General features: G+C 36.3%; 2 protein-coding genes, 3 long non-coding RNA genes, 2 other non-coding genes and 4 pseudogenes across 21 annotated transcripts; 3 read left to right on the forward strand and 8 right to left on the reverse strand.

Moving 5' to 3' along the window:
• Positions 1-1,466: 1,466 nt before the first annotated feature.
• Positions 1,467-161,743, reverse strand: Tdrd3 (tudor domain containing 3). 7 transcript variants are annotated; one of them, XR_015445917.1, is made up of 15 exons: positions 160,966-161,273; positions 107,751-107,835; positions 102,961-103,029; positions 91,204-91,364; positions 84,075-84,216; positions 65,872-65,943; positions 63,471-63,620; positions 53,699-53,839; positions 53,076-53,232; positions 52,126-52,251; positions 37,499-38,346; positions 24,567-31,998; positions 22,379-22,465; positions 7,350-7,475; positions 1,467-1,649 (listed from the first exon to the last, which is right to left on the reverse strand). XR_015445917.1 is itself a non-coding variant. In XM_004844279.4 (14 exons), the coding sequence occupies exons 1-13, from the start codon at positions 161,004-161,006 to the stop codon at positions 7,359-7,361; spliced, it is 2,235 nt and encodes a 744-aa protein (XP_004844336.2). In that variant the 5' UTR covers positions 161,007-161,743; the 3' UTR covers positions 1,467-1,649; positions 7,350-7,358. The 7 variants fall into 7 exon arrangements, 5 of the variants coding, with proteins under 5 accessions (XP_004844336.2, XP_004844337.2, XP_021113591.2 ...); XR_015445916.1 differs by having other exon boundaries at positions 22,379-31,998; XM_004844279.4 differs by lacking the exon at positions 22,379-22,465 and having other exon boundaries at positions 31,873-31,998; positions 160,966-161,743.
• A 41,755-nt stretch (positions 161,744-203,498) lies between these two features.
• LOC101713314 (nascent polypeptide-associated complex subunit alpha pseudogene) lies at positions 203,499-204,052 on the reverse strand (annotated as a pseudogene).
• A 1,108-nt stretch (positions 204,053-205,160) lies between these two features.
• On the reverse strand, positions 205,161-205,318 carry LOC147822240 (U2 spliceosomal RNA; annotated as a pseudogene).
• A 102,818-nt stretch (positions 205,319-308,136) lies between these two features.
• Positions 308,137-312,160, reverse strand: LOC101712946 (protein ECT2-like; annotated as a pseudogene).
• Positions 312,161-379,439: 67,279 nt separating this feature from the next.
• Positions 379,440-881,077, forward strand: Diaph3 (diaphanous related formin 3). Of its 6 annotated transcripts, none has more exons than XM_087197467.1 (28): positions 379,440-379,826; positions 405,173-405,205; positions 435,691-435,867; positions 463,475-463,579; positions 502,068-502,198; positions 526,777-526,851; positions 526,937-527,006; positions 532,642-532,778; positions 535,181-535,286; positions 551,148-551,258; positions 551,544-551,662; positions 552,463-552,579; positions 556,495-556,613; positions 559,532-559,596; positions 575,832-575,936; positions 579,663-579,971; positions 580,723-580,837; positions 617,743-617,838; positions 625,639-625,733; positions 630,469-630,570; positions 656,333-656,572; positions 676,398-676,527; positions 694,947-695,070; positions 702,703-702,868; positions 722,740-722,875; positions 771,057-771,161; positions 771,628-771,687; positions 879,525-881,077. In XM_087197467.1, exons 1-28 carry the CDS (start codon positions 379,647-379,649, stop codon positions 879,785-879,787), a joined length of 3,591 nt encoding a protein of 1,196 aa, XP_087053593.1. In that variant the 5' UTR covers positions 379,440-379,646; the 3' UTR covers positions 879,788-881,077. The 6 variants fall into 6 exon arrangements, with proteins under 6 accessions (XP_087053593.1, XP_087053594.1, XP_087053596.1 ...); XM_087197468.1 differs by having other exon boundaries at positions 771,057-771,152; XM_087197470.1 differs by lacking the exon at positions 771,628-771,687.
• On the reverse strand, positions 401,986-402,089 carry LOC147822241 (U6 spliceosomal RNA). Its single transcript, XR_015445932.1, has one exon. It is a non-coding gene; the product is annotated as a U6 spliceosomal RNA (small nuclear RNA).
• On the forward strand, positions 427,477-428,911 carry LOC101712578 (DNA-directed RNA polymerase III subunit RPC7 pseudogene; annotated as a pseudogene).
• Positions 474,901-475,007, reverse strand: LOC147822242 (U6 spliceosomal RNA). The gene has a single exon (XR_015445931.1). It is a non-coding gene; the product is annotated as a U6 spliceosomal RNA (small nuclear RNA).
• Positions 875,604-895,107, reverse strand: LOC147822243 (uncharacterized). The gene is made up of 3 exons (XR_015445918.1): positions 895,021-895,107; positions 875,854-875,943; positions 875,604-875,728 (listed from the first exon to the last, which is right to left on the reverse strand). It is a non-coding gene; the product is annotated as an uncharacterized LOC147822243 (long non-coding RNA).
• Positions 895,108-944,687: 49,580 nt separating this feature from the next.
• LOC147822244 (uncharacterized) lies at positions 944,688-1,003,966 on the forward strand. Of its 2 annotated transcripts, none has more exons than XR_015445919.1 (3): positions 944,688-944,893; positions 962,626-962,793; positions 1,002,201-1,003,966. It is a non-coding gene; the product is annotated as an uncharacterized LOC147822244 (long non-coding RNA). The 2 variants fall into 2 exon arrangements; XR_015445920.1 differs by lacking the exon at positions 1,002,201-1,003,966 and adding an exon at positions 989,072-989,543.
• A 27,811-nt stretch (positions 1,003,967-1,031,777) lies between these two features.
• On the reverse strand, positions 1,031,778-1,050,781 carry LOC101712344 (uncharacterized). 3 transcript variants are annotated; one of them, XR_015445921.1, is made up of 3 exons: positions 1,050,699-1,050,781; positions 1,043,452-1,046,200; positions 1,031,778-1,034,709 (listed from the first exon to the last, which is right to left on the reverse strand). It is a non-coding gene; the product is annotated as an uncharacterized LOC101712344 (long non-coding RNA). The 3 variants fall into 3 exon arrangements; XR_015445922.1 differs by lacking the exon at positions 1,031,778-1,034,709 and having other exon boundaries at positions 1,034,717-1,043,668; positions 1,045,242-1,046,200; XR_002394714.2 differs by lacking the exon at positions 1,031,778-1,034,709 and having other exon boundaries at positions 1,044,247-1,045,376; positions 1,045,955-1,046,200.
• Positions 1,050,782-1,153,433: the final 102,652 nt, after the last annotated feature.

Consider the following 1,153,433-nt stretch of genomic DNA (forward strand, 5'->3'; position numbering starts at 1 on the left):
CTTGTTGTTCTTGTTATCTTTGATTCAAGTCATATAGCACATGTAACCATGTCAAATTATTCTCAGGGGCTGCTGAATAATAATAAATACAAGTCAACACTAGTGTCATCTACTGACAATCTACTGTAGGCTTACCATTGTATTACATATTATTGTCCCCATTTGACAAGCGTAGAGGACCTGTACTTTAAACTACCCTCTAAACTCAATTTAAGTTCTTCTACCTCTTTTCTTACTGACTTTGCTGTCAAACTTATCAAAACTACCATAGGCAACCTAGGATATATATTAGAATCACTGGTAAATCTTTAAAAAAAAACTAACACCTAGACCTACACCATTCCTATTTGATTATGATACATAGTAAAAATAAAAACAAAAATATCGCTACCCTCATCTACTAGCAACTGTGGGCTAAAAAAGAAAAAAACAAACCCTTAAGAATTAGAAGGCCTTGAGAGAATGCCTAAGGCTTTCTCCTTTAAAGCAAAGCACTACATCTGAAAATTATTTTAGCCAGAGATTTTTCTCTTCTTCTCTGTGCCTCCTTTCTTCTCATTCTAATTGTTCATTTCTGCCTTCATAAAACTGAGACAATAGGAAGACTATCTTTGTCTATTAAATGAAGAGTTTGTAGCTCAGACAACTGGTCCACTACAGTGGACATTCTCATTGCTTCAGGAACACTTCTCTCTCCTCTTAGCAAGATGAATACCCTGTGGCTCCACTGATCATCTCACTTCTAAGACTGGAGTACTTGGATCACAACTGAAATAATCTGTAGATCCTGCTGGTGTTACTAGTTCGTAAGAAGGCACAGAAGCCCAATATAAGTACATGTGACCTGAAAAAGCTTTTCTTTAAATGGGCCTCACTCTATCCTTAGAATGACTAGCTCTGAGAGTAGCAGGCCACCTGATGGCAACAGGGGACAGCCTGACACAGAATGAAGCTGATGCCAGAGAGCAACAGTGAGAGATGTAAAGAATCAGTCTTTCATGATAAAGATGAGTCACTGCCGATCCTAAAAGGTACTGAATTTCTGGCAATGAAATGAGCCAGTAAATTCCCTTTAATGTTTAAGAGGTGAAGGTGAGTTTTCTGTTACTTGTAACCAAATCCATCCAAAAGAGCTAATGTACATTTAAAAGGAAGAGAATATCTATTCTGAAGTTGAATTTCACCCGAAAAAAACTATTAAGAGTGCCATAAATAACATATTCAATTTTCAATACTTCTTTCTGTCATATTTAGCAGCTATTAATATCCTAAAAATTGCTATTTGACTTTAGGTTCTTTTTGGAAGAAATGCGGCAAACCGTGTAAGTCAGTTTATTCTGTAATTGTTGGGAAAGGTTTTCTTGTAGGCTGTAACTGCTATTCTGTTGATGGCAATTGGTATGGTGGTAATACAAGATGAATAATAAAGATAACATTAGGCAAATAAAACATACAGTAAATTAATATATATAGCACAATAGTTTTATTGATGGCAGAAGAAAAAATCCTTTTCCTCCCTAAAAATTTGCTTTTTGTTTCTTCAAATAACAATATCCACCATGGCTGCATTTTACTCTGAAGGGAAAGTTGAAGGTCTATCAAGAAGTTTTGACCATGAGGTTTTGACAGCTCCTTTCTTCACAAAGACCCTATTTAAAAGAGAGAAAAAAAAATGAAATTGGACTCCTAAAATTCCATACTTTGTCAAAACATACTTCTGCTGAAACTTATTTGTAAATGTTAAGTGTTTACATAAATATGAACAGATGTCACCCAGGGCCTTGCGCATGCTAAGCAAGAATTTTGCCTTTGAAACACATCTTTGGTCTCCCAGAAGATCTCCAGTGGAATAAACTGACACTGCTATCTATCTGTAAACTTAATCTCTATAAAACAATGTATAAAGAAAAAGTGAAACTTTTAAAAATACACTTTTCTTTTAGAAACTGTTGAAGTACATCTCTGGTATTATTAGATTCTTTATTGCTAGCATGTTAAATTTATGAATTTGGATGAACTGAATAGTTTTCAATAACAGTGGGCGCAAAAAAAGATGTAGTCTGCCAATGAATGTGTGCCCTATCCTATCTACCACCACTTTCTCTTTTAACATTTCTGAACTGGGATAGTCCCCACAGGTAATTTGTGTTGGTCTGCTACCTTCCTCTGCCAGATACCATCTTCATTAAGTACCACTAACAAAAGGTATCCAACAGAAGTATTTGAAACCACAAAAACTGGGGTGACTAGACGAGCTGAGATGAATAGTGAGAGACTTACTCCAGTCCTGTTTGCTCAGCTTCAAGCAAGAAAGTCTGCTTGGGCAGGGCTGACAGTCCTCCTGGCTGCAAACAAACAGCTCCTAAGTTTTCTGAAGTAAACAAGTCTCTCGATTAAAAAAAGACAGCTCTGGGTACTATTATCTTCACATGAGGCAAGTCCTGCTGGCATCATAGGGTTCCCTAACAGCTATCCTTATTGTGATCGTTTCTAGAACACTGATTTGAAAAATCCTGGAAAGGAATGCTGGACCAGATTGTGAAGAAAAACAAAACAAAACAACAACAAAATCAACATTTAAAAACACATCTTTTACTAGCTAAAAAATGGTGTTAAAAACTGAACCTTTGAAATAAAGTCATAATACTTTTATCTATGCTTAGCCATTGTTTTCAAAGTTTCTGGCTAATACGTAACTATGATCATTCTCCCATTAGAAAAACTAGAAATGAAATACAAAATTACTTAAGTTATAAAACTTCTTTATATACTGAGACTTAACCTCTAGCACTAAACAGCGTTTTGCCGATTTACCTTACAAACTCCTACATGGCTGCCATCTCTTTTTTTTTTCCATTAAGTTTATTGGTACATTTTCGGTATAAAATACAGTTACATTCATTATCGGGATCTTGTTACCATTGTGAGTATCTTGGTTCTTATTTTTTTCCCCTTCCCCTGCCCTCCCTTCACCCCCTCCACCCTTCCCTATTTGCAAAGACCTTGTTTCCATTTTTTTCCTTTTCTCATATTTTTTCTTTTCCCTTCTTTCCTTTCCCCTACCCCTCTCACTTCCCCTGCAGCTTTAGACCTTTTCTTCCTATTACACAATATCAGTTATACATTTTTTAAATTACAATATCAAGATCTAGGAGACATTACCACAGATTTTAAAGAATTTAAAAGGATATAGAAAGCATATTTCAAAAATCTGTTTTGAAATAAATTTGACAACTTCTAGGAAGTACCTTGGAAGACAAATTAATGAAACTAACTCTGGAGGAAATATAAAATTTGAATAGCACCTATTAAAGAAAGTATATTCCTAGCTTGAAAAACCTACCTATATGACAACAGCAGGCTTGTGTACATTTTAACTGATAAATTATATCAAACAATTAAAGCAGAAAAAAAAAGGAACACTTCTCCCCTCATTTATCAATTTTTTTCTTTTATACATCATGTCTTTTGTATACTAGGTAGTTCTTGCCTACCCTGAATTCATAATCATTTTCCCTTATAATTTCTTCTTAAAGAAATTCTTTATACTTTTAGGCTTTCATATTTAGGTTCATAGATCCCTTCAAGTTATTTTCATGTATGGAAATAAAGGGTTGAGGTTAATTTTTTATATACAGATACCAGGTGTTCTAGTGCCATTTGCTGAAAACACTATCTCTTCCTTGGCTCTTGAATTGAGTTTATATTCTATAAAATGCTAATGCCATCTCTTTTTTAAAGCCCAACAAGAAACTGACCACTGAGTAGATCAGTGCAAAAGCTTCTTAGATTCTTTTCCTCGTGATTCTGTAACACATCTAACAACCAACAGCAATATTTCTTAAGCTCAATTTTGATCATATCACTCTAATATTCAGATCATCATTCTACCAAACATAATGAATTCAAACTCCAATTTGTATTAGGAGCCATACTGTTCTGTCAGCATCAATAAATATTTTTAGCACCCAGTCTTGGTTCACAGACACTACTGCAACCACTGAGAACCATTGCTTTGGACTCTGTTTCTTCCCTATCTTTAAGCTTTCTCTACCTTCACATGTCTTTAGAAGGCTTTGCCATGAACATGGGGTTTAAAATTCACTTCTAAGGGCTAGCCCTACTAGTTGGCATCTAGTTCCTAGGACTACTCATGTCAGACGCCTTTCCAAATACAGTAAGTTTTACTGACTAGAGAGCTGTGTATAATTTCTCTATTCAGTATCTGTTCATATTTCCAAGTTGTCCGTAAAACTTTTCACAGAAAGTACGGGTTTTGAGCTCTCTCTCTCAGATTCGACTTGTCATCCCATTTTTCTCAGACTTGGGCGTATTGTGCTACTTTGCCAATCCTTCTCTCACCCAGCCTTGACTCCCTAGCATCTCCTGCATTGTTAGCCACTGACGTTGGCCTTAGGACTAGACTCAAGTGAAATCCAGTTCTCTCTCCACATTAGGGAAGTAGAGAGGGCAGCCAGGAAGTGGAGAAACCTTGAAAAAAAAACTTTTTTAGGACAAAGAATGTGCAAATTATCTACCTAAAATTTTATTGGAACATCCTTGTTTGCTCAACACTTAATGAACAACTACTATGTGTCATTTATCACTTAGCTACCTAAAACATGAAAAGAAAGAGTATGACTATAAAATTATAAAGTACGTTGAAGTGTTTCTCATTGGCCAGAATATTTTTAGATAACAGAAGCTTAGGAAAATTTCAGCATATATTACAATTCATGTTTATATTTACTGAAAGTCAAATGGCTATCATGTGTATGTAAGTTCTTTTTATTTAACTTAAGGAAAACCATGAAAAAGGAAATAAAAAGAAAATACCTTTTCTTGGAAAATAATATATTCAGTTTTTTAACAAGAGCAAAAATTGTATTTTCTTATTGTTGAAGTCTTCAAAGATAGTTTTTCATAGTTATTTCAGTCTACTTTGTAATATATTTTTGATTTAAAATACACAAATAAATAATTTTTTTCAGCCAAGATCATGTCTTATTTTTAGGGTGAATTTTGTAGTGAGTTATTTTAATGACACCATCATGAGAATCCTCCCCAAATTAATTTTTAAATTAATGATAGAAATCCAAACTTGCCTCATCATCTGTTTTCATGTGAACAACACAATCCAAAATAAGCAATAGGTCAAGATGAAAGTTTTGTTTATGTTTGTTTTTGTAGTCGTTGGGATTTTGGTCCTGGAGACAGAACCCAGGGCCTTGCATGGGCTAAGCATGAGCTCTACCACTAAGCTATATCTCCAGCCTCCAAGATCGAAGTTTTAACTCAGGGAACACAGATTGACATAATTAAGTTGATGTGAACTGTGTGCATTGTAATATTTGAAATCAATAAGCTACGGTTACCTCAGGGCTATGGTTTACAACTTATTTTTAAGCAGGACAGCCTTTGTCACAGGAAAAAATTTTCTGTGGAACTCTAGTATATAAAATACAGTATATGAAAGAAACTCCAGCAAGACTGAGAGTTCCAGTCATCAGTCTATACTCTTTCAGAAATTTTCCTGCCTTCTCTACTTCACTGTCCTCCAACAGCCCTAAAGGCAGTGGCGAGAAACAAAGAGAGAGGCCTGTTGTTTACTACACAACAACCACAGCCCTTGAGTGATCAGGAAGGTGACAACTGTGGGCTCATTTAAAAACTTTCAGATTTAAAAGACCTTAGAAAGCTAAAAAGGAGCTCTGTTTTCACTCACTTTTGAAAGGCTTTCAATTTTAAGCATACTAAGCTTATTTAGAAGTATATATTCAATTTTGTATAATGCAAAGTTCCTGAGGGGCTTATATATACTTTGATTTAAAAATAGTCGTGGGCACTAACTTAACCAGTTCTTGCATGCTACAGGAAAATGCTCAAAGTCACTTGTGTGATATATGACTGTTTAGTTGTTTGTACTAAGCACAAAGAAAAGCCAATGATAAAAATGATGCTACACTGGCTTCCTTGGGAGGATTCAGATGTCTGATTAGAATTAGGCTTCTGTGCTACTGGGACTACCACCTAAGAAGCCAAGTGCTAGAAAAAGAAAAAAATCTTTACTTAGGATAGCAGAACAAATTTCTAATCCTAGAAGGAGATTTGGGGAAGATGCAGGAGATAAAAAATTCGAGTTCAGTGTTGTTTAACAAAAATATCATATGAAACATATATGTAATTTTTAATTCTCTAGTAGCCACATTAAAATAAGTAAAAATAAATAGGTTGATTTTAATAGTATCTTATTAAACCAATACACTTAAAATATCATTTCACCATGAAATCAATATTAAATTATTAATGAGATAAATCTTTTACTAAAACTTTAAAATTTGGTGTGTATTTTTCCCTTATACCACAACTCTACTCAGACTAACTGCATATTAAGGGCTCAATGACCACTGTTGGCTTGAAAAACTGAGTCACTTTGCAGGAGAAAATACAACATGGATAACAGCCTTAGTAAAACGAAATAGCTGAAAGTAACTAAAAACAATTTTTTGAAATTCTGAGTGGTCTTGTACTACTGAGACTGAAACACACACACACACACACACACACAGAAAGTTCAAAATAGTCTTTAGTGATATATGCAGAAACCTGTAATGGGAAAACTGATTATTTTTTTGAAATGTTCAAAAGTACTAGCACAATGAAAAAATAGGAATTTACCAAAGATAGCAAAAATCTTTTCTTCAAAAAATATATTAAGAAGTAAGGTGTTTGTTTATGGGGATGATTGAGATGATATTGAGATGATTTAGATTGGTACCATAATTTCCTGATCTTTTTGGCTCTCTTTTCTCTCCCTTCTATTGAAGATGATTTTCAGAGAGGGACATTCTTTTTGAAACTCTAGCATGAAACCTTATGGACCAACAACATTTCAACAGCCTCAAAATTACATTTCAATAAGTAATCATGTTTTCTTTATCCAGTTCCTTAAGACATACTACGAAACATTTCCTCTTTTTAAAAAGTTTGAAATAAATTAATCAATAAAAAATAAAAATAAACTCAATTATGTTGGTCAGTGATCATCTTCATTTGCCTTCTTTCATGTCCTTTGTGTTTTTAAAATTATGGTTGTTAAATTTCATAGATTGTCATTACTTCCAAGAGAAAAAGAGAATAGGAATAGAGAAAAAAGGAGATTAGAAATAACATTTGTGGGAAATAAAAGTTTGGTGAAAAAGTAGTATGCAACTATGGTATAATCTCATATACTATATAATTTAAAGTTATTTTATATGTATTATTATGAAATATCAGTCAGTGGATTTTACATATTCAACATGGCATACATATTTCTTTACACAGAAACCACTTTACATCAACTTTACCTTTTCATATTAGTTTCGAGCCCGGGGAGGTTGGTAAAACTGCTGGGTTGGCCGAGTAGATCGTCTTGGCTGGCCATCACCTCCTCTACGGAACTCAAGAGTTTGGTCATAGGTGCCTTCTTCTTCCTGTTTGCAAAAAGCAATGATTCAACATGTTCAAAATTGCTCCAAGTTTCCTAAATATACTTTATGGCTCCTATTTTAACATGCCCTCTTAAGCTGCCCTGGCATTCACATGTGTCAACTTTTGAAAACTCAGGCTGGCAAGGGAAAGGAAAAAAAGGCAGGGATAGTGTCAAAATACTTTTGGTCCTTGGTAATGGAATATAATTCATAATGGTAACATTAGAATCACATTTAATTCTAGAAAGGAAACAAATTCCAAATAATAGCATGACTGTCTCATCAAATGACTTGATATAATATGGTAAAAACAAAATAAACAAAATACTATTACAACTATTTTCTTGCATATTTGGGCATCTAAATATTTTTAATATATTTATCATGGAAAGGACTCTTGATAAGACATGGAAAAACGGATTGAAGAGCCAGCCACAGAATGTTCACCAAATGTCTGTCCTCAACTGGTGGAATCAGTTGAGGAATCTTATATCTAGAATATATCTAGATATATCTTATATCTAGAGACAGAGAAAAATAATGCATTGGAATGGGGAGAGATTCACATATACAGAAAGCTTCATGCATGACAGATTATTACAGTAAAACTAAAACTATTTGAGTCTCATTTTCTTTCATATTGAGGGTATAGATCTACCAGCTTAAGGAATAGCATGGGGAAATTAGGATAAGCAGATTAAAGAGCAGAGAGTATAGTTAATTATATTTGAAAAGGACTTAAAAGCAACAAAATGCAGCCAAAAGACAAACTGGTTTCTTACTGAGTGCTGCCACTACTATTTTAGTGCTTTTTGAAATAATTCAGCTATGAAATATGTGCTCTATGAGAGATGGGAAAAGTTGGCTGAGTTTCACTTATGAAAGAGAACATCTATTTCTCTAAGCAGAGAGCTTAACATTCAACTAAATTAGAGCACAATAACTTGCATGATTTTGGAAATTTGTTCTCTTTCTCCCTCTCCCTTTATTTTTGAGCCCTCTTTCCTAAAAATTATTTTCCTCTGACCCTATTAATACAGGAAATTATATGAGAAACTAAGTTTATTTTTACAGATCCAACTACTGTAATTTTATCTAATGAAAACAGAAAGATGCTAAGATGATTTGAACAAATCATTATTTAGCAATGATATTTAATGATATTTGGGAAAAACATAACTCTCTTTATTAGAGATCCTCTACACTATTGTTAAGAAATAAGTATTTCCACTCCTCTACACTATTAAGAAAGAAGTATTTCTACTTTATATAAAGGATTCTGGAAAGGAAAGAAGGGAATGGAATTAATATGAGAAAATGAAAAAATGGAAACAAAATCTTTGTAAATAGGGAGGGGTTGAAGGGAGGGCAGGGGAAGGGGGAAAAATAAGAACCAAGAGAGATTATGTAAAGGTGCAAATTTCCAATGATGAATGTCATTATATTGTATACCTAAAATGTACCAATAAAATAATATTAAAAAAAAAAGATTCTGGAGTCCAGGAAAGCTTTGAGACTGCCCTAATACTTCTAAGACAAATTGGGGTTTTGAAACACAGCTGTTTAAATCTTTAAGTCTCAGTCTAAATGTAAAAGCAATAGGCTAACTTTCAAAAAATAATGATCATCTTTCTAGGACTATCATTCCTGAAATAAGAGACTGGAGAAATCTGACAATATATCTGATAAATTCAATAGCCATCTTTTAGAAGCAAACTTCCAGATAGGCTCTTTCTCAAGACCCCTTTCATTAACAATCAATCTTAAAATGGTGAGAAGCATCAAGTATTATATTTGTAACTTAGCAAAGCAATGTATGAAGAAAAATAAAAAGCATTCATAAAAGGTGAAAGTTTATTATGGTCACAATTCTAAATGATGATTGTCAAACACTGTAGCTAAATTTGAAAATGAGGTATTTAATTTTGTGTCAAATACCATTTAAAGCTTTGTATATTAACTGAAAAGGATGAAAATATACAGTGTTTGGCACTGTAGGTGGGGATGTAATTATTTCATGAATTAGAAATTTTTTCTCACACCCAAAACTGGCTGAAAAACATCTAAAAATCTGTACTTTATAGCTAAAATACAGTTAGAGATAGGATACTGAATTTGCTGAGCGAGCTGGATTTATACAATAAAAATAACACTGTTATTTGAAAAGCTGTCTCTTCTTTGTTAAAAGATCCAGACTGTACTAACCAGAGCCAATTAGTTTTATAGAAATGACCAACCAAGAGATTTCTTTCCATAACTTGACGTCTGCCCCATTTTTTTATACAAAGTGGGAGCAACAAAATAAATAAAAACGATTGACAGTTTGTTTTTCAATTATTGTCAAAGCCAAAATTTTTACTTTAAATTTTTAAGTCCCTTCTGCAGAGCTGGGGTCAAATCTGGTTACCCACAATTTCTTCCTTTAGGTTTCAGTATTCTGTAACAGACTGAAAACTCAACAAAAAAAAAGTTTTCTAGCTCATGTGCATGTTTTCAAAAATCTGACACTACACTGGAGCTCACACAATCCTGAAAGGCCATCTAATTCATTCTATAGATTTGATGGACCAATCTATAAATCTGAAGAGATGAGGTGATTTTCCAAGACACAGAGCTCAGGAGAGGAAGAACTGAGACTCAGGCCATTTTATTTCTGACTTCTGGGCAAGGTTCTTCATACAGCTTATAATAACTTCCATAAAAGGGAACTGTATAATGCCATCTTCATCTAACCTTTTGGGACTTTCATCTGAACTCAGATTTTTGCTCACTTTAGCCATATCATCAGATAAAACCTGTTTATAAAAACTAAACAGATGAGGCCTCTGTTCACAGAATATTTCTTTCTGTGCTTTGGCCCCAGGGTTTAAATGCCTTTTTCTGAAGGTAAGGGTTGTCTATATGTTGACAATACTTACAATGATTTCCTCTACTTTAGTTGTATGTTTTTATTTACTTAAACTAATGAATCTACTTATTTTAAATTACCATTCCTTCAGCATTATCCCACAATCATGACTATGAGGAGACAATGGTACGCACGAGTGGGAAGGGGAGATGCTAATTCCCTTCATTGAAAATTTTTTTTAAAGTAATACCTGTCCTTTAATAGCTATTTTTGTGATCACATATTTTTTCTAGTTTGTTCTTTTTAACAAGTTGTAAAGCAGTCACAAAACATAAACCAGCATATGAAATTCAGTGTACTCTCAATAATCATCCTTGAAATTTAGAATATTCTGAACAATAAAATGTTAATGAGTACATATCTCCTCCAGTGACTCATATATGAACCAGTTATTCTATGTGCTTCCAAGCCACAGTTTGGCTGCCTGGTTAACTTATGTTTATGGAAACAGAACAAATTTTAATATAAAACCTAAGCAAACTATCACTGAAGGATAAGGAATATAGACATCATCAATTTCAGAACTAGAAATGGAAGGTAATCTAATGGAGCAGATTTATATTTTATTATTTTACTATTCTGGAAGTAAATGTGGCATGCTTCACTGAAATAAATTTTTGAAGTTTATTATATAATAATATCAATATAAGATAGATGGGACACAGGTTAAAGTGGGTGTTTTCATATGTGCGTGAGCAGTATCCTTTGGCTTTCTCTTCCTCAGTGCCACCAAGCTTTGAAACATCCAACATACAAAAACTAAAAGCCTAATTCAACCTCTGCTATATACTGGGAGACAACTGGGTAAGGCACTTGTTAAGAAGGTGAGCTAGTAAAAAAACAGGAGCTGGAATGTAAGCCTTCCAATTCTGAGTTAAGAGGCCTTTCTTCTTTGCCTTCCATTACAGAGCAATCTACATCCTACTCTTGACATCTATAAATTAATGTTTCATTTGATAACTCACCTTATAAACCTAAATGGGAAAAAAAATTTCAAGCTTAAGTGTATAAGAAATATATAGCCAAACAGCAAATTTTATGCTAAGACAGTTTTTGAAATTGAGTAAAATAAATTCCATTTTAGAAGAAAATACAATGGAGAATTAGTCTCCCTTCCTCCTAGAGCACATCTAAGATAATCTCTTTTTATTCACCATGACTGCAACATTTTATTTAGACTACTTTATAGCAGAAAATTTTAAAAATCACTAGGGAAGACAAAGAAAAATCAGATTCAAAAATTACCGAAGAACTGTTCCAAAATGCATAGCTGATATAATGTAATGTTTTCATACTGCATATTAAAGAATTTCAAGAGAATGATGGGATATTTTACCAAAGTTCTGATCTTTTGAAGACTATTATTTTCTAAATCACATTAAAATTAAAATGTTGATTTTAAAGGGTATTAGGAAATGATCTGAATTCTAGCTCAGGGGTTTAATTCTATGCTCTGTCAGCCAAAACACAATCTAAATAAGACAACTAAACTTTAACATAGAAGGAAAAACTGAATTTTAAAATGACAGTAAAAGTAAGTAATATCATTGTTCTTACTCTAACATCAGTAAGATCCTTTAATTCTTGAAACAGAAAATAAAGGAATGAATGTTTATTCTATTATATGCCTGGCTTTACATGTTCTCTCATTCAATCTTTGCAGTAATGCCTTGAATTATTTAGTATTATTGTTTGCAGTCCTGGGGATCAAATGCAAAGGTCTTGCCCATGTTAGGCAAGTGCTCTATCACTGAGTTATAACCCTAACCCTAATCTAACCATTTTACAGATGTAGAAAGTAAGGCTCAGAATAATTCACTGAAAATTCTATAAGCGACCATTCTTTACCCCTACAATCTAAAAGTTTTTCAATCATATGCCACATACATTTAAATTTCTTGTTTCAGATAGTTATTTTTTCCGTAATAGCTTAACTTTTCCACAGTCAATTTTATTTTTTATACTTTAAATTTTTTTGGCTTTACTGAAGTAGAATTGACCAATAGGAGTTGTACATATTGAAGGTATACAATTTGATGTTTTGATATGTGTATATTTTGTTTAATCATAATCAAGTTATTAAACATATCCATCAACAAACAGTTACCATTTTCTTTCTTTTGTCTTTTTGTCAAAATACTAAAGATCTTAGCAAATTTCAGATATACAATACGTACAAGCTATAATTAAAAATCCAGAATTCATTTATCTTATATAACTGAAACTTTATACCCTTTGAAAACTATCTTTCCATTTTCCCCATCCCTTGCCCCTAGCAACCATCATCCTACTCTCTAGTACTTTTATGAATTGACTATTTCATATTTCACATAAAAGTATTCATCTTATTTTACTTAGCACTATGTCCTTAAGGTTCTATGGTCAATTCTGAATAAATGGATGCTGTCAGGCTGAAGGGAGTATAACCATCATTTAATGATCATCTTTGTCAAGATAGTATAGTGAAGTCTGAGGAATGAACATGTCACTTATGAAAATGTGCACCTCTCTAAAATGCACTGCCGGTTTTAGCTAAAGGTTAAATCGATTACAATTTTTCCAGAAGTCAGAGTAGGAAAGGCATTCCTGCTTCAAAGGATGTCAATCTGCTCAGAGATTTCCTTGACAGATATTCCATCAGAGCATTGACATGTAAGAGCTATGTTTTAAACCAGGTCTGAGTCAGGATTTAGAGTCTACCACATCCTAGGCACATTATTCAACCTTTCTATGTCTTTTTTTTTTCTTATATGAGAAACTGGCTTACTAGAATTTCAAGAGATAATAAAGAGTTTAGAAAATAAGTAGTCTATGATATTAGTCTAAATTGAATAACTGTGAATAAAATACTTGCTTCCTTCAATTAAGCTATCTAGACTCAAATGTTTGCTGAAAATCAAGAACTTAGTTCCTTGTTAAGAGTACTGCTCAAACTGCATTGTGTAGATAAAAAAAAAACGTAAAAGTCTTTGGAGGAAATGAAAAAGCCAATGAAAGGAGAAATGCTCTTACAACCTGCCTTCTATTTCTTCACAAGTTCAAAAACTAAAAATTACTATTCATTCTATTGTTTCCACTGTTATTGTTTCTTTGAGGATGCAATCTTCTTCTTTTCTTTTTTTTTAATTATGAAGGAAAAAGGGCAAATAGAGCAAAAGGATGCAATTAGCAAGAGGGAAAGACTGAAAATAATCAAAACATAGACATCTATTTGCATAGATCTGAATATTTCAATATAGTTAAAAATAAATTAACATGCTTAACCTTCTTGAACACTGCCTTTAGCCCATACTCTTAGAAATTATAGCAAATGTCATAAAAAGAAACAGCATAAAAATATTTTTAAAATGGGGAAAAATATGTCTACTTATGTCTGTTGTTATATTTTCAGGTCAATATCCAAAAGCAATTGTATGATCAAATGTGCTAGCTGAGCAAGTATGTATTAGGATATTTATGGTTAAAACTGATGAACACTAATTATGTGGTTAACTATTTCACTGTATCATCATTTATATCATTTTTATACCTTAAATTGATAGGCTAATATAATTTAAAGACAGGTTGATGAATTCTTCCTCTGAAAGTAATAGCTACTACATCATAATATCAGACTGTTTTTACTCTAAAACAGAAAATGCATTTTTTTTTGGTACCAGGGATTGAACTCGGGACCTTGCACTTGCAAGGCAGGTGGCGGAACCACTGAGCTAAATCCCTGGCCAGAAAAATGCATTTTATGTGATGACCAACTGAGACAGACAGATGTGGTATGCTATAGTAATGTATAATATAGACACTGTATAAAAAACTGAATTAGAAAAAAAACTTCATGTCACATTGATAAAACACAGGCCATATCTTTGCCTTTAAAAAGTGCTGAGGGTTGAAGTAAGGAGAAGAGTTGATGAGAAATGCTTGATATCATTAAAAGAAAAAAATTACCATACCTAAATGATACAGAAATAAAATAATTTGCTGGTGCTTTCAATCTGTTATTGAGAATTAAGGAACACGTAAGGCTGGTAAGAAAAGAAATGAAAAATTTAGACATTAAAGGAGAGAGAGCCCCAATGTAATAAACACCATCAGCATATTCAACTCTCAATTCATGCCCAACCACCCATACTAACAATATGTGTATATGAAACTATAATTATTTCTCATCAGTGAAACAAAGAAAACATGTCTAAAAACCTTATCAAGTATTAGGCCAGTTAATAAAGTTACAGTTTTAGAAATATGAGGTATCCCTAGGAGTCACTAATCTGATTTTCTCTGTAGAACAAAATTCCTCCACAGTATGATATGCAAATGGTGGTTTTGCCTCCTTTAAGTAACTCTGGTAAAGGGAGCTCATGGTTCCTTGGACAGCCAACTCACTGCTCAGTAACCCTCACTACAAAGTATTTCTGGAACTTCCACCTACATTTTCTAGTTGTTTATTTCCTCACCACATAAAAGATTTTAAATTATTTAAAAGGAAGTATTATATCTCTATTTTGTTAACAATTTCTCAAATACCATTATTTCCAGAATCCCATCATCTTGATCATTTTTTATATAGTTTAGTGCAGAGGACTGTAATATTGATTATGCCCAAAGCAGGTTGTGAAGAGTTAACCTCACAATTCGTTTGTTTATAGAAGTGAGTCTGGCTGAAGCCTACATGCTGAGGTCAGGGTAACTCATACCCAAATTCCATTCCCATAGCTAAAAGCTTCTGACTAGAAGGACAATGTTCCAATTACACTAATATATTTTGTCTATTCTGTTCCTAATTTGAGAATGCTTTGTCTTGTCCTTTGAGTCTTGTTTACATTAATTTCCATATAAACCACATTGCCTTTACCCCAACTGATTGTCAATAAAAGTCAGTGCCTGGGACTGTCTAGTGCCTTTGTCAGTTGCACCGACATTGGTCATCCTGGCACACTGCTTTCTCTCTTAGTTCTGTCTCTTAGTGTATTTTTTTCTCAGGCCTGCATCGTATATTGGGCAATTGGGTACTAGAGACTTACTGCAGGAGTCTCCAGCAGTTTAGTATTTGCTATTCTACATAATCTAGTACTCAAAATAGCATTCCAAGTATGGCTTTGGCTGGAACACAAAACTATTACATATTTCTCATGAGGAAGGTCCTCTCCTAGACAATATATAAATCTATTAGCAACTACTTTAATGTTTTTATCAGTTGTTCAATCACTTCATTCATACTGAGCTTGCCATCAGGTGAAATTCCTACAACCTCCTCCTGGTCTTTTTCATTATATGTTTGTAGAGAACTATTTTCTCAACCTAAATATAAAGTTTCAAATTTAAATACAGTTGAAATGTGTGCACAAATGAAAGATATTTGACACGCAATTATTATTATTATACTCTAAATAATGTAATACGTAATATTATATCAGCTATTTCTCACAGGGTGTTTTGATAATTTGTTAGCTTCTATTTTTACAGTGTGTGGAAGTTAAGAGGACTACATATATTCTATGTAAAAAGTAACATCTAGATGGGTAGTTAAAATGTAGCTTAATGTTAAAGCTAGAGCCTAGTGAAATTTAAAAGTTACAAATAGAGTCTTGGTATTTAAACTAATGTAGTAATGCGACAGTAGATTAAAAGGAATAGGTATATACAGTAACAGGTAGGTTTATTTTCTACCCTACATAAAATGCCTTCTAGCCCCTTTAGAAATTATCAGCTGATACCTTGACCTACATACATCTTCAGTTCTTAAAATCTGTGCACACTAAGGTTGACTAAATGATTGAAAGCCACTTTATTGGAACAATTTGTCACATAAGTACAAATTTATTCCTATGATGAACATTTTTATTTACATCATTTCATTAAGCTACAAAAAAATTCTCAGTAGGTTGGTATGATTACTTCCATTTATACCTAAAATACAGGATCATGTTCTATGGCACCACCAAGTGCTAAACATTAATATGGCTCTGCAACTTACTAGCTCAAAGATTTTAGGCAAGTTAGTGGGCTTTGAAATTATATTTTTAGTTCTCCTTGTATATATAATGGAAATACTTTTATTTCATAGGTATCCTGTAGATACTAACTTGGTTAAAATACATCAAGTGTTATACCTGGTGCCTGCCACAGAAGTGTTCCAATGGTAACCACGCTGAACAGAAGGAATTCCAGTCTTCACATTCTCAACCATCTTTACTACTTTTTCAGTAAGTTAACAAAAAAAGTAATATATCATCCTGCTGTTACCTAAATATATATGCTTAAATTTATGCATTTTCCCTCAATTTGAAAGTGTTCATGTGAGGTGTTAACTTTCTTTTTTTAAACAAAAAATATTTTCTTTCCAAGCTTAGGAAACCTTCTCAATCATTTTTGATGGTTACATGAATAAGAGAAGAAAAAGGTATCATGATAAATGTAATCATCATGTAGTGTAAACATATACTAATAAAAATGTAAAAAGATATCAAAGATTTTCTCTAAGAATAAGGGAGCCAAACTTACTTCCATCAACTGAGGTGAAGAGCAATCATATAGTATGTATTGCCCGATAAAATTTAGACAATTAAATATCTGTAATGCTGTAAATTACTGTAATGATTGGAGTTCCTTGGAATCTAGGAAGACTATGCTTTAGTTACCTATAAATCCACAACTGGAAATATGTGAGATGTTCAACTGAGGTTGGGAAAACTAATTATGTACTTCTTGGAGAGTAGTTGGCTGATCATTTTACATAAAAGAACATAATAAATTTGTAATCATATTAAATATGCTATCTTCTTGTCCAATAATGAAGTTATTCCCCTTTTGCCATTCAGCCACAGCTGGACCAATGACAGTAAGAACAAGTTAGAAAAGTACAAAGACTGTATTACAGCAGCAAAGATTGTCCTGGGCTTCTAAAATATTTAATATGTATCTAACTGAAAGGTCTTTAGATAAAATATTCAACTTATTTCATTCTAAATTTATCCATAAGATAAAGGTCCTCAACCTTTGTGCAATATAATACTTCCTTCTCCACCAAAATGTGAGTTGTGTACTAAAAAGGACAGCAAGTAGGTCCTCTGGACTAGAAGGGAAGGACAGTGAGCCATCAGTGATGATATCAATACTGGGTGCAATTTGTAAGACTGAGGGTTACTAAGGCTCAATGAAAAATCAAAAGGTCTGAGACAATTCATGGTATTCCAATAGTTTATAAACGTCTTTCTTCAGAGTGTAAAATATGATACAGTAGTCAAATTTAACTTGCATTTTCTCTGAATAAGTGGATGACAGTCTTAAAAGCTGCACTGAAGTAAGGAGGCAAAGCTTGTCCAGGGTTGAACACGGATTTATTCAAAATTGATTTTGACCAGAATCCTGCTGATGTCAAGCAGCAGGTGCACTGGCTGCAGGACTAACTGAAAAGCTTTATGTCAGAGCTTAAACAGAAGTTAGCAATTTATGAAGGCTGTTACAAACCAAAGGATTTCATAAGCATGGTGGAAATGCTTTGCATTAAGAAAAAAAACTGGAACTCTTTATAACTTTCTAGCCAATGGTATTAGCTTAACAGAGAATAGTTCTGTCATTGTACTTTAAAAAATTTGTGGATCCTAAAAAAAAAAAAATTTGTGGATCTTGTATTAGAGCTATTTTAAAGGGTCCTAATATAGAGGTTCATTATATTAATAACATTCTAATAGAAAAGAACATTTTAACAGAAAAAAAAGGAAAAGGAAATTAGCTTGAAAAAACGGATGGTACAATGAAGCCAGTTGGGTTTCCTTCCAAAAGGAGCAATTTAAAAGGACATCCCACTCCTAATTTCAATCAGTTGCTGCTATTACAATTCAGGGTAAACAAACATGACTTTCAGGAGGTGAACAATAAGAAAGGCTGCTGCTTCCAAAGCCTAAATGGAAAGCTAAAGAAATGGAACCAACATTGATGAAGAACCCATGTGCCAGGCATTTCAATCATCCAGTGACATATCAAAATGTTTACTGAGCAGTTTCTATGTTCCTCACAACAATCCTGTGATGCTACATGTTTTTATTGCCACTTTTCAGAAGAGAAAACATGTGAGGTTAAACTTCATGCTCTTTCCATATCAGAGGATGCAGAAGCTAAAAAAGAAAATTTAGATTGATCATGTTAAACTTCCATAAGGTTTATATAAACAAAAACTGATTGTTTTTCATGTCACATCTTAAATGCATAATGAAAATAGGAACTAGTGGATATGGTATTATTTAGATGCTATAGTCCTTAATATAAACACAAATTATTGACAATACTGTCTATTCTGTACCTTATCCATAAGCAGCTACTATACTTGAATTAATATTAAATAGCTTAGAGCTGATCTTCTGTATAAAAATGTACGTGTTCAGCAAAGTGAGGTATTATTATTAGTTCCCAAATGTAAATTATAATCCTTTATAATGACGGATACAACACAAAGTTTTTCTTTTCTTGGTCTGAGTCAAGCTATTTGATTATTTTCTCCTAATGAATTACAGAGGTGAAGAACCTAACACACAATGTCAAACTAGCTGCTACTTTACAAAATGACTTTATAATTTATTGGTATTAATAACCTATGTGACACCAAAGAAAGATTAAGATTCTGGGTCAAGTAGCTCCTTTTTCTTCAATGAAAAAAGAACCTAAAGGTAATCTTTATTGTAGAGACAAATCGTACCACCTTAACAAATATAGTAATCATCTTTATAAAATTCACCCAAGTTAAAGCTTTTCCCTCCCTTGGTATGCATAGGCATGGAGCATTAAATACTCTAAGAACATGACTACTGAGAAAGAAACTATAATAAAAGCAATAAAATATACCAATACAAATATTTTCATAATAAATTCCTCATATAAACTACTGCAATCTCAGACATTTAACCTCAGAACCTCAAATGAATACAAATAATTCTTTCTTGCATATTTAATTAGCAAGTTCCTAAATTTACTTAAGAATTTGTCATTATACTACATTTTAAATAAAAGATATTCATAAATTTCATACTTTGGCAAACCTCATAGTAATGTATTTTTCTGTTTAATGAGTACTGTAACATTCAACAGCATTACTTTTGAGACAAGTTATTTTCCTACACTCTCTCTGGCCTAACTTAGAGATTATAAATTACTTTAGATTCTTCTTAGAAATTACCAATATTTGGCATAGTAACAACTAAAAGAGATCACATGCTCATAATGAGCTACACCCTCCAATGACACAAGATTTTTCCATGGTAGTTTACAAATTAACTGTATGTTTCTAAGAATATCTGTTGTTAACAGCATTACCTAGTTTCCTATTTAGATTCCATTTTATAAATTCCACAGCTGCCATACAAAATTACAATGAGACTTCTAAAAAGTCCTCATTTAAAATTGTTCTGTGTTAGGGAAATCTCTTTCCATTCATTATGGTTTAGATCTAAAATGTCCCCCAGTTCTGATGGGTTTCGAGGTGGGGCTTGGGGGCGTGACCTGGAAGGGGGTATTTTCGTTCCCAGTTCCTCCTTCTCTCTCTGCCTTCTGGCGGCCCCAGCTGAGCATCTTCCCTCTGCCATGTCCTTTTGCCATGCTGTTTCTGCCTTGGAGCCAACCAGCTGTGGACCGAACCCACTAAAGCTGAGAGTCAAAATAAACATCTCTTCCTTTAAGTTGCAGGTATTGAGTATTTTGTCCCAGTGAGAAAAAAGTGACTAATATGCCATGAAAATCCCTAATGGACAGGTCAATAAATTAAACCTTATGAAATTAAACAGTTTTAAAAAGTAATTTTCTAAGCTAATTTTTTTACTGTAATTCCTCCAATGGAACAATTTAGCAAGTATCACAAATTTTTAAACACTGATACTCTCACATGCTCATGCATGAGTGTGTACACATACATACACACACAGTCACACACCAATATGTCTGATTGCTCAGGTATCTAACTTTTTATATATTAAGTGTATTAATATCTGGCATAAATATGAGCTCAAGAAGTCTTGAAACTTTGTGAATATTCCTAGAGTTATATTTATATTACTAGCAAGAACTTAAAACTTGCTTCACGAGGCATTTTCCAATATTAAATATTCTTGATGTCCTAGGGCCACAATATAGTCATTATTACTAGACAGACTTTCAAATATCAAGTTCCTGATGAGAATCTCTACTGAAAAGTGGTTGACTTGATATTAGCTTGTGCTTAAAAAAGTTTTCTCATTTGTGTATGAAATGCTTTTCTTTCTGAAAAACTAGAAACTGATCACAGAATAATTATTTTTTATTTTGCTTTTGCTTTTTTCCACTTAAAAGTGATTATAAAAACATAAAATGTTTATAAAACTGAATTTATCCACATAGGGGCTGCACATAACTTTACTATTTTAAAGCAACCACTATACATATTTTAGTTTAGGCCTATGAATGTGTTTTATTCATTTATTATATTTCCCATATATTATAGTCTTCATAATGATCTACCATAGCTATATTCTATTTAAATTAGATAATATTTGACCATTCTATTATTAAACATTTAGGTAGCTTTTAGTTGTTCAATATTATAATGCTGCAATGATAGTATCTCAGTGATTAGCTTTGTCCTTTACTATTTCCCGAAGAGATATTAACAATTGTAGAATTACTGGTTCCAAATTTATGAACATTTTTTAGTCTTGGGAAAAAAATCAAAAGGCTCATACCAATTTACACTGCTATTAGCAATGTATAAGAATGCCCATATAACTTCATCCTTGGCAGCATGAGTGTTACTGTTTAATTTTTTTCCATTAGTTGATAACTTTAAATGTACTTAATTGTTTCAATTTACATTTGATTACTACCAGAGTTCAATTATTTCTCTCTAATTTTTAGTTATAAAGATGACATTGCTACTTCAGCAAGAAACCATATTGAATATAAGTCAATGGTTCAAGGCTAATAAAATAAAATAAAATCTTCAAAAAATAATCTAATCATGACATGAATAGCTGTTATAGTACTGCATGGAAATTAGGCATTAATGGCAAGCAGTTCACATTAAGTGCCTATTACTACTATTATTTACCCAGAGCCAGACTAAGCAGGAGGGGAGGAGAGGGCTGAACAATTAGAGCCACAAGCCCTCCTGTGAGGTCAGGTGTGATTCAGAAGGCAATTCCTTCTCAGCTCCTTGCACCCTCTATAAACTGAGCATCCAGGATTAGGCATTGTAAAAGTTGAGCTTAGGACAGGCCAGTACTTATTTCACTGAGCAGATGACACCATGTCAGATCTGACTCAAAGAACTGAACAAAGAAATAGCCAGGAAATCCCTTCTCTCTTCTTTATGATTAAATACTCTTCAGGTTAATGCTCTAGGTTTCTACAGAGACATCTGAAGAACTTTTCACTCTGAACTATTTCCTCCTCTTTTCTGACAGAGAAAATGAAAGGACTAGAGGCCCATTTATACTCCAGTTTTCCCAGTCAGCCTTACTAATAAATAAAGCTGGGAAACAGGACTAAAGGTATTCCTTTTGTCAAAATCTTTTTCCCCCATACTGTCTGAATTTTTACGCTTTAGAGATTCATTCTTTGATGCTTCTAAGCACATAATTCTGGGAAGATTAAAGAATGATGACAGAGTCGGAAGGGCATGAAGGGGTAATATTTAATCCACACTCTTTCATGAAGATTAATTTAATCAACCTGGTTTTACATTCTTGTAACACTTAACTCTGAAGCACACAGTAAATAAGAATAATAGTTATAGTATAGAGAGGACACAGGAAGAAGTAAAAGAAGTTAAGTCATTCTGGATTGCTTTTAAAATGAATGCATAGTTGAAAATACCAGACTACAGAAGAACAGGGGAGGATTCCAAGCATATAATAATAAAAAAAATCTGTTTCTATAGATGTTGGGAGCTTACAAAACATATTTACATAGATTATATTATTTAATCCTCACAACATCCTGTACTGAAACTGAGACCCAGAGATGTTAAGTAACTTACCCAAAGTCACATAGGTAGTTAGTGGCAGAGCCGGGACTCGAACCCAGGTCTTCTGATTCTTCCTGTGCATTTCCAGCTCCCCTGGAGCTGAAGCAGGGGCAAAAAGGGAGGTGGAAGTAATTTGCCCAAGACCAGCCTTACCCTCTCCCTTCTTTCAAAGGCCAAGAAGAGCAGACATTCAATTCTCTTAGTGACTCTTTTCACCAAATCCTTTCAGCATGAGATACACAGAATCTGAAAATGTTTCTCAGCCTTGGTTCCAAGAATGGTAATAAGTGCTAAAAATGTCTTAAGTTATTTTTGTTTTATACCTTGCTATTTATGTGAAACTCACTGGAACTTCAAAGCACAGTAATTTTCATTTTAGAAAGTAAAATTTTTATAATTAAAATATTTTAAATCAGATTCCTTAAATTTTTTTTCAGTTTCAGTTAAATTTTTTAAATTACACCATTATAAAAATTATTTTTCAAACTGTCAAAGAATCAAGACACTAACATACCTGTAAACCCACTGTGGCTACTTTTAACTAATTTTAACCATCTTTCCTTGGTAATTAATGTCATCAAAGAATGGAAAGAAATTTATATATTCAGGCTATATTCAGGCTTTTCAAAGCCAACTTCAAGTATTTTCAACAAATAGGCATATATCATCTTCTTGAGATATTTTATATTCTTTTCTAAATAACACCTAAAATGCTTTTAATGTAGCCTTTTATAATTAAATTTTTATAACAATTTAGATACTCCAGTCTGTAGTGTATATAACAATGCCTTAATTTTTCTTAAAAGAGTTAAAATGTATATTAATTTCTTGTCCTATTTATTTAAACATACCCAATGAGAAGTTTAATTTTCTGTGCTAATTTCCTAAGGGCACAAGGACATGATTCACATGGACCTACCCATGATAACCTTCTTGTCATTTCTAGATCTTGCTGTGATGAACCTCCACACATTTCAGTTTGTAGACATCTTTTTATAAGAACAACCATCAGCAGGCAAAGTAAGAATTTACAGAAATCAGGGCAAACAAAAGACCACCCAGATACCACAGCAGCTGTACTATGCTTTCTGAGCTTCAAAGGATATGCTACCTAACCATTCTTCATTTGAGCACCTGTCCTGTCTAAATAGTTAAAAGTCACATGACACTTTTAAAATGAACACGGTAGCAAACATAAAAGAGGAAGAAGATGATGAGGAAGAGCTTGGATAAGGAGGAAAAGGAGAGTAAGAGAAGAGGAACAAAAAGCAAGAAGGAAAAAAAGTTCATCTAGAGAACAACAAATTTAAAGTTCTGATACTTTAAAGCTCTTGATAAAGCTCCCATTTCCCACTGCTTTAAGACTTCAGTTTTGTATTTTAAAAATCTGATAAAGTCTAATATTCTTTTGGGTATTGATGACCAATTTCAGAATTCCCTGATAACAGTAATATTTACATTATATGATCATCTTATGAGAAAAAAGTACACTGGTGTACTTTCTTCACATTATTGTAAGCCTTTTAAATCTGTTCAAGACAAAATGCCCATTAAATTGTCCTAAGTCATTTATTTACTAAATGGTATAAAAATAACCAGAGCACTTTAAAAAATTACATGTCTGTAAATTTCAGAATTTGAACCATACAGAACCAGAATTAAACTGCCTTCTAATATCTTGCTTTCTTTAATAAGCTCTTTGTTGATTATGACGAAGGGGTTGACCGTAACTTCCTTATCACACAATCTGGCCAAAGCAATCATATTTACACATGATTAAAATGCCAATAAAGGGTTTTTAAAGTTAATAGGAGTTTTGGAAAGTCAATGTTGGTTTCCCACATTACTTCTTTCATATTATCCTATTTAGTTCACATGCATAACAAAATTGTAATTAGAATCAGTACTAGTTCCCAGACTGATACCATTTCAGTCTAATGGTGGCCTTATCAATATGTTTTAGGTGGCTTCTAGCGGGAAGGAAATATATCTTCTACTTCTCTTGTATCCTTTTAATATTTTGTGCATATAGGACAATTCACTTTCCAATGAAGTTTTCATACAAAAAGAACTGGAATTACATTTGGTGAAAAATTCTCTTTTTAATCTATAAGGTTCAGGTTTGATGTCTAAAAAGGATTCTTCAGTAATAAAGATGATAATGAAGACTACATCAATTATTCAGCAAATAATTACTGACCTTCTATTGTTTCAGCTACAAACCCAGTTCACGTCCTAAAATTCTGATGCCATTAACTTGTAAAAGAAATGGTACAGATTTACAGTACACACCTACTGGTTATTTATATAATTCCTTTACTCTATTTGCTAATATTCAATAGTAAATTCTGTCATATAAGTCCTGAAGGAGCAATTTCTTGAAGTAATATTTTCCCCTCCATATCCATCAAGTGAGATCTAGAATTAGATCTGATTATGAGGTCATCTGATTTAACAAACAGTATCAGGAAAATAAGAACAGAGAGCAATTAAGTATAAGAATCTTTTCTAGGAGATATTGAGTAACAAGATTTTACCTAATTGAAACCATAACATATAATAAAAAATAATATATAATAATAAAAAAGCTTGGACTGGGGATTTAGCTCAGTGGTGCTGGTGCCTTCCTGGCAAGCACAAGGTCCTGAGTTCAATCTTGGTACCAGGAAAAAAAAAAAGAAAAAAAACAACTTGAGAAAAATAATTAACCTATTACTAAAAGAACAATACCCAGCCAGGCATGGTAGTACTGGCCTCTAATCCCAGCACTTAGAGAGGGGCTGAGGCAGAAGGTTAAAGGCCAGCCTGGGCTACACAGCAAGACTCTGTCAAAAAAATACTAACAATAAAATTAAAAACTAACACAAATGTTGACATAATTTTTGACCTTTAGGAATCCTCTTCTCCATTTAAGAATTACCACATACCCAAAGAAATGATGAAAATATCTTACTATTAGAAAATACAAATATCATGTGGGTATTAGGTGAGAATTACAGAAAGACTGCAGCAGTATTATGAAGCTGTAATGGGAGTCTTTACAAATGGCAATTTCTGAAAGCTAATATGTAAAAAATTTCCAAAATTAAATAAAATTAAGATCAATGAGTTGGTATAATTACATGTAAAACAAAAATTTGTTTTTTGGTTCACTAAAATATCATAGCATAAAGACTTAAAAGGAACATAAAACTTCACAAAAATTCTTGGAATGTTGTTTGAGAAAAAATTGATTTTTATATATTAGTCGCCATTTATAACAAAAATACCACACTACTGGATGTTAAGAAAACCTATAACAATATATTTTAAAGATAAATCTTTCCTCATTTTACAGATGGGAAATTTGGGAACTAACAAGCTAAGAAGGATGTTTTCTGAGTACCTCCTATAGGCTGTTTAACACAGTCTATTAGGAATGAGGTTTCAAATAAGTTTGTAGAGCTCTGTACACAGTACCAACTTTGTCCCATGGAGATTTACATTGCCTATTAACTTGTTACTTATTTGAAGGAGTCTTGAAATCAAAAGTGTACTTAATTCTTTCATCCAGCATTTTCCAAATTTGTTTACCCATGGAGGAGAATTTATGCTCTCAGAATACACTCTTAAACTAGGTGGATAAGCATGAAGAAATGGATACAAAAATAAGCTGCTTAACTAGAACCTCTTCATTATGTTTACTCTGTAAATTATACCAGTTTTTGTTTAAGGCAAATAAAAGGTACTCACTGTTGTGGTACTTCCTTTCCCTTCTGAATGGAGTTCTCAGCAAATGACAGGCCACTCAGGCAGTTATTTCAAACCAAGGTGGAAAATTCTTGTTCATAGTTCCCAAGTTTAATGGAACTGAAAATTGTATAACATCAAAGTGTTTCTCACAAGGAGAAAAATCCCTCCCCTCTGCTTTTTTTCCTAGAAGTATGATGGTTAAAACCTATCAAATTATTCTAGAAGAAACACCACACTGCTATTCTAAATACAGATGAAAAGGATGTGGGTAATAGATGAAAAAAAGACACCTAATGCAATCAAATATTATCAAAAATAAGTTTAAAAATAACATTATGGTGGAGGACTTAGCTCAGTGGTAGAGTACACTAGCATGCACGAGGCATTGGGTATGATCCGTAGCACACACAAAACTATATACTATTCTCAAGTTCCATGGCCTATACTTTGAAAATTATGTCTTTAATGGGGCTAAATGAGCTGCAGAATTTGTTTCTATTTAGCTCTGTTTATACTACAAAAGTAAATGAGTATTGCCCAAATGGTAACTTTGAAAGTTTCCTCAAGTATTATGGTAGAAGAAAATGTATTTCAATATTTCAGTGCCCTTAACCAAATTGTATTTTAGTACAGAAATTTAATATAGTTCATATAATTATAAATTATATGCAGTAATTTAACAACTTATCTGCAAGAATGAAAAGCCTTCTGGACTATGATCAAAAAGGTAATTATAATTTTTACTAAATACTTATTGGCAGAGGCTCATTGTTACATAATTCTGATCTTCCTTTGAAGTTAATGGTTTCTACAACAACTGTCCTTTTTTATCTACTATGATCTTTGATTTCAAATGCAAACTACATATGATCTAATTTTATCACTCTCATTAAAATTGCTAACATGACTTTGTTCCAACACATTTAAGATTCATTTTTAATGCATTAACTTGTATAACCCAACTCTCCATTTCCCATCAAATTAAATAGGTTCAGTGTTTTTATCCTGTTTTATGTTTCTTTTCAATATTTTTATTAGTGGAAGAATCATTTATGGCTTTTTATTATTGTTATTTGACTTTGGAAAGATAAATTTCAAATGTGCTTCCCAAGATGCCATTATTAAAAATAAAAAACCCAAACAAAACTTTGTGTTGTTACTTCAAAACTAAAATTTGAAGTAGCCAGGGATTTAGCTTAGTGGTGCTGCCAACTGCCTCGCAAGCGCAAGCCCCTGAGTTTGATCCTGGGTACCAAAAAAAAATAAACAACAACAAAAAAAACTAAAACTAAAACTTGAGATTGAACAGTAATTTTTTCAAAGTATGCTAAAACAAGGAAAATATATTCATCATAATTATTATAAAAAACAACTCGAATCCTTCTAAAACAAATTTTACTTTTAAATAGACAAAGCTAGGCATAGTGCTGTGCACCTTCAATCTGACTATTCAGGAGACTGAGGCAGGAAGATCATTTGAGCCCAGGAGTTCAAGGCCAGCCTGGGCAACATAGTAACACCCTATCTCAAACAAACAAAATAGATAACTAGATAAGAGTTTTTAAATACATAAAATTCATTATATACTTTTTTCCACAATAACTTTATCTTCAAACTGAGATAGAATAAAGATCTATACATTGACATTATCCAGGAAAAGTTCAAGACGTAAGAATAAAAATCGTATAGAAATATCTAAGCATGTTTCATATAATAGAATTCACAACTTTCTTACCTTTGTGCAGAGATAGATGTTTGTATGTTTTGGGGATTTATATATACAACTCATCAAACAATGCCTGACACCTAGCAGATGTGCAAGGAATATCTGTTGAATAAATATTCTACAGAAAAACACTTACGATAGTATGAACATCTAAAAGACAATAATAATCCACCTGACACTTTGCAGAATTACTTCCCAAGATCATATGTATGGTAAGGTCTTAGAACTAACCATTATATAAACAATCATAATTTTTCTAGTTGGAACAATTGTTGAACAGTGGTCATATCCTACCAACAAGAAGATACTATAAACTTTAAGAAAGTTTACACACCAGCAAGTTCTAAAACATTTTCTGGGATATAAGCCTCAACAGCATCCTGGTTCTGGATATATATGGAAAGTCAGGACTTGACAGTATCTGCCCAGATTTAGAAGAGTAATTCAGAAGCAATAACAGCCAAAAACCACAAAAAGGTTTGCATACGCAGCTGCACCAAGGTTTACACAGTGCATTAAATTACCACTGGCATCTTTTTACTAGTTTCCTGGTGTTAGCTTTAGAGTTAAAAGGAACCAATTTGGAAAAGGCCCAAAAGGAACACAAACAGTAGGCTTTCACTTTCCCTAATGTTTTCTCACACAATGAGAAATATAAAATAATGTTTCCCACATTTACACTTTTATAAGTAATGTGAAACTCCACAATGCTTCATTTGCTTTGCTTAAATAAGGAAAATCCTACAACATTCAAAGAACCATCATTTAAAAAAAGAAAACCAGAAAGCTAGAGCACATATCCACTTCACAATGAGCTATGAATCTCACATTAAGTGTGACAACTAGAAAGTTCACTACAATAAGGACATTAATACAGAATACTACAGTCAAAGGAACCAGTGAAATATTGGTAGGGTAATAACAAAAATAATGAAGAATAACATCAAAAATTTTAGTATAACGTTTTGGAGGAAACAAAGTATTTAATCATAATCAAAATATACTTTAGCCAACTAAAAATATCATCCCTTAGTATGTTCTGGAAGAAAAAGGTATATCTAGATGGAAAAGAGAAATAAATATTTGGCCTACAGACAGATGGAAAGCAAATAATTCCTAAATATGATGAGAAAAACATTAACACTTTGATTTAAAATATTAACTTGATTTTTATTTTAATTTTCATACAACAAACCATTAGTCATTGAGTCTCTTGATATTTCATGCTTTTCATTTAATGATTTACCCTTTTATGTTTTGAAAACAATACAAGCAACTGATTTCAATAAAGGCTTTTGATTTTGATGCAGGTATATTTTAATTGGTTCTTTTTTTTTCCCCTGCCAACTACTTTTAAAAAATCTTTACTAAATAATACTGATACATTTGTGAAAACTGGAGAGGTTTTCCAAATTCTTGTGCCAATAGTAAACATAAACATTAATAAAATATACAGCATCATGTCACAATAAAAAATACTAATGTACATATGTAGTGCAAGAATTAAAAAATTAAAAATTTCACAATTGATACTGTAAATGAATAATTGTGCAAATATCTCTAACAACTTCCTCTGCACCTTTGAAGCCCTTTAATTTTTCTAGTATGACCATTTGTTAGAGTTATGTTCTTATTAGTATGGTGAGTATTTTGATTTTGATAATTATGAACATCTTTGATTAACTTAAACCTTGTTACATACAGTCCCTGGTTACAAAAGAGAAAGTGCTTATAGACAACAATAGTCTCAGAGACTAAGATAATTCCACACTAATACATTACACGTACTGCCATTGGCATAGATTATATCACTGGACAGGCCTTTTACGTTTATATACACATACACAGATATTTTTAAAATGGAGATAGATAAAAACTCTAGTGGTCTCTATATTTCAAGAAGGGGATGTTTCTTTCAACTAAGTTAATCATTCATGGAGATAAACAAGAGGAACCTTTTCCTCAATAATAATGTATATGATCCAAAAAGTCTGTTATATTATTTTATGCAGAAACATAAAAAGCAAGAATCACTCGATTATCTGTAAAGAGAAAAGAAACACTAAAGTCTCCAAAAGATTGTGATTCTTTCCTATTTCCTTCTGCAAAGTACTTTAAGCATCTTATAAAGACTTGTAAGTTGACTGCAGAAAAAATGAGTTTAAAAGCCACTAAAATCAAGGTGAGTATTCACAAAACAGGTAGAAAGAATATGAAGTGTTGTTGTCATTCAGAACAGAATCATTAAATGAGCCAGGACATCCGATAAAATGTATTATCCAGCTAAATTTACGCAGACCCACAAAATCGAGGACAAAGCAATGAGGACTATTAGGGGCAGAGAAAGGGTGGGGGAATCAGTAAATGTAGAAAGAAAATTGTCACTTCAAGACCAAACACTTCTGAATGGAAGAGTAACAGTGAGGAATAACAAATGTGCTCATCAGTTCTGGCCACTCTGGATAGCAAAAGGAAGGAGAGAAGAATTGAAGTAAGAAAACTATATATTTCTATAAGGAGAGTGAAATAAAATTAATCTCTTACAAAGTCTTCTAAAAAATAAAAAAAACCTAAATAATGTAAAATTTCTACTTTGACTCTTTGATTGTTATAGCCAAAAACATCTGGGAGCATATAATATATAGTAAACCAGTACTCAACTTCTGAAATATAGATTCAATAAATAATTACTTTAACCATCAAAACCAGATTAAAATGTATTAATGGAAAAAGGGAATGAAAACTGTCATGATATGAAAACCAGAAAAGTAAAACTATAGTTAAATCAAGTTCCTCCAGGAAAGAATGACATAAATTAGATATTAATAGTTCAGTCTTTTAGGAAAAAAGTAGTTACATTTTAGAGAATGAGTGAAAGGACCTAATTAAACATATAAGCTAATGATGATATTTTATTGTAAAATATAAATTGATGAATTATCTAGAAAATGGTAGTTGTCTAGTATAAAAAGGCAGAAAATAAAGACGGATGACCTCAAACATAATTACTTCCATTAGGTTTTATGTTATTATTTTATTTATATGTGAGGGTAACACCACCAGTGAACACATGATAAAATAAATTATAAGGCCAACTAAAAGTACTTCATGAAAAGACAATGTACATTGCAATGATGAAGGCTACTGTCTGGATGGTATAATTTTCCAGTATATTTTTGACATTTTAGGGAAATTGCAACAAGTTAGGGTTATATACTAACAGCTACTTTGCAGCCCTTGAATTCTTCCAGCATAATTTATCAGTTAGAGTTACCTTCTTACTGATACATAAATTGAAGAAAGGAAAAAAAACAAAAAAAATTTATGAAATTAATTCTAATATATTTTGTCCCCTTGTTTCCATCATTACGTGGCTGGGAATTTATCTATATAGTCATATAAGCCCTATATAAAATGGATCCTATGAGGAAGCAAGTTCTAAATTACATGATCAATATTAGCACATAGCTTTGGCAAACATTTGGCAATATAACCAAATAATTATTAACCAGAGATATTTATAGTAATTTGTATATATGTATGTATGCATACATACATATATATATATAAATGTGTGTAGTAAATGAAATGTAAATTCATATATAATTTAAAGTGTTAATTTTACATGTAACTAAAATAAAAAACATACACACATATCCAATAAAAAACAATATACACATATCCAACAGATTTAAATTTGATAACTGCTGGACACAATTTAATCAAATTTAAAGTAACAATTGGGGAAAAAACAAAATATGCATAAAGACCCATTTCACATATACAAATTTTTGGCAAACATGTAATAAGGATGCTAATTTCCATAGCATAATACAATACATTATACAAGAAAAGTAATTAAATTCATTCGTTTTTATTTTAGTTCAGTTTAAGCATTAAAGTAAAATTTTATGTTGGGGTATCCAGTTTTAAGCAAATTCAATATATTTTTTCACTTGCAAATTTTGTATGACTATGATTAATCTTTCAGAGCTATATATCTTCTTCAAAACAGCTTATGCCTTTGTACAGAATTTGGATCACATACCCATGCCTCTGTCTGAATGGGCTTGATACTGCTTAATAGCACCTCTTCATAGTTTCCATAATCAATAAATTTAACAACTGCAGTCATACCGGAAGAATGGAGAGCTTCAACTTCTGCTCGGTAAAACTGAAGAGGCAAAAAAGAATTTTAAATATCACAGTCAGTATCTACAAAGGCAATGTTTGATGGAAATATAAAATTCTTGAAATAAATTGCAACAATGTGTAACATTCTGAAGAAAGTAAACTCACTTTTAGGTAACTCTGACTAACATTGGTAATTCTTACACAAACATATGAATATATAAAAAGAACGGCCATTGTTTTAGTCATCACAGATGGCTGGAGGTAAGGACACTAGACAAGGAGTAAGCACATATCTTTGATCTAGGATTTCCAGGATTTGAGACCCCTCACGATCAGAAACTTTTCATTTTACCCAATGTTATTTGGTTTGAGGACTGATACACATTAACAAACTCATAAGAAACTGATTCTATAATAACTACAATTTGAAACTTTTATCTATAAACAAAGAGTAGATCATTGAGTTGGAGTACTTGCCCAATATAGATCAACTTATTCAGGACACAGATTATAGGCCTGAATGTGGTTTAGTGAATGTGAAATGAAAAGAAGAAATCATTTGCTTTGAAAGTGTATTTTCTTCAAACTGTCTACTCAACAGTATTTCTTAATAAGCTCACCGAATCAGAAAATGCTAAAGGTAAAAAGAAAAAAAATTCAATCATATTCCCCATGTTCTTCTAAAAATAAGTTACCCCAATATACAACAAATAAGGTTGGTTTTTATCTAGTATATTTATTAGTAACTAGTATAATTCATACTACAAAAGTTTAAGTGACTCCATGTGCTTCTTTCCCAGACCTGGATGCTATCAAGTTTAGACATATCATGATGGGATTTTCTTTCTCTTAAGGTTTTTTTTGTTTTTTATTTTTAAAGAAGAGCAGGCAGACATGTGTGCTGAACAATATTTAATTTTTGTTTTAGTTGCTGTTGTTTTGTGGTGCTGGGGAATCAAATTCAGGGCCTCAGGCATGCTAGGCTAATACTCTACCACGGACCCACTCCCCAGCCCTTAGGGTTTTTGAGTAGTATTTCTCTTTCTCTACTTCTTCATTTTTCAGTCTCTCACTATGTGAATTGTTCTGATTATGTGCTTCAACCATAAGCTTTCCAAATTATGTCAGTTCAGGTAAGTTAAACAAGCACTGAATCATGCTATGTCCTAGAAAACTAAGTAAGTTGATGTTTTCTTGGGAATTTACAGTTGAGTCTTTATCCCTTAGGATGCTGTGGGGTTACTGAAGAAATGAGTATCCCATGCACCTGGTTTGTACCTTCAACTCCTCAGAAAAAGCTCTAACACCAAGGTGAGTTTTTAAAAGTCTCATTTAAGAAACCCTGCCCCAACTAAAGCCAAGTTTTTTAATTCCATAAAAAAAATCCACCTTTCAGTTTAATAAAGATAATCCATATAAAAAAATTTTATAATGCATAAAGCACTCTAATAAAAATGTTGTCATATGGCACTTAATAAAGCTGAAGAGCTCATGAAGAACTTCCTGAAACAGATGGAATGGATTCAAAGATGAAAACTGTTTAGCCAAGTACAAGGACTGACCAAAAAATATTGTGTTTAAATAAAAAATATTATAGTAAAAGACATACTGCCATTAATCCCTCTCAAAATATTTCTTCTCATTTCACATACACTTATTTCATCATTCTTGCCACTTTCTGAAACAGTTCTAGAAGTTCTCTTTAGTGTCTTTAGGAGATGTGATCAAAAATCAGGGTGCATGCTGCAGCCAACTGCCATCCAACAAAAAAGTGGGCTCATAAAAGCATTATGGTGTGTCCTTATTCACTTTATTCAACATATTTGGTACTATGTTATTTTTGGATCTTTCCTAAAGTCAAAATGACCATGAAAAGTAAACATTTTTAATAAACTCAGGGCATGATAGCAGCCACAACAGTGCAACTAAAGATACTTATGAAAGAAGACTTCCAGACTTGTTTCAGAGTGGCAAGAATACAGTGATCAGCATGTTCAAAGTGAGGGAATGTATTCTGATGGAGATTAATGGCAATGTGCCTTTTATTATAATACAGTGTTTTTTCAAAAATTAAACATTCATCCTATTTTTTTAATCACACCACATAAACTGCAGAGAAGGATGTTCAAGGGAAAGTTACAGAAACACAGAACATGAAGATGACTGTTGGAATCTGACAGTCTTTAATTAATTATGCTATGATGTGAGAAAATGGTTCAACCAACAAAAAATTAGTGGAAGGAAGGAAGGGTCAGATGATGGAGTATACAGACTTGCTAGAATCTGAGTTCAATCTACAGGTGCAAGAGTTTAGAGGAAGAATGACATACCTTAAAACCAGGATCACAGCAGTGGCAGTATCAATGACAAATTTAGGGGGGATGAGGTTTAATGCAAGGAAGCTGATTTGGGGGTTTTTATAATAGTCCAGTTAAGAGGAGAGAAAGACCTGAACAGGTTTGGCAGTCTAGCGGAAGAATGAGAACTGCCTCAGACTTTCAAAACCTTGTAAGGAAACAATACTTTTTTTAAAAGGCATGGTATTGTGGTGAATTTTTTTAAGCAAAGTATACTATCTCTAAAACATTAAACTGCAATTAAGATTACAGTTTCTTAATGTAGTAACAGTCAATTCCTTTTCTTAAATTTCCCTGTCTCTGGCTAGAAAACTGGAAAGTTACCTATTCTTGACTGTACAGTCAAGTTACCCCTTAGAGGTTTCAGAAGGTGAATAATTTCCTCTTTCACAGGATACTTGTTTGCCTTACTGCTGATACTTAATAGGGTAATCTACTTAGAGTCTACAGACCTCATCCTACACTGAAAAGTATACATATCCATTTAAATCAAACTATTCACCTTAAGAGATCATCCAAGTACTCTAACTCTGCAATAGCTGGAAACCTGGGTAAGGTACTGTGTTCTAGATACTTTTTTTTTTTGTACCGGGGATTGAACTCGGGTCCTTGCACTTGCACGGCAAGTGGCGAAACCACTGAGCTAAATCCCCAGCCCTGTTCTAGATACTTTTGGTATTATTTTAAACATATTTAATAGATACAGTAGATGAATTCAGTATTATTGATTTTTTATATACAATTAAGACATAAAGCTTTATTAATAATCTTACCAGGTATTTCAAAAAAGAAATGGGTAATGCAGCCAGAGTTATCTTACATATTCCAAGTATCTAGCACTTACCTACTCAATTCAATACTCAATACTTGTCAAAGGAACTTGTCTAATTCCAATTATCTGAGTGCACAGACATGTTATTCTTTTTTTTTTTTTTTTTTTTTTTTTGGTACCAGGGATCAAACTCGGGACCTTGCACTTGGCAAGGCCGGCGGCAGAACCACTGAGCTAAATCCCCCACCCCAGGCCCGTTATTCTTCTGTTGATTCATTTGTTTGCTGTCAATCATCCAAATCATTCTTTCTCCTTTTGGTAAGCAGATAAAAAAGGGATATCCTTGATTCTGTTGAAGGCTGGTTTTAGGCTCTGTAAGGGTTGATTGTTTTATGTTTGCCTTTACTACTTAAGGCACAATCCTTATGGGATTTCAATAGAAAGCCTAAATAATTTACCAAGCTTTTTAAACAATGGTTGAACTTGAACTCCAGTCACTTGTCAAGGCCACAAACAGCCTCACATTATCCAAGACAGAAAATATTTTTTTATCTTCATCTTAACCTTTCACAAAAGCATCTGACACAGCAACCATTCTTCTACAGCAGACAGTACTGGCTTGATAAAGACTGACTTCCAGCTACTCCACTTTATCTTGCAGTAAAGGAAAAGACAGCTGTAAGGAATATCCCACAACCCAAATCAAACAATTCTTTAATTTTGGAAAGTGGTCTGGATAAACCACTTGGGAATGGAAGAATCTAGGTAGTAAAATGAAGTCTGCATTTGTTTTCCAAGCCTCCCTAATAGCCACAGAGTGGCCATGTGAAAGTTCCAACCAACAAGATTTAAATATAGTGTCCTACTATTCCTGGGAAGGCTTTTGCTATTCTAGGGAAAAAAAAAAAAAGGCACATAATTTTGTCTCATTTCTTCCTTTTATCCTTGAACAAAGGCTTGACAGCCAGAGATGCTACTTCTAAACAAATACTATTGCACATTCATACAAAAACTTTAAAAGCCAACGCCATCTAACATTGCTACTCTGTCCTCTTTGTTATTAGCATCAGGTACTGATTAACACCCTGCCTATACCTCATCATTCTCTGAACACAACAGAGCCTAATTCCAGATCACTAAGTCCTATACAGCATCTCTGTAAAGGATCAACCTATATTCTTTAGTTAGAATTTCAGTTCCTTGAAATCTAGTTACCTTTACTTCCACCCTCCCTTCAGCCACACACTCCCATTAACACATCTTTACCTTATCGATTGAAGCTATGCTATGAAATATTTATTTCAAATATTTTTTATTTTCACATGAACCGATATCCACCCAGATCCCACATTTTGCAACTCCCTTATATGTTTCTGCTAATATCTTTAGTTTCCTCATCACTATATTTCTTTCCTAGATAAGTATCCTCTCCTAAATTAACTAATTAATAGAGTAAACAAACAATTATGAAATCCCTTTATTGTAGGAAAAACAGGGCTACAGAAGACACCAAACATAGTCCTACCTTCAAGGAACTTAGCAGCATCAAGGTATGGAGAAGAGGTACCAGTCCAAGAATCAAAACCAAAAAGATTTACAAATGGTGCTGTTTTTAAAAAGTGAGTAAAGAAGGCACTGGTTGAGAAGGAGATTCATGTATGAAAGAGGAGGCAAAAGATAAAAAATGCTTGTTCTAAGAGGTGATGTTTGAGCTAAACCTTCAAGGATGAGAAGAGTAGTGTGTAGAAGAACATATTGAGCAAAGGGAAAAACGTGGAAAAATTGTGTTCTGACAGGCCTTCTTTCCTCTTCCCCTTCCTGTTTTCACTGTGCTGATCTCCTAGCTCTGGCCAAGCTCTTACTTGATTCACTGGAATTTCTCAGCCTCATCTTTTTTCCTTCCTTTTCTCCCATGACATCTTTCTTTCCCTTTGGTATACCTCATCGGATTGAACTAAAGATGTCTAAATTATCAGTCTAATAACTCTTAAATTACTTGTTACAAGGTGAAAAACATATACTTTTAGTTTTTTTTAAAAGGCTGCAGTATATTGTTTAAATGAAATACTGATTTTCTTGTCAATCAGTAAGAATCTAACTAGAAAGAAAAACAAACATAATTCAGCAAATGGTAGTTGAAATAAAGTTGCATTAATCATTTTTGCAATACTTTTCTGATACATAAGTTAAAACCAAACTTATTTTAAACAAATTTTGTGGGGAAGATTCTAAGTATCCAGAAAAAATATTAAACCTTCTTTTCCTCACTTTTATAAATTATGTATCTATAAATCTATTTAAAGGCTTTAAATAAGCACAATTGTAGAATAAAACTCAGTCCCCACAGTGACGGTTTTGAAATCCCACCAGAGTATGACATTTAGTAATATTAGTACATGCTTACTTCATACCTTGTTGTCTTCCCAATAAAGTGCAAAACATTCATCTCCAGGTTTCCACATTTTTGCATACTCCATAGGAATAGATGATTCCAGCACTTTTTCTGGCTTAATTGGCCCAGATCTTCTTTTGGGCCCACTATTGTAAAATATTTTATCTTCATAGGGCATAGCTGCGACAGATCCTGCTGGCTTAATCGGTCCTACTCTTCTCCCTTTCAGGGGCATTTCTGTCTCTCCATTTGGAATGCCAATGAAACTATTACTTCGGACAGGATTCTGGTAATCAGTATTTACGTGAAAATGTTTTTCAATTTTTACACCACTGAAAGCTTCATTATTTATTGTTCGTGATTTCCTGTCATAAAAATGATCAGGATTACCTGTTTGGCTTTCTCTTTTCCCACGTTTTTGATTATTATAATCTGTGAATTCTTGAGGAAGTGGATTTTCTTTTGCTTCTGCATAGGCTGGACCTTTTCCTGATCTGCTTTGCATAGCATTATCTCTTTTGTTAAAAGCACCATCACTGTGCTGAGAACTTAGAGGATATGAAGTATCTTTAGTTCTGTCATATCTAGAATATGGTCTATCACATTTGATTCTCTCCTCAGCCCATACTTCAGATCCTGAAGAAATACTCGGTCTTTCAGAAACTCTATTTCTAGGCAATCCACTGCCATCCAAAACTGACTTTGAATTTTGGATGTCTCTTTGAAAACGAGGAGGTTTTTCATTTCTTGGCTGCCTGGTATCATTACGAGGAAGATGTCTTGGTTGATTATCTTTTACTCCATTTTGTTCATTATTTGACATTCTGTGGTGTCCCTGATGAAACTGCTGTGGCTGTGACTTAGGTTCTGAAAGGTAAAAGTATATCATATGCACATTATATGAAACTACACTCTATTTTTAAATGCTTAGAATTATTACATTAATACAAAATTATCAAACTACCACTTTAAGATCTTACTCCATCTTTCTACCTCATCATCTTAACTCCTCTCTGGTTTCTTAGTGTCTCATATTTTTTACATACAGTTTTCCTGCTTAGGCACAATAGAGAAGTAAAGTAATGATATAAACCAAGAAAAAATGTTGAATGATCAAAAGTCACTCATCACTGTCACTGAATGTTTGTACTCTGACAGCTATCTGTATGTGATTCTGACAATTCATTTTCCAAAGAATTAATAAAATACAAATAACCGTGAAACTGCACAAATACAGTGCTTGCTTACCCACTTTCTGTATCACAGATATTTTACTAAGGAAAAGAATTAACAATTTTGTGATCTATCAAAGTAAGAAAAAGTACTTAAACAAATAATTCCAACTTGAAGCCAAAAGCTGTAACATAGTAAAAATACACCAATAGTTAGTAATTTAATGGCTCTATTTCACATAGTAATTTTTATTCTATTTCTATTCGTACCATGTCATTTACACTTTCTTCCTTCATTGTTTCACAGAGCATGTCTACAACATTATCAAACATATTGATTTGTCTTTGGTGAACAATGTTTCTTTTGTCATAGACCAGAATCAACATACAGGTCATTATTATTCTTATATTCCCCCCAGGATCATAACATTTCCAAAGATGGACACTACTAACATTTGACTAAATATGCTTCCTGCATTGTAAGAAAATTAACTTCACTGCCCTCCAAACACTAAATGCCAAAAGCACCCTTCCCTATATCCCTAGTCACTGAAATCACTAAAACAGTCCACATGTATTTCTGAATGCCCACCGGAAGCAAAAAGTTATCTGATAAATTATTTAGAACAGGAACATGAGAGAGCTCTTTAAAGGTTTTAAGGGACAAAACTGGTCGTAGACTAAATATCAAGATTTAAAATGGCAGCAAAAATAACAAAACAACAAAGTTTCCTGACACAACCACTAAAGGCAGAAGCCATTTTAGTATGATTTAAATTCTTTTGAAAGTAAAGGAAAATTATTTTCTAAGTAAAATTCTATATCGAGTCAAACCACCCATTCATTAATTGTGACAAAGAATAAAGATTTTGCAAATATGCAAGATTTCAAACCTTAGCCAGGAATATGTAAAGAGAAACTATGCCCAAGAACATATTCTTTAAAAATAACACAAAGATCTTATTTTAACTCTGATAAAATCAGTTTTTCTTTAGTAAAAAAAAAAAAAAAAAAAGTCCCCTTTTGTTTGTGCTAACATTATTTATTTTGTCCAGAAAGAAAGATTCAGGGAAGTGAGAATAGTCAGACTCATTAAGTAGGGCACAATGAGTACTTTCAACACAAATCATGTATTGGCATTTTTTTCCATTATTAGAGAATAAAAGAAATAATCCCCATTATACTGAGATAATATAGCTATAGTAAGCTGAGTGTAGTGGTATATGCGTATACTCCCAGCATTTGGGAAGTCAAGGCAGGAGGTTTGCAAGTTTGAGCCTAGTATGGACAACTTAGTGACTTAGCAAGATCCTGTCTCAAAATAAAAAAGGGCTGGGAATGTAGCTCAGTGTAAAGGCCCTGGGTTCAATGTGAACTACCAAAAAAAAAGTAAAATCTATAAAGGAAGTTGTTCTAAAAAAATTAGAATATAAACTAAGCTCATAGGTAAAACAAAAACATGCTTTTAAAAGGTAATTTTCATATACTATACTCATTTCATTCCCAAATGAAATGAAGAATGGGAGGTTCTTTTATTTTTATTTTTTCCAGGTACCAGCAATCAAACTCAGGGCCTTGCACTTGCCAGGCAGGCGAAGCATTGCTGAGCTACACTCCCAGCCCAAGAAAAGGAGGTTCTTAAATATTGCTTCTCTCTCAGGTTTCCTTAAATTCAATATATTTTATTTTAGGTAATTAAGTAATAAAGTTATATATAAAGTAAATATTTTGAAACTGAGCTAATCTATTGAATAAATAGCAAAATATATACACTCATTTACTAAACTGAGAAAGGGCATTTTAAGTAAATTTTAAAATATCTCACAAATCAAATGGAAAGAGAGCTCCTCAATTCTACAATCAGAAACTCCTCAATTCTACAGTCAGAAACTAGCTGTTTTCTGCCACTCTTAGAAAAATCATCAAAACTATAAACTATGCACATGACCAATCAGTATGGCCAGGTCTACAATCACTGTGATAATAAATATATGCTTACAAGATAATTCAACACAATGTTTTACATCACTATGATTAAAAATGCAAGAATCACTCAAAATGAATTAATAATAAATTAATAAGTCAGTCATTTAAATCTGTATATAAGGATGCTGAATTGAGCAGGCATCTTAAAATATTAATAGTTTTTGAGGAATATTCACTCTCCAGCAGTAGTTACATCTCCATTTTATAGTAGAAAAAGTTACATTTTGTTTCCCAAGACTAATCTTCATTTTATTCTGAGACATCTACCTGAAATACTTTAATATTTATTAAGATCTTATTATGTGCCTGTCCACTAAAGACCTTATATTATTTCATGTACTCCTCATAGCCATCCTGAAAGGAAAATATTATTATCCTTACTTTACAAATGAACAAACAATAACAATGCGCCTCAACTACAGACATGTGTTAGAAAATATTCAATCCATGTGTTATAAAAGTTCAAATGAGATGAAATCTAACTGAAGCTAAAGCCCATGGGGTTTTTTTTTTTCCACTATATCAAAATGCCTACCTAGAAAAACAACAGAATGTAACCAGCAATCTATTAGCTACAATTTTAGCATCTGCATCTCTTCATTCTGGTGAGAGGCAGAAATCATAAATGCTCTTTAACAATCCCTAATAGACTGAAAAATAAACTTGGAGAATAGGACTGCCAAAATCCTGGCCTAAAATTAATAATCTCTTTTCATTAATGAGAAAAGCTAAAACAACTAGGTCGGTATTCCGAAGCTCACAAACTGGCACTTGGAGATAGCACAGTGTGCCATAGTGTGCCATTTACTAGTTTTGTCATTTACTAGTTCTGTAATCTTGGGCAAGACATTTAACTTTTCTGAGCCTCATATATAAGTAAAATATTAAAGTGTAATATTAAATTATACATTTTTAGGTATATTATATACTATAATAGTATAATATTATACACTCTTAGGTATAATATTAAAGTGTACACTTCAGGGGATAAAGTTAACGTATGTAAAGTTCTTAAAATAGTATCTGGCTTTAATAAGTCCTCAGTCCATGTTAGCTGTCATTATCATTTTTGTTATTAGCATTACAATTATGCAAATGAACTTAATGGCAACTAAGAAAAAACAATAATGGATGTTAAGGGTACTTCCCTATTTACATATTCTCACTACCACTAACCTCCACCTTTAGGTAGAATACTAACCTTAGTTTTTCTGTTTCTTGTTGAAAGCAGGGTACAAAGAATTTTCTAATAAAAACTCTATTGCCATGCTATAAAACTCATATTGAGAAAACATAGATACATGAGATAACCAGTCATTTTCTAATAGTTTTTCACTTAAAAAACATTATAAACATTCTCCAAATAAAATCTATACATTCTTCAATTTTTTCATTATGTACTATAAACATATACTAGTAAAAATTAAAAATGCTAAATACTTAAGATATTTAAAACTAATTCATAATCCTATCACTATAAAACTGCCTGAAGACTCTCTCCATAGTCCCTGTTAACAGTTTCAGAGGTTATTCTTTTTTATTTCACACAGACTTAGTCATATATATTTTACTTTTTTTAATAACAGAAAAGCAGACTCATGTTACATCTCATGGGCTCCAATCTACTTTTTAAATTAAAAGTATCTCATGGGCATCTTTCTGAGTCAGCGAGTAGAGGTATCTCATTCATTTCAGTACTGCATTTTCTAATGGTCTACTATATTTTATAGGACATATGTTAAAAAAAAAACAAAAACCTTGAAATACCTAGGAAATAAATTATACATGTTCAGCAGTTACAGTTCGTCCCACCAGTGCCTCTGAAACTGAAGGAGTTTCAGTCTAATCTCTAGTGTTTCATTCTTTTTTTTTCACTAGTGCATGTCTGTTGCACCTAATGATTCTATTCCTTGTGGGGAGTTGGTACACGTATGTAACACATCTTATTTTTTTTCACCCCCTTCCCCTCCCCTGCCATACTCTTTCCTCCATCTCTTGCTGTCCTTCCCATTTGAGAAGGGTCTATCTCCCTACGTCTTGTTATCTTTTGTTTTGCTCTTGGTTGATATTTTGGTCTTCTCATGTGGGAGAAACCATGCCATATTTAGCTTATGTATTTCATATTTCACTTAACATTATGCCATTGTTTTTTAAAAAAACTACTTTAAACATTGTTAGTAACCAAACTGAACAGGAGGTCTGAATCTTACTCCATATTTTTTTTCATTTGTTAGGTTACCATAAATTCAGGCAAACAGGTGGTACTCAGTAAATATTTGCTAAGAGACAGAATACTGAAAACACTAAGAGTCCAAGCTCAAAATTCTGTCCAACACTATCACCTGTGCTGGGCTAAGGGTATAATGTTAAAGACAAAAATGTAGTCTTCTATTTTCATTCTCTAGGAGAGGTGTGCACTAAAGCATGTGGGAGTAGATTTAGACTGAGTTCAAATGATTACAGGAAAAGACTGGCACAACACTCAAGAACAGCAAAAGATCAGCACAACACATAAAAAATATTAGCTTAGAAAAGCCATCTTCAATTTTCTTAGAGAATACTGGGCTTGAAACCAAATAAATTACTTTTCTTCCATCTTATGATGGGTCTATAAAGTCACAAAGAACCCCAATTTGCTCATTTATAAAGTACTGATGATACTTACTACAGAATTATTATGAAGATTCAATTTGGAAATATATGTACAATTGCTTTCTCTTGGGTCCCTAGTGTCTTTGGAATTAGAATGGCCATTCAAACTAAGTAAGAGTCATACAACTAGCATGGGGTAAAGTTGGGATTAACCAAGTAGTCAGGTTCCCACTAAGCCCCACTATTAACCTCCCTCCTATACTCCCCAAATGTGCTACTAGCATTAAGTCGTTAACAACCATAAGTAATTTTTACCATATTCTCATGAATCTCATGTTATGACTACTATAAAAATATTTTTTGCCAGGAATAAAAAGCAATATTTGGATAAATCTCCATTAAATGAGAATATATCCGTTTGGGAAATTTAGCCAATTCTTCTAATTTTTCCTCTTTCTAAACATATTGTGAGAATATAGTTACATCACAAATTTCATACCTAAAATATGCTATTTCAATTATATAAATTCTAATTTTTCTTCTACCTCTAAAAATCATGTAATTTCCTGTACAAAGGACATTTCTAGCCAGTTTTGCCTTTTCTCTATCAGTTACTAACAATTACCCTAAAACAGATCATTGTTTTCTGGTGAAAATGATAAGATTCTGAACATTTTCAATTTATTATGTTCACGTATACATCCACGCCTGAACAGTGCCTGAACATGTCCCAGGTGTCTTTCCCTCTGGCTTCTCCTCAGACTCAGCTCAGATTTCACTTTTTCTGAGAGGACCATCTTCCCCAACCCCCAGAGACAGATCCAGACATTCTTACACACCATGGTAACCAAGATGGCAGCAGCACAGAGCAAAACTGCTCCAAGCTGTCCTGCCAGATCTGAAAATCCCTGAACTACTTTGTTTACCACTGTATCTCTTCTAACTCAGTGCCTGGCACATGGTAAGCCTCAAATTAATACTGATCACTCTCCAGTACTTTCTAGAGTATGAAAACATTGCTTTATGAAGATAAAACTTTTTTTTTTGGTACCAGGGATCGAACTTGGGACCTTGCGCTTGCGAGGCAGGCACCAGAACCACTGAGCTAAATCCCCGGCCCCAATAAAACTATTTTTAAAAACAAAGTTTATTTGTAACTCCTGTCACTCATAGCACAGTGGTAACAAAATCTCTTATGAAACTTATTTTGTTTTCCTAACAATGTTAAGAGAAAAATTCGTGTCTCCCCTCTATGAATATAAGGATTTTTTTCTCTTACAGAAGAAATTTAAAACAAGAAATGAAGAGGTGGAGCCCACCATATTCCTTGTCACTCTAAAATCCTAAAATATGAAGGAATAGTCCTTATTTCCTCCTGCCAACCAAATGCATTACATAACTCAGGATGCCAGTCAGATTTCTGTTTCTCACAACAAAACTCTTCTCAAATTGGATTATTTTTAACACTGTAGCCTATCTCGGGCATAATGGCTTAATTTTTTAATCAAATATAACACTCCAGTTTTACTATCATTTGCATAATATTATGGTCAATGCCTTTCATTCAACTGTACAGTGCTGGGTTGGGGCAAGTCAGGCAAGGGCCCTTTGTTGCTAAGTGGAGTATTTACACATGAAGCACTAGACTCATGAGTCAAAAACCATTTAGATGTAATAACTTTGGTTAATTTCTTTTAATTCAAACATGTTTGTTGAAGAAAATATACTAGAAAAATCATAACTAAACATAAAGTCATTTATTACAAACGATGTAAAATCAGAAAGGATGCAGTACCAGATTTACTGAAACTACCATAGAGGAAGCATTACTGAAGGGCAAAGACTCAAAATTAACTTAATGTATTATTCAAATTGATTAGTATTTTCCAGGGTCACAAACTATGCTAACTGTAGATGTAATATTATCTTGGCAACACATGTCCCTGTAAATTTCACACTAAGCTACAATAAGACAAAAATTAAAACTCTTTAATTTAGATTGGGTATAGTGGTGCAAACCTGTAATGCCAGCACTTAGGAGGCTGAGGCAGGAGGATCACCTTGAGTTTCAGGCCAGCCTGGACTACATAATGAGTTCAAGGCTAGCCTGGAATACATGGCAAGTTCCTGTCTCAAAAACCAAAACACAAACAAAAAAAAAAAAAAAGGAAAAAAATTTAGAAGTAAAAATATGCTAGTGAAATTTCAAAGAAATTTATTTTTTTAGTGGGGGATTAAAAATTATTGAGGACTGCTCAAAAGAAATACCAAAGGAAAGTCAGGTATTATGGTGCACACCTATAATCCCAGCTCTCAGGACACTGAGACAGGAGGATCACAAGTTCAAGTCCAGCCTGATCAACTTAGCAAAACAGCAAGATAGTGTTTCAAAAAAAATAAATAAAATTAGAAAGCTGGGAAATGTAGCTGAGTTTGAAGGCTGAGGACTGAATCCCTTGTACTGCAAAAATTAAAATATCAAAGGAATGTCCACTTATGGACTAGAACAGCATTCTTAAAAAGTCACGGTACCTCAGTGCAATAGGTTACCTTCTAATATAAAAGCTGATTCAAGAACAGCTGAAATTGGGCCAGGGATTTAGCTCAGTGGCAATGTGCCTGCCTCACAAGTGCAGGGTCCTGAGTTCAATCTCCGGTATCAGAAAGAACAGCTAAAATCTTTTAACAATTAAAGCAAAAGAAAAAAATATTATTAAAGATATTTGTTATAAAAAGATAATGCTGATTAGTATATGAATTTACATAATTGCAGAAGCAGAACACTTTATAATTTTCCTCTGTCAATATTTAAACCGATGTAATTTAAAAGAATTTTTTTTGAGACAGGGTCTCAATATGTAGTTCAGGCTGGCCTTGAACTCACAGAGATCCTCCTGGCTCAGTCTCCCAAGTGCTGGGATTACAGGCGTGCACTACCATCCCTGGCCCAATTTATACATTTTTATACATCAAAATTCTCAACTAATTTTTCTGAATTATATAAATAAGGCTTTTGTATAGAATATCTTTGCATATTGAGTTTATTCTCTATAATGACCACAGAATGCTTTGGCTCTAAAATTTTGACTAAAATTTATATACTTCATTTCCTCTATAAATATAATCTTTACGATTAAGAAACATACAAAGCATACAACTAGGGACTAATTCTCATTTCTTGAAGGTGTGTATAAACATAAGTAGCTAACAAGTGATTATATTTCCCATATATTATAAAAATAAAATTTTAAAAAATATTTTGGGGTAAGCACGAAGAGATATAACCCATCACCTCAAACTCATACAGTAAAACTTCCATGCTACACTAAATATGTTCTTTACTACACTTGAAATCAATCATTTCAAAGTTTACAAAGGATTTCATCTACATATTAGTATTCTCCAGCTTGTCATTGAACCCTAATCCCAGAATTCTGGAAAGCTGAGGCAAAAGGATCTAAAGTTTGAGTCTACCTGGGGCAGTTTAGGGAGATTCTGTATCAAGAGAAGTGGGAGAGAAGGATTTCTGAAGACGTAGCTTAATGCAAAAGCCTTGGCTTCAAGCTCCTGCACTGCCAAAAAGCCCCCCAAAATTAAAAAAGCAAACAAACAAATTAAAAACCCCAAAATAACATATGCAAAGCACCTAGCACAGTTCAATAAATGACATTTCTCATTTTATTTTATAGTTAAATAAATATTTAAATAAATGGAAAATAGAGGAGGAAAAAATAGAAGAATGAAATGATAAAGAGGCTCATGTATTCTAGTATTCTGAAAAAAGCAAAATCCATTTTGACCAAACCTAAGTACCAAAGAAAATTAATTATATATCATGAAATAAAACAAATTAAAATGTAGGTTTAATATGCAATCCCTACAACATGTAAAAAACTTCTTCAAGTCCCTAATGTCCAATTTTATCAAATATAATATATAGACAGAACATTTCAAAAATTCAGGGCCAGGGATTTAGCTCAGTGGTTCTGCCACCTGCCTCACAAGCGCAAGGTCCCGAGTTCGATCCCTGGTACCAAAAAAAAAAGAAAAGAAAAAAAAATTCAGAGCAGAGTTATTTTGGACTTCTGAATTTAAAGTGCCTCTAATAATATTCTAATGAAACCATGGGCTAAAAAGAATTCACAGAACCTAAACAATTTCTTTTCCCAACTCAGGACATTGGTAGAGAGCAAATTAAGGTTGTCCTAGCCTTATTTAAATATAGAAAGTTAAAACTGTAAAGTTACTGTCTCAATCTGTAGCCAACTCATACATCTTTCATGACAATGGAAGGAACCAAACTACTACTTCTGTTCTAAGTTGAAACTTAAAATACATACTGCTATTTGGCACTGTTTCAAATGACAGTTGTATATATCAGCTTTTTCACAGCTGGGAAAAAAATACTTGACAAGTGTAACTTAAAAAAGAGACACTTATTTGGTTCATAGTTTTAGAGGGTTTAAATTAATGGTCAGTCAATTCCAAGGAAGAAATGGCATGGTATAAAGGCATGGAGGAGGAAAGCTCCACAACCCATGGCAGCCAAGATGCAGAGAGCAGAAAGGGCCAGATAGAGATACCTTCCAAAGGCATGCCTCCATAGACTCACCTCCTGCAACTACACCTAAATTTCTTTCTTTTTTTTTTTTTGGTATTGGGGATTGAACTCTGGACCTTGCGCCTGCAAGGCAGGCGGCAGAACCACTGAGCTAAATCCTCGGCCACTATACCCAAATTTCTAACAGTACATTCAACTATGAACTCATCAACAGATGAATCCACTGATGAATATAATCCACATCTGAAGCACCTCTGAACACATGAGATTTTTTAAATCTAAACCACAACAGTAGTTCTTTATCATTTAAGTGACAACTACTAATAAAGGATGACATAAAAAGAGTCTTTTGGAGAGTTGGCCTAACAATCTAGCTATCAATAGTCTATAATAGCTGGTCTATAATAGCAAATTTTTAAAATATAAACATAAAAAAACCTTTTGGAACACAACCTTAACACAAATTGATCAAACAAATCGTCCCATAAAACCTATGGAACATTTTAGTGATCACTCTCAGAAAACAATGCAATGTTTTTCAGAATATTAATAAATGTCAACTAGAATTGTTTGATTTCAATATAAAGATACAACAACAAAAAGTTAATTCTAAGAGAAAACTTCTAAGAGAAAAGCAGATGTGATGGTCAGTTATTTCTAATAGAATTTTTTAAAGTCAGAAGAAATGACAGCGCTCTTGGCTGTTTTAGAGAAAATTTATATGAAAGTAAATATGATACTAATCTGCATTAAATTTATCAGAAAAGAACTTCATCTTTAAGGAATGTATTTTTTTTCTTTCAACAAGCCTGACACACTATATCGAATCTGATATTGGTTGACTATTCCTCATCTAAAATATGTGGGACCATTAGAATTTCAAATATTGGACTTTTTCAGATTTTTACATATGCAATGAGATATTCTGGAAGATGGGCTACAAGTCTAAATGTAAAATTCATTTATGTTTCATATACATAGCCCTAAGGTAATTTTCTACAATACTTTTAACATGCCTACATTTTGACTGTGACCAATCACATTAAGTCAGATATGGAATTTTCCACTTGTGGCATTATGTTGACACTCAAACAGATTGAGATTTTGCAGGATTTCAGATTTTTGAATTAAAGATACTCAATCTATATGAGTCCATCCAGGTCAAGGCTTACTCAGCTAAATCTTGACTTCCAGTGGTCCTAAAACTAAACATGATCTTTAGATAGCTCATGTTGATACAAAATATAGAAGATTGGTTATTCACTTGTATTAAAACCAAAAATTATTAAGGTCCCAAATATATACATCAGTGATCCACAGTTACTTCTTCGTCAATTTCTATAACAAACCTAAATAATGATACTGATATGAAAATTAATCAAATTATAAGATCATAACTCTGATCATTCACTGTCTATAAAGCATTTAACTCTTTTTTTTTTTTTTGGTACCAGGGATCAAAGTCAGATCATTGCGCTTGCAAGGCAGATGGCAGAACCATTGAGCTAAATCCCCGGCTAGGCATTTAACTCTTAACCATCATGAAGACTATTTTAAGAAGCTTTCTAGATATTCCTTAGAAAAATTTACATTTTCTACCATCAATGAAGACTTTATTTAAAACATAAGATTTTACGGGCCGGGGATTTGGCTCAGTGGTTCCACCACCTGCCTCACAAGCATAAGGACCCGAATTCGATCTCCAGAACCAAAAAAAGAAACACATAAGATTTTGGAACACTGACCAATATCTAAGACCAAAGTGAAGATTCAATTTTTCAAAAGTGTATTTCAGAATTTAATTCCAATTAAAAAGAAACATGAAATCTTAAAAATGAGCTGAAAACTCGATCCCCAGTACAAAAGAAAAAAAAAAATGAGCTGAAAACAATTTAGTAGTTTGTCTCAATTGTTTTTTGTTTTTTACAATGCACCCCAGCTAACAAAAGAATATGATCATTTACTGAGTGGATTAACAAGAGAAAGAGTAAGAATAATACCTGCAAAAGATACTCAAGGGTAATCACATACCAAGCTTTCTCATCAACCCTGTTACCTTCATTTTTTCCCATGATCAAAAGAATATAAAAAACCATCTACAATCATAATAATCATCAATCCATATATGTATAAATTTATTATATAGCTGTTTTTACTTAAATGTGTTATCATGAAACTCTTCTGTATGATATCAACATCATTAAAGAGAGTTTAGGAGAGCCGGGGATTTAGCTCAGTGGTTTTGCCCCCTGCTACGCAAGCGCAAGGACCCGAATTCAATCCCCAGTACCAAAAAAACAAAAAAAACAAGCAAAGAGAGTTTAGGAGAGAAAAGCTGCTACTGATGGAAACAGCTCTTGGGCAAACATATAAGAACAACGAAATAACAAATTAAGCAGTGTTTTCAAGCCTGCTTGATCAAAGCATCTCTTAACCATTCAAAACCACTAGTCTCTTATTTTGGCAATATAATTTTGAAATAAAGAACTAAATATGATTACAGGTCACAAATATGCCAAGAAGCTTACTGTTTAGTTTGTGAGACAAAAAAAATTAAAATAAAAAATAAAAGGATATAGGAACTTATTAAAAATTTTTATCATACACGTATAAGCTGAAAAATACAGAACAAAATATGAGCTTAAAAGAAGTTATTTCAAATACAATAATTAGATGTGATCTAGCATATTTGTAAACTATAATATTTAGATGCCTAGTCACACAAAACAACTGTATCTAGTCATAAATAAGTTACTATAGGGCTGGGGATATAGCTCAGTGGTTTCGCCGCCTGCTGCACAAGCTCAAGGACCTAAGTTCAATCCCCAGTACAAAAAAAAAAAAAGTTACTATCCATCTTGACTTCATTATGATTTAGGAGACACCATAAGAGTCAAAAGGAAATATAAGGGGACAGGAGGATGAAAGAATATCAAAGGAGATCTGAGTGGGATAGCAGCAAAAAAGGTTGAGACAAGAATACCAAGAAGTCAAGAGTCAGGAAGGAATCAGACAGATGTGAAGAAGCAGCAGAGATTCTCCTCTTGAACTTGCAAAAGCAAACATCATGTCACACTGCCTAAGTGTGGTCTTTGTTGTAACAAGCTGAGGGCAGCTGTAGGAGCTTAAAGCAATCCCCAGGCAATACTAAGCAAGAAAATGGAACTTCAGTCCCACATCCACAAGGAATTGAATTCTGCTAATAACCAGTGTGCCTTTAAGAGGACTTTGAACCTTACACTAATCATAGCCCCAAATGAATGTAATCATAACACAGAGAAACTATGAGATAATAAATTTGCATTTTTTAAGCCACTGACTTTGTGGTAATTGGTAACAAAAGAAAACTAATATATCATACTTTACAACCAAGAAAATGTTGCTTATACATGCTATTGCCTATAAATCTCATCTGTAGCAAACATTTATCTTCTCAAACAATACACCGACTTTTCTATATAATCTAACAAATGTTCATGAAACCTGAACATATTAAATTTGTAATGAAAGCATTTTACAACCAAATTTATTTGACAAGATTTAAAATATATCTGAAAGAGAAAACTAAATTTCAAAGTGTATTTCTCTAATCTTTTAGATTCCTCCCGTTTCCTATAGTGGATAATGAACCCAAGACATTTGCCCTGAACTACAAACAACCACAGCCCCCTCCCCCTTTTGAGACAGGGTCTCACTAAGTGGCTAGATTACCCAAGCTGGGCAGGAACTGACAACTGTCCTGATTCAGTGTCCAGAATGCTGAAATTATAGGAATACACCACTACACCTGGCCAGAATTGTGTTTTTAAAACTTACTACTTTGAAAAATATTTACCATGTCCTATGCTTAGAGAAAATGATACATACTCAACATACTTATTTCTCTTTTCAATATTTATGCTACTCACTAAAGTATATCATATTAAGAAATATATTGTACTGCAAAAGCATATTCTTTGTGAACATTTTCATACAATATATAATATGTGGAGAAAGACCAATCTTACATTCAAAATAAGTTATATAAAATTATATAAGTTTTCTAATAAAACAATGTGTTTATACAGCTAAACCTATCATCTATTAACAGTAAAGTTGGGAGAAGCATGTTGGTGATATTACTTATCACACAATTAGGGGCAAAATTAGCAGCCATTTGTTTTTAGAATGTAACAAACTTTTCTATTGTGTTTTGTCAAATAGGAAATTCACTAAATAAATTTCTAAACACTGGGAGTATTGGTTCATATATCAGTTTATTTATTAAACATTTTTATAAAGTTCCAAATAGTGTGATCTTTTAAAAAAGAAATCTGTTTTTAAAAGTTAGCCTACCTTCCACACTTAAATTTCCCATTTTAGACTCCAAGAAATCAAATAATGTGCTTGGTGCTGAAGGCCTTGCATTTGCTAGGTCCTCTTCATCTTCTGATCTTACTCGACCCCTGCCTTTTCCTCTACCTAAAAATTTATACACACATACATCAATATATATGGATCTATTTGTATGTATATACATATATCATATGGAAAAACAAAAAGAGAAAATACATTAAAATAAATCAGCAATAATTTTAAACAGGATTTTGCATGTATTTCTTTCATATTTTTCTGTATAGTTAACTTCTTTCTCAATAAGAAAGCTCTTAAATCATATTAAATAGTACTTTTCATTTTCTAAATGATCTATCCAGAAATATGAACTTGCTTATATAAATTACCATTTAAGTAAAAAATATTTTTACAAAATTCCTCTTTAATCACATTTTTTAAAAAGCCTATAGAATTGGGAGTCATAAAATACCTTTGCCCATGCAATAATTAAAGAATAACTCCAAATAAAAGTTATTTTCTTTTTTTTTTTTTTGGTACCGGGGATCAAACTTGGGTCCTTGCGCTTGCGAGGCAGGCGATGGAACAACTGGGCTAAATCCCCGGCCCTAAAAGTTATTTTCTTGTTAATTTAAAGTTTACAGACTGTTAAGTCATTTGTAATGACTAACAGAACTAAGAGAACTAGTCACTTTATGCATATTTTCTCTTACTTATTATAATAACCCTGTTAAGTAAGGCACTGTTAACAATTTACATTAAGATGAAGATAGAATCACAGTAACCTATAAGTATCTCTATAGTTCAAAACCTCATGTTTCTTCCACTTACCGCAAAGTTATATAAAGTTACAGGCCTCACAGTAACAAAACTCACCTTCTATCAATAACATACATTGCCCTGAAAAGCAAACAATACTGTTTGGCAATTTATTATTGGTCAGTAAATTATACCTCTTGGAGGTGGACCTGTAACAGGTTTCTGTTTATTGTTGTTAAGCAGTACATTCAATGCTGCTTCTAAGTTGTTGCCATTATCCATAAGAGCTTGCCTCGATGCATCCTTACTGAAACCCATTTCTGTTATGTGCTTCAGTGCTTTCTCATCAACCTGTGATGAAGAGAAAAATGTCAATAGTTTGTAAGAAAGCTAAGTGTAACATTTTAGATATTTGTTGTCTATTAACTCAAAATTACATTACATATTTATAGAAAAATGTCATACTAACACAACATTCACTTGCTGTTTGTGAATACTACTAATCAAGGAGGAATCTGAATGATGTGCAGGGTTGTGCTATGAGTACTCTCTAACTTAGCAAATTCCACAGCAAGTGCAAAACAAACACACACAAAAAATTTTATAATATATTAGAATAAACCCTTTGAAAATAAAGAGGAAAAACTAGTGAAAATTTTTTCAGGATTTAAAAAAAAAGGAAAACCTTTGATATTTTTCCATTAAAGAAAGAAAATAATTTATGTAGCACTTCTCTAAAAATGTAAAGAAAATATATGCAATGAAAGATTGAAACTATTAAAAAGAGAACATATTAATTCTGATTCTTTAACCTTACCAATTCTCTATAGACACCTTCATGTTTCCCTTCCAATCTGGTTGATTTTTCTTTCTGTAAAACTTCTCTACCTCGGTTACCAACAGCATTCATGTTGAGATTACTTCTGGCACCACCCCCTGCTCCTCCAAAGGTCTTGGTCTTAAAGATATAACAGACGCAAGTAAACATCATTTTAAAATAGCCTTTAAAACTAAGCTACTATGAAAAAAATTTAAAAATTTTCTTCATTATGTTTTACTTGAAAACATGACAATACAGACTACAGATATCTACTACTCATAATTTCTTCTTTTCACAGGTCCAGGTCAGGCTATAGAAAAATTACATGATTTATATTCTAATACAATTCTCTACAAGGCAGGTGACCAAAATAAACTTAAGTGCATGTACAATAATATAAAACAAAATAAGCTATTATTATAATGATCAGTTCTTTAAATGATTCTATGGTAAAATATCTTATGTGTGTACTGGACCTGGTTCTAAATCCAGCTACATGGTAAGATAACCTTACCAAGGCATTAAACCTGAGAATCAGTTAAATTATGTCCATAGTCCAGTAAGATGATTCTATAATCTTAGTGCATATAAATTTGAATTAAAACTCTATCAATTTATTATTTACATTAACTGTGCAATGTCATTTCTTCAAATGACATACAAATTTTTAAATTTATATTTATTTTTCCTGACTTATTTAAAAAACAGTACACATAACTAAATTTGGAAACTTGATTTCCTTTTTATCTTCTCAAAACTATTATAAAAGACTAGACCAAAGAATTTCAGAAAGATACAAATTCATGACTAAAAAGCATCCTAAAATTACTTGAATATCAAATATCTGATTATATATTTTATAGCTGATAGTTTTTTAAAAATAGAAGTTAAAATGCTATTTTATTAAAGATAATGACCAATATTTTTAAATGTTTTCTCCCCCAGTACTGGGACTCAAACTCAGGACCTTGTGCTTGTGAGGCAGGCGGGGTGCTACTAAACTAAATCCCCAGCCCCTTTTTAAATGTTTATAGGAAAAAAACATCGTAAGACACAAATTTATACAATATTGGGAAATTATTTTGAAGCCGGAAAAAAATAAAGTAGTACCTGAAAAAAGATGTTAGATGAACATTAATGGATAACACATTAATATCTCCATTAAGTAACTGATACACAATATTAAATTTAATTGATATCAAAATTAAAACTACATCTTTGAACACCAAAGGTTCATTACTGAATTTATTGAATTGTTCATTTATGAAATTCCAGTAAAAAACACTTGAAATATCTCGGTAGTCATTACTTTTCCACTGGAAGGAAAATTGCGGACTTATACTAATACAACACAAAGTTTTTTTGATGGAGCACAGTTATGTACATAAGCTTCACACTAGCTAGTTTTACTAATCGTTGCTGAGCCACTTACTAGCTCCCATTCTTCTCAGGGAGCTAGGAACTTAACTTTCACTTTCCACTGAGGTTCAGGTTTTCATCATTAAAAGAGGTATAACAAAGAAAAAACAACCTTGAGAGGAACAAATGATATCATCATCAACAGGAAATGATTAACTCAGTAAGTGGCACAAGGCCCTTAATACTAGATAGCAACTACTATTTTGGATAATATACTAGAACTTACCTGAAAAGTCTGGAAGCCTGACCTGTTCCAAATTAAATACATTTCTAGAGTTTATATTTCCTAATTCCCAAAGAGCTTTACCTTTTGGAACCAATGAAATAGTCTCAGGCTTATTATTTTCTTTCCATTTTATAAATTAAGAAATAGGTTTAATGGAGTTTTCAGAATTGCTTTTTACTGTTTTAAAACAGTGGTTACAGAGTCGCATGGAAAACACCAAATCAGCCCGCTACAGACAGGCAGGTCTGGGGACCCGGTCCCGAGGTCGCCAGTCAAGCTGAAAACACCGAATCAGCCCGCACCCCGGCAGCAATCCACTGGACCCCCACCCCCAGGCCTTTGGGCTCTTCTCTGTATAGCCACCTGGTTCCACACTACAAAGACACAGAGGACACCGGACCACCAGACCACCGTACTGGAGCTAATCAAGTTCTCAGCATTTAAAGAATTCCTGCCCAGAGTAGGGGCGGCTGAGCCGCCGTCCCACAGCTCCTGGTCCAGAGGAAGGGGCTTTCGGGCCACCATCCCCACCACCGCTCCTGGTCCCTGGCCCACCTCTCCCAGCTCAGAGGAGATGAGCTCCGTGGACGCCAACAGCACCCCCCCTGCCCACCCAGTCGAAATGAGAAAACATGTAAATAAGTCTCAAAACCAGACTTCCAGATCACCTACAGAAACCCCAAAGGGAAATGAGATGGAACATTCTGATACTGAACCACCTGGACCCAATGAACTGGCAACAAAAGGGGATCTGGAAAAAATGAAATCAGAAATAATTTCTCAGATAACAGGAGAAATTGTGCTCCTAGGGCAAGACATGATTAGTAAATCTAGAGAGGAGCTCAGGAACATGATGGAATCCCAACATAGGAAACAAATGGAATCCATAAAACAGATGCAAATAGATTTCCAGGACATGAAAAACTCCACTGAAAGTCTACACAGCAGAATGAGCCAATGTGAGGACAGAATTTCAGATATAGAAGATAAGATTGCAATTAATGACCAGGAAAAGAAAAATTGTTTCAGAATTATAAGGGAACACGAGAAATCAATCCAGCAGCTGCTAGAAGATGCAAAGAAGAATAACATAAGAGTGACTGGAGTCAATGAAGTAACAGGAGAGAGTGCAAATGACATAAAAAACCTGTTCACAGAAGTGATGACAGAAAACTCCCCAAGGAGGGGAAAAAAACTTGACATACAGTTACGTGAGGCATATAGGACTCCAAATAGTCTTGATCAAAAAAAATCTACACAAAGACATATAATTGTTAAGATTCCAGAAACTCAAAAGAAGAACAAAGTTCTACAAGCAGTTAGAGAAAAGAAATAAATCACATACAAAGGAAAGCCCATTAGACACACAGCAGACTTCTCAACACAAACCATCAAGACAATAAGAGCTTGGAGAGATGTATTCCAAGATCTAAATGAAAACACCCTCCAACCCAGACTGATGTACCCTGCAAAACTATCTTTCAAAATGGATGGAGAAATAAGATACTTTCATGACAAAGAGCAACTTAGGAACTTCATGAATACCAAACCAGCACTACAAAGAATTTTACACAATAGCCTAGGAACAGACAATGAAGATAACAACCCCAGGAAGCAAAGCAGAATGAACCCATGTGGCATGACAAGAAATGAAATGGAAAGGGGGAGAACCCAACAAAAAGAAAAAGTCATGGCAATGACAAGTCAATACGTTTCAGTTATAACCATCAATGTTAATGGTCTCAATTCACCAATCAAAAGAAATAGACTGGCAGAATGGGTCAAGAAGCAAAATCTAACAATATGTTGCATACAAGAAACACACTTAATTCAAAAGGAAACTCATAGACTGAAAGTTAAAGGGTGGAAAACAATACTCCATGTGACAGGAACCCGAAAAAAAGCAGGAGTAGCTATCCTCTTTGCAGATCAAGAAGATTTCAAACCAACACTGATTGAGAGAGACGAAGAAGGACACTACAGCCTTGTAAAGGGAACAATCCAAGAGGAGGAGATGACAATCATAAATATCTATACACCAAACACTAGTGTGCCCAACTATATAAAACAAATACTAACAGACATGAAAAGTCATATATGCACTAATACAATTGTAGTGGGGGACCTCAACACCCCACTGTCACAAATAGATGGATAAACTAGACAAAAAATAAGTAATGAAATACTAGAACTCAATCGAACTGCTGAACAAATGAACTTAACAGATGTTTACAGAGTCTTCCACCCCACAAAATCAGAATACACATTCTTCTCAGATGCACATGGGTAATTCTCCAAAACAGACCACATACTCACACAAAGAGCATGTTTCAATAAGTGCAAAGGAGTTCAAGCTATCCCCTGTATATTATCAGACCATAGTGCGATGAAATTGGAGATTCACAGAAAAAGAAACTTGAAAAATTTCATAAACATGTGGAAATTGAACAATACACTTCTGAATAACCAATGAGTCACAGAGGAAATTAAAGAAGAAATCAGACAGTTCCTTCAATTAAATGACAATGACAATACAACATATGGGAATCTATGGGACACAATGAAAGCAGTCTTACGAGGGAAATTCATAGCAGTGAATATGCATATTAGGAAAACAGAACGAGCCCAATTAAACAACCTGATGCTGAACCTCAAGCTTCTAGAAAAAGAAGAGCGGGACAAACCCAAAGCTCATACAAGGGAGGAAATTACAAAGATCACAGGAGCAATCAATGCAATGGAGACTAAGAGAACAATACAAAAAAAATCAATGAAGCCAAGAGTTGGTTCTTCAAAAGAATCAACAAAATTGACAAACCCTTAGCCAACCTTATCAGAAAAAGGAAAGAAAAGGCCCAAATCCATGCAATTAGGAATGAAAAGGGTGAAATGACAACAGACCCAGCAGAAATCCAGAGGATCATCAATACCTACTTCCAGAACCTATACGCCAATAAGATGGAAAACACAGAAGAAATGGACAGATTCCTAGATACATATGAATTACCAAAGTTGAATGAAGAAGACCTAAAAATTCTAAACAACCCAATATCAACCAATGAAATTGAAAACATAATTAAAAACTTATCAACTAAGAAAAGCCCGGGCCCTGATGGCTTCACTGCTGAATTCTACAAGACATTTAGAGAGGAACTGCTGCCACAACTCTTTAAGGTCTTCAATGAAATTGAAAGGGAAGCAATACTCCCCAATTATTCCTGGAAGCAAGCATCACCTTGATCCCCAAAGCAGAGAAAGACCCAACTGAAAAGGAGAACTATGGGCCAATCTCACTAATGAACATAGATGCAAAAATCCTTAATAAGATAATGGCAAATAGAATGCAGAAGATCATCAAGAAGATCATACACCCTGATCAAATGGGATTCATCCCAGGGATGCAGAGATGGTTCAACATACACAAATCAATCAATGTAATACACTATATCAATAGAGCCAAGGACAAAAACCATACGATTATCTCCAAAGACACAGAAAAAGCATTTGACAAAATCCAACATGCATTTATGATAAAAACCCTACAAAAAACTGGAATAGATGGTCTCAGTAGGGCATGGGTAGACCTACCTGCCTGCAGTGGGGTGATTCGGTGTCTTCCGCACGACTCAGGACCTCGGTAGGGTGTGCACAGACCTGCCTGTCTGCAGCAGGGTGATTCTGGAATAGATGGTTTCTACCTCAAACTGATAAAAGCCATCTATGGAAAACCAACAGCCAATAGCATACTAAATGGTCAATAACTGAAATCCTTCACACTAAAATCAGGAACAAGACAAGGATGTCCACTATCACCACTCTTGTTCAATAGAGTTCTGGGAATATTAGCCACAGCAATTAGACAAGAGAAAGAAATAAAAGGAATAAAGATAGGAAATGCAGATGACATGATACTCTATATAGAAGACCCCAAGAACTCCACCAAAAGTCTTCTAGACTTAATAACCAAATTCAGTCAAGTAGCTGGTTACAAGGTCAACACACAAAAATCAACAGCTTTCCTCTACACCAATGACAGACTCACTGAGAGAGAAATAGGGCAAACAATTCCTTTCACAATAGCATCCAAAAAACTGAAATACCTAGGAATCAACCTCACGAAAGAAATCAAAGACCTCTACTCGGAAAACTATAGCACTCTGAAAAGAGAGATTGAAGATGATATCAGAAAATGGACAGACATCCCCTGCTCCTGGGTAGGAAGGATTAATATAGTGAAAATGGCCATACTTCCAAAACTGCTAGATTCAATGCCATCCTAATTGAGATCCCAGCAGCATACTTCACAGACCTTGAGAAAACAATCCAAAAATTCATTTGGAACAAGAAGAGACCCAGAATAGCAAAAGCAATTCTAGGTAACAGAGACATGGCAGGGAGTATCACAATCCCCAACCTGCAACTCTACTACAAAACTACTGTGATAAAAACAGCATGGTACTGGCAAAGAAACAGACTTGAGGACCAGTGGAACACATTAGAAGATGCAGAAACAACGCCAGACACACTCAGCCATCTTATCTTCAAACACCCTCACTGGAAGAAAGATAGCCTCTTTAATAAATGTTGCTGGAAATATCGAATTTCAACTTACCAAAGATTAAAACTAGACCTATATCTCTCGCCATGCACTAAAATAAAATCAAAATGGATTAAAGATCTAAATATTAAAATAGAAACTCTGAACCAGTTGGAACAGAGGTTAGATAGAACTCTTGAAGACATCGGTGTAGGAAACGATTTTATGAACAAAACCTCAGTTGCCCGTGAACTAGCACAAACAATCAACAAGTGGGATCTCTTATTAAAAAGCTTCTGTACAGCAAGAGAAATCACCAGCAGTGTGAAGAGACAACCCACAATGTGAGAAAAAAATCTTCACCTGCTTTTCCTCACAGGTCCACTATCTTGAATCTATAAAGAACTTAAAAAATTCAGACCTCCCAAATTTAAAGACCCAATCTGAAAATGGACATCTGAAATGAACAGACATTTCTCAGACAAGGAAGCAGAAATAGCAAATAAATACATGAAAAAATGTTCAACATCACTGGTCATTCGAGAGATGCAAATGAAAACAACGCTGAGACTCCACTCCACAAAGAATGGCTGCTATCATGAAATCAACCAATAACAAATGCTGGCGGGGCTGTGGGGAAGAGGAACCCTGCTCCACTGCTGGTGGAAGTGTAGACTGGTGCAACCACTGTGGAAATCAGTATGCAGATACCTCAAAGAACTAGGACTGGAAGTCCCATTTGACCCTGCTATTCCACTGCTGGAGATCTTCCCCAAAGAATTAAAAGAATCATATCACAGTGATAGATGTATGCCCATGTTCATAGCAGCACAGTGTGTGATAGCTAAAACTTGGAAACAGCCCAAATGCCCATCAACTGGAGACTGGATAAAGAAAATGTGGGTTTTTTTTTATAAAATGGAGTACTATTCAGCCATAAAAAATGAGAAATTAGAGACATTTATGGACATTGAGGCGATACTCTTAAGTGAAATAAATAGGACACACATGTGTAAATACCGAATAGCTTCTCTGGTGTGAGAAACTGAAAGTGTAAATAAGGACTAAATGTATAATAGGTAATGTGAAATAGGAAGAAAAGGGGCAAAGGGAAAGGAAGTGGGAGGGCTAGGGGAAAGGAAAGAAGAATATGGAATTAATATGAGAAAATGGAAAAATAGGAACAAAATCTTTGTAAATAGGGAGGACTCGAGGGGTTGAAGGGAGGGCTGGGCAAGGGTGAAAAATAAGAACTAAGAGAGATTATGTAAAGGTGCAAATTTCCAATGATGAATGTCATTATATTGTATACCTAAAATGCACCAATGATTAGAATGAATAATTGATAATGCAAAATAGGAAGAAAATGTCCAAAGGGGGGTAGTGGGAGGAGAAGGGGAAAAGAAAGAAGGGAAAGGAAAAATGATGAGAAATGGAAATAAAGTCTTTGTAAATAGGGAAGGGAGGGCTAGGAATGGGGAAAAAATAAGAACCAAGATGCATCACGTAAAGGTACAAGTTCCCAATGAGAAATGTAATTGTGTTGTATACCTAAAATATACCAATAAAAGAACTTTTAAAAAATAAAAATAAAAAATAAAACAGTTGTTGCAAAACATATAAATATTAAGAACCATTACAATTTAAACATAAGGTAACCACATCATTTTTTTTCATGATATGTGAATTAGGCATACTAAGATTTATTTTACTGTACCTCATAAAAGCACTAATGAAAGAGGACATCCAGAAGTGCTTCAGAAAATGTCATGAAAAATGGGACAAGTTAAGGGGCATATTCTGAAGGGGATTAATGGCAATGTGTCTTTTACTGTAATCATTTTTTAAAATTTAAATATTCACCATATATTTTGATCACCCCTGTATTTAACCCATTCATCCTCCCACTCCTCTTGACCACTATTTTACATATTCTTACTTCTTAATCCTCCAACACCTTCTCCCCTATTGTCACTTTTAACCTTACTTCCTTAAAAGAAACAAATGGAAGTAATCATTAAAGAACTTGTATAGCCTTTCATCATACCAAGAATGCTGAAGGAATGAATAACCTCCCTGATTTGACATTGTCGTTCCTCATCTCATCACAGGATTTTTCAACTACTCTTTATGAGTTTTTCACTCCCTCCTCCATGATATAATTTCTCCATTATCTTGTTTCTAACCTATTACTATTGATACCTTAGGTGGTTCAATTTCTTTCATCCAACTCTAAGGTTCCAGTGCTATAGGGTTCATTCCTTACCCCTTTCTCTATCAACACTCATTCTTTGGTAATCTGATGACTTTAAATACCATCCACATGCATATAACTCTCAACTGTATGCATCTCTTCTGAAGCTGTTTCCAACTACACTTTCGTTTTCAACGCCTATTTAAACATTACAAAATACATGTCTACGAGGCCCATACTTCAATATTCACATGTGCAAAATGAAACATCAGATCTCCCTTTATATCTGTGCTACTCCAATTTTTCCCATTTCAATGTAAGCAAGTCTAACCTGACAATTTTTCAAAATAAAACCGCCAAGTCATTCCTGACATCTTATCTTCTCTCATGCTCCATACATCCAACCTTTCAGAAACCCTGATGGCTCTATTTTCACAATTTCAGAGACTGACAACTTTGTGAATCACCTACACAGCTGCTTTCTTTGCCCAAACTATCATCATTTTTGTCCTGGATTATTTCAATAATCTTCTAATTTATCTAATTCCATCTTCCTTCTCTGTAATTCAGTCTGAAGGCAGTAGGATTCAGTCTTTTAAAGTATAAGTCAGCTGATGTTATTACTGTACTCAAAGATGGCAAAAACTCTCCATTCTTTTCTCAGTAGAGGCCAATATGCTTACAGGGTCCCGTGTAAGTTGACTTCCACTATTTCTCTTGACTTTTTCTCCCTTGACTTTCTTCTTGTCCCTTGCTCTCTCTGCTTCCATGAGCCACTTCACTGTTACTTGAGCATTATGTTCCGTATTAGTCTTTGCTAAGGCTTTTCCTTCTCCCTGGACCATTGTTCCTCAAATAATCACATAGCTAATTCTCTTACCATAGCTAATTCCTTCAAATCTTGACTTAATTTTCATTATCTTGAGGCCTATTCAGATTACTATACTTAAAATTGCAACATACAGTTTACTTATTTGTATGTTTTTAGTATTTATGATATAGATCTTTTATTATATTAAACATAGATTTAGTCTAATATTGTCACTGGGTAAGCATGGGCAAGTCTCAAGTTTGTTTGCTAGTTTTGAGACTCTACCAACTCTCTCATATATAAATTAAGAAGTTTTAAATGTTTCAGTTCTCCAAAAATGTGATTCTTTAATTATAAAATATTTGTAAAGAAAATATCAAGTATTACTTTAAAAACGAAGCACATTATAATATGTTAACTATAAAAAAGAAACAGCTTTAACTACATCAAACAAAATCCTTGGGAAGAAAGTGTGAGGTACATGCAAATAAAAAGAACAAGCTTCCCACAGTCATTAAGGAATATGTGCACATGTGCATGTTCAGAAACTCAACAATTTCAATATCCAATTTAATTTCTTACTTCTTTGCTCTTTGCAACTTCTGCAATAGCAGCAGTCCTTTGCTTTTCAAATTCATCATTATCATTTGTAGGTTTGACAGGCATTGTAACTTGTAACGTCTTTCTTCTATCAAGTTCTCTGCTATCTACTTGAACATGAGATGCACACCTCTGGTAAAATAAATGAAAATAATTCAGTAATTCCAAAAGTGATTAGTTTTCATTAGAAAGTAACACTTCTTCAGAAGAAGTGTTTGTAGCACTTACAATAGCTAGGAGTCCAGAAAAATGGAATTCTATCCTACAGATTTAGAAGAGAGATAGAAAACTGATTGAAGTAATTTTTAAGCAGATGTAACAAATACTGTAACTGAAGTTAAAAGCTATACAAAAATGCTGTCATCTGAACTAGAGTTAATATGTAAGACATATACTGGACCAAGAAATCTACATTTCATTCTATGGTAATAATTTGACACAATTTTAGATTTCAAACAGTCTAAACTATGCACACAAAAAGGAAGTATGATTTCAAACTGTCGAATGCACAAGAAGAAATAGATTTGTAATGAAAAGCTCAATTTCCACATTATGTCACAATATCCATACGTGAGTTAGGCAGTACAGTTACTTTAACATATAAAAAGGTATTTCTTGATTTATAAACCAAAAGCTAAAACCATATCTTCTAAGTTTTATTTGTGTGTGCATTCTAAGTTTTACATTTTTAAAATAAATTAAGACAGGCATCAATACCTAAAACTAAGCCCCAAATTCTGGTCTGCATTCAATTCTACCAATAAAATCCTATAAAATGAACTTCTGTCCCGCTCACTAATAAGCAGAAGAGAGGAAAAATATTGCCAAACAAATGTGTTATATACATACTGTGCATGTTTAACAATACAAATATTCTGCTAATATCAACAAAGAGGCAACATTTACCTACCTTTAACCCAGGTATAACACTGAAATATGCTGCATAAGAATTTTTCCAAATGAACTTTATAAATAATACTATTGAAATTATAACTTTTGTTATACTTCCTATTAGAAAGTTATAAAACAGATTTCAAATTCTTGAAAATAATTAGGTAATAAGTCTTTCTGGAAAAAGATCACTTTCATATCTTAAGTAATTTATGAAGGAATACATCAAAAAACACTTGAGGATAAATTCTCACATACATCATTTATTATTTTCAAATAAAATAGATATTAGAATATCTACACTTTGTTTTCATTCTGGAGGTTTTTATTGGAGTAAGACAATATCATCAACATGGAAAACACCAAGTTCACAGTTCCTTTTATCTTGAATGTCTCTTGTTCCAAAAGACAGGGAAAAAAAATATGTTTAAAATACTTCCAAATAGTCATGATGCAAGAATTACTCTAATCTTGACTAGATCTTTTTCTTTTTTTGCAGTTCCGGAGATCAAACTCCAAATCTCACACTTGCAAAGCAGGTGCGGTGCCACTGAGCTAAATCCAAGGCCCATGACTAGATCTTGAAAAGAGGTTTCTGAAAAGGATTCCAGTCAACTGATCTAACCCATTTATCTTCTGATAAAGTAGGTCTTTTTATATACCAAAATTTTTAAAAATATAAAATAAAACTTGTTATCAAAATTTAGGTCTCTGCTACCTATCTTTATGTTCCTAACTTACCATCACTCTCAGCCAGAACCTTCAAAGAAAATTAAGAAGAAAATACAAAGCAGACTATCAATAGTTTCAGTTTTGTGGCTACTATTTTTTTCAGAGATTATTTCACAGGGGTTATTTCAGAGATAAATTTTGGTGGTATCATGACAGAACCAGTAAGCAGCCATAGGGATTATTCTCAGACTTATCAGGGATAAGTCACAGAAGGGCCAGAGGACACTGCTGCAAATGCAATCTGATGCTGCACATGAGGAAAACACAAGATCTGGCCAGCTGAGGAACTATTTTAAAACAGCACTCTGCAGCAAGGAGAGGTTGAAAAATGAGTAGGTGAAATATTTGTAGTTTATGTATAAGAGGCAGGGCTGCTACTGTTGAAAAGGAAAATATTAACTAGAAATCAAATTAAGTCCTTGACTAAGATGGGTATTCAGACTGAGGCAGAAGAACAGAATCTTGGGAAGAAATTATGGGCTGTGTTTATCTTCTTATTTTAAATTTCCCATTAGAAAGAAAAAAAACCCACATCCTTTCCTTTATCTTAATGAATTGTGATTTGCTCTTCATATATGGCTTTTAATTGTTTCAATCTTTGGATGAATAGTAAAATTATTTAATTCCTTGAACTTCATTATTTCCATATAATTCCATGACTTCTGAATAAACAGGGCAGCACAAAACTAAGCACAGCTTAAATATAAATAAGAAACACTTCTCTTGATTTAAATTAATCTGCTAATATGAACATCATTACCTGTCCAAAAGGCACAAAAGGAGGTGGTCCACCTTCAGTTCCAATGTTGCTTCTACTGTGTTTTGATAAGCTCTGTGAGAAAAAACATCTATCATAAAACAGAAACCATAAATAAAAAGTATATTTACAACATTTATAATGTACTAAGAATCCATTACTTTGAGTAGATTATTATAACAAACATAAAAAAGGCATTCTCAAAATTATTTCAAACTATAGAATACAAAATATTTTATTCCTCATTTCAGGAACTAGGCAAAGCTTTTGCCTTAGCTCCCCTGACAAAAACACATGTTTACAAACAATTTTGAGAAATGTTTATCAACATTTTCTCCTAAGGAGAAAGTCCTTCTCAACAAGTAGCAAATTCTAAGATGATAAATTTTGGCAACAAGAATTTCACTTTAAAATATATAACAGGAAAATATTATCTTGAAATCATCTTCAAAGTGAAGCTTTGAGACATAAAATCATTAGCAAACAATGTACTCATAAAGGTGATTTCTAATTATTTCAAGAAATCAGACTTATAATTTCTAAGATAAATTTTTCAATTAAATTTTTTTGTTAATATCCTACATCATACTCTGAAATACTGAATTGTTATTTAATGACAGTAAGTTTCCAAACTCTACTAATTTCAGTTTCTTTTTTCCCAAACTGTCATAACTAGAATTAGAAAAACAAAAATGTATTCTAAAAACAGAAAGAAAATATTCTCCTAGCAAAAGCAATTTTTTCTCAGAATTTAAAGTTGTTTCAAAATGGCATAAATAACCTTCAACAGAACTCCCTTCTATTATCTACTGTGCCTATTCCTTATGGTTTTGAGGTATTAACATGCATCTATTATGCACTACTTATTTTTAACTTTCTGTGCATTTTTAATAATTATCATTATAGACTTCCAGGAAGATGGTGGAATGGTAAGCAGCAGATAAACAGCCTCTCTGATATTTAGAATCCAGATGCTAGAAAATAGCAACACGAGGAAAAGAAGGAGTGAAGCAGTTCCTTGGGACCCAGCAAGGATCTGAAGTGAGAATTAGAGCCTACAGGGAGAATGAAGAGAGAGACCACAACACAGAAGAGGAAGAGGAAGGTGGCAGATGGCACTTTCTCCCGGAGCCCAGGTTCACAGTGTGGGGCAGACAGAACCTGCAGAGGCATGGTGATTACTGGGGACCCCTGAGGCATGGTGACTACTAGCAATCCCAGAGGCCTCCACTGAAAACCATACCAGTGGAATGGAGCAATGGATGCAGCGACTGCAGTGGCTGGTGAGTTATTCAGGTTGAGACACCCCCTCACCCCCAGGAGAGGGTGAATGTCCTTTTAGAAAGCAGCAACTGAAGTCAGAACTCAGAGCAGCTGTAGGTTGGCTCCATCTAGTGGCTTCAAATGTCAGAGTGAGGCATAACTGAGTTCAGGCCAGCAGGAGGCACTCAGAGTGCTGAGGGACCTGAAAAACTCAGGTCCCAGCCTCACAGCCAGAAAGTGGAAGCAGCCTGAACTTCAGTGGAACTAAAGGCCTAGGTTTGGTGTTATTATCCAACACCACCATAATTCTACTGCTGGCTTGCTGGATCAATCAACATGGATCTGGGCTCTGTCTGCCTCTGCTGTCAATGAATGACATGCTGTAAGAGACATGCCCTGAAGTAGACATTTTTTTTTCTGCTTTTCTTCCTTTCTTTGCGTTTTCATTTGTATTAATTTATTTATTTCTATTTTTTTCTCTTTCTTGATTGATTATTCTTTTTATACAAGTGAGAATATGTTTCTAGTTTTTGTTGTTGTTGTTGTTCATGTTTCTGGTTCTTCCTTCTTTCTTTTCTTCCTGTCTCCTTTACCAGTTCCCAAAACTTACATAATCTTCCTTTGTCCTCTTGCCTTGCTTCTAATTCCTTCTCTATTTCCTTTTAATTCCTTTCTCTACTTCTATTTCTCTATTTTTCCTCCTAATCCCTTTTAAATTTTTTCCTCTGAGGGTAAATCACCACATTGAGGGGATATTTACTGTACGCAATTTTCTGGTTTTAGATTTTGTATATAACTACATATCTTGCTCACAGAGTTAAAGGTGGCAAATTAATAGTTACCACAGTTTGTTACTTTTTAGGGTATTCTTGATGGTGCATACAAGAAACACATTTAACTCAAAAAGAAATTCATAGACTGAAAGTCAAAGGATGGAAAACAATACTCCATGCAACAGGAACCCTGAAAACAACAAGGGAAGGTATTTTATTTGCAGACAAAATGAATTTCAAGCCAAGATTGATCAAGGAAGACAAACAAGGTCATTGCATTCTCATTAAGGAAACAATCCAAGAGGAAGAGAAAACAATCATAATTTTATACACACCAAACATCAGCACACCTAACTGTAGCACACCTAACTGTATGAAGCAAATAATAGTGGACATGAAAAATCAAGTAAGTACTAATACAATTGTAATGGGGGACGTCAATACCCCGCTGTCACGCATAGATTAACCAGATAAAAAAATCAACAATGAAATAGCAGAACTGAACCAAACTTTTGAGCAAATGAATGTCTAGAGTGTTCCACCCCACAACATCAGAATACGCATTCTTCTCAGATATACACAGGACATTCTCCAAAATAGACCATTTGGAAATCAATGGCAAAAGAAACCAGAAGAACTTCATAAACTCATGGAAATTAAATAATACCTTCTTGAACAACCAATGGTTCACAGATGAAATTAAAGAAGAAATTTGTTTCTATGATTAAATGGTAATACTAATATAACATACTGGAACTTATGGGACACAATTAAAGCAGTCCTACAAGGGGAATTTATAGCAGTAAATTCTCACATCAGAAAAACAGAACAAGCTAAAATAACCTATTATAAAGATTAGAGAAGAAATTAATGCACTTGAGACTAAGAAAACAATACAAAGAATCAATGAATTGAAGGCTGATTCTTTGAAAAATTGAATAAAATTGACAAACTAATAGCCAACCTTATCAAAAAAGGAAAGAAAAGACTCAAATCCATGCAACTAGGAATGAAAAGGGTAAAATCACAACAAATTCTGCAGAAACTGAGATCATTAATACCTACTTTGAGAACCTGTATTCTAATAAGATGGACAATACAGAAGAAATGGAAAGATTCCTACATGTATGTGAATTACCAAAGCTGAATCAAAAAGACATAAAGATTCTAAATAAACCAGTATCAGTCAATGAAATTAAAGATGTAATTAAAAACCTTCCAACAAAGACAAGCCCAGGTCCTGATGGATTCACTGCTGAAATCTACAAGAAATAAAGAGAGATCTAAAGCCTTGAATTCTTTAATGACACTGAAAGGGAAGCAACACCCCCAAATTCATTCTTGGAAGCAAGCATTACCCTGATATCAAAACCAGAGAAGGATCCAACCAAAAAAAGATTAGGCCAATCTCCCTAATGAACATAGATGTTAAAATCTTCAGTAAGATACTGGCAAACAGAATGCAGCAAATCATCAAGATTATATATCATGACCAAGTAGGATTCAACCCAAGGATGCAAGGATGGTTCAACATATGCAAATCAATAAATGTAATACATCATATTAACTGATCCCAGGACAAAAACCACATGATCATATCAACAGATGCAGAAAAAGCATTTGACAAATTCCAACACCCATTCATGATTAAAAAAAAAAACCCTACAGAAAACTGGAATAGTCTTTATCTTAACCTGATAAAAGCCACCTATGACAAACCCACAGCCCACATAGTAGAAAACGGTCAAAAACTGAAAGCTTTCACTCTAAAATCAGGAGACAAGGATGTCCACTATAACCACTCTTATTCAAAATAGTTCTGGAAACATCCAGAACAATTAGACAAGAGAATGATGCTGGGGATTTAGCTCAGTGGTTCCACTGCCTGCCTTGCAAGTGCAAGGTCCCGAGTTCAATTCCCAGTACCAAAAAAAAAAGAAAGAGAGAGAGAGAGAGAATGTAATAAAAGGAATAAGGATAGGAAAGGAAAAAGTTAAATTATCATTATTTGTGGATGACATGATACTCTACACAGGAGACTCTAAAAACTCGACCAAAAGACTTTTAGATTTCATAACCAAATTCAGTAGCATAGCTGGATACAAAGTCAACCCTAGGGCTGGGGATTTAGCTCAGTGGTTCCATCACCTGCCTCACAAATGCAAGGTCCCGAGTTCGATCCCCGGTACCAAAAACAAAACAAAACAAAGTCAACCCTAAAAGACCAATATCATTCCTGTACACAAACAACAAATTCAGTGTGAGAGAAATTAGGGAAATCACACCTTTCATAATAGCAATCAAAAGAATGAAAGACTTAGGAATCAATCTAACAAAGGAAGTAAAAGACCTTTACATTGAAAACTACAGAACTCTGAAAAAGGAGAGCAAAAAGATGTCAGAAAATGGAAACATATTCCTTTTTCTTGGGTAGAAAGAACCAATGCAGTAAAAATGGCTATCCTCCCAAAATTGTTATACAGATTTAATGCAGTCTCAATCAAAATACCAATAGCATACCTCACAGAATTAGAAAACACAATCCTAAAATTCATTTGAACACAAAAGAGACACCGAATAACAAAAAGCATTGGGCAACAGAGGCAAGGCAGGGGGCATCACAATCCTTGATTTGAAATTATACTACAAAGTTACAGTTTTGTTAATGGCAAAAAACAGACCCAAGGATCAATAGAACAGACTAGAAGATGCAGAAACAATTCCAACCACACTCAGCCACGTTATCTTTGACAAAGAGGCCAAACACCCTCACTGGAAGAAAGATAGCCTCTTTAATAAATGGCGCTGGAAAAACTGGCTTTCCACATGCCAAAGACTAAAACTAGACCCATGTCTCTCACCATGCACTAAACTAAAATCAAAACGGATCAAAGATCTAAATATTAAAATAGAAATACTAAATCTGCTGGAAGATAGAATAGGTAGAACTCTTGAGGACACAGGTATTGGCAAAGACTTCATGAACAAAACCTCAATTGCATAGGAAATACCACAAAGAATCAACAACTGAGATCTCATCTTATTTTTTTTTTGTATTAAATTCTTTTATTGGTACATTGTAGGTATACAACACAATTACATTTCTCATTGGGAATTGTACCTTTACATAATGCATCTTGGTTCTTATTTTTTCTCCATTCCTAGCCCTCCCTTCACGCTCTCCACCCTTCCCTATTTACAAAGACTTTATTTCCATTTTTTGCATTTCTCATCATTTTTCCTTATCCTTCTTTCCTTTCTCCTGCCACTCCCACTACCCCTACCCCTTTGGACCTTTTCTTCCTATTTTACATTATCAATTACTCATTCTAATCATTGGTACATTTTAAGTATACAATATAATGACATTCATCATTGGAAATTTGCACCTTTACATAGTCTCTCTTGGTTCTTATTTTTCACCCTTGCCCAGCCCTCCCTTCAACCCTTCAGTCCTCCCTATTTACAAAGATTTTGTTCCTACTTTTCTGTTTTCTCATATTAATCCCATTCCTTTCTATCCTTTCCCCTAGCCCTCCCACTTTCTTCCCCTTTGCCCCTTTTCTTCCTATTTCACATTACCTATTATACATTTAGTCCTTATTTACACTTTCAGTTTCTCACACCAGAGAAACTATTTGGTATTCACACATGTGTGTCCTATTTATTTCACTTAAAAGTATCGCCTCAATGTGAGATCTCATCTTATTAAAAAGCTTTTCCACAGCAAAAGAAACCACCAAGAAAGTGAAGAGACAACCCAGAGGAAAAAATTTTTCCCAGCTGTTTCTTAGACAAAGAACTAATATCTAGAATATGTAAAAAACTCAAAACATTTAAAGACCCAGTCCATTTCATCTGAAATGAACAGGCTTTTCTCAGAAGAAGAAGCAGAAAAGGCAAATAAATATATGAAAAAATGTTCGACATCACTGGTCATTCAAGAGATGCAAATTAAAACAACGAGAATCTATTACACTCCAGAAAGAATGGCTATTATCAAGAAATCAAATGATAACAAATGCTGGTGAGGGTGTGGGGAAAAAGGAACCCTTCTCTACTGTTGGTGGAAGTATAGACTGGTACAACCACTGTGGAAATCAGCGTGGAGATTCCTCAAAAACTACAAGTAGAGGTTCCACTTGACCCAGCAATTCCTCTTCTTGGTATCTTCTCGAGAGAATTAAAAGCATCATACCACCATGATATATGCACATCCATATTTATAGCAGCACAGTTTGTAATAGCAAAATCTTGGAAACATCCAAATGGTCCTCAACTGAGAGATGGATAAAGAAGATGTGGGGTTTTTTTAAAAAATACAATGGAGTACTATTTTGTCATAAAGAAGGATAAACTTGATACATTTTTAGGTAAATGGATGCACCCTGAGATAATACTTTTAAGTGAAATACGTCAAACATACATGTTCAAATATTGCACAGTTTCTCTGATGTATGAAACCAAAAATGTAAACAGGAGTAAAATGTATAATAGATATTGTGAAATAGAAAGAAAATATTCAAATGAGAAGGGGAACTAGGGAAGAGGGAGGAAGAAAGGAAGTAAGGGAAAAGGAAAAAAGAATAGAAGAATAAAATGGGAAACCAAGCTTTTGTAAATAAGGAAGGGAAGAGTGGCTGATGGGAGAGGAGGGAAAAGGGAAAAAATAAGAATCAAGATATATCATGTACAGGTACAAATTCCTTATGATAAATCTGATTGTTATGTACACCTAAAATATACCAATAAAGTTAATTAAAATGAGTAAAAATATATATAATAGAATAATTATCATTATAGAAAATGTTATAATTAAAATATGATGCAAAGAATGAGTTTTTTTTAAAACATCCTATGCACTTTCAAACATATTTCAAAGTTCCTAAATTATATAAGCAAAACTAGATGTTTCATGTAAATTATATAAAGAGTAGTAGGACTAATGACAAACACAACATTCAGTTTACTAGCAAAGAAAATTTAAATTGTACATGAATGCCACTTTTCTTTATAACCAACATTTAGATATTAATCTTATTTTTTTTAAAAAGCACAGCAAATGTAGAAAATTATCTATGGATCCTTTCCTCAGTTTTAATTTAGATATAAGAAAAAGATTACACAAACAGCTATAAGTCACTTAAATTTATAATATAAGCTTACAAAAGTTACCAATAATACAGTATCTCAATAACATTATGAATTATGAATATCCTTTAGAATTTAATTTCATGTCCTTATAAAGGCAGAAGAACCAGACTTAATCTCCTCTCTAAACAGTAGCAATCTGCACAATGTAAACAAACAAATGCTTTAAAACATAAGATGGCATGTATCAAAGGAGTATCATCCCTGAGAGAGAGAAAATAACCAGAGGAGCTCTGGCTTTATGTTTAGAGGCATGATAAGAGACAAAGAGCATAGAAAATTGCATAGAGAACATCAATCTCATGAAAAGATGTTTCACCTGACTAAGCAACAGGAAAATGCAAATGAAAACCATAATGAGATTCTATTCCACATACATTAGGATGGCTACTATAAAAAAAAAATAACAAATACTGGTGAGGATGGGAAAAGGGAACTTGCATGCTTTAGATGGTAAGAATGTAAAATGATATTTCTACTGTGGAAAATAGAATGGCATTCCACTCCCCACATAAAAATAAAAACTGATTTATCATATGATCCAGCAATTTCATTTCTGAGCATATAATGCAAAGGAACTGAAAACGAGGATTCAGACAGACATTTATACACCCGTGTTCATGCAGCACTATTCACAATTCAAAAGGTGGAAACAGAAATGTCCACTAATGGATGAAAGAACAATAATATATAAATAAATTATTTAATATAATATACATGTATATATAATATACTGATCATACTATTCAGCCTTAAAAAGGAAGGAAATTCTGAACCACGATTCCACTTATATGAGATGCCTAGAATAGTTAAGTCATAAGGACACGAAGTTGAATGGTGATTGCCAGGGACTAGAAGAGTAAGGAATGGGGAGTTATTTTTTAGTGGACAGAGGTTCAGTTTGGGGAAATGAAAATGATGGGGAAACAGATGGTTCCATGTAGGTAATGCCACTAGGCTTTACAGTTAGAAATGGCTAAAATGTTCATTGCTATGTCATGCACACTTTACTATAATTTTTTAAAAAGAAGAAAAAGATCTAACATTTGGGAGCACTAAAATACTACAGAACTACATTACTCTGCAATATGTCTAGTAGAGAACTCACACAATCATACAAACCCAAAGCACTACACTTTGAGTTTTTTCTTCATTCTCCTGTAACCAACTTGATCCAGTTACACCTGCATCTATTTTCCCTTTTTCTGTTTTATAAGAATGCTCCCTCAGGGCTGGGGATTTAGCTCAGTGGCTCTGCACCTGCCTGGCAAGGCCAAGGTCCTGAGTTCAATCCCCAGTACCAAAAAAACAAAAAAATGAAACAAAACAAAAGAATGCTCCTTCTCCCTATTTTACATGAATATTTAGGACTTGCTTACTTCTAAAAGTAATTCTATGATTTATGGTTTTTATGCATATATTTGATTTCCATGTGTACCACCTGCTAACTACACAAGCAACTGTATTCTTCATGTTTCTTACAGTTCTGTAGTTACCAAATCAAGAACTATAAAACCTAGGCTGCAGACAGGCAGGTCTGTGCACGCCCTACCGAGGTCCTGGCGGAAGATGGCGAGTCACCCTGCTGCAGACAGGCAGCCACCTGATTCCACACTACAAAAAAGCAGAGGACACCAGACCACCAGACCAAGGTACAGAGTCCCACTGTTCCCAGCCCAGAGGTAGGGGCTTCTGAGCCGTCGTCCCACTGCTCCTGGTCCAGAGGATGGGGCTTCCCGGTCACCATCCCTCCCCCTACTCCCAGCCCAGAGGAAAGGGCTTTTGGGCCACCTTCTGTCCCACTGCTCCTGGCCCAGAGGAAGGGTCTTCCAGGCCACCATACCTCCCACCACTCACGGCCTAGAGAGAGGGGCTTCTGAGCCGCCATCCCACTGCTCCTGGTCCAGGGGAAGGGGTTTCTCGGCCACCATCCCGCCCGCTGCTCCCAGCACACAGGAAAGGGCTTTTGGGTCACCATTCCTACCACTGCTCCCGGCCCGTCCCACCTCACCCAGCTCAGAGGAGGTAATCCAATCAGGTGCTAACAGCCCCCCGCCCCAGCCAAAATGAGAAAACACGTAAATAAGTCTCAAAACCAGACTTCCAGATCACCTACAGCAAGCCCAAAGGAAAATAAGATGGAACACTCAGATACTCAACCACGTGGGCCCACTGAACTGGCAACAAAAGGGGATCTGGAAAAATTGAAATCAGAAATAATTTCTCAGATAACAGGAGAAATTGTGCCCCTAGTGCAAGACATGATTAATAAATCTAGAGAGGAGCTCAGGAACATGATGGAAACCCAACATAAGAAACAAATGGAATCCATAAAACAGATGCAAATAGATTTCCAGGACATGAAAAACTCCATTGAAAGTCTACACAGCAGAATGAACCAATGTGAGGACAGAATTTCAGATATAGAAGATAAGATTGCAATTAGTGACCAGGAAAAGAAAAATTGCTTCAAAATTATAAGGGAACATAAGAAATCAATCCAGCAGCTGCTAGATGATGCAAAGAAGAATAACATAAGACTGACTGGGCTCAGTGAAGAAACAGGAGAGAGTGGAGATGACATAAAAAAATCTCTTCACAGAAATAATGGCAGAAAACTTCCCAAGCAGGGGAAAAGAGCTTGACCTACAGATAAGTGAGCCATATAGGACTCCAAATAGCCTTGATCAAAAAAAAATCTACACATAGGCATATAATTGTTAAGATTCCAGAAACACAACAGAAGAACAAAGTTCTCCAAGCAGTCAGAGAAAAGAAACAAATCACATACAAAGGAAAGCCCATCAGAATCACAGCAGACTTCTCAACACAAACCATCAAGGCAAGAAGAGCTTGGAGTGACATATTCCAAGCCCTAAAAGAAAACACCCTCCAACCCAGATTGATGTACCCTGAAAAACTATCTTTCAAAATGGATGGAGAAATAAGATACTTGCATGACAAAGAGCACCTTAGGAACTTCGTAAATACCAAACCAGCACTACAAAGAATTTTACACAATATCCTAGGAACAGACATTGAGGATCACAACCCTAGGACGCAAAGCAGAATGAACCCATCTGGCATGATAAGATATTAAATGTAAAAGAGGAGAACCCAACAAAAAGAAAAAGTCATGGCAATGACAAGTCAATACGTTTCAGTTATAACCATCAACATTAATGGTCTCAATTCACCAATCAAAAGAAATAGACTGGCAGAATGGGTCAAGAAGCAAAATCCAACAATATGCTGCATACAAGAAACACACTTAAATCAAAAGGAAACTCATAGACTGAAAGTTAAAGGGTGGAAAACAATACTCCATGTGACAGGAACCCGAAAAAAAGCAGGAGTAGCTATCCTCTTGGCAGATCAAGTAGATTTCAAACCAACACTGATTAAGAGAGACAAAGAAGGACACTACATCCTTGTAAAGGGAAGAATCCAAGAAGAAGAGATGACAATCATAAATATCTATGTACCAAACACTAGTGCACCCAACTATATAAAACAAATACTAATGGACATGAAAAGTCATATATGCACTAATACAACTGTAGTGGGGGACCGCAACACACCACTGTCACAAATACATAGATCAACTAGACTAAAAATAAGCAATGAAATACTAGAACTCAATCAAACTCTTGAACAAATGAACTTAACAGATGTTTACAGAGTCTTCCACCCCACAAAATCAGAATACACATTCTTCTCAGCTGCACATGGGTCATTCTCCAAAATAGACCACATACTCACACATAGAACATGTTTAAGTAAGTGCAAAGGAACTAAAGTTAACCCCTGTACTTTATCAGACCATACTGCGATGAAATTGGAGGTCCATAGCAAAAGAAACTCAAAAAATTTCATAAACATGTGGAAATTGAACAACACACTTCTGAATAACCAATGGGTCACAGAGGAAATTAAAGAAGAAATCAGACAGTTCCTTCAATTAAATGACAATGACAATACAACATATGGGAATCTATGGGACACAATGAAAGCAGTCTTATGAGGGAAATTCATAGTAGTGAATATGCATATTAGGAAAACAGAACGAGCCCAATTAAACAACCTGATGCTGAACCTCAAGCTTCTAGAAAAAGAAGAGCGGGACAAACCCAAAGCTCATACAAGGGAGGAAATTACAAAGATCACAGGAGAAATCAATGCAATGGAGACTAAGAGAACAATACAAAAAAAATCAATGAAGCCAAGAGTTGGTTCTTGGAATCAACAAAATTGACAAACCTTCAGCCACCCTGTCAGAAAAAGGAAAGAAAAGGCCCAAATCCATGCAATTAGGAATGAAAAGGGTGAAATGACAACAGACCCAGCAGAAATCCAGAGGATCATCAATACCTACTTCCAGACCCTATACGCCAATAAGATGGACAACACAGAAGAAATGGACAGATTCCTAGACACATATGAATTACCAAAGTTGAACGAAGAAGACCTAAAAATTCTGAACAACTCAATATCAACCAATGAAACTGAAAATGTAATTAAAAGCTTATCAACTAAGAAAAGCCCAGGCCCTGATGGCTTCACTGCCGAATTCTACAAGACATTTAGAGAGGATCTACTGCCACAACTCTTTAAGGTCTTCAATGAAATTGAAAGGGAAGCAATACTCCCAAATTCATTCCTGGAAGCAAGCATCACCTTGATCCCCAAAGCAGAGAAAGATCCAATGGAAAAAGAGAACTATAAGCCAATCTCACTAATGAACATAGATGCAAATATCCTTAATAAGATAATGGCAAAAAGAATGCAGAAGATCATCAAGAAGATCATACACCCTGATCAAGTGGGATTCATCCCAGGAATGCAGGGATGGTTCAATATACGCAAATCAATTAATGTAATACACTATATCAATAGAGCCAAGGACAAAAACCATATGATTATCTCCATAGATGCAGAAAAAGCATTTGACAAAATCCAACATGCATTTATGATAAAAACCCTACAAAAAATTGGAATAGATGGTCTCTACCTCAAACTGATAGAAGCCATCTATGAAAAACCAACAGCCAATAGCATACTAAATGCTCAAAAACTGAAATCCTTCACACTCCAATCAGGAACAAGACAAGGATGTCCACTATCACCACTCTTATTCAATATAGTTCTGGAAACATTAGCCACAGCAATTAGACAAGAGAAAGAAATAAAAGGAATAAAGATAGGAAATGAAGAAGTCAAATTGTCATTATTTGCAGATGACATTGTACTCTATATAGAAGACCCCAAGAACTCCACCAAAAGTCTTCTAGACTTAATAACCAAATTCAGTCAAGTAGCTGGTTACAAGGTCAACACACAAAAATCAATAGCTTTCCTCTACACCAATGACAGACTCACTGAGAGAGAAATAGGGCAAATAATTCCTTTCACAATAGAATCCAAAAAACTGAAATACCTAGGAATCAACCTCACGAAAGAAATCAAAGACCTCTTCTCTGAAAACTACAGCATTCTGAAAAGAGAGATTGAAGATGATATCAGAAAATGGACAGACATCCCCTGCTCCTGGGTAGGAAGGATTAATGTAGTGAAAATGGCCATACTTCCAAAATTGCTATATAGATTCAATGCAATCCCAATTGAGATCCCAGCAGCATACTTCATAGACCTCGAGAAAACAATCCAAAAATTCATTTGGAACAAGAAGAGACCCAGAATAGCAAAAGCAATTCTAGGTAACAGAGACATGGCAGGGGATATCACAATCCCCAACCTGCAACTCTACTACAAAACTACTGTGATAAAAACAGCATGGTACTGGCAAAGAAACAGACTTGAGGACCAGTGGAACACATTAGAAGATGCAGAAACAATGCCAGACACACTCAGCCATCTCATCTTCAACAAAGGAGCCAAACACCCTCACTGAAGGAAAGATAGTCTCTTTAATAAATGGTGCTGGAAAAATTGGGTTTCAACTTGCCACAGATTAAAACTAGGCCTGTATCTCTCACCATGCACTAAAATAAAATCAAAATGGATTAAAGATCTAAATATTAAAATAGAAACTCTGAACCAGTTGGGACAGAGGTTAGGTAGAACTCTTGAAGACATCAGTGTAGGAAAAGATTTTATGAACAAAACCTCAGTTGCCCGTGAACTAGCACAAACAATCAACAAATGGGATCTCTTCTTATTAAAAGGCTTCTGCACAGCAAGAGAAACCACCAGCAGTGTGAAGAGACAACCCACAATGTGGGAAAAAATCTTCACCTGCTCTTCCTCAAAGGTCTACTATCTCGTATCTATAAAGTACTTAAAAATATCAGACCTCCCAAATTTAAAGACCCAATCCGAATATGGGCATCTGAAATGAACAGACATTTCTCAGATAAAGAAGTAGAAATAGCAAATAAATACATGAAAAACTGTTCAACATCACTGGTCATTCGAGAGATGCAAATGAAAACAACGCTGAGATTCCACTTCACTCCACAAAGAATGGCTGCTATCATGAAATCAACCAATGACCAATGCTGGCGGGGCTGTGGGGAAAGAGGAACCCTGCTCCACTGCTGGTGGGAGTGTAGACTGGTGCAACCACTGTGGAAATCAGTATGGAGATACCTCAAAGTACTAGGACTGGAAATCCCATTTGACTCCGCTATCCCACTGCTGGGAATCTTCCCCAAAGAATTAAAAGAATCATACCACAGTGATATATGTGCACCCATGTTCATAGCAGCACAGTTTGTAATAGCTAAAAACTTGGAAAGAGCCCTAATGCCCATCAACTGGAGACTGGATAAAGAAAATGTGGTTTTTTTATAAAATGGAGTACTACTCAGCCATAAAAAATGAGAAATTAGAGACATTTATAGCTAAGTGGGTGCACATTGAGGTGATACTCTTAAGTGAAATAAATAGGACACACATGTGTAAATACCGAATAGTTTCTCTGGTGTGAGAAACTGAAAGTGTAAATAAGGACTAAATGTATAATAGGTAATGTGAAATAGGAAGAAAAGGGGCAAAGGGGAAGGAAGTAGGAGGGCTCGGGGAAAGGATAGAAGGGAATGGGATTAATATGAGAAAATGGAAAAATAGGAACAAAATCTTTGTAAATAAGGAGGAATGGAGGGGTTGAAGGTAGGGCTGGGCAAGGGTGAAAAATAAGAACCAAGAGAGACTATGTAAAGGTGCAAATTTCCAATGATGAATGTCATTATATTGTATAGCTAAAATGTACCAATTATTAGAATGAATAATCGACAATGTAAAATAGGAAGAGAAGGTCCAAAGTGGTAGGGGTAGTGGGAGGGGCAGGGGAAAGGAAAGAAGGGAAAGGAAAAATGATGAGAAATGGAAAAAATGGAAATAAAGTCTTCGTAAATAGGGAAGGGTGGAGGGCATGAAGGGAGGGCTAGGAATGGGGAAAAAAGAAGAACCAAGATGCATTATGTAAAGGTACAATTCCCCATGAGAAATGTAATTGTGTTGTATACCTACAATGTACCAATAAAAGAATTTAATACAAATTAAAAAAAACCTATAAAACCTAAAAGACCTATAAAACTATAAAACCTATAAAACCTTAAATATTAAGATGTTTTAAAACTAACTGAAACATAAATCTTTATCATCCCCTAACCAGAAATACTAATATGGCTTTCAAGAAGCAAAGTACAGAGACATACAATAAAATATTTCAAGGGCTGGGGATTTAGCTCAGTAGTGTTGCTGCCTGCCTCACAAGTGCAAGGTCCCAAATTCAATCCTCGGTACCAAAAAAAAAAAAAAATTTCGATCCCTGGTACAAAACAAAAACAAAATTTCAAGGACAGCTATTAAAAATTACTAAACTCCTGTGTGTGTGTGCATGTGTGTGTTTTGAGTAGGGGTGTGAATGTTCCTACAAATGTTTAACTGACTTAATAGTTGTTAATGAAGTGGTTCTGGCTGGGATATGGGAAAAATGTCTCAGTGGCTGATCTGACTTGAGAACATTTTACTACATTTTAAAATATCTCTAATGATAACAAAAATACATCAACTTATAACATGAAATGGCTGGGAATTTTCTAGGAAATTCAAAGTTTATAAACTCAGCTGTTTATGTAAAAACTATTAAGCCACTTCTGAATCACTCTCTTTTGTAGTATTTTCAATTAAACAATGCAGTTATGGAATATTATCTTATATTGCATAGTACAGTAGCCCAAAATGTAGCATATTAGTAAAATAAGGAATGAGTATTGAGAAATAAAAATGTGCCTACATACAACTTCTTACCATTTACCTCCCAAATACAAATACTGTGCAATTAAGCAACTAGGACAGACTAACATATCATAAAACACCAAAAAGCTTGAAATATGGCTAGGCCCTTGGCTGGCTCCAGAGAATACACAAGATCTGAAGATGGCATGAAAAATTCAATTCAAAAAGTAATTAGCTTTAGGGCCAGGGATTTAGCTCAGTGGTGCTGCTGCCTGCCTTGCAAGCGCAAGGTCCTGAGTTCGATCCCTGACACCAAAAAGTAATTAGCTTTAGATGCTTTGTAATTCATTCCACAACTATTTTCATGATATCTATTATATGTAAGACTCAGGGCTACCACTTTGGAGAGAGCAAAGGCTGCTCTGACATAATTTAAAAACTTTAAGTATCGTGATGCCTCTGATTTTCCAACCTCCCCAAGTACTGGAAATACACCTGCTGAAAAGGACTGCAGTCCTTAGTGATAAAAGTGGAGGTTCACTAGGCTGATGGGGAGGTCTTCAACAAATGAGACCTCAGTGGAAGTCAAGGATACTGAGGGGACCATAGTGAAGGACAAAATTGGTGGGTGAGGAAATAAAACACAATGCCATCAGTGAGCTCAATGAAAAACGTGACAAAGGGTCAGGACATTAGAGAGTGTGTGTGTGTGTGTGTGTGTGTGTGTGTGTGTGTATGTGTGTGTGAATATGATTATAACATCATAAGGCACTGGAGCACCACCACTTTACATATTTTGGATCTTAACTTTTGACTCTTCAAACTTGGATTTTACATTTTGTATAGTGATGGGGTGTTTCCAGTTACTAGTTTAAAAAGCTTGAACTCACTTCATCTGTCAGAGCTGAAAGACACATCTTTGGATTCTGATTTGGGGGCCTGGCCACAGCCCTCTTTTTCTCAGAAAGGGATTGTGAGCAATTCACTATGAAGATCAAATGGATATGGGCCTATGATGATGGGATGCTAGGGTTTTCTGACACTCCAATCCCAAACGCTTTAGAACTTCATGTTTCTACTTATTAAAACTTATTTATGATAACAAAAAATGACTGTGGATTTTGCTCAGATCCACAACTCACCCATTAGCTGTCTAATCACAAAGTAAGTTATTAGACAGTTTTTTAAAGTACATTTTTTGATTATATGGAAATGACGCCCCCTTACAAGACTATTAAAAGAATCACGGGAGAGCCCAGCACATCTACATACTACATACATCTACATACTGTGTGAAAGTTAATCTTGATTGACAATTTGATTAGAATAAGAGACAGCTAGAGGATTAGTAAAGTACACTTCTGGGTGTGTATGTCTAGGACAATTGTATCACACTATTCAACAAATATTTGTAAAATTGAACAAAGATGATAAAAACAAATCCCAACTGCGAGAAAATTATAATCTCTTAACATATTCACGATGGGGAGGTAATTCACAAATCTTGTTGCCTGGCAGCTTGAACCACCAGTGGTACATGCATGATTGTCCCATCACGTGCCTTTATATTAATTTTAATAGTAAAAAGACTGATAAAATTGATTAGATCTGTTTGTACCATCAATGGTACAAACCACCCAATGGGACAGTCATACTTGTGCTATTGGTGACTCAAGCCAGCACCAGATGAAAAGGAGATGAAAAATAAAATAATTTGAGTGCCAAATAAAAAGTAATACAGTGATTATATGGGTAACATGTTTCAAGAATTCAATAAAGGAACAACTACCTGCCAAGCATTTGATCTGGGTCTAAAAGCATGCAAATAATTTGGCCAGGTAGGGATTGAGGGAAAAAAAACCCAGATGAATGACTTAAAAGTAGGAAAATCATCTTTGTCCAAAAGTATAACTGAAGAAAGCATAGAGAATCAAAGGAAAAGTAGTTTCATTTGGCTAGCAGGAAATCTATGTAAAAGAATTCAGAAAACTGAAAAGGCAAACAAAAACTAGGGCTAGATTATAGATAGACTTGAAACTCAAATCAAGGTTTTTGAAATAAAAGAAGGGTATGACATTTTCTGCACTATGCCAAAGAAAGATAATCTAAAGAACCACATAAGATAAATTAGAAGATGAAGAAAGGATATGTAGAAAGACCATTAAACAGCTACTTCATTAGTTCAGGTAAGAGATACTCAACATCTAAACCACAGTAACAGCAATGGAAATGGAGAGTAAGAGTTTGATAAGGGATTTGACTATTAAAGAGCAAAAGAATTAGTTGCTAGAAGCAAAGTAGAGGAACGGTTACACGTCAAACATACATGACTAGCAAAATAAAGGTACTGTACACATAAATGAGGAAAAACATCAACTAACGCAACTAGGAAAAAAAGTGTAGCAAGAATGTCTTCAAAATTAGAGTGAAATTCTAATTGGCTTTTATTTGCACGCGTATATGCAGGAAAAACAAACATACACTGGTATATGCACAGACATGTTTTTTGCAGAAAAAAATTAATATACAGACATACAGATGTCATAACTGGTATCTTGGCAGTTTTGAAACTTGTCTCTAAAGAAAGACTTTTTTATATGTAATAAAATGTAACAAATACTAAAAAATTACATCGGCTTCAAAGGAAGGATATGTTTAGCAATATAATTTCTCTTAAAAATCTTATTTCATTCAATTCAACTCTGACACAAAGAACTAAATTTACTACTAAGTATGGGAAGAATTCCTTAAACTAAGAACTCAATAAAAGTAACAGTGTTTTAAAAGTTCAAGTCATTCTTCTTAGTTTATACTTACTCTCTGTAACTCCCATTTCTCAATGAGGTGTTCCACTTCACCACCAAGAACTGTGGTGTTAGAGTCATTCAAGAGCAGGAATCCATTTTTTATATCAACAATGCCTGACAGCTTGACTTTAGTTCCAGGTGGTGTGTTCAGGCTAAAGCAAAGGAAAAAAGAGTTTAAAAAACAAATTACAACTTCTCCACAGTAGAATTCAGCCTCATATTACTAAGGGTTAATCAAGTTCTTCAAAAAGTATTACCAAAATGATCTGTCAGGAGACTAATACGTATAAATAGATTGCCAGGGAGGAAGTTAAAAGGCCAAGTGAAAGACTTCTGTTTTCTAGCTCAATAACAAAGAAATGACCTTTGGTTTCCACATGGTAAAAAAAGAAAAAAAATGTGGAGGCTAGTCTGAATATGTCCCCTCCTCCGGCTATTCAATCTAGAATCCTTTCCTATTTTTCTTACCCTTCTTTGTTAATGAACAATAAAACGAAAGTCTCTTAGCATTTTCTCTTACTTTCTAAGTGAAGTTTTTTCCTATAAATTGGTGCTTTAATTTTAATTTCCAGTATTACTAAAAGCAAGATGCCACGCTTGTTAGCAACAAATTTTGGGATGCAACATGGAGCTGTTCCAGCCTGTTACAGGATTCACCCAGACCCCATAATTAACTGAGAAGTCACAATACTGGACACCATGGATGAGTGAATCTGCATCAGGAACATTAGTCATATAGTTGGTCTTCCAATCCTTCTCCCTTCCCCTTGACTTCACTGTTGTTTTAGCTCCCAGGACACCAAGGAATGGTTTGATTGGGATTTCTACTGATCGGGATTGCAGGGTCCATTATGCTGCCCTGGTTAGTTGCTGATTCATCTGTTGCTGGTTTTTTGGTTTGGAGAGGCGATGGTTCTTTTCTTAAAATTCCCTGGCTTAGAGACAGATTGGGTAGGGGGTCCAAATTCCTCAGATTTTCTCATGTTTCTCTCTAGCCACAGTTTGTTCTATGCTACCTCTACACTCCCACTTCTTGGGCAGGGCACCCGTTCCTCCCCTTTTAGTGATTTGTATCTTTTGTCCATGGGAAAAAGTCTTGAGGCTTATGTAAAAATCTCTTCTTTTTTACCTGGGGTCTATGGAAATCAAGTCCCAATCTTTTGCTTATATTAGAAATCTGGTTTCTCCAGCCATGTGATCTGGCTGATTTGAGCTGGCAGGCTCTGTTTATGTGTGCCTGAGCCATCAGGAATTTATATATCTGACACCTTCTTCACTCCATCCCAAACCCTAACCTTTGTCTTTGTCAACCCCAGAGCTTCTGTAAACTCCTCAAAGACAGATCTTGAACCTCTGTGGTTCCAGCTTGACCATGCTGATTAAATTTCCTTTCCTGCCCTTCATCACAGCGCATCTCCTTGATTGGCTATGAGATAGGTGGGCAAGTGTAGTCTGTAGGGACTTTTAGAGTTAACACTTTTGCCTGAAAACACTGGCAACAGATTTGGCAGGCCCCAACTGGGGAAGAGCATGCCCTTGAGCATTAGCCATTTAGTGAGCCAACCCTGGGTGAAGAAGAAAGATTGAAAGGTCCCCTGAAGCTGCCAAAATTACTTTCAGAGACATTTTCTTATTTTCAACTTTAGCCAACTGATGTTGGCTAAAGTTAGTAAAGACATGAGTCTGGAATTTAAAAGACCCTCAGATTTAGATCTTTGGTATGTCCCTTTCCAACAATGGTGCTTGTTCTCTCTTATTTCTTTGTCATTTGAGCTCTTGAGACACTGGGCTAATGCCACTTGGATTTGACAAAGAAACTGGCCCTGTCTTTTGAGTTTTTTTGGGGGGGTTCCAGACTTAGGCCATGTCTCAGTTTGGCACAGGTGCTTTGTCAAAAAACCAAAAGACTTACACTGTGAAAACACGGTGTGTGAAATATCTTATTAAAATTTGTGCCCCCTAGGGAAAATACTAGGTGACTGGTTTAAGTCATAGCTATAAAGCATCGATAAAAAGATGATTATTATTGTAATAACACATGGCCAATGCATCCAAAAATGCTCTCTAATTTAATGTAATTATTTTATATGTTCTATATGTTTTCTTGTCTGTTTGCCAATTAATCTGTGATGACTGTTGATTTAATGTAATTGCCTTATGTGTTCTTTTGTCTGATTTATGCTGACTGATAAGGGCTAAAAATCTGATGGCTGCAGGAACAGTCCCATTAAAACTTATCTACAGGAAAGACTCCCCCGCCTCTGAAAAAAAGAGACAAATACTCCCTCTGGTCATTTTGCTTAGCCCTAAGTGTCAGGGTGACTAAACCTGGAACACACAGCAGTCACAGAATACATTCCATTCCTGGGTTAGATGGATCTCTTAGCAGCTCATCCAGAAAATGCAAATAAGGGAGTAGTCACCCTGCTTTTTGAGCTAACCCAAACCCCTTGGTGTTCAGGGCTTTCTAAGACACATAAAAAGGGATATCCAGCCTACTGGTAACATTCTAGGATGGACTCACTATAAACAGCACATTCTGACCCAAAGCACTTCCCTAATATGGATCCTTGCAACGGCCAACAGACAAGCCTCTAACAAACTCAGCTCTAAGAACAATTCTGGGCAAAACAATTCAAAACTCAACAAGGTAAACTCCCCTAAAATTCCAAAAGTAACTATTCCAACTGCTTCATTTTTACATTTTTTCAGCTCATCTTTCTATTCCCTTTTTTTTTTCTTTCACTTGTGTACACAGGCTTTTTAATCTGACTTAATTTCTAAGCTCAAGGCTTGCACAAAACCTGCAAATTAAAACCTTAAAATCTGGTTATCATAAGAGTTTTATCTATTATCTTGATTGATGCACACACATTTGTGTCTTCCCAAGAATGTACACATTATATAATGTATCTACATGATACAATCCCCCCAAAGGTGTTAAATTGCCTTACAGGTAATGGGTAATTATGTAATTAATTCAAATGCCTTTTGCTCACATGATTTAGGTAATCCTTTAACAAAATGAGTTAATTTAAATTTAAAATACAGTAAAGATGTCTTTAAAATATTTCTGCCTAACCAATCAGGATAGTATTTATCTTTGTTAAAATTTAAGATACAATGTTGCTTTCTATATTCCAAGTATAGCCACTTTTAGGGTTTTCATTGGCAAGAAAATAACTTAAATGTTAATTAAGTCTGTCTAATATATTGGTTTTATAGATTAAATATAAATGGCATAAATGTTCATAACTGAACATCTGAGTCACCAGTTTTAAAGTTTGTAAAAGGACAATATATTTGGGTCTATTAATTATGTCATCATACCTTGCTGGTGTATTTTTTTAAAAAGGCTTAGGATTGGTTTTTCTTGGTTCTTCAATAAACATAAGGTTATTAAGAGTTTAAATAAATTTAAAATACAGACAATAAAAATCATACCTTATACAGGTAAAGACAAGTAAAACAAAAGGTATGATAACCTTTTCTAAACTCTGACCATGCTATATAAATATAGCATGTATCTGTCTTTTTTTTCCCCATCATACCTTGGCTATGTGATGCAAACATAGACTGCAATCTGTTACAAAATTAAATTTCAATACAGAAAAAGATGTCTGGCCAGAAACAATTCTACAAATTTACCATCTATATGAACTATAGTAATCCATAAAAAATGGTTTTTTAAAAACATCTAAAGATCAAACAAGTATATGAAATAACTTTAAAATGACTTTTATTACACTAACTTTAAAGTATTACCCACTAATTTTCAACTACACATCAATATTTAACTATTTACAAACTAACTTTAAAAATACTTTTCTCTAATATGCTAGTACTGGATTTAGGGTAAACATTACACCATCACTCTTTTTTTTAAAAAAACCAGAGATAAAGATACTTACATTTCTATCAACCTTTTGATAAAGGAAACAAGTGAAGAAATCCATTTCATCATATAAGTTTATTCTAAAGTAAAAGATAGATAGATATATATATATATATATATATCCATCCCATCTCTTCCCATATACACAAAGAGACAAAGCGCTCAAAAATAGTATAATACCCCTAAAGTATTAGGCCCTAAAACACTTAGGATGAATTACAAAATTACTCTGAAATGGCTTCATGTTATTCTTATTTTAAAAGCACCCAAAATTTACCATGTATCAATATAAGCAATATCAAATCAGTAAGTATTAATATCACTGGTCTTTTTTGAAGAAAAATGGTTAATAAAATAATTATTAACAAGAAGAAACAGAATATGCCAGTTTTTAAAGTTTCAAAGAGCTCATACAGGGTAAGACAGACTATATTCTAAAAAATTATTCTGTACATCTTATGTGCATGCAATTTTATATACCAACAACATTTCAATAAAGCCATTAAAATTACCCAAAGCATCCCAAGCTTAAATGTTCTTAGTCAGAACTCACAGCTTACCAAACAAATGATTAAAAAAAAGCACCATGTCTAACCTAACCCTTAAGTACAGAATTCTGTTACTCTAATAAATTTAGAACAATGTATCTCAGACTTCAAGAGCAGTAACAACTGAATAGTTACACCAAGAATTTTTCCTCAATTTCAAGCAATTAGCAAATTTAAATTTTCAAAACTCTATAGTCATCATTTAGCAAAAAATAAAACCATAAGCACCAAGAAACCCAGGTTGCTGTATTCTTCACCTCTAAGGACATTACAAACTGCATCATTTAACCTATGATCTATGTTTTCTTCAATACCACTTTTAGCCAATAATTTCTTACAGGTTAGTAAAATTGAAAAATGCAGTGTGAATGTATGAACATACAAAATTAGCAATACAGAAAACTGGGCAAGAGTTTTAAAAATAGGGTGCAAATCACAGGGGCACTTAAAATGTGGTAACATAACTTTAAAACCAATCTGTAATCTTTAAATTAATCTATAAGCAGATAACTAATTTCTATGTAAAATGAGTATACCATGCCCTAATTCTCCCGAATAGTCAAATTATTTGACAATGGCCCTATAATTTTATTAGGACAACTAACAGAGTCCTGTCATGTTAAATTATAGTTCTATTCCAACAAGGAAAGAAGGAGGTAAAATTTTAATAGGGTTTTACTAAATTGCTTTCAGGACCATAATTAACTCTTAGACAGCATATTGTGGTTTAATTGCTATATTTATTGGCATCCCAAGGCAACTTTATTTTTTCTCATTGAAATTAAAAATAAAAACAAAAACCAATGATAGTGGGGCAGCAGGTAGGAGAAAAAACACAAAGAAGTGTTCCAGAGAAATACAATGCCTGTTTGAAGCAACACATTCCATACCAACATCTGATTTATCCCATGTAGGGGGTTCACCACTAAACAAATTCATCTTCAAAAGTTTTTTAAATTGTTCACATGTACAAACAATTCTGTAAGCTACCATTTTTATGGCACCAAAAAAAAGATATGCTGCTTCAGTGATGAGTGAGTGAATGAGCATATGAAAATTTGTTTTCAATTGTCAAACCACAATAAATTCAGCAAAAGACGACAGTAGACACTACTGGGCAGAACTTCCATTGCAGACTAAAATTTGTGTTTTCATTTACTTCAGAGAAATATATAGCTAATATATCAGAAAATAAGCTACTATGTGGCAAGTCTTAGTTCCAAACCATCTGTGAACTCCCTTGTAGGGGGCCTGACTGAATTTGTCAAAGGAAGAAAGGCTATTTTTACACAAAGGTATCAATCCTTCAACTCTTCAAAAGAAGACAACATAATACACTGTCACTAAGACCTTATCTATACATAGTAATAAACATTGAGACAAACTCCTTCCAAGGAGGAAGCCTCCCTTATCAGAGAAAGACACTGGTTGAAAGAAAACAAAAGGGAAACTGAGGATGGAATGTAAAGCCTCAACCTACCACTTTTCTTCCCATATACCACTGTTCCAAATTACTTGTGCTTCACTAAATGGAACTTTTCACTCCCTTATGGGCAGGACACTATGTCTCTGTACATTTTATTCCCCTTCTCAACTCTCTCAAAACACCTGCTCATATTTTACATCCAACTCCTGACTCTCCCAGGTAAAACTAATTTTCTGTGCTCCAGAAAAATAACTGTACACCTATGCATCTACCTTGCTAGCTTAAGAGTTACTAGGAAACAAAATCTAACTTTATCTACCTTTGAATCTCCAGTACTGCATAAGGGAGTTGGATTATAGTGAATGCTAAATATTTGATAAATGCTTACTCAAGAGAAAAACAGGGTCCAAGAAGGAGTTTACATAAAGTGAAAAAACTCAAAGGACCCAGAGTAACAAACATGACAAGAAGAAATGACTCAGAAGAGAAAAAATGTGGAGGATAGGGTTTGCAAATGTCCAATTAGGAGTTTTCACCTCACAAAACAGAGCTCAGATTGGCCTAAAGGGGATACTGAGGATAAAAGAGACAGTTTCCCTTTCTCCTCTTTCCTTTGTTCCCTTCTAACAGGCATGACTCTAAATGCTTTTCATAAAAATAGTCAAAAGTAGGGTGAAGATGTAACTTACTTGTGAGCACTTGCCTAGCATGCACAAGGGCCTGGGTTCAAGCCCCAGTACTAAAAAAGAAATAGAGCAACACAACAAAAAAATAGCTACAAGGACTTGGAAAGTTGTTCCTCAGGCAGTTCTTCCTCATCTTATGAAGTGAGGAAAACACAAACCTCCTTGGCTTCAATCATTTCCTAAGAAAACTGGTTAGACTACAAGACACTGCTAGAACACAAAATAAATCATGTCACAGACATACTTATACACACAAGATTAGCTACAGTGCTATCTGAAAGAAGCCATAATGTATTTAAAGAAATTGTGAACAATGAATAAACTAAATTTTCTTTTTAAAAAAGCCAAAAGATTTAATTTTCATACAAGATATTAAATTGGTTTGGCAATTAACATAACTAATTTCATTCTTATCTATTTTCTATATAGGTGAAGCTGAAATGCAAAGATCTGTAATTTCTTTTGAAAAATTGTAACATTCATTTGAGCTCATTCCTTCTTTCCAAAGCTCTTAAAATAAAATCTATTTTGAATAGCACCTTCAAATAATCTTGTAAAAATATGTAAAATTATGTCCCAATCACCTTATTTTTGACATATAACTAAATTCTACTGCTGTACAACTTATATGACCATCCGTCATCTGCAAGCGCAGCATCCTTGGTGCAGCCTGAGATTCTTCGTTATCCTTTGGTGCAGCAACATTTCGAATTTTTTGAATTTGCAAAACACATGGACCTTCAAGCTGTCAAAACACAAAAAAGTAAAAATCACTTCCTAGTCATGGCTGTGTTTTCATTTAGAGTATTTCTCTTTTTCTTAATGACTATGCATTATATTTATAAAAATAATTTCAATTAAGGTTAAAACAGAAATATTATATAATTAGAGATATATAAATACATAGATCTATCAAGTGGCTTTTGTTTATTTTGGGTATTTACAGATAAATTTCAAAGGGGTTCTCTGAAGAACAATTTAAAATAAATTCTGAATTCATTTTTAGATAGTAATAAGAAAACTCTTGGAAAACAAAGTTATATTCTGGAATGAAAGGTGTATTAATGCATGCTTTTAGTCCAATATGCTCTAAATGGTTCATATCCATCCTGCTCCCACCCTCATGTACATTAAGGGACATTATGGAGATAAAGAACTTGGCAATTTCTTAAAGGGCATCAACTTTATGCCAACTATTCCAAAAAATGATTTCTGTTCAGACAACAAATTGAAAGTGCACCCTCTTCTGGTGTAAAAGAAAAATACAATACCCCAAAATTAAACTATATAAAGTTCAAGAAATGTTACATTTGACTTATTTCCATCTTTCCTTTTTAAACTGACATTAAATCTAACGCTTATTAGATGTGTTGTCAGCAGGGAGAAGAAATGTTTTCACTGGCCAAATTTCAATCAAAGACAAAAATAAATCATTGAAATACCTAGCTCTAAAGTTAAAAGTTTTATATAATAAAATGCTTATGGCAAAGTTGGGAAATTACAGTAAAATCTGCTTACATGTCTGAGAAATAAATTTAACAAAAAAAAGTCCACATAAAAAATATACTTACATAGTATACTTTAAAGGGAAAGGCTACTTTTTAAATAAACTCTTAAAATATTTCTGTGCGTATTAAATTAATTTATATTTTCAGCAAAGAGAATATAAAAAGCTTGGCAAACATTAACAATTTCCTGAGCAAGCATATCCTCAAACTGAAAAATCTCTATATTTACCAGTATTTCATCTGCAAAAATAATTCTGTTATAAATTTAGATCTAGAGAGAATATATTTTTTAAAAAAGAACCTAAAATTTTATCTTCCAATTAAGAAAAAAATTCCAAGCTAAAATGAGTCCAAAACCTTTAACAGGAACAGATAAACTTCTAATTCAGGATGAACTTTTTCTTTGACTTTTGTTATTGTCATTAAAATAAAGACATTTAAACTAAACTATAGGCAGGGTGTGGTAACGATATTGTAATGTTCATCACTCTAGTATTCCCAATATTTTTAGCATAGGTACTGAAAAATGTTTTGCCTATACTATCTAACAGTCCCATCAGGGGCATGTAGCTACTTAAATTTGCATTTAAATTAATTAAAATTAAATGAAATTAAAAATTCAATTGTTCACCTGTATTAATTATATTTCAAGTTTTCTGCATCCGGAGAACACAGATAGGGACAATTTATATCACTGTGAAATGTCCACTACTTGTGATCTAATCTTACATGTTCCAAAGTTGAGAGTAATGTTTCTATGTACTAAATTTTCACTGTAAAGTGGGAGAGAACCGTTTGCTTCTACTTAATTCTTAGAAAGAAATTAAACTTTTCTAACTTATTTATTTGCTGCCTTAGAGGGCAACAAGGCCACTCTTACTCCATACACAAAACATACAGATCACAAGGCACTGTCATACAATGGATGCTGACATGGCACCTTCACTGGTTAAACAAACCACTTTGCTTTTAAAAAGTGTTTTAACAAACTATCTCTTATTTGTGAACAGTTAAATGTGTTATATGGGTTACATTACCTAATTTTAGCCACTAATGTTCACAAAGTAGAAAAGTTTCAGTACTTTAAAAGATTCTACTAAAAAAATATTGAAGATACGCTAACAATGCAATAAACAAGGTAGGAATAGGATCATTTGCTAATCTACAACTGGCAGACCATGAGCATAAAAAGTTGAAGAATAAGGATCAAAAAGTCCTGATATTTCCCAGCAAGCAGTTAGTTTCTTTGTTTAATCCAATTCCTGGCCTCTCCATTCCTTTTACTAAATTCAGTAGTGGCACCTCCAAAAGATAGGTCTACCTGGAACCTGAAAATGTGACCTCATTTCAGAAAAGGGTCTTTCAGATATAATTAAAGATCTAGAGATCCCAGAATATCCTGGATTAGGGTGGGTCCTAAATTTAATGATAAATACTCTTAGAAGAGAAGGGGGACACAAACAAAGGGATAAATACCACATGAAATGGTGACAAAAATTGAAGTTACATATCTACAAGCTAAAAATGGACACTGAGTGCACTATAGCGACCAAACTCTAGGGGAGAAGCACAGAGCAGATTCTTCTCAGGGTCTCCTGAAGGAACTAACTCTGCTGACACCTGGATTTTAGACATCAAGCCCATAAAAATGTGAGAAAATAGATTTCCCTTGTTTGAAGCTACTCTATTTGTAATAATTTATTATAACTAAGATATCCAGTACGGGATGACTTGTCTAGAAAAAATAAACTATATATACTGGTCTCAACCTCTTCCTTCTTCCAACTGGAATCTAGCCAGGAACCCTGGGGAAGGAGGCACTAACTCAACCACCTCCTTTGATTAGCAAATGCCACAAACGAGTGGACAAGTCTGTCTGTTTTCCAGTTCAGTGAATGGGTCCCACTTAGCCATGTCTTCCAAATAAATTTCTATCAGTAATAAAGTTGGTACTCTGGCCCACTACTGCCACTCTTAAACTTCCTAACTGGTTCAAGCAGAGGAGAAAAGGAGGTAGTATTTATTAGATAGTCCCAGTCCCAAGAAACTCCCAAACTGTACATAATCTGATAGTCACTTCTCAATCTGAATTATCAAGTCTTAATGTTAGTGGTTCCACAATTCAGAAATATTCTATAAGTAAACTCATCAGATACAATAACATTTTCATTATTCTATTTCTAATATACAGTTTATTATGCACAGTAGGCAAAAAACATAAGGAGTATTAGATCTAAATATAATATAAATAGGGCCAGGGATTTAGCTCAGTGGTGCCAACGCCTGCCTTGCAAGCACAAGGTCCTGAGTTCGATCCCCAGTACCAAAAAAAAAAAATATATATATATATATATATATATATATATGAATAAAACATGATGACTCTAAAATTCTAAGTCCTGAACTAAAATCATCTAAAAGCAGTCATAAAAATAGATGGTAAAATACTATTTGGCTATAAAGAAGGATAAATCTGAGACATTTGTAGGAAAATGGAAGTGCCTACAAAATATAATGTTGAGTGAAATATATCAGACACACATGCTTGAATATCATATGGCATCTCTCATCTGAGTAAGTAAGGCAAAGTATAAACTAAGAAAAAAATAAAAGAAGGATAGAGTGAGACAAGGGGATGTATCTTTTCCAGATAGGAAGGGGTCCAGGGGAAAACGGATGAGAGGTCAGGGGAGGGGATAGGGAAATAGGTAGAGTGAAGATATGCCAGGTACAAAGTCCTAATAACCTCAATGAATGTGGACATTACATGTCATAAACCTGAACTAAGATCAACAATATCAATATGAATGGAGAGGGGGAAGGAACTAGCGAGGAGGAAGGGTGGCAGAGGAAAGAGGATTAAAAAAAGAAACAAGCTGTATTATGTTTATGTACCAACTCCAAGATGATTGTAAAATGCATGTACTACAAACATGTACTAATAAAATAAAATTTTAAAAAACAGATGGAAACTTAAAAATCCTTGTTGAATCACTGTTAAAGGTAACTCCAAAGCACAAAAATACCAATTTTAAGTGAAAATAACAAAAATTAAGCTTGCCAAGATTAATCTTGACAAAATTTCTTTAATGTCTGATTTTCTTTTCATATGAAGGAATAGGAAAAACTAAATGAAAATACTGTAAACAATTTAATACATAAGAATAATTAATCACTGTATCTCTAGGTAAATATCTCTAATAAGCAATATCATGTATCTTCTAGAAATTTCTAGGAGAAATTCTTGTTTTATTTTGCTTTTTTTAGAGAACGGTCTCCCTATGCAATTTAGGCTGGCCTTAAACTCACTATGTAGCCCATGCTGACCTCAAACTCACAACAATCCTCCCGCCTCGGCCTCTGGAGTGCTAGGATGATAGGCATGTGCCCCCACATCCAGGTTCTGAAACCATTTTATCCCCTTACACAAATGAATGCCTCTGTCATATGAACTACATACCAGCCATACAAACTGATAAATATATTTAGTTTTACTAGTTTATTAATCTATTGATCACATTAAATAACATTACTGCATATCAATCAGACTCCCCAAAGTTTGGATGACACAGAACTAACTAGTTCTCCACAATCTGATCACACCTAAACAGTTAAGACAGAATTTTTTACAGACTGTAGAAACCATTTAGGTTTATACATTCTATGACACTTAAGACTGATAATATCTGCCAAACATTTGTTTACAATCTTATCAATCCACTTGAGAAATAAATTTCTCTATACCTAACAACATAAGCATCACATTCTCCATTAACCCTAAAAATAAGCTATATACCTAAAAGAAATATATGAATATGATTCAGTTCCAATCAATGCTCCATTGTTATTGCAAAGTGGATTAAAATTAAGAGAAAATAAAAGTTTCATCCTCCACAGTTTTTTGAACTTTTACTTAAAATCATTATTCATTTATTCTTTATCTTAGCAGCATTTCCAAAAGTTATTTCCAATGGCTTCACTGGGGACTTCATAGGGCTCACTGTTCATTCACGTCAAGAGAGATTTTTGATGACTGTTCACTTCTTTACAGCCCAGGCAACTAGGCAATGTTTCAAGACAGCTGCCTCGGATGAAGAAATACTAATTCAGGTTATTGGTGCTTTGAAAACTAATCTTTAATAGCATTTATGATACTCACTTTCTTACCTATTCTTTTGCTTTCAAAATAACTCGGTATCATATGAACACAATCTGACGTTGATAAACACAGGAATGGGGCTGACAGAGAGAAGGAAAATAAAAGTATGATTTGTCACAGCCTGCACCATCCTAAGTATAGTATCAGATGAAAGAAAACTAAAATGATAAGGAACTCTATGATGTTAAAAATTTTAGAAATATTTTCTCTGTCATCCAGGCAGGTATGCAGGATAAATTCCCCAATATGGAAGAAATTTTCCTCCAGAGAAAATCAATTCTTGCTTCTGGAAGCAACTGAGAGTCTCAACTGTGAGCTAATGACAAAGTTAACCCTAACCAGGACCTTAACTCATCACAAGTCAGTAGCACCCCAAACTAGCCCAAGGCAGGAGCAAGCACAACTCCCTTCTAGAAAAAAGCACTTCTGATTCTGATGTCCAGGATTCCTACACAGAAAGATCAAGAAACATTAAATTACAAGAAAATAGCATGGGACTTATGAGAAAACAAGTCACAAAGATTTAAAGACACAAACACACACACACACAGATTAGTAAATAAAATTTTAGGTCCTTAAGGTCTTGAGAATTTGGAATTATTGAACATAAACTGTAAGCCTAATCTGGAGAACTTACACAGAACTCTGAATCTAGTAACTAAGGAACAAATATTCCCCTTAAGCAAACGTGACGTTTAAAAATATATACCAAATCATAAAGTAAGCCTTTAAATATTTCAAAATACATCTGTCATTCAGTCAAAAATCTCTGACCACAATATAACTGAATTAGAAACCTATTAACAAAAAGAAAAAAGTTCCAATATTCTGTAATTAAAATAGCAAAGGAATCGTAAAATGAACTGAAATTTAGAACTGATAATGAATATATGTATAAGACTTTTAAAGTATACAGTTAAAATAGTGCTATGAGGAAAATTATTAGCCTTAAGATATTTATATTAAGGAGGAAAACTAATAAACTGAACTAAAAGGCTGAAAAAAAAATGTGTTCAAATTAGGTTTAACAAATAAACTAAATTGACTATGATTTCAAGGAAGTTACTGTTCCCACATTTCTGCAGTAAAAAGAAGGGTGGCAACCATTTTTACTTTCATTGTTCTTCTGAAGACTGTACAGATAATAATGCAAATGATTTAACATGTCATCTACCACTGAACAGGTTCTCAACAAATGAGAGAAGTTTGTGATGATAATGATGATGATGATGATTTTATTGGATCCAAGATTCTCCTAGATAAGTTAGAAACTTGTACCAAACATGATCAAAAAAAAAGAAAGTCAGAAGGGATCCTTCCCAAAGGATAGATTTAGGTAGTCCCTAATCCTGATATCAAATTTTCCACATGATATTCACATACAGCAAGAGAGTTTAAATGGAAAAATATAATAATAAGAGAAAAATTGTCTGAATCATAAATATGGTGCTATATTTACTAGATTTAAAAGTTTGTATCCTTTAGGAATTTCAAAACACTTAATAAATGCCTGATAATTCAAGTGGACAACATAATCTTGAACAGGTTTTCCCAAACAAGATTCCTAGAAAGTTAAAAGTATCCACTTATACAGCAAAATAACAGTAGAGATGTTTGCTCTTATACAATAACATGGAGTAATTTACAGCAAATTAAATACAAAGGAAACACTGACTCCCTGTCAAAAGGAACACTTCTTCCACTGTGTCATTTGTCAGTTTCCCATCTCTATCCTTTACCTTTCTGCTCTCTGACAGGAAAAGACAAACCTAAAAATAATGCAAATATTTTCTTTTTCAATTATCAGAAGAATATCTGTATAATATATAATGCTTTATGTAGTTTTTTATATTCTACAGCAGTCATACTAATTAGTACAAATAAGTACTTGTACATATAGTATAAAACCATTTTCAGCAATTCATTTTCAATTTCTAGGAGAGACATTGATAAACTATAATATTTAAAGGCTAAATTGACATATAAGAAACAAAACAATTTAAGCAGTTGAAACTTTATTCAATTATTTTCTTTTTAAAAAGATCCGTTTTCTAGACTGCAAGGGTGAGAAGGCATGCATTCCCTTTTAATTTTAAGGCAGCACAGCCATCTTGTGGTTAATATTGGAATTGCTGAGGCTCTGAGTCACTTGTAAAATTTGGTCTTCATCAATTTCACATTTAAAAAGGTATATACAACCTATCAGTCCTAAAGTTGTTTTTTTTTAATTTTTATTTTTACTGGTATGTGTCTGCAGTACATAATAATTATACTCATCATGGGGAGTTGCTACACATACATAACACATCTTAATTCTTTTTATGCCCTCTTCCACAATCTTTTAGAAAACAATAAACACAAAATGAAAGCCGTTCCTGTTCAGACTCCACAGCAATGCACAAGGGTCCTCAAGTAGTTGGACTGATAACAAAACATTTTTATGTTAACCTGCAATTCATAATTAATGTTTACATGCTGGCTTAAAATGCTATAAAATAAAATAAAACAACAGAGATGAGTGTGAAAAATATTACTCATACTTCCTTCACATCATGAATGGAAAGAAAAAGAACCTGAGGAAAACAACTATATTAATTATTGTTAATTATTTGCACTTTTGCTATTCTACCTTCTACCAAAATAATCAGTGATAATAAAAATTATTAAGACTTCAGTTTCAGAACCCAAATGACAATGTCTTTCAGAAGGCTTCACATCTGTCTTAGAACAAGAGTGGTAAATTCAATGTATTCAGGATTGCCAATCTTCTAACTATAGTCCTACAAGCTTTCTTACTTGATCACAAATCCATCAGCTCTCCATTCTCTTTCTAATCTCAAATTCCCAAACGCTGAAAACTATGTTATCTAAGTCTTATTAATTACAACAGTAACACAGAATATGTGAGCATTTACTTTTGGCCTTGCAGGAGAGGATGTTTGAAGACTTCTCCCTACACTCTTTAACACTGACCTGCCCGACATGTAGAAGCTTCCACTCTGTTCTGTGCCTCAGGCCTAAAGAACAAGTTTCCCAGGGGGTCAGAAGACACATGGGGAGGCCCTTTTCTCTTCCTCCTCTTTTGGTGGGGGAAGCACTTTCAAAAGGACTATACAAGGCTGGTAGAGGCTGCGCCTACTAAGATGACAGCCTCTTCTCCCCTCCTGCTTCAGAAGTATTTGCTCCTTAAGTCCTGGGGCAAATACTAAGTCTCATTCTTTCTTTTGGGTTTTTCTCCTCTCACTAGAAATGGTAGTATCAGACAGGCTTGGAATTTAATAGGATCGGTCAGAGCAGAGGTTTGAGCTGACACTGACTCTGTTACAGAGATCAGTCTAGCACAAATAGTAGAGTTCTGTGTTAGAATCTGAGGTCAACAACCAGACAATAATGACACATCCATTTATCCACAATAATGATGCATCTATTTGCCTTACTTCATTCACTGAATTTCTTTGGATCTCTCTCAATAACCAGAAACTCAACTGAGTTAATGAAGATTCATGCATTTTTAGATTTCTGGAACAAAAATATCCTAAATTGTTCAGAATCTTCAAGACTTTCTATATGAACTGCACTAGATTTCGTGCATGTATATCATCTCATTTAATGTCATAAGGAATCATGTTTGAATAAGAAAATTAAAATCTAGAAAGACTTAGTAACTTGCCAAAAGTCACATAAATTAATAAACAGGAGAATTTCAATACTGACCAATGACTGTATCTGTATCTTTCCAGTTTGTTACTGATCCCTAAAACTTTCTCTCCATACTCAATCTCATTCATGCCTTCTCTGATTCTTAGAACACCTAGTCTATCAAATATTTTAAGGTTTCTGTCTAAATTAGTTTTTAGAAAGTTAGTATGCTATATTGGAAAACAACTAGGTAATTCATTCTCTCTCCCTTTCCACCTTCTCTCCCCTCCCCCTCTAAACACACACACACACACACACATCCGCATGTTTCATCCTTTCTTTTCTTTTTTTTTTTTTTTGTGGTACCGGGATCGAACTCAGGACCTTGTGCTTATGAGGCTGGCACAGCTCCCCTGAGCTAAATCCCTGGCCCTCATCCTTTCTTAATGGAAAAAGAAAACTAGAAAATATTACTTCATACTAAAATCTGGCATGGCCAAGAAATAAGCAGATTACTATTCAAATATTCCACTAAATGCGCTATGGTTTATGCACAAATTAAAATAAAGTTATTTTACACTAGAACTATAACATGTAATTTAGTGACTTGCTGATTCTGGAATCATGTCTATATAACAGTTCATTTAAACACAACTGTTTAAATGCTGACTAATAAAACATCCCAATAAAGGAACAAATAAAGTAGATTTTACTGAAATTATTCTTATTTTACAAAGAAGGCAAAATAATTAAATGCACATAGAAAATCTATTTCTTTAACATGTACTTCAGCATGAAAATAGTTTTGTTTGGGGGTTTTTTTTGTGTGTGTGTTTTTTTGGGGGGGGGCAGTACTAGAGCTATGTCCCTAGCCCCTCAGGGTCACACAAAGTTGCCCAGGAACTTGCTATCCTCTTGCCTCAGCCACCCAACTGCTGGATTACAGGCATGCACCTATTTTTTTATATATTAAGTTTTAACCAACAGCAAGCAAAATGAGTAATAGTATCTATGTCAGCTTTTTAAACTTTTACTAAAATATTTTTCAAAATACCTACATTAACACTGTGAGAGAGAATTACATTTGGTGTCAGAGCAGGTAATAAAAGGAAAAATATAACTAAAGAAGAGCAGACAGAGATAACAATTCCTGTTTCATGTGAAAAGGGCTTATTTTTATATCTATGTATATCTATTTTATATCTATTTATTTATAAAGTCACATTAGCATTAAAAATGTTTTAAAGGACAAAATTTGGTACAGAACAATCAGAAAACTTGTTGTTGTATTTTTAATTATAGCTAGTTACACTTGAAGGAAATCTTTAAAAAATTACAGCACAAAACATTTAGAAGCAAAAATGCTTTGAGAAAGTGAAGGATACAGAGAAGTATTACCACCACTATGAGCTCATGGCAGAGATGGATTCTTACATTCTCTAAGGACACAGAGAAAACACAAAACTAATCCAGAAAGCTCCAAAATTTTCTCAGGTAAACTAGGGTAAGGATGTACAGCTACTATTTTGATGTTACTTGCTTTTCCTGCACTCATCAGGCCTATCCAAGAGAGCTGGCCAATCCAAAGGTCTATAATCCATTGCTTTTTCTAGGTATGCTTCCTAGACCAGTAAAACTCACTCAGAATGCAAATTCCTAGGCTTCATCAAGGGAAGGGATGATTTGGGGCCTGGTGGTCTCTCACCCAGGTGTCTAAGCAATTCCAGCGTACAATGAGGTCTAAGCACTACTATAACAAAAAACAGAAATTAGAGAGGACTCTCAAAAGTGTAACAAAGATGACAGAATCAAGATAGATGACTTCTGTAAAAAGAAAAGTGAGGCAAAGAATTATTCAAAGGACTATCACCAGATGTTCTCTGTTTCCCCAGAGGAAATGTGAAAAAGACATTATAAACTTTAAATTGCAGTATAAGAAATTTAGGTTAAAATATAAAGTTTACTCACAAAGAATGTTGTTAAAACATTAAAATGAATTTCTGAAGGAAGCAGTAGAACCCTATTCCCTGAGTATCTGCCTCAAAATAACAGAACAGATGATCAATGCCCTTTTGGTGCTTACTACTGCCATCTATTAAAACATGGATTAATATTTAGAAAATATGAAAAAGTGATTACATTTAGAGGCCTTTTTAACTATACAAAACTTAAAATATCTAAGGTAGGCCGGGGATTTAGCTCAGTGGTTCCGCTGCCTGCCTAGCAAACGCGAGGTCCCGAGTTCAATTCCCAGTACCTAAAAATAAATAAATAAATAAAAATAAAATATCTAAGGTAAAACAATTATTTTAAATGAGTGTGAAAATAGAATATTCAAACAACATACAAATTAAAATTATCTGTGTAAGTTACAGATAATAATGTTCCTTAATAATTCAAAAAAAGTGACCAACAGCATATATTAAAAAACCTTAAAAGCATATATTAAAAGCATATATTAAAATCTTAGCTTACACAATTTACATGTACTTTCAAATGCAAAAGAAAAATTCAACATAAAAGAATAAGAAAAGAATGGCTGGTTGATATATTAAACATGTATCCTTGTACTTATTTTAAAAAGAAATCACTAAAAAAATTCCTAACATGAATACATATATGGATAGCACATGATGGCACAGTTTTGCCATATTGCTCCTAATACTATCTTCTAACATTATACTTTTATATTAATAAGTCCATTAAATAAAATGGACAAGTTTATTAAGGTAACTAAAATAAAAAAGAAAAGGTCCTTGTCTTGACCTCTGATAACATGTTAAGTCTCACGTGTAAATAAGTATGCTATGTTTATAATTCCTGATACAAGTTTTTTTATGTCTAAAAGTCACCAAAATTTAACTTTTAATAACATTTTATGTGGAAAGAAAATCACCATAATGATGATTTAGTGACAGGTTCACCTCCAAAATATTTTTCTATTCAGTTTATTAAAATAAGAAATTCTAGTAATTTAGTAAATATTCATATTTATTGTAGTTAGCAAAATTTTAAAAGTTAACAATTTTCTTTACCTTTTCTACCTTTCCACCACTGCTGATGTCACTGGGAAGGAATTTCTTGCCAATTGTTCTCAAATCTGTCTAAAATAAAAATATTATTATTAAAAAAGAATTACAGAAAAAAGTAAATTTAAATTTAATCTCATAAACAAAAAGTGAAATTCCTTAAAGTCTGTGATTTTTGAGATGCATACATGTAACTGATCTTTTCAAAATACCATAAGCTCCTTTGTAAGTTGTTTAAGACATGTCAGTAAAATGAACAGTGACATACTGAGCCTCATATTTCTTTAGGTAATTTTTTAACTTACTGTTCTCTATTAAAATCTTGAACTTGATTTTATGTAAACTGTGGTGTTACTAAAAAATTAATGCTATAACCCAAAATCAAATGACAGCTTTTGAATACACAAACATAGTGCATTTTTAACTGAATCTCATATGACCTAGATATGCACAGACATGAAAACACATTGCTCTATAGGATATGAGATCTATACCATAACAAAGCAACATATAAATATACCAGAGAACAGTACCACTGGAATAGCAAAGAAGCAAGACTTTGTATAGTAAAATTATTCCACTTGCTTACAAAAAACAGAAACAAAGGCTGGTGAACAAATGACTAACTACATGAAAATGCAGAAGTATGAACAACTCAGCAAACCAAAGAAAAACATAAGGACTAACATTTAAAAAGTTGTAACATTTTTGACATAAAAGGAAAGCATTACACAGTCTACATTTAAAAAAACAAACAGAATTTTTCAAAATTAAGTCCTTTTGAAAAAGTGAAAACCTAAAGGAATGGCAAGAAATTCATTCAAAGCAAAACTATCAGTACGCATGAGAAAGGTCCAATTATTTAAACTAAGAAATTATCTTGGCTAGGCATGTTGACACATGCCTATAATCCCAGTACTTGGGAAGCTGAGCTAGAAGGACTGCCGAGTTCAAGGCCAGTAGGCTGCATAGTGAGTTCAAGGCCAGTGTGAACTACATAGCATGACCCTGTCTCAAAACATCAAAAAAAAAAAAAAAATTATCTTCATGCTTGAGATGATAGTGAGATTAGAAAAAGTTACGGTTTTGTTATTCCTTAAAATAGGGTAAATAGCAGCTCTTCATTCCCTTAAAGACAAAATAAAAGGGGGTATTTACTCACATAAAATATGTTTTTGCTGTACTTATGGAAAAAACACTAAATGATTAAAAATACTATGATATGAAATGAATATAGGATAGTTTTCTTTGAACACCCACAACCATATACTCCTATTTGAAATATCCACCTGTAGTCAACTTAAGAAACAGGCAGTTAAGTTCTATTAACTCCCACATAACTTATCTTTTACTATTATACTTCATAATTTCTCAATGTAATGCAAGGATCATTCCTAAACTAAAACTTATCAAATGGAACTGCCAAGCAAGCTAAACCCCAAATACAAACACTTATGGAACAATGCTTAGGTTTATGGTTTTTTTACAGATTCAATCCAATAACATGGTGAAAAGAATTATTAACATTGTATGTCTTCCCATTTTAAAAATACCAAGTAATACAGAGATAAAACATATTTTTACATTAGCCTCCCCTCTAGCAAGGTTCTTTTGAAGAGCAAGTGTTAATAAATGTTAGCATTTGACACAATAACTTGCACAAAATAAGCAGTCAATGAATGTCAGTCACCTAGCTTATTTTAGTGAAAAAGTGGACATTTTGTTATCATCTAAACATTCATAATGTCAATGAAACAATTCATAAAAATAGGCACTAGTTTAAAGTGATTCAAAATCTGAAATATTTAAATATGAGTAAGAAACAATATATATTTTTTGTGATACACCATAGTTCCTCACTTCTGGTTTTTATCAATAATTATAAAATTTTATTTAAGCTAAAATGAAGAATCAAGGTAAAGTTAATGAGCACTAAACAAAAAGCCTTAGTCAAACTTTGATTCATCAACTATAATTAATCATATGGCCATGGACGTTTTCACAAATTTTCTAAACCCAATTAATTTACTCCTCTCTAAAATGGAATACCACCAACCCTACTTTACAAAGTTGTTGTCAGGCTAAAATGACAAAACATTTCAAGTTTACATAATTTTTAACATGCTATACCTACATACCATGTAATGTTATCTCATTGTACTTTTTTTTTTTGGTTTTTTTTGAGACAGGGTCTCACTATGTAGTTTAGGCCAAACTACACTATGTAGCTTACTATGAACTCACTATATAGCCCAGGCTGGCCTGAAACTCACAGCAATCCTCCCAAATGCTGGGATTACAGTTGCGCTCCCCTACACCAGGCTCTCAGTGTGCTTTTTAAAGCAAGATAAAAATGGCACTCCAAATCCAACATCCTAAATTCAAAGTCACTTTATAAGTACCACAAAAGCAATTTTATTGTCAGGCTTGCTAGGACAATCGTTATGTTCCAATACTTTTATAATGAACACAGAAAAAAATGCAGACATACTAATCTATGAAAAAGTGTTTTTAAACATAGAAACAGAAAATAAAAGAGCCAGGGATTTGGCTCAGTGGTTCCACTGCCTGCCTCGCAAGCACAGGGTCCTAAGTTCAATCCCCAGTAACAAAAAAAAAAAAATTCTTTTGGTAATTTTCAAACCATCTACCTACAGAAGCATAATACATACATACACACATTGCTGACTATTCAAGTAAGTAAGTTTAGGATAATGCCTATTTGGCAAATCATCTTATATAGAATTTCTACAGAATTACTCTGCTTTCACATTTTTACTAATAATGTTTAGTAATTTAAGACTGTGCTATTACTTAATTTTTTCTAAATAATTCATATTTGAACCAAAACCAAATATAAAACTTCAACATCAGTTAATATTCTTATTCCCTAAATTACAAGTAAAAAATTAAGAAACTCCTTTTCAACATAAAAATCGGAGCATAAAAGAGTCATACAGCAGGTTTAAGGTAGCTTTGTTTACAAAGGCCCACTGACAAGGCCTGGAAACTTTGTACTTGAACCATTCCCTAACTGAAAATGTGATTCACTGCCAGGACTACTCTTGATATAAACACTTGTTTATGGTGAGCACTTGTTTTGGGGGAAAGGTAGAAAGTGTGTGTTTTAAAGGGGTTGAGGGGTTATGATCTGGAATTCTGGTACATGCTAAACAGGGTTTCTTTGTGAGCAGCACAAAAAAGCTTTGGGCACTAGTCACGGTACAAGTGTTATTCAACTGTTCATTTCTCCATAAAGGAACAAGTTCAGTGCATCCCAAAGAAGAGGAAGAAAAGATAAGAAAACTTGTGCATAGATTATCCTCCCAGTATAAAATAAGATAAATAAATGTGTGCGTGTATACAATAAGAATCAATAACAATCTTTTTCAACTAGTGGTTAGTATCTCTATCTTTCAAAAGTTGAAAAATCAATTCAACAGGATACTATAAAGGCTTGAATTTTATTAAAAGGCTATAAACTTGAAAAGCAAATTTGTCTGGTATAGGATTCATCCTGATTAAAAAAGTTTGTTCTCTTTATATTATACAGCATGATACTTTTGGATTAGAGTACAGAACCATATATTTCAGAGGAAATGATAAAGATAAATTAATGCATTCAGATAATTATCATCACACAAATATTTAATTTTATTTTAAGTTCACACCAACTATAGACAGTTCACTGCTTTTTCCAAGTAAATAAGAAAAACAGCAGCAGTTGTCATAAAATCTCTTATCATCTTTAGAAAGCTCTCCTGAAGTAAAGAAATAAATTTATTTACATTTTTAAAAGCAGAATTCACTAATTTGAGGGTACAAATCTAAGTTAAAGTATCTCAGGACTACTGAAATATCATTACAGTAATAACATACATAATTACTGTTTACTATAAAAAATTTGTCTTTTATTAAAAATTTCAGTTCAGAAACAAAAAAAATTTTATCTTAATCTTAGTGAATAAAATTCAAAGCTGTAAAGTGACCTAGAGTTCAGAACATAAATTTTATGTTTAAATATAAGTGTAATTCTATAAATATAAATTTAATAATTTATACATTTAAATTATAAAAGAAAGTGTTACACAGTTATATATCTGATATTTTAATATTCTTAGTATCCACTATTTCTGCTTTCTTTTATATCAATGCTATTGGGATATGATTTGTCAGACAACAGTTCTTTTATGAATTTCATTGATCATGTATCACAATGTATAAATTTGATTCTTAATAAATGTTTTTACTAAAAAAACTACCAGAAGGGAAATGCAGAATTGAAAGAATGTTTACTTATATTTTTATTTCAACATCTGAAAGCTATATCCTAAGTTTCCATGCAAATTAAATAATAGTTTGTTTTAATAAATGGTTTTAATATTAATGTTACTATAAATGTTATAAAATTCTGTAAGTAAATATTGGGTGAAAAAAGAGTACTGACTATTTTTTCTTTTTCACTGGATTCTTTACAATAGATGTTAATAACCGGCTAATATGAAATTACCAAGTTCAACAAACATCACTATAACTTAAAATGGATCAAAAGTTGGGCTTGGTAGTGCACGCCTGTATTCCCAGCACTTGGGAGGCTGGGCAGAAGGATCGTCATGCATTGGAGGTCAGCCTGAACTACATAGCAAGACCGTCTCAAAAAAACTGAAAAAAAAAAAATCAAAAAAAGGTTTTATCTATCTGTAATATTTATCCTAAAATCCAGTTTATCTTATAAAATGTTTTTCATTAATGATTTTCAGATTTAAAATGTTTGTAAGTTAACAAATATAACCTACATTGAGAGCAATAAGGATGATGTCATTTATATTGACTTTGTCAGGAGAACTTGTGCAAGCTTCAATGCCTTCGTCCGAAAGATACCTGTTAAAATAAAATAAACACCTTAATATTTCAATCAAATTTAACCAAGACTATGACTATATGCATTTTTTTCTCTTATAAAATGTTTCTACTACATATACTATGGAAAGACTGCTGGATAAAGACTCCCAGTTTGTTTACTATTTCTAACAGAACACAAAGGACAACTTATATTTTTCTTTGTACCCTTAAAAGAATATTCTGTCAATAAAATTATCTATAACCTTCCTGAGAAAAGCTATTTAAATATCAACATCATACTTATGGAACATATGAACTAGTCTTTGCTCTTATAAATATATAATAATCTGATCTAGTAAATATTTGGTAATATGATGAACTCTTAAGAGAGACTGAGATGTGTGGCAAAAATAGAACTAAAATCAACAAAGCTTTAAGCTTAGGCCTGTAGATACTCCCTCTGGCTACTTTCACACATTTTCTTCTCAAGTCCTTTTTTTCACCAACATGTTTTCAAGAATTATTCAATAAATATTACTGATTTCAAGTGACACAAATATAGGTAATGTTTCACCATACATCTTTACTTGTCCTCTTTTCTGTTAAAATGTCTTATTTTCCCTTCGTTCTTTTAGCTAGTCCAAACCAATCCTGCACCTGTCAGAGACAATTATTAATTCAAAGTATATAGAGATTACTGAATCTAAAGGGAGAAAAATCATCTTTACCCATTCACCAAAAACATCAACATTCTGAAAATTTTTTATTAATTTTATAATTCAAGTTAAATATACCAAGTCCACCTACAAAAATATCCATTAACATCTGATTTTTTTTTAACAGCACCAAACGGTTTAACCAAAGGGCTATAGCCACCATCACCATTATAGATCTTCTCCCACTGCTAAAACATCTACGACTGTTAGTCTAAAAAAGCTATCTCAAGCTCATTCTTGATAGTCAGCATTTCCACTACCAAAAATGAATTAATTCTAAGACACATGACAAGGTAAACCTTACATAGACAAGCAACCAAAAAACAGGTGCCATTAAGCAGCAAACAATGAAAGATTTCTCAACAGAAAAAAAAAAAAGCAAGTTAAAGGAAATGTGAATAGTTAGGACCAAACAAACAAACAGAAGATTAAAGTCAATAAGCTCATGAGCAAAAACCAAGAAGATAAAAGTCAGGAAAGTATATACTATATAAATCAAAGCAAGAATGTTAACAATATTAGTTACTTTAAAAGCTTAAGACTACAGCAGTGCTAAACTATAGTGATGAATAAATCCAAGTAGTTAAATGTATAACAGAAAGAAAACAGAAGTACTAAGTATACAGATGAGTCAGTAATGGTACATAAGTGACCATGAAATTAAAGCACTGCTTTAATTCAAAATAGCTCTAGTAATTTCATTATCAGATTATTTTTCTCTATTCACTACCAGTAACTGTATCTGAAATTCTAATTGGTATCCTCCAAGTTAAGTTTTACAAATATTAATTAAGCTTCTATTACACAAAAAGTATTATGAGAATCAACAATAAGATTAGAAAAATAATGAAAATTATACATATGCCTTCCAGGATTTTACTGTCTTCAGTACCATATAACATAACACATAAGTAGCTATTATACAAGGCCCAAATAATTATAAATGAAATGTAAGACTCAGAGTGAGTATAGGAAAAAGTGTATAAAAGGGAAAAGCAAAAACATGAGGAAGAGGGAACACATCCTACAGGTAATACCTTGGGGCATTCTGGCTAGAAAACGAAGAAAGATTAAGTATAAATTGAGTCCAATTTTAAAAGGCAACAGTGCAGAAAAGGATATGGGTGTCATCGTAAATGTAGATTGAGTGATTATAAAACCACTTCCCAAACTTCTACACAGAGGAAGATATTATGAAATGCCTAATACAATACTATTTTCTAGAAAGGCAACTCTTTAAAACTAAGGGATTATAGGATGTCAAAAGAACAGAAGTAGATCTTTAAAAATAAAGTTCACATCTTCAATTTTACAGATAGAGGAAAGGAATCCTGGAAATGTTAATTAATAAACTTGCTCCCAAATACAAACTCAGGTGATTCAAAGTTGAAAACAACAATGTCTCCTAAATCCTAGTTCAACAGATTTTCCATTACCACACACCACTTTTATTTATCAAAAAAATAATACTAGCACTAGGAATATAGTCTTCTCATAAGCAAAAACCAATATCCATATAAATCAGTTTCCTTATCAACTTGACGCTTCAGCTACACATACCTGGAAAATTTAGTCAATGAGCTCTAAAGTATATTAAACAAGAATAAGTCTAGTGTCATAATAAAAGTTCAGGACACTAGTAGTAACTAATGATTAGATTCAAAAGTTGTTAGGACAATAAAAAATACTCATTCCTACAACATATAAGAAGGGAAAGTCTAACAAAAATTTTAAAGTCAGAAGCAGTAGGGACATAGTATGTGAGTTTATATACATATGAGTCAAATATGATGTGACTTCTTTCATATAATGCCTGTGTAAGACTTTCTGAATATAAAAAATTATAAAATGATTCAATCTCAATTTTCAAGTTTTACAAGCTCTCCCTTGCTCACTCTTCATATTTTCAAAAGTCAAAGGACTTAAGCTATATAGCTTAACTCCAAAATTATCAAGAAACATGACATCCATTCACTTTCTTTGCGGGGGGGGGGGTCCGTGGATCGAACTCAGGACCTGGCACTTCTGAGGCAGGCGTGGCACCACTGAGCTAAATCCCTGGTCTCCTCCATTCACATTTTAAAGCCTCTCCGTGACCTGGAATTGAGACACCTAGAAAACAACAACTTGAGGAAAAAAAAAAAAAAGTAATCTCCAGGAATTGGGAGGGAGCTGACAGAAAAACTAGTCTTCACAGAGAAGCTGAAGAACATGGAGTGCAATGCAGAGGGAAGAATGAAGCAGTCTGGAATACAAAAAGCCTGGGAAAGAGAACTTGTCTCAGCTAAAAGAAGGTAAGGGTTAGCAGCTCAGGAAGAAACAACAGCCCCAAGAGAAGCCCCTATCTATTGTAAACTGCAAAATAGTGTGAGGTTTTACTCTGAAAGTAATTCCTTCTCTGTGGTAGGGTGGAGCTAAAGTAGAAACCCAGTGCAGTGCCCACCATATTGGAGAGGGTTTAATCCAGAGCAATTTTACGTAGGGTTAAGACTGAGCTATAGAACATCTTTAGAAGAACTATACTTCAGGATTGTCACTGTCACCCTACCACAGGGACTGGGTGGGAGACAGGCAAAAGAGAGTTGTGGAGAGAGCATAGGCTAGATACAGATCCTTTGAAAAGTTTAAGCTCAAGCAGGAAAGAACATGGGAATCTTACTCTCCATGGTGAGAAGCCTGGTGCATTATATATGGTTTTCAGAGGGAGCTAGGTCTGAAAGTGCTGGCATTAAGCCCAGCGGTCTGCTTGAACCTCCGCCCCACTGCCTACATCCTGTAAAGAGATCAGTGGTCTGACTGCTTTCCCCATCTACCAATACGAATGAGAACATGCTTGGCTTAGATGGCGGCCACAGCATGGAGTTTAGGGACAGAGGGCCCACTGGAGTGGGGCGGGGGGTCACAAACCTAAAGGCCATAAAGCTAGTCAGAGAAGGTTGTGACTTGGGGCACACAGGGGTCACAGAAAGTAAAAGCTTCCAATGACTACAATCTTAGGGTGATACCATTGGCCACCCATGCCCAGAATGAAAGTGGGTACAGGATACAGCATTCACACAAAAAAACATGAGTATGGAAACAAAATGAGTCATAGCACTGAGTCATTATCCTTGCTCCAAATCTGCTGGATTCCGATACTGCACACCCTGCAAAGAAACTACTCATACAAAAATGAATGGGGGGAGGGCTTATTATTTCTCTTTATTTTTCATTCTTCATTGGTTTTATGGAGTTTTTTCTTATAACTTTTTCTTTTTTCTTTATTTTGCTGTTTTATCTTTTTTCTTTTTATTCTCTTGTTACTTTTATCTAATATTATTATTTTTACTCCTTATAGGATCATTTATCTCGCACTTTTCTCCATCTTTCTCAACTTCCTTTTCAGTATTTGTGAAATTTTATTTCTTTCATTCTCCTATTCATCATCTCTTTACTAGTATAAACATTAAGCTTTATTAATCTTTAAATATTTAGTTAAGCCTATGCAATGACTGTAGAATTACCTTCTACTGTTAATGGTGATATACAGTAAGTCCAGGAATTAAAAACGAGTTCTGTTCCAGAACATTCGGAAGTCACATTCATTCCAAAGTCCAACAAAGTGAGACTTATACATCTTTCACACAAATATACAATGTGTATTGCTTTGTGCTTCCTAGCAGTCCCCTCCACATCACCACTGCTTTCTCTCCTGCTAAAAGACATCCTGGGCTCTGACTGAGCATTGTACTGCTATGCCCTATCAACCTGTACAGTAGGTACACAGCACCACAATAGCGACTAAGTCCGGCAAATACGTGAGTTACTTCAGTATGAATGTTCATAATATGAGGTCCATTCATATCTGTGAATGTTCGAAACTTGAATGTTTGTAAGCTGGGGACTTAACTATAGTTGCTACATTCAATAAATACTGTATGTCAATATTTGATTCATCTGTGCTATCATTATAGAACTTTTTTCTATGGCCAAAGATTGTATAGTGGCAGCTTTTATTGGTTTCTGTGGTATGTCAATATTCAGTTTCACTTCCATTCTATCACTGTTGCTGATTTTGTTGTTATTGCCAGGGTAGCATAGTTGTTGCTACTGCTTTTTCTATATGCCAATTTCTGGTTTGTCTTTGTGTCATCAACAATAACTGCAGTTCATTTCCAGAGAACTGGTACTGAATCAATTATACTGCACCTTCCTGTAGCAAATTAACCAAGGTGATTGGCTCTTAGGACAAAGGCAAAGGCCTATAGTTAGTCATCCCCATAGTGCATCACTGAAAACAGACCCTAACTAAAAAGATCTCCATACTAGCAACAAAGTTTTTCCACTATAATTGACCCACAAACCTCAGATAAAAAAATAAGGTGACATGGCAGCAAAATGCCTCCAAAAACTACCAACCCCTCCAAAGCTGGTGCAGGGGGCATCAAGGGGAGGGGGGGCGAATTAAAAGCCACACAGATAAATTACTCAAAATGATAAAAGAGGTTAAAAAAAAATCAATAAAGTGCTCAGCAAGCTTAAAGAAAACATAACAACAGATAATGGACTTAATAACCCAAACAATGAGTTTAGAGAAAACACAAAAAAGTAGCTGAGTTGAACAAAATGATACAGAACATGAATGACTAGTTGAATCCATGACAATGTAGCAAACAGAAACCCAAGAGATTAAAAATTTTACTGATAGTACGGGTAACAGAAGTGACTAATGTGAGGAGAGAGGATCCGAATTAGAAGACAGCTGATATCTGTGACCAATTATTGAAATATCTTAAAACAATGAAAAATAGATCCAACAGCTGCCAGATGACACAAACAAGATTAATCTAAGAATAGCTGGAATTACTGAAAAATCAGAAGACAGAACAAATAGCATTAAAAAAACCTGTTTATAGAAATAGTACCTGAAACTTTCCAACTACGCCTAAAGAATTTAACATACAGATAGGTGAGGCATACAGAAGCCAAAAATAGCCACAATCAGAAAATAATTTCTCCATGACACATTATAGTCAAAATCCCAGAAGCTCAACACAAGAAATCTTAAAAACTATTAGAGAAAAGCAACAAACTGTTAAACCTATTAGAATTACAGCAGACACTAACCTTAATGGCCAGAAGAGCTTGGAGTGAAGTATTTCAAGCATTAAAAGAAAATAACTTCCAATCCAGACTGATGTATTCTTTGCAAAACCCTCTTTCAATACTGATACAGAAATAAGATCTTTCCATGATAAAGAGCACATTAAGAAATTCATGACCAGCGCACCCGGAAGGAAGCTCCCCGCCTCCATCCCAGGCTCCTAGGGCAGAGAAGCTCAGCCGGTTCCCCAGCACCCAGAAGGAAGCTCCCCCGCTGCCATCCCAAGATCATAGGGCAGAGAAGGTGAGCTGCATGGAAGCTAGAAGCACCCCCTCCTGTGGAAATGAGAAAACACATAAACAAGTCTCAAAAACAGACTTCTGGATCACCTACAGCAACCCCAAAGGGAAATGAGATAAAACAATCTCATACTCAACCACCTGGACTCTCTGAACTGGCAACAAAAGAGGATCTGGGAAAAATGAAATCAAAAATAATTACTCAGATAACAGCAAAGATTTTGCTCATAGTGCAAGACATGATTAATAAATCTAGAGAGGACACAGATAAAAAAATAGAGGATCTGAGGAACATGATGGAAGCTCAACATAGGAAACAAATCGAATCCATAAAACAAATACAAACAGATTTCCAGGAGATTAAAAACTCCATCGAAAGTCTGCGCAGCAGAATGAACCAATGTGAGGATAGAATTTCACATATAGAAGATAAGATTGCAATTAGTGAGGAGGAAAAGAAAAATTGCTTTAAAATCGTAAGGGAACTTGAGAAATCAATCCAGCAGCTGCTGGACGATGCAAAGAAGAATAACATAAGACTGACTGGAGTCAATGGAGAAACAGGAGAGAGTGCAGATGACATAAAAAAAACTGTTCACAGAAGTGATGGCAGAAAACTTCCCAAGGAGAGGAAAAGAACTTGACATTCAGATAAGTGAGGCATATAGGACTCCAGCTAGCCTTAATCAAAAAAATCTACACATAGGTATATAATAGTTAGGATTCCAGAAATCCAACAGAAGAACAAAATTCTACAAGCAGTGAGAGAAAAGAAACAAATCACATACAAAGGAAAGCCCATCAGAATCACAGCAGACTTCTCAATGCAAACCCTCAAGGCAAGAAGAGCTTGGAGTGATGTATTTCAAGCCCTAAAGGAAAACAGCCTCCAACCCAGATTGATGTACCCTGGAAAACTATCTTTCAAAATTGATGGAAAAATAAGATACTTTCATGATAAAGAGCACCTCAGGAACTTCATGAATATCAAACCAGCACTCCAAAAAATTTTAGACAATACCCTAGGAAAAGACAATGAGGATCACAACCCCAGGAAAACCAGCAGAATGAATCCACTGGGCGTGACAAATTAAACACAAAGGGGGAGAACTCAACAAAAAGAAAAAGTCATGACAAGGCTTTTAAACCTTTTAACTTCATCTCCCTAATGAGTGTATAATTCAATCTTGTTAGTGTACTGATTGGTATTTTTCTGATTCTAGAGTTGCACACCATTCCTTGTGCTATACTGGCTATTTATCATCTTCTTATGTCTACATTTTAATTGGGTTATTAATAAGCTCTAAGAATTCTTTATATATTCTGGTCATAGATTATATGTATTGTAAATATGGTCTGTTTAAGGACTACTTTTCATTTTAATGATGTCATTTAAACTTCTAAATTTTGATGGAATCTCATTTATCAATTTTTTTCTTTTATACATCATGTTTTTTGTATCCTAGGTAGTTCATGCCTACCCTGAATTCATAAATATTTTTCCTTATAATTTCTTCTTAAAGTTTTATACTTTTAGGCTTTCTTATTTAGGTTCATAGATTCCTTCAAGTTATTTGTATGTATGGAAAAAAAGGGGTGAGGTTAATTTTTTATATACGGATACCAGGTATTCTAGTGCCATTTGCTGAAAACACTATCTCTTCCTCAGCTCTTGAATTGAGTTTATAGTCTACAAAATCCTAATGTTAAATAATCTTTCAGAACTCACTGGACCATATACGTATGGTTCTATTTCTAGATTCTCTGTTTTATTCCAATGATCTATATGCCTTTCCTTATACCAACACTGCCTTGATTACTGCAGCTTTAGAAGAAGTCTTAAAATTAGGTACTAAATGTCTTCCAACATTGTTTTTGTTTTTGTTTTTAACTTTTCTAGGTCCTTTGTACTCCTTCATAACTTTTAAATTTCAATATCCAATTCTTCATTTATAGCAAGTATACATAGACTTGAATTTTTATATATACCTTGTGTTTTCTAATCCTGCTAAATTCAAATACAAGTTCTAGGGGCTCCCAGAGATTTCTTAGTATTTTCTCTGTAGATGATCATTTCATCTACATATAAAGATTTTGCTTCTACCTTGCCAATCCTATCCTAATTGTGTCATTTTATTGCCAGACTATTTTGGTGGGGACTAGGTTTCAAAGTTTAATGGACAGATAAAGAGTAAGCATATCTGCCCTTGTTCCCCACCTTAGGGAGAAAGCATTCTATCTTCTTCTTTTATATAAGGCATTCTCACTGGAAGTATGGAGTACATGTCTTTAATCTGTTGAAAAGTTCCTGTTCTACTTCTAGGCTCCTGATTGCTTTTACCATGAACAGCTGTAGAATTTAGTCCAATACTTTTTCTCCAACTAGTGACAGGATCATATGGCTTTTTCCTTTCCTCTGTCAAAATGATGACTTTTGGGGGTGGATCTTCCCATGCTAAACCAACACTGCCATCCCTATAACAAAACCACTTTCTACATCCTGCCAGCTCTGACTATGTTCATACTTTTCTCTTATATTATCTTTATCCAGTTTTAGGATTAGCACAATGTTGAGTTCCTAAAATGAGGGGAGAAGTGTTCCTTTTTTCTGCTTTAATTGTTTGATATAATTTATCAGTTAAAATGTTTATGAGCCTGCTGTTGTCATATAGGTAGGTTTTCAAGTTAGGAATATACTTTCTTTAATAGGTGCTATTCAAATTTTATATTTCCTCCAGAGTTAGTTTCATTAATTTGTCTTCCAAGGTACTTCTTAGAAGTTGTCAAATTTATTTCAAAAAAGATTTTTGTAATATGCATTCTATATCCTTTTAAATTCTGTAAAATCTGTGGCAATGTCTCCTAGATCTTAATATTGTAATTTAAAAAATGTATAACTGATATTGTGTAACAGGAAGAAAAGGTCTAAAGGAGCAGGGGAATTGTGAGGGGTAGGGGAAGGGAAAAAAGGGAAAGGAAAAAATATAAGAAGAGGAAAAAAAATGGAAACAAGGTCTTTGCAAATAGGGAGGGGTGGAGGGGGTGAAAGGAGGGCAAGGGAAGGGGAAAAAAATAAGAACCAAGATACTCATGTAAAGGTACAAGATCCCAATGATGAATGTAACTGTATTTTATACCGAAAATGTACCAATAAACTTAAAGGGAAAAAAAAAAAATATATATATATATATATATATATATATATAAAACCAAAGCGGGGGGGAATAAATAAAATAGACATCAGGAAAAAAAGAGAGAGAAAAATGTTATTTAATCCATCATAAACAATGTACCTAAAAGTGTACCTATGTATTTTTATGCTTTTTAGCTTCCTAGTCTTACTGTTAATCTGTATTTATAATTAACTTGATAAAGACTTATAAAATAAATAAGTGAATCTGATACTGGCAAAAAAAAAAAATGGGGTGGAGGGGAAAAATAATTAAAATTTGTTATGTCCCCGTACCAGTTCCCTACAAAAAAAAAGAAATTCATGACCATCAAACCAGCATGTCAAAAAATTCTCAAGGATATCCTAGAGATAATGAAGCTAATAATGTCAAAACATCTAATGGAATGAATACACCAGGCAAGTTGAGCAGTTAAGGGAAAAATTTAAAAAGCAATCAACAACAGGAAAATAGTACAATGACAGGAATAAGTCAATACCTTTTAATAATAACTCAATGTAAATGGCCTCAATTCCCCAAAGACAAAAATTGGCTAACTGGATCAAATAACAAAACCCAGTGATATACCGTATGTAAAATACACATTTAATCCAAAAGGAAATTCATTCTGCTCGCTTCAGCAGCACATATACAAAAGGAAATTAATAGACAAAAAAAATAAAAGGATGGAAACAATATTCCATACAACAGGAGCCAGAAAACAAGCAGGAGTAGCTACATATCCTATTTTCGGACAAAGTGGACTTTAAACCAAAACTGATTAGAAGAGACAAAGAAGGTCATTACATATTGGTTAAGGGAACAATTCAATAGGAAGAGATAACAATTATAAACATGTATGCACCAAGCATTGGCACACTCAACTTCATAAAACGACAGTGTACTACTGAACATAAAAGATCAGATTAGCGTTATAGTGGGGGACCTCTCAATTCCCCACTGTAACAAATAAACAGATCAACTAGACAAAAAAAAACCAAAAACCAACAAAGAAGTATCAGTTGAACCACACCTTCAAACAAATGGGCATAATAGGTATCTATAGTGTTCTACCCAATATTTGAATACACATTCTTCTCAGCAGCACATGGAACTTTCTCCAAAATAGAACATATACTAGCTTATAAAGTATGCATTAGTAAATACAAAACAAAACTGTGCCACATACACTATCAGATCACAGTGCAATGAAACCAGAAATCAAAGCCAAAGAAACCTCAGAAATTATGCAAATGTATGGATATTTTAAAATACACTCTTAAATAATCAATGAGTAACAGAGGAAATCAAAGTCAAACAGTAATTCCAGTAAAACATGCCAGAACTGATGGGACACAATGAAAGCAGACCTGAGATGGACGTGTATAGCTGTGAATGTGTACATCATAAAAACAGAGCAAGTCTAAATAAACTAATGATACACCTCAAGATATTAGAAATACAAAAACAATCCAAATCCAAAGCCAGTGCAAGGAAAAACATTATAAAGATCAAAGTAGAAATTAATGAAACTGAGACTAAAAAAATATACAAAGAATCAATAAATCCAAGTGCTGGTTCTTTGAAAGAATAAACAAAATAGACAAACCCTTAGCCAATCTTACTAAACAAGAGAAAGAAAAGACCCAAATTAATGTACTCAGAAATGAAAAAGGCAAAATGGCAACAGACACCACCAAAAGCCAGAATTATTAGTAACTACTTTGAAAATCTGTACTCCAAACACTTAAGAATCCAGAAGAAATGGATATTCCTAGATAAATATGAATTACCAAAACTGAACCAAGAGGATATAAAAACTCTGAATAATCCATTAACAGGCAATAAAGTTGAAGAAGTATTTTTTAAAAAAATCTATCAACTAAAAAAAGTGCAGAACTCAATGGTTTCATTGCTGAGTTCTACAAGAACTTCAGGGAAGAAAGATTTAATACCCACATTCCACAAATGCTTTAATGTACTTAAAAGGGAAGAAATACTCCCAAATTCACTCCTGGAAGTAAGCATTACCCTGATTCCAAAACTAGGTAAGTACCAACTAAAAATAAATAAATAAATAAAATAAAACAAACAAACAAAAAAAGACTATAGGCCTATCTCTTTAATGAACACAGACACAAAAATCCTCAACAAGATCCTAGCAAATAGAATGCAAAAATCATCGAAAAGATCATATACCATGACCAAGTAGGTTTCATCCCAGGGATACAATGTTCAACAGATGCTTATCAATAAATTTAATCCATCACATAAACAGAAACAAGGACCAAAACTCACACAGTCATCTCAATAGAGAAAAAGACTATAACAAAATTCAACATCCTTTCATTATGAAATACTGAAAAAAATAGGTATCTCAATCTGATGAAAGCCACTTATAATAAACCTTCTGCCAACATATTAAATGGGGAAAAAAATGAAAGTTTTTTTCTAAAATCATCAACAAGACAAAGATGTCCACTATCACCAATACTATTCAAAATAGTACTTGAAACATTAGCCAGAGCAATCGGGCAAGAGAAAGAAATAAAGGGGATACATATAGGTAAGCACAAAGTCAAATTATCATTATTTACAGATAACATGATCCTCTACACAGATCACCCAAAACATTCCACCAAAAGACTCTTATAATTAATAACCAAATCCAGCAAAGTTACAGGACACAATATCAATACACAAAGACTGACAGCATTCCTATACACCAACAATGAACTCACAGAGAACAAATTAAGAAAACAATACCATTTATGATACCATCAATAAAAATGAAATACAGGAAGGTCCCGAACCACGCAACACGCCGATCCAGACCACGCCCCGGCAGCAATCCACTGGACACACCCCACCCCCACCCCGCTCCTCTGGCCTCTTGGCTGTACTGCCACCTGGGTCCACACTACAAAGAAGCAGAAGACACTGGACCACCAGACCACTGTACTGGGTAAGCTGGAGTCATCATCACCTTCCACCAGAACTGGAACTATCCTCAGGGGAAGGGCAGCTGGAACCTGCAGTACAACCCTGCAGAGGTCAACCCTACAGGAGGACAGGGTACTCAACTTGGGACTTGCAGCCAGAAATCTCCCTGAATCTCACAGGTCTGTGACTGGCTTGCTGAGACTCACTGACTTATATATGCACACTGCTACCCACGTTGTCTATTGTGACAAGAGAGACATACCCTGAAAGATGCCTTTCATTTTCTATTTCCAAAATTAGTATTATTGGTTTAGTTTTTTTCTTTTCTTTTTCTCCTGTTATCTTCAATTTTTTTTCCTACTCTTTGCAAATATTTATCTCTCCTTTTTTTCTTTTCTTTTCTTCTTTCTTTTCTCTTTCCTTTCTCTCTCTCTTACACTTACTCTCTTGTTTTCCCACATTGTTCCACTCCCTTTTTGTCCCTGTTCTGGCCCTCATTCAGAGTTCTTCTTTATTTTCCTATTATTCTCCTTTTCCTTCTCGCCTGTGTCCTCTGGCCTCACTGTTAACCTTCCCCTATCCTTCTACCTGACTATCCCTCCCTTCCCAACTCCTTCTAACTCCCCATCCCAAATGGCAAAGTTGTTATATTGAAGAGTTTATTCACTATATGTCGGGTTGGTCCTCGATCTTGATTTAATTCACACAGCTAAAGGTGACAGATTAATAACTACCACAAAATGTCATTTTCTAAGATATACTTGATGCAGTGGTGTTGCTGATTGCATCACTTGGGCTAAGGTGTTGTTATTGATCTAGTCAGTGATCCTTCCTAGTATAAGGAAAATGAGATAGCCTTAGAGTCATTAGAGATTCAAAACTTAGACCAGCTATATCTGGAAGACACCTCTGAGAAGCAATCATTCCATAAGGGTTCTAAATACAAGCAACAAAGATACTGACAATAAGCTATTTCAAAGTATCAACTCAGGAGTTAAACCAAGGACAGTACCAAAAACAAAAATGAGAAGACATTTAAGCAAGGCACAAACGGAGACTTCCACCCCACCAAGGTTAAACCCTGGGGGAAATGATGTGGAAAAGTCCGATAACCAAACACCTGGACAACCTGAACTGACAGCACAGGAAGCAACAAAACAGATGAATGAGGCTCTAGAAAAATTCAAAGCAGAAATAATCTCCCAGATATCTACAGAGATGGTGAGCAGAGTGAAAGACATGATTAGAGGATCTACAACAGAAACAGATAAAAAGATAGATAAGCTCTGAAACATGATGGAAGCCATGAATACCCAGCATAAGAAAGAAATGGAAACCATGATAGCCCAACATAAGAAAGAAATGGAATCCATGAAACAGATTCAAACAGATATTCAGGACATTAAAAACTCCACTGAAAGTATCCACAGCAGATTAAGGGAATGTGAAGATAGAATATCAGATATAGAAGACAGGATCATGGTTAAAGACCATGAAAACAGAGATTTCTTAAAAATAGTAAGGGACCAAGAGAAATAAATCCAACAGCTGCTAGACAGTGCAAAGAAGAATAACATAAAACTGATAGGAGTCCATGAAAAAACAGGAGAAAGCACAATTGACATTAAAAAACTGTTCACAGAAGTAATAGTGGAAAACTTCCCAGACAGAGGTAGAGAACTGGACATACAGATAAGTGAGGCATATAGAACTCCAACTAGCCATGATCAAAAAAAACTACATCTAGACATATAATAGTCAAGATCCCATAAACCCAACAGAAAAACAAAATCCTACAAGCAGTTAGAGAAAAGAAACAAATCACCTACAAAAGAAAGCCCATCAGAATCACAGCAGACTTCTCAACACAAACCCTCAAGTCAAGGAGAGCCTGGAGTGAAGTATTTCAAGCCCTAAAAGAAAATAACTTCCAACCTAGACTTGTAACCTGCAAAACTGTCTTTCAAAATCGATGGGGAAATTAGATGCTTCCATGACAAAGAACACCTGAGAAATTTCATGAACACCAAACCAGCACTACAAGCAATTCTAAACAATATCCTAGAAAAAAACAATGAAGGTCACAACTCCATGAGGCCCAAGAGGGAAGCCACTAGGCAAGGTAAGACACTAAAGGGAAAGGGGAAAAAAAATGAGAAAAAAAAGAGCCAACAAAAGTCAAACATCATGACAAGGATGAGTCAGTATCTATCAATTATAACTATCAATGTTAATGGCCTCAATATACCAATCAAAAGAAACAGACTGACAGAATGGATTAAGAAGCAAAATCCAACAATATGCTGTATACAAGAAACACACCTAACTCAAAAAGAAACTCACAGACTGAAAGTAAAAGGATGGAAAACAGTTCTCCATGCCACAGGAACCCAGAAGAAAGCAGGGGTTGCAATCTTATTTGCAGACAAAGTAGATTTCAAACCAAAACTAACTAAGAGAGACAAAGATGGTCACTACATCCTTGTGAAGGGAATAATCCAAGAGGAAGAGATGACAATCCTAAATATATATGCACCAAATACGAATGCCCCCAACTATACAAAACAAATATTAATGGACATGAAAAACCAAATAAACACTAACACAACTGTAGTGGGGGACCTCAATACCCCACTATCACAAATAGACAGATCATCTAGACAAAAAGTTAACAAAGAAATTCTAGAACTGAACCAAGCTATTGAACAAATGGACTTAATAGATGTTTACAGAGTGTTCCACCCCACAAAATCGGAATACACATTCTTTTCGGCTGCACACAGGTCATTCTCCAGAAGAGACCACATGCCAGTTCATAGGAAGGACGTGTCTAAGTAAATGTAAAAGAATTGAAGTTACCCCCTGTATATTATCAGACCATAATGCAATAAAATTGGAAATCAATAACATAAGAAACCGCAAAATCCCCACAAACACATGGAAACTGAATAACACCCTCTTGAACAACCAATGGGTCACATAAGAAATTAAAGAAGAAATTAATAGTTTCTACAAGTAAATAAAAATGCCAGTACAACATACAGGAATCTATGGGACACAATGAAAGCAGTTCTATGTGGGAAATTCATAGCAGTGAATGCCCACATTAGGAAAACAGAGAAAACTCAGATAAATAACCTAATGCAGAAGCTCAAGCTGCTAGAAAAAGAAAAGCATAACAAATCCAAAGCTCGTACAAGAAAGGAAATTATAAAGATCACAGTAGAAATCAATGCCATGGAGACTAAGAGAATGATACAAAAAAAAAAATCAATGAATCAAAGAGTTGGTTTTTTTGAAAGAATAAATAAAATCGATAAAGCTTTAGCTAACCTTATGAAAAAAAGGAGAAAGGGCACAAATACATGCAATTAAGAATGAAAAAAGGTGAAGTCACAACAGATCCAGCAGAAATCCAGAGGATCATCAATACCTACTTCGAGAACCTCTACTCCAATAAAATGGAAAACACAGAAGAAATGGACAGATTCCTAGAAACATATGAATTGCCAAAGTTAAATGAAGAAGATACAGAAATTCTAAACATCCCAATTACAATGAGTGAAATTGAAAATGTAATAAAAAATTTACCAACAAAGGAAACCCCAGGTCCTGATTGCTTCAGTGCTGAATTCTACAAGACATTTAAAGAAGAACTATTGCCATTACTCTTTAAACTCATCAAGGAAATTGAAAGGGAAGGAATACTTCCAAATTCATTCCTGGAAGCAAGTGTCACTTTGATTCCAAAACCAGGGAAAGACCCAACCCAAAAAGAGAACTACAGGCCAATCCCTAATGAACACAGATGCAAAAATCCTCAACAAGATACTGGCAAACAGAATACAGAGTGTCATCAAGAAGATCATACACCCTGAACAAGTCGGATTTAGCCCAGGGATGCAAGGATGGTTCAACATTCATAAATCAATAAATGTAATACACTATATTAACAGAGTCAAGGACAAAAACCATATGATCACCTCAATAGATGCAGAAAAGGCATTTGACAAAATCCAACACCCATTCATGATAAAAACCCTACAGAAAATTGGACTAAAAGGTCTTTATCTCAACCTGATTAAGGCTATCTATGAAAAACCAACAGCCAACATCATACTAAATGGTCAAAAACTGAAAATTTTCATGCTAAAATCAGGAACAAGACAAGGATGCCCACTATCACCACTCCTGTTCAATAGAGTTCTGGAAACATTAGCCACAGCAATTAGAAAAGAGAAAGAAATAAAAGGAATAAAGATAGGAAAGGGAGAAGTTAAACTGTCATTATTTGCTGACGATATGACACTTTACATTGAAGATCCCAAAATCTCCGCCAAAAGACTTCTCGGCTTAATTGACAGATTCAGTAGAGTAGCTGGATACAAGGTCAACACTCAAAAAACAATAGCCTTCTTGTACACAAATAACAGACTCACTGAGAGAGAAATTAGGGAAACAATCCCTTTTACAATAGCATCCAAAAAAATGAAATATCTAGGAATCAATCTAACAAAGAAAGCAAAAGACCTCTACACTGAAAACTACAGCACTCTGAAAAAAAGAGATCAAAGAGGATACAAGAAAATGGAAAGACATCCCTTGCTCCTGGGTAGGAAGAACCAACATAGTGAAAATGGCCATACTTCCAAAACTACTATATAGATTCACTGCAATGCCAATTGAAATTCCAACAATATATTTCACAGAACTAGAGAAAAACAATCCAAAACTTCATTTAGAGCCATAAGAGACCTAGAATAGCTAAAGCAATTCTAAGCAACTGAGACATGGCTGGGGGTATCACAATTCCTAATGTGAAACTATACTACAAAGCTACTGTAATAAAATCAGCATGGTACTGGCAAAGGAACAGACCCGAGCATCAGTGGACTAGATTAGAAGATGCAGAAACAACACCAGGCATACTCAGCCACCTCATCTTTGACAAAGGAGCCAACCACCATCACTGGAGGAAAGATAGCCTATTTAATAAATGGTGCTGGAAAAACTGGATTTCAACCTGCCAAAGATTAAAACTAGACCCATACCTATCACCATGCACTAAACTGAGATCAAAGTGGATTAAAGATCTAAATATTAAGACAGAAACACTAAACTTGCTGGAAGATAAGTTAGGTAGAACTCTTGAAGATATTTGCATAGGAAAAGACTTCATGAACAAAACCTCAGTAGCACGGGAACTAGCAGGAAGAATCAACAACTGGGATCTCATCTTATTCAAAAGCTTCTGCACTGCAAAAGAAACCACCAACAGAGCTAACAGACAACCTACAATATGGGAAAAAATTTTTAGCAGCTGTACTTCAGACAAAGGACTACTATCTAGAATATATAAAGAATTGAAAAAAAATCAGACCCCTCCCCCAATTCAAAGACCCAATTCAAAAATGGGCATCTGAAATGAACAGACATTTCTCAATCAAAGAAGTAAAAGCGGCAAACAAATATATGAAAAGATGTTCAACATCACTGGTCATTTGAGAGATGCAGATGAAAACAACACTGAGATTCCACCTCACTCCAGAAAGAATGGCTGCTATCAAGAAATCAACCAATAACAAATGCTGGCGGGGGTGTGGGGAGAAAGGAACCCTTCTCCATTGCTGGTGGGAGTGCAGGCTGGTGCAACTGCTGTGGAAATCAGTATGGAGATACTCAAAGAACTAGGACTAGAGGTCCCATTTGACTCATGTATTCCCCTGCTGGGAATCTTCCCCAAAGAATTAAAAGAATCATACCACAGCGATATATGTGCACCCATGTTTATAGCGGCCCAGTTTGTAATAGCTAAAGCTTGGAAGCAGCCCAAGTGCCCATCAACTGGAAACTGAATAAAGAAAATGTGTTTTTTTAATAAAATGTTGTACTACTCAGCCATAAAGAATGAAAAACTAGAGTCATTTAAAAGAGCTAAATGGATGCATGTCGAGGCCATACTCTTAAGTGAAATAAATAGGACACACATGTGTAAATAACAAATAGTTTCTCTAGTGTGAGAAACTGATAGTGTAAACAAGCGTTAAAATAATTAAAATGAATAACTGATAATTTGAAAAGGAAAAAAAGTCCAAAGACGAAGGGGTGAAGGGAGGGGAACAGGAAAGGAACAGAGGGAAAGGAAAAACTATGAGAAAAGAAAAAAAAATGGAAATGATGTCTGTGTAAATAGGGAAGGGTGGAGGGGGTGAAGGGCACACAGGTAATGGGGAAAAAATAAGAACGAAGATATATCATGTACAGGTACAAGCACCTAATGAGAAATGTAAACGAATTGTACACCTAAAATCTACCAATGAAAGAACTTAAAATAACGAAATACAGTACTTAGGAATTAACCTAACCAAGGAAGTAAAAGACCTCTACAACAAAAACTACAATCCTCTGAAAAAGGAGACAGAAAAGGACATCAGAAATGGAAAGATATCCCTTTTTCCTGGACAGGCAAAACCAATATTGGCAAAATGGCCATAATTCCAGAAGTGATATACAGATTTAGTGTAATCCCAATCAAAATACCAGCAGCATTCCTCACTAAAGGAAACAATCCTAAAATTTATATGGAACCCAAAGAGACCCACAAAAGCAAAAGCAATCTTGGGTAATAAGAGCAACACAGGAGGTATCACAATCTTGGACTTCAAGTTATATCACAAAGCTGTACTAATTAAGAAAGAAGGAGAAGAAAAGAAAAAGAAACCAGCATGGTAGTGGCACAAAAAGAGATATGTGGATCAATGGAACAGAACAAAGGATGTAGAAACAACCACAAGCACATTCAGTGATCTGATCTTTAATAGAGGGACGAAAAAAATACCCTGCAGGAAAGATAGCCTCTTTAGCAAATGGTGCTGGGAAAACTGGTTATCCACATGCAGACAATTGAATGTAGACTCATCTCTCTCACTAAACTAAAATAAAAATAGATAAAAGATCTAAATATTAAAATACAATCTAATGGAAAATAAAACAGGTAAAACTCTTGAAAACATAGTCTTAGGCAAAGACTTTCTGAACAAAACCCTAATTGTACAAGAAATAGCACCAAGAATCAACAAACAGAATATCAAATTAAAAAGCTTCTGCACAGCTAAAAAAACAACCAACAGATGAAGAGAGAACCTATAAAATGGGAAAAACAAAACAAATTCCAATCAAAAAATGGGCAACTGAAATGAAAATATTCTTAGAAAAAATACAAATGTCCAATAAATACAAGAAAAAATGTTCAGCATCTCTAACCATTAGAGAAATGCAAATAAAACAACACTAAGATTCACAGTGCAATGAAACTAGAAATCAGAGTCAAAAGAACCTCAGAAATTATGCAAACGTATGGATATTAAAAAATACTCTTAAATAATCAATGAGTTACATAGGAAATCAAACAGAAAAAATGGCTGTCATCAAGAAATTAAATAATGATAAATGCTGGCGAGGCTATAGGGAAAAGAAACCCTTCTACACTATTAGGTGAGAATGTAAACTAGTACAACCAATATTGAAATCAATATGGAGATTCCTCAAAAAACTTACTTAAAATAGAAATCTCATTCATTCTCCTCCTAAATATCTTCCTGAAAGAGTTAAAGACATCATATTCCAGTAATACATGCATTCCCATGTTTATAGCAGCACAATTCATAATATAGCTAAATCTCAGAAGTGGTCTATATGTCCATCAACAGAAGAATAAAGAAAATGTGGAATGGAGTAGTACTACTTCATTGTGTATAAAGAAGGATAAACAGGTCTTTTGTGGGAAAATGAATATACCTCGAGACCATAATGTTAAGTGAAATAAATGAGACACACAATCTTAAATAGCGCATGGATTCTCTTATATAAGAAATCCAAAATATAAATAACTAAAGAGCAAAATACAAGACAGATTATAGGAAACAGGAAGACAGATCTTCTGCAAAAAGGAAGAGGAGGGGGAAGGGGAGGGAGAAGGGGAAAAGGCACAGGAATGAAAAGCAATTAAGATGTGTTATGCACATATACCCACTCCCCACAATGAATGTAGTCATTATAGATTGCAAACATACTAATTAAAATTTAATTTCTCAGAAAAAAAAAAAAAAAAACAAGATCCACCAGGCTTACTTGTAGTCACTGGGAAAGAAACTGAAAATTAGAGAAGACGTATCATATATGGTCCCTGTATACACCTGCCCAATGGACCTCAAGGGGAGAGAATTATAATCAGTTCCCATGTGCCATCTTTGAGTAGTTAAAACTCAAGGGTTTGGACACTAAAAAAGAATCAGACCCCAGGGAACTAATGTTTACTAAAACGTCCAGAAAAAAAATTACTTTTTCCCCTCTCTAGCACAGATATTTCAATCAGTATTATAAAACCTTTCAATACTATTTTGAACTATAAAAATCCATCCAAACACATTTTTCTTACAAGCAGGATATTAAGCAGGGCTAAATTTCTGCATAATATACAATAGACTAATATTTCTAATTTTATCTTTAAATAATGCAATTTGAAATCACCAGAGTTTAAATGACCCAACGTTCTTAAAGATAATTTTAGAAAGTGCTTCCTCTTTTCATAAACAGAAAATCTTAAAATTCTTAAGAGTCACTTCATAATCCCAAACAACTTTAACCTCAGAAATAAGAGCTTTAAAATTAATCTATGGGAGGGTATTTTTTTCTATTGTAGATAATGAATTCAACAAGATGTGTTAAATAATCGAAGTGCTACCAGCAAAACTGTCTGCAACTCATGTTCAGAAGTCACTTGACATATAAAACAGATCAAAAATCACAGTTCATGAATCTCAATCAACAAAAAACTGTGATAACTGCTACCATTTTAATTTCATTTATTAGTTCTAAAGAGTACATCTTTATTATTACCCTTTACCACTAGTAAAGAAAAAAAACAGTTTACATTTGATCCCTTCCTCTGAAAGCAAGTGAAACCTTGGGGTCTTATTTATTCATTGCCTATGACAATATGCCATGGCAAACTACAATATATGCTCCATAATTTATCCATAACTAAGTTTTAGTTGGCTGTCTGCATGAGGACAGGTAGGAACAGCAGTTATCAGATTTGATTTCCAACTTTCAGAATTCTATAATCTAAGTTACAAGCCAAATAAAACAGGTTTCAGTCTACATGTGGCACATATACTTTGTACTTTCTAAATATGTTGGTTTATTTAGGTTATGTGGTTATTTACTCCTGTTCACTTCCAAGTTGTTTGTGACCTTCAGGATTGTATCATAAGTGCCTCTTAAACAATGTAACATTTATACCTAATGTCTCTTTCAGGCAAAAGAAGAATAAGGTATCTTTTAGGTCACTTTGCTTATACCTATATCAAATGTCCATATAGGAGCTGTCTACATCAGACTAAAAAGTGTTAAATTATTTGGGTCAGGTTTTTGACCAAAAGATTTTACAAAGTGAACATATACTGAAAATGCACTCTTCAGACTTCCAAAACAGCCATAAAATCAAACATTAAAGTGTGCACATTTAAACCTGAACTGGGATTGGAATTTCTAAAATAATCAAAGACAGAATAGAAGTAATCTATTTTACACACTGATGTAAACTAGCTGATGACACATGAAAATTCTTAAAATGTCAATGGAAAAAAACCATTAAAACATTCTTCCCAAATGGATTGAGGTTTATCAAGTAAGATAAGGGGAATTAGCTAAACAATAACATGGTGATCTTGTCTCTAAATAAAACATACATCAAGTGGCTTCATTTGGCTATTTACTACCAAATTGACGTTACTAGCCCCTATGTGATATCCAAACACTAAAACAAGAATTTACTATATGAATTTTTGCTTAGCAGCAAGGAAAATAACTAATTCCCAATTACCCCAGCTAATATGAGGACAAGAGAGAATAAAACAGATTACAGACGTATTAAAGGGGATCACAAATAATATAAATGGACACACCAGCAGCTAAGTTTAATGAATTCATGGGATTCCATGGCTAAAGTCTCTAGTAAGCCCAACAAATAGAAGGAGCATAATTCTACAAAAAGTAATGCAGAGGAGTAGTACTGTGACCAATAGTGAAAAATAGAAAAGACCAAAGTCTTTTCCCTTACCAACCATGTACATCTTCTATCACTACCATTTTCCTATTTCTGAACAGTATAACTACCCAGTATCCCAAAACGAATGTCACCATCTTTAATCCAACAATTACAATAAGAATCTCAAACAATGCTAGCTTAAAATTTCTCTATGGCATATATACAAATGAATCAAAATTATTTATTATTTAAAATACTTCTGAGAACTTGGTGTTGATCTTAGTCCAGTAAGCTATATTCAAGAATAAGATTTTATCTATAGTAAACTATCTTTAAAAATATTTTTCAATGTTTAGCTTTTATGATTTCATTCTATGTACAAATGTATATTATTTTTTACCATTTAGCTAATCTAGGATATGGATTTTTCTCCGTATACATATCATAGTTGTTAAACTTAATTATGTCAACTTTGATTGGCTTGAGAGCTGCCTAAGAGATTAGTAAAGTACCTGTTTGGGTGGCCCATGCAGTTGTGACCTTAGGTACTTATGGGGTCCCCAATCCTTTACTCTCTAGCACTGTTCCCTTGTTCAGCTTCCTGGACTCTATGATAAGCTTCTTTGCCACACCATACCCTTTTGCTATGATGCTTTTACCTTGGTGCCAGGTAATTCTGGACTGAATCCCTTGAAATCATCAGCCAAATTAGGTTGCTGTCTTCTCTTTAAAGATGTGATTGTAGTCAGCTACAAGAAAGCTGACTAATACACATACACACATGCATCAGAAAATCTATTTTAATTTCCTCTACCCTAGTTCTTCAGATTGTCATATTACAAAAGCAGAAACACCAAAATCAAAGACAAGACAAAATCATCATGAAAACATTAATAACTCTACAGAAGTTTTTACCCTTAATAAACAATTTCCCAAGATGTGATACAATATGAAATTTCTTGCTATACACAAAATGATTAATATCCACACCAATTCATTTTCCATATTTCGGTTTCCAGACCAAAAAAAAATTTTTTTTTTTGAAGACTGAAAGACAGAAATTAGAAAAAATTCTGGGGAAATTATTTGTAAAACTATTATCTAACTTAACAACATTCAAAGTATTTAAATTCTAAAAAAATAAAAAACTTACATTTTTTTTTCAACACTTTCTTTAAAAAGGTAGAGTATTAAATAGCTAACTCTAAAAGAAGCAATACTTGAAAAGGCCACTAGATGACAACCTTGTTTCACAAGTAAAATATACTGTTGGAAGCCAAGTCCTTAAAGATGTACTAAAATAATTCTAAAGGTCTCTAACATTTGTTCCTTGTTGTTGTTAAATGGTAAGAATAATAAAATAGACTATAATTTTTGTATTGCATTTGATATAAAAATCACTCAGGGCATTATAAAAAAACCTCTTATTTAGTAGGCATTCAAAAAGATACTGACCCTTAAAGGAAAAAAATAATTGAAGTATATTAAAAGTCAATTTTCTCTCCTTTCCTACATTCATCCTTTGAAAATATAGAAATATAAAAATCTATACAAATTATTTATACACTAATTCCTTTTTGCTGGCAAATAGTTAAAAAAAATATTCTCAATATTATTTCAACAGCAGATTTCCTCTAGGAGCAAAATAATAAGCGTGACAATTTTAAGATAATAGCTGCACAAGGATAACAAATCACAAAATTCTATTTTTTCTGACCCATATATAAAATATTAAAATACCTTTCCCATACATAAACCACCTCATGAAAGTATCAACCCTGTAATGCTTTGTTATAAAAAAAAAAAACAGGTGAGCAAATTAATAATTTGCAAATCATTTCTTTGAAATTCCATTTGATACATTACAAAGTGTAGTGACAATGGTAACCTATGTTATTTATTTTTGCAAACCAAGCTTTAATATAAATTTAAAAGTATAAAATACAGGCCTCCTGCATATTTTTATCTTCACTGAAAGATTTAAACAAATTAAATAATACAGTTCTTTTCATGTAGGTCAGACCCTTCCTCTAATTCAATATTTTCATATTTTAATTTGGAAGCAGAGCTGAGGTTACATTATAAAAAATCAGATTGTAAGATGCAGGATTATTTAATATTTCTGTCCTCTTTTTCTCAGCACAAGAGACTGCTATAAAACCATGTACTGGGTCAAAAGGCTCATTGGAAGCCTACTCCCTACCCACTGTACATTGACTACTGCCATTACAGAGAATGCAGAGTCCACATCAAGGCCCTCCAAAATAAGGATTAACCCCAAGGAGACAGCATACTCAACTTTACATAAGAAATCTTATTTGGAAATATAAGATGCCATAAAAATTGGAAAGCATTTTTATGAGTAACTTGGAAAGACTGTGTTGATCTGTACCTTTTACTGAGACAAAACTAAATGACAATCAGCCTCACCATTTAATACAAGTAGGACCTTAGTCAATTTATTTCATTTTTCTAAGCCTCAGTTCCCCCACAAAAAAATGGGGAAGACATCGATGTAGAGTTATTCTAAAAGTAAACAGAACAGCATGAAATACCTAGCATATAATTGGTATAGAAGAAATGCTAATAGAAGTTTTCTTCCTTGTTAAATACTATAACCTTGATTATTCTGGAAAATAGTTTCAAAATATAGTAATATACCAAAATCTTCAGGTCCAATGAGAAAGGAGTGAAATCTGCCTAACAGTGGAGGAATTTTTTCAAAGGCTGCAACTAAATAGCCAAAAGTGTACGTGCTTTCTTATTAATAAGCCTGAACTATGTATTTCTAACAGGCTACTCACATGGAGATTACTGACAACTGAAGAAAAGTGTCACCTACATGGAAAGAGCTATATTACTTAATTTGTTTCAATCTTTCAACTTAACATATCTGGATACATTCACACATTTAATGAGAAAATAAGTTACTCCATTAGACTGTGCAACTATTGCTGCTCCAAACATTTCCAACCCAAAATACGCTGCGATCAATTTTGCCCAATCTGCCACTTATGTCAAGGTTTAATATAGTGATGCCAAGAAATACACACAGAAATATATTTAAAATTCTATAGTACAGGGAGAAATAAGACACTGCACAGCCTATACTTACAGTTCATTTAAACTAGTTATTTACTGAAAACTCTAAAAATGGAAAATACTACATTTATCATAGCCAATTATGACAAGTACCTATTTTTTGTATAAGTAATCATATACCCATCTAATAGCATAACAGTGCTTTATAAGTTAAAATGAAATAAAAATGCAAGAGGTTTGTAAAATACCGATATTAAGATCAAAAAGATGTCACTTAAATACAATGTTAAATAGGTAAATATTTTTTTGTTTGTTTGTTTTTGGTACCAGAGATTGAACTCAGGACCTTGCACTTTTGAGGCAGGCGCTGGAACCACTAAGCTAAATCCCCGGCCCTAAGTAGGTAAATATTAAACTGATAAATTTTTGTCAAAAGAGTAAAATAGCCCTATATACAGATCTTAGCTGGTAAGCATAAATAATTTTAATTTCTATTTCTTTAAAATACATCTTAAATATGAAATGCTCAGTGTTAAATTTTTGGAATTGAAATGGTACAAGAGGTACTTTTTTAGCTTAGAACACATAATTTGGCTATCCTACTGTACATCTTTGTAGAAGCCAGAATAGTAGCCCACATAAAAAAAAAGGTCCATGTCCGAAACTCTGGAATCTTCCAATATTAGTTTATTTGAAGAAAAAAAAAAAAAGACTTTTCAGATCTAATTAAGCATCCTGAGATAAGGAAGCGTTCTAGGTTTTCCAAGTGGCCCCTAAATCCAATGACAGGTGTTATTATAGGTGAGAGACAAGAGGAGTTTTGTGACAGACACAGAAAAAAAGACACACAGGAGAGGAAAAGGCCATGTTATGATGGGAGCAGAAATGGGAGTAACGAACTCTGAAGCCAAGGAATGCCAACAACCACCAGAAGCAAAAAGTAGAAGTTACTGAATTCTCCCCTAGAATCTGTGAAGGGAGGATTGCTCTGCAGATACCTTAATTTCATACCTCTGATTTCCAGAACTGTAAGAATAAATGTGTGTTGCTTTAAGCCACCCAGTTCATGGTATGCATTACAGCAGCCTGAGAAAATTAAATGCCATTATGAATTTAATTATTTGAAAAGTATTGATTTAATTAAATAAAAATATTTTTATGAAGGCCACCCTTTGCTTAAAATCTGTGGAAGACTGACTCTCCTGTTCAATGAAAAGTGCCTTGACATCACCTATGTGAAGGCTTTCAGTGAACTTGATTGGTTGGTTAAGTCTATAAATGATAAAACAAATTATATAAAGATATAATAAAAGTGACAGTGTTATTATACAGAAAAGGGAAGTGGGTAAACCAGAGGCACTGGAGAGTCTGAAGGAATCATGGTAAAAGATCCAGCCAGGGCATCATCCAGCTGTCTAGCCACATCTTTGACCTTTATATGACACATGTGCAGAAAAGATTAAAAACATCACAGCTGAAGACAAAAGATGTGAACAAAGAACAGAGCTGTTGTACAAGATAGGAATCTACAGCTCCAAGTCAGGGGAAAAAAAGGTTCCTTCAATAACTTAGGAAACAATCATCAATGAAAATAACAGAGCCAAAATTTCTGCAACATAACTCTCATAATACCCAGGATACAATTCAAATCCCACAATACATAGGACCGAAAAATGGGACACATTCTCTATAAAAAAAGAAAGTAAGTGGGGCTAGGGATTTAGCTCAGTGGTTCCACCACCTCCCTCGCAAGCGCAAGGTCCAGAGTTCAATCCCCAGTACCAAAAAAAAAAGAAAAGAAAAACTGATCCTATGGTAAACCAGATGCTGGAACTAGAAAAACATTTTAAAGTGAACATTTTAACTATTTGCAATTTAAAAAAAGCTTTCAATACATAAGATCTGAGCAGAAAAACAAGTCTCAGAAGAATCAACTTTATAAAATTAAGTAGAAATGCTAGAGTAGAGATTATGACAGAAGTAACAGCATGATCACAGTGAAGAGGCTAAGTGAACCTTAAGACAGATGTTTCAACATTTTACATTAGGTAGCACATTATTAACAATAAATAGAATATAACTGAAAAAAGATCAAGATAATAAAGATCCACAATGGTAAATTAGTAAAAAATAAACTTAATAATGATCTACATGGGTAACCTAGAAAAGATCTTGGCGGCTTACAACAGAAAACCAAGTAGAAGAAGAACAATATTGGATGCTGAAGTATCAATTAAGAAGCTAGTGAATCAATCCATATTAAAGATAATGACTGCTCAGATGAGAGCAATAACAAGGAGAGTAAAGATCAGCTGCAAGGGGAAAAGAGGCATTAAGGAGATAAAAATCCACAGTATGAGGTGTCAGAGGTGAGGAGGATGGATGGTGAGTTTGTAATGAGGAACATTTTGGCATGTTTGATTTGGTATGTCTGCCAAAGAACCAAGTGGAAATGTCCTGTAGGCAGTTGATGTTCAGGAGAGTTGCTTGAAACAGAGATAAACAATTAAATGTCATCAACATGGGGACAGTAGTTGAAGCAGTAAGATTATGTGAACCAGAGGAAGCAAATAAAGAGCCTCTAGAACACAAACTTCGAACATGCTCTGAAGTATTCAATATATATATTCAAAGAGAATGAAGAAAGACAAGCAAAGTAAGAGAATCCAGTAAAGATGCCTTCAAGGTACATAGGAAGGAATCTACACAGAACTTAGCTCGTTACCCATTCCACCCTCATTCCCAGAAATGTCATGACCATGCCCTCTGAAACAAGTTATGTTAGATTACAAGACAGCAACTATTCTAAATCACGTCATACACCACTGCATTTTCTTTTAACTTTTCTTCTTTACTCTAGCTGAAATGTTCTGATCCTCAAGACCCAGCTCAAAAATCTGTTGTCTTTCTTCAATCAAGATCAGGGTACAAATGATCTTTTTCTCAGTTACTGCTCTACCATAATATTTTGCAGCGGTTTGTTACTTGTGTAGTCTGGTCCTTTCCACATAAAAGTTTCTAAAAGCAAGGCATCCTGAGCATCATGATGGTCTCATTAAAGGTAGTCAACTAGTACCTTTTATGGAAGGGTATGAAAAAAGAAATCAGAAAAAACTGATTTCTCTGAACCTCTGGGGGGTTTTAAATCTTAAAATAAATATAATAGTACCTTTCTCAATGGCTTACGGTTGAGGAATAAATGTCCTATCATATGAGAAATGGTTATAGTAGTACCTAGCCAGCCGATAAAAGAACTTAAAAATTAGTCTTTAAATATAAGTAAGTAAAAGTAGGCCTGCCAAAAAGATCTGGGGCCAAATTACAAAGGATACATAGCTCTTCTCTTGCCACATTCTAAAGTGTGAACTAATAACCAAATGCCATAGATAACTGAGAGAAACTTGTAGGATGAAACAGAGATCAAGAATAATATATAAGGAGAAAATGTCACTAGAGGAAAAGAGGTAACTGTGAAAAGCAGAACTCTACTTTCCCCACAGAACCACAAAGATAAAATAAAAACACAGTATCACCAAAGATATTAAAGAAAGAGCGTTTCTAGAAATTAAAAAAAAAAAACTTGAAAAGATCAAGGAACGCTTAGGAGGTTAAAGAAGAGAATGATAAACAAGTGAGACAGCCACTAAACATCATTTTAAAATGTTTCATCTTATCTTACATAAAATTTACCTCAGTAAATGTTTTTCAAGTGGGAATAATCAGCTAATATAACTTAAAAATCAAAGGCTAGCTCTTTCAAAGATTACGCATGAATGGATCTGGGGCCATAGATTATTATTTTGAAAGTTAAGAAAGAAAGAATAAAATTATTGCTTCCAAGATGTAGAACATTCTAAGGAAGAAAAAAATTATGGAAACCATAATTTATAACCAGAAAATTTCAAGGACCAATTTGGTCATATCTAGATAAATTTTAAGGTTTATTTCTTATAACCCAGCAATTTCAACTCCAGGTAAGCACTTAATAAAATTTCAAACACAGAAGACATGTATAAAAATGTTCCACAACATTTTTTTAAATAAGAAGCATGAAATAAGAAATAACCTTAACTGCCAATCTGTAGGAGAATGAATAAATAAAATGTGATGGTGGCATAATCATATATGTGATATGTCACCTAATAACAGTGATACATCCTTAGAAACACATATTTAGGTGATTCTGACACTCTGCAAACATCATAAAGTATACTTATGGAGACCTAGATATAATACTATACAACTAGGCTGTATGGAGTGGATGCACATTATATACATATGTGTGTGTACACATAATATATACCCATATACACACAGTGGTATACACTGACATATGTATATATATTCTTAAACACACACACACACAGAGTATAACCTATTGCTAATAGGCTGCTCTCCATAATGTTAAGGCCTGTCTTGGCACAGATCCCTGTGAGATATTCCAATATTAAAATATCCCAGGATATGATGAACAAAACAAGATTAAATCAAAGACAAGAAAAAAATGACACTATCAACAGACACAGAAAACACAAAATGTATGAGCTGCAGCCTTAGTAAAACACTGTACTGTTTTACACTAAACTTTTTAAAAATAATATACACTAAAATAATGAAAAATGTAGAGTACAGTAAATACACAAACCAGTAACATGGTAATTTATTATCAAATTTTATGTTCTCTACATAACTGCATGTTATACTTTTAGAGACAAGGGGCATAGCAAGTTTGTTAGCACCAGCATCATCACAAACATGTGAGTTATGCATTGTACTATGAATGTTTACAATGGCTATGATGTCACTAATAGATAAGAATTTTTCAACTCCATTATACTTTTAAGGAACCATCATCACATATGTAGTCTATCAATGACCAAAATGTTATGTGGCACATAAATGTACTGAATAGTACAAAGCAATTAACAATAAACTATATTAATTTGTTTAAGAAATATATATTGAGTGGCTAATATGGTATAACATACTGTCTGGATGCTGGGGATTTCACAATGAGCAATTTAAAATTCCTGCACCCACGAAAATTAACAATAGATCTACATATATAAACATGAAGAGAGGGCAATCACAACATTATTGAGGAGAAAAAGTATGCAATGAAATATTAAACACAAAATTTCTTAAGTTATCTTTGAAATAGTCCTGCATATTATTTATGTATGCATATAGGTAAAGATTTTAAAAGATGCAAAAAACATAATGGGAATACGTCTAGGAAGAGAAAGAAGAGAAAAAGACTAAAGATGTGAATTAGTGAGTCAGGCATGACGGCATACACCTGTAATCCCAGCACTCAGAGGCTAAGGCAAGAGGTTAGCTAATTTGAGCCTAATCCAGACAATTCAGTGACAATTCAGTGACTGTGTCAGAATAAAAAATTAAAAGGAACATGGATATAGCTCAGTGCAAGGGCCCTTATTTTAATCCCTAGTACTGAAAAAAAAGTAGGTCAAAAGATAATTAAGTTTCACTTGTAACTTTGAATTTCTATTTGTAAGTTGTTTATCAGAAAAAAGATAAGATGTCAATTACCATAATATTAGTAACTGTCAATCCTGGGTATCTGAAAAACTGTGTTTTATTATATAAATTTCTGTGCTTTATTTTTTACCAAAAATAAATGAGAATTTAAGGAATGATTATTGAGATTATTCATCCAAGAAAGAGAAAAGCATATAGAGGAAATTAGCAAAGAAAAAAATATAAAAGAATTTTCCAAAGCTAAAACAGGAAATTAGTAACATTATTTAAAGCACTCAGCAGAAAAGCTCCCAATAAAATAAATGGGAAGGGGGAAAAGAATACTCAGGTGTCTGATAATTTTCATAATACCAACGATGTACAGTGAAGATTCTACAGAGAAAAAAAAATTGGTAAATAAGAAGGCTGGCACCAGACTTTTTATGGTTAAACCTGTCAAAATTGTGAAAGAAAATTATTTTCTCTTATAATTCTACAGCCATCCAAACTATCACTCAGATGTGAAGGAAAAATAACCAGTTTCAGATATGGAATGTCTAATACATTTACTTGTATCCACTCATTCATAGAAAATTAAATTACCTGAGGATGTGATCTAACAAGGAAATGAAATAAACTAAGAAAGAGAATGGAACTAGAAAATGGATCCAACCCAAGAGAGTAATAAACTGAACTTCCAAAAGGGATCTGCACAAAACTAAAGAATAATCACTTCAGAATGGAAAAAAGAACAGAGCACTTAAAGGGAGGTGTTCAGGAGGGAAAAAACCAAGGAAAGGGAAGACAATTTTCTTTTTTTCAACACTGTTATATTCACATTTTGGGCTGGATAATTCTTTGTTGTACGTTATGCTTTAAATCAAGACTCTCCCCCCAACACCTCTCATACTCAGGTGAGTGGATCTCGGGGCACTGTGCTCATCAGTAGATAAGTAGACGAGCTCAAAGCTAAATGTGTTGTAGAGGGATGTGGTTGAAAGACCTGGGAAGGGTATACAATCCTCCTCAGCTGCTCCCTTCTTCTCTCGGCTTCCAGGTCTCCATGATGTGTGAAGCTTCCTCCATCAGATCCTTCCACCAAACCAAGCTGTTTTACCCTTGGAATCATGGGATTGTGGATTGTAACCATGAGCCAAAATAAACTTCTCTCCTCCTTTAAGGTGTGAGTGTTGGGTAATGTGTTCCAGCAATGAAGAAAGTGACTAAGATATTACAGAAGGTTGTTTTGTGCATATTTAGCAACACTTCTGGTCTCTAAAACCTAGAAGCCAGTAGCACTTTCCAAATATGAGGACCAAAAATTGTCTCCAGACATTACTGCCAGGGGACATTTGCCACCAATTCAGAATGTCTGCCTTTCAAGAACTGAAGGATATGAAAAAGATGGCAATACAAGAAAAACAAAAGTGGCAATTAGAAACTCAACACAATAAAAGCTGTATAAGAAAATGAAGAAAAGAGCTTATTTACATTATTTCCTATAAAGAAATATTCTGTTTTAACAGAAACCCCAGAAGTTTCATATAGTCATAAGCAGACTATAGTGTCAACCACTGAAAACATATAAAATATTTAATTACAGCTGCATGACAGAATGTATACATCATTCACCTTGGCACTGGAAAAATACAAATAGGGAAAGCAAATAATGAGCTGCTAAAAATAATGTAATTTATTAGGAAGTACAGAGAATAGAAAACTAAATTGAAACTTATAAAATCAAGCCAGCCTGATAAAAAGACATTTTTTTGAAAGAGGAAAATAACCATCAGAAATATTTCAAAATTAAAAGTAGGAAGGGTAAAGAAGAGACAAGCACAGCAGGGACTGTAGTTTTTCATTAAGTCCTTAAGTATCAGCTGAATTTTTTAAGCTATAAACACAGATTAGTTTGATAGAAATTTTAAGTCATTTTTTAAAATATCCATGACTGTCTTTTACAAAAAGAAATCATTAGATATGTAAGTGAAAATGGAACAATATCACCAACCCTGAATACACTAAAATTTCACTGTAATCTAATTTTATAAAAACTATGAAGAGACACTGATTCAACAAATTCAAAACTATTTAGAAAGAGCCAGGCATGTTTCCAAAAAAAAAAAAAAAACCCAGAAAAATTAAGGAAAAAAAACTATTACAAATTTTGAATGAGAAGGGGATCTTGAGAAAAGGGGAAAGGAGAGGGCAGGAGGAAAAACTACGTAAAAATGATTAAAATGTGATATGTATGTATACTAATCACCAAGATGATTACAATTATTATGTAGTACAAACATATCCCAAAAATTTTAAAAATATTTCAGTTCACTCTCTTTAAAAAAATGTGTTTTCAGTGGGCAAGATGATTTCTTTAAATTTCAAAGCATGGTCTGACCATGTGTTCAATGGAGAAATATTCTTAAACTGGTCCCGATTAAAAATTCTACTTCAGGTAAATTAGTCTGGAAAGTGTGAATTAAACAGAAACTGGAGGTATAAGCATCAGTTAGGAGGCTATAAGTTTCAAGTGCAAAGTAATAAACAGTGTGTAGACAGAATATGGTGACTGTAATGGGCAGAAGACATCTGGGGATTTAGCTCAGTGGTGCCACCACCTGCCTCGCAAGGGCAAGGTCCTGAGTTCAATCCCGGATACCAAAAAAAAAAAAAGAATGGAAAGAAGAGGATTCCAGGAGGGGGATGATGGTGATGATGATTGTAATGACAAGGATAAGAGCAAATATTTACTGCAACTTTAAATGCAAGATGACACTCTTAAGTTTTGATTAAGTATCATTTCATTTATTCTGCACAGTAACCCTACAAAGAATTATTTTACCTTCATTTTATAATAAAAAGAATTCATGTAATAACGTGTCCAACGTTACAGAGTTAGTAAACAGTGCAATAATATCTGACAGAAATGGCAAATTTTGGCAAACGGGTGGCTACAGAAAATGTTTAACACTGTTATATTACCAAGCCTTGGGAGCAATATAGAGCCCCAAGCACTGACCAAGTCTCACACCTCTTCATACTATAAAGGAATCAAGGCAGAAGGAATAAAGCAGAGGGAGCTGAAGGCAAAAGGAAACACAGGAAATTTTAAATCCCATAACTATATCTATGCCAGATATAAGAAAAAAAAATCATGCCATACTGCAAACTACCTTGTAAAAGGAACAAGAAGCCATAATTATCTGTGGCCACTTATAATCAGATCACCATTTCTTAGAGAACAGTTAAAGTAGACTGTATTTTCCTCAGACTATCTTCGACAAGATTTAATAAAATTTAGCTTGTAACTGCAAAACTGTGCTAATGGAATATCCTTTTAAGATTTAAACCCCTGAATTTAGCATTGGACCAAGTAGAAAGGCTTGGTATCTCCCAACAACTTAAAATTTTTCTGTGCTTTTCGACCTTCTAATTATTTACTAAAATGTTAAACAAACACATGCTGTCACCTATTCATGGGAAAACGCACTTTATACTTCCATGTTTCTCCAACTAAACTAATGGCCATTAATTTCTAAGTACTTGTTACATATCTAAAATGAAGATTAGCTTCTTATTTTTATAATTAAAAGAAACAAAGTTATTTGCCTTAGAACTCCATACTTCAAAAATATTGAGCAAAGTTTATGAAAAAGTACATTCTATTGCAAAAAGTAACACAGAAACACTATTCAAAACTAATCTACTTTAAATAAACCATTACATTCACAATATTATCAACAACTTTAGTTAATGCCAGTGTAACACATTAAATTCATTTATACCTATAATTCAATCTGTTATAGAACAAATACAAATAATTAGCACCCCAGAGAAATAATCGTATTTCCAAACATTTTAAAATTCAAATCAAAACCTTAAAAAATAAGATAACCACTACAGGCTAAAAATTACAAAGTGGAAATCTAAAGCATAAAAATATCGCGCTAAAAGACAAATGAAAATGCAATTATTGCAGATAACTAAGAAGCATACTGAACCTCGTTATGGCCAACTAGAACACACTGATATTTCCCATAAGTAAAAGGACTGGATTGCATGAGTACATTTCCACATCACAATGCTCAAGAGGTACATTCAAAAGAACCTTTGCTCAGTGATACTGCAATTTACTGTAAGGTAAATTTTATTAATTCAAATTAAGAGTAGACATAATCATTTGCCATCTGCCTATAAAAAATTATAGTTAAGACTTTCAGAACAAGATTAAAAAAAGATTTATTAGTTATCAATTCCATTTCTTTACTATTAAGAGAAAAAAGTCTATAAAATTAGAAACATTAAAAGAAACAGTGTTCTACAAACCAGAGCATCACTCCCAAACAACCAAACTACATAGCTACAAAAATCAGATTTTTAAACACATCAAAGAGCTGAAAACACCAAAACTCCTATGAACTAAAGTCTATAAAGTGATAGGTCCTTCACTGGAGAGAAAAGACTCACAGTTCCTCATCCCTGAAAAAGGAAGAAGCTACCACAGTGTGAGTAAGGGAAAAATCAACCAAACTGAAGACACCTTCTATCACCACAGGCAGTCTGGTTTGACAGATTACAATCCCAAGGATTTCCAGCCAGTCCACACATACCTGCCAACTCACACAGGTCTTCACCAACTACTGTGGTGATGTATGCCAAAAGGTGACATCTGACACACACACACACACACACACACACACAAAGGAATGAAAGAGTGTGTGAAAGAGACAGAGCGAGAACAAGAGAAAATGGGATGAGAATACATGAGAGAATGAATAAATGAGAATTCTCATTAGAGGTACTCAGGGCTTTTAGTTAGAGAGATGGTCCAGGGCAAGGTATCACAGAGGTACCCTTTGACACTTCAGGCTTTCAACTATAACATAACTATAAAAGAACTCATCTCTCTCTCTGTTCACCATATTCCTGCATTTCTAAGTACACCAAGCTTTCAATGACCAAAAACAGGAGAACTGAGACAGACCCTTCTAAGCCCTTCAAAATTTCAACAAGCAAGGTTCTTAGGAAAACTCAGAGAACCCATACCAAGGTACTTCAGGCTTTAATAGAGGAAATAGGCAAACAGGGCTGAAAGAGATCTCTTGAGGAACAGAAAGCAAAAATAGAACCATGAACCTAGGAGTTGAGTAATAAAACAGAGAAATAGATCTCTCAGTTTCAAAGTTGGCAGCTTAGCTGTGAAACAAGACCACATCTCTGGAATCTACTAGTGCTTATATTCCAGGTTCTGTTGAAAGAAAAGTTGTGAGTTGGCCCTCAAAGCCTCTGAAACCAGTGTTAACCTAAATCAAGCTAATAAAAAAAAAGGGAAAAAATAAAGAAAAATAACCACAAATCTAATTGGTTCAGTTCTTCTCCTCTCAGACCTAGCAATGGGGCATGGAAATGAATTTTAGTTATTTCAGTCTATACAGCTCTTTTGTATAAATGTCTAGCATGCAATAAAAAATTAAATAATACTCCATAAAGATACACATACAAAATGATCAAGAAAAGAAATAGCTGACTGAAGCAGTCGCAGAATGAATCAAATGTTGAAACTGATAGGCACCTGAAACTAAATCATAGTATAAATAAAAAGATTTCATGGAAGAACTAGAGGGTAAACAGGAACAGATGAAGAACCTCAAAAGATAAAAACTATAAAAAATAGAAAAACTAAAAATGGAAAATACAAAATCAGAAATGAATTTTATATCTAGGATTTATACCAGATAAGATATAAAAAGGAAAGGTTTAGTAAATTTGAAGATAAAAAGTGGAAAGTTAACAAAATAGAATTTCCAAGATAACAGAAGTTAACAATAAAGTGTCAGTAGATTCAAAGAAAGAAGAAATCAGTTAAGACTGAAAAAGTAGGCAAAAGGTTGTCAGCACCATCATAGAAAGAAAAGGCAAGAAAGGGTGGGAAAAGAATATCAGAACAGCAAATTAATGATCAGAAAGGGATGAAGAGAACAAGAATTTTACAGTATTAAAGGAGACAGACAAGGAATAGAGAATTTCAAGAATAATAAACTTAGGCCAAGCATGGCATGCATGTGGTAATCCCAGCATTCTGGGAAGCTGGGACAAGATTGCCAGTTCTAGCTCAGCCTGAGCAGCTTAAAATTTCAGAATCCCCATCTCAAAAAAAAATATTTTAAAGGCTCTGAGTTCTATTAAGTACTGCCCCCCCAACAAAAGTAAATGAATTTAAAAGTTGAAAAACACTGTCCAGTGTAGGAAAGAGGTCAATAAAGAAAGACCTAAAGGCTATTTCACAATTGGGAGGTCTTCGGGTACTTTTAGCAAAAGCATTTCAGTAGTGTGGAAGAAGCACAGACCAAGAATACAACAGACAGCAAAGAGAAATAGCAGGTATAAGGAAAAAAAATGATGTAAATATTAATACAATGAAATACACAAAGGGTGATCAAAATGTATGGTGAATGTTTAAATTTTAAAAGCTTATTGCAGTGAAAGATACACTGTCATTAATCCCGCTCAAAATCCTCCCCTTCACCTCAAGCGCACTTATCCCATTGTTCTTGCCAATTTCTGCAGCAGTTCTGGAAGTCCTCTTTTGTGTGTCCTTTACCAGGCATGCTCAAAAATATGGTGAATGTAGCTGTCAAATGTCATCCAACAGAAGCCCAGGCTCATAAAAATGTCAGTGTGTCCTCATCCACGTTATTCATCAGCTCTGGTGCCATGCAACTTCCAAAGTCAAAATGACCATGAGAGGTAAACATTCTGAATTGATTCAGGATATCAAGGCAGCCACAATAATGCAACTAAAGACACAAAAGAAAACTTCAAGAATTGCTTAAAAAGTGTCAAGAGTGATGGGATATGAATGTTTTAAGTGAGGAGAGTATTTAAGGGGATTAATCGCAATGCGTCTTTTACTGCATATTTTTAAAATGTAAACATTTACAGTATTTTTTATCATACCTCATATGAACACAATGATACTGGTTCTCAACACTGAAACAGCAACTTTCAAATCAAAGAAAAAATCTTTACCAGGAAGAGTCACAAAATGTTTCACAGACGCGCTGTGGCGCATACCTGTAATCCCAGCACTCCGGAGGCTGAGGCAGGAGGACTGCTGTGAGTTTGAGGCCAGCCTGGGCTGCATAGTGAGTTCAAGACCAGGCTGAACTACATAGTGAGATCCTGTCTCACCAAAAAAAGAAAAAAAAAATTCCTAAAAAAAAGACTTTGAAGGCAAAAATCTCTTCAAATATCGAACTGTTAACCAATGTTTTAAATATAGCTTCATACATATACTTGTTTGAAAATAACACTAAATTTAAAATGCAATTAGTAATTAATCATATCAGCTCACTCATGGGAAAGGTGAGGACAAGTGTTCTCATCTGTCAGTAATCACTGCTTTTTTCTAAGCATGTTCTTAAAATGTTAGTTGAAAAAACAAATCCCTGCAAGAATTTAGAAATCTATAACTAAGAACTGTATTAGAAAATATATTCCCCATTTTCCTTTAAAAGTCTTCACAATTAAAAGATATTGAGATAGCTTACTGAAGTCAGTAAATCAACTTATAAAGCACATTTTTGTTTGGTTGAGGGTTTTTTTGGAGAGGGTCTCACCACACAGTTCAGGGTGGCCTTGAACTCACTATGTAGCCCAGGCTAGCCTCAAACTCAAAATGATCCTCCTGTCTCAGTCTCCCAAGTGCTAGGATTATGGGCATGCACCACCATACCCAGCTTATAAAGCACAATTTTTGAGATATTCACTAGAGTTGATTCTTAAGCAAAGAACACTGAGAAATGGCCAGCACTAATACTGAAAGAGTAAACATTACCAATTTGTTTTATTTCTAAATAAAGATTAGAGGAGCCAACTCATTAATGCTGAATATCAGAGTTCTTTATTGTTTTCCTTTCCAAAACTGAAGTTTATCTCTAAAGACTTTTTTTAAACTGCCTCTGCTTGAGTCTTGATCTAATAGTTCATCCCTGAAGAGCCAGAGTGATCTCTGTGAAATCAACAACTTTTTTTTTTTAATGTCACTTGTTTAAACTTTCAATGATTATTAGATCAGGGAGCGTCCCAAGGACTTCACTGAGTCCTCAGTGCAAAGTTGGCTATTTGAGAAAAAACCCACAATTTTATTTGTATGTATCTCACAATTTGATAAGTAAAATAAAAAATTTTGTAGAAAAACTAATTCTTCACATTTCTCTTACTCACTGCATTGATTTAGGTTAGCAAAAATTCAGGGCCTAGTTTTTCCCACAACAGAATTTGCCTGTTATTGGTTACACTTATAAAACAAAAATGTTTGCTTGTTATCTCTATTTTAACAATAGTCTCACTACACTGAAGTGGTTAGGTGAAGTGTAAAAATTCTGATGAAATAATTCAATTTTTGCAATCAGAACAATTCTGAAAATTGAAATTTTACACTGGATTCCAGTGAATATGAATCTCTACGTGGTGAAACTGGTACTTCTACAAACTTGAGCACACACATCCAAAAAGGAAAAAGTATGAATAAGAGTTCAACAACAAATATTGAAAACAGAATTTTATTAGACCCTTTCTGCTAATACCATGAACACTTAGAAAATTTCATCAACCTTTGTCAAATTCAGACACGTCAAATTAAGACTTTTTTCAGTAAGTGCAATTTCTAATGAAAATAATCAGCCAATCTCTATCAACTCAGGTTAATATAAACATAATTGGCTACTAAATATATTTTATTTAAAAACAAACTCCTAAATTTTATTCAGGATTATAATGGTTTCACAGGCTTTTCAGCCTCACATCTACTTTTACCTTAAGAAGTACTGATTTGATTTTTAAAAACAAAACTGTCATCTACGTTTTTTATAGAATCTCAAAGCTGTCCAGGTGTGACCGAAATGCTCAGCCAAAGCCAATAAAGGATTTCTATCTGACCCAGAGCATAATGGAAAAGTTCTATTAAAATCAGCAGACCATTTCAAAAACACTTGACAAGTCTGTATTCGATAGAAAGCCCTCACTGCAAGCACTGGCACATTCCTATCAAATGGTGAGGATTTACTAATCTGTGAGGCACTCCTATTCAGAACAGTCACTGCAAATAAGGATAAGAACAAAGACCATTGTTCTGGAAAGTTATCTTTGACAAATACTGGAATAAACAGCATGTCCAATCTCTCTTGTTCATGTATTAATACATCTGTGTCATTAATGAGGGGAAGATCAACCAACTTTTTCAGTACAGGGCCATGGAGTAAAACTTGTAGGCTCTGCAGACAATATGATCTCTGTCACATCTACTCACTTTTATTTCTTTAGCACAAAAGCAGCCATAGACAGTAAATGTATGAATAGTTCTGGTTCTATCCGAAGAAAACTTCATTTACAAAAACACAAACAGTAGGCCAAATTTCACCCACTGGCCTTACTTTGCCAACTCCTTAGGGTAAACCTATATAATCTATCTTTCCTAAAAAACCAGACTCAAAAAATATGACCTTTCCTCTCAAAAAAGGGAGGGCCTAGTTTTCCCTTAATAAAACTAATAATATTATTAGTCTTAATAAAACCAGTATTGTCCCATAAATTTATATATTGTGTAAGTGGTTACATACATTTAATTTTTGAGGGCATTCCATTACTCAACCAAAATCTTTATTTACAAAAATAAAAGTCAAATATTAATAACAATGCAACATTTCAATGAGAATATGAAATTACCCACCTTTAGCTTCTGAGATTTACTAATTCATGCCCATAATAAAAGACTAAATATTAAGTTTCCCTTCTGAAATTTTCTTCCTGTACAAATGAAATAATGTAATATTATGTGAAATATTCTATCTTCCTGTATTACTTTCATCTTTGAGAGATCACCAAATCCCAATGATAAAATACACTTCATTAGGAGATAACGTGAGATAATAAAGTGTATCAACTTTTTTCCAAAAGTGACACCTGACTGGAAATCCATTATGGTACAAATCATATTTAACTGGCAACAGTAAAGTAAGAGAGTCCAGGCTGGATCTAAAAATAGCAAAAACAGTAAGAATTTCCTGGGTGCTCAGGAAATGTCAAACAGGGCTCTAAATTCTATGCATATTAACCAACTAATCCTCATAACTATACCATGAGATACAGTTGACACCACTTCATGGATGAGCAAGCTGAGAAGGGGCCAGTTAAGAAACATGCCCACAGTTATAGCTAATCAGTGGCAGAACCAGACTGCCTCAGCTCCACAGAGGCAGACTTCAGAAACCATACTCAGAACCCCAATCATACTGCTTCTCAAAAAACAGATGTAGGCTGGGTATGGTGGCAGCACAACCGTAATCCCAGCTACTTGGGAGGGTGAAGCAGGAGAATATAAGTTTGAGGCCAGCCTGGGCAACTTAATGAGATCCTATCTTACAGAAATAAAAAGAACTGGGAGAGTAGCTCAGTGGTAGGACACCCTTAGATTCCAGTATCTTTTTTAAAAAGTAATACAAATCTAACTAAAGATCAGTGCACAGTGCTGTTTTTCTAAATAATTCCTTTCTTTTCTTAGTAATTTTTCATGATAATCCAGTTTTGTGATGGAATTATAATTAATTATAATTAGCTAATTAATGCTAATATAAATTTCTAACTATCCAAAATAATTTAATACTTAATCTCAATTTAAAACACAAATTGATTCAAGCCTTCAAGCTCATTCCTCTGTGGGACTTTCACAATGCCAATTTCTTCTTGGTCCGTTAGTTCATAGGTATTGGGTACTTGGTGGAAAAAGAAAAAAGAAAATAGTGGAGAAGGATGCTACAGGGGAATACTAGGCAGGGTATAACAGTAACAAGCAAGATGAATATAAGAAAAACAGTCAAACACTAGCCTATTTTTCACTTTGAAAGTACATGTCTTAAGATACATACAGACCTATAATCACATATTTTTACATATACTTCTGCTTAAAGCATTACAAACTATAAACAATTCAATTTCCACATGAAAAACATTGTAATAAGGCAAAACATTTTAAGGAACACAATAGTCCAATTTTCTTTTCCATGAAAACATGCTGAAGCAGAAATAATTCAAGTCAAGCGGTAAGCCAATATAGTGACACAGATAAGTTTCATAATTCCAGGATTAAATGAATATTAAGTCATGACTAAAAGTATAAGGTAGTTAGAAATAATGTACATAAGAAGGCACTACCTTGTAAAAAATGTGACTATTCTTTGATGTGTCATACTAGGTATAAGCAATATAACTAAACCAAGCAGGCTTGCAATTCTCTCTTATAAGCAAATATAATACACACTACTTACTATTATGTAGTGCTATAGGGTAAAGGGCTCTGCAAGCTGAGAAGCCCTTATAAATATAAGATTATCATTAAAAGTATTTTTAAAGTAGATTAAGTAAATTAAATGAAAAAGTATAAAAGACCAATTAAATACAGCTTCATTTATTCATACCAGTTTACTCAAATTTACTACAATTCCAACAGGGTCAATGAGTGAAGAAAACAAAATATGTTCAGGAAAAACAGAATTACTTCAAGCATTTCTGAATACAGATCAATATCAATCCACAAACTTTGTTACTGCTGCACAATGGAATGAGTATAGAAACTGAGTTAAGTATTTAGAAACTTTTAGAATATGATACTCCCATAGGTTTTACAGTTTACAAAATATTGATCTGTGACAAAATAGAAAATTTTTTAAATGGCAAATAGGTTGAAAATCACTGAGATAGACCACAGTTCTCAGAGTCTCTTTCAGGAAAATTTGAGACCAAAATTTTTAGAAACAGACATGATGAAAAACATCCTCCCCATCAGTGAACTGACATGATCTTTCTCTGATGTTCTTCTCTCTCTTGCTAGCTGAAACCCAGATGGGGCATGAACATGCATGCTATAAACATGAAAATAATGACATGATATGAACATGAAGACAATGACTATACCCTAGAGCAGTGCTTTTCAAACGTTAATGTGCAAGAATTACTGAGGGAAATTTGTTAAAGTGCAAAAGCCATTTTATTAGATCTCTGATGAAGACTGATTCTTTACATTTCTAACAAGTTATCAGGTGATGACAATGTTGTGGCTATCTAGCTCATACTTGGAAGGGAAGGGACAACAAAACAGTAAAAAGGAACAAGGATCCCTAAATGACAACATAAAGCCATCCCAACACTCTGAGGTGTTTTGTGACACAGGAGGAAAAAAGGCTATCTTAATCAGGGCTTGTAGAATGTGAGGTCTCACCTAGCCTCCAACCTAATAAATATAGGGCATTTTAAAAAATATCAAATAAATGTAAATAAATTTTTATTTAATCTAGTTCTGCATTTTGATTAAAATAATAGCAGTGAAAATGCTTGTTCACATAAATATAAACTGGTAGAAGCCTCAAGGAGCTGTTGCCCAATCAAGACAATCAGACTCTACAATTGTCACATATAATTTAAATATTAGCTCCATTCTCACTATCCTGTACTTGTTAAATAAACATGACATTGTACTCTTTTCCATGATATCAAATCAAAATTTCAACTTAAACTCTCAACCTGATTAAGAAACCACAAGAAATTACATGTAAGTATCATTCAATTATGAATTATCACTGCTAAAGAAGTCTTTTATAACTGCTAGAAAGTTTATTGAGTACAATAGTAGGTGTTTTTTGGACACAAAGAACAGCTGAAGATATGTTTAACAACAAAGATAAATGTTATTTTGGGTGGCCACTGTATACCAATAAGGATGTAAACAGACACAAAAATGGGCACTGACATTTCATGGTATAGGGATATCCACCATGTTTTAATATATGTATATGAAAACTTTCATATCAATTTTTAATTAGAAACAATACATGCTTACAAGACTTCTGATGAATGTGTAATTACGTGAACAAGGAAAAAATAGTAAAAGCAGAATAATAAAGTACAACCAGAAAAAATCAGTGAAAAAAAGTTTATAAGCAGCAACCAAAATTAGGGAATAGGGACATCTTGATTTTGCTCAATTTCAAACTGTACCAATCAAAGAAGTCTAAGATGGGGCCTATTATCATCTATCCCCAAAAAGCAAGACTGAGCAAAGAAGTCAAATCAACACAACCCTAGAGAAATCTTATTTGCTACGACTGGAATACAGTTTGTCTTCTCTAAAACTCATATGGGAGTTTAGTCCCCATTGTGAGGTACTAAAGAGGGTAAACACTCCTAAATGTAGTTTTTAGTTATGGGGCCTTTCGGAAAAAACTGGGATTAGATAAGGTCATCAGGGTGGAGCCCCCATGATTAATATTGGTGGCCTTATAGGAAGACAAAGAAAAATCAGAAGACCCACATCAATGGTTATGCACATTCTCTGTCTTTCTGCCTTGTACTGTAGCTCATATCTAGACGTCCCCCTAAAGCCTCATGTGCTCATACGTGGGGCTTTTGGGAGGTGACTGGATCACGGGTGATACTGGATCAGTCCACTGATGGGTTTATACTTGGGTGTGATGCTGGGAAGTGAAGCCTGCTGGGAAGAGGTGGATCACTATGTGCACAGCCTCGAAGGGTGTATACAGTATACACATCCCTCCTCCTTCCTTGATGGTTCCCTGCTTCCTTCCTGCTGTGCCATGAGCTCCTTCTCCTCTGCCACGACCCTCTGCAATGCCACTGTGTCTTGAAATCAGCCAACTATGAACTGAAACCTTTACAAATTATGAACTAAAATACACCTTTTTTCCTTTAGTTTGTGGGTATCAGGTATTTTGTCCCAACCATGATAAAGTAACTGTGTTAGTTACTTTTCTCTCACTGCTGGGACAAAATACTCAACACCCAAAGTTAAACACCCGAAGTGGTTTATTTGGCTTTCAGTTCGTTGAGCTTTCAATCCACAATTGGCTGGCTCTGAGGCTGGGATGACAAATAAGCATCGCAGAGGAGAAACAACACGGCGCACACAAGGTAGCAAAGGCAAAAAGAGAATTTAACAGCATCTTTCTGCCCCTTTTATCTTATTGAGACCACCAGGATTAGGGCAGTGCCAAACTAATCACTCATGTGTAGTGGTTTAGTAATCTTCTGCCCTTAACACCAGCATCACACATTCCAGATTCAGCTACCTCTGAAAAAGAAAGTCCCACTTCATCTGCATGAGGCTTTGGGGGGAACATCTAAACATAAACCATAACAGCAACCAAGACAGATTTTAGTACCAGAGTCGGGTCACTGCTGAGACTATACCTCCTAACTCCTTTCTTATCAGAAACCCACAGTTATAAGCAGGTCTGAAATATAAAAATTAAATTAATATTTTGTATTATATCTCATAAAACATCAAAATGTAAGGAAATAAATTTGAACTGAACTACAAATCCATTATAAATGTTAACTGAGCAAATTTTCCATCAATATCTGTCTTAATTTTTTGTTGCTAGGACAAAATGCCCAACACCCACAATTTAAAGAAGGAAAGGTTTATTTTAGCTCACAATTTGTCAAGATTTGAATCCACAGTCAGCTGGCTCCAACACAAGACAGCAGAGCAGAGGGGCATGGCAAGAGGACAATCAGTCCATGGCGGTGCAGGCACACAGAAAAAGCAGCAGCAGCAGCAGCAGGTCTCCCTTTTCATAGTCGATCTAGGCTGCAAGCCTATTGGTTAACACCACTCACAAGTAGAGTGAGGCTTCAGCCTTTACTAAATATTTAGTCACACCCAGAACTATGGTAATCCAATCAGTGTGCTGATCCAGTTATCCCACATCCTAGTTCAGCATGACACATCCATAATCTAGTTACCTCCCAAAAGCCCCACATATGAGCAGATGAGGCTTTTAGGGGACAACTAGTGCCATAACATAATCCATATTTAATATTTCACATTAAATATTTTACAAAATCCACCTTTATTAACTTTCAAACTCTGGTCCTACTTAAGAACTTAGCTAAATAAAAATATTTTTTCTTAATGTCTTCATTTAATATCCATGACAGTATACAATTTACAGACTACAGTATAAAAAGCTGCAGTTGATTTTTTGTTTCAATTTATATTTAGAGGAACAGGGAGATGTAAACCTTTAAATATCTAAATTTATAATGAATGTTTTCAAAATTTCTCATTGTGGTATCACCAAATCAATAAACTAATACTGACCTAATCAGTCTTGAAGAACTCTTAAAGATACTCCCATTTTCTCTTAGAAAAATCAGTGACTTTATAATGCATTCTAAGCTTCTCCCCTTACCTGCTGCTTCTTTAAGAATAATTCTCTGCAAATGCTGAAATCGCTCATTACTTGAACCTAGTCTCTTACTCAAATCTTGATCCTTAGATCAAGATTGTCCATCAGAAATACAATAAGACATATACGTGAATTTTAATTTTCAAGTAGCCACATTTTAAAAAAGTAAAGCAGATGAAATTTAATAAATCTATTTTAAATATTTAATAGTTAATATAATATATAATAATAGTTAATATAAATATAATAATAGTTAAATATTTTAACACAATATACTGAAAATATTATTTCAATGTTTAATCAATATAAAAATTGAGATGGTTACTTTTTTTTTCTTGGTACCAAGTCTTCCAAACTCAGTGTGTATTTTACATATAAGCAAATCTGAACTTGGACTAGACATATCTTAGGTGTTCTGTAACCAAATGCAGCTATTACTTACCATATTGGACAGTACAGCCTTAGATGACTGCACCCATGCATTGTTTCGATCACCAGCTACACTCAAGTGACTCCAAATTTATTCTCCTCCAAATTTATTCTTCCTGGTCTCTTCTGAGGGCAAGATTAGTCTATGCTAATGCCTAGGTGGCAACTTATTTTGGATGACTCAAAGGCACCCCACACTTAAATAATATCCAATTTCAACTCATGACCTAAAATATCATTTTCTAACAGTTCCATTCAACTGAGTTGTAACTGATTCAGGTATACAAACTTAAGACCTAGAAATCAACTCCCTGGCACCTCCTTTGTCACTCCCATTCCAATCCATGAAAAAGTTTTATTTACCTCTTTCAAAACAATCTACTGGTCTCTATCTCAACCATCACCATCTACGTTTGCCCAGTTAAATTTTCTTCGGTGCAGATAACACAAAGCTAACTATGTCATCCCTACCTTAACCATCCTATCTCCTGACTAAAATTCAATTAACTTTTTAGAATAAAACTGATTTTCTACAGAATAAGAACAAAACAGTATTCAAGGTCCAACCTACATGACCCAGCCTCTAAGCATCTCCCAGCCCCATCTCACTATTCTGGTCCTTTCTTTTCCTAGAGCCACCCTAGTCCCTCATACCTCTGTACTCACCATGTCCCATATGGCTACGTAACCTTTGCAGATGTTGTTCTCCCATTACTTAGTCTAATTTCCCCTCAGTTTCCAGATATTAGGGGTACATCTCTGACCACTATGAAGACACCGAATTTCCCTCTCAAGCATATCTGAAACAATGTCTCTTCTCTTTACTAGTATGTTGCACAGATGCAGTGTTTGGACATGTAAAGTAATGACTTTCCCTCCACAAGACAACATCAGATTACACTAAAGAAAGTGCCTGCCACAACACAATGTTCAATAATTACTTAATAGGCACATTGATGTATCTGTCATGTTTTTCCCTAAAGACCAGATGAAATATTAAGAGAAGACACATACAACAAACCTTGCATATACTTCATTAGTACAGGAAGGCTTTCCAGCTTTCCCAGACCTGGGTTAACTGCTCTCAGATGTGTTTCAAAACTGTCTCACCAGTAAAATATCAGTTTATTATTATGTTTAAATTCTCCCTGTCATTGATCACCACATCCCAGCAATAAAGTGCACTATGTACAGGAGGCATATTTACCAAATGTACTTCAGTACATACAATTGTATAGGGTTACATATTTCTCTGCCTTGATTACTATAAAGATACACCTTGAATAGCAGTATACTGAAATAAGAATAGCTATTTGTCTTTACCTTAAAGGCCATAAAACTAGAATACATGTGAGAAGAATGCATAAACATATGCACACACTTACACACAGAAACGTGTTCATCCAGTATAGAAATGAAACCTAAAAACATTACAGGTACTAAAGTATAAGGCTCTCTGTCCAGCCCTGTAGCACAGTGCAGTTCCTTCCTCTCCATCAAAAGTGTGGTTGTTTTTTATTATCCGTAGCTGATTTTATACCCTCTTTAATACCTTACATTATTACTACACATTTTCTGCCCCTTTGTTTGTTGTTCAATGGATTCACAAGTGTTTTTCAAATTTTTACATTAAAATATCATTAGAAGCATAGTTTATTTCTTCCAGAAATTATCTAAAAGTGTTATTCAGCTACTTCCAGATCCTAGACCTTTCAAAAAGCAAGAAATTTTAGATTGCTGGAACTTAACAGTGACACGATACATCACAATGTCAATATTCTTCTTTTGTCAAAAGGAGAAAACATAGGCTAAAATAAGTTGATGTAGTCATATTTTTATGGTTCTTGAAATGTTACTATGCAATTTTTAGTTGATTTAGCAAATGCTGCTGTGTGAAAGAAAAAATTATTTTCAACATGCTGAGGTAGCAAGTTTCCTTTTATACCTTCTTTATGCTTGAGGCCATCGAGTCTAGAGGCAGTTGAAACTAGATTTATAGGTTAGTCACCAAAACATCACTGCAGACAGAACCTCCAAACCTGAACAGTTCAACAAAATACAGTACCAAATCATTTTTAGTTTACAATAGCAACAGAAACAGCGAGGCAATGTGTAACATATTTTGAGGCAGAAGGTCAACAAAGCATACTACCTTTGAACATTTTAATTGTGCAAACAATATAAATGAAAGAGATAACTACAAATGTTCATTAAAGGAGCATGAAATACTTCAAGATAGAAGGATGTTTCTAATATGCTTCCCTGAAAGCCAAAAAAAGCAAACGGGTTCTTCTCGTTTTCTTCAACTAAAAAGTTGTTACAATGGTTTACAATCCTTTCCCCCCAAAAAAGATAAATTAAGAATATTGATATTGGGCCAGGGATTTAATTTAGCTCAGTGATTCCAGCGCCTGTCTCGAAAGCGCAAGGTCCTGAGTTTGATCCCTGGTACCAAAAAAAGAAGAAGAAGAAAGAAAAAGAATATTTATATCAAAATGGTAGTGAAAAGATACTTTACAGTGTTAGATAACAAAATATCTTACATTATTCAACCATATAAAGAACTACCAATATTCTTTACAAATATAGCTATTCCTAACGGGTATGCTGTAATAATATAAGGGAGGAAAAGTTCTGATGTTTTTTACAGAAACTGTTATTATCTAACGATTACCACTAGCATTTTATAAGAAGGTACAGTCATATTGATGTTACTGCAAAGGTTGTATCATTGCTGCTACAAATATGTTGGTTTTTATCTGAAGATTAAGATCCAAAGAAGAAAAACACAGAGGATGGATGGGCTGCAAAACAGGAATCTAACTTTTTTGGTTCAATTATGAGTTTTTCTAGGAAGACACTTCTGTGTAATGGGATGTGAAAGTAACACCTCCATCTGTGGACTAGTCAAAAGCTAGGAATTAGAACCTCCAGCAAAATGCCCTAAATTTGTTACACTTCTTTGGAGTGGCTACCTCAAGGCAACATGTGGATTAGGACACACCTCTTCAAACAAGAAAGTAATTGTCCCTTGATAATTCATACAGTCATTGTGTTTCTTACTTTCTCAACTTTTCCCAGTTACTCTTCTCCAGTACCATTTTTGATAACAACTGATATGGTACAGCTTTTCTAAGTTGTTCAAAGGTGAAATAAAGGGAGGGAGTTAGGCATGCATTTGGTACAGAAGCTGTCAGTACAGTGGGAGCACCACTAATAACCTCAAGAGGTAACCCATAAGAAAGGTAACTTCAAGGGGAATGAAGGTAAGATCTTTGTGTTCAACCACTCTATCCCCCTTTCCTCCATCCTCTTTACAAAAACAAAACACAAAAGCCTGGAGCATTCTGGATAAACATTAGATGTTAGAATACTGGGGTTTCTCAGAAAATATTTTTTCAGAATAAAATGAACACTATATCTAACGTTACTTACAATGTCTTTAACTCAAACTGCTAAATAAAAGCAAAAACATACAATAGAGTGCCTTACTTTTTCAGATACTTTTAGCTTCAAAAAATAATCCTAATCAACAATTAGGTGTCCAAGGCAAAGGTTTCTTTGATCCGAATACTATCACCTCAGAATAAGCTATCTATTCCAAACAAAAAATAAATTTACATACAAGATGCTTTAATCTAATTTCCCATTTTATAATGTGCTCTTTTTGATCAACAATTCCAATTAAAAGTAGTCACCAAAGCTCAGTGGAAATGAGGACTGAAGCTTTACTACAGATAAATATTTGGCTCTAGTCTTAGTTCTACCTCTTCTAACTAAGCAGACTCCTGATACTGCATGCTTTAGTCTCCCTATCTGCACACAGAAGAAATGAAGCTATTAGGCTATGGACAACACCTTTTCAAAAGCATAACCACAATTGATTTGGTTCTCTTGAATCTGTAGAAGAGAAAAAAGAAAAATAGAAGAAAGGAGATAAACAGTCCTAAGCACTGATACTAGAAATAAATCCCTCTAAAAAGGAATGAAGAAAACAAAAAGGCACAGTAATACTGCCATCCTGACAAATATAAAGTCAAATCTCTATAAAGTTATTCTATGGATATGTTAAGCATCATAAAATGCCATTCGGTAAATGTTTTAAATATAACCACTCTACTGTAGACATCCCCGAAATATTTAGGTTCAAGTCAGCAAAACTTAATCCTTTGTGAGCTACTGGCCATTAAGGGTAAAGTCTGCTGGGGTGGCTATTGTTGAGATTATATCTTAAAATATTAATTTTTGTGGGGTTCTATATTAAACACTAACAGGAGAAAAATAGGTACTTAAAAACAACAACCAAAAAAACAAAACTTATATAAGAGATCGGTCTTTTGCGTCCTCTTAAAGTCACATTTTCAGAAGCACAAGCTTTTCAGCACTGATTATTTCCTTAATCATATGTGAAGCCAAAAGAATAGATATGCTAATAGTGCAGGTGTTTTAGCAATTATTTTTAGGTCCTACAACTACAGTAACTAAGTACACAGAAGACGAGTACAAAATTTTTAACAAATTTTGAGGGAAATGGGTTTTGTTAGTGACAATAACAGAGAACCCCAATAGTAGGAGAAAACTCAGGATACCAGAACTGAAACAATCAAAAGCCTACTGCCTTTCTGAGTCAATGACACAGAGGCAACACACAGACTGTTGGAAGAAAGAAACATGTAAACAGCCTGCAATCTAAAGTGGCAAATGCTATGATATAACATTGCTATAGATTTATAACAATCTAACTAAGTAAGGGGAGACTAAGATTCTGTAGAGGCCCTATCTAGGGAATTCTGACTGGCAGGGGAATCCCAAGGTCAAATGTATCAGACTTTAGAGAGAGTCTACACTGTATTACACTCCTTGGCATTACAGATATAAAGAAAATAAGATAAGGTTCCCTGCCCTTAAGGAGCTTTAGAGTGCAAAGAACTCAAATGCAGCATGTCTGGGATCCAAACAATGATACTGACTTTTCTAGAGCTGGAGTTAATGGTGGAAAAGCAGTAAAAAACTAACTTTACAAATGAAATCATATTACTAGTTTGAAGACCTAAGGCTCAGTCTAAAGAATGAGAGAAATTCAAAATAGATGACCCAAGATTACTTAAAACAGCCTCGTGAAAAAACTGAAGTCCAGTTAAAAGAATAAAAATAAATCTGAATAAGGTGCATTTTAAGCTGAAAAACTGGGGACTGAACCCACAGCCTTCACACTGAGCTACACCTCCTTCCCTACATTTTTGTATTTAAAACATGCTCTAAATAAATCGCTGCTCAGACTTGCAATCCTCCTGACTCAGCCTCCCAGAATGATGTGAATACAGGCCAGAGCCACCAAATCAGGCTAAAGCTTTAGTTCACACTTTGTTGTGCCAATGGAGTTGAGGGCGGTGCATAAGAGTTGTTAAAAGCACAAAGTCTGGAACCAAACTCCCTATACTCAGCTCTGAATTCCACCCCTTTCTGAGTTTAGGGGAAGTTACAACTCTCCCTATGTCTCTGCACCTGTGAAAGGGTGTGAACAGTAAGTGTCAATAAAGCCAAGAGCCTTCTCCAAAACACAGATGTGATTTTACCACTATATTGATCAAAAACTTTATTCTCAAAATCAAATTCACATCGTTTAGGCAGTGGCAGTGTGTAGAGCCTACCTTCCCTTCTGGCGTTAATCCCAATTCAACATCCTCCTACTTTCATGAACCATGAATATGGTATCAGTTCCGCAAAAACAATAAGCACTTTACTGTCTAGAAGCCTTTCTTCACCAGCTTTCAAGCCCACTGCCCTAGGGAAAAAACTCTTCAATTCCATAGCACACTTCACCTGTTTACAGTTTACCACCACTATTTATATTTGATCTTTCAAGGCCTCCCTCTCACTTCTCACTAAGGCAGTAATTTCAGGGAGTACGGTCAATCATCTTTATCCTCCTTCCTGCCCGGAGACCGTGAGTATGGAAGGTCGGGGTAAGCTTTTACTAAATTGAATGTTTATAACTGTAATTTCAGAAACTGCTTAATATCGCATCATGTTAAGTGCTTTCGGATCCCAAAGTCTTGACACAAAACGTCTGTAAAAATCAAGACAACACCATCCTTTCAAGAAAAGTTCTATGGAGTACCTCCTCCCACACACACACCGCTCCCCGAGTTGACAATGCGGTTCTCTTAGCTCCAAGAAGTTGTGTGCGCCTCGGAGAGCAGCTGCACACTGGCCAGTGCTCAACTTCGAAATAGAGGAGGCAGCTCCACTCAACTTCCTGCGGCCCGGACCCGGCCGCGTTCGCCTCTCTCCTCTCCTCGTCCCGCCGCAGCGCCCACGGGACGCGGATCTTCCCCGCGGCGAGGCTCGGGCCTGCGCCGCCACCGGACTGCCCCGCTTGCCTGGCTCTCTTCCCACGGCCCCAGGCCTCCCCGGGACCGCTGCTGGCTGCTCGCTGCTCGCTGCTCGCCACCACGGCCCGGCCCAGCCCGCGTCCGCCACCGCCACCCCCGCCGCCTCCCCGGGCGGAGTAGGGGACTTGCTGGGCCCCGCCAGGCGCCGGAGGCGGAGCCCGCCCGAGGGCCCCAGGAGAGTGGGGGGGGGGGGGGGGCAGCCTCCGCCCACCCCGACGCGCACCCACTGCCACCCAGACACGACCCGACCCCGACCCCTGCGGCCCGGCCCGCGGCCCGGCGGGACGCACCACTTACCAACCCGCCTGGGACAACAACGCGCCGGGGACCTCTGCCATGGCAGCTGCCTGGGGCGGGGGCGATAGGGGGATGGGGTGGGGGCGGGAGGGACACCTCCTACTTGAGACCCAAAAAAGAAGAAAAAGGAAAAAAAGAAAGAAAAAAAGAAAAGAAAACTCCTCCGGTCGGCCCCACGACTGGGCATGCTCAGTGCAGCGGGCACTTCCGCGTGCTGGTTCCGCTCGCCGCGTTTTCCGAGAGGCCGCGTGGGCCGGGCCGGGGCGGCGGCTGCGGCGGGGGCTGGAGTCCGAGGGCCGTGCCTCGTCACCCACTGCTCTAGTGTTTTGGTTGGGTTTTCGCGCGTGTGCCACTATTCGCACCTGCACACCTCGGAAACTGGTGGGAGGCGCTCTGAGGGGCAGAAAGCCAGGCCGCGCTTCCGGCAGCCACCCTGGGGCGGGCGGGACGGCGCCGGCCTGAAACCCGAGCGCTCTGAAGACGTCCCGGGCCTAGCCCATTCTCACAGGAGAAAAGTTTGCTTCCTGCTCAAGACACGCGCCATTCACCTCGCCTCATGGTCCGCGGTGACTTAGAGTTAAGAATGCAGCCGGGGCTTTGAGTCCCCACTGAGGGACACCACAATGAAAGTGAACGAGTCACCCGAAAAACACTTGCACTTAGAAAACATGTAAAAATCAGGCAGTTGAGTCAGTGCGTTTTTCTTGTCGCTGTCCCTTGGGGAGTACCCACATAACTACGCAAACCTCAACCTGAGCCTGGGCCCTACCAGGCCAGGCCAAGAGCTAAAGCGCTGCGTACGTCCTTAGTGGGCATGCGCGGGGACGCCAGCGCGCGCGTGCGGAGGACGCTCCAACGCGATTGGGAGGCCAGGACTCACACTGGCCAATTAAAAAGAAGCAGTGGACGAGTAAGTAAGCTGTGGCCCAGGGAGAAGATCCTTGGAAGATTTAGCTCTTCTGTTTGTCCTTCCCGGGCTGAAGGAAAAAGACCCCAGTAAGTTGCACTGTCCCCAGCTGATAAGTTTGCTAACACACTGCTTAGAACTTGAAGTCCGTCACTACAGTTAGCCGTGGCTGAGATGCTGCAGAGTAGGCAGGGCCGCTCTTACAAATAGGAAGTTGGCTGTTACAGAAGAAAGGGAGATTATTAACTGGAGTAGAGTTAAAATTCCACAAGTTAAAGTTTTCACATTTTAACTGAGGCTCTTGAGTCTTAGGCATAGTCTAAAATCGCGATGCTTTCTTTAGATTATCTTACTGAAATTTGTTTCCAACCATTTTCAAAATCAGACAACTCCATCTCCCCCCCCCCCGCATTTTACAGTTTAGTCATTTTATTGAGGAATACTGTTTTAGAAATAGATGACTAAAAATTAATTTGCTAATATAGGTGATTAAATAGAATGTTCTTTCACAATTATTTGTATTTTGAAATTAGTGTAATTTGTTAAGTGTGAAAATGATATGTTGTCCCAATCACCAGAATTCCTCAGGATAAATGAGAAGCCTTTGCATATTTGTTCTCACAAGCAATTTAATCCAATAAAAACTTGACGTTGTGTGGTCTTATAACTTCCATCAAGTGCTCCACAAAACACTGAATTCTCCTACTTTGAGGAAGGACATTCTACTGGAGAAATTTGGGTCAGTGCAAACATCAAAAAAAAAAAAAAAGACAATAATTGATGCCACACATTGAATTTTTAGTGTTTGAGTTCAGAGTGACAAACAAAACCAAGAAGCCAAGAGAGGGAGACTAAACACCCACCCACACACACCACATTATAAATATTGAACAAATAATAGAAAAATCAGTTTTCCAATCACAGTTGATTTAGGCAAGGTTCACCAGAGGATACCAAAAACCACTGGGTGAAAAATTGAAGGAGTACAGGATACTTACATAGCCTCAAAGAATCAAGCCATAAAGTATTACAAAAGGAAAAATGTGCCTTTACCTTTAAAAAAAAATCCTGCGTTAGTCATCAAAGCTAGACTCACAATAGGACAAGCATGTCATGTTTTTACTCATGTAGCACAATGAGACATAAATATCATTTAAGAAATATTTTGCCAAAATTACTTAATATGAATTTAATCAAACTTCCATACAGTAAATCCCAACCACAGGCTTGATCCTCAGCTCGCTGGCACATTTAGCAGTGTCTGGAGACATTTTTGTCACAACCTGAAGGGGGTAGATATTAATTGTATTTATGGGTAGAGGCCAGGGAAGCTGCTGTACAACGTATAATGCTTGGAACAGTCCTGCAACCCCCCAAAAGACTTATCTAGTACAAAATCTCAATAGTGGCAGGGTCAAGAAACTTAGGTCTAGATGGAAACACAAATTTAAAGGACATATAGGTCATATCAGAACAAGTTAGAAATGAAAACACAGACAGATAAGTCCAAAATGTGGCCTGTTCTATAACATGACATGGAGTATTGAAATGAGCCAATGTAAATACAAAGAAGAGGGAGGGGGAAAAAAATTTCTTCCAAATTAAAAAAAAATGTAAATTGGCACACGATAGGTGCTCAGTAAAATATTTGTGGAATAAATAAATGGAATAACTATAGTTTTATTTTAAAAGATGCAAGAAACATGAAAACAAAATTCCTAGATCTAAAAAACAAAAAGACAATTATTTGTGACCAGTTGCAGGAATTTGAATATGGATTAGACACTGGATAGTGTAATGAAATTGTGATGTTATGATGCTATTACCATTAGAAATAATGGAAATTTCTTGGAAATTTTACACCAAAGCATTATGGATGAAGAGGTGTGTGTACAACTTACTTGCAAATGATCCAAAGTGGGGAATATATATATATATATAAAATATGCAAGTATATACATACATGTGTATATATATATGAATAAAAAAAGGACAAAATATTAAAAATAAATCAAGGGCAGATTCTGGTACTCATTTTTTAAAAGCTTCTCTAGGTTTGAAGTGGCTCAAGAAGCTAAAGAAAAATATGGATTATACTAGTTCACATCAAAAATTTTAAATTGACATATTGGCCTATATAGATAAGTTAGTGCTGTGGAAAATAGTAACAGCCAAGTAGATGAAAATGTGTACTTCCATCTTTAATTAGATAAATCATTGATTTATAGAAAATATAAAGTCTACAAAGAGCTGAAATTGAAAGAAATCCTAAGGATAGCAAAAGAGCTTTGTTAGGTACAAGAAAACGAAGGGAGGAATTGAATGCATTTGGACTGAATGGTTTAAGTTAAAGAGTCAGAGAGACTGAGCATCTTTTCACATCTGTTTTGCCTCTGCCATGTCAGTGATGGAAAAGTTTCTCAGAATGAAAAGAACAGAATAATGTAGGTAAGTAGGAATCAAAACTACAATTAAAAACGTGACCCTCAAAAAAAAAATGTGACCCTCTGAGGCAAATTAAATCTTTGAACCTTAATCCATTTATTTATCCAGAGAATATTACAACAACCTGTGAATGACACACACATTTTTTTTTTCCCAACGAACTCTCCGCAGTGATGGAAATGCTCTACATTTCTACTGTTCAATATGATACCCACTAGCCATCTGTGGAGACTATATCAGCAGTAGCTAAATACTGGACATACAGCACAAATATATTTCCTCACATGTCTGGATGTGTAGATACATATGTAGGTAGAAGTAAAAATATATATTGAGGGACCCACAACAAAAGCATGATTTTGTGGAAGTGGAGACAAAGGGAAATAAATCTGAACATATTTACCAAAGAGGATGTTTTGCTTTGTCCTTAAAGTTTATGTCTTTAAATAAAACATGAAAGTGTTATGACAGTATATTAGTTATTGTTGCTTGGCTAGTACAAATACGGATTTTTATATCATTATTTTACATTAGCGTATTTCAAATATTTCAGAAAAGCAAGTTGCAACACTTGTATTATATACTTTTATAACTATACAATATTTTCTATAATATATTCTGTTACATTGCTAATATAATCAATATAACAAACAAAAAGAAAAAATAAAGTGAAAGGGAGGGGAAAAAAAGTACTCTAATAGAACTTTCATAAATTTGAGACTCATCTGGAAGGAAATTTAAACTTGTGCTTGTCAGTCCCAGAGTGCAGTCCTAGGAATAAGGGAGAGACAATTTCCATCTGTGTGGTAATAAATCTCAATCTTGGGGCAGTCCAACAAGGAAACAGGCAATCTTAAAACAGAGTGAGTTCCCCAGGGTTGAATGTATTCAGGCATCATTTAAAGGTTCAGTTTCTGTGAACATTATAAAAAGGAATCTAAGTGGTTAAACTTTGAATGGCTTTCAAAGGATTTTCTAAGAACTCTACGGCTGCAGTACAAGGAGCCTCCAGAAGAACAGCAGGGGCAAGGGAAAAAGGTCAGTAAGCTGAGTTCTGGCCTCCTAAGTGCCACTCAGAGCAGTCCAGCACTTCTCCTTTTTTATTCACTGCGTTTTTAATGAAAGATTTCACTTTAACATATAATTCAGCAAATAAGTTTTAAGGCTAGGGAGCTGGAGGAATAAACCAGTCCTTCTCAGGATTTATTGAGTCTACACTGTGAGCCAGTCCTGGGCCTTGGCACTACAAAGAGGTGAGACCAGCAATCATGAGCTCTAACCTTTGGAGTTTATAGTCAATCTGAGGACAAAAATACTAAAATTCTTCTGCATGGTTAGTTAATTACAATTGTAATAAATGCTGTGAAGATATCCAACAACATATGATCCTGAGATCATATGATACTGTGAATTCATATATTCATTGCTAAAATGATAAATTTTTAACTTGATTATGCTATATATTTTATGCATACCTTTGAGACTATTGTCTGTTTACTGTATTTACTGTCTATTTCTTATATCAGTTTAACAAAAATGTATTTACTGGGCCATAGATGTAGCTCAGTGACACCACATCTGCCTGGCAAGCACAAGGTCCTAAGTTAGAGTCCCAGTACTGAGAAAAAAAGGCGGGGATGGGGGGGGGATGGGGGGGCGGGGATGGAGCTCAGCAGCACAGCACCTGCATGAGGCCCTGAGTTTGATTCCCAGTACTCCCCCAAAAATGTATTTACTTAGGCTCTAATAATGGGGGAATAGCCAGAGGTTTAGCTCAGTGGCACCAGCGCCTGCCTGGCAAGTACAAGTCCTGAGTTTGATCCCTGGTTCTGAAAAAATAAATAAATAAACAATAATAATAATAATAATGGGGAAATAACAGTGAATAAAATAATCTGAACCCTTAAACTGACAGCAATTTTATCCTAATCATTAAGGAAGAAACTGTTTTAGTAAATTAAATACAGTTTTTATCAGTTACTAAACAATATAATAATATATGAGTATAATTGGCCATAAGTACAGCAAAACAAGTTTTAGGTGAAAAAAAGACTGGAAGGGTATGTACATTAATAAAACTAGTACAGATCTCCGAGTGGTGGTAGGAATGATTTTATTTCCCTCCTTAAGTGTGTGCTGGTTAATTTTGTGTGTCAGCTCAACTAGCTTAAAGAATGCCCAAATATCTGGAAAAACATTATTTCTGGTTGTGTCTCTGAAGGTATTTCTAGAAGATACAGTGTTTGAATCAACAGATTGACTAAAGAATATGGGTGGGAATTACTCAAGTTTGTTGAGAAGTGAACAAAGAGGTGGAGAACATGTGAATTCTTTCTTTCCTTAAAGTGGGACATCATGTGCTTGTGCCCATGGACATCAGACTTTCCAGTTCTCTAGCCTTTAGGCTTAGACTGAATTGCATCACTGCCCTTTCTGAATCTCCACCTTGCAGACAGCAGATCATGGGATTTCTTAGCCTCTAAAATCAAGTAAGCCAATTCCGGTAGTATATCTCCTCTTACATACATCTATATATCCTGTTGGTTCTATTTCTCTGGAGAACCCTAATACTAAATATATCTTTATTTTTCAAAATTAGCATTTATTACTTATAAAAATGTAAAACCATTAAGAATATGGCAGAGTGCATTTATGTGTCACATTTTATTTTATGAAACCTTAGTTTCACAAATGTAATTAATATGATTGGCAGTTGTATCAATTTGAAGATCCCTCTATTCTTGTTAAGAATGGTTTATCTAATATAATACAACATTTTTCATGATATATATTTTGTATTTCTCATTGCTATTTGCTATGGATGTCATGAGTTATATATTCAAAAAACAATTTCCTTAGTTTGATACTCAACCTAGTTAACCCACATATCCTTTTCACTAATTATTCTTACTACTTCAAATACCTTATATAGTTAACACAGCATTTCTAAATTGGTACTAATATTGTTTTGTTATATCAAATTGAAGTTCAGTGGACTTTAGACATACAAACTTTGATTTCAATAACATCTAACTTAAGCAAAAATAAATAGAAAATCTAAGAATACGGGGGATTCCATAGAACCCAAGAGTGCAAAACCTAAGATGAACTAGACTCAGGAGCTGAAAATCACTAGACTGACCCAGGCAAAATTCTGTCTCTACATCTCTACCATTCCCTTGCACATCCTGTTCATTCTTTCTTCTTTTCATACTTTCCATGGCAGTATGTCTATAGCTCCTGAGTTTATATATTACAGTCCCAGCCCCCAGAGAAACTGATACTCTCCTTGACAATATGGCATGGATAAGGAGCCTAACCTGTGTTCAGGCAACATGATCAGAGGATAAGATCAAATCTTATGTAAAACCTGCCATTTCGTTCCATGTGAAAGAAGCAGGCAATCAAGCACCTTAGCAGAGACTCCAAAACATCTACCTTGGATGGATTCCTTTAAAGGTATTTAAATCAAAAAACTTTAATAGCATATTTTAAATTACCTGAAGGACCTAGTCACACACTCTTACAAAATGAATCATCACAATTTAATGTATCTTCTGGATTCATTTCAGTGTCTCCTATTCACCTTTATTTAAATAAAAGTCACTTTACTAAGTGACATACTTTAAAAAGTATGTGTACATCGTAAGACTATATACATTTTAGTTATTCATTTCAAGCACTGAACTTTGTTTTATTCCTTAAAAGCCACTGAACTTTCAACTACTTAGGGCAGAGATCAAATCTATTTTGTGCTCACAGCATGATCTAATAACTGAACAGGAAGATCAGTTTCTAAAGAGAAGTGGAAGATGGCCCCAAAAAACTTGGCAGACTTTTGCTAGAATATTTGTAGTTAATGAAATTTGCAAAATTAGTTCTGCAGTTTTGTCTTTCTTCAGAATTACCATAGCCTAGTTGTTTTACAAATCATTTTTTCTCTTCATAGCTTGCCATTAACATCTGACCTAACATGCAGCCTCCTCTTCAGATCGTACCAAGAACACAACCACTGCCATTTGTCCTGGATGTTTGGTACTTAGACACTTTTCACTACACTGTTCAATTCTTATCAAACTAATTTGAATTAATTTTAGAATTAATTTTTTTACAGGAAACTACACAAAAGAAAATATAAATATCCTTTATTGTGTGCTTTCTTTTTTTAACTCTTTCCCCTTTAGAGTGGTCAATTAAGAAATGAAATTCAGAATATAATAGCTACATTTTGTTATAGTTTGTTTCATCTACTCTTCAATTTTCTTGAATTATTAGAAAGTTTGAGCTATATATAAATGATCTTGTCGATGAGTCATTTTTCATTAAGTTGAGAAACGATAAAGTCAGGATTCCGGAGTATTCTGACTGCAAAACATATGCACTTAGTTCCTATATTCATAATAAACTGGAAGAATGGTGAGATCATTAACAAGAAGAAGATGAATGTGTTGGTTTTAAATTTAAATCTGAATCTAAAATGACAAGACATGCCAATTATCAAGTAGAGATTTTCTCTGTAAACAGATGAAGGGCAGATTTGAAGATACTTTTTTTTTAATCATCTCACAAAATATAGCTAAAGCCTTAAAAATGAATAGGCTTCTGAAAAATAGTTTAACAACTGAAGAAAGCCTCAAAGATTGAGCCTAAAGAACATTCACAGTAAATAATAAGGAACAAGTTCCAAAGAATGTGAGAGACCATAGACAGCTCATTAGAAGAACTGCAATGCTAGAAGAAAAAATAATATGGATCAATTGCTAAAATGAATAAAACTAAGTTAAATATATTTGCTTCACTACCTTTAGACTAGCCTTAATAAAATACATGTGTCTGTATCATGCAGCCCCTTTCCTTATTCCATCTTATATATCAGTATTCATATTACCATCTTTTTATCATCATATCAACAATATTTATTAAATGTGTTAAATATTTCCTAAATAAAAAAAAACAGGATCACAAAGGTAAAATTACCTTTTCAAAGTAGCAGTCCCATTAAATAATGAAGTCAGGATTTAAATATATGTCTGTCCAACACTCAGTCTATCCTCTTAACTAGTACATCAGTCCTAAAACAGGAAGCAGATGCAGATGGATAGTTTGTAGGTGTTGGCGGACATGACCTTAAGTAACACTGACTCAATAAATATTTATTAAATCAGTCACACAGTGAGAGAGTTATTTTTCTTTCCAATTATTAAGTTTACTTAATGGCCTCAACAAGGAGGTTTCAGTTTGAAGAAAGTATTGCTAACATCCCTCTAACACTTGCCAAGCTACATTTTAAACAAACAGATAATAGGCCTGAGATCAGAATCTTCCACAGAACTATAATTTAATAACATTATTTTATTTTGTCCTATTTATTTTATTTTGTTCTATTTATTATTTATTTCTGTTCTAGTTACCTTCTACTTGTAACAAATTATTTTGGTTTTCCACTTACAGTGGTCAAAAGAATTTCATATATATATATATAAAGACTTTTTTTAAAGATACTTTGTTTAGAAATATACTAAGTAAAAATAACACAGGAAGTATGTGAATGTTGCAGAATTTTGAGACTGGCTATAGACAATTAAGTTTAGGAAAAATTTCATTGTTAAAAATCTTTTCTGTGACATGCTCAATTATACCATTGGTGCTGGGATCAGTTATTTATTTTCCTCTCTCCATTCCTATAGCTATAGCACTGACCTAAGCAATACCTTCTAGGTGATTATCTGCTCACCCACCTTCCTTCCTTTCTCCTTCTTTCTTTCCTTCCTTCCTTCCTTCCTTCCTTTTCTGCCTTCCTCCTTTCTCATTTTTTTTTTCTTCTTGCTCACTGTGTCAGAGACTTAGGTGTCATACACTGCTTCTGTGAGATATTTGTAGACAAAAAAATACTGAGCTTGACCTGAAACCAACTCACACAATTCAACTTCCTCCAGTGGCTTTCCAGGGCTAAAATATGAGACCTTTGACACCAGCCAAGAGTCATCTCTTCTAATTTTTCTATTAACTACTTAGAAGTGAAATTTCCTACACTTCAAGGAAGTAAAGCAGATTTCTTGCCTAAAATATCTGAGTAATAAATAAAAGGTGATTATTACTTTTCAAAGGTTTTTTGTTTTTGTTTTAAACTTCTCTGCTCATTCAAAACTACACAGTAATATGCATGTTGCACTTCTTGAGAAAGACCTATAGACACAAATCAGCTCATGCAGAAGAGTATTGTGTGACCAGGGATTAAAAGAGGTGTCTATTTAGTTAGTACTGTTTAAAGAAAAAAACTTGGCTCATAACTCTCCCATGACCCAAATAGTAGTAATTTTTACAATATCTTGCACTTTTCAATGTATTACCTCATGAAATCTTAACTACAGTTATTAGTGTGTGTGCAGGTTGTGGGGGGAATTGTAGTTGTCTACCTGAAATCTTCATTTTTTAGATGAAGAAACTAAGGCTCTAATTTGCATAATTGTTCAATGGCAGAGCAGAAATTTGTGCTTAAACTGCTGATAACACTATGCACCCTCCCCCACCTGTTAGGGCCCACTCCACTTGCATGAACTTTCCCACTGTACTTCTGTGATATTTGTAAACTTTCAAAGCCACCCTAGATTTTAGATGATATGAGGAAACTTGGGAGTTGTGAGATGTTAAGAGTCTGGGAATAGCAAAAGATGAATACTAAGCGGGACATCCAGATAAAAAAGCTAATGGATCTTTGAATTCTAACAGTAACAAAACACCTTTTTCAAATAGATGCAAGGATAAACTTTTTTTTTTAAAGGGGAAAGGGTTTATTTAGCTCAGAGTTTGTAGAAGTATCAGTGTATAATTGGTTGGCTCCAAGGCAAAGTGTCATGGAAACACTTCACAGTGCCAGAAGGTAGCAAAGCAACAAGGGACCTTAATTTAGTCTTTCTGCCTCTTTTATCCCATTCAGACTACTTGGATTTGAGCAGTGCCAAAGCAATCAACTGTAGTGGTTTAGTAATCACATGCCTTTAATCCCAGCATCACCTATTCCAGATTAAGCCACCTCTGAAAAAGCCCCACTTCATCTTCATGAAGGTTTGAGGGGACATCTAAACGCAATCTATAACATTCTCCTTCTGATCTCCCAAAGACTCATGCACATCCCTCTATGCAAAAAGCATTGTCTGACACCAGGAGTTGCCAAAGTCCTAACAGTTTCAGTATTGCTGAAAAGTCCAAGTCCAAAGTCTTCTCTGAGATTTAAGGGAAATTCTTAGCTTCAAGTCCCCTTTACAAATGAAAAGCAAGTTAAACACTTCCAACATTCAATAGCCCAATATAGACATTTCCATTCCAAAAGTTACAAACAGGAGGATACAAAGGAATGGGACCAAAGCAAGTCCAAAATCCAGCAGGGCAAACATTAAATCCCACAATTCCACTTCCAGCATCCCCAGAAATCTGTGGCAAGTTGTAAACTCCAAAGAGCTTGGGTGGCTCCACCCCTAGGGTTCTGCAGATGGTTGTAACTCCCATGACTTCTATCTTGGGCCAGCTCTGCTCTCTCCTTACAGTTTTCCTTAGACGATCCACATTCCTAGCTTCTCCAAACTTCTGGGGTCTCCACTGCTCCTTTGGCTTCAAACTCACAACTTCACGCTGCCCTCTCAGGAGCACATTGCCTGGCCTCCCAGGCCTTCTTCTGAGACCTAGATGGAAGCCTTCCTGACCCCACAACTCTTCCATTCTGCATGCACCTAAAACCAGCACCACATGGATGATACCAAGGTCTGCTGCCAGCTGGAGCAGTAGCCAGGCTTCCCTTGCTCTTGTCTATAGGGGTCGAGTGTCTATGAACCAAATTCTAAGGAACAACTTTCCTAAGTTGACACCATTCTGGAACGTGGTGCTTTGGGAATCTCTTCTCAAAGCAAAGTGTTTCACTTTTTTCATGGGTAATTTTTTTTCCATTACCAGGAATCGAACTCAGGAAATAAATTTTTTTGTAAAGGGTGAAAATTGAAGAAATTTTACGGTGTTTCTGGTTGACTCAGTGAAAGGAAGTGAAGATAACAATTCAGTTTTTTCAGACAAAAGTTATCCCAACAATTCCTCCAAATACCCTTCAAAATTCTTAAAAGTCAAATAAAATCATTGCTAATTAAATGTTAATTATAAATAATTTATTAGTATGATCAAAATTTTGCCTGCAGGTTCAAATGAGGCTACATTTATACTCAAATTTTATTGTCACTCTTCACAACATAACCACAGGATTTAAGCATCACCTTTCTAACGCTCACCCCCTCCCAGGCAATAATTAACTGTAGTTCAGCAAGGATTCCTCAGGAGCTGTGTAATACATGGGCAGCAATATTCTCCACTGTTTTCTAGCTTTGTTCCTGTCCACTGTTCACAACCCACTAGAGGAAAGAACCTGGGTATTATAATTGATGAAGTGACTTCTTTGGAAATGTTTCCCTGCTTAGGGGATTGTCTATTATTACCTCCCAAACCTGCACAACTTCAATATGTCAAACTGCATTGTTTCCTCCACTGTGTCTGTGCATTAAGTGGGGCTCCTTTCCAAATTCCGGTTGTGCTTGAGTCACCTGGGACCCGAAGCAGCTCTAATGACACTGTGGTCTCAGGAATTCCTTTTGAAACAGCTTTTGCTTTAGCCCACTGGTTTCCTGCAGCTCAACTAAGAAACTGCAGGATTGAAGAAGAGGCACCACACCTTCTTGCTGGAGCTGCCCTATACATGCAACTCATACAGGCAGATGTCAGTGAGATTGTTACACCCAGTGAGAGAACCAACCAGAGACCGATATTAAATCCACACAGGAGTTTATTACCAGCCGGCCAGGACCCAAGCCGAGCATCAGACTCGAGTCTCCACTCGGGGGAGATTAATATATTTTATACACCTTTGAGGCCAGCAGTTTCTAGGCCCCCCTATGGGATGGAACTAGTAAAGCAAGCAAAAGATACAGAAGCGGAACGTCCTGCTGTTAGAAAATTTGTAAAACAATAGTTAATTGTTGTTTCTGAGAGACTCTAAGGGGAGGTTTCTAAGCTTCCTCCTTTTGAGTTCATCTAAAGGGCAGGCAGGTGGGTCATTCCAGCAGCAATATGGAGTATGTCTTGCTAACTAGGGTCCTTCAAGATCAAAGACCAGTCTGGTTTTCAGACACACCACACCCACATTTTTAACATTTTTAACATCCTATTCCAATATTGGTTTTAACAATTCAAATTTTTTATATATAAGAATTTTTTTGTTAAATGCAGATGGACAGTTTTAGGTACATAAGCCTCTGTGTTTTTTTCCTTTTTAGATAGTATCTTGCTATATTGCCCAAACTGGCCTTAAATTCGTTATCCTCTGGCCTCATCCTCACAAATAGTTGGGGTTATAAGCATGCACCACTGTGCCTGACTTAAGCCTTTTCTTAAATCAATGATCAAAAGACACATTTTATAAGATACTTATAAGATAAATTGATATGGAATGGAGATTCAGCAAACTTGTTTTCAGCTGTTGACATTGGAATAACCAATTGAATGGCCCAACTCAGATAATTTATTTCTCTGGCACTGTATTCTATTCGAAGGATTGCATTTCTTGAATACATAAAAAGTCTCTAGAATCTCCTACTTTCATAATTTCCAATGAAATTATGAAATTATTATTTGAAATCATTAGTAGGTTGGCTAACTACATTTTCCTATGATAGCAGCACCAACATATATCTCATCCCATGCTCTTCTTTCAGTGTGCCATCCCAGAACAGGTGAAGTTTATATTTCCTCCCTTTGGGTCTGTAATTTTTTTAAGTATTAGAAAGTGACAGGAGTATGAATTCAGATTGCTTAATTTCTGAAGCTACATCGTAAAAGGAATAACAGCTGTGTAGTCTCTTGCTCTCCCCTCCCCCCCTTCTCCTTCTCCCTCTCCTCCCTCTCTCCTCCCTACCTCTCTGTGTCTATCCATCTGTCATCTACCGAGCTTTCTCACTGTTTCCCCTTAGGACCCATCCTGTGTATTGTGAAGAAGCCCAAGTGACACACAGGACACCTGTAGGTATTAACAGCCCATGGCCCTAGTTTGGCCCATAGTTAGGCTAGACATATGAGTGAATGAATCTTCAGATGATTCAGCCTTCAGCCTTTTAATTTTCCAGCTGAGGCTTCAGATACTATGGAGTAGAGAAAAACTGAGCCTACCATTTTCTCCCCGGTTTCCTGAAGCATAGGAGCCATGTGACAGAATAAGTGATTATTACTGTTTTAAAACACTGAGTTTTGGGCAATTTGTTAGGCAGACAAAGTAACTTGATACTATATACACTGCCTACTCTCTCCCAGACACTTTTGCTAGACCCAAATTTGTATCATTTTCTCTAGTCTGCATTATACCTCAATATTTGCTTATATGCTGTATTATTGGATGTATACGTGACTCAACTCGTGCCAAGTATTTTAGTCAGTAATGCAACTCCCAGATATATCATTGTCCCTTGAGAAAAATAAGTGTTATTTTAAGATCTTCCATTTCCTACTCCTGTTCCCCAAAATGCTCAGCAATATCTGACTAATACAAAGCAAAAATGAACATGAGGTACTGAAAACCTATTTTAGTGTTGAATGGTCAGAGAGAAATGTTTTGATAATAATTTTTAAACCAGTTTTTTAAATGCTTATATTAAACTTTAAGATCCCTCCTATCTATAAGGTTTAATTTTATAAAATTACCAATATAGATTTTTTTTAAGGTTCTGTTTAAAGAGAAATTTTGATCACTATTTAAAAATATTTCTTCTACCTCTTGTCTCATCATAACTAATAGCCAATTTTCTTAAACATTGTTTAAAGTAACAAGTATAAGGAAAAAGTGTTTAAATTAAATGGAATAAGTCAGTCTTTTAATTTTTTAAAAAATATATTTTATACCAGATTCTAATTTGTTACAGAAATGTACCTGGAGCTTATAGGTAATGCTTGAGTAAGAAACCAATTTCTCCTAACCAATTTCTGTTGTGCAAAAATTAAAATAGCAATATAGAAACATAGTAAAGTTTTTTATATTAACATAGATATTGCTTTATATCTTTAATTTTATGCATTAATTATGATTGGAGCCAATTAATATAAGACATAAATATTACTATTTATAATAAATATTATAAAAAGGTATTGCAAATATTATTATTATTATTGAAATACTTGGGGTAGAAATTCTACCCATATTGAGTTCAAGGAAGCAATTCAAACTGCTTTGTTTTATCGGTCATCAACAAATGGAACAGATGCAGTATTTTGTTGACAGATAATATTCTGTAGTGTATTGGATCTTGAGCTAGAAACACTGGTGAATATTAAAGTCATAAATAATTCAATCCTTTGTAGCATCAGTGTATGACCTGAAAATGACCCTATTCAATCTGAATCCACTGTAATGGCCGAAAGTTCGGTGAGGCCAAATCACACCCTGCTATATATAGTAACACACTATAATACAGAGTTTCAACAAAGAAAAACAGTTAGCATAATAATGAGGCATTAACTGGAATGCACGCAGAGTTGTTGACCTGAAACAAAAAATCTACAGAAAGGATGTATTCTGAAGGATGCTGACAAAGTAATTAAAATAACTAGAGAAATAGAGCTAGCTTAAAACTTAGCAAGTCGTAAGTCCTGTCTTAGTCACTTAACCTCTAACTTATGTTCCCTGATCCTTACAGGCCATTTTAATATTCTGTTATTCAACAGGGTAAATTCAGAGCATTGCTGTATTTAATTCCAGTGCCCCTGTCACAAGCACCTCTACCCCAATACCAAATTTTGCATGATTTCCATAATGTGCTAATGTCTTCTCTTTGATGGCTCTTTCCTTACTGTGCTGCTAGCCTTGAATGTCTCTCTCTTTTTAATTTTTTTTCTGTCTCAGATATCACTTCTGTGCACTCTTGTCTGATTCACACAGCACAACTGCTCCTCCTGTGTCTGCGTTCACATGCCCATTTGGTACATACTTTCTATGGTTCTTATTATACACATTGACATAATTTATGTTTGTATGTTCATTTCTGAAGAGCTTGGTGTGGCCTTGGAAATTAAACACCCAGGTTTGAATACCAACTCTATCTTTCATTACCAGTGTGGAAGAGCTACTTAGCTTCTCTAACCCTTATTATCTTCTCATGCACCCTCTAGATAGGATTGCTCTGGGGATTAAATAGATTAAATACAGGTACAGTGCCTGAATAAAAGTATACTCTATAAATATTAATTACTAAATTTAATAAATGTCCTAACCTGATTGAGATTGTAAGATTAGATCAGCCTAAAACTACTGTAGTGATAGCATTCATCCTTTGTAGATTAAAAGAACTTCAGGGACTTATGTATATCCTACAAATATTTAGAGCCTCATGGAAAACAATACAAATAAATCCCTAATGATTTTGAGTCTCCTGATGTTCTAAAAATCCTTAAAATGACAAAATTGATCACCATCATCATAATAGTTATGAATTATACCAAATTCATTCCCTTAAGATTTTTCTCTATCTATATGGGAGTATATTTAAGTTAATAAAATGCATCTAAATTAATATGCTAAAATCTAAATATGAAAATGGATACATTATTACCACTATAGTATTATTATATTTTATTATATATGAAAGATCCAAAATTAACAGTTAATTTATTCAGTCATGGTTAATAATGATAAAGAAATAGAAACCATGGCAGAATAGTTTTAATTATATTTTCTTATAAAATAGCATTGCCATTATGCTAAGCCCTATTTTTTTTCTTTTGGTACTGAGGATCGAACTCAGGACTTTATGCTTGTGAGGCAGGTGCAGTACCACTAAGCTAAATCCCTGGCCCTAGCCCTGTATTAAATAACATGAAATCAATATTCCAAAGTATACATCTATATTCTCACATTAATTGTAAATTACACAGCAAAGGGCACAATCCATGGTGTGAACTGTCCTGTGCCCAGCAGGCCAATTCAACTTGATGTGGAATCTATCTGGACCCCTGGTACAGGTCCAAGAGCTTGAAACATTTTGTATTTTTCAGCATGAAACTTGTACTGAGAAAGAATTTAGTTTGGATAATTGACTGGTAATAATTTTACCTTATTCATAGCCCTGAACAGTAATAATAATGAGCTTCCAACTGCCTGAAGACCTAGTCCTGAATACAGGATAGTGGCTGAATTAAGGGGAATTGTCTGTGTAGGGTCAGAAGGCCTTCCTGGGGAAACTGGAGAGTGTTTCAGAAATAGAACAAAAATGAATATTGTCTCTCTCATCCATGCCAACGTCTTCGTCTAATAGGGACTAGAGATACCTCCCTCCTCCCCATGTGAAAAGACAGAAACCCTAAGGACAGCGTGCAGGAGGTAGAAGGTGAGAACTGAGGTGACTAATACTGGTCAGCATTTCCCTCCATTATCTCTGCTCTTCATTTCTTCTTATACTAAGCTCCTTTTAGAAATGTCAAGCAAATACCCAGGATGGTATTACCTCAAAATGCACATTCTATCTACAAATAGTGTGTGTGGGGGTGTTGATCCTTATTATATATAAACTATAAAGCTTTTAAAATTCAAGGCTTTTTGGAAAGCCTAAGTAAATTCATTCATTCTGAAATTTAGACCTTCAGGCAGATGATAGCCTAAAAAGTGATTATTCTGACTTTAACAAAGTAAAATGAGATTTCCAAGTAAGTATTAATAAGTGGAATTAAATGTAATGGATTAAAATGTAAACAAGTGCACAGAGATCCCAGTGAGAAGCTGGTGTGGACCAGATCCAGGCAGCCCCCCACACACCCCAGCCATTTGGACCCACAGGCCCCAGCCAAAGACACACCTGGAAAAGAGTTGCACAGGTGCATAAGCAATAGCCAGAGACCTGCCCAATATCATTGGTAAGTGCACACAGAACCTATCCAGAAGCCTGCCAAAACATCAGTCACTGGGGTGCACAGCCCTCAGCCAAAGGCCCTCCCAGAGAACAGCTGTGTAGGAGGGCAGGCCCTAGCCAGAGGCACGCCTAGATACAATCCCAAGTGTGCATGGGCCCCAGCCAGAACCCCACCTGGACAACAGGACAGAGCAGGGATCCAGAAGGTCACACTCAGAACCCAGGAATTGGTGCGATGGTGAGCGGCAGAGAAAAGGCCACTCAGTGGCTTGCTGAGAATTGAAGACCACTGGGCAAGCAAAAAGTTGCCTCAACGAAGGTGCAGCATGCTGCATCTGTTGAAATGAGAAGACATGTAAACAAGCCTCGAAACCAGGCTTCCAGATCACTTAAGGCAACCCCAAAGGTCAACAAGATGGAACAATCTGATACTCAACCACCTGGACTCCCTGAACTGGCAATGACAGAGGATCTAGAAAAAATAAAATCGGAAATAATTTCTCAAGTAACAACAGAACTTGTGTCCCTAGTGCAAGATATGATTAAAAAAATATAGAACAGACACAGATTTTTAAAAATAGAAGAGCTGAGAAACATGATAGAATCCCAACATAGGAAACAAATGGAATGCATAAAACAGATGCAAACAAATTTCCAGGAGATTAAAAACTCAATTGAAACTTTACGCAGCAGAATGAGCCAATATGAGGACAGAATTTCAGATATAGAAAACATGATTGCAAATAGTGACCAAGAAAAGAAAAAGTTCTTAAAAATAGTAAGGGGCCATGAGAAATCAGTCCAGCATCTGCGAGATGATGCCAAGAAGAATAACATAAGACTGATCAGAATCAATGAAGAAACACGAGAGAGTGCAGATGACTTAAAAAAACTGTTCACAGACGTGATGGCAGAAAACTTCCCAAGGACAGGTAAAGAACTTCACATACAGATAAGTGAGGCACATAGGACTCCAACTAGCCTTGATCAAAAAAATCTACACATAGGCATGTCATAGTTAAAATTCCAGAAACCCAACAGAAGAACAAAATTCTGCAAGCAGTTAGAGAAAAGAAACAAATCATATACAAAGAAAAGCCCATCAAAATCACAACAGAATTCTCAACACAAACCCTGAAGGCAAGAAGAGCTTGGAGTGATGTATTTTGAGCCCTAAAGGAAAACATCCTCCAACCCAGATGGATGTACCCTGCAAGACTATCTTTCAAAATTGACGGAGAAATAAGATACTTTCATGACAAAGAGGACCTTAGGAACTTCATGAATACCAAACCAGCACTCCAAAAAATTTTAGACAATATCCTAGGAAAAGACAGTGAGGATCACAACCCCAGGAAGCCCAGCAGAATGAATACATTGGGCATGACAAAAAATTAAATGCAAAGGGGGAGAATCCAACAAATAGAAAAAGTCATGACAATGATAAGTCAATGCATATCAGTTATAACCATCAATGTTAATGGTCTCAATTCACCAATCAAAAGAAGTAGACTGGCAGAATGGGTCAAGAAGCAAGATCCAATAATATGCTGCATACAAGAAACACACTTAATTCAAAAAGAAACTCATAGACTGAAAGTTGAAGGGTGGAAAACAATATGACATGTGACAGGAACCCGAAAAAAAAAAAACGTGAGTAGCTATCCTCTTGGCAGATCAAGCGGATTTCAAACCAACACTGATTGAGGGAGACAAAGGAAATTACATCCTTGTAAAGGGAACAATCCAAGAGGAAGAGATGACAGTCATAACATATATCCACCAAACACTAGTGTGCCCAACTATATAAAACACAAACATGAAAAATCAAATAAGCACTAATACAATAGTAGTGGGGGACCTCAATACCCCACTGACACAAATAGATAGATCAACTAGACAAAAAATAAGCAATAAAATACTAGAACTCAATCAAACTCTTGAACAAATGAACTTAACAGATGTTTACAGAGTCTCCCACCCCACAGAATCAGAATACACATTCTTTTCAGTTGCACACAGGTCTTTCTCCAAAATAGACCACATACTTGCTCATAGAACATGTTTAAGTAACTGCAAAGGGATTGAAGGTATATCTCCTGTATATTATCAGACCATGGTGCGATGAAATTGGAGATCCATAGCAAAAGAAACACAAGAATTTCATAAACACATGGAAATTGAACAACACACTTCTGAATAACCAATGGGTCACAGAGAAAATTAAAGAAGAAATCAGACAGTTCCCACAATTAAATGACAATGACAGTTCAACATATCAGAACCTATGGTACACAATGAAAGCAGTTTTATGAGGGAACTTCATAGTAGTGAATACTCATATTAGGAAAACAGAGCGAGCCCAATTAAACAACATGATGCTGAACCTCAAGCTTCCAGAGAAAGAAGAGCAGGACAAACCCAAAGCTCATACAAGGGAGGAAATTATAAAGGTCAGAGCAAAAATCAGTGCAATGGAGACTAAGAGAATGATACCAAAAAATCAATGAAGCCCAGAGTTGGTTCTTCTAAAGAATTAACAAAATGGAAAAACCCTTAGCCAACCTTATCAGTAAAAGGAAAGGAAAGGCCCAAATCCATGCAATTAGGAATGAAAAGGATGAAATTGCAACAGACCTGGCAGAAATCCAGAGGATCATCAATACATACTTCGAGAACCTATATGCCAATAAGATGGAAAACACAGAAGAAATGGACAGATTCCTAGGTAAGTATGAATTACCAAAGTTGAACAAAGGTGATCTAAAAATTCTAAACAACCCAATATCAATTAAAGAAATTGAAAACATAATTAAAAACTTACCAACTAAGAAAACCAGGTCCTGAAAGTTTCACTGCTGAATTTTATAAGAAATTTAGAGAGGAACTACTGTCAGTACTGTTTAAACTCTTCCGTGAAATTGAAAGGGAAGCACTACTCCCGAATACATTCCTGGAAGCATGCATCACCTTCATCCCCAAAGCAGAGAAAGACCCAACTGAAAAAGAGAACAATAGGCCAATCTCACTAACGAACATAGATGTAAAAATCCTTAATAAGATAATGGCAAATAGAATGCAGAAGATCATCAAGAAGATCATATACCCTGACCAAGTGGAATTCATCCCAGGGATGTAGGTATGGTTCAACATACACAAATCAATAAATGTAATACACTGTATCAATAGACCCAAGGAAAAAAAATCATATGATCATCTCAATAGATGCAGAAAAAGCATTCCACAAAAACCAACAGGCATTTATTATAAAAACCCTACAAAAAATTGGAATAGATGGTCTCTACCTCAATCTGATAAAAGCCATCTATGAAAAACCAATAGCTAATAGCATACTAAATGGTCAAAAACTGAAATCCTTCACACTAAAATCAGGAACAGTACAACGATGTCCACTATCACCACTCCTGTTCAATATAGTCTTGGAAATATTAGCCTCAGCAATTAGACAAGAGAAAGAAATAAAAAGAATAAAGGTAGGAAAAGAAGAAGTTAAATTATTATTTGCAAACAACATGACACTCTATATAGAAGACCCCAAGAACTCCACCAAAAATCTTCTAGACTTAATAACCGAATTCAATAAAGTAGCTGGATACAAGGTCAACAAACAAAAATCTATAGCTTTCCTCTACACGAACAACAGACTCACTGAGAGAGAAATGGGGCAAACAATTCCTTTCACAATATCATCCAAAAAATTGAAATACCTAGGAATGAACCTAACAAAAGAAATCAAAGACCTCTTCTCTGAAAAAAATAGCACTCTGAAAAAGAGATTGAAGATGATATCAGAAAATGTAAAAACATCCCTTGCTCCTGGGTAGGAAGAACCCAGTGAAAATGTAAAAATGACAATACTTCCAAAATTGCTATATAGATTCAATGCAATTCCAATTGAAATTCCAGCAGCATACTTCATGGACCTTGAGAAAACAATCCAAAAATTTATTTGGAACAAGAAGAGACCTGGAATAGCAAAAGCAATTCTAGGAAATAAAGACAAGGTAGGGGGTATCACAATCCCCAATTTGAAACTGTACTACCAAGCTACTGTGATTAAAAAACAGCATGGTACAAGTACAGAAACAGACCTCAGGACCAGTGGAACAGATTAGAAGATGCAGAAACAACTCCAGACACACTCAGCCACCTCATCTTTGACAAAGGAGCCAAATACTCTCACTGGAGGAAAGATAGCCTCTTTAATAAATCGTGCTGGAAAAATTGGGTTTCAACTTGCCAAAGATTAAAACTAGACCTATATCTCTCACCATGCACTAAACTAAAATAAAAATGGATTAAAGATCTAAATATTAAAACAGAAATACTGAACTGCCTGGAAGAGAACTCTTGAAGACATTCATAGTGTAGGAAAAGATTTTATGAACAAAACCTCAGTTGCCTGTGAACTAGCACAAACAACCAACAAGTAGGATCTCTACTTATTAAAAAGCTTCTGCACAGCAAGAGAAACCACCAACAGTGTGAAGAGCCAACCCACAATGTGGGAAAAAATTTTCACCAGCAGTTCCCCAAACAGAGGTCTACTATCTAGAATATATAAAGAACTTTAAAAAATCAGACCTCCAAATTTAAAGACCCAATCCAAAAATGGGCATCTGAAATAAACAGACATTTCTCAGACAAAGAAGTAGAAATAGCAAATAAATACATGAAAAAATGTTCAACATCACTGGTCATTCGAGAGATGCAAATGAAAACAATGCTGAGATTCCACCTCACTCCAGAAAGAATGGCTGCTATCATGAAATCAACCAGTAACAAATGCTGGCGGGGCTGTGGGGAAAGAGGAACCCTACTCCTCTGCTGGTGTGAGTGTAGACTGGTGCAAGCACTATGGAAATCAGTATGGAGATACCCCAAAGAACTAGGATTAGAGGTCCCATTTGACCCAGCTATTCCCTTGCTGGATATCTTCCCAAAAGAATTAAAAGAATCATACCTCAGCGATATATGTGCACCCATGTTCAAAGTAGCACAGTTTGTAATAGCTAAAACTTAGAAACAGCCCAGTTGCCCATCAACTGGAGACCGGATAAAGAAAATGTGTTTGCTTTTTTTTTTTAAATAAAATGGAGTAGTACTCAGCCATAAAGAATGAGAAATTAGAGACATTTATAGCTAAATGGATGCACATTGAGGCCATATTCTTTCTTTTTTCTTTTTTGTTTTTTTGGTAGGAGGATTGAACTCAGAACCTTGCACTTGCAAAGCAGGTGGTGAAACCACTGACCTCTAAATCCCTGGCCTGAGGCCATACTCTTAAGTGAAATAAATAGGACAGACGTGTAAATACTGAATAGTTTCTCTAGTGTGAGAAACTGAAAGTGTAAATAAGGATCAAAATGTTTAATAGATAATGCGAAATAGGAAGGAAAATTGCAAATGGGAAGGGGAAGTGGGAGGGGTAGGGGAAAGGAAAGAAGGGAATAGAATTAACATGAGAAAATGAAAAAAATGGAAACAAAGTCTTTGTAAATAGAGAGGAGTGGAGGGGTTGAAGGGAGGGTAAGGGAAAGGGGGAAACATAAGAACCAAGAGAGATTATGTAAAGGTACAAATTTCCAATGATGAATGTCATTATATTGTACACCTAAAATGTACCAGTAAGATTAATTTTTTAAAATGTAAACAGATTAATAAGGCCTTGATTTTATATCAGTTTTGCTCATCAGATCTCAAACTACTTAGTATGGTTTTTCCTTATAGTAGCACCATTGTATAGGTATTTTTTAAATCTTCATTTTATTAACAAAAAAATACATACATGTGTATAGGGAAGGGGAGTAAAATAACTGTCTCTTGGAAATTTTAAATAAGTTAGAAGATAACTCAGGGACCCTGAGCAATTCAAGTCACTAAATATATTAGCTGTCATAAATTCTCAACCTAGCTGTGTCCCAGCTGTGACACTTGCTATACTGTTGACTACAAAGAGTTATTTCTCGTTTTTTTATTTGTTTATTTTATCTTATCATGATGACAGTTATAGGTACTCTCAGGTGATACTAAGTTAGGGCTTACTAGAATATAGTACTGTAGTTACAGGAAGGTGACAGGTGGAAGTCATTTTTCTCAATGGGGAAATATATTCATGGACATGAAATCAAAAGCTTATCAGGAGTTGAAATAATACTGGAAACTCTTTCACAGCAAAACTTTATTGAACACTTGGTCAGTTCCCCTCCTCCCATACTCACTTTTCCCACTCCCATTTTGTCCAATTACTTCATTAAAACTGTTGTTATCAAAGTTACCACAAACCACATATTGCCAAATCTAGAGCTCAGCCTTTCCTTACTGTTTTTGCTATGTCAGCTAACAGTGAGCACAGTTACATGCCTTTTCTTCCCTGATATACGTTCTTCAGTTGACTTGTAGGACACCATGATGTTATGATTTTCTCATACAAAAAAAGATACTTCACAGAAATCGATCTGTTGAAAAGATTTGTATATATGTATATATATATATTCTCAGGAAGTCATTCTTTTCTAATGCCCTAAATTCCAAGATACCTAAGAATCAGTGATCTGAAGGTTTCCAAAAGTATAAAAATAAAATTCTCTGCATCAAGCTAAAGAAGCACAAAGTGGAGGTAGAAAACCTACCATAAGATGAAATTGCCACTTGGAAGAAATCTGATGATGGTCAGGCTCCTACTTAGAATTTCTTGTTATGAATTCTCTTCCTGCAAAATGAAATAATTAACTTAATTGCAAATATTCACTGGGCATACAGAGCGGGGACCAAAAGCTGATGTGCTATTGCCTCTTCACCTGCAGACCATATGTTCACTAGGCTATGAAACAAAGGCCCAAACAAAGGCCTTGAAACTCAGGTCTGGCAAACAAAAAAAGTAACTGTAAGTAATTGCTAAGAAGTACAAATTCCCACATTCTAAGTTAAAAGACTTTAACTTAACAAGATCAACAGACTTGTTGATTAATCCATGGAATTACAGTGTCAGAACCAACTAAAGTCTTAAGAAAATTTCATAGCCAAAGATGTCTTAAGCTTAGTAAGCAAAAATTGGCACTTATTCAACCTCAAAAGTCTTAAGAAATCCCTAGACCTCCTTTTAGTGATGTCCTAGTAAATTATAAATTTACTTGTGGGGAGGGGGAAACTTGTTTCATAGCATTTGCTGAATTCTGTGGTATAAATACCCCCACTGTGGCCATTTCAAGTTATAATATATCTCACTGAATTCAGAATAGGGAAGAAACACACAATTGGCTCTAACACACTGGCCTCTTTTACACCAACAGGAAGTAAGCTTCTGAAGATATATATCCACCAAAAGGGTCTTTTCCCTAGTGCTTATTACCTATGGAAGAACTAGACATTGGAGGTCTTTCCAAGGAGAGGACCAGAAGCAGCCACATTGGCTGTTCAGGGATTTTCCTTCACTGCACAAGTAAAAAAGTCCTTATCTGCAGAATACAATATGTATTATTGAATCAGTGACCACTTTGAGTTGTTTCCCATTTTATACTCTTCTGTATCCTAAGAGTCTTAAATTTATATTTGCCTATTTCAATCTGTAATTGCATTTTGAGTATATTGAGAATCATTAAATTTATTTATCCATAAGTTTTCAAAATTTGAGAATTACGTCCACACATTTTTGAAAACGTGCATAATCTGGATATCCTAGATTTAGACTTAGATGCAGTAACTGGATCAAACACTAAGTTGTCTCTGTTGTGAGAGGCATGAGTACCCATGGAAGTGTGTCATTATGTGCCAAACTACAGCATGCTTGGAATTTTATATAGGTGAAGAAAGATGTGTATTGGTGTTCAGTTAATTAAAAGGGAGATTTCAACTGATTTTGTCTAACAGTCATTGCCTCTCTTATGCTAAAAGTATTATATTAATATAGACAGCTACATTAGGTAGAAATATTGTTGGCAGTCAGATACAGATGGGTCCTCAAGAGAGTCAGTGCAAAGATGAAAATGCATTACAGCTACGGCCAACATCTGCTGGAGATCAGGCCTCAAAATAAAGATGAAATGACCAGGCCAATATAATTCTGTAATGCCTGGTCTAATGAATTCTACATAGACATGAATCACCTCTGTAAGTGACCACTACCCTCGAACCTATCACCATTCTGAAAAGTCCTTTATTCTTTTCATGCACACTTGCTACATGACTTCCTCCCTCATTGGATCAATATTACCTAAGCAACTCTACTTGTAACCTTATTGGTTGATTATAGTTTTAATCCATGTTGCAACCACATGATTGTGCTTTATAAAATTTCCCCTGTGAAGTGGGGTCCTTGGCCACCCATTCAGGACCCCTCCTGCCTCTCAGGAGCTAAAAATCTCAATAAATATTTCCTACTCTTAACCTCCCTTATTCCTTAGAATTCATTCTTCGATTTTGGGGAACACAAACTCTGGGTATCTGACATCTAGCAGGTTTGGAGTTACAATATTTCCCCTATCATTTGGAGGTCTGATATCATTCTTATATCATCTTGGAGATCCAATGTCATTCCTATAACAGTATTTTGATTTCTTTTGGGATGCTGTTATAGTTTGCATCTAGATATCTTCCCTCTATGCAGTCATAGGTAACTTTTTCAGAGGTGGGTGAATCTAGAGTGTGTGATGCTGGGATTAAGGGCATGTGATTACTAAATCTCTATGCTGATTTGTTTGGAACTACATTAATCCCAGTAGTCTTGGTAAGATAAAAGGAACAGAAAGACATTTTTAAGTTTCTCTTGTTACTTTTGTTTTCTTCTGCCACCATGAACCCCTCTGCCATGTGCCACACTGCTTTGGAGCCAGCTGATTATGGACTGAAACTTTTACAAACTGTGAGCTAAATAAACCTCTCCCCCTTTAACTTTGAGTGTTGGGTATTTTGTCTCAGCAATGAGAGAATAGTAACTAACACAGAGTTTGGTACCAGAGAAGTAAGGCCATTGTCTGTGACATTACCTGGCCGTGTGGCTCAAGAGCCTTTGGAGCTGGCTTGTGGGAAGGGGAAGAGTTAGGAAAGATTCAGCAATGCCGACCGAAAATGTAGAGCTGGAATGCCTTAGACTGTACTGTATGGAAGATTCAGTTTAGAGTTCAGAAGACCAGAAAGCCAATAAAGACCAGGCTCAGGAGGTTTCTTCTGGGAAGAAGGAGTACGTTGGCTGTTGGACTCTGGACGATGTGTGTTATGCCTTGGCAGAAAGTTTGTCTGCATTTTGCTCATGCCCAGTGACTTTGTTTGAGACTGAGATTAAGGGCAGGGAACTAATCAATCTGGCAGAAGAAATTTCAAGGCAATCTAATGTTGAGGCATTGGCATGGCTACTGTTGGGGGCTTTGAGCCAGATTTATGTTGAGAATCAAGTGCATAGAGCCCAACAGAATGATTTAAAACATTTTGAGTTTGGCCAGAAAGAAAGCTCCAGTAAAGTTGTGGCCTGCAAAGATAGAACAGAGGAGATCTTGATTGCTGAGAAGGAAGAGGAGAATACAAAGTTGGCCTAAGGACATCACAAGAAGCAGCAGGACTCCATTCTTTTCAGCCTCAAAATTGCAAAAGTGAAAGACTTTGCTTTGAGAACAGATTCCCAAAGCACCATGTTATAGAATGGTGGCAGCCTAAGGAAGTTGTTCCTTGGGAATTGGTTCATAGGCACTGTGTACAGCCAAGAGAGAAGGAAGCCTGGCTACTGCTCCAGCTAGTAGCAGACCTTGGTATCATCCAAGTGGTACTGGTTTTAGGCACATGCAGAATGGAAGAGTTGTGGGGTCAGGAAGGTGTTCATCTAGATTTCAGAAGAAGGCCTGGGAGGCCAAGCAGTGTGCCCCTGAGAGGGCAGTGTGTGAAGCTGTGAGTGTGAAGCCAAAGGAGCAGTGGAGACCCCAGAAGTTTGGAGAAGCCAGTAGTGTAGATTGTTTGAGGAAAATTGCAAGGAGGGACCAGAGCTGCCCCAAGAGAGAAGTTATGGGAGTTACAACCATCTGCAGAATCTTAGGGGTGGGGACCCCTAAGCTCTTTGGAGTTCACAACTTGCCACAGATAGTCAGGAATGCTGGAAGTGGCAGTGTTTGCCCTGTTGGATTTTAGATTTGCTTTGGTCCCATTCCTTTGTATTCCTCAGTTTGTAACTTTTGGAATGGAAATGTCTATCTTGTGCCATTGAATGGAAGTGTATAACTTTTTTTTTATTTGTAAAGGGACTTGCAGCTAAGAGTTTGCCTTAAATCTCAGAAGAGACTTTGGACTTGGAATTTTCAACAGTGCTGAATGCTTAAGGTTCCCTTTGTTGCTTTTGCTACCTTCTGGCCACCATGAACTCTTTCTCCTCTGCAAGTCCTGTCTGCCACACCACCTTGCCTTGCAGCCAAGTGATTATGGACTGAAACCTCTGCAAACTGTGAGCTAAATAAACCTTTCTCCCTTTAATTTTGGGTGTTGGGAATTTTGTCTCAGTCACGAGAGAAAAGTTACTAACACAGATGCCATGTCTCTCCCATTCTCATCTATAAGGTTCAGATACAATTTCATCCCGAGGTATATGACTCAGTCCTGGCCAATCAGGCCATTGATTTAGTCTAGAGAGTGAGTTGATCTGGAGGGATGTAGGATACTAGTTGGTATAGTTAGTGAGATCTGGGATTCCCAAAGTGATCAGTAAGAAACATTTTCTCTTTTTTTCTTAGACTTGAATCTCAAAAGATATAAACCCAGGGATGATAGAAGCCACGAATTGAAATCGTAAAGTGATGCCTCACAATAGCATGATTGAAAAAGATAAATTGATTTATTTCAGCCCCTAGATCAAGCCAAACCTGAAGAAATCAGATTGTATAGGCCAGTAAGTCCTGAATATTTAGACTGGACTGTCTACCTCTTACAACCACTTCAAGTGCTTTGCTTAGCATATTTCAAATTGAAGTAAAAAAAATTCACTTTATTATAGAAGCTGTATATTTTAATATATATATACTTCATCAGATTCCCTCAGCCACAATCTACTTCTTTAATTAAATGGAATGCTACCATTCCATAGAAAATCAAATCACATTTCAGAAAGACAGAATGCTGATTGCTTTATTCCCTATTTGATACCTTTTCAAAAGCTGGATAAAATTAATGCATGAAACAAACATTGGCATATTTTATGTTTATAAAATTTAACTGAAAAGTTGAGATTTCCACAGTAGCTGATTTCTCTGACATTGTCCCATCCATGTCATCTTATGATCAAAAATTCTACTCCCATCAAAAGCTTGTCTCTGCTGTGTTCCATCCAATTTTACTGACTCTCAGACTTGTCAGATTTTTTGTCACTACAGAAATCAAGATGATAAATACCTCATATAATTAAATTATGTATGTTATCATAATAGGAGGACATGCTATACTAAAATATTCCTTTTTGCTATGGCATAGAGAAACATTTTGGGTCAGGCTGACCTGTTCGTGTCCTTCAAATAAAAGCTCCACTGGAAACTACTACTTTGTTAAATTATTCCAACAATACTAATGACTTCTTTTTAATTAATAAATTTAAAAATATGTTTTAAAAGAGCATGGGATTTTGATTATGACAAATTTTTACTTGTATTAAAGATGATTGTCATCTGATATAGGTACATTGCAATGCATATATAAATTAGTATACCTGTTCTTTACATTTAATGATCTGTAACATAAAATAATATGTTTGATCTTTCATTGTACAAGGATGCTGCTTTTTCTATTTTTATTTTTTTAAAAATGTTAAATAAACATTTTATTTTTCATTCTTAAATTCACAAAGACTGCTTTGTTACCCCTGCTACCTGAGGATCAGGTACATTTCAAGGCTGGATCTTGAAGCACCATACCAGAACTCAGTTGGTAATTTCAGAAAGACAATAATGGCACAGAAGAAAGCAGAGAACTTGGCAAGCAAGCAAGAAAGAAATTAGACAACAAACGTATCTTAAGAAAAATATTGAGCTGAGGATGTAGCTCAGTGGTAGAGTGCTTGCCTAACATGTGCAAGGCCTTAGGTCTAATCCCCAACACCACAAAAACAAAACAAAAATATAGAAAGGAAAATATTTAGGCATTTAATGGGATATAGAACTACAAGGAATTTTATTCCTTTTTGCTATTTTTTTATTAGAATATGTTTGTAGTATATAATAAATACATTTTTTCATGAGGAAGTGGTATGTAAACATATTGCAACTTGATCCTTTTTACTTCCCCTTTCTCTACTTCCCCTCCCATTTCCCTGCATCCCCAGATCCCTTTCCCACCTCACTAAGCCTATCTCCCTGTTTCCTATCATCTATCTTTTGTTTTGCTCTTTAAATTATTTATACTTCTCGTTTCTCATATAAGAGAAGCCATGTGATTTTTAACCTTCTGTGTCCAATTTATTTCACATAGCATTATGTTCTCAAAGTGCATCCATTTTCCATACAAATAACTCAAATTTATTCTTCTTTATGGCTAAGTAATACTCTATTGTGCATTTATAGAGGAGATCCTTATTTTTAATCTACTGTGCTATGGCAAGACAAGCATTCACTCAGAGCTCAGAGGATACTACCCAGTGAATAGATAAAATATCTCATTTCTTTTCCTTGATATAGAAGTGGATTTAGTTACTTGTTTTATAAAATTTGCAAAAGAAATATTTTAATCACTATCAGCTAAAACCACTGGCTATTTCCACTCTGAATTGGAATTGTTGCAGGTATTTTGGAGATTTGCCTAAGGGGAATTGTGTTAGGATATTTTTAGTTAGGGTTTGGTGACATACACAATATTTATGTGGCCGATAGATACTTCCGTAGATAGTTGTCATAGTTCCCTGTCCTAGTAGAGGAGTAACTGCCAGGAATCTTCTACTCTTCACTGTGCAGATCCACAACACAAGGACATCAGTGACAACTTGGTTAATGAATGCTACTTGCAAAAGAGATCTGGAAATGTTTTGAAATCCTATAGCTCGTATACAGAAGAAAATGGATAGAGATTTCCTAAATTTACCAACAATGTTAAAATTGCACGTAGACCTTATCAACAAGAAATTGTGAATCCGTAACTGCTAAACTTTCAATAAAAATAAACAAGTTTAGGGTCAGGGATTTAGCTCAGTGGTTTCACTGCCTTCTGCGCAAGTGCAAGGACCCAAGTTCAATCCCCGGTACCAAAAAAGAAAAAAAAAAAATGAATAAACAAGTTTAAATCAATTATATTAGAAGAAAGACCGGATTATCTTTCTATTCTCAGAATAAAAAAGCATAGTCTAAAATTAGTGTCACAGAAAAAGATAACCCATAACTATGCAACTAAAAAGGAAAAGGAAAAATTATTTCAGAGATTTATTAGGAAATTCCTCAATTTAAAGCATTTTATTCATTTTCTAGATTTTGTGATCTTTGTGGTATTTTTCAGTACTGTATTTTGAGATTATAATAAGTTATGGTTTCCTTATCTTTCTAAGTGTATACTGTCTTACCAAATATTACATGCATAATTTTGTATTTTTTAAAAGAGAAGTTTTCCTCTTTTTCCTTTTTACCTTTTTTCATTAGCATATGTTTGCAGTACACAATGCTCAGATTCCTTCTGTGGAATTGGTACATATACATAACACACCCTAATTCCTTTTTTTGTCCCCTTTTTTTACCCTTTTCTCTCCATCCATCTTTTAATCTCCTTACCATTTAAGAAAGATCTCCTACTTCCTATTATCTACCTGTTACTTTACTCTTTCTTTGTAATTTGGGTTTCTCATATAACAGAAACCATGTGACATTTAAGCTTCTGTGTCTGATTTATTTCACTTAACATTATGGTCTCAAGGTGCATTCATTTTCCTACAAATGATTCAAGTTTATCTTTCTTTATGGGAGAGTAGTACTCTACTGTGTATAAATAACACATTTTCTGGATCCATTCATCTATTGATGGATATATAGGCTGCTTCCAAGACTTAGCTATTAAGAATCATGCTGCTATAAGCATGGTTATGCATGTATCAGTGTAATATGATGTCTTTAGCTCTTTAGGGAAAGTACCTAGAAGGAGAATAGCTAGGTCACATGAAATTTGTAGTTTTAGTTTTTTTAGGAATCTTCATACTGATTTCCATAGTGGTTGTACGTTTACACTCCTACCAACAATAGAGAAGTGTTACTTTTTCCTGCAGCTTTGCCCCGATTCATTATTATTTGATTTCTTGATGATCACCATTCTTTCTGGGGTAAGATGGAATCTCAGTGTTTTGTTTTGTTGTGTTGTGTTTGAGATAGGATTTCACTGTGTAGTTCACACTGGCCTTGAACTCTTTGTGTAGCCTTGAACTTGCAATGATCCTCCTGCCTCAGCCTCCCAAGTGTTGGAATTACAGGTATGTGTCACCATGTCAGGCTTTCAGTGTTATTTTAATTTGTATTTCTCTAATGGCCAACAATGTTGAAAATTTCTTCATGTATTTAATGGCCATTTGTACTTTCATGAAATATCTATTCATTTCACTTGCCTATTTTTTGGATTGGGTCTTTTATTTTGGGAGGGGGTCTAATTTTTTTAGTTCTTTATACATCCTAGATATTAGTCCTTTGTCTGAGGAATAGCTGGCAAAATATTTTTCCTATTCTGTAGGTTTTCTTTTCACTCTGTTGGTTGTTCCTTTTGCTGTGCAAAAGCTTTTACGTTTGATCTGATCTCATTTGTGGATATTTTTCCATTTGTAGATTCTTGGTACTATTTTCTGTGCAACTGGGGTTCTGTGCAGAGAGTCCTTACCATGCCTATGTCTTTGAAAGTTTTACCTATTTTGTCTTCCAGCGAGTTAAGTGTTCCTGTTGTAATATTTAGTTCTTTGATCCATTTTGATTTTAGTTTACAAAACGGTGAGAGATATGAGTCTACATTCAGTCTGTGGAATTTTACACTTTTTTATGGTAGAATGAATGTTTAATACACTCAAAACAATCTTCACATATTGTAAAAATTTTTATTATCAAATCTTTACCATATTTCCAAAGCAATTGTTGGCCCAAAAAATAAATCAATCTTCTTTGGTGACATTACCACTGACCACAGAAATGTGGTATTCTTATGAAGTAGATGAAGATGAAGTTCCAGGTAATTCTAGCATGTTTCCTAATGTCCTGGTACTGGAGTCTGGATCATCAGTTCATAGAGGTTTCGGTCCATCGTTAGCTGGCTCCAAGACAGGGATGGCAAACAGACATCACAGAGGACAAACAACATGGTGCACACAAGGTAGCAAAGGCAACAAGAGAAAGTTTTTCTCTTTTTAATTCCTAAATTGTATATACTTTGGCACATATAAAATGTGGATCTATATATGCCTTCAAAATAAATATCAATACAATTTATCTGAATGCAAAGTAAAAAATTGTATCTATTAAGAGTTTCCAAATATGAATATGATTTGCTGAATTTTAAAAAATGTCTCATCAAAATGTTTAGCATCAGATACCACAATCAGTGACTGAGATTCTAAGAACAAACACAAGAATCTGATTTACAGCCCCTGCCAATTTCCCAGGGTGTGAAACCTCATTTGTTTGAAGTTCAGTCTCACTAAAAATTAAAGACAAATTTTGAATTACTCTGGTTATCATGGAAAATAATTTTTGGTTCCTTGCTTCCTTGTCACATGGTTCCTCTCATCTACACACAGCAAGTTCTTCCCTTACATTTTTATTCAATATCTTTTAGCTAAGCATAAAACAGTCACTATCAATTTCTCACCAGTTCCTGAACATTCCTAAGTTGAAATTATTTTAGAGTAGTTATTCATGGGGCTTGCAAGTTGAAATGAAAAAGCACTGAAAATCAATTTCATTATAAGCTTTGAAGTAGAAGGATGTTGCATCAAAAAACTTGACTGGTTGGTAGGTGGTATTTATTTATTTTATTCTGGAATGCTACAGCACAGCAGCTTTTAAACCACTGAAAACCCCATCTGGTGATTTTCTGAATGCATTCCCTGTACATAATCAGGGAAGTCTCAGCTTGACTGGGTATTTGCACAGAATTCACTAAAAAAGAATACATCTGTATTATTTCATGGCAGTGACTTCATTTATAACATTATGCACTTCTGTTCTCATAGTGACCACTTCAGTTAATGATCCTGTTCCATAGCAGGTTGGATATTTTCCCTGGTGGGTATCAAAATAGTGAGACTGACAAACGGTTCTCAAAACCCTGAGGACAGTTCAAAAATCAAAGTTTACAGTATTTAATGGACCAAAACCCTGAGGTTTTAAAGCCATGCATACACAAGCAATGCAATGTTCAGAATACCAATTGACACTCAGAAATGTAGACACTAAAGTGTTAGTGGTATATTAACTTTGAGAGAAACCAGAGCTCTCCTCCGGCTCTATTCACTCCAATTAGTAAAAAGAATCAGAATAAAATGGAGTCCCAACTACTCCCAACTCAAATTTTGGTTCTAGAAGGATATTTTAGGGCAAACTGTAAATACAGTCAATAGAATTCTAATAAGATCATCATCCTTACTTCCTACAACTTGAGCTGGTTTTCCTTGTTACCCTCAGTGTGACTAGTGTATCATAGCAGAGCCCTGGGGAACTTCCTGTATAGGAACAGCACCTCACCTGTATGGTTTGAATTAAAAATGTCTCCCCAAAACGCTCGTGTGTTTAGAGGTGAAGCTTTTGAACGGTGATTGGATCATTAGGGTACTAATTGGATATATTAATCATCGCTTCTCGGCCTTTTGGCTAAGATCAAATGTGGATATATTAATCAGTCCATAGCTGAATGGGAGTTCATAACTGTTAGGAGGTAGGGACTAGTTGGAGGAATTTTAGGTCACTGGTGGCCTTTCTTTGAAGAATATATCTTTTTTTTTTTTAAGTACTGGGGATTGGACCAGAGCCTTCACACCTGGGCTATAGTCCCAGCTTTTTTTTAATTTATATTTTTTATTTTGAGATAGGCTTTCACTAAGTTATTAAGTTGCCCTGTGTCTTAGTCACTTTTCTTGTTGCTGAGACCAAATACCCTACACCCACAAGTTAAGGGAGGAAAGGTTTATTGAGCTCACAGTTTGTAGAGGTTCAGTCCATAACCAGCTGGCTCCAAGGAAGGGTGGCTTGGCAGAGGGTCATTGCAGAGAAGAACCAGTTCATGGCAAGCAGAAGATAGCAAAAGCAAGCAAGCAAGCAAGGGACCTTAACAGTGTCTTTGTATCTCTTATATCTTACAGAGGCTACTTAGGGTGGGTAGCGCTCACACCCTTAGTCCTAGTGCCCTTGATCCTACCATTGCACCTTGAATTAATCCCAGCACCACACACTCTAGACCCAGCCACCTCTGAAAAAGGGCCACCTATGACCACAAGAGACTTTGGGGACATCTAAACACAAACTGTAACAACCTGACTAGGCTCAAACTGGCAGTCTTCCTGTGTCAGCCTCCCAGGATGCCAGAATTATAGGCAGGCTCCACCATGCTTGGCTTCTACAATTATCTTAAAATAAAATGTTTAATTTTTTTAAAGTAATAATAAAAATTAATAAGATATAAAATATCAGTAAGTTTTAAAATGCTGAAAGGTAGGAATCTTGCTAGTTAGGCACTTAACCACAGTATCAAGTATGGACAGAGAAAAGAGAGAGCAAGCAATGAATTGTTTGCTTCAGCCAGAGGAAGACATGAGGTAATTTCTCATGTTCATATGGTTTCTTTTTTTTTTTGGTACCGCGGATTGAACTTGGGTCCTTGCGCTTGTGCAGCAGGCGGTGAAACCACTGAGCTAAATCCCCGGCCGTCCATATTGTTTCTTGAAAGAGAAAGACAACTAGTTCCATATCAAACACTGGAAACAATATGATCTAACCTCAAGTTGATAGTAGTTAGTTCAATGATGCCATTATTCAGAATCTACATCTTACTGCTGCTAGCCAGTGTCTGCCTTATTATCTTTGTGTTACTTATTGCCTATGAAACTATCTGGGACATCATAGGCATTCAGGAGATATTTACTTTTTTATTTGAAAAATGTAAGAATGAGAGAGTGGAAGCCTAAACATTAAGGAAATATCAGACTAAAGACTATCCTCAAGAGATAGTATGACTTGGTAATCAAATGTGTGGACACTGGTCTTAGACTGTGTGGGTTCAAATCTTGACTCTGTCCTTAACTAGCTAGGCAAGTTATTCAACTCCTCTACTCTGTAGCTTCCTTCCTTGCAGTGAGGATGATGACAACACCATCACCTGCTTCAAAGGTTTTTGTGAATGTCAAAAAACATAACACAACAAGACCTCATTAACGCAGAGCTTGATAAACAGTAATGCTACTATCCATACAAGAATCCTAGTGGTGTTATCCTTAAAAATCTCAATGGTACCATGGTTCTGAGAATTATAGGCTAGTAATCTTTATACCACTGGGTAAATGTTGTTAAATGTAGAATAGTAATCACTATCAACTAAGATTAAGAAAGCAAACACAAGAGGATAATTCTAACAAATGTACTGGAATGCTTCATAAATAGAATTGTTTGTTAAATACTCAGTAAATTCCAGATTCTTTATGGAGCACTTAATTTGCATGCACATTTTCTATACGCCAAAGCAAAAAAATAAAAGAAAAGAAAAAAGTTCAACTAATTTGTTTAAAGTCAGACAACTTAAAGCTGGAAAAGTCAAATTTGGACTTGAGGTGCTACCTCAAGAGCCCATGCTTTGACATGCATATAATAGTTGCTCCTTTTGGGGAAATACATAAAGATAAAAGTATGAGTGAGGACCTAAATACCAAAAGCTGTATGTAGATTATCAAGCAGTACATGCTATATTAGGCAAAGGAGTCTCAAGTGTTAATAGAAATTATTTCTAATATCTACCTTACTGATATAAAGACAGTTTTATAAATAAAAAGTACGTATAGATTAACCTTGTAATGTCCTAATGACTCAGGAGAGAAGCTTTCAAATGACCAAACTAATTTCAGGAACAATAAACAAAAGCCACTGAAGGGAGAATTAATGACTTTTTGCCTGTGGAAGATTATAAGTAACTAGAAGACAGAGGCTAAAGACTTAGTTGTCACCAGATACCTTTTTTGGCTCGCTCTCTCTCTTTTTTTTTTTTTTTTTACCATGTATCTATTTACAAAAAACAAGTAATTTTAAAAGTTAAATGACCAGGACTTGAAGAATGTATTTGAATATCTAGCTTTATGCTATTAGAAGTTAAAGTCTCAAACAAACTACCTCACGATAGTTACTGTATTAGATAGACCTTGGCGTCAAACAATCGTTTTTATGTTTTCTCTTAAATTGAATGGAGTTAGTTTATTAACTCTCAAGTGTACATAATCTCACTACCAACTATCTTAACTTTTCTGTCTGTGCACTTTAAGTCCTTTGATATTAAGGCTTCATAAACATTCTAAAGTCTAGTGTCGGTTGTATGCATTTTTTTACTTACTTGATATAATAGTAATGAATGCTGTGGGAAGCTGAACAATGTTCCTCCTGAAGATGTTCGTGTCCCACTTCTCAGAACCTGTGAATATATTACCATGTAAACAAGAGAGAATTTACTGATGTGATTAAATGAAGGATTTTTAGATGAAAGATTCTCTTGTATTATTCAGATGGACAAAGTGTAGTCATAGGTGTTCTTCTTCTTTTTTTTTTTTTTTTTGGTACCTAGGATCAAACTCGGGTCCTTCTGTTTGCGAGGCAGGTGGTGGAACCACTGAGCTAAATCCCCAGCCCCAGTCATGGATGTTCTTCTGAGAGGAAAGCATAATAGAGAAAAAGATGTGAAGGCTGAAACAAAGAGTGACACAACCACAAGCCAAGGAATATGAGGAGCCTATGGAAGCTGAAAAATGTAAGAAACAGATTTTCCCCTAGAGCCTCCAGAGGGAATGTAGTCTGGCCATACCTGGGTTTTAGCCCACTGAAACTCATTTCAGATTTAAGGCCAGAAGAGCAATAAGATAAATTTGTATTGTTTTAAACTTCAAAGTTTATGGTGATTTGTTACAGCAGTTACAGGAAACCAATAAAACTGCTATGCTTCCAGTTCTTCAAATATTGTAGATAAAAACAGATTCACTGATAATAGTAAAATATAAAGGTAATGCAATACTATAAATAAAGATTTAGTATAAGAAGAGATGTTTCCACAATTTCCAAAAAAAGCTACCCTTAGCTTTTTTGTTTTATGATGTTTTGTTTTGCTTTGCTTTGTTTTGTTTTTTCTTAAGACAGGGTCTTGCTGTGTAGTCCCGATTGGCCTTTAACTCACTATGTAGCCCAGGCTGGCCTTGAACTTGTGGCAATCCTCTTGCCTCGGCCTCCCAAGTGCTGGGATTATAGGTGTGCGCCACCACGCCCAACTTCCCATATTATTATAACAAAAGGAAATAACCAACAAAACTAGTTATATCAATAAGAAAATAGGTAAACATTAAATAATCTTGGAAGTGGAAACTCATTATTAAAATTAAATTGTATTAAACAAATACTGACTTTGCCTAGGGTGTCATTCAAGGTCTGAATTACAGGCACTAAGGCCACAATGCTAAGCAGAGAGCAAGAGAAGGATGGAACTAATGGGTCTGCCAGGAGCCCATAATGGAGGCCATGATGGATGAGAGTGTTTTAGGAGGCAGAGCATGGAGAGCAGCCCAGACACAAGGAAAGTGCAATGGAGGGATTCTGTGAGTGAGATGGTAGTCTACGTCTGTTCCTCCACCTGATCCATACCTGTAGGGAAGGACAGAGTTACTAGGACTTTCTTAAACAACTATGATGGCCACAGTGATGTGCCTGACTAGTAATTTCATCCTGTAGTTGAAATTTAATCATCACCAGACCAGTTTACTTTTCCCATTCAGGTCCACAGTATAAGACTAACTGTTCCTCATAGTGGCCATAATGTCAGTACAGCAATCAATACAGTACCTATATGTGAAATGAGAACTCCCGTTCCATCACATGGTTTTATAAAATGGTACAATAATCTTGACAGTTTATTTAGCTTTCTATGTCCCTTCCTCCCTCCTTTCACCTACTGTCATTAAGATCATAAGCCCAATAGAGGGATTGTGAAACAATTACAAGAAACTGTCCAACATATCTTAGCTGTAACCTTCTTTACTGTGAGATTTTGTGAATATAAACAATAAAAATTCCAGGGGCCCGGGATTTAGCTCAGTGGTTACACCGCCTGCCTCGCAAGCACAAGGTCCTGAATTTGATCCCCAGTTCCAAAAAACAAAACAAAAAAACCCCCGAAAAAACAATAAAAATTCCAAAAGTTGTGTTTTCTTTAACTCAGTTTATTAGTGGTTATTTAAATATAACTACTCTTAAAAGCTAAAAATGGAGAGAGGGGAATGTTACTCAGTAGAATAGCAATTCATTGGTAAAACACAACATTTTAAAGTGTACATATGAAGAGTTAAATTTTATACATACTGACTAATAGAATCACTTCTATTTCCCTTTCTTGACTTCTAAAACAAATTTACCCAACTTATAACACAAATTGGAAAAGTTAGTGGTCTTAACTCATTTAACCTAGGTTAAATACACTATGATTAAATGGGATACGTCTAACTCTACTGTAAGAGATAATTCACAGAAATACTTATATATACTAGGGAATTGTTAAACTTAACTTGTACTTATTGTGTTCAAATTAATCACCCTATTATCTACATCTTATAATTCTCTACACTTAGTTAAACACATGGTTTGTAATATATTAAAGGATGATACTCCAAAATAAGAATTAGATAAGCTTATGATATGATCAGTAAATCAAATTAACTTGACTGTAGATTAAAGATAATAGAAAAACTATTTTCAAAAGGGATGATGAAACAAGAATGTTAAGAATTTAATACTTTCTGTGTTGTCGTTTATAGAGTATTTGGACCTTATAAGTAAGACTGACATTGAGCCTTGACCTTGGATCTAGATAGTTATTACCCAAACTTTTGCTCCCCCTGATGTGCTTTTGAAATAGAGAAAGGATTGTATACCTTTATGAGTTGGGCATTGGGGAAACACCTTGGTTACGGGTTTCTCACCATAAATTGACTTTCCTATGAAAAATAATGGATTCAGGTGTGAGCACTTAGCCTAAACTGGGCAACTTGTGCTAGGTGGTCAAGCTCACAGTGACTTGTCTTTACCCTTCAGTAGCATTCAAAGGAGCTGACCACATATCCTTTCAATTGACAACTCTGTTCTCTTTGAAACACTTCTCTTGGCTTCTTAATACAACATCCCCTTGCCTTTCTTACATCGTTGGCCATTTCTTCTTAAGCTTCTTAGCTGACTCTTGTCTCAGCTGCTCTAAATAAATGTTGGTGTACTTTAAGGTTTTAATTTCCCAGGCACCTTTCTCTTTTCTATCTGTACTTTTGCCATGGAAGGTATCTATCTAGATCCAAAGCTTTTAAAGGCCAGCCATACTATAATGACACCCAAATATCAACTCCAAATACAACCTCTCATTTCTACCTATTTGACCTAACTCTTTGGAGGTTTTGAGAATCTCAAATCTACTTTGGTGAATAATTCATGATTCTCAAATTCTACCCTCCTGCCTTCCATCCTAAATTTTCTATTTCCCACCCAGCGTTTTCCATCTGAATAAACAGCACCACTACCAACCTCCTAGACCCACTTGGTAGCTTTAAAACTATTGGCATTCTTCCTGATTTCTCTCATTCCCTTAGCATCCAACTCAATAAATCTTGTAAGTCTGTGTCCAAAATGTACTCCAAGTTCACTTCTCTCTGCCTCCATAAGTGCCATCCTAGTGCAAGACACTGCCATCTCTTGCCTGGACTACCACAGTCCCTTCCCAGTCAGCCACCCAGCTTCACTGTCATGCACAGTCCTTTCCTGCCACAGCATGTCTGGATTCTTGTTATTCAGATTGCTTACATTTTACCTACTCAGAAGAGTCTTCTATGACCAATTATTGTCAAGGAGTCACCCTATTCAGTTCTCATTTAGCTTCATATCTTTTTACCATTCCCCTAGAATCTAGTACAGACCAGATAAACATTTATTCAATGACTGATTGCGAAAGTAAATTTGCTTTCTGGAGTTTCTCTGAATAATTTTAAATTTCCTGTCAACTCATAAATCACCATGTATCTCACAGTGGTTCTCTATACTTTCACATCAAGACATCAACATTGCCTCCATCATAATCTTACTAAATTGTCCTAAAAAAAAATCACTAACATTTATAAAACTCAGGACTTTATCTTTTACCTTTGTTTCCCTTTCAGAACATAACGTGCCTCTCATTTTTTCAAGTATTTTTAGTCTATATTAGCTCTTCTTTCTTTCTTTTCTCCATTCCTATTAAACTTACTACACTTAATTCATATATTTGTTACCATTTTGAATGGGATCTCTTTTCTAAATGGTTAATTGTTCTTAGAATTCTACCATAATTTAAAGATTTTTCTCTGAATGTGTGGTCAGTCTTTCCCAATGATTTATCTTTTTTTCATTGGTTAGACTTGTCTGATGTTTGTCTATCTTAGTGGCCCTTTTAAGCTTTTTAAGTATCTATTTTAATTTCTTTTGTCTTTTGTTCCTATTTTAAAGTTTTATTTTATGTGTATGTTCATCAATTCTTCCTGCTTTGTTTATGATTTTGGGGTTTTTTTTTCGAGCTTTTCAGCTGTCCACATTATTCATTTAAAATATAGCTTTGGCTATATCCCATGGAGTTATTTTTTTCCCCTAAAGTCTGCTCATTCCTCTTAATCTTTATTAACTCTGGGCTAGAAAGTTCAGTACTCCCGCTGAAAAAACAAATTAACAACTTGTATAAAATATTATTAATTAAATAACTGATGTCCCACATATATTCATTTGTATCCTACCTACTTGATGGCTTCAGTTTTTATATTTCATTCTCTCACCTTTTTCAAATTCAGGTTAGGGGTATATTTGCTTCCTCTTGCTGTGTAAGAAGTTGTCACAACCTGATGATTTAATACAACATACATTTATTATTGTACAGTCTTCATGGACCAAGAGGCCATGCATGACTTAGATGGATCCTCTGTTCAGGGTCTCACAGGCTAAAATAGAGTGCTGACCAAGCTATGATACCTTTTATAGTTCTGGATTCTCCTCTAAGCTTATATGGTTGTTAATAGAATTAACTTGTTTGTGATTTCAGGATCCTCTTTCTTGCAGGTTACAGCCAAAGATCATTCTCAATTCTGAGAGGTCCCCCATAATCCCTTGCCATGTTATCCCTTAGAACATGGATCTTTCCTTCTTCAAGGGCAGCAGAAAATCTCATACATTTAGACTCTCCATTAGAGGACTCACCTAATTAAGTTAGGCTCACCAAGATAACTTCCTTTTGATTAAAATACATGCAAAATAATCTCTTCACTTATTCCATATGATATAATCTAATTATAGCAGTGACATAATCCTTGCACACTTACAAAAAAAATTTGGACACTTAGATTTTCCCATGCTTGGAACTGTTCCAAGTATATTGCAGTTGACTTTTTTGAAATGCATTACAGAAATTCCTGTAAACATGTTCTGGGGCTGGTAATTTTTTTGAAGAAGAAGATCACTCTTTGGCAGCTCTTATTTCTTCTTAGAGATTGGCTTGTTTACATTTTCTGTCTTTTTATGGTAATTTATTCATTTCATCCAGTTTTTTTTTTTTCATTTATTTGCGTAGAGTTGAGCAGAGTAATCTCAGAATTCTTTGAATGTCCTCTTTCTAGGGTTACTTTCTTGTATTGATTTATGTAGTTACACTTGTTCTATGTTTTTTTCTGTATTAAGCTAGCTAGCTTTATGTACTCTTTTTTTAATCTGGAAAGACTCGAGTTTCAGAATTATTTATCAGTTCTGTTTTTCAATAGAACTTATAATTATTTTTCATCAAATAAGTCATAACTTTATTAGTGAAAGAAACAGTACAGATTTCAAACCAAGCTGCAGTGACTTTTTCTTTTTTTTTCCCCATACCAGGAATCAAACTCAGGACCTTGTGCTTGCCAGGCAGGCGCAGTGCTGCTGAGATACATTTCTAGCCCTTCAGTGACCTTTTTGATACACCAAAAAAGTCCACCTTTCAGATGGTTACAGTGTTAGTTCCATAATAGCATTTACAATACCATAACTGTAGTTCTTCAGGGCTCAGACTGCCTTTGCACTCGACACATTTGCTTGTGACATAACCAATTCTGTGTCTTTAACTTCCATGGCGGTTTCATCAACCTCTTCCTCTTCACCCTTCTCTTGTATAGTTGGACTCTGTGTATTTTCTTGAATGTTTGAGACAGCTTCGTCCTGAACTTTCAATTTCTCAGCAGCTGCTAACTGCTTGCTGAGATAAATCCTCAATCTTGGCTTCCCCAAAAACTATGCAGGTATCTGAAGCTGGGGTCTCATGGACATCTGGTTTTGTAATGACAAAGAGGATATTTTAGATTTCTGGACAGTGACTCTAGTAATCCCTGTAACTTGCCAAGGACCCAGTTTGGACATAGCCTTCTGTGCCTTCTCTTCACTCCGACTCTGCTTTGCTTTACTGACTGGTTCTTCATGGACTTGAGCTGCTTGTGTGGAATCTTGCTCCTGGAGCTCTAGTATTCATCATTGTCAGATTCTGTTCCAAACCCCATATCAGCCTGGGGCTGTGGCAACTCCTGCTCTGTAGCAGAGACAGTTTCTGAAGCTTCATTGGGCATTTTATGCAGAGAATGCGGATTCAAGATGGTGGCAGAAAGAGCAGAACTTATAATTTTTAATTCTGTTTTTTATTAGCACTGCTTTTTGCTTCTCCTTTTCAAATCTTTTGAGTAGGTAGCTTAACTAATTTATTTTTATTTCTTCTTTTTAAGTAATAGATTTAGGGCCATGATCTCTTCTTTAGCAGAATTTTTAGTTATCATTATCATTGTTTAATACTGAATTATCATTTATTCAGAAATTCTATAATTTCTATTCATAGCTCTTTTCAGGCCTATATCTGGAGTTAAGAACTTTCAAAGTATCATATGAAATTTTAAAAGAAATTTTCTGATTTATTCCTAGTTTTATTTGATTGTGACCACAAAATTATTTGGTGGTGATATATTGATGGAGGATTATACAGTGATCTAAAGTATGATCAATTTTCATGACTTTCTCTATGAACATTTGAAAACAAGGTGTATATTTTTATTTTCAGGAACAAAGTTCAACGTGTATCAAATCTGATTTCTCACAGTAATGTTATTTGGAGGGAATAGTGATGACCAAAGGTCAGAATAGTTGAGGGGAGGTTGGTTAAATGCCATAATAATTATAGTTAGACAGAAGAAATAAACTTCAAAAGGTGTCTTATATAGCAAGCTGAATAATGATGGTTTTATTCTTGAAAACTGTAAACAGAGTGGATGTTATGTGCTCACCACAAATATAACTATGTGAAGTAATACATTTGTTAATCAGCTAGATTTAAGCATTCCACAACATGTATGTACTTTAAAACATCATGTTGTACACAATAAAAATATACAATATTATTCAGTTTTTTAAAAAGAGAAAGGAAGAAAGAAAAAGAGCAAAAGTTAGTTGTTTAGGTCTTAGAACAATAATCCTACACTAGTGTCTTTTTTTTTCTGTTTCTCCTTATAATTTCTATCATTTCTGCTTTGTGGATGTTACTGCTGTTTTGATTAGTGCATAGATTTTCATGATTTTTATTTCTTTTTTTTTTAATGACTTTTATTTCTACACTGTCAGTTGTCCCCTTTGGCATTATAAAGGACATTTTTTATAAACTGCTTTTTATCCTGAATTCCAATTTATCTGATATCGACATCTCAAGAATGACTTTAATTTCAACTCTTCCGAAAGTTTTAAAAGTATCTTCTGCATACAGAACAAAGTTAAGTTTTCCTTGGTCTCCAATCTGAAATCTTCTTTTTCTTGTACTACACTTGATCTTAGCCAAAAGGCCGAGAAGCGATGACTTTTTTTTCTTGTAGTTGAATCAAAGTCATCTACATTTATTGATAGTATAGATATGCCTGGCCTTAGGTCTATCCCGTTTCATGTAACATTACCCGATAACAGTTGTTTTTAAAATTTTTCCAAGTAATTTTTGTTTGTTTGGTTTTGTGTGTATGTATTATTTTTTAATTTTTAGGCAGATGTGTTTTTCTATTTATCTTTATTTCTTTAGTTATTAATAGTTTCATATGAGGACCAATGATAATAGAGGAATATTTTATCCACTTCCTGGTTTTTATTTGTCCCCTTTTCCTTCATTATTAGTCAATAATATTATATTTCTCAGAGCTTTTTAAAATTTTCTTTTACTTCCAGTTTGTGTCTATCAATTTGAAATAATATGTTTGACTTCCAGATATTATAAATGTGACAGTCCTCCTCATTCTCCCCTATACTTTCCCAATTTGTTAGTTAATTAATTTCTAAATTGTCAGCACATGCAAGATTTATTTTCTCCCTTTTAAAAACTTTATTATCTTCTATTTCCTAATCTCTTTACTTATTTTAGCCTTTTTGTATTGTGAAATATATATTTAATTCTTACTGCAAGTTTTTTTGCTATTGTTTTCCCAGTCATTCTTACTTAATGAAGTTTATCCTTCAATAATTTCCTCAACAAGGGTCATGTTATCTTATTCTTTGAGTTTTTATGTGCTTAAAATGCTTTCAAAATGTTCCTGAAGGTCTTTCTCTCTTAAATCTTTTAAACTCCTCAATATTTGTCAATTTCCCAATTTCTATTTTCCTTTTTTTTTTGGTACTGGGGGTCGAACTTGGGACCTTGTGCTTGAGAGGCAGGTGGCGGAACCACTGAGCTAAATCCCTGGCCCCCAAGTTCTATTTTTCTCTATCCCTTACATCCCTATGAATTTCCACAATAGCTATTTTCCTTTATTCTCTTACCAGTTCATCTTTTTCTGTAATGTTGTTTTCTATAATGTCTTTTATTTTCTATTGCTGGGGTTCAAGCTCATGTTCTCTACCAGTGAGCTACACTTTCAGCTGCCTTCTAATTTCTTTTCTTTTTCTTTCTTTTTTTTCTCACTTTCTTTTTTTTAACTGAGTTCTGCCACCTCTGTTTTCAGCTCTTTTTGTTATTTTGCAATGCTTTTATATATAAGCCTACTCAGAAATAATTGTTTCATGTACCATTTTTAAAATATGCACTGTGATAGACTCAATATTTGTGTGCTCTCTGTCAAAATTCATGCTGAATCTCTAATCTTAATGTGATATTCGGACATGGGGCCTTTTGAAGTAATAAGATCATGAAGGTAGAAACTTCATAAATGAGATTAATACCCTAATGTAAGAATAGGCCAAAGAGCTAGCTAGTTCTCTTTCCATCAAGTGAGAACATGGCAAGAAGATGGCTGTCCATGAACTAGGAAAAGGCCCACATCGGGAACTGTACCCCACTGCCACTCTGATCTCAGACTTCCAACTTTCAGATCCATGAGAAGTACATGTTTGTTGTTTAAGCCAGTAGTTTATGGTTGTTTTTATAGCAGTCTGAGCTGACTAAGATGTTCATCATGAGGTGCTTAGTACAAATTACTACAAATATTAACTACTCTATGGTATCATTTATTGGAGTGTTCAGTTCTTGATTGATATTCATCCTCACTTTTTTCTGGTATAATATCTTTTTTTTTTATCAGTGGTATGCCAGTTTCCTTTTCTGATCAATGGTTTTCAGTGAAATTTTCCTGTACTGGCTATATGCACTTCTTTGCTATAGGAATGTATAGAGCATTGAAACTAAAACCATTGCAACTACACAGCTAAGGACACTACCTCTCACTCTGTTATTAACAAAGTACTTGGTATACATGCTTTTGTTTTTATTCTTATCCTATCAGTATCTTATGAACTACATAGGGCAATTATTATATGTATTTTTTCAGATCAGGAGATTTAGAATCAAACAGGTTCTAAAACTTTTCCAAAGAGTATGTAATTAGAACCCAGTCTCTGAATCTAGGCTTCATTAAGTGAATAGAAACTAATTCTTCTCTTTGTAGTTAGCAGTTATCTTTCCTTTGGATTGCTTTCAGCCCATCTTAAAATTGGAGGTGAGATATAAGTTTTGTTGTTCTGGTGGTGGCTATGAAATGACTAGATAAAGAATAAAATTATTTTTCATTTCCTTCCTAAGTTAAATTTTAAATTAGATAAAATTTGGAGTGCTCATAAGGAAATATTCTGCCTGTTTTCTGTTCTATAGAAGGGTGATCAACTGATTTGCTGGTCATTTAACCTGCTAGATCTTAGTTTCTTTACCTTTCAAGGGCCTAGGTCAGTGATGGCAAACCTTTTAGAGACAAGTGACCAAACTTCAACCCAAAACCCAATTATTTCTCGCAAAGTGCCAACACTGCAATTACACCTGAGGTTTTAGTTTAGAAAAAAACAACTCATACATTAGTATCTTTTTTAAAAAAAGAAAAACACACATGCCATAGTTTCACCACCACCGGCCTAGTTTGAACTTAGATATCTAAAACTAATATTCAAAGAGACCAATTTTCAGTACCTGATGAACAGAGACAAGACCATAACGCCTTGCACCAAACACCAAATTCAATCACAAAATGAGACTCTCATACCCTACCTTTCTGCAGGAAAGATGAAAATGGTTTCCTTACAGAAGGAGGCAGCATGGGAAAGACAGCAGGGCCTTCTACAGACCCTCCTATATGTCACTGTCAGCCTTTGCTCTCCTCCAGTTCAGTTTTATCCAGCAGTTCAAGGCAAGACAAATGGATACTAGTGTCTAAGATAATTCCATGGAAAGAGAGCTGGAAAGGCTCTTCCTTCTTTTATGTTTTGTTTCCATTTCTCTCCTGATTGTTTCTCTTTGATATAACACTGACGACAATTGTACTTCTTTGACTCAGTAAACACATAGATTGTGTTGAGAACATGCCAACATGGCATTAAGTACTGGAGTTAGTGCTTGAGAAATAATTATTGCAAGTTATAAAATCCTGATCTATTCTGAGGGGGAAAAAATACAGAAATTCAATCAGTATAGTAGGGAGGCTGTCGTGCTATAGCTTATTGTTATCACCATTCTGGAAATGTAGCAACAAACATACTTTGTGGTTTGCACACTTTTTGTTTATTATACATCACTTCCTCCTTCATCCAGATTTGTGGCTTTTAAAAATAACCAAATATTTGCTTACAAATTGTTATAATGAAAATCTGTAGCCTGCTGCAGTAAGATTCATGGTCATGATAACTTTGAAAGCATTTGTTTGCATTTGAAGTGTGGAGGAATAATTTAAATTTTAAATTTTTGCATAAATTATTTATATGTTGAGTCCAAGATGCAGTTCAATTACTATAACATTTTTTAGAAGCAAAGCAGAAGTTTAAAATTTATAAATACCTCCTTACATTTTGGCACACTAGATATAGTTTTCTAGAAAGCTGTATTTTTTGTTGTTTGAAATAGCAGTTAGCTGTTTTCACTCTCTCTAACAGATGGAACCAAAGCATTGTGAACATTTTTATTAAAACAGCAAATGAAGCTATGAAAGAAGTGTCACATTGCCAAGTATTCATCTTGCAAATTAAATTCTACAACTTAGCAGGTGGTTTAAGTTCCCTTTAGAAATTTAAAATCAGCTTATTTCATTTCTCTGTGGTTTAACAGAGACACAGGTTCACTGCTGCATTCACTTACACAGAATCTGTTTGCATGTTTCTTAGAATTGACAGTTGGGAAAATATTTGCTAACTCTCATTCAAAACAGCTCATGATTGCTGCATTCAGATGGTTGAGTCTTCGATTCCCTTCACTATTAATTTCCACCATTTGTCTCCAGAGTCTATTTGTGGGGCTCTAATGAATCCAAAATCTTAAGCACACATTCAGTATGGTTTTTGACCACTTTGACACACCATTTCATCCAATGTACTGGCACTCCAGTACCCAAAGTAGTAAACAGCAATATTAAGCTAATCTGCTTCTAGCTTAGAGAATGACAGTGAAATATATTCATCCTTTGATATTTACAGGGGATTGATTCTAGGTTCTCCTGTAGATCCTAAAGTCTATGGATGCTCAAGTTCGTTTTATAAAATGGAATAGTATTTGCCTATAACCTAGGGACATTCTCTTGTACATTTTAAATAATCTTTCTTTTCTTTTTTTTTTTTTGGTACCAGGGATTGAACTTGTGACCTTGCGCTTGCGAGGCAGGAGGTGGAACCACTGAGCTAAATCCCGGCCCCTTTCATTCTTTGTAATAGCTATGCTATGTAAAATGCTATGTAAATAGTTGTTACATTGTATTGTTTAAGGAATAATAAAGAAAAAAGTCTATACATGTTCAGTATAGACAATTTTTAAAAATATTTTTGACCTGAGGTTGGTTGAATCTGCAGATTTGGAACCTGTGGATACAGAGGGCCAACTGTAATGAGCGTGTCTAGGTCCCTACAGACTACACTGATGAGTTAAGGCAATCAAACACATTAAAGAGCTGCCTTTAATGGCCATTTGAGAGATGAGGGAGTAAAATTACCTTCATTGTTTCTGATGTCACTAACATAAGATTAATTTCACAAAACGTCATTTTCCCCACACAAAAATTTTCAATATTTCTCCACTACATACAAAATAACACTTAGACTCATCATTCACAGACTTCTTCAATTTAGCCCCTAAATTGTTTAAATTACTTTTCAGCAGATCCTCTTGTTCCAGGTAAACTGGTCTATTTATTCATTGTCTCCCAAGCAAGATGGAATTTCTTTGCCTACCTCACTGTTTACATGTACCAATGCATCTTTCTTTTCCTCTTTAATTATCTAAGTCCTTCAGACATAACTTAAGTCACAGTACAGTGAAACCCTTCTTAGCTATCCTAGCTTGCTGTAGTTTCTTCTCCTTTAAACCTTTCCAGCACCACTTATTATATGGTAGCTTGTACAGTTTTTGTTTTCCATGTATACATTCTGTTTCTCCAACTAAAGCATAAGATCCTACCAGGTGTTCTAGTACCATTTGCTGAAAACACTATCTTTTCCTCTGCTCTTGAATTGAGTTTATATTCTATAAAATGCTAATGTTAAATAATCTTTCAAAACTCAGTGGACCATATATGTGTGGTTATATTTCTAGATTCTCAGTTTTATTCCATTGATCTATATGTCTTTCCTTACGCCAACACTGCTTTGATTACTATAGCTTTAGAGAGAGAAAGTCTTAAAATTAGGCAATAAATGTCTTCCAACACTGTTTTTTTTTCTTTTTACTTTTCTAGGTCCTTTGTACTCCTACATAACTTTTAAATTTCAATATCCAATTCTTCATTTATAGCAAGTATACATACACCTGAATTTTTATATATACCTTGTGTTTTCTAATCTTGCTAAATGCAAATACAGGTTCTAGGGGCTCCTAGAGATTTCTTAGTATTTTCTCTGTAGATGATCATTTCATCTACATATAAAGATTTTACTTCTACCTTGCCAATCATATACTAATTGTGTCTTTTTATTGCCAGACTATTTTGGTTTGGGCCTATGTTCCAAAGTTTAATGGACAGATGAAGAGTGGGCATATCTGCCCTTGTTCCCCACCTTAGGGAGAAAGCATTGTATCTTTTCCATTCATATAAGGCATCTTTTCTGGAAGTATGGAGTACATGACTTATCTGTTGAGAAGGTTCTGTTCTACTTCTAGTCTCCTGATAGCCTTTACCATGAACAGCTGTAGAATTTAATCCAATACTTTTTCTGCAACTACTGACAGGATCATATGGCTTTTTCCTTTCTTCTGTTAAAATGATAACTTATGGGGATAGATCTTCCAGTGCTGAACCAACACTACCATCCCTATAATAAAACCACTTTCTACAACTGCCAGATCTGACTTCTAATAGTTTGTTTTGTTAAACAAATTGTTATCTATGTTCTTATTTTTTTCTTCTATTATCTTTATCCAGTTTTAGTATTAGCACAATGTTGATTTCCTAAAATGAGAGAAGTGTTCCCTCTTTCTTCTGCTTTAAATGTTTGATATAATTTATCAGTTAAAATGTGTACGAATAGCCACACAGTTTGTAATAGCTAAAGCTTGGAAGCAGCCCAAGTGCCCATCAACTGGAAACTGGATAAAGAAAATGTGGTTTTTTTTAAAAATGGAGTACTATTCAGCCATAAAGAATGAAAAACTAGAGTCATTTATAGCTAAATGGATGCATATCGAGGCCATACTCTTAAGTGAAATAAATAGGACACACATGTGTAAATACCGAATAGTTTCACTAGTGTGAGAAACTGATAGTGTAAACAAGGGCTAAAATGATTAAAATGAATAATTGATAATTTGAAATAGGAAAAAAGGTCCAAAGATGAAGGAGTGAAGGGAGGGGAAGGGGAAAGAAAGAGAGGGAAAGGAAAAACTATGAGAAAAGAAAAAAAAAAGGAAATGAAATCTATATAAATAGGGAAGGGCGGAGGGGGTGAAGGGTGCACTGGTAATGGGGGAAAAAAAATAACCAAGATATATCATGTATAGGTACAAACACCCAATGATAAATGTAAATGAATTATATACCTAAAAGGTACCAATAAAAGAACTAAAAAAAAATGTATGTGAGCCTGCTGTTGTCAAATAGATAGGTTTTCAAACTAGGAATATACTTTCTTTAATAGGTGCTATTCAAGTTTTATATTTCCTCCAGAGTCAGTTTCATTAATTTGTCTTCCAAGGTACTTCTTAGAAGTTGTCAAATTTATTTCAGAACAGATTTTTGTAATATGCTTTATATATCCTTTTAAATTCTGTAAAATCCGTGGTAATGTCCTCTAAATTTTGATATTGTAATTTAAAAAATGTATAATTGATATTGTGTAATAGGAAGAAAAGGTCTAAAGGAGTAGGGGAAGTGGGAGGGGTAGGGGAAAGGAAAGAAGGGAAAAGAAAAAATATGAGAAAAGGAAAAAAATGGAAACAAAGTCTTCACAAATAGGGAAGGGTGGAGGGGGTGAAGGGAGGGCAGGGGAAGGGGAAAAAGTAAGAACCAAGATACTCATGTAATGGTACAAGATCCCAATGATGAATGTAACTGTATTTTATACCTAAAATGTACCAATAAAAAATGGGGAAAAAAAAGACACACATGTAGTGGCAGAAAGCTAGACATATAGATCAATGAAGTAGAATTGAGATCTCAGAAGTAAACCCTTACATAAACGATCAATTGATTTTTGAAAAGGGTACCAAGATAGTAGAGAAAGAAAAGTCTCCTCAACGATTGGAGCTGAGACAACTAGATATGCACATAAAGTAGGAGAAAGTTGAATTACCACTGCATATCCTATGCAAAAATTAACTCAAAATGGATCATAAACCTGTGAAAACTAATGTAAAATGTAAATGTAAGCTAAATGTAATCTAAAATTATAAAACTCAATATAGGAATGAATAAATATCAATAACCTCAGCTTTCTTATATATAATGAAGAACAGATTTGTTAGATATGGTACAAACAAAAGAAAAAAATAGGTAAATTGTACTTCATCAAAATTTTAAAAATTCACTCTTCCAAAGATACTATTAAAAAGGTAAGGGCCAGGGACTTAGCTCAGTGGTTCTGTCACCTGCCTTGCAAGCTCAAGATCCCGAGTTCAATCCCCAGTACTGCAAATAAATAAATCTGACAAAAGACTCAAATCCAGAACATATTAAGGATCTTATAACAATTAAAAGGCAACCTAATTAAAAAGTAAGGAAAGGATTTGAATAGATATTTCTCAAAAGATTTACAAATGGAAAATAAGGACGTGAAAAGCTGCTCAACATTTTTAGTCATTAGGGAAATGAAAACCAAAATCACAATGAGATACCACAAAAGAGAGTTAAACCTAAAAGACAGAAAATAAGTAATGTTGGTGGAGAAATTGGAAACTTAAACATTGCTAGTGGGAATGTAAAATGATGTAAGTGCTTTGAAAAATACTTCATTGTTTCATTGGCAGCTCTCCTAAAAGAGCCAAGAAATGTAGTGGTTTCTTAAGAAAAAGCATAGACCCAGTAATCACATTTCTGCATATATAACCATGAGAACTGAAAAACATCTCCACCTAAAAACTTCTTTACAAATGATCGTGACAGCATTAGTCATAATAGCACAAAAGCAGAAATGATTTAAATGTCAATGAATTGATAAATAGATACACACAATGTGGTATACTATACAACAGAATATTTTAATCATAAAAAGGAATTAAAAAAAACAGTAAAAAGGAATGAAGTACTGATGTGTGATACAAAATGGATGAATCTTGAAACATTATGGGAAAGAAGCAAGTAAAAAAGATTAAATATCATATGAATTGTCCAGAATAAGAAAATCCATGGACACAGATAATACACTAGCTATAGACGGGAGAACAGGAAGGCGAAATAGGCAGTGACTGCTAATGTATATGGATTTTTGCGGGGGGGAGGAATGTTCTGGAATTAGTGATGACAGCTGCACAAGTCTGTGAATATACAAAACATACCCTACTGAATTGTGTAATTTAAAAGGATGAATTTTATAGCATATAAATTATAGATGAATAAAGTTGTTTTTTAAAAAATGACACCCATTCTGTTCACTTTTATTGGTCAAAGAAAGTCTCTGTAAGTTACTTCAGTGGGACAGGGAAGTACAATCTTTCCATGTGCCTGTTGGAAAATATTAATAGTTCTACCTAGTAAAATGAGGCTCTCAGTCTTAGTCATATTGTATCACATTAGTCATATGGCATCCTGATAAAATTATTGGTCTAGTAGCTGGCATGTAACATAAGCAAGCCAACTAGGCCTTTTGTAGAATTGACATGTGTTACAGGCAGAAATGTTGTCATTACTCAATAGGAGAATGAGAATCTGGAACCATCAGAAACTTATGGAGAGAGCCTGCATCCTAGCTGTGACTGTTCAACACCAAGATGCAGAAGAATTCTGATTTATAAGTCATTAGCAGCAAAGCAAAATTCTAATATAATTCCTTGCCCAGCAAATATTGCAGATACTTCCAGAGAAATCCTAGCAGTATTTCTTCTTTGCTGTCTTCTAGAATCTGTTCTCTTCCCTACACTGTTGTCAGTGCCTAAGTGGAAGGATTCCCCTTCTCAGCCTCTCACATTCCCTCTTTTTTGATAATCTCAGGCTCCATTTTTAATGTTGCCCTCAAAGTGAAAGAAAATTTTAATAGGCCTCATTCTCTCTGTATTTTATGGCTAGTGGCTCATGTTTACTACCTTCTAAGATGGTTCTTAAAGATTCTACCTGTTCACATGAATGTATAATCTTCTCCCCTTGAGAATGTCTGAAATAGTGACTGGCTGCTAGCAAATAGAATGTAGCAAAATCATGGGGCCACACTTCCAAGTTTAGGTTACAAAAAGGCTCTGTTTTGTGATTTGCTTGCCCTCTTATGGCCACCACTTACCATATTGTGAGTCACCTATAGAGACACCCACCTCGTAAGGAGCTAAAGTTGGCCTCAGGCCAACAATCCATAAGAAAGCTAAACCCTGCCAACAACCACATGAGTGAATGTGGAAGTGGATGCTACCCCAGAGGAGCCTCGGGATTTCTACAGCCCAGCTGACACCTTAGTTGCAGCCTGTGAGAGACCCTGAGCCAGAAGATCCAGCTAAGGCATACCCAGATTCCTGATACTAAATGAACTGTGAGATAAATACTGTTGCTTTAAATCACTAAATATTGGAGTAATTTGTTATGCAGAAATAGATAACCATTGTAGTGCCATTCCCTCAAAATCTCAACACAATCTCTGTAAGTCTAGGTTGAGAGTACATGTAAGTTACATGTAACTTTGTTCTAAATTGCTCTCTTTTTTTGGTACCGGAGATCGAACTCGGGACCTTGAGCTTGCGAGGCAGGTAGCGGAACCACTGAGCTAAATCCCCAGCTCTAAACTCCTCTTAAAAATGATTGATCCTTGCTCATTCCCTTTCCAGGCCCTGAACAAAGCAGATTCATCTCAATTCTCTTCCTCTCACTAAACTGATTCCTTACCCCAGTATTCAGCCTGGCAAAGTTAAAATGCAACTCATGCCTTCTCTTGTCTTAACCCTAGAGTTTCAGTCCAGTGTGTCCAGTATTTTCCTCTCCAGGCTACAATATTGCTCTCATACTACTAAAACCTCATTCCTCCTGGACACTCTCCAGCATATTCCCATTTGCACTATGTAGTTAATCACTCACTAATCTCATTTAGTTATACAACTGGGTGAGAATGAATGAACTGCACAATGGCCATAAATGGCCTTTTTACATAAGAAAGTGGTGGTTCTGCAATAAGCATCTGATCCTGTCACTTCTACTTTCAATTGTCTGATAACCCATGAATCTCTACAGAATGATGCCAAGCTATTTAGCATTTCTCTTCTCATGCTTTCCTTCACAGTCCTTCCTCACATCCTGGGGTCTGTCCATACTACATCGCTTCAAATTGCTAAGATCTCTGATGCCCTCTATCTTTGGTACATGGTTCCTTCTCTTCAAAACACTCACTCTGGTTGCCTTCATGCATCACAATTTCACTCATCCAGCATTCTTAGCTTCTTTGAAAAGTCAGAGCTCCTGTGCACCCTGTCCTTTCTTCACAGTTTCTCCCTTCAACCCTAGAAATATTGTGAAATATCTTCATTTTAAAGGCATTTTCTTGATTACTGTGGGAGGACAGGAGCTTTTTCAAAGTCAAAATGTGAGTATGTGTGCACAGTTCTGGTGGTTCCCTCATTTGCTGCTGGCAGAGATGGGCTCAGAGATGCCCCTGCAGCCTGGACCTGGCAGAGCTTGAGAGAAATTTTCTGTTCTTGGGTGGGAGTCAGGGTGAACCACAGGGAAGAGGAAGCAAAGGAGGACTTTGGAGCTACTTTTTTCTAAGCAGCTTCACTTGCATAATCCCAATGGTCTGTTCTAACTCATTCACTTCAACTGAAATAGGGCCACGCTGACCATTCATTCCATACATACATCTATCTGAGGGACTTTGAAAACCAGGACTCCTGGTTTAGAAAAGATTTGGTTATCCAGGACTCCCTGAACCAGTGTATGGATGCATATTGACATTCCACTTTAGATGACTTATACTGAGAGGCTGTCCTTAGCTCCCAGTCTGAGTTGGGCATCCTCTTGGGGATCCCATAAGACTTGGTTCAATTTAAGCTTCAATTTTTCTTTAATTTGTGTATTTCTCCACCATTGAGGGCCCTTCCATACAACAGTAATAATGACATTCCTCTTTGGGTCCTTGATTTCCAGATGGTTCTTTTCCTATAGTACTTTACATTTATTTACTATATGAATCAACACTCTACAATGCCCTGATTTTTATTCAGTAATTGTCACATAATGATAATTGACTATATGTTGTCGTGACTGATTCTGTAATGAGTAATCATTCTTAACTCTCATCTCCCTCTTCAGAAATCAAACAGTGTCCATACTGATATCAATTCCTGTCCCTGACTTATCCCCTTTCCAGATTGTATCAATGGCCCATCACCTGCAGGTTACTCTGCTTTTCTTCAAAATTGAGTGAAAAGATAATGAATTTACATATCAACTTTCTTATCCAAGAAACCAACAGAATATGAAATATTCAAACTTGAGATAAAGTCACTAAGTGAACCATGAATCCACATAGAAGAAACCCACAAATAACTCCAATGGGGCTTTGTGGCTTCTATCTGGGTATTCAGGATTCCTCTCCTCTAGCCAACCCCCCCCCCACCACCACACACACACACACTGGGTCAGGCCCTGGCTCCCTGTTGGACCTCAGCCAATGTCTCCTGTCAGCAGCTGGGGTGTGCCATCACCTTATTCCTACCAGCACCATTCTCAGGGATTAGGCCCAACCCCTGCCCTCTGTTGATGTGGTAGCACTGATGATATAAAAGACATAGGTAGTGCTTAAAGTATAATAGGCACTTAGTTCATTTCTCTTTTGTAACCTAGTGATCACCTCGGGTCAGATAGAAGTTCCTGATCCATTCTGTGCCCATTTGGAGCCCTCTCTGTGATTTCCCACAGCTCTCTGGGAAGACATTCTCTTTTGCCTCATTAAGTCCTAAATATCCATCTCTACCTTTGTACCAGTTCTTGTAAGAATTCTAGCCAAATTTGCTATTTTGTAACTTTTTTGTGTTTCTATTCAAGTTGAGATGCCTGAGGAACAAGGAGGTAATGGATGTTTCCAAAATTGCCTTCTAGGATCTTATTTCTATTAACCACTCCCACTTCGTCGGATTCTCCCAGGTGATTGATTCTGCGAAGCACAGCCCCCAGACACATGAGTCTAGCCTTCAGAAGCTTTGGTTAAAGGGTTTTCCTTTCTTATTATCTTTTTTCAGCTGCAATTTCTAACATGATCTGGAAATATGTCTGATAACGGTTTCCTTCCCTGTGATTTCTCTACTTGTACCTATTTGACTACCCTCTTCCCAACACAAAGCACTCATTTTCTTTTCTATGCTTGCTCTAGAATGGGGATGCATGCTAAGCCTTAGGTGTGTTGGCCTGCACCTCAAAGTTTGGTTTTCCTCCCCAACCTAATCCTGCATTATTTAACATTAGGTTTCTTCTTTGGGAAAACCCTAACAGTCTCCTGAAACAGCAAAGCTTTTTTCTTTTCATGGATGTGAGTGCTGAGCTTGAGGCAATGTTTTCTCCTGAATCTGCACTTGGGAAGCAGATTAATCAAAAAGATCTTAAGCAGGCACTGTTTGTTTTGCATGAACAAACAGCAATTGCTCTTTGTTTAAATTTAATAGTTAAAAATGAACAGTTCTGGTGATAATTACCACATATTTATATTGGCATTTTACCTTTTAAGTTCTAGAAGAACAGCAGTTTAACTCAATTGAATCATATTTATCAAGTCAAAGGTTAAGTACTACTGCCTGTAAAAATAACAGAAGACATGAGTTTATAAAGAAAATGACCTGAACTAATAGTCATGTAAATTTATACATCTTTTGTTGGGGAGAGATGGTGAGGGTGGTGAAGAGAGAAATAAGAGGAATATTAAATGATCAAAGGAAATAAGTGTAACATTCATCAATTAATATCAGGGAAGGTACATAGAACATAGTGCATTATTGTTACTCACCTTTGTGCATGCTGACTTTGGGCACTGTACCAACATCACGCTTGCCATAGAAGATATAGCATCACAGACCAAATTCTATAGACTTCATGCCACAAAACTAATCCTTTTGATGAAGCACATACCACAGTCTAAGTGAAAATGTCAACAATAGCATTTTTAATAACAATGTTGTTAATGATATTCTCATTGTTTATGAGATACATTACTGGTTTAAGAGTCATGCTTAATTGTAATCCTGTTTCTAATCACCACAAAGAAGAATTTTTCTTTCTCATTGTGACAATCTATTTGCACCTATCTTTAAAACATGGCTGCTAGTGCATGGTATGCAGGTATTTTAATTAAACTCATTTATATGGAAGCTTCCCACCTGCTCCTGGTAAATAATTCTAAGAGAAATGTTTTAAAAGAGACCAAGTTGGGCCGGAAATTTAGCTCAGTGGTTCCAGCGCCTGCCTTGCAAGGGCAAGGTCCCGAGTTCCATCCCCGGTACCAAAAAAAAAGAGAGAGAGAGAGATCAAGTTATGAATTGGAAGCAATTACCAATTTGGAATTGGAAATAGAGTAGGTTACATATAATATAAAATGTGCCTATAGTTATTTTTACCTTAGAAACTTAAGACATAATTCAAATTATAGAATTGTAAAACTGGAAGAATTTTATAGGTTACTCATTTCTCCTTATTTTGCTAGATAAAGTAAGAAAAGTTTAATTATGTACCTGAGAACACACAACTGGTGACAAGGATGAAACTAATAACCACAGCTCCTGATTTTTAGATTAGCATTCTTTCCACAATCTCAGTGTTCCAGTATTAAATAAAATTAATTTGAAGTATTAAGTTTCATTGTACTTTAACAGATCAATTTTCTAAATAAAATTAAGATATCAGTATTTTAACTAGTCAAATCACTGACTTTGTGTGGACATTTTTTTTGTTTGTATTATTTTGCATATTTAGTATTCAAGATGTTCTTTCCATGGATCTAATTTTCAATCCTTGCAATTACTCAAGGTTGAGGGAAGGATAAGACATAGACTTTCAATAGTTGCATCTTTTATGCCAAATGAGAATTCAAAAAATTAGTTTCGGTGAGGTTTTAATATTAAAATATGACTTGCATTGCAGGAGATATATTAATGGGAAATATATATTCATCCTCAGATAAGTAAAATGCTTAATTTTTTATTCCTAAAATGATTTTTTGTTGTTGTCTTGCTAGATTAGGTTGCTGATTCCATTTCATTAGAAAAGTGCTTTCCAACACTAGTTGAACAATATGTCATACAAATAATATTTCTTGAGAACTTGCAATAAATTGATGACTCTGACAATTAAAAAATAGAAGTGGCCTACATATATCACTGTATCAGATAAAGCTGTTTCCAGCTAAAAGTAACAGAAATCCTAAATTAAACCAACTAAACAAAAAGAAAATGTATTAACTCACATAATAGAAAATTTAGTTTGATTTGGCATCTCAACCATGTCATCAAGGAGTTTGGTTCCTTTAATCTTTTTGGCATTGATGTTCAAAGTGTCAGTTCCATACTTTCTAAGATAGATACTGGCATTATCTCTATTTTACAAATGAGGAAACTTTAATCTTTGTTTTTCTTTTCCTTTGTTTTTCTCTCCCTCTAAACAGTGGAGTTACTTATACTTTAATTCTAGGTTCTCTTTCCTTTTCTTTATCCTTCTCCCTAAGTTACTTTACTCATTCCTGTGGCTTTAAATGATGCACTATTTGATCATTTCTCACCCAGATTTTCTCCTGAGCTCCACATTTATAGATCCAGCTTTGCTCCACAGAGACATTCAGGCACTCGTGTTTCTGTCGTTTTGTACCTCTTCCTCCTTCTAGTGCAGTGGTTCTCAAACTTGAGTGTGCACTAGCATCATTTGGAGGGCCTGTTTAAAATACAGGCCCTATTTCAAGGCCCCGTCCTCAGAGCTTCCCATTCAGCAGGTCTGGGTGGGGCTCAAGAGTCCACATTTCTAGCACATTTCAGTGATCAGTTTGTTGCTGCTGATCTGGAACAACATTAAGAACAAGTGTCCTAGAGTGTTTCCATAAAGAGAGCATAAGAAAGGTATATCAGTAGTCTAAGGCATTGACTCCAAAATACTACATGTTACTCTCACTGACATTCTCTTGGACCCTTCTTAAGGAAGGGAGCCTGGGAATATCATGTAGTTGGGCATACATTTACCTGGATACGTTCTAGTGCCATAGAATAAGAGAGGAATGGGTTTTTGTGGACAACAGGAAGTCTTCACCTCTCTTCAATCTTGTCCTACCAATAGCAGCCATACTTGCTTTCTTTTATTTTCTCCCGCATTCACTCTGTTTCTTTATACTTGTTTTTACATTGTCCTCTCTGTTGTTCACATGGCTGATTCATTCTCAATCCTTGGTCTCTGTTTAAATGTCACCTCCATAGAGAAGTCACACCCTGCCTTAGGCAGATATCAGTCTACTTCACAGTTTCTGTTTCTTTCCTGTTGCATCACTCATCAAAATGTATAAACTTTTAAAAAAATGTAATAGCTGTCTCCCTTGCTAGGAGTCAGCTTCCTCAGGGCAGGAACCATGCCCCCTTTTTTCATTCATTTACTCAACTGGGAGATCTTTTAAATTGGTGACTCAAAACCCATTTCTCTTTCTTTCTTACTAGCAGAATCTCAGTTTAGTTCACTTATCAGGAAATTCTGTGTCTGACAGAGAATGAGGCTAGTAGTCTTGGGGCGAGCATGTAATCTAATTCTGACCATTGAGATGGAACTAGAAATCTGGAAAATCTTCTGGGAGAGCTTTTTCTTCCTGATAATAAAGAGATGATGAGAAGAAACTCTGCCCTGCATTTTCCTTTTTTCCTGCCTCTGAATGTTTGTGTGGAGTTACAGTAACCACACTTCAACAAGGAAACAATAAAGAGAACTGCAGAGACTCAATCCTGAGATCCCAGTCATTAAGCTGCTCCATCCACCTAGCAGTGACCAGTGGGACTATTATGGGAGAAAACAGAAAGCAGTATGTGTTTAAGTCACGTTCTGTTGAAGTAGTTTGATAGAGCCAAAAGTACACTGTCACATACAAGCAATTAATCCAGGTATTTGTTGTTGTTGAACAAACAAAATAATACATAGATCAGTGTATAGTCCTCTTTATTAGGTTTGGGGATTTAGCTCAGTGGCACCCCACCTGCCTCACAAGCAAAAGGTTCTGAGTTTGATCCCCGGTACCCCCCAAAAACCAAAAAAGAATACATAGATAAGGTAAAATGGAAAAGTTTGAAGCAGATATTCAGGTAACTTAATCAACATAGAAAACACAATTTTGCTTATTGGGGTCAAATTTAAAAAGTAAGGGGAAGAGATATATGAGAAAAGAAGTGGTATAGGGCATATATTATGCAGACTGGCTATCTTTTTTTCCCAAATTTTGCAACTAGACTTTATTTTTTAAATAAAAATGTAGTAAGGACTTTACAAGGTATTATATTCAAAAAACCCATACTACTTAAAAATACAGCATTTGGGTTTTAATTTAAGACAAATCATTAATCCTTCCTTTATTTACTTTTTTTTAGAAGAGGAAATATTCATATCTTTTTGGGGGGAGAGGGGGGGACTGGGGATCAAACTCGGGACCTTCTGTTTGCCAGGCAGGCAGCGGCACCACTGAGCTAAATCCCCAGCCCATTCATATCTTTATATTTAGTGTGATGAAAACACGAGATAATACATGTAAGATGTTCAATGAAAATATACCTAGGAATGGTAAACTCTCAATAAATAGTCTTATAATTTTATTATTATTATTAAGCATTTTGAGTAAAGTGAGACATAAAGGTGAAAGTTACTTTCTGTACGTAAAATACCATAGAATATGTAAGTAATGCGAACAACAGGAATGTGAAGGAATGGAAGGTCTTTCTACCACAGAGAATCAGATTATGTTAAGGAGAAAAGAGATATTTGGTGTGTACCCTTAAGGAAATTTCATAAGTAGAGGTGAGCAAGGCAGCATCTGTGAGTGGTGGCTGGAAGAGGGAAAAATGAGAATTGGATTTTAGGCAATAAAACATGAGGAAGGGGGAAGGCTTTAGTCTGGTCCTGCTGCTGTGAGAAAATATCACAGATTGGTTGATATACAAATAGAAGTGTATTTCTCATAGGTTTTGAGGTTGGAAGTCCAAGATCAAGGTGCTGACTGTTTCACTGTCTGTGAGTGTTCAGTACTCTGTTTCCAGCATGGCACCCCAAATGCTGATTTCCCCAGAGTGGAAGAACACTGTTTCCTTCCATGACAGAGGGATGGAAGGGCAAAAAGGGCCTCGAGTGCTGCCTTCAACCTCCTCTATAAATTCACTGACTCATTTATGTAGGCTCTGATTATGAGAAAAGGTTAGATAAGAATTATAGGTAGAATATATGTAAAGAAAAAAGATGAAAGATGATTCTCTCTTATCAAAGCTAAGTTAAAATACAAGAGTATGATTTTTTAAAGGAAGCCTAGAAAATGAGTATTTTAAATTTATATTTCAAACGCATTTCAAAGTCATTGTCAGCTTATCCAATGAGATAGAATGAACTCCAAAAGCCAGTATTATGGTTATTGCTTGTTTATATGGCAATTTGTATGTACATCTAAAAATGTGGTCCAGGAGGCAAAGACCTCTTCTACTTAATCCTTTTGCAATTTAAGCTCCGTGAGGTGATTCTCTAGACAAAGCTCCCTAATAACCCCATCACCACCCAAAAGGGGGATGGGATTGTCTTCTCTTCCCAACCAGGCCTCTCCCATTGTCAGATGTAGTTTTTCTCAGTGTAGGAGACAAATAATTTTCTTTAAGAACTTGATAGATTGTACTGCTCTGGGAGGAGTCTCATGATGTATACAGTGGGTCTCCATAGGCTGATTCTTACACTTCATCTTGGGTACACTGGATCCAATCCTTAATCCTTAATCCTTAATCACTTTGTTCTCTCTGCTTTTGGTACCTTAACTTCTATCCCTTGGCCAATGCAGATGATTTCTCTTATATCTGTAATCACTTTAGAAGTTAAGCTCTAAATCAAGATATTGGTGTCAGACTGATATTACTTTTTTCATCTCTACCTGGAGCTCAATTGGTGGCCTCCATGAATTCATACTATTTCATTCAATAAAATTTCATTTAACATTGATTAGGGCCAGGCACCATGCTAAAGGGTGAAGGCCTATAAAAGTGACATTTCTCAAACTGTAAGGTGCCTAGAAATCACCTGGTCTTCTTATTAAAAATGCAGATATGAATATGGGAGGCCTCAGATGGCATTTGAGACTGCATTTCCAGCAGATTCCCTGGTGAGGCCCAAGCTGCTAGTCCTAGGATCACATTTTGAACAGCAATAGAAGAAGGTGGAAATATAAGCAGTTAAGTTCAATAAAGAATTACAGATGCTATGGTAAAAATATGAGAAACTGAGAATGGAAGAAGGGAGTATCTTCGAAATCTCAGGTCATGCTTCTTCCTCAATACCCACTCACCCCACCCCCAACTCCCAGTCTGCTTCTAATTTATTTCAGTATTTCTGAGCCTAGTCTAAGCCTCTGCCATCAACTTCTACTCTAAAAATTTACTAACCTCTTTCTAATGACTAATAATTTTCTCTCCACACCACAAAAGCATCTCTCTGCTCTATTATTTCCCTCCTCTGATTTGCTTCTTCTTTGTTTGACTTAAACCTTTGTATAAGGACCTCATTCTGGCTTCTACTGTCGCATCCTTGGTCATAATCAGCTTTTGAAAAGTTCCATTTTCCTGGTATATAATACTGAGTTTTATGCTGTCATCTTTATGAACACTAGTAAATATATATGTATACATACATATTTATATATCAAGTCTTTGTATACAATAATAATACCTAACACTTATGGGAAGCTTTAAATATATTGAGCACTGCTATCTCATAAAAGTCTATCATATAGACACTGATACTACTGCATTTTGTGGATTGAATATACAGTAATTGAGATACAAAGGTTATACCATGCAGTCATATGCATGGTACAGTTCATGATTTGAATATAGACACATAGATCATCAGAGAATGGTGCCTTTTAAGATAAAAAAAATTGAGAATACAATCAACTCATCTTTGTGATAAGGTTGGAATATGTGTGTTAACCATTCCTACGCCATGGGAAACTTCCTCAGGATGTGGAAAGAATTGGACATTTTCTCCTCTGCTTATGAATGGAAAGCTATTAAGGGAGATTTGATATCTAAGAATCATGCTCTCAAACTTGTTTAAATGCCTATGCCATTGTAACTTATTTACCCAAAAGAGTTTCTTGAACCCTTAATTCAACTTGGCCTTGTTTAGATGAGAGATTCTCTTTTATTTGATGCTTTAGGTTCTGATCAAGCTTCTCAGTCAAGTGACTCGAAATGCAAATACAAATTTTGGTTTTATAAAATCATCTGGGTTTAGCGCAAATCTGATCTCAATGGAGAATTGTATCATATTTGGTTCCTTTTATGCTGTCACTATAATTGAATTGCCTTTTCACCAAAAGGATTATTTTGAACTCATGGAAAATTTCTTAAAAAAATAAATGACAATGAAAGCTCAAAGGACATTCAATATGAAACCAAATTATTATGGCATTAAAGGATCTAAGTTAAATCCATGAAGGCAAGAAAATTCAAAGCAAGGTTTTAGGAGTAAAATTCCTTCAGTCTCATGCCTCACTACATGTGCATGACCGCTTCTTTAAACATACAGGAAGGAGTAGAGGCAATTAAATTATGGAGCTGACACAACTCCTAGGTGCCTTTCTATCAACCAAGAAACTCAAAATACTGTTAATAAGAGTGAGTCATAAGGGAATGATTCAGTTTTTGTTTCGTTTTGTTTCCAAATGAAGCCTTTCATTATTACTCTTCTCCCTTCTTTTCTTTGTGCTTGGTGTTTTCTTCACTATACCTCCTGGAAGCTATCTTTTGGCCATCAAAATAATACCACAAAAAGGAAGGTTCTGTTTCATGTGCTATAACCATTCCTCCACCTGACCTAATCACCTCACCCCCACACAATCACTGCTTCTCAGATTCTGTCTCCCATTGGTATTTTCTTTCTATTAAGTCATTCTAAAAAAAAAAAAACTTTCTTTACTGTCTGACGGTGATTCACAGCTCTTATCAACATCCATGTATGTGGGGTGTTCTGATATGATCAGCAGGATTGGTTGGCAAGTAACACCTTTTTCTTTATTTCATCACATGATTCAAAGGACTTTGAATTCAGCTGTAAAATGCTTCACATTATGGCTGAAAACCAGTGTTTCCTATATCTTCATAAAGAAAAGTACAAATTTAAGAATCAAATAATTTTCATTAATAAGGGATAACTATTTTCTATAACTTACAATAACCTCTGTCAGTTCCCGCCAAATTCTCTTGACAACTAGAAGGTATTCCTGCCTCAAGTAGGCTCTGAGGTATTTAACCAGTGTTGGGCAAAATACCCTCTTCTCATTCACATTTAGCAACATCTTTGGTTCAGTCATATACACAACCTTGCAATTCTGAGCGTCACTTCTAATTTTTTCCTCCTCTCCTTCCCTTGGGAATCAAAATATTCTAAAATTTGATCAATTTCAACTCAATGTATTAAACTTTCCTTTCTGGTACGGCTATTATTCATAACATAGAAATATCTTGGAGGGCATAAAAACCATCTGAATTTTATCTTTCTACATTAAACCTAACTAGTCCAACAGAAATATGATTAATCTTCATTATCCAGAAGTTTTAACTCTGTATCCTTTCTTTCAACGTATCCGAATGAGTTAACATAATGCAGTTCTGCATCTTTTTCACAAGATGGCACTGCAAGTTTCTTTTTTTTTCTGTCAAGCAGGAAAGTGCAAAAGAATTCTGAAATTTATAGTTTAAATTACATAAATTGTAGTTGAATATTAAAAGGAATATAATAGCACAAAACTATATGATGATCTAATTTTCTTTACGATATTTTAACTCCCTTTTAAAAAGTAATAACTGAAAATCAGAATGAACTCAGGGAAAATTGTGTTTTTATTTCTTCCTTGTTTTTAATATGTATGGAACCCTTTTCTCCTTAGAACACTATGACATGATATTTCTACTGGTACAGAGATGCCAGTCCTCTATTTAGCTTCTTTCTTGATTTTATTTTTCTAATAGTGTAATAAATACTCACCTGGAAAAAATAATCCCATTGTTACTAATATATAAAAATGTCACAATCTTTATTTTAATTTAATCTGAGATAAACCATAGAATTATGAATTCAAATTGAGTTCTTAGTACTATCTATGAGCATGACTCTATAAAGAACAAACATTTCTCAAAAGAAAATATAAATAACAGATATGATAGGGGAAATAAAAGAAAATGTAACAAGAATATATAATTATTTAAATTATTCTACGTCCAGACATTGAGATTTGTACTTTAACTAACTCTGTATATTAGTAATAGTTAATATTTACTGAGTTCTTATTCTATGCTAGATACCGTGCTGGATTTTGGGTGTGGGGGAATGAAATCATTTAATTCTCACAGTCCTGTCAAGTGGTTACTTTGATTACATTTTGGTTACATTTTGCATGGGAGGAGCTATACTTAACAAGATCACTCATTTATTCATTCATTCTTTCAACAACTAATTACTGGACTAAATCTGTGAGCAAACTGAACCTCTCTTCCTTTAAGGTATAAGTGTCTCAGTGACAAGAAATCCCACTAATACAGAAAATTGGTACCAAACAAGTGGGGTTATTGCTGTAACTGTACCTGACCATCCAGTTTAGAAGCCTTTGGAAGGAGCCTTTGGGAGGAGTTTGAAAAAGTTTGCAAATATGGACAAGAGTAGCTGTCAAACTCTGTAACAGAGGTCGATGATTAGTTCTGGTCAGAGCTCAAAAGACTGTGACGGTGGTAACCATATGCACAGTAAAGGCCAGGCTCAGAAGGTTTCAGTTGCAAATAAGTACTCCATTGGCAGTTGGACTGTAGGCCATGGGTGTAAAACTCTGGCAGAAAATTTGTCTACATTTTCCCATGTACTGAGACCATAGAAGAGACTGAGTTTAATGGAGGTAGACTAATCAATCTGGCAGAAGAAAGAAATTTCAAGACAGCTCAACATTTAAACTGTGACATGGGTACTACTGACTGCTTTTAGCTAGATTTATGTAAGAATTGGGAGCAAAAGGCAGAGCAGAAAAATTTGAAGAACAAATTTGGTCTAGAAGGACTTATGTATAAATTTGGGGCCCAGGGAAGGTATTGCTGCTAAAGAGATTAATGCCAATAAAAAAGAACAAAGTACTATCTACAGGGACAAGAAGAGAGATGCCTTGGGAGAATCTCAGGAATCATCAAGACTCTATCTATTGCAGACTCAAGAGTGTAAAAGGGTCAATCTTTCATTTGAGAAGAGAGCCCCTGCACCCTGTGCTTGAGAATCAATTTCCTAGGATTCATTTCACCATGTTCAGCCATCATGCTTTCAGAGACCACTGCAGCCATGGTCCGAATGGGCATGGCTTCTGCTTCTACTTAAAGCAGACCTGGTTATCATCCACATGATGATGGTTTTACTGACATGCAGAATGCATGAGTTGTAGTAACCTTGCTTCCACTGAGATTTCAAAGGAAAGCCCAATAGGCCCAGCAAGGAACCACTGACAAGATAGTGCATTTTGTTGGGTGGCTTGTTTGCCACTAAATATTCTAATATAATTCCTGCTTATGCATTCATCTTCTGCAAGAATTACCTTGCTAGCATTATCAACTAAGGCCTGGAGTCTTCTTTTAGAGGCGATTTCCTAGTTTTCACTGAGGTTCTGAACTATTGTGTTTTGTTTTGTTTTGTTTTCTTTTGTTTCAGATCTCTGCATCATGTGGGTCATGTAAATTTAGGTACTTTCATCTGCTTGTAGATTTGAGTCCTCTATGTATTGCAGACTATTTCTTTTACACCTTCAGACAGATGGCTGGCTCTGTGCTCTGTTTAAGTTTCTTGGCATCATGGCAGAAAAACTCTTGGTTTCTCACTTTAGGCAGGCAATCGAGTTTTTGCTATGTACAGGCCCTGCCCCTAGAGTTGTATCTCTACAAAGTATTAAAGCCCCAATTATGGTATCCTGGTACTTTGTGACTACTGAGCTTTAATTCCTTCTTACTCTGAGATTTCTTCACTTTTATAACCTGGAGAGTTTTCGTAGTGTTGAACTTAGCTATGTGCTATTAAAATAATTTAAAATGTTCCACTGGGATATTTTATATATATATATATATATACACACACACACATATATATATACACATATGTATATATATTATATATTTTTTTAAATATACATTGTAAATTGAACTTTATTCTGAAGTGAAGAATTCTTTATTTCCAGAAAAAGATACTTCCAGATTTGTATATAACATCTAAAAGAAGTGTAAGCTAGCCAACATTTCCCTACAGCACAGCAGACTTCACTTTCGAATAGAAAAGTTACCCAAAGTGGAGGTGAAAACTGATAAGTATAGCCAACCCCACCTATACTTGGGGGAATCTGTGACAAATCAGATAGTGAGAAGTACCTTCTCCTTACTATCTTCCCTACTAAGAAGACTGTTTCCTTCCTAAGAAAACTCCACTTACGTAAAAGAGAAAAATAGGTTTAAGCAATAACTTTTGTTTCAGTGAAAAAGAGGATGAGGGAGGGGGCTGTATAATTTCAGTCATCAAAATGATGATAAGTTTTCCTTTAATAATTTTATATACCAAATAGCTATTAAATCCCAAACCACTGATGGCCAACCTTAGAGACCGAGTACCCAAACTGCAACCCAAAACCCACTTATTAATCACCAAGTGCCAACACTGCAATTAAACCTGAATGCTCCACTGCTGGGGCCATACTGGGGCAACATGCCTCACGAGCTGACAGAGGACCCTGAGCGCCTGCTGTGGCAAGCGTGCCATAGGTTCACCACTACTGCCCTGAACGTTGCTTTTCCTTCAGCTGTCTTGTCTGTCCTTGGGGTCGCAAGATTAGGGCAGTGAAACTTGTGACCTTTCATCTTTGGGACAAGCCAGTTCCTCCTTGTGTAGGTCTGACCTGTGGATTACAGGGACTCCAGCACTTTTGGTCTCCACCCATGCATTGCCAGTGAATCACCCACACTGATTATTTCTGACAACTAAAAATTCCCCCTTATTTTAGAAGGAGCAATCCTACTCCACTGCAGGCTAATTGCTTTTCTAGTCACCAGCAGAACTACCCTAAGTATGGTGCTCATCTGAAGACAGTTCTTATCACCTTTATCACCTATCTTATCGTTTAGACGTTTAAACAAAGCTGGCTGAATCAGAACAGCAATTCTGTTCTGATTGATGCTAATTCCCAATCCCTATCCAATTATAGCCAATGCAATCTGCAAAATATAAATAATGTTCCCTAATTAATCAATTATATTAAAGTCGGTTCAAGTTATGAGAACTCATGTTGTAGCACAGAGGCCTGTGCTCCTGAGATGCCCACACGGTTTCTGTGCCCCTACCCATTAACAAATCCTTCAACCATTCTTAATTCTGAGCCTCAGTCAAGTTATATAGAAGAACACTGGATGCTGTGAAAATTTAGATGAAAACAGAACTTTTTCCTGGGGTTATAGAGGAGGCTGGAAAACAACAGACTGTGTGTGAGTAGAAAAGCTAAGACATATTTAGGGCAGAAAGCTGAGGTATAGCAACTGAGATTGGTGTGTGGTTAGTACCTTGCTTGATTATTGGAGAGGGAAATGACGTGAGTCTACAGAACTCATTGGAAGGGGCCTAGGTCTGTACCATATAAGCAATCTTGATTTTATATTGTAGAAAATTCAGGGAAAGTAAATAACTAATACTTGTGAGGATACACAGAAAGGAAAACCCTAATACACTGCTGGTAGGAGTGTTCAGCTATTAAGAAAAGTGTGGTGTTCCCTCAAAATACAAGAAATAGAACTACCATATGATTCAACAATCCCTATCCTGGGAACATATCCTCAGAATTGAAATTAGTATGTTAAAGAGACATCTCCACTCACATGCTTATTGCAGCACTACTCACAATAGCCAAGAAATGGAATCAACCTAAGTATCCAACACCTGATGACCAGATAAAGAGAATGTGATACACACACACACACACACACACACACACACACACACACAATGGAATATTCTTCAGCTGGCAAAAGAATGAAATCTTGTCATTTATGACAAAATGGATGGCACTGTGAATCATTATGTTAAGTGAAATAAGTTAGGCACAGAAAGACAAATACCACCTGTTTATCACTTATATGAGGAAACTAAAAATTGATCTCATAGAGGTTTGAGGGGTGGGTCTCAAAGCCTGAGAAGGGTGTAGTAGATAAGGGAATGGAGAGAACTTTGTTAACAGGTACAGGGGTGCAACTGAATAGAAGAAATAACTTCTCAAGTTGCATAGCATAGTAGTTTATCTATGGTTGACTATAACTAATTGACCATTTTGAGAGAGCCAGTAGAAATGATTTTGAATGTTCCCAACAAGGAGAAATGAATGTTAGAAGTAAGAAATATGTCAACTACCCTGACCTGATCATTACACATTGTATACCTATATTGAAGTGTTACACTTATCCTATAAATATATATAATTACTATATGTCAGTGAAAAATAAAAGTATATTTTGAAAAAATTAGAGAAAGTCAAGGATTTTAAACATGGAAAATGCTATAATCTCCATGTTTATGTTCCCTTAAAATTCATTTGTTGAAACCTAATTCCCAGTGTAATAAGATTAAGAGATGGGGTCTTCAGGAGGAAAGTAGACCATGAGGGCTCAATGTTCACAAATGCGATCAGTATCTGTATAAAAGAGGTCCTAAGAGCATGTTCATCCCTCCTATCCAAGTATTTTATATTATAATAGCCTAAACAGACTTAAGATACAAAATATAGGTAATACCTGTTAATGAAATACTCAACACCCATAAAACAAAATATTCAACACACATTCCCAACTTTCATTTTTTTGCATATCATCATCTCTAGAAGCTGAATACACACACACACACACACACACACATAGATTTAACGTGTAGACTTAGCAGAACAGGAGACTGACATGTGAAAGAAGCTCCTTCAGTACTATAGCCTCACCTTTGCTTCTTGCCTTTAAATTCTGAGGCCTAAGAATATGATAACTGGCGCCACAGGCAAGGCCAAGAGAAGCGCAAAGCCATCTACCAAGTGCCCTAAAATTTGAAGCTGCTGAGCTAATCTCCAAACCATATGCTTCCCAGTTTCTGTTACAGAAACAATAAATATTCCTTTGACCTAAGTTACTGTAGTTTTCTGTTACATCCCCAAACATTCCTGTTACATCCCCAAACATTCCTGTTACAGAGAGTGTGTTATTAAAAATTACTAAAATGTGGTATTCATAAACTAAACCTATTCTTGAATTTATTGGGCATTCTAAATCAGTATTCTATGGTCTGTTGAAAAACCTTGAAAAGTATTTACTATTTATGCATTGCAGATATTTTAAATTTCTCCTGTTTTCTGAAAGTATCCTTTATTAGTAGTATATCAACAATGTTATATTACATTGGTCATAATTTGATTTACTAATAGTCTTACTATTTAGTTATAGAAGACACTTGCTGTATCGTTATCAATTGTTTGTTTTGCCCCCTCTGACTAAGCATACATGTTGTTTTATTTTCATTTGGCCTATAATTTTTTTCAACTACTAGGTTTTGATTCATGCACACACTGGGATCTAAGTAGAACCCATGTTACTCCTGATAAAGCAGCAACTCTCACCAAAAAACTGGTTTGTGTGTGGCTATAGACTATCAGTGGATTTTTTCAAACTTACAACACGAAATCAGGATATCATAATGCTTCTAGGTATTTTAATATTAAATAGGAATAATGTTCATATTATTTCCATCAAGCATGAACACTTCATGTGTGGTCTAGGATGCAAGTGTTTCCTAGTTGTCCGTTTTCCCCTTTCAGAGAACATTCACCATTCTGTAAGGGTTACTAGGTTTGAGCTTTCGGGGGGGGGAGCTTTTTTCATTCGAATGCTCCTCTAAGATTCTCCTTTGAGACTACCCAACAACACTGCTAATTGCCACATGGATCTGTCCCATGGCCTACTCAATAAGCTGATGCCATCTTCTCCAAGCCCACCATATGTTTTTGGTCTCTTCAAAGAAGCACATCACAGTGTGCAGGTATATGGAAATTTCTCTCCTAGAGCTCTATCAGACTGAAAGAGAAGTTTCTAGCTAACGTAAAATTTTTATTTTGGCATCAAAAGGAAAGGAAGAGACTTCTACATTTACAAGGAGGTCAGTCTCCCTCACAGCTACCTTTCCTGCTTAGAGAGTGAGTCCTGCCCCCATCTTCAGTTCTCTCCGTCTGGAACTCTGCTCTCTTCTGTGCATACCCCACATCTTTGCACAGTAAAAGACCCCATTTCTTGGTTCTTATCCTCTTCCTATCATACGGCACCCCAAATATAAACTGGCATTGAGTGATTAGGGTTAAGTTCTATTTCTATGTGCAAAAGTAGATATAGATTTTCTATTCTGAGTTCCTGTTCTTTTTTCCCAGTTGTTTCTTCACCTATAACATGCAGATAATAATAGCTTACAACAGAGACAGGCACACAGAAATTGCTACAAAGGATTTTAAAACTATGTGGCATTACTTTGACTAAGTAACTAAGGTAGTTGTATCACTCTATGACAACTATTAATTTTTTCCTGATATACAGTGGTCAAGCCCTGGGGCTATTAGAGGGATTAAATAGATAAACAAAGAGGTTCAATTGGCCCTATTCAAAAAGAGCAAAAAAATAGAAATACAAGGAAAAAACCGACTAGAAAACGGCATTATATTATTAAAACAACATAAAAAGAAATCAATAAAATAAAATGTGAAATAAATAGAATGGGAAATATAATAAAATATTTTGGGTAGAACAAATAGAAAAGAGGAGGAAAATCAAGTTGTTTGTTCCATTAAACAAGTCTCAGAGTTAATGAATTTAGTTTCCTGTGGATTATGGCCAGAAGAAAATTAACAGTTTAGGTAACAGCCAATCCTCACTGGATGCAGAGGTCCAGAAAATTGCCAAGGCAGTAGCATCCATTTATGACATTGTGAGAAGGAGGGATAGTGGGGATTTATTTTCATTAAGCAGCTGAGACAATGGCAGAATACCATGAAATGGTAGAGGTGAGGAATGAAGCATGTCCAAAACTCAGCAGAAAGAGTTAGTAACAATATAAATAGAAGGGATGCACTGACTGCTGATTTCAATTTATACAAGAGATGTAAGAACAGTGGAAAAATAGGGAAACTAAAAGAGATACAAAAGGAGATGCTCCGGGGTTTATAACCTCTATAAAGAGGGGACATGGCTTTTAGTGCCAATAGAAAACTTGGCTTTGACTTCTAACCATATGTCACTGGGCAAGTTGTTTAAATACTCTGAACTTCAGCTTCCTCACCTGCAGAAAGGAGGTGATTTTAGAGAATTGTTATAAGCCTAAGTGAAATAATATGTTATTCCTCCTGTTTCACAGTAAGTGTACCTTATAAATTTTAGACCTGTCTCCCTTTCTTTAGTGAAATAAAAAGCTCTTTTTGTAGTGGAGAATTAGAACAGTCAAAATTTTAAAATAATCCACATGAAATTGCAAAAAATTCAATCAGATTTTTTGTTTGGACTTCAATTAAAAGCAAAAAAATAACTGAAAGGGCTCTGGAATTAGTTTTGGTTCTCTAAAAACCAAGGAATTAAATTACATATTCTGCTATAATATATGTTTGGTATATTTAGGCTAACTATAATATGCACATGTATATGTATAAACTATATGTAATATGTATAAGTTTAAATGAAGCTTAAACTCACAGTTTAATTTCCTAAAGTACATCTTTACCTGATTATCTCATAGGCATCTCAGTCTTTGTATGTTTAAATCCAGTCCCTTGAGTCTGGCACCACTCAGATCTTTGCAGGAATTTCTCAGTACAATACAGGACACCATTCACCCACTGAACCCCAGGCTCAAGAGGTGTACTTGATTCATTCATCACTTCCTTCAGCCTCCATGTCCAATCCCCCTTCAAGTCCTTCTCATACTAAAATCTATTACTCTTCATGTTTTTTACCACTCTCTGCTCTAAGCCATTGTCATCTCTCATCTTGTAATATTGCGATTTTGCTTTCTACTCAGCTTCTGAAGTCCACTCTTGCTATCTATTCTTTACATAGCCAGAAGAGTAGTAGTTTGAAACATAAATCAGAAAATGCCACTTGAGCCCTAAGGAGCGTCTGTGGATTCTCTTTAAATTTAAAGTAAAAGCACACTCCTTTTACTAGACAAGGCCTTAAATGATCGAGTTGTCACTACCACGTCTCACTTCACACCACTCTCCACCAGGCTCAAAGACCTTTGACAGTTCTAGAACATTCCATATTCTTTCTCTTTTTTTTCGGTACCGGGTATTGAACTCGGGTCCTTGCGCTTGCAAGGAAGGAGGTGAAGCCACTGAGCTAAATCCCCAGCTCCATATTCTTTCTTATTTTGGGATTTTTGTGTTTGCTATTCTCTTTTCCTGAAAAGATCTCTCCCAGGTTGTGACACAGCTGACCCCACTCTTCCTTTAGTTCTCAGACAAGTGTTTTTTGAGACTCTAATGTAAACAATTCTTCCTTTTTATTTTTAATCTCTATCACAATCTATTTATTGCTTTGGCTTTTGGGTATCTATCTCTTCTACTAAAATGTAAGCTATACCAGGATAGAGATTGTATTTATCTTATTTTGTGGCATATTCTTCACATTTAAAAGTTACCTGGCACATATTAGATGCTTAATCACAATGTGCAAAATTAATAAATGTATTATTTTTTAGTATATTTCCTTTGTTTCTCATTCTGTTAATGCATATTACATGTAGGCATATGCACATTTACAGATATACTCAGTATCTTAAAAAATGTAAGTCCTCCTAAGGGTGCAAAAGTTTTTCTTCCTTTAATTTTTCCATAATTTAAAAAATATTTGCATTTTGTTGTTTCTGTGGTTATTCAAGCCAAACATGAAGATTACTTTCTCCCACAGTAATTAGCTCCTTCTGGGATGAACTTTTTAGAAAAATCCTTTGTGATCTTGCCCAATCTGAGCTCTGGTCTTATGTTAATTTTTTAAAAATTTGATCCCTTATATTACATCTCAACTGGTAAAAATACTGATTGACAGCCTAAAGTCTATGTCCCTCTCTTGGAGCAGAATTAATACAGGGATTACAAAACCCCAGCACAGGGTAAGAAATCCAATTGGCAGCTACAAATTTAAGGTCCTAAAGAACACCCAGACCAGATGGTTTAAACATGCCTCTTTACTAATAGCTTAGTATAAAGAAGAAAATATCTCCCTTGCTAGGTACCATGTTTCAAATGGTTTTAGAGATGGGAATTGAGGTAATGAAAACCAGGTGAATAATACCAATTTTTCTTGTTCAAAATGCAGGTGGTACTTTCAAGTGCAGCTGTTATGTTTAGGGGGAAGATAATAGAAATAGTTTCTTCTAATTTTACTATTTTAAAATTTGACTTTTCTTTGGAGAGTTTTAAAATGTTACATAAATGCAAGATGTTATGATAGTTAATATTATTAATACTGACATTATCACTTGCGTTAGGTTTTGCTGTGTAAGAACTTACCCCTAAAACATGGTAGCTCGAAACAACCATTTTTGGAAGCATGAACTAACTAGGTCAGAGTCTGGCAGGCTAAAATCAAGATGTCACCTGGTCAGCAGCAATCTCAGTACTCAAGAGGGAAGGGTCCACTTCCGTTCCTACTCACGTGGTTCTTGACATGATTCAGGTCTACATATGATATTGGCAGGAGCTGCCCTCCACTCCTTTCAGTGTAGGCTCTCCATAGGCCACTCAGGTGCTGACTTGCTTCATCAGGGCAAGTGAACAAGAAGGCAAAAGAGAGTGCCAGCTAGTGAAAGTTCCGTTAATCTAATCTCAAAGTGACATCCCATTGTTTTTGCTGCATTCTGCCTGTCAGAAGCAAGTCACTAGCTCCCTCCTATACCAAGCAGAGGGGATTATGTAAGGGAGTGCATAATGGCCTGTAGGAATCTCTAGGGATCATTTGACAAAGCCGTCTACCATATCATTATTACTGTAGATGTGTTGACGGAATGTCATATTGTGCTGCAGAGGACAAGTGTTGAAGGCAGAAGAAATTTAGTCCCAGGCTTATTTATTGTCCATGTGGCTGGATAAGTCACTTAACCTCTCTAAATTCTATTTCTTCATCTCTAAAATTTGTACTCAATGAGTTAAAGGAAAAATTGAATGAGATCCCAAAGTCTAGCACTTAGCATACAGCTTGACACATTATGAGTGCTCAATCAATATTATCAGTACAATAGGAGATTATGCAAATGACAGCATTAGCAATATCTAGAAAGGAGTCTTATATGAAAAACCTAAGACCTGGGATGATGATGAAGACCTCAATATGAGCTACAATGACAGGGAGATGAATATACATCATTAGGTCCTATAGATTCTACTCCAAAATATATCTTCAATATATAAGTATCTTCTCTGTCCTTGAACACCTTCTTTTGCCTATACAAAGGCAACTCTCTCCTAATTAAATCTAATTCCTCCCTTTAAACCCTCCACTGAAACTTCTATACAACAAACAAAATAATCTTTACAATATTTTAAAAGACCAAAGCACTCTCCTGACTTAGTATCTTTTTTTAATTAAATTCGTTTATTGGTACATTGTAGGTATACAACACAATTACATTTCTCATTGGGAATTGTACCTTTACATAATGTATCTTGGTTCTTATTTTTTCTCCATTCCTAGCCCTCCCTTCACCCCCTCCACCCTTCCCTATTTACAAAGACTTTATTTCCATTGTTTCCATTTCTCATCATTTTTCCTTTCCCTTCTTTCCTTTCCCCTGACCCTCCCACTACCCCTACCCCTTTGGACCTTTTCTTCCCATTTTGCATTATCGATTATTCATTCTAATCATTGGTACATTTTAGGTATACAATATAATGACATTCATCATTGGAAATTTGCACCTTTACATAGTCTCTCTTGGTTCTTATTTTTCACCCTTGCCCAGCCCTCCCTTCAACCCCTCCATTCCTCCCTATTTACAAAGATTTTGTTCCTATTTTTCCATTTTCTCATATTAGTCCCATTCCCTTCTATCCTTTCCCCTAGCCCTCCCACTTCCTTCCCCTTTGCCCCTTTTCTTCCTATTTCACATGACCTATTATACATTTTAGTCCTTATTTACACTTTCAGTTTCTCACACCAGAGAAACTATTTTGTATTTATACATGTGTGTCCTATTTATTTCACTTGAGTATCGCCTCAATGTGCATCCACTTAGCTATAAATGTCTCTAATTTCTCATTTTTTATGGCTGAGTAGCACTTCATTTTATAAAAAAACCACATTTTCTTTATCCAGTCTCCAGTTGATGGGCATTTGGGCTGTTTCCAAGTTTTAGCTATCACACACTGTGCTGCTATGAACATGGGTGCACATATATCACTGTGGTATGATTCTTTTAATTCTTTGGGGAAGATCTCCAGCAGTGGAATAGCGGGGTCAAATGGGACTTCCAGTCCTAGTTCTTTGAGATATCTCCATACTGATTTCCACAGTGGTTGCACCAGTCTACACTCTCACCAGCAGTGGAGCAGGGTTCCTCTTTCCCCACAGCCCCGCCAGCATTTGTTATTGGTTGATTTCATGATAGCAGCCATTCTTTCTGGAGTGAAGTGGAATCTCAGCATTGTTTTCATTTGCATCTCTCGAATGACCAGTGATGTTGAACATTTTTTCATGTATTTATTTGCTATTTCTACTTCTTTATCTGAGAAATGTCTGTTCATTTCAGATGCCCATTTTCGGATTGGGTCTTTAAATTTGGGAGGTCTGATCTTTTTCAATTCTTTATAGATTCGAGATAGTAGACCTTTGACTTAATATCTTTATTTAATGTTTAACCCAGGGCCTTTGCACTGAGTTACATCCTCAGCCATTTTTATTGTTTTCATATCTTGAGACAGAGTCTTTCCAAGTTGCTGAGTGGCCCAGGCTGGGCTCCAACTTGCAGTTCTCCTGCTCAAACTCCCATACTGCAGGAATTATAGGCATGTCCCACCATGCCTGGTTGACTTAATACTTTTCAATGGCTTATCTTTTGCGTGAAATTCAAGTATTTTAACATGGTCTATAAGGCCCTGCCTGTCTCCAACCTCATCTTGTCCCACTTCACTTTGCCCTTTTGTTATGGTTTATATCTAGATGTCCCCCTAAAACTTCATGTGACCATAGGCATGACCTTTGGAAGGTGATTGGATTACAGGGCATTAGGAGGTGGGCCTGGTCAGAAGAGCCCAGAAGTTTGTATCTCCCTTCCTGGCTCCTCCCTTGTCTCTCTGCTTCCTGTCTGCCGTGCCAGAAGTAGCTCTCCTCCACCATGCCCCTCTGCTATGTAGTCCTGCCTTGGAGCCAGTGGTCTATGGACTGAAACCTGTAAAACTGTGAGCCATAATAAATCTTTCCTCCTTTAATCTTCAGGTGCCAGCTAATGTGTCTCAACAAGTAGAAAAGTAATTAAGACACCTTTACACTCAACCATGTCTGCTTTTCCTTTGGACCTTGAGCTCTTCAGATTCTTTCATGCCTTGGGCACTTCTGTTTTCTCTGTCTGAACCTGTCTTACTCAAACACTTCATCTAGCTGGCTCCAGTCATCTTTCAGGTCACATTACATAACACTTGGTATGAGCTTCCATTCCCTCCCAATTCAGTCTAAATGAGGCTTTCTTATTATTCCTTATAGTATCTTGCTCTTTTCTTTCACAGTTTCTGATTTTATATTTTGGGTGGATTACATGTTTGGCTGAGACTGCGAAATGGCTGGGATTGCATCTGTATTATTTACTACTTTATATGTAATCCTAACACAATGTCTGACACATACTAGATAAGAAACAAATGAGAAAGGAGGAAAATCTCCAAGCTTGAACTGCACATATACCCTAACATTAAACTTCTTTCTTGTAACACCTCACCTTATTTTCAGTAGTCTATCTCCTATTAGAAGAGGCAACTAGATGTCTACATTTCAGGAATTTCTACATCCTGAAGCTATTTGAGAATAACTTTCTCTCCATTTCATTTTAACTTAAAGGAAAGTTTTTGATATTTTAAGCTAATGTTTAAAGACTGAGATTAATCTGTTTTTAATTTTATATTTTTTCAGCTGAAATAATAATATTAAAGTCTTGATAAAACTACTTCCTTTTAGAAATGTATACAATATTTACAGATGAAATGATATATTGTCTAAGACTTGCTAAAATAATTTGGGGCATTGTGGGGGCTACAATTTTAGTTGAAACAAGATAAGTTTTGAAACTGGTAATGGATATAAGGATATTCAATATACCATTCTCTTTATTTTTAAGTTTGAAAATTTTAATAATAAAAATTTGGGGAACTGCTATATGATATTAAGGTAAAGTAGATTTTTATGCCCGCTTTCCTTATCCTAATCCCACTGGTAATGATTACCATACTGAATTTAGAACCCTACTGTGTGTGATCCAGTTCAGACTGCCTGAGTTTGAATCCTAGACCTACCATTTACTACCATGCAGGATTGGTACATGCTGGGAGAAGCAGCATAACCTATATGTGACTCAGTTTCCTCTTCTGTAGAGTGAGGATAAAATTCCCAATTTGAAACTGTTATGATAATATAATGAAATTATTAAATAATGTAGTCTAGCATGTAAGAAGTGCTAATAATGATGACCATTTTTAAGTGAATTGAGCCAGTTATTTATTGAGTACCTACTCTCTATGGGAAACTGTTCTAAAGGTATCTATTATTATTCCCAGATTTCACTATCAGTATAAAATGGACAGAAAAACCAAACAAAAGGAGAATTCTGCAGAAGCTAAAAAGTTGGGATTGAAAGAGAAAGGATATTAAAGACTCAAAATAAGGAAAAAGGAAATAAACCTAGGGTGCTGGCTTGTCTATGTTTTCTCCTTTGTCTCTGCCCTCTGTGCAGGGAAGGAGAGATAAGAGAATGCCTTTGGTTTCTGAAGGACATAAGACCCTGTGGGCAGAAGATGTACTCTGAGGGTCTTCCTTACAATGTATGAGAACACAATTGGCTGGTTAATTAAAAAAAACAAATCTATGTGCTGGGAACATTTACTCATTTAGTAAGGAAAATCCCAGGAGAATTTTTATCTCAAATTCAAAACCTCAGGGGAAAAGATTCATGAGGATTTGATGGGCATTCTTTTTTCAGGCTACTTCTAAAAGGGAAAAAGCCCCTCATCTCAGTCATAAAAGTCTTATGTTGCTTGTTTAGCTCAGAGCCACTTAGAAAGACCAAGAAGTGGAGGCAGGCAGGAAGTTTTTTTCCAAAGATAAAGCTTCGTTGACATTGAGTGCCCATCTTCTCCTTCTGCAGCTGCCTGGTCCTGTCTCTGCCTGAGAATCTGCCACAGCCTCTCCCTCTGGTCAGGCCCCTCGGGCTCCCTGGTGTCTGAGCCCTGGTGAGATCCCTTTCATCTCCTATCCTCTGCTCCCGCCTGTCCACTGGTCCACGTGCCCAGGCTGTGCTGCCCTCCTGGCCAGGTGCTGTCCACCTCTGTTCTCTGGGTCAGTGGTTTTGTGAACCTGCTGCTACCCTGTGTCTTGGTGCTGTCAGGAGAAAGAAAGAGCAAGAATCATGACCTTGGTGCTTAAGACTCTTAACAATAGCAGAATTATTGAAAGTTGTATTACAGACAAAGAAGAAAACAAGTAGGAAAGAAATTTTTCTTCTTCTTTCCTTTTTTACAAAGCATATCCGTTTCCTAAAATGTGGAAGTTTTACTTAGGAAAAGAATTTTAAGGAATTATTTTAGAGTATATTCAAAAGACTTAGAAGCATAAAAGCTCTTACGTAAGTCTCAATTATGTGATTTAATTCAGGGTGAATGCAAAATGACTGCTGTTCTTAAGGAGGTTTTTGTTTTTTTTTTTTCTTCCTGGTGCTGGGGATCGAACTCAGGACCTTGTGCTTTCGAGGCAAGCACAGGGCCCCTGAGCTACATTCCCAGCCTGAGGAGCTGGGTGTCTTCCCTAAGCTTATGGGATATGACAAAATAAGTTGGGTACCATATTCTTTTAAAAGTCACTTCCTAGTTGAGCATCCAGCACTTTGGAGGCTGAGGCAAGAGGATACTTATGAGTTCAAGGCTAGCCAGGGCTACAGAGCAAGAGAGAGACACTTTCTCAAAACAAACAAACAAACCAAAAAAAAAAGGAAAGGAAATGAAAGAAAGGAAAGGAAAGGAAAGGAAAGGAAAGGAAAGGAAAGGAAAGGAAAGGAAAGGAAAGGAAAGGAGAAAAAGAAAAGAAACAAACCATCCTCCAAAAGTCAATTTATTCTCTTTCATTTCTTAAGTATCAGATAGAGAGAAAAGAATAATCCCACAGTATCTACCAATGATAATTGTGGCAATCACAAAGAAGAATTTCAAACTCAGTCTGGCTGATACAATCTTTAAAAATTGCTAGAAATTTTGAGATGGATATGGTGGTGCACTCAGGAGACTGAGGCAGGAGAATCACCACATGTTTGAGGACAGCCTCAGCTACATCATGAGTTCAAGGCCAGCCTGAACTACATAAGGAGACCTTGTTTCAAAAAACAATACAAAAAATATTGGTTTGAATTTTATCGAATAAGTGATGCTTTCCAAGTTCTCCCCCCGCACCCCTCTCCTGCTATCTGTGTACTGGTGGCCTCAGACTTGGTAGAATGCTAACTTTTAGAATTCTAGGGGAGAAATGAACAGAGTTCAGTTATCTGTGTGCCCAGTGTAGCTCAGTAACTCTCCTTTCCATGTCAGTTTCCTGTTGATGTCACCACAGCAGCCATGTAGACATTTTCCATTCTCCTTAAAGCTTCCAAGTCCTCCCTACTGCATTCACTCTGTTGCTAATATCATTTCCTCCTCTTTCTGAGACAATCAGGGCTGTTGCCTGTGAGCTTTCTCAGCTTTCCTTCTCGTCATTGTGATTCCCAACATCTGTATAGTCTCAATGAAGATTAAAGGCAAAAAAGAAATCTTTTATTTTGCAAGTGACCAAAGAAATTGTTTGTTTCTGTTCCCTTCTGTATGTATCTCTTCTCTTTATCTCTCCTGACAGCCCCCTCATTCCCTAAAAGAACATGAAAATCAATTTCAAAGTGTTGGGGAAAAAAACACAACAAACTTATTGTGGGGACTTCAAAAGGAACAACTTTCCCTTCAGTGCAGTTTTCAGAGGGCCAGTTTTTGTCTCTACTAACAAGACTACCTCCCTTCCATATTTATCCCTCACCCTGGTCTTTTTCCTGTCCCCTTTTCAGACTTGCTCTCTATATAGCAACTCATCTAACCCAATTCATTTCCTGTCATCTCTTAGACCTTCCTGGGTCATATAGAATTCTAGATCCATGATCAGCAAATGCCTGTGACTGCTGTTTCCCAAATGTACCTTAAATCTAGCCATCGTTGGAGGATGCAGATCCCTGGCAATGCAGACACATTCCATTTATGTCAGAGCTAGAAGTGTTAAATGTTCATTCCCATACCCAAGCCACTTCCTTCAAAGTTCCAGACCCTTTGAGCCTCCCGACTTCTTGTTTGCTTAATCTTCTTTCTTTCTTTGGCTGTTACCTACTGACTCTCTCCCTAGACTCTTTTCCTTAGAGGTTTTTCTGTCTTCCTCTCCATCCAGTCAGTTGTCACATTCTCGGTGACTTTCAACTTCCCAAAATACACATCCTGCCCTCTCTGTTCCTGACATCCCCAACTCCCATCTGCTTTTCCTCTTACCACCTTAGCCACCTTCCTATGTTCATTTCCAGTAATGCCATCTCCTGAAATGGCATATTTAATAAGCTACCTTTTCAATATCACCTCTTCACTTTCCAGCTCACTTGTTCTACTGCACAAAATGTAATAATTCTTTGGTCCCCTTGATATATAAAAATGACCACCTTCTACTATTTATCATTCCTTTTCTGTTTTCACATCCCCGCTTCCCAGTTTAGATTTTATGGTCCATCACTCCCATGACCACCCACAACAAATTTCCCCTCTTTTATATTGTACTCACCTGTCAAAAATCTACCCTGCTTGAACACACATCTACATCAAACTTGCTAACCTTTGCTAAGAAAATGACACACAAGACCTGTGCAATGACTGGCTGCACTCAAAATCATGATTAAAACCCCAAAATGAGCATTCAGCAGTGCCCAACGATCCCATTCCATTTCCTCGTGAGTTCTTTCCCAGAACATGAAATCATTCTTTCACATCTTATTCCTGTTTCCCATGCTTACTTATTGTCTCCAGCTGATAACCTTTCTTTACTGTGCATCCAAAAAATTAGGAACTTTCTCTTCTTCCCACAACCAAGTAGGAAACCCTATCTACTTCTCAGTTTCTCTGCCTTCTTGTGTTACTTCTTCCTCTCCTTATAGTCCTCTCCTTGTGTCTTGGATCCCATCTCCTCTCTCCTTCTCAAGGACTTCATTCTTACGTTTATTTTCTCTCCTTTTCTATTGGATTATCCAATCAGCACAACAAACATACTATTGTGTTCTATTGAAACAACCACCACTTTCTTTATTCTCTATTTCCTTCCTGTGTTCTCCATACTTCTCTTTTGCGTTTTACTGAAAGATACCATCAAATTGATTATGTATTTGCTGGTTCCACTTCTTCACCCCCATTTTCTCTTCAAATAACATCAGTTTGGCTTCTATATCTACCATTCCACTGAAATATTCATCTCAGGTCACTGAATAAAATTAGTATCTCTGTGTCCTCATTGTAACGCTTCTGTAGTTTTTAACACAATAGATAATTTTTTTTCTGGAAGTAACTCCACTCTGCAGAGCTTCTTTTCTACCCTTTAGAACTCTTGTCCTCAGCCTCCTTTGTTGGTTCTTCCCTCTTTTACTTCCAGTCTGAGTAAATATTGGAGGGCTTCAGTGCTCTCTCCATCCTGTCTTTTTCACTTGTTAGCCTTTCCCCATGCACTCGCATCCCCTCCTTGGCTTTGAACACACCCTCACCTCCAGACTCATCTATCCAGTGTCTATGTCCTCACCATATCAAGGGCACATCTAAAAACTGACTTGTCAAAAGCCTTCCCTAACTCTCAAAATGATCTGCTTTCCAGTCTTCAATTTGGATGCGGGAACTGCCATTCGCACAGATGATCGAGCTGTAATTCTAAGGGACATTTTGCTTCATCTTGTTTCCTCCTCCTTACCCACAATCAATTAGCAAATCCTGGCTCAAAAGACTCATTTCTTCCTCAAAATATGTCTAGAATCTTCCCATTTCTCTTCCTATCTCTTTTCCAAGACACTGCAATAGGTTCTTTAGTAGGTTTATACTTCTGCTCCTGCCCCTCTTTGATACATTTTGCAGAAAGCAGCCAAGAAGAATAATCTGTCTAAATGCAGATTTAGCATACCCTTAAGTGGTGGCACCACCCCTGCCCCCCCCCCACACACAATTCACTCCAGATCATCTGAGTCTTACCTCTTCTCCCTCAGGCCCCAGCCCACAAGTTGCTTTCTCCAGTTGCCCTGTTCTTTCACTCCATCTCCAAGTATGAATGCATTACCAATCCTGATCTACAGAGCAGTGTATTCTTGTCCCCTTATCAAAGCCCTACAACTCCTCTATAGCACTTCTATTCCTTTATTTTTCTTCGTTGTCCGACTCTTTTATTATGCTGCAAATCAGAGCATAAAGGTAAGAGGCTTTAGAGCAGGGAATATGCCTACTCTGCCCATGACTATATCTAAGGAACCTAGCAGAGTGTCTAGCACTTAACTAAGTATAATGTAAATAGATGAATGACTCACTCTACCAGGTATATCTCTTCCCTGTAGCCAGCATACTTCACAGTTAACATTGCTCTGGTAGAGCCTTATTCTCACTTGAAATTGATGAAGAATTTTGTTACTGATTTAAACTGAATTTTCAGTCAATACAGATTTATTGACCCTTATTTGATGAACACAAGGCAAATAAGATAAGCAAACAATTTTTTTTTTGGTACTAGGGATCGAACTCAGGACCTTGGGCTTGCAAGGCAGGTGCGGTGCCACTGAGCTAAATCCCTAGCCCTAGCAAGCAATTTTTTCAGTCTGTAGAAGATTCAGAGACATGAAAGGATTCTGTGAGTTTATTTTATCCTATAGTGCCAGTCACCATGATTGCCTGTAGAATGGTGACAAATATTCAGAACCTTCAACCTTCTATGACTAATCACACAAAGATAAATCTCAAGGACTTGACTCCAGGTAAGGTAATCAGTGAGAAAAATAAAATTATAGCCACAGCTAGGAGAAGAAACTTTCAGCTTAACAGTTTTCTGCTACACATAGTTAAAATGAATACAAAGCTATATGTATATTTCATTTGAAGCCTTTTGAACATTTTTCAAAATACCCATAATAAATATTAAATAAGAAAGTTCATTGTTTTTATTAATGTATTCAATAAATAGTTCTTGAGACTTTCTATCTATGAGGCCTTTGGCTAGGTACCAGTAGATCAGAGTAAAAGACCTCAAGGGTAGTTGATAGGAAGATGCATGTTAAACAACCAATTATACAACCCAATTTTAGTTAAAATTGTGTCAAGTGCTGTAACTAGGAAATGATCAAAGAAGGTGAGATGGCTACTCTCACTTCAACCTCCATGTGTGTCCTCCCCTTTATTTGCTCTGTGCCCTGGGAGGCTGACCCTCCTAGGCTGCATCCCTTGGAGTTCCCTCGAGCTCTGGCTTCCTTTTGGGATCAGCATGAGGTAAGAGGGCTGGTCAGCATAATTACTATCAATCTAAATAAGACACTATCAGAGAAAGGGTCTCCAAAGAATTCTGATATGCATTTGGGAATAGCAGAGCTTTGCAATAGAAAACTATGGACATATATGGGTGAGACAATAGTTGCATTCCTCTCTTGAATTTCTGAGAACCACTTTCTCCTTTGCAGCTCAGGACTAGGAGTAGTCACAGCTCCTGCATGTCAGCCTCACAGTCCTCATTATCCTTTTGGTTTTCCCAAACCTTACATACACTTTACTTACATACACTTTATCTCCTTGTCGTCAATGTCCCAGTTTGAGTGTGCCACCCAATTCCTACTGGGATCCTAACTCAGATCAAATAGCTGCATAGTCTGACATAATTTAACAGAGAGGCTGAAGTTAAAGATTTCCTTGGCAAAGACATATTGAGGCTGTAGGATGAAGGATGTTGCTCCCCTGATCAGCCCCCATTATGCCTCTTCCCTTCCACCTCACCCTACAAGCATCTCCTTCAAGAGTAGGGCGATACTTTTTCATTGTTCTCTTTTTATTCTTTTCTTCCACTACTCTTCCAAGCCTAGCAGCAAACACTTCATCTTCCTGGCCTCATAGAATAGTCCCTTTCTGCTCTCTGAGAACTTTCCTCCTGCTTTACTCTTCCTTCTGATCTTTCATGTCCTGTCAGTATCCCTCAAATATCGCAATCCCTCCTGACTACTTACTACCCATAGACCAGCATGTTCCTCACCTCTCCCTGCCCCTGTATATCCAGCCACGCTAGGCTACTGGCTGTTTCCACGCCTTTGTTCACGTTGTGTTTTTCTCCTGGATCCTCCTAACCTTATACGTCCCTATTGTTGAAATCCTATACAGTTTAAATGCCACCACTCTAAAGATTTCCTAAAGGTCTCAGCAGGCAGTCTTCACTTCCATTATTTTGTTGTTCCCATAAATACTTTTCTTTAACCTTTGTTGCACTTCTTGCACACTTTATAGTTTTTGATATTTGTGAAAATGTCTTATTTCCCCCCATTATTAACAGCTCTGAGAAAGCAGGGGAGAGTTTGCCTTTGGAATATCTATAACACTTAATAAATACCCTACACATAGTAGGAACACCCTGCCTTTTTATGTCCATTTACATAAAATTTATCTTCCAAGTTGTAAAATATCATTCCTAAGTTATTCCCTTATACAGTAAAATAAATGAAAACATTATTGGGTTCTCACCCTATGTGCTGTTTGGCATGGTTATTTTCACAATGTGCTTTTTTATTGTAATTAAATTGTACAGTTAAATCCAATGTAAGTAGAGAAATAAAGCTAAGAATCTTTCCTCCAGTTTAACCTTGGAAGGTCTGATTTTATTCCTCCATTTCCAGTCTTTTCACATTTGAGAATCAGTGATGCCAAAATATTTGTTATCTCAAGAAAAATAAAATAAAAATCTTTGAAGGGCCTCCCAGTACCAACCATATAGCTGCAGAAAGCTGGAGAAGGAGGAATGAGACACGGACAGATTAATTGAGGGAGAAGTGGAAATATGCTTCCTCTTAGCTTCATGCTCTAAACTTCAAATGGGGTTGTCTAAAATTTCTCCTCCAGGAGGCTTTTGTGGGATCTACTATTTGGTTTGATAATATTGGAATATGATGAATTTGAGAATTTTAACTCCCCAAAAAACTTTTCAAATTAATGTGTTCTGTGAAATTGAATTTTATTTTAATGGCAGTATTTTAAGATATGTTGTAATTATTACCATTTATTAGTCACCTAATAATTCTTTGAATCTTTGTACCAGCTTAACATAGATAATATTGCCTTCATTTCATAGATAAAGAAATAGAGACTCAAGGTATTAATTTCTTTATTCTAAGATACAGTTTTTTGTGACTGCCCTTCCATGGCCCAGTGCTCATCTGCTTAAAGACTGTGAGTGCACACATCTTTGCTCTCTACCGTGTATGCAGCAAATGTTCTACAACCCTGTAAAACCTGTGCTGCCTCAGAATACTCTTCCTCAGGAGACAAGCCAAAGCATATTTCATTTTCTGTTTCAAAAATCACTCCTGCTTTTTTTTTTTTTGGTACCAGAGATCGAACTCAGGACCTTGCGCGCTTGAGAGGCAGGCACCGGAACCACTGAGCTAAATCCCTGGCCCAATCACTCCTGTTTTAAGGTGATTAGGGGGTAGGTGTTTTACATTGTTTTCTATGCATATTTAAATACATTTTTTGTCAATTGTTACATAAATTGTTTAAACATCAAAAACTCAAAGACAGAAACATGGGAAAAATTTTTGTATTGAATCAAAGCTATATTTTTTTAATCAAGAAAGCAGTCATCTAAGTGGTTTTTCCTATTTTCTGTCTCACATATAACAAAACACCTCAACAGTAACATGAGAGACAGTATTCAGAAAGCAATTCCAAACACATTAAAAGAGCTGCTTTGGAAAAATGAGTCAAGTGAGTTTTTTCCCTTTAAAGGCTACAGAAAAGAAACACCCTTTTCATAGGGCAATAGGTTGAAAAGGGGATAAGAAGGCGAACACAATATCTCATCTAAAATCTTGCAGGCAAAAACGTTTATTATTGCAGGAAGCAGAAGGTGAGCCTGGCTTATAAATGAGATCCCACAGATGAGGGAGATGTATCTTGCTGAAGTATTACTGTACAGAATGCATCTTTAAAGCTTGGACACTGAAGGCATAAACCATTGTCAAATAAATCTAAACTGATGTATTCATTTTTAATAAAAGAAAACATGACATAGCTTGGCCTCGATAATATGTAACTTCATCCTTGCATTTCACTTTTCAAGGGCTATTTAATTTTCCTTAAAACATTATAAAAAACTGCAAGAGGTTAGATGAAAATAAATATTCTTACCTAGAATGGTATTAATTTTATCAACATTTTGCCTGACACCGAAAAACAATAGTACAGTACTCAAATATGAAGAGCTATCTCTGGTTTATCTATGTAATAATTTTAAATACACAGGTTGACATACAAACAGGAAGAGGTGGCTATTTTTTTCTTTAAAATTAGTCTTTTATTTTGACACTTAAATTTTCTACAAAAAAGGTCACTTCTACAAGAAAAACATAAATATTAACTGTGAAAAATGAAAATGACTGAAAAAACATTATTTTATTGAAAATGGCCTTCAATATAAATAATTAATAGAATTAATTGCAGCCCTACGTCCAAATGACTACAAATACTGATTGTAAGAGATGTTTTCCTTAATGTTACATTAGACTTTTTACTTCAGCTTTTTTTCCTCTTTTTCTTCTGTTTTACTTCCTTGCATTCCATTTGTGTTAATATAACTGAGCTAACTCCTACTTAGAAAATATTACAAGGAAATAAATGAAATAAAAATGGAAGTTACTTGAAACTAATGACTTTACTACACTTCTTTATGAGAGTTCCTTACAGAGGATTTCATGTGTCTCTGATGACGCAGCTGAGTGAGTTTTAGGCTGACCCTGGCAGATGTTAGGTCTTTCTCAATGACTTGAGTCATCAGTTACTTCCCTTCTGTCAATACCTAACATAGCAGAGAAACTTCATATTTTTATTAAGTAATTGTATTGTACATATTTTTTTCTTGAAGCTCATCTCATTCAAAGAAACATGTAATTTATCAAATTACTAATGATTTTGATTTTAAAAATCTGAGTGTATGTCTTAGTTACTTTCTCATTGCTAACACTCAATATGTAACACAACTTAAAAGAGGAGAAATGTATTTTGGCTCAGGGTTACAGCCTCTGGTCAGATGGCTCCAGGCAAAATGGCATGGTGAAAGGGCCTGAGCGGAAGAAAGCTGCTCACATTATGGTGGCCAGGAAGCAGAGAGAGGAAGGAGGAGCCAGGAAGGGAAATAACACTCTCCACGTTATGAACTCAGGGCTGGCTGTAACCAGGCCCCATACCCTGACACCAAGTCAGTTGTGAACTTATCGGTGAGTTAATCCACTAATCCACTGATGAATATATTGCTTTCATGATCCAGTCACCTTCCAAACATGTGAGGGTTTTGAGGGACACCTTGAATCTAAGCCATAACATTGTAACTCAAGGAATGTTGACCTTTAGAGATATATTATCTAAAATTTTAGCTTTTACTATCCTTTAAAAGTTAAGGAGAAAAACAAGTTGCCAGTTCCTTAAAAAGTTAAGCACAATTACTATGTCAAGCAGCCATAACATTTCTAGACACATACTCAAGAGAATTGAAAGTAGGTACTCAAAAAAAGAAAAGCACGTGCATATTAGTAGCACCACTATCCATAATGATCAAAAAGTGGAAAACTCAAATGTCTGTCAATGGGTGAATTGACAAATTTTGGTATATAAATACGATGGAATATTATTCAGGCATAAAATGTCATGAAGTACAGACACATGTCACAACAATGGATAAGCCTTGAAGACATTATGCCAAATGAAAAAACTCAGATACAAAAAGTCATATATTGTATAATTCCATTTAATAAGGAAATCCTTGGAGACTAATGCAGGCTCATTGTTGCCACATGCTGGAAATGGGAGGGAACTGCTGAATGAGTACAAGGTGATGAAAATATTCTGGAACTAGATAGAAGTGGTGGGTTTCACAGCATTGTGAATGTACTAGATGCCACTCAATTACTCATATTAAAGTGAGTGATGTTGTGTTTTGTGAATTTCACCTAAATGCAATAACAACAAATATCTTCCAGGGGGGAAAAAAGGTTGAAATATGAAGACATAAAATATGCCTCTGAGGGCCAGGAATTTAGCTCAGTGGTTCCACTGCCTGCCTCACAAGTGCAAGGTCCCAAGTTTGATCCCCAGTACCAAAAAAAAAGTAAAATATGCCTCTGAAAAAATATGGACAGACGGCATTGGGCAATCAGAATTTGATAAAAACGAACATGTGATAAGAGCAGATGCAGAAAAGTGAGCCCCTAAGACAAATATGACAGCTACATACTTCCATAGAAACATGAGCCCAACAAAACGATCTTAGGAAAAGCTCTTTTTAAGTGAAAGAAATATAATCAGTAGAAATATTTCTAAATTTTTTTTATTGAGCCAATTACCTAGTAAAGGTCCTAACTCTATGTTTTGTTGAAAATAGATAACTCATTTATGGTCTGTGAAATTATAGAATTATACTATATAGTGTGATTCACATTTAATTATGTTTCTTTGTTTAGGGTAGAGCTTTGCTTCACAGACCCCATTTTCAGAAAGTGATGGAAAGGAAATTTTCAGGCTATCTTTGGTCTATTGCCAAAAAATTCCATGTAAGTTAGATTTGCGTATATTTAGTGCACAAAACGAAGAACTGTACCAGCATAAGGGATGTAAAGCAACTCTTACAAAAGGAGAACTATAAAAGTCCATCTGTTGGGTCTGAGTTATAGAGATGGTATGATATAGTTGCTTCAAATAATTTTAATGATTAGGGTAAGTTAATCTGAAAAAAAGAAGAAAAGCAATTTGAAAAAAATGGAGACCATGTTGAGTACAATACAGAGGGATGAGAGAGCAAATAGGGAAAGAAATGGAAAGTGTTCAGGAAGCAATTACTTGCTCTCCCAGGGTTCTGTGAATGATCTAACAGTAGGTGCCCTGGAGAGTGGAAAGGGGCCACTGCAGTGAATAGGACTTGAGGGAAGTAATCAGAGATAAGAATAACTAGTATCAGAGGCATAAGATATAGAATAGAGAGAGAGGATGACAAAGTTTACAGCCTGAACTTCAAAGACATTACACAATGAGAAAGCAAGCTAAAGCTGAGAATTAAATGAAGGGTCTGCTCAGAAATATTACAAAACTGCAAGATGATGGAATACAAGCTCACTGAAGGAGGCAGTAAGAGCATCAGAGAAAACTCAGGAATGATGTGCAAAAGAGCAGTACCATTGTCAAAAGCATAAATGAATTTTAGCCTTCATGTTCAAATGTGTTGATAGGAAAGTTGAATAGGTACTGCAGGTCTGAATATACTTCCTCAAAGAAAGCATCTTAGAAAATCACAGTCTCACCTAAACTAAAAAACAGAAAATTAGTCACTGGCAATCAGAGAAGCACTGGAGCCAGAGTTTCTCTTCTAGAAGTTTCAAAAAGATGCAATTAACAGACACTAAAGCAGATAAACTTAGAGCCTTTCCCAAAGGCCGATGGTGTATTTAGGGAAATACTAAAAATAATAGCACAAAGTAAACAATGGGAAGAAAATAACTAATGAAAATAATACAAGAAAAAAATTCTTATCCTCTTCCTACATTTATAAACAAATGTGAAAATTGAGGAGCATTTTTAATTACTTGAGTTATGCCAGAAATAGTTGTATCACTTCAGTACTCCCCCAAAATGTTTACTTATGTTTATGTACAAATACAGCATCAAGCCAAATACTTTGTCCTTTACTATTGTCTTAAATGTCAGATGACATAGCTTTATAATCAACATTGTCTCTTTCCAGTTGCATCACTTAATATTCCTATATCCTGATTTTCTTATCTGTTGAAGGAAGCTGATGACAGCATATGACATGCCTTGTTGTAACCAAAAGAACGAGACGATGCTGTGATGTACTCTGTAATTTGTAACGCACTATATTGATATGAATTTTATTGTCACTAGTATTTTTACTAATATTTGTCACTACCATATTGCCAGTACATTTCAGTCAAGTAACACTGAAAAGGCAAAAACATTCTTTGGCAAAAAACAATAGAACATTTATTTGGTATGGGCTTACCTTGATGCAAAAAGAAATAGTGAATTCATTTTTCCACAGAATTTTAAAATTTAAATGCTATATTTTATTAAACATCTTTTGTCAAGGAAGAGGAAATATGCACACTAAGAAAGGCTTCAAACAGAAATTAGTGCAGTATAATTAGTGTGAGTTATCAAAATACCAGTTTATATGGGTCCTATTATTTTAAAAAGCAGGTGTTTAAATAAGATAAAACTGCCTTCTGAATTACCCAGGGATTGAGTTGAGTTATGCTATTTAAATATAGAGAAGGTTGTTTCTAATTGCTTTTCCATAGGTACCAAGTTTGTACATTTTATTAAATTGTTTCAAAAAGAAGTTATCGATGTGTTGAGGACGTTTGTACGCATTCTATCCCCTTAATGTATCTTTGGCCCTGCCGATGAAAGAGAATTTAAATATAAATCTAGTATAAACTACTGACTGAGAAAAGGCACCAAAATGGAAGGAAAACAATTTCTTCCAGAGTCTTGAGTTTAACATGGAAATTTCTGCATAGATTTTGAATCCTGGGAAGGGCACATACAGATAGAACAAAGTTCTGGAAAAGGCAGAAGGTGCCTGGCTTTAGACAGGCAGGCAGATTGGCTCTAGCCAGCAGAAGTGAACACCTGAGCCCCTGAGATGGGGGAGAGAGACTGAGTACAGGTATGAGTGCATATAGTCTAGGTAAAGAGTCAGAATTCAAGAAAGGTCATGCTCAATGGCTTCAATTTGATTAACTGAGAGGCAAGATTGTCTGCTGCATGTGGGGTGGGCAAGTGCATGTGGGGGAGCCAAAATTAAAAGCAAAACCCAAAGAACCATTAATTATTGTTGCTGACTCCAGGACTGGGATTAACCCTAAGAAAATGTTAAACATTTTTTTCTTTGTGTATCTTCTCTCAAAGATACAAAAGATCACAATCCAGAGTCCTAAGTTTTTTATGAGTTCATCAGGTTATCCTTTAATTTTCCATGTAGTTTTCACACTTTTTCCTATAAATATTCTTCACTAAACTGTAGAAGATACACATATTTTTGCTCTGAGTGACAAACAAATGTTTCAATCTCCAATTCTCCCAAGATATCCAGGCTTGCAAAAACTGGTTTTCTGCAGACTGATAAGAGAAGTCATTTTCAGGACCCCATATATGCACAAGGCTGTCTCTTAGCAATAACAGCATTAGGAAACCTTGGTTTCTATCGAATATCTTAGTCTCTCAAGATAATATCATGGGGAAAATAATTTCAACTAATTATTACAGTGGTTCATAGGAAGCTCTGTTTAAAGGCAAAGTCAATTTACCTTGATCCTTCAGTTTGCCAGGAAACAATTTCTAATTTACCTCAAAAAAAGTCAGATAAAGAAAAGTTTTGAGCATCTTGCCAAAAAAAACTCACCTGTCTGATTAGCGCTGTCTTTTCACTCCTCAAATGTCAATAGTGAGATGTGGACTTAGAAAGGCAATTTGAGCCTCTGCCCATGTAACATCAATTTGTCAAAGCACAATAAAGTGGGGCCCATAATATTGTGGAACCTGGTAAAATAATTGTCTTACATTTGGTGTATCTAAGATGACTGTGTCAGTTTGTGTTTAAGACCCAGGAAAGCGAGATGTGATTTCCACAGAAGTCAAATGTCATTTCTATTTGGGAACCCTCTGTATCTTTTATTAATTTTCACAAAGTCCAGGAAGCTTTTGTCAAAATGGTGGTGTTGGAGGGATTTTTGACTTCTAGGGCTGGAATGCACATGAAATTATTAAACTCAAATACTATACACAGGGGAAGAAGATGAAAAAATTATGTACCACCAGAGCCTGACCCATTCTGAAAGCACAGTTTCATCACCCACCTCCATCTACAGCCAATTCACATGGAAAATCAATTTCTACATTGCATAGACTGCCATAATAGAGCCCTAGATGGATGGCTCAGATAAAGGAAATGATAAAGCTGCATGGTGTTCTAAAAATAGCTGGGACTGATGCAAAGAGATGGAAGCTCGATTAGTTAGAGCACAGCCTGTCCTCTTACTAACAATCAGCAGATGAAAAGCTGTTGCTGTGGCTGGTCCTCCACCTGTCTGAGCACTGGGAATCTGCATGGTGCTAACATGTGTTGACTTGGAAGTCACACATCTCAGAGATCAGTGAAGACCCAGTATCCAATCAAACATGAACATTCAAAGAGAGGCAAAACTGGAGGATATGACTGCATTTAAGCACACTTGCTCACTCACTATACAAGCATCCAGTTCTTGATAATCCTAGTACATCTATCAGATGGAAATGTAAAAGGAAGGCTACTGATATGAGTGGCTGTGTTGCCCTAGGCAAAAGCCAATGTAATTGAAGATACAAAGTCCTTCTTTGCCATTATAAAATAAGATACTTCAGTTTGTTAATAGGAATTTATCACTGTTGATTTCCTGATTTTAATATGTTCTGATTATGGAACAGGGTATTATTTGGTGGGGGATACATAGGAACTCTTTTGTAATTTGTAGATCTTATAGTAAAAGTTTTTCAACGTCAACAAGAGAAATATATAAATACCCTTCTGCATACAAATTTGTCTCAATGTTTCCCAGTGATCTATTTGTCAGAAAAAAAATAATCCCTATTTTCTCCAGGAAGAGCAGTCCTTTTCCCATCCTTGTCATACATTCCCACCTTGTTCATTGCTTTAAGGTCAAGGAGATATGAAGAGAAGGCCCAGTCTATGTAAGTGCCATATTGGGGTAGATGTGTTGCATCAGAGTTTGTGTATACCTTTCTCTGTTTTCTATTACATAACAGAATATCTTCAACAGAATAATTTATAAAGGAAAGATTTATTTTGGCTCACAATTGAGGAGCTGCAAAGTCCAAGATCTAGCAGCTTTGCCTGGTACCAACCTCATGCTGCTTTAACTCAGGATGGGAAGTAGAAGGGTAAGTGGGCACATGTGAGAAAGGGAGAACATAGGAGTGGCTTTATTCTATCACAGCCTTTCTCATGGTAATGAATCTACTTGGTCTGGGAGAAATGCATTAATTTACTCATGAGGGCTCTGCCCCATGACTCAAACACCTTCCACCAGGCCCTACTTTGCAGCACTGTCACATGGAGGAATAAGCCTCAACATGAGCTTTGTGTAGATGAACTATATTTGAATAATAGCAATGTATTTGTCTTCTGTGGGGAAACAAAGTCCAGAAAATCCAGAGTTTGCGAGGAGTTGCTGTACCTAGGCCCAGGCTGAGAAAACCTGGGCACACCATTTATGTTCCATTCCTGAAGTGAGCTCCTGGCTGGCCCCAGGGGCCCAAATCTCTCTCCAGGATCAAGGATAGAGGGTGGGCCACCTTGTAGCCCTTCTTTCTGTCTTTGTGTCCCTGCTGATCCTTCTCCGCCCTTGCCAGCTAGAACAACCAGCCCACGCAGCACTTTTTTGCCCCTCCACCCAGAGACTGACTAGAAAGTGTCTTTCTTTCAACTGGGAACTGCAAACCTATGCTCCCAGGTGATACCCATTGCTCAGTTCTCCAGTCTCATTCCTACCCCATGGCCAAGTCCTTCTCAGAAGCTTATTCTCTAATTTCTGACCAGGCCAAAGCAAAGGCCTGTTATTAGACAGTGTCTAACTATACCTTTAATTTTTTATTTTGTCTATTCTGTTTGTGATCATTGCATTTTAAGTGATCATGTCACAGCTTGGCTCACCTGTTATACACAAACAATCAAGCAAGTATGTGTACAATAAAGCATTAGCACAGTATTTGTTAACTGGCTACATCCTTTGACCAATTTTGACCCTGGTTCTGATTCTCCAGATTAATGGGAGAGATAAGTATCCTTGTGCATCTGACTCCCACAGTGTTTCTACTGTTTAGAGACAGGTATGGAGGGTGTGGGGCAGATCTCAGATGGGCTGTGACAAATCCTTGGAAGATAGGATCATGAAATGAACTGTCCATGACAGGTCTTCACTTTGGCAGTGGTTTGAGAAATGTTGGGGCAAATGAGGAATGTAAACCAGAACGGATCTGAGGTGTGAGAAGACAGAGGAGGCAAAAGGTAAGAAACAGAAGGAAAATGCACATATATTAAGAGGTTAAACCATGTGAAATGATCATTTGTGTAGATAAAAATGGAATATCAGCAATTTCATAGTTTAATAAAACAAGACTTGATGTGATCTCATGATGTACTTTCAGAAATAAATAAGCTAAGTTATTGATTATCATTAGTTATTGATTCATTTAGTCACTTATTTATTTATCTAATACCCTGCTTCCCTCAATGACTTATTTAGCACCTATTATGTGTCAAGTTACTGTTCGAGGCACTGGTATTCAGTAGTAAGCAAGACATCCAAAAATCTCTGCCCTCATACAACTGACAGTCTAGTTGAAAAGTATAGACAACAAAGTGGTGAATATATTTACATGTATATTTATATACACTATGTAATATGTAAATACATACAATATTATACATTAATATAGTATATACATGAACATACAGTATTATTATCATAGTGTTACATATTTATTTCATACATATATATACACAGTTAGATAATAATATGCATTATGAAGAAAAATAAGCAGGAGCCAGGAATAGGTGCATGCCTGTTTTCCCACCACTCGAGAGGTTGAGGTAGGAGGATCAATGAGCTAAAGGCCAACCAGAGCTACATAGTGAGTTCAAGGCCAGTCTGAAGCACATAGTGAAACACTGTCTAAGAAAGAAAGGAAGGAAGAAAGGAGAGAAGAAAGAGAGAGAGAGAGGAAGGAAGGAAGGAAGGAAGGAAGGAAGGAAGGAAGGAAGGAAAAATAGTGCAGGAAGTATAGTGTACAGTTTTAGATAAGGTGATTAAGAAAGTCTTTGTTGGTAAGTTAGCCTTTGAGCCAAGACATAAAGGAGACAATGGACCAATCCAGGAGGATATTGTAAGAAGTAAGAATGGGGGAAGAGAAAAACATCAAGGTGACAGAAATGGAATGACCAAAGGGGAGAGTAATAAGTGAAGTACAAAATGGAATAGGATTCTTGTCCTTTAGGGTGTTGTAAGCTTTTGGCTTTTATACTAAGGGATAAGGAAGGCACTGCAGGGCTTTGGGAAGACAATTGTGCTTTGAATCACATCTTTAAAGAATCACTTTGGCTATTCTGTTAAGAAGAGATTGCATTGGAGCAACTATGAAAGCAGGGGGTCCAGTTACACAACTGTTACCATAACAGGAGAGAGGCGAGAGGGCTGTAGTGATGGCTGCGGTGAGAAGTGGTCAGATTTGAGGCATATTTTGAGAATAGATTGAACAAGGGTTGCTGGAGGATTGAATGAGGCATGTGAGAAACACAGAAAGGACATGGAAGACTCTGATATTTTTAGACAAAACAACAAGAAGAATAAAACTGAAAGTGTTGAATAGGGGAAACTAGCTGGGGATGGTGATGCATGCCTGTCATCTCAGCATGCTGGGAGGCTGAGGCAGGTGGATCACAAGTTCAAGTCCAGGCAACTTAGTAATTTAGCAAGACTCTCTCTCAAAATTAAAAAAAAAATACAAAAGGGCGGGGGGATGTACCTTAGTGCAAAGGCCTGTGTTCAATACCAGTTCTGCAATATGTTGTTAGTCCAAATGTTAACATATTTATTTCTCAAATGAACAGGAATTATAACAACTGACTGCCAAGTGTTGTATAAGAATAAGCAAAGGTAGAATTTGATCCAACTCACTTTGCATATTAATGACACAATTTGGAAACCATTGCATTTAAAAAGCTATAAATGTATTATTCATTTTATCCTAATGTATATGAGAAATCAAATTTGACTTATTTCTAATTTTTTAAAATTCATAAGCTGATATGTGGAGTTCAGTCATGCAGGACTGTAATTTGCTACTCTTATTTTCTCTTCACTTTTTAAAAATTTTAGCTTCTCCCACGGTGAATGTAATCTCTATGTGCTGCAAACATGTACTACTAATAATAAAATTTAAAAAAATAAATAAAGTTCAAGGTCTTTGACTCTCTGGTGGCAGAAAAAATATGTTCAGTGTTCCAGAAGCATATACATCATCCTGTTTCATTTCACAGAGTCTCAGAGAAGTCAAGATCTATGCCTGGGACACCCAGAACATAAGTTGTGTATAAGTGGTGTTAAACATAAATTATGGGAGATTGTTGTTTTGGACTGAGCTCTTGCACTAGGCCTCAACAGACCAGACCAAACCAAAATGGAGTCACTCCTGCTAAATACTACAGAATCAAATCAGTACTTTAAAGAAGCAGATAGCTCCCAAAACAGACCAGATTTTTTCTGAAAACAGGCACCAGTCTACCTAAGTCAGTGTTATAAGGAAGTCCTCTCTGTTTTAACCCTCACAAAATAGTAATACAAAGTAAACTGATGTTAATCAATTAGTTATTTCCCCCCATTGTTCTGTTCCCTTGTTCCCAACTTACAAAACCCACCATTATGCTACTGCCCAGCAGGAGCTCCCATTCTCTTTTGTAGAGTGGAGGCCATTCTGATTCATGAATCACAAACAAAAGTCAATGTGAACCATAATTAAATTTGTTGTAATTTTATCTTCTGACACAGTAATCATTATTACTATGGCTCAGGGACAGTGAATATGTGAAGCAAAAATATAGTTAGAACGGTGTGTCATTATTTCTGTGACTGAACTGGACAACCTGGGCATTTTATCACATCTATCACTTGTTTCAGCAGCCTTTAGGTAAGCAATAAAAAGACTTGAGATTTCAATTAGCAGGAGAAATTCTGTTGTGGCCAAAAGAACAAAAACAGGAATGAGGGAAAGGGTACAGTTCAGAATAAGGATGAATTTTTTTAAAGGAGGATAAGAAAGGACAAACAAGGCATACCACCTGTTATGGCTTGTATTTCGATGTCCCCCTAAAACCTCATGCAGAAGTAGGGCTTTCTTTTTCAGAGGTGGCTGAATCTAGAATGTGTGATGCTGGGATTAAGGGCATATGATTACTAAACCACTACACGTGAGTGATTGGTTTAGCACCACCCTAGTCCTCAGTAGTCTGAATGGGATAAAAGGGGGAGAAGACATCATTAAAATCTCTGTTGCTTTGCTACTGTCTGTCGGCCATGAACTGTTGCTCCTCTGCCACCCTGGCTTGGAACCAGCTGATTATGGACTAAAACCTCTATGAACTATAAGCCAAATAAACCTTTTCCTCTTTAATTTTGGATGTCAGGTATTTTGTCTCAGCAAGAGAAAAGTGACTAAGACAAAATTTGGTACCAAAGAAGTGGGGTCATTGCTGTGACATTAACAGGCCATGTGGCTCAAGAACTTTTGGAACTGGCTTGTGGAAAGAGGAAGAGTTAAGAAAGGTTTGGAGATGCTGGCTAAAGAAGTAGAGCTAGAATACCTTAGGCTTTATTGCATGGGAGATTCTGGCCAGAACTCAGAAGACCAGAAACCCTGTAAAGACCAGGCTCAGGGGGTTTCTGCTGGGAAGAAGGACTGCATTGGCCAGTGGACTCCAGACGATGTGTGTTATGCCTTGGCAGAAAGTTTCTATTTTGCTCATATCCAGAGACTTTGATGAGACCAAGATTAAGGGTGGGGAACTAATAAATTTGGCAGATGGAATTTCAAAGCAGTCTATTGTTGAGGCCACAGCAAGGCTGCTGTTGGGGGCTGTTAGCCAGATCTTTGTTGAGAATCAAGAGCAAAGAGCCCAGCAGAATGATTTAAAACATTTCGAGTTTGACCAGAAAGGAAGGTCCCCTAAAGTTGTGGCCTGCAAAGACAGAACAGAGGAGATCTTGACTGCAGAGAAGGAACAGAATAGACAATATGGCCTGAGGGCATCACAACAAGCAGCAGGACTCTATCCTTTGCAGCCTCAAAATTTCACAAGTGAAAGATTTTACTCTGAGAAGAGAGACCCAGAGCACCATGTTCCAGAATGGCAGCAACCTAGGAAAGTTGTTCCTGGGGATTTGGTTCATAGGCACTGGACCCCTACCACCAAGAGCAAGGGAAGGATGGCTACTCCTCCAGCTGGCAGCAGACCTTGGCATCATCCACGTGGTGCTGGTTTAAGGTGCATGCAGATTGGAAGAGTTCTTGGGTCAGGAAGGCTTCCACCTAGATTTCAGACGAAGGCCTGGGAGGCCAGGCAGTGTGCCCCTGAGAGGGCAGTGTGTGAAGCTGTGAGTGTGAAGCTGACAGTGCAGTGGAGACCCCAGAAGTTTGGAGAATCCAGGAGTGTGGATTGTTGAGGAAAACTGTAAGGAGGGAGCAGAGCCTGCCCAAGAGAGAAGCCATGAGAGCTAAAACCACTGGCAGTCCCATAGGGGTGGAGCCACCCAAGCCCTTTGAAGTTTACAACTTGCCACAGATTGCAGGGCATGCTGGAAGTGGAACTGTGGGATTTTATGTTTGCCCTGCTGGATTTTGGACTTGCTTTGGTCCCATTCTTTTGTAGCCCACTATTTATTTCCCCCTATTTGTTATCCTCCCATTCCCCTATTTGGAATGGTACTGTCTATCATTTGTCATTGAATGTTGGAAGTGTTTAACTTTCTTTCATTTGTAAAGGGACTTGTAGCTAGGAATCTGCCTTAAACCTAAGAGGAGACTTTGGACTTGGACTTTTCAGCAATGCTGAAACTGTTAGGACTTTGGCAACTTTAAGAGATGGACTAAGTGCCTTTTGCATAAGGGGATGTCCATGAGTCTGTAGGGGCCAGGGGTGGAATATTATGGCTTGTGTTTAGATGTCCCCCCAAAGACTCATGCGGATGAAATGGGGCTTTCTTTTAAAGAAGTGGCTGAATCTTTTAAGTGTGATGCTGATTAAGGGTGTGTGATTACTAAACCACTACACATGAGTGATTGGTTGGCACCACCCTAATCCTCAGTAGTCTGGATGAGATAAAAGGGGGAGAAGACACTGTTAAGGTCTCTGTTGCTTTGCTACTGTCAGCCCACCATGAACTGTTGCCCCTCTTTCAACCTGCTTTTGCCAGCCAATTATCAACTGAAACCTCTACAAACTGTAAGCCAAATAAACCTTTTCTCCTTTAACTTTGGATGTTGAGTATTTTATATCAGCAATAAGAAGGACACCCCCCACCCCGTTTGGGTTTTTGTTTACTATATATTCCCCGACTTCTTGTTTTGTAGCCACTCTTATGCTGGATAGTTTTCAGAGTTGGATTAGACTGACTTTGTGACTTCTGTCCCTTCATTCCCCTCCCATCCAATTAATCTAAACATGATTTTGTTCTAAGTAAAAAATGAGAAGAAGTAACTGGTGGGACTGTTAATAGTTAGCTCCATTATGACCTCAAGGTTACTAGGGATTCATTCCCTCCGACTCCTTAGAACGACACAAAGTCCCTACTCAGCCAGAAAAGAAGAAAAAACCCGCAGTCTTGGGCCTGACTCTCTATGAAAGAATTGAATGTTTGAATAGGGAAAGCTGGTATTTTTAAATTAAATTATCCAGATAATTATGCAATTCTTTATATCATTCCACTAATATGGACATAGAATGAGCTACACAGACTGTCTACAATCCTAACTTTATTCCACTTAGGTACAACTGCTGAGTTTTCCTATGTCCTTTTTTAGTGGCTAGTTTTGAAAGAAAGACAAGGAGGCTGGAGAGAAAGAGGAAGGATGAGTAATTTGATCATCACAAACCCTAGACTCCTGTTAAAAAGTATTTGTACTTTAAAAAAATCTTTTTTTGCCGAAAGCTTTTTCAGGAGAAATAAATTATACTGACTCTATATAAATAAAAGCAGAAGGAGCAAAGACGAACATGAACATATATTACCAATGTCATTCATCAAATATAGTTGACACTTCAATCTAATCCAGCAAATGAAAATACAGAAGTTTATAGAGTTATAGGAAGTAAGCAATTTAAACATACCAGGGCACAAGGTCATCTAACAACACAACTAGGAAGATGTTCCTTTTTCTTTTCTCTTTTTCTCTCTTTAATGCTTTTGAAGCTCTCAAATACTGATGATAATCCATCTTTCTCACAGGGTGAAGTGATCTTTATATCAGATAATGAATAGCAGCAGTCTAAATGTTCCTTAACAAGTCCACCTTCCTCTAATGTCATAAAATAAAAGGACACATCATGCATTTCATACTATCATTATGGTGCAAGGTTTCTCTTTCCATAATAAAGTAATACATTTCTTAACTAATTAGTTCATTAATTTTAAATGTGATTCCCAGGTAAAAACTCTTTGAGATAGTTAATCTTCTTAAAAGTCTATGAGAATGTTAAAAACACTTCTCAGAGCATTGTCACCACCAATCATTAATGGACTGAATGGGTAAGGAAATACAGAGCTGAAAAACACATCTCATTTGTTTTTTAAATTAATTTTATTGGTATATTTTAGGTATACAATATAATGACATTCATCATTGGAAATTTGCACCTTTACATAATCTCTCTTGGTTCTTATTTTTCACCCTTTCCCTACCTTCCCTTTAACCCCTCCATCCCTCCCTATTTACAAAGACTTTGTTTCCATTTTTCCATTGTCTCATATTAATTCCATTCCCTTCTTTCCTTTCCCCTCCCCCTCCCATTTCCCTTCCCCCTTGCCCCTTTTCTTCCTATTTCACATTATCTATTATACCTTTTAGTCCTTATTTACACTTTCAGTTTTTCACACTAGAGAAACTATTCAGTATTTACACATGTGGGTCCTATTTATTTCACTTAAATTATGGGCTCAATGTGCATCCATTTTCTCATTTTTTATGGCTGAGTAGTACTCCATTTTATAAAAAACCTACATTTTCTTTATCCAGTCTCCAGCTGATGGGCATTTGGACTGCTTCCAAATTTTAGCTACCATAAATTGTGCTACTATGAACATGGGTGCACATATATCACTGTGGTATGATTCTTTTAATTCTTTGAGGAAGATACCCAGCAGTGGAATAATGGGGTCAAATGGGACTTCCAGTCCTAGTTCTTTGAGATATCTCCATACTGATTTCCACAGTGGTTACACCAGCCTACACTCAAACCAGCAATGCAACAGTGTTCCTCTTTCCCCACAGCCCTGCCAGCATTTGTTATTGGTTGATTTCATGATAGCAGCCATTCTTACTGGGATGAGGTGGAATCACAGTGTTGTTTTCATTTGCATTTCTTGAATGACCAATGATGTTGGACATTTTTTCATATGTTTATTTGCTATTTCTACTTCTTTGTCTGAGAAATGTCTGTTCATTTCAGAGGCCCATTTTTGGATTAGGTCGTTTTTTGTTGGGTGTTTTTGGTATAGGGGATCGAACTCGGGTCCTGGTGCTTGCAAGGCAGGTGGCAGAACAACTGAGATAAATCCCTGGCCCTGGATTAGGACTTTAAATTTGGGAGGTCTGATTTTTTTAAGTTTTGTACAAATTCTGGATAGTAGACCTTTGTCTGAGGAACAGCAGGTAAAAATTTTTTCCCACATTGTGTGTTGTCTCTTCACACTGTGGTTTCTCTTGCTGTGCAGAAGCTTTTTAATAAGAAGAGATCCCACTTGTTGATTGTTTGTGCTAGTTCACAGACAATTGAGGTTTTGTTCATGAAATATTTTCCTACACCAATGTCTTCAAGAGTTCTACCTAACCTCTCTTCCCACAGATTCAGTGTTTCTGTTTAAATATTTAGATCTTTCATCCATTTTGATTTTAGTTTAGTGCATGGTGAGAGATATAGGTCTAGTTTTAATCTTTGGCAAGTTGAAACCCAATTTCTCCAGCACCACTTATTAAAGAGGCTATCTTTCTTCCAGTGAGGGTGTTTGGATCCTTTGTCAAAGATGAGGTGGCTGAGTGTGTCTGGAGTTGTTTCTGCATCTTCGAATCTGTTCCACTGGTCTTCAGGTCTGTTTCTTTGCCAGTACCATGCTGTTTTTAATCACAGTAGCTTTGTAGTATACTTTCAAGTTGGGGGTTGTGATACCCCCTGCCATGTCTCTGTTGCCAAGAATTGTTTTTGCTATTCTGGGTCTCTTCTTGTTTCAAATGAATTTTTGGATTGTTTTCTCAAGGTCTATGAAGTATGCTGCTGGGATTTCAATTGGGATTGCATTGAATCTATATAGCAGTTTTGGAAGTATGGCCATTTTCACTATGTGGATTCTTCTTACCCAGGAGCAAGGGATATCTTTCCATTTTCTGATATCATCTTCAATCTCTCTTTTCAGAGTGCTATCATTTTCAGAGAAGAGGTCTTTGATTTCTTTCATTAGGATGATTCCTAGGTATTTCAGTTTTTTGGATGCTATTGTGAAAGGAATTGTTTGCCCTATTTCTCTCTCAGTGAGTCTGTTGTTGGTGTAGAGGAAAGCTATTGATTATTTTGTGTTGACCTGTATCCAGCTACTTTACTGAATTTGGTCAAGTCTAGAAGACTTTTGGTGGAGTTCTTGGAGTCTTCTATATAGAGTATCATGTCATCTGCAAATAATGACAATTTGACTTCTTCATTTCTATCTTTATTCCTTTTATTTCTTTCTCTTGTCTAATTGCCATGGCTAATGTTTCCAAAACTATATTGAACAAGAGTAGTGATAGTGGACATCTTTGTCTTGTTCCTGATTTTAGTGTGAAGGATTTCAGTTTTTGACCATTTAGTATGCTATTGGCTGTTGCTTTTTCATAGATGGCTTCTATCAGTTTGAGGTAGAGACCATCTATTCCAATTTTTTGTAGGGTTTTTACCATAAATGGGTGTTGGATTTTGTCAAATGCTTTTTCTGAATCTATGGAGATAATCATATGGTTTTTGTCCTTGGCTCTATTGATATAATGCATTACATTAATTGATTTCCATATGTTGAACCATCCCTATATCCCTGGGATGAATCCCACTTGATCAGAGTGTATGATCTTCTTGATGATCTTCTGCATTCTGTTTGCCAGTATCTTATTAAGGATTTTTGCATCTATGTTCATTAGTGAGATTAGCCTATAGTTCTCTTTTTCAGTTGGGTCTTTCTCTGCTTTGGGGATCAAGGTGATGGTTGCTTCCAGGAATGAATTTGGGAGTATGGCTTCTCTTTCAATTTCATTGAAGAATTTAAACAGTAGTGGCAGCAGTTCCTCTCTAAATGTCTCGTAGAATTCAGCAGTGAAGCCATCAGGGCCTGGGCTTTTCTTAGTTGATAAGTTTTTAATTACATTTTCAATTTCATTGGTTGATATTGTGTTGTTCAGAATTTTTAGGTCTTCTTCATTCAACTTTGGTAATTCATATGTATCTAGGAATCTGTCCATTTCTTCTGTGTTTTCCATCTTATTGGTGTATAGGTTCTGGAAGTAGGTACTGATGATCCTCTGGATTTCTTCTGGGTCTGTTGTCATTTCACCCTTTTCATTCCTAATTGCATGGATTTGGGCCTTTTCTTTCCTTTTTCTGATAAGGTTGGCTAAGGGTTTGTCAATTTTGTTGATTCTTTTGAAGAACCAACTCTGGGCTTCATTGATTTTTTGTATCATTCTCTTAGTCTCCATTGCATTGATTTCTCCTCTGATCTTTATAATTTCCTCCCTTGTATGAGCTTTGGGTTTGTCCTGCTCTTCTTTTTCTAGAAGCTTGAGGTTCAGCATCAGGTTGTTTAATTGGGCTCATTCTGTTTTCCTAATATGCATATTCACTGCTCTGAATTTTCCTTGTAAGACTGCTTTCATTGTGTCCCATAGATTCTGATACGTTTTATTGTCATTGTCATTTATTTGAAGGAATTGTCTGATTTGTTCATTAATTTCCTCTGTGACCCATTGGTTATTCAGAAGTGTGTTGTTCAATTTCCATGTGTTTATGAAGTTTTTGCAACTTCTTTTGCTATTGATCTCCAATTTCATCGCCCTATGGTCTGATAATATACAGGGGATAACTTCAATTCCTTTGCACTTACTTAAACATGTTCTGTGTGTATGTGGTCTATTTTGGAGAATGACCCATGTGCAGCTGAGAAGAATGTGTATTCTGATTCTGTGGGGTGGAAGACTCTGTAAACATCTGTTAAGTTCATTCGTTCAAGAGTTTTATTGAGTTCTCATATTTCATTGCTTGTCTTTTGTCTAGTTGATCTATCTATTTGTGACAATGGGGTATTGAGGTCCCCCACTACTATTGTATTAGTGCTTATATGATTTTTCATGTCTGTTAGTATTTGTTTTATATAGTTGGGTGCACTAATGTTTGGTGCATAGATATTTATGATTGTCATCTCTTCCTGTTGGATTCTTCCCTTTACAAGGATGTAGTGTCCTTCTTTGTCTCTCTTAATCAGTGTGGGTTTGAAATCCACTTGATCTGCCAAGAGCATAGCTACTCCTGCTTTTTTTCAGGTTACTTTCACATGGAGTATTGTTTTCCACACTTTAACTTTCCGTCTATGAGTTTCTTTTTGAATTAAGTGTGTTTCTTCTATGCAGCATATTGTTGGATCTTGCTTTTTGACCCATTCTGCCGGTCTATTTCATGCCAAACCAGATGCCTCCTCTGGCCCAGGAGCTATGGCATGTCGACCTGGAAGCCTCCTCTGTGCTGGGAGCTGTGGCATGCCTACCCAGCAGACTCCTCCGCACTGGGAGCCTTGAGTCTATTTCTTTTGATTGGTGAATTGACACTGTTCACATTGATGGTTATAACTGAAACGTATTGACTTATCATTGTCATGACTTTTTCTGTTTGTTTGATCCTCCCCCTTTGCTTTTATTTCTTGTCATGCTCCATGGATTCATTCTACTGGGCTTCCTGGGGTCGTGATCCTCATTGTCTTTTCCTAGGATATTGTCTAAAATTTTTTGTAGTGCTGGTTTGGTATTCATGAAGTTCCTAAGGTGTTCTTTGTCATGAAAGTATCTTATTTCTCCATCAATTTTGAAAGATAGCCTTGCAGGGTACATTCATCTAGGTTGAAGGATGTTTTCCTTTAAGGCTCAAAATACATCACTCCAAGCTCTTCTTGCCTTGAGGGTTTGATTTGAGAAGTTTGCTGTGATTCTGATGGGTTTCCTTTGTATGTGATTTGTTTCTTTTCTCTAACTGCTTGTAGAATTTTTTCTTCCGTTGAGTTTCTGGAATCTTAACTATTATTTGCCTATGAGTAGATTTTGTTTTTTATCAAGGCTACTTGGAGTCCTATGTGCCTCACTTATCTGTATGTCAAGTTCTTTTCCTGTCCTTGGGAAGTTTTGTGCCATCACTTCTGTGAACAGCTTTTTTTATGTCATTTGCACTCTCTTCTGTTTCTTCATTGACTCCGATCAGTCTTATGTTATTCTCCTCTGCATCATCTAGCAGCTGCTGGATTGATTTCTTGTGGTCCCTTAAAATTTTAAAGAAATTCTTCTTTTCCTGGTCACTAATTGCAATCATGTTTTCAGTATCTGAAATTCTGTCCTCATATTGGCTAATTCTGCTGCGTAAACTTTCAATGGAGTTTTTAATCTCCTGGAAATCTGTTTGCATCTGTTTGGTAGATTCCATTTGTTTCCTGTTGGGATTCCATCATGTTCTTCAGCTCCCCTATGTTTTTATATGTGTCCTTTCTAGATTTATTAATCATGTCTTTGCACTATGGGCACAATCTCTGCTGTTATGTGAAAAATTATTTCTGATTTCATTTTTTCCAGATCCTCTTTTGTTGCCAGTTCAGGGAGTTCAGGTGATAGAATATCAGATTGTTCTATCTCATTGCCCTTTGGGGTTGCCTTAGGTGATCTGGAAGTCTGGTTTTGATGCTTGTTTACATGTCTTCTCATTTCAGCAAGGGGGGTGGGAATGCTGCTGGTGCCCTGGCTCACCTCCTTGGCGCTGAGGGCAGTGGTACGGCAACTTAGAAGGTTCACCTCCTCTGCACCTGGGGCAGCTGTCTCTCATTTGTTCTTGAAAGCAAACCTCCAAGGCCACTTTATAGCCAGAAATCATATCCATGTTATGCAGGTGCTGTGGTAAACTTTACAGTTCCAATTAGGAATGGACAGTATTCATTGCACTGCTCAAACATTGTGCTAGTCTATATGTAAATACTTTACTAAAACCACTGAACAGTGATGGAGTTCAATATTAATATCACAAATTAAAGATGACATCTAAAACCCTACTCTCTAGAAGAGTGATCAGAGCTCATGGGAATGGAATAATCAGTGGCTTAAGCAACTTTCAAGCACCATGGGGGGAAACAACAAACATGATGGAGCTTGGAAGTTTCACTGGTGGATGAAGAACATACCATATTAAAGAGCAACTCCTGATTGACCTGGTGATGAAGTGGAGGATATGACCATATGCTTCCATAAAGGACATTTGGAAATGGCTTCAAGATTATTCCCTGAGAGTTCATGACTATTAACTGGTGTATTCCCATTAATTGCCATGTAAACTTAACCTGCAATGGTTAAATAAGCTGTTAAAATAACTGCCTGCCCTCCTGGGAGGAAAAAATTACCTGAATAATTATCACACCAAACATGTTTTCCAGACAGAAATATCAAAGGGTTTCACTGGCAGGATTTCCCTTATGTATTGTAGTCACTGCCTTTGGAAAAAGGAATGGTTTCAACTTCTTTGCTCGGATCATTTGTATGGAGAAAATAGATATGTTAAAGTAGGAATAAGACTATAAAGTTATGACAGAGGTTAGAGATGAATTAATGAAGGCTTTATAATATCAGCACAGAGCACTTTACCATAGGCCAAGAAATTATTCTGGGCCAACTTGCTTTGGTAAATCATGCTTTTACAAACTTATACAAACCAATCATAAAGGGCACGTAAGGAAGGCAACCCCAGGCATGATGCTCAAATCCAAGAATCTTTTTAAAGGAAACTATGCAGTTCCCAAAATACTACACCACTGTTTCTTCCTTTCTGTCAGGAAAATGACAAGAAGTCAAGATGGGCATAAATGTCAATAACTTATTTCCCCATGGCAGTAGGTCTAATGATAACAAGAGCATGTCCTGGAATCTGGTTGCTAGAGTTCATGTCCCAGCTCTTCTACCCAACAGCTGTGTGGCCAAGGGCAGATTACTTAATCTATCCATGCTTTAGCTTTCCATCATAAAACATAGGTATATCCCAAATTAGAGCCTGGGATTATGAATGCTTTATGCCTGCTGCCTCTTAGTGTTGTCTTCCTGGCCCTGAAATAGTCTAGGTATGTGTTTAGGTAGCAGATTAAGAGTCCATTGGTTGTTCTGGTCCCAGTTCATCGTTTTCTCTCTCTGGCTTAAAAAGTAAAAACGGGAATTTGAGATTTTCCTATAACTCCTGTTGGCTACATCTTTTCTCACTCCATGGAATGATCCACATCCTGGGCTTCTGCTCCTGAGGAAGTTGGGTACAGGCAGGGATGTCACTCATTGGCACCTTCTATACCTGGACAAGAGCCCCAGATAGCAGGCCAGAGCCATCATACCTTGTGTCCCTCCTGCCTTTCTCTTTGTACTGTATCTTCCCCAAATTGTTCTGCTTATATACATGGGAGACAGACCCAGAAACATACAGAAAAGGGAGTCAGCCCACCATGGATACCTGTCCCCCATGCACCCCATAACTATGAAAAGCCCCAGACCTCTGATAGCAGAGGGAACCATCTTCCCTGACCTTCTGGGATTAATTCCTTGGTAAACAATTTTCCCTAAGATCTTGTGTTTGGGTCTGCTTCTGAAGAAACCAAAACTAAGACACTGTGCTGCCATTTTTTCTGAGGTATTACTAGGGTCTCATATAGGTAAGGGGACCTCAGCAGTTATAGCCCAGTGTTAGCAGCAGCAGCAAGGTGAACACCTGTCAGCAGATGAATAAAATGAGAAATGACCATCAACATTTCCACCTTATGATAAGCTCCATGACTTTTTTGTGGCCATCTCTTTTTCTGAATATTCTTTTGTTCCAAGAGGCGTTAAACTAGGGATATTAGAAAAGGAAGCTGCTCCAAAGAGAATGCTGCTTTATGTTATAATTTCTGTGAGTGGAGAGATGCTTGCGAAGAGCAGGTGCCACATCAGGCTGAGATTTTTCTCACCTGCACTTTTTCCAGGAGGCTGACACAAACGGAGGGATATGACATGACAGCAATCTCCTTGTAACAATCATCCTCACAACTGCACAATCCATAATAGCTGTAATAGAGGCAGCAAACAGTTATAAAAATCCTTAACTCTATGAGATCAGACAATGCTCGGTTGATGAAGGGCACACTTTAATGTCTCCTGAAAGTCCATATTTCTGGTTATCACTGAACTACCAAGTCTTTTTGTAAGGTAAGGTTAAAAAAATAATTGTGGTCTGGCCATTTATTTCAAAAGAAGAACAAATTGTTATTTAAGTTCTGTGAGAGAACAACAGAGACACTGAATATAGACAGTGTGTCTGACCCACTGTACAACAGAAGAAAACTAAAGCTGGGGCTGTCCATTAATACCTTGCCCTGAATTCAGGAGTAGTTGGAGTGGGTAGAACAGGCAGGAGGCATTATTATTTTTTAATGGCTGCTTCAACAGAGATGTTCACGCTAGCATTGTTCTTGGGGCAAAAGCTTCCATTCTGTAAGACACTTGCCACGTTCCAATTAGAAACACAATTCATTGTTAAGGGGTAGTAGAATATCGGTTTCCTTCCACCTCTATTTTGTCTATTGTTAAAAAGCTTACATAAAGAAAAGTTAGAGGCTGAGAGGAGCTTTCTATAAGCTCAGAGTGGGGATTATTGCCACTTAAAAAAATACCATTTCTGAAAGAAAACAGAGGTGTCAGAGACAAAGAAAAAAAGAGGAAGATGTGTCAGTCAGTCAATAGTATTTATCGAACACTCACTGTGTGGGGAGAATACGAAGGGCATAATACACTTGGTTCTTGTTCTCTGGAAGCCTGTAAGCTAATGAGAAGCCTGCATTAACACAAGTAAACACTTTTAAAGCAGACACGCATAGGAAACCACATGACTAATTGTAACTTGAAAGAATTATGTGTGAGTGGGTGTGAGCATGAGCATGTGTGTGTGTTTAAAAGGAAGTTAAAACTTAACAGCCATGATATTGAAATTTGAGAATAAATGTCGCTGAACAGAAATGATACAAGAATACAAATTATTCTGTAGTACTTTTGTCTTTCAGTTGACTCTTCTCTGAGTGTAAATCAGAAGTAGAAATATAACACAGGATACCTTTGCTGTCATTGGAATGTCAGGAAACTGGCATCTCACCATGTCTGATAGCCAGCGCTACAAAGATATGTATCACATGTATTACTGTTCCACCTCATGGAAGTGATTTGACTTCAAAATGCAATGACAAGGAGCCATATTGGGCAACAGAAATTGTTTACATAATTGCTTGGTCTGTTGGTGAATCTAGGCCTTCATTTAGAATTCATTATTTTATAAAATGCACAAAGGGATTTCCAAGTTGTCAAGCTTGGTTTGTAAAAACTAAAATAAAAAAATATGATAAAATATCTGGCACAAGCTTTTCTGACTTTAATTTTTTTCCTCCATCCTATTCATCTTCCCAGTCATAGCGGGTACTCCATCAGCTGTGATAGCTGCTATTTTCTCTGGATTTAGATCAAACAACCTCAGAACATCCATCAGGGCCATTTTTACATCCTTTCTCCTTTGATGCCAAACCCCAAAGATTCCCCATCATGTACAGTCTGCAAGTTGTTGGACTGACAAGTATTAGTAACCTTGGAATGTCACCCAGACACCAGCTTTCATCCTGGAGGAGGCTAATGAATTTTGCTACAACCAACTTGGTCTTGAAATGATTTTTCTTCAGGTCACCTTTCATAGTTAAAATAGTTTTCTTTCATATAGTTTACTTTTTGTCTGCTGAGTTAAAGTAGCAGAGAGAATAGAGCCCAAGGACAAGAGTCTAGAGTATAAAAAATTTTAATTCTGTACACTTTTTAATTATCTGGGCAAAACTTTAATTTCTCAATATCCTCATCTGTTAAATGTGAGTATAAAAGTATAGTCCACAACTTAGGGTTTTCAACTTTTTACCATATGAGCCCCTTTAAAAATACAATGGACATATTTTTAACATGTTATACATATACTGTATTATGCACAGATTCCTATGTGGAATTAATTACATATTTGGTATATGTTAAAAGGTGAATATTCAGGATGACATAAAGCTAACAATAAAATTTCAAGCAAATTTGCATTTGATTAAGCACAATAGCGACTCTACATGCTCTTTAACAGTATAAACAAGTGAGAAACATGAAGTCTACTTTTGGTGTGCATAATAACATGTCTGTTCTTTGACATACCTTATTTCTGCATAGGTGCTACAGACTTGGGAATCGTTGGTCTAGGTGGGTTATAGAGCACATCAACTTTCCTAGGTCTATGATTTATTCGTGTAGAGAGGCATGATAATGTGGTCCAAGACAAATGGTTCAAACCCAGGATTTGTGCACTTAGGTAATTAAATTTATTAAAGACTAACCACATGCCTGTTACCCTTGTTTACAAAGCCATTGTTTGGAGCATAGTAAACCTTCAAATTTTCAAATAACAATAAATAAGTGAATATATGTCACCTAGATTTGTTCCCTCTTTCCAATCCATACTTACTAATACAATTACATGATTCACACACACTTTCATTGACTCCCACACACACCAGCCTACTTCAGGCCTTTGGTCCCTGAGACCCCAGGTGTGTCAGCTTGTTCTGCTTGTGTCTTTTGACACACTTCTCCTGGGCTGTGTCCACAGATGCACCAGTGCCCTGCAAGAGAAAATGCCATCTCCCAGGGGTTTCAACACAGCCATCTGCTGGTTCAGAGGATTGGCGTACTCCCTGATGGCTTCTCATGCATGCTTCACCATGTTGGTTACAGGATCGGAGGGAGTGTTCCCTTTTCCACTTTATGCCACAGGTATCTGTGGTTTGCTTTAAGGTGTCCTAGCCAATCCCTGCCTCCTGCATACCCCACCTCCCACCCCCAGTATCACTTCTCTAGCCAATGGCAGCAGTGCTTCTTGAACTTTATTATACATCTCAATCACCTGGGGATCAAGCAAACATGCAAACTGTGATTATGGATTTATCAAGGCAGGATTAGAGACAAAATTTAAGGGGGTGACAAAAATGGAATATTTAAGATACATAATATATTTTGAAAAATTCAAATTTATACCAAAATATCCATGAAGAACAAAATGTCCAAATTTTAAATACAGAATTAAAGATCTCAACTGATGTTAATCAGAGAACACATTTTGATTAGTAAGTTTTCATAGTTAAAAAATTTTAATTTATTCCAAGTAGTCATGCCTTCCTCCCCATTTACCAATTTCCTATATGTACAAATCTGTTAAATTGGGTGTATGTCAGGATGTGTGTGTGTGTATACACAATATCTTATCTCATCCTTACAACAATAATATAAAATTAATAATTCTAAAATTAGCCAGAGATTTAGCTCAGTGGTGCTGCCACCTGCTTTGCAAGTTCAAGGTCCTGAGTTTGATCCCAGGTCCAAAAAAAAAAAAAAATCTAAAATTAGCCAAGAAAATTTACACTCTAGAGTAGTTGATCCCAACTGGATGCGAGATAGGTAATTTTGTACACGTGGGAAAATTTAGCAATGCCTAAAGACAGTCTTGGTTGTCACAAAATCTGAGGATCTATTGGATGGGTGTCAATGGCTATTAAACATCGTACAGTGCTCCAGACAACCCCTCAGAATGAAGAATTATTTGGCCTAAAATCTCAAAAATGTCAAACGTGAAAAACCCTACATAGAATAATATACTATATATAATTATACCACACACAATAGATGTCATAACAGAGTTTGAACAGAAGTTTTTCTAATTCTTAATTTTTTTCCCCATTCATTATCTTCCCTCACCAGAAAGAAAGGTGTTTCACTTCTAACTTTGGGCATTGACTTAGTTATAGTAAATAAATAATACTTCTTTATGTATAAAGGCACAATATAAGAAAATTAATATTCTGGGAAGTTTAGGGGAAAAGCCATTGGGTGACTAATTGAAAATATTAGGAAGAGTTGATACATGTTACTAATTTAGAGCCACTGTGATTTTGTAAAAACTTGACTTCCACAAAGTTTAATGAAAATAGATCTGGAACCATATTCTCTGCTATTGGAAAGTTTATCCTGAAATTTTGTAACTCCTTAGACTTAAAACAAGTAGAAACTCATCTAGCTATCCCCAAATTTTTATCTCAGTTGAATCATATTATCAACTCCCCACCAAAAAAAAAAAAAAAAAGAAAAATCTTCGGAAGATCTTTTGGATAAATTATGAGAATATTAACTAATAAAACAACAATACACACCCTACCGAGGTCCCCAGTACCACGGAACACACGCCGAATCAGCCCGCTGCAGACAGACAGGCCTGTGCACGCCCTACCTAGGTTCTGAGTCGCACGGAAGATGCCTGATCACCCCGCTGCAGACAGGCAGGTCTGCCCATGCCCTACCGAGGTCCTGAGTCACACAGAAGACACCGAATCACCCTGCTGTAGACAGGCGGCCACCTGATTCCACAGTACAAAGACGCAGAGCACACCAGACCACCAGACCAAGGTACTGAGTCCCACTGCTCCTGGTCCAGAGGAAGGGGCTCCCAGTCACCATCCCTCCCGCTGCTCCCAGCCCAGAGGAAAGGGCTTTTGGGCCACCTTCTGTCCCGCTGCTCCTGGCCCAGAGGAAGGGGCTTCCAGGCCACCATCGCACTGCTCCTGGTCCAGAGGAAGAGATTTCCCAGCCACCATCCCTCCGGCTGCTCCCAGCCCACAGGAAAGGGCTTTTGGGTCACCATCCCTACCGCGGCTTGCGGCCCCTGTCCCACCTCATCCAGCTCAGAGGAGGTAATCCATGCAGGCGCTAACAGCCCCCCTGCCCCAGTCGAAATGAGAAAACATGTAAATAAGTCTCAAAACCAGACTTCCAGATCACCTACACCAACCCCAAAGGGAAATGAGATGGAACACTCTGATACTCAACTGCCTGGACCCACTGAACTGGCAACAAAAGGGGATCTGGAAAAAATGAAATCAGAAATAATTTCTCAGATAACAGGAGAAATTGTGCCCCTAGTGCAAGACATGATTAATAAATCTAGAGAGGAGCTGAGGAACATGATGAAATCCCAACATAAGAAACAAATGGAATCCATAAAACAGATGCAAATAGATTTCCAGGACATGAAAAACTCCATTGAAAGTCTACACAGCAGAATGAGCCAATGTGAGGACAGAATTTCAGATATAGAAGATAAGATTGCAATTAGTGACCAGGAAAAGAAAAATTGCTTCAAAATTATAAGGGAACATAAGAAATCAATCCAGCAGCTGCTAGATGATGCAAAAAAGAATAACATAAGACTGATTGGGCTCATTGAAGAAACAGGAGAGAGTGGAGATGACATAAAAAACCCCTTCACAGAAATAATGGCAGAAAACTTCCCAAGCAGGGAAAAAGAGCTTGACATACAGATAAGTGAGCCATATAGGACTCCAAATAGCCTTGATCAAAAAAAATTTACACATAGGCATATACTTGTTAAGATTCCAGAAACACAACAGAAGAACAAAGTTCTTCAAGCAGTCAGAGAAAAGAAACAAATCACATACAAAGGAAAGCCCATCAGAATCACAGCAGACTTCTCAACACAAACTATCAAGGCAAGAAGAGCTTGGAGTGACATATTCCAAGCCCTAAAAGAAAACAGCCTCCAACCCAGATTGATGTACCCTGCAAAACTATCTTTCAAAATTGATGGAGAAATAAGATACTTTCATGACAAAGAGCACCTTAGGAACTTCTTAAATACCAAACCAGCACTCCAAAGAATTTTACACAATATCCTAGGAAGAGACATTGAGGATCACAACCCCAGGAAGCAAAGCAGAATGAACCTATCTGGCATGACAAGAAATTAAATGGAAAGGGGGAGAACCCAACAAAATGAAAAAGTCATGGCAATGACAAGTCAATACGTTTCAGTTATAACCATCAATGTTAATGGTCTTGATTCACCAATCAAAAGAAATAGACTGGCAGAATGGGTCAAGAAGGAAAATCCAACAATATGCTGCATACAAGAAGCACACTTAATTCAAAAGGAAATTCATAGACTGAAAGTTAAAGGGTGGAAAACAATACTCCATGTGACGGGAACCTGAAAAAAAGCAGCAATAGCTATCCTCTTTGCAGATCAAGTAGATTTCAAACCAACACTGATTAAGAGAGATGAAGAAGGACATTACATCCTTGTAAAGGGAAGAATCCAGGAGGAAGAGATGACAATCATAAATATCTATGCACCAAACACTAGTGCGCCCAACTATATAAAACAAATACTAATGGACATGAAAAGTCATATATGCACTAATACAATTGTAGTGGGGGACCTCAACACCCCACTGTCACAAATAGATAGATCAACTAGACTAAAAATAAGTAATGAAATACTAGAATTCAATCGAACTCTTGAACAAATGAACTTAACAGATGTTTACAGAGTCTTCCACGCCACAGAATCAGAATACACATTCTTCTCAGCTGCACATGGGTCATTCTCCAAAATAGACCACATACTCACACATAGAACATGTTTAAGTAAGTGCAAAGGAATTGAAGTTATCCCCTGTACATTATCAGACCATAGTGTGATGTTATTGGAGATCCATAGCAAAAGAAACTCAAAAAATTTCATAAACATGTGGAAATTGAACAACACACTTCTGAATAACCAGTGGGTCACAGAGGAAATTAAAGAAGAAATCAGGCAGTTCCTTCAATTAAATGACAATGACAATACAACATATCAGAATCTACAGGACACAATGAAAGCTGTCTTAAGAGGGAAATTCATAGCAGTGAATATGCATACTAGGAAAACAGAATGAGCCCAATTAAACAACCTGATCCTGAATCTCAAGCTTCTAGAAAAAGAAGAGCAGGACAAACCCAAAGCTCATACAAGGGAGGAAATTATAAAGATCAGAGGAGAAATCAATGCAATGGAGACTAAGAGAATGATACAAAAAAATCAATGAAGCCAAGAGTTGGTTCTTCAAAAGAATCAACAAAATTGACAAACCCTTAGCCAACCTTATCAGAAAAAGGAAAGAAAAGGCCCAAATCCATGCAATTAGGAATGAAAAGGGTGAAATGACAACAGACCCAGAAGAAATCCAGAGGATCATCAATACCTACTTCCAGAACCTATACACCAATAAGATGGAAAACACAGAAGAAATGGACAGATTCCTAGATACATATGAATTACCAAAGTTGAATGAAGAAGACCTAAAAATTCTGAACAACACAATATCAACCAATGAAATTGAAAATGTAATTAAAAACTTATCAACTAAGAAAAGCCCAGGCTCTGATGGCTTCACTGCTGAATTCTACAAGACATTTAGAGAGGAACTGCTGCCACTACAGTTTAAACTCTTCAATGAAATTGAAAGGGAAGCAATACTCCCAAATTCATTCCTGGAAGCAACCATCACCTTGATCCCCAAAGCAGAGAAAGACCCAACTGAAAAAGAGAACTATAGGCTAATCTCACTAATGAACATAGATGCAAAAATCCTTAATAAGATACTGGCAAACAGAATGCAGAAGATCATCAAGAAGATCATACACTCTGATCAAGTGGGATTCATCCCAGGGATGCAGGGATGGTTCAATATATGATAATCAATTAATGTAATACACTATATCAATAGAGCCAAGGACAAAAACGATATGATTATCTCCATAGATTCAGAAAAAGCATTTGACAAAATCCAACATGCATTTATGATAAAAACCCTACAAAAAATTGGAATAGATGGTCTCTACCTCAAACTGATAGAAGCCATCTATGAAAAAGCAACAGCCAATATCATACTAAATGGTCAAAAACTGAAATCCTTCACACTAAAATCAAGAACAAGACAAGGATGTCCACTATCACCACTCTTGTTCAATATAGTTCTGGAAACATTAGCCACAGCAATTAGACAAGAGAAAGAAATAAAAGGAATAAAGAGAGGAAATAAAGAAGTCAAATTGTCATTATTTGCAGATGACATGATACTCTATATAGAAGACCCCAAGAACTCCACCAAAAGTCTCCTAGACTTAATAACCAAATTCAGTCAAGTAGCTGGTTATAAGGTTAACACACAAAAAATCAATAGCATTCCTCTACACCAATGACAGACTCACTGAGAGAGAAATAGGGCAAATAATTTCTTTCACAATAGCATCCAAAAAACTGAAATACCTAGGAATCATCCTAATGAAAGAAATCAAAGACCTCTTCTCTGAAAACTATGGCACTCTGAAAAGAGAGATTGAATATGATATCAGAAAATGGACAGACATGCCCTGCTCCTGGCTAGGAAGGATTAATATAGTGAAAATGGCCATCCTTCCAAAACTGCTATATAGATTTAATGCAATTCCAATTGAGATCCTAGCAGCATACTTCATAGACCTTGAGAAAACAATCCAAAAATTCATTTGGAGCAAGAAGAGACCCAGAAGAGCAAAAGCAATACTAGGTAAGAGAGACATGGCAGGAGGTATCACAATCCCCAACCTGCAACTATACTACAAAGCTACTGTGATAAAAACAGCATGGTACTGGCAAAGAAACAGACTTGAGGACCAGTGGAACAGATTAGAAGATGCAGAAACAACTCCAGACACACTCAGCCATCTCATCTTTGACAAAGGATCCAAACACCCTCACTGGAAGAAAGATAGCCTCTTTAATAAATGGTGCTGGAAAAATTGGGCTTCAACTTGCCAAAGATTAAAACTAGACCTATATCTCTCACCATGCACTAAACTAAAATAAAAATGGATTAAAGATCTAAATATTAAAATAGAAACTCTGAACCAGGTGGAACAGAGGTTAGGTAGAACCCTTGAAGACATTGGTGTAGGAAAAGATTTTATGAACAAAACCTCAGTTTCCCGTGAACTAGCACAAACAATCAACAAATGGGATCTCTTCTTATTAAAAAGCTTCTGCACAGCAAGAGAAACCACCAGCAGTGTGAAGAGACAACCCACAATGTGGGAAAAAATCTTCACCTGCTCTTCCTCAGACAAAGGTCTACTATCTCGAATCTATAAAGAACTTGAAAAGATCAGACCTCCCAAATTTAAAGACCCAATCCAAAAATGGGCAGCTGAAATGAAGAGACATTTCTCACACAAAGAAGTAGAAATAGCAAATAAATACATGAAAAAATGCTCAACATCACTGGTCATTCAAGAGATGCAAATGAAAACAACGCTGAGATTCCACTTCACTCCACAAAGAATGGCTGCTATCATGAAATCAACCAATAACAAATGCTGGCGGGGCTGTGGAGAAAGAGGAACCCTGCTCCACTGCTGGTGGGAGTGTAGACTGGTGCAAGCACTGTGGAAATCAGTATGGAGATACCTCAAAGAACTAGGACTGGAAGTCCCATTTGACCCCGCTATTCCACTGCTGGAGATCTTCCCCAAAGAATTAAAAGAATCATACCACAGTGATATATGTGCACCCATGTTCATAGCAGCGCAGTTTGTAATAGCTAAAACTTGGAAACAGCCCAAATGCCCATCAGCTGGAGACTGGATAAAGAAAATGTGTTGTTTTTTTTTTTATAAAATGGAGTACTACCCAGCCATAAAAAAATGAGAAATTAGAGACATTTATAGCTAAGTGGACGCACATTGAGGCGATACTCTTAAGTGAAATAAATAGGACACACATGTGTAAATACCGAATAGTTTCTCTGGTGTGAGAAACTGAAAGTGTAAATAAGGACTAAATGTATAATAGGTCATGTGAAATAGGAAGAAAAGGGGCAAAGGGGAAGGAAGTGGGAGGGCTAGGGGAAAGGATAGAAGGGAATGGGATTAATATGAGAAAATGGAAAACTGGGAACAAAATCTTCGTAAATAGGGAGGACTGGAGGGGTTGAAGGGAGGGCTGGGCAAGGGTGAAAAAATAAGAACCAAGAGAGACTATGTAAAGGTGCAAATTTCCAATGATGAATGTCATTATATTGTATACCTAAAATGTACCAATGATTAGAATGAATAATCGATAATGTAAAATACGAAGAAAAGGTCCAAAGTGGTAGGGGTAGTGGGAGGGTCAGGGGAAAGGAAAGAAGGGAAAGGAAAAATGATGAGAAATGGAAAAAATGGAAATAAAGTCTTTGTAAATAGGGAAGGGTGGTGGGCCTGAAGGGAGGGCTAGGAATGGGGAAAAAATAAGAACCAAGATGCATTATGTAAAGGTACAATTCCCCATGAGAAATGTAATTGTGTTGTACACCTACAATGTACAAATAAAAGAATTTAATACAAAAAAACCAATATTTTCATTTCATATTTTAGAGGTATTATTGATAATGAGATCCAACCTTACTTTACATATCTTATTGTCACTAAGTTCCAAGGTAAAAAACTATGAATGATTTTAGAGTCTGTTAAGGCTTGTGTCTAGATTTCCCCCTAAAGCCTCATGAAGTCATAGGTGGGGCTTTTCAAGGGTGGGTGGATCTAGAGTGTATGATGCTGGGATTAAGAGTGTGTGATTACTAAATTGGTTCACTGCTTGGTTTGGCTGGGTTCTAGAAGTGGGTAATGGGAGGGCCCACCCTGGATGTGAATGCTACCTGTCTTAAGGTCATGTAGCCTGTATAGAATATAAGCGACAGAAAGAGGGCTGCTGTCATCACTTGCTGCTTTGCTACTTTGCTGCTCACTGCCTTTTTACCTCCTGCCTGCTATGAACTGCTTCTCCTCTGCCATGCCACCTTCTACCTTGGAGCCAGCCAACTATGAACTGAAACCTCTACAAACTGTGAGGTACAATAAATCTTTCCTCCTTTAACTTTTTTCTCAACAAGGAGAAAAGTAAGACAGTCTTAAAGAAAATGATAAAATTTGCCCACTCTGTACAAAATTTAAACATAAATCTACTATATTAGCTAATAATTATTCAACAGGTATGGGTTGATGATTCATCTATTGTCTTTCAGTTCTACCTTTCTGTGATCACTACATGATGCTAGGCCTGGGATTCTGTAAACTATATTCACTTCTGCCTTCTCTTAGGCTCTATAATGGAAGGTGCCAACCAGAGAGCGAACGTAGAAAAAAGGGGGAAGGTTTTTCTGTCACATTCTCCAGTTCCTAGACAGCCACTGCTCCAGCCCCAGATTCTTTTGGTACTGCCAACATGAGGACATGTTCTCCCGATTCAGGGGGCCAGCATCAGCCTGGATGAGGCAGGGCCCCCTGTGAGCTCCTAGGTTTGAATGACCTCATTTCTTTTGTTCCCCAGGCCCAGGGGTTGTAGCTGCTGTGAGCATTTGCTTGTTTGATTTTGATTAATTGTATGTGTCACCTTGATTCAGCTAGGGAATGCCAAGATAGCTGGTAAAGCATTATTTTCAGGTGTGTCTGTGCAGGTGTTTCTGCAAGACATGAGTATTTGAATCAGTAGAATGAATGAAGATCCATCCTCACCAAGGTAGATGCACATCATCTGATTTACTGAGGGTCTGAACAGAACAAAACAGGCTCAGAAGGGCAAATCCTCTTTCTTTTCTTAAGCTGAGATGCCCATCTCCACCTGTACTCACACACAGGTGCTGCTGGTTCTCAGGCCTTCAGCTTTGGACAAGAACTATACCATCAGTTTTCCTGGACTTTATTTAGCCTTGCAAATAGCAGATCATGGGAATTCTTATCCTCTGTGATTGTGTGAGACAGTCTCTCAGAACAAATCTCTTTCTGTAATCTATCTAGACAGAGAGATATTCTATTGGTTCTATTTTTCAGGAAAACCTTAATACAAGACTACTTCAGCATTCTTTTTCTGCTCTTTTAGCCTTTAAATTCCAGTTCAATTAATTCCCCATATGAAATTCCCTCTCCTCCAAATACCTCTTCTGGCTTCTATTTTCCTGCCTAGAGCCTAAATTATGTAGAATACTGTAACAACAGAAGTATAAGATATAGCAATAAAAAGCATGCAAACATGCAGAGTCTACCTTTTTGTATGTAGCTTATGGTTGTACAATTCTCCATGACTATACATAGGAATAACATATATGAAATATTACACTGCAAGCCTGTAACAGAAAAGAGACTCACCAAGAGGGTATGTTTGTCATTCATGCTTTCCACAACCAGAGAAAGTTGAAGATGAGGCATATTAAAATTATTTTTTAAAAAAAGGTTACAGCTGTTTGACCAAAAGAAGAAATGTCTGGAGTATATTTCAATAATATATTGCAACCAGATGCTGACTAGAGTTTTTTCCTTTTTAAAGAGCAATGAAGCCTGTCCAAGAAAAACACTTTAATCATCCCATTCTCTCACTGGGACTGGAAAATTGCCCCTTGCAAATGCTTCAGGCTTAACTGATCATGTGTGAATAGGTATGTGTATAACGTCTGACTTACTTGTTCATTTTGAACAAATACTTCTCTTTTTCTATGCATCCTGTATACTCTTTAGTCTTAAAGAAACTCTAATATTTTGGCAACCTGGGTTCAACCCTTTAAATTACACTATGTCATAACTGTAAATGTTTTTCTTAAAACACAAAATCCTAGGGATGACAAAATTTTCTGAATATTCTGACAATCATTTTATTTTATACAAACACAGCAGCTAGTTATTTTATATCAATTTCATTGACACTTAGTAGGTTGGTAGAAGATAAATAAATATGTATATCTTTATAAAGCCAGTTAGACATCTTATAAAATATGAGTTGTGATCAAAACATACAGTGAATGTTTAAATTTTTTTAAAAATTAGAGTAAAAGACATATTGAAGATGTAAATAAGGACCAAAATATATAACAGATAGTGTGAAATAGGAAGAAAATGTTCAAATGGGGAGGGGCACAAGGGAGGGGGAGAAGGAAAGGAAAAGAAAAAAACCCAAGAAACAAAAGATAAAATGAAAACAAAACTCTTGTAAATAAGAAGGGGACGAGAGATAGAAGGGAGGGGAATGGGAAAACAAAAAGAATCAATATATACCATGTATGGATGCAAATTCCATACAATGAATGTAATCATTCTGTACATCTAAACTACAAATAAACTCAATTATAAAAAAGATATATTGTCATTAATCACCCTCAAATCACTCCCTCTCACTTCAAACACAATTATCCATCACTCTTGCCACATTTTGAAGCTGTTCTGGAAGTCCTCCTTCATAAATGTCTTTAGTTGTGCTATTATGGCTGCCTTGATATCTTGAACCAATTCAAAATATATACCTTTCATGGTCATTTTGACTTTGGAAAAGAGCCAGAATTTTCATGGTGCCAGATCTGCTGAATAAGGTGGATGAGAACACACTATAATGATTTTATTTGACAGAAATTGCCATAAACATTTGAATCAATTCAGGACATAGAGGTAGGCACAACACAATTAAAGATGCTCATGACATTTTTTTCAATTCTTTATATATTCTAGATAGTAGACCTCTGTCTGAGGTACAGCTGCTAAAAATTTTTTTTCCACATTGTAGGTTGTCTCTTAGCTCTGTTGGTGGCTTCTCTTGCAGTGCAGAAGCTTTTTAATAAGATGAGATTCCAGTTGTTGATTCTTCACACTAGCTCCCATGCTACTGAGGTTTTGCTCATAAAGTCTTTTCCTATGCCAATGTCTTCAAGAGTTCTACCTAACTTATCTTCCAGCAAGTTTAGTGTTTTTGTCTTAATATGTAGATCTTTAATCCACTTTGATCTTAGTTTAAAGAGGACTTCCAGAACTATTTCAGAAAGTGGGAAAAATGGTAGCATTAATGTGTTTAAAGAGAGAGGGAGTATTTTGAGGGGGATTAATGGCAATGTGTCATTTACTGTAATACATTTTAAAACTTTAAATACACACCATATTTTTATAAGCCCCTGTGTAGTACTTTATTGTTCATAATATTAGAGGAAAATATTGTATTCATTCACATGAATTTGTTGAGTGAAGTCTGTAATTAAATAGGACCATTTAAATGGACACTTTCTGAGCTTACAAGTGGCCTGACACCAGAGACTTTCCAGTGAATTTGAAATAACATTCTGGATGCTAGTAGAAGGTACTGAAGGACAGAAGATATGGATCCTGCTTTATTAATCAATATTCTATCTGGAAGTGATGGGATAATCACATGTGTCATTACATCAGTGTAATCAGCTTCACACATGCATCACATATGAAAAACTCTTTGAGATACACTGAGACATGTTTAAGTAATAGGTCATTTGTGGTGGAAGGTAAGGGGATGATTACAGAGACCTGTGGTATGAGTCTGTTGTCTTCCTCCAGATAAAACAAAGCCTGAGACTTGAGGTTTTATGTAAGCATTATATTTTGTAATGCATCCCAGGGAACAGGAATAAAAGACCAGAAAGAAGGAAATTAGAAAGAGAAGGAAAACCAAGGATGTATTATTGAGTTGGTCACCACTGTGGGCCACTGAAGCTTTACCCCGCTGCTACCCTGAATGTCAGAATAGAATAGTCCATGAAAAGAATTAAAAGGAAAAGTATCCATCTGCTAGATATCCTTTGGGAGAGTCAAAGTTGCTTATTGGAAAATAAGTCCCTCCCAAACCCTCAGTCCTAAGTGTCCTATAGAATAGCATGAGGAGGCCAGGGCGGATGCTAAAAGTGATGCTCTTAGCATCAAATGGGTCAAAACATACATGAAACTGTCTACAGTAGTCATGACTATAACAAGAAACTGGGAAGAGAAGACAGGAGGCAGCACCCAATAAGTCAGGAGGGTCTGAAACTGAGTTTGATTCTATAAGAGAATGCCATAGACGAGATGAGGCCCTTTCTGTTACTAGAAATGTTTTTCCAAGGAATACATCAATATGTCCCCAAATCAGCTTATTACCACCATTCTGATGACCCATGTCATACAATTCAGCGAAAGAGACACCGAGCCTGTATCTAGAATGGTTTGCTCACCAGGCCCTAGCAGCTGTCCACGGAACCCTAGGAACTCCCCACAAATATGATTCCTGGAGTTCTTCAGAGCATCTGGCTGACCCTACACTTGGGGGTGGGAGATAAAAAGGATAGCAGTTGGGCTATGACCCACACAGGGCCTTGTCTGGCTCAGGGCTCTCTGCCTAAATGGCACTGCTGCTGTGACTGGTTCCTATTATCAGAGAAGGACTTAGGACATCTTCAAGAAATTGCTCCAGAATATGAGTGAGGAGAGAAGAGTGTGAATTCCCCCTCACTCCAGTCAAGTCCAGGGCCCAGTGATGGGATCTTTAGGCCTGAATCTAAAAGCATTATCAGTTCTAGACACCTCCTTTTTCAAAAGCATCTTTCCTAGAATTAAACACTTGAAGGAATGGTCTTTTCCTTTGTGTGATACTAAGTGTTTACAAATTGAGCTTTATGCAGTGTAGAAAAGCGTGGATACACTGGAAACTTGTTTATATTTGCAATATGACCAAGGGGCAACTCATTAGTAGCATTTTAAAGAAGCATCTTCATGCTTCATCTATTACTCCCCAGACATTCATATTCTGCCTCAAATGTACTCCTGGTTTGAACAGAATGGAACTTACCTCATTTTCATTTGATCTGTAATCCCATCTGTAGGTAACATTAAATAGTTTCTACTTTCCTTACTTTTTAAGGTGCCTGTTTATTGGTTTAGCATTTGATTAATATTTTGGGACATATATTTATATCACAGAGTCTAGAGAAAATAGCATTATCAAGGTCATATAGTGCAGACATTGTCACTTATACCCATTCTGAAGAAGACAGCATTAATGCTGTTGTTACTGTTGAACTATTCCTGTTTGCATGAGGTTAACATATAAAAATGTATTATTCATGATAGAAAATGCATTTCATATATTTCACCAATTGTTATTATTGTTCTAGAGGGGGAAATAAATGAAAATGGTGGCAGTTGTAGAGATGCATCCTTATTCAGGACTTAATATACAATACCAATTTAGACTACTTACCTTCTTCAGCTTTAAACCTTCCATTAAACTGCAGCGCTTGATGTCAGCTAAACTCTATAAATGTTAATTTAAGGTCAAGGTGCTCCTGAGAAGCATTTGAATGCTTAGAGCGGAGCCCAAGAAAACTTCTTTTCAGAGATTTATGGGATGATATGGCTTCTTTCTGAAAAATAGGAACTCTATTTCTACTTTTTCCAATCATTTTCTATTTCAAGCTCTAGGACACACTTTCCTTTATGGATCTTTCTGAGATATTTAATAGCATTCTGGAGATGTTAAAATGCAAATTTTTTCCATGTGCAATGTATAGTGTCTCTCCAATTTAAACTTCATTTAGTAATGCCAAATGCTTTGTATAGTGAGGAATGAATCATCCATAACTCAAGAGCACCTTTGTCCATAAAGATGGCCAAAACACAGATGCATCATTTTCAATATCCAAGTTATCATGAGGTCATATTTTTAGCCAATCATCACTTTTTCTGAAAATAAATCACATGCCAAAATACATTTAAAGTTTAGTTCAAAGAGGCCCAAATTCCAGTTTTCTCTGTTGCTTAAATTGCTATATGGAATACAAGTAGGAAGCAGAAATCTAGAAACAGTCCATATTTTTAGGCTACCAATATTTCTTTCTTCAGGAATCTGAAATTTTTTTTATGGTGGCAGAGAGAACAGCACAGTTTGTCATTTGCTTAGAAGCTATGAGTTTGCTGCATTCAATACAATAACGTGAGGACCCAAGAGTCTTTCTTATTCCTGAGATATGGATTAGATTAGCCAAAGTTTCCTGGCTCTCCTTAGAAGCCCCCATCCCCAGCCACAGTCAAAGAAGGCAGATCTGGATGGTTCTTTAATTATCTTATATAACATTTTCTAAAACACACCATAGACTAGACCAAGTGGTGAAAAGCTAGTTACTAGATAGGCTATCCAGAGGTTTATTAGATGGTATGACACGACAGTGAAAGAGATGATGTTGATTAGGGAAGACAATGAGATTTTTATCAGGAATCTGAAAGTAAAATAAAAATTCAAAGTTGAACAATTAGCAGAGGGATTGAAGGTGAAGACTCAGAGAGAAGGCCATTTGCACAGGCCATGAAGTGGTAAAGGTTATAAATCAGCAGGCACCTTCATAAGAGTCATAAAGTAGATAAAGGGTATGTGGAGAGAAATTTCTCAGAAACAACAGAGGAGAAAAGTTAAGTCATTTTGATCACCAAATACTAGAATATAGACCTTCTCCATGAGGCCTAGATATAAGCCTTCTCTTCATTCTTTTCCTCCTTCTGAGATGATTTTTTCAGAATGATTTTCTTGTTAATTTGAAGCAGGAAACAGTGAGGACCCTGGACAGACAACTCTTTAACATGAAGATAGGAGCAACAAGTGGCTTTTAATGACACCAGTGGCTCAGCTAGTGACTCCTGTCAGTCTCGAGAGCTCCAAATAGAAGTTTGTGCTTCCTTATATACCTCTTTTTACATATATGAAGCTTAATTCCATTGGAGTATCCCTGGAAATATAACAAGCAGGATTTATACAAAGCAGAGCAGTGGAAAGAGGGTGAGCAAAATGTTCTGGCAGGACTTTCTGAGTCCATTATGCTCCTTTGGTGACAGAGTACAGAAGTTGCATGGCTACTCAGGTGCATTCTACAAAGAGCATAGCTAACCATAGTTAACCCATACTTAGCACCTAGTTGCCTAATAACACAGCTAACTCATAGTTGCCCAATTCCATATGGAGCAGTGGTCTCCTCAATCGATGTGAGGTAACCTGAGATTTTACAACAGAAAAAGGTCATGGTGATAGCTTTTGGAGTTACCAAGTAAGGCTTTGAAAGTAACCAATGAACATCTATCCTCTAATGGAGGACTCCTGGGGTCACATAACTGTGAAGACTTAATAATAATCATTGCACTTTTGAAGAAAGCACTAACTAAACAGAACCTCCTTTTGGTGGAGGAGGCCAACTAGAAGTTGCTGTGGATGTGCCTTGCAACAGCAGCAAAAGAGGGAATCCAGATAGATCTGGAACACCCACTACCCGAGGTCCTAAGAAAAGAAAGTCAGTCTAAGACATCCTATTAATAATTCCCCCCCGATGACACTGTGGGGCCTGTTTTTTAATCAAAATTACACCTTGAGGCCTCTCTCTTGGTTAGCTGAGCATTAAAAAAAATGACTCCAAAATGAATCAGTCTCATGGAATCCTTCATAGAACAGATTTTTTTGTGACCAGTGTTAGCCTCCCATTAGGAACATGTTCTCACAGGGAAAATTGGCTCTAAGGGACAAATTATTATCTAAAGTACAAGTAATTAGAAATAAGAAGGGAAGAGAGAAATTTCAATAAACATCCTGCCTTATATTCGAGGTGGTGGTATCTGGTAGAAAGAGCAGTGGAGTATGAATTCAGAGCCTACCTGTGACTGAGAGCATCTCACTGGGCCTCAGTTTGTTCATGGCCAAAGTTGGGTGGTGTGATTAGTAAACCTTAAGGCTCCAATTCTAAATGCTGAGGATCTCTGATTAACTCTGGTACTTTCTTAGGTTAGAACTTTTGCCTCCCTAAGACAAACTCTAGGATGGAAAAGAACATCTTCGAGTAAGAGCTGTGCAATTGTTGTCTTTAATTACCATATGGAATTACCATTCCAAGGCCATGGATAGGTACATATATATTGACCCATGGTCTGCTCAACTTCTATAATATTTTGGCCTAGTCAAATTTTAAGATGCCTGAGTATGAGAAAAGGCATGATTCTTTTTTAATAAGTAATACAAACATGTGTCTGTAAAACCACCCCTTAAACCTGGCCCTCTGAGGCAGTGTCCAGTCTCAGTTTCCTGCCTGCCAGTCTAAACTATTAAGATGAGCCCTCATGTTAATTTCCACCTATCTCTGGCTTCACTGACATATGTGTGCCCTAAATTGAAAGGACATTTGCTAATCAGCAGTTGTCTTAGTTTGAGGTTCCCCTAGAGGCAAATATTGAGGCAAGGATTTACGTTTATGTGAATGATGATGATAGGAAATTATGAAGGAGAATTTCCTGGCAGGGAACAAGTAAAGGGAGGGAATCCAGGTGAGGTGAGGAAGCTCTAGGAGCCAGGAAACAACACATGCCTTCATGTTATCCCACCTGAGGGGCAGTTACATACAAATCCTTATTGGTCTTTACTTGAGGGTTCAAGAGAAAGTCGATTACTTGGTACTTCCAGCCTGTCCCATAAGCTACAGAGTGGGCTCTGACAGCAAGGGTAAGTTCAAAAAATGCAGATGCTACTAGTTGGAAGTTACTGGAACAGCAAGGCAGAGGTAGGATTGGGGGAGAACAGGTCCTTTTTTTGCACCTTCACAAGATTTGGAAGGTATAAAGCCTGATTTTCCTTTAACTTAGCCAAGTAGCCTTGGGTTCTAACAGTCTGTTCATCCAGCTTTTTGAAGCTGGCTGGACTCAGGTGTTCTTGTTATGAAAGATTGTTTTTACACTGTGATTTCACCCTCAATGTTGTACCTGGAAATTATAATATTGTCCCATTCAGGCACAGTGTAAAAACCTCTCAAAGTTCAAAATTTTTGTAACAGTCACTCCACTAAAATGTGTAACATATAGTTATATAATAATGGGGACAGGGATCTTGCCTCCTCACATTTTTGCATAGCCTTGTTCAATAGATCAATTTACTCATCTATATTTATGTGTTATATATACACCCACAATGTACTTGAAAATATGGTAGCTTCTGGGTATACACTGATAAATAAGATAAGCTCCCACTCTCAAGGATCTTTCCTTCCAATGAAAAAGATGGAAAAGTAAACAGCCCAGTATACCACAGTGTGATGGACTCATTGTTTAGGTGCATAGGGAGGGTACTGCACAGGAGTGTACCTACAGAAGGGATAACACCAAGATGGGGTGCTGAACACTAGAGGGAGAAAAGAATGAAGTAAGCCAGATGTGGTGGTGGCACACACCTGTAATCCCAGCTACTTAGGAGGCTGAGGCAGGAGGATGGAAAGTCCAAGAACAGCTTAAGCAACTTAGAGAGAGCTTTTCTCAAAATGAAATTGAAAAAGGGCTGGAGATGTAGCTCAATAGTAGAGTGCTTATCTAGCTTGCATGAGACCCACAATCTCCAGCACTGCAAAACAGAACAAACCCCCCCCCCCAAAAAAAAAAGAATGGATTAATAAGGCTAAGGGCAGAATAGGAAGTGTGCAGGGTGAATGTATGTGGATGTGTCTGTGAACCTATGTGCGCACAGGCTTTTAAGCTCACCCATATGTCTCTCTTTTTCTGTGTATGCATGAACTTTTGAGGACCAGACAGGTGGTTTCAGGCAGGGAGAGCTACGTTTGCAGAGGCCCAGAAGTCAGAAAGAAATGATGACTTAGGGAAATGGCATGCAATTCATTTTTACTGAAGTCTTAAGGTGAAGAGCAATGAAAGAAAAGCTAAAAGTTTAAGTAGGGGCCACATTAAGGTTTAAGATTTTATTTATATCATAATGGAAAGTTACTGAAGGTTTTTAGTGGGGGAATAGCATTTCCTTCTTGGAAATATTACTCGCCTGCAATATAGATGAAAGAGTGGAAGCAGCAAAACTAGAGAGAACAGCCTGAGATGCTGGAAAAATTTAGATGAAAGATAGTGGAGCTTTGGATGAGGTGGAGGCAGAGAGGACAAAGGACAGTTGGCTGTTACTTAAGCTCTTATTGATTCTCCAACCTGGTCTAGGGTGCTTTCCTCCATTCTTCCATAGAATACACTGCACACCTCTATGGATGTGTCCTTTATGACCTGTTTAAGTTGTTTGCGTATGGGTTTATTTCCTCATTGGATAGTAACTTCCTTGAAGTGAATGAATGCTTATTTTCATCTTAAATCTAATCTGCCAGAGCTCTGCCTGACAGTTGGTGGTTTCCTAAATGTTTGTTAAGTGAGAAACATACATTCAATATTCCTAGCTCTACCACTAGACAAGTACAAGGAACATACTTAAATCTGTTGTCTCTTTAACATCTCTTTGGCTCCAATCTTGACTCCTAGGATCAACAACCAGCCATATCTTTTCAACGTTTCTTTGACTTTGTTTTGTATCCTTCAGCATCCTACTTCTAGTTCTCCTAATTACACTGGACTCTAGGACTACACACTGTATTTCTAGAGCCTTGAAAGAGAAATGTCAAGCTCCAGAAGGTCTGTGAAACTGAAGAATCTGGCCAGTACTATACTATTGACCAACATCCACCTGCAGCCTCCATGATCCTTTTTCCAAAGACCAAGGTAGAGACTCAAATAATGAGAAAGCCCTACAAGACAGTGAACAGTTTCATTTTCCCCATATATTCTACAATAATGTCTTGTATGGAAAGCTGGGGGGAAGAGTACTGGTGAGGAATTTTCCAGGTGGGCACAGTTGGATCCATCCCCATTAGCAGAGGCAACACAACTGAAATGAGAACCTAAGAGGGTTTGCATTTCAGTCTATCCCTTCTGTTCCCAGAGCCCAGAGTATGAACCTCAATCCCATGAACAAGTTACCCAAGCTTCTCTTTCTCACAAAGCTAAAATATTTAACATTCCCTCTTATTTTCCTTTAGATATACATATATAAGCACAGACTTTCTAGCAGGAGAAGGAGAAAGACAGCAATATTGAAGGATACAAGTTCCATTGTTCTGTTGCTTCTAAAGTAAATGATGGAAATTATAAGCTAATTTACATATGGGAGATTAGCAGAGTATCCCTTTATTCCTATTAATATATTTTCCCTTCCTAATTATAAAGATTTGAATCTTTTTAAAACAACTTTATACAAAACATTTGTGTGGTTATAAGAACTGCATGTTAAATGCTAATTCTGGATGAGTTATTTGCATAACCTTACAAAGGAGCTAAATTGCTTGTATTTAATAATAAATAGAGAGTTTAAAAAGGATTGCGGATATCTTGAGAGAATGTGAAACAGAGAAAAAATTTGCTTCTATTTTAAGATATGGCACTTCTCCCCCACCACTTTGAATTTAAAACTACTCTCTGTCCTCTAGGGAAAATTTGTCCTAACTTTCCGATAAGCTTAATATTCTAAGGCTTCTATAACACAATTCAAATACATTGAAGATGAAAAGCTAATATGTTTTTAAATGAATGTGGATGATTTTCAAGAGATAATAAACTGCATCTAAAATAGTTTGCATTTTAAAGGTGAAGACTTTTGAAGATTTTAGATTCTGCATATGATGGCAAAATAGAAAGAATTGTGGAAATAATCCAGAGAATTCCAGAATAATCTGAATTTATGCAGAAAAAGATTAAAGGTTGTGCTTTAAAGAAGGGGATTTGATAGTATTCATAACTCACACAGTAGTTGTCATTTCTGCAGATGAACAGGAGAAATATGTTAATAGGTGGGACACACATTAAATAACTAAGTTGATAATACATTTAATTTTGAGTTGATACTATGCTTCTTGAAGTCAGCAACCAGCATCCTACCAGCATTCCATACAGTAGACACTTCATCCTCTCTCCCCGCTTCCCCTCAGATCTGTGCTTAACTGACAAGACAATCTCTTATATTTCCTGCTGTCTCCTTCCAAATCCTGCTCCAACTCCTTTGTGGACCCTTCTTTATCTCTTTGACTTCTATTTGTTGCTGTTTCCCAGGATTCAGTCCTGAGGAATCTTCTCCCTTTTCACCTCTTTAGATGACTTCTTCAGATACCCTGATTTAAAATTCCATCTAGCCATCTCGTCTTAGAGATCTGGTAGCATCTCAAATCCAGTGAATCAGTCCAAAGAATATATTGAGAGTTGCTGAATCATGCACTCTCAGAATTAAACCTGTTTTGTCTCAGTCCACGCTAATGAGTAACTACTCAGCAGTGACCTTGCCATGATGTTTCTCTAGCCCATGCCAGGAAACCTGGAGATCTGCAATGATAGCCCATTTCAGTCTTCATTTGCTGACATTCCTGTTTTCATTTGTAGAGCTTGACTCTTCCTTGGGGCCATGTAACAATCTTATGAGTAAAAGTGAGAATTCAATTTACTTTAGATCACTTTGAAACACTAAACATCAAACAATAGACACTTGACATTTTTTTAAAAACTACATTCCAAAACAATTAATATCTTCAGACATTAAAATATTGCTATAGAGCATAATTTCTTCCCTAAAGGGTATCAAGTGCTCAAGTCGCAAGCCATAGCCACCCACCTCTGAGTTTCCAGGTGCTCAGCCGTTGACTAGTTTCACTTACTCCCAAGAATTTTATAGAACTCTGTACTTCTCTAATTGCCTCAGCTCATTTATTTGTTCATTTCTTCACTCAGTCTAGGAACATTTTTGAAGGTCTGGAATATGACAGTGGTCCAGAGTTCTGAATGTTTTAGAGAATAAAATAGATTCGATCCTTGGCCTAACATCAGTTGATTAATAGCCAACCAAACAATATTACAGGAAAATGATGGCAAGAGTATTGTAGGAAACAAACAGGTGATACATGGTACATTGTAGAGGAAGACCTCTTTGAAAAAGTGACATGTATGCCACCAATTGAAATAGTCACATTAAAAAGGGAAAAAGAATATTCCCAGTAGAGAGAAATGTTACACATTCCCACAATGTGTAAAGTCCTGAGACTACTAAAATCATGAGGCATTTGAGGGGCTAATTTTGTCAAATAAACAAGGGCAAGATTGCATGGGGTCCATATACATCTTTATGAAGAGTTTGGTTTCATTCTTATATAATAAGGCGCCATTAGAAAAGTTTTAGTAGCAGAGTGATGTTCACAGATCAGGTTAAGTTTGTGGCCATCCAGAGTAGCCATTTTGTAGGAGGATATACACATAGCATCTGCTTGTTAATTCCAAAGAAAAGCAGCCTGTACTAATTCATGACATATGAAGATGACTGTGATTACTGTGGAGAACACTGATTGGAGGAGTTGTGAGTGTCAGTACCCAGTGGGGAATCTCACAGCCTCATCCATGTGAGAGGTGGCTCAAGGAGGTGGTAGTGAAGTGAAGAGGTGGGAAGGACTGAACATTTTCCTTGTTCCAATATAATTTTCCTTGAGCCCTAAATATTGCTTCTGGACTTATCCAGAACAGTTACTGATGCAAGAAAGATGTCAAAAACCTTGACAATTCAAAAATAATATTGATACCTGCCAGAGAGTAGCCTCTGCTCTGCTGATTCCCTCTGAGTGACATTTCAAAGCTGATTACTTAGCCCTATTCAGGCAGGTATCCCACTGCAATCAACATCCGTCTTCTGTGAGCCTAATAGGGATTTTGCCTTCATAAGAAATATAGAATTGGGTTCTTAGTGATAATTATGATAATTTTCAAAGGATGTCTTTCCCTTAATAAATAATCCTTCTCTGAGAGCAAGCATCCTTGAATCTTATCTCTGCTGTTTTTCAAATTAACATTTTCAAAACTCAATTTTATTACTTGAGACTAGGCAAGAATAAGTGGAATGCAGAAGTGACAGGTTTTGTTTTTATGTGGATATGGATTTGTACCTAATGCCAACAGGAGAGAGAAAATAAGTAAATTTACTTATTAAGGTCCTGTTTAGTCTTCAGATGCCAAAGATAACTTCTGATTTATGTTAAATAAAATATCCCACTTCCTCCTAAATTGATTAATTAAAACCAACAGCAGCTATCATACCAGCATATTGTCATCATTGTAGCATTATATGAAGCAGGTGATATCTCACTGTGGTCTTGATTTGCATTTTATTGATGATTGGTAATGTTCAACATTTTTTCATATGCTGTGTAGACAAGTTGGAGAAATACCTTTCAAGTCCTTACCCAATTTTTATTCAAGTTATTAGGGTTTTTATATTTTCTATTGAGTTCTAAGAGTTCCTTATATTTTGGAAACTAACTCCTTATCAGATACAGTGGCTTTTCAAATATTTATTCTATTCTACAGGGTGCCATTTCACTTTGTTGATTTCTCTGCTGTCCAGAAGCTTTTTAGTCTGATGTATCTCCATTGTTTATTTTTGTTTTTATTGCCTGTGCTTTTGGTGTCATATCTATTGTCTTGGTCTGTTCAGACTGATATAACAAAATATCACAGTCTGGTTTATAAACAACATAAATTTATTTCTCATAGTTCTAAATATTAGGAAGTCCCAGATCAAGGCACTACTAGGTCGAGTGTGTGGTGAGAGGCCACTTTGTCAAAGATGGCCATCTTCTATTGTAACATCCTTGTTCCATGTAAAACCTCACATGGCCAAAAGGGATGGGAGACTCCTCAGGGTCTCTTTTATAAAGGCGCTAATCCCAGACTCTCATGACTTAATGACCTCTCAAAGGCCTCACGCCAACTACCCTCACATTGGTATTGCTGTTTCAACATAAGGATTTGGAGGCCACAAATAGCCAATAGCATCCATGATATCACTGACAAAACCAACATCAAGAAACTTTTCCTCTACATATTCTTCTAGGAGTTTTATAGTTCCAGGTATTACTTCTAACATTTTAATCCATTTTGAATTGATTTGTGTATATGGTTTAAGACAAAGGTCCAATTTTATTGTTTTGATGTGGATATCCTGTTTACCCACACCATTTGTTGATAGGACTATCCTTTTATTATTTTCTTTTTTAGGCACTCTTATTAAAGAACAGTTGATCATATATGTGTGCATTTACTTCTATTCTGTTCTTCTGTCTACATACTATACCATGTTGATTACTGTAGCTCTATAACATATTTGACAGCAGGAAGTGTAACGTTTCCAGCTTTGTTGTTTTTCAAGAATAATTTGGCTACTCAAGTTCTATGTAAGTTGTAGAATTGTAAAGTATTGGCAAGGATGTAGAGAAATTGAAACCTTGAATACTTTTAGTGGGATAGTAAACTGGTGTATCTTCAATGGAAACAGTATGGCTATCCCTCAATAAATTAAAAATAAAACTATCATAGAATCCAACAATATCACTTCTGACATTTATCAGAAAAAATTGAAATCAGAATCTTGAAAAGATATTAGCACTCCTGAGTTCATTTTGGCACAACTCACAATAGATAGTAGGCGGAAATAAATCAACATTAACAAATGAATGGTGAAAATGAAAAGAGAAATGTGGCATAGATTTATGATGGAGATGTTATTCAACCTTTAAAAACAAAGAAATCTTGTAATTTTGATGACATGGATGAACATGGACAACATTATGCTAAATGAAATAATTCAGGTGCAGAGAGACAAATATTGTCTGGTTCTTCTTCTATGATGTATCTAAAATTAATAGAATTAAAGAGTGAAATGGAGTTGGCTGGGACTGAAGGGAGGGGAAATATGGAGTTACTGCTTAACAGGCAGGCACAAAGTTTCAGTTAAAAATATAAATAAATTCTAGAGATCTTCTGTACAGCATTTTATCTATAACAGTACTATACTGTACACCTGAAAATTTATTAAGAGGGTTTTCATATTAAATCTTCTTACTATAATAAAATAAAACACAAGGCAGGTGGAGGGAATGTCATCTATCAAAAATTTTAAGAGCTGAGTTTGAAAGCTGTATCTCTAATGAGTAAGATGCTGAGAAGTGGGATGGGCAACTGATGAATATTATTATACTTTATGGTTAAACCATAATGCATGTTAACTTTTTGAAAAATAATTCTTAAAATAATTTTTTAAAGTTAATAAAATAAAAGAGCAGCCAGCAGAGTATTTAGAATAGGTTACCAATCTGGGTTTATGATTTTCTGTATATCTTTCTTTCTTTTCCTTCCCCCCTTTTTGTTTTTAATTCTACACCAGGATTTGGGCCTACTTAAAATGTAGATAAAGAAATAAACAGGAAAATAATGCCTGAGGTCAACTAATATTTTATTTAGAATACATATAAACAACTTTTTACTAGATTCCTCTAAAATAATGAAAAGAGTAATAGATATTAGGTTGTGTGACACTATTAAAATTAATGCATCGAGGTTGGTTTACTTTCTTATAAAATTAGTCTATAAACTACTATCTAAAACAACCATTTCTGAATGCTTAATTGATATCTAATAATATTCTCCAGAATTTAGGGAATTAATCTAATTAATTTTCCTAAGCTGACAACAGAAAGCATAGAAAACAACTCAAGAAATGCAGACTATGTAACAGATGATTGTTCTTATTACCTCCGGAAATAATAATTCCCAGGGAAGATAAAACATTCATCATACTGTTGTAAAATGAGTGAAAGCTGCAATTTAAAATTCTAAATCCTGATAGCATAACTGTACAAGAGGGGAAGTGAAATTTACAAGGAACAATTAGAAAAATTATAAATAGTTGGATTTTCTAAAATTATTTTATAATGTATTTGATTGCTGAGCTATTAAGATTTTTCTCTCATAAAATTATGATAAATCCTAGGCAGTCTGAAAATCCTATCAGCAGGAACCATGTGTCTTTTTTAATGCAATGTGGCTTTAAAATGAGCAATTCCCAATTATTAACCTTAAAACATCTCCACAGACAGAAATAGAGATAAATGCATTGTTTTTCTGAAGTCCCACTTCAGGCATTTTCATCATCTTCTCCTTCCTTCAGAGGAAGCAATTAAATCTTTGCATATAAAATTCATAAGTCTTCGGAAAAGCAAAATCATTAGAATAAAACAATGTGGATATTTGAAAAGAGTATCAGGGTAGGTAATAACAATTGGACTTTGAGTTATTAAAGAAATGAATTTTTTAATCAATTTGAGAAGTATGATGAGTATCTGAAATCTTTACTTGTTTATTAAATGATTTTTCTCTTTGAAGGCAAGCATTCTCAGAATGACCCTCTTAAGATTTTTTTCAACACCAAAATCAGTTAACTCAATTATTTTTTTCAGATGTCCTAAAGAAATGAAAAATACTTTTAAAAGTCAGCTTTTTGAATAAGTCTGTGAAAGTTGGTTGTCACATAAAATCTTAGGATTTTGTAAATCTACCCACGTCTTCTCTTTAACCTAATGTGATGTCTGCAATTGCCAGAAGGAATAACACTGTCATTTATGGATCTAGAGGTAAGGTTAATACATGATGATGTTTGGCAGGCCATAGTTTATGATAGCACATTTGACAGTCTCAACAACAAAGGAATGAAGCAAAATGGCTGATAGACCCAGTTTTCTTTTGTTTTGGTTTTGGTTTCGGTACCAGGGATCGAACTCAGGACCTTGCGCTTTCAAGGCAGGCGGTAGACCCAGTTTTTGAATAAGCATACCTGAAGTTGCAAACAGGATCTACGAAACCAAGATTTTTTTTTTTATTTTTCTTTCAAATCTTCTTGGAAACTCTTTCAGCTTAGGAGAGTGCAAACACCATAAAATAATCTTTCAGTTGTTGAATTGCTGAATGCTGATGAATGTGCACCCAAATTGCTCATGACAGCAGATTTGTTGGATATGGTACTGTTTCGGGAAGTCAGCACAATATTGTATACTCATGATCAGCCAAAGACCACGGACAAGCTGCAGCCCAAAAATATGGACAGTGAAAGACATAGATCAAAAACATGTAAGCTGAGGGCTAAGATCAATTCAAAACTGCACCCAAAAAGATGGAAATACTCATTGGTGGTTACTTTTATCAAAATAAAATCCATCCTTACCAGGTGTGGTGGCTCATGCCTGAAATCCTAGCACTTGGGAGGCTGAGGCAGGAAAATCATTGCAAGTTCAAAACCGCCTGAGCTACATAGTGAGTCCAAGGCCAGCTTGAACTACATAGTGAGATTCTGTCTCAGAAAAAAAAAAAAAAAATCTACCTTTACTATGGTCCTAGTACGTCTCACTAGGATGACTGGTACAGTTCCCTATGTCCTTAACTTCAGTCTTTTCCTTGACTTCTCGAATGTGAGTGTGGGCTATTGCTGAACTGTACTTCCTATAGAATTATTTTATTTTATTTTCACATCCTCTGTACTTTAGTAAGTTGGCCCATGTGGAAGATTGCAAAAATAGCCCCTCCCTTTACCCTTTGCAAAGTGACTTTGTAGCTCCTCCCATTAAGAGATACAGTCTCATTCTTCACCACCCTCTTGAATCTAGGCTGACCTTGTGATATGCCTTGACTAATAGCATGTGGAAAAGATGACAATGTACCAGGCTGGAATCTAGATCTCAGGAGAAGTTGGCATGTTTATCGTCTTTCTTTCTTGTATCCTTGCCATATGCAGAGAACAAACACAGACTAGCCAGCTGGAAGATAAGAGACTCTGTGGAGGTGAGCTGAGGCATTTCACCCAACAATCAGCTTACAGCCAGCTAACAAGCAGCCAGTGAGGCTAATGTGTGAGTTATTCTAGACCAGACAAGTGCAGTTGACCTTCCCGCTGACTACAGCCAGCTAATAGCAAAGGTTGATTGCAAGCCAGGGAGCCTGCCCGGCTCAGCAGAAGCACTCAGCCAGGCCTGGAATGATGGATAATAGCCACTAGCTTTTATTTCAGTCACTGAGTTGGGGGTGATTTGTTACATAACAATAACTAATGAATGTAGCACATCTCTTTCTTATTCCCACCTCTCTTTGCATAAACACATTGTTCTTCCTAGAATGCTACTTATCTCTTTTCTCCAATCCAACTATCCAAACTTTTAAGACCCAAATTGGGTCCCATCTCACAGTGTTCCTTGAGTCTTTTAATCCAAATAAATATTTCCCATCAATTTAGTTTGTAAAAGTTCATTGTTCTCTAATATTTCATGCTTTATTAGATTATACCAGCCCTGGGTTACCCAATCCCTAACACAAAGCTAGCTCATTCTGAATACTTCATGAAAAATAAACTGGCTGAAAACAAATGTGTTTGATATTCTCCTCAACTATCCAACCTCTGCCCTGATGTAGGTATCAGTATTAACTCTCTCAATCTACCGTGTCTTGGAACTGATTAACGGGTGCAAAAATTTCCCAGTGGAAGAACTTTTTTATATAGAGAACTGATGACTGTATAAATACAGTTTACTTAAACCATCAATTTCCTTTAAATAAAAGAACTGTATTGATAGATTTTTCATATATATATATATATCTTGAGAGAATCCCCCCTTTATAAAGGCTATCAGTTTTTGCTTATTAAGGATCCACTTCATATTCATTTTACTTAACACTACAGGAAATTGTGCATGTCTTAGCCTACATAATTCTGAGCCTATTTCTGAGATGCTTTGTCTATTATTTCAAAATGTCACAAGGTTGGTTGACTCTTATGCATCAAGTGAGATAAGAAATATATATATATATATATACACTTAATAACAAACATCATGATGAATTTCTATGTTTAGTATCATCCATGACCACCACATGTTCTAATGTCACTTTTTGAGAATATATGATACTTACATGACAGTGAGAGGGCCAGAGATGTAGCTCAGTGGCACAGCACCTACCTGACAAGCACAAGGTCCTGAGTTGAATCCCCTATACCAAAAAAAAATCCATATGACAATGCAAATGTTATAGCATTGGAACTTTAGTACAATAAATAATTATAGCATATTGTTATATGTAATTATATCATTACATATACTATATGTATATATTTTATACATATATAATGTATTTTTATATATTTAATATTTAATACTATATATATTATGGACCCATTCATCACCTCAGTAAAATTCTAACAACTAGTCTGAGTAATTTAAGAATTTAAAATTAATGTCTTTCAACAAAATAAAAGATAGATAATAGGAAGTAGCAAGATAGATCTTTTTCAAATGGGAAGGGGGCTGAGAGATGGAGGGAAGGGGAGGAAGAGGAGGCAAAGAGGATGAAGGAAGAATTGAGATGTGTTATGTACGTGTACCAACTTCCCACAATGAATGGAATCATTATTTACTACAAACATGTACTAATAAAAGATAAAAGCTAAAAAAATAAAATTAATGTCTCTTCAAGTATAGCTTTCTTTTACTGGATTTTCATTAGAAATCAAGAAATGCATACCAATTACAAAAATAATTTGTCTCAGCTCAGAACTTTCATTGTAAAATTAAGATTAAATAATATTACTGAATATTATATACAGACCATTCAAGAAGCAGATGTCAGCCAATGTGCCACTTGGCTCATGCAGAAACGGTCATCTGAGTGAACATAGGTAGCTATTCCTCATTTAAAGGCAACTATTTACTAAGTATTTGCTGTGTCAGGTACATGTGAAGAACTTTACCTTTATTAACTATTGAATTCTCACAATGCTATGAAATAGGTATTAGTATCAGACTAATTTTTCTGAATATGGAAACTGAGGCTTTGGAAATTAGGTAACTTGCCTACAGTCATGCAGACAGTGGGCTGTATTTTTTAAGATCACTTACCTCCCAGGTTATTCTTGTTTTCAGAGTCCAGATCTATCACTAAGGTTCCTGTCTAGACCATTCTAATTGCCAAGCTTCTTTCTGTTTCCACCGATTTCACCTTTGTCTAGGTAGCTGCTATCTCCTGTGTAAAAAACGTACAGGAGAGTGAGGATGCTGCATGTATAGTTTCTGCAAATGATGATATCATTCTTTGTGTCTTCATTTAATGTCTGCTATGCTCATTACTGCTAACTTATTAGAAAATTGGTATGCTAAATCAAAGATCTTTTAAAAACCAACCAAGAAGGATTCCAAAGGAAATGGTTACTACTGGTAGAATCTTAGGCCCCTGTGAGGATGTGTAACTAGTTAAGTAGTTCTCATCTTAGCAGCACATTAGAATCATCTGTAGAGCCTTTGTAACAGTCCTTGCTCAGACCCAAGAAGTTATGATTCAAGTGCTTTTTGCGGTGGATACTGGGTACCAGCGTGCTCTATAAAATCTCTCAAGGTAATAATAATAGTTAACCAGAGTAAGAAAGCCACTAGTTTGGATAAGGATGTCCTATAACTGTTCACAAAATACTTAAATATCCAAAAAATTGGATCTGGCCTTGAATTTTCCTTACAGAGTGTGTCAGTCCATGGCCCAAACTTTTTCTCCAAATAAAATATAAATTTCTCACCACCATGTAGGTATGTGCACTGCAAGATCTTGCTAGCCAAATCTGGGATAATTTGTGTATCAAAATAAATATACTAATTTATAATCCTTTGAGTAAAATTGTGACCAAATTGATATGAATCAAACTGATATAAATACAACAAACATTAGCAGAGGATCAGAATATTTACATAGCTTAAAGTCTCTCTCCACAAAATATTTAATATTTTAAAAACTGGAAATGTAACTATAGAGAAGACAAGCGGACACAACTTGAATCAATTGACCTAAATTAATGTGTTAGCTACTTGTCTCTTGCTGAGATGAAATACCTGACACCACAGTTAAAGGGAAAGGGTGTATTTAGCTCACAGTTTGTAGAGGTTTCAGTCCATAATTGGCTGGCTCCAAGGCAGAGTGAGACATGGCAGAGAGGAATCACAGAGGTGAAACAGTTCATGGCACCCACATGATAGCAAAAGCAACAAGGGAACCTTAACAGCATCTTCCTGCCTCTTTTTATCTTATCCAGACTACCAGGATTAGGGTGGTCCAAGCCAATCAGCAGACTGACATAGTAATCCCAGCATCATACACTCTAGATTCAGCCACCTCTAAAAAAGCCCTATGACTGCATGAAGCTTTGGGGGAACATTTAGACACAAATCATAACAGTTACCATTAAACCTTAAACAAATCACCTTACATCTGAGAGGATGCAATGAGAAGAAGTATCTCTGTAGTAGTGTCTCTCAAGGACTCATAATTTGAATCTAATCAGGAGAAAACAAATTGAGGTGCACTCTATTTTTAAAAAAACAAAACAACTGACCTGTTATCTTTAGAAGTGTCAAGGTCACAAAAGTCAAGGGAAATCTGAGGAAATAGTTTCTTCTAAACTGAAGAAAACTAAAGATACATAACAATTAAGCTTAACGTTTGATTCTGAAGATCTTTTTTCTGTAAAAGATATCATTAAAGCAGTTGGCAAACCTTGGAGCCTGAGGATTAGGTAGCAGTAAAATATTGACTTTGATCACCTTTTTTTTTGGTACTTGTAGAAATGTGCCTTTGAGCTGAAGTATTTGGGGACTATGTGATATTAAGTCAACAACTTACTTTCAAATCGTTGAGGGAAAAAAATTTTCTTGTACTACATTTGCAATTTTTCAATACATGAAATTGTTTCAAAAATTAATCCATAATGTAGTAATGTGAATCTACATATTTCTCCCCAAGAACAATAACACTCCTCTAGACACTATAAATGACTAAACCATATAAGAACTGTTGAAGTGTATGCTATGATTTGAATATGTTTTGTCTTCATAAACTCATGCAGGCATGAATTTAATCCCCATTCTTAGTTCATGCTATTTGGACTTCCTGCCTCCTGCACTGAGCTAAATAAACTTCTTTTTTTTATAAAGTATGCTTCCTCGGGTATTTCATTATAGAAATGAAAACCTGACTAATAGAGCAAGTATCAAAAATCTACCTAGAGATTCTAATGATTGGTTTTTCTCTACCTTCTTTTTTAAATTTTTGTTTTTTATTAGTATATGTTTACAACACATAATGATTACATTCATTGTGGGGAGTTGGTACATGTACATAACGCATTTTAATTCTTCATTCATTCCCTTCTCCTGCCCTCCCTTCCCCCTCAATTTATCATCTAGACATTTTCTCTTTTGCAAAAGATCCATCTCCTTATTTCCTGTTATCTTTTATTCTGCTCTTTAATTTATTTATATTTTGGGTTTCTCATATGAGAGAAACCATGTGCTATTTAAGCTTGAGTGCCTACCTTCTGATATTTAGGATGAGTGCTATAAACCATAGCAGACTTCTGGGAGTGCAACAGATGAGAAGCACCTAACTCTCATTTTACTGTGCAAGCTGGAGAGAGGATGTTGCCTGGCTGGTGGCTATCACATCCCTCTCCCTTGCCTCTCTTTGCTGCCCCTCACCTGCCCCAATGGACTGGGACAGTGTACTTTAGTGTCCTCCCTGACTACCTAGCAATGTCTCCCTGACTATCAATTTGCCACTCTCCATTCCAACATGAATGCAGCCAGACTGTCAGCATGGCACCTCCCCCTGCTCTCACCACTTCAGCTGCTCTTGTTTCCTTGATGAGGAAGGGAGAGGGCACCCTGGCTTCACTAAGATCAGGAAGGGAGAGATCTAGGTCCCTTATTTGCATACTCAATACTCATAGCAAGCTTTCAGCCTTGCCCTCACTGACACAGGCTTGCAGCTGCTGAATAAGCAGTACTCTCCAGCCACTTTTTGGGGTTTAGTCTAGGAGGGCTCCTTCCTGTGTATCAATCCCCCAGCAGCACAGGCCTATTAAAGACTCATTTTTGTGTTCCTATAAGCCCGTGAACTCCAAAAGTCCTATAAATCTACTTGAGATTTTTATCCTGTGTAGAGTGGATAGAGCCATAGTTTCAAAAGAAACAGTAATAAACAGAGATTTGAGCCCAAAAACAGCAGCCTATGAATATCAGCAGCAGAGACCAGCACCCAGTAGAGTAGCCTACAATGACCAGTACTGCCTTGCTGCCTACAGTGACCTGAAGCTGGTATCAGACAGTGATGGCCAGCAGTGGCAGTAACCAGAAGCTGGTTGTGTCAAATGTTGGCACCAACATTATCTGGTGACATCAGGACTGCTAGCAGAGTTCCAAATGGCTGATTCACAATTTCCATCTGAATTGAGCAAAAGAACCCTACACTGATTTGCAGTAGGAGTACAGGGACTTCTTAGAAAATAAGTGATTTATAGTTCTTTCTCAAAATTCATTTGAGGAAAGAAAGAATTTGTAAAGAAAAAGACTATGGAAATAAAATCCAAAACTTCTTCAGCAGCTCTCTGGCAAACTGGAACATTTAACTACAGTTGAAATTTTGTTTTATTAGAGAAGAAAGTTTTTATTTAGCAGTCACGCATGAATCAGAATCTCAACACATGAAGAAGCATACGTGCAAACTGACAATGAGAAAGTTTAAAGTTAAAATTAACCACCTGCTATATTTTTCGAGTGAACACTCAATACTTTTCTAACTTCATGCTGTAAATCATGTCATTCCTCATCTCTGCAAACTCTCATCCTTCTGGGAGAAACTCATGCCTCCACAATGAAATGATAAAGGTTATGTGTTTTCTGACAGAAAAAAAATGTACGTAAACGCATAAATGCTCAAAATATTAATGGAGGAAGGAATAAACAAGTGAGCAAGCTAAATTTAGAGTACAGGCTGCTGAGGTATTCATCTTTGTCAATGAACATTTGTTTGAAGGAACTGTGACACATAAAATACACTTGGCTTTAAAGTTGTTTATTTACAAAGTTCTTAGTAATATAACTACTTTTAAAATATAGCAATTATTAATCTGTGAACTGGTACATATATGGCACAGAAAAAAATCTACAGAGTCAAGCTATTAAAGCTGATCATTAAAACTTGTAAGTAACAGTGAAACTTTTGCAGTACTCCCTAAACAGTAGGAAATAAAAATGCATTTATTCATAGGAACTTATTATTTTTGTATTACTGATTATAAAGAAAACTGTGAAAAATAACATCAGACTCTGAAGAATACTTTATAAAAGAAAATGTTCAATTTTACATTTAATTATAAACCACAAATAAAGTTTACCATACATATATTTTATCAAAGCTGATGGCAACTTTGTAAAGAGAATACACAATCTTTACCACAATTCTTCCACGGTTCTATACTTTGAAGTAAAATTCAATACAATATCCAAGTGAATCAAAATTTATTAGTGGCTAAATAGGGAAGGGTGGAGGGGGTGAAGGAGGCACTGGTAATGGGGAAAAAAACAAGAACCAAGATACATCATGTACAGGTACAAGCACCCAGTAATAAATGTAAATGTATTGTTCACCTAAAATGTACCAATAAAAGAATTTAAGGGGGAAAAAAATTTACTAGTGGCTAAAATCGCCAGAACCATATTATCTGTTTATACCTATACCTTGCTTTTGCAATATATACAATATTTTTTAAACTTTCTTTGCTTTTCTCAATTTGCAAAAATATTTTGAAGCAATCTTCTTTATAATTATTAATAAAAGCAGATCTTTTTAAATCCACATACAAGATCTTGAAAATATTTGAGAAGAAAATAAAGAGCAAAGAGAGCAGTTAAGTACACCAAAGGGTACATGTGAAGCAGTGCCATACTATTTAATCAGAAATATATGCAGATTTTTTCTGGTAATTATTGTAATATCTTTTAATCTCTGCACAAATTGAGATACACAAATATGTGCTTTTATAAATTCATTCACAAATACTATACAGATGAACAGTAGTATTTGGCACCCACCAATAAAATTTATTTACTGTATTATGGGCTACAAAGCTACTGAAACAAGAATAACTTAAATTCTGGTCTTCAGAGAGGTATGAGCAAAGAGATAAACTGCATCAAAATCAACATAATTTTTACATGAACTAACTTGAATAGTGGAAGAGGTAAACCTTAGTCTTTTAAGAAGAAAATTAAATGGCATAGTTTAGTGTTACCTATCTTTTTTCCAGCTTTCACCAAGTGCTAATTACAAGTACCATTTAAATCAGTTTCTTATTTGAGTACAAGTTTCTATAATTTAAATGTCATATCAAATGAGCTGTTGATCTACTTAAAGTATGACTTCCCCTTTCAAAGAAAGAAGGAAGGCTGACAAGGGAAGAGATGGGATACCTGCTAATGATGATGTGCTAGAAAGGCGACTCCCTGCATGTTTATCATTGCTGGGAGGAGTTCTTCCCTCCATTGAGTTTTGGGATGGCATGAGAGCCATCCATAGAGCTCATTTCGGAGTTTTGGGAAAAGAGAGTGCTCTTGTAACCTTTTTTGAAGTCTTTTTTATTGCTCTAGATGCTCTGCTCAGTGTACTATCCATCTTTTATATTTACTTCAAAGGATTCTGGATCATCAGTGTACATGAGATTCTCAGCATCTGCTTTACAAATGGTGTTGGCTACATGTCGACACAGCATCTTTAGCCAGTTGTCTTTTGGAAGTTCATCTGATGTCATCTGGAAACTGAGCAGCACATTTGCCTGCTCTGCTGGTGGCCTCACAAGCAAGGCAAAAGCATTATGGCAATCTTCTGTCTCTCTTATATCCAGCACCTCCTTAATCTAAGAAAGGGGCATTAGTATGCTTAAGAGAAACTGGGGGTTGGGTATAGCCAGGAGGACTCCTAAAAGTGCCAATAGCTTTGTGCCATTTTCTTGCTATCTCCAGGCAGTCACTGAAGAGAAAAAGTTACTTGTTCTCCATCACAGGGATGCTCACCTAGAGAAACAGTTTCAACTCGCTGCACCAAACTTCAGTGAGAAGATAAAAGATTAGCTGGACATCCATCTACTTCATAAACAACATCAAATATTTGCTTTTGTGCTTCTTTTTTTCTCTTATCTTCATTGATATGAGCCATTACTTCGTTTAGTGACCCAATAGCTTTTTCTAAAGTGCTTTTGTCAGGATTTTCATCAGCTGTATGTTTCTTAAGATCATTTAAAAGTAATGCAACACTGGGGAGCCCCTGTACTGGTAGGATGAGAAGTTCAACAAGGCTTTGTCGTCCACATTCTGGCTTAGCTTGGTTTATCGTAAGAAAAGCATGAAATCTGGGTTTCTGTTTTTCACATTTAATAATTGTTTCCTTGCTCATTTCAAAGAAGTTTACAAAGTGAGGGTATGGTTTTACCAAATCTTTTGAATATTTAAGAAAGATATCGCCAATGTTTTGCTCCTATCCCAATTAACAATAAGGTCTTCAAGATCTTCCTTTATCTTAGTGTGCACATCAAAGATATCTGGAATGCTATGAAAAATAGTCTTAATCTCTTCTGGTGCAAGGGTAGGGCCTCCACGTTGTCCTTCCTCTTCCAATGCCACCTGAAATAATTGAATAATTGTTGCCAGTACGTTTACAAAATTACTTACAGTCTGATGAAGCTCTTTTGCAAGTTGCCACCTGGCCGATTGCTTTGAAGGAACTGGGATAGAATTTTTATTTTTTTATTTTTTTATTTTATTTTTTTGGTACCGGGGATCGAACTCGGGTCCTTGCACCTGCGCAGCAGGTGGCGAAACCACTGAGCTAAATCCCCGGCCCTGGAGTAGAATTTTTTTTTTTATTAAATTCTTTTATTGATACATTGTAGGTATACAACACAATTACATTTCTCATTGGGAATTGTACCTTTACATAATGCATCTTGGTTCTTATTTTTTCTCCATTCCTAGCCCTCCCTTCACCCCCTCCACCCTTCCCTATTTACAAAGACTTTATTTCCATTTTTTCCATTTCTCATCATTTTTCCTTTCCCTTCTTTCCTTTCCCCTGACCCTCCCACTACCCCTACCCCTTTGGACCTTTTCTTCCCATTTTGCATTATCGATTATTCATTCTAATCATTGGTACATTTTAGGTATACAATATAATGACATTCATCTTGGAGATTTGCACCTTTACATAGTCTCTCTTGGTTCTTATTTTTCACCCTTGCCCAGCCCTCCCTTCAGCCCTTCCATTCCTCCCTATTTACAAAGATTTTGTTCCTATTTTTCCATTTTCTCATATTAATCCCATTCCCTTTCATCCTTTCCCCTAGCCCTCCCATCCTTTCCCCTAGCCCTCCCACTTCCTTCCCCTTTGCCCCTTTTCTTCCTATTTCACAAGACCTATTATACATTTAGTCCTTAATTACACTTTCAGTTTCTCACACCAGAGAAACTATTCAGTATTTATTCATGTGTGTCCTATTTATTTCATTTAAGAGTATTGCCTCAATGTGCATCCACTTAGCTATAAATGTCTCTAATTTCTCATTTTTTATGGCTGAGTAGTACTCCATTTTATTAAAAAAAAAACACATTTTCTTTATCCAGCCTCCAGCTGATGGGCATTTGGGCTGTTTCCAAGTTTTAGCTATTACAAACTGTGCTGCTATGAATATGGGCGCACATATATCACTGTGGTATGATTCTTTAAATTCTTTGGGGAAGATCCCCAGCAGTGGGATAGCAGGGTCAAACGGGACTTCCAGTCCTAGTTTTTTGAGATATCTCCATACTGATTTCCACAGTGGTTGCAGCAGTCTACACTCCCACCAGCAGTGGAGCAGAGTTCCTCTTTCCCTGGGGTAGAATTTTTAAAAGACTTACTACAAGACTTTAGAGTTCCTCCATAGTAGATGCGAGACTCTGGTGTATTGGAGATATCAAGGAGTGATCCAATAGAAAGAGAATATTCAGCTGATGGACGCTTATGGGGAGGAAAAGGTGACATGTCTCTCTCTTTTGGAAGCTGAGCAAGTGACTCTTAAATGACGTCTTTCGTGATTGCTGTTTGGGGTACGTAGAGAAAGCAGTGACACTGATTTCTTTTTTTTTTTTTTTTTGGTACTGGGGATTGAATTCGGGACCTTGGGCTTGCAAGGCAGGCACCAGAACCACTGAACTAAATCCCTGGCCCTGACACTGATTTCTTGAGCTCAGGAGTATTAGCCTTTTCATACAAATACATAGTTTCTCCAGCACGGGCATCCGTTCGAATGCTTCTCCATAACCACTCTTGCTTGACAACATAAAGTTTCTTTGTAGGTTCAAATGGAAGTTCTTTTATTGTATTCTCTTTAACTATAAGGTGAGTGCATCTTTGATCTCCAACTGGTAGTTACCTCCTTGCATTTCAATAATTTCTTCCATATTGTTTTTCTCTTCATCTGAAAATTCCAGGAAACTTAAAATGCAATCTCAAAATGGAGGAACTTTAAATTCATTTCTAGAATCATCAACTGTTGCACAGAAATCCTGTTCATTCCATCTTTTCCCATGCTTTATAAATCCAATCTGGCTTCATAATTGGAGTACCCAGACTCACAGCAACCCTGAATTTTTCTCCTTTTGTGCAATTTGCCACCAAATGTGTAACTTTTGAATTAAAATCTTTTTGAATAACTCCACCCATGTGATGAACCAGTGTCACCAATCTGACTAGTTCTTTCTTCCTGAATCCAGCAAAGCATAAGACTAAATTCATCATACTTGTAGAATACAATGGACAACATGAAAATGGCAAAGGCTCTCCTTTTTGTGTACAGTCTAATGCAGTTAGTCATCCAGTAATTCTACAATCACCCTTGTGTAAGTCATTAAAGACACAGTTCTGGAAGTCTGCGACTATGAATACATTCTCAAATTCCAGAGAATCCAAACTTTCAAATTCTTACATTGAGTCCATCTTTACACAGGATACTTTAATTTCCATATCAATAACACTTTTTATTAATTTTTCATCTGATTTTCCAGGACAACTTTATCTTATCTTTATAACAGGGACTTCCGTTATTTTAATAGTCTTTAAGGTTTTATAAGTTTTTCTTGTTTTCCAGCTTCTTAAACCATCACCACTCTTGTTTCAATCTGAGGCATTTCTTCGGTTAAAATTTAAAACATTTAGGGCCAGGGATTTAGCTCAGTGGTTCTGGCACCTTCAGCATATGAAGTAGAACCAATAAATAGGGTTTCCTTTGAAGTTTCAGTAACTTTAGAATCAAAAATGGAAGAGTCGGCCATGCTAGTCCACCTCATAGTGGATGTTAGTACACTACTGTCAGCCATTTCTTGTAGTGTTCTACATTGGCGCTCCCAAAAAGTTCTGAGATCTACTTCAGGCGCTGACTCCTCTCAAGGATACCATCATTCCTCGCCAATGGCACACCTCCAATTCAAAAAGCGAAGCTCTGTCTGTAAGAGTCATGCCGATTCCAGTTGAAATTTTTTTTTAAAGTACAAACATTTATGAAGTTTCAACAATTTTTCAAAAATGCACTGATTTTTTTAGAATGCTCCCTCTTCTCAGAGATAAGAAAAGCACACTGTTCATTGAATGAGAGTTTAGAGAGACTTCTGGACCTCTTTTAAGCCAAACATCTCCCACTGGATTATAACCCCAAACCTTTTGTTCTGCCCCATGGGTGTGGAAACCAGATGGAAGTTATCCTCTGATCTTGGTGAGCTCCAGGGCCTGCAGATAGACAGCCTGTCCCCTGCACAGGCTGCAGCTGTGCTGCGCCTGATTCCTGCCGAACTCCTACAGCTGATGTCAGTATTCATGTTTTGTGGTTCATGAGCTCTGTGGGCAATAGGCTCTTCAAAACAACAATGCTTATCTCCTGGTTGGTCTCTTGCTTCTCCTCCTGAACTATGTTGCTTGAGGACCCAGCTGAATCAGAAAGTATGGAAATTGTCTTGCTTTATGCTGTGAGTATATCAGTTTTCAAATAAGATTGCATCTTAAAGTCCACTGTGTATCTTCTCTTCCCAGATTTCAAATTACCCAGCATAAAAAATAATCATATTCAGTCCCACGTCTCTCCTTCTTAGCCCTTTCATCCTATCAGATGTACTAATCATCCATCCAATGGATTGACTGAGCGAGCCCTTTACTTTTTTTGTTATTACTGCATATGAGATGAGTGGGCCCAAAGTGGAGAGCCCCACAGTAAAGGGAAAACAAAGACAGAGATGATGCTAAAAATAGGGAAAGCTGTTTCTGAGAAATCTGAATTCACATGTTTTATGCCTGAAATAAACCACAGGAAATCAATGCATCTTCATAAAACTACAGAGTGTGAACAGACTTTATAGTCACTTGTTCCGGCTGAATCCTGTTCACCACGAATACTCACAGAGTTTCTTGAGTTATAAGGCACACTTCTCATTTACAAAAGCCTTTTTCATTCTTCCTTAGATTCATAGGAAGCAAGTTTTTGTAGTATGGCCCGATCCCTGCCATTTATAATGTCCTTGCCCTCTGCCTAGTTAAGAACATAGAGTCTGTGTTTCATAAGCCTTTCAACTTCCCTATGCGATAGAAGGTATTATTTTTCCCAGTTTTGTTTTTTTTTTTTGCACTTTATTAAATTCTTTTATTGGTACATGTTGTGTATACAACACAATTACATTTCTCATTGGGAATTGTACCTTTACATAATGCATCTTGGTTCTTCTTTTTTCCCCATTCCTAGCCCTCCCTTCATGCCCTCCACCCTTCCCTATTTACAAAGACTTTATTTCCATTTTTTCCATTTCTCATCATTTTTCCTTTCCCTTCTTTCCTTTCCCCTGCCCCTCCCACTACCCCTACCCCTTTGGACCTTTTCTTCCTATTTTGCATTATCGATTATTCATTCTAATCATTAGTACATTTTAGGTATACAATATAATGACCCAGTTTTGAGAAGAGATAAGAAAACGACTTTCAGATAAACTAAGTGATTTGTCCAGGAGTGGCAGAGCCAGCATTTGAAGGCAGAGCTATTTGATTTTAACATATTTTAGTAAGTTAATTTTTGCAAAATAATTGTAATATTTGCACCCAAAAGAATATTTTTCCTTATACATTATCCCAGGCCAGATATTTTATTATAGCAAAGAAAACAGACTAATGTAACCAGCAAGACAAAAGGGTTTGAAGTCCCTGAAATGCCTGCTCCTGCCGCTTGCCTCGTCCCTACCCTATCTACTTCTAATTTGTATATACAGGTCTGTATTATTATTATCATTATCATTATTATTATTTTACTGTCAGCCTCTCTCTACTAAAGAAAAAACAATTGAAAGTCAAAGAAACACATTGTTTTTGTATAGTACCTACATGCTTAAGAAAAATTATCAAATTCATTGATTTTTTTTCCCCAAGTTCACAAATATAGTTAATGGTGGATCTGGGATGAGAACCTAGAGTTCTTTCTTTCTAGTCCAGCGATCTTTCTATATACCGTGCAGTTAGTTTTAATGACTAAACATCACATTATTGTGTTTCTAATATCTGGACTAAAAAGGAAAAGGCTGACCTTCATTCCCTCTTCTCAGGAAAAAAAATGTGCAAATTCATTCCTGAAGGATTATACTGAAAAGAATGTAGAAATATATGTAAATCCTCAAACTTCAATTTCTTTCCAAAAGGACTAAATTATGGTTCTCCAAAGCACAGGAAAATTTGGTTCTATTCAATTTTGTAAATATCCTAATTTTGAAAATCCACCATTGTTTTTCTGGGTTGCCTTTAGGAAAATCATAGAGATTTATTTTATCACTCACCTTCTTCCCATTTGTTATAACCTCATTTACTTTCATTTAACTTATAAGCCTTTGTTGTATTATTTATAGTCACCTTCATTATTTTAATAAATCCAAGCAGAATATGTGCAATCTATATAAATCTCTCTATATTGCAGACTTGTTTCAGAGAAGTATTCTTTGAAGATCCTCCCATATTGGTGCTTCATGGTGCAAATATGAATGGAATTGTTCTCATGTTGTTGGCTGGATTTCTGGCACTGGAATTCTCCCCAAATGCTCTCTAATTAGGCACCTAGACTTTTCTGTAATTTAGTATTTTCATGCTTCTGAATGTCTGCCATTTGTAGAAAAGCCATGTTGCATGCAACTTCAAAGAAAATGTAAATAACAAAAAGATTTATCTAAAAAATCAATTACGGTGGTTATTGAGTAAATGAGGTTAATTCCATGGTGAAATAAGCAAGCTATTCCCCTTTAGTGAAAGATCCTATTCTACTGATACGAATTCTTGCCCTGACAGTAAGCCACAGCAGACAAGTTGAGACAAGAATAATTAATTAAAAGATGCATTTCATGAAGCAGATGACATTGACAGAGTAAGAAATAAAGCAGCAGGGAGGCAGAGAAGAAATTACAATCTAAAGATGAGACACTAAAAAACTCAGCTCTTCCAAGTAATATAGGTATTTTCTTCTGATGAACAAAAATGCAGAAGGCAATTCAACCCCTTTAGAGGTATGTTTTTCATCAGCTTTGATCTGAAAATTGAGACGAGTGTTTGGAGTACTGTCACTGACAAGGAGGAAGGCGAGGGCTGGAAGCATCCTTGAACAGAATGTGGTTACTCACACCCCAAGCGATTACATACACTGCATTTTTTTAAGGCAAATTCCACAAGTCACACCCTTTCAGAAATCATTACAGAGAAAAAGAGCACCACACACAGTACTTCCATAAGAGCACAAGCTGTCATGACCACAGAATACCAAAGCATAAGCTGTGTGCATATTCCTGGTTTCATCTTGAGTTTTTCTTATTTGTATCTAGATACTATTTTCTCTGCCTCTGACAGTGTTTATAGTCTCTGACTGTCACATAATGAAACAGAAGCAGAAAGCCTTTATTATGGTGTTAGTACTTTCAAAAGATACTAGCATAGCTGGGTGTTGGACTTCATTTGGTTTATTTCATTTTTGTTCTCCTTCCCAGGAGATACTATTTCCTTGCCCTGAGAACCCTAAGAAATTTGAAGTCAATAGGTTGTTGGTAATTGAAAGGTCAAATTAATGAGCTATGCAATTAATGGTTGATATACAATCCAGTGAAACCTAAATTATTATAGACATTTGATCCCAGAAGAGAAAGAGCTATTCAATAAGGCAACACTTCCATGCAACTCCAAGATCTTTGGGTCTGAACAAGAGGTAGACTGATAGCAGCAGAACTTCTCCAATTGGCCTGGGAAGGGATTGTGGGAAATCTGACCATTTTATTCACTGCCCCTCTCAGTTTTAAAGGGGGTTAAGCAAGCTTCATTACCTGAAAACCAACCTCACCCAACCATTGTGCTTTTTCTCCCTTTCATTAGAGGAGTACATGAAATGACTTTCGAGTTGTACTTTTTCTACATCTCTCCAAAGTGTCTGTGCATGTATGACAAGTAGAGTTAATGAAAACATTGTTCAGCATCCACTATGTGGCCGATATTGAAGGCACTGAAGACACAAAGATATAATTATCCTAGGCCTCAAGTAGTTCTGGTCCAGTTGGGGGAGCCAGATCTGTCAAAACTAATGACAATATAATGACATAGTGGGGTAAATGCTGCAATAGAGAGCACACAAGGAACTATAAAAGCATAAAGGAGGCTGTACTCATACAGCTGGGTTTCCAGGAAAAGGTAGCCTGGGACCATGTAACAAAGGAAGTAATATATTTATCAGGCAAGCCAGAGTTCTGCAGGTTCAGAGACACAGAAAGCCACCCTACAGGGTGGCAAAGGCCAAGGCTGATTGAGTATTTGAAAAGTATAGCAAACTAATTTGGAAAGGAACGCTATTATGTGACATCATTTAACAAGGAAAACTTTGAAGAAAAGAATGAGCCCTCCTTCAAACACTTAGATACAGAGGAAGGAAGACAATAAATGTTACAGTTGCTTTGAAGGAGAAAAGAGGTAGAGAAGGCTCAGAGGCAGCAGAACAGGTAGTGTGGGAGAGGGTAAAATAAGTCAAAGCCAGGCCCATGCCATTGCCCATCTTTTTACAGCCTGTTTCTAGGTCCATACCTTCATCTAGTGGACTCTTTTTCATTTTTACTCACGTTGCTCTCTAGCCATCTGGACTCTGGCACAGCACCGAACCTCATAAGGACTGGACTCAAGGAGATATGCAAGCTTGGCCATGTCTTAGGGATGGTGTTGTCTAAATCCCAGGAGAGAGACATGGGCAAGAGGTCCCCTGAAGAGCAAAAACAGAAGGAAGACAAACACTGCCTCAATGGAATCAAACTCTTTAGAGAATTGAGCTCCTACAAGCTATAAAATTGGGACCAAAGCAGAGGCTTGAAGAAACAACGACACTTAGCCCGAACTACTACTGAGAAGAGAGATGTTCAACTCACCTTGGGCCTCTCCAAAGAGATTGGGGGCAGAATGAAATTGGAATGGAGGAAAGCTTTCTCAGAAAGCTTTCACTTACTCCCATTGTAGGTCAAATGTTTTTGTCACATTTTCTCCAAGAATCACTTTTCTCATGCTATAGTATCCAGTTCCTTGTAGAAGAGTCACTTTTACTTTTATGGTTATTTCCTCAATATCTTTCCTATTCCCACTACATGAGAGAAAATGTTGTCTTTTTTTCCTCACCATCTTGCCCCTAATGTCTAGCACAATGCTTGACACCAACTACATGCTCAATAAATATTGTGAGGGAAAGCAAAGTTATCTCCCATTTTGGAAGGAGATTGATGCATACTTATATTTGTGATTACACTGTAAATAGCTGCTAGGTTTGAACTATGAAATGTTTGACCTACAAGAATGTTGTAGATGACTTTGGTTAGAAGATAGAGGAAGGCTAATTTGCAATGAGCAAAAGTAGAAAAGGAATTGTTAAACTCTTCTGGTATGTTACCAACTTTTCTCCCCTCTACCCCCTGAATGTTGAATTTCTTTCTGTTCCTTGAACATGATGTAGTTTCGCTTGTCTCCAGATCACACATGCCCAACACTTATCACTGGATTTTATAAAGTTTTATTGAAACAAATCAATGTGCTGAAAACTTAATCCCTGATAAGACTATATTTGGATCCATCGCCTGCCTTGCAAGCACAAGGTCCCGAGTTCAATCCCTAGCACCAAAAAAAAAAAAAAAAGACTATATTTGGAATAAGAAAGTCATTAAGGTGAAATGAGTTCATAAAGATGAGGCTCTGAAAAGATCAGAACAGACATCAAAGAGCAACCTTACTCCTTCCCACTCATGTAAAGACACATTTATGGTCTACAAGCGAGGAAGAGAACCCTCACCAAAACCAAGATGCTGGCACCTAGATCTTGGACTTCTAGCTTCCAGAACTGTAAGAAAATGAATTCCTGTTGTTTAAACCACTCAGCTTGTGGTATTTTGTTATGGTAATCCCAGCAGACTCAGTAAGACACACACCCATGCTCCCTTATTTACATATTATCTAGGGCTGCTTTTCTGCTAAGGTGACAAATTTGGATAGTTGTGCCAAGAACATATTTAGCATGAAACCTAAAATATCCACTATCTGTCATTTTCAGAAAAAGTTTGCCAACACACATTCTAGAGATTTCTTACAATTTTCAAGAATGTAATGGGCATAAGATCAAGTTAAATGTTACAACAGTAATACAGTCAAATTCAGAATGCGCTATAGTCTCCCTCAGTTTGTTTAACAAACTGAGGGCATTAAAAATGGGTAACTGGATGGGCTTGGGGTGTTATAGTATTCAAGATACAAACATGAATGCTTACATGGGGCCAAGAAAATAAATAAATGGGCAAAATTTGCCATATTATAAATAGGAAATGAATGCTAAAACCCAAATGAATTAAAAAGTATGTTTTAGGGGCGGGGATTTAGCTCAGTGGTTCCAGTGCCTGCCTCACAAGCGCAAGGACCCGAGTTCAATCCCTGGTACAAAAAAAAAGTGTATTTTAAAAAAATATTTTGAGCTTAAAAAAATGTTGATTGGCTGAATTTGATCAGACAGAGCAAACTTATGATCTCTCATGTGGGTGATGAATGCTCCTAGATATTTATTCTTCATTTGTTTTTCATTTCTTCCAATTGAATGTATGTTGTTTTATATTATTAATTCTCCTACTAATAATAGGTCCATTTAGTCTTAGTGGTAGCAGCAACAGTCTATTCTCACTCCTAAGCCCATTGGAGTTTATATTCTTGGGTCACTTTGGACTTGTAATACTAATGTTTTCCCCAAATGAACATTAGTGGGTGTTTTTCCAAGATAAATCACATTTCACTATTGCTTCCCCATGTATTTCTAATCTTTTTATGTACTATGTACTAATCTCCGTATGTACTGTTTCTGTTCTTTCTTGTGTTGAAAACACCTTCTGTAGTACCACCTGCAAAATTTAATAAATTATTTATTCTCTTTTGGAAATAAGAATATTAAAAGAAAACTAAATTATAACCAGAAGGCCAGTCTAGACTACACAGTGGGACCCTGTCTTTTGAAGAAAAAAAAGGGAAAAGAAATGGAAAAATTAAGGTTCAAAGACCAAGAGCTTAATAACAGCAAAATGGGAAAAAGACACAATAGAAATTCATCAAAAGATATAAAAATTGTCCATAGTATATGAAAATATGTCCAAACACACTCATAATTGGAGATTAAAAATAAAATAAAATGAGATACAAGTTCTTACCTGATTAGTGATATTAATAATATGATAACATATTCTGATAGCCAGGTGTGAGAAAATAGACACTGTTAAGCATTACTAGGATAACCATTTTAGGGGGAATTGACAACAGCTAGCAAAATTATGTATGCCTTTACCTTCTAGTAATTTACTCTGGTGATACATCTCCAACAACATGGAGCTATACAGGAACACAAGTAGTTGCTTTAGAATTATTTGCAACTGCCAAGATATTTGAAACAACCTAACACACATGCATTAAAGAGTGGCTAAATCAATGCATAACTGTTATGAATAGTATGAGAAAGATATTTAATGCTTTAATGACTCTTATGGATTAATATCCAAGATGTAGTTTTAAGTAAAAAGAGCCAAGTATAAAAGAGTGTCAGAGCCAGGCACAGTGACACATGCCTGTAATCCCAGCACTTGGGAGGCTGAGGCAGGAGGATCACCTTGAGTTCCAGGTCAGCTTGGACTATATAATGAGTTCAAGGCCAGCCTAAATTGCATAGTGAGACTCTGTCTCCAAAAACAAAACAAAATAAAACAAACAAAAATAATGTCAGAGTATGTATAATATAGTCCAAAAAGTATACACCTATCTTGTCACTTGTGTAAATAGAAACATGGGGAGAATAAACCATTACTAATGAGATCTGTTACCTAAAGGAGGTGCCCAGGAACTGAATGGAGAGAATGGGAAAATGAGAACAAAGGAGAAAGAGTGAGAAGAAAGTGACGCTTCTCTTAGTGTACCATTCCTTCAAATATATTCTCATTTTTGTAACAATGACAATGTAAGTCATACTCAAAAATAGGTCAAATGAATAAGTTCTTGGGTCTTCTATATAGAGTATCATGTCATCTGCAAATAATGACAATTATTATCTGCAAATAATGACAATTTGACTTCTTCATTTCCTATCTTTATTCCTTTTATTTTTTTCTCTTGTCTATTGCTGTGGCTAATGTTTCCAAAACTATATTGAACAAGAGTGGTGATAGTGGACATCCTTGTCTTGTTCCTGATTTTAGTGTGAAGGATTTCAGGTTTTGACCATTTAGTATGCTATTGGGTATTGTTTTTTCATAGATGACTTTTATCAGATTGAAGTAGAGACCGTCTATTCCAATTTTGTGTAAGGTTTTTATCATAAATGTGTGTTGGATTTTGTTGAACACGTTTTCTGCATCTATTGAGGTGATCATATGATTTTTTTCCTTGGCTCTATTGATAGAGTGTATTACATTTATTGATTTGCATATGTTGAACCATCCCTATACCCCCGGGAAGAATCCCACTTGGTCAGTGTGTATGATCTTCTTGATGATCTTCTGCATTCTATTTGCCAATATCTTCCTATTAAGGATTTTTGCATCTATGTTCATTAGTGAGATTGGCCTATAGTTTTCTTTTTCGTTTGGGTCTTTCTCTGCTTTGGGGATCAAGGTGATGCTTGCTTCCAGGAATGAACTTGGGAATATTGCTTCTCTTTCAATTTCATTGAAGAGTTTAAACAGTCGTGGCAGTAGTTCCTCTCTAAATGTCTTGTAGAATTCATCAGTTAAGCCATCAGGACCTGGGTTTTCTTAGTTGGTAAGTTTTTAATTACGTTTTCAATTTCACTGATTGTAATTGGGATATTTAGAATTTTTAGGTCTTCTTCATTCAACTTTGGTAATTTATACATATCTAGAAATCTGTCCATTTCTTTTGTGTTTTCCATCTTATTGGCGTATAGGTTCTTGAAGTAGGTATTGATGATCCTCTGGATTTCTGCTGGGTCCATTGTATTTTCATCCTTTTCCTTCCTAATTGCATGGATTTGGGCCTTTTCTTTCCTTTTTCTGATAAGGTTGGCTAAAGGTTTGTCAATTTTGTTGATTCTTTCGAAGAACCAACTCTTGGTTTCATTTATTTTTTTGTATCATTCTCTTAGTCGCCATTGCATTGATTTCTCCTCTGATCTTTATAATTTCCTCTCTTGTATAGCCAGGATTTCTTGACTTATTCAACAGCTGAGAAAGAAAAAAGTACAAGAGGAGTCTGAAAGATGTAATGGTGCCAGAATGTAAGGAAATGGTCAAAAATTGGCAGAGCATTAAAAAGGACAAGAGAATCCACTTGAGGGAGCTCCCTTTGGCCAAGGCTGGGAAAAGCAGCAAAACATATGAAAGCAATTATAACTTCTAGAATTAAATATCCAAGTCCATACTGATATAAATAATTTTATGCAGATCTTTCTTTTGTCTAATATCTTCACCTATAAAAATGGGACTATTGATATTTATCTTACAAATTGTTCTGAGAATTATTTCAGGGACAGGGTTTTAGAGAACAATTCAAAATACATGGAATCTTGTTACATATTAACCTATACATTAACCTGTACATATTCATTTATTTTCTTGCCTCATTCTTTTTGCGCACATAGATTCCCCAGAAACCAGAATATCATAATTTTGAAGTTGCAGACTTGATTTAGTTTTAGAAACATGGTGTTGTTTTTTAGCAGCCTCTTTCAAAGTGGAATTCCTACCCATTAACTTTTCAGTGACATTTAACCTAGAGTAGTTATTAGGAGCTCCTCTTTGTTTCCCTGGCCAATCTGCCTTCAGTCTCCCCGCAGGGTTCTTTGTAGAAGTGATGCCCAGCCTTTATCAGAATGCTGTTTTCTGCTGCGTGCCCTGGACAACTGGCCGGTAGGGGGCGCTACAGGCTTGGAAGAGGTGACTTGTGTCCCTCCGTGCACAGTTCTGTAGGTACAGCAGCTATCAACTGGATTAGGATGTTGATCTCCCATGGAAGTTCTGGTTTGGCCACGGGGACCCTTTCTGCACTTCTCCTTTTTCTGTCTAGACATTTGGTTGATCTATTTTTAGGGTTGTTAAAGAGTTCAGTGAATCTATCTTTCTACCCATTTTCTATAGGTATTGTCCTCTCCTTCACTTAGTATGATCCTTGAAAGCAGAAAATATTTCTATTTTTCTTTGCTAATCCCTCAGCATCCAATTTAATAATCCACACACTGGACTTGATGCTATCAATCCAGGTTTAGTGCAAGCTAATATTAGGAAGCAGATATAACTCAAATCCTCCTTCTGTGAGAGAGAGATAGTAATACCTGCTTTTTACCTGTTGTACAAAGATATGTGGTCACATCATTTTTATAAGTTAGAAAATACACTGTGATCTGTGTGCAAATGTTTTAAACGTGGCATAAACATAGATAATTCTGTGATACATGGTTAATTCACTTATCCAACAAACATTATCAAACATTCACAGTAGCCCTGACATTGTGTTAAATAGTGAGGATAAATTAAACTTGGGGCAAATAAATGACAGCATCTGCCCTCAGTGGGTTTACAGTCAAATAGAATATGGCAGGTGTGTGAATATATGCAGGTGGCATGATCTATATGTGCCATGATAACCATCATACTCTGAAGAACAATGAAAGTACATTGAGGCACAAAGTTTAAATAATTCTACTGAAATTACTCAGACAGGCTTCACAAAGAAGCTATCACTTTGAGCTAAGTTGGAAGGACAATGTAACCACATTGTATAGAACAAATAAAGAGAAGAACTGATTTAAGTAAGAAAACCAGTCAGGACAATTGCAAGAGTCCAGACATCTAGAGCAGTGAGAAGAGTTAGCATTCAGCATTACACAGGCCTCATAGGAGAAGCCAGGTAAAGATTTACTCACTCTGTGAAATAGGAAACTAATAGAGACATCAAATGCTAAAGAACTAAATATAAGATTAATCATATATAGGGGGGGGAGGGAGAGAGAGAGAGAGACTGTCTTCTAAATGTCAAACATGCTTCTAGGTGATGAGAATTTCCAATTAATAAAACAAAACAAACTCTACACTTAAGGAAAGAAAATAAACAGACAAATACAAAGCAAATATGTTTAGGTGCTCTGAGAAGAATGAAGCAAGATAGGATAACAGAATAGCAGGACAGTGGATCCATATTTTTTATGTCAGTAGTCAAGGAAGACCTCTCTGATAGAAAGCTTCACTAGCAGAGAGGCTGGGGAAGGAAAGTGGAGATCCATGTGAATATCTGGGTGAAGAAAAGTCCAGGCAGCATGTATTAGTCAGATCTCTTGTCTATGGGACAATATACTCAACATCCATAACTTGAAGTAAGTTTACTTTGGCTCGCAGTTTCAAAAGTTTCAATCCATGGTCAGCTGGCTCTAAGACAGAAAAATCATGCCAGAAAGGTATGATAGAGCAAAGCTGCTCAGTCCATGGCATCAGGGAAACAGAGTGGATTGGAAAGAGCATCAGAGAAGGAAGGGGTCAGAGACAATAGGTAGGCCCCCAAAACCACACATCCATGACCTACTCAGACATGCCCAGAAATGTGCTTTATTAGTTCCCTGGTGGCTCCCAAGCCAATCAAGTTGACAAGCTTAACTACCACATGGAAATAGGAAGGCTAGTGTTTCTGGTTCAGAGGAAGTGAAGGCAAAGAAGACAAGAGGGCAGAGAGGAAGTATTTGGTGGGATAATCTTGGGTTGATTGTGGTTGTTGTCTCTGCAGAGTAGGGGTTTTTCTGTAGGTCCTGTGTACAGTCTGAAGAGTCTAAGGGCCTCAATTGGCAGCTCCACTGATGGGAGATGATGTCTTCAGAATACACAGGCACCAGCCCACTGAGTAGAGGAAGACTCAAGAGTCACTCCAAGCCTCTCTGTTGAATTCCTTGTGCCATTCAACTAGACTTATGCTATAGGTAAAGCAGGCTGGAGTGGGATGGAAATTCAGTTGGGATATGCTGAGTCTGAGGTATCAATGTGGTGGCCAAATGAAGATGTTCAGTAGGTGCTTTATGGGAGTCTATTGCTCAAGAGAAACTTCAGAGTACTAGAAATAAGAGCCATGCATGTGTTTGTTGATAGTTATGGGTGGTAAGATGGTCACCCGGGGAGACTGAGGGGTCAAGTGGACTATTGTCAGCACTTAAAAATTACCAACATTTTAAGAAAGGGTAGAAACAAATGAGACTTCAAACAAGACTAAGAAGGAATCTTTGGAGGTAGCAAGAGAAATAATGTAAATGAGGTATATAGAAATCAAAAGAGAGGAGAGTTCTCAAGAAGACAAAAACAATCAACATTTCCCAATGAAGAAATGCCAAATGGGAAGTGAGATTACAAAGACATTCAGCATAGATTATTTTTTCAAGGAACTTTGGTGTCAAAGGAAGACCTGAGGAAGGTGTCTGTCGGAAGGAAACCAAGGCAATTGAAATGAGACTATTTTTGCTTTTGTTTTTGCTTTAAAGGGGTTGAGATAAACATCTTTGTAGGGTTTGTGGGGAGAATAGCAATACAGAGGAGGAAGCTGAAAATTTAAGAGAGAAAAGAAATTGCTGAGCAAACTCAGATAAGACAAAAAAGCAAAGGCTTTCCACTTAGAAGTCTGGTTGGTGAAAATATCACTCTTTTTACAAAAGTATGATCCTATCCTCATTTCAGAGTTTGATATTCTGCAATACATCTTTGAGAATTCATTTTGATGTTTTAAAGATATTGCATTAAAATATTATTTATCTTTATTACATCGTTTTTAGTTCCCCAAAACTTTGCACCCCAACCCTTGTTAACATCCCCGCCACACACACACACCCCTTACACCAAAATGAAAATGTTAGGATTAATCATTCAGGAAAGTGGTTAATCTTCGTACAAATATCGAGGACTGAGGATGTAAGACAAGGTTGACATGAATACTCTGGAACTCTGGGACTGAACTCCAGAAAAGCAATTAAACAGAAAGGTACCACACTAGAGACTCAACCTCTGCAGATGGGCCGGATTTGATTAGATGTCCACTAAATCGTTCTTCTATGACTAATCCCTAAATATTCTGTAAAATTTTCTTTCTATCAGGCACAAACTACTTCCCAGCAAAAATATACCAGACCCATGCTAATAAGCTTGAATTTTTACCAAATTGTGAATCCATGCAGTACATTTCTTTATGTTAGCACATTTCTCATAGAGCAATTTGTGTCCTTTCCCTGGTGATAGCCTTTTCCCCTATCTCTGTCTGATATATTCATGCAATAGATTTATGAGTTTCATATCTTTACTGTTTTTCTAACTACAAAAGTGCTACCCACCTACCTGATTGGCATAGCTTTAATTTCTTGTTGAAACCCAATTTAACTCCTTATTGCTGCTGATTTACAATTCTCATGATGATAAAGAGAATTTACTTGTGAGTTTCAAAGCTCACAACATTATAAAAATAGCTAGTTGATGGCAAATAGCCCACTAGCTGGTCATGTAAACATAAGTAATTGTTTTGTCAGGTTTTGGCAAAGAAATTGACTGTTATTCATGCTGTCATCATCAGTGGGGTGATGGGAAACACTTAATATTTAACTGTCCCACATTTTGGGGGTTTGCTGATTTCTATGGCAGAAATGATCATGATTCATTTCAACCTACCAACCTGATATTACTGAATGTGGAATGAGAAAGAGTTGCACAGTAGCTAACTATCATGTGATATTTCTAGCATAGATATGAACTAAGCATAAATAATGAATACACATAGATGTGACATAACTAGATGTGATGAGTTTTGGGTATTTGTTACCTTTTAAAACAAACTCCTAAATTTATACAATTTTATTTTTAATAATGGCTTGCAAAATTCCTGAAAACTGGAGTCAGCTCTACTGAGCCTGTATGGTCCAGATCCAGCATTCCACTGCTCCTTAATAAGCTTAATGAAAGGAGCTGGTTATGAGGAGACAAATACAAAACACAAAACTCTTTGTTTACAGGAATAGCAGCAGTTCTGGGCAATAGTGACTGCCTACTTTGAAGGCACAACAGAGAAAGTAGGAGACTCAGGAAAAGAAGCTTTTTGATGCAACAGTACAAAATTAGAATATATTGTCATGACTGTCATTTCCGCTGAACAATTCATACTTCTTTGACATGTCTAGCTTTGTGCTATGCAAGTAGGGCCATGCTATTGAGTCTGCCCTACTTCACAACCCTGCTAGGTAACTTTATTTAAGAGATTGAAATGCTGTTTTTCCTTTGCAGGTTTATAAAAACATGAGGACCCACTCTGGAATTGAAAAATGAGGGCTCATGATAAAGATGGTTAGTCTTCCTAAATATAATACAGAGAGAATTATTATCTGCAGAGCAATGAATGCCTTTGGAATCAAAGCTCCTGTTAGCAAAATTAAATTTGGCATGCTGTGTTGGAGAAAAGCTCCATTCTCTCCAGTCTTATGTCAAAGTCAGAGTAACTTAGGAAAATATCTTTGTATGATCTCTGCTATAGGATTCTTCCAGATGGACCATATTTTGGACTCACAATCCCAGTGTTGGGATCAGTCACCAAGATTTGAAAGTGCTGGAATTAGGGCATGTGTAAATTCTAATCATTGGGAGGATACCCATTCAGCAGATGGAAAAGAAATCCAATTGCTAGTGTGTTGCTACAAGGGCCCAGCCTATAACACCTGGAAGAAGATGAGGAATATGGACTAGGAAATGGAGTTTTCAAAAACTACAGTATAAGACACATTGTCTTTAATCCTCTTCAAAATACTTTCTCTTTGCTCCAAACACACTTGTCTCATCATCTTTCTGAAGTGGTTCTAAAAGTCCTCTTTCATGACTGTCTTTAAGAAGTGTGATGAAAAGTATAGTGAATACTGCTATGGAGTGTCGTCTAATGGAGAGGCATATTATATTGTGTCCTCATCTACCTTATTCACCTAATCTTGCACCGTATGACTTCTGGCTCTTTCCCAAAGTCAAAATGACCATGAAATATTTTGAAGTGATTCCAGGCAACCTCAATAGCACAATGAAAGACTCTCATGAAAGAAGACGTCCAGAACTGCATCAGAAAGTGGCAAGAATGATAAGTATGTTGGAAGGGATGGAGGTGTGTTTTGGGGGGATTAATGATTATGTGTCTTACTGCAATACACATTTTTATTTATACATACACCATATTTATCAATTATACCTTGTATAGACATTTCAATTTCTAGTGACAAAGCATAATACTGTAATGTAATTTTTCATGAATATAGTTACTATATATTATTATTTTCTATTTATACATTGCTTAACAAATTTGCACTCTTTGAGCAAATTGCACTTTCAAAGTTTCTCTATTCTCGAATGAAATCTGCCAATGAAACAAAATATTTTGGTATAGGGCAGTGGTTTTCCAGGGATCTACCTGGCAGGAGATGCTTCCTGAGAAGTTCTATTGCACTATTGAGTTATGAGTAAGATTTTTATCAAACAAAATTCAAGTTTGAAAACCCTGTTAATAAAAGAAGAGGTTGTACCTTTGCTACATGACAAAGGCAAGAAAGAATTAATCTAACAGAACTGGAAAGTCACTGTTGGAATTGACTATGATGCAGGCCAGTTGGTTTAGAGCTAACAGAGACGTGGGGAGGGGCTCAATATTAAATTTAAGATTGTTGTCCTGATATCGTCCTTACTCAAGGACTATTGATTTTTTTAAAAAAATTAAGCTGTTTAAAAATGTTGTACTAAGGGTGAAACCATATTCAATGACAAATGGAGTATATAAGCTGTCTTCAGATGAGCCTTATCAAAGCCTCTCACATGGTGCTGGGATGGTTTGTTTTGATGGGCAGAATCTGAGTCAAGTGCCCTTACCTAGCTTCATTAATATGGATATGAACATGGTTCCCTAGACTCTGGCTAGTTCCACAAAAGCAGATTTTCTAAAATGCAGCCTGATAAATTACCCATTCAACGAGAGCTGGAGAATGTTTTATTTTACCGTAGTGTAGCTTAAAGACATTCGACCTGAGTTTCTGCAGAAAGTTGTCTCTAAAAGGAGAATATCAGTGTTACAATCCTTAAATATTATTCCCCCTCCCTTCTCTATCATTTTCTCCAAATAAGGATTAAGTGGATTATTTTTCTTTTGGGTTTTGTTTTGTTTTGTTTAATGTTCCACATTTAGTATCCAGGAGAACCTAGAATGAAAGACAAGGATTGGGAGAGAGAAAAGTAATTGAGAGTTTTGCTAATTATCTGTAAAAGAATTTTGAGGAAACAGCAAACTCACTTCATCACCATATTAATTCAGATCACTCCAACTTTTAGGAGGGAAAAAGGCTAATATTAGATGTGGAGCCCCCCAAAATGCTTTTTTTTTTAAGACAGGGTCTCACTCTGTAGTTCAGGCTTTGCTTGAACCCACTCTGTTGCCCAGGCTGGCAACTCACAGTGATACTTCTGCTTCAGCCTCCCATACTCTGGGATTATAGGCTTGCACCACTACCCAGCTTGCATTTTCTATTGTAGATGTTCCCCAGTTTGTCCAATTGTTCTATTTGTTTTCTCATAATTTAGAAGTTGAACAGGATTTAACCAGTAGACCAGGAAAGAAAGAAAACTGTCACTGGGGGCAACAGTATCAGCCTGTCAATTTACTAGCAAAGGTATTTACTATAGACTGAACATTATACTAAAATTATCTGATTTATGTCTCATCAAAATTTTGAGGAAGAAAACCTTATCCCTACTTTGTAGATTAGTAAAATGAGGCTTAGCAGGGCTAAGTGATTTACCCATAGTCATTCAACTAGAAAATGGTTGGAAAAGGATACAAATCCTGGCAGCTGGATTCCAGGGGCTGAGTACTTAATCTGTGTACTATAGTAAAAGGAAATGATGAAGGAAATAGGGGAGGTGTAATTGCAATAGCATATAATGCAAAGAAAGCATCAAGAGATGACAAGCCAGGAGCAGCTGCTTTTTTTGGTGGTAGAGGCTATTTTGAGCTGGCTCCTCAACTTTTATGTTTGCACTAGACAAGTTTTCATTTCCCTACATAATTTAAAATTTTCTATATCTGCAAAATTTTACTATATGCCTTATATAATAATTTATGGAAGGTCAAATTTACATAATTCAAGTGATAAATATCTTGGTGGGTATCTGTACATCATAATACCATAACTAAAGAGAAAGGAAAATGAGAATGATGGATAGAGTAGGGTTTTCATTCAGAGGCAGAGAGAGAAAGGATTATAGGGAGTAAAGAAGTAGAGATGGGGAGGAAGGCAGAAATTATGAGAAAAGGAGAGCAATTGACATGCCTTCTTTTATATGCTCTTTCTCGCTCTCTCTCCCTCCTTCCCTTCCTTTTGCTTTCCTTCTTCTTTCTTTCCTTTTTTCTTTCATTTCTTCCATCCTTCCTTCCTTGGTCGTTTAAAGTTTTTAACTTTTTCACATTCTCAGAATCATAAATATGTTTACATCATCTCAGGTAATGGGGGTGATTTGTAAGGAGACTTAAAAAATAAGGAAGTAAGGAAAAACATGAAAAAGCCTAGCAGCTAAACAACAAGGTCTTGAGGATAGCAGTGCTTTTTTTCCCCCACAAAGTCAGACCTCAAGGAGAACTGACCTAGCATTCAGCTGCCAACTGATAGTATCTCACTATGCACTGTCTTAGTTACTTTTCTCATTGCTGAGACAAAATACCCAACACCCAAAGTTGAAGGAGGAATGGTTTATTCTGGCTCACAGTTTGTAGAGGTTTCAATCCATAGTTGGCTGGCTCCAAGGCAGGGTGTCATGGTGGAGGAGCATCACAGAGGAGAAACAGTCCATGAAAGGGTAGGCAGGAAGGAGCAAGCAGTGAGCCTTCCTTTCCCTTTTTATCTCATCCAGGCTACAAACCTTTTGAGTAGTGCCACCCTCAGCCAGGGTGGGGCTTCCATTAGCCACACCCAGATCTATGCTAAACCAATTTAGTTATCACACTCCCTTAATCCATATTCACACATCCTAGATACAGCCACCTCTGAAAACTCCCAGCTATGAGTGCATGAGGCTTTGGGGGGACATCTAGATACAAGCTATATTATGTACCCTTTTTATTAGCAGACTTCTGGTGTTTCTGTCTTGGCTTTGACTTCTCTTGCCTTTAATGATTCTTCTTACTCTCTTTTCTACTTTATGTCTTATTCTTACTCTGGACGCTTACTACCTCATGGCTTTGTCTTCCTTCTGTGTATATCACAAATTTTGCTATACCATCCAAGAATATTCAGTTTATTCAAAGACTATTTAGGCACATTGGACACCTCTCCTATATGTTCCAAAAACATCCATTTCTTCTACATACTAAACACCTTTTAAAAGATTTGACCAGCTAACAATAAATTCCCTTAACTGCCCCTCACCTCAACTCAACATAAAGTTTCTTTTTTTAAGATTCCACTTCTTTGTCAATCATACCTGTCTTAAATCAGCCAATTAGAATTTCTTCCTTGACAATATGAGATTTTTGTTTTGTTTAACCATTTCATTTGAAAAGGCAGCCAGGCAACAACATTGAAGGAATTTTTAAATAACTTCAGTATTATTCCTAAGAGTAAAATTTTAAAGTAATGGAATATAATGTAGCATTTAATTTTGCTAAATTCTAGTGTAGTGTTTCATGTTGAATAGAATTAGCTTTGGATCTACTGCTATTAAATGTCAAAACACAAAGGTGCTAATGATAGAATAATGTGTCCACTATTGTATGTTGATTAATAAAACTGCATCTTCATTCTGCAAGTGCCAGTATGAAATTTAACCAAGCGAATGACTCAGCCCCTCCGGGTGGTAACTTTGTTGTCCTTGTCCCTTGTCCACCATCTCATTTTGCTCAGACTCAGGACTCACCTCTTTCATTAGTTTCCATTTAAAATATCTATTCATATATTGTAAATAATGTGGATAGTATCTACTATAAATGAAATGGAGGTGAAAGTGTCTATTCCTTTCTCTCCTCTGCTTCCTGACTGTCTCCCTCCTGGGCCATACTAATTCTCCTGGAGACTCAGTAGTTCTCCAATTTCTGGTCCCTTTTCTACCTAAAGCTAAAACCAAACTGCAAGGCTGCATTCTTCCTCTTGTGTTCTGTGAAACACCAAACTACCCAATAACTACCTTTTTAACTTGCTTTAGCTAGGCTGTCAATTTATCTCCCTAAAACAAGATTAATATATTCACTATCAAAAATATTGTTTTTTATTATCATTGCCAGTTATCTTCTCTATTTTCTTCACTCGATTGAAAGCTTCTTTGGGCAAAGATTGTATTTGTCTTGCACACTATTTTATTCTCACCATTAAACATGTTTCCTGAACCCTTAATAAGTATATTTTAAAGGACTGTAAATTTATTGACTGCCAATTGTATACTAAGCACTATTTTATGTATGATGATTATACAGATGAAAGACATTATCCTTTATCTCACATTGCTTAGAATGGGATTACTCCCAAATCAATCTAGTTCTACTTTAATTGTCCCTTTCATTAGTTGGGATCCTTTCAAGGAAGAATGTTGGCACCAGTAACAAAATCTCATGAGGGACAGGGATAAAGCTGGATCTTGGAGACAGCTGAAATCAAGGCCAAATGTGGTCAGCACTATCCAAAATTTAGTTTCTCCAAATCAGATTCATTTGCCCCTGAGTACGAAACAGTAGTCACCTGCAGTTTTCTAGCCTATAATATTCCAGATGTATCATTCAATACTCATCACCTTCCATAGTTCCAATGCGAAAAATCCTTAGAAACCCTCCAATTGGCTATGCTTGTGCTAAGTATACTTCTCTGAGCCAGTTGGAGGGAAGTCACTGGGATTATTTTAGTTTAGGTTTCTGTCCCAGCAGGATCTGGAGGAAGATGACACCTTATACCCTTAGCCATATGGATGAGGTACAGCCAAAATGGGAGTGGGTGCTCTTCTGGGCAGACAAAATTTACTATTTCTTTCTCCACTAACATTTCTCATCCTCACATCTATCAACTCCTTTACCTGACTTTATTTAATGAATACTTATTAAATGTTCATGTAGTGTAAACATTGTTCTGGGATCTTAGACTAAACTTTTCTCTCTTATTTTGAGTCAAGATCTTTCTGTGTATTCCAGGATGGCCTTGAACTTTCTATGTAGCTAAGGCTGGTCTTGAACTTACTATGTAAGCCAAGGCTGGCCTTGAATTCATGGTGGTCCTCTTGCCTCAGCCTCCAAGTGCTGGGATTACAGGCATGTGCCACACCCAGCATCTTAGACTAAACTTTTAGATTTTGTGTATTGTAATTTTATAAGGAAAATAAATACCTTTTTAAAATGTTTATAACTCCTGATCTCTTCTGCCTTTATTTTAGAGGTACAGCATTGTGTAATTTGCAAGTGCTAATTTATTTGGACAATCTTTCTGCACATGAATCTAGTGATTTTTATCTTTTGTTCTTATCCTTGCCATCCCTAATCTGTCTGGAAGTCCTGAATCTAAATCTATACCATCAGGCTTATTTGTGCTACTGCTCTATCCTTTTATCATGGTTCCATTAACTCACACCCAGGAATGTCAAGAGAATAAATAGCCCAATAAAACAAAAGAATATACTTCCAGATTTAAAAAGAAAGAAACATACAAGAAATACATAAATCATGCTGTATGACAATAGCCCAGAAGATTACATGGGAGGATGTTTGCGTTTCCTGTAGAAGAAAAGAAAAATGGAATTTCCATCCCTTGAATCAGCATTTGACAGCCAGAGATATTGTATTTTGGGGAACAAAAAGGAGAGATGGACATCAGAAATAATTGTGGTGCAATAAGTATAATTCCATGAAGGATGATGTCACATTTCTCAGGTAATGGCTTTATAATCTGAGACAATTAAAACACAAGTCTGATCTAAATTTCATAAAGAAATTTTTAATCATGAACATTTCCTTATAATAAGACACAGACCCTTACAGCATGAGCTTGATATATCAATTTCCTATAACTTAATGTCACACCTGTTTAATGGAGACTCGTGTCTCAATGAACACTTCCCAGATAAACAGAGGCACTTATGCAAGAGAAATAAACACCTGGCATAAGGTTTCTAAGAGCTCAAATAAAGATAAATTTGGTAACCTGACCCAAATGTTCTTGGATTTCAAATTAATCTAATGTTACCTGACATTTGGCACTTTTCTATCTCAATCAGAAAGACCACTCTGTGGCCAGGCTCTCATCACTCTTTTTCCAGAAGTGATTGTTGTTTTGCATCCTGTTGCTCACATGCTGTTTGGGTAGAGTACATTGCAATCTCCTAAATGGAGCAGAACATCATCCTCAGTCATTTCTAATCCAATATTTATTCCTGGAATTAATGCTAATGGAAGGCTAAGCTGAACATCAAAAGGGAACTATTTTCTTTAGGTTCTCTACATGACTTGATTTAGAAATAAATTATATTAGCATTTAAAAATGCATATTAGCGATTTCTCAATTTAAGCTCATAGTTTCACAGTTGAGGAAACTCAGACTCCAAGAAGTCTTACCCCAAGGTCAGGCAGAGCTTAGTGTCAGAGTGCTAACTTACACTGGAAACTAATTCTGTTTTACCTTAATTATAGGAAAAGTAAAACGATTTTACTGCTCAAATATGTTCTATACCTTTTTTTTTTTTTTTTTTTTTTTTGGTACCAAGGATCCAACTTGGGACCTTGCGCTTTCAAGGCAGGCGGAGGAATCACTGAGCTTAATCCCCGGCCCTGTTCTATACATTTTAATGTTTAGTTCTGACAATATTTCTATTAGCAGAAAGCTGGATTGGTGAGCAGACAGTAAGCTTCTAGTAAAGAACATGCCAGCTTCCGTAGATTCAAAAATTTAAAATGTCCTTACCTTTCTAGGAAATACTCAGTACCACAAGCTGAGAGAGAGAGAAACAAATGCAGACTGCAGAGAAACCACTGAAATGACCAGATTGGATGAAGAAAACTCTTGCCTCCATCTCCCTCATTCCATTAGAACAGTTTTACCAATAATATCATTATTACTATCACTAATTGTTATGGTTTATGTTTAGATGTCCCCCCAAAGCCTCATGTTGATGAGGTGGGGCTATCTTTTTCAGAGGTAGTTGAATTTGGAACGTGTGAGACTGGGGTTAAGGGCCTGTGATTACTAAACCACTATGTGTGAGTGATTAGTTTGACACTGCCCTAATCCCAGTAGTCTGAATAAGATAAAAGGGGCAAAAAGATGCAACTCTTTTATTACCTTTGCTACCTTGTGTGTGCTCTGTTGTTTCTCCTCTGCAATGCCTGTTTGCCATCCCTGCCTTGGAGCCAGCTGATTATGGACTGAAACCTCTACAAACTGTAAGCCAAATAAACTCCTTCCTCTCCAATTTTGGATGTTGGGTATTTTGTCTCAGCAATGACAGAAAAGTAACTGAAACACTAGTATTAAGTAACCTAACCTAACCTTAATGCCCTCCCAAAGCAAGCTCCAAAATGGAGTTTACAGCCCTCTTGAATCTGTTCTGCTTTTCTGACCAAAGCCTGTCTGCTGCAGTACAGAGACCTGGGGTTTGCACACTGAGGCTTTTTAATGGATAAGACTCTAATGAAAGCCACATCTCATCTCTCCCTCAGGAACCTGAGCTGATCTGCCTGAGACAGGGAAGTTGGCCTTTTGGTACAACAGAAGAGTCCACTGGAGCACCACAGCATGTACCTCTAGCCCTAATGGCCAGATAGTGTTTTGAGAGCACGTGTTGCCTACAAACTCTCCTGGCCTTGCCAATTTTCTTTGTTTCCTATTTTGGCCAGCTTCTCTGTCCTCTCCTGTCCAGCTCTGTCTACACTCTCTGCTTCTATCTGCCATACAACCCCCTAATCTTTCCTGACACTGACTCATTTTATTATGCAGAAATGACAGCTCTCTGGTTGACTATCACTGACTTTCTGTTGGAGTCAAATCTTAAGTGAATTTTTTTTATTTCAAACTTTCTCATCTTGAGATAGTTCATTCTTTTTAGTTAGTTTTAAAATTTTTAATTGATACATAAAAATTGTCCTTGCTAATGGGGTATAATGTAATGTTCCAAAACATATATATATATATATATATATATATATATATATATATATATAGTGTAATATTTAAATCAGGTCATACATACCTATTTCCTCAAACATTTCCTGTTTCTTTTTTGGTACTGGGAATCGAACTCGGGACCTTGAGCTTGCAAGGCAGGGGCTAGAACCACTGAGCTAAATCCCTGGCCCTGCTGTTTCTTTATGATGAAAACTTTCAGAATCTTTTCTTCTAGTTTTCTGAGATGTGCAGTCCATTATTATTATCTATAGTTGCCCTACTGTGCAATAGCACAACAGAACTTCTGCTCCTATCTAATTGGAGGACTCAGTGTTCAGCCTTACTCCATCCCTCCCTGTCTGCTACTTTCTCCAGCCTCTGGTAACCACTCTTCCATTCTCAACTTCTGTGAGATCAAAGAGTGCATTTAAACATTTGTTTATTTAGTGAAATTTGAATAAAAGGAAATTCACTGTTTTATGTTCTCTAGGAAGCAGTTTACATCGTCCAGTGACAATGAAAAAGAATTCTAATCTTTGCACACACAGTATAGCTGACTCTCCCAGACATAACGCTGAACAAGAGAAGGGGAACACACACGTACTGAGTAACTCCACATTTATTGAATTCAAAGGCAATAAACCTAATTTATGGTAATACAGGTCAGCCGGGGGTATCCATGGGATATGGTTGGCAGGAGTATTAACTGTGAGTGGGCATGAGAGGCTGTTGGTGCTGCCAAAAAAATACTATTTGTGTCTAAGTAGTAGCAAAATGAGTTCATGTCTATATAAATATTCACCCAGTTGTAGACTAATAGTTTGTGTACTTTACTACATATAAAAGTATATTGTAAAATAATATTATACTTCTACTAAAAATAATTTTTAAGGGATGCAATGATGTATTCCAGTCCTTATTTTATATAAGGAACATTCCTCAGGGTTCCCTTTCCTGGCTGTAATTGCAAATTTCTTTTTCGGCATATCCACACTCTGTAATCCCACATTTTGTTGGTAGAGAAGGTTCACATATCCCCACCAGCTTGATTATCCACCAGGGAGCAATTCTGGACAGCCTGCTATGCAGAACAGGTAAGCTCCCCACAATGACAAATCAATAAACAAAATATGTTGTATCCATACAGTGGAATACTGTCACAAGAAATTATGAAGTACTAGTTCATGCTACAACATGGATGAACCTAAAAAAATATATCAGGCTCAGAGAAAGAAACCAGATCTAAAATGTCACATACTTTGTGATTCTGTTTATATTAATGTGCAGAATGGACACTGAGGTCAGCAAGCTATTCCAGGTGTTGCAATGGTTATCTGGTGTTTTCTTCTTGTTACAATCGCCTGTCAGACATAACAAAAAGAACACTCAGAAATCATCCTTCAAATGTTTTGAGAACATCTTAAATATAACAGCATCATAGGAGCCAGGAATACTGTGGTAGATTCATAATCATCACAAAAATAACACAAGAAACAGAGGGGAGAAATGTCAAGGACTGTAGCACGCTAACAAACCATTTGTTTTCCATTGTCCATATATATAAATAATTTAAAAGACATAATCATATATTGAACATTTTGGCCTAATTCATCATAGGCTAGGAGCGTACTCAGTGGTAGAGCACTTGCTTCACATGCACAGTCCCTGAGTTCAGTCCCCAGCACCACACACAAAACTAACATCAGAAATTTAAAAATTTGTTCCTTATACTTATAAAGTGTTATTTAAGAATCCATTCCTGGCCCAGGGATTTAGCTCAGTGGTTCTGCTGTCTGCCTCGCAAGTGCAAGGTCCTGAGTTCAATCCCCAGTACCAAAAAAAAAGAATCCATTCTTGTTTTGTGCAACACATGATCTTTTCAGTTATTTTATGTTATGAAGTGTGAATATCCATAAGCAAGTAGCTTTTTCCAAACTTTTGTCACTAAGCATAGTTTAAATGCCCAGGGGCAAAGGGCGGGGGATTTAGCTCAATAGTTCCGCTGCCTGCCTTGCAGGTGCAAGGACCCAAGTGCAATCCCCGGTACCAAAAAAAAAAAAAAAATGCCCAGGGGCAGATGGGATCACTTATATGGTGAACATATAGTCAAATTTGCTTTAGAAAAGAATCATATTGGTTTCTAATCTGCTAGCAATGTGCATCTGTACCGGTTGCTTGTCAATATCTGTCCCAAATAGCTGGAATTTGAAAGATTTTGAGTTAAATCTGCAGATTAATTTAGAATGTATTGTCATCTTAACAATATGAAAATTTTCAATTCATGAACATTGGGTGACTTTTCATTTATTTAGGTCTCTAATTTTTTAAATGATGTTTTCTAGTTGTTAATAGGGAAGTGTTGCATGTCATTTGTTAAATTTGTTCCTAAGCATTCTTTTTTTTTCAACTTTCTTTTTTTTGGTACTGGGGATCAAACTTGGGACCTTGCGCTTGCGAGGCAGGCGATGATGGCACCACTGAGCTAAATCCCTGCCCCCCTAAGCATTCTTTAGGATAAATGAAATTACTTTGTTGATTTCATTACAAATTTTTCATTGATAGTCTATAAAAAATGCAATGGATGTTTATATATTGGTCTTATATCTATAATTTTGTGAATTCTCTTTATTGGTTCTTCCTGTGTATTCTTGGTATTTTTCCTTCTACTATCTCTAACTGATATTCCAATCTCAAATGGAAATGACAGCAGATATTTATGTATTTTTTTTATCTTAGGGAGAGGCACCAAGTCTTTCCCCATTTAGTTTTGTGTTAGCTATCAATTTTTGTTGATGGCTTTTATTAAGTTCAGAAAATTTCCTTCTATTTTTGGCTCATGGAGTGTTTTTTTTTTTCATGACAGTATTGTATTTTGTCAATATTTTTTCTATGGCTATTGAGATAACAGTGTGGGTTTTTTTCCCCTCATAGTAATAATGTCTGTATTACACAAATTGATTTTTTTTCATGTTAGACTACTCATGTAATCCTAGTATATAATCTACTTGGTCATGGTGTATAATCATTTTTTATATGTCCCTGGATTTGATTTGTTAGTATTTTATGAAGAGTTTTGTATCTCATAAGAGATATTTTGTATGTTCATAAGAAATATTGATTTATAGTTTTATTTTCTTGTAATATTTTGTGTGGTTTTGGTAGTAAGATAATACTAGCTTAATAAAATGAATTGAGAAACATTCTGCCCTCTTCTGTTTTTTAGGAGTTTGCACAAGGTTGATGCTAATTATTCTTAAATATTTGGTAGAACTTACCAGAATTTATCATTTATCTTACATATTTAAATGGTGTAAGATATTAACACGATTATTTTAGCTTGTTTTCCTTTGAAATTAACAAGGTTAAACATTTCCCCATATGTTCCTTGCTAATTATCTTTGCCAATATGTACTGTTGTTCATGTCCTCTGCTCATTTTCATATTAGGGTCTCAGTGTTTTTCTTATCAATTTTAATGAGCTCCTTCTTACGGTAACCCTCTGACCATTGTGTTTAACCTAATAGTTTTTCATTGCCCAGTGGTCTTTGTATATTTTGTGCATAAAGAAGATAAACTGGGTTCTGTTTATAATAATTTCTTACAACTTTTATCTTGTTGGCATACAAAATAATTTCATATTTAGGAGATGAAGTAGCAGATCATAAACCTAATTAAAATAAATTCATATTCCTTGATTCCCAGACTAATTTTTTAGAATTTCTTTTCTTGACTATTTGGTTGTTTTTAATGTGCTATGTTAGGTAGAAAATTGGTGCTGGAGAAGTGGAGACCTTGCTGCAACTGTGACTGACCTTGTGGTTTAGAAGCCTTTGGAAATACTTTACTGAAGGCATTTGGAAAGGTTTGAAGATGCAAGCTAGAGAAGCCCTTGGTTGCAATAAGCAGAGCCTGATGGGTGATTCTGGTCAGAGCTCAGAGGACCAGAATGCTTATAGAAAAGCAGACAGTAAAGGCTAGACCCAGGTTTCAGGACTTATTTGCTTATTCATCTACATGTTATGCTCTGCTGTTATGGCTTATATCTAGAAGTTCCCCCAAAGCCTCACATGCTCATAGGTGAGACTTTTGTGAGATGGCTGGATTATGGTGTGTGATGCTAGATTAGAGTGTGTGATAACTAAATGGGTTTAGCATAGTTCTGGGTTTGGGAAGCCCCATCCTAGGTATGGGAGGCACCAATCAATAGGCTTATAGTTTGGAGGGAATATAATAGGAGAGATGGAAAGCAGGCCTGCTGTTGCTGCTTCACTTCTTTGCTGCTTCTTACCAGCCTTACTGTAGACTATTTCTCCTCACCATGTCCCTATACCATACTGCTCTGTATTGGAGCCAGCTGATTATGGACTAAAACCTCTACAGACTATGAGCCAAAATAAACCTTTCCACCTTTAACTTTGGGTGTTGGATATTTTGTCCCAGCAATGAGAAAAATAACAAATATATCTGGTATAAAGTTTGTCTATGTTTTGTCCTTGTCCTGAGCCGCAAAAGAAAACTAAGATTAAGGATGGTGGACTAATTAATCTGACAGAAGAAGTTTCAAGACAACCCAGCATTGAGGCTGTGATGTGGATACTGCTGGCTAGTTTTAACCAGATTTATAGTGAGAATGGGGAGGGGATTTTGCAAAGCAAAGACAATTTGAAAAACTTAAAATCTGATCTAAAAGAAACCAAATGTAAAACTGGGGCCAAAAGAGTTGTGGCTGTTGAAGAAATTAACTCCATTTAAAAAAAAAAAAAGTTCTTTGCACAGGAAGGAGAAGAAAAATGACTTGAGGGAATAACAGAAATCATCAAGACCCTACCCACCAGTGCCTAAAGTGTGAAAGAACATCAACCTTTCATCTGAAAAGAGATCCCTTGAGTCCTCTGCTGGAGATGGACCCTCTAGCAAATTGATTTTGTGGTATTAATTTCGTTCTGTGCAAATATTCAGGCATTCAAAAGCCATTGCAGCTGTGGTCCAAGGGGCCTGGCTACTGTTCTCACTGACAGCAGACCTTGGAATTATCGACATGATACTGATTTTACCAGTATACAGAGTCCAACAGTTGTAAGGGTAGGGAGGCTTCCATGCAGATTTCAAACGAAAGCCTGGGAGGTCAAAGAGACTCTGAGAGGGTAGTCTGTGAAATTGGAAAAATGAAATTGGAAGTTCAGCTGAGACCCCAAGAAGTCAGAGATGCCAGGAATGTGGAATGTCTGACAAGAAAAGCTGCATGACATAGCTGGAGCCAGCCCAAAAGAAAGGCCTTGTGGCCTAAAACCAGCTAGTCCTTGGGCATGGGACTACCCAAACCCTCTGGAACATACATTTTACTACCATGTGCCTTGGATGCTGGATATGGAGCTACAGGATTTAAGGTTTGCCCTGCTGGGTTTCAGTCATGCATTTGTCAAATTCTTTTCTGTTCCCCTATTCCTGATTTTTGGAAGGAGAATGTTTACCCTGTACCATTGTATCTTAGGCTTATGTATCTTGTTTTTTGTTCTACAGGGGTTCAAGACAAGAGTTTTCCTTGAATAACAGGAGAGATTTGGACTTGGGCTTTTAAAAATGCTGGAACTACTGAAACTTTGGGGAAGGGATTATTGTGTTTTGATTGTACACAGGATAGCTGTATTGTGTTATCTGGAATTATAACTTGCTGTTGTCTTTACTAGGAGATTAAGTATAGTTTAAAGAGATGTGTTTTTGTATGAAGTTGACAAGGGGTGGGATGTGGCAGTTAGGGTGAACTTTCAATTTGATTGGCTTTGGGATTTGCCCAGGGATTGGTGGAACACACTTCTGTGTGGCTCATAGAAGTGTGGTCTTGGGGTCTATGTCTGCTCCCTTACCCCCTCCTCTCTGGCACTGTTCCACTGCTTTGCTTCCTGGATGTCATGATCTGAGCAGATTTATTCTGTCATACCTTTCCACTTTGATGTTTGTGCCTTGGATCCAGCTGACCAAGGAGATTGAATCTTATTAAAACATAAGCTACTACATATCTACATATTGTGTAATCCCTCTTCTTATTTCTTACAGATGAGTCCAGTGAAATTTATTCAGTAATATGCTTACACACTCAGTTCAACATCTAATTGAACTTACCCTGACTTTTTCATCCCAGGAAAAAATTTAACACACCTGAACATTCAAAAATTAAAATTTGTACACCATGCTAAAAAGAGCCAGTGTTGTAAGAAAATATCTGATAACCCTTCCATAGGGTCAAGCATTTGGTTAAGACCATTTGGCATATATTCCGAGTAAAGGATTTTAAACTAAAAATTATTCCCCACAGGTTTATAAGAGTGCTGGGACTTACCCAATTAGAAATGTATTATTTATAATTAAATTTGAAAAGTTCTATTCCAGATATATTTCCTATGGGTTTCTGTGTGCATGTGGGGGTGTGGATATAGATTATAAGTTTAAATGCAGAAAATGTAAATACATGCAGAGGCAAAGTGATTTATTTTTACTAGAACAAATTAGAAACCAAATTACTCTTAAAGTCTGTCTCAAGAGAGTAGTTTAAAATGGCTGGTATATAAGACTTTTCTTTGCTCTTTGAACTGTCACCGGAAACAAAGCTGCCACTCACTTAAGGAGATCTTTATCTCTTACTCTCTTGTCACATTGGAGAGGTACTGCACACAGTTACACAACTTCTTCATGTTCCAGACCTACAGAAACAATGTCCTTGCTGACTATATGGATGGGTGAAAAAAAAAAAGGTTTTCATTATTCTTGAGTTTTTCCTTGTTCTATTTTACTCCCTTTCTCCTGATCATAAAATGTCACTGTTCCTGTGCTTTACAGAGTATGTCCACAGAATACATACATAAATGTACAATTTAATAAAGTGTAGCTATGTCTTAAGCTTGCTAGAAAGTACATCAAATAAATTCTTCCCCAAGTTATCATTTTTATTCCTTTTTTTTTTTTCTAGACCAGGTTGCAGGCTCTATCGTTTTTGTCTAAATGATCTTTGTACAAACTACCTAACCTCCCTAGTATCATTTCTCCATTCTTAGGAAGAAGTCCATTTTTTCTTTTCAAGGTTGTTGAAAAGGCCTTCCAAACTTTTGCTCTCCTTAGCCTACAGCTGTGAGATTCCTTCCTCATAGCCCAGTAAATGCAACACATCTATTTTCTTCATTCATAGCTGGGTCAATGTTAACAGAATAGCTGGCAGATTGAAAAGTGGGGAAGAATTAAAAACTATTTCTACATCCTTTCTTATTATATCTCCACAGACATCATATCTATTATAACATTCTAAGTGCTGATGCCATTGCTTAGATACCTACTTCCTTTTGAAGTAGAAAGTTTTCTCAGTCACTGCTTCGAAATTTTTCTACAACTTTATCATTATTTATATTTGAACTATTACTAATGGATATATTTTATCTAAAGTTTAGGAAAAATGTACCCTTTATTCACCTTACTCACATAATTACCCAAATGATAAAAGTATCTACAATCTTGGCTAAGTATATCAACAGTGGTAATAATTCCAACCAGGTCACGGAACTTGAAATAGATATTAAGCCATACCATTAGCAGGAGCCCAGAGAGCAGAGGTCAAGAGTTATATTTTTGGGCAAACTAAAGGCTTCTAAAAGCCTTGGCATGGGAAACAAGTTTATCAACTCTTTATATCCAGTGACATAGATATGTTTTGTTCATGTTGGGACCAAACATTGATGCTGTGAAGGAAGAAATTTCCTCCCTGTAGACAACTTTCTTATCACCATCAGTGAGACTGATAAGAGTCAACACTGTGATTTCATATCATATCTTTGTACAACTCTCAGCCCTTTTTTTCTCATTTAGTTGATTGGTACATTTTAGGTATACAATACAGTTACATTTATCATTGGGATCATGTACCTTTACATGATGTATCTTGGCTCCTATTTTTTCCCCATTCCCCTGCCCTCCCTTCACCCCCTCCACCCTTCCCTATTTACAAAGACTTCATTTCCATGTTTTTCCTTTTCTCATATTTTTTCTTTCCCCTTTTTTCTTTTCCCCTTCCCCTCCCACTTCCCTTATTCCTTTAGACATTTTCTGCCTATTTCACAATATCAATTATACATTTTGATTCTTATATACACTTTTAGTTTTTCATTTGGTATTTACACAGTGTGTCCTATTTATTTCACTTAACAGTATGGCCTCAATGTGCATCCACTTAGCTATAAATGTCTCTAGTTTCTCATTTTTTAGATAGCCTTTATCAAGTTGAGATAAAGACCATCTATTCCAATTTTCTGCAGGGTTTTTATCATGAATAGGTGTTGAATTTTATCAAATCCTTTTTCTGCATCTATTGAGATGATCACATGGTTTTTGTCCTTGATTCTGTTAATATAGTGTATTACATTTATCGATTTACATATGTTGAACCATCCTTGCATCTCTGGGATAAATCCAACTTGGTCAGGGTGTATGATCTTCTTGATGACCCTCTGTATTTTTTTTGCCAGTATCTTATTAAGAATTTTTGCATCTATCTTCCTTAGGGAGATTGGCCTGTAGTTCTCTTTTTTGGTTGGGTCTTTCCTGGTTTTGGAATCAAAGTAACACTTGCTTCCAGGAATGAGTTTAGAAGTATTGCTTCCATTTCGATTTCATTGAAAAGTTTAAAGAGTAGTGACAAAATTTCTCTAAATGTTTTGTAGAATTCAGAGTGAAGCTATCAGGACCTGGGCTTTTCTTTGTTGGTAAATTTTTAATTATGTTTTCAATTTCACTGATTGTAATTGGGGTGTTTAGAATTTTTATATCTTCTTCGTTCAATTTTGGTAATTTGTATGTATCTAGAAATCTGTCCATTTCTTCTGTGTTTTCCATTTTATTAGAGTACAGGTTCTTGAAGTAGGTATTGATGATCCTCTGGATTTCTGCTGGATCTGTTGTGACTTTACCTTTTTCGTTCCTAATTGCATGTATTTGAGCCTTTTCTTTCCCTTTTTTGATAAGATTGGCAAAGAGTTTATCGATTGTATTTATTCTTTTGAAATACCAACTCTTTGACTAGTTGATTTTTTTATATCATTCTCTTAGTCTCCATTGCGTTGATTTCTGCTGTGATCTTTATAATTTCCTCCCTTTCATGAGCTTTGGGTTTGTCTTGCTCTTCTTTTTCTAGGAGTTTAAGATTCAGCGTTAGGTTGTTTATTTGTTTATTCATTCTGTTTTCCTAGTTTGGGAATTCACTGCTATGAATTTCTCTTGTAGAACATCTTTCATTGTGTCCCATATATTTCTGTATGTTGTATTGGCATTATCATTTATTTGTAAAAACTGCCTAATTTCTTCTTTAATTTCCTCTGTGACCCATTGGTTATTCAGGAGAGTGTTATTCAATTTCCATGTGTTTGTGAAGTTCTTGCAGTTTCTTGTGCTATTGATCTCCAGTTTAATTGCACTATGGTCTGATAATATACATGGAATAACTTCAATTCCTTCTCATGTACTTAAACATGTTCTATGAGCTAGTATGTGGTCTATTTTGGAGAATGACCCATGTGCAGCTGAAAAAAACGCAAATTCTGATTTTGTGGGATGGAACGCTATGTAGACGTCTATTAAGTCCATTTGTTCAAAAGCTTGGTTCATTCTAGTATTTTGTTGTTGATTTTTTGTCTAGATGATCTGTCTATTTGTGACAGTGGCATATTGAGGTCCCCAACTACAACTGTATTAGTGCTTATTTGGTTTTTCATGTCCCCTAATATTTGTTTTATATAGTGGGGGGCATTAGTGTTTGGTGCATATATATTTATGATTGTCATCTCTTCCTCTTGGATTGTTCCCTTTATAAGGATGTAGTGACCTTCTTTGCCTCTCTTAATTAGTTTTGGTTTGAAATTTACTTTGTCTGCAAATAAGACAGCCACTTCTGCTTTTTTCCAGTTTCCTGTCACATGGAGAACTGTTTTCCATCCTTTTACTTTAGTCTATGAGTTTCTTTTTGAGCTGTGTGCATTTCTTGTATACAGCATATTGTTGAATTTTGCTTCTTAATCCATTTTGCCAGTCTATTTCTTTTGATTGGTGAATTGAGCCCCTTAACATTGATGGTTATAACTGATATATATTGACTTATCATTGTCATGTTGTTTTCCTGTTGTTGGGTCAGTTTTATTTTTTCCCTCTCCCTTTAATTTCTTGCCTTGCCTGATGAATTTGCTCTGTTGGCCCTCTTGGAGCTGTGACCTTCATTGTCTTTTTCTAGGATATTATTTAGAATTGTTTGGAGTGCTGGTTTGGTATTCATGAAGTTTCTCAGGTGTTCTTTGTCATGAAAGGATCTTATTTCCCCATCGATTTTGAAAGATAGTTTTGCAGGATACATCAGTCTAGGTTGGAGGTTGTTTTCATTTAGGGCTTGAAGTATCTCACTGGAGGCTCTCTTTGACTTGAGGCTTTGTGTTGAAAAGTCTGCTGTGATTCTGATGGGCTTTCCTTTGCATGTGAATTGTTTCTTTTTCTCTAACTGCTTGTAGTATTTTGTTCTTCTGTTGGGTTTCCAGGATCTTGAGTATTATATGTCTAGGTGTAGATTTTTTTTTTATCATGGCCAGTTGGAGTCTTATATGCCTTACTTATCTGTATGTCAAGTTCTTTTGCTCTGTTTGGGAAGTTTTCTGTCATTAATTCTGTGAACAGTTTTTTTATGTCATTTGTACTTTCTCCTGCTTTTTCATGGACTCCTATCAGCCTTATATTATTCTTCTTTGCATCATCTAGGAGCTGTTGGATTGATTTCTCATGGTCCCATACTATTTTTAAGAGATCTCTCTTTTCATGCTCACTGACAGCCATCCTGTCTTCTATATCTGATATTCTATCTTCAGATTGGCTCAGTCTGCTGTGTATGCTTTCAATAAAGTTTTTAATCTCCTGGATATCTGTTCAAATCTGTTTCATGGATTCCATTTCTTTCCTATGTTAAGCATTCGTGGTTTCCATCATGGTCCTGAACTCATCTATCTTTTTATCTGTTTCTGTTCTAGAGTCTCTGATCATGTCTTTCACACTGCTCACCATTTCTGTAGTTATCTGGGAAATTATTTCTGTTTTGAATTTTTCTAGATCCTCATTCATCTGTTTTGTTACTCCCTGTGCTATCAGTTCAGGGCATCCAGGTGGTTGATTATCAGACTTTTCCACCTCATTTCCCCCAGAATTTGCCTTTGGTGGGCTGGAAGTCTGGGTTTGTGCCTTGCTTAAATGTCTTCTCACGTCTATTTTTGTTATTGGTACTGTCTTTGGTTTAATTCCTGGGTTGATACTTCGATATTGCTTATTGTAAGTATCTTTGTTGCTTGTTTTTAGAACCCTTATGGAATGATTGCTTCTCAGAGGTGTCTTCCAGATACAGCTGGTCTTTGGGTTTTGAGTCTCTAATAACTCTGAAGCTATCTCATTTTCATTTTACCAGGAAGGACAACTGATTAGATTAATCACAACACCTTACTCCAAGTGATACAATCAGCAACACAATAGCATCAACCACAGCTTAGAAAATAACAATTTGTGGTAGTTACTAATCTATCACCTTTAACTATGTGAATTAAATCAAAATCTAGGACCACCCCAAAATATGTTTATAGTGAATAAACTCTTCAATATAGCAATTTTACCCTTCAGGATGGGGACTTAGATGGAGTTGAGGAAGGAGGGATAGATAGGTAGAAAGATAAGGAAAGGTTAGCAGTGAGGCCAGAGGACAGAGGAAGAACACACAAACTCTAGGAAACTGTTGAAGACAAAAGGAAAAGACAGAATGAAAGAACAAAGACGAGAACAGAACAACCTAACAGGAGTATGGAGGCTAGAAACTGTATTTATTTTCCTTTAAAACTAATGACAATTGAGAGAAGGAAAAAGAGAAGAAAAGAAAAAGAAAGAAGAAATCTGAATTAGGGCCAGAACAGGAACAAAAAGGGAGATGAAGAACAATGTGGGAGAGTGACAGAATGAGAGAGATAGAGAGAGAGAGAGAGAGAGAGAGAGAGAGAGAGAGAGAGAGAGAGAGAGAGAGAGAATTTGAAGAGTAGAAAAAAAATAAAAATTAAAAATAAGAGAAAAAAGAATAATAATTTTCAGAATGACAAATAAAAAATAAAAATGAAGGGCTTCCTTCAGGGTATGTCTCTGCTGTCACAATAGACTATGTGGATAGCAGTGTACAGATATAAGTCAATTAGTCTCAGAAAGCCAGTCACAGACCTGTGAGATTCTGGCTGATTTCTGGCTGCAAGTCTCAAGTTGAGCTCCCTGCCCTCCTGCAGGGTTGAACTCTGCAAGGTTCTACTGCAGGTTCCAGGTGCCCTTCCCCTTAAGATAGTCCAGGTTCCGATGGGAGGTGATGATCCCTCCAACTTACGAACTACAGTGATCTGGTGTGAGATTCTCTTCACTTTTACTTTATTTATTTTATTGCAGAGATTCTCTTCACTTTTCCAGTGGGCTTCAATTTTCATTAAGGAGCCTGACAGAGGCTCTCTTTATGTTGTTCACTTCTGCTCTATCTTCTGGAGCTCAGGACAATGGCATTTATGACATCCTGTGCCTCTGCAGTGTGGAACCAGGTACTGATGCAGCCAGGAGGCTGGGGGGGCGGGGGGCGGGATCTGCTCCTCACTCAGAGGCGGGATGGGAGCAGTGTGGCAGCCCCAACCCCACCTGGCTGAAGTCCTCATCCTTGGGTCACTGGTTGGTTGCTGTGAGGCGGGGACGGGGCTCCACATGTCTCAGCCCTTTTTAACACATTAGCAAGAGCAGCACAATGAGGAGCAAATGAAAACCTGAAAACAACTCAAAGAAAACGGAAGCACCTCATTTCCAATTATGGAGTTTAACTGAACTGAAAAGTTTTCCCTAAGTTTAATGCAAACTCATTTGGCAGCAAAATCTGAACTGATATAGTGCTGCTTAAAGACTTTCTTTATCCTACTTACGATGAATATTCATTCATTCCTTTGCAAAAATAACAATGTGCTTGATTACAGGGCACAGACCTGTTGGGCATATTACATAATATATATCCGTACATTACATAACGTGTATGCATTAAGCACCTCCCTGAAAAACAACAATTTCTGATTTCTAAAATACTTCTAGCCTCAAAGGTTCTTGATAAGCAGGCATAAATTGTTACTAGTTCCCCCACTTAGGTTATATGGAAGTATTCTAGACACTTTGATTTCAAATAACATTATACTTGGCCCATATTCCTAGTCCTAGTTTCTTCACCTGGGTCTATAAATTATATCTCAAAGTATCAGATAATTAATAATCACTCAGCACTTTAAATGATAATATGTTTGTATATATTTATATTTATCACATATTTATGTATATACACACAGAGTTGTTATGGAAAATACCTCGTATTTAGTAAATACAAGTTTAAAATATTTTCATTCAATGGTCTATTTCTCAGACAAAGTTTTAATCATGAGACCGGGGTGGCAGCAGGTAAGAAGGTATCCCACTGAAATTTCTGTTTTTAAATAATAGACTGTCTTAAGGCAAAGAACATACAGATCTCTCTTTAAATTAATGAGATTCTCAGAGGAATATGATATGCATATTGAAAACAAATTTATCAATATATTGTTTTACAAGCTTGTAAGTGGCATCTATAACTGCTAAGCACAGCAAGCATTTCTTCTTGATTATGTTACAGAAATTTCTTAGGTCTCCATTATGGCTTTTCAATGAGCTGGAATATGTATTCTCTATATTTGATTTTACATGATGGTATAATAATAGTCACATGAAGAGTTGTTTTGAGGATTAAATAACACATTAAATGTCAAGCCAATACATTTTACTTAGTACCAAGTACATCACTAGTCCCAGTTTGCAGATGAGTCCCAGAAATTGTAGGTAGGTTGCCCAAGGTTATATGATTAGTAAACTGAAAATCTAACACTTAATCAAATTTTTCTGGAAAGAGTTGTTGCTCAGTGATCTTTCTACACTGTCTCGCTATCTGTTATAAATGATGACATCTTTTTCCATAGCTTTCTTCAAAATGGGAATGACTTTTCTGTTTTTATTGATTATTTAAATAATGCATGCTCATACAAACAATTGTACACATCTAAAGTTGAATAGATATAAAGAAAAAAAGTACAAAAACATCACTCATTATCTAGTCACCCAGGAAGAAACATACAAAATAGGGCTATAAGCTTTGAATATATTTTATATTTATAAATACATGTAAATACAAGATAACAATTAAAATGGGATATTAAATATATCATTTTTTTAGGGTTTTTTTTGGCAGGGGGGGTTGGTATTAGGGATCAAACTCAGGACCTTGTGTTCATGAGTCACGCAGCGGCACCACTGAGCTAAATCCCCAGCCCTAAATAAATCATGTTTTGTAGTATGGTTCTTTCATGTAATAATATATTATAGTTACCTTTCCATATCAATAAATATATATTTTATTTATGAATTTAAGATGTAAAAGACCGTACCTTTCTAAAATGCCATTTAATTTATTCCACAACTAGTAGGAAAGTCAATCTGGCCATTCATGATGGTCTCAGTCTCATGTTTTCTTGATTCTTCCTGGTTTTACATGGTCACATTACTTTGGCATTTTTTTCTCTCTTTCCTCTCTTTCCTTTCATCTGGGATGAATTTTCAGTAAATAGACAGGGCTAGGAATCAATTGTACAGTCGACAGATTCAAGTTGGATCTGTCATTTCACTTCTCTTATTGCTACATCTTAAAGGACTGGAATCATCCCCTAACATCTGGCTTTCACATTCCTCAACCTCCTTATTCCAAACACAAGGCATTTAAAATCTGCCCATTGTTCCAGCTGTGGCCTCTCAGCTGCCTTCGCAGCTTCAAACATGGGACCACCTGCATGCAGCATTCATTGCTCTTCTGCTGTTAGTGGTTCCACAGTGTAGAGGACTGACCAGCCGCCCCCAGAGATGTTCAGATTCTCATTCCCAGCACCTATATATGTGTTACCATACGTGGTAAAAGGGACTTCTTATGAACTTCTCATGGGCCTGGTGTAATAACGAGAGAATTTCTAAAAGGGAAGCACGTATGTGACAATTTGCTACACCAGCAATGGGAAACTAACACACACAGTGAATGTAGAGTTTCTTTAAAAGTCCTGCAGTGTCCCTGGACTATATCAAGGGAAGGAAAACGTCTGTTTCTGTCTCTGTCTCTGTCTCCGTCTCTCTCTCTCTCTCTCTCTCTCTCTCTCTCTCTCTCTCGATTCCAGGCACACAAACTCAGTTGAATTTCTATGCTTCTTCTTACCTACCCCATCTTCAAAGCATGGCCAACAGGAAGCAGGACTAACACAGCAGACAACTCTATTGCTCTATACTTTTTCTGTAAAAAATAAAGCTATGTCTGTGTCCAGTAAGGGGTAAAAATTGAGCAAACATCACTGCCAAATCTGTTGTATGTTCTTACACATGAGGATTTTACCTATTAATATGCAAAACCAAACTTTTTAAACTAAGCATCTTTTCCTCAAAAGTCCAGCTCTTGCAAACAATAAGCTTCCTGACATAAGTTTAGAATTGTATTCATGCAAATATTTGTTCTCAGTTACATTTGTCCTTTCCCTGGGCCAATAAATGCATTGGTTCAATGACAAGTGAGGCAAGAACCTGGGTTAGTATTTGAACAATGTTCATATTGACCTCCATCAACTTTTTAAATGGTTCATAATATTAGATTAAATGTCTACTCCAGGATATATTGAGCCAATTGCCTTTCGATATTTTGATTAAGGGCAAAATTTTACTAGTTTAGAACAATTAGAAGGAAATATTCTTGTACATTCATTTTTGATCATTTATGTTTTCTTTTCTTTAAAGGAAATCTCTGAGAACATAATTTCTTGGTTAAGGTGTATGCATATTTTGTATATGACTTGTTGCCAAATTGCTGTTCTTTTATGTTGAAGAGAGGAATCATTCCACTGTTTGTACAAATTTTTGCATTCACAATTACCCAAATGTGTGAACATTTCAGTTTACTCACATTGTTCACTTATAGACATTATTCTAATAAACTACACAAATATCAAATTGTATTCTACTTTTTATAACTTTTATTATTAGTCCAATAAAATCATCTTCTTCTATATTAATTGACTATTTCTATTTCTTCTATATTAATTTCTATTTCTTTTCTAGAGTCTTCAGTCATGTTCTCAGCCCATTTTTTCTATTTGTTTTCTTTGCATTACTCCTTTATGTGGCATCACAATTCTCTCCTGCCCCCCATACTTGTCCTGTCCATTTATTTTTCAGCTAGTTTTACTTTTTTTTTTACTTTTATGGTTACTCTGCCCCATGAGGTTGTCAAGTATGTCACTCATCTTTTTAAGTATTTAGTATTATTCCAGCTTCTAATTATGATGTTGTGTGTGATTTGCAAAATGTTATATTTGAATGTTTGGATTAGGTAGAAAAGTTTTTCTTGTTTGTTAGTTTAAATCATTCTCAGGGACACAACCCAACAGCCTTTTTTTCATAATAAATAAATCAACCAATAAGTAAATGTACAGTCCTTTGATTTAACTGAAGATTCAGGGTCTTTAAAGGCTGTCAGGCATAACTGAATGACTTTCCATACTTATATAATAATGTTTACAGCACTATGTGCCCCTGAAAGCATGCTCATTTAATGTTTGTGGTTCAACTAATGAATTATACTTCACATTCGGCATCTTTTTATTCTACAAACTAATAGACTTTCCAAAACCCATTCACCTGAGACCTCTTTTTGCCACGTCTGTCCTTTGCAGAGTTGTTTGAATTTTCAAGAGAATTCACAACACTTACTTTCCAGGCGGCTTCTTTCACTGTAGCCTCTTGCTATTCAGACATATGTGACAGGAGTCAAATCACTGTTGCACACGTCACAATCACCTCTGCATCTGTCCAGAGGGTAAAGAGCTTTGCCAGGGAGGTGCATGCCTGGTCTCCAGGGAAAATGTATCCTCTGAAATAACAGGGGGAACACTGGGTGGGATGGTATTTGCACTAAACAGCCAGATCAAACCTTCTGACTGAAGAAAACAGTTAATTCAATTAGGTAATTAAATCGGCTGTTACATGAACCGTTGTTTGTATGAAACAAACAACTAATGAAATCAACCAGTGATTTTGTATTTTGTAAATACAAACACTATTTTGGATTCTTTAAATACAAAATAATTGCCATAGTCTTGATGCTTTATCTTTTCCAAAAACATTTTTAGGCGTGGAGTGGTGGTGCATACCTGTAATCCCAATACTCAGGAGGCTGAGGCAGGAGGATTGCTACAAGTCTGAGGCCACCCTGGACTACACAGTGTGTTCAAGGTCAGCCTAAAGGACATAGTGAGACCCTGTCTCAATAAAAAAAAGTTTAATACTTAATTGACAAATAAAATCATATATATTCAAGGTATACAATGTGATGATTTGATATATTTTTGCAGTGATTACCACAATTTAATATATTCATCCCAACTAATAGTTAACATTTGTGTGTATGTATGTGTGCTTGCATGTGTGGTAAGGACACTTAAAATCTGCTCTCTTCAAGTTTGAGTAAATAATACAGTATTATTTACTAGAATAATCATGCTATGTACATTTGATTCACAGAACTGATATTTATTTCAACACATTGTTGCCTTTGGTATGGGGGATGGTAGTTGGAGAGAGACAGATTGTAAAGAGAAAAATCCATGCCATGTAATTGTTTTATAGGTAAAAGTACTTTAACATGGTATTTTTTTCAAAACTTCAGTAACTCTTTCAAATATATTCTGGATGAAGTGATATTAAGACAGTTTTCTAAATAAATGCTACTGCAAGTATGCTGCAGATAACCTAAATGTCCCCACTTGAAATAGCTAAGGGAAAGATACTATAGAATATTACACAGGTATTAAAAGGTCTGAACATACATTTTAAAATCATATTTGTTGGATATTTTCCTCTGATATACTTTAATCAAGTGAAACTTAATTTTCCTAACAGATGCACATATTCAAGAATTTTTAAATAATGAATGTAAGCAAAATCAATGTATTTATTTTTTTAAATAACTTATGGCCCAAAAATATTTTATTGGCTATTTCAAAATGTCAGACAGCTGGAATGCTAGGAATCTTTAATTTGGTTTTGAGAAAAGAGCTTGGTTAAAAGTTGAAACTCTAGGTACTATGTTTTTCTCCTGATAAAGTCAAGTAGCTTGTATGAAAAATATCTGATATATTTTCATCTTATAATCTTTACTACAGACATTCATTCAGAAAGTTTGATTACCCTTAACCACAGTCTATCTATATTGAATTCATTTTTGTCCAACAGAAAGTTCAAGAAGACTACACAGAAGTGTTATTAATGTTGAAATACCAAACTTTTTCTAGATAATTCCATTAAAAAGATAATTCTGAATGGGATTTTTTATCTTGATAATGTGTTGCTATTCATTTTTCTTGGAACCATTTTTTCTTCTGATATATAGTTTCCACCTGTGCTACTATTTTGTTAATAGTTAACAATGTATTTCCCAGATGGTCAGTGCCTCTGCTTTGGTTCCTTGACTTTTACTTTCAGCAGTACAAAATTCTTTTCAACGAATGCTTTCTAAAGATTTCCAGCTTTTAACAATTAAATTGGCAAAGCACCCAGTAAGCCTTCTGTCTAATTTCTTTTCATCTCTGACCATCTTATTTGTGATGCTGATTTACGTATGTCTAAAATACCTAACTTCGTTATCATGCTAGTTATCAATTGATACTTTGACAAGATCTTTCTAATTTCTATGTTGCACCAATTTCTTTTCATTTTTCTTTTTTAAAGAAAGTTTTTTAAAAAACTACTTCAATGGCATAGGCTTTAAGGGATGTAATTAATTTCTTTCTTGTCCTCATTTATTAGCAAACTTCTTTCCTTTTTGTATATCTCTTTCCCCTGATACATTTGTTAGCACCCCGCTGATTAGTGTTAATCCTTTATGTTATTAGAATATTATGGTTACTTGCAAACACATCTCTTTTCAACTATCGTCTTGTCTGCTTATCTGATGTGTTTGCTTTGCTTCCCTGTCATGTTCTTATTTCACACAGATTTTTATTTGTTTTAAAAAAAAAAAAAACCTTCAGCAGGGTTATACTGAAGCCACTGTTCTATAGAGCTCTTATTCCTAAAGAAGTTAAAAGATACCCTGGGTTTTAATTAAATCTCCTGAAAGAATCCTTCTGTATCTCTTGATTTTGATGCATATTTTTCTTGTAGCATTTTGGATTATTTGGAGTTTTTTCATGAGTTTTATATAGCCAAGTCTCTGCTGAAGTGTATAATTTTCTGTGCCCATAACTGCTTTTATGACCATAATATTCTACAAAACATTTACTTGCATTTTCAACAAAACATGTTTTAAAAATTCCTAAAAAGACTTAAGACATTGTCCTTTACCTGTTTTGTAACAGTATCTATCATTTAGTATCTATCAAAGTATCTATCATTTAATATTAAGAATTAATCTAAGAATAAAGTGATTCATTTGGAAGATTATTTTAATTTGGGGATTTTTTTCTCTACTTAGTAGCAAATAACTTGAGGAACTTGCTGAAATGGACAAAGCACAAAATATATCTTTAAAAAGTATGCCGAGGATTTAGCTCAGTGGTTTCGCTGCCTGATGCGCAAGCACAGGACCTGAGTTGATCCCCGGTACCAAAAAAAAAAAAAAAAAAAGTAGTGCTATTTCTGGGCATGGTGACACATAGGTATAAGCCCAGCATTCTAGGAGGCTGAGGCAAGAGGATCATAGTTCAAGCTCAGCCTCTGAAACTTAACAATGTAGCAAGACCCTCTCTCACTATAAAAAAATTTAAAAGGACAGGAGATGTAGCTCAGTGCAAAAGCCATATGTTTAGCCCCAGGTACCACACGCAATAAAAAATATGCTATCACTACTGTTTACTAGCTATGATCTTGGATGGATCATGTAGGCACACTGTGTCTAGCATTCTCCTCTATAAAATAGCAATACAAGAAATAATTTGGGAATAAAATAAGAGCACAGTTTGAAAGAATTATATAAATTTTAACACTCCACAAAAAAAATTTTATTAAAATTTCTTCCTTATGTTAGGAATCAGAAAATATACTGTTAATTGAACTATAGGTAAAGACTTGGTCTGGGGAAAAGAATAAGTTAAAACAAGATTAGGTGCAAAGATGGGGGGTGAAAGGGAGGCCTTCTTGTTCTTCTCTTGGAAGTGTTAACTCTTGTCTTCTGAGCAGTTCAAGTGACTAAGAGAGCCCTTCAAGCTCCCCGGTATCTCTCTTTTTCATCTATTTACCCCATTGTCTCAGGACCTCATCTCCAGTTGGAGGATTAGCAAGCTGATAGTGATTCTGTGGGACAGTTATGTCATTAGCAGTGTCCCACAGAGCCATTATAGACATTCTACACCTAATCACTTCTTCATGAAAATTTAATACTGCAGACTTAGTATTAATGTGTGTTTCTGTACTGGGGCTTTTAGAGAACCACAAATCATTGTAATAACTAAGATCTCTTTTTTTAAAAACAAATATTTCCCAATCCCCTCCCTTCCATTCAACTTATCACCCCCTCCTTATTTATAAGAGCTTTCTTTTCATTTTTCTTCTATTCTATTTTTCTTTTCCCTTCCTTCCTTTCTCCCTTCCCCCTCCTTTGTTTCCCTTTCCATTTGAAAATTTTCTTCCTATTCCCCAATATCGATTATACATTTTGGTTCTTATTTACCCTTTTTTTTCTCACACCAGAGAAACAATGCAATATTTAAACACGTGTGCCCAATTTATTTTACTTAAGAGTACGGTCTCAAGGTGCATCTATTTTCCTGGAAATGTCTCAAGTTTGTCCTTCTTTATTGCTGAGTAGTACTCCATTGTATAAAAAAACCCCACATCTTCTTATCCATTTATTAGTTGATGGGCCCTTGGGCTATTTCCAAGATTTGGCTATTACAAACTGTGATGCTATAAACATGGGTGTGCATATATCGCTGTGGTATGATGCTTTAGAAATATATCAAGAAAGGAATAGCTGGGTCAAACGGAACCTCTACTTTTAGTTTTTTGAGGAATCTCCACACTAATTTTCACAGTGGTTGCACTCGGGTCTCTCTCTCTCTCTCTCTCTCTCTCTCTCTCTCTCTCTCTCTCTCACTCTCGCTCTCTCCCTTAAGTACTAATTTTCACCATCTTGGATATTGCCCCTATCAAGAATTTGTGCTATAGGGAAAAGATTGAAGAATTAATACTTCAGCCTCCTTCTCCTATCTAAACTCATAATAAAGCAGGAGGCAAGGAAGTTCACAGAAAGTCTACATAGGACATAGAGCTGGATGAAGAAAGATGGCCAGTGCATCCAGAGAGGTGAGCAGAAGATCTTAGACAATAAGCCAACAGGCATTTTCCATGTGTCGCAGTTTTGAGAATAGGCAAAGCCACACAAACAAGAAATAAGAGCAATGAGGAGCTGAACACAACACATGAACAAACAGCAGTGACAAGGCCAATTCAAGACCTACTCCTCCTCCCAAATCTTAAATTCAGGAGTCCTCAAACCTTGTGCCAGGATCAAAACTCTCCTACTGATGCTTTCATGGGGTTTTGGTTAAAGTTTTTTCTAAAGAGTTGAGGATAACATGTAATTTGGTTGAAGAGTAAATGAGGCCCAGGAGAGAAAGTAATACAGAAGAATTAGAATTTATGTTTAAATCTGAGACACCCCTGGGCTTTGCTGGTATGCCACATTGTATCACCATATTTCTCTTGCTGAACCAGATTTTCCAGTCTTCCCTAAAGTTGTCTATTTAATTCTTTTCCATATGAAGAGGGAGTCCTCATTCTACTTTGCTTCCTGAAGGTTTTCTAAGTGGTATTAATAAATCATATGCAATAAATTGTTCTTAAGCATTCACATATTCCACCTTTCTACCTTAGATTACTTAGATAATCCCAAATTGTAATTTTTAATTTTGCTAGAGGTTTTAATTCTAGTTCCTTGTACTTCAGTCCCTTAGTGAATAAGGCTGGCCACCCATACTGCTTGCGCATTCAAATCAGCCATGTAGTTAATAATTTTTGTGGCCATGCACAAAGCAACTCACAAAGTAAAAGATTTGTGTTTAATGACTCATGTGGTCATTTCATAGCAAAACTTATGCATACAGTGGTATTTAGGAAAAGAGGGCTTTGTAAATACATGGTAAGGGCCTGTTACTGTTGAAAAACTTAGGGCTATAAAACTTAAAAGGATGAGATTTCTCACAATTTAGTTTTGTCATCTTCTAGATGGCACATGAAAGATATCTCTAAGAAATGCAAAATTAGATAGAAAAAAAAAGGGCAAGTGACTGAGTCATTATTCTCTTCCTGATAAAAGCCTAGAACAAACTGAAAGTTTTCTTAATTTATCCAACACTGTATAAGAGGGATGAAATAAAACAAATGACCATTTTAAAAGCAGAAATACTGACTTTGTTCTCCTTAAAATAAAATTATATATCCCCCTGACAAAAGATGTCAGAGTTAGCATAGAAGGAACTCATGTTATTAAAAATTCACAATTAAAATATTAAAATTCTGACATTATAAAAATGCTCATAAACCCACAACCATCATTTGATGTCAAGATGATATTGTAGTCATTAAAAATAATAGTACCTAGAAATTAGGTAGAAGAATTTTATGAAATAAAATTAGCATTTCTAAAGATATTTGAAATGTATTTTGAGTAACTTTTGTGCTTGTGAGTAGTAAATATGAATATTAAGCACATATTTAAACCTCACATAGAGTTCTTCAATTCATAGGAAATACTAAGCAAATTTATCTCCACAACAGCTTTCAATGTTTATGTGCACATTTAGACATGTTAAAGGTACCTTTTTAAGCAATATGGTATCTCAATAGGCAACATAGCACTATGGATTGATTATATTACCTATATGTTCATCAAAAAAATATAAACATGTTTATTTATTTTTGTCTACATAGTAAAGCAACGACAGTCAATCAATAAAATTAAACCTATTGCTTATCTTTATCAAGTATTAATTAGTGATACAGTTTATATAGAGTTGGAAATATGAAAGATAACTGCAAATTTATTTACTAATACTAACATATTTTACTATACAAATGTCTGTATAACAACAATAAAGGGAAATTTTTAAAATATGTTCTTCCTATGCCATGAAAAGCAGGAAAATATTTTTCTTTATGATGGAGAAAAAGATATTTTTATACGAGAGCAACATTTGGCTTTTTCACACTGCTAATGTGGAAACAAAGATTTTTATGAATGGTTTTGTTTCCATATTAAAGGGCATAAATACAAAAAGAATTATAATGTTCATATACTCTAGTTATCTTCACTATTTTCACTATGTATGTTGACCTCCTAAGAAAACATATTTTGAAATCTCAGTGTTCATTGGAGCTCCCCTACAAGAATTGTCAATTTAACCTGAAAAATCTTTGCAACTGTTTCCTGAGACAAGGCATATGAGTGTAGTCTGTAGGCGAAGACAAGCCCTTAGCCAACAGCCAGCAAGGAAATGGGAAGCTCTATTTACAAAGACGAGAACTGTGCCAACACCTTCCAGGAGCACAGAAATGAGTTCTGCCCCAGAGCCTCCAGAAATAAACACAGCCCTAATGATAACATTGATTTCAGCTCAGTGAGACTCATTTCAAACTTCTGACCTACAGAACCATACGATAAAGAATTTCTGCTGTTTTAAGGCTAGCTTTTGGTAATTTATTTTGACAGCAATAGAATTTAATACAGTAACACTCACCATTTGTCTGTGAATTTATTCCTTTTTTAAGCACTCCTTGACTACTTTGTAGATAGATAGGGTTGACTCTGTTCCATGACAGCACACTGAGGCAAAAAATTTTACCTGCCATTCTCCCCAGAATTTCATTCAAATATTAGTAAGGAATAAAATAGAATATATTAGTGAAAGAATAAAAAAATAAGAGAGAACATCAACAATCAAAAAATAAGAGGGAACGTCAACAGATAAGATATTTTAATGAATTTCAAGATGACAGAAAGTTCTTGGGATCATATTAATTTGTCCTACTCAAACATATTGAGTAGGAAAATTTAGGGACCAAAACCTACACAGGAAACCTCCTAGTAGGTATGAGCCCATTTGCTGTCAAGTCCTAGAAGACTTCAGATTCTCTATTGTTAGGTTTAGAAATACGAGAAGTAAGACAGATATCATGGTGAGAAGTAAGACAGATATCATGGTGATTATATGTTTTAGTACCTATAGACCAGCTGTGCAGGTTTCATTCTTGGGTTAAAAAATAAGCAGAATAATCTGCCAGTGAAGGGGGAAGATTTCTAGAGTACAGGCTGTCTGCTGGCCTAAACTCTCCTCAGATTGAAAGGTAGGGAGAAGTCTCTTGACTATTCCTGGGTCTTGTACTTAATGGTAAGAGAATCAATAGATTTCATTATATCTATCAGGTAAACAATATAAAATTTGACAATATTGTATTGTCAGCTTTCCCATCACAGGGACACAATACCCAAAACAACTTAAAGGAGGAGAGGTTTAATTTGGTTCAAAAGTGCTTAGCTCATGGTGGTCAGAAAGTAGAGTAAAGGAACAGCACTAGAGAGGAAGGAGCCAGGAGTAGATGTCAAGTTCACTTCCTGATCATCTGCCCAGACACTCCCAGAAGTGTGCTTTTCTAGTCCCCTAGGTGGCTCCCAAACCAATCAAACTGACAATTAAGTATAACTATCTTAAGTGTAAGGGTAACAGACTAGTTGATAGAAATGACAGGTGGGAACTCCTAACAGAGAGGTGGACGGAAGTAATTTCCCCATCTTACAGGAATGTAGAGATATTATCCAAAGATGTTGAAATATGACATTATTGAAAATTATAAGCGTCATTTATTGTGGTAGGCACCTTCTCAGATCACCCCCAGTGATAACATCTTGGTGTAAATCCCTCATATTGAGCATTTATTGACTAACTTCTTAAAAACAGAATGCAGCAGAAGTAATAAAATGTCGCTTGAGACTAGATTATAAAAAAGGCTGTGATTCCACCATGGGTGATTCTCCTGTTCTTTCTTGGATTACTAGTGACCAGGTTGTAAGATGATTCTGTGGAAAGGCTTGTGCCTTCAGCCTCTGGAGAAATCTTGAGCCAGACGTACCCAAGTGAGACACACCCAAATTCCCAACCCAAGAAAATTGTTGGATAATCAACTTGCTTGTTATATTTCTTTTTGGTATTATTTATTAATGTATTCTGAAAACAATTTATTATGCAATGATAAATGATGAATACACATCTGTATACCATTTTTACACCCATACACGTAAGTAATTTGTCTATTGACTTTGTAAATAGTTTGTCATGTAATAGAACTCTAATTACAAAGTTTCAATTTTTAGCCAGGCATGGTGGTACAGTCCTGTAATCCCAACACTCTGGGAGACTGAGGTAGAAGGATCCTGTGAGTTTGCAAAAAGCATGGGTAATTTAGTGACTTAGGGAGACCCTGTCTCAAAATAAAAAAGATCTGGGCATGCAACTCAGTGCAAAAGTCCTGGGTTAATCCTCAGTACTGCAGAAATAATATTGATGATGGTAATAAAAATTAAAAATAATAATTTCTGTGTGGTCAAATATCTCATTTCTTTCAGAAATTTTAATTTTCCTGTCCACAGATTCTGTATATAGTATACTATATTTTGTGAAAAAATGTTTTTTTTCATTTTTAGCTTCCTATGAAATTTATTTTTTGTCTAAAATAGGATCACTTACTTTTCTCATATGATCATTCAGTTTGCCAGCAAAATTTATTAAGCAAATTTTCCCACTTAAGTAAATGTATCATTTCTTCCCTTACATGAAAAAAAAAAAAGAAATTTAATGAATTATCATATATACTTGCATTTGTTTCTGGACATTATTCTGCCATACATATCCATTTACCTGCTCCTATACAGATACTTTATTGATTTGATGAATGCATGTTCTGCCACATAATAAAGCAAGCCCGAACCCATTCAAATTGCTTTTCTTTTCCACACGTATTAGCTATTTAATTTGTAATATACAAAGAGCTCAAGGTGGATAAGAAAAAGACCTTAAATTTAAAAGCAACAAAGGACACAAAGTTAAGGACAAAAAAAGCAAATTTGAATTATCAAAAAACATAATTATTTAAGTTTTTTGGTAGTAACAGCCAATTAAATTATCAATGAAATATCACCTTATCCTGTTAGACTGGCAACAATGTAAGAACTCTAAAATCTATTTCTGGTGAGGAAATTTTTCAGCTTCCCTTACTTACTTTAAATTACTGATAAGAAACTGAATGTGTATTGATACAGCCTTTTGTGCAATCCATCTAGTGATATCTAAGAGAATTTTTTAAAACCACATAACTTTTGACCTAGCAATCCCACTCCTGGGAATCTACTTTATGTATAGATATGTGTGTTGTGTGTGTGTGTATGTGTGTGTGTATTCAAGAATATTTGTACAGTATGTCTATTGAAGCAATACACACCTAAAAAGAATGTTCATTTGTGGTATACACACCTAAAAAGAATGTTCATTAGTAAGGGAATGTCTCAATAAATTAGAGTAAATATATGATGAAATTTGCAACCACTTAGAAATAATTTGTTAAAGCTATGACATTTCATTTAGAATTATTTCCACAAGGTAATAAAAAATAGTAAAGAAAAAAATGCAGAAAAGTGCTGATAACCTGATCTCAATTTTAAATAAAACAATTACCCAACAAAAGTCTATACACACAGTTATCCCTTTGCATGTAGGGTAGTACCACAAAAATCCATATGGAAGCTGATGCCATGCAAAGTAACCTTAACAATCAATGGAAAAAAGTATGATTGTTCTGAGACTTTTAAGACATTTAATCAAAACATCAGAATATTTCTCACTATCTGTTGTAAATATGTAGAGAAATAAAAAATTGTAAAACTAATATTTATTTAGAACCCAGTAAATTAAAACATAAGAAACATTGATAATTAAAACATTTTACTTATCTGCAAAAACATTATTAAAACAAACTTACAAAAGTATTTGGAGCACACTGCATTTTTCTCGATATGCAACTTACAATACAGAATATGCCTTAGCAAATTGTCATACTCCTAAATTTGCATCAGCACTGATATTTTACACTTTGCACTTTCAATATTGTGAAATATCTTTAGAGATTCCTTAAATGTAAACTTTTCTGTTGCTATCACTTCCTCTGGGAAGTTCTCTTTATCTCAATCACTTTTCGCATTTATGTCACTTCATTCACTTACTAAGCACCCCTGGCTGGATAGCTACCATTGTTGCACATGGGCGTGTCAACATTCTCACAGTCAGCCATTTTCTTTTACTACCCCCTTTATGAACAATTCTAACATCACATCCAGCATTATCATTTTCATCTTTGTGTACCATTTGTCTCTTATATTCATCAAGGAAGTAACACAACTGCATGTTTTGCCGTCTGTGCAAGAAGGAAATAAGAAATGTACAATGCCTGATCACCAACAGATTTTGAAAGAAGTGACATGATTGGTCACTGATCATGTTCTTGATTTGCTATTACACAGCAATTTGTAGACTGACAAGCTAGTAGTCAAATTTTATGCAATCATTCACAGTTAATATACAAATCATGGCAACCAAGATTAACCTATGTTGTTTGGAAAGTTGCATTATTTGACCAAATAGTGATAATGGAAATTCATGTATATAGGAATTGTGCCAAGTGAGTATTTACTGTATATTACATATGCATGTAAATATATAATCATGAATTTTTACTTATGTGGCAAAAAGCACATAACAAAATTACATCATCAACCATTTTTAAATATAAAAATCTTCAGCAGTGTTAATTATTATAGAGCTGTTTTTAATCTTTTTTTTAGTTTTTTGAATCAGAGCCTTCCTGTAATTTTTTTTTTTTTTTTGGTACCAGGGATTGAACTCAGAACCTTGCACTTGCCAGGCAGGCATGGTGCCACTGAGCTAAATCTGCAGCCCGCTTTCCTATAATTTTTATCTTGTAAAACTGAAATTCTATACCTGTTAAACAAAGTGTATATATTATATTATAATCTTGAAGAATGTTGAAGGAATTTTTTTTTCTTTTTTTGGTTTGTTGAGACAGAGACTCACTACGTAGCCCAGGCTGGCCTTGAACTTGCAGCAGTCCTCCTGCCTCAGCCTCTCAGAGTGTTGGTATTACAGACATGTGCCATCACACCTGGCTCAAAAGAATCTTAAAAAGTGATAAATATATCTTTTTTGGTACCAGGAATTGAACTAAGGTCCTTGCGTATGTTATAAATATATTTTGATGGGGAGGGAGTGTTTCTGAATTGAGGGAGGGAGAATTTGGCCAAAAAAGATAAAAGAAAAAGACTATTAAGACACAAATATATATATGATATTATTATATTTATCTACTAATAATAATTATATTAGAAGTATTAATATACTAATAATAAATATATTAGTAGTGTCAAAATATTAGGTAGTGCAGGACGTGATGGTGCACACTTATAATCTCAGCACTCAAGAGGCTGAGGCAGGAGGATCACTAAAATTTGGAAGCCAGCCTGAGCTACACAGGGAGACCTTGTCTCAAAAAAAAAAAAAGACATTAGGTAGTGAGTTGAAAAATAATAAAAGTCATATTAGCAAACATTAAGAGGAGGAGAAAAGATGGTAAAAAGAGTAGAAATAAACTCATTACCTCATCTTTTGCTGAGCAGCAAAAAATTGAGAAAAGGCACCATACACATAATACTTTTTTAGAAATACTGACCAGAAGAACTTGAAATAGAAATAGTTAAATGTGATTATCTCTTCTGAATAGAACTAAGAGTAGAGAATGGAGAATTTTACATGGTACTTTATAATTTTTATAAGGTTTGATTTTTATTGCCACATTTATCTTATTTTTACAGCTTTTTAAATGGTAAATTTAGTTCATTTCTCTAGGTACTTACAATCAAATTATATAACACATAAATAATTAAGGTAACATACAGGGCAATAGCATTGCAATACAAAATATATATATAATATGATAATTTTTCCTTAAGAAGTGAAGTTTAGTAGTGGCATTAATGAGCAGGAAGAGGCATTACATTTAAAACTTCTGTGCTCATTATGCAGACAGTGATATCTAACACCATAAAATACCAAGATGAATTAAGGTAAGTAGCAGGATAGCAGTAAGAACATTAACCTAAAATTTGAAACCAATTTAAATTGTCTATGGTCAGCTATTCTACATAATGGAAAAGCATGTCAGCTTCCTCTTTTGAGTGGACTGAGGCACTTTAGCACTACGAGTATAAGGTAGACATAATAGAAAAATGGATCCTGATTTAAAAGGTTTTCTAGAACATGCCTGGTATTTAGTAATTATAGCAGAAGTCATTCATTTCTTTCAAAAGTAGCTACGTTGAAATCATGACTCTAAATATAATTGTGGGAAAATTTCCAGATTCCTAGGGAGTGCGTGAATGTACATCAATATGGGTAGGAGAAATGATTGAATTTGTCAGAATGCATGAGTAAAGATCAAATAACCTTTTAGGGGTGTTTAAAACCCTTTAGAGAGCGTGATGATGTGGCAACAGCTGTGTTTGTTTGTTTCCCTGCTTCCGTTCTTAGAAAAATACATTTCAGTGTTTTGGCATGGAGCTGGGAATGGTGTGGGTTTTTTATTTGTGCATGATGTAAGGTTGTACTTGGCAATAGGCATTCTTTCCCCTACATTTTGATATTGAAAGATAACATATTAATGATGATTAGGTTTTGTTTGTGAAGAGGAGCAAATGATTTGATTATACTTTCTCAATACTAATTTTCAGACTAGTTCATGTGAATGGGCAAAAAGAATGAAATAAATTAGCAAACCACATGTAGGAGAACATCTGTTGTCCAATCTTACACATGGTGATTAAGGCAAATAGCTATTTGTTTGGTTGTAGCTATCACTGGATACATGGGGAACTCTATTTTGCATCTATGAGGATGGCTTTCCTAGGACTGCCATAAAGGCTTTACTATTTACAGTGGAAGAAAGGAAGAAAGAAGAAGGTCATGTATTTAGCACTTAGCATGCTTTCTTCAGGCCAAAAATATTCAATTATGAAGTATATTTTTCAACCGCACACACACACCTATTAGCCATTTAACATGATTAAAACGTTTTTTCACTTCTCAGTTTAGTTCTGAAGTTATAACCACATTAGCATAAGTGATGTACAGAAAAGAATCAAGATAGTTAAATAGATAATTTTTTAAATGTTGAGCTTTATGAAAACTGGTTATTCATACTGATGATTGGTCAATTCCCCATGTTATTCTGCTTGTGTAATGAAAGCAAAATGTTGGTTCTCTGGCTTTATTTTTTTTTTATCAATTCTCTTGTCTGTTATAAATTCCCTATTCAGCTCTTCATAGAAATTAAACTTTCTTTCATTCTTTATGATGGTGTAGAGAGCCTTTTTCTATTCTTCAATAAACTTTCAATAATGCATTGGCTAAAGTGTAACCAGTATACTCACATGTACAAGAAAGGAAACTCAAGAGTCTAGAATGCAGTTCAGAAAGTTGAATTTGAAAAGCACAGAAATAAAACAGGCTGGATACCTGAAACAGGTGATGGCCAGTAGGGAATCTCTCAAAAAGAGCTTGCCATGGGATTCTTAGGAAAGCTAGATTTGGTAACTTTTTAAAATTTCCTGTTGTTATCTCTGAATCTTCATCAGAGCTTTGGTTATCATTATGGGCTGTGCCTCTGTATTAAAGGAAATTAAGGGACAGATCAAAACCTTACAAATAACACACACTGTTTCTACTTAGGAAAACCTGCTCTGGAAAAAAGTAATGGTCATTATAGTAAACAGAAATTTCTTGTCACCTGTCCATCCATTTGTCCTTCAGCTTTCTTTCAACCATTTTATTTATGGGTTTGGAAAAAATGTTCACAGACAGCCAGAATCACTGTGCCATTCATCTTCACATGTAAATTTAACAATTACACCTTTTATCTCAAATTCTTTTATACACTGAGGCCCACACTAACATTAGATAATGTCAGAGAAACTAGTATTTTTTGGATGGGCATCACGTAATGTTAACCACAACAATGTGGATTAAAAAGTATAACTAGTAGGGCCGGAGATTTAGCTCAGTGGTTCTGCAGCCTGCCTTGCAAGCGCAAGGACCCAAGTTCCATCCCCAGTACCAAAAAAAAAAAGTATAACTAGTAGAATGCCACGTCAAACTCTATGTGAACTTTATGTGGTAATTTCAGTTTTGCCAGTTCAGAATACTATTCTACCTTAGTTTTACCAGTCACAGCAGAACCAGGTGGCTCTCGTACTATGGTGTGGATATGATTTGTATGTATATATCCCCAAATATTCATGTATTGAAACTCTGTCACAGTTGTGAGGTAGTAAGAAAGTGAAAGCTTAATCTGCCTATGGAGTTTAGAGATGGGAACTCTGAGAGGTGATTAGGTTTAGATAAAGTCATTAGGATGGAGCTCCTTGCCCCTCTAAATCAAGTAATTTTATTTTTAAAAAGGGAGAGAAACCTGAAAATATAACATGTGTGGACTCTCTTTCTCTTGGCATGTGATGCCCTCTACCACCTTGAGACCCCACCAGCAAGCAAGATATTACCAGATGTAGCCCCTCAATATTGGACCTCCAGAACCATCAGCTAAAATAAACCTCTTTTCTTTATAACTCACCCACTCTGTGCTATTGTGTTATTGGACAGAGAACACAATATAGAGTAATGTAAGCATCACAACTTCCTTGGAGAAACCCTTCCCCTGTTCCTTATGGTATGGATATAGGGAACCACCGCACTGTTACATGTGTTGTTCCATTTCTCCCTTGGGGTCTCCTCAACATACCTGAGCATTTCACTCAGGCCTGACCAGTCAGAGCTCTGTCTGAAACTTTATTTGCTTGAATTAGCAGAAACAGCTGGCTAAAACTGTCTTCAGTAGATTAGAATAAGAAAAACACAGAGAAGGAAAACGAAAAATGGATTTGACACATCCTAGGGGGAAAAGCAGAATCTAGCTTGACTCACTAGCAGGAGCAGATTTATGGGCATGCACCCTAGGTAGCCACACATAATTCTGAACCCAGAAGGGCCTCACGCTTGGTTTAATGCTCTGCCATCTGGAAATTCTAATAATTTTTAAACAGAGAACCTGGTATTTTGTTTATTTTTTGTTTTAGTTTTGTAGTGTTAGGGATTAAAGCCAAGGCCTCATGCATGCTAGACAAACCTTCTAACACTGAGCTCAAGGCCCAAGGCACACTGTTTTTTAATTTTGTGAATTATGCAGCCAGTCCTGATCACCAGCTCCATATCTAATTCCTTCTATTATGTGAACTTCCCAAATGCTATTCTCAATGTTTTGAGAAAATAAAATGTCTTTTGGTGCTTAAGCAAACTAGTTTGAGTTGAGAGTTTGTAAATTGCGATAGAAGTTGTTGTGACAAACATTTGTATATCTCCAAACATACACTTTCTATCAGTCCTCAAGTTGTGATATTATCAACTCCTGATATGGTGAAGGATAAATTATTCACTTATGAATAAATTATTCACATTTTTAACACTAAATATTATTTTCCTGCCATCTATCATGCTTTCTACTAACTTCACAATACCAATTAGATAGATAGTCCATGGAATGAAAACTAATGTTAACAATGTTCTAAAATTACTAAATTTGTTCCTTATATAAATACATATAATATCAATATTTACAATAGAATGGATATTTAAATTACAATATACTTATATACACACTTTTATGTCTTGTATCTAGATAGCCCCTAAAAGCCTTATGCAATCATAGCTGGGGCTTTTCAGGGATGGCTGGATCCAGGGTGTGTGACGCTGAGATCAAGGGTGTGTGATTACTAAATTAGTCTACTGATTGGTTTGGCATAGTTATTGGTGTGGATAATGGGAAGGTCCACCCTGGGTATGAGTGACACCACCCAAAGGGCAGGTATCATGGAAGTGATAAAAGGGAGAAGCAGCTGTTGCCACTGCCTGCTGCTTCATTACTTCACTGCTTGCTTGTTCTTGCTGCCTTCTGCCTGCCATGAACTGTTTCTCCCTTGCGATGCTCCTTTGCCATGACAACTTGTATTGGAGCCAGGCAACTATGAAAACTCTATTAAACTGTCAGCTACAATAAACTTTTCCTTCTTTAGCTTTGGGTGTTGAGTATTTTGTCTCAGCAACAAGAAAAGTAACTAAGGCATATATGTGTAAGAGATACCTAGATAGCATGTAATAAACACATACAAGGAAAATACAGTTTATTTGGAATGATGACCCAGTTTATAAAAAAATACTTTCACATACAATGTATAAGAAGTTCTTTGTTTTGGGGAAAAAAAGAGAGGGCATTGATAAGTAAACTTTTTCTGGAAATTGATATATTTTCCCATTTGAATATTTTGAAAGTTACTGAAAATTGTATTCTATTATGATATAAAAGCATGGCTCATCTACATCTAAAATTTAGTTTGTGGTATTGGTTATCATATGCTGGTAACAATATAGAGAAGTAGAGAAAAATCGCCTATGATCACCAGAAACACCTGCAAGTGTTGGGTGCTGCTGTATCACAACAGAACTCAAAGATCAGAAAGCTTCCAACAGGAGTGAAGTCTAGGGGTGATGTGATCAAGAGGTCTGAAATCATATGTAAGAGACATGATCAAAAATATGGTAAATAGCTGGGGATTTAGCTCAGTGGTTTCGCTGCCTGCTGTGCAAGCGCAAGGACCCGAGTTTGATCCCCAGTACCAAAAGAAAAAAAAAAGGTAAATGTTTAACTTTATAAACAGATTACAGTAAAAGATCCATTGCCATTAATCCTCCTCAAAGTACTCCCCCTTGCTTCACTCACATTCATCCCATTGTTCTTGCTACTTTCTAAAGCAGTTATAGAAGTCCTGTTTCGTGAGTGTCTTTAGTTGCACTGTCATGGCAGCTTTGATGTTCTGAATAACTTCACATCATTTACCCTTCATAGTCATTTGACTTTGGGGAAGAGCTTTTAGGGAGGGTGATTAAGACATATGACTCTTCCCTCTGTGGACTGGTGAATGGGATTAGTTACCCTTATAAAATGGGCCCTGGACAGTAGTTGTGACCCTTCCATCATGCAAATGTGAATTCATTTTAATGTTTTGCATTCTCTAACTCTGTTTCTCATCTCTCTTAGTTAAGGAAGTTAAGTCCTGGACCAAACACTGAATCTACTGATGCTGTGATGTTGGAAATTCAGCCTCTACAACTGTGAGAAATAAATTTCTGTTGTTTATAAGCCACCCACTTAAGTGCACTTTGTTAGTGCAGCTCAGAAAGATTAAGACAAGTCTTCTGGGCTGTCCATCTCCCCAGAGGACTCCAACAAGGTCTCTGTCTGCCAGAATCATTTTTGCCACACACCTTCAGTAGCTTGCCTCATTTCCTCCTATGCTAGTGTAGTTTGTCCTTGCTCAAGACCACTTTTCAGGGAAAAGGTAAAGTGCAACTCTTACTTGTCATTGTGTAAATGAAGAGAGGATGTTTTATTTTGTTTACAATAGTTCACTCCCTCCTGTTAGTATGAAATGGAAATTAGGTTTATGGAATCATATAACTGAGAGAGGTGAGAAATTGAGTTATAGAAAAGGCAAGACCTTAAAATGAATTCAGGATTTAGTAACCATCTGAAGGACAACGACAGATGGTAGGTTTAGAGGTATACAAATATAATGGGAAGAGGTCAGATGAATTTCGATAACAATTGCAGAAGGACTGCGTGATAGTTTTGAGGAATAAAGAAGAGAAGAGAAACCATATGGTGGAAGGATAATTAGGCTCCAGTATTTGCCTTTAAGAAAAAAAAATTTTGGAAACTTATTTACAGAGAAACAACCTAAGGTAAAGAAAAGATTTGGTGGAAAAGAGAAGAAAAATGCTGATACAGGTCTAAACTGCAGAAATTTGGACAGGTTTTACAATAAAATTAAAATAGAAAAATGAAGAAGGGAAATAGTCTTCTAAACAATGCAGAACTCTGAATCAGGCTTCATAATTACAGAAAGGATAGATTAGTACTGATGAACTGAACAGAGGTCCCAAAGAAATTATTTGTAAAAATAAATCAAGGGCCGGGGATTTAGCTCTCAGTGGCACCACGGCTGTCTCACAAGAGTAAGATCCTGAGTTCGATCTCTGGTACCAAAACAAACAAACAAACAAACAAACAAAAACCCAAAATAAATCAAAACCCATTTTGACACTGAAAACAAACTGAATGAATTGTGGACTTAATAAAATACAAATCTCTTTATTTCAAGAAGAAAATGTAAATATTTTCCTAATGTACAGAGAAAAGACTCTGCCTAGAGTGGATGACTAAGTATTTTAAAAGCTTGCTAAACTCAGGGATCACTCCCTTCCCAAAGCAAGGCCTAAACTTGCTTCTTGTAAGAACTCAAAATGATAGGTGTTAGATATAAACATGCAACAGAACAGGTTTCTCCTCAGGTAACGGGTGAGACTGAGCTGCCATTCAGCACTGTGGGTTTCTTGAGTAAGGCAGGTGTTAAGGAAAAGAAGTTCAGTTTACTTTTGTATATGTTGGATTTTAGGTGTCTATAAGATAGTCTCATTTTTCTCTCCTTTCCAATCCTGACCACGAAACTTCTGATACATCTGTTGAATATTTTTCATAGATTAATTTGCTTTTTTGTGGTACTGGAGATTGAATCCAGGAACTTCACCAACCCTATTTGTTTATTTGTTTGTTTTGAGATAGTGGGTTAGTTAGAGGAAGGGAAGTGATATTACCTTTGGTACCTGATACCAGTGTTATGAAAATTGTTTTTCAGGGGGCATAGAAGTTGTCTCTTTTTATATATAAAGAATTAATCTGCATACATTACATAGCTAGACATATAGAATATCTAAAATCTTAAAATTTCATGGGGATGGGCAATAGGGAAAATGTATACAAGACTTTAAGGTGATGATAAAAACACAGTTGTGAAATAGTGATCTATCACATTTCATTCAATGAATGTTTTATTTTCTTCTTTTTTCAGAAATCTTATTTGTTTCATATGAAATTTCATGTTAGGCAACAACTCATTCGACAGGTAAAAGCAATGTTGGCTTAAGTGTTGCTGGGGAGAAGGCTCAGAATCACGGATGCCTCACCTTCTGTTGTGGCCCTGGAAGCACCAGTGTGAAAGCATAGACCTCCAAGCGTCTTAGTTTGAATGTCAGAGGAACACAATTCAACTTCCTTACTTTGCAGATGAGAAAATTGAGGCAAGTTTGTAATGTGTCAGCATAACTCCTCTAGTCAGTTTATTGTCTGGAAGTCATCAACAGAGTAGAACCAAAATAGGCATTCTACCTTGATAAAACTATGTAGCAAGACACACTGTGACACCAGAAGACTGACACACAGAAGAAATGGCCCAGTAGAGGTCACGGAAAGACTAGAGAGATGATGAGAACAATAAGTGAGAAGAGATTCTCAGGAAGGATACTGTAATCAATATCAGCAAATAGAGGAACATTAAGGACAGGGAATGAGGGTTTGACAATATAAAATTATCTGGTGACTTGTGACCGCAGTTTTTGGAGAGCTTGTGGGCATAGCTTGATTTCAAAGAAAACTGCAAGTATTTCAGACATCTTAGCAAACAGGTAAGGATGCTAACTATTACAGCTAATTACACGTTACCTTTCTCCAATCCAAAAATAATCACTCATGTGTTAATCATAGCAAATCGAAGAAATAGCATGAAGTGGATTATAGTAAGACAAGTTCAGTTAAAGACAGAAAGCAAATAATGTACACAAATAGACGCTTTAATGGGAGACCTCAATAAAGACAGGTTTCATATACATTTGACCTTACAAAATATCCAGAACACAGCAATTCACCTGAAGATTGAAAAAGGAAAAACATATGTAGTGATGATATAGAAATATAGATGAAAGAAAAAGACAGTTCGAAAATTTCTATGGGGCACCATAGAATTCATGCAGCTTATTTTTACTTATTTGTAGCTTTGAGTGACATAGTTACTATTTGCTATTGTCAGACAAATTATTTTCCAAGTGATTCAAAAATTATACTTAGGCTGTAGCAATTGTCCTTTAATATGGAAGAATTAAACCATAATCTTATGGCAGTCTTAATAATTAACTAATTCCTTTTTTCTATTTATTTCATATATTGGGAGTGTGATCTGGTAGTGACATGTAACAGTTTCAACTGAACTTTAGTTAAGTGTCTCTTACTAATAGGAACATTCTGTTCTCTTTTAAATGGCTCTATCATCTACAAACATGGGCAGATTAATTTTCTAATCAGAACATTCTGGGAAACTATTAAGCATGACATTAAACTGTGTTATACTAATTACATTTCCTATGAAGAATTTCTATCTGAACTTCCAGCCTAAGACCCTGGAGAAAACTTATCAGAGCACAAATTGCTTGACTGTATTTTAAGATGATTCACATATCCATATAATAATTTTGATTTTCATACATACTTTAAATCAAGTCTGTTCTCCACTGTGAATCATTATAGTGGCAAGATCTTTCTGACCTTGTTAAATAGATTTTTTAAAAAGTGTTAAATCCTGTGTGGGTGGGTAACATGCCAAAAGCAAGAATCTAACCCCATCCTGAAATTATTTTTTCCTAGAATGTTAGTCACACTGAAGAGCAAGAAACAACTAAACAAAAGTGATTGTAGTACACCAAAAGAAAAAAAATCATTTAGCAGGAATCAGAAAACACTTTCTGTAAAGGGCTAGATGGCCAATATTTAGACTTTGCAGGTCGTAAGATCTCTGTTGTAACTACTTTATAATTGTAGATCAAAATCAGACATATGGACAATATGTAAAAATGAGTGTGGCTATATTCCAGTGACATTTTCTTCACAAAAATTAGTGGCAGATCAAAACCACTTCATAGCCACTAAGAAAGTGCCACATAAAAAATTGTTGACAGGATGTGATAAAATTGTATATACATTGCTACTGTGAATGCAAAATAGGACAGCCAATTTGGAAAAGTCTGGCAGTTTTCTAACATAGGGTTACTTGCAGTGTGATTCAGGAATCTCTCTTTTTTGTATTGACAAAGATTCTTTCCTTTGTTCAAATCTGAGCCAGACTTCATTTGGTACTTTCTGACTGGGCCTGAACTTGGGCTTCCCTCTTTGTTTTTGTAGAATCCAGTTTGGGCAAGAATTCTGCTAACATAATTTTTCCTAACCCTTGGTATCTGAGTCCACTTAGTATCTTATAACCTTGGCCTGCCTTTGGCAAGAATTCTGTTGAGTTGGTTCCTCAAGAACACCCTTCACCCTGATGTTTCCTCTTGGTGATTTTCCATCCACAGACTCTCACTCTACCCCTTCGCTGTCAATCTCCACTTATCCTTACTGCATTGAGTGTTGAGGCTAATCTCTCTCCCCTATGGAAAGACATCAAGACAGTGGTCCCTATACCTACCTTGATGGTCCTTCCTTGAGTAAAATCTGCCTATCCTTCATAAATGTCATAGGTAATTTTTCTTTAACAGTATATGCTCAAGAGAAATGAATACACTTGTCCTGCAGTATCCTTGGTGGATTGGTTCCAAAACACCTGCCCTAACCAAAACTTGAAGATGCCCAAGTTGCATATAAAATGGTATAATTTTTGCAACAACCTATGCAATTATCCTGTATACTTAAATCATCTCTAGTTATTTATAAAACCTAAAGTAATGCAAATTCTATGTAAATAGTTGTTATACTGTATTGTTTGGGGGATAAGAAGAAAAGGTCTCCGCATGTTCAGTACAGATGCAACTTTTTTCTTCAAATATTTTCCATCCTTGGTTGGTTGAATCCATGGGTGTGGGACTCACCAATATGGGTTTCTCCAGGGTGATATGTAGGTATAGAATTTCTGGGTTATAGGTGCATTGACCATTTACTAGCATTACCAAGTGATTGCCCAAATTTTTGCACCTCCACCATCAATGTGGCAATTCATGTGTTGTTACACATTGGCCAAATTTGATGACATGGAACTTTGTAATTCTGGTAAATTTGAGGGCAGAATGGTAGTTTTTTTTCCCCCAGTTAATAGGGATGATCAATTCCTTTCTTCAACTTTCTCCAATTTTTTCTATTGTCATTCAAAGTGAACCTTTAAGAGGATGACATTAGTAATTATCTGAAGGTTGAAGTATAAAAAAATGATAAAGAATATTGTGACAGTTAATGATGATAATGTCTACTTGAATGGAATTCGAAATGCCTAGTAGATTAATAAAGCACATTTCAGAGTGTGTTTGTGGAGTGTTCCTAGAGATAGATGATTGGCATATAAGTCGCCAAAATGGGGGAAGACTCATCCATATTGTAGGTGGCACCATTCAATTGGGTTGCAGCTTGAATGGAATGAAAGGAAAAGAAGGAGGAAGTTGGCCTAGGTTTGATAAGCTCCTTTTTTGCTTGAACTGGTGCATCTTTTGCTACTGCTATCACCTATGGATATTAGACTCCAATTTCTTTCCAGTCTTTCAATGCAGAATGACACCAGGGCATCTCCAGGGAGCTTCCAGGCCTTCAGTCTCAGACTGATGTGCTGTCTTCTTGATCCCACATGCTCTGCAGTTTAAAACTTCTTTGAGTAACTACTGTGTCCTCTGACTCTCTAAAACACAGTCAGCCATGGTGGACTTTTGTGCCTCTGATCCTGTAAGCTTACCTAATAAATCCCCTGCATAATTATTTATATACGTTTTGTTTTGTTTTTTCCTTGCTTCAACTCTGTTTCACCCCTGCACACTAAGCCTGGCACAAAGTAGTGTTTCCATAATTACTGACTCATTGGAGTGTATTGTCTTCTTGTTGAGTCATCAGAACAAGAGGCAGTATATGCTACTGTGAGCTTTAAGTAATAAACACACATAAATGTAAAGTTATACAAAGTTAGTACAGTAATACTATTTTCAGGGATGCATTATGGTCATAAAGCATTTCTATGAGAAAAAATTCAGAATGTTCAACGTAAACTTGAAAATCAATGATTAGCTCCTGTTTATTATTTTTTATGTGCTGAGGATATGAGAAAGAAAACAACAGTCTTTGACATCAGGGAACTAGTTTGACACTTTACAGCTATGCTCAGTGTTTTTCACAAACTGACCTGCCACTCAAAGCTAGGTTATGTTGTTCTCCTGATGGATAGCCTCTTACAGAACGCCAAAATCATACAAGGTCATTCTGTGACCATGATGAAATGAGACAAAACAATACCACTTCCTAATTTTGTCTAAACACAGACAAAAAAAGGTCAGTGTGCAAAGAACAAAATATCAACATTAAATAGATTCATGGGAAGGCATCTTTGACTCAGCTGTTTTGGGACAAGCTGCTGAGCTAAGTAGGCTCCAGCAGAAAGACCAAACTAGAGTGGAGTCACCCTTGTTTATAGCTGTGCATTCAACTTAAACTCCGAAACAGACTGGTTAAAACAAAACAAACAAAAACCCTAGGAGACCTACTGTAATCAATTAGAAGAGGCCTGGTTTATACAAGCTGCTATGCTAAGAAAGTTCCCTCTATTTTGACCCTATAAGGAAAGTAAATGAAAAAACAAATCTGCTTTTCATTCTTTATTTCTGCTTTCTTCAGCCCTTTTCTTCCTATAAAGCCATACTCCTTTGCTCTGCTCAGTAGAACACTTAATTTATAGAATGAGATATTGTTCTATTTTAGAATTACAAATACCAGCCAATTAGATCTTTAAACTAGATTTGTCGTAATTTTATCTTTTGACCACCCCTTCCACACACTCATAGGAATGACTGCTGTATTGTCAGCTATAGCTTTAGCCTGCCATGCTCCTGAATAAGGTTTACAAAGACACCCAATCATCGAACTGTCTCCCCTTCCTGACAGGACAAAATACAGAGCAGTTCTTTTCGCTCTATTCTGTGGAATTTTCTCCAAATCACCTAACCAAAGCCCAATCTGTTAAGTGCTTTCTTAACACCCTCATCCTGAGATGACCTGACTCGCCATAGTGCATACTCTCATTCTCTGTAACAAACCCAACAGGATTGTTCCAAGTACAGGTAATTCCTCTTGGTGGTCTTTGGCTGGAGGAAATGACAGTTTTAAGAGCTTTAGATATGTTATCTCATTTAAGCCTGAAAAATACTACTATTTGGTAAATATTACTATTATTACCTCCCTTTTAAAATGGAGAAGCAAAAAACATTAAAGATCATCTCCAACATTATATAGCTAGTAAACATCAGGAATAAAATTTGCATCTGTCTGCTTAAACAGGATCATGCTATTGGTCATCTGAGCTATTTAGTTATTTTACAAAACCGCAGCACTGTATCAGATAAGATTGTTTTTTTTTTTTTTTGGTACCAGGGATCGAACTTGGGACCTTGAGCTTGTGAGGCAGGTGGCGAACCACTGAGCTAAATCCCCTGCCTTAAGATAAGATTTTGATAAAAGTTTTGTGCACATTTCCAGGGGTGGGAGGGTTGAAATTTCCCTGAAATTTCTTGATCAGAATGAGTAAATACTGGTGTTTGATACCTGTCTTAATGAACATGCTCATAAATTGACTGATAAGTTGTAAATACACCTGAGAAACAAAGGGGTGGTTTTGATATTCTGGTGTCAGTGTGGAAGATCTTACACATTATTTTAATACTCAAATGTGTGAAGATGTTTGTTTGTAGCATAACAGCACAGTAGCCTTGACTTAGTTTCCTTTGGTCAGTACTGTACCTTTTTGCCATGGCCCAGTGCTCCTCATCCTTACAAAGACATTTTATTTATTTCACTATGTAACCTGAAGCGAATAGGAACAAGAGCATTAAACCCTGTTACATTAACTTATTTCTGACATTATAAATTAGACTAGGATATTACAGGAACATGATTGCTATATAATTTATATCAGAACCTTTCTATAAATATGTGCTTATTATATTTTGAATGCTTCCAATGTACTTTATTTGCTGTTTGTAATTCCAAAAAGGATATGCAAACCAGTCTGTCTACTTCATGGATATTTAATAGTGAGATCTTCCATGTTGAAGGTAATGTATTTTTTTTTAAAGATTTTAAAATTGCTATTCTGTTACAAAATAGAGAACTATTAACAGTTCCAGAGTTCCTTAAGTGTCCTCGGGGAAAGAACCCTCTGTGCAACAGAACTACACAAAACATCTTCAGCATGTTCTGAGGGTGAATATATACTATACAAATTGATCTTGTGTACTTAACCTTATCTTTTTAATTTTAAAATTGAAATGTTGAAACTTGGTTGTGCTCTGCTGGACCGGGTTGGGATAAACTGCTTAGGTATTTGCCTACTTGTCCAGTAAATTACATTTGCATCAGTGTACGTAAATACCTGCCAACCTTATCGCTATGTCTCTGAATATTTACATTAAAATAATGCTTGTCTCGCAGGTGATCCCATAAAATAGTAACTCGCTATTAATAAAAATTTGCATCTGTCATGAAGACATAAGGAATTACTTCTAGTTCTCCTGATCTTGCTGATTCCTTGGAAGTTTCCCTAAGATTAGATTTTCTTTGAGGACAGAGACTGGTACTGAATTTGGCATCACTAAAACAAAAGTCCCTAAACCAAAATTGTTGTAGAGTGAAGACTTAGCTGGAACTAAGATCCATTTTTTTTCTGAGCCTCTTTTCTTGTACCACAATCAATACTGCATGTTTACTAGAGGCTTGACCCACATCACTTCCATATAATGAGAAGATCGATAGTTTAAGGAAATAGTTCAAAGGAAAAGATGGCTTTAAAAGGAGAAAAAGCACACTGGTGTATGAGAAAACTTTTAGCCTCACAGCTGATCTTGGGTATACACAACAAATTCTTCAGCATGGTTTCATAAGGTCCTTCATTATGTATGCCTATTTCTTCGACTTCGTGCTCTTGACCCTGTTTGTCCTTACTCTGGCCTGGAATGCCTTTTATAGGAATACTCTTTTCTGCCTACTGAAAATCCACGCATCGTTCGTTTTGTTCCCCCAGATCTGAGCCTTCCAATTTACTGTGTTCCCAACGATCTTGTAGAACAAGTGCGGCAACGTCACTTTATCATTTGTGTAAAGGTTTGCGAACCACCTTGCACTGCGAGCTCACTAAGGACATGGCCTAGCCAGGCACATTCTGATTTTTGGTGGAACCCTCTGCTACCCCAAAGCGAGCACTCACCAGTTAGACGCTCTGCAGGTGCCCACTAAATATGTCTAGTACGCGTCTTTCCGTGGGGTCGAGGGGGCTCTCGTCTACCACCCTTTCCAGCACCTACCCTACAACTACTTTTCCCAGCGGCAACGCACCGAGGTCTCCCGAGACGTGCAAAAGGGTTAGCAAGGGATTTTACATTCCTGCGCCGCTCAAAGATCATAGAGCCAGTCTTTCTACATTCCAGGTTCTTCAATTCCAACTAAATCCAGGCTAGTGACTTTCTGATGAGTTCTCAGTGAATCTCCAAACCCGCCTTCAGCCTGAGTTTAAACTCACAAGGTGAGGATCACAGACCGCCGGAAGGGTTGAGTAGCGGAATGGACGGGCAGCATAGCCAATCGGATTTTGGAATTCTTCCGGAAGGGGCGGCACCCCGCCATGTAATTGACCCGACTGTACGGGATTGGCGAGTCCGTAGCGGGCCAGTGGTGGCGGGAGATTTCGGAAGTCTTGGCACCGGCCCTGGCTGCAGCGGTTGGGCTGGGCTGGGCTGAGCTGAGTTGAAGGCGCGAGTGGCTGAATCGGGAAGGAGGACCCCCGAGGATCCCCGAGCTTTCTGATCGTGGCGTGCTGAGCTGTTGCCTTCTGTCCGATCCCCGACCCGCAGACAGAGATGGAGAGGCACAGGCCGCGGCTGCACCACCCGGCCCAGGGCTTCGCCGCCGGGGCCCCCTATCCCTCCTCCGCCTCGCTCCGCAGCTGCCGGGAAAGCAAGATGTCTCGCAGGAAGGGCCCTCAGCACCCTCCGCTGCTCGGCAGCCTCGAGGAGCCCGGGGAGAAACGCTCCAAGTTTGTAAGTGTCGCGTGGAGCGGTTCCGTCCATCAGAGGGGCTGCGACTAGGGTCCGGGTATCCTTCAAGCCCATTGGACTCTGACTTGGTTGACAGCTAAGGGTGAACAAACTGGGAGGGGGTACTACATTTTATTCTAGGTATCTAGAGCTGCCGGTCTTCAGAGGTCGACAACGACAGGGTCCGATTCAGATCTTGTGACAAATGCCCCATCTTCGTGCTGCCCCACCTTTCTTAAAGCTGAAGTGAAAAGCAGTTCAAATGTATATGTATTGACGTCATCTAGGTGGACATTGCATTTTGCTTTTTTAGTCATCCTTCTCCCCTATCCCTTAGTGTAAGAGGCTATAGGCATAAAGTGAAACTTTAGGCAATAGTATTTCTTTTTTTTGATTAATATTCTAATCCAATGAGAACTTTTTAAGGTAGGTACATTTTTTCAAGTTGAGACAGCTTGTTTTAAAACTTGGCGGGCCATGTGGTCATAGCTAAAGAATGTTTGTTTAGTTTGGAAAGAAGTCAAAGTATTTGAAACTCGTTATTTAGAGCTGCCGATGGCCACAAGAATGGTGGCATTTTGTACTGGTAGGGTCAGTTCTGTACTATATTTGATTGTTATTTTACAGATTTGAAGGATGATTAGGAGAGAGTTAATTTGACAGTGAAAGATTCTGCCCAGTATGAGAAGAATTCACTGGGACGACTTTTCTTCCCTTTAGGATCTATTTTGGGCTAACAAACTCATTTTATTTTGTCTTGACTCTTAGAGTCTAGAATACAGGAGATATAATTTTCCAATCAATGTTTATGTTTAGTTTTATTGAAGGCATAGCAGAAGATTCGTGTTCTAGTCTTTTTCATTTCTTAGGTATTTTCTCTCGACCTTTTCAGCATGTCACTTGTTTTGTAAAGATGACTTCTAAAAGACAATACTTTTAGGCTCGAAAACTAATAGGCACATCTAAAATACTATTTGTGGAGTTTGACTTGAATAATGACTTAATAATTCATTTAGAAGTAATTTGGACTCTCTGTTATCTTTGGAATTAATATGGTAATTTCTTTAGGTATATCTTCCAGTTCATTAATTCTGTCATCATCTGTGTCTAATTTGCTGTTTAACTTGTTCTGAATATTTGATTTTAGCATTTATTTTTTGTTTTGACAAGTACCACTTTCAAGTCTTCCTGGGCATTCCAGATAGTTCCTTATTTCTTTTTTATTTCTTTAGACATTTTCTGCTTGGCTGTTATTTATATAACAGTTCTGGTATGTTTTGTTTTTGAATGGTCTGCCTTGATTTGGCTTGCTCTCTCTTTTTCCGTGTTGATCCTTGTAACCTCATTGCTTTGTCATAATCTGTAGGATTTCTAGGAGGCTGGCCTCCTTCCTTCCTTCCCTCTCACTTCCTTCTTCCCTTCCTCCCTCCCTCCTTCTTTGCCCTCTTCTCCCCTCCATCCTTCTCTCCCTCCTTCTTCCTATGCTGGACCTCAAGACCAGGGCCTTACACATGCTAAGCAAGCTCTCTGTCATTGAGCTATACCCTTGCCCCTGGGAATGCTTTTCTGTGGAGATATTTTGAATCTGTTTCCACCAGGAGCTTGAGCATGCTACCAGATTTGGGACTGTCTACTCCGATGAGCTGGAATTCTTTTTTTTTTTTTTTTTTGGTACCAGGATGGAACTCGCGTCCTTGCGCTTGCACAGCAGGTGGCGAAACCACTGAGCTAAATCCCAGCCCTGAGCTGGAATTCTTAAGACAGGGTGGAGGTCCCAGTTCAGCTCCACCTGTTTCTGGCCTAAGGCTCAGTATCCCACTCTTAAGGCTGCCTTCCAAGTAGCTCCTCTTAGTCCACTTACTCTCACTGCCCTTGGTTTCCCACAACAGTGACTCTTGTTTTTAGGATGAAGAGTGATCTTTGAACCCGACAAGAATCTCAGCAGTGCCTGAAAGAGTGGTTGATTGGTAGTTAAGCTTTATTACCAAATGTCAAGTCTTTGGCTTTTTCTTGATTAGGATGAAATAATGTTAGCCTAAATTTCTTCAGGTCCTCAAGTCATCTGATCTTGGGGCAGGACAGAGAGGGAGGGGAAGAGGAGGGGGAATGAGAGATAAGTGGTTGGTGACGTGATAGGAGTGTGAATAGTTTAATATTTTGCACATTTCTACAAAGCTATAAGCTCGTAGAACTGAGTGGTCACTTTGCTCCTGTCTCAATTTAAGAAAGCAAGAGCTTTGATGCCCACTGAAATTCTGTTTTACTTTGAGCCCTGATAAATCTTGTTTTTTTTTCTTTTAAATCTTGTTTTCTACTGAATGTATGATTGTGGGCTTTAAGTCACTTGTGAAATTTTGTACAAAAAATTTGCAGCTTAGAACCTCTCCCCATTGTTCAGTGTAAATAGCATAGTCTATTGTAATTATTGTAATTAGATGCTAGTTTGCACCATGAATCAAACATTTGAGGCTATTTGTGAACTAACAAACTTGGCTTCAATAAAAAAAATATGTTAGTCAGTGAGTGTTGAGATCCTGGGTATAGCTAAAGGAAACAATACAGTTGGAGGAGGCTGAGAGGACAGGCAGATAGCTGGGTATAGACTTTGTGAAGAAGATAGAATTTAGGTGAACCAGTAAATTTGGAACCCGCTGTAGGTCACACTCTCAATACTTGAATCTGATTATCCTTTCCCCTTTGAGAACAGAGCAGTTGTCTATTCATTGTGAAAAGCCTTTCAGTGGTACCTCTTCATTACTACTAAAAACATGCAGTACACTAAGTTGTGGCCACCAGATGTAATCTGAGAGCAAGACGGGTGGGTAGCTTCTGAGAGAAGCCTCCATCTGTAGGATGTGGGTCAGTCCTTTGAAAAGAGGCCTTTAAGTTGGTGAAGTTTTTAGGAGTGTCCTCGAAAAATTCTCATAGACTTTATGTCAATCTTACATGTAATAGTCATTGAATAGATTGTTTAATTGTATCATTTAATTATGACCCTCAATTTTTGGTTGTGAGAAATTTCTCAGCCTGTCCATCAATATCTATGTGCCCCATATTTGGGCATTGCTAGGAATCAGTTACCCTTTATGAATAGGCAAGCATTAAGTGTTTTATAAATATCAACTCCCTTAGAGTATAAGGTGGGTAGTATTAAAAGAATTCCTTAGGGCAATTACACTTAGAAATTATTTGAGCAAAGCAAAACAAAAATGACCAGCAGATTGGATAGCTCACAGAAGTAGAGACAATTCTGAGAGCTTCAACCAACATCGTGATCACACAGCATTTATAGGAAAACAAAAGTGAGGCATGGAAAACAACTTAATTGGCTACAGCTCAAACACCAGTCATTCAATTACAGTTACCTGTCTATAATCTAATTAGTTTACTAGTTATTGGGCCTTCTGGAACCAGCCAAACTCAATTACTGTGATTAAACTACATTGTTTTGGCCTAGTGGGCTCAGTGCAGGTGCTTGGTCCAAGTCAATGATTTCCCATACTTTTATATTATTAGCCCTGTTTGCCATACGAAGAGACCAAGTTATGCAGAGATTCAGCTGCCTAAGGTCACACAGCTTTGATCCTGAATCACCATTCTGTATTACTCTCTCTTGGCTCTTGAGAGTTTTAATCCTTACCACTTCTTTTCCCATGCAAGAACCATTAACGATAATTTGTAATGGCTTTAATGAATGTGGGATTAGTGATTCCCTGGTTTTGGGCAGATTGTGAGGTGAGAAGAGGTATAAGGTTAAAGAACTTTTGTTTATTGTGTTGAAAATTTAGAGTTGAAATCAGAGTCGGCTTGAGATTAGTGCAGCCTTGCCTAATTGCTTTGAGTTTATTTTGAGGCAGATGTGGTAGGCTGAGACATTCCAAAAGATAGACACTCCTTAATTCTTTTTTTTTTTTTTTGGTACCGGGGATGGAACTCAGGTCCTTGTGCTTGCGCATGAAACCACTAAACTAAATCCCCGGCCCACTCTTTAATTCTTGGACCATCTGAATGTTACCTTGTATGGCAAAAATGGACTTTGCAGATACTATTAAATGAAGGATATAAAAATGTGCAGATTATTCTGGACGATTAGGGTGGGTCCTAAATGCAACGACATGTATCCTTATGACTACAAAAGAGAAGGTGTTTGGGCTACAGAGGCTGAAATGGGCAATACAACGTGGAAAGCTGCAAGAATGAAGCAGTGGTTTACCCTGGCCTAGAGGCATGAGAGGGTAAGAGAGTTAGTCTACCAACACCTTGATTTTGGCCCAGTGAAACTGATTTGGGATTTATGGCCTCCAGAGCTCAGAGAATGAAATTTCTGGCATTTTAAGTGTGAAATTTGTGATAATTTGTAACAGCTGCCATAGAAAACCAACCCTATGAGGTTGGCCATATTGAAAGGTTTTAGGAGGACCATCAGATCCATTTAAATCTTTACCTTGTGTTATCACTTGAATAATTTGGGAAGTAAGGGCCGGGAATTTAGCTCAATGGCACCACCACACCTGCCTCTGTGGTGCAAGGTCATGAGTTTGATCCCTGATACCAAAAAAAAAAAAATTGGGAGGCTTGTAATTTGGGAATACTATATGAAAGACAACCAAATTATAATTATTAATTATTAAAATAATAAACAGCGGTTGGAATGATAATGCAAATCTTCATTTGGCTTTTGTTTACTGTACCTTTTTTAGTATGCTTTTTTTTTAAACTTACTTCTTCGCTGAATCCTCAGCTGATGCTTTCAGTTGTCCTAGAATTAAATTGTCAAGAATCAAGATAGTGTTCTTAGTTGAAGGCTTTAGGCACCTAAGTTTTATTCATATCAGAATTCTCCCTAACATATCAGATATAGGAACCTTCAGATGGATAGTAAAATCATTTTATTCAAGCCACTCTTCTAAGAGATTGTTCTGAATTTTTCCACTTTTTCATTTCTATTCCTAACACAACAGGAAAAAAAAACCACCCCGGGTTTGTTTGTTTTAATATATGATTTATCTAAAGGACGTATGTCAAGTGGCTTTTGGGGGGTTACATTTAGCTGCTGAAATTAGATGATAAATGCTATTTAATACTTCTGGACTACTCTGGATCTTTGAGCATAAAAAGGGGGTAGGGGTAGGAATGATTATCTCAGATTTAGAGCAAGGCTTAATTGCTTTTTTTCAGAGACTCATGTCTTTAATTATGAAGCAAGCAAACTGACACACATTTATTACACTGTGAAACCTTGCATCTCATCTAGTCTACCTTGTAGCAATTGCTTCTGAACAGATGTTACCTGAAACACCTTTGTGCAGTTGGTGGAATGCTAAAATTTGTCATGCTTTTATTATTGTTGACTTGAATTAACTCTACTTTATGGCATAACTTTATTGCTGTGTCCTAGAGTCTTTATATATTTATTGCCTTATAAATTGGATTTAAAATTGGCTTTTTATATAGAATGTAAATTAACATGTATATAACTTGTTTATGCTTGCAGAATAATTCAAGAAAAAACTGCCACGTATTACACTAATGTAATTGTCTTTAACTCAGCACATAGTATCCTCTAAACTAGGAATCAAGTGAACACTAAAGAATATGCTTGCCACCACACTCTTGCTTGTTGATTCCAGACACTAATTTGACTTTTAGATCTATAAAATATAGATTAAACATAACCTTTTACTTCATGAGATATTAAGGATCAAAGTATGGGCTTTCTTTGAACAGGATCTACAAAGGTAACCGTTCCCCTCAGTAGCAGCAGGGTGTCGTCGAAATACCTTACCATTGGGAGTGATTTTTCTTAAATAGCAAATCAAGTGGTCATTATTAGCTTTAGGGCGAATTAAGGAGCTTAAATAAGTTGAGTTTTGGTGCTGAAACATTCAAATTACTGACTTCTTATTGAAAACTACTTGGAAATGCTTACCGTAGGTTTTATTTCTCATGGACCCACTGCCATCCTTACAGGTTCTCTGGAAGACACATGTATGCAAATAAAAAATTAATAAATCCATATATTATGAGCCCACAATAGTACCTGGGTTATTGTAACCTCTATAAATATTTGGCATTTATAGGATTGCTGTTTTTGTTGCCATTATCATTAGTAGTATTAGTAATAGGACAATTATTTTTGTCTGTATTTTAAGCATTGGGAACATACACTGGTTATTTGAGTAATTTTCTTATATTAATTGAGCGAGGCTTTTCCTTTGTGGTATAGTGGCGGTAGAACTTTTTGCTTCTCATCCTCGCGTGCTAGGCGATGTTTGTATCAATGCAGAGTTCTGAACTGATGGCTGAATGGTCAGATTGAGTTTCTAGAGCTTTTTTTTTTTAAAAAAAAAAACAAATTACGTTTGCTGTACATAATGATTACATTTATCATGGTGAGTTAGCCTGTACATAACATGCCTGAATTCTTTTTACTTTCCCATCTTCTCCCCTCTCCCCCCGCCTCAATCTCTGAGGGGTATACTCTTTATTTGTAAAATGAAGCTCATATAACTATGAAACTTGTTTATAAGTGAAACTTACAAAAAAGAAACCTACATAGGAAACAATCTCAAACTTAGAGAAACAATTCGTTATGATACTCCAATGTGGACTTGAATGATAATGAAAATGATGTTCTAATATATGTATAGATATAAAACTAAGTATAACTCTTTATGCTTATAGCTCTTTTACAACTATGAAACTGAAATAGATTTACATATCCAAAACAAAACTATAAAATCTATAAAATCCAAATTAACAACACTATTTAATGTGATTGATGATGATGCTTTGCTGAAATTAAGTCATCATTATTGGATTTAAGAGTGGAAAATATGTGTATGTTTAGCTGTTTTTCTTTTTGCCACCTTGCTTCTCAGATAGAAATGAAATCCCAGAGGCTAAGGAAAATAAATAAAGGTTGATGAATCTAAAGACTGAGTCTCACACTTTTGATGGAGGACTGCCTGTAAACATGACTTTTTTTAACAGGGTCTTCAGAGAGTGTGTGAAGTAGTGAGCTGTTTTAAACCTGTTTATAAGAAGCAAACAGCCATATATCAACATTTTTTCGTAAATGGTATGAAACTTGAGAAAACATAAAGAATCAGAACCATTATTAACAGTTTCTATATTAATTTCTTCTCTCGAAATTTAACTTTCCATAGTGTGGGAGCATTGCTACCTGAATAGTATCATTTTGGAATTATAAATAGCATTTTGACTGTTTTTATTTATCATAAAAGAGGTGTAGAACACTGTATTCTGTCCACTGAATTTAAGAAGTGACACTTCATAAAATCTGTTAAAATGCTCATTTTCTCCCTTCCTGTTTCTCCTTATAATCTTTCCTTTTCATTTCTTTGAGGTAAGGTCTTACCTGGCTTTTTTTTAACCCTTTAATTTCAATTTTGTTTTTTTTTAAAGGCTTCCAATTTATATATATTTCTTTTCCCTAAAAGTAAACCTGTGAATGGAATTAATACCCAATAACATTCTAATCTGTCCATCTTTGAGTATCATGGCACATCTTAAACACTGGAAGGGAAGGTTTGACTAGGATTGTCAAATAAGGACCTTCAGTGTGTGAGGGATTTGGGGTGGACCCAAATAGTTGTGGTTTAAGTTACACCTTGGTGAGTTAAAGATGGCTAAATAGCTGACTCAGAGTAACACTGTTTACTTTCTTGAAGCCCCTTGTAAGATATAAGGCTAATTGTGAAAGCCATAATACTGAATTTATTTGGCTAATTTTATTCTGAATTATTTTCCTAGGATATTTGGGGAGTTTATTCTTTAATTGCTGCATTTTCCCAGTGGTCTGTTTATTTGGGTGTCATAAACTCAAGTTTTGTAACAGTTTCAATTTTTTAAATTCCTATTTTCTCACTTTCTGCCCGTCCTCCTGCCCTCCCTCCTTTCTCTCTCTCTCTTTCTCTCTCTCTCCCTTTCTTCCTTTCTTTCTTTCTCTCTCTTTCTTTCCTTCCTTCCTTCTTTCCTTCCTCCTTCCCTCTCCCTCTCTCTTTCTCTCTCTCTTTCTCTCTCTTTCTCTCTCTCTTTCTTTCTCTCTCTCCTTCTTCCCCCCCCCCTTTCTTTCTTTCTTTCTTTCCTACGAACTCAGGATTGAATCCAGAGCCTTCACCTTCACATTCAGCTATAGCTCTGGCCGTTTATAATTTTAACACAAGGTCTTGCTCAGTCCCCTAGACTGGGCTCAAACACTCAATCCTCCTGCCTTAGCCTCAAAGGCGCTTCCAAGCCTGACTTCATTCATTTTGTAAATAAAAGACTTGCACACTGGTAATGCTAATTATGAACTTTAGAATTAAACTGTTTTTGTTTATTGAAATCTCAGATAGAATTCAATTATAATGACAATTAAAGTTCATTTCTAATGAAAAATTTGACAGCCTGAGAAGTGAACATGAAAAATGGAGTGTATATAATCTATATTCAGAAATTCAATGTGACAATCTCATTTCTTTATAAAAGGTGATGGTCTTCAATTAAATCCATGTTCTAACTTCACTCAGCCTTTCTTCTGAGGGTATTTTGCTTTTATTGATGTGCGATCTTGAGTTGCCTGTAGTTACTTTATGAATGTTGTATTTATTTTCTTGTTGCTGGGACAAAATACCTGACCCCTACAATTTAAAGGAGGAAAGCTTTATTTTGCTCATTATTTCAGCCAGGCTTGGCTGGTTCCAAGGCAGAAATATTACGTTGGAAGAGAGTGGTAGAGCAAAGCTGCTCAGTTCATGGTGGCTGGGAAGCAGAGCAGGTGAACAGTTCAGGAGAGGAAGAGGCCAGGGGCCAGATAAAGTATCCAAAGTTACACCTCCATGACTCACACAGTTACATCCAGAAATATGCTTTACTAATCCTGTAGCCAATCAAGTTGACAGTTATGCTTAATGGGGTCACATGTATGTTTGTAAACTTTTGGAAGTCACTTTCTCTGTGGTGTCTGGTTTAGACTTATACTTAAGAGTAGGAATCTGAATGGTTGGCTAATTGGAAATCTATGCAGAATAACTCTTGTAATCTTATACCACCTAGTTCAGTAATTCATTCATGATTAACTTAAGTTTAAACATTATTAGTACGCCCTTAATGTCCACTTCATTTCGTATCAGACTGAAATGGTGACGGACAAGGCATATAAAGGCTACCAGATACCTATCTGGATCATCTGAGAACTGGTCCTGGCAATGTAGCATTATAGCGCCAAACCTAAACACTGCAGTAAAAAGGGCTTAGGCTGGGTTCATTGTAGCTGTGGGTTCTTGGCCCAATTAATCCATCTCTGTCCCTCAGAATTTCTATCTGTATATTGGAAGTAATCATAATCGACATTTATAGGTTGTTGAATTAGTTGAGTTAATGTGTATTATAGTAGTCTAGTTATAGTGCTTCACACTAATATGTGACAACTTTTATGAGTTGTATTTTTGTGGTTCTTTCACAGAATCCAAAGTAGGGGAGTTGTTATCCGCTAGTGCCAGTCATCTTGAAGGGAATGTGACAGAGTCTTAGTTAATGACAGCGTTTTGATCTTCCCTCGTCCTGTTTCTCTTTCTCCTTCTCACTTCCTGTGTGACATAGGGATTGTGTTCAGGGACCGTGTCCTTCATTGGACTGGGACATACAGCAGGAGGATCAGTCCCTGATCATATTTCTTTCCTTACTCTTCCATCTCAGCCTGCAGCACCTGGATTGGGTCTGTCTTTCTCTGTAAGCCTTGTGCTGCCAAGATCTGCTGGACCCTAATCCCACACTCCACCACAGTAACTCTGAATTCATGTTTTGAACTAGGAGGTCTTCAAACTGGCCACCTCCCCAAACCTCCCATAAGATAGAATATGAATAAATAGGATGACCTTTGAGCTCTTTGTCCAGTTGCCTCAGTTCTCCAAGCTGGGAGTGGCCTGGCAGGCTTCTGACTGAACTAGGCTGCTGCATCCTTGCGGAAACCCCGTCAGCTATGTGATTGGGAGCCCTTAGCCTCTGGGTCCTGAACACTGTGTGAAAATCATGGTCATAATGGCTATGATGTTGCTTTAAGTATATAATCCTTACAAACTCCTTTCAAGTAGATATTCTCATTACTCTTATTTTGCACAGGATGGAATTGAGTGAGGTGGGGAACTTTCTCCAGAGGGCACACAGCAGGGAATAGGGCTTGATGGATTTGAGCATAGGTAGGCTGGATTCCAGGATCTTGACTTTTAACCAGCTCTTTGGTTGCTTCCTTTCCGTTTTTCTCAGCATTTATGCTAAGCCTTTATCACTCTCTTCACCTCATTTGTGGATCTGATTTCTTCTTGTTGTATATGATGTATTTTTTAATTGAAATAGTAATATTTACATCTCTTAAAAAGTCCAACAGTGTAAAGGTACAAAGTGAAATTTACATCCCAGACCATAACCCCTGCTCCCCACAATGACACCTCTAATTCTTTTCTTTTGTAGCATTGTTGTGATGCTCTGTGTTTATGTGTAAAGCACCCTCTAATACCCACAGGAGTGAATGTACCACAGCTTTCAGGGAAAGGATCTTATATATGATTACCCTGGACTTTTAGGACTCACCTGCACATCTTTTTCAGAGACAAAATAGAGGTCATGTTGCTATTATTTTCTATATCTGCAGCCGTTCCTCATCCTTTCTCTTATAGTATCCACAAAGAAATGCCTGTTCTCCTGTTCAAGGTTAATCTCTTTACCACTGTTCTTAACCCAGCCCCATTCCATTGGGAATATTTCACTCCTTTCAGGCTCCTTCCTGTAAAACCACTCCAGTGTTTTCTATTGTAAAAGAAAAAGGCAGAAGGACAACTAAACAGCCCTTCTCCCCAGCTTTTCCTTGACACTTTGCCTCTCAGAATATCATGTTCTGTCTGCTTCCTCCCTTTTAACCACTTTCTACGAATTAATTGTATTCATTTATTCAGTAATGTCTGAGTGCCCTTTATACTGAGCATAGCACATGTGGATACAATGAGGTCCTTGACTTCATGAGGCTTGTATGGAGAGGGCAGGTGTGTGAAGTATTATTGGGGAATCCATGTTGTATAACCTTTAAGAACTAAGCCTTTGGCATTGACCCTGGCTTAAATCTTGGCATTTTTTTTTTTTTTTTTTTTTAGATACAGAGTCTCACTATGTTGCTTAGGTTGGCCTTGAACTCACAGTCCTCCTGACTCAGCTTCCCAAGAGCAGTTGTGCCCCGCTCCTAACTCGTTTTTGATAGCTGTGTGACTTCGGAGGAGTTATGTTCTATAGTTCCTGTAGCTATGAAATGAGAAAGACAATACTTATAGGTTAGATATGATGGTTTGATGTGTTATAATTAGTTAACAGATAACCTCTAATCAACTCTTAGCTTCTTGCTTCTTTTTGACAGCCTGGATAAAGTGTAGGGTGCACTTGTAAAGAGGGATTGAGCCACCTTCCATTGGTTCCTCAATTTGGTTTCATAGTTACCATTCCTCTGAAATTCCTTTGGCAGATCCATGGCTTACAAACCCAGTGGATGATTTTTCAAACCTTTGTCTTACTTGATTTCTACAACATAAAAGAAATGTAAAATGTATCCTACATTTTATGCATAATACTGGAATTCATATAAGAGCTGGAGTTGTGCTTTTTCTCCCTTTTCACATGTTAACTTTGTGAAGTGTACAATCTTCTTTTTGACTAATTTGCAAGAAAACATGGTGGTAATTTTGTTATTTTATTAAAGTTCAACTTTATCAATATTTTCAACTTTATCAATACTTTAATAGTTAAATTTTCTCTAATGAGCTAATGTCCTATAATTAATTTCTTAATTGACTTTTAAACGCTATTCTGGAATATGGATATTTTTGTGATGCATGTTTTAGCCTGAATCAGGAGGTCATGGTTATAAGGCTTGTGTACTGACACAGTCATGACATAGTTAGGGGATACAATAGGGATGGAAAATGTGCAGAAATCGAAACTTCACCTGCTACTCATTAAAATCATGATTTGTGTGTTCTTCTGGGATTTAAGAGCTATTTTTTGCTATGAATCATGACTCTTCATTTGGGTTTACAGATGCCCACTAGATAACTAAAAGCATGACCAAAGCTTGACCTTCATTTTGTGTCCTTTGTTCCTGTAAATCTTGGGTCAAATCTCTTCTCAGCTCTGCATTTGGGTATGGGTATGTTAATCATCTGGGGAATGTCTGTCTAGGAGCTGGCAGGACAGGGTTGATTAGCCTGAATTTGCATGATTTCACTCCCCAGATACCAAGATAAGAGGTTTACAGGGACATCCAGCTGCATCCAGAAGTCTCCAGCCATTGTCCTGAACCTGTAGTCACCTGGATTCCAGGAAAGGCAGAGTTCTACATGATTGAGATCACCACAGAGACAATCCTTTCCTAGGAATACCATCCCTCAGCCTTAAAGATTACAGAACTATGACGCCAGGACTGAGATAATGATCAGTGGGACCCCAGGTTTCAGTTAATCCTTGAAAAACTGGCCTCCTGCCTTTGCAAGGCAGTGGGTGTGAACCCCAGGATCAGACTACACCCCTTCTAGCTACTTAAGCTGGAATCCTTTCCTCTCGTCTCTCTCAACTTTTCCATTAAAGCTTTTTTCCCTCTAAATCTGTGCTTTAGTTTTAATTTCCTTTTCTTCTAAAGTAAGCACCCATGCCAGCCAGCTACAATATATATCAAAGTTTCTGAATAAATGAGAAATTAAAAAGCAACTGTGCATTATATTTCTATTATGCACTTGAGAAAGCAACTTTTAAAAACATAGGGGGGAACTTCTAGTAGAATGTGTGTTTTAATCAGTGTTAGGCAATTTACAGAAATTACAAGTGCCCTAGCTATCTTCTTGGTTCTTCTGCTCATTCATCTAAAGTTTAAAAATTTTAAGGTATGCATTTATAATCAGTGGTAATTGTACCAGTTAATAACAACCTACTTAGAATTATGCTGATTTTATTAAGATTTCGTCTTCAAGTTTCTTTGCTCCATTAATAACCCAAACTGCCTCCAGGTTTGGTAACAATGGTTGTCTGGTTATAGAAGCAGAGACTGAGGGGAGGGAAGGTGGTAGAGCCTGACTTTTAGAGTCGGGTGACTGAGGTTTCTGCTCTGGCCTGGCCACTCACTCATCACCTCTGGCAGTCACTTCTGTACCACTCAGTCTCCTGATCTTTAAAGCAGAGATAAGCTAATTTATAGGGTTGTTGGGTGGATTTAGTAGTTATGGTAAGTACACTCCTCAGAAAGCACTGGTAGTGATGACAGTAGGCTGGGAAATATCATATGGGTACATAGGGACCCATGTAGCAATCTCTGGTTCTGTCTCAGTCAAGGACCATTTGGCTTAAAGGATTCAGTCCCTATGTATTATCTCATTTAAGCTTGACAAGGGGCATTGAAAAGTTACACAGGATAGCCCCCAAAATCAAACACAGTAAGTACAGCTGGCCCTCCTGAGGGACTAGAACTGAGAACTGAAAGCTGGCATCTTCTCTTGTTCGCTGTCCCTCAGAAGCCATATTTTGTAGTCTCATTTTGCATCTCACTAGGCATTTGAGCCACATTTGCATCTCTGTATAATGTGGCTTTCACTGCATATAACTTCATACAACCAAATGTGAAGCTCATAATTCCAGATACACACCTAGGCCCTTTGTCTGTGCAAAAGCAGAGTCTGATTTTTCATCTCTGACTCAGTGTCAGTTTTCCCGGAGAGGATTTCACTGGCTCTGCTTGGTTTTGTAGTCTGCCTCCTGTTCACCAGTGTCCAGGTCTGTCTCACAAAGAACAGTGAAGACTGCTGGGCCATGCCTGTGATGAGGCACTTGCAGGAGGGAACGGTGTGCATGAGGCAGATTAACCAACAGGAGTCTACCACAGCTGTGTTTGTGGGTCTGTGGAGATTCCTTGATACTAGAAGTCTCAGCTTAAAATAGTCAGTCTCTAACCCTGGTTGTATATTTGAGTCACCTGAGAATGGTATGAAACTATTCTCAGTAGGCCCCACCTTTGGGTATTCTGATTCGGTTGGTGGGCAGATTAGTTAGACATCTGTCCTGTATAAGCACTGGGAAAAGAAACAAATTTTCAGGTGATTCTCATGTGAAGTCAGATTGAAAACCACTGGCTAATGTGTTCCCTAGGCTGTAGTAGCTTTAAAGTTTCAAAGATGAGGGAAACATTGTCCCCAACACATTAAAAAAATAGAAAAACAAGCCCCACAGATGATGCATAAACATTAAACTACAAAAAATAGTAATCAGTGACCCAAGGGAACTGTAGACAAAGGGCTCTGGGGCGACAGAGGTGGGGCTTCATTTCTTGATGATAACGAAGGTTGACTCACCTTGCCGTGAATTTATATGGGTAATGCCTGCTGGTCCTGTTTACTTCACATCTCATTCATCTGTCTGGCTGTGAGCTTCCTGAGGCCCAGGCAGCATGTGAACTCTGCGATGGCATTGGGAAATCATCACTTCTTAGTTATTAGCCCCCAGTTCTGCGCTCCAAAGAAATTTGACAAAGCACGGGAGGCGCCCGTAGCTGAAAAGAGGACAGCCTACATAACTGACACTCAGCAAAATAGAGCCGATGGCAAAGTGACCATGACAAAAATCACCGTCCTCAACATGCACAAGGCCACTGGGGGAGATCGGCACACACTTACCAGTTACAAATGGATTTAACCAGATTAGAGAATGATCACAGGCCTGGAATGGAGAGGAGACTGGGAGGGGAAGCCTTGAGGAGAATGATTGCTTGAACTAAGTTGAAGCCTGTTGGAAACTTAGTGGGAAGAAAAGGGAGAAAACTGATGAAAGTCTTCTCACTCCAGGTAAAACACTATGTACTTTACGTAACTTTCTCTGTTAAGTATCCTTCCAAGCCCGTAGGACAGTGGCTTGCTAGGCTCAAAGAGGAAGTGTCTAAGGTCACAGAGCTGATGGGTGTCTGATGTAGATTCCAATCCAGGTGAATTTGATCTCAGAACCTCACTGTTTGCTTCCAAAAAGTATTGCTTTGGCCACAACTCAGCACATGACTCAGAGGAGAGCCACATTTGATTTGGGGAAGGGAAGTAAAAGAACATTCTTGAAACAGGTAGCATTTGAAAGGTGAGTAAGAGGGCATGTAGGGTGCTGCAAGCAGCCTGAGCACTGGGAAGTGAAGGGGACAGTGCCTTAAGGCCCAGACAAAAAATAGGAACCAAGGTAGGAGGATTTAATATGGGGTCACTTATGGAAGTATTCAAAGGGGTCGGCAAGTTGGAGATGCCTCTGTAAGCTAGGGATTAGTAACTGCAGAGAGGAGGGGAGTTCTCCTGACACAGGAGCTAGAGGAGAGGCAGCCTTGTGTCCCTGTGGCCCGGGCTCAGATATGTGTGAAACAGTGTAGACCTCTGAGGGAAGACTTCTTAGGAATGAAACTCAGAATTCTGAGGAGTATTTGGGATTATGTTTAAATGGTTGTGTGTCTCTCTCTGTGTCCGTCTGTCTGTCTGTATCTATCTATCTATCTATCTTTATATTTTTCTGTATCCTCTTCTGTAAGCAAGCTTGGCCATTCCCTCCACTCTTCTGGACTAATTCTATATTAAAAATAGTTTTATTAAGAGAATTAACTGAGTTTTTCCAAAAGTTGCTTTCATTGACTTTCCTGTTTACTCCTGTGCTTTGGGAGTGTTTCTAACACCTAGGGGATGATTCCTGGCAGCGTAACCAAACAAGCTACTTGTAGGTCCCTGAAGTAAGTAATTATTTGAGTATAGACCTTTCTCTCCCTAGCCTCTCCCTCCCATGTAACTTGCATGATATGCTGATTTGACTAGTAGGCACTATTTAAGTCGATTATTTCTAAAATATGTTTTGTACTTAGTATTTGTGACAGTTCAGTTAGAAGAGTAAATTTCTATGTCCTTAAAATGGCCTGGGACTGTTGCAGATAAGAAGGGGTCCAAGAGTTGGAAGAAGGGTCTGGGGAGCAGGGAGGAGACATAAAAAGAATTCAGGGGTGTTACGTACCTGTACCAACTCCCCACAATGAATGTAATCATTATGTACTGCAAACATACTGACAACAATAAAAATTAAAAAAATTGTCTGGGCCCAGTCTGCTTTCTTCTCCCTCCTATGACTTCATTTGTACTGCAGGAGCTACACTGGCTTCTTGTTCTTGAATACAAGGTATGTCTTCCTATTAGCCTTGTTCTGGGATTCTTTCTATCTGGAACACTTGTTCCCCTATCCACACAGCTAACTCCAGACCTATCCCTACCCAGTTCTGCATATTTAAAATTGTAACCTACAAACTTTTTACCCTAAACTGAAAGCTCCCCTTTGTTTAACCTTTCATTTTTATGTATCACCTTTTGACATCCTTTGTAATTTCACTTGTTCATTGTTTGTTTCTAAAGTGTTCTAGGACAAAAATCTCGGTTTTATTTACTGATGTATGCCTTGTGAAGAATATAGTAATGTTTGATGTTTGCATGAAAATACTTTAAGAATCTTGTTCTTTGAGAAGAATGGATTCTATATTGCAAGTTTTAGCTTAATCATGGCTAAAAATAAGGCTTTGGTCTTAGATCTTTATCATAATGTTTGCATGTTAATTAGCATGCATGTAAGTGTGTCTAATTAACAGGTATAGTCTTTACTTTTTCCTTCAATCACCAGTGAATTGTGTTTGTTCCACTGTCTTCCATTTTGGTTATGTGCATAATGATCTTGCAGCTCTTCAGTTGTAAGCTCCTAGGGGTAGAGATTGGGTGCTTTTCATATTTAACATAATGTCTTGCATATGTTGGCAGCCTAATTATATGTGTAGAAGAAGAAAGTTAGGATTATGAGACAAGGCCTGGCTTAAAGAAATTTTGTTCTGTTTCTTATATTTCGCCATCATGTCCTTATTTACATGAAGAGCTGATCAAGTGGTAATGAAAGTGGTGCGTGGTATTTACCTTCACTTTCTGAAGATGGCACGATATTGTTTGCATTTACAATAAGAAACAATGATGGATTTCTTTTATCTCCACTATTAATAAGTGTCATAAAATAGAAAAATAAAGCAAAGTCAATATATTATTGTTGCAACAGAAATTGAGTTTGTGTCAAAAGGATTTGTGCTTGTGATACAGTGATTCGTATATTTTTCTTGGGATTAAGTCTCTAACAGGTGACAACATCAATAATTCACAGAACCAAGGAGCTTTTTGAGATTGGTTAATTTATATATGTGAATTAGGTAACAAATGAATAATGTGTTTAATATATTCTGACGTACTTGGAAATATGCATTAAAACTCAGCCTATTAAAAGTCTAGCTCACAGTATTAGATTTTCTTTTTTTACTAATACATACATTTTTATATGAAAAGGAACTAATCTATATTTTCTGTTCAGTGAGGAAAGTATTATCCATAGTAACTTAGAAAGCCTTTTCTTATAAAAATAAATATATGCATTGTATATGACCAGGAAAATACACGAAATCATGAAAAAATACTGTAAATCCCGCAACCTAGATATATAAAATTAGCAACAGTTTCTCTTATTTATTCTGTAAATATGTTTATTTATAAAGTTAGAATTATATTGCAAATACAATTTTAAATGCAACAATTTTTTTCATGTAACATCACATTGTGAGCATTTTCATGTAATTATAGTCCATAATGTCAGCATCATGATTTATTTCATCTTCACCAAGTTTTGGCAAATTTGGGGTTGATTACAATTCTAGCTACTCAAAGTAATTCTGCAGTGATACATATTTATATATAAACATGATTCTATTATTTTGTAAGTATAAATACTAGAAATAGAAGGTTTAAATGTGTGCATGGGATTTCTATAACCAAATTATTCATTAGAAAAGTCTAATCAGATTTCCTTATTATGATGGTGGAATGTAAATGAAATCCTTCTCAATTACAGTATATATGAAATAATACATGGTGTCATATTATCTTCTGGAACTTCCTGTTTAAATTTCTTTGTTGGACAAGAGGTTTTTTTTTTTTAGTTTTTTGAGACAGGGTCTCACTATGTAGTTCAGGCTGGCCTTGAACTCACTATGAAGCCAAGCTGGTCTCAAACTGCTGGGAATCCTGTTGCCTCAGCCTCTCAAGTGCTGGGATTACAGGCCTGTGCTACCATGTGGGTTGAGGCACTCTCAGATGTAACCTAGTAGGTAGTTTAATAAGCTTCGTGGTTATTCTGGGAGCCTTGGAACCAATATAATAATCTTCTCCAGATGAGAAGATTATTTGGATTTGCTTAACCTAGAACTGAACCCACTTGTAAAATGGTTCAAAGATTTGGATTGCTTTTCCCTGGATATGCTGTAGAAGAATTTTTGGTGTGGTGGTATAGATTTAAAGAGCTGGAAAATCTGAAGAAAAAAATCTTAAAATAGGTTTTAAAACTGTTACTGGAATTAGCCATTGTATTTTTAGTTTAATTTTGCCTCAGCTTTGAATGAGTTCATTGAAGGAAAAGGAGCACTAGAATTGTTAGAATTAAAAATGACTTGTTAGCTGGCCAACCACTATGATGCATAATCTAGGGGAGATTTGCAGGCAAAATTTATTGGTTTTTCTAGAGAGGTGCCCCTTTCCCTCCACCCCTGCAGGTACATGTTGCAGCCTTTTGGTCATTTTGAAACCTTGTAGTGTTCTCATAAAAATGCATTTTTTACTCTCTTCTGTGGACACTTGATTGATGCTGTTTTTTGAGAGCTGGTCTTTCTTGGTGAGTCTCATTTCACATAATAGGGATCATGGGAAAGGGAGGTATGGATTCCCCCTGTGAGTGTGTCCCTAGAGAAGCCCTAAGGAATGAGGTGATTGTCTTTCAGAGGTAGGCAGGGTTACAACTTTGCCTGAGTGATTAAAAGATTTTGGAGAGTTTTTCCAAATTTTTCACCTGTTCCTAACATCTCCTCTCCCACTTTTCTCTACATAGACTAAAAACATAGCTACATAAAAAACCAGCTACCTTAAAAGTTTTTCTTTATGGTATCAAAGAGCCAGCTCTACACTTGTCCTAAGGGGTATGGTAGGAAAACTTCAGTGTTATTTTTGTTCCTTTCTGAGATGTTAAATCCAGAGCTCTTGAAGGACAATATTTTCACATCTGTGTATTTTGTAATTACCTGGAAGATGGACTCTGTAGATGTGTTTAGTGTCATGGTTAGAAGTATTATACTGGGGAGGAGAGGAAGGGGAGGGGATTAAAAAAAGAATTAAGATGTGTTATCTACGTGTACCAACTCCCCATGAGGTATGCGATCATTTTGTACTACAAACATATACTAATAAAAATTAAAAAATAATATAAATGTCCATTTAAAAAAGAAGTAATTATTTTACACTTTCATAGTCCTTCTAATTGGTGTTGACATTAAGGTAAGCACCAGTGTATGAGCCAGAAATGTTATTAGGTTACAGTACATATTCCTAAGTAATTGATAAAAAAGAATAGTCTGACCTTTTTTTTTTTTTTTCGTGAGATGGGGTCTTGTATGTTGCCCAAGCTGGCCCTGAGCTCTTAGGCTCCAGTGATCCTTGTGCCTCAGTCTCTGAGTATCTGGAACTGTAGGCTTGCACCACTGTGCCCGGCTTAGTCTGGATTTTAAAACAAAAATGTGAACAACACTTTAACTTATCATTTTCAGCCACAGATTATGAGTAAATGAAGGCTGATGTTTGCTTTTTTTTTTCCCTGCAGGTATAACTTTGCTGGGTCAGTAATTTGTCATTTACTCATTTTGTCTAGCAAATAGTGTCATATCATGGTTTGATGTGACTGATCTTCAATATTTAGGTACCAAATATATACTTATGAATGGATGCATCATAGACTAAACAATTGGGTAAATGATACAGATGGCAATTATCCTGCATACTAGACTGCTGAATTCTCTTATGACAGTATTAACCTGTCATTTCTTGGCAATCAGGCCTGACCCAGTGACACCAGCTCCTTGTCTCTTTGTTTGAAATCCTCTTGTACTTCTTATCTATACCCTTCATGTGACTGGTTTCAGGACACCTATCTTTTAAAGTAAGCCATGTGAGAAATTCATATATGAGCAGGTTAAGGGGATGCTTAATGGCTGATTGTGGAGCAGAATTGGAACGTGGAGCAGAATTTCTCATGTGGTCCTTGGTGTGCTAAGTCATTGCCAGAGTGCCTGTTAGGCATGTGGGTTCCCAAGTCCCACTATAGAACTGCTGAATCAGTCTTGGGGATCTGAGAGACCTTGTGATCTACTTTTTCAAAGAAGTCTTAGTGTGATTTTTGTGCATACTAAAAAGTTGAAAACCCAGTGGTCTAGAGGGCCTACTTGATGAAAACTGTTAACTGAGTCAGGTATGTTTGGAAGCTTTCCTCTTACAAGTTTCCTTTCTGTTGTAATCCTTCATAGCAACCCAGTTAGATGACGTAAACTGAATGGGTTGAATTGTATGACCCCAAATTATGTTATATTAGTATATTTGAGTATGATGACAATGACAAGTTGATCAAAGCTGCAAGGTTGACAATTGTTGGTGGCTGTCATGTTTCTAGTGACATCAAAAGATAGATCTTTCACTCCACTGGCCTGCTAGTTCACATGTGCTAACCAATGAAACAAAACATAACATGTGCTAAAAGTTTGGGATCTACCTTGACATCTTTTTTCTTTGTATGGTTTATATATTGCTTTGTGTGTCATGCAGTTGTCCATTTTTGTTACTTGCTTATAAACTAAGTTGGTGGTGATAGTCACATCATTTAGCACAGTGCTCTGAAAAGCTCTAAATCTATTTTTTGACCGTAGGCACTGTCTTCAATAAAAGTTTTGATGCATTGCTTAAATGGGAATATAGAGACCTATGTTCTGTGTTTCTACTTTTTTTCCCCTTGGATCCTATATTCTTTTGAGGAAAAAAATCTATAAAGGCTCCTTTTTCTCTTTCAGTTCCACAGTGACCCTTTTGACCATTCGTCCTAGGAACTGTCATTAGCAGAAAACATTGTTACCCATCTATATGTGGTGCTCCTTACTTTTTAGGGAGAAAAATAGAATTAGCAAGTTGAGGAACATAGGACTACAAAAAAAAGGGTGAATGTTTGGCCTAGGAAAAGAGGCCTGATATCCTTTAATCCTGCACCTTAACCAATTACCTGTGATCCTGTGGACAGAATTGTGTGTTTTTAATATGTCCAGTTTTATTCTATACCAATGCCATAAAACATTAATAACACCTATGGAATCATAGGTCAGGTAATATAACTAAAATTCATAAAGTCACATTAATATGTCTAAGACTGTATGTTCTTTTTCTTTTTTGTGGGTAAATACAGCCCTTAAAAGTTGCTGCTATGTTACTGTTTTTAAAGGTGTTCCTAGTTGCTTTTATTTAATATTCCTTGAATTTTCATTTAAGGAAGTGAATGTCAGCAAATGCTACTCAGGAACTGAATTGATGTGCACCGTTCCTATTTTCCCCAACTGGAAGATAGTAAAGTGCATTGCTGGTGGCTATAAAACAGAAGTACTTCATTTTTAAAAGTGTCTTGGTTAACCAGACATTTAAACAGTACCTCAAGTACCAGTATAAAAGCAATATTTTTGGTGCTATATAGTTATTTCTTTAATTAAGGCTGTTACCCTCATGGTTTTGTGTCTACAAAAGTAAGGCCCCAAACCCCACAGAATTGTGTGAGAATTTTATGGTAGTCATTCTCTTTCTCCTTCTCAGCTATTTCAACTTAATGGATAGTCTTCATTTTACAAGTGTATGAGTCAAGGAAGCAGAACCTTGAGATAATGTAAACTTACCATTATCAAATTGAATTTAAAATTAACATTCATACATCCTACAAATGGTTGTCACTTGATATAGTCTCTACCTCTTTTTTAAAACCAGATATTCAGTGATTATTTCTTTTTCCTTCTTGTTTAAAATTAACAAAAATTTTTAAAGTAGGATATGTTTGTGATACATAATAAATTCATTCATCATGGGGAATTAATATACATATATATGATATATTTGACGTCTTGGTCCTTTTTTATTTCTCCTTCCCCTCCCTGCCTTTCTGTCTTCCCCCATCCCCAAATCTTCCCCCCCCCCGCCCAAATGTGGAATATTTTATGAATTCATGTGTTATCCTTGAGCAGGGACTATGGTAATCTCTATGTAGTTCCAATTTTAATATATGTGCTGCTAAAGTGAGTCCATTCCTTCATGTTTTTGAAGTAGACTGTTACCAGTTACAGCAGTTTTTAGGGGAAATTACTAGTGCTTAGGTCTATTCAGACTTTTAATTTTAGCTTGTCTTCATTAGTTTCTTTCAGAGAGTGTGTGTGTAAAGAAATAGCCATGTAGTCTTCTTTAGAAAGCTAAATCTTCAAATGAAACCTACAGTGACTTTATTGTTTTGGTATAGAAACAAATTTCTCAGATCACTGCTACTCTGTGTCAGTCAGTTCAGTCCTATCATGGACTCTTGAATATGCTGTAATTTCCTGCCCTATTGGCTGCTTTTGCTACTGGTGAGAATCGATAGGTAAGTGTTTTCCAGAAGACAAGGAATAATGAACTTGACCTTAGCTTCTTGAATTTTTTCTCAAACTCTGTTGTATTTTTCATACCTACATTCCTTTGGGTTTCTTTTTTTTTTTTTCTGTTTGCTACTCCTGCCTTATAATTCTGTTGTGATTTATCACATATTCTTTTTTTGTGAAATATTGGGTATAGGTTCCAAATGGGCTTATATGTGCTAATATTGTTTTGAAAAACAGATCAAGTCTTCAGTAAGTTAATTGAATCCCATTAGAAGACCGCAAGTCAGGCAGCTTCAAAACTTAAAAAAGGAAAAATTTTAAAAAACCAACAACTGTAACAAAAAAGGTATCCTTCTCTTGTTTTTATTTTATTTATTTATTTATTTTTGGTACTGGGGATCGAACTCTGGACCTTGGGCTTGTGAGGCAGGTGCCGGAACCATTGAGCTAAATCCCCGGCCCTCTTGGTTTTAAATAAGAGTAACTACTCTTTTTCCTGAAGGATGTGACCATAACTAATTTAAAAGGCCGTCAAAGTTTAGACCTTTGAAGATAAAATAATAAAAGTGTTTCTCTTGGATGTTTACATTGTCTACGTTTTGTCATGTAACTTTCATTTTCTACGTTCATACCTATTGTTTTCTGTACCTTCTATTTAGTTTTTAGACAAATAAATTATTATTTGTCTAGTCTCATTTCTTTTAAAATAATTCTCTCTCTCTCCCTCTCTCTCTCTCTCTCTATATATATATATCCCTTCCTCTCTCTGTCCCTCCTTTCCTCCCTCCCTCTCCATCACTTTCATGACATTTCCCTGAAGCAACTCACACTGGTCTTGGAATATTTCATTTGTGCAAGTAGGTGTTTTCAGTTTATTGTGACATACTATTCTAAACATTATTTTAGCTTTATACTTGACTTCCTTGGCTTTACTTTGGAAGCATTAGACCACATGGTATTGTTAGAACTTGACTATTTTCCTTTTTTTCCTGTGACAGGACCTTGAAAGTGACCCCTTTTAGGAGCAATATGAGCTGTATTTGGGATGATAATAACCTCCCTTCATAAAAAGATGTAGTTAACCAAATGCAGTGGGCTAGAAACCTCTGTTAACAAGAGAACCTCAGAGGGTCTTCTCTTGCTTTTTTTTTCCCTTCAAATTTCGGAGATGTGTAGTTTTGGGTTTAATTGTAATTAAATGTGCCTGAGTTGACACTGGCTGTAAATGCCTTAAAAATTTAACAGTGTTGCTCAGGATCATATGCATTCTTAAGGACAACTGTGCATACTTATTAACTTCAAAAGCTGAAAGTAGTATTGCTGAAAAGCAAATTGTGTAGCTTAAGAATAGACATTGACTCAGTTTATCCAGTATTGTTACTTTCTTATTCCCAGGTCAAAGTAAGCAGTTCTAATTATATGGGGGTTTAATTTGGAACCTAGTAGTGTGACTAGTAATGACTATTAATTTGAATACATTCTTTGGTGTATACAAGGTTCTTTTTTTCCTATGTATTAGAAGGAACATTTGGTGAAGGAAGAAAATCTAGAATAATGACTTAGTCTGTAGATGTTTAAGTGGGATCATCACTAAGGTAGAGTGATGAGCATAAAGAGGTACTTGGACTGGGGATGCAGTTTAGGGGTAGAGTGCTCGCCAGGTATGCATGAGGCCCAGGGTTCAATCTTCTGCACTGCCCCTTCTCCAGAAGGGATAATGATACACTTCATTACACAAACATGAACGCCAAATTTCATTCTGTTTAATAAATGCTGAATTTAACTTTGTGTCACTCTACTAGATAAGGATTGTTTCCATATTTCCTTCTATAATTTTGAAGGAATAGGCCTGATTTCCTACTTAGAAAATGTTTGACTCTGGTCTTTGAAAGATATAATTCTCCAACGAACAAGAGGAAGGGAGAATTGGTAATTGATTACAATCATGCGAATAGAAAATCTTTCCCTGTTCTAGGATTTGTAAAACAGATTTCTAGGGCCAGGTATTTGGCTCAGTGGTTTTGCCGCCTGCTGCGCAAGCGCAAGGACCCCAGTTCGATCCCCAGTACCAAAAAAACAAAAAACAGATTTCTGTTTTTTTTTTCCTAATTATTTTTCTTTTGAACTGTGCTTTGCAGGAAATTAACATATTCACTTTTTAAAGTGCCTTATGTTTGTCTAGCAAGGAAATCAGCAAAAGGGTTCTCAGAAAAGTTGGCAATGACATTGAAGTATGTAGTATCACCATTGGTGATAAATTAGACTGGTGTTAAAGATGCAGATAGTCATTCCAGTACATTTTTCATTATTAGAATTAAGTTAATTAAGTTGGCAAAGTGCTTTATTATCTATTATGTTGCATAGTAAAGGTAATTTTAAAGTTTCACTGCCTTATATGAAAAAATTTCTGAAAATTATATTTAAATGTATCAGTTGTATTCCAAGTCTGTATATTTAATGGCAATTAATATTATTAATTGGGAGAATATATTTATTGTACCACACTTACATGTCTACTTTGTAAGACTCACAAAGCAAAAGAAATTTTAGTAAATATCTGAAACTGTGGTATATATGGTAACTTTTGTCCATCTTTTTGAGAAAGATATTAAAACAATATATAATGCTTTTTTATTAGACTGTCAAGAATTTAATTATCTTCAAATTAGCATTGTAGAATTTTGCATATATTCCATTAACTAAAGTTTAAAAAAGCTGTTATAAATTACTGACTGATTTTTTTTTTCATTTGCAGCATTTAAATATTAGGATACTGACGGATGATATGGTAAGGTTATCCTCCTCATTTTCTTTGTTATGAATTTTAACTAACCATAAAATATTGGTGCCATGCTGTGCTAACACCTTTACAATGACTAAAAATTGCATGTATTGGAAATATACTGTTTTTATAGCACTAAAATAAGACGCAGAACTGGTAAAATACATTAAATGGTTGCTTTTACGTTGTAAAAGGGAATAGTCAATATGTTAATTTAAAAAATTTGTTTAATTACAAATTGTTACTCAACTTTGAATCATTCAAATCAGCTCTCATTCTTTGGGGATGAATTGCACATTTCAAAAAGAGGTAGAAAAAAAAGCTAAAGATATGTTGGGTTTTCAGAAATATGTAGTTGCTAATTAAAGTAAACTAGACTAAAATATTATGCATATATTTTAGAAATTTTAGACAGAACTAGGCATGCCTTACTACCTTATAACATCATTAAAGATACTTGGCAAATATGGATACTTGCATATTCAAATAAAATTTGAGAAATATAGTTTCTGATTTAATTCATGGTAATGGTAAAACATAACAATAGCAACAAAAACAAAGCCCAAATAAAGAGTAATAGCAAAAATATGTAAGCATGATACACAGGAAAAAACATGACACTCCTTTGACCAGGTTTTGAATTCACCATCACCAAGTATTAAGAATGAAGCAGAGTCCCTAGAACATAGTAAACATTCAAAATGTTTTGCATACTTGATATTCAAAGTGCTGCCTTTGGTTCCTGGGTAAGGTGGATAGGTAAACATGAATGAGACAGATCTTGACATGAATGACTTGAAACTTGAATTAGAATGTTGACATGTTTTTCTATGACTAATATGTAAGAAAAGGATATTTGCATGAAAATTTCTGGATACATTTGTTGGTATATTGTCATGCATTGCTTAACAGGGATATGTTTTGAGAAGTAAACTGTTGGGTGATTTAATTGTGTGAACCACATAGAGTGTACTTACACACACTCAGGTGGTATAGCCTACTGCAAACCTAGACTGTATAGTGTTGTATATGGAGTCTGTTGTTCACTAAAGCATTCTGTGGTTCATGAACTGTACTGGTATTTAGAAAACATTAGAAATATAGAACACTTACATAGATCACATAATTGTTCTTCACCTTGCAAGGTAGATTTTGTCTTTATTTTATACCTGAGGATGCAGAGGCTGAGCTAGGCAAGAAGCTTGAACAAATATGCCTAACCAGTGAGTGATGTGGCTGTAGCTTCAGTCTTGTTCTACATAGCTCTTATGTTCCATATGGACACTATACTGATTTAACTTAGCCTTCAAATGGCTTCTTTTTTTTTTTTTGTATTAAATTCTTTTATTGGTACATTGTAGGTATACAACACAATTACATTTCTCATTGGGAATTGTACCTTTATATAATGCATCTTGGTTCTTATTTTTTCCCCATTCCTAGCCCTCCCTTCATGTCCTCCACCCTTCCCTATTTACAAAGACTTTATTTCCATTTTTTCCATTTCTCATCATCATTTTTTCCTTTCCCTTCTTTCCTTTCCCCTGCCACTCCCACTACCCCTACCCCTTTGGACCTTTTCTTCGTATTTTACATTATCGATTATTCATTCTAATGATTGGTACATTTTAGGTATACAATATAATGACATTCATCATTGGAAATTTGCACCTTTACATAGTCTCTCTTGGTTCTTATTTTTCACCCTTGCCCAGCTCTTCCTTCAACCCCTCCAGTCCTCCCTATTTACGAAGATTTTGTTCCCATTTTTCCATTTTCTCATATTAATCCCATTCCCTTCTATCCTTTCCCCTAGCCCTCCCACTTCCTTCCCCTTTGCCCCTTTTCTTCCTATTTCACATGACCTATTATACATTTAGTCCTTATTTACACTTTCAGTTTCTCACACCAGAGAAACTATTCGGTATTTACACATGTGTGTCCTATTTATTTCACTTAAGAGTATCGCCTCAATGTGCGTCCACTTAGCTATAAATGTCTCTAATTTCTCATTTTTTTATGGCTGGGTAGTACTCCATTTTATTAAAAAAAAACAACACATTTTCTTTATCCAGTCTCCAGCTGATGGGCATTTGGGCTGTTTCCAAGTTTTAGCTATTACAAACTGCGCTGCTATGAACATGGGTGCACATATATCACTGTGGTATGATTCTTTTAATTCTTTGGGGAAGATCTCCAGCAGTGGAATAGCGGGGTCAAATGGGACTTCCAGTCCTAGTTCTTTGAGGTATCTCCATACTGATTTCCACAGTGCTTGCACCAGTCTACACTCCCACCAGCAGTGGAGCAGGGTTCCTCTTTCTCCACAGCCCCGCCAGCATTTGTTATTGGTTGATTTCATGATAGCAGCCATTCTTTGTGGAGTGAAGTGGAATCTCAGCGTTGTTTTCATTTGCATCTCTTGAATGACCAGTGATGTTGAGCATTTTTTCATGTATTTATTTGCTATTTCTACTTCTTTGTGTGAGAAATGTCTGTTCCTTTCAGCTGCCCATTTTTGGATTGGGTCTTTAAATTTGGGAGGTCTGATCTTTTTAAGTTCTTCATAGATTCGAGATAGTAGACCTTTGTCTGAGGAAGAGCAGGTGAAGATTTTTTCCGACATTGTGGGTTGTCTCTTCACACTGCTGGTGGTTTCACTTGCTGTGCAGAAGCCTTTTAATAAGAAGAGATCCCATTTGTTGATTGTTTGTGCTAGTTCACGGGCAACTGAGGTTTTGTTCATAAAATCTTTTCCTACACCAATGTCTTCAAGGGTTCTACCTAACCTCTGTTCCAACTGGTTCAGAGTTTCTATTTTAATATTTAGATCTTTAATCCATCAAATGGCTTCTTAAAGCCAACAATAAAACCATGTACAATTTTTATGTTTGAAAATTTTTATGAGAATATAGGATAGTGTATTTATAACAGCTTTATTGAAGTATTATTCATGTAGCATGGACACCCATTAAAAGTGTATAAAGTAGTAGCTTTTAGTGTATTCACAAACGCTGTCCAAGCATCACTGCAGTCAATTTTAGAATATTTTCATCACCATCCACAGAAAACTCATACCTGTAAATAGTTATCCCCAATTTTTCTCAGCTCACTCAGCTCTGGCAACTACCTGTCTACTTCCTATAGATTTGAGTGTTTCTGGCTTTTTCATATAGTTGGAGCTGAATAGTACATAGTCTTTTGTGACTGACTTCTTTCATTTAGCATAATGTTTTCAAGGTTCATCTGCAATGCTGGATGTACTTCATTCCTTTCTATTGCTGGGTACTAGTCTATATGATATTTTTGAGGTTGATTTGTATTTTATGGACACTACACTTTTCTTTTTCAGATACCCCTTAATTTCATTACAAGACTGTCCCTGCACACTGTCAACCCACAATCTTTACCTAAGTTTCAGAAACAGTCATGGAGTGGCTTTAACAGGCCATTCCACAAACCATCTTACTCTATCTTCTGTTAGGTGGGTTCCTCCTCAATTAAGACATTATTCTTTTCCATTCTTTACTTCTATCTTTATCCTTGCCTTGGTAGCATCAAAACTTTGAGTGCCTAGTGTATATTTTTAGCACTATATTATTTGTCTTTCTTTAAACCTTTGAAAGGCAGAGATAGTGGTGTTATTAAATCTTTGAGTGACTGGCATCTTGTCTGAGATGTAATGAGCCTTCTAATTCTTTGTTGTTGTTGTTGACTTTACCAGTCTTTCTGACCATCTATGTGGTTGGTGACTATTGCCTGCCCCTGTTTTCCTCTTGGGTGTACACATGACCAACCATCTTCTGAGTTTTTTGCTGAGCTCTCCATATGGTCTTGCTGACCAACCTATTTTTCTCATTTTCCCTGCTCTTATCTGACCTGTGCTTTAGCTCATCTCCTGAGGAGGCCAGGAGTTTAGTAAGAGAAAGATCAAGTGGATCGTGTAGTTTAGGTAGCTGGATCTGGGTCTGAGCATAAGCATAGCTGTCTTGGATAGGAGATACCAAAATAGAATCTTACTCATTGTTGACTGACGCAGTGTGTAAAAAGCATTGGATTTGGAATCAGAAGAATCTTGTTAAACACAGAATTTCACTATGACTTAACTCTGTGACCTTCACATTTCAGGCATTTGATTGCCCTCTTATAAAGCAGGACTAATGATACCTTTGCTCCTTTCCTCACATGGTTTTGGTGAGTGTCATTTAAACTGAAGTATGTCGAACTGTTGCTTTAGTTCTATCCCTTTTACCCCTTTTACAAATGTTTCTTGATGTGTGGAGAGAGAGATGGTGTGACACACTTGCAGCTGAGCCTTGCAGGGGATGTGTGTTACAGATCAATGCTGAGCTGTGAGAAGGGAAAGGGTAGCTGGATATTTTGAGGGTTCTTTAAACTATTTCTGGAATGTTAGAGCTCAGAGAAGCATTTGCCACTGATGCTGTGATATGTTCTGGCAATATGTTTTCTAATTAAAGTTTGCTACCCCCACAGCATATACCTTCCATGTATGCTTTAAATTTAGAATTTCTTAAAGTGAATAGCCATGTTTGGGCAAGACTTGAGCGAAGGCATATAAGAATATAGTTCTGCTGTAGTCATTCATTTGAATAATAGTATTTAGAAACATCAAATAGAAACATTGTAGGAAGTATTAATGTTAAAAGCCCGTTTCTTTAAGTTATTTTGTTAAAGGCCTGCAGAAATGCTTCATGTTTCAACATTAAGTTATTATTGAATGGAGTTTCATAGGACACATTCTTAGGAATGAAGGATTACTACAGTCTTATAGGAATGATGGGATCCCCAGGCAGGGTTAAGATTTTAAGCAGTGTATCTTCTATAAATATCTGAGAATTCTCTGTTATAAGATAGTTTGGAGTGCCATTGTTTAGTTTATGACCATCCATTGTTTATGCCTGGGTTGAGAAGATTTTCCTTAAGGCAAAGAGATTGGCAGGAGGGAGAGTGAGAGGAAAGGAAACAAGTTTGACAAGGTAAGTTGGAAGAAATGGAACATGGACTTAATGCTGAATTATCCATCCAAGTGTTCACTGATTGTTTTTAGAATGTAACAGTTGTTTTCAACATGCTCTTTTCTCCCTTATCCCTTATAATTATTTGTCCACAGTACCATACTCCTACCAATCTCCATTTCTTCTTTTGTCCTTTTGCAGCCAACATTACTGTGGTCCCTTTTTGGCCTGCAGCAATGGTTTATGCAAGCATGCACATGTGTTTGTGTTTCTATGACTGACAGTACACTTGATCTTAGCCAAAAGGCTGAGAAGCGATTTATGACTGACAGTAAGGAATAACAGTTTATTGTGTTGCCTGGCCCCCATAACTCTTCAAACTGTTTCTCAGTTGAAACTAAAGTTTTTATAACCAGTATTTAATGTTTCCAAGCATAATGAACTCTGATCTTTTCCTTTCCATTTTCTTCCACTTTTCTTCACTTCTCTCCATTACTTTTTAAAAAAGAATGGTGATCTAATCCACTAAATGGATTTCATGACCCACAAATAACAACTGTAGCTAGAAAAACAAACATTGGCCTGCACAGAAACTAGAGAAGTCATGAGGTCTTTCCATTAGCGTCTATTCTTTTTTACATGTGGTTGCATGTAGGACAGCTTGGTTATATTGACAGCTTTGCCACCTACTAGTTATATGACTTCGTATAAGTTATTTAGCTTTTGAGCTTTGGTATCCCTATTTTGAGGGCTTGATTAATGGACAATTAAGTAAAAGTGTTAAGTGAAATAAATCAGACATACTGACAAACATTGCATGGTTTCTCTTATACGAGAAACCCAAAGTATAAATAAAGAGTAAAATAAAAGATAAATAATAAGAATTGGAGAGATAGAGCTTTCTTAAAAGGGAAGGGGATCAGGGGATGGAAGGGGTAGGAGGGGTAGGAAAGGGGATGAAAAAAAGAAGTAAGATGTGTTATGTACATGCACCAACTCCACACAAGGAATATAAACATGAATGGCAAACATGTACAACAACAACAAAAAATGGGTGGGGGGTCAAGAGCATATACTCGTTCCTTGGTATCCACAGGGTATTGGTTCTTAGGACCCCTTCAAATACTAAAATCTGTGGATGTTCAAGTCATATATATAAAATGATGTATTACCGTACAACTTGCATATATCCTCCCTTATAATTCATAACCATCCCTACATTACTTATAATACCTTATACAATGTAAACTCTATGGAAATAACTGTTACATGCATTGTTTAGGGAATAATGACAAGAAAACTATCAGTACATACACAGTATTACAGACTCCACTGGTGTAGACCTAATTACATTTCTCATCCACAGTTGTTTGTGGATGTGGAGAGCTGATTATACACATTTAGGATTATTGTGAATTATTTACCGTTATGAAATGACCTTTTTTATCTTTAGTGGTGGTCATTAGTTTTTAGTCCTTGGAAATTTACTGAACTTAACTATACTGCTAGGTAAAATTGCCTGCTTCCTCTTTGAAGAAAGACTTTTTGGTTTCTACGATACCACCTTTTCTTGGTTTCATATCCCTCTGAACTTTCCTTTCCCATCTCTATTGTGTGTATGTGTGTTTTCTTTTGGATATATTAAACTATTGTTATTTCTTTGTTTTCTTCTCTCAAACCGCTCTTTGCCTCTCTCCATATAGTGCTTTAGTAGGATGATCATTTCTGAAGATTGTACCTACCATTTATACTTCTTTCTAACATTTTTTCCTCTGATAGACACATATTAATGCATTGACCTACTGGATTCCTCCATACGGATATCCTGTTTATACTAGAAATATTTCAATTTCCTTCAAAACTTGTTTTTTATTCATATATTCTCTTAGAAGGTAGTTTTACCCTTTCCAAGTTTCTTTCCAATTATTTCTTGACTATCTCCTCCAAATTCCTTCTGTCAGTGTTAGTTCCCCCATTTTCTCTTGTTTGGACTCCTGAACAGCATTCTGTTGCTCCCCAAGAAGCCAGCTTTCTGCACAGCAACCATAGTGACCTATTTATGTTGCATATCTAGTCATGTTTTACTGTATTTGGGACTTATTTTACCTTATTTGTTTTCTGTAGGTAGGGGCTAAATTCTTTAGCATGGCAGATCAGGTCTCCATGATAAGACCTTGCCTCTCTTAACTTGATAGACATCCCTCAGTGAATATGCAAGAACATTCCAGAGACTAGAAAGGTTACTTAGGGAGTGTTAAAGCATAACTGGGGTGATCCCAGAAGAGGCTGGGCATCCATGGGCTTAGGTTAGGCTGATCCAAGGCTATTCCTTGGAACACATGTGACCAGTGAGCTGGTAGTGAGCTGGTAGCTGGAGTTAGGCTTGACTTTCCTATACTCCAAACACTTGTAAAGTAAGAAATCAAAAGAAAAAAACCACTAACTAGGGAATTATAGTTGGTGATTAAAATGTACACTAAATGCTGTATAATTGTTTGCTACATGCTAAGTAGTATTCTAAATATTAGCTATATAAATACATTTAATCTTCACTTAAGCCTCTAAGTGTGGTTATTTGCATTTTTAAGATGGAGAAACTGATGCAAGTGAGTTTGAATGTCTTGTACAAGTCATGTGAGTAGTCAGGAAGACCCTGGCAGGCAGGCTCCAGAGAACATCTTTACCTAAAGCATTGTACTGCCACTTAGGCACTATCCCTTTTTCTACTGAGAGTGCCAAGTTTGAGATCTAGAAGTCTATATTACTATTTTCTGCTTTTCTCTGGAAGCCATCTATATGAGATTTTTCACTTGTTAAAATGAAATGGAAAAACAGAGCCATTAACCTTGGTCCTGAGAAAATTATAATTATGACGATGTACGGTAAGAAGTTTTCTGTGATGAGAAATGAACTGTTGTGAATATTTTAAGTACACAGAACTAAAAAAGATCTATTGTAAAGGAATAGGGATATTTGAGAGACATCAGCAGGTAAAGGATATGTGATTTCTTCTAATTGTGAAGAATACAGAACATCTTCTCTGCATGGAAATCACAAATCCAGCCACAGCTATGGCCTTCTCCCAGATACAGGGACAGGCTTTCCTGGTACTCTTTGAAACTCCTCATGGAAAAAGAGTCTTTGAGCCACTGTAGATAGTATCACTTGGTTTGGGGTGAGTCCTACCAACTGCTTTTAGAATCTCTCACTGCCCTGTTCTCTGGCCTCCTGACTGTTCCCCATGGGCCCTTTCACTCAGTGTAATTACCTGTTACCCTGTGACTCATGCACATTCTGAATGTCCTCTGTGGCACTGGTTCACTCAAAGATAGTTCACCAGATGAATGTGGCTGAATAGGGTGGGATATTTTCTAACTGTTGACTCCTCTGTCTACTGAGATATAATAGGTCCTGCAGATGTATGTGGAAATGAACATTACACTTAAGAAGAAAAAATGATGTTGATTACCTGACTTTGTGCCTAACTTTGGAGCCATGCAATAGAATACAAATTTTTAGCTTTAAAAACAATGAGAGCTCAATTTACCATAATTATTTAAAATTATTATAATGGTCTCGTAGCATAGAAGACTTTCTGTGCTACAAGTTCTTTTTCACATTTCCTTAACTTTTTCATTGGTAAATTAAAAACAAGTGATACAGCAGAAAGTGTGATAATATTTTTCTCTCAGATTTATATAGTATTAAAACACACATTTCTGTATAAAGTAGATAGATACTAGCAGCATTGACTAGGGCAATTCAGCTTGTGTAAGAGAATGCATCATGAATTCTATAAGATTTAAAGTATTTGCTAAGTCAGGTGGGCCTATCAAAGCCCATTAATATGAGTTAATTAGGACTTCCTGTACTTAGGTTTTCAGTAGTAGCACTTAAGTACTATCTCAGAATCTTTAAATATTTATGGGATAGTTTAGAGACTGCCTCCTTAAATCAGTAGAAACATGGAAATAAAATCAAGAGCTCTCAGAGTAGAATATGCTAAGATGTACCGGAGTGTGCATACTTGTTTATTCATTCTTTTGTCCACTCTTTCATTAACTATTTATTGAGTGGGTGGGACTGTTAGAGAAAGATGAAGATTTATAAGAATGACTGTCTTCTGGGCACAGTTCAGAAACAGATGTGTGTATAATCCATAGTTGGAGTGTGGTTGATCGAGGCTGCGACAGCATATAGGGTTCAGTGGAAATAGTAAATAGAATCCACTTGATCTTGCAGATGACCATGAAGAGTGGATTACTTTTTTACTAAATTTTGAAGGACAAGTTGGAATCCAGGTTGGAAGGAGTTGAAATTTTTTGCCCTGTGGTACTTCTAGGCTATCATTGGAATGGATTGCTAGTGGAAGCATGTCAGGTTGGCAGTTAGAAAGCAGTTGTTGATGCTTTCAGATGATTTTTGTGTATTATTATATTACGCCGTGCCTTTTAAAAATAAAGTATAATTTTTGGAGAGCTAACATTTTCTTTTAAGTATATACTATTACTATTTGAACATGTATAATTAAAATTATACTTTGAGTAGGTATGGGCAGATATAACTTTGGATTATTAAATTCTTTTTTAGAGATGCTCCTTCCATTTGAAGGGTTATTTTTCCTATTGCCTCATTAGTCAGCTTTCCATTCCTGTGAGAAAATAACTGAGATAATCAACTCAAAAGGAGGAAAGGCATATTTTGGTTCACAGTTTCAGTCTATGGTCACTTGGTTCTGTTGCTTTTGGCTCTAATGGCATACAGTCTTGTGGCAAGAACATGTGGTGGAGAAGGCCTGATCACTTCATGGTGGCCAGGAAGCAAAAAGAGAAGGAGCTTGGAGTCCCAGGATGTCCTTCAATGGCACACTCCCAGTGACGTCACTTTGTTCTACTTGGCCCCACCTGCTAAAGGTTCTGCCATCTCCTAATAGTGACACAGACTGGGGACCAGGCTTTCAACACATGGGCTTTTGGGGAACATTCAGTATCCAAACTGTTATAGCTTGTGTTTAGATGCCACCTCCCACCCCAGCCCCAACTTCATGTGGTCTTTGGGGCTTCTCAGAGGTGGCTGGATCTAAAGTGTGTGATTGATTCATGGTGCAATGCTCGGATTAAGGGTGCGAGTGCTATCCACTCTTTAAGTACTATAGTCTGAATAAGATAAAAGGGGCAGGAAGACTCTGTTAAGGTCCCTTGTTGCTTTCGCTGTCTTCCGCTGCCATGAACTCTTGCCCCTCTGCCACGTGCCACCCTGCTTTGGAGTCAGCCAACTATTGACTGAAACCTCTACAAACTGTGAGCTAAATAAACCTTTCCTCCTTTAATTTTGGTTGTTGAATATTCTGTCTCAGCAAGGAGAAAAGTAACTAATACACAAACTATAACACTACTTACATCATGGTATTACATTCCAAAAATTCATATTTGTTTTTAGTGTAGGGGGACTGTTCTATGAATTATAGCATTGGGAAGAGTCTGGCTTTTCTTGTTGCATATATAAAAGGCACAAACACCTGGCGTGTTTCCTGATCTACTGTTATTTAAAAACATTTTTAAGAATAACTTAGCATAGCAAGAAGCAGTGGCTAGTGTCCCAGGTCTGGAAGCCAGGAAGTTAATTATTAATTTACTCAACACATATTAGCAAAACATTCACTCTGTGCTTTAAGTTATGCTAGGTTCCAGGGCTAGTCTAGAGAATAAAATAAAAATCTTTATTCCTAAGGACTTCAAGCCTGTCTACTAAATGTATACATTAGCAGGCAGGTTTGGAATAGTATGCCTACTGTGTAATGGCAAGCATGAAGTCTGGTTATCTAACTTGTTATGGAGTCCTCAGGAAGGGGTTCTCCATGAACTGTACCTCAAACTAAAAGCTGATGCTTGACTTGATGATAACCAGGTAAGGAGGATGGGTTAATATTGTCACGAGACAGGGTCCAAGGTAGTCCCACAAAAAGGAGATGGGGACCCCAACTCAGCCCACCCATGGGGGAGGTTGTAGATTTGCTGACTCCCATCATGGAAGAAGAATTTTCAGGGTGCATCAGTGAAAAGCATAAAGAGGTTTATTAGGTAGAAAGAAGTACACACTTGGTGCAGGCCCTCAAGGGAGAGGTTGTTATGGTCAAGTGTTGAAGGTTTTTATGTGGTCTTGGGGATGTCCCTGAGATAGGCGATCTAGGATTTATATTTCTACTGTGTGTTGGATTACTGATCAGGTGAGCTATGTTAGAATGCAAGCCATTTACCTGTATTTGAAACTGCTATATGCTGGCCCGTTAACATTGCTGTTTCCTTGAGCATGGAGGTCTATGAGAGGATAGGCAATTTTCAACAGTTCTTTTTTACTTCTTAGTTTGAATGAGGGTCTTACTAATTTACTGGCAAGGCTGGGCCTGGAATTGTGATCCTTCTGCCTCAGCTTCCCAGAGAGCTGGAACTGTAGGCATGAGCCAACAAGGTCAACTTAGAACTTTAGGAAGTTTTTTGGAGTGAGTTTCCTAGATAGAAAAAAGGCCGGAGTAAGTTTTGGGTCCTGAAGCTACAGTTTTTCTTAAAAGTGCAATTTAAAATTTATAATTTTTCTTGTCTCTTTTTTACTTGTACTACTTTAATAGATTCTAGATACAGGGAACAGCATGACCATGCCTAGGAGACTGACTTTATGTTATTACATCTAGATCTTACAGTAAAAGGTGGTAGAATGCTAAAGAGATTTTCTGGTGAGGAAGTAAAGTTTAAATAAGGGTGAACCTTGGAATCATAGTAAGGTATTTGAATGTTATCTTATGAATAATGGAGAGCCATTGAGAGGTTTTAAACAAGAGTGAGTGATGTGATTGGCTTTACATTTTCAGTAAGATCACAATATTGGCATTGAGGGTTGCTTGGAGCAGTAGGGTAGAGGACCAGTGAAAACTAGGTGTGATGGGTTGTATCTAGATGTCCCCCCAAAGCCTCATGCGGTCATGGGTGGGAATTTTGAAGGTGTCTGGATTAGGGTGTGTGAATATGGATTAAAGTGTGATACTGAGATGAAGAGTGTGAATAATGGAAGCTCCACCCTGGGAATGGGTGGCATCAATCAGTAGACTTGTAGCTTGGATGGGACCAAAGCAAGTAGGTTTGTTGTTGCTGCTGCTGCCACTGCTGCCACTGCTGTTTGCTCCTTTCTGCCTTCTGCCTGCCATGCCATGAACTGTTTCTCCTTTGTGATGCCTCTCTGCTATGCTGCAGCTGGAGCCAGCTGACTATGGACTGAAATTTCTACAAATTGTGAACTGAAATAAACCTTTCCTCCTTTAACTTTGGGTGTTAGGTGCTTTGTCTCAGCAACAACAAAAGTAACTAAGACACTTGGAAGCAGGTTATGAGGCTGTAGCAGTTATCTAAGTGCCTTAAACTAGGGTGATGGAGAGAGGAGGTAAATTAATAAGGTAGAATCCACATGATTTATTTTTTGTTTCTTTATTAAGTTTTACTAGTTATCGTAATTCATATCACCTTTCAGGTAATATAAATCGATGTCTGAAGTCAATCATAATCAATCCATATAATCTGGTGTTTTTTTTCCCCCATTAAGTTTATTGGTACATTTTAGGTATAAAATACAGTTACATTCATAATTGGGATCTTGTACCATTACATGAGTCTCTTGGTTCTTATTTTTTTTTCCCCTTCCCTTGCCCTCCCTTCACCCCCTCCACCCTTCCCTATTTGCAAAGACCTTGTTTCCATTTTTTTCCTCTTCTCATATTTTTTCCTTTCTCTTTTTTCCCTTCCCCTACCCCTCCCAATTCCCCTGCTCTTTTAGACCTTTTCTTCCTGTTACACAATAACAGTTATACATTTTTTAAATTACAATATTAAGATCTAGGAGACATTACCACAGATTTTACAGAATTTAAAAGGATATAGAAAGCATATTACAAAAATCTTTTTTGAAATAAATTTGACAACTTCTAAGAAGTACCTTGGAAGACAAATTAATGAAACTAACTCTGGAGGAAATATAAAATTTGAATAGCACCTATTAAAGAAAGTATATTCCTAACTTGAAAACCTACCTATATGACAACAGCAGGCTCATAAACATTTTAACTGATAAATTATATCAAACAATTATAGCAGAAAAAAGAAGGAACACTTCTCCCCTCATTTTAGGAACTCAACATTATGCTAATCCTAAAGCTGGATAAAGATAATAGAAGAAAACAGTATGAACATAGATAGAAATTTGTTTAACAAAACAAACTATTAGAAGTCAGATCTGGCAGTATGTAGAAAGTGGTTTTGTTATAGGGATGGCAGTGTTGATTCAGCATGGGAAGATCCACCCCCAAAAGTCATCATTTAAACACAGGAAAGGACAAAGCCATATGATCCTGTCACTAGTTGGAGAAAAAGTATTGGACTAAATTCTATAGCTGTTCATGGTAAAAGCTATCAGGAGACTAGAAGTAGAACAGAACCTTCTTAACAGATTAAAGACATGTACTCCATACTTCCAGTGAGAATGCCTTATATAATGGAGAAGATACAATGCTTTCTCCTTAAGGTGGGGAACAAGGGCAGATATGCTTACTCTTTATCTGTCCATTAAACTTTGAAACCTAGTCCCCACTAAAATAGTCTGGCAATAAAATGACACAAGTAGGATAGGATTGGCACGGCAGAAGCATAATCTTTATATGTAGATGAAATGATCATCTACAGAGAAAATACTAAGAAATCTCTAGGAGCCCCTAGAACTTGTACTTGAATTTAGCAGAATTAGAAAACACAAGGTATACATAAAAATTCAGATCTGTGTATACTTGCTATAAATGAAGAATTGGATATTGAAATTTAAAAGTTATGTAGGAGTACAAAGGACCTAGAAAAGTTAAAAACAAAACCAAAACCAAAAACAGTGTTGGAAGACATTTAGTACCTAATTTTAAGACTTCTTCTAAAGCTGCAGTAATCAAGGCAGTGTTGGTGTAAGGACAGACATGTAGATCATTGGAATAAAACAGAGAATCTAGAAATAGAACCACACATATATGGTCCATTGAGTTTTGAAAGATTATTTAACATTAGCATTTTATAGAATATAAACTCAATTCAAGAGCCAAGGAAGAGATAGTGTTTTCAGCAAATGGCACTAGAACACTTGGTATCCGTATATAAAAAATTAACCTCAACCTTTTTTTTCCATACATGAAAATAACTTGAAGGGATCTATGAACCTAAATAAGAAAGCCTAAAAGTATGAAACTTTAAGAAGAAATTATAAGGGAAAATATTTATGAATTCAGGGTAGGCAAGAACTACCTAGGATACAAAAGACATGATGTATAAAAGAAAAAAAATTGATAAATGGATTCCATCAAAATTTAGAACTTTAAATGACATCATTAAAATGAAAAGTAGTCCTTAAACAGACCATATTTCCAATGCATATAACCTATGACCAGAATATATAAAGAATTCTTAGAGCTCATTAATAGACAACCCAGTTAAAATGTAGACATAAGAAGATGATAAATAGCCAGTATAGCACAAGGAATGGTGTGCAACTCTAGAATCAGAAAAATACTAATCAGTACAATAATAAGATTGAATTATACACTCATTAGGGAGATGAAGTTAAAAGGTTTAAAAGCCTTGTCATGACTCTTTCTTTTTGTTGGATTCTCTGCCTTTGTGTTTAATTTGTCACACCCAGTGGATTCATTCTGCTGGTTTTCCTGGGGTTGTGATCCTCATTGTCTTTTCCTAGGGTATTGTCTAAAATTTTTTGGAGTGCTGGTTTGGTATTCATGAAGTTCCTGAGGTGCTCTTTATCATGAAAATGTCATATTTCTCCATCCATTTTGAAAGATAGTTTAGCAGGGTACATCAATCTGGGTTGGAGGCTGTTTTCCTTTAGAGCTTGAAATACATCACTCCAAGCTCTTCTTGCCTTGAGGGTTTGCATTGAGAAGTCTCCTGTAATTCTGATGGTCTTTCCTTTGTATGTGATTTGTTTCTTTTCTCTCACTGCTTGTAGAATTTTGTTCTTCTGTTGGATTTCTGGAATCCTAACTATTATATGCCTATGTGTGGATTTTTTTTGATCATGGTTAACTGGAGTCCTATATGCCTCACTTATCTGTATGTCAAGTTCTTTTTCCCTCCTTGAGAAGTTTTCTGCCATCACTTCTGTGAACAGTATTTTTGTCATCTGCACTCTCTCCTATTTCTTCATTGACTCCAGTTAGTCTTATGTTATTCTTCTTTGCATCATCTAGCAGCTGCTGGATTGATTTCTCGTGTTCCCTTATAATTTAAAGCAGTTTTTCTTTTCCTGGTCACTAATTGCAATCTTATCTTCTGTATGTGAAATTCTGTCCTCACATTGGTTCATTCTGCTGCGCAGACTTTCCATGGAGTTTTTAATCTCCTGGAAATCTATTTGCATCTGTTTTATGGATTTCATTTGTTTCCTATGTTGGGATTCCATCATGTTCCTCAGATACTCTATTTTTTTAATCTGTGTCCTCTCTAGATTTATTAATCATGTTTTGCACTATGAGCAAAATCTTTGCTGTTATCTGAGTAATTATTTCTGATTTCATTTTTCCCAGATCCTCTTTTGTTGCCAGTTCAGAGAGTCCAGGTGGTTGAATATCAGATTGTTCCATCTCGTTTCCCTGTGGGGTTGCTGTAGGTGATCTGGATCTCTGTTTTTGAGGCTTGTTTATGTGTTTTCTCATTTCCACGGGGGGGAGGGTGCTTCTGGTGCCCACGTGGCTCACCTTCTCTGCCCTAGGAGCTTGGGATGGCAGCAGGGGAGCTTCCTTTTGGGTGCTGGGACCGGCTCAGCTTCTCTGCCCTAGGAGCTTGGGATGGCGGCAAGGGAGCTTCCTTCTGGGTGCTGGGATCGGCTCACCTTCTCTGCCCTAGGAGCCTGGGATGGCAGCGGGGGAGCTTCCTTCCGGGTGCTGGGACCAGCTGAGCTTCTCTGCCCTAGGAGCCTGGGATGGAGGCGGGGAGCTTCCTTCTGGGTTCTGGGACCGGCTGAGCTTCTCTCTGCCAATCCATATAATCTGTAAACATGGGTGGGGGATTTAGCTCAGTGGTTTGTCTGCCTGCTGCGCAGCGCAAGGACCTGAGTTCCATCCCTGGTCCCGGAAAAAAAAAGAAAAAAAATCTGTAAACACTCCTTTGCTTTTCTTCTCATTTGGATCCTTTTATTCCCCTAATCTGTTATCTCAACTCCTCTAGGCTTCCCAGACCCTCCTACTTTGCCCTTTGGAACTCAGAGTGTGCTATCTACTAATGTTTCCTTTCCTTCTTGCTCTAATTGAAACCAGGATATTCTTTGATGGCTTTATTTTCCTGGTAGCTTCTTCCTTCAAAAGCTTCCAGCTCTTTTTGAAGCCCAGACCATCAGAGTATGTAGCCTGGTGCACTCCTCCTGTTGGTCACAAGTGTAGGTCTTCTGTTCCCTCCTACTGATTCACTGAAGGCATTAGAACTTGAGTTACTTTCTTGTTTCTGACCGTTAAATCTGTTACTGTCCCATATCCACTTACCAGGAGCTCTTAACCTGGAGTCCATTGACCACCAAAGGATCTGTTGTTAGAACTCATGGTGTCTTAGAAAAAATATTCAGTCTTTTCTTTTATTAACCTCTAAGGGGAAGTTAGTATTTTTCCTCAATTATGAATGTAGGAAAAATGAAAACCTATCAGTGTGCCAAAATACAAAAGAAAATGACAGTAGCATTTGATTGTTTTAGGTACCCCATAGAACAGTAGACATGGAATCTTAGGCCTCTTAGCCACTCTTGTCCCAAGGTCCAGGTGTCCTATATCAGCATGGAGACACCAGAATGTCTCCAAGGGTGAAAATGGCCCTGATCCATATCTTATACCAGGAGGAAATCTGAAACACAAGCACATCTGAAGTCCAAGGTGACTCCAGCATGTGGCTGCTAGCAAGGGGCCTTTTTATCTTTTGATAGAGGGTCTCAGTTCTTTGTTTTGTGGGCCTCCCTGTAGGTGTTATGTGTTCTCATTATCTGGCAGCTGGCGTAAACCAGAGAGGGTGATCTAAGAGGGAACAAGACAAAAACCATCTTCTAAAATCTAGTCTTGTAACACTCATTAATTTCCATAATATCCTATTAGCTACATAAGTCAGAGAACCAGTGGCTTCCATCTTAGAGACTGACTACTCAGTGACTAAGATAGCTGATAATTTGTCCAGAGTGACACTTATATTTGAGTGGGAAAGAGAAAGAATCAATAATTGCGAAGCAAATGAAATTCTAGATTTTTATAAGTTACTTGATAGGCCATGAAAAGAGAATACTGTGTGCTGTGATAGAGAATGGTTTGGGTGCGTGGGCTACTTTGGATTGAGAGGTCGGGGAAGACATTGCAGGCTTTTAGACCTTCACTTTTATTTCCTGTTAACACTTCTCTATGATAGGTACTGTCACACATGGTTTAGTTGCTTAGTTATGGTAACACAGCAAGTCAGTTCTGGGCAGAATTTAGAATTCAGTCTAGAGCCATGTTTTTAATCAACAAGTTGCCAGGTTATTAATAAAGCTATCAAAAAGCTAAGCTATTTTAGTTGTTAGGCTTTTACCTTCTTTTAAATGTAATCAAATTGCATGAAAGTTGGTAGATAATTTTAACAATATATTTTACATTTCAGATGTTCATTTAGATAGAATTGATTCTATAATTAGAAGGAGCTTTTGTTTACTTAAAAATTTCTGGATTGGATGAGAATTTCATCTCCTTTCTGGCTTCTAAAGAAGTATGTTTATGATTATACAACTTTTTTAGACTAGTGGAATTTTAAGATGACTAATTACAATTGTTTTCCTTTGAAATAATGATAACAATAATAACCAACCCCATACTACTCTGCTGGTATTTATAATGTGATAGTGGAAACCCTAAACACTGATTTTCACTATTTTAGTGTTTTACTATAGCTAAAAATCCAGATAGGTTTTTTTTAGAGCCCGGTTTTGTTTAATTAATTTTATTTAAGCTGTCATTACTGATTATAAGTGTGATTACTCAGTATGAGATAATACTCAGTAGGATGCTCATTTAACTTCCCCTGAAGATAAGTGATATTAATTTATAAAACTTAGTACACTCCAGACACAAAGCCATCCTAATTAAGTGTGGTGTACCACCTACAAGTAACATTATAACACAATTCCCTCAGGCTTATGTGTGTGTGTTTAACCAATTCCTCAACCAGTGTGGATTACTTGTGTACTTTACCTGTCTGCATTGAGTTTCTAGCCTGACTTTAAAAGGGAAATTGCATATAAGACTGAAATTTTTATATGAAAATTGAAAGTTCACAGATTATAAAATAGCACACTTCAACTACCCCCAACCAAATTGCCAAAAATCAAGGGAATAGCTAACATGCAGTCAGTATCATGGGATTTCTAAATGCTCTTATGAACCAAAGTATTTGTAAAGTTTTCTTGTGTGTTCTGCTGTGCCTTGCTTTGAGGAAATTGTATGTGCAATTCCCTGAGAGATGAATTAGGAGTGATTGTTTCATTTGGAGTGAAATCATAGTAGCATTGCTTTAAGAGAAGAAAATTCTTTAGCACATTTAAAATGATGCAATAGTAAAGCTCACTTTATTCTAGCTTTTTAACTTTGCCCAGGTTTTGTGGAATTGCCCTGGAGTGCTCAATAAAAAATCACATACCTGGTTATGCTTTTCCTTTAGGTCTGAGGTATTCAACAGATTCAGTTTACTGTTCTAGTACAGGAAGTGCCATTGTATCTAAACTAAGAAATTGAAATGCACCATCAAGTTAGATACGTTTGCTCCTTACAATGAGAATCTATGCGTTTAAGTAAAGGACAAAGTCCAAAATGCTTTTCTAAAATAAAATTTCTTAGCATGATACCTGACAGAGAGAGGGAGCTCAATAAATATTAGTCAGTGTTAGCTGGATGTGATGGCACATGCATGTAATCCCAGCACTCTAGGAGGCTGAGGCAGGAGGATCCAAAGCTCAAGCTCTGCCTTTGCAATTTGGCAGATTAGTGAGTCCTGCCCCAAAATAAAAAAGACTGGGGACGTAGCTCTGTGAAAAGTCTCTGGGTTCAGTCTGTGGCACCACAAAGGAAAACAATTAAAGTCATTGTTACTTTTATGATTTGTAAAGGTTTTTTTTTTTATTAGAAAAGTACTGGTTTTTGTTGAAAAGTAAAATTTTATGAGATGTCACCAAGAAAGCCATTAGGGTATGCATTTACATATTAGCTTGTTAAGTGCTTGAGCTTGCTATTCCCACTTATTGACATGTTTACCTTTGTAATATTGATGTTGCATTAATAATGTTTTGCTTAATTTCACTTCATTATAAGTTTGGCATATTAATCAAGTTACACTTTGGGTGTGTGTGAAGAGGAGTCGGTACACTTTCTGCCCTTAGGAAGTGGTGTTACCTGTACAGAGGTGATGGTCTTGGAGTAGTGACTCAGGAGATAGGCAGAGTATCTAGTCTCATTTCTTAAAACAACTTTTTTTTGATGTGTTATACTTTTAAAAAAGAAATAAAGAATTGGGATGCAAAGGTATATAAATGATGGCAACTTCTGAACATACATTCATGGAGAGACTCTTGTTTGAGAGTTATCCCAAAGTAGAAAATGTTTATGTTGGTGAGTGGTATGCCACTCTTGTTTTTTATTATGTATTATAATACATTCTTCTTTTTTTTTTGGCTTAAATTCTTTTATTGGTACATTTTAGGTATACAGTACATTTACATTTATCATTGGGTGCTTGTACCTGTACATGATGTATCTTGGTTCTTATTTTTTCCCCATTACCTGTGCACCCTTCACCCCCTCCACCCTTCCCTATTTACATAGACTTTGTTTCCATTTTTTTTTTCTTTTCTCATGATTATTCCTTTCCATTCTTTTCTTTCCCCTTCTCCTGACACCACCCCTACCCCTTTGGACCTTTTCCTATTTCAAAGAATCAATTATTTGTTATTAATCCTTTTAATCATTATTTACACTTTCAGTTTCTCACACTAGAGAAACTATTTGGTATTTATACATGTGTGTCCTGTTTCACTTAAGAGTATGGCCTTGATATGCATCCATTTAGCTATAAATGACTCTAGTTTCTCACTCTTTATGGTTGAGTAGTACTCCATTTTATAAAAAAACCACATCTTCTTTATCCAGTATCCAGGTGATGGGCACTTGCGCTGTTACCAAGCTTTAGCTATTACAAACTGTGCCGTTATAAACATGGATGCACATGTATCGCTGTGGTATGATTCTTTTAATTCTTTTGGGAAGATAACCAGCAGGGGAATAGCTAGGTCAAATGGGACCTCCAGCCCCAGTTCTTTGAGGTATCTCCATACTGATTTCCACAGTGGTTGCACCAGTCTGAACTCCCACCAACAATGGAGCAGGGTTCCTTTGTCTTCACACCCCCGCCAGCATTTGTTATTGGTTGATTTCTTGATAGCAGCCACTCTTTCTGGGGTGAGGTAGAATCTCAGTGTTGTTTTCCTCTGTATCTCTCAAATGATGAGTGATGTTGAACATTTTTTCATATGCTTATTTGCTGCTTTTACTTCTTTGTCTGAGAAATGTCTGCTTTTTTCAGATGACCATTTTTGAATTGGGTTTTTGAATTTGGGGGGGCCTCTGATTTTTTTCAGTTCTTTATATATTCTAGGTAGTAGTCCTTTGTCTGAGGTACAGCTGCTAAAAATTTTTTCCCACATTGTAGGTTGTCTGTTAGCTCTGTTGGTGGTTTCTCTTGCTGTGCAGAAGCTTTTTAATAAGATGAGATCCCAGTTTTTGATTCTTTGTGCTAGTTCCTGTGCTACTGAGGTTTTGTTTCTTAAAGTCTTTTCCTATGCCAATGTCTTCAAGAGTTCTATGTAACTTATCTTCCAGCCAGTTTAGTGTTTCTGTCTTAATATTTAGATCTTTAATCCACTTTGATCTTAGTTTAGTGCATGGTGATAAGTATGGGTCTAGTTTTAATCTTTGGCAGGTTGAAATCCTGTTTTTCCAACACCATTTATTAAATAGGCTACCTTTCCTCCAATGAGGGTGGTTGGATCCTTTGTCAAAGATGAGGTGGCTGAGTATGTCTGGAGTTGTTTCTGCATCTTCTAATCTATTCCACTGATCCTTGGGTCTGTTCCTTTGCTAGTACCATGCTGATTTTATTACAGTAGCTTTGTAGTATAGTTTCACATTAGGAATTGTGATACTCCCAGCCATGTCTCTGTTGCTTAGAATTGCTTTAGCTATTGTAGGTCTCTTCTGGTTCCAAATGAATTTTTGGATTGTTTTCTCTAGTTCTGTGAAGTATATTGTTGGAATTTCAATCAGCATTGCATTGAATCTATATAGTAGTTTTGGAAGTATGGCCATTTTCACTATAATGGTTCTTCCTACCCAGCAATAAGGAATGTCTTTCCATTTTCTTATATCCTCCTTGATCTCCTTTTTCAGGGTGCTGTCGTTTTCAGTGTAGAAGTCTTTTGCTTCCTTTGTTAGATTAATTCCTAGCTATTTCATTTTTTTGGATACTATTGTAAAAGGAATTGTTTCCCTAATTTCTCTCTCAGTGAGTCTGCTCTTTGTGTATGAGAAGGCTATTGTTTTTTGAGTGTTGACCCTATATCCAGCTACTCTACTGAATCTGTCAATTAAATTTAGAAGTCTTTTGGTAGAGTTTTTTGGGTCTTCTATGTAAAGTATCATATCATCAGCAAATCATGACAGTTTAACTTCTTCCTTTCCTATTTTTATTCCTTTCATTTCTTTCTCTTTTCTAATTTCTGTGGCTAATGTTTCCAGAACTATATTGAACAGGAGTGGCGATAGTGGGCATACTTGTCTTGTTCCTGATTTTAGTGTGAAAGTTTTCAGTTTTTGTCCATTTAGTATGATGTTGACTGTTGGTTTTTCATAGATAGCCTTAATCAGGTTGAGATAAAGACCTTCTAATCCAATTTTCTGTAGAGTTTTTATCATGAATGGGTGTTGGATTTTGTCAAATGCCTTTTCTGCATCTATTGAGATGATCATATGGTTTTTGTCCTTGACTCTGTTAATATAGTGCATTACATTTATTGATTTACAAATGTTGATCCTTGCATCCCTGGGCTAAATCCGACTTGGTCAGGGTGTATGATCTTCTTGATGACTCTCTGTATTCTGTTTGCCAGTATCTTGTTGAGGATTTTTGCATCTATGTTTATGAGGGAGATTGGCCTGTAGTTCTCTTTTTGGGTTGGGTCTTTCCCTGGTTTTGGAATCAAAGCAACGCTTTCTTCCAGGAATGAATTTGGAAGCCTTGCTTCCCTTTCAATTTCCTTGATGACTTTAACGAGTAATGGCTGGGGCGGGTTGGCAGGGCGTGGAGTGTGCTCCTTGGGCACGTGCAGGGTGGTGCACTTGTGTCTCCCAGGTTCAACCTGTGGCCCCAAGGCTCGCTCCTCACACCCCTGTTTGCCTGGCTGGCACTTGGACTGCACAGCTCTTGGCCAAGGCTCGAGACTTAGTGAGCAGTGTTTGCCCTCTCTTCTGGTACAACTAGTTTTGATGGCTGGGAATAAGGGAAGAGGACGTGCTGCCTATACCTTTCATATTGAGGCTGTTGGCTTTGGCAAAGGTGAAAAGTTGCTTGATGTTGTGTTGAAGTCACCACCACTGTTTCCTTAGGATACAGATTATAAGCCAGTGCCACTGAAAACAGGAGAAAGTGAAGATTACATGCTGGTCTTGAAGCAGGAATTGAGAGAAACAATGAAAAGAAAGCCTTATTTTATTGAAAAACCTGAAGAGAAGCCAGATATTGAAAGGTATAGTAAAAAATACATGCAGACATACAAAGAAGAATGGATACCAGATTGGAGAAGACTCCCAAGAGAGATGATGCCGTGGAAAAAAATGCAGAAAAGACCTAAAATCCCAAAACACAAAAGGTATAGACAAAGTCTCTTCACTCATTAATACTGCAGATGTGCTGAAAAAAATTGAGGAATTGGAAAAGAGAGGTGATGGTGAAAAATCTGATGAGGAAAACGAAGAGAAAGAAGGAAGCAAAGAGAAAAGTAAAGAAGGTGATGACAACGACGATGACAATAATGATGCAGAACAGGAAGACTACAATGATGAAGAGGTAGAAGAGGAAAATGAGTACATTAATTCATACTTTGAAGACAGGGATGATTTTGGTGCTGACAGTGATGACAACATGGATGAAGCAACCTATTAGCCATGAAATTTCTTTTAAAAATGTTTATAATTCACTTTCAGAGTATTTGGACAAACTTGATTTGTTTTGTTTCTGATAAGGAATGAGTACCTAGTTTATTTTTTTTTCCTATTTTGCTGAATAAATACTTGTTACCAAAATATGTAAACTGCTCTGAGTTTACACACTAGTTACCTTGTAAAGTAATCTCTGAAACTCTGACATTCCTCTTAAATACTTCTGCCATCCCTCTTATGTCTGCTAGTAGATTTTTGAAAACATTGGATTTGAATGTGCCTAAAGAGCTTTTGCATCTCTTAATCTATATATCCATACTTGAACAAATCATTTTTCTTTTTCTTTTTTTGGTGCCAGGAATTGAACTCGGGTCCTTGCACTTGTGCAGCAGGCGGCGAAACCACTGAGCTAAATCCCCGGCCCTACAAATCATTTTTCTTTAACTGCTGATCTTTTCTAAAGATTATTATGAGTCATAATGGCTTCATATAATGTAAAAGTTGACAATACAGCACATGGAGCACTTTAAAAACAAACTTGAAAATTATTTTTTACTCTTACGTGGAATGTACTTGTTTGTACTACTACATTATGACCACAGAAACTTACCTGAGCTGTCACAAATGCAAACTTCAAAGTTCTGTGATTAAAAACATACACATAGGCAAAGATGTCCATATGATCTGTAAGTTCACAGTTCACTCCTCAGTATGAAGAGGTTTTCATGCTGGATGAATAGAATACTTGGATTTTGGGCTACTTCAGACCATACCACTATATGTGATCTCACTATAATAAGTTTGGCATCTTCAAATAGTTGAGTTTATTAAAAGTTAGACTGAGACATTCTGTTTAATTTTGTACTTGATGTAAGTGTGGAGTAGGTTTCACTTATATCAGCTTCACAGCAGCACCTAAGTGTGAGCTGGGGGGAGGCCTCTGTACTGCTGCTTATATAATAATGCAGAATGAACTCAGGTCATTTTGGAATTAACATTATCCTATTTTAATTTAAAAGCTAGCTCCCCTTTGATTTTATATTTTGAGGAGAAAATAACTAGAAACCTCAGCCTTCACAGAACTAAAAATGCCAAAGATTTTCAAAAAAATTCATATTATATATTTCAAAACCAACTTATTAATATCACACACCAAAATAAATATATTTTTCTCTTTGGGAAGCTATCACCCATTTGCCTGAGCACCAGAGCTCTAAATTCTATTTCTACCTAGAATATTAAATTCAGCCTTCAACCTGAACATGGTTAAGTTTCTGTGCCTTAGTTTCTCCACTTGTAAAGCGTTTCCTATAAAAGTTTTTTAAACACTAACCAGAATTTTAACTTACGTGTACATTCTCTATGCCTATAAAAATGATCATGGTTCTTACCTTCTAATCAGTCATAGCTGTAACTGAAAACACAGTTTTAAGAAACATGTTTTCCTCATAAAATATATTATTGTAATCAGTTATTCCTATCTGTTATTTGTAGGGAAAACTGGAGAAATTTTGTGTTGTCTTGTGTGACTTTGCACAATGACTGTCTCAGGAAAAAGATCTTTCAATGGCAACACTTCCACGAATAATTCAAGATGGGTTAGAAGCCCATCTTATTAGTTCAGTGCTATATTCATTATATGTAACTTAATGTTTAAAGGAACTTATCACACTTTAAGATTCTAATTTGAAAGTCTTCAAGCTGCAATCTCCTAAGAATGGAAACCTCACATGAAGTTTTCCATAATAATGGCAGAGCTGTCATTTGGGAATGATAATCAACATAGTTGTTTTACTCTTCTTTGACTCCTTTGGTATTACAGCCAAATACTACTGTTTAGTATCTTACTGTTTAGAATCTTATCTCTACATTGTTTTCTTGCTTTCTTTCTTACAAATCTGCTGATAACCTCTTGACTCAAACAGATGCACTGAAGGTAGGTCACTTTTCCTAGATTTCAGCCCATCCTCACTGGGCTAGTCCTGCAGGTGGTAGGGCAGTCCCTCTGGGCATGGGTTTGCCCTAGGAGGCCCTGTTAGGTATATTCTTTCCCCTTTTGGAAGATCTTTTTATAATTTTAAAGGATATTGTGAAGGCAGAATCTGCAAGTTGTTTTACCAACATAAACCTTATTTTTCTGGCTTAAGATCTGAGACTGTGAAGTTACTCCATAGGAAGGTAAACAATATTTTGCAGCAATAGCTTCTTTATATATGTAGAAAACTACTTATTGGTGAAGCATCTTTAAAATTGTTATAACAAAACTGGTCACTATAATGCTTTTTCTTTTGTATTTGTTTACACATTAAATTCTTTCAAAGTAAAAAAAAAAAGTAATGGCGATAGTTCTTTAAATGTCTTGTAGAATTCAGCAGTGAAGCCATCAGGACCTGGGCTTTTCTTTGTTAGTAAATTTTTTATTACATTTTCAGTTTCACTCATTGTAATTGGGGTGTTTAGAATTTCTATATCTTCTTCATTTAACTTTGGCAATTCATATATATGTAGGAATCTGTCCATTTCTTCTGTTTTCCATTTTATTAGAGTACAGGTTCTCAAAGTAGGTACTGATGATCCTTTGGATTTCTTCTGGGTCTGTTGTGACTTCCCCTTTTTCATTCTTAATTCCATGGATTTGAGCCTCTCTTTTCCTTTTTTTGATAAGGTTGGCTAAAGGTTTATTGATTTTATTTATTCTTTCAAAAAACCAACTCTTTGATTCATTAATTTTTTTTATCATTCTCTTAATCTCCGTTGCATTGATTTCTGCTCTGATCTTTATAATTTCCTCTCTTGTGCGAGCTTTGGGTTTGTTATTCTCCTCTTTTTCTAGGAGTTCGAGGTTCTGCATTAGGTTATTTATCTGAGTTCTCTCTGTTTTCCTAATATGGGCATTCACTGCTATGAATTTCCCACGTAGAACTGCTTTCATTGTGTCCCATAGATTCCTGTATGTTGTACTGGCATTATCATTTACTTGTAGAAACTGCCTAATTTCTTTTTTGATTTCCTCTGTGACCCATTGATTGTGCAGGAGGGTGTTATCCAATTTCCAGGTGTTTGTGGAACTTTTGCAGTTTCTCATGTTATTAATCTCCAATTTTATTGCACTATGGTCTGATAATATACAGGGGTAATCTCAGTTATTTTACATTGACTTAGACGTGTCCTATGGGCTAGCATGTGGTCTGTTTTGGAGAATGACCCGTGTACAGCTGAAAAGAATGTGTATTCTGATTTTGGGGGGGGGACACTGTAAATATCTCTTAAGTCTATTTGTTCAGTAGCTTGGTTCAGTTCTAAAATTTTGTTGTTAATTTTTTGTCTAGATGATCTGTCTATTTGTGATAGTGGGGTATTGAGGTCCCCCACTACAATTGTATTAGTGCTTATTTGGTTTTTCATGTCCATTAATATTTGTTTTGTATAGTTGGGGGCATTCGTATTTCATGCATATATATTTATGATTGTCATCTCTTCCTCTTGGATTGTTCCCTTCACAAGGATGTAGTGACCATCTTTGTCTCTCTTAATTAGTTTTGGTTTGAAATCTACTTTGTCTGCAAATAAGATTACAACCCCTGCCTTTTTCAGGGTTCCTCTCACGTGGAGAACTGTTTTCCATCCTTTTACTTTCAGTCTATGAATTTCTTTTTGAGTTAGGTTTGTTTGCTGTATACAACATATTGCTGGATTTTGCTTCTTAATCCATTCTGTCAGTCTGTTTCTTTTGATTAGTGAATTGAGGCCATTAACATTGATAGTTATAATTGATAGATATTGACTCACCCTTGTCATGATGTTTTACTGTTGTTGGCTCTTTTATTTCTTCTTTTTTCCCCCTTTCCCTTTAGTTTCTTACCTTGCCTGGTGGCTTCTCTCTGTTGGGCCTCTTGGAGTTGTGACCTTCATTGTCTTTTTCTAGGATATTGGTTAGCACTGTTTGGAGTGCTGGTTTGTTGTTCATGAAATTTCTCAGGTGTTCTTTGTTGTGGAAGCATCTAATTTCCCCATCAGTTTTGAAAGATAATTTTGCAAGATACAACAGTCTAGTTTGGAAGTTATTTTCTTTTAGGGCTTGAAATACTTCACTCCAGGCTCTCCTTGATTTGAGGGTTTGTGTTGAGAAGTCTGCCATCATTCTGATTGGGTTTCCTTTATTCGTGATTTGTTTCATTTCTCTCACCACCTGTAGGACTTTGTTCTTCTGTTGGGTTTCTGGGATCTTGACTATTATACGTCTAGATGTAGATTTTTTTTGATCACTACTAGTTGGAGTTCTATATGCCTCACTTATCTGTATGTCCAATTCTCCACCTCTGTCTGGGAAGTTTTCTACAATTACTTCTGTGAATAGTTTTTTTTATGTCAATTGTACTTTCTCCTGTTTTTTCGTGGACTCCTATCAGTCTTATGTTATTCTTCTTTGCATCATCTAGCAGCTGCTGGATTGATTTCTTATGGTCCCTTACTATTTTTAAGAAATCTCTGTTTCCATGGTCCTTCACCACAATCCTGTCTTCTATATCTGATATTCTATCTTCAGATCTCTTAATCTGCTCTGCATGCTTTCAGTGGAGTTTTTAATCTCCTGAGTATCTGTTTGAATCTGTTTCATGGATTCCATTTCTTTCTTATGTTGGGCGATCATGGTTTCCATTTCTTTCTTATGCTGGGCATTCATGGCTTCCAGAATATTTCTGAACTCATCTATTTTTTTTATCAGTTTCTGTTCTAGAGCCTCTAATCATGTCCTTCACTCTGCTCACCATCTCTGTAGTTATCTGGGAGATTATTTCTGCTTTGAATTTTTCTAGAGCCTCATTCATCTGTTTTGTTACTTCCTGTGCTATCAGTTCAGGGTGTCCAGGTGGTTGATTATCAGACTTCTCCACCTCATTTCCCCCAGAGTTTGCCTTTTGTGGGGTGGAAGTCTGAGTTTGTGCCTTGCTTAAATGTCTTCTCACTTTTGTTTTTGGTACTGTCCTTGGTTTAGTTCCTGGGTTGATATTTTGTTTGTTTATTTATTTATTTATTTAGTTAAGTTCTTTTATTGGTACATTTTAGGTATACAACACAATTACATTTCTCATTGGGAATTGTACCTTTACATAATGCATCTTGGTTCTTCTCTTTTCCCCATTCCTAGCCCTCCCTTCACGCCCTCCACCCTTCCCTATTTACAAAGACTTTATTTCCATTTTTTCCATTTCTCATCATTTTTTCCTTTCCCTTGTTTCCTTTCCCCTGCCCCTCCCACTACCCCTATCCCTTTGGACCTTTTCTTCCTATTTTACATTATCGATTATTCATTCTAATAATTGGTACATTTTAGGTATACAATATAATGACATTCATCATTGGAAATTTGCACCTTTACATAATCTCTCTTGGTTCTTATTTTTCACCCTTGCCCAGCCCTCCCTTCCACCCCTCCATTCCTCCCTATTTACAAAGATTTTGTTCCTATTTTTCCCCAATGGATCTTTTTTAAAAAGTAGTTTCTATGAATTTGCTGCTGAAATAAATTCTCTATCTGTCGTGTGGTGTCCGATCCACTCTTCATTATTTCCTTCATCATTTTTCTTAATTGTATTGTAAAGTGCTTCTCTGGTAAGTTCTAACATCTGCACCATCTCTAGGTCTGTGGTCTTTTAAATTGTGGGTCACATTTTCATGCCCCTTTGTGTGTCTAGCAATCTTTAATTATATAGTGGACATTTAAGTACTGTGTAGTAAAACTTCCCCCTCAAAAGTTATATAAAGTAATAACTTCCCCCTCAAAAGGGCATGCCATTCCATTCTTCTTTTATGCTGCTAAATTTGGGGGCTGAGTCAGTTTGATCTCCACTTGACCTGAGGCTGGGCTTTGTTGCTTCTTTACTTTTGATTTAGCTCATCCATGGCTTCATGTGTTTTGGGGACTTAGGATCTGGGCACTAATGGGAATCTGCCCATCTTTTCTTGACTTTGCAGCTCGGCTGCCGGTGTTCGAAACTGTGGGATATTTCTTTCTGCTTTAAAGTCCTGATGCCTATTTTTAGGATGAATGTAGAAATTTCTTTTGATTCTCCATTCTACTTCTTATGAATTAAATAATCAACATGTGCTTAAATTGAGATTTTTGGTTGTCAGATTTCTTTACTAGCTGTCCTACAGAACATTCTCTGATAATAGGAATGTTTTACATACACTTTGACCAATATGGTAGCCACAAGTTACATAAGGCTCTGGAGAACTTGAAATTTGTCTGGTGCAAATAAGGAAATGAATTTTTAATATTATTCAATAGCTTTATATATAGCTTGTGGCTACCATAATGAACAAAGTAAGAAATATATATCCTACATTTATTGTGGTAAAGATAATAACCTAAAGTATACAGCAACAATGAGCAATTCACAGGATGGTTGATTATGCTTTTAAAATATACATGCTTTTCTTGACACCTGCCTTGAGACTTTTTGCCCTTTTGTTGAAATGTGAATCTTAAAATACAAGTCTGGGTTCTTTGTGAGGAATAGAACTTATGAAATTCAAACAATTTCAAATACACTGCTTTATAAACTAATACCTATACATTTTTCAATATCAACGAAGTGTTTGACCTCGTTGTAGAAGAAATCTCATTACAACAGAAATATAACTTTATTTCCTAAGGCTTTACATATCCTGTTTGGTAGACGCTCAGGAACTGCAAATACAGACCAATCTGAGCAAAGATAAATGTGTTATCCTGCTAAAAAGCTATGCAGACATAAGTAGAACTCAATTCCTAAAATTCTTAAATCACATCCCAGCCTGCCCCCTGATGAGATATACTTGAATACTTGATAGTGGGGCTAAGGGGTGGCCTGGGAACAAGTACTAATTTGGTGCCACCATTAAATTAGTTAAGTTACCTTTGTAAAACTACTTAGTTTACTAATCTATAGAGAAAAGTTACCTGTCACTAAGATCTCAAAATCTATAATTATATGACTTTAAGATTAGAAGGAATCTTTTTTTGTGTGATTTCTCTTTGGCCTTTAGACAGGATCGGTACTGAAAACTTTACAGCACTTTTTATACTTTTTAATTTTAACTATTCCAGTTCTGAATGCTTCGTAACAGAATAATAGTGATAATGTGACTGGCTCTGTTTTCCATTTATGGAATTAGATAAATGTTGTTGGGAAAGGAAATACTTACATATGCTATTTTTTCCTTCGTTGTAGCTGGACAAATTTGCCAGCATAAGAATTCCAGGGAGCAAGAAAGAGCGACCTCCTCTTCACAACCTGAAGACTGCATTTGCAAGCAGCGACTGCTCATTGGCATCTCCAGAGATGATGGAAAACATTCCAATGCCGCTGTTAGAGAATGAAGTCTTACAGCTTTTTGAAAAGATGATGGTAAGAGTTTTCTTCTTTATTAAATATTTCAGGAAAAGTTTTAGTTTTTGCTTATGTCAATGAAATTTTTAGACATACTTGGAACTCATGTTCCATAGGGTGATTCTAGATGTCATTTAAGGTAGCAATTTAGTCATAGATTATTTTTGAATAACAAAAGTAAGAGTAAAGAAAAACATCATACCAGTTTTTGTTTTTATATAGTATTTTGTATAGTATATTGTAGTGATACACTCCAATGTATCAACTGGTGTATTTTTGTTTTAAATAGATAATCTGAGTGGTTTGAGTTTAGTAGAATTTAGAAGATGGTCACAGTGCTGTACATCAAGTGTACTTATTTTCTTTTACCTTGTTTTGTTCCTTTTTTTGTCCTTAATATATCCATGCTCTTTTTGTTCTGCAGCACTTATGTCTGTAGAGTTGAACTCAATCCTTCTGGAGTGTAACTTTTATGGTAGAGATACACAGCATCCTTTGGGGCCGTCTTCATTGGGTTTTTAACTGTGATTCACTGACTTACTCAGCCTCTGGTTTTTAAGTCATCTGAAATAATTTGACCAGTAACCCAACTAATTTGAAGTATATTCAAACCATTTACTATAAATGAATGCAAATTTCATCTAAATATATTTACTTATATACGTGGTTCCTACTTTCAAGTTGCTTATCTCCTGGGATTCAAAACAAACATTTGAAAAATTAACTGAGTAAGAAATGCCAGAAGGCAGTATTTAATAATTAAGTTCTTTTTTTTTGGGTACCAGGGATCGAATTCAGGTCTTTGCGCTTGCGCAGCACGCGGTGAAACCACTGAGCTAAATCCCTGGCAATAATTAAGTTCTTTATAAGTTTAGTTTAGGAAGAAACTATTTTAGGTTTTGAGATACCTAGTTAGCTTTAGGAGAAACCACAAAAGACAGGATGTTATAATACATTAGGGGAATTTAGTACAGGCGGTGAACTAGGGCCAAGTCTTAACTCAGGATTTGGATAATAAGCAGAGGGAAAGCAATTTCTTGAGATGGAGGAAATAGAAGTGAGCAAAGATATAGAGCTAGGGTACAGAGAGGTCAGGAAAATTAGATTGGAGCGGAAACTTGGAACAGATAATGAAGGGATTTTGAATGTCAGTTCTGAGGAGTTGGTTTTTTTTTTTTTTTTTTGAATCATGGTTTATTTGGTATATGTTTATTCTTGGAGGTGGGCGCTGGGGCTTGAACCCTGCCCTTCACTGAGCTCCATCCCCAGCCCTTTTTGAGACAGGTCTCACTAAGTCACTGAGTTGGCCAGGCTGGGCTCGAACTTTCGGGCAGGCTTCACCCCCTGCCCTGTACTGGGAATCGAACTGAGGACCTTGCACTTGCCAGGTAGGCATAACGCCACTGAGCTAAATCCTGGCCCCAGTGTTTACTCTTTTGCCTATTAGTTTTGACAACCTTATCACATTTTAGAGACATCATTGCATTGAGCCACTTTTTTACATATGAGATGAGCATGAAATTTGAGAAATATTAACAGCTGATCTGTCCATTGTTCATTTGAAATCAGTGTATTCACAACTACACTGGGTTGTATTTATTTGTGCCCAGTGTTACTCATGGAGCTTCAGAAATGCCAGAAAGGATGAGTGCCTAGTTTGTGTCTTTATAGGGTTTTTAATAAATGCCAGAGATTCCTAAATTTCCCTCACTGAATGTATATCTTTAGTATTTATTTTGCTTATATTTTATAAACTTTAGGCCTGGGAAGCCGATTTATTGTATGCCAACTCTTGGTGAAGTGCTAATTTTGGCTTGTTGACCATGCGTGTATAATAACTTCCCTCTTTTGGCATCATGAGTTGATATAATTTCAGCCAAGAACAAAGAAAATGTAACATTTTCTTGTTAGCCTTTGACACTGTTAATGAGACTTGCATGAAGATCACTTTCTTCTGTACTCTCTTTGAGACTTCAGGATGGTAAAATGCCCTTTCCTCCCTCTCATCCATGCATTATAAGTGGAACCACTTACCTTAATTATCCACGAAATTCTAGAATGGTACTTTTGTGGATCATTTGTGATTCTCTTCAAATTGTTTTAAAGAATTATAACAGTAGGTGTCAGCCAAGAAAGCAGAGCAACCCCCCCAGCCCCGCCCCCAGGGTCTTTGCACTGAGCTACATTTCTAGCAACCTGTCCCACATTTTTTTACACTTTGAGACAGGGGCTTGTTTAAGTTGCCCAAGCTGGGCTAACTAAGACTTATGATCCTGTTGCCTTCGCTTCCCAGTGTGCTGGGATTATAGAAATGTGCTGTTGTGCCTGGCTGTAAGTAGCTTATTGATGTGAAACATTTATGGAGTGATTTTTTTGCGGGGATGTAGTACTGGGGCTTGAACCCAGAGCTTTGCACATGATAGCAAGCTCTCTACCACTGAGCTACATTTCCAGCCCATTTTATGGACCTTTTATTATTAAATATTATTATTTATTACTATTGAATATTATTACTAAATATTTTATGACCACAAGCAGTTAAAAAGACAAGTACCTAGAAAGTACTAAACAGAGTTTATACTATTTTTTTGATACTCTTCAGAGAGGAAGACAATCAATTATAACAGTATGTACGGGGCAGATGGATATAGGCATTGTTGAAGTGATTACAGGAAACCTTATTAATTACTGGGCCAGATGACAATCTTAAGTCTGCTTGGCAGAAGATCTTTGCAATCAAACCCTCCCTTTACTCAGCAGAAGTAAAATGAAATTTTTGCTTTCTTAAAGCTGTTCAATATACTAAGGAACAAGGTAGTCACAACTAAGATCTTTTTCAAAAATAAGGAACAGACTTTCCTTCCCTGTTTGATTCTCTGAGTATATTGCAATATTCTGAAGAGAAAGACTGCTTTTGATTCTGAAGCTGAATGCTAAAGAGGCTGAGGAAGAGTATTTACCTTCTTTAAATGTGGATTTGTGGTATGTCTGAGGATTTTTAGGTACCATTTTTTTTTACTAAATTAAAGCGGTTTGTATAGAGAATGTTAGATTTAAACTGGATTTGAATTTTGGCCTGCAGATATCTGTAATGTGTTTATTAGTAAGAAGTTTCCCAAGAAAGCAATATTCAATAATCAGCCATGTTAACTTTTTAGCATTTGTGTTTAGAAGTTTCATACGATTTAAAATCTCTTTATCCGGGTTCTTTATTTTGGCAATGCACAATTTAAAAAATCATTATTCTTATTTATCAATTATCAAAAGTATTTAATTTTTACATGGAGTAAAAACTGTTTTGAAGAACACCTCTTGTCTCTCCTCTAGACAGTCCTTTGAAAGACTGTTACTTGATTACTTAATCAATGCGAAGTACAGTTTCATACTTCAACATTTGTACTCATTTTACCTACATTTAGGAAATCAATTTACTTGATCTCTGTAATAGTCTGGTTTTATGTCTTTTGCTGAAATAGTGATGAAGTTTTAGTTAAGCTTTGTAAGGGCCTTTTCCTTGTTTTTCTTTTTATATAAGATGAATTTTTAGCTGAAAGCCCACCCTGGTTTCTCTGTAGATCTTAGATATATGAAATAGTTGTGTTCCTCACTGTATATACAGTTTTGATTTCTGAAGTCAGGTTCAGTGGTTACCTTTTGCATTCCTTGTAGACATGTGTTTTTTGAATGAGGTGGACATGATAAATGCAAGTTCAAAGTGACTTGTTTATTCCAGCTGCTGGCTCTTTGAACCAGCCCTCTCAGCTTGTTTTTTTTCTGACCCTGGATAAAATGCTAGGCAGATCCTAGAGCTTTCTTATTGTCTGCCAGTAATAATGACACTGGATTAATATAAATGACAGAATCATTATCTAAAGATAGCTGATCCTTTTCTCCCTTCAAGCTAGCTACACTCTACAGTAGGGGTCGTTATTAGGGTGGAGTTGGCCTGTTGGCTGTCCTTACTTCTCTTCCCTGCTTTCTTTGCCAAGTCTGTCTCCTTTTGGAATAGGGTTTTAATAACCTGCCATTGGTTTCCTAGCAGGTTATATTAGTTTCCTATGCTGAATAACAAGTTACCATGATTTTAGGGGTTTAAAACAACACAAATGTGTCATAATTCTGTAGATTAGAATTCTAGGTTGGCGTCACTGGTTTGGTAGGTTTCACATGGTTGAAGTCAGTGTAAACTGTTTGGCTCTTAGGCTCTGTGAAGGATTTTCACAGTTTGTTCATCTAATTCTTTGAAGGTGTAGAACTGAAATCCTTGTTTCCTTGCTGACTGAAAGCTGGGGTTTACTCTTAGTTACAAGAGGCTTTTGCCCTGTCCTTTACATGAGGTCCTACATTTCAAATGCTTCAAATCCATCTCATGCTTGGGATTTTTCAGGCTTCTTGTTTTAGTGTACCAGGCTTGTGTCTATCCAGAGAAAGTTCTCTGCTTTAAAGGGCTCAAATTAGATTAGGCTCACCTGGATAATTCAAGATAATCTCCCTATTTAAAGTTTATTATTTTAATTACATTTGCACAGTTCCTTTTGCCATGCATTATAACACTCACCAGGTTCAGGCATTAGGGAGGGCAGTGGGCCTCTTTACAGGGGCCAGTCTGCCTACCACAGGTATGGAAGATGACAAATGCTGATTCTTTGCTCCTTAGGTATCATGGCTCTGCTTCCTCCTAATCTCACCTGCAATTCCCATGTTACTGGTGACTTCTCTTTTGTCTATCTGTCCTATCTTTCATGAGTCTATTACTCTGCTTGAGTTACCTTTTGGATGCAGCACTTCTAAGATGACTCAGGCCTGAATTTTCCCTGGGATCCACATTCTGCTAATATATCCTTTGTTTTGTTCCTCCAGACCCTTTTTTCTACAGAGTAGTTCACTCTGGCTGTTTCTACCAATCATTTATAATTTTTGCAGGGTTTTGTTTCAGATGTTTACCCCTCTAACTATAAATAGCTTTTTTTTTTTTTTTTTTTGGTACCGGGGATCAAACTTGGGTCCTTGCGCTTGCACAGCAGGCAGCGAAACCACTGAGCGAAATCCCCGGCCCTATAAATAGCTTTTTAATAATCAGGCTTTCTTTGCCACGTGCGACTCGCTGATCATTTCTGCTTGTTGGGATTTCTCTTTTCGTTTTGGGTAGCATGATAACCTCTTTCCCTTTCTTGGTTTTCATCCTCTTTGTTTAGTACTTTTTCTGTCTCCTCTTATATCTGTCCTTTTATTTTCTGTGTGTTGTCTTTGGGCCCTCTTTGCTTTTATATATGTTGGTTTTGTCTGCACTCCCACTGGAGGATAGGAGCCCTTTCCTGTTGTAGAACATCCCCTACATTCTGATACCTTGCTATGTCTTGTACAGAAGAGCAGGTACAGTCCGGCTCTCTAGAAGATGCTAAATCTCAACAGATCAGAAACTGAATACATTGTATTTCTTAAAAAAACAGCAAAAACTTCCCTATGTAAGAAGCATACACTGAAGTATGAGTTATACTTGATCCCATTGAGAAAATGTTCCTGTACTTTACTTTTCTGTCCTTATTAGATCTGATTGTATTTCTCCCCTGCTTTAGTTCAAGGTGTGTTCTCCCTTACTGAGCTATTGCGGTAAGGAGCTTCCCCCATTCATCTCACTGTGCCTCTATCTGAGATCTTTTTCACTCTCTATCTTAGCCCAAATATTCTTCCTTTAAGTATCTTCCCATGCTGTCCAGACTAAGCACTGCTTACCCTGCCTCTCAGAGCTGCTGTTCATGAATCACTTATTTGACTTAGTTTTTATATTTTGAATATCTGTCTCCCTACTCAATTAACTCCATATATTAGAACCCCAAACAAATGTCTGTTGAATGAAGTATAATTTCCTAACTTCAAAGATCTGTAAGATATATTTTTCTTCACTGTAGATGGTAAGATTAAATAGAGATTAGCTTTAATTACTAGTAGGCCTTGTAACAAAAACATTAAAATGAGTGGAGGAGAGACTCATGCACCTCGTATCATACCTTTCCTCATTTTCTCACTTTTGCTGTCCAGAAGGAAAAGCTGTGCAAGAAGGGTCATCTGTCAAGATGTATCATTAACAGACATTAGATGAGTGCCAATAATATCAGAATCATCCTGAAAAAAATTAAATTCCGAACATTCTGTCCAGAATTGTGATGTGTGGAAAAAAATACTCTAATAAAATTACTCAAAGTATTTAAGTATGAATAGTGATGTTCTAATCTTTTCCTGGGAGGATATTTATCAAGTTTTGTCCTAATGTAGGAGAAAAGGCATTTATAAAATGGCATCATCATCATCTCTTAAGTGTGTTTGAATTATCTCCTGGCATTAAGAGCGTAGATGACCTATCTACACATTGGCTTTTTTTGTGAGGGGAAACAATGTCAATAACATTAAAGACATTCACGTTTGATTTTGAAACAATTTTCAGTGTATAATATAAAATTTAATCTACTTTTGTTCAGTGCCATTTTCCTAATTATAGCATATTTCAGGCCACAAAAAAAGTATAGAACGTATTGTAATGAACACTGCCATAGATATAATTGAAATTCCATGTGTACTGCATCCAATCCCATTCTTTTCTCTTCCTTCTTTTCTTCCTTTTTTTTTTGGTACCAGGGATTGAACTCAGGCAAGGCAGCGCAGTGCCACTGAGCTAAATTTCCAGCCCTCCTCTTCCTTACTTCCTAGAGGTGAACAAAACCCTGAATTTCATTCTCATTCATTAAAAAAGCTTTTTTTTTTTCCTATGTAGAAATCACAAGCATAGAAAATCCCCCTTTATTTTCTGAGGTATATGATGGTAAAGGGCTGAGTCAGTGCCCTCAAATCTTCTAATGCTATACTTGAGTCCTTCAAATAAGGACATTATTGGGCCAGGGATTTAGCTCAGTGGTTTGGCCGCCTGCCTCACAAGGGCAAGGTTCGGAGTTTGATTCCTAGTACCAAAAAAAAAGCCCAAACAAACAAATAAGGACATTATCTTCCATAACCACAAAACAACTGCCCATATTAGAAAGTTAACACTGGTTAATTTCTTCTAATGAATCCTCACTCACTGTTCAAGTTTTACCAATAATGCCTTTCAGAATTGTATGTTACATTTGGTTGTCATGTTTTGAAAATCCTCAGTCTGGAATAGTACCTGTCTTTTCTCTCTCTCTCTGTCTCTGTCTGCCAGTCTGTCTGTCTGTCAGTCTGTCTCTCTCTAACCATTTTAAAGATTCTCGGCTGGTTAATTTGTAGAATGTTCTTGAGTTTGTACTGGCTTTATAAGACTTTAAGTTTTACAAATCTGTTCAATGCAAATAGGATACTTCATAAACAGTTCATTTTTTTATGTCCACAAGTACAACTGAACATCTTTTCATATGCTTATTAGCCGTTCAGGTCTATTTTTTTGAATATCATGTTTATATAATTTTCCCGTTTTGCTGTTAGATTTTTGGTGTTTTTTATTGATTTGTAGAATTTATTATACATCATGAATGATACTCTTATCTCCATTTTATTTCTATTGTAGATATCTTGTCTGAGTCTTGTCTTTCATGTTTGGTGGGAAGTTGATTGAGTTTTTTTATGATTTAGGCATTTTGTTTATTATAGAAGAAATCTTTTATCCTGACATCATAATCTATTCTATTTTCCATCTAAAATCTTAGATTTATTATATATCTCTTTGTCCAATGTGAGTTTAGGTTCATTTTTCTCTTCATAGATAGATTCACTAGCAACATTCATGAGTATTGTATTCTTTTCTATCATTTGTAATGCCTTCAGTGTTATGGGTTTGTTTCTAAGGTTTGATTTGGTCCATTAGTTGATTTGTCTAGTTATGCATTTAAATCTATTATCTTAATTACTATTATTATATAATAAATAAATAAATAAATAAATAAATTTTTTTTTGTACCGGGGATTGAACTCAGGACCTTGTGCTTTTGAGGCAGGCGGCAGCACCACTGAGCTAAATATAATAAATAGCCCAATATAATAAATATTAATTGGCTTGTTTAGCCCTGCATTTATATCTATTGTCTTAATTACCTTTATATCTAAGATTCCTTTTCCTTTTTCAAAATCATCTTGGCTATTCTTGACCTTTATCTTTTCCATATTAAATTTAAAGTCAGTTAGTTAAATATCATTACAAACCGTATGGGATCTTTATTAGAATCTCATGAATTTACTATTTTAGGCAAAACAGATACCTTTGTCATACTGTACTAATTTTCTTATCTATAAGTGTTACCCCCCCACACACTGGTACCGGGGATTGAACTCAGGACCTGGTGCTTGTGAGGCAGGCATGGTGCCACTTAGCTAGATCCCCAGCCCTTATAAGTGCTATATCTATATCTCTGTTTATATCCATATCTATATTTATATATCTCAAGGTACTTGTTTACATTTTCTCTTTCTAAATAGTAAAAACATAACTTTAAACCTAAAAGTCTTGCACATCTTTTATTAGAGTTATTCCTATGTTTATTATTAATACATATACAATATTTTGTTGTTGTTGTTGTTGTTTTTTGGTATCGGGGCTCGACCTCGGGTCCTTGTGCTTGAGCAGCAGGCGGTGAAACCACTGAGCTAAATCCCTGGCCCTATATGTAATTTTTTTTGTTTTGGTACTGGGGATCGAACTCAGGTCCTTGCGCTTGCGAGGCAGGCGGCAGAACCACTGAGCTAAATCCCCAGCCCCCTAATACATGTACAATATTTTAAGAATATTAATAATCTTCTTAATAAAATAACTCTTGTTTATTGTGTTTGGTATCCAGTAACCTTACTGAACTCCCATAGCTCTTACTGTTTCATATTTCTTGTATTTCTTCTCATATTTCATATTCTTTCATATTTTTTATGTTTACAATCAGAATGTCTGGGTAAACTGTTTTGTCTTTTTCTATTCTTTTTCCTTTTTTGGTACCAGGGATTGAACTCCGGACCTTGTGCTTGCCAGGCAGGTGCTGTGCCGCTTGGCTAAAACCCTGGCCCTTTCTTTTTTCATTTACTACTTTTTTTCTTTGTAGTGAGTAGATTTGTACAATTAAAGAGTATAAAAGTTGTATTGACTATTTAGAAATATTTTTTAAATCTGAGATTTTATTCCAAGCATAATTAAGGACAACCTGAATTAGACCTTGAAGCTATTCTTTGTTGAATATTTCTGTGTGTACCTACACAGCACTTGTCCTACCTTCCTAAGCATTCGTTTGCTCTCAAATGAAGATCTGACCAGCCACGTTCCAAGACACCTTTTCTGATATCCAGAAAATAGCATTAACTAATATCTTTTTCTCTAGTTCTAAAGTATTTAGTTTTCTGATTTTGCATTTTACTTACATGAAACTGACTCATCTCTCACTAAACTTTGCCTTCATGTAGGGAACATGCTTGATTCTGCTAATTTTTTTAATCCCTTAAAAAGCTGAACATGTTCTCTGTTGCTGATGAAATGATTGACTATGTGTGACACAATATTTCTTGATTTATTTCAGACCAATTTTCCAGTGTTTTTATCAGAATCATGCTTCACTGGACTAAGATCATTTAATACCCCCCACCCCCTCTCTCTTTTGGTGGTACTGGCGATTGAACCCAAGGCCTTCACACTGAGTTGCATTCCAGGCTTTGCTTTACTTTTTATTTTGAGATACGGTGTTGCTCAGTTGCCCAAACTTAGCTTGAATTTATGACCCTCCTGCTTCAATTTCCTGTAGTGCTAGGATTACCGGTGTAAGCCACCATGCCCAGTGCCTGGTGCTGAACATTGCACATATTCAGCAGTAAATTGTTGAAAAATTTGACTTTTTTTTTTGCTTTGGTGAGTATCATGTTAAAACAATCAGATATGTCAGTACTTATAGAGTTAAATATCATTAAATATCAAGATGTCTGCTGCTCTTCTCTGTTTTGTAGTCAATTTAGAAGAATATGTTTGACAGAGATAAACTTAAGATCCAAAGGAAGAAAGAGCGAGCTCAAGTGAGCTGGTAAAATTGTTGCTATCTATATTTGATGTTTTGGTACTTTATGGGAAGGAGGATTCATGTAGCTAAACTTACTCCATGTTGCCACTCCCTGGTTACCCACGAGTGATAATTTTTCTTTATTTCTGCCTTTTTTCCTCTTTAATCCGTGGTGCTAAGGATTTATGCATAGCTATTTCTTTACTGGGATAAATGAATGCCTATTGTGCTGGGCATATGAGTTATGCCTTAAGGATCACCAGGAGTCAGAATGAGAAGAAAAACCAACAAAGACCTCTTTGTGTCAATTCTCTAATGTTTATTGACTGCTATATATTCCTACCAGCAGTTATTTTATTTCAAGTATTAGTATTCTTTACAAATCTACTTTTCTGTATCATGAGCATTTTGTATTTCTTACAATCTAAAAAGTATGTTTAGGGTTGATGAGACAAAAATGAGAGAGGTCCCATGGGGATGCTTTGTCTGATCTATTAGTTGTCACCTTTTCCCCTTTCCATTGGACAGAAATTGAAAAGTTCAGGAAAAGATGGTCTAAGAGCAATCCAAATAATAATCCAAATATGAGGAGGAAGAGGAGGAAGAGAAAGTGGTGTGAGGCAATTGTCAAGTTGATTCATGGCTTGTGTTTGTCAGGGGAATAATGTCGATGCTTAGTTGTTTCTTCCAGATCCAGATAAATGAGAAAATAAATGATTCAGGAGCATTGGATTTTGCCTGGTGGCACTTTGTAGCACCAATAAAATGGTTAGAGAGAGGAATTTAAAAGGATAAATATTACGGTAATGTTTAAGTCTGCTGTTTCACCAATTAGGAGATTTGCAGGCACATCTTTTTACAACTCCTAAGGCCTTTTCTTACTCTCATTTTCTTCCATAGGAAAGTTAGCCTTTGTATCTTAAGTGAAATAACCACTTTCTCTTTATGTAATTTATGAGGAGTCATTTGTTTAGAAAAGTCGAAAAGCAAATAAATAAATGCAACTTTTTAAATCAGCAGCAGTGTTCTTATCTGTAGGATATCATAACTTCTGTCTGTGATTGCAGGTGCTTAGGCATGTGATTGAATAGTTATGGCATTATATTAAAAAATAAATTAGACTTGTGCAGCACCCTGCATATTCATCTAACATTTATAGTTTATAAAACTGATACTTAAATTTTTTTCTTTTCTTTTTTTTTGTTTCTTGATACTGGCATTAGAATAAATTGAGGTTCGGTTGTCAGTTAAGATAGTTTATACTCTTCCCATAATCACCAGGTAGAATATTTGGTCAAATAGTAAAGTGTATGACTCGTCAGTCTCTAGGTGAATGTCATTTTTCTGACTGATCTTCTGTTAATGGACTAGTCATCTCCCTTCCTATTAATTTTAATGGGGATTAAAAAGATAGTGTAGATAGAACACTGAAAATTTAAACGAACTACCTATAAAGCAAAACTCCTGCCTCTTTATAGTCATATTTGTAAAAAAAATATTGCTGTAAAGATTTATATAGAAGTAAAAAATATCCAGGCAAGTTGGTACATGTCTGTAATTCCAGCACTCTTGGAGCCTGAAGGAGGAGGATAGCAAGTTTGAGCCCAGCCTGGGCAACACGGTTATTTAGTGAGATGCTTTCAAAAATAAAAAGGGAGCTGAGGCTGTAGCTCAGTGTGAAGGTGTAGGTTTAGTTCTTCATATGGGGGAAAAATCATGGCCCAAAGAAAAAAGTATTTAGTAATGTTAGTGTTATTTATTGACATCTTGAACATAGGAAGTAGCAATAAAGTTAATCCCAAAGTCCAGGTTCTTAGCAGCTTTTGCATTTCGGCTTTCTAATTATGTCTCAACTGAATCTTTTTTTTTTATTAAATTCTTTTATTGGTACATTGTAGGTATACAACACAATTACATTTCTCATTGGGAATTGTACCTTTACATAATGCATCTTGGTTCTTCTTTTTTCTCCATTCCTAGCCCTCCCTTCATGCCCTCCACCCTTCCCTATTTACGAAGACTTTATTTCCTTTTTTTCCATTTCTCATCATTTTTCCTTTCCCTTCTTTCCTTTCCCCTGACCCTCCCACTACCCCTACCCCTTTGGACCTTTTCTTCCCATTTTGCATTATTGATTATTCATTCTAATCATTGGTACATTTTAGGTATACAATATAATGACATTCATCATTGGAAATTTGCACCTTTACATAGTCTCTCTTGGTTCTTATTTTTCACCCTTGCCCAGCCTTCCCTTCAACCCCTCCATTCCTCCCTATTTACAAAGATTTTGTTCCTATTTTTCCATTTTCTCATATTAATCCCATTCCCTTCTATCCTTTCCCCTAGCCCTCCCACTTCCTTCCCCTTTGCCCCTTTTCTTCCTATTTCACATGACCTATTATACATTTTAGTCCTTATTTACACTTTCAGTTTCTCACACCAGAGAAACTATTCGGTATTTACACATGTGTGTCCTATTTATTTCACTTAAGAGTATCGCCTCAATGTGCATCCATTTAGCTATGAATGTCTCTAATTTCTCATTTTTTATGGCTGAGTAGTACTCCATCTTATAAAAAAACCACATTTTCTTTATCCAGTCTCCAGTTGATGGGCATTTGGGCTGTTTCCAAGTTTTAGCTATCACAAACTGTGCTGCTATGAACATGGGTGCACATATATCACTGTGGTATGATTCTTTTAATTCTTTGGGGAAGATCCCCAGCAGTGGAATAGCAGGGTCAAATGGGACTTCCAGTCCTAGTTCTTTGAGGTATCTCCATACTGATTTCCACAGTGGTTGCACCAGTCTACACTCCCACCAGCAGTGGAGCAGGGTTCCTCTTTCCCCACAGCCCCACCAGCATTTGTTATTGGTTGATTTCATGATAGCAGCCATTCTTTCTGGAGTGAAGTGGAATCTCAGCATTGTTTTCATTTGCATCTCTTGAATGACCAGTGATGTTGAACATTTTTTCATGTATTTATTTGCTATTTCTACTTCTTTATCTGAGAAATGTCTGTTCCTTTCAGCTGCCCATTTTTGGATTGGGTCTTTAAATTTGGGAGGTCTGATCTTTTTAAGTTCTTTATAGATTCGAGATAGTAGACCTTTGTCTGAGGAAGAGCAGGTGAAGATGTTTTCCGACATTGTGGGTTGTCTCTTCACACTGCTGGTGGTTTCTCTTGCTGTGCAGAAGCCTTTTAATAAGAAGAGATTCCATTTGTTGATTGTTTGTGCTAGTTCACGGGCAACTGAGGTTTTGTTCATAAAATCTTTTCCTACACCGATGTCTTCAAGGGTTCTACCTAATCTCTGTTCCAACTGGTTCAGAGTTTCTATTTTAATATTTAGATCTTTAATCCATTTTTATTTTACTTTAGTGCATGGTGAGAGATATAGATCTAGTTTTAATCTTTGGCAAGGTGAGGCCCAATTTTTCCAGCACCATTTATTAAAGAGGCTATCTTTCCTCCAGTGAGGATGTTTGGCTCCTTTATCAAAGATGAGATGGCTGAGTGTGTCTGGCATTGTTTCTTCATCTTCTAGTCTGTTCCACTGGTCCTCAAGTCTGTTTCTTTGCCAGTACCATGCTGCTTTTATCACAGTAGCTTTGTAGTATAGTTGCAGGTTGGGGATTGTGGTACCTCCTGCCATGTCTCTGTTACCTAGAATTGCTTTTGCTATTCTGAGTCTCTTCTTGTTCCAAATGAATTTTTGGATTGTTTTCTCAAGGTCCATGAAATATGCTGCTGGGATCTAAATTGGAATTGCATTGAATCTATATAGCAGTTTTGGAAGTATGGCCATTTTCACTATATTAATCCTTCCTACCCAGGAGCAGGGGATGTCTGTCCATTTTCTGTTATCATCTTCAATCTCTCTTTTCAGAGTGCCATAGTTTTCAGAGAAGAGGTCTTTGATTTCTTTCATTAGGATGATTCCTAGGTATTTCAGTTTTTTGGATGCTATTGTGAAAGGAATTATTTGCCCTATTTCTCTCTCAGTGAGTCTGTCAATTGTGTAGAGGAAAGGTATTGATTTTTGTGTGTTGACCTTGTAACCAGCTACTTGACTGAATTTGGTTATTAAGTCTAGAAGGCTTTTGGTGGAGTTCTTGGGGTCTTCTATGTAGAGTATCATGTCATCTGCAAATAATGACCATTTGACTTCTTCATTTCCTCTCTTTATTCCTTTTATTTCTTTCTCTTGTCTAATTGCTGTGGCTAATGTTTCCAGAACTATATTGAACAAGAGTGGTGATAGTGGACATCCTTGTCTTGTTCCTGATTTTAGTGTGAAGGATTTCAGTTTTTGACCATTTAGTATGATATTGGCTGTTGGCTTTTCATAGATGGCTTCTATCAGTTTGAGGTAGAGACCATCTATTCCAATTTTTTGTAGGGTTTTTATCATAAATTCATGTTGGATTTTGTCAAATGCTTTTTCTGCATCTGTGGAGATAATCATATGGTTTTTGTCCTTGGCTCTATTGATATAGTGTATTACATTGATTAATTTGCATATATTGAACCATCCCTGCATCCCTGGGGTGAATCCCACTTGATCAGGGTGTATGATCTTCTTGATGATCTTCTGCATTCTGTTTGCCATTATCTTATTAAGGATCTTTACATCTATGTTCATTAGTGAGATTGGCCTATAGTTCTCTTTTTTCAGTTGGGTCGTTCTCTGCTTTGGGGATCAAGGTGATGGTTGCTTCCAGGAATGAATTTGGGAGTATTGTTTCCCTTTCAATTTCATTGAAGAGTTTAAACAGTAGTGGCAGCAGTTCCTCTCTAAATGTCTTGTAGAATTCAGCAGTGAAGCCATCAGGGCCTGGGCCTTTCTTAGTTGATAAGTTTTTAATTACGTTTTCAATTTCGTTGGTTGATATTGTGTTGTTCAGAATTTTTAGGTCTTCTTCGTTCAACTTTGGTAATTCATATGTATCTAGGAATCTGTCCATTTCTTCTGTGTTTTCCATCTTATTGGTGTATAGGTTCTGGAAGTAGGTATTGATGATCCTCTGGATGTCTGCTGGGTCTGTTGTCATTTCACCCATTTCATTCCTAATTGCATGGATTTGGGCCTTTTCTTTCCTTTTTCTGACAAGGTTGGCTAAGGATTTGTCAATTTTGTTGATTCTTTCGAAGAACGAACTCTTGGCTTCATTGATTTTTTTGTATCTTTCTCTTAGTCTCCATTGCATTGATTTCTCCTCTGATCTTTATAATTTCCTCCCTTGTATGAGCTTTGGGTTTGTCCTGCTCTTCTTTTTCTAGAAGCTTGAGGTGCAGCATCAGGTTGTTTAATTGGGCTCATTCTGTTTTCCTAATATGCGTATTTAGTGCTATGAATTTCCCTTGTAAGACTGCTTTCATTGTGTCCCATAGATTCCGATATGTTGTACTGTCATTGTCATTTAATTGAAGGAAGTGTCTGGTTTCTTCTTTAATTTCCTCTGTGATCCATTGGTTATTCAGAAGTGTGTTGTTCAATTTCCACGTGCTTATGAAATTTTTTTAGTTTCTTTTGTTATGGATCTCCAATTTCATTGCACTATGGTCTGATAATATACAGGGGATAACTTCAATTCCTTTGTACTTACTTAAACATGTTCTACGTGTGAATATGTGGTCTGTTTTTGAGAATGACCCATGTGCAGCTGAGAAGAATGTGTATTCTGATTTTGTGGGGTGGAAGACTCTGTAAACATCTGTTAAGTTCATTTGTTCAAGAGTTCGATTGAGTTCTAGTGTTTCATTACCTTCTTTTAGTCTAGTTGATCTATCTGTTTGTGACAGTGGGGTGTTGAGGTCCCCCACTACAATTGTATTAGTGCATATATGACTTTTCATGTCCGTTAGTATTTGTTTTATATAGTTGGGTTCACTAGTGTTTGGTGCATAGATATTTATGATTGTCATCTCTTCCTCTTGGATTCTTCCCTTTACAAGCATGTAGTGTCCGTCTTTGTCTCTCTTAATCATTTTTGGTTTGAAATCTACTTGATCTGCCAAGAGGATAGCTACTCCTGCTTTTTTTCGGGTTCCTGTCGCATCGAGTACTGTTTTCCACCCTTTAACTTTCAGTCTGTGAGTTTCCTTTTGAATTAAGTGTGCTTCTTGTATGCAGCATATTGTTGGATTTTGCTTCTTGACCCATTCTGCCTATTTCTTTTGATTGGTGAATTGAGACCGTTAACATTGATGGTTATAACTGAAATGTATTGACTTGTCATTGCCATGACTTTTTCTTTTTGTTGGGTTCTCCCCCTTTACATTTAATTTCTTGCCATGCCAGATGGGTTCATTCTGCTTTGCTTCCTGGGGTTGTGATCCTCAATGTCTGTTCCTAAGATATTGTGTAAAATTCTTTGGAGTGCTAGTTTGGTATTCACGAAGTTTCTGAGGTGGTCTTTGTCATGAAAGTATCTTATTTCTCCACCAATTTTGAAAGCTAGTTTTGCAGGGTACATCAGTCTGGGTTGGAGGGTGTTTTCTTTTAGGGCTTGGAATATGTCACTCCAAGCTCTTCTTGCCTTGATGGTTTGTGTTGAGAAGTCTGCTGTGATTCTGATGGGCTTTCCTTTGTATGTGATTTGTTTCTTTTCTCTGACTGCTTGGAGAACTTTATTCTTCTGTTGAGTTTCTGGAATCTTAACAATTATATGCCTATGTGTAGATTTTTTTTGATCAAGGCTATTTGGAGTCCTATATGCCTCACTTATCTGTATGTCAAGCTCTTTTCCTTTGTTTGGGAAGTTTTCTGCCATTATTTCTGTGAAGAGATTTTTTATGTCATCTCCACTCTCTCCTTTTTCTTCATTGAGTCCAGTCAGTCTTATGTTATTCTTCTTTGCATCGTCTAGAAGCTGCTGGATTGATTTCTCGTTCTCCCTCATAATTTTGAGGCAATTTTTCTTTTCCAGGTCATTAATTGCAATCTTATCTTCTAAATCTGAAATTCTGTCCTCACATTGGCTCATTCTGCTGTGTAGACTTTCAATGGATTGTTTCATGTCCTGGAAATCTATTTTGCATCTGTCTTGTGGATTCCATTTGTTTCCTATGTTGGGATTCCATCATGTTCCTGAGGTCCTCCCTAGATTTATTAATCATGATTTGCACTAGGGGCACAATTTCTCCTGTTATCTGAGAAATTATTTGTGATTTCATTTTTTCCAGATTCCCTTTTGTTGCCAGTTCAGTGGGTCCAGGTGGCTGAGTATCAGAGTGTTCCATCTCATTTCCCTTTGGGGTTGGTGTAGGTGATCTAGAAGTCTGGTTTTGAGACTTATTTAAGTGTTTTCTCATTTTGATGGGGGCGGGGGTCTGTTAGCGCCTGCACGGATTACCTCCTCTGGGCTGGGAGAGGTGGGGCAGGGGCCGGGAGCAGCGGTAGGGATGGTGACCCAAAAGCCCTTTCCTGTGGGCTGGGAGCAGCATGAGGGATGGTGGCCAGGAAGTCCCTTCCTCTAGACCAGGAGCAGTGGGATGGCGGCTTAGAAGCCCCCGCCTCTCGGCTAGGAGCGGTGGGAGGGATGGTGGCCTGGAAGCCCCTTCCTCTGGGCCAGGGGCAGAGGGACAGAAGGTGGCCCAAAAGCCCTTTCCTCTGGGCTGGGAGCAGAGGGAGGGGCAGTGGCTGGGAAGCCCCTACCTCTGGGCCGGGAGCAGCAGGGCTCAGTACTGTGGTCTGGTGGTCCGGTGTCCTCTGGGTCTTTGTAGCGTGGAACCAGGTGGCTGCCTGTCTGCAGCCGGGTGATTCATAGTCTTCTGCATGACTCTGGATCTCGGTAGGGCGTGCACAGACCTGCCTGTCTGCAGAGGGCTGATTAGGCGTGTTCCATGCGACTCTGGACCTGGGGACCTCGGTAGGGCGTGTGCAGACCTGCCTATCCGCAGCAGGGTGATTTGGCGTCTTCCATGCGACTCGGGACCTCGGTAGGGCCGGAATCTTAAAAAAAATTAATCGTAGAACTAAATGAGAGTCATTTAGTCTGCCCTACTTGCTTTTTTTTTTTTTTTTGGCACTAAACCATTAATGGTAGTAAAAATCTACCTTAATGTGGGGATAAACATCAGCAAGACCTTTTGAAATTGTGTGCTGTGGAAGAGGATCTAAAATGTGGATGAGAACAGAATGACACTTATACAAGAACTATGGAAAACTCGTTTGTAGAGGAGATTGAGCTCTAAATTCCCGTGAGAGAGGAAACAGGTAATTGTTGTAGACCTCTGCTTAACATGCTCAGCACATTTGTGGCTCTAGTAATACAGTGTTACCAAGAATAATTGTGCTGTCTTTAATTTATGAAAGAAAACATAATACACTGTTGAAACTAGATGATTGGTGTTGATTTAAAAATTGTTTGGTTTTGCTATTACTGTGCTTTCAATTTTTAACTTCCAATATTATGCTTATTGATTCATATGAATGTTTTGATCATTATAATACTGTTTATCCAGTATCTATTTTGTAACTCTTATCATCCCTCTGTCTGTAGGCAGTGTTTTTTCTTTCTGGATGAATTCCCCCAGGCCTGACCATCTTCAACAATTTGCTGCTTGTATATATTCAGCTAATTCTCCAAATAGTCAATTATTTTAAATGTAATCTGACTCTCCATGACATTAACTATCCCATTCAACTTGATGTATGTAAATTTAATGAGCATGCTGTCTTGTAAAGTCCACATCCATGAATGAAAATATTGAGCCTAATGTTTGTAATTCAGTTGAAAAACAGTTCATTCTCTGGTTGCCATTCTCTGCTTGATTGCTCCTTAGTGTTCTAACTACTTGCATGTATGTGTTCATGCATTAAGATTATGTCTTTTTTTCCTTTCTCAGTTTTGCCAAAGAAAATGTAGAAAATACTTATTTTGTACCAATATTTTACAAGTCTAGGATGGAGTCAAGGTGCCTAAAATTTGCAGTAGCAAACTGGTAATGCTTTCATTCATGGGGACTTCTGGCCTATCTAACCCATAGAAAGCTTCCAAGTTTCTGGCCTGACCTATTTCCAGGTCGGGGTGCCACAGACCCATTCGTGCCCTTGTACAAGTCAGAAGCAGGTGTCTCTCTAGTCCTCTTGGTGGGCACAGCCACACACAGAGTTACTCAGCCTGGTAGGTGATGTTTGGGAAGCATCTCAGTTCCATCCACCCCTACACCAGGTTCCATGGGGCAGTGCTCAGTCAGTCACAGACTTGTTCTGTTGCTGTCATCGAGTTTTGTGTTGTTCTGCTAGTGCTCTGTGACACAGATGAAGTTGAGGTTGGCCTTACTAGTGTCAATTCCATTCCTGAAGACTCTGCTTCTGGAGCTGGAACTGGGTCCTGTAACTGGTGTAGAAGACTCTTGAGACTTCCAGGTACAGCAAGTGCTCAGTGTTCCAGGATAGGGCTGTGAGAGTTCTTTCTGGCTCTAGTTTCATTTTCCAGAAAATGACCCATACCTCATGTCTGTCCCCAAATAGGATTAGTAAATTCTATTTGGGAACTTTTATTATGTCTTATGCAACAAATATTTAAAAAGTTAACAATAGACTGTTCACTCTGAAAGAGGCAGCCGGTGTAGAAAAATTTCTTTAAAAAATTACCTGTGAGGAGAATAAAGATATTCACATATAAAGCAGAGCTGTATTTGAAGGGAAGCTTTTTTTCTTTTAGTCCATCAAAGATTAACATGTTTATATATTGATACTCAGTTGAAAGAAAACTTAGTGCAATAGGATAGAACAGAAAAATTGATGTGTAGTACCCTTTTAGGAGATAGAAGAAACAGGATGCCAAGAATAGATGGATTGGGTTATCTATGGGTAGTGCAGAGATGGTAGGGAGAGATTAGTGTGGAAATGATTGGTAATATAGTAAATAGGAAACTGAATGATAGCTTTATTTTCATAGAGGCAGTTGACATTTCCTTACTGAGATAGGTAGAAGTGGTAGTTTTATAGCTCTTGGACAGTAGCAGGAATTTGAAGTAAGTATCTCTATCTGAGTTGATTTGCATTGAGAGAAAATGTAAGAGGAAGCTGCAGGTTTTATTAGGGTCAAGTAGAAGGTAGTCTGGGAATGGGAGAAGTGAAAAGGGAGGAGATTGAGGTCAGAGGCAAGGATCGTTGTTATGGTTTGTGTCTAGATGTCCTCTCAAAGCCTCATGTGGTCATAGGCTATTTTGGAGGTGGCTGAATCTAGAGTGTGTGATTGATTCATGATGGGACTAAGCCTGAAGGTGCTAGGATTAAGAGTGAGAGTAATACATGCTCTTAAGTAGTCTGAATAAGATAAAAGGAGCAGGTAGATGCTGTTAAGGTCTCTTGTTGCTTTTGCTGCTTCTGCCGCCATAAACTGTTGCCCCTCTGCCACCCTGCCTTGGAGCCAGCCGATTATGGATTGAAACCTCTTCAAACTGTGAGCTAAATAAACCCTTTACCCTTTAACTTTGGGTGTCGGATATTTTGTCTCAGCAACGAGAGAAAAATAACTAGAAAAGTAACTAACACAATCGTGTAAATGATGATGATGACCCTATGGACTGAAACAGTTTTTAGTTAATGAAAAGGTCCATTGTATCTTTTAATTAAGAAATGGGCTGAGAAAAGTAGAAGTGAAGTTTGCTGGTTGTAAAGAAGTTGAGGACATGTGGAGCTGGCCTGAGTAATGAGTAGACAAGGAGTGTGAGAGGAGGGCAAGGGAGTTGGCAGCATGTGTTTAGTCAGACAGTATTTACCCCCCAGGAAATGGGAGTTACTTAAACATGACTACAGAAAGGGCCAGGGATTTAGCTTAGTGGCACCATGCCTGCCTGGCAAAGGCAAGGTCTTGAGTTCCATTCCCAGTAAACAACAACAGCAACAGCAACAACAACAATAATATGGAAGTAGGGATGGGGAGACTATATAAATCAGAGTTCAAACCTAAGCCGTAGGACTATGGTCAACTTAAAAAATTCTCCTCAACTTCAGTATAGAGAGGGGACACCTCAAATGGTCATCAGTGGAGATTAAATGATGCTTATAAATGTTTAGCACTGTGCCTGGCTCAACCATTTAACCATCATTTAAGATGATAGGGATACTAGAAGTCTTTGTGAAAAGACTGCTGGGAGAGTGGGTGAGGATCCTTCATAGGGTAGGATTGGAGTGAAAATGGGAGGAGGCGGAAGTAACTCAAGAGCTTTGTGTTTGGGAAACTCTTAAGGTCGCCGGTTTCTATGTTTTAAGTAGAATTCTGTTTGTAGTGTTTGAAATTTTTGAAGCTTTGGATTTGTCCTGACAGTGGTTTCTTCTTTTCTCTTATCTCCGTCCAACCAGTTGGTGTGTTATTTACTGTAGCCATACTCTAAATATTTTTTAAAAAATAAGCTTCTAGGTTTCATTTAGGGGATTTGAAAAAAGTTCTTTTTATTTTTTAATGAGTGAAGGATATTTTACTTCTTTTTCCCATATTCTTAAAAGTTGTTAATCAAAATTATTTCAATTTTGTCTTTTAAAAGATTTTTTTCACTTTAAAATTATTTCAAACTTAAGCAAGAGTTGCAAATAGTAGAAAATTTCTCTAAAATCTTTACTTAGCTCCTCAGTGTCAACATCTTATATTAGGATGATTATTAAAACTAAGAAGTGAACATTGATGCAATATTACTGCCTAAACTACAGGACTTTATTTCCACTTATGCCTTTTTTTTAATGCCTTTTTTATATTCTAGGACCCAAACCACATCACATGTTGCATTTGGTCATCATGTCTTCTTTATGTCCTACTGTCAGTGACAGTTCCTTATCTTTTATGACTTTGGACACTCTTGAAGAATCCTGGTTGTTTTGTAAAGTGCCCTCAGTTTGAATTTGTCTGACTTGTTTATTTCTCCATCCTTATGATTAGATGGAAGTATATTTTTGGAAGAATATTGTGGAGGCCACATACCCTTCCTAGTAATTGTTATCTAGGGATGTGTAACAGCATTATGTCTCATTTTGTGTTTTAGCCTGGGCTCCCTTTTAAGGTAGAATCTGCTTCATTGTAAAGTTACTATTTTTCTCTTTGTAGTTAAGGAGAAACAAGATATTTGGACAGTCTCAAAATATCTCCTCAATGTATTTTATTCTTTGGGTTATAATTTAATACTATCATTTCCTCAGATTGTTCTGACTTTAGTTAGAGCTCATTAAGGTTGGCTCTTGGGTTTTTCTTTTTCGTTTTTTTTCTTTCTTTCTTTTTTTTTTGGACAGAGGATTGCAGTGTGTTTAGCCTGGCCTTGAACTCACTATGTAGCCCAGGCTGGCCTGGTGATCCTCCTGCCTCAGCTTCCCAACTGCTAGGATTACAGGTGTGCGCCACCACGTCTGGGAGCTTTTGTATTCCTTTGGTGTTCTTTTTTGGGAGTCACTTTTTCTACCTTCTGGTACCACATCGATTTGATCTTTTTAACTCTGGTTTTTGTTGTTCTTGTGTATTAAATTTACAAAAAAATTATTTTTTATAGTATTTATAAATTTTTTTCTAGTGCCAATCAGGCTAGCTAGCATGGTGAAATAGGACAGTGATTAAATTTACCTATAGATTTTAATTGGAAAATAATCAACTAAAGGAAAATAATTTTTAATGTTGCAACTCTCAGTTTCTCTTGGCAAACTTACTAATCACATATGAAGGTAGTGTTGTGAATGAGGCAATTCATAATGTTTGCTGCTATTATAATAATAGAATTTTAACATAAAATATAATATTCTCTTAAGACACACCAAATTTTTGTTTTGGTGATTGCCCAAATATTTTGAATTAAGTGTGTTCATCTAAATAGTGAATCAATAAGATTTTTCAATTTACAGAGTAGACACTTGTATTTACTGAAATTTTTGCTTTATTCAAATTACTCATCAAGCCTTACATGTTTTTCGTGTATTTTCTGCTTAGTAATTTATCTATAACAGATATTTCATGAAATATAAATAATGTATTGGAACAGGGCCAGGGATTTAGCTCAGTAGTGCCGCCACCTGCCTCGAAAGCACAAGGTCCTGAGTTTGATCCCTGATACCAAAAAATATAATGTATTGGAATAAACCACCATCAGGGCTCCATAAATCTATGCTTCATTATGATGTATTTTATACTTATGTAATGTAGTAGGTATCCTGATCTAAATTTGAATGTAAGAATCAGTTCATGTACAATGATTTTTATTGCTTGCTTAAATCATTTATGTAGGCATCTGTATTTATTCAGTTCGAGAAAGGAGGCTTGTATTAGTATCAAGTAAATTATTTTCAGGTGTTGTAATGGACACTGGTTGGTGCCCCTCCTCACTTCCCCTCATTAGGCTGCTCTAGACCCCCCAGGTGATGAGTGTGGGCCCTCAAAAGGCTCCTAGCTGCTGACTTCTCCCATGATTAGCTGTCAGAAGCGAGGCCTAGTTCTAAGTGTTAGCTGATCTGAGGGTGTAGAGGCTGGTCCCTTCAGGTGGTCATGAGGTTGGGTTCAGGTTGAGGAAAGAACCTACCCCAGGCCACATTTTGATATATCTCTTCCCTCTGCCTCTCTCTCTTCACTTCCCTTCTACTGAGAGCATCCCCCTATAGATCCATCTGTATTTGACTTTGTCTCAGTTGCTGCTTCTAGGGTACCTGACCTAAGACAATGGAGATACATACAGTATGATAGTTTTGAGCAAATATACACTAAAAAACAAAAATTAATGACTTGCTTACTGTATCTCTTCTACTCCCTTCCTCTTCACCCTTCCTACCTCCAGCTCAGTTTCTTAGAATAGCCTTTGGGATGCTTAATCCTTTTGAGATTGTAACATAAAGTATAGATATGTGCTTTTAAGGAAAAAACTCCAATGAGTTTTCCAAAGATTTCGTGTTTCCCAGAAGTTAAATGCTGTGGCCTCGTGAGGTTTTCTTCTTTTACCCATGTTCTCTACAGCTAGAAATTAAAAATCTATTTAAAAAATCTTTTATACTTTAATACATATTTTTCTCTCCATAATACTCTTATTTCTCTTTTTCCTTTGTAAAGGGCAAAGCTTACTCTTTGCAATGTCATTTCCCCCTGGAAATACAAAGGGGCATACCTGTTAGATGCAGTTTTATTCCTAGTGAGTGCTCCATAAGGATATATGGTGCTGTGTAGTTGACTTTCCTTTTTTTGGGGTGGTATTATTATTTCTTCTTTGTTTCCTTTTTGCTTTTTGCATTGAGACTGTTATCACACTTTTGTCAGGAAAGTAAGTGCCACATTTAAATAAGAAAGATGGTATAAGCCAAAGGAAAGCATTGGTAAAACTCTGGGTTTTTTTCCATAATTCCAGACATAACATTGTACTATTGAGTGTTGTCCAGAGAGATATACAAGGATGTAGATAGTTTGATATATGAGAGGAATTTGTTAAGAGAATTGGCCCACTAAATTATGAAGGAAATATCATCAACCAGGAAGGGCTTGATGAGGGAAGTCAGTAGAGGGCTCATTCCAAGGCCAAAGGCCTGAGAACCTGGGGCAAGGATTGCAGTGGGGTAGATACTGGTACAAGTTCTAGAGTCTCAGTTGGAGAGTCTCAGTCAGGAGAGGAAGGGTGTCCAAACTCTAGAAAGAGAGATAATGAAATCATCTTTCCTCTCCTTTTTTGGTTTATTTGGACTCTCTCTTGATTGGTTAGTGCCTGTCTACACTGAGGGTGAATCTTATTTGTTTTTGGTTGTTTTTTGGTACCTGGGATCGAACTCAGGACCTTGTGCTTGTGAGGCAGGTGGTGGCACCACTGAGCTAAATCCCCAGCTGGAGGGTGAATCTTCTTAATGAGTCCATTGATTCAAATGCTGATGTCTTTTGGAAACACTCACAGGCATACCCATAAATACTGCTTTACAAGGTATCTGTGAATCCTTTAATACAGAAGACTAACCTAACATTAACCATCGCCTAAACTTAATCATCGCAACCTCCTATGTGTATTAACTAATGTCATCTGGAAAAGCCTTTCTAAAAAAAAAGCAGTGGCCTAGTTTTTTTCCCTTTCTTTCAACTACCCTTCTTGAAATTTAATTTCAACCACAACTAATGGGCTTTCATTGTTTAGTGTTCTGTATCTATTAAGTATTTTAATTAGCTCATTAAAGAAACTGAATTATGTTTGACAGAGAATACAAATATTGAGAAGAATTTAAAACAGAGATGCTCAATCTTCTCAGGTCCCCCCACTTTTTAAAACAATTATCTCCTAACTTTCCTATTATTTCCTGTTTTTTCCAGTGAATTTCTTCTTTTTTTTTACTTGTCACATAATTGTACATATTGATGGGGTACAGTGATATTTTGACATGTGTATACAGTACACAATGATCAAATCAGGGTAATTAGCATATCTGTTACCTCAAATATTTATCCTTTCTTTGTGTTGGGAACACTCAAAATCCTTTTAGTTGTTTTGAAATATAAAATAAGTCATTAACTATAATCACCCTACTGTGCTATAGAACATAAGAATTTAATCTTCCTGGGCTGGCGATTTAGCTCAGTGGTTCCGCCACCTGCCTCGCAAGTGCAAGGACCCGAGTTCGATCCCCGGTACCAAAAAAAAAAAGAATTTAATCTTCCTGTCTACCTGCATCTTTATACACTAACCAGCCTTCTCTTTACCCCCTATCCGCTATGCTTCACAATCCCTGATAACCAGTATTCCATTATTCCTTGGAGATTAACATTTTAAGCCTCTCCATATGAGTAAGAACATGTAGTATTTGTTTATGTCTAGCTCATTTCCAGTGAAATTATTTATAGTCTAAGCAACCTACATTCATAATTTAAAAAAATCACTATGTCTTATTGTACTAGATAATACTCTGTATTTCAATATAAACAGTTGGCCCTGAATACCCAAGCAAGTACAATAAAGGAACATTCTTGAATCTTCACTTCACACCAGTATGAATGTAACAGATTGATATAGGCGTGCTCTTTTAAGGATTTGAAACAGTATTGCCTCGGGATTCTCAAATTTCAAAAATAGAGCAAAATTATTGGTAAAGCTTTTTTTTTAAAAAAGAATTTAACTATAACTCTCAGAGCATTTGGCATCTTGGAAAATTTAATATGTCTTAAAACCTTGCAAAACAAAGTATTTAATATGTTATAATGTACATGTTTTATTCTATAGTTTATATCTAATTCCATTGACTTAGAGTGGGAGCTCTGAACATTATTTCTTTTTAAAAGGTGTGTGACTATAGGCTACATGACAGTTTTTGTGTAGTGCAGGACTGATGGAGAGTGTCTTGCATACCTTGTCCCATAAATGCTGGTAGCATCACTCCAGGCACTGTGGCAACCAAAAGGTCCCCAGAATTTTGTAAAATTGCTTCTTAAGTGGTGGGAAGGCCTCCTGAGAATCACTAGCATACAGGAAAAAAAAATGAAGAAAACAATCCAATATTCACACAATTTCAAGGAAATTTCTAACTAGAGCAGCAAGAGTGGCATTACTAATTACTGCCTTTTTTTGGAGTGTCACATGGAACAACTTCTAAGTTCTTAAATATTTCTACCGAGATGAAATGAAGAGAATTTTGATATTTAAGTGTTTGAAAAAATTGAGTCAGAAGTAGTGTCTGATGAATGTAACACTTTCATAAAACTTCAAAGAAATTTAACTTTCTGAGTTCCATAGGTGATCCAAAGTCCTGATTTTTATAGACCCATTCTGAGTGGATGTGGAGTTTGCATACATTCTAGTACTTTACATTTTGTATCATGTATTGCCCAAGATTAAGGTCAGAAGGAAATCCAGAGCTGCCCTTCTTCAGCCAGGTATGTTTTAACCTCAAGCTTCCTTTCTGATGCCAGAACAACCTCTTAAGCAACTTAATTGATAGCAATGCATACATTTTTGTAGAAAACCTAACTTGTACTTTTAGTCAGAATTAGTCCTATAGGAAGATACAGGATACATAAACCTTTATTTTGGTTGATGCTATGAGAAATGTTAAATTTTTAGGTGGTAACTTTTATATAAGTGCAACTTTTATGTGATTAGATCATTAGGTAAAATAACTAGTTAATATTTTCAGTTGGGAAGGGGAAAGACAAATAAAACCATAGAATGGTTTTCCAGTTGCTGAGATCCAGTTCCATCAAATATTGTAGTATTTGATGGTGATACATTCTTGTAGCTATCAGAATATGGAAGGTGGTGGTTTATTTACTTTTTAAATTTTCACAGTACACAGCAGCTCTTTCAAAAACATTACAAGATAGCTTCAGGTGCAGCTGTTGTAAAATAAATAAATATATTGAAATTGTGAATCCTAATGACCTTATGAAAGGCAGAAATCTGCAACTATCTAATTATTGATAGTGATATGAATATAATTTTAATAGCCTGGTATGAATTTAAGATTTTTGTTTGGTAAGCATTTTACTAGTTAAAATGATCTACATTACTTTCTTTTCTATTTTTCCTCTCTCTCTCTTTCCTCCTGGCAGAATTATGCGTAAATCATTCCAAAACAATTAATGCTGCTTTAGTCACAAATTATTGATTTTTTTCCATTCGTAGTGTATGTAGAATTGCTGCTTTACTTTGATTTTAAAGTCAGCCATTTTAATTGTGTTTTCCAGGAAGATATGAATTTAAATGAAGATAAAAAGGCACCATTGCGGGAAAAGGACTTCGGTATCAAAAAAGAAATGGTGATGCAGTACATTAATACTGCTTCTAAGACAGTAAGTAAAACTGTCAAGTTGAAAAATACTACTGAAACATATTGTAGTGTGGAAAACAATGAATTTGTCTAATGAAGTGCTTAAGCTTGTACGCAGCAGCTATAATCAGAAGGCTTTTGCATGTATAATTAAAGGCTCAAGTATTACAATAAATTTGTTTAAAAATACTTCACATCTTACAAGTTTTAATTTTTTTTTTTTTTTGCCAAGTGATGTTTAATACTTCACATCTTATAAGTTTTAAAATGTTTTTGTTTTTTGGCCAGTCAAATTGCTAAGAAACACTGTGGTCTACTCTGAAAGACCTTTTTCTTGTTAGTGAATAAAGATGGTTATTGATTTTTGATATCACTTATAAATTGGGATAATATTTGTGTTATAGGAGAGGAAGACTGATTTTTCTCTACCTATACCAGAATACATAACAGCATATTTTTAATGAGTTTCCTGATGGATAAAATTATCTTGTAACAAATTATAAATGTGGGCATTGAAAGGAGCATTAAGCCCCCACGCGGCTGCCAGTTTTCCAGGGAAACATGAAATATGTGGGCGGAAGTAATGACTAAATGGCTAAGAAACCATGACCAGCACACAGAATCAATGGCATTTATTCATGGAACCACAAATGAGCTTGACTAGTCGTATACAAATTGTGAATAAATGGATTGGATGAAAAATATAAAATGGAAGCCAAAGAAAAAACTAGAAAATAATTTTGGCTGAATTTATGATAGAATTGAGGTAGAAAAAAAGTAGCTTAGCATACAGTACTAGTTTTCATTGGATACTTTAACCTAAGGCCAGGTTACAAGCATATAAGTTATTTATACTTAACTCCATCTTTCTACAAGACCAGTCAGTGACTCTAAGGTATTTCTTTTGGATGAAATTCTCAAGTGATGTTTAATTTTTAAATCTGTCTCATGTTTTGGCAGCCTAATCTTCAGGTGTAGAAAGTGCTGTGCTTTTTCCAGTTCTTTCCATTGATGGGCTCTATACCCAGCTGTCGTGATACTGGTACTAAAGGCTTTTGTCCCTTATTGATACATAGATACCACACATCAGCTTTAGGGGTATAGGCGTTAGAGCTTGCATCTTTTGGATCTGCTTTATTTATCACATTTGACCATGGGCAATTATTTTACCTCTCTGATTTTTAATTTCTAATTCATGAAATGGGAATACCTACATTATAGGCTCATTATCAGCATTCAGTTAAATTGTTTATTCCACTATTAGAACATAACATTTTAAACTGGTGGTGGCCTCCTGTGTAGAAGTGGTAGTAGTAGAAGTTGTTCATTTTTCTTTGTGATTTGTTTATTCTTACTATTGAGATCATTATATCATAGTTAAAAATATAGGGAAAACTATAGGCGAAAGTACATATTTGCTATTTGTGAGTCTGTAATTTTGAGACATTCATTTGCTTATTTAACTTGTATTTACTTAGTGTTTATATGTCAGACAGTAGAGATGAGAACTAGGGTGGTCTATCACTCTGTCCTCTGGCACAGCACGGGACACACATACACAAATGATGTGCAAAAAACAAAGCAGCGTGAGTGGAAGTGGTGAATTATTTCATATGGAGAAGTCAGGGAAGACCATTTTGCTAGGGAATTGTAAATGTAGCAAGCAGCTTTATTAAGTTACATCCATTGGAACTGGTTATATGACTTAGAATGGGTTTAGGAAATCTTGGGGTATTAGTACATTTAAATTCTTGATTTAGGATAATAAATTGACACCTGAAAGAAGAACAGACCTTATGAAGTTTCTGAACTTTGTAAGAATGGCTCTACTTTAGTTCTTATTCACTGGTTTTAAACTTTAATCCTTTAATCATTGTGGACTAAGGTTGGAATTTATTTACCAGAATTGGGTAATTAAATTATCAGGATTGAAATAGATTAGTTATCTAAAGTGTGATTACAGCATTGACTTATTTAATTAGTGTGTTGAGGATCATGGCTTTTCCTAGGAGTGTTCTGAATAATTTGGCAGATGGTTAACATTGTAGAAAGTTCAAACTGACCAGTCACTTCTTTCTGTTCTGCAAGTAGAAACACAATTTATTAACTCTAGGGTACAGATTTTGTCATGTCACTTTATTTACATTATTAAATATTGAAAAAGCTACTCTGAGAAAAACAGTCAAAATTCATGGGTTCTACAGTGGATATGCGGAGTTTGTATCACATATACTTTTATTATGATTTTAAGCCTTAGATTTTTCTTTGAGATTCTTTTTGTGGTAGTAAGTCACTTTTTAGAAAACAGTCCTCATGCCTGCAGTCAGTGATTTAAAATGCTTGAAAATATTAACCTACGAGTAGGTCTAAAGTAGATGAATTTGGTTTTTAGAACAGAAAAAAAAAAATCTAGTTTTTTTTTGGTACTGGGGATCGAACTTTGGTCCTTGCTCTTGCACAGCAGGCGACGAAACCACTGAGCTAAATCCCCGGCCCCTAAAAACATCTAGTTTATTGCTAAGATCTTGGGAACTTTGAGTTCAGGATGTCAAATAGTAACACTGAAATTCTGCAGTTAGGAAAGGTTATAAACTTTTATTAAGCAGTTGTCATGCTAGAGGCTGACACCACTAGATCTGTGCTTTTCTTACTTCCTCAGCATGGCTGTGTGATCCAGGTTTGCTCCGTGCAGTCAGGTGGCCAGCTCTGCTGGGGGCTTCGAAGACGGATCTTCCCTTTTCCTCTGAGATCCCTGATCAGGAGAGCCAGTTCTTTTCTGCCAGTGGACTTAGTGTCAAGAGGCAGACGGACTTTTAAAGCATGGCGTCATGTACTGCTACTCTGCTCCAATAGAGTCCTGTTTTCAGGCTCTTCTTTTGCGTCAAGTGGTGCCTTTTGCGTCAAGCGGTGCATGTTCTTATTTAAGCTGCTTGGAGTTCTTTCTTTGCACTATGTGACCTGATATACCATCTATAGACCCTTTTACCTCTGTGGGATCCCATTCTAATTCGCTCTGGAAATTGCTATTTCCATTCAAAGGAGAATGGTAAAAATCCTCCCCTCACCTCTTATGCTCTCTGTGAGCATGGATGTCAGAGCTGCTCCAGGGCTCTGTGGCTCTACCTTGTCATGCAACTCACTCCAGATGTTTAACAGTGAGTTTATTGGAGAAAAGGTCTTTAGTTTTGTTTGATTAGACAGCTGGAAAGTGAGACTATTGCACAGTCATTGATAAGGACCTTGAAAGTGGATGTGACATGGTAGGCAAAATGGAAGAGGATTATAGTCTGGAACAGAACAGGCAATGATCTTTTAAGCCATTAAAAATTCTTGAGAATTTTCACTATTTTCTAAGTAGTGAACTAGAAATAGTGAACTAGAATAGGGAACTAGACATTAAAACACAAATCTGCTATATAAATGTATGTAATACTTAACCATAAGTTGTCATCATCATTTTCTTCTTCCTCTTCCTCTTCCTCCTCCTCCTCCACCCATTCCCCCCCCCTTCTTCTTCTCCCTGGCTTATCTATTTTTCTTTTTTCTTCCCTTAAAATAGTTAAAGCACTTCTTCAGATATTATTAAAAGATAATTTCTGTAGTGGAGATTCTTGTGCTTTAAGTGGGGAAACCAAGTTTAGGAGAGTTGCTGTCCTTACCTACTTTTCTTTTCTTTTTAGGGTGGGTGCATCATCCCCTATAGCTGAGATACTAGTGCTTATTTTCTTGTGTGCACTTGGATTGAATTTTGGGTGAGCTGACTCTAGGTGTATCATGCTTGCATAATGTGATCAAAAGCTCCCCTGATGGGTCACAGATGATCATGGAGTAATTTATACACAATTAAAATGTATGTTAAAAAGGATTCTTGATCAGAATAGGATTTAGATCAAGATCTTTTTTCCTCTATCATAGAAGATTAGTAAACATAAACTGTACAGTACCATTTCCATCTGTTGTAATGAAAGTTTTCCATTTGCTGTTCTGATCATAGGTTTTTCACGGTAATCTGTGGCAATATGAAGGTGGAGAAGGCCCAAGAAGCCAAAATCTTTATCTCAGAAAAGTGAAAGTAAACCCTTGAAAGGAGTGGAAGATCCTGAAAGGAGAGAGGTTCACAGGGACTTATAGAGAGTCAGGAGCAGAATCAGAATGGTCAAATTTGAGAGCTAAGGAAGGAGAGCCAGAGAGATGTCTGGTCCTTTATGCAGTGATAATGTTTCTGGGCAAGAGGGAGGGGGAGGGGGAGGGAGAGGGAGGAAGGGGGAGAGAGAGAGAGAGAGAGAGAGAGAGAGACATGCAGAGAGAGAGACAGACACATGGGGGGAGAGAGACAGAGAGAGAGAGCGAGCGACAAATTAAGGTATGTACTGTAATGTGTTTGGTATATCTTTAAGAACCCTTTGGCAGAACTGAGCATTTGTTCGTTAGTACTTTAGGATTGACTCTTTCCTCCAATTTATTTTTGTATATCATGATGATAAAACTGTCCAGACAGTTTACTTACTATGCAGGTTGCTGCTACGTGTTAGCATGTTGTCTTTTTGGCTACACCATTAGGTATGGAAAAATGCTTTAAAAATTTCAAAATGTAAACTTGTACCTATAGTTAAAAGCCTTTCTGAATATACTAGCATTGAGCCAGGAGTTGTTATATGCTCCCAACTCCTCTCCCCTGTTTGTCATTGGCCTCTGTATCTAAGTTGCAGGGACCTGATCCTTACAGGTGAGCTGCTACCACGTGTTTCAGCTTTAGTGGGACATGGTGTTATCAAGTATGGAAAACATGCTTTCTGCAGTGTGAGCCTTCTTGGTACTTCTTATGAGAAAAGAAGTATGTTTTGAGAAAATATTAATCTTCTATTCAGATTTGTGTGGACTTTTTCTAGAAGAAAAATCTAGAACGAATTTGTTTGGCCATTGATTTGTTAATACTGTAGTAGTAGTAGTGAGGGCATACCCATATCTTAAATGTCACTTTTCTTGTTTAGAGTTCAGTTTCAAATGTTAATGTTAGAAAACACTGTCAGATACATGTAAATCAAGTTGTTTTTGTTTTCTCTCACTTTTTGTTGTGGGAGAGGTTTATACTTTAACCACTAGAAACTTAGATGGACCAAAGTTTTACATATTATCAATAAAGTTAACATCAATTGCTTTTAGACTTATACTTCAGGTTAGATATGATAAGGACACCCTGTAAAACAAAAGCTTACTAAAAATTTGTGGTTAGTATTAGAAGTGTATAACAACAGTGTCCTTGCTCCTATTATTTTGCCTATTTGTCTCTAGGTCTTGCCTGCTGAGTAGGAGAAAATTTCAGCCTCAGGGCAGTGAACCAATTTCTTGTTAGGAGTGTTTCCTTATAGTCTATCTGACACTTTAATTTTCATTTCTGTTTATATAGGGCAGGTTTTATTTCTGACAATTAAACTTATCTTCCGAGAATTCAAATTGATTAGCTTCCTTATGAGTTATTTCTGGGGAGCACCAGTGGCATTTAACATTCTTTGCTATTGCTGGACTGTGTTATTCTTTAGGTAAGAGATGATACTGAAGAAACCAATCATCTTTTCATTTTTATAGGAAGAAATGACATTAAGTTCAAATTAGAATTATATATTTTTAGTCTTTTAAAAATATTACAGGTTAAGATCCTGCAGCTAGAGGGATGTCAGGTTGATTAGGTTTGGGATCCATTTGGAAGATTGGTTTCGGATGTGCTTTTGGATCATGGATGTGTGGCCTTGGAGTCTGTGTCTGGTCCCTGGCCCCTTCCTCTCTGGCATTGTCCCCTTGCTCCAGTTCCTGGCTGTCATGAACTAAGCAGCTCTGCTGTGCTACACTTTCCACCATGGTTCCTGACTTGGAGCCAGCTGACTATGGCCTGAATACACTTAAAACATGAGCAAAATTAAACTTCTCCTTTAAGTTGTGGGCATTAGATCTAGCAATAGGAAAGCTAATACAGATCCCTTTTATTTTATTATGGTTTTGTTTTTTTAAGGACTCACTAGATATAGAAAAAGTGTTACTTTCCAGCTGATTTTTTTTTTTATGGAATTGGTCTAGGATGCTTACACCAATTGTTGGCATTGCAGGTCATCTGAGGTTGTTTTCATGGTGGTCATTTAGTTGTTTCTTGATCTGAGACATTTAGCTATGATCAGACTTTTCAGATTCTTTTGAATATAATTAAAGTTATATCTGATAACCACATAAGTAGTAATGAGTTTGGAAGTGCCAGTAAAAAGAGATAAGCAGCTATAGTAGAGGTGAAAGTAATGAGCAAAAGTTCATAAGGAGTGAATTTTGTGAAAGCAGGAATATTTCTGAAGGAAAAAATGAAAAAAGTAAGAAAGTTCTGTGTATGTACAATTGTGTTTGCAATGAACAAAGGGGAAAGGTAATTGGTGAAGTAAGGAAAGAGAAAAGTGGCAAAGAACATTCAACCTTGGTATCTATTAGAATTATCTGAGAAATTTTACATTTCAATGACTAGGCTATACCACTTAAGAATTAAATTAGAATTCTGTGGACAGGACTCAGGTATTAGTACTGGGGAAATTTCCCCTGTGAACTTTCTGTCTGTAAGAGTTGAGCCTCATCATAGATCCCACTTAGTGTCACATTAATTTGACGAAAGACTGGGAGTTGCTTGGATTTAAAGGGTAGGCTTGGGGAACATGTACTAGTAAAACATTGGTTTCTACTAACTGTGGCTTCACAACTGGTTTGCATGTGCATAATATCAGCATATAGATTTAAGTAGCATGAACACTGTATTTACTAGGAATTTCTCTGTGGCACTTGGCAATTTAAATCATCGTAGAGGATGATTTTTGTGAGAGAAGAACCTGCCAGAAGTACAGATATCAGCTAGGAAGGGACAGGTTTGCTTATTTTTAAATCTTTACCTTCCTACTTGGTGCATTAAGCTTACATGATTTAATTTAGTTTAGACTTACTTGAGACATTCTTTCAGGTTTTAGTTATGTTTAAGTGGAATAATTCTATACATACTTAAGTCCTTAATGAGTTAATGGTCTTGATGTACAAAAAGCATTTGTTCCCAAATTCATGGTTCCCTGATTTGTTAACATTTTCTAACAGGTGCAGTATAGTAGGCCTCCCCTCAAGAACGTAAATATGGTCAGCATAGCTTTTTATCAATGTGATGCAAAATTATTTTTTAGTTTCTTCATTTTCATTCCAGGGTAGATAAAGCAAATCAGGGATTTGTTGTGGGATCATTGAGGTACAGAAAGCAACATAGTCCAAAAGTAAATTCAGAAAATCTTAAGTGTAGATTATTCCTGGTATATTACTGTTATATTAGATTTTGTTTATAGGCTTTTTTGTTGGAAAGCTGTACTGTATTGTTTTGGTAAGTTAAAAAAAATTTTTTTGGCATTAGTTTTGTTAAGGATGGCTCTGTTGTCCTCTTATTTAGTAGACATATTTAGTAGTTATTAGATGATTTTAATTTACTTTAGCTCTGATATAATTCAGTTATCTGCATGTTGGGAAGTTTCAGGGAGTATGTGGTAGCCTCAGTTATCCCAAGTTAGTGCTGCAGGTACAACTCAATGTGCTCTTAGCAATTTTTATGTTTGTTTATTTTATTTCAGTTTTTGTGGTTCTGGGGATTGAACTCAGGGCCTCATGCATGTTAGGCAAGTGCTCTACCACTGAGCTGCCATATACTCCTACTTCCCACTCAGCACTTTTGTGAAATAAAATAAAGATACAAAGAATAACATAAAACAAATACGTAGCATGATCAGTTATCCTAAGAACACCTCTGATTAATAAACAGAACCCTGTTAGCCATCCCAGAAAGCCAACCCTGTCATAGTGTAAAACCTCTCTTCAGATTTGTGTGTATTTTCCTCTAAAAGAAATCCTTGGGTTCCCTTATAGATTTATCACCCAGAACATACCATAGCTTATGTTTACACATATTTAAAAATTGGAACTATTAGATTCCCAACCCATTCTTTATCTAGTGCAGTGTAGGTTTTGCTGATTTGCATACACATGGAAAGCTAACATGTTTCTCCATTCTCTTTGTTTCCTGTAATGTGGCAGCTAGATTTAGAGGTTGGATCAGATTCAGAAACTCAGGTTTTGATCCCTTTGATAAGACAGTGGGAATATTATATTATTTTATCAGGAGTTATTTATGTGTGGTTTGTAATGAAAATGCTATAATTTCATTTTCATTTATCCCTTGGAAACTTTTACTTATTTATTTATTTATTTTTAGTTCTTTTATTGATACTTTTTAGGTATACAATTCGTTTACGTTTATCATTGGGTGTTTGTACCTGTACATGATATATCTTGGTTCTTCTTCTTTTTTTTTCCCCATTACCTGTGCACCCTTCACCCCCTCTGCCCTTTCCCTATTTACATAGATTTCATTTCCATTTATTTTCTTTTCTCATAGTTTTTCCTTTCCCTCTTTTCCTTTCCCCTTCCCCTCCCTTCACTCCTTTGTCTTTGGACCTTTTTTCCTATTTCAAATTATCAATTATTCATTTTAATCATTTTAACCCTTGTTTACACTATCAGTTTCTCACATTAGTGAAACTATTTGGTATTTATACATGTGTGTCCTATTTATTTCACTTAAGAGTATGGCCTCGATATGCATCCATTTAGCTATAAATTACTCTAGTTTTTCATTCTTTATGGCTGAGTAGTACTCCATTTTATAAAAAAAGCACATTTTCTTTATCCAGTTTCCAGTTGATGGGCACTTGGGCTGCTTCCAAGCTTTAGCTATTACAAACTGTGCCGCTATGAAATGGGTGCACATATATCACTGTGGTATGATTCTTTTAATTCTTTTGGGAAGATACCCAGCAGGGGAATAGCTGGGTCAAATGGGACCTCTAGTCCTAGTTCTTTGAGGTATCTCCATACTGACTTCCACAGTGGTTGCGCCAGTCTGCACTCCCACCAGCAATGGAGAAGGGTTCCTTTCTCCCCACAACCCCACCAGCATTTGTTATTTGTTGATTTCTTGATAGCAGCCATTCTTTCTGGGGTGAGGTGGAATCTCAGTGTTGTTTTCATCTGCATCTCTCAAATGACCAGTGATTTTGAACATTTTTTCGTATATTTTGTTTGCTGCTTTTACTTCCTTGTCTGAGAAATGTCTGTCCATTTCAGATGACCATTTTTGAATTGGGTCTTTGAATTTGGGGGGGTCTGATTTTTTTTCAATTCTTTATATATTTTAGATAGTAGTCCTTTGTCTGAGGTACAGCTGCTAAAAATTTTTTCCCATATTGTAGGTTGTCTGTTAGCTCTGTTGGTGGTTTCTTTTGCAGTGCAGAAGCTTTTTAATAAGATGAGATTCCAGTTGTTGATTCTTTCTGTTAGTTCCTGTGCTGCTGAGGTTTTGTTCCTGAAGTCTTTTCCTGTGCCAGTGTCTTCAAGAGTTGTACCTAACTTATCTTCCAGCAAGTTTAGTGTTTCTGTCTTAATGTTTAGATCTTTAATCTACTTCGATCTTAGTTTGGTTCATGGTGATAGGTATGGGTCTAGTTTTAATCTTTGGCAGGTTGAAATCCAGTTTTTCCAACACCGTTTATTAAATAGGCTATCTTTCCTCCAATGATGGTGGTTGGCTCCTTTGTCAAAGATGAAGTGGCTGAGCATGTCTGGAGTTTCTGCATTTTCTTATCTATTCCACTGATCCTCGGGTCTGTTCCTTTGCCAGTACCATGCTGATTTTATCACAGTAGCTTTGTAGTATAGTTTCAAGTTGGGGATTGTGATACTCCCAGCCATGTCTCTGTTGCTTAGAATTGCTTTAGCTATTGTAGGTCTCTTCTGGTTCCAAATGAATTTTTGGATTGTTTTCTCTAGTTCTGTGAAGTATATTGTTGGAATTTCAATTGGCATTGCATTGAATCTATATAGTAGTTTTGAAGTATGGCCATTTTCACTATATTGGTTCTCCCTACCCAGGAGCAAGGGATGTCTTTCCATTTTCTTGTATCCTCTTCGATCTCCTTTTTCAGAGTGCTGTAGTTTTCAGTGTAGAGGTCTTTTGTTTCCTTTTTTAGATTGATTCCTAGCTATTTCATTTTTTTGAATGCTATTGTAAAAGGAATTGTTTCCCTAATTTCTCTGTCAGTGAGTCTGTTATTTGTGTACAAGGAGGCTGTTGTTTTTTGAGAGTTGACCTTGTATCCAGCTATGCTACTGAATCTGTCAATTAGCTCTAGAAGTCTTTTGGTAGAGTTTTTTGGGTCTTCTCTGTAAAGTATCATATCGTCAGCAAATAATGTCAGTTTAACTTCTTTTTTTCCTATCTTTATTCCTTTTATTTCTTTCTCTTTTCTAATTTCTGTGGCTAATGTTTCCAGAACTATATTGAACAGCAGTCATGATAGTGGGCATCCTTGACTTGTTCCTGATTTTAGCGTGAAAGTTTTCAGTTTTTGACCATTTAGTATGATGTTGGCTGTTGGTTTTTCATAGATAGCCTTAATCAGGTTAAGATAAAGACCTTTTAGTCCAATTTTCTGTAGGGTTTTTATCATGAATGGGGGCTCTATTTTGTCAAATGCTTTTTCTGCATCTATTGAGATGATCATATGGTTTTTGTCTTTGACTCTGTTAATATGGTGTATTACATTTATTGATTTACGAAAGTTGAACCATCCTTGCATCCCTGGGCTAAATCCGACTTGGTCAGGGTGTATGATCTGCTTGATGACACTCTGTATTCTGTTTGCCAGTATCTTGTTGAGGATTTTTGCGTCTAATCATTAGGGAGTTTGGCCTGTAGTTCTCTTTTTGGGTTGGGTCTTTCCCTGGTTTTGGAATCAAAGTAACACTTGCTTCCAGGAATGAATTTGGGAGTATTGCTTCCCTTTCAATTTCCTTGATGAGTTTAAAGAGTAATGGTGTTAGTTCTTCTTTAAATGTCTTGTAAAATTCAGCAGTGAAGCCATCTGGACCTGGGCTTTTCTTTGTTGGTAAATATTTTATTACATTTTCAATTTCACTCATTGTTATTGGGGTGTTTAGAATTTCTATATCTTCTTCCTTTAACTTTGGCAATACATATGTATCTAGGAATCTGTCCATTCTTCTGTGTTTTCCATTTTATTGAAGTAGAGGTTCTTGAAGTAGGTATTGATGATCCTGTGGATTTCTGTTGGATTTGTTGTGACTTCACCTTTTCCATTCTTTTTTTAAATTTATATATTAATTGGTACATTTTAGGTGTACAATACATTTACATTTATCATTGGGCATTTGTACCTGAACATGATGTATCTTAGTTCTTATTTTTTTCCCCATTACCTATGCATCCTTAAAAATATGGAATGCTTCACGAATTTGCGTGTTGTCCTTGTGCAGGGGCCATGCTAATCTTCTCTGTTTTGTTCCAATTTTAGTATATTTGCTGCCGAAGTGAGCACACCTTTTTCATTCTTAATTGTATGTATTTGTGCCTTTTCTTTCCTTTTTTTGATAAGGTTGGCTAAAGGCTTATTGATTTTATTTATTCTTTCAAAAAACCAACTTTTTGATTCATTGATTTTTTTGTATTGTTCTCTTAGTCTCCATTGCGTTGATTTCTGCCCTAGTCTTTATAATTTCCTCTCTTGCATGAGCTTTGGATTCGTTATGCTCTTCTTTTTCTAGGAGCTTGAGGTTCTGCATTAGGTTATTTATCTGAGTTTTCTCTGTCTTCCTAATATGGGCATTCACTACTATGAATTTCCCACATAGAACTGCTTTCATTGTGTCCCATAGATTCCTGTATGTTGTACTGGCATTTTCATTTACTTGTAGAAACCATTTAATTTTTTCCTTAATTACTTCTGTGACCCATTGGTTGTTCAAGAGGGTGTTATTCAGTTCCTTGGAAACTTCTATAATGGGACATTTCCTCTTATAGTATTTGATTACCTAGTGATATAGGAAATTTAGGATAAATGCTTGATTTTTCTATTTGTTAGTTTTCAAAATAGTGAATGTGTTCCCTACCATCCTCTAAGTAGAGATTAAGAAATTATTCATCACAGTTATTCTTAGTGAAGCTCAAATTATCCTATATTTGGTGGTGGGACTTTGTCTGGTTGGCTCTTAGTCATTTGACGTGATTCTAGTACCTTTGGACTGTTTCATTCCTACCTTGAAAGATGATCTGGCTCTGCTTGTATATTTTTCACACTAGACCCAGAAGCAGTCATTTCCTTTAGTGTCAATGATATTTCAAGATGACAGAAATGCTTATTGATAATGGGTCAGTTGCTTTTTCTAGGTCTTTTTAGCAGAGAAGATAGCCAAAGAGAAAGTGTGTGTATGCGTATTTAAGAAGTTTTGCATATGCCATCTCCCTCTCCAAATGCTTTTGTTCCTTTCCTGTATGCACACTGACTGAATATATAACTACTACACTTTTACTCTCTTCTTCCAAGTCCTCATTTACTCTTTGTTTCTGTGAGTGACTGTACTTTAATGCTCACACCTACTCCTTTTGTTGATATTTCTCTAGCCATTTTCTTTGCCTGAAGTTTAATTTTTAGTAGATTCCTTAGAAGGACTTATGGGAAAAATATTTTCTGAGCTTTGCATGTTGATAGCAGTCTCTCCCCTTTATTGTTGAGAGTCAGTTTTATTGGATATAAATCTTTGCCTTACTTGTTGCCCCTTCCTTTGGGATCTTAAATAAATTAAAGTATTACTTTCTAGCATAAAGCATGACAACATTACTGTCAAAAGGCTGCCAGTAACTGGATTTTACTCTTTATAGGTTAATGTCTTTTATCTGGATGCCTGAGTTCGGATTATCAAGTATGTAGTATGCTCTTCCATTGTTTCCTTTTAAATCTTTCCTTTTTCCCCCCAGTGTCATGAAAGTGTTATTTTCTTTTTTAAGGATCTATCCTCTATATGTTGGATTTTTATCTATCTTTAATATGCCACTTTCTCCTAAATGCTACTTATTTTATTTTTAATTTAAAAACTTTCATTTATTTTGCTGGAGACATAGTTTAGTGAGAGTGCTTGCTGAGGACATGTGGGGCCCTGGCAAAAACAAAAGATTAAAAAATAATTTATTTCATGTTGGAATTGCTTCTGTTTATTCTTGTGTTCTGTTGTTTAGTTTCTATTTCTTTTTTTTTTTTTTTTTGGTACCGGGCATCAAACTCGGGACCTTGCGCTTGCCAGGCAGGCGGCGGAACCACTGAGCTAAATCCCCGGCTAGTTTCTATTTCTTAAATTATTATCTATTTTTTTCTCCTAGTTCCCTCACCTCATTTTTTTTGTTTAATACCTTGAGAGTTTGTTTCATATTTTATTTATTCTCTTAATTTTTCTCAACTCATTGTGAAATTGTAAGTTACAGTTTGTCTCTGGAGGGATATTCTTCTGAGTTTGATTTCAGCCTCAGCACTTTGTCCCAACTGTGGAGTCCCATCCTGGACTGGAGCAGTGGTGGCTGAGTGTTGGGATCTCCTAGGGCGCTGACTGCCCAGCCTCTTCAGATCTTCTATGGGCCTTTTGCATTCATTCACAGTTGCAGTTTACCCAGCTTTTGCTCTATTTCTCTGATTGCCCTACCAAGATTTTAGTGAGCACTTATAGGCCATTTTGGAGTTCTCCTGTTGTTACATTTATTGAGCACCTTGTTGGTTCCTGTGCTGTCTCCCACACAAATATTGACCATGAAGATATCATTAATGTGGGTGGTTTGTCTATAACTGCTTGTATTTTGAGAATTGTGGAGAAGATAACTCTGTTGTTCAATATTGTAGGTTTTAGAGTTGTGCTAGTTATTTTGTGTCTTTCTGTGAGGATCCAAGGAGTCTCTAGAACTATAGTGCTGCTGTTATGTACCCAGCTTCTCCAGTCTTCTGACTTTGAATCTCATAGTTTTCTTTATTTTATGCCAATTTAATTCAGAATTATTATTATTTTCTCCTGTTCCCTTCACCCCCTTGTTTGGGAGAGAAAAATGATGATATATAGTATTAAGGAATGAGATTTTTCTGTATAGCGTTAACTGATAGCTCTAGGTTTTGCTATTTAGTTCATCTGTAAATTTCATCAAATCTCTTAATGGACCATGTCCTAGATTTAAATAAAATGCTAGTTTTAGCCTTAATTTGTGTGCTATGTTTGTACAATGCTATCATCTCCTCACGTGGTTTCAGAACGTTATGTGTGACGCATCTTTTCTGTATCCCATTGATAGTTGGGAAATTCAGACTGCCCTTCAGTGTTATATTCCATCCCTGGAAAATAGGTCTCATCTGCTTGTGTATATCTATAAGTTAGTGAGTGTGTTAAATCTATCACAGCATGAAATCACTTCAAGTGCTGTGAAAGACTATCTTAAAGAATTTAAATTGATTGCAGATGTTAGTGCAATTAAGTAGGCCTGATGAGCTAAGAATCATGTTTCTCAGATTTGAATATGAATATGTTTAAAAAAATTATAGTGATGTACTCCATGTAAATGGAGTTCATAGGCATCTGAGAGTTTTTATCACCTTCTATTTTAAAATGGTTCAGAAACATGAAAAGTGATACATGACCCCTTATGTAGATATTTGAATTATTAGTTTTAGAGTAAATATGTATTAGCCTGTTTTAAGTGGGTAGTTCTGTGCTATCCTTACCAAACTGAAATTGACACTGAGTGATTATTATTAAGTATTTCATTTGTGTACCAGTTTTGTAACTATTTCATTTGTGTACAAATTAACTTATCTACCTTTAATGCCTATACTTCATTTAAAAGTTATTCCACAGGTAGAGAGAAAAGTGTAATTATTTCATCCTCATTTTTAATAAAAATATTGAGTATGGCAAATAAGCCAAATGAGAGTATAGTTGATAGATGCATAGGATCTTTTGACCCTTGATGTCAGACCTGTGAGTGGTAGAACTCTTATCTACTTTAAGTTGCTTTTGCTTTAACTACTGAATTATAAGACAAAATTTTGTATTTATTATTTGAAAATGTAGCATACTAGGTTGCAAATTAGGAAGCAAGTTCTGAAATAAGACTGTAACAAGATTAAGTAGAGTGTACAGTGTGTTCATTTTCAATTTATTTCAAATTGATCTGTGCCTATTAAATAATTAAACTCATCAATTTCTGTAACATTGTGTTACAGACACATTGTGTTATAGACATTAGGATTTTATAATATATATAGTAATATAAAGTACAAGAATGGTAATTCCATTTATATACTCTAAATACTAAGGAAATTACTGACCTTATTTGAATTATACTAACATTAATGATTTTAAATAGGAACAAAGAATACATTATTTTGTTCTTGCTACATGGTGAAAATTAAAGTTGCACTCTATAATATTTTATAAAAACTTACTTTGTTTTATTATATTAACCATTATATGGCAGACTGCTTTGTTTCCAGGGGTTAAACATGTTCTCTTTTGCTTCTAGCTCTGTAATTTCAGAAAATTCATTGTTCCTCTCTAGTACTCATCTGCTAAATTATACAACTTAACTGGTTTTTTGGAGGGGTGGGGTGAGGTATGGAAAAGCTCTGAGCCAATTCCTAAAGTCTCTTAACAGTTCTCTTATCACACAGCTCAAAGTGAAGTGTAAAATGGGACTGGGGGAATGAATGTTACAGCTGAGGTCTTACATCTGATTCATATGCGGAAAAAAAAGTTAAGTCTCAGAATCATAGAAATACATGCTGTACTTCACTGTAAAAAATGCATATATATGCTAATCTTTGGATCCAGGAACAAAATCTTTGATAAGGAGTAGCTCCTGCTTTGGTTTTTCCCACCTAAGAGACCTACTCATGAAACATCATCTGTAATTACCATTTGTTTGCATGCCTTAAGTAAACCATGAATTTATACTTATAAAGCAATAAATGTTAGGCTTGTAAGAGATTTGTATGGTGTATATAGTATGATTTTTCTTCAGTTATCTTACCCATTCCTAATTTGAAACAAGTTTTTAAAGCAAATTACTATAATCTTGTCTTTCTTGAAGCCTGAATGTAATGTATCAAAGGAAAATTTCCTCTGAATTCCCACATATGATTCCATTAGCAAGCAGAGATACTATAGCACATCACAAACAGTTTGAGGGCACAAAAAATCAACTTTTGGTATTCACAGAATTCAATTCACAAAACTAGACATATGTGGTTTACAACATGCTTTAGGGATCTATCACTGTGTCTTATAGAATAATGGAATGCCTAATACTGAATGTCTGTTTCTAGAACCTTAAAGAGCTCACTTTTTTTTTGTTTATTTGTTTGTTTCTCTCCCTCTTCATTTCTTTCCCTTGTAGGGTCATAAAAATAAATCTTTCTGTGACTTGTTTTATTGCCTTCCCCAATAATTTTTCAATAACTGATTCACTTCAAACTGACTCAAAACATAGCATGTTTGTTTGTGTACCTGACAAGCTTAGGGGTTGGTTGGCTTTAGGCAGTTTTTCCTCTAAAAATTTTACTCTTGCCTCTCCTCCCAATTATGAGTTTCCATTACCCATTTTATTCTGTCTTTTATAACTGAACCTATTGTACTCATTCTGAAATGGTCTGGGAGCAGCATGCTCAAGTGTGTGGGAACCATTGCACTTTTCCAATGTTCATTTTAACCTCTGTTTTTTCTACTTTCTTTCTTTTTTCTTAGGTGCTAGGGATCAAACACAGAGCCTTGTGCATGCTAAGCATGTGCTGTACCACTGAACTGTACCTCAGTCCTAACTTTCTTATTCTTCCTTATACTGGTTCCTCTATTCTTATGCAACTAACCAGATTCTGTGTTCCATTTAGCCAAATTTAATTAGAGTCTTAGTTTGAATGTACTATTCTGACTTTAGTATTGCTATTCTCTTTGTTATTGGATTAGTGGTCAAGGTTCCTCCTGTGCCCTAGCTCTCTCCCTTATGGGCTACACTTGGACATAAAAGTCATAAAAACATGAATCAAGGTGGAATCTTCCAGGTAAGATGGATCCCTATAAGTTAGTCATTGTCAATATATGATGGAGACTTTGGAGGTTCACAAACTTGATTGACCAACATGCTAAGATTCAGTATGCATTTAGTGAGTTGACGTGCAATTTAAACTGATATACATACTGATGTTTAAAAACTCAAATGCTACTTTAGTAATTTACAGTTTCTAATATTATTATGAAGAATTTTGGATTCTCTTCTCTCATTATAGTCCACATTCTATAGGAAGTCAAGTAATAAGAGTTGTGTGGTTTGTTGGATGATCTATGGAGATAATGGGCCATAGATTGGGACTCAATGGATCCTGAAATTGTATGTGCCTGTGGCAGCCCGTGTTTCTTCTGCTTTAACTGGTCTCATAGTTCATGTAGTAACCCGTTTAATTAATGGGGTAGAGTAGAACTTCCATAAAGGTTGGAAATATTTGTCACAGTACAGACTAGATATTGGCATTAATGTTTTGGGGCACCTCCTTTCCTGCAGAGCACCAGTAGGACTCTGCAGAACTTTGGGTCTCTGGACATGTTTGCAGGTATCATGTAGGGACTTTCTCCTATGACATGTGCTCATTGCTCTCAGTGTGGCTTTACATTGAAAAGATCACATTTTTAATGGTAATAAATGAACTTTACTTTGAGATCACATTTTATCTTGTTACATATGTGTATACCCTTGGATCTTTTTAATGACAGAGTTTATATTTGATACATATTTTTTTCCTAATTTAACTCCTAATTTCTATGTTAATTATATTTTAAGATTTGAGGGTACGTTACAGTTGACAAATTTATGTGCCCTAAGTACACTTCTTGCCTGGAGGACAACCAGACAGGAGCTTGTTGTCTCATTTCATTATTTGATTATTTTGCTTTTATGGCTCAGGATCTTTATGCATCTCCTGTCAGCTTTGAGAATTTTCTTAGGACATAAAAGTTATTTAAATAATCAAACCATTAGGAATTCTAAGAATAACTTGTTTAGTAATCAAGTGACATTCCAGGTATCATTCATTTATTCAGATGCTCAAATGTAAGATTATTTAAATCAAAGATACAACTTAAAAAGATAAAGTAGTTCCCAATGTAGAATAATTTCTTAGTATCTTATTATTTTGTCTGGTCTACTTAAATTAAGAAAGATCTATTGATTTCTAAAATCTTTTCACATTAAGTTCTTTGGAAGAATGCTTTTCTCACGGTACATGATCAGAAAAGCATTTAAGTGTCCTTTATGCACAGTAGGTAAGGAACAAAAATAAGGAAACAATAGCTTTAAATAATTACTTTTAGATAATGTTTATTTAAGATTAATAACAAAATCCAAAGTAAGAATGTGAGAAATTGGGACTGTGGTAAGGGTATTTAAAGCATAGTAGTTTTAACAATATTTTTTTTCTCTTAAAAGTGATGCATTGTTGCAAGAAGTTTAGAAAATATAAGATGTCATTAATGAGACAAAATAACCATACTAATCAAACATGAGGAACTCAGCTAAAATAGTAAGATTGTTTTGATTTTGGAAAGGCAAAAGAAAGAATATTATATGACTCAGGTAATACAAAAAATTCTATATGTGACTTTTCCTCTTATGCTAGTTAGAGTTGTGGCAGAAGACCAAAGGCCAAGCATGGCAGGTAGTAAAACAGTGCAGCCATAGAAGAAACAGTGAAACTGATTGTGCTGCCCTTAGCTTGGCATCTGTTTTTAGACTGTATAAGGATAGGACCACATGGAGGTCTAGATTCAGTCTTCTGCATGTGATCACCAGTTCTCCCACCATCATTTATTGCAGAGGCTATTTTTCCTCCATGTATGTTTTTGGCCCTTTTTTCAAAGATCAGATAATAAGAAATAGATCTTTTGCAAATGGTGGGGACCAAGAGATGAAGGGATGGGAGAGAGAAGGTGAGAAGGAAATGAAAAGAGAATTGAGATATGTTAAGTCTATGTACCAACTCCTTGTGATGAATGTAATCACTGTGTACTGCAGAACATGCACTAATAAAAATAAAAATTAAAAAAAATAGGTTCACAATTATTCAAGAAAAGGAAGATGGATACAGGGAGTTCTTTTTGGAGAGAGGTGTTAGATTGCTGTGTATAAATGTCTTGAGCCAAGTGAGTGGGCATTTAAGAGAATTGCTCAGATGTGAATGTGTATCCCTTAGAGTTATGAACACAGATATTGGAACTATACTCTATATATGATAGGCAGTGGCTATGTGAAATGCTTTGGTGACAAACCAAGAAAAAGGATTAAACCTATTGTTGAAATAGACTGGACTTGCATTGAAAGTTTTGGTTTTGAAAATTTTTAAAATTTTTATTAGTGTATGTTTGCAGTACATAACAATTACATTCATAATGAGGAGTTAGTACATGTTCAGAACACATCTTAATTCTTTTTATGGCTCCCTCCCCTCTTCTCCCTACCTGCTCCATCTGTCTCTTCTCATTTGCATAAGATCTATCTCCCTGTTTCCCATTAAACCTGGGTCTTATGTGGACCTTTTAGATGTGGTTTTTGAATTCTTGCGGATCACCTGCATGTGCAGTGACCCCACCCTGGAGAGTCTGTGTAAAGTAGACTACTAATTCTTCAGCCAGTGGCACTCCTCTGCAGAGATAGTTATCAACACTTGGATATCGGCCACATCCCAAAGACAGTGGCACCAGAGGCTAGCAGTAATACCTCAGGATGTCAGATTTCTACATCTTCCTGTTCTTCTTTCCCCTTTCCTTTCACCCGAAGGTGCTGGAGGAAGCCTTATGAGTCAGGATGGTGGAGTTGAAGGACAAGGTGGGAAAATGGTGAAGTTCCACCACACTGTTCATCATGATAGATTTCCTTGTCTGAGTGAGGCCTATGCTGAGGGAGAGGAGAAACTTTAAATTACTTAAGGAAAAATTCACTTTTCCTTACCAGGCTTAATCATGTGAAAGTTAGAATATCATTCTGAGGTGAAATTACTAGGAATAATATTAGAATGACAATGTTCTTAAATTTAAATCCAAAAATTATAAAGGGAAAGAAGAGTATATTTGCTAATAATCAATTAAAATTTTTTTTGTGTGTAGCAAAGGTGAGACAGAGTGAAAAAAAATTGGGAGAAATTTAAAAAAGGAATCCCAGATGAAAATATTTGCTGTATATAAAAGTGTAAAGAACACCTACAAATCATTAAGAAAAAGATGAACAACCCAATAAGAAAGAATTTGCTTAATATAATTAAGCAATTCACCCAACAAGAATTGCAGATGACAAACAGCCTTTTGAAAAGAAACTCAATCTCAATATATAAAGTAAAGTAGATACGGAGAGCATTTTTCATCTGTCAACACGAAAAGCTAAAAAGATTGCTGACTATAATTGTTTGGTGAGGACATAGAAATACATTATCAGTGTAAGCTTTTTGGAGTATAATTTGACAGTATCTATCTAATTTGTATATTCCAAATTCCCAGTATTTTGAATCTATTTTATACAAATAGCTTGAAAGTACAAAGATCTATGAATGAGGATGTTTCTTACAAGGTGAAATGCCAAGGTATTTAAAGCCACCAATATATTGTTCAATAGAAATGTGATTGAGAAATTTACAGTACATGGTGGAAATATAGCTTTAAAATAAGTGAGTTAGATCTGATTTAGAAAGTTACCCAATATGAAGAACAATAAAGAAGCATGAGTATGATATGAACCCTTTTTTACCTAAAGAGTGGGCATGTGAGTCTCAACATATGCCTGTGAATGAGCAGACACTTCTCTTTGGATGTGTTCTGTTATCCATGTTTCCAGCATTGGTACCAGAAAATATCCTTTCAGAATAATATTTTCTTAACAGAAACAAAATCTGATGTTACTAATAGAGAACAACGCTTTAGAGTCTTGTTTACCGAGTCATTTTGTTATGGTGCAGATGGCCTGATAACATGTACCACATTTCAATTAGAAAAAATAAAAACAAATCAGCAGAGCTAATAGTATGCTGTTTACGAAGCTTTTAAATGTGACTTGGAATAGCACACAGATTTATTTTATATTCCTGTAGTAAATTGGCACTCATTTAATACTTTCATTTACAGAACTTAAACTTTTGGAAACATCTGGATAAATCTATGAATAATTTAAGTGTTTAGTTTGTGATCATTGCCAAATCGTGTTTATTAAGAATTTACCAATGTGTGACAATGCTGGGTGCTGTAAATATCATCATAAATGAAAAACAGAGGAAAGCTGAGTCTTGATTCAGGGAAGTGGTATATTAGTACATTAAAATATGAAAAATATCATTTTATATTAGATTTTACTGTCTGCCTGTGAAATTTAAGGTTATGTAAACTGATATTTTTAGTCTGAAAATTTAGAGGAGTAGATCTGGTAGCATGAAACTTACTTTCCATTTCTGAAAATTGTTTGATTCCTTCCTTTGCCAGGAAATAGTCAATTATAGTCTGATTCCAAAGCTGTTTAGTTGAAAACTTGATGGATATCATTTTCTTAAGACATCTTTTCAATAGTAATGTATAGATATTGTAGAAAATACAGATAAACAGAAAAGAAAATGAAAACCATCCACAATTTTTCTGCCAGAGGTAACTGTTAACATTTTTGGTTACTTTTTTTCAGTCTTAGAAAATGAAGTTGAGAATACCATCCTCCACAGGTTGTTATGGAGAGTAAATGAAGTATTACTGTGTTTATGGTGTCTGCCATATGACATAAAGCATCTAGCAATGCGTATGATAGATGCATTTTTCAGTTACTCAAGTGCTAGCCTTATTTTTGATTTTTCTTATATTTTACTAGTTTCCTTCTTTTAGTTCACTATGGTCCTGATTGTGTTCCAGCTTCTTTTATTCTGAGGTTTGTTACAGACACTTAGTAAATTATAGGAACTAGCATAAGGTGTACTTTGATACATTTGCCACCTAAAGTTTCTGGAATTCTATTTCAAGGAAAATTTCAATGTTCATATATATGTTTGTATGTTTCGTAGAGAATACTAGTGAATACTATCCATAGAGAACAGAAGGGAATGAAAAATTTGCCCTTAAATTCATGAAATTAGGTCTGCTAGAGATAAATTTTCAACCATATCTTTATTCAAATGAACGGGACTAATCAATGAAATTTCATTAGAAAGGAGAGAAAAGATAGAGTGATAGTGAAAGCTTCTAATGAGTGGATTAAGAAGGAGAGGCCTGATAAAGGACAAAGACCTGCTGCTGTAGGTATATTTACATGTGTAGATACAAGGTAGAGTAGAATTAGTTGGAATAGTATATAGAGAGGAGTATTCAGTGAGAAAATTCAATACTCTTTTCCTTAGGAGATGGTGGATTCGCATTGCGAAGAGACCTACAGATTAGGAGGTTCCTGATTGTCATTTATATCAGCAACTCAGGGAGTGGACCTAGGGCAGGATAACAAAATCTGTGAAGGCTTATGAGGTGAATGTGTAGTGAATGAGAGGGGTATGAATATATATAGCACATTAGTCAGTTGTTTGGTGGTGTCACAAAGGGGTGAATTAGTGGCCTGAAGGAAAGCAGAGTTAAGGGAGGTTTGGGTGAAAAGTTGGGTCTAGTTGAGATGGATGGAAAGGAGTCAATGAAGAGAAAAAGATTTAAGATAAAGCAGGGAAATAGATGCTAGGATTAGGTTGAAGGTTTGAGGCTAAAAGTTTTAAGAACAAGAAAGCACTCATATTTCTCTGGACAGGGGGTTGAGCACAAAAGAAAACTGGCCTCCTTGATAAAGAAGAGAGCTATCAGTCACAGTGCCTGGCTTTACTCTTCTCAGGGAAGGAAGGGGCAAAGTTGTGGGCAGAGAGTGGTGAGGGTGAGGATGGTTTTGAAAGAGCTCATGGGTTTTGACCACACGTGGAAGGAAATGGGATATGAGGAAAACTACTGGGAGGCTACCTTGAAGGCCCATTTGAAATTGGAAAATATAAACAAATAGTAACGCAGAATAATCGTTCTTAAAGTCTGTGTTTGATTGAAGAACATTTTTCGTAAAAGATATCTTACCCAGTCTTCACTCTTCCCTCATAGCTGAAAGATAAATATGGAGCTATTCCACTTGAAAAAGGGTGGTGGCCTTAGAAGCTGTGGATAACCCTCTGGTCAGTTCTGAGGCACATGTACAGGAGCCCACAGTGCGAAACCACTTGGAGTGTGCCTGTGGGACAGTAGAGTACACAAAAAGGAAGATAAAGAGTTGAGAACCTTAGTATCAGCTATTCCTTGTCTATAGATAGGTCAAGACAGTCCCAGTCTAGCAGTGATTTCAAACAAAAGTGACCCCCCATTAAGGCCAGAGAGCTAAGATGCAAACTGATAAATATTTTATAAAATTTTGTATTGGCTGTCACATCTTTAATTTGGTAGCCCAGTGTCTGGAAATGAGACTTATCTCATTTAGAATGTAAAAAGAAATAAACTACAAAGAAAAAAATTTCACGAACATGTGTTAGGAAAAAGACATTTTTCAAATAGAAACTCTTACATGTGTTATCACTGTGGTTCTCAGGAGTAATTTAAGCAATTCTGTCAATTACATAAAATTCAGATGCTTTAGGTATTGTGCATTAAGAAATAATTAGATTCCATTTTTCTTAAATGGTAGTGATATTTTCTTGGTGTAAACATGTGGAGACCTAGGAAAACTGATGTGAGTAGTTAGAATGGAAAATACATAGTGCTAATTTTTCTATTGATATAAAAACCACAGTGTCTTCAACAGAACCAATTCAGTTGGGCCAATACATGATAGCATTTGTCAAATCTCTTTTGGTTGTCAGTGATAGAAGTCTGGCTTGAAATAATTTGAGTAAACAGAGGAATTTTTTTGGCTTTTATATCTGAAAGAGATGTAGATAATTCCAGCCATAACTAGAATCAGTCCAATGCCCCAGACATACCCCTTCCTGTTCCTTTGGTGTTGTCCAATAATTGGAAACCTTGAAACTATAGAAGAAAGCATAGGCATAATCAACTATTTTATCAATGCTAAATCTTTTTTGAATGACAGGAACAGGGAAAAGACAAATAATAGATCTGGTTAAAAAAACAACTTTCTAATGATTTTGACAAGATATTAATACTCAGATCTACAATGAGTTTCCATGAATTGATTACCAAAAAAAAGAGCCGAGGAAAAAAGCAAACAAGCAAGCAAGCAAGATAGGGATCTGAAAAGACAATTCAAGAAGAACAATTCCAAGTTGATAAATTCACATGTAAAGGTATTTAGTTTTAGATATTCAAATTAAAGTAATTTTATAACCATCACAGTTGAGAAGGATTACAGATCCTAAACTTCAGGCATAAATTGAAGATGGCAATAAATTTATTGTGAAGGAAATCACTTGATGCAATGGCTCATATTTCTTACTTTTTATAGTTTTTCATACTAGCTATGTATTTATATCTCATTTGCATCATTAAATTTGGGGATTGTAGTGCTTCAAGTGCTTGCAAATACAATTTGCATTTCTGTTTAGTAAATGGTTTATTATGATAAGTTTCAGTGAGTGGAAATAGCATTAAAATTATATTTCTATTAAATTTATACTGTCTCTTTGAATTTTCTTAGCCTATTTAAAAATATTTCATTAAAATGTTCAATTTTGATACTTAAATAATTTATAGTGACTGTTTTTGAAGATCATCATAAGACTTTCTCTGCATTTAAATATATTGCTTTAAGCAATGATTAAATAGTGCCTTTTGAAGATCACTCTTTTCTCTTTGAATTTCTATATATGTTAAAAAGATACCTTAGTTATTTCTCCTCTCCTAAATATACCTGAATTTGTGCAATTCTTTATGGAATACCACTTTTTGTTGCTAAAAGTAGTAATTGGTAGACTTTTCCCTCTTCTTGTTTTAGTAACTATTTTAGTACTTAACAATTGGGCCTCAGACTACTCTAGTAATTCATGAAAATTCTTTTAAGAGTGAATCCAGAGGTGAAAAATATGTTGATGGATAGATACAGAGCAGGTATCCAAGTCAAGATCTTCTTCTTCTTCTTTTTTTTTTTCAAGACAGGGTTTCAGTTTGTATTTCAGGCTGGCCTTGAACCCAGTATGTAGCCCAGGCTGACCTTGAACTCCTCCTGCCTCAGCCTCCTGAGTGCTAGGATTACAGGTGTGTGCCACCACATCTGGTAAAGATCTTCATTTTAATAGCAGTTCATGTTAGGGATGTAGGGATGTCTCATTACATTAATTTTTTTCTTTCAACAAACACTGCTGTATATCAGACACTGTTCTAGGTTGTAAAGAGGTTATGATCAACAAAGTTGATTATATTCTTGCCCTTATGTTCCTTATATTCTAGAGGCAGAAATAATCAGTAAATATGTTATAGGCCAGATAGAACAAAAGGAATTGTATTAATTATTTTTTACTCTTAATACTTTCAGTTTCCTCCCTACTACCATAGAACTTGGAATATGACATTTTCATCTTTTCTACCAAGACAAACATGCCTTTTTATCAATGTGGTTCTTGTGTTATACTTAATCATGAGATTTTAGAGAATTGCCACCACTCTGAGCCAAATGTGAGTCCTTTATTGTCAGCTGGCATTCAAGAGTGGCTAGCGCCTGGAAAACTCTTGAGGAGGAAAAGTGGCTTGTGGGTTCTTTTAAGCAGCTCTTCTAATTAAGGAGGGCTCAGGGAGAGGGGGAGCACAAGAGGAATTTCACAGGAGCAAAACTTTGCTAAGTAAGTGGGGGTCAGGGGAAGTTTCACACAGTTTAGTTGAAACAAAATATCACACAGGTGCAGAATATCCTGTTTACAAGATTGTAAAGATAACATATAGTTGCAGATTGCTTTACCAAATGGGAGATGTAAAGGTAACATACTGTTGCAGACTGCAGGATGTGGTCTGTCATGCATTAATTGAGGAGACTCCCAAGGGGGGGAATGGGGAGGTGACCCCTGGAATCACCTGACTTTACACAAATGGAGTCAGGTAGGCTATCACACTTGGGGGAGTATGCTTGGTAGATGTCCAAATATTAAGGTTTACAGGTACTTGAAATATACAGACTCTCTGGCCTGAGTAGCAGTGAAATTAAAATAACTTTGGAAAGAATTATCTCCCAAATTAGTACAATTGCCAAGAATTCTTTTGGAGAATTTAACAAGTATTTTGTTTGTTTTGTTCATTTCATTGTTTTTAACAAGCAGAACACTCCCTGAATATAGCAGATGCTCAGCAAATGTCATGGATTGAAGATCTGAGGGTAAATGTTTGGTTTTAACCAATGACCAGAACATGGTTTTGATCAAGGTTGAAGTCAAAAAAACATTTTTAAACATGGTATTCAAATTCCTGTTTTTTTGTGATGCATATAAAGAAAAACCTAGCATTTATCTTACAAAGAGTTTTTAGTCTGATAGTAATCATAAAGTATATTAATATGTCAGTGAAACAAGTTAGAAGTAAAGTACAATAGGAGAAGCAAATCTAGAGTGGGACTTTGAAGATTTGGATCATCTCCTGTTGAGGGGATCAGAAAAGAATTCCTTAGGAAAGTGACACTGGAAAAGAGTGAAGGGCTGGTGGGATTTGGAAACTTGGAGATGGGGTGTGGATAGACACAAAACTGTAGGAATCACACTAATAGAGATGTGTGCACATGGGAAAATCCATCAGGATTGTATTTATCTTGTCTGGAGTGAAGCTTCTATGAGAGAACAGCAGGATGAGGTTAGAAAAGTGGGTTTTGGAAAATTTTCATTTTTATAAAAACAAGTACAAATTGTGTGTTTGAGAAGGGTGGGATGGCTTGAGAGGCCTCTTTGTGTCTTCCTATTAACGGGAGAAACAACTTTCTCTATATTTTGTCTAAGTGTCATGTAGATGGGACATGTTCAATTTCCTTGCATGGAGTGAGTATATAACCAGCATAGTTACCTTTTCAGCTCTCTCTTCCCCTCCCCTCCCCTCTGCACTCAATCTTCCCTTCCCTTCCCCCCTCCCCTCCCCTCCCTTCTCCTCTCCTCTCCTGTTCTGTTCTTCTTTCTTTTTTCCCTCCCTCTTTCCTTCCCTTTCTTAAGTTCTAATAGGACTAAGAGGATAAGTTCTTTCTTTACAAGTCCATGTGAGCTTGGTATCTTGTCTTTGTAATCTTAAAAGCCTTCTCATAGGGTTATATTCATTCCTAAAGTACAGTGTTTTATACTCTATTTCCATTCCTGCAGTGAATCCCTGATAGCCGTGAGTGCTGTAGAGTGCATCTTTGAATATACCTCCAAAGCTCAAGTGTTGAAGGCTCGGTTCTCAGTTCATGGTGCTGTTTGGAGGTGGGACCTAGTGGGAGATTGTTGGTTCATTTAGGGCATGCTTTGGGGATATTGGGATGCCTGCTCTTTTCTGTTTCCCTCTCTTTTGCTTCCTAGCCATCATGAGGTGAGGAGCTTCCTCCTCCATGGCTTACATCATGATGTACTGCCTCACCACAGGCCCAGAGGTAATAGAGCCAACTATCCATGGACTGAAGCCTCTAAAACTGTGAGCCAGAAAACCTTCCTTGTTGTTTGTTTAAGTTGATTTAGGTATTTGTAACAAATACCTAAGTTAGTTGGAAAGCCATTTAACTCAGTGGTTTAAAGTCTGCTTTCCTAGTGGAGGATAAATTTCCTTTGTGTTCTAATTTCTGTATATTTTGTGTCTTGATTCTTTCCATTTCTTACAACACTTGTAGTTCCCACAAGTTCCACATAGTTCCTAAAATGCACCAGCAATTTCATTCACCTATCTTTCCCTTTGCCCGTCCGTGTTGCTTGTGTTATTCTGCTTTCCAGTCCCCATCTCTTAAGACCTGGTTCTTGGACTTTCTCCACTGGGAAGCCTTTACTACTTTTCTAAAGTATATCATGCCATTCCATCTCAAGTCTCTTATGTAAAATGGCAACAACTGGGACATCCTCCCTTCTGCTCACAGATACTTGATTCATTCCCAGCCTCCTCAATCTTGTACCTCTTTTTTTTTTTTTGGCACTGGGGATCAAACTCGGGACCTTCAGCTTGTGAGGCAGGCGGCGGAATCTTTACCTCTTTAGATGCTGCTTCCCACCCGATGATAAGCATTTCATTGATCCAATTTTCTTTTACTTTGTGTTACCACTTGTTTTACCATACTGGTAAATAATAGACACTTAGGTACATGTTTATTGAATGCATCTTTTAGGTAGATAACTGGGTTTTACGAAACATCCTAGAAACTATATGAATTTTTATGAGTATCACAATGTTTAGCTTTTATGTTTCTGAATGTTCTTCCCAGGAGTACAGTAGTTTAGTAAACTTCTGTTAGTTGCCCTCATTTATTTAAGAATTATTTATATAGTAGCTATTTAAAACATCAAAGACCCAGCAATTCTGGGAAATAGACATTTGTAACAGTTTTGGCCTTTTTTATATCTCTCAACTCAGTTATAAGAAGCATGAAGTGTGGACAAATGACCAACAGTCTGTTTTCTGTTGGACTTCAGTTGCTTCTCATTTTGATCATATTGCTCTCTTCCCCATGCCTGTAGACTATGGGTTTGTCCTTCCTTCTTTTGATCCATAAACTGCACAGCTTTAAAAGGTGCTAATTAGAAAAGAGCATACCCTTATTGTGATCATGTCAGTATATTCCAAATGGCTTTTCCTTGCAGTTTCTTCTATTCCACTGCTGAACATCTATATCGAGGAGACCACATCTCAAAGTCCCATAGCTGGTGTTAATGGAATAGAATCCAAAGATTTTGTTTCTTTCTCCTATTTATTTTTTTTCCTATATTTAGATATTATTTATATGAAAAGTAATATAGAAAATGTATTAGATTTGCCTTGTTTGTATTTTTTTATCTGTTTACAAACAGATTAGATTTATAGGCTAAGATAGCATGAATATATAGGGTGGCAAGGTGAGTGTCTTCCTAAATCAAGGAAAATAAATAAGCAAAAGAGAATGAATTGTAAATGTTAGCTGTTACACTTGAAAGTACAACCCAGAATTGTGGTGGCAAATAATTGCACGATTACCTAGAGGGATTGAAAAACAAATTGCCTAATTTTAAGGACTGAAACAGCTGGTGTTTTCTCATTTCCCCACCCCCTTTTGGTAAATGCCCAATGAAGTTTTGCTGTGCTTTTTTTGTTTTAACATAAACATAATCAACACAATAAAGAAGATAATGAACCAATGACTAAGAGCTTCAGTGCATTTTCCTATCTGTTCAGACGTGCCAAACAGATCTTTATCCTTCATTGAACCATCAAATAGAGGCAGGCAAATTAGAACATCCATGTTTATTTCATCAGCTTTTCCACCCCAAGCTTTGGGCTGTTTTTAAATGTTTAAATCACAATTTGTTCTACAGATGAAACCAAAGATGCTCAATGAAAACAAGTGGCCTGACCTGACACTATATAACTTTTTCATGCAATTTTTTTATTGTTTAGCACGGAAATACATAATGGTTTTCTTTGCATGTTTGTTTGTTTTGTTTTTTTAAGACAGAGTTTTGCTATGTAGTTCACACTGGGCTTGAACTCACTATGTAGCCCAGGCTGGCCTTAAACTCACAGTAATCCTCCTGCCTCAGCCTCCTGAGTGCTGGGATTATATGTGTGCTATAATGCTATTCTATGTAAAGTATTTTAAGTGGCATGTTTTAAAACTGGATTAAAGATTTAGGAGACGTGATTTGAATGCACTTAACTTTAGAAATAACATAAAATATAAAATAGTTATGAATTTCAAAATGTTTTTTAGTACTTTTAGATTATGTTCACATAGTAAAATCCACAAATTTTAAGTATACCATTTGATAAACTATCATGGAATAAACACACCTGGGTAATCAGTACTCAGCTGGGGAAATAGGTCAGTGCCTGAGTATTCAAATGTCACAATCCTTTCTCCTCCCCAAGCTAATTTCTCTCCTGACTTCAAACACTGTGAGCTCCTTTTTTCCCCTCCTATTTTATAAATATTTTTCAAAATCTTTGGCATTATGTTACAAATTACATTAAATTCATCATTTTAAAGTGCATTATTTCAGTGACATTATCTTTACAATATTATACAGATATCTGGTTTCAGAACATTTTTATCAACTCAAAAAGAAACTCTGGACCCTTTAAACAGTCACTTCCTATCTCTGTCCTCAATAGACTTGTCTAGTGGAAATCCACTCTAATTCCTTTCTTTCTTTTTTTAACTGTTATCCTGAGTGCTTCTTTACTATGCACATGATCTTCCATGGTCTTCCTTTTCTGTCCTAATCCCAGCCCTTGAATCAGACATTTCTCAAGGAGCCCAGGTTCTTTTTAATGGAGAATGGTATTTAAAAATGAAGCCATGAGGCTAGATCTTCTAACAGTATGTCTTTATTTCTAGTTCCTTTCACACAGAACTAGAAAATATGTGTGTTTTCTTGCATGTATTCATGTATATACATATGTATATGAGATATATGTACAGTTATTCATTGGTATGTATGGAGAGATTGATTTCAGGACCCCTGACCCTACCAAAATCTGAGCATGCTCAAGTCCCTCATGTCAAATGATGTAGTATTTGCATGTACATTCGCCCATGTTTTATTTTTATTTTTTGTCTTTTTGTATTTGTTATTGAGCAGCAGGAATAGCCATTAGAAATTAACATTCATTTCAAATCATTTCTAGATTACCTGTTATACCCAATACAGTGTCAGTAATTACGTAGTATCATATAGGGAATAATGATAAAAAAGGTCTGTATATGTGTAGTACAGATTGGATTAAAAAATATTTTCAATAAGCTGTTGGTTGAATCTGCAGATGCAGAACCCCAGGTTACGGAATGCTGACTACACATCTATATATGGAAAACACATGATATATGTATACACATACCATATGTCTATATCTATTTCTCTATGTATCTCTACCTCCTTCCTTTTCCCTCCCTCCTGTAAATACACACACACACACACACACACACACACACACACACAATTTTAAAACTACAAATTCATATTGATAACTTTCAGTTAGTCTAACACTACAGGGCTCATTCTAGCCTTTCATATTTTTTATCTAGCTCATTACTTTGTCATCATTATTCATTGAAGATGTAGTTTCCTTTGGTTTTGATTCATTTCATTTTAGGATTTCCTCTCATCTTTCTTGATTTTTTTTCCAGCATGTATATATGAAACATCAATACGGTTCCAAAAGTCAGATCCATACAAATAGGTATACACAGAATTGTCATGTAACTTCCCCTCCCCAATCTGTATTAGTCAGCTTTCCTGTCTCTGGGACACAATACCCAACACCCACTTACAGGAGGAGAGTTTCATGTGACTCACAGTTTCAGGGCTTTTAGTCCATAACTGGTTAGCTCTAAAGCAGGAACATCATGGTAGAGCAAAGATCCTTAGTTCATGGTTGCCAGGAAGCAGAGCAGGTGAATAGTGCTAGGCAGGAAATGGGCCAGGGATCACATATAATACCCAGTGTCACTCCTCCAAGACCTACCCAAAGACAGCAAGAAGCATGCTCAACCAATCCCCTGGGTGGATCCCAAAGCCAGTCAAGTTGATACTCTACCCTAACTGCCACAGCATTGTCTCTTATGTAAATAGTGAGGAAGTTCTTTCCCTGTCTTTTTTACCATATTCCCAACTAACCCTTGAAGTTTCTTGTTCCTTCCTGTGTCTTTTTACACAAATAAATAGATATGTGTATTTTCTTACCTAAATAATCTATACTTTTTTTCCCCTTTAAAGGGGAAATTACTTTACTTTAAAGGGGAATTACTTTAGCAATTGAGGAGCTCTTCCTAAAAATGTAAAATAAAATAAGGCAATCGGCCAGTGCAGGAAAGCTTTCCCAGTAAATAGAAGGGAGGTTGATACTAATTAAATATGGATAAATAATACTAGAATATAAGGCATTGAATTTCTTTTATTATTTCAAGTTAATTTATAATTGTCTAAAATTAGCATTAGATTGTTAGGTTTTAAGTTTTTCTTTGTGTATATGTTTTAGAAACTAAAAGAACAGCAGATTTTTTTTTGGGTATTTTTATCATACTTCTTTGTAAAATGCACTTAGTAATTTTAAACTTTTAACAAATGCTATTTTCCATGTACACTAAAAGCAGTTACCAAAATTATAGACAGGTATTTTAGCACATTGTGTTCATTAAATGTGTATCAAAAAAAATAACTCTTTAAGGGAATTCCCCTATAAATTTTTTTGGTGGGTGTACCTTTCCATAGTACTTTTCAGCTTTCTTGTTTCTGCTAGGCGTTTGTTTAAAATCATTGGTGAGTAACAGATTTTATTGGCACTAGAGATCTGTTTGGGTTGTAAATGTTCTGAAATGAGTAATTCATGCTGCAGTGACAGCCTGGTGTTTCTGTTGATCAGTGACATTAGAGATGCTTGAAATCTTTTGAAAAATGCAGGGAAATTGTCGCAATGCATTTCAATAGTAATATACACGATGGTAATTTAGATTATAATTATCCTCTTGGCAGTCACAGTGTTTACCCTTGTTTTGTACTGTGCTGAGTTGGCTGTTTTCTTCAAATATTATCAGTGCCAACTATTTCTTTAAATATTCTTGGCGTTTTGTATCATCTAACTCCTTACAAAATATCCTCACCTGAATGGGTACCCAGAATTCAGATTTTGCTATCCAAATGAGAAACTGAGGCAGTTAACTTATGGTAACTGTCTTAAGAGCCAAGGAGGTAAACACATGCACTTATGCAAGGCAAGCCTGAGTGTATTCACTAGTTATTAGGAAAATTTGACCTTTATGTTGATTGCATTTTTCTGGTGTGTCTCCCCTTCTCTTAAAATTACAAAGTAGACACGGTGGAGAATGATCTTTAGAATCTAATAACTAAGCCAAACTTAATGTTTCAACCAATCTTACTGGTTCCCCAACTTTTATTTTTTTTTAATCTCTAGAGGCTATATGTTTTGGGTCTTTATATTAAAGTAGGTTTGTGATTGAAAACTGAATGCTTAGTTGCAGTTTAGGATACCACATTATGAATTTTGGTATGGGTTACCTGCTGGGAGAAGTAAAGTGTAATTTGGCTTGTTGGATAACAGTCTACAGTGACTGGAGTAGTGATTAAGAATGAATCTTATGATGTCTAGATAATGTAGGCAAACTTGTTTGTGTATAGATGCACACAATATAGTGTTTCAGTGTGCTTTGTCATCTTCCTGCAGTGTGTAGACATTCTAGACATAGTTTTTAGTTTTACTGTTTTTAAAATCAGTTCATTATTAAGTGGTAGATTCCTCAAGATTATATGAAAATCACTCAATTATTTGAAAAATGAAGGAGGTCAGTTCTTCAGTATTTTATCATAGTAACTGGAAATACAGTGCATTTTTATGTTGTCACAGAAATGGTACCTCAAATTACTCTGCAAACACATGAGAGAGAATGGTGAGGAAACATATACTGAATAACCTCCACATAAACTGAGATGAAAGGCAGGCAGGCAGGAACAAAAGAATCTGGACAAGACAGGTCAAAGGAAATGGTAACCATTACCTCTAATAGTTACATAGAGAAAAAAAGATTGCTTGGCTTTAGAGAAATAGAAATGGTCAGGGAAAAAAGCTTGTTTAAAGGTATATTACTTTTTATACCTTAGAATACATTTAATAAGGAATATGACAAGTATAATCTATATACTTTTTTTCCCCCTCACTATCCTGCATTTGGTCTTTTAGAGTAAAATTTACTAAGGGATTAAAAAAGATTTAAAAATTATGTTGGATAAATAGCCTTCTAATTTTCTCATGTCAGGCAGACATCCTTATCTCACTAATGTGTTTGATCCCACAGGGGATAAAGCTTTCCAAGTATTTTCATCTTCATGGCTAATGGACTTGGAGACACGCAGCTCAGAGTACCCTTCCCTGTGCTCCCTCTGCTTGCCACTTCCTTTGAAGTTAGGTGAAATGAAAGAAACACAGGAAGACCTGTGCTGAAAAGGAATATTTTGGATTCTTATATTTTCTTCCCTCTATTTTCTTTCGTGTTTATACTTTCATAGTACTATAATAAATGTAAGGAAAGGGTGAATTAATGTTGAAAACTAATCTTTCAAATAGTTGGACTATTTCCTACATTTTTAGTTCTTTAATTTGGAATATTCCTAAGTAAGCATTTGTTTCAGAATGTGTGTGTGTATTTGTATTTGTGTGTGGGTGTGACTTCTTTCGTTCTCTTATTTTAATCCTTAGTCTGTGTAATCCATTTTATTGTAACTTCATTCATTGGTTGAATGCCAGAGGTTTTACAAAGGGCTGGTGATAGGGAAATGAATTAGCAGAAAGAGACATGCACAAAGAAATTAGCATATACTAATGGGCCTTTTCTTGTTCTTGAAAGATTTGGTTACCTAGCTTACTGCTTTTCTTCCTGCTACTACTGCTGCCATCATCTTTAAGCCATCCAGACAAACATTTTACTTCCTAGCTGGGCCTCGTGGAGCAGGCCTGGAATCCCAGAACTCCAAAATGCTGAGTCATGAGGATCACAAGTTCATGCCCAGCCTGGGCAACTTTGCAAGGTCCTGTCTCAAAATAAGAATGAAAAAGTGCCGAGAATATAGCTCAGTGTAAACGCCCTGGGTTCAATCTCCAGAAAAATATTACTTTCTTCTTTCTTTCTTTCTTTCTTTTTTTTGGTACTAGGGATCGAACTCGGGACCTTGTGCTTGCAAGGCAGGCGGCAGAACCACTGAGCTAAATCTCCAGCCCTCTTATTTCTTGACTTCATCATTCCCAGTTATACTTGATTCTCTACTAAATCTTAGCTACCTGTAACCTGGGGTAGTAGTAGAATACAATCTGTAAATATGATGTACAGACTTCCTTTACTGGGCACTATCTCTCCTATGTAGTATCCCCATATTAAGAATTGTATAATTCTATTGGATGTACTGATCCACTGACTTAGCATTTTTCTCATGTCCATAACCTCTGCCTTTCCATGTTCTTTCTTACTTCCCTCCTTTTCTACCTAAGACCCACAGTTATATTCTCTCTTTTCTTTTCTGCCAACCACCAGTTCATTTGTCTTTTTGTCCATATAAACCCTACCCTTGGTTGAACTAAATTGCCCACTTCTTCTGCATCTATACCTGAGCACACCTTACATCTCGGAGGAAGCTATAGTGACTAGTCTTTTCTCAATGACTACAGTTCATGAGCAAGTCCTGACCAGCATGTAGCTATCCTGCCACACATTCTTTTTTATACCTTTAGTTCTGTGTCCTCACTTTTAGCTGATTGTATTGCTAATTGTTATCACTGAGAACAGTGATGTAGCCAGGATAGAACTGTCATTTTAGTTGGAAATCACCAAATCTATCAGATTTTAAACTCAGCTTTGCTCTACTTACAGTGATAAATTTCCCCTTTAACTGCATAATATCATTTCCTCCTCTTGTGTAGTAGGGCGTATCTCTCACCTATGCACAGGGATTTTGCTTTTGTTTGTTTTTTTGCATCTGTTCCTACACCACTACCACCACCACCACCACCACCATTTTTTCTTCTGCTTGGTCATTGTTATCAGCATGCAAACATAATGTTTTGTTTTTTTTTCTGTACTTCAATTCCCACTCAAGGTTCCCCTCTGGATACTGCCCTATATCCTTTAATAAGTAGTAATTCAGGTTATTTTAATTCAGGTACTGAGTGTTATGAAGATTAAAAACATAGATGGGGACTTGGTGTATGGCAGCAGGGTTTTGGGGAGTCACTCTCAGTTCTCGCCTAACTGATGTATAGGAGTGGGCCTGGGCCAAGGGCACAGTAGTGGTAATAAGGTTTGGTAAGTGGAGAGAGTATTATAAGTAAGATTCTTGGGAGCAAATGAGAGGCCTTGAGGCAATAACTTGCTCAAATTGGAAAAAAAAATTAAAGAATTATTTGAGCCAATGGCGTTAGCCTGTCCTTCCCAGTACTTATTGGGGAAAAAAATGTACTTTTGGTTCGATTTAAACATTGAAATGTTTCCCTTCATCACCGTCTTCTAACAAACACACCAAAGATTATGAGCTCTGTTTCTATGCCTGAACTATCATGGCCCCAAAGAAGAGACTGACAGATTGGGTTTGGTCTTACATAGAAATGGAACCGTATGCTTTATACTCTTTTGATTTGGCTTTACCTTAGGAAAATTTTCTTTATTCATTTATCTTTTTGCACTTGTCAAAAATGAATTCTTTTTATTATGGAATAGTATTATATTATTTGAATATACCACAATCTGTTGACAAATACTTGAATTTTTCCCAGTTTTTGGCTATTAAGAATAAAGCTGTTCTGAACATGTATGAGTTGGTTTTTATTATTTTTTTTCTATTGCTTAACCCCTAGTTGTGCAGTTGCTGAGTCATATGGTCAATCTGTATTTACCTTTAAAAGCAACTGCTCAAGTCTTTTTCAAAGTGGTGGTACCGTTTTACATCTCAAATACTTCAAATATCCACTGTACTTGAGGATGGATAGTGCTTCCTCACTGTTTATGATTTATACCTGCATCTCTGTGGTGGTTATGCCAAGAGTGCAAGGTGTGGAAACTTGAACTATTCATGTTACCAAGAAATTGTAAATCAGCTACAGCCTGAGAGTGAGAGGCTAATTAGGAAGTAATGCTGGGCAGAAACAAGTCGTATTCTGAAGGACTTACTTATTGATATGGGTACATGCTTTTCAAATTTTTTTTTGTTGAATAATACTTTGGTAGTTTTAAGCAAAAAAGATATTAATAGATAAATGATATGTTAGTGAGAATTGAACATATTTTTTATGATATCAATAATGATAGCAAAAATTGGATGTTCATTTTCAGTGCTCTCATCATCTCTTCTTTCAACTTTATTTTATTTGTCATTAGTAATTCTCTTGAGATTTTGCCGTAGAATTTTTCTTTAATAAAATACCACTTTGATACTGATGTGAATAAAAACAGTTTGTCTTTCTAGCACTAATTTGTTTTGCACTTTGGTTATGTTTTCTCAAATAAAATTACAGCAAATTAATAAAACAAGTGAAATGGGAAAGAATTCCTGCCATTTCGGGTAATCTGCTTTTGAACATGTACAGTTCCTTTCTTTGCCCTTAGAGATTTAATCTGTAATTTAAAGAGATATAATGTAGAGTTTTCTTTATTATGACTTCAACATCCTCCACCTGCACATGTGCTCACAGATGTGTGTGCCTACCTTTTTGGGAACAGGTCTCTATTTTTCATTTCAGTGTAAAATTCCAAGTTGTCTTCATAGCTGGTGGCTGTAAAGTTTTCAGCCTCCTCTATCACAGTTTTTCTTTTTTCTTCCAGGTATCTGCATGGTTAGCTCTCAGATTCATCAGCTTTTTGTGCACACACTCAAGTTTAAGGTTTTTGAAGCCTTCTCTGTGAAGCTTTCCTTTACCGCCCTATTTAAAATTGTATGCCTCATAGTGAGCTCCTCCTTCCTTTTGCTTGCTTTTGTTTTCTCTATAGCACTGTTTATAATACACTTGAATTATTTTATTGCCCGCCTCTCCCAACTAGAATAAAGCTAGGTGGAGGAAGAATTTTTATCTCATTTTTTGCACCATTCTTAGCACTTAGAATAGTGTTCAGAATTTAGTAGGCTCTCAGTGTTTGTCAAAGGAGAGAACTTCACTTCCAACCTGTATTTCATATTGATCTAGAGCCTTCCAAAATTCCCTTGGGGAAGCTAATTGAATAGTGATGTTCGGACACTCCATGCTGTGACCTTTATCTTGAATGGTTTTTGTTTTTGTTGTTTTCTTTGTGTGTGCATGTGCTTTATGTTTTGGTCTGAATTCTTTTCTAATTTTTCGAGTACATAGTTTTTTATTTACCTTTCCCCTGTTACTCAGGCTTCTCCAAGCTGCCCTGCCAAATGTAGGTACTGTCTTTATTCTTTAGGTCTCTTAGTTCTGTCTCATAGGAATTACACTGCACTGAAAATTATTACATTCTTCTTGTGTTTTTCCTCCCAGATTTAGAGTTTGATAATCCCTAGGTCTAAATTGCCTAGAGTAAGACATTCAGTGGTAATTGAATGAATCAGTGATTTAAGAGCTTTTCCTGTATTGCTCAGAGCACTAATTTTAATAAGGTATTTCTTATATTGAGTTTTCATATTTCTTTTGAATGTAACTAGAATATACTACTATATTTCAAGATACTTCCTATGATATACACTTAGTAATTTTGTAGGACAGCTTACATTCGCAAAAACACTTACTTTAGTTTGCAGTCCATTTGATATTATGTTATTATTTTTTGTGGATACCAAGGATTATGAATTTATAGATTTATGGGTAGATGAAGTAAGGATATCACTCCCACACACCCTGAAATAATAGTAATCATAGTAGTTGTCTGGAGCTTATGACTTAATTTTTAAAAACTTATTTTATAGGGAAGTCTTAAAAGCAGCCGACAGATCTCACCTCAGGAATTCATCCATGAATTGAAAATGGGGTCTGTGGATGAGAGACTTGCCACCTCCCTGGAATCCCTCCGAGTGTCTTTGACCAGTAATCCTGTGAGGTAATTTATCTAAATGAATAGCATCAGGGCATGTTACCAAGTTAAACAGATGTCACTAATATGTCATTTTCATTTAAATTTCATAGTGCTGTCAAATAAATAGCCATTATACCTCAACAATTTCTGAATGTAGAATTTAAATACATAGTATTTATATGCATGAAGAAATAGACTCAGTAGTACCTTTTGTATTAATTGCTGAGTAGTACATAGCTAATGTACTTAAAGAAAACATTTGTTCCTTAGAATTTTGAAAAACTTGAGGTGCTTTTAAAAAAAAAACCAATCAGTATCAGAAACTAACAGTTTAAATGTGACTGAACTTAAGTCTGAGTTTTGGTGATTCCTGTTTGACATAGCAAGAAATACCATCAATTATTTCCTTTAATGGAAATGGTGTCTTTGTAGGTGCCCATCGGTTGGTGTTGTTATTTTTAGCAAATACTAATGTAGGACACCCAATGAAATTTGAATTTCAGACATACTAAAAAAAGCTTTTTTACCTGAAGTCCAAATTTAAATGTTTTTAAAAATTTTTATCTGGTAACACTACCATAGTTGTTTCTATAAATCAATTTTTTAGACTTTTGGAGTGAGATTAATATTTGATGACTTTAAGAAGTAAAGGTATGTAAAAGTTAAAAAGGAATGTAATTTTGATAAGCTGAGTATATTTAAAATTGTCAGATTGTTAGATAGTAGGAGACAGACTTGTTAAAAATAAAACAAAAACACAAGGTGTACCAGGAGTATATCATATGTGATACTTTGTATGTTTGAAAGGAGAAATTTCAATATATAGAGACTGTATGCTAACTCTGAATTAGGTTGGTAGCTAAATCCAGAGTATTCTCAAAAAAATGTATGCAGAAGTTGTTATGAAATGTCTGAGTAGTCAGAATCAGAAAGTTTCTGAACTGTAAAGGTCTGAGGAAGATCAGTTTTAACTTTCTGATGTCTAAGAAATAAATATTTTTACATAATAATAATGTGTGTATATACATATTGGGAAGACTAGAATGGCATACTATAATTGGAGTGATATGGAAGATAATTTCTTTGCTATTCTAAGATCTTTTTTGGACATTTCTGAAGTCAGGCTATAACGTGAAATAGTTCTTGAGCACACGATTATTTAAAACAAAAGACCCTACTTATTGAGACATGAGAGTAAGGTTTAAATAAGAGTAGGAAGAGTAAGTGAAGAATCGTTAGTATATTTCAGTTTTATGTTTATTTTTCTATTTTGCCACTTTGTCTGTTCTTTAGACTGTAAGCTAGTGGTAGCATGAGAATATATGTTATTTACCTCTGCTTACCGAGCGTCTTGTTTATTACACAGGAAATGCTAGAGATTTATTGATTGAAATAATATGGTTTTGGGCCGGGGATTTAGCTCGGTGGTTTCGTTGCCTGCTGCGCAAGCACAAGGACCTGAGTTTGATCCCCGGTATCAAAAAAAAAAAAAAAAAAAAAGAAAAGAAATAATATGGTTTTAATTTTAACTTTCTTTCATCTTACTTTGGCTGTTGTTCGAAACAGATCGAATTTGAGAATTCAGTAGATATATTAATATATGAAGAGCTTTTGTTTCCAGCTTAATCTGTACCTGTAAAATGTACTTTTTAAAAAAATACTTATTGAGCCCCTATTATTTGCAAGATTATATTGTGGGGATTGAATAAACAAAGCAAATGTAAGCCATCTTTCTGTGGAGTTTAAATGTAAGGAAAAGGTATTGTCAGCATTGGACACTGAAGGTATTAATTGTTTTTCAGTGTAATTAGAAGTATACCCTTCACTGCTGCATGTTTACTTTTCTTCCCTTTTCTTCTCTTTCTCCTTCCCTCCTTTTCAAACAAAAAAACCAACATGGAAGGATTTTATGTAGGAATGTATACATATTACAGTAGATAGGATTATTTATTTTGATTTTACCTAAAAACACTGGAAATTATGCTGTATGTCTTTATTTTAAAAAGCGTATTAAGACAAATGCCAATACTTGTGTTATTTTTCTCTAAGAATGGATAGTTCTAAAATATATTAATAGGAATCCATATATTTTCCATGAAGTAGTCCTTTTAAGTGAAAAGAATAGAAAAACCTTATCACTGAAAGAATTTTTCTGAAATTGTACCCCTTAATATGAAAAGACAAAATTGACAAGATATTTGAGAATACTTCTTTTTCTATTATAGAGGAATGACTTAGGAAAACTTGGAAGCTATGCCTTTGAGCAAATCTTTGGACTTTCCTGTTAGTCATGATGTGCCTGGTAATAAAGTCAGTTTTTCGTGTTTTCTTATTTATATATGTATGCCACCAAATTCCTAGATGGAATTTTTATTTTTGTAAGCTTCTGAAATCATTGTTAAAGTTGTGATATCTCTGAGTAAATAAAGTTAGAAATTATTTAATGCTATGAATAGATTAAAAAAAAGAACAAGTGGACTGATTAATGATGGTTCTCCAAAGTTAGTTTAGGATCAGAATTTATTTAAATCAAAAGTAAGGGAAAAAATAGACTCCCTCCTTAAATTAGCGAATTAGTGAATATATAATGTCTTTAGAGCTGTTCATCAACTTCTGAAACTCTGACTAGTAATTATGAGCCTTGTCAGCCTTACACTATCAAGATAGAGAATTATGTGAAAACCAGTTTGTTTTATGAAAATATGACGTGAAGATCACAAAAGTTCTGTTTGATGAGATTTATTGATCATTCAGTATTCTTGATGACAGTTTGTGTTAATTTTGACAGTTAGGGAAAAGACCAACTTCCTCAACTTATCGAATATAACTTTTAGTGAATCTTGACATAATCAATAATTACATTTAGATGATTGAATACATTTGGGTAAAAACATAAACAGGTGACATATAATGATTGAAGTTAAGCATTTATGGTTCATACCCATTTATGTATATGCCAAGTTAATTATAGGATATATCTTCATATTCTCAATGCTATGCTTCTGTCTGGGCAAGATTTCTGTCTCAGAAAATTAGTTCTGTGAAATCTTTGTGTTTTGTGAGTTTAGGCATTATTTTCCCTTAATTACCATTAAAATTTGTATTTTGAAGTGTAAAAGAAGTATTTTCTTACTGAAGTTGTCTTTTTGTTTGAAGACTGGAGAATATTCTGGACATAGGTTTAAGCTGATAACTATAAGTTTGATAAAATAATTGTGGAGAATTGTGCAGGAAAATGTGTTTACACTAAAATAGATGAGTGCCTCTTGTCAGTCCATTTAATCAGTGCCAGCTTTGGAATGTAGCTCCTCTGCATTTCTGGGATTGAAAAACATGAAGTAGATGGAAGAGTGTGGCCTTGCAGAGGTAGGATGGCATACTCATTCGTATCATGATAGGAAGAAAAAGTCTTCAAGAACTAATATCTTTGAAATGACTAATTCTTTGTCTTATTTTAAAAGTTATCTTAGTAAAATATTAAACATATTTAGAAGACTGTCATCACAGTAAAATAAGTGCCCCTTACCCAACCATGAGGCTCCATTCTGTTGTCTATTACCTTGAAACTACCATACACATCTCTTTAAGTTCTGTGTCCTTACCCAGGGCCAACTCACTGTCCTATCCTGAGTTTTGAATTTAACATTCATTTTTTTCTCATTATAATTTCATGGTATGTGTATTCCAAATTACTGTACTGTATCATTTGTTTTTATCTTTTTGAACTTCATATAAATAGACTTCATGTATTCTTCTAAGACTTATGTTTCCCTCTTAATATTATGTTGCATGAATTTGTCCATGTTGCTCTGTGTAGCTGTTCATACCCATTGCAGTTTATCATTTTTCAGACCTTATATTTTAAGAATATTTATTGCAAACAGTTTATATATGTTTTTTTTAAATCTGTCTGATAATCTTTGTTTTTTGTAATTTTATGTTTTTGTATTGATTATGAAAACATACTTTAATTCATATGTAATATTTCATTTTGAATTTTCATTTATGCTTTTTCCAAGTTTGCTTTTCCCATTTCTTCTACCTCTCACCCTCCTTCTCTTCTTTTTACTCCTTTCTTTTCTATATTCTTCCCTCTTATTCTTCTCCTTCCTTTTTAACTTTTGTGTAGATTTTTAATTTCTTCTTTCATTTTTTCTTATCTACCAATTTAGAAGACAAATTTAAAAAATTTTTTATAACAGGAAAGGAATTCAACATTCATGTACTTAAAAAGAACCGAAGTAAGCAATAATGTATTGTCTCCTCTGGAACCAAAGAATACTGTAATAATCAATCACCTTTCCTTGATTTCTATGCTAGTTTGAGTGATATTTTGCTTTTCTTTTTAATCGTATAATTAAATATTGCTATTCATTTACACCAGAAACATATGTCTTTGTATATATGTTTACACACATTTTCTTTTTTGGTTTATGTATTTTTCTCTGATCATTTTATTTTTGCTTCAAGCTTATTATTAAGATCCTTTCTTTTTTTGGTACCGGGGATTGAACTCGGGTCCTTCTGCTTTCGAGGAAGGTGGCGGAACCACTGAGCTAAATCCCTGGTCCTATTAAGATCCTTTCGAGTCTGTTGATGCTAACATTCTCTTTTATGTGTCTGAAAATATCTTTATTTATCTTTGAGTTTGAAAGATACCATTCCTAGGACACGGCATTGAGGGTTTCTAGTTATGATTTATATTTTCTTAGCACATTAACCCACGCCACCCACCCCGACTTGCATTGTTATTGAGAGGTTGGCTCTATCCAAAACTTATTCTTTTACAGGCAATCTAATCTGTCCTTTCTCTCTGGTTGTTTTAAGATGTATTCTTTGTCTTTTCTATTTTTATAATTTGGCTCTACTTTTAAAATCCTTGCAATAATTTATACCTTTATTCTTCAATATTTTAATCCTTTTTACTTTAAAAAATATTCTTTAGGTATTTTATATTCTATGTCTATAATTTTTTTACTTTTGGTACTGGGGATTGAACTTGGGACCTTACGCTTGCGAGGCAGGTGCCGGAACCACTGAGCTAAATCCCCGGCCCTGGGTCTATAATTTTAATAAATGAAGGATTCTTTGATCTGCCCTTGGGATTGATTGTTTCTTTAAAGATTTACTCAAACAGTTTCTTAGTGTATTTGGTAATATTTTAGACCATGGTCTCATATTTCTTTGAAACTGTTTTCTTGAGATTTATTTTGGGGATACATGCTGCTAGGATGAGTTAGTGTTTTTCTGTTGGGAATGTAGAGACACTGTTGACTCAGGACCATTGTAAATAAAACTTATAGCTTTGAGGTTTGTCTATTTTTCTTCCCACCTAGGCATAGTCTGGCTTCTACAGTGAGTTCTTAGAACAAATTTTTCTTGTAGTCTGCTTTTATGGGGAAGTTTATTTTCAGTGTACTTTTTTACTGAAGGTGTGGGCCTTGAGTCCCCTGCTTTTGCCATTGTGTACTAGCTTGGTGCTGGCCTTAGACTCTGACTTTTTTCTCATGGGCTGTGTAACCATACAGAGGAACGCTGGGTTCCTAGGGCTTTGCACATGTCTCTTGAAGCACAAGAGGCTTGTGTGCCTTGTTGACTTCTCTATGTCTTTCAATTGGTAATGATGGTTTCTGAAATGAGCAGGTCAAGCAAAAGTTTTCTATGTGATCTACATCCCTGTAATTCTTTTCTCTTTTTGGTTTTGAAATAATATCAAGAAGGTATATTATGGAGCCAACTTTCAAGTTTCCTTTTTCTTTTGTTCAGTAGAGTAGCCAGTAGACACTTATGACTATTTAAATGTAATTAATTAAAAATAAATAAAAGCTGGGTGTGGTGATACATGCTTGTAATACCAGCACTTGAGAGGCTGAGGCAGGAGGATCACTGTGAATTCGAGGGCTTGCAAGACCTTGTCTCGAAAAGAAAAAAAAACCATGGAAAAAATTCTCCCATTTTAATTGCTCAAGAGCTCCATGTGATTAGTGGCTGTCCTTTTGGAAGCACACACAGGCCCTTTCTGCCATAACAGTTTTATTAGACACTATCATAAGATTCTTAGTTCTCCTGTATGTTTGCCTAGTACTTGGATATATTTAATGCATAGTTGTTATATTCTCAATGTTGTATCCAGGACTATAACACTATATACATTTTAGAAGATTGGACCATATCTTTTAAACCCCCAACAATGATTGGGCATTCATTTCAAGAGAGTCCTGAGAGAAGAGATGGATCTAGGGGAGGTTGCCTTCAGCAGGGAGGGCTGGCAGGCAGGATCAGGCTAAGGGAGTGAGTGAGTTTTCCATGGGGTATGAAGGAGAAGCCAGGTGAGGGAGGTGAGGTGAGGTGAGGTGTGTCTGACAGCCTGTGCTGTAGATGTGGTGCTGACAGTAGAACTGAAGTGAGGGAATCAGTGAAATGGTGCATCATAGAAGCTATAGAAGCCTTTCCTTTGGTAGGTTAAAAATATTAGTAGCGTGCATTTTTTTAAAATGGTGTTTTTTTTTTTTTCAGAGAGCTGTACCTACTTTTGTCTCTTAAAAACATTGTTTTTCAAGGTTGTTTTCCACTAAGTCAGAAAGTATAATGTAGGCTGTTAATATTCTTTCTTTCTTCTCCATTTAGACACTGCCATATATCTCTGGATGTGCTTTGTATTATTTATGTCTTAATTATCACTCAGCCTCCATAATCTTTGTAATACATAATATTGCTTATTAAAGGCATACTTGCTGAAAATGTCCTCTAATTTTAGACTATTTTACTGTCCTTTTAAAAAGCTCTTTAAAAAGCTTTGAAAGGAATATTAATGAAAAGTACCCTGGAAGAAACTAGGTATTAATATATGCTTCAAATATATGCTACCTTGATGTTTTTAAAGGAAAAGCCATTATTTTACAGTGCTTTCACAGTCCTTCCAAACCTAGTATCATTTTTTCAGAAACTTATAGAGGACTGAACGTTCTTTCCGGTAGGAGGCTTCATCTTTTGTATATTGGCATTCATACATGTGGTAAAATGTGTTATAAATATTTGCTTTCTAAGTTAAACTTTACCTGTATTTTAAAAGCTTTGACTTTAAATGCAAGGTTAACAATAAAAGTAGAGCACACTGAAAATTTAGTAATTGCTTTTAACAGACCAATGTGTATTTTCTGTAGATGGGGAATAAGAAATGTTCAGTTCAATTCATAGTTGACCTGAAAGGTCCCAGAGTTGTAGTCTCCTAGTCTATTTTTAAAAATTACATATGGACACACACACACACGTTTGTATCTATTCCTATCTATTTAAAATAAAAGGTAGATTTCTGTTTGAATAGCCAAGATAGGTTTATTTTAAAAAATATATCCTATTAACATGTAAAGTCAGTCAGAATGTAACATAGGGCTCCAAACTTTTCTTTTTTTAAATACAGGAATTATTTATGTATCTTTCTACAGTGATAGAGGTGGTATGTCTGTGCTGTTGGAAACACTGCTGGCTTACTGCTTGTGGCTGGTGAGCACTTGAAATGGTGCTGGTATAACTGAATTAGATGAAATGACTATAAAAGGAAAATTTTGGACCTTTTTTGCTTATATTCAAAGATAACAGGCAGAAAATATGACAGAACTAATTTTTTGAGATCAGTTCACTGTTTAAAAAGCAACAACAAAAGATAGAGTGTTATGCTATAACAATTAAGGAAATGTGCATTAAGCTTATGTAATTTTTCCTGGATAGAAAGGTGAAGTATAAGATAATTCCTTTTCAAGTGTATTTGTCTGTTTTCTGAGAATGTAAACCTTATGTGTTCAAGGCTACAACAGCTATCAGTATGAAATTATTTACTGAGTATTTTGGTCTTTGGTTTCTATTCTGATAAATATTTCAATGAGAGAAATTATTGAACTTCAGTAATAAAATTTCTAGTATTTTATATGCAAAGAAGCAACATTATTTCTTATACTCATTTTTGGGGCTTGGTACTATGTTTTAGAGTATTGCTAGTTGAGTTACATTTCAAAATGATGATGTTTTTCTTCATATTCCCTTATATTTGTACATATACATATCTGTGCATGAAGAAAGGCCTTAATACAAAGAAAGGTATACACTGACAACAGAAGGAGGTTTTAAGATTTATGATTTAGAAAAACTTGTAAGACTAAAATTCAATTTTGCAATATATGTCTAAAATAAACAGGCATAATTTATTATAGTTTCTTTTGTATGTTAATATTTTTTAAAGGATAGCAGAAAAGAAGCATGCACATAGGTTTAGAACCATTGAGGTCATTTGGAGTACCTCTGCAAGGTTGAATAGAAATTACTCATTTGAGCTGAGATCCAATAGAACTTTCTACAAAAACAACAATCGTTTTTGTCTCTGCTGTTCAGTATGGTAGCCACTTACCACATGTAGTTACTAGGCAATTTAAATGTGTCTGGTGTGACTGAGTAATGGCATTTGAACTTGAAATTGTCACATGTGGCTAATGGGTATTGTATGGGATGACATTTTTAGAGATCAGAAATTTATTTTTCTTGTTGCACTGGTTTTGAGCCCTTGTGCACTTGGGTCTTTGTGGCTATTTTCCTTATGCCATGACTTTCTGGGAAGGAAGATGAAGTGTATTAAATGGATTTGAATAAGACAATAGAGAAAATTAATGCATGGAATAAAGTGAAATATGTAACTCATTTTGCAAGATAAGAGCTCAAGTAATGGAGTATCTTTATGCCTTGTCTTGTTGGAGAAGTAGATCCTGTGCAAAGGTTTCTCCTTGTCCTCAGACTGCTGAGATTCCATTTGGTGAGAAATGTTTAAGATTCATTCAAGAATAAATGGTATCACAAGCTCTTACCTAATTAAATCCTTAAGTATGTGCTAGGATAACCTGACACTGGACTAGAGGGCATAATTTAATCTATGCAAGTATTTTAAATTCTGTACTACATACTTAGTAAGAGATGAGGGGGTTGGGGAGAGAGAGAGAGAGAGAGAGGGAGAGAGAGAGAGATAAATGTAGAAACTAAGTAAATAAATTATGCAAAAGGTAAGGAACTGAGAGCGATAAATAGCTTTCTGATGTAGGCTAATCACTGAAAATTTTTCTGAGATTGTGAAGTTTCAAAGCCAAAAGAGACAAGGAACTGGTTGAGAGAGGGTGGTTAGTGGTACTGGGCCCATAGTAAGTCTTGAGCAGTAGAGACCCTGTGGTGGGAAGACAGTGTGGCAGAAGTGGGGAGAAGTTGATGGAATCCGAGAGGTCAACAGAGGTGGGTGATGGACAAATAACGAGGGATCTTAAAGGTCCTGACACAGAGATTGGCTTTTTATTTTAAGTAACTGGAAGGCTACAGAAGAATTTCAACCAGGAGATGAAATACTCTGATTTGACTTTTTCAAAGAATCCTTCCTGGTGATGCAAGAGGTATGGGTTGGAGGGAGGAGAGTGTGGACAGGCAGATGAGATAGATGGCTCTGGCAGTAGTCACAGTGATGGTGAGTGGTATGGATAAGGATTGTATTGCTGATAGGGTAAGAAGTGGGTAGATTTTGCAGGTAAATTGGTGGTGGAAACTTAAGGACCTACTAATGGGTTGGTTTGGGGTGTGGGTGAAAGGAGAGAATCCAAAATAATATGTAGCTTTTTGACTTTTGTAAATTGGTAGGTAGTTAGTAGTGCTGTTAACTAGGATGGAGGAAAATGGTGGTTGTTACTGGTTTGATGCATTTTGGAGAAAAAAATGAAACTATCCTGTATAAACACATTAATTTTGATATGTCTAAGAGCTTTATAGTTTGAAACATCAAGGAAGCAGATTTGTGAGTCTGGAGCTTAGTGGAGAGATCTACAGTGGAGATACCAATTTTTTATATCCAGGTTTTTGCATAAATCCCTGAGAACTGCTGAGATCTCTGGAAGGTTGCTGGTGTACAGATATAGGGTGCAAAGATATAGAATGGTGCTCAGAACAAGCTGTGAGGGACTCTAGGCCTAGAAAGAGTCAAGAAATACATTATCCATAAAAGGAGGAAAAGTCAGAACAGATTGGAAATAGCCCATTGGGAGAGGAGGAGAACTCAGAAAGCTGGTTACCTGAATCAAAGAAAGGAATAATGTTTCAGAAGAAGGGAATGGCAAATTACATTAGCATACTGCTAAGAGGTTAGTCAAGATAATATTGTAGAGTTGTCAAGAGGAGGGTTTTTGATAACCTTTGAGTAAGGCAATTGTTGGTAGTCTGAAGTGAGATTGAGTGGATGAATGCCTAAGAATAGGTGCTAACAATGTATGTGATAAAATTGTATGGGACCTTTTGCTACAAAAGGAGAGTAATGGGCACTAATGGGGTGGTATCTGGGGTCAAATGAATGGAACTTGGTGAGGAATGGAGAAACTCATTAAATTTCGAAGAAGGACATTTGGCTTGGTCCCTGAAACATGAAATTATTTTAATTGTTAGCATAAGACACAGATCTGGGGGATGGGGTCACCATGAGTTGAGGCACAGAAGTAGTAATGAAGTTTATAGAATCAAGGACAGCTTATAGAGTTAAGGCTGATCTTACTAGTGTGGGATAGTATTAAGTATTTTAGATGGGAAAAGATTATGTAAGACTGAAATGTGACCATAATTTCTTTTCCCATATATTAGTTGTCAAATTAGTATATAAGATGAATAACTTAGTTAATGCTGCCATGAATTAATGATATTGGATTTGATATTAAGAAAGATATTTACTAATACTTGTTTTAAACTGAGTATTTATTTTTCTACAATATTTTTTATTAAGGAAGTTAAATTTTGATTATACCATATGGTAGCAGATGTCATTTTAAATTGTAATCTTACTGTATTTTCATCTGTAGGTCAAAAACTCATTTCTTATGCATTGTTTCTCACTATTGCTATTAATCTTGTTTTCATTTGATTTTGAATATTCTTTGTAGATATTTCATGCTTTCATATGATAGCTAAAATTGGTGAGAATAGATTATTAAATTTGTCATTCTCCCATCTCATCTAATAGTGCATGTGGAATAAAAGTAGCTACTTTTAAATATATAATTTCTTTAAAAAGTCAATTTCCAGAAAAAATATATATTAGCAATTATACTTTGAAGCTTGGTAATTTTTACTACTAAGCATTCTTCAGTTTCTGATTTCTAAGTCTGCCTCTATAATTTAGTGTAATTTTTGTGGCTAGACCATTGAATGGCATGTGGGTATATGTTTCCTTTGCCCTACAGGACCCGTAATAATTGCTTTGTTCTCCCCCCTAGAAGTGTTCATTTTAAGTATTTAGTCACCTTGCTAAGGGTAGGTGAAAAAGAAAGCTTAAAATAAGCTATAATTATATTCAGCATTGGTGATATATTACTCTGACAGAGGAATGTAAATTGGATCTGGATATTATTCAGTATTAAAGCTGACCTTCTGAGTTTAAGGTATGAAATTTGTTAGTTTGTCACATGTATTCAATGATGTCTCCCCCCCCCCCCCCCGCTTAATAAGCATCTTATGTTGATTTGTAGCAAAATCTGTTTGTGTTTCCCTAGGCATTCATGTAAGTTTTTTTGCATGATTAAAAATAAATATTTTTCTTGTTTTGAAGATATGAGTTCATTATAAGAAAGTAACTCTAATAATATACAAAAACAAAATGAAGGAAAATGAATAATGCCTAGTTAGACACTGTAAATTTGTGTGAGGCAGGAAAGTGAGAGTACCTATGTCCACGGAGAAGTCTTTGTGTCCAATGCTTTTGGTTGGTTATTTGAGAAAACTGGTTAAAGGATGAAATCATAAAAGAAAAACATTTAAAAAATTCAAAGAATGGTCATTCTTTTCCAGACATTTTATGGAACCCCAGACCTTTTCTTGGACTAGAGAAAGACTGATTGCCTAAGCCCCACCCATTATGCAGTGTCTCCTGGTGTGTGTATATATATATATATATATATATATATATATATATTTTTTTTTTTTTTGGTACCAGGGATCGAACTCGGGTCCTTGCGCTTGCGCAGCGGGCAATGAAACCACTGAGCTAAATATCTGGCTCTGGTGTTTATATTTTAAATTGGAACAGAATCTTGGGGCTCTCACAAAGTAGGAGAATTATTCTCTCTCTCTTTTTTAAAAAAGAGATTTGATGCTGTCTCTCATTAATTTACAGTTGTCCCCACATCTATTTCTACAGCAATTAAAAAATAATCTTTTTTGAGCTTTTCCAAAGCCTTAGGCTTAGTGTAGAAATAGCAGTTGTTTTCTCAGTAATATTACCTGTCTATGTGACTTAATATTATATAATTATAATAGTACAGTTGTGCAAGAACAGATTTGGAAATAGAGCACACTGATAGGTGGTAGGAGCAGAAGCATGTGGGTATATTAGTGAGTAGAACATTAGCCTTGAGAGTTCATGGCCCCAGAACATCAGGGTATGCTTCACACATGGAATGGTATAAACAGCAGGTAACTGACTGACCTGATAGTTAGAGGATGATTAAGAATGTTTGTCTGTAGCTATACAGACTTGAACATATTTCCTGTATGTTTTAGTCACTTTCCTCATTGCTGGGATACAATATCTGACATCTACAATTTGAAAGGTTTATTTTGGCTCACAGTTTGTAGAGGTTTCAGATCAAGGATGTTTAGCTCCAAGGCAGGGTAGCGTGGCAGAGGGGCATGGCAGAGGAGAGCTGTTCATGGCAAGGCAGACAGGACTTGAGAGGTCCAGGCAGGAGCCAGGGAGGAAGGCAAACTCTGTTCCAGGCCATGGCCCCAGTGACAGACCTCTTCTGACAAAACTCTACTTCCTAATTTTTTCTGTCTCCCACTTTATTTTCTTTGTTTTACCACCAGTTCTCCTTTAATTCTTTTACAATCAGGGCTTTATTCCCATAGAACTATTAATACATTTTACTTGAATTCATTTCTTTATAGTTCCTTTTGGTCCTTACTTTACATGACCTAATTTTAGCAGTTGATTCTTGATTCTCCTATTGAAACTTTCTTTTTCATTATGACTTTTTTTAAAAGATCAGATTTATAGTACTTGGTTCTCAACTTTGTACTGTCACTGCCTTTTTCCCCAATGCTTTGCCTGTTCTCTCGTTTAACAGTGGACAGTTGAGACTTGCACTTTTGGAAAGACGGAGCATCCTGTTCCTTCTGCCAAACGTAACTAAAAACTCGGACATTATTTATGAAACAAATATCAAAAGGTGGGAAGCCTAGGAAACTTAGAATCCAAGGAACAACATTGTGTTGAATTTGTGCTCTGTGTGTGTGTGTGTGTGTGTGTGTGTGTGTTCATGTGTGTGTGTGTGAATGTGTGTTTTCCAGATTTGGAGTGAAGTCTAAAGCTCAAAAATATCAGTGGGCACAAACCACAAAGTCCCAAAAAATCCTTCTTTTAAACCAAAAGCCTTCAAACAGGCAGCCAGCAGGACAGAAAACTTTGACAGTAGTCTGTCTGCCAAACACCACAGAAGCAGCCCTGCCCCAACCCGTATTATCAAAATTCAAAATAGGAAGCCAGATCTGCTATACCCAGAGAATAATAACGGTGCCAGAAGAGGTCTCTAGAGGCAGCACCTTCACCACCACCCAGAGATAACAGTGTCCCCATTCTCTAGCCCCTACATTGTGCCAGTCGAGGTCACATGATGAACGTAGTGCAGCCTTTCCACTTCTCCCTGCCAGGGGCAGATCAGCAGAAGCCTAGCAGGAAGCTCAAACCCAGCTGTATCAAGGAACCTATCAGGGAGTTCCTGATTGTTACTTGCAAAAACAGGTCTGGGAAAGAGCCAGTGGGGGAAGGTAATCAAATCTGGAAGACTTACAAAGTGAATTAGTGTCGGTGAAGAAGGGCAGTGGTGAATGTATAACACATTAGTCAGTTGGTGGTGTTGACAGAAAGGAAAAGATGAATTAGTAGCCTTGAGGGGAAGCAGAATTGAGGGAGGTTTAGGCAAGAAGGTGGGTATATTGGAAAGATTTGTAGGAGAAGAATCAATGGAGAGAAAGAAATTGTAGATTAAAGAGAAGTAAGGGCTGGGAGTAGCCTGAAGATTTGTGGCTAAAAGTGTTAAGAAGAAAGCACACATCTCTCTGGACAGGGAGGTCCAATCTGGATAGAACAAAATGGGTCTTGATGAAGACAGCGGAGTCTTTCTGAGTGCCTGGCTTCACTCTGCTTACTGAAGGCAGGAGCACAGTCATGTGTGACGAGTGCCAGAGGTGAGGCTGGGTTTACAAAGCTGATGGTTTTGATCAGGCATGGAAAGAAATAGAATATGAGTGAAATGACTGGAAAGTTACCTTGAAGACCCATTTGAAATTGGAAAATATGAGGAAACAATAATGCAGAACAATAGTTCTTAAATTCTGCTTAGTGCAAGCACCCTTCTTGTAAAAAATAGTTTATCCAGCCTTCCATGTTCCTTCATATCTGAAAGATAAAGCGGAGGTATTCTGCTTTCAGATAAAAGCATGGTGGGCTTAGAAGCTGTGGATAACCCTCTTTGGTCAACTTTGAAGTGTGTTTACAGACGCTGAGAGCTGAGAGGGGCACAGGGTAGATTTGGGTGGAATGTGCTGATGGGACAGGTGAGTGCACAGAAAAAGGAGACAGAACGTTGGTGTCAGCTGCTCCTTGGCTACAGATTGGTCAGAGGAATTCGGATCCAGCACATAACACAAAAATGACCCCAAGGTCAAGGTCAAACTGTGGAGCAAGTGAATATCCAAAATTTAAGTAACCAGATTTCACACTTGTAAAGTCATACAAAGAAAGAAGCAGCACATAAGTCTGAGGGGATTCATCTAAATCTGTTCCTCCTAGCAAAAGAGAGATGAGCAAGAACAGTTGAGGACATGAGATAGCTAGGGCTCTGGTCCTATTTTACTGTTCCTATTGAGTATGTCTAACTTTGGTTGTTGTGTATGGCTTGGCTTTTCTTTTCTTTTCTTTCTTTCTTTCTTTCTTTCTTTCTTTCTTTCTTTCTTTTCTTTCTTTCTGTGATGTGAGGAGGAATAGGAGTTGAATTAGAGGAGCTAAATCTTAGATTTGGAGAATGAGTAACTCTTCTGTGAAAAATTAGTAGTACAAGACTGAAAATCAGTAAAGATATAGGAGAGCTCAAGACCTTCATGCAGAATGATGTAATAGATATTTATAGTGCCCTTAACCCAACAACAACAGAATATTGAGTCTTTTCATAGTCTCCTATATCAAGATTAACCACATCTGATGCCACAAAGCAAAATTTATCAGGTTCATCAGTTCAACATACTGAGTATGTTCCCTCACCACAAAGGACTCAAACTAGGAAATTAGTAAGAGAAAGATTTCAGGAACATATCCAAATACTTGGAAGCTGAGCAGAATTCTGAGTAAATTTTTGGCAAGAATGTTTAAAGAGAATAAAATATATACTGATGAATATGCAACATTTAAAATTTTGTGGGATACATCTGAAGCATCATTTAAGGGAAATTTATAGTGTTAAACACATTAGAAAGAAGAAAAATGTTCAAATCAGTAATCTTTGCTACCACCTCAGGAATCTTGTTGAGTGGATGAGAGAAGCAAGGTAAACACAAAGCAAGCAGAAAAAAGGAAATAATGAAGAAAGGAATAGAAAATAATTAAATTTGAGAAGAAATGATGAAAGGATGAGCTGGTTGTTTGAAATGATTAAGAAAATTTGCAAACCTATAATAACATTGATTAAAACAACAGAAAAGCAGCCAATATCACGGATTAAATGGAATATTGCTACAGACTCTGAAAAAAATCAACAAGGTAATAAGGGAACACTGGTGCTATGGTTTGGCCAGGGTATAAGTGGTCCCCCAAGGTTTCACATGGTGGGAGCTTGGTCCTTAGTGTGGTAATGTTGGCAGAGGGTGTGGAACCTTTAATATGCGGGGCCCAATGCAAGGTTAGTTGGTCCTTGGGGCATTGTCCTTGGAGCAGGGGATGAGGTACTTGTGAGATTCCAGTTGCTTACTGGAGAGTAAGTTGATAAAGAAGAATAAACCTGATTCTTCCCCTCTTTCTGGCTTCCTGTTTTGCCATATGATCTCACCTTGTTGTATGCCACAGCATGAGTTTCTGTTATTTTGATGCCATTTGCCAATGATCCCTGTACATGTGCCGCCAGTAACTGAACATGTCAGGCTGTTCAGTATTGGCTGAAAATTGTGAGGCAAATGAACTTTTCTTTGTAATGTACCCAGCCTCAGGTATTTTGTTAAAGTAACAAAAAATGAACTAGTACAACTGTAAACAGGTTTATACATGCAAGTTGGACAATTTAGTTGAAACAGATCAAGTTTTTAAAAAAGCATGAGCTACCACAGGAACTAGAAAGTTTAGATGACCTTATGAGTATTGAGGAAATTAAATTCCTAATTTGAAAATCCCCTCAAATATCTTCATGTATAGATGTTATCACTAGAGAAGTCTTCTGCACATTTAAAATAAGATTAATCCCTATTTTATAATGTCTTTCCCAGGAAGGAGGAAGAACACAGGGACTAAGCACAGTTTGTCTTATGAATTTATTACCTGATAGTTCAATCAGACAAAGATAGTGCCAAAATAAAATAAAGAAGGAAACTGAAAATTTACAGACCAATGTCCATCCTGAAGAGAGGCACAAAAGCACTATTACTGACAAACCAGAGAAGAAAAGTCCTATCACATTTGTGGAGAACGACTTTCAGCAAAATTCAATACCTGTTCATGATAAAAACTCAGAAAACAGGAGTGGGGAATGTTCTGAGTTAAAAATGCCCACAAAACATGTTTAAGATCTAATCTCCTACCTGTGCCTTTCTTAAATAGAGTCATTATGGTGAAAGTAGTTAAGATGTCATAAAGAAAATACTGTAGGCTCTTGGTCAACTCTTCTAAGAAGAGAAAGTGACACCGAGTCCCATGTGGTGACTGGAGCACAGGAACACCAAGAATAGACCCCTTCACCAGAAGCCATGAAGGAGCCTCGAGGAACACAAACTTAATGACTTCTTGATCTTGGACGTGAAACCTCTGGAAATAGAAGAGACTCTATATGTTGTTTTAAATCACTCACCTTGTGGTACTTTGGTGTGGCTACCCTAGGAAAGTGATACATACAGAGAGGAACATTGTCAGCTTTCGAGATTGGCACAAGTCCTACAGGTAGTACTTATATACCCTCCTGTTTAGAAATCTCTCTTCCTTTGTATGGCTTCACCTTCGAGACTCAGATGAGAAGTCATCTGCTTTGAAGTTCATCAAGAGATACATATTGTACTTGCTGTTCCCACACCACTATGATTATAGCCATTGTTAAATTATGGAAATAATTTGGTTCAACATTTGTTTCAAGCATTAGTCTGTTATCCTTTCAAGGGCAGAGAACATATTTTGTTCATTTTTTCTCATACTTAATGGAGGATCAAGCACACTGAGAGCCCTTAAAAAGACTGAATAACTTTGCTAATGAACACTTGAGTTTTAGTAGTAATGAAGCATCACCTTTTGAGCAGCATTCAAGTCCTATAGTGTGATGTAGGACAGAGACTCCAGATTCCTCATCCTTTGTTCTGTATGGATAGATAACAGTTCTACAATCAGGACTGATATTTTTAGCATGAGGGTTGACACAGGCTTAGTTATGCTGCAATGATGATACCATCTTGTGTCTTTTTCCATATTTATGAAGGGCCCGAGCCTAGGGATCAGTACACTTAACTGCTATTGCAAAGGGACCTTAACTTTTTTCTGCACATTCCTTTCATTATATGTAACAATTGAAGGGAATTCAGTTTCCTTCTTAATTGTTTATCGAGTGCTTAATCTATCCCTGTGCTAGTCAATAAGAAATGATTCTTATTCTCAAGGAATTTGTACTGGGTGAGATTGAAAATGATCTGGTAGGTTTCTTCTAATTCTGATAAATCTATGATGTAATAACTTTAAGCAAAACAAAATAGGGGTGGGAGGGCCACTGTCTGGAAAATAGACTTAACTTTTCTGTGCGTTCCTTTTAGGCAGGAGGTAAATCTGAGATATGACTGTTGTCTCCATTGCTTTTAGGCAGGAGGTAAATCTGAGATATGACTGTTGTCTCCATTGCTCACTGAAGTGACTGGCTGTATTTGCTTTTAAAAACCAACAAGGTGTCAGAAACGACCTACACACTTTTGATTTCATCCTCTTTCTCTGGAAGCAATAAGTGAATTTCAAAGCCTATGCTGCTTTTGAACATTTAAAGGTGATTTGAACAGTGTAATTCTAGAGACCTGTTCTTCTTTCCTTCTTGCTCTCTCCGTTTCTTTCTCTATAAAATTTCTGTTACCTGTTTACCTCTTCTTTTTTCCTACATTGAGACTCCAACTTGGAAGTGCTACATGGTCATATACTTAGATGTTAATAAAAGGCAATTAAAAGCAAAGTGTTTGATATCTTCCATTATAGAATTTTAAAAGGCAGATGCTTGTTTAAGTTCACATTTAGCATATTTTTTGCTCTTTGAAACCAATTTTTTCTAATACAAATGTCATACTGATTTTGTCATTTCTATTCATGGGGAAGAAACATTTGCATAGTGCTTATTCATTCATGGATGCAGTTTGTAGTTAAGCCACATAATGCCTGATGGCACTATGCTGACAGGCACTGAACAAATAGTGTAGATTTTGTTTCCTGAAGATAGATCATTTATAGATCACTTGATAATGTTTTTCCAGGTTGTTTCTTACAGTGATGATGAGAAATTTTTCACTTTGTAGAAAGCTATGGATTTCAATAAACCTCTGTCAAGACTGCAGACCTGCTGACTCAATATCACTTTTTATCTTGAACACCCTTAGGCAGAAGATGGGGAATGATGTTTGTACCCCATCCTTGAAGACAACATTTCCGAAAGTTGTAGGGGTGGAGATTAGACACCTGAGAGGATCGGGTTGCGAATGACAAACTGTCAATGCAACAATATTTTGGCCTTGGAATTTTTTTTAAAGAAAACTGGGGTAATTTTTATGCATATTTAATTTGTTTGCTTTTTCAATTAGTAATCAGTTTTATTTTTATGCTTAAATATATTGTTCCTTTAGTTATCAGCAGTTTTAGTTTTCCAGTACCTTGTCCCACTTTTATTTTTGATGTTAAGTGCACTTCACAGTGTTGCTCACTTCTGTGATTTTATGATGTTGTTGAGAAATAAATTCCCATAATGAATTAAAAGATTGTAATGCAGAGTGATTTGGTATAATGCATCCTTGCATGCAGCCTTAATACGTCTTGTTTTATACAGAATTAGTTTTTATGTAATGTACATGAGTGGGTGTATATTGTATTTTAATGATTCGTATTCTGTAGTTTAGAAGGGAGGTATCTAGTGGGTCTAGAAATAGTTGATTTGAGACCTTCTGTGGGTCCCATTATTGTAGTAATAATTGTTAGGGGTGATAAATTTTAAATAGCTATATTGTATTATTAATTACTCAGCTCAGAAAACGTACAGATTTACATGGATTGATATTCCTCCTAAATTTTATCATGTATCAGAAAATAAGCATATTAAGTGCAATAAGGATTTTTGGTTATATTAACATGATTTGAAATTACTTTGTGTATTTTGGTGTAAGGCAGTTTTGTGAATATAACTTTATTCTGTACAGTGATTGAAGGTGATAGAAGTATAAAAAGCCCTAAATCATTCATATTAGCTTTAGAATATCTGTATGGATATACTTTTGAATACAGAGATGGTTGAAAATTCACTTCAAACAAAATATTGAAGGCCCACTGGGAAGTACTAACATAAGAGGGTCTGATGAACATAGACTCTCCATGCATCTCAATACCAGCCAAGTAAAGCTCTCCAATTACTCCTTACATGTTTGATTTCAAGCTTCCATGCTGCATGTGAAATAAGAATAAATACAGCATAGGATGTCAACAAGGCCAACAGTTAAGCAGATGCTGTAGGTATTTTCGTGAAACATGAAAGCAGGATTTGAAATGCCTACAGGTGATCTGTCTGTTGCTGATAGAGAACAGTAAACTCTTCATGTTTGAAGTAGCTTCTTAGTTTGAAAACAGCAACTTCTCCTTTGTGTTTTACCTCATTGTTAATAGCTAAGTCTTTTGTAGAGAATATCTTTCCTGTCTATGTACATTCTTGATTTAATCATTCCAAGGCTTTTCCTGGGCAGAGAAGGGCTAAGTAAAGTAGTCTTACAGTAGCCTGCCAATCTCAATGGTAAGAAATTTACTCCTTAGAAAGACATTTGCTTTTTCCTTTTTCTACCATCATCAGTTTTGAAAATTTATGGGTAGCCAAGCCGTGCTTACAGAGTGCTCAAATGAGGAAGATTCATTTTTATTTTATTGTATTTATTTTTAAATTTTATTAGTACATGTTTGTGGTACACAATGATTATTACATTCATTGTAGGGAATTGGTACATGTACATGACACATCTCAATTCTTAATTTTTCCCTTCCCTCTACCCCTCTTTTATTTTGCCAGCATTACATTCATTTTAAACAATGTGTTTTTTTAAACTTAATTTTTTTCACTGATGAGAACTTAAATAGAATGGGATGCTGTGTGATATTGATACATATACATTATATTAATGTTTAAATATGGTTAGCATGTCTGTCTTTTCAAATATTTATCATTTCTTTTTCTTTTTTTTTTTTTCTGGTACCAGGGATCAAACTCACGACCTTGCGTTTGTGAGGCAGGCCCAGTGCCACTGAGCTAAATCTCCTGCCCATTTATCGTTTCTTTATGGTAAAAGTATTTAAAATGCTTTCCTCTGGCTTTTGGAGATATACAGTACATAATTGTTATCTGTAATTACCCAGTAAGCATGCTAAAATTTCTGCTGTTACCTAACTCTGATTTAGTACCCTTTTCCATTCTTCCCTCCCTCCACCTACTCCCTGCCAATCACTAGTAACCAACCCCCCTTCTATTTGCAACTTTTATGAGGTCATGTTTTCTAAATTGCACACATGAGATCACTTGATAATTGTCTTTCTGTGCCTGGCTTATTTCACTTAACATAGTGATCTTTAGGTTTGTCCATGGTGTCTCTAATGCCAGGACACTTAGGTTTCCATTTCTTAGCTAGTTTGAATAGGCTGTACATGGGAGTTCAGCTGTCTCTTCAACATAATGCTTGTATTGTCTTTGGATATATACCCAGTATGTGTTTGTGGGATTGCCGGATCATGTAGTGGTTCTGTTTTTCCATTTATGAGGAACCTCCATACTGTTTTCCATAATGGTTGTACTACTTAACATTCCAATCAGTAGTGTGCAAATGTTCTTTTCCCTCTACATCCTTGCCAGCACTTGTTGTCTTTTATCTTTTAAATTTTATTTTTCACAGTACTATGGCTTGAACCAGGGCCTTCACACTGAGCTACATTCCCAGTGTTTTTATTTTGAGACAGGATCTCACTAAGTTGCTAAGTTGCCCAGGCTGGGGCTTGAACTTGTGATCCTTCTTCCTTGGCCTCCCAGAGTGCTGGTATTACAGCTGTATGCCACCATGCCCTATTTCTTTTATCTGTTTGATAATAGCCATTCTTACTGGGGGGAGGTGATATCTTTCTGTGGTTTTGACTTGCATTTATCTGATGATTAATGATGTTGAACATTTTTTCATATACCCATTGGCTATTTGTATGTCTTCTTTTTATCACAGTCTTTAAACCTGTTGCCCACTTTTTAGTTGGTTGTGGTTTTGCTATTGAGTTTGTAGAATTCCTTATGTATCTTGAATATTACCCCTTGCCAGATATATAGTTTGGAAATACTTTCTTCCATTCATTAGATTATCTCTTCACTGTGATGATTTGTTCTTTGCTGTAGAGATACTTTTTAGTTTGAGTTTCATTTATCTCGTTTTTTTTTTGTTTGCTTCTATGGTTTTGCTATCTTGTTGAAAAAAATTTTTTGCCCATTTCAATATCCTCCAGTATTTTCTCTATGCTTTTTTTTTTTTTTAAAAAGAAACTGGATAGTTTTATTACTATTTTTCAGTCTTTAATCCATTTAGAGTTGGTTGTTGTGACTGGTGAGAGATGGGAGGCCAGTTTCATTCTTCTGCATATGGATACCTCATTTTCCCAACAGTCTATTGAAAAGACTGTTTCTTCTCCACTGTATGTTATTAGCAAACTTGCTGAAAATTGGTTGTGGACCAGTTTGGTTATGTGGATTTATTTCTGGATTATCCATTCTTTTCCATTGGTGTGTTTGTCTGTCTTTATAACCACTATCATGCTATTTTGATCACTACAGCTTTTCTTCTCATTTTTTAAAAATTGGAAGTGTTGTATGTTAAGAGAATAGTATTTTCTGGCATGTGACTTTTTTATTCTTTATGATTTCCTATTTTGATTATTTGTTGAAATTTTGTGTCTACAATCTCACTGGTTAAACACTACACACACATATAAACACATGTTTATAAACAAAGATACACATACAAGTCCTATTATTTCTTTTTCTTTCCATGTTTTAGAGGCAGATTATAACCAATATTTTTTAATTTGCCAAGGTTTCAGATTACCACAGAAATAATATGTTTATTTCTACCAAGGTTGTTTTTCTATAATCAAGGTCAGCTGCTGTCTAGTAGTAATGATGTCCTTGTTACTTATACACCATAAATGTATCTTCGATTTTGTGAAACAGGTGTAGTCAGAATGGGAATACTGATGGAAATGGATGGTTTTTAATCAAAATGGATCAGAGATCTAAACATTAGAAACATTTAACCTGGTGGAAGACAAAATAGGTAAAACTCTTGAGCACATAGGTGTAGACAAAGATTTCCTGAACAAAACCCCAGTTGCACAAGAAATAATACAGGAATCAACAAATGACATCACATCAAATTAAAAAAGCTTCTGCACAGCAAAGGAAACCACTAACATAACAAAGAGACAACCTACATAACAGGAAATATATTTTTTTGCCAGCTACTTCTCAGACTAATATCTAGACCGTATAAAGAACTCAAAAAAATTAGACTCCCTCAGATTTAAAGACCTAATTAAAAGTGGGCATTTGAAATGACTAGATACTTCTCAGATGAAGAAATACAAATGGCTAATAAATACATGAAAAAATGTTCAACATCATTGAACATTTGAGAAATGCAATGTAATTCAACACTGAGATTCTGTCTTACTTCAGAAAGAATTGTTACCATCAAGGAATCAACCAGTAGCAAATGCTGGTGAGGCTGTGGGGAGAAAGAAACCCTTTTCTATTGTTGAGAGGAATGTAAACTAGTACAACCACTATAGAAATCAGCATGGAGATTCCTTAAAAAACTAAAAGTAAAAATTCTGTTTGACCCAGGTATTCCCCCTGTAGGTACAGCATCTTCCCAAAAGACTTAAAGGCATCATACCACAGTGATTATGCATACCTATGTTTATAGCAGCGTGATTCATAATAGCTAAATCTTGGAAACAGCTTATATGTCCATCAACAGACAAGTGGATAAAGAAAGTGTTCTATTTATACACAGTGGAGTATTACTCTGCAATAGGATAAACTTGAGTCATTTGTAGGTAAATGGGTGCAGCTTGAGATCATAATGTTAAGTGAATCAACTCAGACTCAATATCACATGGTTTCTCTTATATGAAGAAAGATATGTATATACACATATATGTACGGATGTATGTATTTCTAAATAGAAGATAGATAATAGGAAAAAAAGAGGGAAAAAGGTTTTGTCATGCAGTATGGATAATGTATTTAAAATTGTACCTTGACTTAGTACAATTGTTTTGTATGTTCTTTGGCCTATTTGCCTGGATTTCAATCTGTAAAATGAATCTGGTATTAGAAAAATAAAAGGAAGTAGAGGGAGGGGGACAAGAAGGGAATTGAAATGTGTTATGTACATGTACTAATCTGTACAATGAATGTGTTCGTTATGTGCTGCAAACATAATGGGAGAAAAATAAATTGAAGATGTTATTTTAAAAACGCAACTGAACCTAGAAACAGGAAACTCTTAACAGTGATAGACATGCATTTTAATCATAAGTAAAATTCTCTTAAAACATCCCTTTTCCCGTTGTTTACTTTTTCTCATTTATATTTTTATGTCAGTCTCCATTATTTCTTCATACATCTTCACTGAATGTGTTTAATTTCTACTCTTCAGAATAGTTCAAAGTCAGGCTTATCCAGTGATGTGCTGTGCTGGTCCATGTTTTTTTAGCAGATGGATGGTGGATAAAGCTCTGCTTGGTAGCTTTTGCTAGTTTCTGTAGTGTGAGCACTTGTGTTATACTGGATAAATCATGTCACTGAACATAGAGCCCCGAGGAGAAGGGCACGGTTAGCTTGCACAAGTCAGTGCAAGCTGAATTTAGCACACCACTGGCTTACCCTGTCTTTGCTCCTTTACTTTACTACTATGATCATGTGTCATGAAGGATTTTATATTTGGTGCTATTCTTAGATTGTCAGTCTGTAGCATTATCATGGTATTCCAAACTAGAACACTGACTTAATGTATAACTACTTTTATTCCTTTCCTTTTTTCAGTTGGGTGGAAAGTTTTGGACATGAAGGGCTTGGATTATTATTAGACATTTTGGAAAAACTGCTTAGTGGGAAAACGTAAGTATTATAAATAATTTTCAGTCAATCTACATTTGTATGTTCAATTATAATTCTAATATTGGTATCTTTTATGTTAATACAGCCAAAACAAAGTTGTAATGAAGAATCAACACAAAGTCATTCAGTGTCTAAAGGCCTTGATGAATACACAGGTATGCACATAGGTAATAATTAGTATTTGTCATTACCAGTTCTCAAGTGAATTAGTTTTGTACTGTTGAATTTTATATACATTAAAGATGCCCTTTTCAGTGCAGAATGGAAAAAGTATAGAATCAGATTCTAGTTTCGAATGAAACCAACTCTTGCAACAGGAGAGACTTAGGATTGAATGGACCTTCTTGTATAGTGCTTAACTGTCCATATACTGGCAGATTTTTTTTCTTCCACCCTTTTCCCCTCCTCTTCCCTTTTTTGACCCCTCCTTTTGTTTCATCTTCCCTCTTGTAATTTTCAAAAGTCCCCACGAATCAACTTTAATATATAAGCTGTATGTGGTGGAGAACACCTCTATTCCTAACTAGTCAGGGGACTGAGTTAGATGGATGTTGAGTACGAGACCAGCCTTGTCAACATACGTGTCTCAAAACAAAAACAAAAAATGTAGTTATTAGATATAGTTTACAATTACCAAAGAATCAATTTGAAAAGATTTGTTATTATAATTTATTTAAGAACTTAAAATCTATAATAAAATTAAAGTAAAGTGACATGAGCAGGGTTCCAGAAATGGAACAGTGATTCCTCATACAAGTAATATTGAGACCAAAAAAAATATATAATATCTGTAGGTTTTTCATATTTAAAGAGAATACGTCAGAAGGAAGAAATCCTGTAGCTCTTACTGAAGTTTATTTATCTAAGTTTTTTTCTTTTTTCTCATGTACTGTTAATTGCTGAAATTAGCAATTTCGACTCCTATTTCTTTAGTTTCTACAATTAAGCATATATACCTCTTGATGTAAGAAGTAATGATAGCTATTTAATTGCTTTTGAACATCGGAGGGAATTTTATCTATGAAGATGTGATGAGTTTTGTTGTATAGCAAAACTATCTGTGTACTATTGATTAATTTTAATGTTTACTATTTCTCCTTATTGTATTAAACTTCAGGAGGACAGTATACTTAAAGTGGTAGTATATGTCAATATTTATTTTTTCTTTTTATTAACTATAGTAAATATATTTTCTAAATATTTGTATGTTTTGAATTATTTATGTACTGTATTTGAAAAATTTTCTGGAGCTAAGTATTCTATTTTTAACCAATGTAATATTTTTCTTTCCTTATCCCTTCAAATCAGATTCAGTCATTTTCAAGTAAAATAAAAATCACAAGTTCTTTTTATACTGATTTCACTATTCTTTAATAATTAGATTTTAGACATATTAGCCAGTGTTTTTTGTATAATTCAAGAGTAAATGGATAACAAAAAGATAAACTCCTGATACGGAAGCAATCTCTTCCCCTGCATACATAGAATTCTTCAGGAAAATCCTTCTAAACTGAAAATACAGAAATTGGAAATTTCATTGGTAATGGAAAGGACAAGAGCAGAGAAAACCACAGGGGCATGTGGATCATAATTTGAATTTAAGAAGAATATCATGGTTAAAGTGATGTGGAATGTTGTATAAGTTACTTTCCCTTTGCTAGAACAAAATACTCAAAACCTGCAACTTAAAGGCCATGTTTATTTTGGCTCACAGTTTTAGTGGGTTCAGTCCATGGTTGGCTTGTTCCAAGACAGAAACAGCATGGTGGAATGGCCTGGTGGACGATAATTGCTTAATTCATGATGATCAGAAAGCAGAGAAAGGAGGCAGGAAAGGAGAGAGTGAGGAGAAAGGAAAGTAGAGGGAGGGAAAGCATGAGGAGAGAGAGAATATATTAAATGCTTGAGAGAGAGAGAGATATCACATCCAATGGCATGACCTCACTGATTGCCTTCTTTACCTAGGCACTACCTCTCAATGGCACAGTCAACTATGAACTCATGAATGTATTAATCCATCAACGAATATAATATCCCCATGATCCAATTACTTTCCAAAAGTCCACTTCTGAACGTATGTAACTTTGGTGAAACATTTTAGATCTTAACTATAACGTTTCATCCTGTCCATCTCATTATGCAAAATGCTTTTTGTCCATATCTAAGGATCACCAAAGTCTTTGTTTTTTTTGTTTTTTTTTTTGGTACCAGGGATTGAACTTGAGTCCTTGAGCTTGCAAGGCAGGTGGCAGAACCACTAAGCTAAATCCCTGGCCCAAAGATCACCAAAGTCTTAACAAGTTCCACTATTGCTCAAAAGTACAAGTCCAAAGTTTCTTCTGAGACTCAAAGCAAATTCTTATCTGTGAGCCTCTGTAAAAGTAAAAAAGAAAGTTAAATACTTCCAGCGTATAGTGGCAAAGGATAAACATTCCCATTCTTAAGAGGAGGAATAGAGGCATAGAAAGGAAGTCTTGACCAAAACAAGACTAAAACCAGCTAGTCAAATATTAAGCCCTGTAACTCCATCTCCAACACGTGATAGTGAAATATGAACTCCAGAGGGCTTGGACAGCCTCACTCTTGTGGCTAGCTGGTTGCAACCCAGATGACCTCTCTCTGCTGCTGACATCTCTCACTGCATGTGCCTTTCCCTGGCAGAAACTCCATATTCCTGGCATCTCCAAATTCCTGGGGTCTGCACTGCACGGTTTGGCTTAACTCTAATAGTCCCTTGCAGAGATTCTGACCCTGTCACACATTTTTGCCTGGCCTCTTAGATTTTTCTTCTAAAATTTGGATGGAAGCCTTGGTGACTGCAAAACTCTTGCACTTTGTATGTCTGGAAAGCCAGCCCTACAGGGATTATGCCAAGGTTGGCCACCAGCTCAAGCAGTAACCAGGCTCCTTTGGACCATTGTTGTAGTAGCCTCTAAGTGCCTGGATGGTTAAAACTAGAAGCTCTAAGTGAGCAGGGTGCCATGGGGCTTTATTCTCAAAGCAGAGTCTCTTAAAAGAGCTTACTCTTTTACACTCTTGAGCTTATGATGAATAGAATCTAGCCAATTCTTGAGATCCTTTCAAGGAATCTTTCTTGTTGTTCAGGTGTAAAGTACTTGGCTTTTATTGGCTCTAAAATTTTCAGCAACCATACCTTATGCAGTCCCAACTTTACACTGAACAACTTTACACAAAACAGTTGTTCACATGTTTTGGCTCTGCCTTTTGCTCCTGATTCTCATTGTAAATCTGGCTGAAATCAGCCAGCAGTATCCATACCACAGGTTTAACATTAGGCTGCCTTGAAATTTCCTCTGTTAGATTAACTAATCTTCCACCTTTAAATGCAGGGTCCCACGATGTCTTAGAATATTGGCAAAATGTACATAATTTGTTGTCAAAATGTAACACACAAGGCTTCTCCTCCAGTTCCTAATAGTACTCTCAATTCCTAGCCAAAACCTTATGAGTCTGACCTTTAAAACTGCCCACATTTCTATCTCCCAACAGAATCTCATTTCAATCCTTGCCTCAGCATTCTAAAACTTTTCTAGACGGCACCTCTGAACTTTTCTAAAATCCTCCCAGAAACTAGTGCAAACGGCTTCCGAATCACATGGTCAGGTACAGTCAAGCAACAACCCCCCTCTAGGTACCAATTTTCTGTATTACTTTCTTGTCACTGGGATGGAATACCCAACACCTGCAACTTAAAAGGAAAGGTTTATTTTTGCTCATGGTTTCAGTTCATGGTCAGGTGGGTCCAAAGGCAGAAATGGCATGGTGGAAGAGTATGGCAGAGAAAAGCTGCTCTATTCATGGTGTGCAGAAAACAGAAAGGTAGGAGGGTAGAGAGAGTTGGGGAGAGAGGGGAATGGGAGATAAGGGAAAAAGAGAAGAGGAGAGAGCAAGGAGAGGGGAAAGACAGAAGAGGTGAGAGAGAGAGGAGGGGGAGAAAACGAGGAGAGGTAAGAGAGAAAGGGAGGAGAGTGAAGAGAGGAAAGAAAGAGAGAGGAGAGAAAAAGCACCTTCAAAGGCATGCTCCCAGTAATCTGCCTCCTCTGCCTGGGCTCCATTCCTAAAAGCACATTCAACTATGAACTCATCAGTGGATCATTCCTCTGGTGATCATAGCACCCCCATAATTAAGTCACCTTCTAAAATTCCCACCTCTGAATACTGTTCTGAATGGTGCCTGATAAGCTGCTAACAATTCACTGTAATGATTACTGAGACATATTCCAGTTTCTTACTCTATGCCTGTTTATTCATTCTCTAGTTCCAGTTGTATAACAGCCCAGGGCATCACAAAAGTGAGCAGTCCTTGACTAAATTCATTGTCTCTGTAAACCTTCTCCCATCACCAATGAAACAGTGAAGTCAGTCCTGAATGAGGCCCTTGCCTGTTCTGCTTGTACTTCCTCCATTGAATCTGTGTTCATTAGATAGTGGCTTAAAACAAATGCAGTATTTCAGTACAGTGAGAAGTGTTCTTTACTAAAAGTGTCACGTACAAGATAAGGAAGTTATATTAATTGGACTTCTTCATAATGGAAGCACTTGGGTCTAAGTTTGTTATAGATTTGACTTTGGTGCTTATAATATACTGCTAATTTTGAGCTTCATCTGATATGTTTATAACTAGAATTGAGGCCCCTTTTTAGTGCTGGGTGATAACTCTGATCAACCAATTTTTCACTCTTTAGAAGAATCCCCTGATAGGCATGAGAGGCAAACAGTATTGTTTATTGCCACTTGGATATACACTTGGATGTAGCTTTATGGCAGAAGCAAAGAAACTTTATCCTTATCCTAAATCATCCGCTGTGTGTGTGTGTGTGTGTGTGTGTGTGTGTGTGTGAGAGAGAGAGAGAGAGAGAGAGAGAGAGAGAGAGAGAGAGAGAGAGAGAGAGATTACAGCTGCATTGTCTTCCTGACCATAAATGCCACATAAATACCATTCTTATACATTCTTAAACATATTCTTATACATATACCCTTTATGGCATTTTTCTACCTGGTATCTTTCCAAATCTTCCTTTACCTTTGCCCACTCATATACAAAGTGCTAACATGTGGGATTGTACTGTGTAATATGGTGGCCAAATATGGCTTTGGAATGTGTTTAGTCTGAATTGAGATGTGCTACATAAGCACAATTGGATTTCAGTTCTTAGGAAGAAAAAAGTGAACTATCTCACCAATAAAATGTTTTACATTGTTTTCCTACTGTTTGGTTATATTGGATTAATTTTCTTGAAAATAAGTTTTATTTATTTCTTGAAAAAATAACATAATTACATGTAATGTGGTTTTTACACTATATTTCTCTTGGACAGTGGTGATCTGTTTACTTGTGGTTACTTACCAACTTTCATTCCCAGGCAAAAGATCCTCATGGCTTCTCTTTTAATATCTGGTTGTTTTATGTGTTCCTGATGGAAAAATCTCATGAGTTCTCTATATGGGACTTCAGTAGGGTCCCATAGTTTTTTTTGGTTGTTGTTTGTTTTTTTCTTGGTACCGGGGATTGAACTCAGGACCTTGTGCTTGCCAGGCAGGCAAGGCACCACTGAGCTAAAATCCGCGGCACCCATAGTTTTTGACATAAAGTAAATACTTATATGATTTTTTTCAGGGTGTTACAAAGTCTTTTAAAAATATTTTTAGGCTTTACTAGGTGTAAAAATGTATTATCCTCTAAAATTTTTTGAATAACTGAATTTTCTTTAGAACATTAATTTTCCAACTAACTCCTAATATTCAACCTCTATTACCAAAACATGATAGTATGGCTTGGAAAGAATTATGAGTGAAGAGAGGAGTCTTTCTTTATTGGCCAAAGCCATGGATCCCATGCATCCCAGTGTGATGACAGATGTGGTTAAACTCCTTTCTGCAGTCTGCATTGTAGGAGAGGAAAGCATGTAAGTATTCTCTACTTTTTTCTCTAGGTATAGAATAATTCCCTCTCACTCCCAACAGGAATAGAACTCAGGACCTTGCGTTTACCAGGCAAACGTGGTGCTACTGAGCTACATCCCCATCCCTAGGCATAGAGTAATTTTTAAAAGTTTATTTTTTAGGGCCGGGGATTTAGCTCAGTGGTTCCGCCACCTGCCTCGCAAGTGCAAGGTCCTAAGTTCAAATCCTGGTACCAAAAAAAAAGTTTGTTTTTAATGTCATCTGTTCTACTTTAGAATTTAAATAAATTTTGAAATATACTTAAACAGCTGATTTAGGTTCTTATTTGCTGAATATAAATGTTTAATAATTATTTCTCTTAATAGATATATAAGTTATGGGATAAAATGTTTCTGTGAAAAAATGATTTCTTCATCATATTTATTTTAAACAGCTATTTTGAATGCAAATCTAAAATAAAAGTTTTAAATGAAGATTGAAAAAATACATGAATGTGTTCTTTTTCGTATCTAATTTTTTCAGATAGGATTAATTTAAACTATGGGTCTTGTATATCTCCTTATAAAAAGCAACAATACTATTTAAAAAAATTTATAGGGCAGATTTAGAAATTTACATATGTAATAGTACTGTACTGGTTGAGTATATAAAGTTTTTAGTCAAAAAGTACATACTGAAGCTTTAAAAACCTTAACTACTTTGTTAACACTGTAACTCAAAGACTATTATAAATATTAAAGACAATAATATGCTTTTTTATTTTTTAAAAAAGATTGTGATTCTGCTTATAAGCAAGCACTTAAAATGTCTTTTAGGAAGGATAAGACTGAAAACTGAATAACCAACAGAACAGATATTTCTCTCATACAGCGTAGGCAGATACCTTATGTGGGGCCTCTTGGATTCATTTAAAGATCAGCCTTGGGGAAATCCTCCTGAAGCAGGTGGAACTGAGCTGACTTAGTCTGATCCTTAGTCTAGTTAGAGAGTCAGACGCACCACTTGAGGCCTGGCTCTTTGCCTCAATATGTACCTGTAGTGTGTATCTGTCAAAGGCGTTTAGCTGAACCCAACTGGAGTCCCAGGTATAGAAGTCAGGCATCTGGCTTTAGTGTTTTTCTTTTCCCAATTACAAAGGCCATATAAATGTTGGTGTGCATGTCAAAGAGTCAGTGTGGGTCAGATATATATGTATGTTGATATATATATTTCTTTCTTTTTTTTTTGGTACCGGGGATTGAACTCGGGTCCTTGAGCTTGCAAGGCAGGCAGCGGAACCACTGAGCTAAATCCCCAGCCCTGATACATACATTTCTGACCTCCCTTCCCCTTTCTTTTCTTCCTCTCTCCTCCAGCGTCCTTTTTCTCTCAATACCTCTCTTCCCTCTTCTTCCCTCTTCTTCCCTCTCTCTCTCCCCTTGGACTCATCTTTCTTTTTCCTATTCTGTTCTCCTTCCCTTTTCTTTCCTTTTGCCCTTTCCTATCCTCATCTTTTCCCTTCTCTTTCTTTAACTGTTTTCCCTCTTTTCTTTTTTTCCTCCTCCTTCTTACTCTTCCATATTTTTTATTTTTGGCTTCAGAATGTATATCAAAATGATGTAACATTCACAACTACACACCTTCACCCACAAACTAAGTCTTTGTAATAGTTAGTTCCGCAACTATTCTTTGAAACAGAAGGAAAAATATAGCTTTTGTGTAATTATTATAGTTTACATTTGTTTATTAATAACTCGCTGCTCTATATTTTTGCTGTCACAGCACTACCAATTTGAGAGGCATTAAGAGTGTATTGCTTAAGAGCATTTTAGTCCTTGCTGCACAGTCTGTCAAATCCTTGCTCCACCATTTAGTAGATGTGAGACTTTGAACAAGGTGCTTAACCTTTTTCGGTCTTAGTTTCCAAATCTATAGTATGGGTAAATAATAGCACCTACCTCATACAATTATTATATATATTAAAATTCCCATAGGCTGTCTCTAGATACAATATATTGTATATTTTTTAAAATTAAGGATTTCACATGTTTTCACCATAAAGAAATTATGAATGGTAAGGAGATACGCTTACCTTGATTTTAGTGTTATATAATGTATACATGTATTGGAATGTCACATGGCATCCTATAAATATGTACAATTTTTATTTCAATTAAAAATAAAAAAATTATCAAATGGTTCAAATAGTGATGGATAAGTGTGATTTAATTGCTTGCTCACCATCTTCATAGGGTATTGTCGGGAATAAATGAATTAAAACATATTTAGAACAGTGCTTGATATCTGTTCGGTACTCTGTAAGCTTCTTCTAAAATGTTATTGACATATCGACTCCTTTAGCAGGGTGAAAAAATTGTATTATGGCTACTTGCAATTTAACTAATAGACTCAAAATTTCTAATAGCCTTGAAGAAGTTTTAGAAGCTTTAACTTCAGTTGGAGAAGAAAGAAAAATTGATAGATTTTCGTCTATTGTAGAAGGACTTCGGCACAATTCAATTCAACTGCAAGTAAGTTTTATGTCTATAACCTCTATTCTTTTTTTTTTTTTTTGGCACCAGGGATCGAACTCAGGACCTTGCGCTTGTGAGGCATGCGCTGGAACCACTGAGCTAAATCCCCGGCCCTATAACATCTATTCTTAATTGATATACATATTGTTTTGTTACTGATTAATGATTGGCTTATATGTAAGCATCGTGTTATGAAACTGCATGTCATTTTATTATTTTATAGCATTTTTAATGAATATGTAGAATTCCAATTTGTATTACATCATAATCTTTCTTACAAATGCATCCTGGTGAACATCTAGGATTACTTCTTTTCTAGCAGTAAAATAACTGGATTTCGCTACAAAACCTATATTAATATGAATTATTTATTCAATAAGTCTGATAATTATAACCTTAAAGCAATTTTGCCCATTATGTAAATTATGACTTCATTATTTTATTTTTCAGAAATGAAACATTGTTTCCTTTAGTAACAATGAAACTCAAAGGTTATAGATGTTCTAAAATACGTTTTCCCCCTTAAAGTCACATTTAGACTTAGCCAATTTACTTTCCAAGCTGCATAATTAATATTCATTTAGTTTCTGCTTTAAAAAAGTAGACATGTGGTTTTTATTGGTGTGATTATTGTTATGATCAAAACTGAGCATCTTTAAAAAAAGTATTGATCCTAATTCTCACTTTCAGTCTTTTAAAGTTCATTTGGCCTGGTTGTGACCTGGCCTTTGAGAGTTTTAAAAAAGGATCCTCTGGTGTTTCTAATGAGCAAAAGTGTGGAAACCAGTGTATTAATAGATATGAAGTAAATCTGTTTTATATGTAAAAGTTTTCATGCGTAAAAAGTTGCAGTTTTAAATTTGAACAACTCTATATACCTCGTCAGTTTATTGTTACTAGCTGTGATGAGAAAAGAAAAGCTGAATATTAAAATTTATAAATATTAAGTGAAAATGAAAAATTAACATGGGTGACAGGTAAAGAAAACTCAGATGGGCGAGGAACTGTGAAACTGATGAACATATGACACATCAGATGATAGCGTGAGTGGCTGATGAGGGGCCCTGTGGTTGGGTGTGTGTTTTTTTTTTTGGCAATAGGCATGATGGAAGATTTGAACATTAGTTTGCATTGGATGGGTCCTGTATCTAGAGGCTGTGGGAAGAGCCCCATTCACTCATTCTGAGCTTGTCAAAGGGCTACGGAGTTGGGGGCTCCTCTGTGTTTTCCATGTCTGACACCTGAGTTTCTTTCTGTGCCGGGATCTTTGAATTCATATACTATTACCATACCTTGCCTTTATTCCTACTACTTTCTTCCATCTCTTTTCTTTCTTTTTTTTGGTACTGGGGATCAAACTCAGGACCTTGCACTTGCGAGTCAGGTACGGTACCACTGAGCTAAATCCCCAGCCCTCTGTCTCTTTTCTTGTATCTCATTTTCTGACTCCTTTCTTTCTCTCCTTTATTTTCTGTCTCTTTTCTTCTCCCCTTTGTCTAGTGTGTCATTTGTCATCTGATGCTTTTATCATTTCTGTTTTCATTTGGTCCTAGGCTTCTCACCCAGCACAAGATTAAGGCATTAAGACTTGAAGAAATTTTAAAAATTCTATTTAAAAATTTGAAAGTTTTGAAGTTGTTTCATGTTTTTAAGTGTTATTTCGGTAGAATTTATATATCATATAACTTCCTAAAGTATTTTTATTGTTTTTTATTCAGATGTGTAAGCTTAATCACAGCTAAGTTTAGAATATTTTTATTGTTCTCAGTAGAAAACCCTCACCCTTAGCTGTAGCCCCACAATTCCTCTATTCTCTGTAAACCTAGCTCCCTACTCACCTACTTTCTGTTTTTGAACATTGGCACATTACAGACATTTCATATAAATACTATCTTCTAATATAACATATGGTTCTTTGTGACTGGCTTCTTTGATTTAGCATATATAAGCCAATTGAGGTACAGGGCTGGCTAGCAGTAACATTGTTCGTTGATAGATGTGGAAATCATGTGTTTGGTTCAATTCTTGAGAAACTTGTCAAGATTAGGGAATGATTATATTTGAAACTAATTGTCATAGGTGCAAGTAATTATATTGTCTGTTGTAATTAGTGGTATTGGTAAATTTTGATGTTTTATAAATATTATAATAAATTTTTGATACAGCTTTTAAAGCTCAGTTTTCATCAAGAAGTGCAGGGCCATGTTAGTATCGTTTAAATTCATTTTTTCTGAATTTCGTAGTAGTTTGATTATGATTATGGTAGAATCGACCATATTTTCCCTTTTATGATGTAGTAAGAAAATGAAAAATGCATACCTGAAATAATTTAAAGTTATACTCAGGCCTTAGAGAATCTTATTTTCAGGAAAGAAAGTATAAATACAAATATCAGACTTAAAATAAGTGTACATTATTTTCTTTCCTCAAATATATCAGATGAGGTTTTTCAGATATAAGCAACCCATCCATTCTAGGCTGTTTGAGCAGAAAGTGGTATTGAGTATCTTACAGAATTTTTGGTAGGCCTGGGCAATCTGTATGGACAACATACACTCCGGGGTGATGATGAAGAAGAAATGCTACCAGTCCCAGCAGCATTCTGATGAAAACACTGTTCCAAACATACCCGGGCCAGCACATGAGACACTAGGGACAGAGAGACCTTCTGCCACAGCTGTCCTAAGAGAAACTCTGTCAAAGTCCTGTCTTTATTATGTGTGACTGTCCCCTCTTGTTGACCAGATCTTCCCTAGAAGAGGGTTGGAGTACGTGTTGATGAACCAATCTGCAGTTTCTGCCACTGCACTTTTCTCTCTGTGTTTGGATTTCTTTTCTCTTTTTCTTTTCTTTTTTCTCTTGTCAGAGCCGTACTTTGCTAGGCTATAAAAAGCACTATTTAGTTTCCAAAGAGTTTGTTGAAACCCTTGCTGTTGGTCATAGAGCTGATTGAATTGTAGTGTATTTATTCAAGAAAGGTCAAAATGTGAGAATTCTAGAGATTTTTGGTGGATATTTGGCTTTTCTTTTCTACATTTGTCCTTTACCCTGCAGTGACCACACACTACATCTTTTTCCTCATCCAGTCCCCTTGGAATTATGCTTGGAAGTGTAAAGAACATGAAGGGCCTGGGGTTTTCCACTACTTTTAAGCTGACATGTCAGTCTACTACAGTTTTGTTGTTGCTGCCAACAGACATAAAATCCTATGGGCAAAACCAAAATGCCAGTGTGATGGTGTACTCCTGGAATCCCAGAACTCTGGGTGGTTTAGTCAAGATTATTGCAAGTTTGAGCCCAGCCTGAGTAACTTAGCAACTTAGCAAAGACCTTGCCTGGAAATAAAAAATAACGGGTTCGGAATGTAGCTCACTGTGGAGGCCTTGGGTTCAACCCCCAGTACCGCAAACAAAACAAAACAAGCCCTGCCCCTGACTTGTTCTTAGTTATAGCAGTAGCAGCCCAATTATTAGCTTTATATTAGCTCACATTCCCATAGCATGAAGCTGTGATGTGAAGTATGATGTGAAGAGGGCCAGTTGCGGTAGAGTGTTTTCAGGGTGTTAAATCTGACCCTGAGGATATAGACTTTATTTCATGGGCAGCAGTTACAGTGAATCCTTGACTTATGAACTCAATTCATTTATGAGGGCTGGTTGTAACTCAAATTGGTTGTAAGTCAAGACTATTTTTCTCTTAAAAAATATTGGGAATACCCGTAATATGTTCCAAACCTCCCAAAGCACCCCCTAACTAACCTTTTCATAATAAAAAAGGGTTGTTTAATGTGCATAATTTACCAGAAACATTAATAAATTTCCTAGTGTATTCACCAAAAAGTTATAAAATGTGCTTTGTTTACCAGAAACAACAATTTCCTACTGCACTCACTATTCAAGTTGACATCTTTGGCTTACACGAAGGGAGGATGAAATGGAAAGTGGTTATTGTTTAGAAGGAGAGTGCTCTTCCATAAGAACGTCAGGAATCTGGCTCCTTAGGAGAGTCTGTAGCCCACTAGGACCTGCTTCTGGTTCACTAGGTCTTAACTTTTTCAGAACTAAAAACTGCTCCAAGGTTGTCTGTTTCTGTCTTTTCTTTAACTATGTTCTGTAGCATGACATGACATTGTCATTAAGCAAGTGAATGCAACAATTGACTTTTTCTGTCTAGGTGGGTCTTCTGTGCAAATGTTTGTAGCTCTGTCCATTTTTTCAAGATTTCCTTTATTTCAGAAGGAGTTTGCTGCACTGGTTGTTGATAACTCCCCCTTCTCTTCAGAAGGCTCCTTACCTGCTATTCTTTGTTGCTTAACCAGAAGTTGCTGCGGTTCCTCTGTAGATAATTCCTCTGAGTGTTCCTCCACAGTTCGTCAACATCACCACTATCTTCCTGCAAGCCTGTGGACTCCTCTGTAGTGACACTGTCATCAACCACAGGGTCAATTGAAGGCTCAGGCTCCTCTACACAGCCTTCAAAGTCTCCCGTATAATTTTAGGCCACACTTTCTTCCAGGCAAATCTCCGTGTCCTTAGAGAGACCTTAGCCCAGGATTTCTCAATTAACCCTGCATAGGAAATGATGTTATAATGTTCCTTCCAGAACTCTTTAAGGGTTAGTTCTGTATCTGAGACCATCTGAAATCACTTTAGGAACAGTGCCTTGGCATATAGCTTCTTAAAGTTAGGTATAACCTGCTGGTCTATAGGCTGCAGTAGAGGAATTTTATTAGATGGGAGGAACTTGACTGAAAGGCATGGAAATTCTTTGGTCAGTTCTTCCAAATCTCACGGTTGAACAGGAGCATTGTCCATGATGAGGAGAGCCTTGAGTGGTAAACCTGTGTCCTCTAGATATTTAACAGTAGGACGAAAGCCTCCCTGATCCCCTCAAGAAAAAATACTCCTGTTACCCAGGCTTTTGCATTAGACATACTCTAGACCTCCAGCCTATTCTTCATGACTATGTTTTCTGGATATTCTAGGGGTCTCAGAGTGATAAACCAAGAGAAGCTTTATCTTGAGGTCACCACTTGCACTGTCACATAGCAATATGGTTAGCCTATCCTTCATCGGCTCGTGGCCTGACATTTTCTTCTCTTTCTGGGTACTGTGTGTTCTCCTGGACATTTTCTTCTAGAAAAGCCCAGTTTCATCACAGTTAAAAACTTGATGAGAGCAAAAGACATTCCTCTGAGTCATCATTTCAAAGTGGTATATATAATTTTCAGCAGCCCTTTTATCAGCACTGGCTGCTTCACCATGCCTAATTATGCTATGAACCCCAGTTCTCACTTTAAAATTGTGAAACCACCTCTTATTGGCAAAAAATGTTTCACCATTATCACTCATAGATGAATTATCTGAGATCTGCATTTGTAGCCCTAGGTTTTTCACGAATCATAGACTCAGGCTATAACCTGCCATCTGCCTTTCATTTATCCACACTAATTATAGCCTTTAAACCTCATCTAACACTGTTGATCATGACTTACTAATTTGAGTAACACCTTTAGCAACACTAGCTTCCATACGCAAATCTTTTCTCTGTAAGATTGTTGAGATGTTGGATTTCGATAAGCTGCACATTATTAGCTAGATCACTCACAAAGACACCACTCTCACATTTCTCCACAATTTCCTTCTTTTTGATTGTGATTGCTTTCTTTACCTTCCCTTCCTTTCTTCCCTTCTTTTTTTTTGGTACCGCGTATCGAACTCAGGACCTTGCGCTTGCGAGGCAGGCAGCAGAACCACTGAGCTAAATCCCTGGCCCTCTTACCTTCTTTTTTTAGCTTTTTTGGGGCCATTTTGATAGCTGTAATCGGAGTGATTATATAAAGCACTGACCGAAATCACATCCACAAACAGGCATCTGGATTCAGACTGATGCTTACCTATTCTTACATACGCTTTTCTGGCATTGTGAGTCTTTGTTTACACCCGCACAAGCGGCCAGCATTCAGGTCATAACTCAAGACTCTGGTCATAAGTTAAAACTAAAATTTGGATTGTAACCCAAATATGTGAGGCTGGTTGTAACTCGAGAGTCTACTGTACTCTGATTGATCTGATTGATATAGGACAGAGACAGACCTTCTAGAAACTGAGTGTCCAGTCTGCAACCCAAAACACTTACTTACTGCAAAGTGCCAACACTGCTATTAAACCTGAATGCTTGGCTGCTGGGGCAATGGTAGGGTGACTTGGCTCTCATGCTGACAGAGAGGGCTTTGGGTGCCTGCCATGGCACATGTGCCATAGGTTTGCCACCCATATAGGATATGATGACATGCATTTAAATTGCCTCGTCGAGTATTTAATGAAGGCTCCTGGTGTACTGGTCTTAAAACAGTAGAATGAGGCCAACCTGAAATACTGACCTCAGCATCTCTTCAGGTCTCAAATCCCATCAGCAAAACAGATCCCATAAACCAATAAACCATCAACATCAACCTTAGAATACTAGGTGACTTTCTCCTTAAATTTTCAATAGATTTTCCTGCTTGAGTGGATGTATTAATTCATATGCAGAATGGTATATTAGTAATTGTAGAGACTTCCTTTTGTTCAGCATGGAAGAGGTCTAGGGTAATTCTTTCATCCATAACAACTCTGGCCAATGAGTTGAAGCTGACCTGAATGCTGTCCAGGGCTGATGGAGGATTATTGATCATGTCGGATAAAATCAGGGCATATTTCCTAACCACCTTTTCTAATTGTGTGACTCCCAGTGTAGGGACAAGTGTCTGCATGATGCCCATAGTGTATCAGTGCTCCTTGCAGGAAGCTCCCTAGAATAACCAAGGGTAGACTGTGTTTGGAGTGATTGCCAAAGTTGTCAGAGCTGCCCGATATGCTGGTACTGTTTCCCTAAACACTTGAACATCTCTTCTGACCATCTGTTAAGGTACAAGTCAGAATATTTTTGGAGAGGAAAGATAATACCTGTTTTTTGCATGAGATGTACAAGGCTTGAAGGTGCTTGTGGTACTCTTGAAAATATTGTTTATTCTTGTTGGGACCCTTAAGTTGGTGCCTTTATTACTTAGAGGGCTATACTGGAAAGTAGGACTTTCAGCATGACCTTCCTACTGGCTGATAAACTTTATGGCTCTTAGCTCAGGAAAGAATTGATTCTAATCTTTCATTTTGGAAGGGCAGTCTGAAGACAGTACAATCCGTTCTTTTTGTTTGTGTCATTCAGCCACTCCACAGAAAGACTAACGTACAGTTATAGGAGTTGGAATGAGACAGATATCCGTGAATGGGGAAAGTTGTTCTGCAGGGGTGGTGCAGGAACTGGGGCTGTCTTCTGTTCTGACAAACTTCTTAGTAAAGTTCAGGTGATGGCAACCAAATGGCCAGAGCTCTCTGGTGGGAGATGGCCGATTGTGCTGTAGGAGAGGAACTTAGAGCTTATGGAACCTGAGTCTCTTAGAATGAAGCATGAATGTGCCCACCCTTTGCCAAAGGACGGCATTATCGGCATTATCTTTATTATCGTGGGGTGGGAGCTTGCCCACCCTTTGCTCAGTGGGTAGATACTGTCTCTGTCTTCCAACATTATTTACTATAAAAACATCTAGAATAAAACCCATTAGTGCCTCTACTTCAATGCAGTCATAAACCTAAGAGATCCAGGGACAATTGTCTTACAACAGAAAATAATCCATTAAGTCCTCCTAGTATCCTCTTAGTCTCCTCCTAGTGTCACCTTCTTGGTTGCTTATTCTTCTCTGATGATTTTAGAGTTGTTTCTGAAGTTCAGTGCATTTGGATGTAGACTGAATAGAGTAAAACCTTCACTAATTTTGGTTTATCTGGTGCAAGAATATCTTCCCTGCATTAGTTTGTAAAGAGAAAGCATGTTTTCTATAGTTTCTGAATCCAGAGAGGAGGAGGAGTTCTGTTACAGAGCAAATCTGAATAAGGGAAAATATAGGGAAGCTTGTTTCCCAGAGGGATGAAATTACCGTCTTTGATACTTTGATATGAATCTGTAGCATCTTTAGTTTCTGAACTTGCTCATTTAAAATATATTTAAATCCTTTTATTTTACTGCCTTCAGGTTTCTAAAACTTTGATTTAGTATACTTTGTAGATACAAATAATTTTCTGGCTGTATGTTGTGCTTCTGTGACCCTCTTACTATTTTGTAATGAGCATTCAGATCTTGGAATTTCTTTACACTAGTTGAAACATGTAGTCACTGTTCTCTTTAGTATTTTTGCAGTAAAGTGTACATGACATAAAATTTAGCATATAACTATTTTCAGTATATAATTAATTGACATTAAGTACATGCAAAGTTTTCTGCAACCATCATGTCTTATAAGACTTCTTAAGCTGTAATGATAGCATTAATGCAATCATGGGCAAGGGGTGGTAGATGATCAATATGTTTTTCTAAGATTTCTACAGTAGATATTTTTGTATTTTGGAATACATTTTCCAAAGAAGTAAAACCACCAACATAATTCAAGCCTTTGGAATCTCTGGCACTTTTTTACTAAAGGAAAACTGGTCTAAACCTTCTTAGCTATCTGGTGGGCACATGATTTTAACATACCTCATTATAGAGTATAAAAGTGCAGAGGTGCTCATGTATAAAGAACAACAAAGAAAAGTAAAAGTCTTCTATTAAATACTTAAAACATTTTTGAAATTTGATTAAGTTTCAATTGTAATATTTATGAACAAGAAATTGGAAAATGATGCTGTTGTTGAAACTTGCTTTATGGACTGAAGCTGTTAGTCTGGGTCCTCTGAGAAGCAAGAGGTTTGATTTGCAAGGGCCTACGGGAAATGCAGGTAAGGGACTCTGGAGAGAGAAAGCTGGAGAACTGTTCAATTCAATGGAGATCTGATCTGAAGTGAAAAGAGAGGGAAGGAAAGAAGGCAAGGGGAGGTGTCTCTGGCTGCCCTGCAGTTCTAGGAAAGTGTGGCAAGACCACTGGGAAATCCTTGATCCAAAGTCCTATATTTTTTGTCTCAGACTTGTACTGAACAAGTCTGTTTCAGTACACTTGCTGCATTCAGAAGGTAGCAGTTGGAGCTATGGTCAAAGATTGAGAGTTATATTCTTATGGCTGCTACAAAAGCAATTAAATCTTTTCTGAACTTGAAAGAAAAACTAAACAAAACCCTCCAAAACTCGTCAGTCTCTGGATTTCATTCATTTCAATTATAGAATAGATCTTAGAAAGTTTGTGTGGATCTTATTTTTCTATGTCTCAAAGTTGGAAAAGTAACCAGGGTTTTTATTTTGAGAACTTCCTCCATTATATAATTAGTTTAGGTTTATCAAAATATTAAAAACAGAAAAATCATTTTTTGACTTGTAATTGTTATGCATTGAAATCTACTATTGGGCAGTAACTAAGAAATAAAACATTGGGATTCATACTGAAACAAAATAGAGGTTAAATGCCTTTCTAGAGATCATTAAGTTTATTTTCTTTAGCTTTATTATGTTCCCCCCCACCACTTCGGTGTTCAAAACTTCCTTGTTATATTTTGTCCAAGATCACTTAAAGATTTTCATATAATGAGTAGCTATATCTTGATTTATTGTTTCTTTATGTGTATCTCCTTCAAATCACTGTTAACTAGTTATTTTCAATTTCAAATAAATTATTTTCACATGTAATGAAGGACAAAATGAAGGATACAGAGTATTAGTAGAGGATTTATTTTTAACAGTATTGTTGAGATATCCCAGAAGGATGTGGAGATGAATTTATTTTAATTCCCATCCGCTTTGATTAGTGTTCTTACTGTGGTTTGCATCAGTAGGATTAACTATGAATCAACTAAACTATCAAATATTAAAATAGATCAGTAAATAATATGCCGTTATGCTAACATTCATTAAAAACAAAATAATATTCCAATTTGAACTCATACTGTCATATGGAGTGCGTCTAAGGATAAAGTAGTGGTTTAAATTATATAGAATGTACTGCCAGTTTTGTCAGTCTACATAATACGTATCTTTGTTAATGTTATGATAGACCACTAGATAGTTAAACTTAACTAATATCTCAAAGACAATTGCTAAGTTTTTATAATTAACCAATTACTTATTCAGTGACTATTGTGCCCTGGGTTATACTAGCTGTTGGAATTACAAAGATGAATGAAATACACTCCTGCCCTGAAGAAGCTTATACTCAGGAATTTCAAGTTACTGAATATTTGATATGAAGATTGCAACACTAGCAGCTTCAACAAAATGCATAGGAAGGTATAAAAGAAATTAATGATGTCTCAGAGGAAGTGTCTGAATAAATATTTTAGAAAGATCCAAGTTTGTTCTTTGGTGTTCCTGTTCATGTGACTTATAGCTGCCTGAGTCTTGCAGTTTATTTTTCTGAGTCTGTAAGAGGGGCATATGCAGTTTTCAAGCTCTGACTTGATCTCTTACCATATCTATCATTTAAAGAACATTGAATTGGGAATGTACATAAAATTATAGAACTTTACATCTGTTGATATACTTTAGTGTTTCTGTGTTTGTCTACATTATGTAGTCAGTTTAGTTTTTACTATGAATTATGAATTAATGCATTTATATAGAATTTTTAAATCTTTAGAGTTCCTTTATTTATACTGGAGGCGAAATACTTCTCTGTAAGCGTCATTGACTCATCTTAACTTGATAATGTGAAATTTGATTGTGCAGAGAGACAGATGATTTCTGCTATGAGGCAGGGAAGATGAATAGCAGTCTAAACTGTATCTTCCAGGCCCAGATAATAATTATTCAAAGAGTCTGACAGAATTTTTATTTAAGTATTTTACTGGTACTTCTATTCAATCTGGATTTAGCCTCTGCAGCTAATATGTTTTTCCAGTGTAGTACAGGCATCATTTTACTTGTGAACACATTTACCTACATCCAGGATCAACATGATGACCCAAAAATGAACTTTTGCTCTTTGTTAGACTACCTTCTAAATTCCTTCAGCACAAACAAATAGAAGGCATCTACTCTGGCAGCATTTGCAAATATTGGGACAGGCCTTAAGGAGAGTTTTGGGCATCACCATGTTTAGAGTACCTTGAATTTTGTGTTTATTTATTTGTCTAAAATGGTCAGAAAACAAAGGTTAAACATAGCTGCAACACCCCCTCCCCCCAATACCTTTGTTGAGCCATGTAATGGACAGCAGTAAACTGTGTACTAGAGAGAATTTAGGTGATATAAATTCATATATGAGGACATTTTCTCACTTATCTTCAAGGTAGGAAGCTGCTTTGCTGGGGTTAAATGATAGAGATAGTGGCATGTTCTTCTGACTTGTTAACCTCCCTCTACTAATGATTTTTCTTTGATCATTTGCCTTGCTCTTAAGATTGCTGTTGACTGGGCCTATCCCATATATTGAGTATCGTTAAGCTTTTTGTTGATAGTTTATCTACTCTGTTGTCTCTTGTTAATCTTTACCTTCTAGTTTATGACATTGCTGACATTTATCCCACTATTTGTAATTACCTTTTTGGCTGTTCACTTTCCTGGTCTTAGGCTCTCTGGGACTTGCTGGTCTCAGTTCTTGTACTGCATCTGCAGTCTGCTGCTGCCCTTGAGGAAATCCTCAACTGTGCTAAATCCTAGACTGAACTCAAACTCACATACCCCTCCAGGTAGAAGTTATAGTGCTAAAGCTACCTTTTTTCAGGTGACAACCCTTTCTGGTAAATGGGATGAGAATAACCATGTGAATTTTTAATAAGTATTTGCTTTCCAAAACATGAGAATTTAGTCTTTACTCACTAACACCTAGAGATAAGTGGTTTTACATAGATTTGTTTAAACAAAGGGTCAGGGAGCAATATTTCTATTGTATGTAAAGATGTATTTGGATCAAAAAGGAGACTTCTTTTTGTGTGTTTGTTTTGGTACCGGGGATCAAACTCGGGTCCTTGTGCTTGCACAGCAGGTGGCGAAACCACTGAGCTAAATCCCTGGCCCAGGAGACTTCTTTTTGAAGAGGAGCCAAATTGAATTGCTTTCTTTTATTTACCAGTTGCATATATGAGAAGGCAAGTGTTTGGCTGCTTGAACAGTCTATTCTTTTGTAGAAACTGTTCTTGTTAAGTTACCAGAGTGTCTGTGTTGGCAAATGCAGTGGTAACTAATGGGTCTTTAACTTACTTGATGCTTTTGACACAGTTGATCAGTCTGTGTTGAGACTTTCTCTCTGCTTCTAGGACACTGCAATCTCTTTGATTTTTTTCCTAATGTATCTCTCAAATTGCTTTTTACTTTTAATTTGTTTCTCTAATAAATATATAAATTGAAACCTACAATTGAAACACTACAATCAATGTTCTCTTTTTTTTTTATACTTTCCCCTAATTGATTCCAGTAGAGAGCTTGGTTTTCACATACTAATGTTTTGGAGATCTCTAATTTGGACCAGGCTCACCTTAACGTTTTTTTTTTTTTTTTTTAATTTGGATCACTGTAGGTATTTCCAATGTCAGATCTCCAAACTGAAGTACTTGTCTTTCTTCTCCAGCCTCTTGTGATCTTTTCCATCTGAATATATGGCAGTTGGGTCTTTTGAACTGTCCAACCTCTAAACCTTGGAGCCAGTCTGTGTCCTCTCCTTTTTCTCACAGGAATTTCTGTCTTCATAACTGTATTTCTAGCACCAAGAGTAAAGTCTGATAGAGAGTAGATACCAATAAATAAAACGGAAAGAATGATTTGTGTAAGTTAATAAGTAGGTGAACTGGGTCCAATTCACAAAGATTAGAACCTTTAGTTAACTTAGGATTCTCCAAGGAGAGCAGAATTCCTTACTTTCTTACCCTTATCTACTCCAGAAGGGATGTAGCTTTTGTCTTGTTATTGTAACCACATATTCTACATTTTGAACGTCAAGAAGAATATGATAATTATTTTTTATGAAGGTCTTATTCTCATTTCCATTTTCTTGAGTTTCTATTAAAATACCCAGTTGACAACAGGTAGATGCTGAATAGCAATTTTTTAAAAAGAGAATGATTCATAATTTATCAGTCTCGATATTTTAAAAGCAGGATTTTTCTCGTTCTCCTCTAAAACGTGTTGTTCTTCTTGCATTTTGTACCTCATTAATCATATCATTTCCAGCTTTGAGTAACAAACATGAGGGACCTCTAGTTACCTCCTTTACCTTAACCCTTTGTTTCCACTTTATCGGTTTTCTTGTATTTTAAATGTTGGCCAAGCCCTCCTCACATGGTTCAACATATTTACTTTTACAATGGCTTCTGTTTTAAAATTAATTTTTATTAGCACGTGTTTGCAGTAGCTTCTTAACATGAACTTACTGTCTCTAGTATTGTCCTTCCTTTGCATAAAATCTTTTGTGATTTTCACTTTTCCCATTTGAATCTGAGTTTTATAGTTTGGCACACAAGGATGTACCCCATCTGGCCTCATTTCTTCTGACTCCTTTACCTGCTTGCTCTACCCTCTCGCAAGCTATTCATGAAATTTGAATTAATTGTAATCATGTGAAATGGCCCGTGTCTTTGAACATATTAATTCCTCTGTTGAAACATTTTTGTCTACTCCTTCATCAGACATTTTCCTGTTAATCCTTCAGTTAGTGCTTTTATTAAGCAGTCTTTGTCCTTATTTAGTATCTCTGATTCCCATTTTATGTCAGGCATATCTCTTGTAATACATAATATTTTTTTCACTTTACTTGTTTATCTTCATTTGGAAAGATACCCTATCCTGTTTATCTTTGCAGTTCTTGAGCCTTTTTTAGTGACTCTAAAGTTAATTGATATGTCATGAATTCTGGGTTGGCCCCTCTTTCTGCTATGCTACCTTAGTATGAAGCTGTGTGATGCCACAGCTCTATATATCTCTATATATGATATCAAAGGTCCATATATTAGAAGGAACTCTTATCTTCACTATATGATTTTTTTATTTCTAAGGAAAATCAATATGTTTTGGTACATATGTATATTCACAGATATATATTTGCATGATATAAGTCAATCAAAGAGTGGTTGTAGACCATGATAATGGCAAATTACCATTAGAATTGGGAAAGGATTTTATAAATTTAACCCAAAATTTATTATTTTAATTTACCTTCCTACTTTTCCTTTTATGGAGAATTGACCTTCTTATTTTTCCTGGAAATAATTTGGATTATCTCTTCTTTGTTCTTATACTTTTATGATATAATTAACTACAGTATTTGCATTCCAGTTAGGTGACATTTTATATTAAATTTTGTTGTTGTTGTTGTTGTTGTTTGTTTGTGTTTTTGATACAGAGTCTTGCTGTGTAGCCCAGGCTGGCTTCAAACTCATGGTGATCCTCTTGCCTCAGCCTCTCAAGTGCTGGGATTATAGGCATGTGCCACCACGCCTGGCTTATATTAATTTTTATGTTGTTTAATTTTGCTTCTTTCTTTGAGTTGTCTAATTTTCATTTTTCTAGAACCTGGTTGACGTATAACTGATTTACTTTCTTTGAATGTAGAGAAACACACAAACATATATATGTATGTGTGAATGTATTCACACACTTCAAGATCTTTTAAAATTATATGGTATTGCTGAAAAATATGTTGTTGATACTGAGTAATATCTGGAGAGGAAGTTAAACTTGACTTTTTGACACCAACTGGTTACAGCTGAGTGAATATGTACTGGAAAGGTAGATGGTTGAAGGTTTTGCTTTGTTTTAAAATTGTATTTCCCTTTCACCTCTCTGTCTCCTGGCACATTTCTCCCTCCTACTTTAAGCAATCTGAAGTTTTGACAGTTAGGGAAAGGTGCTCAGGTTTTAGTGCTTAGATATCAAATATAACAATTATTGTATATTTCAACCAGCAGGAACTGAGACCCCTGTTGTTGTCTTAATCCAAAACCAGCATTTTAAATTCATATAAACCTTGCCTTAAGGGATGAAGAAAAGACAATTTAGGGAACAGCATGAGGTTAAACATATTGATCAATAGTGTAGTAGTTCTTGCTAGACTTTGAGTAAGATGTAGACATAGAAAAATAGCATTATCAATAACAGCTGAGACTATTTTGCTTTTATAGACTCTCTTTTGCTTCTATTAGATGTTTTCTGATGGAGAAAGATACAGTTCAGCCAGAGAATAAAAAAAAATTGAAAAGTTGAAAGTTGGAGTGCCAAACCTGGACTGAAAAATTTCTTTTTAAAAAAAGTTCATGTGTTATGTATTATTTAGTGAGCTAAATTATATATTTTATATTAATAAAATAGCATATAACGATTTTGAAGTTTGACCAAACTGTAAGAAACTTTGTCTGGAAAATTAACTTCTTCCAGTTAATTATGTAATGCTTATTATATAGTTTTTGGTTATAACCAGATTAATCATTAACCAGATTTAGTATCTTGTTACCTTGAGGTCTTTGGGAATTTTGTTTTCTTTTGATGAGTGGAAGATTATTTTATTATTCTATATTAGATGTTATTCATCCAATAATATTTTTAGTTTTCAGCTAGGATATGTTTAGTTTCTATTGTATGTGTATAAATGGTATTATAGGACAAGACCTTAATTTTTGATTTTGAGTGAATTTCTTTGTAGAAAGATACAACTGGCTAATCTTGCTCCATCTGCCCTTCATCTCATTAACACTAAAATAATGAGAAATAAAAAATTCCACTGAAACTATATTTCTTCCACAATACATAATTGACTACAATATTTTACTTACAACTTAACGTATTAATAGGCTCTCCTGTAAGAGAAGATATTTGATTATACTTGGAACAAAACCTGCATTTAAAAAAATTGGTTACTTTTTCTTTAATGTTGGAAACCAAGTCTGTGTTTCACTGTGTAATCTTTTGTAGGTAGCTTGTATGCAGCTCATAAATGCCCTCGTTACATCTCCTGATGACTTGGACTTCAGGCTTCACATCAGAAATGAATTTATGCGAGGTGGATTGAAAGAGATATTGCCCGTAAGTGCCCTGTAGCCTCCTTATTAATTTTTAAATTAGAAGAGTACTTGAGTGGGGGAAATTTAGATAAATTTCCCTCAAGAATAATTTATCTGTGGGAAAAGGCTTGAGAATAAAAATCTAGTTTTGAAATATAGTTAAGATTTTAGTATTATTTAACACTTTAAATATTTGAATGCTATAAATCATGTTGAATGGCTGGTTTATTGTTTATATGTTATTCATTAATTTTTTTGATAATTAAAAACAAAATCATTCATCACAATTTCTATTTAATATCTCTAGTATTTAAAGCATATTAAGAATGATAGCCTGGATATCCAACTTAAAGTGTTTGATGAGCATAAGGAAGAAGATGTGATTGAGTTCTCGCATCGCTTTGAAGATATTAGAGCTGAAGTTGAATATCCTTTTGTTCTTTGGTTTAGTCAAAAAGTGTTTTTTGACTAAAAAATTAACTGTAAAATTTGACTACAAAATTATTGCTAAATCCAAAACAGTCAACCATTTCCTATAAATATTTACCAATTTCTCTTAAATAATGTGAAATTAAACCTTCATGTATCAGAAAAATGGGATTATTTTGGTAATGTATGGTTTTGTGAACATGCACATGTGTAAATAGATTTTGCAATTAACAAATGGCTGCTGTTCTACCAGCTTCTTATGTGTGTATATAATCTATTCTTTTTATATTTGGCACCTCCCCTGCCATCCAGTGCTTTTCAGTGTTAGGAATCTGGTAGCCTCGGCCCAGTGACTGCTCTTTGCTTGCTCATGTGGTCAGGGTCCTGTAGGCCACATGTTAATTCTGTGGGGCTGCAGATGTCTGTGGTCTTCACTAGGGCCCATCTCTAAGTGAGTGCTTCTCCCTGAGAGGTGATTCCATTGGTCAGAGCACACTTGGAGCTCAACACAATGTTCACCATTAGCTGGCCGTGGCCCTTGGACCCCCCCTCCCCCGGCAGCATTTTCAGTTTGGAGAGACAGATTGAATGGAGTTGATTATAATGGAGAAGCCAGAAAGAGTCAGGTCAGGTTGTCATTTTCAGAGCTTTCCCTGCCCTCAACCTTAATACCTGTATTAGGGTAAGATACACAGGTTTTCACAGCCTTACAGAGCAGATTCTGTGTTGTACCATATTACTATAGTTTTGGGGGGCTTGGAGTATTCAAAAATTTGTGTGTTCTTTAATCAACTTACGGAAGCATCTGATGTTTATAATATGGTGTGGAACACAGTAAAAGAAACAAGAGCAGAAGGATATTTTGTTTCTATACTTCAGCATCTTTTGCTTATTCGAAATGATTATTTTATAAGGTAAGAAGAACTTATATCTGATGTTTTCTTTCACTAGTAAAATATCTATTAATTGTAAAATTCGTTTGCTGTTTTATTTAGATAAACAAGTAATTTTTGTTTCTATCATACTATTGATTTATAAAATGTGTGGTTTCCTCTGGGCATACATTTAGTGATATACGATGGTTAAAATAATAATGCTGTTAACTTTTTAGGCTTCAGTGGATTCTTGGTTACAACCTTTCATCTGAATAAAAATGCAAATTAGCAACAAATTACTAGTTTGTCTTATGATGTATAATACTTTTTGGTTATTCCTAAGGCAGTAGGAATGATGTTAAGTTTTCTTTTACATGAAGCCCACCAGATAGTACTTTTATTGCTGTTTAAGTAGCTAGAAAGTACCCTAATAATATAGGCATATTTAAAGCTTGTAACGAGTTAGAAAAACTATATAGCTTTTTAAGTTTGATGGTATCCTAGCCATCTGAGCTTATCCAATTCTTTATGCTTTCTGTACTTCACCTACATCATAACACACTTAAATGTATATTATGAGCACTGAACTTAATGTGTTGCTCTGAAGATTAAATGTGGTAACATGAGTAAAACTAAGAGCCAAGTGCCTGGCACATGGTGTATGCTCAGTAAAAGTTCTCTATGTCTTCTTTCCACTTTTATTACTGTCTTACGAGGGAAACTAAGATCTTTGAATACAAAGTCATTTTTGGAGAGGCACAAATTGAACTTTGATGAAATTTCATTGTCAAATTGTGGGTAGCTGTCTTTCCCTAACTAATCCATGTGGAAGAGTTAGAACAGCCTCATTCGGGCTGGGCCCTCTGAGTGAAGTCAGAGGGTGGAGCACGAGTGTTTTCATGGACCTGTAACAGGAGAATGAGCCAGAATGTTGACACTTCAGATTCTTCAGAATGAGTAGAGCTCATGGGTAAAACTTATCTTGTAGCTAAAATCTCATCAGTATCTTAAATTATGAGTTAAGTAACTTGTTTTGAAGTTTAATTTGCTGTTTTCTGAGAGTTTATGATGAGATAACTTAAATATTGAAACACTTTGTAAATGTTGGATACAAAATACTTATTAAATAAGATTTTTAAATTACTGGTGCCCTGCTAATTGTAATGCTACATTCCTACTCCACTTAAAAATAAAATTGAAACTTCTGTCTATTCATTCTAAAGTAACCTCATCCAGTTTTGATGCATGTACATATTGTGCTGTCAAACTCTGGTAATTTGATGCTGTTTGAGTTCCCATAAATTCAAGGCTGTTGTTTGTGTTCAGGGGTTTGAATGTGATAGAGTTACAGGGCCTGTGTCTCCCTTACGATTTCTAATCCCTGTGTCTGAGCTCCAAGAGGGCTTGATGCTTTGTCTGCCTTTAGAACAGATAAAAATGTGTAGGGGATTCTGTGGTGATCCTTCCTTTTAGCTGAAGACATAAGAATTCAAGCCCAAGAAAATCATTTTTCCTCCTATTTTGTTATTTATTTATTCTTTTAAAAAGATTATGTGTTTATTATAAGATTGTGTCACCATTGTGGTCATTTACATATTTTTGTCATATATTCATCTTTAAAATATTTTACTTATTTAGCTTTTTATTTATATACAGTATACCTTAAATTTTATTGGTATACAGTTCTAGGGAGGTTGTTCTTTTGGTTTTAACTTCATTTTTTGGTTTCATCTACTGAATTTTCAGATCTTATTAGATCTAAATAATTTTTAAAATAACATTTTAAATGATTTTTTTGATATGAACAAATATAACTTTTCTTTTTTTCTAATAGATTAAAATGACAGAATGCAAAATGTTCTGGTTTTTAAAAATTAAGAGATGTAAAAATTAGAATCTTATAAAATTTCTCACCTTAGGGATAGAAAGAAATTTTACTAAAACGTAACTCCATTGGAGAAGGTACATAAATGTAGTCCGTGTTTCTGAGCGGAAAAATCAAAGTGCAATAAGTTAATTGGAAGATGAAATCAGATTCAGTTCAGTACCAAAGAACTAATGACTTACTAGGTGTAAAATACCATGCTAGTTGAATGTACATGGAAGATAATTCTGATATTTGTTAAAAATACCACAGATAACATGAATATGATTTCATAGTATTCTCCAACAAAAATGGAATTTTATCAGTGAAATAATGTGGCTATTTATGTTCATTCCTTAATTAAGTTTCTCATGTAGTCCTCTGATGAATTCATTGAAATAGCTCCTAGAGGTTATGTTATAGATACGCATTCCTGGAATCTGGAAACACATTATTCTTTGTTATTTTTGCCTGCTGAAGGACATTTGCATAAACTTTAGCTCTATTATAAAGGAAGTCATCACTGGGCATTATAGTACTGAGAAAAATTTTACTAATATGATTTTTTTTTGTTAAATTCTTTTATTGGTACGTTTTAGGTATACAACACAATTACATTTCTCATTGGGAATTATACCTTTACATGATGCATCTTGGTTCTTATTTTTTCCCCATTCCTAGCCCTCCCTTCATGTCCTCCACCCTTCCCTATTTACAAAGACTTTATTTCCATTTTTTCCATTTCTCATCATTTTTCCTTTCCCTTCTTTCCTTTCGCCTGCCCCTCCCACTACCCCTACCCCTTTGGACCTTTTCTTCCTATTTTACATTATCGATTATTCATTCTAATCATTGGTACATTTTAGGTATACAATATAATGACATTCATCATTGGAAATTTGCACCTTTACATAATCTCTCTTGTTTCTTATTTTTCACCCTAACCCAGCCCTCCTTTCAACCCCTCCATTCCTCCCTATTTACAAAGATTTTGTTCCTATTTTTCCATTTTCTCATATTAATCTCATTCCCTTCTGTCCTTTCCCCTAGCCCTCCCACTTCCTTCCCCTTTGCCCCTTTTCTTCCTATTTCACATTACCTATTATACATTTTAGTCCTTATTTACACTTTCAGTTTCTCACACCAGAGAAACTCTTCCGTATTTATACATGTGTGTCCTATTTATTTCACTTAAGAGTATCGCCTCAATGTGCATCCATTTAGCTATGAATGTCTCTAATTTCTCATTTTTTATGGCTGAGTAGTACTCCATTTTAAAAAAAAAACCACATTTTCTTTATCCAGTCTCCAGTTGATGGGCATTTGGGCTGTTTCCAAGTTTTAGCTATCACAAACTGCTGCTGTGAACATGGGTGCACATATATCACTGTGGTATGATTCTTTTAATTCTTTGGGGAAGATTGCCAAGAGTAGAATAGCAGGGTCAAATGGGACTTCCAGTCCTAGTTCTTTGAGGTATCTCCATACTGATTTCCACAGTGATTGCACCAGTCTACACTCCCACCAGCAGTGGAGTAGGGTTCCTCTTTCCCCACAGCCCCGCCAGCATTTGTTATTGGTTGATTTCACAATAGCAGCCATTCTTTCTGGAGTGAAGTGGAATCTCAGCGTTGTTTTCATTTGCATCTCTCGAATGACCAGTGATATTGAACAGTTTTTCATGTATTTACTAATATGATTTTTTAAAGTAACAAACTGAAGTTTTTTTGTATTAATAAAATGAATTTATGGTAGCTATTTCAGTGTGGTACAGTGCAAAGTTGACAACAGTTTCTAAGGAACACTCTGGAGGATCTATCACTTTATCTTAATGTTTTTTTACTGTGGACAAATTATAAGAAAATCATAGTTTATTTCCTAAAAGATTTTTAAAAATATGTTTGAAATTGTTCAAAGGAAAGTGATAACAATTTTATTTACTCTCCCATGTTAAGTGTGTTATGTTATTTGTTAAAACTATAAAATAGTAAATTATGGAACTTGAAATCAAGTGTACCAAAAAAATTACATTTTTTGATATAGTTACATTAATGAATTTAGTGCATGCTGACTCTTTCCTTTGATCTTAGACAACAGTACTTCAAATTAATTGACGAGTGTGTATCCCAGATTGTGTTGCATAGAGATGGAATGGATCCCGACTTTACATATCGAAAAAGACTAGATTTAGATTTAAGTAAATTTGTAGGTGAGTATTTTTCTATTATTTAAATAGAAATATCTTATTTCATGACCTAGTTCTCGGGTATTGCTTCTCAAAGTGTAGCCTATGCAATTTTTGAGAGTCCTTAGGACTCTCAGGTGATACTAATAGTCAAAACTATTTTCATATACTACTAAGGCATTATATGCCTTTTTATTTGTGTTAATATCTTGCACTGGTGTTATAAAACAATGGTGGGTAAACTGTTGGCACCTTGCTATGAATCAGGTTAGAGGCACTAACTCTAATAATAGACTTTATGTTCTTTGCACTCAGTAGAAGAAAACAATAATAAAAGAGGTGGGGATATACCTCAGTGGCCTAGTGTTTGCTTAGCAGCCCTAGGTTCAATGTTCAATTCCTAGTACTGCAAAAGCAAACAAACCATCCCCCTCCCCAAACAAGCAAATAGAACACCTGTTGATTTTTTTTTTTTTTTTACCTAAAAATTTCCTGGAAGTTCTAAGAATAATTTTATTGCATATTGATTCTTGAGTACATCTTTTTAATATTCTGTTAACAAATGGGATATACATATAAAGATATCTGTCTACTAAAGTATGATTTTAAAAAGTTCTATAATTTAATTATGAGCAGAATCCTTCCAACCCCATTTTCAATGACTCTCATTCAGGCCAGGGATTTAGCTCAGTGGTTCCGCCACCTGCCTCACAAGCGCAGGGACCTGAGTTCGATCCCTGGTACCAAAATAAACAAACAAACAAACAAACCAACCAACCAACCAGAAAGACTGTCATTCAACATAAGTGTTTGATACCCACTTTAAAAAATGAAATGAATTAAACTTACATTTCAAAGAAAATGACTGACAGAATTTGTTGCCAATTAGAAAATTTGAGATTAAAAGCTTAAATTAAAACTTAGAAGTGAAAAATTTGAATTTTGAAAACTTCTGTTTACTGTGCCAGTCTGACAGCTTCTCAGTACTAAGAAATTTACTGATAAGGTCAGTGGGGAATATTGCACTATATGGTTATTCTGATGCTGTTTAAAGAGATGTGTCTGGAAGAGGAACAGGACTCAGCAAAGAGTTTTTTCAAAGAATCAGTGGTGATACAGATTCAGCATAGGCAAAAGATAAATAAGTGCAACAGTGATCAGTGATTTTAAAGCAACAGACTTCACCACTGATATATGTGATTCCCTATGTAACTATTTAAGAAGTTCCATTTGTCAAATTTGGTGTAACATCTAAGAAGAAAACCCACAATGCTCTGACAAGGCTATTAAAACACATCTCCTCCTTTCAACAGTGTATCTGTACAAGGTTGTTCTTGTAAGCCCAGAAAGAAGAATGAAATGAACAGAAGGAAAAAAAAACTGGGTAGTATTAGTTATAGTGATAATGAAAATGCTGTTTTCTGTATAAAGAGAAAATTTAAAGCTTCTAAGAAGCAGGAGGGGAACACAAATTAAGAAAAAAACATGCTCTAAATATGTGGCAAACTAAAATGTGGAATGACTTCAGATATTGTTTGAAAAATTTTACCTGAACATTAGGAACTTTTCAAAAATAGCTATGGTGTTTTTTAATTAAACCTTTGTGAAGAAAATATAATCTTTGAATAATGCTTGACTATGTAAGTGAAACATTTTAACATAGCTTTAATAAATTAATTGTACTTATTAATTTTAAATGCTTAGAATAAACACATAGACTTAAATACAGGAGAAAATGTATTTGTATGAATAGATAAAGAAAAGATGATGTTAGGCAGTAGATGAGAAAAGTATTGGAAAGCATAGAGAATAGATAACTTGATATAGGGGGAATCAAGAGATACTGTCTGTATAACAAGATCAGAGGATTAAATACTTAATTCTATGGAGCCAGCCAGATTTACTAAGTAAATGTAAAAAGCAAAATTGGGTTTACAAAGGGAAAACTATCTTCATCTTTTATAATGAGTTACCTATAATGTTTTAAATAAATCAAGAAATAACAATATGTATATATTTTAATTAAGAAGCTATCCAGAAATATAATCTAATATAGACAGATATAAGAGGATGCATTTAGGAAGTGGAGCAGATATTTGGGTGCAGTGATTTGTTGACTATTAGTTTCATTAAAAAGAGGGATAAAATATATCATGATAAGTTTATATGAATCATTTTTTGGACATAGTATTCCATGATATGGAGATATATATATATATATATATATATATATATATATATATATATATCATAACTTACTTGATGAGCTTTTAGGTTATTTCCAGTGCTCTCTCTTTATTTTTATTTTTTTGCTAAAATAAACAATATTTTAATGAGTATTCTTGCCCAAGGGCAAAGTACTAGAAAATAGAATTGAATGAAGGAAAATGTGTGTTTAAATTTTTAGTGAGTGTTGCCTAGTTCTTTATAGGCAATTTTCCCAACTTTTATTAGTGTATAGGTGAGTTGATTTCTCTGTATCAACTCTGGTACTTGACATTATGGATCATTTAATCTTTGCTAAGATTTCTCATTTAAAATTTTGTTTTTTCATATTATTGGGGAGCAACAAATATTTTAGCAGTCATTACTGTCTTTTACCCTAATTTTATGTTTATTAGTGTGGCTTGTATTGGCTATCATCTTTTCTTCTTCCTTCAGAATATTCATGGAATGCTAATAGAAACCTTTGAAGTGTTGTGTTACAGTTGAACTCTGCTGTTGCTTGGCAAAAGTTTAAAATTGTAGTTGGGTTAATCTTTATGTTTTCTGCTTTTTTTGGGTACTGTGCTTTAAAAAATCCTTCTTTGTTCTAATATTGTAATATTTTTCTCTTTTGTTTACATTATCAGTGGCAATGTATTTCTAATTCTTTGTATACTTTTTAAAATTGTAAACTGTTAAAGTCATAATGAATAAAATTTCTGTCATTGCAATTTTAGATGTTTGCATAGATCAAGCAAAACTAGAAGAGTCTGAAGAAAAAGCATCAGAACTTCATAAGAAAGTAAGTAACTTGGACTAACTTAGCAAGACTGTGTGGGAAACCACCACAGACATGATTGGGCTCAGAGACGGACTTGTTGCTTACTTTAGTCATGTGCGCAAATGCCCTTCTCCAAGGGAACTTGTAGACCATTGTATGATTTAAAAGTCTTAATTCTCCCTCTCACTTTTCTCATATTTTTCTCCTATTTATTATCATCTGATATGTTACATAATTTGTGTAATTTGTATATGTATATATGAGGATATTAGGTATCTCTCGCTCTAGAGTAAACTTATTTTTTTGTTTTATATCTATGCACCAGGAACAATTCCTCACTTTGTGTAAGAACCATAAAACATTGTTTTTCAATGTGTGAGTGATTAATTGAACAAAATATATATAATCAAAATTAAGACTAGAGTAATTCTCAAGAAATCGTAATTTACAACCATAAAATTGAAATTGTATGTAAAATTTTGAGAAAGATTAATTTGCCTTTTATTTTGATTATAGTTACTTCATTATTTTTTTATCAAACTATATAAAGTTGCCTTCATAGGTCAAACATTATCAGATATTACTAGCTTCTTTGTTTCAACCTAGTAATATTTCTGACTATACAACCATTCCTTACTTTTCTTTAAAGTAATGTTTTGATCATTTATCTGTAGTTTAGCATGCACATATTAGATGTTTTTGTTGGTGGAAGTTTTCACATTTCAGTGAAATGTCATTCTGATTGGAATTTTTAAGCCTGGCTTCTCATATTGGTGGAATAATAATAATCACCACCACTGTTACTATTGCCAACACAACCAACTGACAATGAATATTCACGAAGTGAATTTTTACTCTGTGTTAGGCACCATCCCAAGGACTGTACATTGTGCATGTTGTAGCTCCTAAATGTATCTTGAGAGAACTGTCCTTTTATTAAAATTTTATTTTATTGATACATTTTGGGTATACAATATAATGACATTCATCATTGGAAATTTGGATCTTTACATAATCTGTCTTGGTTCTTATTTTTCCGCCTTCCGCTGCCCTCCCTTCAATCCTTCCATCCCTCCCTATTTACAAAGACTTTGTTTCCATTTTTTCATTTTTTCATATTAATTCCATTTCCTTCTTTCCTTTCCTGTACCCCTACCACGTCCCCTTCCCCTTAGCTCCTTTTCTTCCTGTTTCACATTATCTATTATACCTTTTAGTCCTTATTTACACTTTCAGTTTCTCACACCAGAGAAACTACTCAGTATTTACATGTGTGTGGTGTTTATTTCACTTAAGAGTATGGCCTCAATGTGCATGCATTTAGCTACAAATGTCTCTAAATTTTCATTTTGTGTGGCTGAGTATTATTAAAAAACCACATTTTCTTTATTTAGTCTCCAGTTGATGGGCAATTGGGCTGCTTCCAAGTATTAGCTATTATAAATTGTGCTGCTATGAACTTGGGTACACATACATCACTGTGGTATGATTCTTTTAATTCTTTGGGGAAGATGCCCAGCAGGGGAATAGCTGGATCAAAGGGGACTTCCAATCCTAGTTCTTTGAGGTATCTCATACAGATTTCCACAGTGGTTGCACCAGTTTACACTTCCACCATCAGTGGACCAGGGTTCCTTTTTCTCCACAGGCCCACTAGCATTTATTACTGCTTGATTTCATGATAGCAGCCATTCTTTCTGGGGTGAGGTGGAATCTCAGCATTGTTTTCATTTGCATCTCTCGAATGACCAGTGATGGTGAACATTTTCTCATATGTTTATTTGCGATATCTACTTCTTTGTGTGAGAAATGTCTGTTTATTTCAAATGGCCATTTTTGGATTGGGTCTTTAAATTTGAGAGGTCTGATCTTTTTAAGTTCTTTATAGATTCGAGGTAGTAGACCTTTGTCTGAGGAAAAGCAGGTGAAGATTTTTTTCTCACATTGTGTGTTGTCTCTTCTCACTTCTGGTGGTTTCTCTTGCTGTGCAGAAGCTTTTTAATAAGAAGAGATCCCGCTTGTTGATTGTGTTAGTTCATGGGCAACTGAGGTTTTGTTCATAAAATCTTTTCCTACACCAATGTCTTCAAGAAGTCTACCTAGCTTCTGTTCCAGGTGATTCAGTGTTTCTATTTCAATATTTAGATCCTTAATCCATTTTGATTTTTGTTTAGTGCATGGTGTGAGATATAGGTCTAGTTTTAGTCTTTGGCAAGTTGAAACCCAATTTTTACAGCCCCATTTATTAAAGAGGCTATCTTTTCTCCTGTGAGAGTGTTTGGCTCCTTTATTGAAGATGAGATGACTGAGGAGTGTGTCTAGAGTTGTTTCGGCATCTTCTAATCTGTTCCACTGGTCTTCAGGTCTGTTTCTTTGCCAATACCATGCTGTTTTTATCATATTAGCTTTGTAGTATAGTTTGAAGTTGGGGGTTGTGATACCCCCTGCCATGTCTCTGTTACCGAGAATTGTTTTTGCTATTCTGGGTCTCTTCTTGTTCCAAATGAATTTTTGGATTGTTTCCTCAAGGTCCGTTAAGTATGCTGCTGGGATTTCAATTGGAATTGCATTGAATCTATATAGCAATTTTGGAAGTATGGCCATTTTCACTATATTAATCCTTCCTACCCAGGAGCAGGGGATGTCTTCCCATTTTCTAATATCATCTTCAGTCTCTCTTTTCAGAGTGCTATAGTTATCAGAGAAGAGGTCTTTGATTTCTTTTGTTTGGTTGATTACTAGGTATGTCAGTTTTTTGGATGCTATTGTGAAAGGAATTGTTTGCCCTATTTCTCTCTCAGTGAGTCTGTTGTTTGTGTAGAGGAAAACTATGGATTTTTGTGTGTTGGACTTATTTTTTTTTTCCCCCATTAAGTTTATTGGTACATTTTTGGTATAAAATATAGTTACATTCATCATTGAGATCTTGTACCTTTACATGATGTATCTTGGTTCTTTTTTTTTTGCTCTTCCCTTGCCCTCCCTTCACCCCCTCCACCCTTCCCTATTTGCAAAGACTTTGTTTCCATTTTTTTCCTTTTCTCATATTTTTTCCTTTCTCCTTTTTCCTTTCCCCTACCGCTTCCCCTTCCCCTGAAATTTTAGAACTTTTGTTCCTGTTGCACAATATCAATTATACATTTTTAAAATTACAATATCAAGATCTAGGAGACATTACCACAGATTCTACAGAATTTAAAAGGATATAGAGAGCATATTTCAAAAATCTGTTTTGAAATAAATTTGACAACTCAAGAAGGACCTTGGAAGACAAATTAATGAAATTAACTCTGGAGGAAATATAAAATTTGAATAGCATCTATTAAAGAAAGTATATTCCTAGCTTGAAAACCTACCTATATGACAACAGCAGGCTCAGATACATTTTAACTGATAAATTATATCAAACAATTAAAGCAGAAAAAAGAAGGAACACTTCTCCCCTCATTTTAGGAACTCAACATTGTGCTAATCCTATAACTGGATAAAGATAATAGAAGAAAAAAGTATGAACATAGATAGAAATTTGTTTAACAAAACAAACTCTTAGAAGTCAGATCTGGCAGTATGTAGAAAGTGGTTTTGTTATAGGGATGGCAGTGTTGGTTCAGCATTGGAAGATCCACCGCCAAAAGTCATCATTTGAACAGAGGAAAGCAAAAAGCCATGTGATCCTGTCACTGGTTGGAGAAAAAGTATTGGACTAAATTCCACAGCTGTTCATGGTAAAAGCTGTCAGGAGCCTAGAAGTGGAACAGAACCTTCTCAACAGATTAAAGACATATACTCCATACTTCCAGTGAGAACGCCTTGTATGAATGGAGAAGATACAATGCTTTCTCCTTAAGGTGGGGAACAAGGCCTATATGTTTACTCTTTATCTGTCCATTAAACTTTGAAACCTAGGCCCCACCAAAATAGTCGGGCAATAAAGTGACACAATTAGGATAGGATTGGCAAGGTAGAAGCAAAATCTTTATATGTAGATGAGATGATCATCTACAGAGAAAATACTAAGAAATCTCTAGGAGCCCCAAGAAATTGTATTTGAATTTAGCAGGATTAGAAAACACCAGGTATGTATAAAAATTCAGGTTTGTGTATACTTGCTATAAATGAAGAATTGGATATTGAAATTTAAAAGTTATGTAGGAGTACAAAGGACCTAGGAAAGTTAAAAAAAAACAAAACAAAAACAGTGTTGGGAGACATTTAGTACCTAATTTTAAGACTTCTTCTAAAGCTACAGTAATCAAGGCAATGTTGGTGTAAGGAAAAACATATAGATCATTGGAATAAAACAGAGAATCTAGAAATAGAACCACACATATATGGTCCACTCAGTTTTGAAAGATTATTTAACATTAGCATTTTATAGAATATAAACTCAATTCAAGAGCCAAGGAAGAGATAGTGTCTTCAGCAAACGGCACTAGAACACCTGGTATCTGTATATAAAAAATTAACCTCAACCTTTTTTTTCCATACATGAAAATAACTTGAAGGGATCTATGAACCTAAATATGAAAGCCTAAAAGTATAAAACTTTAAGAAGAAATTATAAGGGAAGATGTTTATGGATTCAGGGTAGGCAAGAACTACCTAGGATACAAAAAACATGATGTATAAAAGAAAAAAATTGATAAATGAGATTCCATCAAAATTTAGAACTTTAAATGACATCATTAAAATGAAAAGCAGTCCTTAAACAGACCATATTTACAATGCATAAAACCTATGACCAGAATATATAAAGAATTCTTAGAGCTCATTAATAGAGAACCCAATTAAAAGGTAGACATAAGAAGATGGTAAATAGCCAGTACAGCACAAGGAAAGGGGTGCAACTCTAGAACCAGAAAAATGCTAATCAACGCAATAACAAGATTGAATTATACACTCATTAGGGAGATGAAGTTAAAAGTAAAGCCTTTTCATGACTTTTTCTTTTTGTTGAGTTCTCCCCCTTTGCATTTAATTTGTCACTCCCAATAGATTCATTCTGCTGGGTTTCCTGGGGATGTAATCCTCATTGTCTTTTCCTAGGGTATTGTCTAAAATTTTTTGGAGTGTCGGTTTGGTATTCATGAAGTTCCTGAGGTGCTCTTTATCATGAAAGTATCTTATTTCTCTATCCATTTTGAAAGATAGTTTTGCAGGATGCATCAATCTGGGTTGGAGGCTGTTTTCCTTTAGAGCTTGAAATACATCACTCCAAGTTCTTCTTGCCTTGAGGGTTTGCATTGAGAAGTCTGCTGTGATTCTGATGGACTTTCCTTTGTATGTGATTTGTTTCTTTTCTCTCACTGCTTGTAGAATTTTGTTCTTCTGTTGGATTTCTGGAATCCTATTATATGCTTATGTGTAGATTTTTTTTGATCAAGGCTATTTGGAGTACTATATGCCTCACTTATCTGTATGTCAAGTTCTTTTCAACCTCCTTGGGAAGTTTTCCGCCATCACTTCTGTGAACAGTTTCCTTATGTCATCTGCACCCTCTCTTGTTTCTTCATTGAGTCCAATCAGTCTTATGTTATTCTTCTTTGCATCGTCTAGCAGCTGCTGGAATAATTTCTTGTGTACCTTTACAATTTTAAAGCAGTTTTTCTTTTCCAGGTCATTAATTGCAGTCATTTCTTCTATATCTGAAATTCTATCCTCACATTGGTTCATTCTGCTGTGCAGACTTTTGATGGAGTTTTTAATCTCCTGGAAATCTGTTTGCATCTGTTTTATGGATTCCATGTGTTTCCTATGTTGGGATTCCATCATGTTCCTCAGATCCTCTATTTTTTTATCTGTGTCCTCTCTAGATTCATTACTCATGTCTTACACCATGAGCACAATCTTTGCTGTTATCTGAGTAATTATTTCTGATTTCATTTTTCCCATATCTTCTTTTGTTGCCAGTTCAGAGAGTCCAGGTGTTTGAGTATCAGATTTTTCCCTTTGGAACAATCTCGTTTCCCTTTGGGGTTGCTGTAGGTGATCCAGAAGTCTGTTTTTGAGACTTGTTTACGTCATTTCCATGGGGGGTGGGGGGTGGGGGTAGTGCTTCTGCTGCCTGCGCGGCTCACCTTCTCTGCCCTAGGAGCTTGGGATGGCACCGGGGGAGCTTCCTTCTGGTTGCTGGGACCGGCTCACCTTCTCTGCCCTAGGAGCTTGCGATGATGGTGGGGGAGCTTCCTTCCTGGTGGTGAGATTGGCTCACCTTCTCTGTCCTAGGAGTGTGGGATGGCACCGGGGGAGCTTCCTTCTGGGTGCTGGGACCGGCTCACCTTCTCTGCCCTAGGAGCTTGCGATGGTGATGGGGGAGCTTCCTTCCCGGTGCTGAGACCAGCTCAGCTTCTCTGTCCTAAGAGCTTGGGATGGCGGCGGGGGTGTGTGTTGACCTTTTATCCAGCTACTCTACTGAATTTGGTTATTAAGTCTAGAATACTTTTGTTGGAGTTCTTGGGTCTTCTATATAGAGTATCATGTCATTTGCAAATAATTACAGTTTGAGTTCTTCATTTCCTTTCTTTATTCCTTTTATTTCTTTCTCTTGTCTAATTGCCGTGGCTAATGTTTCCAAAAGTGTATTGAACAGGATTGATGATAGTGGACATTTTTGTCTTGTTCCTGATTTTAGTGTGAAGGGTTTCAGTTTTTGACCATTTAGTATGATATTGGGTGTTGGTTTTTCATAGATGGGTTTTATCAGATTGAGGTAGAGACCATCTATTCTAAGTTTTTATAGGGTTTTTATCATAAATGCATGTTGGATTTTGTGAAATGCTTTTTCTGCATCTGTGGAGATAATCATATGGTTTTTGTCCTTGGCTCTATTGATGTAGTGTATTTCATTGATTGATTTGCATATGTTAAACCATCACTGTATCCCTGGGATGAATCCCACTTGGTCAGCATGTATGATCTTCTTCTTCTTCTTCTTTTTTTTTTTTTATTTGTTAAATTCTTTCATTGGTACGTTGTAGGTATAGAACAGAATTACATTTCTCATTGGGAACTTGTACCTTTACATGATGCATCTTGGTTCTTATTTTTTCCCCATTCCTAGCCCTCTCATCACACCCTCTACCCTTCCCTATTTACAAAGACTTTATTTCCATTGTTTCCATTTCTCATCATTTTTCCTTTCCCTTCTTTCCTTTCCACTGCCACTCCCACTACCCCTACCACTTTGGACCTTTTCTTCCTATTTTGCATTATCGATTATTCATTCTAATCATTGGTACATTTTAGGTATACAGTATAATGACATTCATTATTGGAAATTTGCACCTTTACATTATCTCTCTTGATTCTTATTTTTCACCCTTGCCCACCCCTCCCTTCAACTCCTCCATTCCTCCCTATTTACAAAGATTTTGTTCCTATTTTTCCATTTTCTCCTATTAATTCCATTTTCTTCTATCCTTTCCCCTAGCCCTCCCACTTCCTTCCCCTTTGCCCCTTTTCTTCCTATTTCACATTACCTATTATACATTTTAGGGTATGATTCTTTTAATTCGTTGGGGAAGATCCCCAGTAGTGTAATTTTTCTTTGTCTGGTCATTAATTGCAATCTTATCTTCTGTATCTGAAATTCTGTCCTCACTTTGTCCCATTCTGGTGTGTAGACTTTCAGTGGAGTTTCTAATCTCTTGAAAATCTGTTTGCATATGTTTTATGGATTCCCAGCAGTGGAATAGCGGCGTCATATGGGACTTCCAGTCCTAGTTCTTTGAAGTATCTCCATACTGATTTCCACAGTGGTTGAACCAGTCTACACTCCCACCAGCAGTGGAGCAGTGTTCCCCTTTCCCCACAGCCCCGCCAGCATTTGTTATTGGTTGATTTCATGGTAGCAGCCATTCTTTCTGGGATGAGGTGGAATCTCAGCGTTGTTTTCATTTGCATCTCTTGAATCAGCAGTGACGTTGAACATTTTTTCATGTATTTATTTGTATTTAATTTCCTCTGTGACCCCTTGGTTATTCAGCAGTGTGTGGTTCAATTTCCATGTGTTTATGAAATTCTTGTGGTTTCTTTTGCTGTGAATCTCCAATTTCATAGCAGTATAGTCTGATAATATACAGGGGGTAACTTCAGTTCCTTTGCACTTACTCAAACACATTCTGTGAGTGAGTATGTGGTCTATTTTGGAGAATGACCCATGTGCAGCTGAAAAGAATATGTATTCTGCTTTTGTGGGGTGGAAGACTCTGTAAGCATCTGTTAAGTTCATTTATTCAAGAGTTTGATTGAATTCTAGTATTTCATTGCTTATTTTTTGTCTAGTTGATCTATCTATTTGTGACAATGGGGTATTGAGGTCCCCCACTACTATTGTATTAGTGCATATATGACTTTTCATGTCCATTGATATCTGTTTTATATAGTTGGGCACACTAGTGTTTGGTGCATAGATATTTATGATTGTCATCTCTTCCTCTTGGATTGTTCCCTTTACAAAGATGTAGTGCCCTTGTTTGTCTCTCTTAGTCATTGTTAGTTTGAAATCCATTTGATCTACAAAGAGGATAGCTACTCTTGCCTTTTTTCATGTTCCCATCTCATGGATTATTGTTTTCCACCCTTTAACTTTCAATCTGTGAGTTCCTTTTTGAATTAAATGCATTTCTTGTATGCAGCATATTATTGGATTTTGCTTCTTGACCCATTCTGCCAGTGTATTTGTTTTGATTCCTGAACTGAGACCATTTACATTGATAGTTATAACTGATACGTATTGAGGTATCATTGTCATGACATTTTCTTTTTGTTGGATTCTCCCCCTTTACATTTAATTTCTTGTCTCGCCTGATGGATTCATTCTGCTGGGCTTCCTGGGGTTTTGATCCTCATTGTCTGTTCCTAGGATATTATCTAAAAGTTTTTGGAGTGCTGGTTTGGTAATGAAGTTCCTAAGGTGCTCTTTGTCATGAATTTCTCCATCAATTTTGAAAGATAGTTTTGCAGGGTACATCAGTCTGGGTTGGGGTCTCTTTTCCTTTAGGGCTTGGAATTCAACACTCCAAGCTCTTTTGCCTTGAAGGTTTGGGTTGAGAAATCTGCTGTGATTCTAATGACCTTTCCTTTGTATGTGATTTGTTCTTTTCTTTAACTGCTTGGAGTACTTTGTTCTTCTGTTGAGTTTCTAGAATCTTAGCAATTATATGCCTATGTGTAGATTTTTTTGATAAAGGCTATTTGTAGTCCTATATGCCTCACTTATCTGTGTGTCAGGTTTTTTTCCCATGCTTGTTTAGTTTTCTGCCATTACTTTTGTGAACAGTTTTTTTTAATGTCCTCTGTACTCTCCTGTTTCTTCTTTGGCTCCAGTCAGTCTTATGGTATTTTTCTTTGCATCATCTAGCAGCCACGGGATTGATTTCTCATGGGCCCTTACAATTTTGAAGCAGTTTTTCTTTGTCTGGTCATTAATTGCAATCTTATCTTCTGTATCTGAAATTCTGTCCTCACTTTGGCCCATTCTGCTGTGTAGACTTTCAGTGGAGTTTTTAATCTCTTGGAAATCTGTTTGTATCTGTTTTATGAATTCTATTTGTTTCCTATGTTGGGATTCCATCATGTTCCTCAGCTCCTCTATTTTTTTTATCTGTGTCCTCTCTAGCTTTATTAATCATGTCTTGCACTATGAGCACAATCTGTGCTGTTATCTTAGAGATTATTTTTGATTTCATTTTTTCAGATCCTCTTTTATTGCCAGTCCAGTTGAGTACCAGATTGTTCCATCTCGTTTCCCTTTGGGGTTGCTGTAGGTAATCTTGAAGTCTGGTTTTGAGACTCGTTTGTATGTCTTCTCATTTTGAAGGGGGTGGGGTATGGTGCTGTTGGCACCTGCCCGGCTCACCTCCTGTGCACTGTGAATGGTGGAAATGCTGCCTGCATGCCCCTTCGTCTGGGCTGGGAGTCATGGATAGGTGACCCAGAAGGCCCTTCCTCTGGGCTGGGATTGGTGGAACGGTGGTCTGGAAGCCCCTACCTCTGTTTTGGGAACAGTGGAAAGGTGACCCAGAATCCCCTTCCTCCTGGCTGGGAGCAGTGGAATGGCGGTCCGGAAGCCCCTACCTCTGTTTTGGGAGCAGAGGAAAGGTGGCCTGGAAGCCCCTTCCTCTGAGCTGGGAGGGGTGAAAAGGTGGCCCGGAAGCCCTTTCCTTGGGCTGGGAGCCGTGGAACCCTTTTTTATAAACTTTTAAGATTAAACATAATTTGAAAATGAAAGGCACCCTTTTGTAAATTAGGACTAATTTAGAAAAATCATTTAAATTTCTTGTCTGGGAAGTTCTAGAGTGTTCAGTTGACCAAACACCCAGTGAAGTGTAACAGAGTTGAGGCTAGAGTAACAGCTACGAATATGCTATTGTTGCCCAGAGTGTTTAATGGGGGAAACAAATTAATGGATTGTTTTAAGTTGTCAAAAATGTTACAGTTGGTAGATGTTCATGTTGTTGAGCGACCTTTCCCCTAGCCAACTTTATATTGTAAGCTCAGTAAGCACTTTCAGTTTTCTTGGAAAAGTAGTAGTAAACTTTCAAGTACTATATTTTGATATATCTTGAATAGTATAAATTTGCTTTTGTTATCATCTTTAGGTCGGTAGAGTCTATGATTTGAGTTAAATATGACTTTCCCAGTAGATATCTTTTAAAGTGTAAGCTTCAAATGCAAATAAAAGTAGGACCTTGTTCAAGGTTAGTTGTCTTTTTTTTTTTCTTTAGTCAGAAATTGTACGTCTTAGGTGTACTTAGAAAATATTGCCTGCTCCATAAAAGATTTCTGTTGCCATCCCATTTTGTATATATCAGCAAAAACTTTGCTCTGATAGCTTTATAAGGACACATGTAAGTACTTGGTTTTAGGCAGGAAGCTATCATAGTTGCTAGACACATTCTTTATTTTGGTGCATAAATTTGAAAAATGAAGAACAGAAATGTCAGAAAGTATATAGAAGATATTGAATTATCAACCTTCTTGTCCAGAGACACTAATACATTTACCCTAGGGAATGAAATTAAGTATAACCTCAACTTTAACTGTGTTGCTTGACATTTTTGTGTGTAATTTTGTAAGTGTAATATTGCTGTAGCAACTCTTTTTTTGGAGAAGCAGGCAATTTTATCAGTTTTTATAAGGTATGCTTTCAATGGAGACTCGTTTTATCCCCGAGGCTATAGTGATTTTAGTGTAGATGTTATGAAAATGCTAAAGCAAAATTATGTTTTATCTGATCCTTTCATAGGCAACAGTGTACAAATTTATCTCTTTGGTAAGAAATGCAGATGCTTTCAGTATAGCCGAGTTGATCTAATAAATTTTCCTAGCATGTACTAATTATAAATAATTGTTATGTTAGCCTTTTCTCTTGTCCCCTAAATAATGTGTTTTGTTTCTGAATTTTAGTCTAGATGTAGGATAGTGTATGTTAATATTGTTAAACGGCTTCTTCATTCTTACTCTCATAAGAAGAAATTAATTCCTTTTCTTTCACTGTAGCCATGAACTTTGTCTTAGTTGTAAAAAAAAAAGGGAAAAAAGAAAGTGACCTCAAAGATTTTTGATGCTGGGAGAGTGGCAATATTTAATATATGATATTGACATAGGCATTCGACATATAAAGGAAGATTTGACAGGAGTTGGTTCAGCACTTCATTCAACAAATATTTATTGAGTTTAATTATAAGTGTAAGGCACTTGAATCATGATGAGTAAAATAGAAGAGGTCTCACATTTATGAGCTTCCAGGTTGGTGAATGTTATTGAGGCATGTGATACATTTTAATATTTTCATATTACAGCATGATAATTACTGTGGTGGAAGCACCCTATGTGGTGTATAATCAATCCTACCAGAAGGGTTTCTCATCTAGTTTGAGGGCTCAGAGAATATTTACCCAAAGATGATAACTAGTGTGAAAGCTGAAGGATCAGTATGAGATAAGAAGTTGAGATAACCACGGAAGAGTTGAATGCAGATTTATGTTGAAATTCTTGTAGACATTTCAAACATAACATAGCTGTCATAGTTTGGACATGGTGTAATGTGTCCTTCCAAAGGCCTTTGTATGAAAGCTTGGTCCCCACGGTGGCACAGTTGGGAAGTGGTTTGACCTTAAGGTGTGGGGTTGGGGTGATGGGGGCATGAAGTGGTTCTCTGTTCAACGCCTTCATTCCTTGGCAGAGGGAAAGGAGTGATATAGAGGAGTGAGCCTGGCACTTCCCATCCTCTCTGCTCCTGGTTCATGGTGTACTCAGTGCTTGTTTCCACACACAATCCTGCCATTGTTGTCTGTACCATGAGGTGCTGTAGCCAAGGAGCAGCTCTGCCACAAAGCCGGGGCCAAGCCATTTGGCTAGCCTGTGTCATCTGTTCTGTTATAGTGATGCGAAGCTAACACAATACCTACAAACAAATTCATCTCTCTTCTCCCTAAAAATGCTTTCCTTCCCTGCATTTTATGACTTTTTAACTCCATACTACAATACTTTATTTCCAGCATAAAAAACCACACAACACTCTAGTCATCTTAGATATACTGTTCTCATTTATTCTTTTTTTCAGTCAGATAGAAACTTCTTTGGAGTGTCTGGTCCCATTTTCTTTCTGTTACCCTCTCTTCTACCTCAGTTCAGGCAGACCCTCAGTTCTTGCATGAACAACTGTAAGCACCTCTCAGCTAATTTCCATGCCTCTAGTGTTTCCCTTTCAATTCATCTTCCACACTGCTGCCGGATGGTGTTTTTCAAAGTGCAAATTTGATCACATTATCTTCTTAGAATACATACTCTCCTAGCCCTCCATGATCTTTAGGAAAAATGAATAACTCTGTGGTTTATTACAAAATTTCTGTTAACAGTTTCATTCCTGTATATATCTCTGGTTTCATCCCTGCAGTTTGTTTTCATACCTCCTTTGTGTCCCCCTCACAAAGGATTGCTTTTCATTCGACTGGGCACTGTGCTATTCCCTCTGTGTGAAATGATAGCTGCACTTCTCACCGACTGCTCTGCTTCTTCAGACTTCATGGTCAGCACTGCTGCTGCAGGAATCATTTACTGGCTCTCAGTCTCATTCGACCTTTATTGCTGACAGTTTTCATGGATTTAGGGATGACTATTTACTTTTACTTCACCATCAGACATTATGCTTACTAAAGCTCTGACTGTGTTCTTTTCAACTCTCTTTTCTCCAACACCTACCACTGAGGGACATATCCAAGGCGTGCTGTTAGATATTTATTGTATAATGGAAATAATGTAGTTTTGGTCTAGATCCCAGAGGGTCCTTAGACGTTAATGATTGTAGTTGTGCCTCTAAAGGTTTGACTAAAGGAATCATATTATTTGAACTGTCTTTTACAAAGAATAATCATATTTAAAACAAGGTTTCTAGAAGGGAAGATCGTTTTCTTTTCACTTGTCATAAAAATTTTCATTAATAAATTGGAAATATAGTTATAGATATATATGGAGATATATATATATATTTATGTATTGATATATGGATTTATTTATAATGGTGATAGGGATTTGGAAGCTGTTAGTCTATGGATAGTGATTGAAAAAGATACAATTTTATGAGCAATGTAGAGTGAGGAAATAGTCTTGTAGCGTGCCAGTATTAGAGGGTTGGATTTTAAGCAGTATGACATCCAAATTAAAAATTGGTAGAAGCAGTCAACAAGTAGCAGGAGAACCAGAAGACTGTTGTCATGGGAGGGACCTGGAGAAGAGAGGTTGAGTATGGAGGCATATTTATAAGTGATTATGTGTAGAACAGGCCTGGCTACCGTGGGAGACGAAAATGTTTCACAATCTGTGCTGTTCATCATGGAAACCATTGGCACCATTTGTGTCTGTTGTGTACTTTAAAATGGGCAGCATGATTGAGTACTTGAACTTTTTAACTTTATTTACATTTAAATAACTACTTGTGTCCAGTGGTTGTGATATTGAATAGCACACCTAAGGAGAGTTCACCCAATAAGAGGCTATGAGGAATCCAGGGGATTTGGAATTTGGTAAATAATGTTTTTTTGCAATGTTAGAATGATTGCCAAGTTGTATTGGATAAAAAAATGCATGAAGTTCAACCTTGGAGAAAAGTGAATTTGGGCTAAGAACGGCCTAAAAAAGTGACTGTGAAGCAGAGTCGGATTACATTAGAGGGCTCTTAAGGGGTCAGATGAAGAACAGATGTACAGAGGGGTGAAAATGCAGCCAAGGTGGTGCAGTTGATTTAGCAGGTCCCTGGGGAAGCACTGGGTAGCAGAAGCAGCTGGGTTTATCCTTGGTGCCTGAACATAGTTGCTTTGTAGATAGTCATTTTATTCAGTTTAAGATTTGTGTCTATTTAGTTATTTCATGGTAGGAAGATTTTGATTGGAGGAGCCATAGTACTAATGTTGTAGACTGAGTGAAATGAAGGCTGTTCAGATGGTTTTCATCTGTTAGTATTAGTTATCTTCATAAAGGAGCTAAAGGATAGGAACCAGGATCCATAGCTTTCAGTTTACCTTGCCCACTTATAAAGCGAGAATTAAAATATTTCTTTTTTCACAGAGTATTGGTTATGACATTTAAAAATGCAAGAATTTAAGATAGCATAGTATAGTGATACCTACATGCCCATGCTTGTTGTAGCATGATAAAGAATAGCTAAGCTATGGAAATAGCCTAGGTGCCTGTCAACAGATGAACTGAAAAGAAAATATGGTGTATATACACAATGGAATATTAGTCAGCCATAAAAATGAAATGTTATTTGCAGGAAAATTGATGGAATTTGAGAAGATCATGTTAAGCAAAATAAGCCAGATGCAGGAAGTTGAATATTACATATTTTTCTCATACGAAGAACCTAAAAAAATTAGAGGGAGATTAAAAGGAGAGATGATAGGAATATGGCTGTAGGAGATGAGGAAGGGGATGAGGAGGGAGAAGGGAGGAAGCAAGAAGGGATAGTAAGGGGCTGGAAATAATCAAAGCATGTTATATTCATGTACTGGTGTACCACGGTGAAACTCGTTCTGCATAACAAATATGTATTAATACAAATTTTAAAAATAATAAGGTATGGGGAGACCATATGCATGTGTGGGGCCATGGAGGAAATGTAGTATATATAGTTTGCTCCATTTTACTATGAACCTAAAACTGCTCCAAACATAGCCTATCAAAACAGAAAAGTGTTATCTAAACAGTTGTGCAAAGTAGTGTGGGTTTATTTGAATAACTCAGGCTTTGAAGGCAGAAAAATCTGGCTGTGAAATCTCACAGCTTTTACTAGCTGTAGAGTAGTAGCTATCGCTGTGTTAAAAGCAATATAAGGTTTCCCTTTGTAAACTAAACAAAAACAAAGGCCCTTAGTAAACTGTTCAGTTCATATTGCTATTTTTTTTGGTTGAGTTTTAACTGTATTTAATATCTAGAAGCCTACATTTGTGAAACAGTTACATCTTTTTGCAGTCATTTGATTCTTTTCTTTTTAAAAAGGAGCCAAATACTTATTTTTAATTATGAGATAATACCTTACTTAAATTCTCTCAGGAGAGGTTTTCAGTCCTTGTGATGGGAAAGTGAAACTATCTGAATGCAAGATGAGAACTTGTGATGAGTGGTTAAATAAATTAGAAAACTCAGTGGATTCGCCAAATTTTATTGTTTACCTTTCTCCCAGAAGATAGTATACTAGGGACTTTGAACAATTAATTTACTGTTTATCTCTCAGAGATAGAAGGAGCTGTGTTGTGATAAGAAAAAGTCTATAATTGATGCATTTATAAAGTGGAGGTGTTTGTTAACAAAAGTTTAAATGGAATACTTTTAAATCATGTTGATAAACTTCAGATATGTTTCAAGTATAAATTTTTGCAAGTGGGAGGCAAGGAACTCAATACAGTGCTTTGCTCTGTATTATTTTACACAAAATTACAGTGATATTTAGGGACTTTTAAGTAAAATGCCAAGGTCATTGATAACTGTGGACCCGTTTGCTCTGTGGCAAGAAGAAGGTCACAGACTCCATCTCTGGTTCTTTCTGTTCCCTTGAGAATGAATGATTTTGGTGGGACCTGCAGAGACCTAGACAAAGGCTGTGTGTCACTTATCAGAAATCTACTGTTTCTTTTATAAGTTGATTCAAAAATGTATATCCTATTGGCACATCATTAGTCATATTTTTATATGAAGAATATTGCTTTGCATTTTCATTTTCCCTTCCCTCCTCTCTCTCTCTTTTTCCTTTTCAGTTTGAAAAGGAGTTTACTGACCACCAAGAAACTCAGTCTCAATTGCAGAAAAAGGAGGCAAAGATTAATGAGCTTCAAGCAGAGTTACAAGCTTTTAAAGCACAGGTAAAATACCATTTGGAGTGAATTTGGTATTGAAACCACACCAGGAGAGTAAAGGTCATGTTAGATCTTCATAGCATCAAAGTGTTTAAACTTTAATTTTCCTTTTTTGGTGTAATTTGTATGTGCTTCTACTTTGCTATGTGTACATTTTTAAAAATTACTTTGCCATCTCTTTTTCAACTTATAATTTTAGGAATATCTAAGCTTTACACTTTAAACTGCTTTTTTCTGTTTCATTTAGGTTGTGTTTCTGATGTCTCATGTTCCTAAGTAATTAAGCATAAAGGTTAAGAAAATCTTTTACTCTTAGATTTGTCATTCATCACTGATCTTTATCCGACTACAGGAAATTATTGCTCAAGCTATTTATTTTTCAAAACCTTCAGCCTATGGGTACCTCGCAGTGAAAGATAACCTCCAGCTGAATGAGAACATTTTCTGATAATTTTTCAATTTCCAAAAGTAAACAGATTTAAAACATGACAAAAAAGAGCAAATCTGGATTATGAAGCAGATAGCTCACATCCATGCTCTACACATAAAACATTATATAGCAAGAAATACTTCACTTGCATGTTTATGTGGATGGAAGGAAGGAGGTAGAATTCATAGCTGAATTTCTTCACGTAGATTTATATACAGTAAGCAGTAAGTATAGTTTTGCTGTGATAAAGTCCAAGTAGTCTCAGGTATACTGTTTCCTATATTATTGGCAATTTTGTTTTCTGTTATGTTTTGTTACAGAAGTGATTTGAAGATACCTTAAGAGATAGCTATATCTTAGTGTTCAATTTAATTATACAATCAAAACCTGTCTACAAGATAAATACTTCTTTAGTGCTGTGAGAAGAAAGTACTATATTTCATTGTGATTTTTCACCTTTCCCATATGGCTCCTTATTTCATATTAAAAGAAACATTTGATTGTGTTCTGTATTTCAAATCAAATTGATTTATAGACTTTGGCTACAATATTTTTGACAATTTTTTTCATGCCCTGGGCTAATATAAATATAAGAACCTTTTTTTTTTTCTTTTAAATTTTTGCCAGTAGAAGGATTACTTTCCAATCTACTCTACAGAAATCCAAATTTTAAAAAATATGCCCATTATCTTTGGATGTTATTGCTGCAAAGTGCTTTTATATAAAATGGGAATAAATTTATGTTTCAAAACTGAAATTAAGGAATCTTATAAATTCTTTTAAATTGTGCACAATAATGACCTGTGATTGTAGCTAACAGGGAAAAGCCTGGAATTAGAAACTTAATATTGTTCACACATTCAGCTTTGAAGAATAATTGGCAAACTTTTTCTTTGGGTTTTTCTTTGTATTTCTCATGAAATGTCTGCATTTATCTTAACACTCTTCTCTTTAATCAAAGCTAGTTGAGTATGAAGATGATGAATAAAATATGCCCTGTTATCTGTGATTTCCTTCCTTTAGTCACTTATAGTTGTAAGCAAGATAGTTACAATGTACAGTGTGCCTGCTCCTGAAACATATTTAAATCATTCATACTTTATCAAATGAATGATTCTGGAACACATTTTCAGCCATACTTTTCAGACAGTACTTGTTAACTACAAAATGTACAGGAATTAGTATAGGTTATATTCATCTCTGATGTTCCCAGGACAGTCCCACCCTTGATCACAGCAACCCTGGGTGGCAACCCTGGGCTCTTTATCACACTTAATGGTTTCAATAAGGCATGCATTTTCATTCCCAGTCTCCATTTCTTTCACAACAGTTTTTCTTTGTGCTCATAGCATAGCATTGATTTCAGGCTTTCACATGTGATCTATTTTTCATAATTGTGTTACAAACATTTTAAAATAATAGTTTATAAATGTCTTCCATTTGCAGGGTAGTTCTCACGCATATTACACACACACATACATGTTTATATGGGTTAGAATTGAAATTAATAATTTCAAGAAGTTATTTACCTAGAAAATTTTCTGTAGGATCCAGTTTCATCAACTAAATTCTTACCATACCATGGAATCATAGACAGAGGTGAACAGTGAGCACAGTTGGCTCTTTTCACTCCTCATTTTACTTTGTTTCTCTTTAGCATTGAACTTTGTAGAAGTTTTCTGTAGCTGTGGGACAATCTTTTCACTTGTGGTTTAAGATGCTGTGCTTGCCTTTTTCTTTTCCTGTCTTTATCTGAAACATTTTTTCAGTGGCTGTCGTCTGCCATCACTGCCTTAGGTGATGGGGAAAAAAAGTGAATAATGCAACATAGTCACCACCCTCATTCAGCTTAAAATGTATCAAAGAGGTAATTGCTAATGATCCCTTGGATAATGATTTTATATTATTGAGAAGAGCTGTTGAGAAATATAGGGTGCTATGAGTGTAAAATGAGTGGGAAGATCAAAATTTGCTGCAGAAGGGACACGGTGGCTCAGCCTGGAGAAGTTGGTAAGCAATGTCCAGGTGAAGGGAATGTTTCAGGCAAAGGGGAATTACCAGGCATATGCTCTGATGGCAGTATGAGTTTGGCACATACATGGAATTAGAAGAATATTACTTGAAAGACTAGTTTGTATGAATCAAACCATGACAAACCCCTGAAGGCCCTACTAAGAATTTTAGATTTTTTACTTGGAAGTGATCAATATAGCTATCAATAGATAAATGGATAAAGAAAATGTGGTATTTATACACAATGGAGTACTACTCTGCCATAGGAAGGATGAACTTGAGTCATTTGTAGGAAAGTGGATGCACTTTTTTCTTTCTTTCTTTTATTTTTTGACTCATAAGGTCTTGCTATATAGTTCAGGCTTGCCTTGAACTCACTATGTAGCCCATGCTGGCCTTGAACTTGCTCCAATCTTCCTACCTCAGCCTCCTGAGTGCTAATACTATAGGTGTGCACCACATGTCTGGCTTGGATGGATCTTGAAACTACAATGTTAAGTGAAAGAAATCAGAAACACAAGGTTAAATATCAAATGGTTTCTTTTACATGAGAAACCCAAAATTTAAATAAAAAGTAAAATATAAGATAATGGGAAGTAGAAAAATAGATCTTTTACAAAAGGAAGAGGATAAAGAGATGGAGGGAAGGGGAAGTGAGGAGATGAGGATAAAAAACAATTAAGAGGTATTATGTACACATACCAACTTCCTATGAAGAATAATATTGTGCTCTTCAAACATGCCCTAATTTAAAACATTTGAAAATATAAATTTAAAAAATTTTAGATATTTTCTTCAAAATGCATTAATATACCATTGAGAAAATTTGAGCAAAGGCATGATGTGGAAATATCATTTAAATCTTTTTTTTTCAAATCTTACTTTTTTACTAATCACTTAGTGATTAGTGCAAGTGTTCCACAGAATTCTGTGCACAGATATTCTCTCACTGAGTGAATTTATTGCTTTCAATGTCTTTGCTGTCTCCCAGAGACAGCTGCTTTTCCAGTCCTATACATCTATACCCATTTCTCTCCTGGGCATGTCCACCTACATAGCCTTCACTATATGAAGTGGTGAGTTATATTTTTGACAACTACATTTTCTTGAGAACAAAAGCTAAAATTATTTATTACATTGGAATTACTTTTTAAAAAATTTGTGTTTTGGTTAAATCGTGAAATTACTGATAGTTATTTTTGGTTCAAAATAATACCTTTTTTTCCTGTAAAGCATACTTTTATATCTATAAAATTGTTCTTGGTTATGTTCCTTATTTTCTCCTCTAGTTTGGTGCCTTGCCAAGTGACGTGAAAATTCCTTTGCTCCAGTTGAAAGAAGATGGGACTGGCCAGGCGGCACTTCCTCCTCCCCCTCCCTCGCCCTCTTGTGGAGGGGTACCACCTCCACCACCCCCTCCCCCACCTCCACCACTCCCAGGAATGCTTGTGCCTTTTGGTGGTCCTGTGCCTCCACCACCTCCCCTGGGGTTTCTTGGTGGACGAAACTCTCCTCCCCCACCAACTCTACCATTTGGGTTGAAACCCAAGAAAGAATTTAAACCCGAAATCAGCATGAGAAGATTGAATTGGTTAAAGGTAAAACACGTAAAAAAAGGAAAACATACTTCTACCTTGATGAAAATTTAATTGCCTATTGTATAATTTTCAATGGGAACCTTAGTCAAAGTGATAATAAACAATTTTTTTTTCTAAAAATAGAAGTGTTGATATCCCTTTGCAGTTGATTAAACCTTTCTGGCTTATGAATTTGGCAACAGTTGATCTTTTAGTGGGATTTGATTTGTAATTAAATTGATAATTCATCATTATTGGAATGGAACCCTATATTTATGACATGTTTTTGAAAAAGTACAAAAATGTTAGTGTTTTTAGGAACTGTTCCCTGCTGGTAGCCATTGGAGAAAATATAAGTAGTTGTCAGAAGCTGATATCTACCTAAGTCACAAGAACTCTGAGTCCTATAGAAAGATAGGTTCATGGCCACATAAACATGGGATATGCTGTGTAATGTATTCTGGCCTTCAAGAGGCAGAGTGCAGTTGGGTGTCAGTAATCACTCTGAGAAACAGAATTGAGAAGAAATAAATTCAGCTTTATTTCATTCAGCTTCAGATCACCAGCTGTTGATCGTGGAAACTTTTCCTCTTAAGATCTTAACATTCCTCAGAATTTGTATTTCATCGGACAGACTTAGGGGAAAAATCTACAGAGATTACTTCATAAACATCTGTTGGCAGCTATGGGACGCTGGGTCTGTCCGTAGTGATTGGGCTGGGACAGGTGAAACACCCAGCTGTTTATGCATCAGTCTTCCCTCTGATTGCAGATCCGACCTCATGAAATGACTGAAAACTGTTTCTGGATAAAAGTAAATGAAAATAAGTATGAAAATACGAATTTGCTTTGTAAACTTGAGAATACATTTTGTTGCCAACAAAAAGGTAAGTTTAATGTCTTTGTTATTACTTTATTGGAATTTTAACTTTGCCTCTGTTATATACCAACCCCTAAAACTCCTTATTTTAAACATCCTATACCTCAAATTTTTTCATTACTATAGGTAAATAAGCTAATGAAATGAGATATGTAAGTGAATTTTGTTGGACAGTATATCAAATGAGCAACTTAAAAAATACAAATGAATAATACAAACTTTGATTCTTTAATTTTTCTCTACAATAGTTTTTTTTAAAAGTGCCATTGGAGATTAGAGTTTTCTTAAAGAAGGACATTTTCAGAGACTAATTTGGCATCAAAATTTCTTTAGTTTAAAAAAAAATTGTGAGCCTTCCTCTAATCAGAATTTTGTGACCTTTTATTATTACAATGACTGTCACTGTGTGAATCACATGGTACAGAAATATCATATTTACAGTGTCTTTAAAGTTAGCTTGAAAGAAAATTATTTGAGTATATTATATCATCTTTTTGTTAAAAGCAGTCGTATTCATTTTCCAAATTGTTTTGTGATAGCTTTAACTTGTATGGTATGATTTTTAAAAAAATTAGATTATATTCAACTCTGAAAATTGAATTTATTTAATCCAGTCTCATAGACCTGCCCTTTACATTTTAAGTCTAGTATCTACACATATTGTTCATTTTTAAGTATTATGTAAAGCTTATAGTTTTGGTTTGTAGCACAGGGAAATTAAGATCAATCATTGCCTTTTTTTTTTTTTTTTTTTGGTACCGGGGATTGAACCCAGGACCTTGTGCTTGCGAGGCAGGCGGCGGAACCACTGAGTTAAATCCCTGGACCCCAATCATTGCCTTTTAATGTTCAGAAAAAAATGAAACTTTTTCATTATAGACTTACACGTCTTTATCCCTGGGCTCACTGAAGACAGAGAGATCTGACAGGGAGAGATTATACTGAATGAATGGAGGTGCTGGGGTTTAGTTTTGAGAGAGAGAGAGGAATTGACTTCTTAAAAGGCCTACTGTTTAGTAGGCATTATTCTAGAGATGACTCAGATACCTGATTAAATTTGATCTCTACAACCAACCAAAGAACATTGGCAGATACCTTAAAAAATTCATTTGTATTCCTTTTGTAAATTGGAAACTCTTTCTGAAAAAACAGTTGTAATTTAGCAACACTTTCTAAAAGGTAATTGTAGAATAAAGTAGCTTTCTAGAATTTGTAGTAATTCAAAATTCTTTACCAGGCACCAGGTATTTCCGAGCAGCGTTTGTCTTGACTAAAATATTAAAATGAAATTTTGTGGTCTTTGAAAGCAGGGAGAATTCTCAGCAGCCTCACCATAGCAAAACTTGTGAAGTAAGCAGATCTTAATTTTACCTTTTGATTATGGAAAATCAAAATTTTCTTTGAATAAGATTAGTTGCACTCTTTAAGCAATCAAGGAGACTGTGGCAGTTAAAATATGTATTTACATGTAAAACACTTCAGAATTTCAGATTTCCTAATCTGGAATTGATTAGTTTTCCCTTTGCTTTGCTAGTAGGTATAAATGGTGGTATCTAAAAGCTATTTAAGTAATGCTGCCATCCAGCTAGTCTTTCTTTTTTCCCCTCTTTACTCTGATTACTTTCTTAATTAATGAGGCTCAAAAGGGAAACTTGTTAGCATGTCTTTAATTTAGCTGTAGTGTTAGCCCTAAATGAAATAATTGAACCTTTAAAAAATTCTTAAGTCATCTAACTTTAGCCTTGAGATTCAAGGTTAAAAAATGATGTATTTGCTCAGTCTAATAGTAGTTAAATAGATTAAGGTGAAAATTGAACATTTTCAAAATATTCTTCCATCCCTCCTGGGGCCCTCTTTCCTTTGTATGATATGCTGCTCCTTGGTCTAGTATCTCTCTGGCTTGCCTCAGAACCTTTCAAAGGATCGCAGCATCTTTTGTCTCCCCTCAAATACAGCTGTAACATTTATGTGACTGTGGATGATATTTTTAGGGTGAATAGAAAAGATTGGGAAGCCCAAGGTTGTGGCCCTGAGCATTGCCATCATTTTATAATGCCAATCAAGATGGGTTATAACTGTGACAATTTTTTTCTGCATTTTTTGGAATACTTCCTAGAAAGCATTCTATGATTGGTCATAAGTATACTTTTTGGCATTACTGGTAGTTAAATGTTTAATTGGAAAAGGCCAGTCACTGCTGCTTTTAGAGAAACAGAATTTGATACTATAGATATTTAATGGGAATGATTACAAGAGAAGGAAAGAGATAGATGTTCAGGAAGCCTGTATAAGAATGTGGACTGTTGGAGTGAACAAGTTACTCCCTCTTGTCTCTTTTCTTTATGGCCTGGTTGCTGAGGCATTGGGTCTAAATGTTAGCATTTGTTCATGTCCCATGGACCCAAAGGTTTTGATATACTTTAAAATTTCTAAAGATTCAGAATTAAATGTAGCTACTTACACATTATTTGGTCCGAGGTGAAAATCCAGTTGCCTATCCACTCCTTAACATGCAGTAGGAGACAGAGGCTTTGACTGCTGGATAATTTTAATCATTGGTTTGCATCATGATTAGTCCAGGAAAGACAAAGAATTCAGATTGCTGAAGAATGTGGTGGCTTAAAAAAATGGTCTGTCTCTGTTTTCTATTGCAGTAACTCTTTGGACTAGGAATTGGGGCTGGGTTTTTTTGTTGTTGTTGTTTGTTGTTTTTTAATTTCAACATGGATGTTCCAGCCCAGATACTTACAATAAGTGCTTCCTAAGCATTCGATATGCTATAATAGTATGAATAAGGACACTGAATATAATCATTTAAATAGAACCTTGCAGTTTTCTCACATATCTTGTATTCTTTTTTGTCAATATTAGTAGGTCTTTTTTCTTTTTTTTTTTTTTTTATCCGTGTAGCAGGTTACCAGAACTTTTATTACTGGGGTTTCTAGGTCTAGGTCTAATATTTCTAGGTCTATTTCTAGACCTATTTCTGGGTCTAATGTTCTTAGAGTTGGAGAAGGAAGAGAAATTAATAATTATCTATTGAGCACTATATTATACCAGTCCCTGGAGCTGGATCTTCTTTATATCACCTTGTTTAATCTTTACCGTACCTGTTAACTTCCTTATCCTTTATTTTAAACTAATTTCCCCACGACCATTTATAACATTTTCCTTCACAGGGAAAGTGCTGTGTACCATATCTTAAGAAGTATAGGAAGCTTCTCTAAGTCTTGTCCTGTGTAAAATCAACATTTCCCCCAATTTTCTTGTGTTGTTGTTCTTTTAAGGTTTATATTTCTGTTAAGTATCTCACTTTGGCTTTCTTGCTTCTTTCTTTTCTAAGTTTTTGAGATACCTCTTAGCTTTCCATATTTTAAATTCTCCCAGAAATGTGACATTTTTCCAGGTCACTTTTCTCAGTCCTTCTCTTTCACTTCTCCCACCTTCTCTTTCTCTTTGTTCTTGGCTACCAATGTTCAAGTCAGCGTTCAAGTGTATATTGCGTACTTGGCTTTGTGTTGGCACTGAGGACTCTGAAATGAGCAAGGCAGATGTGGTCCTCATTGTTCATGTTGCTTGTATGCTAGTAATGGAACTGAGTAAAGTTCCTAGTTGAAACATAAGAATGAAGAGTGAAACAACAAATAAATTATTTTGATTTTGGAAAAGATACCATATTTTACTATCTTTGGCTTCTGTTAAGCTTTAACAAGGTTATAAAAAGGACACTGTTTATATTTATATATATATCTGGAACTTAATCATAATACTCATATATTGAACATTTGGTATCATCAAAATAGTGTTAATGACCTATGTATTTTTTACCAGATTGGAAGCATCTGTTGGTTAATTTTTACAGGCTGTTGGAATGTGGATTAAAGTATACTAACAGGTTATTGGTGTTGGATTTGTCAACTAAAATGAATATTAATTACTTTCATTATTCACAAACTGTTAACTTAATAGGATTAAAGGGCTTTCTGGAAGTATATGGATATTCTAATTCACTTAGACTGATTTATTATGGAAATCTAGGTCCACAATTGTTAGCTTTTTGAAATGATCCCATTTATAACAGGTGTGTCGTATTTGCCAGACAGAGCCAACAAACCAGTTTATAAATAATCTCCCAATTGAATTGTTATGGCATATGGAAACGGTTAATGGATTATGCACTTAAAAACAAATCAAGCTTAAATTTCTTCCATCATAGTTCAGTGGGCAAAGTATTGGGGTAGGAAGCGTTAAAGAATGGATTTTCCCAGTGACTTGCCTGTGTTCAAGATACCATTTTGTATTTGAAACACAGTTTATTTCTGCAGAGGTTTATGAAAAGTCCTAGTTTACCTCATAAGTCTACATTAAGATATATAATAGAAATATGGTCCATGCAAATGCATGTAAGCAGATTATGCCAAAATGAACACCACGTATCTTACATACCTTAAAAGTTTCTGAAAATAACATTTGAGAAACACTAATTTGGAAAGATTGGGGAAGCAGTAAATGGGGAATTAAATATTTCTCTAGGGATAATCTCTTGTTTTTTCTCTCTGACTGAATCTCAGAAGAACTGAAGCCAAGTGAGTGGAGAACGTCTTGTTTCACCATTAGAAAACATCACATTGTTACTAATTATGGTGTATTCTCTGTTGAGTTGCTGGAGAAATGAAAATTTATTCTTAAATCCTCATAGAAATAGAATCTAAGGGGAAGAGGCTTAAGAAAGTGGGTTTATTTAGCCTGGAGCCATAGAAAACTTTCAAGTTTACATAATGCTTCAGTTACATGCTTAGTTGTATAGGAGATCTTTGATACAGAGTGATAAAAATTTTATAAGCCTTTCTTGTATAGTGTACAGGAAAGGAGGAGGCTTGATGTGCGGATATTGTTTTATGTGCATAAATTTTTGTTTCTTCCATTGCAGAAAGGAATGGTATTAATGCAGTGGGCTTGACTGGAGTCACTTGTCTGGTGGTAGATTGGAAAATACTATCTCTCTTCAATATTCCAAGTTCATCCTGGTGTGTAAATTCTAGTGGCAGGTTTCAGTATTTTAGTGATAACTATCATCTCTTAACAAATTGTGAAATAGTTAACATAGCTTTGTTGTTGTCTTGTACTTTTTCCTCTTAGGGTTTCTCTTCTGTTTCCTTTATCTTCTACCTTATTTCCTATTTAATCAGGACATTTCTTGTTGCCTTATGACTGCTTGAAGCACCTTTCTCTCTTCTAGTCAGTTATTCTTTGCCTTGTGTGTGTATTAAGATTCACACTAATTAGTACACATTATTCACCTGAAAATATAAATAATGGTAATCCTTTTGAATGTACTGTGGCCCCCACCCCCAAACTCTGCCTGACTTGGAACAGGCAGAATTGTTTGAAGTGAGCATTGTTACCTGATCCTGTACTTGCAGCATAGTAAGAGAGTAGGATCAAGGTATCACAAGTAGATGCAACGGACTTCTAGCTGATCATCTGCTGTATAGGAATTTGATATTAAACAACAGAATCATTTTATAACAGAAAATCAAAGTAACTTTATTATGTATTTTATAATTTTGTATTTCACAAGTTAGATTTTGCAGTTATTACATGTTTATGTGTCTAGTTAAGCTGCATATTTTTTGTCTGTCGAGGTTAAATTACTTGGGCTAATTGATGCCTTATGACCTATTGGTGTGTTTAACACAAGCTTTCACTTATTTCATAGCATCCGAGTAGGAAAGCAAGATTGGAGACTTTTGGTCACCACAGAGCCAACTTGTCTCAGTATATCTCTGATTCTTAAGAAAAATATACATTTCAAATTAGACACACCTTAGTCCAGTTACAGACTTAATATTAGTTAAAACATGAGGTCTGTGGGTAAAATCAGGTGTCCTTGAATGTGGATAAGAAAAAAAAAAATCACATTTTCACTAACCTCCAATTGAAATTTAGCTTTTCCTTCAATTACAGACAACAAACAGCAGGACATTTCTACCAGCCAAGTTCACATACCTTCCTAACAGATGGCAGTTATTTTAAATATATTATCATTTAAACTCATCACTATTTCAGAATCAGTGTAGTTATTTGATCAAACACTAGATCTTGCTATTTAAAACATTAATGAACATGCTGAGTACAGTGGCACATGCCTCTAATCCCAGCACTGAAGAGGACCTACCTAGGCAGGAAGATTGCAAGTTCAAGTCTTGCCTGGGCAATTTAGGGAGACCTTGTCTAAAATAAATCAATAAAATTTCTTAAAAAGAGCCCGAGATAGAGCACCTGATTTCAATTCATAGCACAGGGAGAACAGGGCATTTTGTCAGTTGGTTCCTTTTGGAAGCAGACACTGAAAGAAGTTGGAGTGCAAGGATTTTTTTTTTTTTTTTTGCTTTTAAAAGAAGTGAAGGAGTTGGTAATTCATGTGAAAGATAAAAGGAAGTAAAACTATATTGCAAGGAAGAACCTTAGATCATAGTTCAAACCTGACAAATTCTCGGCCAACTCAGCGATGAGGGTGCTTAGAAGGAAAGAGGAAGGAAAGAGTTGAGGAGACCACATGAGGTCCTGCAGTGTTCGGGTCTCTGCTACACATGATGTGCTGCCCGGGATTGCCTTGGAGGAAAGCTCCTTCAAAAGCTGAGAAGGATTCTGAAAATACAGAGAGCTTGGGGCCTGCCAATAAAGGTGCTCCTTGCCTCTGAATGGAAAGTGTTTTTGTAACCCGAGCTCTAAGCAGTACATCTCCATGGCTGTCTCACAAATGTAGTATTAGTATTTTATAAACTAGTGTTTAATGCTGTTTCCTCTTTTTTTTTGCATTTCAATAGCTTTATTGAAAATTATATCTCTTGGTACCAATACATAATCATATCTGGTTAAGTTACGCTGCCAACTAAAAATTAACATAGATCTACTCAAACTACTGAAATCCATCAGCCTTTTGAGGAAACTTGAAAGTTGTCCAGAAACAGGGTTTATGGGAGTTAAGGGTAAGATATACTGTAGTTGTGTGAATTTTCAGGGCTAATTGATCCATAACATGATGGCAAAATTTGTTCCAGCCATTTTGGATGGACTCAGGCTCCCCATTGCCCAGGGGAATCGCTGGAGATCTCCTTATGCTCATTGACCGATTTGCAGAACCCTGAGCACTGTTTTAATAGCTGCATTGCAGTACAATTTGATTTCTTTGAATCCCTGTGTATTTTTTTGTGTGTGTGCCTTTTAAATGTTGCACTGTAAGATGGTTCCACTTCTCTGACTGATAACGGAGTCTTTGGCAGAATAGGTTATGGAGCCTTTGTGATTTGTGCACTGGTGGAAATGAGGTGGATGTTAGGGGCCTGGGCTTGATTGCTGCTTATTCAAATATTTGTGGTTATTTTGTTTTGTAATTCAAGGGACTAACACATTATTTAGAATAAAATGTTTTATCCAACTTGGAATACATTTTTAAGGCCCTTTCAACATCAGCTTTCATTTATTTTATTTTATTTTGTGTTTTTGAGGCAGGGTCTTGCTATGTTGCTCCCGATAGCCTTGAATTTCTGACTGCAAGCAATTCTCCTGCTTCAGCTTCCCATGTAGCTGGGACTAAAGGTGTGCGTCACCTTGCCTGACTCCCACTTATTCACTAAAAAATCTTGTTTTAGGAGATTACTGTAGTGCATTTGATAATAAAAGTATATGTAACATTAAAAGAAAGCATGATATTCACTTCTTAATTGGGTTTTATACAACAATATTAGTAGCACGTGTTTTAGCCCTTAAATGTTTACTTATATTGTGTCATTTGTTCCCCTAAATAATTCTGTGAAAGAACCAAGGAAAATATTCTGTATACTTTATATTTAAGAAAAAGTTACATTCTTCAGTGAAATTCAGCTGAAGGGAGCAGCCTTTCTGAACGGAATACAGATCTGAGTCGAAAGCCACTGCTCTTTCTGCTGTGCCATGCTGCTCCTCTGATTAAAAGAAATCCTATTATGTTTTATTTAAAGTGCTCTTCTTTGATTTAAAATAATTTTCCTCTCATCTCCTGCCACCTTACCACTGCCCCACAGCAGTTCACCCTCATGCCGCAATTTATATTAAAGGCTTTAAAAACTTGCCTTTTTTTATTAAGACCATCTTTCATCATTTGGTGCCTCTATTCACTTCTGCAAGTATTTGAGCTGTAAATACCAACACCATGCTGTGGAGTATACTCGAGAAGTGAGGGTCTCTGTAGCATGCACCCCAAAGAGTGCAGCCCTGGCTTTTATGGCTGGAGTTTTCCTCTATAAAATGGGGGACATAATACCCATCACATGGGGTTTTTGTGAGGATTATATAATGAATATTGTAAAGCATCTTTTTCAGTGTGCAGCTTATTGTGTTGCTCAGGAAATGTTAACTTAGTGAGAATACTGGCATTATTTTCACTTGTAAAGTTTTGTGTATCATCTCTGAACTTTTCACAGTATAACATTTTTTTTGGTTGTTGTGATGAAGTAGTAAAAATTAATGCTTTTAAATCTTTACCTTTGAGTGTTTATATCTCTCTTTTTTAATTTATTTTTTCTGATACATGCAAATATAAAATGTGTACACATTTAGTACACATGTACTGTGTGATATTTTGATATGTTTCTATTGTATAGTACTTAAATCAGGGTAAACATCTGTCTTCTCACATATTTATCATTTCTTTATGGTGAAAACATTACAGTTGATTTCTTCTAGTTTTCTGAAATACGCAGCACATTATCACCACTGCTTATCCCTTATCACCCTGCTGTGCACCAGCACACCAGAGCGCCTTGCTCCTGCCTGACTAAACCTTATTACCCTGTAGGTAGCCTGCCTCTTCCCATCCCGCCCTCCCCAGTGTTCTTCGTTTTCCATGTCAGGTTTGTTTCATTGAACGTAATTATCTCCAGTTTCATACATGTTGTCGTAAATGCCCGGATTTCATTCTTTCTTATGTTTGAATAATATTCCATAATATATATTTCCATTATATATGTATATATATGTATCTATATGTATTCACTTAGATTATTTGTGTTTCTTAGCTATTGCGAATGGTGCTTTTTTCAACATGGTAGAACAGATGTTTCTTTGACATAATTATTTCATTTCCTTTGGATATATATTAAGTAGTGGGCTTGCTGGATATCTGTCTATCTATCTATCTATCTATCTATCTATCTATCTAACTATAGCTTCCATACTTTTTCCATAATGAATACAACAATTGCAATGGTTTACTTTTCTCCCCATTTTTTGTCATTTTAGTCATAGCCATTCTTGTTGGATTGAGGTGATATTACATTATGTTTTGACTGACATTTCCTGATTAATGGTAATGTTGAGCATTTTTTCAAATACCTGTTGGCCTTCTCTATATCTCTTTGCCCTTTGTGTATATAATAAAGTCAGTGTGAGGAATTGGTACATATACATATTGCATCTTGATCCTTTTTACTTCCCTTTCTCCCCATCCTCCTGGCCTCCCACCACTAGACCCCCTTCCTATTTCCAAAAATTCTATCTTATTGTTTATTATATTTCTTCTGTTTTATTCTTTGAAGTATTTATGTTTTGGATTTCTCATATTAGAGAAACCATGAGATATTAAACCTACTTTGTCTGATTTATTTCACCTAGTATTGTAGTCTCGTGGTATATCCATTTTTCTACTAAGTCAAATTTATCCTTCTTTATTGCTGAGTAGTGATCCATTGAATATATACATCACATTTTGTTTATTTGCTCATCTGTTGATGGATATATAGGCTGCTTCCATGATTTAGATATTATGAGTTGTGGTGCTATAAACATGAGTATACATGTATCATTATAATATGATGTCTTTAACTCTTTCAGGAGGGTATCCAGAAGAGGCATACCTGGTCAAATGGAATCTCTCTGTTTATTTTTTGGAAATATCTCTAAACTGATTTCTGTAGTGGTTGTACTGTTTATAGTTTACATTTTCACTAACACTTTTTTTCTATAACCTTGCCAGCCTGTTTTTGTGGTTATTGTTTTTGATGATAGCCATTCTTTCTGGAGTAAGATAAAATCTCAGTATTGTTTTCATTTTCATTTTTCTAATGCCCTTTGTTTTTCTTTGGAGAAATGTCTATGTCGTGGTTTTTTTTTTTTTTTTTTTGCTATTGAGTCTTTGGAGTTCCCTGTAGTATATTCTGGATATAAATTCTTTATCAGCCATTTAGTTTAGAAATATTTTCTTCCATTCTTGGGTTTTCTCTTTTTTATGTTGTTTGCTTTGCTGTAGAGAAGCTTTTTAGTTTGATATAGTCTAATTTGTCTATATTTGCTTTTTTTTTTTTTTTTTTTTTTTGGTACTTTTGGGATCTTGTAAAAACAAAATCTTTGCTGGTTCCAATACCTTGAAGTGTTTTTTGTGGGTTTTTTCTAGTAATTTCATGGTTTCAGGTCTTACATTTATATCTTTTAGACTTGACCTTTGTAGCTGGTGAGATACAGGCTTCTAGTTCCATTCTTCTACAGCATGGACACCCAGTTTTACCAGCCCCATTTATTGAAAAGACTGTTCTGCCTCCTTGTGTGTCCCTAGAACCTTTGCAGTATTGCTACCGCCTGGGATCCAAATGATGCTTCCTAAAACACAAAAGTACTACATTAAATGACCTATCTTATTGGCCACTTATGAAGCTTAATGTAACACTGGTTTGTACCATTACTTTAGAGAAAGGTTTATAATAATAGGTTATTCTGTGCATCTTGCTCCTTTCATATTTGAGAGTATGTTATATCAAGTGATTTATTAGTTTTTTTTGAAGCCGGGGTTTGTTGAATTAAGAATGAATATAAAAATATATTGAGTATATTTTTCTGATTATTTTTCACCGTCTTTTTCCTTTCATTTTAAGTTGTTCATGGAGTTGAGGTCCTACCAATTTTTGTAGTTTTATGAGCTTGAAAAGCTAAAATTTTAAACTTTGCTTTTCTTGGTGTGATTTAGTTGTAGAACATTGAGTTGATGTTTTAGAGTGATTTTTAAAAGCTCATTTAGTCGTTTAAAAAACCTTACTTTTAAAAAAATAATTGATTATTATTTTTGACAGTTATTTACCGTTTCAGAGATTAGTGAGGCTGGTATGGATGGCTTCATGTAATTATGGAGCTCAGATGCATCAAGGGACAGGGAACCTTTGGTTGGTAGGCAGATGTGCATGCCAAGTAAAGCTTATGGGCTGAATTCTCTCCAGGGTTTGCAGAAAGGGTGATAACTGTTAATTTTCTTAGTTTTATAGCAGAAGGTTCAGAGCAGCGATAATTTTTCAGGAATAGAGTACTCTTTCTCCTTGCTCCCTCCTTTAGCTATGCTATAAGCTAATAGAAATTAGTTGGGTGAACTATATAAAATTATTGAAATCCTGCTGTTTTCAACATATCAAATATTTCATATGCTTCTACTTAACAGTTGTTTCCTAAACTGGTGACAGCCACATAAAGAAATGTCTTTAGGTTGTGGTTTAGTTGAGAATGAGTGGATTAATTTTTCTACTTCTCCACCAGCTAATCAAGTAATTGATAAAATAGAGATAATATCTTCAAAAGTATTCATATCAGAATATGACCTACAGCTTCCAAGTCTATGATTGGAAGAAGAGCTTGGAACTTTCTGTGTTGCACTGGTGTACATTAATCTTTTCTGGTGAATTCATGAGGACGTTTGCTGGCAGGGAAACCAGAAGTCTGGTGGTTGGGGGTCCTAGAATTGTGTAACTTGACATCCCAATGCTCGTAGGTCTCTAGGTTGACTTCTTGGCCATTTTCTTAGCTTTTCATCACACTTTAACACAGTGTTGCTGGCAGAGGCAGGAGGAATTATTGTGCCCACATGAGGCTTTGTATTAGTTTTCTATTTTTTCTCTAACAAGTTTCCAAAGGTAGAGTAGCTTGAAAAGCACGAACTTATTTTCTACTTTGTAATGGTACTATTTTCATTTTTTGGGAAATAAATTCTTATATATGGTGTTACTTCACATTCTTTTTCCTTTAAATGTAGAAGTACTGTGTTAAAACCCAGGGTGAAGAGCCATTGGCATTTAAAAACAATTTTCATGACTGCCACTTATTATAATTTAGTTTAAGGATGACAGACTAGTTCTAATTTAGAAAAAGAAATATTTTATACATTATTAAATTTTGGCCAATATTTATTTCTCCATCACATGTTAATAAACTAACTTTCCCTAAAGTTAATTCTATTTTGAAATATAGATTGTTAGTCTTATCTTTTTATATTTTATAACATTTTTAATAACATTTTATCTAAATAGTATTGATGTTCTTCTGATAGGGACTTTGAGAAGAAAGAGACCGTATCTTGATCCAAATTTTACCAAAGCTAATAAGGATCCACAAATGGCTATGAATATATAATTTTATTATAACTTACAAAATATGTTATTATAACTGTATATTTTCAATGGATAACTTAGAATACAATATATAAAATTTTATTTTAATTGGAAAAAATCATCACTGAGGGAAATCACATTTATCAAAAGATCTGTTATAACTACATTTTACACAAAATAAGCAATTTATTTTAATTTAATTGTTGACTCTTTGTCATTCGCCAGTCTAGTTTTCTATTATCATATTGTCTTAGACTTGTTCTTCTTGAATCAGGGCTCTTCTCCCTTCTTTAATCTTCTTTTCTTTTTCAATTAGAGAACCAATTATTTTTCAGGGTTTCACAGGTCACAGTGGGCCAGTTTGGCTCTCTGCTTCTGTAGTGTGAGATTCAACCCACAAGAGTTGAAATAGCCATTGGGATAATTGTGTTTGTTTTTAAACGAGGGCTATAAGTCTTTAGAGCTTTTATGTTTTTCATTTTAAAATTGTGCTTTTTCTGAATAATAGTCTTTTTATTTTCCCTAGTTTTATTTCACTTCATTTTGAATCTAATGTATCTGCATAAAAGTAAATATGAGCTTTTAAAATTGGCCAATTATTTGTATTTTCATTATGTGCTTTAGCAGATTTGGCAGTGTTTTCAGCACCAGTAATAAAGAAAATTGCAGTTTGTGTCATTTCTTCATGGCAACAATACTTTTATAATAGATTTTACCATATGTGTATGGATGTGTACATATGTACACAAATATATAAACATAAAAGTCTATGAAAGACTGTGGTTTGGTAAGCCAGAAATCCAATGTTGAACAATCACTGGATTGCTTTTTATGTTACTCTTTTTTTATTTAGCAAGATAACTGAGTGTAGAAAAAGCAGCTAAGCACCTGACGTCACCATCCCCTGCCCACTTTTGGATCTCTGCGCTTTCCTTATCAGGGAAGTGTTTTCTGTGAATGTGTTCTTGATGAAGAAGTTTCACCCACATCCCCAATACACCAAGATTTCTCATTATTCCTGGTTATGTTGGGTTTTAAGAAGGCCAGACCAGCTGTTGGAAGCAAAAGGGTAACAGATTGTACCAACTCTTACACAGAAAAGGGGGAAATGAGTGATAGGAGGGAATATCATATGGTTTGGGCCTTTGCCCATTTTAATGTAAAGAGACTGAGATTCTAATAAGTTAAAAAATCTGATTCTCAAAGTCATATCATTTAAAAGGAGCTGAGAGTCAAGTACTTACTACTTTGTCAGGACACTGGAGAAAGGAGAGGAGGACAGGTCTGAGAGTCTAGTGAGGGATCATGTTAGAGGCGATTACACTTTGGTAGGGAAACGGCCTTGGTGTGAGGGATCCTGACTACCTGTGCAGATCAGTTGCATCTCCCATTTCCACACATGTTGCTGACATAGTCATTTTTTTATTATATACTTTTTAAAAAATGAAATAGTTTTCAGTTTCTTCTCTATTCTCATAACTTTCTAAGTTGACAATCTAAGCTGCATTCCATTGTACCTTCTGTGTGCACGTCTGCTTAAGGATTAAAGAGACTTAGAGTAGCATTTTGTAGCTCTTTGTAGCCAAGGCCAACTTGCATTTCTAGCTGTGTCCTTCTGTTGTGTTCTACACATCCTGCACATCACTAACACTGATCTGCTGTGAGCATGCATTTCATCACCCCTCCCTTTTATCTCCATTGTTTTAGTCTTGAATGTTTTGATTTGCAGTCTATCCATTCTTCATTTTCTAGGAGAATTCCCACATGGAGCTGCTGCAGCTTCAGAAATCTAGCTTTCACTCTGGTAGGCATTTATGTGGTAGAGTCTTTCTGAGCTTAAGCCTTTTCTTTTCAGTACCTGGGAATGCTGAAGCCTTAGCGGTCTTTCCTCCCTTCTGCTCCTGGAGTCCCTGAGTTCATTTCATTCAGCCTTTCTTCCAGGGCTTCCGCTTCAGACACGTGGCAAAGCCTCTATTCCTTGGCTTGTATGTGCCAGATACACTCCTACCTTGAGCTTGGTCCTGCCTGAAACCTTTATCTTCCAGATATTTGCCCCTTAGTGTCAACAGGTCTTGCTTTGAATGGTGCCTTCTCAATGATGCTCCCATGCTTAACTCCCAACTTAGTACTTACAGTTTTTCATGCCCTTCCTCCTCACCCTAGCTCCCTCTACCTTGTTTTTTTTTTTTTTTATATCACTTACCACCTTCTAACATAATGTTCATTCCTTATTTACATGGTGTATGTTTACCTTTTTCTCTCTACCCTATTAGAATTTAAACTTTTTTAGGAAAAAAACTATCTTTTTCACTTTCCAGTGTATCCTAAGGACTGAGAGAATCTTGGGACACAGTGGCACCAGAGGCATGTTTGCTGAATAAATGACTGTTTTTTCATTCCTTTAGAAAGGAAATGTAATGATTTCGACTTTATCAAGAAAATTGTGCTTTTTCACTTTAAGCCAATAGGAATTTTGGATGGAGAGGAGAAATATTTAAATGATCTACATTCCAATTACCTCTCTCACTGATGATTATAACTGTGATTGAATAAAAGGCTCCTTTGTACATTTGGTTTAAAAAAATTCAGAGACTACTGCAGGTGGCTAAGAGTGGAATAGAGTCAGGACCTGTGTTAGTGGCTGGCATCTATGTAAGTAGGAGAATAAATTTTAGGTATACTGTGTGTTATCATTGAATAAAGTTTTATTTGGTGTCCACAAAACAAGAGCAACCATTAACAAACATATTGTAAAATATTTTAATAGGTTTTTCCTGAAAATTCCTCCTTTGTTGGATCTTGATTCTTAAAAGTAATTTATGTCATATAAAGTAACTATTCTAATTCAAATAATTCATTAGCATTTAGCACTTTCCTAATATTTGCAATCACGACTTCTGTCTAGTTCTGAAACATTCCCATCAGTCCAAAATATAATTCTGTATTCTTTAAGCAATTTCTCCATGTTATCCCTACTCCTATCCCCTGGTAGCCACTGATTTAGTTTCTATCTGTGAATTTGTCCATTATGAATGTTCCATATAAATAGAGATAGATAATATGTGCCACTTGTCTGGCTTCTTTTACTTAGCCTAATATTTTGGAGGATATATTGTAACATATCAGTACTGTGTTTCTTCGAATGTCAGAATGATATTCCACAGTTTGTATATATATGATTTGTTTATTGGTTTATCCATTGCTAGATATTTGGGACATCTCCACCTTTTGACTAGTCTGAGTAGTACTGGTGTGAACATTTGTGTGCATGCATTTGAGTACCTGTTTTCAGTTCTTTTTGATGTATGCTTGATAGTAGGATTGTTGTGTCATGGTAATTCCATGTCTTCCTTTTTGAAAAACTGCCAAATTCTTTTCCATAATGGTGGAATCATTTCACATTCTCATCAGCAGTATGTAAGAGTTATAGTTTCTGAACAATGTCACTAGTAGTTACTTTATTTTTTTTGGATAAGTATTTATTTTATACTTTAGAAAAACTCAAAAGTTTTACTGAAAATTATCCTTGGATTAAGGTTTGTTTATACAGGACTAGGAAAATAAAGTATATTAACTCCTATTTTTATAGAAGATAGTAAAGGCTTTAGTCATAGTAAAGTTAAGAAAATGGTAGCAAAGTTTAGAAAATGGAAGAAAAAATACTGCCCAATCTCTAACATGCTACTTGAATTCATTGTAGAATTTAGATGTATTTATCATTTATCTTTCAAAATTCATATTTTATCAATGTTTATAACAATGTATATACAGATTTATTTCCATGCAACATATTTTCTATACTTTTAAGTATCTTTTGTAGCGTTTTTACTGATCATATAGTATTTCATTATTACATTGCAACTATTAGGCATACTTAAAAGTTGGCTGATTTAAGTTGGATAATTAAGAAAGGCTTCTTGAAGGTAGCTTTCCTTGCTGACCCCATATATATTTCCTTTCTTGGCATAAGTGTTGTCATTTTCTTTGAGAAATAAATTTTGTAACTTCTCTGATTAACATAGATCTCTTTGTAATTCTATACCATAGTTCCCTTTATTTTTCATTTATAACATTGACTTGTGATTGCAATAAAGTTCTGATGTGTGTTTACTAATGTATTCCTTTTCTATTAGGATGTATTATTTCCATGGGCAGGGACCATATTTGTCTTCTCTTTACTGTATTCTCTTCACTCAGAGGAGTGTGATGTTTAATGATGCTTAATGAGCAGGTTGTATGATCAGCGAATGACAAACTGGGAGCAATTTGACTGTGAACAGAGGGACTAACACTTGGGTGCTGTTGGGGTGCTTGGGAAAGTGTGTAGGCTTGGGAACTAGAGAATAGCAGTGGAACATACTTTAGTGTCTATGGGATTGCAGAGGAAAGTGGGGCAGTGTCCATGGAATTTGAACCTGGAAAGACCTGTGTTCATACCACGAAGGACTTTATATCAGTATCAGACAGCTTTGTGTTGTGGAAGGTGAAGTCTAGAGGCTGGACTACTAGTTAAAAGACTAATTTAATTACCCAGGAGATTGGCGATAAGGTCCTAGATCTAGGGTACTGGCGTGGGAGTGTATTAGATATAAGAGATATTTATAGAAGTGTAATCAACCAGGTCTAGTCAGTCAGCTGGTCGATTTTAGAAAGGAAATAGAATATGATGATGTAACTTTATAGAGTTAAGAAGACTTTTGTCTGTAGATTTTGGGCTAGAGATAAGTGGATTTTATTTTTATCTAGTTGACTTGATGTACTATAATGGATCTCCACTCTAGACTATAACAGAGGTTATCAATGTTTTGCTATATAAACCCAAATAGTAAATATTTAGTTTTTGAGGCCCATATGGTCTCTATTACTCAACTTTACCTTTGTTGGGTGGAAGCAGTCCCAGGCAATGTGTAAACCAGTGATCTTGGCTGCATTCCTGTAATACTGTATTTATAAAAATGGGTAGCATACCTGACTTGGCTTATGGGCTGTGGTTTTCTTGCCCCTAGGTTATATTACTGAGGTTTTATTTAAAATTATATTAATCATCTCTAATGCATCCCACTGTGCATTATGTCACCTCCTTCAAAAATGATCACTAGTTAAAAGTAGCACTATAGAAATAGACTGTTTTATTTGGGGATCCAATTTGTAGATGTTTGCAAGTAAATATTGTTAGGCACAATTTCTGGATGACCATTGTTCTGCAGCAAGCTTCTGCATTAGGTCTCAACAGACCAGATCAGAATGGAGTAATTCCTGCTACGTGTTACATCAACAAATTAAACTTTAAAGTGGGCCAGTTTTCCAAAAGCTAGGAGATTGGTAATAGCCAGTGAGAAGGGGCCCAATTTACCTTAACTGACGTAAGAAACTCCTGTTTCGTTCCTTATTTCTGCCCTTTTAAAAAAATTTCCTTTTCTACCTATAAAGTCAACTCCTATGGTCAGCTCTTTGGAGCACCTTTTCTAAATTTGTAGATAAGATTACCATGATTCATGGATTGCTAATAAAAGCCAATTAGATACTTAAATTGGTTAACTCTTCTCTCTCTCTCTCTCTCTCTCTCTCCTCCCTTCCATTCCATTCCCTTCCCCTTCCCCTTCCCCTTCCCCTTCCCCTTCCCCTTTCCCCTTTCCCTTTCCCTCCCTCCCCTCCCCTCCCTCCCTCCCTTCCTTCCTTCCTTCTTAGCAAGCCAAAGGGTATAGGAAGAGTTCTACTAAGAATTCTCATCAGAAAATCTGAGTGGAGGAAAGATGCAAAAACAGAGGGCTGTCAAAGGGAAGCTAGGTAGAAGTGCAGGGACTAGAGATTTTATTAGCATTAAGAGCATATTTCTTGGACCTGAGAAAAGTGGGAAAATGTGGAATTGTAAGTGCTGAATCTTAGGAAGACTTTGCAGGAATAAGTCTTATTCTACAGAGTCAAAGAATTGTACTCAAAGACTTTTGGAATGAAATAAAAGGACTATTAATAGCAATTTAATGTAGAATACTAGAGGTGGAAGCCCACAGCTTTGGAATTGGACTACTTAGTTGAAAAAATTGTCTCCATGATTTTTTTGATTTGAGGATGAATTTTTAATCTCTCTGAGTGTGGCTTCAATTTTCCCATCTGAAAAAGAGGGTTCATAGCTTGTTAAAAAAGGATTATTAAGAGTATCTAGCATGATACATTATTCACATTACTTCATAAATAGAAAGTAGTATTATCATTATCATTTCAATTTCATTATATTTGTATTGCATTTTGGCAGTGAAGTAGAATCGTGTCACAGCTGCTATGCATAGGACATTGAACTGAATATTCAAAGTTCCCTTATGTATAAGATTTTTTAATGTATACCATTTTTGATTTTTCCTGTGATATTAATTTATTTTTCTGAATTGATGTTTTAAAGCATATTCTTTTAAAAATAATTTTAAGAAACAGTACAAAACAATTTTCATTAAAAAGATCTGAAACTCAGCTCTCTCTTGGTAATCCAAAATTACCTTGCAAGTTGAATTATATCTGTAGTGCATCAAGTATACTATTCATGAAACAGTATAGTAAACAGGGCTCATGGTAATTATTGGTTTTTTTCAGAATAGTAATGTGTTAAGAAAATCAGGCACTGTGTTAAAAAAATCAGGAAATGGGCCACACAGAGTTAAAGTTAGAGAAGGTTGCTATTTGTGCTAATGATATTTCCTTAACTTCTTTTGAAAACTATTAAACACGAGCATATGATTCTTTATACTAATTGTAATGCATTACTGTACCCCATAATCTATGAGAGTGTTCACCTCTGCACCCTGCCTGTCCAGCTGTTGTCTTCAACAATTATCAGTGAGTTATTATTCCGGTATGAGCTGTGTCATGCTTGAAAGTGGGATGAAAAAAATGTTAATGAGCATGCATGAATGTTGGTTGATGAAGGTTAAGTGGTTGCAGATAGACTCTTTGCATTCTTTCCTGGGACTGTTCAGACTGAAGCAATGGGTTTTGATGAGGGATTACAAACAAATGGTGTTGATTGACAGATCTTGGTTGAACATTAAAATGGTATCGAAAGGCAAATTCTGGGTTTTAGCTGAATAATAGACACACTGTTGTTGACCCCTTGGTACAACTCAACATTTCAGCATGGGTTTTATTTTACAATTTGAATTTTTTTTCTTGCAGTAGATTTTCAGATTCTCTCATTTTTCTGTCACATATTATTTTAAAGTTGTGCCTGGTTGTGTGTATAGTTGAAAACACACAAGGAAAGATACCATTAAGACATCTGTTATGTACTTATCTTTTAAGAATAACTGCTATATTAACTACATACACTGAAATAAAAATAATGTACACTGTAGTTATTCAAATAGATAAGCACAGACCAGTAGTCAGTAACAGTATGTTTTTCTCTTTGTGTGTTTGCATGCATTTTAAATGATAACCCAAGTGCTTTTTCAGTATTTGTTGTTGATTTTTTTAGTTAATTGTTGAAAACATAATATTTCTTATGTGCTCTATTGAGAATGAACTTTGAATACTTTTTTTTAAGAAGTGGCAATCCAGGAAACTATTCAATGTTTTTGATGAAGCTTCTTTCTCATTTTCTCCATTTCTAATAATTGTGAATATGGTATATGAAATGGGATTTGTGCTTTGCAAATTTTAAAGTACTGTACAAATATTTGTTTTGAAGTACCTTATTTTAACCAAATGGATAGCACATAAAGATCACAGTGCTTTACATTTTTGTAGCAGAAGTATAAAAAGTAGAAATGTTTATTAAGTAGTCATAGGATTGTGAAGTTGGTAGGATCTGATGCTACCATTTTATCATTTAGTGGATATAAAATTTGAGAGCTATACATACATAAAGAGACTTAAAATAGAAATATTATCTGACATATTAGGGTTATTTGTTGATTATTGAAAAATATTTTCTTATTTATTTTATGTGCTGTATGGAGACAGCTCCCTATAACTCACTGCCTACTTAATGTAGGAGCCAATGTTATTTATTTTTAACATAAATGTATTTTTCATGTGAAGCTTGCCTTTAAAGCTTAAATTTATAGATTGTTAATATTGCCTGATCAAATTCATAATTATTGCAGTAAATGCTAATCACTTATCCTTGAGTTCTGAAGGAAACATGATGGGAAATATTCAAGTGTAGTTTTTCTTTTCTTTGTCATGCTGTGGATCAAACCCCATGGCTGTATATACTAGGCAAGCGCTTTACCTGGAGCTAGGTTCCCAGCCTTACCTGCACCTCTCAACACTGGTTCTCACATCCATATTCCTCTGTAGAAAAAGGCTTTCTTATCTCGTAGCCCAGCAGCTTTGTTCTTAAGCACTATTTTTCCTCAGAGCTCTGTAATCCCTATTGTATTAAGAAGTGAAATCTTAGTGCTAGTGTAGCTTTTTTCTGTCAGCAACTGAAATTGGATGTACAAATCATATTCTTTCAAGGCAAGCTACTTCTTAGCACTATCCCTAGGATTGCAGTTATCTGCCATCAGCAAGCAGGGCTCTGGTTTTGAATAATGAGCCAATTCAGCCTGCCCACCAATCAACTGACCAGCTCTTCAGCTAAACCAGAGTAGTATTGCATCTGTCTCATATGAAAGGGACTGTTCTGTCTACTGGGACACAGTGCCAAGTCAGACAAATGTATCTTGGCTTCATGTGTTGTATAATCTAATGGAGAAGAGACTTAAATAGGTAGACAAGGAAAAATACCATAGTTTTTTGGATATGCTATGAAAGTAATGAACAAGATCTGGTGACACATACTAGTTTGGAGATGGTGGTCATGGAAGGCCTGTGACACTATGTTTAAGTTAAGACCCAAAGAAATAGGAATTTTCCAGCCAAGGATTTAAGAGACAAAAGCTCCAGGTGTAGGAAAAACTGTCTTTTACAGATCCTCAGGTTAGAGAGGATTTAGGATCCATTAGAAGTTCTGTATGGTTGGAGCATATTAGATCAGGGAGACAATGTCAGGAGATGAGATTTGAGGCTTGAATTGTTTGGAAGTATTTCAGAGAAACCTTTGAGAAGTTCTGAGGTATGGATAAGTACGTTTTCAGAAGGGCAATCCAGCAGTGGGGCTGGTAGAGGCAGAAGATCTGTTGTACTACCAAGCTCAGGGCATAGGAATGTACATGATGAGGACATCGTGGCTGGGGAACAAGGTGCAGTGGTGAAGTTAGTGAGTTACTTGCCTGTTCTGAGCCTGAACAAGTTGTCTTCAAAGTCTCTGTCTCCTTCCTCTTCAAAAGAAAGTCTCGAGGACTAGAAACAGGTTCTCCTTAACACATTTGAAACAAGTTAGTATTAAATACAGGTTTTTTTATTCAATTATGCATTAATAAATACATATATTTAAACAAACTGTCAAAACTCCCACTGCACACCCACACGGGTGGCCGTAAATCTGTCAGTTTTTGTCTTTAAATTGCATCATTATGGCTCTGCTTCCCAGTGAGGATTGGTTTGTCTTTTATCCTAGAGAAGCAGTAGGGGTTCATGTGTGATGTAATTTTTGAAGTAAGCCTTTCTGTTCTTCAGTTGCTTTGCATCAAATATACTGGAAATGCCAGAGTATCTTGCCTTTTAGATTCATTTATTTTTTACTAAATCTTTTTTTTTCTACTCTATATAAGACTTTTCCAGAAATGTATCTTTTTTGTATTTATAAATGTATGCAAATATATATGTATTATCTTTAGAAAGTGACTTTTCATGGAGGAGAAAGAAAGGAATGTAATTATAATAGTTTAGGATTTGATCCTGTTTTGTATTAATCTTTCTAGGCCCAAATGTAACTCTACTTACTCCATGAAGACTTTTCTGATTCATCTAGTGAGACGTTATTTTTTGCCTCTTTGAACTAGAGTGCTTCATTGATCTTTTACCTTGATTGGCCTCAAAGAATTGAGTCAAAATAAGGCCTTTGAAAAATTTACTAACCTTTTCATACACTCTTTCACTAGACTTCTGATAGGATAAATATCAAAAGATGCTTGACCTCTATGATACTTTTCCCTTTATATAAATGATAGTATTATTGTAAAATTTAACCTCACATTCCTTATTATTCCATTTTCAATTGAAGTTTTTAAAAGAACAAATGATGTGTTTTACTTTCTTATATCCATATATGGAGAGCTTAACTCATTCATGACAGAGTGAATGAATGAATTTAGGAATAAATGAATGAGTCAGCTTGAGATGATCTTTATAGTGACAAGGGAGCCCTCAGGGGAGCTTTATATTGAGGAGTCTGGTCATTCCAGTTGCTGTCCTTGTTCTAACTAGAAAGGGTTTCTTGGCCCGGTGTTCTCATCTGGGAAACTGAATGTGAGAGTGGAGAGATGGCCTAGAATGAAGAGTGGTCAAAAATCAAGAAAGTGATTGTGATGTCAGAGATGTGGTATTCAGCTCTCAGTTAGCATATCTATAAAATATGAGCTCTTTCTAGTTGACTTTCCAGAATTCTTTAGAACTGCTGATCTTCATTAAGATTAAGATGTAAACTAACAAATAAAACTTAACACACAACAAAAGCCCGTAAGATTCAGGCTTAGCAGAACTGTGCAATAGTGATGAACTGATCATATTTCTTTTCTCATTAGAGAATCATTAGAGATTATTACATTCAATGAAAAGTAAACTCAGCAAATGCCTATAGTGTGGGAAAATCTAAGAATGTTCACTGTAAGCATCGTTTTAATAGCAAAGCTTTAGAAATAATTATTCACTAGTAAGGAAAATTATGGTGTTACAGGCAAATTATGTTACCGGATGACATACTACGAGGTATTTAAAAAGAATGTGGTCAATCTTGCTTTGTAAAACAGAATAAAAAAAATAATACATATGGTATGAGTTCTTTTGATTATTAGAAAAAACTATTTTTGTACATGTTTATACATCCTTTTGTTGTTCTATACACTTTCATGCACACATATGTGAGCCTTTTACAATGCCACCATGGTAGCTTTTGTTAATAATAATGATTGTTACTAACAGTTTCCTTTGGGGAGTATTTGTAGTAATGTCAGGAAGACTTTTATTTTTTTAATGCCCTTCTATGCAATTTGAATTATTTTATAATGAATTTTTAAAATTCAGTTTTCCTAGAAAAACATCCAGGATAATCAAGCAATTAGCTAGAGTGATAATCTTTATTTTATGTGTAAGCAAAAAGTTATAAGGTAACTTTGCCTCAGTCAGTATAAATAAATCTGAAAAATTGTAACAAGACATGTGAGACATTTGTTTTATTTTTAAACAGTTGCAGCATAGAAATGACCTTAGCTCTCCAAAATGAAAGAAATTTTTATCAAGTAGTATGTTATATACACAGGATTCCATTAATTCAGTACACCCCATTCCAAGAGCAATATATTTGATAGTTAATTATTCCAAATGGTGCCTGTGATCAAAACGGACACCCATTTGTAATGAAGGATATCTGTGTAATAGTTATCCAGAAGAATGTTTGCTCAAGTGTGAGGATGGAAGTAATTGATGAAGTGAAAAAGTTGCATATATCTTCCTCAGGCTTAGAAATAGCAGCTTGTGAAAAGCTGAGAAAGCATTATGAGTACTCCAATAACTAGTAAGGAAGGCTCAGTATGCGACAGAGATTTTCAACTTGATAATTTGGGCTAAAGCATTACATAGGTCAGTGGAAATCTATGTCTTGTGTGTTACATTCCCCTTGAGCATTTGCATGTACATATTTGGAAGAAATAAGTTTTTCTTTGTAGTCCATTTCACTGCCTTATTCCTTCAGATTTGAAATATATATTTGCTGCTAGTTCAGACTTTTTTCCCCTAGTGGAGTTGCAGGAGAATTTATCTCCCCTGGGAATTTCTCAACAATTTGAAAAATCTAATGTGATGTAGTACATGTTTCTGAAATCATGTCCACTTATCTTTTGAGCACTTGTATACACTCCCTCCCATTACTACTTAGCAAGATACTCTCCCAGGTGCACTAGCTGTGTCTGTGCTTTGCATCTCTCTTCTTCAGAGGTTGCAGGATGTTGCTAATGAGACAGATGCCTCTGCCTGAGCTCATGTCTATCTTGTGGGCAGAGAAAGGAAGCACAAATTGTGGAGTTGCATCCAAATTCTGGTCTCCTCTCTTAGATCCTCTATAAGCTTTCTCTTGGCTCAGGAAGGGCTTTTGTGTCTTGTCTGTGTCTGAAACTGTCCTTTCTTCATATTCAGCAACGATCCACTCTTTATAGTAGAACCTTGTTCTCAGTTTTGTATAGTTAAAGGAAAATTTTGTGAGTGCATTGAAGTTTTTTTTTCTCTGTAAGTATACAGCTCTTACAGTTGAACCACATAGCTTTTAATACTGCTGGTTCACTGTAGATCATAAGATAAACTTACTTTTCCACATAGTGCTGAGGAGTGATCTCTTATTCTAAGATATGTTTCTCCTCCCCAGAAGAAATAAATGCCCTTCATCCCCAAATGACAAAGCTATGGGGAAAATTTCAGAAAAGAAAAAAAAAATCTCTCCAGTTATAATCTCCAATTATTATCAGATTCCACTTTAAGGGTAGAATGAATTTTAATCATTCTGCCTTTAACTCCTTTCCTTTGTGTCACCACATTTGCAGTGTGTACTGATGGCCTAGACAGGTGCAGAATTTTTCAGATGGAGTAAGCACAAGAATGAGAGTCCAAAGCCTCATGTTTATTTGCTGGACTTCTTGCACCTCTGTGCTTGAATTTTCTTATTGTAGAATGAGGTATTCTTTTTATTAGATGATTTTTCCACTGTTCATTTTAATTGGGGAGAAAAGATCTGATACTTTTAGAAATGCAGTCATATGTAATAATAGATTTGGTATCTCCAACATGAAGTAAAATAATTTTAGTCTTATCAGTGTGATTTGTTAAAAGATTTTAAAGATTAGAAATTCTTAACATGTGCCAGTGAGTCACAATTAATAGATATTCCTAGATGTCAACAGTATTGGTCTCCTTAACATTACTTTTTTTTTGCTCTGCATTAGGCTTATTGGTGTATATGTTGTGAACATTAACTTTTACCCTCTGCCATTTTCATCAAACATTTAAACCTGAGATAATTTTTAATTAGTTGGATTGGGGAGTTTACAGTTAGGGATATTTTAGTTCCTGCAAATATTCTTCTCCACAAAGATGTTTTAATGCTCCTCTGCCCAAGTGTCAGGTGGACCAAAATAATTACATAGTAATTGAATTTAAAGTGAGAATTTCTAATAAGATTAAACCACCTCATTCCCATTAATGAAAGGTTCCCTCCCTTCCCCTTTCACAGAATGGTTCTATTAAGTACTGTACTTTTATCTTTAAAGAGCAGATTTGGTCAGTATGCTAAAGTTAGATAGTTTTGCAGAGGCAGGCTAGAAGACTATGGGAAATTGTGACTTTATATAAGGCCTTTATCTATAAATATAAACACTAGGAAGGAGATGCAGTGTTGTTTATTTTGGGAGTTTTTAGAGGGCTTTGCAATTATAGATCATCCAGGGATTTCTGAACTCTCTCTTGGTTTAGCTCTCTATTTTCCCTGTGGGAAAATATGAATCCATAAAGAAAGGAATTTCAAGGACCATTTTACTATTAAATTGGTTTTTGTCTGAATATGCCAGATTGATCACTCAAGCCTTTATTCTCTTAGGTAAATGGTTTGAGGTTGAAGCCAAAGGCTAACTTAGATTCTTTCCAGAATTTAATTTTACTTTTATGTGCCAGCTGTCCATATGGAGCTGAAGAGGATCAGTTTTGGTGTAGGACAGTATCAGGTTTTCTTTAGAATGAAGGAACCCACAGACTCTTTAGAAAAGTAGGAGATAAAAGATGAGAGATCTCATTCTTGTGTTTGATCTTTTAAAGTAGGGGAGGGGAGAGTAAGGGAAGTGGAATGAGAACATAAGATTTGTCTTTCACTGGAAGAAAAGACATGGCGGAATAATTGATGGGCTGCCATTTTCTCAGAAATCTGAGAGCTGGCATTCAAGAAAATGGAAATGTGTTCATGTACTTGAAATACTGAATTGTCCAAGAGTTAAATTCTTTGTACAATTTGGAAGACTAATGCAAGGTGAGGGGTAGGAGAGGAAGCTTCTGTAGTGGCATTCTCTGTGCCATAATAATCTGGCAAAGCAGTGTGTGTGTGAGAGGTGTATTATGTATTGAATGACCAGTGTCTCTGTCTTTAACAGCTCTTGGGAAAGACCATTTTGTTATGGTTTGTGAATTTTTATGGTCATTTAGATTTTTGTGTCTTTGTAAAAAGCAAAATGTTGACTCATGCCTATGTACATTTTCAGATGAAGTGTTTTGAAACCAATCCTCTTTACAAAGATAATTTTTAAAAATTATGGTTATATATACATAACATGAAAATGTTACCATTTTAACTGTTTTTAATTGTACTGGTGTTCTGTGGCATTAAGTACATTCACTTTGTTTTGCAACTATCACCACCATCCCTCTCTAGAACTTTTTTGTTTTTCCAGCTTACACTCTGTGAACCTATTAAGCACTACACTCCATTTTCTCTTTGCCATCTAAATATCATTACGGTACTTAACGCATCATTTTTTCCTCACACTGTGACACAAACTCTGTTAGTCTTCCTATATAGCCTCTTTCTTCTAGTGGGGAGACATGTTGGGACACTTGGATTGAAGCTAGAAAGTGCAGTGGAAGCAAGGTCTGTGGGCGAGCCAGCTGTTTTATATAGCTTTGTAAGATCTGCATAGTACAAGATCTACCTAGAAAAAAGGTAACACAGATATACAAATATCAAAAGTCCCTAGTCTTTTTTAAGGTTTCAAGTTCAGGTGACTGTGGGGACAGAAATTAGTACAGAATAGGTAAATCTAGAAAGCAGATCCGACAAATAGTAGAGTTCCAAATGGCAATCTAGCTAATAACCAGAGTGACCCAAAACACTACCTGGAACCATCACAGAATGCACAGCAATAAAAGTTAAATAATTGAGAAATTGGAGAAATGACTTGAATTCCCAACTGAGCTATCAGAGAAATGAACATAAAATAAGAGGCACAGGATAGCTATTTACCAGAAAGTCTGGGTAACAAAGTTGCATGAAATAGAACAAATCAAAGTTCCCACCTTCCACGCACACATATATTTCAGAGACTACAGATGGAGACCAGTCTGTGGTTCTTAAGTCTCAGCAAGGTTTCAGAACTTCATTTTCTCTAATATGAAATTAAATGTTAATGTGACATTCATGTTGCATTATACACTATGATTGGGTTTTTGCACAAATAAAAGACCCTCCTTTATCCCCCCAAAATACAAGCATGCTGTCATCGAAGAGTAAGTTTATTATAAAATGTCTTAAGCCCATTTTATCATCTGGAATTCTGTGGGTATTTTGAAGTAGTAATTTTTTATATGTGATCACATTTCTTCTATCAATTTTGAGATAATACTTGGCCACTTTAATGATGCTACATGTTATGTTTCCCCACACTATAATATACTAAGGGCTGCCTGTTCACTATTTAATATTGTTACTTTTCTAGTCTCAAATTGTTTAGTACTGTGAATACACATAGTGATAATTTGACTAAGTCTTTTGGTTCTGTAGCACGCTAAATATCTTGAATTACCTGTATCTCTATTTGTATGTAATCCTTCTTTAAATTAGGAATGTACATTGAGTTCTTATTTTTTTATAATAGATTTTTTCTCCTTCATCAGTACATTCTCTTGTGTAGGTATTAGCATGTAATGCATTAACTGCCAGTCTCCTTTGTCATTTTTGTTAGCTGAGATATATTTCTACTTTCTAATATCAAAGTATGCATGGGAAAAGGTCAAACTGGTAAAAACAACATTTAGTGAAAAAATTACTTTTGATGTATTCATGCATTGTCCCATGATAGGGAAGTGGCCAACATTTATAGGGAACAAGTTCTAGAAAAATTCCATATGGTCTGGAAATGTGTAATCTATATAATACAAAGTATAGGGGTTTTTTGTTTGTTTGTTTTATAGTTGTGATAAGCTAAGAAAGATTATGTGAGAACTGGATTCAGTTTTCTTCTGGTCAAGTTTTCAACTATTGTGAATACCTTTTAGTTTTTTCCCCTTAGACTTTAGATTCATTTGATCAAATTTTATCTCATTTGTTACTAATGCACTTAACAAAAGGTTTATATGATTAATAGGATTAAGTTTCTCAGAGTTTTTTTTCCCCTAGTGCACAGTTCTTAAGTTTAAATTTATTTAATGTGTAAATTTGAAAGGTGATAATATTTTATTTGACATGGATTGTTTTTTTCTACATCTTAGATTGGGGTGTATATATATATACATATATATATGTATATATATATAAAAGAGGATGCCAAGAAATTGATTCTTTTTAGTTTGTGGTGTTAATGCTTTTGAAATGAACAACATTGCTAATTTTTGTGAGTGAGAACATCTTTGGGGATCAAGCAATTTTTATATAATATTTTGATTGCCTTGTGATTTTTTATAGGAATAGTGATAGGGAAATATTATGTGGATCACGTTTCTTGAAATCATTGTCATTTTAGGCCTCTATTTAAAGTTATATTTCTAATACCTTAATAATTGTTCTGTACGTGTAATAATGTAAACAATTCTAGATATAACCTTAATTAAGGGCTGTTCAATAGTGAAATCCTTCTCCCTATTCATACAGAAGTTGAGTTATAAAAACCTTCAAGACTATTTTGTGACATTGGCTACCAAAATAGAATGTCACACAAAAAGAAATATGCATTTATCTCCTGCACGTTTGATGATTACTATAGTTGAAATAATCTGTTCCACAAAATTTTATTTAGTGCTTCAGCCACTCTTCTTAAATATCGTATAATTCTTAGCCTTGGATTGTCAAACAGACTTCATTTTGCTAGTAAAATACCCTGATTAGTAATGGCAGTCATATATTAATATTTGAATAGAGAAACAGTCTTATCTGTTTCTCCCCTTATTATTTTCTATGTAGTTGGATACATAGCCATTTATTTCTGTGCCTGGAAATATTAAAACTGGGTTTGGCAGATCAGATATGACTAAAACAATTTATACAATTAGAGTTTTTAGTACCAAAGCATTTACTTTGATATTTTGCCAAGGGTTTATTGCCAACTTAAAAATAAATTATTCCAGTTTTTTTACATTTTTTCCCTTGTGCCTCCAAGCCACCTAAATCTTTGAAACCATATTATACCATCAAAACTACCAATAGTGTTAACTCTCCAAAATCTACTTTTCTTTCCCATGTCTTTGCCTGTTCTCAGATTCTGGCCCTGAAAACTATCATTCTTTTCACACTGTACAGCTGAATTAAGTGAACCTCACCCAGCGTTAGCCACCATTTGAAAGGTAGTGATGGATACATTCTTGACTTTCCCTTTGGAACTATGTTTTTTCCAAAGCTTTGAATCTACTCTTTGTGTTAAGTAGGCCAAACTTCTTTTCTTTCCCTCCTGACCACTCACATAAACAGTCCCTCTCCCATTGTGTATTTACCTCAAGAGAATGTTGGATCCAGTGTATACATACAGCGTGAGTTTTCTTTCCCTGTATGTAGATTGATGACTCCTTTCTTCATGCAGATTCCCTGTCTCAGAGGCTACTTGAGGCCAAGTGAGGTGGCCAGTGGCCTAATCTAAGATCTGGTCACAGCCAAGATCTTTCTCTGACCTTTGACAAGTAACTTATTTTCTCTGTCCTTAGATTCAGTCATCTGTAGTGGAGGTTGAATTGTATATTCAAGGGGTATTCTACTTCTAAAATGTATACATTTTTGATCCTCTTTATTAGTCTCATCAAATCTCAGTTGCTAAAAAGCAAGCAAGAAAAACAATAGTAAGAATGCGGATAATTCATTTCTCCATCCTGATCTTTTATTGCATCTGAAGACTTGGGACCTCACAATTTTCATGTCCTAAACAAATTATTTTTTCTTTTTCTGCAGTTGAGATGAATTTATTGGGTTCTCTTATTGCTTGCTTATTTAATCACATCTACTTCTTTTTATCCTCTCAAAGCTAATGTAATAATCTTATTAACAAAAGGTTATTATTATAAACATTAGCACATAAATTTTATAGCACTTGCATTAAATGAGTTTCAGAAGAATTTAAAATGCTTTATATTTTCAAAATATTTTGATATAAGATGCATTTAACTAAGGGGACACAAACAAAAGTTATTCAATAATCATTGGTAGCATTTACTGATTTAAAATGGTTGATTATGGAAAGAGAAAACTGTTTTTTATTACTCCTTGTTCCTCCGTGAGCTACTTACACATTTAAAATTGAATACTTGAGGTTTTCTTTAATGATGGAATAATATATGATAAAGGTTATATGGAATCTTAGTCCTTAAAAAAATCACATTTTAAATCAATCTGATTAAAACAATAGAAGATGAACTGGAATAAGAAGTTCTATGAAACTATAATTTTTAATGGAAAATTTAGTATGAAAGAAGATTTTGAAAGGAGATTCTTTATGTAATTTTGCTGCTATTTTTGAAACTTTGAAAACAGTAAAAAGAATAAAGTGAAAATGTAATTAAAAAAGACTTTTTCAGTTCATGGCTCTTGGCAACATAGAGAGTTTTGTCATCTTTGACTTGATTCTGACATAAAACCCTTATAAAATGCAGCGTGTACTGTGTTAGTGATCGGAACCAGTTTTGAACAGTATTTATCTTCCCTTGGAAAAATGGAGCCTTACACAGCATCACTAGGAAGTAAGATTAAACACAAACCTATAATGGCAAAATAGCTACATCACAAGTATAGATGGCACTAATAATTTGACTTTATAATTCAGAGTTTCATGTTACACGTGAGAAAATTTAGTCCTGAAGTGAAAGTGTATTTTGTACTGGCTTTACAAGAGGAACTCCACCAGTGAATGAATGGGATTGAGTCTGAAGTTTGCTTTACTGTTGATTGCAGAGTTGTGCTTATGCACTCCTAATTCTCTTTCTGATTTCTCCATCACTGTGCAGGGAGGATATTGTGAAGTTAATTATCGTCTCATTTTACACTCATAACTTCTCTTAGAGTGTAGTGTTCTTGTCTCATAGATGAAAAATCTAAGCTATAAGTTCTGTGCCTCACATGTGTTGGGCCAGGGATGCAGAACCTGGTGTCAAAATTTCAATCCCACAATCCCTGCAGGGTCTCAGAATGTTAGTATTTCCCACAGATATCACCAGCATGGAAAACTGAATTATATTTTCTATAAAAACTTTTGTTCCACTAAATGTCCTTTATTCTTATCCCTTTTAATAATCCTTTTTATTGTTGCTGTATTAATATGCTTGCCACTGCTATAGAAAAATAATGGAATCTTCATAATTTATAAAGAGGTCTTTTTAGCTCAAAGTTTTGCAGATTCAAGAGCATATTTGCAGCATCTGCCCAACTCTAATAAAGGCCATATAGTGCATAGCGTCATGAAGAGATTGAGTGTGAGGATATCACGTGGCAAAACAAGAAGCCAAAGAGAGATCAGTTTTGGGAGGGGCCAGTTTTAATCTTTTACAATAATCCTCTCATAAGAACTGCCCAGTGCTTCGTAAGTACTACCCTAATTTCTTCTAGGGGAATACCCCCAATCATTTTACTATGCCTCCCAGGCCCACCTCCTAATGGTCCCACCACCTCTCAACATCACCAGACTTCCAACGTGGGAACCATACACAAACCCCAGGAGTTGGCATTTTTAGATGCTGCTTTATCAGTAGCTTACATAAGCATTTTTCCTGATTTGCAGCAGCTCATTATATGGCTTCCTTTTTTTAAACTTTTCATTTCTCGATGTAAAAGATTTTTTAAGATAAACCTGTTTAGATAAATAGGCTTATTGTTTGGTATCATATCAATGTAAGCATATTTCAACCTTTTTTAAAATTTCTGTGGTTTTGCTTTTACAAAACTGTTTCTATCTACCACCTTGTCCACATTCTCACTGTTTAGATTACATCTTTGTACAGTAGTAGAGAAGGTGGGAGAAATTTATTGCATTGGGAATATGCTAACATAGTAAATTTAGAAAGAATCTAACTTGTCATTTTGAGAAATAACAGAATTTTTAAAAACTGCTCCAGTCTCTGTTTCGAAGTTGAAATGGTCAAGGTTGCTTGTAGACTATTTTTTATTGTGACACCTAAAGATTTTTTAACTAGAGAAAAAGAATATTGGACTCAAAATTTGTTGATTGCCATTCTTCTATCAGATCTGTGGTTTAAAATTACTTACTCTAAGCATTGTTTTTCTTGTGGAGGTGGTGGTGTGGGGATAGTGATGATGTTGACGGCGGTATTAGGATCACGATCATGAGATTTATTTAAGAAACTGAAACTAAGTGTTCAGTTTAGGGCCTATTAGGTATTCAGGAAAACACAACAAGACAAAAGGTTTAAGTACTGAGAAGATGGAAATAAATATGTTATCACTTGGTTCCTAGAAAACCTATGACAAGTCAGTGGAACAACTATTAGAACTAACACCTATATTTTCATTTCAAATTCCTTTTCTCTACATCTGTCTGCTTTCTCTTGTACATTACTATGTGGATATAGAGAAGCCCCTTAAACTAAATGTACTTAAAATGGACTAGTTCAAACCTATTCCTCATTAAGTTAAATGAAGAGCACTAGCATCATCTACCTGATTACATGAGCCTGAGTTTCCTCCTCTGTAGATACGAATGTATATGTGAAAATGTGACAATATGTTCATCTATGCAGATTGTATTCAGTGAGCACCTGGTACATTCTAGACCTTCTTCTTGGTACAAAGGGGATAGTGGTAAAATGCTTCTGCCTCTTAAGTCTCTTCCTTCCTTCCTTCCTCCCTCCCTCCCTCCCTCCCTTCATTCCTTTCTTTTCTTTTCTTTTCTTTTCTTTCTCTCTCTCTCTCTCTTTCTCTCTCTCTCCTTCCTTCCTTCCTTCCTTCCTTCCTTCCTTCCTTCCTTCCTTCCTTCCTTCCTTCCTTCCTTCCTTCCTTCCTTCCTTGTTCTTGCCAGGCAGGGGTGGTGCCACTGAGCTAAATCCCTGTCTCTCTCAGTGTCTTATTTTCTAGTGTGAGAGTAGAGATGAGATCATATTTATGATACATGAGGGCCGGGGATTTAGCTCAGTGGTGCCACCACCTGCCTCGCAAGTGCAAGGTCCTGAGTTCAATCCCCGGTACCAAGGAAACCTCAACAACTTATTTATGATACATAAAGAGTAAATGCTTTAGATGAAGACAGAAGCAGAGCAGTGGTAATAGGGAGCACTGGATGAGGGCTCTGCTTTCTATATAAGGCAGTAAGAGAAGACATTGCCAGGAAGTTTTAACAAGATTCTTCTGCTGCATTGTGGTAAAGAGAAGAAGTTAGCAATGCCCAGAAGTGGGGAGACTAGCTGGGAAGCAGTTGGGATCTGGCAGAAAAGATCCCAACATGAGGAGTAATAGTAACCACAAAGATGGTGAGATTTCATTATTTTAGTGAATACCCAGGTGGAGAGGATGTGTGACTGAAGGAAACAGAAAATTTCAAGCTTTTTGACTTGAGCAATTGCATTAAAGAATATTCTTATTTTTCTGAGATGGGGAAAACTGTTAGAAGAGCAGATGTGGAGGTGTGTATGTGTATGTTGAATGCTCGGTTTCAGTCAGTCTAATGGAGGCATCTGTTAGATAGCCAAGTAGATTTATCAAATGTAAGCAGTTGGATATTCAGGTCTGGAACACATAAGACAGATATGGTTTGGACCAATAATTAGTCCAGTTTCCATGATAGAGTCTGCTTTTGGAGCTCATCTGTTCTCTCTGTTCCTGTTGCTCTTGGAGAGGGTACCATTTACTCCCATTTGGATTATATAGTTTCTTCTGTCTTGCCTTTGTCTTTATTTTTGCCACCCTTTCCAGTCACCTTCAGTAGCCTGAATTTTTTCTAAAATGTAATTTTCTTATCAGCTCTCATAAAGTGTTAAAATCTTCGGTGTCTCCTCAGTACTGTGACAATGAAATTCAGACTTCCTTCTTTTTTTTCCCCCTTCTTCTGATTTAAAGGGTCCTGGATTGTGAGGTGCCTGATTTATTTCTGGTGCTATTTATTTCTATTCCGTATTCTTTGTTCTTACTATCCCACATGGCTCTGTGTCCTCCAAATTCTCACACCTATACACCTTCAAACATTGTCCTTCCATTATCACTATATTCTCCTGCTGCTCTTGATTCTCACCTGGGTAATTTCTTTTCACTTTCAAGCTTTTGTTTAGATGATGATTTACTCCATAAGGACTGTCTCTGAGAAGTACAGATTAGAGTGCTTTTCTTCTCTTGTGGTTCTTACCAAGACATGGCCAATATATAAAGGGTGAACAAAATTTATGATGAATGTTTGATTTTTTAAAAAAATTACAGTAGAAGACCTATTGCCATCAATTCCTTTGAAAATACTTCCTCTCACTTTGAATATGCTTATCTCATCATTCTTGCCACTTTCTGAAGCAGTTCTGGCAATCCTCTTTTGCAAGTCTTTATAAGGTTTGGTAAAAAATATGGTGAACGCAGCTATCCAGTGCCATTTAATGGAAAGGCAGGCTCAAAAAAACATTGCAGTGTGTCCTCATCTACCTTATTCACCAGATCTGGCTCTTTGGAATCTTCTCCAGAGTCAAACCATGAAAAGTAAATGTTTCAAATCAAGTCAAGACATCAAAGAAGCCATGATGGTGCCACTAAAGAGAACTTCCAGTGGAAAGAATGATAGAATGAAAGTTTGAAGTGAGGACAAGCATTTTGAGGGAGATAAATGGCAAAACTTTTCTTATTTTTAAATTTAAATATTCACTGTATTTTTGATCATAGCTCATTACCTATGTGTTATAATTGCCATTTGTTTTGTAGTAATCTCTATTGGACCTTAAATTCTGTGAGCCTAGGGATATCTGCATTTTTTTCTGTACATTGTTTAATACAGTAACTTTTACTTTTCTTAAATATCCTATGAAAATGAAAGAATAAAAAAGTAAAGTAACTGATTATATAAATTACAATTTATATAAATTATATATAAATTTACTGGAAATTTTACACAATAACTAGGAGTGTAATTTAGACATCCCTATGTTACCTGACTCTATATAGGTTGCATGTGAAGAATGCTTTATTAAGTTGAATGATTATACATATATGCCACATGATTAGGACGTTTGAAAATGGTCAAGATGTTCAGTCTCCCAGGATTTACTTATGAATTCCTTGCAATTTGAATAGTATTCAAATGGAATTTATTTTGGAACTTTTTAATTACTCGATAACTGATGTGAGAAAATAAGTGAGAAAAGCAATAGAAACTTGAAAAGGATGAAAAATAATTTGAATAGCCTATCAAAAACATGTAAGTCTATAGTACTTAAGCCAGAGTGGTAAGTAGCATAAGAGTAGCACACAATAGAATTAGAAGCTCAGAAAACAGAGAGCTAATATAAGTTATTTAAAACCTGCGAGAATGATGATTGATTATACATGAAATGACACAAAATTAGCTAATAAATATTTTTAGAAATTGAAAATTTGACCCTTAACTCAAATTATGCACCAAAACCTATAATTGTAATATGCTTCTTTTTGATATAAAATAATGCAATTATATCACCTTATGCATATAAAGATCTTGCAGTGAGTTTTCCATTCTGTATGCTTTCCTGATTATTTTTCCTCAACATTAGTGATTCATTTGTGTATATCTACCTAGACATTTCCCCCCTCCCAGCTTGATGTCATAAAAAATCCTAATTTTATAGATGACTGATGTTGAAAAGGGTTGTTCAAGAACACAAGACAGAGGAAAGATGACAGGACCGCCTTACTGGTTGTGGCTGTAAGCTTGATTGTCATCTACTCTACTGCAAACACAGTTTGTATGTTGTTGTTTAAGTAAATTTGTTGTTTTTTTAGCCTGCTGAGTTAAATTGAGCTGAGTATCAATACTTGACTATTTTTCAACAATTTGAAAAAATTGTAATTCTTCAAATTTTGTAGGAGATATATTTTTAAATAAATATGGTATATTAAACATAAAAGAGCTTTGTTTGTGTAGTGCTCTCAGGGCTAACTTACTAACCCATTCTAAGTGTAAGTATATTGTTATAATTGTGTCCTGTACATTCCTCAAGTGAACTAACTATTCATATACTATACTTGATAACATTCATTTCTATAGTGTACACTAGTTTTATTTTTGTGGTTTCTGTTAAACGTTCACATTTTTACTATTTTTTTTTTATAATTTAGGAGCTACAAATATCTGATACAGTTTGAGTCTTGGAATCCATTTTACTGTTTTTATAACTGTGTGGTTTAGAAGACTTAGATTTTTTTTTCATCGTTGGTGATAGAAAGTTCGCTTTTTGTCCTTTTGCACATAAATGCCTTATTGTCCATAGCATCAATCTATCTTTGGTTTTCCAGAGAGAAGAGATGAGGAAGATTTTGAAGAGAAGAAAGTTATTAAGAAAAAAATTAAAGAACTTAAGTTTCTGGATTCTAAGATTGCCCAGAACCTTTGTAAGTATCATATTTCAGTGGTATTAAATTATCAAAACACATGTAGATGGTTTAAATTATTTCATTTTATAACTTGTTTTTCATTTTATGGTTATTTTAATTTTATTGTTATTTGCATAATAAATTCAAATAAAATTCATCTTTATGCAAATTGTAAGATTAAGTTCTTCAAAAGATTAATGCATATTATAAAATAAGAACAGGATTTATTTTGAATTTCTACCTTCCATCACTGAAATGAGAATTATATCTTAAAGTATCAGTTTTAACCATAAAAATAAAGACAAGGAACTTAGGTAATGACATCATATTTTGAAAAAAAAAAGTATTACTCCTTTTATGCCTCTGAATCTCTATTATTTGTGATATTTTATCTCACAAAAAGGAAGTTAGAATATTAATGGAAATAGAGATGATGAGTAAAATAAATGCCATTATCCCATCTTAGCATTTCAAAGCTGTTCCTCAAAAGTACTAACTGGAAATATTTTAGATTTAATTACTGTTTCAGGAGCTGAATAGTGTTGAATTGTCTTCCTGACTGAATTACTGTGAGAGAAGTAGGCAAATAATTTTGCTCCTCTGTCATTTCTAACTGCATCTTAAATGCATCAAAGATAGTTCTGCATGGAGCTGAGATAATATGACATATACACACATTCCTTTCTGATAGTGCAAGAGGGATATAATGTGGAGAATGTAGAGGTAGGAAGAGAGTTAACATAGCTTTTAGTCTGCCTCTCAATTATTAACATGCCTCAAGTGAGCTTTTAGCAAGGATTGGAACAAAATTGTTCTCCAGTGAAAGAATAAAAATTCATGCTACTGATCAAAAAGTTTTATTAAAGACAATATGTGCAAAAGATAGAGTTGACATTCTTTTTTGTAAAAGTTTTGGAAATGACTGTGCTTTATCTTTACTATGACAGAGGATCTTCACTTTCTACAATGTGGGCCTGCTAAGGCCCTCAGGGGCAGTGTGGAGGTGTTAATATTATTGGCCAATATTTAGTTCTTCTTTTCTGAGCTCAGAATGATCATTCACACATGGGTGCTTCTTTTGAGTTAGGTATCACCATGCCACGTGCTTGGGCCAAGGAAACTGTATGCAAAGATGACATCACTTTTGCCTGGGAGAACTTAATGGGGCAGGGGTAAAAACATCAGAAATCTCTGTTGGCATCCAGGATCACAGTCAGAATGGTGTCTGTCATCTTGATACGATGATCATAATCAACACAGCTCTGTCCTTCTGGTGGGTGATGGACATGTACTCTGAATTAGATACAATTTTTTCTGTGTGTGATAATTTAATCCACTGAAATGTAGTTGTTACATTATTTAGTTCAGAGAGTTCTCTCCTACTCTCCTGCAAAAGACATTGTCTCAGTTCAGAGCACTGCATTATTAACTTAGACAAGGTAAGAAATTTCTATACTTGGTGATCTAAAAGAGGTGATTTTGTTTAGAAAAATATCTATGACTGCACACAAGTTACTAGTCTTGAATCTAACCAACCTTTTATGGTTGCTGAAGAAATATCTTTTTGAATACATTACTTTCTGAATTGGTCAATCATGATAATTTTGCTTAAATAGCCACCTCAAAAAGAATAATAACTGGTGGATGGGGTTATTCATATGTTGTAGAGCATATGCTAAATAAGATGTGTTACATAATTGATAGCATGTGCTAATAATTTCTGATTAACTTTATGTGCTAGTTCTATGTTGATTTATGTTTTACGATAAACCTATCAGATAAGTATTAGCATTGACCTTCTAGGTTGAGAATATGGTGGCTTTCGTATTAAAGGGATTTGAATAAGGTAGAAATATTAAGTGTAGTGGATATCTTTTCCTATTTATATATTACAAAATCACATTATTATCATAGAAAAGAATCCTGTTTATGTTGTTTGCTTTAGCTAGAGGATCCATATCCCATTTATTTAGTTGAGAAGCATGTTTTAATGTATAAGATAAAAAGATCCAGAATTTATAATCTGTCATATGATGTTGTCCATTTCAGAATTAGTCTTACCCTCTCAGGTTGTAGCAAGTGTTGTGATTGAAGCTTTCTGAAGCTGCAGAAGCCTGTAATATTTACTGTAGTTATAGTTGGATTCACAGCTGGTTTTTGTCTGTAAAATTTAGAGTCTTGAGATACTATATTCTGAGGAGAGTCATGTTTAGTGACAACTGTTTTTCAATGAGATAATTTCGAGTAAAGCTCGAAATACACTAGAATGGAGAGATTCGCTTGTAAAGCTTATTGAAGAGAAAAATAAGTCTGTACTATATAATCTCTTTGAATTCTCAACTTAAATATTCTGTAGCATTTTGAGAATTTCTGTAGATTTTAAAATCTAAAACTCTCGTTTGTTTCCCTATTTGAAGACTATGCAGGGGGTTCTATATTTTGAGTTCATAAAGGTTTTGGCAAAGATAATCCCTGGATCAAGAGCAGTCCCAGAACCTTTTCGGATTCCTATGGATTTCCACATTTCTTTTTGCATGGGTATTAGAGCTCTAAAGGAAGAAGCCCTGGGCTCTACAAATTAATGTAAATGTTTTACTTTAAACATTTATAAATTACCACACACAATACAATCATGACTGATTTCAAGATCTGGATGCTCTATATTCTTATCAAATCCAAAGCTTCATACTGGAATCTGTATAATCATATTTTGAAGGATAAGATGTGTGTTGGTAAAAATATTTATTTTTATAGGCTTTTTGGAGGCTTTAACTGAGTATCTCTTATATTAAGTATTTTAAAAAGTCTGTACTTAACTTTCAAATTATCTCCTAGGCAATAGGTCATTTTCAACTCTTCTGTAATTTTCTCCCCCTATGATTAGTACAGTAAATGCTTTCCAAAAGACAATTTATTCATAAACTATTAAAACCACAGTTTGACGTAAGTGCGTGTTTTTATAGAGTATGCTAATTTAAATATAGGTGACTGTTTGAAAGTAGAAACAAATGACAAATATAGAAGAAAATATTAGATGTAATAAAAAATATGCAGAATGTTTAAATAAAAATTTATAAAAGTATTACAGTAAAAAAACACATTGCCTATTAAGTTCCCACAAAATATTCCCTCACACTTTGCCCTGGTTTTTCACCAAATCTGCCACCTTGCAACTTCTGGGTCTCCACCAAAGTTGAAGTAACCATGAAAGGTTAAAGTTTGAAGTTAATTGAAGACATTCAGGTAGTCACAGCAGAGCAATGTAAGACACACAGAAAGAGACTTTGAGACATGCTTCAGAAGGTGGCAAGAACAACAATAAAAATGTGTTCAAAGTAAGGGGAACTATTTTGAGGGGAATTAATGGCATTGTATCTTTTACTTCAATATTTTTAAAAATCTTCCTAAATACCGTATTGTTTCTCTGGTGTGAGAAACCAAAAATGGAAATAAGGATTGAAATGTATAATGGATGTTGGGAAATGAGAAGAAAGTGTTCAAATAGGAAGGGGAACAAGGGAGGAGGGAGAAAGAAAGGAGGGAAGGGACAAGAAAAAAAGTGAAAATACAAGGAAAAAATGGAAAAAACTTTTGTACGTAGGGAGGGGAGAGGGCTTAAGGGAGGAAAGGAATGAAATAAGATTTATTAAAAAAATAAAAGAACATCTAATAAAAAAAAAATCTGCCTAATATGTGTGCGAGGCCGGGGGCACCCAGTACTGGGGATGGAACTCAGGGGCTTGCTCTTGCCAAGCAGGCGTGGTGCCACTGAGCTACATCCCTGGCCCATTACCTAATGTGTTGATCACACCTTGTAAAAGAATGTTATTTCTATCTACAAACTAAATAGTTCTATTAACATTTTTTCTGTTTTCAGGTGTTACTATTATATGTTATTTATGTAGATTTATCTTCTTTATTTAGATACATAATTGTGTAGTTTTTTAAATGAGAAGTTGATGAGTCTCCGATGAATGACACTCTGGCTTCTAGTACCAGTTGCAAGGCTAGGGGTTCCAAGACCACACTCAGGCTTGATGGTTAATTCAGAGGACTTGCAGTGCTAAGTGAAGCTGTTTCACTTATGGTTATGATTTGTTTCTGCATTATGGTAGATTCAAATCAGTTGGGAATGGTGCATAGGCTGAATCCAGGAGGACTCTAAGCATGACATTTCCAGTTTCCTTCTAGTTGACTTGTGAGCAGATCTAACTTTTCCCTACACAGATGTATGATGATGCTGATGGCCTATGGCCCACCAAGGAGGCTTGGCATTCACAGTGACCACTGGGCCTTGGTTCTGGTTGAACCTCCATACAGCTGGCTTTAGTTTCCAGCCCATGGGAGTTAGAGCTGATATTGTGACCTCACAGCTGTGTGTCAGCCCTCACTATCTAGGATGGCCTAGTATCTCCAGATAACAAAGATGGTCTTATCAGGCAAGCTGTTTAAGGATTTAGAGCAGCTCTGGGGGCAAAGGCCAGACCTCACTGGGGCAAGTCATTCTGTCACAGTGTCACATTTTTAAAATGCATTTTCTTCCCATATTATTTATGTAAAATTATCTCATTTACATTATATTATCACACATGAGAGATTTATAAAATGCATGATGCAATTTAATAATAAATCAAATGCCTATAGCTACAGAAAATTTTACCTTTACTTTAGGGGGTTATAACCCTCTTTAATTTTATCCTTCTCTGTATAAGAAGTAACCTTATCCCGAATCTTTGATTAAACATTAGCTTTTTAAAAAAATAAAATAATGTTACCAATAGTGTACATGTTTGCAAGCAATAAGTTTGATATTGACTGGTTTTAAATTTTACATGAATAAAATCAGATTATGTCAATACATTTAGCTATAGTCTATTCATTTTCATTGTGGTAGAAGATTACATTTTTTTTGAAAGTCACATTTCATTAAGTGCTTGGTTGATATTTGGACAATCTTCTTGCTGAATCTGATCCACTGCCTGTTTTATAAACAAAATTTTGTAGGAGTATTGTCAGGACATTTGCTTATGTATTATCCATGTCTGCTTTTGTTCTAGAGTAGCTATGACAGAGGTTATATAGATAGCTATGTGTCAAACCCTACTTTGAGTGTGGATTGTACGTTTGTACTAATTATTACTCTTTCTCCAACAATGCTTGAGTGTTTCCATTTTACAAACCCATCAATCCTTGGTATTTTACAAAGTTCTATTTTATTTTTGCAATTTATCATGTTTGGCATTTGCTGAACCTCCTTAAATTTTCAACATTTCCTTTTCAAACATGCTTCATTCTTTGTGATTTAGTCTTTGGTCTATTGGGCTTAAGATATCCTTACTCATCATGTTAGCCCAGTGTTTTTCCATCTTTCTTTCTCTGATATATATTGGATAAATTTGCCTTGCATGTCTCCAGTCTTTAATGCCTAATACATATGTTAATTTTTTACTTTCAGTATTCTTAAAATTTGTAAAAGTTCTACTTGTTTCTTCAAATCATCTTACTTCTTTTAATAAGTCTTGGGTTTTCTCAGTCCTGACATTTCAAGCTTTCTTTCATTTCTCTAAATAATTATTTTATTTTCTCATATGATCATTGCTTTTTCTCTTTCAAAAAAAGCTCAGAAATATCCTTTTTGGATATTTGGGTAGTTCTGGAATGTCTCTATACTGCCTGAAGTATACAAGTATATCTTCCTTCATGTAATTCCTATATGATGTTTCAGAGTAATTCTATTTTGATTTTTTCTTTAATATTCTGAACTTTTTGTATTTTATTTTATTCATAGACTTTGTTTCTCAAATAGAATTTATTTTTGCTCAAAAATACTAATAATTCAGGGATTGATATTAATCTCAGTACATTTATAGTTTAGATATGTCTTAATATTTCACCTTCTAAATCTTCTTTTCCATAAGGCTTACCATATATTTTTTGCCATTTTCATTTCTCATTCTTTTGATTGATTTTACATGTATTTTGCTTATTTTCCTATTAGACCTCCTGGTATTCTAATTATTTGAGATGCTTTTTATATTTGAAAGAAAAGTAATACTACAAATTTTAAGGCAGATCTTTTCTCTTCATCTTGCTTGCTTGTTTTGAGTGCGTTTGTATTTCTTTTGTAATGTCAGATATAAATTTTTTCATGGTTTGCATTGGTTTTTATGTTTGAATTCTCTAACCTGAGATGAGCCTATGTACACTGTTAAATTTTTCTTATTTTTGTCATTAACGTTTATATTTATTCATCATCTGCAACTTCCTTTGTACATGATGTGAAGTTACATTTTATTCATTCACTGTCAGTTACTCATTTATTATCCCTTTAACATTATACAGTTATTATTTTTTTTTGCTTGCTAGAGAATTCTATTGCTGAACTATCTTTTTTATTTCCATAAGTATCTGTTACTAGATCTTCTAGATCCTTTATTCCGTCTTTGGCTATGAAGGACTATAGGCATCCGCATTTCTAGCATAGGTAGCACATATTCATGACTCCTTGTGCTCAGTAATGTGTGAGGGAAGCTGGTGATAAGAACATAGAACTTAATAGGAAGAAAAGGAGCAAAGGGGAAGGGGAAGTGGGAGAGGTAGGGGAAAGGAAAGAAGGGAATGGAATTAATATGAGAAAATGAAAAAAATGGAAGTATTTGTAAGTAGGGAGGGATGGAGGGGTTGAAGGGAGGGGAGGGGAAGGGAGAAAAATAAGAACCAAGAGAGATTTTGTAAAGGTGCAAATTTCCAAAGATGAATGTCATTATATTGTATACCTAAAATATAGCGATAAAATAATATTTTTTAAAAAAGTGCTGAAAATGGTAAAAAAAAAACAACCCATAGAACTTGCCCTTTGTTCTTCATCTGTAGGTGATAATGTCCTCAAGTCTAAGAAATACAGTACAAGAATGAAGTAGATCATGTTTTCTGAGTTTTATGAAAAAATGATGTCTTTACCTACAGATAAGATGATGTAATTACCTACAGACCAGATGATATAGAAGTTCAGTAAATTAAAAAAAATTAATGTGTTATTGGTAGCAAGTTCTGAGTATGGTCAAGAAATGATGTAGTTTAAGCATGAAAATGTAATACTAGAATAAACACTAAACTGGCAAAAGAATTATATATAATACTGTGAAAATACCCCAAAAGCTCTTGAGAGTATCATTATAATACCACATATCTAAATATGAAGAAAATTATAAATAATGCTGGCAATTCTTAGTAATATTAGTATTTCCCTTTGGAAATTTTATCATGAAAATTTGTTTCCTAAAATGGGATTTTTAAGATTTTAGTTACATGCAAATGCTATTTCTGTTGCATGTTGTCTACGGTATTTCAGAATAATAAAGTACTGTTGTTACTTGTAACAGTGTTAATGTACTATTTAGCACTTCTCTGAAATGTTTTTTCTAACCTATTTAGTAGTGCTGGAAGATATTGTGCAAGCCTGTAACACGTATGTTTAGAAATATTACATGCACATACTGGAGTTTTATTTTTCATTACAATGTGATGTTTTTTAACATTTCTTTAAAAATCACATGAAAATTGGCATCATTCCTGTGATAGACAAATAATTATGCATTTAGAAATCGACTTTGGTACCTGCCTAATAATAGAGGATTGTGGTATTAGAAGTGGAAAAAAATATAAAATGTGTGAAGGAACGTTTCCCCTTAATAATTACATTAAATCTATAAATTTTCTTGTATGAATTCATTTTTGATTTTATAAATAAAGCTACATCTAAAATTCCTTTGTTACTTTATTCTTTATGAACCATTTCTCCCCCTCCCTTTCTCTTAGCAATCTTCCTGAGTTCTTTTCGGGTGCCATATGAGGAAATCAAAATGATGATATTGGAAGTGGATGAAACACAGTTGGCAGAGTCTATGATTCAGGTAAACAAACAAGCAGAGCTTAAATTCCAATATTTCATTGCAAACTCATTAAATAGAAATCTGTAAGTGAAGCAAAATTCTTAACCCAAATCATTCAACTGAAAAATCACTGCTGCATAATTAGCTTTAGCATAACTTCTGCATTGCCAGGAGATAAAACTCTGTATCTTCTCTTAACTGCAAACTCAATATAATGCTATCAGAATGATTACATTTCAATTATTTTAAAGCCTGTGAAAGGCACAGTGCTTCATTTTACATGTATATTTTTGGTTTTGTTACAGTTAAAGAATAGTGGTATTGTAATATAAATTTGTATAACTTTCATAGAATATGTTTTTCTTAGGCTTATAAAGTTGCGTTATTACTGATATAGGAAAGTAAGGAAGTTTTCATTAGTTATCTTTGCTAATGAGCCTTTCCTTAAGTCATCTGTGTTCCTCTGCATAATAGAGATTGTTTGCCTAGTACTCTATTTGTTCAGAAGACCAGAAGGGTTTTTGTTTTGTTTTGGTTTTATTTATTTATTTATTTATTTTTTTTGGAGACAGGCTCTTGCTGTGTAGTTCAGGCTGGCCTTGAACTCACTCTGTAGTTCAGGCTGGCCTGGAACTTGTGGTGATCCACCTTCTTCAGCCTCTTGAGGGTGGGGATTATGGGTGTGTGCCACCACGCCTAGCTGAAGACTAGAGGATTTTTAAAATGGTTTTTACCCTCAGATTTTTTTATTGAATGCTAGTGTGGTATCACAGTTATTTTCTAAAATCCATGTAGGAGATTATTTATATTTCCATAGAATTTAGAGTTGGAGAATCCTAACACAAATGACATAAGGAGAAAAATCTCTTCAGTTTACTCCCTTTTGCTCTTATACGAATATGCTTACAAGAAAAATTTTCTAGCAATTAAAAAGAAACCAAAATAATTTGTTAGTGTCAAGGGATTAGAATTATTTTAGATGCTTTAACTCATCAATAAATGATGTCTTTAGAAGTTTTTTTAAAAGTTTACCCTGTTAATATGCCTTCTAAAAAGTAATAGTGATATATTATCATTTATAACTTATATGTCTCTAAAATTCATAAACTGCCTTATTCAATAACTCTTCTTTAAGCATTTTTCTCCCTCTAGCAGTTGTTTTTTATAAGCTGAATTTTTGAATTTATTATTGTTGATTGTGTATGTGGCTTCTTGCTGGGAGCAGATGCTACATTCGTTAAAGAAAAGTTTTTCTCCTTAATACATGTTTGTATTTCTTATAATGAATTTGTTAAATATTTACAGAATAGCTTTTAAGTTGATTACATGAATGTTTTGGATGATCATTTGGCTTTTGTTGTCTACAAATAGAAAAAAGGTCATTTGCATTTAAAGCTCATGTTGCAAACACGTTTAGCTTCTTATAATTTCTTCATGTATTTTCTATTGCTGCTACAATTTACCACAAACTTCATAGCTTAAAATAATGTATATTTATTAGGTGACATTTCTGTAGGAAAGTCTGGCATTGGTGTCACTGGGTTGAAATCATGGTGTTGGCAAGTTCATTTTTGTAGGCTGTAGTGAAGAACTGTGTCTCTTTTTCAACTTCTCATGCAATCAGTATCTTTCTGTTTCTTTCTTTTATGGTCACAGCTCTGTTGTTCCTTCTTTGGTTTAAAAGTATTTTTGTGACTACATTGGGCACACTCAGATAATCTGGGACAATTGCCCTAATTTGAGCTCAGCTGATAGCAACCTCAATCCCATCTATAAATTTAATCCCCTTTATCACATAACCTATATATTTATAGGTGCTGAGAAGTAGACCTCAGAGTGGGTGTTGTTGTTATTATGCATACCATACTCAATAAATGTAAGACCAATTTTATGACTTTAAAGCCTAAAATATTTTTGAATATAAATTTTCCATACATTCATTAAAAATAAGAATTTCATGCTATTTGAACTCTAATTTTAAACAGATTTCCCCAGTTTTACATGTAGAACTACCTAATTGAACAGGGCTTAGACACAGAGCATTACCTTGTAATAATCACTATTTTAGTTGGCTTTGTTCACACTTATATTTTTATTTTCCTATATTTAGTTATTTCTGTGTAATAGATCAGCACTATAATATTTTTCATGGCATTTTTACACATCATTTTTTATCCGTTTAAAATAAATGTACATAATTAAAAGACCTTGTCCCACTAGACTTTTATTAATTTCTGTTACAAATTTTTTTTGTATCCACTGTATGCAGATTAGCTATTAGGCTCTATCTGAGGTAGATTTCACCTTCTTGGAATTTATATTTTGCCAAAGGAAGTAATATTTCATACAGGATAGACAGACAGTACCTTATGAAGTTTGGGTAGAACTACAGAATGTGTTGGGAGAATGCATTCTATGTATATGTGGATCCAAGGTTACTCAAAGGTGAATAAGGTATGAATGTAGGAAAGGCTGGGAGATTCTAAGAAAAGTACAGTGACAGGCAGTTATTCTGGTAGTATTAGGACTAAGCTGTGAGGGAAAAACTAGGTGTGCTTTGACAACTTGGAGAATTTAGTTTGACAGCAGCTTTAAGATTTCTACAGGGTGAGGGAAATTTGATAGGGAGAAAATAAAGGCAGGTTGGCCCACGCATTTACAAATCATGATCATTTTTCACCTTAGAGTCCAAAATAATAAAATGAAAATTAATAAACTCCTGTTAAAAGATTGAAATTAATATTAACTAAATTATTCATGGAGATTTGATAGTCATCTAAAGAATGCTAAAGAAATTCGGAGCCCGAGTGTAACGAGTAACCCAGACTATGGAGCGCTCAACAAAAATAGTTAAAAGAAAATAAAAATAACCAAATCTTTTCATCTCTATTTGAAAAATTATATGCCTTTATTATTTTTATTTACCTTGCTAGTATTACTATTAATTACCTTTCCTTGGCATGATCTTAAATTGTCACTTTTTTTGTCGTTATTGTCCATCAACAAAGTTTTTGTACAAAAGTTTACGGTGAGTCAGTGTATTAGTTACTTTTCCACCACTTGGACAAAATACATGACATTTCAACTGAAGGGGAAGGTTTATTTGGCTTATAGTCCCATGGGGTTTAGTCCATGGTTAGTTGGTTCCAAGACAGAAAAAGCATGGCAGAATGGCATGGTAGAGGACAACTGCTTACCCCATCACAGCCAGGAAGCAGAGAGAGAGAGAGGAGGAAGGAAGGAAAAACTGGGGAGAAGAATGTATCCTTCCACATGTGTGCATTTTTCAGTGACCTGCCTCCTACCAGGCCGCGCTTCTAAGCACACAAGACTCTTGGGAGAAATTTTAGATCTAAACCATAACAGTTCATAACTTCTTTGATCTAACTACCTTTGATGCATATCATGCTCTAACATGTAGCCAAAAAATCTTTGGAGATTCTTTTCTACCAGTGTATATGTAAATAAAACAAAGATGCGAAGAGGGGTTGAAGGGAAGGGAATGGATTGGGGAGAAAAGATGAAGCAAGCTATATCAGGTATAGGTACAAATTATCTATGATGAATGTTATCATTTTATATATCTAAAATGTACCAATAAAAATTCAAAAGGAAAAATCACATTCTGTAGGCTTAATTATAATTTGTACTTGAGGGAATAGGGAAAAAAGAACCAAGATACATCATGTACAGGTACAAATACCCAAGGATAAATGTAAACATATTGTATACGTAAAATGTACCAGTAAAAGAACTTAAGCAAAAAAAAAAAAAAATTGTACTTGACTTAAGGTTTACACAGAGATTACTGGCATTATAATTTGGAATTGTGAGCACCAACCACTCTTTTCCCCCCTTAATTTCATTATCAATATACTACCTACTTATACCATTTTGGAAGATCATGTTTTGAAAGAGAATTTATATAGACTTTGTGGGAATTTTTTAATCCTTTCTGTTCTACAGAGAGGGCACATTTATGTGTATTCTCTAAGTCTTCTTCACGTGGTTCTCTTCTTTAAGTGTGTGGGTTGGTAGGGCTGGAAGTGGACAAAGGAACTAGAGCACCCAAGTGAACCTGATTTCCAGATTACAAATGGTATAAACAAAGGTCCTTTTTAATCATGGGCAGTTAAGTTCCTAAAAGAGCTCTTTGTTTTTGTTTACAGGATATATCTTGTGTTTTCAATGTCCTTTCCATTTTTCTTCCACATCCAAAAAATTTCTTTGTCTTTATTTTGAAGATATCTTCAGTTTTTGTTATTAAAATATAATCTACTGATTAATCTTGCAAACACTGCCATCACAGTTCCCCTGATTTCTTTCTTCTCTATTCTTTTCTTTGCCCTATACTAGCAATATGATTTCTTTTATCCCCTCAAGTAAAGTATTAAGGTATGTTTGGCTTTGCCTTAAATTTCTGACATTTAATTTCCCTAATGTAATGGATCACATTTATCCAAGTGAGAAAGCTTTTCCTTTGCTATTGGTCAAGTTCTTTCTCAATTGTAAGCTAACCAAATAAACATTCAGTAGTGCTTGCTTTGAGTGTGTAGTAACTGGAATAGAGAAAAGGAGAATAGACTTCAAGATGTAGAGAGTATTACTTAAGGCTTGATATTAGAGAAGTTATCTAGGGAAAAGAGGCTAGCAATAACTTCTTCACTCGTTTCTTTTCCATAGTCAATTAATTAATTTTTCTAAAATTCAAGAAGTACATTTAGTAAAGATGTTTTCTTTTCATTTTCATTTTTAGAACTTAATAAAGCATCTTCCTGATCAAGAGCAATTAAGTTCATTGTCTCAGTTCAAAAGTGACTATAACAACTTATGTGAACCCGAGCAATTTACTGTTGTGGTAAGTACTGCATATCAGGGTGAACCCTTGAGGGGAGTTTGGTGCTGTGCAGAATAGGAAAGAGAAAATGTAAAGCTTTTTTCCATGTCATTGTCCCATACATTTAATGTTTATCTTGGTAAGAACATTCATAAGAAATGATTTAAAATATATATTGAAACTCTGGCCATAAGTCAAGTTTAAGAAGCTTTTGAAAAGTGTGTATGTGTATATATATACATATATATACATATATACATATATATACATATATATGTATATATATGTATATATATGTATATGTATAATTTTATACTCTCTTTAATGTCAGAATGTAAAGTGAAAACTGCACGTTTTATGAGTAGAATATATTTGTGATTTATTCTAGAGCTGTGCTTTCTAATGTTCCAAGAGTAACTTCAAGTTCATGTTTTAATCTCTCACTTGAGTTCATCTTACAGTTTCACTCTGAAATTAGAAATACAGTATAGTCTCTTTCTCAACACTGAGAGTGAGAAATGAATTCATTTAAGATGTGTTCTAAGGGGGCTGGGGATTTAGCTCAATAGTGCCACTGCTTGCCTTGCAAGCTCAAAGTCCCGAGTTTGATCCCCGGCACCAAAATAAATAAATAAATAAATAAATAAATAAATAAATAAATAAATAAATAAGTGTTCTAATTTCCTTGATAGTCATCTTGTTCCTCCCTGTTTTATAGGAGCTGGGTGTCTAAAGAGGTAAAAAGTTTTGCCAATGGTATATATTAGCTGTATTGCAACTTAAAATTAAGATTTTTATCAAGTTTTCTTTCCTTTGCTCTTTTCTCCTGCCATTACTTGATCATTTCTACATTTATTACACTCTGTCATTATAATGATAAAGTACTGATTTTTATAGGATTATTTATTTTTCATGTTTAGTTTTATTAACAACCTCCAGGGTTGTTATGATCCCATGATGGGATCATATTTGATATAATTTTTTAAATTCAGGTTGGTTAACTTATCAGGTGTATCTGTACTTCATTCTCAGTATGCTGTAGCCATTTGCAATTAAACCCCTTCCTATATTCTCTTAAACCAACCTTATTCAGCTCCTCTACCCATGAAGTTCCCAGAAGTGCAAATAGAAAACAAAAGAGCAAGAAGCAGAGCTTGTCCTTATTCTGAAAATCTTAGAATTTTTATTATAAAACCTTTTAATTAAAAAAACACTTTTCACTTTTTATCCAAATGGTACAGATTATTCCCCTCTTCCAATTCTTTTTTTTCTATATTTTTCTGTTGGCTTCATTTTATATTACCTGCTCAGTTTCTTTCTCTTGAGTCCCTGTTTGATATTCCACTAGACAAATCTCCCATATGAGAACAGGTTAATATGGGAGAATTTGTATTCAAGTCTTAATGAAAGAATATAGTGTTAATTTTTGCCCATCTCCTTTGAGTCTTGACTTAGAAGAATTTGTGAAATTATAATTTTATAATGTACTACATATATATATGTATGTGTATGTGTGTGTGTATATATATATATATATATATATATGCAAGGTCATATGAAGATGTCTCTTTAAAATAACTTTTCATGTTGCATATCATAAAAAGATTTAAACCTGTTCCAGTGTCCTAGTTGTTGACATAAGAGTGAATTCAAATTTGTTGATAATTTAAATTCATTCAAAATGGCCAAGTTATTCCCTCTTTTAAAAGTCTAGAGTTTACAACCAAAGAGATACAATTTATAAGCAGTGTAGTGTTAGGAGTCAGAAAGTTAAAACAATTATCTTCTTAGATATCAGCATGCAATGTTATAATCTTGATTTTAAGATAGAGACGGAACATTTCCCTTTCAGGACATGTCAACTCAGGTTTGACTTGGAGTTCACCCACTCTGTACCAGGCCAAACCTGGGTGCAAATGGAGGAATGTTGTTGGAAAATATTTCTTATGGACAATATGAACAATGCTTTAGTCCTCTGTTAATTATGAGCATTTATGAACATTGTTTTATGTTTTGATTTGTGTGGTACTGACTCTTAAAACGTAATTATTTTGGCATTTAAAGAAGGATGAAAATTCAGCAAGAAATCAGATTTTTTAAAAGTTTTTTTCTTTCTCTTTTCACCATTTCCAGTCCAACTCCCTTACTTCTCCAACCCCTTTCCATCCTCCCCTCCTTCAAAAGGCGAAGCTTACTAAAAAGCAGTGATCAGCCCTTAATAATTAATTCAAATATATTGAGGAGAGTATGCTAAACAATGTGGAGCAACTAACATTTTCTCTTCTTCCTGCTATATTAAAAACTCATTGTTTAATTTTGCTATTTCATTAAGGTGTGGTCTGTTTTCAGTTTATCAACTCTCCATAATATGACAGTTTGGTGATTTTAGGAAACTTTATAATTACCATGTAGATATCTATAAGATTCCCATAATATGTTTCAATTTTAAAGTAACACATATTGTGAAATTATGTTTGTATCAAAAATGGGGAATTAATGGGCCGGGGATTTAGCTCAGTGGTTTCGCCGCCTGCTGAGCAAGCTCAAGAACCCAAGTTGGATCCCCAGTACCAAAAAGGGGAATTAATGTGAGGTTAGCTAAACTGCACATTTCTACAAGACTTTTATCTTGCCTGAAAAAATTTACTTTTTTGATTCAGCCTAGATTTAAAATAGTAATATTTTTACCTGAAAAATCATCACAGAACCACAGTTAAATGATTTGGACTTGACTTTACAACCCCTCCAACACTGGTACTTTAATTTGTTTTGTACCACAGATGAACTTAACTCTGTTTCATCTGTGGGTTCTGTAGACTGATACTGGAATTTCTAGCATTTTCATATTAACCAAAATTAGTAGAATTCTATTACTTGCCAGCTAAACTTTTTCTTTTATACAGTTATGTAAATTCATAAATTTGATTCATATGAATAACAGATTTCTCAGGAAATGTGTTTTCTTCATACTCCCAGGGTTGAGAGAATGGTTGAATTTACTGAAGTTGTTTGCATTATATAATCAGCTTTAAAACTCCATAAGAATTGTTTTTAAAAAAAGTTGCAATACTACCAGTACATTGGTGTTCATCTGCATTATTTTCTCTTTGATAGAAAGACAGTGTGCAACATCCAGAATGTTAGCAAACAGTGTCAGTTAAAGATCAATTAATTGAATGTTCACAGAATTGACATGCAAATTAGAAACATGTTTTACAGTTATCATGTATTACTTACAACTTTCCAGGGTTCTATGTCCTATGAAATACGAGATATAAATTTATTATCAGAAATACTATATGTAATTGCTCCTAGAGCTTTAGCTAAGATCAATGTGTATTTGTTCTTTTTTGAAATAATGTTAATTTCCATTAAATTGCTTGTCCTTGAACCTTTTTTCCATCCAACCAGACCATTGTCCCCAAGTTCCCTGTAATACAGTGTTTCAATCCATATGCCTTGCCTTTAATGCTTATACTACCTCTTTTTTAAATTAAGAGTCTTAAATACGAAATAGTAGACATGAATACTTATATTTTTTTCTGGTGGTAGTTTCAGGGATTGAACTCAAGATCTTCAAATTTAGCTAAATTCCCCCTGTTCCCCAGTGGTGTGTGTGTTTGTATGTATGTGTGAGTAGGGGACTGAGGACTCAACTCAGGACCTTTGCACCAAGCCATATCCCTAATTCTTTTAGTTTTTATTGTGAGACAGTGTCTCCCTAAGGTTGCTACGTTTCTGAGGCTGCAGTTAAAATTGCAGTCCTCTTCTTTCTGTCTCTCGATTACAGGCATGCACTACCACACTTGGCAACATGAATTCTTTTATGGTGCTGAGAATTTAGTTGTTTATCTGGTGTTTCTAGTAATTCAGAATCTTAAGGTACCTTCCTGAACCAATTCTCTTCACAGGTCTTATGACAAGGCATAGGACCTTTCTCAATATAGTTCTCAAGGTGTTTTAGAGGTGACCATCCATGTGTGTGGTATAGTAGTGACATGGTGATAGGTAGTCCAGTAGCATTTTTCTTTTTCTTTCTTCCCTTCCTCCTTTTGCCTTTCTTTTTCTTTCTCTTCTCCTTTCCCTTCCTTTCTTTCTCCTAGTTTTAAAAATTTAAGTTTCATTATTAACCATCACATAATTGTCCATATTTATTGAGCACAATGTGATATTTTGATACACATACGCATTGTATAATGACCAAATCAGGATAGTAAGTCTATCTTTATCATTTCTGTGTAATAATAGCAATTAAAACCTTGTCTTCTAGCTGTTTTTAAAATACAGAATTAAAATCCAGTGGTATGAATTCAGGGCTTTAGATCTTGATGATATTATTAACTTGTTTCTGTAGCTGATCATTTATGTATATCTTCTAGTCGATTTTCTTGTATGAAAAAATAATATCAAACAACCTGAAGAAACTTTTATTTAATTATAAGAGACTAAAGGACCCCCGCTCTTCCAATTGTATTTTAGGGGAGTGCTCTGGGAAGTGGTTGATCTCTATCTTTTCGTAATGAATAAGACAGTTTACACAATGTTTTTATTTGTTGTTTAGACTGTCAGAGTCTATCAGAGGACACAGATTTTGACTGATAATGCTTAATTTGAAATATTTTCCCTGGACAGTCTAGGAGAAAAATTTAATAAATTGGTCTATATTTGAGATGTAATAGCCTTTTCTTTTATTCAACTTACATTTCTGTAACACATAAAGAAATGAAAAAAACGTATTTCCTAGAAACAGTAATTGAATCAGTTGTCTATATTTCTTCTAAGGTTCCTTCCTTCTTACTTCAGCTGTCCCTTCAAAATATTGCGTACTTACCAATGGTTGATTTTAATGGATTAGAATCATACCTTAGTTGTATGACTGCAGTTTTTATATTTGCATGTTTTCTTTGATCAGTAAGCCATTAGGTAAAATCACTGTGTTCACAGTGGCATGGTTTTAACTGTGTGAGAAATGAGTTATGTAAATATTCAATGGGATCAGAAGATTTGCTGGAAGTTTGGAAAGAGGCCTAAAAATTTGCATTTGAAGCTTGGTGTATGAGACTTTCTTTGATTAAAAATTCTAGGTTTTTTGAGTATTTGTCTCCATATCATTTAATTCTCTTAAACTGCCTGTTCTTCAAAAGAATCACATGTTTATAGGAAGATTAAATCAAACTAATGTCCTATTTGTGTACTGTATTTTGATTTGCTACCATTTGGTGTCACTGTAGGGCAGGACTTTTAAACTCTGCACAGTAGAGGCCTTTTTTTTTTTTTAATGAAAAAATGTAGGAACTTCATGCATATCTTTCTGCATTAAAAATGCCCAGTTTTAAAATACACCATGATATTCTTGTTGTAAAATATTCAAATAACATAAAAAGTATTAAATACAATGTGTATGTCCCTTTTCCTACTACCCCACTTCATTTCACACACATTGTTATTCTTAACAGTTGGAGACTTCTAATTCTGTTTTCTTGTGTTTATCAATGTATGCATGTTCATAAGAACATTTTGAAAATGCATTGTTGTGAAACCTTTTTGTACTGAATATTTTGAAGATGTTTTTTCATGTTGTACTGTTTTAAAACTCTTGTGTAGTATGCCTTAGCCTATAGTATGATTTCCTTTTATTTATTCTCTTAATGAAGGGTGGTTTCTTGCTTCCTCCACCCTTAGGGTTCTATAAAAGAAAATTCCTGTATACATCTTTGCATGTATATATATATATATATATATATATATATAGGTACTATATCATGATTATTATGACCATGGCCCAACTTTAAATTCTGGCTGTATTTCTCACAGGCTCTTTGATCTTACATAGCTATATGATCTTACATAGTTATTCATTCTTCTGTACTTCAGTTTCCTTATTTATGAAATAGGACTCTCAGTTTCTTATCACTGGTATAATGAATTACTGGAATCCTAGCAGCTTAAGACAGCAAAAGTTTATTATGTTTCAAGTCTGGATGGAGATCAGAATTTCATAATAACTTAGGAGAGCTACATTCCTATTGAGGGCTCTAAGGGGAGAATTTATTTCCTGGCTCTTTCCAGCTTTGAGAGGCTGTCCGCCTTCCTTTGACCATTGTGCAGCTTCACTGTTCTGCTATTTTGGCTCCAATTCCTTCTCTGATCTTCCTGCTTCCTTCCTATAAAGACTTTCTGATTATGTTGGGCCTACTTGAATAATCCAGGTAAACTACCCATGTCAAGGGTCTTCATTATATCTGCAACATCCTTTTGCCACGTAAGGTAACATATACATATAAGGTAACAAATAGTGTTGGGGGTTGAGTTAATAGATATCTATTTAGAGGACTATTATTCAGCTTGTCATAGGGACAGTAAGAATGCCCACTTCCCATACATTTTTAATCAAATAATTTGATATAATGTGCATAAATCATTTTCCAACCATAAAGTCTTTCTGAAGTTTAGCTTCTGTTATTAATATGAATTACATTATTGTTTCTTTGGAAAACAGTAGAATTTAAAATAAATCTAAAAGCATTTTTAATCTTGATAGTTACTGCCATAGTGCTCTTCTAGAATGCTTGTAAATTTAGTATGTATGTGGGATTTTTTCTTGCACTGTGTGTGTTTGTATATGTGAGATTTTCATGAACTGTATGAGTTTCTTGTAACAAACCTAATACTTAATACTATTCCTTTTGTTTTTTTCTTTATATTTTTTGATGAGATTACAATTATTATTTATGCTATACTGTATTTCTTCTTATAATTCTCTATTAATATTACTTATTTTTCTATTCCATTCCTGTCTTTATAGTTTATAGGAGCTTCTCACATACCCATATACTGTTACTTTGTAAACTTTTGTATCTTTTCTGTCTGCCTCTCAGTAATTGTTTATCTTTTGGGCTGGGGATTTAGCTCAGCGGTTTTTGACGCCTGCTCTGCAAGCGCAAGGACCCGAGTTCAATCCCCCGTACCAAAACAAAAATTGTTTATCTTTTATTTATGATATCTTCTGGACCTTGTGGTTTTGAGTTTGGTTTTAAAAATGAAATAAAACAGACTTGTATTAGACGCTTACTTTTAGAGATATTTCTATGGGGACACAAATGGTCCTTTGTACATAATAGGAACATAGAAAATAGCAAACTAATTAATCAATTCTTTAGTTTGGTAATAAGGAAAATCTTTTTTTTTTGTACCAGGGATTGAACTTGGGACCTTGCGCTTGTGAGGCAGGCAGCGGAACCACTGAGCTAAATTCCCGGCCCTGGAAAATCTTGAAAAGATATAAAACAAGGAACAAAATCCCAGTGATTATCTTTCGCAGATTCCTTGAATTTCTTTAGTTATTCCCCAGAACCTTTACATAGATGTCTAAAATTCTTAAAAGAGCTTTAGGCCTTTTGTTCCTGGTTGCTTTATTGATGTATAACTGATTTGGTATGAGTGGTATAGACAGTATTTAGAATATAGATTGGTATTAATTTTACCTATGAATATTCCCATGAGGCATCACCATAGTTAAGATAATGAACAAGTCCATCACCACTGAATGTTTCCTCAGGGCCCTGTGTGCTTCCCTTCTCCCCAGCAGGTATCTCATGTTTAAGTGAAGACTTCCTGCCATGCCTTTCCACCTCATGTCTTTTTCCTGTGTGTTTCCTCTTTGCTAAACAATTTGCTGCTCTCTGAAGGCCCCATGCTCAGGCCTATCAGTGAACTTTGTTTTGTTTCTCTTCCCTTTAAGGAGGTCTCCCTGGAAAGCTTCCCCTCAAACTTCTATTTTTTTTTTATGCAAACGTCAATATTCATCTTCTTTGTTACTGTAGTCCCTGTGCATATCTTTAAATGTCACTTACCGTGCTGGAAGAAAAATGGTATTTTTAAGCACATTTTAGGACAGGCATATCATCTTCATCTTCACATATCATGTCGTGACCATGTAATATTGATTAAATGAATCTAGGAAATAGGAAAGAGATGAACAGAAAAGATGGGAAAAACATGGCAAGAATAACAGAATACTAACAAACATTTTATTTATTTAAAAAAAAGGTTATTTTTGAAATAATTACTTTAATTTTTGTTAAAAATGAAATTCTAGAAAATGATGTCTCTGTGAGTAAGAATGGATTAGTTCAAAAGTAGATCAAGAAATAATACCTTGGTCATAAAAGTCTGAATTTGCACTTAAAAAAAATAGAATCTGCCATCCTAATGATAGAAGCCAGTTAACTTCTACACTGTACAGCATTCTACTGTCCTCTTGTACCTCACCCTACAATAGAGTTTTTCTTGATCCTTCTCTAACTCAGAAGGCCATACTGTCTGTGTGAAAACTCATGCAACTCTCTAAAATACTGCTGGTACTGAGTGGTTCTATTCTCTGAAGATTCTGAGGAAATTATGATTTAGGATAAGAATGATGGATTATTGAAACACCTTCAGAAAAGACTGTTAAAAACAGGTGAAAACATAAAAGAATATCTCCACTGAACCATTGCACTTTTTGAGCCTCTTTTACATCCCTTATGGGTTGACTATTTAAGAGCCTTGTTTCTCAGTTAGTACTTCAATACTCTTAAGAGAAAACATGGAGTTAGTTGGACATAATTTCTTCAAGAACACATTTTGGCCTCTTCTATTTGCTACTTCTTTTTCTCTTTAAATTCGTCTTGCATTTCATCTGCCAATTACATAAGTTGTGCAGTCTGGAATTGGTAGAATCTACTGTCTTTTGAGAAATAGAAGTTCCACTTACCTGCTGCTCCTGCTGCTTTTTGGTACCTGTCCACATGTCCAAGTTCACTCAGATTCCATAATACTGTTAGATAGCAGTTTGGCAATTGCATCTGTAAATCTTTCATGACTCAGAACGTTGTTTGGAATGATAATTTTTAAATAACTATTCATAGCTATTTAAATCCTAGATGTATGCTTCTTTTAAGATTGTAAGCATTTAGCCATCGTTTTGAATTATTCTTGTTACTTTAGTTTGCAACCTTTTTGACATGCTTCTACCAGGGGCCAGCACTCCTAGAAGCACAGTAGCACAGATTGATTTTCTCTCACCTACTTCTGGACTTATTAATATGGCTTTGCTTTTGAGTTGTCATAGATTTTTACCCTAAAAATCTTCAGACAGTTAATGGCTCTATAAATTTTTCTTTTGATCTGATTTCTGCCTTATATCTCATCTCATTCAGCTGCCTAAATGAAACAGTCACGATGCTATTTGGACTTTTAATTAAACTAAAATTTTGTTGTTTAATGTAAAATCAGCTGTCAGCTGAAAGATAATTTTTATCTTGCTCAGTCTAATATATTATCTTCTCTGAAGATATTTTTCCTCTAGGATTTCTTCTTAATTCTTGCTGCGTACAACAAAATGGAGTTGCGTGTTGACAAAACACAGAAAAGACTATACATACCTTTTCTTTATATGTTTAATAGAAAGTCCAAACTAATGCATGAGATTTATTTATTTAACTAAATATACTGACCTTCACAGAAAATTAGAGGATTTTTCAATAATTGAACTTAACGTTGCTTTCCCTGCCCATAGCATGAATATATTTGGGAACTTTCCTAATAGTAATTTGAGCTCTTATTAGATAATTCTGAAGAAATGACTCTAGGTAGCAACTTTTCCATTAGTGTAGGTCCCAGCCTCTTGATTTTATAGGGTCTTGGTTTCATGGGTGAATTTAGGCCTTTAGTTTATGCTGGAAACTATACTAAACTACTATCTGATATGTTTCATTTGAATACTTTGTCTCCATGATATGGCAATGATTAATTCATCATTGACTTATTTGACAAATATGTATTGAACTCTGAATGTATGTTAAGCATTGCTGTAGGGTCGGAGTTTATTGCAGTGAACATGTCTCTTAATTCCTTCTTACATTTTAGATTGGGGCAGTAACAATTTACAGATAAACGTGTGATATTGTAATGTCAGGTAGGAATCCATGCTCCATAGGAGGTGGTAGGACGGGAGAGAGAGACCATGTGTCAGTAAGATGGTTACGGAGGCCTCTAGGAAGAGGTACTGGCTGGGCAGAAGCCTGAGTGACCTTACTCAGACGTGTGCATAACTTGAGGAAGCGTGTGTAGATAGAAGAAACCACCACCTCAAGACTTTAAGGCATCACTGAGTTTGGTGATGGGAAGACGGTGATGGGAAGACAGTGTCTGCGGCAAAGTGACCAAGGCGAGTGGTAGGTGACAGAGGCCACAGAGGCCTTGCATGCATGGTTTAAGGCCTGGGGATTTTATCCTAAGAAAGCTGCTGGAGATTCAAAAACAAAGGGTTGAAATGATTACATTGGTACTTTAGGAGTGTTATTCTGCCAGCTGAATGTGGAAACAGATCGCAGGGTGGGGAGGATAAATGAAGCCAATGTTCGGTTATAGTGCTATTCCATGATTTCATTATTAAGGTGTGAATCTCAGTGGTGGTTTTACAGACTCCATGGTATTGTCTGGATACTTTCGAAACTAAGGAGGATAGGATTTCTACAGATTGGATTTGCAGTATAAGAAGAAGCAAGGACAGCTTCCAGCTTATTAGCCTAAGGTCAGAGTTCCCACTTGTAGAAATGAGGTAAAGCCTTGCATGAGGAATGGATTGTGGGAGTGAAAATCCCTTTAAAATGTCTGTAGACAAACAGGTGGGTACATGATCTATTCATTGGAGGTGTAACCTGGGAGTTCAGGACTGGAGGTTTAAATTTTGGAGCCAGTGACATACAGGTGGCATTTAAAGCAGTGAGACCAAATGAGATCACCAAAGGAGTGAATCAGAAGTGTAACACAGGAGGCAGTGAAGAGCCTGACAAAATATGCAGACTTTCCTGTTCTCATTCTTCTCCCTGGAGAGGGACTCATCAGCGGCAAACTTCTGTTTGTGTTTGCTGCTGGTTATCACCTCTCTGAGGAAAATTACAATCCCTGATCTAGGGAATTGTACAAGGTGATTTTATAATATGACACTGTTGCAATTTATTTCACAAACTAAGCATCAGTTGGGACGAGAGGGCTATTTGGTATGTGTGGAGTGTGTAAAACATCTTTGGAAAGAAGCTAATGGTCATGAGAATATGTGTCTGTGAAATGAAAGAAAAAATGACTTTAGCCTCCAGACCTTGTTCTAATATTGAGAGAAAATGGAACAGTCTCTAATATTTCACAATAATAAATGTATAGTGTCTATATTATACTATTAAGATAAAGTTAAAATGCTATAGTATGTGAGCATATTCCTCGATAAAGCAACTTTCATTAAATCAAGGGATTGAATTCATTTAGTTCAAATCTACATCAAAATAAAAATATCAAATCCTGCTATTAAATGGAAAAATCACTCACATACTTCCCATTGTGTTCTCTGTAGAGTGGGAGGATAAGTGGAATTGAGCTCTGAATGAATTCTCTTATGAGCTTTTGTTACCCTTGTTCCCTTGAAACAAGGAATGTCATCTGTATTAAATAACTGCAATTCTTTAATTTATTAGAACTAATAAAAACACAGCATGATCAGAATAAATGCTATTTCATTGAGTTGCTAACAGTAGTACGTTTCTTCAAAAAGTTTAAAATTTTAACTGAGATTTATATTTCTCTCCCCACTTTTTCTTTCATGATAAAAGTTACAAAAGTTTGCTTGTGCTTATACAGCATGCATATAACCTTGTGAAAGATTTTGATGATATTGAGAAATAATGTCTAAATTTATCTTTAACGCTGTCTATTCTTAACACAGTATCCAGTGATTTAGATCAGATAATGTTCCATCTCTTCCTGTATCTCTGTAATGGCTTCCCACTGCAGAGGGAAATCCTAAGTCCTCACAGTGGTCTATAAGCTCTGATCGCTCCCCATCTTGTCTCTTGCCTTATGTTTGACTTTTTTCCCCAACTAACTCATTTTAACAACGTGGGTTCTATACTGTTGCTCACATGTGTGAAATGCATTCTTAAGGTATGATATTCAAATGTGTTGATCACACACTAGTTTATTCTCTTTAGATCTGGCTTCCTCTGGTCATCTTCCTCACTCCCTTCTGGTCTTTATTCATAAATCAGCCTAGGAAGGTATTCTCTGAGTGACCTACTTGAAAATGCTTATCTAATGCTCCAAGTACTGTAATTCTTTTCCTCCTCCCTGTTATATTTTTCTCCCTAGTATTCGTCATTTTCAGATTTACTGTTATGTTCTATTGGCTGATCTATTAGCCTGCTGCAAGAATGATCATGATGGCAATAGTCATTCTCCAAGATGTTCATTGGTGAATTCTTATTGTTTTGAAGAATACCTAGAGTATAGTTAGCACACTATAAGTATTTGATGAATAAGTATATAAAATTCCCCATGATTCTTTATGGATTTGTTTTAAATCTTGGAAACTAAAATCATTTATCTCTTGCCTTACTGAGGCTTACCAGGCAACATATTCCTAGTATTGAATCTTGTGTAAAATAACTTTGTCTTGGTAGTCTGAATGCTTTCAGCTATCTTTCTTTTCTCTATTCTGACTGTACACACCTGAGTTTAAATTCTCCAAGTACCGTATACTAGCTATGAGACAGAGCAAGTTTCTTAGCCCCTCAGTTTCATTCTTCATAACGTGTACATGTAGAACCTGGGGTTGCGGTGACATTTATGAAAGGACGTGTGTAATGTGTGGTGCTCAGTTTTGTTAGCTGTTGGCTTCGTCCTCATATTTATATTTTGAACATTTTACTTCTAATCTATTGTGATCCAGTTCAGGGCCGTTTTCTTCAAGAGCCACATCTTACTTTGTAGTTAGAATTTTCTCTTTCTCTATTCCGTGATATTTACCATGTTTAATGTATGCATGTTTGCTCCTATCACCGTCTCAGTTACTCTCTTAGTGTCATGGACAGCCTCTAATTCCAGATCCAATACTCCTTCACCTCTCACCTTATTTGCTCTTGTACTGTGGTCATTATTTCACCCTTTGTGTTATGTCTACTTTCTGATATTCTCTCTCTCAGCTCCACTTTGCTTCATGTCTGGCTCTTCCCTGTCTCCTTCCCATTTCTACTAACATGTGAATAATTGTCTGACTCAGATTTTTGTCCCTTTCATTCCATCCCTTTCCTCTTTCTTGATGATTTTATCTATCCTATAATTATTTTACACTTTTGACCAATTATTAGATCTTCCAGATTTTCTGTATTTTGAATTTTAAATATATACACTTGCACACAGAGCGACAAAGGGGTTAGTTAAGTCAGGGCTTTACATAATGGTAAGTACTGACTGATGAACATTTTAGTTATCAATTAGTATGACTCTCAGGGCTCATATGGAGGCATATTATTGGAATTTTATTTTTCTTTTCATGAGAATGGCCTTCAAGAATATGATTCAAATCACTAAAAATCTGATTAGGGTAATCTCTTCTGATACCAGTTGCACATATTGGAGCTAGAAATATTTGCTAAAATCCTTCTTCTTCCTGCTCTCTTACTAGTGTATTCTAACATCACCTAGTTGCAAACAATAACAACTTGATGTTTTATTTATGGAAAGTGTACTTAATGACAAATTTAAAAAGAAACCTACAAATTTATTTAAATATTGTAAAACAGCTTTCTCTTTGTTAAATCATCTTGGCCACAGGATAGCTACAGGAAATCAAGCTCTTATTCTACATTAGTTTGGTCTGATTTTAAAAAGTATGGTATCTATTACTTGTTACACTTAAAAGATAAGGTTTTGATAATAGGAGCAGAGAGAGAGATTAATTTTGCAGTTTCAAGGTAGTAGCATTAAGTATTGCATCAAACAAGCCACCACAGAGCTGGGAAGTATCGTAATTACATGGCAATTATATGATCTGACTTTTTTTCAGTGATGTACAGGTCCAAAGGTATGTTCACATGCATTTAATCTGATGTATTTCTTAAGATAGCCCCTTAGGGTTACAAGAAGTGAAACCCATATAAATAGGTGACTGAATTAAAGCACCTTATTTTCTCCATCGCCAGAAGAGAAGGATTCAAACTGAGGATTTCTGACTCCAGATTTCCAGATTTCCTTTTGTTTCTACCGTATCATATTATTTCTAGATATGGAGCTCTTATTACATTGGCAAGGAAGTAGATACATACAAGTAAGAGAAAGGGAAAGGGAAAGGATTTCACAAGATAAACTTTAGTCTACATTGCAGTTTTTAGGCCTGATCCTGTCTCTGCATTTCTCTCTAGAAACCAATTACTAAACATTTTCTTTCTTCAGAAACATGGGATCCAAGTGGGAGGGGCATCCTTTGCCCTTCCTTAAAGAGCCTTGCATGACAGAACTCTGTTTGGCTGATTGCTCTTGTGACTTCCTTTAAGGCCCTTCTGTTCCCAATTTCTGTTCCCTTTCTCTTCCCAATTTAACAGAGAAACTGGCACTCTGATGCTAAGCACTTGAAAATTTCTCTGGTATACCTGGAATTAAATGATAAAAAGTTTTATTTAACTTTGTTTACCTGTGGCTTCTGAAACAAAGTGTGGTGGTGTTTGGCGCCATAGTTATTTGGTTAATTATAATACTTATCTAAGTTTTTTCTCCCATTATTTGCTTTGATTATGTTTTTATTTTGTATTGAATTGTGTTTCATTAAACACCCTTATCTTCCATACCAGACTTGGCTCTTTTGCAAGGATGAATGTGTTTGTTTTCTTCCTGTAACACTGGGTCAAGTTTCCTATCCTGCAACTCAGCTATTATCCATTATTACTGCTGGTTGTTTTTTTTTTTCTTTTCCAGGAATGCTGATTTTCTATCCAAGTCCAGATATTGTATTTATTTAGGGGAGGGGATATGGAATAATAAAAGTAATTTTTGTTTTCATTTAGTGAAAAGCTAACGTGAACTTTTAATTTGAGAGTTCTCATAGTTTATGACTGTGCTGAAACTGTGTAAGGGCTATGTTCATCGATGTCACATCTATCTCTTTCTATATTAAACTATATGACCTTTCTGAATATTATACCATGAAAGGATTTAAACTTCTAACAGCTTTAAACTTTCTAACAGCTTTTTAGTTACATTTTTGTGTTTGTTTTTGTGAGTTCTGGCATGGCATTTTAAATGCCGTGTACTGTTCTGGCATGTACTTCGAATGTAATGAAAGGAAAATTAGTTGCCTGGTCTTCTTGACCATCTTTCCCCTTATTATTCAATTGTCTGTGTTAGTCTCTTCACAAGCTAGAATCTCATGTACTTTTTGCAGCCTTCTTTGTCTTAAAAAAATTTTTTTTTCTTCCTCCCTAGGAAGGACTATGTGTGCTTTGGCCTTAGCTCTTTACTTCTTGCCGAATTTTTATAACCTCCGTTGGAATTACCCATGACTTTTACTGCTGGTTGTAGTAATTACCTGCATTCAGAAACTTCTTTTTCCTAAATTTAACATGGACTTTTGTACTTAGGTGTTTCATGATCATGAGTCTCAGGTGTACTCTCATCCTTTATTTTGTCCTTTGCCTGACTCCCACCTTTTGTATTAGCTTCAGCAGACTCTGGTTAGTCTTCGCCACACCGTAGTTATTTTCCACATATTTCTCCTCCTTTCCTTAAAATTTAAACCCCAGATCTAGGGTGTCTGGTATATTTAGACACAGCAATGAGCATATATTTTACTGAAAGGCAAAAGACTTGCCTGAAAAATATATCACAGTGATTTAATTAGAATGTTCCAAAAATGCACCTGCCAAATCAATGACCTAAATGGAAGCATGAATCCAAACACTGAGTGAATATCTGAAAGGCTATTGGTTTATTTTTAGAAGTCCCCGAGTGAATTTTATTTTTCCTAGTAGAGAAACAGACTAAAAAGTGCAGTAAAGACTAAGAAACACAGCAAGTTGTCATTGTTAATTAATAGTATTATGTGTGGAATAAACAAGGAAACACTTTTGACATTGACATTGTGGCATTAGAAAAAGAGCAAGCTTTTGTAAAATGTTATGAATAAAAGGAAAGGCAAAGAATCATTTAAAAGTATTTTGGGTGGTTATTGTTTGAAATTATGAGCGGGTTACCAAATACTGTACAATATGCACTCTTACTCTTTACCTTTGAATGAGCTAATCTGGAACATAGGGAACTTTTCCTGTGTCATTCTTTGTAGCTCCAATACCCTGACCCTGCCTCCTCAGAGGACCACCAAAACCCGAATATTTACTAGCAATATTATGAGATCAAGATAAAAGGGGTGGCTGTCTGGAATTACATTACAGGACCTGACTACATTGTTAAATTTTTTTGTTTGGATCCTACCTCCAGTATTAGCTTTGCATTTTACTCTGTGATTAACGTTTACCTCATCCCCTCATCAATCCTGAACATGTAATTAATTAACAACTTGCAAGTTCTGATGATTTAGCCAAAGTGACTCTTGAATGGAAGTATCATGTTTTATGGTAGTTTAATGATTTCTCAAAAATGTCTCTCTTGTTAGTTGAAACTCTGAAAACCATTCAGGGATTGCCATCCTTTGAGTGTATTTGTTTCATCAATGTTAATGAAATGGCAATGGAAAAACTCAAGTTAAAATTGAATATAATAGAGCTATTAATATATGATATTGCTGAGAAAAAACATAATCTCAAAGATAGCAAAGCCATGCCAGCTCATCATAACAGTACATATTTTTGTATTTGTAATTTTTCTGAATATTGACTATTTTAGGACCTATGCTTCATGCTTTGAATGCACTGTCCATTCAACTAATGAACTTTAATTATAAAATTAAATGAGTTTGTCACTTCCATGCTTAAAATACTTTAGTGATATTTATTTCATGTTTATTAATGAAGCCATTCAGCTTTGTTTTTATTAGTAATAACATAGACTATTGTTTTGTGTCCCTTTTCTTTTATTCTACTATTCTTGTAGGCAGTGTGTTAGTTTAGTCTTGTTTTTTCCAGTCTAACATTTCTGCTGTTTTGTTCGTGGGTTTTAAACCATGTTAAAATTGTTTAGGCCATTTTTATTTAATACAGTTATTAATATGCTAGAGCTTGAATCTATCATCTTGGTATTTTCTGCTTATATCTATTCTATAATACTCTTTTATTGTACTCTTTTGGATTATTTTAATGCTTATTTTTATTTTAACTCATTTTGTAAGGCAGGTGTGGTGCCACTGAGCTAAATCCCCAGCTCTGTAGTATATAGTTTTAATAGATTCTGAGTCTCAAGAGAAGCATTCCATATCTACTCACTGATGTAACATACCACTTCTGGTGTTCACTTCTTTGTGTAAATCAGTTTTTCACTTGGAATAATTTTTCTTCTTGAAAGATTGCCTTTAACATTTCTTCTAGGGCTAATTGATCTTTCTAGTGATTTCTGATTACATAACAGTTTATCAGATAATCTCATTTCTAATTCTTCAACCTCATCTTTTACCGCTTGGCTCTTTGTCATTAGATTCAGCTGTGTCTTAATCACTTTCCCAGTGCTGGACCCAAGACTTAAATTAGGCAAGGATTATTGTGGATCTCAGTTTCAGTCCATGGTCAGCAGGCTTTAAGGCAGAAATAGGACAGCAGAGGGCCATGACAGAGGAAAAGGTACTCAACTGATGGCATCCAGGCAACAAAGAGGAGAGAGGAGGTGGGACAGAAATGCACCCTTCCAAGTCATGTCCCAAATGGCCCACCACTTGCAGCCACACTCCACCTTCTAACTGCACTTTTAGTACAGAATTCATCAGCAGATGAACAGTGATCCACTCACCCTCCAAAAACCCACCTCTGAACATGTGGAGTCTTTGTTAAACCTTAACACGCTGTCTTCAGTTTCTTCTTGCCATAGCGGGTTTGCGTTTGTTCTGTTCCTGCTACATAGACCCAAATGCCACTTCCTCATAGAGATACTCATTATAATGATGCACCCACTTTCATTCTTTGTCTACATTACCGTTCATTGATAAATGGCACTTAACCCTATTGAAAATGATATGTCCTTTTGCTTTTGTATCATTTTCTCTCCTTTTGTTTAGTTATTTATCATAGTATACTCCATGGAACAGATCCTCATTTTCTTATTTACAATATAAACACCCAAGGCACGAAGCAACATCAGACACATAATACGTATTCAATAAATACTTAGCGAATGTGTACTCATATTCTTTTCTGACATAAGTCTGGAAACAGGTGCTACCATTGCGTAGATAAGACAACTCAAACTGTTTACTCAACCAGTAACTATTACAGCTCAACTGTGAACTATGGCTTTTTTAATACCATGGGCCATGCTTTTATTTTTTAATGTTGGCAAACACTTTTCTGTTTCTGTTTGCTTTACAATGATGGCTAACCTTTTAGAGCTTTCAGTGATAACATCCAGCTGCAGCACATGTTTCATGAGTTCACCATCACGGCAGGTGCATTCTGTACTCAAAGTTGCTTAGAGCAGTGATTTCTGTATGCTTCATTACTGGTGCAGTTTACTTTTAATATTGAAGATTAACTTGGATTTAACAATAGATACAAATTATTTTAGAATATCTAGGAATTTGAAGTTTCTGCTAGTTAAAAATAATTTTGGAACTTTTGTTTCTAGTTTCTTGACTTTGGGATCTTAAATCTTCTATATAGAGAACTAAAAAGTGTATGCTTAAGTCTATAATGTAATTGTGAGATTTGCTTTTTGATGGTGATCTTTGTTTTCTTTTTTGGTATAAAAAAATGATGCTTTGTAGTCAGACTATCTATGTAGTATTGAAATTTTATGGTGCAATTTGCTTAATTTGTTTCATTTGGAGAAACAAAACAAAACATCATTATAGTCACATACTAATTACTAGCCATGCATCATTCATTTGAAATAAAGCCTAAAGCATTTTGTAGTTATAAGCAAAAAGGTCTCTTACGATTCTTCACTTTGCAAACAACATTGTTTTAAGGTTGCTTTTTAGAACTATCATATAGGGCCTGGAAGCATTGTTTTTCCTGTAATCTGCAAATCTAATTTCATAGGTCATATATATTCTTCCAAGACTACTTGAGAAACATAAAGGAAAAGGTGAGGCTGGACTTAGGAACTATATTACTAAAGAGTGAGGCAATTTGTTGAAGTATTGGCTTAAGGTATAATTATTACAGATACATCTTTTCCTTTTCTCTTTTTCTGTTTGTGAAGGTACCATTGTTCCTAGAAAGCTCCGTGAAGTTATGTTTGAGTAAAATTGAGTAGATACTATATTGCCACTTCTACCATTGGGTGTGCTGTCTCCATTGACAAAATGTGAAAATTTGATGAACATATACTATATGCATGCTATTCATACATGTATACAAGTTCTTCGTGGTAGTCTCAGCATCTTCCCGATTACTTATTCATTGTACAGGAAGGAAAATTGGAAAAACTTGTAGATACTACATTGTGGACACACATGCACACACAGAAAGGAAGAGATAGACCTGATTAACCAGTTATTTATACTTTGTCTCAGTGAAGAATTTGTTATTCTGTATTTTTAAAATGTTATGGATTCCATTCATGGAGGCATCCAAAACAGAAAAAACTTGAGAATAAATTTGACAAAGGTTAAGAAAATTATTGGCAAGTTATAAAACTGGACAAATATGCAAATCAGCTGTGTTCAGATAATGGACACCAGTAGAAAAAAGCTCACATCCTTGAGAGAACAGAAACTCATGAATCTCACAAACACCTAGCCTTTGGTCTGGTGAAAATGTTCCAAATACAGCACAAAAGGCAAGTTGGAGCAGGGGATGTGGTTCTCTCTGTGATGAGGCAGCAGAGATAAGAATTTATAGCAGCAAGACAGCTGGGGTCTACAGGGCAGGGCACTAAAGAGGAAGGAATTCCTGTACTCTTGGTGGGATCTTCCTTGAACCTGTGTCCCAGGACGGGAGTGTTGAGACTCTAAGCAAAATGTGCTAGAGAACAGCCTCTCCAATGAGAGTGGAATAGAGCTAACTAGAGATCCCCTGTTGCCTAGAGGCACTGGATTTCTGATCACTTCATTAACAGACTTAGTGTTCCCTTGACATGGGAAAAACTTGTGCCTTAAGAGTGAGGACCACACCATAAAGATGTACTCTACTACCCTCCCCCCACAAAAAAGAAAAATTCCACATCAAGTCTTGTTGTTTTCCTCAGGAACAACAGTTTGGAAATTAAATACCATTTAGTTTGAGGGGCTTAGGGAATACCTTTTAACTTCCACAGAGCTCCACTGCAGAGGTATAAATCGAAGTCTTTACAACTTAAGGTGATCATCCATTGATTGATTTACCTGCTGGAGTAAAAGTGATATTTCTGAACTCAGCGTAGTCGCAACATTTTCCATGCATAATGTTCAATACTAGATTAAAAATAAAATAATAATAAAAGGAGATATTTTGTCAGGAAAGCAATTTCATATCCAAAATGGCCCAGAGTTTGTTTTTCTTTTATACAAAACACAATGTAGATATGGTGGATATGTTTAGAGAATTGGAGAAAATAATCTTCAAAGAATTAAAAGAAAACATGATCTTAATTAATTAAGGAATATTTGCAGGAGAATAAAAACCTTAAGAATTTACCACATGGAAACTCTTGAACTGAAAAGTTGAATGACTAAATTGAAAAATTTGATATATGGGTTTAGTAGTATATTGGAAAGAACAGAAGAATCTGAATTCAAAGGCAGATTTATACAGAGGATTTTGTCTTAGAAATGTGCAAGTCTTGGCTTTCCTTTGCTCCTATGAAACATGTAAATTGTACCATATGTACTTTGCTGTTGTATAGTTTTCTTAAATAATTTTAGCATAGGAGCTTTAATATCATAAGAGCACATTTATTTAAAAAAAAACCACATTTTTGATATTCTGAGTACTACCCAGACATAAGGCACTTGAAGCCTTTCTCCAAATGCAATAAACTTTTTTTCTTTTTGAGAATTCTGGAGATCATGAACATATTGGCCTGCTAACAGTGGAAGATAGACATATTTTTCACATAATTAGAAAAATTGGGTTCAGAATTTCTAAATGTCTTCAGTCTGTTACTAGATAACACTACTTTCTCTTATCTTTCACAAAATGCATTTGTTTTTTCCTTGTTCTTGCTTCTTCTCCCTCAGAGAACTGAAGAATTTGCTAATAGAGACGTATGAGTAGAGTGCAGCGTGGAGCCACTATAAAAGTAGATCTGGAAGAGTATTAAAAAAAATCAACATAGGAGGAGGGAATTGGGCATATGGAGAAGTGAATGAAACACCAAGATTAAGTAGCAAGTGAAACTCATAGGGTCATTTTCTATCTTACCAGTAACTGCTATGAGGAAATTTAATTCATACTTATAAAAAAACATAGTACACTGGGTTTGAATGCCAGATGATGTTTAGTTGGGGCTTTTAATTTCCACACAGTGATGATAAGTCATGGGACCACTTGATTAGCACCAAGCTACCTAGATGCCCAGGTCATATTCCTTGTGACTTGAAGGAGTCATTTAACATTCCTGAAACCTCTTCCTTTTTTTCTTATAGCTAGGTATTTACAAAGTATATGAATGAAAGCTTTAGAGTATTAAGTCTATTTAGATTGAAGCTAGGAACTTCAATCGGTAGGTTATACTGTAGTATTAGAAAGTTAAATGAGTGGTTAATTTTAAGGAAAAATAATACCCATATGTACTAAAGTTTTGTGTAAGTACCTCTAAATCTATGCAATAGGATAGGAAGGGCCTCAAGTTTTAAATATGTTGGTGCCTGACAATCTTTTATTTATATTAAAAAATGTAGTGAGAAATAGACACAATGTAAGTTAACCATAATTGGTATAAAGGTGTCAAATATATTCCCCGCAACAGACTAATGATAAAATTAAAATTATTTGTGATAAATAACCATGAGATTAGGGAGAATTATGGCTTTTGGGGACATTTTCTTTTACTCGCCCTTTAAGATAGAATTAGAGCACGTGGGCTATAAGAGTGTGCCTTTCAGAGCATGGAGCCCAGTCTGTACTTGTGGATTCACTGATTTTTCTAAGCCTTTTCATTTATGTTGTGCTTGTTCTTTCCCATGTGTTGCCAACAAACAACATTTTGACATTAAAAACTCCCCATAGGGTTCTGGAGATTGCTCCTTGTTTGATTTTCTTTTGTCACTGCTTTTGTGGCTTTTTCACTTTGGCCTGTGATTTCTGTAGATGATGGGGTGTGGGAGATTTCAGGAGTATCTCTGTGCCTTCAAAAATAGGGTGGAAATCAAAGTAGCCTTTATCTTTGAGACTGAGCTTCAGATTACACTTCACTGTTGTCATAGATTTTGGGGTTGTTTATATTTGCGAGGATTCCATAACAATAACTTAAAGGGTACCTCTGTGGAAAATGAAATTCTAATTTCTTACAACACTCTAATTGTTAATTAGCTTACAGCTTGCTGTCAATATTTTGTTTCCTGAAACCTTTTTCTTTCTTCCTTTTTTTCCTTTTGTTCTTTCTTCCTTCCTTTTCTTTTCTCTCTCTCTCTTTCAGCTTTCTGTTGCCATTCACAGTATTATTTGAGAGGTATAGTTCTCCGTTTCTGCATCCCACTTGGTCTTTGGCAGCCAAGTCAGAGTTCCAGCTTTCTTAGCACAAAAATAAAATGTGTAGCCCCAGTTTTCATTGAATATGGCAAGTTGTGAGCATGAGGAAGCTTTGTTCAAGCTTTATCCTTGCTCGCCACCTTTTTACCTTTTTTATTTGATTCCATTTGAAGAAACAAACTTTGAATTAAATAATGAGATAAAGAATCCTATTTTTATCATAGACCCCCTAATGATGGAACATTAGTTTTAATTGGGTTGTCCCCCCCTTTAATAAAAGGATCATTGTATCATTAAACAATGAACCAAAGACTGGAATGAGTTCCAGGTGACTTCTCAAGTTCTATTCCAGGTCAGCAGTTTAGCTTATTAAAATCCATTTATTTGATAACAAAGTGTTAATTTACCCAAATTTAGAAGAAAGAACCATATACAAAGGAAAACTAATTAAAAAATAGCATTGTTGAAAACTTGGTTTTTAGGTTATCCTTCCTGACTTTGCTTTGTCAGGGTTTTCGTGCTTGTGTAGCAGTTTGTTCTACATTACATCATTGACTTTATCTTTGCAAAGTACCTGTCCCTAGTGCCAGATAGACTCATTACTCATGCAAATCTGGGTTATATTTTTCTAGGAAAATTAATTACTTTATGCTGGCTACATATGGTTAGTTTGTCAGCAGGAAAGCGTTAACGTATTTTGAGGTGCTTTAATGTAGGCATTTAAGCAGTCTTTTTTCTTACTTCTTTTTCTGCATGAAATAGTACATTAACATATGTTAGAATGAAAATGTACTTGGTTAATACTAATGTTTTGCATGAGGTTCTAGAGAATTCCTTCTCCAGTTTATTACAAAGTGCCACATAGCTGATTTCATAGTTAGGGATGAGGGCACTGACAAAAAGCACAAAGGCCATGGGTCCATGCACTTTAGCAGGCACGAGAGGGCACTGGGCATTGAACCTAGAGCTTCTTGCATGCTAGACAAGTGCTTTACTGCTGAGTACATCCCCAGGCCTTTTTCTCTTATTTTGAGCCAAAGTCTTGCTAACTTGCTCATTTTGGCCTTGAGCTTGTGATCCTCCTACCTCAGCCTGCCGAGTAGCTTGGGTTACAGGTGTGTGCCAACAGCCCAGCCACTATGCACCCTTTTAATGTCTATCATTACATACACTATGTGTGAGTGCTCTTTTTTATGTCTCACTATTTAAAGTCTATATTAAGTGTAATAGAGTATTATTCATGTTGCCAATGTACTATGGCTATCTGCCATTTGCAGTGTTAAAGAGTTAAAAAAATTCCATGGAAATGAATCCATTTGGTGACATCCAGTGGATTTTATGACAAATCAAATGACTTTATGAGAAGTAATGGCTGTTTACCTCTACTTTTTTTTACTGGAGATATGATATTTTGAAAACTTGATTCATACCCAATAATAATTGATACTCTTATCAAGCCACCCTTTATCTTTCTTCAATTTTACGGCCGGGGGTTTAGCTCAGTGATTCCTGCACCTGCCTCGCAAGCGCAAGATCCCAAGTTCAATCCTCAATACCAAAAAAAAAAAAATTTTTTATATATATATATATATATATAGATATAGATAGATAGATAGATGTATCTATCTATCTATCTATCTTCAATTTTATATTGCTTAAAGATTAGAAAACATTTAATTTTTTCAAAATGTATCTCTTGTATTTACAGTCTTTTTTACTGTCTAGGAAAAAATATTTTTAACAGAAAAAAATATTTTTCCTAGACAGGGAAATGTGAAGACATTTTTTGAGGTCAGAGAATTTGAGGGCATTAAAGTACATTGTTGAGTGGACTTATTAACTACTTTAGTGGAGTTATAGATTTTTTTTCTTGTATGCATGTAAACACTTAACGTGATGTGGCTGGGTTATGTGCTAAGTATATGTTGTATATTTATACTATTTGCTAATGAAATGTTTTAGTCACTGTAAGGATTGGGTCCATCTGAATATATTCTCAGGTGTCTACTAAGTTAATTCTTTATTGCTCAGTTTTTGTAAGATAAGTTGGCTGTGTTTTGTTGTCATTAAGGCTATGTCTGCATTATATTGCTGTCTGATAAGCTTTTGTATAACATATACTAAATAGTCATTATATTAGGGACACATAACTTTCTGTCTTTTGAACAATAGTGATTTTATTATATTTGACATCCTACAAGCTTCATATAGCATTAGCTTTTTGTTTAGAGTTTGTAGCAAGGAGGACTAGTCTCTATTTTAACCCTGTTGTATTCTGTCATTAATTTTTGTCTGGTTTTTCCTCTCACTGCTTTTGATTTTACAGTAGTTGAACTTCAAGAATTTTACTATCACTGCCCCGTCAGTATGATTTAAGACTCAAATTCCGAATGCTTTTGGTCAAGGAATTCCTGTCTAGTATAAAGACAGTATCTCTCCAGCCTGTAGGAACTGATTATCCTCCTTGAGTGTACTGATAGAAGAGACAGAGTAAACGTAAAGATAGGCAGAATATGGCCCTTTGTTCTTTTCGACACAGTCCCAAACAGGGTTAACTTGGCACATGAAAAACCTGTGGCTTTGTCCCACTTCTATCTCCCTGACTCCCACGTTTCCCAACTCTGATTCTGCTAATTTAGTAGGTGTCAGGAGTCATTCTGCTTTCTGTGTTTCTGAAGAAAGTCAATTTAGTACAAATTGGGACCTATTTACTCTCCCTCTAACACAAACTGTTAGTCAGCAGGGCTTCTGAGGACAGCAATTGCTATTTGAAGAAAACAAACCCTCTTTAGACCTTTCTGCACATGTTTTAAACATGACCTGGTGTATTTTGGTGTTGAACAAGGATGATTTAGAGTAATGATATGAATGCTTTATACTTTGTTGCCTATATAATATATTTCCTCTTTATAATTTAGGTGGTTTTTTTAAAAAAAGGGTTACTTTGTTACTTAAACTTTGTTTCACTAAAGCTTCCTTTTCATTACACATCTAAATTGTTAATTTTGTTTTTGAGGGATGACTCTGGATTTCTTACAGAAACAAGCAGGGATTTTCTTCTCTCTTGCTGCCATCAGTTTCAGGGGACATATTGCTTCTTTGGTACTGTCATACCAATAAATCATCCCAGATTACTTGCATCCATACAGTACTAAAGTATACCATGCATTTTAAAGGAAATCTGCTATTTTCTTTTCAATCAGATGAGCAATGTGAAGAGACTACGGCCACGGCTCAGTGCTATTCTCTTTAAGCTTCAGTTTGAAGAGCAGGTGAACAACATCAAACCTGACATCATGGCTGTCAGTACTGCCTGCGAAGAGATAAAGAAGAGCAAAAGCTTTAGCAAGTTGCTGGAACTTGTATTGCTAATGGGAAACTACATGAATGCTGGCTCCCGGAATGCTCAAACCTTCGGATTTAACCTTAGCTCTCTCTGTAAAGTGAGTTTGTTTGGTTTTTTTTTTTTTTTTAAGACACATATTTGCCTGAACACTTAGTCTTAAATGTCAGCCCTGATTACATTATTTGAATATTTTTATTTTGATATGCTCATTATCAAGAACTTGAACTGAACCGTGAACTCAAACCCAGACTGAACTGAGCTAATTTACTCAACCTCTGAACTAAATCCAAATATTAATTTTCTGAGATCTGCAAATCCAACAGACGGATTTTGTTTAATAACAAAATTATATCGTAAACCTATGCTTTCTCAGAGCAACAAAATGGAACATCAGAATATTATTTAAACATAATATTTATTCAGTTCAGGCACCTGCATATGATGGTATATATTGAGTATTGCTTAAGGATTGCCTAACTTTTTACCTTTAACTATATATATATTTCTGTGCATTGTTTTTTGTAAGCAGATGAAAAGAGAAAAATAAGACTGCTTTCTGTAAAGGGAAAATAATTATATTAGGAACAAACATACCTGAGATGTCATTGATGATTTTGAAGTATTTTCATAGAACTATAATTTTGATGATAAAAATTTAATTTAATAAGTTTAGAGAATGTGTTTCTTCATGAGTTCTTCCATAGGTTGAATTTTCTTACAACAAATATATTCAGTGTTTCATATAACAGAGCTCTTTCCTAAGGAGTGGGCCATAGTAATTGTGCTTTATTGATCTGCTTACAACAAATTCTTCTTAGTTACACATCACAAGAAAAGCTTTCTCTTGTTCTTGACCTTGTAACATCTATTCTCACTGATTAAGGAATTTGATTATTGCTATTGCCAGTTCCTTAGGGAAGGTGAGAATAAAGTTCAGTGTCAGCTGTGGGTTTACTCAATAGTTATTCCTTTGGTGCTTACATGAATTTTCTCACTCAGTTTCCCTGACCTGTGCCTTCCCTTGGTATCAATACTTTGTGCGTTTTCCCCTCTCCCATCTCGTTTTTATTTTCTTTTCTTTGTTTTCATAGACTTCTGTATTTGATTAGGATCTTTGTTATGGTCAGTGCAACTCTTAAAACATCTTGAAGATTCTGCACATCTGTTGAGTGCTTACTCAGGGAGAAATTCTGTGCCAGATGCTTTATCAGATCATCTCTTTAATGTAGGTGATTAATTTTTCCCTAGCATACATGGAACTCATTTTTTGACACATAAACCATTGTACAAAATGTTATGGCAGTGCTGGAGGTTAGCCTAGCTGCCAGAGGGCAGCTAAATATTCAGAGAAGAGTAGAAACTTGAGCTGAAATTTAAAGGATGGGTACATGTTCTATGGAGGAAAAGGCATTCTAAGCAGGAGAAAGAAGTTCCATAAAGGCTGTGTGGCGTGGGGTGGTACCCTGAGTTGTCTAATATCATTGGAGCCTACACCGGACAGGAGTTAGGGAAAATAGTACTGAGTTGGTAAATTGGTTTAGATATTGAAAAGTCTTGAATGTCATGCTAGTAGTGTAAGTTTTGTGCAGACATGTTAGTTCTGTAAGGCAAATTATGTGAGCAGATATTTTGTAGGAAGATAGTCCTATCAGCAATATGAAAGGTTAAGCTGCTCTGTCCAGTACTGTTGCCAATAATGATTGTTTAAATTGATACTCATTAAAATTTAAAGAAGATTGAAATATTTAGGTCAAAAGTCCTACTTGCCATGTGCCAAGTTCTCAGTGTCTGTACATGTTGGCAGCATAGATAGAGCCCAGTTCAATCATTACTGTAAGTTCCATTCACAGTGCTAAGTTAGAGGATTACAGGGGGAGATTTTCAGTAGCTGACTAACATGTGGTACATGACATAGGGGAATGACAGGGTAAATCAACTAAGAAGATAAGGAAGGAGAAGAGATCAAAGATAATTCCTTCATTTCCAGTTTAGCCAACTGGTATGGGCACCACTGCTGATATGTGTAATGTGGTTGTTCAGAAGAGAATGAGTTCTGGGTTTCTTTGTTATTTTTCCCCTCTTGCTTACCTTAGTATCTTAAAGGACATGAGGTTGAAGGTGGCTTATTTAATTACTTAGCAAGTGCTTGAATATTTATTATTATATAACTGTCACTATACTTTGAGATGAAGGCCTTCCTTCCAAAATGAAGTAGTGTCAAAGGTGTTTGTGGTAAAATAATAGAGGGGAATCAGTAGAGTGTAACAACTCAAGAATGTCAGGGACATTGTCAGGGTGTGGTGATTATGAGAGGCTGAAGAAGGTGTGGAGGTATGTAAGACTGCCAAATACAGGTTTCCCTGAGAAGGAAAGCAATGAAACCAAAGCAGAAGAGGAGTTGCAAGGTTAAGGAGATGCTCAGTCCACACCTACAATCTTCTGGGCCAGATTGTTTCCTGGTGCAAAATGTCGGTTCCATTTTAGATTTTGTATCTCAGCGATATAGCTGACTCACAAAACTTGGCTGCATGCCCTCTTCTGTGCTTTCTCTACAGAGCTGTTGACAGGAGAGTAGGTCTGAGTAATGAGGTGGGATCCCCTAATGCAGTGCTCAATACATAGTCAATACTCAATAACTAGCTATCAAATGAATGAAACTTGTTTCAGGAGGCACAGTGTAGTGTCTCATATTTATTTTGTAGTTGAAAATAGATATCTTTTCAATGAGATACAATCACTGATGCGCAATAATTTTTAAATCTTACAAGTACAATACATGCGGTTATTATTTTACTATAGTTAGTCTGCAAACCAGTTTATCTGTCTCCAGATAATGAGTTGACTGTATTTTCATGCTATAATATTGGGTATTTTGATTATTCCTCTTAGGAGCCTTCTGTTGTGCAAGAAATAAAATAAATATTACAACTTCATATTTTTATTAGCCTACATATCAAGTTGAAAGCATACATTGAATAAGATGATATCTCATCATGTATCTTATCAGGAGTAGCAGCTTGATCTTTGACAATTGTGATTGAATTTTTCACACTGAATATAAAGCATTTAGGTTGTTGATAAGCCCCCATACAAAGAATTCCATATTTATTTGACAGTAGAAAGTTAGGAAAATATTTTAATCTGTTAAAACATGAGCAATTATATGACATTGAACATTTATATCTTCAATCCTTATTTTAAGTAATCCTTATAACATAAGCCCAAATATGAAAAACATACATTAATATATATATATATTGAATTAACATTAAGTTGCTTAGAAATAAGTACATTAAATTTTGAGTCCCACACACATAGTTTAATTTGAGGAGCAACATTACATCTTTGTATGCATTTGTAATCAAGATGTTTAACTATTGTATCTCTGACTTTAGTGAGAAAAATGCTTATTTACTTTTTTATATCCCAAAGATGTGATGTGGAATGTGATAAATATAGAAATAAAATATGATATAAGGCAAATGTAAAGTATAATTTTTAATAAGATGTTAATAAAAATTAAAATAGATGCATAGATGTGGGACTTTCTTGTGGTAAAAGTGTAGTACAAACATTTGTAAGAAGCTTGTGTTTTCTATGATTTCCTAAGGCTGAACTTTCTAAGAAATTTTCTACACGTGTCTTTCTAAAAGGAAAATGTGGTGTTAGACAGTTTTCTTTTTTTTAAAATTGTATTGGTACATTTTAGGTATACAATATAATGACATTCATCATTGGAAATTTGCACCTTTACATAATCTCTCTTGGTTCTTATTTTTTCCCCATTCCTCTGCCCTCCCTTCAACACCTCCATCCCTCCCTATTTACAAAGACTTTGTTTCCATTTTTTCATTTTCTCATATTCCATTCCCTTCTTTTCTTTCCCCTACCCCTCCCACTTCTCCTCCCGTTTGCCCCTTTTCTTCCTATTTGACATTATCTATTATACCATTTAGTCCTTATTTACACTTTCAGTTTCTCACACTAGAGAAACTATTCAGTATTTACATATGTGTGTCCTATTGATTTCACTTAAGAGTATGGCCTCAATGTGCATCCATTTAGCTATAAATGTCTCTAGTTTCTCATTTTTTATAGCTGAGTAGTACTCCATTTTATTTTTAAAAAACACATTTTCTTGATCCAGTCTCCAGTTGATGGGCATTTGGGCTGCTTCCAAGCTTTAGCTATTATAAACTGTGTCCCTATGAACATGGGTGCACATATATCACTGTGGTACGATTCTTTTAATGCTTTGGGGAAGATCCCCAGCAGGGGAATAACTAGGTCAAATGGGACTTCCAGTCCTAGTTCTTTGAGGTATCTCCATACTGATTTCCACAGTGATTGCACCAGTCTACGCTCCCACCAGCAGTGGAGCAGGGTTCCTCTTTCCCCACAGCCCTACCAGCATTTGTTATTGGTTGATTTCATGGTAGCAGCCATTATTTCTGAGATGAGGTAGAATCTCAGCTGAACAGTTTTCTTAAAGGCAACAAAGGAAAAATCCGTTTCATGTGTATTTTTCTTCTAGAACCATACCATTCTTTCCTTTCCCCTGTTCCAAATATGTATTAAAAAAAAAAAAAAAAGGTGTGCCAGCCCATGAGAAGCCCTCATAGTAAGATACAGCCATAGTTATTCTACTCTTAGTTTATATAAAAGGCTGTAAGTACCTTGTCTTTTTGTTTTGGTACCGGGGATTGAACTTGGGTCCTTGTACTTGCAGGGCAGGCGGTGGAACCACTGAGCTAAATCCCTGGCCCAGTACCTTGTCTTCTAATGGCTTGACTTTTTAAAATGATGAACCTTAGAATATAAATAGAGGAAAAAGAGAATATAAATGGAGGACTACTTATCATTCATAAAATCCTCCAAAGATATTAGTGGGCCTTAGCTAAAAATTGGACAAAAGCCTTCTTGAGATACCTGTATACAAAATCTCAAAATATTTCATAAATATATGTCTGATTTACTACTGATAAAATATTAACCTATATCCATGAAATTTCAGTAGCAGGTGATAGGATACTTTTCTGACCAAAATATCTACTAGAGAAAATTTGTGTCTGTTTAGTGTTGGAGTATTTCTTCAAGAGAACGAATAGGTAGGTTTAAGATTTTTTTTCCTCAGGTAGATCAGCGTTGTAGCCAAAGAATGACTTGACCCATTCATCAAAGTTCAACATCGTGTTAGAATATATGAGATAATTTTGATTTGTATATTTAGGGAGCAGATGTTAGAAATGTGCAGAAAGTGGCTATAACATGCATTTAATAATGTTTACTTACATCTAATGAGGTGATTTATTTCTGAATATCAAGTCATCATGATCAATACAATAGCATGATGTAGCTCTTTGTTCTAAATAATTACAAAATCTCACTTCTTATAACTGGATAATAGATACAAATTTTGGAGCAAGTTACCAACTGCTTTAACTAATTTTAAACAGTATTTATGCCACCTTACTCTTTGGGGAAATTGCAGAAACAGATAACTATTGATTCCACTTTAGATTTATCCACATTATATTTTTGTGGGAGGCTTTCCATTCTCTATGGCAGTAGAACACTGATGAGTTCATTTCAAAGTTGAAGTCATCAAAAGACACATAGTATGGGACTCTGAGGGGTTGAGAGTTAGGTGTGAAGAGGGTGACGATTGGCAGGAAAAATTTATGTCTAAGTTCCTTTTTGTATATCGAATTTTCTAGGCATTTCTTTTATAAGCTAGGCTATCCAAAAGTATAGTAATCTCACCAAAGCTCTAATGGAAATGATTTAAAATGAGAACATTGAATTTCTGTTTTCTTTAATGTACCTACCAACCTTAGTGTGTGGCTGTTCCAAATTTAGCAGCTTGCTCTTAGATCACTTAATTTGCACACTGTTATCTTTTAAAAAGTACCAATACCTTATCTCCTTCATCAGTTCATTTGATTCAGAATGTATGCATATGGATCCTAGTTAGTAGCATTTTACAAAGTGCTCCCCAGGTGATTTTAATATTCAACCTAAACTGAGATACATTTTATGTATTCTACCCTACTTACGTGCCCCCAAATGGAAAATCTCTGATTGATGGTTTGGAACCAACTAACAAACAAACATAAAGAAATGAACACTAAGCAACACCAAAACAGAAACAAAAAAAGAAACAACTTAAGGATGAGTTGTGAAAATATTTCCCAAAATGGTTGCTTTTCTTACATGCCAAGCTGAACACTATTCTGAAAATGAAGATTTTGAAAAGTAGTATGAATTTCAGATCTAGTGGAACTGAAGTAATTGGTGTGTCAATTCATTTTACAAGTTCCTACCTTGTGCAGGTAGTATTTCAGTGACTGTAGTGCATGACAAAATGCCTCTTCCAATCACAGGCAGTTTGTATTTTTGAGTATCTCTCAGTCCTCAGGTTATTATAGTTACTGTACAAAGTCTTAATGCCTTGTGTATGACTTTTTCTTGTACTCCATTAAGTCATTTTTAAGAAAGATCTTTGCCAAACAAATTCATTGTTCCATCTGCATTCAGTATATGTTTTAGAAAGACTTTTATTTTTTGTCAGATTGGCAAAATTATACTATTACATTTTGGCATCATTTAACATTAAGGCAGTTATGGGCCAAAGACTTGCAAATAACAAATGCCATTCTTATTTTACATACACCCAATTAAAACACAGGAATTCTGATTTCCAAAGCAATGTGAAACTTTTTAAGATGCTTAACCTCCTTTGGCTCTTTCATTAGCACATTTAATCTGTAGCATTTGTCAAGAAATATTTAATTGGATTTACTAAGTAGTGTTTTTGATAAATTCTTTTCTCCTTACCTTTGTTTCTCAGTTGCTATAAGCATTGTAAATTGGAATTACTCCATTAGTAGAATATACAAGTGTGACTTCAGTCAGGCAGACGCAGCAGGGTGCTTGTGTGCTGTCATGTAGCTCCTTTCTTAACAAGCACTGTTGCTCCTTTAAACTCTTTGCCCCAGACCTCCAGCCTTGCTGTTATAGAGGGCTGCTACTCATTAGAGGAGCACCCAAGATTCATCTCACCTATTTGTGGTTTAGTCTCTTTTAATATTGTGCAAATAAAAAAATCAAAAACGAGATACTTCATTCCTGATAACTGTAGAAGCATATTATTTACCTCTTCTTTATCAAAACTCTTCATTATTCTTTCATATTTGGATCAGTCATAAAACATGCAACATTTTTATGTGCACAGTAAAATAGTACTATTTATGAAGACTTGTTCTTGGGGAACAGGAAGAGGATATGATGATGAAATGTGTGTGTAGGTGACTTTAGACTTGGTTCCAGGGTTGGGAGCTACATAATAAATCCTTCCCAACCACAAATTCAGAAAAATAACACTTGAAACATATCATGTATAGGTTTTGTTAAGTCCTTTAAATGTAAAATTCAGAAGTTCTTGTGTCTATTTCTATTTAAGCAAATATTTAATCTAAAATTAATGAACGATACACAAATATTAATCATCATAATGAAAATACAACATCAAAATTTCTTATGTATGCAAACAGTACTTAAGGAAAATGTATAATATTAAATGTATGTTTTGGCTAAAAAGAAAGATCTAAAATCAGTAATTTAATCTTCCACTTTAGGAAATTAGAAAAAGAAGAACACATGAAATCTGAAATAAATACAGCAAAAAATAGTATATATTAGAGAAGATATCAATGAAGTTGAAAACAAAAAATTAATAAAATGAACAAAGCATACTCTTATTTATTAAAAAGATTGATAACATTGATAAGTCTCTAATCAAGCTAACCAAGAAAAAGAATGAGAGACAGAAAGAAAAGATAGTTTATATCAGAAAAGAAAGAGGATATTACCAGTGGATACCACACACATTAAAAAGGGCTATAAAGTAATAGTGTGAACAACACAATGCCCGCAAATTTGATAACATGGACAAAATGGACCAATTTATTAGAAGTGTCATAAAACTTACATAGAGGAAATGGGTTAATCCAAATAGTTCTGTATCACAGTACAGTAATACCTCAGTTCATGAATACTTCTGTTAGCAAACAATTCAGTTCACAAACAGAAGAGTTTGGCACAATTTTGCTTCAGTTAACAAACTTTGCATCAGGTGAAAGAACATGACCATGGCCATCTTCTCCTCATGAACACAAACATGGCCATCACCCCCAGAATCGTGGAAAAAAATTGTTTGTGAACCTAGGTACCACTGTAATTTTATCAATAATTGCTCTTCTAAAGCATGAACAAGATCTAGATGCTTTTATCAGCTAACTCTAGCAATCATTTTAGGAAAAGTAATAGTAATTCTCTACATTCCACTCCAGCAAATAGAAGCAATAGAAACACTAATTTTATAAAGGCAGATTGGTTCAACATTTGTATCCCATCAACAGGTTAAAGAATAAAAATCATATTGATAAATGCAAAAAAGGCATTTGATAAAATCAAGCAGTCATAATAAAAATTCTCAACAAACTGTGAACAGAGGGAGATCATCTTCAATTTGCTAAAGTACATCTATAGGAGTTCTACAGGTAGCATCATACTTAATGGTAAGTATCTGAAAGTGTTTACCATAAGATCAGGGGCAAGGCAAGGATGTGTCCTCTTCCCTCTCCTATTCAACAGCATATTAAAAGTCTTAGCTAACACAACAAGACAAGAAAAGGAAAGACAAAGTGTTCAGATGGGAAGGAAGACATAACACTGTTCAGAGATAACAATGTAACCAGCTCCCTCCTGTGCTGTGATCTGGGTCCTTGTTTTGGTGCAATGAAGATTGAAGCAGACAAAATAGCATCCGGCAAGCAGTGGAGAATGACCAAGTGTATGTTTAATAGATAGAATAAAAAAAGAGGGCCAGGGATTTAGCTCTGGTTCCACCTCCTGCCTTGCAAGCAGAAGGACCAGAGTTTGATCCCCAGTACCTCCCCCAAAAAAGAGCTCCCTGCTTGTCAGGGAGGTGTTCCATAAGGTGGACACAGTAGATGTTTATATCCATTGGCTTTTTTTTAATATAGCTTTTGGTGTAGGTGAACATGACAGAAAGCAGTGATGCTCCTGGTCTCAGGGTAGGCCTTTAATATCCGGAAAGCAAGCTGCTTCATTTACATTTCATGTCTTCAAGGTCTTCTCTCATTTGTTTAGGGGCCTGTTTTTTTGTCCCTTGTATTCCATTAGGCACTGAGAGTCACTTTGCTTAGTTAATTTATTTGGGCCCTCTGGTATGTTAACTCACTTTTAGTTTACTTCTGGTTAATATTCAGGACCTGTACCCTGTCTCCAAACTTTCAAAGTCTTCCAGACTCGATATGACTATTTGTAGAACTCCTCCAAAATTGGCCAGAAAACAAATATCCTGGAACTAATCAGCAGTTATAGTAGTTTCAGGATATGGCTTTAAAGAGCCAATTGGTTTTCTGTATAATAACAATAAACAATTGGAATTTGGAATTAAAAATTGTTTAACATGCATCATTTCTTGAACATCAAAAATGTAGTTTGGGGCTGGGGATTTAGCTCAGTGGTTCTGCCGCCTGCCTCCCAAGCGCAAGGTCCCATGTTTGACCACCAGTACCAAAAAAAAATGTAGTTTGTAGTCTAATAGAAAATATAAGATCTATATGAGGAAAACTAAAACTTTGGTGAAAGAAGCCAAAAAGCTAATGAAAAATAGATATTCAGTGTTCATAGGAAGGCAGTGTGAATATTTTGAACATATCACTTCTCAACTTGACCTATAGATTCAAAACGTGTCCCAAAGTCCTAGTAAGTTGTCATGTATGCATTCACAAAGTGATTTTGAAGTTTATGTGGAGCAAATGATATAGAAGAGCCCCAGTAGTGAAGAAGAAAAACCGATGTCTGACAATAACTAACTTCAAGACTGCAATAAACAAAACATAGTAATGGAAAAGAAAAGCATATTCATTAGTGGAGCAGAAAGAGAGCCATGAAATAGACTCACATAAATACAGTCAACTGACCCTTGACATAAAAATAAGGGTAATTCAATATAGAAAACAGTCTGTTAAAGAAAAGGTGCTGGAATACCAGAGCATTTACATGGGTAAAATTTGAGTAGAATAGAAATGTTGATAAAGACCTCATGTCTTTGACAAAAACTAACTGAAAATGTACCATAGAACGGTGATGGGAAACCTTTTAGAGCTTTCAGTGATAATCTGCTGTGACCCATGTGCTGTAGGTTTGCCACCAATTCCATAGGCCACAATGTAAAACTATATATCATATCTGACCCTGGGTTTTGCAATAACTTTTAAAATATTACATTAAAAGAATAATGCATGAAGGAGAGAATTGACAAGCTGGACTTTATTAAAATTTGTGGCAAACACTTAAGAGAATGAAAACAGTAGTCTTGGAGAAAATCTTTCCACATCTATCTGATAAATGACTTTTTAATCTGAAATATTTATATGTATATTAAACTTAAAATTCAGCAATATGAAAACACATTTAAAAAGGATCAAAAGACATAAATAGACATCCTACCAAAAAGATTTACAGATGGCAAATAAGCATATGAAAAGATGGTGGAGGGGTTAAAATGTGTTATTTTGGTATATAGACTACTTAAGTTAAAGGCATTTGCAAAGCAGCAGGTGCAAAAAGATCACTTTGACCTCTTGATGCTTATTAAAATCAGAAGATGAAATTCCCATGTGAAAAATGCCTTATCTGTTCTAGAAAAATGCAAAATCTTCATCTTCAAGGATAAGAAATAGAAACTTGGAAAATTCTGTACAGACTTTGTTTAGAAAAATACCTTATATTTTAAGTCTCCCCTTGCAATTTTGTTGCTTTTTCATAACTATTCTTTGTCCAAACCACTGTATAAGTAACTGACTTTAGCTCATTTTTGAAGGCTTTACTTCTTTGGGGACTCGTGAAACATGAACGTGAAACATGAACTTTTCTTCTATTAGTCTGTCTTACTTCAGTTTAATTCTAGAACACATCTATGATCCATAAAGACTGGAGGCGGAATTTTTCCACCTCTATAATACTTGGCATCAGAAGCTATTACTAAATAAAAGAAGATATGACTGCAAGAGATGTGATCGCAATGCACTGTGAATGTTTAAAGTTTTTAAAAAGTATTATAGTAAAAAACACAATAATCCCCCTCTTGTCCTATCACTCGTGCCATTTTCTGAAGCAGTTTTGGAAGTCCTTTTTCATGAGTGTCTTTGATTGTTTTGTTGTGGCTCCCTCAGTGTCCTGAATTGATTAAAAATGTTTACCTTTTATGGTCATTTTAATTTGGGGGAAGAGTCAGAAGTCACATGGTACAGATCCAATGAATAAGACATATAGAACACAACCATAATATGTTTTTCTGACAGAAATTGTTGTGAATTTTTTGAGTTGATTCAGCATGTTGAGGCAAATACCAAAAGATAACTCATGAAAAGGGACTTCCAGAACTACTTCAAGAAGTGAAAAGAACAATGGGATAAGTTTGTTTGAAGTGATAGAGGGGGTATTTTGAGGAGGTCTAATGGCAATTTTACTAGTAATTTTAATTTTTACTTAAGTATTTGCCACATTTTTTTCACAGCTCGTATACTTGTTATAATGCCAAAACACCAAAATACCGACAAGATCAAGTGCTAGTGTGGAATTAGTGCACTGGGATCCCTATTCATTGCTGATGGGGGTTCAAAACATGCATCCACTCTTGTTAACCAGCTGTTTGAAATCTACTTGTAAATTTCACAAAGAAGCAAGTAATCAGACTCTTCTGTATTTACCCAAACGAGTTGAAAACTCGTCTATACAAAAACTCGTAAGCAAATGCTTACAATAATTTTGTTCATAATTGCCAAAACATGGCAGCAACTAAGTTTAATAGCAGAAAAATAAACTATGATATGTTCATTGAGTAGAATGTTATTCAATATTCAAAATAAACGATGTTAAGCTACAAGACACGACAGAACCTCAAATTCATACTGCTAAGTGAAACAAACAGTCTGAGAAGCCCACATACTGTATGATTCCAAGTATATTCCATTTTGTAAAAGATGTAATTAGAGAGATTGTGGAAAGATCAGTGATTGCCCACTGTTTCTGAGGAGAGGGAAGAAAGAAGTGATGGTAAGTGTGACACAGTTTATAGAGTGGAGAAATTACTATACTGTAATGATAGTCATATAACATCAGAGGTTTGTCAAAACATAGAATTGAGGATACAGTCGACCCTAATGTAAACTATGGATCTTAGTTAACAATAGAGTGTTAATATTGGTACATCATTTATAGGAAGTGTACCACACTAATGGAAAATATTAATAGAGTAATTTGTATATGTAGAGGGAAGAGTATATGCCAACTCTTCTGCTTTTTTTAAAGTTAAAACTGCTTTAAAAATAGTTAACTTAATAAAGACTAAATATTAACCTTAAAAATTAATGTACTTGATCCATTTTTACTAAATTTATTGTTCACTTTCTAAGCATCGAGTCCAATTTTTATTATTTTTATTTTATTTTTAGATTTTAGGGTTTTTTTGTTTTTCAAAGATTATTTAATAATTATAGGTGTTAAATGATTAGAAACAGTATAAAAAATGAGTTCTTTCTTAGACCAAAAAATGCTTATCGTGAGGTATTCTGGATTACAGTATTTCTGATATATCATTTCATCTCCACTCCTGGTCTCACCAGGGACTGTGAAAGGGCTATTTGGCAGAGGAATCAGACTTCTTGGGACAGCTTCATCCTCGAGGGACCTTTTGATGACTTTCTGTCCCCTTTTTTCTCTTCTCCTTCACCATGGTAGTCTTCCTTATTGGAATGAGTGGCAACACCCTCACCATTCTCATCTCTGCTGATCCCCGGCTTCATACACTTCTCCTCAGCCGGCTCTCCCTCATGGATCTAATCTCCACAGCCATCTCCAGGATGGCTACCAACTACCTATCTGGCAAGAAGTCCATCTCCTTTGTGGGCTGTGCTATTCAGCACTTCCTGTACTTGTCTCTGGGTTGTGCTGCGTGTCTTCTCCTCGCTCTCATGTCCTGTCACCGCTATGTTGCTGTCTGTCATCCACTGTGTTATACTGTGCTCTTGAGCAGAAAAAGGCGAGGCTGATGATGGCTATTGTGTTATGGTTGGAGGCATCATTAACCCCCTAATTCACACAGTTACCTTGATGTACTTCCCTTACTGTAGGTCTCGGAAAATTCAACACTTGTGCTGTGAGTCTCTAGTAGTTGTAAAGTTGGCATGCGGTGACATCACTGTTTATAAGACCACATCTGTACTCCTCCTCATCATCCTGGTTTCCACATCCTATGGCTTCATCCTCAAAAAATTCTCATTGTTAGATTGAAATAGGTGCACTAAAATTTCACTTTAGTTATTACTTTTGGTTGGAGAGTTTTGGACTCTGGTGAGTTTTGTGAAACTACCCCAAACAAGAATCTTTTTTAAAACTTTGGACATATATTAGTACATTGTTTTCCTAGAGGGTTTTCTGAATTTGCATTTCCTGCAGTAGCATTTTGAAAATACTGCCATGATTAGGTGTTGGTTAGAGTCTTTTTGTTTGTTGGAGCAGACGATGTACATGGTGAAAATATCTTGTATCTTTTGATATCTTTGATCACCAAAGAGCTTAGCAATTTGTCTTTTATTTGTATTCTAATTGCATTTCTTTCTTTATGAATTGTTTATTCCAATTCTTTCCCCATTTGTTCATTGTGAATGTGATCTTTTGTAATTCCTAAATAGTAAAAGAAATGAATAGCCCTTTTTATAAGGAATATTGAGTTGTTTTAAGCCTTTTGTAGTATAAGATGTATTAATAAGTAAAATATTAAATGTATAATAGATGATATAAGAAACTTTTACTGAAATGTAAAAGTGCTTTCCATGTAAGAATTTCTATATTCTCCAAAATTCAAGAGAAATATGTTAAAAATATGATTTACAGGAAGTGTTTGGTGGTAGAAATCACATTATTGTAATTATAGATGCTTATATTATTTGAAGCATCTTGATAATTTAATATTTTGATTCTCATTTAAAAATAAAATTCAACAGGTAATTAATTTTTACATATGAGTGCCATAACTAATTTATCTAACATTTCTATTATATATTACTTATTCTATCTCATTATATCTTTAATATCATTATGAAAGTTTTATGATTGTTATTAATGGCTATGGAAGTGGCATGAGTATCTTGTTTTACTTATTTCATGATTTTCATTGCCATTTGTATTGGAGAGAGACCCTGTTTTTTTGAAAAACTTCAGCGCAGTGATTTTTACTACACACATGCACATATGCTCATGTGCCCATATAAACACAAAAGAAAATGATAGCCATTTGTTAATAGTGGTTGGTTTCACCAGGGAACTTATACCAGCCTGTTGACTCTTTGAGCTTCCTATCAGGACAAAGATGATATGGTCTTTGTCAGTATATTTTCACACATCCATTTTCATATGGTTACATTTATTTTTAAAGATGTTGTTTCATACACACACAAACCAATTCATTCATTCATTCAAAAAAGATTTGAGATAGAATATGACATGATAATAAACTCGTGCAAGTGCATTGAACATTAAATTGTAAAGATCTCTTCAATCATATTGGTGTAATATTTTATCAGCAATAGTGTATTAGAAATATGTAATGAGTTGTTTGATATGATTTGGGTGTCATTTTAATCATTGATAAAACTGAGAATGCATGTCATGATCTTGGAGATAAAAATGACCTCGGGGAAAAACTCTGCTTTACAGGCTTTCTGGGGTAGAATGAACGGGTGATAGGACATCAGTACTTTAAATTTCATTAATGCTCTTTTGTTGTTTCACTGTCATTTTTGTTCACTATGTTTCTAAGAATTTTATTTCTTTGAATATTAAAAGGTTAGGCTAAATAAAGGTTTTGTAGAGGAACTATAATTTATGGTGATTAAGAGCTTTGTCTTCACATAGACTTGGATTCAAACCATGTTCTACCCGATAGTAGGTATGTGATCCTGGGTAAGCTGCATGACCTCTCTAAATGTGTCTTCTCCTTTATGCAATGGGTATCTCCTAGTTCCTTCCTCATAGGGATCTTGTGAGTTTTAAGTACTTAACACATGCTATATTATTTGGCTAGTCTTTGTCCCATAGAAATCAGTAAATAAGATATTATCCTCAGCATCAGTATTACAGGTTTGGATATTCTGTACTATTTATAGGGCCATTAGAAAGTTCCTAGGATTTTGTCATGTTTTTGGTATTCTGCAACTTCTATAAAATCTAAAAGAGACAGTTCTCTCTATACATACTTAGATTGTAGGAACATAATGGGGAGGAGAGTTACTAATTTGACAATATTGTTAAGATATAGGCCTCATTATTCAAAGACTAAAGAGTTACAGTTCTTTGAATTTTGAGGATCACCAAGAGGTTACTTAGTTTTTACTTGAAGAATTCTCTTCCTTGTGATTAAAACAATAGAGTATTCTTTAAGTGTAATCTGAATTTATGCTGAATGTCTTAAAAATATTCCCAAACCTTGTATTGTAGCTACAAGGGAGTTTTACTCCAGACTGACAAGTAGGCCATGATTTATTACAGGATCTGCTTTTAACATTATTTTGTCTGGAATGAACAGAGTGGTTGGAGAAACTCCATCCATCTTATTGTTTATTTGACACTTAAGCCACATTAAAAGTCCTTAAAGAAACAATACATGAATGAGAAATTGTGTTTAACAGTGATAATTACTCATCAGTCAGATAAATCTCGTGACAATAATACAAAAGGAATCCTGTCAAGCAATGTCTGTTAAAATTTAAATAAAGCATATTTTTTAACCTGAACAAATTTTTAGAGTAAATAATTTATAGTCTTATTTTCTTTCCAAGGGCTAGCCTTACAAAGTGTGCTTAAGTTCTTCACTTTAACAAAATTAACTGTTTTATCCAAGCTTTACTTTTTCTAGCTTAGTCACTGATTTTGGTGTGAGTGATTAATAAAAATAGAATGTGCTTCTTTTAGTTGTTACTGCCTATCAATGAAGTGAAAAAGTCTTGGGCAAATATATTTTGATGTGCTTTTATACTTTTGAAATGCTTTCTTTTTTTACCTTTTTGTTTAATGCCTTAAAGGGAGGAAGGAAGAGAGTAGAGTAACTGAGGCCAGAAGAATACTTTGGGAGCATTGTGAAGTTTTTCGTGAGAATGTTAGAACATAAATGAAGAATCTGTGCCCTGAGATTTAGAGCTGCAGATTAACTTGTAAATGAGACACAGTGCATTATCAGCAAAGTGCTTCTTATTTGAACATTTCATTTTTGTTAAGCTTAGTTTCTAATTTATTTGGAGTTTGAGCGATTATAAATATAGTTAGGAATGACGAGGGAATTGTGCTTCCATTTTGTATTCAGTGAGTGTACTTTTTAATGTTAGACCATTAGCAATATGTGGCTTGCTCCTAAGTTGATGGTTTCAATTCAGTAGCCCATGACAGCATTCCCTCCTTAAATTAGTCTTGGCTTTATATTGTCTCTGAATAACTTGGATCTGTGTTTGACCTAAGAGCCTAACATTTATTAAACTGGTAGTTGCTGCAAACTATACTGTGTTCCAGAGTCCTAATTTTGAATTCTTATTGCTATGAATAAAGATTGCAGTTGATCCAATTGATTTTTGTTTTATCATAGAGATTCCTAGATATATAGGTCCCAGTAGTTGCTGCCTATTTAGCTATATCACAGATATTTCTGGACAGCTTTTTTCCATTCTACAATTATACCGGTAGATGTGCTTGTCTTAATACTGCACACAAGACTTTCATCTACTTTCTCATGAAAGGAATATCATGAGGAAGGGTGTAGACTGGTGACAGTGGGTTCTGAGATCCCCAGGTTGTCACTGACTTAAAGGGTGAAAACAGAAAGGAACTTTGCTCTTACAGTGCTCTTTAACAAAAAAAAGACAGCTTTTATGCTCTGTCTGGTATATTTATGAACGTTTCTTAGCTGGCCTCATCTAAAATGGTAGTAAAAATGAAATCATACACTTGTAAGAAAATTTACAAATCAGATTAAGCTTCCAGGTTAACATGTAAGCATCAAAACCCATAAAAAAATTTTAAGTGACCTAACAATGCAAAATATAACTTCTGAAGTTAGAGTATAACTGTTTCTTCATTTTTATTCTAGTTGTTATTAGATTTTTTTATGTCTCCATACACTTAGATCTACTCTAATGTATAAGTAATATTTTTTGGATTTGAAAGTGAATTGAGAGTTGCCATCTAAATTCTGTTCTCTTACCCTACCTGTGTCAAAACTAAGATCAATAACTTGCCTAGGGATATAAGCTTCTTAAGGGGATGTTTAACATTACTGTTTCTACACATGTTAGTGTCAATTTGTCTAGCTATAATGGAGCCATTATTTTTGAAGGACTCTTTGAAACACTCAGGTGGATTTTATAAGATCTATGCTCCTTCTAAACAGGGTATCGAGTAATAGACTAAGTCTTCATATTAAGCATGTTTATAAAATTCCAGTAGACATTCTTTTTTTGTGTTGGTGGAGATCAGCCCCAGAACTTCTCACATGCACAAGAACTCTACCCCTGATCTGCATCCCCAGCCCAGGAACTATTCTTGGAGTTATGTGTTGAGTAGGCACATGTCACATTTGAATGTATCACGTGTGTAATCATGTGAAAGTCAACCTGTGAGATGGGTAGCTCAATGTTTGGAGCACTATGGTAGCTTTTCAATCAGTATGTTAATAATGTGTGAGATGACACAGAATCTTATTCTTCCACTATCTAATGTTAACTATTTTTTAATATTTTTCTGAGTGATATATTTAAAGTGATGTAGCATGTACATTTATACATACCCATTTTAAAGTGGGAAATTGTTGGAGAGGAAGCAAGTAAATAAAGTGGAACAGGTTAGCCATGGCAAAAATTTCCATCTTTGAATTTAATTCTGTTAGGAAGGGCGAGATTGGTTTATTTTAATGTGTGCTTGTCCTGAATGATTATTCAGTGTTAGGGACACTGCTGGGTCATCCATTAGTCTACTATCCCTGTCCATCAGTCCCTACCATTAGTCACCACACAAAAACCAAGATAACTTCTATTCAGTGTTTACCTCTCCCTTCTGATTGCATTTCTTGGCCATTTTAGATTAGGACTGGTCAACTATGATCTTCTCAAGTGTGTACCCATTTTTAAAAATTCTATATAACTCTCTAGGTTCATTTGCTCAAATAACTGACTTTTGCAACAGAGACTTCTTGGTGCTCCAAGATCATTTTATTTCTCTAAGGTCTAGCCATGTATTGTCAGCAGGACTACTATGCTCAAAGATTAGAAAGTTGGTATTGTGGGAGTAAAATATCTAATGTCACTGGTTTTATTCACAAAGCATAGATTTACATATAGTACATTAATTTTAAAAGTAGTACCCTTGTGGTTTAAAATTTCCCAGGTATATATAGATAATTAGGAAAAACTGCTAAAAGGCTCTTTAGGGGGCATTAATGAAAAATTGCTCAGAAACACCTATGTAAATCTATGTACTTTCAAGACAGTTTCACTTGAATACTACTCAAAAGCTTTACATTCATTTTTTTTTTCAAAACTGAAGCAAGTATGTTGTTGCCTATTCCACCAAACTTTGTTTCTCATCTTTTCTGATCTGTTTCAATTAATGGAGTCACCTGGGTTTCCAGGCCCACTTGGTTCCCTTCTCTCCACTCCCAAGGCACAACTTCAGTTCAGGCTGCCTTGTATCCTTGCCTGAATTATTGCCATGGTTTTGTAAATTACTCTTCATGCTTCTGTCATTACTTTTACTCTAATCTTTTATCCACAGTGCACCAGAGGGAGCTTTCTAAAATGTATATCTAATCATCTCTCATCCAGTGTTAGAAACTTGCAGTGCTTCAGATTCAAAGCCTAATTTCCATTGCATGACATACCTTTCCTCTTATTTTCTTGGTCTTTTCAGATTTGTATCTTTCTTTTCACTCTGCCTTCCTTTTCCTACACATGCACACTTTTATTTAGGAATCATTTAGCCTGCTCCAATATACTCTGTATTCTTCTTCATCTATAGTTGTGTTTTAGTCAATTTTTTGTTAACTATGACAAAATACTTGAGATGGCTAATTCATAAGAAAAGAGGTTTTTAGCTCACATTTTTAGAAGTTCAAAGCTATGGTATTTGCCTAGGCTTGCTCTGATGAGGGTAGTCTTGGCTGCATACCAGCATGGCAAATGGCAACCCCAGAAATATGTGCTGGAGCTAGTGATCACATCCATCCTGGACTAGGAACCGGAGAGATTGGGTGGGCTTAGGCTTTCGTAACAAACTTTTGTGAGAATTGCGAAGGAGTTGCAGGAGAAGTCCTTTCATCCCTAAAGAGCTCTCACTATGCTCCATCTCTTAGAGATTTCACATGCCAACATTGCCACACATAAATCCTTACAGGACAAACTAAGTCCAAATCACAGCACGCTCTTTCAAATGCTGCTCTGTCTGCCTGTGATACTGTACTTGTAGATTTTCTCCCTCCTTTCCCTGACTGTACAATTTCGTTCACAGGTTCATTCGGTTTAGATGGCCAATACTCAATGTCCTACCATATATGCATTTTGATTGTTTTACTAGACTATTTGTCATATCAACACAAACATTTTACTTTAAAAAAATCATGTCAATGATTTTACTGAATGAGTAGAAATTAGCTTTTTTTTGTTTATTTGTTTTGTATAAATGGAACTAATTAATTGTGCAACTTGTTTCTTATCTACAAAATACAGTGTTAACATTATTTGACTAGGTAGAATATAAAAATACTCCTGTTTTTTCTCTCATTTGTTTAGCTAAAGGACATAAAATCAGCAGACCAGAAAACAACACTACTTCATTTCCTGGTAGAAATATGTGAAGAAAAGTATCCTGATATCCTGAATTTTGTGGATGATTTGGGACATTTAGACAAAGCTAGTAAAGGTTTGTTCTTTTAAAAAAAAATTTTCATTGTTCTGCTCTTCAGTTCTAAAAGACAGAAAATAATGCTTTTTTTGTATATACGCCCCACTTTGTTCTAAATTTTTCATATTGAATATCACATTTTAAAAATACAAAATTAAAGAATATTGATTTTATGCATTATGTTTAGAGCTGAGTTTAATCTATTTCATTAATGAGGCTTTATGTTTATAAACACATTGTTTTGTAGCTTTAATTTATGGATGCCTGCTAAGCCTCCTCCTCTACTGTTAAATGTCTCTCATTGTGGCCATGGTGATGTTCCCTTGATTCTTCAGCATCCACAAGCACTGAGTGACTATTCTGTACCCAAGTCCAGAACCAGCAATCTGTGTTCCCCCGTTGCCTATGTTCTAAGTATGTCTAATGGTGTTGGGTTCCCTTTCTTTGTCTATGTAGACCCAGACTGCCAGAGATTCGGTTCACCACTTCCTAGTTTTCAAATTTATAATCCAGGTTCTAGTCCTTACTACAGCCTTAGACCAGGTTATAAAGATCATAAAAGATAAGATTTATTATTAACACTTTGCTATAAGATTGTTTAAATAAATATCTTTGACCACCTTAAAATCCAGTTTTCTATTATATTTTAATTTGATTTTATAGAAACAATTTTAATTAGCTCCAAAAAACAATTTTATGAATACCCTTTTTAAATGTAGAATTCATTTTTTAGCATTTTCACTGTAAATGAACTTTTAGAAATATTTTTCTATCTTAGCTCATTTGATTCTACTTAAAATTCTGTGCAAATATTGTGGTATTTTGCTTTTTAAAAGGATTTACCTCTTGTAAGGTCCTGCAGATTTGTAGCTTGGAGATTTGTTTCTTCTGTGTCTTTTTCTTGGTGTTTCAGCTGGCCAGGCTGGGGATGTGGGAGGTTTAGTTTCCATCTGTTCCAGGGGAACCACAAGTATGTGATGGGTCAGCAGAACCACTAATATGTTTCTCTGGGAGCAGCCAGCTTCATATTTGAAATAGAACAGCCATCACTGAGATTACTTTTTCAAGTGTAGGTGATTGTTGAGCATATTTTTTTTTTATGATTGCATGACCCAATTAATGAATGAGATTTTAGGAGGAGTAAATGTAATGTTTTAGATAAAATTAGTGTGTGTTTAGTTTGGAGAATTCAACACTCTTGTATATCATCACTTAAAGTTTCCAGATTTGAAATCTCCTCAGTAAGATATCACATGAATTAAAAAGTACCTTTATTTTTGAGATATAACAAATCCTAGTCATTAGGTACTTCTAGATCAGCAGGGGGATCTTTTATTACAACTAATGAGCTTACCCATATGACAATTTTCAAAAATCTACTTTATTAGGACCACTTCTTTTCCAAGAGATAATGGCTTACAGCCTTTCTGTGGTGTTTCAGTGAAAACATTTTGGTTCATTATAGAATTTCTGCATATCATTGTAGTATTTCTCTTTTTTATGGACTTCGAGGAGTTGAATATATTTTTCCTCATATAAACAGTTATAATTAATTGACCATGAAAGTTTTATGTATTATTTTTAAATAAGCTATTTCAGTATTAAATTTAAATAACATTTTATGAATAAGCAGCAAGTGAAAAAAATGTCTTTTTGTTTGTTTGATTTTGGGGGAGGAATATATTAAAATAAAACAAAGGTGGACCAGGGATTTAGCTCAGTGGTTTCGCCGCCTGCTGTGCGAGCTCAAGGACCCGAGTTCGATCCCTGGTACCAAAAAAAGAAAAACAAAAACAAAGGTACGTGTACAGCACCACTGTAATCAGCCTTATTTTAGGATTGTCACCACTGTATCATGTATTTCTCCTCTGTAGTTAACTCTGAATTCTAGAAATGCCATGCTAATCCAGTCAGCGATTCACTCATTCCTTTAATAAGTATTTGGTGATTACTATGCCAGAAATTTTCTCTTTTCTTTGTCCAGGGTATAATGTCTGTGCGTTAGCATGGCTGAGTCCACTGCATTCACATCTGTCTTTTGTCCCTCACGCCCCCCCGCCCCCCCGCACTTACTTTCGGTACCATTTATGGTTTTTCTTCTTCTGTGCACCCTCAACAAACAGTATTGCCGCTGTTGTTAAACTAGCACCAGCCCTTCGCTTGTTTTCTTCCCTTTCTACAACTTCCCCTCGAGTGAGTTCTTCAATTCCCAAGAACTTAGGAACTATCATTTGTTTTGTTAGTGAGTTAACAATTTATATCACGGACTTTACTTTGAAGGTTCACACTTATTCAATAACTCTTACCAATTCCGTCTGCATCTCAAATGTGCAGTATGCCACAAAGTAGAACTCTTTTAACCCGTCCTTCCAAATTTTATTTACTTGAGAATGCCCTTCCTGGTCTCTTCTCTTCTGATTTCCTTTCTCACATTTACCATACTGGCCTCGGCCCTCAACTCCCAGCTGGTCGGTAGATTCTGCTCACGCTAATCTATGGCAGGGTGCACTGTGGTGTGAAATGCTGTCTGATTTTTCTCCTTCATCAAGTGCTTTATCTTGGTGCTTCCTGGGACCCTCACCCGAATTTCTGTGTATTCCATTCTGTGATCGTGTATGAACTCACAGGTCTCCCAGAAATCCTTACACTGTTCCCTAAGAACTAGCTGGGTGTGTTGGTGCATACCTGTCATCCCAGCACTATGCTGGCTCAGGCAGGAGGATCACTATTTTGAACCCAGCCTGGGCAACTCAGTGACTTGGGAGACCCTGTCTGAAAATAAAAAGTAAAAGGGCTAATTATGTAGCTCAGTGTGAAGGCTGTAGGTTCAATCCCAAGTACTGGGGGCAGAAGTGGGACCCCTGCTGCTATAGAACAAGGACCTCTCCTAGGACTGCTGAGAAAGGAATCTAGAGAAAAAGCACTGTTCTATAGTGGATGGCCTGGATTTACTGATTGCTCATTTCCAGTTTTTTTCTATTTCCACATTTTTTAGTTTCAGGAGTATTCTTTGACATCTTATTATTTAATTTTTTAAGTCTTTATTTTGTACACCTCTTTCTGCTTCTAAGTCTTTATTTGTATGCTGTTAGCTGGCAATTCCTTGATCAGACTCAGATATTTATTTGCTGAAATATATCTCCTGGTTTCCAGTTCCTCATACATTTTTAGCAGTTATGATAAATGGCTTACTAAATACCAAATGTTTATCTTTTATTCACCGACTGTGAGCACTTAGAACACTTAATTTCCAGGTGGCTGCCACCTGGAAACTGTATAATGTTTGAAAATTTCAAATTCATGTACTATAACTGGTAGGCAGTGTTTTCAAAGACTTCCTTTAACTTTTTGCTATGGCTTTCCAAAAGTGCCAATTAAAATTTATCAGCAATATTGTTAAATATTTTGAGTATTTAGTATTAGTGATTAATTCAGTTTTATATTCCTCTGAAGCAGAGTTAACATCATAGCTAACATCATGTTTGTTGGAAGTGTTATGTAGAGTTTGTAGGTTTGGGGTCTCATAATTTGTGTGAGATAAGTAATTCATTTGTTTCAAATTAATTGTAAGATTTTAAAATTTGATTAAAATGTACTTTACTAATTACTGCCTTTATAATGAAAATGAAGTTGACAGGATACTATGTTGATGGTGGGGTATTTAAAATAAGTCAGTTATAGTAGGAAATCATGAGATACTGCTTTTACTAAATAGTCAATGTAGAGCAATCAGATGTATTCTAATTATCATGTATTGTAACCCATGTATGATGTATTGTATCTTCCTTCATAAATTCATATATTGGAGCCTTATTTCCCAAGACCCCAGAATTTGACTCTGTTGGAAGATAGGACCTCATTAGTTACAGAGAACCACTGCAGTAGGCCTTAATCCAGTGTGACTTGTTCTCATAGAAGAGGAAGGAGATTTGGGCTCTCATCCACTGGGAGTATGCTTACACTGAGGACAGACCAGGCTAGGGTACAGTGAGAAGGTGGCCATCTGCAATTCAAGGAGAGAGGCCTCTTAACCTAAATTTTCACATCATTTTATTTACAACTTTTATCTGTCCCTCTTATTCACACTGTACAGTTATCTCAGTCAGTTTTGGTAAGCCCACAAGCTAACCCTCGTCAAAATGAATAACAGACAAATGTCACTGGAGAGCTTTTTTGAAAAAGAGGAAAGACTCAATGATGAGATAACAGAAGATTCTAATCCTGCCAACAAAATAAAGCTGCAATTAGAAGAAAATACCAAGAGTCCTATTTAAAGTATAAGTTTATTGCAATAGGTAAATTCACTTTCTCCAAGCCCACTTTTTGTAATATGTAGCAACTGGCTCTGCAACTGGCTAGGCCATGAAACCTTCAAAATTACAGTACTTGGCCACACTGAGACCAAACACCATGCATTAAAAGACAAGGCTTTGGGGCCGAGGATTTAGCTCAGTGGTTTCAATGCCTGCTGTGCAAACACAAGGACCCAAGTTTGATCCCCGGTACCCCCCCCCCCCCCCAAATACAAGGCTTTGCTGTTTCCAGAAGGAAAAGAAAAAAGTGAACATGAAAAACAGAAGCAATAATTGTAGGCCCCCGCTTCATCAAATGTGTCTACATTAAGAGTATCATTCTTAAAGTGGCTAAATGTGTTGCTAAAGCTAAGAAGCACTTTGTTGTTAGTAAAGAGATGATCCTGCCTGCTGCTATGGACATTTGTCATGAACTTTTAGGCTGCCATTCAAAAGGAGACACATGTTCTTCTTTCAAACTGCACCATAACTGGAATTGATGAAATAACAGGGGATATTGAGGAACATTATTAGAGAGGATCAGTGAGTCGCTCAGTCCAGGTTGACAAGTCTACCAGTGTTGACAAGAAGGCCACACTGCTTGTTTTTGTGTGGTATATTATTCAGGAGGACATATCAGATGCATTTCTGTTGCCAATCAACATCTTATCTATAGAACAACACAAGTCTGAACAGTTGCTTATCAGGAAAACTGAATTGGTCATTCCCTGTCAGTATGTACGCAGATCAAGCAGTGCCACAACAGGTTTGTTTTCTGGTTTCACTATTCAGATCAAAGAGGTCACTTCTGAATTGAGTCTAGGCATTGTGTCATCCATAGAGAATTGCTGGTTAGCTGAAAAATGCTAACTGAACTTAACATTTTGCAAAATGTGGTTACAATTATCAACCACATTAAAGTACATGTCCCTAACTCATGTTTGTTTATTCAACTCTGTGAGGAGATGGCCACAGATCACACACATCTTCTCTTATACACAGAAGTGAGTGACTTTCTAAAGATAGAACACTGGTCAGAGTTTTTGAATTTTGAGAGCCACTCAAGTTTTCTTTTAGAAAAAGAGTCACCACTAGCAGAACATTTCAGTAACATAGACTGGGTCAAAAAATTAGCTTACTTGTTTGACACATTCAACAAACAAGTTAATCTCAACAAAGTTAATCTGTTACTTCAGGGGAGAATGACAACTATATTCAAGTCAGCAGATAAAATGATTTTCTTTTTTTTTTTTTTATTCTTTTACTGGTACGTTGTAGGTATACAACACAATTACATTTCTCATTGGGAATTGTACCTTTACATAATGTATCTTGGTTCTTATTTTTTCCCCATTCCTAGCCCTCCCTTCACCCCCTCCACCCTTCCCTATTTACAAAGACTTTATTTCCATTTTTTCCATTTCTCATCATTTTTCCTTTCCCTTCTTTCCCTTCCCCTGCCCCTCCCACTACCCCTACCCCTTTGGACCTTTTCTTCCTATTTTGCATTATTGATTATTCATTCTAATCATTGGTACATTTTAGGTATACAATATAATGACATTCATCATTGGAAATTTGCACCTTTACATAGTCTCTCTTCGTTCTTATTTTTAGAAGAGAGTGGGATTAATATGAGAAAATGGAAAAATAGGAACAAAATCTTTGTAAATAGGGAGGAATGGAGGGGTTGAAGGGAGGGCTGGGCAAGGGTAAAATGATTTTCATTCAAAGCCCAACTAGAATTATGAGAGCTACAAGTGAACATTGAGATTTTTGATATTATTCAAACATTAAGAGAGATTTTGAAAGAGATTTTTTCCCTCCAACTGATGCATGATCACCTATCTCAGCTTTCAAAAAAGAGTTTGAATGTTACTTCTCAACCACAAAAGACCCCTGAACTGGGAAGGAATTGTTTGTGTCCTGTGCGCCAATGAAGCCAGGTGAATCGACTTTGTCCGTGCTGGAAAAGGATGAACTATCAAATGTTTGAGACTGCAAATGACAGTGGCTCTAAAACTGTTTGAGAAAAGTTCATATCTCTGTACATTCTGGATTAACATCAAGGTGGAATATCCTGAGATTGCCTGTTTCCATTTCCAGCATCCTGACTTTGTGAAGCAGGGTGGGGTTTTTTGGGGTTTTTTTTTTGCAGAGACAGCAACCAGAGTGAGATTTGGAGTAGACTGTACATAAGCAACACACTTTGGGGGTCAGTGTTTCCCAGTACCCCCAGAAGGGATTGTTTAGTTGCTCAGGGTGGGCTCCCACTGATTCTGCATTATGGTGAGTTTTATAATCATTTCATTATGAGTTATGATATAATAATAATAGAAATAAAGTCCAAAATAAATCCAAGGCACTTGAATCATCCCCAAACCATTCCCTGCACCCCTGTCTGTGGAAAAATTTTCTTCTACAAAATCAGTCCCTAGTACCAAAAAAGTTAGAGACACTGTTTTCAGCTACCCAGCTGTGCTATTTTGTGATGGCAGGCCTAGGAAATTAATATACTAAGCTAAGACATTTTTCCTGTCTGCTTGGAGTTCTTTGCCATAGAGTAGTTTTACTGAATGATTTTTTTACTTCATCAGATGAGTAGAAGAAGCAGTTATGGACTTGCATTGTTGGACGTGCACTTAGTGATCAGGTTAGGAATCAAAAGTTCTTCTACAAACTGTCGATTATCAGGTGACTTTAAATAATTACATGTATGCCTGAATTGTTTTTTTTTAATTGATATGACATCTGAATTAGTAGATGTATAAGGAAACATTAAGGCACTCTAAATGTACTTATGAGCTTTAACATTTAATTTCAAGATTAAGCCTATGGCATTGCCTAAATTTCACTTTAGAATTCATTCATTTACATTGGAGTATACTCTTTTTTTTGTCTTTTTCTTTTATTTATTATATCTGTGCATACATGTCTTTTCAGCTTTTCCCTTTTTTTACAATTTACTAGGTGTAATTTTAATATAAGCAACTAATTGATAAAAGGGTAGTAACACTTTCAATGATCTCTTGACAGTTTTTCACTGTCCCATGGAAATAATGTAGTTATTTGATATCTCTGTGTCATGCAGCACTAGTGCCACAGGTTGATTGTAGTGTAAAAGTTGTGTCCAGTAAACTAACCTAGAATGCTTGTTTTATGTCTCAGTGATCTATTTTTTACTTTCTGTGATCATTCAATCAAGTACTTAGGAAATGCAAAATAATTTAAATATTAATGCCAGTCAAATATAATAAAAGGTAAATTTATAAAAATGTATAATTTACATATACTTGTCAAAATCATAAAATATGCAAAATTTTAGTTTCAACAAATTAACGTGTTTTTGTTTCATTTTTTATTAGTATGGTTGTTATACACAATACATTAATCTTGAGTAATTGGTACATATATATTGCATCTTAATCCTTAACATTTTTAACACCAAAGTATGGGAAGATACATCTGGGCCCTTTCCAGAGGAATCATAGGACTTATGAAGAATATTTATAGTGCATTGCAGATGCAGTGTACAGGTGACTCCATGTATAAATCTTGTCAATTTATTTCCAAGAATTGTCTGTATAGAGTTAGTATCAAATGTTTAAACTGGAGAATTGGATATAAGATTGTGAGTGCAAATGCGAACAATTTGGGAGACAGCAGAGTGTAATAGAAAGAGCATGACCAAAGTCACTGGAAGTATTGAAGATTCTGTAGAGTGATACTGAAAAACACCGGCCGTGGAGGAAGCACTTGCAGCTAAAGATTGCTTTTTGAGATACCAAGCGAGGAAAATTTCCTGAGTCTGCAGCTGCTTGGGCTGATGGATGATGATGAAGAAGAAAACTGCATCAGGAAGACCTCTATATCTTTTTGGAGGTTAACAGACTGAAAGTAGCATCAATACTGCCTTAATGTTTCAAGAAACTAACAGTTTACAGTGTTTGTAGATTTTTGGCTAACTACAGAGTTGAAGTAGCTGCTCCAGCAGTTTTGTCAGAGTCACCTGTGAGCCATAGCTAACATCAAGTAACAGGACAGTACCACCAGTGACAAACAAGGTCTGAGAGCTCTCAAGCTGCTGGCTGTGAAGCAGTATTTACTGCACCTCAGTTTCCAACATGAAGTGGGAAATTACAAACAAAGTAGATGAATGAAAATTTCAGAACAGCACATTCTGAAGGATGGCTTAACTTGCTACTCTGTATTTTACAATGAAAGTCAAGCAGGAGATAGAGCAAACATGTTTTGGGAATCTTGAATTTCTCTGTTGACTAGGTTGACATGTAACCTGGTGGGGAAGAAGCATGGGGCTAATTCGTTGCTGCAGGCAGAATTGTCACCTGTTCCCAGAAACCAGACTGTATTAAAGGCTCCTGTAAATCTTGAATTAGCTTCCTAGGCTGTCATAACTAATTACCACAAACTGGGTGCCTTTAAATAAATTCATTCCGTCTTGTTTCGGGAGACCAGAATTCTGAAATCAAAGTATGATTTCAGAAGCTAACCAGAACTGTGAAGTCAGGATAGAGTTAGTTCCTCTGGAGGCCTTAAAGGAGAAACCATCCATGGTTTCCTTTTAACTTCTAGTGGCTGCCAGCTGTCCTTAGTATTCTTTGACTTATAGAAGTACTATTCTAGTCTCTGCTTTTATCTTCTCATTGCCACTTTCTCTGTCTCTGGGTGTCTTCACCACAGCTAATGAACATTAGTCATTAGATAATTTGTTACAAGATGACTTCATCTTTAGATGCTTAACTAATTCCATCTGTAAAAATCTTATTTCCAAATACTTGACATTCTATTTTTTTCCTCCTCCTCTTCCTCCCCCTCCCTTCCTCCTGTTCCTTCTCCTCCTCCTCTTTTCCTTCTTTTTTTCAGGTGCTGGGGCTTAAACCCAGGATCTTCACGCTGAGCTATATTCCCAGCCAGCACCCCTTCCATCATTTTTTTTTCCTCTTTATTTTGAGACAGGTTCACTGCTATGGCTTGTATCTAGAATGTCCCCTCAACGCTTCAGGCACTCATAGGTGGGGCTTTTGGGAGGTGGCTGGATCTAGGGTGTGTGAATGTGGATTAATGGTGTGATACTGGGATTAAGGGTGTGTGGATTAGTATACTAATTGGTTTAGCATAGCTCTCCATGGGGATAATGGGAGCTCCACCCTGGGTATAGATGGCTCCAATCAAGAGGCTTACAGCCTTCATGAATATAAAGGGAGAAGGCAGGCTGGCTGCTTGGTGCTTTCTGCTTGCTGCTGTTGTCTACTGCCTGCTGTGCCATGAACTGTTTCTTCTCTGTGATGCCCTTCTGCTATTCCACATCCCTTGGAGCCAGCCAACTATGGACTGATACCTCTACAAACTGTAAACTGAAATAAACTTTTCTTCCTTTAAACTTGTGAGTGTCAGGTATTTTGTCCTGGCAATGAGAAAAGTAACCAAGACATTCACTACACTGCCCAGGCTAGGCTTAAATTTGCAGTCCTTCTGCCTCAGCCTCCCAGAGTGCTAGGATTACAGGCAGGTGCCACCACCCCTCGCATAAGTCACATTTTGAGGTTCTGGGAATATGTACATGTTAGGGGGACACTAGTCATCCTTGTCATTATTCCCACAACTTCATGCAGGTGGCCCCATCTTTGAGTGTTATGAATCAGTTAAAGGTCATTACTCTAATAGAGATATCCTGAAAACATTTATCGTTAAATTGTGGAAAGGTTTGGTTTTTCAGGGCTGTCATTGATAAGCTTGTGAAATACCATTTTCTTTTGTCATCATGTGAAAATACTAAACCATTTAAAACTGAAAAATCATTTATGCCTCTGAATTTAAGGAATTTTGTATTAATAGGCAGTGATAACTCGAATAGCCCCAATAAGTAATTTTAGTTGGCAGATACAAAAATATGGTCATAATTTAGATTATAGAGATACTGTATGATAGGAGAGGCTGTTGTTCAGGGAGGGATCTCTGAAGCTAGAAAGCTGGGGTTTAAACCTCCCACTAGAGGTATAACCTTAAATAAGTCTCTCATTCTGTCAGGTCTCAGTTTGCTAACCTACAAAATGGAGACAATGGTAGTAGTTAAGTCAGAGGTTTGTTATGAAAATTAAATAAGTTAATATGTATAAATATTTATGAAGCTTGAACAATACCTAATAAGCCCTGTGTAAATACTCTCTACATTTAGTTGTTGCTGGTCTTATTTTTCAGTTGTTATTTCTTGTTGACACACACATCTACCTATGCAGTCATGAATAATGCGAAGATGACTCTGTGGGACTAGTATATCATTATAAATTTCAGTATGTATTATCAGAAATTATTTGAACAGATTCTAAAACTTATGCAAACTTTAGATTGCGTAACCAGGAATTTTGTAGATTTATGTCATTACAAATGGTTGCATTTTTTCTAAAAGTTAAAAGTAGTATACATAGAGAAAATTACACAGATTATAAGTTATAGGTCAATGCATTTTTATCCATTGCACCAACGAGCATGAAGAATGAAATTTGGAAAGTGGATTCTGTTTTTCCTCAGCTTTAGCCTGAAACATTCTATTTTTATTTCATTCTCTGAACTTTGACATTAAATTTGAAAAACAAAGTTCTAATGGCCAGGCGTGGTTGTGCATACCTGTAATCCCAGCACTTGGGAGGCTAAGGCAGGAAGATTGCCTGGAGTTTGAGGCTAACCTGGGCTATATAGTGAGTTCAAGGCCAGCTTGAACTACACAGTGGAACCCTGTCTTAACACTGACCCCCCTGGCCAAAAACAAAACAAAAAAAGGTTTCCCTCTGAACAGCCTTTAAAAACAAGTAGGCTGTAACAATTCTTTGACCACTCTGAATTTTTTTCTGGAGTTTTTGCTACTTAAAATACATATTTTTCAGCCTGGAGTTATTCAAGAATACTGTAGAAATTTGAATTAACTTATAATACATGATATACATGATAGAAACATCCAAAACAATATTTATTCACATTCATAGGAAAACCTAAAGAAATGTGATGTAGAGTTATCTTTAACTTTCCCCTCAAAAGAGGTCATCTAGTATAAATTTAAAATTGATTGGTAGAGAAACCTTTCTGTCCTGTAGTTATGTCTGTTAATGTAGTGCATTTTTTACTGTCTTTCAAATTATAGTACATTCCTTATAGAGGAAAGAAGTAGTACTCATTAATCAGTTTTTATATGTTTTGATTTACAAGGAATGGACTTTTTCAAAAAAGTTCATGAATTACTCTCACTGCCTGGCAGACACTGTGTTAGGTCCTTGTGTTATGAAGGATCAGACTTGACTGTGAGTGACTCAAAAAATTCGTCCACTCATTGTTTCACCCTCAGTTTCCTGAATACCTCTTCTGTCCCAGCACATTTTTGGTATTGGATAGAACAGTGAACACAGAAGAAAAGCCTGTGCTTTCTTCAAGTTTACATTTTAGTTGGTGGGTTTAGAACATAAAGCATAGAAAGAAATCAGTGTCATTTCAGATGGCTAGCTCTGAATGCTGGGGCAAGATATGTTTCAGTTTTAGATTGTTATTGGAGAAAAGCACATTCTGGGCAGAGGGAAGATCAAGGTGAGGCCTCAAGTTTTGAAAGTGAAATTGGAGCTCGCAGAGGAAAAAGAAAACAATAGCTAAAGTCCTGAAGGTAATGGATGCTATAGGACACTGCGGGTCATTGTAAGAATTTTGTCATTACCCTAGGACAAGGGGCTGTGGGAAGGTTGTGCTCAGAAAAGCTCCATCCACCTTAAATATTCAGAGATTTCCTTGAGCTGCTGTCTTGAGGAAGAAAATGAGAGAACCAATGGCAGAATCATTGAAATCACTGGGCTGCTATTAAAATGGTCCAGTGGACTATTGTGTTGTTGACTTGGACCAGGGGGAGGCAGCTAGGTTGGTAAAAGGTACTTAGAAAATGAACGTAGTTTGAAGTTAGAATAAACAAAATTTTCTCTGTGCTCAGGTGTGCGGGATATGAGAGAAAGAGAAGTGTAGTAACCATCAATCATTTCCTGAGATGCAGGAGCTAATTCAAGTAGACAGACAAATTCTAAGTTCCAAATGTCAGTTTAGGATGACTATTAAAGTTAAAGGAAAGATCGAGTCAGGAGAAACAAAATGCAACTTTTCAAATCCAGATATATATTCCAGGACTTGTGAGGCTGACATGATGTTCAATGTTATCCATGGATACTAATCTCATTTGAAAGGTAGTTTAGTGTACGCTTAATATTTACCATAGAATGCATTACAAATTAGTAGCATCAGTCTAATTTTGCACACAAAATTATTTTGAACCTTTAGAGTGAACAGTTTGACTATTGTCACAAAAATCTCTGTTATGTATTTTTTATTTACCATATTCTTGAATGTCTTCTTTGTGTAAAGAAATTCTCAAATTTGTACAGATAAACATGGTTTCCTTTTAGATTGATTTCTCGCATAATAGAGTTCTTTTCTAAAAGTTGTCTTCCCCCTCTACCCTCTTCATAGCTGTAGAGGATAAGACTGCTTCTTTCTCCCTATGGTGGGTGAAATGTTGCAAAAGATCAGCCTGGAGGTCTTTAGTTGGATTGTACTCCTCATTTCTTCCATTTGTCTTTCCCTTGCCTTTTTGCAGGTCCCATAGCAAATATGGGCAGTTCTTTTGCAATATGATATGAAAACATCACAAATAAAACCCTCATTGTATATAACACAGCAAATTAATTAGGGACTGCACATTTTGGTATGTAATCAATAGTGGAAGAAAGAAAATCTGAATAGGAGAAGGTATACCTGGTGGGAATGACTGGGATTCATTCACTTAGCAGTGCTTCTTTCACTTGACTTTTGCCTGTTGTGAACCAAGTCGCAATTTATTCTCAGTTCATGGCTTTGTTTTTCTTGTTTTAGTTTTGCATGTTTTTATCCTAGTGCTTTTATAATAATATTCTAGAATTTAAGTTTTTTTTGTAGTCCTACTTGATATTCAGCATTTTAAAAAATCCTGCTGAGATTTGTTTTTCTTCATCTTGTGCACCTGATTTTATTATTTTAACATAAATTTTTAAAATATTGTACCTTTATTATTACAGTTGTCTAGGAAAAGTTATTTTGTCAGCAGTCCAAAATTAAATAGTATCCCACATAAAACAATTATTTCTGTTAGTGTAAGAAGGTTAATTTAACTTGAGTGTTTAAATTGTCTGGTGGTAATAAATTGTTGTTTAAACTTTCTTTAAAGAAATCAATTTAACTGTATTATATCATGATATGTAAGAATGAATGTGGCATTTCTTAGTAAGCTCATTATGAAATGATGATCAACACTTCCAGGAGGTATTCACAAAGGATTATTTTTTAATTATAGAGATTACTTAAATGTATGTGATTTCTACTTTTCTTTTTTTTTTAATTGAAATCATAGCATACTAAATATTAGAGGCCGTGGTATTTAGAAAACCTGTATTCATGATTGCTTTATACTTAAATATTTATAGTTGTGGTTTTAACTTTTATTCTAAAGCTTCTTTAACACCACTAGCATATAATTATCATAATAACAAAACACTTAAAGAAAAGTCTGTCTTAGATTTTGTTGCCCTAGATAGTTAATCTGTTATTTTCATATTTTATTCTTAATGCTTTCATCATGAGCGAATAAAATATATCCCAAATTCATTATTACAACAAACATTTGAGTATCTGTAGTTTGTGATATAATCGAAGGTAAAAAATAAAATATGATATCATTCCTTAAGTAAGTGCAACCCTTTGGAAACAAAAGACACGTAAAAAGATAAATGTGAATGTAGTACTGGTAGAGATAGAGCTAATTACCAGTTATGATGGGTAGGAAGGGCATTCCACCAGAGGACTTACTGGGATTTTCACTCTTGTTATATATAAAGTATGAATAGGAGTAATCCAAGGCAGTATGGCCAACACATATAGAAATAGTTATTTCCAGGCACAGGTTCAAGAGGAAGTGAGATATGTGTAGAAGAACTATAAACTGTGTGTTGTTTGGATGGGAACTTGTAGCAGAACATGAGGTAGAGCCAGCAAGGTTGTGGATGGGGCCTTGTTCAGGATCTCAGGTGCTCTGTGGCCAACTCATTGGCATGTTTTAGACAGGGAAGTGACATCTTAATTTACTGTTTCTCTGGACAGCCCAGCTTACAGTATGGAGAAGGCACTGGGGAAAAAGCATAGGTGATTAGAGAAGAAATAGATGTTCCCACTGACTTGAGCAGTGTCCAAGTGAGGGAAGAACAAAGTTTTGTTTGCGAAGTCAAATGAGTGGGGTATTGTTTTTTGAATCTGAGGGTTATAAAAGAGAGAACCATTGCAACTAGCAAGTTACTGATACAGGAAATAATGTGTGGTTCTTCTGCCCACTGAGATGTGGAAATTATGCAGTCTGGTTGAGGGCAAGAGACATATGTCTGTGATGATTGAGGTGTCCCATGTGGCTGAATATTATCTGAGTAAAATGGAAAAGTTAGAATTGCCTAAATTATTTCAGTCAACTCTGTTTGGTGACAGTTGTTTTGTTATTTTTCTACTTTTCCTCTAAACAATGAACAGGGCTAAGGTTAATTTCTTGAACAAAAGTAATGTGACCAAGATGAACAAAAAAATTCACACACAGGTCACAGACAAGTGCACTTGTAAATTAATACTTCTTTGAGAATGCAATTTAAAACTCCTTGATCTATTAAAACCCCTAGTAAAAAAATAATAGTCACTTGCCCTCAAGAACTTGACACATGAAGTGTGGCTAAAATTATATTTGAAGATACATGAAGGAATTGTTTATGGAAATAATAATTGCTGAAAAAGAAAACACCAAGGGGAATCTTAAAATACTCTTTAGTTTTACCCTTCAGATGGCTTTGAACATTATATTTTATTAGCCTACAATTCACATATTCCTTTCTTTCCTCCAAATGTGCTTGGGGGCGTATTTAAAAACCAACAATGAGAGGTTGGTCAATTACATTTAAATCCACTTAAGTATAATGTAATCAGAGACTGCTCATGAAGTATAAGAAATGCCTTAGTGGGATTTCTATCTGTAGAGTAGCCACAAGAACCATTCTAGTGATAACTTTCTTGCTCTTGATGATGTTGACCTTAAATGTTTGAATATGTCCCAAACATTCCTAACATTTTGCTCTTGAAAACAGAAACTTCTTAGACTGATTTCCACAATGTACCATCCCTGTTTTGGTGGTGGCAATGGTGGTGGTGACAACTTCATTTTCCCTATGATTCAAGTATAACTTATTTTTATATTTTAGCTTTATCACTTCTTAGTCCTAAGAATAAGAAAAACAAAATATATTTTTCTCAACATTTTTTCATCCTATATTAATAGGATTTTATGTCTTATGATCTATGAGGTAAATGTATGAAGTAGGATTCTTTTGATTTCATAGATGTAGAAATTGAGCCCAGGAGAAGCTGCTGCAGATCACAAAGAAAGTAGCACCTGACCCACTGATGCCTAAAGAGTTGGGAAAGATGCAGGCCTTTCATCCAATGGGAAGTGGTCTCCAGAGGTACTAACATAAGATGAGAGAGTTAGAACCATCAGCCTATCCTCTGACTTCCAAGGAGGGAAAGAGCTGGAGATTGAGTTAAATTGTGAATCAGAATGATTTAATTACTAATATCTAGTAATGAAACTTCCATAAAGTCTCTGAAACAACAAGTTTAAGGGAGCTTTTATATTGCTGAGCACAAGAATGTGCTGGGAGGGTGGTGTGCCTGGAGACAGCATAGAAGCTCTGTGCCATCCCTTCCACCCCACTCTTTGTACTATGCATCTCTTCCCTTTGGCTATTTCCAAGTTGTAGCCTTTATATTAAATCTTTAACCACAAGTGTAGCACTTTCCTGAGTGCTGTGAGTCACATGTAGTGAATTATGGAACTTAAGGGTAGAGGGATGTGAGAATCCTCAAATTTATAACCAGTCATTCAGAAATATTGATGGTATCCTGGGCTTGTATCTGGCATTAGAAATGAGGGCAGTTTGGTGGGACTGATCCTTTATACCTATAGTTTGTGACTCCAACTCTGAGTAATTCATGTCCAAATTAAATTGAATTGTAGGAAACCCAAGTGGTGTTGGAGAATTATTTGGTGTGAAGCAGTGTATTTGGGGTCACACACATGAAAACAGTCTGTGTTCCTGACTGACACTTGCCTTGTGTTTTTTGTCATGAGAATCCCTTAGACTGGTGTTTGACTATACCCTAGATGTTCCTAATTTGATAGCAGACTAAGGCAATATTAATATGTGGTTTTGTTCAGTGATGGGATACTACTTTAAATGTGCATTTTCTTTTGAAAATGTAGCATTTCTGTATCTAACTGTCCATGCATTCATCCATCCAGAATGCTCAGAGCATCTTTCCACTAGGTTTAGTCATCTGTGGATTACTTGTGGTTGCACTAGGCTAGAGTGTAGGGCAAACCAGTTTAGTGAAACCACTTTATTTTTCTCATTTAAATGGTGATACTGATAGGGAGTTATAGCTGTGAAAATAGTGATAATTTCTGTAATTTACTTATAGATAGCAGACTGGTTAAAAATAAGGAGTAGAATGAAACTACCCAACTACAATTCTAGCTTTGCCACTTGTTAGCTGGTTGACCTTTTTACTGCCCAGTTTCAGTTTCTTCACCGTAAACTGGGGGCAACAGCAGTACCTACTTCATAGTGTTCTTGTGAGGATTAAATGAGTTAATTAATGGAAAACTTAAGACAATACTTGACATACATAAACACTAAGTAAAGTTTAGCTGCTGTTATTTTAATTATCACTTCTATAGCAATAATTACTACTACTATTTTTTTTTTTTTTTGGTACCGGGGATCGAACTCGGGTCCTTAGCTTTCGAGGCAGGCAGTGGAACCACTGAGCTAAATCCCTGGCCCCTTACTACTACTATTTTACTACTTGTATACTACTAACTCTTCAACCTAATCCATAGCCCAAAGTAGATGTATGGCTTATAAATGTTTCTGAGCACATTTTTACCTACTACAAAATTTTTATATGCTTTTGAATCACTATTTAATCAAAAGTTTCAGAGTTTTTAGGAAATATAAAACCAACTCACCCACCTGTAAGATTTCTTGAGAAATGATAAAGGAAATCCTAATGAGACATTGGAGCAGAGATCAAATAGACTAGAAGACCAAAAAGGATCTTGTCTGTAATGCAGAAAGAGAGAGAACTTTGAAATAAGCAAAATAATCATCTGGAAATGAGAAGAATAAATGAAATCCATAGGTCTAATCAAATAGAAGTCTTAGTTGTGGATAACTGACCAGCAGACATAAAAATGGAAGAGTGTAACAGAGGAAATTAATGTTGCCACTCTGAGCAGTGTACAGCAGGATATAATTAATACAGCAAGTGCTAACCTAATGGAAAGTCTTCATACAATCCATTATTTAAGTTATTATGTCTGTGTCTTTGTTAAATTGGTGCTTGGTGTTAACTCAGGGCTTCATGCATCTAAACATGTGCTCTACTACTCAACTACACTCCTAACCCTCGTCTCAATTTTAAAAAGCACAGAAAAGGTATACTTGAGAAGTAATAATACTAATAGACAATATAGATAACTTCGGGCTGGCTTCCTTTTAGAAGCCAAAAAGTTGAAGTGTCATCACTTTTCAGGTACAAATAACTATTATCTATGTATCTCTGAAGAGTTCAATCATTGGATTCATTAAACATTGTATCTGAGAATGCATTCACTAATTTATTAAATAACTGGATATGTTCAGGATTTTTTTTGGCACTCTAAATAGACTGATTATTTCATGGCATTTGTAGTGGTCAAGAACTCTAATTTTAAATAAAAGTTATTTCTTTAATGTGGTTTGTTTATATGGGCATTTCTTAAATTCTGTCATATTCTAAAGCATTTATTATTGAATTTCCTTTATAACTGGATTTCAAAGCAAAAGGTTAAAAGCAAACAGTAAAATTCAACTTTTTTAATAACAAATTTTCTTATATTATGAGGTTTTTCACAAATGCTTTGTTTCTAGATTGTTTTACCTTTTATATATTATAATTTTGTCCTTTCAAGGCATTTAATATACTCTCTTTTAGTCTCTGTAGAAACGCTGGAAAAGAATTTGAAACAGATGGGAAGGCAGCTTCAACAGCTTGAGAAAGATTTGGAAACCTTTCCCCCTCCTGAGGACTTGCATGACAAGTTTGTGACAAAGATGTCCATATCCTTCTGATATCTGAATAGCTTAAGTCACTAGTCAACTGGATTTACAATTTATTTATTATTTTAAGTGTATTTGCATAACCAGAGATCATTCTGTAGTGGCACAGTGTAGAAATTTTAACCTTTGCCTTCTAGCTGGGAAATTAAAGTGTTATTTATTTCTATTGATTTCTCTGCACTTGGATAATAGTATGTTCTCCCATCTTTCGCCTTCCATATACTTATTTTCTTCTGATGTTCATGACAAAGGATATTAAAACTCAGTTTGAGGAAATTTGAGCATAAACTTATGATGGGAATTAGATACTTTTGGCATATTTCGTGAAACCGATACAGATTTCATAAATTCACAATGTGACTAGCCAGCTTTAAGGATTGGTGTATATTAGAAATTAACTCATGCTCCACAAAATTTAGTATTTCCTGCAGAAATATTGCATAGTTTTAAAATCAAAATTGAGACTAATGTAATCAGTACTCCTGTTTGTATTCTCTGAACCCCAAATAAAATTGACAAATACATATATAAATTAATAGCTCGGGGCTTGTGTTCTGATTTAAAAGTTTATTTATTTAAAGATTTCTTTGTTATCCAGTTATCTTTATCATTAACTTTGCAGCTTAATCTCTAACGAGTTACTGAAGTAATAAACTTTTTTATTTCCTGAAATTAATGTTGAGCCACTTTGCAAACCATTGTATGACAGAAGAGACTGGTAACTTTTGTTTTGCAATGAAGTATTATTATAATGCATTATTAAAATCCCATATGGGTATCTGAATTCTATATGAAAGCATAATTCATTTCTAAAACAAGCTTTTATAGTTTGATCCCCAGTGCCCCCCCAAAAAACTCCAAATAAAATAAGCTTTTATAAATAGCGACTCCTAATTTTCTAAACTGAAGTATTTGAAATAAAATGACTACTTTTCCTCTTTCTATATCTTCTCCCTTGAAATTTAATATATGTACTGCTGAAGCGAGCATACTCCCTTGAAATTTAGTGAATCACAAAATTATTATTTGGTTTGCCATAGATATGCTTTTATCTTAATTATGAATTAGTTCAGTTTTAGCTTCCTTCACTGTCTCTGTCAGGAAATATCGTAAAAATGCACTCTACCAACAATCAATTCAGGCTAATGTGTTTGTTTTCTTTTATGTCTTTTCTACACACCCAATTCCTTATTAGGGAGAATGCCTTTTATCACTACACTGAGTTAAGGTTTCTTTTCTTTTTTCCCTCTTAAACTAAAAAAGTCTACATTTATCCATCAAAACTATATTTTGCCCTACTTTCTCATTTAACAAAGTATGCTTTTTAAAAAAATAATTATATCATTGCAGGGTTATATCAGTTTCATTATTCTTAGCCTCTTCCCTCACTTTATCATGTTAAAATGTCCATTTGTGATAGTTTATCATTAAGTATCATTAATGTAAGTACTTGTTATTGTTTACTATAGTTAGAAGGCATTTTAGGAAAGCCTTTTGCCTACATATAGCTTTTGATATTACACTCTGAGTGCACTAATTATGAAGCTCAGGCTTGTCTAACATGAATTCTGAGGCTGGAGCAGGGGTTGCAGAATCCGGCTCAGCAGACAATCTCAGAACATATCTGTACTTGTATTCATAGGACAGGAGAAGCTGAATGTCGGCTTCTTGAAAGGTATGCAGCTCATAAAAAGCAGCCAGCAGGAAATCAGCAACAGGAAGGATGATGCTTTGTTGGAAACAATTTTTCATTCTGAGTACAATTACACTCCATGGACAAGAAAGCTACTATATCCTGTCGCTAAATATCACAACCTAGAAGCCTCTAATGAACTGATTAGCATTCATGTATCTCTTGGAAGTCAGATATATGAACAGTTGGTGCACTTTGCTATTGACAAAGCTTATAATCATAAATATTCTTTGCTGAGATTACATTGCACTCGTTTGCTTTTCATCTTAGTTAGACATACTAGTTTCGAAGTAATTAAATTCATTCATTGCAAGACTTTGTTTACTTTAATTAGGACTGACAAGTCAGATTTTGAATATTAAATGCATTTTTGCAGATCTTATTAAAATGGCAAATTGTGAGCCTCTGAGATCTTAGAAAATGGAAGCTAAAATGCAGTGAATAAAAGTATATTAACTAAAGATTGTTATTAATACTCAAATGTTGCTTGTATTTTATATTTAACTGCTTATTGGTTGAAGCACATATCAAATGCTTAGTTCATGAGCCACTTCTGAAAGAATATCTGTATTATTTAGTTAAAGATACATCTTTGCAAGTACATATTTACATTAAACCACCAAGATTTAGTGAACTATCAAATAATCTGTTAATTGAATTGTTTTAAATTATGAAGATACAATTTTGTTATAATGAAATTTCACTAATAGCATTCAATTATAGTATATTATGTTTTTATTCTTCCATTGCATGCTCACTCTTTACATCTACTTCTTAATGTAAAAATATGAATTTAGTACAACATTTAAAAGGCACACACAGCTATTTCATATATCATTGACTTTTTCATAATAATTATTATTTTCCAGTTGCTAAGCCTGGTTAGAACTGTAATTAGCGTTGAATATTTTCACAGTAAATACTTACTTGAAAGATGTGTAGCACACATTCGAAGTTGGACAACAAGTATTGTCTTATGTAAACAATTATATGTGAGGCAATATACTTATTAAATTCTTATCAGTATGAAACTTAAGAAAAAGGCAGCAGTTATGTCATGCATTGCCTGTTCCTTTCTTTTGACCTTTAAATTCTGTAGTTTTTCTTACTTTAAGGAAGATAAAAACTTGATCTTGGAACGTGTCCTTGAAATTCTCCTTGCACAAGCACTTGCCTTTCTATTCTTTGCCCTTGAATCTTTCAGGAAAAAGAATCATTTTGCTAGACATTATGTATTTTCATATTTTTCACAACTTATATGACTCTTTCCCATGTTATATTTTGTAAATTTCTTCATTGAAATCCCACTTTATTTTCACACTTTCTTTTTGTTACTCCACTCTAAGCAGTATTCTGGGCACTTATGAGGTTACTGTTTAGATACTAAAATTATCCCAGTAAATTCATTGAAAAACTTATATCTGTATTCTGTGCTATGCAAACTGTAGCATTTTGCAGGTAAAGATTTTAAAATATTTTTCTTTAATGGAACTGTGGCTTCGAAGTAAAATAGAAAATTGGAATAGGTGAGATATAAACCTGTCTAATACATGGTTCATTTGGAAGAGTGAGAAATTGGGTAACTGAATGTTTTATTGTAGTAGATTTTTCTTCTCTGGAGCTAATCTTAGTGTTTCTTGTCCCTTTCTTTTTTTGTTCTTTTCTTGCTTCTCTTCTCCTAAACCCATTCTTAACAGAATTTTAAGATTTGAATTAAATACCCTCCTCATCCTTTCTGAAGCCTCAAGTATACAATAATCTTTCACTTTCTGAAGTTTTATTCTAACAAGAAAATGCTATACAACTGAGTGCTCTCTACTCTTTTATCATCATGCCTCACTTGTATTAGTCTTACCTTTTTAGTGGTTTCCCTGACTACCCAATCCATGATAGCTTTTATCACTCTATATAATATCAGTAACTCAAAGTCACATTTATTTACTTATTTACTAGAATGGGAATGTCTTCCAATTCTAGAATATGGGTTTCATAGTCCCAGGGACTTTATCTTTTTAACTAGTTTTTTCTAGTGCCTAGAAGTATATTTGAAATACAGTGAATGCTTACTGAATGGATGGCTGGATCTGAACCATTAAGAAGGTGTATCAAAGTTATAAAACATACGAGACTGATTCAAGCTGGTCTTCATAAGGTATATTAATGGAAATAATGAACATCTTTGATAGCAGAAGTACAATAATGAAGATATGAGTTAAGAATACAGTATATGTGGAACCTGTTTGTGGGAGGTAGTTTTGGCATTAGTGCTATTCTATTGGCAAACCAGGAGAAGAGTATCAAATCTAAATCATGCTCCTCAGCTGGTAAACACTAACTACTTGTGCTTCAATGCATGTGAACACAGATCTGGTTGTCATACATCTATCTTCCCAATGGGAAGAGTACAGTGAAGTGGATGTCACTGAGAATTTCTCCTTACTTTTTTCTTTTGTGTGTGTGTGGTACTGGGGATCGAACTCAGGACCTTGTGCTTGCGAGGCAGGCGGTGGAACCACTGAGCTAAACCCCTGGCCCTCTCCTTACTTTTGATAAAGCTAAAGAAAAAGAAAATAAATTCCTCAAAATTGTATGGAATTGGAATATATATCAATATTTTTGCAGTGAGTTTTATCAAATACTTTGTTGAGTATCTTATATTTTTTCTGAAGCTCTTTACAAAAATAGAACTTAATGCTGTGAAAACAATAATTAAAGAGTAGATCCTACTGACTTTAGCACTTGGCACAAGGACAGCTATGCTTGTTTTCCATTTTGGTGATGATGATTCTTTGTCTGGATATTTCATCATCCTTTGGTGAAAGATTAGCCCGTTAATACCAGTGTAGTGTGCCTCCTTCATGTAACCAGTAATTCCATCCTATCAGGAAGCCATTTTAGACTTCCAAGGATTAATTTGGCTATTTCCAAAATTGTTTTGGTTTAATCACAATTTTACCATTCTTCTGGGTAATTCCACTTATTCAAAGCTCCACTTCATTTCCTTTGGAAGCAAATTGTTTTATTCATAATAATGATAACAAAATTAATTTAAAAGCTCACCAGAAGTTAGAACAAAGTCATGTCATTTCCATGGTTCTGGCTCTTGGTCATCTTTTCCTTCACATCTTTTAATAGAATTGTACTGTTTTTATAAGAAAGCACAGACCTATTTCTAGTGTTTCATTACTTACAATTCTTACCTGAAAAAATTTTCAAGTCATTGCTTTATTTTAATCTGTTTACCAATTGGCTTTTTGAGAATGTGTGTGTTCCCAGGTGTGAGGATAAAATTATATTTGTGAAGTGCCTATTATTAAATCCCCAAAGCCTTAAAAGCATTGATGGGGCAGAGTAGTGATACTTACCAAATAGTGATTGTAACCTGTTGTCCAGGATAAACACTTTTCAGTGACTCTGTTAACTATTTACATGATATTAGATGTATTTGGTTCCATATAGATACATATTTGCAATTTTGTGACTAAAAGTTCCATGGCTTTTCATCAGACCATTTTTGAGGATATTTGTTACCTGTCCCACCAGAGTTTAAGAGCAATAGTACTAGGGTGAAATAAGTAATTGGCACTAATGTCATTGCAGATGACTAGATTTGATACAATTCATGGGACAGAGAATGAACAGACAGCAAGAGGTGGCATTTGCCAGAAATTACAGCAAGAGCAAAGCCCCACGAAAGAGTTAGAATAGAAGGGCCAACTCATAACTTCATTAGAGGTCCAGGAGTCAGAATGTGCCTGAAGATTTTCCAGATAAGTACATGGGTCTGCAGATGGTGTGATTCCAAAGGAATTGATAGTCCCAGTGTCGAGGTGAGAGGAAGACATCGTGGAAGAGGAAGAATTGAAGAAGCCCTTGATAGACTGATTTAGACCACTAATGGCAAAAATATATTACTTTTTTTAGGTAGGTGTGAAGAATATACAATAAAGCATGTAGATATATGTTCTATTGGGACATAAATAATTTTAGGTGAGGGCTTATTGATTAGGTAAACCAATTTATAAATCTTTGGTGATTTGGGGAATGATTACTTCTATATGATTGTTTTACATTGCAAATAAATAACCAAATATTCTATTAAATGACAGTTTCTGAATGTGTTTCAGATGTGATGTTTATTTATATAAATTTTCTCTACATATAATAGTTCATGCATATTGATATCATGTATGGAAACCTGTCTGGTTTGCTCCTATTCTTAATGATTTCTTGTGATTTTCTGATTTGACTCATTATATGAAACGTTTTGTTGCTCATCCAAAAATTACAAAATGATATCATATTTAAATGCATCAGATACTGGCAATATTAAGATCTATAGTCTAGAAAGTATAGAGAGGCATTTTGGTATTTAGATGAATATAAACTGATGTAGATGAATATACACACAGATCTATACATTTTCTTAAGAATAATTAAACAATGGCTTTAGAGTCAATTCCTTGCCTTCTATTACATTTTTTCCACCAAAATGCTACTTACACTACTGAGCAGATCACATTTGAAAAGGAACAGAAATACAGGGGACAAGACACCCTGTGGACCAGCAGTGGACACGAGAGCGGGTGAGCTGTTGCCTGGGATGTCTCAGTGCCTGTGGGAGATTCACCTCTAATTATGAGACTTTTATATGTGTGCTGGATTCACTCGGTAGCTGACACTTGCTATCTCATTTTTCATTGAGTCTCGTTTTCTTTTTCAAAATAAGGGGTCTGCCTCAGTTTCTTTACTTCATCGTCAATTGGGAAAGGCTGTAGCCAAAGGAACACATCTTTCTTGAAACTGTAGAAAATTCTTCTTTTTAGATATAAACATTCCAGTTTTTGTTTCCTTCTCATAGCCTGAACCCCATTTGTTTGTTTTAATTTTATTCATTTTAAATGTCTGTTCACATGTTTGCCTTCATCAAAGATAATAAGATGGCTTTTGTAAATTTAACTCTCTATGGTCCATCTCCTTATATGTACTAATCTAAAGGAGCATAAATAATTCCAGGATACAGTTTGGAACTTTACATCTGACTGCATCCACAATGTGTTAACCATGAAAGAAATTCTGTGGTGTTTTCAGATAATGTTTTCTACTGCCAGTGACTACCACATTCACATTAAATTACTCAATTTCAGTGTGCTTTGAACTTTATTGTTATAAATAAGACAACATTTCTTATGTGTTTGCTTGTGTGTGCAATCGTAACTTTTAATAATGCTGTGCATCAGAGGAATTATGTACAAGTTTTCCAAGACTTTAAAATATTATTTTGCTTACATAGCATAAGAAGTTTTAAATTTGTTCATAAATAATACTCTTTTTAGAACTCTGAATGAAGCTTAGAGTAAATGGGCAATTATAATACCAAGTATTTATATTTACATCTACATGCAAAGTCACTTTTCTAAGAAACTTGCTAGTATTGTAATTCTCACAGCAGCACTGGTATTATTATTCCCACTTTACAGATGAGAAAGTCAAGGCAAAGAGGTGAAATTCTTGTCCTCAGTTACACTGCAACCAAGTATAGGAGCTATAAATTAACCTTATGTTGTCCAGTTTCACCACTGTACTCAATGCATGTATTGTTGCTATCAATATTACTCCAATTACTCAGTGTCTGCATGTTATAGATTATTTTATGATAATAGAAGCGACTTTTCTTGAACTCAGTTATGACAGAGAAATATTAAATAAGGAAATAGTTAAATTTTCTGATAACTTGGCCGAAGTTAGAAATTGAATAGAAGTGGATTTTTTTTTTGCTTATGGTATAGATTTTCTTGAAAGAATGGTTGACAGAACTTATTTTGAAATTTTAGAGATCTAGTAATGGTAAATAAAAATTAGACTAAAATATTAGAATTACAGATTTTTTTCTTAAAGCATCACTTTGTAAATTTCAGAATACCTTAACTATAATATACAGCTTTGTTAACAGTGCAAAAGAACAATATGAAAAGCTTTCAAAATTACTTGGAAACACAGAGAAATTGTACCAGAGTGTAATGGAATATTATGCCCTTGATGTGAAGAAGGTATCTGTGGAAGACTTTTTTACTGACTTGAATAACTTCAGAACTACATTCATGGTATGGTAAAAATTTTTATTTTATTTTTTTGAAAAGTGTTTTTTATCTATACTCTCATGTATTTCTTATTTAAAAATAACTTTATTATCAAACGCACACATACAGAAATTAAAACCATTCAAAGAGGAACAGTGAAAGGGAAAAAAAAACTATAATAATATTCAAATACAGTAGAACTCAACCAAAACAAAACTGGAAAGCACTTAAGCATTTTTCATATAACTTAAAAAATCATCTCAAGCACCAGCAAGACACCAAAGGATGTCATTTGTTTCAGAAAGATCCCCCAAACCAACATTGAACAAGTAGTGGTCTGGAAAAAAAACTCCAGTTAGCAGACTCCACATAAGCCAAGGTTCTCCCTAATTTAAATTTCGATACCGTCATACGACACGCGATGGAAATACAATCCGAGAAATATGTTATTAGGCCATTTCATCGGTGTGTAACCTTAATTACACTTTCAGTTTCTCACACTAGAGAAACTATTCGGTATTTACACATGTGTCCTATTTATTTCACTTAAGAGGATGGCCTCAATATGCATCCATTTAGCAATAAATGTCTCTAGTTTCTGGTTCTTTATGGCTGAGTAGTACTTCATTTTATTGAAAAAACCCACATTGTCTTTATCCAATCTTCAGTTGATGGGCACTTGGGTTGTTTCCAAGCTTTAGCTATTACAAACTGTGCCCCTATAAGCATGGGTGCACATTTATCACTGTGTTATGATTCTTTTAATTCTTTTGGGAAGATATCCAGCAGGGGAATAGCTGGGTCAAATGAGACCTCTAAGACTAGTTCTTTGAGATATCTCCATACTGATTTACCCAGTGGTTGCACCAGTCTGCACTCCCACCAACAATGGAGAAGGGTTCCTTTCTCTCCACACCCCTGCCAGCATTTGTTATTGGATGATTTCTTTATAACAGCCATGCTTTCTTGGGTGAGGTGGAATCTCAGTGTTGTTTTCATCTGCATCTCTCAAATAACCAGTGATGTTGAACATTTTTTCATATATTTGTTTGCTGCTTTTACTTCTTTGTCTGAGAAATGTCTGTTCATTTCAAATGCCCATTTTTAAAATGTGTCTTTGAATTTGGGGGGTCTGATTTTTTTCACTTCTTTATATATTTTAGATAGTAGTCCTTTGTCTAAGGTACAGTTGCTGAAATTTTTTTTCTACATTGTAGATTGTCTCTTAGCTCTGTTGGTGGTTTCTCTTGCAGTCCAGAAGCTTTTTAATAAGATGAGATCCCAGTTGTTGATTCTTTGTGTAAGTTCCCATGACACTGAGGTTTTGTTCATAAAGTCTTTTACTATACCAATGTCTTCAAGAGTTCTGCCTAACTTATCTTCCACCAAATTTAGTGTTTCTGTCTTGATATTTAAATCTTTAATCCATTTCAATCTTAGTTTAGTGCATGGTGATAGGTATGGGTCTAGTTTTAATCTTTGGCAGGTTGAAATCCTGTTTTTCCAACACCATTTATTAAATAGACTATCTTTCCTCCAATGAGGGTGGTTGGCTCCTTTGTCAAAGATGAGGTGGCTGAGCATATCTGTAGTTGTTTCTGCATTGTCTAATCTCTTTCACTGATCCTCGGGTCTGTTTCTTTGCTAATACCATGCTGTTTTAATACCATCACAGTAGCTTTGTAGTATAGTGTCAAGTTGGGGATTGTAATACCTCCAGCCATATCTCTGTTGCCTAAAATTTCTTTTGCTATTCCAGGTCTCTTGTGGTTCCAAATCAATTTTGGATTGTTTTTTCTAGTTCTGTGAAATATATTGTTGGAATTTCAATCAGCATTGTATTAAACCTATGTAATAGTTTTGGAAGTATGCCCATTTTCATTATATTAGTTCTTCCTATCCAGGAATAAGGGATGTCTTTCCATTTTCATATATCCTGCTCAATCTCTTTTTTCAGAGTGCTATAGTTTTCAGTGTAGAGGTCTTTTGCTTCCTTTGTTGGATTGACTCTTAGATATTTCATTTTTTTAGATGCTATTGTAAAAGGAATTGTTTCCCTAATTTCTCTCTCAGTGATTCTATTATTTGTATATAAAAAGGCTATTGTTTTTTGAGTGTTGACCTTATATCCAGCTACTCTACTGAATCTGTCAGTTAAGCCTAGAAGTCTTTTGGCAGAGTATTTTGGGTCTTCTACGTAAAGTATCATATCATCAGCAAATAATGACAGTTTAATTTCTTCCTTTCCTATTTTTATTCCTTGTATTTCTCTTTTCTAATTGCTGTGGCTGTTTCGAGAACAATATTAAACAGGGGTGGTGATAGTTCTCATATATTTTTTACTTCATTACTTCATATCACTCTTGTCTCTGTATCTACCTTTTATGATGTTGAAAGTTAACTTTAAAAAATTCAGATTTTAAATCTATTGAAAAATGTGTGGTTTGTTCTCCTTTTGGCCTTTCCAACATTAAGATGTAATCAAAATTTTTGATTGAAAAACTGACAAATTCTGAAGTTTTTCATAAAGACTCCCTCCCGGCTGATTACAGAGCACTTTTGTATTAAGTTTTTGGTTATGAAATTTGTTTCTTTATACTTAGATCAATTTGTATTTTTGTGGTATAATTTTACCAAATTTCATGCGGCTCTTATGAAGCTTTTTTCCTTTTCTTTTCTTAATGCATTGTACAATAAGCTACCTGTGATTTTCTTTTAAATAGATTTTACATTCCTATGGTTTCCTTTAGATACTTTAATAGGGAGGTCAGGCCTTTGATGTGGAATCCTTTCATTTAGGCATTAAAAAGATCTTTTGAGAAGTATTAGCTGATTAGATGAGGGGGAAAAACACACACACACATATTAAATTGAGAAGGCATTTTTGCCTCCCCAGGGAAACTGGTGCTACATTTCCACAAGGAAAAAATTGTTATTTTTAGTGAGTGGGTAAGTCGTTTCTGTATTGTAGCAAATGTTCATGAGGATTAAAAAGTTTTGAGGTATAAAGTAAAAGAAGATTAAATTTAAAGAGCAGGTTCTTCTTAATCTCAGGAAAACCTGACTTTGTTGGACTTGGTTATAATCACTTAGGAATGAATATCCTTTTAATAAAAACCTACCATTTTAAGGCAGTCTCCTATAATAAATACATTTTTTCTATTTCATTTTCTTCACAAAGTCAGTGTTTCTTTAAATTGTTTTTTCATTATCAGATAGGAATTTGTATATTTATGGTATAGCTATACATGTCATGTTCTATACAGTATATTATTTTAAATTTGATAATGTTTTGAAGCACTAAAATTTTCTTGAAGTAGTTCAAAAGTTGGAGGTCTAAGAGCTAGATTTGGACTCCATACTAGTCACTTGGCTATAAACACTTTTTTGGCCTTTCTGAGCCTCCATATATCGGTATCCATATTTTTAAAATGGAAAGGTATTTTCTTCCCTGTAAAAGTGTGTAAATATTGTGAGTTACTGTATTAAAATGTTTATCATGATTTCTGACAAATCAAAAAATTATTATACAGTAAAGCATTAGTTCAGCAGGGGTAGAGTGCTTAATAACTTAGTATTCCAAAAAATGGCCCTACCCAGCTCCTTCAGGACAGTTCTGAACCCTAGGAGGACACTGCCTGATGAGGGTGTCTCTATATACCTAGGATCTTGGGTCAATCTAGATTGATTATGCTCACAGTAAGTTTTATGGTGACCACCTATTTTTCAACACATGGTGCCCTGGTCCGCTCTATGTCAGTTGAGCCTTTTGGGGGACTGGAGACTGAGTAGCTCAGGATCAGCCATGTAGCCAGGCCATTAAAAATCCTTGGCAACAAGGTTTAAATGAGCTTCCTGTGTGCAATACCATACTTCCCTCGTGTGTGATGTCCCCTGTTATTCCTGTGGTAATGAAACACTGTCGGGGCCTGTTGGAAGAGGACAGCTGCCGTTTCGCACCTGGTTTCTCCTGGCCTTTGCCCTGTGCAATTTTTTACTTTATTGATTTTATTCTCTATTGTGTCACTGTAGTAAATCATAACTGTGAGTATAATGGCTTTTCTGAGTTCTGTGCGTCCTTCCGGCCAGTCATCAAACCCAAAGATGGGCTTGGGGACCCCTAACACAATTACAAAGTATAAAATGGATATATGCAGTAATAATACCCTTCACATACTCAGTATTTTTTATTAACCAGGAATTCTTCTAAGTGCCTTACCTTTATCGTTTCAATTATCACAGTATTTCCTTCCTCATGAGAGTTTATAAATAATATGAGTTACTCTGCTAGTGTTTCACTGTTACCATGAAGACGTAGAGACTGAGGTGCCGAGACAGATCATACCCAGTTCAGTGTCATACCACTGTAAAATGATTTAACTAGAATTTGAACCTACATAGTTTTCTACCACGCTATGTCATGCTGCCTCCAGTAATTTGTGTTCCAGTTTACAGATAAGAACACTGGCAATTGGAGAGTTAACCACTGAGACCGAATCAATATTGTTTGCAAGTGATCCACTTGGAATTTGAATCCAGGTGTGATTCCATATTTTCCCCAAATGGAAAAGGATCACATAGGCTTGGGGAATTCTGTGGGTAACTTGGCATTTCTGTTACCAGGCAGTAGGTAGAGGGAGGAAGGATTTGATAGAGAGGAAGGTACAGGTGAGAGGTGGAGTGAGTGCTCTGTTGTGCCCATTCCATGTTTCTTATGTGTTCTAGAAATGGCAGACAACACACGTTCAAGGGAACACTATGCTGTATTAAACTTGCTGGTGCCCAATTTTTAAAAACCCTTCAAATTAAATAATGTGGAAATTAAAAATTTTCTTTAGAATAAAAATAAGCAAAGCCAGCCTTGGTGGTGCACACCTGGGATCCCAGCTACTCAGGAGGCTAAGGTGGAGGGCTGCAAGATCAAAAGCTGACCAGGCACCTGAACAGGATCCTATCAAAATGAAAACTAAATAAGAAGAGTTGGGCATATTGCTCAGTGGTAGTGTGTCCTGTGTTTGACCCCAAATACTATTAAAAAAGAAAGATAGAAAAAGTGTAAAGAAGACCAGAGAAGTGTTTTTTTTGACATGGGCATTTTATTCTTTTTTGAGGGTGGGGAGGAGGGAGGCAAATATGATTCTACTGCTTGAATTTTAGACAAAATATTATTCTTTAAAAATCAGGAATGTTAATGTTGGCAAATGCTATTGATAGATAAATCTCTTGTTTTGTCAGTCTTGTAATTTCTGAGGAGGTTGCTCTTCTGTATGATTCAACCTTGTAAGCCAGGTTAACTTGAATGATTCAGTATGGAAATAGTAGATTCTACAGATGTAGAATTTTAAAGTATTAAAATTCATGTTCTGGAAATTCATGTTAATAGAATAGGCAATTATGTATTTGATCTTTAAAAAATATTGTTAAAATACTGTTGTTACTTTATCCCCTACTGTTTAATTAGTGGTCTGGTCACAAATAAGCAAGTTTTACTATAAGGTGAACTTCCATTTTGAATTACATAAAGAGGGTTGGACCACATCCTCCACATTTACCACCCTATAATGTCAGTTTTCCACAGAATATATTTTTCTCAGGTTTGGGCCACTGTCCATACTATTTCTTAGACCTGACGTGATCCTTCTGTACTTGCCTGGCTAAATTGTTATACTCACCCTTCTGACCTCTACTCAGACTTGGCTTCCTCTGGTAGGATCTGTTTCTACCTAATGTATAGCCAGCACATATAGTTCCAACCATGTGTCTGGTGTTATATTCACTCATTCAATCCTCAGTGCAACTAGATTTGGTATGTATACTGCTATTCCCATTTTACAGATGACAAAACTGAGGTACAGAGAGATCCTGACTTCCCTCATTACACAAGTAGCAAGGAACCAAGATGACAGCCCAGGCTGTCTGGCTCCAGAGTCATATATGGCTGAACTGTGTTAAAGCCTATTAGATGTATAAATTCCTAGAACTGTGTTAAAGCCTATTAAATGTATAAATTCCTAGAGCTGTGGCAAACAGGACTACCTTGAAACCTAACCCCTGACCTGAAAATAAAAAAGTGTGGCAATTTTTATTTGTAATAGTAATTTAGTTTGTAAATAATTTATCCAAAAATATGTATAATTTAGGGTTCTCTCAGGATTTGAACTTGCTGAAGTAAAAGCTGACTATTCAAAACCCTTTAGTATACCTTTGAGTAACTCAGTCTCTCATAAATGTTATGAGGATCTCACAACTAATTTGTATAGATACAGCTCTTCAGGTTTTTCCTCTCTATGAGAGCCTTGTTACAATAGCTAAAGAGGGAACATCTGTTCGAGCCTGCTGCCTCAAGCCATGTAGACCAAAGGGGAAAATTTTCAAAACCCTGTAGCTTTTCTGAAGAACATCTGTTCATTTTGACAACAGTTTAACTCACTCCTCTTTTTCTTGAGAATTCTCAAAGAGAATTAACTTTTGTTGTTGTTGTTGTTTTTAACAATCCTCTATAGGTATGCTTTTTGAGAATGATTTTGTTTTTAGAACACATCCAATTTCCCCAGAAAGGGGGAGTAAATTTGCATTGTAATTTCATTTTGCTTTATTTTTGTTAGTATTATCAAGACAAAACCAAAACTAAATGCCTCTAATTGAGTTCCTGCTTCTTTCTAGACCCTGTGCTAAGTGGTTTGTTAGTAGTGCCTCCTCCCTTTCTCTTCACAATGTTTTTATGAGCTTCAGCACATTCCAGGAGACACAACTGCAAGGTAGAGAAAGCAGCCCCATGGCTCTGCAGAGGTGCTTTACAGTACATGGGACCTGCAGTTGAACCGTCTGAGCTGATGAAGTCCTGACTCCAAAGCCTGTGCTTTTAATAGCTTCAAGTGTGCTGCTGCTTAGAGTTTGCATGAAAATTCAAAGATGTAATGTTTCAGAGGTTTTTGATAACTTACTGAGCACAAGACCTATTTTATTTTCTTATTCTTTGGTATACATTACTGGGTTTATGATAGAAGAATGCTTTCAGGGCTTACTATATTTCCAAGCATAAAGTGTTCTCTTTTAAAATTAGGGCACTATTCATGTAAAGGCTGGTTGCCAGTGTGGAGGAAAAGGTGCAAGTCAGCACCTTTCTGTAATGGATTTTTTTTTCCTATAGGACTTTTGTGACGCATGAAGTTCAGATTAGGGTTACTAGGTAGACATATCAGACCTTATAGGAGCTGGGTAAATTGGTGGCTTACCAGGCAGTAAGCTTTATACCAAGTGAAGTTCATGCCTTCAGTCACGTAGTATTGTGTAGTGATAGTCATTATTCTACATTTGTGACTGATTTTAGACTCATTACATGCCATTACCGATCTACCCATTATTAATAGATGATATACTGCTTCTACAGGATGAATTGAACTCATTATGAAATTTTTGTTGGATCCTGCTAGCAACCTCCTGTCCTCTATTTTACTCAAGAGCTGTAGCATGTTTGTGTTTTTTCTTTGAGTTTAAACCCATTTTTTTTTTTATTACCATGGCCTTAAAAAAATAATGTACATCCCAGTCCCACTTCCCTTTCCTAGTAGAGGATTTTGCTCTGCTTTTACGCACATGACCTGAATTATATGGCTTATTCTTTAACATTCATTATCCTGATGCTGCTGCTTTCTTTTTAATCATTGGAAGTTCTTTTGCTATTCTCTTTCATTTAGCACAATTATTAGCACAGGAGAACTCTTAACTCATTAAGCAAATTTCATCTGAATCCTTATTTGTTTTAGTTAACATTTCATGTTAGAGAAATACTTTCTAATGCTTTCACCTCTCTGGACTCCTTTGTCATTTGTTGTCTTAGGGGAAATCTGTTTCAAAAGAAATCTTCTACCAATTTATACTTATTAAAAATGTGTCATTTTTCTGTTTTAATTTAACCATGCAACTGCTATGTGGACTCTTTGAGTTTACAATATCAGATATTCCCATGTGGAATATGTATTGATGTGTGTAGTTTTTTTTCCTGCACACATAAGCATTTTCTGTTGGGATGCCACAATACATCCTTCTATATTGATAGTTTCTATATTGATAGTTTCTAAGTACCTGAATTTCTGGAAACCCAAGGGTAAGACAAATCAGTTAAAAAACAATCTTTGTCTCCAAAGAGGTTGTTATTACATACCCTGAAATTGGAGGACTGTTATGTTTTTTCTTCTTCCTTGTATATGGATATATGCATGTGTACACACACACACACACACACACACACACACACACATACATGCATATATAAGTCAAACTTTGTAGTTATTACTGTCTAGCCCAGTTTGTTCTTCCTAAGCTTTATTTCCCACACATGTAACTCTTGTCTGCATTATGTGTGATGACAATCAAGGAGGAAAATGATTTCTTCAGACCATAAGTGCCTGATTAATTCTGCCTATAATCTGTTTTAATAGCGATGTTTTACTGTTTGTCCCACTAGTGGGAAGATAGTGTTGAGACTGCAGACTCCAGCATCAGAGCACATTGGGTTAAGTCCCATCTCTGCAGATTATTAGCTACATGATTATAGCTAGTTCCTTAACCTTACTGAGTCTCAGTTTCCCAGTACAACAGCATTTCTTAGGGATGAGTTTCTCAAGGATAATACATTTTGAAAATCAAGTGACTTAATGTATACATGCCCTCACAGCAAGTTAGCTCTGGGCAAGTAATAGAAGTATAGTAAGTTTGTCTCACCTAATTATAATAGGATCAATATTTAAGTGGCTTCCTTTATTTTATTTTTATAATTCCATATAGAATATTGTGATCTGAATAAATGCCAAACTGTGTCTCATGTTTAGCTCTGTCTTCATCATTTCTAGAATTTTGTTAGTTATGTTTCATCCAGTTAAAGATTTGTCATTCATGCTGTCTATAGACTTCTTGAGTTGACTTTTGCTTTATATAATTGAAATATTTGTAGTGAACAAATATAAGATCAATTAAACTCATTTAATTTGCTGTTTGTTAATTAGTTATTCTCCTGAATATTCAGATTAAAGTTGTGAATTGCCAAACAAAAATGAAATCATCCAATGGGAGGATATTTTTAATGTAAAATCTTTTTGATAAGAAAAACAGATAGAAACCTTGTTTTGCCAAATCATTTAAATTACATATATTTGATGTTTGTTAATTTTAGCCATTTTAGCCATTTATGCTAAAATGTGGACCATCTAGATGATAGCAGTAATGGAAGAGCTCTAAACAGTTCCTTTGTGCTCCTTAAATCCTGTAGATTGATGCATTTTATCTTGTCAGAGGAAAGAAAATCATGTACAAGTCCTATGGTGGGGTGTGGAGCCAGCTTGCGCAGTTATAGTAAAAAGAATCTTTTATCTATGCTTACTTTGGTGGTATTAAAACTTGCAAATTGTATTTAGAGCCTTTCACAAAGGACTTACGTCTTCATTAGCTAGCACCTTTGTTATTCTGAGATCATAACCTGGATTCAACCCTAGAAGAAAATAGTCTAACTATAGGATTTCTTTTTTTACCCTTTAGAATCTGTTTAATAAATTCAATCAATTACAGGTGCTGAATATTTTGAGCTTGCAACTATGAAAATAATTCTGATAGGTTCTCCTAATCATTTCTCTTTAGGCTTTGCACAGAAAATTTACCTAGACTTAGTGACTTTATTTTTCTCTTTACTCACAAGATTTATTCTTATGCATTTCTCAGTTATATAATAAAATATGTTTGTCCAGTTCTGTATGATTAAATAAGTAGTTTATATCTCCCTTTTACATTTTAAATATTTTGTTTACTGAATACTACAGCAAAAAAGTAAAGGCTGGATTATTCTACTAGAATAATGAGAACATATGTATTAAGAAGATGTATTAATCCATATAATGGAAAAGGTGACACTGAATTTAGGAGATCACAAACAAAAAGAAATAAAATGACATGTTCTTTGTACTTTGTACATCAGATACAGTAATCTGGTCTACATTATACACACACACACACACACACACACAGTTGTGGGGGTTTGAAAAGAGGGTGCACCCTGTAGGGCTGACTTTGGTGCACTAGTTTTCTGAGTCATAAAAATACACAGACTGCTGTAATATCCTGAAAAATATTGAAAAGGATAAATGAAGCTATTAAAATAGGCTAAGACTTAGACATAGATGAAGTCCAATCAGAAAGTCAGGATCTGTGGCAGACTACTTATGTTCAATACTATAATTTTTATATTTTATTTTATTACAGTTTTATAAGACTAATATATCTATAAAGTGAGAGCAAGTTTGCCATATAGACTATTTCTTAAACTTTTTGAAAGGGGGATAAAATATACATTTATATTTTAAATTATACTTTGGGAGAAAAATAAATCAATTCTTAATTGAATCACTAGGTGGTGTTTTCCCCTTTTTTTGGTACTGGGGATTGAACTCAGGATCTTGAGCTTGCAGGCAGCTGTACCACTGAGCTAAATCCCTGGCCCACTAGGCAGTGTTTTAAGTTGAATATCAAGAATGCAAGAATGTCTGATTCCAAGTGAGAGCAATAATTTGGGGAAAAAAACACAGGAAACTAAATCTCTTTTCCAGAATAAACTCTCACAGCACATTCTAAATTTGAGTTTTGAAAACAAAGTACGTACTGATACAAATTAAATCCTTAGAAGTATAGTAGCTAGACTTGAGGTTGCGAACTAAATCATTCCTTTCATATTTAATTCACTTCTGTATCTTTCCTGCCAAGTAATCCAGCCACATTGGATGCATCCACTTAATTCCCAATCAACTTAGTAAACCATTGTATTCCAACATCTGTGAATAGAAAGCATTTATATTCTCACAGGAACTATGACAATTGGCTCCCCTCTTATGCTTAATACAAGCATATATAATTGAGATAAACTAGAAAGTTGGTCTTTCTTAAATTATTGCTGGATAAATGTGTTTGAGACACTAGATTAATAATATTATAATGAAAATAAAATTTTAAATTAGTGATATAGAAATAAAATAATATTCGCTAACAGTACCATTTGTTATGTGCTAGGCAATGATATAAGTCATACTTATGAATTAACTTATTTATTTCTTAAAGTATCCCCATACCTTAGGTAGGTACAGTTTTAGACATATTACAGAAGAGGCAATTGAAACAGTCACACAACTCTTTGGTGCCACATAGTTATTTAAGCCAAAAGAATATTATTTAAAATTTCCACTTCCTTATTCTTGTCTATTATCTAGCTATAAGTGAAAAATTTTAAAAATAATTTTTTAAAGTAATGAAATGTCATTTTATTTTTGAAGATACTATTGCAGATAGGTAAGTTAATTAGATATATTGTAGGGAGTTAGACAGGGCCAGCCCACAAGGAGTCAATCTGGAGGACAGTGAAGACACATTCACTGAAGACCAGCATTGTAAAAGGAGAGAAAACTACCACACCCATGTAGGATGAATAGCAATGATTGATATTCTAAACAGGTATCAATCACCTGGGGTGGGGAGGGGGCAAGGTCTTAACACAGCCCCTCCAGGAAATATCCCTGACCCACCCTTACTGAAAATCCTTCTATGCTTGCTTTGTGACTTTCTCCCCGATTTCACCCTCATTTAATCAATATTACCTGGGTGACTATACTTGTAATCTTATTGGTTGGTCGTGGTTTTGTCCCACCTCATGCCCACCTTGTGTCCATTGGGTCTTATAGTTTTGTCCCACTTTGTACCCACCTCACCACATGGCTTTGCTGTATAAAAAACATTTTTGAAAAGTGGGGTGAGTGGGAAACCCACTTTCCATTCCCCCTTCTGTCTCTTTTAGGCAGAAGCTTTCTTTTTCTCAATAAGTCTTTCCTACTCTTAGTCTCCATTGTTCCTAGAATTCTTTCTTCGATTTTAGAGGAGGCGAACTTACGTTTCTGATATCTAGTAGGTTTGGGAGTTATATCTCTTCCCTCTATATCAATACTCTTGACTTCCCATTTGACATATTTTTTCTATGTGTGAGTGCTTTCCTCAGGAATAATTTTTTTATGACCTCCGATTACATTTTTTTACCTTTGGAACCTAAAACACACGTATATGTGTAAGGCAACAAGAAGTACAAGTGTATATAAGAACTGCCATATTATACAGAAGTATTTAAAAAATCAGATTTTTTTGTTATTAGTCTTATGAAAGAAAACACATTCAAGGACTTTGATTATCATAATATGGTTTAGTAGGGACTCTAGAGATTCAACTCACCATAATATAACAAAGTATTTTTTAAAGTGGCTAAATGGCTGCTTTATGAGACCAGGGGAAAATATTCCAAGGCAAAAATGGTTAAGGAGAGAAGGGCAAAGTTCAAACTTGCCCCTTAACACAGTTAAGGGGAAATCCAGACTTGCCCTGGAATGTGAAGCCTAAGACTAACACTTGATTCAGGGTAAGAATGCTGAATAGAACTTTTTACAACAACCCTGGGACAAGAGGAAATTAAACTTACTCAGGTCAGAAATGATCCCTGTTTATCTGTAGAAACAAATTCAAAGCTCTGTGATGAAGGACGTTTATAATTTAGGTCCTCCAGGTTCTCACAAATTACAGTGAAATACAACTACTCAGTCGCAAACACCAATTGAAGAAGGGATTATGCGCTGAAATGATGAGGAAAAACAAATAAGATGGTAGATATAGACTCCTCAGACTCCAAGTCTGGAATAACAACTTGTGAAATATTTAAGAAAATAAAAGATGAGATTTTTTAATAGCAAGAGAGTAATAAGAGTCTAGCAAAAATGACCAAGCAGATTTGAAATAGAACCAAATAGGACTTATGAAAATGAAAGAATGATCATTGAAATTAAACTATCAGTGGATTAAAGAGAAGACTATATTCAGCTATCAAAGAAATGCTTATTGGAGAATAGAGCTAAGTAAATTTGTCCACAGTGGGATCAAGGCAAACGTTATTATCATTAGAGGTATGAAATACTTGTTAAGAAACATGTAGAACAAGGTGAGACAGCCTATCCCATAATCAAAGTCCTAAAGGATAGACTCAAGAGGATTAATGAAAGGCAACATCACTTGATGACTAAAAATTGTCCAGGTGAAGAATCCATATAATAGAAAGGATAACCTGTAAATCAGGTGAATAAAGTGAAACTCACTCAAAAAAATTATAAAGTGGAGTGTGAGGAGAAACACCTCTAATCCCAGCACTGTAGGAGGTTGAAAGCAGGAACATCACAAATTGAACCTAGCCTGGGCTATGTAGCAAGGCTGTCTCAAAATAAATATATTAAAAGCACCACATGCTCAGTGGTAGAACTTCCTGGGTTTGATTACATGTATTGAGAAATTGAAGAACACCAAAGATGGAAATCCTCCAAAGCAACCAGAGAGAAACAGTATAATCCCCAACATAACAATTAGATACAGATTATTAACAAAGGTAGAAGCCAGATGAAAATGAAGTATCTTCACTTAATGAAAAATAATTGTTCTTCCAATTTGGGATACTCTTCATAGCAAAACTCTTCATAGAACAGAGGCAGAACTGGGCTGTTTTAGGTAAGCAGGAAATAAAGATGTTGTTAAAGGGTCGTGGCCAGAAAGTATTTCAGGTTTGCAGGCCATATTGTTCTCTATTGCTGCTGCTCAACTGAAGCCCTGGGCAAACACAGCACAGGCAGTAAGTTCATGGGCGTGGGTATGGTAATTGACCCGAAGATTATCATTTGCTGAATCTGCTGAAAAGGGTGTACTTAAAGAAGTCAAAATGACCCACCAATCCTGAAAACAAAACATAAAGTAAGAAAATATAAAAGTGTCAGGTAAAAGGGCCGAAGACCAAGGGCAGACCAGGCCACAACAAGCCTTTATTAGGGGAATAGATCTGCCGGGCTGTCTCTGAACAAAGGAGAGACAAAAGCAATATGGCTGGGGCAGGGAGAGTCTTTTATAGAGACTGGGGTGGGGTTTGTAGGGGCTGAGGCGGGGTTGACTGAGGTAATGACTAGGGAATGGAGGAGCCGGTGATGTCACTAGGTGGTAGGAGGTGAGCGAGTATTAGGTTACTCTCTAGGTGGGAACAGGGGCATGCTGGGAAGAAGGGTTTGTTCTTTGGTGGGAGCAACCATCTTGGCATGACGTCACACAGGAGAAGGGGCAAGGCACCATAGGAAGAGGGCAGCAACTATACATAATAGCTGCTGAGGTGCTGGGAGACCTATCAAAAAGAAAACATTGTCTGGCTTGTTTTGTATAAAAATCAAGACCTAATTTCTCCGCTGGTCCACAAAGTTACATAAATTCAGAGAGACAGCTGAAGTTCAGAGGTTTTATGTTCTCCCTGTTGTTCTCAGGGGGAAAGGGAAGTAAAGATGAATTAACTTTAAGCCTACAGTTTGTGAAATTATATGATATAGATAACCAGTAGAAGGATAAAAGTATCAGGTATAAATCCCAAAATCTAGTCCGGAGACAAGGACCAAAAAACATTTTTTTAAAAGTAAATAAGTGGAAAGCATAACTTTAGACAAAAGAAATAACAAGATGGGGGAAATAAGTCACAATAAAATTTCTTTAAATACTCAGATTACATTTTTAAAAATCTAGCCTTATTTTTAAAATTTATTTTATTTTATTTTGGTTCTTTGAGACAGGGTCTCGCTGTGTATTTCAGGCTGGACTTGAACTCACTATGTACCCCAGGCAGGCTTCCAACTCACAGTGATCCTCTGGCCTCAGCCTCCTAACTGCTGGGATGCCTTATGATGCTTAAAAGAAACTTGCCTATAGCATAAGATGTTGGAAGGTTTGAAATAATAGGATAACTAATGCAATATAAGGCAAATATTAATTAAAAGAAAGAGGGAAATATGTTAAGAGTAATGTAGACTTATGGCCAGAGATTACTTCCTGATGGTAAAAGCTTAATTCCCCTGAAAGAGTCAAAACTTCAAAAATTCCTATGTGTATACTAACATAGCCCCAAAATGACAATGTAAAAGTGACTGAACTATAATAGGGATAAATTTACAGATTTAGCATTACATTTGGAATGTTCTCTAATTCATTTATAAGAATAGCAGAAACTATTAAAGATGTAGAAGCTTAAATTTGAGTAACACACTTATTTTGAAACTAAACTCTAATTAAAGAATGCACATTTTTGTCTAGCACAAGTGGAACTGTTATCAAATTGATTATGTGCATGAGGCCATGAAAGATATTTCAATAAATTTCTAAATGTCACATTCATTCGTTGACCACAATAATGTGAAAATAGAAATAAAACTAAAGAGAATGATTTTTTTTTTTTTTTGTGGTACCGGGCATCGAACTTGGGTCCTTGTGCTTACGCAGCAGGCGTCGAAACCACTGAGCTAAATCCCCGGCCCGAGAATGAAATATTTAAAGATGTATTTTGAAAAATTTAAAGATACACATAATAACTCATGTCAAGAATGAAATTACAATAGGACTGGACAATATTGAAAATATTCTCCTTCAGAATCTGTGGCATGTGGTAAAAGTGATCTAAAGCCATTTATGCCCAAAGTGCTTTTATTAAAAAGAAAAAAAAAAGACTAAAATTAACAAGCAGTTGGCTTCAGAAGTTTTTTTTAAAGATATTGTTTGATTTGAGTGAAATAGGTAGAAAATTTAAAAATGAATGAAAGAAAAAGTAATATAGAATTGTAAAACCCAAAATGGTACTTTGAAGAGACAAATGAATTAGATAAATTTCTGAAACGATTAATCAAGAAAAAGATGTAATGAGAATGTAAAAAGAACCACAACTAAAGATGCAGCAGATAGAGCATACTATAAAAGTTTGTACCCCAGAATTAAGAAATTTTGATAAATTGGATAACTTCGTAGAAGAAAATAACTTTCTAAAATTATTTTAAAAGAAATAAAAAGCTTGCGTAGTTCTATAACTAATTTTTAATTTAATGACTTCTTTTGAATCGTCTCAAAATTAAATACTTGGCCCACAAAGTTTCACAGATGAGTTTTACTAAATTTTAATGAAATGGTTCCATAGGAATGAAATGCAAAAAAAAAAAAAAAAGCTATGGTAAAATGTTCAAAAAGATACATTTCTCCTGTCCAATTTGTTTATCCTAAAAATATGAAAGTGGGGTTTAATATTAGAATATTCATTGGTATCTAGAATATTTCGAGAACTACAAAACATTAAAATAGAAGCAACCTAATGGAAAAGCAGCTAAAAATATATGAATTGATAATTCACAGAATAGCAAATGCAAATGTTTTATAAATATGAGGAAAATGTTTGAACTGATGAATAGCTTAGAAATACAAGTTATGAGATACAATACATACAGACAGAATGGAAATTAATTAATTATGTACACTAGGGGACATTTACAGAAATGTTCATATCTGCATTGCTCATCATAGCCAAAAATTATAAACAACCTAAATCCTACCAATGGAGTCACTAGCAACACAGTTTATATAGGCAGCGAAAATGAAGTGCAATTTATACATAAAAAGATGAATCAATCTTAAAAGTAAATATTGAGTGAAAAGAGCAAGTCACAGGAGTTAAAGGATGATATTTGCATGAAATCAAAGATATTTAAGATAACAGTAGCCACAACTTACAGAACATTACTCTCAGCCAAACACTTCTAAATTTTACAGACATATATACATATACATTTATTTAAACTTACTAGCTTTGGGCCATTTTGGTTTCTCTGAAAAGAAAATGTTACAGAATGCTATTATATATTTCAGTTGGTTGTAGCAAAGTTCTTATTATATCACTTATGCAAAAAACATAGATTATAGAGGGAAATAATTGTCCAATTTACTTTCTTCCAGAACATACACACTTATGTATTTGTTAGCATATCTATATATTTATGTATAAACATATTTGTTTACCTATACATTGTTATATATGTCTTACAACCTGCTGTTACCATAAAAAGCATTTGAGCCTTCAGAACCCAGGTTATTGATTATGTCTATTTAATGAGCAGTCAAAATGTGGCTACAGTTCTGAAACCCTCCATGGTCACATATGTACACTGATAGATGTGTCAGAGGAGGGTGCGCACTAGACTGTATCTGGGAAAGCGTGCCTAGAAAATGACTTTTGACAATACAGAACTGAAAGTAGTAAGCGGTAGCAAAATTTATTTGCCAAGTGACTAAATAAAGAAACCTAGTCAAGGATAAGATGAATGCTCAGTGTCTTATCGCCAACTATCCTTATATCTAGCTCACCTTTGACATCCTTCCTGGCTTTGAATTTAGGGCTGAAATAAGCAAATATATTTAAAATAATCTTGTTCTCTATTCAGCTTCTCTGTTTAGAATATTATTAACATTTGGCATAAAAGAAAATCTCAAATTACTGTTTGAACTGGGCTGTTACTTGCAAAATAAATGCCTATTTCTGTGCTATCGGCATTTTTCCAGGTAAATTTCTCTCCTAATAGTTACACTGTCAGAATAGTTATAATGTTAAATGAGGTAGACTTTTAAATGAAAATCAATAGTACATTTTCCCAAAAACAAAATAGCTTTAAGAACTACTTCAGACTTTTTTTTTAAACATAAACACTATTTTTATAGATCTTGGAAAGTAATTTTGACTTTTCATTACCCAGTGGATTCTAAAAGGGTGTGGCAGTTATATCCGGTAATAGATGGTCTATTAAATGTTCACACTGAAATGTATCCAGTCATTAATGTGAAAAATTTACCCCAGAAAATTAATAAGGCTCATAAATAAGCTATGTGATATATTATTTATCTATCGGAGGTTCTTTTTATTCATTTGCCTCGAGCAAGACATAAATTTTGATTCCTGAATATTTACCTACTTTTTTGTCCATCACATTCCCCTCTTTCTAACTTACCTTCCTTAAACATACATTGATACGCATACCGACACACTTACGTATTTGTGTTTGAACTCATGTTTATTTTCTACTTTTATGATGCCTTCTTTGGTATACACTGATTTTTATAGCAACCGTTATCTCATGGCTGGCTGTTAACATATATGATCATAATATGAAACAACATGGTGGAAGAACACTGACTACAGATAGCTTTCAAATCTTGCAACTTAGCACCTATTACTGTGTTCATTATAATGAACACACACTTAACCCTTTGGAGCCAAAATGGGCAATGCAGTATCTAGTTTGAGTTTCAAAAAGACTGTGTTTGAAAGCATCAAGCATTGCAGCTGATGTTTCATATCTTAATGATAATAGTGTCAAGAACTGTGAAGATTTTGAGAGTTTACCTACTGGCAGGCTAACAGGTTAGGATGAGACACACAAGTTTCATGGATTTTGGCTGAAGATACAAGTCTGTGGGGTCAGAGACAAACAATAGTGTATTATTTATAGCAATACTACTCACCAGAGTATCTTTGTAGGTTCCAGAGTGCACATTTCCACAGGCCAGGTAACATTTGAAAAGATAGTTTGCAGCTGAGGTTCTTGATTAGTGCTTGTATGCTGAGAGTATTTAATCATACACTTTCCTGATTGAAAATCTCCAAATGCTGTCCAGTACCTTTAAAACAAAATCCATTTTCCCTGTCTTGTCCTAAAAGATGCCAAATCATCAGGCCTGAGCTTACCTCCCTGACCTCATTAGCATTACACTGTCCTTTCTATTTCTTCACGTTACCATTTCCCTTTGTCTGGTTTGTTCTTCCCCCATCAGCCCCTAGCTGTCACCTTGGCATTTAAAATTAAAATGGGATCAAATCAGACAGTGAAGCCTTATTGACCACCTAATGTAAAGAAATCCCCTAGGCAGTCTATCAGATCCATTTTTAAAGATGGTATATCAAATTTTTGTTTATTGCCTGTCTACCTCCTGATCTGTTTGTATATGTCTGTCTCTCTTAAAACCTATTGTATTTTCTCTCAGTAACTATGTATTGAATGAATAGATATATAGGTTAATATTCTATTTCCTCTATGCTTTATGTTCCTTCTTTTCTCCTTATACTGTTTTAGCCAATAATATTACATTTTATTATGTGATTCCCAGTGAAGAATGTGGACTGTCTCTGGGCTTAAAAAGAGAATACTACAGTAAAGAAGAAATTAATGTCTCCCCCTGAAATAACAAGCCTCCTGCTTAGTTGCATGTTAATTACACATTTTTAATACCATTCGTGATAAACTAATGTGATAACTTGTTTGGTTTTATTTGCACTGAAATAAAATACAGCCCTTCTATTGTAATATGATAGATACACTTACAGAAATCTGTTCACCTGCTAATTCTCACTAGTTACACATGAGAGGCATTTCTTGATTTGCATAAAACTTAAAATTAGTAAATTAATCACATAACTATTGAGCTCTTTTATTAACGGTTTCTTATTGGATTTGATCAACAGTCATAGGCCCTGGCTTTAAAATACCAAATATGCATTATCTTCCCTCTATATGAAAAAAATTGATGATATAAAGTAGACATTATAAGATTTCAGCTTTTGTCTATAATTTCTTTAGCTATTTTATTTATACTTGATAACTGACATAACAGGGGAGGTATGGGAGATGAATTCAGTTACAAAATGCTTTACTTAAAATATATGTTGATAAGCAGATTTGATTTGTGAATTAAATGCTTTTTTTAGTTTCTGTCTCCCTTCACCGTTTTAGTTAATTACACTTAGATGCAGGTGTTTTAAATATAACTGTGTATTTATAGACACATGATATATTTAACAGATTTTATATCAGTCTCTTATAAAAGACTGTTAATAATATAAGAACTAACTGTTTTCTGAAAAATATCTGATTGATAATTTTCCATGTTCTTGTGAAATAACTGATTAATATTGATCATTTTTCAAAATTCATTTGTAATAGCAAGCAATAAAGGAGAACCTCAGAAAAAGAGAAGAAGAGGAAAAAGAAAGACGTGCCAGAATAGCTAAAGAATTAGCAGAGAAAGAAAGATGTGAACGCCAGCAAAAGAAAAAGCGATTACTAGAAATGAAGACTGGTGAGTACTATCAAATTTGCTATTTGTGTTATACATGCTTAAGATGTATACTGGTTACTTTATTATCATTTTAGTGCATTTGGTAAAAGAAGAAACTATGATTACTTGTTTCTGTATTTCAATCATAGAGCAGTTGTTTTATGGGCTTTTTTCCATTTAGTTTTCTAAAGAGTCCTGTCTTGCTTCAGATGTTAGCAATGGAGAGATTGGTCCTGTGGTGTACTCTTTTGTTTGTAGTATATTCCCATTTCTTTCAGTACTACTTTGATAACCAATCTTTAATAATTATGTAAATTAATAAATTAACAACCATAGGAAACTGACTCTGGAGAATTCTATAGAACATGTAACCTAGTTTCTTTGACAGGCTATTCCATGGGAATAAGATACTTCATGGGAGGGAAAAGAAATGACTATAAAGTGGTTTAAAACACATAACAACCAATTACAACACATGGAATTTATATGTGCTCCAATCCCAGCAAATAACTAGGAAAATATAATCTCAAAAATTTAAAATCTTAGGTTTTTTTCCTTGTAGACATGGCAATGTTATCAGTATGTTTCACAGTATCATTTAGGGTTCATACTGAAATTTCGCACACAAAAAGATGTGATTCTGGAATTTAAGTCAAAATAGTGTGGAGTGACTGGCATACCTGTGATATTATGGCGGAAAGATTACCTGTAAATAGTCATTGCTAAAGTTGGGTAGTGGGTACTTGTGAGAAAGAATGTGACTCACTATTCTCCTCTTTACTTTTGTGTATTTTCAATTTTAAAAAATAAAAAGACTTGGAGTGCTAAAAAATGTAAAATTAATGGTTTTTTAGACACCTCAATATTTTCAAAAGGTAAAAGATATCACTAATTTAGAAGCAAAAGAAAGAAGTAAATTATTATATTTTCAACTCCTGTAAGTTCTGGCTTTTCTACCTCTAAGCCATTAAAGATTGCAGAAGGCTTTAATTAAAATACTTCAGTTTCCCTGCTAAGACACCATAGTTTACCATTCAGCACTGCAAATTGGCCTAAGGTTTCCTCTGGGAATAGAGATGCCTAATCTGCCTTCTTTATTTTCATGTTCATGGGCATCTTTAGTATCTAATAAAGCAAACCAAATACCTTAATGTATTACACTTGTTTGTTCTATGGGAGAAAAATTATTTTAGCACCATGTCTTGTTTATGTTAGAAATTTGGCAAATGTTCTCAGAAATATGCTAACCTGTTAATAAAAAAGGAGATCGGGAAGATTTAGTATTGATTTTTAAAATATGTTTCTGGAATAATTTTAAATTCATATATTGCTGTCTAATTTATGGAACATGCTGTTATTACAACATTTGCTCATTTAGTATCAGTTAAGAGTCATCTAGAGGAGTTACCAGATGGCAGAATGGTTCTGTTTACTTTTTTGGCTAGGAGCCTATCACACAAAGCCTCTCTAGTTTTCTTTGTTTTATCTGTTTTAAAAATTGAAACTTGATAGGACTTAAAAATTTTAATCAACCTTCCAATTGTATCTTTTTTTTTTTGAAGTGTGTGGCAAGATGTATTACTTTTTTTTATTCATTAAGTTTATTGGTACATTTTAGGTATACAGTATGATGGCTTTCATCATTGGGAATTTGTACTTTTACATGATATATCTTGATTCTTATATTTTCTCCATTCTCTTGCCCTCCCTTCAACCCCTTCACCTCTCTCTATTTACAAAGACTTTGTTTCCATTATTTCCTTTTCGCATATTTATTCCTTTCCCTTTCCTTTCCCCTACCCCTTCAACTTCTCCTTCCCCTTTGGACCTTTTCTTCCTATTTCATATTATCTATTATGCATTTTGATCCTTATTTACACTTTCAGTTTCTCACACCAGAGAGACTATTCACTATTTACACATGTGTGTTCTATTTATTTTGCTTAAGAGTATGGCCTCAATGTACATCCATTTAGCTAGGTCCTGAGTTCTATCCCCGGTACCAAAAAAAAAAAGCACATCTTCTTATGCAGTCTCCAGTTGGAAACAGCCCAATTGCCAATTGAATCTTAATATTTCAGTTCACTAATTTGTGTTTCTCTTGTGAAAATTACTAATTAGGAATAACTAACTATCTTATTTTTCTAATTTTTTATTAGGTCATGTTTATGATGCATAATGAATACATTTGTTGTAGGGATTTGGCATGTGTACATATTGCATCATTATCCTTTAAACTTCCCCTTCGTCCTTAAATTTGCTTCTCATCTACAAAAGGTGTACTGCCCTGTTTCCCATCATCTATCTTTTATTTTACTCTTCAAATTATACTTTGAATTTTTCGTATTAGAAAAACTATGTGATATTTAACCCTCTGTGTCTGATGAATTTCACAAAGTGTTATAGTCTCAAGGTGCATCCATTTTCCTACAAATAACTCAAACATATCTTTCTTTATGGCTGAGTAGTACTGCATGTCATATAGGTATATATGACATTTTCCTTATGCATTCATCTATGAATGGACATATAAGCCACTCCCAAGATTTAGCTATTATGAGATATGCTGCAATAAACATGGGTATGAGTGTTCTACTGTATTAAGATGTCTTTAACCCTATTGTGAAGATAACCAGAAGAAGAATAACTAAGTCAAATGAAATTTCTGTTTTTAGTTTTTTGAGGAGTCTCTATACTGACTTGTATAGTGGTTGTACTAGTTTACATTCTCACCGACAATGTAGAAGGGTTCTCCCCACCACCAGCATTTGTGCTTTTTTCAGTTCTGAATAATAGCCATTCTTTCTGGAGTAAGATGGAATCACAGTGTTGTGATTTGTATTTTTTTCTTTCTTTCTTTTTTTTTTTTTTTTGGCACTGGGGATCGAACTCAGGACCTTGCACTTGTGAGACAGGCAGGAGAACCACTGAGCTAAATCCCCAGCCCAATTTGCATTTTTTTCTAATGGGCATATATGCTACATTTTTTCATGAACTTATTTAAATTTCTTTTTCAGAGAAGTCTATTCATTTCAGTTGGCTTTTTTTGACTGAGTCTTTTATTTTGGGCTTGCAATATCTTTGGATATTACACCTCTTTCCAAGAAGTAGCTCGTCAGTTTTTTTCCCCCCCTTCTGTAGGTTACCTCTTCACTCTGTTGGTTGTTTCCTTTGCTGTGCAAAAGATTTTAAATTTTATATAATCCCAGTTTTTGATCCTTGGTGTTATTTCTTGTGCAATTGGGGAACTGTTTAGAAAGTCTTTTCTTATGGTGATGCTTTCAAGGATTTTTATCTTCTAGCAGATTGTTTCTGTTTTAATATCTAGCTATTTGATCCACTTTGATTTTATTTTAGAAGGGTGAGTGATATGGGTATAGATATAATCTTCCTGTGGGGCAACCAGATTCCCCAAACCATTTGTTAAAGAGCCTATTTTTTTCTCCAGTATTCCTTTTTTTTTTTTTTTCGGTAACAGGGATTGAACTCAGGACCTTGTGCTTGTGAGGCAGGCAGCAGAACCATGAGCTAAATCCCCGGCCCTCCAGCATGCATTTTTTGGCATCTTTGTCAAATATCAGATGGCTGAATGTGTCTGGTTGTTTCCCTGTCACTGTCTAGGATTCTTCTGAGTGTTTTCTGCATATGTTGCTAATAGTCATGTATGTTTTTAGGATTTCTTTGTCATGGAAAGTCAGTGTCCATTAATTTTGAAGGCTAATTTTGCAGCATAGAAATCTGTGTTGATAATTGTTTGCTTTTAAGGCTTGACAAACTTTGCTCTAAATTCTCTTGGTTTTTAAAGCTTGTTCATAGAGATCTGCTGTAATTCTGATAGGCTTGCCTTTCTAAGTAACTTGCCATTTTCTCTAACAGTTTTTAATATTTTCTCCTTTTGTTGAATTTCTGAATTTTAACTCTGATATGTTATGGAGAATTTCTTTTCTGATTATGGATATTTGGTATTCTATATGCTTTTTGTACTTGAATATTGAATTCTTTCCCTAAATTTGAAGTGTATTCTTCTGTGATTTCAGGGAATAAATTTTAAATCACTTGAGTTGTTTTCTAGTGTTTATTTCATTCCTAAAATTTTCATGTTGATTTTGAGTCATTTAGCAGCTCTTGAATCCAGGTTGCATGTTATGTTGTCATTTGTAGGGTAACATTGAGTTTATAATCTGCTACATCCAGTTTATCTTTAATTTCTTATACTTTGTCCTCATACTGTTCAAATCTACTGCATTACCCATGGTTTCTATTGAATTTTTCATATCTTGTATTTCTGCTTGCTGTCCTTTCATAATTTTAATTCTTTTACCAAACTAGATATTTATATCTTTTATTGTCATAGTTTTTTGTTTATTTCTTTTTTAAGCTTGTCAGACATTTTATTAATAAAATTGTTTAACTGCTTAATAAAATTCTCTTTCAGGTAAGTATTGTATGAATTTGTCTCTTCTTTGAACTTGTCACACATTTTCACCATTTTCTTTTTGGGTCCTTTGCCTGTACCTTCCTCCCTTTAGTGTTCTTAAGATTAGCTTTTGGGAGGTAGAGGTTTGGGGAGGTTCTTTTTGTCTTGCTTTGTCATATTTTTATTCTGCAGGATGGAGATCAGTTAGGTTAGAAATACTCCATCATTACTGTGAAGATGTCTTTAGTTAGAATCTGTCTTCCTATGATATGTTCTTGAGTTTCGTTATGTTTTAGCATTTGAACCTCTCTCCTACCTACTCAGCCTAATATTAGAGTGTCCTCTTAGTATTCCACCTTCCTCTGGCGGTTTGATCTCCAGCACCAAACAGAGGAGAAAGTGAACCATAGTAATGTCAATGACATTAAGACAAACCAGACACTGGCATATAGTAAAAACCAATTAATAACAACAGTTATCCCACAGTTGGCAATAGCAAAGAAATCAGCAATAGTAATAGAGTCAAAGACAAATAGACTATTGATATACTATAAAAACCAATAAAAGTTACCACTGTACCACCCTTAACAATAAAAAAGTGGTCTGCATTAATAATATTGACACAAAAACAAACCAAAGATTGACATATAGTAAATATCTATGAAATGCAACAACTCTACCACCATTAGTAATAGAAAAGAATTCAGCATAATAGCATAGAGTCAACTATCTAAAAATAAAGCCTGATGATGATGATGATGATGATGATGATGATGATGATGATGATGATGATGAGGAGGAGTGGGGAAGGCAAAACAGAAGAAGTAAAATTTGAAAAACAAAGCAAAGGAAGTTGAGAATGAGAGAAAAGTGAGATTACTACTCTGCCATAAAGATAAACTTGAGTCATTTGTAGGAAAATGGATGTATCTTTGAGACCGTAATGTTAAATGAAATAAATCAGGGATATAAGCTTAAACATTGCATTTTTCTCTTATATGAAAAACCCAAAATATAAATAAGGAGCAAAATAAATGACAGATAATAGGAAGTAGGGAGATCTTTTTCAAATGGGAAGGGGATAAGAGATGAGGGAAGGGGTAGGAGGAGAGGGAAAAGAGATGAAAAGGAATTCAGATGTGTTAGGTACATGTACCAACACCACACAAGGAATGTAATCATTATGTACTTCAAACATGCACTAATAAAACTAAAAACTGAAAAAACCTTTTAAAGAATAAAAGCAGGTTGATAGAATCAGTAGAAGTAACAAAAGAACAATCGGGAAAAAGAAAAGAAAACTAAGAATAAAGATCAAAAGAAAGGATAAATAACTGAAAATTATTAAAGAAAAAAAGAACAATAAAAAAGAGAAATGAGTCAAAAAAATTTCTTTGTGTGTTTGAACAAGAAGTTTCTTTCCAAGGCTTGCTGTATTGGCGTTCACCAGATATAGAGGAGGCATAATGAGTCACTACTAGGTCCTATTTTGTTTTCATGCCCACATTTTTTGTATATATGCCAGGTCCTGGCCTTCCTTTTCTCTTGGGCAGGATCAATCAGTGGTGTGGTATCTGCCCATATTCACTCTAGGAGGTTCTAGTGATTGTGCCCCTTTGTAAAGCACCCCAAGTCATTGCCGCCTGGCCTCTTCCTAGCTTTTGTCCTGTGGGCTTGCAAGAAGCTGCTAGTTCCAGAGGCCCCTCTCTCCTCATATGAGCCTGCTGCGGCAACCATCGAAACCAAGGTGTATCCCTGATCCTGATGACAAATGAAGACAAAGTTGTATTACAAAAATGTGTTTTATGATTTTTCTTCTATTATTTTAGTGGTATAGGAAACAAATTTAATATCTAGGATACTTTATTGTTTATTTTACTCATCAAATGACCTCCCCCATCCTATGCTAGGATTATAGTGATAAATAGGAATAAATATGGTCAGGGCCAGGGATTTAGCTCAGTGGTTTCACCGCCTGCTGCACAAGTGCAAGGACCTGAGTTCAATCCCTGGTACCAAAAAAAAAAAAGGATAAATATGGTCAGTATGGAGATACCTCAAAGAACTAGGACTTGAGGTCCCATTTGGTATCTTCCTAAAAGAATTAAAAGAATCATACCACAGCGATATATGTGTACCCATGTTTATAGCAGCACACTTTGTAATAGCAAAAGCTTGGAAACAGCCCAAGTGCCCATCAACTGGAAACTGGGTAAAGAAGATGTGGTTTTTTATAAAATGGAGTACTACTTAGCCATAAAGAACGAGAAACTAGAGACATTTGTACTTAAATGGATGCATACTGATGCCATACTCTTAAGTGAAATAAATAGGACATATGTGTAAATACCAAATAGTTTCTCTGGTTTGAGAAACTGAAAGTGTAAATAAGGATAAAATAATTAAAACGAATAATTGATAATTTGAAATAGGAAGTAAAGGTCCAAAGGGGTAGGAGAAGTGGGAGGGGAAGGGGAATGGAAAGAAGGGAAAGAAAAAATTATAAGAAAAGGAAAAAACAGAAACAAAGTCTTTGTAAATAGGGAAGGGCACACAGGGAATGGGGAAAAAATAAGAACCAAGATACATCATGTACAGGTACAAGCACCCAATGATAAGTGTAAACGTATTGTATACCTAAAATGTACCAATAAAAGAATTTAACAAAAAAAAAGGAAAATGAATTATCAAATAAACAGAGGTAAAATGAAAAAAAAAAGAATAAATATGGTCTCTTCTGAATTGAAGATTAAAATGGTAACGAGTCAGACAACCAAATATATAATTTAAGATAATTTATATGAAATATAAGAGGATAATGAGATGGAGAATGTCAGGTAGTGATGGGGGACAAAGTTTGATATACTTCTTTATTTAAAATGTTGGTTAATATTCTCAGAAATTGACAAGATTTATAACCAGTTTTTTTTTTTAGGCTAGTTTCGTGTTTATGCTGTACGTGTTAGTACTTTTTAAATATCTTATTGTGAGAATTAGCTAAAGCTTTACATAATTTTTCTTTGCAGGTGTTACATTTTAGTGCAGAATATACTACTGCTCAAATTCTTGTAGAAATCTTCCTAGCTTTCCCAGGATTAAGAAAATGTGGAAGGGTGAATTTTTAAATTTACATTAGTATTTGTTACCTCTCTGGACCAAGAACTTTTTATTTTATCTTATTTTTATATGTAAGCCACACATCTCTGAGCGATAGAGGAAGAGAAAAATCTTCACGTAAGTCTGCCGTAAACCCACAGGGAGCTTCCTTCCATATATTTTCATGACTTTAGTATTTCTGTCTTGCAAATAAGAACTGAGTATTTTTTCTTTACAGATTTACAAATTCTTGAATCACTACCAGAGGTAGTAGAGTAAATTAAATCCCTGTTCTTTCTTACTCATCATAAATCATTGCTTGCCCTTGGCAAGAGAATAGGCAACTATTTCCAAATCTACTATTATTTATTATCACCAACATTTCACAATGTGGGTTTTGTTAATAAAATGAAAATAAAGATAAAATAATGGGCTAAACTTCTCCAAGAAGAAAAATGAAGCATTAGAAACCTTTTGAGCAGCAAAACTAAAAAAGCACAGAATCTTATGTTGCCCTCTTAAAAGGTCATTTTTCTTATTTTTGTTTTCTTTAAAAATGATGAGCCTGGAGCACTCTTAAATATTCACATATACAGTTCTGCTTTTTTCTGTTGAATGATTTGGGGTTACATTAAAGAAGCAAATTATATTCTCTTAATGTCTTTATTCACTTTGTAAATTTTGAATAAATTTTCTAAAGTTGATGTTTAAGCTAATTACTTTAACTTAGAAAATAGCTAAAATATTAAATATCAGATAGAGAAACTAGTACGGTTGTGTACTAATATTGAACTAGTTATGCAATTTATCTATTTAAAATGTGTAACTATCTTTAATCATAATCATTTTTAAGAAAGAATGAGAGTGGTGAATTTATGTGATTATGTACAACTTTCCAAACTCCATTTCTGTTTCTTACTCATGGAAGCAAGTAGGGCATTTGGTAATAATAGAATTAAAAAATTGTGCTTTAAGACTTCCTGAGTATGTAAGTTGATTCATATAATTTTCAAATAGCACATTAGAATGGCCTTCAAATGGACTCAGTGTTGTGGAATTATGTTTTGTGGGGGAAGTAAATAAGAGCTTATTTAATGGAGCAATAAAAAGTATATGAGCAGATCCTATATTTTAGTCTTTAGCTTACAATTTGTCTATTATTTATTAGACTTAAATGTCTCATTTGGTGCAACTTCAGTCTATTAAATAAAAAGATAATTAGCTTTTAGAAATCCGTTGTTTACCCACATGGCCAAAACTGCTCCTTTGTTTTCCATTCTGCAATTTAGAATAACTAAGCAATTAGGCATCCATTTTAGAGGAAATGCATATTACATAAATACTACTTAGGAATGGCTCTGCCAGTCTCAACAGATATGCAATTAATGTGTGTACTTGCTTTCATAAAGGCTTTGACAATTACCCTGTTCTCTGCAGATATCATACAACTTGTATTATTTTCCATAATTACACGTATTCTACTTTTGAGCCGAAGTGCTTTCAGTTTTCTAGTGTTATTGGCAATTGATGCATATAAATAAGGCAATGATTTTAATAAATTTTCTATGTAAAAGGGTAGAACAAATTAAATTGCATTGGTTTGGAAGTATTTCTCTATCTTTTATAGAATAGTAATAATAACTATTATTACATTTATTCTTTTTCTGTCTGCATACGTTTATTATTATATGTAATATGTATAACAAACTGTGTGACTTTTTATCAAAAACGGTACTTGCACATGATCATGGACTTAGCAAGAAGTAAAGCAATATTCAAGTTTTCTGTCGAAAGATCATCTTTTTAATGATTGTGCTATTATTTCTTCACCACTGATGCTTTAACCATTGTGCAGGAAAAACGGAGCTAAAATTATTATTAGTCATTGGTAATGCACACTCCTATTTCTGTATAAGAAGGTTGAGAGTTTTCATCCCTGGGAAAGTTAGGTGAAAGAAACAACCATTCACTATTCCTTTTGCAATATAACCAGTGGTTTTATGCCAACCGGTGTCTTCCTTTGTGTTTACAAATTTTATTAGTTTACCAAAATTAGGAATGCTCTCCTACTCCAGTTCAAGTTCCATTTTGATTCTTCTGATTGACAAAAGATTTATCTCCATGCCAAGAACTGGAGACTAACATCAGCAACACCACTCTCCTCTGGAAGGAAGGACTCTTCAATGGTCTCCACAGCTTTGGGCTTCACAGAGTTGCCTGTGCTCAGCATTTTCAGAGGGGGATGAAAATGTCTCCAGTACTTTGGGTGTTTGACTCAACAGAAGTTAAGGAACCAGAGAATTGGTGGCCTCCTAGGTTTAAAAAGAGACACAAATACTCAGCGTCCTTTACTTGAGAACACGCCTGACACATGTTCTCCACCCTGTGAACCAGCTCCACCATTTGTTGAGTTTTTCCTTTTGATATTATTAAGAGACTGAAGTTCTATTCTGTGACTAATATTGAGGGGTGTTTGGTAGAAAGTTTTTATATATAGTAATATAGATTATCATTTATGCATGGGAATCTCTTTCACTTGAGTGACTCAGCTACAATTGAGAAAACTCCATTAACATGAGCGTGTCTTCTCTGTAGCCTCACCAGGCTCATACCCCATCCCCTGTCTCCTTCCAATAAAATCACAAAAGAGAAATTGGGAGAGAAGGCTCCCAGACTTCTTCAGCACAACATAGCTTGAAATAGCAGTTCTCTCTTCTTTCCTGCCCTTTCCTTGCTTCTTCTCTTCCCCCTTCCTTGTGATTTGTGTTAACCCCTGTTAAAACATCTTGTGGTTCACCGTCATGCTGCTCATTTCAAAGTGGTTGTTTCATTGCCCTTCTTAGGAGTTCTAGATTACATTGACTATGTGCTGAATAGAAAATAGATTTTAATTTTTGTTGTTTAAATACCAGTTACTTTAAATTTTACTTGGGATAAAATAATTTAAATCTTAATGGTGTACTATGGATTCATTTTAAGAATTCTATCAAATAATAATTATATATAATTATATTAATATCATTCATATTTTATCAAACAGATTTACCCTTTTATTTTCTAGGGCAAAAATTGCTCTAGTAAATTATTTGGACCTTATCACGATATGGAGAATTCTATAACTTTGATAATATCAGGTATATCTATTGGAGCTCAGTCACACTAGCATCTTGTATGTAACATTGAATACTCCTTAGCTAATTGTTGTTAGTAGTTTTTAACATTATGTGCATTTTCTAAAAAGGTAGATTGTTTTTATTTGTTTCTTTGTGTTTTTGAGAGTCTCACTATAATAGCCTAGGCTGGCCTCAAACTCACAGCAATCCTCCTGCTTCAGCCTCCTGAGTACTGGGATTATAGGCATGTATCATCATGCCTGGCAAAAGCAGTGAATTGTTATCGTAATGAGTGCTTGCACATCAGATTCCCGATCCTAAGTGGAATTATTGGTATTTAGTGGAAAGTTATATTATTTTTAATCTCAAAGATGGGAAATGAATATTTTCTTATTTTCAGACATAACTATACATCTTCCCATTCATGTTAAATAATGCACACCTTTAAGTAAATCTGTTTTTGCATTTACCTTAAGCTATAGGGTCCTTCAGAGACTTCTAGTTATTTTAGTCCATAGGAGGATAGACTTTTGAATCTTGATGGTATCTTCAGAGATGTCTAGTTCCTCACTTTTAAAAAAGATGTCTAGTTCCTCAAGAGAAAAAAATGTTTTTAAGTTGAAAAGGCAGTAAATATTTACTTGTTTTAGGTTTTTGAAGATAGGTTCTTGCTATGTAGTTTAGGCAGGTCTTAAGCTCATTCTAGTTCAGACTGGCCCCTAACTTGCAGCAGTCCTCCTGTCTCAGCCTCCCAAGGACTGGGATTATAATCACATGCCACCGTGCTCAACAAGAGGTAAATTTTACGCCATTGCTAAAGCCTCATGCTTATTGTTGCCATTCAAAAAACTATAACAACAAATCAGACAAAATTTCAAGATTATTTTTGCCCTAAGAACAGCTAAATGGGGGAATATGTACATAGCCCCTTTTGTAATTTAGAAGTCCAAAATGCTCTGAAAATAAATGTTTTTTTAAATTACTTTAGTGCTCAGACTCTAATGTCAAACCTGATCTGATAAAAGGTCCCAATGAAGTGTGAATATTCATGCTGCAGAAATAATCTTAATTGGAGGACTACTGCCCCAAGTTACACACTCTTACAGTTTTCCAACATATGTACACCTTTTATACCTTCCTCTACTGTCTCAGTCTGAAAAATTCTGAATTCCCAAACACACTTGGCTGAATTTGTGCTCTCAGTGGCTTTGCACTATTATACCTTCCACTTCACCTTGGGCACAGTCATTCCTGTGGATTGGTGGCTATTGTCCCATAATCATTTCCCCTAATTATTCACAGATTTAATGGTCCAGTATTACTCAGTTCAATTCTGGTATTCTCTAAAATGTCTTCCCTGAATATTTGTACTTGATATTAAATAATCCATTTCTTCTTAACCTTTATAGTCTTGCCATATAGCTTATGTATGGAATAGTTGCTTATGTTCATTTCATTTATTTTAATCTGATGGTTCAAGAACATGGCTTCAAATATTGTTTATTTTGTATGACCTACCACAGCACATACACATAGTGGTTACCAAAGTTGATAAGTACTTAACTGGTCAAAAGACATCTCTCATATTTTGTGTTCAGTTTAGCATATTGTTATTTATGTGAGAAGTTAAGATATAGATCAAACCACAGGCCTAGAGCCAAACTAGCCTGTATGTGTGTTTGTAAATAGATTTTTCATAAAATAGGCATATCTGTCCCTTTATTGTTTATCACTTATTTTATACTCCAAGTATGGAGTTGTAGTTATAATGTAAACTGTATGTCCCTCAAACCTTAAAATATTTGCTGTGTGGTCCTTTATAGAAAAAGTTTACTGATTCATGATATAGATCAACCCGTAGACCCTGTTCTTTAATTTCAGTCATAGAGTGAAAAAACTTTTCTGTTAATTGTTAATTTGTTTCTTGTCTTCCTGTAGCCAAAAGCACACATTTGCAGAATGGCCAGTTTGTGTTAAAAAAATAAGAAGCTAGTAATAAGTAAAAATACTGACAAATAACGATGCTAGGGAAAGTACAATCTTCAAGCATATTTAAGACTGCAGAGCATGATCAGATTTTTAAGTTCCCTTAATTTGAAATGAAAAATTGTGCAGTTGAACTTTTGTAATACTCACAAGAATCTGGACCGCTGTGTGTTTCAGTAACCAATCTAGCACAGCATTGTGCTTTTATCCTTTTAGTCCAGCTTATAGTCCACAGTATTTCTCAACTATTGTTTGTATATCTTTTGAGATGAAAATATCAATGTGTCAAAAGGTCATTGGTAGAGGCAGGTTTTATTTTTTTATTAATAGATTCTCTCTCTTCTCTCCCTATTTTTGGTCATTCTGACATTCAGTCCTTAAGGCTGAAGGAAATCTATTCACTAGGAGCTGCAATTGGTCATGGAATTTGCTCAAAGTTGAAAATCATTATCTTGAAGAGAAAAAAAGAACTCAGTAGTATGTGGCTTTTGATGATGAATAAATATACCCTAGAGCAGACTGAGACTATTAAGCAAAGAAATTGAATATTTATATGTTAGTTGTAAATGGTATAAATAGGCATTAATGTTTAGATGAAATTAGACATTATTTTATAATAGGATTTTAAAATATTATATTCTGAATGGCTTCCTTCCTTAGATATCCAGTGTTCTTTGAGAAAATTAGAAGCAACATAATATTAACAGAGTTACATTGAGGGCAGCCTTAGCACCGGCTAGAATGCCTCAAGGCAGGAAGAATGTGATAGACTAGTGTAGTAACAGAAAATACATGACTGTTTGGGGACAAGCAGGTTTGAGGGAAACCATTGCCTGCCAAGAATGAGTTGTCACTATACAACTTCCAATAATAATTATCATTAATGAGTGTAAGTGACAGTTAATTTTAGTTCAATATAATCCTTTGACTGCTTATTTTTAAGCTATTAGTGCTCTTCAGGCGGTAGCTCTTGCAAACTAGAAACATTTTTGTCAAATGAATGCTGAGTCAGAGGTTCTGTCACTAACTTTCAAGAGTGTTGTGTGAAGGATCACTGCTAGAGGAAGCAGCATACTTTCCTCCCAAAGTCATTGCAACTCTTGTTCTCTGACTGGCAATTACTTCGAAAATTCTAAATATGTGACAGTTCCTCTTTGTAACTAAACAGCAAAATCGCCTTGAAGTGTTTGAAAGTCAGGAAGATTGTTTGCTTGGGGAACAGAAGGGATTATTTTGATTCAAAGGCCGAAAACTAAGAAAAAGGAAGTGTTTCTCCTACCTTTCAGATATATTTTAGAAGTATTGATCCCTTTAGTGCTGAATTGCAATTATGATCTCTGATTTCCAGTGGATATTTTCAGTGCTAATTTGATTGTGCTTTCTGCTGGATCCACATGTGAGTAAAAGTAATGTTTTTTTTACCTTTGTCCTCTATTATTTATTTTAATGTTTGTTATGGATCAGCAATGCTCTTTGCCTCTCTCAAGAAAAAGCACAGCGCCTTTTGATAGTCACTCATTATTTCTTGAATGCATGGAATTTTTTATAAGATAAATATTAAATAAGTCTACTAAATATTTTAACAGATTATTTTATCATTTTGCTCTAACTCTATTGATTGCATTCTGTTTTCAGCTTTGGTAGATGAAAATGTCATTCATAATAATTGGAAGTACCTTTTTTTCATCCTTTTGAGAAAACTTTCTGCTCTCCCTCCACATGAACTGAAACCTCTTAAACCTTTTCCATGAAATGCTACAGGAACTTCGTCTAAGGAACTATGGAACTGGGTCATGCTATGTTTTGGTTGATTAGGTATACAGCACTGCAATCTGAGGAATTACTGTTTCCTAAATCAAGGTATCTGCTGATATGAGCATACAATTCCTATTGCTATATTTGGAGGCATTATGGAGAGTTTAAAAACTGTTTCTTCTCTATCTGGAAAATATTCAATGAGTCCACCTGGTTCCAAGCTTTGTTCAGAACTGTTACACTCATTTGGTGGGGAAAGCTTGGGAGGAATGTAGCTTTCAAATCATTCCTTGCCCCTTAGAGAAAATCTCATTTTATATTTGGCATTATCCTATTCCTGAAGAATTGCAGTTTGATATAATAGAGATAAAACAACAGATCAGTTGTAATTCATCATTTCTAAAAAGGGAAAGCTAAAAAGAGAAGGGGGAAATAATTTCTAACAGTGTCTACTATTTTTATAGTTTGAGGAACTCCTAGAGATACTAAAAATGTCTCCATCTGACTATTGTAACCTCGCTAAGAGAGGTATCTGTCTGGGGAGTATGTGTGAGAATGTATGCACACTTCCATGCTTTCAGTGTGCTCTTATATGGGGTCAGTTGACTCTGAAACAGAAATCAGAAATTTTATGAACTTTGTGTATTCCACCTAGAAACTTATCAGAGGCCTTTTGAAAGTACAGTGGACCCTCGAGTTATAACTGGCTTATAACCAGAATTTTAGTTTTAACTTACAAACAAAGTCTTGACTTATGACCCGAATGTTGGCCACTTGTGCTTCCAGATGGTCTCAGATACAGATTTAACCCTTAAAGAGTTCTGGAAAGAACATTAAAATATCCTTTCCTATGTGGGGTTAATTGAGAAATCCTGGGTCAATGTCTCTCTAAGGACACTGAGACTTTGAAGGTTGTGTAGAGGAGCCTGAGCCTTCAATTGACAAACCTGAGTTAGAACCAGCCCTCAGGAACGAATTGGGTTCATAAGTCAAGGGTCCACTGTAAAGATGTATCCCATTTCATTAATTAGATCATGTTAATCTTTTATAAAAGGAAGAAAAAATTTTTTAAATGCCACAAAACATTTATAATAGTTTATTTTAAATGATACTTCAGTTAATGTTCTGATTTGAGTATAAAAAGATGACTTTATATATGAAGATCAAACATAATGTTTCTCCATTAATAAATACTGTAAAAATAGACTTTTATACAAAATTAACCATGTTTTAAAAATAACCTTTTAAAGTACGCTATTCTAATTACTATAGTATCTTTCCATAGCAAGTGTTCAATACGCATTTTTAAAATATTTATGGAATTCATGTTGGTGAGACAAAAATTTCTCAATTTTACATGTGCTATTTATGTATACTCAAAGCAAATTGTCTCACTCTTAGGACAAGATGTATGTCAAGTTTGTTTTGTGCGCCCTAGGGTAACAAATAGGAATTTTATAGTCATGACACAAATTCAGGTGTGCTAACTATTCCTATAAATGCAGTTCCAAATTGAGCCACCAGCCTGCCTAATGGTAAACAATCTAAATCGATTCTCTCTCTCTCTCTCTTTAGTAGATCCATTGTACAGTTTAGTTTTTCATGTTTGAAATTTTCTTCCTCACTGTGTTTTTGCTTTCCTTCTCCTTAGATAGTTCCCAAGTTTGAAAGCTGGTTTGGCACTCTTCTAAGCATATGTACTTTTCCTGATTCACTTCTGTCTAGATATGAAGCAGCATCCCCACTTTGACATAATTTCTCCTGACTGCTTTCTGTAAGGATGATGACTGATTCACCCTTGATGGTAACCCAGGAGATCTGTTGGGCTTCGCTTAGGTCTGCTCCCTGACATTTGTGTTTCTCATAAATATTCACTTGAACTTGCACTTCATGAACTTTTTCTTTCTTCCCAGCCAGGGCCCATAAGAAGTCACTGTGGTCCAACAGCAGCACTCGGCTGCCTGTGTAACATTCTTGTGCCTAGATATCAGTAGCCCTGCCACTCAGCAGTTCTACATGTTGGACACAAGATGGATCCACTCTTAGATTCCAGACCCCATGACTGCATAAGATGTTTTACATTATATGTCCATTTCCTCCTGGAATGAATGTACAGTTTTTCCACACTGTATAATCTCATTTCTGCTCTCTCTCCTGACGATTGGGACCATCTTTTCCAATTAAAACTATAAAATGTGGTATGCATTCTCTACTATGTGAGTAGTTCTTAAACTAAGAATGGTCCTTTTGGTTTCCAAATTGGCAGTGGGGTGGGGTAACATCTGAGCAAAACTACAGAAGTAAATACCTCTGTTGGTCTCTTGCAATCTGCAATCTTTTGAATTTGGTGGATATCAAATGAACACAGAGTGAAATGAAGGGCCACAGTCTCTAAGCTTGGGGATCCAATGGACTGAGTAAACTGAAACATAGAAGCATAAAATTTATATTTGGACCAACAACAAGTGATGTATCAGACCTAGCATGATCTTTCAGTCAGCTATGGGAAGAGATGAGGCTAAATTGGAAGTCAGGAGTGTCTTCTATGTTTGCACTCTTGCCTCATCTTATAGGCACATTTCAAGGGCATTAAGCACAGGGGAGTGTCATGGTTTGCTTTAGAAGAGTTGGCTCAGTAGTAAAAATGCACATGGAACCTTTTTACAGCTTTCAGTGAAACAAACAACCTATTGCAGCATGCATGCCTTAGGCTCGCCACCCCTGGAATAGAGGATTTGGGGAGCTGCAAGGAGTGAAACCAATTAAGAGACTCCTGCAGTTTTTCAAGAGTTAAATGAAGAAAACCTGAACTGGGAAATAGTAAGAGGAAGGAGATGAGATGTATATAAAAGATAACATAGAGATAGAATCAACAGGACTTTATAGTGGACTAGATTTGTGAACACAAGGAGATGAGTGGATGGATGATGCTTGTATTACATTTAGGATACCTTGATTTTATATCTCTAATTTTAAATTCTTTTTAATCTAAGACATGAATTTACCTGATTGTACCTGGCGTAGATATGAAACACATCAACTGCATAATAACTGTTAGTTTCTTTCATCGAGAAAAATAAAAACAGACTCCCATGTTAGCAAAGACAACTCAGCCATTTTTTTTTTGCACCTACATTAATAAAGACTCTCTGAAAACAAGTTATATTTGTAATCTTATGAGGATAACCTGGAGATAGTTCCTGGTGAACCCCAGTGAGGCTTGAGGTTCAGGTAGGATTAAGGAGAGAACGTGTCTCATTTTCCCCATCAAACAAGACATGTCAGTTGTCCTTTCTCCTTCAGTTGGAGCTTAGCCAGGATACTCGGTTCCTAGGCTTTGGGAGCCTCATTATTGAAGTTTGTATTCACATGTATTCAAGTTTATTTCACATACATATATGATATTGATGTAGTTAGTAGCTAGGAATCTTTTTTGTCCTTAAGTACTAATTATACCTTACCAAGCAATCTGAAAGATACTCATTCCTAGGGCTCCTGTATGATTTGCTCTTATAATTATTCAATTTGGGGGAAAATTACAAAAATAGGTATCAGAATACCTCTTTCATTATTACAATTATTTCTTTAATGTTGAAAAAAATTCCATCAAAACTTTTCTTCCCATATATTTAGTGAGTATTGTGTTGCACTGGAGGTACAGCAGCACACACTCTGCCCTGGTGGCCTTCTGTTCTAGCAGGGGACATTTAGGATGAATATATGGAGTTCACAAGTTCTAAGGAGAATAAATGGGGATGTGGGACAGAAAGTGTGGAAAGGAGTGAAACTTATATAGGGTAGGTTTTCTTTTTCTTTTCTTCCCCCTTTGCTCAAGTTCTCAGTTTTGAGGGCAGGGCTGTTCTCCCTGAATACAAGCACTGTTGTATAATATTGAGTGCTCCAGCTTAGGGCTCGGGTGATATTCCAGCCCAGCTCTACCATTAACCAAGGAATAGTGTTTCAGTGAGCTTCTCAAGAGCTTCATTCTCCTCCTCTACAAAGTAAGAGTCCATGCAAACTGAAACATTGCATCTGTATTCTGTGAATTAATTTTTAAATAAAAGCTTGCTTTATCAGAGCCCCAGCAGTCAAAGTTTGCTTAGCCCTTCACTCATTCTGTACACTGCCTTCTCACAAGCTCTATTATAAGACATTTTTCACTAGGGGGCAATAGGAATCTCTCTTCACGGACAGTATGTTTTTAATTTCCATGTAATTGTAGTACCAATTTTATTTTAATGTTGCCTGTTTACAACATTTTCCTCTGTCTTGTCACCAGTGAAGACTCAGGAGGTTCATTTGTGATTCAAGCCACCCTTAAGAGAAAGTGGTGGAAATATCTGAGCATGCCTTTCTTCTCAGCTACTCAGCTCAGCCACTGCACTTTCTCTGTCCTCAGCCACTTAGACCCACAGCCTCGCAGTAGTACTCAGTCCCCTAGCCTGCTGGCACTTGTTTCAGTCCAGCTATATATAGGGTTCTGCACAATAGTGGCCAAATGCTGGGAACGACTCTGGTTGTATCAGTTATTTACACTGAGGCGGACGAGGTGCACCTGTACTGAAATCTTGCTGACTTGGACTTCATGTCCACCAAAAAGCACCTTCTCATAGCCTGAACCAAAGTGTAGCTATCTTAGGCTTCACTTTTCCATACACTCTCACAACTATGACCAGTAAAAGAAACATTTAAAAAAAAATTGTAGTTGTGGAGAACTTAGAGAAATACATATGTATGCAGGAGTGTGTGTGTGTGTGTGTGTGTGTACACTTTTTAATTAATGAATCATCTCTAATGCCAATTACTAATTACTACATAGTCTGAATTTTCTGAATGGAAGATGCATAGTATGTATGTAGAACAGAAATGAAAATGTCATATATTACAGAACTAGTTGACCTTTGTACAAATTGACAACTTCTCATTTTCTCTGACATACTCAATATGCACTTCAGTCTATTAAGAACAGAGCTCATTGACATGCATAAACTAGCAGCCTGATCTAGTTATAATGCATATTTAATGTGTGACATGTTCAGTGTAGTGTAACTACTTAGTCTTGTCAAGAAAGTTAGAGTGGCCTCTAGTGATCAGTAAGGTTCTAAGATCAATTTAACCTGGATAAAATCTTTATCCATAACAACTGTCATTCGAAATGACTAGCATTTCACTAATTAGCCCACCATTTACAACCCATAAGCTTCTCGCAGATGGTAAATGTTTATAAACACCTGCAGATGTGTGCACAGCTGACTCTCAGTTATCCGCAAGAGTAGAGGACATAGATAATTTAGTCACAGATAACTCCTCCCCCAATTTTAGCTACTTTCAGTCTCCTCTTTGGACCTTTTACAATATCTGTTAATGAAGTAGCAAATTAATCTAATTTGAACTTCTTTTCTTGATGTACTTACCACCTGTCGGAAGTGCTAATATGTGCAAATGTGGTCATAACATGGCTGACAAGAGGGTGAAGATAGTGAGCACAAGCTCAGATAAGAGATACATTGAGCAACAGAAAATTGTTCAATTTGTGACTAATCAATTTCTAATTGTGAAACCACAGCAAGCTACCCAATTCAAAGATATTACACTTAATTTCCATGAGATAAAAGAGAACATCTTAAATTTGAGAGATAGAATGGGTGCCATATTTTTTAGCATTCTGGTCCTATGTTGATCATTTCTTTTCAGAAAATTCTTTGTGAAATTTAGTCTCAGTTTTTTATTGTGATGTCAGCCTATTTACTGTCTCATGCTGAATTAAGATGAAGAAATGTAAAATTAATAAATAACCCAGAGCACCATGAAGTTACATTTCTTTCTTATTATTTCCTTTGTCCTGAAGACTCTTAGCTCTTGCTCTTCTTTTGTAGGTTCTTAATCTAAAACTTTAATTCATTCTCCTTTGTGCAGTTATTCAGGCAAATTTAAAAGGCAGTATTTGGTGGTGCACACAAAAAGGTGGGAGCTGTGTAGAAATAACTGAACCCCACAGACAGAGTGAACTGAAAAGCAACTGTTTTGTTTCTTGGTGACCTGCACAATATGTACTGTCTTTAAGACTGAGGCACTCATAAATTGATACAAATAATTTTCCAGGGGAAAACAGTTTCTTCAAGGAACATTTATTTAAGACAATTGGGAAGGAAAATTATTCCTAAGCAGCATTTTAGAAATATTCCAAAATATTTCAAGAAAGTTCATAGTAGATTAAATAGTGATCTGGATTAGTGTCAACATGTCTTGCATCACTGGAGCTGCCCGAAAGATTTGTAGCTTCTCAGTAAATGATACATTTTTAATTAAGAATCCTAGTGACTACTGTATTTCTGTAATAAGAGTGACTGGGAATTCAGTGTTTAAAGATACAGAGATGCAGAGATCCTTCTCTATATACAGTGGACTTGACTTACAAACTCTGTTCCTGAGGGCTGGTTGTAACTCAAGTTGGTTGTAAGTCAATACAGCTGAAATCTGGATGTTTACCTAGGTACTTGGTATAGATAACAAGAGGCAGGACCTGGTCCCAGCTCTGGGTCCCTAATCCAGAAGGAAGCTCGCCCACCGCCATCCCGTGTTCCTAGGACAGAGAAGGTGAGCCGCACAGGCACCAGAAGCACCCCCCCCACATGCATGGAAATGAGAAGACACGTAAACAAGCCTCAAAAACAGACTTCTGGATCACCTACAGCACCCCCAAAGGGAAACGAGATGAAACATTCAGATACTCATCCACCTGGACTCTCTGAACTGGGAACAAAAGAGGATATGGGAAAAATGAAATCAGAAATAATTACTCAGATAACAGCAAAGATTGTGCTCATGGTGCAAGACATGGTTAATAAATCTAGAGAGGACACAGATAAAAAAATAGAGGATCTGAGGAACATGATGGAATCCCAACATAGGAAACACATGAAATCCATAAAACAGATGCAAACAGATTTCCAGGAGATTAAAAGCTCCATCAAAAATCTGTGCAGCAGAATGAACCAATGTGAGGATAGAATTTCAGATATAGAAGATAAGATTGCAATTAGTGTGGAGGAAAAGAAAAATTGCTTTAAAATTGTCAGGGAACACGAGAAATCAATCCAGCAGCTGCTAGATGATGCAAAGAAAAATAACATAAAACTGATTGGAGTCAATGAAGAAAGAGGAGAGAGTGCAGATGACATAAAAAACTATTCACAGAAGTGATGGCAGAAAACTTCCCAAGGAGGGGAAAAGAACTTGACATACAGATAAGTGAGGCATATAGGACTCAAGCTAGCCTTGATCAAAAAAAAATCTACACATAGGCATATAATAGTTAGGATTCCAGAAATCCAACAGAAGAACAAAATTCTACAAGCAGTGAGAGAAAAGAAACAAATCACATACAAAGGAAAGCCCATCAGAATCACAGCAGACTTCTCAATGCAAACCCTCAAGGCAAGAAGAGCTTGGAGTGATGTATTTCAAGCCCTAAAGGGAAACAGCCTCCAACCCAGATTGATGCATCCTGCAAAACTATCTTTCAAAATTGATGGAGAAATAAGATACTTTCGTGATAAAGAGCACCTCAGGAACTTCATGAATACCAAACCAACACTCCAAAAAATTTTAGACAATACTCTAGGAAAAGACAATGAGGATCACAACCCCAGGAAACCCAGCAGAATGAGTCCATTGGGAGTGACAAATTAAATGCAAAAGGGGGAGAATCCAACAAAAAGAAAAAGTCATGACAAGGCTTTTAAACCTTTTAACTTCATCTCCCTAATGAGTGTATAGTTCAGTCTTGTTATTGTACTGATTATTATTTTTCTGATTCTAGAGTTGCACACCTTTCCTTGTGCTATACTGGCTCTTTATCATCTTCTTATGCCTACTTTTTAATTGGGATTTCTATTAATAAGCTGTAAGAGTTGTTTATATATTCTGGTCATAGGTTATATGCATTGTAAATATGGTCTATTTAAGGACTACTTTTCATTTTGATGATGTCATTTAAAGTTCTAAATTTTGGTGGAATCTCATTTATCATTTTTTTCTTTTATACATCATGTTTTTTGTATCCTAGGTAGTTCTTGCCTACCCTAAATTCATAAACATTTTCCCTTATAATTTCTTCTTAAAGTTTTATACTTTTAGGCTTTCATATTTAGGTTCATAGATCCCTTCAAGTTATTTTCATGTATGGAAACAAAGGGTTGAGGTTAATTTTTTATGTATGGATACCAGGTGTTCTAGTGCCATTTGCTGAAAAACACTATCTCTTCCTCAGCTCTTGAATTGAGTTTATATTCTATAAAATGCTAACGTTAAATTAACTTTCAAAACTCAGTGGATCATATATGTGTGGTTCTATTTCTAGATTCTCTGTTTTATTCCAGTTATCTATATGTCTTTCCCTACACCAACGCTGCCTTGATTTCTGTAGCTTTAGAAGAAGTCTTAAAGTTAAGATACTAAACGTCTTCCAACACTGTTTTTTGTCCTTTTTTTTTTTTAACTTTTCTAGGTCCTTTGTACTCCTACATAACTTTTAAATTTCAATATCCAGTTCTTCATTTATAGCAAGTATACACAGACCTGAATTTGTATATATACCTTGTGTTTTCTAATCCTGCTAAATTCAAATACAAGTTCTAGGGGCTCCTAGAGATTTCTTAGTATTTTCTCTGTAGATGATCATTTCATCTACATATAAAGATTTTACTTCTACCTTGTCAATCCTATCCTAATTGTGTCATTTTATTGCCAGACTATTTTAGTTGGGCCTAGGTTTCAAAGTTTAATGGAGAGATAAAGAGTAAGCATATCTGCCCTTGTTCCCCACCTCAAGGAGAAAGCATTGTATCTTCTCTATTCATATAAGGCGTTCTCACTGGAAGTATGGAGTACATGTCTTTAATCTGTTGAGAAGTTCTGTTGTATTTCTAGTCTCCTTTTAGCTTTTAGCATGAACAGCTGTAGAATTTAGTCCAATACTTTTTCTCCAACTAGTGACAGGATCATATGGCTTTTTCCTTTCCTCTGTTAAAATGATGACTTTTGGGGGTGGATCTTCCAGTGCTGAACCAACACTGCCATCCCTATAACAAAACCACTTTCTACATACTGCCAGATCTGACTTCTAATAGTTTGTTTTGTTAAACAAATGTCTATCTATGTTCATACATTTTTCTTCTATTATCTTTATCCAGTTTTAGGATTAGCACAATGTTGAGTTCGTAAAATGAGGGGAGAAGTGTTCCTTCTTTTTTCTGCTTTAAATGTTTGATATAATTTATCAGTTAAAATGTATCTGAGCCTGCTGTTGTCATATAGGTAGGTTTTCAAGCTAGGAATATACTTTCTTTAATAGGTGCTATTCAAATTTTATATTTCCTCCAGAGTTAGTTTCATTAATTTGTCTTCCAAGGTACTTCTTAGAAGTTGTCCAATTTATTTCAGAACAGATTTTTGTAATATGCTTTCTATATCATTTAAAATTCTGTAAAATCTGTGGTAATGTCTCCTAGATCTTGATATTATAATTTGAAAAATTGTATAATTGATATTGTGTAATAGGAAGAAAGGTCTAAAGGAGCAGGGGAAGTGGGAGGGTAGGGGAAAGGAAAAAAATGGAAACAGTGTCTTTGCAAATAGGGAAAAGTGGAGGGGGTGAAGGGAGGGCAGGAGAACCGGAAAAAAATAAGAACCAAGATACTCATGTAATGGTACAAGATCCCAACGATGAATGTGACTGTATTTTATACCTAAAATATACCAATAAACTTAATGGGAAAAAAAAAATAACAAGAGGCAGATGAATCTTCTGTGAACCTAATTAACCCAAGTTGTTCATATGTCAGGCCAGTCATAACTTGAGGGTCCACTGTATTCACCTTCCGGAGTTGTTAAAAAATCACTCAGAGGCTTCTGGCTTGAACAGGTGGTACCCTTCACTGAGGTAAGGGAGGAGGTAGAGGTTTGGGGAAAATGATGAATTCAGGTTTGTGTATATGGTGTTGTGTATGAGACATCTCTAAGATAACTAGTGAGTGATTGGAAAGAGGCTAGTTTGACCAATGTAATTCTATTTGCCCAGGATTTTCCTGAAGGTCCTGTGTCCTAAGAAACTCCTTAGTCTTTGCAAATCAGGATGACTGATTACTGTAGTCTGGGCTCAGGAGTAGAGTTTTCCCTGGTGGTAAGAAATTGAGAGTCCTCATTATAGGCAGCCATTGAAGTGAATAAATCATTCCAGTGGGAGATGAGAGGACTTAGCAGAGAAAGAGGAGCCCAAAGGAGAGCTTGAAAAATTTTTCCCACCTAGTAGAGGAACCAAGAAATTATGGTGCAGTAAAGCTCAGGAAAGAGATCATTTTAAGCAAAAATGTCAGCTGCTGTCCACAGATTACATTGACTTGACCTCAGTGGACAGGGTAAAGGATTGACGAATGAATACAGGAGATTTAAGAAAAGATGATAAGTAGTTGGGTATGGTCGGGCACACCTGTAATCCCAGCACTCGGAAGGCTGAGGTAGGAGGGTCGCATGAGTTTGAGGCGAGCCTGGGCTACATAGTGAGTTCAAGTCTTGCCTGAATTATATAGAGAGATCCTGTTTCCAAAAAGAAAAAAAAAAGATGGTAATGAGGTAGGATTTAGAGGTGAAGGGAAGAAAAAGCTGGTGTTTTAACTGGTTTATGTGCAGATTGGAAGGAATGAGAAAGGATGGGAATTTAGGAGAAAATGCTACACAATAAAGCAAGGTCCTCCTGTGTGTGGCTCGAGGGAGTGGAAAGGAATATGATGCCAGTGTAGGTGTAGGAAATGGCCTTGGAAAGCAACATGCTGTGCTGTTCTAATAGGTGGGAAAGAGGCAAGGCTGGACCCAAGTGAGTTACATTTGTGGGTTTCATGACAGGAAGTTAAGGGAGTTTTCCTCAAGTGATTTCTATTTTCTATCTGAAATAGAGTAAGTCCTCTGACCAGTGACTGGTTGGAAATGACTGATAGGTTGGAGGAGAGTGCAACATTGAAACAGCCATATCAAGGAGTAGAAAAAGAGCCTCGACATCCAAGGAATGTTGAATAGCAGTTAGAATCCAGCTGAGGTGGCATTTGTAGATAAGTACTAACACCGTTCCTGAGGTGTTAATTTGCAGCAGTATTACTCAGGATCTGGGGCATCGTGACAAGAAAATAGAATTGGGAGTTCATGTATGTTTTACTAGCAGTTTGAGAAAAGTGGGTGATGGAAGAGGAAAATAAGGTTCTGGGCAGTGAGCCATGGTCACGGTGATGAGCCTCAGAGTCTAAGTTAGACAGGCAAAGATATGAAGATGGTGAGGCAAGGAAACGAGATTTCCATGAATGGGTGAATTAAAGAAAAGAGTGTAAAAGGGACTGGGTCAAAGAATGGTTGTATGTTTAAGTTATTAGAAGTGAAGTTGTTCTGGGTGGTGACAAGGTTCAGATTATGGCCATGGGAGTAAGTAATGGAAAGTAGGCTGAACCCCAGAGAGGTGTAGGTCGAGAAATTCAGAGGATCTGCTGTTGGATAGTTGTTCACATCAAATTGACTTCAAGTGGAACTTCTCATGAAATGGAAGACTGAATCAGCTCAATAAGAAGACAGATTGGTGTATAGGATAACATCAGCCCAGAGGGATGGCAGTAGTGTAACTAAATGCCATATGCCTCAAAGGAGAGTACTTTTTGCATAAGGGAGGAAAGGTGATATCTGATGTAACCGCAAAGATCAGGGAGGAAACAGACACTCTTGCCCTTCACCTGCATCCCACAGACCCTGGGCACAGGAAGTATAAAGGGAATGAGCAGCGCCTACTAGGAGGGGTTAGGGGAGACCATCTGTTCAGTTTCTAGACAGCCCCCATTTTAAATTAAGAGAAAAAGATGAAGGAAATGTTTGCTGAACAAGTTCAGATTGAGGCAATGCTGGAGGAAATGCTAACAGTGCTGGAGAAGATAATATTCAGTACGCTCTTAGCTCTTGACCAGGGGCAACCAAAAGTGATGATGGTGATTCAACTGATCTCACTTTAACCCAAGAACAGCAATCACCAGGGGATTGGTTGTAGCTAGTTACCATGCAGAAAACTGTAGAGAGGGAACTACTACAATGAGCTTACTGATTGGAAGATGTCATAGTCCTGTTCCAAAGAGCCACCTTACTAGAATGCTGATTTAGGGGCAGTTTACATGGGAAATGGACTCTAACTGGTGGGCACCTTCTCACAGGTGAAAGTCTGTGGCCAAATGACATATATTTGATGCTAACCACTTAGTCACAAGATGGTGTAGTTTTCAGTTCTTCAAATATCCAGAACAAAGATCACTATTTCCTCATGCTATGCTTGCCATTGACTAATAATGTCCCCAAGTGCAGTTCCTGACATATTATACCATGGACCAGATAGAGGCCCTAGGCCCTGGGAAGCTCTCTTGTTGATCACCAAATTCATGGTAATCAAGAAAATATCCTTTTCACCTGATTGTTGTGAAAGACAAGGGTCATGTGAGGTTAAATACGGAGACGGTATGAGATTTGGCCTCAATGCTTCGCTTCTGAAGGAGCTAGGAAGCCACTGAATCTACCATCTCCAAATACTCTGAGTCTCAGAAGGGGAGTATCTTTTTCTCTGAGGAAGGAGCCATCTGTGAGTGATCTGTGTCTCTTTTTGTCAAGTCCTGAGGGCAGGCATCTGGCTGCCAGTGAATTGGGGGAAACCTAGTCTGTCTTGTTTGATTTACTATGTCAGCTACTGTGCCTTTCTGCCTTAAGGAATTTCCTGCAGTACTGTTAAGTATAAATCAACAAAGCTAAGGATCAGAATGCTTCTCAATTATCACAGAACTCTATATTAAGAAAGCTTTTTAATAGAGTAAGTTTTAGAATCAGAAAGATTTGTTCACATCTCCTTTCTGCTGCTTGTTGTAGGACTTTGGGCACATCACCCCCTTGAACCCCAGGTTTCCCAGTTTAAAAATGGACATAATAATGGTCACTTTGTACAAGTACAGGTTTACGGCAGAAAATCTAGGTTAAATGTTCTACACAGACCCTAGCACATAGGCATTCAATCAAAGTGATAGTTCCTGGTGTATCATAGTCCTTACTTAGATTTTTAGAATCTCTGTCTCATGTAGTCTTGTTTCGTAAATAGAGCTCTTCTCACTGCTACCTAATATTAGCTATTATTTTGGGAATTCTGCATTCATTTTGTCAGCTTTTTGTAGTCAGAGATATGTGAAGGAAGAAATCTTCCACTGTTCTCTTGAGAGAATTCAGTACATTTTTGCCTCCAAGGTGGTTTTTTGGGGAGGGGTTCCATTTATTAATGAGTTCATTGAAAGTTCAGTTGTCTCTCAACTGTTTTATTTCCTTCCTTCTGAAGCATGTCAGTTATTTCCCTCCATTTTCTACTCATTATTACTGTATTTGCCTGATTGTCCTTACTGATTTCCTCTCTTTCAAAAATATATTGCTGTTATGCTTTTAAGGATTTTTTAATACTATTGAGACCATTTCTGCATCTGATTGGGGAAGGCGCGGAGAGAAAGCACGATATTTTGGCAAAATATATCTTTTCCTAGAAATGAAGCAAAAAGATGAATAAGTGCAGTGTTTTGAACAAAAATTCATATAGAAATGAATTGAGAAATTGGCTTTGGCTAAATTATTTTATTTAAACAAAGTTGACAGCAATGAAATATACTTTAACCAAGAAGATTTTTGACACTCAAAATGCTAAAACAGAAATTTCTGTGCTGTATTGTGTTTTCTATTGGGTTCTGTGCTTTAAAGTACAAATAAAACATCTTTGAAAATTTAAATTTAAATCTTCAAAAATTTAAGTGGAAACAGACAACTCAAATAACCACTAGGTAAGCACAACTCTGACATAAATCTCCATTCCCTGTGTATTAAGCAATCTCCTGGTACCTTGCTTCTTTTGTGTAGTATTCATCACACAGGTAGTCGCTGATTAGATATGAAAATCACTTAGGCTTCAAGTCTCATAGGAACTGACTAGGGGCTAGTTCAGTGCCTGATAGCATTTAATGCATATCCCTAGAGTTAAACTTCAGATTTCATAGATTTACATTTCCAACTACTTCTTGAACAAAACAGTTTGAATATTCTGCCAGCACCTCAAAGTCAAATCATTTAAAACCTAACGTATCATGTTCCACATAAAACCTGATTTTCATGTTCTCATGTTGGGTTAATGACACCACCATTTTCCCAGTCGCCCAGGCTTGACACCTTCACACCATGCCAGCTTTAATCATAGTGAAGTACTGTTTAGATTATTTCACACCTTTCAAAAATATTCCATGGCAGTTCTTCAGCCTTGAATCCAAGCTCCCACAGCTTGCCTCCTGACCTTATTTTTCCCGTCCTCCAGTGTGGACCATATGCTGCTGTCAGAGCAGGACTGTAGGGGATCCTCTGGGCCTCTGGTGGCAGGCCAGACCACAGCCACCACTTGCTGGCTCCTCATAAACTCAGGTTCCTTTATCCCAACTTCTTTTGAATTAAAACGCTGTGAAATTATTGATGCTATTTCTTAGCTCCCTCCTCCTCCTTTTTTTATTTTTATGTTGAACTAAGCCATTTTTATTATCTGAAATCATTTCATTCTTTGTTCAAAAATTTATAAGAAAAAGCCCTTGAAAATCTTTTAATTCTTCACTAATATAACAAGTATTTAAAAACATCTAAAACATATCCTGATAGAGTTTCAGTGAGAAGTATGTAAACATTTGCCAAACTTAAGGTTATTTCTCAGTGTGGGTGACACGGGCGGGCAGCTTTCAGAAGTGGAAGTGGTATTCCATGTAATCTTTTCCTCTCTAGGTTACTCTGTCATTAAAGGGTCATGGATATTTACTATGTGTTAGAGTTACATCTTGTTAAATGTCATTACTCTTTCACATCTACATATGTATTTATATAGATATACTCTTTTTTGCCCTGACTTCTGTGCTTTTGCAACTGAAAGCATCTGTTCTACACCCGAGACTCTGCTTAACACAGTGCCAAGTATGGCAAATACTCTTTTTGCCAAAGAATTAATGCTGGATTTCAAGTTTTACCTTCTTTACTAATTGTTAGGCTAGGTCACAGTAAACAAGACCTTCAAATCTGGGTACTTAATTATGCAGGAGTCATTTTAATAATCATTCACCACTGAAAGAGTGATTAAGTAGTACCTTTCTTTAGCACTGTATAGTGAGTGGAGCAGCTGCTAAGATGGAAGTCAGAAAACCTATCCAACTACATAGCTATAATTAATTGTAGGTCTTCACTCAGTGTCTTCAATTATAAAATAAGGGCTTTTTTCATTTACTATATTTTAGAGATGGTCCATATCAATAATTTAAATGCTTCATTTTTCTCACATCTCAACCTATACTGGTTTATGGATGTTGTCATTTACTTAGTCTCTGGCCTGTAGGTGTTTAGGTTGTTTCCAGTCTCTGTTATCACAAACAACAACAAAACATAATGAGCATTCTTTTACATATGCTTTTGCACACATGTGAATTATATGTGTAGAAGAATTTTCTTACATGAAAATTCTTGCATGTGTATGTGTAATTTTATTTCTGATAAACATTGCTAAATTACCTTCTAAATACAGTGCATTAGTTTTTTCTTATATCCATATCTAGCAATATATGAATGACCTTTACCCAAGCATTTACTCACACTGATTCATTCTAATTTATTTTTTTTTATTTTGGTACTAAGGATCAAACTAGGGTCCTTGTGCTTGTGAGGCAAGCGACGAAACCACTAAGCTAAATCCCCAGCCCCATTTCTTTATATATATAAAGTATAGTAGTTTTACTAGTGCTTTGATTCATCCCCTCATTCTTCTTTAGGACATTTGTAGAAAGCAACTTCCATTCTACTAGTTCAACTTCATGGGCAATTAATAATTTTCATTAGTTAATGATAGCAGACAAACTGACTTTTTTGTGTGTATATCCTTTTATTGGTACATTTTAGGTGTACAATATAATGACATTCATCATTGGAGATATGCACCTTTACATACTCTCTTGGTTCTTATTTTTTCCCCCTTCCCCTGCCCTCCCTTCAACCCCTCCATCCCTCCCTATTTACAAAGGCTTCATTTCCAGTTTTTCATTTTCTCATATTAATTCCATTCCCTTCTTTCTTTTCCACTACCCCTCCCACTTCCCCCTCCCCTTTGCCCCTTTTCTTCCTATTTCACATTATCTATTATACCTTTTAGTCTTTATTTACACGTTTAGTTTCTCACACTAGAGAAACTATTCGGTATTTACACATGTGTGTCCTGTTTATTTCACTTGAGAGTATTGCCTCAATGTGCATCCATTTAGCAGTAATGTCTCTAATTTCTCATTTTTGATGGCTGAGTAGTACTCCATTTTATTAAAAAACCACATTTTCTTGATCCAGTCTCCAGTTGATGGGCATTTGGGCTGTTTCCAAGTTTTAGCTATTACAAACTGTGCTGCTATGAACATGGGTGCACATATATCACTGTGGTATGATTCTTTTAATTCTTTGGGGAAGATCCCCAGCAGGGGAATAGTGGGGTCAAATGGGACTTCCAGTCCTAGTTCTTTGAGGTATCTCCATACTGATTTCCACAGTGGCTACACCAGTCTACACTTCCACCAGCAGTGGAGCAGGGTTCCTCTTTCCCCACAGCCCCACCAGCATTTGTTATTGGTTGATTTCATGATAGCAGCCATTCTTTCTGGAGTGAGGTGAAATCTCAGCATTGCTTTCATTTTCACCTCTCAAATGACCAGTGCTGTTGAACATTTTTTTTATATGTTTATTTGCTATTTCTACTTCTTTGTGTGAGAAATGTCTCTTCATTTCAGATGCCCATTTTTCGACTGGGTCTTTAAATGTGGGAGGTCTGATTTTTTGAAGTTCGTTATAGATTCAAGATAGTAGACCTTTGTCTGAGGCACCACTGGTGAAAATTTTTTCCCACGTTGTGGATTGTCTCCTCACACTGCTGGTGGTTTCTCTTGCTGTGCAGAAGCTCTTTAGTAAAAAGAGATCCCATTTGTTGATTGTTTGTGCTAGTTCACGGGCAACTGAGGTTTTGTTCATAAAGTCTTTTCCTACCCCAATGTCTTCAAGAGTTCTACCTAACCTCTGTTCCAGCCGGTTCAGCGTTTCTGTTTTTATATTTAGATCTTTAATCCATTTTGATTTTAGTTTAGTGCATGGTGAGAGATATAGGTCTAGTTTTAGTCTTTGGCAAGTTGAAACCCAATTTTTCCAGCCCCATTTATTAAAGAGGCTTATTTTTTCTCCAGCAAGGGTGTTTGGCTCGTTTGACAAAGATGAGGTGGCTGAATGTGTCTGAAGTTGTTTCTACATCTTCTAATCTGTTCTACTGGTCTTCAGGTCTGTTTCTTTGCCAGTACCATGCTGTTTTTATCACAGTACCTTTGTAGTATAGTTTCACATTGGGCATTGTAATACCCCCTGCCATGTCTCTAACCTAGAATTGCTTTTGCTATTCTGGGTCTCTTCTTGTTCCAAATGAATTTTTGGATTATTTTCTCAAGGTCTATGAAGTATGGGGCTGGGATTTCAATTGGGATTGCATTGAATCTATATAGCAATTTTGGAAGTATAGCCATTTTCACTATGTTGATCCTTCCTACCCAGGAGCAATGGATGTCTGTCCATTTTCTGATATCATCTTCAATTTCTCTTTTCAGAATGCTATAGTTTTCAGAGAAGAGGTCTTTGATTTCTTTCATTTGGTTGATTCCTATGTATTTCAGTTTTGTGGATGCTATTGTGAAAGGAATTGTTTGCCCTATTTCTATCTCAGTGAGTGTTGTTTGTGTAGAGGAAAGCTATTGATTTTTGTGTGTTGACCTTGTATCCACCTACTTGACTGAATTTGGTTATTAAGTCTAGAAGACTTTTGGTGGAGTCCTTGGGTCTTCTATGTAGTGTATCATGTCATCTGCAAATAATGACAATTTGACCTCTTCATTTCCTATCTTTATTCCTTGTATTTCTTTCTCTTGTCTAATTGCTGTGGCTAATGTTTCCAAAACTGTATTGAACAAGAGTGGTGATAGTGGACATCCTTATCTTGTTCCTGATTTTAGTGTGAAGGATTTCAGGTTTTGACCATTTAGTATGATATTGGCTGTTGGCTTTTCATAGATGGCTTCTATCAGTTTGAGGTAGAGACCATCTATTCCAATTTTTTGTAGGGTTTTTATCATAAATTCATGTTGGATTTTGTCAAATGCTTTTTCTGCATCTATTGAGATGATCATATGGTTTTTGTCCCTGGCTCTATTGATACAGTTTATTACATTGATTGATTTGCATATACTGAACCATCCCTGCATCGCTGGGATGAATCCCACTTGGTCAGGGTGTATGATCTTCTTGATGATCTTCTGCATTCTGTTTGCCATTATCTTATTAAGGATTTTTGCATCTATGTTCATTAGTGAGATTGGCCTATAGTTCTGTTTTTCAGTTGGGTCTTTCTCTGCTTTGGGGACCAAGGTGTTGTTTGCTTCCAGGAATGAATTTGGGAGTATTGCTTCCCTTTCAATTTCATTGAAGAGTTTAAACAGTAGTGGCAGTAGTTCCTCTCTAAATGTCTTATAGAATTCAGCGGTGAAGTTATGTGGACCAGGACTTTTCTTGGTTGGTAAGTTTTTAATTACGTTTTCAATTTCATTGATTAATATTGGGTTGTTTAGAATTTTTAGGTCTTCTTCATTAAACTGTGTAATTCATACGTGTCTAGGAATCTGTCCATTTCTTCTGTGTTTTTCATCTTATTGGCGTATAGGTTCTGGAATTAGATATTGATGATTCTCTGGATTTCTGCTGGTCCTGTTGTAATTTCACCCTTTTCATTCCTAATTGCATGGATTTGGGCCTTTTCTTTCCTTTTTCTTATAAGGTTGGCTAAGGTTTGTCAATTTTGTTGATTCTTTCGAAGAACCAACTCTTGGCTTCACTGATTTTTTTGTATTGTTTTCTTAGTCTCCACTGCATTGATTTCTGCCCTGATCTTTATAATTTCCTCCCTTGTATGATCTTTGGGTTTGTCCTGCTCTTCTCGTTCTAGAAGCTTGAGGTTCAGCATCAGGTTGTTTAATTGGGCACGCTCTGTTTTCCTAATATGCTTATTCACTGCTATGAAGTTCCCTCGTAAGACCACTTTCATTGTGTCCCATAGATTCCGATATGATGTATTGTCATTGTCATTTATTTGAAGGAACTGTCTGATATCTTCTTTAATTTCGTGTGTGACCCATTGGTTATTCAGAAGTGTTTTGTTCAATTTCCATGTGTTTATGAAGTTTTTGCAGTTTCTTTTGCTGTTGATCTCCAATTTCATCGCACTATCATCTGATAATATACAGGGGATAACTTCAGTTTCTTTGCATTTAGGTAAATATGTTCTATGAGCGAGTATGTGGTTTATTTTGGAGACTGACCCATGTACAGCTGAAAAGAATGCGTATTCTGATTTTGTAGGTGAAACACTGTGTAAACATCTGTTAGGTTCATATCTTCAGTAGTTTGGGTTCTAGTATTTCATTGCTTGTTTTTTGTCCAGTTGATCTATCTATTGTGACAATGGGGTATTGATGTCCCCCACTACTATTGTATTAGTGCTTGTATGGTTTTTCATGTCCATTAGTATTTGTTCTATATAATTGGGTGCACTAGTGTTTGGTGCATAGATATATATTTATGATTGTCATCTCTTCCTGTTGGATTGTTCCCTTTACAAGGATATAGTGTCCTTCTTTGTCTCTCTTAATCAGTGTTGGTTTGAAATCCCCTTGATCTGCAAAGAGGGTAGCTACTCCTGCTTTTCTACGTGTTCCTGTCGCATGGAGTATTGTTTTCCACCCTTTAACTTTCAGTCTATGAGTTTCTTTTTGAATTGAATGTGTTTCTTGTATGCAAAATATTGTTGGATCTTACTTCTTGACCCATTCTGCCAGTCTATTTCTTTTGATTGGTGAGTTGATATCATTAACATTGGTGGTTATAACTGGTGAGTATTGAGTTATCATTGTCGTGACTTTTTCTTTTTGTTTGATCCTCCCCCTTTGCTTTTAATTTCTTGTCATGCCCGGTAGATTCGTTCTGCCAGGTTTCCTGGGGTTGTGATCCTCATTGTCTTTTCCTAGGATTTTGTCTAAAATTTTTTGGAGTGCTGGTTTGGTATTCATGAAGTTCCTAAGGTGCTCTTTGTCATGAAAGTATCTTATTTCTCCATCAATTTTGAAAGATAGTTTTGGAGGGTATATCAATCTCAGTTGGAGGTTGTTTTCCTTTAGGGCTTGAAACACATCACTCCAAACTCTTCTTACTTTGAGGGTTTGCACTGAGAAGTCTGCTGTGATCCTGATGGGCTTTCCTTTGTATGTGATTTGTTTCTTTTCTCTAACTACTTGTAGAATTTTGTTCTTCTGTTGGGTTTCTGGAATCTTAACAATTATATACCTATGTGTAGATTTTTTTTTTGATCAAGGCTAGTTGGAGTCCTATATGCCCCGCTTATCTGTATGTCAAATTATTTTCCCCTCCTTGGGAAGTTTTCTGCTATCACTTCTCTAAACAGTTTTTTTGTCATCTGCACTCTCTCCTTTTCCTTCATTGCCTCCAATCAGTCTTATGTTATTTTTCTTTGCATCATCTAGCAGCTGCTGGATTGATTTCTTGTGGTCCCTTACAGTTTTAAAGAATTTTTTCTTTTCCTGGTCAGTAATTGCAGTCTTATCTTCTATATCTGAAATTCTGTCTTCACATTGACTCATTCTGCTGCATAGACTTTCAGTGGAGTTTTTAATCTCCTGGAAATCTATTTGCATCTGTTTTATGGATTCAATTTGTTTCCTATGTTGGCATTCCATCATGTTCCTCAACTCCTCTATTTTTTTCTCTTTATCCTGTCTAGATTTATTAATCATGTCTTGCACTATTGGCACAATCTTTGCTGTTATGTGAAAAATTATTTCTGAGTTCATTTTTTCTAGATCCTCTTTCATTGGTAGTTCAGGGAGTCCAGGTGGTTGAGTATCAGATTGTTCCATCTCATTCCCCTTTGGGGTTGCTGTAGGTGATCTGAAGTCTGGTTCTGTGGCTTCTTTACCTGTCTTCTTGTTTTGATGCTGGGCTGGGGAGGTAGGGTGGGTGTGTTGAGGCTTACCTCCTCTGGGCTCTGTGGCACGCCTACTTGGAAGCTTCCTCTATGCTGAGAGCTGCAGCATGCCTACCTGGAAGCCACTTCCTGCCTGGGAGCCGTGGCACACCAATCTGGAGGTCTCCTCTGGGCTTGGAGCTGTGTTGATTCATTCTAATTTTTAATTGCTGCCACACTGGTAGATAAAAATCTTCCTTTGATTTATTTGAAATAGCTTTAATTATGAATGAGGTTGAGATTTATATCCTTTGTATAAATCTTCCATTCATGCTGCTATAAAAAAAATACCATAAAGTGGGTAACTTAAAAAGAACAGAACATTATTTCTCACAGTTCTGGAGAGTTGGTTGTATAAGATCAAGGGACCTGCCAATTCATTGTTTGCAGAGGGTCTCTGACCTGGTTCACAGAAGGAGCCCTCTACCTGGGTCCTCACATGATAAGAAGAGACAGTAGTGGTTCTCTAGGGTCCCTTTTGGAAATGCATTAGTCCCATTCCTGAGGGACCTGTCCTTGTTATCTAATCACCTCTCCTTATACCATCACCTTGAGGATTAGGATTTCACCTATGAACTTGGAGAATATATGAACATTGAGATTGTAGCAGACAGATGGGTCCTCAAATATATCATTTGCTCATTTGTTGGCCTTTTGTACTTTTTTTACTGAGGCATAGGTTTGTTTTTTTTTTAAATTTTAGGGAAATCAGTCCTATTCTTCACCTGTGTTTCAAACATTTTTTAGTTTATCTTTTATTTAGTTCTTATGTAGACTTTGTTATTTCTTTTGATTTTTAAATGTTTATATGAGTATTGCATTTTAGGGGTTTTTTTTTTAGGAAGATCTTCCCATGTCAGAACTAATGAATACAGATGTTTCCATATTGTCTGCTCTACTTTTACAATTTAATCTTTTAATTTTCAAATGTTTTATCCACTTGGAATTCATTTTGATGTCATTAGTAAGGTGAATTTGACTGTTGTCACCATAGTAGTTATTGAACATTTTTTATCCCGTACTGATTTGAAAGGCCATGTTTATCATGAATTAACTTTTTTTGTTTATTTGATATGAATCTCGGAGAGCAGTGTATGTTACATATTGTTGTACAAACTTATTTGATCACAGTACCACTGGGTCGTACCTCCACCCCCAGGAGGTACACACAAACACATAGCTTCTTATGGGCCTTGAGTTCTGTGACTCTTATTGTGGGAAATGCTGCCCTATCATATTCAAATTTGTTTTTTTTTTTAATATGGTATGTCTACTTAATACAACCAAACTTTGTGCTGTAATTCATCCATTAATTATATGGTTGATTTTAAAGCTTGTGCTTTCATATGTTTATATTCTAAAAATGGTTATCCCCTTTTTACTTGATCAACTTCTTTTCCAAGAATTTGTCACTTGTTTACATGAGTTTTTTAAAAAACTTTATTTTTTTAAATCTGAAAGGCAATTTAAATATGTGAATTAAACTAAATATAATGCTAAAATCACTTTTTTACTACAGAATCTAAATCATAAGAAATGTTGAAATTAAAATTAATAGCAAAACCATATAATTTGCTACAGTATATTTATATTACCATTTTTTCCTGGTTGCTTATATACAGTTGAATAATGGTTTATCTGTAACAACTCAAAACACATTTTGTTTTGTTTTGTTTTTTGTTAAGGCTGGAGCAATCATATAAAAACAATTCTTTGTTTTATAAATATCATCCTTATAAATGTATGATATAAAACATGAAATTATTTAAATTCAAATAGAAATACAATGTAATAAATCATATAGCTGTGATTTTTATATGTGATATACCTCTAAAATATTTTTCCCTTAAACTGGAAAATACAGCCTTATGCATTACCTAGAGTAACTAAAAGACTGGCCCTGCTATCTCAGTTTTGACTGCCATCAATTCAAGCATATTAAAGCCAGGAAGAAGAGAGCAGCAACCTATGTTAACAGTCATAGCTGCCATAATCCCAGTCCATATTTAAGATGAAAAATGAAGAATGATTACCAACATTTTATTCCTGAAACCTAGAAGTTGCCCACTTAGGCTTTTCTGAACAGTATTACATCACATGACCACCTGAGCTTTGCTGAAATGGAGCCTCGGGTAGTACATTTGTAGCTTCTCCAGCTCATTAGTTGAACTAAACAAGGAAGGACAGTAAGGAATGGATGCCTTACATGGAGCAATCAAGAATGTGACATACAATTGAATGATAGTCATCATGATATTAAATAATAGCTAATGTTTATTAGGCCTGACCATGTTAGAGTCCATGAGTGCTTTACATATATTAATCCTCAAACATCCTTTTAAGATAAATACTATTGGATCTATCTGATAGATTTGGGGAGAGACACCGAGATAAAGATAATTTTTAAGAGGCACATATCTGGTAAGAATAAGGAATTTGACTATCTGCTCTAAAATTCTCTAATTTTGGGGGGGTCTTCTTTGTAAATTATTTGTTTATTTATAATCAGAACTTCGAGTGGTACAAATATGAATAAGTGAGAGAAAATGGAAATATAAACTATTGTGGGTTTCCCCATGAACTTACACTTCTTGGTACCAGGGATTGAACTCAGGACCTTGTGCTTGCAAGGCACGTGCAGTGCCACTGAGCTAAATCCCTGGCCCTTGAAATTGCACTTCTTATGATCGAGCCTGTTATTTAATTACAGTGCAAAAGAGAACTGTTCTGATTATCATTTTATTATTTAAATTGACTTTCTAACTCCCCTGACTCAAGTAAATTTTCAGTTTCGCATCTGGATTAAGACAAGTTCAAAGACTTTCAGTTGTTCCTGTCTTTTTGCTGTCTGGTTTAAATAGTATTTTGAGCTTTGTTCTAGATGGCTAAAGACTGAACTGGGTTAGCAAGAAAAGCCATGTAATCTGTTTCTGAAAAGCTTTGTCACCAGCAGCAGAGAATAGTAATTCATGAAACTATGTTAAGGCAGTAGTCTCATTTTTTTTTGAAGGGTTGGGTTAAATTGTGATTTAATAAATTCAAGGAAGCTGAATCTTCTTTCCCTATTCTCACTTCAAATTTCAGATTCTAATCTTTATATCAATTCTAATAAAGTTATGTTATATGTGGTCAGACTTATCCTGGGTCAGGAGACAACGGAAAGAGCAAGCCCTAAGAAAGCACATCCAAAATAAACAATGGAAGATGGTCACAGGTTGAGAATAATCATTGCTCCCTAAAAACTCCATTTATATGTTTGCCTTGCGACTTATCTCTGCTCTCTTTTCTGCACACTCACCCTAAGATAGCTCATGGTCTACCATAATATTCTTTTTTTTTTTTTTTTTTTGGTACCGGGGATCGAACTCAGGTCCTTGCGCTTGCGCAGCGGGCGGCGAAACCACTGAGCTAAATCCCTGGCCCTATAATATTCTTAATACCACAACAAAAGCTAACTATTAAGCTTTTGCTGTGTGCTAGCCTCTCTGCTGGGAATTGTATACGGTTTATCTTCTTTCATCCTCCTAATAACTTTTGGGTAGGTACCATTCTTCTCATTGTAAAGTAAAAGGAGGAAAAAACAAGGGCTATCAAGTTTAAGTAATTTGACTAAAGCCAGTATTCAAATCTAAGTTTTTTGAATTTAAAGCTCGTTTTCTTGGCTGTGTGTGGTGGTGCATGCCTGTAATCCCAGCTGCTGAGGAGGCAGACCCAGGAGTATCACAAGTTCCAGCTCAGCCCAGGTGACTTAGGCAGACTCTGTCTCCAAATGAAAAGACTAAGAATGTAGCTCAGCCTGAAGGTTCTGGGTTCAATTCCCACCTTAATGGGGGCAGCAGGGGCTTTTTTTTAACATTTGACATGCTTTTAGACTTTTCCTTAGTTTCTGGTGTAATTTACATGCTTCTGAGATAAATCTAGTAGAATAAATAACCTATTGCCCTCCCCCAAGTTTTTTTCCTTATTTTTTCCCCCCTCATAACTGGAATCCAACTCAGGACCTTGAGCTTGCCGAGCAGGCGCGTTGCCACTGAGCTACATCCCCCGCCCTCTCCCCAAAGTTTTAAACCTGTAATTCATTAGACATCTAGACAACAGGAATCACCTGCAGTGGGAGAGATCATAAGATTTCAACACACCCCAAGTTGAATACCTCTATGCTCAGTCCATTGTGCCACCAAAGCTGATTCTGTACTTGGTGAATGTTAGAAACATACATTCAGATGGCCAAACTAGATACCTGAAAATCAATCTCAACTTTATTTCTTCATAATATTCACATAAATGTAGACAAAGATTTCTATTCTTTTTTCCATTGTCACCACTTCATTTCCTTACTTGGACCTGTAATTACATTTTGCCTAGAAATAAATCACTAAACATGCCTCTGCTTATTTGCTTTACCTTCAGTCCTCTGTATTCTTAGTGATATTACTAAAACAGAAATCTGGCCGTATTTTTTTTTTTTCTTTTTTGGTACCAGGCAGGGATTGAATTTGGGACCTTGCACTTGCGCGGCAGGCTGGCGGCACCATTTAGCCAAATCCCTGGCCCTAGCCATATCTTTATATGAGTTAATTAGTAGATCCTGTAAGGATGAAATCCAAACTCCATAGTATGCATATTCAGCTCTTGGTGAATTGACTTCAGCCTGCTTTTTCAGTTTTACCCCTTCGGTACCCTCCTGTCTCTTCTGCTCCTGAGCCCTCCCACATGTTTCTGTTCCTCCGGAAACCCTGCCTCCTTCAGCTGTTGTGCCATGCTGGCAGGGCCTTCCCTCTCGTGGCACCACTGGTACTCTCAAAGCTGTTCTTTAAGGCTTCAGTGTCCAGGAAGCCAACTGGACTCAGTGTCCCTCTTCCTTCTGCTTCATACTAGGTACTGTCCTCCACCAAGTGATACACATCTTGAGGTTCATCACGTTGTTTTGTACCATTTGTTACCTTTCTTCTTCCCTTTCCCAGAGGTATGGTCTTAGTTCCAGAATCCATCTCTTCCTTCATCCTCTCTTTCTTGTCCTCAGACTTCCGTTTTCCTTTTCAAGAATTAAATGACAACAAAATTGTATTTGTTAATACAATACCTTCAGGTTTCTAAATTAAGTATATTAGGCTCAGAGCTTTACTCCTCAGCTTCTCCCACTTTCTGAGGAAATCAAGTTTTTATTCTTAGTCATTTCTTCTGGTATATGCCTGTTTCCTAGTTCTAGATCACATATATCACTGTCTCATTTTAGACATTGGTAGGCAGTTGAGGACTTAATTCCCTATGCCCTCTCCCCATTTGTTTTCATCTTGCTTCTCTATCCTTTCATTGGAGTTAGATCACAACTGACCACATAGGGTATTGCTACAAGGTAAACAGTCTTCGTTTCCTGCATATTTCCTGTAGTATGTTTTTGCTGTTATAACAAAAGTACCATATTCTGAGTAATTCATAAACAACAAAAATGTATTGGCTTGTGGTTCTGGAAGGTGGGCTGACCAAGATCAGGACATCAGCAAATTCCATGTGTGGAAAGAACTCACTCTTTTACCAGATGGGATGGCCCTTTCTTGCTGGGAGGATTGAAGCTCCCTGGCACCCCTTTTATAAGAGTGCTAATCACATTCATGAGCCCTCAACTCTCATAACCGAAACACTTCATAAAGGCTCCATCCTTAGTACTATCACACTGGAGATTAAGTGCCCATTTATTAATCTTGGCGGTTCACCACCATTCAGACCACAGCATTTCATATTAGGCACTGGTCTTTTAGGTGTTCATACATATTGTCAGACCCCTACCCAGGAAGAAGCAAAGAAACTTCCCAGGCAACACATTTACACATCCTGTAATGCTCAAAGCATAACAGGAAGCCAAGGCCCGGGTTCGAGATAAGCAGCCCACCCCAAGCAGCAACACCTATGGGTCCAGTCACCCCTGGAGACCACCAGACTTCCTTCGCCCCAGAACAAAAGACTTCCTCCACTCCAAGACAAAAATTTCCTCCTGGCACTCCCCCTCCCTTCCCCAAACTCTCCCATAAAGTTTCCCCATCCCCCAGCCCTCGCAGTCAGTGGCTTTGTTGCCCTTGACTAGTCTGCACCCAAGCTGAAAATAAAACCTCACTTGTTGCTTCATTTTTGCCTACTTTGGTGGACTTGGTCATGCCTCAATATTTTTTTCATTTAGGACTTTTGCAAATCTGTTACTACTTTTGCTAAAATCTAATCTGAAAACATCAGCAGTCATTTTGTAAATGATCTGACAACAGCTTTGCTGTCAATTCCTGGGCCACTGTTCTCTTCTTCAGCTTGTTTCCTTGAATGCAATCCCAACTGGCTGCTCTGGTCCTGAGTCCTAGGAATTCTATTTTCCATTTTGCTTTTGTCCCCTTCCCTTTCCTGGATCCCATATTTTTCTCTTTCTTATTTTTCTCCCCTTTTCCTGCAAAAGCGGATCTTTTAGTCTCTTTCCAAGGAAGTGTGTATAGTCATTTGCATATCAAAAAATTCAACTTTATGTCCTTATCCTATATAACCATTTCTTCATTAGAAATCATTTCTCTTCAGAATTTGGAAAGCAGTTTTTCCGGCCTTTTGGGAATTCAGTGTGATACTGAAATATCCAGCGGCTGCCTTCTTTCTTTCTTTTGTGTGACCTGCTCTGGTTTATTTGCTTGTTTCTACTTTACAGATCTTTGTATCCTTAGTTACCTGAAGTTTCACTGTTGTGCCTTGATTGTGGAAAATGAAGTAGAGAGAGCTCCTGTCTGATCAGACTTCTTTCTTGGCCTTTGTATCTTGATTCAGTCATACAAACTTCCTGGGCACCAGAAACACCAAGGAGGGAAGGATGGATAAAGTCATAGCCAAATAAATTTCAGAGCCTTTCTCAGCATCTGGCCCATAGTGCTGAATGTTTGTTTGTTGTATTGTATTGTATTGTATTGTATTGTATTGTATTGTATTGTAAAAGGTAAATGGCTTCCAGATATATTACCCACATTTTTGTCTGAATTTGAGGGTACAATTCCAGCATCTTCCACGATTTTGTATGAATGTGTCCAAAAGGAAAGTCATTCTCTTCTCCAAGCTTTGTCCACCACCAATATCAGAATTACTTGTATTTTTTTCCCATATTTTCTCTTCTACCAGCATCAGCTCCAGAGACCTCAGACATATTCTTAGCAGGTCCACTGTCTTCCTGTGTCCATATCCTGATGATTCTGATTTAGAAATCTTATCGTTAACTCTTCATTTCCTTTGACACTGCAATTTTTTAATGCCATTTACAAATTAAACAAGGTGATATGTTATTCACGTATGGTAAAGATTTGACTTGCAGTTAGTCTATTTATTTTAAAAGTTTTCACAGCAGGACAGAGGTATAAATAATTTGAATATAAATTGACTTGTAGTTAGAGAAATCAAATTCTGTGATAAAACATGGCTAATTTTTATTTCTCTGGTTTGAAAAAGAGTAAACATGAATCATTTAAACACTTTATTTTATCCCATTTTCTTGTTTTCATTTGCATCTTTTACATTTGCACATACTTTTTTTCTGCCAAGAATGTTCTTCTCTCTCCAGTCTGCCATGACAAGCTCCTGCTTATTCTTTCAGTCATCATTCACTATGAATCCTTACACTCCCAGTAACTCATCTACGATACATCCCTCTTGTGCCTAGCACACTGTTATGCTTCTAAGGGAAGAAGAGATTTCTAACTAACTCTTAGGCCTAGGTATCTTTATTGCCTAGTAGTATCCTGGAAGACTGTACCATGTACCAAGTAAACTTGTGTAGATGTACTAAATGCTCTTTTAACATTATAACATCCCCACCTTCCATATTCATTTTATTTCAAGAGTCTAATTTGTATTTCACAGTTACCCTTAGAACTGACATAAGCAAATGTACTCTAAAAGACTTAATTTGAAATGTATCTAAAATGGTGCTTGAACCATTTAATAAGCAGATATTTCATAAACTTCCTGTATTCACTATGAAGTTCATTTGTGAATTTATTTCCCTACACTTTTAAATCACGTAGCAATTTAGCAAGTGCTTTCATTTCTATTCTCTTCTGAGCCCTTCATTAACCCTAGACAGATATTATCTTTGTTGTTCATGCCAGGAATGAATATGTAAATAGTCCAGTTTCACACAGGTAGTTGAGAGCACAGGTTAGAAAGCAGGTTCATTGCTATTTCCATATGTTTATGGGAGAGAAGGTCAAGAAGAGCCATCAGCTCTGGAGGACAAGAGCAGAGATATAGTGTGTCCGTGGTAGAGAGTGATGGACAGGAGATAGAAGAATATCAGTGGAGAATCACAGGAAGTTGCTTTTAGCTGAAGAGTAGGTTGTAAAGAAAAAAGTGAGATTAGAAAAGCAACTGGAATCATGGTGAAGGGGAAATGAAAGATTTTTAATTTTATACTGTGGGAAATAACAAATATTGAAACTTTGCAACTGGGGGGGATTGAAGATCGTAATTCTGCTTTAGGATTTATCTATAACATATGGGATACATTAGAATTAGGGAAAAAACTAGAGGCAACACGACTTTCTAGGTAACTCACACAGTATTCTAGGTGAAAAATACTTCCATTCTGTAGCACCAATGCATAGTTGGAAAAGAAAGATCAGAACAATTTGGGAAATACTGAGAAATTTCAGTCAACAAAATTTAGAAACTAAAGAAATGTATGCACCAAGGGAAAAAGAAGCAGCAAAGCAGTCATTTACAGTGGTAGCAGGGATTACCTAATACTTTTCTGGCCTCCTGTCCATCTTTGACCTTTAGTCTCCTGCATGCTCAGTCCTTCCAGCTGGCCATCTTAATGCTTCATTTGTTAGTTTGGTCATCATACTTATTTACTGTATACTTCCTATGTAATAAGCACATTTTTAGGGATTAAAGATAAATGCAATATATAATTCCTGTCCACAATGAGCTCCTATTCTAGTGGTAGAAACAGTCAAGTAATCAGTATAATATTGGAAAAGATTTATTGCTATATGTACTAATGGCACTGCAACATAGAAGGCAACAGTTCAGCCTACATTGGTCAGGAGAGGATTTGAAATTCTCTGCCTTGAAGGAAAGACAAGAGCTACCTCAATGAAGGAAACAAGAAAGATTCCATACAGAAAGAATAGGATGCTCAAAGGCATGAAGTAGAAAACATGGGAATGTGAGTACGTTGCTTAATGAGTCTAAATATGTCAGCATCTGTCTCCTGAGAACAATGAAACTATTCTTTGTAGCCATAATATGCTGATAATTTAAGATTGGTACAGTATGATAATCTAACATCCAGTCCATATTCAGATTTCCCCATAATGTTATTTTTGACTTTTTTTACAATCCAGGAGCTCATCAAAGACTGCTATATTTAGATATCCTGTCCCTTGAGTCTCCTGTAATCTAGAACAATTTTCCTAATATTTTCCTTTCCCTTCCTTTTTACTATACCTTTCTTGGTCTTACCTGATAGTCTTGATTTTTAGCACTTGTTAATGTCATCAAATATCCCTTTCTTTGGATTTATAAGAACTAATCAAAATATGTTTAAATAAAAATTTATTACACTGCTATTAATTTCCCTCAAAATACTTCTTCAATTTGAATACACTTATCCTATCATTCTTGCCACTTCCTGAAGCAGTTCTGGAAGTCTTCTTCTGTGAGTGTCTTTAGGAGGAGTGATTAAAAAATGCAGGAAGGGCTGCTGCCAAATGCCATCCAGTGGAAAAGCGGGCTTCTGAAAGCCAGGTGGTCTTTATTCCCCGACTCACCAGATCTGGTACCTTGCAACTTCAGGCTTTTCCTAAAGTCAAAATAACCATGAGAAGGAAACATTTTGAATTGATTGATGACTTTGCAGCCACCACAGCAGAGCTACTAAAGACATGAAAAAGGACTTTCAGAATTGCTTCAGAAAGTGGCAAGAATGATGGGGATGAGTGTTCTAGAACATAAGGGGGAGTATTTTGAAGAGGATTAGTAGCAATGTGCCTTTACTATATGATAAGTATTTGAAATTTAAATATTCACTCCCCCATATGTATGTTTTGTCACATTTGGATGCAGGTTAGATATTTCTGTGCAAAGCACTACACAGGTTATGTCATCTATCATTTCAGGAGGCAATTAATGGCAATGCATCCTATTATTGGTTATGTCAAATTTGATTATTTGGGTAAAGTAATATCTACTGCACTTTTCTATATCCCATTTCCTCACAGCCTTACACACAACACTTTTTGCAACCAGCAGTGATTCTTGCTTAAGTTATTTCTTACTATCAATTGTAATATGAATTTTTTATATCCTTCATATCTTTGACATCTACTAGTTGACATCCCTTTGTAAATAATACCTTACTTTCCTCCATTTTTATTTTTTTAGTGTCATTGTGGATACATAAGTCTTCCTCTCCCAGTGTGCAATGATCCATTCTCATCATTACTTACTCAAAGCTCTAATAGTCCTAAGTTTAGCCAAGCAACTCTTTAATCTGTCCTTTTGGCACATCCCTGTTTTGTTGTTGTTGTTTTGTTTTGTTTTTTTCAGTACTTTTTTTCCTTCCCTAATTCAACACAATGTTCTTGCTCTGGCCTCAGAGGTAGAATGGCTGTTTCTCTGTCTGGTTTCTTCTGAGTTCTTCGAACTCAGGATCTTGTGCTTAGGAGGCAGGCTCAGCGCCACTGAGCTAAATCCCCGGCCCTGTCTGGTTTCTTTCAGTGAGTAATGGTATTTAGAAACCAAAATGGGAAGGATAGCGTGCTCACTGATGCAGCAGTATCATTGTTTCTGTACTTTTTTGGTCCACAAACCTGGGGAAAGTATTTTTTTCTAAATCCTTGAGCCTAAATTGATTCCTGTAAATTCAATCCAGTACTTCAGGGTTTCTTCCTTTTCTTGTCCCTTTCCAGATTTGTATTTCCTTTCCCACAGCAAGCATCACTGTTGCTAACAACAACACATTTACCTTGCTCAATCTTATACTAAACAGCTCATGGTTTTTCAGAATTATTATACACCTTTACCCACAACAAATTTACTAAGGTGAAAGTTTAAGTTTTATTTTTAGCTTTTTTTTCATTAAAGAATATGCCATTAAAAATGTTTAAAAGTTTCTTGGACTAATTTTTTTCTTTAATAGCTAATTCTATCAATATGATAACATTTCATTTGTTAATGTTTAATTTCAACTTGAAGGTTTTTAATAGCGTCACGCTTTTGTAAGTCCATGAGGTTACATTTAATTTTAGATTTTCAAAGTGTTTTACTAACGAAATGTAGTCATAACCTTAAATACATGGTATTATCTGTAGTTCTTTTTCAGAAAAACACACTTAAGTTTGAGTGTAAGTTTTCAAAGATAGGTAATTACCTACTAAACTGTCTGAAATATTTAGTGTATGTTAATTAAAAAGTCAATAAGCCAATTTAGAATTAAATGCATGTGTAAATTAACAGCCTCCAAATACCGTTTTTCACCCACCTTTTTTGATAACACCTACAAAGTTTAGTACTCTTCTAAAAATATGAAACAGAACCAGATGGAAAAGTGGCTGATACATATTTATATTTATATATCTGTTTGTAAACTGTAAATGAGTGTGCTATTTGTACTCTACTGCATTCACTTGTCACCTATTCTCTATAAAGGAAATGTGTTTCAAAAAGGAAAACAAAAGAAATAAAAAGTCAGAAGAAAACAATTTCAGATGTAATGTTATTCAAGCCATGCAGTTTCATAGAGAATGCCTGCAAATGACCTCTCTTTAGAGGGACAAAAAAGCCCTTAGTGTTTCCTTGAATTTGGATTGGACCAACAGCTTATTTGAAGCATTTTCTCCTCCTTCTTTTGAATAATATTAAGCACTGATAACTATAAGTATACATGGATATTATATAATCTGTTATTTGTGAACAGAATTGGTTCTATACATCCTTTGTTAATTATCTACAGAATGTCAATTAAACATAGTAGACTGTAGTCTGTTAGATTTCTGACAAGTTATTTTTTATAGAAGATAAACTTTTATACCTTCTGTTTCGTAGTGACTGTGCTGTGTCATTTCAAGTCGGGACAATTATTCTCTATATGAAAAAAATAATTCGTTAGGAGATGTTCTAAAAGTTACCATGGAAACATTATTTTATGTGATAAGTTCAGACAGTAGAATTTCACTAACAACAACCAAAACACTGTCTTACATTTGGTCAGTTTTAGAACAGAGACTGATACCTTAAAAACCCATTTCTACCAGGGAAATAGGATTTATTATATCTCAAGACATAGATATGACTCAATCACATTCAATTTAAACCTATTGTGCCTTTGCACTATAAAAACAGTGCTCTGAAGTGAATCGATGTAACTCGGTCTTCTTTAGTGGACAGTAACACAAGCACTAATGAGACAGATTTCATTAAAAATTAGTTGATTTATGAGAGAGTTCAAGCATTTAAAATTTTGAAATTGCTGGCTTAGTCCTGGCATCTGGTCTTTTCCCTCTGTACCATCACCAGTTTCTGTCTGTGCTTTGACATTTCTGTGATAACCCCGAGGGCTGATGGAATTCCCTGCATCTCTTTTCACAGAGGGTGATGAGGCAGGGGTGATGGATAGTCTGCTGGAGGCCTTGCAGTCGGGGGCTGCCTTCCGCGACAGAAGAAAAAGGACACCGAAGCCGAAAGGTGAACACGGTACTTGTTTCATGTTTTACTTTCTAGGGAATTATCACAGAGGACGTTTTTTTCCCTTAATTCTTTTAAAGTCATGTGTCAAGAATGCAGTGCTGTGGGCAACAACTGTTCAGAAGTTTCGTAAGTTTGCTTAATCCTTTGCACAGACAAATGTCAGAGAGATACTCATTCCAGTTGGCTGATGTCAGTAGCACATTAACAGATCAACGCACTGAACCTATAAAATCCTGATTAGTATGACAAGTCTCATCTAAAGAACCATATGTACCTTGTCCTAGTGGAGTTTACAGTACCATAATTAAATGGGAAGTAAAAGTCATAACATTACCGCTTCAAGTATTTCAGGGTAGTGAAGCATTCCCTTGCCTTCAGAAACACTTAACCTTGGAGAAAGCATGTCTAGTACTGTCATACTTCTTGAGATGAATAGATCTCTATATTAAATTTCTTTTGTATTTTTTAACAGATACTCAGCAAAGTCTCAGTCCAATGTCTCAGAGGCCTGTTCTGAAAGTTTGTAACCATGGTAATAAACCTTATACATAAATTGCATGTTCTTCTCATCTACTTTTATCCTGTTGCTCTGTGATTTTAGAAGGCTCTTGTGAAATTCTCAAGTTTCAATATTACTAAGTACAAATGTGTAGATGTGCATATTTGCTATGCGACTGTGTACTGATGTTTTCCATTCTTACATTATTGCCTTGAGGTTGCTTCTTGGGTTTTTCTTTTCAGATCTGGGGTGAATAGGTACTTTATTATCATGATGATTCAAAGTTACCTTCACGCATTTGCAAACACTCTTGTCCAGTGCACCTTTTCAAAGCACTGTGCTCTCATTAACACCATTTTTAAATAGTGTATTTTCTAAATGTCAAGATATAATTTGAAGCAATTTACTCTAGCATTTTTGCCAGTACAGGTAGAAATATTTTGACTTGCATTTCAACAAAATCATAAATGCAGATGAACTCCTTTTGATATTATTGTGAAAGGACATGTACAATTTCTAAAAAGGTGAATTGACTTCATCTCTGATATTAGTTTAAGACTGACTGCTTTCAAATATCTCTTCCTAATCTGATATATTTACCTACATGGAGCCCTCTTCCTATATTCCGGGAACCACTAGGCTTGATTGGGTTCTTCTTACCTACATGTGAGTGCTGTTATTCAGAGTGAGTGTGTTGTCAACGTGTGGCATGTCTGTAAATGGAAAAGTAATTTGCAGATTTCATTCAGAGGTTTTTTGGATGTTAATGAGTTAATCTGTAAGTATTCCTGTGTGATGGAAAAGGAAAGTTTTGCCACATTTCTAGGTGACCTAGAATAATGAGGTAAATAAGAAAAGACCCAGATGGAATGATTCCTTAATAACTATGTGGGTTCTAACTGCCCAAGGCAAGGTATATATAGTAAATGCTTAATATGTAAGAGGAAAGGTAGGTAATTCTCCAGGTCTTCTATTACTTCTTTCCGTATGTCTTTGTGATTGTTTTTTTTTCCCCCTCTTTTTTCTGTTACAATAAGAAAAAAGAATTGGAATAAAGTTCATTTTAAATAAGTAATTCTTGATTTGGGGTTTATAATTTCGAGCCATTATGACATACTAAATTATGGCAAAAATTATAGAAGATAGCACTGTCCTGGACCTTAGAGATTATTTTGCTTAGTAGACAAGTAAACAGAAACCCAGAGAGGCTAAAAACTTCCCAAGAGTACAGAGGTAGTGACACAGCTGTGACTGTAACACAGTGCTCTAATTCCTGCTGCACATCTCTTTTTATTACATATTGATACTTCAATTATTGATAAGATAAACAATTCACCCCTCACTGTAAGACATTAAAGAACAATGATTATACATTAAAGAGCCAAGATATAATAATTAGAACACTCTTGCTTAATTTAAAATAATATAATATACATAATATATAATAATAGAGCTTAATTTAAAATAATATAATATATTCTATATAATATATAATAATATAATATATAATAAAATAAATATTTTAGATATTATGTAGGGGAAGATAATTTAAAATACTTTTGTATACCAACCTTGGGGAACCTAGTACTCCTGTGACAGTGTTAGCAAGATGTTTGGGATATAATAGCTCTGTTCTAATTAATTAAAAATTATGCTATGTCTTTCATTGTTTAAAAAAAGATAAACATTACATTTCTATAAAGCTAATATATACTATGTTAAAGTCTAAGACCATTATTATAGTAAAGCCAGTAGGTTATATGGCAAGTGAAAGATTTTTCACAAAGATCAGTTTCTCTTTTCCAATTTAAATGTAATAAATGAAAATATTTTTAGAAATTATTTTCCATTTATATTTGTTGTGTTTCTCTTTTACATTTCTAACCAAGTAGAAAGAAATCCAAATGATGAAATTTATCTTTAGGAATTAGCTGTATAAAGGTATATTTATTAGTCTAGATGTTGTGAAAACTGTAGGATTTGGTTAAGGAAAATGTCTTTATTGCAAAAAGGATCATGATTATTTGTAGAATATGATGATATTTCAGAGTTCATTTTGTAATCTGTTTCTAAACATTACTTCGTTTTCAGTGAAAACACTAACCCCATATCTGAACTGTCCAATTATAGTGTAACGTCAAACCTATTTTACTTTTTAGTTTGCTTCCATATAGTTAAAACTGTCTCATATTTATATTTTCTACAAGTACATTTATTGATACTAATCTCATAATCTGCTTGTAAGATTTATAAAACTCTCTACAATTATTTCAAATTATACCTACTTATTTACATCCTAAGTAAAATAGTAACATTATTAGCAGGATTAATAATAAGCAAATTTTTCCTGAGTTATTTGGCTTACTGAATGCCAAGCACCATGCTGAATATTTTAAACACATCATCCCATTTAATCTTCTCAATAACTCAAAAATAGTTCCTAATTTTATCTCTATAGTTGACAACAAAGATTAAACAGATCTGATAGATTGCTTAAAATAGTCTTATAGCCAAGTATTGAACTCAGGTTGGACTGACTTCGCAGTCCAAGTTCTTAATGTCTTTGCCATGTCTGTCTGAGTTACTCTCTCATTGCTCAGACACAATACGTGACACCCATAACTCTAAGGAGGAAAGGGTTATTTTAACTCACAGTTTGTAGAGGTTTCAGTCCATAGTCAGCTGTCTCCAAAGCAGGGCAGCATGGCAGAGGAGAAACCACTCGTAGCATGGCAGGCAAGAAGAGAGATAGCAGGTGGGGAAATCCTCCAACCAATGACAATTTAGTTATAACTTCATCAGTGAACTAATCTACTAATGACCATCACATGTCCATGTTCCAATCCCCTCCCAAGAGCCCCACCTAAGAGCACATGGTGGGGGAGGGCATCTAGATATGAACCCTAACAATGTCATACTCTGGAAACAACTGTTTGAATAGTACCTAATCCCCTCTCCCTCTCAGAAGCTGATAACCCATCTGCTTTTTTTCTTCTCATGACATAAAGCTGAAATATTAAAAATCAACTTTTTGGAAGTTCCCCAGCCTCTAGTGTGCCTCACCTCTTGTTCCCAGATTTAACCACTAGATAGCACTGTTTTCACAGACTAAGGCTAGGATTATAAAAATAATCTTCTGGAATTAATTATGACCATTCTTTATTTCTTTTAGTAAAATTAGTACTAAAATTAGTACTAAAACATCTGTATTTTAATAAATTTATGGCCTGTTAGATCATAGAAGACATAACGTATATATAAAATAGATGTGTCCAAAGCCCAAATTTAAGCTAATTAGCTGCAATTTTAATCTTTTATTATCAGAATACATTTGTTTTATTACAGGTATATTGTCTGTGCCTTTTAAAACCATAATTAAAGTCCCAAACTTCTTAGGTTATTTTTATATGTACAGAGATTTTTTTTTTTTTAATTTCAGTGTCCAAAAACAAATCCTAATAAAGTATCTTCTGAGACTATGGGGCTAAAATGTTCCAATATATATTTTAACACACTGATTTTAACCATTGTAACCCACTGGTTTCAGAAGCAGAGACGTCTTAGACACTGAGTTATCTAGCCCTTACTCTATGCTCCAAACTGTTGCCCCAAATAGTCTGGTTAGAACTTTTATCTATTTTTATCTTTTGCTTTGGCTACTGATACAAGCATCTAGACAGAAATTAAATACTTGTTATTTTTCCTTGATAAATATTGATTTATTCAACAAAATTTAATACACTTAACATATAGGGAAACTATGCCAGAGTGCATTCTCTAGTTGGGAAATACATTATAAATCCCATATATCTTTTCTATGCCAGGATAGAGATATTACACAAAATTTTGTCAAGATGAAGATAGATCTAGACTTTGTGAGGACAATGCAGACTTGGCTTCTAGAAGGACCTGAAATCCAAGCTGGTTTTTGAAGGATGGGTAGAAATGAGGCCAAAAATCGATGCGGCATCTGCACACTATCTCAGAAGGGCCTCTCTAAACCCCATCTGAACCTTGGAGAGCTGTGACCTCTAATATCATACCAGTCTTCCCCCCTTGCCACACCCATTGTCCTTTAAATGTTGTTATTCAGTGTCCTTCTCCCACACTACTCATGAGTTCCAGGAGAGGTGGAGACAGGGCAAATAAAGGAGGATGTCTAGGTTTCTTTCAGCTGTAATTCAAGTACTTAGCTAACCCATTTATGCAATTGAAATTTTTTGAATTTTTGCATGAAATTCATATATGTTACCCAGAAACATTCAAGGAACAAGAATTTGAAGAGAATACATTTCATTATATTCCATTGTTATAGGCATTCCAAAAAGGGGTCACCGGGCATTGAAGGGCTAACCACCTTTCATCTCCTCCCTTAAACGTTATCTGTCATCAAAAGGAGCTATTTGATCACTTGTCTAGGCTTCAGAGGTTGTTGGATCAGATGAGGAAAGTAGGATTGCCTCTTGATGAAATTATCCCTTAGAAGTTTAAGGCTACTTTTTAAATTTCTTTCTCTTAGTCAAGCAAAGTATAACATTAAAACAAAACAAAACAAAAACATACATCTGCTAATGAGTACAAGCTGTTACCTCTTTATTCAACACAGTGTGCTCCAAATCTAAAGATTTTTTGTAGCCTATTAAAAGTATATTAAAGTACATCTTTTAAGCAAAGATAATAAAAATGTTAATGTATTTTTTTATGAGGAGCATACTGGGGTGTTTAGATGTTCATGAATCAAGCGGCCTAGTTGAAAAGACCTTGTGGAAAAGTATACTGAGTGATGCAAGGCCATGACATTCGGACTAATGAGATATTGAGTAAAAAAGTTAGAGGTCTGAGTAGTTAGTTTGGAAGTGAAGTGACAAACAAGAATTAAAAGAACTTCTTAGCCATTTGATGACAATGTGTGTCCGCTATAAGGGATGGGAGAAGGTTAAAAGGGAAAGGGTGGACTGAGGTTTGAGGAAAGAAGCCAGGCCAAGAGCGCTAGGTCAAGAAGCCGGCACAGAGAATTGCTGATGTTGCACAAGCTAATGAATTACGTAGAGGAGACTAAAACACGAGAAAGATGAGTTAAGGTCTGGGCCTTTGGAACGGGCTCAGGCAAGGACTGAACATTAGGAATGAAGTGGGGTGAGTAATAAAGTGAGGGAGAGGCAGAAAATAGACCAAGGACGGGAATTGCACAGCAGTGGAACCTATATCATGAAGGTTCCACTGTATCACTAAGGTTCATGAAGAAGCATTTCAGCACTTCATTTTTCTCATTTTCTTTTCTTGATTGTTTTCCTTATAACTTCTGGTATACCACTGAATGACTTGTGTTTTTTCAGGGTATGTTAATTCCTGTTCTCCTTGGGACTTCTGTTCCCCTGTATACTCATTAACCTTTTGTGACAAAGATTTCACGAATATGAATTGTTGGGCCACACCTCATGGTGCATCTGCCTGCAGTTTGATTGCATCCTCATTAGTTGGTTCTCTTTTCATTAAGTAGTGTGGTGGGATTTTTTTCCCAGCTAAATGGATGTAGAGTAATCAGGAAGAATTCTATAAACTATATGCAATTAAAAACCCTAATGATAAAACTATTTAACTGTGACAAAATAAGATAAAACATAATCAAAATTTTAGGCAAACAAGTATTACACATTTTTAGTGAACATCCATAACCTAAACAAAATCTTGCTATATTATCTTTACACTAAATCAATTCTTAATAGCCTTAATTTGGGTTTGATTATCTATTTTTGCTCTTCCACTTATATATGGAGCTTTGAGAGATTTTTATAGAAATAAGATTGTATTGCCTCAGGCACAGCTGCTCTGCCACTCTTAAGATTTGAAGTCAGAATTAAATGTAAAGCTAGTTAGATTTCTTTGAATTAGCATATTTCTCTGCAAAGTAACTCTTAAGGGAATCATGCAAGGCGGGCATTGTGTGAATGTGTTAAAGGGTCCTAGAGAGCCACCCGCCCCAACCCACTCAGGTCTTGGGACCCTTATTTCTCAACCTTCACCCCAAATAGCATGAATGTGGCTTAAAGCAGCATTAGGAAACTTCTAAGGTTTTCATTAGTGTCTACTGAGCACTAACTGCATAAGGCTTCTTTCAAAACAATGAGAACAACGCCAAAACAGTTTTTGTCTGGACAACTTTATCAGAGTAGTAAATGTTGACAATTACCATTTCCATTTCTTTTACCTGTATTCTATTTTAAAGTAGAAAGAGCATAAGGAACAATAAAACAAAATAGCATGATTTTTTCTAAGTGTCAATGGCTTATTTTCTTCAGAACATTTTTATTCTTTCTGATGAATTTGTGCCCACCTAATAATCTAGGAAAAGAGAGCTATTAAAATATTAAAATCCTAATTGTTTTTGACACCCTTACACTTGGGCTTTCAAGCAGAATAAAATGCTACCTGCAACTGTCAAAAGACTTAAATATTTTACAGAGATTTTTCTAGGACAGGAATGTAAAACAATTTGGGTGATCACATTTTATTCAAACATCAGTCTTGTGTTTACTATGTAGTCAAGCAAAAGGAAGAATAGACTCAGCAGGGTTCCTGCCTAGGTAAGGATGCCCTGTGGGTAGAGACAGGAAAAGCTTTTCTTTTCTAATTTTATAGTCAGGGCAGGACAACTTTTTGTCATCATTATCAAACAGGCTCTTGAGCATGAACAAGTTAGAAAATTGAAGACTTCAAGTTATTATAAAAGAACAATTATCCGAGAAGTAGCAAATACCTTTCATTTAATGAGCATTCATATACACTGAAGGCTGGAATAAATTTAGTGAGAAGATAAAGAACTATTATGTAAGAGAGCAATGTCCTTAACTTCCTTGAAGTAGTTATTATGATCAACATGTCCTTTGTTCTGTTTGTGTTCCATAGTGGATTTTAAATACTAGGGTCTTTTAAATTTTTTGACCTACTCTTGAGTCTCTCCATTTTTTTCAGCATCTGTTCAGAATCTGGGCTTACAAATAGCCAATGGACAGACTTTGGAAGCTCTGTAAAACCTACACTTTTGTTTTCAGTATTTTGGAGATTTTGTTTTTCCTGATGAGAACATGTTGATTTATTAAAATTTCTCCTAAAAATTCTATAATAATCAGAGATTTTCTTGTTTGATGACGTGATTTTGCATATAATACTTAAAACCATTTCTACTCCTAACCATTTGTCATTTGAGAACTAAATTTTCATTGACATAATAAAAGTAGAGAACATGTGAATTGCTTGGCAGATCTACAACTTTAGTGACAAATTGTTTCAGATAAATAGCTAAGACTCACTAAAATGGTGCTACCACGCAGCGTGGAGAGAGGAAGACGTCTGTACTTGGAAAGGTCATTATCTTGAAGGCAAATGAGGCTTATAAGTTATTACTCAAAAGAAGCAGGAAGAGAAAGAGGAGCCTAGGGAGGAGCAGCCTCCCCAGAAGCCACCAGTGACAACAGGAGCCAAGAGAAAGTAGTCAGCAGATCCACAAGTTCAGAAAGACCAGTAGAGGAAAGGCTGGATGATGCCTGGGCATTGACTGGACTGAAAGGAATGTGCTATGTTTCATTGCCCTTCATGCAGCAGAGGCTTTACTGTCTGTATTGGGAAGGGAATTTTCTAGCATTGACGGGCTGAGATTTAGGGGAGCAGTAGGGAGGCTAAAGTTCCTGAGGGGTGAGCAGTGAGTGAGTGTGTGGAGCACAAATAGCACAAGGAATGTTGGAACTACGAGTAGGAGAAGACGATAAGGAGGTTTGGAGATCTCAAGCGATAACATCTGTCTTCTGAGAATTGTGATGTAAGATCTCTTCCTGAAAGTGATAGTCTCTGGGTAAGGGAGGCAGAAAGGGCCATGGAGGACACATCTCATCTAAGGAATGTGAGAAGAAACCAGTCAAGGAGATGAAATAAGTTTTGCATCATTGGCTTAGCTGAAAAGTGAGCCGAATTCTCGTGCAGTGAGAGTAGTCTAAAGGCTTATGGGAAGAAAAGTAGCCAAGAAACTTCCCAGGCACTGTGACAAAGGACAGATGGTCCTCAATAGCCTAAAGGTTCTAAAATTAATCTCCACATTTGACTGTAGTGTCTGTAAGTTAGTGAGTGGACAGACTGGCATTCTGAAAGGGCTTCAGAACACCAGGCTAGCCAAGGCATTACATTTTTTGAAGATATTTTGTACTTAAAAGTGGTTGTATTTATAGGAAAATGATGAAAACTCTTGGAATATCATATACCATTGTTTTGCTGTTGTGTTACATCTGTGCACATCTGTGTCATCTCTGGATGGCATTGTATCAGATATAGCTGGACCTCTAATGCAGCTCAGTTTTTTCCAGGCATGGCTAACTACATTATCTGAAATCTCCTAAAAAAATGACACTGGATGTTTAACTTTTTATTTTTTAAGTTTTATTTTATTTATTTATTGGCTCCAGGGATTGAATTCAGGGTCTTTTATTAACCTATATCCCCAACCCTTTAATTTTTTTTGTAACAGGGTCTTACTAAATTGCCCAGCTGGGTTCAATTTTGCAGTCCTCCTGCCTCAGCCTTATAGATTGATAAGATTACAGGCATGTACCACCATACCTGGGTAGGCCTCACTTCTTAAAATTTTCTACCACTTTTCAATAGTACCGTGCCAAGGACTAAGACTTTGCCACATGGGTGTTTGGGGACATTCCACATCTAAACTAAAGTACTGACTGTGGCAGGTTATTTAAATTTTAACTTTCCTTTTCCCCAGATGTAACAAGAGAAATTATACTATGTGTTTTGCAGACTGTTTGGAAGACTAAAACTGTGTCACTGTTCTTTAGTATAATGCCTAAACTGAGTAGATTTTCAATAAATTCAAAACATGCTAGCTTTTCCCCATTCTTTGTACTTCATTTCCTTCTATGATACATTTGTAAATAGGCAATTATTGTAAATTCTTGAACAAAGTGACATTTGTATGCAAAAATACTATAGGAATGTGAGTTTAAAACTAACTTTCTTACTATTAATATTTTCTGTGCTACACGTAAAATGCAAAAAGTAATACAAACTAGTTTGACAGAAGAACTTGAAAAATTGAAAAATTATACTTATGTTTTCAAAATATATTACAGATTTTTGCCTTCTTTTTCCTTTGGGAGTCACCATACAGGCACCAGGACAGTGAATCACAACAATTTTCAACTTCTATGAAATCAAGATACCCTAAGTTAAAACAACAATATATAAAGACAAAAAGGAGATGATAATGAATCCAGATATGTTCCTGTTCTAATGCTACCATAACAAACTACCACAACCTTAGGGGCTTAAAACAGCTGAGATTTATTTTCTTCTAATCTGGAGTAGAAAGCTGAAGTTGAGATATCCACAAAGTTCTTTCTGGAACCTGTCCTTGGTGCTTCTTGCATTGCCAGCTGCATTGCTCCAGTACGTGCTTCTGTGATCACATGGTGTTTCTCCAGGTATCTCTGTCTTATAAGGACACAGTCATCGGATTGAGGCTCACCTTAAACTGGTATGGCCCTGTCTCCACTTGATTACCTCTGCAAAGACCCTGTTTTCAAATGCAGTCAGAATCATACTGAGGGCTTAGGAATTGCATGTCTGTGGAGCCACTGACAGAAGGAGCAAGGTCTGAAGCAGAAAGCTAAGAGACAGGACGAGGCCATTCAACATCCATCCAGGGAGTCTGGCTTCCACATCCTGACTTGTAACCCTGATGCTGTTCTGCCTTAAGTCATTTCCCCTTCTTTACCAGTCAGAGGTGAGAAAGGGTTATATAGTACCTAGAAGCCAAAATATCTTCTTTCATTGATTATCTTTTGTCTCCTAAAATACAAATAATATTTCTTTTTATTTTTTCTCTTCATTTGCTCTCTCCCGATATCACATGAATCCCAAGGGGACTTCTCTCTGTTCTCTCAACTTACCATTTTTATATGATCCAAAAAATTAAGTGGCTCTTTAATGCATATTCCTAAGGAATGATGGGGGATGGTAAGCATGAAAAATGGTAGTGCTGCTAGCTCAGAATATTCGTTTTCACATGAAATAGACATGTTTGTGGCCTTTTTTGTGTGTTCCATACATAACATTGGTCAGTGATTCTGCAGCACATTTGTGAATTACTTTTGTGCCTTGTTCTTAATGTGAGAGAAAAATCACAGAAATGAGCAATAGAGAAAAATCAAGTACCACTCTTTCTTTTGCCTTTTAGAGCAAAAGTAGCCTTCCAGTGGTGCATAAGAACTTGATAACTAATCTCCATCAGTTGAATCCTTTGTAAGCAATACAATAGGATGAAATTAGCATTTTGAAACTTTGATGTTAGTTAAAATCATTGACTTTTTTTTAAGGTGACTTAATAGAAGGCAGGTGTGAGGTTGGTGGTGCATGCTTGTAATCTCAGCTACTCAGGAGGGTGCGATAGGAAAATGGCAGCTTTGCGGCTAGCCTGTGTAATTTAGCAATCCCCTGTCTCAAAATTTAAAAGGCTGGCAATGTAGCTCAGTGGCAGGGTGCTAACCTAGCAGGCACAAGGCCTTGCATTCAATCCCCAGTACAATAAATCAATCAGTCAATCAAGTGACTTTACATATTACACTGTTCTCTTGGATGCAACTGGTATTGGAAGTATTAGTGGTTTGGAGGGGAATACTGGTGTTACTGCTTATTATAGAGTCTAGGTAAAAGGACAAATACTAAACATTTTTCTGTTTAAAGAGTCTATAAATTCAACCAAGATTAACACACATTAAGAAAGCTACAATAACCCATTGATTCCTGAGTAAATTAGAAAATACTAGTGTTAGCCATGATGTACATTTGTGTGATAAGACAATATTTAGCTGAAACTTTTCCCATTTATTAGCAATATTAGAAAAAATAATGATCATTAATTGCTATGTACATGATCATTTAATCATGTTTGCAATAACCTATTTGTCAAATCTCTTTGGGTTAGTTCCAAGAACTGTTGCATCCCAATTTCTGGAGGAATAATGAAAACGAAACACTGAAATAGACTAAAGAAAACTATAGACCATCACCATTCACCTTATGTATTGATTTTTTTATTCTCACCTAGTCCATTTTTGCATCCTGAAGGCTAAAAGTCTGTCTGCTTCTTTAAACTCAAATATGATAAGTAGGCTTAGTAAATTATATGTGCATATCTTTCCAATAAAACATTTATGCAGCAGAAAAGTACTAATAAGATATGCAAATAAAAACATAATCTTCATTTACCAACACATCCACAATTAATGATGAGCTGGTAAATATCGTTTAGCTTTAGCCTTAAAAATATTAATAACATCTTGTATTTAGTTTTGACAAGCCTGTAACTCAGTCTATATAATTTAAAAGCTATGAATATATGAAACAGCTAAGAAGTTTTTATCAGTCATTTTATTATTCACATCTTGTTAATACAGCTACTCTAAGAAGTTCTTAAATTTGTGTTTGATAAACTAGGAACAAATTTTTATTTAGTCCAAAGTGCCATTTTATCTGTCAGTAAAAAGCCTGTTACATACCTGTATCTCAGGCTTCTCCACGTCCCAGAGCAGGAGGAAAGATTTTTTTAAAAGACCCTTTAAAATTCATTTGATTCAGCATTGAACACCTTATCAGATGATGAAGATATTGCTTTTTTAATATGCCAGCAGAAATAACTGATGGGCTTGGTGCATTAAGAGAAATCCAGTACAATTGTGTGGGGTCAAGACAGCTCCTTTGGTACAGGCATCCTCCTAGTATGTCTAGAGCTTTCATCATTTCTTAAATACTGGTCTTTCTATTTGCTCCTCACTGGAAACTGGACATGACCTATTACTCTCCATTTTATAAACATACTTTCCTTTCTTCCACTCATCTCCATTCACTTTTCTTGCCTAAATATAAAAAAAAATTGCTCAAGATGAGTAATGAAGTAACTTGATATTGTGAAAGTCAGTAACTTGAGGTACACATTTACTTCTATGTCATCTACATGTTTAATTACCAAATAAATCATTATTTTGTGAGCAGTTCCCATATACCCCTCTATTTGAGGTTTTTTCCAGTGACCATGGGCCCTTGCTTGTCTATTTGCAAAGTGTTTTTTCCCAGCTGTAGCCCCATATGGCCAGTCATATGCTCCTCTTCTGCTTAGGTCTCCACTCTTATGCTCTGCTCCAAGATCTTTAACTCTGTTATCATCTTTCAAAAATTACCAGACTTATATTTAAATTTAATTCTGTGGTAAATTTGAATGACTTTTTTTATTGTCAACATCTTTTTTTTTATTGTCAATATCTTTTAAGCACATGTTCTATTACCAGAGATAAAGTCATTTACATATAACCCCTAAAACCTTACTATGAGTCAGATCCAGAATTAAGTAAATGTTTATATTTTTCCCTAGATGATTGCTTTCATTTAAATGTCTCCAAAAAATATGTAGTGTGCTGTAGTATGGCCAAAGACCAAATTTGTATCATATTAACTAAAGTGGTTTTAAATTAGACTTACTGTGAAGTAGAAGCTACACATGTTTTTCAAATGGTGATTCTCTGGAAGAGGGGGCAAAGATCATGTGGCTCATTGAGTATGCACCATTCAGTCCGTCACTTGGCATGCCTCTTCTTCCATAGGACATATTAGTGTACTAGGTAAATAATTGTTATTCTTGTACACTTCGAGTTTCCTCTTTTTATTATTTTAGACTGAGCATCTGTAGTTGACATAATCAAAATCTAAAATATAGCATTTCAGTATGTAGGCTATTTTGATTGCTATATTTAAACTAACTGAGCTGCCATTTGGGATCAAGTATGCCCATTAAAAATGAAGTATACATTGAATCTGTTTAGAAACCAATATACTTGAGTTTACTGATTGTGGAAACATCTGTTAATAGTAGAATATTTTTAAAATACAGAAAAGTAAAAAGGAGAAAATAAAGCTTACCTATAACCTAACTACTCATTTATAAACATTACTTACATTTTTAAATTCAGACATGCTGAGCATAAGTTGGGTTCTGAGTCTTTTACAGAGAGCTCAAATTCCTCTTTTAACAGTGTTTCCATGGCTCCATAGGGTCCTGGACTAAGGATAGGCTAGGCATTATTTAGCCAGCTGCCCTAGGGTTTGACTTCTAAAGGTTTTTGAAATATTTACCATTATAAGTAGCACTATTTCTTCAGGATAAGTTAACAGATATGAGCAGTTTGGAGGCTTTTTATACATAACCCTGGATTCACCTGGGTAGATTGAATAGATTATACCAGTGGTGGCGAACCTGTGGCACGCATATTATTCTTTTTTCTTTTAAGACAAAAGATGTTAATGTATGAGCTGTTTTTGCTAAACTAAAACCTCGGAATTCAGGTTCAATTGCGGTTTTGGCACTTTGTTCTAAATAAGTGGGTTTGTGATAAATAAGCACTTTGTGATAAATAAGTGGGTTTGGGTTGCAATTTGGGCACTCATCTCTAAAAGGTTCACCATCACTGAATTATACTAAAGTATACTCTTGCCAATAGCCTGTGGCAGTGTCCTTTCCTCAAACAATAATACTAGATACATTTCAGGATTTTTTACCAATTAGACGTAATGGCATCTCATTGTTTTGCATTTTTAATTGTTATATGACATATTTCCATTTTTTATTTATAACTGACAAAATATGAAGGACAGAGGGACCAGAAATTGGAGAGGGGAGAGAACACTCGGTATTTCTTACCTAGCTATGTCATCCATTCACAAAAAATCAGAAACTCTAATGCAACTATTTCCTGTGTCTTATTTCTCCACTATGAGAAATTATTTGCTTGCAGTGATTTTTTAATATTTCCAGTCCAGAAGTGGGTTTTATTTATTTTGGCCTTTAATGAGGAAAAATGCTATCAGCTTGTGGTGTTCTTGCAGGAGGGATACGGTGATGGTTATCAGACACAGATCTAAATCCCAGTGGCACATAAATTGTTAAGGGGTGGGTGGGACCTGAGATGGCCCCACACCTCCTTCCTCAGGGGTTTTGGTGTAAAGGCAGAGGCTTAATGCACCTACAAGGAGACTTTTGACTAAACTTAGTTCACTCGGTGCCAGTAGAACCAGTTGAAAGATAAGAAACTGAGCCAACCAACTTAATTAAGTTTTCATTCAGACTATTTTAGCAGCAATTTTAGCTTATTTTTCACAGAAATTAGCATATGAATTTATTTAATAAAAGGTATTTCAACAGTGAAGCTATTTATAGATTATAATTTTGAAAATTTTTATCCTATACACTCTTATTTTTAGGAAGAATTTGAAGTGCTTAAAAAATGAAGCATATTAATAATTCTGTAATTATAAGAGAAAACAAATGCATAATGTTGTCTACTTAGCATACAGCCCTGGTTTGCCAATGATAGCATACATCAGAATTACATGAAGAAGGGACAATGTCAAGATACAGGATTCTGGTGACCCAGGAGTTTGACTCAGCACATTCGTGGTCCATGTGAGAATAGATTTGTCTTAAAAATTTCCCAGATGCTGCTTGTCTAGAACCAACGCTTTGAAGACATCAGATCTATATCATCTTTTTCTGTTTTGAGCACTTAGAATCAGCATTAACTGATATTAGATTTTTTATTAAGTAGTTTTTCTTTGTGGACCATGTATCTCATTATCTGATCATATATAACAATAACACTATTATTGTTACAGATGTTGGTATGCTTGTATGTTCCCTCAGTTCTGAACTTTGATCACCTTAGAGAGTTCGGAAATGGCAACAAGGAGCCCTATCTCCACATATTCTGATTTACTTTGTCTAGAATGAGGCCTGGACATGATATTCTTTAAAACACTCATTGCAATTTTAATGTGCTGTCTGAATTGCAAGCCACTGATAGGTAAACATAAAAATCCTCCATGTTGGCAACAAATAATTTGTTTCATTTGTGCCGCCTTTTTTTTTTCTTTTTTCTTTCCTTTTTTCCCCTCCATTAATGTGCCAAGCAATAGATCCTCAGTTTTTTGTGTGTGTGGTTTTTTTTTTGGTACCGGGGATCGAACTTGGGTCTTTGCGCTTGCGCAGCATGTGGTGAAACCAGTGAGCTAAATCTCCAGTCCGGATCCTCATTTTTTTAATTCATGTGGTTCGTTTTTTTGGTTCCTACATATACCATTTTGTTCTTGTCTTAATTGAACTTCATCCTGTTTTTGATGAACCATTTCCCTACTCTATCAAGATCATTTTAAATTCAATTTCTTTCTTCTAAAGCATTTAACCCCTGCCCAGCTAAGTAGCATCTACAAGTTTAATGAGCAGATTTTCTATTTCCTAATTGAGACTACGCTCATTAAGTTTTAATATTTTATAATTTTATTACAAATTATTTCCACGTGTGGTTGATACTACTTTGACTTTGCCCTGGCCATGCACATTTTATTTATTATCAGTGAACATTTATTTAGTACTTAGCAGTTGTATAGTATTGAAACAAATTGTATGACTTCTAAATAATTGAAGTTTTAATTCTAATGAGAATATATAAATATGAGCTTAATGAACAACATAATGTATAAGCATTTAAAGCCAAAAATTAAGCTTTAAACATATAGTTCATAGTTCAGGATATAATAATCTTAATTATATACCTGTGTGCAATAGAGATTTAAGAGTATAGACTGCCAGTTTACTAGGTATGTAGCTAAACAAGATTTTTGCTTCTTGTGCCTCAGTTTTGTCATCCATAAAATGAGTTCATAATCACTCCATCCCTAATATGTTACAAAGATTAAACTCAAATAATGTATGGAAAGTTCTCAGTAAAACCTAGCAACATAGACCCATAGCACTAATTCAAGTAAATAGTAAGGTTTGAGAGTCAATTAACTGAGGAATTGACAGTAAGAAGTACTTTGGTATGTATGACTGATAATATGATACAAAGGTGATTGGTCTCAGATCTGTCACCTTCTATGACTTCTATGACTGCAGAAGCTAATCTAGAACCTTTGGTTTTTACAAGTTAGAGCTCGTTTTTCTGTAAGATTTTCCTTCTCAATGTGCTATTTTTGTTACTGAAAAAAGTGCTTTTGCAAATGATGATAGCTAATAAATGACATCATCAGAATTCAGATTCAAAATTTCTGTCTACAAGTTGCTAATTATAGAAACTGAGGAAATCCATTCCCAAGATATGAGTAGTGAAAGGAGTAGGAATTATTTTAGAAAAATAAGACTTTCTAAGAATAATACTGGACCACTTACTATATGTCAGATGCTGTTGTTCCATTATTTACATTGTTTCAAACTGAAGCTTAGAAAGGTTAATAACTTGCCCCAAATCTTAAAGCTCATAAATAGCAGAGCCAAAAATTGAACTCAGATCTGTGGCAGCAGATTCCATACTTTAAATCGCTTCAATAAATTGCCCATCTTTGAATGGAATCCAGAGATTACTTTTTCTGGAACAAAAGATGCACGCAAAAGTATCAGAGAAGATGCAAGATAAAGTGAAGAAAGAAGTTGTATTTACTTCCTGTTTTATAAGAGAATAAATAGGAAAAATCAGCTAATGGAGATCTCTTTGGTGTGCCATGCATTTAAATTAGTTAAATGGCTAAAAAGTGAAAGGTTTCTAAGGAGAAGGCTACAGATGGCCTAGATGATAATAATCCCAGCACTCTGGAAGGCTGAGGCAGGAGGATCTTAAGTTTGATCTTAGCCTGGGCAACTAGACCCTCTCTCAAAATAAAACATGAAAAAAGGGCTGAGGCTGTCGCTCAGAACCAAGGTCCTGAGTTCAATCCCCAACACTACAAAAAAAAAAATTTACTTAATCTTTTCCCTTTGATTTATTTAAAATAGGTAAATGCCAAGGGTGATCTCTTTGTGCTCATAAAAGCTAACATTTTTCATGAAGCACAGATTTTTATAGCACTTTGCAGAGTGCTTTCACATACATTATTTTGTTTGATCTTCATATATTGGTGGCTTCTTTTACAATTTTGCTTCGGTTATCCTAAAATATCCATACGCACAAGAAATGTGTTTATAACAAGTTGAAAGGAAGACACATCTGTTCTGGAGCTTCTCTGCACATACTTGTTTAAATGTGTTTATTTCATTATAAATGACAAGTTTAATTATTATGCAAAATAAAATTATAGATATTATTTGGAAAATAATAAGCATTAGGGAGTATTAAGAGAGGATCTTTGGTTTTTTTCCTTCATCTCCTTTGGCACCTTCTTTTTCTATTCCAAAACTCTTAATGCTGTCACTCTTCATGCATGTACCAAACATACACAAAACAATTTTTCCCATACAGTGCAGTTTTGAGTCCCCAAAATTCAGTATGATAAAAACTTCCACGTTTCAGGCTTGCTTTGCTATAGCATTTGGAGTTATAAAAAAGACTTTACCTGCATTTTGTCTGAAGGTGACCATTTACAAAAATTCTTGATTTCATAAATTAGAATTACATGAATGTCTAGTAGAAACCTCAAATACTGAATTCCCTGGAAAGTTTTCCAGTATTTGCTGTATAAATATAGATTGGACCACAATAAGTCAAAGTTTGTGTTTTTAAGGAGTTTGTAACCCTAAAATCTTTTCTGCCTATGTTATTTAACCCAATTCATTGTCATTAACTTAGGAGATAGTAATGCAGTCTGAACTCTTAGCATTTAAAAAGCTATAAAGCGGGGCTGGGGATTTAGCTCAGTGGTTCCGGCGCCTGCCTCGAAAGCGCAAGGTCCCGATACCAAAAAAAAAAAAAGCTATAAAGCAAAATCATTTCTGCCACAATAAAATATTTGTAACTTTCTTTTTTTTCTTTTTTTTTTTTTTTTTTACCCCAGGCCCTGTAACTTCCATTAGTGGCCACTTACAACTAATAATGTTTAGTGTTTTAAAATAATCTTTTATAAAGTAAAAATAAAGATCTATGTAAATAATAAAGAAATAAAATTTTTGTTCAGACTATTTAAATGTATGTTTTCAAGCATTTGTACCAAAATCAGAAATAACTTACCTGTTCAGTAAAGAGTTAATTTCTGTACAACTCACCCACATCCTTACATAATTATTTAATAAATTTGACTGATCAAATTGAATTTCATTATGTTTACCCTATACACTAATATTTTCCCATTTAGCTTTTCCTATTATAGAATTTGGACTTTTTGGAAAAGAGACAAAGTGTAAAATCACATTACTTATTGTGGTATAACAGTTATAATGAAGCTAAAGTAGAAAGAAAATCCTGTTGAGTGTGACACACACCCAAAATCCCACCATTCTGGAGGCCCAGGTGTGAGGATGGCAAATTTGAGGCCAGCCCAGGCAACTTAGCAAGTGCCTGTTTTAAAAAATAAATTAAAAAGGTCTGTGGAGGTAGCCTAGAAGCCCTGGATTTGAACCCCAAAACCAAAAAAAGAAAAAAGAATAGAATAGACTTAATTGTGAATTCCAGCTCTATTGCTTATGTGCTGGCAGATACTGAATCTCTCTACATCTCAGTTTCCTTATCTATCAATGGGCATAAATTATGGCTACCTGATAGGGTATGTGTGAAAACCAAATTAATTAAGCTATGCAGAGCACTATGCATTCAGTGAATGTTAACTGTTATTACTGATGGTAATAGTCCCAGTCTGGCAAAGATGTTGGCTGTGAAAGAAACTGTACTCCACAAATACCTGAGTTTTGAGAATTTTTGAAAAATTACTGGCATTTGCCAGATGATACCGACTCACCTAATTGTCCTTTGTTGCCTAAACGTATCCTCCTTGGCTCATTAAGAAGTGCTCCTGGATCAGATCCATAGAGTGGTTTACAGGACTATGAGTGGCAGGGATCCAGTTATGTAGCTTGACTGCAGAGGCATTTAATGGTGGCTAAGGTATATTATTTTTATGTCATTTAGATTAATTTTTCCATTTTATTTGTGAAATATAAATGAATTTCAAGAATTTTTCAATTTCCTGCTTTAAAAGTTTACTTCAAAAGCAATGTGATATTCTCCTTTTTGATGTTAAATGATTTAGAAGACAAGCAAGATTGTGACCCCGATATTGTTGCTCCTTCCTTCATGCAGTTACAAATATCTAGAGCCTGGTTGAATATCCAGGTGTAAGAAAGCATATTAATTTTTCACAGATTATAGACATCAATATTATAACTGATTAAGGAAAAACTGGATTGTAATTAACAGTGCTGCTTCAATTTAAAATAAAGTCTACCTTTAAGATACTTGCAAATACGAAAACCAAGTTAACAGGGGTCTAATATAATCATTCGTTAATTATTATATGGAAATTTCAAAAGAATGAATCAATAATGATGTTTTGTTTCAGACTATTAACAGCCAGCACCTCAGCTCCCACAATGAAGAAATCAGTTCTTGTTAATTACACTTAAATATGATGGCAGAAATCTTTGTGCCGTGAAGTGAGAGCCTGATCTATGGCCATTTTGTTCCATACTTGGTATGATGCAGTACACTGTTCTCAGCCAAAGCCCTATGTTGTCTGGGCAACTCCCGTTGCCATAGCAATGAAATTCTTTTGCTAGAGCAGGGCGAATGCTAATTGTAGCCATTTGTTGTTCCTTCTGTCGATCCCTTAACTAGCACAGTTGTAGAGCAGCCAGAGACTCTGGGTGAACAGCACGGAGTGCCCCCAAAAGCATTGCTGCTGAAGGCAACCGGCTGCTCTGCTTAAAAAATCATTTGAGCAGCCGACAGTGCTGACACTGCCACTATGTGGGCAGAAGCACAGCTTGACTCAGACCCTGACAACTGTTGATCTGGGACTTAGAGGGAAAGAGAAGACTGTTTAAAACCTGTTGAGAAGGTACTGATGACATGGAGATTAATTTGACACCAGTCCCTCAGAGGTAGGTACTAGGCATATCCTAACAACTGTTTACCCAGGCTTAAATTCAATATTGGAATGCCCAGCGGCTGCAGGAGACAGATCAATGGTTATTCCTTTTATTTCCATCTGAAACTGCATTACTGTGGCCTGAGGTAAAAATATTCATTTGGTCAGAACCAACCAATTGTAATTCACATAGGTATTAGCTTCAGTTTATACTGGTAACTCCCTCTGCTCTTTATAATCCCTTACATTTAGAGATTTATGATTTAACTGCCAGAAATGAATTGAAACTGAAAATCAACTCAACATAAATGAGAACAGACCCCTTTTGGAAAATAAGACAAACTGATATCTACCAATCTTACGGGCTTTTATGCTAGTTTAATTTGACAAAATGTTCTTAAACCTGGCAAGTAGCAATTCATTGTGAAACCTAATTGCTATAGGTACTTGAGGAAGAAAAAAACCATTACAAAGGTAAGAAAAAAAATGTGAGGTACTATTATATCTTCCCTTTAAAGGTATATTGACCCATAAAAATGGTTAAGTTCATGAGATTTTTCAAATTTATTCTACCAGCTACTGTGTAAACATAGTAATACATTTCAAGGTAGTTTTTTAGGCATAAATGTTGTCTATATATCTCCTAATTGAATAGACTGATAGTGCATCCTGGCTGTACTGTTCTTAAAATTCAGGAGAACTGACACTGTAGACTTATTATATCCAGCTATACCTTACTATAGCTTTATGTTTGTTATTTTTGAAACAGAATTGGTGTGATGATAACCCAATCCTATCTACAGATTCTGCTTTTAACTGAGGCGCAGGGAAAGAAGGCCTTTCAGCTCAGCATGATTTTTTTTTTTCCTTGAGAGAACGTCATGTCTACTGTTTATATCACTCATTTGTTCTTTTCAAGAAGATGGCTACCCCAGAGTATCACCCTGGGAGAAATTAGTTTTTGATGATGGTGATCATTGTAAGTTACTTCTGTGCTTCAAACCCTAAAAAAGTTAGTCCTGTTCATCGATAAAAATAGATACTACTCCATAATTTTCAAGGAAAAAAATATTTGAAATGTATTGTACTCTATCTTTGTTCATAGTTCTTAAGATAAGAAAAAACTTATGAACTACAGGATATAGCAAGTACTGTTTTTTAAAATATACATCTTATTTGTCAATTCTATGTTTTAGATATCCTTTAATAATCCCAATGGAATTAAGTATAAGGATATTTTATTGAATCATCTACTCTAAAATATCTGGTTTGACTTCTGAAACACTATTCCTCAGCATGATAAATGAGAACAGAGTTCTAGAATGTCAAGAATGCTGTTAATTCCTCAGTCAACAGAGATTGAGATCGAGAGGCTGTCATATTTACCACTAATCATGGCTTCTGGCCTCTCAAATGGTCTGGTCTCCCACAGGGCTCTGAGAACAAATGAAGTCTAAAATACCCTTACAAGGAGACTGCACATTCATTTTTGCTTGGCAGAAATTTTCATTACGACAAAATTTTGCAGTGGGCTAGATACAACTGGCAGGACAGATTTCCACCATAGTCGGGTCACAGCCGACCTCTGGAGAAAAAAAGGGTGGTTAGCCCACCCTCACTCTGCTAAAGTTCTTTTCCCTAGTGGCCAAGGAGAAAGTCCTAAAACGTGAGAATGGAATGAGGAATGCTGTAACATCCAAGGCATTTTCTATAAGTGCATAATATTCAAACATACTAGGAAAGCAGCTCTTTGATACCAAAAGCTCCCATCAACTTGGTCCTAGGGGCAGAGCCTTCGTGTTGTTGATTGTGTTCTACAGTCTTTATCTTATTACATGGTTTACAGATGTTTGCTTTTAGTATCTGGGTAGCTAAGCTCATTTGGGACAAGACCAAGTATTCCCAAATTATTACTGATGGTTGGAATGAGTCCTCACACTTTTGGAATTAGACCACTTGATAGAAGTGAGATTTATGTAAGGACTGTTACCTTGAAAGCAACAGTTGACTATGAGGAAGAGAACTCAGAGGCTAATACACACACACACACACACACACACGCACAGACATGTGCACAGAGCCATTCTGGTGTCGATGGCAGAGCAATCACTTCCTGAAAAGAAGAGTAGAATGTACTCAGAGGTAACTGTCCAAAGGTGAGACATTAGCCCTCTTGAGGAGGCAGCATTTCCTCAAAAGGACATACCCAAGAAACCCCAGAGGAGTGGATGTCTGATTGCTCATGAGGGCCCATGTCCCTCTCTTTGAGCTTAAGAGTCCTTCTTAGCCAGGGCTCAGTGGCTAAAACAGGACTTGATGGCTCTGAAGTACCACTCCACTGGGAGAATGAGAGAATGAGTGACCTGAATTTTAAAATTCTATTTTAACCCCTGTTCAAGCCACTCATACTTTGCCCCTCAGGATGATCCTGACAGCATCCTTCTAGGAAGGTTGATGAGCCATTCCAGCAATACACTGTGAGGAGAAGCAGGTCAATTTGAAAATCTAGCTGCAAAACCTGGACATCATATGCATACTTATTGAAAGATTTATCACATCGTGATTTATGCCAAAGTCAAGCCTTTCCAGGACAGTATCTGGAAATTTTCTTCCTAAGCATATATGCTTCAGTGACAGTCCTGAATAATATTGATGATTTTTCTCCCACATATTGGCAATTGACAACTTGTACAATATTTTTTCTTTAGAATATTTATGTTTCATAGCCTGGTTTATCATTGTAGCTATTTTTTTCTATCATTTTCAGTCAACTGTATCTTCTTCACAGTTTAGCCATGTATCTGATTTTTTAAAAATTCATTTTGAGACAGGGTCTCACCAAGTTGCTCACCAGGCTGGGCTCAAACTTGCGATCTGCTTTCCCAGTAGCTAAGACAGGTGAGCCGCTGTACCCAGCTGAAATTTGAATTGTTCCTAGTATGAAGCAATTTGTTCTTTTTTTAAAACAAGGCAAAAATGAATGTTTCCAGCCAGTAATAATACAGTCCTAATTTTTGGCATCTCAGCATGGTTTTATTTTGGGGGTGATGGTAGTTCAACTTTTTACTTTCAAAACTTTATTTTTCTCTTTGCCAATCATTGTATGAAAATGATAAGTCAGACTAACACTTTTAAAATTATTAATTGTACATGCTAAGAAATGCATTTCTCTGTAGTTCCAAACCTTGCTGTGTGTCATAGTTAACTGGGCAGCTTATTTAAAAAAAATACATTTATGCACCATATTCCAGATCTACTGTGTCAGAACTTCTGGAAGTAAGTACCTAGCAACTTTTTAAACAAATTCCTTAAAAACTTACTATATAGCTTATATGTTGGTATCAGAAAAAGACAATTGTAGAAATACTGACATGTAATGTGTTTCCCCTTCTGATGTCAAGTTCCAGTGTGAACACAGAGCTCAAAATTTTGATAACAACGCTAGGACTATTCAAAACTGAACTGGCTTATATTACTCTTTATTGATCTTTTTGATATTTTGTTCTGCTCTAAAAAGAAACATTTTTCAAAGCCACCTTAATATAAAACATTTACATAATAAAAATGATATTATCTTAGCACTAGAGAAGCTGAGGCAGGATTGCAAGTTTAAGACCAACCTGGACTACATAGTGAGACCCTGTCTCAAAAAAAAATTTTTTTTTGCATGAATTAATGATTGGAAATACTCATTTTCAATCCATATTCTTCTAGCTTTACTTAGAGCTAGAAATGTACTTCCAACATTAGTAAAAACCTCATATAATCGGAATAGGCATATATCAGTAACTTCACTAGAGCTGGAGAACAGTGCTGGTGGGCTGCTTCTCTCCAGCTGGCTGTTTTGCAGCTATTAGCAACATATTGTTTCATTGTATGAAGTCTGGGCTTCTGGTTAACCAGAGTATAATGAAAGAAAACTTAATGTCTTTATCCGTACAGCCTAATTGTACCTCATGTTACCTACACTTGGGAATTGGCTTACAGCTAATTCTCAGTTGTGCAAAGACCATCTCTAAAGTTCCCACCAGCCCATAGTCTGTTTCTTCTCCCCACCCACTAAAGTCATGAGAGAACTCAACACCCTTGACTCATTTGTCTGAAATATCTCTTCCAAGATTTTTTCTGATGGATTTTTGGAAGTAAAACGCTCCATATACCAGAAGAAATTTCTAAGTCGCTTGCATTCTGTTTTGAAAAGATAATTAACCCCTAGATTAAAAAAATTCAGTATTCACACTTTAAGAAGTTTTGGCCTCTGCCATGTTTTTTTGGTCCATTCTCCCTTCTGTCTTGCCTTCTCTTTTACTTTCTTCCTTGGCTCTTGTTAAACATGCTGACAAACCTCAGGCTGTGTGTTAAAAACTAGAGGAAAAAAAGAAAGACAAAGAAGAAATGAAGTACTAAAATTCTTCTTCCTGGCAGGCTGAAATTGTCAGTTTTTAGGAAAGCAACTATTGCAAGAAACCTTCCTGGAACAAAAGGGATCCAAGTATTACAAGTTATCCATAAACTCCACTCTAGCCATTTCTAACTAACATGTTTTTGCCTCCACATCTTTAGTTGCTGCCTGTGATTGGGATTCTTTTTCTCCCTGGTTGAGGCACCTTCTTGCTTTCAAAGTTCCCTTTCCAGTGTCATCTTTCAGGCCCACTCCCTGTCTGGTCCTGGCCAAAGAAAGAACATCAGGGCTGCAAAAAGTTATGCCCCTATTAAAACTTGGTTACTTGTTGATGTAATTGTCTCTTCTAGCTAGGGTTTGCATTCTTGGAGGACAGGGACCATCTTCTTTATCTTTGATTCCCCGATGCCTAGCAGTTACCCAGCAGATATTATGTATTAAGAGAGCTTGTTGGTTGTTGTTTCTACTCATGTCATCTGTCCCTGATTCACTATTTTTCAAATAATTGGTTCATATCATCTGGCCAGTAATTGGATATTACATCAACATCTGCTATCAGATCTACATATAACCATTGTTAAAAGCTGAGGTTTTATTTTTGGTTATTACTATTTTTTATTGAAAAATGATATATCTATGGAAACTGTGCCACTCATCAGAGTAAAGCTCAGTGTATTTTCCAAAAGTGAACATTTCGTGTAACCAACACTCAAAGCAGTATTTGTATCAGAAAAAAATAATTGATCCTAACATCAATTTTGTATAAGAAGTGTAGTCCATCACTTTTTTATTTGATTTGGTGCGTGTATTTTGAGATAAGAAAGTGACCGTCATGCCTGTAAAATGTAGATGTTTCACCTCTATTAAAGTGCTTTTTTTCTTCTCCTTTTTGTTGTCCCTTGGGCGATTTCAAGGCAAATTAAATTTAAATATGCTTTTCTAGCTGCATTTAAATTTATGTAAATGGATTGTAAATAAAAACTTTAAAGGAAATGAAAGTGCTTTACTAATATCCCATTAATTCCCCAAGAATCTCCATATGACTCTGAGAAGCATGTCATAGAATCACAGAGCTACAAGAGACCCTTGAGTAAGTAGATCATGGAGTGGCAATTACAAAAAATAATAGGCCACTTTAAAAAAAAAATATTCAGGAAAGGAAACCTCACATTTTTTTTGGGCAGTCGCTGTCTGGGTTATCTGGCAGACTTACTAGAGGTGAGACAAGAATGAGAGCATTCTGTCCTGAGTTGTCCTGTCCATTTGAAGGGTCATCCCCCAAGTACCCCAGCTAGCTACATCTGGATCCTCTTATTCCACCTCCCTAAATGCAACCCAGCATGCTTCTTTATTTTCTCCCTGTTGCTGGAAACCTCTTCTCTTCCCCCAGTCACCACCACTAGCATACACACCATCTTCTTCACCACATACAATTTAGTCCATGTCCTCAAGGCTGCTGAGGTCTGACTTTCTTCTTTTTGAGCACTCCTGCCTTATTTCATTCCCTTTTCATTTTGAGTCTGTTTAACTATATCTGCATCCTAGTCACTCTGCTTCCAGTTTTCCTCACATCCAGTTCATTTCTCCGTATTACCACTGCTGAAAAGTCATCCAAAAAAGTCATCGAGTGTTTTCATGCTGTGTAAATTCTGGGAGTGCAGCTGCCTCCTTGGGCTCATCTCCTCACATACCATCACCAGACTCCACTGCTTAGTATAATTCTTTCATCATCTTGGAATTCCACATTCCACTTCTCATTCCAGCATTTCAGTAAGATTGGAAATGTGCTCTTCTGTTGAAAATGCCCACTCAGGAAATTCATCATTCTTTCTCTGTTGAGTCTTGTCATGATCTGTGAAGGAAGAATTGTCAAACTCCCTGAATATCAACATAAAATATAAGCATAAAAAGTAAAAGCATGACCTACTGTGAAGAGACATGTCCTGATTTGTTTTTTCTAACATTTCTTTTCCTGTCTTCTTTTTTCCCGAGCTCTGTCTATGCTTAAATGACATGCTGGTTCTTTTAGATTATTACTCATCTGGGAATTGCTGAAAGTAATACTAGAAGGAGGATTTGACATAGGTGAGTAATGACAGCAAATTTGTGTAATCTCAAATGGAGATTCAAATTTCTTCAAATAATTTTCTTTTCATTGCCCTGGATCTTCGTTTTCAGTGTCCATCCAAGTATTTGTGGCACTTAGCCACAAATAGCCTCCTAAGTCACAGAGGGCACATTTCTTTTCCTGAAGCTTTGTCCCTCAGCTAAGAGGCTGATGTATCACTTTTAGTTGGTTCTCATTCAGTCACACATTGTGTGCCAGATTGTACGGTTTGGACCCATCTTTCTCTTGCCCCAGCCATTTCTTCACCTTCTAATAAGATGCCTTTCTGGACTTTGAAATTTATTTTAGGCAGGATGTATTTTGCTCAAAATCCACAAGCTGTGTGTCAGCAATTAGCATTCTTGATTTCAAGATGTTATAGATATGCTTTATAGTGCATTATGATGCTTTCTGTTGTAGGGCAGAGAAAATTTCCCAACTATACTCTGAAGATTCATTGAAATTAACTGACAGTAGATGGTGCAACAGTAGAAAAAGGCATACAAATCTACTGATGTGAATAGGGACATCATGGGAGAGTGATCACCCGATAACCCAAGAAGATTCAAAAACATACATCCTTCTTCTTAGGGAAAACAGAAATGGAGGGATATAGGCAATTTTGAGAGATAGTAAATGCTTTTTGAGGGATTGAGTGGGCCCAAAGAACAAACAATAGTTTGTAAATGATTCTCTTTGGAATCTGAATGGGTCCACAGAGCAAATAATAGCTTGTAACAAAGTCAGTCTGGATGTAGTAACATTCCTCAGTCTTTCTGTGTACTATGTTACTACATCCAGACTGACTGCAAGGCCTGAGATAACTGAATTTCTTCTGGAGAAAATTTCTTCAGTCAGGTAAGGAAATTCAGAATTAGTTCTTTTGAGCAACAAGGGAAGGGTAGACAGATCATGGGTCTAAAGCAGCTTCTAAGCTTTTCCAATTTCCTTTTATTAAACATGCTCAGAATGCCAGAATGTCATATATTAGGGTATTGCTTTCTGAACTCGGACACCATTTTTCACTGCAAATGGGGGGCTTTTTAAAAAGTTTTCATTTAACTTTTTCATTTTTAGTTTTAATAATTATGTATTTTTTAACCTTGGGACCTTATATGGAATATGACATACGTCCAAACCATAATCATATAAGTCATTGTATTTTTGTACAGTGAATGTGCCATGTAATTAAAACTTCTATTAGTAAACAGAACGTCTCCAGTTGCCCCTGAAGCCTCATTCTCTGTCCCCTTCCATCACTGACTCTTCCCTTTGTTCCCCAACTCCCAAAGGTATCCATTTTTATGGCTTCCAAGATTTAGTTACTTTTGCTTGCTTTAAAATTTCCTATGAATGGAATGGAAATCACAGCTTCTTCAATTAAACATTAGATATTGTTACACAGACTCATCATTTGTTAACTCTTGTTGCAATATATTGTTCTGTGATTTAAATAGTGTATAAATTGTCCAGTTTTCTCTTAGAATATCTTTGGTTTGTTTCAGCTTGGAGCTATTCTGAATAGTGGTGTGATAAATATTCTTAAACATGTGTTTTGGTGCATATATATGTTCATCTCTATCAAGTACAGACCTAGGAGTACAGTTACTCCTGTATCATTATGGTTAGTTTTATTGACTACTACTAGGAAATCTTCCAGATTTTTCCAATTCCCATTTCCTTCAGCAGGTGAGCCAGATCATAGTCGCTTCACATTCTCAACAATACTTGGTATTGCCTGCCTGCCTTCCATCCAAGTTTAGCCATCCAAGTGTGTACTGGCATTACATTGCTTTAATTTGTTTTTCCTTTAATTTATAATCTTTTGTGAAATAATCATTAAAGTCTTTTGCCCATTTTGCTACTTTATTATTATTATTTTAGGAGTTTTTGTGATAGCCTAGGTCCAAATTCTTTGAATGTATATTTAAATTTTTGATTCCAGATATTTGCTATCCCTAATTTCTAGTTTTAAAATAGAGGTTTTTTTTTAAAAAAATAGCATAAATGTTATAAAACATTTTGTTTTTAATAGTGTTAATTTATTTAATTTTGACTTAAGATTATGTTGAGGGGCCAGGGATTTAGCTCAATGTTTCTGCTGCTTGCCTCGCAAGCACAAAGACCCAAGTTCGATACCCGGTACCAAAAAAGGAATTTTTACAATAAATACGTACATACTATTATGTTGAAACTACATAGAAGAAGCAGAAAAAATGGCATTACTTTAAGGCAGTAGCTATGGTTAAAAAAATCTAATGGGAGTCTATTAATATGATTGGGATAAAAGTAATATTCAGAAACTTCTCTTTTCTGTTTAGAAATCTTACTACATTAAATAATATTCAAATAAGTCCAATTTTGAAATATAAGAACTTCTATAAACTTTTACTGTAGATATAGTCACTGTACTGTATTTGAATTTGGCCAGGAATTTTATGCTTAAGGAATTGTTGTTCTGCCTAATCATTGACAAACAAGACACACTACCCCCAAAATATGCCCTTGGCATTTGAAGAAACAGCAGAAGCAGGAAGCTCTCTCTGACCTTTTCCTGCCCATCTCACCTAGAGCAGGCCATTAAAAAATTCTGTGAACCTTTCTCCAAAATAGATCTCTAGTCCTTCAGTTCCAGAGGGTGTGCTACCTATTGCTGGAGGGAAAAAAAAAGTCACAGAGACACCAAGAAATATCTAAACAGGCCATGCTAAGTTTCCCCCGTTTATTACGGTGGTCCATACCCACTTGTCCAGTTATACTCTGAATGACTGTTAATGCCTCATCAAAAATAAGCATAAAATACAGTTTTCCCCATGACTTTGGGTCTTCATTTCTGGAGGCTCTTATGTCATATATAACTTCATTAAATAAATCTTTATACTTTTCTCTTGTTAATCTCTCGTTAGAGGCGTCTTAACCTCAAATCTTGTAATAGGTGGACATTTTTTTCTGCCATACATCATTCACTTTGCATTTAAGATTATAGAAATTGTTTAGAATTATAGAGTACTTTTTTAAGAGTAGCATTTTGTATCCCTCTCACTTTTCTAGCAGTACTTAACAGCTTTGTCTTCCATCAGTTTTTCTCCCTGAAATACGCTTGAATGTGTAATATTTTCATTATGTAGAATATGAGAAACCCAAATATGCAGAATAATAACATAAGTGCTATCAGAATATTATCTTTCCCCTTCACTGATATTTACTTATATTTTCTCCTTGTATATTTGTCTCCTGAACATACATCCCCCTAAAATATTAAGAAGAAATTGAAGAAGAAAGCTTCCCTGTGGTATTTTTTCCCTAACTACTCCATCTCTTCTCATTATTTTTCATATAGCTATTGCTTCATTGTAGTTTCCTTCAGGTTGCTCGTGTTTGCCTTGTCAGAGATGATTGTGTGTTAAACCACAAAAATGACTTGTTAATGATTACAGTGGGGCATAGCAAGTAACTACTCACCTTGCTTTCCTACAGTTCTGGGTCACCACATACTCTCATTTCTGTTTGCTCGTCAGCCCAATTTTTCCTTTTTCCTTCCTAGCTTTGAGTGTGTATTCCTTGAGCTGTTTACCAGCTCTGAGAAATTGGCCTTCAGGTTTTGGGACTATAGCTTCCTTGTTTATCTCTTCTTATTCCCTCATTACCTCTTCTACTTAAATGAACATAAATGACCAAAGATCAGTGGTGGTGAACCTATGGCACATGTGCCACAGAAGGGTGTTTTTATCACTGTCATAGATAACTATCATAGTTCTGACCCTGCTGTTACTGGTGTTATCATCGTTGGTACATAGATCAGCACTGTGAAGTCTCATGATGTTGTTAATATTCTCAGTTAATTGTTGAAAAAAATATATAGCCAGAAGAGAAGTGACCAGCTCATATTACTGCATATGGAGTGAAGACTCTTCCTGTGTGCTTTTTCTGCTATACCATACAGCCTTCGACAGTGCAATATTAGAATTCCAAATACGTTTCAAGGTTCAAATTGCAATTCAGTAGATGGAATGTACTTAGTTTATTTTATACAGCACATTCTAAAGGATCACATTCTTAACGAAATGCAAATTCAAACTTTCAAATCCCTTTCCTAATCCCTCTACTAACAGTTGTTAATTTTAATACTTTGGATTTAAGCATAAGGAATAGTTCTTTAGAACATGATCAGAAGAGACTGAGGGCCAGTAAGAAGAGAGTTTAAATGTCCAATCTTGAAATTATATTAATACCTGAAATTGTATTGCATCACTCTTTAAAGAGAGAAAGAGGAGGAGGAGGAAGAGCAGAGAAAGGAGGAAAGAAAAAGGAAGAAAAACTTCTAAAAGTGACCCATTGGTTGTAAACATGGTCAAATTCTTGTGGACAGATGATATGTGAGGAAAAATATCACAGTACACAAAGAAATATAAGGTAAACATACACAGTTGTCATGCTGACTGTCTCAAAGATATATTTCAAATCAGTGGTTGTTATTGAAACAGATGCAGAACTAACTTATTCTAAAGAATTCCCTTCTAGGTGCTGCAGGCTGGTATAAGAAGGAGATTTTTAAAGTGATGCCACTTAAAGCTACCTTCATGGATTAGTGAGAGTATAGATTTTAATCATATAATGTTGAGAAATATATTCTCTTGTGTATATTCTCTTCTTTGCAGTCTTAGTATTTGACAGTAGGTCAAATCTATTCTAGCTGAGACCTGTCTAGCACAGCAGCCTGGCACTTTCACTGAACAAGGAGGGAGGAGAGGAGAGAGCTCAAAGGAAGAATAGTTGTTATGGCTAGGGATTTAGCTCAGTGGTTCCGCCGCCTGCCTTACAAGTACAAGGTCCCAAGTTCTATCCCTGGTACCAAAATAAAAAAGGAAGAACACTTGTTAAGCAATCCAGGGGCAGCTTTGGCAAGTCAGCATGGTTGTGGTTCTGATCAGTGCCTAGTGCTCACTGCTTTTCTGGAGGCTCCTGTCCTGAGCCTTTTCTACTTTTTAGCCAGCTGCTCCTGATCCTTCCTTGTCGAGCTACTGGGGTCCCCTCACTTTCACAAGCCCCTTCTTGACCAGCATCTCTATTAGAATGACCCCAGGTCATTGTTACCATGGATACTGGGTCTGGTTAGGGAATTCTATAAAGCTGGTAATTTTATAATTTAAACGGAGAAGGCAGACTTTGTATATTTGAGAATGGCAACTAAATTTGGAATGTGTTTGGAAGTAATAAGCAACTACTGTGTGCCTGGTGTTTTGTTGTATAGATTAATTCATTTATAACTTAAAGCAGTCTTTTGTAGGAAATCCATGTTTACAAATGAGAAATGGCTAAGGTTAAGGAAGTAACGTAGTACTCAAGGAGACAAAGCTACTCAGCTAAACCAAGCTTTAAATCAAGTTCACACAGCTCACATGTGAGAGGTGCAAACTGTCACTGTGTTACTCACTGTGATGGTCTTCTTTCATATTTGATGGCGGGGTAACTTCCTTGATGTTAGGCTTATTTTGGGTGCCCGTCTCAATGCCTGAGTTTTCTTTTTCTATTCCTCATGCTTAGCTTAGCATAGACAATATAGTAGGATCTCAACAAATGACAAATAAGTGATGAGAAGACAATGTACTTAGGCATTGAAAGGAGAACTGACTTCAAACTCAGTCTCTTTGACATAATCCTGTTTGGCTTTTTTGGTTTTTTTAGTAAGTTGAAAGTGAAAATACCTACTTTAGAGGTTTGAGGAACAATGAAAACATGTATATAAAATACCTAACTATAGCTTATATAAAATAGGTGCTCAATATGTTGCTTCCTTTCCCCTGTACTATCACCTCATATAAATGCTTTATGGTGTCAGGAATTAGCTTTCTCTTATTGTCCTGAAGCGGAACTTAAAGGAAAACAAGTTCTTCCCAGCCTTGGGCAGTGTTCCCCCCATAATCCCCCTCTCCCTTATAGCTGTAACTCCTTGTTCTGGTACAGATAAAATTGACAACTGTGTCCTGGAAACAAAGTTTATGACACCCTGTTCTCCTATGATTCATAAGACACTGTCTTCTTACAAGGCTAAATTATAAGACTGTCTGCCCTTGTCCTGTTTCGGTAAACTCACTCATTATGTCACTTGAACTGTAAGTTGTTGGGTTTTTTTTGGTACCGGGGATTGAACTCCGGTCCTTCTGCTTGTGAGGCAGGTGATGGAACCACTGAGCTAAATCCCTGGCCTCACTATGTCACTAAAAAGACCATCCTCCTTCAACTAAATGTATAAAAACTAGAACTTCTCTTTGTTTGTAGCTCTTCGTTTGGACAGGAGTCCATTGAGCGGATGTTCACCTAAAACCTAAAATAAATCCTCCTGATTCCCATTGATCTCCCCATCTCTTGGAATTCTGCAACAGTCAGAGGTTGCCATAGAAGCATTCTTTCCCATGTAAATTAGTGTGGTGCCTAATATGATGTTGAATATATCTTACAGTATTTTTAAAGTATTTTATAGTATATTTAATGTATTATAGATTTTTAGAAGTATTTTTTGACATGGAAAAATTGCTTAGTGAGGTGTTACAAGTTCTTAAAGTTTCCCCATATTCTACAAATTAGATCAATATTGTTTTCTTTTTGCACAAATGACCAGGTATTTTTATTTTTTGACTAGGTGTTATTCAATGCTACAAAATATTTAAAGTGCACTGGCTTCCATCTGTAGGTAGTAACTTTTTCTGAAATCTTTGTATTTGCAAAGTAGAGTCTTCTAAAATCAAGTAATATTTAATACTTAGTGATAAATTTGTTTGATATTTATTTTTGCAATAATGTTGCTCAATAAACCCTTGAGAAATTTTATAGAAATCTTTTTAACAGTCAGTTAAAAATGTGACATCTGATTTGAAATGACCTGAAGAAAATTTAATTTTTCTCCACATGTACAATCTTAAAATTTCTCTTTGGAAGTTTTTGTGATTTACTTTAGAAGTTGAATTAAAAAATAGGAACATTATGTGGTGTTGTTAAATTTTCATTTGAAATTGGATTCTGTATTGGGAGATTATTTACACGTAATATTAGACACTTCAAGAAATTAACTTTTGGCATTCTTCTTGCTTAATAGTTATATTTTTAATTTTTGAAAATAAAACAAGACCAGATGGACTGAAGAGAGTCGCCAGTACCTTTCTGCATGGCAGAATTGCTATTGATTTATGACAGATGCCAGTAAGAGCAAGCAGGGTTGGTTTGTAGCTGTCAGATGAGAACTGAAAGCAGACAGGTTTTGTTATCAATCACTGGTTGTCAGTGTAAGACAGCAGTGGCTGTTATAATTGATTTGATGGCTTTGAATGACTTGAGCTTTAGTGGCCAAAGCGGATTGTGGCAGCTCAGCCATGCATGACATTGACATGAAGAGGAAGTGACATAACTCCTCAGAGGCAGAGTTAGACAATTGAAAGGGGCAAATTACTCACCAATTCAATAATGCATAAATTTTAACTTGATACGAGATGGTACAGATGAGAAAAAATAAGTTTTCACTTTTCATGGTTAGCATTGAGGTACTTTTTGTTGGATTAGACTAGCTTTCCATATCTTCTGTTTTCACACTTTGTTTTCTGTCATCCATAAATAATACTTTATTTTAATGCTGAATATTATATATTCCTTCCACTACTGAGTCATTAAATAGGGAGGAAAAAAGGGAGATCATAAGAACCAAATATCTACCATCTATATATGACCTTAATTCCTGAGTCTGAAGAATAGGAATGAATTGAGTATTATTAAATAATTTTAGGAACTAAACACAATAGACTACAGGCACGTGTGTGTGTGTGTGTGTGAGATGACAATTTGGTTTCTGTACCAATCAAAGTGTTAGAACTGGTCTGGGCCAGATAAGGGAATGCTTCTCTACAACAGCTCAGTCATTGGCATTAGTTCCCTTAAACACTGGGTTGGGAAATGCTTGATTAGAAATAAAATGGTGGGGGTTGGGATTTAGCTCAGTGGTTTTGCCACCTGCTGCGCAAGTGCAAGGACCAGAGTTCAATCCCCGGTACCCCCAAAAAAAAAAAAAAAAAAAAAAAAGAAATAAAATGGTGGGACCGGGGATTTAGCTCAGTGGTTCCACTGCCTGCCTCGCAAGCACAAGGTCCCGAGTTCGATCCCCGGTACCAAAAAAAAAAGAGAGCGAGAAATAAAATGGTGGTCATTTCATGATGTTTGTAATAGGTGCTGCATAGAGAAATATCATATTATGTGCTATACGTTTGCCCTCACTCAAAATACTTGAACTTGTTAAACTTGATAGTAGAAAGAAATCAGAATGACTATTATGTGGGATTTCCTCTTCCTGAGCAAACATGTTAAAAATCTACAGGGCCATGATACTGTAGGCATAGGAGACTTAAATATAATTAAACCGTCATATCTTAGAAATCTTTGTGCAAATTTTATCTGTACGGAATTCTTGAAGGTTATATATTTTTATAAGAACTTCTTTGAGATATCTGAACTTAGATATTTTATTTCAAACTTTAGGTTAAAATGATAAGACACAAGTTATAGTTCGTCAGTGGTATTTTTATCATTTTTCTTCTCAGTGGTTATCCTTAGATTATGGATGTTTTGGATTGGAAAGTTTTATGGAAATTAAGTTCTAACTTCAGGAAAAGAAATTGATAGAAATCTATTTCTTGCAAGTTTTACTTAGTAATGAACATTTTTATACTCGTTGGTGTGCTTATCTATTAAAATATTTTCTTAATAGTCTCATTTGGATAAAATTGCATGTGATTCAGTAATAATTCTTAATGAGCAATGATGTAGGAAAAAAAGTTAACATCTGAGTGCCTTAGAAATTACAGACTATAGATACCAAAGAAAACTAAAGATCTTTTATCCTCAGTGGCTTTCAAGCTTTTTGAGCTGCAGCACACATTTACAAACATGGAATACACCAAGATAATACTATGCACAGTACACACCACACCCCTACCTAGATAACTTAAAACAAAAAAATTTACAACTTTTACCTTTATTGCATGTAATTTACTCTATTTTCTAGTCTATTAAAGAGCATTAAAATAAGAATATATTCTTTGATGACAATTTGATACTTAGAGAACTGAAGTTTAGCAAATATTTGCTCTGATTCTCTCAGGTGATTAAGAAATGAAAGTTAGAACAGAAAGATATCCTTTATTGGGCCGGGGATTTGGCTCAGTGGTTATGCCATCTGCCTTGCAAGCTCAAGGATCCGAGTTCGATCCCTGGTGCCAAAAAAAAAAAAGATATCCTGTATCAAAATGATGATGATGATGATGATGATGATACAAAGTACCAGAAATTAAGCCCCAAAGAATTTATGCTGAAATGTATATAGGACAAAAATAACATATTATATCATTAACAACTAACCCCTTGTAACACCAACTGAAAGTGAGTGATTCACTTGGATTATATTAGGAATATTATGCTGCTTCTCTAAATTAATAAAATAGCTCACAAAGATTTAACAGAATTTAGTATAGTGGATCATTTCTCATAATAACAGGCCTTTAAGTACCCTCACTGACATAGACACCAGGACTATGACAAGTGATGGGTAAAGACCATCTACCTGTTAAAAATCTTCAAATTCAAGTGAAAGCAGCAGAAAATAAGCAAGAAATCTTTCTAAATTTAGGTACAACCTTTTTTTCATGTTAGCTGCAAAAAAGCTAAGCAATCTGACTTTTTCATTCTTGATGTTTTTCTTTTTTCTTTTTTAATAACTATATTGGACTGTAGATAACAAGCAGCCTCACATGATCTTTGAATATGGCAATTATGTCTTTTATGTTGATTTACTCGCTCATTCTGTTTCTAAGCTTTTTAACTGTGGTGATCGGTGTAATTACAGAGCTGCCTTCACGGTGCAAAGGGACAATTTGCAGGTCAAAAATGTTATACAGAAGTAGGTATGTAGCTGTCTAATTAGATTGCTTAATATTTATCAAAATGACATTCTTTTTTGTTGTTGTACTGTTGCTTGTCTTAGTGTCCCAAATAGTCTTTCTTAATATAATTGTATGATTGGATTTATTTGTGAACTTTATGAGACATTAATCATTAATGTAGGAATTAAACATTTAAGCTTGAAATACTAGTGGACATTGAATCTAGTTTCTTTTAACTGTAGTAGTTTAATGCTGAGAAAGTCATTCAATTGATGTTCATTGTAGGTATCAGAAAAGACCATTTCTTTTAGATGCTCAGGCTCTAGCTGGTCCTTTGTGGACCTTACAAGGCCCACCATCTTCTGGAGCAACAGGTAGAAAAATAAACAAAATACTGGCTTATCAAAACTGCTATGAATGAAATAAATGAGAAAGTATGATAACTTGCAGAAGCCTTTCTTAGATAGTGATGTTTGACCTACAATGTAAAGGAAAATCCTGGAAAGTCCCTGCCTAGCAAAAGACACAGGAAGAAACAGAGTCAATTCACATAGACAGGAAAGATCTGATCTGGTGAACAGTGATATTGTCAAGAAGGTGATGAATGGATAGGGAACAATGAGATAAGTTGGAGAGATAGGCTAAGACCAGACAGTAGTGGTCTTTATAGATAAGGTAAGGAATGTGGATTTTGTGCTGATAGCAATAATATTATCTTGTTTTTATTGAGAACTTGCAAGGTTCTAGGAACTGTGCTAAATATTCTACATGCATATCTCAAAGCATCATATCCCTTTGAAATAGAAGGTAATGTTAACTCTGCTTTAAGGCTGTGAAGTCCAAAGGTTTTAAGTAACTTGTCAGTGTGGCAAAGCTTTTTCTGAGATGGGATGGTCTTAAATTCCAAAAGTCAAGTTTCAGAGCTCATGTTCTCAACCACAAGGGTACTCTCTTTATATCAACTTCTTTTTACCTTTAATTAATTTTATATTTACTTTTCTGTTGATTATTCTGAAAACAGTTATTTTCCTAAGGTAACTAAGTGTATGAACAACAAAAGAATAACAGACTCACTTTTCCATGATTCATTTCCACCCCACAATTTCTCCTTTTATAATAAAAATAATTTAAGAGCCATTAACTCTTCTCAGTTTATTATACTTCTTTATATTTTGTTTGCTCTTGTGTAGTCATTGTCAGCACGTTTTTTAACTTTTAAGCACGTCTAGATTTACAAAACATGAGGGTATAGAATTATCCTGCAGCTAGAGTAGAGATACAACCGAAAGTACTACTAGACACCAGGCACATTATTTGCCATGGGAATGCCAAGCAGAGCCCCGAGGGAGCTGGAGAATCTGTGTCCTGTCTACAGCTCAGTCCAGCCACATAATGCCTAGGGTACCAAATTTCTGTTTCCTTCAAAAATTAAGTCTACATTTTTATGTGAAATGCCGTATTTTAAATCTTTTGACTTTTTTAAAATTACCTGGCCAAATAAAACCAAATCATACCCTTCAACTCAAGAGCCCAACTAAATTTTCCTGTAAAACTAAGGTTTTTCTCTTATTTATAGACCTATATGTAATTCCATGATCCATCTGAAATTTTAGTTTGAATTGTAGTATTTGGTGTAGTTTTATTTTTTAAAAAAACTTTCTGTGGTAAAGTAATATATTCACAGGAAGTTATGAAAATAGTATAGAGTGATTCTGTGGACCCGTTTCCCACCAGTGGCAAGTCTGGTGCATAGACAAGAAACTGACAAATTGACATTGATATGTTCCACCAACCTTACTAAGATTTCCTCAGTTTTGCATTTGTGTATGGGTCTTTGTAATTTACCATATACATAATTCATATAATTACAACCACAATCAAGATATGAATACCAGGACACCCTACCGAGGTTGTGAGTCATGCGGAACATGCTGAATCAGCCCGTACCCTGGCAGCAATCCACTGGACACCCCCCCACACACACATACACTCCTCTGTACGGCCACCTGGTTCCACACTACAAAGACACAGAGGACACTAGACCACCAGACCATGGTACTGGGTCCCGCCACTCCCGGCCCAGAGGTAGGGGCTTCTGAGCCACTGTCCCACAGCTCCTGGTCCAGAGGAAGGGGATTCCTGGCCACCATCCCTGCTGCTGCTCCTGGCCCAGAGGAAGGGGCTTCTGGGCCACCATCCCTACTGCTGCTCCCAGCCCCTGTCCCACCTCTCCCAGCTCAGAGGAGGTAATCCATGCGAGCACCAACAGCACCCCCCCGCCCCCCCAGTCAAAATGAGAAAACACATAAATGAATCTCAAAACCAGACTTCTAGATGAGCTGCAGCAACCCCAAAGGGCAATGGGATGGAACACTCTGATACTTAACCACCTGGACCCACTGAACTGGCAACAAAAGGGGATCTGGAAAAAATGAAATCAGACATAATTTCTCAGATTAACAGGAGATATTATGCCCCTAGTGCAAGACATGATTAATAAATCTAGGGAGGAGCTGAGGAACATGATGGAACCCCAACATAGGAAACAAATGGAATCCATAAAACAGATGCAGATAGATTTTCAGGAGATGAAAAACTCCATTTGAAAAAGTCTACCCAGAAGAATGAGCCAATGTGAGGACCGAATTTCAGATATAGAAGATAAGATTGCAATTAGTGACCAGGAAAAGAAAAATTGCTTCAAAATTATAAGGGAACATGAGAAATCAATCCAGCAGCTGCTAGATGATGCAAAGAAGAATGACATAAGACTGATTGCAGTCAATGAAGAAACAGGAGAGAGTGCAGATGACCTAAAAAAACTCTTCACAGAAATAATGGCAGAAAACTTCCCAAGCAGGGGAAAAGAACTTGACATACAGATAAGTGAGGCATATAGAATTCCAAGTAGCCTTGATCAAAAAAAATCTACACATAGGCATATAATTGTTAAGATTCCAGAAACTCAACAGAAGAACAAAGTTCTACAAGCAGTCAGAGAAAGAAACAAATCACATACAGAGGAAAGCCCATCAGAATCACAGCAGACTTTTCAACACAAACCATCAAGGCAAGAAGAGCTTGGAGTGGCATATTCCAAGCCCTAAAAGAAAACAGCCTCCAACCCAGATTGATGTACCCTGCAAAACTATCTTTCAAAACTGATGGAGAAATAAGATACTTTCATGACAAAGAGCACCTTAGGAACTTCATGAATACTGAATGAGCACTCCAAAGAATTTTATACAATATCCTAGAAACAGACATTGAGGATCACAACCCCAGGAAGCAAAGCAGAATGAACCCATCTGGCATGACAAGAAATTAAATGTAAAGAGGGAGAACCCAACAAAAAGAAAAAGTCATGGCAATGACAAGTCAATACGTTTCAGTTATAACCATCAAAGTTAATGGTCTCAATTCACCAATCAAAAGAAATAGACTGGCAGAATGGGTCAAGAAGCAAAATCCAACAATATGTTGCATACAAGAAACACACTTAATTCAAAATGAAACTCATAGATTGAAAGTTAAAGGGTGGAAAACAATACTCCATGCAACAGGAATCCAAAAAAAAGCAGGAGTAGCTATTCTCTTGGCAGATCAAGTAGATTTCAAACCAGCACTGATTAAGAGAGATGAAGAAGGACACTACATCCTTGTAAAGGGAACAATCCATGAGGAAGAGATGACAATCATAAATATCTATGCACCAAACACTAGTGTGCTCAACTATATAAAACAATACTAATGGACATGAAAAGTCATATATGCACTAATACAATTGTAGTGGGGGACCTCAACACCCCACTGTCACAAGTAGATACATCAACTAGACTAAAAATAAGTAATGAAATACTAGAACTCAATCGAACTCTTGAACAAATGAACTTAACAGATGTTTACAGAGTCTTCCACCCCACAAAATTAGAATACACATTCTTCTCACTTGCACATGGGTCATTCTTCCAAGTAGACCACATACTCACACATAGAACATGTTTAAGTAAGTGCAAAGGAATTGAAGTTATTCCCTGTATATTATCAGACCATAGTGGGATGAAATTGGAGATCCACAGCAAAAGAAATTGGAAAAAATTCATAAACACATGGAAATTGAACAGCACACTTCTGAATAACCAAAGGGTCACAGAGGAAGTTAAAGAAGAAATTAGACAGTTCCCTCAAATAAATGACAATGATAATACAACATATGGGAATCTGTGGGACACAATGAAAGCAGTCTTGTGAGGGAAATTCATAGCAGTGAATACTCATATTAGGAAAACAGAATGAGCCCAATGAAACAACCTGATGCTGCACCTCAGGCTTCTAGAAAAAGAAGAACAGGACAACCCCAGAACTCAGACAAGGGAGGAAATTATAAAGATCAGAGGAGAAATCAATGCAATGGAGACTAAGAGAACGATACAAAAAATCAATGAAGCCAAGAGTTGCTTTTTCGAAAGAATCAACAAAATTGACAAGCCCTTAGCCAACCTTACCAGAAAAAGGAAAGAAAAGGCCCAAATCCATGCAATTAGGAATGAAAAGGGAGAAATTACAACAGACCCAGCAGAAATGCAGACGATCATCAGTACCTACTTCCAGAACCTATACGCCAATAAGATGGAAAACACAGAAGAAATGGACAGATTCCTAGAAACATATGAATTACCAAAGTGCAAAGAAGACCTAAAAATTCTGAACAACCCAATGTCAACCAATGAAATTGAAAATGTAATTAAAAACTTATCAACTAAGAAAAGCCCAGGCCCTGATGGCTTCATTCTGAATTCTACTAGACATTTAGAGAGGATCTGCTGTCACTACTATTTAAACTCTTCAATGAAATTGAAAGGGAAGCAATACTCCCAAATTCATTCCTGGAAGCAAGCATCACCTTGATCCCCAAAGCAGAGAAAGACCCAACCGAAAAGGAGAACTATAGGCCAATCTCACTAATGAACATAGATGCAAAAATCCTTAATAAGATACTGGCAAACAAAATGCAGAAGATCATCAAGAAGATCACACACCTTGATCAAGTGGAATTCATCCCATGGATGCAGGGATGGTTCAACTTATGCAAATCTATCAATGTAATATACTGTATCAATAGAGCTAAGGACAAAAACCATATGATTATTTCCATAGATGCAGAAAAAGCATTTGACAAAAATCCAACATACATTTATGATAAAAACCCTACAAAAAATTGGAATAGATGGTCTCTACCTCAAACTGATAAAAGCCATCTATGAAAAACCAACAGACAATATCATACTAAATGGTCAAAAACTGAAATCCTTCACACTAAAATCAGGAACAAGAGAAGGATGTCCACTATCACCACTCTTGTTCAATATAGTTCTGGAAACATTAGCCACAGCAATTAGACAAGAGAAAGAAATAAAAGGAATAAAGATAGGAAATGAAGAAGTCAAATTGTCATTATTTGCAGATGACATGATACTGTATATAGAAGACCCCAAGAACTCCACCAAAAATCTTCTAGATTTAATATCCAAATTCAGTCAAGTAGCTGGTTACAAGGTCAACTCACAAAAATCAATAGCTTTCCTCTACACCAATGACAGACTCACTGAGAGAGAAATAGGGCAAACAATTCCTTTCACAATAGCATCCAAAAAACTGAAATACATAGGAATCAACCTAACGAAAGAAATCAAAGACCTCTTCTCTGAAAACTGTGGCACTCTGAAAAGAGAGATTGAAGATGATATCAGAAAATGGACAGACATGCCCTGCTCCTGGCTAGGAAGGATTAATATAGTGAAAATGGCCATACTTCCAAAACTACTATATAGATTTAATGCAATTCCAATTGAGATCCCAGCAGCATACTTCATGGACCTTGAGAAAACAATCCAAAAATTCATTTGGAACAAGAAGAGACCCAGAATAGCAAAAGCAATTCTAGGCAACAGAGACATGGCAGGGGGTATGACAATCCCCAACCTGCAACTCTACTACAAAGCTACTGTGATAAAAACAGCATGGTACTGGCAAAGAAACAGACCTGAGGACCAGTGGAACAGATTAGAAGATGCAGAAGCAACGCCAGACACACTCAGCCATCTCATCTTCAATAAAGGAGCCAAACACCCTCACTGGAGGAAAGATAGCCTCTTTAATAAGTGGTGCTGGAAAAATTGGATTTCATCTTCGTAAAGATTAAAACTAGACCTGTATCTCTCACCATGCACTGAACTAAAATCGAAAGGGATTAAAGATCTAAATATTAAAATAGAAACTCTCAGTTGGAACAGAGGATAGGTAGAACCCTTGAAGACATCAGTGTAGGAAAAGATTTTATGAACAAAACCTCAGTTGCCCATGAACTAGCACAAACAATCAACAAGTGGGATCTCTTTTTACTACAAAGCTTCTGCACAGCAAGAGAAACCAGCAGCAGTGTGAGGAGACAACCCACAACGTGGGAAAAAATTTTCACCAGTGGTACCTCAGACAAAGGTCTACCATCTGGAATCTATAACGAACTTAAAAAAAATCAGACCTCCCAAATTTAAAGACCGAATCGAAAAATGGGCATCTGAAATGAAGAGACATTTCTCACACAAAGAAGTAGAAATAGCAAATAAACATAAAAAAATGTTAAACATTACTGGTCAATCGAGAGATGAAAATGAAAGCAATGCTGAGATTCCACCTCACTACAGAAAGAATGGCTGCTATCATGAAATCAACCAACAACAAATGCTGGTGGGGCTGTGGGGAAAGAGGAACACTGCCCCACTGCTGGTGGAAGTGTAGACTGGTGTAGCCACTGTGGAAATCAGTATGGAGATACCTCAAAGAACTAGGACTGGAAGTCCCATTTGACCCCACTATTCCCCTGCTGGGGATCTTCCCCAAAGAATTAAAAGAATCATACCACAGTGATATATGTGCATCCATGTTCATAACGGCACAGTTTGTAATAGCTAAAACTTGGAAACAGCCCAAATGCCCATCAACTGGAGACTGGATCAAGAACGTATGGGGTTTTTAATAAAATGGAGTACTACTCAGCCATAAAACATGAGAAATTAGAGACATTCATAGCTAAGTGGATGCACACTGAGACGATACTCTTAAGTGAAATAAATAGGACACGCATGTATAAATACTGAATAGTTTCTCTGGTGTGAGAAACTGAAAGTGTAAATAAGGACTAAAATGTATAATAGGTCATGTGAAATAGGAAGAAAATGGGCAAAGGGGAAGGAAGTGGGAGGGCTAGGGGAAAGGATAGAAGGGAATGGGATTAATATGAGAAAATGGAAAAATAGGAACAAAATCTTTGTAAATAGGGAGGAATGGAGGGGTTGAAGGGAGGCCTGGGCAAGTGTGAAAAATAAGAATCAAGAGAGATTATGCAAAGGTGCAAATTTCCAATGATGAATGTCATTATATTGTATACCTAAAATGTACCAATGATTAGAATGAATAATCGATAATGCAAAATAGGAAGAAATGGTCCAAAGGGGTACGGATAGTGCGAGGGGCAGGGGAAAGGAAAGAAGGGAAAGGAAAAATGATGAGAAATGGAAATAAAGTCTTTGTAAATAGGAAAGGGTGGAGTGGGTGAAGATAGGGCTAGGAATGGGGAAAAAAGAAGAACCAAGATGCATTATGTAAAGGTACAATTCCCAATGAGAAATGTAATTTTGTTGTATATGTAACATGTGCCAATAAAAGAATTAAAAATAAATAAAGTATCATCACTATACCACATTAAAAAAAAAAGATATGAATTCCATCACCACAGAGATCTCATGCTTCTCCTTTATGAGAAACTGTTTCGCACCTCCACACACACACCAATCCCACCACCACTGCCAGGAACCACTGTAGTGCAAATTATTGAATAATTTTTTTATCTATTAATTGCTTTTATATTAGTATTATTTCTGGTCTTTATTCTAATTCTTATCTTTATGCTTGCTCAGGGTTACACTAATATTACCAGACCAGAAAGAGTTTGTTCTCAGACCAGACAAGGGTAAATGTTCAAACTAACTGCTTTCTGGTTGGATCTTATCTCTTCCTGGGCAAGCTGACTGGATGTGTGCCTTTCCGAGCCAGTCCTGCAATGCAGACTCGTATTACACTGGTGAAACTTTTGAAATCTTTACATTGCCAGGTATTCTGGTGTTTTTCTTCTTCACCCCATGAATGTCTTGGTCATACACTGTCCAAACACATTTGTCTGCTCACATCCCTGTGCCTTCTGAGCATCTCTTAATTAGTGAATTTATTCAGGGATTTTAACCCCCAGGAGCTAGGATGGGTTGATGGATATGGAATCAGCTCCCCTCTCAAGACACTGGCTTATGAATATAAGCCCTTACAGTCCTTCTTTGGAACTTCCTACTTGAACTATATCCCACCTTTGTGAAACCATGTCACTTATTTCTAGTTAACCATATACTCCTTATTCTACTTCTACAAATGGAGAAAAATCCATTTAAATAAGTACATTGGCTTTTTCATTAAATATCAGTATTCCCATATGTATTAAATTGGTAAAAAGTAAATATCTTATTATATTCACCCAATTTTTATAATACTTCACGTTATATATATGAATTTGCCCTTTTTACATTGCACAACTAGTATTTAAGTATAACTTATTCCAAGTAACTGATTATATTCATTTTATAATTTTCTTTTAAATATAATACAGTCTTATGGTTAAAAAATTTAAAATTAATGCAAATTTCACTCCTGCCCGTCTTTTGAACAGAATTTATTTTCACAGAATCAGTGTTACTATTATCCCTTCTACCTTTCTTTGTTTTTTTTAAATGTCTCTTGAATTTCTTTATATTCTTTTCCTATTTTTACTGGGTTACTTATCATCTTCCTTAATTATTTCTTGGAATTTTTTGTGTTACTATAAAGATACCAGTCAACAATGCATCATTTGCAATAAAAGTTACCAACAGAAGTTTCCTTAGAAACAGATAAGCTAATTCCAAAATTTCAATGCAAAAACTAGGAAAACCTTCTGAAAAAGGTAAAAGAGTAACCATGGTAGGGGAAGGGGTTCTAGACTTTTTAGAAATTAAAATTTGTAGTAACAAACAAGAAACTAGGAGGATGTATTTCAACTTACAAAGTACTGACTTCTTTTATTTTTTTCTTGATGCCCAACCTGTCAGCCTTGTCTAGTAAGAACCCTTTTTAAGTTTCTGTGTACTTTTAAAAGTACTCCAGGCATTTTTTAATATGTCTTTACGTTTTGACAAGACATCCCAGGCCCATTTTTACTTTTTTCTTCTCTGCTGCAGGAATTGGAATCAGTTATTCTCCACAGACACTCACTTCCTTTAGTGGATCAGTGTTCAAAACTAAACTGTAGGCAGCAAGGCCGCCTGTCAAATTGTGTATATGATGGCAGGCCAGCTGCATAAGGCCACACCAGGCCTCTTTAGTAACATACTAGACAAGAAATTCCTTTTGTAAATCCCCCAAATGGTTTAATTTTTCTCTAGCAGGTCTTCTTACCAATATGAAGAATACTCAGCATTTATGCAGCTGCTACCATAGCTATGCCGTGTTCCGCCGTTATATGTACTAACATTTCATCATCACAAAAAACTTTTTAAGATGTTGGTATTTTTCTGTATAAGTGAAGAACTGGTCCAGGGATGTAGCACAGTGGCACCACACCTGCCTGGCAAGCACAAGGTCCTGAGTTCAATTCCCAGTACAGCAAAAATAATAATAATAATAATAATAATAATAATAATAATAATAATGATAAGTGAAGAACTTCAGACACCTAGAATTAAGTAGGTTGCCCAAAGTTAAATAGCAGAGGTGGGATTCAGATGCTTGCACTTTTCCATATTCTTTACTTGTGAAAAAAAAAAAAGGATGGATGATGATAAGGACCCCTATGAAAAAGAGTTTCTAAATTCCCAGATTCTTTTTAGGCAGATATTTGGGAACAATGGATCCTATGGATTGGCTCAAACAGTTCTATCTTCCCTGGATATCAATTAATTATTTACTATTTTCTATGAGACCTCATGGATATTGGACCTAATTATTATCCCAATTTCCTAAACAACCACTTGTATCCCCTAAGGAACTATGGACTGTATTTGACCACCAGCTGTGGCCAGGGCAGAATAAATACCTCCTTTGTTACTGCAGCTCACAATGACCTTGTAAAAAATCCATAGAGATGTGCTTTGTTTTTGAAGAGGTTTCTTCAGACAGAACCAATTCACTGTCCCATTGAGAGACATGGTAAGGAACAAAACATTTAGTGTGAAAATAGACTGTATGCTTATTTCTTTGAAGTTCTTTAATCTCTTTATAGAAAAGATAACTTATATGAAAGGGCTTTATAACTGAGTACATTTTATTATCATCATTGATTTCTATCCTCTAATCTCTGTTCCACTCACTAGAAGCTCTTAGCCAATGTTTTTAATATGTTTGTATTTACTGCTTTGCTCCAAGGCTAATTTTTTTTTATTATATTGCATTTTAACACCCATTTGCCTGTTTTTCTTAAATGTCAAGTAAGGACAGTTAAACAATTGAGTTGAAAATTAAAATACTGAGACAGGAAGAGTCCAACAGATCAGCCCTCTTATGAGTAAAGGGCGACTGGATGAGCCATCTGAAATTCCTTTGGCCAGGCCTGGAGGAGCAACACTCTCAGGCTGGATCCTTGACTGAAGGTGGATTGATGAAATATGTAAAGGATTCGCAGTGATAGTGAGCCTTTTAGAGCTTTCGGTAATAACAAACAGCCTGCTGCAGCATATGTGTCAGTGGTGGGGAATGCTGAGGCACTCACCTAGGCCAGGAAGCTCGACTGTCTTATGAAGTAAGTAGTAGGAGCTATCCATAGTGTGGACCTTAGTGATGGAGAGGTCAGAGAGATAAGAGTAGGCATAAGGACCCAGCCATTGCTGAGGGCTGATGATACCCTGAAGTGTGGAATCGTATTCACTAGTGTCAGATTTGTATTCACTAGTTCTATGTGTAAATCACACATTCGCACATTCAGAATTAGTTGATTCTGTGATTTCTGGCTTATTTTATGTGCATGTGGAGAAAACCCCTAGTTACATATAATTACAAATGTGTGTAAGTATGTATACACAGTCACATACACATGGTTTAAGTAGAAATAGCTGCTTTTATATAAAATTCTTCTATAAATTTGGATATATAAAATAATATATGTAAATCTGTTTAATTCTGGAACGATGCACTTATAAAGTGAAGATCTAATTGATCTAATAGAATAAGCTTTACAGTCTGTTAAATATGACAGCTAACCTTTCAAGAGAAATATTTTTTTATCAACTTAATAATCAAGTTTGAATCTTAATAAGTAATTATAAATTGTGAGCAGACAAAAGCCATTGGGCATAAAGCATATGATACTGTTTTTTCCCCCCTCTATCTTTTACCTTTGTAAAAGGCTTTTTTAAAAAATTGTTTTTGGCTGTTTAAAATGGTAGTGTTCATGTTCTAGCAATAATTGTAGAGGTTTGAGTTATCATAAACTTTGAATATCACTTCCTCCCCTCTGTGACAGTTCTACCACTAGGAAAGTCAGACTTGCGAGGTCTAATTACTGCAGCATTTTGATATCCCCAGCTACACTATTGGCAGGAGTTTAAGCCATCTTAGAATCCATTGGTGACACTGTTGTAACTAAAAAAGCACAGAATCTGTTTTTAAGCTTGTTCAGGATAGAATCAAGTATTGGATGATGTCAAATAGTCTTGCTGCAAGTTCAGAAGTGCCTTGAACGGTTCTAATATGAAATGCTAATTATTTGCAATAGAATGTAAATAAGGTGGCACTAAGTCCTATTTGCAGTGACTAATGAAAGCTGTTGTACTGTAATCAGTGAGATACAGAGCAACAGGGCAATTCACTAGGAAAACCATAGTTGACAAGCAGTTAATGCATGCCAGTCTGGACCTTTCCTCTTGCTTCTGTTTATTTCTATTATTTCTTCTTGTTGATAATGATAAGTCCCATATGGAAATGTATAACAAGGATAAGAAGAAACTAGCAGCTAAATTTTGCCAAGCTACGCTGAATATCTACAGACTGTAAGTCTTCCTTAGCTTTTCTTTTCCTATGAAAAACAACTGCCATATTAGGCTTATTGAAAATACAGTGATTTTGTAGTCAGCAAGTTGCTAGCCTGAGAATTTTTCATGTTATCTCTCCAGACTTGAGCAAAACTAACTATACTGCAAATTATTTTATTTTTCAGACATATATTACATTTCAAAGTGAGGCTACATTTTCACTTCTCATACTTTAGCAGTAGAACACTTTTAACAAATAAAAGCACCAAACTGCTCAATACTGCTCTTTTCTCTGGATTATAGAGTACATGCCATGGTAAATAAAAGTTGAAACTCTAGAATAGCTTTTCTGCTTTGGGGCATGCATTCATCACAGCAACAAGAGTACAAGATACTACACTATTTTTAAACTTATATAGACAAATTTCTAACTCACAGAAGTACTAAAGTCAATAAACTCATTGTTTTCTATTCCCCGATGATGCAAAAATTCAAAAGATGACTATTATGTGTAATTGTCACAGTGTTTCTTTAACTGACTATCCATGACAACCACAGAAGAAAGCAAGCTCTTTTAACTCAATAATTTATGATCCATCCCTTTTTTGAAAGGATTTAAGGTGACTTATCTATGTAAAGGATGTAGAAGAAATTGAAGAGTTGATCCTGTAACTTTTTTAGCTTCCCGACAGCCCAGAAGGGAAAAGGAAACAGAGATGGTTATAAAGTGCCAAAAATGTGGGCAGCGTCCTCTAGGTTGGTATATACTTAAATCTAGGTTCAAGGAAATAAAACCCACGGATACCAAGAGTCTGAAGCCAACTAAGAGTTTTATGCACCTTTGATTCCTCCATTACTTATAATCCTATAAATGACCCACATTGAGCCCATTCCTTCTGTGTGAAGATAGCTATCTTAAATCCTATAGATAGACTCAGGCTCTTCAGCTCTGTTGAGTAAGTCACTCTCCAGTGGTAGTACTTTCCAGGTATCTTCTACAACTAGGGTTCCCAGATAAAACATGGGATGGTGAGTCAGGTTTAAATTTCAGATAAACAATGAATAACTTTTCAATATTAAGTATAATAGTATAGTAGAAGAGGGCCAGGGATGTAGCTCAGCGGCACCGCACCTGCCTGGCAAATGCAAGGTCCTGAGTTCAATCACCCATCCCAGGGGGAAAAAAAAAATATAATAGAAGAATGTTCCTTTCTTATGAACACTGGCTCATAGTGACAGCTAATCATAGTCTTTTTGTTAGGATATTGAAGGGGATACATAGACCATTATTTTACAGCAAAGTGAGATTTAACAAAGAATATTTAGATAGTATATAATAAAGAACAACTTTTATCAAGATACTTATTTCAAGTGAGCTATGTATTGTAGTGAAAAGTCACATACACAGAGTACAGTTAAATTAAGTTTCCAAGATAATTATCCAGCAGCATAACTCCTCATGGAAAGTTAGATGGCTGCATCACAGGACTGAATGTAGTGCATCTCAGCCTCCATTGACTCCAGGAATTAATGAGAGCCTGCAACTGGCAGGATGCTGTTGGTAGAAAACAGGGTCTCACCAACCTTGAGCAGGTTAGTTCTTCCTGTATTAATGTCCTTCTGTACTTGAGGTTTTAAATATTGTTCTGGAAGTACTTTAACCTAACAATCTGAATACCTCAGGTCAAGGGAGTATTTTAAACATTGGGCTATCCTGGTGCTGGAACATATCTTAGTGTTACCAAGAACACATCTTCATTCAGAATAAGGGAAAACAGAGTTAGCTCTCATTAGTCCCTGCATGTTTTTCTGGAGTGCTCTTCCCAGAAGAATCTGCATTGTCCTTCCTCTTTACTACAAAGTAGGAAATTTATTGCTTGGAATGGATATGTATGTGCTGGCATACCATGTAAGCTAGGGTTCTGCTATGGAAACCAGAATTCAGTTTAAATAGGAAAGGATTTACAATGGTATATTAAATGGGTTCCAGTATTAGTGGGCCGACTGAAGAAACAATCTAAGTTAAACTTTGATGAGTGACATAAAGCGGAAATACAGGCTACTAAAGCAATGGCTCCTTCCTCTGTGATCCAGAAACTGCTTGGAGAACTAAGAAGCTGCTGGCTCCAGAAATTTACTGCCACTCACTTAGAGGAAGGCCCCATGATCAGGAAGCTACCACTGTTGTTGCCAGCTAGAGAATCATACAGTTCCTGTTAACAGTGTGACAAATAGCTGTCTTCCTGCCTTTCAGGCCTCACAAAGCCAGTGACCAGGTAGTAGGAACTGCCCTATGCTGTGAGAGAAAACCAAATGCTTCCAAAGTCACACTTACAAAATCAGCAAAATGTGGCTTCTGACTCACCTCTAGGTTACTAACCCTAAAATTTGGAGAGTGGCCAAATCAAACCACAGCCAAACTGCAACTCTGGCTTTGCCCTGGTTTTTAACTTTTCCATCACCACAGCATAGGATGGTGCTTTAGTAGATGGTTAAAATAAACATTGAATATCAGCCCTCCATAACCAAAATGCATTATCATGTTCACAAGTGATAATCACACCCTGTTAATTCCTGCAAATCCAATAAAAGGGAAAAATCAGTAAAGGCCATGTCATACGGATCTCATACATTTTTGGAAATGTTTGCTAAGGACCTTTGTGAATAGATCATTATTATTTCCTTCTATAAGGACACATACCAATTCTTGAAAAATGCAGGGTTTTTGTTTTTGTTGTTGTTTCTGTTTGTTTGTTTCTGGCTTTGAATTCCTAAGGACCTGAATCTAGAACTTTTAACAGGGTTATTAGATGTCTTGTGGAAAATGTCTAAGCAATATCAAATACAAAAGCTTCTTCACAGAGTCATATTCAAAAGCTTTTGTTTCCTATTTCTTGTCCAGTGAACCCCAGATCCTCTAAGCACTCACAACCAGGACAATCTGGCCATTCATTTTGGCATTGAACTCCCACTGTCCACCTTGAGTAAGTCTGCTTTGGTTACCCCAGACATTGGCAACCCACCCTACAGGACTAGATTCCTTCCATCTTTCACCTGTTGTCATGGCGGGAGTGATGCCAAGTGGGGCATACCCCAATCCACCCACGTTACTCAGTTCGTGGTACAACCTCTTCTGCACTGTCATTACCATTAATTTGTCAGGTGAATGTAAAGTGAAAAGATTCTTTTTCTTGGTACCGGGTATCAAACTCAGGACCTTGCGCTTGTGAAGGAGGCATGGTGCCACTGAGCTAAATCCCTGTAAAGTGAAAAGATTCTTAAAGCAGTAGTGAGAGGCAAATAGTATAGAATTAGTGACCAGAAATATTTATAGACCTACTATACCCAGTTTTTCCCCTTGTCATTGATATAGAATAGGGAGAAACCTATACCGTCTATTCACTTAATTCTTATACAGATGTAGAAATGTTGACAATTTTAAAAGAAGCAAGAGTTAACAGCTTGAGTACTGAAGTGTGGTTTGTCCTCTTATATTACCAGAGGAACCATGATAATATAAAAATCACAGTGCAATAAACACAATAAAAATCATCTTTATTTATCAAAATAGTATTTATTACCAGGACATGAAAAATGTAACTGACAAAATAAGTTACACATTCCTATCAATCTTTTGAGTTTCATGCATTTGCTCAGTAGAAAGGCCTTATTTGCTAATTCAGTTGAGCTATTCTAATCAAATTTTCAAATAAATTGGTTATAATTGTTAACAGTCCCTTTGGAAAGGTGGATTTTTTTTAATACAACAAAAAGTCATGTTATAACATAAGTGCAAAATATAAATCAAAATTCTTGATATATGTAATGTTTAGAGGCTTATGGGAGTTTGAAGTATGAAGATTTTTAAGCATTTAGTAAGTGTGGTTCTTTGTTTTAGTAGAAAAATGTTAGAAAAATAAAAATCTTAGGAACTAAGGGTAAATTCCTACAATGCTTCCTACACTCTATACCTTATCCCACGTGCTGTGACGTGGATGAGGTTTGTTCCCCAGAGGTTCACGTGGTAGGAGCTTGGTCTGTAGTGTGGCTGTATAGAGGCAGTGGGACTTGTACGCCATGAGGCCTAATGGAAGCTTAAAAGGCTTGCCTCTCTCAGCCCCACTCTGGCTCTCTGTGGAGAGATGGTATCTTGCTCTTTCTCTTTCCCCCACCCCTCTTCCCCACTCTCTCTCCCTCCATCCAGAACAGTGAACCAAATTAATCTGTTTTCTTTGTAAATACCAGCCTTAAGTATTTTATTATAGTAATAAATAGTTTTTTTAACTTTCACTTGAGGAGTATTACCTATGCTAGATTGTGAATACTTGCGAAGGCAGATAAATAAATGACCTTATGGTGTTCGATTACTAGCTTAAATAACCACTAATACTTTTCTGCTAAGCTTTGCCTCAAAAAGATTGTTTCTCCTGTATTTTCCTAAAGGCTTCCTTATACATTCAGTTTTATAGATAGCTGTCAGGCACAGAGAGAGAGGAGCACTGTGCAGTGGTGATGTGTTTTATTTTTTCAACTGTACACAGAATACCTGATTAGACATTCTCATTGCAAAGGTGAACACAGTGGTTCCTGTCCTGATAAATTTCAGTTTTGCAGAAGAAACAATTGAAATTTATGTTTAGCTTTCTATGAATTTTTTCATAGAATAAACTTAAATGTTTTCATTAAACCATAAGAAGTTCTAGTTAATCAAACATAGAATATTTATATTTTTATTACATAATAAATTCATGTTCAAAATTCAGATTTTCAAAAGAAAATGCAGGGGAGGGGAAAATCCTTTCCTTCCCATTTTCCCCCAAATTATTGATTTCCCCTCTCCCACAAAAATGCATATGGGTTAAGAGTAGCTGCAAGTGCATGTAAGAGAAAACTAAAAATGCCATTGATTTATATACTTCACTTAAATATAGAAATTTAAAGATTGTCAGCCTGATGCTTGTAAGAGGTTCCATATGTCACTATGGACTTCAGCTTTTTAATGTCTTTATTTTTTCCCTCAGCTTTAGTCCATTCATGCTGCTATAAGAGAACACCATGGACTAGGTAATTTATAATGAACATAAATTTATTTGGCTCATGACTGTAGAGGATAAGTACTCTGCAATGCAGGGGTCACACCTCAGAGGGCCTCCTTGCTGCCATCATTTCATGACAGGAGCGATCACATGGGCAAGAGAACACTTGTAGCTTTTACTAGAAGCTCACTCATTCCCACAATATTAATTAGAGACTCTGCCCTCATGATCTAATCATCTCTTTGAGGTCTAATGACTCATCACTGTTACATGGAGGACTAAGTTTCTAACACATGAACTTTGGGAGACACTTTTAAACCATAACATCTTTATTTTTTGGCTTCTAATTCTCAAGCCTGCTTCTTGATCCAGTTAGGCTACCATAGTGCCATCTGTCATTTCTGTATTTAGCAAGGGAATAGAAGTCAAAATGAGCCAAAAGGCATGGCTCTTTAAAGAGTTCTCTCCAACTTCAAGGAAAGGAGTTGTAGATACAAGTTCAGATCACAGGAACTTGACATGAAAGAAATGCCTTTATAGATAGGCTATAGCAGCTTGAGAGAATGTATGTCCTGGAATACAATGTCACCAGAAACAACAGATGCCAGACTCAGACTTCATTTATTTCACCTTTTACCCAGACCCAAGCTTCTTTTTATAATTTATAAGCATCAGAGCTTACAAGTTAATCCAGTCTTTATTAAATCATAGTGTTTTATGTTAACCAAAATTTAACCTAGAAAAATGAAATAGAGCTAACATTAAGTATTGTGTTTGATAGATATCTTCCCTAAGAAAAAATGTAGCTTTTTATATATACTATAATTCAACTCAAATTATACAAGTACATTTGTCCCACTTCACTAATACGCTGTTTTTCAAGTAAGACATTTATTTTATGGCTTAATTTCAAAGGGAAAAATATTCTGGAAGGAAGGCATTATATGGCCTGTCATCAGAAAAAGAGCAATCTACTGGGGGGTTTTTTGTGCTAAAGAAAACTGTGAGTGCTTTTTAGAAAGATGCATTTCCTTATCAGAGGCAGACCATGAGCTAAATGTCAGGGAAAGAAATAAACCATCAGTCGTCATTATACTGTGCTTATTTCCGGGTTGGAGCCTGAATATATTTTAAGTTAGTGGTGAATTAGAGGGGAAGAAAGTTTTTTAGGTGGCTTTGCCATTGAAATATTTGAATGTGAAGTATCTATTACTTCTCACACGAGCCTTCTAAAGATACAGAGAGTTATTGTGTAATCTTTGTGATGATTGAATGCCAGCTCAAAATGCTACAGTGTTGGAATACAGCCTACTAAAAGGATTTAAGAAATAATGATTACTTTTTTAGAAAAGTCTTACTTTTCCAGAACTTTTTTCAAAATTCCACTATTGAAAATGTCTCAGTTACTCAAACTGTATAGTACATCCATTATTATTAATATTTATTTTTACGAGGCATTATTAGAAGACATTACAGTGTGTTTTGGGAAACTTGTGTATGATGATCCCCTTTCTACCTAATATTGTCTTAATAGGCACATTAAGCTAATTCATTAAGCACTTCATATTCAATAGCTATGAATAGGATTAGATAGTGTGCTTTATATAATTTATAATGATTTGCCTTAAATGCTATTGCTATTTCTGAAATTTTAAATGGATTGTCAAGTGCTAAACATCTTTTTGAGCTATTCAAATACATTTCGGAACAAGGAGAATGTAGCTTTGTAATTACAAGAACTTTCCATGGTACCTGCTTTAAATGTTTAGGTCCTTATTAGGGTGGTTTGTATTCTGTGAGGTTTTTTGGTTTTTTTAAGGGAAGGAAGTTAAGTATGTTTTTAGCTCACTGCAGGCTGCCTAGTGTTAGGGAAGTGGCCAAGAAAGAACATGACCTTGAGTCTTTCTGATATCCTTCACCTAGAAAACCTCATAACAATACCAACACTGAAAGGTTCCTTTTAAGTATGAAAATGAATTAATGTAAAAGGACATAGGTAGCACCTGGTATATGCCAGCTCAATAATCATTAATTTTCTTTCTGTTGTTAAAAGCCCATTTAAAAAGGCCCATATTGTGTGTTTTGTGATCTGTATAGAGATAATGAAAAATAAAAAGTTCAATATAATTGGTGACATATAAAGATGTCTATCTTAATACTTGTCTGTCTTTTTTCATTTTTGTTGTTGTATTTTATTTGTGGAACTTCAAGGGTAGCACTTTGGAAGATTTATTCTCCTATAACTACAGTTCTCTTGGTTGCTGCTAAATCAGTGGTTATCTGAGAAAATCAACTAGCATTTTTCATATATAACTAAAAACATAATCTAAGCACTGGTGTTGTTTTGGTTCTAAAAATACAGTATTTTATTAATTGTTTCATAAACTCCAGGTGAACTTAGTATTTTTTTCCAAAATGTCGACCCTCCTCAGTGTTGCAATACAGCTCTTTTGAATATATTTTTTTCAGTGTTTTGAAATAGTATGTTCATGCTTGATATTATACTGTTTGGGGTTTCTGTTTGGTTTTGTGATAATTACCATGGTGTGCAAAATTTTAAAAAGTTAAACTAGACTTTGTTTTATTATTCATATTGCCTTTATCACTTGTAGTCATAGGATTATCATAAAGGTGAACTGAAGAATAATATGCATTGCCAAAGAGTGATAATACTCCCCTTTTGCTTGATAGTTAATCTCAAGAAAAACAAAATTCAGTGAGTGAAGGTATTTTTGGAGTAATTCTGTCAGACCTACCCATTATATGTATTAAGGCAGCTAATAGAGGGTGAGTAACATCAAAAACCGGGCTTCAAATCTAACCTCAGCTGCATGGTATGACCTTTTTTTGAATTATTTAAGATATCCTAGGTTCTGTTCCATATTTGTAAGAGAGAGATGATGATGATATTAACTTCAAAAAGCTTTTATGAGCACTAGGAACTATTCCTTGTGAAGGGTTTAGCATATCGCCTAGCAGAGAGCACTTCTCCATAAAAAGGTACTTATATTTTTGTTGTCAGCATCTTCTTTGTTGTCATCTCTTTTTATATAATGTTTCTTGGCTATCTGTGTATGGCATTCTTCCGGTGATTGAAAGAAAGGTAGAAACATGGTTATTTATGATTTTTACATAAAAATTGTCAGCAAAAGATTATTGCCCCTAACAATTGTTTATAATATAGAATTCTGTATGTTAAATGATGTACTGGTGCATTGAGATTTTTAAATGCAAGTACCATTATTCTGACTGCCCCACTTTAAAATTTTTGTTCACATTCACTCTCATCCTTTTGTAAAGAGTGATCCTTAGACACACCCAATAGTATCATTACTTTGTACACTTTTTAAAAAAAAAAATCTGCAAGCAGAAACTGTGCACCTTCATTTACATAGGCTCATTTATTTCTCACAGTAAATATGAGAAGTGAAGACTGTCCTCATCTTAGATAAAAGTGAATCAGAGAGCATATGTGACTCAAAGTTACATTGGCCCTGGCTTATGGGGCACTGTTGTTCCCAGTAAATCACACTTTCTTAAGAGTAGTTTTATTAGAACAAACAGTGGGAATGTCCTCGCCTCTGTTTGCAGGGAAACAGATTTTGTCTACTCAAAAGAGCATTTTAAAGGACCAGACCTGAACAGTGATAGACTGATCTCCTCTTAGGACAGAGTGACCTTTTTTCCATTTGTAATATTCAAGCACAGGCAGGCTTCTTGGTTGATGAGACTGTTAAGGAAGAAACTGAGGTTTACAGGACCAATTGTATTATATATCAATATGGGACTTCCAAAACTCAAAATTATTATTTTTTAAAATTAATTTTATTGATACATTTTAGGTATACAATTCATTTACATTTATCATTGGATGTTTGTACCTGTACATGATGTATCTTGGTTCTTATTTTTTTTCCCCATTACCTGTGCACCCTTCACCCCCTCCATCTTTCCCTATTTACATAGATTTCATTTCCTTTTTTTTTTCTTTTCTCATAGTTTTTCCTTTCCCTCTTTTCCTTTCCCCTTCCCCTCCCTTCACTCCTTCATCTTTGGACCTTTTTTCCTATTTCAAATTATCAATTATTCATTTTAATCATTTTTACTCTTGTTTACACTATCAGTTTCTCACACTAGAGAAACCATTCAGCATTTACAAATGTGTGTCTTATTTATTTCACTTAAGAGTATGGCCTCGATATGCATCCATTTAGCTATAAATTACTCTAGTTTTTCATTCTTTATGGCTGAGTAGTACTCCATTTTATAAAAACCCCACATTTTCTTTATCCAGTTTCCAGGCACTTGGGCTGCTTCCTAGCTTTAGCTATTACAAACTGTGCCGCTATGAAATGGGTGCACATATATCACTGTGGTATGATTCTTTTAATTCTTTGGGGAAGATCCCCAGCAGGGGAATAGCTGGGTCAAATGGGACTTCTAGTCCTAGTTCTTTGAGATATATCCATACTGACTTCCACAGTGGTTGCACCAGTCTGCACTCCCACCAGCAATGGAGAAGGGTTCCTTTCTCCCCACAACCCTGCCAGCATTTGTTATTGGTTGATTTCTTGATAGCAGTCATTCTTTCTGGGGTGAGGTGCAATCTCAGTGTTGTTTTCATCTTCATCTCTGGAACGATGAGTGATGTTGGACATCTTTTCATATATTTGTTTGCTGGTTTTACTTCTTTGTTTGAGAAATGTCTGTTCATTTCAGATCCCCATTTTTGAATTGGGTCTTTGAATTTGGGGGGTCTGATTTTTTTCAATTCTTTATATATTCTAGATAGTAGTCCTTTGTCTGAGGGACAGCTGCTTAAATTTTTTTCCCATATTGTAGGTTGTCTGTTAGCTCTGTTGGTGGTTTCTTTTGCAGTGCAGAAGCTTTTTAATAAGATGAGATCCCAGTTGTTGATTCTTTCTGCTAGTTCCCGTGCTGCTGAATTTTTGTTCATGAAGTCTTTTCCTATGCCAATGTCTTCAAGAGTTGTACCTAACTTATCTTCCAGGAAGTTTAGTGTTTCTATCTTAATATTTATATCTTTAATCCACTTCGATCTTAGTTTAGTGCATGGTGATAGGTATGGGTCTAGTTCTAATCTTTGGCAGGTTGAAATCCTGTTTTTCCAACACCATTTATTAAATAGGCTATCTTTCCTCCAATGAGGGTGGTTGGCTCCTTTGTCAAAGGTGAGGTGGCTGAGCATGTCTGGAGTTGTTTCTGCATCTTCTAATCTATTCCACTGATCCTCAGGTCTGTTCCTTTGCCAGTACCATTCTGATTTTATCACAGTAGCTTTGTAGTATAGTTTCAAGTTGGGGATTGTGATACCCCCAGCCATGTCTCTGTTGCTTAGAATTGCTTTAGCTATTCTAGGTCTCTTCCAGTTCCAAATGAATTTTTGGATTGTTTTCTCTAGTTCTGTGAAGTATATTGTTGGAATTTTAATTGGCATTGCATTGAATCTATATAGTAGTTTTGGAAGTATGGTCATTTTCACTATATTGGTTCTTCCTACCCAGGAGCAAGGGATGTCTTTCCATTTTCTTGTATCCTCTTCGATCTCCTTTTTCAGAGTGCTGTAGTTTTCAGTGTAGAGGTCTTTTGCTTCCTTTGTTAGATTGATTCCTAGGTATTTCATTTTTTGGGATGCTATTGTAAAAGGAATTGTTTCCCTAATTTCTCTCTCAGAGAGTCTGTTATTTGTGTACAAGAAGGCTATTGTTTTTTGAGTGTTGATCTTGTATCCAGCTACTCTACCGAATCTGTCAATTAAGTCTAGAAGTCTTCTGGCAGAGTTTCTTGGGTCTTCTATGTAAAGTATCATATCATCAGCAAATAATGACAGTTTAACTTCTTCTTTTCCTATCTTTATTCCTTTTATTTCTTTCTCTTTTCTAATTGCTGTGGCTAATGCAAAACTCAAAATTACACCTGTAGTCATCTGTGTCCTCATCCCTTCTAATCAGATGCCAGATCATAAGAACTTCCACAAAATTTCTTTAGAACCCTCAAAAAAATAATGCTACAGTACAGATCCACTAAGCAAATATTGGATCACCTACTTTGCCAAGCAGGTGATTTGTGGCATATTCTTAAGATGAGTGAATATTTGATGGTACAAAAAGTGATGCACTTTTGTAAACATTTAGATAATAGATGGCTACATAGTAAACATCTAGAAAATGGATGAATGAGAGAGAAGACAACAGTGTTCTCCATATAGACAAGGAAAAGGAAAAAAGAGGACCTATCTGACTTGCAATCACATAGTCAGTTCAATTTATAAGAACTTTTGCTTAAAAGAAAAATAATGTTGCAATACTGCCCCCTGTATTTCTTTCTGATACCTTATTGTACTTAGGGAAGAGGGAAAGCTGCTTGAGGATTTGGGGCGGGGTTTGGACAGGCAGAATTCCTATATTTGTTCTCAGAAAATAATTACTGAGGTTGAGCTGCGTGTTACATGTAGAAAACAGAGTCACGTGCCCTCCAGGACACCAGCGAGCCCAAGGCTCCAGTCTGCCAACCACCAAATATAAGAAAGCTTAGACTTCCTGACCAAAAGGGAAATCAAATTCCTCTTCTTTAAGCCCCATTAATAAGCACTCTGTCACGTGAAAATGGGTAGAAAAGTTGATGTGGCATCTTTTTAGAGGAAGGAGAACAAGAAAAAAGGTTAACTTATAAATAGATTAGGATCCTGAAATTCATATTCTTTTAACTAAAACTGATTTTTCAGTTTTCTTTCAGTGTTCAGTGATTTCAGGGATTCAGACCCAACCTTTCTCTTGCCCATCACACAGCCTTGCCCAAAGGCATGGGGCTGCAAGGACTTTCTTCTTTTGAGTCCCCATTTTCAGAAAGGAAAATCTTACCAGAAAGTTCTTCAGCAGACTTTTTACATTTTGGTGGCCAGAACTAGGTCTATTGTAGTCAGTTAGCTGTGCCATCAAAAATTCTCACTTATAGTATGCTATTAGGTTGTCCGACAGCTCTTCCTTTCTCAGCTTTTAACACATTTCAGTCTGTCCATTGCCACTAAATTTTTCTTCCTTAGGTATCAGTGCAATCACGTTATTACATTGCTTAAAAATTGTTAATAGGTTCCCTGAAAATATTGAGTGAAGTCTGTACCCTATACCCCTTTCCCTTCTCAGATTCCTCCATGCAGTGCATGCACAATGTCAGTCTGTAATGGAGGTGGGCTGGATTTGAGCTCTTTTCTGGAATATTTCTAAATACATTTGTGATTATATATAAGGAGGGTTGAGGCTTCAAAAAGCAGAGACTCTCAAACGGTGGCAGATGATGTATTATATAAAGAAACATTTAGTAGTATTTATTGAGCAAATAAGATTTTTTTACTTCTTATGGGCCAGGCACTATGCTTAAAATTTAGCATTAAACAAAACAGACATAGTCTTATGTGTATAGAGCCTAGTGTCCAGAAAAGGAGACTTCTTAACATGAATAAGTAATTGTGAGATATTGTTAAAAGTGGAGGATGAAGTAAGAGTTAATAGGACCAATCTACTGTGAAGGTAAGCTACACCAAATTAGTTTTTAAGTGAGGAATGAGTAAGTCTGAGCTAGGTGCAGGAGCCAGGGACATGGAGAATGGATAGGGAACAGCAAGGGGGATTAGCTGGAGACCAGCTTAGAGAAGATGACAACAGTGCAGACAGGAAGCTAATGGTGGCTTGGGCAGGAGTTGAAACAGTGGAGGTAGAGAGAAAATACAGAACAAGTTAAGTGATTGTATGTGAAGAGTAAAAAAATATGACTTTCAAGTTATTGACTAGAGCAGATGGATGAGACATTTGTTTTCTAAGAAAAGAATTGTTCCTTGGTTAATGAAAGGAAACTAAAATTTAAAAGACCATGTTAACAATCACCTTGTCAACCTCTAGAGAACCTGAGAGCCATTCAGGTGTTGCCTTTGCCCCAGGAGTGCAGAGCCACTCTGAGTATGTGTCTTCTCTCCCTCTGTCTCTGCCTCTGATTCTATTGTCATAACTACCTGATAAAGTGCTGTTACCTTTTTGGCTGTTTACATATGGTGAGATAGGCTAGAAGAAATAGAAAAGACACAAGAAAAATTGTAATATTAGAATTGTACTTTTTAATAAAAACTGCAGCTTCAAAACATAAGAGCTATTCCTAAGGGCCTTAAAGATAATAAGCCTATGATCTGGATTCAGGGCCTGTGCCTTTCACCTATAAATTGGGCTCCCTCCTTCTAACCCTTATCCTCAGGAAGTGCAGTATTAACAGGTCAGCATAGCTCAGCTTCTAACACATGTGATGGTTTGCATTTTAATAAAGCCCACCAGGGCCGGGGATTTAGCTCAGTGATTTTGCAGCCTGCTGCACAAGCACAAGGACCCGAGTTCGATCCCCGGTACCAAAAAGTAAAAAAATAAAGCCCACCAAATGGGCAAGTGGGCAAACTGAAAGGCACTAGAATGGTAAAATACACATCTGATACTCGTCTAATGAACATCCCCAAATTCTTGGGCGCTCTTCCTGTGTGGCTATCACCCATAAATGGGCCATCACCCTTGCCCTAGGAAGGGCCATCATTTTCATCTGTAAAATAAATCCTTTCTTTCCAGAAATTCACAAGTTCCACAGATTTCTACCCCAAATCCGTATATGTAATACCAAGTTCAAGACCACAATATGCAACCCCCCTATTCTGTTTTTCTTCTCATATGTACGTTTAAAATTCTGCTGATACCTTTATGTGTCTCACTACTGAGTCCTGAAAATTCTTCTTCTATAATGGAAGTCAGCGAATGTGCAACCTTCCCTGAGAGTAGAATCTGTCAGGGCTTCCCATCTATGCTTTGGAGACCTCCTCTGACTCTGTCTGGTGCCAGTGGCTTCTCTGACTTTATGGCTCTGACCTTTTCTCTGGTCCTTGATTTCCATGTGTCTGTATTATCTGTACCTTTCTCCATGTAATTTATTGTCCTAAGAGAGGAACTTACAACAGGGTGCCTTGGTTGGCATTTAGTGTAGCTTGTCCTGCAGGGTAGTCTTTTGCAGTTCCCCTCGTGCCATATCCACACTGCCTATGGTTCGGATCTATTCCCTTGGCAAATGAACTGTGTGACACTAAGAATGACTGCTTTTATTTATCCATTCATGCAACAAGTCTTTTTTTTTTTTTTTCCTCTTAGCATTAATTCTGCTGAACCATATGCTAGGCTCTGGAAAGAACACATGCCTTGGAGTTATTAAAGCTTTGATCTAAATCCTGTCTCTCCCATTCTCTAAATCTGTGAACATGGGCTAAAAATTGCCTTTAAGCTCTTTGTGCCTTGATTTCCTCATCTATAAAGAAGAACACATTTCAAGTCGTTTTGAGGTTTAAATGAAGGAATACAAGCAAGGAACTTAGCATATCTGTAACTATCATTTATCATTAGTGGTAACATAAGTGGTAGCAACAGTGGTCATGGTAAGAGAGATGGAGATGGTGGTGGTGAGAGCACGAGAGGAAGCTGCCGAGGCAATGGCTGTGGTGTGGCAGTAACGGGAGTAGGTAGTAGTTTTTGGCCATGACCATTGTGAGGGTGGTGATAGTAGATTATAGGCACAAAAAACTTCCCTTGGCCGCTTTGTTGAGAAGGGTTATGGTAAGAAAGGTGCTCAAAGCTTCAAGGACTGTCCAGTACAAAGGTGTTTTGAAATTTAGTTGGGCTCTATTGTTAGGAAACAAATCTCTGTGCTCACTTAAACCAGGACCTGGGAGAGTATATTTTATGAGTTCAGCACTGAATTACTGTCACAGTTCAAGAACACTGACAAAGTGACTTAAAAGTGTAAAACAATTATCTATTTCAGAAAGTCAATTTAGGAGTGGAAAATCTGTATTAAAATGACAAGAACAATGCTCACTTGCACGTTCTTTAAACAGCAAGCTAAAGCCTTGCTTCTTGGCCAGGGAGCATTATAGTCATTCAATTCCATCTCTGAGTGTTTTTGTCTTTTTGACAGAACAAACTGGTTTCAAAGTATAGCTTTGTTCTTGGTTATAAACTGTCTTGTTTAAAAACTTTCAGGCAGAATTCAGAGCTCAGTGTGAATTTTCTGATTGTTTTAATTTCATTTTTTACTTGTTCATATGAATAGCTTTTGTGAAAAATTTTCTGAGAAAAAAACGAGGTCGTAAACAAGTTTAAGAAATTAATATAATAGTAATAAGAGCCAACATTTGCAATAAGCCCTTACTTAATAGGTTAGGTACTATGCTCAGATATTTACATATATTTTATTGCTTACAAGTCACGAAAATCAGGAGATAGGTGCCAGTATTATATTCATTTTACAGATAAAGGAATTACAACTTTGACTCACCATTTATGTGAGATGATGTACCCTGCTATCACGGCCATTTTTAACCACATTGTTAATTGAACAACTTCTTTATTTCTTCTTCCTTGTTTTAGCAATAATAGAATTGAACTTTTTGAGCACTGTCATGATACCTCTAGTGGAAAATTTCTTGCCTGGCCTCACATTAAAGGTCATAGTCAAAACACAGGCACACTAAAACTGTTGAATGAAATAGCTTCAGGCTATGTATACCTGAATCAGTTTTGTTGGTTCCATCCCCAACAGAGCTCATTGTATACCAAATATACAAAACTTTAAACAAAAAAAGCAACAAAATCATAAGCAAATCTGACCTCAAATATTTTAGATAAGAGTTAGTCAATCTGTAATGAAGGTAATAAAAAAATTTTAAATTGGTTTTGAAAGTCGATAATAAAAAGATGTTAGTAAATATACCGTGGTTTTTCTATAACATGATTTTTCTTTTTTTATCTTTTATTTTATTAAAGTAATAGATTCAGACTCAAAAACAATACTCAGTGGTTTATAACAGAAAAAGAAAAGTAGTTCCTTGCTTTACCCCTTCTCACCTTTGAGTCCTGTTTCTGAGAGACAGTCTTTTAATTTCTTTAACAGATTCATGTGGTAGTCTTATTTTTATAAAAGATAATATGTTTAGTTTATAATTTCTTAAATTTTCAATTTTAGATCCTACCAGAGCTGGGATTAGGCCAAGATAAGTGAGTTTTCACCAAATATAGGAGGAATTGTATTAATAATCTAAATAATATTTTAATGCAATATTTTATTTTTAAATTAATTTTATTGGTACATTTTACATATACATAATGATCATATTCATCATAGGGAATTTCTACCTATACGTAATATATCTTGATTGTCTTTTTTTCCCCAATCCCCTCCCCTCCCTTCCACCCCACTTCCCCTCCTTATTTACTAAAGCTTTTTTCTCCTTTTTCTTTTCTCTTCCATCCTTTCCTCCTCCCCCCTCCCTTATTCCCCTTCCCATTTGAACATTTTCTTTCCACTTCCCAGTATCTATTATACATTTTCATCCTTGTTTACCGTTTCAGTTTCTCACACCAGAGTAATAATGCAATATTTAAGTATGTGTATTTGATTTATTTCACTTAAGAGTATGGTTTCGAGGGACATCCATTTACCTAGAAATGTCTCAAGTTTATCCTTCTTTGTGGTAGAGTAGTATTCCATTGTATAAAAAAAAAAAACACTTTTTTTTTTGGTACCAGGGATCAAACTCAGGTCCTTGAGCTTGCAGGGCAGGTGGCGGCACCACTGAGCTAATCCCCAGCCCCCCCAAACACATCTTTATCCATCAGTTGATAGGCATTTGGATTGTTTACAATACTTAGCTATTACAAATTGCTGCTATAAACATGGGTGTTCATATTTCACTGTAGTATGATGCTTTTAATTCTTTCAGGAAGATACCAAGAAGGGGAATAGCTTGGTCAAATGGAACCTCCAGTTTTAGTTTTTTGAGGAATCGCCACACCGATTTCCACAGTGTTTGCACCAGTCTACACTCCCACCAATAGTGAAGAAGGGTTCCTTTTCCCCCACAACCCCACCAGCATTTGTTATTGGTTGATTTCTTGATAATAGCTATTTTTTCTGAAGTGAGATGGAATCTCAGTGTTGTTCTAATTTGCATCTCTCGAATGACCATTGACGGTGAACATTTTTTCATATATTTATTTGCCACTTGTACTTCTTCATCTGAAGTATCCATTCATTTCAGATGTAGCATGATTTTTCTACCTTAGCTGTTACCAACCTGTTATTTACAAGATCAGTGTAATAAAAATAAATCATGTTGGACTAATCTTATTCGTGTTGGATTAAAGTTATTCATCAGAAAGAATATTTTAAAAACTTTTTATCAAGTTCAATTTTGTTTCAGTTGTACATAGATCTGCATAGATGTGTGTATTAGCTAGCACGTGTGCTAAAGAGAATAACCCAGTGAAGTGGAGAGAAGCTGAGGACGTTGGCAGGAGAGAAGTGAGTTGCCGGAGCTTTGTCCTGGGAGGGAGGTACTGAAGTTGGCTGGTTGAGTGCACTATGGACAACACATCTGCAGAGGTGGGAGGGATAGGAGAGTCCAAAGACAGCAGCCATGCAGGACAAGAGAAATAGGGGTGAGGGGACCATGTGAAGATTCTTTTCTCACTGGTTTAGTAATTGTCATGTCTTCTAGTTTAAAAATTTAATAAATTTTAATTTTTGCTTTTATTAGGACATGCTTGCTATACATAATGATTACATTCATCATGATGAGTTGGTATATGTACATAACACATCTTAATTCTCTTTACATCCAGTTACTCCTCCCTCTTTTTGAATGTACTTCATTTAAATTACATTCTTAGAAACATTAAAACTTGATAGGAAATGTATCAGCTCTTGTATAAACTATAAATTTGAGATTTTAAACTTCCCAGAAATACCAGATTTCTACTTCAGTCTCTTTGATTCCAATTGCCTTTAATATGTTCACTAAATCTTAACTTTTTTTAAACCTTAGTTTGCAGTTTTCTCCTGATATTTTATAACTGGGAGAAGTCTATTTTATTTCTCTTGAGTTTTCACATTTAACTTGAGAAAGCTCTGTTTTCTAGATATTTAACCAGTTTCTAAAACACTTAACCAGGTGCTGGCTTACTGCATTTAATGTACCAAGTAATGATTACTGATTTCTGGTCAATCCATATTCTAATTGCTTTTCCCCTCAAGGTATTGTTCTCTTGGGGGAAATTGTCAGCTGTTCAATGTTTTGAGACCAGAAACATTTAAAAATGCATTAAAACTTAAACTTGAAGCTCGGTAAAAACACATTAAGCTAAAAAAAAAAACCACAATTTAGCTGGCTTTACTAAGTTCTAATCACGTCTACGTAATGAATATGACATCATTTTGTGTTAAAATCCATTTTCCCAGACAGGTGGATATGACCATTTGCTGAAATTATTGCCAGAATAACCAGTAAAAATACAATCATCATTACGTCCCACCATTTATGTGCACGTGTCAATTCTAGCCAATCAAAATATTTCTATGGAAAACATTAATATAAATTATCAATATAGTTGTACTTATTTTCAATTTAAACTTTCTTTATTGCCCCAAAATGGTACAGCAATTAATCTGGGTTACTAATAGTAACCTGAAAATGACTAAGAGAGAGAAAAAGGAGACAGAAGAAGGTGGCCTCTTGGGAGTTTATTTTTTTCCTGGTATTAGTAGCAGATCTCAAGTAGTCAAAGCTTACTTTGTCCAGGAATCTAGCTAACAGAGTGTCTTCAGGTGGTGGTTTATGGGTTACGGCTACTTTTGTGTATCTGATCACTTGGGGTCCTGTAGTAACTTATAAATAAAAATGGTAGAGCTTGTGTAAAGAAATGTTTTCAACCAACTTGTTCACCATTATTAGCAGCCATTTTTGTATTATAGCTTATTTTACTCATGTTCTTGATATTTATTTTGTCATTTTCCTTCCCTCTTTGATGTAGTAGTTGCTTCTCAATTGAAAAATGGGAAAAGTGACACTTTTATTCACAGTTGTTTCTTAATCTATATATTCTCAAGTTCACATTTCAGATATGATGTATAGGAAATGCATATTTCTCAGTGAATAACAGAATTTAAGGAAAAATGAAGCATTATGGACATAAATATGAAATTCAAAATAAGATTATTTGTTATTGAAGAACTGCTTAGTAATATCAGCAAGGAAAATTTTATATTTTAAAATACAAAATGTATTTTAAATACAGGATTTGAGAAATTATGTATTTTAAATATAGACTTTGAAAAATTAAATAATATCGTTTACCATAATAATTAGTAATATGCTTCCTTATATCCTTAATGTACTCATGGTTCTCCCCTTTATTTATGCATTCTTACCTTCTAGCAAACATTGTATACTCTGAAAGTTATATGTCCTACAGAGGACTAAAATAATTTGCAAATACTTATTTAATAGTATTTTCATACTTATAAAATTTAGTTTCTTGAAATTGCCTTTAGAACCAGTTTACAAAACACACAAAAAGTCCCATTCACTTCGTTGTTTTTCCTCATTGATTTGAAATGTTTTATAAAGTTCTTTTTTCAGACCTCACTCCAAAGACCTTCTGATTGTTTCTGAAAGCAAATCTGCTTTTAGGGGGAAAATTTTTGGCCCCCACTGAAAACAAAGATGCTGTAGACCCTGAAGGCTGTTACAGCAAAATTGGCGGATTTCTAACGGCTATGCCTTAGGAGATGGGGCAAATCAAAGAACACTGGGTCTTATTTAAAATGCAACTTAACCTCATATAAGCTCATTCTCTGGTTGCTTAAAGTCATTCACTTTTTCTTCGTAGGAGAGAAATAAATCAACTGATGTAAAACATCATCATCTTGGGCTTCCTAGGATGTTGTTTGGGTTTTTTGTTTGTTTTAAAATATATATAAATGTTTAGATTTCAACCGAAAAATTGCTAATGCCAAGAGATAGGACACAAGAACACCACACACAGAGGAAATAGGTTTGTAGATGATCGACCTCCTGGAGTTAGAGAAGGACTGTGAGATGAATATATTCATTTGTTTGATGGTTTGTCTGTCTGTCTGTTTGAGACAGGGTTTTGCTATATAGTTCAGGCTAGCCTTGCACTCACTATATTGCTCAGGCTGGCCTAAAACTCACAGCAATTCTCCTGCCTCAGTTTCTCAAGTGCCGAGATTACAGACATGCACCGCCAAGCCCGGCGAGATGAATATAATCTAAATGAAAACTGAAGAGATAGAAGGAAGGCTTCATCAGAGAATTAGAATCTACTGGAAGAACCAATAGGAATTCTGAACCTCTTTATCTTTTAAGAAAGAATATGAAATTTAAAACTTTGGCAATTTAGACAAGCAAAAAATAAATAACCAGGATTAGTAACTGGAAGATCGTTAGATATTATTCAGTCAGTATATGTGCTGCCAAAGTGAGCATGTGATACTATTCAGTCAGAATCACAGAGAAAGGAAAGAAAAAGATCTGTAGAATAAAAGTGTAAGATACAACAAAGAAGTTCAACACAGCAGTATCTTAGATGCATAATGTGGAACATATGTGAAACTTAAAGAAATTTAGTTAATTTTAACACTTCTGTTAACTCAATATATTCAAAGTATTATTTCAATTTGTAATTAGAATTAAAAATATTAATCAGATGTTTTGTTTTAGTCATGTGAAATCTTTGCTGCATGTCAGTTTGGACTAGCCATTTCGAGGGCTCCATAGTCACCTGTGCCTATGGCCACCAAATGGGATAGCTCAGATTTACATGTACATAAAGAGAGTCTTAGGAGGACAGAGAGAGTGTGCCAAATGCTGGTAGCAAAGGACGTTAAGGGCATACAGTTGTCAGTTATAAGGGAAGACCTCACCACAGAGCAAATTGAGGATAGACCTGAGGGAGTTGGAATGGGTGGGTCTCACAGGTAAATGAGGGGGGGCAGTTGGAAGACTTGAACCTGAAGCAGGAGGATGCTGGGATTTGTGGGGGACTAGAGGGAGATTAGGTCAGAGAACCAAAGGGAGACCAGATGCTGGTAAGCTTTGATAGACTTTTTGAAGCTTGTGTGGAGATAAAGAATATATGTGTTTTGTTTTTATGTTTGGCTTACTCATTTCATCTTAAGGCGAAAGAAAACTGAGCTTTGGTTTCTCTGCTCTTGTTAATAAAAAACAAAACATACTTCTTAGGAGGACTGATGAAGTCATATAGTGTTTTTGAAAGTGTGCCACTAAATTATGTAGTGGGAAAGGTCACATTTTTTTTTATGAGGTTGTTTTTCAGTAGTACCTTTTGCCTAGTCCCTACCAAAGCTCCATTAGCATAAAATATTTTAAATAACAGATTTTCCACATTATGAATATCTTCCAACAGGAAGATACAGTTATTCATTTTAAAATTTCTTACATTTTGTTTTCTTTTTTATAGATTGAAAAAGACCACATTCATTTACTAAGCATGAATTTTTTTGTGGTTGTTTTTGTTTCATGACAAGTAGCTCAGTCTTTATTGTATTCTATATATGGCAATAGTAAGATAGCATTTCCTCAGTGGGCAAATGAAGATTTTTAAGAGTGAGGATGCATAGGTGTTACATATTACCTTCCTACTCTCAAAGGTATGAAAAATGCAGCTTCTATAGCCAAGATTGGAAAGTAAATAATGAATCCTGATTCTTTGAAGTTGGATAAAAGGTTTAATCGTGGTAAAAGAACTATCTTAGAAAAGGAAAACAAACCATAAGAAGAAAAGGTTGAAAAGTTTAAGGAATAGGTTTCTTCAGGGATTGACATTAGCTCTAGGCTTACTTAACACTTTTACAAATAATCTGGAGAAAGGCAGTACTCAGTCAAATATCAGAGGTCTTAGAGAACACTAAACTTTCTAGTAGGAAAGAATCAATAAATTGGTGAGCATCCTCTGGGAAGACCTTGCAGAGCTGTGAGGTGAGTGAGTGAATGTTGAAGGGGGCAAGAATACAGTGAATGCTGGGCATACAAAGTCACATATGTGTGACTTTATGAGAGAGAGAGAGAGAGTTTAAAGCAATGCCTTTGAAACTTGTTAAAGAGTATCCAGATTCCTTTGAGAATCTAATTAACATTATGAGCCTTTTCCCTAAGAATAAAGCTCAACAGGGAACCAAGGTGGGCTTTAAAAACCTAAGAATTTCAGAAATAATTTTTCTTGATCCATTTATTCACTGAGTTAACAAATAACTAATACACTTGAGCTATACACTTCGACCTGTATTAAGTACATGTGAAATACAGAGACCAGCAATAAATGTGGCGTCTCAATTCAAATTTGTCCTAAGCTACAATTTGTGGAAGGAGATGAATATCTAAGCAGATACACACTATAGGAGGGAAACAAGGATTTCAGAGATGGGCTGTGAGGGATGTCTAATTGACATCCTGCAGTTAAAATGACAAAAATAAATAAGCAAAGGCACAGACCTTTATTCTATCTATATTGCAAACATTTAGTATCTGTGGTTTTGATATACCTCAAACTACATACGGGGGGGGGGGGACACAACTAAAATTAACAAAGAACAATTTCTAAATGTATTGTATTTTGGATTTGAAGATTGAGGCTGAAAAACACTTTATAAAATATATGCATGTACTAGACATGTATATATACACAAAAAGAGGGTCTATGAGTCTACACTATGTCAGTAATGACTTGTTTACCAAATTTTCAAAAACTGAAAGAGAAATATCCTTGAAACAGTGTAGCTAAATTCTAGACAAATTTCTGAACTTATTATTTTACAGATGATACTAAAAGCAAATATTAATGGAAAGAAGGATTCTTGATTCATTTCAGAATGCCAGGTATAAAACAATAATTGTTTTAACATTTACAGTTGTTTTAACAAGGATAACCAGGCAATCTTTATTAGTCAGAGTAATTAAAACTTACTGTCATAGCAGACAAATCCTGGAATCACAATGGCTCCACACAAGAGCAATTCTTTTTTTCTCTTTCACACAAGTCCATTATGGGTCGGGCAGCCTCCCTCCATCATATAGCTCTATCCTCTGGGGCACTATGGCAGCAGGGGCGGAGGAATGGAGGTGACACTGACTCTTCTTCACACTAAATGCAACGCAGATCATTGCATACCCCGAACTAATCACATGGCTCCACTGTCATCACAGAAAGATCTGGGAAATACAGGAAGGCACGTGAAATATTGGTTGAGCTGTGTGTCTGCCACATCTTCCAGCATTACATTCTTTGGGGACATTTGCCAGCAAAAAAATACAGCTTAATAAAAGAAACTGTGCCTCTATCACTGGGTTTTCCTATTGTTTTCCAAAACAGGAAGTTCCTGCCAAAGGAGTATTTGGCTACTATTACCATGATTTTTTGGCTGAATAATTGCTGGATGAACAGGGAAGGGTGTTATTAGGTGTTATACCATAGGGAAATATGCTGTTATTAGAATTACTATTTCTTCACCTTTTTATTCCCTGTGATAGAAATAATGGGATATATCACTGGTGCCACTGAGCAAGAAATGTAAAGAATAGAAGCAAGTTTTTACCACTGAGAGAGAAGACAACATACTATAGACAGGTACTGGAATTTGCAACTCAGGAAAATGTTTAGCATAGAGGTATACAGTTTGCAGTCAAAAGCCTAAGGTTGAAGCCAGGGACACAAATGAGCTCTTTATCAGGGAAAGGGCTCCCATATTAGGATTGACAGAGAATATATGGGTGGCATACAAGGAATATAACAGGAATAGAAATGAATGAGCAGTATGATTTTAGGGACCATAAGGACATACCAGAAAGTTTAGAAAGAAAACAATAGCTTTTTCAACCAATTTAAAGGAGAGAAAATTTAAGTGAGGCCATCTATCATTCTAATTCATCTCCAGCAGCCCAGGTAAGGTCACTAAGGGCCAGCTTTTCCCCAGTAGGCTCTGATTTCAAACTGTTCAAAGTCCTAGAGCTGAAAGGAAATCTGGAGAAAATCCAGCAATGAAGTAAAATGGAATGAGTTTGAAATTACTTCTTAATAAAAACTTGGAATTAAAGACCAATCTTTGCCTAAAAGTGTTTCTGGAAAGAGTAGGATGTAGGGGTCTAAAATGATTGTTTTTGAGTTGACATCACCTTTTACTCTGGGTCTCTTGAATAAAACCACTGCAGGCACATCACTGCTCAGTTGGATTATTGGAAATGTCTCTTAACTGGCCTCCATGTTCTCACTCTGTCCTCTTCCAGTGTGGTGAGCACAACAGCCAGGCTTTGCTTGTTCAAATGTAAATGTGATTAGATAACTCTGCTCACAAGCCTCAGTGGAATGAGGGACCTACAAGGCCAAGCCATCTGCCCCTCTCTTCTTGCTAACCTCATTTCAGCCCCTCTTCGCCTTGCTTCCACCTCTTCAGCTGCCCCAGCCATCTTGCTATTCCTGGAACATGTAAGTCTTTATACTTGCTGTTCCTTCTGCCTGAAATACTCTCACCTCCAAAATATATGCACACTCACTCCATCTATTCCTGTGAATCTCGGTTCCATTTTCACCTTATGGGAGTGATTTATTCTGGGATCCTTTGTAAAATTGCAACACCAACCCTCAGCACCTTTACCCTGCCTTTCTCTCCTATATATTGGTCACACTCTGACACACTGTTTTCCAGCACTTGTTTGGCTCTTGTGAGATGCCTCCTGCCTTGCCCCCAGAGTATGAGCCCCATGAGGGCAAGCACCTTCTCAGTTTAGTTGTCTTCCTAGAACAGAGCTTAACCTGTGATAGGAGTTCAGTAACTGATGAATGAATCAGTATAAAAATGATGCTGTGGAACCACTAATACTTCACTTATAGCAAGTGTATTTTAACAACAACAACAAAAAGAAAAAAATCTTAATGTCAAGTTTGTAAAAATTTAACTTCAGAAATCAACATTTTATTTTCATTTTGCCTCAGCAAACTTGTGAGCAATTATTGGGGAACATCCACTATGCGAACCTAATTATTTTAGATCTATTAATCCTTGCCATATAGTGTTTGTGTTGTGCATAAAAAATAAATTACTTCATGCTGATTAAAGGAAATAAGAATATTGCTTACTATCATTGTTTTAAGAGCAGGAATATGGCTTTCTGTGCTATTCCTTTTACCAAGATACATAATTATAATAGTTCTTCATGCACTAATTTTACAACTTTTATTTTTTACATTTTCTCAGTAATATGTGCACAATAACAACTTCAAAAACACAGATAAAAGGGAATTTTGCTCACACTTTGTTATCATTAGTATTGTTAAATGTGATTTTTATAGTCAAGTTGTTTCAGGAGCTGCTATGTTTAGTAGCACCAATTTCCAAAGGTAGGAGTTTGTCATGGAATGTTTGTTGTTACTTCATTTATTTTTTCATTTGTTTTTATTCATTGTTTTGAGGCAATGAAATAGCCTTGTATTCCTTCATTAGAAAGACATTTCAAGTTATTCTGAGCCCTTGATAAGAACAGTTTATCACAGAGAAGCAGAGTCTGCAGACAGGAAAAGACTTTAAACCCTCATATTAAGTTCATAGTCAAATTGTAATCAGACAACCAATTATTTAATTTTCTTAATGATGTACTTTAAAAATGTCAATGCAATAACATTAGAGAGAAAAGTCATACGAGCATGAAATGTATTGATAAGTATAGGAAAGAAGAAAACATCTCTGTAAAGGATGCTGCCTCTATTTCAGGAGTCAAAAAAGAAGCATTTTTGTTTATGCATATTTAGCCATATATTTTTATTTGACTGTCACATAACTCCCTTAGACTATTAGAATTTAAAGTAATAGTTTTTTAAAACTCTAACAGGGCTGGGGATATAGCTCAGGGGTAAACCATTTGCCTAAGATGTGTGATGTACTGGGTTCAATCCCCAGCAAGCACCCCCAATCCAAGGACATCATTTACATTTAAGGAAAGTTGGACCTAGCAGAACCATTGTTTTCAAGCACAATTAACATCTTAAAATTAAACATAATGATCCACTATTCCTAAGCCCTTTCTTAGAAATACAAAACCATTAGCACAATAAACAAATAGCCAATAATTAGATGAGTGATTTAAAGTTGTTTTTAACACTTGCCCCTTGCCTTTTTTGGTAGTCTTTTTTCATGGCTTGTATAGAAGTGAGAGCCAGCCTACAGTCTGCATTCCAAGTTGTTCAGTGGTGAGCCTCAAACAAGAGTCAAATTCACTGAAGAGAGGAATGATTCTTAGATCTGTCTCAACTTTACAATCACACATCTGTCCCAGCCCAAGAGGCAAAGCAGTCTCCTGGTAGCTCTGGTGACTAATAGCCATTCATACTGCATCTGTTTGTAGTGCTACTTAAATAAACCACATGAAATGACTATAGATATTGGTATATAAACCTCAGTCTTTTATTTAGAAAACCATTTTTGCCCTCTTACCTATCTTATTTTCAGAATGTGGAGCAGTTTTGAGAAGGTATATTTATTAATATTTCATATTGAAATGCATTAAGTTTTACAACTATAATTAGGCTATATAGCCCTCAATGTACCATGTGCTGAACAAGTTTCTAGTCAAGTTAAATGATCCAGAGGTTTGAAATAGGAAACTCCAAATCTCTTGGGAATGATTCTTTAATTCATTTCAAATGCAATTAAAAGTTTATTTTACAAGTAATAGGGTAAAATTTCAAATTCACTTTGACTTTCTTGCTGAAAGTCAAAGCAAATACATTTCAGTTAATAAAACGAGATGGTTTGGGTTTCTTTATTAATGATTTACATAAAATAGGGAGCCTACTTAATCACGTACTAATAGGGAAAACAAAAAGCACTGTAGAAAATTCAATTTAGCATTACAGAGATTACTGCAGCACAACTCTTTATCTGTACTGGTGTATAAAAACACTCCTAACAGTGCATCAATTTTCACAGCCATTTAGTAGATTAGAAAGCAATTGTAAGCAGCGTAAAACCCGCATTAACTCCTGTCAACATCCTGCCTTTTGCTCAGTTATGGATTTGTTTGAAATAACAGTGAGATCTAAAGTGATTGCATCGACATCACAGACTGTATTATAAATATGAATGAACCCACTATAATGGGATGCATAGCACTATATAGCAGGTGTTTGTCGTTCCCGCGTGGTAACAGGTTTGTGACATAAGGGAACATGACATTGTCTCCAAGAAGTAACTCCACATGTTCTCCTATGGTAATCATAGCAACTGACAGGTTTTTAAACTGCCCTAAATTTTATATTCTAATATTGTACCGTTAATAACCATCTGTTGTTTAATTTTCAAAAATCAGTCCAGGTAATATGAAATCCATCGAGCTATTTTTAAAAAGTGATTATTAATTTTAATAACATGCCATTGTAATTTTTAGTAGATTATCTTGATTGATCTCGGCCTAAAAGTAGCACATTACCACAACTGTGGCCTCTGAGTAGAACTAGAGGAGACGGGACTGAGTACAGTTAAAGTGGAAATTCTTTTTCATGAAAGATAAGAGCAGTATCCTTCCCTTTCAAGGTTTTTTGGTAAAAATTTAGTAAACTGTTGTCTTCCTTTCTTTGGAAGATGAGGGTGGGTAAGTCTGATTTTGTTGTGTTGCTTCTGAAGATAACCACACTGAGAAGTTTTGGTGGTAGAAGAGTTTTTTGAAATGATATATATAAAATTAGAAGAAAGGGTACCAGTGCATATCTTTTTAATTCCTTGACTCAGCTTGTGTTGTCATTCTTTCTTAGGTAAGGGTCATTTTATTCTACTACTTAATATCCTTTTGTTTGAATACTCATCCTGGTAAAAGCCCTGGTACTAGCTTCCTAAATATATTTGATAGTTTTCAGAGAGTGATCTTTTTGTTACCAGACAGAGTCCCAGAAGGCCCCCAAAGCAGAAGTGGAAACCAAGATTCACCCTGTCACCAGACTGGGTCTGAGGAGGTCCCCGAAGCTGAAATAAGGAATCTAACCCACCCTCTTTGTAGAATAAGTCTGCAGGTTTGCTGAATCCTGTCCCATAAAAAGAATTTTTAGGGCCTGACACAGGAAGGGTTTTATTAGGCAGAAATTAAAAGGTACACACTTAAAGAAATAGTGTGGGCCCTCAAGATAAAGATGCTTATTTTGTGGAACGAGGAACAATTATGCTTCTCTTGAGGGGGTGGATACTCCAGAAAAGATGGCCCACCCCACAGAAGGGGAAGTAGCCCGTTTTATATATATATGAGCCCTGGGTTTTGTTGTTGTTGTTTTGGGATATATAATCTAAACATTTTTTGAGGTTCTCTCTACCTGCTCCTTTATCTTAGGATCAGGTTCTTGCTCTTTTTATTTTTTAATTAAGCCAATTTATGGACTCTTAGTATTCTTAAAAGTGTGTGATGAGTCTAAAAAAAAAGAAAAGAGGAACCTACATCAATCCAAAAAAATGCTGATAGAGATTGCCTTAGGTAACTTTGGCTGGGTATTAAAAGTCTTCTTTAAAGTACAAGTTTTAGTTATGATTTCTTTGCCTCCTTCTCACCTATCCTTCATTTCTTCTATCCTACCTCGAGCCCACCCACAGACAGGGTAGCTTACAAGTTTGCTGACTTCCATCACAGAAAATGAATTTTTCTGGATGCATCCTTGGAGGCACAAAAGGAGTTATTGGACAGAATTTTTAGAATATACATTGAAAGAAATAGAATGAAACACTCAAGAGGAAGACAGAGATGCCTTGTGGCCTCAAGCTCTGGGTATATTTATGGGGGCTTGAGGATGCTTTTAAGGTTGTTATCTAGGATGTCTATTTTAGTGTCTGCCAGGCTTTGCCTATGTAGTGGGTTAAAATGCAAACCGTTTGCAGTGTTTGAAGGTGAAATGTGCTGTTCTTTTAATAGTGGCTTCCTGAAGGTGAGGTCGGTAGGAGGGAGCACAATTTACAGGTAAAAGGCACAGACAGGCCCAGAGCCTAGTTGTCCTCAAGGCCCTTAGGAACTTTTCCTAGAAGGGAAAAAAGCTTGAATAACTTTTCTGTCCTGAAATGCAGTTTTTCCTAAAAGGTACAATTTTAATATTACAGTTTTTCTTGTCTCTTGTCTATCTCTATTTTGTCTCTCCTACTTCAGTTTTCATATTAAAAAGAGTCCAATTTGATTGTGTATTGACAGTTCACCTATCAGCAGATTATTTACCCGGCTGTAGATTTCTCTCTTTAGGAACTTTCTGGTAGAGTTGTCTGATACTGAGGAGAAGCTACAAGTTGTTACCTGATAGAACTTGTATGTGGCTAATGACTTTAACATGTGAATCTCAGTAATTTGTGCTTCACATACATTGTATTCTCATTGACATCCTCTCCTTAACTTGCAAATATTTGAAGGAGAGATCCGGATGTGTTATAACAGGATTGTTTACAAACCTGTGAGTTGGCAAGAGAGAGAACACTGGGTCAACAGTATTTCCCCTGCCTGGCTCATTCTAGCTTGAGCCGTCATCTGAGGCACAGCGCTGGGGAGATCAGAAGAACACTGTGGTATGGAGCTCTAGGGAAATGACCTTTATGCTCACCTTCAAGTAAATATCAACTACTCCTAGGAATATTTAATCTCATTCTTTTTCCCCTGTGAAGTGGGTATATGGAGCTGACTACATTATATCTAGAGGAATCTTGTTTTTTAAATGAGGACCACAGGTATAATGAAACATAACCAGTGATCTATAAAATATATTCACTAGAAGCTGTGGCAGTGGTTCAAAGTTAGAAAGATAATTAGTATATTCATTTTATCAACTATAGCACTTTATGATACTCATGGAAATATTCGTAGTAAATTATTCACTCAAATAAATTTTACATGAGGGTTTTACTAACAAGTCTAAAAAATTATTTTTGACTAAATTCAGTCAGATGGATTTTGTTCTCCAGGTGGTTGGGTATTTTTTGCTTGATAACCTATTTGAAAGCACTCTTTTGAACCTGTGAATATTTATATTTCAGGCCCTCTCAATAATTAAGAAATCCACATGCAGTACCAAATGTTTCTGATGACTAAACAACTTTGTTTCACTCTAAAACTGTAACCTTTTTTTTTTTTACTTTGTTTTTATTTTTAAGGTTTTCCCAAGAACAAATAACAAAACAAGCATTTATTAAAAATCCTGTGTTCACTAAGAAACTATGCTAAGGGTTATTTTCTTTATTAAGCAGAAATGTAGGCCTCCTAAGAGCATTATTTATTTTAAACATCAAGTATTTTAGAAGCCATAAAAATTAGCTGGTTTATAATATTTTCAGTTCTTTTTCTTGTTAGATTAAAGTATCCAAATGAAAAAACAAGTTTTACTTTAGAAACTATGAAATTATGTTTTCCTGTACTCTGTTATCTAACTTTTAGTCATGAAGTTATAATGTTTTCTACAAAGAAATGTGCAACTGTAGTAGTTCAGTTAATTATGAGTAGGCAGTCAGAGCAGACTAATGATAGGGTCAGATAAAAGAAAACAGCCCAGCCATGTTAAGAGCTAATTCAAGCAGCTCAGCCAAGCCTAGAGATATAAAAGAACAAGAACAAAAATTAATAACATTTGGATGAGAGTAGAGAGATAAGGATCCTTCCTCCCAGGAAGGAGGCTCCTCCCTACCTCCAGATAATTTGGAAAAACTTCGAAATTCGAAGTTAGTAGTCTTCTTTGAACTCAGTTTCTGTGGACTAGCTAAGAAACTAATTGCCTTTAAACCCTAAACCCCCAAAGCCACCTTTCTAAAACGAGTCCCCACACGGTTTAACAAAGGCCAGAATAAAGCACAAGTGGACTTCTGTCCCCTCTTGGTGTATTCATCAAGAGCTTTTATTATTACTATTATTATTTCTACTAAAGACTCTCTTAAATTTCTCCTTTTGTCCATGACTTTATTCTTCAGCTTCATGAGACAAAGAACTAGGATTTATACAAAATTAACTGTTTCACTATAAATTAAGAATACATGATTTCTTTATAGTAACCTATACCAAATCATTAAGTGTATCAGCTTCATATACCTTTTAGAATAAACCTTGACCTAGGAAGAGATTTTCAATTCTTACAGCAAAATCTTCAGTATCCAGCAGAGGTTGGGAAAGACATACACAATACTGTTGAATTTTTGCTAGCCTCCTATTTCATTTTACAATAAGTCCCTGACTTACAAAGATTTGACTTGCATACTTTCACAGATAGGAACAGACCTTGTGTTTTGTTTTTTTAATGCTTTACATTGCATATTTGTGTCAAAGGTGTATATAAGACCCAATTTGTCAGACTTAGGAACAAATATGACTTATGAACAAATCTGATTTATGAACATTCTCCTGGAACAGAACTTGTTCATAAGTTGGGAACTTACTGTATCTTAATTAGATCCACTCAAGTAAGTATTTTAAGTACTATTGAGGTTGATTATTGGTTGTTAATTTCAAAGCCTGCAATATGTAATAGTCTCACATCTGTCCTTTTTCTGTAGTGGTAAGCAAATCTATATTGGAGTATTTGGTGACCTTGGCTTACATATAGCACTTAAGTATAGTTTAGGATTACAAAAATAAAGCCACTTATTTGAGAAATCACATTTCAGGGTATTAAAAATGATTTTTCTTTATGGTACATTTAGAGTGTTACATACTAAACAGGTTGTTGTTTCATAATTTATCTCAGAAACTACTTCCTTAAACTTACTTTTGGCCTTACCTTCTGCATGGGAATCATAAAGATCATTTAGCATCAAATTAAAATATTTAACGTCTCCTATAAATTAAAGTTGAGTTTGTCCTGTAAGAAATTCAAATTTGGGCCGGGGATTTAGCTCAGTAGTGCCACTGCCTGTCTCGAAAGTGCAAGTTCTGAGTTTGATCCCCAGTATCAAAAAAAAAAAAAAGAAAAGAAATTCAAATTTGTCAAATTTGTCATATTTTCTGATAATTCCTTTTATCTTATTATTTTAAAAATATACCGTGTAATTTTTACTGTTTTCAAGATATCATATGCTTTGTGAATTTTACACAATCTGTTACTTTTCTCTAAGGTTAAGAAATAGGCTCTTTTGGTTGTGCAATTAGTGTTCATATTAGATTGCAAATAATTCTAAGTGTATTTTATAAAGGACAAAGGACATTTATTTTATCTCTACAAGTAGGAAAGAAGGATTTGCATTGACTTTATTATTCCATAGAATAGTCACACTTGACTGTACAACTGATTTCTATGACGGAGATCATTAAGAGATCTTATAAAAGCTCATCGTCCCAGACCATACTCCTGCTTAATGTCTCCTAATGATTTCAATAGCTGCTCAAATAAAATCTCAGATCTTGCCAAGTCCTAGACCACCCTCACTTATGTGGCTCTGGCCACTGCTTTCCGGTCACCAGGGCCTGCCATGGAGTTCTTCGTGTGGCTTCTTCTGGTTGGAATGCTGTTCTCTGACTAAGCCTGTCTTGCTAAAAATTCTGGTTTCAAATATAATTTTCTTATAGAAGCTTTACTATAACTACCTTTCCTCTAAAACAAATCAGTTTGCCCATTATACTTTATGATTGCATCTTTTACTTTTCCTTCATTGCATGTACAAGTTATAATTACATATTTGTTTGATTGTTTAATGCTTGCCTCTCCCAATATAATGTAAGCTCTGTGATTAAAAAGAGTTGGAGTCAGAGAAAAGACTCTATTATAATCAGTATTTCACACTTTTGACAGGTGAATTAGCCCCAAAATAACTCTCAAGGAGCAATACACAGCCATGAAATCCAGGAGAGTCTATGTGGTGTGAAGCAGCAAGTGTACTAGGCTCAATGTGAGTGTGTTGGTTTTTACATGGAAAGAGTCACACCCTGGTCCACTGTGTCTGCTGGCTTATCCCTTGCTGCCACCTCTGAACCTCAAATTCTTTGTCAGTAAAGGCAACTAAAGCACCATGACCAGACTCTTAAAAACCTCTATGACATCAAACAAAATAGTGTAAGAAGCCTGGGCTCCAGTAGTCTCTGGACCCCAGAAGATGGACTAGAGCTCCAAGCCTTGCCACGAATTCCAGGCACAGGCAAGAATATAGAACTTTGGGAAAGGGAAGTGAGTGACAGGGGTGTGGAAAGGCTTGAGAAGGAGTACAGCTAAACACAAGTGAATTAAGTGACCTCTTCAGCTCCAAATTCACAATTAATATTTATTACTCAGCACCATTATTAGCTCTGTAATCCCAGACCTTAACCTTTCTTCTTGTCCCCAAATTTCATAAGTTTTCAGGTATTTAGAAGAATAGATAAGATTTCCGATGCAAAAGCTCATCATCTTTTCTTTCAAAAAATTAATTTCTCGATGTCCTGAGAAGCCTGTTTTTTGAGAGAGGGTCTCACTGTGTAACTCAGGCTGCCTTGAACTTGCAGCCATCCTCCTGTCTCAGCCTCCTCAGTGCTGGAATTACAGGCATGCACCACTATGTCCAGCTTGAAAAAAAAGTTTCATCCTATATTTTTAATAATCAAACTTATAGAACAGAATAGTATCAGCTACAAAGGCTATTCTACATTCTAAATTCTACATTTGACTTTTCAAAATCCTTTTTGACTTGTCTTCGAATGAATTAAGTATTTTAGTCCTAACATATACATTGAATAAAGCTTTCCACTGGAGGCTCAGGGTTAATTTTAACTAATACTGACAAAGGATTAGTAAACTGTATCCTTTCATTTGTTACACATGAAAGATATACTGTTCACATAGTCCTAAGCACCCTCAGCCAGCCATCTCCAAATTAATTATATACTTGAATATAAAAAATTCTGCAAAATTTAAAATGTACTTGAGCTAAAATATTTTCCTCCTTGTTTCCTTCTTTTTCTTTAGCTTGGTTTCTTCCCTTTTACTTAAGTTATAATTCCACACACCCTTTTTTTTTTTTGGTACTGGGGATCGAACTCAGGACCTTGTGCTTGCGAGGCAGGCAGCAGCACCGAGCTAAATCCCAGGCCCCACATACTTTTTTTTTTTTTTTTTGAGACAGGTTCTCGCTACGTAGCTCAGGCTAGCCTCAATCTTGTGGCAATCCTCCTGCCTCAGCCTCCTGAGTGCTGGGACCACTATAACCGGCCTAGTTCTACATGCTCTAACTAAAATTGATGTATACATAGACAGACATATCAGATGAACTCTCATCCTGAAATTTCCTGAATCACATTTATGGCAAGACAGTTTCTTATAGTCAAAAATATAATTTTGCTAATATAAAGCATATTCATATAAAGAAGCAAGCGTAAGGAAATTATTGAAATCTGCCCATTTTTACTTCAATGATTGATCCTTTGAAATGAGTGTGTCTATTTCCTAAAACAACAGGTTAGGCAAGCTTTTATATCTTTGATTTGATCTCATAGTTCAGCAACAGATTGGTAAGATTAACAATAGGACACATGGGTAGAAGAACACCACCAATGAAATGAGTAAGCAGAAATTTTAGTCTTTCATGCAGGACAAAGTCTATATAATTTTCTCAGATTAGTTGTCCTCTTTCCTTTGGAAAATCTAAGAAGATAATTGAAAAGACCTTAATATGGACCAACTTTGCTTATATACTAGTTTTGATTATTAGTCTTTCTCTAGCAATCATATTTTTATGATAAAAAAAAAACAAGTGACAGTTCATAGCCGTCCTACCTCCCCCTGCATTCCTGCCATCATTTCTTCAAAACACAGACTCTTTTACATCTTAGCACTCTGTGTGTACTCTTTATTCACCTGGCATGCTCTTCTGTCCTTTGACAGACTAGTGCTTACATATCAAGTAACACAAGTCTTACTTCCATAGTATGTCCCTGGGACTCTTCATTCCTCTGCCCTGTTTGCTCTTGCAGAATTGTGCTCCATAAGTCTGGCTTAGCACTTAATTATAATTGACTTGCTTTAATGATGTGCTTCTGTTTGCTTGATGAGTGCCTGAAGGTCTAAGATGATATGCATCTTTGGAACCTCTATTCCAGCACAAATGGCTGGTCAGTGCATAGTAGGCAGTCCATTATTGGTGCTTCATTGCATGAATTAAGCAACCAATTACATGAAATATCTGACAGATAATCATCTACTTTGAAACCAGTTCTATTCCCAAAGTTAATTTTTAAATCAGTTGTTTTGGAACTCACAAAGCAATTTCCCATAGAAACAGTGTTATAAATGTTATAAATGATGTTTGGGTTCCCAGGCTAGCCCTCAAGAGTCTATTTAACCCACAATGTACCTGAAACATTGTGTAGTTGTAATGAAAAATCACAGAAAACAACACTATTGCACATGTGGACTGTTTTCATTACATTAAGCAAATACAGTTTCTCTTCCGTGTAGAAATGCAATCCAAGGCAAACTATACCAACATGCAGGTGTAATATGACCTAGTGACAAGAGCAAGACAGCTGAATAAAGGCAAAGTTCTTCCACTAACTTGCTTTATAAGTTGTTTCATTTTAGTATATCTGACTTCTACAGCCAATTTGGGAATTCTTGGAGAAAAAAAAAGTAAGGATATATGTATATATATAAATACATTGAAATATTTAGAGTACTACATAAGTGCAGTATGCATCATGGCATAAAGTATCCACAGACAAAAGACCTTGAACTGAATTAGGGCTTTTAATGGGGTGAAGAAATAGCAAAGTTAGTTTAAGCCTCAGTTGGCCTGACCCTGGAGGTAGGAGCTGGGAAAGCACCATGTTATCCTTCCTCTACCCTGAGTTAATCTCTCTGGATCTTTGGTTTCTTCTTGGATAGAAAAAATTGTTTAGGTTAAATGTTGCTTCATTTCTTTTAATCAACATGTCTATGTTTGACATTTTTTGGACAGTGATAACTTTAGTGGTATCAAAAAAAAGTCCAGTGGGTCATAGTTACACATTTATATTTCACAGTTTTCGATGATTAGCTTGCATCAAACATTTGTATACATTACATCTATACGGCTTGATAGCTTTTTCTTAGTCTTACCTATCTTAAAACCAATTTGTTCCCCAAGATCTGCCATCAAAATCTATGTAGAAACCAACTTCCATCAAGTTACATCTTCACCCAACTTACAGAGTAGCAATTTTTTTGTTCCTTACTCAAAATACTGCTTTCTTCCACAAAGAGGGAAGTTTACCTTCATGATTTGCCTAAGAATTTCTCACTTGTTCTAGTGCAGATACATACTCCCGCAAACTGTCTAATCAAATTTTATTTTCTATTAAGAGCCATCTGTTTGCTGATGACTATTCTGTTTTTTTTTTTTATTATAGTACCATCCATTTTAGTTTCTTCATCTGTTTATACCATGCCACCTGCACTTCCCATTTACCTAGCTCATTCCTTCCTTCCTCTCGTGTGGGTGAGGAAGAGGACAGGGCACAGACAGTAGGAGTCAACCCCAGTCTTAACAAAATATTTGAGGTTCAAACCTTTCTCACTAGAATGCCTTTCTCCTCAGGCTGCATTTAAACTTCCCCAGATACCTTATGGCCTTTCAGGAGACTTTCCTGGAACAAACTTAAGAAATTGCTAAGCTCTGCCAATCTTTAATTTTCTATAACAGGCTCATATTTATCTCTCCCTAGTCGCTGCTTTCCTTTGGAGTCGATGGGTTACCTACTACATAATAAACATACAGCCCTGCTCATATACAAGCTGTGATCAGAAGATATGGTGATTATTTAAATAAACAGTGCATTGCAGGGAAACACACATTGCCATGAATCCCCCTCAAGGTGCTCCCCATTGCTTTAAACACACTTAGCCTATTATTCTTGCCACTATCTGAAACAGTTGTGGAAGTTCTCTTTCGTGAGTGGTTTTATGAAGTGTAACCAAAACTACAGTGAATCCTGCTGCCAACTGCCATCCAATGGAGAGGCAGGCTCTTGAAAACTTCAAGGTTTGTCCTGATTCACCTATTCACAGGATCTGGTACTACGCAACTTTTGACTCTTCCCCCAAAGTCAAAATGACCACAAAAGGTAAACATTTTGGATCCATCCAGTACTTTGAGGTAACCCTGACAGTGCAACTAAACACACTCACAAAAGAGAACTTCCAAAACTGCTTTAGAAAGTAGCAAGGATGACAAGATAAGTGTGTTTGACTCAAGGTGGACTATGAAGGGGATTCATGGCAATGTGTCTTTTACTGTAACAAATTTTTTCATTATATTTTTTATCATGTCTTATAGATGAATACTTTTTGATAAAACACTATTACAACAACACGATCCATGTAAAATTTCCAACAGTTTGATACTAAAAATGTTAGCCAATGCACGTTACAGGTTTTTATTGTTTACCTCGGTTGACTATATGATCTACTGCTTGGCCTGAATCTTACCTATCTACTAAGAGGTAGATATGCTTTTTAGCCTTTATAGTAGATTTCCTCAAAATTGTCTCTCATATATCTAGGTTCTGTTGTTACCTCAGGATTCAAATAAGACCCTGCCATTATAAAGTCTGCCTTTACATAAGCTATCCCTCAGTGGACCTCATTGGTTGAAATTCTGTTCCACTTATTATATGTACAACTCATTTGCCACATCAGTAACACTAAAAATGAGCCAAACTAAGCTCATCTAATGTCCTTGGTTATTTTCAGGCCAATGACATCTTAAACTTCTTAATGTTTCCTAGCTCTGTGGCTTATACATATATAAGGTGCTCAATAAAAATTCACTGATTTATTATTCAATTATGTATGGACTTATTTGTTAGGTTGAAATTTTCTATTGATCCAGTGTATGACCTTTTCAGCTATGTTGTTTTTAGTGGCTTTGATTACCCAGGTGCACTTTTACCATCAATAGGTTATGTCTATAAATAGAAGTCTAGAGACATTTTTAATGTGCTTGGGAAAAGAAATTGAATGAAAAAGTTTAGATTTCAAAATTGCAGATGAATATTATGTTAGTGATTAACTGTAGCAAACATATTTTGAAACCATTTGTCTAGCTGAGGAAAGACAACAATAGAGCCATCCCTTGTGACTAGTTTCAATGGCTTCCTTCAAAAATAGTCATTTTAAGTTTTTGCTTCTTCCTCCTTTTAATCTCTCATGCTATGAATAATATTTAGTTAGACTCCCAAAGCAACTGGGGGAAGAAAATCTTTGGTGTTGATTTTCGATAAAATATGAGACATTTACTTTTGTGAATGTTAATCCTGGAAGGCCTCAATGCAGTCTTTTGTTCTCTGGGTTCTTGTGTCATTCAAAGATTTAAACAGCAGTATGGTTTTGACCGCCAGAAAGCCCTCTGGTACATCTATGTATGAAAGTTTTAGTTATTAATATCCATAGCATTTCATTATTGTAACTGTCTGACGGGGAGTGAGGGCCTGTGGCTATCCTACCTGTCATCCTGAAGGCAGTCCAGAGAAGAACCATTCTACAACTTTGCACTTCATTCATTCTCTGAACTCCGTATTTCACCTGTGTTTGCTTAACCACCAACTTCCACTTGCATAAAAATTATTCTAATTACTCTGAGTCCTTTCAGTACATCCCTTTAAAACACTAACTGGGAATGTCAAGTTTTGTCCTGACTTCTTGTCTAAAGGGTTAAAATTCTATTTCCTATATTTTGACCTTGTAAAATTCTTCCTTCCAATAAATTGTAAAACCTTGCTGATTACAAAATGCATTAATAGATGTAAAGATTCATATAGTTTTAAAAATATACATTTTTTTGAGGATGGGTGGATACATATATACATGTATTGGATCAAAAGTTTTATCAGCTACATTCCCTTTTCTAATCTTTTAATTAAAAAAAGAGAGAAGTCCAAACTAAGTTATTTCTCTCTGCTTTGAACATGCTGGCTGATCTTTAGAGTTGGATGCATTTCACTGTAAATTGCTGTTCGATGTGACTGGAGTACCCAGGAGCTGTCAGGATGGCTCAGTGATTTAACGCTGGTGTCCTGCAGCTTTGACTGTAATCAGCAGATGCTGCAGTATTACCATAAATGTTTTCCTAACTGCTTCTGTCAAAAAGAGAAAATTCTTCCTGCACTGAGTCTGCTGCTTCTGATTAAATTCAGTTTGCCTTCTTTTGCATAATTAATGTCCCATGATGATCTCTAACCTTTTGTTTTTAATATTGTCTCTTGGCCTAGACTCACTCTTTATGGGGAAGCTCAACTAAGAACGGACAAAAAGAAATGGCTGGTGCTTTTACATGTACCCTGGCACCTCCTTGGCTCTGAAGCCGTTACTGTTTTATATACCGTCACTGTCAAAGATCATGAAAGGTTCTGGTCTTTTCAGTGTTTTGCATTGTCGTTCCAGTGCTCTGTTCTACTTCAGAAGGCCGTTTCTGTAACGCTTTGGTGCACCTGGTTTTGCCTGAGGTTGTGTGATGATAGGGTCTGCTTTCGAATGTGCTCTCCTTGCCTGTGCAAACCGATAACCCTCTGACACAAGCCGGGCTAAAGTTTCTATTTTTTGCAAAACTTCCTATATTTCTAGTCTAAAGGATTTCAGAGATTATATTTGGTACAACCAAGTTAATGGGCAGTTAACATAAGTATGTTAAAAAATATATCTTGTTTTGTCAGCAATGCATTTTACACATTATCTCAATAGGAAAAGACTTTGAATTGATTAAATAGCAGTACCTTTTTTCTGAAGAGCTTGAAGTGCTTTCTTATTTATTCTTTTAGAACCCGTGAGCACTCTTGCCCGACAACTGCCTGTGAGCTGAATTTTTTCCCTCTTTTCAAGTGGAACATTGATGTGAATGGATAGCGTTTGTGATGTTATTCTTACACTATAAGATAAAATGTATACATGACATCTCTCAGCTAGTAAGGCCTGTATTAACTGGCATATTTATAATTTAGAACTGCCCTATAACAATAATTGTCTGAAATTAGGATTCTGCCTATTCCCTTTGTTTCAAAAGAAAAGATGAATGACTGAGCTTCACATTTTCTGGTTCTTATCTTTCTTCTATAGGATATTCTAGTAGCAAATATTTATCACATTTTTATTGTCATTTTCCTTATAGAATCAAAGAACTTAAAAATGGGAAAGAATCTTAGAAATCACAAAGTATTCATTTCGTGACTGATGAGGCTGAGCCTAAATAACAAAATCACAGGCAGTGGTAACATTTAGTTTGGAGACTTTCAACTTTCAACTACTGAAATGTTAAATTTGAATGCTGGTTTCAGCTTATGTCAGATTGAAATCAAATGAAAGAGAAGCACAGAAATTTCAAAAACTGTATTAGTCCTCAAGTAGATTCCATAGAAAAGTAAGATTATGATCAGCAAGACTTCTTTATAGCTTGAGGAGGAAGAAAAGATAAACTCTCTCGACTTCTAACTGCCTGAATCTCCAGCATCTCCAGTGTATTATCCTTTCTCCGTGCAATCAACAGCAGTATCCCTTTTTGATCTGTTTATCATCTCTTCTCATTAACCAACCACTTGTATAATATATACCACCCCCTTTAAACAAAACTTACCTGTGATCCAGGAGACAGTGACAGTGTACCACCTGAAACTGAGACTTTGAATTTTCATTCTAGTTCTACCACTAGAGTAACCCACTTAACTTCCGGGCTCAATTTCCTTCTTGGGAAATAGAGATAAACAATAACTACCTCCTAGGAGGATTCAGTGGATGCTATGTGTCCCACCATGTCCACACACCTGCTTCTGTGACACCTGTATTAGCAATAGTAGGGAAACAGGAAAAGTAGGAGTACAAGAACAAGAGGGCTTCAATTTAATTAAAAGCTTTCCGTGGTTCTTTTTAGTCTCTTTCTTTATTCTGAGTTTATTGATGAAGGTAATCTGTTACTTTCTACTCAAAAAAAGTCACGATGTGTGTCTTTCAAGATGCTTGAAGGTGACAGTGGAAGAAAATTGTTTACAAAAGCACCAGCATTTTAGGAAAATGTAAAATGTCTCTCTGGCTCTAAGAAAGGAAAATCTTCTTACCTTCCTAACTCTCCCCCTCCAAAAAGGCTTTTCATAATTTCATTCTTACCTTGAAAATTCTAGATCCCTAGAAGCCTCAACCTTGATTTTAAGTGTATTGCTATTACTGTGCTTTAAGAGGAAGCTGTCAGATTATTTTCAGTGATGAAGAGCTGTAATTCATAAGCATTATAGCTCCTATTCTCACCTACTGTATTATTCAGAATTTGGATATCCACCCACCTTATCCCCATCAAATTAGCACATAAATATACATCACAGGATTTATCACTGTAACCATAAATTGAATGGTGCTACATGTAAACATAAACCAGTGTCCTGATGAGATAGAAATGAAATTTCTTTTCATTCTTCACTAAAGACATAGCTTGATCAGTTATTCCCAAAGCACTGGCAGTTCTGTTTTAACCCAGAGTTATCAGTCTTTAGGTTTATCTGTTACTGTCTACCTGCTGTAACTCTCAGGAAAGAGCCCCACCTAGTCACTTTCATGGTCTGTGATGAGAGCTTAAATTTATATGGTGATCTGTACTTTTCAAACAACTAATGCATAAAAATCCTTGGTAGATTTGGCTGATTTGGTCATCTTTAGTTTTTAAAAAAAAAAAGATGCTTCAGTTCTGAGAAATTACGAGAATTCTTTAAGGATATAGAAAGTAAATGACAGATCCAAGAGGAAACCCTTACAGTTTTTCCTTTTATATCTAAAAGGACCCCTCTTCTGAGTGGTCTCAGATGTCAGTTTGCAACTAACCAGGTGAGCCAGGGGAAATTGTTTTTTATTCTCTTTCATGTAAATCTAAAGAACAAACAAATCAATAAGTGTACTGCTTGATAAACAAAAAGGTGGTTCTATGGCAGTAAGCTCAGTTAAAACCAAATCTGTAAAGACAGCAGGGAAGGGGATAAAGCTAATCTTGCCTCCCTTGAAAGAGCTTTTAATTTGCCAGAAGAAACCATCAGAGCCCTCTCCAGGGGACCAGGAAGGACTCACAGCAACAAACCAGGAACGTTGTCATGGTCTCATAAGAGACAAGCTGGTCTCTTGGCCCAGATTTTCTTCTCTAGTGTGACAGAGATACTAACAACTCTGTAGGGTCTGTGAGAAAGAACTGGAGAAATGTTATCAAGGCTCATTATCATATCTGGTACCCAGAGAGGCAAAGTAAATGTTAGGGTCATCATCATCACCATTGGACTAAGACCCTTCTACGTTCTTTTGTAGAGTATAGCAGAGAAGATGGATATTAATACATAATTACACAAACATATCATGTTTATGATAGATGGGGCTTTGTAGCAATGAATAGCAAAAGGAGTAGGATCAAGGAAGCTTCCTTAGAAGTGATATCCTGTGCCAGAAATTACTTTCCGTGCCAAAAGAACTTCTGATATGGTTTCCATTTGTGAAGAGAATGGACAACTGGAACACCAGTCTCTTAGGGAGAGGTCCAGAGAGACAAATTTAGTGAGGTAATTCTGCTACTGTTAGCATGGCATTGGCCACAAGGAGAGTAACAAGAAGGGAAATCTCAGTGAGAGAACATGGGAGGCAGCCACTGTCCTCAACTGCATCTGCAGCACACGTGTCTCAGCCTCAGGCCTTCTGATTGCAAATCCATTTCCTCCTGAATCAAGTCCTGCCTTTGTAAACCATGCCAGTGTTGATCCCTCCATATCTGCATTTCTTGTCTTTTTCTCCTTTTGTCTTTCAATGAGGCCCCCCAAATATCCCACTGTATTAGTTCTTCTTAGAAGATTCCTATAATTAATCTCTTAGTTACTTTTCTTTACCCAGCACCCACAAGTTAAAGGAGGAAAGGTTTATTTAACTCACCATTTGTAGAGTTTTCAGTCCACAGTCAGCTGGTTCTAAGGCAGGGTGGCATCACAGAGATGCATCACAGAGGAGAAATAGTCCACTGCAGCACAGGCAAGCAGCAGCAACTGAAGCAGCAGCCCTCTTTCTGTCCCTTATAGTCCATCCTCGTTACCCTCCATTAGGGCAGGTAGCATTCACACTCAGAGTGTGGCACCTTAATCCCAACTACCTCCAAAAAACCCCACCTATAACCGCATGAGGCTTTGGGGGGCATCTAGATAGAAGCCATTACAATCTCTATTACCTTCACATTGTTTATGTTCTCTTCATTACTGCTACCAATGGCCTCCCCCACCCTATGTCTTTTCTTTTGAAATCGAACATGCCCACAGCACTTAAACTTTTGTGTTTAGTATTTAAGAGACGAGGATCCTGATTTTGCCAAAACCCATAACAGAAACCATATTAAATAATGCATTTTGAAAATTAGTAGCATGCAAGGTATGCTAAAAAAAATACAGTGAATATTTGAATAACAATATATTACAGTAAAAGACACATTGCTATTAATCACCATCAGAATATTCCCTCTCATTTTGAACACATTTATCACATTGTTCTTGCCTCTTTCTGAAGCAGTTCTGGAAGTCCTCTTTTGTGAGTATCTTTACAAGTTGTGATCAAAATATGGTGAATGCCATCCAAGTGCCATCCAACAGAAAAGCAAGCTCATAGAAACATTACATTGTGTTCTCATCTACCATATTCATCAGATCTGGCACCATTCAACTTCTGGCTGTTCCCCAAAGTCAAAATGACCATGAAAGGTAAATATTTTGAATTAATTCAGTATATGAGGCAGCTATGACAACACAACTAAAGACACTCAACAAAAGAGGACTTCCAGAACTGCTTCAAAGTGGCAAGAACAATGGGATAAATGTTTTCAAAATAATGAGTATTTTGAGGGTAATTACTGGCAATATGTCTTATTGTAATTTTTTTAAACATTCATACCTCATAATAACTCAAAACATTTTGAGCAGTTTTTGTTTCTCCTTGTTATATAGGGCAGTCATAAGCAAATACTTTTGCAGATATACACATATAAATGTGGTTTGATTATAAGCAAATACCTTTGGTTACAATCTATGTACATAGATGGGTACATCTATATGTATAGACGTTGTTAGAATGCAGGCTTGCTGCAGTCAAGGACTGTGTCTTCATCCTCTGCTGTATCCCTGACACCTAGCATAATACCACACACAGTACACACCCAGTATTTTCTAATTAAATGAAAGCATATTGTCCAGCTCATATGCAGTATACCAAAGAAATATAAGGCATAGACCATCTTCTTGAGGGTGGAATCTTATGGTGGAAGATGACACATCTATCTACATGTAAATCACTACTTCTAACACCACATAAGATGATAAGAACACAGACTGTGTACTCCATGGTCTCAGCACTAGATTTGAGGACATGGTAGGGATATAAACCCTAACATCAGGCAGACCAGGATATGAAACCTAGAAGTACAAATGGAAGGTGAATGGGAGGTGGTGTCATGACAATCAGAGGGTATGTGATGAGATTTGGGAGATCGTAGGTCATCAGACACAATGATTAGGACTGGAAAATAGAAACTGGTTAGTATTATTGCAGAGTTCACTGCATAAATAGAGCTAAAACAATTTAAGAAATTGCAATCAGGTTTCCTCTAGCATCAATTACTGCTGAGGGGAAACTAGATGCTAAAACTTACAATGTTTAAAATAAATTGAGGCTTTCATGGTTAGCTCATTTTAATTTTGAAAAAATTAGAAAGTAATTTTAAAACTTTGGGTTCTCAACTTAGAACCAGTTTCCCAGTTCCATTTTATTAGTTAAATGTAAAGTTTTATAATAATGTCAAAAATAACTAGCTTTAGGGCTGGGGATGTAGCTCAGTGGCGCCATGCCTGTCTGGCAAGTGCAAGGTCCTGAGTTTGATTCTGGGCCATAGATTTTGCTACTTCAGTGAATAACTAGTTACATAGCCAGTTTAAGTGTAGACGGTACTCAAGCTAAACCCTGGAAATAAATATTTCTTGTTCTGCCTAACTAAGGAGCTCAATCGATTTTTAAGATACTTGTTAGAAACAATATCAGTGAAAATGAAGTGACTCATAGTTCCCTTCTGGTTCCTTATACTAAGGAAGTTACATGTGTCTCCTTCAGCATTTAATGTTTTAATATGTTAAACAACATTGCTATAGTTCAGAACCAGATGCTAAATCAGAAGACTTGGACTTGAGACAGAGCTCTGTCCCAACCTGCATGCCTGGAGCGAGTTTCTAAATCCCTCAGACCCTCCTTTCCTACTCTGTGAGCTGCAGAAAATAAAGTTCAGACTTCGTTAGGCCATATGATGGTTCTTGTAAAACACCTTGTACAGACCTGGCATTTAAGTGCTCAAACATGTTAGTATCATTTTTATTAGTAGTGTTTTATAAAACACAGCCCAAAATGGGCAGGAAGGGGACTTGCCAACAATTACTTTATTAATAAGACAGTGAGAAAGAATATTTTTGTTAAATCTGAGTTTTATATTTGTAGGTTATGTTATAGTTCAAAATTATTAACTTATGTTTGGTGTGTCACATAGAAAACCTCATTGTACAGATGAGAAGTGACCTCCATTGTAAGGTGACCCTCAGAGAGTTAGGGTTATCAGTACATAAGATGATAAAATTTGTGTATACCAAAAGAAAATAGACACTGTTGTTAGTGCAATAAGATGATTCAGATTGGAAGGTTCATGAGGGTTATGATTACCAAATGGACTTGTTAAAACTGTAGGACACATTGCTTCTATGTTTACTACAGCAGCTTTGCACATCATGAGATGTCATTAATTGCAAAGACTTACGGATTTTATCAATCACTGGTTTCCTCCCTCTTTCAAATAAACTACTGTCCAGTATAGGCAGGTAATGTCATTTTTTAAAAACTAAAACTTTTAGAAATAGAATTAGCTAATGTATTAATATTATACATGATAGTTGTAAAATAATATGCTATGTCCCATCTTTTTTAAATCACTAAAAGTTATACAGGTTACTAGGTTGACCACTGAAATTCCGTGATTGGTGACAGGTGTAACTGTCTGACCTCTAGTGGCTGTAGCTATAGCTGCATCTCAGTTGATGGGGTGTTTTTTGTGTTTTGTTTTTTTAAAGAGGGGGAAAATCTCAGGTCCTAATGGTAGAGTTCCATGAGTGTGTGTTTTATTAGCTTCCTTTAAATTACACTAGTTCGTTGGGGAACTGTTTCAAAAGACATAGTTCAGAGCCAACTTTGTTGCTCTGTGAAATGTATCAGCAGACCCTGCCCTGGGGTCTGGTAACCAGGCAGCCTGTATAGCATATTTAGTAGATATTCCTGTGCTTGTCACCAGCTCCCAGTATGGATGCCCAGCAGTATTTCATAGCTGCAGGAAGTATTTTGAAAATGTCAAGAGAATACTTACGAGTGGTAGTGTATATTTTTTATTAATGTCTGCATGAATAATCTTTTATGGTGTGTAGATATTTGGATCTATTGAATGTTTTCTAATTGATAGCATTACTGTCCCTCATTTATTTTACGATGTTTTTTAGACAACTGAGTTGAGTGCTGTTTCTGACCAGGAAACAGATTGGAATCTACCAACAATTTTGAGACATAAAACCCTGTGATTATTCTGAAATGCTGAACTTACAGACACTATTTTTACTTTTCCTTTTTTTTGGTACCTGGGATCAAACTCAGGACCTTGTGCTTGCCAGGCAGGTGTGGTGCCACTGAGCTAAATCCCCAGCCCAGACACTATTTTTAATATGATACCCCACTGAAAAAAAATAAGAAAAGCTGAAAAGAAAGCATTTTACCAAGTGATGATATATTTTCCTGTCTTTTCATAAGCCATATTTGGGATGTTTGTAAGTTTTTATACTTTTTTATATCTCATGTAACAGAGAACTCTTATTTACCTCAATAGTTTAATGAACTGTGAATTGCTAGACATTTATGCTTAATGAGTCTCCAATATATTTTTTAAATTTCAAGTACCATATGCATTATAAAGTTCCATATACTCTAGGGCTGCTTTTGTGCTGACACTCTTACAGCTCTTTTAAGAGGATGAAGAGGAATGGAACAAGGAACAATTAATCCTATCTTTGTTCCTTGTCCGTTTTCCTGCTATCAGCACCTTCTTTAGCTTGCTAAGAGTACTGCACTGATTCCTTCCTTTTCTGCCTCTACTGTATGGTACATTTCTAGTGCTTTGTGTTTCATGTTACCATAGAGACAGGAGGTACTCCAAAGCCCCAAAAGACAGTGGAAGCAAGTCTTTTGAGTTAACAGTCCCTGCTGGTGTGAGAAGCCTGCAGCAGGAATCTATAGCAGTGAACAGAAAGAGGGAATTGTGTGGTCCGATCTAGTTTGTGTGTCCACAGAGTCTTAGGAAGCACAGGGCAGCATTAAAAATGAGTTGTTTACAGAAACCAATTTTTCAGAAATCTCAGTGCAGCCTAGGGTTTCATACAAACCAAACCTGCTGTTTTACTTGCAAGAAAAAAGTGAAGTGACATTGACCGATTCCTTTTACTGTTTTTCCCCATTAAAAGGGAACAGCTTCAAAGAAAGGTCTCCTTTGCCTACCTCATTTTGCTGATGAAAAATCCCACCTTCATATGAGGAATGATAATTCCATAACTCGGCCAAACCATCTGAAATCAGACTGCAGTTTGAGCACAACCAGCACCCAAGTCATTGACCCAAATGTGTTCATTGAAGAAATGAGTTATTTATATTGACTGTCAGTTGTCATGCTCTCCCTCCATATGTTAATTACTTAAAGCTAGTGAAGATTTCCCTAGATACAGTGAGCTGTTATATTTCTACTATAGTATTTTAAATCTTATCCCATAGTTGTTAATATTTTTATTTGGAAAGATACTATTAAAAGATTAAATCATTATAGATATTTTTCCTCTTGCCTTTTCCTTAGAGATATGATGTAAGGCCTTGTAGTGAACGGAGAAAGAAGATAAAAATGTATAACTAAACAGAATAATGTGAAACAGAATTTTAAAAGAACAGATGTCTTGTGAATTACCTTTAAAAATCTTTGGAGTGGAATAAAATCCATGCTCAAAGTGTTTGCTAGTTTTTTCTCACAGATCTAGCAATTGAAGTAGGTAATGAATTCTGAGAAATTCAGAGCGCATCAGCATTTCTTCCAAAGTTACCTATGCAAAATTGTTCTTCAGGGGAAGAAGGCCAGTTATCTATAAATCAAGGCTGAGGAAGGCCTTTTGATGCACCCGCTTACCTCAAACTGACAGTAGGAGGCAGTCGCGGGCCAGCCTGAGCCACTCTGAAGACGTGCCCATGACTCATGCCAGCTTTCTTTATTTCATTCATTTTCTAGAAATGCATGAAACAAATTTCAGAAATAGTTTCAGATTTCATAATGAAACTTGGTACCAGCAATACAGTACAAGGTCATGCTGCTATACTGTGAACAGAGTAATCAAAAGAGGCAAGTCTGTCAGCGTCTATCAGTGGCAACTCTGCAAACCTCACCCCAATATAGGTCCTGATCCAATGTGTATAAGCAATGGCAAGCAACAGAGGCCAACTTCGTTTTGGAAGGGAAGTGAATCACATTTAGTAAATTAGATCCCTCGGATTCTCACGATTAACAAAACATGCACAAAATTGGGAAGTAAAAGTAGAAAAATCTCTGAAGGGCAACCTGGTGCCCTTATGTTCAGGCAACTGGATTAATATGTCAGAATATGAACAATAGCAGCAGTGGGCTTGTCGTTATTAGAATTCAAATTTCCTGAATGTATTTTTAATCTTTAGCCATTCACAAAATCCAAATTACCAAGAAATGTGTAACCGTTCCTTTATATAAAATGAAATCTCAGTGAAATTAGAACATTACAGTCTTTCACTTGATTATTTTTCCTTCTATAATAACTGATTCCATTAAAAAAATGTTCTTTCATTATATTGATTAAACTCAATAGCTTCATTATATTGACTGAACTCAATAGCTTATCTATTTAGGGATTTCCCCCCAATATTAAAGATATATTTATGTATGTAATTCATTCTATACTTCTAGATGAAGTTCAAACAGCACATACTTAATTTATGGCTTGACTATGATTAGCATGCAAATCTCTGACACAGAAAAAGCCAAGTTTACTAATCTATACAGGGGTGAGAAAAGTTGAACTTTAACTTTTAGCCAAACTTATTATTTATTTTTGTCATAATTTCTGAATTCTCTTTAATAACATTTATTAGCTTTTTAATAGTAAAAATCCAACTTGAGCTAAAGTTTCTTATCACTGAAATTTTCCGAAAAGATACTCAATCCCCAAATCTTTACAGGTTAGTAGAACTGTTAAGTTCTAGACCTGTACTGTCCAATATGCTAACCAGTAATCCGAAGAGGCTCTTGAGCTCTTGAAATATGACTGATTGAAATTAAGATGTTCAGTAAGTGTATTTCATTGTTGTGTTTTTGACATAATATTAGATAAAATTACATTGTTAAAATTAATTTCATTTTTTGTCAGCATATAATGTGGCTTCAAGAAATCTTTGTTGCATACAGCCCACACATATGACTCATTTTATTTCCATTGCACAGGGCTGTTCTAGACTGAATTCTGAGTCCTCGAAGTGCAAGAAAGCAAAAATAATTAAACCAAAATATGTCATCAGCTTAGTCTTTATCCAGATATTATTTTTCCAAAGTATTTTCTTTGGATTAATACAAAACATTAAGCAAAGCAATGTAATAAAACTGTGACATGTTTAGGTTCTGTCACTCAAGGCATAAGGAATAAACCTTATCAGTTATAAAACAGGAACTGTGAAGGCTTGGCAGTATACTGGTGAATAAAACAGACATGATCCCTGCCTTCTGGGGCTTGTGTTCCAGGATGTTAGATCACAGTGATATGAATATGAAGTAGTATTGTTACTACTTGAACATATTATTACGTTTAGATATGGGTAATGTAATATTTATTTAGTGTGATAGCCTGGAGAGAAATAAAGTAATATTTCTGGGTATATAGTTACATGTAAAATTATTTTAGTAGAAAATAGTCTTCAACACAAATCTACCCCAGGATTGAGTTCTCTAATGAATAAACTCAGGTAGTTCTAAACAGATTCTTACTAAGCATATACTGACAATTAATCTCAAAGTATCACCCTATATGGACATTTCAAAAGGCTGTAATCAAGGATTCTGTGAACATGCACTGTACATGAATTTTATAGTACTGAATACCTTAATTGGTTTGGATTTTTTCCAGAAATTTTGAATTACTAAATGGATATAGTATGGCATGTTCACAGTAGACTGTTTTCAGGGACTCTCTACCATAGAGAGCTGAATACTACCTGAATTAACTTACCCGTAACCCTAATTCATGATCCCAAGGGGAACTTGAAGAGACTATAGCTATTTGGCTTGGAGAGGATTTGGGGAATGTGATGCTTGTTTTCAATCAGTTGAAGGGCTGGTGGGTGGAGGAAGAATTACATTTATTTAATACAGCTCTAGTAGAAAAAAGTTAGTCAAACACTAGATAATCATAGGGTGAAACAAGTAATTTATAGAGCATCCAAAGGAAGAATAAATTGCTTTATGAAATTCTTCAAATTTAGTCTGGACGTACACTTGATGGGAAACTGAATAAATGGAATTTAAGCATTGGTTAGATGATTCTATTCAGTCCAGAGATTCCATGATTCTATTTTACATGATTCTCTGAATCAAAATAACATGTTACTCATTCACAGTAACATCTGTACATTTGATTTTTTGAGTTTTTGAGATAGGATCTCTCTGTGTAGTTCAGCCTGGCCTTGAACTCACTGTGTAGCCCACACTGACCTCAAACTTGCAGCAATCCTCCTGCCCCAGCCTCCTGCATGCTGGGACTAGAGGTGTGCACCACCATGCCCAGCTTGTACATCTGAAATAACTAGTAAATCCTGAATTTAAAAGCATAATAAAGGAAAATACTTAAAATCATACTATACGATATTACTTACAAATGGCTTCAAAATAATGTGTAGGTCTTAAAGGATTTATTTAGGTAGCTACTTTTTGATATAGTACCTAGGTCATTAACACTGGGGAATCCCTCTTTTTCTAAACCCTTTGTCATAGTGAAGCACTTTTTCTATTTCACAGTATGCCTGCTTGCCTTGACCTAATCATGTACTACCATTTGCATGGATTTTGCCAGAGATAAATAGGAAAGACTACAGCCCTGGACATGCATGGGCTTATCTAAACCTCAGTTTCCTTACTTATAATACTGTATAGGGATGTTAATACCTGTCTTGTAAGATTATTGTAAAAAAAATTTTAAATAGCATAAAAAGGACTTATCAGATACATAGTATATTTTAATAATCATACTGTCAAATCATACCCCTGTGTTATTTCTCTACCCTCTTCCTCATGAAGCAGCAGATCAAAATATATACTACCTGCTATCTACCAGCTGACAGGCATTCTAGGAATATTTGTTTAGTAGCTGCTAAGCCACACATCAGTCATCACAAAACATGGTAGCCTGAAACAGCTGTCAGTGACAGCAGAACTGGCAGATGCTATGGTTGGTTTCATTAAATTAGTATGAAGAGGAAGCAGTTTTGGACATGAAAGTTTGGTTTGAAAATGTATTATTTGAAGTAATGGTAGGGCATTTATGTTGAAATGTTTAGAGAGGCCATGTGGACCCAGTTTTGAAACTCTGTTGCTAAGGCTGAACATACAGATGTGGAGATTTCTTCCCAAAGGAAATGATTGAAGCTGAGATCTTGGAGGAGAGAATGTAGAAGTGGAGGGTGGGGAATAGCCCAAGTATCTGAGAAATGGCTACATTGAGAGCTCTGATTACAGAATTTGGGAGTGGTGGGAAGATTCAACTACCAAAAAAGATTCAAAGTAAATCATCAGAAAGTAGAAAATTGAGCATCATAAAGGGACATATCATGATAGAACATGTTAACCAGGAAGGAGTCAGAGGACTTGAGTTTTGTCTCTGGCTCTGCCTGAAAGCTATGTCTGCTTCTTCAGCTTTATATAAAAGAAAGTAAACATACCTATATCATCTCTCTCACAAGGGTGTTATTTGAATCAAATGTGTTGTGAATATATTCCAAAAGTGTTTGCAAACTATAAACTAAACAGTTGATATTAGTTATATAATAATAGTATTCTAAATTATGAATAACATTCACAATGACTTGTGATACTATCTACCTTCAAAGGAGCGTCCTTCTGCCACCAGCTCAAGTTTGAGGGTCCCCAGCCCCCTTCACTTGTGACCAGCTGATTACAAATTCAGTAGTTCCTGTTACTCCTTCAGTTTTAATAATTTTCTGGAATGAAAATTCAGGAAATCACAGAACTCTTACAGCTTAATTAAACTGAATGATACAAATCAAAACCAACCAGAGAAACACTTGCAGCTTCTGTTGTCTCTAGGGACATCAACTGTTGATGATACAGAGTATTGTCAGTATTCTATATCCATGGGTTTCATATCCATGGATTTAGCCAACTGCAGATTGAAAATAGGAAAAAAATGCATCTGTACAGAACATGTACAGATATTTTTCCTTATTATTCCTAAACAAGACAGTGTGATAATTTCTTACATCGTATTTGTGTGTTATGTGTTATAAATAATCTAGAGATGATTTGAAGTGTGTATGGGAGAATATGTGTTGGTTCTATGCAAATACTAAGTCATTTTATATAAGTGGCTTGAACGTTTACAGCTTTTGGTCATATAACCAATTTCCATGGATTCCCAGGGACAACTGTATTGCCAACCAGGAAAACTTTACCTGAATGCTAGTGTTCTCAGTTGTATTAAGGTCTGCTTACTAGGTACAACTGATGGAATCATTGGCCACATGGCTAAATTTAAACTCCAGCCCCTTTCCCTTTTCAGAAATTAGGCTGATTCTACTTGTCTTAAAAACCCAACCTTCTAATCACATGATTGGTCTTTCTGGCTTGGCCATCTCCATCCTGGGTCACTCACTACCATAATTTGTCTAGAGACTGAGCAGGAGTCACCTAATTAGCATAAACTCTCTATTCATGTTGTTAAACCCTACCACTGAGTCCCCTGGTATGAATAACGAAATTCCAAGAGTTTAGGGCTTACCTCCCAGGTACTGGGAAAAAAGCCAGCCAAATTTGCAATTACACACATTCTAAAATGTTACAGATGTCAAGAGAAAATGAGGCATGAGAAAAGTTCTTTGCGTTTAGGAATTTTGAGAATCTGGGTCATCTGCTACCTAGCAGTTTCAATAGAAGGGTACAGGAAAGCCTGATTGGAATTGCTAAGAATTGAATGGAATGGTGAAAAAAAAGAGAAGCAGACATTTTGGGGGTGGAGGGAGTGTCCAACTCAAGTCTTGGATTACAAGTCAGAAAGGTAAGCAGTCGAATGCAAGGGTTTACATTACTGCCATCTTCAGAGCAAAGAAGCTGGACAGCCTGCCTGTCCAGACTTAGCCTGCTGCACTCAGAGCCTGTATGGTATCATCTTGAGGTTTCTTCCAGGCCTGTGCTCAGTTAGAAGGCCCAGCACAGGAAATGGCAAAATAGCAGTGCTGCCTCCAAACTTTAAAGGATAGTGATATAAAACAAGTCTCTAAGTATGAAAGTTTCTGCAAAGAACATCTAGCTTCATTGTCAGTTATCTCCTCTATCCTGAGATACTTTTTTTTTAAATCATCTGCTTTGTCTATTTTGTTTGACTAGGGGGAGTGTTTTTTAGTTGTTTTTGTTTTTACATAATTGGTTTCAATAAGAGTTTCTTGGTACTCCTAAAAGATTTTAACCATACACGAAGTGCTCCTTTGCTCTGTTTATTATTTTTGTATATTTTCGGTATATTAGATAAAATAAATACCAAAGTGAAACCAAGGGAAGACAGTTATTTCTGACCTCAGTAAATAAATAGTGAGGAAAACCATGGGGATAAGGGCTGCTAGCAGCCAGCACTAACTTTAGTTTTTGCATAGATTAAAAAACATGTATTTGTCACACACTTCACTATCACATAGACCCCCATGATACTTTAAAAATTCAATTTTGGGTCTTTTTTTCTTTCACCAAAGTAAAGCCATTGCTGGGGTGAAACAAAATAGCTGCTTAGTGGGTCAAAGTAATAGTTAAGATCAAAAGGTGAAGAATTGTAAGGCGAGACCAAATTTCAGGGAGACTTAAGGGATACAATCATTTTAGGACAGTAGAGCTCTGTATTCTTCAGCCTGTCAAACCTGCCACTGGCTCACCATTGACCACAAAAGGCAGGAGCTCAATTTTATTTCTCATCTGAGAGCTGGCACTCTAAGAAGCCAGTGATCATTAGAACCACAATGTGATGGAAGATCAATACCAACTTAAAGGGAAGAATGCCTTTTCAGAACCATAACTGATATTGCCTGCAGTGGAGAGGGTTCCCCCAAGGGCTGTCAGCCAGGGCCTTAGCCTTCCTCTACTAGCACCAGAAGCATAACTGCTGGCTGAAATATTTCCCCGGTTTAGATGCCAAGGTACACATGTTTATATTTAGTTCTTGACAAGTTTCCTGTGTCTTTTGTGTTACTCAATGCAAATGTTAGGGCAGGATGGTGGAGTTTGGTTTGTTTGGTTTGTTTTTAGCTTTCTTTGTCATCCAGATGTCTGCTCTGTCAAAGGCCATGTGGGACTCTTCTAAGATGTGGTTTACAGCCTTGAATGTTAGTCCAGTGGGATCTCTGTATTTAAGACTTGCTCAGTTTTCCAACAGTTTTCAACTTTTCATTCAGTTTCAGGGAACGGTGGGGCTCAGATCAATCTTTATAGTAAGAATCATATGAGTTATTAAATTAAAATAAGGAATCTTGTTACTTTAAAGGAAAATAGCATGTATTCTTATCCTATTCATTTCCCCAGAAATATAAATATAAGATGAATGAATTAGATCGCCTTCTGATTTGGTGCTAAGAATGGCAGCTGGTTCTGTGCCTGTCATTAACACTGTCATCAGTGGCCCTGGATATTGGCAGGAATCCTAGATATATTGTACACAGACATCAACTGTAACACCCTAAAAGGAAAAACTTAAAGCCTAGGATTTGATTCATAAAATAGTACACACGTAGTCTCTTTGGAGAATTAAACAATCATCTTTCTTTGCCTTAGTATTTTTTAGTTTTCGTTACTAAATGTGTATTGGTAAAGACTTGAGGAGAAATAGAAGTGCTTCTCCTTTTATTGCCACCCCAGCCTTGCCTTTCATTGACTCCATGTGTGTGATCCTGTATTTGTAACTAATTTCATATGTAAAGGACGAGCCCACTGACATTATAATTTATTCATACCTTTGAACACCTTTATAGGACACCTACATAGAGTTCTGTCTGATTTACAGGGTTGTCATCCCTCTCTTGTTTGGAAGTCAACCATTTAGAAACAAAAGTACCTGTTTTTGCATGGAATTTAGGTCTGCAGTTCAGCCCACAGGAATTCACCAACACAAACTTTTAAAATAATAGTCATAGCAAAAGACAGTTGGCCTTAAACCAATATTATATTAAGATTTTTCCATAAAAATGAACTAGCAACTTGAGAGCTTTTTCTACCTGAAATCATTTCCTCTGTTTGCAGTGGGATAGGTGATTCTTCCTTCCCAGCCTCAGCTGTTTTACAGTTTAAGATGTGGCTCCCTCATTTCCACAGTTTTGGTCTCCCAGTGGCTAGAAACAAAGCAAAAAGAAGCTAAGGACCTGGATAGGAGGGTTGGGGATTCTGAGACGTAAATGTGAGTTGTTGTACTCTAGGAACTTCTGAGCTGTTAGTTTATCATAGAAGAAGGCCTTACGCAATGTCATTATTTCTTCAAAGGCCTCAGGAATGGTTTCTTTCCTTTTTATATCATCTCATCTGTTGCTTCTTATGAAAGATTCTCCACCTGAAACCACAGAGGAGTTAAATACCAAGTTAGTTATTCGCTCATCCCTTTGTCTCTGAGCAACCCTACAGCTATTTGAGTTTCTCAAAGGGTAGAAATGCTCTTGCTTGCATTAGCCTGCCCATTGTTATTCACCTAAGCCTCCAAAGAAGTTCAAAGACCAGATATTGAAAGAAAAACCCAGGCTCTGCTGAGGATTTTATCATTGAGTCTGATATAAATCCAGTAAAGGAGAAACAAGATGTCCAAATGGATATGCAATCCTTACTTTTGGGAACACACTATTCATTAGTGAGCTTGACAAGAAGTGATTAGAGAAGAGTGAAGTGTCAAAAGCATGATTAGTGTGGGTTCAAAAGAAAAATGAGCAAAGAGGAATTGAGAGTAAGCATGGATAATTCTTTCAAGACATTTTGCTATAAAAGGAACTGAGAATTGAGGTGATAGCTGGAGCAGAGAGTATGGAGACAACTAGTTGTCTGGTTTGTTTGGTTTTTTTCCTCTAAAGATGAGGCTTATCACAACATACCTATAGGCAGAGGGGAGGACCATGTGGAGAAGGAACCTTCACAGTGCACTAGGGACAGTGCAGCTGCTAGAGAAGAGCCCCTCAATAGTGACACATCACAGAGTTTGTCCTAAGAGAGGAACACAGAAGGTTGATCTTCTAGGATTAAGAGGAGGAAATGTATGTACGTGTGTGCTGTATGCAAGTAACAGGGGTCTCTTTGCTATTATTGAATGACTTAAATGAGAGTGTAGCAGATCATGTTGGGGGTTTTGAAAAGAGAAGCTATGAAATAGTTCCCCGGGAGAATGGGAGAATGAATGGACTAAAATTGCAGTGGGATCCAGGTCATGTTTCAAATTCATAGTCATGAATTAAAGTGAGACCAGGACAAAAGAGGAGGCTGTGTGCGACCTTGGAATACGGTGATAAGCTAGTTTACATAGGTATAGTTATTGTGAGGGTTGTGTCAGAAAGCATTTCAGAGTAGCAATATAGGACCTCATTATTATGAAACTTTGGTTTGAATTACTTAGCACTTTTCTTTGGCAAAAAGCTTTTCAGATTTCTTTAAATCAGCCTCAGTATCTCTAAAGACAGCATTTGGCTTCTCCTGCTGACTTAGTAACTGAGTCTAAGCAACTGACTTAACCTTCTTTTGCTTTTACCCCTCAATTCATAAAGTGAGGGTGGTAATGTTTTAAAGTGCATCAGATGCTTTAGAAGTAAAAGCGCTACATGAATCCACGCTATTCATAACATGGTATTAGTCCTCACTGGTGTAATCACTGGAAAGTCAGAGAGGTCAGTGCCTCTGAATGGGCCCTGAGCCTTGGGTGGGGGATACCTCCCTGAGAGAGCTAGGAAAGAGGCAAGAAAGGAAAGCTTATGTTATAGCCTTCATCTTTAGAGAAAAAATTCTCTACATGCCTCTATATCCTGCTCTATTGCTAGGTAGGTGTCACCCACATTATTTCCTTTAATCCTCACAGCTTCTCTCTAAGGTTACTTATTAGAATCTGAGAGTCAGAGGGGTTGGTCACCTACTAAAAGCTTGGATTTCATCCCAAGTTTACCTTAAAATCCCATATTCTTTTCACTTTGCCATGTTTGAAATCAGGCTTGATACTCTACACCCATAGAAGTTACAGGATTTTATACATAAATTATTTTTGTTTGTTTGTTTTTTGGTACTGGGGATTGAACTCAGGACCTTGCACTTGTGAGTCAGGCACGGTGATGCTGAGCTAAATCCCTGGCCCCATAGATTGTTTTTTTACATTACAGGTCCATAGTCTAGTCAACCTCATCTTTTCATCTAACTAGAGTTGCCCAGTAGCAGAATAAACTAGTTTCCTGAAGATGTGATGGAATAGCTTACAAGAAATCATATGTCAAGAAATGGTAGAGTAATTTGGGGGAGAGAGCCGTAACCTGACTAAAAATCTGCATTTAGCTGTAAATGCACTTTTCAAATATTCTTTGGGGCAAGAAGGTGGGTGCCAGAGAAAAATCAAGTTATGTCCTGGAAACGACAGAGCTATCATGCTCTCTGTGCTGTTTCCTGCAAACATACTACGTACATTATAAGCTACAGCACATAAACTGCGCTCTAAGAGAAAATCACTGCTCTATTAGAGTCTGATTTTTGAGTAACAATTGCCCACCTGAAACAGAAAATGATAAGAAAAGTGTATTTATTTTCTTCCAACAGCTAAAAGGTGATCATGCTTCTAAAATTTGTTGAGATTGTCCAAGAAACTGTAAAACACTCATCCATCACTGCAAGCCCCTGGTCAGGAAATGACAGCGCAGTAAATATCTTCAGCAGCCACCTTTTAATGTACAAGCTGTTTTCGGTTGGAATTTTCAGCACTCATATAAAACACACTGTCATGAGTGACTGCTTGTGCTCCAAAGTCATTACTATTGGGATAATGGAACATCTCTCAGCGAATAACCAAAAAACTTTAAATGTCATGTCAAGTTTGTTGAAGCCGTCTTCAAGCCCTGTTCAAGGTTACATGAATATTGAGGCTATCTTGTTTTCTAAAAGTTTTGAGATCTATGAGAGAGATCATTTGTGATGTTGTGCAATATGGGAGTCACTTAATTAAAAAAAAAATCTAGAACTCTTTGCAAAGTCATTCACCCAGAACCTTTAATCATTAGGTATGGCAACTCCCTAACTCTCTTGATAAGTCAGGATCACCATCACTTACAGTAGGTATGTGTATGTATGTACATAGATGTGAATAGACTTGGTAATTTGATTATGACTTAATTCTGGATTGCTGGGAAGTTTTAATATTTTGCCTGCTAACTTCATTATTTCTTTTAAGGGAAATTATTGACTTTTTAATTTTTTTCTAGAAACTTTCCATGTTTTCTTCAAAAAAAAAGTAAATCTTACTAGTATTCACACGTATGTTGGGTCATGATGTGGGCAAAAAATTTCTTTCCTCGGTGTATATTAATTGAGCATTTACTTTGTACCAAAGTCATTCTAGGCACTGAAAGCATAGCAATATTTAAAATAGTGTTTTTGGTGTCTCAGAGCATGCGTTCTAGTAAAGAGAAAGACAAATATGTGTGTTTCTGGTAATCATGAGTTTTATGAAGGAAAAGAGGAGAAGGTGAGAGAGCCATGAAAAGAGCAGGTGCTAAGATGAATGGTTATGGATGCCTCTTTATTTATCTGGTGCTTAAATAGAAACCAGAATACAGATGGAACCAAGCCTCGATAATAACCTGGTAACAGGCATTTCAGACATAAACTAAGAAGGAAATAAGTATTGTTGCTAATGAAATGCTTTTGTATTATATTTTAATTTATTCTTAACCTCTGATGTTTATTTTAAACCCACTTTTCTTTTAGTCTAAGGCAGTGATGGTGAACCTATGGCACGTGTGCCACAGGGAGGTGTTTGAAGCATTGAAAGCTCTAAAAGGTTTTCCATCACTGATCTAAGAGAACTTGTTTATTAAGAATAACTTTTAAATTTATGTTTTATAATGTGCCCAGTCTTTGGTTGTCAAAGTGACAAGTTTTATGTTTTCTTCCTTACTATAGAAAATCAGAAAGTGCAGTTGACAGAAGGGTCACGTTCACACAACAATATCAATTGCAACTCCACAAGGAGTCCAGTCACCAAGGAGTTTAATTATAATCCAGACACTCATAGATCCACAGGGAGGATCAAGGCAGTTGAGAAGAAGGAAGCCTGTGCTGTGGAAAGAAACAGAAAAAAGGAAATGGAACTTCTTGGCTCTGTTTCTAAAAATGAAGCCATTCCCGAAGTTGAAGCCCTGCTGGCAAGATTACGAGCCTTATAAATTAGACTGGTAAAAAGTAATTAAGCCAAATATAAAGCCATGCTCTAAACTATAACACTTGAAAAAAAATTGCTTTTATATAAGTGACTTGATATAGTTTTAAATTATGATATATATTAGAAAAATTAAAACTATATACATAATTGCAGTGCTTTTTCTACATACTTGAAGTTTTGGCTTATTCAAGATTGTAATGGGCTTTAATGCTTTTTTTTTTGGTCTCCTGGTATTCATCTGTTCTATATTTGGTGATTAAATTATACATACTGCTTCAGAGAGCAGGTAGGTGCCCATTTGTTCAACAATGTGTCCTTAAGAAAACCATCTTTCTAAGTCACTGTAGTTTTTACTACTTCAACATTAAAGAGTGTCAAATCATCACCCTGCTGTCCTGCTACAATACTCATGTATATTCCCTATTTACTGTTTATACATTCCCAGCTTTCTCCAATAACATCAAAAAAATGTAACTTTGTTTCAGAACTATAAGGAAATGACAGTAAATTCTTTATCATCACTGTTGAATTCATGTTAACTTGACCCTGTAAGGGATTGTAAAGCAACTTGAGTGCATTGCCAAAAATGACACAATAGGAATGCATATGGACTTTCTTTGCAAAACACGTGTGCTTTTGATTAAAGTAGGTATATACAGTATTACAGTGCTGTTGAGTACTTAATCTTGGCCAAGAGATTACCCTGCCACCCCCACCCCCAGTAATTATGACTGCAGGTTAACATTGCCATTTTGAAACTTTCCAGTTAATGGAATTTTTTTATTCCTGTGAACAAACTTGGAATTTCGGTTTCTTTGATCTGACAATCAGTAACTTTAACAAAGATCTGCATAAGTGTTTCAAGGAAAGTTTTCATATGTAAATATTGCAGTTGTACCTCACTTCAGCATCATTCCTTTGTTAATTCCATGTCAAAAAAAAGACCTCCCTACTTGCACTAACTGAAAAAAATTGCTTTCTTCTGTCCCGCCTTCACATATTCTGTGGATAAGCTGGAGATAGACTGTTATGTCATCTGTGTGTCTCTTTTGCTTTATTACTTATAATAAATAAATGACTGCTCTATTACTTGTGGTTAAGAAGCAGTTTTGTGGAACTAGCCTGGCTAGGTCTACTGCTTTTTATTGCCTTGTTTAAGTTGCCACCTCCATTCAGCTCCAAGTTAGTAAAATCAATTAATTAGAATTATGAACCAGGCCCTGTTTATAGACACTGGGGGAACAAATGTTATCCATACCCAATGGGAGAAATAAATGTGTTCCTGTATGTATTACTGAAATGTGCATTTTGGGCTTTAGTTGCAAATCCTATCTCCCCCCCAAATCTTAAAAATTAAGAAAGATGAAGAACATTTACACTTTAAGCAGAGAGAAGCCATGACAGCAAGACGGAATTGTTTTGATGAGAAGTAAAATGAGAGAATTCAAAATATCTGTTCTTAACCTGATTTTACAAAGACTTGAGCTTTTCAGAAAGAAAACTTAAATTTAACCCGATAGTTTGGACACATCAGGTGCAAGTAAACATTCTGGATCCTTGGGGCTGGGAAGCAGCCACAGGGGAGAAGTCAGCGCATAAAGGGAAGTAGAGGTGACACAGGTTCCCAGGGGCAGAGGAAGGCAGGAGAGCCCAAAAGCAGAGCAGTCAATCCCCACAATGTCTGTCTGCAGGAGCTGCAGGAAGCCTTGGAGCAAGACAACCAGGTGCCCAAGGCCAGCAGCCCATCAGCACCTCTGACCTCCCATAAGCCAGCAACCCAATCTCCCTCTCCCTGGATGACTGGAGCTGGCTTAGCTCAGGCCTGAAAGGAAGCACGCATGGCTGTGGAAAGGAAAACCTAAGTGAAAAATGAAGTGCCAACTCAAGGAACCACAAATTTCCTGTTAGAGATATTTCCTTGATACAGCCCCTTCAACAAAGAGCTGAGGGTGTAATTAGGCCTTAAAGTTCACAATATTCCTTTAGCCAATTGTAAACAAAAACAATAGCAGTGACCTGAATTTGAAGACAAACTGAGGAAACATGAGATTTCATGTTTCTGAGCAGACAAACTTTGTTCCTTGGTATTAAGAGGTATGATGGTTAATTTTATGTGTCAGTTTGACTGGGATAGAGGATACCCCAGATAGCTGGTAGAACATTATTTCTGGGTGTATTGGTGAGTTTCTCTGGGAGAGATTAGCACTAGAATCACTAAACTGAGTAAGGAAGGCGTGAGTAAAGAAGAACAAATTTCTCAGCTTGAGCAGGGATCTCCATCTTATCCTACCCTTGGACCAGAAGTACACTAGCAGTTTTCCTGGGCTCTTCATAATAAATCTCTTTCTACATATCTACATATCCTATTGTTTCTGTTTTTCTGTATTACTTAACTAATATAACAGATAATATTGGCCAGTAGTTAGTATGAATGGCCAATTCAAAACCATGATAGAGCTCGATGCTCTTGACAAGGATGTTCCATCCAGGCCAGTGACAAACCCCAGATAGATTATCTTCCCCCTTCTCACAGCAGTGTAAAGAATTGGGCTAGAACACACAGACAAATGTCCATTGAGTTTCCCAAAAGTAAAGACATATTACGAACAACTTCTCCCAGTCAAATATTTAAAGTAGTTTTAAAAAAAAGAAAAGCAGTCTCATCATTTATGCCTTTTTATAAACATAATTGAATATGTGAATGCATAGCTGAAAGCACCTAGTATTTAATATAATACTAATAAGCCATTGAAAAGGATTAGATCCTGTCATTTGTGATGTGGATAGAACTGGAGGTTAAGTGAAATAAGCCAGGCACAGAAAGACCAACAAAATATGATATGACACATATAAGGAGTCTAAAAAAATTTGATTTCATAGAAGCTGAGTAAAATAGTGGTTACCAGAGGCTGGGGAGGGTAGTGGGGAAGGGATATATAAAGGTTGATCAGTGCATATTAAATTACAGTTAACAGAAAAGAGGAGAGCTTAATCTGCCTCATGATTTCCAGGAATTCAGTCCCTGGTCTGCTAGCTCCATCCAAGGCAGACACATCATGGCAGAAATAGTAGAACAAAGGTGCTTAGTTCATTACAGGCAGGAGGCAGAGCAGGGTAACAGTGCTAGGGAGGAAAGGGGCCAGGGAGCATTCACTCCACTGTGACTCAGGTAAACATACCCAGAATTGTGCTTTACTAATCCACTGGGTAGGTCTCAAACAAGTCAAGTTAAAACAGTTAAGCCGAACCACCACATCTATTGAACAGTATTGGTTGCGGTGAAAAAAGAACCTTCCTACGTTGGTGGAAATGTACAACCATCATGGAAATTCCTCAAAGAAATAAAATTAGAAATTTCATATGACCCAGCTATCCCCCTTCTAGGTGTCCACCAAAGAGCTAAAGACGTCTTCCTATAACAAGACGTGTACCAATGTTCATAGCAGCACAATTCATAATAGCTAAATCCTGGATTCCTTTTTATTTTAAAAATACCATAATCCAATGTAGCTCTGAGTTTAACTAAATTGTTTTGTCTATCATATACATCTGTGCTACATTCCACTATATTAAACCCTCATTTACATAAATGCATGAATAAATAGTGGAAGTACATTTGATTTTTTTTGTTGTTGTAGTTTTGTCTTGTTTAGTTTGGTACCGGGGATCAAACTCAGGACCTTGCCCTTGCGAGGCAGGCGCAGTGCCACTGAGCTAAATTCCCAGTCCCTGTTTTGTTTTGTTTTGTTTTTCATTCATTAATTTTATTGGTACATTTTAGGTATACAAGATGCTGACATTCATTATTGGGAATTTGTACCTTTACATAATATAACTTGGTTCTTATTTTTTTCCCCATTTCCCTGCCCTCTCCCTATTTACAAAGACTTTGTTTCCTTTTTTCCTTTTCTCATATTCCTTTTCCTTCTTTCTTTTCTCAGACCCCTCCCACTTCCCCTTCCCCTTTAGACATTTTCTTCCTATTTCACATTACCTGTTATACATTTTAGCCCTTATTTACACTTTCAATTTCTCACAGCAGAGAAACTATTCGGTATTTACACATGTGCATTCTATTTATTTCACTTAAAAGCATGGCCTCAATGTGCATCCATTTAGCAATAAATTTCTCTAGTTTCTCATTCTTCATGGCTGAGTTGAAACAAAAACACCAAGTCTCATTAAGTCCCTTAGTTTGTCTAGTTAAGGTTCAAACTTGTAATCCTCCTGCCTCAGCTTCCCATACCTGGCTTGATAATTAGTTTTGTGAGTAAGTTTTTGTTCACACTATATGACTTTTAGAAACTAATAGATCCTAATATATAAACTGCTAATTTGATTGAAAACCAGAAGTGACATTTATTTTCGTATTAATTAGTACAAGTTTTGAGATCCAGGAACTACTGCTAACAGTGACCCAGTACTTATTTTATGTCTGGTGAATGTTACATGGTAGCTATTACACATCCTTGCCAGGTAGGCCTGTTCTTAAAATATATCTAAGGGCCAAATTGTTCAACCATTTTGTTCCAAGAGCTACTGTTTAGCAAAACATGTGGAGCTGCCAAAGAACCACAGAGATTGGACATCATTTCAGAACTGAATCCAAATCTCCCCATAAAATGAAAATAATAGAACCTTGATCCATAAAAGCTCATTATTTCTAAACACACTTCTGCCTTTTAAAGTGGGTATGAAGGGAATGTTAAATGTTGGGTGGGGAGGAGTCTGAGGTAGAACAAAGTCAGCTGTGTCCTCTAATTAGGGTTTAACTGTAGCCGCTTCTTTGGCTCCCATGCCTCTAATTATATTAGTGTCATTTTATTTCAGTAGCCTCCCTTTAGGCATCTGCAAGGACTTAAAAGGAGTCTTGGCTTTTTGCAGGAAACCTTAAATGACATTTATTCCTTCTACTATCCTTTTTGAAATCCCAACCATTGGACAAAAGCATTTTAAAAGCCCCAGATAATGCCTCCTTACGATTAATATTACCAACATTCCCTACGTTCCCACAGATCTACATTAATACAGACTTCTTATTTGAAATTAATTTTTTAAAGGCATTCTGACGATAGAATTGGAAACCAAATTTTTGGATTATCTCTTCAGGGCAGATTATCCATGTCCTTTTACAACAGCCTTTTAAAGTATGTTAGTAGGTATTATGTTCCTTAACTTTTTTTGGTGATATTCAAAGGTTGAGATTTTTACACTTTTGGTATTTTTATTTCATGTTATACTTTGAACTATAGACATCTTTCTAAAAATTTCTCTTTTCTTTTCTAACTATAGGTTACTAAAATGTATTTTAAAGATGAATCTTCAATGAGTATCTATCCAATCTTAAAACTGTCTGAAAAAGTACGAGTGTTAGTCCAATATGAGACCTACGCTAGGAAGCTGTAGTAAAAATAATTAGATTGAACAGAGTGGAATAAAGTATTCTGGTAAACTATTTCTTGAGAGCATGTCTAGGTCCTCAACTATGTATATCCCAGTTAATTTCTCCCCAAAGTGCCTACTTTCTCAGACATGTCCGCTTCTGATAGAATAGACCCATCTTTACATCACAAACAGATGATTGATCCTAAGTATTTAATAACATGTACATTTAATATGATTAGCATCTACTAAGGCAAGTACAATTATGTACACAGATTAGACTATCGAAATGTCTATGTACTTGGTAATTATTTCCTTTCAAACTTTAATACGTAAAGCACTCTCTATTAAGATACATCACAAATGGGCAAAAATACTTAGACTTCCTAATTAAAGTACCCAAGCCATCAGGGAAGCTTGATTTTAAAATGGAATATTTCTTTCCTTCCCTTGTTTCGGGCACAAATATGTGGGCCTTTCAATGCAAAACCAACTAGGTACCTAATAAAAACAAACAGACTGAAGAAAATAACATTTTCTTTGGAGGGTCTCATCTTGAATCCTTTCCTTAATGACCTAAATAGAGCCGCCCTGATGAGTGTGAAAGCCATGACTGACATCCCACACTTGTGGCCTACACAGGGCGTGAGAGTCCAAATTGACTGTGATAATAAATAAAATCTTGTCATACTATTACAGGATGTTTGGCAAGGACAAGAATTACCTTTGTCACTCCCAAAGGAATCTGGTGATATTTCTAATGTGATCTCACCCATCATCCTGTCTTGCCTGACCTTCCTGGTATCACCCTCCTGAATTATAGCTTGTATCGGCTACCCTCTCCTCCTTCCACAGCCTCTCCCCAAGACAAAGGATTGCTGATCCAAACAAAATAAACCTGATTTTTTTTTTTAAATCTTTGTTAAAAAAAAATAAAGTGGGTTAAAATGACCTAGAAGTCACTCCATGTGTTTTCTGCGGATCATTTATTACCTCCATAAGAGTGAATATTGTGTCTCACTTTATGAAAGGAATACTCAAGGTCTTTAGGAAATTAAAGGATCTCTTCAAAAAGTGTCCATTCTCATTCCTTAATAATTTCTGGAGCCCACTATGTAGAGAAATGTGTACTCAAGTCCACCCATTTACTACCCACTCCAACAGTAACCTCCTTTATTCTGGGAACAGTTGCCTCTCAGGAACTTCATGAATCCACCTAGAAAGGAATTTTCTTGATGTTGCAATAGCTTCTCTCATACTCTCCAGGGAAGCTAAGCAACAGTCTGGTGAGTCAAAGACACACATATATAGGAACAAGCATACTGCAAGGCCACTGAAGAGCATAGAGCCATCAGTGGCCCATGGGAACAGCAGACATACCTAGAGAGCACAAATGCCCTGTTCCCATAGGATCACTTCATTATGGATGACCAAAACACACTCCAGGGACTTCGCGAGGAAGCAGTTGATTTGATGAGCCCTATTCTTCCCAAGAAGCTGGGCTTTTGCTCCTCTTATGGCTTCTAGTCCCCTGTTATTGAACCTCCTTTGAGTTCTGCAAGTGGAGGTAACAGCAAAATGTTACCCTTCCAAGGGGATATTTACATTTTAAACTACATCCAAGCTATAAGGGTTGAAAGTCTACTAAAAGAGAATTGAAAAGCAACAAAATGAATGAATCTATGCCCTCATCAAACTAAGCCCTGAAGTGCACCTTTGGCCTGGAGTCCTTTATTATGAATACCCTTGTTCTCAGCCTGGAAGTGAGCTCCCTTTGATGCTGAGGTCAGTGCTTGGTTCAAAGGTTCTCCAGTCTCCTTTGCAGAGCTGAGACAAGGTGGGACATTCAGAAGCCTTTACAAAGCTCTGAGTAGAAATGTGGAGGGATAGATGGAGGCAGCAATAAACAGAAAGATATGTAAACTAACAAATGACAGTTTTCATCCTTCCCAGTAAAAATGTCCCCCCAAGGCTGGTGAGTGCTGTCTTCTGATGCCATAAGAGATGATGAAGGGGACAAGTGGCCCATTCCTGAGGGACAACTCAGCCCTCCTACAACTCCAGATGTCCTGCAGAATAGCAGCCATTGACTTAGTCCCACAATTATATCCCACATGTCCGTGAGGATGTTTTGGGTATTTTGACCTTTCTGAAGTCTGGTGAGATACTAGGCCATGCCTGAACTGGACAGTGCTACTGCCCACAGTACAGGGAGATTGAGCCCTAGGTCTGATGTCTTAGTTGATTTGCATATGTGGTCCCTTTGCTATAAGCTGCATGAACCTCAACAGTAACCACTTTCAGAAGCGACACTCACCAGTGTCCCAGCACAGTACACCAACTGGAGGGTATGGGTGGGAACAGTGACCATGCACATACATGGAAAATCATATGTGGAAGGAGAGAATCAGGAGGGTGGAGGTTTGTGGTGTAAGAAGAGTCCTCAACAGTAAGGGCTCCAGGCACACAGGAGTGCCTCACTGTGTTCAGGAGAGGGAGGACTCGTGAGTGAAGAGCCACCTTCGACTCCCTCAAAGATTCACCTAGAAAAGATAATGAACTTCTCTGTTCAGAGGATAGAGCTAAGGCCAACAGATAAAAATGGAATATTTATGGGAAAACATTTTAATGCAGATCTGCCCAGTGGCTGGAGAGGCTGTCTTTCAAGATTATAAAGTCATGGAGTCTTAAAATGCAAGCAAGTTCTTATGGGAAACATTAGAGCTTATCTAATTGGAACCCCACACTCTCCATCTGAGGGGAAAAGTGACAGCCCCCAGGCAGAGCCCAGGCCTCTGCTCTCTCCCTCTCTCCTCAGACAGCCTCCCTCACCAAGTAACCTCAGCAGGCAGAGGCCAGACTCTGTGTGACATTGGGAGATAATAAAGGAATCTATTATTCAGGTAGGAGGTTGGCATATATGAGCTCTGAAGGACTTTATCACTCTGAAAATCTGTGTTCTGTGATTTTATGGAAGCATAAGTGGGCACCCTAGCCTTGGGGCTTGTCACCTTCTCCTTACCATCACAGATTGTGCTTGCTTATCTCTTTGAGGAACATAATAACTGTCTAGGTTTATTCATGTGCCTGCACTAGGTCTTGTAACTGAAATAAATCAACCCTACCCTAGAAAGGAGTAGACTAGACAAGCAAAATCCCTGTGGGAAAGAACACCTGTGAAGGATCAGGGCTGGTACACTGCCTTACTCTGAGCAGTAAAGCAGCTCACTCATAGTGTATGGAAACACAGTAAGTAGTAAAAAAGTTTGCTAACAGGGGCTGCATGCTAGGCATCATTCAGAAGATGTTGTTTTATCTCATTTTATGTTTACAACTGTATAAGAAAGAAGTGCTATCACAACTGCAATTTACCAGTGAAGAAACTCACGTGTAGAGAAGCTAAATAGCTAACTCATGGTTATACATCTAGTAAGAAGCAAACAGATTTAAAAATCTATGCATTCCCAAACTCTGGACCCTGTGGTCGTAAATGGTCCTATCTCCATACAAGACTCAACTGCCTCCCCCAGGCCTTTGCATGCAATGTTGCAGTTGCCTTTATAGATGACTTTCACTTCTCAGCTTCATCTTTTTGTTTCCCAAGATGCTATGAATCTCCAAAATACCTATACAAAGATGGGAATGGTTATATTTTTTCCTTTGAATTTCTATCATCTCTGCTTCTCTTTTATTATAGTATTGTCAGATAATCACCAGTATAAATTAAAATGAGTAAGTTCAAACATGAACATTTGCTACCATAGTCAAAATGACCGAGGGCTGATGGAAGTTTAGGGCCCTCTGAGATTGGTCAATCTTCCAACAATCGCTCCCTGTAGGAATGCTTTTCCTGCACAGATGAACAGGCTGTCAAACCCTCTGAGCTGGGAAGACTCATGGTATTCCTGTAAACATGGTAAGTACAAGGCATGAGTTCTGTCCAAACTGGGGAATTCTCTGCAAAATAACATTGGTCATCATTTTTGGTTTTCCCTTGGCTTCTCTTTAGTTCTACCCTCTCCAAATGTAAAGGAAAATATAAGCACAATGCATAAGTAGTAACTGACAAGCCTTGCTTTTCCTAAAATAATCGCTTCATGCAAAATAGGCCTTTTAATATAATCTAAAATTAGAACACGCTCATTTTAAAATTCAGAATGGGTGGAGTTTTAAGGAGGTTAATCTACTTAAGAACGTGTTTCTCACACCATTGGTTAGTAGTAGTGATTTGAAATAACATATTTGGAGAAATTTTCAAATTTCATCATTTTCACAAGAGGTAATTTTAGTTCTAATCATACCAAAGGTAAGAGATGTATTGTGGATGAACTGAACTTGGTGTGTAACTCCCAGAGGTACGCTTTTTCCAATCCATAGATGGGAATATTGACAAATATATGAATATTTAAGACAACTTAAAAACCATAGTTGCCCCTATTATAAGCCCCTGTACATGGTTTCTATCTGTCCATCCTTTTTGTTCCCAGAGCTTAATCCTTCCAAAGTTAGAAGCTGCTGACATTATTGTCTGCATGCAGATATATCTAGCAGCATATACAACATATCTGAATTGCTTATTGAGAACAAGAGCTATGTTTTAATCTCCAATATCTTCAGTGTCTTGCATAATACCTAACATAAAGCTTAATAACATAGGCTTCAACCATGTCAGAGTTAATAAACAATCTATTTAATAAAAGAAGACCAAGAGAGAGATACTAGAGAATGATCTCAGTTGATTCTTCAGCAACTCAACGCTTTTGTTAAACTCCACGTATATAAGTAAAAATCATGATTAGATGCAAGAACCCTCATCAGCTGTTTAGATGTTAATCCTTAACATAGAGTCATGCATTCAGTAAAGCCAAGAACTTGCTAAATGCTGGGAGGTGAAGCTCAACAAGAGTCCTATCCTAGAGTGATAGATAATCCCACAGAGAAGAAAAACTAGAATGAGTGTGCTTGGCATATAGGATGTAAGGGCTCTAGGAGGAGAGTGTAATGGCAGTCCGTCTGAGCTGATGAAAGGGCACAGGAACGCTCCTGGTAGTGACTTAGTTGAAGCTGAGGGGATGGATAGAACTGGGCAGACAGAGGCATGAGGGGTGAGAGAACACCAGGGAGAAGGAACAACATGCACAAAAACTTTGAAGAGGGAAACAGCATGAAATTTTTATCTAGGGACACAAAATATGTCTGAGAGTGAAGGAAAGTTAGCCAAGCTTGTGTAATGCTACTTCTATAACACAGACTGATACCATTTTTTAAAAAAATCATTGGAATTTCTTTTTTAATTTGAGAGAGGGTCGTATAAATTTTGCCAAGTCAACCACAAAAGGAAAATTACTAATGCTTACTCACAGTATCAAACTTCCTTAAGTTTTATCTCATGATTAAATTAGAGGAATTCAAATTTTTATTAAAATTAAATGAATTAAGATATCTATGTGTAGGATATTCCAGAGTGAACATCTGTTGTATGAATTATTGCAAGAATTAGTCTGCACTAAATTATCTTGGTATTTGAGGCAGGCACATCACCTTCCTACATGAGACATTTTCAGTTTTTGCTTTCATGTATTCATTTTAGACAGTAACCATAGAGTATGAGATTAAGTCTGTCACTCTAATTTTTAACACTGCTGGTGTAAAATGCCATTAGATCACCCACTTCACTGTGGGATGTACATTCTTTAGAAATGATAGCAAGAAGAAAGACTATGTAAAAATAGCCATTTTTGTCTGACTTTTCAGAGAACTCTTCTTTCCTCCATAGATGTATACTTTATGAAAACTACTAACAGTGATGTTTTGTCTAAGATCAGTACAGGTAAAGCTATATCCACTAGGGAGCTTCTCAGAGAGTAATTTTCAAACAATAGAGTAAAAATGCATACATCAGGCAACTAATTTGTGCTACATCAATTTTATACACCCAGAAAGCATAAAACTTTAATATAATCTCACCAAAGTCAGATAAGCCAAACAGAAGTTACCAAAACAGGCCTGGCCCTTTCATCAAAACAAGCTATGTCATACAGGTTTTGAGAACACAGTGTGTTCCAAAAGGACAGGGTAGCCTTGCTTCTCAATGCATGTAATATTGGACAGCAAAAACTACAAAAGGGGCTCAAAGCCAAATGTCTGGAAACCTGGGGTGATTAATGTGAAGCTTTATTTCACTTCAGGGCTAAATGTACTAGAAGGGAAAAAGACCATAAGCTCATTTGCCAACTGTAAAGGTCAAAAAGGAAATGATGGTAGATGATGTGCATTTGTCAGAGCTGCCAGGGACACAGCACTCAGACAGGTGTGGCAGAGGCTTCAGGAGTGAGGTGCCCAGCCATTGGAGGGTTCAAGCCAAAGGAAAAGAGCAGCAGAAATCCCAGCCTCTAGAACCCTCAATTCTAGCTCAGGGTTCTCTCCTCCACTAAGGGACATGAAGTGGTCATCCAGGACTAGGAGTTTTGGTTGCTAGCTCAGAGGACTTTGGTTCTTCACTATGGTCAGGTAGCACATGCTTCCCTCTTCTCACTGGTTCATGGCAGACCCACCAACACAGCCCTTGGGGACCACTGAAACAGACAGCAGTGCCAGGTAATCACCATCATTGTCATAAAGCTACCATGTGGAAAGAGCCACAGCCATTGTATGCCTGGGGGAGGGACAATCTAACTTGGTTTGCTTCAAGGAAATTTCTGGGCAAATAACATGAATAATACCTGTATGCAAGAGTCATATGGAGGATAAATAAGTCACAGTACTTTTCATAGTATTGAAATCCTGGGTAAAAAAAAAAGGAAATAAACCGCACATTTAAAGTAAATGTTTGCATACCTCAAGGCTGTTGAGTCAAATCAATTGTTTATGTGGTGGACTAGAGTATTAGCCCTAACTGAAGCAAGTAACTAAGAATTGCAAGTGATATGAGTAGAGATCAAGGTCTCACTCACCATTTCTGGGCCTTGCCCTTCCCTAAACTTTTACAATTCATTTAGTTAAGAGCTTTAAAGCTTCTGTGAAACTAAAAACTTCCCCTTAAAAAGTTGAAAGTTCACAAGAAAGAATCATGATCAATAATACAATCTCGTAAAGCTCAGATATCATTATGATAGGAACAAAAGAAAGATTAACACAGTCATTCATCAGTATCTGTGGGGGACTGGTGTCAAGATCTTTTCTGCATACACTCGAATCCACAGATGCTCACCTGCTCCTTATACAGTGGACCCATGAGATACAACTGGCCTCATGAACAACTTGGGTTAGGACCAGAATTTTAGTTTTACCTTAAGAACAAAATCTTGAGTTACGACCCAAATGCTGATCTTTGCTGTATGGGGTTAATTGAGAAATCCTGTGCTAATGTCTCTTTAAGGACATTGAGATCTGCCTGGAAGAAAATGTGACTTAACATTATATAGGAGACAGACTTTGAAGGCTGTGTAGGAGAGCCTGACCTTCAACTAACCCTATGGTTGATGACATTGTCACTATAGCAGAGTCCACAGGCCTGCAGGTAGACAGTGGGGATGTTGAACTGGTGAAGGAACACTCAGAGAATGGCAACTGAGGAGCTTTCTAAAGGGGAGGGGGAGTAGCAACAATCAGTGCAGCAAAGTTCTTCCTCTGAAATAAAGGAAATCTTGAAAAAATGGACAGAGCTACAAACAGTTGTAGAGAAGACCCACCCAGACAGCAAAAAAGCCAATTGTTGCATTCACTGGCTTAATGACAATGTCATGTCATACTACAGAACAATGTTAAAGAAAACACAGAAACAGACAACCTTAGTTCTGACAAGGTTGAGACCTACTGAGCCAGAAGCAGATCCTAGTGGGCTACAGACTCTCCCAAGCAGAGAAAGAACACCAGAGAGCCAGATGTCTTCTGACGTTCTTATGGAAGAGCACTCTCCTTCCCAACAATAACCACCTTCCATTTCATCCTCCCCTCCTGCAAGCCAAAGATGTCAACTTGACTGGTGAGTGCAGTGTGAAATTATTGTTTCTGATAAACTAGGCAGGCATATTTTATAACTTTTTGGTGAATACACTAGGAAAATTGTTGGCATTTCTGGTAAATTACACACATTATGAAACCCTTTTATAAAAAATGTTAGTTTGGGAGGTTTGGAATGCATTATGGGTACTTCCATTATTTCTTATGGGAAAAATAGATGATCAACTTGACTTACAACCAGCCCTTGAAAATGAATTGAGTTTATAAGTCAAGGGTCCACTGTATTGGCATATAACTTACACACACCCTCTTCTATACTTTAAATCCTCTCTAGATTATTTATAGTGCTAGTGTAATTTAAATGTAATATAAATAGTTGTTAAATTGTTTAGAGAATGGTCTCTTTGGTTTTGGTTTTGTTTTCATTTTTGGTACTAGGAATCTAACCCAGGATCTTCACACTGAGCTACAGCCACAGCCTGCTCTCTTAGTTTTGGAACAGGGTGTCTTCAAGTCGCTAAGTTGCCCAGGCTGGGCTCGAACTTGGCATCCTCCCATCTCAGCCTCTTAGAGGGCTGGGGTTATAGATGTGTGCCATCATGCCCAGCATTTCCTGAATTTTTTTTTTAATCTAAATGGCTGAATCCATGGATGCAAAACCCTCAGATATGGAGGGCTAACTGTCCATAAGAATTCACAGCCTTTTTCTTTCTAACCCCATATCGACTTCCCTAAATCTTTCTATGAAGGTCAGTGTATTGAGAGGGGGGTAGAGAATCTGAGGGAACTATGTCAGGATTTACACTGAAAAGAACAGAGAGGGATTAGCAAAAGTAGAGGGAGAGAAAAGAGGAAGAAATATAAAAAGCTCACCATGGAGAGGGATGTTTGTGCAACACTGTTGGGATTTCATAGGGGTAGATGATGAAGAGAAATCTTAAAACATTTGTCTGTGTAAAAACCCTGCAATACTCCTTCCAGAGAACTTAGTAAATATTCATATTATTTCTCATGGCATCTGCAGTCAAATTTGTGAGCTGTGTATAAATACTCAGCTCTACTGGGTTAACATCTGAGACAGGCTAAAGAAGAGCAGTCACAACAGCAGGTTTGTTCTAGAAGGAGATAAGTCTTCTGCAATTTCTGCAGGCTATTCCAGAACAGCACATGTTATTTAGTTTTCGTTTTTGTTATAGCTGTCATTTTAAACCTTTAGTTTCTGCTAAATATAAGACTTGTTACTGTTATTTTTTGCACTTTTAAAACTGCAGTTTCAGCTTCCAGATCACATTCCCATCAGCAACTGTAACAAACCAAGTGGGTCTAGTGGAAAACGCTGCTCTGTTTAACTTTTGGCATCTGAGATGTACCCTACAGAGTGTGCCTCTCTTTCACACTGAGTGAAAAGATGAACAGTTTCACACCCAGGAGATCAAATTAACTAATGAGGGAAATCTGACATTCATGGGTGAAACACCACAGTGTTTGAGGATTCATCTGAAGGGGACTTTACCAAAAGCCACTACAGGAAAAAAATTTCATTCTCAAGTCATTAATGAGCACCTTTTGAGGATGGAACTGTTTCAGTTAAGGGAGGTGGGATGGTGGAAACAAAAGACCTGAAGACTTAACACTCAATAGAACAGCAGGGAGCCTCCTGCTTGCCAGACCTACAGAGCTTTGTGGTAGCATGGGGATGATGACCCCACTCACTCATTCAGAGCCCGAGGCTGACGAGAGCTTTGCTGGTCCAGCATGTGGCTTTGTCAGTGGGGTGGTGGGGAGGTGGAGGGCAGCCAGCCTGAAGGAAAAGGAGCACAGAAGAGAAGCCTTGGGAGTTTTAATGGCCAGGCATAGGAGAGGCAGGGTGACACTCCGTGGATGAGAACTTACCTCAGTATAAGGAGAGCTGAGAACTGTAGTCCAGCTGTGTGCCCACGGGAGAGAAAGGAGAGAACAAACTGATGATCTCCACCAAGGCCATGTCTCTGATCGAATTTTCTGCTTTTAAGAACACTATTTATATATATGAGTAATTACAGAAGTCCCACAATGCGGTCATCCTCTATTATAAAGTGACTTACTGTGATGTGACAGCATGAATTATAGATTTCTATTTCGATACAATGATCTCTTGCAGGAGAATGATTACCAAATACTAACTTACACATCGAAAAGGGATGATAACAATAACATATATGGGGCGACAGCACAGATTACCTTAGGAAATTCAGTCAGAATGTTGGAAACTACAAAAAATATTTTTAGAGCACCTTCTAGGGAATTAAAAACATTGGCCTTTTAAAATCACAGAAAATACCCTTTGTTACTTTCTATAGTCAGAGAACTTTAGCTATCTCTCTATATTCCTGGGTTTTAAAGTATAAAAATTGTAAAGGAAAAATATAAAGAAAGTGAAAATCACCTTAAATTTAACCAAAGGTCATCACTTCTAACATTTTGGTGGTGAGGTACTTTTTAAAAAAATTTCCCTTTCTTTTCATTTTTTTCAGTCACCTCAAAAACCAGTGGAAATCCCCTCTCACTCACATCTGGGGACCTCCTCCTGCTCTTGTGTGGGATCATACAAGAGACCCAGGCTACAATGGCACTTGAGAAACAGGGAGGGTTCTGAGGTCTTAATCCGTGTTTGTGTCCACCATTGATTCTGTACTGCTGAGAAATGGTCCTCAAAAACTTTTCAGTCAGAGGTACCTCTGTCACCAGTCACAGGTACCCCTCTAGCCCATCATCCTTGGTCAACTCCACTGACCACAGCTAAGGGAGACCATGCAGAGTGGTCACTTTGTGTCCAGCATCTATGGACTTTCTGAATTTTGTGTTCACTGCTCCCACTTTTCTTTGTAATTTGTCTATTTCTCTCTGTGTCTATCTCTCTCTGTGCTTACGGTCAACCCTCATATCCATTGGCTTCACATCCATGAGTTCAAATAACCTCAAATGAAAAAATACTTCTAAAAATAGCATCTGTATTGAATATGTATGGAAATTTTCATTATTCCCTAAATAATATAATATTATAACTATTCACATAACATTTACATTTTATTAGATATTATAAGTAATTTAACATGATTAGAAGTATACAGGAGGATGTGTATAGGATATATCAAAATGCTAATTCATTGTCTACAAGGTACTTGCACACCGCCAGATTTTGGTACACACTGGGGTCCTGGTGTTAATCCCCTCTGGAGATGGAGGGGTGAACGTACTCTTAATGCATTTTAACATCCCCTCACATCATTATTTTCCTCTATAGACTTGAAAGTTATGCTTTTTTTCTTTCTTTCAATCATTACCCTATTTTGATAGCTTAACTTTAAAAGTCTAAAGTTTTTTTTGACTCTTCCAAATGTCATAAACCCTGTAAATACTTTGGTCCATCCAAAATTACATATTGAAATTAGCCAATGTTTTGCTTCAGTCTTTTAAAACTTCATATATTAGACATTATTATCGATCTTTTACACAATTTTCCCCTTACTTTTATCCTCTACTTACCAGTATTTTTTTCACCATTTTTTCTTTATCCCAAATCCTTTTGGAATCATTTTGCATCTACTCTCAGAATCTCTCTTACTAGGTGTTTATTTGGGGTACACTCTTTTAGTTTTTATTTGTTTGAGAGATTTTTCTATGCTACGCTGATTTTTGGAAGATTTTAAGTTTACTGCTTTCTTTTGGCACTTGATGCTATCCTTTCCCAAGGTATATTGCTGCTGTTGAGACACCTGTTGTCAGTTTAACTGCTGTTCTTTACAGGTAATATTGCTTTTCTAAGTGCTTCTAAATTTATCTTTGGGTTCTGAAGTATCATGACATATCTAGGTATGGCTTTGTTTTATTGATTTGCAAAGATTCGGTGAATTTCTTAGATGGCAGCTTTGCTATCTCTCTCTAATTCAGAAAATTTCTGGCCACTATCTCATCAGATATTGCTTTTCTGTTGTATACTTGTTTGGAATACCTCTTAGAGATATTTAAGACTCTATCTTCGAGGTCTCTTAACTGTCCTTTTAAATTTTCTATTTGACACTCCATGTGGTACTTTTAATTTCTTCCAATCAATCTTCCAGGATACTAATTTCTTTCCAACTGTGGCTAATCTTCCATTTAACTCACCTGGTGAGTTTTTTATATTAATTATTATATAGTTCATTTATAGACTTCTATCACTTCTTTTCTAAATCTGCTTGGTAGCTCCTAATAATCTGCTGTTCCTTTATTACACTTCTAAGCCCCTCTTGTTTTTATTTACACATATTAACATGTTATGTTATAGTTTGTGCCTAATTCTGGGATCTAAAGGTTTTGCCATCCTCTATCTGCAGGCTGTTGCACCTGGTGCCTTGTTTATTTTTGACTGCAAGCTCATTTTCTTGGGAACATTATTTCTGAGAGTTCCTTGGGCCTGGTTTGGATTTGGGTATTCTCGGGGGGCGGGTGTGTGTGGAAGAAATCTGCATTTACTTCGGCCATTTGTGTCGGGCCACTGCCAGCTTGAGGTTTCTTGGACTAACTACAGGAAACAGTGAGATCTCCACCTGTAGAACCCCATGAGGGCTGCAAATCCTCAGGGGAATGTCTTCCTCTGCCCACCTAGTGGGCCTAGTAGTCCCAGCTAAGTTTCCTTGTTCTCCTCTTCCATGCTGCGGAGCTTTTCCCCATTCACCCTTATAGCAAGGGCAGACCCTTGCTTTCTCTTCCCTTCTCCCCTGTAGCCACCACAAAGAGATTAACTTGGCCAGGACTGGCAGAAACTCTCAGAAGGAAGTCTCCATCAGTGTTCGCTGATTGCACAGTGCTGCTCTACTTTCGTTTCACTATAGACCTCTGCAGATTCTTCAATTTTTGGCCAGTTCAGCAACACATTTAAAGACCCTTAGAGTTTTTTTTATCTAGAGCTTTTAGTTGTGTTTATTAGGAAAATTGTTCAGGCCAGCTGTTCCACAATGCTGCCAAGAGCTAGTTTTGTCAATATTTTTTACTCATATAGGTCATATTTTTAAGTATACAGAATTTTTTTACTTTATATGATAAAGATTAATAATGTATTCTGAATTATTTCGTGTTTTCTTGACATGCTTAGAAAGTACCTTGCACACTTGCTCCAAGATTATAAAAATATTCAAATATGTGTTCTCATATTTTTATTGTTTGGCTCTTTTCCCATTAAAATTTTGGATTCCTCTGCAAATTATTGTGATATAAGTAATGAGGTTGTGGATCCAGCTTATTAGTTTTTACAAATGGCTTGCTAGTGACCCTAACATCTTTTATTAAATAGTCATTATTTCCCCTAATGATTAGAAGTATTACCATTTTTATAAGCTAAGTTCCTATATATTCTTCTATGGGTTTCTAGACTCTCTAATCTTTCTTTTTCTGGTACCAGTGATTGAACTCAGGACCCTGAGGTTGTGAGGCAAGTGCAGTACCACTGAGCTAAATCCCCGGTCCCATAGACTCTCTAATCTTTTTATCTGATCTGTCTCCTATTCCTGCACTTGTATTTCTTTGTTTCACAAAGGAAAGCTTTACTTTAATGTCTGATAAATTAACAGTTTTTTTCATTGCTTTTGCTGTTTAAAAAGTTTTTTTCTAGTATTTTCCAGACTATTGAATATTTTTTGCTTCCAGGTGAAATTTAGAATTATTCTATCAACTTTCCTAATACGCCTACTAAAATTTTGAAAGGGATGGACAGTTATTTCCATATGAATCGTTACATTATTTTACAAATAATATCTGATTAATATGACTGCTGTTCACATCAGAAAGCAGGCAATAGGCAGATGGCTCCCTTAAAGTGTATCACTAAAGATAGGTTAGTGAAGGGACTGAGGGAGACTAGAAGGCCTGAATGTTCCCCTTCTTCCTGTGATGGCCTGAGCAGGGTGTGGTTTGGATGACAGCTGTCCTGCCCCTCCTGCTATGCTTTGCTTTCCTTTGTTTCCCTTCACTCCACCATCCTCTGACAAGGCACTGGGAAGCAGCCTCAGTGTGCACCCACCACCCCTAAGGTTACTTGGTGGCTGCTCTTCGGGTCGCTCTGAGAGGTGCTGCAGCTCAGCTGTCAGCTTTGGTGCCCCTGCCCTACTCCCGCTGCTCCAGACCAACTTTCTGAAGAAGTGATAGGAACATCATCTCTAATGTAAGAAAGATCAGGGAGGGATCTAGCCTAGTGCTAACATCCCCAACCTCCTCAAACACAGCTGGCCCTCCTGAAGTTTCCTTGGATTCTGCCCTATCATTTTTTACCATTTTTCACAGAGACAAGACAGCTGTCAATCAAACAGCCCTCCTCTCCCACTGTTTCACAAGCCACTATCATGACAGTGGCATCTTCCTAGACACCCTGAACCTCGACAGAAGATGTCTGCTTTCATTGCAGCAGGCTCCAGTTTAAATGCAGCAGCACTGTATAATTGAATTTGGACCAATCAGTAGGCTCAGATGAAAAGACATGAATTTAGACCAGTTTGGACCAATCATAGGCAGGTATAGAAGCAGCACTCCTCTCACACTCTACAGCATGGTCCAGGAGGGCTACCACTTGTGCACTGACTCCTGTGTGCTACAATACAGGTCCTGTTCAAAGAAAGCCTCACTCCAGTGGTCCTGCAAATCTGCTTGTGATTTATTTCTCAAGTAATGTAGGCTCAGAAGGTCCTGTAAATCTACTCAAGATTCTTTCCTGAGTAATGTGGAGAAATTGATTATTGCTTTAAAAGAAAGAGCTATAAACACGAGGGGTTGTTATCCCTGAAGAACTCCTGAAACCTACAGCCAGTGAACATCAGGGCAGAGACCAGCAACCAGCATAGTTGACTGAGGGTGTTCAGCACAAGCCAGCATCTACTGGTGTTGGCCAACAGCAGCAGAGACCAGGGGCTAGCAGTATCAGGGTCCAGAGGGCTGGGACCATTGGTGCTCAGGAGCCACTAGCAGAGCTGTAACTGCCAATTCATTATTTCTATCTGAATTGAATGAAAGAACCCTCAACTGACTGGTAACAGGACAGCTGAAAAACTATGATAGAACTAACAAATGATGGCCGAGCATCTAGAAATAAACAGTGGGAAGTCACTAGCTCCCCAACCCTTAGGGGCAAAGGCAGGGACCCTGGCACTGCAGACCAAAAGAGCACCCATTGAGCTGGACTCTTGGCAGGAAATGGAAGGAGTAGAAAGGTGCTGGTGAGCAGGTGCCCTGACCCTCCCATGTCTGGCCTGCTGAGCTACAAGTTCCTCTCTCCAGACAAACCCAACCAGAATGCAGAGAAATTAGGGAAGCTCTTTCCAAGGAAATTTTTTATAGAGGCCACCTTTTTATAGAGGCCAGCCTCCCCTGGCACAAGAAAGGTAAGAAGACAGATTTGAGGTGGGCATGGGGGCAAATAGTGAATCCCTAGCACAACTCAGTTTATAGGCTGGTGGCTTTTCCACATGGAACACTAAAGCATTGTTAAAATTTGAAATACATTCACAGGGAAATTCTATTGAAAGTAGGACTAAAGAAATAATGGACTCATTATTGGAAAGCAGATGACTGTAAAGCAGATGCATCGTTCCCCATTTGTTACCTTTTTTTTTTTTTACTTTGGAGATGACATGTTCTAGGCTGCAGTTGTCAGATTGCAATGTTGAAACTTTTCTGGTGACAGAGAACACCAGCCAGCAAATTGCCTGTTTCCTCCATCCTTGTCTGCACAGACACAGAGCTTTATATCCCATCCATTACAGGCTGATCTCTCATTAGCTTCAACTTTGAAACACAATTTTCTACTTTCTTATTGTAAAATCGCCAAAGATAGCTCAGAAGTTTTTCCTTTTTTCTTCCAAGAAATGCAGAATGGTAAATCTTTCCACAAAGAGAATCCACAGAAACTAATAAATAGTAGTTTCAATTCAAGAGCACCTGGAAAGAGAGCAGAAGTCAGCAGGTGAGGACAAATTGGGCCCTTTTCAAGAGAAGTTGTTGGGATCTTAACGCCATTCCTCCCTCTAACACCTCTACTGGTCAGACTACAGAAATCTGTGCTCCAAAGCCTTGCACTCAGAGTGAGAAGTGAAAAACCTAGAGAAATCCACTTCCATGGGTCCTCTGCTAGGTGGGTATTTTCCCTCTGGGTTTTACCTAGGATGGAGGATGAGTCACAGCCTTCAGTCTGAAGAACAAATATATCTCAGGGTGGGACACAAGGGCCGTATGAGAATGCAGAGCGATTGGTTAGGCTGCCACTGAAGGACAGACTGGGCTGCAGTGAATTCTTGGCCTCCGCATTATGGTCAGCCATCTCTCCTACCATGTGCCAGCAGGGCAGCGTTAACCACAAGCCACTGTTTCCTATAGCAATGGTGACCTCCTGCCCTGATAATATACTTTGGCATCAGAGCATCCAAGCAAACACAGAGAATGCCCCTGCACTGGCCACGCTACTCTGATAAATCACCCATCAATGGAGTCTCAGGGAAAGACTCCAGTACATGAACAGATTATTGAATTTTTGCAGGTCATTTGAAGTATACACGCCTGCCTTGGAAAAGAAAGCAAATGCATCTGTCTCTTCTGTCACGTTCTTTGCACTGCAGGTTCCTGCATAGAAGGGACAGAACCATGCTATCACCATGCTCACTCTGGCTAATTCTTCTTTACAGGATTTCTCGTTAATGTACCATATTGTGAACATGATTTTTGATAATTTCAGAAACAGGTTATTGCATTATGTGCTTCCTGGAGACAGATTTCCTTGGACCTCATCTCACCTTTTCTTCTTAAAACTTTGCCTGCTTCCTGTGGCCTTCTGCTGTTCTGGGTCACTTGGTTCCCTTTTCTTGCTGCACTCTGTATCTACATGAAGATCATCTCAAGTCTGTCCTTAGGGACCACATGCTCTCTGTCCACTCTCTCAGCCCTTCCTAAGTCTGCATTCACAGAATCAATCCCTCACTGGAGCCTCAAATCTTCTCACAGCTGTGAGTCCTCACTGCACATCCTCCAACACCTTAACTGGAAATACGAAAATTCAGTGGGTTATTTCAACACCAAAGCCATTCTCCTCCTAACATCCCTATTTCTTTTTCACCAGCCCTACATAATTTATCCCTGATACCTAGGATTAAAAAAAAACAATCAGAGGTAATTTTTCAATTTCCCACATCTCTCCACTTTCTTTTTAGGTAAGACTCATCCCCTCTTACTTAGATGACTATAATACAATCCTAATAACTGTTCTTCTCTGTACCTCCAATTTCCTCTGAATCAGTTCATCAGAGACTACTGTGAGATTAATCAAAATTTAAAAACTCACTTTAAATACATGCCTTTTCTCAAAAACCTCTGGGGCTCCCTATTACCTAACTAGTGAGTTACTGACTCTATACATTAGCATCAATCCAATTCTGGCCCTCTCATATTTCCCTAGATCAGAGGTCAGTCAACTGTACACTGTGAGGCAAATCCAGCCCAGGACATGTTCTTAGAAATAAGATTGTAATAGAACTCACCAATGCCCATTTGTTTGGGTATTATCTATGGCTGCTTGCACAGTACACTTGCAGAGTACAGTAGCTTCAACACGTTTTAGTGACTTTAAATATCTACAAAACAGACTTCTACGGAAAAGTCTGCCAACCCCAATTCTAAACATATTCTCATATTAAAAACAAGCTCTAGGGATGGGGATTTAGCTCAGTGGTGCCACCGCCTGCCTCGCAAGCGCAAGGTCCTGAGTTTGATCCCTGATACAAACAAACAAACAAACAAACAACAATAACAAAAAAACCCCAAGCTCTATTACTTGTCATGTTTCAAATAGTGGGCCCTGAGTTTCCCATGTATACATTCTTTACTTTCCTGGAATAGTTTTCTTATCCATCTGTACAATTTCTTCAAAATTCTCCTCAATTGCCACCAACTTAAGGAAAACTTTTCTCCAATCATTCTTTCATTCATCACTGAGTCATTCATTCTGCAAATATCTTTATTGCACATCTATTTTCTAAGCACCATGAATGACCGACCATGGGGGCATTGTGAGAAATAATGCCTCAGTGAAACTTACTATCCAGTGGCAAAGATCCACATCTCATAAATAATTGGACATACAGGTATATGATTGCAAAGGGTGACAAATGATATGAAGAAAGAGTCAAGGCACTACTAGAGGACATGATAGGGACCTAGTCTAAATGAGAGAACAAGAGTGCCCTTGAAGCTAAGCTCTAAAGCAAGAGACAGAGAATGGGATGAAAATATTCCAGGCTCTGAGAGCAACTTGGGAAAATGCCCTGATGCAGAATAGAGTTTGACATGGGTAAGGGACTGAATGCCCTGGGCTAATGTGGCTGTCTAGATGGACAGAGAAGCATGTACCAGGCAAGACCAGGAGGTGGGCAGGGGACTGGTCAGGAGGGGCTTTGAAGACCATACCAGGGACTTTCCATAAAAATCCAGTTTTGAGTTTAAAAGGAAGAACATGTTCAGATTTATTTTTAACTCATTCTGGTTTTTGTGTGGAGAATAGATCAGAGAAGATAGCAAAGAATACACTGAGTGATAGAAACCCTACAAAAAATTAGAATAGATGGTCTCTACCTCAAACTGATAGAAGCCATCTATGAAAAACCAACAGCCAATATCATACTAAATGGTCAAAAACTGAAATCCTTCACACTAGAATCAGGAACAAGACAAGGATGTCCACTATCACCACTCTTGTTCAATATACTTCTGGAAACATTAGCCACAGCAATTAGAAAAGAGAAAGAAATAAAAGGAATAAAGAGAGGAAATGAAGAAGTCAAATTGTCATTATTTGCAGATGACATGATACTTTATATAGAAGACCCCAAGAACTCCACCAAAAGTCTTCTAGACTTAATAACCAAATTCAGTCAAGTAGCTGGTTACAAAGTCAACACACAAAAATCAATACCTTCCCTTTACACGAATGACAGACTCACTGTGAGAGAAATAGGGCAAATGATTTCTTTCACAATAGCATCCAAAAAACTGAAATACCTAGGAATCAACCTAATGAAAAAAAATCAAAGACCTCTTCTCTGAAAAGTATAGCACTCTGAAAAGAGAGATTGAAGATGACATCAGAAAATGGACAGACATCCCCTGCTCCTGGGTAGGAAGGATTAATATAGTGAAAATGGCCATACTTCCAAAACTGCTATATAGATTCAATGCAATTCCAATTGATATCTCAGCAGCATACTTCATGGACCTTGAGAAAACAATCCAAAAATTCATTTGGAACAAGAAGAGACCCAGAATAGCAAAAGCAATTCTAGGTAACAGAGACATGGCAGGGGGTATCATAATCCCCAACCTGCAACTCTACTACAAAGCTACTGTGATAAAAACAGCATGGTACTGGCAAAGAAACAGACCTGAGGACCAGTGGAACAGATTAAAAGATGCAGAAACAATGCCAGACACACTCAGCCATCTCATCTTCGATAAAGGAGACAAACACCCTCACTGGAGGAAAGATAGCCTCTTTAATAAATGGTGCTGGAAAAATTGGGTTTCAACTTGCCAAAGATTAAAACTAGACCTGTATCTCTCACCATGCACTAAACTAAAATCAAAATGGATTAAAGATCTAAATATTAAAATAGAAACACTGAACCAGTTGAAACAGAGATTAGGTAGAACTCTTGAAGACTTCAATGTAGGAAAAAATTTTATGAACAAAACTTCAGTTACCCGTGAACTAGCACAAACAATCAACAAGTGGGAACTCTTTTTATTAAAAACCTTCTGCACAGCAAGAGAAACCACCAGCAGTGTGAGGAGACAATCCACAACGTGGGAAAAAAATCTTCACCTGCTCTTCCTCAGACAAAGGTCTACTATCTTGAATCTATAAAGAACTTAAAAAGATCAGACCTCCCAAATTTAAAGACTCAATCTAAAAGGGGCATCTGAAATGAACAGATATTTCTCAGACAAAGAAGTAGAAATAGCAAATAAATACATGAAAAAATGTTCAACATCACTGGTCATTCGGGAGATGCAAATGAAAACAACATTGAGATTCCACCTCACTCCAGAAAGAATGGCTGCTATCATGAAATCAACCAATAACAAATGCTGGTGGGGCTGTGGGGAAAGAGGAACCCTGCTCCACTGCTGGTGGGAGTGTATACTGGTGCAAGCACTGTGGAAATCAGTATGGAGATACCTCAAAGAACTAGGACTGGAAGTCCCATTTAACCCCACTATTCCAGTGCTGGGGATCTTTCCCAGTGAATTAAAAGAATCATACCACAGTGATATATGTGCACCCATGTACATAGCAGCACAGCTTGTGATAGCTAAAACTTGGAAACAGCCCAAATGCCCATCAACTGGAGACTGGATAAAGAAAATGTGTTTTTTAATAAAATGAAGTACTACTCACCCATAAAAATGAGAAATTGGAGACATTTATAGCTAAATGAATGCACTTTGAGGTGATACTCTTAAGTGAAATAAAGAGGACACACATGTGTAAATACTGAATAGTTTCTCTGGTGTGAGAAACTGAAAGTGTAAATAAGAACTAAAATGTATAATAGGTCATGTGAAATAGGAAGAAAAGGGGCAAAGGGGAAGGAAGTGGAAGGGGTAGGGGAAAGGGAAGAAGGGAATGGAATTAATATGAGAAAAAGAAAAAACAGGAACAAAGCCTTTGTAAATAGGGAGGAATGGAGGGGTTGAAGGGAGAGCTGGGCAAGGATGAAAAATAAGAACCAAGAGAGATTATATAAAGGTACAAATTTCCAATGATGAATGTCATTATATTGTATACCTAAAATGTACCAATGATTAGAATGAATAATCGATAATGTAAAATAGGAAGAAAAGATCCAAAGGGGTAGGGGTAGGGATAGTGGGAGAGGCAGGGGAAAGGAAAAATGATGAGAAATGGAAAAAATGGAAATAAAGTCTTTGTAAATAGGGAAGGGTGGAGGTGGTGAAGGGAGGGCTAGGAATGGGGAAAAAATAAGAACCAAGATGTATCATGTAAAGGTACAAGTTCCCAATGAGAAATGTAAATGTGTTGTATACCTAAAATGTACCAATAAAAGAATTTAAGAAAAAAAAAAAAAGAATACCCTGAATGGTCCAACTTCTACTGCATTTTGTTAATCCTTTTTTTGTGACCCCTCACCTTCTACTTTTAATTGTAGTTTTCTTCATAACATTGACCATTGTAGGTATGTATGAATATGTCCTGTTGCCTGGCTATGTGGAGGTCCTGAGCTCTCTCATCCACCATAGAATCCTCAACACCATATACCACAGTGCACAATGCAATGTAACACACTGAGCCCTGAATTCACAAATCTTCACATTTCTCTGGCCCTTACTGTTTTAGGCTCAGCTCTATTCATGTGTCACATTGGAAAATAATTGAATTCCCTCTGGGTATTTTAGGACTGATGGGGGAAAGTTGTGGAGAGGTCAATTTGGGCACAATATGAAGATTATCTTTTATAAAATTATAGTTTAAAATAATCTGTCTTGTGAGAAAAGAAGTTGTCAGTCATTAAAAGTTTGACTCATGATCATATTCTGTTAGAGATGCTAAGGATGGTGTAATCGATTGAATGGTGGCTCCCAAAAAGATATGTCCATATTCTAACACCAGGAAAATAACTAAGTTAAGGATCTCAAGATGAGGTAAGCCAAACTGATCTGAATGGAGCCTACATCTGATAACAAGTATTATTATAATAGATGAAGAGAAAAACTCACAAACAGGAAAAAAGGACATATGAAAATGGAAGCAAGCTGGGCATGGTGACACACACCTGTAATCCAAGGACTCTGGGAGGGTGAGGCAGGAAGATTGCAAGTTTGAACTCAGCCTGGGCAATCTAAGTAACTTAGAGGGACCCTGGCTCAAAACAATTTAAAAGGGGAGGGGGGTTGGGGGGGGAATGCAGCTAGTATGAAGGCCTTGGGTTCAGTCCTCGGTACCAAAGAGACAGAGAGACAGGCAGACACAGAGACAGAAAAACAGGAGCCTGCAATATTGCCACAAGCCTAGCAGCACCTGACACTGCAGGATGCAGGACCTGGAGCTACCAGAAGCTAGAAGAGATAAGGAAGAATTCTCTCACAGAGCCTCAGAGAAAGCATAGCCATGCCAACACCCTGATTTTTGCCCTTCTGGCCTCCAGAACCATGAGAATATATTTCTAGTGTTTGAAGCCAACAACTGATTGTGGTAATCAGTTAGGGCCACAATATGACACTAATTCAGCAGAAAGGATTTCTGTATGGGGAAATAAGTTAACTTAGGTTTGTGGGTTTTCAAGTGATTTTTATAAAAGGTTTAGATCCTTAGGTTCAAATGAACTGTTGCCAATTTTTTTTTGGTACTGGGAATTGAACTCAGGACCTTGAGCTTGCCAGGGATGTGCAGTGTCACAGAGTTAAATCTCCAGCCCTCAAATGGACAGTTACTGGCAAAACACAGAGATTATGCCTGCTCTAGTTGAAAGAAATGGCCAGTGTCTTGCCTTTTAGTCCTTCCTCCACTATGTTTTGTTGTTGCTTGGTTTCCTTTCATTACTTTCTTTGGTGATGCTGGGAACTGAAGAACCTAGGGCCTTGTGCATGCTAAGCAAGTGCTGCACCACTGAGCTATATCCTTAATATTCCTGTACTCTGAGGGTCAGTGCAGAGCTAGATGACTCAGAAGGTCCAGTCCACCCCTACAATTGAAGACTTGTATGTCCAAAAAGAGGGGGGCGGGGAGAGACAGAGAGAGAGAAACCCAGGAAACATGAGTGTCTTAGGTTGGACTCCCCTAGAAGAAGACCCTCAATTTATTTGGAAGGCTATTTCAGGAAACATCAGCAGAGAGTGAGGGAATTGAGGCAGAGAAGGGAAGGAAGGGTGAGCAGGGTTGTTTCATGGGAAACAGTTAATCCTGCAGCAGCTTCTGTGAGACAGTAAGCAATATGCCTCAACTGTTGTATCTACCTGAGAAGCAAACAAAGTAAGATATTGATCCACTAATTCCCATCATCTTTGTTTAGGGTTGCTCCCAGGGGTATTGATCCCCTAGCACTTCAGCTTACCCTGCTCTCAGACTGACCATACTCATGGTCAACAAGGGCCTCAGGTGGTTGCATGAGGTCATGGGCGGACACTGGAATGGTGTGAAGCCAGGGGATATGCCCGGGGCTCTGCACAGTGGGCAGGACTGGAGAAAACTCAGCCCAGAAATGGAAATGACTTGGAAGAAGTTGGCTCCAGATACAACAGCCAACACTATGCAAGACCAACTACACAGTTTAGGCAGGAATAGGTAGAATAAGTTCCTTATCTCAATTGTCTCTCTGAATCCTGGAGTGGAAGCTTTTAGGATGAGCTTCTGTATCACTAGTCAATTGGCTGTATAAATAAATCATTGAACCACAGAGCATTTGCAACACACTAAAGAGAAAAATACAACATATGGGAACAGGAAGGAAAGGAGCAGAAAACAGAAAACAATTATCTGTCCAAATAACTTCACTGTCTAAGTAAGTTCCCAGGAAGAAGAACTGGAAACAATGTAATTTTTTAAAAAATTGGAAGTTGTCAAAGGAAAAACAAGACCCTAAAACTAAGTGATAGAAGCATGTTTATTAGCCAGGTGGTAGAATACCATAGAAAGATGCAAACAAGCATCAATCGACATATCACTGTATGGGAAGGGCAGTTTATGGTGGACAGAGTGCATGTATCAAAGGACAGGATAAATTTTACCTCCCAGAGTATTAGAGAGTACAGTATGGTGTTTCTCAGGTGGTTGAGTCCCAAAAGACTTGGAACTGAATCCCAGCCATGCCAACTTACTCATGTAATCTTGAGAAGGCAACACTTTCTCATGTGTAGAAAGGGGCAGCATAATTCCAATGAGACAACAGGAGTGACACCCTGAGACTCATGCCAGCACACAGTAGGTGTTCTATGTATTCTCGTAGTCACCTATGTTGTTGACCAGGTGCTCAACCCTTTGCTTTCTGTGTCACTCAAAAACACATAACCAAGGGACTGAGCAGAAAAGAAGTTGGACCTTCTTCTCCCTGGCACAGGACAGGGTACTAAACATGAGTTCCATTAGTTAATGTTTCTATTAAGATGTTGAAACCTGGGAGAGACCAGCTAGTTTAAAGTGTGTGAGACCCAGGGAAAAATCTAAGTCTGCAGAGAAAGATTACAGAGTAACCACTGAGCTCAGAACAGACCATGCTGAAAGACCTGGAATTCCATGGTCAGAGGGCAAAATGTGTGACTGTTGGTGAGCAGGCTCCTGCGGGGAGCTTCCAGCTTACCAGACGGGCATGCTCCAGCTCTTCAGCTGTCCCACTGGCTTTCCTCAGTGCATCCACATTTCCCACTAACTTTGCAAAATGTGCCCTGAGCCCTGTGCCACAGCTTCCTCTCCAACCCACCAACTGTTCCTAAGTATTTTAAGCAGATATAGTGGAATTACAGAAGATCTATTTATCTGATTTTTTTTTTCTTGAAGAGCTTGAAGATAAAATTTAAGAGATGCAGAAGTCTTCCTGGAGCTATTTCTGTACCTGCAGAAAGGTAGATTAGAAAAGGGCTGTTGTCAATGAATGGTGTGAATAGCCTTTGGGCTCAGATCCTGGAGTTTTGGTGCCAGCTGTGCTGCCAACCCACTGCCAGGCCAAGGCAAATTGCTGACATTAGCTGTACCTCAGTTTTCCCATATGCAGAGTGGAGATAAAAATACACCTCCGCACTGGGGATGTTCTGAGGATTAATGAAACAATGTCAGCGAAGTACTTTGTGGTGCTATATACCCCAAAAGGTATTACCATTATAAAAATGCACAATGTAAGGCTCTATTTTTTACTTTGTGACTTTGATGGCATGAACAAACTTCACCCTCCAGCTTTTTAATATGATTATAAGCCCTTTACAAGAATACAGCTTTCACTTTGCACAGCAGGATACATAATATTTCTTATAAATTTAATTTAGAAAACGGCAGGAAAATAATGTTAAGGATTTGCCTTAAACCTACTAAAGCAAGGCAATTCCATTAATACTGCCACTCCATCTTTAACTCGACACATTGTGTTTTAAGATGACAGTCTTCTAGGATTCCTGCTATTCTTTGGAACAGTAAAGGTAAATGTGAGATACAGGACACATTTTTGTCTGTGATTTTTTTTCTAATGCTGCCTAGTAGGATCCTTAACAATCCCCTTAATGTTTATTTCTTCTTTTGAAGTAGTAGTCGGAAAAGTTCTGAGGTAAGTTTCACATTGACTTCTAATAATGCATGCTCTTCCATCATTACTTTGCTTCCCACCTGGAACTTCTGACTGCCTGTGGTCACAGGGGATCCGGTTAAACTCTATGCCACTGGGAAGCTTTTAGGTTTTGGTGACAAAGAGAAGTTGCTCTCTTCAGGGGCTGAAAAAATGATTTACTACTTTGGACAAATCATCTCTGATGAGAGAGTTCCTGGATATCACTTCAAAAAGGAGCTGGATTCATTTTCTGGGGCTTCTATAACAAATTCTCCTAAACTTCTTGGTTTAAAACAGCAGAAATTTGTTGTCCTACAGTTCTGGAGGCCACAAGTCCAACATGGGCCTCATCAGATTAAAATCAAGGTGTTGACAGTGCTGTTTTCCTTCTGTAAGTTTCAGAAGAAAATCCATCTTCTAACCTTTTCCAACTCCTAAAGGCTGTCTGCTTCCTTGACTAGTGGCCCCCTTTCTCCATCTTCAAAGTCCAAAACAGTGGGTCAAATCCATGAATCATCACTTTGCCTCTGCTGCTTTCCTCTTCTATTTTTAGAAAACTCTGAGATCACATACATCCCTCCTGAGGATGTAGCTCAGTGGTAGAGCACTTGCTTGGCATATGGAAGGCTCTAGGTTCAGTCCCCAACACCACAAAAAGCAAAATAACATTTGGCCCTCCTAATCTAGGATAATCGCACATATCTGCAGGTGAGGTAATTAGAAACCTTAATTTTATCTGCATCTCTGATTCACCTGTAGCTTATAAATTATTCACAGTCTCCAGGGATTAGGATTTGGACATCTTGGTGAGGAGGGGAATAATATGCCTGGCATAGGACAAATATATTTCCCAACTCTTTCTGCAGTGGATAGTATGGGTCCATCAACTACAAGAATGGGGAAATAGGATGTTACTCGTTTTAGAAAGAATGCTAGACCATTCATTTTCCCCATCCCTTAAATTTCTTACTCCATGGTCAATGCTCTCTTCCTTATGAGAACTCAAGCCCTAAACCTCAGTCTCCACTGTACTCAAAAATGAACAATTCATCGATGCCATGACCCACACAGTGTAGGGTCCCAAGCCAGGGAGAGTGGTGAGAGATGAAGAAAATTGAAGAATAACAAGAAAGATACAGGCTCCTGGTCCAGAGGAAGGGGCTTCCTGGTCACCATCCCTCCTGCTGCTCCCAGCCCACAGGAAAGGGCTTTTGGGTCACCATCCCTACCACTGCTCCTGGCCCCTGCCCCACCTCTCCCAGCTCAGAGGAGGTAATCCTTGCAGGTGCTAACAGCCCCCTGCCCCAGTCGAAATGAGAAAACACATAAATAAGTCGCAAAACCAGACTTCTAGATCACCTACAGCAACCCCAAAGGGAAATGAGATGGAACACTCTGATACTCAACCACCTGGACCCACTGAACTGGCAACAAAAGGGGATCTGGAAAAAATGAAATCACAAATAATTTCTCAGATAACAGGAGAAATTGTGCCCCTAGTGCAAAACATGATTAATAAATCTAGAGAGGAGCTGAGGAACATGATGGAATCCCAACATAAGAAACAAATGGAATCCATAAAACAGATGCAAATAGATTTCCAGGACATGAAAAACTCCATTGAAAGTCTACACAGCAGAATGAGCCAATGTGAGGACAGAATTTCAGATATAGAAGATAAGATTGCAATTAGTGACCAGGAAAAGAAAAATTGCATCAAAATTATAAGGGAACATGAGAAATCAATCCAGCAGCTGCTAGATGATGTAAAGAAGAATAACATAAGACTGATTGGGCTCAATGAAGAAATAGGAGAGAGTGGAGATGACATAAAAAATCTCTTCACAGAAATAATGGGAGAAAACTTCCCAAACAGGGGGAAGGAACTTGACATACAGATAAGTGAGGCATATAGGACTCCAAATAGCCTTGATCAAAAAAAACCCTACACATAGACATATAATTGTTAAGATTCCAGAAACTCACCAGAAGAACAAAGTTCTACAAGCAGTCAGAGAAAAGAAACAAATCACATACAAAGGAAAGCCCATCAGAATCACAGCAGACTTCTCAACACAAACCATCAAGGCAAGAAGAGCTTGGAGTGACATATTCCAAGCCCTAAAAGAAAATACCCTCCAACCCAGATTGATGTACCCTGCAAACCTGTCTTTCAAAACTAATGGAGAAATAAGATACTTTCATGACAAAGAGCACCTTAGGAACTTCATGAATACCAAACTGGCACTCTAAAGAATTTTACACAATATCCTAGGAACAGACATTGAGGATCACAACCCCAGGAAGCAAAGCAGAATGAACCCATCTGGCATGACAAGAAATTAAATGGAAAGGGGGTCAACCCAACAAAAAGAAAAAGTCATGGCAATGACAAGTCAATACGTTTCAGTTATAACCATCAATGTTAATGGTCTCAATTCACCAATCAAAAGAAATAGACTGGCAGAATGGGTCAAGAAGCAAAATCCAACAATATGCTGCATACAAGAAACACACTTAATTCAAAAAGGAAACTCATAGACTGAAAGTTAAAGGGTGGAAAACAATACTCCATGGGACAGGAACCTGAAAAAAATCAGGAGTAGCTATCCTCTTGGCAGATCAAGTAGATTTCAAACCAACAATGATGAAGAAAGACGAAGAAGGACACTACATCCTTGTAAAGGGAAGAATCCAAGAGGAAGAGATGACAATCATAAATATCTATGGACCAAACACTAGTGCACCCAACTATATAAAACAAATACTAATGGACATGAAAAGTCATATATGCACTAATACAATTGTAGTGGGGGACCTCAACACCCCACTGTCACAAATAGATAGATCAACTAGACTAAAAATAAGTAATGAAATACTAGAACTCAATCAAACTCTTGAACAAATGAACTTAACAGATGTTTACAGAGTCTTCCACCCCACAAAATCAGAATACACATTCTTCTCAGCTGCACATGGGTCATTCTCCAAAATAGACCACATACTCACACATAGAACATGTTTAAGTAAGTGCAAAGGAATTGAGGTTATCCCCTGTATATTATCAGACCATAGTGAGATGAAATTGGAGATCCATAACAAAAGAAACTCAAAAAATTTCATAAACACCTGGAAATTGAACAACACACTTCTGAATAACCAATGGGTCACAGAGGAAATTAAAGAAGAAATCAGACAGTTCCTTCAATTAAATGACAATGACAATACAACATATTGGAATCTGTGGGACACAATGAAAGCAGTCTTACGAGGGAAATTCATAGCAGTGAATACGCATATTAGGAAAACAGAATGAGCCCAATGAAACAACCTGGTGCTGAACCTTAAGCTTCTAGAAAAAGAAGAGCAGGACCACCCCAAAGCTCATACAAGGGAGGAAATTATAAAGATCAGAGGAGAAATCAATGCAATGGAGACTAAGAGAAGGATACAAAAAATCAATGAAGCCAAGAGTTGGTTCTTCGAAAGAATCAACAAAATTGACAAACCTTTAGCCAACCTTGTCAGAAAAAGGAAGGAAAAGGCCCAAATCCATGCGATTAGGAATGAAAAGGGTGAAATGACAACAGACCCAGCAGAAATCCAGAGGATCATCAATACCTACTTCCAGAACCTATATGCCAATAAGATGGACAACACAGAAGAAATGAACAGATTCCTAGATACATATGAATTACCAAAGTTGAACGAAAAAGACCTAAAACTTCTGAACAACCCAGTATCAACCAATGAAATTGAAAACATAATTAAAAACTTGTCAACTAAGAAAAGCCTGGGCTCTGATGGCTTCACTGCTGAATCCTACAAGACATTTAGAGAGGAACTGCTGCCACTACTGTTTAAACTCTGCATTGAAATTGAAAGGGAAGCCATACTCCCAAATTCATTCCTGGAAGCAAGCATCACCTTGATCCCCAAAGCAGAGAAAGACCCAACTGAAAAGGAGAACTATAGGCCAATCTCACTAATGAATATAGATGCAAAAATCCTTAATAAGATACTGGCAAACAGAATGCAGATCATCAAGAAGATCATATGCCCTGATCAAGTGGGATTCATCCCAGGGATACAGAGGTGGTTCAATATACAAAAAAATCATTCAATGTAATACACTATATCAACAGAGCCAAGGACAAAAACCATATGATTATCTCCATAGATGCAGAAAAAGCATTTGACAAAAATCCAACATGCATTTATGATAACCTTACAAAAAATTGGAATAGATGGTCTCTACCTCAAACTGATAGAAGCCATCTATGAAAAACCAACAGCCAATATCATACTAAATGGTCAAAAACTGAAATCCTTCACACTAGAATCAGGGACAAGACAAGGATGTCCACTATCACCACTGTTGTTCAATATAGTTCTGGAAACATTAGCCACGGCAATTGGACAAGAGAAAGAAATAAAAGGAATAAAGATAGGAAATGAAGAAGTCAAATTGTCATTATTTGCAGATGACATGATACTGTATATAGAAGACCCCAAGAACTCCACCAAAAGTCTTCTAGACTTAATAACCAAATTCAGTCAAGTAGCTGGTTACAAGGTCAACACACAAAAATCAATAGCTTTCCTCTACACCAATGACAGACTCACTGAGAGAGAAATAGGGCAAATGATTCCTTTCACAATAGCATCCAAAAAACTGAAATACCTAGGAATCATCCTAATGAAAGAAATCAAAGACCTCTTCTCTGAAAACTGTGGCACTCTGAAAAGAGAGATTGAAGATGATATCAGAAAATGGACAGACATCCCCTGCTCCTGGGTAGGAAGGATTAATATAGTGAAAATGGCCATACTTCCAAAACTGCTATATAGATTTAATGCAATTCCAATTGAGATCCCAGCAGCATACTTCATGGACCTTGAGAAAACAATCCAAAAATTCATTTGGAACAAGAAGAGACCCAGAATAGCAAAAGCAATTCTAGGTAACAGAGACATGGCAGGGGGTATCACAATCCCCAACCTGCAACTATACTACAAAGCTACTGTGATAAAAACACCATGGTATTGGCAAAGAAACTGACTTGAGGCCCAATGGAACAGATTAGAAGATGCAGAAACAACGCCAGACACACTCAGCCATCTCATCTTCAATAAAGGACACCCTCATTGGAGGAAAGATAGCCTCTTTAATAAATGGTGCTGGAAAAATTGGGTTTCAACTTGCCAAAGATTAAAACTAGACCTGTATCTCTCACCATGCACTAAACTAAAATCAAAATGGATTAAAGATCTAAATATTAAAATAGAAACTCTGAACCAGTTAGAACAGAGGTTAGGTAGAACCCTTGAAGACATCAGTGTAGGAAAAGATTTTATGAACAAAACTTCAGTTGCCCGTGAACTAGCACAAATAATCAACAAGTGGGATTTCTTCTTATTCAATAGCTTCTGCACCACAAGAGAAACCACCAGCAGTGTGAAGAGACAACCCACAATGTGGGAAAAAAATCTTCACCTGCTCTTTCTCAGACAAAGGTCTACTATATTGAATCTATAAAGAACTTAAAAAGATCAGACCTCCCAAATTTAAAGACCCAATCCAAAAATGGGCATCTGAAATGAACAGATATTTCTCAGACAAAGAAGTAGAAATAGCAAATAAATACATGAAAAAATGTTCAACATCACTGGTCATTCGAGAGATGCAAATGAAAACAATGCTGAGATTCCACTTCACTCCAGAAAGAATGGCTGCTATCATGAAATCAACCAATAACAAATGCTGGTGGAGCTGTGGGGAAAGAGGAACCCTGTTCCACTGCTGGTGGGAGTGTAGACTGGTGCAAGCACTGTGGAAATCAGTATGGAGATACCTCAAAGAACTGGGACTGGAAGTCCCATTTGACCCTGCTATTCCACTGGTGGGGATCTTCCCCAAAGAATTAAAAGAATCATACCACAGTGATATATGTGCACCCATGTTCATAGCAGCGCAGTTTGTAATAGCTAAAACTTGGAAACAGCCCAAATGCCCATCAACTGGAGACTGGATAAAGACTGGTTTTTTAATAAAATGGAGTACTACTCAGCCAGAAAACATGAGAAATTAGAGACATTCATAGCTAAGTGGATGCACATTGAGGCGATACTCTTAAGTGAAATAAATAGGACACACATGAATAAATACTGAATAGTTTCTCTGGTGTGAAAAACTGGAAGTGTAAATAAGGACTAAATGTATAATAAGTAATGTGAAATAGGAAGAAAAAGGACAAAGGGGAAGGAAGTGGGAGGGCTAGGGGAAAGAGAAGAAGGGAATAGAATTAATATGAGAAAAAGAAAAAATAGGAACAAAATCTTTGTAAATAGGGAGGACTGGAGGGGTTGAAGGGAGGGCTGGGCAAGGGTGAAAAATAAGAACCAAGAGAGACTATGTAAAGGTGCAAATTTCCAATGATGAATGTCATTATATTGTATACCTAAAATGTACCATTGATTAGAATGAATAATTCATAATGTAAAATAGGAAGAAAAGGTCCAAAAGGGTAGGGGTAGTGGGAGGGGCAGGGGAAAGGAAAGAAGGGAAAGAAAAATGATGAGAAATGGAAAAAATGGAAATAAAGGCTTTATAAATAGGGAAAGGTGGAGGGGGTGAAGGGAGGGCTAGGAATGGGGAAAAAATAAGAACCATGTTGCATTATGTAAAGGTACAATTCCCAATAAGAAATGTAATTGTGTTGTATACCTACAATGTACCAATAAAAGAATTTAATTAAAAAAAAAAAAAAGAAAGATACACACCAAGATTAAGCTTGAAAGCTGGAGCCAGGAGGAACCATAGCCTGATGAGCTAATGACCACCTGGAGTCCAAAGCACTCTTTATTTATAGTGTAAGATAAACAAGAGAGAAGGTGGGGTAACTCATGCTATGTGGCCTATGTGGCCTAGGCCATGTGATTGTCTCGTGATTGGGGAAAGCGCAGAAAGGGAACAAGGAAGAAGGATACATAATGTAACTGTCTCTTGGGTGTGTGCCATCCAGGGTCTACAGTCTTGGTCAAATCTGTTTCACCATCTAGTCTGTGGAGGACAAAGGGAGTAGGGATTAGGGAAGGGCCATCTTTAGCCTTAGCCCCTGGCACATCAAATATCAGCAGAGCCAACACAAGCATTTCATTTAAACAATGATTATCCACTTACAATGATATGGATGTATCACAGAGGTTCTGTATGCTGAAAGTGAAAAGTATGAGTCTCATGCTATATTGAAGTAGAAACTGATTTTTCTTTTTTGTTTTGTGTGCCCAAATGAAGCTATGTCTGGCCAAAGTCACAGGTGACAGTGAGTGATATTTGCCTTTATTGTAACAAATCTATGTAGCACAATGGTAGGTCCTTTGTATAGCCTACCCAGATCACATAGTTTAATCACTTCAAATAAACCCAGATAACTTTGAGCGTACAGTCATGTTTTACTCTCACTTGAGGTCTCATTAACTTCAGGGACCCAGTGCCTTTGAATGCCTTGGGACCTCAGAACCCCTTTCCTAGTGCCCTTCCCCATCTCCTTAACCTATCATCGCATGGACTCTGTCTTAGGTCACTACTACCTTGTTAAAGGCAATTGATTAATTATTCTAGGATTCCTTGTTCTCACGAAGAGCCCTAAAGAACAATGAAAAGGAGATGGAATGAGTTCCCATACTCTAGCACACTGACAATAAGACACCTTTGGTTTTTGGAAGTCCTCAGATCATACTATAGGTCAGCTGTCTGTATTTCAGCCATGGCTCATCTCATATGGAAACAAATGAAGCCAAAAGCCTCTGCTCTGTGAAAGTCTGTAGTATTCCAGGAGGGAAGTGCACTAGATTGACTGGTGACCGGAGATTAATTGGGTCTGTGTGGGTAAGTGGTTGATGAGACAAGGTCAGGCTTTGCTCTGTGTTAGCTTGAAAGAGGATGTTGGGAATGGAGTCAGGAGGCTGTGAAGGGCGGCCTCAGGGTCAAAATGACAGCAGCTCAGGGAAGGCTCTGGGCTGTGAAGTAAAACAACCACAAGTGTAAATGACCCAGGGCTCTGATGATGTGCAGCAGGGATGTGCGTGCTTTTCGACTGACATTCAAATGACTTAAATATCATTCGCCTCAGTAGCCTGATCTATACTAAGGGAGGGTGAACTCAGATCATCAGCCAAGGGTTTAACGTTTACTAAACAGCGTTAAAGGGCTTCTCCTTCCCTAAGGATGGAAGCCTTTGTGATAATGCCACGCATGGGTGGCCCATTTAAAATATTTACCTCTAAATGAGTCTATTAAATTTCTAAAAATATTAAGTCTCGAACAGATATTGCCCTTTTCCCTTGAAGACATATTCAAAGTAAAACACATCAAATGCATAGGCAGGCATCACTCCTGCTCGATTTGAAGTTGGGAACTGTAAAACAACCTTAGTTATTTCTCATTCTATCTGGAGTCTGATAGAATAAAAATTGGGGGGAAGGTTAGTAACAGAAAAATAGGAAAATTTTTAAGTATTGGGAGAATTATCATGTAAAAGAGTGATCAGATTTAAAGCATGTGATTCTACATAGCACAACTGGGAACTGCTAATATTAACAGGAGATAAAAGCCCACAACCAGAACAGCCTTTCGGTCACTCTCTCAAGGCTGGGTCTTGATACAGTCACAGGTCCATGGTAGATGCCCTCATATTAGTGTTTGTTTTTTCGTGGACATGAGCAAGTTCAGTGTACTGCCTCAAGGGAACCTAACTCCACAGAGACTAAATAGAAACACACCATTATGTTATTAACTAGGAAATATGCTTTTATTGGCTGCCAGGATACTCATAAATCAAGTATTTAGGAAGTCATGTTAATAATCAGAGTTTTTCTAGATAGCCAAAGCAATTTTAAGCAAAAAGGATAATTCTGGAAGTATTATAATATGTAACTTCAAAACAGACTATAAGGGACAGGGGTGGAGATGTAGCTCAGTGGTACAGCCTTTGTCTAGCATGCACAAAACCATGCCTTAGGTCCCAGCACCATAAATAAGCAAACAAAAAAATAAGACTATAAAGCTATAGTAACCAAAGCAGCATGGTACTGGCATAAAAATAGCTAGCACAGACCAATGGAACAGAACAGAGTACCTAGAAATAAAGCCACACATTTTCAGCCAACTAATTTTAAGCTAAGGCACCATGAACATATGTTGGAGAAGTGACAATCTCTTGAATGAATGATGTTGGAAATACTTGCTATCCATATGCAGAAGGATAAAATTAGACTCTCTTCTCTCACTAGTTATGAAAATCAGCTCAAAATTGATCAGACTTAAATTTGAGACTCAAAACTACTAGAAGAAAGCATATAGGACCCCAAATGCACAGAAAACAAAAGCAAACATTGACAAATGAGATCACATCAAACTAAAAAACTTCTGTACAGCAAAGGAGACAACAGAGTGAAGAGACTACAGAATGGGAGAACGTATTTGCAAACTATTTACGACAAAGGGTTAATAGTCAGAAAATATAAGGAAATCAAGCAATAGAAAAGAACTCCAAATAATTCATTAAAATGGGCCAATGATCTGAATAGGTATTTTCTCAAAAGATGATTCACAAATGGCCAGCAAGTATATGAAAAAAATGCTCAAAGTCCCAAGTCATTAAAGAAATGCAAATCAAAATCACAATGAGTTATCACATTGCCCTAGTTATAATGGCTATTACTAAAAATTAGATGTTCGGAAGGATGTAGAGAAAGGGAAATTCCTACATGTTGTTGATGGGAAGGTAATTAGTATGGAAAAGAGTATGGAGATTCCTCAAATAACTAGAAATAGATCTACCACATGACCTAGCAGTTCACTTCCAGATCTATATCCAAAGGAAAGGAAATCAGTTATATAGAAGAGACATCTATACTCTCATACTCAATGCAGCTGTATTCATCAGCTTTCCCATCCCTGGAACACAATTTCTGACACCCACACTTTAAAGGAGAAGAAGTTTAATTTTGCTAATGTTTTCAGGGGATTCAGCTCCTAGTCAGCCGGCTCCAAGGCAGAAACATCATGGCAGAAGGTTAAGGTGGAACAAAGATGGATAGTTCATGGTGGCCTGGAAGGACAGCAGGAGAAAGTACCAGAAAGGAAGGGGCCAGGGACTAAATATAGAACCCAAGGTCACACCTCTATGACCCACCCAGGAATGTGCTTTACTAATCCCCGTAATAGCTCCCAAGCCACTCAGGAGTGAAGCTTAACCATCGCAGCACAGTTGTCATTTGCAACAACATAAGTGAGCTTGAAAGACATTATGTTACGTGAAATAAGTCAGACACAGGCAAATAGTATATGTTTTCAATTCTATGTGGAAGCCAAAATAGTTTCTCATGGAAGTAAAGAGTGGAATAGTGGTTACCAGAAGCTGAGAAGAGTGGAAGGAATGGGGATGGAGAAAGAATGATTAATGTGGGCAGGGGTGCAGTTGAATAGGAAGAACTTCTGATGTTCTAGAGCACACCAGGCTGTGATTGATAATAATTATTGTATATTGCAGAACAGCTACTAAAGGGCCAGGGATTTGGCTCAGTGGTGCCACCGTCTGCCTCACAAGCGCAAGGTCCTGAGTTGGATCCCTGCTACAAAAACAAACAAACAAACAAAAAACAAACCCAAAACCAAAAAACAGCTACTGAAGAGAACTTTGAATCTCCCCAATACAAAGAAATGATAAATGTTTAAGGTGATACACATGCAAATTACCCTGATTTGATCATTATATATTTTATATACATTACACATGTACAATGGTGCCTCTGTTCATGAATTTAATTTGTCCTATGCTTTTGGAAAAGATGGCCATGTTTGTGTTCATGTGGGAAAGATAGTCGTGGTCATGTTTGTCACTTGACCCAGAGTTTGCAAAGAGAAACAAAATTTTTCCAAACCCTTCTGTTTGGAAACCTAATTGTTTGCAAACAAAAGTGTTCATGAACTGAGGTACCACTGTATATTATATAAGTATCAAAGTATCACACTATATCCTATAAATATACACAATTATTATATGTTAATTAAATTTTTAAAAACTGAAAATAAGATCCAACTTTAAAACAATAATCAGAGGGGATTATTGATTTTCAGAGAATTATATCAAAAGGACTGGAAAAACTCCATGTTCTCATTTAAATGTGAAATCTAAAGCTCAGAAGCAGAGAGTAGAATGGAAGTTACAGCAGCTGGGGAGGAGGAATAGGGAGATAATAGTTGAAGGGTAGAAAGCTTTGGTGAGACAGGAAAGATATATTTAACTTTTTCAGAGATCAATTGTATAGCATGGGGAATATGGCTAACAACTGAGTAGTGTACATTGTAATATTGCTAAGAGAATAAATGTTAAATACTCTCATTAGAAAATATTTTAAATATCTAAAATGATAGATATGTTAATTATCTTGATTTAATCCTTCCACACTATTAACATTTTTAACACCATTTTGTATCCCATAAATATATGCAAATATAATTTGTCACTGGAGGCTGTTGAGATCCAGTTTATCTAGGTCATGGGGTGATTTACTAGAATATTCCAAGGCTATGGCAGAGTACACCTAAAACTATGACAATAAAACGGGTATTTCTCTGGCAATCGTACATAACAAGAAGAGGGCTAAACAGTTACATGCTGAATTATTATTCCTTTTTTACAGAAGAGGAAATTGTGGTTTAGATCAGTTGTTCTAGATCACACAAGCTTCAGTGTGATAGATTAGAGGTTAAATCCAGGTCTGCGTGCCTCCCAGCACAGATTCTTCACCGCCATTATGTACCTCCTTTCTAGTCCCTGGACTGCTCAGACTCTCATATTTACTGCCCTTCTCTGACAGTATTGGAAAAACACTGCCAAATCCTTGCTTTTCAACTCCCGTTTATTTAAGCTGCCCCACTGACCATGCTTTTCTGTTAGCATAATTTTTCTCCTGTCTTCTGTCTTCTAATTCATTCCTTACACAGTCTACACAGTTATCTCTCTAGAACACAAATCTGAACCTGTCTCTCCTCTTTTAACACCTGTAACTGGGTTCACTTGAATACAGCACAAACTCTTTTGCTCACATTTCAAACTTCTTGATGATCTTCCTGATGGTTGCCTCCCCATCCTCACCTGTCCACCCTCTGCCCAACCCTACTTAATATTCCTGCCTTAACTTTTTTCTGTCCTTGGAAATCTCAATTTCAAATTCAGTTCATTTCTTTCTGGATCTCACTCTGTCAACATCTCTCCTTTTCTCCTCACCTCCTCAGGCTCTGGTTCCTTATCTCCACCTCCCTTTCTGCTAACCTCATCCTCCCATTTGATCCACGTCTATTTCCTGAGCATCAAATATGTATCAGACTCTGTTCAGACACAAAGGATAGTGAGTCAGAAAAGACTTCGGCTTTGAGTGGCAGTGGACAAGGAAGACTTCATTAAGGCAATAAAGAGGGTATAGACCAATGATGGTGAACTTTTTAGAGCTTTCAATGATATAAACATCCTGCTGGGGCCTGCATGACATACGTTCACTACCACTGTTCTAGATTGTGATAAGTGGTATGCTAAAATTACAGTGGTGGTGATGTGATGTTGAGAGAGATGATGAGACACTTACATTGCCATCTGAATGATGATAAAGCCAGCTGTATAATGATTAGAAGGACCAGCTGTATAAAGACCCAAAGTTAGGAAGGTAGTTGGTGACTCTGCAGCACAAATGGCCATTGTGGCTGCAAGGGCAACAATAGTGGAAATTGAACTTGGAGGGAAAGACCAGGGCTGGATTATCTATGCATTTAGCCAGAAAAGGAGCTTGGATTTTGTTGCACATAACAGGGGAAGCTACTTTACACTATTAGGGGCACTACCTGGCTTACCTTTTAAAAGTTCACTGCATGCTGAGTTGGTAATGAATGTTGTGTTTGGGCTGGAACGGAAGACCAGAAGTAGGGTAATCTTTGAGAACTTCATTTGGGTCAGGTAAGAGATGAAAGTGATAAACCAGAATAGCGGCTATGCAGAGGGATAGAAAAGGGTAGATTCAGCATGTATTTTAGATTTGGCAGTTTTTTTCTGGATTGTGTGTTGGGAACAAGAGGACTAGGGAAAGGGAAAGGCATTTAGGTGGAGGGAAAGAGAAAAATCAAGGGTGATTCCAACAACTAACTCAATGTATGTGGTGTTTTCAACATGGGAACTCTCTGAGGGAGCAACTGGTAAATAAGAGCTACAAAACTATGAAGAGCAGGAAAGATATACATACATGTCTCCTCCCTGAGTACATAAATTCAGTTAATATTTCAACTTCTATCCACTGCTCCTGGATTAGATAATAGTTCTGATTTAACACAAGCATGATTGTTTATCAGTTATATGTTTTAACATCTTCTCCGCAACCTCTGTTCCAATTATTTTTTGAGGTCAGTCATTTCTAAATAGAACTAATCTCATCTCTTAGAATGTTATTCTAACTTCACTTTTAGCAGCTGCTGAGGGTGCCCAAGGAGGGCCGAGGCTGTGCTTTTTTTTATTATCAGCAACTAGTGTAGTATCTAGCAGGTGGCAGATGTTCAGTAATAATTTATTACATGAATAAATTGACCAATGTCTAAAGTATAGATGGAGGCAGATTTCAGCCTCATCATACATTTTAATAACAATAAGGGCATTAGAAAATGCCAGTCTATCCTCTCCCAAATCTGAGAGTTCACCATAGAGGTGGCTGGGTGAGGTGACATATGAGTTATAGAGGATATTATTTAAAGGAATGTGTTATTTACAAGAAAACAAAATGAATTTTCAAACATTCCTATGGCTCTATTTATAACCATCCCTTTTCTTATGAGAAAATCACTTGGAATCTCCTCATACTAAGGGGTCCCTGAGAACAAAAATGATGTTCTGAATGTCTAGAGCTTAGATCTCCAAACCAATTTTAAGTAGCTCAATTTCTCTGCTATAAAGCAAAGAATTGTATTATTTCCCTCCTCCCAACCAATAACTTCATGGAGACCTTGTTTTAAGGGTTAACTAAGAAAGGAATGCCTAAGCCACAGCTGTGTGTCATATTATACCACCAATTTAGCCGATATTTATATTTATCCAATGGAAGTTGCTTATAAGAATAAGCATTTGATTATTTTGTAGGACCAAAGCAAGCAAGGTCCTTCTGGTTGTAAGTTGTCTGGTTGAGTAAAGACACAAAGCAGCCCGATACTGTTTCAAAGCTTTTACTCCAGAACAGCTTTTGTCTCTATCTCAATACTCAGGTTCAAGAAAGACTTTATTACACTGTAATTTACCGAGGTTGTGTCATGGTTATTGAATACTTTAGAATGCGGAGTCAACACTGGGTAATTACAGAAATCTCCTTCCAAGATCATTAGGTTTTAACAGAGAAGAACGATGGGTAAAGATTCTAGACTAAACAAAATTTCCTGGGAGCAGTGACTAGCATGATTTTGTAGATGAAAGATCATCTAGGTAGAGCAATCACAATTGTCTATAATGCCTTGGATTTATCTACTACTTCTGCAGTTTTGTTTTCTGCTAAGAAAACGGAACTCTCTCCTGACTGAGAAAATGGGTACTAAGACTAACTGGGTGAGTGGAGACTTATTTGTTGCGAAGAAAAGAGAAGAAAAACCCCCAAAACTAAACAACAAAACAAACATGGCAGAAATTAACTTGTTTTCCCATATAGGAAAATAAAAGGAACTTCCTCAGTGTCGCTAAGTCTTGATGATCATGTCTTCTAACAAACCCCCAAACGTAGATAAAGTGCTTCAAGTGCCAATTTGAATTTGGCAGGCAACTTGGGCTGCAAACGATCTAATTTATCTCAATTCAAATCAGCTTAGCAAATTTGGAAGATGGTACATGAAAATAGGCAACTTGGGAGTCACAAACACATGAATTTTAAGGTCTTTAAGCAAATGTGACTTTCTAGGACAAAGTACTTTCTATTATCCCTCTAGTAAACAGTGCATGCAGAAACCAGGAGACAGGATGGGCTGCTGGGTAAAAAGCTTTCCTATTTAAATGTTTGGCTAAAAAAATAAGAATTACAAACCACCTGCCTCCTTTTCAGAAGAAACTTTCAAAAGGCAACAATCTTGCTGAAACCCTAGGAAGAAGTGGGAGTACAAAGAGAGGCCTCAGTGGGAGAACACAGTAATTATTCAATAATTATTGGCAGTGAATAAAATGCATGAAATGCAGGTGTAAATTATAATGCAAGAATGCCATCATGTTCTAGTGGCCATGGCTTCTCAATCCAGGAAAGAGCACTCCTATGGATTCTTTTCCAAACCCCTTACTTTGCCAGGGGAGCTTTAGAAAGGGCATTAGACTAGGGATTTATGAAAGCCACAGTGAATTTTATAAGGGGATTGAGGCTTGTGTCACCTAAGAATTTTGGAAATTCACCTTTCCTTTTCTGAGTTTGGCAATTTTGCTATAAAATGTAAAACATATACACACACATATATATGTATATGTGTATGTATGTATATATATGTAAATTGGTGATTTAGTTCTGTAGTGTAAAAACAATAACAAAACTCCAGCAGGACAAAAAGAAAAGTGGGCTGAAAAATCAGGGCTTCGAGATGTGGGCAAATATAGTTCACTTTTTTAAGCAATTAGAGACACTGAAAATACATGGTTAGTGTTGCAGAATGACCTCTGTTGATGTAGTTATTGCTTTATGGTTTATGCATGCTTTTATATTCATTTTCTCATGTAACTCTCCTAGCAGCCCTGTTTTAGGCAGGAATTATAAAATGAAATGAGTCTGTAAGGTGTCTGGTATATGCTGGCATGTGGTGTTTTGTAAATGAGAACATTTTTGAATGCAGGAAAGTTAAGTGAGGTGCCCAAGGTCATGCTTCTTGTTCATGCTAAAACTACCTCTCAAATCTAGGTCTTTTGATTCCAAGAGCTAACCACTCTTCTTGCTAACTTTCTGGATTTTGGGGGCACAGAAAAAGACAATCTGAAACTTTCACTTAGGCAACAGCTTCCATTTCTTCCCTCCATGAAAGCTGTTAATTGGTAGTAATGTCAAATAATTTACATATCACGTCACTATTTCATTTTTGTTCTCTTATAGAGGTGATGATGGGCAGAAAAAATGAGCTACCAGAAGGGAAAGAGAAGGATCAACCCAGAATTCATTAATCAGTCTTACTATACTGAAAAATTTCAGAATATTCAAGATTTTTTTATGCACTCATTTCTATATTAAGTAACCTCAAACAAGTAGTGCATTTTTTCTAATCTGAACTTGGGGGACACTTTCTGTCTCATATTCTTCAGCATCTCAGGGATCATTCAATACAAAGAAGGCTGAGATTTGGAAAACATAAATTGATTTTTATAGATATTAAAATTGGGAAACCTTAGGACTCAGAGGATAGATTTCTACATCTGAATATCCCTGCCCATGTTCTTCCCACAGTGATGGCCTCCAATTGGAGCCAAGTGAGTCTTCAGTTCCCTTACCTGCGGAAAACCCTTTTGTCTATATGCCCCACATAGGCATGTCCTGAGCTCCAGATCCCAACCCAAATACCTCCTGGTAATCCTTTTTGGATCACTCCTAGACACTTCAAAATCCACATAATAAAAATTTCTCATCTATCCCCACTGTCCAGGCCATGACTGTCCATCATCAACCATCACCTGTGTCTTAGAAAATGATCCTCATTCACCAGTTAGTCAAGCTGAAACCTGAGAAATCATAGTGGGATGTGAATGACCCACCAAACACTATCAAGGAAAATACTTGGTGCAAACTCCACAGGAGGGGGCCTGGCATCACATAAACTACAGTGAGAATAGTCTGTCCTCTAAGCCCCTCCTTCAATCATCTTCACCTGCTTTATCACCACAAGTGCCTAAGATAACTGTCTTCAGAAATGCTCAACCAACCTTAGTTACTTTTCTCGTTACTGATACAAAGTACCTGGTACCCACAAGTTAAAGGAGGAAAGGCTTATTTTGGCTCACAATTTGTAGATAATCTGCTGGCTCCAAGGCAAGCTGGCACGACAGAGGAGAAATAGTGCATGGCAGAGCAGGCAGGAAGCAGCAGGCAGCAGCAGCCTCCCATCCATCTTTCGCTTTTACTCCATTCGAGCCTGATGGTTGATTCTATCCACACCCAGGGAGGGGCTTCCCATTACTTACACCCAGAACAATGGTAACCAATCAGTGAACTGATTCAATTGCCACAGCCTTAATCCATATTCACACACCTTTAATCCACATTCACATACCCTAGATGCAGCCAACTCAAAACTCCACCTTTGAGTGCATGAGGCTTTGGGGGGACTTCTAGACACAAGCCATTATACTTGCCTGAGGGAAGGGTCAGCAAGATGATTGATTTTCCAAATAAAGTTTTACTGGGACTCTGCTACATCCATTCATTTATCCATGGTTGCTTTTACTCTGCAGTGGCAGGTAAACTGAGTGTCCGTGGCAGAGACCATGTGATCACAAAGTCTAATATGTTTCTTATTGGGTTTTTTTTCAGAACATGTTTGCTGACCCTGACTTAAGGGAACAGCGGGATTAAAACCCATGAGTCCCTTACCACCCCCCAAAAGTAAGTCCCTTACCAGTCCCCACAAAAACCCCAAGCCCTCCAGGGATTATCTTCATAGTGGCTCTGTGCAGCCTTTTCAGCCTTCTCCTCTCTGAGCCGCTAACCCTTGCAGTTGGATTGTCTTGAACTCATTAAGTGGAACTCAAAATGCATCATCAGCAAAATTCCCTCAATCTTCAACTTCAACCTTCCTTTCATCTTGCTCTCACAGAAATCTATTTTCCCCTTAAGGTTAGTGCTTTCCTGGTAAATCTCTCAAGTGATGCTTGTTTTCTTCTAGCTCTCCACATGCCATTGTAGAGTGGTGAGGTTCTTCATCACTCTCCAGATCATTATTCTCCCTGGCTCCTTCCTCTTCCAAATGTCTTTGATTAGACTATTTGATATTCCTCCTATCAATAATCACTTACCATCCTTCTACTGTTTTATCTTCATTATTTGAAGAATTTAGGCTCAGCTTATTGGAAATTTCACTATCAGTATCCCACTGTCATTTTTGTGTCTTTAATACCAACATGGATAATTGACCCAACATCTTGTCTTTGTCTCCAGTGATTTCATGTCCCATTGCACCTTAGTTATGCAAACCAATGTTTGTCTCACATCAATACATATACTGTAGCTTCGAAATCTTACCATTAGGCTTCCCACTGATCACCACCTCCTATATTTTCAGTCCAGTCTAAGACCTTTACACCAACATTTTTCCACCTCACTGGGACCTTTTATCCATTGACCCTGTTTTTCATATCAGTGTCTCATCTCTTCACTTTTTTATCCTTTATCCAATTAGATTCCACAGTCCATATTTACAATTGCTCCCTTGCACCTACCCTCTAATCTCTTCTCCCTTTCTCTCTCTCCTCTGTAACCCTAATTAAATCCACCTCTACACATTGTCCATTAGTGCTCCTTAGCAGCAGATCATAGCTGAGAAAAAAAAAACATGCACACAACCCTGCTGGTTTGAAGTTAATGGCTACAACCCTTAAGAGGTTTTCAACATTGCCCAGGACACCTGCAACATTTCTCTAGTCAATGCATTCTCCTAGTCTCTTAAATAAATATTTTATACTTACTCCTCTCTCCAGTGGCCATCAAGAATTCTACTCTGGTCTGTCTGTCTCTTTCTCAGCAATGCCTTCACTTCTGATTCTACTGGAAAAAATAGGTGTACTGTATTGTTCTGCATGCATCTGTCCCTTCCTTCATATTTTACCCCTCCCCAAATTAACAAAAGACAAATGATTTCTGTTCCTATCAACATCAACCTTTCCCTTGTTCACTAGATTCTGTTGCCCTCTCGCCTAGCTAAGGACTGTGGTTCTGCTTTTATCTCCTATTCCTGTATCATCCACTTTCCCTCTTTACTGGACAATTCCCATCAGTATACATTCTTGCTGAAATACTGTCAATCTTTAAAAAAGAGAAGAAAAATCAAAACAGGAACAAAAATACCTCCCTTGACCACACAATGCCTTTCAGTCCCTCTTTTCTATTTCTCTTTGGAATAAAATTCCTTGAAAATGTGCTCCATACCACAATGAAAATTAGACTTCAGTACTTTAAGTAAAATCATGCCACAGTGGAGCAGCCAAACCTCAAAGATTTCCAACACATCAAGAATAAAATCCCAAGTGCACCCCTTACATGAAGAAACTCCCTCTGACTCATTTTATTCCTTTTCTCCCAGTGTACTTTCTCTCTGCTTCTTCCACTTTACTTTTCTTCATAGCAACCAGCACTTGAGTGTGGTCAGCTGAATAATGGCTCCTCAAAGATGTTCACATCCTAATCCCCACAACCTGTCATTATGTCACCACATATAGTAAAAGAACTTTGTGGATGTGATTAAGCAAAGGATATCGAGATGGAGAGATTATCCTGGATAATCCAAGTGGGACAAGTGTCCTTATAAGAGGGAGGCAGGAAGATCAGAGTCAGAGAAGGAAATGTGCCAATCTGGGTCAGAGTGATGTCACTGTGGGAAGGGGCAAAGAGTCTGAGAAGCCAAGTGGTCTTAGAAGATGGAAAAGGCAAGAAAATGGATTCTCAGAAGGAACACTGTCCTGCTGACACCTTGATTATAATCCATAAGATGCTTTTTCAGATTTCTGACCTCCACAACTATAAGAAAATAATTGTACGATGTTTTAAGCCACTAAGTGTGTGACAACCTGTGACAACAGAAATAGAAAGCTAACATACTGGTATTATTTTGTTTCTTTACCTGTCTATCTGTCTCTCTCTCTCTTTTTTTTTTTTGGTACAGGGGATTGAACTCAGGTCCTTGCGCTTGTGCAGCAGGTGGCAAAACCACTAAGCTAAATCCCCGGCCCAATCTGTCCCTCGTAACATAAAGGAAGCCCCATAAAGTGAGGGAGTTTCTTTGTTATTTTCTCTATAATGTGGCTCCAAGTCAGAACAATGGATATTTGTTGAATTCAAAAATTTTTGAAGAAAAAGTGAGAATCACTTCCCCCCTTGTTGGAATAAGTCCCCCAAGCTTCTTTTTTGCTTTGTGCCACTAGTGTCTGCTACTGAAGACACAATAGATAGTTCAGGGGATTTTGCTGACCCCTAGGTGTCTGGGTTTCCATGCTTAGTCTAAGACTATAGAGGAGCAAGCCCTTCAAAACTGAACTCTCTCCAGCTCCTAGCTAGTCTTCCTCTGGGGATCATCTTCAGTATATTAAACCAAAGAGTTCGTTTTACTTCCTGGAAAGTTATCCATTTCTCCTCTATACTACGTGATAAATAAGAAGGCAGATTAATAGGAAGGGCACTAAGTGGAAATTAAATGAGCCTTAAACTCACAAAGCCCACTTATTGTCTTTCTTCCAAACTAAAATATAAGCTCATGATGGCTCAGTATGTCTTATTCACTGCTTCATCCTTAAGGCCTAGAAACATGTTTGATATTTAATAGACTTTCAGTCCAGAGTTTAACGAATGAATGAGTTTTCTTAGATTTCTCCTTCCTCTAAACTCCAGATCCAGACACTCTCTGTTACGGTTTATATCTAAAATGTCCCCCAAAGCCTCAGGTGCTCATAGACGGGGCCTTTGGCAAGTGACTGGTTCATGGGTGTGATATATATATATATATCCTTCCTCCACTCTTGATCTCTCTCCTCCCTCCCTGACTTGCCATAAACAGTTTTTCCACTGCCGTGTCCTTCTGCCACATCATTCTGCTTTGGAACCAGCTGATAATGGACTAAAACGTCTATAAACTGTGAGCCAAGAAACCTCTACTCCTTTAACTTATGGATGTTGGGTATTTTGTCCTAGAAACAAGAGAGTGATTATGAGAGTCATGAAATTGGATAGATTCTTTCTCTTAGCATGTTTGAACCTATCATCTCCCCTCCGTCTCTACTGCTCTGCCTTAGTTCAGGGCTGTCATTCTCTCCTGCTGGGTTGAATGTAGCATTTTTGTATCCTCAAACCTTCTAACACTGCAGCTAGATGTAATCCTATTAACCTCTTCTTCCCCTTTAAGCCCACTTCCTGTTCACACAGGATGGATTCCTTACCATCTGAACGGCACCGTGACCGTCTCTATCTTCTTCTGACCCTGCAGCCTTATGCTGAGCTTTCCTTCTCTCCTCCTTGCTCAACTTGAGAGACTTGCAATGCCAAAGCCAGGCTGTTGTTTGGTGTCTCTGTATCATCATTGATGCTTCCTTGTCTATGTTCTAGTTACCCACTGTTGTATTTAAAAATTACCTCAAAATGTTGTGGCTTTAAATAACAACCATCATTTATTATTTATAATCATTCATGATGGTAGAAACTAACTGAACTTGGTTAGATGATTCTTGCTTGTTTTCTCTCATGAGGTTATAGCCAGTTGGTGGCTGGGGCTGATGTAATCTCAAAGTTGTTCTCATTCATAGTTTGACAGTTAATGCTGGCTGTGGGCTGGGAGTTGGGGACCCTCATCTCCTCCCCATGGGATCCAGGCTTCCTCATAACACTGAGTCTGTGTTCTAAGAGCAAGTATGGCAAACACACTAGGGACATGAAGTACAGCTTTTCTCCCTTAGCCTTGGAAGTCACATGGTACACTTCTGCCACATTCTACTAGTTAGAAGTGAGTCACTAAGATCAGTTCATATCGAAGGGTAGAGGAATTAGACTCCAACTCGAGGTGAGCAGCATCATGCATATACCAAGAAGGAACTGATGGAGACCATCTTCAGGTCGTCAGTCAGCAATGCTTTCTTCTCTTCCATTTTGCTTTTACTAACCTCATCCACTTACAAGCATACTATTTTCAATTCAAGATCAAGTTCATCCTGGACCCCCATACCTGAAGGCAAAAGTAAGCCCTCACTTTTGTAGGACTTGTTAAAAGACAAACCTATGGGGAATTTAGTTTTGCAGATCTTAATTGGCTTTTATTTTTATTAGAATCAGGCAGCTGTCTAGCTCTAAAATGGATCAGGCTGCTCTGCCCCATCATGTGTAGAGGTTACATATATGCCAGAGAACAGGATCTGACACACAGGAAATACAGGTGAGGTACAGAGACAGTCTAATTAGTCACAGCTAACATAGGTCTTATTTGACATGGTTTGAACAGTTGCTGATTGTGATTGCCTGAGGCTCAGCTGCCTGTTAGAAGAGTAGTTTATAGTCTATTTACACATGCTACCTTAAAACATGGCACCTTGGCATTTGGGAAAAATAGACTTCTGCCTTTCTCTCCTGAAGCAGGCCATAAAACAATTCTTTGACTTTCTTCCAAAGTGGTCATAAGACCCTTATTTGAGAGGTAATCTCTCTAAACCCCACCCAAAAGGAACAGCCTTATCCTCAGAGATAGGACACCAAGAAGAGTCTGAACAAACAAATCATGTTAACCCCCCCACACCAGTTTATTGCCATAGCTTCCTCCTTGTCCAATCAGATTATCACATGACTATTTGCTCTTCATAAACCTTAGCAGTAAAATACCTGTTTGTTGGGGTCTTCATTTCTGAAATTTTCTATGTCACATGGAACTTTTATTACATGCTTTTCTTTGCTATAGGTGATTCCGTGATGTTGGGGAAAGAATTCTCTTCTCCTCTACAGCACCTACAACATATGTGAATTTCTTGTTTTTACTTCTGCTTCTCCTGTTAAATTATACATATTGCAGGACCTGTGTCTGTGTTTTATCACCTGGGCCTGAGAAAGTGCCAGATGCAAGACAAACCCTTAAGCGTGTGTCTAATGAAAAAAAAAAATACTAGTATGGATCTGTGTTTGAGGATTAAATGAACAAGAAATATGCTGTCCACAGTTGGTGTTTCAGAGAAAGTAGTCCAAATCAAAGTGCTGACAGGTTAAGTCTTAGGAAGCTCGTATTGAAATCACACAAACCTGGGTCTCCTCTGTATTGAGATATCATAGGATCATGGGCACATTTAAGGTAAAAGAGAAAAAACTGTCTCCAGTATAAGAAGGTATTTTAAGCTAATTTGAAGAGGCCAAGGGTCATAGCAGTAAATATAACCTTCTGTTGGAGAAAAGGGAAATTTTGAAGCTGAGCATTCCAAGTGCTGGTGGGCTGGGAACACCTTCGGAGGTAGAAAAAAATTTAGTTTCCTTTCCTCAGTGGACTCCAGCTGTTTGTAGTGTGAGCCCACAGGGTGCCAGGGCACTCACAGAGATAATGGTCAGGCTCTGGAGCTCCAGCTGACACCACAGCTAGGAATCATCCCAGAAGTTTACCAACTGATCAAGCGTGTAATAAATTAAGAAAATGTTTAGCCAAGAGTGATGAGACAATCTAAAAGACTTCTCTGTTCAGATTTAATTTTCCAAGCAATAAAGTTTCTAATATTAACAAAGGTGGTGGAGCTTCTAAATTATTTTTTTAATCCTTTAAAATTTCTTTAAATATCTTATACCAATGACTAATCAAGAGCTGCCACCAAAATAGCAGGTGAGTGGAATTGTTCCCATCAGCATTACAAAGCCAACAATTTTAAGGATGTAGTCCTAAAGGATTTAATTTCCTAATTAGCTTTTCAGAAGAGAAGCACAAAGGTTAAAAGCTGCTGCCTTTCTAGATTTAAGTATTTGAAACTCCACTGCCAACCTGAAAACTTAATTTGAAAATTAAACAAAGCAATCTGTACAGAGCATCTAAATAAATATCTAATAAAACCTGTTTATAGATTAACCAAACTGAGACATGACAAGTCTTGCTGTGATTTGCTCCTTCTTAAATTCAACACTTTGTGAGGATAGAGAGTGTTTTCATAAACCCTACACTAAGGTGTATTTCATGCTGTTGGTAAGGGGTGGAACAGCGATTTTATGAATATGGTTGATGTTCTTTAAGCTGGTGCTGTAGATCAGACTAACAAGAGGTGCTGATTTTTCCTAGAAGCGGTTAGAGAAACAGTGAAGAATTATGAACAGGAAAGGGCTGTCTCAGGAACATAACGGCTCATGTATTTCTTGAGAATCATACCTATGTAGTAGAGTTTTATTATTTAACTCAACAAATTTTAAACATGTTCAGCTATCAAGAGTATGCATCCTTTCCTCTGATTTCTCTCATGATTTTGTATTTAGACAGGACCTCCAAATCTAAATTTTACACCCATATTTTCCTTTCTGGTTTTATTTATTTATATTTTTATTGAAGTGAAATTCATCTGACATAAATTAACCATTTTAAAGTGACATTTAGTATGTTCCCAATGAAGTGCAACTATCACCTTTAGTTTCAAAATATTTCATCAAGGAGACTCCAAGCACATTAAGCAGTCATTCTCGGTCTGTAGTCCACTTCCTGACAACCACTAATCTGCTTTCTGTCTTTGTGGACTTAATGTGGATATTTCATATAAACAAAATCATATTGTGAACTTTCCTGTATTTTTCCTTTGACCTAGTTAAATATTTTTGAGGTTCATCCATAATACAGTCTATATAAGTACTTCAATCCTTTGTGTGAATAATATTCTATGATATACCCCTTTTTGTTTATCCATTCATCAGATGATGGACATTTGGGAAGTTTCTTTTTGGCTCTTGTGTATAGTATGCTATGAACATGTGTGTATAAATATTTGTTTCAATACTTGTTTTTAATTATTTTGAGTATACTAAGAGTAGAGTTGTTGAGTCTTAGGGTAAATTTTTGTTTAGTTTTCTGAGGAACATTTATATTTTTATGTATGATTTATTAATCCATTTGAAAAGTTAGGTTCTAAATAGATTATTTCCAAATTGTTGACTTTATCTAAATCATTTGTTGAATTCCTTATTACTATGCTTGAAACTTCTTGTAATATCAAACACTTGGAATTTTTTTTTACAATGGCTCTGAAGTTTTTAAATATCTGGTAAAGAAAAACCTTATTATTCTTTATATTTTTCAAAATTTTCCTGGCATCTCTTGCTTCTATTGTTCATAGTAAAATCAAAATCACTTCTGTCAAGTTAAAAACCCCATTGGAATTTTAATTAAATTGCACTCAAGTTATGTATATTATTTTGGAAGAAATTGATATTGTATTTCTCTCCATTTTATCACATTTTTTCTGGGATTTTTCTGTAAATTTAGTTTTATTCATATTGGTATTGTACATTCCTTAGTAAAGTCCCTAGCTATTTTTTCTTTTGTATTACATTTCCTCCCAATATTAATTTGGAGTCAGCTATAAACAGAATGTTTGTGTCACCCCCAAATTCACATGTTGAAACATAAATGCTAAGATGGTGTTAGTAGGAAGTGGAGACCTTGGTAGGTGATTGGATTGTGAGCAAGAGCTTTCTTGAGTGGGATTAATGCATCTGTGAGGTAGCAGCTTCCTGTCTTCTCTGCTGCATGAGGACACAGTGAGAAAATGCTGCCTATCCAGGACGTGAACCCTCACCAGAACTCAGCTGTGCTGGTATGGTCTTATAGATTTTCAACTCCTACCCTCCAGAATGGGGATAAAGTTCCATTATTTATAAGCCAGATGGTTTATGGTTGGTTGTTATTATTGCAGCCTAAACAGACTAAGATAGAGGCATTTATGTTCTTAATCTATGTTTTAATTTATGTTTTCAGTTTGTCTGACATTTTTCTATATGCATAGTAATATTATTTATAAATGACAATTTTCTGTAGTTTTCCAATAGCTTTATCTTTCTATCTTTTTGTTTAGTCAGAATTTTCATAATAGACTATTTTGTTAGTATACCCTCAGTGCCTAAAAAAATGTGTGTGAGCTTAATATGTTTTTGAAAGAAGATAGGGATGTTGCATAATTATCACAGTAGGCCTCCTTGCTTTATTTTTATTTTAATAGAAATGCTTATAGTATTTTACCATTAAGTATATTTCCTTTTGATTTGATATAGGTATTCATCATTATAGGAAAATAGTCTTCTTAAGAGACTTCTTAGAAAACTTAAAATTAAAAATGAAAATAAATTTTGATTAAATTCCTTTTTCACAAATACTGAGCTTGTCCTGTAATATTTCTTACTTGGCTTTTTCTATGTTGTTCACTAACAAATTTCCTGTAACAAATTGTGCTTAGTGGTGGTAGCTTATTATTTTAATGTAACGTTGAATTCAATTCACTAGCAGTTTATTTAAATCTCCACAAAAGGTTTCAAAATTAGTTTAGAGGGTATGAAGTTCTAATGTTTGCTGATGAGTTCACTTCTTGTCTCATTTTCTCATGAGGCCTGGTAGATATGTTCCTGGAAGCAAAGAAACAGATGCCAGGAGGGGTAGAATTAGCACATCTTCTAAAGAAATGGGGTCCTGGTAGTATCCATTGGAAATCAATTCTCTTTTCTTTCAAATCCTCTGAAGCCACTGACTAGCAACAGCTAGTGACATGTGATGCCTACTGTTAAACCAAAGTCTTTCCAACAAGCTCTAATTGCCTGCAGATTTTTATTGTTTTTTCCCCCATGCTCATTTTCTTGAAGAAGACTTTAGATATCTTAAAACTTGGATATTCCTATTTTGTAATGTGGTTTTATTGTTTGATATGCATTCATTTTGCTGGACACTAGGGTTCTCACAAGCCACAATAATTGGTAGAAAGGGGATTAAACTGTACATGCAGAGAAGAACACATGGTAACCTGGATCACTGTTAACTGTAAAATATTCTAATACCACATGCACAGTGCAAAAAAAAAAAAAAAAAAGAAAGAAAAAAGAACAGTATCAAGAATACATGTCAATTTTTGGTGCCTTAAAGTACAGAAGAGTGTTCAGGGTCTGGGGGAAATTGCTGAGTGACTTTGAGGGGGGTCTATTTCAGACACGACCAGTTTTTTTTGACTTATCAGAGCTATTCATGGCAGCATGAAGCAGACTACGTGTGTTTGTATACCTCAAAGAAAACAGAAATGATTATTTTAAAAAATGATACAACTTGAATTATAGAAAACATCATTGCTTCCTTGAAGACACTGAAAAGCTGGTTATAACCTAGATTCATTTTTATAGTAACATAGTGGGTTTAGAAGAGGCCCAAATAATATTTGTATTGTAAAACTATCTTTTCAGCTATACTATGGTGAAGTTGTGGAAACATTCAATATTCTCAGACTGTTAGCATGTCCCTATGCAAGTTGACTTAGCTGAAGTTAATGACACATCCACTAGATACCATGTTCACAGTGCCTGGTACATTCTAGATGTTTAACAATGTGGAATACATCAATGAATAAGTGTTTCTTGATGTAGCTGATTATGTTTAAATAAATATGAAGAAAGTGGTTAATAGTTTCCTGTTATTTGTGTTGTACTCTGATCTTTCAAATAAAAATGGAGGAAAAAAAATCATCAACTCCTATGAAACTATTTAAAATAAATTATTGTTGCCATAAAGTTATACATTCACAGTTTATGTGAACACAGTCTTTTTCTCTCAGATTTGTTCTTAGTAACAGAGATGGAGGTAGGGGTGGGGTGGAAATTTAAAATGGGCTTCAGTGAAGAGTAATAAAAATGATGAGCTGGCTGGATATATGATTATTAGGAAAGGCTCAGAGAATCAGGACTTTAGATAGGTGAAAAGGAGAATAAGGAAAACTTAATATTTGTCTTCAAGGATATGAAAGGTTATAATGAGGAAGGTGCTGACAGCTGTTCTTTACTGTCACTGAGGATGGAACTAATAAGAAGAGGGACACTTCTAGAGATTAGAACTTGGTAGCAAGGCCTATTAAATGCTAGTCTCTCTTACCAAAACAAGTGGAGGATAGGACTGATAAGTGGTTTTCAAGTGTTGCTAATAGCCCTCTATCATTAGTATTAGCTGGGACATGTTGAAATGCAAATCTTCCTACCAGATCCCAGGGCCTCAGGCATACTGAATCAGAAAAGCTGTAGGAGATTAGCAATACCGTAGCTGTTCCTGTTAGCTTTCCCTAGCTGTGACAAAATACCAAAAATTAACAACTAAGAGGAGAAAAGATACATTTCACTTCATGGTTTCAGTCCATGGTCACTGGGCTACATTGCTTTCAGACTAGTACCTCAAGACAGCAGTGTGCAATGGAAAATGCTGGTCACCTCTCAGCAGCCAGGAAGCAAAAAGGGAGAGAGAAGAGATGGCTTCCCAATATGCCTTTTCAAATTCATGCCCACCTCCTAATAGCTACAGGCTGTTGCTACATGCAAACCACAGCAATCTTTTAACAAACCCATAGGTGATTCTGGTGGGTGTTAGGTTTGGGAATCATTAGGACAGCCAAACTCATGGACACATTGCTTTCAGATATTCTTTCAAAGCAGGGATCAGGGAGAAAGACTTTAAACCTCTTCCTGCTTCATACTGTCTCTTTTGTGAAGAAGACACAATGCAATTTATATTCATCAATGCTATGAAGCTCAAAGGATAAAAGCCATCCCTCTAGAAAGATAAAATTAGTGGCTCTACTAAGGTATAGTTTATAACTAGCAGTGATACAAACTGCTTGAAAAGAAAAGAGGTTCCTCTCTTGGTTACTTTCTCATTGCTGGGACAAAATGCCCAACACCCACAAGTTAAAGAAGGAAAGGCTTGTTTCAGCTCACCGTTTGCAGAGGTTTCAGTCCATAGCTGGCTGGCTCCAAGGCAGGGCCGTGTGGTGGAAGAGAAATAGTTTGAGTTGAGGCAGGCCTAAAAAAGCAGCAAGCGGTGAGAACCCTTTACCTGTTTTATTGTAGGCTACAAACCTATTGGTTGGTGCTAACCACACCCAGGGTGGGCCTTCCCATCATCTGTATCAGAGCTATGCTAAACCAATCAGTGAACTGATCCATTTATCACACACCTATGATCCAGGCACCTCTCAAAAGCCACACCTATGAGCACAGAAGACTTTGGAGAGGGGACATCTAGATAAAAAGCCACAATTTTTTTTTTTTTTGCTCCAGAAACTATAGGAGATATTCAGAAAAAAGTGTTATCTTGTGTGTGGGGGGTGGGGGGTGGGGGAAGAGGGCACCAGCCCATTATGGAGATTTTTAAGATTTAGCAAGAGATGTGGCCATATAGAGGAATGATTATGATTAGGAATGTTTTTGTGAGGTAGAGTTAATGAAAAAATAAGTATGAGATGCTGAGTACTTGAAAGGAGTGTTGTGCTATATAAAACAAATACTAATGGACATGAAAAATAATATAAGCACTAAAACAGTAGTGGGGGACCTCAATACCCCACTGTCACAAATAGATAGATCAACTAGACAAAAAACAAGCAACGAAATACTAGAACTCCATCAAACTCTTGAACAAATGAACTTAACAGATGTTTAACAGAGTGTTCCACCCCACAAAATCAGAATACACATTCTTTGCAGCTGCACACATGTTGTTCTCCAAAATAGACCACGTACTTGCTCACAGAACATGTTTAAGTAAGTGCAAAGGAATTGAAGTTATCCCCTATATATTATCAGACCATAGTGCGATGAAATTGGAGATCAATAGCAAAAGAAACCACAAGAATTTCATAAACACATGGAAATTGAACAACATACTTCTGAATAACCAATGGGTCACACATGAAATTAAAGAAGATATCAGACAGTTCCTATAATTAAATGACAATGACAATACAACATATCAGAATTTATGGGACACGATGAAAGCAGTCTTATGAGGGAACTTCATAGCAGTGAATAAGCACATTAGGAAAACAGAGCGTGCCCAATTAAACAACCTGATGCTGAACCTCAAGCTTCTAGAATGAGAAGAGCAGGACAAACCCAAAGATCATACAAGGGAGGAAATTATAAAGATCAGGGCAGAAATCACTGCAATGGAGATTAAGAAAACAATACAAAGAATCAATGAAGCCAAGAGTTGGTTCTTCAAAAGAATAAAGGAAATTAATAAACCCTTAGCCAACTTTATCAGATAAAGGAAAGAAAAGGCCCAAATCCATGCAATTAGGAATGAAAAGGGTTGGTCAGGGATTTAGCTCAGTGGTTCCGGAGCCTGCCTCACAAGCGCAAGGTCCCGAGTTCGATCCCAGGTACCAAAAAAAAAAAAAAAAAACAGGAATGAAAAGGTTGAAATTACAATGGACTCAGAAGAAATCCAGAGGATCATCAATACCTACTTTGAGAACCTATACGCCAATAAGATGGAAAACACAGAAGAAATGGACAGATTCCTAGATATGTATGAATTACCAAAGTTGAACAAAGAAGACCTAAAAATTCCAAACAACCCAATATCAATCAGTGAAATTGAAAACATAATTAAAGAACTTACCAACTGAGAAAATCCTGGGTCCTGATGGCTTCACTGCTGAATTCTACAAGACATTTAAAGAGGAACTACTGCCACTACTGTTTAAACTCTTCAGTGAAATTGAAAGGGAAGCAATACTCCTGAATTCATTCCTGGAAGCAAGCATCACCTTGATCCTCAAAGCAGAGAAAGACCAAGTGAAAAAGAGAACTATAGGGCAAACTCACTAATGAACATAGATGCAAAATTCCTTAATAAGATACTGGCAAATAGAATGCAGAAGATCATCAAAAATATCATACACCCTGATCAAGTGAGATTTATCCCAGGGATGCAGGGATGGTTCAACATATGTAAATCAATCAGTGTAATACACTGTATCAATAGAGCCAAGGACAAAAACCATATGATCATCTCAATAGATGCAGAAAAAGCATTTGACAAAATCCAACATGCATTTGTGATAAAAACCTTACAAAAACTTGGAATAGACTATCTCTACCTCAATCTGATAAAAGCCATCTATGAAAAAGCAACAGCAAATATCATACTAAATGGTCAAAAACTGAAATCCTTCACACTAAAATCAGGAACAAAACAAGGATGTCCACTATCACCAATCCTGTTCAATATAGTCTTGGAAACATTAGCCACATCAATTAGAGAAGAGAAAGAAATAAAAGGAATAAAGATAGGAAATGAAGAAGTCAAATTGTCATTATTTGTAGATCACATGATACTCTATATAGAAGACCCAAGAGCTCCACCAAAAATCTTCTAGACTTAATAACCAAATTCTGTCAAGTATTTGGATACAAGGTCAACACACAAAAATCAATAGCTTTCCTCTACACAAACAATAGACTTACTGAGACAGAAATAGGGCAAATAATTCCTTTCACAATAGCATCCAAGAAACTGAAATACCTAGGAATCAACTTAACAAAGGAAATCAAAGAGCTCTTCTCTCAAAACTATAGCACTCTGAAAAGAGAGATTGAAGATGATATCAGAAAATGGACAGACATCCCCTGCTCCTGGGTAGGAAGGATCAACATATTGAAAATGGCCATACTTCCAAAACTGCTATATAGATTCAATGCAATCCCAATTCAATTCCCAGGAGCAGGCCGGGGATTTAGCTCAGTGGTTCCACTGCCTGCCTTGCAAGTGCAAGGACCTGAGTTCAATCCCTGGTACCAAAAAAAAAAAAAAAAAAAAAAAGCATCATGAAATCCCAGGAGCATACTTCATGGACCTTGTGAAAACAATCCAAAAGTTCATTTCGAACAAGAAGAGACCCTGAATAGCAAGAGCAATTTTAGGTAACAGAGACATCGCAGGGGGTATTACAACTCCCAACTTGAAATTATACTACAAAGCTACTCTGATAAAAACAGCATGGTATTGGCAAAGAAACAGACCTGAGGACCAGTGGAACAGATTAGAAGATGGAGAAACAACTCCAGAGACATTCAGCCACCTCATCTTTGACAAAGGAGCCAAACACCCTCACTGGAGGAAAGATAGCCTCTTTAATAAATGGTGCTGGAAAAATTGGGCTTCACCTTGCCAAAGATTAAAACTAGACCTCTATGTCTCACCATGCACTAAACTAAAATCAAAATGGATCAAAGATCTAAATATTAAAACAGAAATGCTGAACCAGGTGGAACAGAGGTTAGGTAGAACTCTTGAAGACATTGGTGTAGGAAAAGATTTTATGAACAAAAACTCAGTTCCCCATGAACTAGCACACACAATCAACAAGTGGGGTCTCTTCTTACCAAAAAGCTTCTGCACAGCAAGAGAAACCATCAACGGAGTGAAGAGACAACCCACTATGTGGGAAAAAATCTTCACCTGCTCTTCCTCAGACAAAGGAGGACTATCTAGAATCTATAAAGAACTTAAAAAAATCAGACCTCCCAAATTTAAAGACCCAATCCAAAAATGGGCATCTGAAATGAACAGACGTTTCTCAGACAGAGAAGTAGAAATAGCAAACATACATATGAAAAAATGTTCAACATCACTGGTCATTCGAGCGATGCAAATGAAAACAGCGCCGATATTTCACCTCACCCCAGAAAGAATGGCTGCTATCATGAAATCAACCAATAACAAATGCTGGTGGGGCTGTGGGGAAAGAGAAACCCTGCTCCACTGCTGGTGGGAGTGTCGACTGGTGCAACCACTGTGGAAATCGGTATGGAGATACCTCAAAGAACTAGGACCTCAAGTTCCATTTGACTCAGGTATTTCCCTGCTGGTTATCTTCCCCAAAGAATTAAAAGTATCATAACACAGTGATAAATGTTCATCCATGTTCATAGCGGCACAGTTTGTGATAGCTAAAACTTGGAAACAGCCCAGATGCCCATCAACTGGAGACTGGATAAAGAAAATGTCGGTTTTTTATAAAATGGAGTACCACTCTGTCATAAAAAAATGAGACATTAGAGGCATTTATAGCTAAATGGATGCACATTGAGTCCATACTCTTAAGTGAAATAAATAGGACACACATGTATAAATACTGAATAGTTTCTCTAGTGTGAGAAACTGAAAGTGTAAATAAGGACTAAAAGGTATAATAGATAATGTGAAATAGGAAGAGAAAGGGCAAAGGGGAAGGGAAAGTGGGAGGGGTAGGGGAAAGAAAAGAAGGGAATGGAATACAAGAAAATGAAAAAATGGAAACAAAGTCTTTGTAAATAGGGAGGGGTGGTGGGGTTGAAGGGAGGTCAGGGGAAGGGGGAAAAATAAGAACCAAGAGAGATTATGTAAAGGTGCAAATTAAAAAAAATTTAAAGTATATATATATAAAAAAGAAAGGAGTGTTGTGAAACAAGATTGCTTGGTCTCTGCTAGATGGATAAAAGGCCATAACAATCTTGTGCAGAAAAATTTGGCACTGTCCATTAAGAATATTAAAAATGTTCCACCTCATTAATTTACTAATTGAATGTTTAGAAATTTGGCTTAAGAAACAATTGTAGGTACCATCTAAAATGTTTGTTGTAGTTTCATTTGCTCTAGTGAATATTTTTAAAGCAAAAGAAGAAACCCAGAAACTTAAGAATGTTCAACTTTACATAAATTATTATTAAAGCAAATCTAGAAATAAAAGACAAACCATTAGACAATGCATATTATATGTAAAAATTAAACTTACAATATATAATAATCTGCTAGAGAGGAGCAAAATAGGAAGAAAACTAACTGTAAAGTGGACAAAAATATAAATAGACATTTTACAAATGGAAAATAAACATATACAAATTTTAAGATTTATTAGTAGTCCGAAAAAACTCATTAAAATAGGAGATTATTTCTCTCTTTAGGCTAATGATGGTGAACATTTTAGAGATGAATGCCAAAATTACAACCGAAAACTCACTTATTTATTGCAAAGTGCCAACACTGCCAAGAAACCTGAATACTGAGGTTTTAGTTTAGTAAAAAACAACTCAACATTAGCTATAATGTCACCTAAGAGGTGACAAAAATCCTATGAAGGAAGTTCCAGTACAGATGAAGCTGAAGTATATTCAGGGTTGCCAGGAGAATTAGGAATTTGAGGAACAACTTGTCATTCCACTAAAGATTACCTTGAACTGTTTCAAAATTTCAAAAAATCCATGGTCTCCAAGATACAAAAAATTGAAACCAAAGGAAATTTCTGAAATTGTGGAAAAAGTGAAGTCTTTCTCTTCAAGAAAACTGACTTTTTCCAAGAAGATGAAATTCCAGGGTGAGGCCAGGAGGCATTTTATGAATGGACACCAGGAGTTCTAGCATGATTTCTCTTTGAGTAGGAAGCTGCAACCTTTGTCTCTGAGGGAGCATGTGATAGAGATCAGCAGGTGTCAGGAGCTCTTTTACCGGAGCCTGAAGGATTGTTATAAGGGGACGGCTGAGGACTGAAGAAACACTACAGTGTGGCCCTGGATCTCTAGCTGGAGTTTGTAGCCTGAGAAACACGATACAAAAAAGAGACAAGCTACGCTAAGATGAAGAACATGACAGGAGGCCCAAGCCCCAAGTTCAGACAAGCAGACCTGCAGTCCTCAGCAGGCAAGTGACTGTAAGTAGTGCATGGAAAGGAGCAGAGAGTGCAGGCTCCAGGGACAGACTTCTCAGATAATTCAGAGCTACTATCACTCAGAGTGAGCAAAAGAGAAAACATAGGAGGGTGGGGAAGAGGATGAAAGAAGCAAATAAGTATTAGCCAGTATTGCACAACCCCTTCCCCTGAAGGAACTCCATAAAATTAGTTTGAAATAAATGAATGATTGGTTCAAGGGGGGCAGAGTGGATTAGAAGTGAATATTCCTTATTTTTAGAAATATGGGCCAGGGATTTAGCTCAGTGGTGCCACTGCCTGCCTCACAAGCGCAAGGTCCTGAGTTCGATCCCTGGTACCAAAAAAAATAAAAATATGTGTGTGTGTGTGTGTGTGTATCTTACATAAAAAGTTTTGCAGTCCCTGACTGCCAGACCGTGGTGGTAGGTATATACTGGACAGCCCGTATGCCTCATGCTTTCTGTCTGGAGACAGCCTTCAGGAAGTCTGTACTGAATCTAGTTTGAGGAATGTTTATTGAGAGGTAAAATGGGGTTCTTAAGAAAATTTTCAGAATTCTGGCATCTCTCCATTCCCTGAAATAAAGAGCTGGCCATTCAAATCCCTAGGAATGGGCAGAGTCTTGCAGGAAGCAGTACTTTGATATGCATATGTAACTCTTAGCTTTTAATGAGACTTTTCTCACTAATTTCAGAACATGGAAATTAAAAATGAAAAACAGTTGTTGTGTTTGAGTGAGCTACTCTACAGAATTAATGTCTTATAATTTTGAGCACTGCTTCTCCAAGTGGTGCCTGAATTTATTCTGAGCAGAAACTCCAAATCCTTCAAGCTGCTAATGGCAAGTATTCAGTAAAGACAGATATAGCAAATGATACAGACACAGGTAAGTATGCTATGTGACACTCTAGGACCTGATTTCAATTCATACACCAGATATCACAATGTTTAATTATTTTCTTGGTATGTTTGAAAATAGAAAAATTTTATTATTAAAATTTTATTGAATATTCCTAGCTATAACCACATTTTTTCCAGTAGTTGTATCCTTTTTAATATAAAAAGCATTGAAACGAGTATTTTGTTCCCGAATATCTTAGTAAATTATTATTTATAGGTGTTTTTCCAGGTAAACAATCACTTCAGAAAACAATAGGAATATTCACAATTGTTGTACCTTTAATTTCTTTGTGCCTCTGAATATGTCATATAGAATATCCAGAACAATGTCAAGGGATGGCAGTAATATGTCTTTATCTTACTTCCAGCTAGCAGTTACGGACTTGTAACTATGAAATGTATGCTGACATAAGCATTTGAAATAAAGTATTCTGTGTAAAGAAAAAATAGCATGAATAGTATATAAGACTTTAGGAAAGACGGTGATGGTATTTGTGTAGATTTTGTTACACGGTCTGACTTCTCTATATGGACTCTAGATTCTTTCTGGCCCTAGAGTGACAGAATCCTGCCAGTGGAAATTCAGCCTTATCCTAAAATTAGCCTTTTATCCACAGTGGTCAGAGTGGTTGGAAAGAGAGAAGGACTTCTCTAGTCTGTAGGAGTCACATGAATGGTTTCCTTAATACTTGCTTTGCTAATAAAATTTTAATTAAGAATCTTAATAACAAGCCTGAGACTTGCTTTTAGCATAACTAGTTGTAAGGAAATAGATGATGTTTTCCACTTCAAACTTCTTTGCTAGATCCAGTGATGGTGAACCTTTTAGAGCTTTCAACCATGCAAACAGCTCACTGAAGCACACAGGCCATAAGTTCACCACCACAGCAAAAGCCCCTAAGAATTGTGACTATCGTCAATAGACCAGTTTGCAATAGTTGCCATTAGTATTTATTTTCTCCTCCCTCCTTAACCTGTGGACTCTGTAGCACATTTATACATTACAGCCTAGCACTAGGAGTGCTGAGGTAGACTGGTGTGGAAATAATTGGGTGCATGTTGTGAATCTGTTGGCTGAACTCTCTGGAGTTCATTTGTCCCACTGAAAGTAATCCAAGTAGCAGGACCCATTGAAGCTGCCCAAAGCAAAACCCAAAGCTTCAATGTGCTCTGGCAGAAACGAGGTGCTATTTCCAGGCTGAATTAAACATTTTATTCCTGGGCCTTTGTGAAAGAGGGCATCATGGCCATATGTTTACCCAAAATTCTCATTAAGAATGTTTGTGGTAGACTGGACAAGTGGAGATGGAATAGTGGAGGGATAAAAACAGTTGTCATGGTATTGACCTAGTGAGACCTTGGCCTTTTACTTGGTGGTCTGATTGTGGGCAGCTGGTACCTCAGTTTTCTTACAAAACAATAACTACTTATGGATATATTGCATTAAAGAAGATAATACATGCAGAATAATTAGAAAAGTGATGGCCTGGCCTGAGGTAAAGGCTAGATGCTAATTAGCGTTCCTTATTACTATCATTATGTATTCTAGGAAGCACAGAGTTGTGAATAAAGTATTTGGATACCAGGTGATGATTTTATAAAATAAGTGTTTTCAAACTGGGAAAACATTAGAAGCACCTGAAGTGCCAGTAAAGACAGTATTCAGATTTCCAGTCCCTGCCCCTCAAGACTGATTCAGAATTCTGTGATCCTTAGCCAGAGATTTCCCCTCAGGTGATTTGTATGATAAGGCAAGCTGGTGAAGCACTGCTTTAAGTGAATAAGGAAATGAATTTCTAAGCCTGCAATCAACTAGTTTAAAGTTGGCTTCTGATTAAGAAGCCTGCCTAGGGCAGTCTTTGGTGCCCCAGGGCACTTTTTGATAGTGAAAGCTAATTTTATATCTTAAAGGAGTAGGTTAAGAGGACTGGCTTTAAGAAGAGGAACTACTAGGGACAGGGAAGGGGTGAAGAGAGGATGAGAGAGGGTAGAAGGGAAGGTGGACTTGATCAATAGACAAAATGTGCATGTATGGAAATGTCACAGTGAATTCCACTCATTGGTACAATTAATACATGTTAATTATAATAAAAATGAAAAAGAAGAGGATGGACTTTGGATTCTGAAACACTTGGGTTTGAATGTATTATTTGGAGTATGGCCTGGGGGCTTTCTCTACTTCTATTTTTCTATTTGTAAAATGTAAATAACAGTTCCTTCCCACTGGGATTCCTGGAGAAAGAGAGGAGATAATCTATGAGAAAGCACAGTTGTTGTGCAGAACAAAGGCTCAGTCAGTGATTATAAATCAATTAGAAATATTGGATTTTCGCTTCCAGGATGACTGCATAGCTCCCAGTGTACCTCACCCTCTTGCTGATAAAATTCTAGGTCTGGACACCCCCCCCCCCCCCCCCCGCCAACACACAGGTAACGAAAACCTCTCAAACCACCAATGACTGAATTTACTGGAGAATGAACAATGAACATAAACGCAGACAGATTCTGGTCAAGAGTTGATGTTTGGAAAAAGGATGAGTTACTAGCCTTTTAGTAGGGTTTAGTCTGAGGGTGAGCTGACATCGGCACCAACATACTCTGAAAGAGGCTTTGCATGGTGTCACACACTTGCGCTCCAGCTGCTTGGCAGGCAAAGGGAGGACTGCAATTTCAAGGTCAGATTGGAACTTAGTGAGACCTAGTCTCAAAAAATTTTTTTAAAAAAGCAATGAGTATGTAGCTCAGTGCTTGAGTGTTTGCCTAGCAAGCATGAGACTCTGGGTTCAATCCTCAGCAACTAGAAAAGAAGAAAGAAAGGGAGAGGGTGAGAGAGGGAAGGAGACAGAGAGAGAGAAAGAGAGAAGGAGAGAGGGAGGGAGAGAGAGAACAGGTTTTCCAGTCTAAACAATTAAAAGACAGAGTTGAGGGCAATCACAGCTCTCGGGAAGTAAAGGGAAAACTGCAGAGAGCTAGGATGAGAATATGCTGTCGTGTAAAATTATTGTAGATAGATGAGTTAAGTAGAACTATTATAGGCAGTCAGATAGGGCTAGGTCCTCAAGAGGGTCAGGACAAAGGTGAAACACACCACAGCTGCACCAGAGACACATCAGCTGAAAACCAGACCTCAAGATAAAGACAAGATGACCAGACCTACATACTTCCTCAGAGAACAAACACTGCACCTAATGAGGTCTAGACAGACATCAACCACCCCGGTGGGTGACCAGAGACCTCTGGACCCACCACTTCCTAGAAGAATCTTTGTTTTTTCCATCTACGCTTATTACGTGACTTGTTTCCCAATTGGACCACCATTACCTAAGTGACTATACTTGTAACCTTATTGGATGTTCGTGGCTGTGGCCCATGTTGTATTCACATGAGTTTAACCCTATAAAACTCTTCTGAAAAGTGGGGTCCCCAAATGAATTTTTGGATTGTTTTCTTTAGTTTTGTGAAGTATATTGTTGGAATTTCAACTGGCATTGCATTGAATCTATATAGTAGTTTTGGAAGCATGGCCATTTTCACTATATTGGTTCTTCCTACCCAGGAACAAGGGATGTCTTTCCATTTATATCCTCATCCATCTCGTTTTTCAGAGTGCTGTAGTTTTCAGTGTAGAGGTCTTTTGCTTCCTTTGTTAGATTGATTCCTAGGTATTTCATTTTTGGGGGATGCTATTGTAAAAGGAATTGTATCCTGAATTTCTCTCTCAGTGAGTCTGCTATCTGTGTATAAAAAGGGTATTGTTTTTTGAGTGTTGACCTTATATCCAGCTAGGACACATGTGTAAATACTGAATAGATTCTCTAGAGTGAGAAACTGAAAGTGTAAATAAGGATTAAAATGAATAATTGATAATTTGAAATAAGAAAATGTCCAAAGGTGTAGGGATAGTTGGAGGGGAAGGAGAAAGGAAAGAAGGGAAAGGAAAAATTATGAGAAAAGAAAAGAAATGGAAATGAAATCTATGTAAATAGGGAAGGGTAGAGGGGTGAAGGGCACACAGGTAATGGGGAAAAAAATAAGAACCAAGATACATCATGTACAGGTACAAGCACCCAATGATAAATGTAAATGTATTGTATACCTAAAAAGTATCAATAAAAGAATTTTTTAAAAAGTGGGGTCCCCGGGGTTCCACTTGGGTCCCTTTCCTGCCCTTCAGGAGCTTTCCTATCAATAAATATCTTCCTACTCTTAACCTCCTTTGTTCCTAGAATTCAGTTTTTGATTTTTAGAGAACAAGAACTCAGTGTATCATACAGCTAACGGGTTGGGAAACATAATATTTCATATTTCACCTCCAGTATTATTTCCTGTAACAAAATAACAACTCTGCTTTAAAGGAAATAAGAAAATAGTTTATTCTGAGCCAAGTATTAATGATCATGGCCTAGAAACCTGGATTCTTGTTATTCTGAATAACATTTTCCTCCATGGAAGAGATAACATGAACGTCATGGTCACAGAACCAAAGAAAGTCATAAATCAATGTGTTTACCAATTACATTGGCAGAAGCATCAAGTAGGCAGGCTACAGCATGACTTGGATTTCTATAGATATCAGATACCACCTCGTAACAGTTTTAGCTTTGGGGTTGGTGGGGGCTAAAGGTCTGCTAAGCTTAGGTCCATATTTGGGAAGCTGATCTTTTAGTTATGAGAATGTCCTCACAATCACAATGTTCTAGTCAGCCAAGGTTAAGCAGTCAACAGGATGTTTAATATAGATGCAGCTTCTTCAGAGAACTTCAGGTTATAAAGTTCAAGTTCTGTTATAAACTCTGACCCTTGGTTAAACATTGATCTTTTGCTAAACACCAAACCATAAATGTGTGGAACAAACTCAAAATAAAGAACTGAATTGAGCTTCAAGATGTTCCCTGGGAGTCAGTGTTTGCAGTTTGAGTCCTGCTAAATCATTGCTTGCTGAAACAGGGAATCTATATTTTTCAGAGGAATAGAAAAGAATCTGGTTTCTAAAACATAATATTTAGACCAGGGATGTAGCTCGGCGGCACAGTGCCTGCCTGGCAAGCGTGAGGTCCTGAGTTCAATCCCCAGTACCAAAAAAAGAGAGAAAAAAAAGTAAAACATAATATTTAGGATATAATCTCAAATTAACATTAGGAACTAGAAAAATATGATTCATATTCAAGAGAGAAAGCAAATCCAAGGTGAATGAGATGTTAGAATTAGAGGACAATGATTTTAAAGCAGCTACTTAACTACACTTAAGAAAATAAAGGAAACCATGTTAGGAATGAATGGAAATACAGGAAATCTCAGCAGAGAAACAGAAAGCATGAAGAACCATTTAAGTAGTCTAGAACTGAAAAATACGAAGCCTCAAATAAAAAAGAAATTGCCAAGTGAGCTTAACAGCAGATGTAATGATGCTGGAAAGTTAGTAAACTTGAAAATAGATTAATTAAAATCATATAATCTGAGTAATAGAAAATAGATTGAAAAATTGAATAGACCCTCAATTCTCTAATTGCCCACTTATGGAATGATCTTAAAAGGTATAACATATAAAATTGGAGCATCAGAAGCAGAGGAAATAATGGAATGAATCCTAATTCTAATGTGTGTGAATTAATTCTAATTCTAAAGGTGAGGCAAAGAGGTAGGAAAAGAAATGTAGAAACTCGTTAGGACTTCACTCTATGGGAAGAAGTCACTATTTTAGATATCCTCCTATATTATCTACTAAAACCTTTCTAAATTTTCAAAGTGCATGTAGAATCTCCTAGGAGGTCCTTCCTTCCTTCCTTCCTTCCTTCCTTCCTTCCTTCCTTCCTTCCTCCCTTCCATTAAAAAAATGCTTATTGGATCTCTACTATATTTGTGGAAAATAAGAACTAATTTCTCTTAGCTTTCACTGAACAGTACATGTACACATTTTTTGTTGTTGTAAAGTCTCAGTGAAGACTTGGGGTGAACTGGGGGTGACTGATTCAGCAATATATTTTTTTCTTACCTAATAGACTTAGTTGAGATATGAAAGGTTGAAGGCAAAGGACACCATTGGAGGTCTCTCCAGTACAAAATTCTTTACCATTCCATCTACTCAGAACTGCCCTGGGATCTTGGCTTTCATGGAATTGTGGATATAGATGCAGACACTGTTTTGGTTGTTTGGGACTCCTGAGAGTAACCACTTGCATCATCTTTGTTGGTTGTTGCCAATATTGTCTTGTCTATTTACTTCCTGTCACTATATTCCTAAAACCTCTCCTTTCCTGGGCAATGGGGGTAAGTTTTCCTAAATCAGATCTTAATAGTACTTTAACATTTCAGTGGATCAACAGTATTCTGTCCAGTAGAGTCTAAATTTCTTATTTTGAGGTATAGACCATTTGTAATTTATATTTTTCTAGATATCCAAATTTATCTTAAATTCTTACCCACTACTGTATACCTTGTTTGCTCTTTGCTCCATACCTCCATGTTTTCCCTTCCCTTTCCTCTTCTCTGCTTCTTAAAGGCCTGTTCAGCAATTTAAAAAAGAAACAAATGCAGTAAGATATACCCTTCTGGGAGAAATCATCTGAAGACATCTGAGAAAAAATTAACCACTTATGCTGCCATATTAAATCAAATCTATACTTTATCATATTTAAAATCAGAATCTTTTATCCTACTGGGTCACTGACACCCAGGCAGCAACCATGACATGGTTGTTGATTATGCACATTATTACAGCTGGTTTTTATTCACAGAAGTGGGACTGAACAACTGCAAACTTTCATTGTCAACAAATGAAGGAAGTCCTTCAAAGAAGGATTGTGAGTCTTACTTGGCTGAAACCTTTTGTTGACTACTCCTCTAGAATGTCAGAAAATATACTTGTAGATACTTGCAAAAGAGTACCAGCAACTTGAAAGATAATTCTAGAGACATGAATGACTACTCTTTTCAATAATGTTCTTGAGGAGACAAAAAGATTATACTGTGTGGAAAAACACAGACATGAAAAGCTGACTAAAAAGTGATACTAAAAAGATAAACTGACCCCCGCAAGCACAGAGGAGGTGAGCCACTCCCAGTGCACAAGAGGTGGCTTCTGGGCTACCACACCACCCCCATGAGCACAGAGGAGGTGAGCCACTCCCAGCCCACAAGAGGAGACTTCTGGGCCACCGTATCCCACTGCAAGCACAGAGGTGGTGAGCTGCTTGGGCACCAGCAGCACCCCTGCCCCCATTGAAATGAGAAGACAGATAAACTAGTTTCAAAACTAGACTTCCAGATCACCTAAAACAACCCCAAAGGTAAACAAAATGGAACATTGTAATATTCAACCATCTGGACTCCCTGTACTGGCAACAAAAGAGGATCTGGAAAAAATGAAATCAGAAATAATTTCTCAGATAACAACAGAGATTGTGCCCAAAGTGCAAGACATGATTAATAAATCTAAAGAGGACACAGATTAAAAAATAGAGGAACTGAGGAACATGATGGAATCTCAATATAGGAAACAAATGGAATCCATAGAACAGATACAAACAGATATCCAGGAGATTAAAAACTCCATTGAAAGTCTATGCAGCAGAATGAACCAATGTGAGAACAGAATTTCAGATATAGAAGATAAGATTGCAATTAGTGACCAGGAAAAGAAAAATTTCTTTGAAATAGTAAGGGACCACGAGAAATCAATCCAGCAGCTTGCTAGATGATGCAAAGAAGAATAACATAAAACTGATTGGATTCAATGAAGAAACAGGAGAGAGTGCAGATGACATAAAAAACTGTTCACAGAAGTGATGACAGAAAACTTCCCAAGCAGGGAAAAAGAACTTGACATACAGATAAATGAGGCATATAGAACTCCAAGTAGCTGTGATAAAAAAAAAAATCTACACATAGGCATGTAATTGTTAAGATTCCAGAAACCCAACAGAAGAACAAAATTCTACAAGTAGTTAGAGAAAAGAAACAAATCACATACAAAGGAAAGCCCATCAGAATGACAGCAGACTTCTCAACACAAACCCTCAAGGCAATAAGAGCATTGAGTGATGTATTTAAAGCCCCAAAGGAAGACAGGCCTCCAATTCAGATTGATGTACCCTGCAAAACTATCTTTCAAACTTGATGGAGAACTAAGATACTCTCATGACAAAAATCAACTTAGGAACTTCATGAATACCAAACCAGCACTCCAAAAAATTTTAGACAATATCCTAGGAAAAGACAACAAGGAAGCCCAGCAGAATGAAGCTGTTTGCTGTGATAAGAAATTAAAGGCAAAGGGGGAGAATCCAACAAACAGAAAAAGGCATGACAATGATAAATCAATATGTATGAGTTATAAACATCAATGTTAATGGTCTCAATTCACCAATCAAAAGAAATAGACTGGCAGAATGGGTCCAGGAGCAAGATCCAACAATATGCTGCATACAAGAAACACATTTAATTCAAAAAGAAACTCATAGTCTGAAAGTTAGAGGGTGGAAAACAATAGCAGGAGTAGCTATCCTCTTTGCAGATCAAGTGGATTTCAAACAAAAATCTGAAACACTCCGATCCCAGGAATTTCAGATAATGGATAGTCAACTTTTATGTACAAATCTATTGTGAACATGTGTTTTCATTCCTCTCAAGTAAAAGCTTAAGATCAGGATGTTGGTTCTTAAAACTAATACAAGAAATTTCTATATTGTTTTCCAAAAATGGTTTTGTTATTTTACATTCACATTACCAGTATTAGAAAGTTCTAACTGGTTCACACCTAAGCTGACATTTGTTCTTTTAAAACTTTAACTTCATCTCCTTAATGAGTGTATAATTCAATCTTGTTATTGTGCTGATTAGTATTTTTCTGATTCTAGAGTTGCACACCTTTCCTTATGCTGTACTGGCTATTTATCATCTTCTTGTGTCTACTTTTTAATTGGGATGTCTATTAATGAGCTGTAAGAGTTCTTTATATATTCTGGTCATAGGTTATATGCATTGTAAATATGGTCTGTTTAAGGACTACTTTTCATTTTAATGATGTCATTTAAAGTTCTAAATATTGATGGACTCTCATTTATCAATTTTTTTCTTTTATACATCATGTCTTTTGTATCCTAGGTAGTTCTCACTTACCCTGAATTCATAAACATTTTCCCTTATAATTTCTTCTTATAACCCTTCAAGTTATTTTCATGTATGGAAATAAAGGGTTGAGGTTAATTTTTTATATATGGATACCAGGTGTTCCAGTGCCATTTGCTGAGAACACTATCTCTTCCTCGGCTCTTGAATTGAGTTTATATTCTATAAAATGCTAATGTTAAATAATCTTTCAAAACTCAGTGGACCATATATGTGTGGTTCTATTTCTAGATTTCCTGTTTTATTCAAATGATCTATATGTCTTTCCTTACACCAACACAGCCTTGATTACTGTAGCTTTAAAAGAAGTCTTAAAATTAGGTACTAAATGTCTTCCAACAGTGTTTTTGTTTTTTGTTTTTGTTTTTTTTAACTTTTCTAGGTCCTTTGTATTCCTACATAACTTTTAAATTTCAATATCCAATTCTTCACTTATAGCAAGTATACACAGACCTGAATTTTTATATATACCTTGTGTTTTCTAATCCTGCTAAATTCAAATACAAGTTCTAGGGGCTCCTAGAGATTTCTTAGTATTTTCTCTGTAGATGATTATTTCACCTACATATAAAGATTTTGCTTCTACCTTGCCAATCCTATCCTAATTGTGTCATTTTATTGCCAGACTATTTTGGTGGGGCCTAGATTTCAAAGTTTAATGGACAGATGAAGAGTAGGCATATCTGCCCTTGTTCCCCACCTTAGGGAGAAAGCATTGTATCTTCTCCATTTATATAAGGCATTTTCGCTGGAAGTATAGAGCACATATCTTTGATCTGTCGCAAAGGTTCTGTTCTACTTCTAGGCTCCTGATAGCTTTTACCATGAACAGCTGTGGGATTTAGTCCAATACTTTTTCTCCAACTAGTGACAGGATCATATGGCTTTGTCCTTTTCTCTGTTAAAATGATGACTTTTTTGGGGGGGTGGATTGTCCAATGCTGAACCAATACTGCCATCCCTATAATAAAACCACTTTCTACATACTGCCAGATCTGACTTCCAATAGTTTGTTTTGTTAAACAAATTTCTCTCTATGTTCATACTTTTTTCTTCTATTATCTTTATCCAGTTTTAGTATTAGCATAATGTTGATTTCCTAAAATGAGGGGAGAAGTGTTCCTTCTTTTTTCTGCTTTAAATGTTTGATATAATTTATCAATTAAAATGTATATGAGCCTGCAGTTGTCATATAGGTAGGTTTTCAAGTTAGGAATATACTTTCTTTAATAGGTGCTATTCAAATTTTATATTTCCTCCAGAGTTAGTTTCATTAATTTGTCTTCCAAGGTACTTCTTAGAAGTTGTCAAATTTATTTCAAAGCACATTTTTGTAATATGCTTTCTATATCCTTTTAAATTCTGTAAAATCTGTGGCAATGTCTTCTAGATCTTGATATTGTAATTTTAAAGATGTGTAATTGATATTGTGTAATAGGAAGAAAAGGTCTAAAGGAGTAGGCCAAGTAGGAGGGGTAGGGGAAAAGAAAGAAGGGAAAGAAAAAATATGAGAAAAGGAAAAAAATACAAACAGTTTGTACAAATAGGGAAGGGTGGATGGGGTGAAGGGAGGGCAGGGGAAGGGGAAAAAATAAGAACCAAGATACATCATGTAAATGTACAAGATCCTAATGATGAATGTAACTGTATTTTATACCTAGAATGTACCAATAAACTTAATGAAAAAAAGATAAACTGGATATTATGAAGCTTTAGAAACACATTAATCAATTTTTTTACCTGCATTTTCCTTTTAATGTATATACAATATAATAAAAGAAAAACTCTACCTGAGTGGGTTTAACAGATTCTTTTAATAAATACAATATAAAAATTCAAAGTAATAATAAATCATTGTGTTAGAGTATGCAGCAGTAACTTTTCTTTCTTTCTTTTTTTTTTTTGGTACTGGGGATCAAACTTGGGACCTTGTGCTTTCGAGGCAGGTGGTGCTACCACTGAGCTAAATCCCTAGCCCAGCTTTTCTTTCTTAAAGGCACATAAAATAATAGTATACTTTATAATCTATGGTATCTTAGATTTGATGAAACACAGCATTCCTGTTTATCTGTATATTCTATTACTGTATCTTTCCTTCAGTATTTTATTTATTTTGGAAGATGATCAGATCATGGGGAGCACTATACTCATCAGTGGATTAATCCATTCATGAGTTTATAGCTGAATGTGTTATTAGGAGGTAGGGCCTGGTTGTAGGAGGTGGGTCCCTGAGGGTATGCCTTTGGAGGGTGTATCTCTCTCTGTCTTTTCCCTCTCTTTATGATTCCTGGCTACAGGGTTGAGCAGCTTTTCTCTGCCATGCCCTTCCACCATGCTTTTTCTGCTTAGGAGGTAGCCAACCCCATGGTTGGCTAATACCTCTAAAACTGTAAGCCAAAATAAACTTTTCTCCTTAAGTTGTAGATATTGGATATTTTGTCCCAGGGACAGGGAAGTGACTAATACACACACATACACATCTCTACACACATATGCATGACACACATCTATCAATCTATCTATGCATATCTATGTATAGATACAGATTTCCTGTGCAAAGGGTAGGCCTGGTATGTGGGAGATTTTTATGCATATTCCTTAAAATGAGCTAAACAAAAACTTAGGAAGGAAATCAGGAGCTGACAAGACAGCATTAAAAAAATAAAATGGGTCAGAAGCAGTCCCAGGTCAAATGTGCTCCAGACACAAAACTACTTGGTTAAATTTTCCCGTTCACTTTTTGCTTAAATTGGTATGGAGAATCTACTGTCTCCACACCCAGAACACCTACCTGTAAGACTGGATCTGGGTGCACTTCATTTTGCTATTCATAACTGCTCATTGAAACTTTTTTTCATTTCTATTTTAGAATCTTTATCAGATAATCCCATCACTTGTGCCATTTTTGTGGTAGGGTATGCTGATTATCTGAACACATTTAAGTTAAGATATTCTTGGATCTTGGTATGATGAGTAATTTTTTTAGTATTACAGGCAACATTTTGAGTATTATAGTATAAGTCTCTGAATTTCATTTAAATCCTTTGTCTTATTGGATCTTTTCTGATGTCACACTGGTACGGAAAGGTGGATGACACACAGTTGATGTCAGGGGGAAATGTCTCCTTACTGGTGAGTTATGCACCGCATATTGCCTCCACTGACAATATGAGGGTGTGGATGGAATTTTTGTTCTTGTTGCCACAGGGTGGTAGTGAAAGTCTGGATTTCCACTTGTGTTCTCTACCATCCTTACAGGTGGGAAGCATGCCTTGTTACAGTCTGGTGAGATAGAAGTTTAAGCCTCCTGGCTGGCCTTTGTTAGTGGGTATGTGGTCTGTTTTTCCACAGTGCATAACTGGCACAGGGTAGCCATGGTCATTTTTTTTTTTTTTAACTGAACAGCCTGCTCCTGGCTACAGAGAGCAGTCTATTTGGGGCTTTTTTCTTGCATGGATTTGGGTTTCTGGAGTGCTAGCTTCTCTAACATCCATTCTAAGGGAAAGACTGATGGCAGCAAACCCTTGTAAGATGCACTGGACAAACAAAAGCTAGGAAATCAGTGTCGTGTTGTTTCTGAGGTTTTTCAGTCCCTCACTAGTCTGCTTCCTTTATTCTGTCCTTCAGAGTTCCTGCTTGTTTTTATATAATGTCTAGGGTTCATAGCTGCACCTAGCAGGAAGAACATAGAGATGTATGTTTACCTTACCTGAGAAATGGTCATCTCTCTGACAATTTTTAGATTAAGCAAATGTATCAGTGAGTTTTGAGGTATACAATAGAAACTCCAAAGAAATGATGAAATGTATCTTATGAAAGGATTACTAAAAATGTTAAATCAAGATTAAAATACTTTAGGTCTAATATAATAGATCTCTTTTATACTAAGATATAAGGCAATTCCTCATGTAACAATGTAATATAATATGTAGGTTAAAACTTTTTCACCGGCTTGAACCACCAGTGGTACAAGTATGAATGTCCTATTGGGTGGCTTGTACCACTGGTACAAACAGATCTAATCACTTTTTTTAAGAAAAATTCTTTTATTGGTACATTTTAGGTATACAATACATTTACATTTCTCATTGGGAACTTGTACCTTTACATGATGCATCTTGGTTCTTATTTTTTCCCCATTCCTAGCCCTCCCTTCACCCCCTCCACTCTTCCCTATTTACAAAGACTTTGTTTCCATTTTTTCCATTTCTCATAATTTTTAAAAAATTTTTCCTTTCCCTTCTTTCTTTCCAGATCTAATCACTTTTATAGGTAATTTTACTAATAGAATTAATAAAAAGCTGCCTGATGGGATGGATAATCATGCCTGTACCATCAATGGTTGAAGCCACCCAGCAGTGAGACATATGAAGTATGGCTGCATCGTGAACATGTTAAATTATGTAACCACAAAATTTGGGATTATAATAGAAATTATGGTATTCCTTAGGTTTATGTGTACATGTATATATGCATATGTGACATGTATATATCATATTTGGCATTGGGTTTTTAGGTATAATTCAATAATATTCATGTATAAACATATGAAATAATGCCATTATTTTAGATCAACACTATAATCAAATTTCCTCCATATGAAATAAAATAGAAAGGTATATAAATTGCTAAAAGTAATCAGTTTGGCAACTAGCATAATTTTATGTATTATTAGTGAGGACTAGAAATATTAAGGTTCTCATAAGATAAAGATTAGAATAAACACGGGCCGGGGATTTAGCTCAGTGGTTTCGCTGCCTGCTGTGCAAGCACAAGGACCCAAGTTCGATCCCCGGTCCCCCCCCAAAAAAAGATTAGAATAAACATTTATGAACATAATTAGATAAAATAGTTTAACTACCTTATTTAATAGTGATATAGGGGGAATAGAAGTAACTCCCAAACCTGCTAGATATCTGAAATGCAAGTTCGTGTTCTCTAAAATCGAAGAATTAATTCTAGTAACAATGGGGGTTAAGAGTAGGAAAAATTTACTGAGAAAGATTACTTCTGTCTAAGAAAGACAGAAGGGGGATCAGAATGGGTTGCCTGCTCACCCTGCTTCTCCAAGGTGCTTTATGGGACAAAGGCACAAGTTGAGGCAGGTTCAAAGTGGGACAAAACTATAGTCAACTAGTGAGATTATAAATACAGTTGCTTAGGTAATATTGATCAAATGGGGATCCAGTGGTGAAGCAAGTCATGTAGTACGCATACAAGGAATGAGCAAGGATTTTCAGTAAGGAGTGGGTCAGGAATGTTTTTTGGAAGATCTTGGTCCCCCACCCGGGGCATTGACATCCATTTAGAATATTAATCACTGCTATTCATCCTATGCAGGTATGGTAATTTTTCTTCTTTTACAATGCTGGCCTTCAGTGAATGTGGCTTGATTGTCCTCCATGTTGGCTCCTCTCGGGCTGGCCCTGTCTAACTGCCTACAAGATATCTAATTAACCTACCTGTCTACAATAATATCAGACACCAAATCTGAAAAGAGAGGGTACAGAAGTTTAAGTGTGGGTTTTATCTAATCCATCTTGAAAAATGTGGCTCACCAGAAAACATTCCAGTTACATTTAAAAGATCTGCACCACTAACCATACAGATTTGGCTGATGGAAGTTGCTTTGCTTTGGATGATGGAAGCTGCTTTTATCCAGCTAATAACATGTCTTAGGGATGAGCATTGAGAATAGTTGAAAAGAAGTGCTTACATTTAAACACATAAAAGGGCCATTTTTAGTGTTCAGTATTTCCCACGGATGCTCTTTTTACCTTGCTCTCAACAGATTCTCCCTCATGAATAATGAATTCTTTGATAATAGGGGAATAGAAGAGGTAAAGTCATTAGAAGAAAATTATCATCACTCTTATTTTATTTCGCTTTTATTTTTATTAACACTAATTTCACTTTATTCTATATTTGAATTTAGAACATCCAAACAGGGACCCAGATTTTTTATTTTCAGTCCCCAGCTTCATTCTTATCAGGAGCACATGTGAGAAGGCGAAGGACTGGAAGCCCTGAGGATTTATGCTATCTTGAGTAGTCATGGAAGAAATGACCTCTGCCTTTTTAATTTTTTGTTGTTATTTGAACAATTTTAACCTGGGATGAGAAGTGAACTGATGACTTATATTGGTAAGGTGAAAAAAGTCTACTGGTGAACACAGGTGTATACTCAAGAAAATGTTTTTCTGAGAACTGTAGGAATTTCCTTACGTCTTGGAACATCTTATTATATTTCCAGGTCTGCAAGTTCCTCTGGATAGTCATCACTGCTCTAACACATGGGCTTGAGGGTGTATGAGAAAAAAAGAACATGTAGGAATATTGAGGTGGTGTGTACTCTGTTATAATACCAACACGCACTGGTGACTGGCACCAAAATACTTACCCAGTTTGAAAACTTAGAGTTGCCTTTTTCCATGTTGGTTTAGAATAAACATGTATTTCCTTTCTGTGCCCTTTTGCTAAAATTCTTTATTAAAGTTACATGGGGTCAGTGGGTACTGAGTTACGGTTGGATAGCAAGTTCTGGGGTGCTATTGCACAGTAGGGGAACTATAGATAAGAAAAAGAACTGTACACTCCAGACGAGATCGGGCGCGTTCAGGGTGGAATGGCCATAGACAAGAACTGTACACTCCAAAAAGCTACAAGAAAGGATTCTGAAAGTTTTTGCCACTTAAAGAATATTTGAGGAGATAGATATGTTTAACCTGAATTAAACATCAGACAATGTATGTGTCTATTGAAACATCAGCTTATCTCAATATGTATTATTTTATATTTTGATGTATCCATTAAAAACAAATTTAAATGAAAAAAGTCACATGAGGATAATCACCCAAAGACAGAGGTTTTAAAATAGCTGGAAGGGTACAAGGGTCACTAGCTGAATTAATTAAATAAAACAATGAAGGTCTCTCAGGCTAAAAATACTGCATTCTGCTTCCTTTCTCATGTGACTATTTCAACTTTGGTTGATCACACTGGCATTTGTGAAAAGTGGAGACAAAAGAACTTGCAGGTTGCCTGTCCAGTAGTTGGAGAAATCCTGTAGGAGTTTTGCTACTGGAATTAAGATCTATTGGTTAGGGATCATTAACATTGTAAAAATCTGAGTCTGGAAGCCGATGGTGCATAACATCCTTGAATAGGAAAGACTGAATTGATATTCTCATTGTTTCAGAAAAGCCAGAGTAGAATTAATTTCATATATCAGAACCCACAGGCATTTTGTCAGCCTCACAGATTTCCAAATCCCTTCTCGTTAGCTTGGGCCAGACCCAGTGTGGTTAGTTTGCAAACTGTCATTTTCCTCCTTTGCAATGTTTTAAAGAAGGTTAATAAAACTTGGAATAGATATAAGAAGGAAGTTACATGAAGTACAAACCAGTCAGCCAAGAGCTCTGGTGGCCATCAGTAAAGGTAAAGACTTTGGCAGAAAGAAATCTTGGCTTCTTGAAGAAAAATTTCACACTGAGTGTGTGTGATTCTATGAACCTGGATGTCATCTATCCACCTGGTGTGCTGTGTATCCCATCAAAGAGGGTCACTTTGGGGAGATTTCTGACCATACGGGTTGAACACCCCTGAAGCAGTAAATATAATGAAGTACTTGATGCTTTTGGTTAAAACACACCTAGGCCTTCCTTTATAATTTTATTAGGTTCTTCATTAAAAATTTCTTTAAATAGAGGTCTGTGGACATCGTAGCAACGTCACGAGTCACGTGGAACCTGCCGAATCAGCCCGCACCCCGACAGCAATCCACTGGACACCCCGCCCCCGGCTCCTCTGTACAACCACCTGGTTCCACACTACAAAGACACAGAGGACACCGGACCACCAGACCACTGTACTGGGTAAGTTGGAGTCACCTTCACCTCCCATCAGGACTGGTACTATCTCCAGGGGAAGGGCAGCTGGAACATGCAATACAACTCTGCAGAGCTCAACCCTACAGGAGGACAGGGAGCTCAACTTGGGACTTGCAGCCAGAAATCTGCCTGAATCTCGTGGGTCTGCGACTAGCTTGCTGAGACTCCTTGACTTATAACTGCACACTGCAACCCACATTGTCTATTGTGACAGCAGAGACATACCCTGAAAGAGGCCCTTCATCTTCATGGTTATTTTTTAATTCCCAAAATTAGTTTTATTATTTTGGTTTTTTTTTCTTTTGCTCCTCTTATCTTTAATTTTTTTCCCTACTCTTTGCAAATATTTGTTTTTCTCTCCTTTTTATCTTTTCTTTTCTTCTTTCTTTTCTCTTTCCTTTCTCTCTCTTACACTCACTCTGTTGCTCTCCCACATTGTTCATCTTCCCTTTTTGTTCCCGTTTTGGTCCTCATTTGGAATTCTTCTTTATTTTCCTATTATTCTCTTTTTCCTTCTCACCTGTGTCCTCTGACCACACTGCTAACCTTCCCCTATCCTTCTTCCCATCCGTCCCACCCTCCCCAACCCCTTCTAACTCCCCATCCCAAAGGGTAAAGTTGTTATATTGAAGAGTTTATTCACTATATGTTGGATTGGTCCTCGATCTTGATTTAATTCACACAGCTAAAGGTGATAGATTAATAACTACCACAAAACGTCATTTTCAAAGGTGTACTTGATGCAATGGTGTTGCTGATTGTAACACTTGGGCTAAGGTGTTGGTATTGATCTAGTCAATGAACCTTCCTAGTATAAGGAAAATGAGATAGCTTTAGAGTAATTACAGACTCAAAACTTAAAGACCAGCTATATCTGGAAGACACCTCTGAGAAGCAATCATTCCATAAAAGTTCTAATTACAAGCAACAAAGATACCTACAATAAGCAATTTCAAACTATCAACCCAGGAGTTAAACCAAGGACAGTACCAAAAACAAAAATGAGAAGACATTTAAGCAAGTCACAAACTCAGACTTCCACCCCACCAAGGGTAAATCCTGGGGGAAATGGGATGGAAAAGTCCCATAACCAACCACCTGGATACCCTGAACTGATAGCACAGGAAGTAACCAAACAGATGAATGAGGCTCTAGAAAAATTCAAAGCAGAAATAATCTCCCAGATATCTGCAGAGATGGTGAGCAGAGTGAAAGACATGATTAGAGGCTCTAGAACAGAAACAGATAAAAAAATAGATGAGCTCAGAAACATGCTGGAAGCCATGAATACCCAAGCATAAGAAAGAAATGGAAACCATGATCACCCAACATAAGAAAGAAATGGAATCCATGAAACAGATTCAAACAGATGTTCAGGAGATCAAAAACTCCATTGAAAGTATGCACAGCAGATTAAGGGAATGTGAAGATAGAATATCAGATATAGAAGACAGGATCATGGTTAGAGACCATGAAAATAGAGATTTCTTAAAAATTTCTTTAAATAAACTATAATTAATTCATGCCAGAGGATCAAGACAGCTGAAACTGTGCTTCTTTATATGTTATGGCTGAATAAATTGATTCTAATCAGTCAGTCTTTATATTTGAATTTTATGTTTGTTCTTTTCTCAATAAATCCACGTTAGTGTTGAGCTTGGGATGGAAAGTTTATAGAGATGTCTTAATGGACTTAATGTAAAGCACCAAGAAACTATATAATAATTTTAATTGATAAGGAGGAACCAGAGAAACATAACAGAAGAGAGTTTCTTAGTGTTTGGATTTATTGTTTCTTTTGCAAAGTCTATTAGTCACCCCTGACAAGAAGCCTGCAATTTTAGGTGTTTTCAGTTGCCTGACCCTTCAAAGCTACTCTCTGTGGGCTCTTTATGCAGCCTGGCTGCAGGAGGCTGTGACTATTTTATATTCATTATTTGATTAAAGATTCAATAACTTTATTAAGGAGATATTTTCCTCATTTGTAGCTAGGAGGTTCAGAGAGGGAAGTGCTCAGCCCACAGGGCACATTGTAGTCACTGTCCGAATTGTCACTGGACCCAGGACTGCTGCGTGAGCAGAACACTCTTTTTACTACATTACACTGATAGCAGTCTTGGAAATGAAGGGCAGGGTGAACAGAGGCACAAGTTCTTAGGAGCTTGCTGGTGGTCTTTGTCAAACAAGGCAAGAGCAGGAGATTCTCCAAGAACACCTTGCCTCTCTCTGAGCAGCAAGTCCCAGTTGGTGCCTGTAGTCTTGGAACAACAGGAGGATGGTTGAACTCTACATAAGGATTCCCAGATGAAACTCTACGCCTCCTAGTTGTAATTTAAAGCTTAGCCTAAGCTTAATTTTCTTAAGAAACACTTCTCTGACATCTCTTTAAAGAGGGTTTCCAGGCCATAGTACTTATTAAGTCATGTTTAATTATCTGTGGCCCTCAATACACTATAGGATTCCTGAGTGCTTTGTTTACTCTTTACTCAGTACCTAGCAAAAAACTTTGGAGCTCAAATATTTAAATAAATGAAGGCTATCGCTAGCTTCCCAAGTGACTTGAGAAAGGTATGTGACTCTCTTCATTTCCCCTAATGAAAAATGAGGTTTTCCTAAATGATTTATGATACAGTGTTCTGTGATACTAGCTGCAAGCTATGCATCCTACTAGTAGAAAATATTTGAACCTCTTTGACCTAAATTCCAGGAAGTTTTTCATGCTTATTGCTGCAGAGAAAGAAGTGAGTTCTATTTTATTCCCATTTTTTCTTAGGCCTCAAAGCATATGCTCAATATGTATCCATTAGGTAGATGGATCTTTAGACACCAATATCCAATGTACAAAGGCAACAAAATCCACTTTATTAGCATGGCCAGGTGGCCTTGTAAAGGCAGACTTCTGTATATGGCTCTGAGGCAAGTCAAAATGCTTCATAGCTGCCTTTCTTTAAAACTAATTGGAGGTGATGGGAAAAGGCTGGGTTCCACTTTGAGCCATAGAAATGTAGGCCTTTAGTAACTTTCAATAGCCCATTGACATTTCACAGCTGAAGCTATTTGAGATCCTAGGTAGTGGAATCATTTTCCCAGAGTCCCATAGGCAGGGAGTGGCAGAGTTAAAGTTAGGTCCCAGCCTCTGACACTAAGTTCAGTTCGTTTCTAATCCCCGTGTTGCTTCCAATAGCCAGTTATCTTTGGTCACCAAAACCAGCATCCTGAAATTTCATGTCACTGGTGATATACAAAAGTGATTTACTGCCAACCCAGTACCAATGCTTGAAACCATGGTAGATACATATCCTGCCCCTTAACAAGACATCATCACAATGATGATAATGAGAGGGGACCATGGTCATTGGGATTCATTTCATTGGGAACCAGGAATTTCCTGCATCTCCTTGCTTTTTTGAGAGAATAATTCAATTATTATGTTATATCAGTCAGGATATTTGTATATTTTCTCTCATGACTGCCTGGTTCCTTAGGACAGAGATGACGAGTGCTTTCTTTAAAAATTCACACCCATCACAATAACTATCACACCAGGACACCCACCCATAGATGCTGAATGAATGACAGGATTTAGAAACTGAAGCAATTTGTCTAGATTGAATTACCACTAATGGAAGTTAAAGTAATATTTCATTACTAAAACAAAGTAAAACTTAATTCTGCTAGTGACAGGCCACCCAGAAATGCCAGTTTCTCTCACCACTGAAGACCTCCTCCAGCCTCTGGGCTTGCTGAATTTGACCTCTGGAGTCAGCAGTTACATTTGCTGCAATTCTGTGGATTCAATCTCTCTTGCTCCATCAATTGTCGAGCTGCTTTTCTTTTAGTGCAGCATAACAAACTATTTTAATAATGCATTTGTTTTACAATCAGGTCTTCTTAAATCTAGTTCTGATGGTTGTTTGGAAGCACAATGTACTTCTCATATTCAAATTTTACTGTTGAAGAAAATCTAAATCTGAAAATTTCTGTATCATTTTGATAAATTTCCATCATAGACCCTCTTGTGAATACTACAATTTAGCCAATGGCCTCTTACAGATAATAGGCCAATATATCAGAATTAAACAGAGCTGAGTCCATGTATTTTTTATTAAAATCATCAAATGCAGAGTCCTTCTGGTCATATAAATATAAATGAAAGCTTGATTGTATCACAATCTGCAGGCATACAGTATTTGTGATGATAGCTGGCATGCCAGCCTAAGCTATTGATTATCAAAGACAGATATTAGCTTCCCAGAAGTGTCTCCAGAGTTTCAAATTTGTATTTTCTCTTGTTGATCATGTTTTATAAAATCAATCTTCTCTCCCTTACCCCTATTCTAGGAGGAGGGATCTTTCTTGAGAGAACAGGGCAATACTTTGAATATCTATCTACCCCCAGTCAAGTTGAAGGGATGTATTCTTGCTCTCCCTACCATGTGGTGGTGCTGTGACATCAGGACAGAAAGACCACTGTGCCCATTGGTAGGGTGGACCTACGAAGTTGGAGAAATCAACACCACTGTACTTATTCTAACACAGCTGGATTAAAAATTTTTTTTATTTGACATTTTCCAAGAAACCCATTAATTTTTTTCAGAATTCCTTGTCATTTGTCCTTTAACCCAAAATAAAATTTATTGGAGGGAGAATCTCTGGTAGCAGAGGAAGAACTGGGTGTACAACAGCATTGGCAGAAAACATGGCTTAACATGTTTTTCTCCCTGGTAATCTTAGGAAGGGCACATTCTGGGTAATAGTGGCTACAGAATTTCTACATATTAAGTTGAATCATGTGAAATTAATGACACTGTATTGTTCTTGACAAATCCAAAAGGCAACTTAGTATGATTCAATCTAGTAGAAAAGGCTTTGAAATAGCTGGATAGTCAAAGGAGGGGACTGGGAAGACTTGTAATTGGGCTTACGAAAAAAATCCATGGTTTTACTTATTTTTTTCATTATATTTTTGTGTTAACTGCTTGAAAGAAGAACCAGTGGAGATTATGGAGGTATACGTGTATGGAGCTGAAACTTTCTCTGTAATCACTCTTTGACATCACTGCCTATTCCAGGCTTGATGGAGAGAAAGCAAGTGAGTGAATGGCCCTGATATACCTGATCTAACCATCTATAAATAACACCAGTTCAGATTACATTTATATACAATCTTTCCCTGTTCTTTTCCTTTTTGGTCCTTCTTATCTTTCACTTGCCAGTGTCTCAAAGAAGACAGGAAGAGAGAATTCATCAGGAATTAGAAAATACCCCCAAAATACATTAACTATAAATAGAGTCAAAATTCAGTGAAGCAGAATCAGGCATATGAATCATAAGCTGTGACTTTACTAGTGTAAGCACTAAGAGGAAAAAATGTTCAATATAAATGACTGTATATTGAGAATCACAGAAAACATACTTTAGGCACTTGATGATAATGTGCACATATTCTCTGTAGTGCAAGAATCCTGGATAAACAGACCATCTGTGCATGGCACTGATAGGATTTTCTGACCTAGACTCACCCCATCCACTATATCCACTTCTGGGGCTCAATCTCTCTCTCTCTCCCTCCCTCCCTCCCTCCCTCTCCATTTGTTACGTATGCTGTTAGACTACAAGGAAATTTAATGGCATGTAAGCCTCTTTGTGAGTCTCCTTTCTTTAACCTACTCCCCCAATATTTCCGCTTTCAAGATTTAGCCTTGGAGGTCAGCTCTAGCTCTAGTTCTCAATGGGAAGTAAAGGTGTTCTTCTCTCACACTGCTATCTGTATCCACAGTGTAGCAGGACTGCCCATGGGCCTCAGCATGGTGGTCTCGAGAGGTCACAGATATTCATGGTACAGTTTATATCCTCCATAAAGCATTAAGCACATCATTTCTATTGCCTCCAGCCTCTACTCCATCATCAGGTCCTCCAATTTTTCCAGGTTTTTTCTTTCTTGCTGTGTTTACCCTTCCTGCCCCCCTCAGCTTCTTTGCATGTTTGTTAGGAACTTCTGGTACTACCTCCTAAAGATGTTTCTGACTCCAGAATTGTCTAAGTGATCTCCAACATTTGAAGCTAATGACTCCATTGTTCAAAATCTTTTATCCCTAGAGTCAAGTTGTTATTGCATACATGAGCCTCTACCCACTGCCTATAGAGCTATCAATCTCTTGCACTGACACTTGACACTTGTAATTTGCCAAAGATAGCAAGGTATTTCCTATTTCCTTCCTTAGCTCAAGCTGTCTCTTCCAATTAGAATGACTTTCTCCAAAACAGGTCCCATAAGTATTTTTACATAGTCATTCCAATGGTGAATTGTGCATGTGTTCATTTACTCATTCATTCTTTATTTATCTGCTGTGTTGTAATGGGTAAAATGTTAAACCACAGGCAGCACTTGATCTTACTTCTGCTCCAGGATGAAGACTAAGTTTCAAGTAGGGCTTTCCACAGTGGGCATAGAGCAGCAAGAGGGTATTTTGGCTTGGATTAATTAACTAACAATATTCTTTAGTGATGATTGCTTACCTTGGGTCCATAGGCCCATGTGTTAATGTGTTTTAGTCTGGGAAGAGAGCCCATAGTTTTACCTAGATTATTATTAAACATTTCCCAAAGACTAAGAAGCAGAAATCAAGAGAAAAGTGTTTGCGTATGTGTCCCAACCACTTCTTAGTTTATTTTCAGAAAATTTCTTTTCATCCCAGACCAGTTCTAATCATATATTGTAGTCAGGGTTCTGCAAGGAAATAGATTTAATTCAGGACACATCATTTATAGGATTATTTTATAGTATTCACCCAAAATATCAAATGCAGAAGAGTGCAAAAGATCTATTCTCATACTAGAGACTCAAAGAATCTAGCCCAGGCCCTGGATTCCACAGCAATGTCCCATATGAATCCTGCTGAAGTCCTAGAGCCCAAGGCAATGTCTCACTTAAGTCTGTATCAAGGATCTGCACGGGGCCAGTGGCGGAAGCTTGAAAGTGTGCACCAGCGGGGTGAATGATCTGTGCCAAGGGTCTGCCCCAGAGTCAGGTAGTGATGCTCAAGGCAAAGACCTGAGCTCCCTGGAAGAGAACAGCAGCCATCCTTGGCTGTAGCCAACGGCAAGGACAGCTCCTTGGATGAGGAGAACAGCCAACTTTGTATTAGGAACAGCATCCATGAAAAACTTCTCCAGGAAAAATCAACAGCATGCAATCTTACCCTTCTGTTCTCCTTTTACGTCATTTTGGCAACAATCCTCAGGTGGATCTTCCATGCTCAGAACCATGCTGACTCAGTTCAGCTGGGTGTTCCAAGGTGACCATTAGCTAATCTACCATACATTCTATTTTAATAAATTGTTCCTCTTTTGTGCATTCCCACTTATGACTCAAAAAACGTTACTAAAACATTAAGCCATACTTGATCTTTTCAATGGAGTTATATTATTAGTAATAGAAGATGTTCTACAATCCATAGAGAACATTTAAATATAAGCTTCAAAGTTTTTGAAAGATGTCAGTTTATAGAAATGATTGCTTTTATCATAGGTCTATTGCAAAGATCAAAGGCACAAAATTTATCAACACAAGTTAAGAAAATAAAACGACAATAATAACTGAAGCATATAAGAAAATATCTAAAGGGGTTAAATTGTAGACCTCAGTCTGTACTTGAAAATACACAATTAAGTATAGCAAATACAAAGCAAATACAGATGCATATAGACAGTTAAAAATCGTATCAAATGCTCAGTTAAAAGGAACTATCTCACAAGACTATGAATGAGAAAGATCTTTATTTTAAAAGAAAAATGATCTTAGAGGCTTAAACTGAGAAAATTTGTAAATATTTTATGGAGGAATTTGCAAACACTTCCCCTGATACCTAGATACATAAATCTTTGCAGTGAAAAAAATCAAAGCTTGAGCTCTGAAAGACAAGTGAGAAAGATTGATTTTTTATGATAGGAAGATAATTTAATATAATATTCTCAAAAATTTTTTTTCTTCTGCACAAGCTAAGTTTTGTATGACATAGTATGCTTGAGGGTTGAATGGAAAACAGTTGCTCTGAGAAATAAAGTAGGGGCAAGTCTTCACTTGGGTAAGAAAAATGGCTGAAACTACAATAATGCAGAAAACAAAGGTGAAGAAGGAGAAGAATGAATTAGAAGAAAGAGAGGGTGAAGAAATGAGAGGGAAGAGCAAAAAAAGAAAGAAAGGAGAGAAGAAAGAGCGACTGAAAATGAACAGATGAGAGGCTGCTCTAACTTTGGCCTCTCAGAACCTGGTCTGTGGCTAGAATGCTTGCTTATGACTGCTGCGTGATTCTGAGGAATCTTGAAGATCATGTCCTCTGACCCCCTAAGATGTCTAAAATTGCACGGAGGCAATATCTCAAAGTCTACCAAGGTGAGAAATGGAAGATGATGGCCTTTTTATAAGGTCTGAGCTAGGGCCAGAGTTCCTAGAACAAAGAATTTATTTGAAAGCAAAAGCCCTGAGCCAATGTGCTCATGCCATAGAAATCACTGGTCCTACTGTATACCTCACTATCCAGAAGCAGCTGACCTAACTGTACCACAGAATAGTCCATTGACAACTCAGTGACAACTCTGATCAGGTAATAGCTTCATGTACAGTGTATGTGCTTTTACAAGATGTAGGTTGGATTTGAACTGAGAAATCACTATCTGGTGCTGCCTTTTCCACACCCAGGGCATAGGGGTTGTGAAATCAAGAGGGCAGAAGTGGGAATGGCACATCTCACTATTAGAACTCTTATCTTTGGCTTCAACTACCTTAACAAAAACTGGGTGACGTTTTAACAACACAAATGCTTTTCCCACAGTTCTGGAAATAGGAGATCACAATGTTGCAATGGTTAGGTTCTGGTAAAGGCCCTCTTCTGGTGGTAAATGGCTGAGTGTTAGTATCCTCACATGGCTTAACCTTGCTCTATACCCAACTTACTCCAACAGCTCTTATTTACTCTCCTTCTGTCTCTTGAATCTCCTGTTCTGTGAGTGTAACAATGAAAGAAACGTTTCCCTCATGAAATGCAATGGTGTTGGAATCTGAGATTTTTTTATCTGGCCACCTAGCACTCCTCTTGCTGCTGGAAAACAGGCAAAAATAAGGGTTCCTTGTTAACTGAGGTGACTGATTCTTAGCTGTAGTACAATGAAGAAAGGGAAAATTCTAAATAAAACCCAAAGAGTTCTCTGTGATGGTCTGTAGGTTTTTCTTATCCAGTGATAAAGATAAAAAAAACAGTAGTGACACTGTACAGGCAATATCACCAAGGAGTGACATATCTTGGGAATAAAATCTGGATTATTCTACCAGGTAAAGAATCTTGACCAAAGCTAGGTATGACAAGCACCTGTAATCCCAGCACTCTGGGAGGCTAGGGAAGGAGGATTGCAGGTTGGAGATTAACCTGGGAAACTCAGTGACTCAGTGAGACCCTATCTGAAATACAAAACCAAACAATAGCTACAGAAAATACTGGAGATGCAGCTCAGTGTGAAGGCCATAGGTTCAATTCCCAGTGACAATGACCACAATAACAACGAACAAAAAACAAACAACAACAAAAATTCTGATCAGCTATGGTGCTGTTTAGCTGATGACCTGACACCAATGTGACAATGGGAACATGGAATAAGTAGAAAGGAAAGAAAATTTTAAAAAACTATAAACTTGTGTCTAGTTCAGATAAAGACCATGGTACTTATATTTTCTTTCTTACTGTTTCATGCATATATTCATATTCTAAGTTTTTTACTCCTCCTGTTACTTTTCATATTTAATTTAGATTGAGTAAAGCTTACAGTATAATCCAATGCTTAGGGAAAGAGGGCCCAGATAGCACTGCAAAGGATGTAGAAGAGGAGTGCTCTTTATTAGCCATCTTAGATTTGGATTTGTGAGCAGCAACAGTTGACACCTTCTTTCCCTTTTGGCAAATGGTTCCTTCCTATGAAAGATATATGAGGTAGCAGTCTTTTGTATTCCACAATTGCTGAACCTATTACTATTTAATTTTAAGATGGAAAAGTATGTGTGTGTTAGTGTTTGGCAGCCAAATCCTCCAGTGGAAATTTATCTCTTGGAACCCTTCTCATATTTGAGTTCTGCCTCCCTGAGGCAGATGTCATGACACATCCTTCTGCAGATCACCTTGCAGTTGGGACACAGGAAATGACATGGGTTTTGCCAATGATACACCCAGAATAGGTCAACAGAATAGGTCAAGGAAAGAGGCTTGGAGTAGAATTCATTGTCAGAAGGTGAGTGCCCAGGCTTTCGGCTATTGCTGCTGGCCATACTGCAAGGTCAAATTTGGGGTACAAAAGAATGAGAGTGTAACAGTAGGTATAAGTGTAGTTGGGTTTCCAGTAGGTGTGTGAATTGATCATCTCAAAGTTGCTGTTGATGGCAATATTGACCACCTCCAGTGCAGGCCAGTGGTTTTCATAGTAAGGTATCAGTAATACTTCTAGATGGTTAGTCTGAGCTCCTTTCTCTGTCCTTTTCTGTTTCATCACCAAAGTTGCCTTTTCTTGTTCATAACCAAGAAGTCTCTCTGATATGTCATCTATTACCTATCTTTTATCCTGCTTATGAAATTCCAATTTATTTAGATAATCAGTAAGATTCTGGGATCTTAGAAATTCCAAAAAAAAAAATGGCCTTTTTAAACATATTATTACAAGGCCCACCCATCTATAATTAGGAAAACTGAGGTTCACATATTTAACTTAATCAGGGTGTCACCCTACAACATGGCACATTTGAGGCTTACCAGGAATGCTGTGCTTCTGTATTTGGTTCTCATCTTGGTTCCTGGCATATAGTTCTATAATGCTTGGCTTTTCCTAAATGGAGGAAGTATGAGGATCAGCTTCTGTGATTCATCAAAAACCCCCATCAAATCCCATTGCTGATAAATTGACTTTTGATAGACTCCTAGATAACTTTTGGATGGGGGCTGCTCACCAAAGAAATCAACACCGTGATTAGAGAGTTGGAACTTTCAACCCTACCCTCAACCTCCTGGGATATTGAGTCAATGCTAATGGTCAATCATGCCTGTGTAATGGAGCTTCCATAGAACAACCCTAAACAATAGAGCTGAGACAGCCTCTGGGTTGGTGAACACATCCAGGTTGTATTGTTCACACAAAACTCCAAGGCACAGAGGTTCATACACTCAGGATCATTCTGGGCCTTATCCAGGGTACCTCGCCATCTAGTCATTTATTTCTATATTTTATTATATCTTTTACAATAAATTGACAAATGTAAGTAAAGTGTTCCCCATGAATTCTGTAAGCCATTACAGAAAACTATCAAACTGAGGAGGACATGTAGGAACCCCTAATTTGTAGCCAATTTGCACAGAAGTGTGGGTAATGTGGGGTCTGACTATTTGTGATTGATATATTAAGGTGGAGTACTGTCTGGTGAGACTGAGTTCCTATTTTGTGGGATCTGCACTAACTCTGGGTAATTAATGTCAGAATTGAATTAAATTGCAGGACACCATTTTATTTCTACAGAGAATTGGATAATTTCTTGGTGTGAAAAACACACACATTTGAGGTCAGAAAGGTTGTGAATAGAGAAGTTCTTTCTTTTAGTAGTTCTTCCTTGTCATTCTCAGAAGAGATAGAAGGAGAACTTATCAAATAGGAGAATATGTTAGAACTGCCCTGCAAATTCACCTAAGGGCTGTGTTTATCCCCAGTACCATGGCTGCTGTGATAATAAGTTATGTACCATCATAGGAGAATTAATTCTTAATATCATAGGATATTAATTCCTTAATATCAGGAATATGGGTCAGTGACCTTTTCTAAGCATGTCCTATAATGTATGACTGTAGTCTTTTCTGCTTATCTTACCTGAGCCCCAATACCATTGAGCTGCGGGTCTCCATGTTTGCTGCTTTTTGGCTTACTGTTGGTCTAATATTTTCTCTCAAACTGCCTTAGAATCCTTCTACTTCTCTTCTTACCCACAGAAAGGAGGGTTTGCTCCAATAGCTCTTACAGCTGTACAAAAAAAAAAAGGTTTCTTGATATTTCTAAAATAAAACCACATTTAACAACACTATTTCTAGTTACAAGCCCTCCTAGTCTAAATAATTGCTCTTCTTTGTGGTGTTTGTACCTTTCAAACAATTGCAGATTTTTATTTAGTCTGAAATTATAAGTATTTATGCCTATTAACCTTTTTATCTGTACCATCTTTAGTGATTTGCAGTCCAGCTTTGTTCTCTCATCTTACACTTTACCGATTTGAATACAAGGCTCCAGATTAGACATGCTTCTCTAACTTCAATCCTGTTGGAGTTAGGAGGAAGGGACAACTGCTTCTATCCATGAAGCAGGGTCTTCATATTCACCCTAAAATAGGTATACTCTTCTGGAGGATTGTTGCTTTCCTACCATATTACAAAATGTTCTTGTTCCACATCACTTTAAGATGTTCCCTATATTTCTCTTTTTTTCCTTCCATATATATTTTTAGCCACCACAAGTTTAATTATTACTATATTATCTTTACTGATATGAGCAACAGCTCTTAATTTAGCATCATTTGCAAACTTCGGTTAAGTACCATTTGCTGTCTCTACATGATCATTAATAAAGATGTCAACCATAGCATCTTGGAAAGTTGCTACAGCATTTCTTCATCTTCAAGAAAAAGTGAAGATGTAGAGAAAATCATCCTGGATACTAAAATTTTGAGAGTCTTTCCCTGTTCATCTGACTTTTGTGGCCCTCACCAAGTGTCTGAGGGGAGGCAGCCCACCTCTTTAGCATACTGGGCTACATGCTGCTTCTTGTCATGTTTTCACTGTGCTAAAATGAGTTTTCTTAAATAAAAACATATTACTGGCTTGTGTTAAATCAACAGGAAAAATGTCAAATATTTCTAACAATTTGAAATGTTGATGTTTGGGAAGTCAGATAGGCAAGAAATGAGGAGCAAGAGATTTATTCTTTAAAAAACTGATTTTGAAGAAGAGTATTATATTCAGAAGATGTGGCTAGGAAATTGCTGTAAGGAAGGAAGAAAAAAAAGAAGGAAAAAAGAAAAAAGGAAGGAAGAAACCCACTGATTTATCCGAGCTGTAATTTGGGTGAAATTAATTTTTTTCCCTTTTTTTTCTGTCTTCTTCTCTGTTCTCTCATCCCTCCTCTATTATTTCACATCCATGTCCTAGGTTTAGGTAATAAACAAGTACCCTTCAAGCTTTAGGACAATGCTCAGATTCTTTATTTTAAGCCACGGGCAAACTTCGTAGGTACAGCAGTTAAATAAGTATAATCTTTTTCTTTTTTGTGTTTTCCTCTGGCTGCTCCATTTTTATCATAAAGAAATTTATATTGGTGGACATCATTTAGGTGGAGGTTATTTGACTTTTTCAACTCTCCAAAATCTGACCAATAACAAGGAATCCAGGAGCAACAAAAAATCTCTGCGGCTCCAAAATGGACAATCCATGTGTTGAGTGACACAGATTCTGGTTTTATATCTAGCATGTAGGGGACAGGGTGAGTTTTAGAAGTGCTTACATTTGGTTGCTTTACTGAATCACCCCCTTCTCTCCCATTGCAAGTAGGGGGAAATTTTGCAGAGTAGAAAACAACTTGTTTGAGGGTGAAAGCATTTTCTATTATTGGCAACGTTACTCTGGACTTTAACCTTACACAACATTTCTCTGAACATTATTGAAGGAGAGCAGAAAGGTCTACACAAAACTGGGAGGATCAAGACAGATCTGGAGGCCCATCCTGCAGGGAAGCTGGGCCTGTTTCCTGGCAGTGCTAGGGTGGGGCGAGGCTTACATCAGGTGCCTACATCAGCCTCAGAAATGCTCCTGTGCTCTGTGCACAACTAGAGAAGAGCACAGGTGGGTATTTGGAGGAACTAAGCACCTAATGCCATGGACAACTGATGACTGTGGGGGCTCAGTAGAGAACTTGATGCCATCTGGGAAGAAAATAGCTCAGTGATGCTTAAGATGGAATTTCTCGCCAGCAACATGGCAGGGGGCTTGATGTCAGACTTAACAGTTTTAAAGATGATAAAGGAATATGATTACTTTTTCCTTAGTTTATTGTCAAAGATAAAGATTTATCTTTGTTATATTTGATTATCTAGTTGCTCAGTTAACAGTAAACTAAAGCAGTAACTGGTTTACTGACTACCACAGTGAGTTTCCACTACTGACATAAGAACAGAAATCCAAAACAAAATCCAAAAACCCTTAGATTATTTTGGAATAGTTGATAAAGGAACCCCAAAGACCATTATGTTTTAGCAGATGTGGAAGAGATTATTGTCCCCAAGTGTCCTTTCTTTCCTTCTTCTTCGAAGTCATAGAGCACACCCTTTCCCGCCATGTTTTCTTAGCTTTCCTTGGAGCTATTGTGACCATCTGACTGTTAGACCCAGCAAAAAAGAACCAACCAGAGATCGATATTAAATGCACACAGGAGTTTATTACCGGCCGGACCCGAGCCGAGCATCGGACTCGAGCCCCGACTGGGGAGAGACAAACATGTTCTATATACCTTTGAGGCCAAAAGTTTCTAGGGCCCCCTATGGGATAGAACTAGCAAAGCAAGCGAAAGGTACAGAAGTGGAACGTCCTGCTGTTAGTACATTTGTAAAACAATAGTTGATTAATTGTTATTTCTAAAGGGACCTTTTAAGGGGAAGAGGTTTCTAAGCTTCCTCCTTCTGAGTTCATCTAAAGGACAGGCAGGTGGGTCAAGCAGCAATATGGAGTTTGTCTTGCTAACTAGGGTCCTTCACTGACCAAATTTTGGATATAAAAAGGGTGATGTGAACAACTTTTATTACACATCCTTAAAAATAAAGGTACATGAATTTGTTGCTCTTTCCCTTTATTGTAGTCTAAAACAGACATGGCATTAGTTTAATTTTGATCATGCAGGAAAGAACAGTAACCCAAAAGAAGATGCAGTACCAAAAATAAAAGGAATTAGGTGACCTCATAAAATGAAACTATGCAACAAACCTAAAACAGCCAGAGAAATAACCCTTTGTTATATTTGAACCATTATATTTGAGGTAGCACAGTATTTATTTTAACATGTATCAAGGTTACTAATCTTTCCATTTTATAATAAATCTTTGTAAAAATATAAACAGCATTGTTTGACATCCTGTGTTTAAGAAGTACAGATTCTAAAAAAAATTCAAAACAAAGGTCTGATGTTTAAATTTTAAGCAACATCATGCTCATAAACATATTAGATTTGTGCTTGAATTTTACATTTTAATATACAGTATAATGAATAGCTCCAACTCCTCTCTCTCTGTAATCACTAAATGTTCTTTGGAAACATTCATTTGAATGGTATGACATCTGGATATACATAATTTACTAATGAATCTCATGTTGTTAGGTATTTAAATCACTTCCAGGTTTTTTGTTTATTTGTAGCATTGCCATGAATATTTCAGTACATGAATCACGGTCTTCATTTTATATGTTCTTAAGAATGGCATCTTAGTAGAATCTACCGTATCACCTTACCATTTTCCTACCCTAGATCACTAAAGACTACTCTTTAGCCCTGGTACCAGAAATTTTCGTCATGTACTCCCAGATAAAAATATTTGAAAATCAACTTTATCTAACTTTGCCTCTAGAGTCAAATTTGTTCTTTTTGATATCAACTTCAAGACTCACTTCAATTATCCCACAATTTACCTTTTTATGAGAGTAATTTTTCTTATATATTAGAGCTTGAGCCAAGAGCCTTTGAACTAAGCTACCCAGTCCCCCCTCCCTTTTTTGAGATAAAGTCTCACTTTTATTATATCTGCATGTGGACACTTGTCCAGTTCAAATACACCATTCTACTCCTTAAACGCACCTCGCCATTTGCTGCTCTAATGGACTGCTATTTCTTCTCACATAATCGAACTGTACCCATTCATCAAGCTACCACTTAAAATTTACTTTCTCTATTTAGATTTCTGAGAACTTATAGTCCCTAATGTCTGCTCCTACACAACTGCTGGAATGTTCCTGTTTTCACTATACGTTTGGCAATGTGTTACATATCTCATGTGACACCTGGGCAAAGCCTTGAATGACTGCCCTTGTGTTTTCTCTGAAATTTGTGCTGACATTTCTAATATGTGCATTGTCTTAGTAATTTTGGAGTGTTTAACAAAGTACCATAGAGTGGGTGGCTTGTAAACAACAGGTATTTATTTCTCATAGCTCTAGAGACTGGAAGTCTGGTATGAGAGTCCCTGCATGGTCAGGTTCTGATGAAGACCTTCTTTTGATCTGCAGAGTATTGAATTCTGTATCCTCACACGGCAGGGAAGAGATAAGAGAGCTCTTTGATGTACTTTTATTAGGAAATTAATCACATTCATGAGAGTTCTGCCCTCATGAGCTCATTATCTACCAAAAGCCTCACCACCTAAATAGCTTTACATTATGGATTAAAATATAAGTTTTAGGCAGACATAGACATTCAGTCCATCACATGAGTTTTGTGATGGTCAAATCTGATTGTTAATTTGACTGAGTTGAGTGGTGCCTAGAATATTGGTAAAGCAGACTAATAAATGTGTCTGTGAGGGTGCGTCCAGAGAAGATTGGCATGTGGATCATCAAACTCAGTGGGAAAGACTGGCTTTGAATGTGGGCAACACTGTTCAATAGACTTGGGGCCTAGATGGAGTAAGAACATGGAAGGAGGGAGAAGACTGAGCATACACATCTGATCTGGAGTGAGTGTACTTTTTGCTGCTCCTATTGCTTATGGATTTCAGCTGTGGAACATAGATTTGCACCGCAGACTGACCAGGGATCTTTTAGGTCTTTAGTGTTCGACTGGGGTTATACAATCTCTCTTGTACTGAAGCTTCCAGCATTTTAGACTATCTACCAGTTTTTTTGTCTCTCTAGCCTGCAGGCAGCCATTGTGGGACCATCCAGCCTCTAATCATGTGAGGTTAATCTATTAAAACCCCTCTTACATATAATCTATTGATTTTGTTCCTCCATAGAACCCTAACACATATATATAAAGGATTTATTTGCATATACTTACTCTTCCACAAACCCATTAGGGTCAGATCTAGATTTTATGTGTTCAAAAACTTCCTGCCAAACCAATTAACTTTGATGAATTTTTGAGCCAAGGGCAAACAATGCAGACTGACTGTGATGACAAGGAGAGGCTGTGTCACAGAAATGAGACACATACCAGTAGCACGAAGGGACAGACCCTAGAGTTAAGAGCCGAGCTGTGTTGGGGCACATTCAGATTGTGTAATTGGAGGAGAACAGGTGAGACAAACAGGAATTCACAGCAAAGAATCCAAGAAAGGTTGAGGTTGGAGAACTTGTCCTAAGGGGGAAAAATTAAGTGCCTGCTGAGATTTCTAATACCATTCCATTTTCCAACTCTTATTTACATTAGTCTCAGCCATACTTCCTTTTCTTTCTTTGAGACAGCCCTATAATAAATCCCTATTGCATTATATTGAATGGGTTTCTGCTTGGTGTGACTTAAAAGAACCTTGAATGGGACAATGTCTAACTAGGGTTCCTCATTCTTTAATGGTAGGAAGAGTATCCTGCAGTTTTTTGGCCTCTCCTGAAACATTACCCTATAATAGTTTGAATAATCTCTTATAAGTTTTTCTCTGTTCCTTTACAATCTAATATTCTATTATAAAGGATATGCTCATCAAATAAAAAGCACAAAATCATTCTCTATATTCTTACAATGTCAACATTTATTTGGGTCTGATTGGATTTGAGCTCCAGGTTTATCATTTACTAGCGGTGAGAACTCACTATAAAAGGAGAGGATAACACTGGAAAACTTCTGGATAGTCGTTCATTCCATTGGGATTAAAAAGTATGATTAACCACCATGGGAGGAAATTTGAGTTAGTGGCCTAACATTCATAATTTCCCCACTGAGCAAGTGCTATGAACAGAATAAAAATATAGAATTTTTAATAAAATGAATTTCATCAAAGAACTTATAAAAATGCTTAGCGTATTAGGGATTGGAAGATGTAGCCCTTTATTCAGCTATAGTATGTGTCATGCAAAATTGGAAAGTAACTGAGACATTGTTACTAAATATAATTAAAATCTAAGATAGATAATAAGATATTTATGGTAATGTATTGCCCAGCTTTGTTATAAATATTCATACTTAACAGATATCTTTATTTGAAAGAGTAATAACAAGAGTTCACATTTATAGACTTCTTACTACATGCTCTGCACTGTACTTACTCAATGCACTTATTATATAAATTAACCCTTAAACAGTCCTGTGATGGGAATTCTGTAACATTTTCCAGTTTTCAGAAGAGAAAATTGAAGTTTAGTAAATAAAATGATCTTTTTGAGGATTTAAATAGAGATAGCTCTCTGATTTATATCAAACTATATTATTTTATTTATAACTCTTTTCTGACCTGGAAGAGTGAACAAGAACAATAGAATCTAATATAAATCATGGTGTTTCTTGTTCATTCCTGCTAGTGTAGGACTACCAGAGCTTTGTCATGTTCAACTTAGTTATTTCTAGCAGTGTCCGGGGGATGCTTCATGTGTGCTAATGACCAAATATGATTGGCCACCATGGGGTGCAGCAATTACTTGGGGTCAGGTAATTGAAAGGACTTGCAGGACTCTAACAAGGCACACTCATGAAAGATTTATGACAGGCAGAGCATACACAGAGCAAGAAAGCATAATACAACATTCTGAAGGCCTGGAACACTTGGGCGCAGCTTCCAGGGTCCTGTCTTAGTTGCATACAATGTGTTCCATCTCAGCATCACAACCTACCCACGTGGCAGTGAGATGTTTGTCTCAAGGAAGGTGAGGCACAAGTTTACTGGGCAGTCTGTCATAGCTCACTGATCAAACAACTAACCTGAGGCTGAGTGACCAGGTAACCAGGCGTGGACCATTCATCTCTACATTTTCACTAAACCATGTGTACAAGCTGCACTAGGTGCCTCCAGGGGGTATTTCAAGCTTTAACGAGTCCATTATTAATCATTACCTCATATATTTCATTCCTATCTTGGCTAAACTTCTGTACCCTGGAGATGCCTGCAGACCAGCTTTCAGTACTATTCCTACATATGTGGATTTGTCATTTAAGAAGTTCTTTTCTTGCTCTAGCACAACACAGCCCAGTAAACTCTCTGTATAAATGGAAATGTTCTTGATCTATAATGTCAGATAGGGTAGCTACTAGCCATATGTGACTACTGAATACATGAAATGTGGCTAGTGTTACTGAGGGTTCGAATTTTATTTAATTTTAGTGTAAATAACCACATCTGGATAATGGTTACCATGTTGGATGGACAGTGCAGCTGTGGTCTGTTACTGTGCCGACTGTGCCATGTCTATTGGGCACTGTTGGGTCACTTGGAAGCACTGAAGCTTATATTTGGTACTGCCTTTTCCATGGGAATGCTACCTCTGGGAGGCCTTGCAGTCACTTCTCATGGGTATGGCTTGGTGCAATACTCGGTGGGCATTGAGAAGCCCTTTGCTAGGTTTTGTAGTGGATGTTCTGAAGCATCCAAGGTCAGTGCTAGACACTGTTGATTGCCTATTCAAAAGCCATTCCACACTCTCACATGCTCACTAGTAGAACCCGCCTCCAACCCTAGAGATTAAAAATTCATTTTTCATTTCTCCATCCTCCTTTGCATTTACACCATGAGCATGTGACTCAACACTGGTGAATGCAACCTAAAGGAGCATCTGCTTTAGTCATACATGCAGTGACTGAATGCCCCCCTTCATATGTTGAAATTCTAACTCCCAGTGTGATAGTATGAGCAGGTCATGAAGTAGGGCCCTCATGAATTGGAAAACTGCCCTTGTAACAGAGACTCCAGAGACCTCTCTCACCTGTTCTGCAACGTGAGATTATAACAAAAAGTTGGTAGTTTATACCCTGGTAGAGACTTTCTCTGTAATAAAACAGAGATGCCTGGAAGAAAATAATTGTTTTTCTTGGGCAGACTTTGAGGCTGTAGCAGCCCTACTGGACTGCACAGAGGCAAATCTGAGGCTGAGACACAACCCACTCAGGATGCCAGTAGAGAAGGAGGCTGGCTCTTGATGATATCCTTATGTGATTGAGATAATTCTGGGAATAGCTACTTCATGATTTCTTGTTATATTCAATAATAAAATGGTGCTTCAACCCTCATATTTCTTTTAATTATAGCTCCCCCACTCCAAAATCATCACTGCATGGTGGATTGAGGTAGGAAACAAGTGTAATTGATAACACCATATTTTACTCTGAAATTCTCCTGCTGAGACTTTGTTACTTTAAAAAAAGTTTAAAAGAAAAAGTAGAGGGAGACTGTGTATAACAAACCCTCACAGGAAGCTGAAATGAGCAGGACTCTAACAGGAGGTAGACATAGTCACTACCAGAGCATGTTGACAACTTGGTGTGAAAAATAACAAAACAGAGACAGAGAAGTAAAAGAAAGAGCCTACATGGAGGGATTAAGTGTTGTCACGAAGAGAATGTTTTCTTTATTTTTAAAGTTCCTCATGTTTATTCGTCTCTCTCTCTTTTTGGCATTTTTAATTTCTCCTTCCTGTTTTACCTCACTGTATTACTTCATCTCTGTTGCTTTGGAGAACTTATTGTTAGAGAAATAAAAGAGCCTACAGTGTAAGCAATTCATAGACCAGTCATTGTTCTCCCTCCACATGATAACCATATTCTGAATTGGTTGTTTATTCTTTCTGTGTAAGTTTTGTTCTTTAGTACATATGTATATGCATGCCTAAACAAAATTAGTATTGGTTTTCATGTTTTTAAACATTTTATAAGTCTACCATACTTTACATCTCTTTTTTAAAAATTTACTATTTTCTTTTTTACTCAGAATTGTTTTTGAGCTTTATCCATCTTGAAACATAAAAGCTCCATTTCATTAAGAGCTACTACACAAAATCCATTGATTAAATATGCCATTAGTTATTTTCCCATTGATGGGAAAGTATTCATTATTCTTTAAAATTGACTTTTTTTGAATCAAAGTAAAATGCACATAGTTTAAGTTGTTTGACTCTTAAAGTCAAACATTAAAGTCACCTTTGCCACCTTTATTCCAGAATACCCAGAGACAACCACATTCAGTTTTTATGGCTGACATGTTTGGTATTTGCCTTTAAAACCCTACATGTACCAAAAAAAACCCCACCTCTACATGTTTACAATACTACTTACTTTTTACATTTTCCCCAGTGTCTATTATCATATGGAAAACAAAGTTGCAGTTCTCCTAAAAACAGCTCCCTCCCATCACACACTACCTATTTTTCTTTTCATCTTTTCAATAGAGCACTGTCATAATTTTGATTGGATTAAAGTATAGTTTTATTAACTGAAACAACTATCATAACTGAGTCATTCAGTGATCACTGATTATTTCCTTTTCTTACACAATTTTCTGTTTCTTCCAAAATTAATAACAGTTTTTTAATTTATCTGGAAATCCATAGCTATAATGAATGGACAATGAAGATCTGCCCTAGTTGTTAATATATCCTCTGAACTGATATCTCTCAATTTCATTTTCTTGAAGCAGTTTCTAATTATGGATTCTGATCTGCTTCAGGCAGAAATAGCTGCCCTCTAAATCTAGTAACCTATAGGGGTGGTACTTTATTTCACCATATACTAAGGATCCAAAGAATGAGACATGATTCCTGGCTCCCAGGTCTCACATCTTCTGCTTTCTTCATTTTTTCCCCCATTTTAATAAAGGCTACTGTTGGTTAGTTCCTGAGAAAAGGCCCATGGGAGCTAAAAATTTTCAGACATTTACTTCTTACATTTGTTTGATAATTTGGCTGGGAATAAAATTATAGATTTAAAACAAATTTCCTTCAGAATTTTAACAATATTGAGCCAGAGCCATGTAGTCTATTGCAAAAACTGGTGCTATCCTAACTCTAGATTTTCTGAATATGTAGAAAGCTAGTGAAGTACTGCCCACAGGTCAAATCCAGCACACTGGTTTTTTTTGATAAGTTTTTATTGGGACATAGTCATGCTTAATCATTTACATATTCTCTGTGGCTGTTTCTGTGCTGTAACAGTAGAGTTGGGTAGTTTTTACAGAAACTATATGGCCCACAAAATCTAAAAATGTATACTTACGATCTGGCTTTTTACAGAAAAATTTTCCCAACCCCAGCTTTATCTCCTGTTTAAGAGTTTGTAGTATTTTCTTGTTATCCCCAGTACTGTAATGTATCCTGGTGTGGGCCCATGCTTATTCATTGTGTTGAGCACAATATCCTTCACTTCTAATATAGTATCTTGAATTATTCCCACTATAATCTCTTTTCCTCTTATAATTTCTTCAGTTCTTTTTACTTGTAGTTTCTATTAGTTGAAATATTCTTTATCTTTTCTTTCCCTTTAAAATTGTTCTTACTTCTCCTCTTTACTTAACTTTCCACTACTGTGACAAAATACCTGAATCAGCTTATGCACAGAAAAGTTCATTTTGGTTAACAGTTTTGGAGATTTCAGTCCTTGGTTGGCTGTCACATTGGTTTTGGATCTGTGGTAGCAAAGCACATTATGAGGGAGTGTGAGGCAGGGAAAGCTGCCAACTTCACAGTAGCCTGTCTGCAAAGATACAAGAAGGGACCAGGACCCAATATCCCCTTCATGGTCCTACCTCCAATGGCCTAACTTTCTATTGGTCAGCCCCATCTCTCACAGGCTCTTCTACCTCCCGATAGGCCATAGGCTAGCAACCGTCTCTTCAACACATGGGCTTTTGTGGGCCATTTGTCCCATTTATCCAAAACATAGAACCATAATTTTACTCTCATTTCTGAGACAGTTTTCTAACTATTCTCTAAAATTCTTATTAAAATTTTTGATTCTGCTGTCATACTTAATTTCTGCATATAGCTACATGAAAGCATTGTTCTTGTTTCACTATATTGTCCTTTATGAGAATAGTGACGGTTTTCTTTTTAAATATTATTTCCTTGGTAGCCTCTGTCTTCCATGTTTCTCCTCCTTAACTTTTTATTTTTGGTTCTGGTATTCACATTTATTGTCTTCCTCAAATGCTGAAGATCCTTGGCTCATAATTGGCATGGGGGGGCATTAAATAGCTGTTTAAAACTTTATGTCTGTAAGTGGGCTTGACACTGTGGTCTTCCTATAAAGTGATTCGACAGGGTCTTTTTCTGGAGAAACTTGGATGTCGATATTGCTAAGGTTTTTCTCTTGGGCTAGTCAGGTTGTCTAGGGAAGGCTCTTCCAAAATCTGGCCCAGGGTGTTTAAACCTAGCCACCAACCTTATGGGAATTGAATAAGGGAAGAAGGCTATGGGTCCTCAGTATTTAATAAGTTTATTTTATTCTACCTCCCTATTTTAAGGCCTGCATCCTATCTGCAACTGAGTCTAGTGTTCCAGTCTGGAGAACTCTGTTCTATAACTCATCTCTTGCCTGCTGAAGGGAGAGGCAAGTGCTCATTTGCACAAATGAGGAGTAGGAGCTGGGCAGCATTTCTGCTGGGGATGGATGGTAACTCAGCTGTGCTAAGCCTCCTATTCCATTTTCCCATTGGAGTTGGAGCCCAGGGATTACACTCCCAGAATCCCTTGTTGGTCCTGTTCTGGGTTAATTCTGTCAACAAGGGGCACTCACATATGATTTGGAAGGCACAACAAAGGCAGAAACCATATTATTTCCCTTTTGTAACAATAGGCATTTTTTTGGACTTCAGCAAGTATGAAATTCTATAGCAGCTGCAGGATGCTTCCTTGGTATGGTGTGTCAGATAGCTGAGGTTCCTGAGGCTCTTGCAATGTCCTGACTGAGAGCTGACACATGATCTCAGGAGTAGCCATGGCCCTGTGTTTCCCCAGTCCTTTCAACAGCTGTATAAGCTTCGCCATATTGACTCCTTGACTGGTACAGTCTCAGTGCTCCACAAATGGATTTTCAACCAGTGCTTTGGGTTTGGCTCCATCATTTCCCTACTTCCACAGATTACTTGGTAAATTGGGCAACTTCTCAGCTTTACCACAGGCTTTCTCAGATTGAATGAATCAGTTAACACTTTTACATAGTTTTCAGACTCAAATGTTTTTTAGCAGTTGTTTCCTCTGCACCTTTCCTTGCTTGTGGAGATTTATGCCCTTAATAATTTTTTTGTCATTTTATAATGGGCTTTTGGGAAGGAGAGGAAGCCTATCTCAATGCATAGGAAGCCTATATTCAACCCATCACTCCATATCCATTCACTCTTCAACCCTTTCCCGGAAGGACACTGGTCATCCTTCCAGCCTTCTCTTGTATTCTTTTCCTTTACTCCAGCTACCCTGGTGTTGACTGATAATCCTTGAACCCACTGAAGTCTTTCCTGCTTCAGGATCTTTTGCATAGGCTGTTATTTTGCGTAGTCCCCTACCCCTTTCCATTTGTACTTGTTCTTGACGTCTCCCAGAAAGGCCTTCCTGGGCTTCACTCACATTTCAATTGGGTTTGCTATTTTTTCTTATAGAATACAACTCTCTTCCCTTATCACTCTTATGTTTTTAGTCATATTTATTTGTTCATTTAATGTTTGGTTCTCCTGGAGGAGTCTAAACTTTATACTTAGTGAATGTAATCAGATTTCTATTAATGAGTTAATAAGCAGAAAAAATTATTTTAAAGAAATTTAAAAGGAATGTTATATATGGCCTGTTCTGACGGCTGGAATAGGAGCAATATCATTTAAATAAAAAGAGCATTACAAAAGATCAATTTCTTGAAAGACTTATGCTCAAAATGTAAAATTCCTCATTCTGTTTTAATTCTACAAACTACCAAGGAAAAAAGAGAACAAAACTAATTTATAGGCCATGAGGCTGAGTATTCCCCAAATTAGAAATAGTTTTTTTTTTAATACGAAATAAAGGTATTTTCTTTTTCATCCCTTTGGGTTTTTGCCTGTTGAAAAAGCATCCCTAATAGTGTTTAAATGAAAAAAATAATAAGAAAAAGGAAAAGTGATGAGAAAATTAATATAATGAAATAATCAATGCAAATGATATTCCATTGTCCAGAAAAACCCTCAATCAACTCTCTTAGAATTACTGAACTGATGAGTAATTGTAGCTTAATGTCTAATTGTAAAATCCAGGCACACTGTCAGAAGTATGCTAACATTAAATAGATATTGTATGGTATTCACTCTAAGGTAGCACTTTAAAGAAACAGAAAACCATTAATTAAAAAAAATCCAAACCATTCACATTAAATATTAGCTGAAAAATCCCTAAATTTGGTAAAATTAAAATTTATATTTGTCATCAACTAATACTTAGTAATGCTTTACTTTTCTAGCACCTTCAAGAACCAGAAATGTTTGGAGAAATTTTAAACAGTAATTTCAAACTATATTCTTAAAAGATGATTAGATTTGTAGTGTGTTCATACAGCTAAAGGGTCAGGGTTTGTTTGGGGAGGGAGGAGAGAAAGAAGTTTATTTATAGTAATTATTTTATGAAAACATAAAAATATATCCATGATCTAAATTCTCCTGCATTCTTTTGGGAAAACAACTCAATGGTATCTTTATAAATGCACGTACATTGTAGTAGTTTGAAGTTTATAAAATGTTCCCTATTAGCTATTTTACAATAAAGTTCATGTTTATGATTTTTTAACCTCATTAGACCTTATAAATGACATGATTCGGTTAAGCAATCATTAAGGTTCTCTCTAGCTTTGTTGCTATTATGTTCTCAACTGTGACTCTGCCTAATCATAAGCACAGCTCAGTAAATCCCTTTTCTCTTTGTGTTTCTGTGTTTGTCTCTGCCACTTTGGTGTTCTCCCAGTAGACACATCTAAGGACATGCTGATTAAATTAGTCAAATTAACTCTTTGCCTGACTCCATCCTCATTAGGCTAATGAGCAGACTGGAAGTATATCTGTGTGTCTCAATTGTCTTAGGTCAGAAATACTGTCACTAGGAGCACTAGAGAAAAGTTGTAATTGTGACATTCTTTAGGAGTTTTTAGCTGGCACCTCATTTTCCATCCTTTCTCAAGAGGGAGCATGTGGCTCCACCAAACAGAAGTGGTAATGTGCTGGACAATCTCATTTTCTCTGCTGTATCATTGTAAAGGAAGGTGTAATTTTGTTTCCTCCCCCCAGGAAAGAGTTCCTGAGAGATGGTGAACAAGTGTTAATCAAAGTGGGGAGATCTTATTATAACCATAAGGTGCTGTGAAGCCATTGATCTTAATGATGAAGTAGCTGTGAGAGTCACCGTTCTACAGGTGTGTTTATGATTAAATGTATGTTTGTGTGTAGAGGATGAGAGGCAACTTGGAGATAGATTTGGGGGGAGGACAGACAGGAAAGGAGAGGTAACAACCAGTTTCAAAGGTTAAATGCTCTCTGATTCTAAAAGGCACACTTCCTTTGTCCAAATTGCACACTAGAGTATTCATCTGACTAAGTGACATTTCATATACAGAGTAAGCATGGCTCTAACAATTGCACACTTGTTGCTAAAATAGATCTTTAAACAAGTTTTAGTGCTTGAGTATAATTATAAAGCTTAAAACATTAACGGTTGATAACAAAATGGTCAGAGCTTGGTAGGTGCCAAAAACATGTTTTATAGTGGACCAAAGGACATGGAAGTAGTTGTTTTGTTTAGATGCTACAGCTGGCCGAGTCCCAGTGGGAGTTGACTGTCGCCTACTCAATAGCTTCCTCTGCTTGAGAAAATAGTATGAATGAAGATACAGCAATACCTTGAGGGATTATGTTCCATTTATGATGCTAGACCTTTTGTTTTTAGAAGGAAAAAAATTCACTGCCTCTAACCCTATGAGTATTGGGTGAGGCAAAAGGTTTTTTTTGGGGTACTCTGAGGGGTACAATTATATTGCTACTTGGACTCAAGAATAGAACATGTGAATATACCAAACCAGCAAATATTTAATATTCTGGAAAATTATGAGAAAAAAATGAGTCTTTGGAAACTTCTGGGCCACTTTACTACCATCCCAAGTGCTGAGGAACAGAGCTGCCCCCAGTGCAGAGAAGGTGAACCTTCTGGGCCACCATAAAACCACCCCCAATACCAAGGAGGTGGACATCCCCCCACACCAGTTGAAATGAGAAGACATGTAAACAAGTCTCAAAACCAGACTTCCAGATCACCTAAAGGAACCCCAAAGGGAAAGGAGATGGAACAATCTGATACTCAACCACCTTGACTCCCTGAACTGGCATTGAAAGAGGATCTGGAAAAAATGAAATCAGAAATAATTTCTCAGATAGCAGCAGAGACTGTGCCCATAGTCCAAGACATGATTAATAAATCTAGAGAGGACACAGATTAAAAAATAGAGGAACTGAGGAACATGATGGAATCCCAACATAGGAAACAAATGGAACCCATAGAACAGATGCAAATAGATTTCCAGGAGATGAAAAACTCCATTGAAAGTTCATGAAGCAGAATGAGCCAGTGTGAGGACAGAATTTCAGACATAGAAGACAAGATTGCAATTAGTGGCCAGGAAAAGAAAAATTTCTTTGAAATAGTAAGGGACCATGATAAATCAATCCAGCAGCTGCTAGATGATGCAAAGAAGAATAACATAAGACTGATTGGAGTCAATGAAGAAACAGGAGAGAGTGCAGACGACATAAAAAAAATTGTTTACAGAAGTGATGGCAGAAAACTTCCCAAGCAGCGGAAAAGAACTTGACCTACAGTTGAGTGAGGCATATAGGAATCCAAATAGCCTTGATCAAAAAAATTCTTCACATAGGCATATAATAGTTAAGATTCCAGAAACCCAATAGAATAACAAAATTCTACGAGCAGTTAGAGAAAAGAAACAAATCACATACAAAGGAAAGCCCATCAGAATCACAGCAGACTTCTGAGTGCAAACCCTCAAGGCATGAAGAGTTTAGAGTGACATATTTCAAGCCCTAAAGGAAAACAGCCACCAACCCAGACTGGTGTACCCTGCAAAACTATCTTTCAAACTTGATGGAGAAATAAGATACTTTCATGACAAAGAGCACCTTAGGAACTTCATGAACACCAAACCAGCACTCTAAAAAATTTTAGACAATATCCTAGGAAAAGACAATGAGGATCACAACCCCAGGAAGCCCAACAGAATGAATCCATTGGGCATGACAAGAAATTAAATGCAAAGGGGGAGAATAAAAAAAAAAAGAAAAAGTTGTGACAAGGATAAGTCAATACGTATCAGTTATAACCATCAATGTTAATGGTCTCAATTCACCAATCAAAAGAAATAGACTGGCAGAATGGGTCAAGAAGCAAGATCCAACAATATGTTGCATATAAGAAACACACTTAATTCTAAAAGAAATTCATAGATTGAAAGTTAAAGGGTGGAAAACAATACTCCATGCGACAGGAACCTGAAAAAAAGCAGGAGTAGCTACCCTCTTTGCAGACCAAGTGGATTTCAAACCCACACTGATTAAGAGATACAAAGATGGACACTATATCCTTGTAAAGGGAACAATCCAAGAGGAAGAGATGACAATCATAAATATGCACCAAACACTAGTGCACCCAACTATATCAAACAAATACTAATGGACATGAAAAACCATATAAGCACTAATACAATAGGAGTGGGGAACTTCAATACCCCATTGTCACAAATAGATAGGTCAACTAGACAAAAAACAAGCAATGAAATACTAGAACTCAATCAAACTATTGAAGATATGAACCTAACAGATGTTTACAGAATGTTTCACCCTGCAAAACCAGAATACAGATTCTTTTCAGCTGCACACAGGTCATTCTCCAAAATAGACCACATACTCACTCATAGGACATATTTAGGTAAGTATAAAGAAACTGAAGTTATCTCCTGTATATTATAAGACCACAGTGTGATGAAATTGGAGATCTGTAGCAAAAGAAACTGCAAAAACTTCATAAACACATGGAAATTGAACAACACACTTCTGAATAACCAATGGGTCACACACGAAATTAAAGAAGATATCAGACAGTTCCTTCAAATAAATGACAATGACAGTACAACATATTGAAATCTATGGGATACAATGAAAGTGGTCTTATGAGGGAACTTCATAGCAGTGAATAAGCATATTAGGAAAACAGAGCGTGCCCAATTAAACAACCTGATGCTAAACCTCAAGCTTCTAGAACGAGAAGTGCAGGACAAACCCAAAGCTCATACAAGGGAGGAAATTATAAAGATTAGAGGAGAAATCAATGCAATGGAGACTAAGAAAACAATACAAAGAATCAATGAAGCCAAGAGTTGGTTCTTCAAAAGAATAAACAAAATTGACAAACCCTTAGCCAACCTTATCAGAAAAAGGAAAGAAAAGGCCCAAATCCATGCAATTAGGAATGAAAAGGGTGAAATGACAACAGACCCAGCAGAAATCCAGAGGATCATCAATATCTACTTCCAGAACCTATATGCCAATAAGATGGAAAACAGAAGAAATGGACAGATTCCTAGATACATATGAATTACCAAAGTTGAACAAAGAAGACCTAAAAATACTAAACAACCCAATATCAATCAATGAAACTGAAAACATAATTAAAAACTTACCAACCAAGAAAAGCCAGGGTCCGCATGGCTTCACCGCTGAATTCTATAAGACATTTAGAGAGAAACTACTACCACTGCTGTTTAAACTCTTCAACAAAATTAAAAGGGAAGCAACACTCCCAAAACCATTCCTGGTAGCAAACATCACCTTGATCCCCAAAGCAGAGAAAGACACAACCGAAAAAGAGAACTATAGGCCAATCTCACTAATGAACATAGATGTAAAAATCCTCAATAAGATACTGCCAAACAAAATGCATAAAATCATCAAGAAGATCATATACCCTGACCAAATGGGATTCATCCTAGGGATGCAGGGATTGTTCAACATACGCAAATCAATTAATGTAATACACTATATCAATAGAGCCAAGGATAAAAACCATATGATCATCTCAATAGATGCAGAAAAAGCATTTGACAAAATCCAACACGCATTTATGATGAAAACCCTACAAAAAATTGGCATAGACGGTCTCTACCTCAGTCTGATAAAAGCCATCTATGAAAAAGCAACAGCCAATATCATACTAAATGGTCAAAAACTGAAACCCTTCACACTAAAATCAGGAACAAGACAAGGATGTCCACTATCACCACTTCTGTTCAATATAGTTTTGGAAACATTAGCCACAGCAATTAGACAAGAGAAAGAAATAAAAGGAATAAAGATAGGAAATGAAGAAGTCAAATTGTCATTATTTGCAGATCACATGATACTCTACACAGAAGACCCCAAGAACTCCACCAAAAGTCTTCTAGACTTAATAACCAAATTCAGTAAAGTATCTGGATACAAGGTCAATGCACAAAAATCAATATCTTTCCTCTACATGAACAAGAGTCACTGAGAGAGAAATAGGGCAAACAATTCCTTTCACAATAGCATCCAAAAAATTGAAATACCTAGGAGTCAATCTAACAAAAGAAATCAAAGACCTCTTCTCTGAAAATTATAGCACTTTGAAAAACGATATTGAAGGGGATATCAGAAAATGGAAAGACCTCCCTTGCTCCTGGGTAGGAAGGGTCAACATAGTGAAAACGGCTATACTTCCAAAACTGCTATATAGATTCAATGCAATCCCAATTGAAATCCCAGCAGCATACTTCATAGACCTTGAGAAAACAATCCAAAAATTCATTTTGAACAAGAAGAGACCCAGAATAGCAATTCAAGGTAACAGACACATGGCAGGGGGTATTATAACCCCCAACTTGAAAGTATACTACAAAGCTACTGTGATAAAAACAGCATGATACTAGCAAGAAACAGACCTGAAGACCAGTGGAACATATTAGAGAATGTAGAAACAACTCCAGACTCACTCAGCCACCTCATCTTTGACAAAGGTGCCAAACACCCTCGTGGAGGAAAGATAGTCTCTTTAACAAATGGTTCTGGAGAAATTGGGTTTCAACTTGCCAAAGACTAAAACTAGACCTATATCTCTCACCATGCACTAATCTAAAATCGAAATGGATTAAAGATCTAAATATAAAAACAGAAACACTGAACCGGCTGGAACAGAGGTTAGGTAGAACTCTTCAAGACAATGGTGTAGGAAATGACTTTATGAACAAAACCTCAGTTGCCCATGAACTAGCACAAACAATCAACAAGTAATCTCTTTTTACTAAAAAGCTTCTGCACAGCAAGAGAAACCACCAGCAGTGTGAAGAGCCAACCTACAATGTGGGAAAAAATTTTCACCAGCAGTCCTTCAGACAAAGGTCTACTATTTTGAATTTATAAAGAAATTAGAAAAATCAGACCTCCCAAATTTAAAGACCCAATCCAAAAATGGGCATCTGAAATGAACAGACATTTCTCAGGCAAAGAAGTAGACATGGCAAATAAACATAAGAAAAAATGTTCAACATCACTGGTCATTGGAGAGATGCAAATGAAAACAATGCTGGTGCCAGGGATTTAGCTCAGTAGTTCTGCCACCTGCCTCAAAAGCGCAAGGTCCCAAGTTCGATCTCTGCTACTAAAAAAACAAAAACAAAAACAAGAAAACAATGCTGAGATTCCACCTCACCCCAGAAAGAATGACTACTGTCATGAAAACAACCAATAACAAATGCTTGCAGGGCTGTGGGAAAAGAGGAACCCTACTCCACTGCTGGTGGGAGTGCAGACTGGTGCAACCACTGTGGAAGTCAGTATGGAGATACCTTAAAGAATTAGGACTGGAAGTCCCCTTTAACCCAGCTATTCTCCTGTGGGGTATCTTCCCCAAAGAATTGAAAGAATCATACCACAGTGATATATGTGCACCCATGTTCATAGCAGCACAATTTGTAATAGCTAAAACTTGGAAGCAGCCCAATTGCTTATCAACTGGATACTGGATAAAGAAAATGTGTGCTTTTAAAAAAATAAAATGGAGTACTACTCAGTCATAAAAAATGTGAATTTAGAGACATTTATAGCTAAATGGATGCACATTGAGGCCATACACTTAAGTGAAATAAATCGGACACACATATGTAAATATCGAATAGTTTCTCTAGCATGAGAAACTGAAAGTGTAAATAAGGACTAAAAGGTAGAATAGATAATGTGTAATAGGAAGAGAAGCGGCAAAAGGGAAGGGGAAGTGGGAGGGAGAGGAGAAAGGAAAGAAGGGAATGGAAGTAATATGAGAAAATGAAAAAATGGAAACAAAGTCTTTGTAAATAGGGAGGGATGGAGGTGTTGAAGGAAGGGCAAGGGAATGGAGAAAAATAAGAACCAAGAGAGATTACGTAAATGTGCAGATTTCGAATGATGAATGTCATTATATTGTACACCTAAAATGTACTAATATAATTAATTAAAGAAAAAAAGAGACTAGAAGAAAAAGAAAAAAAAAAGAGGAGAAGGAGGGAGGGATGGAAGGAGAGAGAGAGAGAAGAGAGATAGAGGGAGAGAGAGAAATGGGAAAGGGAAGAGGATGAGGAGAAGAAAAAGTAGCGAATGAAGGGAAAGGAAAGAAACAGTAGGAAAAGGAAAGAAAAAAATGAGTCCTGAAAAAGAGTATATAATTTTTAAAAATATGGTGTTGTAGGCAACCACTTTTAATTTGCTATCACTTTAGTTCAAGTCTTTAATACTTCCCAGTTGTGTCACATTCTCCTCACATGGGTCAGAGCATTGATCAGCAGATCCCATGACTATATAGCAGCTGAGAAAATTATCTGTCAGGAAATATAGCTGATCCAGGGAGTGCCTGACACATTTCCTATTTCAACAAAGTGTAATTTTCTACACTTTCCATTTTTAAAATTTGCCTAGATCTTGCCAAAATGCTCAGCAATTGTGGGAAACCTAGATCCATCTCAGCAGTAGAGAACAGGTGTACTGTAGACGCTAGTACCATGGGAAAAAAAAGGGTTTGTTAATGAAACACTCCTTCATTACCATACTGTTTCAGATTTCCCCAGACAGTTTATGTCCTGGCTCTACCCCCTACCATCTGTCTTTATCACGAGGCTCTTCAACTATAAAATGAGGATAATTAAAACCACCTATCATAACACCATCGTGAGGATAAATTGAATACGTCATGCAAAATGTTTCATAACACTGCCTAGCACACAGTAAGCTCCCAATAAATGTCAGCTGCAATTACAAATATAGTCCACTGGGTCGGGGTTGGAGCAATTCCTTGAATCTCAGAAATATTCTAGGGCTCAATAACACACTATTTTTGACAAAGTAACAACTTGTTTTATTTGATGAAATAAAATTGTCCTAGCCAAGAGGAGGCCTCTCAGCTATTGTGGGCTTGTGAAACTAAGATAGTCCCTCGAAGAGTGATATCAGTGTTGTCACTCTTGGAAAATGAGGACGCTTTACTGTGTTTTTCTTTGTTGGAGAGAAAGGCTACCTAGAAAGGTGACATAAACCTTTTAGTGTAACTGAGTTTGGTGAAGTACACAGCTCCGTTTATGAAAATCAAACCATGCCTGCACAGCAGGTATAGAGGGATAAATGTTTAACATGGTACTAAAGTATTATAGGACTTTATTGGGTATGGTGAACATTCTAAACTAATCCACGCTCAAATTGAAGAGCATGCTCAGGAAGCTATGAGGACAAATTATTGGTTCTATGTTACCCTGGGCACCAGTGAGAGGTAGTTCAAGAACACTGAAATAAAAATAAGATAACATTGCAAGAATTTTTATGAAGCCAACGTTTAATATATCCCAACAAAGGTATATGATTACTTTTAAAGTGGCAGAATGTCCCAAGGGCAAATTAGAAAGAAAAGTATTCATAGAGTGAATGGAAGAAAAATACCTTAATCTAAAAGCTGGGTGATTAACAGTATGGCATATCACAGGGCCAAAGACAGACTTTCCATCTCAACCTTGTCCGGAAGTCTGGTTTCCCTAACCTATGGGCCCAGGGACCTGACCTGTGAAGTGCATTATCCCATTGCACTGGTGACTTGACCTTGGTTACGTGATAAGCCTTTGCCTCCATAGCCATCAAACAACCTTTGGTGAGCTTTGCTTTGCCTAGGTTGATCAATGGAAAATGATATTATTTATTGTTAAGTGAATAATTTGGTATTCTGGGTTCCTAACATCAAACTTGTGAATTGAGTTGGTTTGAATGATTTCCCTGAGCCCGCTTACCTATAGATGTACTGACCAGTAAATTTCCATCCACCATGGTGAGGATCAGATTGTTGATGACTACACCAAGGTTTTCCCTCTTTCTGAGAACCTGTCTGAGACAGCTGGCTTTTCTCAGGAAGAATTTCTCTGTTTACTTCAAACTGCAGTATGCATGATTGTAAAAGGATATCAAGGCCTTTATCAGTGAGGGTACTGTTAACATTATTATCATCACTGTTGGAATACATGTGAAGGGGGTTTGAACCTTGCCTCTGAACTTGAACTCCTTTCCGAAGTCTTCCAAATATTAAAAATAAAAGTCTCTACAATAAGACTTTCCCACTTTCAGCAAACAGGAACAAAAGAGAAGTCTTTTGTGTAATCCATCTCAATTTGCCATTTCTAAAGAAAATCTTAAAATAAAATTTGGAAAACAATAAATGTTTTACTCTTTTCATATTATTTGATATTCATAATCACAGCTAGAAAGGTAGTGGAGAAGGGAATGCTGTTATACCTACTTGAAAGTTGAAGAAACTGAGAGTTATGGAATTTTTTGGACTTTTTCTATACCATGGCTGGTTAATTGATGAGTACAGAAGAGATTAAAATTCACCCCTTTCCTGTGTGTTTCCCCTCTGGTGTACCGTACTGTCTGCTAACATTCACTGTGGCTACTGATAATAATCATAGCTGCAGAAATGATGGGACAACAATCTCCATAGGTAGGAACAGGGAGTAGTTTATGCTGTAATCTGTTCATGTCATGTCTATAGCCATCTGTCTATAGTCACATGCATTTTTTAATGAATTGTGATGGAATCAAACCTATATGATAGATTCCATGCTTCTATGTCTTTTCAAAATGTTTAGCCAGGGATAGAAGTCTAGTTTGTTATCATGGAAAAAGTTTGATTCCCACAGAGGCATCATTCTGGTCTTTTCATTATAGCCTCAGATAAAAAATATCATTTTATCCTTTCCAACAGAACTCTCAAAATGGCTATGTATCCTTTTATAAACCCTTTTTACTTTGTTGCAGTTTCCTTCTGAGACTTCCTGTTTTTCACTGATTCTACTCTGGTCTGTTGAAAATGCTAAAACATTTTTCTTTTTCATCAGATCTGTTCTGACCAAATCCCTCTGCTGCCTTTCCAAACCACATTTAAACTTTGCGGGTTTTTTTCTTTAAAACTACTATCAAACTGAATTCTTAAACCAATCAAAAGAAATAATAACTATAATACAACTCCTCAATTTTTGGCAATAAATAATTCTGGCAATGAGAAGGAAAAGAAAATTAAACTACTGAATGCATTTTCATACCATGCTGGGAAGAACAGCTATAGGAAATTATTAGATTTTCTTCTGTAAATGTCTTAGTACAGAACCTGGCATTTCGCTAAGTACTTTTTCACTCCCCAAAGGGTGTGAATTATCTAGCAAAAATTTTTTTGTAAAGGTAAATGTGAACCAGATAGTTATAAATAGAGTCAGAAAGAGAGCTAAGGAGGGTGGACAGGATGAGAGACAAGAGGGGAGGCACAGAGGGAGACGGGGATGGGGGAGAAAATGGGGAGGAGAGAGAGAGAGAGAGAGAGAGAGTTTGGTGGTGTGCCATTGTCTGACATGATTCAAGTTGAGGCAGGATTTTTCTACCTCTTTAGAAACAAGAAGCTCTGAAACTTTCTAGTTCCTTTAGAATAACATGGGATGGACCTGGCTCCTGCAGTCCCTGTGTTTGTCTCAAGGATTTGGAATTGATGTGTAAGGAACAACCACAGAATCATTCACTAGAGGCTCATAATCAAATAGAAATTGAATTTCAATTCTGTTCCCATTTTGAAAACATACCATTTACTGACCGAAATGATCAAAGCACTCCACAATGCATTACAGATATTTCTGTAGACAGTCATAAGGATGTTGCCTCTGGAGACAGATGCTTGTACTGTTTTCTGTAAATATTGTTTGGTCAAGACCTGTTGATCTTGCCTCACTGGTATTTTGAGCTGTTATGGTCAGGAAACCTGTGCTGGGTGGTGTGTGTGTGTGTGTGTGTGTGTGTGTGTGTGTGTGTGTGTGTGATGACTTAGTAAACATTAGTCCTTTCTGAACACATAGGAATGTTGAACCTGTTATATAAATACATTGGATAAAATGATACTTCAACCATGCCAGTCTCCATTAGCTGGAACAGAGACTATAAGTTCTAGGTCTTCAGAGTTACTTTTTGGAAAATGACATAAATCAGAAATTAAGCGAATGCAATTTTGACAAACATACATTGCAGTGAACATTAACTGTATCGACTGCCCACTAACACACCATTGTTTACTAATGGAATCTACCCACATCTGCTCTTATTTAGGTGGAAGTTTGAGTTTTCTATGGTGTCTTGCCCTAAATCTTTTTTCTTTCACATTAGCAAAGAGAAATAAGCTTTCTTTTTTATAAATACAGACCAGAAAAGATCAATAGGATGCCACTAATATGTTTTTCAAGATTAATAGATGTTAATTAAATGAGGTGATAAAATTGCTAATTGGATTCAGAAGGTAGAACTACAGCAAGGGGTATTTTTAAAGGATTTTAAAACATTATTCTTTTTATTTGAAGGAGGTGGACTGGAGGACACCCTTCATGTTGGGATCTGGAATAGCCTAATTTTCTTTAGAAATCTTCACTTGTTTAATTCTGTATTTCTAACTTTCTTAGAGGAAGGTGCTTAGTTTTCTTAAGATTTTCTTCTCTCTTGCAAAATGACAGGGTTCAAAATTAGTTGGTTTAAATTGACATTTTCTGTGCAAAGCTGCAAAATGGCAGCAGGCAGCAACTACTTTTACATTTACTATTTTATTGTTAGTGCCCATATACTTACCAACTGGAACTGCTGTGAATAAACATTTCATATCTGGAAACCATCACAAGGATGAGCTGGTAATACTAACTACTGCTACTTTTGCACATGTATGTATACCTGCCCATCTATCTCTTTCCAGGAAAGAATATTTGGGGCATAGTTGGAGTTTTAAAAGAGGAATAACTTTGCTTTTAAGGTAGAAAAGCAAGAAAATACATCTTCAGTTTTAGACATATCATAGAGATGATTTGAGGCCTATAAAATTATAAGCCTTTCCTTAACGGACTTATTTTTAGAGAAATTCATCTCTACATATTTAGTAGATTGAAAATTCCTGGACAGTGACTGAGTCTTACATGACTTCGTATTTTCCATAGCATTTTGTAAGAGGGTGGCCTCGATACTTACCTGGTAATCATCTTCTTTCTTAAAAAAAAAGGAAAAGAAAAAAATGACTACAAAAACCACATAGAAAGTAGATGGCCAAAGATAAAACTAAGCATTTGAACTTCATTGGTGAGAGAGCTATACTTTCATACCTGGGCTAATATTGAATTTTGCAAATTTAGCTCTGAGTTTCCTAGAAAATAAGATAAGTAAAACATGATGGATAAATATTTCTCATTATCAAATGCAGGAAAGTAAATCATTTTGACAAGAACAAAAGGTTTTCTGATAAAAGGATCTGAAATGGATTCATCCTATGGATCTGTTTAGGGAGAATATCCAGCTATGTGGAGTCTGTATTGAAGAGGAATATTTCAAAAAGCAGAGATATTCTTGGTATGATTATTTTTACACTGATACTTTAAAAACCCTGACTTGCTTACTATTAAGATGTAATTCAACAGTCACCATGAATAAAACTGTTGTGTGGAAAAATTGTCATCTCCTAGAAACTAGACAGCTACCTAGAGAGTTACATAAACAAAAAATTGCTGGAGAGAGTTCAGCATAACAACAGAGCCACAAAAATAAACCCAGGCAAAAGCAGTGCTAAACCAGAGCTGCACCTGGCAGGCAGTCAAGGGGAAGTTCCTTAGCCTGAACTGGGCAGAGTCTTTCCTGAGAGACTTCTGCTTCCTGACTGGGAAGCTTTTTTCTGGAATCTCAAGCTTTCACCGCTTTCTGCGTCATCTTATCTGACAATTCTGCCCACAGTAACATTGTTCAGGCTTCCTATCACTCACCTCACCCTAATATTGATATCAGATGAAGCAGCTCTTCTTAGTGTGTTGGCACATGTGACTCCCTCTGTTAAAATCCCCTCCTACCCACTTCTAGTCCTGCAGGGTCAATACAGTGAACCCCTGACTTACAAACTCTATTGGTTCCTGAGGGCTGGTTGTAGCTCAAGTCGGTTGTAAGTCAAGATAACTGAGATCTTGATGTCTACCTGGGTACATGCTATAGATAACAAGAGGCAGATGAATCTCCCATTAACCCAATCAACCCAAATTGTTCATTTGTCAGGCTGGTCACAACTTGAGGGTCTGTTGTACATGAGTTTGGGCATAGTCTTTGCTTAAATGGTACTTCCTTCGGGAAGTCTTCCCTGACTGCCCAAACCCAGAAAGGTAGATCCACACTGGTGATTCTTATTCCTGCCTACCCATTAGGCTCACCTGGTATGCAGTTGAAATATGCCAAGGCCCAGACTATACTTCTAAAGATTTTAACAAGGAGGTTTTGCTTTAATTTTTTTGGATGAGGCACAGGCCTAGAGAACTTTTAAAGTTCCCCAGGTAACTTCAATGAGCAGTTAATACAAACTTTGTTCCATAAGATTATTCTGAACTTGCCTATCATGACACTTGTCAGTTCAACTGAATTCAATATTAATTTATTGAGCATCTACTGTGTGTAAAGAAAACTTGAAAAATTAGTGAATAAAACAGAATATCAACCTTTATGGAGCTTAGAAAAGAGTAAGGTGACAAGTACTGAAGAAGTTCTTTGTACGTGCGACAAGCATTTAAGAGTAGTGTTACAGAGTACACTGGGAAGCTGTGACCAAAAAAGAGTAATCTTGTGTAGGAGACTGAATCATATTTTACAATTCTTAATACCAACCCTGTGTTACAATTATACTTTATATCCTTTGCCATGTAATTTTGCAGTACTTCCCTACAATGGGCATTTCCTTGGTCCGTTGACCTTGATCTTGGTTATGTTGATTTGCTTTGGCCAACAGAACATCAATGGACATGATGCAGCAGAGGATTCTAATGTTTTGATCTTTGTTGAGCATGCTCTGAGAACCCTATGCCCCAGAATCCATACAAGTGTCTTAGACTTGAACCCAACTCACAAGGAGGAATTGTGTCCAGCCAAGCTTCTGTCTGAAGTAGAACCTCCTGCTGGAGCCCAGCCTGGATCAAGTAAACTACAGAGAACCTGCAGACCATGGGCATAGGACTGAATGCTTGTTTTAAGTGACTGAATGCTGGGGTGGTTTGCTAAATGGTATGATTTTCACAACAGATAACTAATACACCACTCTGGGGTCCAGAACACGCTGTATTTGCCTAAATAAACCATGTACCTTGTTCATCATTGCATTTCCTGTTTCTACTGCACTGTCTGATATTTAGCAGGTGTTCAAAAATATGTGTTGAAGGGATGAAAAAATGGCTCCTGACCTGGGTAATCTCACAGGCTAGTGTGTGAGACAGTTCTGGGAACAAATAGTTACATTGTAAAGTGATAAATGCAGCAATAGAAGAGCTATGATAGCATGGAGGTGGGAAGCCTTCAAATGTTGTGTTATCTACACCAAGGAAAAGTGTAAAGCACCAGTACTCATGTTTGTACATAATAAGGACACTTAAGCTACCATCAGAGGCTTCTTCGTAAGCTTATTGGTACAAGATTGGCTATTTTGAAAGTCACTAAACAGACTTAAAAGTTCCTGCCAGTACTTAATAAATTCTGATTTCAAAAATTTTTCAGTGTATATAATGAATAAAATGAGATATATAGAATCTGGATTGTATCCAAGAAAAATGGCAATGGGCTTAAGGAATGAAATTCCAGACAGTTGTATACTAGCATATATGTTTAAATACCCTGAAAAGGCAAATCATTGCTTAATGAATAAAAATGAGGATTGGAAAATCTGTGTAGTAAATGAAGGTAGGGGGAAGTTCACAATACAAGATACATCTACTTTTCATTTTCTACTTTGCATTAAAAATAAAAGTCCTCCTCAAGTAACGAGTGACCAACTGGTCTGTTCTCTCTTTTTGATCCAAACCTCTTTGCAGGAGGACTTCGAGGGCTGGCTGATTCTTAAGTTGTTCAGGCTTAGAAATGCATTGTCACTCCTGTCTAGGTGTTGCAAAGCGAGAGATATGCAACAAGACTTGTTTATGAGGTGAAATAGCAAAATATTTCCAAGGGCTAAGCCTGTCTGTATTCATTTGGGATGGTCGGTCGGCTTCTTATTGGAACTGCTGAGCAGCCTTCCCTCTCAATCTGTCACCTTCCTCTCTTTTTTCTATCATCCAAAAAGTGTATTAAAATTCCACTTCACTGGTATCTCCTCTAGCACTCTGCTTATCCTCAGGGATCAATACCTTTTTCCTGATGTGTTAGCAAAGTTTGGGGCAGTGGAAGACTAAATTGTGTTGTGGTCATTATGACTTTTAGGGAGGAAAGGAGAATAGGAAAAAAACAAGAACCAAGATATATCATGTACAGATACAAATTCCCAAGGATGAATGTGATCAGAATGTACACATAAAATATACCAATAAACTTAATGAATAAAAAACCAGAAGTCCTCAAAGTTGTTCATTTTAATTAAAAATTGGAAATGACCTACATCTATAAAAATAAGGAAATTGTTAAATAAATCAGGTGTGTACACATATTTAAAGTAAAAGTAGGCACAAAAATTATGGCTTTGAATATTATTTAATGATGAGGAGAGATGCTTAGAGTAAAAACTAATGGCAAAGGGCCTGGGATTTAGCTCAGTGGTTCTGCCACCTGCCTCGCAAGTGCTAGGTCCTGAGTTTGATTCCCGGTACCAAAAAAAAAAACCTAATGACAAAGACAGAATAATAGAACCCTCTTTAGTCTGACCCCCCCCACTCACATTCATATATCAAAATGATAATAGTACATTCAGATAGTGGGTGGGATTCTAGAAAATTTATTTTGTTTTATTCTTTATGCAATGCAAGATGTTAGCTTTTTTGTGTTGCTTTTATAATCAGAAAATATGATAAAAATTATGCCAATCTTTTCCTCTTGTATAATTTCTCAGACAGCAAATCCCACAAATCTTGACTATAGGTGCTTTTTTTTGTGGGTGAACAAAGCAATTAATAATTTGATCATTTTACTGTTCAGTTTCCAGACTGATTGATTACATTTTCACAAAGATCCCAATTTCCCAAATTTAGATGATTAACAGTCTCCAGGACACCATTTCTTTGGGAACTTTTTGCTGCCTCCTGCCATTTTCCTGATGTGGAAGAGGAGGTAGAGGGGTTGTGGTAAGGTCTTTATAATTAAGCAGCCCTTTATGCATTCAGCTTTGTGGAACTGGGTATGAAAAGCATTCACTTTTCATCTATATTAAGTGTTATAAATTATATTCTCAAAAGTCCCTGAGGTGTACCTAAAAGTCACACTAATACTTTCAAACAGCATGATCAAGGCAGGAAGTAACATCCCTAAATAAGACAGGAGGTTCTGCTTAAAGCCTCACCATAGGACATTTCATTTATTTTGAATCTGTGTGCAATGACTTGTTCATTTCTAGTTTTTCATACTGCAAGCAAATCTTCTGAATTATAGAGGTGAGAGGACTAACGTTTTTGTCTAGGTTGTTAAGTTTCTTAGCTCAAGTGAGAGGGTACATTCATAGTCAATTACCTTAAATGTCATGATAATTCTTTTTTTTTTTCCAAAGTCTACTGCCCTTGAACAAAACTCCAAGCCTCCTGTCCTGTTTTTCAAGGTTCTGTATTGCAGAATGTAAAGGCACTGTTATAGGAACAATAGTCTTAGGAGGATCAGAGATAGCCTCTTTAGTCTGAAAGAAGAGAAAGGTGTGAAAAAGAACACAGAAACCTTCAGTGGGACAGAGCATAGAGTTTTCTAGGAATGGGAGGAAAACCACAGTGGCTAAAACACATGGGAAAAGTCAGAATCATGGAATACAGACTGAAAAGGTTGTGACTTTCTTCTACTACATTTTTTTTTTTCAATAACTCAGATCTCTGACTTGGCCAATCTCACTCCTTTTTAAAGCTTTGATCCATAGTGGCAGGAATTCGGGGAATGAGAGAGGATGAGAAGGTGATGAACAGGAGACTTTTAGGGAAGTGAAGTATTTTTGTATGATAGTATCATGGTGGATACTCATTATGTTTTTGTCAATACTCATAGAATCATATAAAACAGAGAGTGACCATTAATGTAATGTATGAAGTTTAGTTAATAAAGATCTATCAATATTGGTAGCATTATATTGGCTCAGTAATTGGAACAAATTTACCACATTAATGCAACATATAAATAATAGAGGAAATAATGTATGGGTATGTATATGGGCACTCTGTATTATATAGTCAATTTTCTTTAAATCTAAAACTGTTCCATAAAATTTAAACCTATTATGAAAAAATATTCAACATCACTGGTCATTCGAGAGATGCAAATGAAAACAACACTGAGATTCCACCTCACCCCAGAAAGAATGGCTGCTATCAAGAAATCAACCAATACCAAATGCTGGCAGGGCTGTGGGGAGAGAGGAACCCTGCTCCACTGCTGGTGGGAGTTTAGACTGGTGCAACCACTGTGGAAATCAGTATGGAGATACCTCATAGAACTAGGACTGCAAGTCCCTTTTGACCCAGCTATTTCCCTGGTGGGTATCCCCAAAGAATTAAAAGAATCATACCACAGTGATATATGTGCACCCATGTTCATAGCAGCACAATTTGTAATAGCTAAAACTTGGAAGCAGTCCAAAAACCCAGCAACTGGAGACTGGATAAAGAAAATGTGTGGTTTTTTATTTTTTATTTTTTATAAAATGGAGTACTACTGAGCCATAAAGAATGAGAAATTAGAGACACTTATAGCTAAATGGATGCACATTGAGACCATACTCTTAAGTGAAATAAATAGGACACATATGTGTAAATACTGAATAGTTTCTCTAATGTGAGAAACTGAAAGTGTAAATAAGGACTAAAAGGTATAATAGGTAATGTGAAATAGGAAGAAAAGGGGCAAAGGGGAAGGGGAAGTGGGAGGGGTAGGGGAAAGGAAAGAAGGGAATGGAATTAATGTGAGAAAATGAAAAAATGGAAACAAAGTCTTTGTAAATAGGAAAGGTGGAGGGGTTGAAGGGAGGGCAGGGGAATGGGGAAAAAATAAGAACCAAGAGAGATTATGTTAAGGTGCAAATTTTGAATGATGAATGTCATTATATTGTATACCTAAAATGTACCAATAAAATTAATAAAAAGTTTAAATCTGCTTAAATGAACAACAAAAACATTTTGATCTAATGTCTTGCATCCTTAACAGCCAACATGATGCCCCTCCTCCGAGCAGCACTGGAATCAAGTGTCCTCAAAAGCAGATGTAAGGGAGGTTATGAGGTGTGCTCAGATCCTAAGACAGAAGCTGCCCATAGCAACCTTCTCCTTAGACAGCTAAAGACAGCCTTGGCCTCAGAGTTATTTCTCACCTGAGTGCAGGATCACCCTACTCTAGATTTAGAAAAAAGAGAGATTTGGGGATTACCAAAAGGTAGCTTAAAACTCAGCAGGTACATATTTAAACCTATATGTGAGAAATTCAAGTACTTCACAACAAATGACACAAGAGAGTATGAGGCACAGGGAAAGAAAAGATTACTGTCTGTCTCACTTAATTTCCATTAGGAAAAGTGCAATGTCTGTCCCGGCCCGCGGGTAAGTCAACGGAGACCCTAGAGGGGGAGCGAGGATGAGAGGGGACAGGGGACACGAGAGATGGAGACAAGACAGGTTTCTGATCAAGTCTCGTTTATTGCAGAAGCTGTTACAACATATATACCGTAGGGCTAGAGGGGAGGAGCAAGAGGAGGGTACTGGGGCTACTTCCTTGTTGCCGGGTAGATTTGCAGCAGGCCCGGATATGTCCGTAAAAGGCACTCAAGAGTTCTAGCGGGGGGGCAAGGCCCCCCACAGGTCCTCCCTTTAAAATTATAATTTTAGAAAGGCGTCAGGAGAGCCAAGCCTGCGGGGGCTGAGCCTGTCTTGGTTCAGAGCAACACACGTGTCTGCACCGTGCACCTTACCCGTCATCGGTTAACCAGAGAATCAAGGCTCTGGCACCTGTCTTAGGCGGCACACAAGGGCTCTCTCATTGCATGGCACGCTTGCTCAGTTGCCCGTCATTGGCTTGCCAGCCCACTCACCAGGTGGGGCGAGAACACTTCGCCACGGCAAGGACCTAATCGATGGTCCGACATTCGTCCTGGTCAGCCATTGCCAATCTATTATAGTAGACCTGTATGGGCGCTGTTTTTATTGCCTCTATCTGGGCTCTAAGAAAGGCCATGATTTTGTTATAAAGTACGGGCCCTAAAGAAATGAGCAAGAGTAGACCCAATAAGGGTCCCAGCAAAGGGAGGAGATAAGGGAGGAAACCATTGAGGCCAGTCCAGAGGGGATTTTGAGTGAATTTTTGTCGTCATCTGTTTAAATCTTCCTGAAGTTCGCAAATTTTTCCCCTGACGATCCCAGATTTGTTGGCATAAAAACAGCAATGTTCATTTAAGGCTAGACTGTGAATAAGAGAGTTAAGCTACCCTGATTAAGCTTTTGAAGATAACCAATGTGGACATGCTACAATAACATATTCAGAACTTAACCAATATGAACGTTTTGTAACAACATATTTAGTGCTTAAATATCAAGGACAACCAATACAATCAATTTATAACATATTTAGATAATATTCATTGTGATATGTCTCCCATAAGATTATATAATATAAAATTTACTAGGGGGTCCCTTTAATGAATTAAGACCAGAATAATCATTTTCTGGGTGGCCACTTCTATATTCATCAAAGGGAGTTCCCATCTATAATCGTTTTGACAAACAATTAAGAATATATATCTTTTTATTTTATAACTGTTAATTGTAATTTGATTGTTGCGTGTGGGTAACAATGCACGTCACTTTCATAAAATAAATTTCAGTGGTACTTTGATCAATTAACAACCTGGGAAGAAAAGCATGTCTTTAGTTTAATAATATTATCTATAAGTCAATTTAACAATAGGCGAATATCCTTTGAAGAGGAAGGAACATATTGAGCTCAACTGTACAAACACAAACAACAGACAATAGACAAACATATAAGACAGTGTGTAAAATTAGGGTGCACCCAAATATAACTAGCCAAATTGAATTATACTATACTCTTGATGATTATTAGATTGTAATTGTAGGTGCCATTGTTAACTGGTTAAGATTGGACAACGTCAGGTCATCGGCATCATCAGCACACCTATCAACTTGTTTTACTAGGCATTCTGGGAGCCACCTGGCTGACTTCATTTCCTTGGAGTAAATACACACCGATCCTCAGCCCCAGATAAGTACAGGATCCGGCCCGTGCCATGAGTGGTCCAGGGGGTCTTTCCACATCACCGAGGCAAATTGTCGTTGCGTCTCTGGTTGCCAGAAACGATTGGCTGCAGATAAACCTTTGGCATCCAAATTTAAGAAGTTAAGAATAAATAGTGCATGTGATATCAGATTTCTAGGAGACCCCTTAGTAGGATACCATTCCCCCTTTTTTATTTTGTCTAAAGTAATTTTAAGTGTGAGATTAGCCCTTTCTATAATGCCTTGTCCCTGTGGATTATATGGGATTCCCGTTATATGTGTTATTGTAAATTGTTTGTAAAATTTGGAGAAGCCAGAGCTGATATAGCCAGGACCATTATCTGTTTTAATTTGTTGTGGGCAGCCAAGCACTGAGAAGGCAGTGAGGAGATGAGCAATGACGTGTTTAGTAGCTTCCCCAGATTGCAGGGTGGCAAATATGAATCCACTATATGTATTAATGTTGACATGTATATATTTAAGATTTCCAAATTTAGGGTAATGTGTGATGTCCATTTGCCATAGGGCATTTGGAATCAAGCCACGAGGATTAACTCCCAGATGAGGTGTAGGAAGGTGCAGAGTGCACGTAGGGCAGGCCTTAACAATTTGTCTAGCTTGTTCTCTAGTAAGCTTATACATAAGGCGAAGCGTGTGAGCATTAAGATGATGGAATTGGTGTGCCTTCTGTGCTTGGTCAATCGGACTGGGGGCATCAGTATTTATTGAATAGGCAAAAGCCTGAGGTCTTGTGGCTAGGTCTGCTAAGCGGTTGCCCTCTGCAAGTGGGCCGGGTAGGTTAGAGTGGGCGCGAAGGTGCCCAATGAAAAAGGATTTGGATCGTTTTCTGATTAGATCTTGTAATTGGAGGAAAAGACCACCAGTCTGAGAGGCAAGTTTGATCAGTCCACATGTTTCTAATAAGGGAACAGATTGGGCAATGTAAGCACTGTCAGTAAAGAGATTAAAAGCTCGGGCAGGAAATGCGGTAAAGACCGCTATGACTGCCTGGAGCTCGGTTAACTGGGCCGAAGAGTGGGCGGTTTGGAACTGGACAATGTTATCATCCCACACATAGGCAGCCATTCCAGTGGAAGAACCGTCTGTAAAAACGGGTAGAGCCTCTGGCAGAGGAAAGCAAGAAGTGATCTTCGGGAAAATGAAGTCATGTCTGTTGGCAAAGTCAATAAGTTTGCTGGGAGGATAGTGGTTGTCCAATAACCCTGAATAAGAAGCAAGAGCAATTGGGCAGGAATCGGTGGTTTGTATAAGCCAATCGACCTGGTCCTTAGGGTAGGGTTGGATAATGACATCAGGTTCTTTTCCAAAGTACATCTTTCCATGGTCTCTGCCCAAGATAACTAGGTCTGCAACTGCAACATAATAGGGGTAAAAGACCCGCTTAGGGGAAACTGGGAGATGAACCCACAAAAGGGGAGCGGTTTGCCAAAAGACAGCAGTGGGAGAGAGGGAGGTTTTGCAGATGATATACTGTAAAGGAGAGTTATAATCCATAAAAGTAATTGTTTGATTTTGAATGGCTTGTTCCACTGTACTGATGGCTTTGCGCCCCTCGGCAGTGAGCTGTCGAGGTGAAGTAGGGTGGTTATCACCTTGTAGGGTATCATAGAGAGGCTTCAGGTCATGTTTAGTGAGCTTTAAATAGGGCATAAGCCAATTAATGTCTCCTAGCAATTTTTGGAAGTCATTTAAAGTCTTAAGACCGTCCAGCCGCAAGGTAAGCTTTTGGGAGGAAATGTGACGTCCCTTCATCTGAAATCCAAGGTAGTTATAAGGGTCTTTTAGTTGAACCTTATCAGGGGCAATCTGGAGGCCATGAGATTCAAGTGCCCATCGAAGGTCAGCATAACAAGCTAAAACCTCACTTCCTAATTGCCCCGCTACAAGGATATCATCCATGTAATGGATAATATACATTTGAGGCCAATTGTCTCGGGTGGATTGGAGTGCCGCGGCTACAAATGACTGGCACAGGGTGGGACTATTGGCCATGCCTTGGGGCAGAACCAGCCACTGAAAGCGCTGCATTGGGGTACAGAAATTGGTCGCTGGAAGGCTAAATGCGAAGCGTTTTTGATCAGCAGGATGTAAGGGAATGGTGAAAAAGCAATCCTTTAAATCAATAATAATCTTGTAATACCCAAGGGGAATGGCTACCGGCGAAGGGAGACCAGGTTGTAAAGCTCCCATGAGTACCATGGTTTTATTAACTGCTCTAAGATCTTGTAAGAGTCTCCATTTTTCCGACCGTTTTTTAATGACAAAAATGGGAGTATTCCAAGGGGAGTGGCTAGGAATAATATGGCCAGCATGAAGCTGTTCCTGCACCAACTGTTGAGCTGCTGACAATTTCTCCTTAGAGAGGGGCCACTGATCGACCCACACTGGATCATCTGAGAGCCAGGTAATCTTTTCAGCATGGGCCGCAGGAGTGTCAATGGCCCCTATGGAAAATGGCCTAGCCCTGCCCGAGGGGGCCGAGGGACAGGCTCAATGGGGTGAGTAAGGTTTGTAGGGTGTTTCCCCAGTCCCGTTCCTGGAATGTACCCATTTTTAAACATCTGCATAGTGACAATTTCATTGGGGCTGGAAATAATTATCCCCACTTGTGATAGTAAGTCTCTTCCCCATAGATTAATAGGTAACCCTGAAATGATATAAGGTTGAATGGTGCCCTGATTACCATCTTGGTCTCTCCAGGTCAGATCTTTGGCACTTTGTTTAGGATTTTCACTCTGACCTATACCCCCGAGATGGGTGAGGGTGTCTTTTAATGGCCATGCCTGAGGCCAATCCTCTCCCTTTATGATAGTTACATCGGCACCAGTGTCAACCAGCCCAGAAAATTGTCTCCCATCTAACCACAAGGTCACGAGAGGCTTTTGTGCTGAAAGTATCTCTGACCAGTAAACATCAGATGAGCCGAATCCCTGGCTGCCTCGGGCGTTGTTTAGAGCCTTATTAGAGGTAGAGAGAAGGGGAAGGAGTAGCAATTGAGCAAATCTTTGGCCTGATTGAATGGTATTAATAACTTTGGGAGAAGAAACCATAACTTTAATTTCCCCAGAGTAGTCATTATCTATCACTCCTGGGTAAACCAACAGCCCATTTATGGTACTACTGCTTTGGCCTATTACGAGGCCAAAAGTCTCTCTAGGTAAGGGTCCAAAGACTCCTGTGGCGAGGGCCTGGACTCCCATTTCTGGGGTCAATACTGTGTGGGTGGTGGCACTGAGGTCCAATCCGGCACTTCCTTTTGTGGCTCTGATGAGGTCTGAAATGGATTGCTGTTTATTGGAGCAAAATTGAGCGCCCCGTAAATTTGTTTGGAGTTGGGGGCCTGGGGCTGGCCCCCTTTCCCGTTTCCCGAATTCGAATCCTTAAGAGGGGGAAGGGGTCGGCCCTGGGCATCAGTTTTGGATCGGCACTCACTCGCCCAATGCCTCCCCCGATTACATCGGGGGCAGGGCCCGGGGGGCGGAGCATTGGGGCCCTGCATTTTAGTGGTCGGGCATTCTCTAGCAAAATGGCCGGTGGCCCCACACCGGAAACACTTATTGCCGACGTGGCGTTGCAAAAATTGTTTGACTGTGAAGCCTTGCATGGCGGCCGCCATGGCAAGGCCCTGTTGGTAGGCGGCCCCAATCTCAGAACAAAGGCGAATGTAGCCGGAAAGGTCAGTTTTCTTTTTATAGGGGCGGATAGCGGCCTGACAGGCGGCATTGGCGTTCTCAAAAGCAAGCTGTTTAACAAAATCTGTCCCTGTCTCCGCGCTCCCAAAAATCCGGCCTGCCGCCGTGAGAAGGCGGTGGACAAAGTCCGCAAATGGCTCGTCTGGGCCCTGCCGAATGTTAGTGAGGGAGGCACTCACGTCTCCTTTGGAGGGGAGCTTTTTCCAGGCCCTAGTGGCGGCGGTCTGAATCTGGGCATATAACCCCGCATCAAATTGTATTTGTTGGTCGTTGGCGGCGTAGGCCCCCTCCCCAAGGAGCATGTCAAGCACCCATCCATTCCCCGCCTGAGCATTGCGCCTAGCAGTTTCTCGGCAATTTTTAACATATTTAGATTTCCATAATAAATAATCACCTCCTGTAAGGGTGGCGCGGGCCAGAGTCTGCCAATCAATTGGGGTGAGCCAATTTTCTGCCACCGATTCTAAAATAGCCATGGTGTAAGGTGCAGTGGCCCCATATTGAGCTGCAGCCGTTTTAAATTTTTTAATGACCTTAAAATCAAAACCACTGTGGTGTCTTCACGCCTGTCTCTGTGCGTCAGTAGTTTTAGTTACGGGAAAGGCTTCCGCATTTTTAAGTTTCAGGGATACTCCCGACCCGGATGGCACCCTAGGGGCCGCCCCTCTAACGGGGGGTCGTGGCTTAAGTTTGTCTTCTCTACGGACATTTTTATGGGCTTTGCCTGTTCTTAAGCCTTCAAGCTGGGTAATAAGTTCTTGGTGTTCCTTTTCTAACCTTATCTGTTCTTTTAGAAATTCTATTTTGTCCCGGAGTTCCTTTTGGGGATCAACAACAGGACATGCCAGAGTGGGAGTGTCGGGGCCTGAAGAGATATAAGGAGGGGGATATCCGGAGTCGCCCCACAATGCTCCCCCCGCGGGCTCCTCCGACCCGGAGCCCTCTTGGGGCGGATCTGGGGGCGGAGGCGGGCCACGATAGGCTTGAAGGGAGGGATATAGGGGCGGAACCTTCCGCGAGGGTGGGGCTGTCCTAGAGGCGGTGGCGGAAAGCAAGGAAGCAGGGGTTCGGCGAGGCCCTGCCCTACAGGGCTTGGCAGGGTTCGTGGCCGTTTGGGGTTGGTCCGAAGGGACGTCATGTCCGTCGGGGGCGGGATCGTCGTCACTGTCAAAGGACATCAAGTCCTCTTCTTTGTCTGACAAAGAAGTCGTGGTCTCAACGGGCCTGGGCCCCGGCGCCATATTGGCCCGGGAGACTGCGTCAGAATCACTGGCGGGTGTCAGCCCCTTACCATCTCGGAGAGCTACCTCCCCAGCCTGTATAGCCTGCGCCACCAGTGGATCCCTCGCTTTATGAGAAATAATATCATTAATCAAATTCCAATATGAGAACGCCGCAATAGGGACCTTCCCGGGTCCGCAAGTGGCATAATAATCCTGGAGAGCTTCCCCCACCTTTTTCCATCTCTGTTCGTCAATGGTTCCCTCAGCAGGGAACCAGGGACAGAGATCTTTAATATAATCAAAAAATCTTAACAACTGTTTGACTGTAACCTTTACCCCTCGTGCCTGTAATGTCTTCTTGAGACCTTGCACAAACAATTCGTGCTGACTAATGCCCTGTCCCATAATCGCTGCTCAACTTACCGAGGTGCAAAAAGACGGCAGGTCCACGTCAATTGCAAGCCTCTCCCGTGTCGAGTGTGCTCTTTGTTCCTCAATCTTAATCTTAGGGCCCCTGAGCAGCGTCCTTCACTGGATCCCCCGTTCTCTGGCCGCACGTTGGGCGCCACTTGTCCCGGCCCGCGGGTAAGTCAACGGAGACCCTAGAGGGGGAGCGAGGATGAGAGGGGACAGGGGACACGAGAGATGGAGACAAGACAGGTTTCTGATCAAGTCTCGTTTATTGCAGAAGCTGTTACAACATATATACCGTAGGGCTAGAGGGGAGGAGCAAGAGGAGGGTACTGGGGCTACTTCCTTGTTGCCGGGTAGATTTGCAGCAGGCCCGGATATGTCCGTAAAAGGCACTCAAGAGTTCTAGCGGGGGGGCAAGGCCCCCCACAAATGTCTACTTTTGTTCTTCATCATGTCTTTGGAATCTAGTAGGGTGCTTGGTTCACAGAAAGTACTACAATCATGTTAGTGGTAAGAATGAATAAATGACTTATTCCAGGGCTGAGGGAGGAAGTAAAAGCTGAGTAAGTCTAAACCCCCCTTTTTATTCTGGAAAGTAAGGAATTAAAAAAAAACTATGGAAATACTCAGAGGACACAGGATACAACTCAAAGAGGGTTTTACTGGTCAAATTGAACAATTTTAAGGCTCAAAATAAATAAGGAGATAACCCATTGGAACAAAATAAGAATATATGAGTCTGTATGGATAACAATTAGATAGTAAATAAAAATGGGTAATAGGAGAGCTCTTCCTTATACGATAATTCAGATAGATAAGTGTATGTGAAATAGTGGAGCTGGAAATTCGCTTTGCATTTTCCACTTTCCATTTTTCGAGTATCAAAGTGAACAGTGATTCAGGCAAAGATCATCAGTGGATGCTAAATGTAGGGGAAAGAATGTGATGAAGAACAGGATATTTATGTGTTCTCAATATGACTACTCTTAGATTGCTTATTAGCTGCAATGATAAACCTATATAATAATATAATTTAGAATTAATGCAATATAAATGGAATATCTGATTTTAGACTGGATTTTGCACCTGAAAAAAATATTTTGAAAAAAAATTTTTGAAGGACTTTGAATAATTAACAAATCAGAATATGGACTTCTTTGATAAAATGTTTCAAACCAATGTTACATCTCTAGGACTTGATAATCACATTGTAGTTCTATAAAAGAATAGCCTTAGGCATTACACATTGAAAAATTAAAGGATAAAAGAGTGTGATGTAGTCCAAAAAAATCCAGAAGGGAAATATTATGTATAGTACACACACACACACACACACACACACACATGCACACACACACGATACAACAAATATTGTAAATGTAAACATCTGTGTACCTGTGAAAAGGGTATTATGCTCTTTATTAATATTTGTAACTTTTCTGTAACTTCAAATATCTGTAACTTTGAAATTGTTTCAAAATAAAAAGTTAATGGAATAAAATAACAAGTATGTAAAACAAATCAAAGTAATGTCAGAGAGGGCATGAGTACTACTGCTAGTCAAATCCTGGGAGGAAACGAAAAGACAGCAAATCCGTCAGTCAGAAAAAAAGAAAGAAACAAAACATCAAACAAACAAACAAATGAACAGCAAACAAACAAACAACTGCAGGAGTAAAAATACTGAAGAGAGGAACACAGGCATAAAGAGAATGAAGTTCTCTTCTGTGTAGCTGAAATACGTGAAGTTGTGGCGGTAAATCAACAATAATAATTTGAACAACATTATGAGGGGTGCTCTTGAATGTCTAAGTGTGGCGTACCAAAAATAAATTCAAATTCAAACTATATCACGCACAATTCATCTACTCCGAATATGTGATAAAACACAATAAGGGTCATCGGGGAAGGTATTTTAAAGTATGAGTTTAGAGAAGATTATTTTCAGCTGTTTCTAAATCTAAATAAAACCAATCAAATAGAAAATTTAAATATGCTACTCATATAATTAATTATAAAACTAAAACTCAAATATGCTGTTTTAAAAAAGGATGTGTGTGAGGGGCAAGGCCTTACGGTGAACTTTGAACCCAATTCAAATTCCTTCAAAATTTCTATTTTAAATCACTATTTGTTGAAATACTGAAAAATCATTTGAAAAAGGTCTGCATTTTCTAATCCTCGGCAGTTCTTTCTTTCCTCAAGGTACTTCTGCTTGCTTAGTCAATCCGTTTATTTGGCTTTCAAGTGAAAAACTGATTCTCATCTCAGGTTTCCTCTCTTTCAGCTGGGAGCTACTTTGCTGCATGCACAATACTCAGGGCAGCCAGCTGTATACCACTCCTTAATGTTCTGGGCAAGGAGTGCATTCCCGCTGGCCCTTGAGGGAGCCATCATGGGCCTGGGGAGAGCATTTCACAAGATCAAAGGCGGCTGTAAGGTCACAGGCAAAGGCTGGCTTAGAGGCCAGCCGGCTTAGCCCTCAGGAGGAGGTAATTGGTAGCATTGTGTTTGAGGGGAATGAAGTAGGTAAAAGCCAGATTAGAAAGGTCAAAGAGAGGCTAGAAGGAAAGACATTTTGGGGTACAGGTGTGAACTTTGGGCCAAGAAGCATTACTTAACCAAAAGAACAAGGTTAAGAGGAGAAGTAATCAAAGCCCAAGGAGGCACCGAGCCATTTAGCACTCTTCTGTGACATACATAGTTCAGTCTGGGCAAGATGAGAGTAACAGGATAGCTGAACAGCCAGACGAAGGGGTTGAAAATGAAGTTTACAAAAAAAGCTACCGATTATGAGACAGAGATGGGAAAATCAGACCTGGAGAACTTGGATCCAACAGAGTGTAATAAGAAGGGCATTTAAATCCATATGTCAGAGTGGTTAATGGATTAGAAGCTGTGAAAAGTACAAGGGGGACAAGGATAAAAGAGGCAAGAGTGCTACTAAAGGAAAGGGAACAGAGAGAGGCTTCTAGGAAGAAATATTTTATGTGAAAAACAGTCGCTAAGGAACCAAAAGGAGCTCAACACAATGTTCCTTTACAGCTGCCTATAAGATCTGTTATTTTAAAAAGTTTTAATCATAAATATTTGGTTCATAAAAGGCTATGTGTAATATACATGTAAAATGAAAGGCATAGTAATAAAATGAATGTTCATAATCCTACCAACCCACCAAAGAGGTAGAACATTACCCATACTACGTTAAAGGAGGCCTGCACTCCTTCCCGGATGTCAGACACAGAGGTGATACTCAGCGAAGCAGCTGGGGCTTGGCCTTTGTACAGTTATTTTTCTACATACATGTCCATCTGTAAACATATTATTTAGTTTTACCTCTTTTGAACTTTATAATTATGGTGCCACCACACCACTGGACTTGGTTTATATGATTTTTTCACCCATGTTGGTGCTTTGTATGAGTCAAGACTCTACAGGGACAGGAACCAACGGGGCAATATATACATGTGTGTGTGTACATAAAGCATGTCTGTCTGTCTGTCTGTCTATCTATCTATCTGAAGAGATTTTAAGGAATTGGCCAGTGTAATTGTGGAAATGGAAAGTCTGAAATTTGCAGAACAGGCCTGCAGGCTACAATGAAAATACAAGCAGGACTCTCTCGTTAATGATTTCTAATGGGTGAATAACAAAGGATATGTGTATTTATAGTATATAAGATGATGTTCTTATATATGTATACATTGTCAAATGGATAAATAGAGCTAATTAATATATGGCTCTTTCACCTCACATACCTGTCATTTATCTGCAGGGAGAAAACACAAAATATACTCTCCCAACAATTTTTTAACTACAAAATTATGCACATTGTTAGGAACTATACTCAGCATGTTGTACAATAAATTTCATGAACTCATTTCTCTTCTGGAAATTGTTTTGTTTTCTTTTTGAGATAGGCCCTGACTATGTAGTTCAGGCTGGCAATGAATTCATTATGTGGCACAGCCTGGTCATGGACTTGCTGTGATTCTTCTGCTTCAGCCTCCCTAGTGCTGGAATTACAGATGTGGACCACCACACCAGGTCTAATTAAAATTTTATATTCTTTCCCTCCAAGTACCTCCATCTAGACACTGGTACCCACCATTCCTGTTTCTGCTTCTATGACTGACTTTTTTCAGATTCCACAAATAGGTGAGACCATGCTGTGTTTGTCTTTCTGTATCTGATTTATTCTACCAAACACAATGCCTGCCAGGTTCATCCATGATGTCGCAAATGAAAGGGTTTTCTTATTTTTTAAGGCTGCATAGTATTCCATTGTGTGTATAGACTACATTTTCTTTATCTATTCATCTGTTAATGGACACTTGGTTGTTCCATACCTTGGCTACTGTTACTAACCCTACAGTGAACCTGAGAATACAGAAGTCTCTTTGTCATACTGATTTCATTTCCTTTTGGAGATCCAGCCAGTAATGGGACTTCTGGATCATATGGTAGTTCTTTTTATAATTTTTTGAAGAATCTCTTGTTTTCCACAATGGCTGTACTAATTTACCTTCCCAGCAACAGTGTACAAGTACTTTCCTCCACATTCTCATCAACGCTTGTTATATTTCATCCCTTGGCCAAGAGCCATTCCAACAGGCATGAGATGCCATTTCCTTCTAGATTTAATTTGCTTTTCCTTGATGAATAGAGATAGCAAACATTTTTAAGTATTCCTGTTGGACATTTGTATACCTTATTTTGAGATATATCTAGTCAGATCGTTTGCTCACTTTTTACTTAGATTATTTGGTTACATGCTATTGACTAATTTGTGTTCCTTATATATTTGGGATATTGGCAACATATAAGGTGTGTTATTTCTCCCATTCTGTAAATTATGTCTTCACTTTGTTGATTGTTTCCTTTGTTGTGTAGAAGCTTTTTTGTTTCATGTAACTCCATCTGTCTATTTTTCCTTTTATTGTTTGTGCTTTTGGGGTCCTATTCTGGCAAGATTTCTGTGTTACAGTCTTTAAGCAGAATTCCCTCTTCTTTGGAAATACCTGAGCTTTTGCTCTGAAGGCTTTCAGCTGACTAGATGATTAGATCCACATTATAGGGGTAGGGTTAATCTGATTTACTTAAAATCTGTTTTTCTTATTTTTGGTATTTGAGACAGGGTCTCACTTTGTAGTTCAGGCTGACATTGAACTCACTATGTAGCCCAGGCTGGCCTCAAATTCATGGTGATTCTCCTGCCTCAGCCTATTGAGTGCTGGGATTACAGGCCTATGCCACCATGCCTGGTTTAAAATCTATGTTGTGTGTAACTCTAGTTCATTCCAGCTCACTCACCATTCCATTATTTTGGTATTCTCTTGTCAGTTGGCACTTACATGTTTCCATTTCTCTGGTGATGTGGACAAAGCTGTGATAAATATTCTTGCAGATGTGTCTTGAACAGATAGACAAGAAATGCTCAATATAGAAATGGAATTGCTGGTTTGTAGACTATGTTAATTAAACGTTAACTATCTACTAAGGTGATTGATTGTATTAATGTACACTCCTTTCAACAGCTTTTCAATATTAGAGTTGTGGTTTTCAATATTTGAGTTCTAAAAGCAGGTTTAAGTATATGAAGAGTCCATTTCTTTTGATATATTAACACTTTTCCACTCTTGCTCTCCTCTTACTCCTCCATATTTATCCCCAGATTATTTAAACTAGAATCAGAATATAAATTAAGCAAGCATCGAATAAAGACATCATAAGCCCCTCCTTATACAGTAAGCACTGAATATCTGTTATGTAACCAGCACTGTGCTAGGCATTGGAGAGGACATAGAATTGTGGATGACATCCTAAATGTGTCTTCATAACTAAACTTCTAGAAGTGAGATGTATATATAGGCAATTATACATAGTGCTGAAAGAGACCAAGTATAGGATACCATGTCAGTACATAGAAGGGGTATCCACTTATAGCATTGAGGGTTAGAGAGTATTCCATAGAATCATTTAAATACATATGGTAACTATAATATAGGCATAGTTAGATAAGGGTAGATACATGCATGGGTATATACATGGCATTATATAAAATACATATCTGAATTGCAATAGAGTGTCTATAGAATCTGTACTAAGTATCTCTCCCTGGGGTCATACATTACAAAACTTCTCATATATAAAAAGTCACGATGGCCAGTTTTATGCGTCCACTTGGCTATCCCCAGATGGTAAAACATCATTTCAGGGTGTGTCTATGAGGGTGTTTCCAGAAGAGATTGGCATTCCATCAGTAGACTAAGTAAAGAAGATCACCTTTACCAATGTGAGTGGTTACTGTCCAATCTGTAAGGGCCCCAAAGGGGATTTGCTGTCTCTGAGCTGGGCAAACATCATCACCCCCAGACTCTGACTGAATGTATATCACCAGATAGTTTCTCCACCTTGCCAGTGGGATCTTTTAGATCCCACACTTGGCCTCCATAATTGTGTGTAACAATTTTCCTAATTCCTTTGGGGCATCTGTTGGTGTGAGTATGTATGAATGTATGGACATGTGTGCCCATGTGTATCTGTGCTTCTCTGGAGAACCCTGAATAACACAAGTGAAGTTCAGTGTGGTGTGCCAATTATCCACAGAAATCAATCACTACCCTTAAGCTTCAAGTGACTAATAAGGATCCCAAATCTTTCAGATCATGCCAAACCCATCTTTGAACTTGTTCTATGGATGTTTCTCCCTATTTCTTTCAGCAAGGTACCAATGAAACCAAAGGAAACGGTAGAAACAAGTTTCTGGTTGATCCTGATATGAAGCCAACTCGAGCCCAGAGTCTAGAAAGAGAGCAAAAAGACTTCTCTTTATTTTCTCCCAGTGGTGGAAAGGAGTAAATTCTTCATACCTTGAACTGTCCTCATCTGCTTAAAGTTGCTGGATGTCATTTACCTAAGTTTGCCAAATGATATGGGTTATTTATAAATAATACTCTTAGAATAGTAAGCACTTATTTTGGATGTAGTAGCTGTTTATCAGTCTATTGTTTCTCTCTTGCATATTTGTTAACACGTATATTTATTAAGATTGCAAGAGCTTCACTTTGCATAATTCATTTTCGGTAGCTGTGCTTCATAATCAGGTCTTTGCAGGCTGTAATAAGTGTCTTTATAGGAGCACATGCTATAAAAATAGGCTAGAATTCAATACGCAGAAACATTGAGCATCTGACCAGCTACCAGGAAGATTTATTTTAGCAATATAGCTCTATGTGAGGCTGCTCCCTGGTACTTTTTATCCAGCTTACAACATTTTATCTCTGTGTGCTGGTTAGAGTTAGTCCTAAGAGTAAGATTCATCTTTAGGAAACCTTAAGTGTCAATAAACTACACTGGTCTTGCGGCCCCATGCATTCTGAGGAGTATGGGACACAGTTCCAGTAATCTAACAGTTCTTTTAGCCTCTGCACTTAACTGCCCTTTCTGGCTATTTGTCTCCCTTCTCTGAGTCATACTAGGTATCACAGTATTTGGAGTGGTACTGCAGAAAGAAGGAGAGCAGGAGGACACACCTAAAATCAGGGCTACTAGATGAAATCTAGCACAAATCTTTAGAATCCTCAGGGATCTCTAACTGTCCTATCTCCAGAATTCTAACTGCCAGTTGTACGATGCCTTTTCACCCGGTTCCCTTACCTCTGGCAGGTTCTTAGAGAATTTCTGAAGAAATACAGCATTCTAGATATCATTCCAAATTTCACCCATTTATCTCTCACCAAGCCTTTTTTACTTTAGATTTAAACATTTTCCAGTTCAGTACATCCCACAAATCATGCCCATGTGTGCTACATTCCCACTGATGAATTAGTCTTAATCATGGCCACTGAGCTTCCAATCAACAAGTTTGAGATTGTGGCCTTTAAAGTGAATATATGGCTAAGAATCACCACTTGAAGAACTCATCCAACATTAAAGAGAAACAAACAAACAAAAAAGGCCCATAAAAAGCCAATGCAAATAAAACAAAAATCTATATTTAATATCTTCAGAGCAATAAAAGATACTGCATCTATAAAACAAGATGTGGTAAAAAGAAATAATCAAGGGATTGGAAAGAACCTTTTAAAATTAGAAATATGGTGGTAGCATAAAGAACTCAGTAAAAAGATTAGAGGTTGAGGTTGAGAAATTCTTAGAAAATGGAACAAAATGAGAGAGAATATAAAAGAAAGAGAAGGAAATTAGAAGATCAATCCAGAAAGTCCAACATTAAACTAAGAAGAGAGAAATTTAAATTGAAGATAAAAATTATAAAAGAAATGATAAAGGGTTTTCCAGACATACAAATACTAAAATATGAGGTACTTTTTTATTTACCTTTTTGGGAAGCTGTTGGAAGATGTAGTCAAACTGACTGGGGGAAAAAGAGAGGGAGATGAAGTAAAATGGTGTTCACAAGAGAGGAGAGAGAAGAGATTCCCAGGAAGTTCTTGGGAGGGGGCTAACTAATAAACATTTGAGAACACTGGGAAAATATTAGAGAGAATTACATAGAAAAGAAGAGGAAATAATTAACTTTAGGCAAATTATCATAAAAAAGGAAATATAATCAAGGCACAATTCTTGGCTGAATACAATATGGTAATATATTATATGAATAACTATGGTACTATAAAGTGAACATTATGGCATAACAATATATGTGTTTTTTGAGACATGGTCTCACCATGTAGTTCAGGCTGGTCTTGAACTCACTATGTAGCCCAGGCTGGCCTTGAATTTGCAGTGATTCTCCTGCCTCAGTCTCCTAAGTGCTGGGATTACAAGTGTGTGCCCTCATACCATGGCATAATAATATTGAGAGGAGGAGGTGACAGGGAATAAGAATGAGTGGGAATGATGATGAAGGAGAGTTGAAATCTCAGCCACAATACATACATTATGTCCAAAACTGGGGAATCAAGAAGTAGCAAGATATGAATGTTATTTAAAAATATGAAGGAAGGCATCAGAATAAACATCAAGTGAATAGGGGTGAAATCTGAGCAATGGGCTCAGGGGGCAGGAAACACAGGAGTGGGGTTGCTGTGTCCACTATAAGCCTTATGATTTGCATCGTCCTTCAACTATGTGCATGTGTTCCACAGGTAGAAATAAAAAGCAACTTTAAAAACAATGGGATAGGAGTTCTTTTATATACATTGCTGTGCATAGTTCTGATTTTTGCCATGGGATTGATGCCTAGAATAGAATGGGTCAAAGGGTTTGATTGTTTTGAGTTATGAATGTGTATATGTTTCGAGTCTTTGCCATAGCTGGCTGGGTATGCTAACGAGCCCATTCCCTTACACCTTTGTCAGGGTAGGATGTCTCCATTGAAAGCATTGTATGATTTGTCTGATGAATTAAAAAACATTTTTTGGTTATCTTAAAAATTATTTGAGGTTCAATACTTTATTTAATTTTTTTCTAAGTTTTTTTAGTGGCTTAGATAATATAATAATACACTTATGGTAAATGATTTAAGCTTTATATATGTACAAAGATTAAAACATAAAGTAACCTATTACCCCTTCTTGTTTTTCATGCATTTGCTGGAGTGGCTAAGATTAGCAGATTTTAGAGAGATCTTTCTATTCTCTCTCTCTCTCTCTCTTTCTGTCTCACACATACAAATGTTGATTTTTTATATAAATGAAATCTTGCAACTCATATTGCAAATTCCTTTGTATGCTTATGAATATGTCTTGGAAATTGCCTCTGATTAAGTTTTTAAGTATGCTTTGCTATTTTGCACTTTAAACAAAGTGTGGTGTTCAACCCACAGAGGTAGGGGGAACCTACAACTCAGGTCTGGTGGAGATAATGCTGTACATACACCAAGAGGGTATGCAAAGATTTATTACACAATGAGCTCTCTGGAAGGTCAAGGGAGGTTCCTGACCTGCTCTCATAGAGTTTGGGAAAGCAGAGAAGGGAGATTTCATAGTGGTTAGGGGCCTGTGGCCTGGTTGTGGGTTCTCACATACAGATTGTGGCTTGTGAGGTTTAAATTTGCTGTAGGTACCAAAGGAGGGAGCTCTTGGGCTTTCTTAATGGCTTGTTCAAGTGTAAGATGGAAGGGAAGGGTTGCTGGGGCTTGAAAAGCTGTCAGCAGTCAAACATCAAAAATGGAGTCAGACCCTTTATTACACAATGTTTGCTATTCTTGAGAGCTTAGTCACATAGATCCTCTCTACTCTTGGAAAATAATCCTTACAATTTGAAAAACTAGACAGACTAGAGTGACATCCTAAGGTAATGAATTTGTGTTTATAGTAGGTTTAGTAACTTCCCATGCCCCTTCCTAGTGGCAACAGAATGGTGAGGACAAGCCACCCTCAAGCTGGCACACACAGCAGCATCTAGCACCATCCAGAGTCTCCATCTGGAGAGGCTGATGTCCTCTTGCTCTTGGCTCTGGTTTCATTTTACTGTTTTGTGCATGGAACCCATCCCATTCTTGAGAGTCCATGTTGCCAGTCGGGTTGGGCCCCCATTTTCTAGTGTGACCCTGTTTTGCTTCAGGCCTGTTCCCCTCGTGCCTCAGAAGGGCTTTCTAGGTCTCATTTGTAAAAGTGAATTGTACTTTCCTTTGGTCCCAGGAGGAGGACTCATCTTTGATCTTTCCTTCTCAGTGTTTGGTGGGCATAGAGATTAAAAGTGGAAGGAAGCCTAATATTTTTCCAATCTCAGAACCACAGGATTGACTATTGTCTACTTAGTGAGTGTGGAGGGCTAAGGGAGGGTAACCAGAAGGCATGCCCACTGCAGTCTAATCACTGAACTTGGGTAAAGGCTTGGAAATGGCTTGTTGATAGTACATAATAGCTAGAACAATTATTCCCTCCCTTGCGAAGAATTCTAATTAGTGTGGAAGTGTAAAAGAAAAGGCTGAGCTGAGAGCAGAAGGTCTAAGGCAACAAAATCTTGGCTCTCCCAGGAGCACTTAGAGCACTAGGAAGCATTTAGGCCCAATTTGACATTTCAGATCAAGCAGATTAAAGCCCCTGGTTTTTTCCACCTGGCATAATCCTAGCCTGTGGAAGCCACAGTTAATAATTATTGCCCTGAGCCTAGAGAGAGCTCCACAATAGAATCTCTTTTATTCTGGCAAACTGAGGGTAAATTGTGGCCAGCATTTTCAAAGCTGGCAGACAAAGGTTTGGCCAGCTCTGGGTGAGAATGTCTTTAGCATGACAAGCGCTGTTGTTCCCTTGCCCTCAACCACTTTCTGACCACCCTTGTGTTTGTATCACTAATCTCTCAATTCTACCTGTGCTCTTTGCACTTCAGGGTGACTTTGCACTTGGAAGAGATCCTAGACCTGTGGAGGAATAGGAGGGAGAGTTTTTATGGCTGTATATGGGGATGATATATTAGCCAGAGGCTCACAGTGGGTCATATCTTGCTAAATTCACTCAAGCATTTTAGAAATGAAATAAGGGTAAGAATTTGATTGCTCAATGATGACAATAGTTATTCAGAGTAGAAGAAGTTATAATTCAAGGCAAACCAACAAGTGAATGTTGGATAACTGCTCTTTCCAGGGTGCTGTGCCAAGTATGAAAGGACACTTGAAGCAAAGAGAAAATGGCAGATAACTGTTCTGGAGGAAGGTGTTATCAGGCAGAGTTTTGTGACTAACTTGCTGTTATCAAACTACAGTACCAACTTTGCTTTGTTATCCATAAATGATGTCCCTTTGCTTAGCTGCTTCTCTAGAGTTAAGTCTTTAGAGACAGGCACTGTACTAATCCACTAATTACTGCAGTTTCTTTCTGGAGACCTAAAGCCACAAATACCATCAAATAAGAAAATGTATATAAAGATGGCATTTTCTGGGAACCTGGTGCTCATATGACTGTTGTTATCTATGTAAAGGCACAGTTCACCATTCTTTTTTTTATCTTTTATCCATTTATATTTTCCACTCCCTTGCATTTCTCTCTTCCTTCCCTCCCTCTGATTTTGATATTATCGTTGGCTATTTTCTACCTAGGTGTCCTCTATCCTGCATTAGTCTATAAGCTCTTGAAAATAAGGCCTATGTTTCTGTTCTTTTTTTTCTGCTCTTACTGACTGCACAGCGCCTTGCTGGTTGGATTGAATTAGACATACCAGAATGTGACTTGTAAGTATCCCCTTATCCCATGAAGGGGTTACCTCTCAATCAGAATTGCCTACCTCTATTGTATTTTCTTTAGTTTAAAGAAGGGCAGGACCTCTAAGAGCCCAGAGCCCTTAAATGTCACTGTAATCACCTTGTCTGGCCCTGCAAAAGTGAGGCCTGAAAGCAGAGAACAGAAGAGAGAGGCAGAGGGGTTTGTTAGAAGGTAAAAGAGCTGTTCTGTATTTTGTGGACTTCAAAACTAACCAAAATGCTGAAGAAAATTTATAGCACAAGGATGGAAGGATGATGACTTTTGGGGGATATTTTTCTCTGCTGCTGGAACTCAGAAAGAGAGCTAAAACCATGGGCCAAGGGATTGACCACCTTTTGGTAATACATGCCCAGAGAAAACCTTAGGCAAGAATATTTAAGATAGACACAGAACATTTCTCACCTTTTCTGACTAAGTATGGGATACAAAAGGGAAATACCTTGTGGAGATATAATTTGTCTCCAGGGAAGGACTTTTTGGGCATTGGCCATTATCCATCAGTTCTAGTGTGTGTGCATCAGTCACTCACTCCAGTGATCTTTTCAGCCCTAAAAGCAGACTGATGGGGATGACCTTTCGGACGGAGAGGGCTTTGGTCCTTGCTGGTTGGTGTACTTAATGAAGCACACCATCAGGCATTGCTTGTGACTCTCAATGACTGTTACTATGAGGAGCCCTAGCACATGCTCAGAATGATCTTCTGGCTGAGGTATCACGACACACGAGTTCCAATTCCAGTCAACTGCTGTGTAGCTGAGATCCTAGAAAAGTCTGAATCTAAGTTTGTCTTCTGCAAAGGGATGAGAAAAGTCATAAAACTCTTCTGGGCTATGATTCCATAATTTTCTGATGCAAGGCTTTTTAGGACTTGATTTAAACATGGCAGTAGGAGATAATCAAATGGCCCTTGGAGAAGAAGTGTGAGTGAATAAGAAATGCCATTAAAACTCAGGTAGCTTTGGTTCCTCTGTGTAAAAGGCAGCTGTGGAGGCAAGACTTCCATAAGGAAGTCTAATTTTTATGGAACTTCTATTGATGAAGTAGAAAAATTCAGGGCTAACACTTTCAATTAAGTTAAATGACTTCATGTTCTGTTAAGTTCAGGCTAGCTAGGAATTGCATGACTTTTCAATGACTTCATTATAATAATGCTTAGCACTAGGTTCACAAGGGTGATGTCTACTAGATAATATTTTTATAATTGTACAACTATCATCATATTATGTTGATTCATGGCTGAATGAAAAATGACAATGAATAGTATAATTGTGAAATTTCACCAGTCACTGACATTTGTACTTAAAGCATAAAAGATCCAGCAAGCATGACTACTGTAGTAAAGGTGCAGTTGTGAAGACTTTGTGGAAAAGTTCACAAATTCAAATGTAATTAAGGATGAATTAAACATGATGAGCTACAGGGCTAATTCTAGCATTGCTGAAACCCCATTATGGAAATATGCTTCAGAAATATGACCAGCTCTTTTTAACATATGTCAGATGCCTAACATATGGTCTCCTAAGGCCTCCAGCATACCTTGGGTGATTCAGGGCAGTCAGTGTATGCTTGGCACTGCTGAAGGTCTAGCTTATTGAGCCAAGAAGCTAGGAAACATAATGTGAAATCAACTCAAACTTGTCAGACTCTAACTTTGTCTCCTTTAGAACAGTACTATAAATTTAAAGAAAAATTTGAGGCTTTGTGGTACATAGTACTGTGTTCTGCCTTCTTATGCTGGTGCAATAAACAATAAATTATAAATATAGGCTAATGCCTATTTTAATTAATTTATTGGGCATGATTACAGAGCATAGAGGCAAATTTTATAAGGCACAGTCACAAATAAAATTCATTGCTTGACAACTCTATACTTTGCATGTGTTTGAAAAACAGCTTCCTATAGTATTATTACTTATACCTTCACCTTCTTTGCATTCTTATGCCCCAATCTCTTTTGCCTCTTTCCCAGCAAGGGAAAAGAGCAGGAAACTAGGAGACTGAAATGCAGCATTCTAGGAGCAGATTTTCCATTGACTGCTTCAGGAGAGTTGATTTGCTTCTTTTGATATAATTTCTTTATATATAAAATTAGAACACTTTTTATAATTAATTGTCCAATAATTTTACCTAGGCACAAAGATCCTAAGTAAAGTGATATGATAAATAAAAAAGTACTTCATGTGTATGTAGGAGGTGTGTGTGTAGGCATGTGTGAGAATATATATGTATATATAAATATATGTTCACACTTAATAGAAGACAGACTTATGGCTGGCTCTGTTCTCTGGTCATATCCCCACTGGACTGTGGGTCACGGTGATGATAATAACCATCAATAGTAACATATTGATGATAGTAACATCATAATGACCATTTGTTGTTTTTTCCCTGTGCCAGGTTTTAGACTAATCATTAATTTCATGACATGATTTTTCTGAATCCTAGTGCAGTAAGAAGTGACAAGAATAAAACATCTTGAACTGGAAGTAAATGCTGGCCTCTCTGGTGGCTGAGTCTTAATTGAGACAGAGACAAATGGACACAGAAAAGCCCAGGTTTCAGAGGCAGGAGGGGTCTTTGAAAGGTAATTTGGTCATGAGTGTGGAGCCCTCAGAAATGGATTTATTATCCTCTTAAGAAGTGGCCTGGGGCTAGCAGCGGCTCTTCCCACTTTTCAGAGTGCCTTGATCTCACTGAGTACCCTAGGCTGGCCTCAAACTCATGGAAATCCTGCTACGTCAGCTTCCCAAGTGCTGAGATCACAGATCAGATAGCTGAGATGCCGAATCACCCCACTGCAGACAGGCAGGTCTGTGCATGCCATCTCATCTTCGATAAAGGAGCCAAACACCCTCACTGGAGGAAAGATAACCTCTTTAATAAATGGTGCTGGAAAAATTGGGTTTCAACTTGCCAAAGATTAAAACTAGACCTGTATCTCTCACCATGCACTAAATTAAAATCAAAATGGTTTAAAGATCTAAATATTAAAATAGAAACTCTGAACCAATTGGAACAGAAGTTAGGTAGAACCCTTGAAGACATCGGTGCAGGAAAAGATTTTATGAACAAAACCTCAGTTGCCCATGAACTAGCACAAACAATCAACAAGTGGGATCTCTTCTTATTAAAAGGCTTCTGCACAGCAAGAGAAACCACCAGCAGTGTGAAGAGACAACCCACAATGTGGGAAAAAATCTTCACCTGCTCTTCCTCAGACAAAGGTCTACTATCTTGAATCTATAAGGAACTTAAAAAGATCAGACCTCCCAAATTTAAAGACCCAATCCAAAAATGGGCATCTGAAATGAACAGCCATTTCTCAGACAAAGAAGTAGAAATAGCAAATAAATATATGAAAAAATGTTCAACATCACTGGTCATTCGAGAGATGCAAATGAAAACAACGCTGAGATTCCACTTCACTCCAGAAAGAATGGCTGCTATCATGAAATCAACCAATAACAAATGCTGGCAGGGCTGTGGGGAAAGAGGAACCCTGCTCCACTGCTGGTGGGAGTGTAGACTGGTGCAAGCACTGTGGAAATCAGTATGGAGATACCTCAAAGAACTAGGACTGGAAGTCCCATTTGACCCAGCTATTCCACTGCTGGGGATCTTCCCTAAAGAATTAAAAGAATCATACCACAGTGATACATGTGTGCCCATGTTCATAGCAGCACAGCTTGTGATAGCTAAAACTTGGAAACAGCCCAAATGCCCATCAACTGGAGACTGGATAAAGAAAATGTGTTTTTTTAATAAAATGGAGTACTACTCAGCCATAAAAAATGAGAAATTAGAGACATTAATAGCTAAGTGGATAAACATTGAGGCGATACTCTTAAGTGAAATAAATAGGACACACATGCATAAATACCAAATAGTTTCTCTGGTGTGAGAAACTGAAAGCGTAAGTAAGGACTAAAAGGTATAATAGGTAATGTGAAATAGGAAGAAAAGGGGCAAAGGGGAAGGAAGTGGGAGGGGTAGGGAAAAGGGAAGAAGGGAATGGAATCAATATGAAAAAAAGAAAAAATAGGAACAAAATCTTTGTAAATAGGGAGGAATGGAGGGGTTGAATGGAGGGCTGGGCAAGGGTGAAAAATAAGAACCAAGAGAGACTATGTAAAGGTACAAATTTCCAATGATGAATGTCATTATATTGTATACCTAAAATGTACCAATGATTAGAATGAATAATTGATAATGTAAAATAGGAAGAAAAGGTCCAAAGGGGTAAGGTAGTGGGAGGGGCAGGGGAAAGGAAAGAAGGGAAAGGAAAAATGATGAGAAATGGAAAAAATGGAAATAAAGTCTTTGTAAATAGGGAAGGGTGGAGGGCATGAAGGAAGGGCTAGGAATGGGGAAAAAATAAGAACCAAGAGGCATTATGTAAAGGTACAATTCCCAATGAGAAATGTAATTGTGTTATATACCTACAATGTACCAATAAAAGAATTTAATAAAAGAACAACAACAACAACAACAACAAAACAAGAATAAAACATCTTAATTGTAATAGCTCTTCTCTTTTAATAATAATGAATCTTTCTCATTATAATTATTGAAGTAAATTATTTCTTTATTATTGGCAGTAGTTTGTGTTTTTTGTGCTGAAAGTGTTAGTTGTATCTTGCCCTGGTGAAAGATTTTGGGGAATGGTATTTTACCATTATATCTCCTAGTTCTCATAAAGGTTCTCTCTTTCAGCCACGTATTGTTTCCCTCTATGTCTAGGTATATTAGATCTAGATGGTACAAGTCAGATCCTTTCAATATGAAAGAAGTGAGTTTGGAACTTGAAAAGTTCACTGCCCCTAAATGGTAGAGGAGATTCATAACATAAACAGCCTGCTGGCCCGGTTTATATAAATAACCATGACAGATCACTAATGAAATTTCAGGCAGGTCTTGGAGGTTGATGTGAAAGAGCACAAAGATGTCCTTTTGCAGCATAAATTACATTGTGTCTGACAGAAATAGGGTCTGCCACCTGTGACCCTGCAAGATAACTGTATTTTCATGTAAAACTCTCCTGAATGTTTTAAGGGTTAGAATTCTATTTTGGCAAACCTAGGTAATACAGATGAATAGAAAAGAAGGTTCTGTTCATCAGCATCTTCGTTATCATCATTTGACCATCATCAATTACAGAGTTTGCCAGTTCATCTCGATTGTCAACTTGACTAGATTAAGAGACTCCTGGAGAGGTGATCGGATTGTGAGCGTACTAATCTCATCAACTAGTTAACTCACTGCTGAGTGCATATTGTGAGGCAGTGCCTAGTTGGGAGAAGTGGATCATGGGGACCTGGCCTTAGAAAATGTATCTGATCCGCAGTCCTTTTCTCTTTGGCTCTTTCCAACCCACTCCCAGCATTCTCCATCTTCCCTTTCCAACATGCTATTTCTGCCTTGGAGCCAGTCAATAATGCACTGAAACCTCTGAAACCATGAGCCAAACTAAATCTCTCCTGTCTTAATTTATAGGTATTCTCTTAAGTTGTCAGGTATTTTGTGCCTGCAATGGCAAGCTAACTAATACACCCAGGGAAAACTCTTAGAGCTTGAGTTTCTGTTGAGTGCAATACAATATATATATATATATATATATATATATATATAAATCTATACCAGAAGATTTCAAACAGTGAAAAACCGAAGAAAATGTAAGCAAATCAGTCCCAGTAGAGGTAAAAATAAGAAATAGATAAAGAAATCTCAGGGTTAGGATGATTTTTATCTCAAATTGCTCTGCATGCTCAAATGTGGAATGTAACAAGAAATTTGTCTTTGAACCATTAAGGTACCTAACTGGTACCATGTCAGCAGTTCCTTTCCCAGGAGACTGGAACCTGACATCTGCTGTGCTGTACTTGGTGCCTGCATAATGCTGGGATGCTAAACATCTTATCTTCTGCTGAGTAGCAGTTATCATTTAGTAAATGAATATTTATTGAATTCATACTGTGATATTATCTAATTTTCCCGAACCTTGTCTTTGTTTGGGACCCTCTTCTGAATATTTAAAATGGATAAACTAATTTATGACTTATGAAACCTTATGCAAAAAGTATTGATATCCCACAAACATAATCATTATTAGAGGGAATAATTATATTTTTCAAATTGTGAGTGATTTATATGGCTTGCTAAGAAGTTTTGTTATTTTTCACAAAGTATATCTTTTTTTGAACAAAGGCAGAGAAGAACTTTGGAAGACAAGTTTAAGGGATGTCAGGGCAGAGACAATGAGTTAAATTAGGCATCCATTGCTATAGTTCAGGGAAGTAATGATGAGACACTAACAACAGCAGTGAAAATGGACACAGACATGAGTAGAGCTGTTAAGAAGTATTTAAGAGGCAGGATCAATAGCATTTGGTGACCAGTTGTGCGTGAAGGGCAAAGGATAGACAAGAATCTAGACTGATTCTCAGTTCCTCATTTGGGTGTGTAGGAGGGAAATGACTAGTCACTAGAGACTAGGTTTTATTTCTTTTGAGGAAGCCTATGAGTTCAATTTGGGATATAATAAGTTAGAGGTAGTTCTGTTATGTCCAAATTAAACTTTTAGCAGACTTTTTGGACAGAGTCTTCCGGAATGAACGGGGATTAGAATTGGCTCTGTAAATTCTGTGTATTTATGTGGTTCGTGCTGGCTGATGTGGGTGAGATTAAATGAGAAATATATGTTTGTACTGTGAGAAGAGAAAGGGAGCAGGAAATATCAGCAAAAGACATAATGAAGGAGTGCAGCATGAACAAGAATGAGATTAGGAGAGATTGATATCACGGCAGCAAAGAGAAGAGAAAGGGTCCATTATGTTACATGTAGCAAGTGAAATAAAAACAGAAAAGTATCTATTGGTTTTGATCATGAGCGTATTGTTATTGACTTGATGAGAGCTGTTTCACCTATGCCAAGTGACAAAGTAGAAAGTTTTGAATTTAGAGGAGCCTTTTAGGGCCTATTAAGTCACTTGGGAAGGGAGAAGAAAAGATGTAAAGGATAACTCTCTTTTTTGAATGGGAAGAAGCATTTTTGCTAAGAGTAAGTGCAAGGGAGACACTGAAGACAGAGGAAGGGAAAAGAAGATGTAATTGGTGAGCAAGTCCTCTGAGGACTTGGACAGGATATAACACACAGTGCAAGAATGACCTCTTCTTCTGAGGTAGAAGGGAAGAAAGCAACCCCCTAGATATCTTTTTAAGTCAAAGGGTGGGGGGAGGAAATTGGTGTATTTCTTGCCTTATGACTTTTATCTTCTTCATAAAATAGAAGGCACAATTGGCAGAGAGCATGGTAGAATGGGGCTTGATGGACTGGAGAAGATTTAAACAGTCACTGAGATGTTAACATTTTTGAATGGGTTCTTGAGAAAGATGACTGAGCTCCCTGAGAACTCAGTGGGGGTGTCATTAATTAATTATGCCATTCTACACAGTTAGGATATTTTCTCCTGAGGTATGCAACTGCAGACCAGTAATAGGAATGGAAATACAGGGGTTCGAACTGATCCAGGTTGGAGGTTTACCTGGCAGATTCATCAGGGGGACAAAAGTCAGAAAATGAACTTAATTAAGACTCTGTAGTCTTATGGAATCTCAATAAGAATCAAAGATAAGTGAGTACGAAAAGGGAGCAGGAGAGTTTGCCTGGTCAGTTTTCTGTCTTCTCTGTTTCACATTTTCCTGTATCTCCCATTCACAAACCAAGTTTACTTGTGCAAGGACCTTGATTCTACTTCCTTTGGTCCCACTAGTCTGTTTCTTAGCACTGGACCCTGCTTGCATAATTTTTCAGTCTGTGGCTTAGGTACCGTGTGCAGCCGAGAATTTGTGCCACTTGAAAGTCCCCTGTGGTGCTCAGCCAGCACAATGGGACAAGATCCAGGCATAGGACTCCTTTCCAGAGTTGGCAAGCACTCACTCCTCACCCTGTGTCCAGTGTTTGGCCTCTTGACTCCTTCCTGGAGGCAACCATCTCTCCTCGCCAGGCGGGTCAGTTTCCTGCCATCCACGTCCCACATGGGCAGGATGGGATATTTTTGTGCAGCTAGAAAAGAGACAGTCTAACAGTATTACCCTTATTTTTATCTCACTATAAGATATGTCACCTGGAAATGCCACAGAAAAGAAAAAACACTATTGAACCATTTAGTCTCCTGGTCTTTGAGGTTGGAAGGATGATAGCGTATTATCAGATAACACAGAATAGCTGATAAATGGTCTTACATTCAAATATTGGTCATATATTCAAATTGACTGGAATAATTCCAAGAATGCAGTGCAGCACTTCTCTATTCCTTTACCATGTTTTAGGGGATGTGCGAGGGTCAAAGCCAGAGCCAGCCTTGTATTTTACGGACGTCAAGAGGCTGCCAGCTCTCTTTGGAGCACTCTCATGCTCTCTGCTTTGTATGCGGGTCAGATCTGAGAGCCATTTTGTGCAGCTGCTGCAGGGTGTCCATCTGTCTTGAGCTCAGCGGAACTTCAGGGATCACAATAGGAGATTCACATCCACTGACAGGATTTTTATTCCACCTGCTGTTGATGGTTGACAAAGAAGGCATAAATGAAAATTCCATATATTCAGGCTATTTCCTTTCTACCCAGTATTCATTCAGTAAACACTCATTGGTTACCTAATAAGTGCCACGTACTGAGTCACCTAGGGGATAAGGATACTATAGAACCCTTTGGGGGCTAGAAAACAGTAATTAAATACATTTCCAGATAAATGTAGAATTTCAATTTTAACCAATACAATGAAGAAAACATCCAGTGTGTTTGGAGAATATATTAGGTACTTTGCTTTATTATATGGGAAGTAGGGAGGATTTCTTAGAGGAGGTGACATTTGAGTTGAGACATGAATGACTGGTAGGAGTTAACTAGGGGCAGCAGAGAGGGAGGGGTGGGCCAAGCCCCCGAGGAGAAAAAAGTTCCAGAAACTGAAGAATTCCACCTTGAGTTCAGAGAGTGAGTTGACGTGAGGAGCAAGATGGGCTCCCCACGGGGACCAGACCAAGGGTGATCCTTCATCCACAAGGATCTAGGACATCTTTAACATTTTTTAAACAAACAATTCATGTGATCAGATTTATATTTACAAAAAATTACTGACATGGGCAGAGGATAGAGGAGGCATTTAAGGTGGGAAGAGTAGATATTGTGAGAAGTTAGGAATAATCACAGTAGGCTACTAACAGATGATAGTGGCTGGATCAACACCATGGCTGTAGAGACTGAAAGGTACAAATGAATTTATGCTGCATTTTGAAGATACAAATAATAAGACTATTGATGGATTGATTGAAGGTGCCCAGGATAGAGAGAAATAGAAGAATGATGTATAATTTCTAGGCTCTGGCCTGTAGAACTGTGTGGATGCTGGTTACTTTTAGTGTTCAATCAGAAGTCTAGGGTAAAAGCAAGTTTGGTTAATTAGGTGCTAAAATTAACATAGCATAATAACTTGGATTTTTCTCATCCATATAACATTCAGAACTCCTAAATTATTATTATTTTTAAATTTGGAAATAAATTATTCATGAAGAATGTATTGGTGATCAGTTGACCCTATCATTAAAAATATTGGAATCAAAGATAGGACAACCCAATTGCAACAAGAGTCATTGTATTTTTTTTTTTTTTGATACCAGGGATCAAACTCAAGACCTTGTGCTTGTAAGGCAGACGTGGTACCACTGAGCTAAATTCCAGCCCAAGAGTCATACTATTTATATAGAAATTTGTAGAACAAAAAATATCAAGTGGAAGTGGAAATTTAAGGCCCCTGATAATGGAGGTGTGTGTGTTTATGTGTGTGTCTATGTGTGTGTGTGTGTGTGTGTGTGCGTGCATGTTTTACTGTGTAGGGGGGTATGTGGGCAGATTATAGTCAACAGATGAGCTTATTTCCTTAGCTACCACATCCATAAATTTTCTGTCATCTTCCCCCACCTTAGCGTGGTGTTAGTATATTAGACCTTATCCTCCCATGTAATGATGAGTCGAGACAGATTTTTTTCCTTATTGGTCACATGAATATGTCTTTTTCCCTACACTGTGGTATAATGTTTTTTCTTTAAATTACTTTAAGTAAATAACCACTCAAGTTCATTGACTGAATATTTTGACTATTCTTTTCTCCCTGAGTTCATTCCTATTGCTATTTTGTGTTAGATGGGGCATTGGGTCCAATTATAGCTTTGCATTTAATTACAAACTTTGCATATGTGTAGATTAATTGGAAGATTTTATTGCTTTATATTTTATGCCTGGAGGTTGTGAACTATAGCAATCCAATATACCACTTAAGAGGATAATACAAATTTAGAATAATAAAAAGAAATTTATAATAATCATCTCAGGCAACTCAAGTATTGTATAGAAAAACAATAAACTATAAATACAATATACTCAAGAGTCAAGCCCATTCTCATTTAATGAAGATCTTTAATCTTATAAAGAAGACATTTAAAGATTGGCCACAATATATATTTGACACTTAGCCTAAGACTCTGAAAGACTTAAAAGTCGGATCCTAAAAGCGTGTTTACATGCACCCATGTAAGTAACTTGAGTAAACAGTTTTTGACTGAATACTATAAAGATAAAAATAACTCTATATAAATAGTGTAATTTTGTTTGTAAATGTGTTTCTCATGGTGTCATGGGTTAGAAATTCTGGAAGACTTTGTGTGTGTACCAGAGTTAAATAAATAAGTAAATATACAGTATTTACTTACATATACATATAGTAAATAATAAGGTAGGAAATAAGACCAGTTTCTGCCTATTTCAGAAAGACATTACAGATATTGAAAAGGGGAGGAGAGAGGCTAGAATGAAACCTGTGAAGCTGGACTACAAACAGAAGTATCAGCATAAACTCACGAAATTGTTATCTATAACTCAATTAATAGATTCGTGTGTATCTATCTATCTATTTGTATAAATAAAAAAACTTTAGTATGTATGCATGGGTTAGCAAACATACATGTGTTTTCTAGCTGCCTGCTAAAAGGGCCTAAAAGCTGTAACACTACAAAAACAATAAGTATACCTGATGTTTAGATCTTGTTTTCTAAACACTATTCTTCAATAATAAACAAACAAATAAATAAGCAACAACAACAAAAACCCAGGCTTCATAAAGAAGCGACTGATTCCTGGACTGAAGCTGGACAATTATGAGATTAATCTGGATCGTGGTGTATTGCACAGAAGTGTGCCAAAGTGTAGGGAACATGTGATGAAGATCCAGGAGTCAGCCTGAATGTAGTCTTGATGGCCAAGCTGGGACATTTTGAGCAATAAAATAAATAATGAAAATTAGAGATTGTCCAAGGGTTTTCTCAGAGATCCAAAAGGTGGTCAGGCTTTTGTGAGAGGAGTTGGCCCTAGAGATCATAAGGAATTCCAAGAAGGAGCTGGAGGATCCAAGGGAGGAACCTGGGCAGAAGTTATGCAGTCTGTTGTCTTCAGTTCCCTGGATCGAGTAGAGTAGCTCCCTGAAGAGCAAAATCTGTAAAGGTCAGTGATGGCAATGTCTAAAGAGAGAGAGCTTGAGGCAGGACAGGCTGCCATGGGGATAGCACTCTGTAGCTCAGGCTGTGTTGGGTTGTAGTTGTGGTAGCAAGACATCTCACTGTAACTATTTGGGGTGAACAGACCAAATGTTCCCCTTGTTTTTTTCCCAAAGATAAAAACAGGTGTTAGTAAAGAGAATGGCAAAGGATTTCCAGGCCTGACATAAACAAGTTAAATAACACGTAATGAATATTTTGGCTCCTGTCTCAGGGAGAAACTTTTGGAAAGAGGTCTTGAGAGACCTGATGGTCCCTCTCCTTGGATAGCTCAAGAACTCCAAGAGTAGAACATGATGAGGAATGTTACGAATTATGCTGCAGAAGCCTGACACTAATTATACAGGAGGTGGTCACCTGTGGCCTTTCTCCAAATTCTGCTCAGGTTCTTCCAGCTGGGGACATTTGAATAGCCAGACACCAATATAATGGCTTTGCTTACCTCTTTTATTGCATCAATTAATTGCTTTAGGTTATCCTGATTACTTCTAGTATAAACCCACTTCTTATTAATATGTAAATTTTAGGAAAATTGTTTTTTTAGTAATTATAAGGGTAAATTATATATAGTTAGAATTATTAGAATAGAATAGAAATTATTAGACTAGAAAGTATTATGGTTATTACCTAAAATGCTCTCCAAAGGCTTATTGTATTGAAGCATTTGTTGCCAATTGCTGGGCTTTTGAAGTAATTGGTTCATGAGGGTTCTAACTTCATCAGTTGACAAATTTATTGGTTAAATCATAATTGGATGGGCTTATTGGAAGGTAATAGAAATTTAGGAAGTTGGGTGTAGTTGAAGGGATGGACTATGAGGATGTGACCTCAGAAACTGTATTTTGTCCCTGGCGGTTATGGTTTATATCTACATGTCCCCTTAAAGCCTCATGCACTCATAGGTGAGGCTTTTGGAAGTGACTGGATCATGGGTGTGTGATTCTGAATCATGTGTGTGTGATACCAGCACTGATTGGTTTAGTATAGTTCTGGTTGTGGATGATGGACTTACTGAAGAGGGAAGACAAACTCTGGGTGTGGGTGGCACCAAGCAATAGACTTGTAGCCAGGATGGAATAAAAACAGAAAGAATGGCTCACTGCTTCCTGCTTTCTGTGCCATGAATCTTTTCTCCTCTTCCATGCCCCTCTGTAATGCCACAAGTTGAGTAGTTTTCTTTTGCCATGCCTTTCTGCTGTGATGGTCTGCCTTACCACGGGCCCAAAGCAATGGCAAAACCCAACCATGAATTAAAACCTCTAACTGATGAACCAAGACAAATCTTTCTTACTTTGAGTTGTTATTCTTAGATATTTTGTCTCAGAAACAAAAAACTAACACATAAGGTTTACATAATTCTTTTGGATTTGGAAGCAGCAATAATCATTCCTTCTACCCTAAATGAGAATAGGATGAATGGATCTGTGAAGAAAAGTTTCTCCAAGTTTAGCTTAGACCAGGATTCTTTGGTATGAAAGATTACCAGTGAATTGCTTTAAGATTCAACAAAACCAAATGTCTCTCTGAAGTTAAGTCAGGTCAGTATTAGTGATAGTAATGGTGGGCAAATATGTTTACAAGTGAGAATACAGATCATTTACCTGGCATTTACTTCTCTATCTCTTCCTAAACTCAGTATTGCTTACTAAGTCACCTATCACAGCATATGGCTTAGGAAAAGTGGATCATACCTCCAGCTTCAAGGGCCTGATTAGTTCTAGAACTGTGATTTGTTCCTTTATTTAATAAATACTTAAAGAATAGAAGAGCCTCAAATCGCTAGCAGTGGAATTAACATGCTAGTGTACATGTGAGAAGAGGTACAAATAACAAAGCAAACCATATAGTGATAAAAGCTTCAGAGAAAAACACAGGTTTGGTGGGGGTGGAGGAAATGCCAAGAGACAACTCTGGCACATACCTGTTGTTTTAAAAGGTGATCAAGGAAGGCCTTGATGAAGTGTCATATTCTCATTCCCTTCCCTTGCTTTGAAATTAGGTCAATTCTCCCAATGAAAGCAGAGGGAAAGTCTACTGTGGAACTTGTAGGAAAGCAGTGTCTCACAGCAAAGATAGGGGTGCAGGAAGAAACAATTGTTCTTTTTCCTCTGATGTGTTTATAATTGGATGGGAAGCTGGAAAGAGCTTCAGACACCTTATGACCAGCTTGGTGACACTAAGAGTGTCAGAGTAGAGAGAGAGAATGAAACTGGGACCTTGATTACGTTCCTATGCCACAAAATTAACTGACCCTGAAGTCTGATCTGCATCTGTACCTCTTGTAATGTGAAATAATAATTTTTCATATCATATACGCCAGTTTAAATCAAGGTTTCATTTACTTGTAGCTGAAGGCATTCTAACTGATAGAGAATATGTCCTGGTAGCTTTAATGGACTGCAATAAACCACTTTGCAGAATTCTAAACACATAGGGATAGGAACTCATGACATTTTCTCATAATAGTGGCACTTTTGTATTTAGAGAATCATGTCCTAATTTGTAAGAATGTATAGAGAAGTGCCAAGGGGATGGAGCAGTCCAGGGATGTAAATAAAGGCTACTCTTCAAATAAACAAGAGGAGCAGTTCTATACTGGTGGGCTGCTGTGTGGCTGACTGTGGATGGGAACAGGCCCCATTGAGCTTGCCGTTAGTCTCTAAGAAATTCCCATTGTAACAGAACCAGTGAGAAGTTATGGTCTTTGATTTCACTACCATAGCTGGCTACTGTGAAAGGCAGAATAATGAACTCCTTCCCTTCCCAAGTTATCCACATCCTAATCCCTGGATCCCATGCTACATTCTGTGGGAAAAGGGACTTGGCAGATATGATAAAAGTTATGGATCTTGAGATAGGGAGATAAGCCTGGGTTATCAAGGTGGGCTCATCTTCACATAAACGCTTAAAAGCAGAGTATTGTTTCCTGATTAGAGTCAGAGAATGTGATGCATAAAACTTCCGAAGAAATTTGAAGCATGAGAGGGACTTGATATACTTTGGCTGGCTTTGAAGATGGAGGAAATGAACCATGAGGAAAGATGTAGGGGGGGCCTCTGGATGCTGTGAGCAACCCTTAGCTGACAGCCAGCAATGGCACGCAGATCTCAGTCCCACAGGAGCAAGGAACTGAATTCTTCCAGAAATCTGAAACAGATTCTCCCCTAGAGCCTCTGGGAATAAGCATAGCCTTCCTGACATATAAATTTTAATTCAGTGAGACATATACCAAGCGTCTTACCTATAGAACAGTGAGATAATAAATGTGTGCTGTTTTAAGTTGCTAAGTTTGCAGTAGTTTGTTACCACAGCAATAGAAAATAAATACCCCCACCTAGCACAGAATGGTGTCGGGAGTGGATAATGTAGTAGACTGAACTACTGGATGGTTAGAGGCAGCAGGAAAAGTTGAAAAATGGAGTTCAGCTTTGAAGTGTCCCAAGTAGCAGATAAATAACGTGATCTGAGTGTTGAGTGGAGAAGACATGGAAATTAGTTGGGTAGTACAGTAATTATCTATTGCATGTAACAAACTTCTCCTAACTAGTATGTTTACAAAGATAACCATATTCTGCCTGGGTCAGCAGTTTGGACTGGTCTCAGCCGTATAGTTCTTCTGTTAATCTCAGTTGGATTCGCTCATGCTTCTCTGGACAGCTGCCAGTCAGCTGGGCAACTGCTTCTGGGGTTTGACTTGTCAGCTGGGGTGGTGAATGACTGGCCATGAATTTCTTATCTTCCAGCATATTAGTGCAGACTTGTTCACAAGGTTGCTGACAGGGGTCTCAAGAGCAGCAAGAGACATTTTTCAAGTCTTTGCGTAGGTCATGATTCCCAATACCCATCGGCCAAAGAAAGTCACGTGTTTGTCCCAGAGTCAATACATTAGTTTGCTAGGGTTATTATAGCAAAATACCACAGACTAAGTGGCTTAAGCAACAGAAATTTGTTTTCTCACAGTTCTGGAGCCTGAGAGTCTATGATCAAGGTGTTGGCAGATCTGGTTTCTTCTGAGGGCTCTCTTCTTGGCTTTTGGATGGCTGCTTTCTTGTTACCTCTTCACATGGTCTTTTGTCTGTGTGCATATCTCTGGTGTCTTTTGCTCTTCTTATAAGGACATGGTCATATTGGTTTAGGGTCCATCCTAAGAGCTTCATTTTAACTTAACCACCATTTAAAAGATCTCATCTCCAAACATTCTCAAGTATTCTCAAGTATTAGGGGTCAGAGTTTCAACATACAAATTTAAAGAGGATCCAATTAAGCCCAAAATATTCAGTGTGGGAGGGGATTACCCAAGGGTGCAGAGATGGGAAGTAAAAACAAATGAGGGTGTCATTATTCTAACAATCTACCATAGGTGAGCAAGTGGGGAAAGAAAATAAAGATTCACAGAATCTCCTAGAACTGCCTTTGCTCAAGATGCAGTGTTTTAGAGAAGGGATCCACCAATGATGGTTGTGGGTTAAATCTGACCTCTAGTCTAATTCCGTAAATAAAATTTATCAAAATCCATCCATATTCATTTACTTGTATATAGACTGTGGCTGCCTTCATGCTAAAATGGTAGGGTTAAGTAGTTGTGATATAGATTGTATGCTCTGCAAACTTTTGACCTATTTACTATCTGATCTTTTACAGAATAAGTTTGTGGATCCCAGTGTCAGAGAGTTGAAGAAAGCCAAATGATTTGGGTGGAGGAAGGGTAAAATAATCAGGCAACTACTACCAGGAAACATATGGTCTAGGGAGGGACGGAAGGTGGTAGGCACAATTTTTCTTGCTTGGTTCATTTAAACAAATTGCCAGATATTCCTAATGATGCTTCTTATAAAGTTTACTGAAACTCTGAGAGGGTTGTTTTACCCAGCTTTGACCACCTACCCAGTGGCTCCCTACATGTCTTAGTTCTTTCAAGAATTATCTAGAGGCAGCTGCTGCTTGTCATACACAAGAGAACAAAGCAGGAGTTCCAGCTTTAATAGGGATTTCCCCTCCTGTGTACTACGTCTCATTCACACCCAATAGGAGGGCAGTGCCGCTTTTAAAACCCATTTCACATTTTAAACCAATTCTGTTAAGCATGACTTCAGCTGTCACTTCTTGTTACTTTTGGAGATGTTTGATGCTCATAGGTTTGAAATATCCCATCCATTTGCTCAATGGGTTTCTGATAACTGCCCCTGCCCAATAGGTGTGAAGTTGACCCCAATTATGCAGCTGGCTGCCTTAATGATAGAATATTTTAGAATGGGCTACAAAGCCATCTAGTTACAATTGTTCTTGTTCTTACCATATCTAGATACTGGCGCTTACTATTCTAGAAAACTGGGACTTCAGAGCTGGTGAGATTTTTAATGTTGCTGCAAATGTTGTGTACAGGGAGAATTTGGGAGTGAATGACAGTAGATAGTAGGCCCAGGGCTGTTTGCACTGCTGATGTGGTCTGTAAGCCCACTGGAATCAAGAGAAGCAGGCTTTTCAAACCCTTGCTGCATAAGCCTTGTTATTGCCGAAATAGACCACTTGAAATGGAAGTACAGATAGATTTGCTGCTGATGACAGCTCACCAGGACCCAGCTCTCCATTCAGGTACATTGATATGCATATTCACTCTACTGGAAAAAAAATCATCTCCTCTTCTACCCTGGGACACAGCTTCTGTAGACTCTGGAATATGCTATTTTATACCCACCTGCTGGTACAATATAAGCAGCTGCAATAGGCATCAAGCTATGAAAAGCTCTGAGGAGCACTATTTCGGTGTGAATTGCTTCCTTGCTCTGTACTGTTTGGTGATTGTAAGATGGATTGCCAGATTAGCACAAGCACACAGTGTTTGTGTAAGGAACAGGGAGGGTGATTTTTCCCTGCTTCGTCTATCAACTATTCCTTACCAGTCCCTTTGGCACCTATAAAAAATGAGATATTTGTTAATGTTTTGTAGTGGAAATTCAAAGGCCAGAATCACTGACTTAAGCCCAAAGTAAAACTACTTTGTTTCTTTCTTCCTTCAAACTCCCAGATAAGAGCCCTTCATGCTTCTGTCCAAAATGACCCCTGGCCCATGAAGTTGCTGGCTCATGGAAGCTTCCAGCATAGAAGTTTGCTGACCCTTAATGCTTTCTATCCTGAACCAACTGAATTAGCATAGTTACCTTCCCCAAATACAGAAAGTTGCTTCCAAAGCACAAAAGCAAGTTGACAAAAGAAATACAGGCAAATGGAGGCATGGAGCCTGCCTCATTCTACGGGAGACTTGTGCAGCTGTGTGGGTAATCTATGTTAACATCTTGTCTTCCACACGTTGACCTCACTTTGATTCAGACATTCTAGAAAAGGATTCATTTCTTCTCCATTTCAAAGCTGTTTATCTGGCTTAGAAAATAGCTGCTTTAAACAGAAGCCTTTACACTTGTCTGGGTAAATTCTGTTCCAATTTTTGTTTTGGCCACAAGTCAAAGATAACAGCTGTGTGCTTGTGGGTTCACTGAACTCTACGTGCTTGTTGGCTGCATGGCCAGCCAGAGGGAATAACCAATAATTAGAACATTTCGGGTCATCTTGGGAAGAACAGAGTTTTCTCATGTTTGGAAAGGTGATGTGACCTCCCTCTGATTTTCCCAAATGTGGATCTGTCAGTGACTGAATGTGAAGCTGAATATACAAGCCTGGACTCATCGCCATTGTGTCCTCCCTTTCCCAAAATAGCACTTGATAAATGGAGGCTGAAAACTATGTTTAATGTTTTTTAGCTTCACTATGCTGTACAATGGGCCTGATCCTCGATAACAAGTGAGAGTACTCGTGTATTCCTAGCACATCAGCATTTCTGATCATAATGATTTGTGACTCAGACCTTGAAAGCTGTGGGGTTTCTTCCTAGTTGAATCAATACAAGTTTACATAAATATATGTTTCTGTTTTCCTTTTGTTCTTGCTTCAGCATTCATGTTTACTTGCTGGCAACTACAGACAATGAGAGGGTGAGGGGGAAAGAGAAATGGAGCAGATAGATGAGTCAGAAGAAATTATTTGAGTGGGTTCTAATTTCTTTCCTGATTATGACTTTTTAGTTAGCTTGTTTGTTTTGCTTATAAAGGTTAACATGTTGGAATTTTCTTTTGAAAAGATAAAATTTATCCTATGCATCTAAAGCATATAACCATTCATCTCTTACATTGATTATAAACTGTAGCCATTCTTGCAGAGCAAACTGCATCAGGGTGTGTGATGTGCTCAAGATTTTTGTATCAGAGACATGTTTCCTAAAACATTATTCAACAGTAAGGTAAAGGCTGACTTGTTACTGATACAAGGAACTAAGACAGCATTCACCCCATTTCAAATCTGCCCCAGTCAAGGGGACAAGGCTGGTAATAGACAGTGTGATTATTTTTTGCATGGCAGGAATATAGGAAGAACTTTTACTTGTACTTGAATAACCACAAAGATGAAGAAGAGGCCATATTTTTAAAGATTTACCTGTGGGACAGTCTGTATTATGAAGCAGCATCTCTCCCCTCCTCTCCTGTTCTCACTTGGCTCTAGACGTGCCCTGGGCACAAGATGGGCGCTGCTTTCTATGACTTGTGCTGTTTGTGAAGTGTAGAGACATACCTGGGTGAGGTCACAAATGAGATCTGAAATTCAGACTCCTGTCAGCTCAACAAACTCTGGGCCGCAGGGGCTGTTCAGGTTGTGTTGGGAAGGTGGCTGTCTCTTCCTAAGTCATCCCTATTTTCCATATTGGCCAGAGGCAGCTCTGAGAATGTTATGGCTTCTTAATGTGAGTTTGAACCTAAGACCTTTGACCTAACTCATATCTGATTTCCTTACCTGTAAGTCACATTTTAACAAGAGGTGAAATGAGATATTGATAGCTCAAAGCAATTGAGTGCTACTTAACATACATACATTTTCTGAGTTTATTTAGGTAAAGACCACCTAACTAGAGATATTTGTTTGGAATATCCACATATATTCTATTTATTTCTTTAAGAGTATTTATAATGGTATTTTATATTTGAAGGGAAAAATTAGAACTCACTTGAAGTTCAGGTGATTATATTATGTTCACTCTGTTGGCCAGGATATGACCTGAAGTGCAGTCTAGATCAGGGTTGATATCACTATCCGGCAACAAAGCATCCTGCCCCTAGAGCCATAAGAAGAAAATATCCACAGCATGTGCCCACCTGGAACGGATGTACGGAGAGCACAGGATGCACCTCTGAGCCTTTATGACCACTGTGCCTTGTAGGGCACAAAGAGAACAAAGGATAGAATGAGCCAGGACTGTTGAAATTTTCTTTCTTCAGAGATGGAATGTGCGTGTTCTACTGGAGGAGACCAAGCAGCATGATTCTTCCTGAAACAAGACACAGATGCGCCTCCATGCTTCTGGGCCATGTTTCCTGTCTGCTTGGAGCACCACTGTAGGACTGAAAGAACAAAGGGAGGTGGTAGGGAAAATTCACTGAATCCCAGAGATGCCTGAGCTTGCAAATTATTTTCAGTGTCAAGATTTAGAATCTGGGGAAAGACAGGCAAGTGTGCAGCAGGGATGGGTTTTTTTTCCTCCTCAGCTTTTCTAGCAATAGACTGATTGGGGTGAGGAATTAGCTGTCTTGCTGAGAGTTAGATGTAGCATCATAAACAGGACTTCAAGTAAGCCTTTGTTTCTTGTATGTTGGCCTTTAAATCGTGGACACTCTCCAGAAGCTCCTCTCATTGTCTATGCAGTATTGTCACACAGGGGATAGGAAACAGGCTGTGTGTCTCTATCTACTAATATGCTTCATCTGACTAATTTTTCCTTTAGTGCCTTTTCTTTCCTCAAAATGCCTTCATCTCCTCCACCTCTGGCAACACCACATAGGTGCTCATTTAATGATGAGAAAGTGCCTCTGGAACCTGTTCTGTTGTGTGAACTTAAATCTAATGACTATGGCAGAATAGATCTCCTGATACTTTGGAATAAATAATGGTTCAGTTTTCTCAGGATGGAAAGAGAAAACCACAGACTTTTCTATTAAAGAAACAGAAGTCAATTTTCTTATATATCTTCAGCTAGATACTATTAGTGATCATTACTGTTATTATCCTCCTTTTGTTTCTACATGGAAGTCTATCTATCTACATTGTGAAAAATAGACATGTGAGGCAGGAATAAATCACTGGATTTGGGAAAGGCAGTTGTGGCTTTAGTGACAGAACCAATTCCCCACTTACGACTTGACCTTTTACCTTAAGTCATTAGTCCCTTAATAGTGCTTAGTAAGGCTATCTATAGCGTAGGGAAAAAGGGAAGGAAATGAGTGTTTGAACAATACCTACTACTCGTCATGCACTGTGCTAGCTGGTTTTTATTTGTTGTTATCTTATTTAATGCTCATAGTGACTGGTTTCATTTTACAGGTCAGGGAGTTAAATAAGATAGAATTAGGGGCCAGAAGAAGGAGGCTCTGTGGTTTCTGTTTTTCATTATCTGGGTTTTTAGGTTAATAGACTTCCTGTTTGGGGGATCACAGTGGTCCCCTTGGGGTTTTTGGAAGTGGAAGAGCGGAGTTCAGGTAGAACAATCAGAAGTGGATCTGGCGGGGAGGTCATAGAGGCACTGTTGGATCCTTGGGGAGTAAGTTCCTCCTGCAACCCAAGAGGAAAATCTCTGGGGAAGCACAAAGGGCAGGTCATTAGGGAAGACTTCTGCTTTGGGTGTATGACAACGTAGCCCTAGCCAAGTCCAGAGCTCTCAAAGATTGTGGACACGATTAGACCTGGCAGCTAGTAGGCACATCTCTGGGCCAAACACTGTTCTAATGGCTTGACAGGTATCAAACCATGTAACCCTCAGGAACTTATCTGGAAGAAGATAATACTATTGTCGTTTTATAAAAGAAAACTAAGGACGTGGTTAAGGACAACAAAGGTTAAACGGTGTATCAAAAGCCAGAAAATCAGCAAGTAGTGGAATTGGGATTCAATCCAAAGCAGGCTAACTTAAGAGTTATTGCTCTTTATCACTTATTACCCCCCCCATCCCTTTAGCATTGTCCTTGGTTAAGGTGACATTTTTGGGATGAGGCTCCTATTCCTATGACACTTCTCATTCACCTTCTCTTTCCATTGGTTTCTTCTGACTTACTTTCATACTGGCAGAATCCCTCCCTCTGCCTTAGAGGGACTTCACCTATCTGGAAAGCCTAATTCCCTTTGTTCTTGCAGAGTGGATGGTCCATTATTTTCAGAATCCTTGGAATTTAAGTTGTTAGCAACTAATAAGCTAGTATCTCATTTTTGAAGGGCAGGGAAGAATCAATACTTAAATTTTTTGGGAAGTAAAATGTTTGCATTCTGTCTGTTTCAAAAAAAAAAAAGTAACAAAACAGTACTACTCAGCCACAAATGAGAAACTAGACATTTATAGCTAAATGGATGCATATTGAGGCCATACTCTTAAGTGAAATAAATAGGACACACATGTGTAAATACTGAATAGTTTCTCTAGTGTGAAAAACTGAAAGTGTTAATAAGAATTAAAATGAATAATTAATAATTTGAAATAGGAAGAAAAGGTCCAAAGGGTTAGGGGAAATGGGAGGAGAAGGGGAAAGGAAAGAAGGGAAAGGAAAAATTATGAGAAAAGAAAAAAATGGCAACAAAGTCTATGTAAATAGGGAAGGGTGGAGGGGGTGAAGGGTGCACAGGTAATGGGGAAAGAATAAGAACCAAGATACATCATGTACAGGTACAAGCACCCAATGATAAATGTAACCGTATTGTATACCTAAAATGTACCAATAAAAGAATTTAAGCAAAACAAAGTGTAGGCAACTCACAGAGATAATCAAAGGGTAGTTTACAAAGGTAAACCAATAGCTTATCCTCTGATCTTAGCCTGGGTTACATTTGCATAACTATTTTACATAACTAGCTGGCTGAATATAATATTACAATATAGATCTGATTTTAGGTCTAATTTCCAGCTCATGTGTGCTTGTGAGAGAAACAGTGGAGATGAGGTATGTAAAGTGTTCACTGTAGTATCTTGGAGGAATAATCATTTAATAAAATATATTTTCATTAATTATGATTAATAAAGCTAAGGATAACTAAAGAACTGGCTGAGGCTGTTTGCATTTTAACTCTACAAATGCACTGATGACAGTTGCAATGACTGGGAGTATCTTCAGCCAGTTGGGGACTTGCCTCCCTCTGAGAGCCCCTCATACCATGTTAAGGTGGCCCACCTTGTTCTGATTTTACTCAAAAGGCTGGGAAGGCACTATTATATACTTTTTTTGTGTGTGGTACCGGGATCAAACTTGGGACCTTGCACTTGTGAGGCAGGTGCTGGAACCACTGAGCTAAATCCCCCGGCCCTATATACCTATTTTTTAAAAAGGAAATGTGTCAAGTTTCACATAGAACAAATTATTTTCTACAAGCAATATAAGGAAACATGTAATGGAAATATATTAGAAATCAAATAGGTAGAAAGTTAAATATGTAGAAAGGGGAATGCAGAAAAGAAAGGTTGGTAAATTGAGTAAATGATCCAGTTATTTAGATTGAAAACAGTGAGTTCTGAAGATAGGGTCACGGCTGGGTGTTTGATGAAAGGTTGTCAAATTTATAGTTTTTCATCTTTTTAAGTAAGATGGTAATGGGAAAAAAAGGGTAAAGAAAGGCATCTGGACTCAGGAGAAGAAACGTGCGCGCGCGCACACACACACACACACACAAACACACACACACACACAAACCAGAGGCAAAGGTATGTAAATGCTGGCCAAAAAGGCTTTAAAACAACACAAACACAAATCCCAACTTGACCAAGTACATGGCAAATTTTCATTTCACAGGTGATAATAGCATCAAAGACATGCACTATATATATTATATATATGTATACCATATATATAATATATATACATATATACACATATACACACATATATACATGAGCCATATATAAAAATATATATATAAAATTGCATATATTATGGCTACATAAGATACAAAGGCTTGAACCTCTGAGTCAGAGGACACCTATCAGCTGGATAAAGATCAACTGAAAACTAATCAGCAAAGCTTGTAAACAGAACACCAACCTCTGAGGAGACTTTCAGTAATTCTGATTTTCAGTTCTTCAGTAAATAAATCTTTCTTAGGAGTCTATTGTGTCAGGCACTGCACAAGCCACAATGTTAAAGGTTTAGAATAACCTCTAAATAGGTTAATGCAGCTTAATTTTTGTCAATCTTGCTTTAAATAGAATGACTTAGAGTCCTAGTATATAGACATAGGTAATTAATTTTAGGTTAAAATTCATTGTTATATAAGTAGTGTCCATATTTTTGTGAGAATATTTGTAGTGATTAGATGCATGTGACTTAGGTTTCCATTGGTGTGACAAAGTGAGAAAAATCACCTCCAGAAAAAGGAAATGTTTACTTTGGCTCAAATTTCACAGGTTTCATTTATAAATTTAAACAAACAAACAAACAAACGAAACACTTGGCCTATTGTTTTTGGACCATGGCCAAAGTGTGTGGTGGAAGAAACCTGCTCACTTCATAGTGGCTGTGAAGCAGAGAGACACAGGAAGGAGCCAGGGCTCCAAAATACTTTTTAAGGATGTGTCCCAAATGATCCAATTTCTTCCAACTGGGCCTCATCTACTAGAATTTTTGCCACCTCCTAAAATGCAAGCAGCTAGGTACTAAGCCTTCAACACATGAACTTTTGGAGGATATTTAGAATCCAAGCCACAACAAGAGCATATGTGATAATTATGAAATCTTACAGAAACATTCTTAACTATAATTTCTAAGGAATGAGACATGCTAAGCAACTAATGATACTTATTCTAATTTTAGCATAAAACACTTGAGAAATTAATAATTTTCTCAAAAGTATGTATGAAATATGACTTACTGGCCCCTATTATTCATCCTGCATGGTACCTCTGTTGCTTGAAGTATGATTTTGTGGTCCTTCCTATTAGTTGGAGATTATTTATGGATTACTTAATGTTGGTCTCAGGTAAATGATTTGCTTTGGCTGATGGGTTGTTTGCACAGAGGCTTGGAATGTGCTGGCAAAGTGACCTTGTGCTCTTGAATATATGCAGTTTTCCAAAAGAAGAACAACTTGACTTCTCGACTAAGGACAATAGAAGACCAGCCCTAATCCAACTTGAAGCTTAGAACTAAACACAGTTTAGCTCAATCCAGACCAACCAACTCCAAGGTTTCCCTCAGACACATGTCTGAGAATATGTAACAATTGTTTTGAATTTGCTTATGATACAGCAAAAGTTAACTGATTCAACATAACTACCAAATACAATTGTAGTTCAGTACACAAAGACTAGAGATATCATTGTGGATTATCTCCAGAGTGGCTGACAAAAATCATCAAAGTTTCTGTCAAGTAAAAAAGCCGAAAACCAAGACCAGACCAGACCACAACAAGCCGTTATTGCAAAGACAATCTGCCAGGCTGTCTTTGAACAAAGGAGAGACAAAAGCAATATGGCTGGGACTGAAAGTACTTTTTATAGGAGCTGAGGTGGGGCTTGTAAGAGCTGGGGTGGGGTCGAGTGAGGTAGTGGCTAGGGACTGGAAGAGCCTGTGATTTCACTAGCTGTTAGGAGGAGAACAATCATTAGGTTACTCTTTTGGTGGGAATAAGGGCATGTTTGGAAGAAGAAGGTTGTCCTTTGGTGGGAGAAGCCATCTTGGGGTGACTTTAAATGGGGAACAGGGCATTATGGGAAGAAGAAAGTAGCTATTATATATAGCAGCCACCCTAAATTGGAAGGAAATCTATCAGTTTCATGTTCTTTGGTCAAATATTGTCTTCTACAGAGAATGCAATCAATAATATGATTAATGAATTTGGTCTCAAATATATCCCTCTCTTAAATGTACATGAGAAAAGAACCATTTGGAACAATATCTATGTTTCAAAATGTGTATTACACATAGGCAAGTCTGCTGAAGGTGTAGGCTGCTGATGGTATAGGCTAGGAGAGGGAAGTGCTTGTTTAACTGGTGATTTTTCCTGCAACTTGTATTTAAGTAAAATTCTAAAGTTACTTCTGCTTCAGCTCAGAATAATAGCACTTTGAAGAAAAATTTAACACATTTTCAGTGGAATAGGATTTTTCTACTACCACACTGAATCATTAAAATGATGAGAGTTTTCTATGCTATTACCATTATGAAGACTATTGTTTCTCTCTCTCTCTCTCTCTCTCTCTCTCTCTCTGTCACTGTTTTTAGTATCCATTGCTCTGAATGGTAGTATTTTAAACTGTTGTATAGTAACTTTCTAATTTCAAGACTTTCCATCGTGCTATGACTCCCTGCTGGATTCTAACCGAGCTTTCCATACATGAGCAAGAATATATCCCAAAGTAAGAAATTGGATATTAAAACCCAAGATAGCTGTAAGTTTTCTTGGAAATATAATAAAATAATATATCATCAGCAGCAAACATTTATGGCTTTCTAGTCTTCACAAACGCCTTATGAGACCCATACACCTCTAGCCTAGTCTCACTCCATGACTTAACCCTTTTACCAAAGTGCTACATCTGGGAAGGCACAGAGGTGGAATTTGAACCCAGACTTCAGGTCTGCTATGGTTTGGATGTGGTTTGTCCCCTAGAGGTTTATGTGTTGAGGTTTAGTCCTCAATGTGGGCATTATTAAAATTTTAAAAGGCAGTGGAACCTTTAAGAGTTAGGACTTAGTGAAAAGTGGTTAGGTCATTCTAGGCATAGCTCTTGAAAAAGATTAATGTGGAGACAGTTAGTTCTTAAGAATGCAAATTGTTAAAAAAGATCATGACTGATTCTTCCTAGCTCTCTGGCTTCCTCTCTTGTCATGTGATCTCTCCTTTGACACATTCTCCCTCTGTGAAGCCATCTGCCAAATTGTGAAGTAGCCAAGAGGGTTCTTACCAGAGGCTGAATTGGTGGGGCTACCTGAGCTTGGACTTTCAGTCTGCAAAACTGTGAGGTGAGTAAACATCTTATTTGTAGAGTACTCAGCCTCACATATTTTGTTATAGTGGCAGAAAATGGACTAATATAATATCTTAACAACCATATGTTGTTTATGCCCAGAAACAGAAAGACTACAATACAGATTTTGGATGCATACCATTTATGTTAAAATTCCTGATAGCTAAGTGAATTTACCTCCTCTGTGCCTATCAGAATTACAGTTTCTTCAACTAGAAAATAGTGCTTAAGATGACCAATACAGTAGCACTTTTTTTTTCAAGAAACAAATGGAATAATGATCAGGGGCTGGCACTGATGTTAAATAGATGTAATATTGAGCAAGGCCCTCATTTCCTACAGTGCAAAGCACTTGAAGTCAGAACATGTTGAGTTATTGGTTGTCATCCCACATCAGGGAAACTGAGCAATATGTTTACTCAATATAATGAAGCCTTTTTTTAGGAGAAAGTGTTCTGTTTGCAAAATTGTAGGGCAGGCAGTCTATTTCCACAAAACCCACTTTTCAAATGTCAGGACATGACTAAAAGAACAGTCTAAATATAGAAGATATAACCACCAGTGATTAACTATATCTTTTCAAGAAGTAAATGTATTTATTTTATGATAGGAAACTGTAAATTAACTACCTTAAGTTCAGCAGTTATGGTAATATAGTCAGGAAAGTAAAGGTGAGCCTATAGTTAGGAAGGCATGTGTTTGATGTTAAAATAAGTCCATCAAAGCAAGTGAAAACCTGGATAAATTTGTGAAATATTGTCTAGAGAGCCTGAATTTTCTTTGGCTTTTGATGCCATTATATATGTACCTTTTCGACAACAAGCATAAAAGGATGATTTGAATAAGTCAAAAATTTGCTTCCTGGCAAGGAATTTTTCTGGTTTGATTTGAAATGTGTAGAGAAACTTTATTCATGTAATATTTGGAATAATTTTAAATATGACTAAGACAGTAAATGAAAAAAAGTCCAGTTTTCTAAATGTCACTTCATTCAGTGGTATACATTGTCTGTGTTTCTCTTCAGCAAGTGGTGAAATGAAAAATGTCATGTACACACAAGGCTGACAAATTGATTTTTCTTTGTGACTACACATTTTTGCATTAAGAAGCAGAAGAATTTTGTACTTTTCAGGTTTAAATGCTGAATTTATACCATTTGGCCCATTTAGAATTTGCTAAGAAGAGGAGAGAGGTAAAATATCAATATTTCTGTGATGTTTTGATTTTTACTGGTGATGCCTTCTTAAGTGCCACCTGTTCCACTGAAGCTGAATTCAAAAGGTAAATCATAATTTTCTGGCATTATTATTTATTTTCAGCATTTTTTGATAGAAAACATAAAATGTTAAAAATGCTTGAAAAATAACTTGGTATGTAATTCGTGTTCTTTCTGAAATGACTCGATAAGTAACTTTTGTGCTTTATTGGCTCTGAATTCCTGGATTCACATGTTTTTTGCTCTAACTTGCTTCTCTGAATACCCACAGGTGTCAGAATAAACACAAAATATATAATTTTCCCTTGAGGTTATCTGTAAGATGATTTCCCAAAAGAACAAAAATTGCTTTTAAACAATGGGTAAACATTGAGTTCTGGAAACTCTGATTGAGCTTCTTTGAAAGTTTTAAGCCAAGGCGAAAGGGAACAAGTGAGACTGTAATGGAATTCATCTTGCCAGCAGCATCACATAGCGTTTGCTCTCCTCAACACTAGCTTCAGCTGTGATTTATTAGGGGACCAAGTTCATGTCACTGCGTCTGATCTTCAGAGAGCTGGCTTCAAATTCTGATTTTACTCACAATTGAAAATGAAGCTGGTGGTCAGGTCCCAGCCCCGTTTGACATGATTGTCAGCCTGTACTCAGGAGAATGGCCATCTGGAAAAACAGAGAGTGTTAACTTTCAGGTCAGGGACTGAAGTGCCTATCAGTGGAGTTTTTATCTGCAGAGAGGCTTGGAGGGATGGTGGCTCCTGATCCTCTCGGCGGGACATTTATTAAGCTGCCTAACAAAGTAGGGTAAAACGATCCTAATATCCTCCTAAGGAAGTTTTGTCCTTAACTATTTTTTTTTTGTCACAGTTTAAGAAAATCGCTAATTATTAAAATTTTGGAAAAGAAATAGCTCTGGGACTTAGAATATTTGCGCAAAATCTTAAAGGCAGCTAATTTTGCTTCCTGGTGTTCACTTGCCCTGTGCAACTTATAAATAGTTTCCATGTGGCTGCTGTTTCCGTGTGGACCTCTGATAAGAGGGTGGGGGATTTTGTTTTGTAGAAGTCTGTCAGTAATGTGTATGCCTAAGTGTAATTTTGTTAGATGGCCCAGAGAAGGACAGTTGTTTGCTAACTTTTATAGAGAAGAATAGCGAAAGCAGAGATTTATGAAAATTAATTCTATCGTTGGAGATGAAACAAAAAATCTAATCAATGCGATTAAATTCAATGATGAATTTAAGAGAAGTGGCATATAAAAACATGGTCAGAGTATAATACTGATTTGTTAGGATCTCTAATCCCTTCCTATGAGACTGTCTTTTGTTTCATTGGTTGAATATCTGTTGTTAATCCAAGAGAGGAGATGATGGGCCTCACCATGGCAAGAATCTTGGGCAGATATACCCCATTCATCATGCCCTATCTGAGCAAAGGGGCCTGTGGAACTGTTTTTTGTTTTTTTTTTAAATACAGTTTTTTAAAAATATCTCTTTGCTGCTTGAGAGGGAGGCTGCTTTAGACTAATGATCTTTTCCTTCAGTAAAATGTCATCTTATCCATAGAAAAAGCAGGTGTTTCCTTGGATAAATTATGCATCAACCACCTTGTCTTGATAGCCATTGAATTTGAGTGCTTTGAACACTGGTGTTTACTTAACATAACCCTTCCCATACATCCATGGTGGGTCAAGCCCTATTCTAAAAACTATGGAATATTAACTCACTTACTCCTTACCAATCCTGGGAGGTAGGTATCATTGTTTCCATTTCCTATGTGAGAAAACTGTGACACTGAGAGGAGAGCTGAATATCAATCAAATATCCAGTAAATATGAGAACCAGGATTCAGACCCATGCAGTGTAGCTCTGGAGCTTGCTCTGTGCTACTCTATTTTTTTTTTTTTTTTTTTTTTTTGGTACTGAGGGTCGAACTTGGGATCTTGTGCTTTTGAGGCAGGTAGCAGAACCACTGAGTTAAATCCCGGCCCCTGTGCTACTATATTTTGAGGCACCCCAGACTAGCAGACCTTTTTCACTAAACTCATCACAGACTGCCTGCAGCATACTAGGTGCACATGAGTTTCTAAGGTGCCTCACAGGTCATCCTGATGACAGGATTCAAACCTCTTCAAATGTGGTGTGTGGTAATTTGTCTTGCACACATCCTCGATTGTTCTACTTTAAATTCTTAGTCAAGCTATGAACTCCTAAGAGTTAGTTAACCCTTACTGGACATATTCAGGTCTTTCAAAAGCTTCCATTAAATTTTTCTTCCAAGATCCACCACCTCTTAGGAGAGACGTCCTTCAATCAGCACCTGGCTCTGTTATACCGATGAACCTGTACTGTAGCTACCCTTTCCTCTATTGTATCCCTCATCAACAGTGAGCTTAAGAGGATTGGGTCGTTGTTTTGAGGATTTTCCTGTTTGCAGTCTCTGCCTAGCAAGGTGTGTTACCTCAGATGACAGTGAGCAGACAGGACTTGTTTGTGATTTGTGACATCTAAATTATAGGGCATGACATAGTAACAGACCTCTCTTGACCTAACAGCAGAGGTTCCTGAATAATCTGGATGGTCTAACCTCTGAGCCCTCCCGTGACCCTGCTCACTGTAATCATCTCTGCTCTCTGGAGATTCCCAAGTCCTGTCTGTTCACTGTCATCTGAGGTAATTTTCTGTTTTTATGTTGCTGTCTGTATCTTCCTCCCACATAGACACACACACACACACACACACACACTCACACAGGGATTTTAATCTTCTTTTAGCTTTTCCTTTGCTCTCCTCTCCACAATTTTGTAGTAAAGATGAGACGATAGTGAGGTTGTTTGGTGATATGGAGGGAGAGATAACTGAGGATTAAGATTGGCTCCTCTTCACTTTCTAGACATGCTGCCTTTTCTTATCTGCTTGTAGGAGAGGGTTCAGCTTTACTCAGCGAGGAAGGAGTTATATTCAGGAGTCTAGAGGATTTTCCAAAAGGAGTGGGTCAGACTGTTTGCTGAAGCAGAGAAGATTACATGCGACCTGGTGCGGGGGTTTGTAGTACTGACCTCCAAGCAGGGATGCACATGTTAGATTCGCTTTCCCTTTGAAGTTTCTCAGACTAGACTATTTCTACTTCACTGTTTAAAAAATAAACTCCAAATTTGAGAATAACCCTATCCTTGACAAGATATAACCCTTTCTAAAGAGGATTGCTGCAGCTGTCTAGCAATGAATTACAACACTCCGCAGCTGTCTGGGCAGGAAATGAAGAAAATTATCCTGGCCATCTCAAAATGGATGTTTGGGGAGATGGGGAGGGCATAAGAGTTGCTAGAAACTATTCTGGAATGAGGGTGCTGAGCTTGCCTGACTAATCTTATAGAGCTCTGGGTTACCAGATTTTAGACAGTTTAAAAATATTTTTGGGCTATCTAAAGTCAAACGGCATGGTCACATAGACTCTAGACAATGAATTATGGTGAAAAGTATATTATTTTTTGGCAGCAACTTGGTTTTACTTCCTCATTCTCTCATCCAGTTATTAAATTGCAGGGAAAATTAATATCCTAAGTACTTCCAAGTCAAATGTGATGAAGCTATGACTACGGGGGTATCATTTCATAGTCATCAGTCCAAAAATGACAACTGTTTATATTTTTTAATAAAAACTGCTCATCAATTGGCCAGCTTGTGTGGCTTCTATATTACTCCATAAGGGTGCATTGCCAGGCACAGTTGAGAACAGATTATAGTGTGCCTCTCTTATCTCCAGGAGATATGTTCCAAGACCCCCAGTAGATGCCTGAAACTGTAGGGAGTACTGAACACTATATATACTATTTTTTCCTGGAGATACCCAATAAAGTTTAATATATAAATTAGGGAAAATAAGGTTAACAGTGGCACAATTGGTTAACAATGATAACCAATATAAAATAATTATAACATCTTACTGTAATAAAACTTATGAGAATGGGGTCTCTGTCTTTTTAAATATCTTATTGTAGTTTCACCTTTAAAGGACACACTTTGTGGCTTTCCTCTGGCATATCTGAATTGTCAGGATCAATACTCTTGTGCTTAGGGGTCATTATTAAGTGAAATAATGGTTATTTAAACATAACCCCTGTGACACTGGGACAGTGTCTGATTACTGAGATGACTCCTAACAGACAAGTAGCACATACATATGGGTATGGTGGACCCAGGGTTGATTCGTGTTCCAGGCAGGCCAGAGTGGATGGAACAAGATATTGCCATGATACTCAGAATGATACACAATTTAAAACTCATGGAAAACTTAAAACTTATTTCTGGAATTTTCCATTTAATATTTTCAAGCCACATTTGGATGTTGGGTAACTAAACCTGGCAGAAGTGAAACCCTGGATAAAGGTGTACTACTGCAACTGGCTCCCCCTTGCCAGCAGCAGTGCTTCTTAAACCTTAATGTGCATGTGGTTATCCAGGGATCTTGTAGAAATGCACATTCTGATGTGGTCAGTTCAGGGTGGCAGAGCTTCTGAATGTTTCCAGATGTTTCTGAGGCTGTTCTTCATTTAAACCATTTGAGGGGCACAGGTCTATGGAACAGGCCTGCCAGTGGTGAATTTGTACAGTTTACTTCAACCCAATTTTCCAAGCTTATTTCCTTTATATTCTTAATTGTTTTGACAGCTAAAGTGGATGGCCAACTTTATTGGCTTGAGAATTGCGTAGGGTAGTGGTGGCAAACCTATGGCATGTGTGCTGCAGTGGGCAGGCAGAGCCTCTCTGCCAGCACTCAAGCCAAGCTAAGTCACCCCAGCACCACCCCAGCAGCTGGGCAACAGATAACAGTGCACATGGGGCAGTGTTGGCACTTTGGGATAAATAAGTAGGTTTTGGGTTGCAGTTTTGGCACTCTGTCTCTAAAAGGTTTGCCATCACAGGCCTAGGGGATTACCAAAGTAGACTTCTGGGTGTGTCTGGGTAGGTCATGGAGGCATGACCTTGGGTACTATATTTAGGTCTTGGCCTTTTCCTCTCTAGCATTGTCCCACCTCTGCCTGCATCCCTCTTCCCTGCCCTGCTTCCTGGACAGTATGAACTGAGCAGTTTTGCTGTACCACACATTTCTGCCATGATGTTTCTGCCATGAAACCAGTGGACCATGCATTGAATCCTCTGAAACTGTGAGCCAATATAAACCTCTCCTCCTTTAAGTTATGTGTGTCAGGTGTTTGTTCTCAGCAGTGGGAAAGCTGACCAATACAACTCTCCATTGTCAATTTACTTTCTGGCCTTCTTAGGTCATTATTATTTCTCTAGGTACATACATTCTGGTTCTATGCATTTAGAATGCTAGTTCCCCTCCATATCTCACTTGTCTTTATGCATTCAGACAGCCCACACTCTTCATAACCCCTTCTCTGATTTGCCCCTACCTCACCCAGCTACCAAAATCACCATGTCTTTCTCCTTCTCTCCTCTTGCATTGTGGTTGGAAGTTTATTTCCTCACGTGGAGCTGTCTGCCATATTATACATATTGGGTGTATACTTGTCTCTGCCAATGAATTGTGAACCTCTGCTGGGCAGCAACCTCTTTCAATATAGCTTTGCCTCTTCTGCAGCATTTTGTACAATTCTTGCATACAGCAGGTGTCAGTAAAAGTTTGCTGGAATTGAATAAAATTCACAAATTGTACAAAATCACTTTTCTAGATGGGTTTCTCTTGAATAGTTGAAACTCACTGACATTCAGATAAACCTCTTCAGTGTTCTTTCCTGAAAAGATATGTCTTACTCCTTGGTAGTTAGGAATCACTCCTGGGTGTTTTTTAAAAAGGCTTTGATTTAGAGGATCTATGAATGTGACTGTGTGGGCTAAACTTCTTAAAGGGGGAACCCAGCTGAGAATCACAAAAGAAAGCGGAGGCTGCTGCCTTGGCAGACCATACAAGCTGGCTTTTCATTGTTGCTAATGAGAGCCACTTGTGTTGACTGTCTACCAGGAAGTACCTTAATCCTTTCTCATTAGACTTCTAAAATTAGCCTTGCTTTGCCCTGCTGGAAGAATCATGAGATGTGCCATGTTTTCAGTTTTAGGCAGGATGATAGAAGAATTGAAGGTCCACTTCTAAATTCTGGAAAGTTATTCCTAGCTGGTCAGTATTAATGAGCAAGCTTTTTAATTCATAGTGACTAGGGCTTTAATTTTAGTAGTAACTATATTAGCTTTGTTGTCTTGAACAAAGCAGCCCGTTTGAGCCTCAGTTTTCTCATCTCATCACAGGGTATACCATACCTACCTTGAAGAATTATTGAGAGTAAATGGAAGATTGTGTGTGAATTGGTTGCACATAGGTGCATGACCAATAATGTGGATATTATCACAAGGCTCCTGCATGTCACACACCAATTGTAGGTTTGTAAGGGAAACTTCTCTATACCAACTAGGGGAAAACTTTTTTTTCTACCGCTAGTCTCAGTATCTCTTATCACTTAGGAAATTACAGAGGTTTTAAGAGCTGTATGCTGATAATTGGTATGAAGATCAAATACATTTTTAAAATATAAATCAGCTGGGGATGTAGCTCAGTGATTCCATGCTTGCCTGGTAAGCACAAGGTTCTGAGTTCAATCCCAGGTATCAAAAAAAAAAAAAAATATATATATATATATGTCCATCATGTTTACTGATCACATCCCAACCATTAAAAGCTGGTGATAAAAGAAGAACTTTTAAATATTTACATTCTACTTCATTTTAGAGGTTTGGCTACTGAGTTGTACCCACTCATCAACCTCACTAATGGTGGAAGAACTTCACTGGTGAAGTATTCCAACTCCATGAAAACTGGAAATTTTAAATCTCCTTTGGATCATGGATTCCTTTAAAAATCTCATGAGAGCTATTACTCCCCATCCCCCAGCATATATTTTTACAATTTTGCTTTTATCTTCTGAAGGCTGTCACAGAATACCAATTACTCTTTCCTAGATGTGCTTATAAACTTCTAGTTTCTCACAAGGGAAGAAGCCAAGAATGACACAGCAAATTTGAGCTGGCACTACTGCAGACCAGAAAAGGAGTGGAGAGAATCACCCATCCCTTCCTCAATTCATTTTCTCTGCTCAGAGAATTTCAAGATGAGCACTTTAAGGGTATCTTATATTGAGAATTATTGTAATTTACACATATCTGAGTAATTTACATGGTTGCTGATATAACATGATAATCTCAGTAAGGCTTGTGGTAAAAGTGAATAATACTCTAAGTCAGGAAACGTATTCTGCTTTAGAATAAAGGGAGGGGAAGCTGCCCAAGCAGCAAAGTATACTGTTCACCATTTATCTTGGTCCAGGTGGTAGTCCTATGTGCAGGACTGAGTTGCATTAATAAACATTAGCACAGTTGATGTGGAAACATGTCCAGGCCTTGCTCATCAGTTCCCATTTTCATACTTCCTGAGTAGGCTAGGAAACGTGGAAGGACAGCATGAATTCAATTTAACAGTCCAGTAAGTGCCAAAGAAATGATCACATCTCTGAAAATAAGTGTTTTAAACAAGATTTTTCAGATGGTACAGAAAAGACAAATCCTTTGTTTAGTAAACAGCAAACACTTTATACATTAATCATACAGCAGACATCAAGTGTAATCAAAGGATTCATTTTAGTTCAAATACGACTTATGTTCTCTAATTAATTACTTATGGGATTATGCAGTTTGCATTTTTAAATAAATGTTCTGCTTCCCAGATGTCTTCTTATAGGCATGCTGTGACCCTTCTTAAAGAGGCTGTTTCTCTTATCACAGTGTTTTCCAGACCTGCTGGTGTATGAAGAAACTGATATGGTTTAAGTACCACCTGCTATATTGGACCCAATAAAGAATTTATGGAGTTGGAAAGCAGTTCCTACACTTAAGTAGGTTATATTCTTGGCAAAGAGGCCATGAGTTAGGATGATGTAATTCAAATTTGATTTTTCTAGAGAAACATAATTATAATAGAGTTATCTTCCTGACCAAGGGTCAAGTCTCAGAGGATTCACAGAAATGAGACTATCATATTAGTAAGGAATCTCAAAGCCAATCTGGGTCAGTCTTCTCTCTTGAGTCAGAAAAGTGTTATTCTCCCTTTTCCTTATTGGGAGACAAGTTAAGAGTCACTTAGAGCTAAGTGTGCTGCTAATATGCTCACAGGGGGTGGGGCCTTTGGAGGATAAGGAAAGGGTCTAGAAGAGTGCTATTGAAAAGAACTTTCTACAGTGATAAAAATGTTCTGTGTCTGCATAGAGCAGTAGAGTAGCCACCAACCACATGTGGTTATAGGGTTCTTGAAATGTGCCCAGTGTGACTAGGACAATGAAATTTAGGTTTGGTATAATTTAAATTTAGATTTTAATTAATTTAAATTTAAATATAAATTGTCAACATATGTGCAACACAGGCTCATGGAACCTAATTCCAGGCATTCTGAAAATCAAGGGCTAAGTAACAAAGAAAAAAAGGAGGGCTAAGAAAATAAAATCTGATGAGGTAACTATCTTGCTGACTGAACTGGTTATTTCATTATGAAGTTTAAGGATCATCAATCTGCTCGACAATACCAAGGAATTTTAGTAGTTTATAACAGAATAAAGTCTCAGACTCATTTAAAAAATTTTATGGTACAAGAAGAAAAGACACTCACAAAAAAATCCCAGGGGCATGAAAAAGAACCAAATAAAACATTCAGACTTAGGACCAGCAACAAAAGTCATATTTCATGATACTCAGGACAACTTTAAAGAAAAATTTCCTAAGGATAATGAAAGAAGTTACCATGAAAAATTGTGGCATAATGGAAAACAAAACCAAAAATGGTTTTGAACTTTGGCTAGCCATTGGTCTAGAGGCAAAAATTATACTATTTATAATTCCTTCCACTAATTTCATCCTTACTTTCAATTTTAATACATACTATCTACTTTCTTTTTATTCTGGTTCAAAATCCATCACATGAGATCTACTTTTTAGCACATTTTTCAGTGTACTCAAAAGTAGTGTTAATTGTCAGAGTTGTGTTGTTCAGTGGCTCTCCTGAGCTTTTTTGCTCGATGACTGAACCCTTGTACTAGTTGGAAAGCAACTTCTTGTTTTCCTTTCACCCCAGCCCCTGGCACTCACCATTTGCCTTTCTGATTCTATGAGTTAAATATCTCATGTAAGTGGAGCTTTCTGTGATTGGCTTATTTCATTTACCATAATGTCCTAACAGTCATCCATATTGTAGTATATGGCAAGATTTCCTTCCATTTTAAGCCTGAGTAAATATATGTATGTATCACATTTACTTCATTCTTTCTTCCATTGATGGGCAATTCTATTGTTTCAACTCCTTGGCTATTGTAAATAACGCTATTACACTGAACATGGGAGTCCTTATGTCCTCTCTAGATCCTGCTTTCAGTTCTTTCAGGTAAATATTCAGAAATAGGATTGCATATGATAATTCTCTTTTTAATTTTTTGAGGGCTGTCCCTACTGTTTTCTGTAGTGATTGTTCTATCTTATGTTCCTGCCAACAGTACTTGAATGTTCCAATTTTTAAATGTTTTCACATCCTCATCAACACTTTTCTCTTTTTCAATAATTTAATTTTATAGGCATGATGTAGTATTCACTGTGCTCTTGTATTGCTCTTATGATTAATGATGATGAAATCTTTTCATATAATTCTTGACCATTTATATCTCTTTGTTTTTTTTTGGCAGTACCTGAAATTCAACTCAGAGCCTCATGCTTGCCAGGCAGTCATGGCACCACTGAGCCCCAGCCCCAGCCATTTGTATGTCTTTGAAGAAATGTCTATTCAAGTCCTACTCATTAGTAGGTCGAGGCTTTTTTGTGTGTTTTTGTTATTGTGTTGTAGAAGCTCCTTATATATTCTGAACATTAATCCCTTGTTAAATACATAGTTTGCAAATTTTTCCTCATATTCCATAGGTTTCCTTTTTACTCATTTGGTTGTTTCCTTTGCTGTACTTAGGCCTTTTACATTGCCTCAGTTATCTATTTTTGCTTTTCTTGCTTGTGCTTTTGGTGTTATACAAGAAATCACTGCCATAACCAGTGTCTTTAAGCATTCCTACTTTCTTTTCGGAGTTTTAGTTTCAGGTCTTACATTTATATCTTTAATCAACTTTCAGTTTATTTTGTGTACAATGTAAGATAAGGTCCAATTTAATCCTTTGCATGTGGATATCATTTTCTTAGCATCATTTATTTAAAAGACTTCCCTTTCTCTCATATATTCTTTGTGCCTTTGTTCAAGAGTAGTAGTTATCGGTATGTGGATAGGCCATCTCTGGACTCCCATTCTGCTCTATCCCTGTATACATGTGTTTTTTTTTCCCCATTAACTTTATTGGTACATTTTAGGTATAAAATACAGTTACATTCATCATTGGGATCTTGTACCATTACATGAGTCTCTTAGGTCTTATTTTTTTTCCCCTTCCCTTGCCCTCCCTTCACTCCCTCCACCCTTCCCTATTTGCAAAGACCTTGTTTCCATTTTTTTCCTCTTCTCATACTTTTTCCTTTCCCTTTTTTCCCTTTCCCTACCCCTCCCAATTCCTCTGCTCTTCTAGAACTTTTCTTCCTGTTACACAATATCAGTTATACAGTTTTAAAATTATAATATTAAGATCTAGGAGACATTACCACAGATTTTACAGAATTTAAAAGGATATAGAAAGCATATTACAAAAATCATTTTTGAAATAAATTTGACAACTTCTAAGAAGTACCTTGGAAGACAAATTAATGAAACTAACTCTGGAGGAAATATAAAATTTGAATAGCACCTGTTAGAGAAAGTATATTCCTAGCTTGAAAACCTACCTATATGACAACAGCAGGCTCATAAACATTTTAACTGATAAATTATATCAAACATTTAAAGCAGAAAAAAGAAGGAACACTTCTCCCTTCATTTTAGGAACTCAACATTATGCTAATCCTAAAACTAGATAACGATAATAGAAGAAAAAGTATGAACATCGATAGAAATTTGTTTAACAAAATAAACTCTTAGAAGTCAGATCTGGCAGAATGTAGAAAGTGCTTTTATTATAGGGATGGCAGTGTTGGTTCAGCATTGGAAGATTCACCCCCAAAAGTAATCATTTTAACAGAGGAAAGGAGAAAGCCATATGATCCTGTCACTAGTTGGAGAAAGAGTATTGGACTAAATTCTACAGCTATTCATGGTAAAAGCTATCAGGAGACTAGAAGTGGAACAGAAACTTCTCAACAGATTAAAGACATGTACTCCATACTTCCAGTGAGAACGCCTTATATAAATGGAGAAGATACAATGCTTCCTCCTTAAGGTGGGGAACAAGGGCAGATGTGCTTACTCTTTATCTGTCCATTAAACTTTGAAACCTAGTCCCCACCAACATAGTCTGGCAATAAAATGACACAACTAGGATAGGATTGGCATAGCAGAAGCAAAATCTTTATATGTAGATGAAATGATCATCTACAGAGAAAATACTAAGAAATCTCTAGGAGCCCCTAGAACTTGTATTTGAATTTAGCAGGATTAGAAAACACAAGGTATATATAAAAATTCAGGTCTGTGTATACTTGCTATAAATGAAGAATTGGATATTGAAATTTAAAAGTTATGTAGGAATACAAAGGACCTAGAAAAGTTAAAAACAAAACAAAACAAAACCAAAAACAGTGTTGGAAGATGTTTAGTACCTAATTTTAAGACTTCTTCTAAAGCTACAGTAATCAAGGCTGTGTTGGTGTAAGGAAAGACATATAGATCATTGGAATAAAACAGAGAATCTAGAAATAGAACCACACATATATGGTCCACTGAGTTTTGAAAGATTATTTAACATTATCATTTTATAGAATATAAACTCAATTCAAGAGCCGAGGAAGGGATAGTGTCTGCAGCAAACGGCACTAGAACAACTGGTATCTGTATATAAAAAATTAACCTCAACCCTTTATTTCCATACATGAAAATAACTTGAAGGGATCTATGAACCTAAATAAGAAAGCCTAAAAGTATAAAACTTTAAGAAGAAATTATAAGGGAAAATATTTATGAATTCAGGGTAGGCAAGAACTACCTAGGATACAAAAAACATGATGTATAAAAGAAAAAAATTGATAAATGAGATTCCATCAAAATTTAGAACTTTAAATGACATCATTAAAATGAAAAGTAGTCCTTAAACATACCATATTTATAATTCATATAACCTATGACCAGAATATATAAAGAATTCTTAGAGCTCATTAATAGACAACTCAATTAAAATGTAGACATAAGAAGATGATAAATAGCCAGTATAGCACAAGGAATGGTGTGCAACTCTAGAATCAGAAAAATACCAATCAGTACAATAATAAGATTGAATTATACACTCATTAGGGAGATGAAGTTAAAAGTTTTAAAAACCTTGTCATGACTCTTTCTTTTTGTTGGATTCTCCCCCTTTGCATTTAATTTGTCACTCCCAGTGGATTCATTCTGCTGAGTTTCCTGGGGTTATGATCCTCATTGTCTTTTCCTAGGGTATTGTCTAAAATTCTTTGGAGTGCTAGTTTGGTATTCATGAAGTTCCTGAGGTGATTTTTATCATGAAAGTATCTTATTTCTCCATCAATTTTGTAAGATAGTTTTGCAGGGTACATCAATCTGGGTTGGAGACTGTTTTCCTTTAGGGCTTGAAATACATCACTCCAAGCTCTTCTTGCCTTGAGGGTTTGCATTGAGAAGTCTGCTGTGATTCTGGTGGACTTCCTTTGTATGTGATTTGTTTCTTTCCTCTCACTGCTTGTAGAATTTTGTTCTTCTGTTGGATTTCTAGAATCCTAACTATTATATGCCTATGTGTAGATATTTTTGATTAAGGCTAGCTGGAGTCCTATATGCCTCACTTATCTGTATGTCAAGTTCTTTTCCCCTCCTTGGAAAGTTTTCTGCCATCACTTCTGTGAACAGGTTTTTTATGTCATCTTCACTCTCTCCTGTTTCTTCATTGACTCCAGTTAGTCTTATGTTATTCTTCTTTGCATTGTCTAGCAGCTGCTGGATTGATTTCTCGTGTTCCCTTACAATTTTAAAGCAATTTTTCTTTTCCTCCTCACTAATTGCAATCTTATCTTCTATATGTGAAATTCTATCCTCACATTGGTTCATTCTGCTGTGCAGACTTTTGATTGAGTTTTTAATCTCTTGGAAATCTGTTTGTATCTGTTTTATGGATTCCATTTGTTTCGTGTGTTGGGATTCCATAATGTTCCTCAGATCCTCTATTTTTTTTTAATCTGTGTCCTCTCTAGATTTATTAATCATGTCTTGCACCATGAGCAAAATCTTTGCTGTTATCTGAGTAATTATTTCTGATTTCATTTTTCCCAGATTCTCTTTTGTTGCCAGTTCAGAGAGTCCAGGTGGTTGAGTATCAGATTGTTCCATCTCGTTTCCCTTTAGGGTTGCTGTAGGTGATCTGGAAGTCGTTTTTGAGGCTTGTTTATGTGTTTTCTCATTTCCACAGGGGGAGGGTGTTTCTGGCGCCCACATGGCTCATCTTCTCTGCCCTAGGATCTTGGGATGGCAGCAGGGGAGCTTCCTTCCAGGTTCTGGGACTGGCTCAGCTTCTCTGCTCTAGGAGCCTGGGATGGCAGTGGGGGAGCTTCCTTCTGGGTGCTGGGACCAGCTGAGCTTCTCTGCCCTAGGAGCCTGGGATGGAGGTGGGGAGCTTCCTTCTGGGTTTGGGCCCTGCTGAGCTTCTCTGCCCTAGGAGCCTGGGATGGAGGCAGGGAACTTCCTTCCGGGTGCTGGGACTGGCTGAGCTTCTCTGCCCTAGGAGCCTGGGATGATGGCGGGGGAGCTTCTATACATGTGTTTTTATGCTAGCATAATAATGTTTCATTTATAGTAACTTAACATGCTTTGAAATTGAAAAGCATGAGATTTTTAGCTTTTTATCTTTTTCAGAATTGGTTTGGCTTTTGAGGATCCTTGGCATTTCACATAAATTTTAGGATTGTTGTTTCTACTTTTGTAAAAAATGTCATTGGGATTTTCACAGTGATGGTTTTGTATCTGTAGATTGCTTTGGGTAGTACTGGCACTTAAACAATATTTAACCTTTCAATCCTCAAACATGGATATCTTTTTATTTATGTCTTTCTGCAATTTTTTGGGTAGTTTTAAGGGTATAGATCTCCCCTCCTTGGATATTTTATTTTTTTGATGCTATTAAAACAAGGATTTAAAAAAAATTATTCTTTTCAGATTAGCCATTGTTATATATAGAAACTAGTGATTTATATAAGTGGATTTTGTATCTTGTAACTTTGTTGAATTAATTTATTAGTTCATTTTTATTTATTAGTTTTCTAATTAATAACAATAAAATTTCACTTATTAGTTCTAATTGCTTTTTCATGGAAACTTTAGTCTTTTACATAGAAGACTATGTAACTCTAAACAAATAATTTTACCCTTGTTTTCTGATTTGGATATCTTTTATTTCTTTCTTTTGCCTAATTGCTCTGGCTAGCACTTCCAGAACTATGCTACAAAGAAGTGACAGGAGTGAGAATTCTTGCCTTGTTCCTGATATTAGAGGGAAAATCTTTCATTTTTTACCATTAGTATGTCAGCTGTGGGCTTGTTGAATATGGCCCATATTATGCATTAGTATTTCCTTTTATTCCTAGTCTACATTTTTTTTTAAAGTCATGAGAGGGTATTGAAATTTCAGTATCTATTGAGATGATAATGTAATTTTGAACTTTAATTGTGTACATCCAATTTATTGAATTGCATATTTTGAACTATCCTTGTATCCCAGCAATAAATTTTGATTAGTCATGGTATATGACACTTTAATGTGCAGTTTATTTCTATTTTTGTTTAGTGTTTTGTTTAGGAGTTTTATATTTATAATTCATCAAGAGACTGACCTTGTAGTTTCTCTCTTTGTGATGTCTTTTTCTGCCTTCAATATCAGGGTAACTTTGGCCTCATAAAATGAGTCTGAAAGTGTTCTCTCCAATGTTTGGAAAGAGTTTGAAGAGAATTGGCATTCATTCTTTTAAAATATTGGTTAAATTCACCAATGAAGCTATCTGGCCCTGGGTTTTTCTTTGTTAGAAGGTTTTTAGTTACCAAACAATCTCCAAATTTATTATAGGTCTATTCAGATTTTCTATTACTTCCTGATTCAGTCTTTGTAGGTTGTATGCATCTAGGACTTAATCCATTCTTTCTAGGTTATTTGATTTATTGGTATATATATATAGTTGTTCATCATAGTTTGTAACAATTTTTATTTCTGTGGTTTTGGTTGTAAGGTTTTCTCTTTCATTTTTCACTGAGTTTTTGCTGTCCTTTTTTTGTTTGTCTAGCTAAATGTTCATCAATTTTGATATATTTCTATTCTCTATTTCATTTATTTCTTCTCCAATCTTCATTATTTCCTTCCTTTTGGTAGCTTTGTGATTAGTTTATTATTCTTTTTCTACTTCCTTGAGTAGTGAAATTAGGTTGTTCATTTGAAATATTGTTTTATTAGAGTAAGCATTTATCATTGTAAAATTCTATTTTTGAGTGCTTCTGTCGCATCCTACAAGTTTTGGTATAGTTTTATCTCATTGTAATTTGTTCAATTTTTAATTTTCTAATTTGTCATTTAATTTTTCTCAACCCACAGCTTTTCCATGTGTTTGTAAATTTTCTAGTTCTATTGATTTGTAGTTTTATTCTATTGTGGGTGAAAATAAGTATCTAGTATCATTTCAATATTCTTAAATTTGTGAAGACTCATTCTGTAACCCAAACACATGATTCATCTAGGAAGATATTCTATGTATGCTTGAGAAGAATGTGTATTTTCTTCCTGTTAGGTAGAATGTTCTGTGTACATCTATTAGGTCCACTTGGTCTCTCGTTCTGTTCAAGTCTTGTGCGTCCTCATTGATTTTATATCTGGATGTATCATCCATTATTGAAAGTGGAATATTCAAATTTACTATTATTTGATTCCTGTCTACATCTAGCTTTAGTTTGATTAATGCTTACTTTATAAATTTAGGTGCTCTGATATTGGATGCATATATATTTATAATTTTTGTATCTTCCGGTTAAGTGATTTTTCCATTATGTAAAGTCTGTCTTGGTCTCTTGTAACAATTTTTAACTTAAGGTCTATCTTATTTGCTATAAGTACAGTCATCCTTGCTTTCTGTTGGTCTTCATTTCTGTGAAATCTTTGTTCATCATTTCACTATTTTTTTATGTCCTTATATCTGAAGTGAATCTTTCCTAGACAGTATATAATTAGGTCTTCAGGTTTTTGTAATCCATTCAACAACCCTACTTTTTTTGATCGAGGAGTATAATCCATTTACATTTGAAGTAATTATTGATAGAGAAGGACTTACTACTGCAATTTATTAGTTATTTTATATTTTTCTGGTAATTTTTTTCTACCTTTTCCTCTATTGCTATTTTCTCCTGTTTTATTGATATTTTTAACAGTAACATGCTTTGATTATTTTCTCATTTTCTTTTGTGCATCTTTTATAGGTATTTTCTGTGTGGTTACTGTGGAGCTTATATAAAACATTTTGCAGATGTAAAAATCTATTTTAACTGATGACAAATTAAGTTCAATCACATGCAAAATCTCTAAATTTTACTGCTTCTTCCTCCAACTTTATGTTATTGCTATCAAAAATTACTTTTTTTATATTGCGTCTCTATTAACATACTTTTATAGTTATAGTTATTTTTATACTTTTTAACTTCCATACTAGAATTAAAAGTGATTTATGCACTACTGTTACAATTTTACAGCATTCTGATCTCAGTGAACATCTTTATGACAGTTATTTTGAATTCACATCGGGTAACTTATATATTTTTGAGGGTTGGTGTCTGGAGATTTATTTTGTTCCTTTTAGGGGGCCATTTCACTCTGTTTCTTCATTGTCCTTGCAACTTTGTCTTGGTATCCCAACACAAAAAATAGCAACTTCTCTGTCTCTGTGAACACAAACACCTCAATAAGCCTAACTAAACATTTGGAGTCTTTATAACTCTTTTCTATAGAAATGCCTTCTTTAAATTTGTGTCTATAGTTTATGAATTAGAGGTTAGCTGGTTTCTTTTTTTTTTTTTTTCAATCAGAAGCTCATAAAATCTTGCTCTCTCCAATATCTGTCTGCTGCACCATAAGGCCTCTAAAGCAAGAAAAAGCTATTTGAATAATTTTTTTTTTGTTCTCAGTAGCTCCCAGGCATTCAGAGGATGATGGATTCCATCAGTGTCCCAAGTCAAGTTAGACAGAAACCAGCTCTGTGGGAAGCCTCCTGAAAGGCTTGAACGTTAGGCATGCACTCTGTTCTTCTCTTCCTCCCCGGGGAAGAGGATACTGAACTGTATTGACATCCATGTGGTGTACCGTGGGTCCTCTGGGGTGACATTTATCACTTATCTATTTTGTTCTCTGTGGCTCAAAGAAATTAGGATAGACTGGGTTATATCATCCTTCCTGGAAAGGTGAAACAGAAGCCAGTTTTTGGTGAAGCTCCCACCAAAAGTTTGTACTTTATGGTTCAGTCTTCTCTTTCTCTTCACAGGAAGAATCCAGGATGTGGTTATTTCCTCCTGGTCCAATGGTGCTATGCAAGGCAGAGAGGTACAAATTTTCCTATTTGCTTCAGTGTGGCTGCTCTCCCATTTGATGTATGAGAACCTCTTAACTCATTTCTGAATTTCTTATACAGAGAATTAATTATGTACTATTGAATTGGTGTTTCTGTGGGAAGAAGGAGGGTCTGGGGCTTCCAACTTTGCCAACTGGGCTGATGTCACTATTCAACTTTTTTTTATTCGTTAATTTTACTGGTACATTTTAAGTATACAATATGATGACATTCATCTTGGAAATTTGTACTTTTACATGATATATCTTGGTTCTTATTTTTTCTCCATTCCCCTGCCCTCCCTTCAACTCCACCATCCCTCCCTATTTACAGAGACTTTGTTTCCATTTTTTCCTTTTCTCATATTTTTTCCTTTCCCTTCTTTCCTTTCCCCTACCCCTCCCACTTCCCTTTCCCCTTTAGCCCTTTTCTTCCTGTTTCACATTGTTATACATTTCAGTCCTTATTTACACTTTCAATTTCTCACACCAGAGAAACTATTTGGTATTTACATGTGTGTCCTATTTATTTCACTTAAGAGTATGGCCTCAATGTGCAACTATTTAGCTATATATGTCTCTAGTTTCTTATTCTTTATGGCTGAGTAGTATGCCATTTTATTAAAAAAACACATTTTCTTTATCCAGTCTCCAGTTGATGGGCAATTGGGCTGCTTCCAAGTTTTAGCTATTACAAAGTATGTCAATATTCACCTTAAAGGAGCTACTTTCAAAGGAGCTACTTTTGATTATGTTTACATGCTCTCGTGTAGGGGAATATATATATAATAAATATATATATAATATATTTATATTATTTATATATTTATTTATAAATAACTATAAATAATATACATTTATATATAAATAAATATTTAAATAATATACATTATTTATATATAAATATAAATAATATATATTTATATATAAATAAATATAAGTCATACATATTTATATATAAATATTTATATGTAAAGAAATATAAATTTTATATATATATATATATACACACATATATTTGTCATTGGCAAGTCTGATAGCTGCAGAGTAGGCCAGTATACTGAAAACTCAGGAAGAATGTAAGCAAAATTACCTTTTCTCCATAAATCCTCAGTTTTGCTTTTTTTTTTCAGTACCGTGAATCAAATACAGGACTTTGGGCTTGCAAGGCAGGTGCAGTGCCACTGAGCTAAATCCCAGGCCCTCCTCAGTTTTGCTCTTAAAGTCTTTTCCTGACTGAATGAGCCCCACCTACACTAGGTAATATCCTTGCTTAAAAGTCAACTGATTATGAATGTAAACCACATCATCTAGCCTACTTTGCCCAAATAATTGGGCAGCATATCTTAGCCAATTTGACACATAAGATTAATCATCACATTATTCCATGTGATATAAATTGGACTAATCAAAGATTGTGGAAATCAAAGATTGTTAGGGCAGGAAAGAACATGGCATACTATCTAGCAAATGTTTCATTTGATAGATGGGAAAACCAAGGTGCAGTAAGGCAGGGAAAATTATCAGAGGCAGTGGTAATTAGTGAATAGGGCTTTGGAGTCAGAAAGATTTGAGATGAAGACTATGTTCATCTTCTATCGGTTGTATAAGCTTGGACAAGATATTTAACCTCTCTCTGCTTCAGATGGACCATCTTTAAGATGGGAAATTCACAACTGCTCCTGGTCCAGGGGAAGGGGTTTCTGGGCCACCATCCCTCCCACTGCTCCCAGCCCAGAGGAAAGGGCTTTGGGGCCACTGTCCATCCTGCCACTCCCGGCCCAAGGAAGGGGCTTCTGAGGCACCATCCCACTGCTTCTGGTCCAGAGGAAGGGGCTTCCCAGCCACCATCCCTCCCACTGCTCCCAGCCCAGAGGAAGGGGCTTCCGGGCTGCCATCCATCCTGCTGCTCCTGGCCCAGAGGTAGGGGCTTCTGAGCCACCATCCCACTGCTCTTGGTCCAAAAGAAGGGGCTTCCCAGCCACCATCCCTCCCACTGCTCCCAGCCCAAAGGAAAGGGCTTTTGGGCAGCCTTCTGTCCCGCTGCTCCTGGCCCAGAGGAAGGGGCTTCTGGGCCACCATCCCTACCGCAACTCCCGGCCTCTGTGCTACCTCTCCCAGCTCAGAGGAGGTGAGCCATGCAGACACCAACAGAACCCCCCCTGCCTCCCCAGTCAAAATGAGGAAACACATCAGTAAGTCTCAAAACCAGACTTCCAGATCACCTACAGCAACCCCAAAGGGAAATGAGATGGAACACTGTGTTACTCAACCACCTGCACCCACTGAACTGGCAACAAAAGGGGATCTGGAAAAAATGAAATCACAACTAATTTCTCAGATAACAGGAGAAATTGTGCCTCTAGTGCAAGACATGATTAATAAATCTAGAGAGGAGCTGAGGAACATGATGGAATCCCAACATAAGAAACAAATAGAATCCATAAAACAGATGCAAACAGATTTCCAGGACATGAAAAACTCCATTGAAAGTCTAGACAGCAGAATGAGCCAATGTGAGGACAGAATTTCAGATATAGAAGATAAGATTGCAATTAATGACCAGAAAAGAAAAATTGTTTCAAAATTATAAGGGAACATGAGAAATCAATCCAGTAGCTGCTAGATGATGCAAAGAAGAATGACATAAGACTGATTGGAGTTAATGAAGAAACAGGAGAGAGTACAGATGACATAAAAAAACTCTTCATAGAGTAATGGCAGAAAACTTCCCAAGCAGGGGAAAAGAACTTGACATACAGATAAGTGAGGCATATAGGACTCCAAATAGCCTTGATCAAAAAAAATCTACACATAGTCATATAAATTGTTAGGATTCCAGAAACTCAACAGAAGAACAAAGTTCTACAAGCAGTTAGAGAAAAGAAACAAATCACATACAAAGGAAAGCCCATCAGAATCACAGCAGACTTCTTAACACAAACCATCAAGGCAAGAAGAGCTTGGAGTGACATATTCCAAGCCCTAAAAGAAAATACCCTCCAACCCAGATTGAGGTACCCTGCAAACCTATCTTTCAAAATTGATGGAGAAATAAGGTACTTTCATTGCAAAGAACATCTTAGGAACTTCGTGAATACCAAACCAGCACTCCAAAGAATTTTACACAATATCCTAGGAACAGACATTGAGGATCACAACCCCAGGAAGCAAAGCAGAATGAACCCATCTGGCATGACAAGAAATTAAATGGAAAGAGGGAGAACCCAACAAAAAGAAAAAGTCATGGCAATGACAAGTCAATACGTTTCAGTTATAGCCATCAATGTTAATGGTCTCAATTCACCAATCAAAAGAAATAGACTGGCAGAATGGGTCAAGAAGCAAAATCTAACAATATTTTGCATATAAGAAACACACTTAATTCAAAAGGAAACTCATAGACTGAAAGTTAAAGGGTGGAAAACAATACTCCATGTGACATGAACATGAAAAAAAGCAGGAGTAGCTATCCTCTTTGCAGATCAAGCAGATTTCAAAGCAACACTGATTAAGAGAGACAAAGAAGGACACTACATCTTTGTAAAGGGAAGAATCCAAGAGGAAGAGATGACAATCATAAATATCTATGCACCAAACACTAGTGCACCCAACTATATAAAATAAATACTAATGGACAGGAAAAGTCATATATGCACTAATACAATTGTAGTGGGAGACCTCAACACCCCACTGTCACAAGTAGATAGATCAATGAGACAAAAAATAAATAATGAAATATTAGAACTCAATCAAACTCTTGAACAAATAAACTTAAACAGATGTTTGTAGTCTTCCACCCCAAAAAATCAGAATACACATTCTTCTCAGCTGCACATGGGTCATTCTCCAAAATAGACCACATACTCACACATAGAACATGTTTAAGTCAGTGCAAAGGAATTGAAGTTATCCTCTGTATATTATCAGACCATAGTGTGATGAAATTGGAGATCCATAGCAAAAGAAACTCAAAAAATTTCTTAAACACATGGATATTGAACAACACACTTCTGAATAACCAAAGGGTCACAGAGGAAATCAAAGAAGAAATCAGACAGTTCCTTCAATTAAATGACAATGACAATACAACATATCGGAATCTATGGGACACAGTGAAAGCAGTCTTACGAGGAAAATTCATAGCAGTGAATACGCATATTAGGAAAACAGAATGAGCCCAATTAAGCAAACTGATTCTGAACCTCAAGCTTCTAGAAAAAGAAGAGCAGGACAACCCCAAAGCTCATACAAGGGAGGAAATTATAAAGATCAGAGGAGAGATCAATGCAATGGAGACTAAGAGAACGATACAAAAAAATCAATGAAGCCAAGAGTCAGTTCTTCGAAACAATCAACAAAATTGACAAACCCTTAGCCAACCTTATCAGAAAAAGGAAAGAAAAGGCCCAAATCCATGCAATTAGGAATGAAAAGGGTGAAATTGCAATGGACCCAGCAGAAATCCAGAGGATCATCAATACCTACTTCCAGAACCTATATGCCAATAAGATGGAAAACACAGAAGAAATGGACAGATCCCTAGATACATATGAATTACCAAAGTTTAACAAAGAAGACCTAAAAATTCTAAACAACTGAATATCAACCAATGAAATTGAAAATGTAATTAAAAACTTATCAACTAAGAAAAGCCCGGGCCCTGATGGCTTCACTGCTGAATTCTACAAGACATTTAGAGAGGAACTAGTGCCACTACTGTTTAAACTCTTCAATGAAATTGAGAGGGAAGCAATACTCCCAAATTCATTCCTGGAAGCAACCATCACCTTGATCCCCAAAGCAGAGAAAGACCCAACCAAAAAAGAGAACTATAGGCCAATCTCACTAATGAACATAGATGCAAAAATCCTTAATAAGATACTGGCAAATAGAATTCAGAAGATCATCAAGAAGATCATACACCCTGATCAAGTGAGATTTATCCCAGGGATGCAGGGATGGCTCAACATACACAAATCAATCAATGTAATACACTCTATCAATAGAGCCAAGGACAAAAACCATATTGTAATAGATGGTCTCTACCTCAAACTGATAAAAGCCACCTATGAAAAACCAACAGCCAGTATCATACTAAATGGTCAAAAACTGAAATCCTTCACACTAAAATCAGGAACAAGACAAGTTTATCCACTATCACCACTCTTGTTCAATATAGTTCTGGAAACATTAGCCATGGCAATTAGACAAGAGAAAGAAATAAAAGGAATAAAGATAGGAAATGAAGAAGTCAAATTGTCATTATTTGCAGATCACATGATACTCTACACAGAAGACCCCAAGAACTCCACCGAAAGTCTTCTAGACTTAATAACCAAATTCAGTCAAGTAGCTGGTTACAAGGTCAACACACAAAAATCAATAGCTTTCCTCTACACCAATGACAGATTCACTGAGAGAGAAATAGGGCAAATAATTCCTTTCACAATAGCATCCAAAAAACTGAAATACCTAGGAATCAACCTAATGAAAGAAATCAAAGACCTCTTCTCTGAAAACTGTGGCACTCTGAAAAGAGAGATTGAAAATGATATCAGAAAATGGACAGACATCCATTGCTCCTGGGTAGGAAGGATTAATATAGTGAAAATGGCCATACTTCCAAAACTGCTAGATAGATTTAATGCAATTCCAATTGAGATCCCAGCAGCATACTTCATGGACCTCAAGAAAACAATCCAAAAATTCATTTGGAACAAGAAGAGACCCAGAATAGGAAAAGCAATTCCAGGTAACAGAGACATGGCAGGGGGTATCACAATCCCCAACTTGCAACTGTACTACAAAGCTACTGTGATACAAACAGCATAGTACTGGCAAAGAAACAGACCTGAGGACCAGTGGAACAGATTAGAAGATGCAGAAACAATGCCAGACACACTCAGCCATCTCATCTTCGACAAAGGAGCCAAACACCCTCACTGGAGGAAAGATAGCTTCTTTAATAAATGTTGCTGGAAAAATTGGGTTTCAACTTGCCAAAGATTAAAACTAGACCTGTATCTCTCACCATGCACTAAACTAAAATCAAAATGGATTAAAGATCTAAATATTAAAATAGAAACTCTGAGCTGGTTGGAACAGAGGTTAGGTAGAAATCTTGAAGACTTCAGTGTAGGAAAAGATTTTATGAACAAAACCTCAGTTGCCCATGAACTAGCACAAACAATCAACAAGTGGGATCTCTTCTTATTAAATAGCTTCTGCAGAGCAAGAGAAACCACCAGCAGTGTGAAGAGACAACCCACAATGTGGGAAAATATCTTCACCTGCTTTTCCTCAGACAAAGGTCTACTATCTCAAATCTATAAAGAATTTAAAAAGATCAGACCTCCCAAATTTAAAGACCCAATCCAAAAATGGGCATATGAAAGGAACAGACATTTCTCACACAAAGAAGTAGAAATAGCAAATAAATACATGAAAGAATGTTCAACATCACTGGTCATTCGAGAGATGCAAATGAAAACAATGCTGAGATTTCACCTCACTCCAGAAAGAATGGCTGCTCTCATGAAATCAACCAATAACAAATGCTGACAGGGTTGTGGGGAAGGTGGAACCCTGCTCCACTGCTGGTGGGAGTGTCGACTGGTGCAAGCACTGTGGAAATCAGTATGGAGATACCTCAAATAACTGGGACTGGAAGTCCCATTTGACCCCACTATTCCACTGCTGGGGATCTTCCCCAAAGAATTAAAAGAATCATACCACAGTGATATATGTGCGCCCATGTACATAGCAGCACAGTTTGTGTTAGCTAAAACTTGGAAACAGCCCAAATGCCCATCAACTGGAGACTGGATAAAGAAAATGTGGTTTTTTTTTTTTTTTTTAAATAAAATGGAGTACTACTCAGTCATAAAAAATGAGAAATTAGGGACATTTATAGCTAAGTGGATGCACATTGAGGCGATACTCTTAAGTGAAATAAAGAGGACACACATGTATAAATACTGAATAGTTTCTCTGGTGTGAGAAACTGAAAGTGTAAATAAGGACTAAAATGTATAATAGGTAATGTGAAATAGGAAGAAAAGGGGCAAAGGGGAAGGAAGTGGGAGGGTTAGGGGAAAGGATAAAAGGAAATGGGATTAATATGGGAAAATGGAAAAATAGGAGCAAAATCTTTGTAAATAGGGAGGACTGGAGGGGTTGAAGTGAGGGCTGGGCAAGGGTGAAAAATAAGAACCAAGAGAGATTATGTAAAGGTGCAAATTTCCAATGATGAATGTCATTATATTGTATACCTAAAATGTTCCAGTGATTAGAATGAATAATTGATAATGCAAAATAGGAAGAAAAGTTCCAAAGTGGTGGGGATAGTGGGAGGGGCAGGCGAAAGGAAAGAAGGGAAAGGAAAAATGATGAGAAATGGAAAAAATGGAAATAAAGTCTGTAAATAGGGAAGGGTGGAGGGGGTGAAGGGAGAGCTAGGAATGGGGAAAAAATACGAACCAAGATGCATTATGTAAAGGTACAATTCCCAATGAGAAATGTAATTGTGTTGTATACCTAAAATGTACCAATAAAAGAATTTGACAAAAAAAAATGATGGGAATTTCATTTATTGCTCTTAGGGTAACATTTTGCTAGGGATAGTCTCGCAGAAGGAAATAATTGTCACTATTGACAACATTTTGAGCACTAAAACTGTTGCTTTTAACTTACTCAGCAATTCACTGGCCAAGGATTAAGAGTGTCACCATTTTAATTCTTTATTCTGTATCATAATGGTGCTGCATTATTACTAATCTAAATTTATGCTAAATGTGCTATATTATTCAACCAACTGCATATACTTTTTATCCACCAGTTCATCACTTAGTTATGCTGAAATGAAATCAGGAAATGTTTTGTCGGTTTCTGACTCTTATCAGGGCTAGGGGATTCAGTAAGGTGTTCCCAGGCAGATTGTGAGAAGTATTTTGAGGTGTGCTGTGAGTGGACCTGAGTCCCTGCTGGATAAATTCTTGAGGTGTTGATCTAGGGCTGTTTGTTTTGTAGTTCTCATTTTCTCATCACAAATGCCGCTTCACAGGCATGGCCAAGGTGATCACCCTGCTATCTTCTCTGTGTCTGGAATCAGAATGCCTGGTTTTGCTGACCTGCATTGCCTGCTCACCAGCTCAGCAGCTTCTCCGTTCTTGCTGATGCTATGCAGACAATACCTGTGTTGGCAGAGCCCAAAGTAACCCCTACTTGCAGAGAATTCGTCATCCTTTGATCCCTTACTTTGCTGTGGCTTCATGGTGTCAAGCACCTAAAAGCTTTGATTTAAATGGTGGCCAAATGCAAAGGCATTCAGGACTGAGTTTGATCCTTAATCCACAAAATCAAAGGTTCTTTCAGCCACAGGTCCTGATTGTTGCCTTATAAAATTGAATTACTACTGTCACTAGAAAATTGCCTTTTCCTTTCACATATCATTTTAAAAGCTTGACTATATGTACACCTTTAAAATAATGAGGTATCTCAAACCCCCACAAACAGCAGAAAAACTGCCAATTGAATTTGCCTTTGAAAGTCCTTTTTCTTCAAACATTTTTGAAACTCACTTTTTAGAACTATCTTTAAAATGCTTTCTAGTGACTTTTATCAAAAGAAGAAATTTATTTTTGCTGTATGATGGTGGTAGGACATTCCTCTAGTCTTTGCTGTATTTTTCTCCTTGGTGTTTTCTGTTTTCTCTTCATTTCTTGGAGGTGATAAGGGTGGGTTAAGGCTAAGAAGTCAGAGACAAGCTAGAGGACTGTGGATGGAAGTATTCTGGAAAGATCACATAGAGTGTACTTCTCAAACAAAATGTGTGTAGAAATCTTTGCAGATCAGGTGAAAATGCAGATTCTGATTCAGTTGGTCTGGGATAGAGGTTGAGAGTTCACATTTCTAGCATGTTTCCATTTGATGCATCAACCACCTTCTTTGGGAGAGGAGGAAGCCAAGGTTTAAGGAGCAGCCTGGATGAGGCATTTTACAAGTTTGTTCAGTCACTTCTCAAAATGGCCTTGCAATACCATTCTTCCTGTATGACAAGTAAAATTATAGATTGGAAGAAACTAGGAAACCAAACTGAGCTGGGACATGAACATGCTCTGGTTGACATCAGGACCTCAGGTGCCTTCTTCTCTGTACTGGCTCAGCTTATTGACAAGAGCTCTGTCCCTTTTCTTGCTCTTGCTTCATCTCCTGGAAAGTGTATACTGCACCAGGGAAGCTTCTCACATCAACCTCCCTTGTCCACTCTCAGTTGTCCAGAGGCTCTGCTTTGACTGCTGCCCTCTCACCTGTCACCAGACTCTCCTTTATCTTACAAGCATCCTCTATGGCAAGGTGAGTTTTGAAGCACAGCTCTAATCAAATGCTTTCTTGTTCTCAAATCTTCTGAGTATGGTCCTTGTTTTTACATTCAAGGTTTTTCAGGATAGCATCCCCTGTTCCAAGGAACTGCATATCCCCTGGGCTTCAACCAACCAGATGGAGTTTCTCTTATTTGTTTGAATGGCCCCTGGATTTTTTTACTTCCTCTGTTTTGCTTATTTGCTCTTTTTCTGCAGTGCTTCACCTTCCATTCTACTACCATGAGATCCTTCCCACACATTGCCTGTCTCTTTCAGCCAGGTCCCAGTGCTTCCTTCTCTGGAAACTCCCAGTGTGCTTTCCTGGCATCAGATTTCTTATTCTGTTTCTGCTGCTATCAACCCTTTTTTTTTGCACTAACCTCACTCTAAAAAAATGTAAAACAGTCTTCCTAGCACTGTTATCATTTGGTACTTATGTAACTCTCACTCATCCTGTGAATCAGAGGCCCAGACAACAGAGAAAGCACTAAACAATGATTCATGATTTAAGTTACAAGACTCTATAAGGTTGAAAATGGATGGATTGGAAATAGATGACAAATGTGTTGTAAAATAAGAGCATTAGTTGTTAGTGTGTGTGTGTGTGTGTGTGTGTGTGCATGTGCATGTGTGTGTATGTGTGTATGGTTTGACACTCCAAGGAGCTAACTGAACCCCAGAATAAAAACCTATGGACAAAAACAGTAAGTAATGTGTGCAACATTCATTCTCATCCTTATGTATAAAATGCAGCAGTAAGACTTTGCCTCCTAAGTTTGCAATGGTGATTTTCTGAATCTGTATCTGTAGAAGAACTAGAAGAGTGCCTAGCAAAGAGGAGAGCTTCATTAAATGTTGATTTCTATCATTTTGCTCCCTGATTTAATTTTATAAGATTGCTGAAGGAATTTCTTTGATCTAGAAAGTTTGAACAACAATAAGAAGAAAGCTTTTGGTTTTCAGCATTTTATTTAACTGGCAGGTGTAGAAACATCTTGTGAATTAGAAAGTGGGAAGCCACATCTCCTTGGAAACCTTTTTGGTATTCTTAGACAAATCAGAGAGGAATGAATAGCCACTGATAACAACACTAACCCATAAGGCACCTTACTTCTTTGTCTTGACACAATGATGGTGAACCTATGGCACGCATGCTGCAGTCAGCCCTCAAGAGCCCTCTCTGTGAGCATGTGAGCTAAGTCAACCCCGGCAGCCAAGCACTGGATACCAGTTGTTTTTTCTAAGCTAAAACCTCAACATTCAGGTTTAATTGTGGTGTTGGCACTTTGCAATAAATAAATGTATTTTGGGTTGCAGTTTGGGCACTTGGTCTCTAAAAGGTTCACCATTCCTAATATAGAGTGATAGCCAGTCTTGGTAGTTTTTCCATAAAACATTTTTCTGTTATGATTTGGTTGAAGAAAAGGCTACCATTAGCCTTACTGATAATGGCGAATAAAGAAGGAAGACAAAATATAGTATAAATGTCACTTATTAAGAGATTATTCAAACCACTACTTCTCTTCCGTGTATTAAAAGAATATCATTAACTTGATGTCAAGATAAAAAAGATTATTTTCTGCATTTATTAACTGTAGTGACTTTTACAGAAAAAAGAATCTTAAGAATCTTAAGAATCACCTGGGAAGTTTGTTAAAATTGTAAACTTCTGAGATATTCAGATGAAGGAATTGTAGGGTAGGACTTAAAATCTGATGCAGCCAGGGATTTAGCTCAGTGGTTCTGCCGCCTGCCTCGCAAGCGCAAGGTCCCAAGTTCGATCCCCAGTACCAAAAAAAAAAAAAAAAAAAAAAAATTGGATGCAAATGACTTGAGGCCCTCTTCACAGTTTTCATATATGGTTGAGGAAACTGAGGGTCAGAGATGGAAAATGAGGTTCCAAAGATCACAAGAATAGAAAGGTAGCAGATCCAGGACTCCAGCCTGGGTCTTTTGATGCCAAGCCTTAGTTAGTCCTTCTAGCTGACTATTGTTTCCAATTATCCAGAGTGGTGCCTTTAAAAAATTAATATACTTACAATGTGTTATAAAAAAGGGATATGTTTAAAAAATGTTTTATAGTAAAAGATACATTGCCATTAACTACCTTCAGAATACTCTCCTCTTTGATCCCAAATCTCATTGTTCTTGCCAATTTTTCAAAGCAGTATGGAAGTCATTTTCTGTGAGTGTCTTTATGACCCATGATAAAAATACCTGCCATCATATTTCTTGTTCTTTCTTTCTCCTGGTATCAACACATTTATTTGCACCATGAATGCTGCTGCTTAATATCATGCAATGGAAAGGTAGGCTTATAAAAGCATTATGTTGCACCTCATTCACCTTATTCTCCAGATCTGGCACTATGTGACTTCTGGCTCTTCCCCAAATCAAAATGAACATGGAATGTAAGTGTTTTGAATTGATTCAGGACATCAAGGCAGTCACAACTGTGCAAATAAAGATACTTATGAAAGAAACTTCCAGAACAGTTTCAGAAAGTGACAAGGGTAATGGGTTATGTGTGTTTAAATTGAGAAGGAGTATTTTGAGGGGTTATGGCAATGTGTCTTATACTTTCATAAATTTAAAAAATTTAAACATACTCCATATTTTTCAATCACACAACATATGAGTTAACTGGAAAACTTGTTAAAATGTGGATTCTGAGACAGTGGGTCTGAAGAAGGGCCAGAAATTCTGCATTTTTAACAGGATTCTGAAGGATGGTGGTCTGTGTACCATACTTTGAGGAGTCAAGGTCTAGGACATTAGTGGGCATGGATTAAAGCTTGTAAGGAGACAAGAGCTGATCATTGAAATAAAACAAATTGGTCTTTTAGTCACTTTGTAGATCCTACACAGGACTGAGGAATACTAGATAAATAAGAATAAAATTTAGTTACTGAAAGTTTCATGGAAATCAATGCACCTAAAACCGGGTGGTGGCCAAATGATTCTTACCTTGCCTTTTCTCTTTGGTATAGTTTTTGTGGTGTTTTGTTTCCTTGGGGAGATGTAGTTATTGAAAGTTTCCATTCCTACTATGTTCTGGGCCCTGGGCTGGGGTCAGGCCATATTACACTGTTAAGATTATGGTACCAACATATAAGAGAGGAAATAGACACACAAATAGCCTAGTACAAAAAAATAAGTACAATTGTAAATTTTGATCCAAATATGGGAGGTCAGAGGAGGAGCTAATTTATTGAGGATAGTTAGGAGAGAGTCTTCAGAGAAGATGTAGTATTTAATATGAGCATTAAAGGATGAGTAAGAAATGTCCTGAAGAAATTTATGAATGTATACTTTAGCAAGTATTATTTGTTGTTATATAATATGTGTAATATGATAGTCCTGATTTCAAATGTCAGCCCTGTTGCTTTATGATTTTATAGCTTGACACGTTGTTTATTCTCCCCAAGCCAAGATTTTCTCTTTGAATAACAATCTGGAGTATCCCATGAAGAAATAAATGAGGTGGAGGAGAAAACAGCAAATGCATGCCTTTTAGTCTTCTAGATATTATTACATTCTAGTGCCAACATATTCAGGCTCTAATTGGTACTATAACTATATTCCTAAATATGAAATTCTTTGGAATGAAGCTACTATTTTTATTTATTTATTTATTTATAGCTTTAAAAATAGTTTTTTTCCACCTTCACAAGCACACAAGCCTCTGACTATTATGCAAGGCACCATAAATTAAATAAAACTTACATTAGAATATATCTGTCTTATATGGCTCAAGATAAAGTGGATTTTAAAAGCAAGTGGACGCCAGTTATGGGGGGGAGAGGAGGGGCTAGGGCCAGTACCAGCAATACACCATGTGCATTTTTCTACAGTGTTTCCTGAAACAGGCAGTAATTTGCATGTGTAGCATCATAGGAACAGTTTTCCAAAATTAGCATATCCAGCAGAGGGGCTATATCTCAGTTTCTGTCTATATAATAAAATGTCAAAAGCACTTCCTTAACGTGCTAAAACTTTTCCTTAGTAGCCTCGGTACCAGTAACAGCATATGATTACTAAACATCTCCAGTGTGGTTTTCATTACAAGAAAACATGTTTCACATAAAAGCTTCATAATATAATCCAGAGACAAAATTTGTGCATGTTTAAAATTTGAATCCAAGCTGGCTATTTTTGATTTTTTCCCATTTCTTCCAATGTTTTTTTCATTTTTATAAATATGTACCAAGTTTCCTATCAGTTTAAACATACCCAGAACACTTTGCTCCAGGAACCATGATTGCCTTTCAGTGAAGCTACTATTTTTATAAGACCACCAATTTCTGTCTATAGACCAAACAGCCATAATTAAAAAATCATTGCATGTGAGGTTCTTGAATGTACTAAGGGAAATGCCAAGTGGTGTTTTATGTGAACCTACTCTTTGTGGTTTTCAGCCTCTGGCAAATCTAGTGGCTCAGCATAAAGATCTCTCATTTCCTCTCTCTCATGTTTGTGATACTTCTTTCTCTTGCTCTGCTACCACAGACAAAGAAAATTACAGCCGATTCCTACTGTTCTCTTCTTTGGCTCCTGCCAGGAGCAATAGGCTCCAGGGTTCATATTCTGTTCTATAAAGGCTTTTCAACTGTTGTTCGGAAAGACCTTGGCTTGACTGTCAGCATGGAGTGTGGCTGTCTGCAGCTGGAGCCTCAAAGGAGAGCCCCGGACTTCACAGTGGTAACCTCTTCGCTTCAACCTTGTCCTAGTTCTCTATCCCTAGAGCCAGACAATGTAATCTGAGACTTCCTGGTGCTGATGGGAAGATGAATCACAATGGTAATGGGCACTGAATTTTTTTTTTTAAGCTCTCATTTCCTTTGTGTGTAAAAGCTGGACATGACATTTGCAGCTGGCTGCATGAGGCACTTCTCCTTCTGCCAGTACTGAGCATACCCTTATAATATGGCCCACAGTGACAGCTTCATGTAATTGTAATGAAGATCCTGTAGCCAGAATGACTCCATTCACTGCCAGTGTAGAACTTGCTATGGATGTTCAATTACATTTGATGTCGCCTGGATAGGGAAGAAGGCGAGTGGTTGGTGTTGTCAGCTCAAGGGAAGCTAGATTTGAATAAGCCAAAAAAAGAAAAAAAAAAAAAAAGAACCTTGCTGTTCTCATTTCTAGTCAGTACACAGTATGAACAATGGTGTCTGCAACTTAGTACTCTGTTCTTAATAGCTTACCAATAACAGTCTTTATTTCCCTTCTATAGCTCCCATTGGTCTATGGGTAAAATCTCAATCCATTCACCAAGAACACAGGTCACTTTATAACCCAACCCCAACAGAATGCCTCTAAAGTACTGGATATTCATTTAGAATGCCACTTGCCTACTTGCCTACATAGTTTTTTGCCTTTATGTATCCCATTCTTTTTGCAAGGATATTTCTTGACTCTTCTCTGCTTCAAGAACTCTTACACATGTTTTAAGAAGTAGCTCAAAACTACTACTTTGATATAGTTGGACAAAATTGAGTTCTTTCTACTGTGTTCCCATAGTACTATGTATGAGCTTCCATTATAATCCACAGTACAAATCATGTAACTGTTTACTTGCCTGTCATTCATTTACTTACATTTAAATTTCTTGCAGACTTCACTGATTCATTCTAACATGGAACTAATACGGAATTGATTTTTTTTTTGATCAGAATTGAATGGCCGAAGGGCATTAAAATAGAGATTTGAGCACCTCTAATGGGTTCTCATCCCATTTTGTTAATTTTCTGTTGAGCAGAGTTCAGTGACACTAACAAATGGGGGAACTCCCAATTTCTTTTTGCCTTGATTTCCTCACTTACTAATTAGTGAATATGATAATAACCTTTGCTAACTCACAGAATCATAGGTGTATCTTAGGAATCACAAAAATAAATAGCATAAAAATACCCCTCTTCCCTTTCCAATAATGCACAGAGACGTGCTTGATATTTTCATGAACTCTGTCATAACTTCAGAGGGGCATGGACAGACATTTGTCTGTGGTCTAGGTGATACCATCTTGGGCTGAGTACTTGCTTCTTTGACTCTAGCTGCTCAACCCATTGAAGGTCTGTGGATTCTGTGATTTAGGATAATAAACTTTGTTGTGTGGTTCATTTGTTGTGGGCTCTCTTGCTCCTTCCCCAGTCTTCTAATATATGCCAGCTACCTGATAGAAAGAGTAGTGACCAAGAAGCAGACATGAGTTTAAAATCTCAAGTCAGTTGATGGACTGAACTCTCCAGGTATGTTTGATCAATGAACTTTCTTGGGAAGTCCTGGAAAGAGCTACTGAAGGGGAGTGTGGACTCTTTAGAAGTCATTGCAACAAAAGAAATTCTTATTGGTCCAGGATGGACTATTTCTACTTTCTTTTCAAGTATAAGCTTGTATAACCATTTTATTTGGCAATTGAGTTAACTATAACCCAGGCAAAATGAAGACCCAGGTAAAAATGTCCTTTTGTGTCTTCACAGCTCTTATGTGAAGACTTCATAAGACCTGAGTTCTCTCTGATTTCTATGTAGCCTCTTTCACTTGCTTCCAAGTGCGCAGAGGCCTCATTTTGCACCTAAATTGTCCCCAAATCACTGCTTCCTTTTTGCTTTTCCCAAAACAATAGAAAAAGAATTAGTAGTTTATTGCTGTAATTATGAAAAATGATCACTACTTTATGGACTGACGTATCTTTCTTCCCTCTGTCTCCAAGCTTTTATTGGAGGTAATATAGTACAATTGCAAAGCAGAGTAGTGATACAAAGTACAGAGGGACATTTTTCTCTGATAACCTCAAGTGCCTTTGCTAATTACTACTTGTGGACATCTACATATTTGATTATGATGTTTATTGTCAGAGTTTTAGTGATTAGCCCTGTGTCTATAGAGCAAATGTGAATTTCCAACGCATTCAAAATGAGGTTCACAAAATCAGGAACAAGTTCATGTGTCTTAGGCAAGTTAGAATAAAATGATCTTTGGATTTTGGTGGGGAAGTGATGGAAGTAAAATAAAATAAGCAGGTTTTGCTTTGGTTTTGGATTAATAATGCAGATGGTCGCACTGCTGAAGACAATCACATCTTAATAATTTATAGTTAAATTTATGCAACCAAGTAACTAGGAATGAATACAAATACAGAGGCATTGTACTTCTTCATAAAATTTAGTAATAAGGGTTTCCATTAATGTGACATGTGTTCAACTGGTCAGGTAAAAATGAAATTTGCTAATGAGATATGATATCCTTAAATTAAGAACATGGAAGGAATTCACATATAAGGTACAGAAAATGAATTTTGTATTAGAAGTGCAAGATATTTGTATATCATTAGCAAAACTAAAACTTAGTAATAGGTGATAGCCTTGTTGTATCAGTCACACCAAGAACGCCTTAATAGTTGTAATTCTGTAGAAATGCCTTCTATGCATGTTAGAAACCTATACTAAAAATATCACCCTGTGAAAATGAATGATTTATTGCTACTCCAGAGACAGGGGAGGTTTCATTTAAAACAGTAATAAACACCTGGTATTTTCTCATCTCTACTCTTTTTTCCAGCTTTTCTCTCCATTTCATAGACTTGGGTTGGGATGGAGTAGTACAGGTCACCTTGTTCATTCACTCATCTGCTGCTTGGATCTTTTCCAAAGAAGAACAAACAGGAGGGCTTGAACTGCTCTGGCCAATGACCTACTGAGGTCATGCATTCTGCTTTTGGATGTCCCTAGATGCTCAGAAGTCCCTCTTGTGTGCATGTCCCTCACACTAGCTCTGGGTCTGCTCTCCGGAACTGTACAGACTACTCTCCGGAACTGTACAGTGGCCAACTGCCACTGAAAATGACAGTCCTTTAGGTAGGCAGCAGGTCATTTGGGGCCTTCTTTATCATCCTCAGACTAGACATTTCACATCCTGTCATTTCTCACATGACAAGATTCAGAATATCTTCCATATCCTGTGTACCTTCTTCTGAACACATTCGTAAGTTCACTTGTCTTTTAACTAGGGCATCAAAACTGAATGCAAAGATTGCTAGGTATGCTGTAACCAAGCAAAACAAGACTATAACTTTCCTTAATCTCTATAAAGATGAATATTTATCGATACTGCCTGGTCTCAAATTAAGTCTTTCAAAGTAAGAGAAGATTTCATTAGATTTCAGATCACATAGCTGCTAAGCCATGTCTTTAACACACTCTGTTCTTGTACAATTTATATGGATCCATCTATCAGACCTTTTATTTGTTTTTCATAAATTTGTTTCAGCTTTGATTAATTATCTCTACCTATCACAATTTTTCAAACAACTTTCTGAGTACAAGGAAAACTAGAGATCATCTAGACTGGTCCAGGAGGAAGTGTACAGTCATTGACCCTTGTGAGTGACAGGGTCAGATTTCCAAGAATGCTGTTCATTGCATCTCCTGGCCTTTCTTCCTTTGTAATAATCTCTGTTCTTTCAGCCATATTGTCTTTCTGCTTTGGGTTGCTGAATGGCTGATTTTGTTTAAGGGCACAGTAAGTTTAGCTTGGATAACTACTGTAAAGCAATCTTGTGAAAGATACTTTCTCTTTTCTTTTACAGAAAAAACCCTGAAGTGACACCATCCCCCTTCTGAGGTCTCGCCTGCCCTTCATCTTTTGGGAGACAAAGTTCATCATCATGCTGATAGGGAAGCACTTATCTCAAAGTGCAGTAGTCTTTGCAATAACAATGCAAAAGACAAACCTCTTTACAGTATTGAGATCAAGGAAATATTAGTTCTAGTTTTACCATCTCCTTGGGCAAGAGAATTAATCTTTCTGGACCTTAGCTGCTGGAATGAAAAGAGAGGGAGTGCACTGAGTCTTCTCAGGAGTAGGGCTTCAGCTATTTATAGAAATGCCAGGCTCTTTAATAGGAAAACAAGTTTAAAATTCCATCATTTAGTACTCTGTGCTAAGGAAAGAGTTTTCCATTCAAATCCAAAAGCCCCGTGGGAAGAATAATGCATTTAAATTAGTCACTAATACTTAAGGGGACATCTATTTGAAAGGTTGTCAGTGGGGCTGCTAGTGAAAGGAGGCTCTGAATCTGATGAGATTCACAGTAGGAGAGTGCAGCCAGGAGATAGCCCAGAAATTCCACATTGGGAGTTGCCTGGATCCCCAACCCCAATATGCTATGTGGAGATAACTGGCAGCTGGATGTAGAGTTAGAAGCCATAAGCCCAATTGTAGAAGCTCAATGACAAATTATTGTAGGAACTGGAAGAGAATTTGAAAACCATTCAATTCAATCCTCTCATATTAGGGATAAGAAGACTGAGACCTAAGTGCCTTGCCCAAGGTCACATAATTGGCTAATGGTGGTGTCAGGCCCTTGGTTCCCATGTGGTACTTTTCCTCTACATCATGAAGACAAACTACACAATTTTGCCTAAGATGGCACTGCACTTAGGTTCCAGAACCATGAAAAAGTGAGCGAGATTGATGAGGTGGTTGAAACTGTCTATTTGGGAGTGGAAAATGCCTGTCCCTGAGGCTGCACAGCCATCCTCTCAGTAACGTTCAGGCAAATGGATGTGTGGTCTGTCTCTGTAGAGCCCACAAAATAGAGCCCTCCCATATTGTTATTTGGTGGAGGCAGACTGGATTGATTAATTGGACTCAAAGTCCATATTGAGGATATTCACAGAATGATTTTGTGGCTGAACATACTTACAGATGAAGACAAATATCAAATGGATCCTAAATGGGTGGAGAATGTAAAAGATGTATCTGTGGAATCTATAGGGAAGTTGCCAGCTATATCATCACTACTCTCTCCTCAGGCACATGCTGAGTACTTTTAGTTTCAGTATTTTAGGATTTGTTCCTGAAAGGCTATTTGGGATTTCTCTTGAAGCATCCAGCTTGCTCATTATAGTGGAATAACTGTTGATCATCTCCATTCTACCAGCCTTGCTTTCATCTTAAAGAAAAGACTCTCAGGACAATTCTCACACAGAGTTAGTTCTATATAACTTGGTGTCAAGAGAATCTTATTTCTCGAGTGGCCATCTCGAGAAATGCTTCCTAAGCACTGAGGTGCATATGAATTACTAAGGCCTCCTGTCTTAATACAGGTTCTAATTCAGCTGTCTGGGATAGGGCCCAAGATTCTGCTTTTCAAATAAGCTCCTGGAGGAAGCTAATTCTGCTGGCCCATGGACCATACTTTGAGTAGCAAAGTAAAGTTCCAGGATATCCTTCAGCCTTCCATGGGAGGATGCTGGTGATGTTCACCTTAGGCAGGCTTTCTTCTAATCCAATCTTAAGAGAGTGTTTAACTAGATCCTTTGTGGGTCCAGGGAAAAAATTATTGAGCCTATTAAGGCACTAGCAATGAACATGGATCTTTGCACCTAAGCCTTCTTAATCAAATCTGCAATATTTGTGGGTGGGACTGTTTGCGTGCACAAACACCCTATACTTGCCCACAGTAATTAGGTAATTGAATTGCAAACAGTAATTAGCTGCCTAACTGCCTGCTTGTTCATGCAGGTATCCAATTTGCTTTTGAAATGTGGGCTTATACTGGTGAAAATGGAAGCTGCCATTAAAGACTGCAGACACAATTAAGAAGACCCATTGAAAACCTAGCCCTGAGTGAGCGGCTGGTATAGCCATCTCCCTTATATATATGAGACTTTTCCTGTATTTCAGCTACTCTGATTACATTTTCTTTGTGACTCGGAGAATCTCAATTCTATTGTGCTACTTAAGAAAAATGAGAGTCGGTATTGGATTCCTGTTTTCACATCTTTGGAATAAAATTAAAAACTAAGTGTTGTGCAACAGAGTGACAGCTGGTCTGTTGCTTCCTTCGTGAACTGACAAGCTTGTTTGCTTCCTGAGAGCTTGTCTCTCTGTGCAGCCCATCATGAAAACAGGAGAGGGTTGCCCATGCTGTCTCTCCTATACCCATGGAATGCTTACTCCAAATTGTGGCCCACCAAATACTCTTCTCTTTAATCCCGTGAACACTTTCATAACAAAGAGAAAAACAACTAGAAATTGGAAACATCTGCTTCTCTGATTAAGTGAATTTGTATCCAAGCTTCCCAAGAGCCTTCAGTGAAGAAATTAAATAGTTTCTCTCATTCTCTAGCCATTATTAATTCCCTTCATATATGTCTTACAGTCTCCTCTTTCTACCTACCTCAAAAGTATTAGATCCAGATTCTTTGTATGCCCTGTATTCTGGGCCTGTGTCTCTGGGCCCCTCTGAGGTCAGTACATCCCTGTAATTCACATCATGCCCTCAGGCCTTTCGGAAGCTGCTTCAAAGTGGTGACCTTCAAGCTGCTACCCTACAAAACAGTGTTAAGCTGTGTGTCCCATTCATTCTTGTGGGTGATAATCTTTGGAAGACATAAGTATCCTGAGCGTGGACCAATGGAGAGTTTTTATTCATATAAGCAATTGTAAATTATATGGTGGTGTTGATTTGTTAGCCTGCTTGCTAAGTCATGAGTTTTTAAAAACTTCCACATAACAACAGTTTTGACTACATTTTAACATAAGAGTAAAATTTGTAGGGGAAAATATTGTGTTGAAGCTATCTTGTTCTCTCCATTTTTTTTTTTTTTTGTAATTGGTACAAAGACTAATGCGCGGTCTCTGCCTTGAAAAGATGTCTACACAAGAGGACTTAGAAGCATTTAAACTTGATCATTGAAATCCATTGAGTTTTAGTTTTGTCATGAAGTATATTGTAGGCTGATGGTCGAGGCTGTTACTGGAGCTTTCAGAGGTGGAAATCTGAGGTGTCATTAGTGAAGAATAAGAAGGGAAAAAACCCAGCCTTTTTATATTTGGCAAAAAAGTATAAATTTGCATGTAGAACCATAGCTTTTAAAGATAATAAAGAAGCAACATGTATGTTAAGATGAGAAATTGTAATACTAAAGACTATTGTCCTATAAGATAAAAAAATCAGGTGTATCATTCTGACTTTCCCTTGTTTTTATAGTTATATTTCAATAAGTACACAATCAAGATGTTCTTGATTATTATTCCTCCTATATAAGAAGCTGAAAAAAATCTAAATAATGATATTTCAGGGAGTCGGTTTCTGCTGTTACATTGAAGAGAGTAATTTTCTCCAATGTATAAATCTGACCACAAAAAACTGAACTTGTTCCTCCCTCACCATCCCTTTTGCAGTTGCCTTAGTTTGGCCTTTGTTTCTCTGCTGGACCACAACAATCTCAATGAATTGGTCTCTTTCTTGTCTTTTTTTTCTTTTCTCATGTATATTGTTCATACTGTCCCCCAAAATCCTTACATTACTCCAAAGACTTCCTGACCCTCTTAGGATAAAATCCGTACCATAGGGTTCAAGGCCATTCATAATCTGGCTTCTGTGTCTTTAGACAGATTTCGTAGCAGGCCCTTACCTACCAGAACCTTGTCACACTAAACTTCTTTATGTCCCCTAGATGCCATGTCCTCTCACTGTACTCTGTCATTTGATCCAGTGAATGGGGAAATAGACATGGTAAAAACAGGAACTAGTTGCAGAGGATGGTCAAAACCAGATAAGAAGGGAAAAACTTGAGAACAGATAATTGGGAGTGATTGTACTTTAATCCTTTCAAAGGTTTATTGAGTAGAAAGAACACTTGTCTAAATAAGCTCAGTGCATAGCAGTTATCCATATCACATTGCTTTATAACCAACATTCAAGGAATTATATTAGCCTCTGGGCTACAGAGCATATGGAAGTCCAGATGGGTGTAGGTTTTTTTCCCTTTTCATTTGGTTCCACTTGTGCTGATGGTATCAGATTTTCCATCTCCAGAGTCACTGCTGTACTTGTAAACACAGTGAGTTCAGTGAAGGAGTGAGGGAGAAAGGCAGAATATGCTTTATGAAGGAGGGCAGAGTTCACCTTCCATCTCATGTGCAGCAATAGACAGGTGTCTGTGAAGATCAATTCTTTTCCAGGCGGAAAAGAAATCACGGGTTGGCACTCTTTAGGAAAGACTCCACATATAACATCTTTAGCTTCATTGAGCTAAATATTTTTTGGTTGAGGTTTTTTTTAAAAGATAGATTGTAATCTGAGCTAATTTTTTGATAGAGTTTTAAAAAATAAATCTATAATCTAGTTTTTTAAATTATCTAGTTTTTAAAATAATCTATAATCAGAATGAGAGTGCAGTTTTGGAAACAATGTCCAGTTCTTCCTTTTGCTGCTTATTCTCCCTTCTTCACCCTGGTACCCCACAGAGTGGGTCAGGGACCAATGATCTAGCAAAGAGGAGGACTCTCATTTCCAGGAAGTTGGAGAGAGGAGGAGGAGAGGGAGTGTTGCTGACACTGAGATTCCTTTTGAAGTTGTGTGATGTCTTCCATGCTACTGCACTGCTCTTTCCTCAGATTCTTGACAAATGAAGGGAAAAGAGGAATGTTTACACCAGAAAAATAGAACTATACAGGTACAGACTTCACATTAGCGAAGACCACAATAGAAAAACACATTGTCTCCTTTCAGTCACACAATATAAGTGAGCACATGCTCACTCCTCAATCAGGAGGACACTGTATTTAGATCACTTCACTGAGAATTTTAATGAAATGGATCATGTCAGATACTTAATTAGAAGAAACAAAAATTACTCTGCACTATGTAAAATATAAAAAGCACCATTACTTCAGTATATGTGCCCTTACCACCAGCTGTTATCTGGGGACGTCTCTTCTCTGATTGAGATTCAGACAAATCAAACCAAAGGCAAATTCAATCAATGGGAAGTCAGTCATTTTCAGAATTATCTCCTTTAGCTAGATAAGAAAACATTATAAGTAGACTGTAGACAGTGATGGAAAAAAATGAAGTATCTTATGACAAAATCAAGTTGCCTTTTTTCCTAACTAGAATGGGCAGAAAATTTGAATCAGATTACTCAGTAAAGCCAAAGGCAGTGATTTGGGGATCATAGGATTTGCCTCAGGATGACTGTGCTGGCCCTAGAACTCCTCTCAGGGAGAAGGAATTCACTCACTCAACAGATTCCCCATGTTGGGAGCTGGGGAAACCCTGGGAGTGTGATAAGTACCTGCTTTTAGGCCACTTTTGAATAAGAGATGCAAACAAGAAGGGATGTGATGGCAGCCGACATACTGAAGGATATGCTGTTCAGACAGCTCTTCATTGTCCTAGACGTGGCATCAGGCAAGGCTTTGAAATCCCCATGTAGATCCCATGTTCAAGTTTAAGACTTCTAAAGCTGTGAGACTGACAGTACACTCTGCACTGATTTATACAGATATTTCTTCTTTATTTCAGGAGCAAATGGGAGAGGCAGACAACCTGCATGTGCCTAAGCAGGTTAATGCTGCCTTTGCAATACCTGCAATCCACGTTTTGCTAATTCTTCCTCCACTCAGGCAGATGACAAAGTTGCAGCTTTTATTATTGAATGAGGCAAAGCCTCTATTCATCTTTCAAAGAGGAAAAAGTGGAAAAGTCTGAACTCTAGTCATAACCATGGAGCATAACAGATCCGTCCCACCTTGCTTGCTATTGTGGGCTGCATTGTGACTCCTCCCCAAATCCCTGTGTTGAAACTCTAACCTCAATATCTCATAATGTGATTGTTTTGGAGCTAAGAACTTTAAAGAGGTAAATAAGTTAAAATGAAGGTATCAGGGTGGGCCCTATCCCTCCCTAGAAGGGAAGACTAGAACACAGCAACACTAGAGGCATGCACACACTAAAGACAGGCCACAGGAGGACACAGCCGGAAGGCAGCTATCTGCAAGTCAAGAGGATCAGATTGTTCCCTATGGCCCTCAGAGGAAACTAACTTTTCAAGCACCTTGATCTTGGTCTTCTAGTCTCCAGATAAAAATGTATTTTCATCCTGTAAGCCACTCAGTCTGATATTTTGCTATAGCAGTCTAAGCAAACTTAGGCACACACCTTTGCATATTTTGAATACTCTGTGGTCCAGTAACCTAATGGGTTGACCTCTCTAGAGAGAGAAACCTTATCCCTTCTTAGTTTACATTTAGACAAGAAAAGGTATTTGGATTATTTTTCTACCATTTCTTATGACTACCAAACTGGACACTTTATGAACATTATATTTACAATTTGGTAATCTCCTGAGTCCACGAAGGCACTATTAACTGTGTCTCACATGGGTTGAATTCTTTAAAGGTAGAACCTAAAAAATCTCCTAACATTTTAATATTGACATGCTTGAAGAGAGGGCTCAAAAATAAATGACCACTTCAGATCTGTTCTGGCTCAGTGATCCATATGCACACCTTGAAAGGACTTTGATCTTCTTCAAGGCTTATATAAACTCAAAGTAGTTAGCATTTCTAAAATATCGTCTGTGATTTAAATTTTTTTCCACTGGATGAGGTTGAAAACCACATAGATAATATTTAATAATCAGGAGATTGACATGTAAATCACCATTGTTTGAAAAAGCTCACTGATGGAAAGATGTAATTTTCTCTCTCCTCCCAAACCAGTAAGAAAGCAAATAACAACCTTCTTGTAGTCCTGTGGTTAATAGATTGAAGATTTGTGCTGGGAGATATTAGAAATCCTTTTTTTTCTGGAGCTTTCTGGTTGATAAAGTGCTAGATAAAGCAGGCTTTTTACCTAAATTCATTTCCTCTGCTTAATGACTAATTGCAGTGAAATAGACATGGCTTCAAAATCATGTCTTTTCTATTTGCATTTTTCCTTCTGATTCTCCAATGTAAAATTCTAGTTGTGCTAGAAATCACTATATGTCTAACACTTTTTGAAAATTATATAGATCAAAAGAAAAAGCATGTTCATAAAAAGCTTTGATAGTCTCCTTCTAATAAACCCCTTTTTAGACATTTTTAATTTATACAGAAAAGTAATGTTCAGTTGGGAAATGCTCAGATATTGAGCTTTAAAGCCCCAATTTATGTGATCAGCTTGATCCACATGGTGCACATCATCCCTAACTTGTAGGCAGAAAGAAAAATTTAGCTTGATAATGTTTTCTGTCCTTTATGAAAAGAAAATATGCTTATCAAGAAACCAGGGAGGTGATCTAGGGCTGGTCCTGGCATAGGGACAGTACTAGCCTAGTACATGTGGAATTGCTTGGGTGGGCTAAAGAGACCTTTGTCTGTCTAATTTTCTATTGCTTTGTTTCCTAAGAGATTACTAATTCCTTTCTTATTTTATAGGCAAATCCAATAGCAACAGAAGACAACATCTGTGTTCAATAGATATATTTTTGCCAGCTCACATTAAACAATTCATTATGGATGTTTGTAGGGCTGAAATTAGCCTTTATTAAATATAGAAGCAGGCATCATCACCATTTCCTGAAGAGATTAATCAACCTATTTAATGATTTCTCTCTCCAAGTGGTATTGTCAGGACTTTTAATTTTTTTAAGCATTTCTTATTTGCCAACTGGTATGAGTTGAATTGTGTTCTCTTAAGAGATGTTGAAGTCCTAAACCCTAGTCTCTGTGAATGTGCTCTTACTTGAAAACAAGGTTGTCATGATGATCAAGGTAAAATGAGGTTATTGTGGGAGATGCTAATCTAATATAACCCATGTCCTTACAAAATGAAGAAATTTCAAAAATATTTGCACTGAGGGAAGACAAGGAGAATGCAATGTGCAAGCCAAGGAAAGCCTGAGACCACCAGAAGCTGGGAGACAAAGGGAGAGGGTGGGGGGGTGGGGGGAGAGAGAGAGAGAGAGAGAGAGAGAGAGAGAGAGAGAGAGAGAGAGAGAGAAAGTCTCCGTAAAGATATTTCCTGGAATTTGAAGATGATCTGTCTATAAGTCACATAGACTTCTATGATAAATAATCACTTCATTTAAAATTGTATCCCAGATACTTCCTATCTCCTCCTATTTTATTTTTTCTCCTTACTTAACTATTGTTTAACAATACTATATTTTACTTATTTTTTTTGATCACCTTTCTCCCCTCAGTAGAAAATGAGCTCCACCAGGGCAGAAGTTGCTGACTACTTAACAATATCTACCAGTGGTGTATGAGCTAGATACTCAGATATTTTCAAAGTGAATCTATGAATTGCTTTTTTTCTTTGTTATCAAACTCCATTCCACATAAACCTCAACATCCATTTTACTCCAAAAACAACCCCTCTGCAATGCAAGGAGGAAAAGAATAAAAGGATATTGTATACAAGATGCTGGGAAATTTACCTATTCTAGGATGCATTACATTCAAAATTGCAAGTAGTAAAGAATAAGGATGCCATCCTTTGTGAAAGATCATTTCGTCTTTCATTTCTATTCATCCCTGTTCCTTGATGTCAGGCCATTTCAAGTCGATGAGATTTCAGTAATTTTTGAATAAGTAACATCCATTTCCTAAAGGATAGCACAGCAGTTTTGAATGTCCATACTCTATTTGAAATATCTGATTTTTGACTAACTGTTCACTGAGACAAGTTATGGATTTTTAATATGCTTGGGTTCAAATTTTCATGCAGTACACTTTAGTAGGCACTATGCATGGGTGCATGAATCATCAAGACCCACGTTTGGGTTCTGAGAGAGTTTTCATGCCTGTGAAATGACTGTCTCAGAGGACAGTGAGTAACACTCCACAACACTGGCCCCTCTTGGCAGAGGATTGTGTTGTTTGCTTGAGGTTCCATTGTCCCAGGCTGGACCTCTTCTAACCTTAAATAGTAAGTTCTGGGCACCCCAGGGCTTTTTTGTTTTGTTTTGCTTCTTACCAGTTTCTTTCAGTGTTAGCTCAATATTGTTATTACCTAGTTGATCATATGTTTTTATGTTGCTTAAATGGAAATTTATATTTCCAATCCCAGAGAAGAGAAGAACAATGGTTTGAAATCAGAGTCTTACCACTTGCTGTATGTATGGCCTTGGGCAGATTATTTAGCCTTTTGAAACCCATGAAAAAAGAATAGCAATAACTAATCCTACAGGATTATTGTTTAGAGAAAAAATGAAAGTAAAGCTCTTGAACATAATAGGTGTTCTGCAAATGACACAGATTGCTATTTCCCCCGTAGGCTGGCTATTTTGATACAGCATTTGCTTAACCTATAGATCTAGGCTGCTCAGTCTTCAGCAGAGATATTAACAGTGGAGCCTTTCCCCGCAGGTGTGGGTGGCAAGGGCTGCCTCTGATCCAATTAGATTCTCCCATATTATAGATATGGATGTGATTCCATGCAGGAAATTCAGGCTGCAGTTGCCAACAGAAGCAAGGATGTATATGAATGCTCAGAAAGAGCCTCAAGGACTCTCTGACAGAGTCCTCTGTAAAATTCCACTTGGAAAACTCCCCAGTGACCAAAACCTTCTTGCTTTGATAGTTGCTGCCATCATCCCCAACCCACCAGGAGACTTGTGAGTTCACTGTTGTTTTACTTGAGCAGAAACACTTACTATGTCCTTGAGCAACAACCTCACCTGTTTTTCACAAATAAGACTAACTCCCGATTCCACTGAGATGGTGTAGATACTCATTAAAGCCTTTCACTAGCACACAGAGTAAAAAGAAATCAACTTGGAAGATAATTTATGAGCAACCTTTTTTAGCTTGAAAATACGCCAGCAAACCAAGCAGAAACCACTCAAGTTTTTATGGATTTTTTTTGTTATTGTTGTTTGTCATTTTCGTATGATAACCACCTGTAGTCATTAACACTCTCAATTTCTAGCACAGGATCTCAAGCATCTGCTGCTGCAGCCAAAATGTCCCTCAACAAAATTAAATTTTATGTTTCTGAAACAGGAATTTCATATCCCATTGTTGGAATTATGCGCATGCCTTCTTTTACCTGAAATCTGGTGAGTCTCAACTTCAGCTCTGCATTACTAAAGCAATTGGTGCCACCCTATTCATCCTTATAATGGTGCTTTTTTTTTTAGATATTCTCATAAATATCGTCTCTCCTGCTAGATTTCAGGCTCACTGAGGGTAAATATGAATTTGCCTCCTACAATTTTATGTCTCTTTCTGTACTTAGTAGAGCTCAGGAAATGCTTAGTGAATGTATTTTGCATGCAGTTTTGTAGACAATACCACACAGACATTAGATTGGTACAGGGAGTGGATGGGCAGAGGAAAGTAAAATAAATGCCTTTGGCCATTTCTTTCACTGAAATGATTTTATGTAACCCTAAAGGCCAGAGTCTTAGATTATCCCAACAACATGAAATAGCTGTACTTATAGTTAAGGGGAAAAACTTCATTTTTGTAATGTTTGTATATGTTGGAGGTTTTTTTCCTCTCACCCTAAATATAGGTTCTGAAATAAAGGTTGCTAGATTGAATTTCCCCTGCAAATGGTTTATCCTGAAATCCTTTTTTCCTAAGTACAACTCTGGGTATTAAATAGCCACTACAGCTCAATCAGTCTCATCCTCAGTAAATTATCCTGGGAGATCACCATAGAGAGGCTCAGAGGTTTTAAAGATATTAACATTCTAGTATGATGCTATTTTTTTTTTTTACTGGAAAGAAGCTGATGTAATTTGACCTTAAAATATGAAAATGTGATCTTCCATTTAGACCGAACAGAGGCTCCGTATCTCATGGACCACATTTCCTGTAAATATCCTGTGTGTGTTCTACAGGATGTAGTTTTCATGGCCCCTAAGTGAAACTTAAACCATGTGTACTCAGAAATATTGTTTTGCTTTCAAGAATTTTGTGATGCCTTAAAATAATAATTTACAAATATGAGCCACTATTTGAATATAATTTACCATCTAGGTGGCAGTTATTTTGACTAAAGAATAAATATTTTCCTTTTGTTTAGAGACAGGCATATTTTTATTAAAAATAGTTGATATTATACTTGTGCACTCATTATATGAAGAAATGTACTACATTAGACAAGGAGTCTGTGTAAAGTCCATATATAGCTCTGATGCTCTGACAGGCTAGAGCTGCCATCTCGGCCTGGACACTGACCTGGACCAGGCTCCTCACAGGTAGTTCCTAAAAAGGGAGCCAGGTGAAAGTGAGGACACCAAGATGTATTGCTTTTCTTAATTTAAGACAGAAGTGGTCAGGATATCATCTGCAAAGTTGAAGACAATGCTTCAGAATAGCTCCCCTGGCATCCTAATTGAGCTCAGAAAAGTTCCAAAATTAATTAGGAGAAAGGAAAATCTTTCTCATGTCAGGCTGTAAGAAATGGAAGATGGAGATAAACAGCACTCCTTTTCTGCAGCCTCAAAGTTCTGGAAAATGCTTGTCTCTGTTTAGGGAGGCAAAAAACAAATGATATAAATATTTGTTTAGTGAACATTGCCTCTTAAGGTTATTTGTCCCATGATCAAGACCAGAGAAAGAAAGCATATGTGAATGCATGCCTGTGTGTATGTGTTGTGTGTGTATATGGTGTTACATGCATTTAATTCCTACATGGTGTGCACATATATGTGTGGTTGGAACGGCCTGGGTGTGTGACACCTAGTTGTGTGGCATTGAGTGGCCTGTTTGAATGTATATGTACTTACATGTCCATAGGCGGAAGGCATGCAGTGTGTGTGTGTCGTATGTATGAGTGTGTGTGTGTGTGTGTGTGTGTGTATGTGTGTGCTTGATGTATCTGGTAAACAAGAATATGTGGTGTACAGGGGTGATCAAAATATGTGGTGAATGTTTAAATTTTAAAAAATATTTATTACAGCAAAGGGCACATCGCCATTAATCCCCCTCAAAGTACTTCCACCTCACTTCAACACATTTATCCCAGCCCTCTTGTCTTTTCTGAAGCAGTTTTGGAAGTTTTCCTTCATAATTGCTTTTACAAGGTGTGATCCAAACTACGGTGAATGCTGCTACTTTGTGCCATCCACCAGAAAGGCAGGCTTGTTAAAACATTATGATGTGTTCCTATCTACTTTATTCCCTGGATCTGGCACCACACAACGACTGATCTTCTCCAAAGTCAAAATGACCATGTTAGGTAAATATTTTAAATGAATTCAAGACATCAGGGTAATTGTAGAACAAAAGACATTCATAAAAAAAGTTCTTCCAGAACTGCTTCAGAAAGTGGCAAGAATGATGGGATCAGTGTGTTCAAAGTGAGGGGAAAGATTTGGAGGGGGACTGATGATAGTGGTCTTTTACTAAAATAATTCAAAAAAATTTAAACACTCACTCTATTTGTCCTTCATATCTTGTATGTATGCTATGCATGTGATATGTGTGCATGTTTATGGTATATGTATGTGTGTATTAGAAGTATGTGTATTGTATATATGTTTATGTGTAGTGTCTCTGTGTGATTTTTGTGTGTGGTATGTATGAATATAGGTATTTACTGGTGAATATGTTTTTAATGAAAAAATAGTGCTGTCAACATTTATTCTCTATTTTAAAAAAATATTTATTCTCCTTAATTCACACTCTTCTTTACTCCAGGATTATCTTAAATTATTCTGTTTTAACAAAGAAAAGAGCCGGGGAAAATAAATAAATAAAGAAAGAAAGAAAGAAAGAAAGAAAGAAAGAAAGAAAGAAAAAGAAAGAAAGAAAAAAGCTGGGGATTGTGGCCCATGCCTGTAATCTCAGCACTCAGGAGGCAGAGGCAGGAGGATTGCAGTGAGTTAGAGGAACCCTGGGTTACAGATTGCAACCCTGTCTCAAAAAAAAAAAAAAAAAAGTAAAAGAAAAAGGCTTCTGTAGGATACCTACAGAAGACAACTGACGACCTTTCACATGCTGGGCCCAAGCTGTTTTTGTCCCATGGGCATTTGTTTTCTGGCCCTGCCCCACACTCCTGCTTTTGATTGGAAGTTTCCAGGAGAGTAGGTAGGAGAAGGAGTTAGGAAAATGAAACAGAGCAGGTCTAGCAGCCAGATCACTTGGGTCATCTCTGCCATTTTCTAGCTATCTGTCTTTGGACAACATATGTGATCTCTCTGAGCCATTTTCCTCATGCAGTGGGAATGATCCTTGAAGCTCTTCTCCTTAGGGAATCAGGATGTCATTGTGAGGGTGCAATTAGAATAGCGCCAGGCACCAAGTGAGTACAGTGTAAGATTCAGCCATTGTTTATGTCATCTCAGATGTCATGCTCTGGCCTGTGTGTACACTTTTGTTTCTCTGGAATGATTTTCTCCCTCTTGAACACATTGAAATCCTTCCTGACCTAGTTTAAATGTCACAATTAAAGCCAACTATCATATCAGACCTAGGGAAGCTTTATACGCTAGTGGTTTAGGGCTTGCGTCAGAAATTAGAGACAGGTTGGGTCAGTTCCAAACTCTTCCCTATATGAACTTCTTTTTAAAGTGTAGCTTTGTCAACTCCAGTGAACTGGAGGTAGTAGTAGGCCCTCGCTTTTCAGGGTCCTGTCGGTGTTAAATGAGCTAAAATACGGGAAAGTGTCATGAAGTATGTCTCCTCCACTTTGGATTCCTTGTATTTTGTTGTATTCTGCACATTTGCACCCAATTTTCTGCTTTGTGTTATTCTCATCTTAAGAGTCTACCTAAGTTGCATCAATTTACCCTGCCATGGCCTAGCACAGTGTTATGTTCACAATGTGCCTTCAAAATACATTTGCAGAATAAACAAATGATGAGAATGAAAGAGAAATCAGAAAGTGAACCACGAGGGTCAGCTTAAAAGCCATTACTGTAAAAATACACAGTGATATTGATAAGCATTCAAAGAGCTGCCTTTAAAAGTTTCCATAGCTCAAAGATACCCTGAAATCTTTGGAAGGCAAAAAAGACTTTTAAGAACCTACTTTAATTTGTTTTCATCCCCTATTTCTTTTGTTGTCATGTGGCTAGGAAGGCTGATTCTCAGGGTCATTGCAAATTGATTTTGTGCTGTGCACTTAAAAGAACTGAAGTAGGTTCTTCGAGTTCAGTTCACTATTATTACTCCTAAGGATTCTCATTCTGGTCATTGATTTAATTTTTCTTTTGGTAATAGCTTTTTGAACGAAAAAACTATTTTAGCAAAAATATTAGCCCGGTGGATAATTGTTGTAGGATTTTATTTTGGTGTTAGAAAATGTATCTGCAGAAATAGCGTAACTTATATGATGCTCAAAAATAAAGTGACAAACATGATGTGTTGCTGGTAGTTATGTTAAAAAGCCATTAAAAGTCTGTGTAATATGTTGTGGAAATTTTCACGATCTATAGTGGTAGTCAAAATGTGGAAGGTAAGAAGGAATGTGTATAAATATACTTTATAATTTTGTTATTTGTATATCTTAAAGAGGGTGTTTTAAAAACTAACATTTCTTTCTTAATTTTTCTCATTGTACTGAAAAGGCTTTCAGGTTTTCTGTTCTAACAATTTATAGCAGAATACAACCATTGCTTTTGTAAATATCAGAACTGGCAAATAAGCTCCAGAGGGACCCAATCTTTAGTAGCCTGAGTTGGTCGTTGGGAGACTGATTTTATGAATTGGTATTCAAAGTGTTTCTTGCCTTGATAACAGGTATTCTCTTCCTCCACCTGAATAGGGTTGTATAATCCACCATTTTCTTAGATTCTTCAGCTGTTTTTTCTGATAATATTCTACTGGGATGCTGTGTCCAAGAATCCTACAAAAGAGTAATAAATAGACTGCTTGCCCTTTGCTATGGTTTTAGTCAGTACCTTGGAGAGTAGAGGTTAATCATAAAACAGGAAGTGATGGAAAAGAAAAAGGGAAATTTCACAAGGTGATACAAAATCATCCCAATTATAAGTGGGATAAATACACAAATACTCCATTGATGAAATGGCTTTCCTTACTGTGTGAAAATTAAATATTCTCTGGACCAAAACCCCTTTAATACCCCTAAACAAGACTCCTGCCATGGCAGGAAGTCAATTATTTCCATGGCAACACAAACAAATAGTGAATATTGCTTTAGCAGACAAGATGGATAAAAGGTACATCTAAAATTAATTTATGTCTTGGGATCAGACACTTGAGATGAGAGAGCTGGTCCATAAAGTGGCCAGGAGAAGCTATTAAAAGTGAAACAAAATAAGTCCCTGGTTGAATTCCCAAGGGAGCTGTGGTTGAAGCATATAAATTCTGTTTGCTTCTGCCTTTAAGGAGGAAAGTTGTCAATATGTTCCCATTTACATGGCCACTTTGATGATGGCCCCCTGTAAATCTCAGGCCTGCCAAAGAATGTTTATTAAGAAGTGCCTTCAAGAGTGATCTCTTAATCCATCCTCTTGTACAGTTGAGAATTTTTTTATTATTATATACATCAATTCTGAGATGCAGAGAGATACCCCCAAAGATTAAGGTTCAGAAGATTTTGACTCTATAAAAAAATCTTGCATTATTAAAAGTAGGAAGAAAAGAAAAAGATAACCCACTCACTAAACCCAAAAGCTTCAGAAGCATCCGTGGAGCTGTAAATTTTTCATTAAGCATAGAAATTAAAAACACTAATTAAACCAGTGTTTGGAAAATAACTCCAAATATTAAAAGAAATTCTAGATGGGGAAAAAATGTCTTTGCTTTTCTGGGCCTGGAGTTGTGGCTTTTGAAGTCAGGGAGATTCCAATAGGGAGTCTGCTTGGTGGAGGAGCCCATTTCCTACCTACTAGGAAGATGGTGGGACATGAAGGCCGAAAAGGACACAGAGCCTAATTTAGAGCGGACCCTAACTATTCCCTCAGATTGGAATCAAAATTAATGCTTTACCTGACTCAGGCTTTCTCTTTGTAGCAGATTCCTCCTCCTCCCCCCGTCCTCCTTTTCCCAACATCACACTTTCCTCTTCCACATGAAACATTCAGTAAATCCTACAGTCTAGCTGTTTCTTTCTTCCTGTCATCTCTTACCAGTTTTCCCTTCTTCTCATTAACCTTACTGCTGTAAGACAGGATGATTATAATAACCCTCTAATTACTTGGCTATATTCTTGCCTTCTTTACTCCTTCTTTACCACTATCTTTCCATATACTGTACTGGTTGAATTTATTTTCCCAGAAGATCATTTTAATTTTTCAGCTTTTCACTCAAAAAAACTTAATGATTTCCTGTTGCTTGTAGCATAATACTGAAATTCCTCTATGTGGCACATATTATTCTCCACCAGCTTACCTTTTCTGTACTCTAACAAATCTTTCCACCAATTGTTCCCACAAATTTGTCTTTCTAATTATTATTGCTTACCACAAATGCCATATACTTTCCTATGCATTCTTATTGTGTCATTCTTGTTGGTTACTTGGGAGAGTTTTCCCCATAAGAATTTACCTCTTCCTCTCCAACATAGAATACCTAGTGATATCTTCTTATATATCTTAAAATCCAATCTAAATTTACCTCCATGAATACTTGCTAACCTCCCATCTCTCAAAATCTCCTTTTCCTCTGAGGCCAATGGCTCCTGATATTGGGCAGCAAGCAGAGTAACACACAAGATGTCTGTGCCTCTATCCCTGGAATCTGTGATGTGCTGCATTCCAGAGGAAAGGGGAATTTTCAGGTATAATTAAAGTATAAACCTTAAGATAGGAAAGTTATCTTGTAGTATATGGGTGGTGCCAATGAATCACATGAGTTTTTAAAAGCAGAGGCTTTTGCAGGCTGCAGTCAGAGAGATGGGGTGGCAGTAGGATACAACAGAAGGGAATGTTGCAGAGATCCTAAGTGTGAGAGGACTGATGCACTGTTGCGGGCCTTGAAATTTACATGCAGGCTTCTAGAAGATGAGAGTGGCCCCAGCCAACAGCTAACAAGAGAGTGTGTCCTCAGACCTTTAATTACAAGAATTTTAATTTTGTTTACAAATTGAACGAACTTGGAAATGGATTCTTCCCAGAGCCTCTGAAAACAGCTCAGCCTTGATTCTAGATGTGTGAATCCCAAAGTAGAGAAATAAGCCAAGCCAGCCCGACTTTTGACTACATACAGTACTGTGAGATAGTAAATGTTTATTGTTTCAAATCACTAAGTTTTTTTTTTTTTCCGGTGTTGGGGATCAAACTCAGGACCTTGCGCTTTTGAGGCAGGTGTGGCACCCCTGAGCTAAATCCCTGGCCAAATCAGTAAATTTGTGAGAATAGGCATTTTAAATCACCAAATTTGTGACAATAGAAAGCTTTATAATATCCTACCGTACATTTCATAATGTATACTGTTTAATAAACTTGGATTTAGAGTTTGAGTGTTTGGGCCTAAATTTTGCTTCAATATCCACAAACCTTGGGAAAGTTACTTAATTTCTTATGTACTACAGTTTTCTTATCTCTAATAATAAAACCTATTATTTATTTATAGTAATTCATAGGATTATAATGAATATTAAGTTAGGTGTTATATATAAATGCATTAGGATTAGCTGGCTTGTACTAGCATTCAATAATGCTTTGCCTTATGGTTATTTATATTCATAATGTATTTCTCCAACTAATTCAAAGATCCAGGGATATGAAGTGGTGGATTAAAAATGGTTGTAAAGCCAGGGATTTAGCTCAGTGGTTCTGCCGCCTGCCTTGCAAGCTCAAGGTCCTGAGTTCGATCCCTGGTACCAAAAAAAAAAAAAAAAAAAAGGTTGTGAATTCTTCACAGCTCTTCCCACAAAGAAATAAAGCATCACTTGTATCTGGGCTGGTCTTTCAGTTTCATTGATCAGTTGAACACAGTACATACATTGGATGCTGTATAAGTTTTAAAGAAACTTTACAGTCCTTTGCTCTTGCTTCTTTGGAATGCTTCTGCCATCACTTGAGAAAGACCAGGATGAAAGACTAAGTGGAGAGAATCCTGGTCATTTCTATCACTTTAGATATTCTCTGTAGCATTCTTCTCAGAAGTTAGCTTAGAAACTTAGCTTAGAAACACTCCAGTTTTTTAAGACCGTGATTATTCATTTTTTTCTTTTTAATACGTTAATCTGGCTATAAAGAAGCCCAAACTCATTTCACAATTTGGGTAGGCATAAACTTTTTCTAAAATTGTGTATTTGGGATAAGGCATATAACAAAGGTGTCACTAACTAAAATGACTAGGAAAATGTGTGAGTAATATATCTTTGATTCATGATCACTGGCTTTGTGCAAGTTATCTAGCATCTGTGGATCTTGGTTAGCTCATTTGTAATTTGGTAGGCTTGTATCAAACAAGCTTTCAGTCTCTTGCAAACCTTTGCACGTTCTGCTGTGGAGCCCTTGGAGAAGACCTGGCTCCCACAGCTCTCACCAAAATGGAGGGAGCTGCTGAATTCATTCCAAATTGATGGAAGTTTTGCTTCCTATTTCACATTATCTATTATACATTTTGGTCCTCATTTACACTTTCTGTCTCTCACACCAGAGAGACAATTTGGTATTTACACATGTGTGTCCTATTGATTTCACTTAAGAGTATGGCCTTGATATGCATCCATTTGAAAAGAAGGAAAAAACAGAAACAAAGCTTTTGTAAATAGTTGGGGTGGAGGGGTGGAAGGGAGGGAAGCTGAGTGGGAAAAAAAGAACTAAGATATATCCTGTACAGGTACAAATTCCCAGTGATGAATGTGATCATAATGTATACCTAAAATGTATCAATAAAGTTAATTAAAAAGATTTAAAGGAGTTGTTAGAAAGGAAAAGGCTGTTGTTTGGGGGTAAATGCCATGATCCCATGGTGACTTGTTTTAAGTGATTCTGTTTCATGATATGTTTTGTAATTTGAAGGAAATTGATTGGCGATACTTGTCTGTCTCCTTGTGTCCGTATCATAAAATACATCGCAATTGGCAGATGGCTGTCCGTCTCAGTGGAGACAAGAGAACATGAGATCATTTTAAGAATAAATAAGCCTCTTATATCTTGCCCAATGGCAGTTTCTTTCACATTTGTCCTGCAACATACACATTTCAGCAACACTAGAAAATAGCGAAGATTGTTCTTGTTTGCTCAGTAAGAGGAAATAAACAGATAATTTTTGTAAACTAAACTAATCTAAATAATTTATAATGCCTCTTTGGAAATAGTTTATGAATACAAATGAGTTTTTGTTATACAATTATTGCTCTTTCTTAGTAAATACATGCTGCTGATGACAACAGAATGTAAATGATCTCTCCTTCCAGGCAACATATCCACATATCCACTAACAGAGGGGCAATAATTGTTAGATTACACTGGTGCCAACAAAGGTGTTTCATCTCCTCCTGGGTCTGAGGATCTACACAGCTATAGGCTCTTCTCTCCTGCTCTGTCCTCCAGACATTCTTACCATGGTTGGCTTCTCTTATATATGTACCTGGATTTGTCTTCTTCCTCTTTCTCACTCTTTCCTGATTCAAGCTCAATGACTTGCAGTCCAAAAGCAACTAACCTCTCATCTCTGAACCTAGTCCCATTTCTTGGAACTTACACCTTATTGCTGGACTGGGAAATGAAGGTAAGACATCTTTTAAGTTTCTGTAGCCATAGGAAAAAGTAAATTGGATCTCTGAAAAGTTCTCTGGCCTCCCTCATGCATAGACAATATACCTCCATGAGTCAATGAAATGGAAAAATTTTATTGTCATGCAAGAATCCAGAACTTCAATATCTTTAATCATGAATCATGTTACAGCCAGTCATGTGTTACACACTTGTACACTGTATATAACTTCAGTTCTGTTCATTTCACATAGCAATCTTATGAGTCATTGTTAAATATTTTAGATCTTTTAAAAAAATAGCATAATAAATACGTAACTACTAGGCCACCTCCAAAATGTGACTATAGATTACAGAGAATGTAGATTACAATATCTCTAAGTTGACATACATGGAAAAGCTTACCATACCTTCCAGCTTTAAAGATACAAATACTATAGCTAATACATTTTTTATTTTTGGTTTTTTGAGGCAGGGTCTCCCTTTGTGGTTCAGGTTGGGCCTGAACTCACTATGTAGCCTGAGCTGGCCTCAAACATGTGGTGATCCTTCTGTCTCAGCCTCCCAAGTGCTGGGATTACAGCTAATACATTTTAATACTTTTATAAGTACTTTTGGATCCAGCTATAGTGTAGTACATGGGTCAGAATTACCTTCTGTCTTAGTCACTTTCTCCTTGCTGGACATAATATGAGTACTGAACAATTTTGGCTCACAATTTAAGAAGTTTCAGTATGTGGTTGGCAAGCTCACACACAGAATAGCATGGTGGAAGTGCTTGGGCAGCTGAAAGCTGTTCACATCATGGCAGTCAGGAAGCAGAGAAAGAAAAGAGCTGCCAGGGATGAAGATCAACCCTTCTAGGTCATGCCCTCAGTGACTCTGAAATCCTCTGATGAGTACAGTACCCCCATGGTCCAACCACTCCCCAAAAGCCCTTCCTCTGGGTGCATGAGAATTTGGGAGCATTCTAGATCTAAACCATGACACCTTCCTTCCATAAATGACTGGGAAGCTAGACAAAACTTAGGAGCTATTGATGTCTAGTCATTGGCGTGTGGTGGAACACAACAGTGATTCCTAAGAGGAACACAAATGAATTGAGTGGGTCCTATGACTGACCCAGTGTAATGACAAGAGAAGAGTTTTCAGGCTACATGCAAAAAGGGAGAGGCAACACAGAGCCTGGAGAGCCCATTGACTTACCAAGTTCAAAATGTGGGAAGGATAGATCAGGGTCAAGAGTAGGGTGAAGAGCTTATGCCACTTTTCTCCAGCTCAAAATGTAAAGAGATGTAGACAATATCAAGGTAATTATTTTAACATAATATTTTTTAAAATTCAGAATTAATATAATTTGACTCTACAGCTGCACACATTTAGCTTTATTTGCTTTACTTTAATCCTAGCCCTGTAAGAAATTTTAAATTTTATGAAGTACAACTTATTAACTTTTTCCTTTATGGTTAGTACTTTTTGTGTTTTATTTAATAAATCTTTATCAATACGAAGTTTACAAAGATTCTTTCCTATATATCTTTCTAGAAGTTTTATTATTTTGACTTTTAAGTTTAGGTATGATTAATATCAAATGTAGTTTTGCATATGGCATGAGAGAGGGGTTAGGGTTTATTTTTTTTCCATACTAGATAACTAGTGGTTTCAGTACCACTTGATGAAGTGAATATAATATTAGATTATGCTGGAGCTTCTGTCAAAAACCTCCTGACTATATATGTATAATGTATTTTGCACTGTGTTTTTTCTATTGTGATCACTTGGTCTAGCATTGTACCATTGTCACCTTGTCTTCATTATTGTAATTTTTTTTTTCATTATTGTAACTTTTTCATGAGTATTAAAATCAGATGGTGGAGTTAGTATACCACTGAGTTATACTTCAATTTCAAAATTATTTTGGCTAGTCTACATCCTTTAATTTGTATATCAAATTTAGAATGAACTTACTAATTTCAAATATAGTGATTTTGAAAAGCATTGCTTGAATCTATAGGTCATATTTTGGGAGAATGGACATTTTAATGTTAAGACTCTTAGTTTATGAGCATTGTATATTTCTCTCCAGTTATTTAGATCTTATATAATTTCTTTCAGTAATGCTTTGCAGTTTTAGTACAGAGATCTTCAACTTTTGAAAATTAATTTTTTGATGCTTTAAAAATGATATTAATTTCTTTTAAATTTCATTCCTCAAATAATTGACTTTTGCATATTGAACTTGTGTCCCATGAACTAATTAAATTCACTTATTAATTCCAAAAAGTTTCTTCCATAGAAAAATCATGTCTTGACAATAGAGACAATTTAATTTTCCTTTTTTCTTTTCAAATGTTATCTTCCTTCCTTCCTTCCTTCCTCCTTCCTTCCTTCTTTCCTTCCTCTATCTTTCTATCTTGTTCTCTTTCATCTATCTGTCTAATCTCTCTCTCTCTCTCTCTCTCTCTCTCTCTCTCTCTCTCTCTCTCTCTATATATATATATATATATATATATATTTTTTTTTTTTTTTTGGTACCAGGGATTGAACTCTGGACCTTGTGCTTGCAAGGCAGGCACTGTGCTGCTGAGCTAAATCCTCAGCCCATAATCTCTGTTTTCTAATTTCAATATTTAGGACCTTTTGGGATTGTGTTAATTTGTCTTCCCTATTTTCTTCTCTGTTCTTCAGATTCGATATTTTTTCTTTATATAACTTGAAGTTTTCAACTCTTCTGCTATATCTAACATGGTCTTAGATCTATTTTACTATTTACTTAATCATCCTTTCCTTTATTTTTGGACATATTTTTCTATAACTCCTTGAACATTCTTACAGAAGCTTCTTTAATAGTTTGCTAAATATGACACTTGGTCCATCTTGGGGATGATTTCTTTCAACAGATATTTGAATAAATCTGATTCACATTTTCTTGTTTCTGCAAAAATTTGATTACATATTAGTAATTTTCAATAATACATTGTAAAATCTCTGAAAAATGTTGGTTGTATTTTAAACTGTTACTACACCGTTCAATTATTTCCTGATCATCTTGAATTCTTTAACCCTAGCCTGAACTGTATTCCCTGCTAAGTCACATATTTGGGAAAATCAAGGTGTTTTTCCAGACCCATTTAACTTGAAAGGACTGAATCTTGAATTATGTCTTCGTGCAGATTTTGTTATACTTTTGTTTCTGTTTTGTTGGGTGGGTCTGGAATAGCTAATGGACCTTACTTCTAAGCAGTATTTCATTATCTTGGGAGAATAGCCAAAATGTTAGCAACACTTTAACAAGTAAGGGAACCTCCAATATCACCCCTTTCCTTGCTGAACCGTGTAGCAGCTGAACTCTGGTAAACCTTATACAATCTCACTCTGACCATGTGTAGCCTAGACTTTGGACAAAGATTCGTGAAGAACTCTACCACAAATGTGGGTTGTCCCCTTTCCTGTGGCTTCTTCCTCTGGGGTCCTGCACTACAGATTTCAGTGCTCCATCTGCCCCAATTCTGATCTTTTCCTCCTAGTTGAGATGGACTGCCATGATCTGTTTGGACTCCGGCTTGCTGCATTGAGGTTAGGGATGTGTTTTTACCTGACAGCTGGGCAGTTGTGAAGCTCACGTAAAGACTTCCTTTTACCATGGATCACGTTGTTGTACCACTTGTAGTCCAATGTCTTAACACCATTGCCTCAGATATTTGACCCGCTATTGTGTTTGCTTATGGCAGAAGAACTGCTTCACCATTATAAAAAATCATGGTAATTTCACATAGTATTAATGAAAGAGCTCTTTTATATTTATCAGGCATAGTATTTTTAAAGATAAATCTAGTATTTTTATTTATTTTAACTTTGTACTGAGATAATATTTGTGCATCCTTATGGGGTATAGTATAATTCAATAAATGTATAAAATGTGCAATGATCAAAGCAGTGTAATAAGAACTTTCATCTCCTCAAACATTAATCATTTTGATGTGTAGGGAACTTCTGTATTCTTCTAGCTGTCTTGAAATACATCGTAGATTGTTATGACCAATAGTTTCCCTACTGTGTCATAGAAAACCAAAACCAATTCCCCCACTCTGGGTTTGGTCCCCTTTATCTGTCTTCTGCCAGTCTCTCACATCTCTGCCCTTTCCTGTATGTAGTAATCACTATTTCACTCCATTTTTCTATGAGATCTACTTTTTTGTTTGCACGAATAAGACCATACAGTATTTGTCTTTCTGTGTCTGAATTATTTCCCTTAACACAATGACCTCCAGTTTCATCTATGTTGCTGGAAATGATACAAATGACAGTTTCATTCTCCTGAATGGCAGAATAATATTTTTTATATATATATGTATTTCTTTTTTCCTTATCCAATCATCCACTGATGGATACCTTGGTTAATTATATATCTTGACTATCATGAATCATTACAATAAACATTGGAGTGCAGGCATGTCTTTATATAATAACTTAATATCTTTTGGATCTATACATTATAGTGGTATTTCTGAATATTATAATAGTTCTCTTTTTAGTTTTTTTAAGGCATTTCCATACCACTTTCTATAATATCTGTATTAATTTACATTCACACCGTAGTTGATACTTTTCCTTTCTTCACATCCCCCCAGATAATAGCCATTCTAAGTGTGTGGGGTGATATTTCATTGTGTTATTGTAGTTTTGATTTTAATTTCCCTAGTAATTAGTGGTACTGAAAATTTCTTCATATACTTTTTGGCCATTTGTGTGTCTTCTTTGAGAAATGTCTATTTAGACTGTTAGCCCATTAAAATTTGTATTATTTGATATTGATATTCAGATTTTGTTTCTTATAAATTCTAGTTAAAAGTGTCTTGTTGGATGATAAATAGTTTGCTAGTATTTTATCCCATTTTACAGGTTGGCTCTTAAATCTGTTGGTTATTTCCTTTGCTGTGTTGAACCATCTTACTTTGATATAATCCCATTTATCTATTTTTACTTATGTTACTTGTGCTTTTGGGTTTTGTCTATTAAAAAATCTTTGCTTACACTAATATTTTGGATGTTTCCCATCTGTTTTCTTGTAGTACTTTTTTTCAAGGCTTAAACAGACTTTATTGCTACAAGGGGAACTCCAAGGAGTAGGGGCAGCATATGTGGCCCAGATGTTACCAAGGAAGTATGTGATTGCAGAAAAGATGACAGGAGAGGCCAGCCTGGAAAGCAGGAGACTGATCTGGAGGGCCAGTGGGGGTGGTCAGGTTACAGGGAAGGGAGAGGACAGCCCCCTTCGCTCCCTCTCCAGTGTGACAAGACCCCTGCCGATGGCAGGAGAAAACACAGGAAACAGGAGGTAAACTCAAAGAGAACATCAATGGTCTGGAGCTGTGAGCTGCTCCCACAGAGGCTTGGAATGCATCTGGGCACTTGGGGAGCCTCCAGGCTGGGCCCGTCAGACCCCTTAGCGGCAGTGACATCAAGAGCGACATGATGGCACAAACTAGAGCACTAACCATGGCCGCAGCTGCAGCCCAAGGTCCTCTTGTAGTAATTTCATTCTTTCAGGTCTTCTATTTAGGTCTTTGATCCTCTTGGAATTGATTATTGTCCATAGTGAGAGAAAAAAATACAATTTTAGTCTTCTGAATATGTACATCTTGTTTTTTCAGCACCATTTATTAAATAAACCATCCTTTCTCCAATATATATTCTGGATGTCTTTGTCAAATATCAGCTGGATATATATTCTGGATTCTCTAGTTTGACCCACTGCTCTATGTGTCTGTGTTTATGTTAGTGCCATGCTGTTTGGTTACTATAGCTTTGTAGTGTATTTTGATTTTAGATATTGTTATGCCTTCAATTTCCCCCTTGCTAGAATTATTTTGGCTATTCTGGCCTTTCTTAGTTTTTTAAAAATAAATTTTAGGAGTTATTTCTATTTCTGTGAAAAGATAATTAGTATTTTGATGGAGACTGCATTTTATTTACAGATCACTTTAGGTAGTGTGGCTATTTTAACAGTGTTAATTTTTCAGATTCATGAATGTGGGAAATGTCTTCTAAAATTTCTTTTCACCAGTGTTATAATTTTCATTGTAGAGATCTTTTACTTCTTTTCTTAAGTTTATTCATAAATATATTTTTTAGGTGTTGGGAATGGGATTGGTTTCTCGATTTATTTCACAGCAAGTTTTTTATTGGTGTAAAAATAAACTTTCTGTGTGTTAATTTTGTATCTTGCAACCTTACTGAATTCATTTTTAAATTCTAACAGTTTTTTGATGGAATATTTAGTTTTTCCTATATATAAACTCATGTCATCTGCAAGCAGGGATAATTTGACTTCTTCCTTTCCAATTTGGATGCCTTTTATTTCTTGCTCTTTCTTACTTGCTCTTGCTAAGACTTTCAATACTATATTAAATAAGAGCAGTGAAAGTAGATGCCCTTGTATTTTTCCAGATCTTAGAGTTAGGCCTAGTATTTTTTAATCATGCATCATTCAAGTACATAAATGGAAACAAAAATGCAAGTGAAATATATTGGAAAGATATTCCTAAAACTTCAAATTCTCCTGAATTACTTCAAAGTTGCCCAGGCTTGAATTTTTCCCTACAATAGAGCTCTCTGTGCCTTTGAGAACAAGATGATATAGCATTCCTTGAAAGAGTGACTCACTATTAATTCTGTGATTCTCTTTCAAGTTGCTGTCACTTCTAAATTTCAATGTGGGTACTTTCAAGGAGCACAAATGTGCAGACAGTGTCACTATGTTATGATTACCACCTGGTCCACTGTAATTATAAGATGTCATGGTAGTAAAAATGCATTCAGATTTCAAAGATATTAAAATGTGGGATAATATAAATCTCAGGATCAATGTAATGCATTATTGACTTCTAAACTATGTGCATCTTATCCACTTAACAATTTACCCTGAGTGTCTCTTGGGCAGGTGTCATTTCAATACATTCTTGTATTGAATAAATGTGATAAAATTGCCATTTTTAATATTTCCTGTTATATTATCTTATAAAAAATGAAAAATATGCATTTTTTGGTTATCCTGTATTTAAATAATTGGACTGGTAAGTGGTTAATTTTTTTTTTTTGTACCAGGTATTGAACTCAGGACCTCACACTTGTCAGGTAGGTGCTGTGCTGCTGAGCTACCTCCCTGGCCCTAAGTGGTTAAATTTGAAAAAATAGAAGCCAACTATTAAAAAGCAAAATTTCTCTCATATCATGGAGTCTATATTTAGCATGATTGTAGAAGTGATTGTCAGTCTTTACTGTTGTAACAAACACAGAGTATGTAATTTAAACTACTGATAATTTTTGTGAATGCAGTTAGTTGGTAGTAAAAGTTAATTATCATTGTTAATTTAAAAATGTGTAGAAGAAAGACTAGTATCTATCTGCAAGTATCTATCTGGATGAGAAATCAGGATGCACGAGTTCTAAACTTGTACATTAATAGCTACATTTTTTGGGTGCTTTTTATGTGTTGGCATTGTTCTTTGAGTTTTCAATAGAAACTCCCCTAACCACTTGAATTGCAAAGATTACTGGCTTTTTCCATTCCATCTGTAAAGCACACTGACATCCTTATGGCACATTTACAACTTCAGAGTAGCTGCCACATTGACAGCACACTAGGAAACTGATCGCTTTTGCTCCTACAAGTTAAGGAGCATGTTAGCAACAGTGAGGGGTTGCACAATCTGATTATGACATTTTCACTTGTTCATGAAATTACATATTTTATTCAATATAATACAATTTTATGAAATATGAATTCATAGAATAATAGTTTTAAAAAAACTGAAGTCAATAGAACAGGAGAATTAGGCAATGTGATCTTTAAGGAAATATTGTTGGAGTACGTTCAAGTGTTCTATGGTCTGAATGTTTGTGTCCCCTAAAAATTCAGATGTTGAAGCCTAGTCGCCAATGTGCTGGTGTTAAGAGCTAGGGCTGTTGGGAGGTGATTGGGTCATGATGGGTGATAATGAATGAGATTTGTGCCCTTATGAAAAAGCTGTAGATAGCTGCCTGTCTCTTCCACCTGGGACAGGCACAGTAGAAAGTGCAATCTGTGAATCAGAAAATGGGCCCCCACTGGATATAGAATCTGTTGATTACTTGTTCTTGAACTTCCCAGCCTCCAGAACTGTGAAAAATAACTATCTCTTGACTATAAGCTACCCAGGTTATGGTATTTTGTTGTCAAAGTCTGGACATTCTAAGACACTGTAAGACAATATACAAATTTGCAAATTATGAAAGTATAAAAGAAGTCTGAACTTAGACAGATCCATAATTGACTTTAAAACCTTTCCCTAGATTCAAAGGAATGGAACTTTTGAATCTGGTTTGTAAGAAGAAAGCTTGCTAGAAACCCAATCAGAGAATTCATATACAAAGAAAATGTCTTAGCCCTACAAATAAATGAGTGTGTTTACATATTTTGAGTTAAAAATAAATAACTTGGTGTTTGTGTGCTTTAATAGATCTCTGCTTACAATGACATTTTGATATATGTGACATGGCTTTATTACATTGATGAGGAGGGCTTCTTACTTTACTACCTATGGTCACACAGTTACCAAGTGGGGGAGATGGGACACAAATACTCAGGCAGTAAAATTCCAGAACCTTCCACCCTTAAGTTTAATGGCCTCCCCCTACTTTACCCATGTCATTAGAAAAAACACTCAGCTTCTCCAAGTTTGTTGTTGTTGCTTTTTAAAAAATCTGTAAAGTAAGCAAGTTGTATTAGCTATCAAGTACCTTTTTAATACTAAAAAAATAAATTCTATGATTTAATTATTTCCCACATAAGTATGGCTCTCATACCTATGTTCTTCATGAATATGTCTACTCAGTTCGTCTCTACTATGAGCAGGTAATGAAAAATACTTTAAATTTTTATTTAAATTATCACTACTCTTTCTGACTGTAGCTAACCTGAGCCAGTCCTACTGATTATGGCTAACCTGAGACAATCCTACCACATGCTATTGAGTTTCTCTCGTGCTTTTGTACTTTTCCAAGTTTCAAAATCTTTTTCTTTTCAAGAGCACAAATTCCAAGATGATGTTCAGGTAAGCCAGCTGGAGTCTCAGCAGTGGTAGAGTTGAGATTCATCTCTGAGGCTCTGGTAACAAACAACTCCTGCCCATAGTGGCCATTGTTGATCTTTGGTCTCTCTTTTCCCATACTAAAGTTTGCTTTAAAATTTGCTTCATCAGATATTCTAAACTAAAGCCATTTTTTGATACCTAGATTCAAACATTTTTTTTGATAATGATCACACCCCATTCCTTTTTGGCCTCATTTATCTTTCCTAGTTGTGTATGATAAATGGCCTTGGTAGAAATCTAACAACACAGTCCCATAGTACAGTGTTTTGTACTGGAACTTTCCAACAATATCTTTAGATTGGTCAATATGTATTAGGTATTACGATTTCCTTTCATCATAACTAAAAAACAATTGATGATTTTATTTGGTTAATTTCTCAGATGGCTTGACATTGTCATTTGGTATTTAGCAATATATCAGAGATTGGATTTTTCCTTAAAACTATATATGTTTGGATTCCTTTATACCCTTGTAAATAAAATTGAACTATAAGTGTATATGAAACAAATGATGTTAATTAGTATAACATATCATTAAGGATGTATATGATTCTACACAATAAACCATATCACCAGGAAAGTTCAATTTTGCAATGTGTGAAAAAATTTTATTTTTTCATAATTTGTCATTTGATTTAGGTCATGGAATTTTCTAATTAATTTTCAATTACTATCTGGCAACATGTGTTGCTTCTATTTCCAGAAGACAAAGCACATAGTGAAAATAAGCTTTCTGAATTTTTTCATGTTCTTATAGTCTACTGTCCTATTTCTGGATTTATCTTTATATGTTCACATACAATGATCTAAATGAAATTTTTGATATGTGTATTAGTTTTTACAATACACCAACATCTGTTCCCAGTGAAGGCAATAGGGTTATAGTTGATGGGATATAAAGAAATCATAGAAACATTCATGTTGAGGAAAAAAACCTCCTGGGACAATTGAAAGATGGCTTTTTGGTTTTGTTAGTGAGTGTCTTCCATTCCTGGGCTGGTGAAGCTTCAACACTGGACAGCAACACAGAGTAGGGCTGATAAGAGATGCATATCAGGCACAATCTGAGATCAGCTACTTACAGAACTGTATTTTTAAAATGGACTGTTCAGATGTGGTGTTCCTCATAGGAGAAAACACAGTAAATGAAACGACACGGGTAGAGGGATGACTTTTCTCAGATAAGCCTGAACAATTCATAAACATTGTTTGACCTTAAACATCTCACCAGGAGCCTAAAAGTATAACATAGACTTCATTTCAGGGTAGAGATTGGGAAAAGGAAACAAGCATATCTCCGTATCTCAGAATATTTATCTATTAAGTGAATTCTTTAGTTATCAAAAAAAACCCTCGTTTTGATCTTTATGAAAATTTTAGGTTTCACAAACAAAGGGAACCATTCAGGAAAAGTTACTAACAAAAGGAGTAGAAGCAGTTATATACTTCCTTGCCTTTTCCATGTTTATTCGGCTCATTTAATTCAATTCTGAGCCACTTTTGGGTCAAATGGCACATTGGTAATTATTTTCAACGTAAAACCTAGGCAAGGTTGATGAGTGTGTTCCTGGTGCTGTGGTCTCAGAGATATTTTCTTCACGGCCTGGGGTAAACACCATGGGGACCTTTGCAGAGCTCTTTTTCCCCAGCCCTCCTTTCCAGCACAGAACACAAACTATCCTGAGGGCCTTGCATTTGCCCAGGTCCTGGTGAGCCACCTTTGCCCCAGCTGCTCCAGTGGCTCCTTCTCCTCATTATATGGAAGAGCAAAGGTCTTAAAGCATATATAGCCTCTGAACATAGTTTTGGATGAACATGGCTCTCAGTTAGATGACTTTCCTCCCTTTAGCTTTTCATAATTCTATGGGATCAGCATCCCAGAAAGTTTGCAGGTTCTTCTGTGCTGCATGTGTCAGCAGTGCCACACAACTGAGGCCATCTTACCTCAGATTACTGCTGCTCAGGGACAGTTCCTTAACTTACTCTAACACGTATAGGATTGAAAACTTCTCCTCCACACATATGTAAGTCTTTAGAACATAAGCCTGGTCAGCAACTTAGTGACTTAGCAAGACCTTGTCACAAAATAAAAAACATTGAAGGGCTGGGAATATAGCTCAGTGTGAAGGCTGCTAGGCTACACACACACACACACACACACACACACACACACACTTTTCCCCTTTCCTTTTGCTCGTAGCCATTCTAAACTTACAGATCACATCCTAAATGAAAATAATCTACAGATCTGAGATGGCACTGAGCTGCTCTCCTCTCCATTCTTCTCACTGCCTCTAACCAGAAAGGCAGTTCTGAAGCTGAGATTGTCCTTCATTTGAAACCTCAAAAGTGAACTTTGCAAAGAAAGTGTGTGCATGTGTGTCATGTTCAGGGATAAAAGGAGAATAATACCTTTTAAGAATGTCTTACAATAAACTGTTAATTAGAAAATTTCAAAGTTCACTTAGGTTTTAGGGGGAAATACATGGACAAAAACAGGCCCAAAATAGTTGGATTCTTCTAGAACTTAAATTATTCATAGGGTTTTGTCAAATGGCTTTATTCTTTAATTATAAGAACAATTTTTGAACATAGGGTAAGTCTTGTGAGGTGCCACTTAGTTCATTGAAGTACTAATTTAAAAAATGGCACCCTGGTGACTTGACAGGTTTCATACCATTTTCAAAACTGCCATAGTTATACTCAGGCGCAGGAAAAATCTGGAATGTTATCTACATATACTTTAATGAGCTACTTCCACACAAAGAAACTACAATTACCAATGCTCTACAAAACCAGTTTATGTAGGTGTTGTCAGTGCCACCTCACTGAGCTCTCAGGAGCCATGAACTCTGCTCACCTTGGAACGATTCTTTTCAGCCCTGTGTTGCACACGCATTTCCCCTCCGCTGTACTATTTCACTTCCAGGCTCTTATCCCAGCACAGAGAGTCCAGCCAGTACCCCCACTAACATTTCAGGAGGGTAAAGGAAAGAACTATTAGCTCGGGTCAAAGATGTCAGGATTCAGAGACCTTAACACCAGGCTCAAGACTAGAAATCTGGTATGAACTTGACAAATTGAGACAATATGGTCAAGCATTGCAAAATCATTGTTTACCAAATCACTGCTGTTCAAAAAGCCTTTTAGAGAACATGGAATAGAAAAACATCAAGATTAAGGAGAAGGCACAGAGAAGGTGACTGCTGCATTTTCAGAATTGTTGGCAAGAGTTTAAATAACTTAAAGGTTGTGAGTTCTAATCCTCCCTTTAAAGCTTAATTTTTTACAAGTTTGTAAAGTCTTCCTTTTGGGATTATGGTGGGAAATAATACAAATGTGGATTTTTTTCTTTTGAACAAAAACCTTGTTACTTCAATGTGAAATAAGCACTTTTTGTTTTAGAATTTATTTGTTTCTATCTACGGTGTGGAACAAATTGGAGACTGAGACTATGAACCCACTATAGCGAATGATGTCCACTATTCAGCAGGGTTTGAAGAAATACTTTCAGAGCCATTGCTCTTCTGCTTCATAATGTGTGATGCCCAGCTGTAGTCAAACATTTTTAAAAGGAGTAACTGAAAGGAATATAAATTAACATAGATATTTTATCCTATTGCACTGGGATGTTCCTTTAGATCAGCTCAGTAGATTTCCAGAAAAAAAACAATCTTTACAGCTATATCCTCACTGGGCGCTTGAGAAATAAATATACGCAGATTCCTTGAGTTTAACAATACAGTGTAAGTGACATATCGTGTCGCTATTTATACACTGTATCTTCAACGCTCATTCCCTCATTATATACAATAAATGTTTCAGTGATTTGACTTTCCTCCTCAACCCTAGTAAAAAAGTGGGAATATTTTTCTGAAGTTTTTAACATGCTCTATGATCTTTGTGCACATTGATTTATGATACATTTTTGTTCATAGGACAGCCTTCATTTCACATTCCAAGATCTTGGTGATGAAGTCTTTGAGGAAAATTATTTTGGGCTGGAGATCTATCACAGGCTCATAGGATTCTTTGAAAGTCTAAGTATTCATGCATTTAAATATTGGTGATTCATACAAACCAGACCTGCTTCTTCCCTGGGAAAACAGAGGTCACTAGTTAGGAAGATTTTGAGTATTAGCTTTGCTACTGAGCAGAATTATTCTTTGTTGTGGGCTGTCCAGTGCCAGGTAGAACATTAAGCATCGTGCTCAGCCACCACTGATCAGTAGACCCCCTCAAACGCACTGTGACAATCAAAATGTTCCCAGATGTTGCCAGTTATACCCTTGGAGGCAAAACCTCTCCCTGTCCCACCCTGAAAATCAATGGATTAAAGGAATGTTCCACAGCATCCTTCTGCTAGTATTTGGAATTTCAGTCTCATCTGAGTTAACACATTAGTAACAGTGTGTTGCATTTATAATTTGCAAAGTGCTTTTCCCATTGGGCACTATATTTAACTCTCGCCACAGCCCCAAGACATAATTGCTGATATCCTTCTTTAAAAGATTTAGAGACTGGCTCAGAGCTAGGAAGTGACAAACTTAAAATGACAGATGACAAACAGTTAAGGTGGGATTTCTGGGATATTCACCTTGATTTTCAGCCCCCACATCCCTGTTGCTCTGTTTGGCTGATACTACTCTGCATTAGACTGTCTTATTAATTTCTCTTATGATAGGGTTAGAAAGAATCTTAGAGTTTTTCTTGTTCATAGAGAGGAGAAAACTGTGTTACAGAAGAATTAATGACTTGTTCATATAATAAATGTGGCAAAATTAGAACTTGTTAAAAGTTATTCATGATACCTGTTAAAGAACAGTTAAGACAGACTCTCTTCAAGAATAGCCTGGTAAAAGGGAATGGGATTAATATGAGAAAATGGAAAAAAAGGAACAAAATCTTTGTAAATAGGGAGGAATGGAGTGGTTGAAGGGAGGGCTGGGCAAGGGTGAAAAATAAGAACCAAGAGTGATTATGTAAAGGTGCAAATTTGCAATGATGAATGTCATTATATTGTATGCCTAAAATGTACCAGTGATTAGAATGAATAATCGGTAATGCAAAATAGGAAGAAAAGGTCCAAAGGGGTAGGGGTAGTGGGAGGCGCAGGAGAAAGGAAAGAAGGGAAAGGAAAAATGATGAGAAATGGAAAAAATGGAAATAAAGTCTTTGTAAATAGGGAAGGGTGGAGGGTGTGAAGGGAGGGCTAGGAATGGGGAAAAAATAAGAACCAAGATGCATTATATAAAGGTACAATTCCCAATGAGAAATGTAATTGTGTTGTATACCTAAAATGTACCAATAAAAGAATTTAATAAAATGCAAAAAAAAAAGAAAAGAAAAGAAAAAAAAGAATAGTCTGGTAAGTATAGGGACTTCTGCAATGAAGTTTTATCATAGGGAGGGAGATTGAGCTCAACGCAGAGAAGCATAAGGAAGAGCGGGAAATTTACAGCCAAGAAGCAGAGTGGAGGGCTTGATGGATGGAAAATTACTAAAAGGAGACTTCAGGAATAAGGGCAGCAGGGTGGAAGAGATTCTGACTAAACCAACATCATAGTATTCTTCCTGAAGACAGGCCAGGTGACCAGACACCACTTAGGGGATGGTGGCGGGTGAGAAGCCTGATCAATACTGAGGGTGACCAGATATTGAGTGTGGGATTCTGTCTAAACTACTTAGCAGGATTCTTGCTAAAACTGAACAATGTAAAAACTAACAGTGAAATGCAAAGTCAGAGCCTAGTTGAAAGGAGAGTACAGAAAAGCCTGATTAGAGTTTGGCTGAGGAGAGAATCTTTGTCTGTCTTAACCAAAATCTTCAAACTTCCTCAACATTGTTCTTCTCAGTAGGTGGTACTTAATCAATATGACATGAATTAATGAATAAAGGTGTATACATACATAGATTTTAGGGTGTTTATGATGCAGTAAGTAGGTTTAGGGGAAAAGTAGATTGAGAGCAAAAGGTACCTTTAGAATAAGGTTCAGATGGAAAAGAAACAACTTAAGTTTGAGGGCCAATCTGTTCCTCAAAAAGCCTTCACCCACTACATTGTAAGTTACCTGAAGTAACTCAGTATGTGAAGGAGTTGGGATAAAGGAGGGAATGATGCGTCTGTAGAGTCACAGCAGTGCAAAGGGAAAGAGTTGGCCAGCTTAATGTGGCCCTGCTTAGTCCAATTTAGCTTTGAGGATACTCAACCTTGCTTTTCCTTCTACTGATCCTTTAATCCTGGCATAGGCATTTCATCCATGGAGAAGCTGCCCCTCACTTTCCAACTAGTTGTTGGCTTCTTTATTCTCCCAGGCTGCCACTGTGACAGTAAACGTAGTACATTAGTTTTGTTTCCCCTGCTAGACTGCCAGGACCTTGTTTAATTGGCTTTCATGGGTGTTGGAGTAGTAGAGTGAATGAATGAGTATAGAACAGCAAGTGATCCTGGTGTCCTTGATTGAGGAAAAGGCCCTGAAGGACATCTAGGGCTATCATCTGTTCTGACGCAGAGCTCAGAGAACAACTTCTTGTTGTTGGATAGCGTGGGTCCTTGCTTCAGTGATAATGGAAATTAAAACGAAGGGAATTAGCGTAAATCAGCATGAATTACGAGAAAGTGAGAGAAAAGGTAAGGTTCAGGACCAGCAAGCTAAAGGGGACACCAGCTTTTATGGCCACAGAAGTGGGCTTGCAGCTGATAATTTCCTACTGGGCCACGAGTATAACATTTTGTCTTTTTCCTCATGTCCTCATGTCTCATTCTCTCCCAGAGTAAGATATGGATCAACATCTATTCTCACTCTCGGAGACACCATGGCATCACAGTGCTGTTATAGCACAAGGGGTCCTTGGAGGAGAAGGGGAGAGGGCATTCTATACATTATTAGCAAGGGAGGATAAGGGAAAGGAAATGCCTTCCTTTTAGTGGATAACAGGTCATGGATTACCACCCCAGAATACCTTTATCTCTTGCCCTGCTTCACTCTTCTCTCTAGCCTAGACTCCTAAGGCATTTTTTCTATAGTTGGAAGCAGGACCTGCAAAATCACCAGGTCTGTACAGCTCCTGTTAGGTTCATCTCCCACTGCAGGTTGCTCAAGAACCATCAGATAAATGGCCATGGACCAAAAGAAGAGCTTGACCAGTTTCCTAATTTTGCTAGAGGCCACCCCAGGTTTGAGCTCAAAGTGCATGTGTGATAGAAGTTGGGAGACCTTACTGGGCTCAGGAAGTTTTAATAAAAAACAATTGCGTGTGTGTGTGTGTGTGTGTGTGTGTGTGTGTGTGTGTGTATTGACAAGGTGGAGCCACTGACTGAATATTCTAGCATTCAGAACTGGTTGTGGCTCTTCCTGTATTGTCAGGCAGAGTATTTCTGCCTTGGAATGAATATCAGAAGGAGGAAAAAAAAGCAATGGGAGGAGGGGAACCTTTTAGGAAAGACTAATTATTGTACTTAGGAAGACAGCCTTTCTAGTAAGTAAACCTCATTCCACCCCATCTCCCTAACCTCTTTCTTTACTGTAGATGAGAAACTGTCAAATCCTATAAACTCCACATGTGCAGTGAAGGTGCGGGATTGTTTGCCAAGCCAGGCTGCCTGAAAATCTGAATGCTCTATGCTAATAGTACTCTTGTCATGCAGTGATGCTTTGTTTCTGTGCCCCCAAAGTCTTTGCTATGCAAATCAAACCACAGGGGCATTTTAACATGTAAATCACATAATCTCCCTCACGTGGGATGAATTGAAGGATTTTTAAACCCCTTTACTGTTGGGAGGTGATGAACGTACTTATTTAACAGGCATTATTGCATCCGGCACATCTCCTACTCTGGGATTTACTTCATGGTGTGGCTGTGCCAGGGGAGAGCTGGCAAGATTAGTAATGTTGCTGTCAAAAGAGTAAGAAGGGCTTGAAGCTGGGGCATTCTGACCAGCTTTGAGGAGGAAAATAAGGTTCCCCTCAGAAACTGCTAACTTCTGGGTCCTTTTTGAGGTGTGGCAGGATTTTCTTTTTTGTTTAGTGAATGAACACTGGGAAAGGCTGTGTTTAGCCTGTTTTACAGGTGATGGGAGCCAAGGAGAGTTAAAGGGACTTTCAGGGCCTACAGCTGGGAAAGAATCCAGGCTGGGGCGAGAAGCCAGGGCGAACCCTCAGGACAACAGTGGAAGGCCATGCTTGTGCCGACTGCCTGCTGCTGCAGCATGATCCCTAGTTTGGGGCTAAAGTCACTTAAGCGCCTCATGCCAGCTTCCTTTTCAGTAAAACAGGGATAATGCTAGGGATAGAGGGAGCAATGACTAGATCCTGTTTGTAATGACAGCTGAGCTGCCTAGGCAAGATGTGCTTGTTCCAGAAATGAAGTGTGATTCCATTAAAATGTGTGATCTCTTGAAACAGCCCACCTTGTTTTGGAGGATGTGGTACTGGATTTATTTGTTGGGAACAAATTGATGAGAACAATATTTCCGCCTTGCAGAGTCAGTTTAAGCAAGGTACTGTTAAAAGGCAGCTTTGGCTCTTAATGGGCTTTTGCTCCCCTTATATGTGTTTGAAGGGTTTGACAATTGTAACATGCTCATTTCAGCCATTACCTGTGTGCAATCCCCACCTGGGCACTGTTCCAAGACTTCTTTTGAGCTGAGTGTTTGGAACGCAGGTACCTTCCCGTGGAAACAATGGCTGTGGGGCTTCTTGGATGGTAGACAAAAATTGATCTAATCCAAAGGTAGCTGAAATTCTGTGCATTTACAATTAAAGCTTGCAAGAGAAATTAGAAGCAAGCATTAGAAATTATTCTTTAAAAAAAATCACTTAATATATTTAAATATATCAAAATACTGCAAAATTTAAAGTCACCCGACTCTTAAGTTTAAGCTGCCTACCTTAGTCTGATACTTTTGGAGAGGTGGAAGTAGAAGGTCCCAGTGTGGTATGTCCCTGCACACAACCCAGAATTTTGCAGAAGGAATTGAGGAATGACCCAGATGCAAAGGAGAGAAAATGTGGATGAGTCAATTTAAACCAAGCCATCTCTACTTCTCGGTCTGTTTCTCACATTATTGGGTACAGGTACTGTAGATGCTCTGGGTGCCATCCACATCCTTCTTATCCAAGAAACCTACTTCTCAGATGCTGGGAGTGTTGCTACTGAGGCCTCACAGCAGAAGCGCTCCCCAGCTACTGCCCTCTGCTTCTTGGAACTACCTTGTCCAAGGTTTTGATCCTTTCCCAGAGTAGCTCTCATGCTACTCAAATAGCTTGTAGATTTGGGAATATATAGCCTAGGCACCTTCCCTAAACTTGGGATGACCCTACAGGACCATGCTAGGTTCAGAATTCCCTGTGGGGCCAGCCTTTGTTGAATCCATCCATTTCAACATCTTCCTCTATCACAAACCCATTTGCTTTACTTCCATGCAAGTGTTGGGTCTGACTGCATCCTCAATACATCTGCATGTTTGCAAATCTCTACCCTGGAGTCAGTTCCCAGTGAAATTGACCTGAAAAACAAACAGACGAATAAAAGTAGGTGATTGAGGGGCTGGAGATGTAGCTCAGTGGCACAACATCTGCCCGGCAATCAAGAGGCCCTGAGTTTGATTCCCCGTACCTCCCCCTGCAAAAAAAAGCAAGTGATTGATACAGACTCTATCTTCTATTGATGGAGAAGGGGAATCAAAGCTGACCGAAAGCAGAAAAGGGGAATCTTCTGCTAACAGATACTAACAGAGAAAATATTGTGCTGGAGATGATAATAGTTATTCTGGCAGGGTAGGTGTTAAATATTACTTCTATGGGAAATAAGTGCAATGACTTGGTCAACGCGATTAAAGAAGTCCATTTCGTATGCAAAGAGTGGTGAAGAATTCATGTGAGCTTGTCTTTCAGACCTATACTCTTGGTCTTCCTCCAGGGTTTCAGCTGGCTTGAATGACACACATTTGTTGCAGAAGCAGTTTGGAAGTGTCAGTTTTTCTGGAAGACTCTCTCGTTGAGTTCTCAGCTTGGTATTTCTTACTAGGATGTTGAAAGATTATTGATCATATAAATGTCTCTTCTAAAACGACTTCTCTTTGCCAGCTGCAGTCAGTAGTGATGCTGGTTTGGGGCCAGGGTTTGCTCACCTTGTCAATCTTAGGCCTGGGTTGTGCTACTTCATTCCACAGCTGCAGATTTTGGTTTCATTACACTAAGCATTTTCCAGTGTACCAACTATGCATTAAAGAAATGCATGTATGGAAAAGTGTCTTGAAAATCTCTAAAGACTACTTATCTTTCCCAAATGCTGAGACTAAGGTATGGTTGAAGCAGTCACGGATCACCAGAGGAACAAAGGGCAGGAGTACCCTCAGGGGCTTCATTCAGGGCCTGTTACCCATTAAAAGTATGGTGTGTGACCTTTCCAACCATTCCTCTCCCAAACAGTCTTCTTAACCTGAAAAAACCAGGTATATCATTAAAGCCCGTGTGGCCTTGCCATAATGTCTCTAAGAATAAACCAGATGAGGTAATAAAACAGTTGGGGATCACTGCAGAGGGATAGAGAAGAAACCCCAGGACCTTTAACCTGTCATTCACTAGAAGCATAATTTGTGTCTCCCAGCCCCATATTATCTTAGCAACTATAGTGGGCTATCTTTGACACAAGGCCAATATGTTTGTGCAAGATGCAGGCACCAATGGAAAAAAATGTAGTAGTTCCTAGGCTAAGCTGGCTGCCCATTCCTCAAAACCAAGATGTTTGCACAGTAAAGGAAAACACTATTGAAACTGTGCCCAGAACTAAAATAATGATCAACTTGTCTCTAGCCCACCCCAGCAACCCAGTAAAGTTGGCCCCTTTCCTTTGTTAACAGGCCAGTCTGATTGTCTCCATCACTGTTACCATCCCTTCAGCTCTTCTCTTTAAGATGAAGCCCTTTCCCCTTCTCTTCCTTCTGAATTAAAAGTTTTGGCTGTGTTCTCAAATTTCCTGGCCTGATTTTCAATTCCTATCATCATTAGGCCAAAGGACCCCAGATCTAGTATTATGTCCAGCAAGAAGTAGACTCTGAAAAACTTGAGTGTGTGGGGTTGAGGGAACACATACGGAGTGAGGTAATGACCCTGAAGTCAAAATGTACCTATGTCCCATGCTTGGCTGGCTGGGGAGACACAACCAAGAACTTGGTTCTCAGGATCTGTCAGTACTTGTTGTCTGCCTTACTGAAGACCAAATGTGCAACAATGCTATTACAGACCTCACAAAACAATTTGAAGAATTTGACCAGACATGCTCGGCAGATCCCTGAACAAACATCACTTTACGCTCTGATACGTAGCTATTGTTTTCCAGAAGACCTAGAAAAGTAAAATTGCAGTGTTAGTACCTGTCCAAGGAGCTTGTGGGAAGTGCCAGAGTACACACAGTTGGGTAGGCCAGAGGGGATGATTTCAACTCAGTCTTCATGGTCAAGCTCTGTGTTGGCTTGTCCGGACATAACAGATGCAAGGGCTGCCTCTTAGGAGGTAACCCAATGGCAGCGCGGATTCAATGGGAAAATTATGGCCTGGATTGTGACAGAAAAAGGCTATCTTGCCATGTCAATGAGGGATCTAAAAAATCCTGATTGAGCACTATGGGTACATTATGATGATAAGAAGAGGATCATAACATACTCAGAAAAGTTCTTACCCAAGCATTTGTTAGACAAATGTCCCTGTGTGCCAACTCTGTGGTACTGAGCAAATGTTTGAAAAACTGTGCGAGTGGAAATTTCCTTTCACATTGTTTGCAAATTATTTTACATAACACAAATAATTCCAGCTATTAAACTTAGGAATATTGTAACATTTTTATTTATCTCAGAGTGAAACATAAACTTCTGAGGAAGGCTTATAAAAGGCTCTTTGAGGACTTGAGTCTGCTAATCTCTGCATAGACTCTGCCCTCTACCTTGTGATCCATTTAGTGTAGGCTGTGAATGTCTTTTTTTTTTTTTTTTTTTTTTTTGGTATCAGGGATTGAACTCAGGTCCTTGTGCTTTTGCAGCAGCGGTGAAACCACTGAGCTAAATCCCCGGCCCCACTGTGAATGTGTCTTGTTCTTGGCTCCTATCTTACGTTGCATGGTAAACCATTTTTGCTTAGCATCTTCCCATATTCCTCCCAACCCTCCCTTTGACCTGCTAACTCTTAATCATTCTTTGGATCTAATTTTAAAAATTGCATTTTCCCTTAGGATGACTCCTCTGATTATCTATGTTTGGTTTACGTACTCCCAAAGTAATCTGTGATTTTTCTCATTGTATTAGTCTGTTTGAGCTGCCATAACAAAATACCATAAATGAGTGACTTGAAGAACAGAATTGTATATTTTCACAGTTCTACAGGCCAGAAGTACAATTGATTCCCATATCAGTGTGTTTCATGCACATGCATTCAACCAGCTGATGGAGAATATTTTTAAAAATTGCATTTGTACTGATCATACACAGATTTTTTTCTTGTTATTGTTCTGTAAAAAATACAGCATAACAACTACTTAGCGTTTACATTGTAGTAGGTGTTATAAGTAATCATGAGATGATTTCAAGTATACGAGGATATGTACTTTGGTTATGAACAAGTAGGACACCCTTTTATATAAGTGACTTAAGCATCTACAGGTTCGAGAATAGGTGGAGGATGGTGGAATCTGGCCTTCATGAATACCAAGGGACAAATATACTAGATTAAGTTTTGCCAAAGTCAGTTTCTGATGAGGGTTCCCTTCCTGGTTGTAATCTGCTACCTTCCTTTGTTGTTGTTCCTGCAGTACTTGGGATCAAAGCCGAGGGGGCTCTTCCACTGAAAGCTACATGGCCAGTTCTATTTGTTTTTTGTATGTGTGTGTGAGACAGGCTTTCATTAAGTTGCCCAAGCAGGTACCAAACTTGCAGTCCTCTTATCTCAGCCTCCTTTAGTACTGGGTTATAGATGTGCACCCCAGTACCCAGCTGTCGTACTTCTTGATGCGTCCTTATAATGTAGAGAGAGTGAGTTTGAGTTCTCTGGTGTCTGTCTTTTATTATTATTTTTTTTAATTGGGGCTAGAACCCAGGGCTTTTGGAGTGAACTACATCCCCAGCCCTTTTAACATTTTTTAACATTTGAGAAAAAGTCTCTCCAAATTATAAGTTTCCCAGGCTGACCTCAAATGTGCGGTTCCTGCTGTTTGGTAATATAGAGGCAGATCTCTACCTGGGAAAAGAGAGAGTTCTAAGAGTATTCCCAGTGTGGTGGATTTACAGGTGTGTACCATTATGCCTGGCTCGGTAGCTCTTCTTATAAGAACATTAATCTTATTGAATCAAGATCCCACACTTTTGATCTCATTAAACCTTAATTACCTCCATAAAGGCCCTACCTTCCAAGTACAATCAGATTAGGGGTTGAGGATGCAATATATGTATTTTGGAGGAACACAGACATTCAGTCCATAAGAACCATGTTTGTTATCCAAGGCATCATTCACATTGTGACTTGTGAAAATGTTCTTCAGGGGTGTCAATTACATAGACTACAATGTGAAGGGTACCCTCTGGAATAATGTACCGATCACACTGTATTGTAATTGATTGTTTACTTACCTTTATTCCCTACTGGAACTCAAGCTTCATGAGGGCAGGACACACGCTTATTACTGATTTCTCAGTACCAGTAACAATGCTTTGGAAATGCAGACCATCAATGGGCATTTATTCATCTTGACCACCAGAACCCAGCAGTATTAAAACAGTTTGTGAAATTTGTTCTATTTGTTCAAGGGGATTTTATTTGGTTGGATCACAAGTTTCTGGTGGTGAAGTCACATTTGCAATGTCTTTCTGCCCTATTGCTTTTCTCAAATGATTGTCTTTATCAATTGCATTTCCTCTAGAATGTTACTTTAACCAACTTCTTTCTGACATGCCATTTCCTCGCCAATGTTATCTTCTTGTACCAGCCAGCTTTTTCCTTTTGTACCTCACAAATTCTAACTATCGTGACTTTTAATCTTGACCCCTCCAAATTTTCTGTCCAAGTTTTTATGGATAGAAACAGATGCAGAGAAACTGAGACATTGTCAAGGCCATATGGGAGCATGAGGCAGAGCTTAACCTGGGAAACAAGAGAGTTTTGAGTAGGCAATGATAGACATACATTAAGCCTTTCAGAGATTTCCGGGTCTACTTGTCCCTGTTAAGTCAGGGGGAACCAGGGTCAGGGAAAGGGAATGGAGCACAGTATTTTTTACTATAAAGAACAGTCAGCTACCCTGGGGGTAAGCTGAGTAATTACCACGTACAAAGTTGCAAACTAGATGTAGTGGGACTACAAAAAATAATAAACTAGAACAAGAGATTATAACAAGAGAGTACACATTCATGAGAAGTTAATTTTCAGTACAGGCAAAGTGGGGGAAGACTGAATATTTATCCAAAGAATAAAGGTGTTAGTGCAAATACGGAAGATCACTCCAGTGCAGGATCATCCAGAAAAGTCACCAAAAGGTGACTTCTAAGAGGTAGCTTAGGACTTAAAAGGATGGCTTTAGGAAGGTTCTAAGTGTCTTTCAGATTTATTCTTTTCATTCAAGGGGACACAGGTTATTTGGGCACTATTTCTTAAATTATTTTTCTTAACAATTACACAACTAGTAGAATTTTCATTTTTAAAAATTCAGACAGAGTATCTATATATATAGCAGTAAAAAGGAAAATGGCATTAGTCACATAAAAAATGAGGATTTTAAAAATAAAAATGGGATTATATAATACAAATTTATATGTGAGTTGTTTTAACCCATTAAAAACATGTCTAAAGGCCTTTTTAATGTCAGGATCTATCTATCTATCTATCTATCTATATCTATCTACCTATCTATCTAGATAAATATATGTATCATGTTTTTGCCTTCTGTTATTGCTTGGATTTTGGTGATAGGCTGTTCTGCTGACTCCTGGCCTCTTTTACTATGTCCTTTTCCCAGTTGCTGCCAATAATTTTTCTACAATGTGCAAACATTTATGGCACTGCTTTGCTTAGAGTCTTTCATTGACAATTGTATCAGTTAAAATAGTTTAGTTGAAATTTACAGGAAATAAAATGTAAGCTGGCTTACATAATAAATAGAACTGTACTGGCTCACACGACCTTGTTAGGGTTTCTGTAACAAAATATCAAAGACTGGGTGGCTCAAACAATACAAGTTTATTTTCTCACAGTTCTAGAGGCCAGAACTCCAAGCTCCAGGTGTCCACAGGTTTGGCTTTTCCTGCAGCCTTCATCCTTGGCTTGTAGATGCTGCCTTTCCACCATGTCCTCATAGGGTCACCAGTCAGACTACAGCAGCACCCACTGTTGGGGTCACATTTTAACTTGAAGCTTTAACAGCGCTATCTCCAAATGTAGCCACATTCTGAGGTGCTGAGGGTTAGGGCTTCAGCATGTGAATCTGGAGGGAAAACAAGTCAGCTCATAACTCACATCTAATGACATGCCGAAGTAGGCAGGCTGCAGGTAGGTTCTGTCCCCTCCCGCCTCCCCAGTCTGCCTGCTAAGGCCTCAGCTTCGGTTTAAGTGTGGTTCCCCTCTCAGTCAGTCACAGTTCTTCCTCCACAGGTAACTGCCCATCCTTCTCAGTGGTGTTTCAGGTTTCACATAGTTTGGACAATCCTCAGAACCATGTAAACCTCCAAGGGGGAACCTGAGGCGAGTGGGAGGTGGAGAAGGTATACGAAGCCACAGCTACATTTTTATTAAGGGATTTTTTTTTTACTAAGGGAGAGGAAAGTGCAGGTTATTTGGCATACCTTACAAGGCCTTTTATTATGTACTCTCCTTTTATCTTCTCAATTTTACTTTTCTGTCATACCTATTCTATTTACTATGAGAATGACAGTCTTGTAATTCCGTATTTATTTGATACATTCTCGTGTAATTGTTCCCTTTTGTGAAATGACCTAAATCAGATGTCACTTTTTTTCCCCACTTTATTAAATTCTTTTATTGGTACATTGTAGGTATACGACACAATTACATTTCTCATTGGGAATTGTACCTTTACATAATGCGTCTTGGTTCTTATTTTTTCCCCATTCCTAGCCCTCCCTTCACACCCTCCACCCTTCCCTATTTACAAAGACTTTATTTCCATTTTTGCCATTTCTCAGCATTTTTCCTTTCCCTTCTTTCCTTTCCCCTGCCCCTCCCACTACCCCTACCCCTTTGGACCTTTTCTTCCTATTTTGCATTATCGATTATTCATTCTCATCATTGGTACATTTTAGGTATACAATATAATGACATTCATCATTGGAAATTTGCACCTTTACATAGTCTCTCCTGGTTCTTATTTTTCACCCTTGCCCAGCCCTCCCTTCAACCCCTCCAGTCCTCCCTATTTACAAAGATTTTGCCCCTATTTTTCCATTTTCTCATATTAATCCCATTCCCTTCTATCCTTTCCCCTAGCCCTCCCACTTCCTTCCCCTTTGCCCCTTTTCTTCCTATTTCACATGACCTATTATACATTTTAGTCCTTATTTACACTTTCAGTTTCTCACACCAGAGAAACTATTCAGTATTTATACATGTGTGTCCTCTTTATTTCACTTAAGAGTATGGCCTCAATGTGCATCCACTTAGCTATAAGTGTCCCTAATTTCTCATTTTTTATGGCTGAGTAGTACTCCATTTTATAAAAAAAACACATTTTCTTTATCCAGTCTCCAGTTGATGGGCATTTGGGCTGTTTCCAGGTTTTAGCTATCACAAACTGTGCTGCTATGAACATGGGCACACATATATCACTGTGGTATGATTCTTTTAATTCTTTGGGGAAGATACCCAGCATTGGAAGAGCCGGGTCAAATGGGACTTCCAGTCCTAGTTCTTTGAGGTATCTCCATACTGATTTCCACAGTGCTTGCACCAGTCTACACTCCCACCAGCAGTGGGGCAGGGTTCCTCTTTCCCCACAGCCCTGCCAGCATTTGTTATTGGTTGATTTCATGATAGCAGCCATTCTTTCTAGAGTGAAGTGGAATCTCAGCATTGTTTTCATTTGCATCTCTCAAATGACCAGTGATGTTGAACACTTTTTCATGTATTTATTTGCTATTTCTACTTCTTTGTCTGAGAAATGTCTGTTCATTTCAGATGCCCGTTTTCAGATTGGGTCTTTAAATTTGGGAGGTCTGATCTTTTTAAGTTCTTTATAGGTTCAAGATAGTAGATCTTTGTCTGAGGAAGAGCAGGTGAAGATTTTTTCCCACATTGTGGGTTGTCTCTTCACACTGCTGGTGGTTTCTCTTGCTGTGCAGAAGCCTTTTAATAAGAAGAGATCCCATTTGTTGATTGTTTGTACTAGTTCACGGGCAACTGAGGTTTTGTTCATAAAATCTTTTCCTACAACAATGTCTTCAAGCGTTCTACCTAACCTCTGTTCAAATGGGTTAAGAGTTTCTGTTTTAATATTTAGATCTTTAATCCATTTTGATTTTAGTTTAGTGCATGGTGAGAGATATAGGTCTAGTTTTAATCTTTGGCAAGTTGAAACCCAGTTTTTCCAGCACCATTTATTAAAGAGGCTACCTTTCCTCCAGTGAGGGTGTTTGGCTCCTTTATCGAAGATGAGATGGCTGAGTGTGTCTGACCTTGTTTGTGCGTCTTCTAATCTGTTCCACTGGTCCTCAAGTCTGTTTCTTTGCCAGTACCATGCTGTTTTTATCATAGTAGCTTTGTAGTATAGTTGCAGGTTGGGGATTGTGATACCCCCTGCCATGTCTCTGTTACCTAGAATTGCTTTTGCTATTCTGGGTCTCTTCTTGTTCCAAATGAATTTTTGGATTGTTTTCTCAAGGTCTATGAGGTATGCTGCTGGGATTTCAATTGGAATTGCATTAAATCTATATAGCAGTTTTGGAAGTATGGCCATTTTCACTATATTAATCCTTCCTACCCAGGAGCAGGGGAGGTCTGTCCATTTTCTGATATCATCTTCAATCTCTCTTTTCAGAGTGCCACAGTTTTCAGAGAAGAGGTCTTTGATTTCTTTCCTTAGGATGATTCCTAGGTATTTCAGTTTTTTGGATGCTATTGTGAAAGGAATTATTTGCCCTATTTCTCTCTCAGTGAGTCTGTCTTTGGTGTAGAGGAAAGCTATTGATTTTTGTGTGTTGACCTTGTAACCAGCTACTTGACTGAATTTGGTTATTAAGTCTAGAAGACTTTTGGTGGAGTTCTTGGGGTCTTCTATATAGAGTATCATGTCATCTGCAAATAATGACAATTTGACTTCTTCATTTCCTATCTTTATTCCTTTTATTTCTTTCTCTTGTCTAATTGCCATGGCTAATGTTTCCAGAACTATATTGAACAAGAGTGGTGATAGTGGACATCCTTGTCTTGTTCCTGATTTTAGTGTGAAGGATTTCAGTTTTTGACCATTTAGTATGATATTGGCTGTTGGTTTTTCATAGATGGCTTCTATCAGTTTGAGGTAGAGACCATCTATTCCAATTTTTTGTAGGGTTTTTATCATAAATGCATGTTGGATTTTGTCAAATGCTTTTTCTACCTCTATGGAGATAATCATATGGTTTTTGTCCTTGGCTCTATTGATATAGTGTATTACATTTATTGATTTGCATATATTGAAATATCCCTTGGGTTGTTTAGAATTTTTAGGCTTTCTTCGTTCAACTTTGGTAATTCATGTGTATCTAGGAATCTGTCCATTTCTTCTGTGTTTTCCATCTTATTGGCATATAGGTTCTGGAAGTAGGTATTGATGATCCCCTGGATTTCTGCTGGGTCTGTTGTCATTTCACCCTTTTCATTCCTAATTGCATGGATTTTGGCCTTTTCTTTCCTTTTTCTGATAAGGTTGGCTAAGGCTTTGTCAATTTTGTTGATTCTTTCGAAGAACCAACTCTTGGCTTCATTGATTTTTTGTATCATTCTCTTAGTCTCCATTGCATTGATTTCTCCTCTGATCTTTATAATTTCCTCCCTTGTATGAGCTTTGGGGTTGTCCTGTTCTTCTTTTTCTAGAAGCCTGAGGTGTAGCATCAGGTTGTTTAATTGGGCTCATTCTGTTTTCCTAATATGCATATTCACTGCTATGAATTTCCCTTGTAAGACTGCTTTCATTGTGTCCCACAGATTCCAATATGCTGTATTGTCATTGTCATTTAATTGAAGGAACTGTCTGATTTCTTCTTTAATTTCCTCTGTGACCTATTGGTTATTCAGAAGTGTGTTGTTCAATTTCCAGGTGTTTATGAATTTTTTTGAGTTTGTTTTGCTATGGATCTCCATTTTCATCGTGCTATGGTCTGATAATATACAGGGGATAACTTCAGTTCCTTTGCACTTACTTAAACATGTTCTATGTGTGAGTATGTGGTCTATTTTGGAGAATGACCAGTGTGCAGCTGAGAAGAATGTGTATTCTGACTTTGTGGGGTGGAAGACTCTGTAAACATCTGTTAAGTTCATTTGTTCAAGAGTTCGATTGAGTTCTAGTATTTCATTCCTTATTTTTAGTCTAGTTGATCTATCTACTTGTGACAGTGGGGTGTTGAGATCCCCCACTACAATTGTATTAGTGCATATATGACTTTTCATGTCCATTAGTATTTGTTTTATATAGTTGGGTGCACTAGTGTTTGGTCCATAGATATTTATGATTGTCATCTCTTCCTCTTGGATTCATCCCTTCACAAGGATGTAGTGTCCTTCTTCATCTCTCTTAATCAGTGTTGGTTTGAAATCTACTTGCAAAGAGGATAGGTACTCCTGCTTTCTTTCGGGTTCCTGTCACATGGAGTATTGTTTTCCACCCTTTAACTTTCAGTCTATGAGTTTCATTTTTGAATGAAGTGTGTTTCTTGTATGCAGCATATTGTTGGATTTTGCTTCTTGACCCATTCTGCCAGTCTATTTCTTTTGATTGGTGAATTGAGACCATTAACATTGATGGTTATAACTGAAACGTATTGACTTGTCATTGCCATGACTTTTTCTTTTTGTTGGGTTCTCCCCCTCTACATTTAATTTCTTGTCATGCCAGATGGGTTCATTCTGCTTTGCTTCCTGGGGTTGTGATCCTCAATGTCTGTTCCTAGGATATTGTGTAAAATTCTTTGGAGTGCTGGTTTGGTATTCACGAAGTTCCTAAGATGTTCTTTGCAATGAAAGTACCTTATTTCTCCATCAATTTTGAAAGATAGGTTTGCAGGGTACATCAATCTGGGTTGGAGGGTATTTTGTTTTAGGGCTTGGAATATGTCACTCCAAGCTCTTCTTGCCTTGATGGTTTGTGTTGAGAAGTCTGCTGTGATTCTGATGGGCTTTCCTTTGTATGTGATTTGTTTCTTTTCTCTAACTGCTTGTAGAACTTTGTTCTTCCGTTGAGTTTCTGGAATCTTAACAATTATATGCCTATGTGTAGGTTTTTTTTTGATCAAGGCTATTTGGAGTCCTATATGCCTCACTTATCTGTATGTCAAGCTCTTTTTCCCTGCTTGGGAAGTTTTCTGCCATTATTTCTGTGACGAGATTTTTTTATATCATCTGTACTCTCTCCTGTTTCTTCATTGACTCCAATCAGTCTTATGTCATTCTTCTTTGCATCATCTAGCAGCTGCTGGATTGATTTCTCATGTTCCCTTATAATTTTGAAGCAATTTTTCTTTTCCTGGTCACTAATTGCAATCTTATCCTCTATATCTGAAATTCTGTCCTCACATTGGGTCATTCTGGTGTGCAGACTTTCAGTGGAGTTTTTCATGTCCTGGAAATCTGTTTGCATCTGTTTTATGGATTCTATTTGTTTCTTATGTTGGGATTCCATCATGTTCCTCAGCTCCTCTCTAGATTTATTAATCATGTTTTGCACTAGGGGCACAATTTCTCCTTTTATCTGAGAAATTATTTCTGGTTTCATTTTTTCCAGATCCCCTTTTTTTGCCAGTTCAGTGGGTGCAGGTGGTTGAGAATCAGAGTGTTCCATCTCATTTCCCTTTGAGGTTGCTGTAGGTGATCTGGAAGTCTGGTTTTGAGACTTATTTACATGTTTTCTCATTTTGACTGGGGGGGGGGGCGCTGATGGCGCCTGCATGGATTACTTCCTCTGAGCTGGGAGAGGTGGGACAGTGGCCGGGAGCAGTGGTAGGGATGGTGGCCCAAAAGCCCTTTCCTGTGGGCTGGGAGCAGCTGGAGGGATGGAAGCCAGGAAGCCCCTTCCTGTGGTCCAGGAGCAGTGGGACTCAGTACCGTGGTCTGCTTGTCCAGTGTCCTCCGCGTCTTTGTAGTGTGGAACCAGGTGGCTACCTGTTTGCAGCGGGCTGATTGGATGTGTTCCATGTGACTCGGGACCTCGGTAGGGTGTCCGCAGACCTGCTTGTCTGCAGTGGGCTGATTCTGCGTGTTCCACGGGACTTGGGACCTCGGTAGGTCAGATGTCACTTCTATGAAACCTCTCTCTATTACCAGAAGTGCTGCTGTGCAAGCTTTCTCAGGTTGTGCATTTCACAACTCCAGGAGTGTCACCACTCATATAAACTATGACATGAGTGTTGTCCCTTGGATTGTGCAGTATAAAACCTTTACAACTGTGCATGGTGGCCTTGGCCTGCTTTCCTTAATATCACATTATGTTGTATTGGTTTATTTAAAAGTCTGTCATATGAGATTCATGAAAGCTAGCACCGTATCTTAATAATGTATTTAGAATACTTCCACTTTTACATCTGTAACTTTCTTATCTGTCAACTGCTGAAAATATTAATGTATTTAAATAGGTGAATCAATAAAGAGGTATCATTTTGAGTGCTAAGTTACTTTATTTTGAAGTTGAAGAAATAGGGTCAGAGAAATTTCATTATTTGTTTGGGGTCACATGGGTAGGAAGTAACAAAAAACTGAACCAGTCAGTCTTCTCTCTCTGTCTCTCTCTCTCTCCCTCCCTCCCTCCCTCCCTCTCATCTGACAGGGTTTTTTAATTCGATAAATGGTAGTCATAAGACTGCAGTGTTGAGAATGGTCGTGTCTTGCTCTGTTGCTTTAATTAAGCACACAGTGGAAAGGTTAACCACACAATCTACTTCCAGAGTTCCCAGGATGTGGGAGATTATACATGTGACTGCGCTGCAGCACAGAGGCTCATACCCTGCAAATGTAAGGTGATATTCTATAACTAGAGCCTGCTATTAATAGCTTCCAATTCCATAATTAGCCTAGGATGCATGCTTTAAAGAGATGAATATCTTAATATTTGTATTGATGTGTAAGAAGTGGAATCTGGAAATGTATTTGCAGATCTGTAGTAGTGTGACCCAGAGGCCAGCAAAAGCAGCCTGGTTTTATGGTCCATGTAAGGGCCAAACAGCCTTGCAAAGAGTTTTCCTTTTGCTGTTAGTTCTCATTAGCTGAATTCAAATTCCAGTGGTGATAATACATAGTTTTTCAACTGCATATAGATTCTACCTGTATGAAAGGAGAAAAAAATCTATAAATGTAATCATCTCTCTCTTTCAGCTAATGTAACACAGTAGTATCTATAAAACAGTTTTCTTTGGTTGCTTTTGTGCAATTTATTCCTCCTGGCCTGGATCTGGATATGAGCAGCATTAAGTTTGAATAGACCCTTTCTGTAGCTTTTAACCAGTTACAAAGGGTGTCTGTCTATAGCTGGACACAATTTTGCAATAGAAATGAAACATGCTTTTAAGAGTTGAAAGAAAGGAAAATAGAAGACCTGGGGCAAATTGCCATTTCATCATTTTGTGAGGCAAATATTATATATCTGGGAAAAAGATTTTTTAAAGTATGTAATTTAGGAATGTCTGAAAGTGTTTTGTTAGGTCCATTGTGAATCAGAAATTAAAAAGAAAGGGCATATAGATTTTTAAAAAGCCCCACAGATAAGGTGAGATTAATCTATTGTAAATTATACTTCCCACTCCCTGATGTGGCAGAAGAGCTTTCTGTCTTGCTTTCAGTAGTTAAAAATCTGAAATGATACAGACCCTGCTACCCAGGGATCTCTGCCTCTTGGCCGGGTACTTTGTCACCACAATAATGGAGATGGGCAGGTTGGAAGCAGTTACTTGTTTCTCCCCAGCAAAACTCATGGGCAGGAGGCAGTGTTGTCTCCAGAGGCTGGAATGATACTCCCCTTGAGTTTCTGCCAAGGCACAACACTAAATAAGGAGGAGGGAATACAAGGATAAGAGTTAACTGCTTCTTTCCAGGGAAGTGTGGAGACAGCTCTTCTTCCTTTTTTTAAAGTTGGAGGCAGTTTTATTTGTTTGGGTAAATCCTATGGGAAATGAATAAGTAAAGTACCAACTGACATGCTTCACTAGGCTGAAAATAGATCCCAGTACATGATTTCTTTTTTATTTATCAACCATATGTATTTATTCCAGGTTTCCTTCTCACAGGCTTCCAGACTGGAAGAGCCAGAGATAGTAATAGCTAACAGGCACTGATCTTTTTTTGGATTGTTTGTTTCGAGTTACCTCCTCAATTCTTTATTTAAAACAATTTCAAATCAGAATAGTTTAGAGTAATACAGTGAACATTTTGAGCATTTGCTCTTTTTCTCTTTTTTGCTGTAAATTTGAAAGTAAGTTTCATGTACAACCATTATACTTCCTCCTAAAATACTTCAGCATATATCTTCCAAGAACAAAGACATAACCTCACCCTAACTGTATTCAAGGATTTTAACACTGATACAAAAATATATTTACAAACACAGTCGGTTTTCAGATTTCTACCAATTGGCCCATCAGTGTCCTCTGTAGTCATTCATTTGTTAAATCTAAGAGCCAAGGAGGATTATACATTGCCTTCATTTGTCTGGTTTCTTTAGTCTCCATTCATCTGCAACAGTCCCTGCTGCCTGTTTTGCTGTTTGTAACATTAATGAATGAAGAGTCCAGGACAGAGCCCCTACAGCAGGCCCCACAATTTGAATTTTGTCAGATACGATGCCACCAAGAATATTCAGTTGGAAACCATGTTCAAAATCTGCTTAATTATTTCTTTGTGTGTGAATGCAGTTATATTACAAAGTTGGCATGTAGTTAGGTTCATTTGTTTCTGTTTGATATCAGGTTTTAAAAGTTTGGTTTTGGTAAAACCTTTTTAATGTGAATTTAAGTTTTGAATCTGTATAACATTTACATGTTCAAAAGGCAAGGCCACATTTAAAAACTCCACTCAGAAGTTTATTCTTGCTCTATCTCTCAATTACCATCAATCTCTTTTAGGTAACAAGTTTCATTATGTCTTAGTTTATCCTTCTTATCTTTTATTTTTTCAAAATAAGCAAATAAAATATATGGTAATTATTTTATATATTAAAATTCATATTATATGTGAATATATATATATAGGGATATATGTATTTATGTATGTGTGTCTGTGTATGTGGATAGATATCTATACATTTATTTTGTGTCATATATAGATGACAATATATATATATTCTTTTGTATGTACTTTTTTCATTTAATATAGCCTAGAAATTTCTTCACACCAGTTCATAGAAATATTTATCATTCTTTTCCCAATTGCATAGTGTTCTTGTGCCAACCAGCTTTCTGTGGCTAGGCATTTAGGTTTTTCCTAATATTTTTCTATTACAAATAAAGCCTTCATATAGAACCTTGTGCACATGTAGAGGAATAACTGTAAGTGTCAGACTGGGCCAAAAGGGAAGCACCTATGTAAATTGGATACATATTTTCAAATTCCTCTCCAAAGGGATGTATATTTCTGCACTTTCACAATCAGTGTGTGAGTGTGTCTGGCCAGACATTATCTCAGTGAATCCTCAAAACAACCTTTTTATCATCCTTACTGTATACTTAGGAGGTTAGGCTCAGAGATCTTCAGTAATGTCTCCGGAGTTCTATGGCTGATTAGTGGCATAGCCAGGATTTGATCCCAGATTTTGAACCCAGACCCATGAAACAATCCACCTCACTGTGCCATATGTCGCCTACCATAAACTGCCCAAATCATATTTTGTTCTGATGGATTCATAGGAAATCAATTGCACAGATAGTGTGCTTGAAAATATTGAGGAAAGCTGGGCAATTCACAGAATTTCCTATTCAAAAAATGCCATAGAAATAAAAGAACAGCTTTCATATTCATCCTATTTCTTAAAGAGGTCAGCGTTCAAAGATTTTGACATACTGAGCATAACTATGGCAATAACAGTCTTTTAAAGATGAAAAGTTTTAAGGAGGCTCCTCTGTGGGAACAAAGAATGAGGCCACAGAAAGCTGTGTCCAGTTCTGAAGCATAGAGGGAATGGTAGGGGGAAAGCAGAGGACAAGGCTGTGGCAGACTGCTGGATTTGGAGCAGGTTCTCATCCCAGTGAAGAACTGGAGCACAAGCCAGGGACCTGGAAAAGCTCTCAGGACCAGACTTAAATGGTCAGGGCTGGGGAGAAGCCCCAGGCAAAATGAGGCTACCATGGGATTCAATGCATGACAGACAACAAGCAAATATATGATTTCAAATACAGATAAATGCTGCAACCCAGGGCAATGGAATAGAGTGGAGTCAGGCCTCTCAAGGAAGATCTCTCCCAAGAGGTGGCATTTGAGGTTAATGTGTGAGTGATGAGAAGGAGCTGACTTCTCAAAGACTTGAGGGGAACAACCTTGTATGCAGAGGAACAGGATATCCCAGAGTCCCAGTAGGAAAGAAAGCGCGACAAAATAAGTAGCACAAGGACTAGTGTAGCTGGAATACATTAAATAAGGGAAAAATAAGAGAAGGACTAAAAGCAGCATCAGATTGGGAGGAGTGTTGCCAGTCAGGGTAAGAGATTGGATTTGATTTTTAACAGCATCTGAACATGCTGGAGAAGGCAAGTTATGTTGGACTATTGCAATTAGTTGCAATTTAGTCATCAAGGAATCTATAGTCCATCCTTTGGGATATGATGAGCTCAAAGGCGATATAAATAAAATTAGCCTCTACTTTTTGTATATACTTATTTTAATGTAAGAATTTTGCTATAAATTGAATGTGTGCTGCCCTTCCCTAAATTCATATGTTGGAACTCCAATTCCCAAATGAATGATATTTGGAGAAAGGGCCTATGGCAGATAGTTGGTTATGAGGATAGAGACCATAGGACAAGATTAATATTCTTTTAAGAAAAACTAAGAGAGCTTTCTTTGCCTCTCTCTCTCTTTCTCTCCCTCCCTCCCTCTCCCCCTCCCTTCCTCCCTCTCTCTCTCTCTCCCCTGCCCCTTGAAGCTGCAATGAGAAAATAGCCATCTCCAAGTCAAAACGGGACCCTTCTCTAGACGCTTGATCTTGGGCTTCACATTTCCCCAAACTATAAGAAATTTCTGTTGTTTAAGCCACTGAATTCATGGTATCTTTTGTTACAGTAGCTTTAACTAAGACAAGTTATATTTATTAAGGTAGGGTATAAAATAAAAATGAATGTGAAATTTGGCCAGCAGTATGGGGTAAAGGACATTTATACAAAAATAAATACATTGTTACTTGCATTTACCTCCCCCAGATGATTCACCAAGAGAAGTATATTCTTCACTTTCAAGTATGAATATGTTATTTATTTCAGTGATACATGGATAGTAAATATATTTCATTTCATGGAAAAAAGTAAGAACTTAAAATTGTCTCATAATTTGCCACATATAAAGTTCAGACTGTATGACACTAATAATTGAAATAGGCACTTCCCACCCTGTTCTTCTAATTTTCTTTCTTTTTTTTTTTTTTTTATGAAATCAGGCCTTCTATCGAGATGACCCCAAAGCCTCATGTGCTCATAGGTGGGACTTTGGGGACATGGCTGGGTCAAGGGTATGAGATGCTCCTCACTGATTAGTCCACTGCTGGGTTTGTAGCTGGGTCTGATGTTGGGAGGTGAAGACTGGTGGGAAGAGGTGGGTCACTGGGGCTGTGGCTTGGAAGGATAGATCCTTCCTGCTCCTCCCACCCCCCACTGTTTCCTGCCTACCTTTCCAGGAGCTCTTTCTCCTCTGCCCTGGCCCCTCTGCCATGCCTCCTTGCCTTGGAGCCAGCTGACCATGGCCTGAAACCTCTACAAACTGTGAGCTAAAAAATCTTCCCTCCTTTAAGTTGTGGGTATCAGGTATGCATCTCAGCAAGGAAAGAACTAAGATACATATAAAGCTCAGACTGTGTGGCGCTGGTAACTTGAAATAGGCAGGACTACTCCCTACCCTGTTCGTCAAATTTTCTTTCTTTTTCGTGAAATTAGGTAACATAAGCTTTCTTTTGATTACATCTCTCATCTTGCACTCAGTAGTTCTGTATATTCCCGAAATCAGAGAAGTTTAACATTAAGTAAGAAATCAGGCTAAGGACATAAATCCTTGAGAAAGAAGAATGAAAGGAATTGCAAAATGCCACTTTCTAATCATGCAACAGCTAAAATAAAATAAATGGCAACTGTGTGACTTAGAAATAAGAGATATTGAAATGAAGTGAATGACAGTAAATATATTTAACAGTCATGACAGACACATCAAAAATAAGGATAATTTAGTACTAAGTCATCTTATAAGAAAAAAAAGCTCCAAACATAAAATTTAACATTAAGGCAAAATTATAATTAACCAAAATGAAATTTCAGTAGGAAAACTAAACACGTGTAAATATGCTTTGCGCATGCAAACTTTCTTTTCAGGCAGTCTATAAGGTATGTCAATAACCCAGGTATTTTTATTAAACATCTGAGTACAAGCTATTATGTAGACCAAAAAATGCAGACATTTGCCTGCATATTCTATTTTTTTTAGCTGTATGTTTAGGATCTTATAGAGATAAACTGAATTATCTCTTCAAATTCTGTAAGTTAGACACAGGACACAGAACACAGATAATTTTCTTTAGAGGTAGCATATAGTAAAACCTGAAGAGTGATGATACAATCAACAAAGGTAATAGTTGTTTTTTGGATCGAACTCAGGACCTTGCACTTGCAAGGTAGGCAGTGGAACCACTGAGCTAAATCCCCAGCCAGGATAGTAGTTGTTTGATAATGAAAGACAATCATTTATTGGAAGAGAGTTAGCTATTTAATCAGCACTTAAAAATAAATCGTTCTGTGGAATTTATCTGTGGGCCATCTGTGAGTCAAAAGGGTGGTAATATTTGGCTGGTGAGGATGCTCACTGACAGAGGAAAAGACAGGAGTTCCTTTAATGTAGGTGCAGGACAAAATTCATTGTACGCAGTCTCCTATTGTAGAAAGCCAGCAACTCTCAGGGTCGAAGAATGAACATTTTCCTGGCTTCCAGATCTCCTGAGAGTATGGGTGGCCCCTGGAGCAAGAAGCACTTCAAGCCTGTCCAAGAAGCTATCCTTATTTCTGAAAGGATTTCTTCTAGGCTTTTGCAAGTCTTATAAAGATTCTGGCTCCTTATCCATCTTCCCTCAGTGTACTGCATTTTTGCTAATGTGAGACTGGTTGAATCACAGGCCAGCTTCTCAGGCATCCCATTCCCTTGGCCTACTAGGTCCAATATTACAGGCTTTTAGGAGTTTCTTCTTTAAAAAAAAAAAAACAAGACAGGCCTGGAGGCATGAGTTTGTTACCAAAACCGCAGTCATAAAATGGAAATGTCACTCTGAGAGTATAAAATATACTCAATTTAATTGGCCAATTCTCTCATGATGATACCCAGAAGTTTAGACTGTATGTTGTTTTGCAAGGGAGTACTAAGATGAAAATGATATTTGGAAAAAATACGGATGAACTCTTTAGGACAGCCTGGAGATTGATGAAATGGAAGAAAGGCAGAATCAGTGATATAGGTATGATAAAAGTCTACCTCTTTACCCCTTTTGGATTTGATCACTGACTATGTTACTAGTTTAAGTCAGAAGCCTTTTACGGCTGATTTTGTTGGTGAATGCCAGGCACTCTACAGCAAATGTGCCTGCAGACATGAATGGAAAAGATCAGGTGCAGTGACAAGAGTTTCTTTGACAGAGAGCTGGGGTTAGCGTGAACAATCACAGAGATCAAAGTTATTTGAGAAATGCCTGTATCCAATGGGGTGGTAAAGGACTGAGTAAGCTTAGCCATCAGATTATCCCAGAGGGGTTCTGGAATGGAGTTCAAAGAGATCTAAGACGGATGAATAACTCATCTGTACCAGTCAGAGTCTAGTCAAGTGGTAAATACGTACCTGTTATTTTAATAGAAAGAATTGTAAATAAAGACTTATTAACTCTGCACTAAAGAAATGCAAGTGGGAAAAGGGAACACTAATTACAATCTTAGGAAGAGGGAGGAGGCTAGAATGATTAACATTTGGTGGTTTAGAGCAGGGCTCTGCAGAGCTGGTGAGCTTGAGAGGTGAGATGAGGCTGGTGTGGAAAAACTGCAGACTGTAATCATCTCCCACACTGAAACCAACAGCTGCTTTCAGGGTATAGAGAGTCATTAGAGTGGCATAGCAACAGGAAATCAAAGCAACATCAGAAGGCCAAAACACAAACAGAAGGCAAACAGGAAGCAGCATGTTCCTCCTCACTCATGAGCCTTCCAGTCTTACTCTCATGCCCCCAGTGACAGAGCCTAACAGGGAGCCATGGGCAAAGAGAATACAGAAAGGTAAGTCTGATTGTTGAGATACGGTAGTTCAATAACTAAGAAGAAGTACATAGTCACTGATGGGTGAATTTGGCCTCATCAATGGAATGAGCTGACCAGAAGAAAATCAATCATATTCTTCAACAGAACATGGAGGAGATAAATGATGAACTTAGGGCTTTTTCCAGGAGCAAGAATTATATTTTGACATAATGTAGAAGCCAGTAGTGAATAATAATAATAATACCATCAATAACACCCTTCCATGAGTACATTCTATGTGGTAGGCAAATTTATGACTTAGTTAATTTTCACAACAATGCCGTAAAATGGGTATTATTGTACTTATTTTGTGGAGGAGGAGACAAGAATTAGGGAACAGAATGTCCAGTATGGTTGATAGGTTATGATTCAAACCAAAGTTCATCTGATTCTAAATAGGTAATAAACTATTAGTTGTGCTTGATTCATGACTTTTAAATCTATCCTACTTAAAAATAAGTATCAAGGATTGTTTTAATAAATTTCAATTATCAGCATGGGAATGTGTGTGTGTATATATATATATATATATATATATCATAGAGAAAATTAAAATTTATGCTCAGAATGGAAATATCCATTCCAAAAATACCTTATAAGAGCATGTCAGGGCTCTGTGGCAACCCTATACATGTTCCACAAACATATAGAAAACAGACCAATGCACTCTTTTTCCTATGTATATTTGGCTTCTGGCTCATTTTGTCCTTTGCTTTTCAAATTTCAGTATCTTGAAAGTCATGCTTAAGAATTTGGTGACCATTGGTTAATCACTCATTCTTCAGTGTTAGGCACTGGGAACTTGATGGATGTGTGTTTGCTAATAGAGCTTATTGGCTGGGATCTTCTGGTAACTATCTGAATTTTGGGGCAATACTTAGACATTAGATCTCTAGGTATTTTTTTTTTGGTACCAAATCATACATATTTTTTAATGTTTACTTTGAAAAAATTCAAATTTACAGACAGAATTTAAGAATGCTACACTTGAAAGTGGGCAGCATGATGACTTCTTGGTTTATTTCCTATATACTAGAACTTCCTCCTGTACACCACGTTATATCCATCAACAATGGCAAATTGACTTTGATTGTTGCCATTTAATCTTCAGATCTCATTTTAATCTTCCTCCAAATGTCCTTTATAGGAAGAACCTAGAATAAAATCAAGTGTGCATTGTGATAGCATGTGTCTTGCTGTCTTTAGTCTAGAAAAGTTCCTCAATTTTCCCTTTACTTTTCTGACTTTAAGATTTTTGAAGGTGAGTTACTTTGTGAAATGTCCTTCAATTTTGTTTTTTTAATTGAGGATTTCTCATGATTATTTTCATGTTATACATCTTCTGAAGGAAGGCTGTAGCAGAGAAACTTTTTTATTGTACCCTATGAGGTGGTGGTGCACACAATTTTGATTTGTCCCGTTATAAGTGATATTAAGTTTCATCACTTGAATAATATGATACCTTCCAGTTTTCTCCACAGTAAAGATATTATATTGTGCGGAAGAAGTACTTTAAGATGTTTAAGAATCCCATTTTCGTCAAATTAAATTAATTAACATTAGTATGAACTGCCATTTCTATTTTAACCAATGGTTACCCTTTGATACTATTTCTATTTATGTTGCTGTTTAATTTGTCCAAAATTTGACCAGTAGAAGCCCACCAAGGTGACTTTTGACACATTCCCATAATTCTGGGAGCACTTTCATTTTGGCGCAGCAAGATGCAAGATGCTCCAGGCTCATGTTGAAGTTTCCCAGTCTCAATTATCACCCCTCATTCCTTTTGGTGGCAAAGTATATTTATGTATTTTTTATTAGTGTGTGTATTCATAAAAGATACATCATAGTGACATTTGTTTTGGGGAATATATATATATATATATATATATATATATATTCTCAATCAGTTTTAATCTCTTTATCCCCCTTTTTACCCTCCTCCCACACATAATGTTTGGAGACTACATGATATGATCTGCTTTGGTCCTGACAAACTATTTTTGATATGTCTTTTTTACCCAGCTCACCTCACACTCCTTAGGTTCTAACAACCCCTGTGCTGCTGCTATTACCCTCCTTCCTTGCCCTGTCAAAATGTCTATGTAGTTTGACTCCTGTTACCAGATTTTTAGGAAAAGGAAGAGGAAGATCTAGTACCTATATGTAAAAAACAAAAAATCTCTCGGAAGAATGAAAAACTTCTGGAAATTAAAGTGGGAAGGCAGAATCACACAGTTGATCCTCATCATGATTTCAACCAAAAGGTAGTAAATATGTATGCCTCCATATGCATCCACACTGGATGTCCTCTGCACCATGCCAATCATTGTCTGTCAGCAGTCTCAACCAAGAGGACCAGCTCTTTTCCACATTCATGGAATGAAATGTGGTTGTGACGGATTTAGTGAGAACAGTGTCTTGGTTTGTGTTCCCCAGAAGCTGGCTCTGAGACAAGGACTCAAGGGTAAGTAGAGTTTAAGAGGTGACCCTCAGAAACACAAGAGGAGTGGAAAATTGGGTTGGGAAAGGGAAGAACGACAATAAAAGGTGTGTTCTGAGATCATTACCCCCGAGGACTCAGGAACTCCTTAGAGAGGAGGACTGCAGATGGAAAGCTGGGGAGTCAAGGAGAACACATGTATCCTAACTGATGAGAAGAGGAGTGCTGATATTTATCTATGAGCTCCTTACTTGTTTCTGGTTGAAGTTTTTGTGAGCTGTTTACTCTCTAAACTTCTGTCTGAGGCTGTGGGTTGAAGTTGCTCCTACAGCTGGATGAAAAGCCCTTAGGTGAGAGCTGCAGGTGGTGGCATAGAAACACACAGAAAGGACATCAACAGGAACTGTCAGTGTGTGCTACACGTGGTCTTCTCAAGACTAGGTACACCACAGAGGACATATTATTTTGGGGGGATTTTCAACGATATGTTAGATCACACTATTTTTATCTTATACGTCAATGAAACTTCAATGCACCAAAAAAGCTCAATTTTATATATATCTTCAATATATATTATATAAATAAGGTATTTTATTATACATTGACTAATAAAGGCCAATAATCCCCTATATTTTATAACACTGTTATAATGTTTTGTACATATTAATTTAATTCTCAAAGTATCTCTTTAAGGCTTATTAGTATTTGGCTTTAACATATAAAGAAACCGAGGCTTTGAGAGGATTAGCAACTTGCTGACAGTGACAGTGCTGGTAACTGGTACTGTTGGTCATAAGTTAAAGCTGGGTGGCTCCAGAGTCCATGCTCACAGTCAGTTGCTCTGTTTGCTAAAGCAAATCTGCCAGAGCTTTCCCAAGAGCAATAGGAAGAAGGGCTCAGAGGAAGGCCCACTGAAATGTTCCTACAGTCAATCCTCTAGTGAAGAAGCATTGATCCAGTGATGAGGAAAGCTAGCATTTAGATTGGAGGTCTATAAATGCAAGTAATCAGCCTGTAGTTCTAATTGAAACCCTGGTGTAAATTTTTACTCAAAGAAATCTATTAAGTTCAAAGCATCAGTCTCTTTCTCGAACACACTCTCAGCTCTGGAGAGCTGCTCCTGAAACAGTCTCAGCAAACTTTGCAAAAAGCCAGGCAGCTAGAGGCTGGTATTTTGCCGTTAAAAGCCTCTGAACAATGAGACTTGGTATGTGTCAGTCATACACTTGGGATCTCTCACTCACATCTCAGTTAAAAACATGTTACCATGTTTGCCCTTTGTGATACAAATTTTGGCAGTGTAGAAATCCTTAACACAACTAAGATTCTTACTAAAAATAAAAGGAAAATGAGTAACTGATTGTACAGTCAGTCCAAGTTTAATTTGTGATAAAAATTAATTGAAATCCATGTTAAGAGATCATATAATAACTTATATTAAGTATCTTTAAGAAACTTACATAAAACCACCTTTGGAACGAACATAGGTGCAGTATGGTGAGAATGTTTTGGTCTAAAGTAGACCATTTTCTATTCTCACTAGGAAACTTTTGTTTCATCTTCAATGTATTTTTAAGTACTATAATGAATAAGCACATTATTTATATCTGAATTGAAAACCCCTGTATATGTGTGTCTAGAAAAATGGATAGAGTTATGAATCCAGTTAATATGGATCTGAATGGAAGTTTTTGCAGCAAAATTTAGAGGAATCATTCAACAGAAATTTTCTTAGGACAGTGAAGTAAAAGGAAACTGTGGGGAGGACAATACTATTTGATATTAAGAACCCATTTCTAACATTTACATAGCACTGTTTACAATATTTTTCTGGTTATAAAGGTTTGGGAAAATAATCTAATTTGCAAGTTTAAAAGGGTGTGGACTGGACCAGGAAGTAAATCATATAGCTTTGATTATAACTAGCACTTAATAGTTCAGGAATGAATCCTTTGGTTTTACGTTATCTTAGTTATAAATTTTATAGGAAAAAACCGCAAACTTGTCTACCTTTTGTGTGTGTACTTGCCACAGATAGATACATTTTGGAAGAGCAGATCATGGCTTTCTTGCAAAATACACTCCAGTCATCTAAATGACGAAAAGCTGAAACTTTTCCACTTCCCTCTGTAGATTTTGAGCAATTGTCTTAGTGTTTTTCTTAGCTCTGTACAAGGAAGCTTTCAAAAGGTAACCATTCAGATCCAAATAAAGAAAAGAGATAATAAAAAAATGAAAATATTTCCATCTGAAATCTCTTCATATTTCAAAGTGAATAAATTGGTAGATACCTGGTGAAACCCTGGGGCCAAACCTGAGCTTATTTTGTTTCGGTTTTCATTTCTCCTTTTTCTTCCTTGGCAGTTGAATAACATCTCTGCTGACTTCTTGGAGACTCAGGCCTTGCTGATGGCCATTTGTCACTCCCTCAGCCTCCATGGCTGCTGGCTATGGGTACTAAAAAAGCACCAAGTGAAGAAGAAAAATCAGGAAGTAATGTTTATCTCAATACTTTTGCAGAATTTCAAGTAAATTTGGAACCTCAGCCAAGTGTCAAATAAAAATGTTCATGGGTCTTCTAATTGTCCCACAAAGGCAGCCCCTGGAAACACTGGATTTTAAGCATTCAAGGTGTGTGACTGCTGGCTGAGAGTCATAAGGCAGATGGCAGGGAATCTGCTGGAAGGCTGAAT

This window comes from Heterocephalus glaber, unplaced genomic scaffold, assembly GCF_053883595.1.
Source record: "Heterocephalus glaber isolate CG9 unplaced genomic scaffold, H.glaber_assembly_v1.0 deba00001666, whole genome shotgun sequence".
NCBI lineage: Eukaryota > Metazoa > Chordata > Mammalia > Rodentia > Bathyergidae > Heterocephalus > Heterocephalus glaber.

Excerpts from the sequence above, each read along its gene's own strand:
- Diaph3 (XM_087197467.1), top strand. The coding sequence starts at position 379,647 with ATGGAGAGGCACAGGCCGCGGCTGCACCACCCGGCCCAGGGCTTCGCC. Across the intron at positions 552,580-556,494 it reads CGAAATGATTATTTTATAAG|ACAACAGTACTTCAAATTAA; the intron begins GTAAGAAGAACT and ends CTTTGATCTTAG. Across the intron at positions 771,688-879,524 it reads TCTGAAAGTTTGTAACCATG|AAAATCAGAAAGTGCAGTTG; the intron begins GTAATAAACCTT and ends TCCTTACTATAG.
- Tdrd3 (XM_004844279.4), bottom strand. The coding sequence starts at position 161,006 with ATGGCAGAGGTCCCCGGCGCGTTGTTGTCCCAGGCGGGTTG. Across the intron at positions 63,621-65,871 it reads CTTTTGTGCCTTTTGGACAG|AGGTGTGCATCTCATGTTCA; the intron begins GTAATGATGTTC and ends TTATTTTACCAG. Across the intron at positions 31,999-37,498 it reads TTTATTGGGAAGACAACAAG|TTTTACCGAGCAGAAGTTGA; the intron begins GTATGAAGTAAG and ends TTGCCTCTTCAG.